The sequence below is a fragment of the Stegostoma tigrinum genome, chromosome 31 (assembly GCF_030684315.1).
Source record: "Stegostoma tigrinum isolate sSteTig4 chromosome 31, sSteTig4.hap1, whole genome shotgun sequence".
Taxonomy (NCBI): Eukaryota; Metazoa; Chordata; class Chondrichthyes; order Orectolobiformes; family Stegostomatidae; genus Stegostoma; species Stegostoma tigrinum.
In genome coordinates, this window is record NC_081384.1 from 37,358,819 (window position 1) to 38,512,251 (window position 1,153,433).

General features: G+C 44.3%; 7 protein-coding genes, 1 long non-coding RNA gene and 1 pseudogene across 13 annotated transcripts in view; 3 read left to right on the forward strand and 6 right to left on the reverse strand.

The window, feature by feature from the left end:
- Positions 1-286,398: 286,398 nt before the first annotated feature.
- Positions 286,399-322,866, reverse strand: LOC125466393 (proline-rich protein 29-like). 2 transcript variants are annotated; one of them, XM_048560828.1, is made up of 6 exons: positions 322,732-322,866; positions 309,412-309,502; positions 297,308-297,426; positions 295,478-295,695; positions 292,420-292,490; positions 286,399-287,297 (listed from the first exon to the last, which is right to left on the reverse strand). In XM_048560828.1, the coding sequence occupies exons 1-6, from the start codon at positions 322,819-322,821 to the stop codon at positions 287,266-287,268; spliced, it is 621 nt and encodes a 206-aa protein (XP_048416785.1). In that variant the 5' UTR covers positions 322,822-322,866; the 3' UTR covers positions 286,399-287,265. The 2 variants fall into 2 exon arrangements, with proteins under 2 accessions (XP_048416785.1, XP_048416786.1); XM_048560829.1 differs by lacking the exon at positions 292,420-292,490.
- On the forward strand, positions 310,166-310,396 carry LOC125466470 (small nucleolar RNA U3; annotated as a pseudogene).
- Positions 322,867-334,659: 11,793 nt separating the features above from the next.
- LOC125466270 (transmembrane ascorbate-dependent reductase CYB561) lies at positions 334,660-569,790 on the reverse strand. 4 transcript variants are annotated; one of them, XM_048560567.2, is made up of 9 exons: positions 569,568-569,790; positions 564,794-564,884; positions 375,487-375,626; positions 369,515-369,615; positions 345,935-346,174; positions 341,061-341,159; positions 340,151-340,254; positions 338,102-338,259; positions 334,660-335,482 (listed from the first exon to the last, which is right to left on the reverse strand). In XM_048560567.2, the coding sequence occupies exons 5-9, from the start codon at positions 346,140-346,142 to the stop codon at positions 335,281-335,283; spliced, it is 771 nt and encodes a 256-aa protein (XP_048416524.1). In that variant the 5' UTR covers positions 346,143-346,174; positions 369,515-369,615; positions 375,487-375,626; positions 564,794-564,884; positions 569,568-569,790; the 3' UTR covers positions 334,660-335,280. The 4 variants fall into 4 exon arrangements, with proteins under 4 accessions (XP_048416524.1, XP_059494633.1, XP_059494634.1 ...); XM_059638650.1 differs by lacking the exons at positions 369,515-369,615; positions 375,487-375,626; XM_059638651.1 differs by lacking the exons at positions 375,487-375,626; positions 564,794-564,884; positions 569,568-569,790 and adding an exon at positions 371,425-371,557.
- ace (angiotensin I converting enzyme (peptidyl-dipeptidase A) 1) lies at positions 568,832-704,683 on the forward strand. The gene is made up of 25 exons (XM_059638649.1): positions 568,832-569,303; positions 609,185-609,349; positions 615,376-615,469; positions 625,585-625,728; positions 627,768-627,959; positions 632,641-632,738; positions 633,741-633,913; positions 635,046-635,269; positions 646,330-646,474; positions 650,905-651,003; positions 652,264-652,386; positions 655,333-655,544; positions 656,866-657,002; positions 661,169-661,327; positions 669,602-669,689; positions 675,193-675,336; positions 676,365-676,556; positions 678,857-678,954; positions 680,636-680,805; positions 686,460-686,683; positions 691,420-691,564; positions 694,057-694,155; positions 695,214-695,336; positions 697,303-697,484; positions 702,368-704,683. Exons 1-25 carry the CDS (start codon positions 569,082-569,084, stop codon positions 702,613-702,615), a joined length of 3,900 nt encoding a protein of 1,299 aa, XP_059494632.1. The 5' UTR covers positions 568,832-569,081; the 3' UTR covers positions 702,616-704,683.
- Positions 704,684-706,941: 2,258 nt separating this feature from the next.
- On the reverse strand, positions 706,942-861,160 carry LOC125466463 (solute carrier family 15 member 2-like). The gene is made up of 23 exons (XM_048560992.2): positions 861,049-861,160; positions 815,071-815,155; positions 771,386-771,438; positions 768,754-768,835; positions 765,418-765,559; positions 763,266-763,352; positions 760,562-760,661; positions 759,539-759,629; positions 756,573-756,650; positions 755,372-755,454; positions 754,384-754,476; positions 752,434-752,601; positions 750,310-750,398; positions 744,250-744,331; positions 743,395-743,511; positions 741,270-741,440; positions 736,281-736,327; positions 735,335-735,469; positions 732,601-732,718; positions 722,027-722,158; positions 720,952-721,059; positions 712,316-712,524; positions 706,942-708,658 (listed from the first exon to the last, which is right to left on the reverse strand). Exons 2-23 carry the CDS (start codon positions 815,129-815,131, stop codon positions 708,607-708,609), a joined length of 2,298 nt encoding a protein of 765 aa, XP_048416949.2. The 5' UTR covers positions 815,132-815,155; positions 861,049-861,160; the 3' UTR covers positions 706,942-708,606.
- A 1,122-nt stretch (positions 861,161-862,282) lies between these two features.
- On the reverse strand, positions 862,283-886,952 carry LOC125466137 (Ig-like V-type domain-containing protein FAM187A). Its single transcript, XM_048560320.2, has 5 exons — positions 886,941-886,952; positions 879,258-880,337; positions 879,037-879,099; positions 863,048-863,215; positions 862,283-862,288 (listed from the first exon to the last, which is right to left on the reverse strand). Exons 1-5 carry the CDS (start codon positions 886,950-886,952, stop codon positions 862,283-862,285), a joined length of 1,329 nt encoding a protein of 442 aa, XP_048416277.2.
- Positions 886,953-895,267: 8,315 nt separating this feature from the next.
- On the reverse strand, positions 895,268-915,167 carry ccdc103 (coiled-coil domain containing 103). Of its 2 annotated transcripts, none has more exons than XM_059638741.1 (4): positions 915,055-915,167; positions 913,889-914,040; positions 907,811-907,940; positions 895,268-897,134 (listed from the first exon to the last, which is right to left on the reverse strand). In XM_059638741.1, the coding sequence occupies exons 2-4, from the start codon at positions 914,029-914,031 to the stop codon at positions 896,676-896,678; spliced, it is 732 nt and encodes a 243-aa protein (XP_059494724.1). In that variant the 5' UTR covers positions 914,032-914,040; positions 915,055-915,167; the 3' UTR covers positions 895,268-896,675. The 2 variants fall into 2 exon arrangements, with proteins under 2 accessions (XP_059494724.1, XP_059494723.1); XM_059638740.1 differs by lacking the exon at positions 915,055-915,167 and adding an exon at positions 914,835-915,047 and having other exon boundaries at positions 913,889-914,039.
- Positions 915,168-1,035,076: 119,909 nt separating this feature from the next.
- LOC125466366 (uncharacterized) lies at positions 1,035,077-1,052,552 on the reverse strand. The gene is made up of 3 exons (XR_007250444.2): positions 1,051,088-1,052,552; positions 1,048,738-1,048,795; positions 1,035,077-1,042,106 (listed from the first exon to the last, which is right to left on the reverse strand). It is a non-coding gene; the product is annotated as an uncharacterized LOC125466366 (long non-coding RNA).
- A 140-nt stretch (positions 1,052,553-1,052,692) lies between these two features.
- Positions 1,052,693-1,153,433, forward strand: part of map3k3 (mitogen-activated protein kinase kinase kinase 3) — a 126,579-nt gene continuing 25,838 nt past the window's right edge. Inside the window, exons 1-14 of the mRNA XM_048560874.2 lie at positions 1,052,693-1,052,994; positions 1,075,707-1,075,786; positions 1,081,616-1,081,737; positions 1,081,849-1,081,889; positions 1,093,850-1,093,949; positions 1,096,328-1,096,441; positions 1,103,814-1,103,934; positions 1,113,868-1,114,001; positions 1,126,443-1,126,516; positions 1,128,711-1,128,778; positions 1,130,459-1,130,551; positions 1,135,028-1,135,219; positions 1,144,093-1,144,241; positions 1,146,667-1,146,798. Of these exons, the coding sequence (XP_048416831.1) occupies positions 1,075,783-1,075,786; positions 1,081,616-1,081,737; positions 1,081,849-1,081,889; positions 1,093,850-1,093,949; positions 1,096,328-1,096,441; positions 1,103,814-1,103,934; positions 1,113,868-1,114,001; positions 1,126,443-1,126,516; positions 1,128,711-1,128,778; positions 1,130,459-1,130,551; positions 1,135,028-1,135,219; positions 1,144,093-1,144,241; positions 1,146,667-1,146,798 (1,344 nt within the window). The 5' untranslated portion in view covers positions 1,052,693-1,052,994; positions 1,075,707-1,075,782. The remainder of the gene's footprint in view (positions 1,052,995-1,075,706; positions 1,075,787-1,081,615; positions 1,081,738-1,081,848; positions 1,081,890-1,093,849; positions 1,093,950-1,096,327; positions 1,096,442-1,103,813; positions 1,103,935-1,113,867; positions 1,114,002-1,126,442; positions 1,126,517-1,128,710; positions 1,128,779-1,130,458; positions 1,130,552-1,135,027; positions 1,135,220-1,144,092; positions 1,144,242-1,146,666; positions 1,146,799-1,153,433) is intronic.

Here is a 1,153,433-nt window from a genome sequence, read left to right on the forward strand (position 1 = left end):
ATAGGCTATTGTACAAAATGCGGAGGAATGGAATTGTGGGAGATATAGCAGTTTGGATTAGAAATTGGCTTGCTGAAAGAAGGCAGAGGGTGGTAGTTGATGGGAAATGTTCATCCTGGAGACCAGTTACTAGTGGTGTACCGCAAGGGTCGGTGGTGGGTCCACTGCTGTTTGTCATTTTTATAAATGACCTGGATGAGGGCGTAGAAGGATGGGCTAGTAAATTTGCAGATGACACTAAAGGTCGGTGGAGTTGTGGATAGTGACGTAGGATGCTGTAGGTTGTAGAGGGACATAGATAAGCTGCAGAGCTAGGCTGAGAGGTGGCAAATGGAGTTTAATGCAGACAAGTGTGAGGTGATGCACTTTGGTAGGAGTAACCAGAAGGCAAAGTACAGGGCTAATGGTAAGATTCTTAGTAGTGTAGATGATCAGAGAGATCTCGGTGTCCATGTACACAGATCCTTGAAAATTGCCACCCAGGTTGACAGGGCTGTTAAGGCAGCATACAGTGTTTTAGCGTTTATTAATAGAGGGATCGAGTTCCGGAACCAAGAGGTAATAGTGAAACCGTACAAAACTCTGGTGCGGCCGCACTTGGAGTATTGTGTACAGTTCTGGTCACCGCATTATAAGGAGGATGTGGAAACTTTGCAAAGGGTGCTGAGGAGATTTACTAGGATGTTGCCTGGTATGGAGGGAAGGTATTACGAGGAAAGGCTGAGGGACTTGAGGCTATTTTCATTAGAGACAACGTGGTTGAGAGGTGATTTAATTGAAACAAAAAATAATCAGAGGGTTAGATAGGGTGGATAGGGAGAGCCTTTTTCCTAGGATGGTGACGGCAAGCACGAGAGGGAATAGCTTTGAGGGGTGAAAGATAAAGGACAGATGTCAGAGGTAGTTTATTTACTCAGAGTAGTAAGGGAGTGGAAGGCTTTGCCTGCAACGGGAGTAGATTCACCAACTTTAGGTACATTTAAGTTGTCATTGGATAAGCATATGGACGTACATGGAATAGTGTAAGTTAGATGGGCTTGAGATCGGTATGACAGGTTGGCACAACATCGAGTGCTAAAGGGCCTGTACTGTGCTGTTATGTTCTATGTCCTATGTTCCCCACCCTTATCTGCTTTCTGGAGGGGCTGCTCTCTCCATGACTCCCTCATCTGCTCCACATTCCTCACTAGCTCCACCATCCCGGCACCTTTCCCTGCAACCACAGGAAGTGCTACACCTGCCCCTACACCCTCAACCCAAGCCCCAGGAAAACCTTCCACCTGCACACCCCTGATGTGGCCTCCTCTCCATTGGGGAAACAGAGCAGAAGCTTGGTTACTGCTTCATGGAGCACCTATGCTTAGTTCATGACAACACATCACCTCCCAGTTGCGAACCACTTCACCTTCCACTCTTTGGACGACATGTCCATCCTGGGCCTCCAGTGTCACAACATGGCCACCCAGAAACTGAAGGAATAGCACCTCATATTCCACCTTGGAACCCTGCAACCCAATAGTCTCCATGTGGACTTGGAGCTTCAAAGTGTCCCCAACCCTGACCTCAACCCAAGACCAGCTCCCACTCTCATCCCTATCTCCTTGACCTGTGACTTCTCTCCCATCTTACCACCCCCTCGTCACTGACAGACCCCATCCCCACTTCCTACCTGCACTCACCTTTATTGGCTTCATCCCTGCTCCCTTGACCTGGCTGTCTTCCCTCCACCTATTACTGCCTCCCACTCTATTTCAGAGCCCACTTCCCCTCCCCCATTTCTGAAGGGTCCAAACTCTAAACATCAGCTTTCGTGTTCCTCTAATGCTGCCTGGCCTGTTGTGTTCAGCCAGAACCACACCTTGTTATAAAAGAAACAGGAGGGTGGGCAGATTAATGTGTGGTCTAATAGTTGGTGCAGGAGGGACGGTCTTAAATTCCTGGATCACTGGGATTATTTCTGAGCAAAGTGGGATCCTTACAAGCAGACAGACTCAGCGAAGACAAACATTGTGATCCTCCCTGCAGACAAGAGACTCATGACTGTCATTCTAAATGAAGTGGAACATGTCAAGAAAGCACAATTACTAGTAGCCACCAGCCCTTACCAATAGATGGCAACAGACCCCACACCACAACCAAATCACTGCTATGACACCAGACAGGAAGTTAACAAAACAGACTGCCAGAGGATGCAACTGGAACAAACCCCCTGCTTCTATGGACTCCAAGGCACACAAGCCCGAAGTTGCCCTTCGACCCAGTCTCCCTCCCAGGTACACCATACACACTGGCTAAAGAATTACCATGGAAACTAACACCTCAACCCACTATCTGCTTGGCCCAAGAATTCCTCAATAACAGACACCAGAAGCAATGAGAAAGCTGCAGTAATATCCACTTCCAAGTGTAGTCATCCATAACTCGCCACGTATACAACACCGTTTAACAAAGACCAGCAGTCCACTCAAAAAGGTGCGGTCAGGCAGGACGGCAAATAAAACCACAGACAATACAGGGTGGAAATGTTTTGCACCCCCACAGCAAAATAGTGTACTATCTCCCCCCCCCCCCCATTAAAATCTAGCTGTGAATAGGTGCTATCCCTAATCCTTTGCTCTAGACCCCTCTCCAGCCAGTGTGGCTCCAAGTATCAAAGATGATAATTGGATTAGCTCTCTTCCCTCACAGTAACATGTTACTTCCCTGCAGGCTTTTCTCTTACCAGACTATGTATATTATGTAACAGGGTGCTTGCTCCAAGTTTTCCTTCAACATATAAGCAACCTAAACCTCGCTAATGAAACTAACCAATGCTATGCAGTGTACGTAAGCAACCTTTAACCTACTAACAAAACTAACAGCACAATGCCCAGCACTACATGACCTTGGATGAATGAAACTGACAGCACTACAACAGATGTGACAGAGACTGGAATGAATCAATGAATGAATGACACTAAATAGAACCCACAGATGGGAGCTACTGTGAAGCTAACTAAATAACAGATAGTAAAAGGCACAGATGTAAAAATGTGATATGACAGGAACCCAGGCTTTTATTTAATAGCCTAAGATATTTCTTCTGACTTTAACACCTTTTGAATTATACAAGGGCAAACCAAACAAACTCATCTCAAAATAACCATTAACACTCAGCAATAACTTAACATTTTGCAAGTGTTTAAACCTTCAGATATCTGAAAGAGTTTTTGCACAACATGTACTACTTGACACAAGTGTTAGATTGTTCATGTGCTTAAATTCTGTATAAACGAGGCTGCTTTTGAGCTATAACTTTGGGATCCTATTTCACCTCACATCATGCTGCTGTGAACGTACAAGCTGTTTTCACCATTGGTTGATTCTGGCCGTCTGGTTCTTTGAACACGATCTCAAGTTGACGTAGTTGGCAAGAAACAGGGCCCACTGTCAAACCTGCTCGGTCAGACACCAGGAGGTAAGCAGCAGCCTGTCATGATCTCGTTCCTGAATGTGTCCCAAACCTCTCGTGCACGAGCTCTCATTTCGGATCCCCCCACACTTTGTGCTCAAAGGCTCAAGCCTGACCGAAACAGGTCTAGGACAAAGATGTCCATGATAACGATGTTGTCTACAGTGCATGATTTCGGGTAGTCAAGCATGACCCCACTAAGCTATCTACACCCTCCAAGAAGGTGGGCTTGCACCCCACCCAACCCTCGCCAACAACATGAGGAAGGCATGCTGCAGCAGCTCCTACAGTACTTTGAAGTATAATTTTCATTAGAGGAGACTCAAACTAGAATTGAGCAGAAATATAACGTTCCAAAGGACAGTGGTCCCTGGAGGACATGAAATGTGTCTGGGGGAAAAACTACCCAAAAGAACAAGGATAGGATTAAATAGCCCCTCACACTGGTGGCACAACTCTGAAGAAATAGAATCATGATCCAAGACAACAAAATGTGAGGCTGGATGAACACAGCAGGCCAAGCAGCATCTCAGGAGCTTTTGTGCTCCTGAGATGCTGCTTGGCCTCCTGTGTTCATCCAGCCTCACATTTTGTTGTCTTGGATTCTCCAGCATCTGCAGTTCCCATTATCTCAGAATCATGACCCAGTCAGCTCACGATCAAGAAAATATATTAAGCTCAAAGAACAGACAAAAGTAATGCATGAGCAACTGCAGGAGATATCCACATGGGTAGGAGGCTGTAATTATATATCAGGAGTTTGTAAAAGGAAAACAGGAAACTGAATGACAAACTGTCAGTTTCTCCCCGGTTCTAGAGACAAGACCAGGGTCTTCACCCAACTCCCTGCAAAACCCGGGAAGTGGTTCAATAAAACAAAGCTATAGCTCTTAAAACGGGTGAATCCTCCAGTGATAGTGAAGACCACTAAACACCCCCACAACACTGTTTATACAGCCCCTTAAAACCAAATGAGTTAAAATTGGGAAATTAGTGAGGCAATGATTAGAGGATAGCAGGGAGGTAGATGTTGCGGTGATGCAGGCCGAAAACTATATTGTCCGTGTGCTTGTGACCCCTGTGAACACTGACAGGTGGTCTAAAGAAATGCCCCAAAGTAAGGGCCAAATGAAAACGTGGTGAAGTCTAGACCAGTTAAGGGGAATATATCTGCTCCATCCATGGGATGGGGTACAAATCCTCACTGTCAATGTCCCCGAGACAGAGGGACACCACCTCCATGAGGCAGAGAGCTGCAAACTGGCCAGACAGCAATAAAACAGTGGCTACAGGGATAGTGTCCAGCTAAAACCAACTGGACAAAAGGTGCTGCCAGCTGCCAAAAGGCCACTGAGGAAGTCCCCGAATGAGGCAAGGTTTAGGACAACCTGGAAGGAATATGCAGGGTCCCAAATTTAAAGGATGAGAAAGGTTTCCAACACTAATTACGGCCTGCTGAAATTTGCCTGTGTTAGGATTCAAGCCAGAGCTCACTAAAATGCCGGAACTCAATAAACCAAAGTGGGACCAAATACTGTGAGCAAGGTGACCAAACCCACCAGCGTGATTGGGATATGGAAGCTCAGGTGCAAGCCCTGCTGACGGGACAAGTGGGGCAGATCCCCATTAGCCCCGTAAAAAGCCAGGTCAGACACCCAGGGAAATACTGCATCTGTGGGAAGGAGGGTCACTGGTCCAAAAGTGTTAGCACAGGGAGTAAAGGGCACAGCCCCGCAAAGCAAACAGAAACCCTGATGGCAGAATGCAATCCCGATCTCCTGGGACAGGTCAAAAGGCTGCTCATCCAACAGCAGCAGGGACTGCTGAATTTGACAGTGAAGGAGCCCACCCCATGCCCCTCCAGGCTTTAGGCCAGCAGAGGGGAGATGGACCCTATGCGACCATGAAGGTGGGACACCTAGACATGGAGCGTCTCTTGGACATGGAGCAGAATAAAATACACTTTCCCTACAAGTATGAAGCTGAGCTCCCACTAGATGGGACAGTAATGATAGCTCCTGCTCTGAAGGCAGACAGGATTGAAATTTTTTTTAAAAGCGAAGGCTATAAACATTGCAATCGGCCCCCACGAACTGATATCCTATGTGGGGGTAGGGCCTGTAGCTCAACTGCTCCTCAGGATGGAAGAATTAAAGGACCCCATCTGGGTGGAAGACAATGTTGATTGCGAGTTATTGGAAATGGAACCTACACCCTTTATAGGGATACCCCCACTTTGCACCAAACAGCATCCCATCAGCCTGACATCAATTACAGGAATGCTCCCGATAATTCAAAGACGAGGCGCAAGGGGAATCCTGGTAAAAACACAGAAGGGTCTCGGCCTGAAACTTCAGCCTTCCTGCCCCTCCGATGCTGCTTGTCCTGTGTTTGTCCAGCTCTACACCTTGTTATCTCTGTACGTCTAACAGCCCAGTGTTGAAGGAAAAGGGGGAATGGAAACTGACTGGACTATGGAAAAGCAAGCGAGTGCATTAATCAATGGGCCCCATTGGTAGCCAATCCATCTACTACAGTTAATGCCTTAACACCAGACCAGAAGGTAATTTTCAGGAGTAGATACAGCTAACGGCTTCTGGTCAGTGTCTATAGCAGCTGAAGTAGTTGGGGTTTGTCTTTACTGTACAGCACCAACAGTACACATGGACCTAACTCCCACATGGATTCCACAGCAGCCCAACTGTCTCACATGGCTTCACAGAATCACCTTCGCCAAATGCCAACCAAGTCAGTCTTCAAGTATGCGGATACTATACCGGTAGCCTCTGAAACAGAGGAGCAACATGAAAAAGATCTTAAAATTCTTAAATCACCTGCAGCAGAAAGGCCACAAAGCTAGTCTTGCAAAGGCCCAGATTGCCCAGAAAGTGGTGACTTATCCGGGGCAGAAAGTCTCCCATGGGAAAGAGGGAGATTAAACAGAATCGAACTCCAGCCATACAACCCACAACTATCTGACAATTGTTGCCTTCCTTGGTCCAAGTCATTTTAACTGATGCTGGGTTGACTCAGATCCAACAGGCTCAGCCCCTATCAGACATCCTTAAGGGGAAACAGGACTCAAAAAAGGAACAGATTACATTAATTCAGGGACAGGAAACAGCATTCCAAGACCTGAAAAACAAAAGCACTCTCAGCAGTGCTAGGGATCCCTAATAATGGAAAGCCCTTCACATTGTTTGTGCACAAAGAGGGGGGAGACATGACAGCAGTACTGGCCCAGGAGGACAGAAACACACTAAGACCGGTTGGATACTACTCTGGGAAATGGGACATTGTAGCTCTTTGATCGGGAGCTGAGAGCAGTACAAACTACACGTACGACAGTAGAATTCACTGCAAGTCTTCTTGGACCAGAAATTAACTGTTAAAGGTCCACATGCTGTGCACACTTTGCTGTCTCTGTTCAGAGTATGACAGGTGAATGCTGCTCAGTGGACAGCTGTCCTGGAAGCCCCTAGCCTACAGATAATGTGTGAGCCCCAGTCAACCTCACCACACTGCTGCATTCACCAGTCAAAGAGGAAAATGACCACAACTGCAACAGGCATCATGCAACAGTGAGGACAATAGCCAAAAGATGGATGAAACTTTGCACAAAATAGACCTCATCCTTTACACTTGTGGAGAAGGGTACAAGGAAAGTGGGATGGGCTGTCACAACATCGGGTAGCCTACCCCCTCCCCCGGCACATTAGCACAGCAAGTGGAGTTATCGTCTCTAACTGAAGCCTGCAAAACAGCAGAGAATCAACCTGCTAACATCTACACGGACTGCCGCCATGCGTTTGGAGTTGCTCACAACTTTGGTCAGCCATGGAAGCATCGCGGATTCCTGCCTGCTGCAGGCACCACCCCTGTCAGGAATGGGAGTGGAGTCAAGGGCCTGCCGCAGGCTCTCCAGCTACTCAACGAAGTGGCTGTATTAAAATGTAAAGCACGCACTGCAGAAACCCAAGGTAATGCCCTGGTAGATCAGGCAACCAAAAGGATTGGCTCCAATCACTCCCGCCAAGAGCCTCAAGCACACATCTGCTGCCTCGACACTGCGACAACAAGATCTGCAAACAATGCAGAGGGAGCGTTCCCGAAAGGAAAAACAGGACTGGATTGAGAATGGACACTAGTTATGTGAAGATTGAATTGGAAGGCACCAAGAGTCTGATCTACAGGTTGCAGCCACTAACCTGATGCCAAATCTGGTGCAGCAAACCCAATCCTGGAGACATTTGGGGCAGGAACAAGTGACAGCCCAGTTCCAGTGCAGCTGGTGGGGACAAGGCTTTAAAAAGATAGGCTTAGACTGTAGTAGACCACTGCCTCATCTGTTTCACGATCCTGGGAATGGAGTGCAAGGCCCCCAACTGACCAGCACCAGCAGCCCCAGGGCCATGCCAACACTTGCAGGTTGATTATTTCTCACTGCCACACTGCCAAGGACTTTGACGCCCTGATCATTGTGGATAGGTTCTCTAAATAGGCAGAAGCTGCACCCACGAGGGGGGCCACGGCCAGTGTAGGAACGACCCACCCCGGTGGGGACTTACCCACCAGTATCGACTCAGTTCCTGTGAAATGGGTCCCCTGGTCTGTGTGTCAGGAGGTCTACCAATGATTGAGAATCGACTGGAATTTTCACTGTCCCTAGCATCCTCAGTGCAGGTGGGAAGGATGAACCAGACCCTGAAACAAAGGCTGGCTAAATACCACCAGGAAGGGATGCCCTGGCCACAGGCATTACCAATAGTCCTGTGTAGTGTCAGGGCTACTGCCAACAAAACAACGGGCCTGAGCCAGTTTGAGATAGTGACAGGCAGGTCTATGGCCCTACCCAGGACAATAGACCCGCAAAAGGCTGACCGTCATCTCATGGGCGATGCCCTAATGCCCTACTGCCAGGCACTAACCGATAAGCTCTGCTTCCTCACAGCTAGTGGCTCCTTGGACATCCCTGCCAGAGGGAAAGCATGACGTTCTCCCAGGTAAGTGGGTACTCATGAAGGTAGTCAAGGATCCATAGGTATGGTCCGTCCTACTTCACATCCAAGTACAACTGATCACCCAATCAGCTGTCAAGGTTCAGGGGAAAGGAGGCCTGGGTTCACTCCTCCCATATCAAACAGGCATCTTGCAAAATAGAATCAGAGACAGAATAGCCACCATGGTACCTACAACCCTCTTCTCAGTTCTGGTTATTATCGCTGTCATGCCACCAGGTTATCTGGAATTGCATGGTAACACTAATGTCCTACACCCATACACGCAATCTGTCCAAATGCTGGATATGCTCCCACTCATTCCAAAAGAGGGGATACCACTCTACCCTATTTCCTTTACTGATCCTTTGTAAAATGCAGCTGCCAACAAGCAGTTAGCATGAACAATCCCAAACAGAGCTATATCCCACAGTCGTCTTCAACATTGAGGAGACGCCAGTATTATCTTTAAGGTCATTAGATGATTCTCAAGGTGTCTCAGCAGAACCAAAAAAAGGGGACTGAGATCAAAATATCCAAATTCATGTCCATCTTGTATAGAAAAAGGGCCCTGACATGAAACATCAACTTTCCTGCTCTGCTTATGCTGCCTGGCATGCTGTTTTCCTCCAGCATCTGCTATCGGAGTGATTTACAACCCCACTGGTGCAGCATCTTCCAAGGATGATCTCACCTTGAAGTTGCCCTCTTCCCTTTGGAAAAACCTCAGTGGATCTCTCTCCCACTGCAACCTTCTGGTAATCTCTGCCCTGAAACTCTTTGACCACATACTGTAGCAAACCTGGGACTACAGCCACATTGCCTTCCTCAGTACCTGCCTATGCAGCTGGATCATTCCCATTGGGCTCCAATCTACACTCAGGCCATTCCTAATTGGGCCCGAACCACAACAATTTCTACCAAAGTTCCCCAATCCTGTACTGCCCGTTTCTACCTTCTTCCCAAAATCCACAAACCTGACTGTTCTGGTCAACCTGCTGTCTCCGCCTGCTCCTGACCCACTGACCTAATCTCCACTTACATCAACTTTCTTCTCCCCCAGTCCAGGAAATCCCCAACTATGTCAGTGACACCACCCATGTCCTCCACCACCTCCAAGACTTCCATTCCATGGCCCATAACTCCATCTTCACTACAGACATACAGCCCCTACAAATTTGCATTCCCCATGCATATGGCCTGAAAACACTTCACTTCTTCCTCTCCCTTAGGCCAAACCAGTCCCACCTCCACCACTCATCCACTTCAAACATCCTCACCCTAAACAACTACTACTTAAACTCCTCCCACTTCCTGCAGACTAAATGGTGTAGCTATCGGAACCTGCATGGCCCCCAGCTATTTCTGCCTTCTCACTGGATATCAAAAATAGCCCCTCTTCCACTGCTACACCAGCTGTATCCATCACCTCTTCCTCTGCTACATTGAAAAGAGTAACAAAGCCAAGTGTGGGGGTGAGGGGGAGGTGTTTCTAACGTGTCGGTGCAGACTCAAAATGGGCCAAAGGACCTGTTCTCCACTGTATGATTCCGTGATTGAGACACAGGTGACCAGTAAAGGGCCCCTAGACCAATCTACAGCGCAGTAACATCAGATCCTTACCTCCCTGCCCAGGCCGTTTCAAACATGCTCTGGTTACCGTTGTTGACCAGGGGCTGCTCCCATAGAAACAGCAAGCCTCTGATCACAAGTTACCCAAACACCAGCCACGGGCTCTCACCTGATCAGCTGAGGATGACAGAAGGTGCACGTCCTTATTGAGGAGGAAGGATAATGAGGTAATCCTAGGAGATGTCCCTGGCCTGAGCCTACAGGGCGAAGATACCAGAGCTCAGCTAGGCTGAGAACAAACGAGACCCCACAGTTTGGGAGGATAAGGATCAAAATAAATGAAGATTTCAGTGCCCTATCAATGAAAACTCCAGAGAGTAACTTTGCAAAGTCATCAACACCACACTAACAGATGCAATGAAGACTTGGAAGAAACAACTTCATCTTGGTGATTCGATTTTATTTGTATTAGCTATTTAGGGAACGTGAAACTTAGGGAGTTGTGCATTTGAATTGCAGGCTTTTTTCTGGCCAGATGGTGTGGATTGAACATCTGTTTTAACTCCACAACTAATAAAAAAGCTATGATTAGTTGATACAGGCTTCATGGGCCCCAGTTAACAGCCACAAAACAGGAAGCCCTGGCTGACATATTACAGAAGATTCCTCTATAAATTGCTGGTCAGACTGGCTGTTGGAGGAGGGGGAGGAAACCAGACTTGGGGATGTCCTTGCGGGGGGTTGGCAGGGGCTTAGGCTGGATGCTGCCACAGGGAGTGGCACCCAAGGTCATGATAAAAACGTTGTTTCAATTCACAGCTATCATTCAACACCTTACAACAGCAGCACTCAGACCCAATATTGTGCAGCAGTTGGAGGCTGCTGTGGTGTGCAGTGGGATTGCTGTTCCATCCACACCCTGACTCAGATGGAATTTCACCTTGACCTCAAGATCCCGTACCTCCACTAGGAGTCTGTGCCCCACAGCTCGAGTCCCATCCAGAATTTCAGCTTTGTATCTTTTGGAGGGGGTTGGTGGGCAAGAGGAGGAAAACCTGTATTCTGCAAACTGGTTTTACTGGTTTTCACTGGTGGTGGTTACACACTATTGACAATCAAGACTACCATATCCAGCCTCAACATCAACAGCAGCAGGCAATCACAGCACAGATTCCGGAACTTGTCTGTCTTTTGGGATGGTAGTTGGGGGGGAGGGGGAGGGGCAGTGATTTCTGTGGGACCCTGGAGGGGTCCGAATTAGCGCACCCTGCGATTCCAGGCGAGGGGGGAGGGCTGGCTTATTATTTTGTTGTCCCCTACTATGAGATCTTAAGGGGTAGCAGGTGTGGGGGGTGGGGTTTGTGGTAGTTGGTGTCAAGAAGCCAGTTTCCTTCACCTGATGGTGCAGCCAGGGGGGCACAGCCCTTTGTGATGGTATAGGCTTCCTCAGTCAAGCCAGGGGCAAAAAAGAGTGCTTCTACCAAGTGTTGGGTCACCATGCCTCCACTACCTATGGCAGTGCCCAGTTTGGTCAGGTGTCAGTGAAGAAGCTGGCAGTATGGGGAGAGGAGGGGGGGGGGGTAGACTTGAACAAGTCCTTTGACCTGGAGGACATCTGGTAGAATGTCCATCCTGACTCCATCACTTTCACTTTAGAAAAGTCCAGGATCAGGGAGTCAACAATTGACCTCCTGTGCATTTCACGGACATACACCTCCTACGGCCTCCATGTGGCAGGTGCCATGCACAGACCATCTCCTGGCTTGAGTGGATCTGCTGCAGTTGTGCCTGGCTCAAGGTCCACGTACTGGGCCTTTAGCAACCTGCTGCTAGAGGATGAGCTGTTCCAGGAGTCTGTTGGCACCGGACCAGCTGGAGATGAGCTTTCCCTCAAGGCTCTGGTGGGACACAGACAAGGCTCATTGCCGTGTCTTCCATTAGGAAGAAGGGAGGGGGTCAAAGAGGTGGAAATCCAGGATTGGGGAATTGGCGGTGGCTGTGCTTGACCTGGAGTCACGTCTCAGTCAGCCCACCAGGGACCCAGCTCTGTGGGGTGGGTGGGTGTATGGAGAGAAGGTGGCTGTGCCCTAGGACCTGTGGCTCGTTGGGTCACAGGTCATGGATGTGAGGTTGCAGTTCCACCTCCTCCATGCCCTAGACCACCACACCCCCACTCCCCGACACACCCCTATACTTGCTGGTAAAATGGTGTGGCACAGACAACATGCTCAAACTTTTTGACCTACGCCTCACCACCCACTTCATTTTCAATGGCCAAACATACAAAGAAGTCAACAGGACACCCATGGGACCACCTATCTCTGGACTCATAGCAGAGGCAGTGATGCAAACACTAGAAAGGATGGCCAAAACTATGCATACACTATGTCATCATTAAACAGACCAACTAGAGGATACACACACACTTATAAACAACACCCTCACCAAAATGAAATTCAGAGAGAAGCAGCAGGTCCCATTCCTCAACATTATGATAGAGCGCAAGACAAAATGAGGAACTGCAAATGAAAGTACACCGAAAAGCCACACACACGGACCAGGTATTGAATTTCAACAGTACCCATCTCAGCACACACAAATGAAGCTGTGTTTGAACACTATTAAATGGGCCACAACATCCTGCGGCAACATGGAACTACACCAAGAGGAAGAATACCTCTTCTAGGTTTTCATGGATAATGGATATCCAAAACAAAACTGGGTCAGAAGATGCCTAAATGAACATCAGGAAGATAGCACACGCCCAACCTTACATGATCAGGATCACCAGAACTAACCACAAGATGCCTACAACTGCTGGGCAGAGTGGCACACAAGCCCACATCAATACTACAACAACTACTCACCCAAATTAAAGACACACTCCCTGCCATGGACAGAATCAATGTTATCTGCAAGATCCCTTGCAGAGACCGAGAAACATTACGTCAGATAAACGGGAAGGAAGCTAACAAGGGTACAAGAACACCAACTAGCTGCAAAAAGACAACCAATGCTCACTCATCTCGAACCACATGGTTAACCACTTCGACTGGGACAAGCTAAGCAGAGACAGGCACAGGAATTCCTAGGAGCATGGCACTCCATGAAGCATGCTATTAGTAAACACATTGAACACGACCCCACATACATTCCACTATGGAGGAAACCTGGAAGCGAGGAAATCCATCGCAACGGACCCCAGGGTTTAAAAGCCAGGCAGGATATCACAGCGACACTAGAGTATGTTACCAACCACCGTAATGAAATGTCTGTGAAACAAGAAACCAGCTTGGCGAGCCTACCAACCCTCAGGAGGCATGGCATTTGTCAGCAGCTCCTTGTCTGTTGCCTGATGCCAGGTCCCTTGCCTCTGATCCAGAGGACATCAGGGCCCAGGTTCACACTTATTACTTGGCTCTGTTCACTCTGGGCCCATTTGGGGAGGATATTCACAGGGAGATGTGGGAGGATCTGCAGCAGCTCACCCCCAGGAGGATGCTGAAGGCTCAATTCTCCCTTCACCTTTAGGGAGCTGACCCCCACCCTCAACCAGCTCGAGGGGTAAGTCCTTGGGACTGGGTGGGCTGACAGTTCTTCAGGGTGTTCTGGCATATCATGGGGGGAGAGCCTTGCGACCAGACAGCTGCCTCTCTTGTTGCAGGGTGTGGGTGGGGACGGGAGGGGGAGAAGACCCTTTGCTCTCTGAAGAACTGGTGCCCTGTCTCCCCGCCTCAGCACAGATCAATCACCAGGGAATTAGCTTTTTGCCTGGTGTCTGTGATGGCCCACATTTGTTTCCAGCAGCAGGAAGTGCGGGAGCCTGGACCAGGTGCCTGTTGGGGAAAAGGGAGAGTCACTGATTTACAACCGTACCGTAAGCAGCAGCACCACCACCACGGAGAGCAGAGGTTTCTGGGAACGGAGGGATGTTTCCCCCACCTCCTCAGCTATATAAGTGAGTGTTTTCTAAACCAGAGACCCTACCCTTGTAGGACCTCCCACTCATCCACCTTTTCTGACCTTACACACCAGGGACAAATCAAGGTAAGCTTACATTTTTTTTTAAAAATAAAAGAACTTTCTGATAAGGGGACTAGCAGGGATGGCAGTGCAGGGAGTGGAATGTTCCTCCTGCATGATGTTTGAGGTGAGGGACGCCATTAATGTCCCATCCAAATACATCTGCAAGAAATGCACCCAACTCTTGCTCCTCTAAGACCGCGTTAGGGAACTGGAGCGGGAGCTGGATGATCTTTGGATCATTCGGGAGGCAGAGTCAGTGATAGATAAGAGTTACTGGGAAGTAGCTACTCCTAGGCATGAAGAAAGCTGGGTAACTGTTAGAAGGGGGAGAAAACAGTCAGTGCAGGGATCCCGTGGCTTTTCAGGGGAACGACAAGTATACAGTTTTGTCCCTCTTGCACAGAAGGGGAAGGGGCGGGGGAAATAGGAGTGTGTTCGTCATTGGGGACTCAATAGCTAGAGGGACAGATGGAAGGTTTGTTGGGAATGAACGAGATTCACGGGTGGTGTTGCCTCCCAGGTGCCAGGGTCCGTGTTGTCTCGGATCGTGCCTTTGGGGTCCTGAAGGGAGAGGGTGACCAGCACCAAGTCGTGGTCATCATAGGTACCAACGACATAGGTAGGAAGTGGGATAGGGACGTCAGGCAGGATTTCAGGGAGCTAGGGTGGAAGCTGAGAGCTAGAACAACAGTTATCTCTGGTTTGTTACCTGTGCCACGTGATAGCGAGGCAAGGAACAGGGAGAGATTTCAGCTGAACATGTGGCTTCAGGGAGGGTTTCAGGTATATGGATAATTGGGGCTCATTCTGGAGAAGGTGGGACTTCACTTGAATCAGAGGGGCACTAATATCCTGGGTGGGAAATTTGCTAGTGCTTTTCGGGTGGATTTAAACTAGCTCAGCAGGGGGATGCGAAATTGTGGTGTAGTTCCAGTACACAGGAGGAAGAGAGTAGGGAGGACATGGGCAGGACCTCACTGTCACAGGAGTGTGCTGGCATACAGCAAGCTGGTTTGAAGTGTGTCTACTGCAATGCCAGGTGTATCCAGAATGAAGTAGGTGAGCTTACAGCATGGATAGGTACCTGGGACTTGGATGTTGTGGCCATTTCGGAGACATGGATAGAGCAGGGTCAGGAATGGAAGTTGCAGGTTCCAGGGTTTAGATCTTTCATTAAGATCAGGGAAGGTGGTAAAAGAGGGGATGGTGTGGCTTTGTTAGTCAAGAACAGTATAACGGTGGCTGAAAGAACTTTTGACGAGGACTCATCTACTGAGGTGGTATGGGCTAAGGTCAGAAACAGGAGGGGAGAGGTCACACTGCTGGGAGTTTTTTTTTTATAAATAGGTCTCTGCAAAGTTCCAGGGATGTGGACAGGAGAGGATTGGCGAAACAATTCTGGGCAGGAGTGAAAGGAACAGGGAGGTCATTATGGGACTCTAACTTCCCCAACATTGACTGGAAATGCTATAAAACTACTACGTCCAATGGATCAGTTTTTGTCCAATGTGTGCAAGAGGGTTTCCTGACAGTATGTTGAAGGGCCAACAAGAGGGGAGGCCACACCGGATCTGGTACTTGGTAATGAACCAGGCCAGGTGTTTGATTTAGTGGTAGGTGAGCACTTGAGAGTGTGACCATAATTTGGTTATATTTAGTTTAGCAATGGAAAGGGATAGGAACATGCCACAAGGCAAGAGTTATAGATGGGGGGAGGGTAATTATAATGCGATTAGGCAAGACTTAGGAGGCATAAAATGGGGTAGCAAAATGTAGGGAATGGGAACAATCGGAATGTGGGGCTGGTTTAAGGAACAGATATTGCATGTCCTCGATAGGCATGTCCCTGTCAGGCAGGAAGTGATAACCAAAGGGAACTGTGGTTTGCGAGAGAAATTGTATCTCTTGTTATGCAGAATTGGGAGGCTTGTGACATTGAGACAAGATGGTTCAGATGAGGCGATATCAAATTACAGATTAGCTAGGAAGGATTTAGAGAGTTAAGAAGAGCAGGGAAGGGTCATGAGCAGACATTAGCATGTAGAATAAAAGGAGAACCCTAAAGCTTTCTATAGGTATGTGAGGAAAGAGGATGACCAGGGTTAGAATAGGGTCAAAGACAGAAGTGGGAAGTTGTGTGTGGACCCTGTGGAGATCAGAGAGGTGCTAAACAAATATTTCTCATCTGTTTTCACTCAGGAAAAAGTGTATTGTTGAGAAGACTGAGACACAGGCTACTGGAATTGACAGGATTGAGGTTAAAGGAGGTGTAATCACTTCTAGAGGGTGTGAAGGTAGGTCAAAATCCCCTGGGCTGGATGGGATTTTTGAGGATTCTCTGGGAAGCTAGGGAGGTGGTGGCAGAACCTATGGCCTTGATCTTTGAGTTGTCATTGTCTACATGTTTAGCACTTGAGGACTGGACAATTGCCAATGTTTTGCCCTTGTTTCTGCATCCTCCTGGGGAGGATCCCACAACTACCAACACTTGGTGAAACACCTCCCAAATAGCCCCCTCCCTCTAAAGGGGGACAAACCCATACCCACAGACCCCTGCAACGGGGCAGGGCACGTCAGACTGAGGGGGTGTGTCTGCTGAGGTCTCACCCAAGTCTTTCAACCTCCAAAACCCCCAAGGAACAGAAGCCTGAGGTGAACCTAGGACTGGGGTGTTGAGAGCAGACCTGAAGGGTCCCTGGGGGTGGTATGGTGGGAGCAGGCTTCCTCACTCATTGCCAGGCCTTTGTACCTGACACCCCTGTCCTAGCTGGGTAAACTTTAGACTGACATGGAGTGACTGTACTAGGAGCAAAGCAGGGTCCATGACAATGCTGCCCAGGGACAATGTTTCAGTTGTAGACAGGGGTCCTGCAGAGGATCTCTACTGCCAAACCTGGGTGTAGTCTCACAGTAGGGGTGTACCTAGACAATGAGCCCAAACCACTCCCTGTATTTGATGTGGAGTGTTCAGGTAATGGGAATGTAGCATTGCTCCCAAGAGTGCCAAATTGGAAAAGGTAGCAGATGTGTACTCACAGGTGAAGCTCCTTAATCTCATGGAGGAGCTACAGTTTTTGGTTTTAGAAGGAGATACCATCTCAAATGGTGGGATTGGCATTGGACCAATGGAATTCTTTACGTTTTCCGGGCCTGTCTGCCCGACAGTTCTTTGCAGTTCTGGGAATGGGTAGGACAATAGTGTCCTCAGGAAGAGGACCATAAAACATTCTGTCACCTTGCCCAATAAGTGTAAAAACAGTCACAATGACACAAACTGCAGATATGCACATTTGCATAACCAGATGGAAGGCCCAGAGCAGATTCTGTATCCTCCTTCCTCAGGGAACTGGAGTACCAAGACTCCTGAAAGAAAAAAAGTTTCAGGAGATAAAGCTATATGGCTCAGGGAGAGGCAGGGAAGGAGATTCATGAGTTATCTGGCCTCCAATTCTGGTAAGGCATCTATCTTGGCTCTTTTCCAGCCAGAGGCCTTTACGGCCAAGCAACACACAACCATCTACTCTAACTCTCACTTTGTTTGAGGCACAATGCTTCATTTCATGAACGGATACATGCCTTTGATAGGACCTGAGCAGACCTGCTTCTTTGAAGGGTCTACTTAGCTTTACTGACAAAGGAGAAAACTTTCAGGTAGGCTTTTATCTGCCCCAACAATGGGCAGTACACCCAGCCTGGTGTCTTAGAAGGTGGGGGAGTTGGTCAAGTCCTTTGACCTGGTCGAATCTTCATCCTAACTCTATTGCCCTCATGTCCATGGAGGCCTGGAGCCAGAGGATCAAGGACCAGCCTCCTACATTCTGAGAGCCTCCATGCAATAAGTCTGAGCATGGACCATCACTGATGTGGGCAGAGCTCCTTCCATTTGGCATCCATCTACTGGTGCTTTAATAGTCTGCTACTGGAGGAGGACTGCAATTTTGGGACTGATGTCCTTGGTTTTGGACCAACTGGAGAACAAAACAGAGGTACCCCTCCTTGAGGCTACAATGGGATGTGGACAAGGCTCTGTGGTTTTCTTGTGGTAGTTGCATGCAGTAGAGTTTACACTGAGCAGGTTTCAAAAAGGCTGAACTTCGCTTTCACCAAGTTGAATATTTCTGCTGACTGCTAGAGAGTGTGCTCCAGCCAGTGAGGCTTCCTCTGACAAATCAAAGGGGCAGAATTTTTTTTCTGAATTGCATTTTTGCCAAATTTGTGTATTAATGGGATGCTGCCAAGATTGGAAAAAAGGCTGGTTAATGGTTAAACACATTGGTAGCTATTCCACTAGATTAAAACTTGCACTTTTCTGCATTTGGTCTTCTAGAACAATGTTTTGATTAAAGTTCAGTCATGGATCAGTTGAATTACATCTGGAATGCAGCACTTCACTCCTGCCTTCAAATTTACAAGTTAGGGTTTAAGCAAAGATCTGTAGCTTAGATTATGACTGGAATTGTTGGTTGGTTTGCCAAGTTGACTTGTTTTTTGCATGTGTCCCATCTGCCTTCTAGATGGGATGTTTAACGCTGTCCTTCAGTGCTTCCTAAAAATGAAACTGGATGGGTCAAACACAAACAGAGCCCCCCACCCCAATTCCAAGACTACCCAAGCCACACCAACTAGGCATCCCCCTCAGACAGTTTCCTTGTGGGCACACCAACAAAGGCTAGTCAAGGGGCTGCAGCATAGACGGAAACTCCCCAACAGGTCAAACTTATGCCATTCACTCCACAGGAATTCTTCAACAGAAACAAAATCGCCAAGGATGAAGTGCTGGTCTCCTTTGATATTACAGCAACATTCACCTCTAATTGAGATGACATTAGCCAAAGGAGACACTGGACAATCTGACAACACAGACTTCCAATGAAACAGCAGGGACAAGTTGCTGAAATTGCTAGACCTATGCCTTATCAGGCACTTTATCTTCAATGACCAGGTACAGGAACAAATTAGTGGGACACCTATAGGCTCATGGCAGAAGCAGTTATGCGCACACTTGAATGCTTAGCCCTTCACCACCTCCCCCACCCCCAATTCAGCCTAAACAATGGGTCAGGTCTGTGGAAGATACTTGCACAATCATTAAAACAAGCAAAGTTCGGAACACAGCCTTATTAATAGCATATTCACTGGGAATTAAAAGTTCACTAGTGAAGAGAACAGTCAACTCCCAGAAAGATTACAGACTCGGCCCTGAACTGTAACTGTAGCCACCCCAGTGCTCACAAAATGGCTGTGTGTCAGGGCCCCTAAAACAAGCAATAACTCACTGAAGCACGCTGGAGCTATGCAAAACAGTGAACAAGAACACCTATACAAAATCCTCACAAGCAATGGGCATCCTAAAGCTTCATCCACCAATGCCTATCAAATAGACAACACCAAGAAGACAATGTATGCCCCGACACACTGGCCACCCTACCCTATATTAGAAACATATCAGAACTGACAAGACTTGTAGAATCTGGGATTAAGGATAGCGCACAGACAGTCACACAGCCAGCTACTCTCAAAAATGAAAGACCCACAAATGGAGGAGGACAGATGTGACAAAATATCATGCAGCAAGTGCAAGAAACAATACATTAGGTGCAGACAGACAGGAAACTTGCAGCAAGACAGCATAACCAGCTTTCTGTTGGAGTGAATTGAAACAAGGGACATAATTGGAGCAATGATAAAGTGTGGAGCTGGATGAATACAGCAGGCCAAGCAGCAGAGGAGCACAATTTATGCTGCTTGGCCCGTGTTCATCCAGCTCCACACTTTGTTATCTCGGACTCTGCAGCATCTGCAGTTCCCATTATCTCTGAACATAATTGGAGCAAAGTTACTGGAAAATCAAAACAAAGACAAAACAAGAATTCCTGAAGATAGCAAGGTGCAGAGCTGGATGAACACAGCAGGCCAAGCAACAAAAGAGCAAGAAAGTTATGTTTTGGGCCTAAACCCTCCAGATGCTAAGAGGATCTAGGCCGTGACGTCAGCCGTACTGCTCAACCTGCGGTGTTTATCCAGCTCTGCACCTTATCTCATTTTCTCCAGCATCTGCACTTCCTACTATCTGATAGAATTCCTGGAGGCCTGGTTTTCAGCCACAGCTACCGTAAATGAAAAAGGTTGAAATAGACCCCCATCTACATGCCATGACAGAGCAAAACCAGAAACAGAACCACCTACCATGATAGAACAAATTCAGAATGGAACAGAATAGCATTTGAGGCTAGACAGTATGATACCACCTAGAAGGTGGAGCATATGTCTGTACAAGAAGTAGTCAGCTCAGCAAACCAACCAACTCCATACAATGTTAAGGGCTAGGGAAATTCTTCACTATCATTCCAGGGGCAGGTCTTGTCTGTAACAATTGTGTTCTTTGGATCAACGGGCCCAAAAGTTTGATGTGCCACGGAGGGCCATTTCAATGCAACGGCAGAAATGGGACCAGTATAAAACTTGCCGAGTTCATATGCAATGGATTCAACTAGTTTCCAAAGGCAGCTCCCATCCAGTGCTAAGCCAGCAGTTACATGGAGCCAGGCTTAGTCCCAGAGTCTGAGCAGCAATGCTGGAAGCGACTTTAGGAACCAGAGGGAAAACACCTCAGATTCTTGATCAAGTTGGTTAAACATCTCTTCAGGTTCAGTGTCACAAATGGAACGTGTCGTTCAAAGGACATGAAGTGACAGCTGTAACAATCTTACAGGCCCTTCTGTAAAGATGAGAAACAGGAGTCTCAGCAGGTCTCTGCTGGATTTATGGTGTTAGAGATGGCCATCGAAGTTTGCATGTTCTCCCTGTGTCTGTGTGGGTTTCCTTTGGGCACTCTCGTTTCCTCCCAAAGATGTGCAGGCTAGGTGGATTGGCCATGCTAAATTGCCAATCGTGTTCAAGGGTGTGTAGATCAGGGGGATGGGTCTGGGTGGGGTTCTGAGGGTCAGTATGGGCTTGTTAGGCCAAAGGACCTGTTTCCACACAGTCGGGATTCTGTGACTTATGAACTAACAGTTGTTTCTCCAGTTCCCTGGTTATGGTGAGTGGGTAGGTAAGTGGAGCAGAGTCTCAAAAAGATCAGCCATGATCTTATTAAATGGCAGGGCAGGCTCAAGGGGCCAGATGGCTTTTCTGTCAGTTGAATTAGATGTTATAGAGGCATGCAGCATGGAAACATGCCCTTCGGTCCAACCAGTCCAAGCTGACCATAATCCTAAACTTAACCAATCCCATCCTGCTTACACTTGGCCCAATTTCTCTTCAACCATTTATTCATGTACTTATGGAAATATCAAAACATACAAAAGTACGGCACAGGCCCTTCGGCCCACAATGTTGTGCCAAACTTTTACCCTAATCCCAAGGTCTATCTAGCCTCCACCCCTACCTTATACTAAGAGCCATAGGCCTATCTAATAGCTGTTTAACTGCCCTTAATGAGGCTGACTCCACTACCCTCTCTGGCAATGCATTCCACCAGGCAAGGCTTCAGCATATTCCTGAGACATGGCGGATTTGTTCTATTGGCTATCTTTACCAGATAGTTCACGTGGCTTCATTTCTTAATTTGATAGGGACCACTAAACCTTGCTTTCAAGGGGATGTCTTACTAGTGGCAACACCAATATTTGATCATAGGCAAATACATGAATTTTACATTTCTTATCTGCTTCTTGCTTCATTATGTACCGTGCCACCTTTAAATGAGGACTAACTAATTCACTTCATTTTTCCTCACCTCAAACTCACGATTCAGTTGTGAAATCTCTAAATTTGGACCTATCAACCTTTTCCTAAGGCTAAAGGCCCTCTTACCTTGTGTCCAAGTAACAATTCAAAATGGAGTTAATGGATTCAATTAATTTGGAGCACCTCTAATCGCAAATAAGTGGGATACTCATATCCCAATCATTTGGGTAATCCTGGCAATAAGCCTTCAGCATGGTTTTTAGGGTATGGTGCCACCTTTTCAATGCTCCAAGATTCAGGATGGTATGCACATGCTTTGAAGTGTTGGATAGGTAAATTACCCATGACGTCCTTAAATAATGTGGCAGTCAAAATTGGACCAGAGGTCTGGCTGAATCTCCCTGGGGAATCCATAACAGGTAAAGAAAATCAGCAATTCCACAAGCTGGTATTAAGACTCTGATGGAGTTGCCACAAGAAGAAATCTGGTAGACAGATCCATTATGATTAGCAAATACTTGCTTCCCATTTGCCTTCATAGGGAGGTCACCTACACATTCAAAGACCGCAAGAAATTTTCTTAAAGTACAAAAATTGGGGTCAAAGCACTAGTTTTTATTACTGCCTGTGGCTTTCCTACTATCTGCCACATACGACAGGTACAGCAAAATTCAAACACATCTTTATGTAATTCAAGTCAATAGAAATGCTTCTGTATTTTAGCTGGAGTCTCTCACTCCAAAATGACCTATCAATAATTTGTCTAACTGCCTGTAATACCTCCTGCACATTACTGGCAACAATCTGGCTAACTTGCACCCATTTCTCCTCAGCACTAACATGCCAAGGTCTATTTCCACCTTAGGATTCCATCCTTAATAGCAACAACATTCAGGAATACATGAATTTCTTTTCAGAGCAGGTTTTGAGATACAATTTTTGTTTGTCTCATCTTTTTCTATTAACTCCATTAGTCTTTCAGAACTAAAACACTTCTGCCTGATCCTTTATTTGCTTAGGTTTTTCCTTTACCATTTCATACAGCATCAGCTGACTGGAAATCAATTGTAATTTTTGGTTTTCCATTCTTTTAACATATGACTGATCTTAACAGTCCAGAAATATCCTGCATTGGTTTTCTTTCATTGCCTCCACTACAACAGGAGTGATTCCTACCTTTAAATACACTAGGTCTTTCTTAAACTGCATTCTTGGAATAGACACTTCCTCAGGCTTGATTGGTCTTTCCAGCTTCATCAGGGGAATGCTAACACTCCATTTATTCCACAGATTCTCACTCAGGCAACATTTCAGAAGAGCGCAAATATTTTCAACTGAGACTGACCAGCTCCCATCTCAATATTTTAGCTTAGTTACTTTCTTCACCTGTTCTACCAGAGTCAGCCTTCCCTACAGATGAAGGCTTTGAAGAAATCACTGACTATCCAGCCCAGAGGAGACTGTGCGCTCTCCTGGAGCTCAACCTCTTGGGATTTTGTTCACAATCACCTAATCTGACTGCTTTAGCCACTTACCGTATTTTTTCTCAAATGCCCCTCAATCTACCAGCACTGACTTAGTATGACCCCTCTATTACAAGGCAAACACCCGAGACCTTTTCAGCTCTTTCTACACCTGCACCCAACATACAATGTTCCCACTGACCTCCATTATTTTTCATTGAAGAAAATCCCTCCCCTTAATCTGTATGCTTCATGGAATGAAATTACTGTCAAACTAGATTTTGATTTATGCACTAATATGTATTCATCCACCATCTCTGCAGCTCGTGTCACTGTTTTAAGTTAGTCCCTCAAGAGGAGTTATCTTTGGGGAAGTTTTATTAAACTCCTTCAGCAGAATACTGAGGAACCTCATCTTTTCTATCTTCAATGCTCTCATCCATCTATTCCAAGTTGCTCTATTTAATTCTTTCAAAGCCCAACAAATCTATTTTGTTCCTTCCTTTCTGAACCGTTGTCTACACACTTTTGGTATCAGTTGGTAGTCAAAGTGGCCTGTTTTACTCCTACATTCTCTTGACAACTCAGAAGGTGCTGCAAACACCTTGTTCGCCCCTATCAACTTGGACTGAAATTATTATTCCACAGCCTCTAACCAGTTCATCTGTTTAGCCAAATGTCTCAAAAGCAATGAAAATGGCTTCTACTTTTTCATTAAAAATTTTCCACTCATGTTTTGATACGTTAAGAAACTATGCTAACAGGCCTTTGGCTATCATGGGCCTGCTCCTCATCACTCCTCACTTAGCCTATCACCTTGATTTCCATTTACTCAATGATCCTGTTTAATTTGCACCTTAAATTCAAGCATTTTTGGCCTTTTCTGCTTGTAACTAATTCAAACAGTTCTTTCCTTCTCAACCATCTTCAAGTGCAATTGAATTCTAGCTATTTCCATAAAATTCTGATGGCCTTTCCAAACATTTAAGTGTCAAACTACTGCATTTAGCTTCCACCACTGCACACCTCTTCTCCCCCCCTCCCGCCCACAAAGGCAACCCCAATTAGAGCTTGTCTGGCAATTTCAGCAGCTTTTTCTTGCTCATTTTTACCCCTCAGGCCCCCAGTCATTTCTTGCACCCTCAGAGAATATAGTCACTAAGAGCCATTACCCCACTCTTGAATTAAATCTAACTAAAATTGAACAAATGTTGTCCACTTCTCACCTAAATGGTATTTCAAGATCTAGGCACTAATCCTCTGGTCTAAATCTATTGGGACCTTTCATTCCCAAGTCAACCCAGACACCATACACAAACTAGCCAGATCCTAGACTGGAGTACCTGATCTGTTAGGGGTGGTTTGGTTAAGTAAAATCCCCGGTACTCACTTTATAAACAAAAGTTAGTGAATAGTGAATAAACTAACAAACTGAACAATTCCCATTAACTAATAAGTTTTCCTAAATAAAACAAATTCTTATGGTACGCTGTTCCATGAAGTACAAATCCCACAAAATAAATACAGGGAAAAACAAGTCCATCCCAAAGTTACAGCCAGTTTGGAGTCTTCCTGGCATGCTCTTTGCCCTCTTTTCCACTCAGTAACACTGTTCTCCAAGTGAGTGTTAGGAATATTGTTAGCTTAGAGTGCCATAACCTTTAGAGGATGCTTTCTCAGCTCTTTAGATTAGAGAGCTAGTAATTCTATTAGAGCTGATAGCCATTGAGAGCAGTTCTCTTGACAAATGTGTTTGCTCACATGATTTTCAGATACCTTTTTACCCTTGGTGACCTATTAATGTCTGTCTCAATAGGATAGGCCCAAGGGGATCAAAACCAGATTTAACTGTAATTGGATTCTAGTATTTAGGGCCTGGTTTAAATTAATTGGCTTGTATTTTTAAAAGTGCTGCTTAGCCTTCTATCAGTATGGGCTTTTGAGGCAGTGTTTCAATTTCAACTCTGCATCTGCTGCAGACTTTCAATCTCCAAGCCCAAAAACATCTTAAATGACCATGTACTCTTCAGGCATTGACTCAGTCTGAAACTGTGGTTTCCAGCTTGAGGGTTCATGTCTCTTAAATAAACTAATTGGTGACATTGTAAGTACACAAGAACTGCCCTGGAACTATACAGAGATTAAACAGAGAGAAGGGGATGAAGGAGGGAGCTTCATTTCTCCTCTACCTCAATGCATTGTATCCCTTAATACACATCCACCCAGAGAGTTATGCTCATGATTACTTAACTGGCCTGTTTTGGTCTTTAACAACATGGCACTTTTAAGCAACTCACTCAATGGTTTGTATGGAAAACAACTCATGGAAGACTTGAATTTAAAAAGGGTTTAAATGAAGTGTAAACACTGGAGAGCAAGAAAGCCCAAATGAAATCCAAAGCACTGGAGGAATCTGAATCCCAGGAATTCTGCACAGATTATAACATGTAACATTAGTCATAAGGGCTGGAGTGCTGGGCTTTGCTCAAGTGGATTCTTTCAACGAGGAAGTCTTGGAATTAGTTATTTTAAGGAAAATGTCTCCAATTCTGACTATTATAACTTTTAAAAGCTGAGACTTTCCAAATTAAATCTTTTGTATTAGGATAAAAATTATACCAAAAGAACAAAAAACTCAAGGCAGACCATATTTGAAAAAGGAACATTGACATCAAGCACCAATGAAGACAGCCCTATTAAGTTAGCTTTAAAAATATTCAGATTGAGGCATATTTCCAAAAAAACTACACATGGTAAATTAGCAAATGTAGGTAAAACAACTTAGATGAATCATATCTAAAAAGCTAAGGAACTTTTATTTCCCAACCAGCTGAGTGGAATTTAAACTTGGAAGTCTAATTCCAAAGATGTTAGCCACTAATACCGATCATGTAAAGCTATCATGAAACCCCCATTTGATCTCTAAAACCCTACAGGTGAAGGGAACCTTCCATCATTCAGTCTGGACACCACTGACAATTTTAACAAGGTCCTAAGTCTGATAACTGCTATCAAAAGCTTTACAGTTCTCTAAATAAAAACAGGTAACCTGAAGAAACAAAAGGCCATCACAACAAGTACACAACTAGTTAGGCTTCCTTCTGCAAGTTGTCCATCTCTACCCGTGATCACAGAACTGGATTCTAAGTTTTAGGTATGCTCAGCAAAAATCAAAGTTTTACTACAAACAAAAATAGTGAAGTGTTGCCTTGTTTTTGTGGTTCAAGGAAACCACCTCATTCTGGGTTTAGGCGAGCTACTGGTCACAGTGGTGGAGGACACAAAAGTGCACAACATGACACATTGAGGGAAATTGAAACAGTATTTGGTAATGGAGTGTTAACTTCTGAAATTCAGCTTCAAGCTGAGCCAAGGCCTCACAAGCAGAGCTGCATTCCCGTGGCTAAATATTCAGGTGTGGGTTATTACAATTTAACTCAATTGGTGCTGATGCAATCAGCTATTTGACCAATGCACAACTAGGCTGGTGCATGTCAGGGAAGTGGGACTCAAGGGCCATAGCCAGAGTTGCCAGGTTTATGCTCTAACTCTATTCAAGCTGAATTAAGTAGCTTCTGTGCAGCACAGATAATAGGAACTGCAGATGCTGAAGAATCCAAGATAAGGTGTAGAGCTGGATGAACCAAGCAGCATTGTATAAGATGCTGCCTAGCCTGTTGTGTTCATCCAGGTCTACACCTTGTTATCTCTTATTTCTGTGAAGCTCATGCTAGATTAGGTGCAGCCAATGTGGAGCTGAACATCTGGGTACAGGTAACTTTACCTAAACACTGCTTCAAACAGACACTAATCTTTCTTCACAGTCTATGAGGCCATGTTCCTCAATAAGATTGAGACACCCAGAGAAATGAGGATCAATGATAAAGTGAAGCAGTAAGTGAAATAACATTAGAATCAGAATAAGACTGGTGGCTGGTATGGGGGGGGAATGGGCATGTGCAGGCAATGTTTATTGGCATTTATGTTCTATATACAAGAACACCTTACATTTTGGAATTGCTCACTCCAGAGCATCCCTTCCACACTCTTGAACTTAACTGGATCTAATCACCTGCATTGCTGATTACAGGGCCATGATTAACCACTCATGATGCAGTTGTTCTATTGTGGAAAAAAGATCAGTTTTGCACTTTACAACTTAGCACCTGGAATCAATGTCACTGCATTTGGAAGCACCAAGTCAGAAAGGAGAACACCATGCAAATTTCCTGCTCTCTAAGGAACCTAAAAACATGGGCAGATCATAGAGTGAGTTGGTGCTCTATAACAATCCCACTCCTGTCCCAGTTACTGCACTCATTGATATTTAACCATCAGTTCCAGTGAAAGAGTTCTAACCAACTCCATCCAGAGACTGGAATCATACTCGTCTTAGTTTCCCACATCACCATCTGAGATGGTGCACACCCCAGAATTCATTTGTGCTGATTGTTAATTGTGGCTCTTTGTTGTTCTAGTGAGGAACAATTCTGTGCTCACAATCACTTCTCCAGGATTAGTAACTCTCCCTGCAGTCCCTATTACATCTTCTAGTTCAATCCTTAACTGTCTAGAACAATCCATTTCCTCTCCAGACGGAGAGGCCTGTTTTTAACTAGCAGTTGGAAGACTGGTACAAATCTCAATGCAGGGAAACAGGAAAAGGGAAATGTGATTTGGACTAAACTCCAGCTGTTGGCCAGGAACAATCTGCTCCAACACCTTCAACTGGTTTCTCAGGGAAAGATCCTGAAGGTTCTCACTGACACACAGAACCACACAATCTCTCTTCTCTGTACCAGCCTTGTCCTCACAGCTGAGAGCTCACTAGCCACATAGCCTGCCTCACTGAAAAAGCAGGGCCTACCTCACAGGCTCTTTTAATAAGTTGCTAATCACCTCATTATCTGCTTCAGCTGAGCAATCAATCGGGGAGAGATTGAAAACAAAGTGCGCCTGAATGGATGGAACAGACAAAATAAAGTTATTTACTGGGAGAAACATGTAAAAATATAAACTCCACAATACAGTAGATAGCTGAGATAGGAGGAGGTTAAACCTGCCTGATGACTGTTTTTATCTTTATGATTTATATTCCATTAATGTAACAGGAGTGTTGCAATTTCTAGTATCCATGTTGTAATTCTGAGAATTTCTGGAAAGTCACAGTGTGTGAGCTAAAACTTTCAATTGCAGAGCATGGATTTGAAAGTAGATACCATCTCATCTCTGATGAAGGGGCTAGGCCCGAAACGTCAGCTTTTGTGCTCCTGAGATGCTGCTGGGCCTGCTGTGTTCATCCAGCTTCACATTTTGTTATCTTGGATTCTCCAGCATCTGCAGATCCCATTATCACTGATACAAGATTTCTTTTTCTACTGTGCTCTGGAAGGACTTTGTCTCTTCAAAACGGGCTGATGTGTTTCTGCAAATTACAAGTGAGTGTGATTTGGAAGTATTCATTGAAACAAGCTATTAATGTAAATAGAATCACAGTCTGGTTATAGAAGGAGACCATTTGGCCAATCATGTGCTTGCAGTTCTCTGCAGCTTGAAATTAGCTGGTCTCACAGTTCTGCTCTTTGACAGTAGTTTTTCAAATGCTTTTCTCTTTAGAGAATGATCCAGTTCCCTGTTGTATACCACAGTCAAATCTGCCTTTGCTCCTCTACCAGACAGTATGCATTCAACATTCACAGTTCGGTCAATGGTTAACGATACAACACCATCAAATGATTTATCATTGTATTGTCATTGTTTCTTTAGCCTATCAGCTTAAATCCCTAGCCTCTGGTTCTTAGATCCTTCTCCTAAGGGGCGTAGTTTCTCCATATTTTTTGCCTCGTATGTGGCACCATTGTGAAATCCTATATCAACTCCCCTCTCGAAGTTTCTCTTCTCTCAGGAAAAATAACCTCAGGTTCTCCAACCCCAACATCACAGAAATGTCTCATCTCTAAACTATTCTTGTAAATATTCATTACACACTCTCTAAAACGTTCAATTCCTCCCCAAAGTGGGATGTCCAGGTTTGGGCGCATTGGGAGATCTGCCGATGCTGGAGTTAGAGATAATGCAGTGTGGAGATGGAGCAAGACAGCAGGCCAGGCTGGACCCAGAACATCAGCTTTCCTGATCCTCTGATGCTGCCCCCTCCTCCAGCTCCACACCTTGTTATCTTGGATATATTAGGTTTTGATGAGACTTCCCTACCTGTGATGGGTTTCCTGGCCCCGCTTGTGGCAGTGGGTGTGGTCTAGTGGATGTGGGATGTGGTTAAAATCCAGCCTCCCCACTGGCAGTGAGAGTGTATACACGGTAGGCAGGGAATCCTGAGTCACAGACTCCCTGAATGTCTGAAATCACCTTGTACACTCTCTCTGCTTCAACTTACATCGCAGTCTGTAACCCTCTGAGTTTATGATACACTTCCCCTCCAAATTGTCAGCTATTCTCCTCACTTCACATCCAAAATGTCAGCTGTCCTTCTCAGTACCCATCATGCAAACCTCTCCCATCACCCCACCAACCCCACCCACCAGAAGTCCTCCTACTTCAAGGACTGCAGGGTCCCCCCTCCTTGTTGAAATGTACTGCCCTCAACTGTATCTCTTACATTTCCCACACTTCTGCCCTCAAAACCCCTCTCCCCTACAAAAATACAGACAGGATCCCCCTTGTCGTCTCATACCACCCCACCGACCTCCAAATTTAGCACATCATCCTCCATCACTTCCGCCACCTATAATCCAACCCCACAACCAAAGAGATATTCCCCCGCAACCCTTATCTGCCAGTCATAAGGACCACTCTCTCCGCGGCTCCCTTGTCTGCTCCACACTCCCCACTAACTACCCCCACCCCCCGACACATGGGACCTTTCTCTGCAATGACAGGAGGTGCTACACTTCCCCTTTCACCTCTGTCCAAGACCCCAGGCATTTTATCAAACCTGACAGGGGTTCACCTACACATCCTCGAACCTGGTCTACTGTATCAGTTGCTCTTCTGTACATCAGTGAGACCCAGTGTAGCCTCGGTGACCAATTCATGGTGTTTCTACACTCTGTACACAGTTACCCACCATTTTAATTCCCCCTCCCACTCCCTGGGTGACATTTCTATCCTGGGCCTCCTCCAGTACCACAAAGACGCCACAAGCAAACTGGAGCACCAACACCTCATATTCCGCCTCAGGAGCCTATGGCCTGATGGCCTGTACATAGAATGCACCAGTTTCAAAATCTCCCCACCCTCAGTTTCATCTCATGTCCGATTCTCCCTCTTATCCCCGTCTCCTTGATCTGACACAGCCTGTCTGTCTTTTCTCCCACCAATCCTCCCTACCCATCCCACCAATCAATCCCCACTACCCTCTACCTGCATCCACCTATCAGCATCCCACCTCCCGTCCCACAGCCCCAAACCCCCTATTTATTACCGATCTCTCTTCTCCCTTGCTAGTCCTGATTAAGGGTGTAAACCCAATATGTTGACTTGCCTGCTCCTCTGATGCTGCCTCACCAGTTGTGTTCTTCCAGCTCCACACTGTATTGACCATGACTCGAGCATCTGCAGATCTTGCTATCTCATTTTCAGGAATGCCTGGTGCTGCTACAGACATGTCCTCCTGCATTAAACTCTGCATTAAACCAGGATTTGTATCCTGGCTTGCTGCTAACGGTAGGGTGGGGGATGTACCAGGCCATGTGGTTACAGATTGTAGCTGAATTCAACTCTCCATTTGAACGCCCACAGGGCCTCATGTAGGCTGAGATTGAAACTGCTATATCTATTCAAAACCTATATTCCATTTAACGTGGGGATAACACCACACAGCATGATGGATTGGATTATCATTGGGAAGGTGAGACTTCATGAGGACTGTGATTGGTCAATGCCGACAGTACAGTTCTGGATTGATGTCTCTGTAACAGTTAGTTTAGAGAGGATCCACATCCTGCATATTTTTCCCTTTTTGTTTGTACCCTAACCATGTGACTCAGGCCCATCTTGGAAGCTGTGTCCATCTGGACTTAGCCAGCTTAGTCAGTAGCAGCGTTACTGGGCTGTGTTTGACGTTCCCACCCCAGAGCACATTATATGTACTTTATCAAGTGGTTTCAGCAAAGAAGTCCCCAATTAATGAACTGACCAAGTTAGGCTGATAATTCTTGACCATCTGATTCCTTGGGACTCCATGAGTTCTACAATCAATGTTGAGGATTCCCAGGGATTCTCCCTCCCCACTCGACCATCACCTCTGGAAGGTTTATCCTGCCAGTGGAACGGGAGGTACCTGGGAACAGTGATGGTGGAATCCTGAATAATGTGTATCAGTGTGGTTTGGTGAGTTTTAATGGTCAGGCGGTTGGTTGGCTACTGTCTGAGATCCCTGTCCCAATCAGGGCGTGCGTCCCCAGATGTTAACAAGGAGGAATTTGCAGCACTGGAGTTTGCACCATGGAATGATGGGAGATTTCCTTCCCAAAAGGGGCATTTGGAAATCAGGAGGGGCTTTTCTTAAACACCAATCTACAATAGGTTCATGACAGCATTATTATGACAATCTTTAAAGCAAAATTCATATGAATTGACATGGAATTTGATTCTATGTTTGCAGGGAAACTGGGTTAGCACAGCACTGCTTTCTCCTGTTACTGTGAAGGAGGCTAAACCCATACTGATGTTCTTTCGAAAGTCACAGCTAAATATGCCTCCAGCTCATCCTCAGGCATCACATTCCAGATTTCAACATCGATTGCAGCATAAAACTTCATTTCATCATTGCTTTTTTATCTTAAACTAGTTTTTTCATGTTTTGAATTCTTCCACCAATGGGAACAGTTTTGAACTGTCTGCTGCGTGAACACACATCCTGATTCTGAACATCACTATCAAATCTTCCCTCAGTCTTCTCTTCTCCAAGGAGTACAGTCCTGGTTTCTCCAACCCACCTACATAACTGAAGCCTCATCTGAAAGATTCTCTCAGGAAAGGCATGAAATAAAGTAAGAATGAGGCCAATGGCTTTTTAATTCAGAGAGAAACTGGCAGAGGCCTGTCATCAGAGTGCGTTGTCAATTTCCACCGAAAGTTAGTTACCACAGCTTGGCTCATCAGCCCCTTGTGTTTGCACTTCTGCTCTGACATCTAATCAGAAGAAAAAGAAATGATCAGTTTTTTTTTATTCTAAGCTTTTAGTTGCAGGTGGAATGTGGATATTTGTTGCCAGTCCCTGATTGCCCTTGAACTGAGTTGTTTCATTTCAGAGAAAAGTCAGGAGTCAGTCTCATTGATCTGGAGCAAAGTATCAGCCAGACTGGATAAGAATGGCAGATTTCCTTCCCTAAAGTGCATTATGAACCAAGTGGGTTTTCACAAGGTAGCCACTCGGCCAACTTGAGGGTAGCTTTTAATTCTAGATGTTATTAACCACTTGCCATAATGGAACTTGAACCCACATTTCCAGAGTATTAGCCTCATGCTCCCGATTATGTCTCGTAACAATACCTCGCTTCCCCAAGGTCCCCTGATCATCAGTTACACAGAAGGTAAGACTGTCCGGATTTAAAACCACGGAACAAGAGATTTATACAAAGCAGATGAAATCTATTTGCCTTTAGCTTTGAAAGAATTTCTTTATTTTGTTGGCCTTGCCTGCTATGTCTCCCAGACCTGAAAATTTGCCATACCATTGTTTAACCTTTCCATTTGAAACTCAATATTGAATTTGCTTCCATCAAGTCCTAAAGCAGCACATTCCATATTATAACAACTCACTGCATATTATATTACATTACATATGAGAACAACTTCCTTTTCTGTCCTGAGCTTTTAAGAACTCCCTCTCCCAGTTCATGCTGTTATTTGAGGCAATGTCTCCTTGGACATGCCTCCTATTCATCAGTTGAGGCCAATCTTATGTTTCAGAAAGGACAGTGATGCCAATATTGACTCTGGGGCAATATCCCAGTGTTCTCCCCTTCCAGGCTGAACCACTATAATTCACCAATTCCCATTGTAATCTGGCAATTTTGCCCCACATGTTTTTCTAAGCCTTGCATTAAATTGTCCCAAAATAGAGAATTTAAATCTCCCTGCACGTATTTTATTGGCATTAGACTGTTCTATAGTTAGCGGGTTTATCCATCTCTACATTTATAAACAGGATTAACATTTACAAGCCTCTGCTCGCCTGGTACCTTTCCCATCACCAGGAAGGATTGAAGGATTCTGGGTAACATTTACGCAATTTCCACAAATTCCCTCAGCAACCCTCCTACATTACATCCAGCCAGACTCGCTGTTTTACTTTATTGTGGGAAAGAAAGGGCAGGATTGAAAGAGGTTAATGTGACTTTGTTGTTCAGTGATTCTGAGTGATGTCAGTCTCCACTGAGCCTAATTCTGTCACTGGAGAGTTCTTCACTTTTGATAATAAGAGGTTCCTTTTTAATGCATCACCCACAGTATCAGCTGGAACATCACCTCCAGCACCAACAGGTCTCTGGATAAAGGGAAAGGAGAGATTGGAATGTGAGAATAGATTGGAATTTGCAACAATGGACAAAGGCTTAGACTCAGCTCTCTACATGCTTTCTCTAGATCGAATCCCTTTGGAGTGGCAGATCAGACACTCACTACAGGTTATTCAAGTTGGTTACTATCCCATCCTGGCTATTCTTGGTGTCCCTGGTAAGTCTCTCGAACTAGTTATTGACTTGATGTACCATGTTTAACTGTGTTCTTGTTTTTGTCATTGACATTGTGTGAAGTTTGAAGACAGTTGCTTCAGTTCCAATAACAAATTCCATTCCCTATCAATTTGTATGGCTGTCCTCTCTGACCAAAGTCTAAGGTGGAAACTGAATGCTCATAACCTCAGGATTCCTTAGACCTTCGGCCAATATCAACTTCCTTTACTTTTCCATCCCAATCCTGATGACCACCACATCCGTTATATTAACCATCTCCATCTTTTTCCGAGTCTGTCTGCTCACTAAATAGACACCAAGGGCTTCTACAAGTCTATGAAAGGACAAAGAGATGATAAAATGAGGCTTTGTTCCATTAAATGTGATCCTGAGGAAGTAATCACGGGAAACAAAGAAATAGCAGAGACTTTGAGCATGTATTTTGGATTGGTCTTATCGTAGAGATACAGAAAATATTGAAAGAGCAGTTGAAAATCTAGAGGGAAAAGAGGAAGAAATTTTAAACCATCATGGTTAATAGACAAATATATTCGGCAAACAACAAAATTAAATGCTGTTAACTCCCCCTCACCCGACAACCTGTTATTAATGCCCTTATGAAAGCGATTGCAAAGATTGTTGTACTTCTCTTATCGAATGTCTAACGTTCATTTATGTTGAATCTTATCTGTGCTGCTCGTCAATAAACAGATATAGGTGAGAGTTTTGTAAACTATCTGAAAATCCAAATAATTTGAAGGTCACCCATGGACCAGCAGAACTGCAAACGTAAATGCACTCAGAAATTGACTACAGAAGTATGTATTTTGCATGGAGGTTGGGCCATTCAAATATTGACATTTAGAAGATTGAAGGTATTTATGGGGCTGACACAGAGAGATTGTGTTCCATTCGTTTTCTAAGGTAACATGGTGATAATTCTTTACACACTGACGTAATCGCTGGAGTCTGGCCTGTTCTGTTCATGCTCCTCAACTGCCCTTATTAGGCTCACTCTCTCTCTGGTTGCTGGTCTTGGGTTTATTCTGCCACATTATTTATTCAGTGGTCTCTCAACTCTAATCTCATTAATGCTCTCTGACCAACTCTGCTGCGGTTGTTTATCCTCATTCATCTCTTTACTGCACTTCAAATGAAAGTATCACCTCAACAGTGAGTTTTATCCAATATTCTCTGATATCCTCATGTTCCATTCCATCCTACTTAGAATTTATATTTTGTAAGTGCTTTCTTTGAATATTAATCTGTCTCAAGCAGATAATCCTGTCACAGGTACAATACTTTCAATATATCACCAGGCACAGTGACACATACAAAGAAGATTATAAATCACCAGCCAAATCAATGTCTTTGATCCAGCCTGATGAATAACCCATGTTTAATCCCCTTTCTTACAGTTAACTTGGTGACGATTGTGATACTATCTCAGGGTAAGTGTGGTCTCTCAAATTGTGTCTCACACTACCTGGTGGCCATGGCAACAGCTGATCTACTGGTTATCACCCTTGATCTGGTATTGAGGCATATTCCAATTGTTTATGAGGAGCAGTTTGTTTTCCTGGAATCCATCCCTGTGTGTGATATCCACGCCGTCCTGCTTTATGCAGCTACTGACTGTTCTGTTTGGTTCACTGTCACTTTCACTTTTGATCGATTTGTGGCCATTAGTTGCCAGAAACTGAAAAGCAAATATTGCAGTGAGAAAACAGCAGCTGTGGTTCTGGGAACAGTGACTGTGCTGAGTTTATTAAAGAATATTTTCTGGTACTTTATGTTAATGTGTCGGTATTCACTAAGGAATGACCCCTGGTTTTGTGATGTAACAATCATGATTCTGTTTTCTCGGATCTGGGTAACAGTCGAGTTTCTCCATCATATTCTAACCCCAGCCGTTCCATTTGCCCTGATTTTGTTGCTGAACGTTTTCACTGTCAGACACATTTTACTGAGCAGCAGAGCCTGCGGGAGACTCCGGGCTAACAGAAGTGGCCAGAGTTCCAGAGATGCAGAGATGGAGAATCGAAGGAAATCCATTATTTTACTGTTTGTTATCTCAGCCAATTTCATTCTATTATGGGTGACATTAATGCGGTTTTCTATCTGTAGGCGGATGTGGTTACTGGGATATCGATCTGTTTATATACATGGCTTTGTACAGGAATGTGGCTTCATGCTGCAGCTCCTGAGTTGCTACACAAACACTTGTATTTATGCTGTTACCCAAACTAAGTTCAGGGAGCAGCTGAAAAGTGTGCTGAAATATCCCTTCACATCAGTTATCAAATGCACCAGATATTGAGGGAAACACATTGTTGAGAGTTTCCAGCATTCTTTCGTTATATTCCACATTACCAAGAGGGACTAGGACTATTGCTGTGATGACAGGTTATTGGTGGTTTTATTTGTTCTCCCCGTGAATAGTGTTGTGGACCAGACCAGACCCCCTCAAATTATATTAAAAAGGTAGCCGAGACCCTATTTTTTTTCTTTTCTTAAAAGGAAAGTATAAAGTGATGCATTCCATATGCAATTCGATCGACCAAGCTACTTTATGTGAATCAAAACATAATTTATTCAAACACTACAGTTAAAATACAACAAAAGAAAGAAGATCATAGAATGCTTTAACTCTTTTGAAAAACTTCAAAGAATAATAGATACAGTACCCACTACTACAGTAACTACTAATTAACTGTGCCAATATAGCAGCATCCTATGTACAAACCCTTAGCAAAAAGGCAAATTCAGAGAACAGATTATCTCACACACAGCCCAAACAGAGAAAGAGAAGAAAATATTAAGCAAAAACTCAGAGTGGTGGTGAGGGCACATTTACTCCAACTTTGAACCCAATTGAAACTCCAACAGCAGCTGCTGAGAGTGAACTAAAATCCTTCGCCTGTGAAAGCCTGACCACACTCATTCAGGCTGCTTATATTGTTCAAAATTTTTTAAAAAGCCCAAGGCCTCACAAGTTGTTTATCTTCTCAGAGACTGCTCATCTCCTGTCCGCAGTCTCTCTCAAAGAAACCAGGACAAAACACATCTTTTAAAGTCACCACCTTGTCACAATTGTGCAATTGATGTGAGGCCTGCTCCGAATGACAATGATATGTTCGGACATGGTTTCCAGTTCCCTGGTCCTAAATGAATCCTCTTCCCCACAGGCATCCGTTTCCTAACAGAATAACCTGAGGACCCTTTGCTTTTCAATAAGTAGGGGTGTGATTAAACTCCATCCACTATCGCTCCTGTTCGTTCCCCAAGCTGAACTTGTTTTGTCACTGAAATGGTTTTGTCGAGGCTTTCTTTATCCAATTCGACTAGGCCCACTTTCTCAACATTTTATTAATCAGAACCTCGATGACTGTATTAGTGCTCTTCATGGTTGCACAATGCACTGGAAAATGTCATTCACTTTGTTTTCAATTTATATCCCCCTCCATTTCCAAGTCCTCTCTTCCTTTCTCAAACTTTGCTTTTGAATTTCTGGGAATGGGTAGTCCACGAATACTCATTATGACCTCAGCCACACATCATCACAGAGACCCTTCCGTAAGGATTCAATTCCATTCTCCGAGTTTCTTCGTGTCCCTCATTCCCGTTGAGGCAGCATAACCTTCCACATTTGCACTTTGCTTTCCTTTCCTCTTGTACAATGCAATCTGTACAAGGATTCTCTCGCTTCCGCCACCATGCTTGACGGTGCCCCTGATGGAGTAGGAACCCTTCCCTCACCTGTTCCCACCCCTTCCCCTCCCTCTGTGTCTCTCCCCATCATCCATTGCATTTCGTCCAAATCAAGGGACATTGTTGGCTGCTGAAAAAGAGTTGCCCTCTGTCGAGGCAGAGGGGCCTGTTCACCAGACCAGTAGAGAATTGGGAGTGAATCATCGAGTTATCATCATAGAACCCCGACAGTGTGGAAGCAGGCCATTTGGCCTATCGGGTTCACACTGCTCCTCTGAAGATCACAGACCTACCCCCTCCAACCCTGCATTTCCCATGGCTAACCCGCCTAGCCTGCATATCCCTGGACACTAGGACCAATTTAGTATGGTCAATCCACCTAACCTGTACATCTTTGGGCTGTGGGAGGAAACCGGAGCACCCGGAGGAAAGCCATGCAGACACAGGGAGAATGTGTCAACAGCACACAGGCAGTCACCCGAGGATGGGATCAAACCTGGGCCCCTGTCGCTGTGAGGCGTCAGTGCTAACCACTGAGACACTGTGTTGCCTAGGGATCAGGAGTGGAGTCTGTTCAACAGAGGGATGGGGACTGGGAATGAAGTCTGTGTGCCAGAGGGATAGGGAGTTGGGAATGGGACCTGCTCCCATGGTGACTGGGCAATGTCAGATCCTTAAGTCCATCCACACTTCCCACTACATCAACCCATTGGAGCAGGGCGAGGCCATTCAGGGGTTGGCACAAAAAACACATCACAGATCGCCAGAAGTTCCCTTTCCCCAGAGAAGAGGGAAAGAAGGAACAGTGAGAAAAGCTTTTGGGATTGGGTGCCCCTGATGGAGACACACTGGTTCAGCAGTTCTCTTTGGTCCCTGAGTGTGTAATACCTGGGAATGTCTCTCAACCTGAGCTCCTTTCCATCTAATCCATCAAGGTTAGACTGGACACCTTTGTTGCTCATTTAGAACCTTTGGCTCTCGGCCTGTGTCCGGGTGATTAATATCATTTTAAATGATCAGATTTGAGTCACAGGGTCCACACTGGGACTGGGAATCAAACATGACACAGTGACACAGGTCAATTCCACATGTAGCTCCCACTTCCTATAAAGCCCAGTCAGATCCATTTGTCAAACCCTGCTGTCTTCATCCAATGGTCAGGGCTGGATTTTCACATTGGCTTAAAAATCCTGAAATCTGGACTAAATGTTGGGGGGGAGGCCGACTACAGAATTTCCTGCAGGGAGTCTGTGAAGTGAGATATACACATGAGTGAGTGAGTGAGTGAGATTTTCTATGTTTTCATTCATGGGATGAGGGTGTCACAGGCTCGGCAGCATTTATTGCCCATTCCTAATTGCCCAGAGGGCGGTTATGAGTCAACTACTTTGCTGTGGGTCTGGAGTCATGTGTAGACCAGACCTGATGAGGATGGCAGTTTCCTTCCCTAAAGGACCTTAGTGAACCAGATGTGTTTTTCCAACAATGGATTCACGGTCGTCATTAGACTCTTGTTTCCAGATATTTATTGAATTCAAATTCCACCATCTGCCTTGGCGGGATTCGAACCTGGGTCCCCAGCGCATTATCTGGGTCTCTGGATTAACAGTCCAGCAATAATACCACTGGGCAAAATTCTCATTTTCAACCTGCAAAGCTTGATTTCCTTGTGTGCCCTCAATTGCCCCAGATCGGGGGCACAATCCAGCAGAGGGTCTTGGTGGTTGCTAATTGACCACTTAAGAGACCTAACTGGCAGTGGGTGAGCATGTTCACCCACAAACCTACCAGCCCAGAACATAATTCTCAAGGCAGCCTGAAGGTGGCTTGTATATCTGACCCGACCCAGTTGGTTCTCACCTTCATCTGCTTTCCTACCTTAATGAGAGGCCCAAGTGTTTAAAATGGCGTTGAGATCTAGAATCCTAATCTATTTCCGTTCGGATATTCCCGCATTGAGGAGCCATCTGTTGTCTGGGCCACAGAGAGGAACTGGAATGCTATAGTTGAGCCGGGGATTTGTTTGATTGGTTTGGGTGTGAATGTGACTCTGCCTCTCACACTGACACAAGCTGAAAGCTGGAAGGGGGAGGAGCTCAGGGACAGATGGACAGGAGCTTGGGGTGGGGGTGTAAATGTGTTCAGTGCGTGGGGGGAGGCAGGACAGGGTCAAGAAACCTACAGCCCCAACCATTTAAAGAAACTGTGATTCAATTCTTTCAAAATCTACTGATTAAATTTGTATAAAAATCATTAATTTTGTTCATCACATCCTTCCACCTCAGTTCATATTCTTTTTTCAAAAGCTGCATTGAGATTTTATTGCTTTCTCTATTTCCCGAGAACAAATCCGAGGTCGGTTTCAAAGTTTCTGCCGGACCCACAATGCCAAAAGACTTTCTTTAAGGACAGAATGTGATCATGTTCAGTCTCATATCACAACTTCACTCACTGATATACCATAACTCCCAGAGTGATTTCATTCTCTGTCATGTGATAATGTATCCCAAATTTCACTTGTTCCAACATATCCTAGGGCCTGGGGTTTGTGGGTCTGGGGACCTCAAACGCATCTTGGTGAATCATGGTGAGGAAAACATTTAGTTGACAAGCTATTGAAGTTCATTGTTTATTAATGCCCATTATATTTTATCAATATTATCCTGCTTTTGCAAGAAAGTACCAGGACCATATCCTGCTTTCTCTTTGCCAAGGGAGTAACCCATGTGATCTCATCTACTTGACTTTCCCATTGGTCATAAGGTTCAGCTTCACAGAACATCACATCAATGGGAAATCAAAACCTTTTGTTCAATGGTTTCATTTGTTCATTTGGTTTCAATGCTTATCATAAATAACTCTAACCACCATCTTCTATCAGAAAGGTATCTCTAGAATTCAATTTCCACCTTGAGGAAATTAACACAGAAACAGGATGAGGCCTTTTGGCCCACTAAGTCTACACTGCCGTTTCTATACCAATCTTGTTGCATGAATCAGGTGTTGTTTAATATTTTGATATTGTTCCACTTTATTTGCATACTTGATGCTTGACTTTGTTTCTATTATCTTCTAGACTCCTCAGCATAGTTTTTCACATCCTGTTTACAATTTTACTTCCTGTGTTCTCTTGATCGATCCTCCTGTACTAATGCTCGCAGGTACATGACACACAGAGTAATACTGATATTAATGCTCTTGAGGTTGTGCTTTCTAACTTCCTTCCTAACTTTGAAATCTGTTTTCAGATCCTCATTCCTTGTTGTCCCTTGGTCATTGGTACCAATGTAGACTGTGATTTCTGGATGATTCACTTTCAGGAGAAAGGTGTCCTGCAGCCCTCTGTGACCTCCTTCATCCAGGCACCCGGGAATCAACACCCCATCCTAGCATCATGTTTAAGGGCATGGGATCCCCTGGAACTCATTGTCTGCTGCCATTGTTGTGAGATTCTCATCGAGCGGGTTACATTGAAATGGAGAGACAAAGATTTCTTTGTTCAGACATTTTATTGACTACACCCGTTTATCCTTTTACCTCTGGGCCCGTTTCTTTTTCTGCTTTATACATGTCTATACGTGCATTAATTCCCAGCAATTACCTATTTCCGTTCCAACCGTAACGATGAGGCGTGTCAATATAAACCTTAAGCCCAGGCTGTGGTCTTGGCTTTCTGAGATTCTCACTGTACCAGAGTTTTAAATGTACTGAAAGAAGCACTAGTCATGGTCCTCTTCCACTGCAGCACTTTACCTTCTACCCCCATCCATCAGCGGCTTTCCAGTTCCCCTTTGTCCTCCTTTCCACAGCTGCTCTTTGGCCTGTTTTGCTCCATAGTCTTTCCCACTCTGCTAATCTCACATTGTTCTTACTCTCTCTGCTGCTGTTGAGCCTTTCTGCTCCAGCTCTTTCGTGAGTTTATCTCATTAGCCCTGTCTTTGTGACTACTCTCAAGGTTACTTTGCTATTATTCCTTGCCCCCACTCACCTCTCTTTAGTGGAAGAGGACCACATTTGTCAGTTGTGAAATGAATTTTACTGAATCATCTACATCCAGTATATTTCACAGCATTCATTTTATCCTTAAATAGTAATTTTGTTTAATGATAACTTACATTGATTAAACTGCAATGTTGCCAGCAGATAACCCTGGAACAGGTACAATAATTTTAATACATTATCACTGAGAATATGTTAGTATATCCTCAGTCACACTGTTAAATGCATTTCTGGCTTGATGAATAATATCCCTGATGAAGGGTCTAGGCCCAAAACATCAGCTTTTGTGCTCCTGAGATGCTGCTTGGCCTGCTGTGTTCATCCAGCTTCACACTTTGTTATCTTGGATTCTCCAGCATCTGCAGTTCCCATTATCACTGAATAATATTCCTGTTTACTTCCCTTCCTCATAGTTATGTTAGTGACTATTGTGATCCTAATTCAGGGAAGGTGTGGTCTATCCAAATGTGTAACCCATTACCTGGTAGCCATGGCAGCAGCAGATCTACTGGTTGCTATCCTTAACTGAATATTGAAGCACATTCCAATTGTTTTTGAGATTAACTTACAGGACGCTATCCCTGTATGTAATATCTATGCTGTCGTACTTTCTCCCACCGCTGACCGTTTCATGTGGTTCACCATGACATTCACTTTTGATCGATTTGTGACCATTTGTTAACCGAAGCTGAAAAATAAATATTGCAATGAGGAAATAGCAGCTGTGTTTCTGGGATCAGAGATTGTCCTAAATTTGTTCAAGAATATTTTCTGGTATTTTATGTTCATGGGCTATTACTGACTGCAGAATGACCCCTGGCTTTGTAATGTAACACTCATGACTCGATTCTCTCAGGCCTGGGTAAGAGTTGAGTTTCTCCATGATATACTAACCCTAGCCGTCCCATTTGTCCTGAATCTATTCCTCAATGTTTTCACTGTCAGGCATGTTTTAATGAGCAGCAGAGCCTGCTGAAGACTCCAGATTCGCAGTAATGGAGAAGGTTCTAGAGACGCCGAGATAGAGAACTAAAGGAAATCACTTATTTTGATATTTGGTAACTCAGCTAATTTCATCCAGTTATGGGCAATGTTAGTGGTTTATACATTATGTAGGCGTGTGTGGGTATGGGGTATCAATCTGTTTGTAGACATTGTCTTGTGCAGGAATAGGGCTTTATGCTGCAGCTCCTGACTTGTATTAATGCTGTAACCCAGGCTAAATTCAGAGTACAGTTTAAAAATCTGCCAATATATCCCTTTATTCCAAGTTTTAAATTGTTCCAATGGAGGCAAGTATTGAGTCACTGAGCGTTTCCAGCATTTTGTTATTTAATTCTACATTTCAACAATGGCTGGGTCTGCAGGTAGCCACTGCAGTGATATGGTGACAGAGTAGGTGCTCGACTCGTGTTTCAGTTATGGGGGTGTGGGGTCTGTACCTGGGAAACCAGAGTGTGGAGGCAGAGTGAGAATCATTTGCAGAGCTCTGGCTGAAAATGTCCTCTCACCATGGACACGCCAATCTCTCTACACAACCAACGCCCACCAGGACAGCCTGAGGGCAGGAGGGGGGACAGACAAGTCTTCAAGCACCATCACTCTCTTCCACCTGAACAACTTTGGTTTTCATTCATAGCACCAACTCGAGAAAAGGTTGTGGTGTGGATATTCAGATGGGTCCAAGCTACATCTGTACTTCTGACAGGTGTGTAGAATTTTTTTTCAAATGTTTTAAATTCCAATTGCAAATTCAAATTCAAATTCAATTTCTATTCAAATTCCACTCTCTTAACTCTTTCTTTTTTCCTGGTATGATGGTGATGGCTCAGTCAGTCTCATTTCCTGAGCACACAACTCGAAGTAGAAAACATGATCAACTTTGCTTTGGATAGTGGAACTGAAATCAACAAATGCTGGAGAAGACAGTCGGTCAGACAGTATCCAGGGAGAGAGACAGCAAGCTAATGTTTTTAGTCAGAGTTAAAGTGAAGTGTTGAGGGTACAATATTTATGGTATAGTTTGGGGAAGGTTGATTGTGGGGTTAGCTGGTGCCGGGTGCTGATGAGGAAACAGTGTTGATAGTTCAGATTAAGTGATCAGAATGTAAATATCATCCTTTTCACGTGCTGTATTTCAAAATCTTCCCTCGCCTTTAAATTTTCTGTCTCTAATTTTGGGGATTGGTTGTTAATGGATATGCATGATAAACTGACAGCAAACTTGACTAAAGCACCTCACATTTCACTTCCCGTAAGGATTCTGTTGTATCTCCATGTAGCACTGTCCTCTTTGTATCTGTTCTGGTTATGAAACCCTGCAGACCCAACATTTCGAATATGGAGAGAGATAGTGGGAACTGCAGATGCTGGAGAATCTGAGGTAACAAGGTGTAGAGCTGGATGAACACAGCAGGCCAAAGCAGCATCAGAGGAGCAGGAAGGCTGACCTTTCTTGTCTAGATCCTTCTTTCTGAAGAAGGGTTTAAGACCCGAAATGTCAGCTTTCTTGCTGCTCTGTTGCAGCTTGGCCTGCTGTGTTCATCCAGCTCTACACATGGTTATTTATGATGTGTCTTTGTTTCCTCTCCACCCCTCACTGCCCACTCCATACAATGACACAGGCTCATACTGTATCCACCTTTTGTCTGTTTTATCACTTTCCTCCCTCCCAAACCTCTGATGAAGGAACCCCTTTTTCACCTTCTCCATCACCATTCCCCCAGTCCCCACCCCCATACAATCGATCACCCATTGCAATTTTTTGCCACCTTCAATCTGATAAAATCACAAAACATTCCCTTTCAGCATTCCAAAGAGACCTTGTTTTTTCCTGTGGAACACTCACTCGTTACTCAGTCACCACAATTCGACTTCCCAAAACATTTTTCTGGGCAAATAAGTGAGGTATCAGACATCCCGTTACACCTCAAGGATTTGCAATGCCCCAAGGCACAACATATCCGTCCAAGTGAATCATCAATTGTACCTCATCAAATGTAGACAACCTTTCTTCCCAACACTCAATGCAGTTTCTTTTATATCTATAAGACTGAATGCAAATTGATTGTCCACTTTGAGGAAAGCTCCACTCAGTCCATCACCATGACCATGAGCTGGTGGTGACCTGTTTTATTTCCCAATCTCCAGCTGTTTCTCTCTTTTTCTTTAGCTCACTCTCTCTCTCTCTCTCACTGATGCCTTTGTCTTCAGTGTACAACAATGTTCCAATGAAGCTGAAGCAATATCACTTCCCCAATACTATTATTTGTTTTTTTTTTGCATGGGTTGGTGTTAGTCCTGACTTTGAGACTTTCCTTTCAGAAACAGCTGTTCAAATCTTCAAACCTTCTCTGAACCCATCTCCAGTTCTTCACCTAGTCTATTTCCATTCCTTCTGGTTCGTGTCAACAACTCTATCATTATACATCTTCGATCTTTCGTTGCATCACAGACTCCTCCCCCACTTCGTTTCACCAGCCTCCACATATCACCAAAATAAAACATTTTACATTACTAATGTTCCCCAGTTCTGATAACAGTCATGATCTGAAATGGTACCTCCTGCCCAGCTAGCGGCACCCACATCCATAATCAAATACAAACCATGCTTTTGTGACAATTGAAGATAGTTTTATGGTGACAATTATTGAAACAAGTTTTCAACTCTTGATTAGTTTAATTTAACTGAAAATTTTAGCAGCTGCTGTGGTGAGTGTTGAACAAATCATAGTATAATGCAGCATGGAATTAGATCCTTTGGTCCAAATTGTCCATGCTGAACAAGGTTCCCAAACTAGCCCCATTTGTCTGCATTTGACCCATATTGCTGTAAACCTTTCCTATTCATTTAGCTGTCCAAATGTCTTTGAAATATTGTAACTCTATCTACATCAACCACTTCCTCTGGTAGTCCTTTCCACATGCAAACTACCCTCCATATAAGTTGTTCCTCAGGTCAGTTCTAAATTTTTCTCCACTCACCTTTAAGTTATGCCCTCGAGTTTTGGACTCCCCTACCCGAGGGAAAAGACTTATACTTTTCACCTGATGTATGCCCCTCATGATTTGATGAATGTCTCCCTTTGCATTATTAGCCCGGTGACTGTGCCACTAAACCAGCTCCAAAAAGTTTTATACACGTGTAACATGCTCCCTTTGCTTTTCACTCCATGCCATGACAGTAATAATCACATCCCATGGAAGAAGAAAAAATGTCAAACAAGTTAAACATAAATTGCCCTGAATAAATCCCTACTTGTATTATTTAATTAATCATTCACTCCTTCATTCATTTTGTATCTAAATTTCATTTTTAGAAGGTTTCCCGCTTCTGGTCTTGAACTATTGATCTCTTCTCTGCCCTCATTCAGCTGCTATCACTAATATAGGAAACCCTCTCTTCCCATGCGAGAAAATCCCCTATCTCACTCCCATGTTCATGAGCTACCTTCCCCTTCCCATCCTCATGTTGATGAGTGAAGCCCCTTCTCTCACTGTCATGGACACCAACAATTCCCCAACCAACCCCTTATTCAGGTTTGTTAGCACCCTCTTCCTTCCATACCCCAGCCCTAGTTTGAAGGGTCTGCTATTTTATTTTATAAGGGATTATCACACGAGGCATGTGAATGTTAGATATTTTCTCAGATACTGTCCCGCTGTCAGATAGTCGGTATTGTACACTGCCGGGATGTTAGATTCTATACAGTGTTCAATTTCCAGATATTGTATTTGAGTTGATGATTGGATACAGTAAGGTTAGTCAGGTGTCCGTCAGCTGTGAATGCCCACATCCCCCTGCCCCTGAAAGCAGGCTGGAAAAGGCTGGCAGGCTTGAGGGCCATCCTCCAGTCAGTGGGACATTGGCCCAGTTCTTGGTCCCTCTAGACCTCACCCTTCAATGTCCTCTCCACCTGTCTCGCATAGACATCAGAATCCTCTGTAATAAGTAGGTATTTTGCAAAATAAAAAAAAATTATTTGATCCCTGATTCAATCAGAAGCAACAAAAACAAAGTTGCTGGGAAAGCTCAGCAGTTCTGGCAGCATCTGTGAAGGGAAAAAGAGTTAACGTTTCAGGTCCAGTGACCGTTCCTCAGAATTGTTCCTTCAGTCAATCAGAAGAAACCTGGTCATCAATTTGTGATGATCCACTTATTTAAAACTTATAATTTTAATAAATAATTTATAATTTATATTTATTCCCTTCCTCACAACCTGTAAACTGCTCCTCATGGCATTGACTCATCTTCAGCAATGCTAGGGTGGATCTACCAGCAAACGCACACCTAGAAATGTTCTAAAAATAAAGCTACATTAATATGGACTAAAAGCATCATTACATTAAAACTTTCTCCATTTACTACTATCCCACAACCTGTGGTCAGTTAGTTCAGTTGGCTGGATAGTTAGTCTGTGATGCAGAGTTACACAAACATCACGGGTTTAATTCCCACACCAGCTGAATATACCATGAAGGACTCTCCTTCTCAACCTCTCCCCACCCCTGAGGTGTGGTGACCCTCAGGTTAAACCACCACAAACTGTCCCGCTCTCTATTGAGGGTGCAGCTCCATGATCCAGTAAGACTGTGGCAAGTTCATCTTTATATTGCCACATGATTAATGTTCTGGGAGTTACCGTTGATCAGTTATATAAATACATTGGCTACAACAGCAGGTCAGAGGCTAGGAATACTGCAACCTCCTGATGATCCAAATTGTGTTAACAAGACACAAGTCAGGAGTGTAATGGAAGACTCAGCATGAGCCTGGATGGGTGCAGCTCCAACAACAGTCGAGAAGCTTGACATGACCCAGGACAAAGCAGCCTGATTGATTGGCACCACAACAAAAATGTTCACCATTCATTCACTCCAACAGTGACCGTCAGCAGCAGCATTGTGTACCATTTAGGAGATGGACTGCACAAATAAACCAAAGCTCTTCAGACAGCACCATCAAAATCACAACCTCTACCATTTGAAGAACAAGAACAGCAGATACAAAGAAAGAGAACCACCTGCAAGTTCAACTCCAAACACTCACTATCGTGACTTGGAAAGATGCTGATGTTCTTGTGGTGTCATTGGGTACCTAAAGCATACGGTCTGCTTATCTACAGCATATAGTCGGTTTATCTACAGCATACGGTCTGGGTACCTACAGCACATGGGACTGGGTACCTACAGCACATGGGACTGGGAACCTACAGCACATGGGCCTGGGAACCTACAGCACATGGGACTGGGTACCTACAGCACATGGGACTGAGTACCTACAGCACATGGGACTGGGAACCTGCAGCGCATGGGACTGAGTACCTACAGCACATGGGACTGGGAACCTACAGCACATGGGACTGGGAACCTGCAGCACATGGGACTGAGTACCTACAGCACATGGGACTGGGAACCTGCAGCACATGGGACTGGGAACCTGCAGCACATGGGACTGGGTACCTACAGCACATGGGACTGGGAACCTACAGCACATGGGCCTGGGAACCTACAGCACACAGGACTGGGTACCTACAGCACATGGGACTGAGTACCTACAGCACATGGGACTGGGAACCTACAGCACACGGGACTGGGTACCTACAGCACATGGGCCTGGGAACCTACAGCACACAGGACTGGGTACCTACAGCACACGGGACTGGGTACCTACAGCACATGGGACTGAGTACCTACAGCACATGGGACTGGGAACCTACAGCACACGGGACTGGGTACCTACAGCACACGGGACTGGGTACCTACAGCACACGGGACTGAGTACCTACAGCACATGGGACTGGGTACCTACAGCACACGGGACTGGGTACCAACAGCACACGGGACTGAGTACCTACAGCACATGGGACTGGGTACCTACAGCACATGGGACTGGGAACCTACAGCACATGGGACTGGGAACCTACAGCACATGGGACTGGGAACCTACAGCACATGGGCCTGGGAACCTACAGCACATGGGACTGGGTACCTACAGCACATGGGACTGAGTACCTACAGCACATGGGACTGGGAACCTGCAGCACATGGGACTGAGTACCTACAGCACATGGGACTGGGAACCTGCAGCACATGGGACTGGGTACCTACAGCACATGGGACTGGGAACCTACAGCACATGGGACTGGGAACCTACAGCACACAGGACTGGGTACCTACAGCACATGGGACTGAGTACCTACAGCACATGGGACTGGGAACCTACAGCACACGGGACTGGGTACCTACAGCACATGGGACTGGGTACCTACAGCACACGGGACTGAGTACCTACAGCACATGGGACTGGGTACCTACAGCACACGGGACTGGGTACCAACAGCACACGGGACTGAGTACCTACAGCACATGGGACTGGGAACCTACAGCACATGGGACTGGGAACCTACAGCACATGGGACTGGGAACCTACAGCACACGGGACTGGGTACCTACAGCACACGGGACTGGGAACCTACAGCACACGGGACTGGGTACCTGCAGCACATGGGACTGGGAGCCTACAGCACATGGGACTGGGAACCCACAGCACATGGGACTGGGAATCTACAGCACATGGGACTGGGAACCTACAGCACATGGGACTGGGAACCTACAGCACGTGGGACTGGGAACCTACAGCACGTGGGACTGGGTACCTACAGCACACGGGACTGGGAACCTACAGCACATGGGACTGGGAACCTACAGCACACGAGACTGGGTACCTACAGCACATGGGACTGAGTACCTACAGCACATGGGACTGGGTACCTACAGCACATGGGACTGGGAACCTACAGCACATGGGACTGGGTACCTACAGCACATGGGACTGGGTACCTACAGCACATGGGACTGGGTACCTACAGCACATGGGACTGAGTACCTACAGCACATGGGACTGGGAACCTACAGCACATGGGACTGGGAACCTACAGCACATGGGACTGGGTACCTACAGCACATTGGACTGGGAACCTACAGCACATGGGACTGGGTACCTACAGCACATGGGACTGAGTACCTACAGCACATGGGACTGGGAACCTACAGCACATGGGACTGGGAACCTACAGCACATGGGACTGGGTACCTACAGCACATGGGACTGTGAACCTACAGCACATGGGACTGGGTACCTACAGCACATGGGACTGAGTACCTACAGCACATGGGACTGGGTACCTACAGCACATGGGACTGGGAACCTACAGCACACGGGGCTGGGAACCTACAGCACATGGACTGGATATGCACAGCACATATTCTGTGTATCTACAGCCCCTTGCTGGCTGAGACCTCTCATGATGCCTGACTGATAATAAACCTGTGCCCTTCGCCCTCATCATTGATGCAACTCCCCAACCGCTTTTACGCTTCACTCAATCACACCTGAAACATTGAAATCCTGAAACAATGAGTTGCCAGTCCTGCCCCTCGCTCCTCCTGGTGAAAGTTGACCCAGTATGGAATAACTCTCAGGGTACTCCTGATCCATTGTTGCTCCATCACTGTCCTGATCTGCCGCCAGTCTGGGCAATGTGCTGTTATTCTGCTCTCCCCCAGCCAGTGGCTGCCTTCTGGTTACAATCTCCACTTGGATCTCAACCTTACAACCCTCTCACTACCACTCTCCCTACAACCACAACACAGCCGTCGAATCTCTTAGCAAACACCCAGCTGCACTGAGTCTTATTTAATCCCCAGCCATGAGTGTGCCCCTCAGGGAGCTCTGGCCTCTATTTATCCTCACACACAGTGCCCTTGCATGTCACCCTGGTTCCTTTGACAGGGTGGGCATGTTAAAGCAGTCCATGGCATATCCCTCACTGACCTACCAGACCACACCACCCCCTCTCTATCACATCATTGTGCCAAGGTACCACATACAGGGGCAACACACAGTGTGACTTGTGCACTTTGTCTATTTTGATGCCAGGATGAAACAAGAAGCAGCCTCGGGAACAAAGGCACATCACACCTCACAACCATGACATCCTGGTACTGGAGGGGCATCCTCATTCTGGCAGACCACCAGCTAACACCATCACCACTGAGAGGACGTGTGTACAGATCATGCCAGATAGTCCTCAGTTCTCAATTTTCTGAAAGGAAACCTCCTTTCTGCCTTTGCCAGTTGCCCTTGGGAAGGTGGGGTTGAGCTGCCTTCTTGAATGGCTGCAGTCTATGTGCTGTAGGTTCACAGTGGCCTCAGGGAGGGAATTCCAGGATTCTGATCCAGCAACAGTGTAGTCAGGATGGTGAGTGTCTTGGAGGGGAATGTGCAGTTGGTGGTATTCCCATGTATCTCAAGGTGTTCCCTTGTCATCCTAGGTGCAAGTGTCATGGGTTTGGAAGGTGCTGTCTCAGGATTTTGGTGAATTTCTGCAGTGCATCTTGGCGATTATACACTGTTGTTACTGATTGTCAGTGGTAGAGGGAGTGGATGCTTGTGGATGTACTGCCAATCAACAAGGCTACTTTGTCCTGGATGGTGTCAAGCTTCTTCAGTGCTGTTGGAGCTCCACCCATCTGGGTAAGTGGGGAGTATTCCATCACACTCCTGACTTGTGACTTGTAGAAAATGGACAGATTCTGGGGGGTCAGGAGGTGAGTTATTCACCACAGTGTTCCTAGCTTCTGACTTACTCTTGTAACTACTGTGTATACATGACAGTTTCACTTGAGTTTCCGGTCAATGGTAAGCCCGAAGATGTTGACACTGGGGAATTTAGTGATGGTAACACCATTAAATGTCAAGTGGCTGTTATTAGATTGTCTCCTATTGGTGATGGCCTTTGTCTGCCATTTGTATGGTGTGAATGTTACTTTCTATTTGTCAGCCCAAGCCTGGATTTTGTACAAATATTGCTGCATTTGAACTGGGACTGCTTCAGTATCTGAGGAGTTGCGAATGATGCTGAACATTGTGCAATCTGTTGAACATACCCAGTTCTGACCTTATGTTGGAGCGAAGGTCGTTGATGAAGCAGCTGGAGATGGTTGAGCCAGGGCATTATCCTGAGGAACTCCTGCAGAAATACCCTGGACCTCAAAACATGTCCTTCATTGCAGGAATCAGCTTTGTAAACCTTCTCTGAAGTGTCTTCAATGAAGGTCAGTCCCTACTTCAGTAAAGTTACCTAATCTGTGTGCAATATTCTCAGTGTATTCACACTAATGCACCAAATGTTTACAACAAGACTTTGTTACTGATGTACTCTTTGCAAAAAAGGCCTTCAACATCTGGATGTACTTATATGTGTGTGACTCATGTGGAAATAGGACTCTCAGACTTTCAGATCCCTCTGTACAGCTGTAGTCTCTCTATATTTAAAAATATTCTGCTTCTCTATTCTCCCTGACAAAGTGGATGACTTCACACTTTCTCAAATAGTTCCCCACACACTTCACCTTTCCATATTTTTCTTTATATCCTCCTCACATCTTGTTATCCGAAACATTTCCATAACAGCAGCAAGTCTCACTCCAGTACACGGTAAAGTTACCCCAATGTTACCAGATCATTAGGGCTGGTCTCTCATTGGAGAAACGGCCATTGCTGATTGACCTGAGTGTCACCGTGCCTCAGGTGAGGGATGAGATTGAGGAACAGGAACCTTCACAGTGACCTCAGCCTGTTGTAGGATTTGTAGCTGTGCTGTTGGCATCACTCTGCATCAAAAACCAGCCGTCTGGTCAATTGAGCTAACCAACTCCCATCATGCAATGCAAGGTAATTCCTTCATACTGTTTGTTGATACAGACTGTAATTAGGGAAGGTCTCAGTCCTGATCCTTGACGTGTGCTTTTCCATCTACAGAACCTTGGAAATAGTTTGAAAGTTAAAAATGCGATATAAATCTATCACTGTTGAGTTATTAAAATGAGGTAAATAACTGCAGATGGTATTTGAGCAGATGGTGGTAACATAAACTGTTTGAATTCTGACTCCCACCCTTGTGTTTATTTGTTATAACTCCTTCCAGGACAGCACCAAGTCTTCTTTCTAATAGAACCCATACAGTGTGGAAGCAGGTCATTTGGGCTATCAAACCCCTGCCAACTTTCTGAACAGCATTCCTCTCAGGCCCAACCCCCTACTCTATCCCTGTAACCCCTCATTTCCCATAGCTAATCCACCAACTTGCATATCCCACTGCCTTTGGACTGAGGGAAGAAACCAGTGGGAACTCAAGCAGACACAAGGAGAATGCACAAGCTCCACACAGACATTTGCCTGTGGGTGGAATCGAACCCAGGTCCCTGGGGTGTGAGGTAGCAGGACTAACCACTGAGTCACCTCATCGCAGATCCATGCTGTGTAATTGCTCAGCTTTCAGCTCACATAGTGTATATTTCATGAACATTGTGATAATGAACATCAATGCTCCAGAAATTTGAAGAATTGTCATGCACCAAATTTTAAAAATATCCTTTTGTGGGATGTTGGACTTTCTAGCAAAGTTAGCATTTGTTACCCAATATTAATACAGAATATAGATCATACATTTAAAACCATTGATGAAATGTTCAGTCTTTAGCTCTCTGCCAGCTTCCTCCTGCATTTTTTGAATATTGTTTTGGACATGTTTCTCCCTGTAAATAGTTTCTTTTTGTCTGTTCCATCCATTCAGGCGCACTTTGTTTTCAATCTCTCCCAGATTGATTGCTCAGCTGAAGCAGATAATGAGGTGATTAGCAGCTTATTAAAAGAGCCTGTGAGGTAGGCCCCCTACTTTTTTCAGTGGGGGAGGCTGTGGGGCTAGTGAGCTCTTTGAGCTGTGAGGGTTAAGGGAGAAGCTGGTACAAAGAAGGAAGATTGTTGTTAGCAAACCTGCACATTGTGGTTCTGTGTGTCAATGAGAATCTTCATGCTCTTTCCCTGAGAAGCCAGTTGAAGGTGTTGGAGCAGATTGTTCCTGGCCAACAACTGGAGTTTAGTCCAAATAACATTTCCCTTTTTGTACCCCTGCATTGAGATTTGTACCAGTCTTCCAACTTTCTGCTGAAAGCAGACTTCTCCATCTGGAGAGGAAAGGGATTGCTCCATGAAAGTAAAGGACTGAACTGGAAGATGTAATAAGGACTGTAGGGAGAGTTACTAATTCTGGAGAAGTGATTGTGAGCACAGAATTGTTCCTCACTGGAACAACAGAGTCACAATTAACAATCAGCACAAATGGTGATGTTGGAAACTAAGACCAGTCTGATTCTAGTCTCTGGAAGGAGTTGGTTAGAAGCTCCTTAACTGGACCTGACTGTTAAGTATTAGTGAGTGCAGTAACTGGGACAGGAGTGGGATTATTATAGAGCTCTAACTCCTATGCTCTTTCAATATTACAGAAAACTAGGAGCTAACTTTGGCTTGATGTATTCTATCATTGATTTGAAACTTGCCTGCAGATTTAGCTGTGTTATCTGCTGACTTTCAAGCTTGAGGAATGCTGCATTGCTGACCTATGGATGCAATACTAAAACTAGGATCTACCTGTGAATGAAAACAAAGAATGTAAACAATGAAATCTCAGAGCAGGCAGTTAAACTCTGCCTGAACATGTTAGTTATTCATCTTCATCATCTGCTTGCCCAGTAACTACATGATTACATTGTGGCTACTGTTTGTTCTGCTCAAGCCACCACAGTCATTGACAGGATAGATGTAGTGGATGCTGGAGAAAGGTGGTCAAGAGGTTTCTGAACTAATACATCACCAGAAATCAAATGGCTTGAGGGATGTTGTTACACAGATATCCTATATCTCATCTCTTCTGGAGTTCAGGACTTAACAATCCAATACCTGCCTTAATCCTTGTGCTTGTTAGACCATGTGGGTTATTCACTTCAAAAAATGTACTTATTTATATTTTCATCAACAGTTTGGATTTGCACAGCAGTGTATCCAGAAAATGAACCAACATTAAAGACTTGCTATAAGCAATGAAAATCTTTCTGTACAAGAGTATATTGACATACACTTGAGGCACTGGGAGGTATCTGATTACTGAATAGGGTCTCATTTAAATTCACAAAGACCTAGTGGTCTCTTCTCTCTGTTCCCTGGCAGCAGCTGCCCCAAACTTTAGTGCACCCTTCAGCCTGCAGTCCTGGGCCTTGGAATGTGCCAGTCTGCAACCCTCAGTCAGAGCCAACTTCTTACTCTGGAAAACCAAGTTGTGAGCCAAGGGTTGGGGTGCTCCTTCAGAAAATCTGTAGGCATTTCCTCTGGAAGATGAAGTGGCTAGCAGCACAGAGGGAATGATGGTGTAATTGGATGGTGCCTGTAACAGCAGCTGTTACAGATGTCCTGATTCTAGCAGCTAACAAGTTATTGCCTTGTCTTTGTAGTTGACTTTAACTCAGTGGAGCACCTCTGGAATAATGTTACAGCTGTGCATCTCCTTAGAAAGGACGAATCAGGATACTGAAATGTGGACATGTTGTTTGGACTGAGGAACTGTAGTATGGGAGACATGACATAGACAATGACCCATGCTGAGTCAAGGGATTACAGCAAATCTGACTGTTTAATCTTTATCTCCTGCAAATGTTTTTGCAATGTTGTACAATTGCTCAAGGCAGTGAGAATCCTTATCATTCCATAGGCTGGTACATGAGTTCCTGTATGGTAACTAGGTTCTTTACCCCAGTTTTAGGGTGGGCCCTCACTGAACTGCACCCCAAGTGTCTCAGTTGTGGGGTTTCTAGCAAGGTCTCTGGCCTAACTATTTAGCAGCACGAGTACCACCACTGAATTTTAAAAAAAATAACTTCGATTCATTTTTTAATGATACCTGGATGAAGGGGAAGTTTCTGCAGCATTTTGGACTAAGCTTGTGTGAACGGTCCAGGGGTTGCTCCTGGGCATAGCCATGCTGTCCTGCAGCTGCTCCATTGCCAGCATATCTGGTTTATCTCGCTGCAGCTCACAGTTGAGACCCTTCACCCACACTCTCCCTCCTCCTGTCGCTAGCTTCAGTGGCCTTTTCTGGCACTTGTGGTTTGGCCACCCTTGGGAGAAAGGCCTTTGAGGATCCCTGCTGAAAGAAGTTGGGGTGGGGTTTGGTTGTGGATTGGAGGATGGTCTAGCCCCCTGGCTGGGTCTCCGCTGGAGTGCAGGCCAGCTATTACACACTTGTCCCTGAGGCTTGGCAGCTGTTTGCTCAAGGTGAGATAGCAAGAACTGCAGATGTTGGGATTATAAATTTGATGTTTCAGGTCAGGACCCTTAAGAAATGTGGAGGTGAAAGGAGCCCAAGTAGAGGTGGGGCTGGCCAAGGTAGGGGGATGGCAATAGGTGAGTGCATGTAGACTTTGGCTAGGATTGGTTGGTGATGTGGGAGTGGCAGATTGGTGAGAAAGATGGACAAGTTGTCAAATCAAGGAGGTGGATGAGGGAGGGTTGGTATGGGATAAAGTTGGGGGTGGGGAGATCTTGAATCTGGGAAGACTCGCGTGCAGGCCAGCCAACTGAAGGCTACCAAGGTGGAATGTGAGGTGTTCCTTCAGTTTGCAGGTGGTGTCATTGTGACACTGGAGATGGCTCAGGATGGACATGTTGCCCAGGGAGGGGGGAGTTTGCAGACCGAGCGCAAACACTTTACAAGAGTGTCTCTGCTTGATTTCACTGTAGACGAGGCCACATGGGAGCAGTGGATGCAATAGACCACATTGAAGGGTCTGCAGGTGAACCTCTGTCTGATGGTTTGTTTTGTGACTTGATGAGGGTGAGGGGCAAGGTGTAGGGGCAGGCGTAGCACTCCCTGCAGTTGCAGGGGGTGTGGAGTGGACAAGGGAATTGTAGAAAGACCGGTCCCTACGAAAGGCAGATGAGTGAGGAGGGAAACCTCTTCGGCTGTGGGGTCAGGTTGCAGGTGATGGAGAAGGATACGTTGGATGTGGAGGATGGTGGGGTGACATGAAGACAAGGCAATTCTGTCTTTATTTTTGGCCGGACGGGATGATGGCAAAGGTGCAGGAAATGCAAAAGGTGTGGTTGATGCCATTTTCAGTCAGCTTGTATGCTCTGGGAGCTGCCTTCCTGGGTGTCCAGCTCCTTTTCTGGTGAATGAGGAAATTGGAGATTAAGGTTTTTGGCTCCAACTGAGACACTGAAGGGCACAGCCTGATTCTGAAAGGAAAACCTTTGTTACGCTTCCAGATCAGGAGACACTTAAGCCAGAGTTTCCCATCAATGGAATTCATTGCCACAAAGCTATGGAGGCCAGGTCCAGTCTCTATTTAAGGCAGGTTCTTGATTGTTGAGGAGATCGATGGTTACCAGGAGAATGGGGCTGATCAAACTGCTCCACCATTCAATTGTGACTAAGACTCCTCCACGGGCTAAATGGCCTAATTTCTGCTCCTATGTCTTGTGGTCTTTATTGTCACTATATTTGCACACTTGGTTGTCCTGCCTGTCCCAGAAAAGGGCTCATGAGAATCTGGAACAGTGGCTGCTGACGGATAGCTGAGTGCAACAGTGAGCTCCACAGGCCCATCACTGGAGTAGCTCGACTCAGATGGGGGGTGCTGTCAGTTTTCTCCACCTCACTCTGCTCTGACAGCTCAGTCAAGCTGTTCCATCACCTTGCAGTGTTCACACGCTGCCTGATGCCTTCAGGGCACCTGGAGACAGCTCTGCCTCAGACAAATGTTAAATCCTGAATGATGACCATGTCATTCCCTTCAGGCCATGTGGTCTGTTTTATAAGGTAGTCATCAGATTACTGGAATTCTAGAGTCTCGCACTGAATCCAGCTCATCATGGAGACCCTATGGCAATGGTAGGACATGGTGTGAAATGGCTTGATCTCTTTACTTGAATGAAGACCATTCTGAACATCCCTCTTGAGGCATTAGAGAGGCACACATGCTGTAAACAGAGCTATGGTGAAAGAGGTTGAATTGAAGGAGTTGGGTGATCCCTGGTTTGTGTATACCAAATGCCATTCAGATCTCCTCAGATATTAATGTCTTAAACGCAAATCTGATGTAACCTTTTTGAGCTGAATTATACACAGCTGCCACCACAAGTGACATGGCTCTGTCAGAGCAGGTTTGTGCCATCCAGCCACAAGGTGGTGCTGCAAGAACAAACCCTCCCTCCTGAACCAGAGAAACTCTCAAACTGACGGGCACACCGGCCACTCCGGTGAGCAGCACAAGGTGCTGGTAGACAACCTGTGTGGGGGCTGTGGGTGTTGGGCTCCTGCCGGATGATGGGAAGGGTTAAAATGTCCAATGTCTGTCTGCTACATCCAGTCCCATCTGTCTGTCTCCATAAGGAACAATACCATTCTGCAGCTGGATAGGAATGTCCATCTTGTGAAATGATGGTTTAAGTAAAGCTTTGCTGTTTCATCTGTTTCTCTATCAACAAAACCTGACTCAGCATTTGTGGTGAATCAGATTGACCCCTTTCTCAACTAGTTTTTGTTCCCCCCCCCACTTGTGACAGCCTCTTGATGACCAAATATGGTGTTCATGTCTGACTGAGTTCTCTTGAGGATATTGCTGAGTGGGTTTATTGTCCAATGCTGATTGACCTTGAAGGTGGTCACCTACTGCCTTCAACACAGCAGTGACGTTCTCACTGCAGAATACAGTTTCAGGAGGGAGTCCCAGGATTTTGACCCAACGACAAGGAAAGATTGGCTGACTATTTCCAAATCAGGATGCTGACTGGCTGAGAGTGGAATTTGCAGGGCGTGGAGTTCCCATGTATCGGCTGCCCTTGCCCAACTAGATGCTACTCATGTAGGTTTGGGAAGTGGTGTCTCTGGAATGAAGGGTTAATGTACAGATTACCTCCTTGTCAGTCTCACCATGTAGATACGATGCTGAGCTTAACCGGGTGAATAATAGGATATTACAAGTGTCAATCATGTGGACTAGTCTCTCCCTCAACCCTTAAGACTGAGGATGACAGTCTAAACACTGAACCAGGTTAAACTCTTAGGCCCACAAATGCTGAAGGTTCTGGTTTAAATGAGCTGTTGCTGAGCTGGTTGGAATCAAGCTGCTTGTCTGTCTGTTGGAATGGCAGAGGCAGGCAGGTGGAGCCTATTCTGTCCAGCCCCTGACTGGTGCCTTGTAGATGATGGATAGATGTTGGGGAGGCAGCAAGTGTTACTTACCATGGAACTCCCACCTCTGATTCTCTCTAGGCACTGCCAGCCTGGCCCAGTCCTGTCGCTGGTCACAGCAAATCCCACCCCTATCCTGTTCTCTTGAATACTGGGGGATTCAGCAGTGACAAAACTATTTGAATATCAGGCAATGTTAGACTTTTCAAAAGGTCATTGTTTTCCAAAAGCCCAAGCTTTGTTTTCAGATCTCTGTGCACATAAAGCTTCAGTGTCTCAAATCCCAAATTACGCTAATCGCTAATGTCAGTGAACATTCCCACTTCACCATACAATGAAATGGAAGGTCATGGGAAGTAGCTGAAAATTAATGGGCCCTGAGCACTCTGCATTGGGGGAAAAAGTACTATTTACTGAAGATGTGGTATGGAACAGCTTAATATTGAAGGACAAGAGCTAGCAATAGAATCCCTACCGCGTGGGGACAGGCTGTCTGACCCAGCAAGTCCATGCCTACTCCCCAAACATCCCATCTAGATTCACCCCCTACCTGCTCCTGTCATCCTGCATTTCCCACAGCTGTCCCACCTAATCTGCACATCAGCGTAAATGAAAACACTCCTCTCCCTTACCTATAATAGTCCTTTTGGTGAAATAAACACTAGCCCATTAGTCCCACTGGTCACTTGACTCCCTGCCTGTCCGTCCTTTTCTGACTTACTGGTCCTAAACATCCGCCTTTCCCTCAATCCCTCCACTTGCTGACCTCTGGTTGCCAGCCCCTTGCCCCTCCTTGTTTAAACACACTCCTTAGCAGCAGTGACCCTCCCTGGGGGGATATTGGTTTCCAGCCAGTTCCTGTGCAAGTCATCTCTTGTACAGTCACCCCTGTACCAGCTCCTTAGCCATGTATTCATCTATCGTACCTCTTGGATTCCTTGCATCAGTAACCTGACAGGAACAGTTATCCCTGGGTTATTACTCCTTTATTGCTGCTTTTTAGCCTTTGTACACATTCACTCCGCAGGACCTCATCATCCTCCCTGTGTCACTAGTACCAAACAACCCTGTGCAGCTCACCACCCTCCCCCTGAACATCATGCAGCTGCTCAGTGCCTTTGGCCCGAACACCAGGAGACAGCACACCATCCTGGAGACTTTCTTGTGGCCACAAACACCTGCCTGTGGCCCAGATAAATGGGTCTCCCCCCCAGTATTACTCACTTGGACTTTGCCCGATCCTGCTCGGCAGTAGACCCAGTTGTGGTGCCATAATCTGGCAGCTGCTGCTGTACTCCCAAGGCTGACTTACTACTCCTTCCCCCCTCCTCTCCCCATCCTCCCCACCCCTGTAACCCTGTGAGGAATAGCCACAGACTCCTGCACTGCCTGCCTCTCCTAGCAGTCACCCAACTACCTGACCGAGCCTGTGCTGTGACCACATCACTGACTCCTGTCTGCCACACCCTGTCTCTGGCTGGTCTGAGGGGCTGCAGCCAGCCACACTCCTGCAAACATACCAGGCTGTTCCCTGATCTCCCACAACTGGGCAGGAGGAACACACCACTGCCCTCACTGCCATCTCTGCCCTTTCACACTAACAGATGCAAGAAACTTGTGTTTAGCATTCTCACTGAAGCCTGGTATTTGCCCAGCAACAACTCCTCGCAACATGGCCCCCAAATGGCAACTTCTAGCTGACTGATTACTTTAAATTACAGCACAACATTTTACCAACAGACCCAGCACCTAGGCTGCTACAAATTTTCTAATGCTCTCCCTCTCTTGCTCCAATCTCTCTCCCCTGCTTGCTGAAGATGTAGGATGGAAACACTACAGTCATGTCAAGTTTTGAGGTTTACTGTTCCTTGACACTGGATTCTTCAGCAAGCTGCTGTTTGGTCATGACTGAACCAACTTCTCCCAGAATGCTCCCCAGTGATGTGTCTCAGCCATCCTCTGGTCTTATCCCTGTATAGAACATAGAACATAGAGTACAGCACAGAACAGGCCCTTCAGCCCACAATGTTGTGCTGACCATTGATCATGTATGCACCCTCAAATTTCTGTGACCATATGCATGTCCAGCAGTCTCTCAAATGACCCCAATGACCTTGCTCTGTAAGGTATGATGGTAAATGCAGCCCTTCTTTAATGAAACCCCTAATTATTAAGTCTAATTTAATTATAGAAGCATCTCGATTATTTAATAATTTAGTAGTAGAGCCTTGGCACAATGTCTGGAACAACTCTTTACATTGGTTTAAGTGGTACTTCTTAAATTATTTATCCATCTACATAACTTGCCCTCCCAATAGACTATCTCAACCCCCACCCACGGATCAATTTTGGCCCTTAAATATTTCTCCATAGATCCGGGACTAACATAGTATTTCATCATGACCTAATCTCCATTATAAAAATATATAATAAAATGAAATCCCTTAGTCTTACGAATATTAACTTCCAGGCCTTTCGCAAAGCCTTGGTACAATTAAGTTAGGGGTCAATCCCTCGTATGAACCCCTCACTAATGCGATATCATCTGCAAAGACCAATGAGGCACAATGCAGTGTTTTGCCTTCAAAATCTAAAAATATACCTTTTATTTGAATCTTCTAATAAATATGGCGATGGAACCCCTTAAATTTTAAATATAGGTGACAACGAGTCACCTTACCCCTCTAACCATTCCTGACCTTAGTTTTATATCGATGGCCCTCCAATATAGATGTAATTATCTGTATATAAATTAGCTATACGGGATGGGACAGGGGCTTAACCATTAGGAATTCCGGCTACTCCTGCAGGAGGAATCTTTTAGGATTAGATGGTAATTTCCCGGGGTGGGCACAGATGAAATTGTCATGCCAGAATCAATTAGCAAGTTTACTTATCATTTCCCTTTTAATTTCAATTTCTGCCAATGGGTTCGCGCGGGGAGGATTACAGGATAAACTGATCATTGCAGCCTGGATTACCTTTCCTCTGTGGTACTCCGATTGACCCTGAGGGAAAGGCTTGTTAAGTGAACAAGGGACACTGTTTCTGATCCACTCTGGGTCCCTACCGCACTGCTGTTGTGGCAGCCAATGGCCTTTCGGCCCACATTGCCAGCAGACTGTTCCGCTCTCTGTCCCTTCTCTGCCATCTCTAGCCGCGATCACCGTGATGGGGCTTTTGTTACTAACCTCTGGCTCCAGATCGAAGCTGCTGGACAAACTGGCCGTAAGGTCGCTTGATTTCTTGGTAAACAAGCCTCGCCTATGTTGGTCAGGATGTGATCCTCTTGGTCCACGCCTGTTGCTGCCACCAAGTCAGGTCAGGTTCTCCAATTTAAAGGCATGCGCTCTATTAGGATCAAAAGCAATTTAAAAGGTAATAAAATGTGAGGGTGGATGAACACAGCAGGCCAAGCAGCATCTCAGGAGCACTCTGATCGGTCTAGGCCCGAAACATCAGCTTTTGTGCTCCTGAAATGCTGCTGGGCCTGCTGTGTTCATCCAGTCTCACATTTTATTATCTTGGAATTCTCCAGCATCTGCAGTTCCCATTATCTCTGAGCAATTTAAAAGGGTTTGTTTGGCTCGGGGCCCCGTGCCGTTCAAGGGCCATGACTACCAAAGATTCCCAAACCACCACAAAGCCAGCAATCAAGTTTGTTAACTGTTCACCCTTTTTTTTTTCCAGGATACATCTTGTCACTTGCACCGAAATCACTTCGCTGTCTGGCCCCGTTCATGCTGACCTCTCTTGGCTTGTGCCTGGTGCCAGCTGTCTCTGCTCTCGTTCTTCTCTCTCTTTCCCCCCCCCCCCCCCCCCCCGCGCCTCACCCTGATGGCCACAGTTACTGCTCGGAGGAACAGGGAACCAGGCCCTGAGTGTGGGACAGGATGTCCCATGAGTAACTTTAAAAATAGCGCATCCCCAGGCAGTGGGTTACAAATGCAGTTCCTATTATCTCTGCAAAATCGGACCTGCTTGGATCAGCCAAATGTGAAACAGAATGGCTTTAGAGAATTCAGGGCCTGGTTTATCGGACTTCCTAGGGTCGCGAAACAGCTACTTCTCCCATTAGGCAGGGATGGTGTTTAATGGTACTACTAATGGTTACCTCAGTGACTATCGGGAGTACGATCCCGCTTTGTGGCGATGGTCCTCCTCACCTGGGCCCCTTCCTATGCCCCAAGTGCTGTCCAAAGGTGGAGGTCCCCAGTTTAGAGCTGCAGGCTCATTCATTGTAAGGAAGCAGACAGTCCCTGAGGGCAGCTCCCAACAGAATATCATCCCTAACCTGATGTTTGTTTTCCTCATTGTTCAAATGTGGGATATAGTCCTGTGGCAGGGACACTCTCATATTTTGGTTGTATTCCCACAACAGGGGCACGGGCCGCCTTCCCCTTCTTTCCATTACATTACTTTTGTCTGTCTTGGCTCTCGGGCTGGTGTTTTCGCCACCTTCAGCCATTTATCAAAGCAGGAAATCATTATAAGCCTAGTTGGATCCCCGTTTCCCTCTTTCTTTCACTTCCCCGAAATTGTCTATTTACATGGAAGGTACCTTTGTAAGGCCAATCCCTGAGAGACCACCCATACACACGACTGGAAAACGAGAGTTCTGGATGTGAGTTTGCTCGCCCTCTCTGGTTTCTAGCCAAACCTCGGCGGCTGATCTTGGAGGGCCCAATGGGTCCCCATGCAGCTGGCTTTGCTTCTCGGTTTGCTTCACTTTTTTTTGTGGTTGTCCTCATCTTCACAGGGAAATCTTCCTCAGGCTTCCTTCCCTGTTCTGCCCATCGTTTTAACAATCCCCACTTCCCAAGGGTTCAGACTCTGAATTCAAATGAACATTAATACTCTATAGTTAAGTATCTTAGCTCTCTGTATTCCCATGTTCTAATTCACCCTTTCCCAACCCCGAGATCTCTTTGGGACCTCAGTCCTCGAAGTCTGACTCTCTTATTTTGTCTCAGTAGCTCATGTAAAGTAGCTTGAGGATTGTTGAATGAGTTTGTCTTCCACACGTGACCCTGCCTGTCCGGTCTCCCCGAGATCGGCTCTGGGTGGCTTAGTGTGGGTCACCGGCCGGGGAGACTCTCTTCCCCTTCTTGTCAATTTGTTCGGACAAACACAGGGAGCTTGCCTGCCACGTCCGGTTGTGCAAGAGACTAACTTAAATCGCACACCCAAGGACCAGACCTCGAGGGAAAGATTTTATTTGTGGTGATACGGAGAGTTAAAGCCGACAAAAGGCCAGGTCCGTAGACTCCAAGCGCACAAGATGATGAATATATCCCGGGTACAAACAAGTGAAACCAACTGCAATTGTTCTGTTTGAGCAAGCAAAGGCCATTACTCAGGCAGCCTACAGACATGAATTCAAGCAGAAAGAGGTGATGGTAAAGATGTTCAGATGCTGCCAACTTTAGCTTCTTGCTCTGAGTGGCTTCTCAGGCTAGGAAAAGCAGGTTGTAGTTACAGCAAGATAATGAAACGTGAGGCTGGATGAACACAGCAGGCTCAGGAGCACAAAAGCTGACGTTTCGGGCCTAGACCTTTCATCAGAGAGGGGGATGGGGTGAGGGTTCTGGAATAAATAGGGAGAGAGGGGGAGGCGGACCAAAGATGGAGAGAAAAGATAGGTGGAGAGCAGAGTATAGGTGGGGAGGTAGGGAGGGGATAGGTCAGTCCAGGGAAGACGGACAGGTCAAGGAGGTGGGATGAGGTTAGTAGGTAGATGGAGGTGCGGCTTGGGGTGGGAGGAAGGGATGGGTGAGAGGAAGAAGAGGCTAGGGAGGCAGAGACAAGTTGGACTGGTTTTGGGATGCAGTGGGGGAAGGGGGGATTTTGAAGCTGGTGAAGTCCACATTGATACCATTTGGGTTGCCAAGCGGAATGAGTTGATGTACCTGCAACCTTTGGGTGGCATCATTGTGGCAGTGCAGGAGGCCCATGATGGATATGCCATCTAAAGAATGGGAGGGGGAGTGGAAATGGTTTGCGACTGGGAGGTGCAGTTATTTATTGCGAACCGAACGGAGGTGTTCTGCAAAGCGGTCCCCAAGCCTCCGCTTGGTTTCCCCAATGTAGAGGAAGCCACACCAGGTACAGTGGATGCAGTATACCACATTGGCAGATGTGCAGGTGAACCTCTGCTTAATGTGGAAAGTCATCTTGGGATCTGGGATAGGGGTGAGGGAGGAGGTGTGGGGGCAAGTGTAGCATTTCCTGCGGTTGCAGGGGAAGGTGCTGGGTGTGGTGGGGTTGGAGGGCAGTGTGGAGCAAACAAGGGAGTCACGGAGAGAGTGGTCTCTCCAGAAAGCAGACAAGGGTGGGGATGGAAAAATGTCTTGGGTGATGGGGTCGGATTGTAGATGGCGGAAGTGTCGGAGGATGATGCGTTGTCTCCGGAGGTTGGTGGGTTGGTGTGTGAGAACGAGGGGGATCCTCTTTGGGCGGTTGTGGCAGGGGCAGGGTGTGAGGGATGTGTTGCGGGAGATGCGGTCAAGGGCGTTCTCGACCGCTGCGGGTGGGAAAGTTTCGGTCCTTGAACTTGGACATCTTGGGATGTGCGGGAGTGGAATGCCTCATTGTGGGGGTGGAGGCGGAGGAATTGGGAATAGGGGATGGAATTTTTGCAGGAGGGTGGGTGGGAGGAGGTGTATTCTAGGTAGCTGTGGAAGTCAGTGGGCTTGAAATGGACATCGGTTACAAGCTGGTTGCCTGAGATGGAGATTGGGAGATCCAGGAAGGTGAGGGATGTGCTGGAGATGGCCCAGGTGAACTGAAGGTTGGGGTGGAAGGTGAAGTGGATGAACTGTTCAAGCTCCTCTGGGGAGCAAGAGGCGGCACCGATGCAGTCATCAATGTAACGGAGGAAGAGGTGGTGTTTGGGACCTGTGTAGGTGCGGAAGAGGGACTGTTCCACGTAACCTACAAAGAGGCAGGCATAGCTGGGGCCCATGCGGGTGCCCATGGCCACCCCCTTTGTCTGTAGGAAGTGGGAGGAATCGAAAGAGAAGTTGTTGAGGGTGCGGACGAGTTCAGCTAAGCGGATGAGGGTGTCGGTGGAGGGAGACTGGTCGGGCCTGCGGGACAGGAAGAAGCGGAGGGCCTTGAGGCCCACAGCATGTGGAATACTGGTGTATAGGGACTGGACGCCCATGGTGAAAATGAGGTGTTGGGGGCCAGGGAATTGGAAGTCCTGGAGGAGGTGGAGGGCGTGGGTGGTGTCACGGATGTAGGTAGGGAGTTCCTGGACCAAAGGGGAGAAAATGGAGTCCAGATAGGTGGAGATGAGTTCGGTGGGGCAGGAGTAGGCTGAGACGATGGGTCGACCAGGGCAGGCAGGTTTGTGGATTTTGGGAAGGAGATAGAAACGGGCCGTGCGGGGTTTGGGAAGGAGATACAACAGCACTATTGTTTCAAAGCTTAAGGTTCTCTCCTACGTCCTCTGTAGTAGAGAGAAACCCTAGAAGACGCAGAGAGTTCTTCAAGGAGATGATCTTTTATTTGCAAATAAAAGCCATGAGATTCGGGAAGCGATTCCTCGAATGCCCCCGAACCGCGGGGTCTGGTATTTTTCATACCTTTTTAGTTATGCTTTCTTCTAGCTTATCAGTAAGCCCAACTGTTAGTCAGGGTTATTTTATGGTTGTAGTACAATAAACCAATGGTGTTAGTTTCTGAGATAATGGGAACTGCAGGTTTCTGTTATCTTTCTACTTCTGCCACTATATGGTGTTTTTCTACTTCAAGCTGAATCCATAGTATACTGATCATTTTACTACTACCTCTGCCGGGTGGTTCCCCTATTCTAGGTTTTATCTTTATTATATTACGATTAGATGTTAACTATTACATCTACCCAAATGGCCTTCAGCCCTAGGCTGACCCCATTACATCATACTAACATTTATGCATGTCATGTGGTTTGATTAACTTGTTCATGCTGTCATTGGTAACTAACCTAATTATAGAACATAGAACATAGAACAGTACAGCACAGAACAGGCCCTTCAGCCCACAATGTTGTGCCGACCATTGATCCTCATGTATGCACCCTCAAATTTCTGTGACCATATACATGTCCAGCAGTCTCTTAAATGACCCCAATGACCTTGCTTCCACAACTGCTGCTGGCAACGCATTCCATGCTCTCACAACTCTCTGCGTAAAGAACCTGCCTCTGACATCCCCCCTACTTTCCACCAACCAGCTTAAAACTATGACCCCTCGTGCTAGCCATTTCTGCCCTGGGAAATAGTCTCTGGCTATCAACTCTATCTATGCCTCTCATTATCTTGTATACCTCAATTAGGTCCCCTCTCCTCCTTTTCTCCAATGAAAAGAGACCGAGCTCAGTCAACCTCTCTTCATAAGATAAGCCCTCCAGTCCAGGCAGCATCCTGGTAAACCTCCTCTGAACCCTCTCCAAAGCATCCACATCTTTCCTATAATAGGGCGCCCAGAACTGGACGCAGTATTCCAAGTGCGGTCTAACCAAAGTTTTATAGAGCTACAACAAGATCTCACGACTCTTAAACTCAATCCCCCTGTTAATGAAAGCCAAAACACCATATGCTTTCTTAACAACCCTGTCCACTTGGGTGGCCATTTTAAAGGATCTATGTATCTGCACACCAAGATCGCTCTGTTCCTCCACACTGCCAAGAATCCTATCCTTAATCCTGTACTCAGCTTTCAAATTCGACCTTCCAAAATGCATCACCTCGCATTTATCCAGGTTGAACTCCATCTGCCACCTCTCAGCCCATCTCTGCATCCTGTCAATGTCCCGCTGCAGCCTACAACAGCCCTCTACACTGTCAACGACACCTCCGACCTTTGTGTTATCTGCAAACTTGCTGACCCATCCTTCAATCCCCTCATCCAAGTCATTAATAAAAATGACAAACAGTAGAGGCCCAAGGACAGAGCCCTGTGGAACCCCACTCACCACTGACTTCCAGGCAGAATATTTTCCTTCTACTACCACTCGCTGTCTTCTGTTGGCCAGCCAATTCTGTATCCCATTCCTCCTGACCTTCTGAATGAGCCTACCATGGGGAACCTTATCAAATGCCTTACTGAAGTCCATATACACCACATCCACAGCTCGACCCTCATCAACTTTTCTAGTCACATCCTCAAAGAACTCAATAAGGTTTGTAAGGCATGACCTGCCCCCCTCAAAGCCGTGTTGACTGTATTTGATCAAGCCATGCTCTTCCAGATGGTCATAAATCTTATCCCTCAGAATCCTTTCTAACACCTTGCAGACGACAGACATGAGACTTACTGGTCTATAATTGCCAGGGATTTCCCTACTTCTCTTCTTGAAGAGAGGAATTACATTTGCCTCTCTCCAGTCCTCAGGTACGACTCCAGTGGAGAGCGAGGATGCAAAGATCTTCAAGTGGCGAAGCAATTGCATTTCTCGCTTCCCAAAGCAGCCGAGGACAAATCTGGTCCGGGCCTGGCGACTTGTCAATCTTAATGTTTGACAAAATTTTCAGCACATCAGTTTCCTCTATCTCTATCCATTCCAGCATGCACACCTGCTCTTCAAAGGTTTCATTCACTACAAAGTTTGTTTCTTTCGTAAAGACAGAAGCAAAAAACTCATTTCGGGCTTCCCCTACCTCCTCAGGCTCCACACACAAGTTCCCTATGCTATCCCTGATCGGCCCTACTCTTTCTTTGATCATTCTCTTATTCCTCACGTAAGTGTAAAATGCCTTTGTGTTTTCCCGGATTCCTTCTGCCAAGCCTTTCTCTTGCCCCCCTCCTGGCTCTCCTCAGACCATTTTTTGAGCTCCTTCCTTGCCTGCATGTAATCCTCTCTAGCTGAACTTGACCCTAGCTTCCTCCACCTTATGTAAGCTACCTTCTTCCTTTTCACAAGAAGCTCCACCGCTCTCGTCATCCAAGGTTCCTTTATCTTACCCCTTCTTGCCCGTCTCAGAGGGACATATTTACTCATCACTCCCAACAACTGTTCCTTAAACAGTCTCCACATGTCTATAGTTCCCTTACCATGGAACAACTGCTCCCAGTCCATGCTTCCTAACTCATGTCTAATCGCGTCATAGTTTCCTCTTCCCCAATTAACTATCCTCCCATTTTGCCTAATCCTCTCCTTCTCCATAGCTATGTAGAATGTGAGGCAGTTATGGTCACTATCACCAAAATGCTCTCCCACCACAAGATCTGATACCTGCCCCGGCTCGTTTCCGAGCACCAAGTCTAGAATGGCCTCTCGCCTCGTCGGCCTGTCAACGTATGCTGCCTGACTAACCTAACCACACAACCCTTGATCTATACCTGATTTATATAGCATTCTGATTGAAATGTGTTTGGATTGAGGTAGTATTTCGTAAATTCCTGTGCAACATTCGGCCAGTCTCAATGTTTACCCCTTCACATACCCACAGGCTCTTAATTTTCATCCCTCCTACTCAGGTATTATTTTAACTCATTACCATTCAGCCTAAATTGCCAATTTTCAAAACAGTTACTCCACAGTCCTGATAGTCTCAACATTGTTCCCTTCGCTGTAAATGAAACCAGGCCTGGGTAACTCTGTCAAAGCATCGAGGGTTGCCCATTTCCTCAACAGCTGCTGGGGTCTGTCCTTCTAATTCCGAGATCTCTCAGCCTCTGTCTCTACTCCTCACCTCCTGCCTCTGAGGAAGGTAGACTACTGAAGGTGTCAGGAATTTAGCAGAAACAGCAGTTTATTCGAGCAGTAATAGATGGCAGCAAGGAGGAGCTCAAGACCGTCATGGTAGGACAAACGAGCTCACTGAGATACCTACGCAACACACTTCATATCTTGTAGCCTCAATCTCCATGAAGAAAATAACTTACTATGCAGTTAACGGTATCAAGTCAGTTAACTAGGCCATTAATTACATCAAGTCTGTAACATAATTACTTTCATAGTTCAATTAACAAGGTGTTTTAATTACATCAAATTGCCGTACAATATAAATCCATGTATTTGTATTCCAGCATGCAGCGCCCACTTGCTTGTGTTCACTTGCTTATCTGGTAGCTCTGACTCCTGAACATCTTGTGGTCTAGCAATCTGCCCTGCTTACTCATTATTCAGTAACTTTGTCTCAGGGGTCTGGATGGCATGTCTTTAGTAATGCAGAGTCAATTACCTTAAAACATCTGTCAAACCATAGAATAAGACTAGGTTGAGTTTCTTGACCTTTGTTTTTAAAGGCCCAGTTTTAAGCAATTCATTCACAACTGCTAATGTGTGTTTATTCATTGCTAAATTTCACTGACTGCTCATGAGTACTCTTTTGGCTTTTCTCCATTCATCAGGTGAGTGGTGCTGGCTGGCCAGCATTTCTTGCACATCCCTAGTTGCCCTTGAGAAGCTGGTGGTGAGCTGCCGCCTTGAACCACTGCGGTCCTCTTGCTGTGGGTTGACCAGGAAGGGACTTCCAGGATTTTGACCCAGCGACAGTGAAAGGCGACAATATATTTCCAAGTCAGGATGGTGAGTGTCTTAGAGTGGAGTTTGGAGGGGCTGGTGTTCCCAAATGACTGCTGCCCTTGTCCATCTCGATGGAAGTGGTTGTGGGTTTAGAAGGTGCTGCCTGAGGATCTTTGAATTTCTGCAGTTCACCTTGTAGATGGTGCACACAGCTGAGTGAATGGATGTGGTGCCAACCAAGCGGGCTGCTTCGCCCTGGATGGTGTCAAAGCTGCTTGTGGTGTTAGGTCTGTACTCATCCAGGCAGGTGAGGAGTTGTTAGGTTCATTCCAGAGAGACCCTCTGGACTTAATGCAACAGCAAGACAGTGGCCTGGTTACCAAAAAACCACCTCTTTATTATTAAGCAAGTACAAGCTGCGGAGGATCAGTGTACGCAACCCGGTGCAGAGTTCCATGAGTGATTCTCCCCGAATGGCAGACAGTCCCTGCTTTTGTGCTCTTTTGGCTGATACGTAAAACAATTACTACATTTGGAAGATGAAGAGAACAGGATACATCATTGATCAGCCACAAAGTGACTGATAATGACAGGGTGTGATTTCAAGCTGCCAAAGTGTCTGGCTCGAACAAAGGTCACTGACCTGGCCACTTCAGTAGAAAGAGGTTTCTCACCCAATCCTATTCAGGCAGGAAGCTTTAAGACAGTTTCCACAAACCCCTGTGTTGGAAGATCGGTGTAAAAATTATCCCAGTTAACTGAGTATTCCATCACACTCCTGACTTGTGCCTGTAGATGGTGGACAGGGTTTGAGGAGTCGAGGTGAGTTATTCACCAGTATTCCCAGCTTCTGGCCTGCTCTTGTAGCCACTGTGTTCATGCGGTGAGCCCAGTTGAGTTTTTGATCAATTGTAACCCCCAGGATGTTAGTGGGGGATTCAATGATGGTAACATCACTGAATATCAAGGGGTGGTGGTTGGATTGTCTTATTGCTGATGCAAATAGCCTGGTATTTGCGCATGTCACTCACCACTTGCCAGTTCAAGCCTGGATATTACCCGGACCTTATTGCATGTGAGCATGGATTGCTTCAGTATGAGTTGTCGTGAATGTTGCTGAACATTGTGCAATCATAAGTGAACATGCCCACTTCTGACCTTATGATGGAAGGAAGGTCATTGAAGCAGCTGAAGATGGTTGGGCATGGGACACTATCCCGTGGAACTCCTGAAGAGATGACCTGGAGCTGAGATGATTGACCTCCAACAACCCCAACCATCTTCCTGTGTGTCAGGTAGGACTTCAACCAGCAGATTCATCCCCTGATGCCTACTGATTCCAGTTTTTATAGGGCTTTTTGATGCCACACTCGGTCAAATGCAGACTTGATGTCAAGCCTGTCACCCCCTCCCACCCCTCACTTCTGAAATTCAGCTCTTTTGTCCATGTTTGAACAATTACTGTAACTCTTTACAAATTACTGTTGCTGGAACTTGCTCACTTGCCTGTCATGGTTTTCCTCCTTCACAATTGAAGGCAGATTAAAATGTCCTTTCGGACCTATCATTTTGACTCTTGCTGGCCTATGTTTTTTAGTCCTATTTCCACATCAAAGGCTACCCCTGAGTATGTGTTTTGTAACCTGTTCAGAACACTACCGACCTAGACACTGTCACCTGACACTGAAAAGATTAGGTTAATCAGCCCTTAAAGTCATCTACTGGGGCTTGAACAGTTAGCAGGACATGAAACAAGTTTGTTCTATTTGCAGAGATGGTAGGATGTCTGTTCAGTACATGCTGACCAGGGCCTCTTTCCCCTTTAAGAAAGTTACTGTCAGAAGGATACTTCTGCCCTGAAGTTACATGAACGAATGAGTAGCCTGATAACTGAGTGAAATTCCAAGACCTAGCTGCAGTTTAGTATCCCCCCTCTTTTTTTTTTAAGTACACACAATTCCCAACCTAGGCAAACCTCTCAGGCCTGGCCACCTTTTTCCAGTATTCTCTAATGTGAAAAAGAATACAAGGGCTCAACCCTTGTTCCCTTATCACACAATGTCTTTAGTTGATCTTCCCATTCCACACCTTTTCTGCCCATGGATCTATACAGGCCGACAGGTATTTCTGTTTCACCTGGGAGAACGGATTGAATTGCTCTATCGCCGGGATTAAAGAAGTCTTTATAACAAAAATTGAACCCCTTCACTTTGTTGATCTTCATGGGAAGATGTTTTCACAAGTGCTAGATTATTTTCAAGATTTTTTATCCGTTCCGAGGTGTGTCGCGCTCATTACTGTTTACATTCCCTATGGATGTGAGGGTATAACAGTGAATAAATTCCCATTTTAAAATCCATAAACACCTGATTTTTCCCATTTTAGCAGGGCACATATCACCAGGTCTAACATGATGTTAAATAGGGGACAATCTCCCTTTTGACCCCTCTGGTTATATTTACAAAACCAGCACTACCATTATATCCTTCAATTACAGTAATATTAATCATAGAGTTACACTTGAAGAATCTATTGGAAGAGCCACCATTTCTAGCACTTTAGAAAGTAGCTTGTGTTCAAAAGAATCAAAATCTTGGGCCAAATTGGTGTTGTTTTTTCCAAAACAACTGAGGGCCTTTGAGCTCCTTTCGTGACATTGGGATGATGTGTTTTCATTGCATCTCGAGGCTGCTGCGAAGAATCCTTTTTGTCTAAAATTGAACCTGGTGGCATTGCTAAGCTTGGGAGATGGTAAGGACTGCAGATGCTGGAAGCCGGTCCATGAAATATGGAGCAGAAACCTCTCTCTGGTTTGAGTCTGGACCCTTCAGGATTGGGAGGGGGAAGGGAGCTGGAAATAAATGGGTGGGAGGGGATGGGTTGGTGATAGGTGGGTGCAGGTCGGAGGTTGAGATTGCCTGACAAAATTGGTTTGGGGAAGGGTGGAGCGGGTAAGTGAAAAGAAAGATGGACAGGTTGTCAGGTCAAGGAGTTGGGGATAGAGGGACAGCTGGCTATGGGATGAGGCTGGGGGCTGGAGAGACTTTAGCTTGTGAACTCTGTTGAGGCAGAACATACTGTTGCTCCATTTTGTGTGGTCTCATTGTGACTTGGGAGGCTTAGGATGGACATGTTGCCAAGCGAGTGGGAGGGGGAGTTGAAATGGCTGGCAACAGGAAGGTGGTAGTGATTGGAGCTTACAGCCCAGATGGTCTACAAATAGGTCCCTGAGTCTGTACTCGCTTCAAAGGAGAGGAGATAACGTCAGGAGCAACGGATGTAATAGACCATGTTAGATTTACAGGTGAATCTCTGGATTTAGAATGGTTGTTTTGGTGCCTTGTAAGGAGGTCAGAGGGTGAGGTGTAGGGGCAGGTGTAGCACTTCCTGTGGTTGCAGGGAAAGGTTTACTGGAAACTAACAGTTTCATCAACAGCATTTCAGTCCTGAGATGGTAAAAGGGTTGTAGGATTAAGTGTGTACCACCTAAAATCTTGTACTTTCCTATTTATTAAATATTACATTAAAATTAACTCGTGATCTGTTCATGCATTAGTGAAGAAGAGTTTGGATATTAAAACAATCCAGAGTGTACTAACCTAACAACAGACACTTCTACAAGGCGAAACTCGGTGAAAATCCATGCCTATCTTAAGCCTTGAACCCGTGAGCTTGCTTTTAGCTATTGGGTTAGGATGAGGTTTAATAGCCTCACGTTAATCTCGTGTCTATGCTGAGACTGGTATTTCAACACCAGTATGGCTAGCGAGTTTTGAGAAGATTTGTAGCTTAGGTTGAGGTTCTGGATGTGAGTTTGCTCGCTGAGCTGGAAGGTTCGTTTTCAGATGTTTCGTCACCTTTTTTTATTTGAAAAAATATACTTTATTTGTAAGATGTACAAAAAATAAAACATTTATACACCTACCCAGTCATGCAAGCCGCTCCGGGTTACCCAGGGGGTACGTACACCAACTAAAGGGAAAAAACAAAGAAGGAAAGAAAATACCCCGGCAGTCGTCACCCCGTACAGTCCCTGTTGGCCCCCTGACCAGTTGGGGCAGGCGCCAGCTGGGCCCAGTTACCAGAGAGGATTCTTTTTTTCTATTCTGGACGAGGGGTTTCATACCGTGGTCTTTCCCCACCATGCCGTGGCGGCGGCTGCCCCAAGCTTTTGCGCGTCCCTCAGCACGTAGTCCTGGACCTTGGAGTGTGCCAGTCTGCAACACTCGGTCGGGGTCAGTTCTTTCAGCTGGCAGACCAAAGAGCATCTTTCACCGCATTGATGGTCCTCCAGGCGTAGTTGATGTTGGTCTCGGTGTGCGTCCCCAGATACAGCCCGTAGAGCACGGAGTCCCGCGCCATGGAGCTGCTCGGGATGAACCTCGACAAATACCACTGCATCCCCCTCCAGACCTCCTGCGCATAGGCACACTCCAGAAGGAGGTGACAGACAGTCTCGTCCCCCCTGCAGCCACCTCAAGGGCAGCGTGCAATGGCGCAGAGATTCCAGGCATGCATAAAGGATCTCACTGGCAGAGCCCCTCTCGCCGCCAGCCAAGCAATGCCCTTGTGCTTGTTTGAAAGTTCTGGCGATGAGGCATTCTGCCAAAGGACTTTGGCAGTCTGCGTGGGGAACCACACGACGGGATCCACCCTCTCCTTTTCCCGAAGGGTCCCGAGGATACTACGTGCTGACCACTGCCTGATGGCCTTGTGGTCAAAGGTGTTTCCCTTCAAAAATTTCTCCACGAAGGACAGGTGGTACAGAACGGTCCAACTACTCGGAGCGTTCCGCGGCAGCGAGGCCAGGCACATCCTTCAACACCGGGGACAGGTAGAACCTCAGTAAGTAGTGACACTTGGTGTTTGCGTACTGAGGATCTACGCACGTCTTGATGCAGCCGCACACAAAGGTAGCCGTCAGGGCGAGGGTGGCGTTCGGTACGTCCTTTCCCCCATTTCCCAGGTCTTTGTACGTGGTGTCCCTGTGGACCCGGTCCATCCTTGACCCCCAAATGAAGTGGAAGATGGCCCGGGTGACTGCAGCGGCGCAGGTCCAGGGAATAGGCCAGGCCTGCGCCACATACAACAGTACTGAAAGCCCCTCACACCTGACAACCAGGTTCTTACCCACGATGGAGAGGGACTGGAGCGTCCACCTGCCCAGCTTCTGCTTCAATTTGGTGATACGCTCCTCCCATGTCTTAATGCACGCCCCAGCTCCACCAAACCAAACACCCAGCACCTTCAGGTAGTCTGTGCTGACTGTGAAGGGGATGAAGGAGTGGTCGTCCCAGTTCCCGAAGAACATGACCTTGCTCTTACCCCTATTGACTTTGGCACCCAAGGCCAGTTCAAACTGGCCGCAGATGTCCAATAGTCTACTCACCGACCGATCGGTGCAGAAGACGGCGACATCGTCCATGTACAGGGAGGTCTTGACATGAAGGCCTCCGCTACCTGGGATAGTCACGCCCTTCAGGCTCACGTCTTTCCTGATGGAGGCGGCGAAGGGCTCCACACAGCACACGAACAAGGCAGGAGAGAGTGGACAGCCCTGCCTGACTCCAGATCTGACAGGAAAACTGTCTGATTCCCACCCGTTGATCGAGACTGCGCTAACTATGTTGGCGTCGAGCAGCCGGATCCAATTGCGGATGCCCTCCCTGAACCCCAATTTCGTGTAAGCATGAGACCCTGTCGAAGGCCTTCTCCTGGTCCAGGCTGACGAGGCAGGTGTCCACCCGCCTGTCCTGTACGTACGCGATCGTATCCCTGATGAGCGCGAGGCTCTCAGCGATGTTCCTGCCCGGCACAGCACAAGTTTGGTCAGGGTGAATCACCGACTCCAGGACAGACCTGACCCGGTTGGCTATGACCTTGGCCAGGATTTTGTAGTCCACTTTCAATAGTGAAATGGGACGCCAATTCTTAATTTCTTCCCTCTCCCCCTTCCTCTTGTAAATGAGGGTGATGATACCCTTCCTCATGGACTTGCACATTTCCCCTGCCCGAAGCGCACTATCGTCACCTCCAGCAGGTCCTGGCCGACCAGGTCCCACAGAGCGGAATACAGCTCGACCGGTAAGCCGTCGCTTCCAGGAGTCCTAGTCCTCTCCAAGGACTTGAGGGCTCTGGTCAGCTCGTCCAGAGATATCAGCCAGTCCAGCCACTCCCTCGTGCCGTCGTCTAAGACCTCCATGATAGACGACAGGAGCGACTCGGAGGCCGTGCTGTCCGTTGGCTTCGTATCGTACAGTCCGGCCTAGAAGGATCTGTTGATCCTCAAAATGTCACGCCGAGACGACGTCGCCGAGACGACGTCACCGAGCCGTCGTCCTCCTTCAGCCGGCTAAGCACAGAGTTCTCTTTTGGCAACCTTCTGAAAGAAGAAACGCGAGCATGTCCCGTCCTGCTCCAGGGAGCGGACCCTGGACTGAGAGATTATCCTGGAGGCCTCCACGACGAAGAGTGAGGCTTGCTGGCCCCTCACCTCGCGGAGGTCCTCCGTGACATCGACCCTCCCCCCGCCTCTCTCTCGCCTTCCGAACACTCTTGAGGACAAAGAACCTCTTGATGTTCTCCTTCACCGTCTCCCACCAGTCGCCCGGTGACTCAGAGGGGTTTCATGGTTCTCCAACTGACGTACTCCCTCTTAAGCTCCTCGACGTTCTCTGGGGTCAACAGAGTCGTGTTGAGCTTCTACGTCCCCTTGCCGGCCGGCTGGTCGTCCTGTAAGTGACAGTCGGCCAGCAGGCGGCAGTGGTCAGAGAAGAACACCGGCTCGATGCCAGTGGACCTGACCGAGAACGTCTGTGACACAAACAGGAAGTCTATCCTTGAGCGAATAGACCTGTTTGGCCGCATCCAGGTGTACCTCCGCTGTGCTCCGTCTGCAGGGGTGCTGAAGACGTCGAGCAGCTTGGTGTCCTTCACCGTGCCAATCAGGAATCTGGGCGTGACGTCCGGTTGACTCCCCCCACCCGCTGTCCCCACGCCGGATCTTCCATCTGCATCAATGATGCAGTTGAAGTCTCTGCCTAGGATGACTGGCCTGGACGTAGCCAGCAGGGGTGGAAGCCGCTGCAGGATGGCCAACCGCCCATTCCGTACCGCTGGGGCGTACACGTTGATCAGCCTCAGGGGACCGTTCCTGTAGGTGACATCAGCCACCAGGAGGCACCCCCCCCACCACCACCTGAACTTGAGAGATGGTGAAGTCGCGCCCCCGCCGCAGAATAGCCAGGCCTGAGGAGCGACAGTCGTTACCCCCCCCAACCAGATCGAAGGCCCACAGGTCCAGGCGCCGGACCATTTTCCCGTATCTGCCGAGGTGTGGTATTCCGCACTCCTGCAGAAACAGGAGGTCTGCCTTGATGGTGGTCAGGTAGGCCAACGTGGACACACATCTTGCGGTGGACTTGACACTGCGCACATTAATGCTCGCAACTCATACCCCCATTGTGGGCAGTGACCGCAGTACCCTCCCCAAGTCCAAGGTCCAGCCCCTCCATCTGTCCCTTCATGCCCATTACCCGGACTAACTGCTGGACGCTCTCCGGGCTCAGGAAACCGTCCGTGCTGCCTTCTGGGTGGCATCCCCCCCATGAGGGGTGCAGAGGCAGAAGGGTCTGGCTCTGGGTCAGGCTGGGGGCGAGCTGTTTCCTCCTTCCCGCCTGGAAGTTCCGGGGGTCCCTCCAGTGCCCCAGCGGCACTTGCCTGGGTGTCGGAGGGAGCCTCAGGACGCCTTCCGTCACCTGGAAGCATGGTGCTGCTTTCCTTCTCCCTCGATCTTTAACTTTCTGCTTCGGGCGGGCCCTGTCCGAATACCCCTCGTCAGAGGAGCTCTTATAGCCCCCCCTGTAGCTGCCTCTTCCTGCCTGATGGTTGCAGTTCCTGGGCCCGTCGATACACCTTCCTCCTCACTTTCGGGACCATCGTCCACTCCCCTGGGTCGCCTGTCGCCGCCTCCATCGACTCCGGCTTGTCGGGGGGATCGGAGCCTGCAGGGGTGCTTTGCTGGCCTCGGGCCCTCCTGCACATTCGTGGGGTCCTTGCTGGGTCCTGGTGCCTTCCTCTCCTCCGGGGGGGACTGGCCCCGCATTGCCCCTGCCGGCGACCTGGGCGTAGGTGGTCCCCCGCTGCGGGCATGCCCTATAGAGGTGGCCCGCTTCCCCGCAAATGTTGCAGCTTTTCTCTCGTGGGCAATCCTTTCCAAGGTGTCCCTCCTCCCTGCAGTTCCTGCAGATGGTGGCTTTGCAGTCGGCCGCCACGTGACCTGACCTACCACTGACATGGCAGACTTTAGGTTGCCCTGCATAGGTCAGGTAGCCCTTGCTCCCGCCGATTGCGAAGCTGGACGGTGGGTGTACGACGTTCCCGTCCGCGCCCATCCTCATCGTCACCTTGACCTGCCTCTTACTGGTCCAAATGCCAAAGGGGTCCATGATGTCAGTTAAGTCCCCTTCCACCTTCACGTACCTTCCAAGGAAGGTCAGGACATCAACCGCTGGCACATGCGGGTTGTACATGTGTACAGTCACCATACGGCTCCTCTGTGCTGGCATCACAAACAGCGTGACAGCGGTCAATACAGAGTGGGGGGCCCTCACCTCCTTTCTCCTTAAACCTCCAGGAAGCGCTTGCAAAGCTTGGCACTCCTGAAGGTCACGTCATAAAAACCTCTTCCGGGGAAATCCTGCAGGCAGTAAATGTCTGCAGCAGCGAACCCGCAACAGTCCAACAGGACCCTCTTCAAGAAGGTGCGGTCCACAGGTGCACCTTCATCCAACTTCATTACAGAAACACGGATGGTGCTCCGGACTCCCTAACCTGGGGCACGAGGACTTGCTGCAGCCATCGTTGCAGGTTGGCTGCTCCCCTGAACCAGCGTTAGGCCGAAGCCAGCAGTAAGATCCACTGGCTGCAAGGGTGCACAGCCAACCCGACGTCCTCCTTTCACCTCCAAGACAGCACTCTCCTCCCCTCGGTCCACAAGAGAGGGGGTCTTTATTGTGTTCCAGATGTAAGCTGGTTCACTGAGCTTGAAGGCTTGTTCCCAGATGTTTCGTCACCATTCTAGGTAACGTTATCAGTGAGCCTCCGCGCTGGTGTTATGTCCTGCTTTCTATTTATCTGGTTAGGTTTCCTTGGGTTGGTGATGTCATTTCCTGTTCTTTGGCTCCAAATCAATCTACCAGCCCCTGAGAAAATGTGTTTGTTGATGGAGTTCCGGTTGGACTGCCATCCTTCTAGGACTTCTCGTGCGTGTCTCTGTTTGGCTTGTCCTAGGATGGATGTGTTGTCCCAATCAAAGTGGTGTCCTTCCTCATCTGTATGTAAGGATACTAGTGATAGTGGGTCATGTCGTTTTGTGGCTAGTTGATGTTCATGTTTCCTGGTGGCTAGCTTTCTGCCAGTTTGTCCAATGTAGTGTTTGTCACAGTTCTTGCAAGGTATTTTGTAGATGACGTTTGTTTTGTTTGTTGTCTGTATAGGGTCTTTTAAGCTCATTAGCTGCTGTTTTAGTGTGTTGGTGGGTTTGTGGGTTACCCTGATACCAAGATGTCCGAGTAGTCTGGCAGTCATTTCTGAAATGTCTTTGATGTAGGGGAGAATGGTTATGGTTTCTGGGACTGTTTTGTCTGTTTGTTTGGGTTTATTGCTGAGGAATCGGTGGACTGTGTTCATAGGGTACCCATTCTTTTTGAATATGCTGTATAGGTGATTTTCCTCTGCTCTGCGTAGTTCCTCTGTGCTGCAGCGCGTGGTGGCTCGTTGGAATAATGTTCTAATGCAGCTTCGTTTGTGAGCAGACTCACATCCAGAACCAATATGGCTGCTGCATTTATCACAAGACACTGCTGTGAGCGGACTTGTTGGGTGGTCTTTTGGGAGTGGCCCATCCAGCTTGAGGGAGATGAGCTAAATCTGCCATTTCTGCTTTTCAGGGCCGGGGTGACACCGCTAGAGCTCGGTGTCTTTGGCCCAGGCAGACCAGCAGGCATCCTGTATTTTTCTCAGGCAATTGGTGACACAAGTTATCAATCCTATTCATGTTTCTGAGAACCGTGAGGATGTTTGACCAGTCACTGGAAGGACAAAGGTGCATGAAAACTCTGGTAACTATGCAAGCGAGGTACCTTGGGGAGGCTGCACTACTGTGTCTTTGTTACCCTCCCAGGTAGTGCCCTTCTTGCCACCTGCCACGTGATGTCCCTGAGTGTTGGAGTGTTCTGGAGCCAAGGCTGCAATCAGGCTGAGGGCAGCATTGGGTACGTTGTTTTGCTGCTACCAGGGTTTTGTATGCCGCAGGTGCACCCACTCCATCTGAGACCTCCAGATAAAGTGGAGCCTGGCTTTGGTGACTGCAGCAGAGCTGGTTTGGGTAATGGCCAGCCCTGCACTGCACAGAGCAGCTCTCAACTAACGGCCAGGTTTTTACCTGCAAAGGAGAGTGAGTGGTGCTGTTGAAAGCTTGAAACTGCACTAACTACAATGATGCAGAGCAGTTTTATTTCAAAAATATACTTTATTCTTTCAAAAAACAATTTGGATATGTACACTGATACAAAGCAGTTTTGGTTCTGCGCATTTGAATATCTATAAAGCAAACAAAATGTTGAACCTGACTATCTGTAAAAAAAAAGCTGAAGACCTGTTAATGCTCATACTTATATATTTCAGCATCAGAATATTCTTTACTATTACATGTAATCCAGTACAGGAGTACAGTGAAAAGCTTCTGCAAGGCTGCCTTTTTGATAGTGCTATCTTAGGTCCAGGTACTGCCGTGGCTATTAAAATTGCCATGATAGGGTTAGCAATTAATACTGAAGACTCAGTCAGGTTGTCATGGATAAGGGCAAGTTCTTTATTTCAGACTATGCGCAGAGGACGCGTCTCCCCGTCCCCGCCCCCGCCCCCAACCACCACCACTTGAGAAAGAGGAAGGCACGGTCCACGCTTGACTTGATAAAGTTTTATGTGTGTGCTGGGCAGCTTACATTAAGACTAACACAATTAACTGAACCAGTATAATTCAATACCACATGTAGAATTCTTCTACAAGCTTAACCGCCTACTTCCTTATCTTGTTTATGTAGCATTGTGCTATTTTCTTTCTTTACATAGTTCGGCAATTCCCTTAATCATTTCTAAAGATATTGCTCAAGGTTGATCACTCAATTTTCCATCACAGTACCAAGGTACAAATCCTACAGATGAAAGTGTTAAAGGAATGGTGAGCAGAGTAGCTCTGACTGGAGAAGTGTCCCCCTATCTTGATCTCCTAATTGAGGAACTAGAAGGATCTGAGCTGAATAGGATTCCCATTTTTCTTCAGAAAGACCTCCAGACAATGGCCTTTTCCCATTTGTACCCTGGCCTCAACCTTCAGTGTGTCCCTCAGCATGTGGGGCAGTTGGATCCACCTGTGGATTCCCATTTTGGAGAGCATACCCTACTTGTTGTGAGCAGGGGGGGGGAGGGTGTTTTATTCCATAACCCACTATTCAGCATGGTAACTGAACCAACTTCTCCTAGAAAGCTCCTCAGTGACGTGCCTCTGCTGCCCCCTGGATGACATGGCTTTATATCAGCTCCCTATCCCTTGTTACTCATTTTTAGAAGCAATATCTTGCAAAAGAAAAATTGGAGAAACAACAGTTCTGGCAACTTCTCCAAAGAGAAACACATATCACAAATTCCTGTAGGACTCTTTACTGGAAGTATCCTCATTCTTGTTTTTATCTCTTGAACATATTAGTTCACCAGAAGGATATCCCCATAACGTTCTAATTACTGCATGGTCCATCGCAGGCTTAGAATCATAGAATCCCTACAGGTGTGGAAACAGGCCCTTCAGCCCAATAAGTTTCATGCTGACCCTCAGAGCACCCCACCCAGACCTATCCCCCTACAACCCACCTAATCAATTGAACAGGGTACAGTTTTGAACCAAACCTAGCAGTTATAGGCAAAAAGTCCATTTTTAACAAGCCGGGGGGGGGGAAGAAAAATCTTTGCTCTTGCTTTTACTCCTAGCAAGACAGCTCTTTATATTCTGATTCATCAGAACGGTCAGTAACTTAGTTTCCATGCATTCGGGTCAATATCTTGCAAATATTTGGCACCATCCAGCCTCCAGGACTGCTGCTCATTCTTGTTCCCGGTTCTTTTTCAGTTGGCTTCTCAAACAACTGCTTAAATTTTGCTGGAACAACTTCCTCCCTGCTTCAAGTTGCATTTAGAGCTAACGTGTTGGGGAACTCTTGATGAAGAAGGTAGACATTTTGGGGTAGTGAGGGGTGGGGCTCTCTTGTCTAAGTTGGCATCGGTGGGATGGAGATGGAGGCACTGGGAGAATACATTAGAATTTTTACAGGAAGCAGGGTGGGAGGATGTATAGTTCAAGTAACTGGTCAATCTGTGTGAAGTTTTAGTGGATATGGGTGGCCAGCCTATCTCTCCACAGTGGAAACATGCCTTAAGGGAAGAATTGTGGACTGGGTGCAATGAGGCAGGGTGGAAGTTGGAAGTGGAAATGAACTTTCTCAACTCTGGATGAGAGGGAAGTAGTACCCATGATACCAGAAAGCTGTGGTTGCTGTTGGGAGTTGGACTCAAACAAGGCATGTTGTGCATAGCCCACAAGAGACTGGCCCCTGTTCGTATCCACGGCCACCCCTCTGGGTAGAAAGTGGGAGTTAAAAGTAGTTGTTTGGAGTGAGGAAGAGCTTAGCTGGGTGGGAAACTGAAGGGGACAGTTTGGGTGTTTCTTGCCCAGTGCAAGCCCGGAGACCATCCTGGTGGGGGATGGACATTGTAACGGGATTGAATGCCTATAGTAAAGAAGAGGCAGTTGGAGCTCTCGAGCTCAAATTTAAAACTAGCGTAAAGAGACAGAACCTCCAGATGTCAGTGGGGAGGGAAGAACGGAGCCAAGGTCGGAAGAGATGATTTCTGTGGGGCAGGAGCAGGCAGAATTAAACTGTGGGCTAGGGAGACTGACATCGGAGGTTGTGGGGTGGGTGGTAGAGAGACACCTCCAGATGAAACGAGGCCATTGACTGCAGTGGACATAATGGCCTGATGGCCCATGGACTGGGGGAGATAGAAGGTAATGAGAGCTGGTGCTCATCCTTTGTAATGTGGAGGTCGGTCTGTCAGATTGGAACAGCCCCACAGCTGCCAGTGAGGATCTGAGAGCATAGAGTGCCGTCAGTTCACAGGGAGCCAGCTTTGTAATGGGGAAGTTGGGGCAAAGAAATGGAGGTGACTGTCATGATGGAAAAGGCTCAGTGCAGATAAGAGGCCCAAGGGTAGGGTCTTTGGTCTTGCAGCTTGTGGGGGTCAGTGTGGGGTAATGCCTGTGGGGAAGTGGTTTGTGCATGTCAGAAAAAGCCCTTCAGGTGTGTTTGGGGCTTGTAGTCATATTGACTGTGGGATAAGTGTGGAGCTGGATGAACACAACAGGCCAAGCAGCATCTCAGGAGCACAAAAAGCTGACGTTTCAGGCCTAGACCCTTCATCCACGTCAGCTTTTTGTGCTCCTGAGATGCTGCTTGACCTGTGTTCATCCAGCTCCACACTGTTATCTTGGATCCTACAGCATCTGCCGTTCCCACTATCACTGATACAATACTGACTGTGGGCCCTGTTATCTCCCCTCAAACCTGTATAGCTTTCACTGAGCTCTTGATCCCTTTTGTGATGAATTGGCTTTCTGATGGTTAGAGTAAGTGTGAAATGGTTTTGATCCAGGATAAATGTCCAGTATCATTCTGTCCCCATGCTGTCATCCCTGTGGAGCCTGAGGTATAAAAGCTGTCTCAAACTAAGGTCCCATCTGTGCTGCTGTTATGTCTTCTTAATTGTGTGTTTTTAGGTACTTTTTGAGGAATTGTATACTTTACCCACCCACATGCTATTAGGGACCTATCCTGCCCATCGTTGTCTGGAGTGCCTTACCTGGTACAGAGGTTGGAGTCAACACTAGCCCAAGGCCGGGCTCTAGTTTTACCACCCGTCTCTGAGGAATTGCAGGAGTTGGAGCGTCGAGATATCGTCAGTCTCTAGCACCCCCCCCTCCCCCCAAACAGTATCCAAAGTGGTATACTTAGTGTACTTATCGCATGTTGTGTGATGCTTGGGTAAGGATCAGGTGCAAGTACAATGTGGGGATGACATGAGTTTTCAGAATTGCTACTTCTCTGTTGGTTTCAGTCGATGCCCTTTCAGAGAGGTGCCAATTGACTGCAAATAGTCCCAGCCAGCAATCTCCATTCCCAGGTTGTGTTGTGTATTTCCTGCAGACTAGTTTCAACTTTTACTTTGGGTGTTAAGGCTTTGAAAGTCCAGGACTCTACCCAAAATCCAGGGTTTTGCCCATACGTCAACACTGGGATATTTGCTCAATCTTAGTCTCGTGTCTTAGCAGGTTCGCCAAGTCTTCCGTTGCTTTGGATATTGTTTTATCCCTGTCAGTCTTTCTGGAATGTTCCTGGCTTCAATAAATGGTGGGCACAGCATCCAATAACACTTTTTTGGCCAGGTCATCCAGGCGCATACCCGCTTGCAAGATTAATCGGAGGTGTCAGCCAGGCAGTTAAAACCAGGGAACTGGAAGTTTGATTAAAATGGTGGAGATGATGAGGATAGAGTCAAGGTCAGAGGAATCGAACTTGGTGGGGCAGGAAGCAGGCTGATACAATCGGCTTACTAGGACAGTCTGGTTGAAGGAGATGGGTGTGGGCTGCCTGGGGCTGGGAAACTAAGGTTGGAGGCAGTAGTGGGGGTGGGGGGGGGGGGGGGGGGGTTGTGTGTGGTTAGAGACAGATCTCGAGGTCATGAGGTTGGTGACAGTCCTGGCAATAATGGCTCAGGCAGATGTAGGGTCATGGCCCAGGGGAAGCTGACTGTGCAAGAAGGGTCTAGGCCCGAAACGTCAGCTTTTGTGCTCCTGAGATGCCGCTGGGCCTGCTGTGTTCATCCAGCCTCTCATTTTATTATCGTACAAGTATTTGCTAGTGTCTGGATGGCTGACTGTGTAACATCAGAGATAGCAGCTCAGCATCCTGGCTGCTGTGGGAGCACTTTGAGATGAACCCCTGGGTGGAGTCAGCATTCTGGGGTATGGTGTGGGTTTGGGGGGGGTTAAGTTAAAGACAGTAGTTTTGTGGAACAATAGAAATGGCCTGCCATATACTTATGGCACCCCCACAGCCACTATTTTCATGAGCAGCTGTCAGGGTGGCCTTCAGGGTGTGGCAACACCACCTCCTTAGAGGTGACTCTGCATGTAGCCCACCTACTAGAAGATATGGTAGGCCACTCCTCCATGCAGCACAGTAAATGCCCCACAGTCCCCTTCCCAGGCCAAGCGAATAGTGTCAGAAGGAGATGTTTCAAGGCTGGCTCCTTTTTGGTCTGTGCAGGGGTGGGAGGAGCTCACCTGTAATAAAGCGCAGGACATTGGCAGTCATGACTTTTTTTGGGCCCTGACCTCCAGTGGGTAGACTGGGGGAGACGTCCCACCCATAACAAGCCCCTTCTCCAAGGCCAGGCATACTACCCACAATGACTTGGGGGCTGACAGCATTAGGCCTTTACCATGTTGGATCAGGGAAACAGTTTCCCTGGATCTCCCTTTTCCCATGTGGGCCATTGTCTAGTATTCCAGGGAATGTGTATAGCCAGCAGGGTCAGAATGATCATGGGTCTCCCTACCACTTCAGTAGCAGGGATTGGGTTCCCAGTCCTGTTGGCCTATTTTGTAGTCTGCAGTGGTCTGTAGGTACCTGGTAAATGCAATCTGGTGTTCCCGTTTCTCCCACATCACTGCTCAGCCTGTCTACAGTGTGGGACCCCCCCAATTGTGACCGACTGAAGCTTTTCACATCCTTCTGCCCCTGTCACATTAGATGAGGCCAAGCAGAGAGGTTAGTGAGGTTCAATCACTTCAGTATCCACTTGATTCCCTCAAGTCAGGAGAACTCTGGTTGTGCTAGGTTTCACTTGTATATCTATTCTTGATTTCAATCTGAAATAGTGCACATTTTTGTTCTCAATCTGTTTGGACATGTGCCCTGCACTGGCCAAGAGTCTTGTCTAGCATATTGTGGGTTGTCCAATAGAGTAATTGTGTTAACCATTTTGTCTTTAGCCAGGGTGGTTGGGTGCCCACAGATGACAAGTTTCCTATCAGCAAGGACATTTGTAAACCACTGGATTTGTAACCTTTGATCTGATTCCATGGTTAACATCAGTGATTAGATTCTATTGGAAGTGATAAACCAGATGTCCAATTCACCAGCTGTTACATGGGGTTAGAGCTACTGTCTCTGGGAGCATTACTGGAATCAAATACAAGCCCTGACCTGATGTAACCAAACCCAGTTGTGAGGGGAGGTTTGTGATTGGGCTGTGAGGGAGTGGAAGATGGAATCAAGGGCAGGAGATGTAGATTTGAGTTGCCTTAAGCCTCTGCATGTCCCAGAAAGAAAGATTGATGCAGATGGAATGGGCAAGAAGCAACAAATCTAACCATTGTGGTGTTTGCCAGTTGGATCTCTTGTAGTGAAGAAAGAGGCTGTTTAGTCTTGATTCAGTTCACCAGGTACTGGAGATCATGACTAAACTATCCACTGCACATGTAATGACCTTTTTACGCTTTTTCCAGTTGGAGATTTGGAATGCTGCTGGCTATCCATCCCTCAGTACTCCTGAAAGTTGGAGTTACCCTGAACTAGTGCAGCCCATGAGGTGTTGGTACCCATACCCCATTAGGGAGGCAGACGCAGGGTTTTTACCCGGTCAGTGAAAGATGGTGTGTGCACTGTGGACAGGAACCTGATGTTCCTATGCAGCTGCTTCTATGGTTCTCCCTTTCCAGAAAGAGAACTTCGGGGCTGGAATGTAATCTGCATCATGTTGTGGGCTTTGACCTTTGGAATGTTTTGGGAGGTAATATATCTGTTAACAACATGACATGGAACCTGACGTGGCTAACTGACCATTTTACTCGAGCTCCTAGTGTAGACATGAGTACTTCAGAGCCTAGACTAATATTGATCTACTTGGTGAGAGAGCAGTACCTTCGATAATAGGTAGTGTGCTTCAAGGCATCACAATGAGATGGTGCCTGAAACATTTATCCCTCGGTGCACATACTGTCATGGGCGTATCTCAGATTCTCCATGCTAACTGGGACACACTGTGGTTCCTCAAACAGGACCTTGAGTTACAGTTGTGCATCTTGTCAATAGTACTTGATGAGATTTGTGCTTTTGCGAGGTCATTAATCTTGGATGCAACCTGAATATTTCACTTGCTGGTTTTCTAATTTCTTGAATGTTGTCCTTTTTATAATGTTAGACCCTGTTCCTCATTCACAACTCCTTTTGAAAAACAAGTAAAATTAATTAGGAATCAATTTCTCCACTAAAAGAAAATGCCTCCCTTTCTATTGGAATTGTTTAATCTTCCTAATGTAACCCCACTCAGCAGTTTTTAAACTAGTGCTGGAGCAAAGCTGTTTTTTTTGAAGGTGTGCTCTCCCAGAGCTGCCCTCACTGTTCCATGGCCTAGTTTAACAGCTGCACTTCGTCTACCTGCTTTTATTCCACAGCTCTTGATAATAAAATGAACCAACTAGCAAAGGGGCTACAATGAGAATTGATTGCAGCCTGTAATGTCTTTGTTGCAGGGTCATAAATGGTCATGACTTGAGACAATCTTGCCTACTCTAATATGGGAAATGGGATGTTCAGTTAACTTTCCATTCAATAGATTTCCGAAGCTGGGCACCTCACAGCTGAGCTGAACAGAGGGTACATATTCCATGCTGGGAGAATCCCTGGTCATGACAGTAATTCACATCTTCCCTTGTGTGCCACAGGGAGGGGGGGACGACATCTTTGAGTTCACCTGATGAGCTGTCAGCTCTTAAATGCTTCACATGCCCCTTGAGCCATCTGTCTGAGAAATGGGCGCATTAGTTTGTTTCCCTCAAGAGCCAGGTTGATTTTAAAACACTGTATTCCTACAGCAGAGAATGCTTTGTTTTCCTTACCAGGCCATTCTGTGCTTTGTCACTGTGCTGGTTCTCAGCAAGAGCCACTCACTTGTCCTATCCTCCACCCTCCCCTAATAAATATTTCCTCTTCAGATGCTTCTCCAATTCCCTTCTGAAAGCCATGGGTTTGGATTGATCTGTGTCTCAGGCCACAATCAGGATATGAACTGCTCACAGTTTGTCTAAAACCCTCTTACCCACCTCACCTCATGACCAAATCCACCAGAATTGGTGCACTCTGGCTGTTGTAGGAAATTCCCAGACCAGGAAGGCACTGGTTCTCATTGATCAGTCTTAAGTTATCACTGGACACTGAGGGCTTCAACAAATGTGGGGGTCATGGGTAAATCATCTTGTGCCAGACAAGCGTCTGTGTGGGTTTGCTCTGGTTTCTTCCCACAGTCCAAAGATGTGCAGGATAGGTTGATTGGCCATGCTATATTGACAGTAGTGTTAAGGGAGGTGTAAGCTGGGTGGGTTATTAGAGGATAGGTCTGGGTGCGATGCTCTGAGATTTGGTGTGTACTTGTTGGGCTGAAGGACCTGTTGCCACACTGTGTAGGCATTCTATGAAAACCTTGGAGAGGCTTGCTGATCAGGGAGGATTTGGGTGGAGCCTGATGTGGGTGGTTGGTTGACTGAGCTGGTTCGTTACTTCACAGACGTCCCATTACCCTGCTGGGTAACATCATTGGTGCAGTCTCTGGTGATGAGCTGTTGTTTTCCCTGTTATTTAAACGCTGGTGCCTGTTGAGCTGGATTACCTCACTTTCCCATATACAGTGTGTATGGGGTCTAGCTCTGATTATTGAATGCTTTGTTAGTGGAGAACCAGGCTTCTAGGAATTCCTGTGCTTGTCTCAGCTTTGCCTGTTCCAGGATCCTGGTGTTCTCCCATTCGAATTGGTGGTTCTCCTTGGCCATGTGGATGGAGATGAGCGTGTGGCTTGTGTTGCCAGTTGGTTTGTGTCACCGATGGTTAATTTCCTTCCTGTCTGTCCAATATAATGTTTGTCACAGTCTTTGCAGGGAACCTTGCGTGTGACATTAGTCCTGCCCATAGTGGATAATGGGTCTTAGGTTCAGGTTAACAGTTGGCAAAGGGTTGACATGGGATTGTGTGCTACTCTGATGCCCAGCGGTCATAAGAATCTTGTGGTCAGTTCCAACATGTTCCTGATGTAAGGCAGCATGAGTGCATTGGGCGTGTAGTATATTCCGGATGTCGTTTTGTGACCCTTTCGACCCAGATTTTCAGGTATTCATTGTCTTTGAATATCTGGAAGAGGTACTCGTCGTCTTTTTGGTGTAGCTCTGTGCTGCTGCATTGTGTTGCCCACTTAAATGTTCTCTCAACTTCATTTGTGGGTGTTAGGGTGGTTGCTATTGAAATTCAGTACTTTGTCAGTATGCATGGCTTTTCTGTGAACCTTTTGAAATTCCCCATTGGTCCTGCATTCCACCACGACGTCCGTCTTCTCCTTTCTGAATCGATCCTGGTGACGGAGGTGTTTATTTGTTCTTGTGACTCTTCTAGTTTTTGGTCTGTTTATTGACAAAGGTGTAGATGGTGTAGTGTATCCATAGTTTTGGTTAGATGAGTGGAAGGGCCATGCTTTCAAGTCCCTGCATCACTGCTTCAGCTGTTAGTCCAGAAGTAGGTGATCCCATGGATGTCCCATTGATCTGTTCATATATTTGGCCGTTAAAGGTGAAGTGGGTTGTGAAGCACAGGCCCAGTAGCTTCATGCTGTCTGTGGAGATGGTGTCGCTCAGGTCTTGGTCTTGTTTTAGTTGTGTTGTCAGTGTTTCCCTTGTTAGCGGTAGGTCTATCGATGTGAATAGGGCAGTAACGTCAAACAATACCATAGTCTCATCATCATCTATTGTGTCCTTTAGAGCTGAGGAACTCCTGGGTTGAGTGGGGTAAGTTGCTGATGAGGTGCTTTAGTCTCCTTTGTAGCTCCTTGACTAATCTATGCAATGGCATGCCTAGCAGGGAAGCTATGGGTCTGTGGGATACTTTGGGAGGCTGCAGAAACACGGTGTTAGTTCCTTCAGGCTTCATTCTTGGGTAGTCTGGTTGGTCTGTCTGGTCTGTTTTGAGTCCCTTTTTAGAGTTGAGCATCGTGTTGCCCAATTGTGAGGTCGGGTCTGTCTGCACTTGTTGCTATGTGTTCTCGTCAGCTCAGTGCATGCACCCCGTAGAGCCTGAGCAGAGCAGAGGGCCCAAATCTGTTAGTAATTTTCCATAAGAGCTGGTGACTGGATACTTTGCTACCTGTCGTGCTGATATGTACCAGCACTCACTGGTAGAGATGAGCCACCTGGGCTTGGAGTGGGGCATCTCAGCCACATAGGTGTTGAGAAATACCAGTGTGAGCACCGAACCACTTCCAATCAAATGAGTCTGGGGCAAGATGCTTGACATGCCAAACTTTGCTAATTTCTACATTTTCAGTTTCCAAAAGTAATGCTTGGATGGAGTTTGTTTGTCAATGATTTTCCTTATCTGCTTTTCCATTCTCTCGCTTCTCTCTACTTCTCTTTCACCTTGGCTGTGCCCACAGAAACCGATACCATTAGTTCTTGTTCCTTGCCTTGGATTCTGTTGGCCCATGAGTTTGGGCTCATGAGCACCTATGGGTTTAAACAGTATTACTCGATCTGCGGAAGCTCCTGCCTATTGCTTCAATGCTTTAGCTGGAGCTGGTTAACACACATAGTGAGCTCCACGTTGGAAAATGAGTCTGACCCCAGATTCAGTAAGACGACAACCATCATCACCACTGGTACAGGATATTCCAGATCCAAAGGCATATCTCCAAGGTGGCAGAGACTTGGGAACTCCTTCCACAAGAGCCTCACTCTGCTCCGGCTGCTGTAGCTGCAATTTGTGAAAGTGCTTTTATTGCCCCTTAATCCTCTGCCCAAAATATGGCCAGCCACTCGGAATAGTGTTCCAGAACACCTGGTCAGTTTGTTCTTGGTGTCGTCAGTCAAATGCATTCCCTCCTTTTGTAGAGGGTTCCCAAACGTTAGCCGATGGGTGATTGTTCAGTTTCCTCATCCCAAACCCAAGCTTGAGTTACAGATGATCTCCAATGCCTGTGAGCAGAGAAGCTCAGTGCTAGCTGCTCAATCCATTTTATTGCCAGGTTTTAATCTTGTGAAATCTCATCTTTTTTATATTTCCAACTTTGCCTCTTCATCTTAACCTCAAATAAACAACTGTACATGTTTGAAATATAAAGGTTGATTTGTGGATGCTCTGATTCCAGTCAGCTCAAAACTGAAGACAATGGAGCCAGGATGGAGATGTTGTCATGTCTATCCAAGACTAAGGCTTGAGGCTGGGTGTTACCTGCTGGCTGTTTCTGATCAGTGTCAGCAGCATTGCTAGTCACTAGCAAATGCCATTATTTATAGTCCATAGTCTGGACTTGCCTTTTGAGGTAGACTGAAGGATATTCATGGTAGCTACAGACAGAAGGCTCAAAATTTGAGAGCATGTTTAATTCATACAGCATACCTCAATGGGACACAACTGAAGTGAAATATTCTGTGACTAATGATACAATTGATTACTTTGCATTGAATTGAGTTCAAGAATGTCCTTTGTGGGTTTGGTTGTTACTCATCTCCCACCCAAGCCTTTGGGTATGGGCCAAACCTCCCCATGGCAGTGGGATAAGTATTTTTCAGGCTCTTGATGGAACATTCTGCTTGTTGATTTTTGCCGTCTGTGGCCTGAGCTGTCGGGGTCCTTGGGCAAAAGGATTTCCTTTAGTCCTGGGTGAGATGCTGTTCTGATTTACTGATTCTTTAAAGAGCCATATGCCTCAAATTTCTTGCTTTACTTTATCCAAAGCTCAACCCCTTGCATTGAGACACCCCAGTCACGGTTTTGACTGATCTCAGCTGGCAATAGAAACAAAACTTGGCTTGATTAATTGCTCTGGAAAGAGGTTTCTTTGAATGTCTATTGTTTTCCTGTTGCTCATCAAGTTGTCTATGGCAGAGCAATGGGGACCCCTGATCTTGAACATGAGACACGTGTGAACTGCCTACAGATGGGCTATGGTTATAATGGCTGCCATTGTCTCTCCAGCCACTTGGAGCTGGTATGAGGCAATCAATGGCACTGGATATGGTTGTTTTTAAAAGTGGCACAGTCCTAAGATGGAGCTTTTCAAATAGGGTTCCTTTTGGTGTAAAACTGATGGGAGGATTGGACATGCTTTTAACTGCCCATAGTACATAGGGATGTGTGGGTTAGTCATGGGAAATGCAGGGTTGTGGGGATAGGGTTAGGGCTGGATCTGGATGGGATGCTGTCCAGAGGGTCAGTATGGACTTGATGGGCTGAATATCCTGCTTCCACTCTGTAGAGATCCTATGATTTGAATCTCCTGATGAAAACCTTGGACTGAAAGGATAGCACCTTAGTTGCTCCTAACGCGGGTCCTCAGCCCCTTGACACTGAGCCTTGCACAAATATTTTTCTTCCTCATAGTTTTACCATGTAAGCACCATCCCCTCCAGACCGCACCATGCCCCCCTCCATTAAAGTTGAGGGAAAGCCTCCCTCTGTTTTAACAACTGTCACAGCTAAAACTGGGAAGAATCTATATACCCATCTGAGGACAGTATATTCCTCTTGTCATATTGCATGTCCTTGGAAAACTCTGATAGACACCACTTCATAGTGAATAGAAAAACACCCATGTTCTGGTTTAACATGTTGAGAAAGAGCTCTTTCCTCCCATCCCAAGGCCTTAAAATTCTGGCTTTCCCCCATAAGCAATATGTCAATGTTGGAAAACTTTTGAGGTCTTCCACAAGTGATTAAAAGCCAAGTAACAGGATACTACCATGCTACCCAGCCACACTGGCTTCATCAACAAAGTGTTTGAGTTGAGAGATTTCTCGCGCTCACTCTGTCCCTGGGAATGATTGGGTTCCCCTCAGACCAAGCCCGGACCCTTGCTGCATGTGTCCTTGCAGCTGTTGCTGAGCCACACCTTGGTTCACCGCCTCAGTTGGCAGCTGGAAATGTTGGCATGTCGTCTTTCCTGGACCAGATGTTCCAGCTGATGCTGATCCAGGATGGAACTTCCCCTGGCCAGGCTGTGAGCACCTCCCTCAGTTGTTCAACCATCCAGTTTCTATAGATATGACACAGGATGGGAATTTTCTGCGTGCTGCCATCCGTGACTTTCCCTGGATGATCGGGTTGATTTTCTCATGACCCTTTTGAATAAGGTCACAAGGTGGTGCCTCACCTGGCTCCCCCTCAATGGGCCTGCTGTCTCCTGGTGGCTATCCTCATTCACTTCCTCCAAGGATGGTTTGACTTGTTGGGTTATGATGCAGTTTATTTTCCAAATTAGCCAAATCAAGGGTATTAACTATCCACATTCCTGGCCGATACTCTGTAGGTAGATCACTTTAAGGGTGTTCTTGCTCTCATGTTGGAGGACGTAGTTCACCCTCATGTCTTGCTGTTTCTCTTCCCATGGAGAAGGATACCATTCCAGTAGTTGGATCCCTCCAGAATCTATTGGCATTAAATCATGGTGCATATTGTCAAACACATTCTCTCCTGTGGGTCTGTTACAATGACCTGGAATGTTAGTGGGCCAGGTTGCAAACAGGCCTGTGGTGTCTGCTTTGCTCTGTTTTAAATTCCATTTTCTAGAAATTGTCCACAAGGGGTGTCCCTGGGACACAGTCAGCCTAACTCTAATCCTTTTGTCCCGCATGTGTGCAGGTCTTCCCATTGCCAACACCGTTCTCAATGAACCCAGCAATCCTCCCCCATCCCTATGTTTGTGAAGAAGTGTGGAACCTATATGGGGTTTTGTGGTGATGGTCTCCCCTCCCCTCCCTAGTGGCCATGGGACTTGTGGCGTTTTGGTGGGGGGTGAGGGGAGGTGATGGAGCTACCAATGTGGGCTGTGCCACCTCCCAGGGTGGGGCAGTTCTTCCTCACATGCCCCACCGCCTTTAGCAGAGGTAGTGCCCCACACTGCCCAGAAGATACAGCAGACCTTGCCTTCGTGCAGCACAGTGAAAGTTCCCACGGTCACATCCTCCTGACCCAAGCGAGCGAAGACCTGGCACTGGTAGGAGCAGATGTGTTTCAGGGCAGGGTCCTTCAGGAAGAGCAGGAGCAGTGTAACTTCTGACCAGATTCTGCCTGACAATTGGAGATGAGGGAGGAAGAGCTTGCTGCCAATAAAGGGTGGGGTGTTGTAAAGCATGAGGCTCTGGGCCGTGACCTCCAGAGGGTCAACGGCTTAACATGTCCTGCCCTCAGTGAGCCCCTTCTCCACAGCCAGGTGTACCGCTTGCTCAGACCACAGGAGAAATACAGCCTTCCTGTACGTTCTGACTGCAGCCTCAATGGCTGATGGGTTCACCACACAAACTATGGCCTTGGCTGAAGGCTTCAATGGTCATATCCAGGTGTGGGGTGGGTCTTTTAACCCCTAGGCCCTTGGCCAGGAGCCTTAAGGTGGGATGCAGTCACAGCCAACAGTGATCCCAGTTCAAAATAGGGCCAGGACAGCAGCTGTTTATAGGCCCAAGCAGGAGTAGGACCAGATCTGGCTGGAGCCCAGGTGATGGCAGCAATAGCAGGCTCTCATGGCTTAAACATAAACTCTCTCTGCCCGAAGGGAGCATCGTCTCTGCCACAGTACCCTGGCTCTGACCAACCAGCCTGGAGTCAGTACCCTGAACAAGGAACACCATCTCCCTGTTTCTGTTAGCCAGAGCTCCCTGATTGGGCCAGGATAACCGTCACATCAATCACTACCATTTGTTAGTTCAGTTAAAACAGACAAGGTTCACACCATCTGGTTAGGAAAAGGCCTGCAATTCAAATGCACAACTGACTAAGCGTGACATTCCTGAACAGTCAATAAAAATAAAAGCTAATCTCAGAATAGAGATTCACATTAGCTGGGTGTTTCTTCCAGGTTTTCTCCAAGTGGGGGGCTTGTGGCTTTGCCCAGGTTGCTCTCTGGAGTTTTCATTGATCGGGCACAAATCTTTGTTTTATTCTTTTCCTTATCCTCCCAAAGTGTGGGGGCTTGTTCTTTGTTGGTTCTCAGCTTATCTGAGCTCCGGTATCTTCGCCCTGTAGGCTCAGGCCAGGGACGTCTCTAGGATTACTTCATTATCCTTCCTCCTCAATAAGGACGGGCACCTTCTGCCATCCTCAGAGCTGATCAGGTGAGAGCCCGTGGCTGGTGTTTGGGTAACTTGTGATCAGAGGCTTGCTGTTTCTATGGGAGCAGCCCCTGGCCAACAACAGTATCCAGAGCATGTGAAACAACCTGGACAGGGAGGTAAGGATCTGATGTTACTGAGCTGTAGATTGGTGTAGCAGCCCTTTACTGGTCTCCTGTGTCTCAATCACTGAATCATAGTGGAGAACAGGTCCTTTGGCCCACTTTGAGTCTGCACCGATGTGTCAGAAACACCCCCTCAACCTCACCCCCATCCATTTACCGGCACTTGGCACTTTTTTTTTCAATGAAGCTAAGGAGGTGGTGGGAGCAGGAGCCGGTGTGGCAGTGGAAGATGGACTGTTTCATGCATCTTACATAGAGCTAGGCAGAGCTTGGGACCTATGCAGGTTCCCATGACCACCCCTTTGGTCCGTAGGAATGGGGAGGAGTTGAAAGAAGTTAAGGATGAGTTTGGTTAGGCTGATAAAGGTGTTTGGGCCTACGGGAGAGAAAGAAGCAGAGGGCTTTCGGGCAATTTTTTTTTTTTGCATGGGGAATGCAAATATTCAGGGACTGGGTGTCCCTTGTGAAGGTGAAGGTTGAGGCCAGGGAATTGGAGATCATGGGGGTGGAGGGTATGGGATGGTGTCCTGAATGTAGGTGGATTTTCTGGACCAGGGGAGAAGATCACCCAGGTAAGCAGAGATAGGTTCAGTGGCATAGGAGCAGCAGACAATGGGCTGACCAGAACAGTTGAGTTTATGGATTTTGGGAAGGAGATAGGCATGGGTGGGGCAGGGTTGGGGAATGATGAGGTTAGGGATGGTCTGGAAGATGATTTCGTGGTTGGGGGTAGGGTCATGATCCAGGGGGATGAAGATGAGTTGTTTCCTGAAGATGGTTTGGCCTCCCAGTGAGGGGTAGGTCTGGGGGGACGGTGAAGACCTGGTGGGGCTAAGGGCTGGTATGGACTGTAGAGCTGTGAAATCCAGTGTTGCCTGTTCCCTTGTAGGCTCCACCATTAATTGTTCCAAAAAGCCATCCCTGAGACATTCCACAGACTCCATTTCTTGCAATCCACTACCAATGTGATTTTCCCAGTCCCCTTGCATATTGAAATCCCCCATGATCACTGTGACTTTGCCTTTCTTCCACATTTTTTCTATCTCCTGTTGTATCTTGCGTCCCAGCTCCTGCAAACTGGAGGCCTGTACACCACTCCAACTATGCTTTCTCTTTTTTAAACCTTTTGTGGTTCCTCAGTTCTATCTGCACAGATTCTACACCATCTCACCCTCATTCGTTTCTTTCCATTGATTTAATGTCATGTCCTACCAATACTCTAATCAGGACCTGGTTAGGCCACATTTGAAGTCTCAGTAGTACATCCCTGCTTTCATATTGAAGTCCTTGCAAAAAACAAGCACCAATGTTGGAATTTTTTTCTGACTACTGACTCAACCTGCAAGTTTACTGCAATATATCATAGAACCCCCACAGTGTAGAAACAGGCCCTTCAGCCCAACAAGTCCACACCAACCATCAGAGCGTTCCACCCAGACACATCACCCTATAACCCACCTAATCTACACATCCCTGAACACTACACGCAATTTAGCATGGCCAAGACACCTAACTTGTGCATATTTGGATGGTGGGAGGAAACCCGCACAGGCAGGGGGAGAATGTGCAAACTCCACACAGTCGCCTAAGGGTGGAATTGAACCTGGGTCCTTGGCGCTGTGAGGCAATGGCCTGAAACACTAAGTCAGGGTGCTGCCTGCTAACCTGACAGAATCCTGGACTGGAACTCTCAATTCTGTTTGCACTTCACAGTTCTGAATTTTCTCCCCATTTAGAAAATAGTCCATGCTTCTAATCTTAGCAAAGTGCATGGCCTCACACTTTCCCACATTGTACTCCATCTGCCACTTCTTTGCCCACTTTCCTAACCTATCCAAATCCTTCTGCAGCCTCCCCACCACCTCAATACTACCTATCCCTCGACATATCTTTGTATCGTCTGTAAACTGAGCCAGAATGCCCACAGTTCTTTCATCTAGATCATTACCGTACCAAGTGAAAAGGTGTGTTTCCAACGCTGGCCCTTGTGGAATACCACTAGTCACTGGGTGCCATCTTGAGAGAGATCTTTTTATCCCCACTCTCTGCTTTCTGCCAGAAAGCCATTCTTCTATCCATGCAATCATTTTGCCTCTAACACCAGGGGCACTTATCTTAGTCAGCAGCCCCCTGTGCAGCACCTTGTCAAAAGCCTTGAAGTCCACATGATAACATCCACTGGCTCTCCTTGGTCTACCTGCTTGTCATCACCTCAAAGAATTTGAGCAGGCATGACCTTCCCTTGATGACACCATGCTGACCTTATCCTATTTTACTTTAAACTTCCAGATATTCAGAAATCTCATCCTTCACAATGGACTCAAATCTCATCTGCAACTGAGGTGTGGCGAACTGGCCTGTAATTTTCTGTCTTTTGCCTTATTTCCTTTAATGTTAGTGATTTTCCAGTCCTCTGAGACATCTGACTCTAGCGATTCCTGAAAACCACCACTGAAGCTTCCACGAAAGCTAACGTTTCGGGCCTAGACCCTCCTTCAGGGATGGGGAGACGGTTCTGGAATAAACAGGGAGAGAAGGGGAGGTGGACTGAAGATGGAGAGAAAAGATAGGTGGAGAGGAGAGTGGAGGTGGGGAGGGGTAGGTCAGTCCAGGGAAGATGGACAGGTCAAGGAGTTGGGGTGAGGTAGGCGAAGGCGGTGAAAAAACTGCTCGATTTCCAAACGTGACTGGTATTCGTTGATGTGTGGGTGGAGGGGGACAAATGTGAGCCCCTTGCTTTGGACTGACTGTTCGTCCTCAGTGGGAGGTCTGGGGGGGATGGTGAAGATTCGGCAGGGCTCACTGTGGCTGTCTTCTCTGGGGTTGCTGGCTGTGGAGGTTGTGGGTGGAAAAAAACAGGAGAGGTCCTTTGCAGGTCTGGGAGAGGGAGGCTCTGAGCTGGGGCAGGTTGGATTGCAGTGCCTGGAGATTCTGGCACATGGCTGCGAGTGTCTGTTTCAGGACTCGCATGGAGAAATGCTTCTGAAGGGTCTGAATGTTCTGGGTGTACAGCTGGTCACGTTTGGTGCCAAATTGGGAAGGCTTGAATGTCGACTAACTGCCTACGGAACCGGATCATCCCCAATCGACTACAGTCTGCCCCGACTCTCTCGAATTGTCGGGATGTTATTCGTGTCTTCTACCATGAAGACAGTCACATAGTAATTTATTCAGCTCCTCAGCTATTTCCTTGTTTCCCCAATACTATCTCTCTACTGTTATTTTCCAGCAGTGCAATGTCCTCTTTTGCCCTTTAGATATCTAACCAAACTCTTACAGTCTTCATTTATATTACTGGTTAGCTTACCCTCATTAAATCTTCTCCCTCATTTCTATTTTGTCACCGTGTTGATCTTTGGGAAGATTACAATCTTCTAGTTTCCCACTGCCGTTTGCTATATTTTGTGCTTTTTCTTTTGCTTTTATGCCATCCCTGACTTGCTTAGTCGGCCACAGTTTCCTCATCCTCCCTGTCTCATGCTTTATTTTCCTCGGGATGAATTTTTGCTGTCTCCTGAATTACTCCAAGAAACTCCTGCCATTGTTGTTCTACTGTCGTTCCTGCCAGGCTCCTCTCCCAGTCAATTCTGCCCAGCTCCTCCTTCATACCTCTGTAGTCACCTTTATTCAGCTGTAATACCGTTTCCTCTGATTCGATCATCTCCCTCTCAAATGGCCGAGTAAATTCTGTCATATTATGATCACTGCCTCCTAAAGGTTCCTTCACTTTAAGCTCCATTATTGGCCCCTGTCTTAGTGCACAGCACTAAATCCAGTGGTAGGAGGAACTGCAGATGCTGGAGCCTGAGATAACAAGGTGTGGAGCTGGAAGAACAAAGCAAGCCAGGCAGCATCAGAGGAGCAGGAAAGCTGCTGTTTCAGCCTGTACCCTCCTTCAGGAATGGGGGAAGGGAAGGTGGGGGGGGGGCGGGCTCTGAAGTAGAGGCGGGGAGGTGATGATAGAAGGTGGATAGAGGAACAGACAGGTGGAGACAAGACGCACTGCTCAAGGAGGTAGGAATGAGACTAGTGGGGTTGGGAGTTGGTCAGTGAGGTGCAAGGAGCAGGTAGGTGGGAGAAAAAACAGACTGGTCAAGGAGATGAGGTCGGGGGGGGGGGGGGTAGATTTTGAAGCTTGTGAAGTCCACATTGAGACCGTTGGGCTGCAGTGTTCCTAGGTGGAATATAAGGTGCTGTTCCTCCCTCCAGTTTCCGGGTGGCATCATTGTGGCAGTGGAGGAGGCCCAGGATGGACATGTCGTCCAAGGAGTGGGAGGGGAAGTTGAAGTGGTTCGTGACTGGGGAGTGCAGTCATTTGTCGCGAATGGTGCGTCAGTGTCCCACAAAGCGGTGTCTGAACCACTGCTTGGCTTCCCCGATGTAGAGGAGGCCACATCGGGAACAGTGGATACAGTATACCGCGTTAGCAGATGTGTAAGTGAACATCTGTTCAAGTGGAAGGTGTTCTTCGGGCCTGGGAAGGGGGTGAGGGGGGAGCTGTAGGGGCAGGTGGAGAACTCACTGCGGATGGAGGGAAAAGGGCCAGGTTGGGAATGTGGAGCAGACAAGGGAGTCAGAGAGAGGGGTCCCTCTGGAAGGTAGATAAGGGTGGGGAAGGGAAATATATCCTTAATAGTGGGGTCAGATTGCAGGTGGCAGAAGTGGCAGAGAATGATGTGTTTAATCCAGATGTTGGTGGGGTTGTACGTGAGGAAAAGGGGGATTTTTGTCTTTGTTACAAAAGACAATAGGTGCTCGAGTAGGCCACTTGGTGCTTTGAGCCAGCACCACCATTCATTATGATCATGGCTGATCAGCCATGATCAGTATCCTGCTCCTGCCTTAGCCCCATAACCCTTGATTCCACTATCTTTTAAGAGCTCTATCCATCTCTTTCATGAAAGTATCCAGAGACTTTGCCTCCACTGCCTTCTGGGGCAGAGCATTCCATATATCCACCACTCTCTAGGTGAAGAAGTTTTTCCTCAACTCTGTTCTAAATGGCCTACCCCTTATTTTTAAACTGTGTCCTCTGCTTCTGGACTCGCCCATCAGCGGAAACATGCTTCCTGACTCCAGAGTGTCCAATCCCTTAACCTTGTATGTCTCAATCAGATCCCCTCTCATCCTTCTAAACTCGTGTACACAAGCCCAGTCGCTCCAATCTTCCAACATATGATAGTCCTGCCATTCTGGGAATTGACCTCGTGAGCATATGCTGCACTCCGTCAATAGCAAGAATGTTCTTCCTCAAATTTGGAGACCAAAACTGCACACAATACTCCAGATGTGGTCTCACCAGGGTCCTGTACAGCTGCAGAAGGACCTCTTTGCTCCTATAGTCAATGCCTCTTGTTATGAAGGCCAGCATGCCATTAGCTTTCTTCACTGCCTGCTGTACCTGCGTGCTTGCTTTCATTGATTGATGTACAAGAACACCTAGATCTCATTGTACTTCCCCTTTACCTGACTTGACTCCATTTAGATAGTAATCTACCTTCCTGTTCTTGCCACCAAAGTGGATAACCTCACATTTATCCACATTAAACTGCATTTGCTATGCATCTGTCCTCTTGCTTAGCCTGTCCAAGTCACCCTGCATTCTCATAACATCCTCCTCACATTTCACACTGCCACCCAGCTTTGTATCACCAGCAAATTTGCTAATGTTACTTTTAATGCCTTCAATATACATTAATGATATAGATGGAAACAGCTGCGGTCCCAACACCGAACCTTGTGGTACCCCACTGGTCACTGCCTGCCATTCCGAAAGGGACCTGTTTATCACCACTCTTTGCTTCCTGTCAGCCAGCCAATTTTCAATCCAAGTCAATATTTTTTTCCCAATACCATGTGCTGCCCTAATTTTGCTCACCAATCTCCTATGTGGAACTTTATCAAAAAGGCTTTCTGAAAGTCCAGGTGCACTACATCCACTAGCTTTCCCTTGTCCATCTTACATCCTCAAAAAAATCCAGAAGATTAGTCAAGCACTATTTCCCCTTCATAAATCCATGCTGACTCTGACTTATCCAGTTACTGCTATTCAAAAGTGTCGTAATTTTGTTTTATATAATTGACTCCACCTTTCCCACCACTGACGTCAGGATAACCCGTCTATAATTTCCTGTTTTCTCTCTCCTCCTTTCTTGAAAAGTGGAACAACGTTAGCCACCCTCCAATCCGCAGGAACTGATCCTGAATCTATAGAACATTGGTAATCACTTTCCAATGTGTCCACGATTTCTAGAGCCACCTCCTTAAGTACCCTAAGATGCAGACCATCAGGTCCTGGGAACTTATCAGCCTTCAGTCCTAACAATCTATCCAACACCATTTCCTGCCTAATATATAATCCCTTCAGGTCATCCATTACCTTAGGTCCTTCAGCCACTATTACATCTGGGAGATTGCTTGTGACTTCCCTAGTAAGACAGATCCAAATTACCTATTCAACTTCTGCCATTTCCTTGTTCACCATAATAACTTGACCCGTTTGTCTTCAAGGGCCCAATTTTAGTCTCAACCATTTTTTCTTTTCCCATACCTAAAAAAGCTTTTACTACCATCTTTTTTTTGGCCAGTTTGCCTTCGTACCTTTTTTCTCCGCATATTGTCTTTTAGTTATCTTCTGTTGCTCTTTAAAAGTTTCCCAGTCCTCCAGCTTCCCACTCGTCTTTGCCATTTTCTACTACTATTCTTTTATCTTTAATATAGTCTTTAACTTCCCTCGTCAGCCATGGCCGCCCCTGCCTCCCCTGAGGATCGATCTTCTTCTTTGGAATGAACTGATCCTGCACCTTCTGCATTATATCCAGAAGTACCTGCCATTGCTGTTCCACTGCCATCCCTGATAGGGTATTGTACCACTGAACTTTGAACTTTGGCCAGCTCCTCCCTCACAGCTCCATAGGTCCCTTTGTTCAACTGTAATACTGACACTTCGATTCTCCCTCTCAAACTGCAGATTAAAACTTATCATTATGGTCACTACCTCCTAATGGCTCCTTTACTTTGAGGTCCCTGATCAAATCCGGTTCGTTGCACAACAGCAGAATTGCCTTCTCCCTGGTGGCTCCAGTAAAAGCTGTTCTAAGAATCTGTCTCGGCACTCCACAAACTCCCTTTCGTGGAGTCCAGTACCATCCTGATTCTCCGAGTCTACCCACATGTTGAAATTCCCCCATAACAATTGTAGTAATATCTTTGCAACAGGCCAATTTCAACTCCTGATTACACCCTATATCCTGACTACTGTTTTAGGGGCTTGTCGATAACTCCCATTCGGGTCTTTCTACCCTGAGAATTTCTCGGCTCTATCCGGTGACTCCACATTTCCTGATTCTATGACACACACCCCACCCTCCGCCTCGCAAGGGACTCTATATCATTCCTCAATGACAAGGCCACCCCCCCCCCCCCCGCCCATCAGTCTGTCCTTTCGATAGCACTTATAGCCTGCAATATTCATTTCCCAGGCCCTGTCCATTTGAAGCCACATCTGTTATCCCCACAACATTGTACCTACCAATTTCAAACTGAGCCTCAAGCTCATCCACCTTATATGAATGCACAAAGCATAAGAAATATAATACTTGTAATTCGTTACTCCCCTCACCCTTCCTTTCAATCCCTGTTTCACTGTGTACGATCCCTTCTTGAGTTTTCTGCTCCATTGATTCTGTCATCTTTTTTAACTTATTCTCACTTCCCTTCAACTTCATTCTTAAATTTCCCATTTGTTCCTACCCCCGACTACTTAGTTTAAACACACCTGTGTTGCAGTGGCAAACCTGCCTGCCAGAAAGCTGGTCCCCCACCTATTAAGGTGCAACCCATCCCTCTTGTACAATTTATCCTTACCCCAAAACATACCCCAGTGATCCAAGAATTTAAATCCTTGCTTCCTGCACAAGTTCCTCAGCCGTTCAAGTCCATTATCCCTCTGTTCCTGCCCCCTCCAGCCCGAGGAACTGGAAGCAAACTGGAGGTAACCACCCTGGAAGTCCTGCTTTTCAGCTGCCTTCTGAGTTCTGTCCTGCTGTAGAATGCCCCTCCTCCTCTTCCTGACATCATTTGTGCCAATGTGTACCACCACCTCTGGCTCTTCACCTTCGCCCTTGTGGATTCCCTGCAATCTGTCAATGACGTCTTGGATCCTGGCACCAGGAAGGCAACACACCATCCTCAAATCCCGCCTGTTGCCGCAGAAACCCCTTTCAGTCCCTCTCACTATGGAGTCCCCTATTACCACTGCTCTCCATGATGTCTGCCTCCACGCCAATTTTGGACTCGCAGACCTGCCTGCCCCACAGACTGGCAGAGTCGTCTGTCTCGACAGTTTCCAATAGGTACTTCCCCTGGGGTCTCTTGTACTTCAAGCATCTCTTCTTTTCTCATTGTCATCCCCCTTCTCTCTCCTGGTATCCTTTGGTGTAATGGCCTCGCTGAAGGTCCTGTCCAGGAAACGCTTGTTTTCTCGGATGAGCCTGAGGTCATCGAGTTCAGAGAGGGGGTGTGAGGGTTGAGGTATGGGAAATGCAAAAGATGCAGTTGAAGGTGTTTGCGACCACTGTGGAGGGGAAATTGCGATCCTTGAAAAACAAGGGCGTCTGGGATCTCGGTAAGTGGAATGCCTCACCTTGGGAGCAGATGTGGCAGAGGTGGAGAAATTGGGAATAGGGGATGGCTGCCTTGCAGGAAGGTGGGTGGGAGGTGGTGTATTCTAGGTGGCTGTCAGTCAGTGGGCTTGAAATAGGTATCAGTTTCCAGGTGGTTACCAGAGATGGAGGCAGGGGAGCCCAGCAAGAAGAGATAAGTATCTGAGATGGTCCGGGTGGAAGGTGTTAATAAAGCAGGAGAACTGCTCAAGCTCAACGCCGCCCCCACCCCCCAACCCCTGAGATGAGATGACAACGACAGCCGTTGATGTAACTGAGGAAGAGGTGGGTGATGGGGCCAGTGTAGGTGTGGGAGAGAGGCAGTGCCATGTATCCTATGAAGAGGCAGGTATAGCTTGGGCCCATGCGGGTGTCCATGGCGACCCCTTTCATTTATAGAATATTGGAGGCGAAGTCATGAAGGGTAAGGATGAGTTTGGTTACATGGAACTTCATCTCCCCTCTCCACCACCTTTATCCGAGTTGTCTGGGAGATGTTTTGGTGGTTGGGTGGGAGCATGATCAAGGGGGCAATAGGAGGTGGTGTCAGAGTTGGCACCTGGCCCCTGGGATGTAGGTCGGTCCACCACACCACTACCGTGGCTGCCTTGTCCATGGGTTTGATAGTGAGGTTCGGGTTGGAGTGAAGGGCTGCATGTTCGGTGGGGGAGAGATTGGAGTGAGTGATCACCTCAGCGCTCCACCCCTCTCAATGTCACATCGGCAGTTGGAGATGGAGGTTGAAGCAGATTAAGAGGCCTTGGGGTGGTGTGATGAAGGTGGGAGAAGGGGTGAGTAGTTGGGGACAGGGGTGTTGGTTATACTTGAGATTAAAAAAATAATTGCAGAGGGGAAAGTGGCAGAAAAGCTGTTCGAGGTGTGAGTGGTATTCATTGATGTTTGGGAAGAGGGTAATGAAGGTGAGTCCCTTACGTTAGACTGACTGTTCCCCTCAGTGTGGCAGAGGTCTGTGGGTTGGTTTGGTGATGATCTGTCAGGGCTGGTGGCTTGGCCTGGGTGAGGGGCGGAGTTAGCGACTGCATCAGAAATATTGGTGGCAGGTCCATTGACGGCAGAGGAAGTGATGTCAGAGGGAGTGATTTCATCAGCCTTGATGTGGTTGGTGTTGGCTCACCTGCCAGTAAGTTTATTGTCCGATAGGGCGAGGTAGAATCGTGAGTTGAGGTTGTGGATCCTGCAAAGAATGAAAAACAGGAGAGGTCCTTTGCAGGCCTGGGAGAGGGAGGATCTGGGCTGGGGTGGGCTTGATTGTAGTGCCAGGAGATGCCGCCACATTGCTGCGAGTGTGTTTTGAGGAGTCGCAGAGAAAATCATTTTTGAAGGATTTGCGACCAAATTGGGAATGGTCTGAATGTGGACTGTGGTCCTTTTGGGGATGATCCGGTTCTGTGCGCAAATACTGAGAAAGGCAGTGTGGCTGTCACATCCTGGTTTTCTTCAGGTTGTGGTCAAGCAGTTTCAGGGCCAAGGAGATGGGCAGAGGGGGAGCGATCCACTGAGGCCTTTCCAAAGGGAGGAAGGCATCTTGTTCAAGGTAGGCATCCTTTGTGTTATAACCCCACTGAGAAGTCTCTATGAGATAGCAAGAATTGCAGATGCTGGAGTCGGAGGCAACATTGTGTGGTGCTGGAGGAACACAGCAGGCCAAGCAGCATTCGGGTTTTTGAAGCAGGGTCCCGACCTGGAACATTAACTTTCCTGCACCTCTGCTGCCTGGCCTGCTGTGTTCCTCCAGACCCACACTGTTGCCGGACTCCAGCATCTGCAGTTCTTGCTGTTTCACCTTGAATGTTACGACATGCCAAGTACTCGTCCGGGTATTTGTAAAAGATGTGAGGCAATTTCACTCGGCCACCCTCAATAAGAGCACGTTGCAGACCTCCATCACCCTCGAATTAAAACATATTTCCTCAAATCCCTACCTCAGCCTCCTGCCCCTCACCTTTTACTTGTGTCCCCTCCGTTGCTTCTCCTTCAACAAACGGGACCAACTGCTCCTTAACCTCTCTGTCCATGCCCCACCCCCCCCCTTATCTTGTCCACCTCAATCAGATCACCCCAACCTTGTGCTCCAATAAACACACAGATCCCTGTCTTTGATTTATTGTTGCATGTAACAAGGCACGGAGAAATGCTTTTTGTGTGCAGCACAGGTAGATCATAGCCCAGTGTGCATTAGGATAGTAGAACAGTTCTCTCTGCAGAGAAGGTGAACAAAGAGCAAGATCAAGAAGAAACTTCTGAATGGACGTCAAATTTTAAATTTCATGTGGAAGAAGCTGTTGTAGAATCTGTTGGTACATGTAAGTTCTTTGTTATCTTCTGCGTAATAGAAGAGATGCTAACTAGAACAGGAGGGGTATTTAATGGCTGCCTTCCTGAGGCAGTGAGAAGTAGGGATGGAGTCAGTGGATGGAAGTCTGGCTTGTGCAATGCACTGGGCTGTGTTCACAATGCTGTTACTTTAATGGTCCTGGGCAGAGCACTTGCCATGTCAAGCTGTGATGCATCTGTATTGAATGCTTTCTGTGGTACACCTGTTTAAAAATTAGTGAGCTTTCATGGGCATAACAAATTTCTTAGGCACCTGAGGAAGTAGAGGCATTGAGTACTTGTAAGGGACTATGGAAGCTTTCTTGGAGTGCCAGTGTTGAGATGTCATCTAGTTTTGCTGGACTGTGGGTCGGGAAGTCGAGGATCCAGTGACAACAAGGAGCTGGGACCTCGGTCTCGGAGTTTGCAGAGACATTTTGTTGCAATTATGGCATCAAAGGCAACGCTGAAGTCAATAAGTAGGAGCCTAATGTAGGTCTCCTCGTTACCCCCATGTTCCAGGGAAGTGTGGGCCCAGGGAGAGAGGCTCTGCCATGGAGCTATTGCACTGGTAGGCGAACGGCAAGGGGTCAAGGGAGGCTGATGTCAGTCATGACTAACCTCGAAGTATTCTATTATCATGAGAATTAGAGCTACCAGACAGTACTTCTTGAAACACACTGCATATGATCTCTTTGGCACTGGGATGATGGTAGCCCAGCCTTTCTTCCTGATTAAACTTTGCTATCGTAAGCAGCATTCTGGTGAACCTCCTCTGCACCCTCTCAAGTGCAAATGCATCCTTCCTGGAAGGTGGTGACCAGAACTGCACCCAGTAACTCTAGCTGTGGTCTCACCACCTCTAACATGACCTCTCTGCTTTTCTAATCTATGCCTTGCTGAAAAAGGGACAGAGATAATGGGAACTGCAGATGCTGGAGATTCCAAGATAATAAAATGTGAGGCTGGACGAACACAGCAGGCCAAGCAGCATCTCAGGAGCACAAAAGCTGACGTTTCGGGCCTAGACCCTTCATCAGAGAGGGGGATGGGGGGAGGGAACTGGAATAAATAGGGAGAGAGGGGGAGGCGGACTGAAGATGGAGAGAAAAGAAGATAGGTGGAGAGAGAGTAGGTGGGGAGGTAGGGAGGGGATAGGTCAGTCCAGGGAAGACGGACAGGTCAAGGAGGTGGGATGAGGTTAGTAGGTAGCGGGGGGTGCGGCTTGGGGTGGGAGGAAGGGATGGGTGAGAGGAAGAACCGGTTAGGGAGGCAGAGACAGGTTGGACTGGTTTTGGGATGCAGTGGGTGGGGGGGGAAGAGCTGGGCTGGTTGTGTGGTGCAGTGGGGGGAGGGGACGAACTGGGCTGGTTGAGGGATGCAGTAGGGGAAGGGGAGATTTTGAAACTGGTGAAGTCCACATTGATACCATATGGCTGCAGGGTTCCCAGGCGGAATATGAGTTGCTGTTCCTGCAACCTTCGGGTGGCATCATTGTGGCAGTGCAGGAGGCCCATGATGGACATGTCATCAAGAGAATGGGAGGGGGAGTGGAAATGGTTTGCGACTGGGAGGTGCAGTTGTTTTTTGCGAACTGAGCGGAGGTGTTCTGCAAAGCGGTCCCCAAGCCTCCGCTTGGTTTCCCCAATGTAGAGGAAGCCGCATCGGGTACAGTGGATGCAGTATACCACATTGGCAGATGTGCAGGTGAACCTCTGCTTGATGTGGAATGTCATCTTGGGGCCTGGGATGGGGGTGAGGGAGGAGGTGTGGGGACAAGTGTAGCATTTCCTGCGGTTGCAGGGGAAGGTGCCGGGTGTGGTGGGGTTGGAGGGCAGTGTGGAGCGAACAAGGGAGTCACTGAGAGAGTGGTCTCTCCGGAAAGCAGGCAGGGGAGGGGATGGAAAAATGTCTTGGGTGGTGGGGTCGGATTGTAAATGGCGGAAGTGTCGGAGGATGATGCGTTGTATCCGGAGGTTGGTAGGGTGGTGTGTGAGAACGAGGGGGATCCTCTTGGGGCGGTTGTGGCGGGGGCGGGGTGTGAGGGATGTGTCGCGGGAAATGCGGGAGACGTGGTCAAGGGCGTTCTCGATCACTGTGGGGGGGAAAGTTGCGGTCCTTAAAGAACTTGGACATCTGGAATGTGCGGGAGTGGAATGTCTTGTCGTGGGAGCAGATGCGGCGGAGGCGGAGGAATTGGGAATAGGGGATGGAATTTTTGCAGGAGGGTGGGTGGGAGGAGGTGTATTCTAGGTAGCTGTGGGAGTCGGTGGGCTTGAAATGGACATCAGTTACAAGCTGGTTGCCTGAGATGGAGACTGAGAGGTCCAGGAAGGTGAGGGATGTGCTGGAGATGGCCCAGGTGAACTGAAGGTTGGGGTGGAAGGTGTTGGTGAAGTGGATGAACTGTTCGAGCTCCTCTGGGGAGCAAGAGGCGGCGCCGATACAGTCATCAATGTACCGGAGGAAGAGGTGGGGTTTGGGGCCTGTGTAGGTGCGGAAGAGGGACTGTTCCACGTAACCTACAAAGAGGCAGGCATAGCTGGGGCCCATGCGGGTGCCCATGGCCACCCCCTTTGTCTGTAGGAAGTGGGAGGAGTCAAAAGAAAAGTTGAGTGTGAGGACGAGTTCAGCTAGGCGGATGAGAGTGTCGGTGGAGGGGGACTGGTCGGGCCTGCGGGACAGGAAGAAGCGGAGGGCCTTGAGGCCATCTCCATGCGGAATGCAGGTGTACAGGGACTGGACGTCCATGGTGAATATGAGGTGTTGGGGGCCAGGGAATTGGAAGTCCTGGAGGAGGTGGAGGGCGTGGGTGGTGTCACGGACGTAGGTGGGGAGTTCCTGGACCAAAGGGGAGAAAATGGAGTCCAGATAGGTGGAGATGAGTTCGGTGGGGCAGGAGCAGGCTGAGACGATGGGTCGACCAGGGCAGGCAGGTTTGTGGATTTTGGGAAGGAGATAGAAACGGGCTGTGCGGGGTTGGGGAACAATGAGGTTGGAGGCTGTGGGTGGGAGGTCCCCTGAGGTGATGAGGTCGTGAATGGTGTTGGAGATGATGGTTTGGTGCTCGGGTGTGGGGTCATGATCGAGGAGGCGGTAGGAGGTGGTGTCGGAGAGTTGGCGTCTGGCCTCGGCGATGTAGAGGTCAGTGCGCCATACTACCACTGCGCCACTTCTTTTTATCAAAGAAGGGGCACTTCTTTTTATCAATCATCTCACTAAGATGTCTTCTGCTTCCAGAGATCTATAGACAAACACTTCAATGTCCCTCTGATCCACAGAACTTTGTCATGTCAGGCCATTCACTGAATACTTCCTTGTCAAATTACACTTTGAAAGGAGGATCACCTCATGTTTCCTTTAGGGATAAGTTCCATTTGCTGCTTATCTGCCCCTTTCAACACTTTGTTAATATCTTTTAGCCAAAGTCACCCACCAAACCTCACTAGGCCACCCAAACAGTCTTTGTGTCATCTATAAACTTGCTAATCCCCAAACCCCCACAGCCACCTGTTGTCGACATAACTATCAATAAGGGGGACCTAGTACAGAAAGGGTCATGGGGCAGCCTGTGTCAATGACTGGAAGCCAGTGTCTAGTGGTGTACACACAGCTATCTCCAGCAACTGAGCCTATTTTGAATCTAATTTTAATACAATCAATGTTTGGAGACCTCCCCATGTAGTGGAATCACAGCCACAGGATCTAACAGAGGATTGTCTTCTGTCAGCGATGTAGGGAGTGCTGCCTGGCTCTGACACTGGGTTTATGTGTATGATGTGCAGTGGTGGAAAAACACTGGAGGCAAATGTTTCACAGGCCAAGGAAACAGATTTTATTAAACAGTGAGCAAATTTGATATATTTACAAAACAAAATGAATATTAAATTGAGACTGCCCCCTCCCCACCCTGTCTCTGACTGAGACTGCCTCCAAGTGAATTAAATACAGTGGGTAAAATAAATACAATGGGTGAGTGTTACTAACTAATAGGGGAAGAGAGGTACCTGTTCTAACCCACTTCCCTCCCTCTGGAGGTGCCCTACACTGATGTGCCCAAACCCCATGTTCCCTGTCTGTGACTAGCGCAGCTGGGTTAGAGGACTCGACGACGTTAGGCCGACCCCTGGTGTGAAACTGCCATTTTGACTGGCTCTTGTCCCTAGTTGCTTGCCATAGCTGGGAGTCTGCACAGGACTGCAGGTACCAGTCATAGTCGGGCGCTTGGACACGGGGGACCGGCCTGGTGAGATCCCTGGCTTTCCTCCTGGTGGTGGTTTTGTGAGCGGGCTGCGGTTGTGGGTGTTGTCCTAGTTGGTGTGTTGTATCTCCGGGATGCCTTTGGTCACCTCAATGTCAAGTGGAGGTTCGGAGTTGGTCCTCAGGAGTTGGCCTTGCTGTACTGGTTTCGAGGTGCCCCCCTCACAGTGCACGAAACTCGCTCCTCTGTCTTGCTTCTCTCTCCTTTTTTCATTCACTTTTTGCACTTCTTCACACACTCTTGAGCTGGTCTTGGTGTCTCCAGATATAGCCCACTGCAGCACCCCCCAACCTTTTATCTCCAGCAAAATCTGAGCTATTGTTCCTGCCTTCAGGGCTGAAAGGGTTCCCTGAGCACTGGAGTGGGTGATAATCATTTTCAATTGGAAAGAATGGGTTTGGAACGCCCGGCATTTCCTTTGGACTGGTATGGGTGTATTTTTGCATAGTGGTGTTACCCTGTTGCAAGGTAAAACTGGTTTGCATATTACACAATGGTGTGCAATATACAGTAACATCATGCCCGAGCGATGATTGGAAGTCAATGGGTTGAAACCTATAGGGTCCAAAGGGTCTCGAACTGGTGATAGACAGTAGGAATTGTCGATGCAGGAGTCTGAGATAACAAGGTGTGGAGCTGGGGGAACACAGGCCGAGCAGAAAAGCTGATGTTTCAGGTCTGGACCCTTCTTTATAAGTGGGGGGAGGGGAAGGGAACTCTGAAATGGAGAGGGGGAAGCAGTGATTGAAGATGGATAGACGAACAGGTGGAGAGAAGTCGGGCAGTTCAAGGAGACTGGCTTAAAGCAAGTGAAGGTGAGTGTAGATGGGGAGTTGGGATGGGGGTTGGGTCAGTGAGGAGGGAGGAGTTTGCAGGGGGGATGACAGATGGACAGGCCAAGGAGGCAGGGATGAGATGGGCTGGTTGTGGGATGAGGTCAGGTGTAGGGAGATTTGGAAGTTTGTGGTCGCAAAATGGACTTCATTGTGCTGCCGGGTTTCCAGGTGTAATGAGGTGCTGTTCCTGCGACATTTGGGTGGCATCGTTGTGGTGCTGGAGGGGGTCCAGGATGGACATGTTGCCTGAGGAGTGGGAGGGGGAGTTGAATTGGTTTGTGACTGGGTGGTGCAGTCTTTTGTCACAAACAGAGCGTAGGTGTTCCACAAAGCGATCTCTGAACTGCCGCTTGGTTTCCCCAATATAGGGGAGGCCACATTGGCAACTGCGGATGCAGTATACCATATTAGCAGATGTGCAGGTGAACATTTGCTTGATGTGGAATGTCGTCTTGGGGCCTGGGAAGAGTGTGAGCGTGGGAGGTGTAGGGGCAGGTGTAGTACTTCGTGCAGTTGCAGGGAAAAGTGCTGGAGGTGGTGGAGCTAGTGTGGAGCATGGAGCAGACAAGGGATTCATGAAGCAAGCAGTTCCTCCGGAAGGCAGATAGGGGTGGGAAGGGAAATATATCCTTGGTAGTGGGGTCAGATGATAGGTGGCAGAAGTGGCGGAGAATCATGCGTTGGATCCGCAGGTTAGTGGGGTTGTTACAAGGAGGGGTAAGTTGGGGGAAATGCGAGCGATGTAGTCAAGGGCGTTTTGGACCACTGGAGGGGAACTTGCGGTCTTTGAAAAATGAGGACGTCTGGGAGTGGAATGCCTCATGTTGGGGGCAGATGCGAAAGAATTGGGAATAGAGGATAACATTCTTGCAAGAAGGTGGGTGAGAGGGGGTGCATTTTCGTTAGCTCTGGGAGTCAATGGGCTTGATATAGATATTATTGTGGATGTGGTTACCAGAGATGGAGACAGAGGTCCAGGAAGGAGAGAGGGGTATCGGGGATGGTCCAAGTGAACTTAAGGTTGGGGGTGGAAGGTGTTAGTAAAGTGAATAAACTGCTGGAGCTCTTGATGGGAATTTAACAGAGGAAGAGGTGGGGGATCGTGCCAGTGTAGCTGCGGAATAGGGACAGTTTCATGCATCCCACAGAGGTAGGCATAGCTTGGGCCCATGCGAGTACCCATGGCCATCCCATTCCACTGCAGGTAGTGGGAGAAGTTGAAGGAAATGTTAAGGGTGAGGACGAGTTCAGCTAAGTGGATGAGGGTGTTGGTGGACGTGGGAACTTGTTGGGCCTGAGAGACTGGAAGCAGCAGAGGGTCTTTAGGCCATCTGCGTGGGGAGTGCAAGTATTTTGGGACTGGACATCCATGGTGAAGATGAGGTATCGACGGCCAAGGAATTGGAAGTTTTGGAGGAGGTGGAGGGTGTAGGTAGTGTCGCAGATGTAGGTGGGAAGCTCCTGGACAGGGGGGGAGAAAATGGAGCCGAGATAACTGGAGACAAGTTCAGTGGGTCGGGAGCAGGTGGAGACAATGGGCTGACGGGGGCAGTCAGATTTGTGGATTTTGGGAAGGAGATAGAAATGGGCAGACCAGGGTTGGGGAATGATGAGGTTGGAGGCTGTGGGTGGGAGGTCTCCTGAGGTGATGAGTTCATGGATGGTTTGGCACGTGATGCTTTGGTGGATAGGGGGTGGGGTCATTATCAAGGGGACAATAGGATGTGTCAGAGTTAGTACCTGGCCTCAGGGATGTAGAAATCAGTGCACCATGCTGCTACTGTGTCTCCCTTTCCCAAAGGTTTTATGGTGAGGTTAGGATTGGAGTAGAGGGAGTGGAGGACTGCTCGTTCTGTGGGGGAGAGGTTGGAGTGAGGGAGGAGGGGTAGAGAGGTTGAGGTGATTGAAGTCTTGACGGAAGTTGGACATAGAGATCGAGGGAGGGTAGGAGGCCTTGGGGTGGTGAGCAGGATGATGAGGTATGTTGGAGGTGGGAGAAGGGGTCATCAGACAAGGGATTAAACTCGCAATTAAAGAAATAATTGTGGAGGAGGTGGCGGTGCAAAACCTGTTCAATGTCCAGGCATGAGCGGTACTCGTTGTTCGGGTAGAGGGGCTTAAAGGGGAGTCCTTTACTGAGGACTGACTCTTCCTCCTCAGTGAGGAGGTGGTCTGGGGGTTTGGAGTACACCCGGCAGGGCGGGGGGCTGGTGTATAATGTGGGGGCGGTGGACGCAGTGGCATTGGTGGGTGAGTCCTCTGTCAGTCGTGCTACCGGTCTCGGTAATGGGAGACGGTGGTATCTGTGGTGTGGATGGCATTCGCTGTACCAGAAGTGGCGTGCTTGGTAATGTTGGATGTGACGCGATCCGTGGAGCTTGGATGCCCTGCTAGTGACCACGTGGTCAATGGTGGCAGGCACGTTGTGGGGAAGATCCTGGGTAGGTCTTAGGGTGTGGCAGATGCCTGTTTCGTGGCAGGCACCAGTAAGTTTAGTGTCCGATAGGGCGGGGTAGAATTGAGTTGAGGTTGTGGATTCTGCAAAGGATGAAAAACAGGAGAGGTCCTTTGCAGGCCTGGGAGAGGGAGGCCCTGGACTGGGGTGGGCTTGACTGTAGTGCCAGGAGATGCCGGCGCATTGCTGCGAGTGTGTGTTTGAGGAGTCGCAGAGAAAATCACTTTGAAGGCTCTGAATGTTCTGTGTATAGCAGTTGTCACAGTTGCGACCAAATTGGGAATGGCCTGAATGTAGACCGTGGGCCTTTTGGGGATGATCCTGTTCTATAGCCAGGTACTGAGAGGCAATGTGGCTGCCATACCTGGTTTTCTTCAGGATGTGGTCAAACGGCTTCAGGGCCAAAGAGATGACCAGAGGGTTGCAGTGGGACAGAGACACGGAGGTCTTTCTGGAGGGAGGAGAGTAACTTCAAGGAAGACATCTTTAAAAGAGGCTTCGCTGTTGGGATAAACCTCACTCCCTACCGACTGGCATGGTTTCACCCATGCCCCACCTTCACCTGTCTGTTTTCCCTTCCACTGACCTGCCTGCCCCTCCCTCCCTCACTGACCAACCCTCATCCCAATTCCCAATCTACACTCACCTTTACTGGTTTCATCCCCACCTCCTTGACCTGCCTGTCTTCTCTCCACCTATCTGCTCCTCTATCCCCCTTCCATCATTGCCTCCCCCACTATCTCTCTTTTTTGCAGAGTTCCATTCCTCTCCCCACTTACGAAGAAGGGTCCAGATCTGAAACTTCAGCCTTCCTGCTCCTCTGCTGCCTGGCCTGCTGTGTTCATCCAGCTCCACACCTTGTTATCTCGAATTGTTGAGGTTGTTGATTTCATGTAGACTGGTTTGCATTGTTTTAGCTTAAGCATGAATGGGAGGTCTTCCTCTTGGTTTCACTGAGCCAATCCCTGTCCCAGACATCTGCCCCCGGACTTGTTTATTCCCCAGTCTGCTCCAGACAGCCTTTTTCTGGCTCAGTTGCAGCCCCTGGTTCCTGGGGTTCCAGTGACATTAATCCAATATTACAATTCCCATAACATCTCCCTTGAGAAGGAATTTAAGTCCAGGGGATGTCCAACAACTGTTGGGAATTTTGTCCCCCTTTACAGCTAGCATTGAGAGTAGAATGTAAAAGTCCAGAACGAGCCCAGAGCTATTCATCAAGTATAGATGCTCGAGAAACAACCACTGTGCAATGGGACATGTTGAGTCTGGCAGGCCGTTTCGGTGAGTTTGGCAAGTCAAAGAATATCACTTGATGTGCATTTTGTGCAAACTAAATAAAACAACAGTACAATACTGCTGTGAACTTCATTCAAGCTTAACCCACTAACTTACCCACCACCATTAAACATGGCTCGTGTTGGTGCCCACAAAGTGGCCTCTTTCTACAAACCACACCCTCCCACTGGGGGTGGGCAGGAGACCTTGCCTTGCACTGGGCGACATTGTGCCGATTTCATCTCTCACTAAACATGCCCTAGATTTATTTGGGCTCACCATCTCCCTGATGCTGGAGCTTCCACAAAGGACTCGTATCTCTTTGAAAACTGTCCTGTGTTTTTTGGGTGTACGATTTTCCCTACATTTCCATGACAAATCCAAAGAACAAGGGTTCAGTTCCTTGCTTAACGTCTATGTATTACTTGATCCTCTCAGTCCATGGCCTCTGAGGACTCCTGGTCATCTTCAAAATGAACCAGCACATCCACCACAGCGAGTCTTTGGAAGCCCAGCCCCATCTTCAAGAGGGATCAAAGTTTTCATTCCTTATTTTTTGATCCTGGGTTCCACGTACTTTGTCCGTTTGTATTTCTGACAAACTGAAGTTTTTCCATGATCTTGTGATGCTTAATTTGTGCATTCACCATAACGGGACAGTTTCCGGAGATGAGTGTGAGTGCCGCATCTGACAGGACTTTTGTAGATACGGGTCTTCCCCTGGTTGACGTTATTCTGCAGTAAAGTTTACATCTGACTAGAAGACTGACCTTGATGGCTTGCTGTGGAAAGATATCTTCAATCCATGAATTGGACATGACGGTCAAGGCATCAGTAGACAAGAATGTTAAGGTTTGATCACCTGGCTAGCTTCCAGCTGTGCCAGGTCTTGTATTCGATGTTGTTTATTGCTGTTTTCTCTGGGATTGGTGGATCTGGAGATGTCTCTATTTCTGGTGAGTTCTCATTTGATTTCCTTTTGGAATTGATAGAATTCCACTTCCTTCAAGACTAAGAACACACCAACTTAAATAGTAATCACTTACCTTCCCAACAGCGCCTCTGCTTTGACCTCACTTCCACCCAGCTCCCGCTGCTCTCTGCAGCAGGAAAAGTCTCGACCACTTTGGTCATTCTATTGAATGAGAGTTCAATAATAACGGGTTGAATATAACCCATCAGTTCTGATGTTTCAATGCACTCTTGTTCATAAGAACATTCTTCCATGTCATCATGTGTTCTTTTGGAGAAGGCTTGCATTGTGACTATCTAGCTGTTGCAGAGTGGGTCATCCTTGTCTTCTTCTATAACGGGGTTCACATCTTACAGCCTGTATTGTCAAGGGCACTTGGATAAGTATAGCGAAACATTTATAATGGTGCCTGTCTGCCCCATCTTGGGGACAGTCTTTAAATGTTACAGATTTGAAATAGTAATAAAAATGCCAGTAGGGGGGATAGAGTTTTAAAAGCCTGCAATGAGAACAAAGTGCTTTCAAAGCCCTCCAAGTTACTATAGTCCTTTGCCACTGTGCCCAAGCCCAATGTGGCCTCGTTCCATCCATGCATTGGCCTCCTGTCAGGACTTGGCTCCAGGGCTCGTTCCCCATACACCCCACCCCGGCTGGCCCAGTCTTGCTGTGCTCCTGCTCCAGGTTTCAGCCATGACTCTGCTCACAGCCCCACCTGGGCTTGCAGTCGTCCTGCTCCAGCCGCGGCTCCCTTCCAGGGCTCTGCCTGCACTCGCTACGTTGACCTATGACCCTCCAAGCCTGACAGGACCTTGACTTTCATAGTTGATGGGGATGTGTGTATTATGTCTCTTTGTTATTTTCCTGTGAGGAGATGGATTCTTTTACTTGGCATTGGCACTTTGCACATGTCACTACCATCTAATGATCCTCTGGGGAGGATTTTCTTCCAAAATGCACCCCCACCAAACTGATCTTTAACTGGCTCCAACATGTACTGTTCTATGCAAAACTGTACATCACAGTACAGGTTCTTCAGCCCACTATGTTGTGGCAACCTATCATCCTACTCTAAGATCAAATTAACCTGCATGCCCTATGTTTTAATATCATCTGTGTCTATCCAAGAGTAGCTTAAATGTCTCTAATGTATCTGACTCCACGACGATTGCCACTAGCGCATTCCACACACTCACCTACCTCTGACATCTTCCCCTATACCTTCCTTCGATCGCCTTAAAATGATGTGCTCTCATGATGGTTATTTCTGCCCTTGGAAAATGTCTCTGGCAATCCAGTCTGTTTCTCACCATCTTGTACACCTCTATCAAGTCACCTCTCATCCTTCTTCGCTCCAGTTGGAAAAATTCCAGCTCCCTCAACCTTTCCTCCATAAGATCTGCCCTCCAGTCCAGGCAGCATCCTGGTAAATCTCATCCACACCCTCCCTGAAGCTTTTAAATCTTTCCCATAATGAGGTGATTAGAACTGAACAGACCTGTTCCAAGTGTGGTCTAATCAGGGTTTTATAGAGCTGCAGCATAACCTTACCGTCTTAAATGCAATTCCCTTGCCATTGAAGGCCAACACACCATATGCCTTGTTTACAATCTGATCAATTTGGGTCGCAACTTTGAGGGATCTGTGGAGGTAGAACGCAAGATCCCTCTGTTCCTCCACATTGCCAAGAATCTGCTATTAACCCTGTATTCTGCATTCAAATTTGACCTTCCAAAATGAATCACTTCACACTTTTCTGGGTTGAATTCCATCTGCCACTACTTTGCCTAGCTCTGCATCCTATCAATGTCCCACTGCAACCTGCAGCAGTTCTCCACGCTGTCCACAACTCCTGCAACCTTCGTGTCATTGGAAAGCTGACTACCCACCCTTCCACTTCCAAGTCATTTATAAAGATCACAAAGAGCAGAGGTCCCAGAACACATTCCTGTGGAACACCATTGGTCACTGAACTCCAGGCTGAATACTTTCCATCTACTACCACCCTCTGTCTCCTATTGGACAGCAAATTCTGTACCCAGACAGCCAAATTTCCCTGAATCCCATGTCTCCTTACTTTCTGAATGAGCCTACCATGCAGAATCTTACCAAGTGCCTTGATAAAATCCAAGTACACCACATCCACTGCTCTGTCTTCATTGATCGGTTTTATCACATCCTCAAAGAATTCAGTAAGTTTTGTGAGGCATGACCAACCCCCTTTGACTCCAGGCACACGTTCCCTCCACTATCCCTGACTAGCCATACCCTTACTCTGGCCATTTTTTTTAAAGTCCATTCTTCAGTTCCATCCTGGCGACCTTGTGTATCCCTCTAGAGTCCTTTCCGATCCTCACTTTCTCACCGTTAAGCTTCCTACTTTCTGTTGGTCTATGTGGGATGGAGACTGTGGGTCTAAGGGGAGTTTCTGGTTTGTCTACCTTTGTTGGGGGGAGTGGGGGGGGAGCCTGTAGAAATGGGGTGCATTTGATCTCCTCGGTTCTGTCCTCTGCTTTGTTAATTCCCCTGTCTGGTGCAGTTTCCTTAGGGTAGCAGTGATTTGGTTGTGGTGTGGGGTCTCTTGCTATCTGTTGGCAAGTGACATCCTGGACCTAAGTACCAAGAAGGCAGCATGCCATCCTGGAGACCCATTGCCAGGTGCTACAGAGGCTGGCGATCCGTTCCCCTGGCTATAGAATGCCCTCTGACCCTCCATCCATGCAGACAGGCTGCTTGTGATGCTGGGAACTTGGCTTTGTCTCTGCTCGCTGCAGGATCCAGCGTTGTCCTCCTCCGGTATGGAAAATCAACTTGGGATCAGGATCGGAGGGGATTCCTGAACTCCCTGCCTGCTTCCCTTGGACAGGCTGTTGGTCACCCATTCCCTTCCTCCTTCAGGTCCCTTTTTTATCTGTGATGGGGCCACATACAGGGCTTGCTGTCTCTCAGATGCCCCAGTGTCCCAAGCCGCTGGTTCAGGCCTGAAAGCAGAGCTTCCAGGAGCTGTAGCTGACTCCAGTCTGTGCCCACCGTGCTGGCCCTGAGCACGAGAAATGCCACTTTCTCAATTGTCTGACCCTCTGGTGGCCACCTGCCCCACTAGAAGCCCAGGTTCATTTGACTCTGCACCTGCTGCTTTTCCCATTCAGTGTGTTTTGTGTTAAGTTGCCCTTGTTAGTGCAATGCTGTGGGTTCTGGGCACAGATTAAGCAGTTATCAACAGAATGTTTTTGGTCTCAGTTGAGATTAGGCCACCAGCACAAAGCTTTAATCCTTTCCCAGGTGGTAGTGACCTGTAGATGGCTGTGGACGCCATTATTTTATCAATTTAATTGACAGTGGTTGTGAAGTGAGGGGTATAACGTAGAGACGGTATTTGGAGACCAGGCCAGTGTTGGCTGGAGTTTTACTTTGCAATGTTTATCGCTGCCTGGGTATTCTCCCTGGAGGCAGTGGGTCAGATCTGAGCCTGTCCGGGTTTGTCTGTGGCCATGCTTCAGGGATTGGTAGCCAATAGGGCTGACCCTGACATGCCCCTTCACCAGCCCTCTGCTCTGTTAGCTCTTGGTTGGGCAGTGTTGGGGTGGGACGTGGGTGATATGACGGGCTCCAACTCTGACGATCCCATAGCTCTGCCCTTTTGCTTGCTGGAAACTTGTATCAGAAGTGAGCATGGAAGGGGCTTTCTATCTGTACAGGATTGTTTTCCCCACTTTTCCCAGAGTGGGAGGGAGACGGTGAGCCTGTTGCGGGTGGATGTTTCGTGGAGGCAGAGGGGTTGGGAGTGGGTTGTCCCTGATGAGTGACCATGTACATGCAAACTCAATGGCTAGCACACTCGTGGCTGGGGAGCCTTACAGCTCTGTCTATTCTGAGTTTGCCCCTGGGGTCCTCAGAGGATAAGGCACAGGCTGTTTTCCTGATCCCATTCCCCATTCCCAATCATGGAGGGTCCATAATGAAAACCTTCAGTGATTATTTCTGTACAAGCTCCTGTTTCCTGCAGGTAACGGTGGTTCCTAGCTGAGAGCCATCATCTTCATCATCTGGGCTCTCCTTGCGGTTGACCCTCAGTCCCACCCAGTTTGCCTCATCGGGTCAATAATTCTGTCGGTGACGCAAGGTGTTTCTGTCGAGGAACAGTCGCAGGTCATTGGCATATTGCGTTGGACATTCGGGTTCTAAAGCCATTTCTAGGCGCCAGGCTCACCCTTTTGGAAGGTGTAGGCTGAGTTCTGGAATGAGGGGGTGGGGGTGGGGTGGCGGGCAGTTTTAGGTGTATCGCTGGCCCTGAAATGTGAAGCTGGGGCTATACCCAATTTCCGTGTCCAGGAGGAAGTAGGGAACTGTACAAAATCCCCAGGTACTCCGAAATTGGAGCTGGGCAAACAAGGCCCAATATTCCCCCTTTTCCATGGACACTCTGCAAACCATCCATGGGATTCCCACCCAGGCTTTCCTGGATTCTCCTGTCTTGTTTTGTTTATCTCCAAGCTTTGGCTTTCCCAGTTTTTTTTGTTCTGGGTTCCAATCTCTCAGAACAATCAAATGCCAGCAACTTTACCTCAGGAATTCTCACGGCTGAGGGATATTATTGTTGCTGTGGTTACGTTAACAGCTGCCTTCCCCAATTGTTTGTGCCTCTCGCCATCGCTCCTGAGCCATGGACCTTTCGTTCTGGGGCCACCCCGGCTTAGAGTCAGCAATCTATAGCATGGAAATAGGCCCTTCGGCCCAACTTCACATGTTGCCCACTTTTGGGAAATAACCTAGATACATTTTGCCTGCATTTGGTCCATTTACCCGTTTAAATGTTTCTAAATTTGAGATTGCACTTGCTTCCACCACTGCCTCTGGCACTATGTTCCTGGCACGCACTCCACCCTCAGTGTGGGAAAGATTGTCCCTCTGTCCCGCTGGGCCCTTGTGTATCTGTCGCCCCCTCACCTTTTAACCTTTCCCCTCTAGTTTTAGAATCCCCTACCGTGGGGGTTGGGGTGGAAGCTGTTGCCCTTCTACCTTATCTAACCCTCCCATGATTTTCTAGACATTCCTAAGGTCACCCCTCAGTTTCGAGGGGAAACAGTCCCAGCCCGTCCATCCTCTTATAACTCCAACCTTCCAGTCCAGGGAGCATCCTGAGAAGTCTTTCCTGCACTTTTTTAGTTGAATTATGGCTATTGTACAGTAAGGAGACCAGAACAATATACAGTTGTCCAAATGGGGCCTCAACAGCATCTTGAACAGCTGCAACAAGGCACCCCAGCCCCTGTACTCAGTGTGACCAATGAAAGCGAGCATGCTGAAGGTAGCCTTTACCATCCTGTCTACCTGTGGCTCCACTTTGATGGAGCTCTGAACCTGCTCCCTTGGATCTTTGTTCTGTAACACACAAGCCCCATCATCCCTACCATTGACAGCGTAAGCCCTGCCTGGTTTGATCCACCAGAATGTAACACCTCGAATTTTAGATAAAGTAAACTGCATCTTCTACTCCTCAGCCCACTGGCCCAATTGAACAAGATCTCATTACATTCCCAGGTAACCACCTTCACTGTCCACTGTACCACCAATCTTCATATCATCCTCAAACCTAGTAAGCATACCCTGTAAATTGCCATCCAAATCCTCTCTGCCATATCCACTTTGTACCCTCTCAGCCCACCTGATTTCTCAAATGTTCTTGGACATCTATTTGCCTTCAAGAATTCACTTGATCCCAGCTCCCTGTACATATCAGATGCCTCCACCATTTCCTTAACCAGGGTCTCAATAACTCTCATCATCCAGGGTTCCCTACTCCTGCCAGCCAAACGTTTCACCCTAACAGGAACATGCTGGCTCTGAACCCTCGTTAATTCACTTTTGAAAGCCTCTACTTGCTCATTGGGCCTTTAGCCCACAAACAGCCTCCCCCTAATCAACTTGTGCAAGTTCCTCTCTGTCCATCAAAATGGGCCTTTCCCCAATTTAGGACTTGTGGACCAAACCTACCCTTTTTCCACAGCTATTGTAAAACTAATGCAATGATGGTCATAGGTCCCAAAATACTTCCCTCCACCCTGTTACTGTCATAACCATGGTATCCCAGTCCCATGAGCTGTCTCCCTACGGCTTTGATTTCTGCCAACCACCACCACCAGACTAGTTTAAACCCTCCCGAGTGGTTATAGCAAATCTTCCTGCCAGGACATGGGTGTCCCTCCACTTCATGTGCAATCAGTCCGTCTTCTCCAAGTCACCTCTGCCCCAGAAGAGATCTCAAACCAAGAATCTGAATCCCTGCCCCAGCAACACATTCATCTGGCAAATCCTCCTATTCCTGCACTCTCTAACACGTGGCAAATTGATACCCTTGAGGTCTGACATTTTAACCTTCTGCCTAAATCCCTCTTCAGGATTGCATCCCTTATTCCTACCAGTGTCATTGGTTCCAATATGTACCTTGCCCTCTGGCTGCTCACCCACACCCTTGAGAATTTCATGCAACTGCTCAGATTCCCTTGATCCAAGCATGAAGGAGACTTGACTGCGACCACAGAAATGCCCATCTGTGCCCCTGTCTAGCGGGTCCCTACTCTAGCTCTTGCTTGAACTTTGCCCAAGCCTGGTCTACAGCAGAGGCAGTCAGTGCCTCAGGCCTGGCTGCTCTGGTGTACCCCCTGAGAGGCTATTCCTCCCCAGCAATATCCACAACCATGCCCTGTTAGAGGGGAATAGCCACAGGAGACTCCTACACTGTCTGCCTGTCCCTCCTGGCGGTCACACCCACCTGACTGACCCTGTGATGTGATCACTTCCTTTAGAAAAGGTCTCTCCCCTGTGGGAACTTGGTGTCTCAGCAAGTTGGATATGTCAATGTATCCGTTCTCACATTGGGAGCATGTGGATGGTCTCTCCTGTGTATCTGCTCGTGTCTCAGCAGGTTTGATAACCGAACATATCCCTTCTTATGCTAAAAGCAAATGAACAGTGTTTTCTCAATGAGGCTCTGGTGATGAATTGAACCTGTTCAACAGTCACTACATTTCCACAATTTCTCTCCAGTGTCAGTACATTTTGTCTTGACAGGCCGGATGATTTGGCTAAAGCCTCACCCACCACCAGAACCTGTGAATGGTTTCTCTTCGCTGTGAATGGAGCTTTCTCCTTCTACGGAATTCTGCCCCCAGTGCTGTTCACAACAGCTATTGTTGGAGTATTCTCCCCATTCAGACTGGGACAAATTTCTCATTTCCATTTCTCTCTGGTGTTGTGGGGTATGTAGGGTGTCAACAGTCGCTAATGTGCCGAGAGTTTCTGTGCAAGAGGTAAATGCCCATTTCCCTCTTGAAGCTGACTTCCTCTTATATTCTATAATCTCCATTTACCCCTTTCCCACTCGTGCTCTGTTTGTTGCATTTCCAGGACATTGGGACTGGCCAATTCTGTGCCATAAATCCAATGTCTATCTCTCTCTTGAACCCTGGCCCTCATGGGGCACCTGCCCTATTCACAACACCCAGGCAAGTGTTGGCAGCTCGGGTCCTGAGACCCAGATGGTCACTTTGTATTGAAGCCCACCCAGGGATGCCAAAGGTTGTCCAAACCCTTTGGAGTTTGTCTTTGAAGCAAAAGCAGATTCCTATTGCTTCTGCATTCTGTGTGTCACCCTGCAGTTGTATGTTTCTGTGGCGGGGGAGAGAAAGACAGGCTGCAGTTTTCAACTCCGAAATCTGGACATTACATGGACTGAATTGGTGTTGTGTGCGCACAGATGGTATTGCCTGGGGCTGGAAGACTATGGAGTGAGTGAAGGTCAGCTTGATAACAGTGAAGCAGGTTCATGACGTGTGACTCAGTGCAATGAGAAAATGTTACCGTCCCACCTGTCGGGGGTACAGACCATCTCTGCCCAGGCCCTGGGAAGGTCAATGTTAGTTATAGGGTGTGCAGAGTTCTCAGTCCCCTGCACTGACATGGGCAGTTCTTGTTGGGATGGAGGGTGGAGGCTGTGTTGTGGGGGAGGCAAAAATGCCAAGTTTTGTGCTTTGGGAAACAGGAAATGGAAGCAGGAATAGTGATTTAAATCTTTGTTTCCCATTAGAAATTCCCCTATCCTCTGACTGCAAGGGATCTGGATTTGTCTTCACCAATCTGTTTTCTCTCAACATAGATGTTGAATCTTTTACAGTAAGATTTTGGTGGTTAGCACTGCTGTCCCATGCTGCCAGGAGCCTGGGTTTGATTCCAGCCTCAGGTAACTGTCTGTGTGGAATTGGCACATTCTCCATGTCTGTGTGGGCTTTGTCTGGGTGCTGTGATTTCTTTCCATGGGGCAAAGATCCACAGGTTAGGTGAATTGGCCATGCCACCTTGTCCTCAGTGTCCAGGGATGTGTTTGCTAGGTGGATTATCCATGGAAAACCCTGGGTTATAGGGAATAGAGTAAGGTGATGGGTCTTGGTGGGATGTTCTGTGAAATATCAGTGTGGACCTGATGGGCAGAAAGGCCTGCTTTCACACTGTTGCGATTCTACTGCCTTTGTCTGTAAACCTATACTCTCACTCCATCTTTCTTCTCTGTTACACTCACCACACCTGTGTGTTTAACTCATGTATCCCATGAAGGTCTGTCAACTCATAATAGGAATATTGAATGATCTCTTTATAGCACAATTAATACTATAATAATGATACCACAAACTAACAATTGATATAATTAATCTGACAATACTGTAAAACAGTCATTATTGTGTTCTGTGATGTGACTTGAAATGACCAACACTCGACCCTTGGCCTTGACCCACACAATGATGGTTATCTGGTCTTCCTCTCCCAATAGTCCTGGTGTCCAGGGTTGGATTGGTGGGGGGACGTCACGAGTTACCACTCCTTAGGCGACTGTTGTGGCATTCTTATCCTTGGAACCATTTGGGGCAATCTTCAGTTTCCCACCAATGGATTGATCAGGAATTGATTACCCTGATTGATCAGACCCAATCAGGCACTACCATGTGGATGGTGGCGTGATCCTTGGTCCTCCATTTCTGAAAGTGTCGGGGCCCCTAAGTCAGGTCGGCTTCCCAGATAAGAGTCAGGCGTCCCTTTGTCCTGGAAACAGCTCGATGTTTCCTATTGTCCTGGTAAATAGACCTCATCTATTGTGTTATGTGCTGTCTGCAGCTGTAGCTTGTTTATTTCAGTATCTTTGCACAGATACTTTGGCCAATGCTTGGCTTGATTTCCCAGCATGCTCAGTGTATTATTCAATTCTGCCATTTTTAGAGGCCCATGGGGCTTCACCTCTTAGTCTTTGCCCTCATTTTTACATACATATTTGGGAACAGTGTTATCTTTTGGCCAATTGGTGTGCCCCTTCGAATCCAATTCTATCCCTAATATCCCTCCTTAACCAGGGCCAGGTGACCCTTCCCAGTTTCCATTTCCTGTGTCGACGGGAATGAACAATTATTACAATTCCTCCGTGCTCTCTTGAAATGTTTGCCATTGCCCATCCACCACCATCCCTTTAATAACTGTCCCTAGTCCGCACGTACATCATGCCATCACAGTTTCCTTTTGTAGATTCAGGATCCAAGACTCCAAATCAACTGTCAGTCCATCTCAATGAAGAGTTGCATTTTATGGTCCCTCTGCACACCCCTCCCAGAACCCCCCCCCCCACCCCAAAAAGGGGCTCTGCTCAGATGGGTTACTCATTGTTGGGTAATGTGCAATCTCCTCTCGATTTTCCACAATGTATTCATCCAGAAAACGTTCGCGCGCTCTCTCCCGCACTTGAATTCCTGTGGTATTGTTCGTGAGGTTTGGCTTTGTCTGGTCTGTGCAGAGATTGAAGTCAGCCATAACTACAGCCGTTATAGATAAGTGTGGAGCTGGAGGAACACAGCAGGCCAGGCGGCATCAGAGGAGCAGAAAAGTTCATGTTTCAGTTTGAATCCCTCTTCAGAAATGGGGGAGGGGTAGGGAGCTTGGAAATACATAGGATGGGTGGGGCTGGAGAAGATGATTGGTGAATGAAGGTAGTCAGTGGTGAGGATTGGTCAGTGAGTTGCAAGGAGATGGTTGGGATAGAAGGTGGACACGTGTCAGATCAACAAGGAGGGAGGGGGATTAGAGGGAGGGTTGGTCATGGGATGAGTCTGGGGGTGGGGAAAGAAATATCTCTGGTTGTGGGGTTGGATTGCAGGTGGGGAATGTGGCAGAAAATGGTATGTTGGGTACAGAGTTTAGTGTGGTGATATGGGAGGAAAAGGAGGATTCTGGCTTTATTTTTGTGAGTTGTGGGTGGGGGGGGGGTGAACTTGAGGGCAGAAGTGGGGGAAACACAAGACGCGGTTGAGAGCATTTCGACTACTGAAGGAGGGAAGTTGAGGTCCTTGAACGAAGAGGACATGTGGGATGTTTGAGCGTGGAATGCCTGATTTTGGGAGTACATGCAGTGGAGGCAGATGAATTGAGAGTCAGGGATTGCATTCTTGTAGGAAGGCAGGTGGGAGGAGGTGTAGTCTAAGTAGCTGCGGGAGGCATGGGCTTTAAATAGATGTCAGTTTTGAGGTGGCTACCAGAGATGGAGACAGGAGGGTCCAGGAAGGAGAGGGCAGTATTGGAGGTGGTCCAGGTGAACTTGAGCTAGAGGTGGAAGCTGTTAGTAAAGTGGATGAGCAGTTCAAAGCATGTGGCAGCCCTGATACAGTTATCAGTATAATGGAGCAAGAGGTGGGTCTTTAGTGCCAGTGTAGCTGTGGAAAAGGGACTGTTCCATGTCTCCTACAAAGAGGCAGGCATAGCTTGGGCCCATGTGGGTGCCCATGGCCACACCCTTGGTCTGTAGGAACTGGGAGGAGTAAAAGGAGAAGTTGTTGAGGGGAAGGACGAGTTTGATTAAGCAGATGAGGGTTTTGGTGGAAGGGGCCTGGTTGGGCCTATGGGAGAGGGAGAAGCAGAGAGCTTTTGGGCCATCGGCATGGGGAATGCAAGTGTGCAGGGATTGGATGTCCATCGTGAAGATGGGGTGTTGAGGGCCAGGAAGTTCGAAGTCTTGGAGGAGGTGGAGGACATGGGTGATGTCCTGGATATAAGTGGGGAGGTCCTGGACTGGGTTGGGGGGAGGGGGGGGGGGTAAAATGGAGTTGAGATAAGTAGGGATAAGTTCAATGGGGTGGGGCAGTCAGGTTTGGATTTTGGAAAGGAGATAGAAGCAGGAGGTGCGGGGCTGGGGAATGATGAGATTGGCGGCTGTGGGTGGGACATCACCTGAGGTGATGAGGTTATGGATGGTTTGAGAGACGATGGTTTAGTGGTCAGAGGTGGGGTCATAATCAAGGGGGTGGTAGGAGGAGGTGTCAGAGTTGTCACCTGGCCTTGGTGAAGTAGAGGTCAGTGATCCATACCACTACTGCACCAACTCTATTTGCGGGTTTGATAGTGAGGTTAGGGTTGGAGCGGAGGGCTGCACATTTTGTGGGGAAGAGGTTGGAGTGAGTGTGGGGGATGGAGAGGTTGAGGCGACCGATGTCACGATGGCAGTTGGAAATGACAAAGTCAAGGGTGGGTAGGTGACTGGGTTGGTGTCCAGGAGGAGGGGTGTGTTAGAGGTGGGTTAGACTCACGGTTAAAGAAGTAGGTGCAGAGGCGGAGGCAGCAGAAAGTGTTTGATGTCCAAGCGTGAACAGAATGCATTATGTGGGCAGAGGGGAATGAAGGTGAGCTGTATCTCCTGCTCTCTTATGCCTTCCCTCAATGTGACCAGGATGGTTTAGGGTCTCTGTACAGTCCTCACTATGTCTCTACTCCTTGCTGTTTCTAAGGTGTACCCACAGCTAATATCCTCACTCACTATTGTGTTAATATCCCTTTTACCAGCAATGTTATCCTGCAACCTTCATTTCTTCCTTTTGTCTTTGCTAAAAACTGAGTACCCCCCAGATGGTCACTCCTGTCCCTGTCATCCCAAATATATCATATCCCTTTGGGCAACTGATCATTTTATTGCTAGTGCTCTGTATTATAACACCACTCACCTTGAGGTTTGGTGGAATGTTTTCAGTCCTGTTGACACTACTTTGCTCTGAGACAGAGCAGTGAAGGCAGTCCCTTCCTTTCCCATTTTGTCTTGTTGCTTCTGCTCTAATTTCCTTTTACAGCGTCCCATCCTCCTGTTTTAGTTTGAAAACTTCCCACAGCCTCCCCCAACCATTCTAGCAAATCACTGACATTCTCCACCCACCCCCCCCCCCCCCCAACCCCCACTCCCCCAGCCCCAGTCTCTCAAAGTCCTGCTCCAGCCCAGGTAGAACCTGTCCAGTGTGTATTGGTCCCACGTCTGATCTCACCAACAACCCCCCGCCCCCACCAAAACCAGTCCTAATGCCTCTTGCCCCGTCTCTCCAGCCGTGTGTGTGTCTGATATACCCTGGTATCTCAGCTTTCACTAGCACGTGGCCCCGGTAATAATCCGGAGATCACTATTTTTGAGACCCTGATGCTGTAACTTGCTGACTCCCTGTAGTTGGTTTTCAGGGCCCTCTTCCCTTGTACCTACACTGCTGCTGACATGCACCACGGACATCTGCTGCCCACACTCGCTCCAGAAAAGTCACGTACAGATGAGGCCCTCAGGCCCATCGAAGTCATTACTGTTAAACCCGCACTAATCCATCTTCCCAACTCCAGGCCCACAGCCTTAAATGTTGATACATTTCAGTTGCACATCCACATACCTTTTTTTTTTGAAAATTACTTTATGAAGGTTGTGAAATTACCCACCGTGACTCCCCTCCCAGGCTGTGCATTCCAAACACGCACAATCCTATGGACAAAAATATTTTTCTTCAAATTCCCTCTGAACCTATTATCTTTCACTTTTACAGATATGCCCCCTTTTGACTATTCACCTTGCCCAGGGCACTCAATCGTGTGTCTTTACATGCTCTTGACAATCTTAACCCTGGGACCCCGGAGGCCCCGGTTCATCCTGGAATCTCATTTTCAGTTACGGAACAGTCTGTCTGTTCGCCTTGAAATGGAATCCCGTGTTAGTATTGTTTTCCTGTGTTTTATCGTACAATTGGTTGGCTTTGCTACACGGGAGTCAAGTGTTTAAGGGGCCCAGTGCCAACACCAACTGAGTCCTGTCTCAGTGACCAAGTGTCTCACAGGGACATAGGCCTCAGATCAGCCACGATCTCATTGAATAGTAGAACAGGCCTGAGGGATGTAATCGCCCATTTTTGTTCCTACCTTCACGCACTTGCTTTTGGCCCATACCCCTTAATTAGGTGATGGAACAAAAATTTATCTGTCTCTGATTTATAAACTAAAATGATCCGGCATCCCCTGCTACTAGTGGAAGTGAGCCCTGAACATCTACCACCTTTTCCTGTGTTGATGTGGCCTCCAAACACCCTCCTGAATGGTTTTGCCCGACTTACTAGACTCTGCAACAAAAACCCAAGTTGCTAGAAAAGCTCAGCAGGTCCGGGAGCATCTGTGAAGAAAACAGTTAACATTTTGGGTGCGGTGACCCTATGTCAGAATGGTTAGTACCTGTGAAAACGTTGCATTTTTTTTAATGCAGAAAATTGAGGGGGTGATGGGGCAAGGAGTAAATGATGGGATAGAGTCTGAAGGGAGAAGAGCAGTCAGATAAGCAACGGAGTTGCTAACGATCAGGCTGGGAGGGTGAATAGTTGTTAATGGGGGCTGTTAGTGACTAACAGCAGGGGGTGTGTAGTGGCAGGCTATGTGGTAACAAGGCCTGGTGTGGGGTGGGGGCTGGAACATGGGGAGAGTTTAGGCCCTAAAATTGAACTCAATATTGAATCCGGACGGCTGCAGGGTTCCCAAGTAGAAAATGTTCTTCCAGCTTGTGCTGAGCTTCGCTGGAACACTGCGGCAAGCCAGAGACAGATGTTGGCCAGGGAACAGAGTGGTGTGTTAAACTGGCAGGCAATTAGAAGCTCTGTCTTTTTTTTTGTGAGCAGAATGTAGATGTTCTGTGAAGTGGCCGCCCAGTCTATGCTTCATTTCCCCAATGTAGAGGAGACCACATTGTAGGACCATAAGACATAGGAGCAGAAATTAGGCCTTTCGGCCTGCTCCACCATTCAGTCATGGCTGACAAGTTCCTCAACGTCATTCTCCTGCTTTCTCCCCATAACATGGGGCGGCATGGTGGCTCAGTGATTAGCACTGCAGCCTCACAGCACCAGGGACCCGGTTTCGATTCCAGCCTCGGGCGACTGTCTGTGGAGTTTGCACATTCTCCCCGTGCCTGAGTGGGTTTCCTCCGGGTGCTCCGGTTTCCTCCCACAGCCTAAAGATGAGCAGGCTAGGTGGATCGGCCATGCTAAATTGCCTGTAGTGTTCAGGGGTGTGTGGGTTATAGGGGGATGGGTCTGGGTGGGATGCTCCAAGTGGTGGTGTGGACTTGTTGGCCCGAAGGGCCTGTTTCCACACTGTAGGGAACCTAATCTAAACACTTGATGATCAAAAACCTATCTATCTCAGTCTTAAATGTACACAATGACCTGGCCTCCTCCAGTCTTCTGTGGCAGTGAATGCCACAGATCACCACCATTTGCCAGCTGAAGAAGTTTCTTCTTACCTGTCTTCCCTTTGCTCTAAGGCTGTGCTCTTAGGTCCTAGTCTGTCCTGCCAATGGAAGCATCTACCCAACATCCACTCTATCCAGGCCATTCAGTATTCTCTAAGTTTCAGTTAGAGACCCCCCCACCCTGACCCAGCCACGTCCTTCTGAACTCCAATGAGTATAGGCCCAGAGTCCTCAAACGTTCCTCACACGTTAAGCTTTTCATTTCTGGGACCATTCTTGTGAACCTCCTGCTCTAGGGCCAGTACATCCATCCTGAGATATGGGGTCCAAAACTGTGCATAATACTCCAAATGTGGCCTGACCAGGGCCTGATTAAAACCTCATTAGTACATTTCCTATATTTAAGTCCTCGCAAAAAAAACAAGTGCCAATGTTGGATTTGTTTTTCTAACTACTGATTTCAACCTGCAAGTTTACATCAATGTATCATAGAACCCCTACAGTGTAGAAACTGCCCCTTCGGCTCAACAAGTCCACACCAACCATCAGAACATCCCAACCAGGCCCATCACCCTATAACCCACCTCATCTACACATCCCTCAATACTACAGGCAATTTAGTATGGCTAATCCACCTAACCTGTTCATCTTTGGACGTCGGGAGGAAACCCACACAGACAGAGGGAGAATGTGCAAACTCCACACAGACCGAGGGTGGAATTACACCTGGGTCCCTAGCCCTGTGAGGCAATGGTGCTAAACACTGAGCCACTGTGCTGCCCACTAACCTGAGAGAATCCTGGACTGGAACTCTCAATTCTGTTTGCACTTCACAGTTCTGAATTTTCTCCCCATTTAGAAAATAGTCCATGCTTCTAATCTTAGCAAAGTGCATGACCTCACACTTTCCCATCTGCCACTTCTTTGCCCACTTTCCTAACCTGTCCAAATCCTTCTGCAGCCTCTCCACCTCCTCAGTGCTACCTATCCCTCGACATATCTTTGTATCGTCTGTAAACTGAGCCAGAATGCCGACAGTTCTTTCATCTAGATCATTACCGTACCAAGTGAAAAGGTGTTTTCCCAACACTGGCCCTTGTGGAATACCATTAGTCACCGGGTGCCGGCTTGAGAGAGATCTTTTTATCCCCACTCTCTGCTTTCTGCCAGAAAGCCATTCTTCTATCCATTGCAAGCATCTTGCCTCTAACACTAGGGGCCCTTATCTTAGTCAGCAGCCTCCTGTGCAGCACCTTGTCAAAAGCCTTCTTGAAGTCCACATGATAACATCCACTGGCTCTCCTTGGTCTACCTGCTTGTCATCACCTCAAAGAATTTGAGCAGGCATGACCTTCCCTTGATGACACCATGCTGACTTTATCCTATTTTACTTTACACTTCCAGATATCTCATCCTTCCCAATGGACTCAAATCTTATCCGTGACTGAGACGAGGCAAATTGGCCTGTAATTTTCTGTCTTTTGCCTTATTCTCTTTTAATGTTAGTGATTTTCCAGTCCTCTGAGACCCTCCCTGACTCTAGCAATTCCTGAAAATCACCACTAAACCTTCCTCTATTGCTTCAGCTACCTCCTTTAGAACTTTGGTGTGTAGTCCATCTGGTCCAGGTGATTTATTCACCTTTGGGCCAATCACTGTCACCTAGCACCTTTTCCTGGGTGATGGCCACCATACTCCGCTCTGCCCCCTGACTCTCTCGAATTGTTGGGATGTTATTCGTGTCTTCTACTGTGAAGACAGTCACACAGTAATTTATTCAGCTCCTCAGCTATTTCCTTGTTTCCCCAATACTATCTCTCTAGTGTCATTTTCCAGCAGTGCAATGTCCTCTTTTGCCCTTTAGCTATCTGAACAAACTCTTACGGTCTTCATTTATCTTGCGGGCTAGCTCGCCCACATATTAAATTTTCTCCCTCCTCATTTCTATTTTTTTTGTGTTGCCCTCTGGTCTTTGTAATCTTCCAGTTTCCCACTGCCCTTCGCATATTATGTGCTTTAGTTCTGTCCCTGACTTGCTTAGTCAGCCACAGTTTCCTCATCCTCCCTGTCTCATGCTTTATTTTCCTCGGGATGAATTTTTGCTGTCTCCTGAATTACTCCAAGAAACTCCTGCCATTGTTGTTCTACTGTCGTTCCTGCCAGGCTCCTCTCCCAGTCAATTCTGCCCAGCTCCTCCTTCATACCTCTGTAGTCACCTTTATTCAGCTGTAATACCGTTTCCTCTGATTCGATCATCTCCCTCTCAAATGGCCGAGTAAATTCTGTCATATTATGATCACTGCCTCCTAAAGATTCCCTCACTTTAAGCTCCATTATTGGCCCCATCTTAGTGCACAGCACTAAATCCAGTGGTAGGAGGAACTGCAGATGCTGGAGCCTGAGATAACAAGGTGTGGAGCTGGAAGAACAAAGCAAGCCAGGCAGCATCAGAGGAGCAGGAAAGCTGCTGTTTTCAGCCTGCACCCTCCTTCAGAAATGGGGGAGGGGAAGGGGGGGGGGGCGCTCTGAAATAGTGGTGGGGAGGGGGGGGGGGCTCTGAAATAGTGGTGGGGTGGTGATGATAGGTGGATAGAGGAACGGGCAGGTGGAGAGAAGACGGTCAGGTTAGACAGACAGGGATGAGCTGGGCTGGTTTTGGGACGAGGTCAGGGTTGGGGAGACTTTGAAGCTTGGGAAGTCCACATTGAGACCATTGGGCTGCAGCGTTCCTAGGTGGAATATAAGGTGCTGTTCCTCCAGTTTCCGGCTGGCATTGTTGTGGCAGTGGAGGAAGCCCAGGATGGACATATCACCCCAGGAGTGGGAGGGGAAGTTGAAGTGGCTTGCGACTGGGAAGTGCAGTCATTTGTCGTGAACCGAGTGTAGGTGTTCCACAAAGTGGTGTCCAAACCACTGCTTGGCTTCCCCGATGTAGAGGAGGCCATGTAGCAAATAGTGGATACAGTATACCACATTAGCAGATGTGTAAGTGAACATCTGTTCAAGTGGAAGGTGTTCTTAGGGCCTGGGAAGGGGATGAGGGGGTAGCTGTCGGGGCAGGTGTAGCACTTCCTACAGATAGAGGGAAAAGGGCCAGGTGGGGAACGTGGAGCAGACAAGGGAGTAACAGAGAGAGGGGTCCCTCTGGAAGGTAGATAAGGGTGGGGAAGGGAAATATATCCTTCATAGTGGGGTCAGATTGCAGGTGGCAGAAGTGGTGGAGAATGATGCGTTTAATTCGGATGTTGGTGGGGTTGTACGTGAGGAAAAGGGGGATTCTGTCTTTGTTGTTATTACAGGGAGGGGGTGTGAGGGATGAGGTGTGGGAAATGCAAAAGATGCAGTCGAGTGTGTTTTCGACCACTGGAGGGGAATTTGCGTTCCTTGAAAAATGAGGACATCTGGGGTGTCTGGAAAAGGAATGTCTCATCTTGGGAGCAGATGCGACAGAGGTGGAGAAATTGGGAATAGGGGATAACATTCTTGCAGGAAGGTGGGTGGGAGGAGGTGTGTTCTCGGTAGCTGTGGGAGTCGTTGGCTTTGAAATAGATATCTGTTTCCAGGTGGTTACCAGAGATGGAGACAGAGGGGTCCAGGAAGAAATGATCGGTTTTGGAGACGGTCCAGGTGAACTTGAGGTTGGGTGAAGGTGTCAGTAAAATCGAAGATCCGCTCAAGCTCCACCTGGGAGGATGAGATGGTGCTGACAGTCGTGGATGTAACGGTGGAAGAGGTGGGGGATGGGGCCAGTGTAGCTGTGGAAGAGGGGCTATTCCTTGTATCCTATGAAGGGGCAGGCATAGCTTGGGCCTATGTGGGTGCCCATGGCCATTGCCTTTTTATGACTTCTCCCCCAAAGTACTACAAACAGAGTAAGGATGAGTTTGGATGGATGGATAAAGGTGTTGGTGGAGAGGGGCTGGTCAGGCCTGTGGGACAGGAAGAAGCAGAGGGCCTTTAGGCCATCTGCATGGGGAATGCAAGTACACCAGGATGAGACGTCCATGGTGAAGATGAGGTGTTGAGGGCCAGGGAATCTGAGGTTTTGGCAGAGGTGGAGGGCATGGGTGGTGTCATAGATGTAGGCAGTGAGTTCCTGCACCAAGGAGGGGACAAAATGGAGTCAGGATAAGTGGAGGTACGTTTGGTGGGGTGGGAGCAAGCAGAGACAATGGGTCAGCCAGGGCAGTCGGGCTTGTGTTTTGGGAAGAACATAGAACAGTACAGCACAGAACAGGCCCTTCAGCCCACAATGTTGTGCCGACCATTGATCCTCATGTATGCACCCTCAAATTTCTGTGACCATATACATGTCCAGCAGTCTCTTAAATGACCCCAATGACCTTGCTTCCACAACTGCTGCTGGCAACGCATTCCATGCTCTCACAACTCTCTGCGTAAAGAACCTGCCTCTGACATCCCCTCTACTTTCCACCAACCAGCTTAAAACTATGACCCCCTCGTGCTAGCCATTTCTGCCCTGGGAAATAGTCTCTGGCTATCAACTCTATCTATGCCTCTCATTATCTTGTATACCTCAATTAGGTCCCCTCTCCTCCTCCTTTTCTCCAATGAAAAGAGATCGAGCTCAGGCAACCTCTCTTCATAAGATAAGCCCTCCAGTCCAGGCAGCATCCTGGTAAACCTCCTTTGAACCCTCTCCAAAGCATCCACATCTTTCCTATAATAGGGCGACCAGAACTGGGCGCAGTATTCCAAGTGCGGTCTAACCAAAGTTTTATAGAGCTGCAACAAGATCTCACGACTCTTAAACAACCCTGTCCACTTGGGTGGCCATTTTAAGGGATCTATGTATCTGCACACCAAGATCCCTCTGTTCCTCTACACTGCCAAGAACCCTATCCTTAATCCTGTACTCAGCTTTCAAATTCGACCTTCCAAAATGCATCACCTCGCATTTATCCAGGTTGAACTCCATCTGCCACCTCTCAGCCCATCTCTGCATCCTGTCAATGTCCCGCTGCAGCCTACAACAGCCCTCTATACTGTCAACGACACCTCCGACCTTTGTGTCGTCTGCAAATTTGCTGACCCATCCTTCATTCCCCACATCCAAGTCATTAATAAAAATTACAAACAGTAGAGGCCCAAGGACAGAGCCCTGTGGAACCCCACTCACCCCTGACTTCCAGGCAGAATATTTTCCTTCTACTACCACTCCCTGTCTTCTGTTGGCCAGCCAATTCTGTATCCAGGCAGCTAAGTTCCCCTGTATCCCATTCCTCCTGACCTTCTGAATGAGCCTACCATGGGGAACCTTATCAAATGCCTTACTGAAGTCCATATACACCACATCCACAGCTCGACCCTCATCAACTTTTCTAGTGACATCCTCAAAGAACTCAATAAGGTTTGTGAGGCATGACCTGCCCCTCACAAAGCCGTGTTGACTGCATTTGATCAAGCCATGCTCTTCCAGATGGTCATAAATCCTATCCCTCTGAATCCTTTCTAACACCTTGCAGACGACAGATGTGAGACTTACTGGTCTGTAATTGTCGGGGATTTCCCTATTTCCTTTCTTGAAGAGAGGAGTTACGTTTGCCTCTCTCCAGTCCTCAGGTACGACTCCAGTGGAGACCGAGGATGCAAAGATCTTTGCAAGTGGTGAAGCAATTGCATTTCTCGCTTCCCAAAGCAGCTGAGGACAAATCTGGTCCGGGCCTGGCGACTTGTCAATCTTAATGTTTGACAAAATTTTCAGCACATCAGCTTCCTCTATCTCTATCCATTCCAGCATGCACACCTGCTCTTCAAAGGTTTCATTCACTACAGAGTTCGTTTCTTTCGTAAAGACAGAAGCAAAAAACTCATTTAGGGCTTCCCCTACCTCCTCAGGCTCCACACACAAGTTCCCTATGCTATCCCTGATCGGCCCTACTCTTTCTTTGACCATTCTCTTATTCCTCACATAAGCGTAAAATGCTTTTGTGTTTTCCCTAATTCGTTCTGCCAAGCCTTTCTCGTGCCCCCTCCTGGCTCTCCTCAGACCATTTTTGAGCTCCTTCCTTGCCTGTGTGTAATCCTCTCTAGCTGAACTTGACCCTAGCTTCCTCCACCTTATGTAAGCTACCTTCTTCCTTTCACAAGAAGCTCCACCGCTCTCCTCATCCAAGGTTCCTTTATCTTACCCCTTGCCTGTCTCAGAGGGACATATTTATTCATCACTCGCAACAACTGTTCCTTAAACAGTCTCCACATGTCTATAGTTCCCTTACCATGGAACAATTGCTCCCAGTCCATGCTTCCTAACTCATGTCTAATCGCGTCATAGTTTCCTCTTCCCCAATTAACTATCCTCCCATTTTGCCTAATCCTCTCCTTCTCCATAGCTATGTAGAATGTGAGGCAGTTATGGTCACTATCACCAAAATGCTCTCCCACCACAAGATCTGATACCTGCCCCGGCTCGTTTCCGAGCACAAAGTCTAGAATGGCCTCTCCCCTCATCGGCCTGTCAACGTACTGCGTTAGGAAACCCTCCTGAACACACCTTACAAAAACAGCTCCATTCAAATCTTCTGCTCTAAGGAGGTTCCAATCAATATTAGAAAAGTTAAAGTCACCCATTACAACATCCCTACTGCGTCCACACTTTTCCAAAATCTGTCGACCTATGCTTTCTTCAATCTCCCTGCTGCTATTGGGGGGCCTGTAGTAAACCCCTAACTAGGTGACTACTCCCTTGCTGTTCCTAATTTCCATCCATAAGGAGAAAGGAGATAGAAATGGGCGATGTGGGGTTGTGGAGCGATGAGGTTGGAAGCTGTGGGTGGGAGGTCACCTGAGGTTCTGTGAGATGATGTTTTGGTGGTCAGAGGTGGTGTCATGATCAAGGGGGATGTTCGGGTGGAGGGGGATGAAGATGAGTCCTTTCCTGAGGACTGACTGTTCGGGGTAGGTCTTGGGGACATGGTGAAGACCTGGTGGGGCTGGGGGCTAGTGTGGACAGTAGAGCTGCTAAATCCAGTGTTGCCTGTTCCCTTGTAGGCTCCACCATGAATTGCTCCAAAAAGCCATCCCTTAGACATTCCACAGACTCCATTTCTTACAATCCACTACCAATGTGATTTGCCCAGTCCCCCTGCATATTGAAATCCCCCATGATCACTGACTTTGCCTTTCTTACACACCTTTTCTATCTCCTGCTGTATCTTGCATCCCAGCTCCTGCCGACTGGAGGCCTGTACACCACTCCAGCCATGGTTTGTTTAAAACCTTTTGCAATTCCTCAATTCTATCCATACAGATTCTATACCATCTCACCCTCATTTGTTTCTTCCTACAGATTAGATTCCCTACAGAGTGGGAACAGGCCCTTCGGCCCGATGAGTCCACACCTCCCCTTGAAGCATCACACCCAGATACATCCTCCTGTAACCCACACACCCCTGAACACCACGGACAATTTAGCATGGCCGATCCACCTAGCCTGCACATCTTTGGGACTGTGGGAGGATACGGGAGCACCCCGAGGAAACCCACACAGACACAGAGAGAATGTGCAAACTCCGCACAGACAGTCACCCGAGGCTGGAATCAAACATGGGTCCCTGGTGCTGTGAGGCTGCAGTGCTAACCCCTGAGCCACCGTGCTGCCCCGACTGAATCTCATGTCTTACCACTAATGCAACCGCAACCACTCAGCCCACGTTTTTAATAGGATGTATATCCTTGGATATTCAGTTCCCAATCCTGATTCCTTTGCAGCCACATTTCCATGATGCCCACCACATCGTGCTTGCCAATTTTAATCTGTGCCACAAGCTCATCAAACATATTCCTTTTACTGTGTGCATTCAGATATAACATCTTCAGGCCTGCATTAACCCTAGCTCTTCTCATTGTCCGTTGTTTTTCCAAACTGTCCTATTTGCATCTGTGCTGGTGACTTTAATAATCTCTCCTGCATTCTTCTTCTCTGTCATTTTTTTTTCCATGTAGTTGAATCCACATCTACAGATGTTCACCTCCTGCATTGTTTCCCACTGGAGTAAGTTTCACCATTCCCTCTCACACCAACACCCCCCCCCCCCCAACATTGTAGTTTAAAACCCCATTGACAACCTGAATCGGCCTTTTCGCCAAACATTGGTCCCAGCTTAGATCACTAGAGACTGTCCCAGTGGTACAGAACCCTCCTGTTCCAACCGCTCTTTTCCGCAGCACTTTCTTAGCCACGTGTTTACTTCCCTTATTCTCATGTGCTAATTGGCATGGGCACGTGGCTCGGGCAGTAATCCAGAGATCACAACCCTTGAGGACCTGTTCTTTAATGTGGTTCCTAGCATTCTTTAATGTGGAGCTTTAGGGTTATGCAGACTTCCAGAAGGAATTTTGTAGTCATTCTGCTATGCACTTTCATTGTCACCTCATCAAAAATCTGAGGTTTCTCGGCATGCCCTACCTTCCCACACTGATTTACTGAATATTTAAAGTGTTCAGTTAGCCTATCCTTGATTACAGCCTTTCCCCACTGCAGACGTTAGGCTGACTGCTTTGTAATTCTCTGGTTTCCCTCCTCCCCTTAAGAATCAGGGACATGCAAACATCCAATTGGGAGGGACAACACATGTCTCTGAGGAACTCTATTGTGAGCTCCTCCCTTCCCTTTAACAGGTACAGATGGAAATTGTCAGGTCCTGGGGTGTTGTCATGCTTTTTTAACGCCATTAATTTCCTTATTTGATTGGTTGAGGGCAACAAAGACCATCATCCCTCCCTTCGGATCTGCACTTGCCTATCGTTTACAACTGACTGACTGACCCATGATCCCCTGCTGTTCACATAGAACCCCTCTCCTTTTTAGTCAAGTTCTCATTTGAATATTTGCTCCTGTGGTGGCTCTGCGTGCACCCACACCCTAGGCTTGTGCGCTCACCATAGCAGGCCTCCATCCTTGTGGTGGCACAGCCTCCTGGCTCGAGTCAAGCTCAACAGCGTCATCTTTTCCCATTGATCCTGCCAAGCCCATCCCCTTGGCTGTGGTTTCACTGGCCAGTTGGTAGGGACGGTGGGAACCTCGTTCATCCATTCAGGTACGTTGTTAATTACACAATGAGGCATTTGGCTAATTTAAAGCATTACGAAGTCATGCCCATGCAGAGTTTTTGTCACTCATCGATATGTTTTAAGCTATCCCTCTAACATCTAGCTGTGGCCAGCTATAAAGAGCCAGGCCATCTTAGAACAGGCTGAGCAGCTCGCCAAGCGAAGGAAAATGAAACTGGAGCTGCCTGGCTATTTGGTTTGTCAATATACCCTGAATATGTATCATATGGTGTGTGTGAATATTAAATTTTCACCCATTACTCACTACCATTGACTGACTTTAAGCTTCAACTTTAGTTGGGTTTTGTGGCATTTTGCTCTATCTAAAATTAACAATAAATCTAAAATTTAACAATGAACACAATCAAATTGTCTTCTGAGCATTACTAAAATCCTACTCTTCACATCATTTTTGCAGTCACTAAAGATCACTAACTCTGAATGTTAATGAGATTGTCAATTTGGACATTTCTTCGGCAAAGGTTTTAAAATTCTGAATCTCTGGACGAGTTGTAAATTTATTGTTCACCTCTGCTCATTTTCTGCTTGCATCCGTTATAAAAGCATAAAATAGTGTTTCTCCCTTAGTCAGCCCCATCGTCTGTTTCCTCAAATGCTTATATTTATCTGCCTTTTCAGGCCAGGCGTTCTCGATCGCACCATCCTCATTCTCAAATCAAACAGTTACATCTGCATCCACCACCCCAGAAACCTTGTGGAAGATTATGTCGAGCATCCATAACTTCTCCTCACCATCTCCTAAATGGGTTTCTAATGTAGTTCAACCATATTTACCCACATAGCGATATAAATTCTATCTAATTTTATTATGTTGCTTAGTCCATATATTTTTAACACTGGCCAAAGATATGGGGAAGTGCTTCAAAAGGGGATTTGTGTCTCTCACACTTCGTACTAAAGACGGGTCTCCCATACATCAAAGTTGTCTTGATTTGATAAAGATTACACTGTAATAATAAAGTCTTAATAAGTTTGGAGGTATTAATACAAACTACCGTCTTGATTCGTGCATTAGAAATTTTATCATTCTTGAAATTTTATCATTCTTAAAATATTAAATTCCTACCTGTTCACACTAAAATCATCCATTCCATTATCCCGGCCTCCTTCCAATGTCTGTATTTAAGACTTAATGTGTTCATCATTACTCATTTCTCTCCAATACCTGTTCCATCCTTAGAACATCTCTAATTTTTGTAGGCATTAAGGAGATTGAAGGCCCTTCGAGCTCCAATATTACTCTCCCTGCAAAACTGGAAAGAAGTATGGATAACCTTTTAGCTGTACATCTCTTAAGGCCCTCACGTTTCATCGTGACAGTGATAGGGATCTGTTTCCAATTTGGGTATCTCTAACCCTCCATCTCTCAGGTGGATACAATGTGCTGTCAAATGTACATTGAGGCAAATGTAAAATTTCTTTAAATGCCACATAAAAGCATCAAGTCAGTGTAGAAGATTGTGATATGTCTGCAAGGACCAAAATAGAGGGCATTCTAGGTATAAATGTGAGTCTTTAAAAACATCCACCTTCTGCAGTGGGCGTAGGGCAGATGTTTTCAAACTATCTTCCCCATTCCTTCAACCTGACCTCCCAATACACCCTGTCAATGCCTGTCCACAGGACCATCAGAGCATCCAAGTATTTTTCCATCTCTCTCGGGACGATGGGCTGAATTTGCTTCATACCAAGTTTCTAGTTCCTCGGGGGATTGTACAAAGCTAGTTTTACCCCCTCATGGGAAATAAAATCCTCTTGTTTTCTTGATGTTAATCACATGGCCGGTATTGTCACAAACATTGAACAATCTTCCAATTACCCGCCATCCCCTGGGGAGTCCATTTAAAACTGCTACATCAGTGAATGCAAGGGCTGAACAATGCACAACCTCTTCCTTTAAAATTCATGAAAACGCCTGATCTTCCACCTTCCAAAGTACAAAGTGAAAAGGTCCATCACAGTGTTAAATAAAATTGGAGACAAAGATCCACTCTGCTTGTCTTCTCAAGCTACATGTATTAAATCTGTCTTACAATTATAGCCCTCAACCACCATAAAACTATTGCAATATACATTCATTATAAATTAAATAAAATCCTTGGGGAAGGCTACTCTTTGTAGAAAGAACAAAGAAAATTACAGCACAGGAACAGGCCCTTCAGCCGTCCAAGCCTGTGCCGATCCAAATCCCCTGTCACAACCTGTCACCTATTTTCCAAGGATCTATATCCCTTCCCTCCCTGCCTAATCATGCATCTGTTGAGATGCATCTTAAATGACGCTATCGTGCCTGCCTCTACCACGTCCACTGGCAACATGTTGCAGGCACCTACCACCTCTGCGTAAAGAGCTTTCCACACATATCTCCCTTAAACCTTTCCCCTCTCACCTTGAAATTGTGACCCTTAGTAATTGAGTACCCACTCTGGGAAAAAGATTCTTGCTATCCACCCTGTCTATACCTCTCATGATTCTGTGGACCTCAATCAGGTCCCTGCTCTTTCTAATGTAAATAATCCTAATCTACTCAACCTCTCTTCATAGCTTGTGCCATCCATACCAAGCAGCATCCTGGTGAACCTCTTGTGCACCCTCTCCAAAGTATCCACATCATTTTGGTAATGTGGCAACCAGAACTGTACACAGTATTCCAAATGCGGCCGAACCAAACTCCTGTACAACTGTAGCATGACCTGCCAATTCTTGTACTCAGTACCCCGTCCAATGAAGGAAAACATGCTGTATGACTTCTTGACCACTCTATCGATTTGCGTTGCCACCTTCAGGGTGCAATAGACCTGAACACACGGATCACTCTGTGCATCAATTTTCCCCGGGGCTTTTTCATTTATGTAAGGCTTGAACAAGCATTTTATGCCCAATTGAATCAAAAGCTTTTGCCAAATCAATAGAAACAACTACTAAGCCCCCCCTTACTCCTCTTGGTGCCCTTGATAATCTTGTCTAGGATTGCAATGTTCTCATTGCAACCAGAGGTTTATTTAAGGAAACCCTTCATTCTGGGATTTAGCTCTACTGCCTCACTAAGTCCTTTTGTCATTATCCTCGTAAAAATCTTAAACAGGATCGGCCCGATGGTAATCAGCCATTAGTTGTCAACATGTCTAAGGCTGCATTTATTATTAGTTTTGGGTATTAACGCTGTCCTACATTTTCCAATATTTGGGGGATAACTCCTGTTTTTATCCCTAGCGGTGATGAGCCTTAATAGAAAGGTTATATCATTGATACAAATTGACAGCTTGTCTTTAACCTTAATGCCATTGGGAGCCACAGTGTTTTTTGGGCCTTTCCCCTTGATGCTCCTATCTGTCACCTCCTCCCCTACAGACTCTATCAGCTGGTCAATTTCCATTTCTCCCTCATAGGACTTAACCCGAGTAATATTCACATTGTTGTTGGGCTGAGAGCGCTTTTCTTTAATATATCCGTTCTAATTCCATTGTAGACAAACAGGAGGCTGGAAGAACACAGGAGGCCAGGCAGCATCTAGAGGAAATGAGTAATCAGCATTTTGGGTATTACCCTTCAGGATTGAGTTTGTTCGGGACTAAGGCTATTAGGTGGTGCTCCCATTATTTCTCTCGCTAATTGCATCCTCTTTGTCTTACAAAGTAGCTGAGTTATCTTAAAACGGGCTCTCCTAATTGCATCCTCTTTGTTGCCCATTATTCCACAACAGGGGAAAGGCAATGTGAATGTGATAATGTTCAAAAACAAAGTTGCTGGAAAAGCTCAGCAGGTCTGGCAGCATCTGTGGAGGAGAAAACAGTTAACGTTTTGGGTCCGGTGACCCTTCCTCAATACTGGTGTGTGGGGAGGGGAGCTGGGGCATGGGAGAGTTTAGGCCTTAAAATTAATGAACTCAGTATTGCTTCTGGAGGGCTGTAGGGTCCCCAAGTGGAAATGAGGTGTTTTTCCTCCAGCTTGTGTTGGGCTTCACTGGAATACATCTGTGTCTCTGGCTTGCTACAGAAAATAGGGTGGTGCATTGAAGTGGCAGGCAACAGGTAGTTCAGGGTTTTTTTTGCGAGCAGAACGTAGATGTTCTGCAAAGATGTCGCCAAGTCTACATTTAATTTCCCCAATGTAGAGGAGACCGTAATGTGAGCAGTGAATGCAGTCGACCAGGTTCTAGGAAGTGCAGGTGAAGTGTTGCTTCAGCTGGAAAGTATGTTTTGTGGAATCATGTTCTTTTTATCTGTGACATTCCTATCTTCCTCCTGTCTTTCCATAATGCTAGTAACTAATTGCAGCCCCTGCTTAGCAGCTTCAGGGTGCCCTTTGCTCTTTGACCTGTCTTAACAATTTGTCTACGGTTTGATGCTTTAGAACATGGTCAGTGGATTCCATTTTAGGAATGTCTTCCTGATACCAGACCTCTTCATCTCACTCCACTTCCTCGACAGCCACTTCTTGAGGAACAACAGGGCAGGTACATGTTGATCTACTGAGAGTTCTCCTCTTATCGGAGATTTGTTTCAGTGTTTTAGTTATTAAAATATTCGCTATCTTGTTGTTCTGCATGTTCCCCTTAAATTGGCCTTCCAGTTCACACAGTATAGTAATTTCTTCCTCTGACCAGACACTACCCTTTCCACATACACTTCTTAATGAAGCTCTCAACTCACTTTTGATTTCTACCATCTGCATACCAAGGCCAATCTTTTTGCTAAAACTCAATTCACAATAAGAACAACTGAAAAGCTGCGATTACTTTATCCCCCAGTCTTTCCTGCACTTAGCACAATGACGTGATAGTGAGGGATTCGCGATATCAACCGCATTTTGAGCATTTTGTTCTAATCGTCCTAAAACCATGCTGTTCCTTAACGTGGAACAAAAAGCTTCCATTGTAGGATATTGTATAGTTAATTCTTTTAAACTACTATCCTGAGATGGTAAAATAATTGTAGGAGTAAAGAGTGAATCCTCACTCGTCCTGCTCAAGGACCATATTGTTTGAAATTTCATTGTCCCATCCATTAAATTCCCTGTTGTAAAAGATTTGCATCTTAATATCCAAAAGGGGGGGCTAACTGATCAGTCTCTTCTACAACAGAACAAACTTCATCTGTCTGAGGATCGGACCTTTGTGGTTCATGCCCAGGTGTCAGGATAGGACAGGATTGTATGAGTCTCATTCTATCGGTTTGTGTCAAGACGGATGTCTTAGTTTTGGTGTAGCTACTAAATTTTCCACACACCAACACCTCTGGTGGGATTATGGGGTGATTTTTTTAAAAAATGTGGGTACTGATGAGGTTCTTCTCGTACCGGGAACCAGAGTGAGATACAGTAAATGAACTTCTGTTGTCTTTTATTCAGAGAACTTGCTCTTACATGGTCCTGAGCTTTAAGCTCCATCTGTAACTATTAAGCAGATGTGGCTCAGAGACAGCAAGAACTGCAGCTCCCAGATTCAGAGATCACACAGTGTAGGGCTGGATGAACACAGCAGGTCAGGCAGCATCAGATGAGCAGGAAAGCTGACATTTCAGGGTGGGACCCTTCTTCAGAAATGGGGAGGAGATGGGAGCTCTGAAATAAATGGAGAGGAGGGCAGGGGTTGGGGAATGTAAGTGGGATGCGATAGATGAGTGCAGTTTGGGATTGGTCAGTGAGGTGTGAGGAGGTGGGAATGCGCATGACAGGTTGTGTCTGGTCAAGGAGGTGGGGATGAGAGGGAGGGTTGGACATGGGATGGAGCTGGTGGTGGTGAGGTTTTAAAACTGGTGAACTCCATGGGATGTCAGCTCCTGAGGTGGGATATAAGGCAATTTTCCTGTAGTTTGCGGGTGTTGTCAGTGTGACGCTGGAGGAGGCCCAGGATGGACATGTCACCCAGTGAGTGGGAGGGGAAGTTAAAATGGTTGGCAACCAGAAGATGTTGTCATTTGTCATGAAAAGAGCGCAGATGCTCTACAAAATGGTCTCAGCAATGCAGAGGCGGCTACATCGGGAATGCAAATGCAATAGATCACATTGGCGGATGAGCAGGTGAACACCTGTCTGAAGTGGAAGGTTTGTTCTGTGCCTTGGATGGAGGTGAGGGATGAAGTGTTGCGCTTCCTGGGGTTGCAGGGAAAGGTGGCGGGATGTGCGGGAATGGAATGCGCCATCTTGGGAGCATATGTGGCAGGGGCAGAAAAATTGGGAGTAGGGGATAACATTCTTGAAGATGGGGGAGAGGAAGTGTAGTCCAGGCAGCTGTGAGAGACAGTGGGCTTGAAATAGTGTGATAGTGGAGGGACACAGAAGGCCAGGCAGCATCAGAGGAGCAGGAAAGCTGACATTTCAGGTCAGGACCCTTCGCGAAATGTCATCTTTCCTGTGAATGGTTTTGGAATGTCCGTTTTTCCCCTGGATGGGGAACTGCTGGTGCTGGAGAATCTGAGATAATAAGATGTGGAGCTGGATGAACACAGCAGGCCAAGCAGCATCAGAGAAGCAGGAAAGCTGATGTTTTGTGTCTGGACCAAACTCAAAAGGTCAGCTTTGCTGCTCCTCTGATGCTGCTTGGCCTGCTGTGTTCATCCAGCTCTATATCTTGTTGTCCCCTGGATGGGTATCTGTTCAGTTTCACATTGTTCCAAGGTGAAACAGGGTTGCATGTAGCACAGGGGAGCGTAATATTCAGTAACTTTGTGCCTGAGGCTGATTTGGAATTGAATGGGTTTATGCCTGTGTTTTCTGCTGCAAGGTCTAGGCGCGAACGATCAGCTTTTGTGTTCCGAAGATGCTGCTTGGCCTGCTGTGTTCATCCAGCTCCACACTTTGTTATCTTGGCTCCAGTTGGACTGAAGTTGTTGAAGCTATTTGTTTCCTGCTGACTGACTTGCGTTGTTTTTAGATGAGGCATGAATGGATGGTCTGTCTTCCTTTCGTTTGTTAGTTAATCCCAGTCCCAGGCATCTGCCCCTGGGCTTGTATATTCCCCATTCAAACCAGCAAGCCTCTTCCTGGCTCAGTTACAGCAATACAATACAGTTCCTTCCTATTCCAAAACTGAAACCGATACCAGTGCTCCTACAAAATGGAACCTTTCCTTCCCACATCGTTCCTCTAGTCCTGCTTTTCCTTCCTGAATTTTCTATCAATTTTCACATGGCTCAGGGAAATGGAATTTTAAGTCTTGACATTCTATTTTTACATTGTTCCTAATTCCTGATATTCCCCAAACAGGATCTCTAGTTGGTTCAGACATGGACCACAACAAGTAGGTCTCCCCCTCCCGTATCTTTTCAAACCAACTCAGTCTATTTCCATGGCACCAGACAGCAATACAGCATGGGGAACTCTTAATCCTGCTCAGAGAGTAGATCCTTGGGCTCTGCTAGCATGGGGAAGAGACCTTAGCTATTCACTCTGTCTATGCCCCTTATGATTTTATAAACCTCTATAAAGGCCACCCTCAGCCTCCAACATTCCAAAAGTGGCTGAACCCATGTCCTGTACAGCTCAACATGACCTCCCATGACCTCCTGTAGTCCATGCACTGACCAATACAGGCAAGCAGACAAATGCCTTCTTCACTATCTCTGGTCTAACTGCGACTCCACTTTCAAGGAACTATGCACCTCCACTCCAAGGTCTCTGGTCAGCAACACTTCCCAGGACCTGACCATTAAGTGCATATCCTGCCCTGATTTGGCTTTCCTCAAATGCAGCACCTCACATTTATGTAAATTCAACTTCAGCTGCAGCTTCTCCACCCATTGGCCCATCTGATCAAGATCCTGTTGTGTCTGAGTTAACGTTCTTCACTGTCCACTACACCTCCAATTTTAACATCATCTGCAAACTTACTAACCATGCCCTTCACAGTTGCATCCGAACCATTTCTATAAATGACAAAAAGCTGTGGACCCAGCACCGATCCTTGTTGCACACCACTGGTCACAGGCCTCCAGCCTGGGAAGCAACCTTCCACCACCACCCTCTGCCTTCTACTTTTGAGCCAATTCTATAGCCCAATAGCTTGCTCTCCCTGGATTCCATTTGATCTAACCTGTCTTTGCTAAGCAGAAAACTTTCTTGCACTAAATTCCTCTCCATCCAGCCCATTAGACTGGGACTGCCATAATGTTATGTCTGAACCTTCCTATTATTCTCACAGCTAACCGAGATATGGGGCTGCCAGCGTCAGACTGGGGTAGACAAAGTGAGGAGTCATACAACACTAAGTTATAGACCAAGAGGTTCATTTGAAATCAAAATCTTTGAGGCCTGCTCTTTCATCAGCTGAAGTAAAGAGAAGCACATAAACACAGAATTTATACACAGAGAGAGCAAATGTTCATATAAATGGTGTGAGCAAAGTGTTGACAGGGTGAATAATAAGCCCCTGTGGGTGATTGGAAGTGTCAGATGGTGTGAGTAATGTGTCAACAGCTGAATAACAAGTGAAAGGATGATCTATAATCCAATTAATTGAGGCAGAGAGATAATTACAAAAAATAAGTGTTAAAAAAGGGTACTGGAGACAAACCAAATGGCTAGAATAACATGATTGGTTAGACCCTCAGCATGCAACACTTATACCTAAGTAACAACTAATCCAAAACTGTACAAACTAATTAAGGTGGAGGGATCATAAGTTATGAGGTGATAGTGTCAAAGCAGGACAGTAAGAAAGGTTTTATAGTTAGAATAGTGGGGTCACAGAGCATGACATGAACACAAGATCATGGTTGAGGCTGTTTTCATGGACACAGAACTTGGCTATCAATCTCCACTCAGGTGATTCTGTGTTGTTGTCTATCTCAAAGGCTGCTTACCCAAAGATCAGAGGCAGAATATCCTTGACCACTGAAGTGTTTCCAGACTGGGAGGGAATGTTCCTGTCTCATGATTGTTGTGAAGGTGAAAGGATTGTGATCAAAGATGTGGATGTGTCGTAGGATCCCATCTGGAAATTGGTAGTTGGTGTTGAGTATTGAGACTGTTGCAGTGATGCTGTCATTGTAGGGGATGCTGGAGTAGAGCTCCGATATGTCCATTGTGCCGAGGAATTTGTCCATGGGTGTAGAGTTTCTGTAAGAAGCCTACAGTGTCACAGCAGAAGCTGGGGATTCCTTGTGCAATGGGTTTCAAAATGTCTTTGACATATCTGGAGAGGTTCTCACAGTGTCCCATTACCTGATATGATGGGACATCCAGGTATGTTTGCTTTGTGGATCTTTGGCAGGCAATATAAGTGCACGGGATGAGTGCGCTTAGTGTACTCTGATGGTCTAGATTAAAGGTCTTGATCATTCTGTTAAGTTGATGGCTGTGTTCTCTAGTCAGATCAGCAGGTAGTTGCCTGCAATGTTCCTAGTTGCTCAGTTGTTAGCACGGTTTTGTGCAGTAATCCATTGTATTCTGTATGATGATGGCTCCTCCTTTGTCTGCTGGTTTGACAATGTTGAAGTTGATCTTAAACATGGATGACATTGCATTGTGCCTCAGTGGCGTTCAGCCCCACCTTGTGAGTGCAGGTGCTGAACCTGGCATCGACACCTGACAGCATGAGCACACATGTCAAGCCTGGGGCAGTGGCCTTCTGGAGGAGTCCAATCGAACCTTTCTTCTTTGGTCATTGCACTGTGGATCTATGTTCCAGTTCACTGGCTCTCATTGGGCTCGCTGCTGACATGTTGGGATTTGTGGAAGAATTCATTGAGCCTCATTTGCCTGGTGAATTCCTCTGTCTGCTGCCAGGCTGATGGGGCCCATTTTAGAAGTGACTCAAACTGAGCCCTGGGCTGAGGACTGTGTCATCAGGTTGAAGGGTGTGGTCAGATAAGTTGACAGTGGTCTTCTTTGGGGTGGTACTGCTTTCAGCCATAGTACTGGGGGAGGCTTGCGTATTGTTGGTGGTGATGCCAAGCTTCTCCCGTTCCCATGTAGGTGGCATAGCTCTATTGCTTCAGCCACATGTTCTGGGTGATTCTATGTTGCTGAGTATCTTGAAGGCTGCTCTTGGACAGTTTGCTGAAGGTCAGAGGCTGAATGCCCTTAAGGGCTGAAATACCCCATGTTTGGGAGGGAGCTCCCTGTCTGGTGATTGCCGCGAGCTGTCCACCCGTTGCTGTAGCATCTGTGTGGTCTTGTCGATATGCAGTACCTCGGGGCATCCTTGCCTGCAGCGTATGAGAGAGACAACATTGGCCAAGTCACATGAGAATCTGCCTTGTGCATGGTGGATGGTGTTCCAATGGGTAATGGTAGTGTCCATGTCTGTAATCTGGCATGTCTTGCAGAGGTTGCCATGGTAACAGTTACAGACAATTGAAGGTTCTTTACAAATTTGCCTCTCAATTTTCCACTTACTATTAGGGGAAATCTACAGGACAATCCCAGTAAGGTGACCATCCCTTTCTTATTTCTCAGTTCCGCCCGAATATCTGGTCGTACTCCCAGGAATATCCTCCCTAAGGCCGTAATGTTATCCCTAATCAAAAACACAACTCCCCGGCCTCTCGTCCCCATTCTATCCTTCCCATAGCATCCATACCCCAAAACATGAAGCTGCCAGCCCTGTCCCTCCCTGAGCCATGTTTCTGTTATTGCTATGATATCCCAGTCCCATGTTACCAACCAGGACCAGAGACCATCTGCTTTACCTATCAGGCCTCTTGTTGAAATAAATGTAGTTTAATTTATCAGTCACATGTCATTCTCTGCTTTGTTCCTGCCTGTCCTGACTGTTTGACTGTGCTGCTTCCACCTCTTTCACCTCCTCCTCACTAGTTTAAATCCTCCCAAGCAGCTCGAGCAATCTCCCTGCCAGTATATCAGTCCCCTTTCAATTCAGGTGCAATCTGTCCTTCCTTGATCACTTCTGCAGTCCAAGACATTGTGAATGTGAATCCTTCTCCCCTGCACCCGCCCCTCAGCCACACATTCATCTGCTCTATCCTTCTATTCCTACCCTCTCCAGTCCTTGACACAGTAATCCAGACATTACTGCCCTCAAGGACCTGCTTTTTAACTTCCTACCTGATTTCCTATATTCTTTCCTCAGAGTCTGCAGGTGATGGGTCTCTTCTAATTTGTTGTTTTTGATAATGACAAATGTGTCATCCATGCCTGAACACACTGGCCACACTGTCCTCTATCAAGAGTAAATCGGAACTGACAACAAGACTAAGACCATGAGGAATCATGGTGGCCCACAAGCCCACAGCAATTCTACAAACATTTACGAGGATTAAACACCCCATTCCCATAACATGCAGAAGAAACATGGTTTACAACATACATGCAATGACAGCCACAAACATTACATCAGACAGACAGGAAGGAAACTAGCCATCAGAATACAAGAACATCAGCTAGCAGAAAAACAGCACGACAAGCTCTTTAATATCAGTGCAGTCAGACAATGAAGGCCATCAATTTAACTGGGACAAAGTAACCATAATAGCCCAAGCCAAACACAAACATGCACAGGAATTCCTAGAGGTATGGTTCTCCACCCATACATCAATCAAACATAGAATTGGACCCCACATACAAACCCATACAGATCAAAACTGGAAGACAGTACTCACCATAACAGACCAGACAGTATCAATTCCAAGCAGAATTGAATCACATCACTTCTTTGGACGGTCCACTGATGCTGTCACCCAACACGGTGACAAAACGTCTAAACAAAACAAGCCAGCTCAACGAGCAAATCAACAGCCTCAGATGTGTTCATTGGCTTACAATGGGATCCTGCAGCTCCCACCTATTGCAGTCTCCATACAGCATCTGCACTACCATCTCCATTTAATGAGTTTTTTATTTAAAATTTTATTCTCAATTTTACACGTCTTAAATGCGAGCAAATTTATAAGAGTCCTTATATGCAGTTTCCTTACCAAATCGCCCCGTGGAGGCAAATCAGTGAGGGGATGGGCTGCGGTCATCCTGATGGAAACAGTTGTCTTAGAGTAGGAAGCAGTTCCTACACACCCCCACTTCCTTCCAGGAGTGGCACCACATGATCACATCCACAAGGCAGGCCATGTCATCATGTTCTTGCTAGAAGACCCCCTTCCCACCTTGTCCTGTTCTAGTGAAGAGGCAGCCCCGACACACGCACCCCCAACCCTGGGCCAGGCTGCTAATTACCCATTGCCAGAAGGAGTAAGCATGTCTGACTATCCAAGGCCCCTCAGTGAATTGGCTGCCACCTCCTGAGTTGCCAGAGGTGGGAGCAGAGGTGTTTCCATGAAATGAAGGCCAGGACATTCAATGAAACAACCTCCAGAGGGTCCCCTGGCTGAATGTGCCTCTGACAGTGAGTGTCCTCTCCACTGGGTGTCAGGCTGTGAGTAGTAACCCCAGCCTCAGACCTCCATTTCCCTCCACACAGGAACGAGGCTGGGCCTGAGGGTCTGTGGGTTTAACAGTGCGAGGGGATGGATCACTACCAATTGGATTTGTCAGTGAATGTTTCGGATGGTTGGGGTCAGTCATGGAGGTTATTGCTGTCAGCGTCCTCCTTTCGCAAAGACCCATTTTCGGAAGCTCTTGTTCAGATCACATGGTTGGGTTCCCTCTCTCAGATGCCTTTTGTTCTGATAAAGGTCCTTGGTTTGGTTTCCTGTTTCTTGGCTCAGCCTCAGTGGGTCTGCTGGTGGGGTGAGGCTGGTTGTGCCGAAGCTTGTTGATGAAAAAGAAGAGGGTTACAAAAGGGTCCTGACCCAAAATGTTAGCTTTCCTGCTCATCTGATGCTGCCTGACCTGCTGTGTTCCACCAGCTCCACACTGTTTTATCTCAGACTCCAGCATCGGCAGATCTTGCTAAATCACTCCATTCCTGCTATCTCTTCAGTGAACAATCTCAGGGTCAGTTTCAAGCTGCTGTCCCGATAGTATCTGTCTCACTTAAGAGTTTTTGTCCTAACTGTTAAAGAATTACAGTTAGAACACGCTGTAAAAAGAAACATCTGTTGAATATATTGAGGATCTGATAAGTGTAGCACTTTGTATACCCAATTGTACTAGATACAAAAAAGTCCCCCTCTACTGATACCCTCATCCGCTTAACCCTCATCCGCTTAACCAAACTTGTCCTTACCCTTAACTTCTCCTTTAACTCCTCCCACTCCCTACAGACTGAGGGGGTGGCCATGGGAACCCACATGGGCCCAAGCTATGCCTGCCTCTTTGGAGGATGTGTGGAACAGTCCCTCTTCTACTGTTACACTGACATGATCCCCCACCTCTTCCTCCGTTACACTGATGACTGCATTGGCACCACCTTGTGCTCCCACAAGGAGCTTGAACAGTCCATCAACTTAATTACACCTTTCACCGCAACCTCAAATCCACCTGGACTATCTCTGATACCTGCCTCTCCTTTCTGGATCTCACCATCTTTGGTGACCATCTCGAAAGTGACGTCTACTTAAAGCCCACTGACGTCCACAGCTACCTGGACTACACCTCCTCTTAGCCAACCTCCTGCAAGAATGCAATTCCCTACTTCCAATTCCTCCGCCTCTGCCACGTCTGCTCCCAAGATGGGGCGTTCCACTCACGGACAACCCCGCCCCACACTTGCCCCCTCTGGTGATCAAATGCCTTCAACCGCATCTCTTGTATTTCCCACACTTCTGCCCTCAAACCCCTTCTCACTAACAAAAATAGAGACAGAATCCTCCTTGTCCTCATGTATCACCGCACCAACCTCCTGCACTTCGACCACCTGCACTCTGTTCGCGACAAACGACAAGACCTTCCAGTCGGCGAATTATTTCAAATCCCTCTCCCCCTCCCTGGGTGACACGTCCATCCTGGGCCTCATCCAGTGTCACAATGATACCAGCCGCAACATATCATTCTCCGCCACCTGCAATCTGACCCCACTCTGACTTTCGTAGGGACCGCGCTCTCTGCCACTCCCTTGTCCGCTCCATACTCCCCTCCAGCCCCACCACACCCGGCACCTTTCCCTACAACCGCAGGAAGTTCTACACCTCCCCACCTCACCTCCCCTCAAGGCACAAAACAAGCCTTCCATATCAGACAGGGGTTCACCTGCACATCAATGTGGTCTACTGCATCCACTGCTCTCGATGCAGCCTCTTCTACATCAGTGAGAGCAAGCGGAGGCTCAGAGAACGCTTTGTGGAACACCTGCACTGTTCGTGACAAAAGACAACACCTTCCAAACGTGAACCAACTCCCCCTTCCCCTCCCACTCCCTGGGTGGGATGTCTATCCTGGGCCTCATCCAGTGTCACAATGATACCACCTGCAAACTGGAGGAGCAGCGCCCCATATCCCGCCTCAGGAGCCTACAGCCTAGTGATTAGATTATATTCCCTACAGTGTGGAAACAGGCCCTTCGGCCCCTCAAGTCCACACCACCCCTTGACGCATCCCCCTATAACCCACACAGGCCTGAACACTTCGTGCAATTTGGCATGGCCGATCCACCTAGCCTGCACATCTTTGGACTGTGGGAGGAAACCCACGCAGACACAGGGAGAATGTGCACACTCCACACAGACAGTCACCAGAGGCTGGAATCGAACCCGGGTCCCTGGCACTGTGAGGCTGCAGTGCTAACCACTGAGCCACCATGCCGCATGTATGGAATTCTAAACATGGAAGTCATCCCCCAGCGGTATCCCATGACCAACCCTCCCTCTGAGCCCCACCTCTTTGACCTGACACAATCTGTCTGTTTTCCCTCCCACTTACCCACTCTTCCCACCTCCCTGATCAATCCCCACCATGGTCTAGCTGCACTCACCTATCACCTTCCCCAGTCCCACTCCTCCTCGCCATTTATTTCAAAACTCCCATCTCCTCCCCATTTCTGAAGAAGGGTCCCACTATGAAACGTCAGCTTTCCTGCTCATCTGATGCTGCCTGGCCTGCTGTATTCCTCCAGCTCTACACTGTGATCTCTGAATCTGGGAGCTGCAGTTCTTGCTGTCTGAGCCACATCTGCTTAATAGTTCCAGATGGAGCTTAAAGCTCAGGACCACGTAAGAGCAAGTTCTCTGAATAAGAGACAACGGAAGTTCATTTACTGTATCTCACTCTAGTTCCCGGTACGAAACTCATCAGTGCCCACATTTAAAAAAGAAAATTCACCCCATAATCCCACCAGAGGTGTTGGCGTGTGAAAAATTTAGTAGCTACACCAAAACTAAGACATCCGTCTTGACACAAACCGATAGAATGAGACTCATACAATCCTGTCCTATCCTGACACCTGGGCATGAACCACAAAGGTCCAATCCTCAGACAGATGATGAAGTTTGTTCTGTTGTAGAAGAGACTGATCAGTTAGCCCCCCTTTTGGATATTAAGATGCAAATCTTTTACAACAGGGAATTTAATGGATGGGACAATGAAATTTCAAACAATCCTAAAATGGAAGCTTTTTGTTCCACGTTAAGGAGCAGCATGGTTTTAGGACGATTAGAACAAAATGCAGTCGATATGGCAAATCCCACATTATCGCAAGTCATTGTGCTATGTGTAGGAAAGACTGGGGGATAAAGTAATCGCAGCTTTTCAGTTGTTCTTATTGTGAATTGAGTTTTAGCAAAAAGATTGGCCTTGGTCAGGATAAATGGCCTGGGTATACAGGTGGTAGGAATCAAAAGTGGTTGAGAGCCTCATTAAGAAGTATATGTAGAAAGGGTAGTGTCTGGTCAGAGGAAGAAGTTACTCTACTGTGTGAACTGGAAGGCCAATTTAAGGGGAACATGCAGAACAACAACAGTGAGTATTTTAATAACTAAAACACCGAAATAAAATCTCAGATAAGAGGAGAACTCAGTGGATCAACACATACCTGCCCTGTTGTTCCTCAAGTAGTGGCTGTCGAGGAAGTGGAGTGAGATGAAGAGGTCTGGTATCAGGAAGACATTCCTAAAATGGAATCCACTGACCATGTTCTAAAGCATCAAACCGTAGACAAATTGTTAAGACAGGTCAAAGAGCAAAGGGCACCCTGAAGCTGCTAAGCAGGGTCTGCAATTAGTTACTGGCATTATGGAAAGACAGGAGGAAGATAGGAATGTCACAGATAAAAAGAACATGATTCCAGCAACACTTCACCTTCACTTCCTAGCACCTAGTCGACTGCATTCGCTGCTCACAATGTGGTCTCCTCTGCATTGGGGAAATCAAGTGTAAACTTGGCGACAGATTCGCAGAACATCTATGTTCTGCTCGCAAATAAGACCCTGAACTACCTGTTGCCTGCCACTTCAATGCACCACCCTACTTTCTGTAGCAAGTTAGAGACACAGATGTGTTTCAGTGAAGCCCAACACAAGCTGGAGGAAAACTTCATTTCCGCTTGGGGACCCAACAGCCCTCCAGAAGCAATATTGAGTTCAATTATTTTAGGGCCTAAACTCGCCCACGTCCCAGCTCCCCTCCCCACACACCAGTGGAAGACTCACCAGAACTGAAACGTTAACTGTTTTCCCCTCCACAGATGCTGCCAGACCTGCTGAGCTTTTCCAGTAACTTTGGTTTTGAACATTACTGTTCCCCTATTGGGGAATAATGTGATGTGGTAATGGGCAACAAAGAGGATGCAATTAGGAGAGCCCGTTTTAAGATAACTCAGCTACTTTGTAAGACAAAGAGGAAGCAATTAGCAAGAAAAATAACAGGAGCACCATCTAACACCTTTAGTCCTGAAAAAACTCAGTCCTGAAGAGTAATATCCAAAACTCATTACTCCTTTCCTCCAGATGTTGCCCGGCCCGCTGTGTTCTTCCACCCTCCTGTTTGTCTACAATGGAATTAGAACGGATATTAAAGAGAAGCTCTCACAAGACTTAAACCAAGTAATATTCACTTTGTTGTTGGGCTATGAAGGAGAAATGGAAATTGACCAGCTGATGGAGCCTGTAGGGGAGGAGGTGACAGATAGGAGCATCAAGGTGATAGACCCAAAAAACACTGTGGCTCCCAATGGCATTAAGGTTAAAGACAAGCTGTCAATTTGTATCAATGATATAACCTTTCTATTAAGGCTCATCACCGCTAGGGATAAAAACAGGAGTTATCCCCCAAATATTGGAAAATGTAGGACAGCGTTAATACCCAAAACTAATAATAAATGCAGCCTTAGACATGTTGACAACTAATGGCTGATTACCATCGGGCCGATCCGGTTTAAGATTTTTACGAGGATAATGACAAAAGGACTTAGTGAGGCAGTAGAGCTAAATCCCAGAATGAAGGGTTTCCTTAAATAAACTTCTGGTTGCAATGAGAACATTGCAATCCTAGACAAGATTATCAAGGGCACCAAGAGGAGTAAGGGGGGCTTAGTAGTTGTTTCTATCGATTTGGCAAAAGCTTTTGATTCAATTGGGCATAAAATGCTTGTTCGAGCCTTACATAAGTGGAAATGCCCTGGGGAAAATTGACGTACAGAGAGATCTGGGTGTTCAGGTCCATTGTACCCTGAAGCTGGCAAGTCAGAGTGGTCAAGGAGGCATCAGGAAAGCTTTCATTCATCGGACGGGGTATTAAGTACAAGAATTGGCAGGTCATGGTACAGTTGTATAGGACTTTGGTTCGACCATATTTGGAGTACTGCATACAGTTCTGGTGGCCACATTACCAAAATGATGTGGATGTTTGGAGAGGGTGCAAAGAGGGTTAACCAGGATGTTGCCTGGTATGGACGTTGCGGGCTATAAAGAGAGGTTGAGTAGATTAGGATTATTTACATTAGAAAGAGCAGGGACCTGATTGAGGTCCACAGAATCATGAGGGGTGTGGACAGGGTGGATAGCAAGAAGCTTTTTCCCCCCCCACCCGGAGTGGGGGACTCAATTACTAAAGGTCACAATTTCAAGGTGAGAGGGAAGAAGTTTAAGGGAGATATGTGTGGAAAGCTCTTTACGCAGAGGGTGGTGGGTGCCTGGAAAAAGTGTTGCCAGTGGATGTGGTAAAGGCAGGCACGATAGCGTCATTTAAGATGCATCTCAACAGATAAATGATTAGGCAGGGAGGAAAGGGATGCAGATCCTTAGAAAATAGGTGACAGGTTTAGATAGAGGATCTGGATCAGTGTAGGCTTGCGGGGCCGAAGGACCTGTTTCTGTGCTGTAATTTTCTTTGTTCTTTCCACAAAGAGTAGCCTTCCCCAAGGATTTTACTTAATTTATAATGAATGTATATTGCAATAGTTTTATGGTGGTTGAGGGCTATAATTGTAAGACAGATTTAATACATGTAGCTTGAGAAGACAAGCAGAGTGGATCTTTGTCTCCAATTTTATTTAACACTGTGATGGACCTTTTCACTTTGTACTTTGGAAGGTGGAAGATCAGGCATTTTCATGAATTTTAAAGGAAGAGGTTGTGCATTGTTCAGCCCTTGCATTCACTGATGTAGCAGTTTTAAATGGACTCCCCAGGGGATGGCAGGTAATTGGAAGATTGTTCAATGTTTGTGACAATACCGGCCATGTGATTAACATCAAGAAAACAAGAGGATTTTATTTCCCATGAAGGGGTAAAACTGGCTTTGTACAACCCCCCGAGGAACTGGAAACTTGGAATGAAGCAAATTCAGCCCATCGTCCCAAAAGAGATGGAAAAATACTTGGATGCTCTGATGGTCCTGTGGACAGGCATTGACAGGGTGTATTGGGAGGACAGGTTGAAGGAATGGGGAAGATAGTTTGAAAACATCTGCCCTACACCCACTGCAGAAGGTGGATGTTTTTAAAGACTCACATTTATACCTAGAATGCCCTCTATTTTGGTCCTTGCAGACATATCACAATCTTCTACACTGACTTGATGCTTTTATGTGGCATTTAAAGAAATTTTACATTTGCCTCAATGTACATTTGACAGCACATTGTATCCACCTGAGAGATGGAGGGTTGGGGATTCCCAAATTGGAAACATAGATCCTTGTCACTGTCATGATGAAACGTGAGGGCCTTAAGAGATGTACAGATAAAAGGTTATCCATACTTCTTTCCAGTTTTGCAGGGAGAGTAATATTGGAGCTCGAAAGGCCTTCAGTCTCGCTAATGATTACAAAGGCATCTAGACATCCAGAGATGGTCTAAGGATGGAACAGGTATTGGAGAGGAATGAATAATGACGAACACCTTAACTCAAATACAGACATTGGAAGGAGGCCAGGATAATGGAATGGATGATTTTAGTGCCAAGGGCTAGGAATTAAATATTTTAAGAATGATATAAACTTCTAATGCATGGATCAAGACAATGGTTTATATTAATACCTCCAAACTTACTAAGACGTTATTATTATGGTGTAATCTTTATCAAATGAAGACAACTTTGATGTATGGGAGACCCCTCTTTGGTATGAAGTGTGAGACATACAAATCCCCTTTTGAAGCACCTCCCCATAGATTTTTCACACCAGCCAAAGATAAGGACTAAGCAGCATAATAAAATTAGGGAGAAAGTGTATCATATGTGGTGTAGTATGGTTGGACTACATTAGAACCCCATTTAGGAGATGGTGAGGGGACGTTACGGATGCTCGACATAATCTTCTACAAAGTATCTGTGGTGGGGGGTTGCAGATGTAACTGATTTGAGAATGAGGATGGTGTGATCGAGAACGCCTGGCCTGAGAAGGCAAATAAATATAAGCATTTGAGGAAACAGATGATAGGGCTGTCTAAGGGAGAAACACCACCACGTTATAGTTTTATAACAGATGCAAGCAGAAAATGAGCAGAGGTGAACAATAAATTTACAACTTGTCCAGGGATTCAGAATTTTAAATTCTTTGCCCAAGAAATGTCCGAATTGACAAACATCAAGAGACAGTGATCTTTAGTGACTGCAAGAATAATATGAAGAGCAGAATTTTTGTAATGCTCAGAGGACAATTTGATTGTTTTCATTGTTAACTTTTAGATTTATTGTTAATTTTAGATAGAGTGAAATGCCACAAAAAAACCAACTAAAGTTGAAGCTTAAAGTCAAAGTTGATGGTGGTGAGTAATGGGTGAAAATTTAATATTCACACACACCTTAAGATACACATCGACGAACCAAATAGCCAGGCAGATCCAGTTTCATTTTCCTTCGCTTGGCAATCTGCTGTGCCTGTTCTAAGATGCCCTGGCTTTAACATCTAGCTGTGGCCAGCTATATAGAGGGATAGCTTAAAACATATCAATGAGTGACAAAAACTCTGCATGGGCATGACTTCGTAATGCTTTAAATTAGCCAAATGCCTCATTGTGTAATTAACAACGTACCTGAATGGATGAACGAGGTTCCCACCGTCCCTACCAACTGGCCAGTGAAACCACAGCCAAGGGGATGGGCTTGGCAGGATCAATGGGAAAAGATGATGCTGTTGAGCTTGACTCGAGCCAGGAGGCTGTGCCACAAGGATGGAGGCCTGCTATGGTGAGCACACAGGAGCAAATATTCAAATGAGAACTTGACTAAAAAGGAGAAGGGTTCTATGTGAACAGCAGGGGATCATGGGTCAGTCAGTCAGTTGTAAACGATAGGCAAGTGCAGGTCCGAAGGGAGGGATGATTGTCTTTGTTGCCCTCAACCAATCAAATAAGGAAATTAATGGCGTTAAAAAAGCATGACAACACCCCAGGACCTGACAATTTCCATCTGTACCTGTTAAAGGGAAGGGAGGAGCTCACAATAGAGTTCCTCAGAGACATGTGTTGTCCCTCCCAATTGGAAGTTTGCATATCCGATTCTGAAGAGGAGGGGGAACCAGAAAATTACAAAGCAAAGCAGTCGTCAGCCTAACATCTGCAGTGGGGAAAGGCTGGGCTAACTGAACACCTTTAAATATTCGGTAAATCAGTGTGGGCAGGTAGGTCATGCCGAGAAACCTCAGATTTTTGATGAGGTGACAATGAAAGTGCATAGGAGAATGACTACAAAATTCCTTCTGGAAGTCTGTATAACCCTAAAGCTCCACATAAAAGAATGCTAGGAACCACATTAAAGAACAGGTCCTCAAGGGTTGTGATCTCTGGATTACTGCCCGAGCCACGTGCCCATGCCAATTAGCACATGAGAATAAGGGAAGTAAACACGTGGCTAAAAAAGTGCTGCGGAAAAGAGCGGTGGGAACAGGAGGGTTCTGTACCACTGGGACAGTCTCTAGTGATCTGAGCTGGGACCAATGTTTGGTGAAAAGGCCGATTCAGGTTGTCAATGGGGTTTTAAACTACAATGTTGGGGGCGGGGGGGGGGGGGGGGGGTGTGGTTGTGGTGTGGGAGGGAATGGTGAAACTTACTCCAGTGGGAAACAATGCAGGAGGTGAACATCTGTAGATGTGGATTCAACTACATGGGGGAAAAACATGAAAGATGACAGGGAAGGCGAGCTCAGGAGAGATTATTAAAGTCTCCAGCACAGATGCAAATAGGACAGTGTTTGGAAAGGGTTAGCAACTAAACACTGGAAAAACAAATGACAATGAGAAGAGGGTGCGTTAATGTAGAACAAAATGTTAGCCCTTATACTGCGTGCATTCAGATGAGGTTAATGTGCTTGTGGTACAGATCAAAATTGGCAAGCATGATGTGGTGGGCATCATGGAAATGTGGCTGCAAAGGAATCAGGATTGGGAACTGAATATCCAAGGATATACATCCTATTGAAAAAGTGGGCTGAGGGGTTACAGTTGTCTTATTGGTAAGAAATGAGATTAAATCAATAGGAAGAAACAAATGAGGTTGAGATGGTGTAGAATCTGTGTAGATAGAACTGAGGAACTGCAAAAAGGCGGGGTGGGGGGGGGGGGGGGGGGAGAAGCATAGTTGGAGTGGTGTACAGGCCTCCAGTCGGCAGGAGCTGGGACGCAAGATACAGCAGGAGATAGAAAAGATATGTAAGAAAGGCAAAGTCAAAGTGATCATGGAGGATTTCAATATGCAAGGGGACTGGGAAAATCACATTGGTAGTGGATTGCAAGAAATGGAGTCTGTGGAATGTCTCAGGGATGGCCTTTTGGAGCAATTAATGGTGGAGCCCACAAGGGAACAGGCAACACTGGATTTCACAGCTCTACAGTCCATACCAGCCCCTAGCCCCACAAGGTCTTCACCGTCCCCCAGACCTACCGCTCACTGGAGGACGAACAGTCAGTCCTCAGGAAAGGACTCACCTTCATCCCCCTTGATCACGAACCCACTCCTGACCACCAAAACATCATCTCGCAGACCATCCAGAACCTCGTCACTTCAGGTGACCTCCCACCCACAGCTTCCAACCTCATCATTCGCCAACCCCGCATTGCCCATTTCTATCTCCTGACTGCCCAGGCCGACCCATTGTCTCTGCTTCCTCCTGCCCCACCGAACGTATCTCCACCTATCCCCACTCCATTTTCCCCCCTCCTTGGTCCAGGAACTCCTCCCTACATCCATGACACCACCCATGCCCTCCACCTCTGCCAAAACCTCATTCCCTGGCCCTCGACACCTCATCTTCACCACGGACATCTCGTCCTGGTGTACTTACATTCCCCATGCAGATGGCCTAAAGGCCCTCTGCTTCTTCCTGTCCCACAGGCCTGACCAGCCCCTCTCCACCAACACCTTTATCCATCCAAACTCATCCTTATGCTTTGACTTCTCCTCCAACATACTAAAATGAAAGCAGTCATCATGGACACCCACATGGGCCCATGCTATACCTGCCTCTTTATAGGCTAAATGGAACAGCCCCTCTTCCACAGCCACACTGGCCCCATTCCCCACCTCTTCCTCAGTTACATCCACGACTGTCAGCACCGCCCCATCCTCCCGGGTGGAGCTTGAGCGGTTCTTCCACCTCACTAACACCTTCCACCCAACCTCAAATTCACCTGGACCATCGCCAATACCCATCTCTTCTTCCTGGACCCCCCTGTTTCCATCTCTGGTAACCACCTGGAAACATATCTATTTCGAACCCAACAACTCCCACAGCTACCAAGAACACACCTCCTCTCACTCACCTTCCTGCAAGAATGCTATTCCCAATTCCTCCACCTCTGCCCTCAAGATGAGGCATTTCACTCCCAGACATCCCAGATGTCATTTTTGTCCCCCAAGGACTGCAATTTCCCCTCCAGTGGTCAAAAACACCTTTGACTGTATCTTTTGCATTTCCCGCACCTCAGCCCTCATACCCCCTCCCCATAATAACAAAGACAGAATCTCCCTTGTCCTCACACAACCCCACCAACCTCCGGATCCAATGCACCATTCTCTGCCACCTGCAATCTGACCCCACTACCAAGGATGTGTTTCCCTTCCCACCCTTATCTGGCTTCTGGAGGGACTGCTCTCCGTGACTCCCTCATCCGCTCCACAGTCCCCACCACCCCGGCACTTTTCTCTGCAACCGCAGGAAGTGCTACACCTGCCCCTTCACCACCGCCGCCTGAGCCCCCCACCCCCACAGCCATCCCAGGCCCCAAGAAAACCTTCCACATCAAGCAGATGTTCCCCTGCACATCTGCTAATGTGGTATACTGCATCCACTGTTCCCATTATGGCCTCCACTATAATCGGGGAAACCAAGCGAAGGTTTGGAGACCGCTTTATGGAACACATACGCTCTGTTTGTGATAAAAAGACTGCACCCCCCAGTCACAAACCTATTCAACTCCCCCTCCCACTCCTTGGATTCCAAACCAATCTTTCCTACTGAAAATGATTATCACCCACTCCAGTGCTCAGGGAACCCTTTCAGCCCTGAAGGCAGGAACAATAGCTCAGGTTTGGGTGGAGATGAAGGGGGGGTGGAGATGAAGGGGGGGGGGGGGGGGTGGAGCGGAGCCTGCAGTGGGCTATAACTGGAGACACCAAGACCAGCTTAAGGAGTGTGTGAAGCGGAAGGTGCAGCAACAAGTGAGTGAAAAAGGAGAGAGAAGCAAGACAGAGGAGCGAGTTTCGTGCACTGTGAGGAAGGCACCTCGAAACCAGTACAGCAAGGCCAACTCCTGAGGACCAACTCCAAACCTCCACTCAACATTGAGGTGACCAAAGGATCCCGAGATACAACACACCAACTTGGACAACACCAGCAACCGCAGCCCGCTCACAAAGCCACCACCAGGAGGAAAGCCAGGGATCTCACCAGGCCGGTCCCCCGTGTCCAAGCGCCCGACTATGACTGGTACCTGCAGTCCTGTGCAGACTCCCAGCTATGGCAAGTGACTAGGGACAAGAGCCAGTCAAAATGGCAGTTTCACACCAGGGGTGGGCCTGAGGTCGTCGAGCCCTCTAACCCAGCTGCGCTAGTCACAGACAGAGAATGTGGGGTTCGGGAACATCAGTTTAGGGCACCTCCAGAGGGAGGGAAGTGGGTTAGAACAGGTACCTCTCTTCCCCTATTAGTTAGTAACACTCACCCATTGTATTTATTTTACCCACTGTATTTAATTCACTTGGAGGCAGTCTCAGTCAGAGACAGGGTGGGGAGGGGGCAGTCTCAATTTAATATTCACTGTTTTGTAAATATATCAAATTTGCTCACTGTTTAATAAAATGTGTTTCCTTGGCCTGTGAAACATTTGCCTCCAGTGTTTTTCCACCACTGCACATCATACACATAGACCCAGTGTCAGAGCCAGGCAGCACTCCCTACATCGCTGACAGAAGACCATTCTCTGTTAGATCCTGCTACATGGGGAGGTCTCCAAATATTGATTGTATTAAAATAGACTCAGTTGCTGGAGATAGCAGTGTACACACCACTGGAGATAATGGGAACTGCAGATGCTGGAAAATCCGAGAAAGTGTGGAGCTGGATGAACACAGCAGGCCAAGCAACATCTCAGGAGCACAAAAGCTGACATTTCAGTCCTAGACCCTTTGGTCTAGGGGGTAACAAGGAGCCCTAGACCAGGCTCCTACTTATTGATTTCAGCATTGCCTTTGATGCCATAATTGCAACAAAAGGCCCTCTGCAAACTCTGACCTCAGTCCCAGCTCCTTCCTCTAACTAGATCCTCCACTTCCTGACCCACAGTCCAGTGAGAATAGACAACATCTCAACACTGGCACTCCAAGGAAGCTTCCTCAGTTCCTTACGAGTACTCAATGTCTCTACTTCCTCAGGAGCCTAAGAAATTTGTTATGCCCATGAAAGCTCACTAATTTTTAAACAGGTGTACCACAGAAAGCATTCAATACAGATGCATCACAGCTTGACATGGCAAGTGCTCTGCCCAGGACCATTAAAGTAACAGCATTGTGAACACAGCCCAGTGCATTGCACAAGCCAGACTTCCATCCACTGACTCCATCCCTACTTCTCACTGCCTCAGGAAGGCAGCCATTAAATACCCCTCCTGTTCTAGTTAGCAGCTCTTCCATTCGGCAGAAGATAACAAAGAATTTACACGTACCAACAGATTCTACAACAGCTTCTTCCACATGAAATTTAAAATTTGACGTCCATTCAGAAAATTCTTGTTGATGTTGTTCTTTGTTCACCTTCTCTGCAGAGAGAACTGTTCTATTCTGTTCTACTACCCTAATGCACACTAGGCTATGATCTACTTGTGCTGCACACAAAGCATTTCTCCGTGCCTTGTTACATGCAACAATAAATCAAAGACAGGGATCTGTGTGTTTATTGGAGCACAGAAGGTTGGGGTGATCTGATTGAGGTGGACAAGATAAGGTGGGGGGGGGGGGGGGGGGGGTGGGGCATGGACAGAGGATAAGGAGCAGTTGGTCCCGTTTGTTGGAGAAGCAATGGAGGGGGACACAAGTAAAAAGGTGGAGGGGCAGGAGGCTGAGGCAGGGATTTGAGGAAACGTTTTTAACTCGAGGGTGATGGCGGTCTGCAGTGTGCTTTCATTGAGGGTGGCTGAGTGAAATTGCCTCATCTTTTACAAAGAACTGAACAAGTACTTGGCATTTCGTAACATTCAAGGTGATATAGCGAGAACTGCAGATGCTGGAGTCCGACAACAGCGTGGGTCTGGAGGAACACCGCAGGCCAGGCAGAGGTGTAGGAAAGTTACTGTTCAAAAACCCGAATGCTGCCTGGTCTGCTGTGTTCCTCCAGCACCACACCGTGTTGCCTCCGACTCCAGCATCTGCAGTCCTTGCTATCTCAGAGACCTCTCAGTGGGGTTATAACACAAAGGATGCCTACCTTGAACAAGTTGCCTTCCTCCCTTTGGAAAGGCCTCAGTGGATCTCTCTCCAACTGCAAGCTTCTGGTAATCTTTGTCCCTGAAACTGCTCGACCACATTCTGAAGCAAACCAGGTACAACAGCCACATTGCCTTTGAGTACCTGCTTATGAATAGCATCATCCCCAAAAGGACCACAGTCCACATTCAGGCCTTTCCCAATTTGATCGCAACTGCACTGACAGCTATGTATGGAATATTCTGATTCTTCAAAAAAAAAGCGATTTTCTCCATGACTCCTCAAACACACGCTCGCAGCAATGCGCCGGCATCTCCTGGCACTACAATCAAGCCCACCCCAGCCCAGAGCCTCCCTCTCCCAGGCCTGCAAAGGACCTCTCTTGTTTTTCATCCTTTGCAGGATCCACAACCTCAACTCACGATTCTACCTCGCCCTATCGGACAATAAACTTACTGGTGCCTGCCACCAAACAGGTCTCCTCCACACCCCATGTCCCCAGGACCTTCCCCACAATGTGCCCACCACCAGTGACGTGGCCATCATCAGCAGGTGAGCCAACTCCACCACCCACATCAAGGCTGATGACATCACTTCCTGACATCAAATGACCCGCCACCATTGCTGATGCAGTCACTAACTCCAGCCCTCACCCAGGCCCAACCACCAGCCCTGTCAGATCTTCCCCAAACCACCCCCCAAACCTCCCCCACACTGAGGGGATCAGTCAGCCCAATCTAAGGGACTCACCTTTATTCCCCTCTGCCTGAACATCAATGAATACCGCTCACACCTGGACAAAGTTTTTCTGCCAACTCCCCCTCAAGTATTTCTTTAATGGTAAGTCTAACCAACATTCCCCTCGCTCGCCCCCCCCCCCCCCCCCCCCCCCCCCCCCCCCCAACTACTGACCCCTTCACCCACCTCCAACACACCAAGGACCACTGACCTGCTTCAACCTCTTCACCTCCAACTGCCGGTGACGTTGAGAGGGCTGGAGAGCTGAGGTGATCACTTACTCCAACCTCTCCTCTCATGGAACGTGCAGCCCTCCGCTCCAACCCGAACCTCGCTATCAAACCCATGGACAAGGCAGCTGCGGTAGTGGTGGTGTGGCAGACTGACCTATACATCGGAGGCCAGGTGCCAACTCTGACGCCACCTTCTATTGCCCCCTTGATCATGACCCTACCCCCAAACACAATCATATCCCAGACCATCCAGAACCTCATCACCTCAGGTGACCTCCTACCTAACCTAATCGCTCCCCAACCCTGCCCCACCCATTTCTATCTCCTTCCCAAAATCCATAAACTCGACTGCCCTTGGTCAGCCCATTGTCTCTGCCTGCTCCTACTCCAAACTTATCTCCACTTATCTGGATGATCTTTCCTGCGGTCCAGAAACTCCACCTACATTCAGGACACCATCCCACACCTTCCATGACTTCCAATTCCCTGGTCCCAACAGCTCACCTTCACAACGGATGTCCAGTCCCTATACATTTCCCTTCCCCATGCAGATTGCCCGAAGCCCTTCGCTTCTTCCTCTCCCGCAGGCCCAACCAACACTCTTATCCGCCTAATCAAAATCATAGAACATAGAACAGTACAGCACAGAACAGGCCCTTCAGCCCAATGTTGTGCCGACCATTGATCCTCATGTATGCACACTCAAATTTCTGTGACCATATGCATGTCCAGCAGTCTCTTAAATAACCCCAATGACCTTGCTTCCACAACTGCTGCTGGCAACGCATTCCATGCTCTCACAACTCTGTGTAAAGAACCCGCCTCTGACATCCCCTCTATGCTTTCCTCCAACCAGCTTAAAACTATGACCCCTCATGCTAGCCATTTCTGCCCTGGGAAATATAGTCTCTGGCTATCAACTCTATCATCCTTACCCTTAACTTCTCTTTCAACACCTCCCATTCCTACAGACCAAAGGGCTGGTCATGGGAACTCGCATGGGCCCCAAGCTCCACCTAGCTCTTTGTAGCATGTATGAAACAGTCCGTCTTCTGCTACAACACCAGCTCCTGCTCCCACCACCTCCGTTTTCTTTTCCAACATAGCAAGTGTTGGAAGTGCTGGTAAATGGATGGTTGGGTGGGGGGGGGGGGGGGGGGGGGGGGGGGGGGGGGAGCCGGGAGAAGAGAGGGTGAGGGTGAGGGGGTGTTTCTGACATGTCAGTGCAGACTCAAAAATGGGCCAGAGGACCTGTTCTCCACTGTATGATTCCGTGATGCAGACACAGGTGACCAGTAAAGGGCCCCTAGACCAACCTACAGCTCAGTAACATCAGATCCTTACCTCTCTGCCCAGGCCGTATCAAACATGGTCTGGTTACTGTTGTTGACCAGGGGCTGCTCCCATAGAAACAGCAAGCCTTTGATCACAAGTTACTCAAACACCAGCCATGGGCTCTCACCCGATTAACTGAGGATGGCAGAAGGTGCCCGTCCTTATTGAGGAGGAAGGATAATGAAGTAATCCTAGAGACGTCCCTGGCCTGAGCCTACAGGGCGAAGATACCGGAGCTCAGATAAGCAGAGAACCAACAAAGAACAAGCCCCCACACTTTGGGAGGATAAGGAAAAGAATAAAACAAAGATTTGTGCCCGATCAATGAAAACTCCAGAGAGCAACCTGGGCAAAGCCACAAGCCCCACACTTGGAGAAAACCTGGAAGAAACACCCAGCTAATGTGAATCTCTATTCTGAGATTAGCTTTTATTTTTATTGACTGTTCAGGAATGTCACGCTTAGTCAGTTGTGCATTTGAATTGCAGGCCTTTTCCTAACCAGATGGTGTGAACCTTGTCTGTTTTAACAGAACTAAGTAGTGATTGATGTGACAGTTATCCTGGCCCAATCAGGGAGCTCTGGCTAACAGAAACAGGGAGATGGTGTTCCTTGTTCAGGGTACTGACTCCAGGCTGGCTGGCCGGCCAGAGCCAGGGTACTGTGGTGAAGAAGATGCTCCCTTCGGGCAGAGAGAGTTTATGTTTAAGCCATGAGAGCCTGCCATCACCTGGGCCTCCAGCCAGACCTGGCTCTACTCCTGCTTGGGCCTATAAACAGCTGGGACAGCTGCTGTGTCCTGGCCCTATTGAGAACTGGGATCACTGTTGGCTGTGACTGCATCCCCCTTTAGACTCCTGACCAAGGGCCTAGGGGTTAAAAATGCCCACCCACACCTGGATATGACCATTGAAGCCTTCAGCAAAAACCATGGATTGTGTGGTGAACCCATCAGCCATTGAGGCTGCAGCCAGAATGTACAGGATGACCATATTTCTCCTGCGGCCTGAGCAGGCAGTACACCTGGCTGTGGAGAAGGGGCTCACTGAGGGTAGGACATATTTGCCTGTTGTAACAGTTTCAGGGCAATCCCCAGTTTTAAAAAGGAAAGTCTGAAAGAAAATGGCATTTTGTGAAGAACTGGTTAACTTGACATCTGGGGACAGATCTTCAGGAGGTATGAAACATCAAACAAACTAGCACCCGGCAGACATCGTAACCAGGGACAGGCATTGAAATGGTAATGAACCAAACCTGTGAACAATGGAGCCTATCTAGTTAATGGGATAACAATTTACTCTAATCGGAAGAGAGTTTGGGAAGCTCCATGAAGTCAAACTTCCAGATAGTAAAGTAAATTTGGGACGGTATCAACCCTTTTGTTTTTACAAACAATGGAGATTAAACCGGCCCCAGCAATTACTGGAGATGCTTGTGAAACGGAATTACCTGGGGGGGCAGAGCCGGCCAGCCCTTTGGAATCGCAAGGGTAAGAGGGGCAGCAGGGCTAGCTATCGGGGGCTGCTTCTCTTTTTCATTCCCCTCACCGCTCCTCTGGACACTAACCCCCTGGGGCTGAAGACATTGACCCTGTGACCTCAGACAACCCCCGAGACAGAGAGGGAGCCCCACTGGACAAGTCCCTGAGACTGTAAGAACCCTTTTCAGGCCTGGGACACTCGTACTCTGGAGGGTTTTGTGAAATCCTTAAAGTATAAGTACCCTGTAAATTGTGTAAGGTTAAAGATTTTATGTTGTGTCTGCTCCAGTTTTCTTATATCATAGAGTGCAAGTTTTATCAAAGTATTGTACAGATTGGGCAAGTTGAGTTTTCCTGTAGTAAAGTTCACTGGTAATTCTGAACTCATTTGAGTCTGTGCGTGCTCCTTCTGGGCATACCAATTTTGGCTGAGCTCACAGCAGATCCCTGACTATAACTCCAATGTCGAGGACCGGAGTGGGATCCAGGAAAGACGACATGCCAACATTTCCAGCTGCCAACCTGAGGCAGTGAATCAAGGTGTGGCTCAGCAACAGCTGCAAGGACACATGCAGCAAGGGTCCGGGCTTGGTCTGAGGGGAACCCAATCATTCCCAGGGACAGAGTGAGCGCGAGAAACTCAGCTCTAAAACATCAGTTGATTAAACAGTCATTCTAAAGTTATGCTTTGCCAGTGGTATCCAGTTGTAACTGAGGTGTTAGATGAAATCCTGCTCTGGGTAATAGATCCTTTTACACCTCACCTTGTGGGGAGTGTAGTCAAACAGCCAGGATGGAAGGCAGCAGCATTGGCTCTACAGAGCACACACAGGGATTGTTAAATAATGTTGTGTTCAGCCATCAACAGTTCACTTGCTGATTCAGGTCGACATCCTCAGACCGAGCTGTGGAACAAGCTCCAGGAGAGGGCAGGGGTGGAGGTACAGTCAATGGGGTTGGGGGTCGTGGTGGTGGTGGTGGGGGGAGGGGGGGGGGGGGTGTCACAGGATGGTCAGGCTGTGATTCTCCATTTAAACAATGTCATCACACAGCTGGTGTCTCAAATTTACTGATCAACCTTTTCAGAAATATTGTACACCTCTAGCGCAGGTAGGACTTCTCCCAGAACCTCTTACTCCACATGTAGGGACACGTAAAGAGGAACTATTCCCAATGGTTGGAGATTCCAGAACTCAAGCATAGTCTGGGAGTTAGGGCCAGACTGTCCATGAGATGTTAGGAAGCACTCCCACACTAAATATTGGGGATGTTTGAATTTGTGGAAGAAGCGCAATTGGTTCAGGACCCGTCATTATTCTTAAGTGTGCCGTGGATAATATCCCTTAAATATTTTAAGCCAAGGTATCAGCCAAAGACAGGCATTTGGCTACAGCTCAGCCATCTCCTGAAAATGAAGGTGGAGGCAGCTGGAGGGATTGAATAATTGAATAGGCTACACTCCTGTTCCTACTTCCAGGAACTAATTGCACCATTTAGGTGTTGGCTCAGGCCCAGGGGTCACTTGAAGCAGCTTTGCTTAGCAGTGGGAATACCATGTCACAACTCCTTTAGCCGTTCAGCTGGAGAGTCAGCCCAGGCCAGGCATGAATGGTCAGCCGGGTAATGGTTACCTTTCACCCAATACATTTGGGAAGTAACAAACTACATTTGTGCTAGCCCTCAGTGCCATACTTGGGCTTTGTTCTGAAGAATGGTACACATGCCGACTGGGACCAGACAGGGCCAAGGTGGTAATGAATGTGCCCAGACCCATGATACAAGAAATGCTGCCCTTACTCAGGATGGGGAACTATTGCAGACAAGGGATGCCAGAATATCAGCAAATGGATGCTGTGCTGTGACAGACATTGAGGGGACAACCAACAGAAATAGATCAAAGAGTGGCATCAAGCTTTAAAAGGAGCTCAAAATAGCCCTGACTCAAGCCCCAGAAAAAAATCAAACCTGATTGTTTTGGACTGAGAGAGATTTTGGCTCCTCATGCAGTCCTACTGCTTCTAAATTCAGCAGGGACATTTTGCTGCCATCTACCACAGTGGGTACGAGGTCATGTTGCTGTCCTTGAGGTGAGCCCCCTGGTTAAACCCTGCCACCCTTCTCCCCGACAGCACAGATGAAAGTGAGCACGACTGCCAGATCATGGATTCTGTCACGTCTCCCCTCCGAGTTACAATGCACACCCCTGCACAATCCCGACTCTGTGCTTTTTGCCGATGGTTCCTCATGGCACTGCCACACTGGCTGGGTATGTAGAAATCACCCCTTTTGAATTACTGGAAGCTTTTGCCCTGCCCCCAGCATCTCCGTGCCTTTGCCTCAAAGTCTGGGCCTTTGGTGTGTAACTTAAATTAGTCTCTTCCACAAGGATATTATCTAGACTGAAGCTTCCTGAGAATGGGGTATTCAAAGACTGGAAGACACAAGCAGATGCTGGAATAGCCAATGAAAAGGAGCTGGAAGCAGTGGGTATGGAGGGGTTGTAGTTATAATATTTGGAGGGAATGAAATCTGATGAAAATGGATAAACCTCCAGCAAAAGGCCTTGGTGTAAGATTTTGTTTTTAAAGAAGGGCTATTGCTGTAATGTAATCTTTATCCAACTAGGGTAACTTTAGCACATGGAAGACCTCTTGAAGGAACAGAGATGCAAAGTTGCAGGAGGTGCTTCCCCTTGTTTCTGGGATGTGTCCTCATGTTAAGGACATCCAAATTAAGCAGCGCACCAAGGTGCTAGAGAAGCTGTATCTGGATGGTGGGAGAATATGGTGGGATAAGGAATGAATGAGGTAAAAGCCTGAATTTTTAGCAATGGTTTAAAAAAGTTGTGATCCCATTGGAACAGGACAGATTTAATCGAAAAAACCTGGGCTGAACAAGTAAATGAGTATAAACATTTAAAATGAGGCAATCAACTTCACAAAAGGAACAAAGCCTTCAGTCTTGCATTTGTAATGGGTGCTAGGACAAATGAGCAGAGATGAATAATAAAATCTTATGCTTACTCTAGAAATGCTAGAGATTCTGGATGTCAGTTTGTTCGCTGAGCTGGAAGGTTCGTTTTCAGCCGTTTCATCACCATTCTAGGCAGTGAGCTTCTGATGAAACGCTGGTATTATGTCCCGCTTTCTATTTATCTGTTTAGGTTTCCTTGGGTCAGTGATGTCATTTCCTGTGTTGGCGATGTCATTTCCTGTTCTTTTTCTCAGAGGATGGTAGATGGGCTCCAAATCAATGTGTTTGTTGATGGAGTTCCGGTTGAAATGCCACGCTTCTAGGAATAGAGTGCCACCCACAAACAGCGGTACTTCCTGCATGAATGGCTAAGGAAACAGATATTACCTAAGTGTCTTAAATACAAACCTCCCCTTAAGCCAAAAGAACAGCAGAGCAAAATGGCCACAGAATGCTTAGAGAAATGATCAACGGCACCCACAACAGCATCCGTAAATACAACCGGGAAATTTCCCACCAAAAACTTTACTAGCGCGACTGACCATGAATGGTCAGACGAGCTGTAGACATTAGACAGCAAACAAAATGAAAAAACTAGACCTGCAGAAGACGAACTCACAAAATAACACTGACAACACAGAAGCATGGATTAAAAAACTTCCAGCTGACCATTAACAGACGCTGAAAAAGCCGTCTTGGTAAGAGGATTAAGTTACAACTTCCAGGATGCGGACAAGAAAGATTTCTTAGCAGCGTTAGAAACAACACTGAAAGACAACAAACTCTCAGAAGAAACCCAGCAAACCAGACAGACAGTTGCACCAACACTAAGCAGGAAAAAAGGAAGAAAACACTCAATACAAAAGAAAGGAAAGCACTAGAAGGACTCAAGATAAAAACAGTTATCCTACTTGCAGACAAAGGACACTTGACAGTCATTTTAAGCCGAACAGACTACATTGAGAAAGCAAACTCATTGCTTGCAGATTCCGACATTTACAACAGGTGGCGATAGACCCAAGCCCACAACTAGAGAACCAAATCACAGCCTTACTCAAAAAAACTTCAAAAATCTGGAGAATTAAACGAGAGAGACTTCCAAAAAAATGAAACCAGATGGATCCAATACACCACGCTTCTACAGACTACCCAAAATTCAAAAACCAGGAGCACCCCCCTCAGACCCAGTGTCGCTACCTGGAACACCAACCTACAGATTAGCCAAGGAACTACACCAAAGACTAAAACACCTAGTAGAAGACTCTCACCACTCCATTCACTCCACCCAACAATTCCTGAACACCAAAGACGCCAGGATAGAAGAGGATGAAATAACGGTCTCCTTTGACGTAACAGCCCTGTTCACATCCATCAACTTGGCCAAAGAAACACTGACTACACTATTAGAAGAACCGAAGACACATACACCAGACACCACCAACCTCATCAGCAAGGACAACATCATCAAGCTAGTGGACCTATGCCTCGCCACCCACTTCACTGTCAATAACAAAACCTACAGACAAACCAACGGTACACCCATGGGATCTCCGATATCAGGGTTCTTAGCAGAGGCAGTAATGCAGAGACTCGAACAAACAGCTCTGCCAATCATCCAACCCAAACTTTGGGTCCACTATGTGGATGACACCTTTGTCATCACTAAACAAAACAAATTAGAGGAAACCTTCAAGACCATCAATAATACCCTTACTGGCATAACATTCACAAAAGAGGAGGAAAACAACAATAAACTGCCATTCCTAGATGTCACAGTAGAGCGAACAGCCAATGGGGAACTTCAAACCAGCATCTACAGGAAAACAACACACACGGACCAAATACTGAATGACAGGAGCAACCATCCCAACACCCACAAACGAAGCTGCATTAGAACATTATTCCAACGAGCCACCACACACTGCGGCACAGAGGAACTACGCAGAGCAGAGGAAAATCACCTATACAGCGTATTCAAAAAGAATGTGTACCCAATGAACACAGTCCGCCGATTTCTCAGCAACAAACCCAAACAAACAGACAAAATGGGGTCCGAAACCATAACCACTCTCCCCTACATCAAAGACATTTCAGAAGTGACTGCCAGACTACTCAGACCTCTTGGCATCTGCCAAACCCACCACACCAAAACAGCAGCTAAATGAACTTAAAAGACCCTATACAGACAACAAGCAAAACAAATGTCATTTACAAAAATATCTTGCAAGAACTGTGACAAACACTGCATTGGACAAACTGGCAGAAAGCTAGCCACCAGGATACATGAACATCAACTAGTCACAAAACGACATGACCCACTATCACTCGTGTCCTTACATACAGATGAGGAAGGACCACTTTAATTGGGACCACATATCCATCCTAGGACAAGCCAAACAGAGACGTACACAAGAATTCCTAGAAGCATGGCATTCCAATCAGAACTCCAACAAACACATTGGCTGCAAAATCAATCTACCATCCTGAGGAAAAGAACAGGAAATGACATCAACCCAAGGAAACCTAAACAAATGGAAAGCGGGACATAACACCAGTGCTTCACTGGAGGCTCACTGATGATACCTAGAATGGTGATGAAATGTCTGAAGACGAACTTTCCATACATCCAGAACCTCAACCCGAGCTACAAACCTTCTCAAAGCTCCGTATGCTAGAGATTTTCAGTGATGGCTTAAAGACTTAATGTTCGTAGGTTATCATCTTAATCATCAACATTTTGTAGCTTCAGTATTTTAAACATTGGCATTTTAGACTTTAAAATGTTTGAAGTTTTATAGCTATTCAATATTTTGATTTTATTAGATACTTGATTAAAAACTTATTTTAGTTGCACAATAATTGATGTTCATATTTCTCACCCTATGACTATCCATCAGGTGATGTCAATATGCAGGGCACATTAACAAACTGAAATAGAACAAACCAACTCTAGTGTTCCAGCCATCCAACCCTTGCGAGGTGAGCAGCTGGAGTCCAATATGTTCTGTCCCATCTCCATTCCACCCAGACATGTCAGATTCATAAAAGTGACCTCTTCACCAACCAACAGAAATACTCAAAAAGCACACCATCTTGTAGTGTATCAAATACACCAGGTCAGTCTGCACCACTGCCCACCTGTGCCCTGTCTGGGGTTGGGGTAGTCACACTCCACCCTCTGCAATGTGCCTTTGTTTCCAAAGTCTGGAGGAAGATACACAGTGCTCTTTGTTGAGGCTCTTCCCAAGGAGCTGTTCTCTCCAAAAATCAGGTTCCTGGGGAACCACAAAACAGTAACTGCACCTGGGGGACCAACATCTCTGAAAGATGCTCTTTGGTCTGCCTGGAAGAACGCCTTTCAGAATAAGGAGTTGACCTGGACGAGTGTTACAGACTGGCACATTCCAAGGACCAGGACTAGCGAACAGGGACATAGTAAAGCTTGGGGAAACTGCTGCCAAGGTGCCATGTGGAGAGACCGCTGTCTGATGTCTGAGGTCTTTGAGGTTAAATGGGGATCTGTTCACTTATTAGACCCTCCTGGTGCAGCAAACACACCCAAATAGTCTTGTCCAAGTAAGGAATGCCTATGGCTTATTTGTTGGCCACTATCACTGCCTAATGTTTGGTTCTATATTCTATCATAAGGAACAAAGTGCTTTACAAAAAGAAAGATTATGAAGAAAATCTACTTTAGAACTGAAATCCCAGCTCATGCCAGAACAGATCATGGGGAAAAACCCCAGTGATAAACAGGGATAAGACCAGAGGATGGCTGAGACGCATCACTGGCAACCATTCTGGGAGAAGTTGGTTCAGTCATGACCAAACAGCAGCTTGCTGAAGAATCTAGTGTCAAGGAACAGTAAACCTCAAAACTTGACATGACTGTAGTGTTTCCATCCTACGTCTTCAGCAAGCAGGGGAGAGAGATTGGAGCGAGACCCTGAGAAAATTTGTAGCAGCCTAGAAGGTGCTACGTGTGTTGGTAAAATGTTGTAATTTAAGTAACCAGTCAGCTAGAAATTTCCAATAAAAACCAGTTTGAGGGGCCAGGTTGCAGGGGGTAGTTGCTGGGTGAATACCAGGCTTTAGTGAGAACACTAAAGGCAACACAAGTTTCTTGCATCTGTTGGTGTGAAAGGATATGGATGGCAGTGAGGGCAGTGGTGTGCTCCTCCTGCCCAGTTGTGGGAGATCAGGGAACAGCCTGGTATGTTTGCAGGAGTGTGGCGGAGACAGGGTGTGGCAGACAGGAGTCAGCGATGTCGTCACAGCACAGGCTCGGTCAGGTAGTTGGGTGACTGCCAGGAGAGGCAGGTAGATAGAAGGAATAGCCACAGACTCCTGCACTAACAGGTATACAGGGCCGGGTTGGGGAGGGAAGGAGGAGTAAGTCAGCCTCTCAGGGGAGTACAGCAGCCACCGCCAGGATTATGGCACCACAACTGGGTCTACAGTACAGCAGGATCGGGCAAAGTCAGAGTGAGTAATACTGGGAGGAGACCCATTTGTCTGAAAACAAAGATAATAAACTGAGGCTCGATGAACACAGCAGGCCCAGCAGCATCTCAGGAGCACAAAAGCTGACGTTTCAGGCCTAGACCCTTTATCAGACTGTCTGATGAAGGGTCTAGGCCCAAAACCTCAGGAGCACAAAAGCTGACATGTGGCTGGGCCTGCTGTGTTCATCCAGCCTCATTTTATTATCTTGGATTCTCCAGCATCTGCAGTTCCTATTATCTCTGAAAGCAAAGCTTGGGCTTTTGGAAAACAATGACCTTTTGAAAAGTCTAACATTGCCTGATATTCAAATAGTTTTGTCACTGCTGAATCCCACAGTATCCAAGAGAACAGGATAGGGGTGGGATTTGCTGTGGCCAGCGACAGGACTGGGCCAGGCTGGCAGTCCCTAGAGAGAATCAGAGGTGGGAGTTCCATGGTAAGTAACACTTGCTGCCTCCCCAACATCTATCCATCATCTACAAGGCACCAGTCAGGGGCTGGACAGAATAGGCTCCACCTGCCTGCCTCTGCCATTCCAACAGACAGACAAGCAGCTTGATTCCAACCAGCTCAGCAACAGCTCATTTAAACCAGAACCTTCAGCATTTGTGGGCCTAAGAGTTTAACCTGGTTCAGTGTTTAGACAGTCATCCTCAGTCTTAAGGGTTGACCGAGAGACTAGTCCACATGATTGACACTTGTAATATCCTATTATTCACCCTGTTAAGCTCAGCATTGTATCTACATGGTGAGACTGACAAGGTCATCTATACATTAACCCTTCATTCCAGAGACACCACTTTCCAAACCTACACGAGTAGCATCTAGTAGGGCAAGGGCAGCTGATACATGAGAACTCCACACCCTGCAAATTCCACTCTCAGCCAGTCAGCATCCTGATTTGGAAATAGTCAACCAATCTTTCCTTGTCGTTGGGTCAAAATCCTGGGACTCCCTCCTGAAACTGTATTCTGCAGTGAGAACGTCACTGCTGTGTTGAAGGCAGTAGGTGACCACCTTCAAGGTCAATCAGCATTGGACAATAAACCCACTCAGCAATATCCTCAAGAGAACTCAGTCAGACATGAACACCATATTTGGTCATCAGGAGGCTGTCACAAGTGGGGGGGAGGAAAACAAAAACTAGTTGAGAAAGGGGTCAATCTGATTCACCACAAATGCTGAGTCAGGTTTTGTTGATAGAGAAACAGATGAAACAGCAAAGCTTTACTTAAACCATCATTTCACGAGATGGACATTCCTATCCAGCTGCAGAATGGTATTGTTCCTTATGGAGACAGACAGATGGGACTGGATGTAGCAGACAGACATTGGACATTTTAACCCTTCCCATCATCCGGCAGGAGCCCAACACCCACAGCCCCCACACAGGTTGTCTACCAGCACCTTGTGCTGCTCACCGGAGTGGCCGGTGTGCCCATCAGTTTGAGAGTTTCTCTGGTTCAGGAGGGAGGGTTTGTTCTTGCAGCACCACCTTGTGGCTGGATGGCACAAACCTGCTCTGACAGAGCCATGTCACTTGTGGTGGCAGCTGTGTATAATTCAGCTCAAAAAGGTTACATCAGATTTGCGTTTAAGACATTAATATCCGAGGAGATCTGAATGGCATTTGGTATACACAAACCAGGGATCACCAAACTCCTTCAATGCAACCTCTTTCACCATAGCTCTGTTTACAGCATGTGTGCAGAAGAAAAAATTTACATCATAAGGGTCTTTGGGAATTTAGGCCAAGACAGAAAAGGCAGTCATGGGAGAAACTGATGACTTTGGAAGATTTTAATTAGTTTAGCATGTGGATTTTAACAAGCTTAGCAGAAATCAGGATATAGCTGCTCAGATTGTTATTATTTGTGTTATCTTAGCTAGAGTTGGAAAAGGATCCTTTGATGTATTGGCACCATACCAAGGTTTCAGGCTGAAGTAGAGATGTTCTGTATCCCATGAGCCTAGTTACTGATAAGCTTGAGTTTCAATTAAACTGAAAATTACTCGCTATGCTAGCTGCGTGCCGAAGGTCGTTTGAAGTAGTAATTAAGACATCTGTAAGGCAATATTCTTGTTATCAAACGGTGTCTGTTTTCTTTAAAGTTACAATGAATGAATCAACACACAAGATGTCCCAGGAAACCGCTGCTGTGAAATTAATGGTATAAAAGGAGATTGTTATACTCTGTATTGGGAGAGTCAGGTGCTGGTGGAGATCAACACACACTCCTTGGTACCAAGAAAATAAACTGCTTTGAGCAGGAGCTGGAGTGTAGTCTCATTATGAAAGCAGAAATGATAAATTTTCTACGACAATTTGGCATAGTCAGCAGGATCCCACAGAACGGGATTTGTATGGAATCACCGGGTGAGACATGAGTCTGAAGCCTAGAGACTGTCCAACGAGGGAGACAGTTCTGAGCAGATTCTAGCTGAAGGGGGGGACCGAGCGGAGCAAATCCTAGCTGAAAGAGGGATTGGTCCAGGCCGCCCACATTCGACAACAACTACTCAGTCAGTAACCTAGTATGGAAAATAAAAGGCAATAAGGATAATAGCAAATGAAGTGATACATAGAATGATACAGAATTGCATGAATAGAATACAATGGCAGCATAATGAGATTAGGTTAGCCAAATCACATGGTGTAAACAAATGTAACATGCCATGGTGGCATAATGTAATAGGTTAAGTCTGAAGTAGAAGAGTAGAAGATCATTGTGGCAGAAAATCATCATAATGTAATAGGTTAAGTTTAACATAAAAGACTATTGTAGCAGGAGATAATCAGGATGGAATAAGTCTTAAAAGTAGTAGAAAACCACCGTGGCAGAGAGTACAGACCACTAGCAGGTGGTGATTCAGAGGACAAATAGCTTTAGAGAGATAATGAGCTAACATAGTTGGTCATGCTGATAACCTCAAAAGCATGGCAACTAAGGTATAAAAAATAACAAGCCCCGAAGGTCAGGGGTGATCAGAAAGCCATTTTCTGATTGATTTGCAAACAAAAGTTGTGACAAAGTTTAACTTCTTGAAGAATTCCTTACGTCTCCTGGTGGTTCTCCACAACAAATTTGGCGCTGCGAGCAGGGTCGTGAAGAGACCTATCCCAAAAAGGGGCAGCAGCAACAGGGCGCTTCTCGGTCGTCTGGGGAAGACTCCCGAGACTGACAGAATAAAGGGCACTCCCAACTAAAAGGAGGTAAGCGTTTTGCTGCTAACTTGGACTACATTCTGTTAGGTTGGGGAGGTCCTCGGGAACTCGGAGGTGCATGGAAACTGTATATTAACCCTTCATTCCAGAGACACCACTTTCCAAACCTACACGAGTAGCATCTAGTAGGACAAGGGCAGCCAATATATGGGGACTCCATCCCCTGCAAATTCCACTCCCAGCCAGTCAGCATCCTGATTTGGAAAGTCAACCAATCTTTCCTTGTCATTGGGTCAAAATCCTGGGACTACCTCCTGAAATTATTCTGCAGTGAGACCATCAACATCTCAGATCCAAAGACCCAAACAGCAGGTGGTAAACTGCCGTTGGAGGAGACAGAGGACTGTTCAATAAAACTGCACAGTGAGACAAGGGGTGAGTAAGTGTAGAAGGAAGAGATTGGCAGAGATAAAAATTCCACGCAGTGTAAGTAAGTCCCTGTGGATACCACTTTGCAGGTAACAAGGGTCTGAACAGACAGGGCAGAGTGTTCTGTGGATACTGCCGCGGAAAAGCAAGGGCCTGTACGGGCAGAAGAAAAGATTGTTTTACTAATAGCACTATTGAACCTGCTTAGAATTGAAAGTAGGCAGATTGATAATAGACAACTAAAGTAAAATAACAGGGAACAGTTACATCTTTCAAAGCAGATTGCTGAGCTGTGTGAAAGCAAGGACTGTGACAGTTAAACTGATGTGACTTTAGCCATGAACAAAAGGGACTATAGTTGAAACTGAGTAGGAAGTTCCCTGTAGCAAGAAACGATATTGTAAAACATTTCTGAAAAATGGGAAGAACTGAGAAATTACTGACTAAATGGTCAAAAGAAGGTACTTTTGATGTAAGTATGTGCGATGAAATGGAAGGGTTAATTATAAAAACTACAAACCAAGAGATAAATCTAAGAAGAGGACACAGAAGACGTAGCAGGAGGCAGAGATACTAAAACTTTAGTAAGGAGGGGAAAGAGTAGATTCTCTACAGTTTGGAAACAGGCCCTTCAGCCCCTTTGGAGCATCCCACCCAGATCCATCCCCCTATAACCCACACACCCCTGAAGACAATGGGGCAATTTAGCATGGCCAATCCACGAAGCCAGCACATCTTTGGACTGTGGGAGGAAACCAGAGCACCCGGAGAAAACCTACACAGACATGGGGCGAATGTGCAGAGTTTGCACAGAATTACCCAAGGCTGGAATCGAACCCAGGTCCCTGGCGCTGAGGTGCTGCAGTGAGCACCCTTGAGAAAAGTTCATCTGGCACCAGTTGTTACCAGGAGGGTTGCTAAAGAGCAAGCCAAACAGCTTTTGGAAACAGGGGCAGGAAAAGAAACCCTCCCTATATCCAGACTTGGAGGAACTAGATAGACCCCCCTCCCTATTCAGACAGAGAATAAGAGGCAATGCCCCATAATAAGGGATGATTATTATTATCATCATCATTATCATCTAAGGGATGAAAGTGAAGCAGAGAAAAAGACAACATAGGAAGAAATGGAAGCTATATGGGAACAACGGGGTCAGAGACATGAGATTAACACGTTGCGTACACCAAGGGAACAGAAAAGTAAGTAAGTATCTGAGTCATAAGAGGAAAGTTGAGCTGGGACAGAGTGGAAGTGACTTGATGGAGAGGAGGATGTAGAGAAATGGGCGAGGAACCAGAGCAGGACAGGTGAGCAAAGGACGGGAGGAATTAGAAAGAGTCAGAATCGGAATCTGATGAGGAATCAGTGTGGCAGTCTCAGCAAGGGAAAGAAAGACATCACCTTCCTCAGCACCTGCTTAAGGAACCAGATCATCCCCAATGGACTACAGTCTACATTCAAGCCTTCCCAATTTGGCCCCAAACGTGACCACCTCTACACCCAGAACATTCAGACCCTTCAGAAGCATTTCTCCCCAAGAGTCCTGAAACAGACTCGCAGCCATGCGCCGGCACCTCCACACACTGCAATCCAGCCTGCCCCAGCTCAGAGCCTCCCTCTCCCAGACCTGCAAAGGATCTCTGCTGTTTTTTTATTCTCTGTAGGATCCACAGACTGAACACCCAGTTCCACTCAGCTTTACTGGACACCAAAAGTCATAAGTACAGCAAATTCACTGGCTCCTGCCACCCACAAGAGGATTCCTGCACCTCCCAAATCCCGAGTCTGTCCCTGCCTCTCCCCCACCATTGACCATGAGGACACGGCTAGTGACCCCACCGATGACGTCACATCCACCACCACCGGTAACACTGCGACTGCAACCGCTGCTGCAGTCACCGCCTCCACTTCCAGTTACAACACCACACGCCATCCTCACTGCAGCTGCTGCTGCCCACCTCGCTCCTCCCACCACCTACATCACTCTGCCCACAGCCAGCAACCCCAAAGACAGCCACACTGAGCTCTGCCACATTTTACCATCCCCCCCCCCCCCGACCTCCCACTGACTGAGGACGAATGGTCAGTCCTTAGCAAGGGGCTCACCTTTGTCCCCCTCCACCCACACAATGAATACTAGTCACATTTGGACATCGAGCAGTTTTTTCACTGCCTTCGCCTCCACGCTTACTTCTTTAACCAGACCCTAACCCTCCCTCCACTGGCCCCTTCACCCACCTCCAACACAAGTCCTCCTCCTGGATACCGTCCCCAGGCCTCCTACCCTCCCTTGACCTCTTCAACTGCTGTTGAGACATCAACTGCCTCAACCTCTCCACCCCACTCCAACCTCTCCCCTGCAGAACGGGCAGCCCTCCGCTCCAACCCCAACCTCACCCTCACCATCAAACCTGCAGGCAAGGGTGGCGCAATGGTAGTATGGCACACTGACCTGTACATTGCCGAGGCCAACTGCCAACTCTGACGCCACCTCCTACTGCCCCCTTGATCATGACCCCGCTCAGAGCGCCAAACCATCATCTCCAACACCATCTATGACCTCATCACCCCAGGGGAACTCCCACTCACAGCCTCCAACCTTATCGTTCCCCAACCCCGCACGGCCCATTTCTATCTCCTTCCCAAAATCCACAAACCTGCCTGCCCTGGTCAAACCATTGTCTCAGCCTGTTCCTGCCCCAAACTCATCTCCACCTATCTGGACTCCATTTTCTCCCCTTTGGTCCAGGAACTCCCTACCTACATCCGTGACACCACCCACACCCTCCACCTCCTCCAGGACTTCCAATTCCCTGGCCCCCAACACCTCATTTTCACCATGGACGCCCAGTCCCTATACACCTGCATTCCTCGTGCAGATGGCCTCAAGGCCCTCAGTTCTTCCTGTCCCGCAGGCTCAACCAGTCCCCCCCTCCTCCGACACCCTCGTCCACCTAGCCGAACTTGTCCTCGCCCTCAACTTCTCTTTCGATTCCTCCCACTTCCTACAGACAAAGGGGGTGGCTAGGGTACCCGCATGGGCCCCAGCTATGCCTGCCTCTTTGTAGGTTATGTGGAACAGTCCCTCTTCCGCACCTACACAGGCCCCAAACCCCACCTCTTCCTGTTACATTGATGACTGTAACAGCGCTGCCTCTTGCTCCCCAGAGGAGCTCGAACAGTTCATCCACTTCAACACCTTCCACCCCAACCTCAAGTTCACCTTGGGCCATCTCCAACACATCCCTCACCTTCCTGGACCCCTCCAGTCTCCATCTCAGGTAACCAGCTAGAAACTGATGTCCATTTCAAGCCCACTGACTCCCACAGTTACCTAGAATACACCTCCCACCCACCCTCCTGCAAAAATCCCATCCCTTATTCCCAATTCCTCCACCTCCGCCACTTCTGCTCCCAGGATGAGGCATTCCACTCCCGCACATCCCAGATGCCCACGTTCTTCCAGGACCGCAACTTTTTCCACCCCCGCAGTGGTCGAGAACGCTCTTGACCACGTCTCCCACAACACATCCCTCACACCCTGCCCCTGCCACAACCGCCCCCAAAGGATCCCCCTCGTTCTCACATACCACCCCATCAACCTCCAGATGGAACACATCGTCCTCCGACACTTCCACCATCTGCAATCCGACCCTACCACCCAAGCCATTTTTCTTATGCCCACCCTTGTCTGCCTTCTGGAGAGACCACTCTCTCCATGACTCCCTTGTCTGCTCCACACTCCCCTCCAACCCCAGCACCTTCCCCTGCAACCGCAGGAAGTGCTACACTTTCCCCCACACCACCTCCCTCACCCCTATCCCAGGCCACAAGATGATTTTCCATATCAAGCAGATGTTCACCTGCACATCTGCCAATGTGGTATACTGTATCCATTGTACCCGGTGTGGCTTCCTCTACATTGGGGAAACCAAGCGGAGGCTTGGGGACTGCTTTGCAGAACACCTCTGCTCGGTTTGCAATAAACAACTGCGCTTCCCAGTAGTGAACCATTTCAACTCCCCTCCCATTCCTCAGACGACGTGCCCATCATGGGCCTCCTGCAGTGCCACAGTGATGCCACCCAAAGGTTGCAGGAACAGCAACTCATTCTGCTTGGGAACCCTGCAGCCCAACGGTATCAATGTGGACTTCACAAGCTTCAAAATCTCCCCTCCCCCCACTGTATCCCAAAACCAGCCCAGCCTGTCTCCGCTTCCCTAACCTGTTCTTCCTCCCACCTATACCTTCCTCCCACCTCAAGCCGCACCTCCATTTCCGACCTACCACCTCAACCTGCCTCCTTGACCTGCCCATCTTCCTTCAATTGACCTATCCCCTCCCTGCCCATCTTCCTTCAATTGACCTATCCCCTCCCTACCTCCTCACCTATACTCTCTTCTCTACTTATTTTCTCTCCATCTTTGGTCCACCTCCCCTTCTCTCCCTATTTATTCCAGTTGTCTCTCCCCATCCCCCTTTGAATGAAGGGCCTAGGCCCGAAACGTCAGCTTTTGTGCTGAGATGCTGCTTGGCCTGCTGTGTTCATCCAGCTCCACACTGTTATCCTACAGGGAAAAGATGCTGCCATTTCTTAAAGGGGAAAGACAGCCACAATACAATCCTTGGGGAACCCAGGATCTGGAAGGGCTAAGAAATGCACTACCCAGTTTACATGGGGTATAAGGAAGTGGATTAGAGCCTTTGAAAAATGAAACCACAGGACAGTTGTTGGCTATGGGAGATTTGGAGGCCTTGCTGGTAAAAGCTGATGGGCTCGCGAAGTTGAGATAATGGACCAAGCCAACATAAGGAATGGTGAACAATCCAGTGATTGACAGGGCTGGGTTTAATCAAGAGAGGCAAAGGGTGGGTCAGGCCCTTGGACTAATTATCCACCCAAGATTGATCCCAGAACTGAGGATCCACTGGGAGACAAAACCCAGCAGCCTATTTGGGAAGCCAGCTAAGAAAATGGAGACTTGAAACGGACCAAGACGAGGGTAACCAACTGTTGGCCACTGTTCCGAACTGCTATTATTGATGCAATGCCCTCTTAAGTCAAGACAAGGCTGGAGGTGGCGATGGGTCTGATGTCAATGGCCCACCAGAAATTCAGAGACCACATAGCTCATGCAGTCAAGAAGTTCCAAAAGGACAAAAAAGAAACCTGAACAACAGGAGGAGGTGCAAAGAAAGCTGGTGCAAATGCAGCTATGAGAAGCTCAAAATCAGAGAAGGGCAAAAAGATGTTGCCTGTAATGACAGACTCAATGGCCAACACTGACGTGAACAGAATGCTGGCTCAAGGGGGAACCCACTCACTGCCAGACAAAGGCTGGAAAACCTCATGCCAATAATGAACATTTTAGGGGAAACTTTTCCCACAGATGACGTACCCAGGGCAAAATAAAATTAATCAGTCCAGACAGAACTGGGATTCCCAAGGACAAGGGAAAAAAGGTGGGGGTCTAAAGAATATGGCAAGAAGCCAGACTCAGGGGAGGGCCAGAAAGAGTGTGTTGGGGTGTTATCAACCAGGCCACTTTAGAAGTAACTGCCCATGTTAGACTTGGCCCTCCCTATCCCATAATGGACCCATGTGCAAAGAACACCTGGCTGCCCAACCACAAACACCTATGGGCCCAATGGGGCCTGCCAACCCATATGAGATGTACTAGGGGTGCCCAGAGAACCCAGATGGGAAGGGACAATATTCTATAATAACATGGGAGGCTGAACAGGAACCCATTGTGCAGGTTAGTTTAGAAGGACAGTCGACACCAATGATAGACACTGGAGCCATGTACACTTGTGTACAACCACAATATGCTTTCCACCTCCCCATGTCAGGAAAATTTGTTAAAACTATAGGGTTTAAGAAAATCAGTTAACATGAATTACAGCTTGTGAGTTTAAAAATGGAAGGCAGAGAAATAGTCTTGCCGATACTAGTGTCCAAAGGAACGCCCCTTAATCTGTTAGGTAGAGATGCCTTGCTAAAACTAGAATTGAAATTGGAATGTACTCAGCAGCATTTAAGTATAGAAAAAGCAAGTGCCCAGCTGGTGATGCAGAAAACCAGAAATGCTAATGTATATTGGATCAGAGACAGAAATGTTACATTCTAAACACTTGGGGATAATAGAGGACAGAAATTCTAACATCACTACCTAAAAGTTAAACCACTCAAGTCTGAGCTGCATTGTAGTCATATTCGATGAGAATCAGTGAAGCACTAGAAAGATGATGGCATTGTGAAGCTGTCACCCAGCATTTAGAAAGGTGAAGCTATAATAATAGAAAAGCAGGGAGCGGCATTGCAAGTAAGGAGAAATGAATTCCTGGAAGAATGGTACAGTGTGCTAGGAGCCACACCCCATGGTGACACTGCTAGTAAATGAGGGATATCAGTCCAAAGACTTAGGACCCACGGTAAAGCAAACAGAAGTGATTAGTGATTGGCACACAGGAGTATCAGGGGTCTGGAAATCTGGGAACGATAACTTAGAATTGCAGCACGTATAGACATGGGAAACCCAAAAGGAGGTCACTGACTCCCCAGTGGAACACGCCAGTGGCAGGTAGAGAAAAATCAACAAAAACGGAAGAGCGATTGGATACACTGCCAGTCAGTTTATGGTCACAACATGACAGATGTGGGGGAACGTGAAGTCAGCAAACCCAGGAATAAGGTTAAGAAAAGGAGCTATTCTGCCTAGAAGACCACAGTATCCCCTAAAACCAGAAGTAGCAGAGGGAATAGCAATGACGATACAGGGATTGCTGGAAGCAGGGGTGCTTAGGGGAACAAATAGCCCCTGTAATACTCCATTGTTGCCAGTCTTAAAAGCAGATGGAACCAAGTGGAGACTGGTGCGTGATTTAAGAGCAGTAAGAGGTGGTTCCAAATCCTCATACTGCTGACCACAGGCAGCTGGTTCACAGTTGTTGATTTATGTTCTGCTTTCTTCAACATTTCACTAGCAAAGCATTGCCAGTATTTGAGATAATGGGAACTGCAGATGCTGGAGAATCCAAGATAATAAAATGTAAGGCTGGATGAACACAGCAGGCCAAGCAGCATCTCAGGAGCACAAAAGCTGACATTTCGGGCCTAGACCCATCAGAGAGCATGTATTTAATTTATTTAACCAAGTTTTGAAGTCAGATTGAGGGAATTTTGTTGGAACGTAAAAACCCAACATACTGAACTATTGTAAGTCTGCTCAAAGTCAGGAACAATGTGAGCGAGACACCCTTTTTGTCAGAGAAACTGGAATATGGAGGTCACAAGGTGCCCAGGAAGAAACTACGATTTTGTAAACAGCAAGTTGAATACTTGGACAGACTGATCTAAGGGGACTAAGATGATTGCACCAAATCAGATTCAGGCAATTGCTAAAGCCCCTAGACCTGAGACAGTAGGACAGATGACAACATTTTTGGGAATGGCAGGATTTAGTTCAGACTAAATTGGGGAATATGCTGAAATTACAGCACCCGAGGGGAACATTCACACTTGAGGAATGCCTTGCAGTGGACTGAGGAAGCTGCGACAGCCTTTTAGCACTCTTAGACAAACATTGCAGTGGGCCCCAGCATTAGCCCTGCCCAATTATGAGAAGCCTTTCCATCTTCTCCTGTCCAATCGTCAGGAAGGGTACTTACACAGGAGGCAGGCATAGGGGGACCTAAGCAACCTATTGCATATTGTAGCACCTGACTGGACAAAAGTGGCTCAGGGATATCCACCATGCTACCAGCTGCATGTTGTGTATGAAAAAGCATCCTGTGACGATGGGCTACCCTATTGTCCTGCGTACACACCATAACGTAGCATTGTTAGAAAAAGGACAGTTTGTATTGACACCTGCCAGGATAATAGCACACTGGATGTTACTTATCTTCCCAGTCAAACTATAGATGTGTTACCAGGAACATAGACTACGTCCCACTAGAACAAGAGGGAGAGCCTCAATTGTGTAAAGGAAGTAACTACATTTGCTATGTTGAGGGCTGATTTACAATCTGACACACTGCCTGAAGAGAGAGATCTTATATGTAGATGGTTCATGCTATAGGGATTATGATGGGAATCATGCAGGATTTTTTGTTGTGTTGCAAGAGCAGCCTCAGTTTAAAGACAAACAGGAGGCCTATCCACAACCCTGTTCAGCACAACTGGCTGAGATCAAGGCATTAAACAGCAGCATGCCAGTTGATGGAAGGTGAGAAAGTAGACATCTACACTGATTCAGCTTATGCCCATGGGGTATGCCACCTGTTTGGGCCAGTGTGGAAACAAAGAAGCTTTAGGAAAAGCAACGGAGACCCCATGCAACATTGCCAGCAGATTGTAGAATTGACAACCTAAGACCATAATATATAGGAGTGGAAATAAGGCTATTCAGCCCATTGAGTCCACTCCACCATTTAATCATAGCTGATGGGTGTTTCAACTCCACTTCCCTGCATTTTCCCCTTAATTCCTTACAAGATCAAGAATTTATCCATCTCTACCTTGAAGACGTTTAACATCCTGGCCTCCACTGCGCTCCGTGGCAATGAATTCCACAGGCCCACCACTCTGGCAGAAATGTCTCATTTCCATTCTAAATTGACCCCCTCTAATTCTAAGGCTGTGCCCGTGGGTCTAGTCTCCCCACCTAATGGAAACAACTTCCCAGCATCCACCCTTTCTAAGCCATGCATTATCTTGTACGTTTCTATTAGATCTCCCCTCAACCTAAACTCTAATGAATACAATTCCAGGATTCTCAGCCGTTCATTGTATGTTAGGCCTACCATTCCAGGGGTCATCCATGTGAATCTCCACTGGACACACTCCAGTGCCAGTATGTCCTCGAGGTGTGAGGCCCAAAAGATTAGACAGTATTCTAAATGGGGCCTAACTGGTGCTTTATAATAATATCTCAGAAGCATATCGCTGCTTTTATATTCCAACCCTCGAGATAAACAACAACATTACATTTGCTTTCTGAATCAGAGACTCAACCTGCAAGTTAACTTTTAGAGAATCCTGGACTAGCACTCCCAGATCCCTCTGTGCTTCAGCTTTATTAATTTTATCATTTAGAAATGAGTCCATGCATCCAACTGAGGTTAGGCTGATTGGCCTATAATTTTCCATTTTATTTGATCCTTTCTTGAACAAGGGGGTTGCAACAGCAATTTTCCAATCTTTTGGGACTTTGCTAGACTCCAGTGACTTTTTCCAAAGATCACAACCAACACCTCCGCTATTTCCTCAGCCACCTCCCTCAGAACTCTAGGATGTAGCCCATCAGGACCAGGAGATATAGCAATTTTTAGACCTTTTAGCTTTGCTAGCACTCCTTTGTAACGCCTACCATGCTCAACTCTGCCCCTAGCTCTCCCTAATTGTTGGGATACTAGTCATGTCTTCCACTGTGAAGACTGACACAAAGTACTTAAGTTCTTCAGCTATTTCCTTATCTCCCATCACTAGCCTTCCAGCATCAATTTGGAGCCACCCAATGTCTACTACCTCATTTGTTTATGTATCAATTGGAGCCAGAACCTAAGCAGTATATGCAACAACTATGATACATGAGTCTATCCACACACAGGAGAAGGAAAGAGAGCCAGTGCATGACTCAGGAAGGACCTATTAAACCCGCAGATCAGGTGTTATGAGTGGGTCTTCTGGAGAAAGTGGAATGAGCCGAGGAGAGAGGGACCCCTCAGTGACCAAGGCAGCACCCACAGCCATTCAAGTGGAAGGATGACACATGGTACCACCACAACCATTGCATCAAAGCTGCCTGAGTGAGGGAGGGAGGGGAGGGAGAAGGAGAACAGGCAGGATTTGCAGGAAGTCGATACTCCTCAGCAGGACTTTCTCCAACTGTTCAGAGATTTTTGGGACACTGATGACTCCAGGACTATTAGTGATAGGTCTGTGGCAGGTAGTCCTTCTCCTGGTTGTGGGGACAGGGAAGGGATTTGGGGGGGTTGGGGAGAAACCCACTGTTGAGCCCCTCCCTCCCCAGTGCTAGGCCTTCTGACCTATGAACAGACTTGGAAACCATTAACCTGGCAGACCTGGCCTAATAGTGCCAATACAGTGCAGGCCAGAATGCACAGAGAAATGGAGGAGTGCAGAGCCCTCTTTCCAAGCGTGGACATGTGCCTGTAACAATTACTGGTACCAATGGGCAAATTATACAGAGTGATGTTGACTAGACAGACTGCTTCCTGTGAGCTAAGGCAAAACCATCATGCTTCATTCCGTTGGCAAAAGGAGGAGACAAAAATGGTCACAATAAATCCCAAGACCAGCATAATTGCGGAAGGAAGGAATTGCAGGCCTGGGAATGTTGATCAGGACAAGGCCAGGACCTGAGGAAGGGGAGATGCCCCACTTCTATTGGTAGAGGTGCCACAAGGGGATGGTTGTTCCAGTGGCTGAGACACTGTCCAAAACTGGGGGCAGAGCCTAGGACCACTATTAAATTAGTAAATAAATATTTGGACTGTCTGATCGATTCCAGTGCCACCATGTCCTCTGTGCACCACTCCCCCCGCGGATGCCCTAGAAAGTGGCTGCCCATTTGAAACCATGAGGATAGCTGTTGTGCCCCACTCCCACTACTGGGCCAAACTTTGTAAACTGGGAGCCACATTACATGACCGAGCACACACACACAGCTCCCCAAATGTCAAAAATCGATGAGTGAGCCATAATTAGATATAGAGCCCATATTATCCTGTTGGCAGTTGGATGGCAACCCAGAAGGGTAGCTTTAATATGGAATGATGAGAGAACATTGAAGTATGCACCAACGTTGTGCCAGGAGGCAGGGAAGTTACATGAGCCCAACAAGCCCAAGCATCACTAAAAGGTAATGTGCATCTGTTTAAGCCAGGAGATAGGAGTTACATAAAAAAGTCACTGAATAAAGACTTTTTCCCACCCCAGGTGGAAAGGCCCTTAAACCTGGTGCTGCTAACGACCCACATGGCTGTTAAGGTGAAGGAGAAACCCCACTTGGATCCACAAAAAGAAAAGGGGTGGAACGCCCTCCCGAAAAAGGAAGAAAACAATGAAACAAGATGCAACACAAGAAGAGTCCTGACTGGCAATTGGACGGATGGGTTTCTGGACTGTATAGAGGCAGTAAACGCATTTCTGCGTATGTCTCATGAGTATACCAATAGGAGTAGTGTCCCTACTTGCTGGGTACACAAGCTTGTCCCTTACCATGGAGGGCAAGGGAGCATCCCTTTAAGGAAAATCTTTTAGGGATAGTGACATGTACACCTGGGAGATGTTTTAATTATACAAGAGGGAGACATCAGAAACAGGGATTGTCAGATGGAAACCTGCCCAAAGGCAGTAAGTTATGGGAATCTTTGTTACCTCCTTGTGAGCAGATCGCAAGAACTCACCTTCGATGGCTTTGACAAACCTAGATATGCCAGAATGTCTCAGCCCCCCAGCTTAACCATGGAGGAGTGAAATAGGCAGTGAGTGCATATGTCAGCCAGACATGTGTCAGCCAGGCCACCCTAATATGTTGTTATCTTCATGAGCAGCAGCTGCTGCAAGTTTAACATTGCCCTGAACCACACACCAGTGTGGGCCTGTTGGATACTTAGGGTAAAAGCCTACCCTTGGTGCCCAAGTGGATAGGCTGTTATCTAGCCTATGTTGTACCCCAGGTCCAAAACTGAGCCTCTAACTCAACATCCCTGGGTTCACCACAGCACTAATATTCAAAGGAGAGCTATAACCAAAAGCAGAGGGGTTTTGAGTTATAGCTTTTCCCCTCTCATGGAACTAGAAAAGCAGCCAAGTTAATAAATATGGCCCCTGCATTAGAGAAGTTAGCAAATGAAACAGAAGGTTTCAGGGAGACACAGCAATCTCTATAGTTAGCAGAATTAGCAGCGGTTAGGACTGTGGCACTGGATTTTATGTTGACTGAAAAGGGGGTACACCTGTGCCATAAGACATGGGTGCTGTACTTATTCCCAATGAATCAGAAAACATTACCAACCTGGCTGATGTGGAAAATAAAATGTGAAACTTGACAAGGCGTTACATAAGATCACCTCAATTAAACAGCTATATATTAATAAAAGCATAATACAATAGGGGATTAGAACAGGGAACAAGAGCTAGTAAATCAGTTCAACACAATTGACTATTAAATAAAGACAGAACAACTGAATTTGATCAATTAGTCAGGCAGACTAACTCTAGTTTAGTCAAGTAGTCTAATTAAAACCACTCATCAGCACATTTAAGAATGCTTAAGGGAAGTCACTGCTTTTGCTAAACTTAGTGGCACTGACTAAGTCGGCTCTGATGGGGATAAGGAAGTTGTTCGTGGATGGCTCTTGCTACAGAGGCTGATGGGAATCATGCAGGGTATGCAGTTGTCAGACAGGTTCGATCTCAGTTCAAAACAATTAAGCTGGAGTCATGTCAACAACCCTGTTCAGCACAATTAGCAGAAATTAGAGCGTTGACAGCATGTGAGATGATGGCAGGCAAAAAGCTGACATATACCGATTCAGCTTAGGCGCATGGAGTATGCCATTTATTTGGAGCAGTATGGAAACAGAGGTTTTAAGTAATGGGGAGCCTATACAGCGCTAACAGCTACAAAACTGACATCAGCCATGATGAAACCCAGAGCACTGGCTATCATTAGGTGCCAGGCACACAGGAGAGGAGATAATGATAGCAAAAGGCAATCAGGCAGCTAGAATAGCTTCAGGGTGTTCCTCAGCCATCATTGCTCCCCAGGTGCAATTGGATCCAGAGCCAGAGGATCTCAGATATACAGGGGAGGGCATCCCTTGCAGTCTGGACACTCTGGAAGCAGATGGGGGCCAAATGTAATAAAAAGGGTTTATGGATTACTGGGAATGGGTTGTGGGTGGCACCCACCCCTTTGTTGACAGTGCATCTCAGTCACATGGTTTGGATCACTGTGCTAGAGGGGAGATGAGAAAGATAAAGCGTGGTGGTTTTTGGTCACCTTATCTATAGGCTTCAGTGGATTACTGTCAGTGTGAGGTCTGTGCACAGTACAACATCAGGAAAGGATGAACTACCCCAATAGGACACATGCCAGTGCCTGAAGGACCCTTTAAGCACTTGGTGATCGATTATGTAGACATGATAAAGAGTCAAAGGGAAGAGATACATGCTGGGTGGTAATTGACAGGTTTAGCAGATGGGTGGAAGCAGTTCCATCTAAGGAGGAGGGAGCAGCAACAGTAGTGAAATTCCTACCAGATGAGATGATCCCAAGATTTGAAATTCCTTCAGAAGTTAGCTCAGACAATGGATCTGCTTTTGTCTAGAAAGCAGTAAAATTGGTGTTACAGGCACTGAGAATTAAGGAGAGATTTGGCTGTGTATATCATCCCCAGTCACGGGGAATGGTAGAAAGGATTAATGGGACATTGAAAGCTAAATTGAATAAAGTCTGTGCAAGTACCAACCTTAATTGGATTGATGCACTGCCACTAGCACTGATGAGTTATCACATGCAGACTAACCGCATGACCAGCCTAACCCTGCATGAGAAGTTAACAGGAAGACCAATGCCAGTACCCAACTGGAGGGGCCCTTATGAAGGGCCCAGTCTGGAGCAACTGAGTTGAGAACTTAGGAGATACATGCAGCAATTAACCATGATACATGAGTCTATCCACATGCAGGAAAAAACAAAGAACCAGAGCTCGACACTAAGGAAGGACCTATTAAGCCCAGAGACTTGGTGTATGTGCGAGTGTTCTGCAGGCGGTGGAATGAGCCAAGGAGAGAGGGGCCTTTCACGGTGACCAAGGCATCACCCACTGCTGTCCAAATGGAAGGAAGGACTGTGTGGTACCACCTTAATCACTGCACCAAAGCAGTCTCACCAAGACATGTTGACTCAGGGGAGGTGGTAAGTGAGGAGGCAGTGGTGGAGTTGACTTAGCACAGGAAAACACAGTCTCACACCACTAGTTCCTGAGCCTGTTCAGGGAGACAGTCCTCCACCACAAGAATCTGAAATCAGCACAGGGTGCTAGCATCCCCCAGCACGAATTGAATCAGTACAGGGGGACACGACCTTACAACAGAACCTTGAATTAGTGCGGGGGGACGAGGTTCTACAACAGAGTCCCGATCAAGATACGGAATTAGATACTGAGGGGACTAATTATTCAGGAGATACAACCCTGGGGATGTGGGGAGCAACTTTTCTCCTAACAGTAGGGATGAAGGAGATATGGGGGAGACCTGTAGCAACCCCCACTTCAGGGGATACCCAGAATTTGGAATCATCAACCTGGACGACCCGGCGTGGGAGTGATGGGGTCGAACAGGTTGAGGGGGTACTGGAGAAGTAGGATGGCGGATCTATCTGCCTCAGCAGGGATGCAAAGCCTGTAATAACCACTGGTATCAGTGGGCAAGCTATACAGCTGTGATGATGAACAGGCAGGATTGCTTTCTCTGCACTAAGGCAACCCCTTCATTTTTTGTCATTCCCATGCCATATAACTCAACCACTTGACCAACTGAGAGCACAACATTCAAGTCGACCCCTTAATCCTAATGGCACATCAACTTACACCCAGTTCCACTGCCTATTAACAGGCTGAATGGGAAAAGCAACAGTTTCGCCAATGGTGTTGCTACAGCACCCCGTGGGATACCAGTAAGACCAACCAGATGTTCCCTATGACAGCCTTTAAAATATAGGAGGGATTGAGCTTTGAATGGTTCTGGCTAGATGGCTTACTGCTCTAGAACCATCACGGGGAACAATTGAAATTGAGATAGAAAGCACATTTGGGGCTGCTTTGAATTCTCAGCTGATTCCACTGGCAGATACCTGGTGGATGTGTGGCAAGAAAGGAGGGTTGCGCCCAACTCTACCCATGGACTGGTTTGGCAGTTGTGCCCAGGTAATGCTCTTGCATGAGGTTGTCATATCACCACATGCCTGGATTGGCACACTGACCTAGTCTACCCTTCGCCACTCCAGGAGGTATACCCCAGACCCAGATGTGAGGATCTATAGTATAGGTCAGCCTAGAGAGGCATCCCCAATGGGTTTAAAACTCGCAATGAAATTGCTGCAGGTTGGGAAGCACTCATACCAGTGATAGGAATTAGTAAAAAATATTGAATGGATTAATTACATTTACTACATTCAAAGATTCATTAACTATACTGATGCTCTTGAAGCCTTTTTTTGGGGGGGGGGGGGGGGTGGGGGGAAGAGACAGTTGGATGCCACTACTAGAATGACCTGGCAGAACAGACAGGCTCTTGATTGGATACTAGCTGAGAAAGGTAGTGTGTGTAATGTTTGGGGAACACTTGCACTTTTATCTCAAACAATACTGGTTCTGGGGGAATCATTCACTAAAGCAATGGAGAAGCTGAAGAACTTAAGGCAGGAACTGAAGAATAATGCAGGATTTAGTCATGAGGCTTTTGACTGGCTCCATAATATGGTGGGTGCATGGGGAGCATGGTTCCTTAGGATAGGAATCATAGGGGCAGTGTTGCTGGTTGTTGCTTTTATGTTCTGTTGTGCTTTTCCACTTAAGTCTTTTCTAGTACGTATTACTACATGACAGCTGGGGGAAATCCCTTCAATCGCTGGACGCCCCTTTCTAATGACTGGGAATCACCTTGTTACTAGTACAATCCAACATCTGCATCAGTGCAGGAGACATTTCCAACTGCACCTCCTGCCAAAGTGCGCAGGCAGTAGAACTTAAGGGGCCCTGAGTCTTTTTTCCCCTGCCCCAAGCCGTACAGGAAAGGTTTTTGGCTCAGGAGATCCCAGGGCGGAGGAACCCAATAAGGAGCAGAATCTGATATTACTTGGTCCATTGACACCTGGTGTGTTCTAATCAGCATCTAGGGATCTATGCCTGTTGGTTTCCTCTTTTGGATGAGACCTGTAGGTCTGAGGGGGGAATATGGAAAATAAAAATGTGAAACTTGACAAGGTGTTACACAAGATCACCTTAATTAAACAGCAATATATTAATAAAAAATACAATACGGGATTAGAACAGGGAACAAGAGCTAGTAAATCAGTTCAACACAATTGACTGTATTAAATAAAGACAGAACAACTGAATTTGATCAATTAGTCAGGCAGACTAACTCTAGTTTAGTCAAGTAGTCTAATTAAAACCAGACAGACTCATCAGCATGTTTCAGAATAAATGTAGATAAGCAAATACTAGCATGAGGTAATTGAGACCACTGAGGAATTTAAAACCATTGCGGCAAGATAGCAGCAGACATCTAATTTTAATAGATTAAGTCAGAGATAACTCTAAAGTAGAAAAAAAACCATTGTGGCAGAAATAGAGATGCATAATCATTATACTATGAATTAGAGGGGGAAAAAAACCAGAGTGGCGGAGGTGGAAAGATAACAGGGCTAACATCATTGGGTTACTGAGATAACTCTGACTAACAGTTGGATGTGCTGATAAGGCAGACAAGAAATGTGATAACAAGAAGGTATAAGAACTGTAAGCCTGAAAGGCTCGGGGGCATTCTTGAAGGATACTTCCGGATTGTCACGGCTTTTATTTGCAAATACAAGTTCATTTTCTTGAGGAACTCTGCGCCTCCAGATACTTTTCTACCACACTGATCACAACCGCCTGGGAGGTTAGAAGATGTTCAGCAACTGGTGGGGAACTGATATTATCATGTAATATTTATTATGGTGGTCATTTGCATAGTAGCTGTTAGACTTATTTGTACCCTGTCACCCCCGATAGGAGTGCATCAGCCTATGGTGCCGATGTACCCTAGAACTGCGATCAAGAATTATGACAATGATAGTTTGAGAAATGCTTAGAGATGATTCCTTACCTAGAGGGATATGAGGCCCCTTTTCAACAGATGTAAAATTTTGTGTTGATCTGAAGAGGTCACCAAGGAGGGACTGCAGAAGAAAAATTTTACATTGCAAGAGTAGTCAGGAATTTAGGCCAAGACAGAAGAGACAGCCATGGGGGGGAACTGATGACTTAAAGATTTTTAATTAGTTTAGCATGTGGGATTTTAACAAGCTTAGAAGTCAGGAGGTAGTTGCTCAGACTGTTATCAATGCATATGTTATCTAAGATAGAGAGTTGGAGAAGGATCTTTTGTATTGTTGCCAAAAGGTTTTAGAGACTGAAGTAGAGATGTTCTGTATCCCTGTGGAACCAGGTACTGTAAGCTCGAGCTTCAATTAAACTGCAAATCACTCCTTATGCTAGCTGCTTGCCAAGGTCATTTGAAGTCGTAATTAAGGTATCTGTAAGATAGTATTCATGTTGTTGTTGTCGACTTGAGCAGTGTTTCCTCTTTAAACTTAAATGAATGAAACAACACACAAGATGTCACAGGTATGCCCTGCTCTGAAGTTAATGGTATGAAAGGAGATTGTTATACTCTATTGGGAGAGTTTGGTGCCAGTGGAGACCGACACTCTCTACTTGATACCAAGAAAGAAAATAAACTGCTTCAAGCAGGAGCTGGAGTCTAGTCTCATTAGTTGACCTGAATAATAAATTTTCTCCAACAATGTGTCTGCCCAATTCCTCAGAAGGGATGTTTAGAATGGTCTTCATTGATTTTTTTTTAAAACTTCAATTAATTTAACATCATGTCCCACCATCACCAGAGTCTCCATGACGAGCTGGATCCAGTGAGACTCTCAAATTCCAGTAACCTGATGACTACTTCATAAAACACAGACCACATGGCCTGAAGGGAATGACATGGTCATCATTCAGAATTTAATATTTGTGTCTGAGGCAGAGCTGTCTCCAGGTGCCCTGAAGGCATCAGGCAGCGTGTGAACACTGCAAGGTGATGGAACAGCCTGACTGAGCTGTCAGAGCAGAGTGAGGTGGAGAAAACTGACAGCACCCCCTAACAAAATGGAGCTACTCCAGTGATGGGCCTGTGGAACACTGTTGCACTCAGCTATCCGTCAGCAGCCACTGTTCCACCAGATTCTCATGAGCCATTTTCTGGGACAGACAGGACAACCAAGTGTGCAAATAGTGACAATAAGGACCACAAGTCCATAAGATATAGGAGCAGACGTTAGGCTATTTAGCCCATGGAATCTTAGTCACAATTGAATGGTGGAGCAGTTTATCAGCCCCATTCTCCTGGTAACCAATCGATCCCCTCAACAATAAAGAACCTGCCTTAAATAGAGACACTGGGCCTGGCCTCCACAGCTTTCTGTGGCAATGAATTCCATTGACAGGCACCTCTGGCTTAAGTGTCTCCTGATCTCAAATGTAACAAAGGTTTTCCTTTCAGAATCAGGCTGTGCCCTTCAGTGCCTCAGTTGGAGCCAAAACCCTTCATCTCCAATTTCCTCATTCACCAGAAAAAGGAGCAGGACACCCAGGAAGGCAGGTCCTTGAATATAGAAGCTGATTTAAAATGCCCTCAAAAGCATCTCAGTTTCCTACACCACCTCCACTCTTTCCCCCCCCCTCCCAAAAAAAGTAAAGACATAATCCCTTTGCCCTCACCCATCATCCCACCAACCTCCACATCCAGTGTATCATTCTCTTCCACTTCTGCCTACAATCCAACCCCACAACCAAAGATTTTCCCTCCCCAGCCCTATTTGTCTTTCAAAAAGGGATCACTCTTTGTGATGCCCTCATCCACTCCCCACTAGTCCCACCATCCCTGGCACCTTTCCCTGCAGCAGGTACCACATCTTCACCCTTGCCTCCATTCAAGGCACCAAACACAGACAGAGGTCCACCTGCACATCTATCAATGTGGTCTACTGCATCTGCTGTTCCAGTATGGCCTCCTCTAAACCTGAGAGGCTATTCTGTAAAATGCCTGCACTGTGCTTGCAACAAACATCACCTTCCAATCCCCATTTTAAATCTCCCTCCCACTCCCTGGGGTGACATGTCCATCTTTAATCTCTTCCAGTGTCACAATGAAACCACCTATAAACTGGAGGAGCAGTACCTCATTCCACCTCAGGACCCTGCACAGTTTGATGGCCTAAACTTTGAATTCAGTTTCAGAATCTTCCCACCACAGCTTCATCCTGCGACCAATAATTCTCCTCTTCCACCTCCTTGACCCGACTTCTGCTGCCTTGTGTACCAGGAATGGAGACCCAGCCTGGGGCATAGACTGCCCTCCAAATCAAACACCCATAAGGGGTCTTTGAACTCTAAAAGACAGATGGACAAGAGATCATAGGAACTGAAGATGCTTGAGAGTCTGAGCTAACAAGATGTAGAGCTAGATGAACAGGCCAAGCAGCAGTGAGCAGGAAAGCTGATGTTTTGGGCCTGGTGTCAGCCTTCCCTGCTTGTCTGCTGCGTTCATCCAGCTCTACACTTAAAATAACACAGGGACAGGAGTCTTGCTTCAGCAGTAGCACCTTTAAGCTTGTAATCGATTAGAGCAGGGAAAGCTCCAAGGCAGTCTCCTAGGACTATCTGGGAGGCTGAATGTGTCATAATCTGACATTTCATGGTTTTACAAAAGCATGAGAAATTTCTAGTTTTGTCACTGATCATGTCTGTTTATTTTTGTTCCCCATCTGTTTTTCTGACCTTAAGGCCATATCAGGATCAAAGTGATATTATCAGGTTAACATAGTTAGAGAGCTACCTCCTTCATTATCCATGTCAATGATCCTATTTCATTTGCTAATAAAGGGGCATTGTTTTCATGTGAGATACAGCACCATTACACAGGCTTGTGAATCTCAACTTCCTGTTATTTCATAAGAATCTTGTTCTGTGTCAGTGGGTGTACTACCTTGGTCTCGTGGTAGATTTGTGATGAATTTAACAAAGTGCTGAGTTCATTTGGGCCTGTTTAGCTGTCCTCATTCATTTTGATGGGTCTCTATCCCTTCCCTTCTCACCCTGGTATGGCCTAAACTACATGTGGCTTTGTGTATGATATCCATGAAGGCTTAGGGCTCTTTCAGCAGGGGTTCTTAAAGGCCTAAGGGTGGCCAAACCAAAGTGCCAGGAAGTCTTCCTGAAAAGGCTAGAGACAGAACAAGGTAGAGGGGGAGGGAAAGGTCCCAATGCCGAGGTTGGAGGATCTCAACCATGAGCTGCTGGAATTCAGAAACCAGAGTTGCTGGAAATGGAGCAGCTGCAAGACAGCATGGCTATGTCCAGGAACAACCCCTGGACTTTATGCTAGCCACAATGTTCACCCACCCTCAGTACTAAATGTTACAGACTCTACCTTGTCATTCAAGTCTCACTGAAGAATGAATGCAGGTTGGTATTTGTTACATGGGGGGTACTGCACTACGAAGTAGTCAGGCCAGAGACCTTGCTAGACCCACACCCTTGAAATAGGGATTAGGAGGGTTCTAGTTTTAGCATTGCATCCACAAATCAGCAATGCAGCATTCCGCAGGCCTGAATACCAGCAGATAATGCAGCCAAACCTGCAGGCAGGTTTCAAATCAATGATAGAATACATTGAGCTAAAGTTGACTCCTAGTTTTCTGTAATGTTGAAAGAGCATGGAAAGAGTTGGAGTTCTATAACAATCCCACTCCTGTCCCAGTTACTGCACTCTGATATTTAACAGTCAGTTCCAATGAAGGAGCTTCTAACTAACTCCTTCCAGAGACTGGAATCAGACTAGTATCAGACTGGTCTTAGTTTCCAACATTACCATCTAAGATGGTGCACACCCCAGAATCCATTTGTACTAGTTGTTACTTTTGGGTCAGTTTGTTGTTCCAGTGAGGGACAATTGTGCTCACAGTCACTTCTCCAGGATTAGTAGCTCTCTTTGCAGTTCTTACTACATCTTCCAGTTCAGTCCTTTACTTTCATAGAGCAATCCCTTTCTGCTTTCAGCTGGGAGTTGGAAGACTGGTACAAATCTCAATGCAGGGGTACAAAAAGGGAAATGTTATTTGGACTAAACTCCAGCTGTTGGCCAGGAACAATCTGCTCCAACACCTTCAACTAGCTTCTCAGGGAAAGATCCTGAAGGTTCTCACTGGCACACAGAACCACAATGTGCAGGTTTTCTAACAACAATCTCCCTTCTCTGTACCAGCTTCCTCCTTAACCCTCACAGCTCAGAGACCTCACTTGAAAGGGCAGGGCCTATCTCACAGGCTCTTTTAATAAGCTGCTAATCACCTCATTATTTGCTTCAGCTGAGCAATCAATCAGGGAGCAATTTAAAACAAAATGAGCCTGAGTAGATGGCACAGACAAAAAGAAACTATTTAAGGGAGAAATATGTCCAAACAAATATTCAAAAAAAATGTAGGAGGAAGCTGGCAGAGAGCCAAAGACTGAACATTTCATCAATGGTTTTAAATGTGTGATCTATATTCTGCTATTAACATTGGGTAACAAATGATAATGTTGCCAGAAAGTCCAACATCCCACGAAAGGATATTTTTTAAAATCTGGTGCATGACAATTCTTCAAATATCTGGAGCATTGATGTTCATTATCACAATGTTCATGAAATATACACTATGTGAGCTGAAAGCTGAGCAATTACGCAGCATGGATCTGCAATGAGGTGACTCAGTGGTTAGTCCTGCTACCTCACACCCCAGGGACCTGGGTTCAATTCCACCCTCAGGCAAATATCTGTGTGGAGCTTGTGCATTCTCCTTGAGTCTGCTTGAGTTCCCACTGGTTTCTTCCCTCAGTCCAAAGGTGTCCAGGGTTGGATTGACCATGTTGTATTGCTCATAGTATCCAGGGATATGTAAGTTGGCGGATTAGCTATGGGAAATGAGGGGTTACAGGGATAGAGTAGGGGGTTGGGCCTGAGAGGAATGCTCTTCAGAAAATTGGTAGGGGTTTGATAGCCCAAATGACCTGCTTCCACACTGTATGGGTTCTATTAGAAAGAAGACTTGGTGCTGTCCCGGAAGGAGTTATAACAAATAAACACAAGGGTGGGAGTCAGAATTCAAACAGTTTATGTTACCACCATCTGCTCAAATACCATCTGCAGTTATTTACCTCATTTTAATAACTCAACAGTGATAGATTTATATCGCATTTTTAACTTTCAAACTATTTCCAAGGTTCTGTAGATGGAAAAGCACACGTCAAGGATCAGGACTGAGACCTTCCCTAATTACAGTCTGTATCAACAAACAGTATGAAGGAATTACCTTGCATTGCATGATGGGAGTTGGTTAGCTCAATTGACCAGACGGCTGGTTTTTGATGCAGAGTGATGCCAACAGCACAGCTACAAATCCTACAACAGGCTGAGGTCACTGTGAAGGTTCCTGTTCCTCAATCTCATCCCTCACCTGAGGCACGGTGACCCTCAGGTCAATCAGCAATGGCCGTTTCTCCAATGAGACAGCAGCTCTAATGATCTGGTAACATTGGGGTAACTTTACCGTGTACTGGAGTGAGACTTGCTGATGATATGGGAATGGTTCGGATAACAAGATATGAGGAGGATATAAAGAGAAATATGGAAAGGTGAAGTGTGTGGGGAACTATTTGAGAAAGTGCGAAGTCATCCACTTTGTCAGGGAGAATAGAGAAGCAGAATATTTTTAAATATAGAGAGACTACGGCTGTACAGAGGGATCTGAAAGTCTGAGAGCCCTAGTTCCACATGAGTCACATACAGTCAGAATATAAGTACATCCAGATGTTGAAGGCCTTTTTTGCAAGGAGTACATCAGTAACAAAGTCTTGTTGTAAACATTTGGTGCATTAGTGTGAATACACTGAGAATATTGCACACAGATTAGGTAACTTTACTGAAGTAGGGACTGACCTTCATTGGAGACATTTCAGAGAAGGTTTACAAAGCTGATTCCTGCAATGAAGGACATGTTTTGAGGTCCAGGGTATTTCTGCAGGAGTTCCTCAGGATAATGCCCTGGCTCAACCATCTCCAGCTGCTTCATCAATGACCTTCCCTCCATCATAAGGTCAGAACTGGGTATGTTCAACAGATTGCACAATGTTCAGCATCATTCGCAACTCCTCAGATACTGAAGCACTCCCAGTTCAAATGCAGCAATATTTGTACAAAATCCAGGCTTGGGCTGACAAATAGAAAGTAACATTCACACCATACAAATGGCAGACAAAGGCCATCACCAATAGGAGACAATCTAATAACAGCCACTTGACATTTAATGGTGTTACCACCACTAAATTCCCCAGTGTCAACATCTTCGGGCTTACCATTGACCGTAAACTCAAGTGAAACTGTCATGTATACACAGTAGTTACGAAGAGTAAGTCAGAAGCTAGGAACACTGTGGTGAATAACTCACCTCCTGACCCCCCAGAATCTGTCCATTTTCTACAAGTCACAAGTCAGGAGTGTGATGGAATACTCCCCACTTACCCAGATGGGTGGAGCTCCAACAACACTGAAGAAGCTTGACACCATCCAGGACAAAGTAGCCTTGTTGATTGGCAGTACATCCACAAGCATCCACTCCCTCTACCACAGACAGTCAGTAACAACAGTGTATAATCGCCAAGATGCACTGCAGAAATTCACCAAAATCCTGAGACAGCACCTTCCAAACCCATGACCACTTGCACCTAGGAGGACAAGGGAACACCTTGAGATACATGGGAATACCACCAACTGCACATTCCCCTCCAAGACACTCACCATCCTGACTACACTGTTGCTGGATCAGAATCCTGGAATTCCCTCCCTGAGGCCACTGTGAACCTACAGCACATGGACTGCAGCCATTCAAGAAGGCAGCTCACCCCCACCTTCCCAAGGGCAACTGGCAAAGGCAGAAAGGAGGTTTCCTTTCAGAAAATTGAGAACTGAGGACTATCTGGCATGATCTGTGAACATGTCCTCTCAGTGCTGATGGTGTTAGCTGGTAGTCTGCCAGAATGAGGATGTCCCTCCAGCACCAGGATGTCATGGTTGTGAGGTGTGATGTGCCTTTGTTCCCGAGGCTGCTTCTTGTTTCATCCTGGCATCAAAATAGATAAAGTACACAGGTCACACTGTGTATTGCCCCTGTATGTGGTACCTTGGCACAATGCTGTGTTAGAGAGGGGGTGGTGTGGTCTGGTATGTCAGTGAGGGATTTGCCGTGGACTGCTTTAACATGCCCACCCTGTCTGAGTACCAGGGTGACATGCAAGGGCACTGTGTGTGAGGATAAATAGAAGCCAGAGCTCTCTGAGGGGCATACCCGTGGCTGGGGCTTAAATAAGACTCAGTGCAGCTGGGTGTTTGCTAAGAGATTCGACGGCTGTGTTGTGGTTGTAGGGAGAGTGGTAGTGAGAGGGTTGTAAGGTTGAGATCCAAGTGGAAATTGTAACCAGAAGGCAGCCACTGGCTGGGGGAGAGCAGAATAACAGCACATTGCCCAGACTGGCTGCAGATCAGGACAGTGATGGAGCAACAATGGATCAGGAGTACCCTGAGAGTTATTCTATACTGGGTCAACTTTCACCAGGAGGAGTGAGGGGCAGGACTGGCAACTCAATGATTCAGGATTTCAATGTTTCAGGTGTGATTGAGAGAAGCTTAAAAGCGGTTGGGAAGTTGCATCAAAGATGAGGGAGAGGGGCACAGGTTTATTATCAGACAGGCATCATGAGAGGTCTCAACCAGCAAGGGGCTGTAGAAACACAGAATATGTGCTGTACATATCCAGTCCATGTGCTGTAGGTTCCCAGCCCCGTGTGCTGTAGGTTCCCAGTCCCATGTGCTGTAGGTACCCAATCCCGTGTGCTGTAGGTTCCCAGCCCCGTGTGCTGTAGGTTCCCAGTCCCATGTGCTGCTGGTACCCAGTCCCATGTGCTGCTGGTACCCAGTCCCATGTGCTGTAGGTACTCAGTCCCATGTGCTGTAGGTACCCAGTCCCATGTGCTGTAGGTTCCCAGTCCCATGTGCTGTAGGTTCCCAGTCCCGTGTGCTGTAGGTTCCCAGCCCCGTGTGCTGTAGGTTCCCAGCCCCGTGTGCTGTAGGTTCCCAGTCCCATGTGCTGTAGGTACCCATTCCCATGTGCTGTAGGTTCCCAGTCCCATGTGCTGTAGGTTCCCAGTCCCATGTGCTGTAGGTTCCCAGTCCCATGTGCTGTAGGTTCCCAGCCCCATGTGCTGTAGGTACTCAGCCCCATGTGCTGTAGGTACCCAGTCCATGTGCTGTAGGTTCCCAGTCCCATGTGCTGTAGGTTCCCAGTCCCATGTGCTGTAGGTTCCCAGTCCCATGTGCTGTAGGTACCCAGTCCCATGTGCTGTAGGTTCCCAGTCCCATGTGCTGTGGGTTCCCAGTCCCATGTGCTGTAGGTTCCCAGTCCCATGTGCTGTAGGTTCCCAGTCCCATGTGCTGTAGGTACCCAGTCCCATGTGCTGCAGTTACCCAGTCCCATGTGCTGTAGGTTCCCAGTCCCATGTGCTGTAGGTTCCCAGTCCCATGTGCTGTAGGTTCCCAGCCCCATGTGCTGTAGGTACCCAGTCCCATGTGCTGTAGGTTCCCAGTCTCATGTGCTGTAGGTTCCCAGTCCCATGTGCTGTAGGTTCCCAGTCCCATGTGCTGTAGGTACCCAGTCCCATGTGCTGTAGGTTCCCAGTCCAATGTGCTGTAGGTACCCAGTCCCATGTGCTGCAGGTTCCCAGTCCCATGTGCTGTAGGTACCCAGTCCCATGTGCTGTAGGTTCCCAGTCCCATGTGCTGTAGGTTCCCAGTCCCATGTGCTGTAGGTACCCAGTCCCATGTGCTGTAGGTTGCCAGCCCCATGTGCTGTAGGTACTCAGTCCCATGTGCTGTAGGTACCCAGTCCCATGTGCTGTAGGTACCCAGTCCCATGTGCTGTAGGTACTCAGTCCCATGTGCTGTAGGTACCCAGTCCCATGTGCTGTAGGTACCCAGTCCCATGTGCTGTAGGTTCCCAGTCCCATGTGCTGTAGGTACTCAGTCCCATGTGCTGTAGGTACCCAGTCCCATGTGCTGTAGGTTCCCAGATCCATGTGCTGTAGGTTCCCAGATCCATGTGCTGTAGGTTCCCAGTCCCATGTGCTGTAGGTTCCCAGTCCCATGTGCTGTAGGTTCCCAGTCCCATGTGCTGTAGGTTCCCAGTCCCATGTGCTGTAGGTACCCAGTCCCATGTGCTGCAGGTTCCCAGTCCCATGTGCTGTAGGTTCCCAGTCCCATGTGCTGTAGGTTCCCAGTCCCATGTGCTGTAGGTACCCAGTCCCATGTGCTGTAGGTTCCCAGTCCCATGTGCTGTAGGTTCCCAGTCCCATGTGCTGCAGGTTCCCAGTCCCATGTGCTGCAGGTTCCCAGTCCCATGTGCTGTAGGTTCCCAGTCCCATGTGCTCTAGGTACCCAGACCGTATGCTGTAGATAAACCGACTATATGCTGTAGATAAGCAGACCGTATGCTTTAGGTACCCAATGACACCACAAGAACATCAGCATCTTTCCAAGTCACGATAGTGAGTGTTTGGAGTTGAACTTGCAGGTGGTTCTCTTACTTTGTATCTGCTGTTCTTGTTCTTCAAATGGTAGAGGTTGTGATTTTGATGGTGCTGTCTGAAGAGCTTTGGTTTATTTGTGCAGTCCATCTCCTAAATGGTACACAATGCTGCTGCTGACGGTCACTGTTGGAGTGAATGAATGGTGAACGTTTTTGTTGTGGTGCCAATCAATCGGGCTGCTTTGTCCTGGGTCATGTCAAGCTTCTCGACTGTTGTTGGAGCTGCACCCATCCAGGCTCATGCTGAGTCTTCCATTACACTCCTGACTTGTGTCTTGTTAACACAATTTGGATCATCAGGAGTTTGCAGTATTCCTAGCCTCTGACCTGCTGTTGTAGCCAGTGTATTTATATAACTGATCAACAGTAACTCCCAGAACATTAATCATGTGGCAATATAAAGATGAACTTGCCACAGTCTTACTGGATCATGGAGCTGCACCCTCAATAGAGAGCGGGACAGTTTGTGGTGGTTTAACCTGAGGGTCACCACACCTCAGGGGTGGGGAGAGGTTGAGAAGGAGAGTCCTTCATGGTATCTTCAGCTGGTGTGGGAATTGAACCCGTGATGTTTGTGTAACTCTGCATCACAGACTAACTATCCAGCCAACTGAACTAACTGACCACAGGTTGTGGGATAGTAGTAAACGGAAAAATTTTTAATGTAATGATGCTTTTAGTCCATATTAATGTGGCTTTATTTTTAGAACATTTCTAGCTGTGCGTTTGCTGGTAGATCCACCCTAGCATTGCTGAAGATGAGTCAATGCCATGAGGAGCAGTTAGACAATGAGTTCCAGGGGATCCCATGCCCTTAAACATGATGCTAGGATGGAGTGTTGATTCCCGGCTGCCAGGGTGAAGGAGGTCACAAAGGGCTGCAGGGTACCTTCCTCTTGAAAGTGAATCATCCAGAAACCACAGTCTACATTGTCGTCCCTTGGTCATTGCTACCAAGGAATGAGGATCTGAAAACAGATTTCAAAGTTAGGAAGGAAGTTAGAAAGCACAACCTCAAGAGCATTAATATCAGTATTACTCTGAGTGTCATGTGCTTGTGAGCATTAGTGCAGGAGGATCGATCAACAGAACACAGGAAGTAAAATTGTAAACAGGATGTGAAAAACTATGCTGAGGGAACTAGAAGATAATAGTAACAAATTCAAGCATCAAGTATGCAAATAAAGTGGAACAATATCAAAATATTAAACAACACCTGATTCATGCAACAAGATTGGTATAGAAACAGCAGTGTAGACTTAGTGGGCCAAAAGGCCTCATCCTGTTTCTGTGTTAATTTCCTCAAGGTGGAAATTGAATTCTAGAGATACCTTTCTGATAGAAGATGGTGGTTAGAGTTATTGATGATAAACATTGAAACCATGGGTAAATTCAAAAGGTTTTGATTTCCCATTGATGTGATGTTCTGTGAAGCTGAACCTTATGGCCAACGGGAAAGTCAAGTAGATGAGATCACATGGGTTACTCCCTTGGCAAAGAGAAAGCAGGATATGGTCCTGGCACTTCCTAGCAAAAGCAGGATAACATTTATTAAATATTCTCAGAGTTGGGGGTTGTCGGGGGGTGGTGATGTAGGAAGAAAAAAGAAAAACAAATTGCTGGAGAAACTTAGCAGGTCTGGCATCATCTGTGGAAAATAGCTTCAAGCCCAGAGGTAATGGGAACTGCAGATGCTGGAAAATCCAAGATAACAAAGTGTGAAGCTGGATGAACACAGCAGGCCAAGCAGCATCTCAGGAGCACAAAAGCTGACGTTTCGGGCCTAGACCCTTCATCAGAGAGGGGGATGGAGAGAGAGTTCTGAAATAAATAGGGAGAGAGGGGGAGGCAGACCGAAGTTGGATAGAGGAGAAGATAGGTGGAGAGGAGAGTGTAGGTGGGAAGGGGATAGGTCAGCTCGGGGAGGACGGACCCAAGACATTTTTCCATCCCCACCCTTGTCTGCCTTCCGGAGAGTCCACTCTCTCCACGACTCCCTTGTCTGCTCCACACTCCCCTCTAACCCCACCACATCCGGCACCTTCCCCTGCAACCACAGGAAGTGCTACACTTGCCCCCACACCTCCTCCCTCACCCCCATCCCAGGCCACAAGATGACTTTCCACATCAAGCAGATGTTCACCTGCACATCTGCCAATGTGGTATACTGCATCCACTGTACCCGGTGTGGCTTCCTCTACATTGGGGAAGCCAAGCGGAAGCTTGGGGACCGTTTTGGAGAACACCTCTGCTCAGTTCGCAATAAACAACTGCACCTCCCAGTCGCGAACCATTTCAACTCTCCGTCCCATTCCTTAGACGACATGTCCATCCTGGGCCTCCTGCAGTGCCACAATGATGTCACCCGAAGGTTGCAGGAACAGCAACTCATATTCCGCTTGGGAACCCTGCAGCCCAATGGTATCAATGTGGACTTCACAAGCTTCAAAATCTCCCCCTCCCCCGCTGCATCCCAAAACCAGCCCAGCTCATCCCCGCCTGCCTAACCTGTTCTTACTCTCATCTATCCCTTCCTCCCACCTCAAGCCGCACCTCCATTTCCCACCTACCAACTTCATCCCGCCTCCTTGACCTGTCCGTCCTCCCCAGACTGACCTATCCCCTCCCCACCTCCCCACCTATACTCTCCTCTCCACCTATCTTCTTTTCTTTCCATCTTCAGTCCGCCTCCCCCTCTCTCCCTATTTATTTCAGAACCCTCTGCCCACCTCCCCTTTCTGATGAAGGGTCTAGGCCCAAAACGTCAGCTTTTGTGCTCCTGAGATGCTGTTTGTCCTGCTGTGTTCGTCCAGCTTCACACTTTGTTATCTTAGCTTCAAGTCCAGTGGCCCTTATTCAGAACAGTGGAAGGTTTGGTTAATCTGTTAACACTTATGGACAAACCTGATGAGGAAGTGTATAGGATGGGAAAATAGACTGGGAAAGTTAATGATGCTATTCGACAACTGCATGACCTTGAATGACTCCCCTGTGAACACTCCTGTCCAGGCCAAAGGCAGCATTAGCAGCTTGTTTCTCTGAAGCTGGTTTTCTGTACAAGCTGATGTTTCACTGAGTAAGAGAGAGAAAGTTTCGTTCTGAGAGTTGGACTTCACCTGAGACTGGGATTGTGAATGTGCCAGGATTGAATCTAAACCTCCAGAGCAGCCATCACTTGAGGGGTCTTCAAAAGGCAGTAGGGTGTGAGACTCCTTGATTTTCCTTCCTTTCTTTTCCTTTTTTAAGCTCTTATTATTATCATTCTTATTACTTCATAAACACCCACATAAAAACAGATTGCTGTTGTCAAGTCTCCTCTTAATTGTATTTAACTGTGTGCAAAAGAACCACTTGGACACACCCTGTGATTGAGGACAGAAATGCCATCTGTTAGAGCTTGTCTTTAGGTTGTTGGACCAAGCCAATGAATTGAACACAGATTGGCTCCTAAAATTAACTGGAGCTAAACTCTTAGAAAGGAACCTGCTTCTGGTAAAGGTACCAAAACCTTTCAAAAACTCCCCACAACATTCAATCCCTGTGGCTTTTTAATTGCAGGATGGTGGCCAAAGCAGAATTATAACAGGATATCTCAGATGGACTAAATGATGAAGAATTGTCAGATTTAACTCTACACAACGCAAAATCCTCCTTTCTGCATTTCCAACCCTGTTATCCTTTTCCTTCAGAATCATTTTAGATACTTTTATTTATTTGATGTGCCATGTCAAGCCACTGATTGTCAGTGGTAAAATTTGAGATAAGGGATTTTAAAGAGAAGCGATGCTTTGGGACTAATGATTTTATTCAATATTCATTCTGAGTCTTTCATGGGCTGTCAGCATTGCTGGAGAGGCAAGCATTTAATGCCCATTGTAATTGCTCTTGAACTGAGTCACGCACTTACTTGGCCATTTCAGAGGGCAGCTAGGAATCAAACATGTTTACTGGGGGGCTGGAGTCACGTGTATCCCAGACGGGGTAAGGAAGGCAGGTACCGTTCCCTGAAGGACTTTCATCAATCAGATGGGTTTTTACAACAGTCAATGGCAGTGTCATGGCGTTATCACTGAGAGCAGCATTTTACTTTAGAGATTTATTAATTACATTCTAACTTGACCAGATGCCAGATGGGATTTATAGCCACAAGCGAGGCTGAATCTCAAGATAATGAGTCTAATGACATTTTCATAGAACCCTCTCTACCCATTACGTTGTTGCATAGACAGGGCTAGAGCCTCCTTTAGGGTAAGTCATTGTCTATGCTGTGATTTCCTGGGGAAGGCTGAGCCTAGATTATCTCTAAGGTTTCACTCTAACCATTTCAGGATATTTACCTGGTAACAACACTTTATTTATGCAACTTTTCAAATATCACAAATTCTTCCTCGATGTCAAATGTGAATGTACCTTTTTATTAAAATTTAATCATTTATGGGGTGCGGACATCACTGGCAAGGCTGGCATTTATTAAAGGGATGCAGAGCTGTGGCTCAGCAGTCACAGGTAGGCAAGACCACGTAAAGATGGCAATTTCCCTCCCTAAGGGCATTAGTCAATCGGATGGGCTTTTAGCCATGACAAACAGGGGTTTCATCACCCTCATTAGACTCTTATTTCCAGATTTTTATTGAATTCAAATTCCACCATCTGCCATGATTTGAACGCAGGTCACCAGAAAATTGCTTGGGTCATTAGATTAATGATCTAGCAACCATACCACAAGCCCATCGCCTCTCCCATTTAACAGTGCACTCGGAGTTTATATGAGCCATGTCTGACCTATTCAAGCAAAATACAGCAAACTGTCTCTGGAGCTAACAAAACCTGTTCTTTTCTTAAATGGACTTCATTGTGTTATCTTGTAGTGTCAGTGAGAGCACTAACAGGGATTAGTGGCTCCAGGGAAAGGAGAGACTTCATATTCCAAAAGGAATGGAATACCTCACTTCCAACATAAGGGCCTCAGTCATTTTTATTACAGCCAGTAGAGGTTACACATTGTGAAATTCAGGCACATACAGATGGGATGTTGGGCTTATTAACAAGGTTCCCAACTGCAAACCTGAGTCAAAATCCCCTCACCAGCTGGTTGGCCTGCTTGGTCTGTGTAAATAACACCAAAATGGGATTCCTCGCATTGCTGAGGACAGGCCTAGCTCAGAGGGCCTAACACAGGCGTTCAGGGAACAGGCACAGGGCAAGTTTCAAACAGATGTGTCCAAGCTGCTGCAATGTCCGATTGTTGTCACATTTAGAGCCTACAGCTAGGCCCAAGCCCTGGACCGTGAGAAGACCAAAGTACACTACACTGGAAGGGTTTGGCAGTGTGGCTGACACCGTTTTATAGAACCATGTTTCCACAGAGTCGCTGTTAGAGTGGGAATAGAGGTGGGAATAACTGCCAGCGAGAGATAGAGAGGAAAAGAAAGTTCTTTAAAAAGGGAATTGGAGACGAAGAGACAAGAGTAGCAGGAATATAGGAAATGATCTGGGCAGTGGAACAAAGTGGATGGGTAAGGTCATGAGACATTCAAACACAAGAATGAGAATATTAAACTTTGACTGGGAACTAGTGTAGCTCATTGGACACAGGCATTTGGCATGAGTTTGGATATAAGGATTTGTAGAGACAGTGGTTCGTGAATGTTTGTTTGTATCTGGGAGGTGGACTGCATAAGATTGAAAGAGTCAAGTCTACATTTAACAAAGGCACTGATGAGGATTTATGTCCGATGAAGAGTTTGGAGAGGCTCAGGTGGGTGATATTCTGGAAATGTTAGTCAGCAGGATTGAGGATGGGGCATCTATGGGGGTGGAAGTAAGCTCAAGTTCAAAAGGATCGATCGCAAGATCCCAAAGTTTGTTTCAGCCTCAGGTATTGGCTGGGAAGGGGAGTCAGGTTAATGGATTGGGTACAGAATTTGTGACTGGGACTGAAGATAATGGCTCTAGTCATTCCAAAGTGTCAATGGCAAGAACAAGAACAGAGATAAATATGGTTCAATGAGGTCAATAGCCATTTAGACAAACTTACCAGAGACACCAACAAAGGAGAAGATGGGATAGTAACCTGCTTCAAGGACCTGAAGGGTGTATCTGATCCACCATTCTAATTGTATCTGATCCTGAGAGACCATGGAGAGAGCTCAGTCTAGACTCCTTCCTATTGCTGGAACGTTCTTGTCCATTATTCAGATTTCAGGCTCTCCTTTTCCTGGAACCACTAATCTCTGCTAGTGCTCCCACTAACACTACAGGATAATACACTGAAGTGATGGCCCTTTAAACAGAAGAGGGAAACCTTCCAGGCATGCAGTTAGGATCCATGGAAACCGACATTAATCGCAGTCACTGAACAAAGATGTTTAGCTAACTCCTTTCAATCTGACATTCTTTGTTCTGCAATGAAGTGGAACACTTGCTTGGTTTGGATGGGATTTCTCAGGTTTACTATGGCCCAAGTTGTTCAATCCTGCAGGGTTATCGGAGTGGTACCAGAGAACTGGAGAGCTGTAAATAGTTATTCTGTTTATAAAAGCACAAACACATGATCAAGGAACAAGAGTAGGCCACTCTGTCCATCCAGCCTGTTCTGTCATTCAATAAGATCATGGCTTGGCTGATTCTAACCTGAACTCTACATTCCTCTATATCTGACAATCTTTCATTCCCTTGGTAATCAAGAATCTATTTACCTTTGCCTTAAAAATGCTTAAACATTCTGTACCTTTTGTGGAAGGGATGCAGAGATGAACAAGCCCTGTAACTACAAAGCAGTCAGTCTAATGTCAGTGAGACACAAGAAGGGTCCCCACCCAAAACATCAGCTTTCCTGCTCCCTTGGTGCCTGGCCTGCTGTGTTTGTCCTGCTCCACTCTGTATTATCTTAAACACTAGGCAGAGCTGTTTTAACTTCAGTAATCTGGAGCAATTTAATTTGGAGTTGAGAAAGCCAAGAGGTAATTGTTGACAAGTAGCAAAGACATCATAATGCAAAGTACAGTCCAACTAACTCATCACAGAGTGGAATATTCCCAGGCTCAGAGCGATGGTGAGTGGGAGAATAGTTCGAGACATTAAGTAAGGCCCATTTCAACATTGAGATCATATTGTCAGTCTGGTGAGGTTCTGACTGGGCAGCAGTGCTTTTCTAGTGAATGCTCATCGTTGCTTCTTCAATGACTTGTTAACAGCACAACTCACCATGAATTACATTCTTACCAAACAAACCACACAAAGTAACTGCTGGGAAAACTCCATGTGGAAACCAGAGTAGGGTCTTGTCAGGATGAACTCATTGTTCGCTCTGAAAGATCTCACTGATGAATAATGCGTGTCGAACTTTCAGGGAATGGTACCTGGGCTTCAGGGGTTATGTAGATAGATTATATAAATTTGGCCTGCTTTCTCTTGAATTTAGAAGGTTAAACATGATCTGATCAAATCTTCAAGCTAAGAGCAGGAAAAGACAGGGTCGATAAAGATGTACTCTTCCCATTGGTTAGAAATTCTCAGACTATGGAGGATAACATGAGAATTAGGGCCAGACCATTCAAATGGGCTATCAGGGAGCACTTTACACACAAAGGGTGGTAGGTGTTTGGAAATCTCTTCCACAGCTGGATCAGTTCTTGACTTTAAATCTGAGATCGATCATTTCTTGCTAAGTAAAGGTATTAAGGGATGTGGCCCAAAGGCAGGTGTATGGTGTTAGGCCATAGCGCAGCCATGATCTCACTGAATGGTGAAACAGACCTGAATGGCCTGCTCTTATTCCTATGGGCACCAGCCATATGAATCGCACATCCACCACATTGGTGTCTGACATGTGCCAGCCTCTGTTCCACTTGCAGGGACACATCCGCACTGCAATGCTCCATGTCAGGCTGGTACTGGGACCTCTCAACATAACACTGCAGCAAGGACACTGTCTGCTCAGAGACACAGTCCCAGCTCATGGACTGGAGCAGGCATCATCTCTGTGTCTCTTTGCTCACTGTCATAACATTCATTCACTCGGAGGACACCTGGATGCTCCAACATCGCTGCATTGCATTTCTGCGCATTGCTCTCTCAGGCACTGATACCAGATCCCTGTTACTGCTGTCTCGCTGTGCCAAAAGGTAGGAATCATGCCATAATTGTTTGCAGGCCTCAGAACAATGAGGGAGCCAGGCTTGATCAGGGGATCCATTTCCCCAACAGTAAGATACCAGCTATCAGGTTCCTCTGCAGAAGAGAAGTGAGAATGTGAGTGACAGCAGTCTAGATTCTTTCAGCTCTACCCTTCATTTGCTACTGGAATCGGGCAGCCAGTGAGTAAACAGTGCAGAGGGCATGTGGGTTAGTGGTATTCGAGGTTGGGGTTAGTGAGGGCAACTGGGGATCTAGCTCCAGGTAAAAGATAGAGCACGTGTCTAAGTGGGTGTAGTGACGGGGTAGAGAGAATGTGAGGTATTGGAGAGAAGACAGTAGTAATGGAGGTAGAGCAAATATGAGGTATCGGAGAGAAGATGGTACAAACGAAGGTAGAGTGAATGTGAGGTATTGGAGAGAAGGTGGTAGTAACGGAGGCAGAGTAATGTGAGGTATCAGAGAGAAGGCAGTAGTAACGGAGGTAGAGTGAATGTGAGATATCGGAGAGAAGGCAGTAGTAATGAAGATAGAGTGAATGTGAGGGATTGGAGAGAAGGCAGTAGTAATGGAGGGAGAGTGAATGTGAGGTATCGGAGAGAACACGGTAGTAACGGATGTAGATGAATGTGAGGTATCAGAGAGAAGGCTGTAGTGATGGAGGTAGAGCGAATGTGAGGTATTGGAGAGAGGGCGGTAGTAACGGAGGTAGAGCGAATGTGAGATATTAGAGAGAGGGCGGTAGTAATGGAGGTAGAGTGAATGTGAGGTATTGGAGAGAAGGCAGTAGTAACTGAGGTAGAGTGAATGTGAGGTATCGGAGAGGAGACGGTTGACCTTACCCAGGCAGAGTGTAGAAGAACATCCACCCTCCATTCTGTGGCCAGTTTCCTGTCAAATTGTTGTGATCACTCTGTGGCTTCAGGATGTTTATTCTGTCCTTTTTTATGAAAGAGAAGTTTTCGGGCAGAGGTGGTTGTGGGTCTGTTCCAAAGACGATAAAGTAAACAGTTTGTTCGGCTTTGGGCTTTTGGTTAAAAGTTGGAACAATAGAAACAGCTTGAATGGGTAGGGCCACTCCCACAAAAACAGGATTTTTAGTTTTTTAGTAGCAGTTGCTGGGGATTTGAAGCTGTGTTTGGAAGCTGCCTGCTACTCCCTCTCTCTCTTTCTGTGTTTTCTCCTGGTGTATTTTTCTCCTGGACTGGAGAATTGACAGTGAGACAGTCTATTTTTCTGATCTTGCTTTTTGCCAAAGGTGTGTTTATGGGATCTTACTGTATTGGAATAGTTACTGACTAGTTGTTAAATAATCCACTACTCTGTTACGTTTTCCAACAGAGTTAAGTTGTTCCAATATCTTTGTTCTTTTGTTTTTGTTTAACTGCAGTGCATAAATAAGGTGCGTTTTAGTTCAAACCTTGTAATTTGTCCAAGCAAATTGGGACATCAATCTTGGAAAATATTTGGTATTTTGGAAGGACAGGAAGAATGGAAAAGGATTTGAAATAGCTCTGTTCATAAAGAGTGAGACTGCTAAAGCTGAGAAATGGTCTTTGTTCACAGCAACAAGATGTAGTTTGGTTGGGTATAAAATCTATCAGAAGTGAGAAGTCCCTGGTGTGAGTGGTTTGTAGGTCTACTGGTGAGTAGCTACACTGCAGAACAGAGTATATAGCAGGGAATAAAGGGCATTTATGAAAGACAAACTCTAATAACTGTCAGCTAAATGTTTGCCTCACCATGATAAGCCAAGATGCTTTTAAGGTCCCCAGACCCACAAACCCCAGGCCTATGTGATATATTGGGAAAAGTGAAATTTGGGAGATATTATCACATGACAGAGAATGAAATCACTCTGGAAGTTATAGTATATCAGTGAGTGAAGTTGTGACATGAGACTGAATATGATCACATTCTGTCCTTAAAGAAGTCTCTTGGCATTGTAGGTTCGGCAGAAACTTCGAAACCGACCTTGGATTTGTTCTTGGGAAACAGAGAAAGCGATAAAATCTCAGTGCAGCTTTTGAAGAAAGAATATGAACTGAGATGGAAGGATATGATAAAAAAAATGATTTTTATACAAATTTAATCAATAGGTTTTGAAGGCATTGAATCATAGTTTATTTAAATGGTTGGGGCTGTAGGTTTCTTGCCCCTGTCCTGCCTCCCCCCCCCAGCACTGAACACATTTACACCCCCACCCCAAGCTCCTGTCCATCTGTTCCTGAGCTCCTCACGCTTCCAGCTTTAAGCTTGTGTCAGTGTGAGAGGCATGTCATGGTTCAGTTGTCCTTGCTGGCACAGTTAAACACTTTCATGGAGTCTCCACGCTGTCCTTCTCTGCATTTCTGTAGCCTCAAATCTCAGCAAGTGTGATAACAATACAAAAACCTTCAGGGAAAGAAATTCCTCATGAGATTTTGCATCCAATCGAGTGACAATGCTTATGTTTGGCAGCATCAGAGGAGTGGAAGAGTTGATAATGCAGTTTGGGACCCTTCAATAGGACTGACCAAAAACATTGACTTTCCTGCTCCTCTGATGCTGTCTGACCTGCTGTGTTCCTTCAACTCCACTCTGCATTGACCCTGACTTCAGCATCGGCAGCTCTTGCTAACTCTGAATGCTTATGTTTCCTTTTGAACATAACTAACTGGGTGTGGGCATTACCATATTGATTCCAATTAACATTTATTGCAGCTGACTATTACATAGAAAACATTACATTAACTGGTACACAACTGGCTAGCATCAGGTACGAGTTTACAGAGAAAGCAGCTTTTCTTCAGTCTCATGTCATGCTCCAAGTGTTTCCAGGGTATGATGGAGTCTGAGACTTTTATACCCTTGGAACATATGCCACGATGATATCAAGGACATGTTTCTGCATTGAATAAGACATACAGCCCATGAGATATAACATAACAAATTATACCACTAGAATAAAAGAGAAATCTTTATTTCTTTGTCTCCAGGTTTCTGTGTAGAACACTCTGCATTCTTCTTTTCATCTTATTACATTCATTGCAAAATCAGAGAGAAGAGGTGTCAGAAAGGGCAGTGAGAATTTCACTTCTTTGCCTTCATTTCTAAAAGCTGTGACCATTGACAGCCTGGACTCTTCTCCTGTAAATCAATTCTTTCTTGAGTGGTCTTCACTGCTGCAGACTAGTCTTCCTGAATGTCACAGCAAAATATAAAAACAGCTGCCATTCTAACCCAGCGTTATCTCATTGCTGTGGAAAATGACAAGAGATTGCGCAGGATATGTACATTCTCAAAGGACACCATGGGAGATTTGACCCTTCAGTTGTTCAGACTCTTGGGTTGTTTGGGGGGTAGAATCTCAGTTTGTCTTCTGAGCATGTTCAAATGGAGCTCTGTCATAGTGACATCTGAACACATAGAATTGGAGACTGGGCCATGGGACACCAGATAAAGTAAAACCCTCACTTCCTGTCACCTCTGGAAATAAATAGATTCAATGAAACCTCTTGTCACGTTTTCTGCCACTCACTCACACGTATCTCACTTCACCAGTCTCACTGTCAGAAATCGTGGGCTCAGTGCTCACCCCCCCCCCCCCACCCTTCCAATACCCTGCCACACATTTAGTCCAGATTTCAGGATTTTGAAAATGATGTGGAAATCCAGCCCTGACCATTGGATGAAGAAAGAGGGTCTCTACAGATGGATCTGATTGGGTTGTATAGGAAGTGGGAGCTATGTGTGGAATTGACCTGTGCCACTGTGTCATGTTCGATTCCCAGTCCCAGTGTGGACCCTGTGACTCAAATCTGATCATTTAAAATGATATTAATCACCCGGACACAGACCGAGAGCCAAAGGTTCTAAATGAGCAACAAAGGTGTCCAGTCTAACCTTGATGGATTAGATGGAAAGGAGCTCAGGTTGAGAGACATTCCCATGTATTACACACTCAGGGACCAAAGAGAACTGCTGAACCAGTGTGTCTCCATCAGGGGCACCCAATCCCAAAAGCTTTTCTCACTGTTCCTTCTTTCCCTCTTCTCTGGGGAAAGGGAACTTCTTGCGATCTGTGATGTGTTTTTTGTGCCAACCCCTAAATGGCCTCGCCCTGCTCCAATGGGTTGATGTAGTGGGAAGTGTGGATGGACTTAAGGATCTGCCACTGCCCAGTCACCATGGGAGCAGGCCCCATTCCCAATTCCCAATCCCTCTTGTATTCAGGCCCTGCTCCCAACCGCCTATCACTCTGTTAATCAGGCCCCACTCCCAATCCCCTATCCCTCTTGTAATCAGGCCCCATTCCCAATCCCCTATCAATCACTCTGGTGTACAGACCTCATTCTCAGTCCCCATCCCTCTGTTGAAAAGGGTCCACTCCTGATCCCCAGGCAGCACAGTGTCTCAGTGGTTAGCACAGATGCCTCACAGTGGCAGAGGCCAAGGTTTGATTCCATCCTCAGGTGACTGTCTATGTGCACTTTGTATATTCTCCCTGTGTTTGTGTGGCTTTCCTTTGGGATCCCAAAGATGTGCAGGTTAGGTGGATTGACCATGCTAAATTGGCCATAGCGTCCAGGGATTTGCAGGCTAGGCAGGTCAGCCATGAAATGCAGGGTTAGAAGCATGGATCTGTGTAGGATGCTCTTCAGAGGAGCAGTTTGGACCCGATCGGCCAAATGGCCTCTTCACACTGTACGGGCTCTATCATGATAACTTGATAATTCATTCCCAATCCTCTATTGGTCTGGTGAACAGGCCCCTCTCTCTCTATAGAGGACACTGCATTTTCAGGAGCAAACAATGTCTCTTGATTTTGACGAATAGTAACGTAATTTGTTGTCCCATCAGGAAGGAGTGTTTGGTGTTTTACACTTGGAAGAGGGAGGAGGCGAGTGTGACATGTACTCCACTTGCACAGGAAGGTGGTGTAGCCAGGATGGCTGTGGCCACCACAGAGGGAATGGACCCTTGGGATTGCTGCAAGGGAAATGCAGGGGCAAGGTAGGTTCTGATGGCACCATGTTGGAGTTAGGGCAGAAAATAATGCATTGAATATGGAGGATGGCAGGATGGAGAAGGAATACAAAGAGGAAGCTGAATGAGTAGGAACAGGTCAGGGAAAGGTTCTAACACGGACAGGGGCACAGTTAAACATGGGGGTGGAAGCGAGAGAATCCTCATTCAAGAGGAAAGGAAAACAAAGTGCAAATGTGGAAGGTTACGCTGCCTCAACGGGAATGAGGGACACGAAGAAACTCGGAGAATGGAATTGAATCCTTACGGAAAGGCCACTGTGAGGATGTGTGACTAAGGCTGTTGTGGGAGTCAGTCAGTTCATAATGAGTATTCGTGGACTACCCATTCCCAGAAATTGAAAAGAGAAGTTGTAGAAAGGAAACAAGGATTTGGAAATGGACTGGGTGAACGTGAGGGAGATAGAAATTGAAACCAAAGTGAATGTAATTATCCAATGCAGGTATATCCATGAAGTGCACTGATACAGTCGTCAAGGTACTGATTAATAGAAAGTGTTGAGAAGGGGGTCCTAGTTGGATTGCATAAAGAAAGTCTCGACAAAACCAATTTAAATAAAGCTGGGATCCTTGTGGGGACACATTGCGAACCCCTTTGTTTGGGGTCAGTGGGAGGAGATGAAAGAGAAGTTGTTCAGTGAGGAAACAAGTTCATCCAGGGATGGGAGGGTAGGAGCGATGATGGATGGAGTTTTATCACACTTCTGTTTAAGCAGACAGTCCTCAGGCTATTCTGTTGGGAAAAGAATACCTTTGGGCATTGGAATGCCTCTGAGGAGGAAACTGGAAACAATGCCCTCACACCTCATCACTATTGTGAACGGTTGGAGCAAAGGCATGGTGCAGACTGGAGGCTGAGGGCCAGAGTGTACTGGGTTAGAAGACCACTGTTCTGATATTTTTATTTCTGCAATGCTGGAATTTGTTCTCTACTTTCTAAGACTTTGTAAGTGATGAAGCTGTGCCTTGGTACCTAAGATTGTGCTGTAAGTAGAAACGTATAAACTTTTCACAGTATTAATTTGAGAACATGTGACAAAATGAATAATGCTCATTCAACAGGCCCCAGATTGATTACACTATCCACAGGTGAAAAATAGAACTACCGATAACCTGTACTATTGGTTATGTGTCCTAGTCCCTCTTGGTAATGTGGAATATAATGAAAGAATGCTGGAAACTCTCAACAATGTGTTTCCATCAATATCTGGTACATTTGATAACTGATGTGAAGGGATATTTCAGCACATTTTTCAGCTGCTCCCTGAACTTAGTTTGGGTAACAGCATAAATACAAGTGTTTGTGTAGCAACTCAGGAGCTGCAGCATGAAGCCACATTCCTGTACAAAGCCATGTATATAAATAGATCGATATCCCAGTAACCACATCCGCCTACAGATAGAAAACAGCATTAATGTCGCCCTTAATAGGATGAAATTGGCTGAGATAACAAACAGTAAAAGAATGGATTTCCTTCGATTCTCCATCTCTGCATCTCTGGAACTTTGGCCACTTCTGTTAGCCCGGAGTCTCCCGCGGGCTCTGCTGCTCAGTAGAATGTGTCTGACAGTGAAAACATTCAGCAACAAAATCAGGGCAAATGGAACGGCTGGGGTTAGAATATGATGGAGAAACTCGACTGTTACCCAGATCCGAGAAAACAGAATCATGATTGTTACATCACAAAACCAGGGGTCATTCCTTAGTGAATACCGACACATTAACATAAAGTACCAGAAAATATTCTTTAATAAACTCAGCACAGTCACTGTTCCCAGAACCACAGCTGCTGTTTTCTCACTGCAATATTTGCTTTTCAGTTTCTGGCAACTAATGGCCATAAATTGATCAAAAGTGAAAGTGACAGTGAACCAGACAGAACAGTCAGTAGCTGCATAAAGCAGGACGGCGTGGATATTACACACGGGGATGGATTCCAGGAAAACAAACTGCTCCTCATAAACAATTGGAATATGCCTCAATACCAGATCAAGGGTGATAACCAGTAGATCAGCTGTTGCCATGGCCACCAGGTAGTGTGAGACACATTTTGAGAGACCACACTTACCCTGAGATAGTATCACAATTGTCACCAAGTTAACTGTAAGAAAGGGGATTAAATATGGGTTATTCATCAGGCTGGATCAAAGACATTGATTTGGCTGGTGATTTATAATCTTCTTTGTATTTGTCACTGTGCCTGGTGATACATTGAAAGTATTGTACCTGTGACAGGATTATCTGCTTGAGACAGATTAATATTCAAAGAAAGCACTTATAAAAGATAAATTCTAAGTAGGATGGAATGGAACATGAGGATATCAGAGAATATTGGATAAAACTCACTGCTGAGGTGATACTTTCATTTGAAGTGCAGTAAAGAGATGAATGAGGATAAACAACAGCAGCAGAGTTGGTCAGAGAGCATCAATGAGATTAGAGTTGAGAGACCACTGAATAAATCGTGTGGCAGAATAAACCCAAGACCAGCAACCAGAGAGAGAGTGAGCCTAATAAGGGCAGTTGAGGAGCATGAACAGAACAGGCCAGACTCCAGCAATTACGTCAGTGTGTAAAGAATTGTCACCATGTTGTCTTAGAAAACCAATGGAACACAATCTCTCTGTGTCAGCCCCATAAAAACCTTCAATCTTCTAAATGTCAATATTTGAATGGCCCAATCTCCATGCAAAATACATACTTCTGTAGTCAATTTCTGAGTGCATTTACATTTGCAGTTCTGCTGGTCCATGGGTGACCTTCAAATTATTTGGATTTTCAGATAGTTTACAAAACTCTCACCTATATCTGTTTATTGACGAGCAGCACAGATAAGATTCAACATAAATGAATGTTAGACATTCGATAAGAGAAGTACAACAATCTTTGCAACTGCCTTCATAAGGGCATTAATAACAGGTTGTCGGGTGAGGGGGAGTTAACAGCATTTAATTTTGTTGTTTGCCGAATACATTTGTCTATTAACAATGATGGTTTAAAATTTCTTCCTCTTTTCTCTCTAGATTTTCAACTGCTCTTTCATTACTTTCTGTATCCCTACGATAAGACCAATCCAAAATACATGCTCAAAGTCTCTGCTATTTCTTTGTTTCCCATGATTACTTCCTCAGGATCACATTTAATGGAACAAAGCCTCATTTTATCATCTCTTTGTCCTTTCATAGACTTGTAGAAGCCCTTGGTGTCTATTTAGTGAGCAGACAGACTCGGAAAAAGATGGAGATGGTTAATATAATGGATGTGGTGGTCATCAGGATTGGGATGGAAAAGTAAAGGAAGTTGATATTGGCCGGAGGTCTAAGGGATCCTGAGGTTATGAACATTCAGTTTCCACCTTAGACTTTGGTCAGGGAGGACAGCCATACAAGTTGATAGGGAATGGAATTTGTTACTGGAACTGAAGCAACTGTCTTCAAGCTTCACACAATGTCAATGACAAGAACAATAACACAGTTAAACGTGGTATATCAAGTCAATACCTAGTTCAAGAGACTTACTGGGGACACCAAGAATAGCCAGGATGGGATAGTAACCAACTTGAATAACCTGTAGTGTATGTCTGATCTGCCACTCTAAAGGGATTCGATCTAGAGAAAGCATGTAGAGAGCTGAGTCTAAGCCTTTGTCCATTGTTGAAAATTCCAATCTATTCTCACATTCCAATCTCTCCTTTCCCTTTATCCAGAGGCCTGTTGGTGCTGGAGGTGATGTTCCTGCTGATACTGTGGGCGATGCATTAAAAAGGAACCTCTTATTATCAAAACTGAAGAACTCGCCAGTGACAGAATTAGGCTCCATGGAGACTGACATCACTCAGAATCACTGAACAACAAAGTCACATTAACCTCTTGCAATCCTGCCCTTTCTTTCCCTCAGTAAAATAAAACAGTGAGTCTGGCTGGATGTAATGTAGGAGGATTGCTGAGGGAATTTGTGGAAATTGCATAAATATTACCCAGAATCCTTCAATCCTTCCTGGTGATGGGAAAGGCACCAGGCGAGCAGAGGCTTGTAAATGTTAATCCTGTTTATAAAAATAGAGATGGATAAACCCGCTAACTATAGAACAGTCTAATGCCAATAAAATACGTGCAGGGAGATTTAAATTCTCTATTTTGGGACAATTTAATGTGAGGCTTTGAAAAAAATGCGTGGAAAAATTAACAAGTAGCAAATGTAAATGAATGGAAAATCATGACTGGTTAACTTTACGAAATGTTTTGATGAAGTAGTGGAGTGGGTAGTGAGTAGCTATTGGGTTAATCCATGTTGTGTTTATTGGCTTTCAATTTACACATGAGGAAACTGAGGCACAATGAAAAAGATGCAGTACCAGTATGAATATGGCGTTGGCTAAGGGACAGATTACAGTGGAAATCGGTGAATTGCAGTGGTTTGGACTGGAAGGAGAGAACACCGGGATATTGCTCCAGGGTCGGTATTGGCTGCACCGTCCTTTCTGAAATATAAGACCATAAGGCCATAAGGACATAAGACACAGGAGCAGAAATTAGGCCAATCAGCCCAACGAATCTGCACCGCCATTCAATCATGGCTGATAAGTTCCTCAACCCCCTTTTCCTGCTTGCTCCCCATAACCTTTGATTCACTTAATAATCAAGAACCTATCTATCTCAGTCTTAAATGCGCTCAATGACCCGGCCTTTGCAGCCTTCTGCAGCAGTGAATTCCATAGATTCACCACTCACTAGCTGAAGAAATTTCTCCTTATCTCCATTCTAAAAAGTCTTCCCTTTACTCTAAGGCTGTGCCCTCGGGTTCCAGTGTCTCCTGCCAATGGAAGTATCTTCCCAACATCCACTCTGCCCAGGCCATTCAGTATTCTCTAAGTTTCAATTAGAGCCCCCTCATTCTTCTAAACTCCAATGAGTATAGGCCCAGAGTCCTCAAACGTTCCTCACATGTTAAGCTTTCCATTCCTGGGACCATTCTAGCGAACCTTCTCTGAACCCGCTCCAGGGCCAGTACACCCTTCCCGAGATATCAGCCCAAAACTGCACGCAATACTCCAAATGTGGCCAATGATTGACCAAAACAGATATGTGACAGGCATTCCTTCAAAAAGTACCACCAACAGTGAGGGGGAGTTTTTAAAAGCTAAGGACAGAAAAGAAAGGTGTTTTAATGCGCAGAAAGATGTTATAATCTGGAAGGCATCCACTGTACCCGGTGCGGCTTCCTCTACATTGGGGAAACCAAGCGGAGGCTTGGGGACCACTTTGCAGAACACCTCCGCTCAGTTCGCAACAAACAACTGCACCTCCCAGTCGAAAACCATTTCCACTCCCCCTCCCATTCTTTAGATGACATGTCCATCATGGGCCTCCTGCAGTGCCACAATGATGCCACCCGAAGGTTGCAGGAACAGCAACTCATATTCCGCCTGGGAACCCTGCAGCCCAATGGCATCAATGTGGACTTCACCAGTTTCAAAATCTCCCCTTCCCCTACTGCATCCCTAAACCAGCCCAGTTCGTCCCCTCCCCCCACTGCACCACACAACCAGCCCAGCTCTTCCCCCCCACCCACTGCATCCCAAAACCAGTCCAACCTGTCTCTGCCTCCCTAACCGGTTCTTCCTCTCACCCATCGCTTCTTCCCACCCCAAGCCGCACCCCCATCTACCTACTAACCTCATCCCACCTCCTTGACCTGTCCATCTTCCCTGGACTGACCTTTCCCCTCCCTACCTCTCCACCTACACTCTCTCCACCTATCTTCTTTACTCTCCATCTTCGGTCCGCCTCCCCCTCTCTCCCTATTTATTTCAGAATTCTCTCCCCATCCCCCTCTCTGATGAAGGGTCTAGGCCCGAAACGTCAGCTTTTGTGCTCCTGAGATGCTGCTTGGCCTGCTGTGTCCATCCAGCCTCACATTTTATAATCTGGAAGGTGCTGTTTTCGGACATGACGGAAGCAAATTAAATAGTGAGTTTCAAATGGAAAAGATAAGTAATGATATGAGGAATTTTCAGGCCTCATGAACATAGCAGACAAGGTGGACAAAATAAAGAAATTCTTTCAAAGCTCGAAGCAACAAGATTTCATCGGCTTTGTGAAAATCTCTGGTCCTGAGGTTGTTAAATCCAAACAGTCTTACCTTCTGTGCAACTGATGATCAGGAGACATTAGGGGAAGCAAGGCATTGTTACGAGACATAATCAGGAGTAACCATTCAAGAATCTTGACTCCATTCAGGACAGAGCAGACTGGTTTATGACAACCTACCGACCGTCCTAAACATTCAATCCTTTCTATCTTGATACAGAGTATAATGCACCAACCCTTCAGGAGCTTGATACCTGTATGTTGGATAAGACCTGTTGCATGTATACAGCTTACATTTTTACCCAAAGAGTCGCAAATGGTGCTGAACATTGTGTAACCATCTGTAAACATTCTTATTTCTGACCTGATGATGGAAACAAAGTCACTAGTGAAGCAGTTGAGGATGGTTTTGGCATAGGGTATGACCCTGAGGAACGCCTGCAGAGATTTTCAGGGAATGAGATAAATGGCTTACATTGACGACAAACATCTTCCTTTGTATAAGGTGTGAATCAAAACAGTTATAAACTTTCCCCAATTTTCATTGATTCAAGTTTAGCTCGGCTTCATTGATGCCACACTTGGTCTACACTGCCCCTCTGAAGAGCATTCACACAGACCCATTCCCCTACCCCTGTACTTCCCAACCTAAACGCATCTGAACACCGTGGGCAATTTAGCATGGCCACTCCACCCAGCCTGCACATCTTTGGACTGTGGGAGGAAACCAGAGCACCTGAAGGAAACCCATGCAGACACAAGGAGAATGTGCAAACTCCACACAGTCGCCTGAGGCTGGAATTGAACCTGGGTTCCTGGTGCTGTGAGACTGCAGTGCTAACCACTGAGCCACCGTGCCACCCAGGACTCCTTGAGGGTCTGCCCAAGGGGAATAGATGTGACCAGGACAGGGGGTCTGGCTTGTACTAAATTCCTGCCCAGTCCTTATGAGTCCAAGAGGAAAGCCTTAAGTGACCCCCTACAAACCACCTAAACCGCTCCACCCTCCCAACTAACGTTGACACAGAGTTTATCCTCTTCCCTTGACATGCCCCTTTTCTAAACCCTGCTGCTTCATTTGGTTTGTTCCAGACCTGGTGTGTAATTGAATTACTGGTCAGTCACCCCTCGCTCCTTTCACTCACATGAATTCTTTGTCGTCATGTGGTGTAGCTTCTCTCTGTATTCAGGCTCAGGCTCGATGTCCAGGAAGAGCAGGCTGCTGCAGTTCCTAGAGTGAAAATTACCCACTTATCAGAGGACCACCCAAGGCTGCCAATGTTGTCTGTGTTTTGGACACTTCGACTAGTTTCTAGGAAAACTTGTTTTACTTGGATACGAGAGATGAACAGACAGGCCAGAATCAGCTTGCAGTTCAATGCAATTTTATTCCCAAAATACATGAAAGCCCCTAGAATCTCGTTCTTTCACAATAAAACTCCTGATCCTTAAACTACCATTTGCAAAGTTGAATCTTTGTCACAACCCTTATCTAAACTAGTATTGGTTCCCAGACTGGGACTCTGTCCTATCCATGCAATGAAACATGGCCAGGCCATGGATTAAGCTCTGAAAATGAAGGCTGGTCTCTCATCTGTCTCCAGGTGTTTGGAGCTCTGCCGCTGGGCCAGGTCAAGACTTTGCTGAGGGAATGGCCACCAGGTGCCCCTTTATCCCTCCTGCATCCTTCTCGAATGTTCTTTCTCTCAGCCGATCAATCTTGCTGTTTGGGTTATAGTGTCCGGTGGGATCGTGAATTCCAGTGTGGAGGGCACTGGGGCTGCTCTCAGCACTCCCTGATGTTTCAAGGGCATGTCCCACCCTCTACTCAGGTTTGCCATACTCCAATACACAATCCAACTTCCTTTCCAAGGCAAGTCCAACATTGTCAATGTCTGTCTTTGGCTCCCATGGGTGTGTAGTGTTTGACCCATCCTGAAATGTCCCAACAGGCCCGGCTTCTCAAAGGTGTTACCCATTCTGGTTTTGGGGCTACCTGGGCCCAAACATCACTTCACTGATCAGTGCCAAGGCTTGTGGATTGGAGGCAGGTTCAACTTCCTGGGTTAACTTTGGAGGCTTCAGCTCTTCATGTCTTAAAGCTGGATAACATTCTTGCTTACATTCTGGGATGGGGGAGGGGATATGGTCTTTTAGAAAAGACTGCTCTGCTGTCTCTCTGAATTTGTCTGCTCAGGCTTGGGCCCATAGCAAGACATTGCTGGAACACCTATTGGGTCATCCTCCAGGATTTGTACAGACACCTAATGAGATGACCTTCCTTCTGTCACTCCAATCTCTGATCTGGCATGGCTTACCCTTGAGTTTCCCTTTTCTGGATGGAGAGTTTCTTTGCTCTTGTGCACATGTTATTTTACCTCACCCTGATGCTTATGGAACTGGTTCAGAAAATCTGCAGGTATTTCTCTGTCTATGAGTAAATCTGTAGCTCTCTGCTACTGTTCCTTGGTAGCGGGTGTCCTTTCTTCTGTTTATTCCTTACCTGGGTGGAGGAAATGGTTGAAATACTATGGGTAATATCAAATTGAGTAATTAAACATTAATTTCCTTGGTTCAGCAGAAGCTCAAGGCGGATTTTCATCAAGCTCTTTACTTAGCTTTGTGTCGAATAGTTATACAATGCATGGGTTCAGAAACTTCTGGAAATAAAATTGAGATCACTGTCACTCATTTTGAGTCCAGCACGGTTGTCCATTTTACAAGAATTAGAAGAAAGGCGTCTTAGTTTTGAGATTTCATTTCAGGCCCTTTGGACACACCCTTTTCTGGTTGCTGGAAGCTCAACCTGACATTGGGAGTGAAGATGGGACTTGTTGCCTCTAAGAGGTGTTTACACAAAACTGATGTTTCTGCAACAGGTTGCTTTTTGAAGATGATGTTTTGAGTTTCTGTTTTTTGTTAGTGGTTTTGCCACCAGCAAAACATCTAGCCTGATGGACGTGGACAAGCTTGGGTCATGGTGATAATGCTTAGCCATTGATTAAAGTCTCCCCTCAATCAGTATGTCCTTGTGAGGCTGGAGTATTCTTTCTAAGGGCTGCTCAATGTGCAGCATTATGGGGGGTTAGTAGGTGATCAGTAAGTTCTTTTTGACCATCTTTGACCCAACACCATCTCTTCCTGCTTCCCTTGCTGACTTCCTCCAATTTGTTTTTATATCTAGTTCTTGGCCATTTGGATTTCAAGTGGTCCACAGGCTTTATTTTAATAAACCAGTTTGGACATACAACCCACACTTCCTGGGGCAAGAGAGACTTGAACTCAGACCTTCCGGCCCAGAGGTACAGACTATCGCACTGCATCATAAGTCTAGTCCATGATCTTGTTATGTGTAGAATGTTGTGGACTGGGCAATAGTCATTTGGTGTTAACCATATTTTCTGTGTACACTCGGGCCAACCTGGCTAAAGACAGCAGATTTCCTTTCAGCATGGACATTTGCAAACCATTGGGTTTTAAACCTTTTGGCCTGGCTGTGAGATTCTACATGGTAGGCTGCTCCAGACTGTTAGATCACATGGAATCCAGGGGGAGCTGGCAAATTGGCTGCGCAATTGGCTTGATGGTAGGAAGCAGACAGTAATTGTGAAAGGATGCTTGTCGGACTGGAGCCCTGTGACTAGTGGTGTACCTTGGATCAGTGCTGGGCCCATTGCTGTCTGTTATCTATAATCAATGATTTGGGTGAGAATGTGCAAGGCATGATTAGTATGTAAACCAGGAAGAGGCTGTGAATTCTCTCTTTTCTATTCACCAGGTATTCAAGATCATGACTGAACTATCCACTGCATGTCTAATGACCTTTACCCTTTCTCCAGTTGGAGATGGGAATGCTGCTGGCTATTCATCCCTAATTACTCCTGAAACTTGGAGTTACCCTGAACTGGTGCAGCCCATGGTGTGTAGGTACCCATGCCCTGTTAGGGAGGTGGCCAAAGGGTTTTGACCTGGTCAGTGAAAGATGGCATGCGCACTATGGAGGGGAGCTTAACTGGTGATGTTCCTATGCAGCTGCTTCTCCTCTTCCCCTTGGAAAGAATTGGAGCTTGGAATGTAATCTGCATCATGCTTTGGCCTTCAGGGTGTTTTAGTACCCAATTGAGACAATATCTATTAGCAATATAACTTAAGCCTGAGCCGATTTAAAACATGGAGCTAGAAGGGCACGGCAGGTCAGACAGCATCTGAGATGCAGAAAAGTGCCATTTTGGGTCAGGGCCATTCTCGAGAACTGGGAAGGGAGCTCAAATAGGGGAGAGGGTAGGGCTGGGGGCGTGATAGGTGGATGCAGGTAGGGGGCGGTGGGGATTGGTCAGTGGGAAGGGCGGAGCAGATTGGTGACAAGGAAGATGGACAGGCTGCATCAAGTTGAGAGATTGGGAAGAGCGGGAGGGCTGGACATTGGATGAGGCTCGGAATGGAGAGACTTTGAAGCTGGTGAACACTACATTGAGGCCATTGGGCTGTAAGGTCCTGATGCAGAATATAAGTGGCTATTTTTCCAATTTGTGTGGCATCATGACAGTGAAGGAGGCCCAGGACATGTCAGGGGTTATGGGGGTGGGGGAGGTGGTTGCGACCGAAATGGCTGGCAATCAGGAGATGGTGGTGATTGGAGTGTGTGGAGCACAGATGTTGTGCAAATCGGTCACTGAGTCTGTGCTTGGACTCCCCAGTATAGTGGAGACCACATCAGGAGTGGCGGATACAGTAGATCATGTTAGATAGAAGTGAATCTCAATCAGATTTCGAATAATTGTTTGGGTTCTTGCATGGAGGTGTAGGGGCAGGTGTAGCACTTCCTGCAGTTGCAGGGAAAAGTGCCAGGTATGTTGGTGGCGAGTGTGAAGCTGACAAGGGAATCACTGAGTCAGCAGCCCCTATGGAAAGTAGATAGGGATGGGTAAAATGCCTTTTTTGTCGTTGTGTCTGATTGCAGGTGGCAAAAACAGTGAAGGATGATCTATTGTGCTTGGAGACTGGTGGGGTGGTGTGTTTGGACTGGAGGAGTCTATTGCCGAGGGGGGGGGTTTGAGGGCAGAAGCACAGGAAATGCAGGAGATGTGGTTGAGGAATTATGAATCAGGGGAGAGGGGTAGTTAGGTCCTTGAAATAGGAGGGCATCTGGAATGTCCAGGAGTGAAAAACTTCATCCCAGAACTGGTTTTCCCTACAGATCCTCAGCTCCACATTTGTAGCCGTGTGCCGACATTTCTCACTGTCAACCCTGCCCCAGCTTACGGTGCCTTTCCCAGACCTGCAAAGGACCTCTGGTGTTTTTTTTTTCTTTGCAGGATCCATACTCTCCAACAAACACTCTTTTTCTCTGCCCTATCAGACATCAAAAATCGTACGTAAGCTAAACTCTCTCTCATACTTACCTCCAAATACAGACATCCTCATCCGCTCCAGACCTGAACCTTACCCCGACCTTCTGAGCCCATCTAGCACCATTATCCAGGAAGTTTCCCACTGCCGCTCACGGAAGTATTCTGATACACACCCACTCCCAGAGGCAGTCTCCACCCCAACTCCGAACTCCCACGAGACCCTGAGCTTGCTGGGTATTCAATATTTCCCCAGATTTGCCTTCATTAACCTATACCTGCAAATCATTGAATTCCATACACTTCTAGATGTCAAAACGCTTTCCTCTGACTCCATACCTATTTCTTTGAACAGGAGTCCAACACTCTCTCTGCTGACCCCTACTGTTTCCAACAAACCTCAGCCACCTAGACACCACCCCACTGACTCCTACCATCCCTCTGCCTCTTCAACAACTGCCATCGAGACATCAATTGCCTCAGTTTCTCCACCCCTCCGACCTATTCCAACCTCTCCCCAGCAGAACACACAGCTCTCTGCTCACTCCACTCCAACCTCAACCTCACCATTATACCTGCTGATAAGAGGAGTGCAATGATGGAATCATGTACTGACCTCTACATCTCTTGGCCTAGATGCCAACTCTCCAACACAACCTCCTACCACTCCCTTGATTATGATCCCACCCCTGATCACTAAGCCATCTCCCAGACCATCAATAACCTGATCAGCTTATCTGCAACTTCCAATCCGAGTTCCCCAACCCTGCACCACCTGTTTCTATCTCCCACCCAAAATCCACAAACCTGACTTCCCCAGCCAACCTATTGTTTCTGCCTGCTCCTGCCCTACTGAACTCATTCTGCCTACTTCGACTCTGCACTTTCCCCTTTGGTCCTGGAGCTCCCCACCTATATTCAGAACACGATGCATTCCTCCACCTTCTCCAAGAATTTTAATTTCCCGGCCCTAACATTTCATCTTCACTTCGGACAACCAATCTCTCTACACCTGTATCCCCCATGACAAGGGCCTAAAAGCCTTTCATTTCTTCCTCTCCTGCAAGCCCAACCAATTGCATTCCACTGGTACACATCTGTTTGATGGAAATATTCCTCACCCTCAACAACTTTTCCTTTAACTCCTCCTACTTCCTACAAACTAAAGGGGTGGCTACAGGAACTTGCATGGATCCATGCTATGTCTGCCTCATCGGACACATGGAGCAGCCCCTCTTCCACAGTTACGCTGACACCATCTCTCACCTCTTCTTCCATGACATTGATGACTGCGTCAGTGCTGACTCCCTCACCCATGAGGAGCTTGAATAGTTCATCCACTTCACTGACACCTTTTGCCCTGACCTTAAACTCACCTGGACCATCTCTGACACCTCCCTCCCCTTCCTGGACACCTCCATTTCCATATCTGGTAACTGATTTAGCACTGACATCCATTTCAAACCCATTGACTCCCACAGCTACCTCAACTACAGTTCCTCCCAACCACCCTCCTGAAAAATGTTATTCCATACTCTCATTTCCTTCACCTCCACTGCATCAGTTCCTAGCATGAAGCAATTCACACCTGGCCTTTCCAGATGTCCTGCTGTATCAAGAACCGTAACACCCCCTCTGTAATCCATATGCCCTCAACCACATCTCCTGCATTTCCTGCACTTCTGCCGTCGAACCTCCTCCCACCCCGGCCAACAGCAATAAGGATAGAGTCCCCCGGGTCATCTCCTACCACCCCCCAAATCTCCAAGTCCAATGCATCATCCTCTGCCAGTTTCACCACCTGCAATCAGACCCCACCACTAAAAAATATTACCTTCCCAACCGTTACCTGCTTTCCATTCGGACTGCTCATTCCATGAATTCCTTGTCTGCTCTGCACTCCCCACCAACCCTTCCCCCTTGCCCCTTGCCCAGCAGGAAGTGTTACCTCTGCTCCTATACCTTCCAGCTTGCCTCCATCCTAGGCCTCAAACAATCATTTCAAATTGGGCAGATTCACCTGTAACTAACCTGGTCTATTGCATCCATTGCTCCCAATGTGGATTCCTCTACTTCAGGGAGACCAAGTGCAGACTTGGTGACCAACTTGTGGAGCACCTGTGCTCTGTATGCTCCAACAAACACTTTCCAGATGCCACCTATTTCAACTCCCACTCCCTTGGCAATATATCCATCCTGGCCCACATCCACTGTCACAATGAGGTCATATGTAAACTGAAGGAACAACACCTTTATTTTCTGCCTTGGGAGCTTACAGCCCAATGGCCCCATCATAGAATCCACCAGCTTCAAAATCTCCCACACCCAGCCTTATCCAATGTCCAGCCATTTCTCTCATCTCCACCTCCTTTGACCTGACAAAATCTGTCCATCTTCCTTCTCACCGATCCACCCCACCCTTCCCCTGGCGTCAATTTCCTCAACCCCCTACCTGCATCCACCTAACACCATTCCGCCTCCCTTCCCACAGCCCCATCCTTCCTCTATTTCTGAGCTCCCTTCCTCCTTCCCTGTTCGGATGAAGGATCCCAACTCGAAACATTAACGTTCCTACTCCTCTGCTGCCTGACCGGTGTTCCTCCAGCTCCATTTTATCGACTGACTTCCAATTTCTGCAGTCCTTGGCATCTCTGAACTTGAACGTGCTGTGACTGACATTTAATACAGCTCTTGATGTATATGTTAGTACTTCAGAGTCCAGACTGATCTTTTAATTTCTAATTTTCTAATGTTCTAATCTCACTCTTGATGGTTGTGGTTTGTAATAGTAGCCTCTGCCCCTAATCCTATACTCCTTTAAAAATTGGAAATGTTCTTGTTTATCAATTTTGCCTCTATATTGAATGAAAATGCTTCAAACTTTCTAAATTCCAAGCAATGTAACATGGAATTGTTTAATGCCCTTCCTAATGTAGCCACACAGGACCTTTTAAATTACAGCTGCTCCAAATCTGTCCCTTCAAAAGTGTGGTCTCCCAGATCTGCCTTCATTGGTCAATGGTTTAGTTTAACCAGGGTTTGCAACAGCTACCGTGATTTTTTCTACCTGCTTTTATTCGATAGCTCTTGATAACACAATGAACCAACAAGCGAAGGGGCTAAAGTTTGAGAATTAATTGCAGCCCGTAAGGGTCCTTACTTCAAGTTCTGTAAAGAGGCCATGACTCCAGAGACAATCCTGCCTAGTTTAAGATGGGGAGGGGTTGATATTCTGATTAACTTTCCATTCAATAGCTTTCTGAAGTCAGGTGAACTCGGGCATCCCACAGCTGAGGTGGGCTGACCAGGGGAACATGTTCCATGAGGCAGAAAAACCCTGGTTATGATGGTAATTTATATCTTGCCTTGTGTACCACATAGAGCAGGTGTCTGTTTTGTCCATCGCCTTAGCTAGACCTCCTCTGAGGGAGTCAGGGTCATTGGCTTTGCAGTCACATGATAAGCTGTTGGTCTCTTAAATGTTTCACATGTCCCTTGAGTCATCTGTCTGATAAATGGGTGCATTAGCTTGCTTCCCTCAAGAGCAAGGGTAATTTTAAGAACACTCTGCATTTCTGCAGCAGAGAATGCTTTCCTTACAAGGCCATTCTGTGCTTTGTCTCTGTGCTGGTTCACTTGTCCTATCCTCCATCCTTCCCTAATAAATATTTCCTCTTCAGATGCTTCTGCAGTTCCCTTCTGAAAGCCATGGGTTTGGATTGATCTGTGTCTCAGGCCATAATCAGGATATGAACTGCTCACAGTTTGCCTAAAACCCTCTTACCCACCTCACCTCATGACCAAATCCACCAGAATTGGTGCACTCTGGCTATTGTTGGAAATTTCCAGACCAGGAGGGTACTGGTTCTCCTTGTGTTCAGTGCTAATAAGATGGGACTGATCAGTGAGGGCTTCATCCAACATGGGGGTCATGGGTCAGTCACCTTGTGCCAGACAAAACCTTGGAGTGGGCTGCTGATCAGGTGAGGATTTTCCAGTAGCTGCTGGTGAGTGGATACCTTGCTACCTGTTGTGCTGATGTGTACCCATAGTGCAGTCACTGGCAGAGCTGAACCACCTGTGATTTGGTGCAGGGCATCTCAGCCATATACGTGTTGAAGAATGCCAGTGTAGCACCAAACTATTCCCAACCAAATGTGGCTTGCCACTGGACACTTGACATTGCAAAGCTTTGTTAATTTCTACATTGCAATTTCCATATTTAATCTTTTAACAACCAAGCTCAGCCCATGGTTCCCCTCTGTGCTTTTCACTCCCTCTAGCTCCACTCTTTCCCTTTAGAGCCCAACAAAACCAATACTGTTGGTGGTTCTTGCTCCATGCCTTTTGATTCCAGTGGCCAATCAGTTTAGATTCATGACCACCTATGATATTTTTACAATTCTCAGACTCCCAGCATCTCACATGCAGTTTTAGTCGATACCTGTTTTGAAACTACCTTGGGAATACTTATTTGGGATATATAGGGCACAAACCTAGAATGGTACAGACAGTATGTTCAGTTACTCAGACTGTTCCTGACTGATGACCCCTTCCTTCCTACAACATATGGGAGAGTACCATGATACGCAGTCACATTCCATTCTTCATAAAGCTAATGTTTTTGGCCTCAGATGTTTCTCGCGCTCACTCTGTCCCTGGGAATGATTGGGTTCCCCTCAGACCAAGCCCAGACCCTTGCTGCATGTGTCCTTGCAGCTGTTGCTGAGCCACACCTTGGTTCACCACCTCAGGTTGGCAGCTGGAAATGTTGGCATGTCGTCTTTCCTGGACCAGATGCTCCAGCTGTTGGTTGCTGATCCAGGATGGGACTTTCCCCTAGCCAGCCTGTGAGCTCCTCCCTCAGTTATTCAACCATCCAGTTTCCATAGATATGACACAGGATGGGATTTTTCTGCGTGCTGCCATCCGTGACTTTCCCTAGATGACCAGGTTGATTTTCCCATGACCTTTTGAGTAAGGTCACTAGTGGTGCCTCACCTGGTTGCCCCTCAATGGGCCTGCTGTCTCCTAGCGGCTATCCTCATTCACTTCCTCCAAGGCTGGTTTGACTTGTTGGGTTAAGATGCTGAGTTTAATCATCTTGATTTGGATAATAACTGTCGACACTCCTGCCCTGTACTCTGGTTCGACCATTTAAGCTGTTCCCTTCTCTCTTGCTTGTTAATTCCAGGTTGTGGTTCACCCTCATCTTTCTGTTCCTTGTCCCACGATTCCCAGGTCAGATTTCAATGGGGAAGGGCACCATTCCAGTAACTGGATCCCTCCTATTATCTATTATTGCCGTTAATACCTGGTGGATATTCTTGAACAAATTCTTGCCTGAGGGTTTATTCAGCAGTCTGTTACATGGGCCTGCAAATTGGGTGGAACAAGCCGAGAAGGAGAAGGGTCTAGGCACAAAAAGTCAGCTTGGCCTGCTATGTTCATCCAGCTCCACACTTTGTTATCAGGGAGCCTTTACAGATTTGATTTGATTTCCATTACTGTCACATACAGATATACAGTGAAAAGTATTGTTTTTGCTCGTTAACCAGACAAATCATACCTTACATAAACTTATCAGAGTAATAGAACAGAATATGGTGTTATAGATATAGAGAAAGTGCAGAGAAAGATTAGGCCTGTCTTACTGAGTCAATCAGAAGCCCGATAACGGCAGGGAAGAAGCTGTTCTTGAGCCTGTTGGTACACGTTTGCAAAGCTTTTACATCTTCTGCCTGGTGGAAGAGGGTAGAAGAGCACATAATTGGGGTGGAAGGGCTCTTTGACTAGGTTGGCACCTTTTCCAAGGCAGTGGGAAATATAGATGGAGTGAATGGTAGGAAGGCTGGTTTTCGTAATGGACTGGGCTGCGTTCACAACTTTAATTTCTTTGGGAAAGCAGTTCCCACACTAAGCTGTGACACACCCTGATAGGATGATTTCTGTGGTGTGTTTGTGAAAATTGGTGAAAGTCATGGTGGGCATGTTGAATTACTTTAGCCTTCTGAGGAAGTAGAGGTGTTGCCGCACTTAACTATAACTTTGATGTGCATGGGCCAGGACAGATTGATGATTTTTACCCCCATGAACATGAAGCCCTTGACCATCCTCACCTCAGCACCACTGATACAGATGGGGTGTGTCCTTCATTCTGCTTCCTGAAGTCAATGACCAGCTCCTTCATTTTGCTGACTTTGAGGAATCGAAGGTTATTGGCAGACCAGTAACAAGACACTGAATTGAATGATCAGCCATGATTGTACTGAATGGAGGAGCAGGCTTAAAGGGCTGAATAGCCTATCCCTGCGCCTATTTTCAATGTTTAGGCTGGCACCAAGATAAATGGTGTGCAAGAGGATGATGGGATTGTGTTGGACTGGAGTGTACATTCTGGGTGGGGACTGGTCAAGTGTAGTGAGAATAAGGGGTTGGCGAGGATGAATTTGGGGGTGGGCTATATGCTTAACTAGCTGGTCAGTTTAATAGTGACCCAGCTGCTAAACTAGGTTTTGTAATTGTCCAATTTTTTTCCTGAGTGACTGAAGCAAAAACTTCAGAATTTTCTGCCTTTAGTCGATTCTGCTGGATGCTCCAGACAAAGGGGAGTTGTCCATCAGAATCTTCAATTTCTCAGGTAATTCCCATTGTCTGCCACATCTGAGATTCTATATGGTCCTGGTATACACTGACAATCTGTGCTGCTCAACTACCGGGCTGTCGGAATATCTGGGCCATTACACTGATATGAGCAATTGCGTAATGGGTTAACTAAGGGAAAAGAGGCTGGAGGGTGGGTGGCTTAAGGCAATGGTTCATTTCTAAATACATTTGTGGGAATGGGTGTCACTGTCTGGCCAGCATTTAATGCCCATTCCTAATTGCCTTTTGAGGAGGTGATGAGGTACTGCTGACTTGAACCACTGCAGTCTATCTGCCTTGAATTGACCCACAATCTATTAGGGAGAAAATTCCAGTATTGTGACCAGCGACAGTGAAGGAATGGCAATATATTTCCAAGTCAGGGTGCTGAGTGGCTTGGTCGGGAGCTTGAAATTGGTAGTGTTCCCATATGTCCACGTCCTTCTAGATGGACGGTGCTGTCTGAGGAACTTTGGTAAATTTCCGCAGTGCATCTTGTGAATCTTACACACTGTTGCTGAGTGTCAGTGGTGGAGGGAGTGGAGGCTTGTGGATGTGGTGCCAATCAAGCTTCCTGAGTGTTGTTGGAGCTGCACTCATCCAGGTAACTGGGGAGTATTCCGTCACACTCCTGGCTTGTGCTTTGTAGATGGTGGACAGGCTTAGGGGAGTCAGGAGGTGAGTTATTCGTCGCAGTATTCCTAGCTTCTGGCCTGCTCTTGTGGCCACGGTATGTGTGGTGGGTCCAGTTGAGTTTCTGGTCAATGATAATCCCCAGGATGTTGATAGTGGGGGAATCTGAAAGAGTTAATATTTGAGCTTTATGGCCTCCCAGCCGGAGATACTGCCTTGGGAAGGAGGATTAGCTGGAGTCTGGCACAGTCTCCTGGTGGAGATGTACATTTAATTTATTGTCACATGTTGAGATAGTGGGAGAAAGAAAAAATTGTTTTAAGTTTCATCTGGGTACATCAAATCTTAGACGCTTCGGGGTAATAGAACAGAATGCAAACACTGTCCTTAATCATTGCGACAACTCTAGTGTAAAGTTTAAACTGGACTGAGAGTAGACCGGTTGATGTGGTGTATATGGATTTCAGCAAGGCGTTCGATAAGGTTCCCCACAATAGGCTATTGTACAAAATCCAGAGGAATGGAATTGTGGGAGATATAGCAGTTTGGATCGGAAATTGGCTTGCTGAAAGAAGACAGAGGGTGGTGGTTGATGGGAAATGTTCATCCTGGAGACCAGTTACTAGTGGTGTACCGCAAAGGTCGGTGTTGGGTCCACTGCTGTTTGTCATTTTTATAAATGACCTGAATGAGGGCGTAGAAGGATGGGTTAGTAAATTTGCAGACGACACTAAGGTCGGTGGAGTTGTGGATAGTGACGAAGGATGCTGTAGGTTGCAGAGAGACATAGATAAGCTGCAGACCTGGGCTGAGAGGTGGAAAATGGAGTTTAATGAGGACAAGTGTGAGGTGACGCACTTCAGTAGGAGTAACCGGAAGGCAAAGTACTGGGCTAATGGTAAGATTCTTAGCAACGTAGATGAGCAGAGAGATCTCGGTGCCCATGTACACAGATCCTTGAAAGTTGCCACCCAGGTTGACAGGGCTGTTAAGAAGGCATACAGTGTTTTAGCTTTTATTAATAGAGGGATCGAGTTCCGGAACCAAGAGGTTATGCTGCAGCTGTACAAAACTTTGGTGCGGCTGCACTTGGAGTATTGTGTACAGTTCTGGTCACCGCATTATAAGAAGGATGTGGAAGCTTTGGAAAGGTGCAGAGGAGATTTACTAGGATGTTGCCTGGTATGGAGGGAAGGTTTTATGAGGAAAGGCTGAGGGACTTGAGGCTGTTTTCATTAGAGAGAAGAAGGTTGAGAGGTGACTTAATTGAAACATATAAAATAATCAGAGGGTTAGATAGGGTGGATAGGGAGAGCCTTTTTCCTAGGATGGTGACGGCGTGCACGAGGGGGCATAGCTTTAAATTGAGGGGTGAAAGATATAGGACAGATGTCAGAGGTAGTTTCTTTACTCAGAGAGTAGTAAGGGAATGGAACGCTTTGCCTGCAACGGTAGTAGATTCGCCAACTTTAGGTACATTTAAGTCGTCATTGGATAAGCATATGGACGTACATGGAACAGCGTAGGTTAGATGGGCTTGAGATCGGTATGACAGGTCGGCACAACATCGAGGGCCAAAGGGCCTGTACTGTGCTGTTATGTTCTATGTTCTATGTTCTATGTTCAAGCCTCAGTGTTCCATGAAATATTACAAATATGAAAAATAACCTAGTGGCCAAAAAGATTGTTTTCTTTTCATTGGTTTGTCAAATGGAAGTGGAACATTGCACTCCAAATGAAAACATCAAATCCTGAAAGATGAGTTTGGAAGAGTGGATGATTGATCATTCTCATGGGAAATCCTCCCGTGGTCTCACAGTCTTGTGGAAAGTTGTTGTGTTGTGAGTAAGCATCAAGATATAGCTCAACAGAACCCAACTATGGCACTTGTTATGTGGGCCAACATTATAGAAAACAATAGGTGGCATTCCAATTTGAGGCAAGAAGATGAGCTGAGGCAAAAGTAGTCGTATTCAGGAAAAGGGAACCTCGTTGTGAAAAACTGTTCTAAGACTTCAAGTTGTCACTCGAGGAAAATTAGTTGGAATAAATGTTCAGGAGCTAAGAATCACATTGGGTTGATTCTGGTCAAAATGAAAACCAGCTTAAAAGTCATACTCCATACTTTCCAGTTTATTGCATGGTCAGGATGTAGAGTATGTTATTCCATTTTGTGGCTCAATTTGTAAGTTGACCATAGAATAATGGTGCTAACGTTTGTTCCCATGTCAGGAGCATGGAGACAGGGCATTTCCTGGATCTGGGATTCCAACCTGGAGACATTGGCCCAGAAAGTTAGATTTCCACTCCAACTAGGTGCCAGCATGCCCACCGTTACCCACCTTGTAATATTTGAAATAAGATCAGCCAGGCGAATCAATGGAATGAATTCCCTAATTGGTGCTGCTAAAGTGGCCAATTAGGGAGCCCTAACTGACAGATGTAAAGGAGTTGCAGGGGCTCCGTTCACTCTAGGAGCCAGCTCTGTTTTAGCTGGGTCAGTGTCTTCTACTATGCACATGTAAATAAAGGGTTACTTATTGGTAGGATATTGACCTTTGTGGAGTTATTTCACCCCTCCATATCAAATCAATAAGAATCTACCACAGACAACCCTCCGGAAAAGTCTTTCACTTTGATTGTTAGTGCATTGTTTAGTCACAATCCTAGAGTAGCTGAACCCATCCTTAACTGAAGATGTCCCAGCAGTGTATCCACAGTGATACCTTCCTGCCTTTAAAAATATTCAAAAATTTATGGATTGAATGGGGTTAACTGAGCCTGTTTGTTCAGTGGCTGTGATTTAATGTCAGTCTCCAAGGACCCTAATTGAAAGGATGCCCTTTTTATTCAATGGAAACTCTCCAACGGCAGTGTTATCCTGCCATGTCAGTAGAATTGTCACCGCTTGCACTAATTCCGGGAAGAGTAGTGACCAGAATCTGAGAACAATGGATAAGAATAGTCCAGCAGCGCACAGGGGTCTAGACTCAGCTCTCTACATGCTCTCTCTAGATCGAATACGAATGGAATGGCGGATCAGATACATACTTCAGGTCATTCAAGCAGGTTACTATCCCATCCTTGCTTTTGTTGGTGTCCCTGGTAAGTCTGTCTAAATGGCTATTGACTCATGAACCATGTTTATCTGTGTTACTGTCCTTGTCATTGACACTTTGGGAAGTCTGAAGATGTTGCCATTGTTTCCATTCATAAATTCCATCTATCTGACTTGACTTCAATTCTTAGCCAATATCTGAGGCTGAAGAAGACTTTTGGAATTTCAGGATTGCTTAGACCCCAAACTAATTTTATAATCCAAGATGGTTTCACCATTCCTTTGACTAGCATTCCTCTATCACTGTCTTGACATCTCCCATAGCTTGTCTGCTGCACAAAGCCTCAGCAGTGCCTTTTTTTAAAACACAGACCTCCTGACTGTTATCCTGGCCATCCTTCACAGTGAAATCTTCTTGTAAACAAACTTATCCAAAGCTCTGCTGCCTATATCATAACACTCCTAATCCCAGTCTCATACCAATCCCTGGACTTGCTGAGTACATCAGCAGCTTCTCCATTTTAATATTCTCAAATTCCCATTCTTCATATTTCTGCATACCCTTTGCCTTCAAATTTGTTTTTTTCCCTCAAGTCTTCAAGTAAATTTATTCTGAATGTTTCTGCACACTTGCTGCACATTCTGCCCTTAAATGTGAGTTCTTCCAAATTCTACTGCTGACCCCAAAAATTTTCTTTCCTTTCCCTACCATCAGGTCAAACAATGTCTCAAGTCGTTAAAAAACCTACCTTTCTTAATTATCTTTCCTAGTTCAATGATTTCTTATAGCACCATAAACATTTGAGAAATCCACTCATCTAATTCAGGGGTAAATCTTTACAGGTAAATAATTTATTGTTTGTGCCTCACTGTAAGTAGTATTAGATTGTAATAATACCATAAGACATGGGAGCTGAAATTAGTCCATTCAGCCCACTGAGTCCGCTCCATTCAAGCATGGCTGTTAAGTTTTTCAACCCCATTCTGCCGCTTTCTCCCCATAACCATTGATCCCCTTGACAGCCAAGAACCTATCTACCCCTCTCTTAAATATAAGTAAGGAATTGACCTCCACAGCTATCTGTAGCAGTAAATTCCATTGATTCACCACTCTCTGGCTGAAGAAGTTTCTCCTTATCTCTGTTCAAAAAGGCCTTCCCTTTACTCTAAGGCTGTGCCCTCGGGTCCTAGTTTCTCCTATCAATGGAAGCATCTTCCCAGCACCCACTCCGTCCAGGACGTTCAGTATGCTGTAAGTTTCAAATAGGTTCCTCACTCATCCTTCTAAACTCCATTGAGTATAGATCCAAAGCCCTCAAACATTCCTCACATGTTAAGCTTTCCAATCCTGGTACTATTCCCTAAACCTCCTCTGAACCAGCTCCAGGGCCAGCACATCTTTCTTGAGATATTGGGCCCTAAACTGCACACAATACTCCAAATGTGGCCTGACCAGAGCATTACAGCCTCTAGTATATCCCTGTTTTTATGTCCCCTCAAAATAAATGCCAAACTTACATTTACCTTCCTAACTAAACTCAACCTGTAAGTTTATTTTGAGAGAATCCTGGATTAGAACTCTCAAGTCTCTTTTGCACTTCAGACTTCTGAATTTGCTTCCCATTTAGAAAATAGTCCATGCTTTTATTCTTCTTAACGAAGTGCATGACCTCACATTTTCCCACTTTGCAATCCATCTGCCACTTCTATGCCTACTCTCCTCACCTGTCTAAATCCTTCTGCAGCCTCTCTGCCTCCTCAGTTCTATCTCTCCCTCCATCTATCTTTGTACCATTTGCAAACTCAGCCAGAATGCCCACAGCTCCTTCATCGAGAACATTAAGGTACAAAGTAAAATGTTATTGTGCCACCACTGACCCTTGTGCAACGCCATTAGTCACTGGCTGTCATCCTGATTAGATTAGATTCCCTACAGTGTGGAAACAGACCCTTTGGCCCAACAAGTCCACGCCGCCCCTTGAAGCATCTCACCCAGACCCATCCCCCTATAACCCACATGTCCTGAACACTATTGGCAATTTAGCATGGCCGATCCACCTAGCCTGCACATCTTTGGGCTGTGGGAGGAAACTGGAGCACCTGAAGCAAACCCACACAGACATGGGGAGAATGTGCAAACTCCACACAGTCACCCGAGGTTGGAATTGAAGAGGGGTCCTTGGTGCTGTGAGGCTGCAGTGCTAATCACTGAACTACCGTGCCACCCTTTTATCCCCACTCTGCTTTCTGCCAGACACCCAATCTTCTATCCACGCTAGCAGTGAATTGTAGCAGTGAATCCTAGGCTCCCCTCCCAGTCAATTCTGCCCAGTTCCTCCCTCTTACCTCTGTAATTGCCTTTATTCAGCTGTAATTCATTACCGCTGATTCTGTCTTCTCTCTCTCAAATTACAGAGTCAATTCTATCATCTTATGGTCAGTGCCTCCTTAGGTTTTCTTCACCTTAGGTTCCTTACCAATCTGCCTCATCACACAACATTAAACCTAGAATTGCCTTTTCCCCAATGGGCCGCACTACAAGTTGCTCGAAAAGCCATCTCATAGACCATTTCACAAATTCCTTTTCTAGCAATCCACTGCCAACCTGATTTCCCAGTCCAACTGCTTATTAATCTCCCTTGATCACTGACTTTTCTATCTCCTGATGTAAGAAAAGTGAAGGTGTGTATCTTGTGCCCCAAATCCTGACTGCTGTTTGGAAATCTGTAAATAATTCCAACAATGTTATTTTTTAACCTCTGTGGTTCTTCAACTCTCAGATTCTACTCCGTTTGACCCTACTTTGTTTCTTATATTGATTTAGTTTCATTTCTAATTAAAAAAGCAAACTCTCAGCCAACCTGCCTATCTTTTCAAATAGGATCTGTATCCTTGGATATTCAGGTCCCAACCCTGATCCCCTTGCAGTCGTGTCTGTGATGCCCACCATGTCAAATCTGCCAATTTTGATCTGCGCCTCAGGGTCATTTACCTTATTCCTTACACTGTGTGCTTTCAGATATAACACCTTCACTCTTAACCATTCCTCTTCTCATTATCATTTGTTTTTCAATGTGCTTGAAGTTTGATTTCTAACCCTTTCCAAACACGCTGTCTTATCTATGTCTGTACTAGAGACTCTAATAACCTCTCCCAAATTCTTCATTCTTGTCATTAGTTTTGAATTCTTCCACACAGCTGAAACCAGATGTTAACCTGCTTTGTTCCCCTCTGGGAGAGTTTTTACCCTTCCCTCCCCCACCTGTCCCCAACTTACTCATGTAAAGTTGTTGGCCACCCTATTTACACATTTTCGCTGGAACACTGGTCCGATTCAGGTGGAGACTGTCCCAAAGGTACAGATCCCTCCTGTTCCAACACTGGTGCCAGTGGCCCATGAAAAGGAACCCCTCTTTCCCACACTGTGTGTTTACTTCCCTTATTGTTGCATCCCTATGCCAATTTGCATGTGTCTTGGGTGGAAATCTGGAGATTTGATACTCACTCCGACAGCTTCCCACCAACTAGGCCATGATTCCTGAGCTCCAGTAGGTTCATACTCACTCCGACAGCTTCCCACCAACTGGGCAATGATCCCCGAGCTCCAGTAGGTTTATACTCACTCTATGCTTCTGCTCTGCCCTCCGACAGCTTCCTGCCGACTAGGCCATGATCCCTGAGCTCCAGTAGGTTCATTCTCACTCCGACAGCTTCCCGCTGACCAGGCCACAGCCCCCGAGCTCCAGTAGGTTCATATTCACTCCATGCTGCTGCTGTACCCTCCAACAGCTTCCTGCTGATTAGTAATGTTACTGATATGATTGGGTATGCTTGGGGGTAGGATGTTTAGTTGACACAGTAGGTGAAAGTGAGATGTTTACATCCTGCATTTTGTGAAGACCCGTGCCTTTCCCTCGTTACAGTTCTGTTTAATACTATTGCCCTTTAAAGGGTCCCCCATTGGAGGAAAATGGAGGCCCCTCCCTCACAGACTGAACCACTTGCTCTGCCCACTCTGGGTACTGGCAGCCATTTTGTTCTCCACTGTGGCCTTGCCATTCTGATGGTGGTGGAAGGAAACACTGATCATGTTTCATAGTGTGTCACAGGCTCAGCCTCTCGGTCTCGGTGACTATCCCCAAACCTTCACCTTCCCTTTCTGACCATCCATTCTGTCACCTCCCATTGGCTTTGACTTTCCTCCTATCTGCTACCCAACTGCTTTATTAAACTGTTTATCTTCCTACTTTACCCCAAAACTACAGAGACAATATAGCCACACCAGATATTGGTGTGTTGATTCATGGAAGGCCAGGGTAGTGCTGACAGTAGATACATTCCCCCTTTTGCTCTCCCAACCCCTCCTTTTATATGTTGAGCTGCTCCCCTTCACATTTGTTATTCCCACTGCATCCCAGCTCATTCCCTGCACCAAAATTCTGCAGCTTCTGTTCTGCAGCAGTGGCCCCTAACAATCTCCTGTCTTGAGTTTAAGTGGACATTCCCCCAAGACTGACCAGCTTGGATGGACAGCCCTGAGTGACAAGCAACAGGATTCCAGCCTGACTTCTACCACTCCATCTCAATTTGCTGCAGCCCCCTGGACTATCTGCAGTGACCCACAAAGCTGATCATTATCTGTTCTCAGGCTGTAAAGGGACAGAACACCTGACCACCTCAAATGATCATCTGACCCTGTCCAAGCCTCTGAACAGTTGTCTTAAGCAACCTGGAACTGAAAGTTATCTCCTTTAACTGAGAATTACAGCCCTTAGACTGAGACATGATATTTGGTCAAAGAAAACGCAGTTTATTTGCTGTGCACACTACCGGCGCATGGTTCCCAATGAGAGTTCAATGTCCAGTACCAATGCCACATGTCCATCTGCACCACTGATCTCAGCCATAAAAGACAAATGACCTGGCATGGTGTTTGCACTTGACAGAAAACAAGAGAAGACAGAAGCACAGACATTAAGCTGTGACTGAAGCAGAAAAGCATAAAAACAGAGGCAAGTCTGATACTATGAATATCGAAGCAAGTACAAATTGAGCACCAAGAGACTAAGGAAGGAGCTCTGGTCTGCCTCTTCTCCAGCCTGGGAAGTGTGTTCCTGTCCCATGGGCCCTGGCAGCAGCACCACCTTGGGAGATGCTCGTGTACTCCAACGTCTCCCCTGTGGAGAGCCATACAAATAGCAAGTTGTAAAATGGCAGGGGCAACGTAAGTAGAGAGATTAATGTCAGCAGACAGCGGTGAGAGAGACAGTTGAGTGATCAGTGGGGCAGCAGGGTGGCTCAGTGGCTCACAGCACCAGGGACCCAGGTTCAGTTCCACCCTTGGGCGACTGCCTGTGTGGAGTTTGCACATTCTCCCTGTTTCTGTTTGGATTTGCTCCGGGTGCTCTCGTCTCCTCCCACAGTCCAAAGATGTGCAGGTTAGGATGGATTGGCCATGCTAAATTGCCCATAGTGTTCAGGGGTGGGTCTGCGTGGGATGCTGAGGGTCGGTGTGGGCTTGTTGAGCTGAAGAGCCAGTTTCCACACTAGGGATTCTATGATCTTTATGATCAGAATAGGGTAGGAGTGGAATTGAATCTCATGGAAATGATGCATGTAAAAGGTACAAGAGGCTTTAAGAACAAAAGAACATGTAAAGAGTTGGGGATTCTTAGTGGAAATTAGAATTGGTATGCTAGAGATCGAAAGGAGATGCCTACAAGGGCTGAATATATGTCCAATCAAGAGATGCTTACAAATAAAACCAAGTTCTGGATGTGAGTTTGCTCGCTGAGCTGGAAGGTTAGTTTTCAGACGTTTCGTCACCATTCTAGGTAACATCATCAGTGAGCCTCCGACAAAGCGCTGGTGTTATGTCCCGCTTTCTATTTATAAATAGAAAGTGGGACATAACACCAGCGCTTTGTCGGAGGCTCACTGATGATGTTACCTAGAATGGTGACGAAACGTCTGAAAACTAACCTTCCAGCTCAGCGAGCAAACTCACATCCAGAACCTCAACCTGAGCTACAAATCTTCTCAAAACTCGATAAAACCAAGTGCTAGAGAAACTCAGCAGGACTGGCAGTATATGTGAAGAGAGACTGTATTAATGTTTTAAGTCCAAAATAACTCCTTTTTAGAACTGAGCTCAAAACATTAATTCAGTTTCTCTCTCCCCAGATACTGCCAGACCTTCCTTTGACATTCTACAGCATTTTTTTTGGATTCCACATTTACAGCATCCACCATATTTTGCTTTTGTAAGAGGTATTTGCACATGAAGGTAAGGACAGAAGTGAAGTCAGGATGGATTCATCTGGAATGGCAATAGCAAATTCCAGAAATAATATAAAAAGGAATTCAACCCTTAAGGATGAGGATCATAACTGCCGTGTCAAAGAGCTAGCAGAGATATTCTGGGTTGAGTGGCCTCCTTCAATTTTGTAAGCATCCTTCATCATTGCAACATCAACATTATTGGTTTATCATAAATAGGCATTCTGTGATTATCCACTTAGGTACAAAATTTGATTTCTGTACTTTGCCAATTGTTTTAGACAGGTCACCTGTAAATGACCCCACTGGATGGTTGCCTAAAAGTAAAGTTTGGAAACTAAGATTGCTTTCAGTCTAAAAAAGATGTAAATTGTATTATTTTGAAGAAAATTGAGACAGTGTACAGCATCAGAATATGAAATCTGATATTTTATGAAGCTGAACTTTATGATCAAGGGAAAAATTACTTGGATGCAATTAAATCTTCTCCAAAAAGAAAGGAGGTATGGAGTTAGCACTATCTCTTCTGACTAGGATTGAGATCAGTTTTGAAGTATTGAGCTACAGACCCAATGACTGGACATTGAGGAAGTTCTGGAAATTCCCTTGAAACTTTTTGACAAATGAAAAGAAAGATGAACTATTAAATATATGTGGCACATGGTCAGACTTCATAAATATAGAAGGTAGAACAGGTTTTAACTCGTTTGTAGAGACAGTAAAATTCCACTTAGAGATTCCTAATTTGGTGCTTGCTTTTAAGTTGCTGAACTATGCTAAGGTGTCAAGTAGATTTGTTACTAGCATTTAACTGGTTAGATCTTCAGAAAGGAATATTGTTTGGAAGACTTAAGAATTTCCTTGGAAAATATTCATTTTTTGATATTTAAGATACGAATGTGACACTTGGCTGTAGGACAAATGAAAGGATTCCTGGTAGCAGTGATCAAACAGCCCACAATCGAGCTGAAAGCATCCATTTTTCAGAAGTATCATCAAAAGGACTGAGGACAGGCACTTGACAATTGACAGGAATTTGGAACTTTAGGAGAAGAATCAGGTCCCAAGAATACCTGGGAAATGTCAACTGAAGTTTTAGCTGTGACCCTAAATTTCACACAATTATTCGTCTTAAGTAAAATAGCAAAGTTTTCAATATGACGTATGACACAGGTTGAGAAGGAGAAGATAATACTAAACAAGCCTAAGGAATTTTTCTGGTCAAAAGAAGCTTCATTTGGGTAACAAATATTTTAGTTGCAGACTCATTCAGTTATGTTGCATTGAACGATGGATGTGCATCCACTGTATGTGTGAAGTAGGTTAATTAAAATATTAACTGGATTCCCTAAACAATAAGGATTAATGTTAGAGTCTATGTGTTACATGTGCTTCAAGTTTGGGATAACAAACTATTCAAAGGATAGTAATTGTGTAAAATAACAGGGACATACCATTTCTGCACATGCAGTTTCAAGTGAAATTCTTTTAGCGTTGCCCTTGAGGACATGAAAAAGGTTTGAATGAAAAGGAATTTGGAACACCACAAGACAATTGCATTTTGGGGAGTTAGTGGATATATAACTTGCCTAAGCTGGACAATATTGTATGTTTAATGAGAGCTAATTGCTTGTTTAATATTTTGATGCTAGTAATGGCATAAAAGGAATTGGAATCTAAATGAAAATAGTGATTTGTTTTAAAACTACACTCACGTTTCCATCCAATTTGTAGATTTAAAATCCTACTAAAGTATGCAGGAGTTATAGATTAAATTTGTATCACACTGTCATTGATCTCTTCTATGTCATTGTAGTCACTTCTTAATGAGAGACTGTTATGGGCTGCAAAGTAGTTAGAACATTGAACTTGAAGATTTGGAAGTGGGGGAAAGTTCTGTATTTCTTAGGCATAGCAACTAGATTTAACTAGCCTGATAACATCTTCACAATTTGCTTATATTTTCTAAAGGAGAAATGGACAGGGGCCAAACTACGAACACCACTAGCATCCTAAGTGAGAATGGGGGTGAGAGGTGGAATTTGATAAACTTAAAATTAAAAGATGTGGGAAGGTACGAACACTGTGATGGTAAACATGGCAGTGGAAAGTTCTTTAGTTCGTGAAAGACATCTTCCTTTATAAATGAGATGCTTCATAAAATCTTAGTAGGCCAGTTATGGGTAGTCTGCAAAGAACTCACCGCAAATGATTGGTGTTCATATCACTTAGTTCTCAGAGAAATCCAAAATGTGCTTTTGGTCATGTGGCATCATTCCAGTTTCAGATGGACTTTCATTAGTTTCTTTCTTTCTGAGCATTTGGATATCCTGTGTACAGTGCGAGGGCATATTCATTAAAGTTGGGGTTTTAGGGAAGATTTGAAATTTGGGACATCACACGACCATCAGAAATAAATTCTAATTCAAGAACATGATTTTTTTACAAAATCACTTATGGAAAATAAAGGTTGCAGCAGATAAAAGTCTGAATATAGACCATCTTTACTGAAGAAAAAGGGAAAGAAAACTACAGGAGCCATTGTACATTTTGGAGCAGACATCAAGAAGAGTGAGTCATTGACTTTTTTTGTATTCAAAGAAAGGTTGATTCAATCACATCTTAATACAGAGGACAGAAAGAGAACCCTACATCCAAGGTAGAAGCAACTGCTCAAGTTAGATTGATCAGTTGAATTTTTTTCCTTTATTCATTCACGGGATGAGGGTGTCGTCAGCCAGGCGGCATTTATTGCCCATCCCTAATTGTCCAGAGGGCAGGTGAGAGTTAACCACATTGCTGTGGGTCTGGAGTCATATGTAGGGCAGACCAGGTAAGGATGGCAGTTTCCTTCCCTAAAGGGCATTGCTGAACCAGACTGGATTTTCCGACAATCAACAATGGATTCGTGATCATCATTAGGCCATTAATTCCAGATACTAATTGAATTCAAATTCCACCATCTACCATTGCATGACTCTAATCTGGGTCCTCGGAACATGATCTGGGTCTCGGGATTAACAGTCCAGCAATCGCCTTCCCCTTGATTTGTGCATCTGGACTAGACCCAATACCCAAAGGACCACCACACAAAGCTGAGTCATGGGCAAAGGAATGGGGTGACCTGACCATTACAAGGAGGTCAAGGAAACTAACTGACAACTAAAATGAGGTAAAGTGTGCCAGATGAACATAGGAACAGAAATAGGCTGTTCAGACCCCTGAGCATGTTCATGGCTGATTTGTAGCCTAACTCCGTACCTCTGTACTCCATTTGGACATCCATTGTATTTAGCTTCATACCATCTGAAACATGTACTGATCAGGGACAGAGGGTAAAACTCAAGGATTAGCAAAATGAGAGAAAAGGCATTGGAAGTCAGAAACTCTGATCATGGGAGGGGCCATTCTTGCAGTCTAGAAGAAGATGGGAGTTGAATTCAGGTTGCAGTTTAACAAAACCCCAAGAACAGGCCAAGGTTAGAAGTATAATGCTCAGTTATGACCTGTTGGAATGAAGTAGCATGCTATGATTGAGCTGTTGAGATCAAATGAAACGTTTATATTCTGCTGACTGCAATTTCTTTAAAAGTTCCAGCCATGGGTGCTTTGGAAGATGCATTTTGTCATTTTTAATGATGCTTTGCAGGAAGCTTTTCCAGATGGATATTTTTGTATGACATGGTTCATAACATCTTTGCCTGAAAAGAATGATAATTATTGACCATTGAGCAGGGGAGCCAGAGAAAATTGACATGGGTTATTTAAAAGTATCTAGGCTATTGAAGTACATTGAATTAATAAATATGGAGTGCGCTTGTCTAATAATTTGAAGGAAATTTCATACAAGGAAGGTATGGGAAATATGTGTTCATTGAAGATTGTGACTAATTATCTTAACCTTCCCTTTAATAAAGAGTGCAGCAAGACAATTGATAATTCACCTTCGTATTCCGAAAGAAATCTTCGAAAGAAGAGATTTCTAGAATTAGGGGATATTTGAGCCACCATTTGCCACTTGCTTGGTGAAGAAAAATGCTTAACCTGAGAACTAATTAATTGTTTATGAATGAAAGCATCTTTTGTTCTTATGAAAACATGAATATTTTAAGTATATGGATAATATTTTCTTAGCATCATACAGAGAGAAGCCATTTGATTCATCGAGTCTATACCTCTGGAAATTAGACCTCATGAAGATTTAGTGTCAGGCCCAAGACTTAAATGTAATTCTATTTCAAGTACTTCTTACAATTTGAGGTTCCAGGCCTCCACTAACCTCCCAAGCAGTGCATTAAAAATCCTCACCACCCTCTGTGTTAAATGTTTTCTCAAATCTTCTCTACTTCTGACCTTTACACTTTGTAAAGTTATGCCCCCTTGTTAACCCTTTGGCTAAAGGGAACTGCTTTCTATTCACCCTGACCCTGCCCCTCAATCTTGCATCTCTCTATCAGGTTCCCCCTTCAGCTTTCCCAGCAACAAAGAAAATTAGCTTATCCGGCCTCTCTTCACAGTTTCATCCCAGGCAACATTCCGATGAAATTCTTCTGTACCCCCTCCAGTGCAGTTACATCCTGCCTATCATAGAGACACCGGAACTGAACTCTAAATCTACATGACCCAAGTCCCATACAGCTCCTGCTGTTATTGTGTGTGATGTCACCTTAATTATCCTCTTAACCTATCCTGCCATCCTCAGGGATCTGTGCTCAATCACCTGGACATCACTCTATTCCTCTGTGCTACCCATGCTCTGTCAGTCAGATGTTCTGACACAAATTAACTTTTCTGCTGATGTTCTTTAACCTTCTAGACTATATTTCAATGCTGATCTCTGGCTTATTCAGTCACCTCTTTTACTCTATTACTGGTGATCTCTGGCCTACCGTTACTGTTTAGACCTTCACATTTCTCTCTACTGGATCAAAACTGTCAGTTCGGTAATGACTTTTCAGTCATGGTAACCTATACATAGATGCCATTGGACCCCAATTTAGGCCCATTGCATTATTTCCATTGATAAGTTATCCCAGTCTCCAAAAGAGAACCATGTCACAGGTACAAGCATTTCCTTAGATCACTATGTAAAGAAACAAATATGAATAATTCTCAAGTCCTCAGTAAAACTGGAAATTTTGCTTCTAGCCAAATATACAATTTCTTGATTTGTTCTCTTCCTTACAGTTAATGTGATGACAATTGTGATACTGTCTCGAGGGAAGTGTGGTCTCTCTAAATGTGTCACCTGCTACCTGGTGGCTATGGCAGTGGCAGATCTACTGGTTGTCATTCTTGACCTGATACTGAGGCACATTCCAATTGTTTATAACGAACGGTTTCTTTTCCTGGAGTCCATCTACGTGTGTAATATCCATGCCATCCTGATTTTTACAGCCACTGACTGTTCTGTCTGGTTCACCATCACTTTCACCTTTGATCGCTTTGTGGCCATTTGTTGCCAGAAACTGAAAACTAAATATTGTAGCGAGAAAACGGCAGCTACGGCTCTGGGAACAGTGACTGTGCTGAGCTGTCTGAAGAACGTTTTCTGGTACTTTATGCTCACAGCTCGGTATTCGATGAGGAACGATCCCTGGTTTTGTGATGTGTCAATCATGACTCTGTTCTCTCGCATCTGGGTAACAATCGAGTTCCTCAGTTACCTTCTAACCCCAGTCGTCCCATTTTCTCTTATTCTATTACTTAATGTTTGCACCGTCAGACACATTTTAGCGAGCAGCAGAGCCCGCCAGAGACTCCGGGCTGGCAGCAGTGGGAAGACTAGTAGAGACGCGGAGATGGAGAATCGTCGGAAATCTATCATTTTACTGTTTGTCATCTCAGCAAATTTCATCCTGTTGTGGGTAATGTTAATGGTGTATTCCTTGTGTAGACGGCTGTGGTTATTAGGCTATCGGTCTGTATTTATACATGCTTTTGTACAGGAGTTGGGTTTCATGCTGCAGCTCCTCAGTTGTTGCACTAACACTTGCATTTATGCAGTGACCCAGACTAAATTCAGGCAGCAGTTTAAGAGTGCACTGAAATGTCCTTTTATTCTAATTGTTCGATTCATTCAATGAAGGAAACCTGAAATCAGCACTTTTGAGCACTTTCTGATTTTATTTCACATGCCTGATTTAGGTGGCAGAATGAGTGACAATGGATAGAGAGTCTGTTTCCCATGGATGCCTATGGTGAAGTTAGGACCCAGGAATTGGAAACTATCTCCACTCCCTCTCTCCATCACCATCTCCCACATGGAGAGTTTGAGGACTCTCTGGGGTGCAATCATTTTCCATTCACCATCACTATTTCCTCCGGCTGAACTTGTTTTCTCATTGTTACAGAGATAGTAGGAACTGCCGATGCTGGAGAATCTGAGATAACATGATGTGAAGCTGGATGAACACAGCAGGCCAAGCAGCATCAGAGGAGCAGGAAAGCATGACTTTTGACCACTTCTGAAGAAGGGTCTCGACCCGAAACGTAAACTTTCCTGCTCCTCTGCTGCTTGGCCTGCTGTGTTCATCTGGTTTCGTACTGTGTTATCTCTTGTTTTCTCATTGAACTTCTTTTTGGTCTCATCTCTCAGCCTCAAGATTAAGGGTCTTAGTTAATGAATGTCTTTGTGGGTGATGTAGAACATTGTCTTTCAGTCCTACTTAAGAACCCTTCCCTTCGCACGCCCAGCCCCACCCGCACCTGTCCTTCAACGTCAGGACTTTGTGTACATGCACTTCAACTTGTTACATTTCCTCCTCATGGCTGTCTCCTGGCTATTATGTATTCCTTTACACTGTGTATGTGCGTGTGTGTGTGTGTGTGTAAGTGGTGGTGCTTTGTAGTTGACTGCCACCTGCCCATTTCAGTGAGGTGCCAAGTTTCCAACTCTGAACCCACGAAAAAAATCATTTTCCATTTGCAAACACATTCATTGAACATTGTCCTTTCCTGCCACTGGGCTAATTTTAGAGCCAGTTTGCCATACTCCTCTGAATCCATGGGTTTTCTTTGTTCCTAACCAGCCTGTCATACAGAGCCTTGCCAATTTAGTTACTAAAGTCCATGTAGACAACATCTACTGTGCTACTCTTATCAGTGCTACTTGCTTCTTCTGCAAAAAAAAATTACTAGTAAGAAATGACCTTCCCTCAGTTGACTATCAGGCTGGCTGTCTCAGATTCATTTGTATCCGGTAACAGTCAATCCTATCTTTCAATATTGATGCTAATAGCTTGCCCTCTGCCAAGGTCAGACTGGCAGGCCTATAATTAATTGACCTATTGCCCCCCCCCCACCCCACCCACCTCAACCTTTTGAATCATCAAACAATGAGGGCAGCCCCTCAATCTTCTAGTACTTGCCTGTATCGAGTGAAGAATAAAACTGACACCCAGAGCATCTGCTGTTTCCTCCCTGATTCCTTTAACGTCTAAGGATATGGTAAAATATCCATCTATAAGGAGATCAGTAACTCCAAGACTTGTACTGATCACATCTAATATTTAATATGGTTCTTAAACTAGCATTTATTGTGTCTAGAAGGTCCATATCATTGGTTTCCTTTGAAGACAGACATATTAATTCAGGAACCAGCCTAGATCTTCATCCATACCCACTTTACCATGGCCATCAGATATGCCCTATGCTTTCCTCAATCATCACTTGTTAATTTTTTGTTAAAGTAATTAATATTCTTTGATTTTTACCTGCCCAATTTTTCCTATTCTCCTTACATTCCTAATTGACATTTCATGTCACTGATACACTTTTTATAATCCACTAAACTTCCTAAAGTAAAACTGGTTGGAGATTGTCCTGAGTTCTATTTTTGTTATTACTTACCCTGAATGCTTCTGGATAATTGGGGTCCCTAGATTTGGCAGTGCCACCCCTTTTCCATGGAGGCATATCTACCTGTGGAATCTCATTTCTAAATGCCTCCCAGTGATTTGTCACTGACTTTCCTTCACGTAACTATAACCATTTTACTTTGTCTTATCTCTCGGCTTTGTAAAGCTTACCTTGCCTCAGCTTAGACTGTTTATTCCTGTTCTATCTTTGTCCCTTCCCGTAACTGTGCTAACTGTTACTGTATTATGAACTCTCTTTAAAATGGTCACTAATTTCTAATTCAGCCACCTATCCCAAACTCATGTTCTAAGACTAAATCTAGAATTGTGCTCCCTTTTTGGGCCTGTAATACGCTGTCTTTAAAAAAAATTTTGAGTACAAAGAAGATAATTAACCTTTGCCTTTCACACACTTTGAATCCCATATTTGGGAAATTGAAATCCTCAACTATTGCTGTCCTATTGTATTTGTACAATTAGAATTCCCTACATGTTTGCTCCTGTAAAGCCTAGATCCCTGAAAGTTGCCACCCAGTTTGGTAGGGTTGTTAAGAAGGCATACGGTGTGTTAGGTTTTATTGGTAGAGGGATTGAGTTTCGGAGTCATGAGGTCATGCTGCAGCTGTACAAACCTCTGGTACGGCCACACATGGAGTATTGCAAACAGTTCTGGTTGCCGCATTATAGGAAGGACGTGGAAGCATTAGAAAGGGTGCAGAGGAGATTTACCAGGACGTTGCCTGGTATGGAGGGAAGGTCTTATGAGGAAAGGATGAGGGACTTGAGGCTGTTTTCGTTAGAGAGAAGAACGTTAAGAAGTGACTTAATAGAGACATACAAGATGATCAAAGGATTAGATAGGGTGGACAGTGAGAACCTTTTTCCTTGGATGGTGATGGCAAGCACGAGGGGACATAGCTTTAAATTGAGGGGTGATAGATATAGGACAGATGTCAGAGGTAGGTTCTTTACTCAGAGAGTAGTAAGGGCATGGAATGCCCTGCCTGCAACAGTAGTAGTCCTGCCAACTTTAAGGGCATTTAAATGGTCATTGGATAAACATATGGATAATGTTGGAATATTGTAGGTTATTGTAGGCTTCAGTTTGGTTTCACAGGTCGGCGCAACATCAAGGGCTGAAGGCCCTGTACTGCGCTGTAGTGTTCCATGTTCTATTCTCCCATTATTTGGCTGTCTGTAGTACACAGGTGTAGTCATGCTGCTGGATTTTTTTTCTTCTGATGGCCTCCAATACGGCCTCCTTTAGCATTTAATTCCTCCTCCTCTCCAGTTCTCATTGGTTCTTTCAAGTAGCTGCCTTTATTACTCGCATCTTCTCAATTCCTAAAATCTCCTTATCTAGAGATGTTGAGCTACCAAATCTTCCTGTCTCTGTGATGTTTCCAGTATAACAATGATGTCATGCTGCCATAGGTCTAACTGTGCCCTCTGCCCGATGCATTTATTTGTCGTATCCCCTATTTACATATCTACCTTTTTTTTCAAACACAGTTTATTTTCTGTCACTGTTTCTTCTGTTTTTCAGTGTCACTCACTAAGTTCCTACCTTAGAGATCCACCAAATGCCCAGTGCCAAATACAGGCAGTAGTACTAGGTTTGGTCCAAGCAACTCAAGGTCCACCTCAATGAGGGTCAAAGACTGGGAGAAGCTCATTGTGAGTAGGGGTTTAAATATGTTGCAGAACTCCTCTGCTGCCAGTCTGTCTTCGAATGTACACTCTGTGCTCCTCTCTAAACCTCTGTTGAAATGAGTAACTAATATTTGGGGACTGCTGCCAAAATTGGGATAGGTGTCCTATAGGCTAATCAAGTAACATGGAATCACATTCACCCAAAATCAAACCTTACAGACAACATCACAGGCACTACCCTCACCTTTCCTGGGTATGCCTTGCCTCCCCACAGGACAGACCGCACACAGTAGCACATAGTCAAGAGGGAGCTTTCCTGAGAGTCTTGCTTGTTACTACCAACTGCGACACACCCCATCTCACACTTGTGGGCATGCGCACAAATACGGAAAACAGATTTTTGACAGAGGCAGTGAAACGGTGAAGTCTGTTCAGTGTTTGTGCTTCCTGGTTCCAATGATCAGACGATCATCCTTTGGCTGACCCCAGTGTTACTCAGAGGTCTTTCACTGGAAGCTCTAACTGGTTTGTAAGAAGTACAGAGTAACTAGTTCATTGAGAAAATACCTTGGATCTATCAATTCAAAAGCCACAGTTTAGAGCAATTGTTGTGGAAAGAGGAGTTGGTTTTCTTCAGGTGTAAACTGACTGCTTTTGGGCTGGGAGAAGATCTGCAAACCGTCTCTCCCTCTCTCTCTCTCTCTCTCTCACTCTTTCTCTCTCGCTCTCTGTGTCTGTGGCTTGTCTCCAGCTCCAAGTATCTCAACCACCCAGGAACAAATCACATTGTTGTTGGCAAGCAAAAGGACTCAATCATTAGTAACTGTCACTGGTCCACAGACCAATCAACTTCTTGTTGCCATATGAGCTGCATTAGTACACAGCAAGCATTCTGAAGTCAAGATCATGTGAATAACACCTCTTACTCAGCCTCGGGAGTCTACAGCCCAAAGGCCTAAACATGGATTTCACCAGTTTTAAAATCTCCCTATGACCCAGCCTCATCCCATGTCCAACCCTCCATCTCATTCCTGGCTCCTTGACCGGACAACCTGTCCATCTTCTCTCCCACATATCTGCTCATCCCACCTCACTGACCAATCCCCACCACTGCCTACCTGCACTCTCCTATCACCACCCCACCCACTTTCCCCAGCCCCACCCCTCCTCTCTATTTATTTCCCAGCTGCCTTACCCCTCCCATTTCTGAAGAAGGACCCTGACCTGAAACATCAACTTTCCTGCTCCTGTGATGCTGCTAGGCCTGCTGTGTTCCTTCAGCTCCACACTGCATTACTTCTGACTCCAGCATGGGAAGTTCTTGCTACCTCTGTTTACTAACCTGCCCTGGGTGTATCATCTATAAACATGGGTGAATTACCAGAAGATAGGAGTGGCTAATGTTGTGCCATTGTTTAAGAAAGGCAATAAGAAGAAGCCTGGAAACTATAAACATGAGAGTCCGACATTGGTGGCAAGTAAATTGCTGGAGATAGAACATAGAACATAGAACAGTACAGCACAGAACAGGCCCTTCAGCCCACGAATGTTGTGCCGACCATTGATCCTCATGTATGCACCCTCAAATTTCTGTGACCATATGCATGTCCAGCAGTCTCTTAAATGACCCCAATGACCTTGCTTCCACAACTGCTGCTGGCAACGCATTCCATGCTCTCACAACTCTCTGTGTAAAGAAGCCGCCTCTGACATCCCCTCTATACTTTCCTCCAACCAGCTGAAAGTTAGAAATTACATGCATTTGGAAAGACCAGGACTGACTAGGACAGTCAGCATCATTTTGTGTGTGGAAAATTGTGTCTCACAAACATGTATGGGTTTTTTTAATGAAGTAACCAAGAAAATCGATGAGGATAGGACAGTAGATACTGTTTACTTGAACTTTATTAAAGCCTTTGACTAGATTCTGCATGGTAGATTAATTCACAAAATTAGATCATGTGGGATTCAGTGTGAGCTTGCTAACTGGATACAAAATTAGCTTAATGGAAGGAAACTCAGAGGGTGGTGGTGGACGTGGTTTTTCGGACTGGAGGCCTGTGACCAGCTGTGTGCTACAAGGATTGGTATTGCGTCTAATTTAGTTTTGTCATTTATAGAACAGTAAGTTTGCAGATGACAACAAAATCTGTCGTGTAGTGAACAGTGAAGGTTATCTGACATTACAGAGAGGTTGATCGATTAATTCAATGAACAGTGGCAGATGGGCTTTAATTTGGATAAATGCAAGATATTGCAATTTGGTAATACAAACAAAGGCAGGACTTGTACAATTAATGGAAAGGTTCTGGGCAGTGTTGTAGAACAGAGGCCTAGTGGTTCAGGTATTTAATTCATTGAAATTTGTTTCACATATAGATAAGGTGGTTAAGAATATATTTAGCACACTTGCCTTCTTTGCTCAGTCCTGTCAGAGTAGGAATTGGGATATCATGTTGAGGTTGTACTCAATGTTGGTGAAGCCCCATCTGTAGAACTGTGCACAGTTCTGGTAGCCCTGTAATAGGAAGGATATTATTAAACTACAGCGGGTTCAGAAAAGATTTACCAGGGTGTTTCCAGGAATGGGGTGTTTGAGATATAAAAGCAGACTGGAAAGACTGGATGAACACAGCAGAACAGGCAGCATCAGAGGAGTGGGAAAGCTGATGTTTCAGGTGTGGGCCCTGCGAAGGGCCTGGGTCCAGACCCAAAACGTCAACTTTCCTGCTCCTCTGTGGCCTGGCCTGCTGTGTTCATCCAGCTCTGCACCTTGTTATCTCAGACTCCAGCATCGGCAGTTCCTACTATCTCTGGAAAGACTGGGACTTTTTTCACTAGAGGGTACAAGGTTAGTGGGTGTTCTTATTGATGTTTATAAAATCATGAAGGTCATAGATAAGATGAATGGCAAGGGTCTTTTCCCTAGGGTGGGGTTTTCTAAACTAGGGCATATTTTTAAGATATGAAGAGAGATTTTAAGAGGACATGAGCAGCAGCATGTTTTTGAGTGGTTCACACATGGAATGAACTGCCAGAAAAAGTGATGGATGCAGGTGCAGTTACAGTGTTTAAATGACATTTGGATATGTTTATGAATCTAAAACGTTTTGACATATATGGGCAAAGCACAGGCAGGTTGGACTAGTTTAGTTTGGGAAATTGATCAACATGGACTGGTTGGACTGAAGGGTCAGTTTCCATGCTGTATTGTTCTATGATGCTATGAGGACCCGACGCCTTGTGTTATCCCAGGTTCCTGGAATCCGATACAACTTGAGGTGGCCATCTAGCCCATTGCGTATGCCAAGCTCTTTAAAAAGCAATCTGCAGCTTGTACCTCTCCTGCTGTTTTGAATTTGCTCCAAAAATCCTATGTCCCCAGCTGTCTGTGTGGAATTTGTACATTCTCCCCATGTCTGCGTGGGCTTCTTCCGGGTGCTCTGGTTTCCTCCCACAGTCCAAAGATGTGCAGGCTAGGTGGATCGGCCATGCTAAATTGCCCGTAGTGTTCAGGGGGGTGTGGGTCTGGGTGGGATGCTTCAAGGGGCGGTGTGGACTTGTTGGGCCAAAGGGCCTGTTTCCATGCTATAGGGAATCTAATCTAATCTATCCAAGGTAAATTGAAAGACGCTGGTTAGCACCTCTGTCATTTTGAACATTCCTTTTCCTCAACAACCCTCATAAATACCAGTCAGACAGTGGAAATCATTCTCGTTCTTGGACTGAAAGGGGTTAACTGAACTTGTTTGTTCAGTGACTGTGATTAATGCCAGCCTCCATGGATCCTGATTGCGTTACTAGAGGGTTTCCCACTACCATTCATAAAGCCCTCTTTCCAACACGGTATCCCATCGTGCCAGAGAGAGAATTACAACTCTCATCCGTGGGACCTACAGCTACAGAGAGAGGGAGGGAGGGAGAGAGATCAGAGTCTGACAACAATGGAGCAGAATGTTACTACAATGGATTGGACATTAACCTGACACTTCAAATGATTTCAATAAATTAGAAACTAAGATCGGGTGTGCACTCCAGATTATTCAGGCAGGTTATGATCTCATTCTTGTTGTTATTAGTGTCCCTGGTAAGTCTCCTCAATGATTTATTGAGGTTACTGTTCTTGTTATTTTTCTCTCGAAGACCAAAGCCACTGTCTTCAACGCCTGGCACCCCCAGTTCAATCCCTTTTCCTGGATAATGCTCAGGGGTGTGTGGGTTATGGGGGGGATGGTCCAAGGGGCAGTGTGGTCTTGTTGGGCCGAAAGGCCTGTTTCCATGCTGTAGCGAACCAGCCTGTTCATATCTGCACTGAGCCCCTTCCATCACTATCGGCAATCCTGCTCCCTTCCACCTCCATTATATCGCACATTGCCTCAGCTTATCTGCTGCATAAACCCTTATGCACATCTTTGTTAAATCCAGGCTTGGTTACTCAGAATCCTTGGATTCATCTTGGTTATTGCAGATGCTGGAGAATCCAAGATAACAAACTGTGGAGCTGGATGAACACAGCAGGCCAAGCAGCATCTCAGGAGCACAAAATCTCCCCTCCCCCCACTGCATCCCAAAACCAGCCCAGCTCGTCCCCACCTCCCTAACCTGTTCTTCCTCTCACCTATCCCCTCCTCCCACCTCAAGCCACACCTCTATTTCCTACCTACTAACCTCATCCTGCCTCCTTGACCTTTTTTTTAGATTCGCTACAGCATGGAAACAGGCCTTTCGGCCCAACAAGACCACACTGACCCATCCCCCTATAACCCACACACCCCTGAACACTGTGGGCACTTTAGCATGGCCGATCCACCTAGCCTGCACATCTTTGGACTGTGGGAGGAAACCGGAGCACCCAGAGGAAACCCACACAGACACAGGGAGAATGTGCAAAACCCACACAGACAGTCGCCCGAGGCTGGAATTGAACCTGGGTCCCTGGCGCTGTGAGGCTGCAGTGCTAACCACCGAGCCACCGTGCCATGACCTGTCCGTCCTCCCCAGACTGACCTATCCCCTCCCTACCTGCCTACCTATACTCTCCTCTCCACCTATCTTCTCCTCTATCCATCTTTGATTCATCTCCCCCTCTCTCCCTATTTATTCCAGTTCCCTCTCCCCATCCCCCTCTCTGATGAAGGGTCTCGACCTGAAACGTCAGCTTTTGTGCTCCTGAGATGCTGCTTGGCCTGCTGTGTTCATCCAGCTCCACACTTTGTTATCTTGGTTACTCCAGTGTTACTTTCACCAGCATCCCAGGTATAAATCTGCAGAAAACACAGACCATGCAGAACTCTGCAGCCGGAATGTTTTATTAACTGCTCTCCCAACTTGTTCTGCCTCCCGCAATAATTCGTACAAATATACATGAAGTTTCCTCCCCATCCAAACCTGTTCACCAAGTTTGTTAAACTTGTAGATCTATCCAAGTGACTTTTAATACAGTCCCAGATTATCACTTGAGAAACATTCCATAATTGATGTTACACTGACTGGCCCGCAGTTACTGGGCTAATTTTTCCTTTACTTGTAATATTTGCACAATCGCCAGCCCTCAGGGCTGAGTCTAAGACAGATTGAAATGTTATGGTCAGAGCCTCTGACTTCCCTCAGAATCCTTGGATTCATCTTCTTAGCTCCAGGCTTAATTGACTTTTGAGCTTAAGTACATTATCCCAACATGCCTGCTTATCAAATCAAATCTACACAAATGCCTGAATTGTTGTCTCTATCGCCATAGCCTGTGAAGCATGTTTTTCCTTAAAGATATGTAAATTATTCATTTTAATACCTCATCCACACCTCAGCCCCCATATATAAATTCCTTTTATGTAGCCTAATTGATCCCATACAGGTTAACACCATTTCTCGATTTAATTGCCAACAGAAAATTTTTGACTTCCCTTTTATGTTAGTTGCCAGTCTCTACTCATACTCTTTGTTTCTCCAATGTGATTTTTCACTTCTCCTGTGAACCTTTAATGTTGCATTGCCTCCCTAATGTCAAACGAAGCTTTATTTTCTTCAAATAACGAAGTGTAGAGCTGGATGAACACAGCAGGCCAGGCAACATCAGAGGAACAGGAAAGCTGGCGTTTCGGGCCTGGACAATTCTTCTTTTTGGCTGTCTGGCTTGTCATTGTAACTAACCCAGAAGGAGCTCCTCCTGTTGCACATCTGATGACCAGCTGAGAGTGATTATCGCTGAAACATGTTCTGTACCTGGCTACTGAATAATGATTGATGTCACACTTAGACCCCTCCTCCTATTTTCTTCAGAGTCACCAATGCTTTGGTCCATCAGGGAGCCCACTGAGACTGGACTGATCTTCCGAAGAGCATCCCACACAGGCACACCGCCCCATCCTATCCCTGCAACCCCACATTTCCCGTGGCTAACACACCCAGCCTACACACCCCTGAACACTGTGGGCAATTTAGCATGGCCAATCCACCTAACCTGCACACCTTTAGACTGTGGGAGGAAACCGGAGCACCCACGTAGACATGGGAAGAACGTGCAAACTTCCTTAAGGCTGGAATTGAACTCGGGTCCCTGGCGCTGTGAGGCAGCAGTGCTAACTGCTGAGCCATTACGTGGCAGGGTAGGTTCAAGAGGCCATAGTCCTGCCCCATGTTCATGTCTTTATATAACATGAAGTGTGCCACACTGCTAGTTAATTTACTGTGTGGCCTGCACGTTTCCTCCTGCTAGGCAGTGCTCTAGTTCATAGAACATAGAACAGTGCAGCACAGAACAAGCCCTTCAGCCCACGATGTTGTGCCGACCATTGATCCACATGTATGCACCCTCAAATTTCTGTGACCATATGCATGTCCAGCAATCTCTTAAATGTCCCCAATGACCTTGCTTCCACAACTGCTGCTGGCAACGCATTCCATGCTCTCACAACTCTCTGTGTAAAGAACCCGCCTCTGACATCCCCTCTATACTTTCCGCCAACCAGCTTAAAACTATGACCCCTCGTGTTAGCCATTTCTGCCCTGGGAAATAGTCTCTGGCTATCATCTCTATCTATGCCTCTCATTATCTTGTATACCTCAATTAGGTCCCCTACTCCTCCTTTTCTCCAATGAAAAAAGCCCGAGCTCAGTCAACCTCTTTTCATAAGATGAGCCCTCCAGTCCAGGCAGCATCCTGGTAAACCTCCTCTGAACCCTCTCCAAAGCATCCACATCTTTCCTATAATAGGGCGACCAGAACTGGATGCAGTATTCCAAGTGTGGTCTAACCAAAGTTTTATAGAGCTACAACAAGATCTCACGACTCTTAAACTCAATCCCCCTGTTAATGAAAGCCAAAACACCATATGCTTTCTTAACAACCCTGTCCACTTGGGTGGCCATTTTAAGGGATCTATGTATCTGCACACCAAGATCCCTCTGTTCCTCCACACTGCCAACAATCCTATCCTTAATCCTGTACTCAGCTTTCAAATTCGACCTTCCAAAATGCATCACCTTGCATTTATCCAGGTTGAACTCCATCTGCCACCTTTCAGCCCATCTCTGCATCTTGTCAATGTCCCGCTGCAGCCTACAACAGCCCTCTATACTGTCAATGACACCTCCAACCTTTGTGTCATCTGCAAACTTGCTGACCCATCCTTCAAGCCCCTCATCCAAGTCATTAATAAAAATTACAAACAGTAGAGGCCCAAGGACAGAGCCCTGTGGAACACCACTCACCACTGACTTCCAGGCAGAATATTTTCCTTCTACTACCACTCGCTGTCTTCTGTTGGCCAGCCAATTCTGTATCCAGGCAGCTAAGTTCCCCTGTATCCCATTCCTCCTGACCTTCTGAATGAGCCTACCATGGGGAACCTTATCAAATGCCTTACTGAAGCCCATATACACCACATCCACAGCTCAACTCTCATCAACTTTTCTAGTCACATCCTCAAAGTTCAAAGGGCATGGTGCTGACACTAATAGGAGGAAGGGTCTGAGTGTGACATCATTCCGGTTTGTTGTTCAGTATACTGGTACAGAACACGTTTCAGCCATGATCACTCTCAGCTGGACATCAGCAACATGAGCTCTCTCTAGTGTTACAATGACAAGCCTGACAGCCAAGCTCCAGCTGAAGGGTGGGTTTGGGGGGGACAATGGGTTTGACTTGTGGTTGCTGCTGGAAAGATAGTGAAGGTGCTGTGGATCATTTCATAGGAGGTTGTAAGGCAAGATATGAAAAACATCCAGGGACACAGGGGATTTGTTGATCAAACTGTGAGCCAGGCCTGGGCCAGGAGATACAGTGCATCTGGGTCTACAAGTGAACGAAATTATATGACTCTATGATTCTATAACAAGATGAAAAAAGGATGGAGAAAAAGCTGCAGACCTCTTCTTGGGTTTACTATTTTTACTCAGGGGCTATATTAAAAGGCAGAAATGCAAAAGAAACTCCAGATTACTACCTGGCCTACAAGACAACTAGCACAGGTTCAAGAAGATCAGAATTGAATGTAAAGCTCAGACTGGTAGAAATCGGGCAGCACTGTGGCTCATTGGTTAACACTGCTGCCTCATTGCGCCAGGGACCCGGGTTCAATTCCACCCTCAGGCAACCGTTTGTGTGGAGTTTTCACGTTCTCCCCATGTCTGGATTCTTCTGGGTGCTCCGGTTTCCTCCCACAGTCTAAAGATGTGCAGGCTAGGCAGATTCACCATGCTAAATTGTTCATAGTGTTCACGGATTTGTAGCTTAAGTGGGTTATAATGGGATGAGTCTGGATGTATGCTTCAAGGGTTGGTGTGGACTTGTGGAGCCGAAGGGCCTGTTTCCACACTGTACGGATTCTCTGTTAAATGAATTTTAATTTGGAATTAGCTCTGGGGGTAATATGGAGCTTCAGCCTTCAGACAGACTTCAGCTGGACATTGACGGAGCCATATCCCATCGAATTGTAAATCTTGCACTGAAAATAGGGTTTGAAACTCAGTAGTGAGAGGTTCACTGATATAGAGGGATACAGAAAAGCAAGTGGTTAGGCGGACACAAACAGTCTGCAAAGAGTTACAGGTGGATTATGTGTGCAGTACAAAATGGATTAATAGGCCAGCGATAATACCACTAGGCCATTGCCTTCCCAAAGGTGGAACAATGAACCAGCTTGGCGAGCCAAGGTGGTGGTGGAACATTGCTTTTTAGACTGGAGGACTGTGACCAGTGGAGTGAACCTCTCACTACTGAGTTTCAAACCCTATTTTCAGTGCAAGATTTACAATTCGATGGGATATGGCTCCCTCAATGTCGGATCGGTGCTGGGTCCATTGCTTTTTGTCATTTTTATAAATGATTTGGATGTGAACATAGGAGGTATGGTTAGTAAGTTTGCAGATGACGCTAAAATTGGAGGTGTAGTGGATAGCGAAGAAGGTTACCTCAGGGTACAATAGGATTTTGATCAGATGGGCCAAGGAGTGGCAGATGGTGTTTAATTTAGATGCTGCAGTTTGGAAAGGCAAGTCAAGGTAGGACTTATACTCTTAATTGTCAGGTCCTGAGCAAAGAGACCCTTTGGGTGCACGTTCGTAATTTGTTAAAAGCAGAGTCACAGCTAAATAGGATAGTGAAGAAGGCATTTGGTACGCTTACTTTTATAGGTCAGTCCATTGAGTACAGGAGTTGGGAGACCATGGTGCAGCTGTACAAGATATTGGAGAGGCCACTTTTGGAGTATTGCATAAATTCTTGTCTCTCTGCTATAGGAAGGATGTTGTGAAACTTGAAAGGGTTCAGAAAAGACTTACAAGGATGCTGCTGGGGTTGGGGAGTTTGAGCTATGGGGAGACGGTCAATTGGCTGAGCCTATTTTCCCTGAAACGTTGAAGGCTGAGGAGTGATCTCAGAAGTTTATAAAGTTATGAGGGCCACGGATAGGGTAAATAGATAAGAATTTTCCCTGGGATGGAGGAGTCCAAGACTAGAGGGCATTGTTTAAATGAGAGGAAAAGATATAACAGGGTTGGAGGGCAACGTTTTTTACACAGAGGGTGGTGTGTGTATGGAATGAGCTGTTGGAAGGGGTGGAGGCCGGTACAATAACAATATTTAAAGACATCTGGATGGGTACATGAATAGGCAAGGTTTAGAGGGATGTGGCGCAAATGCTGGCAGATGGGACTAGATTTACCTAGGGTATCCGGTCGGCATGGATAAGGTGGACCGAAGGGTCTGTTTCCATGCTATATATGCCTATGACTCTGACTCTGTGACTTCATTGGTCTTACTCTCATTCTTATTAAAATATTAGTCTCAAGCCTGCTCTTCTCCTGCTTTCTCTTTCTGCCCCACTCCTCTTTTAGTGTAAAGAAAAGAAAATGAATCAGCAATCCCATTTATGCAATTTCTTATAAATGTAATCATGCATGTTTTTGTTCCCAATTTTAATTTCTTGCTAATGATTGCTTTCATTGAATGGTAGTCCTTTTCTCTTGCATAGAACATTATCAGGTAAGATTACTTCAAAATCTCTTCAGATACAGTACATTTTCAAAAGGCCCACAATGAAGCTTTTATTTTGCGGTCAGCCTGGTGTATAATTCCTCCATTTCTTTCCTCCTTGTAGCTAACGTAGTGACAATTGTCATCCTGTCTCAGGGAAAATGCAGACTCTCAAATGTATCACCCGTTACCTGATGGCCATGACACTTACAGGTCTACTAGTCAGTATCTCTGATCTGACCATGAGACATAATCCAATTGTTTTTGAGGAGCAGTTTATTTTCTTGGAATCAATACCTACTTGTGATATTCATGCACTCCTGCAGTTTGCAGCTACTGACTATTCTCTTTGGTTCACTGTCACTTTCACATTTCATTGATTGTGACCTTTTATCATTAGAAGCCGAAAACCAAAGGACAGTAAGGAGGTAGTAACTAAAGTCTGTGAGGAACTTGATAATGAAGTCAGTGTGACTAAGGGGAAGAGTGGGCAGACAGCAGATGATGCAAAGGGACAGGTGGTCTGAGGTGCACTTGTTTTAATGTTAGAAGTGTAGCAGGTAAAGCAGATGAGCTTAGGACTTGTTAGTACCTGGGAGATGATGTTTTTGCTATTACTGAGACTTGGTTGAGGGCAGGGCAAGATTGGCAACTAAATATCTCAGGTTATACATGCTTCAGGCAGAATAGAGAGGGAGGTAAAAGGGATGGAGGAGTTGCATTACTGTTCAAGGAGGATATCACAGCTGTGCTGAAGGAGGGGCCTATGGAGGAGTCAAACAGTGAGGCAATTTGGGCAGAGTTCAGAAATAGGAAGGGTGCGGTAACAATGTTGGGGCTGTACTACAGGCCTCCCAACAGCGTGAGATAGAGGTACAAATATGTAGGCAGATTATGGAAAGATGTAGGAGCAACAGGGTGGTGATGATGGGACATTTTAATTTTCCCAACATTGACTGGGATTCACTTAGTGTTAGGGGTTTAGATGGAGCAGAATTTGTAAAGCGCATCCAGGAGGGTTTTATAGAGCAGTATGTATATAGTCCAACTCGGGAAGGGGCCATACTGGACTTGGTGTTGGGGAATGAGCCCAGCCAGGTGTTTGAAGTTTCAGTAGGGGATTACTTTGGGAATAATGATTACTATTCTGTAAGTTTTAGAATACTCATGGACAAAGACAAGAGTTGTTCTAAAGGAAGTGTGCTAAATTGGGGAAAGGCCAAGGATAGCAAAATTTGGTAGGAGCTGGGGAATGAGGATTGGGAGCAGCTGTTTGAGGGTAAATCCACATTTGACATGTGGGAGGCTTTTAAAGAGGGGTTGATTAGAGTGCAAGACAGACATGTCCCTGTGAAAACGAGGAAGGGAAAGGGCAAGATTAGTGAACCATTGGGTGGACAAGTTCCCAGGTCTGAACGGGATCTATCCCAGGTTACTGAGGGAAGCAAGAGAGGAAATAGCTGGGGCCTGTGATGGAAAATTTTGAGTGATCAACCTTGAGCAATATCTTTAGAAATGATTAAGGGAATTGCAGAAGTATGTAAAGAAAGAAAACAGCACAATGCTACATAAACAAGATAAGGAAGTAGACGGTTAAGCTTTGCAGAGCACAATGCTACATAAACAAGATAAGGAAGTAGACGGTTAAGCTTGTAGAAGAATTCCACATGTGGTATTGAATTATACTGGTTCAGTTAATTGTGTTAGTCTTAATGTAACCTGCCCAGCACCAGCATATATATAAAACTTGATAAAGTCAAGCGTGGACCGTGCCTTCCTCTTACTCAAGTGATGGGGGGAACGCGCCCTCTGTGCAGAGTCTGAAATAAAGAACTTGCTCTTATCCATGACAACCTGACTCTGAGTCTTTAGTATTAATTGCTAATCCTATCATGGCAATTTTAATAATAACCACGGCAGGTCTTAACAGATATCTTTGCTGCATCCTTGAACACAGGTGAGGCCCCAGAGAACTGGAAAATTGCTAATGTTGTCCCCTTGTTTGAGAAGGGTAGCAAGGATAATCCAGGTAATCGTAGACTGGTGAGCCTTACACCAGTGGTAGGGAAGCTACCGGAGAAGATACTGAGGAATAGGATCTATTTACACTTGGAAGAAAATTGGCTTATTAGTGATAGGCAGCATGGTTTTGTGCAGAGAAGGTCATATCTTACCAACTTGATAGAATGTTTTGAAGAAGTGACAAAGTTGATAGATGAAGGAAGGACTGTAGATATCATATACATGGACTTCAATGAGGCATTTGATAAGGTTCCGCATGGTATACTGATGGAGAAAGTAAGTCGCTTGGAGTCCCAGGTGTACTAGCGAGATGGATAGACAACTGGCTGGGCAACAGGAGGCAGAGTTGTAGTGGTGTGGAGTTTCTCAAAATGGAGAACTGTGACTAATGGTGTTCCACAGGGATCCGTGTTGTGACCACTATTGTTTGTGATATACACAAATGATCTGGAGAAATTTGTACAGATGATCTGATTAGCAAGTTTGCAGATGACACTAAGATTGCTGGAGTAGCCGATAGTGAAGGGGACTGTCAGAGAATGCAGCAGAAGATAGATAGATTGGAGAGTTGGGCGGAGAAATAGCAGATGGAGTTCAATCCAGGCAAATGCAAGGTGATGCATTTTGGAAGATCTAATTCAAAAGTGAACTATACAGTAAATGGAAAATCCCTGGGGAAAATTGATGCACAGAGAGATCTGTGTGTTCAGGTCCATTGTACCCTGAAGGTCGCTACGCAGGTCGATAGAGTGGTCAAGAAGGCATACGGCATGCTTTCATTCATCGGATGGGGTGTTGAGTACAAAGTTGGCAGGTCATGTCACAGTTGTACAGGAGTTTGGTTAAACCACATTTGGAATGCTGCATACAGTTCTGGTCGCCACATTACCGAAAGGATGTGGATACTTTGGAGAGGGTGCAGAGGAGGTTCACCAGGATGTTGCTTGGTATGGAGGGCACAAGCTATGAAGAGGGGTTGAGTAGATTAGTATTATTTACATTAGAAAGAGGGGGAACCTGATTGAGGTCTACAAAATCATGAAAGGTATAGACAGGGTGGATAGCCAGAAGCTTTTTCCCAGAGCTGGGGATTCAATTACTAGGGGTCAAGATTTCAAGGCGAGAGGGGAAAAGTTTAAGGGAGATTGCATAGAAAGTTCTTTACGCAGAGGGTGGTGGGTGCCTGGAACGTGTTGCCAGCAGAGGTGTTAGAGGCAAGCACGATATCGTCATTTAAGATGTATCTAGACAGATACATGAATGGGCAGGGAGCAGAGGGATACAGATTCTTGGAAAATAGGCAACAGGCTTAGATAGAGGATCAGTGCAGACTTGGAGGGCTGAAGGGCCTGTTCCTGTGCTATAATTTTCTTTGTTCTGTGTCTAAATATTGTACCAAAAAGAACAGAGACAATGGTTCTGGAAACAATTTCTATGATAAGCTGTTCAATGAACATTTATCTGGTATTTTACATTCACTGGTCACTTTTACTTTTGGAATTTCCCTTGGGTTTTATATTGTAACTTGCGACATTCAGTATTCTCAAGTCTGGGCTGCAATCGAGTTCCTTCATTACACTGTAACTGTTGTAATGATGCTGCTGCTTTTCATTTCCACCGTCAGAAATATTTTACAGCTGCAGGCTCACCACAACTGAGAGAGTCCTAGAGATTGAAGGATGAAAAGTCGAAGGAAATCCATCGTTTTACTGTTTGTTATCTCAGCCAATTTCATCCTATTTGGAGCATTGTTTGAGGTATATTGTATGTTGATTTTGGATACATGACTATCTCGATAAATACTTGCAGGAATTGGGCTTCATACTGAAGTGCCTGAGTTGCTCCACAAACACGTGTATTCATGCTGTGACCCAGACCAGATATAGGAAGAAGTTCAAGAATGCGCTGAACTATCACTTTGAATCAATGATTAAATTCATTAAATGATGATGAAAATTGAATCACCAAGATTTTAGAGCATTTTCCTGTTGCATTTCACATTTCCAGAGTTAAAGGGTGGCCCTGGGTCCTTCTCCCCATGCTTACGGAGAGATGATTGTTAAAATTGTTTCCCATGGTACCAACTTCAAGTCTGGGGATCACCCTGCTGGGGGTTGTGAGTGTTGCCTGTTCCCATGGTGAGGCTGGCATGGTGGACTGACGGTAACCATGACATCTGTTGCCACTGCTCAGTGCACTCGCCCAATAATGAAGGCACAGCATTGACCCATCCCATCAGTCCCAATAGCAATGAGGCCAACCATCGCCACCACAAAATAACTGCAAGAAGTAAAAAGATCATGGGTTTTACACTGGAGATAATGGGAACTGCAGATGCTGGAGATTCCAAGATAATAAAATGTGAGGCTGGATGAACACAGCAGGCCAAGCAGCATCTCAGGAGCACAAAAGCTGACGTTTCGGGCCTAGACCCTTCATCAGAGAGGGGGATGGGGGGAGGGAGCTGGAATAAATAGGGAGAGAGGGGAAGGCGGACCGAAGATGGAGAGTAAAGAAGATAGGTGGAGAGAGTGTAGGTGGGGAGGTAGGGAGGGGATAGGTCAGTCCAGGGAAGACGGACAGGTCAAGGAGGTGGGATGAGGTTAGTAGGTAGCGGGGGGTGCGGCTTGGGGTGGGAGGAAGGGATGGGTGAGAGGAAGAACCGGTTAGGGAGGCAGAGACAGGTTGGACTGGTTTTGGGATGCAGTGGGTGGGGGGGGAAGAGCTGGGCTGGTTGTGCGGTGCAGTGGGGGGATTATCCTCCGACACTTCCGCCATTTACAATCCGACCCCACCACCCAAGACATTTTTCCATCCCCTCCCCTGTCTGCTTTCCGGAGAGACCACTCTCTCCGTGACTCCCCTGTTCGCTCCACACTGCCCTCCAACCCCACCACACCCGGCACCTTCCCCTGCAACCGCAGGAAATGCTACACTTGTCCCCACACCTCCTCCCTCACCCCCATCCCAGGCCCCAAGATGACATTCCACATCAAGCAGAGGTTCACCTGCACATCTGCCAATGTGGTATACTGCATCCACTGTACCCGGTGCGGCTTCCTCTACATTGAGGAAACCAAGCGGAGGCTTGGGGACCGCTTTGCAGTACACCTCCGCTCAGTTCGCAACAAACAACTGCACCTCCCAGTCGCAAACCATTTCCACTCCCCCTCCCATTCTCTTGATGACATGTCCATCATGGGCCTCCTGCACTGCCACAATGATGCCACCCGAAGGTTGCAGGAACAGCAACTCATATTCCGCCTGGGAACCCTGCAGCCATATGGTATCAATGTGGACTTCACCAGTTTCAAAATCTCCTCTTCCCCTACTGCATCCCTCAACCAGCCCAGTTCATCCCCTCCCCCCACTGCACCGCACAACCAGCCCAGCTCTTCCCCCCCACCCACTGCATCCCAAAACCAGTCCAACCTGTCTCTGCCTCCCTAACCGGTTCTTCCTCTCACCCATCCCTTCCTCCCAGCCCAAGCCGCACCCCCCGCTACCTACTAACCTCATCCCACCTCCTTGACCTGTCCGTCTTCCCTGGACTGACCTATCCCCTCCCTACCTCCCCACCTACACTCTCTCCACCTATCTTCTTTACTCTCCATCTTCGGTCCGCCTTCCCCTCTCTCCCTATTTATTCCAGTTCCCTCCCCCCATCCCCCTCTCTGATGAAGGGTCTAGGCCCGAAACGTCAGCTTTTGTGCTCCTGAGATGCTGCTTGGCCTGCTGTGTTCATCCAGCCTCACATTTTATTATCATGGGTTTTACACTGTCTACCTGCCATGTATTCTGAAAGATTCTGCTCACAAAGTTCTTTCTAATGCTTAGGAACTTCAACTTATGTTTCCTCCTGCAATTCCTTGTCTGAGTCTTCATGGGATGCTTTTGATGTTAATAACTCTATTTAAATGAAAAGTACATGATAGAGTTTGTACCTGTAAAATGGAAACTGTTAATCTACTTGACTCAAAATATACTCAATAGCATTCAAAAAGCTTTCAATTTTATTGTGACAATACTATCTCTTTAAGATTTTTTTTAATGAAGAGAGGTTGAAACAGATTTTCTGTTCAAAGCCAACACAGTAAGCAGCTTGTGAGGCCTTGAGGCTTTTTTAAAAAGCTGGAACAATAGACACAGCCTGAATGGGTAGGGTTAATATCCCACGGAACCAGGATTTTTAGTTTCAGTTTCTGAAATTGCTGGGGTCTTGAAGCTAAGTGAGGAAGCTCTTTTTTCTCTCTTAGTCACAGCAAAAAGCTGAGGTTCTCTTCCTGCTGCTAGAACTGCACATGAGGCAATCTGTTTTAATGAATTTGCCTTTGCCAAGGATGTGTTTATGGGACATTACTATATTGGAACAACAACATATCATTTTGACTAGCATTTTGATACAGTTAGAGTTAATTCAATTCCTTCCTTCATATTTTGTTTGTATTGTTACAATGGCCGAACCCTTCTGATAATTGCTAAAACCCAAGCCCTAGTCTGCTACAATGGGAGTAGAGGTTCCCTTTATAATAATTCCCCCAAAACACCAAGAGAAGCTTGCTTTTCCCCTTGTAATCTATTAGAAGAGTGGTTGAAAGGAAGAAAATACCTCATCTTCACTTTATAGGTAACAAGAAACAATTTATTTATTTAACTCAACAATTAATAAATTGACAAAATTACCAACAAACTGAATAACTCCCCCCAGGCTACTAACTGCTTCCTAACTGGTCTAAATTCTACCGAAATGCTGTTTAAGTAAAGACGAGTCCCACTAATATAAACCCAATTAATTAGATTAGATTAGATTCCCTACAGTGTGGAAACAGGCCCTTTGGCCCAACAAGACCACACTGGCTCTTGGATCATCCCACCCAGAACCACTCCCCTATAACCCACACACCCCTAAACACTATGGGCAATTTAGCATGGTCAATCCAACTAGCCTGAACATTTTTGGATTGAGGGAGGAAACCGGAGCACCTGGAGGAAACCCACGCAGACACAGGGAGAATGTGCAAGCTCTGCACAGACAGCCACCTGAGGCTGGAATCGAACCCAGGTCCCTGGCGCTGTGAGGCTGCAGTGCTAAACACTGAGCCACCATGCTGCCCCAAATAATAAGAAGCAATAAATGATAACTTAATCCCTCCAAGTTTGCACAGACTTCTTGAATATTCTGTTTTCTCCACTCTCTTCACAAATGCCTTCCTTCCATAATTCCACTGTCAGGGATGTTTTATCTGTATAATTTCTTCAATGAGGATTTTGCGCTAAAATACAGTGGTGCTTTTGGTTAATTCAGTGGGCTTTCTGAGAGCAGTACATTGCAGGCGGCAGTTGGCTCTCTCCGACTTTCCAAATGCCCTTGTCTTATTTGCCCATAATGACACAACCAAATTCTTATATTGTGTTGGTTTCAGGTTGTCACCATGATCAGATTTAAATTCAATTGGCTTTCTATTTCTAGGCACTTAGTTTATATTAATTGGCCGAATTCAAACTTGTTGTCACAACATGCAAACAAGACTGCTGTTTTGCCTGTCACCTGGAAGTCATTTTTGATGCACTTGTTTTACTTTTTGAGGCTCTCTGCAATGGCAACTTCAGCTGCTGCTCACAGACAGAATTTTGTTCTATTTAATTTCTAAGTACAGACACAGCACAAATCTCTTAAAGGAACCGCACATTTTAGCTCCATGCCTTCCACTTCACAATTACTCTACTCAACTTCAGAACAGTATTTTAACTGCAGCATATAAATAAAGTGTCTTGCTTAATGTTGAGTAGTTTGACCAATTAAATAGTATCTGGAAAGCAATGATGTATGCTTACCATTAAAATGAGAAAAAGCAGTTAAACTATCTTCTCAATACATTGCATGAGTTTGGTCTGGCCCATAACAAATTGGAGGCTCATTCAGGATCAAAATCTCTACTTGCAAGTTGGGTTTACAATTATTGGACTGAAAGGCAGTGAGTGTTGGTGATGTTTTATTTTGGGTGTTGCATTTGGTTAGTTTAAACAAGGTGTGCCTTGTGTAATGATTAGATTAGATTAGGTTCCCTCCAGTGTGGAAACAAGCCCTTCGGCCTAACAAATCCACACTGCCCCTTGAAGCATCCCACCCAGACCCATCCCCCTATAACCCACACACCCCTGAACACTACGGGCAATTTAGCATGGCCAATCCACCTAACCTGCACCTCTTTGGACTGTGGGAGGAAACCGGATCACCCAGAGGAAACCTTCGCAGGCACGGGGAGAATGTGCAAACTCCACACAGACAGTCGCCCGAGGCCGGAATCAAACCCAGGTCCCTGGCGCTGTGAGGCTGCAGTGCTAACCACTGAGCCACCGTGCGGTGCAGTGATGGCTGCTTTGATTGCTAAAAGATGCCTGAGATTGGAAGAAGCCACTCAGAAAGTGAGCAAGGTCAAACTTTACACATTGGAAAAGAAGTTGAGGTTGAATTTGGCCTGTGAAGAGAGGGGAAGTTATTGCAGTGAGAGCCCTGCTTTAGCAACTGCCTTGAATGCAACCAGAATCATTAGAGATTAGAGATTACACCACCCTACCAACCTCCGGATACAACACATCATCCTCCGACACTTCCGCCATTTACAATCTGACCCCACCACCCAAGACATTTTTCCATCCCCACCTCTGTCTGCTTTCCGGAGAGACCACTCTCTCCGTGACTCCCTTGTTCGCTCCACACTGCCCTCCAACCCCACCACACCCGGCACGTTCCCCTGCAACCGCAGGAAATGCTACACTTGCCCCCACACCTCCTCCCTCACCCCTATCCCAGGCCCCAAGATGACATTCCACATTAAGCAGAGGTTCACCTGCACATCTGCCAATGTGGTATACTGCATCCACTGTACCCGGTGCGGCTTCCTCTACATTGGGGAAACCAAGCGGAGGCTTGGAGACCGCTTTGCAGTACACCTCCGCTCAGTTCGCAACAAACAACTGCACCTCCCAGTCGCAAACCATTTCCACTCCCCCTCCCATTCTCTAGATGACATGTCCATCATGGGCCTCCTGCACTGCCACAATGATGCCACCCGAAGGTTGCAGGAACAGCAACTCATATTCCGCCTGGGAACCCTGCAGCCTAATGGTATCAATGTGGACTTCACCAGTTTCAAAATCTCCCCTTCCCCTACTGCATCCCTAAACCAGCCCAGTTCGTCCCCTCCCCCCACTGCACCACACAACCAGCCCAGCTCTTCCCCCCCACCCACTGCATCCCAATACTAGTCCAACCTGTCTCTGCCTCCCTAACCGGTTCTTCCTCTCACCCATCCCTTCCTCCCAGCCCAAGCCGCACCCCCATCTACCTACTAACCTCACCCCACCTCCTTGACCTGTCCGTCTTCCCTGGACTGACCTATCCCCTCCCTACCTCCCCACCTATACTCTCTCCACCTATCTTCTTTTCTCTCCATCTTTGGTCCACCTCCCCCTCTCTCCCTATTTATTCCAGTTCCCTCTCCCTATCCCCCTCTCTGATGAAGGGTCTAGGCCCGAAACATCAGCTTTTGTGCTCCTGAGATGCTGCTTGGCCTGCTGTGTTCACCCAGCTTCACATTTTATCATCATTAGAGATTGCTACAATTCAAATGAGAATCAAGCAGCTTGAATTAGACGCAATGGCAAGGGAAAAAGAAAAGGAAAGAATAGCCATGGCAGAATAAACAGAAAGAGAAGAGGAAAGGAAACAATTTGAATTACAATTAAAAGCAGACAATAGACGTAAAGGAAAGGATGACCCTTGCTGAAGAAAGGGAGAAAAAGAGGCTTCAGAAGTCAGAACTGAAAATTCAAAATCGACTTAAAGTGGTGGAAGTGGAGATGAAAGGATTGATGAGGGACAGAGATAGAGTGCAATCCCACCATAACCAAAGGACAGGTGGGTATCTGTTTAAATATGTCCAAGTGCTGGCTAAGTTTGACAAGAAGAATGTAGAAGCCTTTCTCATTTCATTTGAGAAAGTGTCTAAACGAATGAAATGGCCAGTGGGTATTGCTGATCCAAACACAGTTGCTAGGTACAGCGAGTGAAGTATTTACATCACTATCACAGGAGGTATCTGGGCAGTATAATGAGATGAAGAAAGCCATCTTAAATGTAAATAAGTGAGTACCATAGGCCTGCAGACACTATTTCAGGAACCTAAGGAAGGACCCTCGTCAAACACACATAGAGTTTGAAAAGATCAAACAAAATAACCTAGATAGGTGGGTAAGGGCATCGTCATATCTCTGATCCATGTTCAATCTTAGAGACAATTATTTTGTAAAGTTCCAAAATTCACTTTCTGAAATAGTGAGAACACATGTGGAAGAGCAGAGAGTCAAGGGCGCAGGGATTAGCAGTGGAAATGGTTGATGATTGAGTTGGTTCACAAATCAAACGTTAGGTTCTGACATCAATTTCAGTCTAGGAGTGATAGAAATTGTTGAAAAAAGAAGTAGTTAGATGGTAAAGGAACAGGAAATCTCATTGAAGATATCTGTTTACCACAGGATGAAAAAGAACCCATGGAGAAAGCTTGAATGTTTTCACTGCAATAAAGTAGACCACATAAATTCACAGTGTTGTTTGTTTAGAAAAAAACACTTGAAAGACAGATGTGGGGAAACAGGATAAACCAGTGAACTGTGTTGAAGTGGGGAAGGAAAACACAGTGGAAGCTCAATAACTGTGGCAGAATGTACGACCTGGTCAGGGTTTGGTTGAGGAGAAAATGCCAGATCTCTTTAAAGACTTTCCTTGTAAAGGTAAATATTAGTCACATGTGCCAGGAGGAGCAGGTAATGAAATTAAGATTTTAAGAGATACGGCAGCAAGTCATCTTTGATGGTGAGAAATGAGGAGATTTGCAATTCAGAAGGATTATTGCCAGAAAAGATGGTAATATGTGAAATTCACATTGAGAGAGCAATTTTCCGTTACATAAAGTGAGGTTGGGGAGCTCAATGAAAACTGGTGAAGTGGTGGTAGGAGTCAGAGAGTTTCTTAATACTTCAAATACAGTTTATCCTTAGAAATGATACAGCTCGATCAAAGTGGGAGTGATGTCTACTGTAGCTGAAAAGCCAGTGGAAAATCAGACAACTGAGGTGTTGCAGAAAGTATATCCTGGGATTATATCTGACATGCAGTAACAAGGTCACAAAGCCTAAAGCAGGAAGAGAAACCAAGCAGTAAAGATAGGGAAGTTGAAGTCCAATTATCAGAAACTATGCATGATCAGATGGCTGGAATAAATGAGAACAGGTGGAGGACAAAGTGGATGTTTTTAGTTCAGAGAAATTAGTTGAATTACAACAGAAACATGAAAACCTAAAGCAGTTTTATCAAAAAGCATAGACAGAAGAAGAATCTGCATGCATCCCAGAATGTACTAGGGCATGGGATGAGAGGATCACTGAAATGAATTAAGGAGAAATTGTGATCAGAGATAATGGGAACTGCAGATGCTGGAGAATCCGAGATAACAAAGTGTTGAGCTGGATGAACACAGCAGGCCAAGCAGTATGATGTGACATAGTCCAGAGACCACGCATTTGGAGTAGGTGTCAAATTTTTGGGAACATGAAATAGAACAGGTGAGTTGGTTAGACAACATTTGAAAGTAGCACAGCATGTGTCGAAACAGGAAGAAAATTAAAAATTAAAAATATGTAATGTTGCGAGCGGAGATGAAGTGTTAGTGTTACTTCCAGTGGTAAGTGAACTTTTAAAGGCAAGGTTTAGTGGGCCTTACCGAGTCAAAAGGAAACTGAGTGAAGTGAATTATTTGATGAGAATGCCAAATAGAAATAAATCTCTATCTCATGTGAATATGCTCAGAAGGTAACAAAGTGTAGAGCTGGATGAACACAGCAGGCCAGCAGCATCTTAGGAGCCCAAAAGCTGACTTTTTGGGCCTAGACCCTTCATTAGAGAGGGGAATGGGGAGAGGGTTCTGAAATAAATAGGGAGGGAGGGGAGGCGGACTGAAGATGGAGAGAAAAGAAGATAGGTGGAGAGGAGAGTGTAGGTGGGGAGGTAGGGAGCGGATAGGTCAGTCCGGGAAAGACGGACAGGTCAAGGGAGCGGAATGAGATTAGCAGGTGGGAAATGGAAGTGCGGCTTGAGGTGGGAGGAGGGGATAGGTGAGAGGAAGAACAGGTTAATGAGGCGGGGGCGAGCTGGGCTGGTTTGGAGATGCAGTGGGGTGAAGGGGTCGAGCTGGGCTGGTTTTGGGATGCAGTGGGGGACGGGGAGATTTTGAAGCTTGTGAAGTCCACATTGATGCCATTGGGCTGCAGGGTTCCCAAGCAGAATATGAGTTGCTGTTCCTGCAACCTTCGGGTGGCATCATTGTGGCACTGCAGGATTCCCATGATGGACATGTCGTCTAAGGAATGGGAGGGGGAGTCAAAATGGTTCACGACTGGGAGGTGCAGTTGTTTGTTGCGAACTGAGCGGAGGTGTTCTGCAAAGCGGTCCCCAAGCCTCCGCTTGGTTTCCCCAATGTAGAGGAAGCCACACTGTGTACAGTGGATACAGTATACCACATTGGCAGATGTGCAGGTGAACATCTGCTTAATGTGGAAAGTTATCTTGGGGCCCGGGATGGGGGTGGGGGAGGAGGTGTGGGGGCAGGTGTAGCACTTCCTGCGGTTGCAGGGGACGGTGCCGGGTGTGGTGGGGTTGGAGGGGAGTGTGGAGCACCTGCGCATCTGCCAATGTGGTATACTGCATCCACTGTACCCGGCGTGGCTTCCTCTACATTGGGGAAACCAAGCGGAGCCTTGGGGACCGCTTTGCAGAACACCTCCGCTCAGTTCACAATAAACAACTGCACCTCCCAGTCGCAAACCATTTTAATTCCCCCTCCCATTCCTCAGACAACGTGTCCATCATGGGCCTCCTGCAATGCCATAATGATGCCACCCGAAGGTTGCAGGAACAGCAACTCATATTCCGCTTGGGAACCCTGCAGCCTAATGGTATCAATGTGGACTTCACAGCTTCAAAATCTCCCCTTCCCCACTGCATCCCAAAACCAGCCCAGCTCGTCCCCGCCTCCCTAACCTGATCTTCCCCTCGCCTATCCCCTCCTCCCACCTCAAGCCGCACCTCCATTTCCTACCTACTAACATCATTCCGCCCCCTTGGCCTGTCCATCCTCCCCGGACTGACCTACCCCTCTCTACCTCCCCATCTATACTCTCCTCTCCACCTAGCTTCTCCTCTATCCATCTTCGGTCCACCTCCCACTCTCTCCCTATTTAGTTCAGAACCCTCTCCCCATCCCCTTCTCTGATGAAAGGTCTAGGCATGAAACATCAGCTTTTGTGCTCCTAAGACATTGCTTGGCCTGCTGTGTTCATCCAGCTTCACACTTTGTTATCATGGACTCTCCAGCATCTGCAGTTCCCATTATCTCATGCTCAAAAGGTATTTTGTTGGAGAAGGAAAACGAAAGGGTTTGATTTATTATTATCACATGTACCAATGTACAGTGAATTTTTTTGTTTTGTGTGCAGTACAGACAGATGACCCCACACTGTGCATAGGGTAATGCCTTCTTAACCACCCTATCTATATGTGATCCAAACTTCAGATAATTATGTTCCTGAACGCCTAGGTCTCTTTGTTCAACAGCATTACCCAAGGCCTTACTTTAATTGTATAAGTGTTTGTTTTACCAAAATGCAATACCTCACATTTATCCAAATTAAACTCCATCTGCCACTCTTCAGTGCTTTGACACAATTGTCCTCTTTGTATTCTTAGATAACCTGTCCCCTATGCCACCAATTTTGATTTCATCTGCAAACTTACTAACCATGCCTTCTATATTCTCATCCAAATCATTTATATAAATGACAAACAAAAGGGGGCCCAGCACCAGCCCCTGTGGAACACTGCTGGTCACAGGCACCTAGTCCAAAAGCAATCCCCACTGCCACTCTGTCTCCTGCCGATTAGCCAATTTCAGGATAACTTTGACCACTCTCACTCTATCCTCCACCAGGTGTAACCCAGTCTAGTCGACTCTGCGGCCCAGATAGGTAACGTAGGGTGTCTGGAACACACATTTACCCCTTCTAAGGTGTATGCCTGCCTTGGAGAAACTTTTAAGCACTATGTCCAAGTCTCTAAGTGCTCTTTATTGGTTATTAACAAGCCATCAGGTAAATGGCAACCTGGGGTGGTCCTTGTAAAATATTTTCCATTGTCTTCTGAAGGATGGCACAGGCTGATGATGCCCCATTGGCAGTCTTGTATATAGGTCCAAGCCCTTATGGGTATTAATTGTAGCGTATTTCTGGGAATTCTCATCTAACCGCAACTGTAAGTACGTATGGCTTATGTCTGGTTTTGTGGGACAGCATGCCTTCCAGTCTGGAATATAAATCCTTTATGTGAGGAACGAAACAAAGTTGCTGGAAAAGCTCAGCAGGTCTGGCAGCATCTGTGAAGGAAAAAACAGAGTTAATGTTTTCGGTCCAGTAACCCTTCCTCAGAACTGACGGTGGCTAGGAAAATGACAGCTCATATGCAGAAAATAGGGAAATGGGTGGAGTTACGAGTAAACGATAGGATAGAGCCTTAAGAGAGAGAAGGTCAGTTGGACAGACAAACGCGTTGCAAACAATCAGGCTGGGAGGGTGAACAGTTGTTAGTGGGGGCTCTTAGTGGCTAACAACAGGTGAGAGATGGCAGGCTATGTGGCAACAACGCCTGGTGTGTGGGGTGGGGCATGGGATATGGGAGAGTTTAGGCCCTCAAATTATTGAATTCAATATTGAGTCTGGAGGGTTGCAGGGTCACCAGGGGGAAAACTAGGTGTTATTCTTCCAGAGATAACACGGTGTGAAGCTGGATGAACAGAGCAGGCCAAGCAGCATCAGAGGGGCAGGAAAATGTGACGTTTCGGGTCAGGACCCTTCTTCAGATTTTTCTCCTCTGACGCTGCTTGGCCTGCTGTGTCCATCCAGCTTCACACCGTGTTATCTCAGATTCTCCACCATCGGCTGTTCCTACTATCTCTGTTATTCTTCCAGCTTGCATTGGGCTTCACTGGAACACTGCAGCAAGCCAGGGACAGAGGTGATGGCCAGGGAGCAGGGTGGTGTATTGAAGTGGCAGGAAACAGGTAGCTCATGGTCTTTTTTGTGAGCAGAGCGTAGATCTTCTGCAAAGCAGTCGCCAAGTCTACGCTTTGTTTCCCCAATGTAGAGGAGACCACACTGTGAGCAGCGAATGCGGTTGACTAGATTCTGGGAAGTACAGGTAAAGTGTTGCTTCACCTGGAAGGTATGTTTGGGCCCTTGGATACTGGGAAAGGAGGAGGTAAATGGGCAGCTGTTGCACCTTTGCCAGTTACAGGGGAAGGTGCCGTAGGGCTGTGGGGAGGTGTTGGAGGTGAAGGAAGTGTGGACCAGCGTGTCCCGGAGGGAATGGTCCCTGCAGACGGTGGACAAGGGATGGGAGGGGAATATGTGTCTGGTGGTGGCAACTTGCTGGAGGTGGCAGAAATGGAATCTGATGATCTACTGGATGTGGATGCTGGTGGGATGGTAGGTGAGGATAAGAGGAACTGTTCGGGAGGGAAGAGAAGGGAGGAGGGTGGAAGTGCGGGAGATGGGTCAGGCCCAATTTGAGGGGCCCTGTTGACCACGGAGCTGGGAAATCCTCGTTGAGGAAGAAGGCGGACATTTTGGAGGCTCCCTTTGTCGAATATGGTCTCATCTGAACATATGCGACGGAGACAAAGGAGCTGAGAGAATGGGTTGGAGTCTTTACAGGAAGTAGGGTGTGACAATGTGTAGCCCAGGTAGCTGTGGGAGTCAGTGGGTTTGTGGTGGATATTAGTGGCCAGTCTATCCACTTAAATGGAAACAGTAATATCAAGGAAGGGAAGGGAGGTGTCTCTCTTTTATGTGAGGGTTTAAGTATTTATCCAGCTACAAAAAGCAGTTTGTTTGAAATCCCCACAAAGGCAAACTGACACATTGGCTTCACAATTGCTATGACTGGTGCTGCCCATTCGGTTTGATGGCTCCTTTGTTTTCTAGCTTCCTGATTTCTGCCTCTACTTTTGCATGTAAGGCCAATGGCACTGGGCAAGCTTCACAGAATCATCCAATTGCTTCCTGGCCAAAATGCAAGGCAGCCTCGGTCCCTTTGATAGCCCCTGGACCTCCCTGAAATATTTCCGGGTATTTCATTCGGATTTCACTCAGGCAGCCATTTGTTAAATTGGAACGTGTTGGGCCAATCTCGATGAATCTTTTTCAACCAACTTCATGCCATCAAGTTTGGGCCCGAGTCATTTACTACAAGCAGAGGTAACAGAACAAGCTGTTTCTCACACAAGACCGAATCAAAGTTGTTCTCTTAATCTGTAAAGGTTCCCCTGAATAGGTTCTCAGTCTGACCGAGATCTTAGGCAAACGTAAGGTTTGGAGTCCAGAGCGAACTTCGTTAAAGAGTGGTTCCACAATCACAAATACAGCCACGCCAATATCAACCTCCATTAGAACCGGGTGGCTTTTTAACCACACATTTATCTTTGGCTCTGATTTGGGTGTTGCAAAACAATTTAACTGTTCCGAGCCAGATGTAGGTGAGCTTTGCAGGGTTTGGACTTACCTAGACTCCCGCCTATGAGTTTTCTCACTCAATTCAGGCCCAGTGGGAATCTTTATCTGTCTTGAGTTTGCATACCAGCAGCAATTACAACGGCTTGTCAGCCCAGATCCTAAAGAAAATGTTAACCGTTTGCCTTGGTTTTGTTTTGGGGTTTTGCAGTGGGCTGACCTCGAGTCCCTCTGTTCAGGATATGTTCTGACTGAGGCAATGCAATTGCCTTCACTCAAGTGGTGTTTCCCAAGCTCAGTCAGACTGATGACAGTGTCCACTTCCTTCAGCATAATCTGTAACCCATATGCCCCACTTGCCGCATTTTCTAATGGCAAAGCCAGTTGTAGTGCCTATTTGAAAGCTAACTGGGCTTCAGCTAGCAGGCACTTTTGCATGATACACCATTAATCCCATATTCCAAACGGGCTGTCAGCGTCTCATTAGGTGTTAAACCAAAGTAACATGCCTCTGCAAGTCATCTTAACCTAATCAAAAATCCTAACATAAATTCCCCTCGTTCTCGAATTGCAGAGTAAAGCCGATAGCACCTTAGAACTGGAGGAGGTTTAGGGTCGTAATATTCCTTAACTAAATCTGTCAACTCTTGAAAGGTTTTGGTATCTGGTACCTCAGGAAACATTAGGCTCCTAATAACCATGTAAGCTGCAGGTCCACACGCTGCCAGGAGAATTACTTATTGCTTTTCACTCATCCCCATATCGTATGCCCAGAGAAAACAATGTATTTTTTACTCATACTGATCCCAATCTTCGATGGCAGAATGAACGAGTCAAGTTTCCCAAATAATAGCATGATGCCAGAAATGTTTACTCCAATTCAAAGACAACTGTTGTAAGCAAATTTCTTCAGGAGAGTACTTTTTTCTCTTGTTGCCACTGAAATAACTCCAGAGAGACTGGTATCCTGTCACCAAGTGACCCTTTATTTACACGTGCCTGCTATTCGACTCTGGTCTGGTTTCCTCAGAGACAGCTCCCGGTGTGAGCAAAGCCTCTGACACTCATGTTTACATGTGTGAGCCAGGGGTCCCTGATTGGGACTGTTAATCTGGTCCAATCATGGAACTCATGTTCTGTGAGGTCTACCTGGCTGACCCTGTTTCAATCACTACAAGGGAATTGCATGATTTTTGTTTTGAATAGAAATTGTATGCAGATTTGGAGAAAGACAGGAGATTTAGGCTGGGTTGTAGAACCAGTGCAGGCATGATGGGCTGAATGGCCGCTTTTTGCCTCAATTCTGGAACATGTTTGAGATTCCAAAAAATTAGCTGGAACCTGAGGAAGGGAATAAAGCACAATATTGACAGAGTATGGTGAGGAAGGGTAGGAAAAGATCCAAGGGAAACGTTAACACCAGCATGGCTTATTCCAAAAGTGTGTATTTATGCAAACATCCTTAAAATCTGAATCAGCAAAAGCCAATCAGGAAGAACCCAGCAGAACATCTTGTACGTTTAACGTCTGTCAGAGTGACGGTCATTGTGGGGGTGGTGCGGTTCAGGGGTGCTGCTGAATGCATATTCCTTTTAAATTCTATTCTTTATTTTTTTTGGTTTCAGATTATAAATGCTCGTTGTTTTCCTGCCAGACAATTGGACTGGAATGGTCAGCAGCCTGTGATCACCAAAGCAACTGCAAAATCCTGGGAGACGTCCAGCTAGGTGTATACTCATTGCAGCGTGTACAGAGTCTCACTTCAGTAGCTGCAGGAGCTCAGGTAGTGGCCTGTCGGCAGTCAAGGAGCCAGACGTGATACTGGGGAGAATCACCACCAAACAGACGGGGGCTCATCACAGTTGGCCATCAGCCACATCGTAATACTCTGCACAGAAAAAAAACAGCCATTAGTGAAATCAAAAGGCATTGAATAAGCCTAATTGGAAAATGCACTGCAATGTTTATCTCCTATTTCCTCGGATATTTATGATGACATATTTCTATAGTGTCTTTAAAATAGTACAGCATCTTAATGCACTTCACAGGAATATTAACAGAAGAAATTTGACATCAATCCCAAAAAAAGAACATATTAAAGAAAGAAAATAAAATTACATTCTTTATAGCACCTGTCATGAGTACCAAATAGATCAAAGAGCTTTGCAGCTGGCATTTTATTGTTTGAAGAGTAGTCACTGTTGCAAAGTAGAAGGAGATAGCGATGCAGTGGGTATGTCACTAGACCTGTATTATTAAAATCAAGGTTAACGTTTGGGGATAACAAAGAGTGGAGCTGGATGAACACAGCAGACCAAGCAGCATCTTAGGAGCACAAAAGATGACGTTTCGGGCCTAAACCCTTCGTCAGAAAAAAAATTTGGGGACATGGATTCAAGCCCCACCCTGCCCACTTGTGGAAATCAGAATTGAATTTTAAACAAACTGGCTAAATGATGACTGTCAAATTATTACCATAAATTCAACTGGTTCACCAATATCCTTTAGGGAAATCTACCACCAGCTCTGGCTAAAGATATCTCCAGACCCACAGCAATGTGTTTGACTTGTGGTCCTCCAGGCATTTAGGGATGAGTGTTACATGCTAACATCTCATCGATAGGTGGTGTGGTGGACTGCCAATAAAATTATCTTAGAGTACAATGGGACCTTGAATAGATGGGCTATTGGGTTGAAGAGTGACAGCTGGAGTTTAATGTAGGTAAATGTGAAGTGTTGCATTTAGTTAAGATAAACCAGAGCACGACTTATACAGTTAATGGTAGGACCCTGGGGAGTGTTGCCAAACAAGGAGACCTTGGAGTGCAGGTACATAGTTCCTTGAAAGTGGAGTCACAGGCAGACAGGGCAGTGAAGAAGGCATTTAGCATGTTTGCTTTCTTTGGTCAGTGCATTGAGTATAGGAGTTGGGATGTCATGTTGTGGCTGTATATGACATTGGTTAGGAGGTAAAAATTGTTTCAGAGATAGTAGGAACTGCAGATGCTAGAGAACCTGAGATAACAAGGTGTAGAGCTGGATGAACACAGCAGTCCAAGCAGCATCAGAGGAGCAGAAAAGCTGATGTTTTGGGCCTAGACCCTTCTTCAGAAATGGGAGAGGGGGAGGAGGTTTTGAAATAAATAGGGAGAGAGGGAGAGGTGGATAGAAGATGGATAGAGGAGAAGAAAGGTGGAGAGGAGACAGACCAGTTAAAGAGGCGGGGATGGAGCCAGTAAAGGTGAATGTAGGTGGGGAGGTAGGGAGGAGATAGGTCAGTCCAGGGAGGATGGACAGGTCAAAGGGGCGGGATGAGGTTAGTAGGTAGGAGATGGGGGTGGGGATTGAGATGGGAGGAGGGGATAGGTGGGAGGAAGGATAGGTTAGGGAGGCAGGGATGAGCTGGGCTGGTTTTGGGATGCGTTAGGCAGGGATTGACAAAGGGGTGGCCATGGGTACTCGCATGGGCCCAATCTATGCCTACCTCTTTGTAGGTTACATGGAACAATTCCTCTTCCGTACCTACACTGGCCCTAAACCGCACCTCTTCCTCCGTTACATTGATGACTGTATCGGCGCCGCCTCGTGCTCCCACGAGGAGCTCAAACAGTTCACCCACTTCACCAACACCTTCCCAACCTCAAGTTCACCTGGACCATCTCTAATACCTCTCTCTCCTTCCTGGACCTCTCTGTCTCCATCTCAGGCAACCACCTAGGAACTGATATCCAGTTCAAGCCCACCGACTCCCACAGCTACCTAGAATACACCTCCCACCCACCTTCCTGCAAAAATGCCATCCCCTATTCCCAATTCTTCCGCCTCCGCCACATCTGCTCCCAGGGTGAAGCATTCCACTCCCACACATCCCAGATGTCTTTGTATTTCAAGGACCGCTGCTTCTCCCTCTCAGTGCTCGAGAATGCCCTCGAACGTGTGTCCCACATTTCCCGCAACTCATCCCTCACACCCCCTCCCCACAACAAAAAAAGCCAAAACAGAATCCCCCTCATCCTCACTTACCACCCCACCAACCTCCGGATCCAACGCATCATCGTCCGACACTTCAGCCATCTACAATCTGACCCCACCACCCTAGACACTTTTCCATCCCCAGCCTTGTCTGCTTTCCGGAGAGGCCACTCTCTCTGTGACTCCCTTGTCCGCTCCACACTCCCCTCCAGCCCCACCACACCCAGCACTTTTCGCTGCAACCGCAGGAAGTGCTACACCTGCCCCTACACCTCCCCCCTCACCCCCATTCAAGGCCCCAAGAGGACTTTCCACATCAAGCAGATGTTCACCTGCACAAGTGCTAACATTGTATACTGCATCCACTGTACCTGTTGTAGCTTGCTCTACATCGGAGAAACCAAGCCGAGGCTTGGGGATCGCTTTGCAGAACACCTACTCTCGGTTTGCACTAAACAACTGTACCTCCCAGTCGCAAACCATTTCAACTCCCTCTCCCATTCTGCAGACGACATGTCCATCATGGGCCTCCTGCAGTGCCACAATGATGCCACCCGAAGGTTGCACATACAGCAGCTCATATTCCGCTTGGGAACCCTGCAGCCCAATGGTATCAATGTGGACTTCACCAGCTTCAAAATCTCCCCTCCCCCAATGCATCCCAGCTTGTTCCCGCCTCCCTAACCTGTCTTTCCACCTATCCCCTCCTCCATGTCCTGTACAGCTGCAACATGGCCTCCCAACACCTATGCTCAGTGAACTGACCAATAAAGGCAAGCATACCAAACGCCTTCTTCACTATCCTATCTACCTGCATCTCCACTTTCAAGGAATTATGAACCTGCACTCCAAGGTCTCTTTGTTCAGCAACGCTTCCCAGGACCTTACCATTAAGTGTATAAGTCTTGCCCTGGTTTGCCTTTCCTCAAATGCAGCATCTCATATTTATCTAAATTAAACTCCATCTGCCAGTCCTCAGCCATCAGCCCATCTGATCATGGTCCCTTTGTACTCTGAGGTAACCATCTTGGCTGTCCACTACACTTCCAATTTTGGTGCCATCAGCAAATGTTCTAACCATATCTCGTACGTTGACATCCAAATCATTTATATAATTGCTAAAAAGCAGTGGGCCCAGCCCCAATCCTTGTGGCACGCCACTGGTCACAGGCCTCCAGTCTGAAAAGCAACCCTCCACCACCACCTTCTGTCTTCTACTTTTGAACCAATTCTGTATCCAAATGGCTAGTTCTCCCTGTATTCCATGTAATCTGACCTTGCTAACCTGTCTACCATGACGAAGCTTGTTGAATGCCTTACTGAAGCCCATATAGATCACGTCCACCACTCTGCCTTCATCAATCCTCTTTGTTACTTCTACAAAAACTCAATCAAGTTAGTGAGACATGATTTCCCACGCACAAAGCCATGTTGACTATCCCTAATCAGTTCTTTCCTTTCTAAATACATGTAAACACTGTCCCATAGGATTCCCTTCAACAACTTGCCAAACACCGATGTCAGGCTCTATAGTTATTTAGCTTTTCCCTACCATTTTCTTAAATAGTGGCACAATGTTAGCCAACCTCTAGTCTTCTGGCACCTCACCTGTGGCTATCAATGATACAAATATCTCAGCAAGACGCCCAGCAATCTCTTCCCTAGCTTCACTCAGAGTTCTAGGATACACCTGATCACATCCCAGGGATTTATGTATTTTAATATGTCTAGCACCATCTTCTCTGTAGTAGGGACATTTTTCCAGATGTTGCTATTTATTTCCCCACTTTCTGTATCTTCCAAATCCTTAAATATTGTAAACACTGATGCAAAATACTTAAACTAAAAATAATGCACCTCACTAGCCACTTCTTTAAAGCCGTTAATTATGAGAAAGATTTCAAAGGAACTTGAGGGGCATCTTTATCACACTGAGGATGGTTCATGTGTGGAATGAACTGCCAGAGGAAATGGTAGATGCAGATACAGTCAAAACTTTAAAAAGACAGATACATGAATCGGGAAAAGTTAGAGGGATATGGGTCAAACACATGCAAATTGAATGAGCTGAGTCTAGGAAACTTGGTCAGCATGAAAGAATCGGATTGCATGGTCTGTTTCTGTAGATGACTCTAATGATCTATTAGCCCACATCTCCTTCAGTTTACTTAGTACTACTTCTCTGGCAATTGTGAATTTCCTGTGTTCCTCCCTCACTCCCTTCCATTCCCTGATCCACTGCAACTTCTGAGGTATTGCTAACATCCATTATGGTGATATCTCTTTTCCTTTGCAGGATGAAGCCAGACCAGGTAAGGATGACACTTTGTATCCCTAAAGAACGTTAGTGATCTGGGTGGGTTTTTCTGAAAAGCAACAAGGATTCATAGTGATCAGTGGAGTCTAAATTCCAGATGTTTCATTGAATTGAATTGAAATGCCTCTGCCATGATGGGATTCAAACCTGGATCCCCAGGACATTACCTGGGTTTCTGGATTATGAGTAGACCAATAATACCACTAGGCTACCATCTCTCCCTAGTTAAGGCTGAAGCAAAATATCTTTTCGATTTTTTTTTTTCACAGGACGTGAGCATTTCTGGTTAGCATGTGTTGCACATGCCTGATTGCCCTAGGAATGAGTAACTTGCTTGGCTATTTCAGGGAGCAGTTAAGAATCCACAACATTTCCATTCAGCTGGCGTAAGGTGCAGGCTATTCCAGGTCAGGGTGGCAGACTTCCTTTGCTGATGGACATTGGTAAATAGATGGGCTTTTAAAACAATTGGTAATGGTTACACACTTGCCATTAGACTAGATTGCATAGAATTCAGACCTCACCGTATGCCTTGGTGGGTTCTGAGCCCAATTCCTAAGGATATTAGCTCTAGATTACTAGTCCATTGACATACCTGCTACACTAACACCTTCTGACTTAAATTTACAGAGGATGGCCCTTTAAAAGTGATTCCGTTGCACAGCGAGACTTAGATGTTACTCGACAGGGGCATAAACACACTCATATTACGGCAGCTTACCTGATGCTGGACGTACGTCAGCCCCAACTGTCCCTGTGGCGCTTGGTGGTGGGGGTGGAGGTATAGCTTTACTAGGAGAAAATCCAACAGTTTCTGGTTAATCACAAGCACCTCACTACAGTTTGCCAACTGTGGGCGACTGGCACTTTATTCAATGCCAAGTTTATCACCTCTAACTTATTGACTCATCAGAAGATTCACCTGTGCTATCTCACCAATCGTTCCCATTTCTGCCAACTCTTACCCACAGTTACACTGCCAGCTCTACCACTGCAATCTCATTGGGTCATTGGCAGGTTTACTAGCACTATGTTGGTGGGGGTGGGGCGGGCAGGGGTGGGGACAGAGGTGAGGACATGCAGTAAGGCACGTGGAAAGACAGTTCACTACAGTGTACAATACAGAGAGGACAAATGTTTACTGAGGATTCAGAATTTGCTCTGGGGATTCAAAATGGGAAAGTCCACTGTTCAATTATTGGTTTCTTTGGTGTTATCTATGAGTTGAAATTAAAATATTTTATATTTCTGGACAATTTTTTTGTTTGTGTGATACAATGATGTAACTGATATAATCTTGCATGTGAAAACTGTACAATTGATGATAGGAGGAAATTAAAGCAATATTTCATACATCACCAGGAAGATTTCTGCTGGTTTTCTCCCATTTTACTATTCAAAGAGGAACAAAGTCTCCTGATATCGCTAAAATTCAGATCGATTGGTTAATTGTCCCAATTGTGTCTCGTGGGGCTTTGATGTTGAATTCAAACTCCCACTGCGAACACTCCCACTAGGCACATTCCCACTGGGCACACTCCCACTGGCCACATTCCCAATGGGAACATGCCCACTGGGAACACTCCCACAGGGCACAGTAAGCACACTCCCACTGGACACACTCCCTCTGGGAATACGCCCATTGTGTACAGCCAGCACACTCCCACTGGGCACAGACAACACACTCCCACTTGGCACACTCCCACTGGACACACTCCCACCGGTCACATTCCAACTAGACAGACTCCCACTGGGTACACTCCTGCTGGGCACACTGCCGCTGGATACACTCCTACTGGGCACACTGCCGCTGGATACACTCCTGCTGGGCTCACTGCTGCTGGGCACACTCCCGCCGGGCACACTCCCGCCGGGCACACTCCCGCCGGGCACACTCCCACTGGGAACATGCCCACTGGGAACACTCCCACAGGGCACAGTAAGCACACTCCCACTTGACACACTCCCTCTGGAAATACTCCCATTGTGTACAGCCAGCACACTCCCACTGGGCACAGACAACACACTCCCACTGGACACACTCCCACTGGGCACAGACAACACACTCCCACTGGACACACTCCCATCGGTCACATTCCAACTAGACAGACTCCCACTGGATACACTCCTACTGGGCACACTGCCGCTGGGCACACTCATACTGGGCACACTCCCGCCGTGTACACTCCCACCGGGTACACTCCTACTGGACACACTCCCACTGGCTACACTCCCACTGGGCACATTCCCGCTGGGCACACTCCCGCTGGGCACACTCCCGCTGGGCACACTCCCGCTGGGCACAGATGGTGTTTCCTGAGAGTGTACCAGCTCCGTGCCTCTCTTCCATTGTTTTGTTCATGCTCAGTGAGCCTTGAGAGAAGAGAGGAAAATGGAGAGAAAGAAGGAATGTGAGGAAAGTGGGAGTGAGTGAAAAAGAAAAAAAAAGGGAAATATTTTATACATACCTTAACAGCCTCCAGAAACCACTTTATTCTTGTTATTTTTCTTGTGTGAATGTGATGGCCTAGTGGTATTACTGCTGGAGTGTTAATCCAGAGACCCAGCTAACGCTCCAGGAGCACAGCTCTGAATCCTGCTACAGCAGGTGATGAAATTTAAATTCAATTAAAAAGGAAATCTGGAATTCAGAATCTAATGCTGACCATGACTCCATTGCCAATTGTCAAAAAAATCCCTTTGGTTCACTATTGCCCTTGAGGGAGGGAAACAGCCATCCTTAGCTGGTCTGGCCTACATGTGATTCCAGACCCACAGCAATGTGGTTGACTCTTAAATGCCCTCTGTGCAATAAATGTTGGCCTAGTTAGAGATGCCCACGTCCTGTGAATGAATTAAAACAAAATTTTCCCAGCTATTCCAGGGGAGAAGGCAAAGTATTGACAGTTTTAACGTAATAAATTACCCCAAAGCGGCTCACAGCAGCATGCAGCATAATTTGACAATGAGACTCATGACATGTTGTGGCAAAAGATCAAAAAAGCCTTCTGAAGAATTTTAAGAATATATTGAATTGATTTTGTTCCCACATTTATGGAAAGGTATTAGAATCAGCCCACAGAAGGTCTCCTAGGTTGATCCCAGTGTGGAGGGACAGTCCTATGAGTAGAGGGTGAGGAAACAGAAAGCCCTGAAGGAACGCTGCAGGTTTGACAGGAATTTTGGGAACAGAAACAGAGTTAATGTTTTGAGTCCAAAATCTCTTCATCCGAACTGAAGGAAGAAATGGAAAACTGATGGGTTTTATATTGTTGGTAAAGGTGGAGAGATTAGAGATCAAAGACATCAGAGCACCAAAGACAAATGTTTTTACACAGGGACAGGGTGTAAATATTCATATCAGAATAAAGGTAGGGTCTGACAGGGAACAAGCACTTGGGGATGTGGTAGATATAGATCTGTGCAAATTCATTGCTGCTTTTCCAAATCTTATCATTCAGTATAAAGTATGCTTCCCTAATTACCCAGAGAACATAAATCACCCTCATTGCTGTAGGTGTGGAGTCACTTGTAGGCCAGACAAGGCACACTGGTAGTTTTAAACCCATAATGAACAATAGTGAACAGATCAGGCTTTTATAACAATCGATGCGAATTGTCATGGTCGCAACATAAATGAGACTCATCTTTCAATTCCACAATTACTCAGTGAATTTTAACTGCACCAGCTGTCCTGCTGGAATTTGAACAAGTTCCCATGGTTCAGCCTGGATTACCACCGCAACACAACATCCAGGTAGTGAAATGAAGGAACTTACATCTCTCTCCGGGGACTAGGGGGTGCGTCTCCACTGACGTGCCGTACTACAGGCCTAAGGTTCTCCTGCAGTGCTCTCATCATGTGATGCGCTTGAGGCTGACTCTGGGTTTGGGCCTGGTGTGACCAAGAGGGGAATGCAGCATATGGCCAAGGCTCATAATGATGGTGATAGACCGTATCTGGCTCACTGTCTTCCATTCTGATGGACAGAGGGTTCTGAACACAAACAGACACATTTTCAGACTGATTTCATAATTCAGTACATTCTTAAATTTCTTCAGCTACCTTTTTTGATCCTTTGCCACAACATCTCATGAGTCTCATTGTCAAATTATGCTGCATGCTTCTGTGAACCACTTTGGGATAATTTATTACTTTAAAACTGTTAATACTTTGCCTTTTCCCCTGGAATAGTTGGGAAAATTTTGTTTTAATTCATTCACAGGATGTGGGCATCTCTAACTAGACTTTTTGTTCACCACGTTGAGGTCTCAACAGTTGTCGATTTAAGCCTGACCATTGTAATAATAGAAATTACATATGGCAGCCATATTAGGTGGAGAGTGTCCTCATCAGTTTAATTCAACAACAACCTGCATTTATATAGCAATTTTGACAGAAGAAGTGACTCAATTACAGTGACAGGAAGATTATTTGGTGAAAACTAGCATTGACTCACACAGGGAGACAGAAAGACAGGTGATTAAAACCCTGACCAAAGGAGTTGGTAATTAGGATGACCTCGAGCAGTTCATGGAGGGATAGTAAGAACTGCCGATGCTAGGCCCTGAGATAACACAGTGTGGAACTGGATGAACACAGCAGGCCAGGTAGCATCAGAGGAACAGGAAAGCTGACGTTTCGGGTCGGGACCCTTTTGAAATTTCTGAAGACGGGTCCCGACCCGAAACGTCAGCTTTCCTGTTCCTCTGATGCTGCCTGGCCTGCTGTGCTTCTCTAGCTCATGGAGGGAATTTGAGATTTTGACAAAGAGCTCAATGCCATTGTGAGTTTAGTGGGGGATGCACAAAGGACCATGACGAGAGGAACATCGTGTTGTCAGACAGTTGTAGGGCTGGAGGAAGTCTACAGAGCTACAGCGGACTGATTTGAACACAAGGATAAGATTTTTTAAAATAGAGCTGCTGGCGGACTGGGATTAATGAGTGGTTTCCAGATTATAGAATGGAGGTATTAGGAATGCTTGGGTTTGAGGCCCACTCCATAATTTAAGCTGATACACCATCAAAGTAGTGCTGCACTGTTAAAGCATCTGCTTTCGGATGTGATGTTTAATAAAAAAAAGTCCTGTTTGATCCGTTAGGCATGTGTAAAAGATTACCAAGGTAAAATTCTCCGGTTATTAACACATTGCAATCATAGTTGTGTTGCGGGAAATGAAGTGATCACAGCAAGCTTCCATAAACAGTGAAATGATTATAAGCATAATAATCTTTTCTGTAATTTTCATTGAGGGGCTCTAAGATAAACACTCTTGCTGTTTTTTGAAGCAGCGCCATTAGATTACTAATTACTACTGAGAGCAAATGAAGGCTGAATTTGATATGTTATCTGAAAGACAGGTCCTCTGTCAGTGAAGCACATGCTTAGGACTGCAGAGATAATGGGAACTGCAGATGCTGGAGAATCCAAGATAACAAAGTCTGGAGCTGGATGAACACAGCAGGTCAAGCAGCTCTTAAGATGCTGCTTGGCCTGCAGTGTCCATCCAGCCCCACACTTTGTTATCTTTGCTTCGGACTGCAGTTGTGTGCTGAGTTCTCTGGAGTGGGATGTGAATCGGTTTGAAATCTGAGTATCTTCTGACCTGCACAGCAAGCTGGGGCTGTGTGCTGTAACCGAAGCTTGTCAGTGCTGCCATGGTGATGTTATTCATGATCACTTGGTGCATCTGAGCATTCTGGATCATCATCAGCTCAATCAGGTCTACAACAAGAAAAACACATCACTGTCAGAACATTGCAATGCAGTTAATTGGAAAGACCAGGCATAGGAATACAACGGGGAGACGATGGCCTAATGGGATTATCGCTACATTATTAGACCAGAAACTCAGCTAATCTCCCAGAGGCCCAGGTTTGAATCCCGCAACATTGAATTCAATACAAAAAATCAGAAATTCGGAATCTACTGATGACCTTGAATCCATTGTCGATTGTCAGCAAAACTCATCTGGTTCACTAATGTATTTCAGAAAAGGAAATCCACCATCTTCACTTGCTCTGGCCTATGTGTGACTCCAGACCCACAGCAATGTGGCCAATTCTCAACAGCTCTCTGAAATGGCCTACAAAGCCATTCAGTTGTATCGATCCATATGGAGTCTCAAGAAAGAAATGAAACCAGGTGGAACAGCTGGCATTGACCTAGGTGCCGGAAAAGACAACGGCAGAAACAGCCCTGTTGACCCTGCAAAGTCCTCCTCACTGATGTCTGGGAGCTTGTGCCAGAACTGGAAGAGCTGTCTCACAGGCTAGTCAAGCAACAGCCTGACATAATCATACTCACAGAATCATACTTTACTGATAATATTCAAGGCACTTGCATCACCATCCCTGGATATGTCCTGTCTCACCATCAGGACCGACCCAGCAGAATGGACCACACAGCGGTATACAGTCAGGAGGGTGTTGCTCTGGGAATCGCCATCATTGACTCCAGACTTCATGAAGTCTCATGGCTTCAGGTTAAACATGGGCAAAGAAACCTCCTGCTGATTACCCTGTACAGTCCTCTGTTGGCTAATGCATCACTTCTCCTCCATGTTGAATAACATGTAAAGGATAAGGATGGCAAGGGTGCAAAATGTACTCTGGGTGCGGGACTTACAATGACCAAGAGTGGCTTGGCAGCGGTACTAGTGATCCAGCTGGTCGGGTCCTAAAGGACGTAGCTGTGAGGCTGAGACTGCAGCAGGTGGTGAGGGAACCAGCAAGAGGGAAAAACATACTTGAACTCCTCCTTACCAATCTGCCAGCTGCAGTTCCATCTGTTCGTGACTGTATCGGTAAGAGTGACCATCACACAGTCCTTGTGGTGACAATGTATTACCATCACATTGAGAATAACCTGCATTGCGTTGTGGCACCAGCATATTCTAAATGGGACAGACTTTGCACAGATCTAGAAGCTCAAGACTGGACATCCATGAGGCACTGTGGAGAACCGACAGCAGCAGAATTGTACTCCAAAACAATCTGTAACCTCATAGCCCGGAATATACCCCACTCAACCATTACCATCAAGCCAGGGGATCAACCCTGGTTCAATGGACAGTGCAGGAATCATCATCATTGAATCATAAAATCCCTACAGTGTGGAAACAGGCCATTCAGCCCATCATGTCCATACTGACCCTCCAAAGAGCATTCCACCCAGACCCAGTCCCCTACCCTACCCTATCCTTGTAGCCCTGCATTTCTCTTGGCTAACCCACCTGATCTGCGCATCCCTGTACAATATGAGACAATTTAGCATGGCCAATCCACTTAAGCTGCATATCTTTGGACTGTGGGAGGAAACCAGAGCACCCAGAGGAAACCCATGCAGACTTGGGGAGAATTTGCAAACTCCACACAGACAGACACCCAAGGCTAGAATCAAAACTGGGTCCCTGGCGCTGTGAGACAGCAATGTTAACCACTGAGCCACTATGCTGCTCCAAGCACCTGCCTGACAGTTGGAAAATTGCCCTGGTATGTCCTGTTCACAAAAAGCAGGACAAATCCAACCACAGCCAATTACCATCTCATCAGTAAAGTGAGTTTTGAGCAGATTTGTAGCTCAAGTTGAGGTTCTGGATGTGAGTTTGCTCGCTGAGCTGGAAGGTTCGTTTTCAGACGTTTCATCACCATTCTAGGTAACATCATCAGTGAGCCTCCGGCGAAGCGCTGGTGTTATGTCCCGCTTTCTATTTATCTAGTTAGGTTTCCTTGGGTTGGTGATGTCATTTCCTGTTCTTTTTCTCAGGGGATGGTAGATTGCCTCCAAATCAATGTGTTTGTTGATGGAGTTCCAGTTGGAATGCTATGCTTCTTGGAATTCTCGTGCATGTCTCTGTTTGGCTTGTCCTAGGATGGATGTGTTGTCCCAATCAAAGTGGTGTCCTTCCTTATCTGTATGTAAGGATACGAGTGATAGTGGGTCATGTCGTTTTGTGCCTAGTTGATGTTCATGTATCCTGGTGGCTAGCTTTCTGCCAGTTTGTCCAATGTAGTGTTTGTCACAGTTCTTGCAAGGTATTTTGTAGATGACGTTCGTTTTGTTTGTTGTCTGTATAGGGTCTTTTAAGTTCATTAGCTGCTGTTTTAGTGTTGGTGGGTTTGTGGGCTACCCTGATGCCAAGAGGTCCGAGTAGTCTGGCAGTCATTTCGGAAATGTCTTTGATGTAGGGGAGAGTGGTTATGGTTTCGGAGCCCATTTTGTCTGTTTGTTTGGGTTTGTTGCTGAGGAATCGGCGGACTGTGTTCATAGGGTACCCATTCTTTTTGAATACGCTGTATAGGTGATTTTCCTCTGCTCTGCGTAGTTCCTCTGTGCTGCAGTGTGTGGTGGCTCGTTGGAATAATGTTCTAATGCAGCTTCGTTTGTGGGTGTTGGGATGGTTGCTCCTGTAGTTCAGTATTTGGTCCGTATGTGTTGTTTTCCTGTAGACGCTGGTTTGAAGTTCCCCTTTGGCTGTTCGCTCTACTGTGACATCTAGGAATGGCAGTTTGTTGTTTTCCTCCTCTTTTGTGAATGTTATGCCAGTAAAGGGTATTATTGATGGTCTTGAAGGTTTCCTCTAATTTGTTTTGTTTAGTGATGACAAAGGTGTCATCCACATAGCGGACCCAAAGTTTGGGTTGGATGATTGGCAGAGCTGTTTGTTCGAGTCTCTGCATTACTGCCTCTGCTAAGAACCCTGATATCGGAGATCCCATGGGTGTACCGTTGGTTTGTCTGTAGGTTTTGTTATTGAAAGTGATCAACCTGAGCTACAAATCTTCTCAAAACTTGCTAGCACCTATGGGCGCAATACGCTAAAACTGGCCCGAAGATGGGAAACCAATGCCATCCAACAGAGTGCCACCCGCGAACAGCTGTACTTCTGCGTGAATGCCTAAGGAAACAGGTACTACCCAAATGTCTCAAATATAAACCTCCCCTTAACACCCCGCTAGCCAAAAGAATAGCTGAGCAAAATGGCTGCAGAATGCTTCGAGAAATGATCAATGATGCTCACAGCAGACTCCGTAAATACAACCATGAAATTTCGCGCCAAAAAACTTTACTCACTAACACGACAGACCATGAATGGACAGACACAGTACAACGAGCCATAGACATCAGACAGTGACAGAAAATGAGAAAACTAGACCTGCAGAAAAAACTAGACAAACTCACACAAAATAACAACACAGACAGCACAGAAGCATGGATAAAGAACTTATCTGACCGACCATTAACAGACACTGAAAAAGCCGTCTTGGTAAGAGGATTAAATTACAACTTCCAGGATGTGGACAAGAAAGATTTCTTAGCAGCGTTGGAAGCAACACTGAAAGACAACAAACTCACAGAAGAAACCCAGCAAACCATCAGACAGACAGTCGCACCAACAGTAAGCAGGAAAGAGGAAGGAAACACACTCAATACACAAGAAAGGAAAGCCCTAAAAGGACTCAAGATAAAAACATCGTTATCCTACCTGCAGACAAAGGACGCTTGACAGTCATCTTAAACCGAACAGACTACATTGAGAAAGCGAACGCACTGCTTGCAGATACCGACACTTACCAACAGGTGGCGATAGACCCGACCCCACAACTAGAGAACTGAATCACAGCCTTACTCAAAAAACTTCAAAAATCTGGAGAATTAAACAAGAGAGACTTCCAAAAAATGAAACCAGATGGATCCAACACACCACGCTTCTACGGACTACCAAAAATTCACAAACCAGGAGCCCCCCTCAGACCCATAGTGTCGCTACCTGGAACACCAACCTACAGATTAGCCAAGGAACAACACCAAAGACTAAAACACCTAGTAGAAGACTCCCGCCACTCCATTCACTCCACCCAAGAATTCCTGAATGCCACCAAAGACACCAAGATAGAAGGGGATGAAATAATGGTCTCCTTTGACGTAACAGCCCTGTTCACATCCATCAACATCAGCCTGGCCAAAGAAACACTGACTACACTATTAGAAGAACCGAAGACACATACACCAGACACCACCAACCTCATCAGCAAGGACAACATCATCAAGCTAGTGGACCTATGCCTCACCACCCACTTCACTGTCAATAACAGAACCTACAGACAAACCAACGGTACACCCATGGGATTTCCGATATCAGGGTTCTTAGCAGAGGCAGTAATGCAGAGACTCGAACAAACAGCTCTGCCAATCATCCAACCCAAACTTTGGGTCCACTATGTGGATGACACCTTTGTCATCACTAAACAAAACAAATTAGAGGAAACCTTCAAGACCATCGATAATACCCTTACTGGCATAACATTCACAAAAGAGGAGGAAAACAACAGCAAACTGCCATTCCTAGATGTCACAGTACAGCGAACAGCCAATGGGGAACTTCAAACCAGCGTCTACAGGAAAACAACACATACGGACCAAATACTGAACTACAGGAGCAACCATCCCAACACCCACAAACGAAGCTGCATTAGAACATTATTCCAACGAGCCACCACACACTGCAGCACAGAGGAACTACGAAGAGCAGAGGAAAATCACCTATACAGCGTATTCAAAAAGAATGGGTACCCTATGAACACAGTCCGCCGATTCCTCAGCAATAAACCCAAACAAACAGACAAAACGGGCTCAGAAACCATAACCACTCTCCCCTACATCAAAGACATTTCAGAAATGACTGCCAGACTACTCGGACCTCTTGGCGTCAGGGTAGCCCACAAACCCACCAACACACTAAAACAGCAGCTAATGAACTTAAAAGACCCTATACAGACAACAAACAAAACGAACGTCATCTACAAAATACCTTGCAAGAACTGTGACAAACACTACATTGGACAAACTGGCAGAAAGCTAGCCACCAGGATACATGAACATCAACTAGCCACAAAACGACATGACCCACTATCACCAAGGCTGTAATGAGATCAGGAGCTGAGTGGCCCTGGCAGGACCCAAACTGGGAGTCACTGAGCAGATTATTGCTGGGCGGGTGCTGCGTGATAGCGCTGTTACTGACACTTTCCATCACTTTACTGATGTTCTGGATGTAAGTTTGCTCGCTGAGCTGGAAGGTTAGTTTTCAGACGTTTCATCACCTTTTTTTTATTTGAAAAAATATACTTTATTCATAGAATGTACAAAAAATAAAACATTTATACACCTACCCAGTCATGCAAGCCACTCCGGGTTACCCGGGGGTACGTACACCAACTAAAGGAAAAAAAAAACAAAGCAAAGAAACCGCCCCGGCAGTCGTCACCCCGCACAGTCCCAGTTGGTCCCCTGACCAGTTGGGGAAGGCGCCAGCTGGGCCCAGTTACCAGATAGGATTCTTTTCCCTTTCCTGGACGAGGGGGCTCATACGGTGGTCTTTCCCCACCGCGCCTTGGCGGCGGCTGCCCCAAGCTTTAGCGCGTCCCTCAGCACGTAGCCCTGGACCTTGGAGTGCGCCAGTCTGCAACACTCGGTCGGGGTCAGTTCTTTCAGCTGGCAGACCAGCAAGTTGCGGGCAGACCAAAGAGCGTCCTTCACCGCATTGATGGTCCTCCAGGCGCAGTTGATGTTGGTCTCGGTGTGCGTCCCCGGAAACAGCCCGTAGAGCACGGAGTCCCGCGTCACGGAGCTGCTCGGGACGAACCTCGACAAATACCACTGCATCCCCCTCCAGACCTCCTGCGCATAGGCACACTCCAGAAGGAGGTGATCAACAGTCTCGTCCCCCCCGCAGCCACCTCGAGGGCAGCGTGCGGTGGTGCAGAGATTCCGGGCATGCATAAAGGATCTCACTGGCAGAGCCCCTCTCACCGCCAGCCAAGCAACGTCCTTGTGCTTGTTTGAAAGTTCTGGCGATGAGGCATTCTGCCAAACGACTTTGGCAGTCTGCATGGGGAACCACACGACGGGATCCACCCTCTCCTTTTCCCGAAGGGTCCTGAGGATACTACGTGCTGACCACTGCCTGACGGCCTTGTGGTCAAAGGTGTTTCCTTTCAAAAATTTCTCCACGAAGGACAGGTGGTACGGAACGGTCCAACTACTCGGAGCGTTCCGCGGCAACGAGGCCAGGCCCATCCTTCGCAACGCCGGGGACAGGTAGAACCTCAGTAAGTAGTGACACTTGGTGTTTGCGTACTGAGGATCTACGCACAGCTTGATGCAGCCACACACAAAGGTAGCCGTCAGGGCGAGGGTGGCGTTCGGTACGCCCTTTCCCCCATTTCCCAGGTCTTTGTACATGGTATCTCTGCGGACCCGGTCCATCCTCGACCCCCAAATGAAGTGGAAGATGGCCCGGGTGACCGCAGCGGCGCAGGTCCAGGTAATAGGCCAGGCCTGCGCCACGTACAACAGTACCGAAAGCCCCTCGCACCTGACAACCAGGTTCTTACCCGCGATGGAGAGGGACCGGAGCGTCCACCTGCCCAGCTTCTGCTTAAATTTGGAGATACGCTCCTCCCAAGTCTTAGTGCATGCCCCAGCTCCACCAAACCAAACACCCAGCACCTTCAGGTAGTCTGTCCTGACGGTGAAGGGGATGAAGGAGCGGTCGTCCCAGTTCCCGAAGAACATGACCTCGCTCTTACCCCTATTGACTTTGGCACCCGAGGCCAGTTCAAACTGGCCGCAGATGTCCAATAGTCTACTCACCGACCGACGATCGGTGCAGAAGACGGCGACATCGTCCATGTACAGGGAGGTCTTGACCTGAAGGCCTCCGCTGCCTGGGATAGTCACGCCCTTCAGGCTCACGTCCTTCCTGATGGAGGCGGCGAAGGGCTCCACACAGCACACGAACAAGGCAGGAGAGAGCGGGCAGCCCTGCCTGACTCCAGATCTAACAGGAAAACTGTCTGATTCCCACCCGTTGATCGAGACTGCGCTAACGATGTTGGCGTAGAGCAGCCGGATCCAATTGCGGATGCCCTCCCCGAACCCCAATTTGGAGAGGACGTCCCTCATGTAAGCATGAGAGACCCTGTCGAAGGCCTTCTCCTGGTCCAGGCTGACGAGGCAGGTGTCCACCCGCCTGTCCTGTACGTAGGCGATCGTATCCCTGATGAGCGCGAGGCTCTCAGCGATCTTCCTGCCCGGCACAGCACAGGTTTGGTCAGGGTGAATCACCGACTCCAGGACAGACCTGACCCGGTTGGCAATGACCTTGGCCAGGATTTTGTAATCCACGTTCAAAAGTGAAATGGGACGCCAATTCTTAATTTCTTCCCTCTCCCCCTTCCTCTTGTAAATGAGGGTGATGATGCCCTTCCTCATGGACTTGCACATTTCCCCTGCCCGAAGCGCACTATCGTACACCTCCAGCAGGTCCTGGCCGACCAGGCCCCACAGAGCAGAATACAGCTCGACCGGTAAGCCATCACTTCCGGGAGTCCTATTGCTCTGCAAGGACTTGAGGGCTCTGGCCAGCTCGTCCAGGGATATCGGCCGGTCCAGCCACTCCCTCGTGCCGTCGTCTAAGACCTCCGTGATAGACGACAGGAACGACTCGGAGGCCGTGCTGTCCGTGGGCTTCGTGTCGTACAGTCCGGCATAGAAGGATCTGCTGATCCTCAAAACGTCGGGCCGAGACGACGTCACCGAGCCGTCGTCCTCCTTCAGCCGGCTAAGCACAGAGCTCTCTTTGTGCACCTTCTGAAAGAAGAAACGCGAGCACGTCTCGTCCTGCTCCACGGAGCGGACCCTGGACCGGAAGATTATCCTGGAGGCCTCCGCGGCGAAGAGCGAGGCTTGCTGGCCCCTCACCTCGCGGAGGTCCTCCGTGACATCGACCCCCATCGACTGCAGAAGGAGCAGGTTCTGCACCCTTTTCTGGAGTCGCGACAGCTTTCCCCGCCTCTCTCTTGCCTTCTGAACACCCTTGAGGACAAAGAACCTCTTGATGTTCTCCTTCACCGTCTCCCACCAGTCGCCTGGAGACTCAAAGAGGGGTTTCACGGTTCTCCAACTGGTGTACTCCCTCTTAAGCTCCTCGACGTTCTCTGGGGTCAACAGAGTCGTGTTGAGCTTCCACGTCCCCTTGCCGGCCGGCTGGTCGTCCTGTAAGTGACAGTCGGCCAACAGGAGGCAGTGGTCAGAGAAGAACACCGGCTCGACACCGGTGGACCTGACCGAGAACGTCCGTGACACAAACAGGAAGTCTATCCTTGAGCGGATAGACCCGTCTGGCCGCGACCAGGTGTACCTCTGCTGCGCTCCGTCTGCAGGGGTGCTGAAGACGTCGAGCAGCTTGGCGTCCTTCACCGTGCCCATCAGGAATCTGGACGTGACGTCCAGTTGAATCCCCCCACCCGCTGTCCCCACGCCGGATCTTCCATCTGCATCAATGATGCAGTTGAAGTCTCCGCCTAGGATGACCGGCCTGGACGTAGCCAGCAGGGGTGGAAGCCGCTGCAGGACGTCCAACCGCTCACTCCGTACCACTGGGGCGTACACGTTGATCAGCCTCAGGGGAGCGTTCCTGTAGGTGATGTCAGCCACTAGGAGGCGCCCCCCCACCACCTCCTGAACTTGAGAGATGGCGAAGTTGTGCCCCCGCAGCAGAATAGCCAGGCCCGAGGAGCGACAGTCGTTACCCCCCGACCAGATCGAAGGCCCACAGGTCCAGGCGCTGGACCATTTCCCGTACCTGCCGAGGTGCGGTATCCCGCACTCCTGCAGAAACAGGAGGTCCGCCTTGATGGTGGTCAGGTAGGCCAACGTGGACACACATCTCGCGGTTGACTTGACGCTGCGCACATTAATGCTCGCAATTCGTACCCCCATTGTGGGCAGTGACCGCAGTACCCTCCCCAAGTCCAAGGTCCAGCCCCTCCATCTGTCCCTTCATGCCCATTGCCCGGGCTAACTGCTGGACGCTCTCTGGGCTCAGGAAACCATCTGTGCTGCCTTCCGGGTGGCATCCCCCCGTCAGGGGTGCGGAGGCAGGAGGGCCCGGCTCCGGATCAGGCTGGGGACGTGCTGTTTCCTCCTTCCCGCCTGGAAGTTCCGGGGGGCCCTCCAGTGCTCCAGCGGCACTTGACTGGGTGTCGGAGTGAGCCTCAGGACGCCTCCCATCGCCTGGAAGCGGGGTGCTGCTTTCCTTCCCCCTCGAGACCTTTAACTTCTGCTTCGGGTGGGCCCTCTCCGAATCCTCCTCGTCAGAGGAGCTCTTATAGCCCCCCTGTAGCTGCCTCTTCCCTCCTGATTGTTGCGGTTCCTGGGCCCGTCGACGCACCTTCCTCCTCGCTTTCCGGACTGTTGTCCACTCCCCTGGGTCGCCTGTCGCCGCCTCCGGGTTGTTGGGGGGGGATCGGAGCCTGCAGGGGTGCTTTGCTGGCCTCGGGCCCATCCTGCAGGGCTGGGCCCTCCTGCACGGCCTGGCCCTCTTGCACATTAGTGGGGTCCTTGCTGGGCCCTGGTGCCTTCCTCTCCTCCGGGGGGGCTGGCCCCGCATTTCCCCTGCCGGCGACCTGGGCGTAGGTGGTACCCCGCCGCGGGCATGCCCTATAGAAGTGGCCCGCTTCCCCGCAAAGGTTGCAGCCTCTCTCTCGTGGGCAATCCTTTGCAAGGTGTCCCTCCTCCCTGCAGATGGTGGCTTTGCAGTCGGCCGCCATGTGACCTGACCTACCACAGGCATGGCAGACTTTAGGTTGCCCTGCATAGGTCAGGTAGCCCCTGCTCCCGCCGATCGCGAAGCTGGACGGTGGGTGTGCGACATTCCCGTCTGCGCCCATCCTCAGCGTCACCTTGACCTGCCTCTTACTCGTCCAGATGCCAAAGGGGTCCACCATGTCAGTTAGGTCCCCTTCCACCTTCACATACCTTCCGAGGAAGGTCAGGACATCAACTGCTGGCACATGCGGGTTGTACATGTGTACAGTCATCATACGGCTCCTCTGCGCTGGCATCACAAACAGTGGGACAGCGGTCAATACAGAGAGGGGGCCCTCACCTCCTTTCTCCTTGAAAACCTCCAGGAAGCGCTCGCAAAGCTTGGCACTCCGGAAGGTCACATCGTAAAAACCTCCTCCGGGGAAATCCTGCAGGCAGTAAATGTCCGCAGCAGCAAACCCACAACAGTCCAACAGGACCTTCTTCACGAAGAAGGTGCGGTCCACAGGTGCACCTTCATCCACCTTCTTTACAGAAACACGGATGGTGTTCCGGACCCCCTGACCTGGGGCACGAGCACTTGCCGCAGCCATCGTTGCAGGTTGGCTGCTCCCCTGAACCAGCGTTAGGCCGAAGCCAGCATTAAGATCCACTGGTCGCAAGGGTGCACAGCCAACCCGACGTCCTCCTTTCACCTCCAAGACAGCACTCTCGTCCTCTCAGTCCACAAGAGAGTGGGTCTTTATTGTGTTCGAGATGTAAGCTGGTTCACTGAGCTGTAAGGTTTGTCCCCAGATGTTTTGTCACCATTCTAGGTAACATCAACAGTGAGCCTCCGACGAAGTGCTGGTGTTATGTCCCGCTTTCTATTTATGTGGTTAGGTTTCCTTGGGTTGGTGATGTCATTTCCTGCATTGGTGATGTCATTTCCTGTTCTTTTTCTCAGGGGATGGTAGATTGCCTCCAAGTCAATGTGTTTGTTGATGGAGTTCCGGTTGGAATGCCATGCTTCTAGGAATTCTCGTGCACGTCCCTGTTTGGCTTGTGCTAGGATGGATGTGTTGTCCCAATCAAAGTGGTGTCCTTCCTCGTCTATATGTAAGGATACGAGTCAAACATGGAAAAAAGAGCTGAATTTCATAGGTGAGGTGAAAGTGACCATCCTTAACATTTGACTGAGTGTGGCATCAAGGAGCCTTAGCAAAACTGGAATCAATGGATACCAGGGATACAAAATCTCCACAAGTTGGAGTCATACCTGACGCATAGGAAGATGGTTATTGTTGTGGGAGGTCAGTCATCTCAGCTCCAGGATATCTCTGCAGGAGTTCCCCAGCGTAGTGTCCCAGGCCCAACCATTTTCAGCTGCTTCATCAATGACCTTCTCTCCATCATAAGGTCAGAAGTGGGGATGTTCACTGATGATTGCACAATGTTCAGCACCATTCACGACTCCTCAGATACTGAAGCAGTCTATACTCACAGGCAACAAGATCTGTACAATATCCAGGCTTGGGGTAACTGGTAGCATCACACAAACGCCATGCAAGTACAATCTAGGGACAATCTAACCACTGCCTGTTGACATTCACTGAATCCCTCACTATCAATATCCTGGGGGTTATCATTGACCTCCGATCCATTTTACTCATTTTAGACCAGAGTTTTGTCCTTAGGAAAGCCCCTGAAATAATTGCTGAGTAATATACCCTCTCCCAGGACAGGGACAGCGCAGGGTTAAATATAGGATAAAGCTCTCTCTACTCTTTTACACTGAAAGTAATGATCCTTTTATCCTGACCCCGTCAAGCTCTACCATGCTGAGTGCAGTATAGGGTTAGGTGCAGAGTAAACCTCCATCTACTCTCAATCTGAAAGTAAAGATCTGTCTACTCACTTAAACTGAAAGCAAATTGTCCCCATCAAATACTTTCAGCACCCAGACATCACCGGGTTAGATATCAAGTCAAGCTCCCTGCACTCTTTCAACTGGCAGCTAAGCTTTCTCTTCCCTGTCCCTATCGAACACTCCTGGGTCTGTACAGTCATGCTCTACAATGTCTATTGAAGGGAGATGCTGAGTTTCTCTCTTACCTTCTTTTACATGCCCATTTCGGATCGATGGTATTTGGAGATGTTGTGGTCCAGAGAGATCCTGGAATATGGTGGTCGGCTGTTGTGGAATCTGTGAGAAATAAGAATGGGTTGCAGCCAAGCTGAAAAGGAATAATGTACCGGGGCAGAGATTGTGAGGAAGGAAACTTCTTAATTAAATTTGGAGGGTAAAGATTCAGCCTGTCTGATCAATGTGATGGAGGGAATTGAGATGAATAGACATTGTTGTCCATTCAGTTCTTGTTCATCTGAGAAGTGTTCACTTAGCCCAAAGCACTTACTGACCTTCTCTCTGCTTGATCCCTGCTTTCTCTGCTGAGTGATGCTTTGTCCATTCACATCTCTTGGGTGAGTAGTTAATGCGCTTAGAGAAAAACTCCAGTGTCTTTTCGCAATGAAACATCAGCAGTGGCCTAAAGTATAATCAACATCACTAGATACAGATTTATCTACCATTATCTCATTTGTAGGAGCGTGTTTGTTCATTAACCTCCCTGTTTTTGTATATTGCTGTAGTTCAAAATACTTCATAGGATCGTTCCTATTATCTCTGACTTAACAATAGCCAGAGGGTGGTGAATCTATGGGATTCACTGCCACTGAAGGCCGTGGAGGCCAGGTCATTGAGTACATTTAAGACTGAGGTTCTTGATTATCAATGGGACCAATGGTTACAGAGAGGAAGCAGGAGAATGGGGTTGAGGAACTTATCAGCCATGATTGAATAGCGGAGTAGACTCGATGGGCTGAATGGCCTAATTTCTGCTTCTATGTCTAATGGTCTTAACTGTGTTTTAAACTGGTCAGTCTCACTAATCACGAGGACAATTTATAGCATCTTTGCACCTCCTTCTGAGTGTGAGGTAGGGTAAAAGTGCTGCTTTTTGTGACAGTTTCTAACCATCGATGAGCCTACCCGTTCTCTTTCGAGGGAAGAGGAGAAAGGAAATGCATTCTGACTGATGTTTTAAAAAGTACTTCTTTGACTGTAGGGGTGTTTTGAGGTTGTGAAAGGTGTGCCAAAAGCACAAACCTTTAGATGTGGGTGGTGCAGTGGCATAGTGGCACAGTGGTTAGCACAGCCACCTTCACCCCACCAGGAACTGGGTTTTATTTCACCCTTGGATGACTCTGTGTGGAGTTTGCACATTCCTGTGTCTGTGTGGGTTTCTTCCCACAGACAAAGATGTGCAGATTAGGGTGGATTGGCCATGCTAAACTGCCCATAGTGTCCAGGAATGTGCAGGCCAGATGGGTTAGCCTTGGGAAATGCAGGGTTACAGTGATAGGGTAGCGAGGTCGATCTGGGTGAGATGCTCTTTGCAAGGTTGGTATGGACTCGACAGGTTGAATGCCCTGCTCCAGACGGCAAAAAAACTGACCCTTTGGTCCAACTCATCCATGCCAACTAGATATGTTAAATTAATCTCATTCCATTTGCCGACATTTGGCCCATATCCCTCTAAACCCTTCCTATTCATTTACACATCCAGATGCCTTTTAAATTTTGTAATTGTACCAGCCTCCACCACTTACCCCAGCAGCTCATTCCACACACACGCTACCTTCTGTGTGAAAAAGTTGTCCCTTAGGTCACTTCTAAATGTTTTCGCTCTTACCTTAAAAATTCACCCTTTAGTTTAACAATATCAGAGATACCACACATAGTATTCTAAAAGTGACCTAACCAATATGCTGACAGGCCATAACATGACCTCTCAACTCCTGGACTCAATGCACTGACCAATAAAGGCAAGCGTACCAAATGCCTTCTTCACTATCCTGTCAACACGGTGTGGAGCTGGAGGAACACAGCAGCCAGGCAGTATCAGAGGAGCAGGAAAGTCAATGTTTCGGGTTGGGACCCTTTATCAGAACTCTTCACTACCCAGTCCACCTGTGACTCCGCTTCCATGAGCTAGGTCAGAATTTTCAAAACTTGAGGATAGGAGTAACAAGATCAAAAACCTTCTCCACTTTCAGGCATCCATTTAGGGATGGCCCTATAATGTCTAACATTACTGTATGTTGCCATCCTATCAGAGTAAAAATTGATCTTTGTGCTGAGCCTACACACAATGCCACAGGCAATAGCCATTCACTAGTTTCCTCTATGTTTGACCGGTCGTACTGATGTCCTATTCTTTTCAGGCAAAGAAGTACAAGTCAAGTGACTCAATTGCTGTTAGTGACTGTCCATGATGATTTTGCCTGCCTTGTATGAAGTTTTTGGTGATTCTGTTACAGGGCAATAAACTATCCAGCCACTTGGTGGAGGTAGTGAGTCAGCAATGACCCAATGACTGAGTACCTGTGATCTAACCATTTTACATCCCCATTTATGAAGTTTCTTTTAACTTCAAAAGTTCAGCAAAAGTTAAGGAAATTACTGTAACTGTTGAAACTGAGAAATGTCCATTTAAACTACTGAAAATCATTCAGAAATTGAAATTGGTTCGGAAATTATCATTTTAAATTTGTGAATAGTAATTGTTCACAATCAGACAAAGAACATGCTTTGAAAATCAGACAGAAATGTTTTTAATGATTAATTTTTTTCTGAAAATTGCTGACTGTTGCACTCTTTGGAGCCTGATAATTCCAAATTGCCCCAAAATAGCAAGAACTGCAGATGCTGAAGTCAGGGTCAACACTGTGGAGCTAGAGGAACAAAGCAGTTTCATAAGTTTACTGTCCATGTCTGCTCACTTACTCCACGCATCCATTAGAAAACAGTAACATGAAGGCATTGCTCCTCTCGTCAGCCCCATAATCATAAATGTTTATATTTCTGTATTACTCCTCCCCAGCCTTCTCAGTCGCACCATCCTCATTCTCAAACTGAAGTATTACATCCACTGCCACTACCGTAGAACCTTTCTGGAGGATTGCCTGGCTTCAATAAATTCGCTTCATCTCTTCTGTTCAATGGGGTTCTATAAAATTTCTCCAACGGTATTTGCCCACATACTGATATAGCTTCGCTTTGTTAATTGGCTTGATTCTTATGCTCTTCACACTTCAGCACCAGCTTTGCATCTTTGATACTCCTTATTTAGAGGGTGTCCCATGTGTTAGGGCTGTCTTGGTTGCGTAGAGATTGCATGGTAATAATGTTAATAAGCTTGGAGGCGTTAAAATAAATTGCTGTTTTAATCCGTGCATTGTAAATTGGAAATTAATTCCAAGCCCGTGACATTTAACTTCCCTCCAAGATCCAGAATTAGTACTCAATGTGCTCACTACTTGTTCCCTTTCATTATCTGTTTTGTCTTTGGGCTGTAAATATACATCTTTGAACATCCAGATTTCTTGAAGAGCCTTCAGTCTCATTACGCCTTCAATCTAGTTAATGTCTTTATAAATCCGATGTTTGGATAACTTTATCTGTTGACTTTTCCAAGGCCTCATGTTTCTTCATTATAGTGATAGGTATCTGCATTCAAGTTTAGCAATCCCCGGTCCTCTGTCTCTATTATGTGCATATAACATACCATCAGCTGTAAATTGAGGAAAATGTGTCCTTAATAAAATCCCAAATAAATGAATCAAGTCATTGTAAAAGATATTGTGTCTGGGTTAAATATAGGTTTTAACTGCGAAGTGGTTTGACCAATAGCTGTGACAGATTAAGATACGTAAAAACACCAACATCAGTAACGACACAAAAGAGACTCACTGCAGGGTGGGGGACAAACAGCACCATAGTATGTACTGCTTAGTGCTGGTGATGTCCAGTCGGACATTTAGCAACTTCTGGAAATGATCTTCCCAAACATACTTCCAGTTTGAAAGGTCTAACCAGCTTGACCACTGGGACAGAAGGCACTTACAAAAAAAATTGTGAAATCATTCTCCTTGAGAAGTTCAAAAGCTCCATCCCTTTCCAGTAAGAATGTACCTCGAGGAACAAAGGAGCAAGATCTAATCAGGCAGCCACATTGGCTGATGCTCGGAGTCTTCATCAAGAGAAAGCGTGGTGGTGGAGGAAAGCAAAGGGAAGCTAAAAAGGCTGCTGCAAGTAGGGCATGTCCAGGCCAACTGCTGGGGGCTGTAGGAGAAACTAGTGGGATTTACCGGGGCACAGACATCCCGTATAGAGAATGGCAACCAGTTTGAGAGCTTAGCCAACCAGCTATAGCTCAGAGTCCTGCTTTGAATCTCTGTAAAGGCACTTCTGTGAGTCTGGATGAGCTTAAACACATCTCTGAGAGCCAATGGGGTTTTATATAGAGAAAAAGATGACAACATTTCTCCAGGTTGAGACGAGCATCCTATAATGATACGGAAGGATGGCCCAACCGAACTCAACTTCTGCGAAAAGACATGGCATTGCCACCAGAGAGTATGGTGAGTGTCAAGATGGTGGTAGAAGGTTTGAAGGCGGGTACATGCCCATTTCACTTTAGTAGATGCACATGGAGTGTGACCTCATATTGAGACCACTGACCATGGGGGCCATCAGCATTCTGCCATTGGATTGGGCCTACCTGTTCCCTGATAATGACCTGGTGGATCAAACGCTGGACCTGATTATGTGGTCACACAGCCAGGCAAGCTAGCCTGTGGGCTAGTTATCCAAAAATATCAGCAGTCAAGAAGACCCAAGAGAGTGGCACATGGGGAAGCCATGATAGCAGCTCTGCAAGGAGCTCAGAGCGCTCACACTGACACTGAGGCAGAAGCAGACACTATATCTTCAGCGATGTTTCACTGGGATGAAGTAAATATTGAGTGGAGGCCGGAGCAGTGTTGGAGGTGACTTCTGGCTTGTCGGCCAAATGTGTGGACTCCTCGAATGGTGTCGGAGCATTGGCTGAGCAATGGCAGAACGGGGATTCCTGGCTGTGGTAGGCCTGGATTGTGGATTCTTTCGGTGGCACCCAGTGGGTGATGCAATGTTGGTGCCCGGAACGGGGACCTTGCCAAAGTCCTGGAGTCACATATGGGGCCCTGGCTGAAGATGAACTCTATTTAAATATTTTCTTTTTATTCTTTTGAACCTCAAAATGGCACATGATTGTGGCAACAGAACTCTTTTCACTGTATCTTCCGAGATAGATGCGACTATAAATTATTCATTCATCCAATTGAATGCTGCAATATTGGAAATGAGGGTCAGTTGAGGAAATGGAGAGCCCTCTCACAGTACTTGGAGTGACGGGTGGATAGCGATCCATCAAGCAATGGTGCCACCGAGGGACCAGAGGGAAATATTGTACATGGCTCATCATATTCGAAAGGCTGGGAATTTTGGTAAAGGCAAAACACACACCCCCATCAGCTAGCTGGCTACAGCCTCACAAGGATGTCGTAAGCATTTTACAGAACTTGCTTCACCTTTAGCATGTGGAAAAATCCCACAATAAGACCAACGATAATTACTCCCGTGAGGGCTCTTGGGGAACTGTTCAGCAAGGTGTTAGTTAACTGTATCAAACTCAAAACAAAGGTGGGGTAGTTTGGGAGTATTTCCTTATCATCATGGGTGCAACCATTTCTCAGAAACAAAATACTGAAAAAGCAGGAGAAACTCTAGCAGTAGCTGCAGACAGAAAGCAGAGTTTGTGTTTCAGGTCCAGCAGCTCTCCTTCAGAGACTCAGATGTAGAAGTCCATGAGCCTTCAAAGTGAAATAAAATCATGAGGAAGGGAGGCCAGAAATATAGACAAAGCAACTGAAATAAACAGGGGATCAAAATTGGCCAAAAAGCAAAGTATGCTGGGAATGCCTTAGCCAAGACAGACACAAGAGACAATTCTACTCAGGGACAAGGCTAAGCCCAGACAACTGAAAACCAGAGACGCACCAGAACACATTAGGAGGTGTGAAAGGGCAATTTAACCCTTCCTGAGAAACAAACACTGGATGCATGGGGCAGACATATCTCAATAAGACAAAATGCCAGGTGTATATTCTAGGATAAAACCAGGCATCCAGGCTCAAGAGCAGACACAAAGGTGTTGATGTTCAGTAAGCTTACAAGAGCCATTAGCGGCATTTCAAGGTGATAGAGCCAATTAATTCAATATCTCTGATTGGTCAAGTCCTTGGAAAGTTCCAGAAGGTAGCCAGGAGGGGCCAGCCCAGCAGAACTCAGGCGGACAATGCTCCAGCCAACCTAGAGGCACATTGAGATGCAGCAGTGACCGGAGCTCACTCTCTGACCAGAGAGAGAATCAACCCGTGAAGAGAAGAACAGATTAAACAATTTGACAGACCAGCAAAAGTAACAAGTATCTGGGAAGTATTTTAAATTTCTAAAGAGTCAGATAGTTAGCAATAGTACTGTTAGAAGTGTAAAATTTAACTCCTAACCTTTGTTATCTTCAAATAAAGTTGTGACCTTGATAACTGACTGTAGACTTGCGTTGTGTAGCCCTCTCCTGATACATGCTGAGGTGCCTGGGTAAACTAATATTGTCTATACTGATGGAGTAGTGCACAGGGCCTTAGAGACACCCTGATTTGGACAACACAAAGGCTCAGAGATTTCCAAGATGTTGTTTTCTGAGAATCATATCCACCAAATCGGCAATGAGAGAGCCAGTTGGCCTGCCAATGAACACCAAGTCAGAGCAGGGTTTAAATTGCATGTCCAAAATATTCAAGGAAGGCATAGGTAACCTGGGTGTGACGCACTGAGGTCATCAGTGCATCGACCACTGTCAGACAGGGCCCTGGAAGAGAACCACAGGGTTAAAAATACAATGATAAGGGCACACTGCCACCAGTACCCCCATGGTTAGGAGAAGGGATTCTATCTTCTTCTGTTCACCGTCTAGGATTCACCCAATGGTTGCATTGAGTTTATTCCATTGAATTAGTTCCTGGCATCAAGCACAATGGTTTCTGAAATTGCTCAAGGAAAGGATTTCGAACAGAAGTTGAAAGTGCCCCTGTCACAATATGTAGCAGAGAATGGGGGCTTGCAAAGTGGTCTGGAAACACTTGAAGAAAACCTTGCAGTGATGAGAAAACAGGCAGACTAGCCAGCCAGAGGCTGAAACTTTCCATCAAGAAACTTCATTTCAGCACTACTACAGTGTCAGGTGAACATTCTAAAGCCCAGTTCGAGTGGGGAAGTGAACCCTGGTTTCCGAGACCCCAGTTCAGGGAGAAAAGCAAAGGCTGTGTCACATCATTATGCCAAAGCAATATCACCAGTTAGCAAAGGACAAGCAGGTCTGATCTAAAGGATAGCAACAGGGATGATTTGGAAGGAGACATGTGTGAGATTCACTCTGAACCATCTACTACCTGGCTAACCAATCCAGAAATAACAGCAAATGTCGACTGTTTATTCATCTGCCTCGGTTCAGAGCAGCAAACATACTAACAAGGCTGCTCACTGCATTCAGGGGCTTATGCAGAATCAAGCTCAGCTGCATCACCCCAGCTCAACATGAAGTAGCTGTGAGAGAGGCAACATCCCTACTGGCTCGGTCCTGAAAAACTGGCTCAGGGTTACACACTGTTTAACTTCAGGCTGTGCAACCAATAAATACAGCATAGCAGGAAAATCTCGAGCTCCCCGTTGTTCTTGTGTCCAAGCATTGTCTGCATTGACTACTGAAAAGGTAATGCAGTGACCAGAGCCAACTCCTACCCAATAATCCATTGATAGTGTGGGAAAGGCAGCTTGCATTAGCAAGATAGATTTATTCAGGGGGTACAGGCAGGATTGCTTGACTGCCCACACAAAGACCATCGCTGCTTTTATAACACCGTACAGGGTCTCCCAGTGTCAGGTAATGCCAATCGGACTCTGAAATGCCCCAGGTGCCTGCCAAAAGCTGATGGACCAGATTTATCTAACAGCGTAATGCACCGAGACCTCCCACTGTGCAGTGACACCTGGGAAACACATTCAGAGAGTGGCTGGAAGCCCTTTGCTGGAAAATGCAGTCAGCTGACCTCATGGTGAATCTCGTTAAAAAAAAAGCAAGTTTGCTGAGGCCCAAGGGACTCGTCCAGGGCATGATAATGGGTCAAGGACAGGTGATCCCCAGGGCTACCAAAGCACAGCTCCCCATTCCCACAACAAAACAGAAAATTCTGAGTTTCTCTGGAAGTTGAGGATGCCACCATAAGCTTCAGCATAGCAACTATACTACTGATAAATCTAACATAGTAAAAAGATAACATAGAACTGAGAAATGCTAAATTTTATTTGGAAAGCTGGTGGCCATTTTAATAAGTGAGCCTGTATCTGTGGATCCAAACTTTGAACAATTACTTAAAGTAGTCATTGATGCAGGTGAGATTGGAAAAGGGGCTGCCCTCCTTCAGGTAAATAAATCTGGAATAGAGAGACCAATCATGTATTGTTCCAAAAAAACTAAACAAATATGGTGTTCCATAAGAGAGAAGGAAATCTTTGATTTATTACTGGCTTTCAAACACTTGGGGATGTACATGGGTAATGGGTACAGAGAGACCACAGTCTGACCACATACTGACCACAACCCATTGCTTTTTGTGGGAAAGCTTGAGATCCAGATGCCAGGTTATTCTGTTAGAGTTTGTTCCTTCAACCGTACCATTTGAAAATCACACATATTGTTAGGAAATCAAATATAATGCACACATTCTGTTCCGAGCCATGATTTTAATGTTTTTCTTTTGAAGAAACGCAGACAGCTGCAGATGTAATTTCAGTGTTTGGCTGGAGACAGAAACCTTGGAAATTCGCAACTGGTGAAATGTCAAGGAAGCTTAGGAGAGAGGAATGCATTACCAGCTGAACTATAGTCTTTTGAGAGTTATCTCAGATTGTGAGCATGATGGGAGACAAAACAGGAATCTGAGCAAGAGATCTGCTTTTGTGTCTTCCTTTTCCAACAATATGCAAGAACGGGGGTTACAAGCCAGTTCACCCCCTGTCTTGGTCTGCTAGCGGAAGAAAGTATGCAATTGGGAAAAGGTGTGCTTCTGGGTTGAGGTAAGCATGATTAGATTTGAGCATTACTGTACTGTGAAGGTCATTGTAATCATCCTTGTAATGCAGGTAAAGGAATTACCTGTTCTGCATACCAGTTAGCCAGCAAACTATCAAGTGGAAACAGGACAAAAGAATTTTAATTGATCTGCGAAGCCAAGACTGTAAAAATAGTGTCCCCTTGTCCTCACTTACTGTCCCAACAGCATCAAAAAACAAGAGAATCATTAGCTGCCATTTCTGCCACTTCTAGTGAGATGCCACCACCAGACACAAGTTCCCCTCCCCTCCCTTGTCAGCCTTTTGCAGGGACCATTCCCTCCAGGACACCCTGGTTCACTCCTCCTTCACTCCCAACAACCACCCCCACGGTCCCATGGCATATTCCCCTGCAACCACAGAAGGAGCGACACCTGCCCATTTACCCCCTCCCTCCCCAGTATCCAAGGGTCCAAACATACTGTCCAGGTGAAGCAACACTTCACCTGCACTTCCCAGAATCTAGTCGACTGCATTCACTGCTCACAATGTGGTCTCCTGTACACTGGCGAAATGCTCGCAAAAAAGTTCCTGAGCTTCCTGTTGCCTGCCACTTCAACACACCAAACTGTTCCCTGGCCAACATCTCTTTCTCACGTTTGCTGCAGTGTTCCAGTGAAGCTCAGCACATGCTGGAAGAACAATAGTTCATTTTCTGGTTGGGAACTCTGCAACACTTTGGACTCAATATCGAGTTGAACAATTTTAGGGCTTGAGGCCCCTTCTCCCATGTCCATACCCCAGCCCCCACACACCAGGCCTTGTCATCACATGGTTTGCTAGCACAAACAACTCATTGTTAGTCATTAATAGACCCAATTAGCAGCTATTCAACCTCATGGGTTGATTGTTATCCACTCCTCTGTCTGTCCAACCGTTTTTGTCTCTATTATTTACTCCTTACCCCCTCCCCAACACTGTCGTCTGCAGAAAATCAATCTGTTCTGGGCTACCGTCAGTTCTGAGGAATGATCACCGAACCCAAAATGTTAACTCTGATCATTCTCAATAGATGCAGCTAGACCTGCTGAGCATTACCAGCAACTTCTGTTTTGAATTATTAACATCCATATCTATGCTTCACGTGACCCAAAGGCTCATTTGTATATCTTAATTTTTCACGTTAATTTTGGATTTATGCCTCATTGTTAATCTGTGTGAGTATGTGTGTTGTGTTAATATTTCTTCTTGCATTTAATAACTTATAAACTCATTGTTTTGTAAACCCAAGAATGCCTCAAGTTGAAAACATAAATTCACTTTGTCTGTGAGATAAGCATCCACAAGGGGGCAGATACTTTTGAAAATTAACATGTTGCAATGAACTGAGGCGTGTCAGTGAACAAAAGGGAGCCAATTCACTGTGCTCCTTACCAGGCAGCTTGACAATTTCAGGAACTTCAAACATGTAGGGAACCTCACCCGGAATCTGACCCTAACAATAGAGGAAGGAGTCACCTACAACCTACATGTACCCAATGGCCTTGTTGAAGTGAATTCTGTACAAAGGGAGTTGGAATAGGCCAGGCAAAAAAAAGGGGAAACATTGTGGACAGAATAAAAGAATCAATTCACTCCTAAAACTCTATCTTGTCATGTTGAACTTGGGGAAAAGGTCCTGCCATCAGTTAGGCTTCTGTCAGTGTTCTAGAACACAGGACCTGTTCCACATGAAACCATCCCACCTGGTGGCACTTCACAAGTATCAGCATGGAAGCTGGAAACGTTGGGCATGGGAAGGGTTGCGTATTTAAGGGGAGGCAATGGTCTAGTGGTGTTATTGCTGGCCTGTTAATCCAGTGAGCCAGATACTATTCTAGGGGAAAAATAAAAACCGAAGGAACTGAGGACGCTGTAAATCAGGAACAAAAGCAAAGATTTTTTCTGATGAAGGGTCTAGGCCTGAAATATCAGCTTTCTTGCTCCTAAGATGTTGCTTGACCTGCTGTGTTCATCTAGCTCCACACCTTGTTATCACAAAAGCAAAGTTGCTGGAAAAGCTCAGCAGGTCTGGCAGCATTTGTGTATGAGAAAATAGAGTTAACGTTTCGGGTCCGGTGACCCTTCCTCAGAACTGTTCTGAGGAAGGGTCACTGGACCTGAAACGGTAACTCTGTTTTCTCTTTCACAAATGCTGCCAGACCTGCTGAGCTTTTCCAGCAACTTTGCTTTTGTTCCTGATATTCTAGGGCTCCAGGTTTGAATCCCACTTATGGCAGATGGTGGAATTTGAATTCAATAAAAATCTGGAACTAAAGAGTCTAATGATGTTTGTCGATTGATTGGAAAACCCATCTGGCTCACTAATGCCCTTTAGGGAAGGAAACTGCCATCCTTACCTGGTCTTGTGACTCCAGACCTGCAGCAATGAGGTTGACTCGCAACAGACCTCTGAGATGGCCCATAAATGTTGGCCTGTCCAGCAATGCCCTCATCCCATGAGTGAACTTTTCATTATGAAATAAGCTATAATATTGGAAGTGGAAATGCTTTTGCAGTTGATACTTTGGACGCATGAACTGTAAGGTACTTCTACATGCAGCACGTGGTCTTGTCTCAGACAAAATAGAACGGACAGAGTGATGGAACTGAAAGCATCTAGGAGAGAGAGGAGGGGCAAATTTCTCCCCACTGCTCAATCTTGACAGGATTGCTGTTAGATAATAAAATGTGAGGCTGGATGAACACAGCAGGCCAAGCAGCATCTCAGGAGTACCAAAGCTGACGTTTCGGGCCTAGACCCTTCATCTCTCTGATGAAGGGTCTAGGCCCGAAACGTCAGCTTTTGTGCTCCTGAGATGCTGCTTGGCCTGCTGGGTTCATCCAGCCTCACATTTTATTATCTTGGAATTCTCCAGCATCTGCAGTTCCCATTATCTCTGATAGGATTGCTGTTAGAGGTGACTGAACGCTGCCTCCAGGAGGGAGGGCAAGTTTGGTCTCTTCGGCTGACTGGCTTCCTTCGGTTCACTGCCAGCCACAGATCGTTTGAGTGAAAGTCTGTGCTTGGTTTGGGACTTGAGGAGAACATGTCGTTAAAAATAATAATCACACAATGAGCAGGAGCTGGGGGGAGAAAATAGCCAGTGATCTGCCATAATGAAAACAATTAATCACATTGCTGTTTGTGGGATCTTGCTGTGCTCAAACGAGCTGCCACATTTCCTAAAATTACAACAGTGCCCGCACTTCAAAAGTGCACTGTGTTTTGAGATGCTTTGAATCTTTGAACTTAAACTATCCAATTTCCTGCCCCCCACGACCGGCTTAGGAGCATTGACCCTTAGCAAGGTACCAACAGAAGCCCTTCCCAAATTCTTTCAAGAATGTTACAAGCAAAACCAGCATGTCTTGCCCATCCCTAATTGCCCTTGAACTGAGTGGCTTGCCCATTCTATTATCAGAGGTTGGTTCAGACTCGAGCACCTTCCTGCACAGGCATGCAGGCCAGACCAAGCCTACTTCCCTCAGAAATGTTGGCAGTTTTTCCTCCCCAAAGGGTATTAGTGAACCAGATTACAATGGTCAATGATGTAGCCAGCTCCACATTTCAGACTTATTGATTTAATTTGAATGCCACCAGCTGCCATAGTGGCAACTGAATCTGTGTCCTGAGCGTGGGTTTCCTCCGGGTGCTCCGGTTTCCTCCCACAGCCCAAAGATGTGCAGGCTAAGGTGGATTGGCCATGCTAAATTGCCCATAGTGTTCAGGGGTGTATGGGTTACATGGGATTGGGTCTGGGTGGGATGCTTCAAGGGGGCGGTGTGGGCTTGTTGGGCCAAAGGGCCTGTTTCCACACTGTAGGGAATCTAATCTAATCTAATCCAATCTAATCTAATCTAAACATTCACACAGGCCTCTGGATTCATAGTCCAGTGATATTAGCATTGTGTAACTATCTCCCCTTAGTGTACACAACCACCACGTGTGTATGATCAATTGTTGGTCAAGGGACGGATATTGGTCTGGACATTGGAAGAATTCCCATCTTCTATTGTGCTCAAGAATCATTTATGTCCAGCTACGAGGGCAGACCTCTTCTTGCTTTGACATCTCAACCAAATAACAGCACCTGTAACAATGCAGTGCTCCCTCATTACTGCAGTGGAGGGTCAGCACACATTTTGTACTCAAGTCCTAGAGGTGGCCTTAAAAGTTCTGACTCAGAGCTAAGCATGCTACCTCTGAGAGAGCCACGGCTCATAACATTATTGTGAGGAACAGCCAAAAGCATGAACAAGTTAACCAGAAGAACAGAGTTGGTTTGAAACAGCACTCCTCAGTCACACCATTGCCTCGGCCTGTGAGCCTCACTAACCTGCTGCTGAATTATCCACAGTCTCTGAGGCTCTTGCTTCCATGTTTGAGGAGAAAAGAGATTGTTCTCTGCAAAGTACATGCTTCTCATCCACAGATTGCCTGCTGTGTACTGGGGATTGCTGCTGTGATTGAGTTCTCTGGGAACAGTTTGAGAAACCATACAACAGGTTGCCTTGGGAACCAGCCATAAACACACAGATATTCGAGACAAACATTGCACTCACTGTAAATAATTATTGACTTTTAAATCTTGATTGATTGTGAGGCACAATACAGAACAGCAAGTTTGCGTGCAGCTCCTGTAAACAATCCTATATCACAATGTTTGATCTTTGTGGTTATACAATGATTGATGTTTTCAGTGATTTAGATTCCTCAACATTATACATTCAGGCCTAGGCCCAGATCTTCTAACTGGAATTCATCATTTCGGCAGTGCAGATGCCCTTAGGACCATGAGGAAGTCCCGGTGCACTGACTCCCATGGGAATTTCTGGGGAAATTTCATCTGCAAAGAGGTCCCCCAATCCGAGTTGGTGTCACATGCTTTTGAGGGCTCTAACTGACTCATCATAGTTAGAGGAATTACAATCTAAATAATGACTAACTATAAAACTGGTCACACAACTCCTGCAATCCCACACCCCCCCCACCCAAAACCCAGTCTATTTTCACCCCAATTACCACTTCCCCCCAACTTCTTACATTACTTAACAATCTTCCTCCTCACCCAAACCCTGACTACCTGTGCGACCCTTGCCCCTGACTACCTGAAACCCACTCCTCCACATTTCTTTTAGATTGAATCTCTACGGTGTGGAAACAGGCCCAACAAGTCCACACTGACCCTTGAAACATCCCACCCAGACCCATCCCCCTACGACCCAACTAAGCTACCTATTCCTGAACACCATGGGCAGTATAGCATGGCCAATCCACCTTAGCCTGCACATCTTTGGATTGTGGGAGGAAACAGGAGCACCTGGAGGAAACCCACGCAGGCACAGGGAAAATGTGCAAACTCCACACAGACAGTTGTCCGAGGCTGGAATTTCACCTGGGTTTCTGGTGCTGGGAGACAACAGCGCTAACCACTGAGCCACCGTGCCAACCCTCACTTAAGTAGCATCCTGTCTCCTTCCACTATACTACCTTATTTGCCACAGACCTGATATGCCAGCCCTTCACCCATCTATCAGTGTTGCTTCTAAAAATGTGTCGCTGTGTAATGTTGATAGCTCCTGCAACAAATCTACTGCTTTAATGATTCTAAGACTAAAACTAAAGAGAATAGTCAAAGTATCCTATCTTACTCTGCACCAACTATTTCAACAAAAGGGAAAATGGCTCTGATACCAAATTAATAAATGACCCTTTACTTAGCTCGGGAATGGTTGCTAAGAGACTCACTTACCTAAAGACCCAATTACATTGGAAACAACTTGTATGACGAGGTTTGAGAGCACCATACAAGGTCATTAATGGATTGGTTCTCAGATAATGGGGCTTGTGTCCTCCTGGAAGAATAAACAGTGTTCATACAGCATTATATAAATAAATCAGGGAACCACAAGTACATGGTACAGGTAATGTGATGTGTGAAATGCAGAGTAAACTGGGAAGGGGGAAGCATTAATGTTGAGAACATGATGACAGCGAAGTATAGATGCAACTTAAGGCAGTTCTGTAATATAAAGGTAGAGGTGATGTCCTTTCACACTTTGAGCTCTTGGGACATTCAGAAATCCTTCGCCACAAAGGCAGTGCCCAGAGGTAGACCCTGCTTACCTCAAAGTCCATGTGGAAACCAGGTTGTATTAATTGCTTATTATTAATTTTCTTTCCCAGAATGTTCCACAGTATTATAAAGAGTTGTGCAAACTCTGGATAATATCCAAGCTCAGGCTGAGAAGTGGCACATAATATGCATCTCACACAAGGACCAGGCAATGAATCTAACCATCTCCACTTGACAGTCAGTGATGTTAGCATCTTTGAATCTCCTACCATCCAGCAGGTCACTATTGACTACTTGGAATTCTAAAGTAACTTACTTCCAGACTTCCCAAAGCCTATCCACCAAGTATGAGGCAAGAGTAAGGAGTCTGATGGAATATTTTCCACTAGCCTGGATGAGTGGAATTACAAGAGACACAGGATGCTTGGCATTATCCAAGACAAAGCAGAAGCATGTGATTGATACTCTGTTCTGCCATCACCTTCTACTTTTCTTCTCAACGAGAAAGTGAGTGTCTCTTTCAGTGCCATTGAACCCATTCATTCTGTATGAATCAGAGTGTTTCCCAGTCCCACTGAATCCATTCACACTGCTAAAGCCAGGCACTGAGTGCCTCTCAGTGCCATAACCCTCCAGATTCACTCCCTCCACCAATGACTGTAGCCATGTGTGCGATCCTCAAGGTATACTTTAAAAACTCATCAAGTCTTCTTTGACAGCACCTTCTAAACTACTGACCTCTACCACCTAGATCGTCAACAGCAGCAGACACACTGGAACACCATCAGCTGCAAGTTTTCCCTGCAAGCCACTCAGCATCCTGACTTGGGGCTATATCATTGTCTGTTATTGCTACTGGGTCCAAACCCTGGAGCTCCCTCCCTAATTGCACGGGGTGGCTGTTCCTGCAAGTTTTCAACACGGTAGCTCCACATCACCTGCTCAGGGGATTGGCAGCTACACTGTCCTTGCAACCAATACACAGGGATTCCCTTGAATAAGTAGAAGAGCCATTGCTGTTCTCAATATATTAAAGCTTGTTAAGAACTTCCTCTTTTGAAAGTTATTGTGGAAAGACTAACAGCCTTGTGTTAAAGCAGTAACTGAGAAATAAAAGCTAACATGCACCATATGTAATGTATCATTTATGTAAAGAAAGTGGGACAGAGTACAATTTAATTTGTTTGAACTGCTTTGGAAAGAGGAATGCATTTTGTGGCTGTATGACATTCAACCACTTCCTGAGACATCAATTAACATTAACTTGCAACCACAAAGGCCACATTTAAACATATCTCTCAGTGATAAAACTTACATAACCTATTCATCATTCTGAATCAGATGGCCAGGGCCACTTTAGAGCCTTATTCCTCAATTTAAAACCACATTTATATTTGCCACCTTAGAATAACAAACTAAGTCAAAGTTTATAGATTAAAGGCAAGTGTTACATTTGAAGAAAGATCAGAGACTAAAGTGTTTATTAACAGCAGGAACTTTTATCACGTTACAGAGCAGCAAACCAGACAGAGCTTTCTGTCCAGAATGGCTGGTGGTCTTATTGTGACATGCCCTGATCAGGCTCTCAAAGTAACAATTCAATATACTTACATAAACACACAACAGCAAATTTCTCACTGGATATTTGTTCAAGGATTAATGCAAGAGAGCTGCTGGAAATCTGACGGAGATACAAGGGCTGAAATTCTCTTCCCCAGAAATCTGTGGCTATCTGGAGCTTTATTAGATAAGGGAGTCATGATAAATTTTCCACTTCTCATTCACTGGATGTAGACATCGCTGGGATGGCTGACATTTGTTGCCCATTAGCAATCGCCATTGAACTGAGAGTCATGCTAAACCATTTCAGAGGGCAGTAATGAGTCAACTCATGGCAATGGAGTCACATGTAGGCCAGACCATGTAAGTGTGCAGATTTCCTTCTGTAATGGACATTACTGAATGAGATATGTTTTAACAAAGAATTCTACTCATTTCTCTCATCATTCATGCACACAGTGTCTTTGAAACTCATCCATAGCATTGAGTTAGGTTGAGTTCATTGGCCACTATATAATGGCACCTCCCAGTTCAATTCAGAATGAAGGTTAGTAAGGTCCTGAGATGTGTATTCCCCCCAAGTACAGGCTAATAGAATTCTGGCCTTTATTTATAAATAATCAAACACAAGGGATTAGAAGTCAAGCTTCAATTTTAGCCTATATGGGCCATACCTTGTTTTCTTGTTATTAAGGGGAACAGATATGTTCGATAAGAGGAAAACTATTTCCATTGATCAGGGAATTATGTCATTAGGATATAGTAAAAAGAAAGTCAGAGGCAGACCCTATTGAGAAATATTCTATATCCAGGAGGTGATATACATCGGAAATTTTCTTCCACAAATGGCATTAGATGCCACATCAGTTGTTTATTCTACTTATCAAATTGATTGATACGTGTTATTGAAACAGATAAATGTATGTCCCACCAGCTGCATTGTAGGATTAGAATCCATGGCATCCCCCAACACTTCAGGGTAGTTTGCTAGATTACTAGCCCAATGACAATATCTACACACCACGTCTCTCCTAAAACAGATCATTTACATTTGGTGCAGTTCAGTCAACAATGACATAATAAAATGATCAGCTAAGTGGTCCTCCTCTTGTTCTTAATGTTGAAAAATCAATGCTCAACAGCCAACTGGTTTTGCAAAGTTACACCGTGTGCTGAGTGTAGGCAGTGGGAGGGTCAGTGGGCAGGTGGGTAAGGCAGAGACATACAGGTCGAAAGGGAACAATAAAAAAAACTGGCAAAGCAGAGCAGGATACAGTCTCTGGGTTTGAGAAGGAAGAAAAAACCAAATCAACTCCAAGGCATGAACCTTCTTGTCCTCTCAAAACACGCGCACATGCACACACACTCACACAACACGCATACATGCAAATATGCACACACGCACACACATATACACAAATACACACACACATACAAACAAACACGCACACAACACACATAACACACACACACAACACACATAACACACATACATACATGCACAGACACACACAACACACATACACAGCCAGACAGACAGACACACACACCCTTCATACAAACCCATCCATCCCAGTATGTCACATCTCAAGTGGGAGCTAATTAAACCTGAAGTTGTCGAATATCTACCTTGAGGACTAGGGACTGCAAAATATCGTGTGATAAGAATGAAGTGTTGTTTCAGATGTTGAGAATGGTGACAGAGAAACTGGGAGAAGACAATGGAGTGCAAACAGCATAATGTAGTTAGCTTTGGGAGTGGGTGATAGACTAGTACAGGAGGGTAAAATAAGAGATGAATCACGTAGGGTGAAGAGAAGTTAAACATAGAACATTACAGCACAGTACAGGCCCTTCGGCCCTCGATGTTGTGCCGACCCGTCATACCAGTCTGAAGCCCATCTAACCTACACTATTCCATGTACGTCCATATGCTTGTCCAAAAAGCTGATTTGTTTTTCTCATCATTTGAGTGTACTGACTTTGAAACTGTTCACAGCATTGAGTGATGGTCAGGCTATTGTTCACTTTTTGTGACAAGACCTCCTCCCAGCTCCATTGAGAACAAAAAGCGGTAAAGTCGTGCAACGCACAAGGTATGTTGTCTCCAGTTGTAATTAGTGAGAAGGGACTAGAGGGAGTAACGCTGATCTGAAGATAATCTAAATGCATTCTGCCCTGGATTCCAGGGCTCAGGAGCCTGACCTCAACCAACACTGTATTGAGAGCTAGTAACACGCAGACATGAAAATGGGAAGTTGGGATTGGCTTCGTTGGCACACGTGGGAGTTGAATAACAAACAGTAGAAGGAGTAATGAAGGGGGGGGTAGCAATTCTGTTGGGTTCTCAAGCGCTGGCACTGCATTTCATCTGACATTGGCTGCACCAATGCAACAGGCAGAAGCATTTCAAATGCAAATTCTGTTTCATGTCGATGATGGCTTATGTATTTTATTTCAAATCATTTCAAAAATAACATGATGTAAATGAGAATGTGGAGCGATGACAGGTAAGTTTGCAGTTGACGTAAAGATTATCTGGGTGGTTGACAGTGAGGAGGAAGGTGTTAGGTTACAGAAGGATATATACGAGTTGGTCAGATGGACAGATCAGCGGCAAATGCAGTTTAACCATGACAAGTGTGAGGTGATGCACTTTGGTAGGAGGAACAAGAAAACAGAGCACTGAATGAATAGCCGGACACTAAGAAGCTCAGGGGAACAGAAGGATCTTGGGGTGCATGTCCGCAGATCCTCGAAGGTAGCAGGGTGGGTTAATAGTGTAGTTAAGAAGGCATATGGGACACCCGTCTTTATCAGTCGTGGCATTGATTATAGAAACAGGGAGGTTATCTTGGAACTGCACAGCACTATGGTCAGGCCATAGTTGGAGTACTGTGCGCATTTCTGGTCATCAAACAACAGGAAGGATGCAATTGCACTGGAGGGGGCGCAGAGGAGATTCGCCGTGATGTTTATTAGATGGAGCAGTTCAGCGACAAAGAGAGGCTGGTTACATTCAGGTTGTTTTCTTTGGAGCAGAAAAGGTTTGGTGTGACCCTGGCAGAGGTGAAGAGGATTATGAGAGGTCTGGGTTGGGTGAATAAAAAGCAGCTGATCCCATTAGTCCAAGGCTCAATAACAAGTGACTGAAAGTTTGAAGTAAAAGGCAAGAGAGTAAGAGGAGATTTGAAGAAAACTTTTATACCTAGAAGATGGTTAGTCTCTAGAATGGAGTGCGTGAGAGGGTAGTTGAGATGGAAAACCTCACAACCTTAAAAAGTACATGAACCAGCTACATCGCTTCATAACATGAGTCCTTTCTCCTTCAAATTCATCCTGTCTTTAACCCTGCCTCACCTTTCCCAATTGTACCTCACACTTTCAGCAAAATATTGCTCATTTCTCACTAAAAACCAAAAGACTGGCGGATGCTGTAAATCAGAAACAAAAACAGAAGTTGCTGGAAAACCTCAGCGGGTCAGGCAGCGCCTGTGAAGAGAAGGCAGTGTTAATGTTCGTGGCTGGTGCCCTTTCCTCAGAACACCCCTCATTTCTTCCTTCATAACATTTCTTTTCAGTTTTTGAAACTTAAAGCTCTTGTCTTCTGATCCCCTAAAGTTAATGTGCTCTTTATTGTCATCATTCTTTCACACAATATTGATGTCGCTGGCATTTTTTGCCCTTCCCTTACAGCCCTTAACTTTGCCTTTACAAAGGGTAGTTGGGAGTCATCTACATTAACTGTGGTTCTAGGGTCTAATGTAAAAGATTTCCTTCATTAGTGAACCAATGGGGTTGTCACAACAATTGAAGTTGTTTATTATTGTCATTATCACGGAGACTAGCTCTATATTCCAGATTGATTTATTGCATTTAAATTCCTTGGTTACCAAGGTGGGATCTGAACTGACATCCCCAGAGCATTAGCCTGGGATGGTGGAATTTCTATTAGGATTTAACCAAAGTCAGCAGTAATCTGATCCTGGGTATTTAAGCTTTGGTTGCCAGGAGAAATGGAAGGACGGAGTGAGAGGGATAGATGGCCCGGTGGCTCTGTGGTTAGCACTGGTGCCTCACAGTGTCAGGGACCTGTGTTTGATCCCAGCCTCGGGTGACCGTCTGTGCGGAGCTTGCACATTCTCCTTGTGTCTGCGTGGCTTTCCTTCGGGTGCTCCGGTTTCCTCTCATGGTCCAAAGAAGTGCAGGTTAGGAGGAATGGCCGTGCGAAATGCAGGGTTATCTGGTGGGTCTGCGTGGGATACTCTTTGGAGGGTTTGTGTGGACTTGATAGCCTGAGTGGCCTGCTTCCACACCGTAGGGATTCTATGATTCTGCGGGAATAGCTGAACAACCAAATCAACCAAATTGGCGTTTCAGGCCTAGACCCTTCTCCAGAAAGATTTTTGAAGAAGGATCTAGGCCCGAAACAACAGCTTTCCTGCTCCTCTGATGCTGCTTGGCCTGCTGTGTTCATCTAGCTTCACATCTTGTTATCTCAGAATCTCCAGCTTCTGCAGTTCCTACTGTCTTTAAATCAAACAAATCTACAGGTTAGGACCTTGCAGCACACGGAGTCAATTTTGGATGCAACATTTATTTAATAATCTTACAACATAACACAGAACAAAGCATACAAACAAATATTTAACCAACAGACACACATTTCAACTGAAATCATTCACAATTGAACAAACAGATGGTTGTATGCCAATTTCTCTCCTCATCTCCTTCTGTTTCAGCATAATCTGTCAATATCACCTTGGCTTTGACCTAATTGGAATACCTGACATTCAATAACATAATGAACAAACTTCATGAGGTATCGTTCAGTTTGGAATACTAGTTGAGGCCTAAATGTTAGATTCTGTGAGTGGACTCACTAGTACAAAACACTGGTCAGAGAGGCAGCGTTATGTTGTTGAAGCAAGCTTACCATTGTCACTGTAATATCTGCTCACAAAGCCCTGGTTCTGGAGTCACGTGAAAATATCCCAGGGTTTTCTAGAAGTGATTAAAAACAGTCAGTGTGAATCAAAATCAAAGTTCAGGAAATGCAAGAAATTCCCAGCATGTCAGGAAACATTCCTCTGGGAACGCCAGATGATTTCAGGATCCAGGAATGAACACTTTGCAACCAGATCCTATGGTGGATCTATTCTTTAAACATTAATTTATCTGTTCTACCCACAGATGCCGACTGACTCAGTGATTATCCTACCACATTTGCTGGTAGATATCCTGCCTGGGCAATGTTAGCCTTGCACCTCTACCAAAACTTCAATTAGTCACTATCCTAATCTCACTTGTTGTTTATGACAGGAACCAAATATTGTCTTTTCACGAGCAGTAAGTAACATTTTCAGCTCATTCCTCAAACACTCCCAGGCCAGGGACAGTACAGGGTTAGATATAGAGTAAAGCTCACTCTACACTGTCCACATCAAAAACTCCCAGGGCAGGGACAGCAGAGGGTTATATACAGAGTAAAGCTCCCTCCACACTGTCCCATCAAATACTTCCAGGACAGGGACAGCAGAGGGTTAGATACAGAGTAAAGCTCTCTCTACTCTTTTAAACTGTAAGTGCACTAACTGTAAAACTCCCTTGACACTGTCCTTAACATACACTCAGGACAGGGGCATATCATGGGGTTAGATACAGAGTAAGATTCCTCTACTGTAAGCTTATCTATAAATTCTGAGGCCTGTGTTCAGGCAAAAATTAACAAAACAACCCCCTCCTAACTTGAGCACAAACAACAGAGCAGAGCCTGACTTGAGCTGCAGGAATCATACTCAGACAGTGAGGTTTCCTGGTCCATGTCTATTCTCCATTGTCCCCGTCGTCACTAGCTTATACTGTACCCCAGTGTAAGACTGTGGACCAGGGCAATTAGGGGTGTATACTGGATCGCTCTACTCTACCTTACGGCTAGAGCCGAGGCTGGATCTCCTTCCCTCACCCTGGAGGATGGCTGATGCAAGGTAGTTAACAGAAATGATGGGAAAGAAATATATTTTCCAAGATTTCTCAAAGAACTGGGTAATAGGTTGTTGTCCTGATCTCCAGGAACGAAAGTTTAACCCACAGGATAATTCTGGGAATAACCCAGGAATACATCAAAGGAATTATTTTGTGAGAAAGGCTTTTTCATAGCTTCCTATGATTAGCTTTATGAAGTTATTGGGGATGCGAAATAAAGAACGAGGAAGATAGTTGGGAATGTCTCCTTGACTTGGGGACAGGACATCTCGCTGCTAAATTGATGTGAATTGTATACATTTTACACTCAATTAAAGGCAACTTCTACAGATTTCTAATCCCTGGAGTGTGGAGGTGACAACACTCTGAAGTGTTTATGCTCTTGTTATAGATAACCAATTCTCACTCTACACAGGAATCCTATATATGTCAGCTGAAGAAGAATGAAAAAGGGCTATTAATAAATCCTATCAGAGATAATGGGAACTGCAGATGCTGGAGAATTCCAAGATAATAAAATGTGAGGCTGGATGAACACAGCAGGCCAAGCAGCATCTCAGGAGCACAAAAGCTGACGTTTCGGGCCTGGACCCTTCATCAGAGAGGGGGATGGGGAGAGGGAACTGGAATAAATAGGGAGAGAGGGGAAGGCGGACCGAAGATAGAGAGTAAAGAAGATAGGTGGAGAGGGTATAGGTGGGGAGGTAGGGAGGGGATAGGTCAGTCCAGGGAAGACGGACAGGTCAAGGAGGTGGGATGAGGTTAGTAGGTAGCTGGGGGTGCAGCTTGGTGTGGGAGGAAGGGATGGGTGAGAGGAAGAACCGGTTAGGGAGGCAGAGACAGGTTGGACTGGTTTTGGGATGCAGTGGGTGGGGGGGAAGAGCTGGGCTGGTTGTGTGGTGCAGTGGGGGGAGGGGACGAACTAGGCTGGTTTAGGGATGCAGTAGGGGAAGGGGAGATTTTGAAACTGGTGAAGTCCACATTGGTGAAGTCACCATATGGCTGCAGGGTTCCCAGGCGGAATATGAGTTGCTGTTCCTGCAACCTTCGGGTGGCATCATTGTGGCACTGCAGGAGGCCCATGATGGACATGTCATCTAGAGAACGGGAGGGGGAGTGGAAATGGTTTGCGACTGGGAGGTGCAGTTGTTTGTTGCGAACTGAGCGGAGGTGTTCTGCAAAGCGGTCTCCAAGCCTCCGCTTGGTTTCCCCAATGTAGAGGAAGCCGCACCGGGTACAATGGATGCAGTATACCACATTGGCAGATATGCAGGTGAACCTCTGCTTAATGTGGAAAGTCATCTTGGGGCCTGGGATAGGGGTGAGGGAGGAGGTGTGGGGGCAAGTGTAGCATTTCCTGCGGTTGCAGGGGAAGGTGCCGGGTGTGGTGGGGTTGGAGGGCAGTGTGGAGCGAACAAGGGAGTCACGGAGAGAGTGGTCTCTCCGGAAAGCAGACAGGGGAGGGGATGGAAAAATGTCTTGGGTGGTGGGGTCGGATTGTAAATGGCGGAAGTGTCGGAGGATGATGCGTTGTATCCGGAGGTTGGTAGGGTGGTGTGTGAGAACGAGGGGGATCCTCTTAGGGCGGTTGTGGCGGGGGCGGGGTGTGAGGGATGTGTTACCACCCTACCAACCTCCGGATAAAACGCATCATCCTCCGACACTTCCGCCATTTACAATCCGACCCCACCACCCAAGACATTTTTCCATCCCCTCCCCTGTCTGCTTTCCGGAGAGACCACTCTCTCCGTGACTCCCTTGTTCGCTCCACACTGCCCTCCAACCCCACCACACCCGGCACCTTCCCCTGCAACCGCAGGAAATGCTACACTTGCCCCCACACCTCCTCCCTCACCCCTATCCCAGGCCCCAAGAGACATTCCACATTAAGCAGAGGTTCACCTGCATATCTGCCAATGTGGTATACTGCATCCATTGTACCCGGTGCGGCTTCCTCTACATTGGGGAAACCAAGCGGAGGCTTGGAGACCGCTTTGCAGAACACCTCCGCTCAGTTCGCAACAAACAACTGCACCTCCCAGTCGCAAACCATTTCCACACCCCCTCCCGTTCTCTAGATGACATGTCCATCATGGGCCTCCTGCACTGCCACAATGATGCCACCCGAAGGTTGCAGGAACAGCAACTCATATTCCGCCTGGGAACCCTGCAGCCATATGGTATCAATGTGGACTTCACCAGTTTCAAAATCTCCCCTTCCCCTACTGCATCCCTAAACCAGCCTAGTTCGTCCCCTCCCCCCACTGCACCACACAACCAGCCCAGCTCTCCCCCCCCACCCACTGCATCCCAAAACCAGTCCAACCTGTCTCTGCCTCCCTAACCGGTTCTTCCTCTCACCCATCCCTTCCTCCCACACCAAGCTGCACCCCCAGCTACCTACTAACCTCATCCCACCTCCTTGACCTGTCCGTCTTCCCTGAACTGACCTATCCCCTCCCTACCTCCCCACCTATACTCTCTCCACCTATCTTCTTTACTCTCCATCTTCGGTCTGCCTCCCCCTCTCTCCCTATTTATTCCAGCTCCCTCTCCCTATCCCCCTCTCTGATGAAGGGTCTAGGCCCGAAACGTCAGCTTTTGTGCTCCTGAGATGCTGCTTGGCCTGCTGTGTTCATCCAGCCTCACATTTTATTATCTAATAATAAATCCTACCGATTTATTTCAAAACTCTTCATAGTCTAGCCTAAACTTTGATGTAAGATTTGATTTGGTACTGGTGAAGTTAAGGGGTGATGATGCTCGACAACCTTATGCCAACAAGTAGGAGGCCAGGACTGGCTGAGTAAATCTCACATTACACCAATCTTATCCCATGCCATAGTGTCAATCTTAAATCAGGAGGGTATTGATCAAGATTCCTACACTTGCCTTTCAGCCTCTCTAGGGTTACCATGGTTCAATGGTCCAATGGGAACTGGGCTGAGGCTACGCAAGCTCATTCCACACAAGGTCAACTTAACAGCCTGGTATTTGTGTCTCGCTGAGGTAAAATTTTAACTGTTATCCTTTAACTTAACCAGTTTTTAATTCTTACTTTTTTGCAAAGTGACAACTGCTGATTCACCCTCAAATACAGATACTGGGGTGTTGAGACAACTTGACATTATCAGAGAAGAAAATCGTCATGGGTTTTATTAATGAGAAAGATACAGAGTGAGATATCAACAAACCACATGCTATTTAGTCACTCACTCACATAGCATTACCAGGTTGCTATTGGTATGCACTTGATTTAACCATTTATGATCCTTGTGGTGAATCAGGGCTGTCCCTCTCCGTCAAAGTTTTGAAGTGCATGGACAGAGCTTCCTCCTCTGGGCTTGTTACCCGTTTCCATTCACTGCGTGTCACGACATAACCAACTGTTAACCCAAAGCCAACCAACACCAGGCCCAACACATTCGCCAGGACTCCTGCTGCCGCAAATTTCGAGTAGGTGTCACTGCAAGGGAAAGGATTGATTCAATCAAGATCCCATACACTGAGCCTCAGTGGGGTTGTCAACATCAGTTCATCGGGCAGGGGCTTAGATTAGTTCACAGGTCGGCGCAACATCGAGGGCCAAAGGGCCTGTTCTGCACTGTATTGTTCTATGCTCTATGTTCCTGGAAGTATCTATTACGTGACCTCCTGCCTCCAATGACTCACACACTTCCACCTAACACGCCGCCCAGACTAATAACGGCAATGAATATTGCCAGCAAGAGAGAATCCACCCACCTCCCCTTGACATTCAGTGGTGCTACTATCACTGAATCCCCCACTGTCAACAACCTGGAGCTACCATGGGCCGGAAATGGAACTGAACTAGTCAAATCAATACAGTGGCTACAGGACCAAGTCAGAAGCTTGGACTTCCAGGACACATAACTAACTCCTCAAATGTGCTTCATCATCTACAATGCACAAGTCAAGAGTTTAACCCAACATTTTCTATTTTCCTGGAAGAACACAGCTCCTAAAACACATGAGAAGCTTGACACCATCCAGGACAAAGCAGTTCATTTTTTTGCACTTCATCCACCGCTGACACACAGTGGCAGCACAGTGTGGACCATCTACAACATCTGCAGCGACTCACCAAAGTTCCTTCACCAGTACCTGCCAAACTCCTGATCACTACCACCTCGAAGGATGCATGGGGAAACCATCACCTGCATGTTTCCCTCCATGTCACACACTATGTCAACTTGGAAATATGCCTTCCTTGATTCATTCATAGTCCTGGAAACTCCTCCTGAAAAGCACTGTAGGTATACCTGCATCGATGTGGACTGCAGCAGTTCAGGAAGGAAACTGTAGCCACCTTCTCGAGGGCTATTAAGGGACCCATAATGCTGGCATTGTCTCTCAACCCATGAACAAATGGGAGGAAAAATGTATAGATATCCAGAAAGCTCATGATAAAGTCCCTCGGGAGAAATAAACTGTCATCGAAAGTTGAAGCTCATGGAAATTAAAACAAATTATTGACCTTGTTAAGAAGTTGGTTGAAATATTGTCGAAAGAGGGTAGGGGTAACAGATAATGCTGTAATTGTGAGTGTTACAAATGGTATCCCACAACAATCTGAAGTACCACTTACCATTTATTCATGACTTAGATGATAGAATGGAAAGCCATATCACAAGCTAATTGATGATAACATAGGAAGCATTAAGCAAATGGAAGCCCAATAAAGAGATATTTATGGATTAAGACTTTCCGGCAAAACTGCGACAATTTATTTCTCTGTGAGTCTGTCTACCACAAAGAAGTAGCACAGAGCACTTTCTAAATTGTGAAAAGTTAGAAATAGTCAGGAACAAATAGGCTTGGGGAGGGGGCATTGATTTTCCTCACTTTACTCTTTCATAGGGTGTGGGCATTGCTAGAAAGGCCAACACTTGTAGCTCATCCCTAATTAACCCCAAAACAAGTGGCTTGCTTGGCCTTTCTTAGAGGACAGTTTAGAATCCAATACATTGCTGTGGGTCTGGAGTTACATGTAGGCCAGAACAGGTAAGAATGGAAAATGTCCTTCCCTAAATGCTATCAATGAACCAGATGTTCTCTCCCTATCATTTGAGACTAGATTTACATTCTAGATCTGTTCATTAAATTGAAGTCCTGGTAAATCCTAATGGGATTTGAACCCATGTTCCCAGGATATTAATGTGGTCCTCTGGATTACTAGGCAACTATACCACCACCTCCTAGAATACACACCCTACAGATGTTGATAATGGTGTGAACAGATACATGATAAAAGGCATGTAAAAACTGAATGGGATGCTGTCCTTTATATCTCGGCAATTCAAAGCAAGGAGTTGGAGGTTGCACTTCATCTGTACCAAGTCCTGGTTGGACTGTACCGCAATCAATGTTTCCAAAATGTTAGGGGGAACAGGCATGGTAGACAAATAATAATTATTTCTGTTGACTGAGGAATCATGTTGGTGCACAATCACAAATCAGACCAGACATTATTGTGGGAATTTGGGAAGCATTGGAGTTGATAGAAGCGCAGAATGCTCTTCAGCAAATGGAAATAGATGCTACATCCATTACTCGTGTTAAACCTCCAATTGATTGCTATTTGTTATCAGAATGTGCCAAGGTTATAGGAGGTAGGTCACAGACCTACCATAATCTCATTAGCTGGTGGGACAGATGCAAGGGACTCTTGTTCCACGTTCTAATTGGCAGTGGCCAATCTCCTCCAGCTAATAAGCCCCAGGTAACCTCTACCTGCACATGAGCAGAAGACCGTGTCCAAGGTAGGGAAGGAGTTAATCCTATGGTGGTCTCATCCAACATCTAACTGCATGAGCTCAGCAGCAGGGTGCCACTGGAAATTAGATAATTCTGGCTAGTCTCACTACTCCTCACCCCTCTTGCCCATGCTCTACAGTGCAGAGGCCAACTGTGGCACTGAGATTAGCTGGTTTGGCACAAGCTAGGGATCCAACCTGTGACCTTCTGCAGCACTGGGATGCTGTGTCCGCAATGTGAGCACCAAATCCTGTTTGAGGACTTCACAAACATCCTCTTGTTCCTCCAGTGTCCCAGCCATCCTCACCTGATGGAGAAGAGTAGCTTCTCTGTGATCCCCAGCAGGCAAGTCCCGATAGCCAGAATAAACAGTGCAAGCCCAAAGTAGACATGTAGAGGCCGGTATGAGGCTCGGAGAGAATAGGCCACACCAGGAATCAGGAAAAATACAAATCCTACTACCCACTGCAAAAGAAGAATCAAAAAAAGACACTTTAACTTTTAAGCCAATACTGACACAGCAGGTGATAGGCATTGAACAAATAACATTGAAAGAAAAGTCAACCAAGCTTGTGAGATAATGCATTAAACCCCATACTCCCTGAAATTCAGTCTGTCTCATCCACCCGATTGCTTCATATTTCAGCTTCAGCCCATTAGGTGCCACTTTGAAACTAATATAATCCTTTAAAACACAAAATAATTCCTCATTAGTTTCAAATATTGTACTTTCAGCTTCTCTAGCCCTATTTGTGTGTTTTCTGGTTTCTGAAACCCCCGTCCGAGATTCCTCTGCATCTATAAAAACCCTTCCAACAACATGTCTGTGTACCCAGCCTTTAGTGCACTACACTGACCTCCCTTCAGTGAGTCCCTTGTATATCATTTTAAGTGAACGGTTACTATTTGTTAATGACCGAATCTTCCTAGCCAGTGAACAATTTGGACATGATGAGAAAATTGGGAAAATTACATGAGAACAGCAGGGTCCCAACATTAAGAACAGAAAGTCTCAGTATCCAATCAAATGTTAAGTGGCAAATTGAGATTCTTGCTGGTGTGCGCTCTATTTGTGCGCATTAACATCCTCATTACAACGTCATCTCGCATAATCGATATACAATTTCCCATTCATCCACTGTCCAGATCAGAACAGTGTGGAAGCAAGCGGGCCATTCAGCCCATCAAATCCACTAAACCTTCCGAAGAGCATCCAACCCAGACCCACACTTCCTACCTTGTCCCTGTAACCTTGCATTTTCCATTGGCTAACCCATCTAGCCTGCACATCCCTGAACACTATGAGCAATTTAGTATGGCCAATCTGCCTAACCAGCACATCTTTAGATTGTGGGAGGAAACCGGAGCACCCGGACAAAACCCACACAGACAGGGGGAGATTGTGCAAACTCTACACAGACAGTCCCCCGAGGGTGGGGTCCAACCTGATGCTGTGAGGCAGCAGTGCTAACCACTGAGCCACTGTACACTCCAAAGATAGAAACAGTGTGGCAACCTCCCAACTTGAGAGTCAGAATGACTCTTGCTTGCTCCTCTAGCCATACACTAGTCAGCAGCATCTCAAAAAATGTTCATGGAAAGTAACAGTGTACACCCTCCCATCCATCCTGCAGGTCAACACTGGATGTCTATTCCCCTCCGGCTGACCTGTGCGAGGATATTGACAGTGGTCATGCAGGGCAGTATTGGGCTGTTAGCACTTAATCAGGTGCATGGTTGAGCTTTAAAGATGATGCTAGTCTCAGAAATCCCAGGTGATGCCGACAATGGCCAGCATTCTTACCGGTGGAGAGTCAAAGAACATGAACTGGGTACTATTGAAACATTATACACTGGGCGATGAGATGGATTTGGGAAGATGTTGTGACTAGGGTCGACAGAGAGAATTGTTCAACGAAACTCGCCAAAAATGACACTTAGACAATTTCTGGTAAGGTTGAGCCATATTTCTCTCAAGGCATTATTGGACTGGCTGAGTTTTTCCAGACCTTCCACATTTTATTTCTGGAATCTGAGGCAGTTTGTGTATTTGTGATGAAAAGATTTCAGTCAGCACACCAGAGGTAGGCCATTCAGCCCCTCAAACCTGTTCTGCTATCAAGTTGTTTTCCGTGACTATTCTGTATCTTAACTCCATTAAATCACTGTGTTCCACATCTTTTAATATCCTAGCCTAACAAAAAAGTAGTTTAGAAATGTCCAATTTACCCATAATCTCATAAGCTTTCTGGGGATAGGAAGGGTATGTTTCAGGGCAAATTGATGCTGCCCTTGGGTGACCCGTCCTGGAAGTGGTGGAGTCTAGGGCTGGCCTGGCCCAGTGATGGACACTAACCTGTACACAGAAGAGAATGATGGTTATGAGGCCACACCAGCTGTGTAGGCTGTACATGTTGGGTATATTCTGGGCCGAATGGAATCGAAACACCGCAACCAAACCTAGGAATTGAAAATAATTCCACAATCAGAATCCATACATTTCAAAATCAGATTGTTGATCATTCACAGCCACCGATCATGCACAAAATGCTAGAGAGGTGCAACCTTCTCACACCGTCAGCATTGTCCTCACAGAGTTGGTCATTACCTGCTAATTCCAGTAAAACCCAAAGTTTGTCTGGGTCCTGAACAACACAGCTCAAAGAGTTTGGATTTAGGTCATTTCACCATCATATTGAACAAATATCTTGCACCTTCTCTCAATTTACTCACCTCTCGGACAATCCTTACAGTATAGAAGTCGATCATTTGGCCCATCAAGTCCACACCAGCCCTCTGAAGGACATCCCACCCAGATCCACACCCCTAACCTCTAACCCTACATTTTCTATGGCTCACCCACCCAGCCTGCACATCCCTGCACACAATGGGCAAGTTAGCCTGGCCAATCCACCTCACCTTTGGACTGTGGGAGGGAACCAACACAGACACAAGAAGAACATGCAAATTCCATTCAGACAGTCACCTGGGGGTGGAATTGAACCCAGGCCCCTAGCACTGTGGGATAACAGTACTCAATACTGAGCCACCATTGTCTAGCCCTCATCTATCTCTCTCTCTCTCTCTCTCTCTCTCTCTCTCGCATTCTCTCTCACTGGTGGCTCTCTTAACTCTCACATCTCTTCCAATTTCCATTTAATTTGGCTTACCTGTAATCTTCCTCCCTTGATACGCTCCCCTCACAGGCTGACACTATATTCCCGCTGCACCCTGGGTTCCACTATCCAATGCTACACCAGACTTACCAACAATGGTAGCTATCAATCCAATCAGGTGGAGGACTGCATGTAGAATCTTCACTGTAGTTTTGGTCTCATGTTTGAACACTCTGTACACCAGGATTGCTGCAGGAGAAATGCATTTGGTTAGCAGTGGCTGTCAGGAGGTGAAGTTGCAAGTTCTAGTGGTGATATTTAAGTCAGTCTCTGAGAGCAGGAGTAAAACACAGGATTTATTTAATGATCAAGATATTACAGCTTTAGCAAGGGAGAACTGCCTCCCAGACTCTCCTGCTTTTCATTTAAAATGTTGCTTTTGACGAATTTAAAAATACACTTGAACATACAGGCTAATCTCGTAAAGCAATACCAGCTAAACAGTAACTCTGAATACAGCCTCCTTTATTCCACTCAATGCACGGATATCAAAGAATCATAGAATCCCTACAGTGTGGAATCAGGCCATTTTGTGCATTGACTCCATACCCATCCACTCCCCACGCACCCTATCCCTCTAACCCTGCATTTTCCACGGCTAATCCAACAACCTATGCATCTCTGGACACTGTGCATAAGCCAAACCATCTAGTCTGCACATCTTTGGGCATATAGGAACCTAGGAGTTACTGTTAGTAACTAGAGAACTGGTGTTGGCTAGATATTAAGTGGGTTAATTGGATGCGAATGAGATGTATAAATAGGGCAAGCACATTTAGAGCATTTTTGGAGAAATAAACTACACTAGAGAAGTATACAATAGCATCCTGTCAACCTGCATTTTTACCTCTGGCATTTAAACCTTATGTACAGGAGCAGGCCATTCAGTCCTACGACACGCTGCACTATTCAATGTCTTTGTAGTTGATTGGGTTGTGGTCGCAGTTCACTTTATTATCTAACCCCTGCCCCTCAAAGATCCACTCTTTCTGAACATGTTGGAACCCAAGCTTGGCCAAAACAGAAGCTCTGTTACAACATTAAAGGCATCTGGTCAGGCACATGAATAGGCAGGAATTAGAAGAATATGGGCCAAAAGGAACTAGTTCAGTTTAGCAAACCTGTTTTGCATGGATAAATTGAGCCAAAGGTCCTGTTTCCATGCTGCATGACTCAATGACTGGTGAATTCCAGAATCCTTCCTGTATTATAATTGATGTGGGATTGGGGAAAATTCTTGTGTAGAATTTATTTTCTCTGTAACTTTAGGCTTACAATCCTCTTTTTCTCCAAAACCCACTCCTCTTCCTTCAAAACACACCTCACTCTATCCTGCCCTGCAATAGTGTTGTCAACTGGGATTGAGTCCATTCCTGGAGGATTCATCACATGATTTTCTCCACATCCTTCAGCCAATGGCTGGCCATCACATCTATACCAATGACATTCTACACCAACCAGAAAGCAGGAAGGAAGATGTTGACCATCAGACAACAGTCATCTCCCCGCAACCCTCTCCACAACATTTTCAATATCTTTATATCTGGTCAAAAGAAATGTTCAAAGAGGCATTTTAGCTAACAGAAACAATGCCCACCTAGATCCCAAAAGGAGGTACGAAGCCTACGAAGAGATCTATTCATAAAGAGGACTAGAATCACAGAATGTTATAGTGTAAGAGTAGGCCATTTACCTATCATGTCTGCACCAGCTCTCCAAATAAACAATTATGTTGACAATTTGCTGATGCTTCCCAAAAATTGTTTTGTTTTCAAGACATCTTTATCCCCTCCCCAAGTGGGAATTTCCATTAACCAGAAACTAACTAGACTAGCTATATAAATAGTAGTTACAAGACCAGCTCAGAGGCTAGGAATACTGCAGCGAGTAACTCACCTTCTACAAGGCACGAGTCAGGAGTGTAATGCATTAATCTCTTCTTGCCTGATTGGGTGCACTCAAGAAACTTGACACCATTCAGGACAAAGCCTAGTTGATTGGCACCACATCTGCAACATCCACTCCTCCCACCACCAATGCTCAGTCACAGGTGTGTACTATCCGCAAGATGCACTGCAGAAGCTCACAAGGCATGTGAGACAGCATCTTCCAAGCACATCAACTCTAATCCTTAAAAGGACAAGGGCAGCAGATATATGGGAACACCACCAGCTGCAAGTTCCTCTCCAAGCCGCTCACTAATCCTGACTTAGAAATATAACTACAATCCTTTCACTGTTGATTGATGAAAATCCTACCCAACAGCATTCTGGGTATACCTACACTTCACGGACTGCAGGGTTCAAAGAGCTGGCTCATCACCATCTTCTCCAGGCCAATTATAGATGAACAGTAAATGCTGGTCTAGTCAGTGACAATCACACTCTGTGGGTACCCTGTAAAATTTGGGTACCCACAATGTGTATGTAAATCAAGAGATAGGAACAGGCAGTGGGGGAGGGGGGCATTATAACCACAGCTCTTTCAATTAGATCATTAGCAATCATTAGTGATCATTAAAGACCTGTAATTATTTTTCATTCATCCATGTTCTTCTTATCCAACAAGATTCTCACAGTTTCAGTCTTGAAAGCGTTAATTAACCCCAGTATTTTTAACCAATTGTGAGTGAGGACATAAAAACCTAACCTTTGAGATAGTGAGAACTACCAGTGCTGGAGTCTGAGATAACACGGTGTGGAGCTCGATCAGCACAGCAGGCCAGGCAGCATCAGAGGAGCAGGAAAGCTGATGTTTCGGGTCAGGATTGTTCTTCAGAAAATCTTTGCCTCCTATCCTCTAAAATTTACACATTGAACTCTGCATCATTTTGTCATTCCATGCTGCACCCATCCAAGGTCACTGCTATGGTGGCCATAGCAAGGTGTATCCCAGACGGGGTCTGCCCAAGGTTTGATACAACTGATGCCCAACTCCCTTATTTTAAATTTAGATAAGGGACAACTTCTCACTAGCCTCTGTGTTTTATTGATTTGGTCTGAATTCCAGCATTCTGACATGGCACTGACCTTCAAAGTAGAGAGAGGGAGCTTCCTCCTGGGCCCTGACTTTTCTGGCAGGAGTCAAAGGACAATGACTGAGGCTCCTGATGGGACAATCCCAGGAACCAGGGCTTGTGGTTGACAGTTATGTCACACCATGTTTGTCTGTATTCTTGGATCATGCTGTGAGGCAGCTAGCTGTGATGAACTGAAGAGGAGGTTGGCTTGGTCATAAAGCAGTGCAAGAGGCCCTTTGGCTCATCATGTCTGTGCCAGTCACCAAATACTTATCTTACCTAATCTCATTTTCCAGTACGTGGCCCATAGCCTCCTATGCTTGGCATTTCAAGTATTCATCTCAATAGCTCTTAAACACTCTAATTGTTGCTGCCTCTACCACCCTTCCAGGCAGTAACTTCCAGATATGCACCACCTTCTGAGTGAAATCTAATTCTCTTAAATCCTCTCTAAACCTTCTGTCCCTTAACAAATCTATGGCTTCTGGTTATTGATCTCTCTACCAAGGGGAAATGCATCTGCATATAGCTATGCCACTCCTAATTTTGTAGACCTCAACCAGGAGCCTGCTCAGCCTTCTCTACTCTCAAGAAAACGACCCCAGTCTATCAAATCTTTCTTCTTAATGGCAACTCTCCAGCCCTGATGGGCTTCCTTTGCTTAAGGAATTATCATATTTCGAGACTTGTAGTTTCAGGGTAAGGTATTGTCATTGGTTTGGATATTTCTATACATGGACACATCCTGGTGTTGATTTCAACTTTTGCTGGACTCCATGCAATGGATTATAGAAACTAACAGGGCCCCTCGAGAAGAACTGGTCAAAAACCATCAGATATGTACAACAGTCACTGATGATTTGATTTAAATTATCCTGAGGCTGGAATTGAGAAAGCACAATTATATTAATTGTACATCACAATATTTTTCTCCTTCCGTAGTCTAAGAGTTTGAAATTGAATTCAACAAGCTCAAGGCCATAAACTGATCTAATTTTCTATTCCAAAGATCTCTGTTTGATTCACAGTCAGCAGCTTATCTATTTAGGAGCGTATTTGCCATTCTCGTTGTACCTGGAAATTTCATTAAAAACAACAGCCTTGAGGCACATTGTCAACTCTGGGATACATTATTGAATACTTCACATGAGGGCTACTATAAACTGCTTGGGCCTATTCTTGGGTGTCTTTGCAGAAATTGAATGCATGTCTCTTTAAATTGGAATAATGACAATGACCCTGGCTATTATCTGACCAAATGATTGTTGTCTATGAGTGAACAACCACACAGACTGGTCAGGATACTTAAGGACATTCTCTCCACAGTTTCATTAACAGAGTATAACAGGTGCTGTTATGCTTGTAATGCTCAACTTTCCTATTTTACAGCAAAGACAATAGTTTGTATTATTATGGCGTATTTAATCTATTAAAACATTCCAAGTGTATTCTCACGTTACATTCACAAAGTGACATTAGCGCAGATGGCCATCGTCAAAGCTTTAGGTTTTAGGGGGTATCTTACAGGAGGATAGAGAGGTGTATCCAGATATCTGGGGTGCCCTTCCAGAGCCTAGCACCTAGATGGTATTGGAATCAAGATCTCACGAGGTATCTGCTTGTTTCTGTGATCCCAACAGTTAGTGGCTCCAGCCTGTCATTATTCTTCATTCTCAGCCTACCTGCATTGTGTACTCACACTCTGCTTTAATCGGTATTGGGAGGTGGTTAAATTAAAAAAAAAATGGAGATTAATTTCTTGCTATATTATTCATATTTAACCAATAAGTGATAACTTGCAATGCAGACTCTGAGTTATACACAAACAGGTGTCACCAGGACTTGGAGGTGAGGGGCATTTTTGTTTACCAGGGGCACAATCGCCTATTTAACAGTGTAATTCTTCAAACTAAAGAAAAAGATGGAGTGTATTTCTGGTACTCACAATCTCCGTAGAGGAAGACCATTCCGACCACCATGCAGAGAGGGTGCACATTGAACTGCAGTGAGCCTCCATTCCATGCAAACCCCCCTTCGTAGTGACCCATCCACACACCAGTCATGACCACAGCAGCCAGGCCAAGGATCTGAGTAGCTGCAATAAACCAGGGCAGTAGGCCAGGCCTATGCTCTTCCAAGGGATTGCTTTCCATTGCAGAATGTAGGTTTCGTTAGTCCACAGGACCTGCAGAGGAATAAAGATCAGGTTTTCAAGTAACAACCCTAGAATAGCGCAGGGGTTTCTCCAAATCTACAGGCCTGAGTCCTCATTGCCAGAACCCCAACACTTGAGGGCTGCACGCAACGTCAAAAAAGGAAATGTTTGCCATGATTTGCTATTGAGGATAGATACTGAGCACAAGTCATAGTGCAGTGGACTGCTATTCATTTGCCTGGATGACAGCATGTCCAATTGCACCCAGGAAACTCAACATCATTCATGCTAAAGCAGCCAGCTTAGATTGACATCCCATCCACCGCCCTCAACATTTATTCTTTCTTCATTACCAATGTTGCGACAGTGTTATACACCGTCTATAAGCTGTGCTGCAGCAACTCACCAATGTTCCTTTGACAGCATCTTCCAGAGCCACAACCACTTCCATCTACAAGGGCAAAGGCAGCAGATGTGTGGGAATGCCACCGCCTGCAAGTTCCACTCCCAGCAATGGGAAGGCAATGGCTGAGTAGACTGATAACCCAGAGCCCCATATAATGCTCTTGGGATTGGGGTTCGAATCCCACCACTGCAGATAGTGGAATTTGAATTCAATAAAAACAAATCTGGAATTAACAATCCAATGGTGACCATGAATCACTTGTCGGAGAGAAACATGTCCGGCCTACGTATGGCTCTAGACCACAGCAATGTGGTTATCTTTTAACTGCCCTCTGGGCAATTAAGGATTGGCAATAAATGCTGGCCTAGTCAGTGACACCCACATCCTGTATATGAATTTTTTTTAAAAAGCCATTCACAATCCTGGCTTAGAATTATATCACCGTTTCTTCACAGCTGCTATCAAAATTGAGTGTCCCAACACCACATAAATGTCAACAGCACACTACCATCTTCTCTAAGGGAAGTGAAAAATCTCAACTGCAGTGGCTCAGTTAGCCCCTCAAACCTACCCTACCAATTAATTAGATCAAGGCTAAAACATACAGATGGAATGTCGGAGAAACTCAGCAGGTCTGTGGAGAGAGAAACAATTAATGCTTCAAGCCCAGTATGACTCTTCTTCAGAACTGGCTGGCCTGGTTGTGACCTTAACCTCACCTTCCAGCATGTGCCCCCATAATTCTCCGGCAAGGAGAATTCCAAAATTAATAATCCTCTGAGAGAAAGAATTGTTCCCCATCTCTCTGTTAAGTGAGAGGCTCGTTATTTTGAAACTGTGCCTTGTAGCTCTAGATTTCCCCACAAGTGAAAATGTCCTCTCAGCATTCGCCCTGTCAAGTCTCCTCAGGATCATATACGTTTCAGTAAGATCACCCCTCCAACGAGTACAGGCCTAACCTACTCAACCTTTCCTGATAAAGTAACTTGTTATTCCAGAAATCAGCCAAATGATCCTTCTCTGAATTACTTTCAATGCAATTCTATCACTTAAGAAAGGAGATTGAAACTAATTATGATGTTGTAGTTGGTTGGCTCGCCAAGCTGGTTCATTGTTCTGCATTACCCTGCTGGATAATATCATTGTAGATTTTAAACAGTTAAGGCCTCAGCTGTGATTTCTGTGTAGTTTGCCAACCTGAGAATGACACATTAGTCCCAAATATCTTTCCTGTTAGTTAATCTATCCACCAGTAATGCTAATTACATAACCCCAACACCATGCTCCTTCTTTATCTAGTAATCTTGTATAAAGCACAGGTCTACCAGGGTCACTCAACCCGAAACATTAACTCTGATTTCTCTCCACAGATGTTGTCGGACTGGCTCAGCTTTTCTATCTTGGTCTTCACGTCTACCAGTTTCCCTTTACCCATCTTTTTGTCACATCCTTAAAGAGCTCTAATCATTTTTCATCAAGTTCCCATTCACAAAACCATATTAACTCTGTCTGATTATATTATGATTTTCTAAATGGTCAGCTAACACTTCTTTAATAATGGATTTTAGCATTTTATCAATAATACATAGGCTAACTGGCTTAAATTTTCCTGCTTTCTTGAACTGATGTCTTATATTTATGGTTTTCCAATCCATTGGGACATTTCCCAGTATCTAGATAATTTTGGAAGATTATAACCAATATATCTACAATCTTGGGCGCAATTTCCCTGAAGAGTCAATGATGCAGGTCCAGGGGATTTGTTAGTCTTCAGTCACATTAATTTTCCAGGTGTGATTTCTCAAGTGATCGTGATAGTTTTCAGTTATAAACTCCATCCCTTTTGCCTCTTGACTTATGTCTCTGCCAATGCTTTTTGTGTTGTCTATTGTAGAAATGGACTGAAAATATATATTTGAATATTTTTTGTGTCCTATTTTTAATTCCTCAGTCTCATCCTCTCACGGGCCAATGTTCATTTTTAAAAATACATTTTCTTTTTATATACTTGTGGAAATATTGCTGTTTGCTTTTTAATACTTCTTATGAGTTTTTTTCCGTATTCCAATTTCTCTTTTCTTTTTGCTGGCTTCTAGAATTTTCCCAATCTTCTGCCTCTAATTTTCACAGAATTTTATATCTTTTTGTTCAATTTAATATCAGACTTAACTTGCATCTTCCTCAATGGAAAATGTCTTTGTTGAGAGTTATGAAATATTTCCTTAAATGTTTACCCTACATCTTCATTGTCATATCTTTTAAGCTATTCTTTCAGTCAATTAATTGCCTTTCTTTAGGTTTAAGACATTGGTTATGGATCCACATATTACAATCCCAAAGTGAATATGTAAATCAACATATCATGATTACTTTTGCAGAGAGAATTTTTACGGCATGTTCATTAAACAGTCCCATCTCATTACACGCAACCAGAATTAAAGTAACATAGTTCCTGGGAAAGTCTAGAATGTACTGTTTAAAGAAACTCCTGAATACACTGTATGAATTCGTACCTGATGCTACCACTGACAAGTTGGTTTGTCCAATTGATATGAAGATTTTAGTCACCCACAATTACTTCAGTACCTTTCTTGCTAACCCTGAATATTTCCAGAAGTACACCTTGTCCTATTCTTTAGCTGCTTAAGGAGAGTATAAATTTCTCCCAACAATGACTCCTATACATCATTTCTCTTATGTCATCAAAACTGGGTCTCCATCTTGATAGTTGCATACAAGATAATTTCTTCTTTACTGATCTAATCCTATACAAACAGAGTTGGTGGTTAAGAAGGCAAATGGGATACTTTCCTTTATTAGCCAAGGCATAGAGTTTTAAGAGCAGGGAGTTTATTCTGGAACTACATAAAACATTGGTTAGACTGCGACTAGTGTGTTGTGTACAGTTCTGTAAGCCACATTATAGAAGGGGTGTGATAGAGCTGGGAAGAGAGCAGAGGAGATTTTCCATGACATTGTCTGGGCTGGAGGGTTTCAGTTATGAGGACAGATGGGAAAGATTGGGGCTGTTTTCCTCAGGGCAGAAAAGATTGAGGAGAGGCATGACAGAGAGGTAAAAAAAATTACGAAGGGCATCGTTAGGGAAGAAATTTTTCCTTTTGATGGAGGGATCAATGACCAGGGGGTCAGTTAAGGAAAGGGGCAGAAGATTTAGAGATGTGTGGATAAATGTTTTCACTCAGTGGGTGATTGGGAATCTGGAACTCTCTGCCTGTAAGTGTGATATGGACAGAAACCCTCATTACATTTAAAAGTATTTAGATGCACATTTGCAATGTCAAGGCATGTAAATATGGTCCAAGTGCTGGAAAATGGGACTGGAAAAGTTAAGTAATTGTTTTTGGCTGACACAGATTTAAGATTCGATGGGTCGAAGGGCCTCTTTCTGTGCTGGTGATCCGTATTACTCGAATGACTACACAGAGCATTCTTTTCCTTTCCTCCTGTTCTTCTGCTGTAAACTGGGAGAGGGGAGTGTGCAGTGGGACCTGGGTGTCCTTGTGCACCAGTCACCGAAGGTAAGTATGCAGATGCAGCACGTGGTAAAGAAGGCAAATGGTATGTTGGCCTTCATTGCGAGAGGCTTTGAGCACAGGAGCAGGGATGTGACATTGCAGTTACACAGGATACAACGCATCCACCACCCTACCAACCTCCGGATACAACGCATCATCTTCCGACACTTCCGCCATTTACAATCCGACCCCACCACCCAAGACATTTTTCCATCCCCACCTCTGTCTGCTTTCCGGAGAGACCACTCTCTCCGTGACTCCCTTGTTCGCTCCACACTGCCCTCCAACCCCACCACACCCGGCACCTTCCCCTGCAACCGCAGGAAATGCTACACTTGCCCCCACACCTCCTCCCTCACCCCTATCCCAGGCCCCAAGATGACATTCCACATTAAGCAGAGGTTCACCTGCACATCTGCCAATGTGGTATACTGCATCCACCGTACCCGGTGTGGCTTCCTCTACATTGGGGAAACCAAGCGGAGGCTTGGGGACCGCTTTGCAGAACACCTCCGCTCAGTTCGCAACAAACAACTGCACCTCCCAGTCGCAAACCATTTCCACTCCCCCTCCCATTCTCTAGATGACATGTCCATCATGGGCCTCCTGCACTGCCACAATGATGCCACCCGAAGGTTGCAGGAACAGCAACTCATATTCCGCCTGGGAACCCTGCAGCCATATGGTATCAATGTGGACTTCACCAGTTTCAAAATCTCCCCTTCCCCTACTGCATCCCTAAACCAGCCTAGTTCGTCCCCTCCCCCCACTGCACCACACAACCAGCCCAGCTCTTCCCCCCCACCCACTGCATCCCAAAAACAGTCCAACCTGTCTCTGCCTCCCTAACCGGTTCTTCCTCTCACCCATCCCTTCCTCCCACCCCAAGCCGCACCCCCAGCTACCTACTAACCTCATCCCACCTCCTTGACCTGTCCGTCTTCCCTGGACTGACCTATCCCCTCCCTACCTCCCCACCTATACTCTCTCCACCTATCTTCTTTACTCTCCATCTTCGGTCCGCCTCCCCGTCTCCCTATTTATTCCAGTTCCCTCTCCCCATCCCCCTCTCTGATGAAGGGTCTAGTCCCGAAACGTCAGCTTTTGTGCTCCTGAGATGCTGCTTGGCCTGCTGTGTTCATCCAGCCTCACATTTTATTATCTTGGAATTCTCCAGCATCTGCAGTTCCCATTATCTCAGTTACACAGGGCCTTGGTGAGACCACACTGAGAATATTGTTTGCAGCTTTAGTCTCCTTTTCTGAGGAATGATGCTCTTGCTCTCAAGGGAGTGCAGCAAAGGTTTACCAGGCTGATGCCAGGGAATGGCGGGTCTAACGTATGAGGAGAGATTGACTAGGTTGGGATTGTTTTTGCTAGAGAATGAGGGGCTGTCTCATTGAGCCTTATAAAATTCTAACAAGGCTGGACAGTGTAGATGCAGGGACAATATTCCTGATTGTGGGTGTGTCCAGAACCAGGGTCACAACATGAGGACTTGGAGGTCGATGATTTAGGACAGAAGTGAGAAGACATTTCTTCACCCAAAGAGTGATCAGCCTGTGGAATTAATTACCACAGGAAGTAGTTGATGTTAAAACACTGAATCTATTCACAAAGTGACTAGATATGTTCTTGAGGCAAATGGGATCAAAGGTTATGGGGAGAAAGCAGGCTATTGAGTTGGATGATCAGCCATGATCATGATGAATGGCAGAGCAAGCTCAAAGGGCCCAATGGTCTCCTGCTGCTCCCATCTCCTATGTTTCTATACCCTTGAATATTTAGATCTCAACCTTGGTCACAATACAGTCATGTCTCTGGAATTGCTATTACACCATACCTCTATTTTACCTCTTTTTGTGATATCGATTCATTCATTTTGTTGAGAGTATCCAGCAATTAATTCTGTTTTTCTTAAACCATTTTTTGTCTACTTTGACATTATCTGTTGGCATGTTGTTATTTTTGTACACTCTCTCACATACTCTGGTTATCATTGTCCAAATCATTACCCTGTGCTGGTGTTTTCTGTTTCTCATTAACTTTCCAGATTACATCTTTCATGAAACCCTCCCCCTGCCACCCCTGTCAATCCCTCATCTGTTTAAATCTCTCTTTATAGTCTTAATTATGTGATTCGTCAAGAAACAGGTCCCAATGTAGTCATGGTGAAGACCATCCTATCATGTGGTTACTGTTAAGGGGCCTGTACTTCACACTCACAAGGGACTTCTTGCCTTTAAAATCACTTCTACATTTTGGATTCCTGAGCTTAAGTCATCCCTCTCTGTTGAGCTAATACCATCATTAATTCACAGAGCATATTTTCTGCTTTCCTTCTTTCTATATGTCATGTACTCTCCAATATGCAGGTCCCAACTCATGTTATCCTGCAGTCATTAGATTACACGTATTTTTATTTGGGCTAGTGGTTCATTTGTTTCATGCTGAATGACTTTTGTAAAGTCCAACATTTTCATTTCATCTACTCTGAAATCTCTATCAATTATCCCTTCCTGTCATGGTCTGCTCGTCATTCCCCATAAAAATAGCTTCTTCTCTTCACTTGTCTCTATTGTTTGATTTATCACAACTTCCCAAACTTGATCCTGGGCCCCCACGAATTAGTTTGAACCCTTTCATATTTCCTCAGTTATAAGGCTCATTGAAACAGTTATTCCTGGGATAGTTCAGGTGGAGATGAATCTAATGGGGTCTGAGCCAACTTTCTCCACTACTGGTGTCAGTGCCTCATCAACAGGAACTGATTTCTCTTCCATCAATCATTGAGTCATATTAATTTCTGATTTTTTTGCCCTCTGCAAATTTGCATGTGACTTAGTCATCATTCAGGGATTATTAAATTGGAGGTTCTGCTTCTTGATTTGGTGCCTGGCTCTGCAGACGATGTAGAATCTCATTTTTCGGTCCTGTCTATGTAGTTGACACCTGCATGAACCAGGACAACTGGGTCTATCTCCTCCCATTGTGTGTTCCTCTCCAGCCCTGAGCAGGTGTTAGATCCCTGACACAGGGCAGACAACATTGCTGCCTGTACTCAGAGTTTATGCTGCAACAAGTAGTGTCGATTACAGAGTCCCTACAATGTGAAAGCAGGCCATTTGGCCTATCGAGTCTACACCAACTGCCTGAAAAGCTTCCCCCCAACAAAACTACCCTTCTACCCTATCTCTGTAATCCTGCATCTCCCATGGCTAATCCATCCAGCCTGCACATCCCTGGGCATTATTGACTATTTAAAATGGCCAGCCCACCTACCCTGCACATCTTTGGAGCATGGGAGGAAAGTAGAACATCTGGATGAAACCTACACAGATACAGGCAAACTTCACACTGGCAGTCACCTGAAGGTGGAATCAAACCAGGGTCCCTGAAGCTGTGAGGCAACAGTGTTAACCACTGAGCCACTGTGCCACCCTTATCCACACTGTTCGCATCACACCACTTAACAAACCAGCCATCCAGCCAACTGAGCTAAACTGACCACTGTCTCCATCCAACACTACATTATTTTTACACACCCATTTGAATACCTTCCTGGATCATAGTGTTATGGTCACTTCACTCAGCAGTCATGCAGCCCTCACTCATTCGAACAAGCTAAAAGAGCCTCAGCTCTATTGTAAAGTCTGATGCTCCTGCTTTCTCGTCCCCTGGTTTCCTTTACCCACTTCACTCACTGTCATACCTACATTTCCCTGACCAGCCACCAAATCCCTATCCTAAGGGAAGCGACTGCCTTCTTCCCCATGATTTTTTCTCAGTGTTTGTGATTCAGCCTCCAGCTCTGAGTCAAAGCTATTTGTTTTGCAAGTTACTCCAAATATGTTCGCCCTGGATCATACGGGCATCCAGAAACTCTCTCAATGTGCCATTGCACCTGCATCCTTCGTGTGTTTGAATGAACTACTTAATTATTTGGTACATTTGCATGTATTTTTTCATTCTCTCCATTTCATTAACCTTACGAGTACTGTTAACCTCCTGACTGGTTTTAAAACTTATGACTAGAATAGACCTTAATCACTTACCGGACACTCATCAAAAAGCTAGCTTCTTCATGCCGCTTACAGCAAGAACCAATTCTCACCGGGTGAAAAAGTCAGAAAGAGCAAAGGAGTATTTCCTTTCTCTATTTTCCGAACACCCTCACTCAACAAACTCCCAGCATTAGGTGAAGAGCGCTTGCTTACTTAGTGTAGATATGGTGCTGAATGATCAGTAGAGCGATAGGTCAAGGGAAGCATGCCCCTGTAAGATAATATGGTCAAGAATTCTAATGGAAACCATAGACTGACTCTTCTGATATTTTCACGAAGTTAGAGTTCCAGTGCGAGGCCTAGAAAATTCACACGTGGCATCTTACCAGATTTGTCTCATTAAGCTGGATCTTTGCCAATAAGTGAGTAATGGGAAGCAGTTTCCAAAAATCCAGGGAGCATAGTCACAGGAAAAGATGGACCACCAGAATATGAGCAGTGGTATCTGGGGCACATTGAAGTCCAGGTCATCAAAAATGAACAAAACATAACCCATATGAATTTTGAATGAGATTTGGTGACACACAATGTCACTAACCTCCAGGGAGATTATTGAGAAATCCATAGGATCTTAGAGGACATGGGCCAAGCGCGGACAAATAGGACTAATTTAGTTTGGGAAACTTGGTCAGCGTGAATGAGTTGGACTGAAGGCTCTATTTCTGTGCTGTATGACTCAATGACTATGAACCCCATCCATTGGCAGCTGTCACATCAGATTCCAATCCCACCTAGTCATGTGTCTTTCCCAGAATGACTCGCCAATTAGCTTATATCCCACAATTCATTAGCATCCCTTGCTCACAACCCCATCTTTTAAAGATCACTGTGCAGCCAAACAAGCATTGCCTGCCTGGAGCTGCTCTGCACCATTCCCGACATTCACTTTCGGCTCCCTTGCTTTGTGCCAGGGGCCTGGAGGTCTAAGTTGGATGAGTGATGCAGTGGTAGTGTTTCTCTTCCCAAGAGAGGCAGTGGAAGCCACCATATCAGTTGATGGAAGCATGGTTGTAGGTTGCCATTTGGAAGATGGCCCAGCCCTGTACTAAAAAGATCAATGACCTTCTACACTAGCCCAGGGTATGTGCCACCATCTTCTCTCTGTCCATCTCCGCAACTGTACCCACATCTTACTAAGGCTCATGCTCTATCCTCCTCACTTTATCTGCAACACCTTCCCAACGCTTACCCCAAACTCCAACAGCACTAACTCTACATGCCTGATCATTGAATACGTCTCCCTATCTGCATCAAAATTAAATGTTGCGTCACCCCCTCCCCCCGACTTCCATCTCGTTTAATTCCTGTGCCTCTCCTATTCTTGTGAGATCCAATTCATTTATCCCTCCAATATCAGCCCGTCCAAGAGTCTCTGGCAAGGTCAATGTCATTTGCAGCCTCTGGGGGTAAAATGCTCTTCATGTCCTGTTATCTCCATTTTACAAAGCTACCTTCTAGGCTTATAGAAACTCATTTATTCAATCATTGTGGGTAAAACTGATGATTTTCATTCTGTAAGCTGTTATAATATGAATAATTATTCTTTAGGAGATTGCATTTTGTCCATTGAACTAACAATAAAGTATCAAAGGAAGTCTAGAAGAGAATATTTAATACCCAGGTCTTCCTCTTACTATGTCTATTTTCTAATGGCTTGTTTCATCAGTGTTTACACTAGGCTCACATGTTGGGGGTGGGGAGGGATTAATTTTCTTGAATTTTTCCCACGGGTATAAACTCTTACCGCAGAGCCAGATGATATTCAAGAAACTTAGCATCTCCCAGCAACGGAGTTCCATCGGTGTATCTAAACCAGTGGTACAAAACTGCAGTATAGAATTGGTATCTTGGTTTACACTTTGTAAAAAAAGCAGATATAATCCCTCCCCAACAGGCAAAAACATCAATGTATTTGTTCTATATGTTAATTCAGACACTCCACAGAGTAGTTAAATTTTGGCTGGAAATATGACTGGCAAATTAATCCAAACATCACATGACCAAATCTCCACGAATATTCCTGATTGCAGTTGGGAACCTGAACAAACTGTTGCAAGTTGGGTGAGAATTTACCAAGATGATGTTGAACTGAGATGTAGGCTGAAAGGCAATATCCTGTCTGTGGAACAAACCAAAATGTGTGGGTTTACAAACCGCAGAAAGTCACTCCAAGTGAAATTCAGGAGGAAGTTTTTTGCTCAATGCTACAATTGTGGAATTGTGATCACATAGGGAAAACTTCTGTTAGGGCGCAGTTCACTCCTTCTGTTTGGTGTGAACCAAGTGATTTTCTTCACCTCAATAATTGCAAGCCCAGGGCCTTGGGTGACTTTGCTATGCTGTTGAAGGCATGCCCCCTGCTGCCAGAACCTTCCAGAATTCCACTGTCTGGTGCACACCACTTCAAATACTGCAAGCAAAGACTTGGCCCTCACACTGCCTCACTCAAACCTGTGGGAATTTTCCAAGAAGTCAAAACTTTTGCTGGACTTTTACCAAGTGTCTGGAACACTCCGACACTGGCACTAACTGTGAATTAGAGTTGGAGACGACAGGGTTCTGACTGACCTAGTTGGTGATCCAGGAAAGACAAATGGATTAAATCCAGACATGTTCCCATTAATTGAACAACACTCACCCACATGACCAACCCTTTCCCAGCCTGCCCATGAAGACCCAGACTTGCCCCTCCCCCATAAATGCACCACTGACTCACCCCCAACCCTCATGGACCTACTGTCCCCAAACACCAACTCCATCCTAGACAACCAGACAAGCCCAAAACCTGATCAACTCTGCCCTCAAATTTGCTAACTTTTCACTGGATCCCCCTAATCTACCTGCCATTATCGATCACACTTGCCATCTCCCTATTCACCCTCCTGCCACACTCGACCCATTTACCTTGCACCCTCCCCTTCTCCTCCTCCAGCCTACACCACCTCACCCAGCTTCCTCTGTTGCCCACACCCAGCTGCCTCTCTCCCTAACAGCCACCCACCACTGTAACCACTCACCTCCTGTCACTCTCCCCTCTATCCACCTGCCAGGCTACCCCTCACTGACCTAACACACTCTGCAAGTAGCTGTAAAAAATGGCTTTGTAACCTTTAAACATGGAATGCTGTAGCTATCGCCATAAAAATGGACACGATTTCTGTAACGATGCACTCCAGTTTTGTCTGCATGGTTTTCCAGATCGTTTCCATGAAGGCCCCTGCTTGGATGCCTTGCCAAAAAACTCTGAGACATTGTAAGGCAGAAACCTTGGAAATAAGGAATCCAACCCAGATTCTGGCAGAGATCCCTGTTTCTCTGGAGTGACCCTGCCTTCCTTCATGTAGTCTTGGAGAGGCACAGCTACTATAGCTCTCTCCTGTCTCTCTCTTGTATTCTCCAGGTGTCTGTTTAATCTATCACACTGAGAAGATTGGAAACACGTTCTGATAAATGCAATTTCACAAGCAATTTTGTAGCATTAGGTAATGACAATGTAGATCAGGGCAGATAGAGCTCACTGATGCCCAGGGACAAGTTGTCAAATTATGCTCTTGGCGTGCACTTTATAACACTACAAAAAAGAATACATTCTTAAAAGTGTATAGTTAGCAAAAGAGCCATGAGGGGAAGGTGAGGAGAGTGTTTTACACAATGAGTTTTAATGATCAAGAATTCGATAAAGTCTGTCGTGGTAGTGTCCCCATTTCTGAGACAGAAAGCTGGGTCCCACTTGCTCTGGGTGTGTCATAATACATCATATGAGCGTGATGAACAATATCTAGAATGCGTTGTCTAAAAAGTTAGTGGAAGCAGATTGAACAGTAACAGAACTGGTGCTAGTGGTGACAAAATAAAAACTTGTAGTTGCAGAAAGCCATTCAGCCCCTCATGCGGTTACCTGTCTGGAGATAGCACACTCTCCCCGTGTCTGCATGTGTTTCCTCCGGGTGTTCCAGTTTCCTCCCACAGTCCAAAGATGTGCAGGTTGGGTGTATCGGCCATGTTAAATAGCCCATAGTGTGTGGGGATCTGCAGGCTACGTGCATGAGCCATGAGAAGTGCACGGCAAAGGGCTATGGTAGGGTGGTGGGTCTGAGTGGGATGCTGTTCAGAGGGTCAGCATGGACTCAATGGGTAGAATGGCTGCTCCCACACTGGAGGGACTCTATGATCTAACTGAATCAATCAATGCTGGAGGGAAAGTAATAGCAGGAAAAGAGTTGAGATGTAAGACCCAAAATGATGGGATGAATAGTCTCCTTCTCTGCTGTAAGATTCAAAGACGTTTGGAAATGTTTTACTTTTCCAGAAGTTATTTTGCTTTGTGCTCGTCAGTACAGAAAAACTTTGAGCTCAGTAATTGGATGGGTGTTCATGAGAGAGCAAACTGTACAGCATTCTGTGCTTATCACAGAGACCCAGACAGACCAATATCTCAGGACCTTTGCATAACAAATGTGAGACTGTACCAACAGCCTGCCCATGAACTTGAAGTTGTCAGCACTTGATAATCTTGGCTTTGTGTACACTGTGGAGTGCAAGCTGTGCGGAGGAGACCTTTGAGCCTTCAGTTCAATATACACTCAAATGTTGTGTGTTCGGGAAGGAAAGTAAACAGAGCTAACAAAGACAGAGCAAAGTGCAAACACCACAGTCTGTTGTTTGCTGCACAGTTCACAACTTTAAGGTGACTGTTCTGTCCCTGTATATCCATAAACTCTGTCTGATGCCCTTACATTAAATTTTAATGGCCCTTATTTCTTAGAGCAACGCTCTAAGAAGTCCCACAAAACATGCATGTTTCTCAGCGCCTGTGCCGAAGGTACAAACTTTGACAGCAACACTTTGACAGTATGGATTTCAACTCTGAAAAGCTTACCTGGTGTTTCAGAGTTCCGGTTTCACCTGCAGCTGTCCACTGTCCCCTAGCACAGAGTGGCGCACCTAGATCTCACCAAAGGGGTTGGATAAAGAATCCACTGGGTTGTTGGTCCTACAAAGAAGCAGCAGCAGCTGAGGGGATTATTAGCCCAATGAATTCAGTAACATGGAATCAAATGTCTGCCATGATCTTCTGAGTCACTGTAAAGAGGTAGCTCCTGTCTTATGTTCCCTTGTGAATCAGGAAGACACTGTACTGTCAAACATCCTTACGTAACGCACTGGGTGTCTGACCTGCCCATGTACTGAACAAGCAAGCATATCAACTCGCAAGGCACTGCCTCAGGGCCTAGCTAGTTACCATGGTGATGTAGAAGGCTGACTAATGCTGTTAGCTGTTTGTGTGTCTGCTGATTGCAATGAGGATGTCTGAGTCATACCTTTTCAGGGTTGAATTTTTTAATCTTTATTGAAACAAGTTGGTCTCTTTTTACCATTGTGTGTGTTTAACTAATGTAGTAGAACACAACACACGTTAACTCTGCCTCCACGTTGCCCTCAGATCTACAGTGAAGGAAAGCAAAGGGAGAACTGAAAAGTTCTGAGGAAGGGTCACCGGACCCGAAACATTAATTGTGATTGTTTTCTTTGCAGGTGCAGCCAGACCTGCTGAGCTTTTCCAGCAACTTCTGTTTTTGTTAGAGAACTGAAAATCTTGGAAATACTCAGCAGGTCAGGAGGCATCCGTGAAGAATAGCAGTTAAATTTCTTGTTATGTCTATGCTTTCAGGATATTACAAACATTTAGGGAACTGTTCTAAAAGTCAGAGTTCCTAACCTTGGACTGCTTTCAAAATGGACTCTGAGGGTCATTCAGACCGAACCTCGTGCATGGGAACAAGAGAAGACTGTCTCAGATACCTATAAGAAAAGTCATTTGAAATTCCAGAAGTGTCAATAAGATCCATTGACTTGTTGACATTGCTTCAAATACAAAATCCTTGACAGGAAAGAGTGAAAAGCTTGGGCGTCCTTGAACATTGCCAAGTGATCAAAAGACTTTGCATTATTAAACTGGTTTGCCACTTGTCTTATTTGGCAGTTTGTCCAAGTCACATGACACAGTATCCATCTGTACCCACTTGCCAAGAACATAGAAAAGCCAGGAAGACTGCCAGAAAGTGGGAAAACATCATGGGAAGGACATTATCAAATCAGCACAGAGACACTGCTGACATCAGGGAGAAATCAAATTTAAGATTAGAATTTATGTCATGTGATTGAGCACAGGGATACAGGAGTACAGTGAAAAGTGTACAAAGTCGTCAATCCTAGTGCCATCTTAGATGGAAAGGTACCTAGGTACAAAATATTAGGTACAAAGTAATAAAAGTTAAAAGTTCAACTTTATAGTCCTTATAAAGTAGAAAAATAAAGAAATACATGTACATGTTTAATTTTAGAGTCCTTCTTAAGCGCTTAGCCATCCTAGTCTTGCAATCCATAAGTGGCACGGTGGTTCAGTGGTTAGCACTGCAGCCTCACAGTGCCAGGGACCCGGGTTCGATTCCAGCCTCGGGTAACTGTCTGTGTGGAGTTTGCACATTCTCCCTGTGTCTGCGCGGGTTTCCTCCAGGTGCTCCGGTTTCCTCCCACAGCCCAAAGATGTGCAGGCTAGGTGGATCGGCCATGCTAAATTGCCCATAGCATTCAGGGGTGTGTGGGTTATAGGGGGATGGGTCTGGGTGGGATGCTTCAAAGGGGTGGTGTGGACTTGTTGGGCCGAAGGGCCTGTTTCCACACTGTAGGGAATCTAATCTAATCTAATCTAATCCACACAAGGACTTGCTCTCTTCTGCACTGGGCTCCCTCTCCCCGCCCTGGCTCCTTCTCCCCCACAGATGCTGGGATACCTCATGCTGCCTGCTCTCACTGCCACCACAGATTTTGGGGGGGGGGGGGAACATCTCTCACTGCCACCCTGGCTCGATCTCCTCCACCCTGCACAAACCCCACCTCTCCACAGAAGATAAGTAGATTAGCGTATGAAAAGAAAAAGCGTGGTGAAAGAAGTGAAAAAGAATGTACAAGCAAACAGAGTAGATGAGCTCTGGGCAGATGCCTGCATGCTGCTCTACCTGCATCTTGAAGTAGAAATGCTTCAGAGAGGGGGTCGAACAAGCCCACCAATGCACTGCTGTCCATCAGATTGTAAAAGGGTCACACCTACAGACCCATTAAAGGAACAACATTCTCCCCTCCCTCATTGCACCAACAATTAAGTGAGGAAATAACATTTAGCAGATCACCTGTGGAAGATACCACAATGACTGCACTTCCAAAGCCTTCGTTTTTGACAGCTTGACACTTTGGCCCTGAAATTGCAGGTCGACATCAAACAATACAGACTGATCTTTTATCTTCAACTGCAGCTACCCTACATGCTTTTGTGTCTGAGTGATATAGACATTTTTTGTAATAACCTCCAGAACAAGACTGTAAAAACAGACAAATGTCTCCTTTTATGAAGATTTTGTGCCCAGTTATTTAAATCAAATCACTCAGCTGAAGGGTAAAAATCCACAAACAAACCCATTAATCACCAGCAACTTGGAGGAAACACCTAAAAACCAACTGTAACAGGCTGGGTTGCATTAAATCCACAACAAATGAACCAAGTCTAATTTATAGAAATTGGAAGTCCAAGGAAAAAGTAGCACAGAGCCAAAATTGTTGAAACCAAACAAGAATCTGCAGCAATAAAGACAACGAATGCTGGAGAAACTCAGTTGATCTTGGAGAGAGATGATAGGAACTGAGAGAGAATCAGATTTAAAGCTTCAAGTCCTACATGACTCTCCTTCAGAGGAGCCTGATTTTATTTCAGATTTCTAGCACTTACATTACTTTACTTCGATTTGTGAATCTGCAACACCGGTTTGTGTAGGTTATAATAATAGTTATGATGCTTAAATGTTCATGGAGCAGGAAGATTTGACCTGGCATAGCTTGAGGTCCTTAAACAGGGAAGAGCTGCAATCCATAGCTCAACAATAGGAATTAAAACACTCAACAGGCCTGGGAGGTGAATTTCCGAGGAAGCATTTGAAACTCACTCTAGGTTCAGGACAAGTTAAACCAGGTCAGAACCAGACCCGGTTACTCTGGTCAAATTACAGCTGGAATAGTTAAGATTAGAGCCAGAGTTTCAGAGAAAAAGAGAGGTGAGACAACTAGGCCCGAGAGAGGACAAAGGTTAGAGATGGCACTGAGTGCAGAGGTTTAGATTCCTAAGACAGTTGCAAGATCCTGGGGCGAAATATAGCTCTCCCTGGAGGAAGAGGCAAATTGAGAGAGACCAGAACAGATTTTGAAACCTTAAAATCTTTGGAATTAATTGACAAGTTTGAGGAGGGAGATTTGGAGTCTTTCCTCACTGCTTTTGAGGTCATGGAAAATTGGTTGCATTGGCTAGCAGGATTGTGAAGCTCTAGGTACAGGGTCAGTCAACCAGAAAGGACCAAGATGTTCATTCTATGCCATTCTCTGAAGTGACGTCCAATTACAAAGAGAGCAAAACTGCATTCCATAGTGCTTGTGAGCAAGTTACAGTGATCTATTCTCTACAATTCCAGAATTCCTGCAATAAGCACAGAAATCAAGAGGACAAGCAAATGGTGAGTCTGTGCTTTAAAAGTAGAGCATAGTAATAAAGAAATAAGGGAATTGGTACTCAGAGGAGGTCAAATATCTCAGGCACTGCTGCGACAATTATGTCTGGTGACTACAAACTCAGGCCTCTGAACTACATGTGCCTGGGTCAGGTAGTTTATGTGAATAAAAGGGAGAGAGACAAGGGAGACAGTGGAGCACACGGGGTTAAATGCTAACCTGTACCATCCACAACATCAGATCAACTGGATTGAAGTAAGTGCTGGTAAAGCCTGCACCAGACCCAGACATGATGCAAACAGCTCCTTGAGGTTCCTTTGTTTCCACTGGCATGATAACTAACCCTCATCAGGCTGCTCATGGTATTACTGCAGACAGCAAAGACAGAGGAGTCTGCAGGAAAAGGAGGTGTAGGAAAAAACGGGACAAGTCAATCTATAGCTCTTAAACAGCAGAGAAGGAAATCCATAGCCACTGTGTCTGTCTGCTCTCGTAAAGCCTGGACATGTCAATTAGATAGCTGTCACTCTGACATAGCCACTGATAGCAGGGCTAACTAGCCAGTACCTGTGGTTAGGAAACTTGTAATACTCTGTGCAAACACTGCAGCAGTTTGCATTTAGGGAATAAATGGTCCAAAATGTTCCTGACAAATTGGAAAAGATTTGCATTCTCAAAGAGATGGCGTCCTTTTTTGCTTACAGTAAGGAAAACATTGAATATTTTCCACACCAGACCACAGAATTCTTACAGTGGGGAAGCAAGCCATTCGGCCCATCAAATCCACACAAACGCTCCAAACAATTCACTCACTGCCAGACCCAATCCCCTATGCTATCCCTATAACCCTGTATTTCTCATGTCCAACCCAGCCAGCCCACACATTCCTGGATGCAGTGGGCAATTTAGCACGGCCAATCCACACAACTTGCACATCTATGGACTGTGGGAGAAAACCCACACAGACATGGGGAAAACGTGCAAATTCCACACAGACAGTCATCTGAGGGTGGAATCAAACCCGGGTGCTGAGAGACAGCAGTGCTAACCACTGAGCCACCGTGCCACCCTCCACCCCAACCCAAACAGATTTCCATGTGCTAATCGGGGGCCTCACGGGAGAGGCTATAGAAGTACTGCCGGTAAAAATTTACTTCGAGGGAGATCATTTCTGGGCTGGAGATGGTGGCTGTGACTGTGACCCTGCCCACACAAGGGGACCTTTATTCAGGAATACACTTTGTTGATTGATGGTAAAACCAGCCAGAAGTTCTGAATAATCCAAGTTCAGAGGTCCTACAGATGAACGCAAGGGTCAAAATGGCTAAAGTAGTACAATATAAAATGAAGGGCCTGGTTAGTGTCCACAGAGTACAGAAAGAATAGAAATTAACCTGCTGAGTCCTTTTTTAAAAAAAAAGAGGCCAGAACCCAAACACCAGAAGTAGAAAGGGCCAATACAGAGCCTGTAAATATTAAGGGATCAATGAAAAACCTACAAAGATAAATGAGATCAGAGATAATGGGAACTGCAGATGCTGGAGAATCCAAGATAACAAAGTGTGGAGCTGGATGAACACAGCAGGCCAAGCAGCATCTCAGGAGCACAGAAACGGATGTTTCGGGCCTAGACCCTTCATCAGAGAGGCCAGGTTAGAACCTGGTGATCTGAGAGGTGGTCCAGACAGGGCCTGAGAAAAATAAACTTGTTGAAACAGAAATAATAAAATTTGAAGATTTATCTGAATTTGCTGAAACTTTCTTCTCAGTATTTAAGCAGGGAATACTCTGAACTCTGCAGGCAGTGGGCCTGCGTTCTTTATCAAAGTGACTATAAGATAGCTGCCTGCAGCCTGTGCCTCTGGCTGATGTCTCATGACCACGGCATACCAGGAAGGACATTTGTACATGATTGCATTTCAGGCCCAACATCAGCCTGGTAGAATTTTTTAAAAAATGCATGTTTTATTGTGCACATTTTAAATTACACAAGTTACCCAACAGACCCACAAGTGTTCTTATGCATTAGCAATTCAATATTCTCATCAATCTCTGCCTATACATTCCATACATTCTCTTCAAATTGTGCAAGTCTTTTAATGGTAAAAGTGGTGTTGTTGGCTATTCATCTACATTATATTCGTTCACCAGTCGGTGTCATTCCTATGTCATTTGTTGTTACTGTGATATCAAATGGTGCAAGGGATCTGTTTCTGGATTTGCAGACACATGGAAATCTCAAACAGAGAGGAAGAGAAGAGAAGGACTTTTCTGAGAGAGGCGGTTCTGATCAGGTCTCCTTCATAAGTGCGGAGCCATTATTCCATTCTGACAGATCCCCCATAACACAGAGCCATGGGTGGAGGCCAAGCCAGGCCTCTTAGCTGTGATCCAACATGTAGAGGTCCTGAATGACAGACAGCCACTTTAGTACTTCCTGTCAAACAGTAAGTGCAAAACGTCTGTGAGAGGCTAGGGTGCTGTTAGGGTAGTGTGCCAGATGGCCGTGTTGGGGTGGGATAGGGGGTGCTTAGTAAATAGGGTGCCAGGTGGGATAACATGCCAAGCACGTTGAATGTGGGATGACAGGTGGAAGAGTGCAAGGTGGCATGTGGGTCAGGTAAGTGAGGAAGTGTTTCAGGCGGTTTGGGTGGCTGTGAGAGATTGGACGGGTGGTGTTGGATACTGGGGAGCCCCATGTTGGAGGAATCAAGTCAGATCATGGGGAGGGGTGTTACATGTCCCAGGGGCAGGTGTATACAGAGCAGTGGAAGTGGGGATGTAGGTCCTGGGGAGTGAAGAGTGGGGAAAAGGTGTAGTGTCAGGTTTGGAGCAGGGGCTGGGTTTATAGGTGTGGAGCAGAGGGAGTGGTTTTGTGCTGGAGCGGGGGAAGGGGGTTTGACAGGTTTGGAGCAGCGGCTGGGGTTACAGGTATGAGGCGAAGGAAGCGGATTTGGGCTGGAACGGGGGAAGGGGGTGACAGGTTGAGAGCAGGGGCTGAGGTTATAGGTGTGGGGCAAAGGGAGTGGTTTTGGTCTGGAGCGGGGGAAGGAGGGGTGACAGATCGAGCATAGAGGGTGTTGTGTCAGGTTAGGGTCTGGAGGATGTAAATGGTCTGGGACAAGTGTAGTTCAGGGTATGTGAGGTAAGTATGGGGTCAGTTGAAAAGTTACTTAGGAATTAGACTGATGTATTTAATCATCTAAATGGAGACTTTCAGAGGGTTCCAAGCAGGGGAAGTGGCTTGATGATTTTATCACCATTAATCCAGAAACTAAGATAATGTTCTGGCATCCCAGGTTCAAATCTGAATTCAATATGTTAGAAAATAATCTGGCATTAAGAGTCTAATAACGATCGTGAAACCATTATTGATTGTCAGAAAAAAAGCACCATCTGGTTTACTAATGTATTTAGATCTGCCATCCACAGCCAGTCTGACCTACACGTGACTCCAGACCCTCAGCGATGCGGTTGACTCTCAACTGCCCTCGGAAATGAGGGATGGGCCATAAATACAGGCTGACTAGCGACATCCACATTCCCGTGAACGATTTCAAGAGGAAAAAAAAAGTAGGCCGTTCAGCCCATCGGGTTCCCTTCAGAGTGCCCTACAAAGGAGATTCTGTAGTGTCCACATGAGCATCTCCCATCGACACTGCAGAATAACAACGGCCTGGTCCGTGGAAAATCCAGGCTGTAATACTTTTCTCTGTACACCATCCTCCACTCTTAGGGACCTCAATATATTTTGAATGATCTTAATTTACAACATAAAAACTTCCACATCCGTGACAGCCTTGTTCACCCAACAATGCTCTATTAGTCAGTGTGAATTCATCAAACATGATTTGCTTTAGGAGTCCTACTGACGTCACCAATCCTGGAGATTGATTACGGGCCCCACATTTATACAGCTCATTCTGGGAAGCTATTCAACCATAGGGACACCTTCCCTTCAGAACACAGGTTGGGTGGCGCTGGTCTTGCTACTTGCTTAGTTTGTTAAACATCACATTTTAGCTGCCATGGGGCACCTTCTATCACTTGAACCAATGGTCTTAAGTTCCTCAGGAAGTCGGTAAGAGAGGCGATGGTAAATTGGGATTGGGACAGTCTCAGGCAGATTCGCACCAGGTCAAATCTGACATTAACTTCACTGAGGTAGGTCAACAGCGGAAAGGAAGGACTTTTCTGGGGACCTGCTGGATAACCCACATCTCTCCCTCCCCAACTTCACTGTCCTTAACCCTACCCCAACCTGGAATAAAAACCACCTACAGGGCATCTTTACTCACCTTGGAAAATCTCAATGATTCCTGAGTAATGAGATGTTTATATTACGTAATTTTATAGAAATCACAGCACTAATATGTACAAAGCAAGCTGCCACAAAACAGCATTGTGATGATCTCCAGATAATCTGCTTTATCAATGATGATTGAAATCAGAGTGCTAAAGGCACTCATGATGTAATGGTAGTGTCCCTACCTCTGGGCCAAGAGGCCAAAGCCCATCCTTGCCCAGATGGGCCATGGGTCTGAACCTAGGATCCAAGGATCCCAAAAAAAGGTAGGTATGGAGATAATGGATGCATTGGTTTAATTTTCCAAAAACAAATCCTTGGATCCTGAAGAAGTGCCAGAGGATAGGAAAACTGCCAATGTGATACGCCCATACCAAGGGGCTCCAAGGGAGGTTAAAAAGCAGGCAACTATAAGCTAATTAGCTTAAAATCTATTGATGGAAAAGTATTGGAATCAATTACTAAGGAAGTAAATCAGAATATTGGGAAAGTCATAATCTAATTAAGCAAAGTCAGAATAGCTTCATGAAAGGGAAATTGTGTCTGACTGAGTGGATAGAAGGGAAACTGTAGATATATGTTGTATTTGGACTTCCATTAGACATTCAATAAGGTACCACACAAAAGGTTAAAAGATAAGACCCAAAATATCAGGGGCAGTGCATTGACTTGGATAGAGAATTGGCTAATACACAGGAAACAGCGAGTGGGCATGAGGGTTTCTTTTCAGGTTGGTGACCTGTGGCATTCTACAGGGATCACGGCTGAGACTGCAACTGTTCACAAAATATCTTAATGACTTGGAGGAAGGATGTGAATGTACTGTTGACAAATTTGCAGACAATACAAAATAGGTGGAAAGGCAGGTTGCAAAAGGAATACAATTTACAGACAAAAGGTGGCTCAGTGGTTAGCTCTACTGCCTGGCAATGCCAGGGACCTGGGTTCAATTCCACCTTGGGGTACTGTCTGTGTGGAGTTTGTATGTTCTCCCTGTGTCAGTGTGGGTTTCCTCCCACATTCTAAAGATGTAGAGGTTAGATGGATTAACCATAGAAAGTGCAGGATTTATAGGGTAGGGGGCTGAGTCTGTGTAGGATACTCTTCAGCGGGTTGGTGTGGACTTGATGGGCTGAATAGCCTTCTCCTGCACTGTAGCGATTCTATGAAGAAATATTGATTGGTAAAGTAACTGCAAAAAGTTTGCAAGTGAGAAAATGTGAACGTATTCTTTTTGGAAGGAAGAGCAAAAGAACAGAATATTACTTAATGGAGAAAAACTGCAGAAAGCTGCAACGCAAAGGGACTTGGGGGGTGGGAGAGGGGAGTGAATTTGTGCATGAAACACTGAAAGGCAGCGCACAGGAGCAGCAGGTAATCAGGAAGGCTAATGGTATGTTAGCCCGTTATTTCAGGGGAGTTGGAGTGTAAGAGCTGGGAAGTCTTACTGCAACTGTACAAGATGCTGGCGCGACCACATCTGGAGTATTGTGAGCAGTTTTGGTCCCCTTATTTAAGCAGAGATAATATTTCATTGGAGGCGGTTCAGGGACGGTTCATTTTTTATTTTCTATTGACACCTGATTATTCAAGATGGCGGCAGCAAAGTTGTCGCTTTTGGGTTACTGAGCCCCACTTCTATCCGCTTTTCTTTCATTTTCTGTTAACTTTCAGTTTTATTTTTCTTTAAACACTTTTCTGCTACCTTTTTGCCTTAGTTACAGTGGCATCAGCAGCGAGACCAGTGTGTGCAGCCCCTGCGCGGTCTGGTGAACGTTGAAGTTGGTACAGGCCTGGGAAGTGGCGAGGCCGAGTAGATGGTGAAGGGGAGGCTCCGGTGCTGGTGGTCGCAATGCCAAGACGAGGCAGATGCGGCTCCACCCCATCCTGAGGTCTCCCGGTGTGCGAGGGGCAGGTACCAGGCTTCATGCCCAGCCCAGACTGGCAGGCAGAGTCAAGGCACTAGGTTTCCCACTAGGCCCAGGCACCTGATGGCAGAGGCAGTGATGGCTGTGGGCTTGGTCCCAGAAGTGGCGTTGGCAGCAGTTGCATGGCAAGGTTGGCCAAGAGTCAACACATAATGGCAGCGGTGTTAGTGCGGGGGGGGGGGGGGGGGGGGGGTGCGAAATGGCGCTGGAGCAAGGCCACTCGGTTCCAGCAGTGGTGTGGGTTTAGCGGCAGGGCCTTGTGGCATTGGGGTGCAGAAGACCAGATCCAGGCCCATGGTTGAGCCAGAAGCGGGAGCTGTTCCAAAGACCACCTAATTTCATTGAGATAAGAGGAACTTATATTGTGTTTTATTTTTCTGGGTTTATGTACTTGGTTTTGGTTGATTTTCTGTGTTTTCAGATGTCACCGGAGAGTGGTGACATTAAGGAACACATTTCACTCTATTTGCAGTAAATACACAGTTTAATAAATAAATCAAATCAAATCATTAGGATGATACCTGTGTGGAGGGACTGTCTTATAAGCAAATGTTAAACAGGTTGAGACTCTACTCACCGGAGTTTTGAAGAATGAGTGGTGGTCCCTTTGAAACGCAGTGGGTTCATAAAGGCTTCACAGGGTAAATGCTGAGAGGATGTTTCCCCTCACAGGAGGGTCTAGAATTAAAGGGAATAGTTTCAGAAAAAGGGCACTAAATTAAGACTGAGATGAAGATGAATTTCTTCTGAGGGTTATGAGGTTTTGGAACTCCTTGCTGCAGAGAGCTATGGGGCAAAGTTCCTATGTATATTTAAGGCTGAGACATGTTATTGATCAGCTGGGGAATCCAGAGTCACAGGGAAAACACAGGAAAGAAGACAAGAGCAATGTTGGATCAAGAATGGTAGAGAAAGCTCGAGGGGCTGCATGGCCTACTGCAATTCCTATTTCTTATGGTCTTATGATCAGGTTTATTAAAAATATTTGCTCCTCTTCAAAATAGTGCCATGGGATGTTTTATATTCTCCTGAGAAAGAAGACAAGGCCTCATCTAAGAACTGAGCTAAAAGACGACAGCACTGCCAGTCCAACCCTCCCTTAGGGTTGTACTGCGATCTCAGTCTAGATTCTGCCCTCAAGTTTCCAGAGAGGGGCTTGAACCTACAACTTTGAGTCAGGGAGGAACATGCTACTCAGGAAACAAAATAATGATTCAATAAACCAATGAGACAAGTTCTGCAAGCCTTTACAAGGATAGGATACATATCTAGTAGTGGGCCTGAATGTGTAAAAGGTATTTGCTGAGGTTTCCATTCTCTCAGCTCAAAATACCCCCCAACATCCAACAAAATTCAGTTCTCTCTGACTGTCCCTTCAGGGTTGGTGTTACTCAGGAAAAAGTTCTGTGTATGTTTCCCAAACACCAGCCATAGCAATGACACCACCTTACTCACATAGAGTCCAACAGCAGAAACATTTTTGAAGGGCCTAGGCCCGAAACATCTGCTTTCCTGCTTCTTGGCCTGCTGTGTTCATCCAGCTCACACCTTGTTATCACAGAAACAGACCCTTCAGTCCATCTCATCCACACTAAACAACCATCTCAAGCTGTATCAGAGATAATAGGAACTGCAGATGCTGGAGAATCTGAGATAACAAAGTGTGGGGCTGGATGAACACAGCAGGCCAAGCAACATCTTAGGGGCACTGGCACCATCCCCACCCCTTTAACTTGTCTGTCTCCTGTCCACCTATCTTCTCCTCCATCCGTCTTCGGTCCACCTCCCCCTCTCTCCCTATTTATTTCAGAACCCTCTCCCCATCCCCCTTTTCTGATGAAGGGTCTAGGCCCTAAATGTCAGCTTTTGTGCTCCTAAGATGCTGCTTGGCCTGCTGTGTTCATCCAACCATCTCAAGCTGACCTGGTCCCATTTGCCAGTATTAGGTGCATATCCCTCTACACTCTTCCTATTCATATATCCAACCAGATGCTTGTTCCATACATGGACCACTCTCTACATGAAAACGTTGCCCCTCTGGTCCTTTCTAAATCTTCCCCCTCTCACCTTAAATCTATGCCCTCTAGTTTTGAACTCTCCTACCCTGGGGAGGAGACCTTGGCTATTCATCCTATCCATGCACTTCATAATTTTATAAACCTCCAAAAGTCATGTACTGGTTTGATAGGAAACAACTTTCGTGCTCACAAAGCAGGTAAATGGAGCTCACAGGTATGTTTACTGAGCAAATATCTATCATCTCCCGTTGACTAAGGCCCTTGCAGCAATCAGAAAACACTCCCACTCTGCTCGTTGTCCTTGTATTTCATTAACAAGCACACAGAGAACTTTGAGGTCACAGTACTGAGTATATGAGTATCAATAAATTCTAGGGCAAGCGCATCCACAGTATGATTTTGCAGATTCAGCTCAGAGTTTACGAACTGGAGACCACAGAGACTGATGCATCAGGGAGGGGAGCATTACCTGAATAGTTTAGTCATATCCCTTAGAATGGAGATAGCAAGAACTGCTGAGGCTGGAGTCAAAGACAACACAGTGTGGAGCTGGAGGAAAGCAGGTCAGGCAGCAGCAGAGAAGCAAGAAAGTCAATGTTTCAGATCGGGACACCCCTTCAGAAATGGGGAGGGAGCCAGGAAATAAATACAGGGAGGAGGGGTGGGGCTGGGGAAAGGTTTTCTGATTTGATCATTGGAAATGGAAAGGGAGGTGTGACTACGAGTCAAACCGGTAAGGGCACTCTAAAGAGCAGAAATGCAGCAACATTTGTTTTCAAATTGACAACAAAATTCATGTTCTTTCAGTATGTTTGGAGTGAGGATGAGCTAACTGACTGTAATGTTGTGGTACAGGACATTCAAGTGGGGAAGGAGCAAAAATGAACATTAGGGGACAGTAAAGTCTGAGTGATTGGCAGCATTCTTTTCAGCAAAGGACAAGAGCCCAGATGATTTTGCTCGTGTATTTGAAAGAGACAGATATATTTTTAGGCTTTAAAGACATCAAGGGAATGGAGAGAAAGTGGGAATTATGGCATTGAGGATCATATTCAATGGCATAGCAGGACCAAAGGCCTACCCCTGCTTCTGGTTTTTATCTTTGAGATAGTCATTGATTAAAATAAAAACAAGCGATCTGTTTGGCACATCTCCATCGCATACTCAGGTGGAACTGAGATATTAGCACAAAAGTTAGGGACAAAACCAATGTGTTGCAAGACCCCACTATATTAGTTTCAACCTACTAATCTACATGCAATTAGCTACATCGGGATTCCAATTAGTCTTGTGGTTAGCCAGTAGTTAATGTTTAATGCATGGGACACCACTAATGAGAAATGGGCATTTTTTTGATGGAGGTCTGCGGTGAGATAAAGATGTGTAGCTCTCAGATGAACGTGCTAAATTGGGGGAAGGCTAACTACAACAATATTAGGCAGGAATTGAAGAATGTAGATTAGAGGCAGATGTTTGAGGGCAAATCAACCTTTGGTTTGTGGGAGACTTTCAAGTGTGAGTTGCTGGGAACTCAGGACCGGCACGTTCCCATAAGGATGAAGGAGAAGTATGGAGAGGTTAGGGAACCTTGGATGATGAGAGATATTGTGAGCCTAATTGAAAAAAGGGAAGCATTTATCAAGGCTAGGAGGCTGGGAACGCACGAAGCAAGCATGGGATATAAGGAAAGTTGAAAGGAGTCAGGAGGGCTAGAAGGGGTCAGGAAAAGTCATTGGTCAACAGAATTAAGGAAAATCCCAAGGCTTTTTATGCAAATTTAAAGAGCAAGAGGGTAGCCAGGGAGAGGTTTGCCCTTTAAGGACAGGGAAGGGAATTTATGCGTGGAGCCAGAGGAAATGGGTTAGATATTAAATGAGTACTTTGTGTCAGTATTCACCACAGAGAAGGAATGGTGGATGATGGGTCTGGGAAAGGGTGTGTAGATAGTTTGCGTCATGTTGAAATCAAAAGGTAGGATGTATTGGCGGGACTTAATAAACATTAAAGTAGACAAGTCCCCAGGACCGGATGTGATATAGCCTAGAATGCTGAGAGTGTCAAGGAAGGAAATTGCTGGAACCTTGAGAGAAAACTTTGTATCCTCACTGGCTACAGGGGAGGTCCCAGAGGTTTGAAGAATAGCCAATGTTGTTCCTTTATTTAAAAAGGGTGGCAAGGCTAATCCAGCTAATTACAGGTGGGTGAGCCTTACATTAGTGGTAGGGAAGTTGTTGGAGAGGATTCTTCAACACAGGATTTACAGGGAAGATCATGTCTCACCAACTTGGTTGAGTTTTTTTGAGGAAGTGACTAAGATGATCGCTGAGGGTAGCGCAGTGGATGCTGACTACATGGTCTTTAGTAAGGCCTTTGACAAGGTCCCTCATGGCAGGCTGTTAGAAGGTAAAGTCACACGGGGTCAGAGGTGAGCCTGAAAGATGGATTCAAAACTGGCTGGGTGATAGAAGACAGAGGGTAGCAGTGGAAGGGGGTGCTTCTGAATGGAGGGCTGTGACTAGTGGCGTTCCTCAGGGATCAGTATTGGGACCTATGCTAAGTTTTGAGGAATTGTAACTGGTCTGATTACAAAGTTTGCAAATGACAAAGGCTGATGGAATTGCTGATAGCGATGAGGACCGTCAAAGGATACAGCTGGACATAGATCAGTTAGTGACATGGGCAGAGAGATGACAGATGGAGTTTATTCTAGAAAAATGTGAGGTAATACATTTTTGGAAAGTCTAATCCAGATGTACAGTAAATAGCAGAACACTTAAGTGTACTGATAGGCAGAGGGATCTGGGTGTACCGGTATATAGGTCACAGGAAGTGACAACACAGGTGGAGAAGTTAGTCGACAAGGCATGCTCGCCTTCATCAACCGGGGCCCCGAGTTTAAAAATTGGCAGGTAATGTTGCAGCTTTATAGAACTTAGTTAGGCCGCATTTGGAATATTGTGTTCAATTCTGGTTGCCACACTACCAGAAGTATGTGATGGCTTTGGAGAGGGTACAAAAAAATTTACCAGGATGTTGGCTATTATGGAGGGCATTAGCTATGAGGAAAGATTGGAGAAACTTGGGTTGTTTTCACTGGAACGACGGAAGTTGAGGGGTGATCTGACAGAGGTCTACAAGATTATGAAGGGCATGGATAGAGTGGACAGTCAGAAACTTTTTCCCAGGCTGAACAGTCAGTTACTAAGGGACATAGGTTTAAGGTGCGAAGGGCAAGGTTTAAAGGTGATGTACAAAGCAAGTTTTTGACAGAGGCTGGTGGGTTCCTGGAACTCTCTGCTGGGGGAGATAGTGGAAGCAGATACGATAGTAACTTTTAAAAGATGTCTCGACAAATACTTGAATAGGATGGGAATAGAGAGATACGGTCCCCGGAAGGGTAGGGGGTTTTAGTTGTGATGGGCAGCATGTTGGTGCGGGCTTGGAGGGCCACAGGGCCCGTTCCTATCCTGTAATTTTCTTTGTTCTTTGTTCTTCTTTAGGAGCAGGCAGCACCAATGTGCACCATCTGACCTCCAACAGTTAAGACACTTCTTACCCGGAGGGGGCAGCATCACATAGAAATGTCAAATAACCCTGGCACCTGATAATTAGGGAGTAGAGATTAGGGGTGACCTTTATCTTGTTTTGGCACAAACATAACTCTGAGGCTTCCTCAGTAAAGGGGCATATTGTTTACAAATGATTATATAGTGTCCTCCTTCCTTCACCAGAACACAGATAGCAGTGCCCATCATTCTTCATTGAGGTGATATCAGTAGGCTGGTCAGCTGGATGGAGATGCTGAGTAATGCTAACAGCGTGGGTTCGATTTCCACACCAGCTGCAGTTATCATGAAGGCTTCTTCTTTTCAATCTCACCCCTCACCTGAGGCATATTGATCCTCAAGTGATGGAGGCTCAGTGGTTAGCACTGCAGCCTCCCAGCACCAGGCACCTGGGTTGGATTCCAGCCTCGGGTGACTGTCTGGCTGGTGTTTGCATATTCTCCCCGTGCCTGTGTGGGTTTCCTCCGGTTTCCTCCCACAACCCAAGGATGTGCAAATTAGGGTGGATTGGCCATGCTAAATTGCCAATAGGGTCCAGGGATTTGTGGGCTAGGTGGGTTAGCCATAAGAATTGCTGTGCTATAGGGTAGGGGCGTAGATCTGGGTGGGATGTTCTTCAGAGGGTTAGTGTGGATTTGATGAGCTGAATGGCCTGCTTCCACACTGTACTGAGTCTGTGACTCTGATTAAAGCACCGACAATCATCTCTAACTCTCTCTAATGAGAGAGTAACCTTGTGGTCTGGTTAGACAATGCTGGCTTTACCTTACAATAATTGAGAGTGCATGCTTTCCTTCCACCCCTGACAAATGTTGCTCCTCTAAGAGGTGAGTTCAAAGCACAGACCAGTCTCTTGTTTTCTCTGTGGCTTCCCTCAGACTTTGATCAAGGTTACGAAGAAACCAGCGAGTTTCAGAGCCACAGATTCTGAGACCATTCCTGGTGCCTTGGAATGATCCACTTACCATGAACAGATGATAGACATAGAGCAAGGATCTGCACTTGTCACATAGATGGGATTTGGAGCCATAAGTACAAGGCCATCTCCAATAAATCCTATTGGAAATTCGACAGAAACGCAGCGAGTGTTGGGAAAGCAAAGTCCCTGTCATGAGAAATGGATAAAGAAAACAACATTGAGGCATCTAAAGGAAACTAGAATTGCAATCGTGGGAAAGAGGAACAAGGATATATTAATAGTGTTATGACCGGTAGCTGGGTGAGGTTCCCCAATTGGTTACCGTTCTGGATTGTAGAATCCAAATCGCCAAGCTCCTGGGTGAGGAGGAATGAAAGGATTCCTTTATTCACCTCTCCAGAGCGTAGTTGTTAAGTTGCTTTTTAACCTCGTTTTCTGTGTATCTCTGGAAGAGTAAAATCTGCAGGAGATCGGGAGGGAATGGGATGTGTATCTCTTTCTTTTAGTGTTTCTGTTGGCAGTTTGTCTAACTCTTCCCCCATGGGTACACAAAAGAAAAAGAGAACAAAGAAAATTACAGCACAGGAACAGGCCCTTTGGCCCTCCAAACCTGCGCCAATCGAGATCCTCTGTCTGAACCTGTCATTTATTTTCTTTAGGGTCTGTATCCCTTTTCTCCCTGCCCAGATACATCTTAAAAGACACTATCGTGTCTGTGTCTACCACCTCCGCTGGCAACACGTTCCAGGCACCCACCACCCTCTGCGTGAAGAACATTCCACGCATATCTCCCCTAAACTTTCCTCTTCTCACTTTGAACTCAAGACCCCTAGTAATTGAGTCCCCCCACATTCAGGACTCTCGCAGACTGCAGTGGCATTGAGGCTTGCAGATACTATTTCAGCTACAGCACTCCTCTCTTGATAAACAGGCTTTGGAATTCAAAGTTCAAGATGTCTATCAGCACGATAGCTCAATGGTTAGCACTGCCACATCATAGTGGCAGGGAGCTGGGTTTGATTCCACTTTTGGGCAACTGTCCATGAAGATTTTTGTACATGCTACCTGTGTTTGCATGGGTTTCCTCCCACAATCGAAAGATGTGCAGGTTAGATGGATTAGCCATGCGCATTTACAGGGATATGGTAGGGAGTGGGTCTGTGTAGGCTGTTCTTTGGAGGGTTGGTGTGGACTCGATGATCCAAAAGCCCTGCTTCTGCATTGCAGGGATTCTATGATAAACACTTCTGATCTGTATTCATCCCATAAGATTAGGAGATTAAACGAGTGGGTGGAAGCTAGTGGCAGGGGTTGGAAGGGGGTAGCAACGTGGACTCATTGGCCCAAATGTGCTGTTTCTGTGCTGTAATTGTTTCAAATTTGATTGTAACCAAGTTGAGATTCTGAACTAAGGATCAGAGGGACCACAGTGCACATGTCCATTGGTCCTTTAAGTGTTAGGTGGATAAAGTAGTTAAGAATACATAAGGTATATTATATGCCTTTATTGATCAAGGCATAGAATTTAAGAGCAGGGAGGTTATGCTGTATGAATCTGTATAAAACATTGGTTAGGCCAGAGTTGGAGCATTGTGTACAATTCTGGAATCTGCTTCATAGGATGTGATAGCACTGGAGGGGGAGCAGAGGAGATTTACCAGGATGGCACTGGGCTGGAGTGTTTCAGTGATGAAGAGAAATTGCACAGACAGGGGTTGTTTTCCTGGAGGCAGAGGAGATTGAGAGGAGACACGACTAAGATGTATAAAATTGAGGGGCATGTTGACAAAGAGAGACTGTTCTCTTTGCTGGGGGGAAAATCAATGACTGAGGATAGATTTAAAGTAAGGGACAGAAGATTAACCAGGATATGAGGAAACACTTTTACACCTTGAGAGTGCAGGGAATCTGGAGTCCACTGCCTGCAGAGGCAGAAACTCTCATTGTATTGAAAAATATTCAGATGCTCATTTGTGATGGCAAGACATACAAGGTTATAGTCAAGTGGCTGAGCATGGGTTTGGAATAATTAGGTAGTCGTTTATGACCAGCACAGACTTGATAGGCCTTTTGTATATTGTAGACCTCTACAACTCAACTTCCCATGACAAGACCAAGGGATATCTGTGTGCTTTAGACTAGATTAGATTCCCTACAGTGTGGAAACAAGCCCTTCGGCCCAACAAGTCCACACCACCCCTTGCAGCATCCCACCCAGACCCACCCCCCTCTAACCCACACACCCCTGAACACTATGGACAATTTAGCATGGCCAATACACCTAGCCTGCACATCTTTGGGCTGTGGGAGGAAACCTGAGCACCCGGAGGAAACCCACGCAGATGCGGGGAGAACATGCAAACTCCACACAGACAGTCATCCAAGGTTGGAATCGAACCCAGGTCCCTGGTGCTGTGAGGCTGCAGTGCTAACCACTGAGCCACCGTGCTTTTGTTTACTAGTCTTATAGCAAGGTAACTGTGCAGTTAGCTGTGTCCAGGATGTGGATGTTCCATATTATTGGACTCTTTTTAATTTGTACTTTTTCACCAGGCATACAATGTAAGTACCTTCCTCAACAGAACATCGAGGTAGATGCCCATTGTAAGCAAGGCTTTATTTTCTTTATTCATTCATGGGATGAGGGCATCGCTGGCTAGACAGCATTCATTGCCCAGAGGGCTGTTAAGAATCAACCACATTGCTGTGGGTCTGGAGTCTTGTGCAGGCCAGACCAGGTAAGGATGGCAGTTTCCTTCCCTAAAGGACATTAGTGAACCAGATGGGTTTTTCCAACAAATCGACAACAGATTTGTGATTATCATTAGATTCTTAGTTCCAGATACTTATTGAATTCAAATTCCACCATCTGCTCTGGCAGGATTCAAACTTGGATCCCAGAGTGTTATCTGGGTCTCTGGGTTAACAGCCCAGCGATAATACCATTAGGCCATCACCTCCCCTCAAGTTGCTATAGAGAATGGTGGATATATCATGTAAGAAGGAGCCAGGCCCTTCAGACCTACTGTGAATAAAAGGTTGAAATCATCAAATTAGAAATGGTATGTAACGCACTTTTACAAATTATATGAAGAAATAATAACATGGTAAAATTCAACACTTATTACGTGACCTGCTTCAAAAAGATACCACGTGCAAAGCACACTCCTCACACCATGCAGATAGATGTCTGTGAGAAACATGAAGTGACCAAAAGTTGAGTGTTTGATGAAGCTTCTGCAAAAAAAAGCACCTTTCACATTGAACAATATGAATAAAAATGCTGTACATATAACTGTCTCAAACAGTACAACACGTGCTACCAAGATATAATTTCAGTGCAAAATGTTCAGTAATCTTTTCCACTGATAAACAATAAATTAAAAGAAATAAGCAATGAGCACAAAGCTACTGCTTTAGCCTGGCAGACTGGAGCAGAGGTAAATTCTGAACAATGCAAAGTCTGGATATATTGGTTCCAGACTTTCTGCTAATATGGTCATTAAAACTTGCCTTTTAAGATAATGGACAAATACCCAAAAGGCAGAACATGTGATGTGATAAGATTTAAAAACTAGTGCAGGAACAAGGAAAACAGGTGATGTATGTAAACAGACCTTTGAAGGTGGCAGGAATAATCAACATGACTGGCAAACAAAACACACATATCAATGGCTCTATAAATAGATGCAGAGAGTACAATAGCAAAGATATTACTGCTTCAGCTGGCTACTGATAACAGCTGGAATTCTGAGACTACACATCAGCAAAGGTGTCAAGGCCTTGAAGGGAGTACAGAGAAGATTTATTACATTAAAAACAAGATGTGTGCTGCACAGGGAGACAATACTTTCCCAATACATTTCTGCTAGTCCAATCTTTCTTTCCAGCTCTGTCATCCTATTGGTTTCAGCACTTAAAGTGAATATCTGAGTTTTATTTAAATAGAACATAGAACAGTACAGCACAGAACAGGCCCTTCAGCCCACGATGTTGTGCCGACCATTGATCCTCATGTATGCACCCTCAAATTTCTGTGACCATATGCATGTCCAGCAGTCTCTTACATGACCCCAATGACCTTGCTTCCACAACTGCTGCTGGCAACACATTCCATGCTCTCAACTCTCTGTGTAAAGAACCTGCCTCTGACATCCCCTCTATACTTTCCACCAACCAGCTTAAAACTATGACCCCTCGTGCTAGCCATTTCTGCCCTGGGAAAGAGTCTCTGGCTATCAACTCTATCTATGCCTCTCATTATCCTGTATACCTCAATTAGGTCCCCTCTCCTCCTCCTTTTCTCCAATGAAAAGAGACTGAGCTCAGTCAACCTCTCTTCATAAGATAAGCCCTCCAGTCCAGGCAGCATCCTGGTAAACCTCCTCTGAACCCTCTCCAAAGCATCCACATCTTTCCTATAATAGGGCGACCAGAACTCCAAGTGCGGTCTAACCAAAGTTTTATAGAGCTGCAACAAGATCTCACGACTCAAACTCAATCCCCCTGTTAATGAAATCCAAAACACCATATGCTTTCTTAACAACCCTGTCCACTTGGGTGGCCATTTTAAGGGATCTCTATGTATCTACACACCAAGATCCCTCTGTTCCTCCACACTGCCAACAATCCTATCCTTAATCCTGTACTCAGCTTTCAAATTCAACCTTCCAAAATGCATCACCTCGCATTTATCCAGGTTGAACTCCATCTGCCACCTCTCAGCCCATCTCTGCATCTTGTCAATGTCCTGCTGCAGCCTACAACAGCCCTCTATACTGTCAACGACACCTCCGACCTTTGTGTCGTCTGCAAACTTGCTGACCCATCCTTCAATCCCCTCATCCAAGTCATTAATAAAAATTACAAACAGTAGAGGCCCAAGGACAGAGCCCTGTGGAACACCACTCACCACTGACTTCCAGGCAGAATATTTTCCTTCTACTACCACTCGCTGTCTTCTGTTGGCCAGCCAATTCTGTATCCAAGCAGCTAAGTTCCCCTGTATCCCATTCCTCCTGACCTTCTGAATGAGCCTACCATGAGGAACCTTATCAAATGCCTTACTGAAGCCCATATACACCACATCCACAGCTCGACCCTCATCAACTTTTCTAGTCACATCCTCAAAAAACTCGATGAGGTTTGCGAGGCATGACCTACCCCTCACAAAGCCGTGTTGACTGTATTTGATCAAGCCATGCTCTTCCAGATGGTCATAAATCCTATCCCTCAGAATCCTTTCTAACACCTTGCAGACGACAGACGTGAGACTTATTGGTCTGTAATTGCCAGGGATTTCCCTATTTCCTTTCTTGAAGAGAGGAATTACATTTGCCTCTCTCCAGTCCTCAGGTACGACTCCAGTGGAGAGCGAGGATGCAAAGATCTTTGCAAGTGGCGAAGCAATTGCATTTCTCGCTTCCCAAAGCAGCCGAGGACAAATCTGGTCCGGGCCTGGCGACTGAATGCATGTAAAGAAATCCCAAAGAAAACCACTCTGTCCTATATTTCTGTGTAAACTTCTATTCTTTTTAAATGATGAACCTTGTTGAACTCATAAAATGGCTGAGGTTGACCTCATGATCTTACAATCTGTAGACATTGCAGTTAAAGCTGACACAGTTTGAAGATGAGCCTTCTATTTCCAGCCAGCTCTGGACAAAGGAAAATCTCAAAACCCTTCCCCTTAACATGGTGCTAATGTTTTAATAATTACCTGTGCACCTCCCTGTGGAAACCAAGAGAGAAATTTGCACCATCACCAGGTTTGCAAGCCTTCAATTATCCCATCAAGAAGGTCCTGAAATGTCTGTCTTTGTCACATGCCTGAAATCAGAGATAATGGGAACTCAGATGCTGGAGAATCCGAGATAACAAAGTGTGGAGCTGGATGAACACAGTTTGTTGACTTGTCATTGAGGTTTACAGCATGGAAACAGTCCCTTCAGCCCAACTTATCCCTGCAGGAACAGCAACTCATATTCTGCTTGGGAACGCTGCAGCCCAATGGTATCAATGTGGATTTCACAAGCTTCAAAACCTCCCATCCCTCTACTGCATCCCAAAACCAGCCCAGCTCATCCCTGCCTCCCTCACCTATCTCCTTCTCCGACCTCAATTCACTCCCCCATTTCCTACCTCCTAACCTCATCCCACCCCTTGACTTGTCTGTCCTCCCCAGACTGACCTATCCCCTCCCTACCTCCCCACCTACACTCACCTTTACTGACTCCATCCCCACCCCTTTAACTTGTCTGTTTCCTCTCCACCTATCTTCTCCTCTATCCATCTTCAATCCACCTCCCCTTCTCTCCCTATTTATTTCAGAACCCTTTCCCACTTCCCTTTTGTTTTAAAGAAGGGTCTTGGTCCAAAATATCAGTTTTTGTGCTCCTGAGATGCTGCTTGGCCTGCTGTGTTCATCCAGCTCCACACTTTGTAATCCCTGCCTCACAGTTTTCACAATTAGTCTAGTCCCATTTGCCTTCATTTGGCTCATATCCCTCCATACCTATCCCATTCATGTACCTGCCTAAATGTTTCTTAAATTACAAAACTATACTCACTTCCACAACTACCTCAGGCAGCTTATTTCAGACACTCACCACTCTCAGTGTGAAAAAAATTTCCCCTCTCACTTTAAACACATTCCTTCTAGTTTTAGGCTTTCCCCCATCAAGTGAAAAGCTGTTTGCTACCTACCTTATCCCTATCTCTCATGATTTTATAGCTGTCTATAAGGTCACTTCTCATAGGCTACAGGGAAAAAAGTTCCAGCCAATCCAGGCCCTTCTTATAACTCAAATTGCTTTAGTACACGACTCTGCAATTCCAAGCCCGTTACGATTCGAGCTTCGAAAGGAGATCAGGATTCCAGGCTGAGGTAACAGCCTATCTTGGATGCTCCATGTCCATCTTCAAGTTCCTGGCTGGAATAAAAGCCTTCACTTTGCCCACGGGAAAACTGCTGGGCCTAGTTCACCAAACAAACTATTATTTGACACTGACCTCGAAGAGGTTGTTAACTCATGTAATCTAGTTTCTAAATATCAATGGATTGACCAAAATTTGTAATTAATTAACCTTCTGCCCTCCACCCATAATTTCTTAAATGCCTGATTTGATTTGATTTTGATTTTATTGCCACAAGTACTCAAGGACAAAAGCTCAGGAAAAAGTATGTAATGTTGCCACACGAGCTGCTGTATTAGGTACTCGTACCTAGGTACACAATATTAAGAATAAAATAGAAGGAAAGAAAGAACAGAGTTAAAAGTTAAACAATGTAGTTTAGTGTAAAACATATGAAATAAGGTTAAAAGTTACACATCGCATACCTTCTTAGTTTTAAGTAAAAAATGAAGAAATAAAGCTGACAGAATTATAGTTTTTCTTGTGTGTGTGAGTAATGAAGCAATTCCCCTGTGTTTTATATGTTTTGTGCATAATCCCTAAAACTTGAGATCTGAAAACCAGGGATTGAGGAATATGTTTGAGCCTGCCTCAGGGAATAAACAGAGACGTGTAAATCAAACAATACCTCACTGTCTCAGGCTTGAGAGGGAAAAAGCAAACATAATTTAAAATCAGACTCATTCCCCCTTTGTCTCTTTTCAAGCAATGGGTTCCTGGCTCTACTACCCACCAGGTGGTAGAAATTTCTTCACCTGGCTTTAATCCTTCTACAATGTAGTCCATCGACACCAGTCAATTTATTGTTTGGTTATGCATAACTTGAGTATAGTGAAAAAGAGACATGTTAGAACATAGAACATGGAACACTACAGTGCAGTACAGGCCCTTTGGCCCTTGATGGTGCGCCGACCTGTGAAACCAATCTGAAGCCCATCTAACCTACACTATTCCGTTATCATCCATATGTTTATCCAAGGAGCATTTAAATGCCCTTAAAGTTGGCAAAGTCTACTACTGTTGCAGGGAGGGCATTCCACGCCCTTATTACTCTCTGAGTAAAGAAGCTACCTCTGACATCTGTCCTATATCTATCACCCCTCAATTTAAAGCTATGTCCCCTTGTGCTAGCCATCACCATCCGAGGAAAAAGGCTCTCACTGTCCACCCTATCTAATCCTCTGATCATCTTGTATGTCTCTAATAAGTCACCTCTTAACCTTCTTCTCTCAAACGAAAACAGCCTCAAGTCCCCCAGCCTTTCCTCATAAGACCTTCCCTTCATACGAGGCAACATCCTGGTAAATCTCTGCTGCACCCTTTCCAACACTTCCACATCCTTCTTATAATGCGGCGACCAGAACTGTATGCAATACCCCAAGCGCGGCCGCACCAGAGTTTTGTACAGCTGCAGCATAACCTCTTGGTTCCGAAACTCAATCCCGCTACCAATAAAACCTAACATACCATACGCCTTCTTAACAACCCTGTCAAGCTGGGTGGCAACTTTCAGGGATCTATGTACATGGACACCGAGATCTCTGCACATCCACACTACCAAGAATCTTACCATTATCCCACTACTCTGTATTGCTGTTACGCCTCCCGAAGTGAATCACTTCACACTTTTCCACATTTAACTCCATTTGCCACCTCTCAGCCCAGCTCTGCAGCTTATCAATGTCCCTCTGTAACCTGCAACATCCTTCTGCACTATCCACAACTCCACTGACTTTAGTGTCATCCTCAAATTTACTAACCCATCCTTCTACACCCTCATCCAGGTCATTTATAAAAATGAAAAACAGCAGTGGCCCCAAAACAGATCCTTGCAGTACACCACTGGTAACTGAACTCCAGGATGAACATTTCCCATCAACCACCACCCTCTGTCTTCTTATAGCTACCCAATTTCTGATCCATTGTATCATGTTGTCAAAGGCTTTCCCCTTGCTGCCCCATCTTGATAGAGACAAGAATAGCATGTTTGAAAGTAATTCATACTGCAAGAAGATAGGTTACTGATTGTTTAATAAGTTGGCAGTCATTAGTTTGGCCATGGAGAATGCACGAGGGAACTATTGCCCTCCATGCTGACTGTATTTGACATACAGTTGTGCCGGTATTAATTTCCAAGCACTTTGACAATGTTGTGTTTGCAGATGATTACATCACTGGATAAATCAGGCCCCAGACAGAATCACTGCTTGATAGGCCATGTTTCGATTTTTTGGGGTTTTAACAAAGTGTTCTCTTGCTGAAACAGAATGCTGAAAATTTTGCTTAAATGATAAAATGGAAGTTTATTAACAAAAGAAATGAAGATAGAGTAGAATAAATCAAGCCAACTACTAATAACTCAAATCAAATATTTTCAAGTACACAATAAGTGTATAATTCGTTAATCCCAAACTGTTCCTTCATAAATTAATGAGAAAAGCAAACTGTTTTATAATATCCGAAACACCACTTGTACAATACTCACACCAGGGCCCCTGTTTCTAACATCTTGATAGGTTTAGGTCCGTTCTGACTTCACCTTTACAGTGGACCTACAGATAGGCTTTTCCTGGAACTATGTTAAACACATGAGCTTCAATGTATTCAGATTTAAGTAAATTCTTTAGGGTTTTAACACAATATTTCTCGTCTAGCACTAACATTAACACTAGCTCTTCACACTTATATTACCTAGTTGTCTATATATCCTTCTCAGGAGCACTTAGTTATAGAGTCGTACAGCACAGAAACAGACCCTATGGTCCAATCAGTCCAAGGTCACCTCTCAACCTCCTATGGTCCGGTGAAAAATGTCCCAGCCTATCCAGCCTTTCTTTATAACTCAAAATCTCCACTCCTGGCAAAACTCCTGTAAATCTCTTCAGAACCCTCTCCAGCTTAATAATATCATCTCTATAACAGTGTGACCAGAACTGAACAGAGCAGTCCAGAAGAGGCCTCACCAATGTCTTGTACAACCTCATGAGCGTTGAAGGTGGTTAGAGGGAATGAGTGTTGAAGGTGGTTAGCGGGAATGAGTGTTGAAGGTCGTTGGAGGGAATGAGTGTTGAAGGTCGTTGGAGGGAATGAGTGTTGAAGGTGGTGGAGGGAATGAGTATTGAAGGTGGTGGGGGGAATGAGTGTTGAAGGTGGTTAGAGGGAATGAGTATTGAAGGTGGTGGAGGGAATGAGTGTTGAAGGTGGTGGAGGGAATGAGTATTGAAGGTGGTGGAGGGAATGAGTGTTGAAGGTGGTGGAGGGAATGAGTAGTGAAGGTGGTGGAGGGAATGAGTGTTGAAGGTCGTTGGAGGGAATGAGTATTGAAGGTGGTTGAATGAGTGTGGAGCTTGGGGGATGTAGTGACTTGCTGAGGGTAGTGGAGGGAGTGGGTGTTGTGGGCAGGGAGGGAGTGACTGTTGAGGGTGGATGAAGGGAGTGAGTATTGAGAGTGGAGGGAGTTAGTGAGGTTCAAGGATGGTGGATGTGGTGCCAATGAGTCAGGCTGCTGTGTCATACATTTTGAGGACTGCAGGATAGTAGGAGCAGAGGTAGGCCATTTGGCCCATTAAGACTGCTTTGCCATTCTGGACCATGGTTGATCATCTATCAATGGCATTTCTCTGCACTATCTCCCTATCCCTTGAAATAATTAGTTTCCAGGAATCTATTAATTACCACCTTAAACGTGCTGAAGCCCCAGGGTTCTGACTGAGTGACAGTGAAGGAGCTACAATATCGTTCCAAGTCAAGATGGTGAATGGGTTGGATGGGATCTTGCAGAGCTGTTGTCATCATGTGCATATGTCCTTATCCTTATACATGGTAGAGGGCACGGGTTTGGAAACTCAGTCTAAGCTTCCTCAGCCTTCTGCGGTGGAAAATTCCAAAGATTCGTCACCTTCTGAGTGAAGAAATTCCTCTTTATCTCATTCCTAAATAGAGTCATAGAGTTACACAGCACAGAAACAGATCCTTCAGTCAAACTTGTCCAAATAGCCAAAGCTAATTTAGCCCCATTTGCCAGCTTTTGGTCCTTATCACTCTCTGTACTCATGCAGGTGCCTTTTAAACATTGTAATTGTACCAGCCTCCACCACTTCCTCTGGCAGCTCATTCCATACACACACCACCCTCTGCATGCAAAAGTTGCCCCTTTGGTGCCTTTTAACTCTTACACCCCTCACCTTAAACTTATGTCCTCTAGTTTCGGAGTCTCCTACCTTGGGAAAAAGACCTTGACCATTCATCCTATCTATGCCCGTCATGATATTATAAATCTGGATGAGGTCATCTCTCAGCCTCCGATGCTCCAGGGAAAAAAAGCCCCAGTCTATTCAGCCCCTGCCTTTGGCTCAAAGCTTCCAACCTTTGTATATTATCCTGAGTCTGTGCTCCCCGATGGTAAACTGCCAGTCCCCCGGAAACTTTCTTTCTGCATCAACTCTTGAAGAAATGTGCAATGTTTAATTAGCTAACCTCTCATTCTTCGAAAGTATAGAGAATACAGGCTCAATCACTTTAATCATTCCTAATAGGACAGTTACACCATCCCAGGAAATAGTCTGATGAACCTACACCATACTTTATCAATTGCAACTATTTCCTACCCTAGACAAGAGAAAGGAAAAACTGCATGGAATATTCTCAGTAAGGTCTCCACCAGATCCCATATAACTGAAGCATCACATCTTTATTCCAGTATTCAAATCCTCTTCTATAAAGATAAACAAATCATTTGCCTTCCAATGCCTGCATGTTACCTTACAGTGACTGAGAAGGAATGATACCCGGGTCCTTTTAAGCATCAACACTCCCCAAACGCACACCATTTAAAACATATTCTGCACCTCCTGAGATGCTGCTTGGCCTGCTGTGTTCATCCAGCTCCGCACTTTGTTATCTTGGATTCTCCAGCATCTGCAGTTCCCATTATCTCTGATATTCTGCACCTCTGTTGCTTCTCTAGTCTATCCATACCTCTGATCATTTTGTACACCTCTACTGAGTCACCTCTCATCCTTCGTCATTCTAAAGAGAAAAGCCCGAGATCTCTCAACCTTTCCTCGTAAGAGCTTCACTCCATTCCAGGCAACATCCTGATAAATCTCCTCTGCACTTTTTCCAACACTTCCACATCTTCCCTCTAACGAGGTGACCAGAACTGGGCATAATACTCCAGATGTAGCTGAACCAGGCTTTCGTATAGCTGGAGCATAACTTCATTGAACTCAATCCATCTATTAATGAAAGCTAATACACCATATGCCTTCTTAACAACTCTATCTACCTGGGTAATAAAATGTGAGGCTGGGTGAACACAGCAGGCCAAGCAGCATCTCAGGAGCACAAAAGCTGACGTTTTGGGACTAGACCCTTCATCAGAGAGGGGGATGGGGAGAGGGAACTGGAATAAATAGGGAGAGAGGGGGAGGCGGACCAAAGATGGAGAGTAAAGAAGATAGGTGGAGAGAGTATAGGTGGGGAGGTAGGGAGGGGATAGGTCAGTCCAGGGAAGACGGACAGGTCAAGGAGGTGGGATGAGGTTAGTAGGTAGATGGGGGTGCGGCTTGGGGTGGGAGGAAGGGATGGGTGAGAGGAAGAACCGATTAGGGAGGCAGAGACAGGTTGGACTGGTTTTGGGATGCAGCGGGTGGGGGGGGAAGAGCTGGGCTGGTTGTGTGGTGCAGTGGGGGGAGGGGACGAACTGGGCTGGTTTAGGGATGCAGTAGGGGAAGGGGAGATTTTGAAACTGGTGAAGTCCACATTGATACCATATGGCTGCAGGGTTCCCAGGCGGAATACGAGTTGCTGTTCCTGCAACCTTCGGGTGGCATCATTGTGGCAGTGCAGGAGGCCCATGATGGACATGTCATCTAGAGAATGGGAGGGGGAGTGGAAATGGTTTGCGACTGGGAGGTGCAGTTGTTTGTTGCGAACTGAGCGGAGGTGTTCTGCAAAGCGGTCCCCAAGCCTCCGCTTGGTTTCCCCAATGTAGAGGAAGCCGCACCGGGTACAGTGGATGCAGTATACCACATTGGCAGATGTGCAGATGAACCTCTGAGAGAGTGGTCTCTCCGGAAAGCAGACAGGGGTGGGGATGGAAAAATGTCTTGGGTGGTGGGGTCGGATTGTAGATGGCGGAAGTGTCGGAGGATGATGCGTTGTATCCGGAGGTTGGTAGGGTGGTGTGTGAAAACGAGGGGGATCCTCTTAGAGCGGTTGTGGCGGGGGCGGGGTGTGAGGGATGTGTTGCGGGAAATGCGGGAGACGCGGTCAAGGGCGTTCTCGATCACTGTGGGGGGAAAGTTGCGGTCCTTAAAGAACTTGGACATCTGGGATGTGCGGGAGTGGAATGTCTTATTGTGGGAGCAGATGCGGCGGAGGCGGAGGAATTGGGAATAGGGGATGGAATTTTTGCAGGAGGGTGGGTGGGAGGAGGTGTATTCTCTCAACAACTTCTCTTTTGACTCCTCCCACTTCCTACAGACTAAGGGGGTGGCCATGGGCACCCGCATGGGCCCCAGCTATGCCTGCCTCTTTGTAGGTTACGTGGAACAGTCCCTCTTCCGCACCTACACAGGCCCCAAACCCCACCTCTTCCTCCGGTACATTGATGACTGTATCGGCGCCTCCTCTTGCTCCCCAGAGGAGCTCGAACAGTTCATCCACTTCACCAACACCTTCCACCCCAACCTTCAGTTCACCTGGGCCATCTCCAGCACATCCCTCACCTTCCTGGACCTCTCAGTCTCCATCTCAGGCAACCAGCTTGTAACTGATGTCCATTTCAAGCCCACCGACTCCCACAGCTACCTAGAATACACCTCCTCCCACCCACCCTCCTGCAAAAATTCCATCCCCTAATCCCAATTCCTCCGCCTCCGCCGCATCTGCTCCCACAATAAGACATTCCACTCCCGCACATCCCAGATGTCCAAGTTCTTTAAGGACCGCAGCTTTCCCCCCACAGTGATCGAGAACGCCCTTGACCGCGTCTCCCGCATTTCCCGCAACACATCCCTCACACCCCGTCCCCGCTACAACCGCCCTAAGAGGATCCCCCTCGTTCTCACACACCACCCTACCAACCTCCGGATACAACGCATCATCCTCCGACACTTCCGCCATTTACAATCCGACCCCACCACCCAAGACATTTTTCCATCCCCACCCCTGTCTGCTTTCCAGAGAGACCACTCTCTCCGTGACTCCCTTGTTCGTTCCACACTGCCCTCCAACCCCACCACACCCGGCACCTTCCCCTGCAACCGCAGGAAATGCTACACTTGCCCCCACACCTCCTCCCTCACCCCTATCCCAGGCCCCAAGATGACATTCCACGTTAAGCAGATGTTCACCTGCACATCTGCCAATGTGGTATACTGCATCCACTGTACCCGGTGCGGCTTCCTCTACATTGGGGAAACCAAGCGGAGGCTTGGGGACCGCTTTGCAGAACACCTCCGCTCAGTTCGCAACAAACAACTGCACCTCCTAGTCGCAAACCATTTCCACTCCCCCTCCCATTCTCTAGATGACATGTCCATCATGGGCCTCCTGCACTGCCACAATGATGCCACCCGAAGGTTGCAGGAACAGCAACTCATATTCCGCCTGGGAACCCTGCAGCCATATGGTATCAATGTGGACTTCACCAGTTTCAAAATCTCCCCTTCCCCTAAACCAGCCCAGTTCGTCCCCTCCCCCCACTGCACCACACAACCAGCCCAGCTCTTCCCCCCCACCCACTGCATCCCAAAACCAGTCCAACCTGTCTCTGCCTCCCTAACCGGTTCTTCCTCTCACCCATCCCTTCCTCCCACCCCAAGCCGCACCCCCAGCTACCTACTAACCTCATCCCACCTCCTTGACCTGTCCGTCTTCCCTGGACTGACCTATCCCCTCCCTACCTCCCCACCTATACTCTCTCCACCTATCTTCTTTACTCTCCATCTTTGGTCCGCCTCCCCCTCTCTCCCTATTTATTCCAGTTCCCTCTCCCCATCCCCCTCTCTGATGAAGGGTCTAGGCCCGAAATGTCAGCTTTTGTGCTCCTGAGATGCTGCTTGGCCTGCTGTGTTCATCCAGCCTCACATTTTATTATCTTGGAATTCTCCAGCATCTGCAGTTCCCATTATCTCTATCTACCTGGGTGGCAGCTTTCAGGAAACTGTGGACATGAACTCCAAGATCCCTCTGCTCCCCCACACTTCAAGAATCTTTGCATTAACCCTATTTTCTGCTTTCAAATTTGTCCTTCCAAATTGAATGACCTCACACTTTTCAGGGTTAAACTCCATCTGCCACTTCTCAACCCAGCTCTGCATTCTATCAATGTCCCTTTGTAACCTAGAACAGCCCTCCGTACTGTCCACAACTCGACCCATCTTCATATCATCCGCGAACTTGCTAATCCACCCTTCCACGCCTTCATCCAAATCATTTACAAAAATCACAAATAGAAGAGGACCCAGAACAGATCCTTGTGGTACACCACTTGTAACTGAGCACCATGTTGAATATTTTCCCTCCACTACCACCGATTGTCTTCTAAGGGTCAGCCAATCCTGAATCCAATCTGCCACATTTCCCCCTATCCCATGCCTCCTTACCTTCTGCATGAGCCTACCATGGGGATCCTTATCAAACACCTTACTTAAATCCACATATACCACATCCACTGCTCTACTTTCATTCATGTGTTTGGTCACCTCTTCAAAGATTCAGTAAGGTTTGTGAGGCATGATCTACCCCTCACAAATCCTTGCTGACTATCACGAATCAAACTGTGCCTTTCCAAGTGATCATAAATCCTATCTCTCAGATCCCTTCGCAATAATTTGCCGCCCACTGACGTAAGACTAACTGGCCTGTAATTTCTGTGGTTATCCCTGTTCCCTTTTTTTTGAACAAGGGAGTGATGTTTGCCTCTCTCGAATCTTCCAGCAATGTATCCATGGACAGTGAAGATGAAAAGATCATCGCCATAAGCCCTGTGATCTCTTCCCTCGCTTCCCAGAGAATCCTTGGATAAATCCCATCAGACCAGCGGGACTTATCTATTTTCAACCTCCTAAAAATTCCTAGAACATCTTCCTCAGTAACATCAACCTCCTCTAGCCTACCAGCCTGTTTCACACTGTCCTCCCTTACAACTAGGTACCTCTCAGTTGTGAATACTGAAGAAAAGTATTCATTACAGACCTCTCCTATCTCTTTAGGCTCCGTGTACAAATTCCTTTTACAATGCTTGATAGGCCCTACCCTTTCTCTGGCCATTCTCTTATTCCTCACATGCATGTAAAAAGCCTTGGAGTCTTACTTGATCCTATTTGCCAAGGTTTTCTCGTGTCCCCTAATAGCTCTCCTAAGCTCTTCCTTCAGCTCCTTCCTGAACAACTTGTATCCCTCTCAAGTCTTTTCTGTTGCTTGTTTCCAAAACCTTATATAAGCATCATTCTTCCTTTCAACCAGTCATCTGACCTCCCTTGAGATTGCCGCTTACAGCGCCGTCTTAGGTACAGTACAGCTTTTGCAGTTACAGCCCTTTACAGATTAAAAAACAAAGTCCAGCACTGCAGATGACAGTGATAAATTATAAAATGGTGAAAAATGTTCAGAACAATGGTCTTCCTACCCAGTCCATGATGGCACTTAGCCTCCAGTTTGCACCCGGCCTCGACTCCAGACCACATGTGGCTTCAGCTCAGGCTTCTCGAGGCCAAGAGAATGCTCTGGAATCAGCTTGAGACAGAAGTCCACACTGAAGCCACGCTGGGTCAGCAGAACGCCATAACAGGCTGAGAGGACGCCTTGTTGCGTCTGTGCTGAGGGTGGAAATTCTGAGTCTGAGAGTTCCGAGGCTGCAAACTGGAGGCGGTGAGCTCCAAGGCTGGGAGGTCTGAAGCCAAAAGGTCCAAGGCCAGGAGTTTGGAGGCTGGGAGAGAGAAGAAGAGGATGCTTAAAAAAAATGCATAAGAGAAAAAAAAGAAAATGAAGCGTACATTGCAGGTCATATCTGATCTGTGACTCATCTCCATTTACCCATGTATTTATTTTAATACTGGCTCTCCCAGTCTGTCTCAGTTTGATTTACAGAGAACTTTCATTGACATCACATCTTCAGTTAGGCAAGAGGCCCAAGATACATCTCAGAAACATAAACGTACAAATCTGATCAAATTAAATGCTGTGTCAAAGGGGCTCTTAGGAGGCCTGACAAAAGCTTGGTTGAAGATATGGATCTTTAGGTTTTGAAAAGCAGAGAGACATGGTCTGGAAAGCAAGAGAACTCCACTTCATCTTCAGCTTTTTAAAAAAAATCCATTTGTGGAAATAGGCTGTCACGAACAATGCAAGCATATATTGCCCTGGAGGAGGTGGTAGTGAGCTGCTTACTTGAACTGCAATGGTCTTTGGAGCTATGAGTTCATCCACAATGCTGTTAGGAAGGGAGTTCTAGGATTTTTGACCCAGGGACACTGAAAGAACAGCAATACATCTCCAAGACAGGACGGTGGGTATCTTGGAGTTGAACTTGTAACTGGTGGCATCTCTCTTGTAGCCGCTGCCCTTCTCCTTCTCGAAGGGAAGATCATGGGTTTGCAAGATGCTGTTGGGGGTGTCTTCAACAGCTACTACAGGAAGCAAAGGAAAGGGAGATAGCTTTGTTCGTACAAGATGGAATAAGAACAATGACAAGAAGTTATCTTGGATTTGAAGACCACCCCAACCAAATATCCTAAATTAATCTAGTCCCTTTTGCCAACATTTGGCCCACATACCTCTCATCCTCCCTGTTCATGTACCCATCCAGATGCCTTTTAAATGTTGTAACTGTACCAGCCTGGCAGCACATCCCATATACGCACTAACCTCGGTGTGAAAAAGTTGCCCCATAGGTCCCTTTTACATCTTTCCCCTCTCACCTTAAACCTATGCCATCTAACTTTGGATTCCCCCACTCTGGGGAAATGACCTTGTCTATTCATCATGCCCCTCATGATTGTACAAACCTCTATAAGTTTGACAGCATCTTTTCTGAAACAGGGAAACCAGAATTGAACGCAGTATTCCAAAAGTACCCCAACCAACATCCTGTACAGCCACAACAAGACACCCAATTACCACACTTAATGCACTGGCTAATAAAGACATGCACACCAAATGCCTTCTTCACTACCCTGTGTAACTACAACTCCACTTTCAAGACTATGAACTTGTATTCCAAATTCTCTTTGTTCAGCAACACTCCCCAGGACCTTATCATTAAGTATGTAAGCCCTGCCCTGATTTGCCTTTCTGAAATCCAGCTTTTCACATTTACCTAAATTAAACTCCCTCTGTCACTCCTCGGCCCACCTGGCCATCTGATCAAGATCCCCCTGAACTCTGAGGTAACCTTCTTCATTGTCCACTACACCTCCAATTTTGTAGCCATACTTACTGTTCATATCTCGTACATTCATGTCCGAGATCATTCATATAATGACAAAAATCAGCAAACCCATCACCAATCCTTGCTGGTTGCCGTCCTCCAGCCTGAAAAACAACCCTCCACCATTACCACCCTCTATCTCCAACCTTCAAGCCAATTTTGTATCCAAATAGTTAGGCCTCCCAATATTCCATGTGATCTAACCTTGTTAACCAGTCTACCATATGGAACCTTGTCAAATGTCTTGCTGAACTACATTCAGACAACATCTACCACTCTGCCTTCATTAGTCTTCTCCGTCACTTCTTCAAAAACAAAACTCTATCAAATTAGTGAGACACTATTTCCTACACATACAGCCATGTAGACTACCCATAATCAATCTTTCCCTTTCCAAATACATGTAAATCCTTCTCACAGAATTCCCTCCAATAACATTCCGACCACTGATGTCAAGCTTATTGGTCTATAGTTCCATGATTTTTCCTAACCACCTTTCTTAAATAATGGCACCACATTAGCCACCCTCCTGTCTTCCAGCACCTCACTCATGGCTACCAATGATAAAAATAACTCAGCAAGGTTTCCAGCAATCGCTTCACTGGCCTCCCACAAAGTTCTATGAACCACCTGATCACATTCCAGGGATTTATTTGCATTTATGTGTCTTCAGATATCACTGTTTATTCTCCGAGTTCCCTGGCTTCTGTACCCTTCTCCACAGTAAATACTGACGCAAAAAACTCATTTAGTATCTCACCCATCTCCTGTGGTTCCAAATGTAGGCAGCCTTGTTGAACAATAAGTGATCCTATTCTCTCCCTAGTTACCCTTTAGTCCTTTATGTATTTGTAGGATCTCTTTGGGTTCTCCTTAATCCTATTTGCCAAAATTTTCCCACGTTCTCATTTTACCCTCCTAATTTCCCTTTTGTGTACTCCTACTGCTCTTTTACTCCTGAAGTGATTCACCCATTCCCAGCTGTTGATACCTGCTATTTGCCTTCTCCTTTTTCTTGACCAGAGCCTCAATTTCTTATGTCACCCAGTGTTCTCTACATCTACCAGCGTCACACTAACAGGTACATACTGCCTCTGGACTCTCGTTGTACCATTTTTGAAGTCCTTCCACTTTCCAACCATCCCTTTACCTGTGAATCGCCTCTCCCAATCATTGTTTGAAAGCTTTTGTCTAATACTGTCAAAATTGGCCTTCCAGCAATTTAGAAATTTAACTTTTAGATCAAGTCTGTCCATTTCGTTATCACATTCTTTGTAACAAATTTGAGAACCTTCCCTGTTTTAACAGCATCAGGGTAGCGGCATTTGTAGTTCTCCATATTTTCTCTCACTCCTTTTCTAAATATCTGGGTTATAACCTTTAGGGGCTGCTCTGGAATATAGAAATTTGAAAGACAATCTCCAGCACATCTGCTATCTCTATAACACTTCCTTCAACATTCTGTCATGTGAGTCTTCAGGTCATGAGGATTTGATAACTTTCAGTCCCATTAACTTGTTTAACACATCATTTTTAATAATAGCAAACTCTTTCGATTTCACATTCTGACCAGTCTCTTGGCTCTCTGCTATATCTGCAAGGTTTCTTCATCAATAAAGGCAAACACAAGTTGCTTGGTTTGTCTGCTATTGCCCTATTTATCACTATAAATTCTCCTGTCTCTGTTTGTAATGTAAAAAAAAACACAAAAGAACAATGGATTTTGGAAACCAGAAACAAACAGAAAAAGTGAGTGGTAGATGGAGCTTAATTTGGACAAGTATGAGGTTTTGCTTTTTAGTGAAACAAACTTGGGCAGAAATCACACAATTAATGGTAGAATAGAGAGACCTAGGGGCTCAGGTACATAATTCTCTGAAGTTTGCGTCACACATAGGCAGGGTGGTCAAGAAGGCATTTAGAATGCTTGCCTTCATTGCTCAGACCATTTATCAGCGGAGTTGGGATGTCATATACAGGACTTTGGTGAGGCCTCTTCTGGAATACTGTGCCCAGTCCTGGTAACCCTGTTTTAGGAAGAGATAGTAGGAGCAGCCAATGCTGGAGAATCTGAGATAACAAAGCTCAGAGCTGGATGAACACAGCAGGCCAAGCAGCATCAGAGGAGCAGGAAAGCTGACGTTTTGGGTCTGGACCCTTCATCAGAAATTTCTGAAGAAGGGTCCAGACTCGAAACGACAGCTTTCCTGCTCCTCTGATGCTGTTTGGTGTGCTGTGTTCATCCAGCTCTACGCCTTGTTATCTCTGTTATAGGAAGGACATTATTAAGCTGGAGGAATTTATGACGATGTTGCCAGAAAGGGAGTGTTTGAGTTATATGGAGAGGCTGAATATGTTGAGGCTTTTTCATTGGAGCATAGCAAAATAGTAGTGATCTTATGGAGGTTTATAAAATCATGAGGGGTTTAGATAAGGTGAATGGCAAGTGTCTTTCAACAATGGTGAGGGAATTCTGGCCTGGGGGCATATTTTTTAGGAGAGAGGAGAAAATTTCATATAGGTCTTCGGGGCAATACTTTTACACAGAGCGCAGTTTCTGTGTAGAATGAACTTCCAGAAAAAGTGGTGGATGCAGGTACATAGAACATAGAACATAGAACATTACAGCACAGTACAGGCCCTTCGGCCCTCGATGTTGTGCCGACCTGTCATACCAATCTCCAGCCCATCTAACCTACACTATTCCATGTACGTCCATGTGCTTATCCAATGACGACTTAAATGTACCTAAAGTTGGCGAATCTACTACCGTTGCAGGCAAAGCATTCCATTCCCTTACTACTCTCTGATTAAAGAAACTACCTCTGACATCTGTCCGATATCTTTCACCCCTCAATTTAAAGCTATGCCCCCTCATGCACGCCGTCACCATTCTAGGAAAAAGGCTCTCCCTATCCATCCTATCTAACCCTCTGATTATTTCATATGTTTCAATTAAGTCACCTCTCAACCTTCTTCTCTCTAATGAAAACAGCCTCAAGTCCCTCAGCCTTTCCTCACTAGACCTTCCCTCCATACCAGGCAACATCCTAGTAAATCTCCTCTGCACCCTTTCCAAAGCTTCCACATCCTTCTTATAATGTGGTGACCAGAACTGTACACAATACTCCAAGTGCGGCTGCACCAGAGTTTTGTACAGCTGCAGCATAACCTTTTGGTTCCGGAACTCGATCCCTCTATTAATAAAAGCTAAAACACTGTATGCCTTCTTAACAGCCCTGTCAACCTGGGTGGCAACTTTCAAGGATCTGTGTACATGGACACCGAGATCTCTCTGCTCATCTACACCACTAAGAATCTTACCATTAGCCCAGTACTTTGCCTTCTGGTTACTCCTACCAAAGTGCATCACCTCACACTTGTCTGCATTAAACTCCATTTGCCACCTCTCAGCCCAGCTCTGCAGCTTATCTATGTCTTTTTGCAACCTACAGCATCCTTCGTCACTATCCACAACTCCACCGACCTTAGTGTCGTCTGCAAATTTAGTAACCCATCCTTCTATGCCCTCATCCAGGTCATTTATAAAAATGACAAACAGCAGTGGGCCCAACACTGACCCTTGCGGTACACCACTAGTAACTGGTCTCCAGGATGAACATTTCCCATCAACTACCACCCTCTGTCTTCTTTCAGCCAGCCAATTTCCGATCCAAACTGCTATATCTCCCACAATCCCATTCCTCCGCATTTTTTACAATAGCCTACTGTGGGGAACCTTATCGAACGCCCTGCTGAAATCCATATACACCACATCAACCGGTTTGCTCTCATCTGACTGTTTGGTCACTTTCTCAAAGAACTGGTCACGTTCGCAAAGAAATAAAAGTACAGTTACGACATTTAAAAGACATTTGGGTAAGTACATGGTTAGGAAAAGTTTGGAGGGATATGGGCCAAGCAGAGGTAGGTGGGTCTAGTTTAATTTGGGATTATGTTCGGCATGGACTGGTTGGGCTGAATGGTCTGTTTCCATGCTCTATGACTCTAGGATTCTAGAATTTCCTGGAGGAATTCAGGAGGTCTTGCAGAATCTGTGGAGAGAAATCAGAGCTAATGTTCAGGTCCAGTGACCCTTCTTCAGAACTGGTAGTGAGGAAAAGGTTAGATTTTGTGCAGAAGAGTTGGGTGGAGGGGCTAAGGAGTTAACTAGTGGTAGAGATAGAAGATGTGTTTGGGATCTTCAACACTGAGGAGGAAGGAAGTGAATGGGCAAGAGTTGCACCTTCTGTGATTGCAGGGGAACGTGTCATGCAGATGTGAGGAGGTATTGGGAGTGAAGGAGGAGTGGACCATGGTGTCCTGGAGGGAACGATACCTGTGGAAATCTAACAAGGGAGGGGAGGGAAATATGTACCTGATGGTGACATTCCACTGAAGGTGGCAGAAATGGTCTGTTTATAACCCTGAATAGTTGCAGAGAAATAGAGGAGCGGATTGGGGGCAGATACTGGAAAGGTGCAGAAGTCACAGGGTTGTTGTCATGGGCGACTTCAAATTTCCAAATATTGATTGGAAACATTTTAGTTGTAATAGTTTAGATGGAACGGATTTTGTCCAGTGCATTCAGGAAGGATCCCTGACACAGTATGTAGTTAGACCAACATGAGGAGAGGCCACTTTGGATTTGGTGCTTGGCAACAAACTGGGCCAAGTGTTAGACCTGTTTGTAGGACAGCATTATAGCGGTAGCCATCATAACTCTGTTTCTTTTACAATAATCATGGAAAAGAGTAGGTACATACAGCAAGGTAAGGTTTATAATTGGGGGAAGAGTAATTACAATTCAGTTAGGCAAGAACTGGGTAACATATATTGGGAACAGATGCTGTCAGGGAAGAGCACCACAGAAATGTGGAGATTGTTTAAGGAATGCATACTGCAGATGCTCAATATGTTTGTCCCTCACACGCAGAGAAGCTGCGATCGAGTGAGGGAGACATGGTTCTCGAGAGAGGTCGAGTGACTGGTTAAGAGGATGAAGGAGGCTTATGTAAGATTTAGGAAACAAGGAACAGAAAGGGCTCTAGAGGGATACAAGTTAGACAGGAAGGAGCTGAAGAAAGGACTTAGGAGAACTATAAAGGGGCATCAGAAAACCTTGGCAGATAGGATCAACAAAAACTCCAACGCTTTTTACACATAAATCAGGAATAAATGAATGACCAGAGAAAGGATGGGGCCGATCAAGGATTGTAAAGGGAATTTGTGCACAGAACCTAAAGAAATAGGAGAGGTCCTTAATTAATACTTTTCTTTGGTATTCACAACTGAGAGGGACCTAGTTGTAGGGGGAGACAGTGTGAAACAGGTTGGTAGGCTAGAGGAGGTCAATGTTAGTAAGGAAGATGTGCTAGGAATTTTGAGGAAGTTGAAGATAGATAAGTCCCCCGGGCCTGATGGGATTTATCCAAGGATTCTGTGGGAAGCGAGGGAAGAATTCGCAGAGCCTTTGACGATGATCTTTTCATCCCCACTGTCCACGGGTATAGTGTCAGAAGACTGGAGAGAGGCAAACTTCATTCCCTTGTTCTAAAAAGGGAACAGGGATAACCACAGAAATTACAGACCAGTTAGTCTTACATCAATGGTGGGCAAATTATTGGAAAGGGTTCTGAGAGATAGGATTTATGATCACTTGGAAAGGCTTAGATTGATTAGTGATAGTCAGCATGGATTTGTGAGGTGTAGATCATGCCCAACAAACCTTATTGAATTCTTTGGAGAGGTGGCCAAACACGTGGATGAAGGTGGAGCAGTGGATGTGGTATACATGGATTTGAGTAAGGTGTTTGATAAGGTGCCCCATGATAGGCTCATGCAGAAGGTAAGGAGGCATGGATAGGGGGTAATGTGGCAGATTGGATTCAGAATTGGCTGACCCTGAGAAGACAAATGGTGGTAGTGGATGGAAAATACTCAACATGGTGCTCAGTTACGAGTGGTGTACCACAAGGATCTGTTCTGGGTCCTCTTCTATTTGTGATTTTTGCAAATGATTTGGATGAATGAGTGGGAGGGTGGGTTAGTAAGTTTGTGGAGGTGGGTCACATTGTGAACGGCTATTCTAGATTACAAAGGGACATTGATAGGATGCAGAGCTGGGCTGAGAAGTGGCAGATGGAGTTTAACCCTGAAAAGTGTGAGGTGATTCATTCTGGAAGGAAAAACTTGAAAGCAGAATATAGGGTTAACGGAAAGATTCTTGGCAGTGTGGAGGAGCAGAGGGATCTTGGGGTTCATTTCCACAGTTCCCTGAAAGCTGCCACCCAGGTAGATAGAGTTGTTAAGAAGGCGTATAGGGTGTTACCTTTCATTAATAAAGGGATTGAGTTCAAGAGCCGTGAAGCTATGCTCCGGCAATACAAAAGCCTGGTTCGGCCACATCTGGAGTATTGTGTCCAGTTCTGGTCGCCTCATCACGGAAAGATGTGGAAGTGTTGGAAAAGGTGCAGAGGAGATTTATCAGGATGTTGCCTGGAATGGAGGGAAGGTCTTACGAGGAAAGGTTGAGAGAGCTAGGACTTTTCCATTTAGGACGACAAAGGATGAGAGGTGACTTGATAGAGGTGTACAAAATGATCAGAGATATAGATAGAGTAGACAGCCAGAGAATTTTTCCTAGGGTGAGGTACCTATCATGTGGGGACATAGTTTTAAAGTGAAAGGAGACAGATATCGGGGAGACGTCAGGGGTAGGTTCTTTACTCAGAGAGTGGTAGGGGCGTGGAATGCATTGCTGGAGAGGGTAGTGGAGTTGGCCTCATTAGGGGCATTTAAGCTGCTATTAGACAGGCGCATGGATAATAGTCTAAAGTAGGGGTGGTGGTTCAATAGACCTTAAGATTAGGGTAAACGCTTGGTACAAAATTGTGTGCCAAAGTGTCTGTACTGTGCTGCACGGTTCTATGTTCTATGTTCTATAATCGATCTGCACCCATCCAGGCAAGTGGGGAGTACTCCATCACACTCCTGACTTGTGCCTTGGAGATGGTGGGCAGGCTTTGGGGAGTCAAGAGGAGAGTTACTTGCCGCAGTATTCGTAGCCTCCAACTTACTTTTGGAGCCACTGTGTTTATGTGGCGAGTCTAATAGAGTTTCAACTGTAACTTCCAGGGGTGTTGCTATTGGGGGATTTAGCAATGCTAATGACTTTCAATGTAGAGGTGTTCGATTCTCTCTCATTGGAGATGATCCTTGCCTGGTACTAATGTAGTGCAAGTATTACGTACCAGTTTTCAGTGTAAACCTGGATGTGGAAATGTGGCTGGTAGTGAACAGTTCTGTATGTGATTTATTTCTAGGCCGCCCCATTCCGATACGAGGTTTGGAAAAGCTGTACAACATTCAGGAAAAGGCAGTTTGGGAAGGTTTTGTATTTATAGTAATTTACCACATGGGGGCAGTCAGCTTCCCTCTGAGATTACTGAGCACATTTTCCAACACACAGAAACGTGATTGTCATATGGGAATTGATTTTATATCCCAAACTATACAGTAAAGTGGAGGATATTTAATCTGTATTTGTTGCTGCTTAGATAATTAACTTTTTTTTCTGAAACAGACCCCAGTGTCAGGGTTTTGTTGAGTATTTAGCTGAACAAACAGAGAAGGGGGGTAGAATGTCCCCATGGGTACTAGGGTCAAGTCAGGAAAACAGGAACAGAGAAACAAAACAGTATGGAGGGGAAAGTGAGCCAGTTATTCAAGATGGCAGCACTGGCAAAGTAGGCCAGCCGCAATCTTCCATTTTTATCCTCTCTCCTTCTCATCAACTTTTTTTTAACTTACCTCCTGGAGTTCTGGAGAGAGGGGCAGCAGCAGTGATGGTGTCAGGAGGTCCACGGCAGTGTCGGTGAGACCGCAGCAGTGTCAGCTGGAGGTCTGGTACAGGCAAGTAGCAGTGGGCCTGAGCCCAACATGGTTAGAGTGAGTCTGAAGTTTCCGTGAGGGAAGTTTGTGCAGGGTAGGGAGCAGGAATCTCACGGGTTTCCTGGAGAGTGGGCCGAAGCAGAGGAGATTGGACACTTAAGAAAGACTGTAGACCTTTTACTTTATTTTCTCGCTGTGGGATTGTAATGTTAACTTCTAACTTTATTTCTTTATTTTTCTACTTATACTAAGAATGATGGTAATGCTTTCCTTCTAACTTTGTCTCTCCGTGCTCTCACTTGTAGCTAAGATTTTATACCCAGGTACCTTTGTACTTAAGATGGTGCCATGTTTGTGACATTATACACTTTTCACCGTACTCCTGTACTCTATACTGTTACTATAAAGAAGCTTAAATCTTAAAGAAAATACTGAGGTTTATTGTTGAAACTTACGCAGATACATTCTCTCACACATGCACACAGACACACACACTCTCTCTCTCATACACAAACACACTCCCTCTCTCTCATATACACACATACGCACACACATTATCACATATGCATTCACATATAACCCTACCACTCACTTGCACAGATTACCCAGACTCATTTGCATTCATTATTCATACTCACAGGTTCATCATCCACACAGACCACAGACATGCAACACACACCCCAACACATACATACATTCACTCATATCACCATCATCCTGCCTTTAAATGCCCTGAGTGCCTTAAAAATTAATGTATCTGATTGCAAACACATTCACTGAACTATCTGAACCATAGAATGGGCAGCCTCAGTTGAGCATGAGGTGCTCAGTGTGTTTAAAGTAATATTACAGAGGGGGCTCCTAGCTCATGCTGCACATGTTCTGAGGAGTTCTTAATTGAGGACAGGCTATATGGAGCTTTAGCATACCTAAACCTCTTCTGTCCCTATACTGGGATGTTTGATGGGAACAGAGTAGAGGCAACTTTACTCTGTACCTGACCCCATGCAGTTATTGTCCTGGGAGTGTTTTTTTTAGATTAGATTCCCTACAGTGTGGAAACAGGCCCTTTGGCCCAACAAGTCCACACCGCCCCTTGGAGCATCCCACTCAGACCCATCCCCCATGACCCACACACCCCTGAATGCTATGGGCAATTTAGCATGGCCGATCCACCTAGCTTGCATATCTTTGGACTGTGGGAGGAAACCGGAGCACCCAGAGGAAACCCATGCAGACACGAGGAGAATGTGCAAACTCCACAGAGACAGTTACCTGAGGCTGGAATTGAACCTGGGCCCCTGGCACTGTGAGACTGCAGTGCTAACCACTGAGCCACCGTGCCGCCCTGATAGAAACAATCTAGAGCAAGCTTTACTCTGGATCTGACCTATATGTCCTGGGAACTTGTGACGAGGACAATGGAGATAGAGACTTATTCTGTATCTAATGAACTTTCTGTACCTCACTGGAGTCACACCTTATAATCCCCAAGTTGAAATGCCACTTAACAGAGTTACAGTGATTGAAAAACATGACCCCAGATGTTGTAGGATGTCTTCTCCTAATATTTCAGCCGAGAGACTTTCTTGCCAATGTTAGGAGTTTTATTGTTTCAGTATCTGTCACTGTCAATTTTGTCTGTAAATACAAAGACAAACCCAGTGTCAGGAGATTGTTGGGGTTAATATTGCAGAGTTGCAATGATCAATATTTGTCCTACTGCATTGTGCGAGTTGTGAGCAAATGATCACTATGGATGCACTGTGAAATACCCTCATGTCCCATTGCTGAAATCTGCACAAAATTTTAAAATTCAGTCCTCAAACCATGAACAAAATGATGACTTTGCAAAAATAAAATCACTATTTCCTAATGCAATCTCCTCCATTTTGAGAGCGCCAACAGTTCAAGCTGTATTGTTTGTCTCAATGTCTCAACTCTAATAATAAGAGGACACTCCTATTTGTAGAAACTATAGCCATAGGTAGTTAGGACAGATTATTTCCAGTTGAATTTCATCAGCATTCTGCATTATGCATTATGTTTCATGATGCTCCTATAAGACAGCTCCATGGCAATGCTATGAAAGTCTCTTGTACAGTAAACAATGTGACACAAGAGTCTCTTCTGCAGTGAGCAATGCCAGGAGAGAGTTTCTTTTAGAATGAATAATGCTACAGAAGAATCTCTTTTCCAATGAGCATTGTCAGGGGAGGGTTTCTGTTATAAAGAGAAAGTTCATCCTACAACAAGTGAAGCTGTCTAAGCATACTCCTAACAAAGAGCAATGCCACAGGACAGTTCCTCAGTAAGAGCGATGCTACAGAGAAATCCTGCCAGTTGTGGTATTTCCATTTCACTTGTCAAACAGGAAAGGCTCTCTCTCCATGCTGCTACACTGGGATGTTAAAGCTCACAGCAACATTGTCTGTTTTAACAAAAACAAAGTTGCTGGAAAAGCTCAGCAGGTCTGGCAGCATCTGTGGAGGAGAAAACAGAGTTAACATTTCGGGTCCAGTGACCCTTCCTCAGAACCAGTTCTAAGGAAGCGTCATCGGACCTGAAGCCTTAACTCTGTTTTCTCCTTCACAAATGTGGCCAGACCTGCTGAGCTTTTCCAGCAACTTTGTTTTTGTTCCTGATTTACAGCACCTGCAGTTCTTTTGGTTTTTATTTTCTGTTTTAATGTGTGCTGTGTATTAACCTTCCCCATTTCCCAGATGTTTCTTTGACTAGTCAAAACGTGAAGTGCATATGGAGCACGTACTCTGCATGAGATCCAGAAAACTAAAAGCAAATGCAATCAAGCTGGGATTACTAGCAACATCAATCATGCTGTCTCCAGGAATACAATCCTGCAGCATTCCCAGGACCATTGCAGCTGCTTTTGAAAGAGCCTGGAGCTGGTATCAATCCAGCAGCACATCTGACAGTCTCTGATCCTCAGCGCCAAGTGATCCACTCAACCAACAAGCTCGGCTTAAGTGAACAAAATGCTGCCAACTCTCAGTACATTGGGCAGTGCCTGTGGAGATGGTTTGAGATTGTTCAGGACTGTGAGGTGTTGCAAGTGGCATGGAACTTAAAAGAAATAGGAAAAGGGAAGGGGATGGGGAAAAAAGAGCTGACAACTGCAACTGGGTGCATCTCTGGGTGTATACACACACACACACACACACACACACACACACACACACACAATCACAGAAAGAAACATTCAGACACACAGATACACAAACAGGCAGGCAAGCACAGCTAGAGGCACACTTATATGAGCACAGAAAATAAATAGATTGATCTGTAAAGAGCTCACATGAAGAGCAGCAGATGGTTAAATAGCAAATGTGACAATATCCTGAGACAATAGGATGCAGATTGAGAAAATTAAAAGCCACTTACATGGAGACTGTGTAAATTGCTAAAGCAATGGGAGATTGAAGGTGAAGGGGAAACTATAAAACCTGGCAAAGTGAAATCAGTTTGAGTGTCCCCCAAATCTGGGTAAACAAAACAGCAGGTGTCTGCCAGGAATGCAAAGCCCCCACTTCCATGCCAACCCCATCTCAACCTTGGCTGGGATACCAGCAGAAGGATCGAGAGACACAAGCACACTGGCTAGTGCCAAAACCCCATATCTGACCTTCATTTCTAAGTTAGCCTCTCTCAATCACACTCTTCATGTTTGCTGCTATTCGCCATCATTCTGCTGTTTGCTTTTCCTTGAGATGGCTTTGTGTCTGTCCTGTCTCTCACTCGACATTCAGCTTTCATTTTAAGGCTGGTCACCGTAATGTCTCCTGCCTGATCAAACCCATTCAAAATGGGAGTTCAAAACTGAGGTCCTTGGCTCTATAAAAGTGCAATTTGCTTCTGTGTTGTAATGTTTATTCCCCTTTAATCCTTTTACAATGAAACCAAGGGCAGAATTTTACGTTTTATTGGCTAAGTCTGAGTTGTGTCAAAATTTTTGCAAGCTTTGACGTTGCAAAGCTGAGTAAGCTGTCTTCCTCAATCTTACAAATGACCCTTATTAATTATTCGCCAAGCCCATAAGGGCGTCTCATACAGTTCCCAGAACAACTTGCTGCTCAGTGAATATCCATCCAAAGACTGACACCCCAGGTGGCTGTGCCATCCTAAAAAGGGCTTTTGACACCCGGAGGAGGTCTGGAATTCTGAAGCTGCCCTGCTCAGTAACGGACAGAATCGGAACATACTGGAAGAGGGGAAGGTGGTGTCACAATTCTCCAACAGAGACGCGGAGGTAATGATCAAGGGCCTGGTGCAGAGGGGAGAAGTCCTATTCTCAGATTTCTGCAGGGGACCATGCCAGCCTGGTCTGACAACGCCACCCAGGTCAATGTGGTCTCCAGTGTGTAGAGAAATGGCCAGCCATGCTGTACAAGGTCAATGAACTCCTCCACTCTGCCACACTCGGCTCTCTTACCCCATCACACTGACTCCATCTCTGCCACCTCATTATTGCATGGAACATCCTCTCCCGCATATTTTCATCCCTTCCAACCTCCAATACCCTGCATACCCTCAATCTTTTGGAACCCCTCTCCATCTTTCCTCTACACACCCCAGCGCTGACAGCCATGCCAGCTGTCATCATCCCACTCATTCCAACTCCCCACTTTGTGGTGTTACAGGAGAAGGTAGCCTATAGCAGGGGTGAGCGAGCCCGGCTCAGTGGGGGTAGGGTGCCTGACATCCTGACCCCCACCCCTCTCTGAGGAGAGAACGCTCAACCTCACAGGAGAAGACTGGGACTGCTCACAGTGAGAGGTTTAAATGTCCATGTACCATCAACTATATCTAACTCTTCACCCCCGAGCACTTCTCTCATTAACCCCGCAGTTGCTTTCAACTGCTGCACACAACTTTGAATCAGTTTGCTCCTTTTCTCTCTTCTGCCTTGTAGATTTTGCCAGCTTTCCTGCGACATCTGTCGAAAAATGCCCAGTACCCCTCGCAGGACAGAGGGACACTGTACAGGTGGCTTGTCCCGTAAATAGACAATCCTGGCCCTTGCAGGAGAAGACAGTGCCCTCTCCTGCCAGGATACAGAAACACTCATATCTCATGGAGCATGTAAGTGCCACTCTGTGTGCCACTGCCCCTAATCCACTGTCAGTCTCAATCATTGCACACCACTTTGAACCACAGGCCAGCAAACCTTCACCTTCTTCTGAGGAAGGATCTGTTCTGAGGAAGGGTCACCAGACACGAAACGTTAACTCTGTTTTCTCCTCCACCGATGCTCCCGGACCTGCTGAGCTTTTCCAGCAACTTTGTTTATGTTCCATCTTCTGTCCTGCAGGTTCTGCCCAGCTCCAACTGAAAACGCTATCCTTGAGGTCAGAGGACACGAGGAATCTCAGAGGAGGCATCAGCAGGGCAGCCCAGGTACTGACACTTTGATGGGACCAATAGACACACAGAGTATGGGAACACAATCTGGTGAGTGACTCACAGTGAGAGCTGCACAGATGATGAGGAAGGCATGGCACAGGTCGCTGGGCACTGGAGGATGGTCAGAGACCAGGCACCTGCTCGGCCCCAGGCAGGAGAGGATTGTGATGTTGACCATCGGGGACTTCACCCACATGCACAGGGAGGGGCAGGAGCAGCAGGCAGGGATGTTGGACACAATGGCCCTCATTGGTCAGAAGCTGGGGCAGTGCAGATGTCCAGTGACAGTCTGACTGGGACCATCTGTCCCTCCAGAGTCTGGTGGAGAGGTGCACACACCAGCTATTAGCCCTCAGGACCAAAGGCATCAGGTCAGTGGGACAGGGAGCCTGGCCCACAGTTCAGATGCCCCATCCTCACAAGGGTATGGGGCAGTGCCAGGAGACGCCCAGACAAAGGTTGTACCGAACAATGGCCCCTCTGTACTTTCCTCTCAGGAGATTGTAGAAGTGGCTGGGCAGTTCACCTCCACCCTAACTGCCCCCTGCCAGCCCCTTGGCTGTTCAAGTCAAGGAGGATCAACTTGCTTCTGGCATGTCTGGCTCATCCAGACACAAGCATCTCAGGATCGGCCACCAACTCTCCAGGACCAACGGGCTCTACATCAGAGTGAGCTCCCTCCATCCCAGCCACTGAGGTGTGGTGGGAAGGCCAGAAAGAAGGAAAGTTATTGAGGGCACTTTGGGGGCATCGGTGAAAAAGGCAGTTACGTCATCAGTTTCTGTGTTAATGTTCCTGATGCTCATGGCTGTGTGAACAACAACAAAAACAAAGTTGCTGGAAAAGCTCAGCGGGTCTGGCAGCATCTGTGAAGGAGAGAACAGAGTTAACATTTCAGGTCTGGTGACCCTTCCTCAGGACTGCTGGTGGTTGGGAAAACGTCGGTTTATATTGCAGAAAATAGGGAAGTGGGTGGGGTAGGAAGTAAACAACAGGTTAGAACCTAACAAGAGAGAAAGACAATTGTACAAACAAAGGAGTTGCTAACCATCAGGCTGGGAGGGTGAATAGTTGTTAACGGGGACTGTTAGTGACTAACAACAGAGGGTGTGTAGTGATAGGCTATCTGGTAACAAGGCCTGGTGTGTGGGGTGGGAGGCTGGGACACGGGAGGGTTTAGGATCTAAAATTATTGAACTCAATATTGAGCCCAGAGGGATGTAGGATCCCCAAGTAGAAAATGAGGTGTTGTTCCTCCAGCTTGGCTGGGCTTCACTGGAACACTGCAGCAAGACAGAGACAGAGATGTTGGCCAGGGAGCAGGGTGGTGCATTGAAGTGGCAGGCTACAGGTAGTTCAGGGTCTTTTTTTGCAACCAGAGCGTAGATGTCACCAAGTTTACGCTTTGTTTCCCCAGTGTAGAGAAAACCACATTGTGAGCAGTGAATGCAGTCGACTAGATTCTAGGCAGTACAGGTAAAGTGTTGCTTCACCTGGAAGGTATGTTTGGGCCCTTGGATACTGGGGAGGGAGGACGTAAATGGGCAGGTGCTGCACATTCGCTGGTTACAGGGGATGGTGCTGTAGGGCTGTGGGAAAGTGCTGGGGGTGAAGGGAGTGTGGACCAGCGTGTCCCGGAGGCAACGGTCCCTGCGGAAGGTGGACAAGGGAGGGAAAGGGAATATGTGTCTGGTGGTGGCATCTTGCTAGAGGTGGCTGAAATGGCATCTGGTGATCTTCTGGATGTAGATACTTGTGGGATGGTAGATGAGGATAATGGGAACCCTATTGCTGTTGCAGGAGGGAAGAGAAGGGGTGAGGGGGGAAGTGCAGGAGATGAGTCTGACCTGATTTGAGGGGCCCTGTCAACAATGGAGCTGGGGAATCCTTAGTTGAGGAAGAAGGTGGACATGTCGGAGGCTCCCTTGTCGAAGTTGGCCTCATTTGAACATATGCGACGGAGACGGAGGCACTGAGAGAATGGGATGGAGTCTTTACAGGAAGTGGGGTGTGAGGATGTATAGTCCAGGTAGCTGTTGATGAAGTTTTCCAATCCCAGAAGAGAGATGGAAACAGCACCCATGATATCATCGATGTATTGGATAAAGAGTTGTGGGTGGGGGCCGGAACAGGACAGGAACAAAGAATGTTCCACGTACTCCACGAAGAGACAGGCATAACTTGGGCCTATGCAGGTACCAATGGCAACCCCTCTTACCTGAATAAAATGAGAGGAGTTGAAAGAAAAGTTGTTGAGGGTGAGGACAAGCTTGGCTAAGCAGAGGAGGGTGGTGGTGGGTGGGGATAGTTCAGGTCTTTTCTCCAGGAAGAAGCGGAGTGTCATAAGATCCTCCTGGTGGGGAGTGGATGTGTAAAGGGATTGCACGTACATGTCAAAGAGGAGGTGGTTGGAACCGGTAAACTGGAAGTTTTGAAACTGGCGTAAGGTGTCGGATGAATCGTGGATGTATGTGGGTAGGGATTGGACCGGGGGGAGAAGATGGAGTCAAAGTAGGAAGAGATGAGTTCCGTGGGGCAGGAGCAGGCTGAAACAATGGGTCTGCCTGGACAGTCCTGTTTGTGGATTTTTGGGAGGAGGTAGAAATGAGCTGTCTGGGTTTGAGGGACTATTAGCTTGGAAGCGGATGGGGGGAGATCACCGGATGAAATGAGATCAGTTACTGTAGTGGATGCAATGGGTTGATGTGCCACGGTGGGGTCATGGTCCAGGGGAAGGTAGGAGGAGGTATCTGAGAGCTGGCGCTCAGCCTCTGCAAGGTAGAGGTCGGTACAGCAGACTACAACAGCACCACCCTTATGGGCAGGCTTGATGACAAAGTCAGAGATAGATCTGAGTGCTCGGAGTGCAGTCAGTTCAGAGGAAGACAGGTTGGATTTGTTGAGAGGGCGAGTGAAATTGATGCTATTAAAGTCACGTTGACAGTTCTCAATGAAAGGATTGAGTACTGGTAAAAGGCCGGAGGGAGGGGCCCAGGTGGAGGGAGAGTGTTGGACCTGGATGAAGAGGTCTGTGGGATGAGGAGAGGACTCTTGTCCAAAGAAATGGGCATGGAAGCGAAGACGGCAGAAGAGTTTGGTGTCATGTCGTGCCCGAAATTCGTTAAGGTGGGGACGCGGAGTGTCAAAGCTGAGGCCTTTGCTGAGTACAGAGCGTTCAGCATCAGAGAGCGGAAGGTTGAGGGATGGTGAATACCTGACAGGAGGTGGGGGTTTTGGGGGAGGGGGTGGAGTGAGATGGAAGGGGAGGAGAGGAAGGTTCCAGAGGGCCATGGATATTTTAGTCGGTGCATCTTGTGGGCCTTGATGCCTGAAAGAACCAATTTCTTGTTCGCATGACGAATGAGCCGGAGGATGAAGTGGAATTGCGGAGTGGCGCAGCCCTGAGCCTGGGCGATGCAATGCTGTTGGAGAGAGGCGGAGTGTGTGCACGTGAGACCACATGGCACTAAGTGTGGATCTCAGAATATGGAGAGAACAGCAGTCCATGGAATGTTGAAAATCATGGAGACATCTGTAATCCTGAGGGGATTCAAAACATGAGGGATGGAACTACAGTTGGAATCCATGTGGGGTGAGTCTGAGCCAGAGGCAGTCACTGAGGAGTGTGACGTGGTGTGGAAATGAGTTTTGGCAAATATCTGGTCAAACACCAGGAGTGGCCATGACATTAATGTCGGTGGGCAAGAAGAAACATTGGAACAGAAATCCCATTGGTGAGAGGAGCAGAACCTCTTCAAAGTGGGAATGCCTGGAAGAGATGTGGTAGTGAGTTAAATACTAAATAAAAACCAAAAGAAATGCGGATGCTGTAAATCAGGAACAAAAACAAAGTTGCTGGAAAAACTCAGCAGTTCTGACAGCATCTGTGAAGGAGAAAACAGAGTTAATGTTTCGGGTCCAGTGACCCTTCCTCAGAACTGATGGTGGCTGGGAAAGCATCTGTTTATATTTCAGAAAATAGGGAGGTGTGTGGGGTAAGGAGTAAGTGAAAGGGTAGACCCCAAAGAGAGAGAGAGAGACAATTGGACAGACAGTTGCTAACGTGAGTAGTTGTTAACAGGGACTGTTAGCGACTAACAACAGGGGGTGTGAAATGGCAGACAATGTGGTAATAAGGCCTGATGTGTGGGGTGGGGGTCTAGGACATGGGAGAGTTTAGGCCCTAAGTTATTGATCTCGATATTGAGTCTGGAGGACTGTAGGAGTCCCCAAGCGGAAAATGAGTTGTTGTTCCTCCAGCTTGCGTTGGGCTTCACTGGAACACTGCAGCAAGCCAGAGACAGAGATCATGGCCAGGGAGCAGCGTGCTGCATTGAAGTGGCAGGAAACAGGTAGTTCAAGGACTTATTTGCGACCAGAACGTAGATGTTCTGTGAAGCGGCCGTCAAGTCTACGCTTTGTTTCCCCAATGTAGAGGAGACCACACTGTGAGCAACGAATGCAGTAGACTAGATTCTGGGCAGTACAGGTGAAGTGTTGCTTCACCTGGAAGGTATGTTTGGGCCCTTGGATACCGAGGAGGGAGGAGGTAAATGGGCAGGTGTTGCACCTTTGCTGGTTACAGGGAAAAGTGCTGTATGGATGTGGGCAGGTGCTGCGGGTGAAGGAAGTGTGGACCAGGGTGTCCCGGAGGGAACAGATCCTGCGGAAGGTGGACAAGGGAGGCGAGGGGAGGGGAATGTGTGTCTGCTGGTGGCATCTTGCTGGAGGTGGTGGAAATGGCATCTGATGATCTACTGGATGTGGATGCTGGTGGATGGTAGTTGAGGACAAGGGGAGCCCTAGCTCTGTTGCAGGAGGGAAGAGAAGGGGTGAGGGGGGTAAGTGTGGGAGATGAGTCGGACCTGATTTGAGGGGCCCTGTCGACAACGGAGTTGGGGAATCCTCGGTTGAGGAAGAAGGTGGACATGTCGGAGGCTCCCTTGTCGAATTTGGTCTCATCTGAACCTTTGTGACGGAGATGGAGGCACTGAGAGAATGGGATGGAGTCTTTACAGGAAGTGGGCTGTGAGGATGTATAGTCCAGGTAGCTGTGGGAATCAGTGGATTTGTTGTGGATACTAGTGGCCAGTCTATCCACAGAAATGGAAACAGTAATGTCAAGGAAGGGAAGGGAGGGATTAAAGATAGACCAGGTGAAAGTGAGTGAAGGTGATCGTGTGTTTGGGAGTTTCGGTGGTAAAAGCTAAGTGCATCTCCACACCATGTGGCAGCTCCCCATGATCACAGACAGTGCTCAATGGATGGGGATCTGTGCTGAGAGCCCATTGCACCATCTGGAAGCAGGGGGTACAATGGGTACACATGGCATTGGGTCATAGAGACACCTTTGTCCTTTCCTGCTTCAGTATCCCTAATGCTTGGCTCGCTCTGTGCAGAAAGGATGGAGCTGTCAGAAAGTTGTCAGCACTGGTTGTGTTAGAGAGGGACCAGACACAGAGAGGCTCAATGCTGCAGGATGGCCAGGGAGGGACCACACACAGAGAGGGTCAATGCTGTGGGATGGTCAGGGAGTGACCACACACAGAGAGGGTCAATGCTATGGGATGATTAGGGAGGGACCACACACAGAGAGGGTCAATGCTTCTAGAAGGTTAGGGAGGGACCACACACAGAGAGGGTCAATGCTGCAAGATGGTCAGGGAGGACCACACACAGAGGGGGTCAATGCTGCGGGATGGTCAGGAACTAAGTAGCCTATGAGCTGGACTTGTTCTGGGCCCGAGGCCTGTGAACTTTGCCTTTTAAAAGCTCAAATGTCAGAAATGAAGACAGGAGTCTCGGAATTGCCTGCTATCTGCCATTGTTATATTGTGTCGCTGACGTTCATACCACCAGCAAACTCTCCCAGTGTCTTCCCTTGACTGAACAGGCTTCACCTCCTGGCTACAGAGTGAGGTACTTGAGGCCTTACACCCAGTATTGATCCTGGCTCCCTGCCATAGAAGGCAATGCCTTAAAGTTAGCCACCTGGCCAGGTTATCAATCACCACCCTGCATCCATGGGGCTATACCCTGCCCCCAGTACGGTGGTGGGGTAAGGGCTGGGGATGCCGACTGCAGGAGTGAGCTAACACCAGGGTTTGATTTCTGTCACTTAGGCAGGTCAGAATGAAGTCATTTACAGAATCCTGAGAGCACATTGTCTCAATTAGTTGCTTTGGACAAGGTGCCTGGCAATTAGGCTCCACGTCCTGGCTTGTGTGTGTTTACAATGACAACTTCGGTCAGAATCCTTGTTTCTTCATAAATCCAGCTTCCTCCAGCCCACTTTCAAGCTGAGGACATTGATCCAACTGGCTCCAGGACAATAACAATGTAAGGCGCGTTGTGAGACAAATGAAAGCCTTACATTGCAGCCTGATAAATACTCAAAAATCTGAAAATGCTTTTCAATGTACAATACCGTACGGAGCTCCCCCACCTGCACAATGTCAGGTACTCCATCTCCAGGCTTGGCTCTTCACAAGGCAGAATAACACACACAGAGTCCGCACACAGAGACTATCAAAACATAACAGCAGCCAACATCCCTCTGGCCCTTGTTGAGGGCTCCACCATACATCTTGCCTGAAGGAAGCGGAGGCTGTTTGTGAACAGGTGTTGATATCCAGATGTGTCAATGTTTCACATTGCAGCTGGTACTGCCATATCCCAGTGCTAGCACCTGACCGGTCAATCCCTCCCAGGTAATGAACCATCCTGTGCTTTTAATTGTAAGCGCCAATGATGGGAGTCGCAAGTAGGACTCATGGGAGAGTTGTGGTTGTAACTGAATACTGCCGCATCCAGGATCAGGGATGGTTCCCATCATTCTGTCCCTACACCCCCCTCCACAGCACATTCCAGACATCCTTGGCCAGACTTCAGTGTCATTGCTTTATGACCCTGATGTTAGAAACTTTAATGGCTCTGAAGGGGTTAAGTTTACACTACTTGAGCTCTATCCATTCTGACAAAGTCTCACACACGTCTGTGGATGGAGACAGTGAGTTTAACACTAGATATTGCAGGTAGCAGATATATTCAGTACACCTTCATGAGTCCCAGGGTTAAGCCTGAGTAATAATGTAGTTGAAGCAGATTGTTGTCATGTAACAACTGTTGCTGTGTTAATGAAGAAAGCAGCTTAATTGGCTGGATGGCTGATTTCCGATGCAGAGCGATGCCAACAACATGGGTTCAATTCCTGCACTAGCTGTGGTTTCCATGAAGGATTCTCTCTATCAATCTCAGACCTCACCTTGAGGAGGGTTGATGGCCTCGTGGGAATATCACTAGACTATTAATCCAGAACTCAGAACATTGTGGGGGCCTGAATTCAAACCCCACAGCATGGACAGCCATCCCCAGCGCGGCCGGTCATTCCCAGCACTGAGATCAGTAAGTCAAATGCCATCCCAGCTTTGGCATTGATTCAGAGGTGCATAACTGTACAGGAGGTAACTAAAGGAGAAAAAAGTCTGAAATAAAAACAAAAAGAAAAGCTGCAGATGCTGCAAATCAGGAACAAAACAAAGTTGCTGGAAAAGCTCAGCAGGTTTGACAGCATCTGTGGAGGAGTAAACAGAGTTAATGCTTCGAGTCTGGTGACCCTTCCTCAGAATTGATGGTGGTTGGGAAAATGTCAGTTTATATGCAGAAAATAGGGAGGTGTGTGGGGTAGGGAGTAAGTGATAGGGTAGAGCCCAAAGAGAGAGAGAGACAGTTGGACAGACAAAGGAGTTGCTAATGATCAGGCTGGGAGGGCGAGTAGTTATTAATGATGGCCGTTAGTAACAGGGGAGTTTGCCATTGCATCAGGAGAGCGTCTGAGGCTTCCCAGTGCACCAAAAGAGAAACACGCTGACTGTCACGCCCAGCACTGACTGTCCTTCCCAGCACTGACTGTCACTCCCAGCGTTGACTGCCACTCCCAGCACTGACTGTCACGCTCAGCGCTGACTGTCATTCCCAGCACTGACTGTCATTTCCAGCACTGACTTATTCCCAGCACTGTCGTTCCCAGCACTGACTATCACTCCCAGCGCTGACTGTCATCCCCAGCACTGACTGACGCTCCCAGCGTTAACTGCCACTTCCAGCGCTGACTGTCACCTAAGCTCTGACTGTCACTCTCAGCACTACATGTCACTGCCAGCACTGACTGTCACTCCCAGCGCTATCACTCCAAGCGCTGACTGTCATTCCGAGCGTGGGCTGTCACCCCAGCACTGACTGTCCGTCCCAGTGCTGACTGTCATTCCCAGCGGTGACTTTCACTCCCAACACTGACTGTCGTTCCCAGTGCTGACTGTCATTCCCAGAGCTGACTGTCACTCCCAGAGCTGACTGTCATCCCAGCGCTGACTGTTATTCCCAGCACTGACTGTCACTCCCAGCGCTGACTGTCACTCCCAGCGCTGACTGTAACCCCAGTGCTGACTGTCCTTCCCAGTGCTGACTGTCACCCCAGCGATGACTGTTATACCCAGCACTGACTGTCACTCCCAGCACTGACTGTCGCTGCCAGCACTCGCTGTCACTCCCAGCGCTGACTGTCCGTCCTAGCGCTGACAGTCACGCCCAGTGCTGACTGTTGCCGCCAGCACTGACTGTCACTCGCAGCGCTGCATGACACTGCCAGCACTGACTGCCACTCCCACCACTGACTGTCACTCTCACTGCTGACAGTCTCTCCCAGTGCTGACTAACCTTGCCAACGCTTAAGGTCACTCCCAACACTAACAGTCGTTCGCAGTGCTGGCTGTCAATCCCAGCGTTGACTGTCATTCCCAGCGCTGGCTCTCATTCCCAGCACTGACTGTCACTCCCAGCACTGACCATCTCTCAGGGACCTGACTGTCACTCCCAGAGCTGACTGCCTCTCCCAGACCTGACTGTCACTCCCAGTGCTGACTGCCACTCCCAGCGCTGACAGTGACTCCCCACGCAGACTGTCACTCCCAGCGCTGGCCGTCATTCCCAGCGCTGACAGTCATTCCCAGTGCTGCCAGTCACTCCCAGCGCTGACTGTCATGCCCTGCGTTGACTGTTGCTGTCAGCACTGACTCTCACTCTCAGCGCTGACTGTCACTCTCAGTGCTGACTGTCACTCTCTGCGCTGACTGTCACTCCCAGCACTTACTATCATTCCCAGTGCTGACTGTCACTCCCAGCGCTGTCACTCCATGTGCTCACTGTCATTCCCAGAGTGGGCTGTCACCTCAGCACTGACTCTCACTCCCAACGTTATCACTCCCAGCGTTGACTGCCCTTCCCAGCGCTGCCTGTCACTCTCTGCTCTAACTGTCACTCCCAGTGCTGACTGTCACTCCCGGCCTGCTGTCACTCTCTGCGCTGACTGTCAGCCCAGCACTGACTGTCATTCTCAGCACGGACTGTCACTCCCAGCGCTATCACTCTTGGCGCTCACTGTCATTCCCAGCGCGGGCTGTCACCCCAGCACTGACTGTCACTCCCAGCGCTGACTGTCGTTCCCAGCGCTGTCCGTCATTCCCAGTGCTGACTGACAGTCCAGGACCTGACTGTAAGTCCCAGCGCTGACTGTCACTCCCAACGCTGGCTCTCATTCCCACCACTGACTGTCACTTTCTGTGCTGACTCTCACGCCCAGCGCTGACTGTCAGTCCCAGCGCTGATCGTCTCTCGGGGACCTGACTGTCACTCCCAGAGCTGACTGCCACTCCCGGACCTGACTGCCACTCCCACCACTGACTGTCACTCTCACTGCTGACAGTTTCTCCCAGCGCTGACTGTCCTTGCCAACGCTTAAGGTCACTCCCAACACTAACAGTCGTTCGCAGTGCTGGCTGTCATTCCCAGCGTTGACTGTCATTCCCAGCGCTGACTGCCACCCCCAGCACTGACTGTCACTCCCGGACCTGACTGCCACTCCCACCACTGACTGTCACTCTCACTGCTGACAGTCTCTCCCAGCGCTGACTGTCCTTGCCAACGCTTAAGGTCACTCCCAACACTAACAGTCACTCCCAGCACTGACTGCCATTCTGAGCGCTGACTGTCATTCCTGGCACTGACTGTCACTGCCAGCACTGGCTGTCACTCCCAGCGCTGACTGTCCGTCCTAGCGCTGAAGTCACGCCCAGCGCTGACTGTTGCTGCCAGCACTGACTGTCACTCGCAGCGCTGCATGATACTGCCAGCACAGACTGTCATTCCCAGCGCAGAATGTCACTCCCAGCACTGACTGTCACTCCCAGCGCTGACTGCCACTCCCACCACTGACTGTCACTCTCACTGCTGACAGTCTCTCCCAACGCTGACTGACCTTGCCAACGCTTAAGGTCACTCCCAACACTAACAGTCGTTCGCAGTGCTGGCTGTCATTCCCAGCATTGACTGTCAATCCCAGCGCTGACAATCACACCCAGCGCTGACTGTCGTTCACAGTGCTGACTGTCACTCCCAGCGCTGATAGTCGTTTGCAGCGCTGACTCTCATTCCCAGCGCTGACTGTCACTCCTCATGCTGACTGTCACTCCCAGCGCTGACTGTCTCTCCCAGCGCCGACTGTCATTTCCCGCATTGGCTGTCGTTCCCAGCGCTGCCTGTCACCCCATCACTGAATATCCTTCACAGCGCAGACAGTCACTCCAGTGCAGACTGTCACACTGTGCTCTGAATGTCACTGTCAGCACTGACTGTCACTCCCGGACCTGACTGTAACTCTCTGCGCTGACTGTCACTCCCAGCGCTGACTATCATTCCCAGCGCAGTCACTCCATGTGCTCACTGTCATTCCCAGCGTGGGCTGTCACCTCAGCACTGACTCTCACTCCCAACGTTATCACTCCCAGCGCTGCCTGTCCTTCCCAGCATTGCCTGTCACCCGAGCGCTGACTGTCCTTCCCAGCGCTGACAGTCACTCCCAGCGCTGACAGTCACTCCCAGCACTGAATGTCACTCCCAGCGCTGACAGTCACTCCCAGCACTGACTGTCACTCCCAGCACTGACTGTCACTCCCAGTGTCGACTGTCATTCCCAGTGCTGACTGTCTCTCCCAGTGCTGGCTGTCATTCCCATCACTAACTGTCCTTCACAGTGCTGACAGTCACTCCCAGCGCTGACTGACATTCCCAGCACTGACTTTCCTTCCCAGCACTGACTGTCGTTCCCAGCACTGACTGTCACTCCTAGCGCTGACTGTTCACTCCCAGTGCTGGCTGTCACTCCCAGTGCTGACTGTCCTTCACAGTGCTGACAGTCACTCCCAGCGCTGACTGACATTCCCAGCGCTGACTGTCACTCCTAGCGCTGACTGTCACTCCCAGCGCAGACAGTCACTCCAGTGCAGACTGTCACACTCTGCTCTGAATGTCACTCCCAGCACTGACTGTCACTCCCGGGCATGACTGTAACTCTCTGCGCTGACTGTCACTCCCAGCACTGACTATCATTCCCAGCACTGACTATCATTCCCAGTGCTGACTGTCACTCCCAGCGCTGTCACTCCATGTGCTCACTGTCATTCCCAGCGTGGGCTGTCACCTCAGCACTGACTCTCACTCCCAACATTATCACTCCCAGCACTGCCTGTTCTTCCCAGCGTTGCCTGTCACCCGAGCGCTGACTGTCCTTCCCAGCGCTGACAGTCACTCCCAGCGCTGACTGTCACTCCCAGTGCTGACTGTCTCTCCCAGTGCTGGCTGTCACTCCCAGCGTTGACTGTCACTCTCACTGCTGACAGTCTCTCCCAGTGCTGACTGTCCTTGCCAATGCTTAAGTTCACTCCCAACACTAGCAGTCGTTCGCAGTGCTGGCTGTCATTCCCAGCGTTGACTGTCATTCCCAGCGCTGACTGCCACCCCCAGCACTGACTGTCACTTCCAGCGCTGACAATCACACCCAGCGCTGACTGTCAATACCGGCGCTGACTGTCAATCACAGCGCTGACTGTCGTTCTCAGTGCTGACTGTCACTCCCAGCGCTGACAAACGTTTGCAGCGCTGACTCTCATTCCCAGCGCTGACTGTCATTCCCAGCGCTGACTGTCACTCCCCATGCAGACTCTCACTCCCAGCGCTGACTGTCACTCCAGCGCCGACTGTCATTTCCCACACTGGCTGTCGTTCCCAGCACTGCCTGTCACCCCATCACTGAATGTCCTTCGCAGCGCAGACAGTCACTCCAGTGCAGACTGTCACACTGTGCTCTGAATGTCACTCCCAGCACTGACTGTCGCTCCTGGACATGGCTGTAACTCTCTGCGCTGACTGTCACTCCCAGCACTGACTATCATTCCCAGCGCTGACTGTCACTCCCAGCGCTGTCACTCCATGTGCTCACTGTCATTCCCAGCGTGGGCTGTCACCTCAGCACTGACTCTCACTCCCAACGTTATCACTCCCAGTGCTGCCTGTTCTTCCCAGCATTGCCTGTCACTCGAGCGCTGACTGACCTTCCCAGCGGGGACAGTCACTCCCAGTGCTGACTGTCACTCCCAGCACTGACTCTCACTCCCAGCACTGACTGTCACTCCCAGTGTCGACTGTCACTCCCAGTGCTGACTGTCTCTCCCAGCATTGGCTCTCATATCCAGTGCTGACAGTCACTCCCAGTTCGGGACCTGACTCTAACTCCCAGCGCTGACTGTCACTCCAAGCGCAGACTGTCACTCCCAGTGCTGACCGTCTTTCCCCGCACTGACTGTCGTTCCCAGCGCTGACTGTCACTCCCATCACTGACTGTCACTCCCAGCACTGACTGTCTTTCACAGTGCTGACAGTCACCTCTCGTGCTGACTGCCATTCCCAGCACTGACTGTCATTCCCAACACTGAAAGTCACTTCCAGCGGTGACTATCACTCCCAGCGCTGACTGTCATGCCAGCGCTGACTGCCACTCCCAGCGCTGACTGTCACTCCCAGCACTGACTGTCATTGCCAGCGCTGACTGTCACTCCCAGCGCTGACTGTCATTCCTGCACTGACTGTCAGTCTCTGCGCTGACAGTCACACCCAGCACTGACTGTCACTCCCAGCGCATACTGTCAATCCCAGCACTGACTGTCAGTCTCTGTGTTCACTGTCACGCCCAGTGCTGACTGTCACTCCCAGCGCTGACTGTCACTCTCTGTGCTGACTGCCACTCTCAGCACTGACTGTCACTCCCAGCACTAACTGTCGTTCCCAGCGCTGACTGTCACTCCCAGCGCTGCCTGTCATTCCCAGCGCTGACGGACAGTCCGGGACCTGACTGCCACTCCCAGTGCTGACTGTGACTCCCAGTGCTGACTGTCCTTCCCAAACGCTGAAGGTCACTCCCAGCGCATACTGTCAATCCCAGCACTGACTGTCACTCTCTGTGTTCACTGTCACGCCCAGTGCTGACTGTCACTCCCAGCGCTGACTGTCACTCTCTGTGCTGACTGCCACTCTCAGCACTGACTGTCACTCCCAGCACTAACTGTCGTTCCCAGCACTGACTGTCACTCCCAGCGCTGCCTGTCATTCCCAGCGCTGACGGACAGTCCGGGACCTGACTGCCACTCCCAGTGCTGACTGTGACTCCCAGTGCTGACTGTCCTTCCCAAACGCTGAAGGTCACTCCCAGCGCTGACTGTCACTCGCAGCGCTGACTGACATTCCCAGCACTGATTGTCACTCCCACTGCTGACAGCCACTCCCAGCCCTGGCTGTCCTTGCCAACGCTAAAGGTCACTCCCAGCGCTGACAGTCATTCACAGCGCTGACTGTCATTCCCAGTGTTGACTGTCATTCCTAGCGCTGACTGGAACTCCCAGCACTGACTGTCACTCCCAGCGCTGACTGTCACTCTCTGTGCTGACTGTCGTTTCCTGCGTTGGCTGTCACTCCTGGCGCTGACTGTCACACCCAGCGCTATCACTCCCCGCCTTGCCTGTCACTCTCTGTGCTGACTGGCACTCCCAGTGCTGACTGTCGTTCCCAGAGTTGACTGTCACTGACAGCTCTGACTACAACTCCGTGCGCTGACTGTCACTCCCAGCGTTGAGATTAGTCAGTCAAATGTCCTCATATCTTTAGAACTGATTCAGTGGTGCATTACTGTCCAGGAGGTAACTAATGGAGTAAAAGCTCTTGTACTCATTTTCAAATTTCAGAATCTCAACAACTTGCGAAATGTTTTGCTCTCAGATCAGTACTTTGGTGGTATCAGTATGGTTGCGGCCTAGAAAACACATTTATACTCACTCCACTTTTCCCTGTTCTGATTTCTGTTAATGTCAGACTTCTAAATGTTCCACGTAATCCAGAGCCTGATATAAATTGAGATCTTCCTGTGACGCCAGTGAAGACCATTGTGCAATCTGCTTGTTGTAGTTGCGTCTGCCCGTTGACATTATTAACTGACTGAGAGATTGCCCACCTCTTGTTCACATGGTTGCCTGATGTTGTGAGATGTACTGGAGCAATAGTTCCCAGTCAGGACAATGCTCTCAGCTGTCTGTGTGCTGAGATTCAGGATTAATGCATTGACCTCTGCAGGGTCATTGTGGCCCAGAACATCTGGATGGTTAGAGACTGCGCATGCCCTTTAAGTTGTGGGTGGTAACTCCGTGGAGGTCCTGATGTAATGTCTACACAGTAACTGCTGGGCATTTAGTCAGAATCTGGAGCAATCGTCAATGTCCCATGTTGAGAATTCAGTTGATTTACTGTAATAGTTACACAGGCTAACATTGGCACTATTAAATCCTGGTTAACTTCAAAACTGACTGCCTAGTAACACCACCTAACCAGCCCCACCCCCAACTCCCCGACCTGACCGTAACCTGTCTCCTCCATGGTAACCCCCCCAAAGCCCTGGCTGGGACCTGGTTCCTCCACGGTGACTTCCCAGACCATGGCCTGGCATCTCTACTGTGTCCACCCAGAAGACCTGACCATGACCTGAATCCCCTACCCATAATTCAGACCTGAACTGACCCCAACTGGATGCTCTGCCTCCCCTCCAATCCAAACCCAACACCACCACCCCTCTTCCCCAACACCCACTCTCAGTGATAATCCCTTCCCTCTCCAAGCCAGGACGTGACTCCCTACCTCTACCCTGGTTCTGGACTCGCCATGAAGATCCCTCCCCAAACCTGGACTCAACTTCCAATGGGACAACACCCTCAAGTCCCCTGACGAAAGTACCCTCTCAGCCGTCCTGCATCTGAACTGAGTTTACTCAATGCCTTTAGCCCGACCCCTTTACCCACTTACTTCACTGGCATCCGTTCACAAACGCTCTGCAAACCATGCCCACATCCCATGGCTGATCAGTGTAGGTGGCAAATGAATGAACTCTGTAGTGTACAGCACATCTGTAGACGTGGGACACAGCTAGGTGTTACCCCGAGGGCCATACACTGCAGCTGGAGTAGAGGAACCCCTGGCATTTCTGAAGGCTCCAGAAATTGAGCTGACAGAGACGAACGTGTGAGAGCGGTGGTGGCACGATCTGTAGTTACCACACAGGACAGTGGAATAACCCCTAGTCCAAGCGATTTGGGGAACCTCCAGAATCATGTGAGCTGCTCAAAGACAGCGAACACCAGTTTCACTCATGGTGGGCAAATTATCCCATTGTTTGTAACTCACTTTGGAAAGAATTGAAGAAGTTTTGAAGATGCTGAACAGTTGCTTTCTTCTTTATTAGCCCATGGCAGGCTCTCATGATCAGTTGAGATTACAAATCTGGTAAGAACCCCAATTTTAACACAGCTCCAAAGGTGACTCCCAGCACAACAACCAGAATCAACATGAACAAGAGAAGAAAAGTAAATTTCAAAATGACAAGCTTTGTATCATATCCAAAGATGAATTCAGGATTACTGTTTATTTTTACTTGTTCCAAATCCACAACCATTTCCATCTAGAAGGACAAGCGCAACAGATACAGCGAAATACCACCACCTGCAAGTTCCCCTCCAAGCCACTCATCATCCTGACTAGGAAATATATCGCCGCTCCTTCACTGTAGCTGAGTTAAAATCCTGGAATTCCCTCCCGATGGCATGTGTGTCAACCCACAGCAGGTGGACTGCAGTATTTCAAGAAGGCAGCTCACCACCACCTTCTCAAGGCAACGGACAATAAAGGCCAGCCAACAATGTCCATATCTCACAAATGAATAGGAAAAAAATTGTGGGATGTGGGTGTCACTGGCTGGCCAGCATTTTATGCCCATCCCTAAACATACTGTATAAGGCTAGGAATCCAGTGCAACAAACTGAGGCGTTTCCTGCCCTTTCATGTGGATGTAACAGAGCCCTTGATATGACTTTGAAAAGAAGCAGGTGGCTATAAATCAAACACAATCTGGAGACCTGAAGCAAAAACAGAAATTGATGGAGAAATGCAATAGCTCTGGGAAAGAAAGCAAAGATAAAGGCTTGGGTCTGTGAACCAGAATCAAAGCATTGACTCAGCTTCTCCAGGAATTTCTGTTTTTGAATTCTCCCTACTGTTTTCCCCACAACCAACATCACAAATAGTAAAATTATTGCTGTTTGCAGGGCCTTGCTCTGTGCAAATTGGTTTTAAGTGTCTACACCTTAAATGCACTTTTTTACCCGCAAAGCTCTTTAGAAAAAACCAAAGCTGAAGAAAGTTGCTATATAAATACAGGTTTGTTCTAGCTTACTCTTTTCCAGTTTCGTATTGACTCTTTTTTCCCCTTTAACCCTATGTTTTTCTTTTCAGTGTCTTTCTCCATTTCTGGAGAAATAAGATGTGTTGGTTTTCAAACTACTTTCCCCCTGATCTGAGCTCCTGAGAATTCTTGAGCTTTGCCCACATCCCACACACAAACGACACACTTTCAGAACAGAGGAAGCTCAGCAGGTTTTGAATTTTAATTATAATTCCTAATTTGCAAAATCCCCCTTACAATCTTTCAGACCTCTCCCTCTTGCATAACCCTGGCAGGGCATCAGCTTTATAAATATAAAATCCCTTCATACTACTTAAAAGCTACTGAATTTGGCGAATTTCAGAAAAATGTTCTTCCATAAACATTTTAAAAGATGGGATTATATAGTACAAACATGTCCTGAAGTTTGTTGATAACAAAGTGTGGAGCTGGATGAACACAGCAGGCCAAACAGCATCTCAGGAGCACAAAAGTTGATGTTTCGGGCCTAGACCCTTCATCAGAGAGATCATCCTCTCTCTGATGAAGGGTCTAGGCCCGAAACGTCAGCTTTTGTGCTCCTGAGATGCTGCTTGGCCTGCTGTGTTCATCCAGCTCTACACTTTGTTATCTTGGATTCTCCAGCATCTGTAGTTCCCATTATCTCCTGAAGTTTGTCGATGTCCAGTCCACATTCCATCTGGGATAATGTTAAAATGGAGCAACTCTGGGAGTCCTCAATGTTGACTTCAGACCATATGATGTCTCTTGGCATCAGGTCAAACCTGGAAGACGAAATCTGTTGGATGCCAGCTACCAACACCGCTCAGCTGTTGAATTGTCTGTGTTGAATATCACTCAGAGGGTAAGCTGTGCACAGAAAGTACTCTGGGTCATAGAATCATAGAATCCCGACATTGTGAAAGCAGGCCCTTCAGCCCATTAAGCCTACACTGTCCCTCTGAAGAGCATCCCAACCAAACATATCCCTCTGCCCTATCCCTGTAACCCTGTATGTACTGTGGTTAACCCACCTAGCCTGCATATCCCTGGACATTTTGGGCAATTTAGCATGGCCAATCCACTTAACATGCACATCTTTCAACTGTGGGAAGAAGCCAGAGCACCCAGACGAAACCCACGCAGACACAGGGAGAATGTGAAAACTCTACACAGACAGTCACCCGAGGCTGGAATCGAACCCCAGCTCCTGGCACTGTAAGGCAGCAGTGCTAACCAGTGAGTCACCGTGCCACCCTATGCTGTACCCCCAATGGGGAACTACAGTGTCTGATGACCAGGTGTGCTAAGTTGAGCCTGAGGCCTGAAGGACCCAGTTGTCATTCTGAATCAACTTGTGGCCTCATGGAGATGAAGTCCCACCTTCAATCTCAGGACCACTTCAATCATACTCATCATAGAATCCCTACAGTGTGGAAACAGGCCCTTCAGCCCAACAAGTCCACACTGACCCTACGACATTCCACCTAGACCCATCTCCCCTTAACCCACCCAAGCTACGCATCCCTGGACACTATGGGGCAGTTTAGCATGGCCAATCCACCTAGCCTGTACATCTTTGGACTGTGGGAGGAAACCGGAGCACCCAGAGGAAACCCACGGAGACATGAGGAGAACGTGCAAACTCTACACAAACAGTCGCCCGAGGCTGGAATCGAACCCCAGCTCCTGGCACTGTAAGGCAGCAGTGCTAACCACTGAGCCACCGTGTCACCCTCATGCTCTGGTGACCCCCATTGAGCTTAACAGCAGAGGCTCAGAAGAGACAGATCGTCCACAAAGTCATGAGAGTGAAGAGCAGAAGCTGAACTGCATTCCAGCAGAATCTGTAATCTAAGGGCCTGGGTTGGGATGCTCAAGTTCAAGCCCCTGTTACTCTACAAGTATGCAACAACATCTCTGAACCGGTTGAATAAAAACAAAAACAAGACCTTTTGGAAAAGCTCAGCAGGTCTGGCAGCATCTGTGAAGAGAACTCAGAGTTAACATTTCCTCAGTTCTGAGGAAAGGCCACTGGAACTGAAACATTAACTCTGATTTTTCTTCACAGATGCTGCCAGAGCAACTGAGCTTTTCCAGCAACTTCTGCTCTTGTTCCTGATTTACAACAACCACAATTCTTTCAGGGGTTTTTTTTAGGTTGATTAGAAAAATATGGTAAATAAAGAAATTTTAAAATTTAACCTATGGGCCTGGGGTGCTCTTGTGGTGCAGTGGTAGCTTCTTTATCTCTGAACCAGGATGCCTGGAGTTCGAGCCCCAGTTGCTCCAAAAGCATATGGTAATGACTCTGAACTTGTTGTTTAAGAAACATCTAACATAAAGATCTGATATCTGACAGTTTACCATTACCATCAAGCAAGGTGATTAACCCTGCTTCAACGCAAAATACAGGAGGGCATGCTGGGAGCAGCACCAGGCGTACCTGAAAATGAGGGGGTTACCTGGTGAGGCTATAACACAGAAAAACTGATGTGCCAACAAGTGAGAGATAGAGCTAAGTAATTCCACAAGCAACAGATCAAATCGAAGTTCTTCAGTCCTGCCACTTCCATCATGAATGGTTGTTGACAATTAAACATTAGTTTGATGTCACAAATATCCACAGCCTCAATGAAGATGGAGCACAACAAAATAATGCAAAGGACAGCATTAAATAATTGACAACATTTTCAGCCAGAAGCATCTAAGGCCCTCAGTATTACAGATAGCAGTCTTCAATCAAATCAATTCACCCACATGATGTAAATAAATGGTTGGAGGGACTGGATACTGCAAAGGCTATGCACCCTGACAACATTCCAGCAATAGGACTGAAGGCTTGTTCTCCAGAACTTGTCACTCCCCTAGCCAAGCTTTCCCAGTACAGTTACAACACTGGCATCTACCTGACAATGTGGAAAATTGGCCTGGTATGTCCTGCTTTTCAGCAAGACAGATTCAACTAGCCAATCCCACTCCATCAGTCTCCTCTCGACCACCAGTAAAGTGATGGAAGGTGTCAGTTACAGCGCTATCAAGCAGCACCTGCTCAGTAATAACCTGCTCAGTGCCGCCCAGTTTGGGTCCTGCCAGGACCACTCGGCACCTGATCTCATTACAGCCTTGGTTCAAACATGGACAAAGGAACTGAATTCCAGAGGTGAGAGTGACAGCCCTTGACATCAAGGAGCCATAGCAAAACTGGAATCAGTCGGTATCAGGGGCAAACTCTGTGCTAATTGAAGTTGTACCTGACACAAATCAACATGGTTATAGCTGTTAGAGGTCAGTCATCTCAGTCCTGAAACATCTCTGCAGGAGCAGAGGCCTAGGAGAGGTAATGGCTTTGTGGTATTATCGCTGGAATTTTTTATCCAGAGACCCAGTTAAGGTTCTGGGAATCCAGGTCCGAATGCCACCATAGCAGATGGGAATTTAAGTTCAGTAAAATATCTGGAATTAAGAATCTAATGATGACCATGAATCCATTGTCGATTGTCAGGAAAAACCCATCTGTTTCACTAATGTCCTCTAGGGAAAGAAACTACCATCTTTACCCGGTCTGGATGACTCGTGACTCCAGGCCCACTGCAACGTGGTTGAGTCTGAACTGCCCTCTAGGTAATCAGGGGTGGGCAATAAATGCTGCTCGGCCAGTGACGCGCTCATCCCATCAACGATTTTTTTTTAAAAAGTTCCTCACAGTAGTGTCGTAGGCCCAACCATCTTCAGCTGTTTCGTCACTGCCTTGATCTCCATTGTGAGGTGGGTATGTTCACTGGGGATTCCACAATGTTCAGTATCTTTCACAGTTTCTCACCTACAGACACAGTGCATGGCACATATCACATTTACCTAATCTGGATAACATCTTGATTCAGACTGATAGGTGGAAAATGTTATTCATGCCACATAAGTAACAGATAGTGACTGCCTGCAACTGTCAGCACCTTGGGAGTTACTATTGATCACAAACGTAACAGGAGCAGGCCTATTATGAATTCTGTGGAGATATACACAGGCTAGAGGTGAGAAATTTTGCATTAAGTAACTGATATCAATCCAGCTGACTTTACTACAATCACCACACGCCCTTGTTTGGTACAATCTCCATCTCCTCGTTCAAAGCTTCCCGCCGTCTTCATACTGATTTACTTCAAAATAGCCATGTGCAGTTTACTTTTACTGAATTGGATCTTAGTTTATTAAAATTGACTTTCCTTTAATTTATAACATTGAATCTATTTTAGTCATTTTCCATCTCCAAACAAACTTTGATCACCCTCACCAAAATTCCCTCCCCACTGACGTTCCTGCCAGCTGCACAGATTAATTCCCTAAACCCAGAGCTGCCTTATCTCTGGGGGCATCTGACATATGTCTAAAGATGTTCTAAGTGCATGCATCCAAATAAGGAACGGGAGTAGACCATTCGACCGCTCAAACCTGATCTGTCATTTTATAAGCTCATGTAATTGATTCCTCTTGCCCACCTACACTTGATATCCTTCCATTCCCATATTAGTCAAGAATCTTCCTTCCTTGACCTCAACAATATTTAATACCCCACCTTCACCACCCTCAGACTCAACTTTCTGAGGGAAGGCGTTGATTCTTACCTCAGCTTCAAATGAGCGATTCCTTATTTTTGAATTGTGTTCACCAGACCTAATTTCCTGCTTAAGGAGAAAAATCCTTTCAACATCCATTGTGTCAATTCCCTTCAGGATCTTATGTATTTTAATATGATTGCCCCTCAATGTCCAGCAGAGAGGCTGCAGAGTAGCCTGTCCAAACAAGACTACTCCAACATCCCACTAATCAGGCAGAAACTACCTCTGAATTGCCAAATATATTTGAAGACTTCACATTCGATGCTGAACTTTTCTCAGTTAATATCAGAGTAGCTTTGGTTTCAATACTTATTTGCATTTTGCCTGCTTATTTTCTCTTCTAAGATAATGAAATGTGAGGCTGGATGAACACAGCAGGCCAAGCAGCATCTCAGGAGCACAAAAGCTGACGTTTCGGGCCTAGACCCATGCTCTCTGATGAAGGGTCTAGGCCCGAAACGTCAGCTTTTGTGCTCCTGAGATGCTGCTTGGCCTGCTGTGTTCATCCAGCCTCACATTTCATTATCTTGGAATCTCCAGCATCTGCAGTTCTCTATTATCTCTATTATCTCTATTTTCTCTTCTATTACACTTTGCATTTTTTATTCCTTCACAGGATGAGGGCATCACTAGCCAGGCCAGCATTTATTGTCCATCCCTAATTGCCTGGAGGGCAGTTATGAGTCAACTACATTGCTGTGGGTCTGGAGTTACATGGTCAGACCAGGTAAGGATGGCAGTTTGCTTCCTTAAAGAGCATTAGTGAACCAGATGGGCTTTTCCTGACAATGGATTCATTGTCAATATTAATTCCAAATTTTCTTTTGGTATTGATTTAAAATTCCACCATCTGGGATGGGGGGATTCCAATCCAGGTTCCCAGAGCGTTACTGGGGATTACCAGTCCAGTCACAATACCATCAGGCCATCAGCTTCCTGGGGCATGGGTTCTTAGCACTGTGATTATTCCTTTTCAGTTCCTCATTTGATAATGCTTCTAGCATACCCTGACTGAACTACCGGGTATGTCATCCAACATCTGTTTTGGCCTGGCAAAGATTCTTCCTTCGAACTATTACTATTAAGAACAGACAATCTGGTCAATTATCTCACTGTTTGCTTGCGGAATCCTACTGTGTGAAAATGAAATGCCACGTTTGTTACAGTGCAAAGGTCGCAGCATTGGCCGCGTTGCCGCTTCAACTATCCTGAGGAACTGGATTGCGTTTTCTCATCTGTCTGCCCTGAGAGAGAGGAAACTCTTTTCACAGAGAAATGTCACGAGTGGCCCATTAGGTTTATTGCAGAAAGTTTACAACTGCCTGCTGTTAACTGACTTCAAGGTCATTTGGTACTAATCTAAACAATTTACAATACACAATGAGCAAACAGTATCAGAGGTCTCTTTCTCCTACATAACTTGGTGCTCAGTCAGCTGCAGACTCTGCAGAGAATGTGATTGCCAATGTTTAAGATTAAAGCATTGTGCAAGATTTGTCAAAATAACATTGAAGCAATCGGAGTACACTGTATGGCTTACTGAGCCTGCTCGCTGTTCAATACACACACTGCTTATGCTGCCCTCGTTCATTGGTTTATAGTGGATTGAACATCAGAGTGACCAGGAGAGAAAAGAGAAACTGAGAGGTACCCACCTGGTACCCACACCTTTGCTGCAGCCAGTTATGAAGGGGACACGGTAATGTTGTGATACTGTCTCCAGACTAATAAACCAGCAACACAGGTTAATGCATATCGGCTCACATCCCACTTTGACAGCTGGGGCAATATAAACTCAGTTAATAAATGTGGAATTATAAGGCTAGTCCCAATATCATACCAACAAACTAACATTTCGAGCTCTGGTGTGTGACCTGCTGTGATCTCCAGCGTTTGTTTTTTCAGCACAAATTCCAGCATTTATAGTAATTTGGTCCTTCATACCAAAAAGCTATTGCCATTGAATCAATACAGTGTGGAAACAGGACGTTGGCCCAACAAGTCAACACAGACTCTCAGCACATCCCACCCAGACGCATTCCCCTATAACCCACACACTCCTGAACACTACGGGCAATTTAGCGTGGCTGATCCACCTAGCCTGCACATCTTTGGTCTGCGGGAGGAAACCCACACTGACACAGGGAGAATGTGCAAACTCCACACAGACAGTTGCCTGAGGGTGGAATTGAACCCGGGTCCCTGGCACTGTGAGGCAACAGTGCTAACCACTGAGCCACCATGCCGCCCCATCTTGCTAACAACGCTGGAATCCAGCCTGCTTCAGTGCATCTACCGCCAAAACCCTCACACACTTGTTAGTTACCTGAAGACTAGACACTACCAGTGTATTATTAGATGATCTCCTGACTTTCAAATATTTAAGATCCTGCTAACACTGCTGCCCACATCCAAACTCATGAAAGATCTGTTTACCTACCAGCCCTATGCTCAACAGCGCTGCCTCTCAGTTAAACCAGTTTAAAATCCTCAACTTTGATTCCAAATCCCATCTTTGGTTTGTGTAATTGAGCTGCATGTAACATTAGATAGGTCACAGGTGCAGCACAGTGTTCAGCTCTGGTCACCATATTATAGGAAGGATGTGATTCAATAAGAGTGGATACAGAGGAGATTGTCTAGGATGTTGCCTGGACTGGAGCATTTCAGTTAATAAAGGGAGACTGGATAGGTTCAGGTTGTTTCCTTTAGAGTAGAGAAGGTTAAGGGGGGGACTACGCTGAGGTGTATAATGTTATGATGGACATAGATAGGGTAGATGCGTAGAAACATTTCTCTTTAATAGACGGACAATAAGCAAACAGCCCAGTTTTAAGGCAAGGAGCAGGAGATTTGGAGGGAAATTAAGTAAAAACATTTTCCACCAGAGGCTAGTGCCTTAGAAGTAATTAGGTGAACAGTTGGATCACCATGGCATACAAGGCTACAGGCCAAGTGCTGGATAGTGGGAATATAATCGATGGATGTTTGATTACCTGCATGAGCAAGATGGGCTGAAGGGTCTCTGTCTGTTCTGTAAAAGCCCTAGGTCTCTGACTCTGACAGCCCACAATTTCTTAAATAAAACAAAGAAATATTCTCAAGATGAAGGGAGAAAGTTTAGAATGGACCTGAGGAGAAACTTTTTCACACTGAGAGTGGTTCATGTGTGAAATGAACTGCCGGAGAAAATCGTAGAAGCAGCTACAGTTACAACATCTAAAAGACATTTGGACAGGTACATGAATAGGAAAAATTTAGATGGATATGGACCAAATACTGGTAACTGGTTTAGTTTGGGAAATGTGGTCAATATGGATAAGTTGGACTGTGCTATATGACTCAATGAGTCTATGAACTGCAGATGGTGTAAATCTGACACAAAGGCAGAAATTGCTGGAGACATTCAGCAGGTCTGGTAGCATCTGTGGAGAGAAAAACAGTATGAATGTATGAATGTTTTGAGTCCAGAGACCCTTCCTCAGAACCACTATTACTTCATACCTCTGTGATCTGGTGTGCTGCAATTGCTTATTCATTGTCAGCTGTATCTTGCACTGTATAAACCATAAGTTCAGTGATTCTCCACCTGAACCTTTTCACGTCTCTCTTCCTGCCTTTAAACTACTCTTTAAAATCAAACTGCTCATAGAATCCCTATAGTGAGGAAGCTGACCATTCAACCCATAGAGCCCATACAGACCCTCTGACCAGCATCCCACCCAGACCCAAAACCCCATTCTCTCTCCGTGTAACCCTGAATTTCCCGTGGCTACTTCATCTAGCCTGATCACCATGGACAATTTAGCATGGCCAATTCACCTAACCTGCACAGATTTGGACTGTGACGGGAAACCAGATCACCAGGAGGAAATGCATGCAGACACGGGGAGAATGTGCAAACTCCACTCACGTAGTTGCCTGAGGGTGAAACTAAACCCTAATCCTGGGTGCTAACTGCCATGCCACCCTTAGAGCGAGTTTTGTCACCGGTCCTTACATCATTTTACTTTACTCTGTATTAAATCATATTTGATCTATAAGGAAATAGAAGAAAGGTTAAAGTGGGACGATGAGAGTGGATATGTTAAGGAAACAGTAATGTTCATTATGATGTTACAGTGACATCAGCAGTCATGTGCAAGAGATTATGAAAGAAGGTTGGCAGGCTCTGAACAAATGAGAGATGTACTGTGTACATCAGCGTAAATGGAAGCATCTGCAGAAGGCTACTGCAGTCAGACAGCAGTCCCTCAGATGGAAGGGAAAAACCATCACAGTCCACAATCTACCAGCGGACAGCAGGGATAGGTATTTCTCCAATGTGCAGAAAGGAACTCAGAACCATACAAAACCCCCATACTATTAACACAAATTCATGCTGGCCCTGAGAAGCTGTGATTACACCTATATACTGGGAGGTCGGGAAGTAGCGAGGAAGTAATCCAGAATCTTATATTAATGTTCTAGGGACTTGGGTTCAAATCTTACCATAGCAGATGGTGAAATTTGAATTCAGTAAAAATGTGGAATACAAGGAGGTGAGAAGCTTTTTTCTGGGAATTACTATTCATTATCACCCTCACCAGTCTCACTTCGCAAATATGCAGGCTCCTATTCTACAACATGCTGAGAACAGATGAAATACTGAGAATGACGGTATGTATGGCTACCCAGAGACCCCAGCTCACTTGCCTGTTCTTCCAGACAACTATCTTTGACACCTGGCACCAACATCTTGGGCACACTCTATGGGCGACAGGTACAGTCACCCCACATCCGCAGCTATCAGCCTCTTTGCACCACCACAGCACTTCCTTGACCATGTGGGCCATGCAGCTGTACTTTGGAGCATGCTAACACATCTCGTTGCACCAATGCTCCATGGACACGACACGCGGGGAAAGGCACCCTGCTCAGTGACTGCACCAGGCTGCATCTCAGGGCTAACTGTTTGTTCTCTTTGTGCTCGCTCACACTGCACCCAACTGACTTGCCTTGACTTTTTGCTTTTATCCATCAAACAGAACCTGAAGGCCTACAGTATATCTCTGATTCCTTGCTTATAGAGCACATATAAGGGAAAGCAGCTTGTTCCAGCAGTCCTCAGTCCATATAGCAGACAGACAGTCATTAATTCATACAGCACGGAAACAGACCCTTCAGACCAACCCGTCCATGCTGACCATAATCCCAAATTAAACTGGCCCCATCTGCCTGCGCTTGGCCCACGTCCCTCCAGGCATTTCTTGTTCATGTACTTATCTAAATGTCTTTTAAACATTGTCACAGTACCCACATCCACCACTCCCCTTGGAGGTTCATTCTCACCTTAAACATTTGACCCCAGCCTTGAAATCCCCCATCCTGAGGGAAAGACACCTGCAATTCACTTTATCTATACCCCTCATGATTTTATAAACCTCTACAAGGTCACCCCTCAACCTCCTATGCTCCAGTTAAAAATGTTCCAGCCTATCCAGCTTCTCCTTATAATTCAAATCCTCCAGTCATGGTAACAACCTGGCCAAGCTTTTCTGAACCCTCTCCAGCTAAATAGTATCGTTCCTATAACAGGGCGACCAGAACTGGGCAGTGTACGGCAGTAGAGGCCTCATCAACATCTTGTACAACCTGACATTACAACTCAAAGGTCTGAGCAATGAAGGCAAGTGTGCTAAATACTTTCTTAACTACCCATCTACATGTGATGCAAACTTCAAAGAATTAAGTACCTAAACCCCCAGGCCTCACTGTTCTATGACACTATCCGAGGCCCTAATTTTAATTGTGTAAGTCCTGCCCTTATTTATTTTACCAAAATGACATGTATCGCTGCCTTCAGTTCTCAATCTCCAGGATGCAGTTCCCCAGCTATCCCCATCCCCCTAGCACTGGTCCCCTGGCCTTGAGTCGCTGACCGTCCCCCCTCAAAACCCTTCCACCCCAGCAAGCAATACACAAATACCTGACATGTCTCCAAATTAAAATCTATCTGCCAGTACTTAACCCATCGACCCAATTGATTGAGATCTCCTTGTAGTTTTAGGTAACCTTCTTCACTGTCCATGATACCAACAATTTCGGTGTCATCCACAAACTCACTAACCATGCCTTCTTTATTCTCATCTAAATCGTTTATATAGATGACAACCAAAAGGGACCAATCCTTGTGGAAATCCACTGGTACAGGCCTCACGTCAGTCTTACACCTAAGGTTTTGGAGTAGACCTGTCGCTCGGGTTGTGGGTGTTGATGTTGGTTGGCTCGCCTTTTCGTAGCCAGTTGGTGTTCGTTGGTGACACAACCAATACTCACTCATCTCAATCCACATGGACAAGGAGAACCATCACTTCAACTGGGGCAACACCAAGATCCTGGGACAGGCTAGGGAGAGACAAGCACGAGAACTCCTGGAAGCATGGCACTCCATGAAGCAGGCTATTAATAAACACATTGAACTCGACCCCACGTACATTCCACTATGGAGGAAACCCGGAAGTGAGGCAATCCATCGCAACGGACCTCCAGAGTTTAAAAACCAGGCAGGAAAATACACCGACGCTTCATCAGAGGCTGCACTGAGGATGTTACCAAGCGCGGTAAGGAAATGTCTGCGGAACAACAAACCAGCTCGGCGAGCCACCCAACCTCAAGATCAAAATGCTCACTGATGCAGACACCCATCACAAGAGTGCCAAGTGCAAGAGCAACCTGAGAGTGAGTCCAGGCATTTGGACCTGGCCAGGTATCAGGTTGGAATGGTGATGATCAGGGGATCCATACCATAACAGCTTAGGGATTGAGTCATGGTCAGCTCCCTGGGGCCATTCTAGGGCTGGGTTCTTGCAGGAATATAGTTTGGGAGCAGTAGGCGGGAGCATGGTGACCTCTCCTTTGGCTTGTCCTGCCACTTCACTTGCTGGGAATGAGGGTGTTTGGGGGGGGTGCCAGTGACTGGAGGTCAGGGAATTGGTGCTGGAGGGATAGTGGAAGCTAGGGTACTTAATCCTGGGTCTTGGGAACTGCAGGGTGTGATACAGAGTAGATGACAATTGCGAAGGAGGTAATCAACTCCATATGTCAGTGGAGGGCAATGCGCAGGATATACAGGGAAAGAAATGGTTTGTCGACAGTGGGCAGCTATCGGGAGGGGTTGGGGGATGTGTGCAAACCCTAAAATACCACACTTTAGGCTGGGGACTGAGCAGGAAAAATGGCCAGAAGCAGAGACGGACAGGTTGGATGGGACTGAGGGAGGTGTGATGCTTATGAGGTTGACAGTGAGGAGGATGATGGTGTTTGGGAGTTCATTGATACAGTAAGGCAAAGCCTGGAGGTCATGTCTTGAGGAGTGGACACTGTCACCTTCCATCATCCTATAAATGATGAGTGTGCAAAGAGAATGAAAACACTGTGACCATACATGGAGTGGGAAGGGTAAATGCCTCATTCTGAGGGGATGGGGTTGCTGTGAAGAACCTCACAGAGCAACAACGTTACACACTGACCCACACCCAACAGAGGAAAAACCCCATCGATCTGGAATCCCTGGTCATCCTTATGCATTGGACTAGTGTGTGTAATGGCCCCCAACTCACTCATTGCTGACCAGTTCAGGCAAGAACAAAACTGAACCCCACAAAAACCTGCAGTTCAACAGCAATGTCTCTGTACCTAGAGAGGTGGTGCTAATTTCTTGGAGTCACCATTACCTGCGAAGTATCCATCACCTGCAGTAACTATTCATTACACACCCTGCTCCACAGAGTGTGGTCTACAGAGAAGGAGAGGTGGTGTCACTGGAGTGTTACGCGTACCATTAGACAGACTCAAAAAAAACTGATTGCAGTGAAAACTGCACATATATTTATAAAAGTCACCTGTGCCACCTTCAAAGATTTTCTTTTTCCATTCCATCTCATTATGGTACAATACAGTCACAGCTGGGCCGAATGCCTTCGAGTTTTGGTCAGGTAACTCTAGACCAAGACATGCTCAGTGTGTCCTACCCAGAGACAGGAAGACTATCTTCATCCTGGACTCCCTTGGGGCTGGGGGGTGATGTTGTGCACAGGCAGGGCAGAGGCGAAAGGTCAGGGCCACCTTGGGAGTGCCCTGAGAGGAGACAGCTTATCATAGAATTCCTACAGTGTGGAAGCAGACCATTCGGCCCATTGACTCCATGCCAGCCCTCTGAAGAGCATTCTTCTCAGGTCTACCCTCCTACCCTATCCTTGCAACCTTGCTTTTCCCATGGCTAATCCAACCAGACTGCACATTCCTGAACGTTTAGTATGGTTAATCCACCCAACCTACACACTGTTGGACTGTGGGAGGAAACCGGAGCACCCAGAGGGAACCCACACATACACAGGGAGAATGTGCAAACTCCACACAGTCGCCCGAGGGTGGAATCGAACCCAGGTCCCTGGCACTGTGAGGCAGCAGTGTTAACCACTGAGCCACCATGCCGCCCCTCATTGAGGTGCCAGTGCGTGTGGTTCTTCCTCTGCCTGGGTGCCTCCTAGCACCGCCTTGTCTCTTGCAAGTTTCGACCACCTGAAGCGAGGTCCAGTGTCCTCGTACCTTGATCACATTGACGTTGGTGCTGGAGGCCAGTGGCGAGGCCAATGGAGTGTATGCCCATGTGAATATCCTGCAGATTCTGAACCTGTTGGATGGTGGGTCTCTAGTGCAAACACCAGCCTGTGCCATGTGACGCAGCAAGGTCCCCTTAGCATTGTTACAATCCTGCAACCACTGCAGCCATTGCCCCCCACAACCCTGCTCTATTGGTCCCCCCACAATCCTCATCCACTGCATCCCCACTACTCTGCTCTATTGCCTACCCCTCACAACCCTTTGACATTTACCCCCATAACCTGCCTGCTATTCCTGCATTGTCTTGTGCCTGGTGATGAAGTCCCTAATTGCTAATGCCATTGTTCAGGCTGAGGAGGTGCTAGTGGCCTGGAATAGGCTTTCCTCTGTCAGCCTCAGAGAAGTGGCAGGGACATGCTCATTACCTGTGTCCCTAACTTGAATCTGAATAATGTTGTCACTGAGCCTTTGGGGCAGGGGTTACCTGAATTGGTGGAGGGTACAGGAGGGTGTCTTGGCACAACCTCTGAGGAATCTGTGCTCTCTTCTTCAGAGGTACTCGGGGCAGGGAAGTGGGAAGGTGTGATAGAGACACCGTCTTACCTGCCAAAGCTATGAATGAGCAGCTGGTATCTGCAGAGTACAAAAGATAGATGGCATCACAGCCAAGGTTATAAGCTGTGGTAGTTGATAACAACATTAACACAGTCTTAATTTGAGAACTGCAGTACAATGAACATTGCTCTTTGCTCAATTAGCAGGACATGTGTATTTTGGCATCGCCTCAGGATGTGTTCCTGGTCCTCCCTGGCTTGAGTGAAGACCCTTTCCTCACAACGGGGAGGATGCCACCAAGGGACTGAGTGAGATGAAAGTTGGTGACACAGCAGTTACTGTTGGTGCAGGGGGGGATCTGGTAGTGATGTCTCCCAAGTAGTGAGTAGGCAGCACATTGCACATGCAGAGTTAAACATAAAAACATAGAAACATAGAACATAAGAGTAGGAATAGGCCATTCAGCCCTGCGAGCCAGGTCTGCCATTCAACAGGATCATGGCTGACCATCCAACTCAGTCACTTGTTCTTACCTTCAACCCCTTACGCCTGAAAAGTGACATTGATCTCTTTCTTGAAAACATTCAATACTTTTGCTTCTGAAGAAGGGTCTTGACCCGAAACGTCAACTTTCCTGCTCCTCTGATGCTGCTTGGCCTGCTGTTTTCACAGATTCTCCAGCATCTGCAGTTCTTACTATCTCTGTAACAATGCTTTGCTTCAATTACTTTCTGTGGAAGAGAATCGTACAGGCTCACCACTCTCCAGGTGAAGTCATTTCTCCTCATCTCAGTCCTAAATGAATTACCCTGTATACTGAGAATGAGACCTCTGGTAGGGTGGGGTTTGGGGTATTAGAGTGAGTGAGGAAAGATTGGAGAGGGTAATAGAGAATGAGCCTTGGTGGGAAATGGATGCAGTGGCAGAGATAGACTGGGAGCGAGATGTTGGAGGGAAGATGATGGCTCTTACCCAAGTGAAACACAAAAGATCATTGACCTTCTTCCGGTATTGTTGGGCATTTCTCCAGACTGCTCTGAACTGGGCAACAATCTCAGACCTGGTATAGTCTGGTGCCATGGCTTCTTCTGGTCATCATCTCAATGGGAAGAGGACAGCTCTCCTCTGCACTACTCAGTCCACCAAGACCCCAGATCCCTGTTGGCAAATCAAGATGCCAATCTACCATGTCTACCATGGTAATTGTGGACATGCAGTATTCACACCACAGAAACAGGCCCCTTAACCTGACTGGGTCGTGCCAGCTGCATGCAATCTGATCAGGTTCAGAGACTTGACTGACAAATCCAATTGTTGAAAAACCCTTGAGGTTTATACATAAGAGTGGAAAATTCTAAATTCCTTGATTCCAAGTTGTGTGGTGCCAGGTCAAGGGAGCAGACTAGGTGAAGGAATATTTTGTAACTGCACCTTCACATGAGAGGTTCAGACACTAAATGAAGGGTTGAATTGTTGTCACACAGGAGATTTTTATAGAGACGGATAAAAGCTTCAAGTCATATGCTGTAATGAGGTTGCAGGGAATCAGGCCAGAGATGTTATCTTCCTGTAGCTGCAGCACAAGTAGGAGAGGATGTGAACAATTTCCTCTTTGATGTCTGGGGCAAATGTTACAAACCATGCAGGGCCAGCCCAGTTCAACATTATCGGTTCATCTGCACAAAGCCTTTTAAAGTCAGGGATTCCAAGATATCTCGGGATACTCTAGAATTGGCTAATATCTCCACCTAGAATCGGGCAAATATCAGACGAAAATATTGGTGTTGGGATGGGGTAGGAACCTGGTGAGGCATAGATTGAATGAAGAAAACTCTCCAGGGTTCACAGAGAGAGAGGCCCTCCATGAAACTTGACAAAAACAATACAAAGCCAAAATATCATAAAATTTAGACCATGAACACTGCTTTTCCAGCTTTTCACAGGTACGGCCAGACCTGCTGAGCATTTCCAGCACTTTCTGTTTTTATTCTCACATATGCCTATTGAGAAAGCCCAGAATCTTATACAATTTGTTAACTGCTTCTCAACCTGCCCTAGCCCCTTGAATGGTTTGTGCCCAGATTCCAGTGCTCCTGAACCCCATTCAGAATTATCCTTTTTGTTATATGTCATTTCTCCTGGCTCTGCCTCCCTAACTATATCATTGCTACTGTTACATCTAATCAAGCAGCCTTTTGTCCACCAATTGCAATAATTAATCAATAATAAACAAGTGCTCAGAGGAAAATGGTTAAAATAAAACCATTTTCTGTGTCCCTGTGATTTACTGATGATGGTGGATTATTGTCTTGTTCCTGGGGACTACAGGCTATTATTGGACAGTTGGTGACCACACCTATAACAACACTGAGACCATGGGACAGACTCCATGGAGTCTCCAGTCATACAGCATTGCAGGTTTTGAGCATACAATCCAGCACAAAGCATCTCCCAAATCGACTCCCTCCACATTTAGTACTTAATAGCAGCAGTGTGTACTATCTACAAAGTGCACTGCAATAATTCAACAAAAATCCTCTGATAGCACCCTCCAACCCACCACCATTGCCATGTCAAAAGACAAGGACAACAGATAAATGGGAACCCCACCACTTGCAAGTTCCCCTCCAAGCCACACACCATCCTCACTTAGAATTACAATTTTGTTCCCTCACTGTTACCAGGTCAAAATCCTGGAATTCCCTCCCCAAGGGCATTATGGGTCAACTCACAGTGCATGGACTGCAGCGGTTCAAGAAGGCAGCTCAGCACCACCTTCTCCATGGGGCAACTAGGAACAGGCACTAAATGCTGGCCTAGTCATGTCACTCGAGTGAAAAAAAATTCCAGGGATGTTGGAAGAGAGGGGTTTATTTCAATGCCTGCAAATGTAAGACGTTGCTGAGATGTATTCAATAGGGAAACAAAAAGGTCTTGAGTCAGCAGGGAGTATCATTCCCCAGGAATTTATAGAGGCATTTTAGCAACTTAGATCTCTGCAGTAAGAAATGCTGACTGAACAATTTATCTGCTATCATATCTCCAACAGTATAGATTTCACATTAAATTATTCATTAATAGTGTATCAGATAGCGAGCGGGTATAGTTTGTGTGTAATTAAATAGGTTTCTAACAAAGGGCTATAATATATAGAGATAATACCAATATTCACTCAATATACTGCCAGCAGGAAATAATGGATAAACAGGTCACTGTGCAACTGCAGTAAGAGAATGATAGACATCAGTGCTGCATTTACCAGAGGGCCAGGATGTGGCGTGAAGGGAGTAAAGACAGAAATTGCTGGAGAAACTCAGCAGATCTGGTAGAGAGAAAACAGGGTTAGCATTTCGAGTCCAGTGACCCTTCTTCAGAACTGAAGAACTACAGTGTGTGGGGGCAGACATAAGAAAAGCATATCACCATTCAGCTCTTTGTGTCTGCCCCTCCATCAGCTCTGCTCTGTATTTCAGCTCCATTTACCTATCTGTGCCCACTATTCTTTGATGCCCTCATGAAACAAACCATCTTTGATTCACAGAAACACAGAATTGTTATGGTGCAGAAGAAGGCTATTGTACCCATTATATCTGTACTGGCTGTCTGAATGAGCATTATGATTCAGTCCCATTTTCTGCCCTTTCCCAATAACCCTTCATGGCATCTCTATTTACAGAGCTATCCTATGCACCTCAGTACTTAAAATAAAAAAGCTTACCTCGAGCATTGGAGCCCTCCATTTCTGGTTGCAAGAGCGGGAGCTTGGACTAGGGGCCTGTCGGAAAGCCGATAAGTCAGTGATTTAAAATCTTTAAAAGCTTACCTTGAGCGTCGGAGCCCTCCATTTCTGTTTTCAGCAGCAGCACCTTGGAGGGCAGAGTTTCTAGGAAGGGAGGGACTTTATTTATTTATCACCTCAGCTGTATAAGTGATTGTTTTCTAAAGATTTTAAAGATTTAAAAATCGCTGAGGTGTAGTTCCAGTACACAGGAGGAAGAGAGTAGGGAAGACATGGACAGGATCTCACTGTCACAGGAGTGTGCTGGCAGATAGCAAGCTGGGTTGAAGTGTGTCTACTTCAATGCCAGGAGTATCCGGAATAAGGTAGGTGAGCTTGCAGCATGGATAGGCACCTGGGACTTCGATGTTGTGGCCATTTCAGAGACATGGATAGAGCAAGGTCAGGAATGGCTGTTGCAGGTTCCAGGGTTTAGATCTTTCATTAAGATCAGGGAAGGTGGTAAAAGGGGCGGGGGGGGGGGAAATGGCTTTGTTAGTCAAGGACAGTATAACGGTGGCTGAAAGAACTTTTGATGAGGACTTGTCTACTGAGGTGGTGTGGGCTGAGGTCAGAAACAGGAGAGGAAAGGTCACACTGCTGGGAGTTTTTTTACAGGCTTCCACAAAGTTCCAGGGATGTGGTGGAGAGGATCGGCAAAACGATTCTGGGCAGGAGTGAAAGGAACAGGGTGGTCATTACGGAAGACTTTAACTTCCCTAACATTAAATGGAAATGCTATAACTCTGGTACTTCGGATGGATCAGTTTTTGTCCAATGTGTGCAGGAGGGTTTCCTGACTCAGTATGTCAAAGGGCAGACAAGAGAGAAGGCCACACTGGATCTGGTACTTGGTAATGAACCAGGCCAGGTGTTTGATTTAGTGGTAGGTGAGCACTTTGGAGAGAGTGACCATAATTCGGTTACATTTAGTTTATCAATGGAAAGGGATAAGAACATGCCACAGGGCAAGAGTTATAGATGGGGGAAGGGCAATTATAATGCGATTAGGCAAGACTTAGGAGGCATAGAATGGGTTAGTAAAATGCAGGGGATGGGGACAATCGAAATGTAGAGCTGGCTTAAGGAACAGATATTACATGTCCTTGATAGGTATGTCCCTGTCAGGCAGGGAGGAAGTGATAAGGTAAGGGAACCGTGGTTTACTAAAGAAATTGTATCTCTTGTTAAGCGGAAGAGGGAGGCTTATGTGATGATGAGACGAGATGGTTCAGATGAGGCGACGGAGATTTACAGATTAGCTAGGAAGGATTTAAAGAGTGAGTTAAGAAGAGCAAGGAGGGGATATGAGCAGACATTAGCAGGTAGAATAAAGGAGAATGCTAAAGCTTTCTATAGGAAAGTGAGGAATAAAAGGATGACTAGGGTAGGAATGGGGCCAGTCAAAGACCGAATTGGGAAGTTGTGTGCGGACCCTGTGGAGATTGGAGAAGCCCTAAATGAATATTTCTTGTCTGTTTTCACTCAGGAAAAGGAGAATATTGTGGAGGAGAAGACTGAGTTACGGGCTACTAGAATTGAAAGGATTGAGGTTAGTAAGGAGGAGGTGTTATCAATTCTAGAAGGTGTGATGGTAGATAAACCCTCTGGGCTGGATGGGATTTTTCCAAGGATTCCCTGAAAAGCTAGGGAGGAGGTGGCAGCGCCTTTGGCCTTGATCTTTGAGTCGTCATTGTCAACAGGTTTAGCACCTGAGGACTGGAGGATTGCAAATGTTGTGCCCTTGTTCAAGAAGGGCAGTAGAGATGACCCAGGTAATTATAGACCTGTGAGCCTTACGTTTGTTGTAGGAGAAGTTTTGGAAAGGAATATAAGAGTTAGGATTTATAATCATCTAGCAAGCAACAACTTGATTGGAGATAGTCCACATGGATTTGTCAAGGGCAGGTCGTGTCTCACAAACCTCACTGAGTTTTTTGAGAAGGTGACCAAGCATGTGGACGAGGGTAGGGCAATTGACGTGGTGTACATGGACTTCAGTAAAGCCTTTGATAAGGTTCCACACGGTAAGCTATTGGAGAAAATATGGAGGCATGGGATTGAGGGAGATTTAGCAGTATGGATTAGAAACTGACTTTCCGAAAGAAGGCAACAAGTGGTGGTTGATGGAAAATATTCAGCTTGGAGTCCAGTTACTAGTGGTGTGCCTCAAGGGTTTGTTTTGGGACCACTGCTGTTTGTCATTTTTATAAATGGCTTGGACGCAGGCATAGGAGGATGGGTTAACATAGAACATTACAGCACAGTACAGGTCCTTCGGCCCTCAATGTTGTGCCGACCTGTCATACCGATCTCAAGCCCATCTAACCTACACTACTCCATGTACGTCCATATGCTTATCCAATGACGACTTAAATGTACCTAAAGTTGGCGAATCTACAACCGTTGCAGGCAAAGCGTTCCATTCCCTTACTACTCTCTGAGTAAAGAAACTAACTCTGACATCTGTCCTATATCTTTCACCCCTCAATTTAAAGCTGTGCCCCCTCATGCTCGCCGTCACCATCCTAGGAAAAAGGCTCTCCCTATCCACCCTATCTAACCCTCTGATTATTTTTAATGTATCAATTAAGTGACCTCTCAACCTTCTCCTCTCTAATGAAAACAGCCTCAAGTCCCTCAGCCTTTCCTCGTAAGACCTTCCCTCCATACCAGGCAACATCCTAGTAAATCTCCTCTGCACCCTTTCCAAAGCTTCCACATCCTTCTTATAATGCGGTGATCAGAACTGTACACAATACTCCAAGTGCGGCCACACCAGAGTTTTGTACAGCTCCACCATAACCTCATGGTTCCGGAACTCGATCCCTCTATTAATAAAAGCTAAAACACTGTATGTGTTCTTAACAGCTCTGTCAACCTGGGTGGTAACTTTCAAGGATCTGTTACATGGACACCGAGATCTCTCTGCTCATCTACACTGCTAAGAATCTTACCATTAGCCCTGTACTTTGCCTTCCGGTTACTCCTACCGAAGTGCATCACCTCACACTTGTCTGCATTAAACTCCATTTGCCACCTCTCAGCCCAGCTCTACAGCTTATCTATGTCTCTCTGCAACCTACAGCATCCTTCGTCACTATCCACAATTCCACCGACCTTAGTGTCGTCTTGGAATAGTCAGTTTGTAGTTGACACTAAAGCCGGTGGACTGGTGGACAGTGTGGAAGAATGTTGCAGGTTGCAGGGAGACTTGGATAAACTGCAGAATTGGGCTGAAAGGTGGAAAATGCTGTTCAATGCGAATAAATGTGAGGTGATTCACTTTGCGAACAATAATAGGAAGGCAGAATACTGGGTCAATGGAAAGATTCTTGGTAGTGTGGGTGTGCAGAGGGATCTTGGTGTCCATGTACATAGATCCCTGAAAGTTGCCACCCAGGTTGATAGTGCTGTTAAGAAGGCATACAGTGTGTTAGGTTTTATTGGTAGAGGGATTGAGTTCCGGAGCTATGATGTCATGCTGCAACTGTACAAAATGTTAGTGTGGCCTCATTTGGAATATTGCGAGCAGTTCTGGTCGCCCCATTACAGGAAGGATGTGGAAGCATTGGGAAAGGTGCAGAGGAGATTTACCAGGATGTTGCCTGGTCTGGAGCGCAGACCCTATGAAGAAAGGCTGAGGGACTTGGGTCTGTTCTCATTGGAGAGAAGGAGGCTAAGTAGGGATTTAACAGAGACATACAAGATGATCAGAGGATTAGATAGGGTGGACAGTGAGAGTCTTTTCCTGAGGATGTTGACGTCAGCTTGTACGAGGGGGCATAGCTATAAATTGAGGGGTGATAGATTTAAGACAGATGTCAGAGGCAGATGCTTTACACAGAGAGTGGTAAGGGTGTGGAACACCCTGCCTGCCAACGTAGTGAACTCAGGCACATTAGGGGCATTAAAACAGTCCTTGGATAAGCATATGGATGATGACGGGATAGTGTAGGGGGAGGGGCTTAGGTTAGTTCACAGGTCGGCGCAACATCGAGGGCGGAATGGCCTGTCCTGCGCTGTATTGTTCTGTGTTCTAATACTTCACTTGAACCTGCCTCCATCATATTTCCAGAAAGTACACGCCATACCCTCACTACTCACTGCATGAACAGTATTTTTCTCCCATCACATTTGCTTCCTTTGCAATCCACCTCATATCAGCTTTTTGAGAAGCAGCCAACAAGTGCTGTTTCATATCTGTCAGACTAAGAAATTGCACGAGGGCTCTGGGCATTGGGTTGCACCAAAATAATAAACAAATAGTGTAGTTTCACAGCTGACATGAGAGGCCTACTATTCACTTTCACTGCAATGACCAACAGGACACTCCTGAGGTATTAGAAGTGGTTAATGATTTCTAAGGTCTCCCCATTGACCTTGACCATCAGGGGCTCACACCTCAATGCCAGGCCAGGCTGGTGAAGGACCTTCATCTTGCAGATGTTCAGAGTGAGATCTTGAATAACTGCTGATGAAGAGATCTAGCACTGACTCCAGTGTGCTTGCAATGCCTTCGGCTCCCTGAGGAAAAGTTAAGGAGCTACTTTGGTTCCTGTCCTCCTGTCTGGCTCTGAAACTATACAGCTCTACAGCAGACGCCTCAAGGCACAGGAGCAGTACCACCAATATTGCCTGCGCAAGAAACTGCAAATCCACTGGGAAGAAAGATGTACCAAAACAAGCATCTTCAACCAGATCAATATCCCCAGCATTGAGGCACTGACCACCCTCAAACGGCTACAATGGTCTCGGCATGTCGTCTGCACGGAACAATACAAGCCTCCCCAAGCAGGTGCTCTACTCCCAGCTCCAAACTGGCAAGCAAGCCCCAGGTGGACAAAGGAAGCACTTCAGTGATAACATCCTGGCCTCACTGGTGAAGTGTGGCCTTCCCACCGACACCTGGGAATCACTAGCCTGAGACTGTCCAAAGTGGAGAAGCAGCTAGAAAGGCGTCAAGCACCTTGAGACTCGCAATCAGGAAAAGCTGGAAGCTGGGTGAAAACAACAAAAGGAGCGTACTGTCACACTCTCTTCCCCATGGCCACCAGCTGCCCCAACTGTAACAGAGCCTGCGATAGCCGCAGGAGTCTGTACAGCCACCTACAGTCTCCCCTGAAGGTGGAAGAGAGTCATCCTCGTCTGCGAGGGATCGCTAATGATGATGATGATGATGACTGTCCAGCTGCAAAGATATCAGTGATTTCAAAAAAACATCACTGGATGAAATTGCAGGAAAGGAAGAAGACCTTTGTTTTTTGAGCCTGATCAGTTCAGCATTTGATTATAAGACTTACAAAATTTCTAAATCTAATTCTTTTTGTAAATCTATAATAGTGAGTAAGGAGAGGTCATTTTTTAGAATGTTTATATTGAGATCTGTCACTTTGTTGACCTTTAATATTAAGGATTGGAATTAAGTTATCCCAGAAATATATTTTTGAAAGGTAAGACTGTGCTAATGCTGCATTTTTGAGCAAAGTGAGCTGTGTTAGATCATTTCTGAGTCTGTACATTGTTAAAGGGCAGAAATGGTTTTTGGTAGGGTGATGTGTTCTTCCTGAAGGATGTGTGAGATCAGGGAGAATTTGAATGTTCCTGGAGACTCTCTGCAGGAAGTGTGCTTGGTTGAGAATTCCGGGGACCAATATCCTAGTGGGGAGATTTACTAGAGTCACTCAGGAGGCTTTAAGCTAGTAAGGAGGTAAGGGGTGGGAATTAAAACACTAGTGAGAAAAAAGAAAAACCTGAAGCTGGTACAGTAGATAAGGGAAGTAAGTCTAATAGTCAAGGCAGACAGGGCCTTGGCAGAGAACAAGGCACGACTGATAAATTAAACTGTCTTTACTTCAATGTGAGAGACCTCGTAGGTAAGGCAGATGAACTCAGGGCACGGTTGGGAACATGGGACTTAGATATTATAGCAATTACTGAGACATGACTCAGGGATGGACAGTACTGGCAGCTTAATATTCTGAGGTATAGATGTTAGAATAAGGTTAGAAAAGGAGGAAAGAGAGGAGGGGGAGTGACGTTTTTGGTCAGGGTTAACATTATGGTTGTACTTAGGGGAGATATTCCTGGGAGATTGCCCAGCGATGTTATAGGGGTGGAACCTACAAGTAAGAAAGGGATGATTACCTTGTTGGGATTTGTATTATAGGTCCCCTGATAGTAAGCGGGAAATTGAGAAGCAAATATGTAAGGAGATTTCAGATATCTGTAAGAATGATAGGGTTGTAATGGTGGGGTATTTTAACTTTCCAAACATAGACTGGGACTGCCATAGTGTTAAGGGCTTGGATGGAGAGCAATTTGTTAAGTATGTACAAGACTAGAGAAGGAACAAAACTTGATTTTCTATTAGGAGAAAAGGCAGGGTGAGTGACTGAAGTGTCAGTATGGGAGCACCGTAGGGTAAGTGATCATAATTCTATTAGTTATAAAATAGTTATGAAAAAGAATAGACTGGATCAAAAAGTTAAAGTTCTAAATTGGAGTAAGGCCAATTTTGATGGTATTAGACAGGAACTTTCAGAAGTTCTGAGGAAGTTCACCTGACCCAAAATGTTAACTCTGATTTTTTCTTCGCACACGCTGCCAGATCTGCTGAGCTTTTCCAGCAACTTCTGTTTTTCTACTTTCAAAACTTGTTTGGGAGTGGCTATTCACAGGAAAAGAGATAGTTGTAAAGTGGGATAATGAGAGTTTAGAGACAGCACATTCCTGTTGACTGATGAGCAAGCTTATTAGGCATAGGGAATGTTGGATACCTGGAGAAATTGAGGTTCTGGTCAAGAAAAAGGCGTTATACGAAAGGTATAGACAGTAGGGGCTGAGTGAATCCTTCGAGGAGTATAAAGGCAGTAGGAGTATACTTAAGAGGGAAATCAGGAGGTCAAAAAGGTGACATGAGATAGCTTTGGCAAACAGAGTTAAGGAGAATCTAAAGAGATTCTGCAAGTATATTAAGGGCAAGAGAGTAACGAGGATGAGAATAGGACCCTTAAAGATCAATGTGGTCTTTTATGCGTGGAACTACCTGATATGGGTGACATACTAAATGAATACTTTGTGTCAGCATTTACTGTGGACAAGGGCATGGAATCTAGGACAGTTGGAGAATAAATAGTGGTATCTCGAAAAGAGTTCATATTACAGGAGAGGTGGTGCTAGAGGTCTTAAAATGCATAAAGGCATATAAATCCTTGGGACCTGTTCAAGTGTTTCCTGGAACTTTGTAGGAAGCTCAGGAAGAGATTGCTTGGCCCCTTGATGAGAGATTTATATCATCAATAGCCATGGATGAGGTGCCAGAAGACTGGAGTATAGATAATGGGGTGCCATTATTGAAGAAAGGCTGCAAGGAAAAGCCAGGGATTTATTGACTGGTGAGCCTATTGTCAGTGTTGGGTGAGTTTTTGGAGGGTTTCAGAGGGATAGGTTTTACATGCATTTGGAAAGGCAAGGACTGATTAAGGATAGCCAACATGGCTTTGTGCTTGGGGAATCATACCTCACTAACTCAACTGAATTTTTTGAAGAGGTGACAATGAAGTTTGATGAAAACAGGGCAGTAGGCATTGTCTGCATGGACTTCAGCAAGCATTCAACAAGTTTCCACATGGCAGACTGGTTAGTAAGTTTAGATCACGTGGTATCCAGGGTTGCTAGCTAATTGGCCACAAAATTAAAGGTAGGAGACAGATGGCGGTGGTAAAGATTTGTCTTTCATACAGGAGGCCTATGACAAGCAGTGTGGATCAGTGCTGGGACCACAGCTTTTCATCATTTATATAAATGGTTTGGAAGTGAATATAGGAGGTATGGGTAGTAAGTTTCAAGATGACACCAAAATTGGTGGTGTAGTGGACAATGAAGAAGATTATTGCAGGGTAAAATGGGACCTTGATGAGATGGGCCAATGGGCCGAGGAGTGACTGACGAAGTTTAATTTAGGTATGTGTGAGGTGTTACATTTTGGCAAAGGAAACTAGGGCAAGACTTGTTCATTTAATGGTAGGTCCCTGCGGAGTGTTGTCAAACAAAGAGGCCTAGGGGTGCAGGCACAGAATTCCTTGAAAATGGAGTTACAGGCACACAGAGTGGTGAAGAAAGCATTTGTTATGCTTGCCTTCATTTGTCAGAACAATGAGTATAGGAGTTGGGAGGTCATGTTGTGGCTGTATGGGATATTGTTGAGGCCACTTTTGGAGTACTGTGTTCAATTCTGTTTAGGAACGATTTTGTTAAACTTGAGAGAGTGCAGTAAAGATTTATAAAGATGTTGCCAAGGCTAGCGGGTTTGAGTTACAGGGAGAGGAAAATCAGTCTGGTTTACTTTATCCCCTGGAGTGCGACGTTAAGGGGGGACCTTACAGAGGTTTATAAAATCATGACGGGCATGAATAGATAAGGTCTCTTCTACAGGGTTGGGGAGACTAAAACTAGAGGGCACAGGTTTATGGTGAGTAGGGAAATATTTAACCAGGACCTAAGAGGTAAATTTTTCACGCAGAGGGTGGCGTGTGTATGGCACAAGCTGTCAGAGGATGTGGCGGAGACTGATACAATTACAAAATTTAAAAGGCATCTGGATGGGTATGTGAATAGGAAAGGGTTAGAGGGTTACAGGCCAAATGTTGGCAAATGGGACTAGATTAATTTAGGATACCTGGTCGGCATGAATAAGTTGGATCGAAGGGTCTATTTCCATGTTGTATAACTCTATGATTCTACCTGTGCCTTCGTGTTTTTGGCTTTATTATGAAGGGGGGACAGATTTATTCTATCTATATTGTCCAGCCTTTTCATGATTTTGAAACCATTCACTATATTTCCTCTTAACCTTCCATGTATGGAAAATGCCGTTTTCCCCGATTTATCCTTATAACTGAAGTGCCTCATCCTTGCAATCATTCCTGTAAACCTCTTCTGCACTCTCACTGGTGCATTTACATCCTTCCACAAGTATGGCAATCGGAACTGTACACAATACCCCAGCTGAGGTTTAAGCAATGGCTTAAGTTCAACATCACTTCTGTGTCTATTAATAAATCCTTGGATACTCAATGTTTTATTAGCTGCATACCCTACCAATCCTGCCACCCTTAGAGGCCATTACACATATACATGAAGGTCACTGCGCCTGCACAGTCCTTAGTATGGCACCCTTTATTTTAAACAGTCCGTGTTCTTTGTTGCACCAAACTGCATCATCTCACACTTATGAGTTATGGAGTCATACTGCCTCGTATCCCTCCAAACCTTTCCTATTCATGTACGTATATAAATGCTTTTTATTCGTTGTAATTGTATCCCCATCCAAGACTTCCTGAGGAAGTTCATTCCACATGCAAACCACCCTCAGTGTAAGAACTTCTGCATTGAAACATCAACTATCCCCATCCACCCACTTCAAAAACATGTCAGTGCCCTTTCACAGACTTACATTGGCCTCCTCACAGATTATAATACTTTCACATTTGTATCCTCAAATGTGGAAAGTGTCCCCTACACACCAAGTTATAGATCACTAATAATTATCACAAAAAGCAAGTTACCTTAAAATAACCTTTAGAAACTGATTATTGCCTCAATTATTCCAAGAGATACAACCTTTCAAAATCTGTTATGTGATGTTGAAAAGTGCCTCTTAGGAATCCTACATCAGCAATGTTACCCTCATCAACTCTCTCAGTTACCTCATCAACAAACTCTGGCAAATCATTGATATTCCCTTAGGAAAATCAAGCTGTCTCTTCCTCATTAACTCAAACTATTTCACCATCAAATATCTCAATCAGATTTCCCCTTAACTTCCCAAACACAGAAAGATACAAATCAGATTTATGAGCTCTAGCCCTTCCCCATGTTTTCCTGTTAGTCATGAATTCCACTTTCAATCTCAATTTAATTTCCTCGGCAATCCGTTTTAACATCTGATCTTGGGCTTTCCTTTTCTCTTTCTTCCTGGTAGTCTTGTTTTCATCACTCGTTTCAACACAAGTCTACTCTCCCAATAACCGATGATCTTCCAATCATTCATTGCTCATAAAGCAGACTGCCTTTCTTGTTTAGTTTATTGTTGCTCAAGAGAGCTTGCTATATGCAAATTGACTGCTGCTTCTCTGAACAGAAGAGTTCAGCATTGATCTTAACTTTCACCGTTCGACCAAATAGTGCAGCTATCAAATGGGAATGGGCAGATAGCATGTAAAGATTTCAAAGTTGTAGTAATGTAGCAATAGTCCATAGGGCTGCTCTCGCATTAAAGAGAGACAACAGATGGTAAGCTTAACCTGAGTGTTGCTATTGTAGCTCAGGCAAGGGCAAGAAGGCAGGACCATCATAGTGGCCTCAGCCAGCACAGGAATTGAACATGCGCTATGGACATCTGTCTCCATCGCAAACAAGCTGTCCAGCCCAACTGAGCTAACCAATCTGCTAAAGTAGTAGCAGGTTTCTTAAGTATCAGTTGAGTTCTATTTGGCTTCAAAGCACGGAAGACCTTAAAGACGTGCAGAAGCTTTCAATTAAGATCTCAAAACCTCTCAAAATTATTGAAATTAAGCTCTCAAAGGCATCACTTGACATCCAAGCAATCCATGCATTGGAAAAGTGCAAACATTAGCACAGAAAGGAAATTATAATGCGACTAACTGAATGTGTTAAAGCTGTCATATAATGCAAAAGAAAAATTTCATGGCATGAAACATGTCAGACCGTGAAAACTGTTACAGACAATTACTATGAGAACAACTCCTGTCCCTCACTTGGGTATTGTGTTTAAAATTTAAGTCCAACAATAACAGAGGCATCACAAAAGTTAATGATTTTAAAAAGTGTGTAGATTCTCCAATTTATCTGATTTTCAGGCCCACGTTAAGAGAAAGTACAGACTAGATTTCTGTACTTAAGAAAACTTACTGCTTATTACAAGTAATTAAGCTCTAACTCCTAGCAAGTAATGAACCATTGGTATGTAACTTTCCTAATCAAAACTCTTGTTATAAACTCCCCCTTATACAGATGCATAGACTGATGCAGGCAGAAAAATGAAGTATAGATGTTATGGATTGAGTGAGAGACTAGGGAAAGCAGTTCAGTGATTTCTGTTTACGCAGCCTGCTTCATTTGCTGATCAGTCTTCGCTCTTCAGCTGCCCTTGCTTGCTTGTAGCAGGTTGGCATGTCCACACTTATAAAGCTGCTGGCTTACTGATTAAGAACCACAGTTTACAGTGACTGCTGAGCGAAAGACAAACTTGATTTTTCCAGGCTCAAATTGGCTTAGTGCAGAGAATAGACAGAACTCTTGAAAAAATCACAGAGGATTCTGGAGAAGCTCAGCAAATCTGGCAGCTTCTGTGAAGAGAGAAATGGAGTCTACATTTCAAGTCGAGTATTACTTTTCTTCACATATTGGTTCAAACTGGATTCTGAAGAAGACTCAAGCTGGACTCAAAACAATAACTCTGTTTCTCTCTTCATAGATGCTGCTAGACTGGCTGAGTGTTCCATCACTCTCTGTGTTTTTTTTGATTTCCAACATTCTCATTATTTTGCTTTTAATACAGACAGTCTTCACAAGCTGGTGAGTGTCTTAACACTTCTCATTAGCTTGCTCACAGCTACAAGGTGTTGAGATACCTGAGAACCAATCACATAGTTGTCGGCAGGCAGAAAGTCTTTGTTATTGATAACTGGCCATTAAGTCCACAGACTAGTCAGCATCTTGTTGCCAACTGAATGTCTGTTCATACATATCTCTAATCTCCAGCTCATCTACAAACTACATTTCAACTATTGTTGAAACAACCAACAATGTAAACAATGCTCTCAATGGCTGCCAGATTATTTAATTTCACAACATACTGCAATCGTCTAGCAGTCCCTGCTTTTTAAAGCAGCTCTTTTCTCATTTCAAGCCCCAATCAAAAATACCGGAAAATAGAAAAACAGTCTCTACATTGAGCAATGGGAGACCTTTAAAAATCAACAAAATAAGAAATTAGAGTCTATGAAACTATAAATGCAATAAACTATAAATATGATGCTAACCCAAAAAAATTGCAGATCATGCCCATGAAAATGATAAAAGCAAAAGTGAAGCCTTGAGGCCCTTCAAAGATTACATAGCTGCACACTGCCAGTCTTGTGCCCAAAGTCAGGCAGAGTGCTGCATGGTGAACAGCAATCTAGTGTCTACACTACTGTATTAATGATACCATTGAGCTCAAACTCACCCATCACTGGTATCCAACCTTTTTAGTCCCATGTAAGTTAACCAAACATTATTTTTCAAGAGATTCCAGTACACCTGTGAATCAAATTAAAGGGCCTGAGTATTCTGTCATTCTGCACTAGTCATTGTTTTTGGTGAATAAGGCAATTAAAGGCAAAAAAAGTCAATTTGTTTTAATTTTTTCTCATATATTAATTTATTTTATTCATATAGGCATTCGAGTATGGAGACTTAAACACTTCTCACTGTATTGTTTTTAAAAATACAAGTGACAATAAATTACTTTTCTACTAATCTATCCTACTGCATGTTGAGAACTCGCTGCCAGTGAAGTATCTGATTTAATTGCAAGATCTTTCAAAACCATATCTGGTGCCCAAACCCTCTTGGTGCCCTTTAACTCACAGTGGTTGAAGTACCAGAATGCTGATTCTCTGAACCGAATCTGTTTCAGTCACTAACTAACCACGGGTCCTCCACAAGAATACACGACATGCAATAAACGTATGTATTTTTCTAATGCTGCTTATGGGTGAACTCAGACCTAACAGCTTAAACCTCCTTCAAGAATTGTGTTTATAGTTTCATAGACTTGGATTTATCATTTTGTTGCTGTTAATAGCTTTCCCATTGCTCAGTTATTACAATATATAGACTGTGTCTTTTTATTTTCCTATATTTTTGATTGTGGACTGAAACAGAAAAGTAACTATTGTAGAAACAAGGGCTTACTAGATGATTATTGCATATTTTGAAAATGAATAACTCGGCACTCATTGCATGTCCAGTGGCTGTGTCCCAGCTCTATGACTTGTCTCGGAGCCCCCAAGACAACACTGGCTGTGGCAGATGCCACAATGAATATCGTGGCTTCTCCACATTACTCGGGACAGCCAACAGCTCACAGGTCACAAAGACATCTGCTGAAAGTAGCAGCTCAGCTTCCTCCAGCGCATACTCTTGAAAGGTAAGAAATGTATTCATGTCTGTGATAATTCCAAAGACGATAGGTCATAGCGATAGAACACCGCTGGACACATTCAAATTTTTTATTATAACACACGAGCTTTCAGAAAGAGGATATACAGCCAAAGTAAATGACTAAGCATGGAAATTCTGAGAAATGTGATTCAACGAATGTCTGGAGTTCAGTATTGCATTGAGAAAAGAAAAACACACATTACTATCTTTTCCTATTTAGAGGAAGCTCAGGGTTGCAAAAATAACTTGTTGATTGCAGCGTGGAACAGAACTGTGCACTGAATTTCCTATTTGAAGAACGTGCCTTGGCCACACTGTTGATATCATTACGTCGCCTCCCAGAGTCTGCCTGTAGAGATTTGTCCCCAGCCTCAGCCTCCCTAACTTACTACGTGATTGTGGCAAGGCATTTCACCCACTTATTATCCACTCCTGGCCTGGCATAGACTTGCAGTTCTGGCTGTGTGGAGCTGGGTACGCTGGGATGGAAGTGGGAGTGTTACGGCAAAGCCCTTTACCATTAAGCCACCCACGGGCAGTTGAGCCAGGAGCAGATTGGCCTGTCACATGAAAAACTTTGCCGGGAGCTACTGGAGCCTGTTAGTGGTTGTTATTTTTCATTTGGAGGTGGTTGGTTGATCCCAGAGGCTCAACTGGAGACTCACAGCTTTTTCTCTTTTTATTACTGCAGGGATGAGAGCATTACTGACCTGGCCAGCATTTATTGCCCATCCCTAATTGCCCAGAGGGAAGTTAAGTGTCAATCACATTTCTATGGGTCTGGAGTCACGTGCAGACCAGACCAGGTAAGGGTGGCAGTTTCCTTCCCTAAAGGACAATAGTGAAATAGATGGGTTTTCTTCCCCCAATATTCAACAGTGGATTTTTGGCCATCGTTAGGCTGTTAATTCCTGATTTTCATTGAATTTGATTTCCACCATCAGCCACGGCAGAGTTAGAACCCAGGTCCCCAGAACGTTACTTGGGTCTCTGGATTGATAGCCTAATGATAATAGCACCAGGCCATTGCCCCCCACCCTAGCCTCCCACTGACTATCTGAGCTATGTTGGCCACTCTCAATATTGTTCACTGGATGGGGTGCCTATTCCCAGAGGTAATGGTCAGAGAACTTGCCATTTCTCCCTCCTCCATAGAAAAGATTACCCAACATACAATCTGGTTTCCTCCAGCTTTCGCTGGAGATCCAAACCTTCTGCCCTTAATCCATGCTGGCCCCTCTAGCTCCCCATTGTCGCCAGACAGGTTCTCCAGCAACAGCCGAGCAATTTGGCACTTCCACCCCTTCTTTTCCAATCCCATTGGTTCCTCTTTGTCCCGAGATGACCTCAGCAGGTTTTTCTCACTGATAGTTTAGGTGTGAAGATCTGCTTTCTGCTCTGCTGTGAACAGTGAGGCGATGAGTCACCAAGGAGCTTCATGCTTAGATTGTTGCCCTTGCTGTTGATTCTGCTCATCATCGTGTCCAGGTCAAGGGAGTCGGCCTGGATGACAACCTGAATTCATATGAATAGTATGGCTGTGATTCTGATATACTGAGGGCCCTCCACGAATTCAGGGGGCCTTTGACTTTGCCAGTATATATTGCCAGCAACTTGCTCATCACAATCCAAAATGCAAGGACCCGTTGGTGGCTTGTCCCATTGTGAACAACAGACCATTCGATACTGTGCCAGCCTGCCCATTGAACAGAATGGGAGTTTGTAGGAAGGTAAGCCATTCGATCACAGTTGCACAAATCCTGCTCTTTGTAGCCCTCAATGTTGTGAGTGTAATCCATTGACTTGTGTCCTGAACTTGCAGACCTGTGTATTCTCTCGTGGTAAATAAATGCAGTCAGATGCCTCTCCTCAACAATCCACCTAAGAAACATACATGGCACGGGTTTACACATTTCATAGCTAAGCCAGTTCCCAGACATGGTAGAGTCAGCTTTACACAAATCTGCATGATTATGTGAACTATATGACTCAGGAAACACTGACCTAAAGAATCATAGTCATACTGTCAAGTACGTACCTTCAGACACATGAAAATGTCCCCTTGCAGCTCATTTCCAAAGACATTTTGGAGTGTGCACAAGGTCCATGCTCTGCTGTTAGTATGGGTATAAGACTGGCATTATGTGCCACTTGCTGCCAGCCTGATACCACATTTGTTTCAACAACCTCTTCAACTTTGAGCCAACATTCAGGAGTTTCATCTGCAGCAGACAACACTGAAGGTGTGCAGAAGACAGGCCACTGGATCTGAAACGTTAACTCCGTTTTCTCTACATAGATGCTACCAAACCTGCCAGGTTTCTCTAGCAACTTCATTTTTTGTTTAGATGATGGTGAGCTGAGTGGAACATGCGACAATTCCCCTTTGCTCAAAGAGAAGTTCTTTTATGCTTCCGTTATATTCCTCAAAGGTCTTGTCTGACTTCAGTTTCCTTAAACCTTACATGCACATTCCTTCAATTTTTGACTAAATTTATAATATTGATTATCATCCAGGGTTCCTGAATCTTGCCATTCTTCCCTGTCATCCTGAAAGGAACATGCTGGTCCTGAAGTCCAATTACATGGCCTTTAAAAGACTCCCACATGTCAGATGTGGATTTACCCTCAAACAATCACGCCAATCTAATTTCTCCAGTTCCAGCCTAATACATTAGCATCTGAGATCAGCCAGATCCATAATTACCTTAAAATTTACGGAGTTGTGATATTCAATCCTAAAATGCACCTCCACTGAAAACTCTGATCACTTGACCAGGCTCATTCTCCAATACAAAAGGTCTAGCATGGCCTCATCCCTGGTTGGACTATCCACATATTGTGTCAAGAAACCATTCTGGATGCCCCAAAAAAAGTCTACCCCATCTAAGCCTCAGGCACTACATAAATCATAGACAATACTGAAGAATTCAAAATCACCCACTACCATACCCTGTTATTTGCACATTTCTATTCCTTACCTTTCTGCTCCTCCATCTCCCACTTGCAATTTGGAGGCCTATGGTATAGCCCCATCATAGTAATTTCATCTTGCTTATTCCTGACCTCTACCCATATGGCCTTGCGGTCTTGAGCACAGTATTTGGCATCTAATGTTGACAATTATGATTCGACATTTTGCTTTCTTTGCTGGGTGGAATTGTCTTTGAAATGTGTATGCCGTTCATATGTCAACAGCCAAGATTGTGATTCTGACTGTGGGTGACAGAACTTTGTGTTACGTGATTTACAAAGGTTGGACTCTGTACTGATCCATGAACAGCAACAACATTTCAGCAGATGTGTTTAGAGCTTAGAAAATCTGTTCAACTAACAACAACCTCTATAAACTCTGTAGAAGCACGGTCAGTGTATGTCAGTGTTGCACAGCCAAGAAACTTGCCAGATCTTGAATTTATATTTTTTTCCTTCTAAGAATGTTGAAGGTGATTAGAAATGTACTAAGGCAACTGGCTTCATCATATTCTGCCTTTTCAGCATGTCTCAATATTGATTCAATTTGTCTCATATGTAAGATATAGTATTTGTTTGTAGATGATGCAGCTCTGAACACTTATTCAAAGACTAAGACAGCACAGGAACAGGCCCTTCAGCTCACTAAGACTGCCTCTGCATTTGATGTCTTTCTAAACCAAAAAACTTTTTCCCCTACATGGTCCATATCCCTCTATACCCTATTCATAGATCTGCAAAATGCGTCTTAAACAAGGCTATTATGTCTGCATCCACCACCTCCTCTGGCAGCCCATTCCAGGCACTTTCTACCTTCTGTGTAAAAAAAACCTACCTGTCACACCTCCTTTAAACTTTCACCCTTTTACCTCAAACCTATGTCCCCTAGTAATTGACTTTTCTACGCGGGGAAAAGACTCTAACTATCCATTCTCTCCATGCCCCTCATAATTTTGTGAACTTCTATCAGGCCTTCCCTTCACATTCAAGAGACAACAAACCAAGTTTGCCCAATCTCTCCTCATCACTAATACCCTCCAAACCAGGCAACATCCTGGTAAATTGTCAGAAAAACCCATATGATTCATTAATGCCTTTTATGGAAGGAAACTGCCATCCTTGCCCGGTCTGGCCTACATGTGACTCCAGACCCACAGCAATGTGGGTGATTCTTAACAGCCACCTCAGCAATTAGGGATAGGCTATAAATGCTGCCTAGCCAACAGCACCCTCATTCTGTGAATTAATAAAATAAAAGTTTCTCTATCCTCTCCAAAGCTTCCACATCCTCTGGTAGTGTGACAACCAGAACTGTACGCAAAATTCCAAATGGATGTTAATACTTTCAAAGGTTCTGCCATTTACTGTATACTTTCCTCCTGCGTTAGATCTTCCAAAATGCATCTCTCCAATTTGTCTGGATTAAACTCCATCTGCCATTTCTCCTCCCCAAGTCCCAGCCTATCTACATATAACTGTAACCGCGTTATCTGTAACTCTCCCAATCCCTGTCTAGTCACAGTTCCCTAGTCAGAAAAACACCCTGCTCCTTTCTGCAAACTACAACTAATCCAGTTCTGGATCCATCTTACTCGATCCTTGTGAATCAGCCTGTCATGAGGTATCTTGCCAAAGGCCTTTCTCAAGTCCATTTGGACAACATCTACCACCCTGCTCACTTCCTCAAAAAACTCAAATCAAGTCTGCGAGACATGACCTTCCCTGTACAAAGCCGTGCATCTTCTCACTGTTAAGTCCATAGTTTTCCAAATGTGAGTAAATATTATCCCTAAAACTCTTTTTCAGTAATTTTCCTACCACTGACATAAGGCTCACCAGTCCATAAAATTTTGGATTATCCATGTTGCTCAACTTAAACAAAGGAACAAGTTGGCTATTCTCCAGTCCTCCGGGATCTTCCTGTGACTAAAAAGGACACAAAGATTTCGTACGATGCCCCAGCAATTTCCTCACCTACCCCCCTCAGCAATCTGGGATAGACTCTATCAGGTCATAGGGACTTACTTATCTTAATCCTTTTTAAAAACACCTGTATTGAGATGCCCCAGAAAAATTAACATATCCTTCCTGAGATTCACCATGCACTACATCCTTCTCCTTTGTAAATACTAATGCAAAGTATTCGCCAAGGACCTCATCCACTTCCTCCAGCTCCATGCATAAATTCTCTCCTTTTTCCCTGAGTGCATGTACAATTGCCTGAGCTACCTCCTTGATCTTTATGTATGGACAAAACTCTTTGGGGTTTTCCTTAATCCTGTTTGCCAAAGACATTTCATGGCCCTTTTTAGCCCTCCTAATTCCTTGTTTGAATTACTTCCTGCTATCTTTGTATTCATCCAGGGCTCCTAAACCTTACACGTGCCTCCTTTTAACTTTTTGACTAAGCTCACAATTTCTCTTGTTATCTAAGTCTCCTGAAACATGACATTCTTATCCATCATTTTCACGGGAATATGCTGGTAGCGAGTTTTGAGAAGGTGCTGAGTTTTGAGAATATGCTGGTCCTGAACTCTGACCAACTGGCCTTTAAAAGATTCACACATGACAGATGTGGATTTACTGTAAACAGCTTCCTCCACCACCGCCCCCCCCCCCCCCCCCCCCCCCATCTATATTATCCAATTCAGGCGGCAGTGCCTGGTGGGCTGTCGGGTGGGGGAGGTGTGAGACCAGGTCCATGGCTGCAGCATAGAAGCAATGGTTGTGGGAGTGGCAGTGGGCCTGTAATTGAGACCCCGCCAATGCCAAGTAGAGAATGGAGGAGTAGTGGATGGTAACAAGAAGAACAGGAAAGGATTATGTATTGCAGTAAAATTTTGCATTATATTGTGAGTTAAGATGGCACTGGAGCATGGCAACACTTTCTGTTTAGCATGCAAAAAATCACTTTTCACTCTATTTTTATACGCATGTGATGATATATCTAACTTTAAAACATAAATCTAAAATCTAAATTCCAAATCCAAATTTAAAAATCTAAATCAAAAATCGAAAATCAAAATCCTTTCTAATGTTGTGGTAGTTAGCTTTCCCCCAGGTTAGTACTTTCACCCAAGCTCTTAACTCATCCATAAGTAACTTGAAACTTATAGAATTTCATCACTATTCCTGAGATGCTCTCCCACAGAAACTTCAATCACCCTGACCAGGCTCATTTCCCAATAACTGGTCTAGTATGGCATCTGCCCCAGGTGGACTATCGACATATTGCTTCAAAAATTTGCCCTGGGCACAGCTCACAAATGTCCACCCATCCAAGCCTCTGCCACTAATATAAGGGAAGTTAAATCACCCACCACAATAACGCTGTTGGTTTTACATTTTTCTATTATCTGTCCACATATCTGTACCTTTAACATCCACTAGATGTTAGGAGGTCTGTAGTACAACCCCATCAAAGTGATTACACCCTTCCTACTCCTGACATCTACCTATATGGCCTCACTGGATGTGCCCCCCAAGGTGTTCCTCCCTTAGTACAGTCGCGATATACCCTTCTGATGGGTAACACGACTTCCCCACCTCTCTTACACCCCTCTTCATCACATCTGAAACATCTAAATTCTGGAACATTAAGCTGCCAGCCTTGTCCCTCTCGCAACCAAATCTCTAATATCTACAACATCATACTTATTTGGAATAGAATAGAAATTTATTGTCATGTGTGCTTTTACGTGAAGGCTATGGTGACAAGTTTTATAAGTTGCCACACCACAATGTCTATATTAATGACAGAAATGATACTTAATAATAAAAATTAAAATTAAGACAAAGTTCACCACAGTTTAGTTCACGGCTCCTGGGCCCATGGAAAGCTGGTAATGGAATATCTTGAAGATGCAGCTCGGAAGATTTGATTTGATTTTGATTTTATTGTCACGAGTACCAAAATACAGTGAATGGCTTTGTTTGTCAGCAGTACAGGCAGATCACAGCAAGCAAAGAACGTGCAACTCAAACAGGCTTTGGGGAATGTAGGTTACATTGCAGGTTACATTATTTGAGGTTAGAGTCCATTTTTATCAGTCTGATAAAGGCCAGAAAGTAACTGTTCCTGAACCTGATTGTGCATGTGTTCAGGCTTCTGTATCTTCTGCCTGATGGAAGTGGTTGTGGAGATCATTACCAGGGTGCGATGGGTCTTTGATAATGTTGGCTGCCTTTCCACAGCAGCGAGCCATGTAAGTGGAGTCCATGGATGGAAAGTTGGCTTTGGTGACAGTCTGGGTTGCCCACGCAATCTTCTGTAGTTTCTTACAGTCCTGGGCAGAGCAGTTGCCGTACCAGGCCATTATGCACCCGGACAGTTTGCTTTCAATGGTGCATCTGTAGAAGTTAGTGAGGAACCTTATGGGCATGTCAAATTTCCTGCGCTTCCTGAGGAATAACAGGTGTTATTGTGTTTTCTTGACTGTTGCATTTACATGGGAAGTCCAGGGCAGGTCGTCAGTTATTGTCACTCCAAAGAACTTGATGCTCTTCACTCCCTCAGCCACAGTTCCATTGATGTCGGTGTGGGAATGTTCTTCGTTTTTCTTTCTGCAGTCAATGATCAGTTCTTTAGTTTTGCTGACGTTTAGAAGCACATTGTTCTTGTTGCTCAATGTCACCAGGCCTTCTATCTCCCTTTTGTATTTTGTCTCTTTGTTGTTAGATATCCGTCCCACTGTGGTGGTGTCATCAGCAAACTTGTAGATAGCGATCATTCAGAATTTGGCAACACAGTAGTGGTGTAAAGGGAATACAGTGTGGGGCTGAGGACACATCCTTGGGGGAGCGGGAGTTCAGTTACTGTGGAAGAGGTGCAGTTACCTGTCTTCACTGATTGCAGTCTATGAGTCAGAAAGCTGAGGGTCCAATTGCAGAGACTGGAGCCGAGATCAAAGTTTTGAGATCAGCCTGGAGGGGATCGTGGTATTGAAAGCAGAGCTGTAGTCATTGAGCAGGAGTCTGACGTAGTTGTCTTAGTTGTCATGATGATCCAGGGATGAGCACAGGGCTAGGGATATGACATGCTCTGTGGACCTGTTATTCTGGGAGGCAATCTGTAGCGGACCACAATTCCAGGAGGAGACTGCTTGCCAGGCTGTTAGAATACTGGGCTGGAAGCCCACCACTCCAGAGGGTTGCCGCTGAGCTGAGAGAGGTCTCCTGATCCCTATCCAATGCTTCTCCTGGTCTGCTCAAATGCCGATTCACTGATGTGTCCACTCCTTCAACTACTTGGACTTAGTTGTGGGCCTGAAACTTCGGCTCAATCTGAAAGTCCAGGCTGGGGAGTCAGCCGAGGACCTGCTCCTCACTCACTAGGAGACCCTGGACTGAAGTGGAGCCATGTCTGGCTCATACTGCCATTGCTATGCTGCTGCTGGATGCCTCCTCCTTTATATACAATAATCCATGCTCTAAGTTGGTCTGGCCCACCTATCATACTCCTCACATTAAAACAAATATTCTTCAGCTGGCCAGTCCAGTCATGATCATCCTGTACAAAAGAGAATGGTTTATTTCAGAGAAAATGGGAACTGCAGATGCTGGAGAATCCAAGATAACAAAGTGTGAAGCTGGATGAACACAGCAGGCCAAGCAGCATCTTAGGAGCACAAAAGCTGACATTTCGGGCCTAGACCCTTCATCAGAAAAGGAGGAGAGGGAGAGGATTCTGAAATAAATAGGGAGAGAGGGAGAGGCGGATTGAAGATGGATAGAGGAGAAGATAGGTGGAGAGGAAGCAGACAAGTTAAAGAGGCAGGGAAGAAGCCAGTAGAGGTGAGTGTAGGTGGGGAGGTGGGGAGGGGATAGGTCAGTCTGGGGAGAACGGACAGGTCAAGGGGGCGGGATAAGGCTAGTAGGTAGGAAATGGAGGTGCGGCTTGAGGTGGGAGGAGGGGATAGGTGAGAGGAAGAACAGGTTAGGGAGGCGGGGACAAACTGGGCTGGTTTTGGGACTGACCTATCCCCTCCCTACCTCCCCACCTACACTCAGCTCTACTGGCTGCATCCCTGCCCCTTTAACTTGTCTGTCTCCTCTCCACCTATCTTCTCCACTGGATTATTTCGGTTATCCTACACTCTATGATATTGTAACCAAAACTAAGATGTAAATCAGGATTGACTTTTAATATGTTATTAAGCAATCATCAAAAAGTTGTGAACTCCCACTTAATGTTTCAAAGATCAAAGAAGTCTCAAACCACAGCTACACTCAGCTGCCCTGACTCTAGAATATGGTAAAGGCTGAATGTTTAGATTCACTGTGATTTAGCCAGATTCTCTCACAGCAGGGACTTGGTCAGTTTTTCACTCAATTGTATCATTCAGCTAAAAATACTGAAGAAAATCAAATTATATTCAACTTTCAAGTGCTTGAATGCTTTGGCATTATATTTTTGATGCCAATTAACACAGTGTCACTTCAAAAACCACTTGAGGTCATAACCCTTCAACCCAGTTGATGTCAGACAGCTGAAAAGTTGCTTTTCAGTGTTCATGAACTCAAGTGATACCTGAACAATTGTCTTTTGGAGTGAAAGAGATCAGTTAAGAGGGAATCACATCAAAAAAATCTCAAAAAGTTCTGCTCGAGTTCCCTACATGACAATCACAGATAAACTTAAAAATAATTTGTAGTAACGCACTCCAGGAAATCTTGAGGTTGCGAAAAGTGCTCAGTGAATACTAATTTTGTTTTGAGCTACTTTTATTTTAGTGAGGTGAGGACTGGTTTTTGGATATTCTTTTTAGGGAAGGAAACATGCTGTCCTAACTGAACCAGGTCTCCTTGTGAATTCAGTCCTGGATGAGAGCTCTCACATTTAACTGACATCTGAATTGATCTCACTAACCACGCAGCCCTATGCTCTATTAAACATGCTGCAAAATGGGATAGAACATGGATGGATCACCTGGCTATGACCAAAGTATCAAATCATGAGCTGCCTCCCTAACTGTGTTGTGAATGCATTTCCATCACAGGAACAGTTCCAGAGGGTTGATAGTTACATTCTCGGGGAAAATAGGCTGGGAACTAAATACCAGCCATTTCCACAATGCTCACACCTAACAATAAATATTACAATTTTAAAGGCAAAAAGCTTCCTATTTCTGGAAGTTTCTTTTTAATGTAATAAAAGGCATTAACATTGCTGTCACTGCAGTTTATATATCTCAACTCAATAAAACATATCAAGAAAAAACAACTAGTTTAATATTCACAAACGAAATTAATAGCAGAATGTTTGACTGATAAACTGTTCTTAAATTATCAATTGATACCAGGTGATTGTCAGCTATAATAACTCTCATTTATGACCCTTCAATATCCAGGTTCAAGTTTAACTCGAGGGCGTGAGGACAATTACTGAGTGCTGAGGCAGCTCTGCACGAATGATTTTTTGTGGGTGAGGCATTAAGTCGAGCATCCCTCTGACTCTCAGGTGAACATGAAAGAACCCATGGTGATAGCAAGAACTGCTGACGTTGGAGACAGAGATAAGACAGTGTGGAGCTGGAGGAACACAGGAAGCCAGGCAGCTTCAGAGAAGCAGGAAAGTTGATGTTTCGGGTTGGGACCCTTCTTCAGAAATGGGGAGGAGGAAGGGAGCTCAGAAGTAAATAGAGAGAGGAGGCATGGGGCCAGGGAAGGTAGGTGGCATGGTGATAGGTGAGTGCAGGTGGGAATTGGTCAGTGGGATGGGAGGGGCGGATAGGTGGGAGAGAAGATGGACATGTTGTGTTAGGAGGTGGGAAGGTGAATGGGTGGGGCTGGGGTAAGGTAGGTTGGGTGGTGACAGGTTGATGCAGGGTAGGGGGTAGTGCGGATTGGTCAGTGATGTGGGGGGAGCAAATAGGTGGGGAAGAAGTTGGACAGGTTGTATCAGGGCAAGGAGGCAGGGATGTGAGGGAGGTTTGGACATGGGATGAGGCCAGTGGTGGGGAGATGATAAACTGATTAGTTCTATGTTCAGGCCATCAGCTGTTGGGGCCTGAGGCAGAATATGAGGTGCTGCACCTCCAGTTTGCTGCCTGGCCTGCTGTGTTCGTCCAGCTCCACACTCTGTTGTTAAAGGACCCATGAGACTATTTCAATAAAGTAAGGGCAGTTTTCCACCCATGTACTGGCCAATATTTATCCTTCAATCTACATCATATAGACATCAACATCACACGGTAACTTGTGAAGCTTGTTGAGTATAAATTGACTGTTACATTTATGATATTACAACAGTGACTACACCTTGGAAACACTTTGTTGCTTGCAAAGTGTTACATAAATACAAGTGTTTCTTTGTGGTTTAAAGCCAGCCTCCAAAATATATACCATTGTATGTTCAAATAACATGATCTTGGACAAGATCTAACTTGATGTTGAGATTGTAATGGAGGCTAATTAGTGCAATGCCTACACCTCCTTTCATTTGTCTGGTAGGCATTTGGACATCTTCCACAAACAGTGACTAATAATAAATCAATAGCTCATTTTGTTAAGTTGATAGATTTTTGTTAACCGCATGTATTAAAGTTACATGAAACAGAACAGCCATCGTTTCAATAATTTGGTGAATGTGCTTAGGAGTCTAGATGTACTACTTCTGTTCCATTACCACACATTCTGTGCCCATTGTGCCTCAGATTTTAACTGTGTTTCAGGCTTAACCACAGTCAACCAGTTTTCCTGGGCTTTGGGAAATCTGACAGCTCACAGGAGGTATGGTTTGCTGCATTGAAAAGGCAAATGCTTTCCCAGCACTGCTTGAGGGCCAAGGTGTAGGAGTGTTTCTCCTCAGCCCTCAAGCAAACCACCCAAGCTGTGATTGGACATGCTGTGCTCTATTGCAGTCCTGTTCTCTATCTTAGATTCTTTAGAATCACTGCTGACTTGCCAATCTACGCGGTACTGATCTCAAGGTCCTTCATCATGTCTTTACACTGAACAGCAGGAGGGCTGCTCCTGGGTTTTTCTTCCTCTGTAAGGAATCAGTACTAATAAATCTCTACAGTATTTCCAAGGCAACTCATTTCATTAGTCTTCCCAACCCCTTACCTAACTTTGAAATCCTATCCCAGCGAATATGTGTTCCTAAGAGAAAGAAGAAGCTACAAAATACAGAAGCCCCACTTGGAACTCAGGCTATGGGAATGCATCGAGTAGTAGCTCCTTGGACTGTGTGGACCAGAAGATTCTAACAGTTGGAGGCATTCGAGAACCCAAAGTAGTGATTATTGATGAAACCTGATGGCATTGAATTCCAAATAGCCAGCAAGAGTGGTGATTCAGAGTGAGTCAAATGTCAGAGAAGCAACAGAAATGGTGCTTGGTGAATGTTGAATGAGGACGGAGGAGATTCATCATCACTGGAATTGAGAAGTAACTCGAGGTGGGGAGGCCTCAGAAGGCCTTGTTGATCTGAAGGATATTTCGTGGGACCCCAGGGCTCGCAGGGGTCCCACATGTTGGCGCTGTAGCCAGTGTCAATGGTGGGTCTGAGGCTGTCCGCCCTCCGAGTAAACTGAATGGCCAATCACATCAACCAGGCATGTGGCTTTGGCATTTCAATGAAGCCCCCAGTACTCTGGGGCAGTAACCACCTTGTGCCTGATTTCAGCTCAGTGAGGGATACAGCAGGAAACTGACCCCTCTTGACTGGAAACAGAAAATGTTGGATATCACAGTGGGTCAGGCAGCGTCATGGAGAGAGATCAAGCTAACATTTTGAGTCTAGATGACTCTCATCACAGCTTCAGCACCTAGCTCTGATGAAGAATCATCCAGGCTCAAAACATTAGCTTGCTGTCTCTTCATGATGCTGCCTGACCCAATTGTGATTTCCAGCATTTTCTATTTTCAGTCTATTTACATTACATTATAGATTCCATCATCTGCAGTGTTTTGCTCCCAACTGATCTCTCTTACTACCTGTATCTTCCCATCAGCAGATAGAGGCGATTAACTGTGCTCTAGGAATAAACAAAAACATCTACAGACACAGAGATACAAATGGATTCTCATAGAACAGTGCTCCAGCAGTGAAGCACTAGCAGATCTATAGACATATAATGATATGAGCACAGACAGCTATTGTAGTCTACAGACAGAATAAACATGTCTAAATGCAGAAACATACAAAGTAGAGAGATGGGAACAAACAGAGAGCGAGAACGCACATAGACAGAGACACCGAGAAAGAGAGAGGGAGTGGGATGTGTAGAATCAGAGAAAACTACACAGTCGAGGAAAATCAGACACCATCAGCCAGAAGCAGTAGCAAGGAACTGAGTTGACAGATGGTGAGAGTTCTCTCCAGCAGCACTGTGGATTGAATGGCTGTGTTTTGTGGAACTGGTTCAATTGGATGGGCTGATTCGGGTGTACAGACGGGGAGCAGTGCCTGGAAGGGAGAGAAAGAGCTGACTTTGTCAATATGAAGTGAAAGTAGAATTATGCATCAGCTCAATCCAAAACTATCCAAACAATTCAAAGGATCCTATCTGGATGCATCACAGCCTAATTTGGCAACTGCTCTTCCCAAGGCCCATGAGAAACTATAGAGAGTTGTGAACACAGCCCAGTCCATCCAGAATTTCTTATCCATTAACTCCATCTGTACTTCCCGCTACCTCAGGAAAGCAACCAACATAATCAAAGACCTCTCCCACCCACAAAATATTCTCTCCACTCTCTTCCATCGGGCGGAAGGAATAAAAGTTTGAATACACTTATGAACGGATTCAAGAACAGCTTCGTTTTTGCTGTTACCAAACTTTAAAATGGACCTCTCAAAAGTTAATTCTGATCTCTGTCTCTCTGTTCCTTCTGTGCAGTTGTAAAATGTGTTCTACACTCTGTTCTGCTATCCTGGCACAATTTGTATAATATGATCTGCCTGTAAAGCATGCAAACCAACACTTTTCACTGTATCTCAGTACATGCAACAGCAATCAAACAATCAATCAACAGTCACGGGAAAAGGCAGAGTGATATTTCAGGAGGTTGTGTGCATGTTTACAAAGGTGTTCTCTATATAGCACATGTGTATATTGTATGTGTGTCTTTGGGGAGTGCGCATGCTTCTTCCAAACGCATGACCACAACCATAAGGGCAGCAGGTACCCGGGAAGACCACCACCTGAAAGTTCCCATCCGAGTCGCTCACCATCCTGACTTGGAAAAATATCATTGCTCCTTCACCGTCACTGGGTCAAAATCCAGGAACTGTTCTCTCAGCTGCTGTATCAACGCCAGACAGCAATGGTTCAAGAAGTTGTCTCATCGCTGCCTTCTCCAGGACAATTAGGTTTGTGCAACAGAAAGAGAAAAATAGTGAGTGATGCCTGTATCCCGTGAAAGAGCTTTACGAAGACCTTTCATGCTGTGGCGTGTAAATCCAATCAGAACTCATGAACATCAGTTTCACAATGAGAGCCAGACTTCCACAAGGAGCATTCCATCGCATACAATCAACATCTCAGGCAAGTGTCCCCTTCTGGGCAGCTCGAAATGAGCCCTGCGATATGTAGCTAACTAAATGTCAAGTTTGTAACAATTTAATGTCATTATGAGGTATTCATCTGCCAGTGAGTTGGTACCTGATCTCTCCTGCTCAGCCCCCCAATTCTGACTCTTGTACATTCATCCCCATTGTCTCACCATGTGCCAAGCCTTCCTTTCTCCTACTTCTAAAGAAAACACAGCATCAGGATCTAAGATTGTGGTCGGACACACAAGATCAAGTAACAATGTCTCAAAACATCAGCTTCTGTGTTTGAATGATTCTCACTTCTTCTTAAAGTCGCAGTGCACCTCACCGTTGAAGGGACCTCACAGCTTTTATGCGAGCCCTGGCCATTCTTGACACTGGGGCCCCTTTGCAATGTACGTCGATGGCTAGTGCAGAATGTGGCTGCACACAGCAATTAAACCAGATGCACGTCACATAGGTTAATTAAACAGTGCAATTCCTCAGCTCATTTCTGGGGGCTTGCCAGTTTCCCCATTGGGGTGCGACTGAGAGAGCTGGAGTCAGTTCCAGGATGAAGGATATTGATGTGGATATCTCTCTACTCCTGCTCGCCTGGCTCTGTCTCTACCCACATTTAAGCCTGAGACACAGAAAGGATCAGGCTGACTCAGGAAGTCAAACCCATCCTCTTTGTTGTGCTAAATATACCTACTGACCCCCCGTTACAGTTCAGGATCTTCAATTCAGATAAATATTGTTTCAGAGATTTCCAACATATGCCCATGGGAGCAAACTATTTCTTCAACCAATGTGTGTATGCAAAAACAAAAGGTGCCTTTTGGATTTAAAGTGTAAAGGAAGAGATGTTTGTGGGTGGCACCTGTACCACACGGATGCTGGTGTTTTGCTTTTCCCCTCCAAATGAGAACAAAACATTCCCATAGCATTTTACAACAGCACATCTCAAGAGTAACTCATAACGTTCTGGAATGGGTGGAAGAGGTTCAGGTCAGTAAAAGAATTCATGGGAACTGAGAGCAGGAGTTGGCCATTTGGCCCACCGTGCCTGGTCCACCATTCAACATGATGACGGCTTTCCTGATTCTTGTACTAACTCTACATTCCTGTCTGTCATCGCCCCACAATCCTCGACTCCCTCGTGATTCAAACATCTGTTTAACAGCCTTGAATATACAATGATCCAGGCTCCACCTCTCTCTGGAATAGAAAATTCCAAGTACTATCAACCTTGTAAGAGAAGGAAGCTCAAAATAGTTCCTTTGACTGGCTCTGAGACTTGCACAGCCAATTAGTACTTTTGAAGTCAGTGCTTACTCAGTTCTCACTGTATAATTGGAGAACAATCTCGCATACCCGTTAGTAACAACTTTGATTTTCCTAGCCTGTACTAATTGGTACTGAAATATTTACATTCCCTTTCTTTCATGCTTCAGCTACAGAAGGATGCTCGAATCCAGCCAATGTACTTCTTACATTTATTAACCCTGTGCCTGAAGCATTTTAAGTTCACCTCTGTTTTCATTCTAGCCATTTAAGTTGTGAAGTAAATGTGTTTCACTGACAATTTAAGGAAATTGGACCCATCGAATAAAACATTTTCAAGCATATAGCACCTTTTCACAACCAACGATGTGTTATTGAAGTGTAGCCTCTGATGTAATGAAGAAAATGTGGTAGTCAATTTGCACTTGGCAAGATCCCACAAAAGATGTGAAACAATAAACAAAGATTCATCTACTTTACTGCTGCTCATTGAGTTATAAATATTGTCGAAGACACAAGGGAAATTACCCCTGCGCTTTCTCAAAATAGTGGAAGACAATCTTTGATGCCTACCTGAGATAGAGTCTTCCTTTAAATTCATTTATGAAATGTGAGCATCACTAATCAGGATAGCATGTATCACCCATTCCTAATTGGCCAGAGGGTACCTAAGAGTCAACTAAGTTGCTGTGAGGCTGGAGTTACATGCAGATCAGACAGGGCAAAGATAACAGTTCCTTCCCTAAAAGGCATTAGTGAGCCAAATACTTTTCTTGCCCCGACAATGGTTTCAGGGACATCATTAGAATCTTATTTCAAACACCACCATCTGCTATAGCAGGATTCAAATGCAGGTCCCCAGAACATTACCTTGCTTTCTGGATTAATGGTCTATTGGTAACACTATTAGGCCAATCCCTCTTGATCTGATGACATCCCCTGTAAAAGATAGCATGTTTGAAAGTGCAGCATTGCCTCAGACACAACAGGAACTTCAAGCTAGTTTATATGCTTAATCCTTTGGGTAAGTCTTGAACCCATCACCTCAGTGTTAGCAGTGGTACTGACTGAACTACAGTTGATGCTGTCACTACACAACTGTCAGGCTTCAGCGAGACATTGACAGAATGCAGAGCTGGGCTGAGAAATGGCAGATGGAGTTCAACCTGGATAAATGCGAAGTGATGCATTTTGGAAAGTCGAACTTAAATGCTGAATATAGAATTAAAGGCAGGATTCTCGGCAGTGTGGATGAACAGCAGGATCTTGGTGTTCAAGTGCATAGCTCCCTCAAAGTTGCCACCCAAGTGGATAAGGTTGTTAAGAAAGCACATGGTGTTTTGGCTTTCATTAACAGGGGGATCGAGTTTAAGAGCCGCGAGGTTTTGCTGCAGCTTTACAAAACCCTGGTGAGACCACACTTGGAATATTATGTCCAGTTCTGGTCACCCTATTATAGGAAAGATGTGGAGGCTTTGGAGAGGGTGCAAAGGAGGTTTACCAGGATGCTGCCTGGACTGGAGGGCTTGTTTTACAAGGAGAGGTTGACTGAGCTCGGACTTTTCTCTCTGGAGAGAAGGAGGAAAAGAGGTGACCTGATCGAGGTGTACAAGGTTATAAGAGGCATGGATAGAGTCGATAGCCAGAGACTTTTCCCCAGGGAAGGATTGACTGCCACGAGGGGTCATAGTTTTAAGGTTAGGAGGAAGATATAGAGGAGACATCAGAGGGAGGTTCTTCTCCCAGAGAGTTGTGAGCGCATGGAATAGTTTGCCAGTGGTAGTCATGGAAGCGGAGTCATTAGTGACATTTAAGCGACTGCTGGACATGCACATGAACAGCAGTGAATTGAAGGGAATGTAGGTTAGATTGTTTTATTTTTGGATTAGGATTAATCCACGGTATAACACCATGGGCTGAAGGGCCTGTACTGTGCTGTACTTTTCTATGCTCTATGCTCTATAAATACAGATGTTGCTTATAAACCTATCACGCTTAATACCAGCATCTGGCTATTGGGGAATTTACCTCAACAAGGAGCGAGCTCACAAACACGAACATTTAATCTTCAGTTGGGGCTCCTGCTGGTCTTGTAAGGCTACTTATAGGGACAACACTGCTCTTGCTGTCGCTGCCATGAGTGGTGAGGAGTTCTGGGATTGGTGCATGGTAGGATGGGCTGGAATTAAACATGAGAACCCCACAAGGGCAGAGTAGATGAGTTTGGTGAGATGCAGCAAGAAAATGCACTAGGCCTAGCAGTGCATACCCCTCCAAAAATACTTAGCACAATTCAGACTTGTCCAAAAAAATGTAATATTTAGCCCAATATCAATATGAGCAGGGAGACATTTTGACAGGAGATGGCATGGGAGAAGGCAAGAGGAAAAGGGTTGGCAGAAGCTCGGCAATGTTGTCCATTGACAGTCCCAGCTTTATACTCCATCTTAAAGTTTTGCAATGCACTCCCATCAGGCAGCTATTTCTCTCTGATAGGACATAACACATACCATGCGGCTAGATAAAGATTTTTGTACTTTCGTAGAAGAGGGGACACATTGTAGGACAGATCTGTAGTCATGTCCCAGGTTGAAAGAACAACATTCCGATTGACATATTTAGCAAGGCTTTAACGGAGGCTGTTGCTTCTTGCTGTTACATGTGGAGTCTCTATGGACTTCCCAGTGCAGTGTCTTACTCAAGCACCACATTCCATCTCATACTCAAGCCATCACCATGGCCTCTGTCCTCTCCAAGCATCACATTCCAAGTACGAATCTGCTGGCATAACTAGAACAGCAGCAGCCAATCCATCACCAAGTTGGTTTGGTATTGTATCTGCTCCAGCAGAATCCAGGAGACACCCAGTCAGGAGAAGAAAATAGTACTGAAGAAGTATCATACAGGACTCTATCTCTCTCTTTACAGGTGCTGCCAGACCAGCCGAGGTTCTCCAGCAATCTCTATATTTGTTGCAGATTTCCAGCATTTTGTTTTTGTTCGAAGAATGTAGTTAGTAGGTCATGAGGGTCTCCATCATGAGTGAGGCACCGAGTATTCAGCAACATAAAGACTTGAGTGTGGAGCGATGTGTGTCCCTTAAGGACAGATGCAGGTGACATCATAATCAGAAACTGGGAAACAATGGACTTGCTACTTACTTCCGCACTGTCTTCATGGCACAGGATGAAGATAATGTATAAAGAAACTGAAAATAACCTAAGGACAGGAATTTAATGTCATGACTTTAGAAAAAAATGGTCAGGAGAAATGAGACTAAAAATAAATTATTCTCCAGGGTTTGATTGTTTCTACAGCTGGATATTAAAAATAGCTGAGAACATTGCTGTAATTTTGTTATGATTTTTCAAAACCATACTGATGAAAAGAATTGTCTTGAATTTGCAAATTGTCAGTGAGAATCCATTATTTAAAAGGTAAGAAAGGAAAACTGGGAAATGATAGACCTTTCAGGCTAATGTCCGGTCTAGGAAAATTACTAAAATGTATAAATAGGGAGAGAATGGCAGAACTTGGTAAAATAGGACCAGATTAAAGACAGTTCATGTGGATTTGTAAAGGTTAAGTCATGTATGACTAATTGAGTTGATTTTTGTATAGTTCATTCACATCGCGAATAAAAGTACTTCTACTGATTTGCAGAGGAATTTAATAACATTGACAGAAAAGGCATGAAAAATGCAAGTATATGGAATTGCAGGCATGTATTTAAGTAGGTGGGAGGAAATAAACTATGGAGCAGGAAGATTTAGCTTTTGACAAATTATTTATAACTGACTTAGAAGAAAGAATGGGAAGCCACATAGCTCAGTTCTTCTATGATACCAAGTTAGGCAGCACAGTAAAGACAAAAGTGGAAAGTTATTAAATTACGTCAATCAGTTTACAAATTGTGGTAGATCGAGGAAGTGTGAGGCTATCTGTTTCACACCAGTAACATATCAGAACATTCCTTAAATGGCCAGAATCTCATACTCTCATAGGAATGTATGTGTCTGAGTACAGCAATCACAAGAAGATAATGGATAGGTGAAAATTGTAACAGGGATAAAATTGTTTTTACTACAATACTAGACTACTGTCTTTATTTTGATAGGAATAAAAGGATAAAAGTTATAATCCAGTTCTATAATGCTCTGGTTGGACAATATACAATGTCAGGACATCGCTCAGGTTGACGGTGGCTCAGCGGTGAGCACTTCTGCCTCACAGCACCAGGGACACATTTCAATTCCACCCTCAGGCAACTGTCTGTGCGGAGTTTGCACATTCTCCCCGTGTCTGCATGGGTTTCTCCAGGTGCTTCAGTTTCCTCCAACAGTCCAAAGATGTGCATTTTAGTTGGATTGGCCATGCTAAGTTGCCCATAGTGTCCAGGGCTGTGCAAGCTAGATCGATTAGCCATGGGAAATGTAGGGATAAGATGGGCCTGGGTGGGATGGTCTTTGAATGGCCAGTGTACAATCAATGGGCTGAATGGCCTGCTTTCCTACTGTGGAATTCAATGATACCAAGGCCAAATGATGAGGATGGGTTAATGAGAGAGACGGGTATTCACTTAAATTTGGAAGACAAAGCATTGAATAATTAAAACAATTTTAAAATGTTTCAATGGTGCAGATGTTTTGCCTCGGGGCCGGGGGGAGGGTGCGGTTGGCAGGGAAGAAAGAGGTGGAAACTTAAAATTAGACCAAGATCATTCAAACTGATGTTGGAGATACTTTTTCATTCAATACACTTGAAGCATTTACCCAAAGATGATGTTGGGGTTGGGGGTTAATTCAAATTTTAAAACTGAAATTGTTTGATTTTTGTTAGGCAAGGGTGTTCAAAGTGCTGGAACTAGTATGGATTAATGGAATTAAGGTACAGATGAGCTATGATTTAACTGAACAATGAAGCAGGCTTAAGAGCTCAAATTGCCAGGGGAGGTATTGACCTACTAGTATTATCATTAGACTATTAATCCAAAAATTAAGCTAACATTCTGGGGACCTGGGAGCAAATCCCATCAAGGCAGATTGTGGAATCTGAATTCAATAAAGTATCTGGAATGAAAGGTTCAGTGACAATTGCGAAAACATTGTTTGTTGTCAGAAAAACCCATTTGGTTCACTAATGCCCTTGAGGGAAAGAAACTGCCACCCTTACCTGGTCTGGCCTACATGTGACTCCAGACCCACATCAATGTGTTTTCTTAACTGCCCTCGGGACAATTAGGGATGAGCAATAAATGCTGGCGTAGCCAGAGCAACCCATATCTCGTGAGTGTGTACGAAGAAATTCACATGTGCCTATGTTCCTAAAAGTTCCAACCAGGCTGACAAATTTAAATTAATATCAGATTAGCAAGCAAAATAGCATTTCCCAGATAATATCCAACTAGGTGCTCTTTCAGTATCTGTGGTTTCAAATGGGGTGCATGAAGTGCAACTAGGGGAATATTGGTCATCTTTGGAAGAAAATCTCTGGTGTAATGTTGGGCCAGTCATTTTGAATTGTGAACTCATTTTTTTTTCCCATTTACTGCCAGAAAGGTGTTTGAAAGTCCCTGTTTAGAGTCTATTGTAGTTGTCTTAAAGCTAGTGTGCAGTATCAGCTCCCTACAGACACATCAAGAGTGGAAGAGAGTCATCCCGTCTGCAAGGGACTGCTGATGACGATGATGAGAGTGCAGTATATCTTCAAGAGACGTGCTCATGATATCATCAATGTGTCTTAGCATATGATCTGAGAATACAAAGATCTCAAATTCCATCTTAACTGGAACCATTTAGTCACGACACGCTGATGGAAGTATTCTGGGGTTTATAATTGTCCAATGTTAGTTCAAAGTTGTTTGTTTCAGTAATTGCAATAATTGTGTACATTAACAAGCGTTATAAACATTAGCTTATCATTCAATATCACATTACTCGCATCTTTTCATGACATCATGTGAAATTATTATTCCCATACTAATTGTTCCTAAATTGCCTGCTGGAAGCAAAACACACAAAAGAATGCAATTCTAATCTCACCATTCCCTGGACGCTCTAAGCAGTGCCTTTGTGAATCCTTGCAAAATACTTGCAGTGAATGTGTCTAACTTCTTGCTACATTTCAGATATTGACAAAATGGGATGAAACCCAATGGATTCAATTCCTGCTTACCAAGTGAATTAAAGCCTGGAGTTCCGTCCTGTCTAATTCAGACATTTTGGAACCAAGTTAATTAAATTGCAAAATGAAGCTGATAATACATGATGATGAATTATCTTCAACCCTAGAAACACCTCTGTTCCCAGACCCTACTCTAATGCCAGGAACACTTCCATTCCCAACACACTCCAGATCTACTCCACTCCTGGTCCCAGCTCCTGCCCTCGAGGTACCTCTGTTTTCCCATCCTCAGTCCCAGGAATATCTTTAACTCATCCCAAGAGCACCTCCACTCCCATCCATAATAGCAAAAAACAAAATTCAAAACTTTTAATACTGAAGCCAGTGTTGGGACTCCCTGAAACCACCCCACCTCCATCCTCCATCCTCCATCAATTCCTTAGATTCCCAGATTTTGGCATTTCCAATTGTTGGATAGTAGGAAACCATCCTCATGTCAGAAATTGCTGGAAAAGCTGGGCAAGTCTGGCAGCATCTGTGGACAGAAATCAAAGTTAATGTTCTGGGCTCAGTGACTCTACTTTGGAACTGGCTTTAGATGCTGCCAGACCTGCCCAGCTTTTCCAGCAATTTCTGATTTTGTTTCTGAGTTACAGCATCTGCAGTTTTTTTGGCTTTTATCATCATGTCAAAATGTAGTTACAAAACAGATCATTCAGCCTGTTCAAAGTGTGATAATGTTATGCTTTAAGATGTGAGTTTTGTCTTTTTTTTGGTGAAGAGAGTGTGAGGCAGAGGTGTCAGCAATATGTCCCATACCAATAAAGTAAACAGCTTGTAAGGCCTTGGGGTTTTTCTTTAAAAGTTGGAACAGTAGGAACAGAATGAATGCATGGAGTCAGACTCCAACAAACCAGGGTTATAGTTTAACTTTCAGTAGTTGTTGGGGTTTGGAATCTGCTATACATCTCTCACTACTATAGCAAAACACTTGAGTTCTCTTTCTGTCTGCCAGAATTTTCTTGATGTTCTCTTCTTCTGGACTGGAGAAACATTGGGCCTGAGACAATCTATTTTGCTAAATTTATCACGGCCAAGGGGGTATTCATGGGATGTTACTATATCGCTGTTTTGTACTTAAATAATCTATTATTCTGTTAGGTTTTCCATTAGAGCTACCAAATCTTCTTTCTTTTGTTTGTATTTTAACTGTAGGATGAGAAAAAAGTGTGTTTTGTTTAAAGATGTGACCAATCGAATTGGAATGCAGAACCTTACATTTGCTTTTAAATAAGGAATAAGCTAGGGTCCAGGCTCTCTTCTTAATATATTCGAGGGTGTTTGTTCTGGTCCATAACAAACACCATATCCTGCTCAAATTAGATCTTAGTTCCATTCAGCCACCTTTAATCTATACCCTGACTATTTTTAACAAAGAAAAATCTGTGCATCTCAGCCGTGAAATATTTCACCTGACCCCCAGAATCCTACTGCCTTTTGGTGGGACTGATTTCCACTACCCATTGTTTGAAAAAGTGTTTCTTTATGTGCCCCATTCAAATCCTACTTTAACCACTCCCAAAAGACAACATTGTCATACACATATATTTATGCACCTGTAACTAAAATTCCAACACTCTTCGCAGAGACCTTATGAAATAAAACGTGACACTGGGCCACTTTCAGTATTGGGCAGATTTCCAAAGACGTGGTCAAACAGGTAGGTTGGAGGAGGAAAAAGCAGTTCAGAGGTAGAAAGGTTTTGGAGGTGGAGGTGTGGAATTCCAGAGCTTGGGTCCTAGTTGGACCGTGTGACCAATGATATAACAATTAAAATTGCAGGTGGAGAAAGCGATGGCTTTGGAGGGGATTAAGGACAGGGGGGTGAAGCCGTGCAGGGATTGAAAACATGGACAAAAACATTAAATCTGAGCTGATATTTAAGCAGGAGTTGATGTAAGTGAGTGAGCACGGGAGCAAAGTGGCGACAGGACTTAGTGTGAGTGACGCCAAGGACAGCAGAGTTTTGGGTGAGATCACATTTGTGGAGGGTAAAATATAGGAGGTCTTGTAGAAGTGGATGATTTGCCAACCCCATCAAAACCCCATTCAACCATGTGCCTGCACCACTGAGAGCTCAGATCTCAGGAGTGTAAGTGAGGGAAGCTACAGAAGAGCATGATTTAACACAGTGATGTCTACATCATATAATTTTTACGTCAAAGTATAGTCAGGTTGATAATTATGATAAGCAATGAGCACTGCTGCCTCACAGTGCCAAGAACCTGGATTTAATTCCATTTTTGGGCGACTGTCTGGATAGAGTTTGCACATTCTCCCCGTGTCTGCATGGGTTTCATTCTGGTGCTCTGGTTTCCTCCCACAGTCCATAGATGTGTAGGTTAGGTGGATTGGGCGTGCTAAATTGCCCATAGTGTCCAGGAATGTGTAGGTTAGGTGGATTGGCCGTGCAAAATTGCACATAGTGTCCAGGGATGTGTAGGTTAGGTGGATTGGCCGTGCTTAATTGCACATAGTGACCAGGGATGTATAGGTTATTAGCCATGGGAAATACAGGGTTACAGGGACAGGGTGCAGGCTGTCAATTTGGTTGGACGCTGTTTGAAGGGTTGGTGTGGACTCGACAGACTGAATGGCCTTCTTCCAGGGTGTAGGAATTTCAAAGTATGATAGAGAGAGGACTTAGAAGCCAGGCAACCATGCCCATGTATTAGAAGCCTCTCAGAGTTATCTTCACAGCCTTAAATGGGCCTCTGCTTATTGAGAACCGCTGAAGCCAAGAAAGAGAAGACAAGTCAGTTTGGAGTTGAATTACTGGTTCCTGCTCCCTTTGTTTACCCTGGCAAGTTGCCAGCTGTTATGCTGTGACCCTTGATTCCCGACTTACATAGCACATTTTGAAATAGTCTCAAGGATTCGAAACCATTCGCAGAAATGTTAATCTGAGAGCAAAAGTTCATTGATTTTATATTGCAGTGACACAGGATGATAAATAGATTACAGATATCGAGGCTCGTTCTCATTCCCTTCAATTATGCTGACAGATCAGGTAATTTCCCTTGCTTATAGCAATATGCTTCGATTGAATTAGTTTGCCCACATCCCCAGGCAATTTCCTTCATAAACTATGGCAGTGAGCCATTCTCACAAGATTGTCAGATATTGTATTCAAATAACTCCATAATATGTGATGGAAAGTGAGATTAGCTACTAAAACTTCCTTTATTCTAGGTGAGGGATATAGATAGTTTAAGTGAATGGGCAAAGGTGTGGCAGATAGAGTAATAAATGTGAAGTCATCCATTTTGGTTGGAATAACAGTAAAAAGGATGATTATTTGAACAGTAAAAAATTGCAGCATGTTGTTGTGTAGAGGAACCTGGGTGTCCTTGTGCCTGAATCACAGAAGGTTGGTTTATATGTACAACAGGTAATTAAGAAGGCAAATAGAATTTTATCCTTCATTGCTAAAGGAATTGTGTTTAAAAGTAGGGAACATAGAACATAGAACACTACAGCACAGTACAAGCACTTCAGCCCTCGAAGTTGCACTGACCTGTGAAACCAATCTGAAGCCCATCTAACGTACACTATTCCATTATCATCTGTATGTTTATCCAATGATCATTTAAATGCCCTTAAACTTGGCTAAGGCTATTCGGGTGGGTTTAAACTAATTCAGCAGGGGGATGAGCACCAAAATTGTCGTTCGACTATAGAAAAGGTTGAGAGTAGGGTGGTCTGAAATAAAGTTTCAGGGAAGCAAGGTGGCACCGGCAAGCAAGAAGATGGTTTGAAGTGTGTCTACTTCAATGCCAGGATCCTCCGGAATAAGGTGGGTGAACTTGCAGCATGGGTTAGTACCTGGGACTTCAATGTTGTGGCCGTTTCGGAGACATGGACAAAGCAGGGACGGGAATGGTTGTTGCAGGTTCCGGGATTTAGATGTTTCAGTAAGAACAGAGAAGATGGTAAAAGGGCAAGGACAGTATTACAGTTGCAGAAAGGATGTTTGGGGACTCGTCAACTGAGGTAGTATGGGCTGAGGTTAGAAACAGGAAAGGAGCGGTCACCCTGTTGGGAGTTTTCTCTTGGCCTCCGAATAGTTCCAGAGATGTAGAGGAAAGGATAGCAAAGATGATTCTCGATAGGAGTGAGAGAGACTGGGTAGTTATCATGGGGGACTTCAACTTTCCAAATATTGACTGGGAACACTGTAGTTAGAGTACTATAGATGGGTCAGTTTTTGTCCAGTGTGTGCAGGAGGGCTTCCTGTCACAGTATGTAGATAGGCAGACAAGGGGCGAAGCCATATTGGATTTAGTACTGGGTAATGAGCCTGGCCAGGTGATAGATTTGGAAGTCGGTGAGCACTTCGGTGATAGCGATCACAATTCTGTTATGTTTACTTTAGTGATGGAAAGGGATAGGTGTATACCACTGGGCAAGAGTTATAGTTGGGGGAAAGGCAATTACGATGAGATTAGGCAAGATTTAGGGAGCATAGGATAGGGAAGGAAACTGCAGGGGATGGGCCCATTAGAAATGTGGAGCTTATTCAAGGCAAAGCTCCTCTGTCCTAGATATGTATGTACCTGTCAGGCAGGGAGGAAGCTGTAGAGTGCGGGAGCCGTGGTTTACGAAGGAGGTGGAATCGCTGGTCAAGAGGAAGAAGGCGGCTTATGTCAGGATGAGATGTGAAGGCTCAGTTAGGGCACTTGAGGGCTATGAGGTAGCCAGAAAAGATCCAAAGAGAGAGCTCAGAAGAGCTAGGAGGAGACCTGAGAAGTTGTGGGTGGATAGGAATCGGGGTAAACCCTAAGGATTTCTATAGGTATTTAAGGAATAAAAGAATGACGAAAGTAAGATTAGGCCCAATCAAGGATAGTAGTGGTAAGTTGTGAGTGGAGTCAGATGAGATAGGGGAAGCGCTAAATGAATATTTTTCAACAGTATTCACTCTAGAAAACGACAATGTTGTCGAGGAGAATACTGAGATACAGGCTACTAGACTAGATGGGATTGAGGTTCACAAGGAAGAGGTATTAGAAATCCTTCAGAGGGTGAAGATAGATAAGTCCCCTGGGCCGGATGAGATTTATCCTCGGATCCTCTGGGAAGCCAGGGAGGAGATTGCCGAGCCTTTGGCATTGATCTTTAACTCGTCATTGCCTACAGGAATAGTGCCAGATGACTGGAGGATAGCAAATGTGGTTCCCCTGTTCAAGAAGGGGAGTAGAGACAACCCTGGTAATTATAGACCAGTGGGCCTTACCTCAGTTGTTGGTAAAGGGTTGGAAAAGGTTATAAAGGGATAGGATTTATAATCATCTAGAAAAGAATAAATTGACTAGGGATAGTCAGCACGGTTTTGTGAAGGCAAGGTCATGCCTCACAAACCTTATTGAGTTCTTTGAGAAGGTGACCAAACAGCTAGATGAGAGTAAACCGGTTGATGTGGGGTCTATGGATTTCAGCAAGACGTTCGATAAGGTTCCCCACAGTAGGCTATGGTATAAAATGCAGAGGAATGGAATTGTGGGAGATATAGTAGTTTGGATCGGAAATTGGCTTGCTGAAAGAAGACAGAGGGTGGTAGTTGATGGGAAATGTCCATCCTGGAGACCAGTTACTAGTGGTGTACCGCAAGGGTCGGTGTTGGGTCCACTGCTGTTTGTCATTTTTATAAATGACCTGGATGAGGACGTAGAAGGATGGGTTGGTAAATTTGCAGATGACACTGAGGTTGGTGGAGTTGTGGATAGTGACGAAGGATGCTGTAGGTTGCAGAGAGACATAGATAAGCTGCAGAGCTGGGCTGAGAGGTGGCAAATGGAGTTTAATGCAGACAAGTGTGAGGTGATGCATTTTGGTAGGAGTAACCAGAAGGCAAAGTACAGGGCTAATGGTAAGATTCTTAGTAGCGTAGATGAGCAAAGAGATCTCGGTGTCCATGTACACAGATCCTTGAAAGTTGCCACCCAGGTTTTCAGGGCTGTTAAGAAGGCATACAGTGTTTTAGCTTTTATTAATAGATGGATCGAGTTCCGGAACCAAAAGGTTATGGTGAAGTTGTATAAAACTCTGGTGCGGCCGCACTTGGAGTGTTGTGTACAGTTCTGGTCATTGCATTATAAGAAGGATGTGGAAGCTTTGTAAAGGGTGCAGAGGAGATTTACTAGGATGTTGCCTGGTATGGAGGGAAGGTCTTACGAGGAACGGCTGGGGGACTTGAGGCTGTCTTCATTAGAGAGAAGAAGGTTGAGAGGTGACTTAATTGAAACATATAAAATAATCAGAGGGTTAGATAGGGTGGATAGGGAGAGCCTTTTTCCTAGGAGGGTGACGGCGAGCACGAGGGGGCATAGCTTTAAATTGAGGGGTGAAAGATATAGGACAGATGTCAGAGGTAGTTTCTTTACTCAGAGAGTAGTAAGGGAATAGAACGCTTCGCCTGCAACGGTAGTAGATTCGCCAACTTTAGGTACATTTAAGTCGTCATTGGATAAGCCTATGGACGTACATGGAATAGTGTAGGTTAGATGGGCTTGAGATCGGTATGACAGGTCGGCACGACATCGAGGGCCAAAGGGCCTGTACTGTGTTGTAGTGTTCTCTGAGTCTACTGCTGTTGCAGGCAGGGCATTCCATGCCCTTACTACTCTCTGAGTAAAGAACCTACCTCTGACATCTGTCCTCTATCTATCACCCCTCGATTTAAAGCTATGCCCTGTCATTCTAGCCATCACCATCCAAGGAAAAAGGCTCTCACTGGCCACCCTATCTAATCTTCTGGTCATCTTGTATGTGTCTATTCGGTCATGTCTTAACCTTCTTCTCTCTAAAGAAAACAGCCTCAAGTCCCTCAGCCTTTCCTTTTAAAAACCTTCCCTCCAGACCAGGCAACATCCTGCTAAATCTCCTCTGCACACTTTCCAATGCTTCCACATCCTTCCTATAATGCGGCGACCAGAAATGTACGCAATATTCCAAGTGCAGCCGCACCACAGTTTTGCACAGCTGTAACATGGCCTCATGGCTCCGAAACTCAATCCCTCTAGGGAGATAACAAAGTGTAGAGCTGGGTGAACACAGCAGGCCGAACAGCATCTTAGGAGCACAAAAGCTAGAGAGTGTATGTTACAGCTATATAGGGCGCTGGTGAGGCCACAGCTGGAGTACTGCGTGTAGTTTTGGTCTCCTTTCTTAAGAAAGGATATGCAGACGCTGCAGGGGCTGCAGGGGAGGTTCACTAGGTTGATTCTGGAGTTGAGAAGGTTGGCTTATGAGGAAAGACTGAGTAGACTGGGCTTATATTCATTGGAATTTAGAAGTATGAGGGACAATCTTTTTGAAACATGTAAAATTATGAAGGGAATAGATAAGATCAAAGCAGGGAGGATGTTTCCACTGGCGGGTGAAACTAGAACAGGAGGGCAGAGCCTCAAATTGGGGCGAGCAGATTTAGGGCTGAATTGAGGACAACCATCTTCACCCAAAGGTTTGTGAATCTGTGGAACTCCCTGCCCAGTGAAGTAGTTGAGGCTTCTTCATTGAATGTTTTTAAAGCTAAGGTAGGTAATTTTTAAAATAGTACGAGAATTAACAGTTATGATGAAAGGGTGGGTAAGTGGAGCTCAGGCCATAAAAATATCAGCCATGATTTTATTGAGTCTTAGAACAGGCTTGAAGGGCCAGATGGCCTACTCCTGGTTCTTAGGTTCTTATATCCTTCTAATGAGCAAAATCTGGTTAGTAACACCATTTGCACAGTGTCATTATAACATGAGATTTGAACACATGGACAGCCCAAAGATCATGAAGCTGGGGTTTTTCTCTTTAATTTTACTGGCATGAAGCAATTATGAATACAACTATAAATGAAGGTTAAACAAGGAAATAGTTACATGAATTAGTCTTGCTCTTTACACTGGGTTGAGAAATCTTTGCTTTACGTTTACCTTCTTGCCATAAGCTCTCCTTGCCACAATGGCATCCTTCTTTTCCAGACAAGGTCCATTCAACTGCTGGAGCTACGGTCCCTCACCATCACCACCTGCCATCGGAGGTTTTGCCACAACGCTGAAGCTTCCCTGCTCAGCATGCTGTCTCCCTGCTGCCACGTGCTGCTGTAAGGTTCTGCCTCTGCTTGAAACATGCCATCCCAGCAACTGTGCATAACACACAGTGACTATTTGCTGAGCAGCTATGTGAATTAGTTAATTCAATTGTGCTGTGGCGGCTACAATGGTCAATTCCACATGAGTGGCAACATTCTCTTCTTGCTACTGATCTGGGTAATTGTAAGGATGGAGTGATATCCAACAGCCGCTTGAGAGCCTCCTGTCTGTACTGAAATTTTCAAAGCAATCCAGGCTCTGAGTCAGATCACGTTGCGGTCTAGATTAATCAGGGCTCCACGATGATTGATGTTTGATGCCTCTTGTTGTTTTTGACCTAGTAGGTCCCTCTTACACTGTTTTCCAGGGCGGGAATAGGTCTCCCCACAACCTTTGCACCCTCTGGATCCAGTACCCACGCAGGTCACACCAGAGTTTGTATCCAACTCCACTTTTCTTCAAGCCCTCAAGCACTGACACTTCAGATTTTGCAAAATCGCTGAGGGGGTGCCTGCACAAGACTCCTGGCTTTAGCTACTCCCCTCCCTTTATGAACCATTTTCAAAGGCTGTCCCCAGATATCAATTCAACAACATTGGTGTGGCCTCCTATTAACATGAGATTTGAACACACGGACAGCCTAAAAATGATGAATCAGTGAATTTTCTTTTCAATTTTACTGGCATATAGTAATCACAAATATAAAGAAAAAGGAAGCTTAAACAAGAAACTTGATGAGTCCATAGGATCCAATGTCCTACACACCCTATATTTGGTACCAATGTCTGAGATTCCACATTCAGAGGAATACCCTAGTGTTAAATGGAAGGTCAATCTTGTCCAGTTTGCCATCGGTCAATGATTTTATTCTCAGTGGCTCTCTTTCAGTCTCTCAGACACCTGTTTTACTCACGTGTGATAACTCGGTGACTCAGAGACTTGACCATCACCATCAGAAGGTATGAGGAGCCTGGGGAGAATTGGGTGTCACCCAAAGAAGAGATAGTGTGGACAATAACCCACGAATAATTATGGGGTGCCAGTAATAACATAAACCAGCCCCAGGAGGTCCTCAGGCAACCGTGTCAGGAATCAATGCGAACACAGGGCCGTGAAGAGTGCAGTTGAATTGTCTGCTCTGTTCAGTCCCCTCTGATAGAGGTCATTGGGTCTCTTTGTAATGCTAGAGACAATGCTAAACACCTATCGGATCAGGCTGTTTAAATTGTGCCCCAATCACTGTGAACATGCAACACCAAAATGGACATCCACACACTAATACATTGGCCTTGCTTAAGATCTTTTGCTCATTGATGGGAATGACCTGGACTTGATGAAGACATCCATGAGTGCAGGAATATATGCAAATACTGAGGTCAAGATCTGTCAAATTCATTGCAAAAACCTCTAGAAGCCTCTTAGCATCAAGGATCCCTTTCTGGGATGATGTAGCTTCCCTGTTTTGACCAATATATACCTCCCCTTCAGTTTCTACAGTTGTCATCGATATCAGCAGCTATCCCAGACTAGCAGCAGCACACACTGGTCAGGCCAGTCACCTTTCCTGTCACTTGGAGTCTTGGTTGATTGTGACCTGCTTCCAACACTTGACTCTTGAGGCTGTCTCGGAGGATGTGTAGCGACATCTCTGTCTCCTTGTCATGAATCAGTCAACAAATAACTCCATTCTCTCTCCAACTTTCTTCCAGCACCTCAACCATCTCTGCGCTAGTTTGGAGTCCCTCTTCAGCTATCATTGGGTTGCTGAATCTGTGGTTTTCCAGTCATGGTGCAGTCTACAGATGCCCACAACAATCAGCTAGAGCTGTCTGAGTCCTCTGTTGAGATGGATAGCAAAGGTAAATGGGGCAGCATGGTGGCTCAGTGGTTAGTACTGCAGCCTCACAGTGCTAGGGACCCGGGTTCGATTCCAGCCTCGGGTAACTGTCTGTGTGGAGTTTGCATGTTCTCCCCGTGTCTGCATGGGTTGCCTTCGGGTGCTCCGGTTCCCTCCCACAGTCCAAAGATGTGCAGGCTAGGTGGATTGGCCATGCTAAATTGACCGTAGTGTTCAGGGGTGTATGGGTTAAAGGGGATGGGTCTGGGTAGGATGCTTCAAGGAGCAGTGTGGACTTGCTGGGCCAAAGGGCCTGTTTCCACACTGTAGGGAATCTAATCTAAATCCTTACCATGCTTCCCTATTTGGACCTGATTGAATCTCACTCATACTCTATTGAATCCCTTAGTCCTTTCAAACACCTTGATAGCCTATCAATATCTTAGGATGTCAGTCAACTTTGATATTTTAGAATTGGCCTCAAAAGACTGCTTGTGGGTCAACTAATCTCTTATGTGCATTAAAACCATAGATGTCAAGAGGGAACAAGAGAAATATTCTAGACTGATATGAATCAATGGCCCTATCTGAAATGAATCCAAAAGATTATTATCAAATTGCACAGGTTATTCAAAAACAATGATTTCAAACTTCAAGGTAATAAACAACAAAACAGGAATGTGATCAACATAAATTCACTTTGCTTATTTGAAAAAGCACTTTGAAATAAAAAGAAATCACATGGTGAGGCAGACACTCTGTCACTTGCACAAACACCTGGAACCTGTTTTACAATCATAGTTCTACAAAGCTGCCAAACTAGCTGCAAGTAAGTTAAGCAATCAGATTAATTAGTTATAATGTCTCATAAATGGGATATTCCAACAGAGATGAGGACTCCAACAAACGGTCCCAATTTCAGATCACTTGCGATGGCTAAAAATTTGACCATGAGAGACATCACAAATGGCAAGGAATCTTTCACTTCTCAAGGCCCTAACTTTAAAACTAAAGCATCTAAGGAACTATAGGCCTTCCAGAAGGGAGATGGAGGTCATAGGCCAGAGACTGACTTAGGCACAATTTGCATCAATACATCACATTGATTTGTATTTAATCTTTGTGTGAGAAGGAACATTTGGGTAGGACATTAAATTCAATTTGACTTAAATATGTAAGGTTTCCTTTCTGTGATCCATTCATAGGATGTGGCTATGCTAGCATGCAATTGCTCATTCTGAATTGACCAAATACACTGCTATGGGTCTGGAGTCACGTGTCGACAAGCTCAGGTAAGGACATTCAAGGACATTAGAGAACTAGACAGTTTTTCTTTTATAACAATGAACAATGGTCATCATTGGACAAGATTTTTATTCCAAATTTTTAACTTAAAAGTTGAGAGCCAAGGTGATAATCAAGCCCATGCCCCCAGAACATTGGTTTCTGATTCTGGATTACTAGTTGGGTGATGTTACCGCTTAACCACCACCTCCCCTATATAAATAACTTTCTTTGCTTCTAAACTCAATAAAGCTTGCTGCTGGAATTGTTCAATTAGCTCCCACACTCCGAATGTATGAAAACATGCAACTCTTAAGTACAAATACACGGATCACAGCAAGTGAGGGGAACATAAGTCCGTCACAAGATTCAGCACAGTTATTTAAACTCACCTTATAAGTTAAGCCATTAAACCCTAGAGACATCTTAGTCAAACTTCAGAGTCCCCTCCAATGCTAATCTTTCTTAATTGTACATAAGCATTCTTTGCTAAGACAGAAGTAATACACCTTGTGACTTTATCAAGAGACTTAAATGATGCAAAGGATGGAGGAACTTATTGGTTAATAACTTACACCATTAATGATGCCATGGCTATTACATTTTTTTCTGCTCAAGTTGGTGAGATAATTATCATAATACCAACTCTTTCATTGAAATCAAATGCCAATTCCAGTTCTCCTGCATGTAAACCAATGTTTACACCACTGCCACTCAGTCTATTAGTGACCTGATAGCACCCTCATTTACTGTCTCAGCTAAGATGATGTGTGAAAATGTCTGCAGCTTTTGCTGGTTACAACAGCCAGTTTTGTAGAAAATTAATTTGCAAGAGAGCAGGAAATCAGAGTACCAGTGTTAGAAATGTGGGGATTCAATGCTAGATTTGGCCGGCTGTTGTGTTGGTGAGGTGATGTATGCATATGTAGTGGTACTTTCACCTCACCTGTGAGCCTGTGGGGTCTAGTGCGACTTTACTGTCAGATATCTCGGACAGCGAGCACAGAGCGATAATACACAAATAGAACCTCAGGCAAAGCAACATTGGGTTGAATGTCATTTTTCAAATGAGGAGCTAGACAAGTACCTGCCTCGAGGCATTGTTCAAGCTGTAATGTGGCAAGACATGGCCAGATCTCATGAGTCGTAAAGGAATCTGTCTTCCATGACCTCAAACACATTAAAATGCCTTACCGACAGTTAGTTACTTTTAAAAGGTTGTCACGGTGGTTTTGTTAGTGTTAACTCCCTAATTTTTTATTTGTTTCTAAACCCTGGGTGACCAAAACCAACTATGAATTTGCTGCTGATCATATTCAAAATGACAGTATCTCTATCCTGCAAACGATTGGGCTCCCAGTTTATACCCCACTTACTGAGTGCTTTCTGGATGATAGCCCTGTCCCAGATTCCGCCGTGAGAAGAGGTGAAGGAACCATGGCCACTAAACAACAGTGAAACTCCTCACCACACTTTTTCTGGCAGCGCACTGACATCCAATGGTATTGAACACAAGTAAAGATCCCCCCTTGCCAGTAAATGGGGATAAGACCCAACCAGAGTGCTAGCTGAGGCTAAAACTTGGTGGCCTGGCAACGTGATCCAAACAAAATGAAAGGTGAGACAGAAGTTGATTGGGCAATTACCAGGATATCTCTAACCATGGTGATGTGGTTGTTCTGTTTGATAATGACCAATGGAAGATAAAGTCTTCTCATCTTTCCAGTCCAGGCCTTGTTTTCTTGTCTCTCTCTCTCTCTCTCTCTCTCTCTCTCTCTCTCTCTCTCTCTCTCTCTCTCTCGTCCTCTCTCCCTCTCTCTCTTGTCCTCCCTCCCCCTCTCTCTCTCTCTGCAGTTCTACAGCCACTTTTACATCTATGCACATTTTGAGTTACCACTTTAGTGCCATTTTGTTTAAAATAATTCCTTTCAGTGACTCTGGTCAATGATTTTTTATAGCAATACTACAAACATTATTGCTATATAAACTGGAAAACCCATCATCATGCAATCAATGTCATTGCTGGTAAAAGGACATGCTGACAGGACAATTAAAGCTCTTCGCGGTTATATCTTATTAGCTATAATACATGATCAGTATCCAGCATCTGTACTATAAATGGTCCTCTGTGAGATTCTATTTCCAGCCAAGCAGTAAGGACGCTTCTCTGATTTATGGTTTGTTTATCATGGTGTTACTTCATTCCCGAATCAGTGTTACATCTTCTCTACCAGCTGGTTATATTCCAGAGCCAGGTCTTGGAGACACATCATTGTAGACTCCGACAGATATATATTTATTGTGATATAATATCATCTGAGATTTACGCTCAAACTAAAAGATCGATGCAGGATAGTTAAAAATGATCCAGTGTTCTGGGGCAAAACAGTTAATCTCATGAGCACAATGTTTCAGAGGCATGTACAGGCATGTGAGTCGGTGCTGATGTACAATGTTGGAATGACCCAGGTACAGCAAAAGGTGCTCTGAGAAGACTTGGCAAAAACACGGTGGCTCAGTGGTTAGCACTGCTGCCTCACAGCGCCAGTGACCCAGGTTCAAGCCCAGCCTCAGGCAACTCTCTGCGGGGTGCTTGCACATTCTCCCTGTGTCGGTGTGGGTTTCCCCCCACAGACCAAAGACTTGCAGGTTAAGTGGATTGGCCATGGGAAATTGCCCATAGTATCTGGGGATGTGCAGGCTAGGTGGATTAGCCTCTCTGATGAAGGGTCTAGGCCCGAAATGTCAGCTTTTGTGCTCCTGAGATGCTGCTTGGCCTGCTGTGTTCATCCAGCTTCACACTTTATTATCTTGGATTCTCCAGCATCTGCAGTTCCCATTATCTCTAGCCTTGGGAAATGTAGGGTTATGATGATAGGGTAGGGGATGTATCCGGGTGGGATGCTCTTCAGAGGTTCAGTATAGACTCAAAAGGACGAATGGCCTGCTTCCACACTGTAAGGATTCTATGAGTGAGAAAATGAATGGGGAAGTTGGTCTAAGCACAAAGCATCAGCTTTCCTGCTCCTGAGATGCTGCTTGGCCTGCTGTGTTCATCCAGCTCTACACATTGTTATCTCAAGTCCCAGATGCAGTTTATCGGAGCATGAGAACAGGAGTTTAACCTCTCCAGGACTGTTTTATAATTCACTGAGGTCATGGCTGTTCTATTTCTCAATATCTTAGAAAAATATGTCAGTCTCAGTTTTACAGTCAGTAATTGATCAAACACCAATTGCCTGTTGTCCCAAACATCCACATTCTTGAAGGATTTTTCCTTAATTTTACTCCTGAAAGATCTGCCTCTAAATTTAGATTATATTTGCTAATTCTAGATCCCTCAACCAGTAAAAATTGCTTCCTCTCTATCAACCAACTATATCTGTCTGCTTCAAACAAATCATCCCTAAATTTTCTAAAGTTCAGAGAGTCCAACCAAAGCTTGCATAATCGCTCCTCACTGTTTAACCCTTGAATTTCTGATCTAATTGTGATAATTACATGCTGGACTCCCTCCAATAACACCAATTAATTTCTTTACCAGGTCAACAATTTGATCATACAATCAGTGGCAAGTGGAGTTCAATTGGTTAAGGTATTGCTTAGAAGAATACAACAGTTAATGATGACTGACAGTTAACTGCCAAGTCTTGTTTAAATTTTAAATGAGATAGGCTGATTCTAATCAAGAATACAGCTGGAAAATAAATTAGAGAATATCTGTCACCTATTTTATTGAGTTGAAGCAGAAGGTAAGTACGTATGTGCATTTTTCTGACTACAACGAACAGGCCCTGTATCTTCATAAATATGTGGATTACAGGATGAGGAAGCATGCTACATTGCAAGACCAACTCTGAATCCCAGTTTAGTTGTGAGCACAATTCTACGCACCCTCAGAATTATTCCACAAATATAAGATTGGTAGTCTACTATCATTCACCATTGACTGGTGCATTCTCCATGGCGTTACCTCTAAAATTCAAAGCTGAATTGTAAGCCAAGCAGCACTCACCTCCCAAACAGTATAGCTATTAGGATGCCTACAGTGCAGAAGCAGGCCATTTAGCCCATTCCAATGCTCCAAAGAGCATCCAAGCTAGATGCACCCACCTATCCTATATTTCTCATGGCTAATTCACCTAACCTGCACATTTTTGGACTGTGGAAGTAAACCAGAGGAAACCTGTAAAGACAAGGGGAGAATGGGCAAACTTCATACAGGCAGTGCCCAAGGCTGGAATCAAACCCAGGTGCCTGGCACTGTGAGGCAGCAGTGCTAACCATGAAGACAGCATGCTGCCTATTGTCTATTCTTTGCTTGCCTTGATCATTCAAGAAGAAAAACTTCCACAAAGTAATCAATACTCACAGAAATATTAACAAACAACTGCCCAATAAATATGGAACTTCCCTTTTTTAGAACCATGTTGACTTTGCATGATAACACTCTGCTTCATTAAATACATTGTTTAAAATCTCCTTAATAACAAATTCTAGCTCTCTTTCAATGACTGATGTCAGGCTAACCAGTCTGTTTTACCTCTCCCTACTTCCTTGACTGTGGTTTTACATTTTCAAAACATCCAATCTGCTGGGAAGAGTTGCTCAGTGTGGAAAAGTTTAGAACATAATGGTTGTAGGGGTCTGAACAATGAGGGGCCATGGAAATATGTACCATGCCAGACATAGACCTGCTAAAGGAATTAATTAACTTACATTGGACGGAGTTCTGCATGTATTTGACACATTTAGATCAGATATCCACAGGTTAAACAGCAAGGAGAGGCCACATAAATGATAGTTGTAGTGTTCAGCAGGATTAGGCTGCAAGCACATGACGGCCCATCTTGCTGCATCCTTTTTGTGTTTTGCAAACTGAGCAGTGAGATTCTCACGAGAAAGTGGCGAGATGTTACTGCAGTCTTTCCATGCCGTTTAGCACAGGCGCAAAGCTGGGATGGTTGTCATGGTTATCAGGAGGTCTCGGGGGATAGCCTCGGCACTGGAGTCCCAGCCAAGGGCAGCCACTGATACCAATCCAGGCTCTGCTCAAGCTGGTCAGCATCAGGATAATCCCATCGTATGGAGTGAGGACCTGTATGACACAATGCTGCATAACTTTCCTCCTGGAATGAGAGAGGGGCAGGTATTACGGGAAACAAAAGTGGGTGGTGCAGCTATTGCTGTTGCTGGAACTGGGAAAGTGTAGGAAGAGTGGCTGGGAAGTGCAGAGACCATGCAGCATTAATAGTTGGGGTGGATGAGAATGAGTGGGGGTGATGTCGCAAGCGACAGTGAGGTGGTCGAGTACACTGCTTGGTGGGAAGTTGTTACAGGAGCAGAGACAGACTGAGTGCGAGTATCTGAGGAATGATGGAGGGACTTTCACAGGCAGAGTGGAGAAGGACTTTGAGCTTCTTCCTAGTGCTCGATGTTCTCCAGAAATGGCCTCAACCAGGTGCTAACCTTAGAACAGGCTGGGATGGTCTGGTGTCATGGTCTCCACTCCTAATAATGGGAGTGGGGGTGCAGAAAGAGAAAATCCTGTACCTTCACCAGTCTGCACAGCACAACCTTTGGGCAGGAGCGCATTCTGAAATATCTGCTGAGTGACGAGCTGTTCCAGGAAAGGTGTGTGGTAATCTGGGGTAGAAATTGGATGTAAGAGATGCCTTAGAGGAATGCTGGGTAATTAATGAGGCAAGCTTGATACAGTAGGGTGAGAGCCCTTGCTAATTATCATGGTGACAAACCCTCCACAACACCAACAAAACTCAAATTTAGCCCAAGCAAGAGTGATATTCAACCCAATACCTCTGCATCTATTTCTTCCAGATAATGGAATGTGTACAATCAGGATCTGGGGATGTGTCGTATTCTGGCATCTTCAGTTTCTCCAGCGCTTTTCTTCTGCTGATATTAATTAATATTTATCACTCTCATTGGTCCCTATGATGTGTGGATGCTTGTGTTGGACTGGGATGGACAAAGTCAGACATCACACGACACCAGGTTAAAGACCAAGAGATATATTTGAAATCACAAGCTTCACAATCCACTTGTTCTGAAAGCTTGTTACTTCAAATAAACGTGTTGGACTATATATAACCTGGTATCATATGACTTCTGACTTTATTGGCCCCTAGATTTCTCTGTACATCTGGAATCTTTAACTGTGCAAATAAACACAAAACATTTGTTCAATGTCTCTGCCATTTCTTCAGTGCAAAGATAATTTCTCCTGCCATCCGCTTCTAAGGAACCAATAGCTACACTCTTCCTTTTCATACTTTTTTACTTGGAAGCGATCATACAATCTGTTTTCATTTTCTCAGCAAACTCACACTCATGATCCACTATCTTCCTCTTTAAACTAACTCTATTGGTGACTTTCTGCTTTCTGAAACAGTCTCAGATTCAGATTTGCTACGTTTTTAACCAACTATATAAGCCTCTTCTTTTAATTTAACACTACTCTTAACCCCATTAGTAAGTAGAGAATGGTTCCTTCTCAGTGTATTTTGTTTTACATCGGAATGTATTTTTGCTGAACATTCTGATCTGTTCCTGCGAATTACTCTTACTGTTTAAAACTAGGCCGAGAAAGGAAATTCACAACAAGAATGATGTTTACAGAGCTAAATAGCATAATGGTTTTGGGACAAACACTGGAAGAGATACATGTAAGCGTATGCATAAAATGTCAGGCATCACACTGAGAAAGAGAAATGACTTAGGAGTACAGATGTCATGTTGAGGTTGTACAGGACACTGGTGAGGTCTCTTCTGGATTACTGTTTGCAGTTCTGGTCACCTTGTTGCAGAAAGGATATTATTAAACTGAAGTGGGTTCATAAAAGCTTTAGAACATAGAACATAGAACATTACAGCACAGTACAGGCCCTTCGGCCCTCGATGTTGTGCCGACCTGTGAAACCAATCTGAAGCCCATCTAACCTACACTGTTCCATTATCATCCATATGTTTATCTAATGACCATTTAAATGCCCTTAAAGTTGGCAAGTTTTACCAGATGTTGCTGGGAATGGAGGGTTTGAGATATAAATATAGACTGGAAATGTTCAGACTTTTTCATTGGAGTCCAGGAGTTTGAGGAGTGATAGTATTGAAGTTTATAAAATCTTGAGGGGCATAGATAAGATAGTGACAAGGGTCCTTTCCCTAGGCTGGGGCAGCTCAAAACTATGGGTTATATTTTTAAGGTGAGAGGAGAAAGATTCTAAAATGGCGTTAGGAATACCTCTGTTACACAGAAAGTGGATCATGTGTGGAGTGAACTGCCAGAGAAAGTGATAAATGCAGCTACATTTACAATGTTTACAAGACATTGGGATACGTCCATGAATTGCAAATGTTTGGGGGGATATGCGCCAAGCACAAGCAGGTGGGGCTAGTTTAGATCTATCCACCAATAATTCTCATGGCGTTAAAAATGAATTGTTTGGAAAACGATGAAGTTAAGGAATATGTGATTTTGCAGCAGACTACACTTCATGAATTCAAAGAATCTGAAGAGCCAATGAATAGGAAGCAGTGAAGCAATTCCAGTGAGCTGAAAAAGCATCTCACCCAGATTAGACAATCAGAAATGCTCTTAAGGAATATCAAGTCAGTTATCGGTTCTTTTCTATATGCTCATTCTGAAATTGGTTGACTCATGCACTGTTCTTCATAGTTGGAAAACAGCCAGCATTGTCCTGGTTGTCAAGAACTCGTGGCCTGTTGATCTGATTAATTGTCGACAACTCGCTCTTACATTGATAGTCACGAAATGTTCCAAGTTGATTGTGATCAAGCATTTTTAGATCCTCTGGTTCCACTTATTGGTCATTTGGTTTGCCTATAATCCTGATCTGTTTGTGGATAAAACAGCCCTGACCTTGTTGCATTTGATTGAATAGGTTCAGAAAATATGTGCAAGTGATTTCCATTGACTTCTCTTCAGCTTCAATCATTCAACGTTATTGAGAAATTGAAAAGCCTTGATGTTGATCCTTCTCTCCTGATATAGATCAACAAGTAACAATGGGTGTCGGGATGTGGGATTTACTCATCGCCCATTTGGGATCAACTCGGCACCTAATATTTTCCAAGAAGTCTTATGGAGGAAACTGGGTAATTTCTCTGTTGGCTGCAGTCATACTTGACACATAGCGAGGTGGTCATGGTGTTGCAGGCTCATCGTCTCAGCTCCAGGACATCTCTGCAGGAGTTCCTCAGGGTAGTGTCCTCGACCCAACCATCTTCAGCTGCTTCCAATGACCTTGCCTTCACCACAATATCAGAAATGGGATGTTCGATGAGTATTGTACAATGTCCAGTGCCAATTGCATCTTCTCAAATACACCATAAAGTTCCAAATGCAGCAATATCTGGACAAGCACTGAGTGGTAATTATCATTTGAGATATGTAAATGCCACATCATAACCATCTCTAATTAGAAACAACCTAACTATCACCCCTTGGAATTCAATGGTGTTACCATCACTGAATCTCCCATTATCCAAATCTTCGGTGTTAATTGATCAGAAACTCAAGTGGACTTACCACATATACACAGAGACTACAAGAGCTCGTCAGAAGCTAGGAATACTGCGGCAAGTAACCCATCTCCTGACTCCTCAAAGCTTGTCCACCAGCTACAAGGAACAAGTCAGGAGTGGGATGGAATACTCCCCATTTGCCTGGATCGGTGCAGCTCCAACAACACTCAAGAAGCTTGACACCATCCAGGATAAAGCAGCCACTTGATTCGCGTCACATCTACAAGCATCCACTCAATTCAATACTGACGTTCAGTAGCAGCGGTGTTTCATATCTACAAGATGCACCCCAGAAATTCACCAAAGATCCTCAGACAGCACCTTAGAAACCCAGGATTAGTTCCATACAGAAGGGCAATGGCAGCATTTATATGGGAACTGTAAGTTCCCCTGTCTACAAGTTACCCTCCAAGCCACTCACCATCCTGACTTGGAAATATATCATTGTTCCTTCACTGTCACTGGGTCAAAGTCCTCGAATTGCTTCCCTAACAGCATTGTGGGTCTGGAAGTGGACTGCACATTGACTGCTGTAATTCAAGAAGGCAGCTTAACACCACCTTTTCAAGGATAACCAGGATGGGCAATATATGCTAGCCCAGCAATGACACCCACAACAGAATACATAAAGTTTAGAATTGGACATCATCTTATCACATAGTAAAGCAAACAAGAGTGTGAGAATGTTATTAAAGGCACCACAGAATGCAGGCTTTACGCAAAATGAGAAAACCCAGTTCTCTCCAATATAGGTTATATTCCTGGGAGATATCACCTAGAACAGGGCTATTTGAAGGTGTTGCAAAGTTAGATAGAGTACTTGTGAATTGGAAGGCAAGCTGTTAGAATTTATTTGTAAAATGATAGGTGAGGGGGAAGAGTGTGTTGTCCCTTTAAAAGATTATGTGTTTTTTCTAGGCTTGAGATTAAAAAAAAGCCTGCAAGTAGCAATATGTGCAGAGAGTTCCTGAAATTGAAAGTTTTATATCAAAAGGCTGTATGGTTGGCAGCCAAGGTAGTAGCTTGTTTCGATATTAAGGCAACCAGTTTGAATATCAGCCAATTAATTTAAACCAGACACTTAGAGTCTAAGACACAAGTTAAATTTATATCTGATTGTTTTGACTGCCTAGGACCAATCCTATTGTAAGAAATTAATTGGCCATCAAAGGTATAAAAGAAGAGGGTATTTGTAAATCAGGGTGAGAGCAGCTGCCATTAGTTATAGTTAATAACCATCAGCCTCAAAGAGAAAGTCACTGACTCTTACAGAATTCTCTAAGTTCTCAGAAAAACATCATCTGACTAAAGATACATTGGTACTAGCAAGTTTTGAGAAGATTTGTAGCTCAGGTTGAGTTTCTGGATGTGAGTTTGCTCGCTGAGCTGGAAGGTTAGTTTTCAGACGTTTCGTCACCATTCTAGGTAACATCATCAGTGAGCTTCCGATGAAGCGCTGGTGTTATGTCCTGCTTTCTATTTATCTGACAGATAAATAGAAAGTGGGACATAACACCAGCGCTTCATCGGAGGCTCACTGATGATGTTACCTAGAATGGTGTCGAAACGTCTGAAAACTAACCTTCCAGCTCAGCGAACAAACTCACATCTAGTACATTGGTACTAATATTCCCGACACAAGAATTCGACAAAGAAAGCCATTTCTGATTGAAGAATAGGTGTGAAGGCACAGAATATTCTGGAAGATGTATTCTGGCTGTAATTCCGAGACAATAACTTTTAAGTTTTTTTTAAAAATTAATTTGGTTTGTGTAAGGGGGATGTATATTTATTGGAACAGCATACCGTTAGAATAGTTGGTAGTTAAGGGGGAATTGTTCAGTTTGTAAGTAGTTCTGTTATTTTGTTCATTATTAGAGTTAGATAAATACATTGTTATTAGTTGATTATAGAGGGACTGTCAGGAGTTCATTTCATTTAACCTCCTCTTTATAAGAGAGTGGGATGTGAGAAGCCATATACCATTTTTCACACTTCCTTTAACAGATTATGAGGTGAGGTAAGCTTCTGTTTTGGCTTTAGATATTGTCAGGGGAGGGGAGGAATTGACCTCTGCTTCATAACAGTGGATTGAAGAAAGATAAAATCCATACATGAATTTTTGTCACTGTCATGTGTAAATGATATCCGGCACTTCGTACACATGGTAAATCAAGTGAGAACATTTAATAGCAACTGAATCAGTCTAACTCAATCCAATAGAAAGCTTTTGAAAAAGGCCAGTGATAGCATTCAAGTCAGGAACAGACTGCAGCTGCTGAAACAGTTAGGCAAAGTTACATTCTATGAATGTTTTAGTGCATTACAGTCCAGGCTTTCTCGCTTTGGTAGCCAGAGATGCATCACCCACATGAGTGGAGAATCCCTTATTTAAGCAGATATTAACAGAAATTGAAAAAATGCCTGTTTTCCATTGAGAGTTTTGTCAGATAATGAACAGATGTATGCTACCGTAGAGGAGAAAACATAGGCAATTATGTGGGAATATAAAAAGTTCACAGACTGTGTCATGGAATTAAAGTTCCAGTTCAAAACAGACCCAGCCCTTTGGTATCATTATCGGAATCAAAAAACATCTCAAGAATGCCTCTGATGTCACAAAGATTCAGGCTTAGGCTGATGAGATGGGTTAAAAAGTGGCCTAACAATTGCAGGCTAGGCACAAACAATGATGAATACCCTCTTGAGGGCAACTGTAGATCAAGCAGAAAAAGACCATTCTAATCTTGTAGAAGAAATCGCACCTTCTTCTGCTGCAATCCCGAGATTTTATCAACCACTGAAGGAAAATTCATGCAAATGTGTGTAGTTTGAAATTCTGACAAGGTGTGCACAACTCTGTCAGCAAAGATTGTCAGAATATAGTCCAACACGACAAGTGATGAAGAGATGGCAGGGTCAAGAACAACACTTGACAATATTGGGAGATTAATTGGCATGTGGCCATAGAATGAATACACTAAAGTCAACGCTAAAAGAAATCCTGCAGAAATTTCACAGGGTGAAGTTAAATATTACAAAGTGCAAACCAAGAGTTCAACAAACAGTGCAGTGGGCACACACAGGATGATCTTCCATTGTGCCAAACATGTACCACACAAGTGCCTATAGAACCAATTATTTCATCAAGATTTCTGGGAAGCAAATAAGAAAGACTAGTTTGATTTTTAATGGAAGAGGCATTTATTCCTTGTTGGACATTATTCATGATGGATTGAAGTGACAAGCCTTCTCTCAACTACAGCAGGCTCAGTGATTACAGCACTGGAACTAATCTTTGTGATGCATTGATTCTGGACCTTACGTTGTGAATGAAGATTTCAGGAAGTTCATTTAATTGCTTGATTGATTTATTGTCAAGTGTACCAAAGTACAGTAAAATGCTTTGTACAGCCATATTATAGTAAGTAAAGAGCGTACAGATCAAAAAGACTTAGACAGAGGCATTCAGGCTACATTGTACAGGGCATGCCCTGGGCCAGATCAACATTAGTAAGATCAGCATTACTTGAGGCTAGAGTCCATTCATCCGTCTAATAACAGCCAGGAAGCAGCTGTTCCTGAACCTGCCCATGCATGTGTTCGGGCTGCTGTTTCTTCAGCCTGATGGAAAAAGTTGTAGGAGTGTGATGGGTTTTTGATGATGTTGGTAGCCTTTCTGCAGTAATGAGTCACATAAATGGAGTCCATGGATTGAAGGTCGGCTTTCACGATGGTCTAGACTGTGCTCACCACCTTCTGTAGTTTCTTATGGTCCTGGGCAGAGCAGTTGCCATACCAGGCCATTATGCACCCGAACAGTTTGCTTTCAATTGTCCATCAGTAGAAGTTGTTGAGGGTATTTACGGATATGTCAAAATTCCTGAGCTGCCTGAGGAGGAAGAGGTGTTGTTGTGCCTTCTTCACAGTCACATCTATGTCGGAAGCCTCGGACAAATTGTCAGTTATTGTCACTCTGAGGAGCTTGGCACTCTCCACCCTCTCAACCTCAACTAAGTTAATGTAGATGTGGGCGTGTTCTCCTCCTTTCTTTCTAAATTGGAATAGACATCAACCAGATGTTAGATTCTACACTCTACCCATAATTGAATAGAGATTTTGTAAGTACAGTGAAGATAGTGAGCTCCTTGATGATTAAGAATCCACACTGGGATTGAGCTCAACCCAATTATTGAGCAACACCATTGAATAACGGGCACTCACCAATGAAGTTGTTAACAGGATGGTGGCCTAAGACAGTTGGACCCAGTTTTAGGACACAGTCTCAGGTTAAACATAACCTCTCAGGGCCATGAAAAGGTAAAACAACTAGAGAAAAGACAAGGCAGAAATTAGCAATGATGAAACAGCTCGAGATAAAGGGAGGGCAACCCTGTCAACATAAAAGCCAAGGCAGAGGTTCTGGTGAAGATCCAGGATGTCCAAAGCCACAGTCATCAGAGAAGCAAATCAACCCCGAGATCATATATCATCAGCGCCCCTGGAGGGACCTTCAGGAGGAACAGCAACGCATCAGTCTTACTTGAACTGAGAAATAAGAGAGTGCAGAGAAGTACGCCTATTCCAAACACAGTACAACAACATCGTCCTTAACGATAAATCAAGTGAAGATCGGGACATCCAGTCAGAGCTCTAAATAGTCTTCACTTATGAGATTCAGATGTTGGTTGTTATGGGGGTAGAAAAGGAGGTGAATATGATTATAATAATGAATGGTGGTAACGATAGTCTTAGTAATAATTATATTAATAATGTTGTTAATATTACAAGGGCTATGCAAACCGAAGTAAGTTACTGGTAGAAGTAGACAAAGTATAGAGAATTTTGGGGAGAGATCTGGTAAACTGAGATTAATAAGACTCACGATGATGAAGTGGATAATGTGATTCTGGCATCAGTCAGGTCGAACATGAAAGGCCTTCGATACCACTCTATAGAGCTGTATTGAAGATCTGACTGCATGTGGATATAAGTAAAGGAGTGTTTCAGTATGTAAGCTTTCTAATGGAAAGCTACCTCAAGACGGTGAAAGTGCAGACACCCACTGCTTGTAATACTCCCGGTCAGTGTCTCAATGACAAGGTATTGGCTCAAAACACAAGGGGGAGTAAAAAAGATATTTGATGAGTAGATTTTTCTTGACAATATCTGTTCAAAGAATTTGGTACAAGTAAAGAGTTTCATAACTAATTGACACTTGCATCATTACCGTTGTTAAGTTACCCGTGGAAAAGTGATGAATCATTTATTGTCATGTGTATTCTATGTAAAAATACAGTGTAAAGGGTGGACCTTCACAGCACATACATGGCGCCATTCACATTAACTTAGAATAAGATAAGTGAAAACATGACAAGAGAGTCCAACTTTCCTTTTCACTGCCGCAGTCCCAATCTGGGCTTTCCGTCTCTCACCATGTCTCTGCCAGAGTCCCACTCCGGGCTTTCCATCTCTCACCATTGTCTCCACCAGAGTCCCACTCCGGGCTTTCCATCTCTCACCATACCTACGCCACAGTCCCACTCCGGGCTTTCCATCTCTCACCATACCTACACCAGAGTCCCATTCCGGGCTTTCCAGCCCTCACCATGTCTCCGCTAGCATCCTGCCCTGGGCTATCTCATGGGCTAGAACTCTCAGCCACCACCTCAACATCCCGCTCTCACTGGCCGACTCTTGATCTGCCATTGCTGCAGGACACAACCCACGTGTTCAGCTCCCGCCACGTGGTTCCCGGTCACGCTCCAGCTCCTTAGATAGGCAGTTAAAAGTGGTGGAGGGATAGAATTACTAAAGAGGGTGAGAAAAGAAGGGAGAAAAATAAAGAAAGAAAGAGAACGAGAACTGACGAGTAGAGTGGAGGTTTGAATGGAGTGCCAGACTACTGCTGCCATCCTCCTGGAAACTACCTAAATTTTTGCTTTTATTCACTCACGGGATGTGGAGGTCCCTGGCTAGGCCAAGATTTATTGTCCATCCCTAATTGCCCAGAGGGCTGTTCATAGTTAACCATATTGTTGTGGGTCTGGAGTCACATGTAGGCCAGGCCAAAAAAAGGTTGGCAGTTTCCTTACCTTAAGGACATTTGTGAACCAGACAGGGTTTTCCAACAATCAACAATAGATTTGTGGCCATTATGGTGCACATCAGCTCTTAAACTAATTTGTATCCCCTTCTCTATAACAATGTTAACATAAGTATGCTACATTGATGAGAACAGACGCTCATGTTGCGATTCACTGACTAATTCTTTTAGTGTACAGTAATTGTTTATGTTACACTTAATGAAAGTTAGATTTCCTTGAGAGCATATTTTTCTTACTATTTTGATTATTCACATATATAATATCAAATGAATGAATAATGCACATTGTATGGATAGTAACGTGAAATTGAAGATTAAATGATTTGCTGCCCTATCAACTTTAACCTAGCTCTCCCTTATATCTATGAAATTGGCTTTAAATTTAAAATTCTTGTTCTCGATTGAAGTAAACAATTTTCATCTTTCGTATAGAATTTAATTGTGTTATGATCACTATTTTGTTTATCTTTTACTATGAGAACACTAATTAACCCCCTGGCTCAGTACTCAAAAATAGATTCATCCCTGACTGGTGCAACCCAAATGAAGATTCAAGAGCCCACAACAATTACTTTGCCTATTTTTTAAACAAGTTCCAATGTTATTTAATGATAACGCAGTGCGAAACTAGAAGAATACAGCAGGCTAGGCAGCATCTGAGGAGCAGGGAAGTTGACAATTTGGGTCAGATCTCTGATGCTGCCTGGCCTGCTGTGATCCTCCAGCTAGACACTGTGTTATCTCTGACTCCAACATCAGCAGTTCTTACTATTTCCCAATGTTGTTTAGTGCTATGTCCAAAGGTATAATTACTAATGCATGCTATCCCTGATCTCTAGTTTTAATAACTCTCTTTCCTGAACTTTTGAGCCAAGACACTTTCGTTTTAATGTTCTTACATTATCATTTATTACTAGGACCATCCCTCCTGTTTTCCCATTCTGACTGTCTTTATTGGAACTTTGTATACTCTGGAATATTTATCTCATAAGCTTGGTTACCTTGTAACCATTGGCATGTTATTGTAGAGAGGGCACAGTTACTATTCACTGAAACGCTGCCATAATGGGATATGAATCCACATGCACATATCAATAATTAGACTGGGCTTCCAGAATACATGCCCCATGACATTACCACAATGTGGCCTAGAGGCCACAGGGCAAAATGTTGAAGAGGGGAGGGGTCAGCAGCAAGAGAAGGAACTCCTCTCAGCAGTCCTCTCTTCTCAAGGCTGGCTCTTTCCATCAGGCACTGAGTGCTTTTAGAATCATAGGCTTTCTGCAGTGTAGAAGCAGGCCTTTTGGCCCATCGTGTCCATGCTGACCCTCTGAAGAGTATCCCCCCGCACCTACACGCCTACCCCATAAACCCACATTTCCCATGGCTAATCCACCTAGCCAGCACATCCCTGGACACTACGGTGCAATTGTTAACATGGCCAATCTACCTAACCTGCACAGCTTTTGACTTCTGTAGGAGACTATTGCCCCTTTGTGAGAGCCTGCAAGAAACCATTCCAATCCAAAGATATTCAGGGTTGGATGGATTGGCCATGTTAAATAGTTCATTGTGTCCAGGGATGTGCAGGTTAAGTGGATTAGGCATGGGAATGCGGGGTTACAGCAATAGGGCCAGGGTGAGTGCCTGGCTGGAATGCTCTTCAGAGAGTCAATGAGGACTCGATGGGCCAAATGGCCTGCTTCCACACTGTAGGGATTCTATGATTTGATGTTGCCTGCATTGTTGCTGGGCTAATACTGTTGGTGGTGAAATAAGACATTAAGCAGGTATGAATTGACAACTTAGGACACTGATTGGCAACAGGACCTGAATGATTTCCTTGGGGATCCTGCGAAGGTGGTGAGTTCTTCACTACCTGATGAATTGTGGCGGACCAAAACACCCCCAGCAGATACCCTCACCATGGGGGAAGGCATTCAAATCTACCACGTGTTCTTGTAGTGGCAATTAGACCTAAATCATCAATCTTTCTTTGTGCTTCTAGTTTATTGTGGATACTCAAAACTTTTGTTTGAAGTGGCTTCAATTTTATTGCTATTCCCTTCATTAAAATCGCTGTTCTTTCCTGTCGCACTTCCTACTTGCTGTAACTTTAGATCCTGTGTGAGTGAGAGACAAATAAATATTCAAAAATCAGGGTTTGGTGATGTGAATTGCCCTGCTGAGGTGAAGTTTAATTTTGACGAGGAGGAGCAGAGCTCAAAGTGAACTGCGCATGGGAAACTTACTGTGAATAAACCCAACGGACAGGAGAGGTTCAGGTAAGTCATGATTTATATTTTCTGAAAGGTCATGTTGTAGATCAGAAGGAGCAAACTAATAAATCAAAGAAGTTGAGTTCATACATCACCATAGCCATGTGAGAATTTGATTTTGGTTCAAGAAAATACTAGAAATTTGAAACCAATTACAAAGACACCATCAAATTGCCAAGAATGCACTTCATGGAAGGGAATATGCTAACTGTATCCAATCTGACCAGTTACAAACATCAGACAAGTGGACATGTAATTCTGTTTATTTAACAAAAAAAATTCCCATCATGCCTGTTCCCAGAATGCTGTTACAGTCATGCAGTGAAAACTTGACCAATTAGAACATAGAACATAGAACAGTACAGCACAGAACAGGCCCTTCAGCCCATGATGTTGTGCCGACCATTGATCCTCATGTATGCACCCTCAAATTTCTATGACCATATGCATGTCCAGCAGTCTCTTAAATGACCCCAATGGCCTTGCTTCCACAACTGCTGCTGGCAACGCATTCCATGCTCTCACAACTCTCTGTGTAAAGAACCCGCCTCTGACATCCCCTCTATTCTTTCCTCCAACTAGCTTAAAACTATGACCCCTCGTGTTAGCCATTTCTGCCCTGGGAAATAGTCTCTGGCTATCAACTCTATCTATGCCTCTCATTATCTTGTATACCTTAATTAGGTCCCCTCTCCTCCTCCTTTTCTCCAATGAAAAAAGTCCGAGGTCAGTCAACATGTCTTCATAAGATAAGCCCTCAGGTCCAGGCAGCATCCTGGTAAACCTCCTCTGAACCCTCTCCAAAGCATCCACATCTTTCCTATAATAGGGCGACCAGAACTGGACGCAGTATTCCAAGTGTGATCTAACCAAAGTTTTATGGAGCTGCAACAAGATCTCACGACTCTTAAACTCAATCCCCCTGTTAATGAAAGCCAAAACACCATATGCTTTCTTAACAACACTGTCCACTTGTGTGGCCATTTTAAGGGATCTATGTATCTGCACACCAAGATCCCTCTGTTCCTCCACACTGCGAACAATCCTATCCTTAATCCTGTACTCAGCTTTCAAATTCGACCTTCCAAAATGCACCACCTCGCATTTACCCTGGTTGAACTCCATCTTCCACCTCTCAGCCCATCTCTGCATCCTGTCAATGTCCCGCTGCAGCCTACAACAGCCCTCTATACTGTCAATGACACCTCCAACCTTTGTGTCGTCTGCAAACTTGCTGACCCATCCTCCAAGCCCTTCATCCAAGTCATTAATAAAAATTACAAACAGTAGAGGCCCAAGGACAGAGCCCTGTGGAACACCGCTCACCACAGACTTCCAGGCAGAATATTTTCCTTCTACTACCACTCGCTGCCTTCCGTTGGCCACCCAATTCTGTATCCAGACAGCTAAGTTCCCCTGTATCCCATTCCTCCTAACCTTCTGAATGAGCCTATCATGGGGAACCTTATCAAATGCCTTACTGAAGTCCATATACACCACATCCACAGCTCGACCCTCATCAACTTTTCTAGTCACATCCTCAAAGAACTCAATAAGGTTTGTGAGGCATGATCTGCCCCTCACAAAGCCGTGTTGACTGCATTTGATCAAGCCATGCTCTTCCAAATGGTCATAAATCCTATCCCTCAGAATCCTTTCTAACACCTTGCAGACGACAGACGTGAGGCTTACTGGTCTGTAATTGCCGGGGATTTCCCTATTTTCTTTCTTGAAGAGAGGAATTACATTTGCCTCTCTCCAGTCCTCAGGTACGACTCCAGTGGAGAGTGAGGATGCAAAGATCCTCGCAAGTGGCGAAGCAATTGCATTTGTCGCTTCCCAAGGCAGCCGAGGACAAATCTGGTCTGGGCCTGGCAACTTGTCAATCTTAATGTTTGACAAAATTTTCAGCACATCAGCTTCCTCTATCTATATCCATTCCAGCATGCACACCTGCTCTTCAAAGGTTTCATTCACTACAGAGTTCTTTTCTTTCGTAAAGACAGAAGCAAAAAACTCATTTAGGGCTTCCCCTACCTCCTCAGACTCCACACACAAGTTCCCTATGCTATCCCTGATCGGCCCTACTCTTTCTTTGACCATTCTCTTATTCCTCACATAAGTGTAAAATGCCTTTGTGTTTTCCCTAATTCGTTCTGCCAAGCCTTTCTCGTGCCCCCTCCTGGCTCTCCTCAGACCATTTTTGAGCTCCTTCCTCGCCTACATGTAATCCTCTCGAGCTGAGCTTGATCCTAGCTTCCTCCACCTTATGTAAGCTACCTTCTTCCTTTTCACAAGAAGCTCCACCGCTCTCGTCATCCAAGGTTCCTTTATCTTACCCCTTCTTGCCTGTCTCGGGGGGACATATTTACTCATCACTCGCAACAGCTGTTCCTTAAACAGTGCAAAAACTAATGCAAGACATCCTACTATTCCATCTCTCCCTCTCTGATGAAGGGTCTAGGCCCAAAACGTCAGCTTTTGTGCTCCTGAGATACTGCTTGGCCTGCTGTGTTCATCCAGCCCCACACTTTGTTATCCTGGATTCTGCAGTTTCCATTATCTCTGATTCCATAAAAACATCCAACTTTTGTTTTACACAGGCATAGCAAAGAAGTCCTGCCCATCAAAGCTCAGTCCTGATCACTCAATCCCTTACAGAAGGAGCTCAAAATAAATTGCAAAATAAAACCTACTGAATGACTGCACCTTGTTGGCTCAAGAAAGAAAATGAGGGAAAGAGAAAGAGGGGGAAAGAAAGTAAGTGAGAAGAGGAGAAAGAATAATGAAGAGATAGGGAAAGAATTAAAGAGATGATAGATGAACAGTGGGAGTCATTCATATCCAAGATAATTCCTGCTTCTACAGGGACTTTTGTGTACAATCAAACTGCCTCATTCAGGAAGACTGCCTCATATATAGAGAGACTTCATGTGTACAGACAGACTCTCCGGTCTGTAGGCAGACTGCACCACAGACATGCAGACTGCAGCTATCTAGGCAAATCTGCCTGGCATCATTTTGTTCATATTGTTTATACTGTTAGTGCTCCTTTCTGCGTGAAAGAAAGAATTACATTTATATTATTCCACAAAAGCAAGAAGTTCAGGATAACCAGGCCCAGCCAACTTCAGCTGTTTCATCAATGTCTTTCCTTCCATCATAAAGTCTAAAGTGAGGATATTTGCCAATGATTAACACCATTCACAAGTCCTTAACTATTGATTCAGTCCATGTCCAAATGCAACAAAACTTGGACGATATCCAGCCTCATGCTGTAAAGCAGCCAGTGATATTCACACCACACAACTGCCAAACAATGACCATCTCCAATACGTGAAAATGTAACTACTGCTCTTCGACATTCAATGACATTACCATCACTGAATCCCCACTATCGCCATCCTGGAGTAGTTGCCATTCACCAGAAACTCCAATAACTGCATGGCTACAAGACCCGGTCAAAAACTGGGAATTCTGCATCTCCTGACTCCCCAAAGCCTGTCCACAATCTAGAAGGCACAAGTCAGGAGTGGGATGGAATATTCCCCACTTGTCTGGATGGGTGCAGCTCCAACAATACTCAAAAAGCTTGACACCATCCAGGACAAAGCAGCCGCTTGATTGGCACCACATCCCAAGTCTCCACTCCCTCCACCACTGACACTCAGTAGCAGCAGTATGTACTATCTACTTGATGCACTGCAGAAATTCACCAAATTTCCTGAAACAGCACTTTCCAAACTCATAGCCACTTCCAACTGGAAGGATCAGAGCAACAGATACACGGATACACCACGACCTCCAAGTTTCCCTCCAAGTCACTCACCATCCTAACTTGGAAACATACTGCCCTTCCTTCACTGGCGCTGGGTCAAGTTCCTGGTATTCCTTCCCAAACAGCATTGTGGATCTACCAACAGCAGCAGTTCTAGAAGGCAGCTCACTACCACTATCTCAAAGAAAACTATGCTTGGGCAATAAAAACTGGCCAGTCAGTGATGCCCACATCCCACAAGTGACTATGAAAGAAACCCCACTGTTGTAATGTAGAAAACATAGCAAGCAATTTGCAAGTCCCACACACAGCGTAGAGATAAATAATCTGTTAGTACCAATCAAGGGAGAAGCATTGACCAGGACATATGGCTAGTTGGCTGCTGATGTGCAAAGCTGATACTTATGGCAAGGGCAATAACAGCCGGGATGAAAAGCTTTCTGTATGGACTTGTGATGAGGGGGTGAGAGTAACAGATTTGATCATGATGCTAATTGTATTCTGGTAGCCTGTAAACCTACAATGCTCAGGCTCACAGTATAACTCCTGGCTGAGCATCAGAGGACTTCAGAATGAATTACAATCTTCAGAGTGAGCACAGAATAAGAAAAAAAAACTTGAAAGGTTTTCCTTCAAATGTACAGATAAACATGGAATCTTGTGCCAGGAATTTCTAACCTGGAACAACATGACCTCATGGTATGGAAATTTGGAAACATTTTTCAAGGGCTCAGTCTTAAAGCAAAAACCTGAATTAGAAAACTGTTGTAGCAAGGTTTAGAGATTTCTAGGCAGCTGAAATCAATTATTCTAAAGCAGAATAGGGCACAGAACAGCGTGGTAGAGCTGTGGGACCAATCTTCATTCATGCATGCATGTGTACCTGCTCAGTGCCTCTCTAGTGCTCACCTTGCCAGTCTTTACAAAGCAGCTTTATGCCATTAAAGGACATCAAATGATGAAGTTGGGACGAAAATGTTAAATGTTGAACAAAGATTGAAATGACTTACTTCCTGCCTGAGGTCACCACCCCCTCGGTTTACACACATTCGCAGTGAAGCTCAGTGTCAGCTTGTGAAACGGTGCAACACCCTTTGACTGAAGGTTGTACAATCCTATAAATTCAGCGCTGAGCTCCACATTTTGAAATTTCATAACCACGGTCCCCATTTTATTTTAGCTTGGTTCTTAGTGCCAGCTGCTCGTGTTGATTCAAAAAATCACTTCATCTTCTGTACACCATAATCAGAGAATCACAGAGCCATAGAGATCTACAGCACAGAAAAAGGCCCTTTGGCCTATCCAGTGTGTGTGTGTGTGTCAAGAACAACCACCTAACAATTCAAACCTCATTTTCCAGCACTTGACCCATAACCTTGTATGCCTTGTGCACATCTAAGTACCTTTTAAAAGTTATGACGGTTTCTGTTTCTACCACCCTTATTGACAGCAGGTTCCAAATTCCCACCCCCTCTGGATGCAAAAGGTTTTCCTCACATCCCCTCTAAACATCCTGCCCCTTACCTTAATACCCTGCCTCCGGTCATTGACCCCTTCACCGAGGGAAAAAGCTCCATCCTGTCTACCCTTTCTATTCCTATCATAATTTTATACATTTCACTCATGTCCTTCTCTGTCTCTGCTGGTCTCAGGAGCTCCTCTTAGTCACCAGCAATACCCCTTTTATTTTGTTCCCCCTTTCCTTCAACCCAACGCAAATCTTGTTTGTTCTTCTTCACACCTTCACTCCTTTTTCTTTCTCAAAACCAAATGCAATTTCTAAAGTTCCCGATGGATGGCCATCAACAGGGTAGTTAGACTCTGTTTCTCTCTCAGCTAAAGCTGCCAGACATGTTCCCAGCACTTCTGTTACTATTATAGAAAGTGATTTTTCTTTCTCTCTGTACAGTGTTTGGGTTCACCGATTAGGAAAGCAGGTCAACTTTCACCTCTCCTCCCAATGTCACTTTGAGTAGACAGCTGGAAATGATTTGTTGAATAACTGCTGTTCAGACATTGGTAAGAGAGGGAACTGCTGGGGAATGCAGGGAAAGATTGTGTTAATAATTGCTGAAGGATCACCTGTTTCCCCCTACTCCAGGGAATGTCCAGAGCTCCAGGCATTGAAAATATTCTGTTTCATGCCCCAAATTGTGTCCATAACTTCTCTAGATTTAAGAGCCATTCCTTATAATTGACAAACTGCTCATGCTCCATCCTCTATTTTAAGAAAGTTGAGAGAGGGAGACTGCTGATTTATGGTTCAGTTAGAATAACATCTGGTATTAGATTACCAGAGTTTATAATTAAAGACAGGATGACTGAACACCTTGAAAATGCTCAACTGATGGTGAAGAGTCAGCATGGATTTGTAAAGGTCATGCTTAACAATCTGTAGGAATTTTTAGAAGCAGCAGCTGAAGTAACAGATAGGGAAATTCTTTGGGTCTGGAGATGCCTAGCACATTTTCAGTAATATCTAAGTCCCTTCCATGACATTGTCAGCTGAGGTTGAAGCCCATGCAGGACCACAGTGGAAGGGAAACTGTTGTAGTTATACGGGGACTTGGTAAGGCTACACCCTGAGTAATGCGTGCAGTTTTGCTCTCTTAGTCTGAGGAAGAACATGGTTCAGAAATTAACCGAGCAGCAGGAGACAGTGAGTCTCGATACTGGACAGATCTTTGGCAAGATGCAACAAGTGGAGTCTCTCAAAATTAAATTTTGGGGCGTCAGGTATCCACTGAATATTCAATGCCAGGATAATGAGATAAATAATGAATTAACTAGATTAACTAATAATTTGGTGATGGAATGCACAATCACAAATCCATTTTTATTGATGCTGTAAAGCTGGGGCAGACCTGAAGGAGGATGGAAGCCTCAGGGGTGTGGTATCTAGCTTACCCCATCGAGTTCAGAGGAACAATCCAACTCCTTCTGGTCCACAGGGAAGCCTGTCATAAAAACAAAATAGGCTTGCCTTTCTGTGCCCTGTGCTGTCCACTCTGTTCCTTGCTGTGTGTCCTCCCGGCAGGAGATGGTGAAAGTGATGAGGGAGAGCAGCTGGGATTGGGAGAAAAGGACTAATTGCCAGTGCCAACTACTATTCCATGTGTCTCATGTGCCCAGGTGTTGGATACAGGTTAAACAATACAAATGGTCTCTCCTGATGGACAGGTATGGGAAGAGGAAAACAAGAAGATTAACTTACAATGGTGTGCTCAGCTCCTGCCATTCAGGTTCGAGGCAAGCCAAATTCCAAAGATTTGAGTCCAAAAAAAATTCAAGGCTGCGCTCCCAGTGCAGTTTTAAGGGAATGTTGAATTGTTGGAAATTCTGTCTTTTGGACAAGATGTAAAACCATGTGTGCCCATACAAGTGGATATAAAAGTTCACATCCTAATTCAAACCAAAGCAACAGAGTCATCCCTCATATCTTTGACAATATTTATCTCTCAATCAACGTCACAGAAACTAAATTATCACATCAGTTGTTTGTGAGACACTTCTCTGCTCAAACTGAAAGCCACATTTCCTACACTGGGACAATGACTCCATGTTAAAAATGTGTCATCAACAATAAAGTACCTTGAAACATGTGGTAGTTGTGAACAGCCTTATATAATTGCAGATGAAACTGTGTAAAAATCTACATTAGAAGTCATTATATAAATACAAAGCTCACTTTATAGAAATAAAGTAGGCTGGCAGATGATTAAGGGTAACAGACTGGTGGGCAGAAGGTACAAAAACTCAGTCAAACAAACACACAGTCTTCATTTCCAAAGATGAAGGAAATCACCTTTACCCTCTGAGAGAGTCCAAGAACAATAGAATAATTAGCCACAAAGATGAATGTATATTGAGGAATTTTTACAGTGGCCTAAATGGTTGTATATCTTGAATTATACATTTTGAAAAAGTGATTTGCAAAGTCAACAAGAGGATTAGATTCAGTAAAAGGATTTTCAAACTCATCATTACACATTTGACACTATGAAGTCAGCACCAAAGAGGTGAAATATATCATCAGAGATTGAAGAAGACTGAATTCAATAGAAAAGAATCTGGAATTAATGATGACCATGAATCCATTGTCGATTGTTGGAAAAACCCATCTCGTTCACCAATTTCCTTTAAGGAAGGAATCTGCCATCCTCACCTGGCCTGGCTCATGTGTGACACCAGCCCCACAGTAATGTTGTTGACAGTTAACTCCCCTCTTGGCAATTAGGAATGGGCAATAAATGCTGGCCTAGCCAGTAATGCCCCCATCTTGTGAATGAATAAAGAAATGATGGGACTGTCCTCCCAAGAAAGAAGGTGACTGAGGCAGGGATTTGATAAAGTTTACAAAGTCATGAGTGGGTTGGACAGAGACAATAGAGAGAAGCCAATAAAAGGGGAAGAGAAAGAACAAGAGAGCATAGATTTAAAGTGATGAGCAAATTAAAGCAAGGGTGATGTGAGAAGAAAGCTATTCATGGATTATTAAGGTCTGCAATGCACTGTCTGAAAATGTGTTAGAGGAAGGTTGAGATAATCAAGAAGGGCATTAGATGATTATTTGGATAGAAATGGTGTGCAGAGATATGGGGGAAAGCAGGAAATTGGCACTAAGTACACAATGGAGCAATGCAGGAACAATGGACCAAATAGGCTCTCTGTGTTGTAACAATTCTATGACTCTATAATAACCATGAACAAAAACCCCACAGTGAGGCCTCTTGGGCTGTAATTAGATCATCATTTAAGCTAATTTGTTTATTGGCATAACAAGAGAAAGGCTTACTGCTACATTAACGGAAAAGCAATTTGTTTGAATAATAGCCCTTAAATAATTCAAGGACCTTGCCTCGTGATATTCATTTCTCTAGGGAAGGGGTCAGCCAGCTTCCGAACAGAGCAGCCATCACATTCATCCTCACAACCTGGGTCAGTATGACAGATTTCTAAACACAGTGGGTCATTTCATCCTTAGTATAATGTGTAAAACAGGCAAAGTGAAATTACACATCTCAGTGCAAGGAGCAGTCATGGTTTACTGGGTAGGACTCAGTTCCATGCCAGGAAGCCTTGGGTTCCATTCCCAATCAAGAAAATGGAATGACATTGAGAATTCAACATTCAACTGAGACAGTGCCACATTGTTTGAATTAAAATTAGAATTATATTTATTGTCACGTGTACTCAAGTTACAGAAATACAAGAGTACAGTGAAAAGTGCACAATATCACCAATACACAGCACCAACTTAGGTACAAAATACCTGGACACAAATCTTACGTTCAAAAAGTAGAGAAAATAAAGAAAGACGTTAGACTACATTATAGATATACATGGTGTAAGTCAGGAAAAGAAGAAATAAAGCTAAAAAGGATAGGTACTACAGTCTTTCTATAAGAGCTTCCATGTTGCCTGGCAGGGCTCCACCACTTCCTGACCATAGCTATCTTCGCTCTGGGCCTGCTGGCTGCCATCCTCCTCAGCCATTGGCTGCCGCTGCTCTGATTTGCTCCGAGCCAGTGGCCTGCCCTCACTCTGCTCTGGGCCCACTGGGCGCCATCCCCACTCAGGACCACGGGCAGTAAAGGCAGAAGAGAAATAAAACACAAAAGAGAGAGAGAAAGAAAGGAACAGAGAGAATGATGGTCTCTGGCTGGAGAGTCCTACTTCACTGAGGTTCCATCTGTTCTAGATGAAACATTAAACCAAAACTCACTCCCTTAAGGAGAAATGTGAAGGCTCTACTTAGGGTACTGGGCAATATTTATCCCTCAACTAACACTGAAAACAGGTCAGTTGGCCTTTTATCTCACTGCCATTCACGTAACCTTGTTCTGTGCAAATTGTTACTAAGGTTCATGACAGTGAGCATACTTCGGAAAAAAACTTCACTGTTTATGAGTGCTTACAGCTGCCTTAAGGTTGACTTTTCATTGCCACAAGGGACTGTGACCTTCTTGATTCTAGGAAAGGGATTGAGAGCAAACCCTTAAACCACTTTACCTCTCGTCCATCCTATACAAGTTTCATCACCATGGGAGCCAGATAGAAACAGACAATTGGCAAACTGTGACTTTATTTTTACCAAACTATGCCAACATTTTAAATTATAATCCCACTGGACATGAAGGTTAAGATGAGCTGTGTTGTTCATCTACTACCCATGATTCACTGCCTCAAGTCTTAGAGTCCCTACAGTGTGGAAGCTAGCCATTCAGCCCATCAAGACCATGCTGACCCTCCAAAAAGACGAGCTCCAGTTTCTTCCTTCATCAAGGCTCCCACTATAACATAGCTTTGCACATAGGCTCCCCTGTCTGCACTCTGTGCTCAGTTGCTACATTCTTGCTGTGGCCCAAGACCAGTTATATCCACAAACCCCATGATGCAGATCCAGCTTCCTGGTCTGAGGCCTTCAAAATTGACTCCACTTCTTACAGAAGTCTAGCGCCACACTCTTCAGATTCAAACAGTTAAATTGAATTAAATAGAATTAGCTTTATTGTCACATGTACCCACAAGAGTGTAGTGAAAAATTTACAAATCATCACCTAAGGTATCATCTTGGGTACAGAAGTACCAAGTTACAGACGCTTAGGTACAAAACAGAAAAATAGGAAAAGCAAGGTTGAAGAATTGCACTGTACTTCAACTAATTCTGCAGCTGTAGGAAAAGTCACAAACAGTTTACCTGTAAATTTCACAGTGATTGATTTAAAGGACACTAGTGTGAACGCGTCAAATTTTTAGTGATATCATTTAATAGAAGGTGAATCCAGAATGGTAAGTTGGACACCAAAACACCATTTGATGCGAGCCAATGTCAACCATGGCCTATACTGCATGTTTCAGTATTTGTAAACGGTTGCATTTTTAGATTTAGAATTTTGATTTATTTAACAGTATCACTTGTACTGGTACGGCGAGTGAGGACAATGTTACCATGTTCTGGTGCCATCTTGGATTACAGAATAAATTACTGGGCAAATCATATGAATGGTAAAATACTGAATAATTTGGTATTACTAAAACTGAAGCAGCTTCAGGATTTCATATTTCATGGAAATGTTTTCTGACCTGCTATAATCATGTGACCCAGGTTACAACGCACATTCACTGCGGCTAGCTATGTTACAGGCGGTTCTAATGAAGGCAAGAGTACAGGCCGTGCTGTACTCCTGGAACACAGAACACTCATGATATTTTCACTGACACCTTTTAAACACAACGGCCAGCGCTTGTTAACACTATGGGCCCCAGTTTGAACTTTGGGCTTCTGTAACTTCAAAACCAGTAACATAACAGTGCGGCACATGTATAAATGCAAAGAAGACAAGGTTAATGAGTATTCTCACAAGTATTCTCATGGGCATTTTTTAAGATAATTCCTTTCATAGGGCACAGGTTTTGTTGGCTAGGCCAGAATTTATTGCCCACAGGGCCATTAAGAAGTAACCACATTTAGCCCAGCTGATTTGTTTCCTTAAAAAGAATCAGTGATCCAGATGGATTCCCACAACAATGGCAACTATCTGTTTATTTATTGATCTTAAGTTTCATTACCTTCTGTGGTGGGATTTGAACCATTTCGCCAGGACTTAGCCTGAGTTCTGAACTAAGTTAGTGGGGTGACAACACCACGACGTCATCTCCCACTTCCCCCACTACATTCACATGAGTTAGTGATAGTGACAAGGGCCGGTCATGGCTCAACCAATGGGAGTCATTGCCTCATGATACCCCAAAAGAATGTGAAAAGATGAACTAGACAAAAAGGATGGAGGCAGTAACAGGAAAAACTATCACTGCAACGCTAACAGGGGCTAATGTAGTTATGAGCTCAAAAACACAATCTATTTAACTCAAATTAAAGAAGAGCAATTTTTTTTGCTATTTTGAGCATAGAATAGGCCATTGCATTTGAGATCAAGAGAGAAGAGAAATTTTCAGACTAGCTAAAGAAAAATGTAACATCTTTTGAATGTGATAATGGGGACTTTTACAATCCTAACATTAAAAGGGAGGAAGCCTTTTTTGTTCTCATGTTTTTTATATTGAGGTAGAATTTGTAAGAATGAGGCCAGGATTCCAGTTATCTTCTAATTTTCCAGCAGGCTCCCACAACAATCCGTTCTCCCTGGTTCTCCTGTAGTGTATCTAATGAAGCTCAACTAAAGCTCAAAGAACAGCACCTTAGAATTTGACTGCACACTTCACAACTCACAGACTCAAAACTAAGGTCAACAATGTTGATCATATCTCTGCCTTTGTTTTGTTTAATTTTTTCTTTGATATTATTATTTTCTCCACTTTTGGCTATCCTGCCATCCACACTAACCAGGGGTCCCTGATTGGACAAGATTAACTGCCCCAATCAGGGAACTGATATTCCATGAGGTCCACCTGGCTGATCGCTTTCTAATTACAAAAAAAACATCAGCTCTATCACTCTCTATCTCTGTCTCCATCAATGCTACCACTGGGAAATAGCAGTATGTGGGGAGAAAGAGGGAGCATTTAGACAAACAAACTTCCTTCACTGTCCCAATGGATAAGAAGCAGTGCTGGATGTGGTCCAAATGGAACATACTTCCATTTGGAAAGCAGTGAGCATCATATCATTAAGTTTCAGAGATAGTAAGAACTGCCAATACTGGAGCCAGAGGTAACACAGTTTGGAGCTGGAGGAATGCCGCAGGCCAGGCAGCATCAGAGGAGCACGAGAGTTGACGTTTCAGTTCGGGATCTACGGTTTAGGTTTGGAGCAGTTATTGGAAAAGGATAAGGGAATGTAAAATGCAAATCCAGTTAACATGTACAGTGGTGCCTTCGCTAATTCAAAAAGTGATCAGGCCGAGCTGGATGGAGAGCAAAGATTAGGAGGTAAGATAATTGCAGAGTAATGGAAGGCCCTCACATTCCTATCCGGGGTAAAGGAAGGCCATCCAAATCTATATATAGACCCTGATGTTTACCAATTGAGATGACTTAGTACCCCTTTAAAAATGGTGGGTGGGTTTCAAACCTGGAATTCCTGTTCCCATTCCACTTGCAGCAATGCTCACTGACACACGATAAGGGCAGGGGCTGTGGAGTAAAGAGTTAACTATATCTTGGCCCTAAGAATAGCTACTGAGCATGTGCAAAAAGAGCTATATCATGACAGGCAGAAAAGGGTGACAAATGGCTTATTAGTTAGCACTGCAGCTTCACAGCACCGGGGACCTGGGTTCAATTCCACCCTCGGGTGAATGTGTGGAGTTTACATATTCTGGATGTGAGTTTGCTCGCTGAGCTGGAAGGTTCGTTTTCAGACGTTTCGTCACTTTATTTTATTTGAAAAAATATACTTTATTCGTAAGATGTACAAAAAATAAAACATATTTATACACCTACCCAGTCATGCAAGCCGCTCCGGGTTACCCAGGGGGTACATACACCAACTAAAGGAAAAAAAACAAAGAAGGAAAAAAAAACAAAGCAAAGAAAACACCCCGGCAGTCGTCACCCCGCACAGCCCCGTTGGCCCCCTGACCAGTTGGGGAAGGCGCCAGCTGGGCCCAGTTACCAGATAGGGTTCTTTTTCTATTCTGGACGAGGGGTTTCATACCGTAGTCTTTCCCCACCGCGCGTTGGCGGCAGCTGCCCCAAGCTTTAGTGCGTCCCTCAGCACGTAGTCCTGGACCTTGGAGTACGCCAGTCTGCAACACTCGGTCGGGTTCAGTTCTTTCAGCTGGCAGACCAGCAAGTTGCAGGCAGACCAAAGAGCGTCTTTCACCGCATTGATGGTCCTCCAGGCGCAGTTGATGTTGGTCTCGGTGTGCGTCCCGAGATACAGCCCGTAGAGCACGGAGTCCCGCGTCACGGAGCTGCTCGGGACGAACCTCGACAAATACCACTGCATCCCCCTCCAGACCTCCTGCGCATAGGCACACTCCAGAAGGAGGTGATCGACAGTCTCGTCCCCCCGACAGCCACCTCGAGGGCAGCGTGTGGTGGCGCAGAGATTCCGGGCATGCATAAAGGACCTCACTGGCAGAGCCCCTCTCACCGCCAGCCAAGCAATGTCCTTGTGCTTGTTTGAAAGTCCTGGCGATGAGGCATTCTGCCAAACGACTTTGGCAGTCTGCGTGGGGAACCACACGACGGGATCCACCCTCTCCTTTTCCCGAAGGGTCTCAAGGATACTACGTGCTGACCACTGCCTGATGGCCTTGTGGTCAAAGGTGTTTCCTTTCAAAAATTTCTCCACGAAGGACAGGTGGTATGGAACGATCCAACTACTCGGAGCGTTCCGCGGCAACGAGGCCAGGCCCATCCTTTCAAACACCGGGGACAGGTAGAACCTCAGTAAGTAGTGACACTTGGTGTTTGCGTACTGAGGATCTACGCACAGCTTGATGCAGCCGCACACAAAGGTAGCCGTCAGGGCGAGGGTGGCATTCGGTACGTCCTTTCCCCCATTTCCCAGGTCTTTGTACATGGTGTCCCTGTGGACCCGGTCCATCCTTGACCCCCAAATAAAGTGGAAGATGGCCCAGGTGACTGCAGCGGCGCAGGTGCAGGGAATAGGCCAGGCCTGCGCCACATACAACAGTACCGAAAGCCCCTCGCACCTGACAACCAGGTTCTTACCCGCGAAGGAGAGGGACCGGAGCGTCCACCTGCCCAGCTTCTGCTTCAATTTGGTGATACGCTCCTCCCACGTCTTAGTGCACGCCCCAGTTCCACTGAACCAAACACCCAGCACCTTCAGGTAGTCTGTCCTGACTGTGAAGGGGATGAAGGAGCGGTCATCCCAGTTCCCGAAGAACATGACCTCGCTCTTACCCCAATTGACTTTGGCACCCGAGGCCAGTTCAAACTGGCCGCAGATGTCCAATAGTCTACTCACCGACTGACGATCGGTGCAGAAGACGGCGACATCGTCCATGTACAGGGAGGTCTTGACCTGAAGGCCTCCGCTGCCTGGGATAGTCACGCCCTTCAGGCTCACGTCTTTCCTGATGGATGCGGCGGAGGGCTCCACACAGCACACGAACAAGGCAGGAGAGAGCGGGCAGCCCTGCCTGACACCAGATCTAACAGGAAAACTGCCTGATTCCCACCCGTTGATCGAGACTGCGCTAACGATGTTGGCGTAGAGCAGCCGGATCCAATTGCGGATGCCCTCCCCAAACCCCAATTTGGAGAGGACGTCCCTCATGTAAGCATGAGAGACCCTGTCGAAGGCCTTCTCCTCGTCCAGGCTGACGAAGCAGGTGTCCACCCGCCTGTCCTGTACGTACGCGATCGTATCCCTGATGAGCGCGAGGCTCTCAGCGATCTTCCTGCCCGGCACAGCACAGGTTTGGTCAGGGTGAATCACCGACTCCAGGACAGACCTGACCCGGTTGGCAATGACCTTGGCCAGGATTTTGTAGTCCACGTTCAATAGTGAAATGGGACGCCAATTCTTAATTTCTTCCCTCTCCCCCTTCCCCTTGTAAATGAGGGTGATGATGCCCTTCCTCATGGACTCGCACATTTCCACTGCCCGAAGCGCACTATCATACACCTCCAGCAGGTCCTGGCCGACCAGGTCCCACAGAACGGAATACAGCTCGACCGGTAAGCTGTTGCTTCCGTGAGTCCTATTCCTCTCCAAGGACTTGAGGGCTCTGGTCAGCTCGTCCAGGGATATCGGCCGGTCCAGCCACTCCCTCGTGCCGTCGTCAAAGACCTCCGTGATAGACGACAGGAACGACTCGGAGGCCGTGCTGTCCGTGGGCTTCGTGTCATACATTCCGGCATAGAAGGATCTGCTGATCCTCAAAATGTCGGGTCAAGACGACGTCACCGAGCCGTCGTCCTCCTTCAGCCGGCTAAGCACAGAGCTCTCTTTGTGCACCTTCTGAAAGAAGAAACGCGAGCACGTCTCGTCCTGCTCCACGGAGCGGACCCTGGACCGCAAGATTATCCTGGAGGCCTCCGCGGCGAAGAGCGAGGCTTGCTGGCCCCTCATCTCGCGGAGGTTCTCCGTGACATCGACCCCCATCAACTGCAGAAGGAGCAGGTTCTGCACCCTTTTCTGGAGTCGCAACAGCTTTCCCCGCCTCGCTCTTGCCTTCTGAACACCCTTGAGGACAAAGAACCTCTTGATGTTCTCCTTTACCGTCTCCCACCAGTCGCCTGGAGACTCAAAGAGGGGTTTCACGGTTCTCCAACCGGCGTACTCCCTCTTAAGATCCTCGACGTTCTCTGGGGTCAACAGAGTCGTGTTGAGCTTCCACGTCCTCTTGCCAGCCGGCTGGTCGTCTTGTAAGTGACAGTCGGCCAGCAGGAGGCAGTGGTCAGAGAAGAACACCGGCTCAACGCCGGTGGACCTGACTGAGAACGCCCGTGACACAAACAGGAAGTCTATCCTTGAGCGGATTGACCCGTCTGGCCGCGACCAGGTGTACCTCCGCTGCGCTCCGTCTGCAGGGGTGCTGAAGACATCGAGCAGCTTGCCGTCCTTCACCGTGCCCATCAGGAATCTGGACGTGACATCCAGTTGACTCCCCCCACCCGCTGCCCCCACGCCGGATCTTCCATCTGCATCGATGATGCAGTTGAAGTCTCCGCCTAGGATGACCGGCCTGGACATAGCCAGCAGGGGTGGAAGCCGCTGCAGGACGGCCAACCGCTCACTCGTTACCGCTGGGGCGTACACGTTGATCAGCCTCAGGGGAGCGTTCCTGTAGGTGATGTCAGCCACTAGGAGGTGCCCCCCCCCACCACCCCCTGAACTTGAGAGATGGTGAAGTTGCGCCCCCCCCAGTAGAATAGCCAGGCCCGAGGAGCGACAGTCGTTACCCCCCGACCAGATCGAAGGCCCACAGGTCCAGGTGCCGGACCATTTCCCGGACCTGCCGAGGTGCGGTATCCCGCACTTCTTCAGAAACGGGAGGTCCGCCTCGATGGTGGTCAAGTAGGCCAACGTGGATACACATCTTGCGGTGGACCTGACACTGCGCACATTAATGCTCGCAACTCGTACCCCCATTGTGGGCAGTGACCACAGTACCCTCCCCAAGTCCAAGGTCCAGCCCCTCCATCTGTCCCTTCATGCCCATTGCCCGGGCTAACAGCTGGACGCTCTCAGGGCTCAGGAAACCGTCCGTGCTGCCTTCGGGGTGGCATCCCCCCGTCAGGGGTGCAGAGGCAGGAGAGTCCGGCTCCGGGTCAGGCTGGGGACGCGCTGTTTCCTCCTTCCCGCCTGGAAGTTCCGGGGGTCCCTCCAGTGCCCCAGCGGCACTTGACTGGGTGTCAGAGGGATCCTCAGGACGCCTCCCGTCACCTGGAAGCGGGGTGCTGCTTTCCTTCTCCTTCGAAATCTTTAAATTCTGCTTCGGGTGGGCCCTCTCCGAATCCCCCTCGTCAGAGGAGCTCTTATAGCCCCCCTGTAGCTGCCTCTTCCCGCCTGATGGTTGCAGTTCCTGGGCCCGTCGATGCACCTTCCTCCTCGCTTTCCAGACTGTTGTCCACTCCCCTGGGTCGCCTGTCGCCGCCTCCATCGACTCCAGGTTGTCGGGGGGGAGCGGAGCCTGCAGGGGTGCTTTGCTGGCCTCGGGCCCATCCTGCGGGGCTGGACCCTCCTGCACGGCCTGGCCCTCCTGCACATTAGTGGGGTCCTTGCTGGCCCTGGTGCCTTCCTCTCCTCTGGGGGGGCTGGCCCCGCATTGCCCCTGCCGGCGACCTGGGCATAGGTGGTCCCCCTCGTGAAGAGGGTCCTGTTGGACTGTTGTGGGTTCGCTGCTGCGGACACTTACTGCCTGCAGGATTTCCCCGGAGGAGGTTTTTACGACGTGACCTTCAGGAGTGCCAAGCTTTGCGAGCGCTTCCTGGAAGTTTTCAAGGAGAAAGGAGGTGAGGGCCCCCTCTCTGTACTGACCGCTGTCCCGCTGTTTGTGATGCCAGCGCAGAGGAGCTGTATGGTGACTGTACACATGTACAACCCGCATGTGCCAGCAGTTGATGTCCTGACCTTCCTCGGAAGGCACGTGAAGGTGGAAGGGGACCTAACTGACATCATGGACCCCTTCGGGATCTGGACGAGTAAGAGGCAGGTCAAGGTGACGCTGAGGATGGGCGCGGACGGGAATGTCATACACCCACCGTCCAGCTTCGCGATCGGCGGGAGCAGGGGCTACCTGACCTATGCAGGGCAATCTAATGTCTGCCATGCCTGTGGTAGGTCAGGTCACGTGGCAGCCGACTGCAAAGCCACCATCTGCAAGGAGGAGGGACACCTTGCAAAGGATTGCCCACGAGAGAAAAGCTGCAACCTTTGCGGGGAAGCGGGCCACCTCTATAGGGCATGCCCACGGCAGGGGACCACCTACGTCCAGATCGCCGGCAGTGGAGTGTATATTTTTTCAAATTTTTTTAAAAAGTGATGAAACGTCTGAAAACGAACCTTCCAGCTCAGCGAGCAAACTCACATCCAGAACCTCAACCTGAGCTACAAATCTTCTCAAAACTCATTTACATATTCTCCGCATGTCTGCATGGGTTTCCTCTGGGTGCTTTGGTTTCCTTCCACAGTCCAAAGAAGTACAGGTTAGTTGGATTGGCCATGCTAAATTGCCCATAGTGTCCAAGGATATGCTAGCGAGGAAGATTAGCCATGCGAAATACAGGGTTACAGGGTTGGGGGTGGGTTTGTGTAAGCTGCTCTTCATAGGGCCAGTGGAAACTCAATGGGCCAAATGGCCTGCATCTACATTGTAGGCATTCTATGAAGTCATCAGATTTTCATGACCTGGGACATGAGTCAGTTCTGTTTGAGAAATGTCCTCTCTGACCGCTTCTTGTAGGAAATGTTCACTACTGTATTCAATAAACCCTCGTCAATGTTCCGTTACCTGACACGGGCCTGATCTTGTAAAGGAAAACACCAAAGAACTGCAGGTGCTGGAAATCTGAAACTAAAACAAAATTTGCTGGAAAATCTCAGCAATTCTGGCAGCATCTGTGGAGAGGTTACAGAGCCCAGTGACACTTCCTCGGAACTGATAGTAGCTGGGAAGACGTTGGTGTATATATGGCCCCAGATCCCAGGAAAAGAAGTCCTATGCTCCATATATGGGCAAAGCCAAATTACAAGCTGTAAAAAATATTAGCTACTCACAGTATTGAAAGGCTTTGAAGAGATGGGGAAGGAAAGCTTTCAGAACAACAGAAAGCACATCAAACAAAATAGGGTGCAGAAACAATGATAAGTGACACCAGCAGAGACAGAAAATGAAGAAGGTTCTAGGCCCGAAACGTCAGTCTTCCTGCTCCTCTGATGCTGCTTGGCCAGCTGTGTTCATCCAGTTCTACACCTTGTTATCTCAGTCGTCTCCAAGTGTCCAGGAATTTAAGGATGTTGAGGAGAAGGATGATTTATTATTGCAGGGGGAGGGATATAATGGGTGTACTGCAGACTTTCATCTCCTCTGATTTCACAGACCCACACAAGGATTTCTGGGTATCCAGGTGTCGCGGTTTTTTTTTGTTACAGCATCTCACCAGGGGCTGCCTAACTTGGGTATAGAGCAACAGGAGATCGGACCAAAACCGAGATGAGGAGAAACTATTCCTCCCTGAGGATTGTGAATTTGTGGAACTCACTGCCGCAGAGTGCAGTGGAGACAGAATCAATCAGCAGCTTCAAGAAAGAGATAGATATGTTTCTGATGAGAAGCAAGATAAAGGGCAACGGGGGCCAGGCAGGAAAGTGGAATCGAGACCAGGATAAGATCAGCCACAATTATGTTAAATGGCAGATTGAGCTCGAAGGGCTGGGTTTCCCACACCTGCTCCTAATTCCCATGTTCCTGTGTTAAAGTTTCATTTTAAAAGTGCAGAAAAGTGAATTGACACACTAAGGGCCGCTTAACCTGTTAAGTGTTTATTTAAAAAAGAAAAGAGAGAAGAACGAATGGTAGCAAACGACTCCAATCACAAGGCACCAGTGAATAGTAACTGGAGCCCAATATGACTTGGTGTAACAGTAATGACTTAAAGAGCCTCATTATACAACATCAGACAACAAATGAACCTGGGCACGTCCTGTATTTTTCACACATTCATAATTATTGTGAATATGTTAACATCAGCAACATGGTTGGTGATTGCGTATCTGCCATTGGTTTCGAGATTGCAGTCTTTGATTGAAAATTGTGTTGGAGTATCAGAGGAAACTGAAAGTGCTGAATTTTTTCTCTTCAAAGTCCCTATGCCTCTACCATACATTGCTGAGGCAGCACAAACTTGTGATGGATTGAAGGCAGAATCCAACAGTTGGGGAGTTCAAGTTGGTGACATGCAATGTGAGTCTCCAAGCTCCCCTGGAAATTTAACATCAGCGTCGGGAAGCCAAGTGAAGTTGGAAAGCCAGAATATAATGGTGAGGGGAGTTTCTGGGGCAAGCAGAAATTCAAATCTGGCCAGACAGAGTCAAACAAATGTAGGATACCAAGTAGAAAATGACAGGCCGACATGACTTTTAAGGTGTTTTTGCTATCATTGTGAATGATTAACTGCCTGCTGCAATGTTGTTATTCTGTCTCATCATTGTACAAATTTTAAATTTCCAAAGGGTGACTCTGCATATGGACCCTTGCAATTGACTGTTATAGATAACTGATTAAATAGGCATTACAGATACCAAATAATGTGAAAAATGCATTCATGTCTCTTCTGTTCGAAAGAGCTGACTGAACCTGAATACAGGGCAATGTGTGGCAGCAGCTTCTACCACCTCAGCTAAATGGTGTTCAAATGCTAATCTAGAAATAGAATTTTAGCTGGAGCAATTCCGAGGCTGATGTTGGCGCTGACACAGTTGCTCACACGGTAACACTCACACAGTGGATTTCTTACAGTTCCCCCTTTATTTCATCTTCTCTAAGGACCTAAATACCACATTGACAGAACACTTTTGTAGCTTGAAGCCTTAAGCTCTTTAATCAAATTTCCCAACACAACTGTAGCTAGGGATTCATCTTATACCCAGCCTTCAATAGGGATTCCACATTCAGTGGAGAATGCCTAAGGCACACTATGTTTTCATGTTGCTGAAGAGAACTTCTTGGGAATGCAACAAAAATATTCAGCTTAAAGCTTATCAGACATTTTTTTTTGATCCAGTCCTGGAGTATTCAGTGCAGTATGAGATCTTTCATTTGTAATATTAACTCAAGAGAAGGTGGTAGTGAGCTGCCTTCTTGAACTGTTGCGGTCTTCCTGCTTTAGATTGACCCGCATTGCCCTTAAGGAGGGAATTCTAGGATTTTGACCAGGCAACAGTGAAGGAACAGTGATACATTTTCCAGCAGCAGTGAAGGAGCTCAGGATGGTGAGTGGCTTTGAAAGGAACTTGGAGGTGTTGGTGTTCCCATGTATCTTCTGGATGAAAGTTGTTATGGGTTTGGAAGGTGCTGCCTGAGGATCTTTGGCAAATTTCTGCACTGCATCTTCGAGACACTGCTGCTGCTGAGCGTCAATGGTGCAGGGAATGGATGTTTGTGGGTGTGGTGCCAGTCAAGCTTGCTGCTTTGAGCTGAATGGTGTCAAGCTCATACTGAACTGAATACTCCAGGGCTGGATCAAAAAAAATGTTTGATAAGCTTTAAGTTGAATATTTTTGTTTCATTCCCAAGATGCCCACCTCAGCAATTTGAAAACATGGTGTGTCTTAGGCATTTTCCACTGTATGTGGAATCCCTATTGAAAGCTGGGTATAAGTTGAACCCCCCGTTACAGTTGTGTTGGAGAATTTGATTACAGAGCTCAAAACTTCAAGCTACAAACTTCATTGATGTTGATGATGCAACTCATCTTCTCAATATTCAACTTTCTATCTGACCAAACTTGCCAAATGAGCGAGAGTAAGTAATTGCAGCAAGCAAACAAGACCGGCACATACTGCTCACCATTCTCTCTAAACAAACTCCATCTTGCGTTTGGTGAAACCCCCTGGAGAGGGGTCACACAGCCAGGACCAGCTCCTTCACCAAGTTGCCACATAGACTAAGCCTGACTCTGGACGGTTGATGGAGTCATATACCTCACTATCTGGTTGTCTTGCTGTGTGGGGATGTTGGCGCAGTCTTGTTAGTAGAGTTCGCAGAGATCCAAGAAACTCTTTTGCTCCCTCCCCCCGTCCCAATTTTAGGCCTTTCCCACAATGGTCTGGTGGGATGTTAGTCTCTGGGCCTGCTTTCCCAAGAAGGTGGAAGCAGATACAGGAGCATCGGCAAGCACGTGGGAAGGATGAGGAGCGTCCAAGTAAGGGAGAGAGCCCAGACACTGTGCCCTCAGGAAATGTGAGATTCACACAGGAAGCTTTCCACTCCCTCCTCCATTCCCTGGGCTTGAGCAAGAGGCCATGCCAACACAGGCTCCATGTGCCCCAGGACACAGTGCTGGATTCTGAGGAGGGACCTGAGAGCTGCAGGAATGGGAAGCTATCCTTTCATAGTAGCTCTGAAGGTGACAGTCACTTTGATCTTCAATGGGGATTGTCTCCTTCCAGGACATGACGGGGGACCTGTGGGGGATCTCACAGTTGTGCAAATGCAGCAGGTTCATGAGCAAGCATGTGAGCAAGATCACAGCAGTTCATTCTGTCACCCTCAATGGGGTGGGTGCTGCAGCTCAGGCAGTAGGATTCAGGAACATAGCTGAGTTTCCCACAGATGCAGGTAGCCATCAACTGCACACACATAGCACTGAGAGGACCATATCACAATACTGTAGAATTTATTAACAGGAAGGTGCTCCATTCCATTAATGTTCAGGTGATCTACAATCACCATTGCCACTTGCTGGAAGCACGTTCCCACCACCCTGGCACGTTCCTGTTTTGAGCATCCAGTACCTTACAAGGCTGGTTACTGGGGAACAAGGACTTCTCAACGAGATCGAGCTCAGCGACATCGGATTCTGCAAGCCAGACTGAACCTCATTGACATTTCTTCCAATAATTCAGAACTATGTGCTGCAGAAAATCAAGACCTGTAACACAGATTTTGGTCATAATTCATTGTCCTGGTGAACTTCAGCCTCTTTTAGTTTCCTGTGCATTCATGTTTTCATTTTGAAAATAGAAGCTCATGTTTTAGATTATCTGAATGTTTCAGTGTGTGTGTGTGTTTGTGTGTGTGAGTGTGTGTGTATGTGTTGTGTGAGTGTGTCTGTGTGTGTGTGTGTGTGTGTGTGTGTGTGTGTGTGTGGGTATGTACGTTGTGTATGTGTTTTGTGTGTGTGTCTGTTTGTGTTTTGTGTGTGTCTGTATGTCTGTCTGTGTGTGTGTGTGTGTGTGTGTGTGTGTGTGTGTGTGTGTGATGTTCCTTGACTGGACAGCAACAAGCTAAAGGTAAATAAAAACCAAAAGCTCTGTGGATGCTGTAAATCAGGAACAAAAACAACGTTTGCTGGAAAAACTCTGCAGGTCCGGCACCATCTGTGGAGGAGAAAACAGAGTTAATGTCTCGGGTCCAGTGACTCTTCCTCAGAACACGGGTCACCGGACCCGAAATGTTAACTCTGTTTTCTCCTCCACAGATGCTGCCGGACCTGCTGAGCTTTTCCAACAACTTTATTTTCGAACAAGCTAAAGGTCTTCAGTGGCTACTGGGGGTAGAGTAACACTACCTTAGAGGATGTTCAGATGGAATGTAAGTAAGGACAAGTAAACTGCGATAAGCAGTGATGAGGGTGAGTGAATAGAGTTGTATGTGCAAAGGGCTATGCCCCATGAGCAGCTAGGGCGGCACGGTGGCTCAGTGGTTAGCACTGCAGCCTCACAGCACCAGGGATCCAAGTTCGATTCCACCCTCCGGCAACTGTCTGTGCAGAGTTTGCACATTCTCCCTGTGTGTGCGTGGGTTTCCTCTGGGTGCTCCGGTTTCCTCCCACAGTCCAAAGATGTGCAGGCTGGGTGGATCGGCCATGCTAAAGTGCCCGTAGTGTTCAGGGGTGTGGGGGTTATAGGGGAATGGGTCTGGGTGGGATGCGTAAAGGGGTGGTGTGGACTTGTTGGGCTGAAGGGCCTGTTCCCACACTGTAGGGAATCTAATCTAATCTTTCTGCTATGATGTAACTGGCGAGGGCCAATACTGGATTGTCAACATTTGTCCAGTTCTACAAGTGATCCTTCAAAGACTGTGCACAAGGGATGCCAGTCTTTCCACAGATATCCACTGAGGGGAGAGTTGTTCTGAGAATGCCCATGGTAAGATGCCTCCAGAGATCAGATATAGGTCCAGGGTAGGTCGTTATTGAGGTAAGATTGGCAAGAAATAGTGAGGAAATCTTGTGGCAGAAATCCCTGAAAAAACTCTGTGCAACTTGGACTTAACCAAAAAAAGCATAAGATTCAGCCAAGTCCATCAGCAAAATGTTTTAATTCAATCCAAAAAATACCTAATGTCTACGCAATTGGGATCTGTAATTTCATTGTGTCTCAAATATTCATACCCTAAGCTGTTCATTAACCACAGAGTTGTTTGCAGGCAGGAAGACTTCATCAACCAAGTCCACAGACCATTCAGTCATTTGTTGTTGGCTGAAACTCCATGTGTACACAGCCCTTAGCTCTGACTCATTTTGTGACCAGATTTCTCACTGCTTGAACAAGCAGCTGGGTCAACATTACCTACAATGTGTGCTTTTAAAAAAACCCTTCAGCAATCCCTAGTTTTTAAGCCAGTCCTTTCTTCATTTCGGGACACAGACAAAAATACAAGTTAATAAAAATATACAGCATTTGAAACTTATAGGAGTCAGGCAATATCCCAACAAACTGAGGTGGGCCTTCTCACTGTCCCTCACACCTTGTTGTCACCTTGTGGGAGTGGAATTTCTGACTGCAGACTATCCCCCACTTCCGGAGAACAAAATCTTGTGGGAGTCATCACTGTTTCAGAAGTTGAGATTGTGATGTCAGGAAATGGTGTAATTTATGGTTCCTGCTCTTCAGGGAAAGCCCAATCTCTGGAGTGTACAGTGGCACATTGAGAAGGGTGTTACAAAGAGGACATGCAAGGTCCTTGAAGCATAGGGTAAAATCACAAGGACATTATGGTGAGTATTGATAAAGCATTGGCCAGGTTGGGTGTTGGTGCATTACACTTCTCTCTGACAGTTGCTGTGGTAACACAGGAGCAGGAGGCCACTTAGTCCATCAAATAACTTCACACATATTTATACATGGAGAGCAATATAGAAGCTGGAGCATTCTTGAATCATGTGGTTGTATAGGAATTTCTGCAACTCCGACCAACTGCCATTGGAATGTCAGGAAGATTTGCAGGCCAATTGTCAATCTCTTCGGCTGTTGCTATAAAGAGCCCCTCCTTGGTCATCCAATCCTGGGGTGGGACTTGAACCCACAGCTTCTGGCTCAGAGGCAGTAATCTGATAATATGCAAAGTTAGGACTTGCCAATTTGGGCCTCACTCTTTGGAAGGATGCCATGACCTTAGAAAGGTCGCAGTGGGAAGTTGCTGGAATGGTATGGAGCACAAAATACCTCAGGAGAAACTACATAAGATAGTTCAAATTAAAACAGACATTTTGGGGAAATTTGATGAAAGAGTTCACAACCATAAAATGTTTCGATCAAGTATTTAAGGAGAAATGAATGTGTGCAGCAGGAGGGCCAGTAAACAAAGGACACAGTTTTAAGGTGATCAGCAAAAGTATGAGAGGCAACATAAGGGAAAAAGATTGGCACAGCACATTATTGTGACTATAAGGCAGATTTAGTGATAATTTTGAAATGGGAGTTGAATAAGCATTTAAAAAGTGAAATGCTGTAGGTTTTATGGGAAAAAGTAATGAGCGAGAGAGAGTGTATTCGGAAGGCTGTTTCAATAAGCTGCCACAGAAATGATGCTCTAACTGTGTTGAAAGTGTCAATGAAGATTGCCTTGTTTAGCTAACATCAGTCCAGCTGCTGCTGCTCATTTGTTCAAATGTCAATGTGGTCACCTTTCTACCAATGAACAAATATACCTGCTGGGTCTATACTGAGCTTCTTGCTCAGTTTGTTAACAGTTTCAGTGTTGCATTGCCAAAGTTAACCAATTTGTTTGAATAACAGAAATAACAAGGTTAGAGCTGGATGAACACAGTAGGCCGAGTAGCATCAGAGGAGCAGGAAAGCTGACATTTCATGCCCAGACCCTTCTTCAGAAACATCTGAAGTTAATTCAATTCCCATTTTTCTGAAGTTGGGTCTAGGCCTGAAGCTTCAGCCTTCCAGCTCCTCTGATGCTGCTTGGCCTGCTGTCTTCATCCAGCTCTACACCTTGTTTTCGCAGATTCTCCAGCATCTGCTGTTCCTACTATCTCTGAAACTATTGTTTGAATAGCAGTCCTGCAAAAATTTGAGAAATTGTTCTAAGGGAACTTCATTCAAATTCTCATTGCAACAATACCAAGGATTCAATCTGCTGGAAATGAGAAATCAGGTCTGATTAGAGCTAGATCTTGTTCAAGGGTTCTTGCAAATCTTACATCTGAAATACATTAAAAAATACACTAGCAAAGCATCCAGATAAAACATTGTTAAAGAGGACTGGTGCCTCTCATACCACTTCCCAGTATTTCTCTCTTTAAATGGCCTGAATATCAATGAAGGGTGATCAATACAGGCAAGGAAGGAGCTCAAAAATGGTCTGAGGAGAGCCAGGAGGGGGCACGAGAAAGGCTTGGCAGAAGGAATCCGGGAAAACACAAAGGCATTTTACACTTATGTGAGGAATAAGAGAATGGTCAAAGAAAGAGTAGGGCCGATCAGGGATAGCATAGGGAACTTGTGTGTGGAGCCTGAGGAGGTAGGGGAAGCCCTAAATGAGTTTTTTGCTTCTGTCTTTACAAAAGAAACCAACTTTGTAGTGAATGAAACCTTTGAAGAGCAGGTGTGCATGCTGGAATGGATAGAGATAGACGAAGCTGATGTGCTGAAAATTTTGTCGAACATTAAGATTGACAAGTCGCCAGGCCCGGATCAGATTTGTCCTCGGCTGCTTTGGGAAGCGAGAAATGCAATTGCTTCGCCACTTGCGAAGATCTTTGCATCCTCGCTCTCCACTGGAGTCGTACCTGAGGACTGGAGAGAGGCAAATGTAATTCCTCTCTTCAAGAAAGGAAATAGGGAAATCCCCGGCAATTATAGACCGGTAAGTCTCACGTCTGTCGTCTGCAAGGTGTTAGAAAGGATTCTGAGGGATAAGATTTATGACCATCTGGAAGAGCATGGCTTGATCAAATACAGTCAACACGGCTTTGTGAGGGGTAGGTCATGCCTTACAAACCTTTAGAGTTTTTTGAGGATGTGACTAGAAAGGTTGATGAGGGTCGAGCTGTGGATGTGGTGTATATGGACTTCAGTAAGGCATTTGATAAGGTTCCCCATGGAAGGCTCATTCAGAAGGTCAGGAGGAATGGGATACAGGGGAACTTAGCTGCTTGGATACAGAATTGGCTGGCCAACAGAAGACAGCGAGTGGTAGTAGAAGGAAAATTTTCTGCCTGGAAGTCAGTGGTGAGTGGGGTTCCACAGGGCTCTGTCCTTGGGCCTCTACTGTTTGTAATTTTTATTAATGACTTGGACGAGGGAATTGAAGGATGGGTCAGCAAGTTTGCAGACGACACAAAGGTTGGAGGTGTCGTTGACAGTGTAGAGGGCTGTTGTAGGCTGCAGCGGGACATTGACAGGATGCAGAGATGGGCTGAGAGGTGGCAGATGGAGTTCAACCTGGATAAATGCGAGGTGATGCATTTTGGAAGGTCGAATTTGAAAGCTGAGTACAGGATTAAGGATAGGATTCTTGGCAGCGTGGAGGAACAGAGGGATCTTGGTGTGCAGATACATAGATCCCTTAAAATGGCCACCCAAGTGGACAGGCTTGTTAAGAAAGCATATGGTGTTTTGGCTTTCATTAACAGGGGGATTGAGTTTAAGAGTCGTGAGATCTTGTTGCAGCTCTATAAAACTTTGGTTAGACCGCACTTGGAATACTGCGTCCAGTTCTGGGCGCCCTATTATAGGAAAGATGTGGATGCTTTGGAGAGGGTTCAGAGGAGGTTTACCAGGATGCTGCCTGGACTGGAGGGCTTATCTTATGAAGAGAGGTTGACTGAACTCGGTCTCTTTTCATTGGAGAAAAGGAGGAGGAGAGGGGACCTAATTGAGGTATACAAGATAATGAGAGGCATAGATAGAGTTGATAGCCAGAGACTATTTCCCAGGGCAGAAATGGCTAGCACGAGGGGTCATAGTTTTAAGCTGGTTGGTGGAAAGTATAGAGGGGATGTCAGAGGCAGGTTCTTTACGCAGAGAGTTGTGAGAGCATGGAATGCGTTGCCAGCAGCAGTTGTGGAAGCAAGGTCATTGGGGTCATTTAAGAGACTGCTGGACATGCATATGGTCACAGAAATTTGAGGGTGCATACATGAGGATCAATGGTCGGCACAACTTTGTGGGCTGAAGGGCCTGTTCTGTGCTGTACTGTTCTATGTCTATGTTCTATACAAGTGAACTATTTTCCTAACTGTAAATAGGAGATGGTCAGTACACTGGTACAGTAATCTGACGCTTAATAAAAACAAGTAAAGGACAGAAATCACAACATAGCAAGTTGTGGATTAAGGTGTAGGTCAAGATTAAGGTGTAGGCCAGCATGGCAGCTTGGTGGTTAGCACTGCTGCCTCACAGCCCTAAGGACTCAGGTTCAATTCCACCCTTGGGTGACTGTCTGGACTTTGCTCACTTTTCCCTGTGTCTGTGTTGGTTTCATCCCACAGCAATTCCCTCCTGATGGCATTATGGATCACCCCACAGCAGCTTGGCTATAACAGCTCAAGAAGGCAGCTCACCAATACCTTCTCAAAGGCACCCAGATGAGTTAAAGAGAGATTTGTGGTTCAGTGCTAGTGTCTCTTCAGCCAGAAGTTCCTGGATTAAGTCCAAACTTCTCCAGAGCTGTGTTCTAACATATCCAAGGCAACGTGTGTAATTCTGTTGTGAAATTTAAGTAGTCATGTTGGAAATATACTTCAAAACGAACTCCAAAAGAACCCAACAACCTGCAGCATATGTTATGTGGACGAATGTAAAAGAAACCACAAAAAGGATGTGGAAGCGTTGGAAAAGGTGCAGAGGAGATTTACCAGGATGTTGCCTGGTCTGGAGTGAAGGCCTTATGAAGAAAGGCTGAGGGACCTGGGTCTGTTCTCAATGGAGAGAAGGAGGCTAAGAGGGGATTAAATAGAGACAAACAAGATGATCAGAGGATTAGATAGGGTAGACAGTGAGAGTCTTTTTCCGAGGATGATGATGTCAGCTTGTACAAGGGGGCATAGCTACAAATTGAGGGGCAATAGATTTAAGACAGATGTCAGAGGCAGGTTCTTTACTCAGAGAGTGGTAAGGGTGTGGAACACCCTGCCTGCCAATGTAGTTACCTCAGCCACATTAGGGGCATTTAAACAGTCCTTGGATAAGCATATGGATAATGATGGGATAGTGTAGGGGGATGGTCTTAGATTAGTTCACAGGGCGGCACAACATCGAGGGCTGAAGGGTCTGTTCTGCGCTGTATTGTTCTGTGTTCTGTGTTCTAAAATGGCATCACGGTGGCACCATGTGGGTATTTAAAGATAGTGAGGTCAAGTATACACTAAACACCAGTGATGACAGTGAGTTAATAGCAGCACATGGGCTGGAAAGGTGAAATTAGTGACTGCAGTGTGGTAGTTGTCAAAACTCTTTTTCCTAACAGACATCCAGCAATCTGTTTGAGTTCAGAGCCAAAATTACATCACACACTACCTACAGGCCTTTGACACCACAGAAGTGCGCGGTATGGGTGATATCTGATTGGGGGAGGTAATGGCCTCGTGGTATTATAATTGGACTGTTAATCCAGAGACCTAAATAATCTTCTGTGACTCCAGACACACAGCAATGTGGTTGTCTCTCAACTGCCCTCTGGGCAATTAGGGATGGGCAATAAATGCTGCCTAGCCATTGATGCCCTCATTCCGTGAATGAATAAAGAAGGAAAAAAATGTGGACTATGCTGAGATATCAGGGGGTGGCGCGGTAGCTCAGTGGTTTGCACTGCTGCCTTACAGCACCAGTGACATGGGTTTGATACCAGCCTTGGGCGACTGTCTATGTAGAGTTTGCACATTCTCCCCGTGTCTGTGTGGGTTTCCTCCGGGTGCTCCAGTTTCCTCCCACCACCCAAAGATGTGCAGGTTAGGTAGTTTGGGCATGCTAAATTACTCGAAGTATCCAGGGATGGTAGGGTAGGTGGATAAGCCTTGGGAAAGGGACAGGGTAGTGGGTCTAGGTGGGATGCTCTTAGGAAGGTCAATGGGCCAAGAGACCAACTTCCTCCCTGTAGGGATTCAATGATTCTATTCTATGTGTGCCAGAATTGGATAGAGTCCACTGAGGCTGATGTTAACATTGAGATCATCCCACCAGACCTTTGACAGTTTTCACATGTGCCATGGTGATGTTCTCAGCAAGCATGGAGGCTTGAAGAGTTGGTGTGGTGACCCTCAGGTCTTTTTGGGTCTGGCTAGCCCAGTCGTGGCAAGGGTCATGTTGACCCTCCATGGTGTGAACCTCTAAGGGTCGGAGGGCATCAAGTGGGTGGAGGTGGCGGGCCTAGACATCTCCGCAGTGTTTTAGTTGGAAACTGCAGAGGGGCCTGTGAGCAAATCAGTCTCCACCTTGTGCCCTTCGGAGGAAGGGAGCACCCAGACTACAGGACAAGTTCCATGGTCCTGTGACACCATGCCATCATTCCTGAGCGTGCTGGTGTGCAGGAGCGTGGTGTACTTCTCCAGCAGCCCCCAAGAGTGCTAGCCCTGGCCCTCCATGGCAGCTGCCAACCTATCCATGGAGACAGAAACATGATTGCAATACTCGCTGCACTGCTGCATCTTCTAGGAAGTAAAGGCTTTTCTGTCCCAGATACCTGACTGTTACTGTAGCCTAGACCTCCATACCCTGGAGATGGCACTGACCTGAGTGACTATCTCCAACCGGATTGGCATGGCCTGGTAGCATGGCCTCCCCTGCTAGGCTTCTGGGAAGAGAACTCCCAAATAAAAAGGAAGGGAGGAGCCAAAGGTAACCCAGCCCTCTTAGAGAACAGGACTGAGAAAATAATAATCAGTAGCCCAGAATTGTATCAGAATTTGCATCAGTCTTGACATAATAGCACTTAAAAACAGATGAATAATCAAGACGCAAAAAGAGGTGAGGATATAACATAGAACATACATAGAACATTACAGCACAGTACAGGCCCTTCGGCCCTCGATGTTGTGCCGACTGTCATACCGATCTCGAGCCCATCTAACCTACACTATTCCATGTACGTCCATGTGCTTATCCAATGACAACTTAAATGTACCTAAAGTTGGCGAATCTACTACCATTGCAGGCAAAGCGTTCCATTCCCTTACTACTCTCTGAGTAAAGAAACTACCTCTGACATCTGTCCTATATCTTTCACCCCTCAATTTAAAGCTGTGCCCCCTCGTGCTCGCCGTCACCATCCTAGGAAAAAGGCTCTCCCTATTCACCCTATCTCTCCCTCTGATTATTTTATATGTTTCAATTAAGTCACCTCTCAACCTTCTTCTCTCTAATGAAAACAGCCTCAAGTCCCTCAGCCTTTCCTCGTAAGACCTTCCCTCCATACCAGGCAACATCCTAGTAAATCTCCTCTGCACCCTTTCCAAAGCTTCCACATCCTTCTTATAATGCGGTGACCAGAACTGTACACAATACTCCGAGTGCGGCCGCACCAGAGTTTTGTACAGCTTCACCATAACCTCTTGGTTCCGGAACTGGATCCCTCTATTAATAAAAGCTAAAATACTGTATGCCTTCTTAACAGCCCTGTCAACCTGGGTGGCAACTTTCAAGGATCTGTGTACATGGACACCGAAAATATAAGCAAAATTATCGCTCGGAAAGTTAATGGGTTCCAAAAGAAAAACTCGCAAATGTGTATTTGATGTATATCAAAGGCTTTTGACTAGGTCCCACACAAGAGATTAGTGAGCACAATTAAAGCTCATCATATTGGAGGTAATGCATTGACATGGATAGAGAACTGGTTGGCAGACAGGAAACAGAGTATTGGAATAAATGGGTACTTTTCTGAGTAGCAGGCAATGACAAATGGGGCACTGTGTGCTTCTGTGCTGGACGAAGGAATTGAATGCAATACCTTCAAATTTGCAGATGAAAATAAACTAGGTGGAAGTGTCTGCTGTCAGGAGGATGCAAAGAGGGTGCAGGGTGACTTGGAGAGACTAGCTGAGTGGGCAAATACAATACAGTTGATGAGTAGGTGTGGCCTGAGTTTGAAATTGGGCTCCCAGGGATGGAAATGACTGCTGCAGCAGACAGATCGTGACTTGTTAGTTCATTAAGCTGGAGACTAGGAAATGTTGAACTGGGCAAGGTACAGTGCTGAATATCAGTCTATCTTCAAGGGCAAAGCGGTAAAATACCAGACTTGCCGAGCTTTTCCAACAGCTTTGTTTTTGTTTTGATTCCACAGGATGGCAGGACTGATGCATGAGAAAAGACTGGATTGACTGGGCTTGTACTCACTGGAACTTAGTAGAATACGTTGGCGGGGGGGCATGGAATCTCATAGAAACGTATAAAATCCCGGTGGGACTGGACAGATGCAGGAAGAGAGTTGCCAATGTTAGCCAAGTTCAGAATCAGTCTAAGAAAAAGATGTAAGCCATTCAGGACTAAGATGAGAAAGAATTTCTTTGCTCAGAGAGTTGTGAACCTGTGGTTTTCTCTCTCAAAGAAAGCTGTTGGGACCAGTTAGTTAGATATATTCAAGAGGGAGCTAGATGTGGCCCTTACATCTAAAGAAATCAAGGGATATAGAGGCAAAGCGGGACTGGGTTAGTGAAATTGGATGATCAGCCATGATCATATTGAATGTTGGTGCAGGCTCAAAGGGCCGAATGGCCTACTCCTGAGCCTATTTTAAATGTTGGTATGGAAATCCCCTGGACCTGATGAGACGTAACCTAAGATTTTAAAATAATTAGCTACCGAGATAATGGATACACTGGTAATGACCTTCCAACAATCTTTAAGTTCTGGAAAATTACCACAGGATTGAAAATTGCCAACATAGTACCTTTATGGTCTTCTACATGTTGTCATGGTGGGAGCAGTAACCAATATGATGATTCTGGTAGCTGTGGCAAGTAAATCCTCTTACTCTTACGGCAAGAATTTCTCTACAACTCAATGCGACTTGTCATTAGCCAACATAATGTGTGTTCGACTGTCATTTTTGTTACTGTACTTTCCACAGACAGAGAGCTGGCTGACTACAATGACTTTTTTGCACAGAGAGATTAGCTGAAGTGCTAATCTGCCTTATACCGAAACCCTTGCACACTATTTCTATTGAAATAACCATCCAATGAACCTCTTGAATGCTATAATTGAACTTTCCTCCATCACATTTCCAGACAGTGTCTCCCACACCCTAACTACTCACTGTGTGTGTAAGTCTTTTCTCACATCATCTTTGCTACTTTTGCACACCACTTTAAATCTATGTCCTCTCATTCCTTTTCCTTTACAAGTGGGAACAGCTTCTCCCAGACTGCTCATGATATTTAAAACCTCTATTAAATCTCCTCCCCACCTACTTTTCTCCAAGGAGAATAGTCACAGCTTCTTCAATCTGCCTCCAATGTTCTGGAGTAGATCCGTAGCTTGGGTTGTGGGCATTGAGGTTAGTTGGCTCGCCGAGCTCATTTGTTGTTCCGCAGATGTTTCATTACCGTGTTTGGTAACATCTTCAGTGCAGCCTCTGATGAAGACTGTCTTCATCTGTCTTCATAACTGAAGTTATAACTGGTCTGAAAAATATGCCAAACACAATACTGGCCATGCACCCAGTTTGAATTAATCATACTTAATCACTCATCTCCAATGGACTTGCTTGCCAGCCTTCATAAAGGCCCCCAAAATTTTATTTTTTATTCATTAAGGGAATGTGGGCATTGCTGGCTAGGCAGCATTTATTGCCTAGGGGGCAGTTTAGAGTCAAACACATTGCTGTGGATCTGGAGTCACATGTAGACCAGACCAGGTGAGGATGGCAGTTTCTTTCCCTAAAGGACGTTAGTGAACCAGATGGGTTTTTCCAACAATGGATTCACAGCCATCATTAGATTTTTAAGTTCCAGATATTTTATTGAATTCAAATTCCACCATCTGCCGTGCTGGGATTTGAACCCACGGAACATTAACTGGGGGCTCGTGGATTAACAGTCCAGCAATAATACCACTAGGCCATCGCCTTCCCCTAATTAAGTTTCATAGCAAGGACACTAAAGGACACATTCTGATAATCTCCTAATTTTATTTTAACAAATAAACTGAACCTCAGATTAAAAAACAACTCCTGAAATCTTTGCCTGCACCTGAAAGAGCAGGGATCTCGCCTGAAAGAAAGTCTGTCCGACTGTGCAGGGCTCTTTCAGCACCACATCAGGATGTCAACATGCTTATTTATGTGCCAAAGTCTTCTTGCTGTGTAATGTGAACCTGGAATTTGATGACTCAGCTGTGAGATCGCAGCCAACTGCCCCACAACTGATACATTATCATCCACAAGTCAATCAGTTAGTAACTGTACAGGAGATAATTCCATACTAAAATAGTAAGTGAAGAGTCATGATGACATACAGCATGGAAACAGACCCTTCAGTCCAACCCGTCTGGGCTGACCATAATCCAAAGTTAAACTAGTAGCACATGCCTGTGTTTGGCCCATATTCTCCCAAACATTTCTTATTCATTTACTTATCTAAATGCGTTTTAAACATTGTAACTATATCCACATCCACCACTTCCTCCAGAAGTTCATTCCTCATACGACCACTCTCTGTTTAAAAATACTACCCCTCATGTCTTTTTTAAAATCTTTCTCCTCCACCTTTGGGAAAAGACACCTGCCATTCACCTTATCAGTTCTTCTCAAGATTTAAAAACCTCGATAAGTTCACCTTTCAACTTCTTTTGCTCCAGCGAAAAAATGTCCCAGCCTATCCAGGCTCTCTATATAACTCAAACCCTGCATCCCTGGCAACATCCTGGTGAATCCCTTCTGAACCCTCTCCAACTTAATGACATCCTTTCTACAACAAGGTGACAAAAACTGCACAGCAACTCCAAAATAGACCTCACCAATGTCTTGTGCAACCTCAACATAACATGCCAACTCCAATGCTCAGAGGTCTGAACAATGAAGGTCTTCTTTAAACCTTATCTGTTTGTGACGCAAACTTCAAAGAATTATATACCTGAACCCATAGGTCTCCCTGTTCTACAACACTACTGAGGGCCCTACTTTTAGTTAATTTGGAAGGCTCTTTTTCTCTCTGCAGAATGCTACAAGAAGCTGGAAATCTCCAGCAGAGGAAGTTCATTCCAGAACAGGTTTTAAAATAGAAATGGACAAACTTTTGGTAAAGAAAACTTTTAAAAAGAAACAGGGGAATGAGACAAGGTTACCAGAGAGCTAGCAGGACATAATGACTAAACAGCGTCCATCTATTCTGTAAAGATCAAGCTTTGCAGAAACTAACAATCCAAACATACTGGTATAGCCCTAAAACAGACTAGAATATCGAGTGTAGAACAGTCAATTAGCTGTGAGCCCATAGCCTGGCTAAAGGCTCAAGGCCACTGGTGTTTATCAAGACCTCAGAATACGTAGAGTCACCCTCAGGTGAAGATTTAGGCACTGCAGATTTGCAAAAATCTATTTATCCCAACAGTGAACTCAGTTGGGAATGGTTGTGTGTGGTTGGGATTTGGTGGGAGTGTTCTGTCCTCACCAAAGGTGTAATAGAAACCTCTTCCTCCAACTTCCTTCCCGTATACAAGCCCCACTCCAAATAGTAAATAAAAACCAAAAGAACTGCAGATGCTGTAAATCAGGAACAAAAACAAAGTTGCTGGAAAAGCTAAGCAGGCCTGGCAGCATTTGTGAAGGAGAAAACAGAGTTAACATTTCAGGTCCAGTGACCCTTTCTCAGAACTGGTCTGAGGAAGTTCTGAGGAAGAGTCACCGGACCCGAAACATTAACTCTGTTGTCTCCTTCACACATTGTGCCAGACCTGCTGAACCTTTCCAGTAACTTTGTTCTTGTTCCACTCCAAATAGCGTTGCACAGGGGACAGAGAAGCTTTTAATATCCACTTCAATCACAATGCAAGATACCCAGTCCAGCTGGTCACCCAAAAGGCCAGTGTTCCAAAGTGAAATGCCTAGACAGAAGACACTCGAGGTCTAATTGCTCTCTGATGGGCATATCCTCACAGTTTACAATGTTTCTAAGTTTCATATCATCCACCCCTGCAAAGCCACACTGATCATTGGGCAGTCAGGGACAGGTAATAAGTGATTTGCAGGACTGGGTGCCTGGGTTAACCCGAATATGCTTCTGTGTCCCCTGTGGCATAAGACAGTTATGGATGGGCAATAAATGTGAGTTTTACTCGAGATGCTCTCATGAGATAATTAAGAATAATATTGACATAAATACGAATATTTCACTTAGCTAATCACTAAAAGCTTCCTGACACAACACCAGGGAGAACACAAGCACAAGTCTTGTCCATGAAAGTAAGATTCATGTTTCTGTGCTCTCTGTTGAGCATTGACTGTGCACTATAATCTCATTCGTGTTCTGTGTTAAGTTAAATTACAACTAGTAACAAAACTAACAATTTAGTTTACTAATTAAACATTCATTCACACTTTGAGACACAGGAGCAGGACTCCACCATCCACTCTTCAAAGCTGCTCCCCTATTCAACATGATCATGGACCTTCTTGGTTTGCAACACCAGCAGCTGCTCCCCACATCCTGAGACATTTGTTACCTCGGCCTTAAATATATTCAACATTCAACTCTCTGAAGCCTAGAATTCCAAGAACTCACAATCTTTTGAATGAAGAAATTTTGACTCGTCTCAGTCCGAAATGTTTGTCGCCTAATCCTCAGATTCCCTCTGTGTTATCAATTCCCCAGCCAGGCGAAACAGCTTGTCAGTGGCCACACTGTCAAATTCTTTCTGAATCTTGGATGCTTCAGTGAGATTGCCATATTTTTCTAAAACCCAGAGAGTATTTGCCCAATTTACTCATCAATAGGACAATCCTCACAATCCAATGAACATTTGAATGCAAACATTTTCTTCCTTAAGCACCAAAGCAAAATTTTACGCAATATCCTGGATGTGCTCTCATCAAATTTGAGAAAGATTTCTTTATTCTTGTAATCAATCTCCTTGCAATAAAATTCTACACACTCTTTTCCTTCCTAATTGCTTGCTGTTCCTTCAGGATAACTTTCTCTTGTTCTTGTATGGGTACACTCAAGTCCATTTGAACATCTATATTATCACATTTAGCACATCTTAAGAAGAATTCTTCTTTTCCAATCTTACCACCAAAGTCAAAGCCCATAAGTGCCCACACATAATGCTCCATCTGTCACCTTCTTGAACACTCACTTAACCCGTTTATTTCTCCTTGTGTCATTTTCAAAGCTTACGTTCCCACCTAGCTTATTCCATTATCAGCAAACTTAGACATATTGCTGCCAGTATCTTTGTTTAACTCATTAAAAGAGATTGTATAAAGCTGAGAGCCTAGCACTGATCCTTGGACCCTCCACAAGTTACAGCTGACCAACTTAGAAATTCCATATTTATCCTTACACTCTGCTTCTAACCAGTTAACTACGCCTCTATCCATTATAATACAGCAACAGCACTTCAATGAGCCCTAATCCTGTGCAACATGTTATCAAATGCATTGAACATTTTGAATTGCTGCCTCAACTGTCTCTCTCTCATTATCTTCATATACTTTAGTCTATTTACCCAATCAAGCCTAGCAATCAGATTTCCATCATACCGACATAAATGAGTTAGTTCAACACTGAAATTTTTGATTGGAACTGGAATGAGTCACTTTCAATTTAACATGGAATTGCATTGTGATATGATCATTGTTTTCCCCAGTGGATCTTGTACTATAAGGTTCTGAACCTACTGCATTGTAAAATGCCAGATCTAAATTAATTTTACTCCTGATCTCTTCCACATTGTATTGCTCCAAGAAACTGTCATGAAACCTTCATGAAAACTCATCTTGCAGATCATAATGATCAATTTGATTGGTTCAATGTACATTAAAATTAAAATCCTTCACAATTGTTATGTTGGGCACAACCCTAGAGCAGCCAGAATGATATAGTGAGGAATGTGGCAGAATCACATGTCAAGTTCAAGAAGGCCCAACTCAACATCGAGGACAATTGACTGCATATGTTAGCTGCGTTTTAGGCATCAAAGTGAGATTCTCACTCAGCTGGAGCAAGTTGCCTATTAAAGGGGATTATTGTTAACTGTGCAATTCATAAAACATAAAACATAGAACAGTACAACACAGGAACGGGCCCTTCAATTCACGATACTGTGCTGAACATGCATTAAACTCACCCCCTCTGCCTGCCCATGGTCCAAATCCCTCTCTTTCCTTGCTTACTCACGGGCTTAATTCAAAACATCTTAAATGCCTCTATTGCATCTGCCTCCACCGCCATCTCTGGCAGCACCTACCACTCGCTGTGTAAAAAAACTTGCCTCTCACATTTCCTTTAAACTTTCCCCCTCTAACCTTAAAGACAAGGTCTCTAGTATTAGACATTTCAACTCTGGGAAAAGGATTCAGACTGTCAGCCCTATCTGTGTCCCTAACAATTCTATCAGGTCAGCTCTCAGTCTCCACTGCTCCAGAGAAAATAGTCCAAGTCTGTCTAGCCTCTCCTTATAGCTCATATCATCTAATCCAGGCAGCATCCCAATAAATTCACCTGATCGATATGTAACTTTCTACCCTAACAACCACCACAGGCAAAACCTGGATGCCAAGAATTCTCGAAATGAAAGTCTGAGCAGGTACCAGACAACTAGCTCACTATCAAAGGGACTTCATTTTGGACACCCGATGAAAATACCTCAGAACCAGCTCTGTGAACATTGGCCATAGGCACCCCATGTTTATAGACACTTGCACCTGAGATGTGCCAATCTCTAAGAATCCTCATGGCACATCTCTGATCCATTTACAGGACTCTTCTGCATGTCAAGGATGCCCCACAGACTACACCAGCAACTACCATTGGTCACCTTGTAACCATCTACAAAGCCTTGTGCCATCAAAGGGAGCCTTAGCCTTCAGCTGGGGTGCCAGTGAGTCTCCACAGCATCTCTTACTTGGAAGGCATGTCAGTAGCATGTGCCAGTCAGACAGTTGACAGCCCAGTGACAGGCATTTCCCAGGTATCCAGACTCCAGGGCAGAGATCCCATCCACCAAGAAGTTTCAGACAGTCACAGGCCAGGACCACTTTTGAAAAACAATGAAACAGAGTTGACTACTGCTAGAATGGCAATGGCCCAGGGCCCAAGACCAAGGCAGGGCTAAGTAATGGATGGAGGGGTTTACGGGGATCAGATGTCACAGCGTGGTGGATCAGAGAGCCAGCATGAAAAGCCAGGGATGGCTCAATAGGCCTCAATTCCCAAAGCTAGGTATCTTGACCAGTTCTTCTGAAACAGGAATGCCCTTGCGAATTCATAGACAAGTGCATTGTGGTTTGTTTGTTGTTCTTGCTGCACTGTAAGCCTCTGCTGGGGTTAATTCAAATGCCGACTAGATGAGATTATTAAGTGAATGTTAATTCCACACTAGAAGGCTGAAGGCCAGTTTTTGCGAATGTCACTCCAACCCACATCCGCCAACTAACTAAACCCACAAGCTGGTTGAAACCATGTGTCCTATACCTCACTTACCTAGTCCATGACAACCTGTTCAATGAACCTACTGCTCACCTTCCATCCCGGTGACCCATATGCATATCCTGATCAAGTTTCACCCATAGATATCCTTCGCATCATGGAATGGAAATTTGGGAAGTCACTGACAAGTTTTTTTTGTGACAAACTCCATCTATCTGTATATAGCACGATAGCAAAGGCGGAGTTGGCAGCATCTGGGCTCTGAACCTAGGGTCTGTCCACTCCATCTGTTTCTCTTTATTTTTCCTTTTCTCATTATCTTTTCTTGTTATTTCAGTATTTTTTAAACTTACCTTGTGGAGGGAGCTCGGTCACATTGGAATCTGGAGCGTGGGAATGGCTGGAGTCCTGAGCAGGACTTTGGCGTTCAGCAATGAGAGGATTGCTGAGCAGAACTCTGGTGGTGGGCAGCGAGACAGCAGTACAGAGCTGATCGAATCCAGTGCAGGTGAAATAACATGGGGAATTGCGACTGCTTGTGGAGAAAGCCCAGCATTGAGCATCTGTAGGCCCGTGGCTAAAGAAGAACTTTAATTTTGAAGTCTTTAAATTACTTATTTATTTTTCTACTTTGTACCTAAGATGGCACTTGGAATGATGACATTGTGCACTTTTTGCTCTACTCCTGTACGCCCATGACAATAAAACCTAATTCTGATTAGCTACCACAGAAACAGTGCTTAATGCTCTCCTGGTTCAGGGTTGGCCACAGCCTTTCTTTCTGGGGGTGCTGCCTTTCTTTATATTCATTCATGGGACAAGGGTGTTGCCAGCTAGGTCAGGCATTAATGCCCATCCCTAATTGCCCAGGGGGCAGTTAAGAGTCATTGACATTGTTGTGGGCATGGAGTCACATGTAGTCCAGACCAGGTGCAGATGGCAGTTTCCTTCCCTAAAAGGCATTAGTGAACCAGAGATAATGGGAACTGCAGATGCTGGAGAATCTGAGATAACAAAGTGTGGAGCTGGATGAACACAGCAGGCCAAGCAGCATCTTAGGAGCAGAAAAGCTGATGTTTCAGGCCTAGACCCAAACCAGATGGGTTTTTGCTGACAATAGGTTGATGATCATCATAAGACTCTTAACTGCAGATTTTTTTAGAACTTAAATTGAAATCCCACCATCTGCAGTCGCAGAAATCAAACCCAGGACCCCTAGAACATTGTCTTCAAGTCCAAATGAACAGTCCAGCAGTAATACCACTAGGCTGTCACCTCCCTGCCTCAGAGAGAGGCCATTTATACATTTATGAAGAAACACAAACAACACTGAACATACCAAGGAGTGTCTCCTCTGTGAACTAAGTGAACAACTCATCTCTTTAAGCTCAGCAAATGAGGAGGCAATCACTGGGTTTCAAGGAATTCCATTTGCAAGATCAATTGAAGGACTTTAAAGTTTCTGCTTCCACTTTTTCATGTCAGTAATCGGTTGTACATACTGACCATTTTTCCAGTTTTCTTTCTCATGTCCTGTTTTATGCTGTTGTCTTAACGTTTATAAATCTGTCCACTCTATTTTTAGAAAAGAATTCCTGGAGATTTCACTTATCAACAGCCCACGACAGAGAATTCTGCATTCTAAATGCACTGTACAGAAAGATCATCTTCCAAATTTTTTTTTTGTGAATGTCTCAAATTACAAATTGAGAACAATTGTCCTCTACTTACCTTATCACAGCATTTGATTCATCTACCATGCTAGCATTCAAGATTAGAAGTGGACGGAGAATGGTTAATAGAGATGATGAAGTTTGGAAATTTCTTGATAGACGAGGATGTCAATGGGCATTAGATGTTGACAGGAGTTTGGAGTGGAGGCCATGCCCAGATCATCTGATCATATTAAATAACAGAGTAGGCATGAGGGAAAAGATGGTCTATTTCTGCTCTATTTTGTGTGTTTGTACACTCATGTTGAAAAAGAATTTGGTTTAATTTATTTCCACTAACATGGAATGTTACACCTGTACAGTCAGGGAAACATCAGGAAGAAAGATTAAGGAAGAGGTAACAAATGGCTGAGCCCTCCATTCCCCTCTCAGCAGGGAGTCCTCTCCTGCCAACATGCTTCTGGTTTGCCCTTTCAGAGGTATACAAATAAGAGATTAAAACTGAGAAAATTGCTAGTCTGTGTATCTTGGTGGCCCTCTGTACTAGCGTGTGAACTAATGAGCTGTTAAGATCATAATTTGATAGCTGCCATTAAACACCCTTGTGCTGCAGGTAAAGGAAGGGAAACAAATTGAAAGTTACCAGCCAGACACCGTTGAAAGGAACCATGACAAAGTATTTCAATCAATCTGCAAAACGAGACTCAAAAACACCAAAGCCAGTGCCAGCAGAGTCACCAAATGTAATTATTGCAAACTTCTCCCTGTACTCTTTATGAATGACTCAGAAACTAATCCTGATCTTTGAATAACTTTTATCTTTTTATGGATTTCCTGCTTATTTCTAATCTATGTTTGAGTATCATGTGTTATTCTTTCTCCCTATGTTTAGTAACTAACAAACTCACTCTTCTGATAACTCAAGAAAGCCAGATTAAATTAATTATTTTTAAAGTAGAGGGCCTTTAATAGAAACATACAAGATGATCAGAGAAAAATGAGACAGGGTGGACGGTGAGAGTCTTTTTCCTAGAATGATGATGCTGGCTTGTACAAGGGGGCACAGCTACAAATTGAGGGGTGATGGATTTAAGACAGATGTCAGAGGCAGGTTTTTTACCCAGAGAGTGGTAAGGGTGTGGAATGCCCTGCCTGCCGAGGTAGTTAACTCATCCACATCAGGGGCATTTAAACAGTCCTTGGATAAGCATATGGATGATGATGGGATAGTGTAGGGGGAATGGGCTTAGATTAGTTCACAGGTTGGCGCAACATCGAGGGCCGAAGGGCCTGTTCTGCGCTGTATTTTTCTATGTTCTATGTTCTATAGACTCACCTGGTTTGGGTGACAAAGGAAGGGATCCTTTTGTTGTGACCAGCCAAGGCAACTAGTGAATAAAGAAATCACAGAAAAATTAAAGCGCAGAAATAGGCCATTCAGCCTGTTGTGTCCTGTGCTGGCTGAATAATTTAGCTGTCCATCCTAATCCCACTTTCCAACATTTGGACAGTAGCAAAGAACAAAGAAAATTACAGCACAAGAACAGGCCCTTCGGCCCTCCAAGCCTGCGCCAATCGATGTCCTCTGTCTAAACCTGCCATCTATTTTCAAAGGGTCTGCATCCCTTTGCTCCCTGCCCATCCATGTACCTGTCCAGATACATCTTAAAAGACGCTAACGTGTCTGCGTCTACCACCTCAGCTGGCAACGTGTTCCAGGCACCCACCACCCTCTGCGTAACGAACTTTCTACGCATATCTCCCTTAAACTTTCCTCCTCTCACTTTGAACTCATGACCCCTAGTAATTGAGTCCCCTACTCTGGGAAAAAGCTTCTTGCTATCCTTTCAGGTTCCAGTACTTCAGATCTAGATCCTACTCATTGCTATCATCCTGCAATTAAGATGCATCCTCCTCACTGCTAAGTACACAGTCTTTCTGTTGTCTAGGTGCATAGTTCCTTGGAAGTGGAGCCGCAGGTAGACTTGTGGTGAAGAAGGCATTTTTTATGTTTGCCTTCATTGGTCAATGCTTTGGGTATAGAAGTTAAGAGATCATATTGCGGCTTTACAGGATATTGGTTTGGCCATTTTTGGATTTACTGCATGCAATTCTGGTCTCCCTGCTATAGAAAGATATGATTAAACTTAAAAGGACTCAAAAATTATTTACAAGGATATTGCCAAGATTGAAGGGTCCGATCTACAGGGTGACGCTGAATAGGCTGGGGCTATTTTCCCTGGAGTGTCGGAAACTGAGTTTTATAAAATCATGGGGGGCCTGGATAGGATGAAAAACCAAGGGCTTTCCCCAAAGTAGGGGAGTCCAAGGCTGGAGGGCATAGGCTTAAGGTGAGAGGAGAAAGATTTAGAAGGGACCTAAGGGGCAACTTTTTCATGCAAACGGTGGTGTGGAATGCCAGAAAAAGTGGTGGAAGCTGGTACAATTACAACATTTAAAAAGCATCCGGACAGGTATATGAGATAACAAGATGTAGAGCTGGATGAACACAGCAGGCCAAGCAGCATCAGAGGAGCAGGAAGGCTGATATTTTGGGCCTAGACCCTTCTTCAGAAATGGGGAAGGAGGTTCTGAAGGAGAGAGGGGGAGGCGGATAGAAGATGGATAGAGGAGAAGATAGGTGGAGAGGTGACAGACCGGTCAAAGAGGTGGGGATGGAGCCAGTAAAGGCGAGTGTAGGTAGTGAGGTAGGGAGGAAATAAGTCAGTCCAGGGAAGACGGATGGATCAAGGGGGCGGGAAGAGGTTAGTCGGTAGGAGATGGGAGTGGGGCTTGAGGTGGGAGGAGGGATTGGTGAAAGGACATGTTAGGGAGGTAGGGACGAACTGGGCTGGTTTTGGGATGCAGTGGCGGGAGGGGAGATTTTGAAGCTTGTGAAGTCGACACTAATACCATTGGGCTGCAGGGTTCCCAAGTGGAACATGAGTTGCTGTTCCTGCAACCTCGGGTGGCATCATTGTGGCACTGCAGGAGGCCCAGAATGGACATGTCATCTAAGGAATGGGAGGGGGAGTTGAAATGGCTTGTGGCTGGGAGGTGCAGTTGTTTGTTGCGAACTGAGCTTAGTGTTCTGCAAAGTAGTCCCCAAGCCTCCGCTTGGTTTCCCCAATGTAGAGGAGGCCACAACGGGTACAGCGGATGCAGTATACCACATTGGCAGATGTGCAGGTGAACAACTGCTTGATGTGGAAAACCTTCTTGGGGCCTGGGATGGGAGTGAAGGGGAGGTGTGGGGGCAAGTGTAGCACTTCCTGCAGTTGCAAGGAAAAGTACCGGGTTTGGTGGGGCTGGAGGAGAGTGTGGAGTGGACAAGGGGGTCACGGAGAGAGTGGTCCTTCCGGAAAGCAGATAAGGGTGGGGAGGGAAAACGCCTTTGGTGGTGGGATCGGATTGCAGCTGGTGGAAGTGTCGGAGGATGATGCGTTGGATCCGGAGGGTGGTGGGGTGGTACTTGAGGACGAGGGATATGTTGTTTCTGTTTTTTTATTGCGGGGAGGGGGTGTGAAGAATGAATTGTGGGAAATGCGGGACACACGGTCGAGGGCATTCTTGACTACTGAGGGGGGTGGATGTTGCGGTCCTTGAAAAATGAGGACATCCAAGATGTACAGGAGTGGAATGCCTCATCCTGGGAGCAGATGCGGTGGACGCGAAGGAATTGGGAATAGGGGATGGCATTTTTGCAGGAAGGTAGGTGGGGTGAAGTGTATTCTGGGTAGCTGTGGGAGTCGGTGGGCTTGAACTGGATATCGGTTTCTAGGTGGTTGCCGGAGATGGAGACAGCGGGGTCCAGGAAGGAGAGTGAGGTATTAACGATGGTTCAGGTGAACTTAAGGTTGGGGTGGAAGGTGTTGGTGAAGTGGATGAACTTTTCGAGCGCCGATACAGGCATCAATGTAATGGAGGAAGAGGTGGGGTTTAGGGCCAGTCTAGGTACAGAAGAGGAATTGTTCCACGTAACCTACAAAGAGGCAGGCGTGGCTTGGGCCCATGTGGGCACCCATGGCCATCCCCTATGTCTGTAGGAAGTGGGAGGAATTGAAAGAGAAGTTGTTGAGGGTGAGGACAAGTTCAGCTAGGCGGATGAGGGTGTCAGCGGAGGGGGACTGGTCGGGCCTGCGGGACAGGAAGAAACGGAGGGTCTTTAGGGACTCAGTATGGGGAATGCATGTATATAGGGACTGGACGTCCATGGTAAAGCTGAGGCATTGGGGAGCAGGGAATTGGAAGTTCCGGAGGAGGTGGAGGGCGTGGGTGGTGTCACGGATGTAGGTAGGGAGTTCCTGGACTAAAAGGGAGAAAATGGAGTCCAGATAAGTGGAGATGAGTTCAGTGGGGCAGGAACAGGCGGAGACAATAGGTCAACCAGGGCAGTCAGGTTTGTGGATTTTGGGAAGTAGATCGATGTGGGCCGTGCAGTGTTGGGTAACGAGGAGGTTGGAGGTTGTGGGTGGGAGGTCATCTGAGGTGATGAGGTTGTGGATAGTCTGGGAGATAATGGTTTGGTGTTTGGGGCTGGGGTCGCAAGCTTCAAACTCACCCCTCCCTCTACCGCATCCCAAAACCAGTCCAGCTCATCCCCGCCTCACTAACATATCCTTCTGCCTACGCCCTCCTCCCACCTCAAGCCCCACCCCCATCTCCTACCTACTAAACTTATCCCCTCTCCTTGATCTGTCTGTCCTCCCTGGACTGAACTATCTCCTCCCTACCTCCCCATCTACACACATTCACTGGCTCCATCCCCGCCTCTTTGATCTGTCTGTCTCCTCTCCACCTATCTTCTCCTCTATCCATCTTCTTTCCGCCTCCACCTCACTACTTCAGAACCTCCTTCCCCTCCCCCATTTCTGAAGAACGGTCTAGACCTGAAATGTCAGTCTTCCTGCTCCTCTGATGCTGCTTGGCCTGCTGTGTTCATCCAGCTCTACGCCTTGTTATCTCCGATTCTCCAGCATCTGCAGTTCCTAATATCTCTGGACAGGTGTGTGAATAGGAAGGGTTCAGAGGCTATGGACCAAATGCTAGCAAATAGGACTAGATTAATTTAGGATATCTAGACATCATGGAAGGGTTGGACCGAAGGGTCTGTTTCTGTGTTGTACATTTGTATGATTCTACGACTCCCACATTTAAATTGAGGGGGACCCAGTTCAACCCTTTTCCCCCAAGAGCTTCACAGTTTGTGCTATCCCATCTAGAACTGTAACAAATTGGGGAAATTCAGCCAGGGAACAGCTTATAAATAATTAGCCGCTCATGTCCAAGATTTGAATCCACAGGTAAAATGAAGAAATTTGAGTGGGTAAATTGTCACCTGGAGACCAATTTTTAAAACAATCTGCAGAAAGTTTTGAGTTTGTACTGCTACAGAATCGAAATATTTGTATTCAATACCAGCACTTTATGAGAGCAGCCAGGAAATTTTTTTTTCAATTCATTCTCAAGATGTAGACCAGCATTTATTACTTATCCCTAATTGCCCAGAAACAGTTAAGTGACAGCCACAGCATTGTGGGTCTGGAATCACATGTAGGAAAGGGAGACTCGGATCAAGCAACAAGTATTGGCCAGGCACTGACACCCACATCAGACAAGTGATTTAAAAAAAACGCTAACAGCTTCCTTTCTTAAAAGAGATTGGCCAACCAGGTGAGCTTTACATGTCAATGGCTTTGTAGTCATTGTTAGACTCTTATTTCCAGATTTATTTATTTTATTGAATTCAAATCTGATCATCTACCAGGATTTGAACCTAAGAACCTAAAACATTATCAGGCTCTCTGGATTAATGAGTCTAGCAATAATGTGCTAGGTCAACATCTTTCCTGAGGATTTAAACATTCTGTGAGTTAAACGGTGAAAATATTTAACTTGAGCTGTCCAATGTTTTACAAGCGGAGTAATGGAAATTAGGCAGAGAAAGAGAGAGAGAGGCAGGGTGGGGGTGTGGAGAAGGGGAGAGGGGAAAGAACAAGGAGAGAAGAGAGAGTTTCAGGAAGCATTGAAGAGTGGAGTTTGAACTGAGGAAGCTGGGGTTGAGGAATCCTCCTGGGTTGCAAGATGTCAGCCATAGCACTTAAATAGATTTAAAGGTGCAGGCAGTTTGCTTATTAAATTCATAAGTTTGAGGAAGCAGAGCTGGAAACCTTCTTTATTTTCTTTGGGAGGTTAGTGCAACTGCTAAGTCAGCCAGTCCAACATTGGTCCTTCCAACAGCAGAACCAGCTTTCAGGAAAAGCTAACAAAGTTTACTCCCTTTTCTAATGAAGGGTCTAGGGCCGAAACATCAGCCATTATGCTCCTAAGATGCTGCTTGGCCTGTTGTGTTCATCCAGCTCCACACCTTGTTATCTCGAAGTTTACTCCCTGTTGCCTGGGGAGTGTGACATAGGATTGAGGCAGAATGAAGGGCTATCTTAAGCATATACCAGTTAACACCAGAGACATACCATTGAAAGTAATGTTCTGTCTGGAAACAGCCTGACCAAATGTATTTGAAATATATAAGGCTTGGGAAATTTGTTTTTGAACAGTGGGGATGAGTACTTAAGATAGAAGCTACTCATGACAACCAACAAAATAATTCTCCTTGAGGACTTTAAAAACTCAATCCCCTCACAATAGGAATACAGCTCAAGGAACAGGGAGTGAATAGGCCCAGACAGGCAGCTTCAGTGGCTGATTATTGTGAGCTGATCCACAAATTCCTGCTGCTGCAGAAACCTTTCCTGAGTCATCCCCAACCAACTGGAAAGGATTGAGGTGCGAGAGTGAAGGAAGCTGAGAAGCCATGGGACAGCAGGAAATACTGGGGGCCCTCCTTCGGATAGAAAGGTGATGTCAAGTATGACTTAACTCCTGTAAAGTAGGGCATGTACAGGCCAACAGCTGGAAGCTACAAGAAAAACCAATGAGATTTATCACAGCATGTACACCCCACGCAGAGAATGAGAGTCAGTCAGAGATCATAGCAGATTGGGCTTTTGCTCTGAATGCAGCTGTTAAGACACTTTAGGCAGTGTGCATGAACCCTCTGAGGGTTAACAGAGTTTTGTATCCAAAGGAAGGGTAGCCAAAGATTTCCTCATCTCACCCCATGATTCTCCTGGGTGAGATGACGAAATGACGGAGTGATGTTGGTCTGCTCTAATACTCAAAGCAACTTTCCAGCTGTGGGAAGGTATGATATCCCCACCAGAGAGTGCAGTGAGCGCCAAGGTGCTGATGAAGGGGATTGGAGACGATTTCATGCCCACCCTCCTTTATCACTGTATCCAGACTGCGACTGTGTTTCAGTCTGTGGGAGTGCCCCCACTCTGCCTGTAGATGTGACCAACCTTACCCTCAGGAATAACCTGGCAGTACCGACTGCAGTGGCAGCATGGTGGCCTATGGTCACACAGTGTATGAGCAGGCAGTTTGTGAGCCAGTGAAGGTTGAACTGATACTGCAAACAGAAAACCTTGTGATTTAGCTACCTGAGAGTGAGAGAGTGATAAATTGGTCCACGGTAGCAGCCCAACAAGCCGATCCACTGTTAGACACACAAGCTCAGAGCTGTCACACTAACATTGAGGCAGAAGCTGAATGCTACAATATTGAAGACGAGGGTTTGATGTAGAAATGGGGACCCTCTCTCAGAGCCCAGTGAGTGAGGAGTGAATGTAAACACTGCCATGAGCTCCCATGACTGGGATAAAGGACTACTGTTCACCATGAGCAAATTAACCCATTGGTTTTACCCGATTTGAATTAATTTACCAACACTAAGTCGGCCTCTGAAACTGATCAATGAAGAGGTTTAGAACAGGAGGAGAAAGTCTCCTTGATACGCCATATAGCAGAATTCCAAAGCCAACTTTCAGAAGGCTGTGAACTTGTACAGCAGCTACACTGATGCCTCCTCCAGCCTCTCCTGTATGATCTACTCCAGTATTATCAGGAGCTTTGACTACAAACCTTGTTGCTCTCAAAGCAAAGCTCACAGCTCATATTGGTGATAACCAGTGGGAGGGAAAAGGAGCATGAAAGAGCAACACACAAACTTAAACTGCCAAATGCAAAGACGGAAGTGATCTGGGGTATTCTGACAAGAATAGGCCAAGTTGAGTTTTTAGAGATAATTCCGAAAGCCCCTCTCTCATTGCTCAGGCAGTGCTATGACCATGAACAGTTCCTGGTGGAGTGGGGTTGAAGGTATATCCAGCTACCATTGGGATTAACAGATGGGTGATTTGTGTTTTCATTCTCCTCACGCCTTGCCAAAGCAGCTTGGGTTGTTTTCTGATTTGAAGACGCTTTGTAAGTGCATTTTGGTGAGAAATGTCATGCTGTTTTAGTGGAGGTGTTACGCTATTTCAAATATACTGTTAAAGACCCCAATGTTAAAAGATTAGATGAAGCACAGTTCCATCAACACAGGGTGATTTTGTGTATCTGTGTGAAATGAGTGAGAGTGAAATGACAGCCAGTTTCACACATTTCAGCGTATTTATTTCCATTGAAGTCAATAGAAATAAAAATCAGATACAGGAAATGTCAATGCCAAATATCTCAAACAAAGAACAAAGAAAATTACAGCACAGGAACAGGCCCTTTGGCCCACCAAGCCTGTACCGATAAAGATCCTCTGTCTAACCTGTCATCTAATTTCTAACAGTCTGAGTCCATTTGCTCCCTGCCCATCCATGTATCTGTCCAAATATATCTTAAAAGACGTTAACGTGTCTGCGTCTACCACCTCCACTGGCGACGTGTTCCAGGCACCCACCACCCTCTGTGTAAAGAACTTTCCACGCATATCTCCCATATACTTTCCTCCTCTCACTTTGAACTCATGACCCCTTAGTAATTGAGTCCCAACTCTGGGAAAAAGCTTTTTGCTATCCATCCTGTTTATACCCCTCACGATTTTGTAGACCTCAATCAGGTCCCCCCTCAATCTCGGTCTTTCTAATGAAAATAATCCTAATCTACTCAACCTCTCTTCATAGATAGCACCCTCCATACCAGGCAACATCCTCGTGAACCTCCTCTGCACCGTCTCCAAAGCATCCACATCCTTTTGGTAATGTGGCAACCAGAACTGTACACAGTACTCTAAATGTGGCCGAACCAAAGTATTATACAACTGCAACATGACCTGCCAACTCTTGTACTCAATACCCCGTCCAATGAAGGAAAGCATGTCATATGCCTTCTTGACTACCCTATTGACCTGCGTTGTCACCTTCAGGGAACAATGAACCTGAACACCCAGATCTCTCCGTTCATCAATTTTCCCTCGGACTTTTCAATTTACTGTATAGTTCGCCCTTGAATTTGATCGTCCAAAATGCATCACCTTGCATTTGCCCGGATTGAACTCCATCTGCCATTTATCTGCCCAACTCTCCAGTCAATCTATATTCTGCTGTAACTATTTGTTGTAATCATTTTTAAATATTTAACTAAAATAAATACTGGTGCTCATCATGAGGCACCTTCCCCACAGGGATAGCAGCAACTCAAGCTGAAGACTTCAACCACCCTCTCAGGAGCAAGTTTTTGAAAAACACAAGGAGTAAGCAAGAAGGTAGGTGAGGGCCATGTAGTGGATGTTGTCTACATGGACTTTAGCAAGGCCTTTGACAAGGTACCACATGGTAGATTGTTGAGTCAGGCTGAATCTCATGGAATTCAGGGAGAGCTAGGCAACTGGATGCAAAATTGGCTTGATGGTGGACGACAGAGGATTGTGGGAGAGTGTTGTTTTTTCAGACTGGAGGCCTATGACCAGCAGTGTGCCACAAGGATCAGCACTGGGTCCACTGTTATTCATTATTTATATAAATGATTAGGATGAGAATTTAGGTAGTATGGTTTGTTGTATGGTCAGGTAGTAATTCGTGGATGACACAAATGCATTGCGATCTTCATCAACTGGACCAGTAGGCTGAAGAATGGCAGGTGGAGTTTAATTTTGGTAAATGCAAGTTGATGCATTTTGGTGTGTTAAACCAGGGGAGGATGTATACAGTCGATGTTCGGGTCCTGGACAATGTTACAAAATGAAGTGATCTATGGGTATAGGTCCATAGCTTCTTGAACATGGAGCCACAGGTGGTCAGGTGGTAAAGAAGGCTTTCAGCATGCTTGCCTTAATTGATCAGAGCATCGTGTGCAGGAGCTGGGGTTGTCTTGTTGCAGCTGTTACAAGACATTGATGAGGCTACATTTCAACTACTTCATGGTATAGAAAGGATATGATTAAACTAGAAAGAGTGTAAACAAGGTTTACTAGAATGCAACATGGACTGGAAGGTTTGACTTATAAGGAAAGGTTAGATAGGCTGGGACTACTTTCCCTGGTGTATAGGAGACTGAGGGGTGACCTTATTGAGGTCTAGAAAATCATGAGAAGCATAGATAAGGTAGATAGCCATTGGCTTTACTCCAGGGGTAGGGGAGTCTAAAACCCGAAGGCACAGGTTTATGGTGAGAGGGAAGAGATGCAAAAGGCTCCAGAGGAACAATTCTTTTCACACAGAGGGTGGTCAATGTCTGGAACGGGCTGGGACAGGGGTAGTGGTGGAAGTGAGTACAATTTTGTCACTGAAAAAAATTTACACAGGTGCATGAATGGGATAAGCATGGGCGGATATGGACCAAATGAAGACAAATGGGACTAGATTACTTGTGAAAATTTGGAGGGGGGGGTTGTGGGCAAGTTGAGCCAAAGGGCCTGCTTACATGCTGTAGACTGTAAAACAAACTAACGTGTGGTGATCTTTGTCAGCCATGTTAGTTTGTCCATATCCTAAGAAAAAATTGCTAAAAGTCCTCTTGAAAAACCCAAATCTCACTGCAGTCCATTCCTTTGTTATGTGGTTTGATGCCACACTGATAGCTTGGGTTTGAGACAGGCGAGTCAAGGAGAAGGCAAAGCTAAGAACTGTCTTCAGCCTTCGATTGCAATGCAGTACTTTTATATGTTAATTCTAAATATGACTACACATGGTAATCATAGATATGCCAGAATCTGACTTATAGTCACATTAGGTAGAGTTTAATCTATCTTTGTGTGTTCAGGTACAAGGATTCTCAAGACTTTCTCTCCTTCACTGGAATAGTCGGTGTAGTTTCTAGTTTAGAGTGTGCTAACTCCGACCACACTGTTTTATTTATACTCAGTGATGTGCAGCACCATGACATCATCACAAGGCTGCTCCAGGTTCTGTAGCCCTTGCACAATGTCTACAATAATCCTTTCGGTGTAGTTTGTAATCTGGACGATGTATATTGCATATTTGGAATACATCCAGCTGTAATGCATTAACATCAATGGCTCATTCACTTGACACTTACAGCCCTGCATGGAAGAGGATCAGGAATCTTCACAGTGGAGACAAGATTAGTTCCGAGCCAATATCACTCCATTCAATTCTAACGTTACTCTGTTCTTCCAATGGCTCCCTATCTTCAGGCCAATATAGCCCATTCTCTTCCAAAGTCAAACAGAAAATGCTGAAATGCCCAGTAGGTTATTGCACCATCTGTGAATAGAAAGCTGGAGTTATTAGTCAAGATTTTCATCGGATAGTCAGGGGCAGGAGTTTCTAACTCAGCACAACACCTGAAGATAAGATCAACATTGTTGGGGGACAGGTCCATATTCAAATCAAACCTGACCAATGTTCAGAGACAGACATAAGGGCTAACAGATACCCAGGCAGACAGCGCAAAAGACGTTCCTCAGTGCTATGGAAATTTTTACCTGTAACAATGCAAACTGAAATACCCTCCAACATCCAGCTCCACACACATACAACCACATATTCATCACATAGTCTCCACACACTCCCCATGCACTCCTCAGGCACTCCCTCCATACTCCCCGCACACTCTACCCACCCACTCCACATGGATTCCCCCACACTGCCCACATAGTTCCTGCATTGTCCCCACCAACTCCCAACCACTCCCCATGGATTCCCCACACTGTCCCCACATACTTCCCATACACTCCCCACACATTTCCCACACTGTCCCCACACGCTTCCCACACAATCCCATCACTGTCCTGCAGATCACACCAAATGTATCATTTAACTGCCCTTTGGACTTTTTTTTGTTCTGTGTGCTGTGCGGTGCAGAATCTATAAGAGCTGGTCACTATATCCTGAAAGTGTCTTGAGTCAAAAATCAACACAAGGGTGGAAGTGGTATCAGAGATAATGGGAACTGCAGATGCTGGAGATTCCAAGATAATAAAATGTGAGGCTGGATGAACACAGCAGGCCAAGCAGCATCTCAGGAGCACAAAAGCTTTTTGTGCTCCTGAGATGCTGCTTGGCCTGCTGTGTTCATCCAGCCTCACATTTTATTAACAAGGGTGGAAGTGGTTGCTCCAGCTGTTTAAAAACAGGCTGAGATGAAGATGGAGGCTCTGATACCTGACATGATTTGGTGCAGTTTGGCCTCTCTGTTCATCTCATTTCAACACAGCTCTGCAAAGAATCCCCTTGTCTGGATCTGCCTTTTCTTATTTGGAGCTATACTCTGGATATTAATGCCTTGTACACATACTTATGTTCCAAGCAGCTCTTCTATCAACCTAGATCCTGCAGCATACAAGTCAATATTAATGTAAAAATATTGATACTGCCACGACACACTGAGAAAGCATTTTGGAAGTCTTAGATGTTTTAGATAAAGGAAACACTAGGAAAGCAGTTCAGTGTTCAGTCTTCATAGGATCTTTAGGGATGGTTCTTGTGCTGATCAGAATACTGCTTCTTGGTTTTGGGTTTTTAAGATACTTCTGGTTTGCAAGAGGCATAGGGTGGCTGGTTCACTAATAAGAGCTGTCTGGCTTATTGAGTAAAAACCACAGCATACAGCTGAATGAAAGATGAATTAGTTTTCTTCAGGTTTACAGTGGCTTTTACTGCAGAGAACAGTGTGAGATCCTGGCTGGCATTCATCTGACTAGCTTCAGTGTATCTTGTTCAGAGCTCCAAGCTGTTCAGCCACCTAAAAACCAATCGCATAGTTGATGGCAGGCAGAAGTAATTGTCATTGGTCATTGGTCAGTAGTCCACAGACCAATCTGTTAAATGTTGCCAGCCAAAGCTCCTTTTGTGTACAATCTTTCAGTTCCAGTTCATAGGCAAACACTGCTGTAACCCACAGCTGTGTAAGCTATGCTCAAAATGAGGATCAAATTATTTACTTTTAAGCCATGCAATAGTCCTTCCTTTCAAAACAGCTCTTTTTCCATTTTAGTCTAGAATTTAACAATACACAAAAAAGGCACATCCTTTGCAATACTAATATCTGTGAATGTCTACTCACAATTTGTTTATTTGTTTTTTTGAGAGACTGACTACTTGGTTGAAATGTCCTATTCTGGAACTCCCCTGATTGACAACTGGATAAAATTCTATCTCTTCCTAATTGCGGGCCGATCGTCCTGCATTGACAGTTCTCATACCATTCCACAGCATTTGGATTGCATTTCCAGTAGTATTACTCTCCATTGGCACAGTGTTTTCAGCCTCAACTTCCTCCCACAGTGAAATCATTGAAGTTTACTACCTTGTTTACTAACACTGGGCAACTCCTTGGTTCTAAGGATCTCTATGTGTAACTGCAGTTTGAATCCTTTCCGTCCATGTGTCTCAGCACATTCTCCCTCTTTTAGTTATTGTCTGCCCTCATCACTAACGCTCTTCCCATCAGATCATGGTCCAGTAAGCAACTGGAGCAGCACAGTAGGTCAGTGGTTAGCACTGCTGTATTACAGTATCAGGGCCCTGGGTTCGATTCCACCCTCAGGCGGCTGTCTGTGTGGGGTTTGTATATTCCCTGCATATCTGTGTAATTTCCGCCAGGTGCACTGGTTTTCTCCCACAGTCCAAAGATGTGAAGGCTAGGCATATTGGTCATGCTAGATTACCATAGTGTTGAGGGATGTGTAGATTGAGTGTGTTAGCCATGGAAAACATAGGGTCACAGGGAAAACGTAGGGGGGTGTGTTGGGTGGGATGCCCTTTGGAGAGTCGGTGTGGATTTGTTGGACCAAAGAGCCTGTTTCCACACTGTATGGATTCTATTGTGTAAAGTCATTTCGTAGAACCCTGAATTGCTACAGTGTGGAAGCTGACCTCTCAGCTCCTTGAGTCCACACTAACCCTTCAAAGAGCATCCCACCCAGACCTTGCCCCCTGCACCCCTCATCCCTTCATTTACCACCCAGCCTCCTGCACATCCTGGGTCATTATGGGGAATTAATAATGACCAATCTGCCTAAGCTGTGCATCTTTGGATGAAAACTGAACGACCAAGGGGAAGGCCACGCAGACACCAGGGCAAATGTGGAAACTTCACATTGACAGTTACCCAAGGCTGGGACCAAACGCAGAACGTTGATGCTGTCAGGCAGCAGTGCTAACCACTGAGCCACACCATTTTGTACATACTAAAAATACATTACTCAATCTATAATAATACACTTGGTCGGGCTACTACAAAAGAGAAGTTTCCAAAATGTGAACCAAAGAAAGAAGTTATAAAAATATTAATACCAAATTATTGACTTCGAACACTCAACTAAAAGTACAGTGGATGCCAGGGTTCTGAAATAAAAGCAAGAGTGCTAGAAAGTATCGATAAATCCTAGTGACCCAATTGGAAAATCCGAGCTTGATATCACAGACTGAGCATTGTTGACTAGTCTTTTTCCCAACCAACATACATTCTGCACACTTCATTGTGTAAAGCTTGCGATTAGGATCTTTAGTTACCTCTTCCATGTCTGGCTGGTTCAGGGCCAATGTTGTCACTTCTAAACACCACCCAGGCTACACTAAGCTACTCCAGCACAAACAACAAATCAAACCCATGTGTAACTTTACAAGTGAATCCTTTGGGGTCAATGATCGTACACTCCATACGCGATTCGGCAATGTCCACTTATGATCCAGACTGACATTCCAGCAAGCTTCATGGGGTAGTGCTGCATTGTTAGAAACACCATCTTTTAGATAAGACCTTTCCTTGTGGGGTCTTGCAGTGCATGACATGTCTCCTGAATTACAGCACTAACTCAACAACACATCATTACCTATCAGAGATAGTAAGAACTGCAGATGCTGGAGTCAGAGATAACACGGTGTAAAGCTGGAGGAGCAAACAAGAAATCTTTTCTGAGGAAGGGTCCCAGCCTGAAACATCAGCCTTCCTGCTCCTCTGATGCTGCCCGGCCTGCTGCGTTCCTCCGACTGTACACTGTGTTGTCTCTTCATTGTCTATCAAGCGCTTTGGGATAATATGAAAGTCATGAAAGATATTATTTTCTATCCTTCCCTTTTCTCCTTTCCTTTTTCAACATGATGCAGCTATATAATAGAAAGTTCCTTAATCCATTCATTCATTACTAAATCTCCAGTGTAGGATCTTTACCAAAAGTATCCTCAGGCAAAGAAACAGATGGGCAGGTGTTGAATCTCTGAGCAAAGACAAATGACACACATCACATACGGAGATGAAATGAAGGCTGTAGGCTTGCTCTCACTCACACTCTCTTTATTCTTGGCAGATCATAAGTTACAAATCCATGGTAATGTGTACTGACAGGGAACAGCAATTAAGAAAACTAATGAGATAAAAATGATCCCTAAAGGCTAAGCTCTGAGGAGTTTCATTAATTGAAATTACACCGTTCATTTGATTGAGAGCCTGATAGGGGAAACTTGGAACATTCAAAACGCTTTTTAGCCAATGCAATGTTTCTTTCTGACAAATAGTCATTATTGGACAGCAGTGTAAAATGATCAGATTATCTGTTTCTGGGTGTCAATTGAGGCGAAATATTAGCCAAGAAACTGGGAAGACCAACTCTGCATCAAAATATTGTCAGGAAATCATTTATATCCTGCAAAAAGCTGTTATTCTTAGAAAGTGGAATTTAGAAACCTAAACAGTGGATTCATAACCACCATATTTTCATCTTCTGGTGTGGGAGGATGATGTGGGGCGGGGGAGTAGCATTCCAGGTTTCTAAGTCCTGAAGCAGTGTCAGTGGCTTGTCCAGCAGTGTGCTGTGATCAGACGTGCTTTGGTTCACTAGGTTATCATCCCAGTTCTCCAGTGTAGCTCATACCCACCCGCAAAGTCACCTCTCACTTCATGCATCCCTATGGTTTGTCATACTCCCATGCTCCATCCATTCACTCTCATATTCCTCATGCCACCTTATGTTCCTTCCCATCTTCAACCCATGCACCCTCCCTGGCTACTCAACCAGTATCCATTATGGGAAGAGTCAGGATTTCTTCAATATGGACATTAAACAAATAATCTTCTTACAATATAACCATAGCTCTCATATTCATATATGCTACATACTAATAGATGTCTCATTCATAAAAACTATTCAAAAACTACAAATCCCTGCAAGCCATTTAAGATAGACACTTATCCACTTACCACATCAGAGATAATCCTTTAATAACCACTTAAAACTGTCAATGAAAATCTCATCATGACTCCGTGCCGAGAGATGTGATTTTTGAACATTTAACACTTAGTCAAGCATAATTCATAACACCCCCAGCTATCAAAGTATGCTATGTGAAATAGAAACAATGCGATCCATTGAAACTGAAAACGTAGAAAGCCTTTTCTAAGCTGCAGGTAAAGTTTCATTTCCATTTCAAAGCCGTCTCAAACAGTGGAGTGAAGGAGGTGGTTAAATTTGTTTTATTTCAACAGCAGAACGTTCCTTTTTATAAAGCAAATGATGTACGGACGTACGAACCTTAGCTCAAAACACAATGGGAAGGTTTTCTGCACATTTTTGAATACATTATAATCCTTCCGTATTTGGAAAAGTACCATAGTGCATGCCAATACCAAACACAGTATTGATCAATATGACTTACAGTTTTTTTGAAAGACAGGACTTAATGATCAATTGTTGCATTATAAACACAAATACATTTAAATACAGAATCTAATTGTGACATTTAAGGCATGTAAGTCTTATCAACTCCTCATGACTGGTCATGACTTGAGAAGCTTTTTTCAGGCTTCCAAAACCAGCATCAGGGCACTAAAACAGACGGATGGGGAGGAAGGAAAGTGAAAATTTCTTCTGATCCTCACAATGGTCATCCCGTTCTCTGAAGAGAAGCAGGATTTATACTCATGGCATTCCTCAGCTGTTCAAAGGCCATTTGTGGGGAACGTCCAGACAGGGAAATTTGGTTTTGCAACCAGAACGTGAATTTTTGATTGTTCTGGTTGCAAAACCAAATTTCCCTGTTTCCTGTTTTAATTCCTATCACCATCAGGAGACGGAAATCCAGTCCAATATGTCAGTACAACATATCATTAAAAAGAACACCCAATCACACAGCAATCTATCAGTACAGCCCTGGGGTTTCAGCCAAACCTTTACTACTTGCTGGAGTTGGGATCTGAACTTAGAATGTCCTGACTCAGAGAGGAAGCGGACTAGCCACAGCTAATACAGAACCAAGTGACCAAGGTTGGCATTTTTCACAGTTTATGTGTTGGCCCTTTGCTTTAAATACTTCTCAGGCAGGAAGTATTACTCACTGCTATGCCCAATATTGATGGGATAGCACAGAAATGTTCTGGAGAAATGCTGGGAAATGTGTGCAAGACCAGAGCATATTTATCTGCAGTGACAAACAGAAATAAAACGTGTCTTTGGGATTCTGGATGAGACAGTTCAGCCTCTCAAATCCCTTTTGTTATTTGATGAGATCATGTGACCTAACTCTTATACTCCACCTTTCTCCCATATCTCTTAATACCTTGCAATAACAGAGATAAATCAAGCTGATATTTATCAAAAAATAATTGATTGAACAGCCATTTCTAGAAGAGAGTTCCAAGCTTCCACCTTATTTCCTGTGTAGATGAGCAGAACAAGGGGACGCAATGGCCTAGTGGTATTATTGCTGGTCTGTTAATCCAGAGACCGAGATAACATTCTAGGGACCCAGGTTTGAAACTTGCCATGGCAGATGTTGGAATTTGAATTCAGTAAAATATCTGGAATTAAGAGTCTAATGATGACTGTGAATTGATTGTTAGGGGCAAAAAAATCCCATCTGATTCATTAATGTCCTTTAGAGAAGGAAACTACCATCCTTGCCTGGTCTGGCCTACATGTGACTCCATACCCACAGCAATGTAGATGGTTCATAACTGTCCTCTGGGCAATTAGGGATGGGCAGTGATGCCCTCATCCTGTGAATGAATAAAGGGGAGAAAAAAGCCTTCCTTAATTTGGCAGCATCCGTAGACAGAAAAACAGAATTAATGTTTCAAATCTGATACAATTCTTCTTTAAATCTGAATTGTTTTCGGTCAACAACATTCAATTCTGAAGAAGTGTCACACAGGACTCAAAACATTTAACTATGTTTATCTCTCCACAGATGCTTCCAGACGTGCTGAGTTTCTTCAGAATTCATTGAGCTTGTTTCAGTTTTCTATTGGAATAACTTACCTTTAGTCTAACCTTTTTCACTGTGTAAGGTTTGGCTCTCATTTTCATCCTAGTCCGAGAGATCTCCTGAATAAGGTCAGTATGCACAGAGATTCAGAGCTCAGATTTCCATGTGAAACCAATGGCAGTGTAATGAACTCTGAGGCACTGATAGATGGCAGGGGGAATGAATTCCTGACACAGAGCCAGCACATGCTTTAGAGACTGAATCCTTAGAGTAAAGTAGGATGAAAAATTACTCAACCTGCTATTTACATCCCTGTACAAAGTCTCTCTAACTTTGTTCCAAGCTTCAGTTCCAGCCCAGGCACTGATCCACCAGGCGAGTCAAGAATCTAAAAGCAAATAAGAAAGTTCATTAAATCCAGAAAGCAGGAAAGACAGGATAGGATGTTGGCACTTGAAACAAAGTATATGGGTTTCTGCTTCATTCTTCATTATAACAGCAGTATTTTTGAAGTAAATAGAAGTGGCATATCCTAACCGTCTACCAGGAGCCCAATTAGTTGTTGAAAACTTTGAAACCTGTTGAAGATTGTCTCCGTTTCGTCATTGTTTCTATTTTTAATCAATGATAGTTGGATTTCCCTGGCTTTCGGAAGCCCACCATGTTAAAGAAGGTGAGGAGTACTGGATCATTTATAGCACAGTTTGTGAGTTAGGAGCAGAGGTTTTTTGCCCAGACCTTACAAGCTAATATTATAAATCCACTTCCTCCAAGACTGCCAACTCCCTGGCCCCCAACCATCTGATCTTCACTACAGACATCCAATCCCTGTACACCTGCATCCCCACACAGCTGGCCTAAAAGCCTTCAGCTTCTTCCTGTCCCGCAGGCCCAACCAGTCCCCCTTCATCAACACCCTCATCCGCTTCACCAAACTCGTCCTTACCCTGAACAACTTCTCCTTTAACTCGTCCCACTTCCTACAGACTAATGGGGTGGCCATGGGTACCTGTACGGGCCCATGCCATGCCTGCTTCTTCATAGGATATGTGGAACAGTCCCTTATCCACAGCTACATTTGCCCCATCCCACGCTTCTTCCTCTGTTACATCGATGACTGTATCTGCGCCGCCTCATGCTCCCACAAGGAGCTTGAACAATTCATCATCTTTACTAACACCTTCCACCGCAACCTCAGATTCACCTGGACCATCTCTGATGCCTCTCACTCCTTCCTGGACCTCTGTCTCCATCTCTGGTGACCACCTCGAAACTGATACCTATTTCAAGCCCATCAACTCCCACAGCTACCTAGAATATATCTCCTCTCACCCACCTTCCCGTAAGAATGCGATCCCCTGCTCCCAATTCCTCCACCTCCACCGCATCTGCTCGCAAGATGGGGCATTCCACTCCCGAACATCCCAGATGTCCTCGTATTTCAAGGACCGCAACTCCCCCACTTTGGTGAGCGAAAATGCTCTCGACCACATCTCTTGCATTTCCCATACCTTTGCCCTTACATTGCCTCCTCCCAACAAAAACAAAGACAGAATCCCCCTTGTCCTCACATATCACCCCACTAACCTCCACATCCAATGGATCATTCTCTGCCAACTCTGCCACCTCCAATCTGACCCCACAACTAAAGAGGTATTTCCCTCCCCATCCCTATCTGTCTTTCGTAGGGACCACTCTCTCCGTGACTTCCTTGTCCGCTCCACACTCCCTACTAGCCCCACCATTCCCAGCACCTTTCCCTGCAACCGTACTACACCTGCCCCTACACCTTCCCACCACCCCCATTCAAGGCACCAAACAAACCTTCCACATCAAATAGATGTTTGCCTCCACATTTGTCAATGTGATCTACTGCATCCGTTGCTCCCGAAGTGGCCTCCTCTGCATCAGTGAGACTAAGCAGAAGCTTCAGAGACCGTTTTGTAGAGCACCTGCGCTCTGTTCGTGACAAATGTCAACACCTTCCAGTTGTCAAATATTTTAACTACCCCTCCCACTCGCCTGACGATATGTCCATCCTGGGCCTCCTCCAGTGTCACAATGACGCCACCCAGAAACTGGAGGAAAAGCACCTCATATTCTGCCTCGGGACCTTACAGCCCAATGGCCTAAACGTGTACTTTACCAGTTTCAAAATCTCCCCACCCCCAGCTTCATCCCATGACCAACCCTCCCTCCTATCCCCACTTCCTTGACCTGACACAACCTGTCCATCTTCTCTCCAACCGACCCAATCCCCCCACCTCACTGAACAATCCCCACCACTCTTCACTTGCAATCACCTATCACCACCCCACCTCCCTTCCACAGCTCCACCACTCCTCTCTCTATTTATTTCTGAGCTTAATTCCCCCTCCCCCATTTCTGAAGAAGGGTCCCAACCCGAAACTTCAACTTTTCTGCTCCTCTGATGCTGCTTGTCCTGCTGTGCTCCTCCAGCTCCAAATTGTGCTATCTCTGATTCCAGCATCGGCAGTTCTTACTATCTCCTGTAAATCCCAGTCCTCTCCCTCTCAATTTTCCATTCTCAACTTCCACCATCCTGCCAATATGGCCTGCTGCCCAACACCATTCTCATTTCTACTCCATATCCTCACTTCACTATGATAACCCAGCCCATCTCTAACGCCCATCCAATCCATCAATTTCCCCAAGCTACCCATGATCATCAAATCCATGACCGTCCCTGCAGCCAGGTTCTTTCCACTTCTGGGTTCCCCATGCAATATCCCTGGCACCCCACCCATTGCCCCCCGCTACTGCCCCCACTCCTTGACACTTTCCCATCCCCTAGACCCAAGACATGCACCATCATTGGGGTCATTAAGTAAGAGAGGGTGGGACTGACAGAAACCAATTTGAAGTGTTATCCTGGACAAGCAATCAATATAGGAGAAGCACCTTCACACTGTCACTGTGAAACTTATTGCAGTTTAAAGGATTGCCTTACTTTGAAATTATTTCTTTTTCCCTGAAGGATTGGAGGCTGAGGGGTGACCTTATAGAGGTTTATAAAATCATGAGGGGCATGGATAGGGTGAATAAATAAGGTCTTTTTCCCCAGGGTAGGGGAGTCTAAAGCTAGAGGGCATAGGTTTAAGGTGAGAGGGAAAAGATTGCGAAGAGACCTGATGGGTGAGAGGAAGTGATGGAGGCAGATACCGTTACAACATATCCTTCCAGAATAGAGAAGTTGAGCTAATGGTGCAATCAAAGATTATGAAAAGGTTTAGAAGGACAGGTAGCTGTGGGAGACAGGAACAAGGGACTGTAAATATAAAATGATCATTCAGAAATTGAATTTAAAAAGTCAAGAACAATGTTCTTCCCCAAAAATTAGTAAGGATTTAGAATTCATTATCTAGGGGAGTTATCTCTCATTACCTAGTGGCGGGAAATAGCTTAGCACTGACAGGGAAACTTGATAAACCCACAAAGGAGAAAGAAGTGAATGAGGCGTCCCAAAGTGGGGGCCTTGAGGTGAAATTTTAGTGCTGCAAGTTAGCAATGGGGCCATGGATATGTGACTGAGTTCTTACAGCTGTGTTCTCACTGTCACCAGCATCACCAGCCACACCGCACCCCCACACCTCACAGCTCGCAACATGCCAATACCCTGCTCCCTCAGCCCTCACTGAGCGCTCACAACCAATTTCAAGCTTCAAAAAAGGGTCATATTGGAGGCACAGGAATGAAAGGATTCACTGACAACCTAAAAGCACCAGCAGATAAAAACGGGCCAAATGGGCTGTTTCTTCCCTGTGTGGAAAACCATGAAAACCCTTAAATTGATGAGGTCAAAAATGACCATTCCCCTGAACTGTAAAAGACATCAACATGAACTTGGCGTGAGGCAGGAGAGAGCAGGATGGAATGGCACAGCAGAGAGGCACTGGGGTACAATTCCCATTTGCAGAACTTTCTACGATACAAACCCAGAAAAATGTTATTTACGTTTCAATGCAAACAAGATATTTGTGCCTGATCGAAGCTGTAATCGGCTGCTTTTTACGAAGAGAAACCAGGCACATAACTGCCTGGGGTTTTCCTTTCTCTGCGTGTGCTGTCATTTGGCATTGATATCAATGAATGTAATGTTCATCTGCACTGTGCTTAAAGGATGAAAAAATGGGATTAGTGAGTACAGCTTCTGGGAGAGTTTATCTCATGGGGCAAGTGTGTGTGTGTGTGTGTGTGGGAGAGAGAGAAAGAGAGAGACAATTCAGTGCAACATTCCTTCTGCTGCCATTCAGAGGCAGTGTTAGATTGAGCAAGATTCTGCTCAAACCAGCACACAGCAAGAGCGACTACACTGGCAGTTGTGAAGAAATCTGTTCTGGGTGGAGTGGCTGATGGCTCTGGGAGGTGCCTTTCATGCAGAGTGCAGTAAAACAAGGAAACAACTAAAGAGAGGTTTTATTATTCTGAACAGTCCTGTCATCAGAGAGTGTTATAAGGTTATGTGTTATCAGCAGATCAGAGCTGGGAAGCCTGTGCTGGACACGATTATATTTAAAGAGGCTGGTGCTGGAGAACACACTGACAAAGGGGCAGGCACTACAACATGCAAACCGCTGTGTCCTGCCTCCTCAGCCTGGTCCTTTCCTTCGGGGGGTCTTGTGCCCTGGATCCTTCATACAGACCCAGCAACTACAGCATTACTGAAACGGGGGCAGAAGCATTTGTGAGTGATTACAACAAAACAGCAGAAATCATCTTATTTAAGAGTGTTTCAGCAAGCTGGGATTACAACACCAACCTGACTGTGTACAACCAGGAGAAACAGGTACAACCCTTACTGCCTTATTAGCAATCTGGCGGAATATCTAGGATCAGATACTGACACATGATTACCGTCTTCTTCTGGACACTCACAGTTAGACAACATGAAAATGCAAATCAAGGCCATGAATGCTATACTTCAGCTGTAACAACAGAGCTAGATAACTTCCACGCTGAGGTTTCAGCTTTCGTATTTGATTTGAGTAAATTTAAGAAAGGTCCCAGATTGTATCTTATGCTGAAAGTGTAACAATGATGCTGTACTCACCCCTGGTTCAGACTCAGTGAGTTTCACTGGTCCACTGTCTCTGATGACAGCCGTAAGTTCCTGACCATTTAGTGACCCACCGTTTGGGAAGCACAGCTGTGAGTCAGTCTGAGAAGAGATCGAGAAGGATTTCTGAGAGGGAGGGGGGCCATGGAAGATCTGCGAAGGGTTGGAGGGAGGTGGGAAATCTGAGTGTCAGCCTGGTGAACAGAATCTGACTGGGAGGTACTCCGAGGAGACTCTGAGTGTCCAGGGCAGGGTTAGATGAAAGGAGGGTTGGGGAGGGGGGAGCACAGGAATTTTAACTGCTTGTCTGAGAAGTGACATGGTGCTAGCTTCCTTAAATGAATGGGGAGCATTAGAATGCGCATTCACTATTCTCACTGAGTGGGCATTGACTGGTACTGTTGCAGACAGCCCTTGGAACATTCCCGCACCACGTGGAGACTGGATCCAGCAGAGATATCTATAAGGAGTGGGCACCCTGACTTCTGCTCTCATCCCAGTCTGATCCATGTCTGAATCACAATTTCTCATTTGGTTATTGGGAAGGAAGTTCATTCTTTGTAAAGGGAACTGGGCTAAGATTCTCCAGACCTGACCCAGTGGCTGAATGATCTAGTCAGTGACATGCTATCTTCTCTCTCTCTCTCTTTCTCTCTCTCTCTCTCGCTCACTCATTCTGTCTTTCTTTCTTTCCTCTGTTGTAGACAAGACGTATGGCAGTGCCAGACCACAGAGTGTGATTGTGTTCCACAAGGTCACTTTAAAAAAAAATCCAGACAGCAGTCAATGACAGGGAAATTGAACAGGATGTAAAGCCAGGCAGCTGACCTAATTGAGTCAATTGCTACTTGAGTGGGTTAGAATTACCCAGCAATGGTGGGGGACGTTAGTTCACAGAGTTTCAGTAGCTTTCTCACACTGTCCCATTGTGTTAAAACAACATGCCACAAGGTCTGCCTTAGATATGAAACAGTCCTCTTCGTTTGGCTTTGCAACAAGTAAATAAGGAAAAAATTAGCCTGTGAACCAAAGCATTGCGCTAAACCTAGGGCAAGGACTCTATGCATTTTGGAAGGCAAACATCTTGAGCTCTGGCCAGGAACAAGACCTTATGCTGTAAGGTTGCAGACCAGAGATAAACTCCACAGGTGCTGTCTTTCCAGCCTTTTTCCAGCATTTTTCCAAACTTTTCAGTTCATATCCCAAACGTACTTTGCTATCTTCTTTGCCACACCGGGCAATGAGCCAAATGGATGCTAAATGAGCATCTCTGAGATTTCTACTTGCTCACATTGAGCTACTTGATGTCTTCCTTGCTTCACAAGCAATGGGTTCTGAACCAACAACAAGGCTAGAAGACGCTCCAATGCAGTCCTCAGGGAGTGCCGCACTGTCAGAGGGTCAGTGCTGAGGGAGTGCCGCACTGTTGGAGAGTCTGTACTGATGGAGTGGTACACTGTCAGAGGGTCTGTACTGATGGAGTGCTGCACTGTTGGAGAGTCTGTACTGATGGAGTGCTGCACTGTCAGAGGGTCTGTACTGATGGAGTGCTGCACTGTTGGAGAGTCTGTACTGATGGAGTGCTGCACTGTCAGAGGGTCTGTACTGATGGAGTGCTGCACTGTTGGAGGGTCTGTACTGATGGAGTGCTACACTGTTGGAGAGTCTGTACTGAGGGAGTGCTGCACTGACAGAGGGTCTGTACTGATGGAGTGCTGCACTGTTGGAGAGCCTGTAACTGATGGAGTGCTGCACTGTTGGAGAGCCTGTACTGATGGAGTGCTGCACTGTCAGAGGGTCTGTTCTGAAGGAGTGCTGCACTGTTGGAGGGTCTGTACTGAGAGAGAGCTGCACTGTCAGAGGGCCTGTACTGATGGAGTGCTGCACTGTCAGATGGCCTGTAATGAGAGAGAGCTGCACTGTTGGAGAGTCTGTACAGATGGAGTGCTGCACTAAGAGAGGGTCTGTACTGATGGAGTGCTGCACTGTTGGAGAGCCTGTACTGATGGAGTGCTGCACTGTCAGCGGGTCTGTACTGATGGAGTGCCGCACTGTCAGAGGGTCTGTTCTGATGGAGTGCTGCACTGTTGGAGAGTCTGTACTGAGAGAGAGCTGCACTGTCAGAGGGCCTGTACTGATGGAGTGCTGCACTGTCAGACAGCCTGTACTGAGAGAGAGCTGCACTGTTGGAGAGTCTGTACTGATGGAGTGCTGCACTGTTGGAGAGCCTGTACTGATGGAGTGCTGCACTAAGAGAGGGTCTGTGCTGAGAAAGAGCTGCACTGTCAGACGGTCTCTACTGAGGGAGTGCCGCACTGTTGGAGAGTCTGTACTGATGGAGTGCTGCACTGTTGCAGAGTCAGTACTGAGGGAGTGCCGCACTGTTGGAGAATCTGTCCTGAGGAAGTGCTACACTGTCAGAGGGTCTGTACTGATGGAGTGCTGCACTGTCAGAGGGTCTGTACTGAGGGAGTGCTGCACTGTTGGAGAGTCTGTACTGAGGGAGAGCCGCACTGTCGGAGAATCTGTACTGAGAGAGTGCTGCACTGTGGAGAGTCTGTACTGATGGAGTGCTGCACTGTTGGATAGCCTGTACTGAGGGAGAGCTGAACTGTCGGAGAATCTGTACTGAGAGATTGCTGCACTGAGAGAGGGTCTGTACTGAGGGAGTGCTACACTGAGAGAAGGTCTGTACTGAGGGAGCGCTGCACTGTTGGACAGTCTGTACTGAGGGAGAGCCGCACTGTCGGAGAATCTGTACTGAGAGAGTGCTGCACTGTTGGAGATTCTGTACTGATGGGGTGCTGCACTGACAGATGGTCTGTACTGATGGAATGCTGCACTGTTGGAGAGTCTGTACTAATGGAGTGCTGCACTGTTGGAGAGCCTGTACTGATGGAGTGCTGCACTGTCAGAGGGTCTGTACTGATGGAGTGCTGCACTGTTGGAGAGTCTGTACTGATGGAGTGCTGCACTGTCAGAGGGTCTGTACTGATGGAGTACTGCACTGTTGGAGAGTCTGTACTGAGGGAGAGCCGCACTGTCGGAGAATCTGTACTGAGAGAGTAATGCACTGTTGGAGAGTCTGTACTGATGGAGTGCTGCGCCTTCAGAGGGTCTGTACTGATGGAGTGCTGCACTGTTGGAGGGTCTGTACTGATGGAGTGCTACACTGTTGGAGAGTCTGTACTGAGGGAGTGCTGCACTGACAGAGGGTCTGTACTGATGGAGTGCTGCACTGTTGGAGAGCCTGTAACTGATGGAGTGCTGCACTGTTGGAGAGCCTGTACTGATGGAGTGCTGCACTGTCAGAGGGTCTGTTCTGAAGGAGTGCTGCACTGTTGGAGGGTCTGTACTGAGAGAGAGCTGCACTGTCAGAGGGCCTGTACTGATGGAGTGCTGCACTGTCAGATGGCCTGTAATGAGAGAGAGCTGCACTGTTTGAGAGTCTGTACAGATGGAGTGCTGCACTAAGAGAGGGTCTGTACTGATGGAGTGCTGCACTGTTGGAGAGCCTGTACTGATGGAGTGCTGCACTGTCAGCGGGTCTGTACTGATGGAGTGCCGCACTGTCAGAGGGTCTGTTCTGATGGAGTGCTGCACTGTTGGAGAGTCTGTACTGAGAGAGAGCTGCACTGTCAGAGGGCCTGTACTGATGGAGTGCTGCACTGTCAGACAGCCTGTACTGAGAGAGAGCTGCACTGTTGGAGAGTCTGTACTGATGGAGTGCTGCACTGTTGGAGAGCCTGTACTGATGGAGTGCTGCACTAAGAGAGGGTCTGTGCTGAGAAAGAGCTGCACTGTCAGACGGTCTCTACTGAGGGAGTGCCGCACTGTTGGAGAGTCTGTACTGATGGAGTGCTGCACTGTTGCAGAGTCAGTACTGAGGGAGTGCCGCACTGTTGGAGAATCTGTCCTGAGGAAGTGCTACACTGTCAGAGGGTCTGTACTGATGGAGTGCTGCACTGTCAGAGGATCTGTACTGAGGGAGTGCTGCACTGTTGGAGAGTCTGTACTGAGGGAGAGCCGCACTGTCGGAGAATCTGTACTGAGAGAGTGCTGCACTGTGGAGAGTCTGTACTGATGGAGTGCTGCACTGTTGGATAGCCTGTACTGAGGGAGAGCTGAACTGTCGGAGAATCTGTACTGAGAGATTGCTGCACTGAGAGAGGGTCTGTACTGAGGGAGTGCTACACTGAGAGAAGGTCTGTACTGAGGGAGCGCTGCACTGTTGGACAGTCTGTACTGAGGGAGAGCCGCACTGTCGGAGAATCTGTACTGAGAGAGTGCTGCACTGTTGGAGATTCTGTACTGATGGAGTGCTGCACTGACAGAGGGTCTGTACTGATGGAATGCTGCACTGTTGGAGAGTCTGTACTAATGGAGTGCTGCACTGTTGGAGAGCCTGTACTGATGGAGTGCTGCACTGTCAGAGGGTCTGTACTGATGGAGTGCTGCACTGTTGGAGAGTCTGTACTGATGGAGTGCTGCGCTGTCAGAGGGTCTGTACTGATGGAGTACTGCACTGTTGGAGAGTCTGTACTGAGGGAGAGCCGCACTGTCGGAGAATCTGTACTGAGAGAGTAATGCACTGTTGGAGAGTCTGTACTGATGGAGTGCTGCGCTGTCAGAGGGTCTGTACTGATGGAGTGCTGCACTGTCAGACGGTCAGTTCTGATGGAGTGCTGCACTGTCAGAGGGCCTGTACTGAGAAAGAGCTGCACCGCCAGACAGTCTGTACTGATGGAGTGCTGCACTGTTGGAGAGTCTGTACTGAGGAAGTGCCGCACCGTTGGAGAGTCTGTACTGATGGAGTGCTGCACTGTTGCAGAGTCTGTACTGATGGAGTGCTGCACTGTCAGAGGGTCTGTACTGATGGAGTGCTGCACTGTCAGAGGGTCTGTACTGAGGGAGTGCTGCACTGTCAGAGGGTCTGCTCTGATGGAGTGCTGCACTGTTGGAGAGCCTGTACGGAAGGAGTGCTGCACTGTCAGAGGGTCTGTACTGATGGAGTGCTGCACTGTCAGACGGCCTGTACTGATGGAGTGCTGCACTGTCAGAGGGCCTGTACTGAGAAAGAGCTGCACCGCCAGACAGTCTGTACTGATGGAGTGCTGCACTGTTGGAGAGTCTGTACTGAGGAAGTGCCGCACCGTTGGAGAGTCTGTACTGATGGAGTGCTGCACTGTTGCAGAGTCTGTACTGAGGGAGTGCTGCACTGAGAGAGGGCCTGTACTGAGGGAGAGCTGCAATGTTGACTGTATAATTGTTTTCACGAAACAATTCCATTGGGACTGTGTAAATTAATTAGCCTCATTACAATTCTGTTAGATCTCTGACCTTTTACACAACCATCAATTTCTTCTCTCCTGCTTGGGCAACCCAGACTTCAGTTGCTTCAGCCCCTTGGGCCTGCCTCCATCTCTCCAACTCTCTCAGCCTTCATTTGAGGAACACCTGATAGCTATCTCTTTACCCAGAGGATGTCCCAGAGGATGCTGAGAATGTGAGAGTGAGTGAGAGAGAGAGTGAGTGACTGTGCGAGTGAGTTTGAGCCAGTGTTTGACCCAGTGAGTGAGAGAGGGTGAGCGAGAGAGAGAGAGAGAGTGAGTGAGAGGGTGAGAGAAAGAGAGTGAGTGAATGAGTGAGTGTGTGTGAGAGAGAGTGAATGGATGGGAGATGGCGAATCTGTGTACATGGGATTCACTGCCTGTGTGTGAGTGTTTAATGAAGACAGTAACCCTCAGGATAATTACACCAGGATGTTTACTAGCACTATCAGATCTTCAGCAGCTGCTTCAATGTGGGAAGAATCTCAACCATTCCTCAATGAGAAAGCTCCCATCAACACTGCCGTGAATGGAGATGTCGATGCATGTCAGGTTTACAAGTATCTGAGAATTCTATCTGAGCTCTGTCTCTTTTTTAGTCCTCTATATTTGGGGATCCAGGGGAAAGTGAAGCAGCTGAGCAAGTGTAGAATTCTTCAGTAGGAGCTAAAAGGTAATGATAAGCTGATATATTAATAACTCCTTGGTTAAAGGGCTGATGTACTGTGAGTTTCCACACTATGGGAAGGAGGTCATGAACTTAGAGGGTACAATCTATATTCATTAGGAACCTGCCCAAGGACAGACAAACAATTCAGAAATGTTTTACTTACGAATAGAACGTTGCAACTCACAAAGTAATATAATGGAAGTGATTAAAACTGGGAAAGAATGGGATAAAATGAAGAAGGATGGATTGTTTCTGGAAGTTCAAGGGCCTTTGAAGGAGAGGAAAAGGATATGAAACTAATTCCATGAGCGCAGTGGAAATTATTTCACAGGACAGGAGTATTGTTGGGTGGTACAAGTGCCTTTCGGCTGATGTAGTTAAGGCAACAACAGTTTCAATACTTTAAATTAGACAAGGTGAGCACAGATCCCCTGTCTCAGTGTGAACTCTAACTCCCGGCCTCAGCGCAGACTCTAACTTCCAGCCTCAGCGCAGACTCTAACCCCCGGCCTCAGCGTGGACTCCAACTCTCTGCCTCAGCGCGGATTCGAACTCCCAGCCTTAGAACGGGATCAAACTCCCAGCCTCAGTGCGGATTCGAACTCCCGGCCTCAGAGCAGACTCGAACTCCCGACCTCAGCATGGACTCAAAATCCCGGCCTCAGCATGGACTCAGACTTACAGCCTTAGAGTTGGAGGCCACAGTGGCCTGCGTTGGAAGGGCTGTTATTCTGATCTCTTATTTCTCTACTTTTCTAATTTATTGCTGGATTTATTATTTCTTTTATTTTCTTTTATTTTCCCTTAGAAATTGTACTGAAGAATCTGTATTTAGGTACTTTTGATGGCTTCGTATGGGAACATGTGACAATAAATGTATATCTAAAATTCTTTACAAGACCTGGAAAAAATATGACGCATTGACTGGGGAAGGGGCTGAAGAGTGGAACTCAGTAGGAAGTTCCTTCAGAAGATGAATGAAGTGTGATGGATCAAATGGTGCACATTTCTGCGACTTTTTAATGCTATGAAAACAGCTTGACTGGTTTTGTTGAGTATCTACTGAATATGTTAGTGACTGTTACTATCAGGATTTCTATATCCCTGGAGCACACTCAACACTTAATATTGTGAGAAGGAGCAACAAGATATTCTGACATTTAAAGACCTGACCTTAATGGGTTGGGATGCGATGTCTGGAAATCCCTCTCAAACACATTGTGGGTTTCCCTTTACTCCAAGGACTGCAGCAGTTTCAAGAAGTTTGCTTGTCTCCTCCAACTCAAGGGAGATTAAAGATAGACAAAAGCATTGGTGAAGAGTTTGATCAATACTTGGGTTAAGGTTGTATTGGAGTCTGGTGATATTACAGAGGTTGAAACAGCTTTAGTAATGGCATGAAGACATGAACGGAGCTGATCATTGGCTTGGGATTAGTTCCAGAGTTAGAAAATTGTACTTTTTCTTTATCTTATTGATGAGTTTGCTCAAATTTCCTTCTAGTGTATCAAATTTGGGTTATTAGGGACAAAGTGCCGAGTGAGGTCTGAGGAATCTGAGCCTTGTCTAATTGAGAATCTGGTTCTTGCACACATTCTGGTTCTAGCTATGAGTTACTGTTTGTATTTGCCTACAAGTACTCAGGCTATTTCCGCGAAACAGTCCATATGTAAGGTTCACAGCGCTGTCCATGGGTTTAGAGGAGTGTGTTTGCTGACAGACAGTAGCGCGTTGCAGAAACTAAGGAAAAGAACTTTCAGGTTCTCAGATCAGGCACCACAGCCTCTGGAAGAAGAGGGCCAGAAGAGTTGGATTGCCCTGTAACCCAGGAAGGATGCCACTTGTCCTCCTGATCCTTCTGGTTTCGAATCCCTATACAGAGCCTGAGCACAATAGTCAATGCTAACACTCCATTGCAGTGCTGAGGGAGCACTGTATTGTCGGAGGTGCCACCTTTAGGTTGAGGCAGTAACAAGATTTCTCATTGCCTATAAAGCACTTTGGGACAGCCTGTGATCTTGAAAGGTGCCACACAATTACAAACCTTTCTGTTCTCTTCCTGAAGCAGCTGATGGTCCTCTGCCCAGTCTTATGTCCTCATCACATTGCTCATCCAACCCTGGAATATGCCTTTCAAAAATTCCACAGAACAAGCCCTTCCTTTCAGGGCCGTGCTGAACCAGGTAAATAGTCCAGTTCTTACTCTTAAAGCAAAGTCATCAGAGAATTTTCTCAATGACTTGTCTGCCATAAAGATCAAGGCCATCTAATTGATTATTGCCATTGCCAACCGTTCCATTGGATGTGCTTCAGGGTTACCCTGTGGCCAAGCTCTGAACTCAGATCTTTTTATTATTCTTCTCCTAACTCTATTTGAAACTCATCTAGTGCACCAAGTTCTCTGTAAGCTGTGCCATCGTGCTGGCCCCAGTAAGTCAATCTGTGCACTTGGAAATGCAAAGGTACATAAAAGCCTTTTCTTGCTTAATTCTCTCATGAGATGTGGGTATCACTGGCAGGGCCAGCATTTGTTTCCCATCCTTATGTTATGTTGAGGTTGCACAAGACATTGGTGAGGCCTCTTCTGTAGTACTGTGTGCATTTCTGGTCACTCTGCTATAGGAAGGATTTTATTAAGCTGGACAGGATTCAGAAAAGGTTCACCAGGATATTGCCAGGAATGGAGAGTTTGAGTTATAAAGAGATGCTGGACAGGCTGGTGTTTTTTCACTGGAGCGCAGGAGGTTGAGGGGTGGCCTTACAGAAATTTACATAATGATGAGTGGTATGGGTAGGGTGAATGGCAGTGTCTTTTGCCTAGTGAGGGGTATTTCAAGGCTATGGGGCATACTTTTAAATGAGAAGAGAAAGATGTTAAAAAGCCATGAGGGGCAATTTTTTTTTACACAAACAGTGGTTCATGTGTGGAATGAACGTCCAGAGAAAGTGGTGGATTTGGTCACAGTTACAACAAATAAAAGACTTTTGGAAAAGCACATGAATAATAAATGTTTGGTGGAATATGGACCAAGTGCAGGCAGGTCAGATGAGTTTAGTTTGGGATTATGATTAACATAGACTGGTTAGGCCGAAGGGTCTGTTTCCGTGCTGTATGACTCTATAACTCTCTGGGCCAGCATTTATTTCCCATTCTTAAGTGCCCTTGAGCTGAGCAGCTGGTTGGGTCCATTGCAAGGGCAGTTAAAAGTGAAATGCACTGTTGTGGATCTAGAATTACTAGAGTGCCAGACCAGATAAGGACAGCAGATTTCCTTCCTTAAAGGGCATTAATGAATCAGATAGGATTTTACAACAAACAATGATGGTTTTTATGGTCCTCATCACCTTGACCAGCTTTATATTCCAGACTTTTGCTGATTGAATTTAAATTCTACCAGCTGCCTTGGTGGGAATTGAAGCTGTATCCCCAGTGCCTAGGCCCCTTGATGCTTAAGCCAGTGACCCCTTCGTGACTATTCCAGTGATGCTGTGCACTTAAATAAATCATATGAACACTCCAAAAAAAGCAAACAGCAAACTGAACATTTAACTCAAACTCTCCTCATCGTCCCAGTTCACTGCTAATGTGAATCAATTCTCACTCTTCAGGTGTCACCCCTGTCTCCTTGAAATCTGCCATCAGCTCCTTCTCAAAGAATAAAACCCTTGACCAGTTCACTTTTACAATCTACCATCCCACTTTCAATCCCCCACTAGTCTCAAGGGCCCATCTCTCAAATCAGTGCTCGCATTTCCTTGAATTCCATTCTTGAATTCATTCTGATCTGATTTAGATCCTTGTCACTGAACTGAACTGGAAATCATCCTATGTGACAGGACCTCAGCACAGAAAGAGAGAGAGGTGCTGCGGGAATACTGTGCAGTTGGAGGTGCAGTCTTTCAGATGAGATGTTAAACTGTGGTTCCATCTGTGCTCATAGATGACAAAGTACAGAGCTAGATGAACACAGAAGGCCAAACAGCAGCTTAGGAGCACAAAAGCTGACGTTTCAGGCCTTGACCCTTTTCTGACGAAGGGGCTAGGCCTTAAACGTCAGCTTTTGTGCTCCTAAGATACTGCTTGGCCTGCTGTGTTCATCCAGCTCCACACTTTGTTATCTCGGATCTCCAGCATCTGCAGTTCCCATTATCTCAGTGCTCATAGATGGATCAGTGCAATGACAGCAGCTTCTGATTATGCCAGAACAGGACCTTGAAAGCTGATTAACTTCCAAGCACAAGTTATAAAATAAATCGGCTTCATGTCTGAAAAATAACAAATCTACAATAGATAACATAATCTTCACGTGCATAACGATACTAAGACAGGCTTTCATGCTAACTATACCTGATTTCTCTATTTTTCTGCTTACTCCATGAAGATAATGCTTAACTTTTAAAACTTTGGCTCTGTTACTATTTTGCACTTGAGGTTTTTCTATCTAGGTACTTGTGTTCAGAAGGTGGCGTCATGTGGGATATTTTTGCACAGTTTTGCACTTGACTACACATAACAATAAAAGTCTAAATCTAAATCTAAATCGAAGACTTCTGTCATCAAAGTTCAGGCCCAGATTGGTGACACAGAGTAAGAGAATAGATTCAAGGACAAAAATCCAATAGTGATCACTCTTCTAGGAATATTTGGGTCATTGTGAACAAGCCCAATCATCAGAGTCTATAGGTGTGAGGCTGGAAAAACACAACAGGTCAGACAGCATCTGAAGATGTTTGTGCTTTTCCAGCCTCTCATCTATGGACTCCGGCGTTCAACATCTCCAGTCCTTTCTGTCTTCCAGTCATCAGAGATCAGATGTATCAACAACCATGAAATTGGGAGCCGTGTGGAAGTTCTAATGCATCGAACCCAAGGAGAATTGCCAAGGAACCCATGATATCTGGTAACAGACTCCCCTGCTCCCTGCGATCTGCCCATTACTTCCAACTCTGATTTGGAGATATTGGACAGTTTGCTGTTACTTACCTGAAATTTACTTTTCTTCTTCGTGGGATGTGGACATTGACTGGGCCAGAATTATTATTTCCCATTTCTAGTATCCCTTGAGAAGATGGTAGAGAGCTGCCTTCTTGAACCGCCGCAGTCCACCTGCTGTACGCAGACCCACTATGCTATTAGGAGGGAATTTCAGGATTTTGACTCGGAGACAGTGAAGGAATGGCAATACATTCCCAAATCAGGCCGGTGAGTGGTTTGGAGGAGAACGTACATGTCATACTGTTCCATGTATCTGCTGCCCAAGTCCTTCGAGATGGAAGTGGTCATGAGTTTGGAAGGTGCTGCCTAAGGATCTTTGGTGAATTTCTGCAGTGCATCGCGTAGATAATACACACTGCTGTTACTGAGCATCAGTGGTGGAGGGAGTGGATGCTTGTAGATGTGGTGCTCAATTGACATCCCATCCTCTCCTTAAACATTCAAACTGCATCAGCACAGTTGACTGAGAATCGTTCAGTGGTTAGCACTGCTACCTCACAGTGCCAGGGACCTGGGTTCGATTCCACCCTCAGGCGACTGTCTGTGTGGAGCTTGCACATTCTCCCTGTGTATGTGTGGGTTTCCTCTGGGTGCTCCGGTTTCCTCCCACAGTCCAAAGATGTGCAGATTAGGTGGATTGGCCATGCTAAATTGCCCGTAGTGTATCAGAGATGTGTAGCTTAGGTGGGTTATAGAGGGATGGGTGTGGGTGGGACTCTCTGAGTGTTGGTGTGGACTTGTTGGGCTAAAGGGCCTTTTTCCTCACTGTAATGGTGATGCTGATGAAGACTGTTGGTTTGGAAATTGCACATTCTCCCCATATGTGCGTGGGGTTCTTCTCCCAGTCCAAAGAAGTGCAGGCTGGGCGGATTAACCATGGTAAATACAGGGTTACAGAGATGGGCTGGGTCTGGCTGGGATGCCCTACCGAGGGTGGGTGTACATTCAATGGGCTGAATAGCTTGCTTCCCAAACTGTAGGGATTCTATGACCTACTGGCACAAATACCATTATCTAACTTCCATTACAGAAACATGGCATTATGGTGACCAGGACTGGGTGCTGAATATTCAAAGATGTGTGACATTTAAGAGGGACAGAGAAGAGAGGTGAAGATCTCAGTTTGGAGAACAGTGGGTGGAATCTGTTTGGGTAGAGATAAGAAAAAGAAAAGGCAGACAGGCATTTTTTATTCATTCATGGGATGTGGGCATCGCTAGCTAGGCAACATTTATGATCCTTCCCGAATTGCTCAGAAGACAGTTAAGAGTAAACTACATTGCTGTGAGTCTGGCATCACATGTAGGCCGGGCCAGTTTCGTTCCTAAAGGACATTTGCGAGCCAGATGGGTTTTTCCCCAAAATTGACAATGGATTCATTGTCATTGTTAGAATGTTAATTCCAGATTATTATTGACTTCAAATTCCACCATCTTCCAGGGCAGGATTCAAACCTGACTCCCAGAATTTTATCTGGGTCCATGGATAAACAGCCCAGCGATAATACCACTAGGCCATCACCCTTAATTATAGTACGCCAAATAAAAGTGGCAACTCAGGAGAGGAGAGAAGCATGTAGCATATGCAATATAGCTATCATGGTGTCTCCAATCTGCAAATAGTTGGATAAAAGAAATGAGCATTAAAGCTGTAGAGGATGAGCCTCTGAAGTACATGAGGAGAGGTTACCTAGTGGAGTATATCGATGAGCCAACTAGGAAAGAGGATACTTTAGATTGTGTATTTCATAATGAGAAAAAACTAATCAATAATATGGTTGTAAGGGAACATTTAGGGATGAATGACATCAATCTGATAGCACTTTACACAATGTTTGTAAGTGAGCTAGTTAATTCTGAACGAAGAGTGTTAAGTTTGAATAAGGGAAATGATGAAGACTTGAGGCACAAGTTAGCTGGGGTAGATTGGGAAAATATATTAAAGGACATAGAACATAGAACATAGAACATTACAGCACAGTACAGGCCCTTCGGCCCTCGATGTTGTGCTGACCTGTCATACCGATCTCAAGCCCATCTAACCTACACTACTCCATGTCGTCCATATGCTTATCCAATGATGACTTAAATGTACCTAAAGTTGGCGAATCTACTACCGTTGCAGGCAAAGCGTTCCATTCCCTTACTACTCTCTGAGTAAAGAAACTACCTCTGACATCTGTCCTATACCTTTCACCCCTCAATTTAAAGCTATGCCCCCTCGTGCTCGCCGTCACCATCCTAGGAAAAAGGCTCCACCTATCCACCCTATCTAACCCTCTGATTATTTTATATGTTTCAATTAAGTCACCTCTCAACCTTCTTCTCTCTAATGAAAACAGCCTCAAGTCCCTCAGCCTTTCCTTGTAACACCTTCCCTCCATACCAGGCAACAGCCTAGTAAATCTCCTCTGCACCCTTTCCAAAGCTTCCACATCCTTCTTATAATGCAGTGACCAGAACTGTACACAATACTCCAAGTGCGGCCACACCAGAGTTTTGTACAGCTTCACCATAACCTCTTGGTTCCGAAACTCGATTCCTCTATTAATAAAAGCTAAAACACTGTATGCCTTCTTAACAGCCCTGTCAACCTGGGTGGCAACTTTCAAGGATCTGTGTACATGGACACCAAATTTTTTTTTCTCTTTTTTTTTCTTTTTTTTATTGTGTAACCATCTCCCTAAAGCTAGTACCTATCACTCTCTGTGACCGCTGCGAGCACCGCAGTGTGTCCAGCTGTTACCCCAACCAAACCATGTGGCCTATGAGGAGCTGTACCTGGTGAAACTTCCGGCAGGCATAGTCAGGGACATCAGATTGCTCCCTGATTTCTCACACTTGATAGGAGAAACATACCACTGCCTTACCTGCCATCTCCACTTAAAAAATAAATGAGTCTTAGCTTGCCTGATCTCTTTACCACACATGTCTGTTCACTGAAAATGGATAGCCTTTAAAGGACTATTACATGACTCAAAGCAACTATAATTCCTTCAAAAAGCAGACATTCAATTGACGTCAATCAACCATGATGAACAAAGGAAGTTCAGAATTACTCACTATTAAAGGAAAAGTCTAGACTTGTTCCTGAGATGAAGAGACTGTTCTCGGAAGAAAAATTTAGTAAATGGTCATATTCTCTACAGTTTTGAAGAATGAGAGAGACATCATTGAAATTTACAAAATACTTCAAGGAATAGATAGGGTAGATGTAGGTAAGATGTTTGCCCCGGTTTGGAAGCCCAGAGTCAGTGGGATGCAACTTAGGTCTGAGATGGGGAGATTCATTTGCTCAGAGGATTATGAGCTTTTGTAATTCTCTATCGCAGATCTCCCTTATACTACAAATCAATTGTTAAACCTTCTCTAATCTAATTATATCTTTCCTTAGGTTAAGAGGATAATCAGTCCTTGAGTATGTTTAAGGTAGCATTCAATAGATTTCTGATTTCCACTGGCATACAGGGTTATGGGGATTGGATGGGTAACTGACATTGAAGTGATCGATCAACTTACTGTGTTGAATAGTGGGACAGGTTCAATGGGTTGAAAGGCCTGCTCCTGTGCTCATACATTCCAGCCACCAGGGCATACTGTGGTAGCATATACAACATCATCAAGGCTCCTTCGACAGCACCTTCCAAACTTACCACCACTTCCATCCAAAAGGATAGCAAATACATGGGAACACCATCAGCTGCAAGTTCCCCTCCAAATCTCCCCCTCACCATCCTGACTTGGAGCAAAACTATTATTTCTTCACTGGCACTCAGTCAAAATCCTGGCACTCACTTGCTAATAGCTCTGTGGATGTACCAATGCTCCCAATGATTATAAAATTCAAGATGGCAGGACACCATTGTTTTCTCAAGGGACGTTTAGAGATGGTGACAAATCCCGACCTTGCCTGTAGTGTCCATATCCCAGTACAGGATACGAAACAATCCATTCATTTAAGACACTCTTTAGAATTGACCAATATTTGCTGATCTGTCTAAGTACCCCCTTAATTGGCTCAGTGTCAAATTTCTTCTGCTGATGTATATGGTCCTGCGTTATAGCCTTGGGCTCAAAGATTTGCTACCTATATCAATGACCTTAAAAAGGGACTGACAGTCAAACTGTGCATCAAAATGTGCTGACAATAGAAAGCTGGGCATAAAAATAAGCTGTGAGGAGGACACAACCTTCCTGCAAATGGGCATAGTCCGACCAAGTAATTGGGCATGAAGGTGGCAGAGGGGGCATAATGTGAGGCAATGTTGAGTTATGCATTTTGATGTAAAAAATGGAAAAGCAGATTTGTTTTAAATATAAGAAGCTAGCAAATGTTGCTGTTCACTGACATTTTGAGGGAAGGTTATCCTTTCTTGCAAGGAATTTGGATTACAAAAGGAAGGAATCTCGCTATAATTATGCAGGGCTCTGATGAGGATACACCTGAGTCCCGCGTGCTATGTCCATCCTCTAAACCCTAGGAAGGATATAATTACCTTAGAGAAGGTACAACAAGTGATTTGTAACACGAGGGAGTTCTGAAGTAAAGAAATTTGAGTAGAATGGAACACTATTCTCTGGAGTTATGAGGATGAGCAGTGGTTATTACTGGTGTAAGAGCAGAACATTTGGAAAATCAAATCTAATCAAACAGCTCAGCATGGCTTCATGAAAGGGAAACCATGTTTAACTAATTTATAAGAGATTTTCAAGAGTGTCTCAACAAGAGTAGATAGAGGAGAGTCTGTAGATGCATTGTATTTGGACTTCCAGAAGGCATTCAACACAGCACCTCAGGAAAGTTTAAGTCATGAGATCAGAGCCCATGGTGTTGGAGGTAATATATTAGCATGGAGAGAGAATTGGCCAATGGACAGGAAACAGCAGGTGGGCTTAAGGAGTTATTTTTCAGATCAGTGACTTGTGAATAGTGAGTTTCCACAAAGATCAGTGCTGGGACAACAACTATTTACGATACATATTAGTGACTTGGAGGTAGGAAGCAAATTTACTGTGACTAAATTTGCAAAACAACACAAAAATAGTTGGAAAAGCAGGTTGCAAAAGGGATGCATGGACTTCACAGAGAGGTGCCGATAGGTTAATAGGTGAGCAAAAGGTTGGTAAATGACATACAATATGGGAAGATGTGAAGTTGTTAATTTTGGAAAGAACAAAAGATTAGAATATTCTTTAAAAGGAGAAAAACTGCAGAAAGTTGCAATACAAAGGGACTTTGGGATACTTGTACATGAAACACAGAAAGTTAGCATGCAGTTGCAGCAGGTAATCAGGAAAGTTGATGGAATGTTGGCCCTTATTTCAAGAGGATTGGAGTTGGGAAGTCTTACTGTAACTGTACAAGGTACTGGTGAGACCACAACCAGAGGACTGTGAGTATTTTTGACCTCCTTCTTTATTTAAGGAAAAGTAATATTTCTTGGGTACAGTTCAGCAAAAGTTCACTTGGACAATCCCTGGAATGGAGGGATACTCTTATGAGCAAAGGCTAAAAGGTTGGGTCCCTACTCACTGGAGTTTGAAAGAATGAGGGAGTGCTTGCTCTGTTTCTGGTGTCAGTGTATTCCCAGCCTCGGCATGGAGAACTGAGATGTCCCTGCAGCTCCTTGGTATAGAAGCAGCTCTGCTTGCAGTTCAAGATGTTCAAAGCTTTTCATAGCAGCTAGTTTTGGGACTTGCCTTCGCAATGTGCATTTTAAATCACTGTTAATATACCTTTAAGAGTCAAGCTCATGCTGTCATCACTGTACCATGTCATGTGACATAGAACATAGAACAGTACAGCACAGTGCAGGACCGTCGGTCCACAATGTTGTGCCAACCTTTTATCCTAATCCTAAGGTCTGCCTAACCTCCACCCCTACCTTATACTATCTTCCACATGCCTATCTAATGCCCCTAATGAGGCCGACTCCACTGCCTTCTCCAGGAATGCATTCCACACCACTTTGAGTAAAGAACCTACCACTGACGTCTCCCCTATATCTACCTCCATTCACTTTAAAACTATGCTCCCTCATGCTACCTCCACCCTAGGAAAAAATCTCTGGCTGTCCACTCCATCCATACTTCTGATTATTTTGTGCACCATTTTGTGACCTGACGGTATAAAAGCCTAGGACTCCATTTTAAATGTAAAAAAAATGAAAGAACTGCGCATGCTGTCAATCAGGAACAAAACAGAAATTGCTAGAAAAGCTCAGCAGGTCTGGCAGCATCTGTAAGGGAAAAGCAGAGTTAATGCTCCGAGGAAGCATCATCTGTCCCGAAATATTAACTCAAGGACTCCCTCCTAACGGCGCTCACTTGAAGCATGGCACGCTGATGAAAATGTATTAATGTTTGTAATTGGGAATGTGGAAGATTGTGCGCAGTTTTTGGTCTCCCTGCCCGAGGAAGGATGTTCTGGCTGTGGAGGGTGGACACCAAAGGTTTACGAGACTGAGTCCTGCAATGGTCGGATTGACACATAAATCAATCAGAACATGAAGGTGAAGGTCTGACGTTCAGAGGAGAAGGTGATTGGAGGCGGCAGTTAATTTGACAGAGTCGATAACAGCGTGGAGTTGAAGGAACACTGTAGATCAGGCAGCATCAGAGGAGTGGGAAAGTTGGCGTTTTGGGTCTGGGCGCTTCATAAGGATTGAAGAGAGGGCAGGGAGCTCAGACCTTGGTTGGATTTCTTTTTTATGAGTATAAGGTGATGGGGGGAGTGGTGCACAGTCTGCTGATTCACTTGCATTCATTCTAAATTCCCACCCACACATCACCTTGATAACTGTCTTTGTCCCACACACTGACTAGACCTAGAACTAGGACCAAAGCAGCTCAAATCACATTCTCCAGCAATGACAGGAACAAAAGCAGCTTCAGGCTTTCCTACACACAGTGACAGCAAAGCGGGAGGCCATTCAACCCAACAGACCTTAAAAGGCTGGTCATTTTAAAAAATCTCACAGTTCTCGCTTGATGCTCTGCACGAATGAAGTAAGCCGCTTGCAAAATAAAGACAGTGAGCTCATTGTCAAGGCTGTTTGAATGGAAAAAGTTTGCGTTCTTCAGCACCACTGAAAGCTAACAATTTGACTCCCAGAGACAGAAAATTATCAGCCAGTTCCAGAACAAATTGTACTACTTGCATTGTGAAATGGAAAGAGATTGATTGATCAGCACCAAGAAACAGAAAATGAGACAGGAGGGAATAACAATTATAAAACAGACATTAAATGACTGTCACAAGATCGCACTCCCAATGTGGTTAAATGTAGATGCTGGTCGCTGATACAAGTCGGCTATTCTTATCACCCCTGATGCTGAGCTAATTGAAAGCACAGTCTGCACAATAAAGGTATTAATACAAAAATGTTAATCATTTTTATACTGAGTGCACTGGCTGTTTATAAGATGGGACAAATGTAATCTCTACTGGATGTAGTTAGATACTGATTGTCATAGCCTGTGATACCCTGATGGTGAGATGGGAGACTAAAAGGTGCACAAAGTGCGAGATGAATTTCAGGCAGGAGGGAGAAGGTGAATTGGGGTGAGATGTTGTGATAGGTAAAGGCAAAGTTCCTTAAACAGAGGTAAGGGATCTTGAGGTGAAAGGTAGTGAGGTCAGGTGTGGGGTAGTGAGGTATGGAATATGAGTTGAGAGAGAGTGAGATAAGTGGTCACAGAGTGTGGGGTAGTGAGGTATGGAATAGTGTGATGGTGTGAGGGGTCATGAATTGAGAGACAGTGAGGTGTGGGATGGTGAGCTAAGTAAGTGAGAGTGAAGTATGGATTACGAGGTGAGGGTTAACAAAGTGAGTTGAGGGATAGTGAGATAACAAAGTGTGGAGCTGGATGAACACAGCAGGGCAAGCAACATCTTAGGAGCAGTGAGATAAGAGGGAGCGAGTTGAGAAGTAGTGAGGTAAGATGAAGCGAGGTAAGAGGTACTAGAATGGTTCTGAATTCTCTCCACAGATGCTGCCAGACCTGTTGAGATTTTCCAGCAATCTTTGCATTTGTTTCTGATTTCCAACATCCGCAATTCTTTCAGTTTTAATCAGTACTGGTGACGTAGGTTGTCCGCTGAATTAGAACTGTGACTTGAAGCTTGCACAGAGCAAAATATGACCAATTTGGAGACAAGAACTATTTTTTACTTTCAGCAGTTGGGAGTTATACAAAGCATTTTGCACATTTCAATCTAGGTGCTATCTGCTTGGCAAATAACTTGGAAATTGAAAATGGACATCTGCTTTATAGGAGCTCATCTCAACGAGAACAAAGCACTTGAACAAAATAAAGCAATATGTTTTCTTTCATTCTGGTTATTTCAAGCGATTTTAATATATTACACAATTTTTTCAATCCAATTTAAAGCTCAGCATCCAGTAATAGTTATTCATCCATGCCTGTGCCTCTATTATTGATAAGCTAATTAGTTGAATCGTTTGGATACAGAAGCACCAGGTGGTATTATTGCTATGCTGTTAATTCAGAGACCCAGGGGCAAGGCTTCAAATCCTTTCATGGCAAGTGCTGGAATGTGATTTAAGTAAAAATCTGGAATTAATGGTGACAATGGGTCCATTGTTGATTCTTGAGTAAAACCCATCTGGTTCACTAATGCCCTTTAGGGAAGGAAACTTACCTCGCCTGGCTTACATGTGACTCAGCAATGTAGGTGGTTCTTAACTACCCTACAGACAATTAGGCATAGGCAATAAACGTTAGCCTAGCCAGTGATGCTGTCATTCTGTAAACAAATTAAAAAGCATTATTTGTGTTTGGTTTCAATAATTCTGCAGGAGATTTGCTGTGAATGATAGTCGCCAATATTTTCCCCATTTGCTGTAACACTATCATGTTTGTTTAATCTGCCTAGATCCTGCAATTTTCTCTCTGTTTCCATCACTCAGTTGCAGCTAGAAGATGCACTTCAGAAATTCATCAAAGATCCTTTGGCAGCACCTTTCAAACCCATGACCATAGAATCCCTACGGCGCAGAAACAGGCCATTTGGCCCATCGAATACACACGGACCATCTGAAGAGCATCCCATGCAGAGCCATCCCATCCCTGTAACGCTGCATTTCCCATGTCTACTCCAGTTGTCCTGTACATAACCAGCAATGCCCTCAAGTACATAAAAAAAATTCTTTTGTACCAGTCTCCCATATTTTCTCGCACATACTCTTTCTACGTGTGCAGTGTTCATGTGTTAAGATAATAGACTAAGTTCTGGGCATAAGGCAAATAGAAGGAATGTCAAAGAACCATCTTCACTCAAAGCACGGCTTTAGGAATTCCCTACCACGAGGAATAGCCAAGGTGGAAAACATCGGTGCATTTAATGGGAAGTGAGGTATGTGCCTGAGGGAAGAAAGAATGCATTGATGAAGTTTGATGAAAAGGGTTGAGAGAAAGCCCAGTTAGTGGATGAACACAAGCATCTTGGACTGTTTCTTTCTCGTTAATTTCAATCATTCTCTCTGTAAATAGATACAATAGTGGCATTTAAGGAACTTTTAGATAAGCACATGAATACGCAAGGAATGGGGGGATAGGGGTTAATTTTAACATAGCATCACGTTTAGCACAACATCATGGACCGAAGGGCCTGTTCCTGTGCTGTACTGTTCTATGCTCTATAAATCCAAGAAAAAAAAATCAGTCTAAAGTTCTGGCCCAGTAGGCATATTAAATAACATGGAGACATATGTACAATATAATAGTAATGTTAATTCTATCAATTAGGTACATAGGGGTAGGTTAGTCATTATTTGGAGAGTTATTTGAGCATACAAGAAGAGGTAATTATTGACTCTAGTGATGGGCTGCATGGTTAGGAATTACATACTTAAAATGTTTCACTTAGTTCACGTAGTAATAAATTTACAACTGAATAAGATTAACCTCTGGAACTGAAGTAAATGAGACATCCTAGACGGAAAAACAGGCAGGTGGACCCATAAGTAAGGCTCTGTGTCATTGAGCAAGTGCCCAAAGCTGTCCACACACCCAACACAATTTTACATGAGCCAGAGAGATGTTGAGCACACGACCCGCCGGCCAGAAATGAAGCATTTAGATTATTATCTTAACACATGAAAGCTGCACATGTAAAAAGAGGATGTGGGAGAGGGAAACTGGTGCAAGAGTTTTTTTATTCACTTGAGGGACATGTGCATTGCTGGTTATGCCAGCATTTTATTGCCCATTCCTAGTTGGCCCTTGAGAAAATGTTGGTGCGCAGCCTTCTTGACCCATATGCTGTAGGTACAGCCACATGATTGTTAGGGAGGGAATTCCCGGATTTTGCCCTGTGGCTGTGAGGAACAGCGACACATTTCCAACTGAGGCACTTAAGTGGGCAAATGATACCCAATTCAAGGCCTTATTGGCCCACATGGTTTATATAGGTGAAGGATAAATGGCCTACCTGATAAGTTTCTTTAAGCAGAGCAAAGACTAAATCCTTATTACAGTTCTACAATGAACTTAGAGCACATGGATACCTGCAGAGCCAATTTGATCAGGTTTGAATTCTGGAGGCTAGTATTGTGAGCAGAGAAGTGGAAGGTTATATTCCTTGTATTCCTTCACAGGATATAGGCATCACTGGCTGTTCCAGCATTTATTATCCATCCTTAATTGCAATGAGAGAGAGTGATGGCGAGCTGCCTTCATGAAGCACTGCTGTCCTGGGGATAGGGAGACTCATAGTGCTATGAGGAATGGACTTCCAGGATTTTGATCCATGGCAGTGACGAAATGGCGTCACAATAACAAGTGGGAAAGGGGTGAAGCTTGGAGGGGTACTCACGGGTTGTGGTGATCCCAAGCATCTGCTTCTCTTCTCATTCCAGTTTATTTAAGTTTGGAAGGTGCTGTCAAAGGAGATTCAGCGAGATACTGCTGTGCGTCTTGTCAATGGTACACTGTGCATTGGTGGTCAGAATCCTAAAGGTCTACAGCACAGTAAAAGGCTCTTTGGCCCGTCACGTCTGTGCCAGTCAAGAGCCAGCTCTCAACTATTCTTGACCTATAGTCTTGCTTGCCGTGGCATCACAAGTGTATATCTAAGTATTTTTTCAATGTGATGAGAGTTTCTGCCTCTACCTTTACAAGCAGTAAGTTCCAGATTCCCACCACCTCTGGGTGAAAAGATATTTCATCACAACTCCTCCAAACCTTCTGCCTTTTACCTTAAATCTATGCCCCAGATATTAAACCATTTGCCAAAGGATAAAGGCTCTCACGCTACCCCTGTCTATGCCTCTCATAATTTTGTGCATCGAGATCTCCTCTGCTCTAAGGTCTAACCACCTTTTCACCACTCCAGTCTGTACAATCTCTCTTCATACTGAAACTCTCCAGCTCAGACAGCATCCTGGCAAAAGCTAAAAGAACTGTGGATGCTGTAATTCGGAAACAAAAATGTAAGTTGCTGGAAAACCTCAACAGGACTGGCAGCATCCTTGGATAGAAAACTGAATTAACATTTTGGGTCCAGTGGCCCTTCCTCAGAACTGCTTAATAAGTGGGCAGGGACTGGATCAGGGGAGAAAAGACTGAGTAGGAAGAGATGAGTTCTGTGAGGCTGGAACAGGCAGAAACAATGGTTCTGCCTGGGCAGTCCTGTTTGTGCCTTTTCAGAAGGAGGTAGAAGCGAGATTTGAAGGGTTGGGATACTAACAGCTTGGAGGCAGTAGTTGGGAGGTCACTAGATGAAATGAGGCTCGTGTCCATGTTTGATACAATGACCTGATGTGTCATGATGCAGGGGGAGATAGGAGGAGGTATCTGAGAGCTGGCATTCAGCTTCTGTAATGTAGAGGTCAGTATACCAGACTACAACAGCACCATCATTACAGGCAGGCTTAATAACAAAGTTAGGGTTGGATCTGAGCGCACGGAGTGCAGTCAGCTTGGAGGGAGTTAGGTTGAAATGGTTGATGGGGGGGGGGTTGATGGATAGGCTAATAAAGGTACGTATACCATTTGCTTTCTTAAGCACATTATCTACCTGTCCTGCTACCTTAAGGGACCAGTGTATTTATACACCAAGGTTTCTCTGATCTTCAGTTCTTACCAGGGTCCTACTATTCAATATGCATTCCCTACACAAATAGTGGAGTGAGTGAATGTTGAAGGTAATGGAAGGAACGCCAATCAAGCAGGCTGCTTTGTATTTCAATGGTGTTGAGTTTCTTGAGCATTAATGGACAGGCACACATCCAGGCAAGTGGGGAGTTCCTCAGGCTTTAACCTGTGTTTTGTAAATGTCGAGGAAAGTTACCATATTTCACCTTCTGAAATTCAGCTCTTTTGCTCAGTTTGAAACAAGGCTTTAATGAGGTCAGGGGCTGTGCTCTGTTGATGGTGCCTTACTCCACTTTGCTGTTGATTAAGAGTGGACTGATAGGGTGGTAGACAGCCAAGTTGAATAAACAACAAATACTGACCTTCTTGGTGACGCTCACATCTCATGAAAGTATAAAAAAAACCTCTAACTGCCTGTGAGTCCTCCTGGTTCTTATGGCTTGGCTGTAATGTGAGTCCTCTCACCAGGATATATATTGAAGTGAGGTGTGATCTCACCAGATCTCCCGGCACTGACATGATAGAGATTGAATTAATTCCACAGATCCTGTTTAGTTTTGTTTGCAGGCATATTTTCTCCCAGGTTATTTGCATGAATAACTACTTTGGAAATGTGAATAATCTTCAACACTTCACCCCACCCCTCTCATATGCTGTCACCACTTTAACATCAGCCATGAATCATAAAATCTCGACCGTGTGGAGGCACACAATTTAGCCCAGCAAGTCCACACTAACCCTCTGGGGGCATCCCACCCAGGCTGGACATCTACCCTCTAATCTACCAGACCCGGACACTATAGGCAATTTAGCATGTCAATCCAGCTAACCTGAACATCTTTGTGCTGTGGGAGGAAACAGAAGCAACTGGAGGAAATCCACACAGACACAGAGAAGGAGGCAATGTGCAGACTCCACACAGTCACCTGAGGCTGGAATCAAGCACAGGTCCTCAGTGCAGTGAGGCAGCAGTGCTAACCACTGAAACAGCATGCCACTTTTCACTTTGTTTAAAGATTCTAAGTTCTGACTCTACTTTGGAGATCTGAGCGTGGAATCTAATTACCACCGAATATCCTAAAGCAGTTTTCAGCCAATGATGTACTTTTTGAAAGTGCAAAGTGCGGTCTCTATTATAATGTATTTAAATTGCACAAAGCAAAATCCTTCTAATGGCAAAATGATCATGACTGATTTTTCTGATATTGATTGAGGAGCAAATATTAACCAGCAAGAATTCCCCAACTCTTCTTTGAAATAGTGCCACACAATCTTTTACTTCTGTCAGAGAGCAGATGGGTCATGATTTAACATTTTGTCTGAAAGGCATCACTTGCAACAGTGCAGCACTGCCTTAGTACTGCACTGGTGCATTGTTGTGGACATGTATCTTCTGGAATGGGATCTCAGTTCACAATGTTCTAACTCAGAGGTGAGAGTGCTGCTAATTGCTACACAGCAGGCACAGAAGAAAAGGAAAATCTCTCCCACCCAGTGTCATGGTCAACACGTATCCTTCATCAATATCTCGTTAATGGGTCTTAGCATTATCTCGTTGCTGCTTATGGGAGCTAACTGTACACAATGTAGTTGACATAAATACTGCATCTGTGACTAGCCTTCAAAATGACTTAATTCGTAATAGTTTTGGGACTTTCTCTGGCCATGGAAAGCATAGATTTTTTTCTTTCCTAACAGTATCAGTGTCTTCCACAGATGCCATTCTTCACCTCACTGAGTGTGCACATTACAAAGCTGATAAGTACGGGTAGCCATCACTCTCCTCCAATGAGAAAGTCCTCCCGCTGGTTGGGAACAGTGGTGGTCGGAGACATGTGAGGATTGTGAGTGTGTAAGAGCTGTGTATAAAGCTGCTAAAAGGTTTACCCAGAGGTGTACTCAGACACCATCATTAGTCTTTCCGAAAGTATGGTCTGTGTGAGAGAGATTGATAAAGAATAAACCCATCAAGCTTTTCCTATTCTCTCAAATTGTTAAACAAAGAAATTGTTGCTCTCAAGTGCACAATTGGATGTGCACAGAGAACAACTAATGTGTCTATAGCCATCCTTCATTTCAAGGCTGAACTGTCTTAGACTTTGACATCAAATTGAAACCCCTCTAAATGCTTCAGTCTAAACTTTCTACATTAATGCACTATACTTTCCATAGGGGCCAATTCAAAGTGATGGACCTCAAATACATTTTACATTGGTCAATGTAAACATTACAGTTTGATGGTTCAATATGATAGATTGGTGAATCATGTTCATGTGTGCTCATCAATTTGTAATTGAGACCAGGAGCTGATGAAGATCATGTCTCTGGCCTTCTCTGGATGGAGTCAGAAAGCAAAAATAAAAATATAATAAATAAACCATTGAACATCAATACAACAGGAGGCTGTGTAGCACAATACCATATGATATGTTACACCATGTCACTGAGTTGGCTAGGAGTCAGTGATTTAATTATAGATCTATCAGAAGGTTGCTGCTAGTGGCTGTTCAAATTCAGACTGAATTAGATATCTATTGTGTTTGGAAGAATTTGAATTTCCCAGATAATGAAAAAAATTGGAACTCTTGGACGATCATATTGTGCAGTGGATCACGTGTCAAAGTCTAAAAGGATATTGTAAATGTCAGAGATAGCACGGTGTGAGCTGAATGAACACAGCAGGCCAAGCAGCATCAGAGGAGCAGGAAAGTTGACATTTCGGGTCAAGACCCTTCTTCAGAAAAAAAATATACTTTTCTGATGAAAGGTCTCAACCCGAAACGTCAACTTTCCTGCTTCTCTGATGCTGCTTGGCCTGCTGTGTTCATCCAGCTTCAGATTCTCCAGCATTGGCAGTTCCTACCATCTTTGTAAATGCCAGAATTTTGTGAATGAGTTTAGTGTGCTTATGGCGAGTTTCTTTGCAATGCTGCAATTCTTATCTAACTCATGTATGGTTATTAATGAAAGGTGACAACGCTACAATGTGATCAAAGTGTCAGTGAAATATAGAACATCACGCAGCTGTAACGGACACGGGGAAATTAGACTGAGCAGTATTCCATGGCAGGATTGACACGTAATAAACCAAACTTTGAAAGGAAATCTCAGTTATATAGCATAAACAGAGGATATTGTTTAATTGGACTATGGTTGGCATGAGACTCAACAGGAACTGTTAATTGATCATAGTTAGCTGCTTAAAAAATATTGACCAGTTTGGTATCAGTGATAATGGGAACTGCAGATGCTGGAGAATCCAAGACAACAAAATGTGGAGCTGGATGAACACAGCAGGCCAAGCAGCATCTCAGGAGCACAAAAGCTGACGTTTTGGGCATAGACCCTTCATCATGATGCAAGTGTATGTGAGTTTGGAGTGAGTGCTGTCAAAGGAGCCTTGATGAATTTCTGCAGTGCATCTTTTGGATGGTATTCACTGCTGCTATTGAGCATCGGTGGTGGATTTTTGTGGATGTGTTGCTAATCATCTAGGCTGCTTTGCCCTGGATGGTGTCAAGCTGCTAGAGTGTTGTTGGAGATGTACTCATTCAGGCAAGCGGGGGCTATTCCATCACACTTGTGCTTTTAGCTAGTGAACAGGCTTGTGGAGTCAAGAAGTGAGTTACTTGCCTCAAGACCTAACCTGCCCTTGACCCCGGGAGTTGATTCTTCCCAGCACTATGACATTTCTTTAATCAATATTGCTTCTCATCCTCCTTTCTTTCCTTCTCCACTTAATCTGCATGCCCCTGTATATCTGGGATTATTTAGTAAATAACCCTGTGTATTTTATGAGTTATTTCTCTGTTCAGTTCTCTGAGACATCTCAGAGACAACATTCTATTTTCACATACAGCTCACCTACTCACCGCAACTTCATGCACTCACATCATCTAATTTAGGCCTTATTGCAGTGGCACTTACCCTGACACCAGTTGGGGTGGCATGGTGACTCAGTGGTTACCACTGCTGCCTCACAGTACCGGATGCCCGGGTTCGATTCCACCTTTGGGCCACTGTGTGTGTGGAGTCTCCTCCAGGTGCTTTGGTTTCATCCAACAGTCCAAAGATGTGCAGGTCAGGTGGATTGACTGTGGAAAACATGGGGTTAGAGGGATAGGGTAGGGGTTGGATCTGGGTGGGATGCTCATTCGAGTGTCAGTATGGGCCAAATGGCCTGCTCCCACACTGGAAGGATTCTGCTGTATGATTCATCACCATTTCCTATGCTATTGTCTTTCTTCATTCTCCATGCACATTGGTTTTCCTGATGTTACCTCCCAGTTTCTGAGTCCTTACAAAATTACTTGGCCCCTCCTCAACAGCAAGGTCAGCAAACCTGCAAGGTCATTGGCCCAGCCCTTTCAGGGACAAACTGTTCAGCCTTCACAGGTCACAATGTCCACAACATCAGTCCCAACTTCAAAGGAATCTAACTCTCTCCCACTGTATATTCATCTGCCATTACATCCTAGTTCTGTACTCACCAGTACCTTGGAGCTCCTGATGCTAGGTTCTTCCCTAGCTCCCCAAATTATGACTGTGAAACCACTTCCCTCTTTTTACTAATGTTGCTGATATTAATAAAGACCACAACATCTGTGTGGACTGGTGACTCAGCGGTTAGCTCTGCTGCCTCACAGCATTAGGGACCCGGGTTCAATTCCACCCTCAGGCAACTGTCTGTATGGAGTTTGTACATTCTCCCCCTGTCTGCATGGGATTCCTCTGGGTGCTCCAGTTCCGTCACACAGTCCAAGGGTTTGCAGGTTAGGTAGAATAGCTATGGGAAAGGCAGGGTTAGAGGGTTGGTAGGGGTCTGGGTGGGATCCCCTTTGGGGAGTCAGTATGGACTTGATGGGCCAAATGGCCTGTTTCACACTGTAGGGATTCTATGATCCCTTCCACCTCTTGAGTGCTCTGCCAGTGACATCTTCGACCATAGCACCAGGGAGGCCATGCACATGAATTCACGCCTGTAGAACCCATCTGGTTCACTCACATCCTTTAGGGAAGGAAGCTGCCATCCTCATCTGGTATGGCCACTCCAAACTCATAGCAACATCATTAATCTCTTAACTGCCCTCTGGGATGGGCAGCAAATGCTGGCCTAGCCAGTGATGCCTTCATTCTGTGAATGATTAAAAAAAATGTGGCTGCAGAAATGCCTATTAAATCTGCTTTCACTATTTCTTTTCAAGTTATCCTGCTCCTTACTATAATTCCACAAGAAAGATGAAAAAATGACATTAAGAGGTTGCAGACAGATATACATTGCTTGAGCAAAAATTGAAGATAAAAATCTGGCGGATGGAATGTTATGTGAGAAAATGTAAAGTTGTTCACCATGATAGGAAGGATTTAATAAGAACAGTCTCACTTCAACAGAGAACAAATCAGGAAAGCTGAAGTGCAGAGAGCTTTTTGTAGGGCAATAGTCCTTCATTGTTAATTTGCTGGAACAGTACATAACCAAGATGGTTATTGGGATGCCACCCTTTATTACATTAGAAACCAAACATAAAGGTAAGGATAATAAAGTGTGGAGCTGGATGAACACAGCAGGCCAAGCAGCATCTCAGGAGCACAAAAGCTGACGTTTTGGGCCTAGACCCTTCATCAGAGAGTCTAGGCCCGAAACATCAGCTTTTGTGCTCCTGAGATGCTGCTTGGCCTGCTGTGTTCATCCAGCCTCACATTTTATTATCTTGGAATTCTCGAGCATCTGCAGTTCCCATCATCTCTGATAAAGGTAAGGATGTTGGTGAGGCCACATTGCAAATATTGTGTGCAGTTTTGGTCTTCTTATTGAAGGAAGGAAGTAAATGCATTCAAAGGGCTTCAGAGGAGGTAAACTGGATTGATACCCAGAATGAGTGAGTTGGTCAATAAGGAAAAGATTCAACAGAATGAGTTTGTGGCTTGAGTTGAGAAGAGAGGGTGGGGGGGAGCTTGATTGAAGTGTATAAATTCCTGAATAGTTTGTACAAGGTGGATATGGAGAGGGTGCTTCCCTTCGTATTCTATCCAGAACTAGAGGACACCACTTTAAATTTTTTTAGGATAGAGAGGAGGCTTTTCCTCTCTTAGAGTGTTGTACTACTTTGGAACTCCCAGCCTCAGAAGACTGAAGAGGCAGGTGATTGAATATCTTTAAGGCAAAGGCATAAAGCTTCTTATGGAATCAAATGTTATTGAGACTGGGTAGGAATACAGTCATAGAGGCAAACAGCACAGAAACAGGCCCTTCGGTCCAACTCATCCACAGCAACTAGATATCCTAACCTAGCCTAGTCCCATTTGCCAGGATTTGGCCCATATCCCTCTATAGCCTTCCCACTCATGTCCCCATCCAGATTTCTTTCAAATGTTGTAATTGTACCTGTCTTCACTACTTCCTCTGATAGCTCATACCATACGCACACCACCATCGTCATGAAAGTGTTGTCCCTTAGGTCCCTTTTAAATCTTTCCTCTCTCACCTTAAACCTATGTCCTCTAGTTTTGGACTCCCATAGCCTAGGAAATAGAGCTTGGTTATTCACCCTATCTGTGTCCCTTAATATTTTATAACCTTCTCCAAGGTCACCCCTCAGCCTTTTCTTATGAAATGTATTCCCTATGTGAAATTTCAAGCGCAAACTATGCAGGCATGATCTCATTGAATGGAGAGTAGGCTTGAGGGGCCAAAGGGTCCACTTCTGCTCCAATTTCCCGTGCTTATACCTTTGCATTCTTAGATGTCCCTCCTCTTGTGGTCACATAAAGCTGAGGGAGCCCCAGTGTAAAGGAGAAACAGAAACAGAACTGATGAAGAATCATTAGACTCGAGGTATTAACTCTGATTTCTCTTTATACAGCTGCCAGGCCTGCTGAGATTTTCCAGCAACTTCAGTCTTTGTTTCTAACTTACAGGATCCGCAGCACTTTCATTTTTTTTACCCAGTGTAAAGGACCTGGCTCTGGCTGCATTCCACAGAGGAACTATCATTCAATATTGCCCATCCCTTACTTTGAATTTCAAACTGCTAAGTGTGAATTTATAGTACATTTCAATTCTGCAAACCTGCTCAGACAGATAAAGGATGTCTGATATTCTTGACAGCCTGTCATTCTCATGCTGGGCTATTTTTATTCAATATTGTCACTCACTCTTAGCTCAATCTCTGAGCAGAAGCAAGCACAGAAATTGCTTGACAAACTCAGTAGCTCATCTGTGGAAAAAAAATGTCTGGGTACAATACATTCTGAAGAACAGTCATGTCAGACTCAAAGCCTTAACTATGTTTTTCTCTCCACAGATGTTGTCAGACCTGCTGAGTTTCTCCATTGCTTTGTGTTCAGTACCAATATCCACTTTGATGTTGCCAGGAGCTGAAATTGTTGACAAAGCATTTATTGCCCATCCCTAACTAGCTTTAAGAAGTTGGGGTGAGGATCTTTCATTCTGAATGGTTGCAGGCTGTTAACAATCCCACAACATTGTTACGGTTATTCATTGGAGAAGTTTCAAAATAATTCAGTAATTTACTTGGTCTTGCATAACAGAAGCCGCATACAATAACACAGACTAATAGATCCTTGCAACACAGAATGAAGCCATTTGGCTCATTGTGTCAATATCCATCAACAATGATCTAACTATGGTAATCCCATTTTGCACCACTTAGCCCATTACGCTGGAGGCTATGTTTACACAGGTGAATATCTTAGAAACTGCTGAAATATTACAAGAGTTTCAAAGCCAATCACCTTTTCTGGTTAATAGAAGATAATAAAATGTGAGGCTGGATGAACACAGCAGGCCCAGCAGCATCTCAGGAGCACAAAAGCTGACGTTCCGGGCCTAGACTCTTCATCAGAGAAGTGAGTTCCAGGTGCCCATCAGCCTTGAAGAGAAAAAACTTCTCCACTCTACTCTTAGTTTTTGTTAATCCCTTAAATCTATGCCCCTGGTTCTTGGCCCCTCTACTAATGGAACAAGTGGTCTATCATCCACTCTAGTCATGTCGCTCCCTATCAGGCCCTCCACTCTCTGGGAAAATAACCCCAGCCTATCCAGTCTTTCCTCACAGCTCACAGTCTCGAGCACAAGCAGCATTCTGGTAAACTCTACTACTCCCTATCTTGTGTAATCAAATGCTTCCCATAGCGTGTATTACAGATCTGCACACAGTGCTCCAATTGTGTCCTAACATACTTTTTATACAGTTGCAGCATAACCTGTTTGCTTTTGTACTCCAAGCTTCAGCTAATGAAGGCAAACCTGATTGAGTTTTTTGAAGAAGTAACAAAGAGGATTGGTGAGGACAGAACAGTGGACGTGATCTATAAGGAATTCAGTCAGGCATATGACAAGGTTCCTCATAGTAGACTGGTTAGCAAGATTAGATTACATGGAATACAGGGAGAACTAGCCATTTTGATACAGAATTGGGTCGAAGGTAGGAGACAGAGGGTGGTGGTGGAGGGTTGCTTTTCAAGCTGGATGCCTGTGACCAGCGTTGTGCCACAAGGATTGGTGCTGGGTCCACTCCTTTTCATCATTGATAAAAATGATTTGGATGTGACATAGGAGGTATGGTTAGTAAATTAACAGATGATACAAAAATTGGAGGTGTAGTGAACAGTGAAGAAGGTTACCTCAGAGTAAAACAGGACCTTGATCAGATGGGCCAATGGCCCAGGAGTGGCAGATTAAGTTTAACTTAGATAAATGTGAGGTGCCGTATTTTAGAAAAGCAAATCTGGGCAGAGCTTATACACTTAAAGGTAAGGCCCTGGGGAGTGTTGCTGAACAAAGAGACCTTGAAGTGCAGGTTCATTGTTCCTTGAAAGTGAAGTCACAGATAGATAGGGTAGTGAATAAGGCATTTGGTCTGCTTGCCTTTATTGGTCAATCTACTGAGTTTTGGTGTTGGGCGGTCATATCGTAGCTTAACAGGACATTGGTTAGGCCAGTATTGGAATACAGCATGCAATTCTGGTTTTGCTCCTGTAGGAAGGATGTTGTGAAACTTGAGAGTTCAGAAAAGATTTACAAGGACATTGCCAGAGTTGAAGGGCTTGAGCTAATGGGAGAGGTTGAATAAGCTGGGGCTATTTTCCCTGGAGCATCAGAGACTGAGGTTTATAAAATCATAGCAGGCATGAATAAGGCAAGTAGGCAAGGTCTTTCTCCCAGGATGGAGTAGTCAAAACTAGTGGTCATAGGTTTAAGATGAAAGGGGAAAGATTTAAAAAACGACCTGAAGGACAACTTTTTAATGCAGAGGGTGGTGTGTGTATGGAATGAGCTGCCAGAAGAAGTGGTGAAGACTGGTACACTTACAACATTTAAAGGGCACCTGGACAGGTATATGAAGAGGAAAGGTTTGAAGGGGTATGGACCAAATGCTGGCAAATGGGGCTAAATTTATTTAAGACATCTGGTTGGCATGGATTAGTTGGACCAAAACGCCTGTTTCTGTGCTGTACATCCCCATGACTGTATGGGTCGATCCCATCTGGCTTTTCATCCAACTCATTCACCTAAGCTGCCACCTTCAGGGATTGATAGATCTGCACACCAAGATTCCTCTGATCTTCAGTACTTCTGACCATTCATAATGTAATCCCTTGCCTCGTTAGCTCTCCCCAGTGCAATATCTCACAGGTTGTCAGGTTGAATTCCATTTAACACTGCTCTGCCAAGCTGACCAGATGGCTGAAATCTTCCTCCTTTAATTTACAGCTTTCCTCCTCACTAGATATCATAAAACTAATTTTCGTATCATCTGTGAATTTCTTGATCACATCTTTTAAGTTTAAGTCCAAATCATTAATGTACCCCATAAATAGCAAGACAGCCACACCGCACACAGTGGGGCCCGATAGAAACAGACTTCTAGTCACAGAAACATCCATCTGCAATCATCCTCTGCTTCCAGCCTCTCAAACAATTTTGGATCCAAATGCTCTATTTCGTCTTGGATCCCAAGGGCTCCTACTTTCTTGATAGTCTTCCCTAAAGGGTTTTATTAAAAACATTGCTAAAGCCCATGGAGACTATCAAATGCAGTGCCCTCATAAACACTCGTGATTAGCTCCACCAAAAAATAATTAACAAAATTGTCAAACATGACCGTTCCTTAACAGATCCAGGCTGACAATCCCTGATAAACCCGCATGAGTTATCTCACATCTGTGAGTAGTGTTGTGGAGGTACGCTGGTACATTGCAACATGGGGATGGAGCTCACGATTGGTGCAATGACTTATGTGCAGCTTCTATTGGTGACATCATGATTCACATGTCATTGCAGAGCATGTAGAGGGCAACCAAATTTGAGAAGGATATTCCGTCAGAGTCAACCTGGCTTATTCTTGTCCAACTTTATTGGAGTTGCAACGCAGTGATGATCTTACCTCTGTATCAAGCCCTCCATTACCAGAGCAGGACAGAGGCTGTTCTGCAATCCATTTCCAAATAAAGAAAACAGTAAATACACCAGGCTCATGATCATCAGTTTGAGTCATCAACTTAATGTTGTTTCATCAAGGCTTTAAATGACTGTTAAAAATATAAGCAGGACATTCAGCCACGTCAGCCATCACCAGTTAACCCAAAAGGCCTCTCTCAGCCCAAACAACTCTTGAATTACAGTGAAGAAAAAACTTCTGTTTTAAGGAAATGTCATCAGACATGAAAAGTTGACTCTGATGTTTTCTTCACAGATGCTGCCAGACCCGCTGAGCTTTTCCAGCAACTTTTGTCTTTGTTTCCGATTTACAGCATCTGCAGTTCTTTCAGTTTTCTTGGATTACAGTCTTTAGCTAGTGATCACAAGCAGGCATGATCAATGTTGTAGCTTTTTCCTTTCACAAAGACAGGAAGCTATTGATTACAACCTAAGCAATGCCTAAACTAAGATCTTTATTGAACAAGGTTTGATTTATTCTGCTTATTAATGCAATGGTTCTTAAAAGAACTGAGGCAGGAAATGATCTGAATGTTTTTTTGAAAAGCCAGATCCTTCAGCTATTAATCAAACTATTAAACACGAATAGAGCAGCAATGTTTTGTTCCATGGTGACCTTGTGGATATCAACATCGCAGCCAAACTCATATTTAACATTTTCCAGTATGTATCACACAGCTCCCACGCGAATTAAAACAGTAGGTTCCATCAATCAGAGCACTTTTCACAAAAATTTCACCTGTAGTTTTTAACTGCCACTGAGAACATCTTAGTGAGTAAATGATTGCTGGATTAGAATTAGATTTAATTGTCACGAGTGCTCAAGTATAGGAATGCAAGAGTACAATGCAAAGTGTACAAAGCCACCATTTGCTGGTGTTACATTGGTTACAAAAGCAGAACCTTTAAAAACCACGGCAGAAATAAAACCAACAGGTAAGAAAGAGAACATCCTGGATCTTAAGCTCTAAGTCTTATCTTGATAAAATTGTTTGGAACTACTGGTACAGACGCCCTGGCCTATCCATGGCCTAGAGCCTCGGTCAGTCTGCGAGTTTCGCACCGATCACCAGGATGTGCTGTGTTCTTGCTGCTGGCACATCCTCCAATTACCCCCGCTGCCACTACCACAGGCCCTGAATGCAGGTAGGAACCACGTCCTTGCTGCTGCTGCTACCTCCAGCTGCCGGGAGCCTGCTACCATTCCACTCGCAGCCTGGTCTCACTGCCAATACCGGGCAGCAACCACCTCCAGTCACCAAGAGGATCTCAGGCAGCACTGCATCGACCACCACCTCGGGCTGCCAGGAGACTGCCATCATTCCACACACAGCCTGCTCTCACTGCCCTACCGAAGCTGCCAATTAACCCACAGCAAAATGCCATAAAGCAAATAGAGAAAGAAAAAGAGAAAAAGCAAATAGAGAAAGAGAGCAGACAGGAGCGGACGAGCCCAGGCTCAGGGGCTGCACACAGCCATGTTACTTCGCTGCCAAGTAATAACTAGAAGTAATGAGGGTTACCGGGTGGGAAAACAAATCCCTTCTGAGCCAATCAGCAGATCGACAAGCAGGAAATAGACCACAGCATGCTGCAGACTGGAAGGTGTTACACGTGGAAAAAATAGACCAGCTAGTTTTACAGCCACTGATTAGTTCAATCACATCCTCAGCTCCAACTGTGGTTCCTTTATCCCCGATAAAACCATTACCTTCTCTTAATCCATTCCTGTAAGCACCGCCCTCACTATCACTTCCATTAAGGTCAAGGTGTATGGACTTGCAAGGATATGGCAAAGAGTTGGTTTATCAGATCACATATAACAGATTCCATTCTTCTCTGTGAAAATGCTTCACATTTCCTGTATCATCCTGAAAAGTACGATAAACATTGGCTACTTTTCTCCATTGAAAATTGTGAACTCCGCCCTCTATCCCATTTGGCACAGTGGTGTATGTTTTGGATGGAGCTATCCTAGAATATTTGTGCTCTCAACGCAATGGACAATGTTCTCCATGTGAACGCAGGACTTTGTTTCAACAAGATCTCTTTGGTGTTTGTTGCGACTAAATACTTCTTTTTACATTTGTTCATGGGATGTGGGCATTTTGCCAAACCCTACTGCCCAGAGGATGGTTATGAGTCATCAAGTTGCTTCCCCAAAGAACATAGACATGTAAGCCAATGCTGAGGACTCCCAGGGCAACTCCTTCCCAACTGTATATCATTGTGCCACCAGGCTTGCTGGATTTGTCCTGCGAATGTGAAAAGACATACTCGGGGATAATGGCATCTGAGACATTGTCTATAAGGTATGATCCCATGAGAATACACAACAACACTTAAGGAGCTTGACACCGCCCTATTTGACTGGCAGAAATTTGCCAAGGTTCCAGAGATAGCACCTTCCAAACCAACCTTCCTAGCTTATTTCCATCTAGAAGGACAAGGGCAGCAGATACATGGGACAACCACCACCTACAAATTCTCCTATAAGACATATACCATCCTGACTTGGAAATGTATCATCATTTCTTCAGTGTCACTGGGTCAAAATCCTGGAACACTCTCCCTCATGGTATTGTGGGTCTACTCATGGACGACAACGGTTCAAGAAGGCAACTCACACCCACCTTCTTGACAGCAACTGAGGATGGACAGTAAATGCTGGCCAGCCAGCAACATCCACATCCCGTGAGGGTTGAGAACTTCCATGGCAGTTCCCTCCTGACTGTGCATCAGTGCTGTGCTGCTGCCACCTTTCCTTGGTCTGTCCTGTCAGTAGGACAGGATACATCCAGCGATGCTGATGGTGGTGTCTGGGACATTGTCTGTAAGGTATGATTTTGTGAGTAAGACTATGTCAGGCTGTTGCTTGATGAGTCTTTGGGACAGTTCTCCCAATTTTGACACTAGCCCCCCGACGTTAGAAAGGAAGTCTTTACATGGTTGACAGGTCTGTGTGTACCATTGTTGTTTCCGATACCCAGTTCAATGTCTAGAAGTCCATCTGGTTTTACTGCTTTTATAATTAACTGCAAACTGTTCGGCCCTTTGAAGCATTTGAAGATTCTGGCATTTTAAGTAGTTCACAATGTTTCCTGCCTGAGGCCTCATTAGAAATATTATTCAAAGATCAAGATAATGAAAACCTCTAATTGCCTTCATCTGTCAGCCTACTTTGGTCTCATTCAATAATCATCATATTTTGAGCAGCATTGAGTTCACTGAAAGGAATTGAGTCTATCATAGTTCCAAATCTTTTAATCATTAACAGGTTGTGGGCGTTGTTGGCTAGGCAGCATTGGGGCGACACGGTGTGCCGGCTAGGTGGATTGACCACGCTAAATTGCCCCTAGTGTACACGTGTGTGTGGGTTATAGGGGGATGCGTCTGGGTGGGATGCTCCAAGGGGCGGTGTGGACATGTTGGGCCGAAGGGCCTGTTTCCACGCTGTAGGGAATCTAATCTAATTTATTGCTCAGAGCGTAGTTAATAACCATGTACGTTGCTGTGGGTCTGGAGTCGCATGTAGGCCAGGCCAGGTAAGGATGGCAGTTTCCTTCCCAAAAGGACCTTAGTGAACCAGATGGGTTTTTCCTCAACAATTAACAATGGATTCATGGTCATCATTAGACTCCTAATTCCAGATATTTTATTGAATTGAAATTCTACCATCTGCCATGGCAGGATTTGAATGCAGGTCCCTAGAAAGTTACCTGGGCCTCTGGATTAACAATCCAGTGGTAATACCACTAGGCCATTGCCTCCCCTTCTCAATATCACTATTTGACTGAGGTGAGGTGAACCTCAGGTTATACTTAACACCAGTTCTCTCTCTCTCTAATGAGAGAACAGTCCTCTGAAACTATAGAGACTGTTACCTGTGTTGGAATTAGCAACCAAGCTTTATGTACTTCAACAATGTGTGGCATTGTCCTCCATGGTGCTATATAAAGGCTAGCCTGTCTTTTCCATTGGAGAACACCTTCCATTTCTCCACATGGTTATGACCATTTTATATCATTGAAAATGAATGAAATGTGGATGGATGAGTTAGTAAGTTTGCAGATGACACAAAGATGAGTGGAGTTGTGAATAGTGTAGACAGCTATCAAAGGATACAACTGGATAGAGATCAGATGCAGAAATGGGTGGAGAAATGGCATATGGATTTTAATCTGGGCAAGTGTGAGGTGCTCGGCTTCAAGAGATCAAACATTATGGAAATATATACAGTTGATGGCAGGACCCTGAAAAGCATTGATGTACAGAGCGCTCAAGTCCATAGCTCCCTGAAAGTGGCCACACAAGTAGATCGGTTGGTAATGAAGATGTGTGGTGTGCTTGTTGTTTTTGGTCAGGGCACTGAGTACAAGAATGACGATGTCATGCTGCAGCTTTATAAGACTTTGGTTTGGCCACACTTAAAGTATTGTGTTCAGTTCTGGTTGACATGCTACAGAAGGTATGTGAAGGCTTTGAAGAGAGTGCAGAAGAAGTTTTCTAGGATGCTGCCTGGGTTAGAAAGACTAGAAAAACTCAAGTTGTTTTCTACGGAGTAGTGGTGAGAAACTTGATATAAATCTGTAAAATTATAAGGCGCATAGATAGAGTTGGCAGTCAGAATCTTTTGAAATGTCGAACATTCGGGGACGTGCATTCGAGGTAACAGGGGAAAGTTATGGGGGGGGGGCAAGTGTTTTACCCAGAGTGTGGTAGGAGTCTTGAACGCACTGCCAGTGGTGGTAGTGGAGGCAGATCCAATAAGAGCATTTAAGGGGCTTTTAAATAAGCACAGGAATATATAAGGTTTGGAGTGATATGGATTAAGGACAGGGACAAAGAATTAGTTTAATTTGGCTTCATTTTCAGCACAACGTTGTGGGCTGAAGGGCCCTGTCTTGTGGTGTTCTATGTTTTTTTTTAATGTTCTAAATCTACTTGTTAAATATACTGAGAGAGATCCCGTGCTTCAAGCACTGAAACCATTCCGAGATGACCTCATCCTTCACAACAAATAGATTGAGAAATAAACACCTCACCAATATAACTGGCTATTACACGTGATATTTGATTTTGGAGTGGAAGATAGTGGGCAGGAATGACAGTCCAAACCAAAATTGAGTTGAAATGCTGCTTATTCTTCTCTTTTCCAGAACTAATATTAATCTTGTTTACCCATCCAGAAATGCTGGCACACAAGGCACCTGAGATTCAAGGGAGATTCCCATCTCCCACAAATGATCTTCAGCAAGAAGGCTATGTGATACTCTTCGTAAACAGATTCTTCTGTGAATGTTTTCTTAAGCAAGAATAGTCATTAGTAATGGGAATGCAGAACAAAGATCCCTCTACACTGTTTCCACCACCCATTCCCCTGACAGGTAGAGCACAGGATTAGATACAGAGCAAAATCTCCCTCTACACCGACACCATCAATAAGTCACAGGACAGGGACTGCATGATGTTAGATACCGAGTAAAGCTCCCGCTATTCTGTCTCCATCAAACACTCCCAGGACAAGTAGAATTATAAGAGACAGTTGAAGGATTCAGCTGACACAGCCGCAGGTTCTGCTGGTCACTGGTGACCTGTTGAGTTTCTCCAGCACTTAACTGTTTTTATTTCAGATCTCTAGCATCCAGTGTTTTGCTTTTATTCAGTTAATCAGGGTTTCCTCTTTCCAATGGCATCCAGTGATCCTCCTTCAAAATGAGTGAAGGACAGCCTTACTCAATATCCTGTCATTTAGATGTGAAACTTGAATTTATTTTTCATTCTTTCATGGAATTTAAGTGTCGGTGACGGGACCAGCATTTATTGTCCAAGCCTATTTGCCCTTGAGCAGATGGTGATAAGCTGCTTGCTTGTAGACCATGTGATGTGGGAACACTCCTACTGCTATTGGAAATTCCAGGATTTTGACCATCCCGCAAAAAGAGATGTGGTGTAACTGATAGTGGTGGAGATCAGCTCAAGTGAAGTGTGAATGTTACTGAACTAATAGGCGGTCCTATTGTTTTAAACACAGATCAATGCCTCCTTGGAAGAACAGGAATTTGTGGAAGCTTGGGCCAAGAAAGCAAAAGAATTTTACCACATCAAGGACAAGTTCAATGATACTAGCTTGACGAAGCTCATCAATAGTATTGGTGTCCTGGGCCCTGCAAATCTCCCAGCTGATGAAAGGAAAAAGGTAATTTTCTGATTATCTAAACAGCCCTGTCATCTCAGGCTTATGGTCGTTTCATTAATACCACAACTATATACTCCAAACATCAGGGTCCTCTGCAAAACAAGCTAGAAATCAATGTTGTAAATACTCAGATATCATACACAGATATCAATACTCAGTTGCTCCCTAAGAACATAAGATGTAGGAGTAGGTGTCCCAGCTTCTTCAATACCCTCCACTCTTCACTACAGCCATGATTGATCTTCTGCCTCTATTCCATTTACCTGCCCATTCTACTCATTGTTTGAATCTCTGGGACAGCAAGCATCTGTCTATCTCAGCTTTGAATATATCATCCCTTTGGTGTACTGAATCCCAACAATTCTGAGTGAAGAAATGTTTTATCTTCTCAGTACAAATTCTTTAGCTTCTCATGCTCCAGATTCCTCAACCAAGGAAAACAACAACTCAATGGCCATCAATGCAAGTACCTTCCTCCCAAAAAATTTTGAGAGTAAAAAGTGATCCCAATCCTCAGGCTTACAACTTCTTTTGCTAACTTTATAAACACTTCACTTTGATTTAATACAATTCTTTACTTAACTTGCTGCACTTCATACTTCCAAGTCCAACCCCAATCTTGTTGTCAAACCAGCTAAGCACCCGCTCCCAGGCACTCCCTCCTATACCCCCAGATGATGACCACACCACTGAACATCAAGCTGGATTGCCACTGACGCCACCTCCTCCGGAAATCACCACACCCACAGCTTCCCACCTCAGTTCCCCAACCCTGTACAGCCTACTTCTGCTTCCTTCCCAATATCCACAAACAGGACTGCACTGACTGACCCATCATTTTAGTTCATTCCTGCCCCACTGTATTGATTTCTTCCTATCTTGACTCTCGTCCCTCCTCCCTTGTTCAGTCTCTTCCCACTTACATTCATGATTCTTCTGATGCTTTGCCTCAGTTCCACAATTTCCAGTTTTCTACTACAAACAAATGGATGTGCAATCCCTCTATATGCCTGCTACCCATCAGGATGATCAGAAAACTCACTGAATTCTTCCCTGAAAAGAGGCCTGCACAATTCCTGTCTATCACCACCCTCCTCTTGTTCTCACGTTGAACAATTTCGCCACTAACTCATCTCATTTTCTCCAAGTCAAAGGTGAGGCCCTGGCTATCTGCACAAGACACAGTTGTGGCTCTCTCTTTGTGGGGCATGTGGAATATTCTATGTACCAGTCCTACCTATCTACAATTCTTTCTCTGGTACATGGATGAGATCTTTGGCCCTGCTTCCTGCTCTCATCAGAAGTGGATACATTTATCAGTTTTGCTTACAATTTCCATCCTTCTCTCGCCTTAATCTGGTCCATCTCTGAATCCTCTCTTCCCCTCCTTGACATCGCTGTTTCCATTTCTGACGATAGGCTGCTACCCGTATTCATTACAAACCTAGTGACTACCACAGTTACTTTGTATATAAATTCTCATGCCCTGCCTCCTATAAGGATTCCATTCAATTCTCCCAGTTTCTCCATCTCCATTACATCTGCCATGATGCCACCTTCAACTGGCCACCTCTGACATGACCTCCTTTCTCCTCAACTGAGAATTCCCCACTCCTCCCCATTGTGGTTTAGCCATAACTAACCCATATTCAACACTTTCACCCTCACCCTTTCCCTCCCTTTCCCGGAGCAAGGGTAGGGTTCCGCTTGCACTTCCTTTCCACTCTACTAGATTCCATATTCAAAGGATCATCTTCTGTCATTTCTGCCACATTAAGTAGGATGCCAGCTCCAAACACATCTTCTCCTCCCTCCCAATGTCAAGATCCCATAGGGACTATTCCCTCCATGCCACTCTGGTCCACTCCTCCATCCTTCCTAACATGTATCTGTATCCCCGACTCCCACCCCCTCACCCCCCCCACCCCCCCACATAGCACCTTTCCATGTGATCACACAAATTATAATATTTGCCCATTCACCTCCTCCATCCTCACTGTTCAAGGCCCCATGCACATTTTCCAGTGAAGCAGCATTTCACTTGTATTTCTTCTGATCCAATCTGCTACATTTGCCATTCACTGTGCAGTCTCCTTTACGTTGGTGAGACCAAACACTTTGTGGAACATGTCCGCTGTATCCTTAAGAATGACCCTGACCTCCCATTTGCTTACCATTTCAATACATACTTTGCTATAGCTAGCATCCCTGTCCTGGGCCTGTTACAATGTTTCCACAAAGTACAGCACATGTTTGAGGAACAACAAATCAATTTCTGCTTTGGTACTTTACAACCTTGAAGTCTCAATATTGAATTTCTACTGCGTACTGTCTATTTCCCCATTTTTTTAACGTTCTCTGCCCCAAACAGCCTTGTCTTGCTCCCCAAAACGTCAGCTTTTTGTGCTCCTAAGATGCTGCTTGGCCTGCTGTGTTCATCCAGCTCCACACTTTGTTATCCCTTGTCTTGTTCATGTCTTGTTTACTTTGCTCACAATAGAGAGGTCCTTTCACGCCATATTTTACACCCATTTTACATCTTTCTTTCTCCACCAATATGAGCAACTTTTTTTTTGACCATTTACAAAGCATCCACAGTATTTGCTATTATTACATAGTCTTCTCTTAATCAGCACAGTTGCATCACATCTTCTTTTTCATGATTTTCATGACTCAATGAAATTTAAATGCGTTGTAATTCAGGTGTTAATGCTTGGAGTGCTAGCCATCATCTGTATACTGCCGTACCTTTGAATGGAGTTTCCCAAACCAGTACAACGAACATTTGCATCACACCTTTCTAGTTTCCTTTGTTAAAATCAAAGACCCTATTTTCTGTCTGAAATGCATCACTTTGTGGAAAGTTCTATGACTTTATGGCCACAGTTCTCAGTTTTGAGAGTAACATGTTAACATGGATAGAGAATTGGCTAAGTAACAGGAAGCGGATTCAGGATAAATAGGTTGCAAACTGTAACTTGAAAAATCCTACAGGACTCTGCCTTAACTAATTATGTTGATATTAATAGCTCATATGAAGTATTGGACTGCATTGTAGCCAAATTGCCTGATGATCCAAGGACAGATGGGAAAGTAGGACTGTGAGTTGGCTCAAGGGACTGTGTTTTCAGCATGGAGTCAGGAACTAGGAATTGGGCCCTTTTCCAATGGTATGACCTTAGCTCCTAGCTGGCAGTGTCCACCAAAAGATCTACATGGGGGTGAAATGGGCATGGGGTGAGATTGAGAGCTGATCCTGCTGCAGCAAGCGTAAGGTATAGACAGAGGCAGGCAAATGCCAATTCAGAAAATGCTGCTTAGTGTTCATCCAGCTCCACAATTTGTTATCTCGGATTCTTCAGCATCTGCACTTCCCATTATCTCAAATGCCAATTCAGGTAGGTTAAACAGACCCCCTCCCTTCATCAGAGGCCTGTTAACCATCACCTGCTAATGCCACTCACCTCTATTACTCTACTCCCTAATATCCCATTCCTCCCAACGCCTCCACATTCACTTGGCCCAACATTACACCTCACACCCATGAGAGATTCAGAAGAGATTTTCCAGGACGTTGTCCGAAATGGAGAGTTTGAGTTATAAGGAGAGGCTGGGACTTTTTTCACTGAAGCACAGGAGGTTGAGAGGTGACTTTATCGAGTTTTTTTTAAAATGAGGGGTATAGACAAGGTGAATGGCAGGTTAAGTTCCCTTCATGTGGCAGATTTTGAGACTAGGGAGCGTATTTTTAAGATGAGAGGAGAAACAAGGCTTGGGGGGCAATTTTTTTACACAGAGGGTTGTTCATGCGTGGAGGCAGTGATGGATGTTGGTACAGTTACAATGTTTAAAAGACGTTTGGATATGGAGATGAATAAGAAATGTTTGAAGGGATATGGGCCAAGCTAGGCAGGTCGGACTCGTTTAGTTCAGGATGGATTGATTGGAATGAAGGGTCTGTTTCCATGCTGTATGACTCTATGACTCTATAACATACCTAACAGTATATGTGTTAGGAGTAGAAGTAGACCATTCAGTCCTTCAAACCTACTCCACGTTTCAGCACCCCATCCAGGCTCAGTCCCCATGACCCACGTGCATATTTGCACATGCCTGAACACAATGGGAAATTTAGCATATTCCAGATTTCCGTTTATGCCTAATAAATGTTGATTCCTTTGCCTAGCAATGAATCTATCTATTTCACCTCAAACTATTTAATAATCCTACCTAAACAGCCTTTTGAGCCAGTGAATTCCAAAGAGAAGAATTGATTTCTTCCTACCTTGACTCTACTGCCTCCTCATTTTATCAGCCTCTTCCCACTTATGTTCGTGATCCTTGATTATTTTAGACTACAATGCACATAAGCCTAACCTGCTCAACCGTTCCTCATAAGAAAATCCGTCCATACCCAGGATCAACCCAGTAAACCTTCTCTGGACTGACACCAATGCCAATGTTTCTTTCCTTTGATATGAAGACCCAAACTTTTCAGAGAAAGTAAGAACTGTTGATGCTGGAGTCTGAGATAACACAGTGCAGAGCTGGATGAACACAGCAGGCCAGGCAGCATCAAGAAGCAGGAACGTTTACGTTTCGGGTTGGGACCATTCTTCAGAAAACTATTCAGAATTTTCCAGCTGTGATCTAACTAACACCTTGTATAGTTTTAGCCAAACTTGACTATTTTTATACTCCATTCTCTTTGAAATAAAGGCCAACATTCCATTTGCCTTCCCTATTACCTGCTGGGCTTGTATGTTAACGTTTTGTGATTCGTAACACAAGGACTCCAAGAAAAGGTTGAGCACATTGAGCTTATACTCATTGACGTTTGGAAGAATGAGAGGTGATATTACTGAAATATGGAAGATTTGGAGAGGGTTTGCCAGCATAAATGCTGAGAATGTGTTCCCTCTGATGGAGAAATGTAGAATTAGAGGACACGGGTTCCAAATAAGGGTGCCCCTGTTTCAAGGTGGAGATGAGCAAGAATTTCTTCTCTCAAAGAATTCAAATCTTTGGGATTCATTGTCCTGGGGCACTGACTATATTCAAGGTTTAGATTGACAGACTCTTGAACAACGTGGGTGTCAATGTTTATGGGGAACAGGCGAAAAAATGGAGTATAGGGAAAGAGCAGATCAGCCAATGATGGAGCAGATTTAATGGGTTTAATGCCTCATTTTTATTTCTTCAATTCTTATAACATACTAAGAGTCTGTCCTGAAAGATATAATAACTATTGACAGCCATAAATACCAGTGACATCAAGAGGCCCTGTAGCTGTAGCTCTGTAATCCTTGTAATGTGGTCCAATCAGATTGAGAAGCACTTTCCTGTCCTTGCAACATCACAAAATGTTTTGTAGCTGATTACTTTTCAAGTATCATTGTTGTTAAAGAGGCAAATGCGACAGTTAACCAACACCAATTTGCCATACACAGAAAATTCAATCCTCTGTTTTTAATGGAGTTGATTTGTGGGAGGAATATTGGCTGGGACACAAGGAAATCTCCTTAACTTCCTTCAAGGAGTGCCTTGAGATCTTTTACTTTGGTATAAGGTGCTGACTGGATTACAGTGAAGTATCTTATCAAAAGCACCGCCCCTCTGGCAGTGCAGCTCTTTCTCAGTACCGCACTAGAAGGATAATCTAGATTACAAGTTGGAGTGGGTCTTGAACTCATACCTTTCTGACTCAGATGAAAGAGTTGTACTGATGTATGATGGAAGCTTCAACAAGAAAGCCTCGAGTCCAGTGTTTGTCCAGCATTAGCTCAGGAAAATGAGTGAAGGTACATTTCAGAAACATACCCACAAATTTGTGGGCTCATTTAGTCCATATAATTGTAGCAGCACAGAAGCTAGTGGAGGTCAAATGACATAGATCTCTGTACTTATTTCCTGTCTATAATGATCTGGGAACATTCATGTTTGTGGCTCCACTCTGCCTCCTGCAGGTGATATATGTCTCTTCCCTTGGGAGTAGAAAGTGTTGATCAATTTGTGTTTCTTTTCAGTACAACACCATCCTGAGTGAAATGGACAACATTTATTCTACTGCTAAGGTGTGTCCACCAAATCAACAGACCAACTGCTGGTCTCTCGAACCTGGTAAGTCATTCAGGGCATGAAGTGAGGGGTTATAATGTGAGAAGAAATATTGAACAGACTCACCACTGTGTGCGTATATGGTGCCCTAAAATGAGTATCCTCCTACACACCTTGAGAGCAGACTAATGTACTCACTTCTCTACTTTCATATTGTCTGTTCCATTTTCGATATTTTCTGTATTTCCTTTTTTAAAATATTTTAGGCTGAAGGTGCCAATCTGCTGGAATACACACATTGGGAAGAAAGTTTCAGTAAGGATTATGGGATATGGGCTGAGTCTTCCAGTGTTTCAATCCTTGATCCTGCTGGTAAATCTTGATCAGGAAGATTGTTCCATGTGGCGTACTGAGATGGAAGGCAGGCAGTAACTGGATCGAATAACTCATGACAGAGTACAGACGTGAGGGGCAAAATGGGTAGTGGAGTGATAATTCTGAAGATAAGGAGCTATGAGAAGGTATTGAATGGAACGTTCCAGTTGTAATGTGCATTATTGAGTGTCCATAAGATATGCCCACATCTGGCAGTGCCAAGAAGTACAAAATTAAGCATGGTCTCTAATTTTGGAGACATGAATCACAGGATAGGACACTCAAAGATTACCTGCACCCCAGTGTCAATTGTGACATTTATAATGAAGAGAGGTAAATGACAGAAAAATAACTGAAAAAAATACAGAAAATATCTGGGAATTATTAGGAGACCAAGGGATCTGTAGAATAGAGAAACTTCAATAATTCCGGATTATAAAAGTGGTAAAAAGAAGTTGACTGGAGGATTTAACAGGATTGGAAGCTGATAAATCCCTTGGAACAGATACGTTTCATCCCTAAGTGTTAAAGGTGATGACTGGAGAGATAGTGGTTACATTGCTGGTAGCCACTCAAAATCCTATACATTCTAGAAAGGAACAAAAACAAAGTCGCTGTAAAAACTCAGCAGGCCTGGCAGCATCTGTGAGGGAGAAAACAGAGTTAATGTTTTGGGTCTGGTCACGGCAGTTCTTTTGGTTTTTATTTAGATTCTAGAAAGGTTTCTGTAAGCTGGGGAGCAGCAATTGTAACTCCAATACTTTAGGAGGGAAAAAGAAAGAAACTGGACAACTACAAATCTGTCCACTGAACTTCTGTATTAAGAAAAATGTTGACAACAACCATAAAGGATATGATAACTTGACATTTGAAGAGAATAGTAAAACTGTGCAGTGTTTATATGGATTTATGACAGAAAAAGATCAATTGTTATGGAGTCAAACAGCAAAACCTTTGATCTAACCAGTACATGCAAACCCTAACCCCAACTGCGCTTGGCCAATCCCTCCAAACATTTCTTATTCATGTATATATCCAAATGGCTTTTACAAATAGTTCTCTTATAATGCAATAGTTGCATTTTTGCATGACCTCGCATTATAGGGAAATTGCTATAGAAAATCATGATACCTATACAGCAGAAAGTTTGTGTTCTACTAACAGTGTCCAGTATTCATCAATGGTGTCACAGCCAATACTCATGAACGAAACACACATTATAGCAGAACTATCTGTAAATGTAACTCGCATCCAACACTTCATCTGGAAGTTCATTTCACACATGAACCACTCTCTGTGTTAAAAGAATTGCCTCTCATGTCTTTTGTAAATCTTTCTTCTCACCTTAAAAATATGCCCCCAGGCTTAAAATCCACCAGCCTAGGGAAAAGACATCTGCAATTTACTTTATCTATACATCTCATGAAATTGTAAAACTCCAGAAGGTCACCCCTCAATTTCCTACATCCAGTGAAAAGTCTAGTCTTCCATGGTTCTCCTTATAACTCAAACTCTCTATTCCCTGCAGCATTCTGGTAAATCTCTACTTAGTAATATCAAAGACCACACGGCACCAGGTTATAGACCAACAGGTGTATTTGAAAACACTCACTTTGGAAAGTAGCACCTTTGTCAAGCTACACTCCAAAAGCTTGTGGTTTCAAATAAACCCATTGGACTATAGAGATAATGGAACTGCAGACGCTGGAGAATCCAAGGTAACAAAGTGTGAGGCTGGATGAACACAGCAGGCCAAGCAGCATAAAAGGAGCACAAAAGCTGACATTTCAGGCCTAGGCCCATCATCAGAGAGGGGGATGGGGAGAGGGTTCTGGAATAAATAGAGTGAGAGGGGGAGACGGACCGAAGATGGAGAGAAAAGGAGATAGGTGGTGAGGAGAGTATAGTTGGGGATGTAGGGAGGGGATAGGTCAGTCCAGGGAAGACGGACAGGACAAGGAGGCGGGATGAGGTTAGTAGGTAGGATATGGAGGTGAGGCTTGAGGTGGGAGGAGGGGATAGGTGAGAGGAAGAACAGGTTAGGGAGGCGGGGACGAGCTGGGCTGGTTTTGGGATGCGGTGGGGGAAGGGGAGATTTTGAAGCTTGTGAAGTCCACATTGATACCATGGGGCTGCAGGGTTCCCAAGCGGAATATGAGTTGCTGTTCCTGCAACCTTCAGGTGGCATCATTGTGGCACTGCAGGAGGCCCATGATGGACATGTCGTCTAAGGAATGGGAGGGGGAGTTAAAATGGTTCGCGACTGGGAGGCGCAGTTGTTTATTGTGAATCAAGCGGAGGTGTTCTGCAAAGCAGTCCCCAAGCCTCCGCTTGTTTTCCCCAATGCAGAGGAAGCCACACCAGGTACAGTGGATACAGTATACCACATTGGCAGATGTGCAGGTGAACATCTGCTTAATATGGTAAATCATCTTGGGGCCTGGGATGGGGGTGAGGGAGGAGGTGTGGGGGCAAGTGTAGCACTTCCTGTGGTTGCAGGGGAGGGTGCCAGGTGTTGTGGGGTTGGAGGGCAGTGTGGAGCGAACAAGGGAGTCACGGAGAGAGTGGTCTCTCCGGAAGGCAGACAAGGGTGGGGATGGAAAAATGTCTTGGGTGGTGGGGTCGGATTGTAGATGGCGGAAGTGTTGGAGGATGATGCGTTGTATCCGGAGGTTGGTGGGGTGGTATGTGAGAATGAGGGGGATCCTCTTGGGGCGGTTGTGGCGGGGGCGGGGTGTGAGGGATGTGTTGCGGAAAATGCGAGAGATGCGGTCAAGGGCGTTCTCGACCAGTGTGAGGGGAAAGTTGCGGTCCTTGAAGAACGTGGACACCTGGGATGTGCGGGAGTGGAATGCCTCATCGTGGGAGCAGATGCGGCGGAGGAATTGGGAATAGGGGATGGAATTTTTGCAGGAGAGTGGGTGGGAGGAGGTGTATTCTAGGTAGCTGTGGGAGTCGGTGGGCTTGAAATGGACATCAGTTTCTAGCTGGTTACCTGAGATGGAGACTGAGAGGTCCAGGAAGGTGAGGGATGTGTTGGAGATGGCCCAGGTGAACTTGAGGTTGGGGTGGAGGTTGTTGGTGAAGTGGATGAACTGTTCGAGCTCTTCTGGGGAGCAAGAGGTGGCGCCGATACAGTCACCAACGTAAAGGAGAAGGAGATGGGGTTTGGGGCCTGTGTAGGTGCAGAAGAGGGGCTGTTCCACGTAACCTACAAAGAGGCAGGCGTAGCTTGGGCCCATGCGGGTATCCATGGCCACCCCCTTTTTCTGTAGGAAGTGGGAGGAATCGAAAGAGAAGTTGTTGAGGGTGAGGACGAGTTTGGCTAGGTGGATGAGGGTGTCGGTGGAGGGGGACTGGTCGGGCTTGCGGGACAGAAAGAAGTGGAGGGCCTTGAGGCCATCTGCATGAGGAATACAGGTGTATAGGGACTGGATGTCCATGGTGAAAATGAGGTGTTGGGGACCAGGGAATTGGAAGTTCTGGAGGAGGTCTAGGGCGTGGGTGGTGTCACAGACGTAGGTAGGGAGTTCCTGGACCGAAGGGGAGAAAATGGAGTCCAGATAGGTGGAGAGGAGTTCGGTGGGGCAGGAACTGGCGGAGACAATGGGTCGACCAGGGCAGGCAGGTTTGTGGATTTTGGGAAGGAGATAGAAACGGGACATGCAGGGTTGGGGAACGATAAGGTTGGAGGCTGTGGGCGGGAGGTCCCCTGAGGTGATGAGGTCATGGATGGTGTTGGAGTTGTTGGTTTGGTGCTCGGGGGTGGGGTCATGATCCAGGGGCAGTCGGAGGAGGTGACAGAAAGTTAGCGTTTGGTCTCGGCAATGTAGAGGACAGTGCGCCATACTACAACTGTGCCTCCCTTGTCTGCCGGGTTTGATGGTGAGGTTTGGGTTGGAGCAGAGGGAGCAGAGGGCTGCCCGTTCTGCGGGGGAGAGGTTTGAGTGGGTGAGAGGGGTGGAGAGGTTGAGGCAGTTGATGTTCACCTGCACATCTGCCTATGTGGTATACTCTATCCACTGTACCCGGTGTGGTTTTCTCTACATTGGGGAAACCAAGCAGAGGCTTCGAGACCGCTTTGCAGAAAACCTCCGCTCGGTTCGCAATAAACAACTGCGCCTCCCAGTCGCAAACCATTTTAACTGCCCCTCCCATTCCTCAGACGACATGTTCATCATGGGCCTCCTGCAGTGCCACAATGATGCCACCCGAAGTTTGCAGGAACAGCAACACATATTCCACTTGGGAACCCTGCAGCCCAATGGTATCAATGTGGACTTCACCAGCTTCAAAATCTCCCCTTCCCCCACTGCATCAGTAAACCAGCCCAGCTCATCCCCGCCTGCCTAACCTGTTCTTCCTCTCACCTATCCCCTCCTCCCACCTCAAGCCACACCTCCATTCCCTACCTACTAACCTCATGCCGCCCCCTTGACCTGTCCATCTTCCCTGGACTGACCTATCCCCTCCCTACCTCCCTAACTATACTCTCCTCTCCACCTATCTTCTTTTCTCTCCATTTTCTGTCCGCCTTTCCCTCCCTCCCTATTTATTCCAGAACCCTCTCCCCATCCCCCTCTCTGATGAAGGGCCTAGGCCCGAAACATCAGCTTTTGTGCTCCTGAGATGCTGCTTGGCCTGCTGTGGTCATCCAGCTTCACAATTTGTCCATTGGACTATAACCTGGTGTCATGTGATTTCTGGTCTTGTCCACCCCAGTTCAAAACTGGCATCTCCATATCACAGCTTAACAATATCCTTCCTATAACAGGGTGAGTGTTAGAAAGGTTTTGGCTTCTTGAAGGCATTACTTGCAGCATTGGTAAGGGAATATAAATGGATGTGGTGTATTTACAATTTCAGACTGTTTTTGATTAGGTCCCACACACGAAGTTGGCAAATAAAATTAAAGTGTATGGGATTACTGGAAAGGTATTAGTATGAATTTGGGAAATAATTAACAGACTGAAAGCAGACAGGGTGAATGAATCATTCTCAAATGGAAGGCTGCGAATAGTGAAATACCCCAAGAGTGAGAGCTAGGCTCACAGCCCTTCACAATTTCTCAAAGATTTGTATGTGGAGATCAGTTGTAATATTTCCAAATTTGCTGAAAGCAATAAATTAGCTGGGAAAGTAAGCATCCATCCTGTTTCTGGATGAGCTTTTTTCCATCCTTGGATCACATTGACTCGATGGAGCACATGGCCATTCTGTAAAAGAGTAGGTAGCCTCCATTCTTGTTAAGATGATGCAAGGAGCCTCCAAGAAGACTTAGACAGGCTAAGTGAATGGACCAAGACATGGGTAGGTGGAATACAACGTAAATACGTGTGAAGTTATTCACTATAGTAGAAATAACAGAATTCAAAATATTTCTTTTTTGGTGACAGGTTGGGAAGTATAGGCATCCAGAGGGGTTTGGTTGTCCTTGTTGATGAGTTGCCAAAGGTTTCCATGAATATGCAGCGAGCATTAGGAAGTCAAACACAATGTTGTAATTCATTGCAAGGGATTTAAAGACAAGGCAAAACTTCAATTGTTTACAGCTTTGCTTATACATAACCTTTGGCATTATATATAGTTTTGATCTCCTTGTCTAAGGAAGATAGCAAAAGAGAATGCAAGAGAGGTACATCAGATTAATCCCTGGAATAGTGAAATTGCTTTATGAGAGAAGGTTGAGGAATCTGGACCTAGATTGTCCAGAAGTTCAAAGATTGAAAGATAATCACATTTGAAACTTACCAAATTCTAACAAGACATAGCAGGAAAGAAGGAGATAAGGAAGTTTCTGAAGAAGGGTCTAGGCCCAAAACATCAGCCTTCCTGCTCCTCTGATGCTGCTTGGCCTGCTGTGTTCATCCAGCTCTACACCTTATTATCAGGGAAGTAGATAAGGTGTCCCTTTGGCTGGTGAGAGTTAAACCAGGAGTCATTTTTAAGCTAAAGAGTTAGGCTGTTTCAGATTCACGTGAAGAGGAATTTGTTAACACAGGACAATGGTGAATCTTTGGAATTCTCTACTGCAGAAGTCTCCAGAAGCTGAACCATCAAGCAGGTTTCAGATATAAATCAATAGATTTAGAACATAGAACATAGAACATAGAAAAGTACAGCACAGTACAGGCGATGTTGTGCTGTGGAGTAATCCTAATCCAAAAATAAAATAAACTAACCTACATTCCCCTCAATTCACTGTGTCCACGTGCATGTCCAGCAGTCGCTTAAATGTCACCAATGACTCTGCTTCCACGACTACCACTGGCAAACTATTCCATGCGCTCACAACTCACCTTCCTCCTAACACCTTAAAACTATGACCCCTCGTGGCAGTCAATCCTGCCCTGGGGAAAAGTCTCTGGCTATCGACTCTATCCATGCCTCTCATTACCTTGTACACCTCAATCAGGTCACCTCTCTTCCTCCTTCTCTCTAGAGAGAAAAGTCCGAGCTCAGTCAACCTCTCCTCGTAACATAAGCCCTCCAGTCGAGGCAGCATCCTGGTAAACCTCCTTTGCACCCTCTCCAAAGCCTCCACATCTTTCCTATAATAGGGCGACCAAAACTGGACACAATATTCCAAGTGTGGTCTCACCAGGGTTTTGTAGACCTGCAACATAATCTCGTGGCTCTTAAACTCGATCCCCCAGTTAATGAAAGCCAAAACACCATATGCTTTCTTAACAACCTTATCCACCTGGGTGGCAACTTTGAGGGAGCTATGCACTTGAACACCAAGATCCCGCTGTTCCTCCACACTGCCAAGAATCCTGCCTTTAATCCTATATTCAGCATTTAAGTTCGACCTTCCAAAATGCATCACTTCGCATTTATCCAGGTTGAACTCCATCTGCCATTTCTCAGCCCAGCTCTGCATTCTGTCAATGTCTCGCTGAAGCCTGCAATAGCCCTCGATACTATCAACGGCACCTCCAACCTTTGTGTCATCAGCAAACATACTAACCCACCCCTCAACCTCCTCATCCAAGTCATTTATAAAAAATACAAAGAGCAGAGGCCCAAGAACAGAGCCCATGCGGGACACCACTCAGCATTGACCTCCAGGCAGAATACTTACCATCTACAACCACTCTCTGCCTCCCGTCAGCCAACCAATTCTGAATCCAGACAGCCAAATCAACCTGTATCCCATACCTCCTGACTTTATGAATGAGCCTGCCGTGGGGAACCTTATCAAATGCCTTGCTGAAGCCCATGTACACCACATTCACTGCTCGAAACCTCGTCAACCTGTCTCGTGACTTCCTCAAAGAACTCAATAAGATTTGTAAGGCATGACCTGCCCCTCACAAAGCCATGCTGACTCCCTTTAATCAAGCTATGCTTTTCCAAATAGGCATAGTATTGGTGGGAAAAAATATAGACAGGATAATAACGAATCTCTAAAGATTTCTGGAGTCTAAAGACATCAAGTGACATGGAGATTTAGGGAGGCAGCTGATTGAGGAGATAGATGCTCAGCCATGATCTAGAATGGTGAGGCTGGTTTGATATCACTCCACGTGATATCAAGAAGCGGTTGGAGACACTGAATACTGCAAAGGCTATGGCCCCTGACAACATTTTGGTAATAGTACTGAAGACTTGTGCTCTCAAACTTGCTGTTTCCCTGGCCAAGCTGTTCCAGTGCAGTTACAATACTGGCATCTGTGCAGCAATGTGGAAAATTTCCCAAGTATGTCCTGTACATAAAAGGAAGGACAAATCCAATCCGGCCAATTACCGACCCATCAGCCTACTCTCGATCATCAGGAAAGTGATGGAAGGTGTCAGTAACAGCGCTAGCAAGCAGCACCTGCTGAGAAATAACCTGCTCAGTGACGGCCTGTTTGAGTTCCACCAGGGCTGCTCAGCTCCTGGCCTTATTACAGCCTTAGTCCAAACATGGACAAAAGAGCTGAATTCCAGAGGAGAGGTGAGACTGATCATCCTTGATATCAAGGCTGCATTCGACTGGGTGTGGCATCAAGGAACCCCAGCAAAACTGGAATCAATGGGTATCAGGAGACAAACTCTGCTGTGGTTAGAGTCATACCTGACACATACAAAAATAATTGTGGTTATTGGAGGTCAATCATCTCAGCTCCAGGACATCTCTACAGGAGTTCTTCAGGGTAGTGTCCTCAGCCCAACTAGCTTCAGCTGCTTCACCTTCCCTCCATCATAAAGTCAGAAGTGGAGATTTTCGCTGCTGATTGCACAATGTTCAGCATCATTTGCGACTCCTCAGATACTGAAGCAGACCATGTACAAAGGATCTGGGCAATATCCAGGCTTGGGCTGACAAGTGGCAAGTGACATTCTTGCCACACAAATGCTATGACCATCACGAATAAGAGACAATCTAATCACCGCCCCTTGACATTCAATGGTGTTACCATCACTGAATGCCCCACCATCAACATCCTGAGGGTTATCATTGACCAGAAGCTCAACTGGACTCACCACGTAAACACAGTGCCTACAAGAATAGGCCAGAAGCTGGGAATATTGTGACACGTAACTCACCTCCTGGCTCCTCAAAGCCTGTCCACAACCTACAAGGCACAAGTCAGGAGTGTGATGGAATATTCCCCACTTGCCTGGATGGGTGCAACTCTAACAACACTCAAGAAGCATTGACACCATCCAGGACAGAGGAGCATGTTTGATTATCACTATATCCACAAGCATCCATTTCCTGTAGTACCAAAGCTCCATAGCAGCAGTGTGTACTTTCTACAAAATGCACTGCAGAAATTCACCAAAGATCCTCAGACAGCACCTTCCAAACCCACAATCACTTCCATCTGGAAGGACAAAAACAGCAGATACATGGGAACACCACCACTTCCAAGTTCCCCTCCAACTTGGAAATATATCGCTGTTCCTTCACTGTGGCTGGGTCAAAATCCTGGGTCAACCAACAGCAGGAGGGCTGCAGTGATTCAAGAAGGCAGCTCACCACCACCTTCTCAAGGGGAACTAGAGTTGCGCAATAAACTCTGGCCGGCCAGCAACACCCACATCCCAAAAATAAATCAATAAAAAGCCCCTGCTATCCAAGTCCTGAGATTGTTTGATGGGCACAGTGTAGAGAGTTTAACTTTGTATGAAGTCCCTTTCTGGACCTGTTCAGGGAGTGCTTGATGGGAACAGTGTATGGAGATACTGTTCTAACACTGTCAGGAGAAGGTGTGGGTGTAGCGGTATAGTAAGAGGACTGATAACCCAGAGACTCAGGTAATACTCTGTTTAAATCCATGGCTACCTCGAGAAACAAGGACAGTAGATAAATGGGAATGTCACCACCAGCTAGGTTCCCTCCAATGTCATTCATTATCCTGACTTGGAAACATAATACTATTCCTTCAACATTTCTGGCTTGAAAATCCCAGAACTTTGTCCGTCCCAGCATTGTGATGTATCTACTTCATCATGACTGCAGCCATTGAAGAAGGCAGCTCACAACCACCTTCTCAAGGTCATCTCAAAGGATGGGTAATAAATGCTGTCCCAGACACACCCAGATACCTACATCTCATGAATGAATAAAAGGAATTAATACAAAAAAAATGTGCTCTACCTGCCCTGAGGAGTGTTTGATGGGACATTAAATGGTGAACTTTATATTCTATCTAATCTGTGCTGTACTTGCCCTAGAAGTATGTGAATGGACATTGATTGCCTGAATGAGGGAGGATTTCTTTCTCCAATGCAAGCATTGTGACTTTGATGTATGTCTCTGTCTTCTGACATCCTCTAAATGCTCTAACTACATGTCTGTGGTGTTCCAGATCTTGTGGATCAATTGGCAACATCTCGGAGTTACAAAAAGCTGCTGTATGCCTGGGAAGGTTGGCACAATTCTGCAGGAAATCCACTAAGAGACAAATACACAGAATTTGTGAAAATGAGTAACAAAGCTTCTCAAATGGATGGTAAGTGACTTAACCCAAAATGACATGGATCTCACGTGACAGTCAAATCAAGTTGACTATGTCCCAGAAACAGCCTGATAAAATCCATTGTAGTCACACTGAAAATAATGGATCCAAGGTGGCTCCTTATTGCAAGTGCTATATTTTTTTTAAAACTAGACCAGACTATGTGCATTTATTCACACTCCATGGTGCATATACACCCATTCCAATCTATCCAGCTTCCATGCCTCTCATATCCAAATGCTGCAAATCATCTCCATGACCCTTTGAAGTCTCTGTTTCAACTCAGTGCCAACTCACACACTCTACCAACCACACTTTTCTTTTCCCTTCCATTGCTTTTCACCTATAATCCAGCATGGACATACTCATGGGGCTTCCTGACATAAAGCAACATTATAAGTTTATTGGTGATGTCTCTATGCAAACACAAAAGCATTCACTTTATTTTAAAAGATCCAATAGATTGGAATTGCTTCAATGAAACCCTTATAGAAACAAACATTTCACTTCGGTACTCAATAACTTACAAAGAAAAAAAATTAACTCATGTACTCCATCCATCATGTCAAAGATTATTTCCATTCAATAGCAGCTGGAGAGACACTCCTTTCCGGAAACTATCAAAAGAAATTTGTCTTGCAAAGCACAATCCTAGATACTTTGAAATAGCCAGCATTGAATTTTAACTTCTCTCATTTATTTGGACAGTTTCAATTTTGCCAATCCTCTTATGACTTTATGTAATCTTCATGCACAAGCACACTATTACCTAAATTGAAAGGGTACAGACTCCTGCAAAAGTATCCCAATGGAGTGCCTTCCTTCTCTGAAAGGTGACTAATATGAAACATTCTTCCATCCCTCAACTCTTAGATTCCTTCCATCCTCCTCAGCCCCACACACTGCCCATGACCAACCCATGCTAATACATGAAACCTCATTTCTTCTACCAATCCCTCATGGATCCTACATTCCAATGCCAAGTTAGTGCTTACCTCTACTCCTCACGCTTTCCTCCTCTACTTACTGTACCAACTCATTGAGCATTCACAACTACCCAAAGGAGAAAAAAAAATACTTCTGTTATTTAAATTTCTATTTTTTGGACCACACTATATTGAAGAATCACTGTCATTCACAAATAAACATTTTGACACTTCTGAACATTTATTGACACTTTTTGACAGTCAACATTTGTTAGCAGATTTGACAACTTGGACAGTCCCAAAGGTTATATGAACCTTTGACACATAATCTACTGCCTAATTAGTAGTCTCATAGGGCATCTGACCCCTTCCTTCAAAGGCTACCTGACTCACCTCCGCAAAATTGATCTGTAAGTGCACTCCAAAAGTGTCCCAGGATCACATCAACGGGGATATGTACCTCAGCTGTCCAAAGAGGCTCCCTGCCCACAAAAAATAAGTACACTGGGAACAATCCAACTCTAATAATGTGATTTAATCTCCACAATCCAGATTAAAGATACCAGGAATTCCCAAATCCTACTTCAGTGGAGTTATCAATTCATCTATATGACCCACCATATCCAAGAACGGTGAACTATGGATCACCTCCAATTCTGCCCCCATGAGAACGAAAAATGCCAGCTTCAGGGACATGGCTTGGGATTCCGGACCATTTCCAACAACTTTCTCTGCAACAGAGGCATCATCTATTGTAGGAAAAGTCAGGGCTCGTCCATCCATTTCATTGTTTTAAATGATAAACATGTTCAACGCTAATTTAAATCATTCTGCTTCTTGTACAGGCTCTGGATTCCCATCCTAAAATTTTTCACCCCTCTCCCTGTCCTCTTTTAAGAAGACTCTATTAATAACAACCTCTCCGCCTAAGTTTTGCTTACCCGTGCTATTACCTCTTCATGTTGCTCATTGTCAACATGCTGACTGTCCCTTAAAACATTTTGGAGAATTTAAATTAAGTGAATAGCATTGTATAAATGCAAATTGTTCTTGTGGTATGAAACCATGCTCAGCCTTGCAGTGACACTCAATTGGCTTTGTTTGCAGGGTTTAAAGACACAGGAGAATACTGGAGATCATGGTATGATTCACCAACATTTGCAGATGACCTCGAGAAGATCTATGACCAGCTCAAACCACTGTACAATAACCTTCATGCCTTTGTGAGGAGGAAGTTATATCAGAGATACGGACCCAAATACATCAATCTGAAAGGACCAATACCTGCACATCTATTGGGTAATTGGTAACAAATTTAAATATTTCACATGAGATAACAAGTTGTGGAGCTGGATGAACACAGCAGGCCAAGCAGTATCAGAGGAGCAGGAAAGCTAACATTTCAGGTCTGGACCCTTCTTCAGAAACGAAGATCCCTTCTGAATTGATCTGAAGTTTAAGCAAACCTTCCAATTGCTTAGAAGCCCCAGAGACGAAGCATTAAGAAAAGAAAGGAGCTCTGAGCCACAACCTGGAAAAGTATTAAAGGGCAAAATACTGCTGTTGAATTGAAAGTCGATGCATAAAATTATAAGAGACAAGAAAGGCTGCAGATGCTGGAAGCCAGAGTCTATAGGTGTGAGGCTGGAAAAGCACAGCAGGTCAGACAGCATCTGAGGAGTAGGGAAGTCAATGTTTCAGGGAAGTCAATGAAACACTTCATCTGGACTTGGGAGGGAGAGGGGAGCCGAAACATAAATAGAGGAATGGGGGTGGGGCTGGTGGAAGGGTAATTGAGATGATAATAGGTGGATGCAGGTAGGGGTTTGTTGTGGTTGGTCTGTGGGAATGGTGGAGCAAATAAGTGAGTAGGAAGATGGACAGGTTAGGTCAGGTCAAGAGGGAAGGGGCTAGACATGGAATAAGGCTGAGGACTTTGAAGCTGGCGAAGTCAATATCAAAGCCATTGGGCTGTAAGCTTCCAAGCCGAAAGGTCAAGTGTATATTGATACTCTTAGAATGGATGAGGCCAAGGATGGACATGTCAGCCGGGGAGTGGGAGGGGGAGTGAAAATGGATGATAACAGGAAGTTCAGGTTGGTTCGTGCAGTTGGCCCACAAACTGGTCCCTGAATTTGCGTCTGTTCCCCATGATGTAGAGGAGGCCACATCGGGAGCAATGGATACAGTAGATCAGGTTGGATGAAGTGCAGGTGAATCTCCGCCAGATTGGGAAGGATTGTTTGAGGCCTTGGACAGAGGTGAGAGGGGAGGTGTAGGGGCAGGTTTTGCACCTCTTGCGGTTGCAGAAAAGGGTACTGGATGTGTGGAGGATTTGGTGGGGAGTGTAAAGCTGACGAGGGTGCCATGGCATGAACAGTCCCTGCAGATGGTGGACAGTGGTGGGGAAGGAAATACGTTTTTGCTGGTGGGGCCTGATTGTAGGCGTTGGAAACGTTGGAGAACGATGTGATGGATTTGGAGGTTTGTTGGAGGGTATGTGAGGACTAACGGGACTCTGTCTTTATTGTTGTTGGGTGGAGGGGGTTTGAGGGCAGATGTGTGGGAAATGAAGGAGATGTAGTTGAGGGCATCCTTAATTACAGAGGAGGGGAAACTACAGCCTCTAAAGTAGGAGGATATCTGGGATATCCTGGAGTAGAATGCCTCATCCCGGGAGCAGATGCAGTGGAGGTGGGAGAATTAAGAGTATGGGATAGCATTTTTGCAGAAGGGAGGGTGAGAGAAGGTGTAGTTAAGGTAGTTGTGGGAGTCAGTGGGTTTGAAATGGATGTCAGTGGTGAATCAACCTCTGGAAATGGGGACGGAGAGGTCCAGGTCGGGGAAGAAAGTGTCAGAAATGGTCCAGGTGAGTTTGAGGGCACGGTGGAAGGTGTTGGCAAAGTTGATGAACTGCTCAAGCTCCTCACGGGAGCATGACGCAGTGCTGATACAGTCATCAATGTAGTGGAGAAAAAGGTGAGGAATGGTACTGGTGTAGTTGTTGAAGAGGGGCAGTTCTGCGAATCCTACAAAGAGGCAGGATTAGCTCGGGCCAATGCAGGTGCCCATGACCACCCCTTTGGTTTGTAGGGAGTGGGTGGAATGGAAGGAAAAATTGTTCAGAGTGAGGACTAGTTCAGCTAAGTGAATGACAGTTTCATTGGAGGGTGTCTGTTTGGGCCTATAGGAGAGGAAGAAGCAAAAGACTTTTAAGCTCTCCATGTGGGAAACACAGGTGTACAGGGACTGTACGTCCAAGATGACGATGTTGGGGAACAGGGAATTGAAAGTTTTGGAAAATGTAGAGGGCATGGGTTGTGTAAGTAGGGAGTTCCTGAACCAAAGGCGAAAGAAATAGCATTGTATAAATTGTCTAAATATGGTATCCCAGTGGAGGAAGGAGTCCAGCTGAGGGAAACAACCTTTCAGCAACTACTCTGCGGCACATTCTTCCAAAAACCTACTTTAATGAAATCCCCTTTTATTTTCACCATAATGCAAATGTACGATTTTGAAGTAGAGATCATCATTCCCCGCTCAAACCTATTCCACCGTTTTGTAAGATCCAGGCTATTCTGATTATGTCCTCAAGCCCACATTCCCATCTAACCCCAATAGTCTTTGACTCTTTTGTTAGTTAAGAACCTATTTATCTCTGCCTTTGCTTTCACCACCGTCCAAAGCAGAGAGTTTCTCAGACTCATGCCCTTTCAACAGAAAAGATTCTTTCAATACTCACTTGGTCAAGTGCCTTCAGGAGTGTGTATATTCTAGATCCCCTCTCATTCTTCTAAGTTGCAGTGCTTATCATAAAATCCCTCCAGTGTGGAAGGGTGCCAAAGTGTCCACGTCTACCCTGCAAAAACATGCTACTCAGACCCCTTCCCCTACCATATCCCTGTAATCCTGCATATCCCATGGCCCATCCACCTATCCTGCACATGCTATGGGTAACTTAGCACGGCCAATCCCCCCAACCTACACATCTTGGGACTGTGGGAGGAAACCAGAGCCTCCCATATCAGTTCAATCTTTAGGCCAGGCAGCATAACAGGAGCAGCAAAGCTGACGTTTCGGGATGGGTCCTTCTTCTGAAATAGGGGAGGGGAACGGTGCTCCAAAGTAAATGGGGGAGGGCAGTGATAGCAGGTAGATAGTGGAGCAGATAGGTGAGAGAGAAGAGTGACAGGTCAAGGAGGTGGGGTTGAAGCTAGTAAAGGTGTGTGTAGGTAGGAAGTGGGGATGGGGATTGGTCAGTGAGGTGGAAGGAGCAGATCAGTGGGAGAGAAGATGGACAGGTCAAGTAGTAGGGGATAAGGGGAGGGCTGGCCTAGGTATGAGGTTGTGGGCGGGGAGATTTTGTCCACATTGAGACCATTGGGTTGTAGGCTTCCATGGCGGAATATGAGGTGCTGTTCCTTTAGTTTCCAGGTGGTATCATTGTGACACTGGAGGAGGCCCAGGATGGACATGTCATCCAGGGAGTGGGAGGGAGAGTTGAAGCGGCTCGTGACTGGGAGCTGTTGTCGTTGGTCACAAACCGAGCATTGGTGCTCCATAAAGTGCTCTCTGAGTCTTTGTTCCGACTGTTCTGAGGAAGGTTCACTGGACCCGAAACGTTAACTCTGTTTTCTCCTTCACAGCTGCTGCCAGACCTGCTGAGTTTTTCCAGCAACTTTGTTTTTGCTCCTAAAAAAATTGAGGTCTTCTGTGCCCTTGATGCCACTTTCTTTCCCATTTGGTTTTGTACTGTCACCAAACTTGGACACATAACATTCCATCATTCCATCTAAGCCATCAATATGACATGCAAAATTCTGAATGGACCTCTCAGTTTTTAAATTTAATGTTGCTCTCACAGTCTGGCCACCTTCTGTGCAGCCACAAAATTGTATTCCTCGCTCTGTCCTATTACTCTAATTCACTTTGTATGGTATGGTCTGCCTGTACTGTGTGCAAAACAAAAGTTTTCATTGTACTTAGGTACATGTAATAATAATGAGTCAAATCGAAAATCAAATCAAATAGCTAAAGCTTCAGCACTGATCTATATGGCACCCCTTGATAACAGTCCACCTAACTGGAAATCGACTAATTCTATGTTACATCTTATTGAATGCCTTTTGGAAATCCAACATATTAATATCTACTGGGGATAGAGATAATGGGAACTGCAGATATTGGAGAATCCAAGATAACAAAGTGTAGAGCTGGAAGAGCACAGCAGGCCAAGCAGCATCTTAGGAGCAGAAAAGCTGATGTTTCCTAGACCCGGGTCTAGGCCCGAAACATCAGCTTTTGTGCTCCTAAGATGCTGCTTAGCCTGCTGTGTACATCCAGCTCCACACTTTAATATCTACTGTCTCCCCTTTATCTACTGCAAAACAGAATCCTCAAAGACTGTCTAAGATATTTGTCAAACACGATGTCCTATTCATAGAACCATGTTGACTCTGCCTAATGATATCATAATTTTTCAAGCGTCCTCTTACTGACTACTTCTTGGGGAATAGATTCTAGTATTTTTCTGACAACTGATGTCAGAATAAGCAACCTGTAGTTTCCTATTTGTTTTGCCTTTCTTCTTCCTTGAATTATGTTGTCGCATATGCCATCTTCCAAACTGCAAGGGTCTTTGCAGGACATAGGCAGTATTGGAAAATTTTGCTGACCCCCTCCAATGTCTCAGCAGCTACATTCTTTAGAACCTTCAGATGCAAGCCCTAATTTGAACATTTTGGCTCTAATTTAGAGACTGTACCTGAGAAATCCCAAACAGCAGAAATACTATCTCTTCATTAAAAATACATTTTTGTTCACCTGTCCAAATATTTCCCTTATTTCCTCTGATTTAATATATCTGATTATAATCCTATGAAGCACTGTGATCTATCTCACCATGCAGAAAGTTCTATAGGCATTCATATTGTTGTTGTGAACAACATAGGTCCATTCATGCTCTTCCTCCTCCTTTCAGGTAACATGTGGGCTCAGCAATGGAACAACATCTATGGCCTGGTGATTCCATTCCCAGGTAAAGGCAACATAGATGTCACTGATGTAATGGTTAAGAAGGTGAGTTGGTGTTCTGTTTGGTTCTGTGATCCGGAAATGTTGCTGTTTGCAGATTTGAATTTCCCACCAGGATCTCAAACAAGAAAGTACAAGAGGTTAATTCTCTGCAAAGGTTTGATGGTAGAGACAAAAACATCCACGCAACGTTCCAAAATCCCAACTAATTTTTCCTGCAAAACCTGGTAGTACAATAAACAGTTAGAACCAAGGTTAAACATATCATTGTAAACTTTGAACAGAACCGCACCAGGCTAAGCTGGTACCTGTTACATATCCAACTCACTATCACTTCATCTGTAACAGATAATCAAGTAATATTTGCATACAGTATAATATACTGTACCTTCTAATTAAATTATAGCACCAGAGCGTGCCAATATATATCACATGTTTGAAAATGATAATATCTTGTGTCTATGAAATAGTTAAAGCACTCCATCCAGTTTCTATCATTTGGTGCCATATTCCTCCATCAGAGATATCTCATCAGATCCAATTTCTATAACCTTATCAAATACAATATCTATACCATATCGAATGTTATGTCATCTGATGTGTTTTTAGCTGCAGCATCTTTTAAAAGGAACACATCACTGTATCTATATAATATATAAATTGCTGCTGTGGCAAGGCCTGTTACGTCTGTTGGCTGCCTCCGTACCTGACCCACTCCATCCCGAACCCCATTCCCAAAACCCCCGGTTCCTCGAGGCTGAGGGTGCCTCACAACTCTTTGTTGAAGTGGTGGGCTTGACTCCTGCTAACACCCCAATCCCAACACCAAAGGCCCAAAATAAAATGTTGACGATCTAAGGCATTTTCTCTCAAAACAGTCATTTTACCAGCTCTGTGCTCCCTTCTGGAAACAAAAAAATCTGAGTAAAGCAATTTACTTTGAGGTCAGAAAATATTTGGGTAATGGCTCAATGAAGGTCACAATATGGTGTTGCAGTTGTCCTGGGGAGTGACATTTCATTGAACTTCCACAACATTATCTTACAGAACTGGAATGTCACTCACATGTTCCGAGTCTCAGAGAATTTCTTCACTTCTCTTGGACTCATCAAGATGCCACAGGAATTCTGGGATTATTCAATGCTCAAGAAACCCAGTGATGGGAGGGATGTTGTCTGCCATGCTTCTGCATGGGACTTCTACAACCGGAAAGATTTCAGGTCAGTTCTTAGCTTTGTAGAATGTGAAGATGATTAAAAAGAATGAGGAACATAGTGCTTGATGAAGAAAACCCAGGATAACAAAGTGTGGAGCTGGATGAACACAGCAGGCCAAGCAGCATCTTAGGAGAACAAAAGCTGATGTTTTGGGCCTGGACCCTTCATCAGAACAGGGGGAGGGGGACAAGATTCTGAAATAAATAAGGAGCGAGGGAGAGGCGGATCGAAGCTGGATAGAGGAGAAGATAGGTGGAGAGGAGACAGACAAGTTAAAAGGACAGGGATAGAGCCAGTAGAGGTGAGTGTAAGTGGGGAGGTAGGGAGGGGATAGGTCAGTCTGGGGAGGACGGACAGGCCAAGGGGGCAGGATGAGGTTAAAAGGTAGGAAATGGAGGTGCAGCTTGAGGTGGGAGGATGGGAGTCAACTGGTTTGCCTTTTAGCATTCTGGTGGTTAGGTGGAGCTCTGGGATTTTGTCTAAGGCCAAGCTGTTAGGTTATTCTCCTCTGAGTTTGAATGTTGTGGATTCAGGTCCCATTGCTGATAGTTAATCACATAATGGGGGCTGAAACCTCAATAATAGGCTGCACCTTCCCAAGTATAGGCCCAGGAACCAGCTAGAGACTAACCAGGTACCTTCTCAGGAGAATGTTGAATATTTCCACATCTATTGGCAAAAGAGAAGCTCTACCCAGTCTCCTGGTTAATATCTACTCCTCAACCAATGGAATGTGTGAGCATTTGTTTACTTAGTACTGGTGAGATCTTGCTATGTCTAAATTAGCCCCCTATATTCCTTATATTACAATGACTAAGTTCAAAATTATTCATTGGTAAAAAGTATCTGGGGTATTATGGAACCCCATTATTAAATGAAAACACATACCTTTGTACCAATAGGAGGTGACCCTCTGCTTTGTTGTAATCAGTTAGTTTCTTCCAGAATAAAAACAGAACGTACTGGAGAAACTCAGCACCTGTAGAGAAAAAAAGACAGAGTTAACTTTTCAAGGCCAGTATGATGATTCTTCAGAGTGTTTGAATTGTTCTGGGAGGTGATCAAGAGCCATTGGTCAGTTGTCAGACCTTACGGTGAAACTCTATCTTAACCATGACCCCCTCTGGCCCTCTAGAATCAAACAGTGCACAACCGTCACTATGGAGCAGCTCTTCACTGTACATCATGAAATGGGCCATGTGGAATACTACCTTCAGTACAAGGACCAACCAGTCAGCTTCAGGGGAGGGGCCAACCCAGGCTTTCACGAAGCAATCGGAGATGTAATGGCGCTTTCGGTATCCACTCCCAAACACTTGAAAGAAATTGGACTGCTGGAAAATGTTGTGGATGACCAAGGTAAGAGAAATCCTCGGGGATTTATGGGGCTAAGGGGCACATCAGGCTATTGCTAAGGATGGAAGCTGATTTACTTGTAACTTTCAGAAGGCAAGAGGAGATATACTCGAAAGGAAAATATTTGCAGGTCTAATGTGAAGCTCTGAGGCTAGAACCCATTCTATCACCAGAGGCATTTAGAATTAGAATACAATGAGTGAGTAAACATGATCCTTATCATCTCTGAATGGACACAATCTACCACTATATGTTTATATGGTAGCCTCAAATGATGCATGAGTCAATTTTCAATAGACTCCAGCTTCATTGAGAAAAGGTAGGAGAAGAATAACTGGATGAATCTTTTAAGAGGCTTTACAATAGATTAGGTCAAAGGTCAGGAACTCTAAAGTGAGTAACTCAGTTCCATCTTCCCAAATCCAAAAAGGGCAATTAGGATAATGATAGAATACTCTTCATTCGTTAGAATTCTTTGAGGAGAAAGCAAGCACATTAGACAAAGGAGAGCCAGTAGATGTCATCCATTTGGATTTCTAGCAAGCCTTTGACAAGGTACCACACAGGGGGCTGCTGTATAAGATAAGAGCCCATGGTGTTAGGGACAAGGTACTGGCATGGATACACAGTTGGCTAACTGGCAGAAAGCTGAGAGTTGAGATAAAGGGGTCTTTTTCAGGCTGGTGATCAGTGACCAGTGGATTTCCATAGGCATTGGTGCTGGGGCCATAACTACTTATATTATACATTAATAACCTGGATGAAGCAACTGAGGGAATTGTTGCTAAGTTTGCAAATGACTCAAAGATAGGACTTGGATAGGCGAGGATAATCAGAAAAGAATGGACAAAGAATAGGTAAGTGGATTATAATGTTGGAAAGTATGAGGTTATGCACTTTGGTAGGAAGAATAAGAGCATAGACTATTTTCCAAATAAAGAAACAAAGAAACAAAGAAACCTACAGCACAGGAACAGGCCCTTCAGCCCGCCAAACCTGCGCCGATCAAGATCCTCTGTATAACCTATCATCTATTTTCTAACAGTCTGCGTACATTTGCTCCCTGCCCATCCATGTACCTGTCCAAATATATCTTAAAAGACGATATCATGCTCGCCTCTACCACCTCCGCTAGCAACGCGTTCCAGGTGCCCACCACCCTCTGTGTAAAGAACTTTCCACACATGTCTCCCTTAAACTTTCCTCCTCTCACTTTGAACTCATGACCCCTAGCAATTGAATCCTCCACTCTGGGAAAAAGCTTTTTGCTATCCACCCTGTCTATACCCCTCATGATTTTGTAGACCTCAATCAGGTTCCCTCTCAATCTCCGTCTTTCTAATGAAAGTAATCCTAATCAAAACAAATTAGAGGAAACCTTCAAGACCATCGATAATACCCTTACTGGCATAACATTCACAAAAGAGGAGGAAAACAACAAACTGCCATTCCTAGATGTCACAGTAGAGCGAACAGCCAATGGGGAACTTCAAACCAGCGTCTACAGGAAAACAACACATACGGACCAAATACTGAACTACAGGAGCAACCATCCCAACACCCACAAACGAAGCTGCATTAGAACGTTATTCCAACGAGCCACCACACACTGCAGCACAAAGGAACTACGCAGAGCAGAGGAAAATCACCTATACAGCGTATTCAAAAAGAATGGGTACCCTATGAACACAGTCTGCCGATTTCTCAGCAACAAACCCAAACAAACAGACAAAACGGGCTCAGAAACCATAACCACTCCCCCCTACATCAAAGACATTTCCGAAATGACTGCCAGACTACTCGGACCCCTTGGCATCAGGGTAACCCACAAACCCACCAACACACTAAAACAGCAGCTAATGAACTTAAAAGACCCTATACAGACAACAAATAAAACGAACGTCATCTACAAAATACCTTGCAAGAACTGTGACAAACACTACATTGGACAAACTGGCAGAAAGCTAGCCACCAGGATACATGAACATCAACTAGCCACAAAACAACATGACCCACTATCACTAGTATCCTTACATACAGATAAGGAAGGACACCACTTTGATTGGGACAACACATCCATCCTAGGACAAGCCAAACAGAGACATGCACGAGAATTCCTGGAGGCATGGCATTCCAGCCGGAACTCCATCAACAAACACATTGATTTGGAGCCAATCTACCATCCCCTGAGAAAAAGAACAGGAAATGACATCACCAACGCAAGGAAACCTAACCAGATAAATATAAAGCGGGACATAACACCAGCGCTTCGTTGGAGGCTCACTGATGATATTACCTAGAATGGTGACGAAACGTCTGAAAACTAACCTTCCAGCTCAGCGAGCAAACTCACATCCAGAACCTCAACCTGAGCTACAAATCTTCTCAAAACTCGCTAATCCTAATCTACTCAACCTCTCTTCATATCTAGCACCCTCCATACCAGGCAACATCCTCGTGAACCTCCTCTGCACCCTCTCCAAAGCATCCACATCCTTTTGGTAATGTGGCGACCAGAACTGTACACAGTACTCCAAATGTGGCCGAACCAAAGTCCTGTACAACTGCAGCATGACCTGCCAACTCTTGTACTCAATACCCCGCCCAATGAAGGAAAGCATGCCATATGCCTTCTTGACCACCCTATTGACCTGCGTTGTCACCTTCAGGGAACAATGGACCTGAACACCCAGATCTCTCTGTTCATCAATTTTCCCTAGGACTTTTCCATTTACTGTATAGTTCGCCCTTGAATTTGATCTTCCAAAATGCATCACCTCACATTTACCCAGATTGAACTCTATCTGCCATTTATCTGCCCAACTCTCCAGTCTATCTATATTCTGCTGTAATTTCTGACAGTGCCCTTCACTATCAGCTACTCCACCAATCTTAGTGTCATCAGCAAACTTGCTGATCAGACCACCTACACCTTCCTCCAGATCATTTACATATAACAAATGGTGAAGAGTTTCCAAAATCCGAAGTACAATGAAACTTAGAGTCTTAATTCAAGATTGTCTTAAAGTCAATATGCAAGCTCAGTTGGTAGTCAGGAAGATAAATGTAATGTTAGCATTCATTTCAAGAGGGCTAGAATACAAGAGCAGAGATATACTGCTGAGGCTGTATAAGGCTCAGGTTAGACCGCATTTGGAATGTGTGAGCAGTTTTGGGGACCATATCTAGGGATGGATGTGCTGGCATTGGAGGGAGTTCAGAAGATGTTTGCAACAATGATCCCAGGCATTAAAGGCTTGTCATATGAGGAGCTGTTGAGTGTTCTGGGTGTGAGCTTGACAGAGTTTAGAAAGATGAAGAGGATCTGTCTGAAATTTTAAATACTGAGAGGCCTGGATAAAGTGGACACGGAGAAGATGTTTTGACTAGTCAGGGACACTAGGACCTGAGGGCAAAGCCTCAGAATGAAGGGTGACCATCTAGAACTGAGATGAGGAGGAATTTCTTCAAAGGGTGGTTAATCTGTAAAGGGCTGTGAAGGCCAAGTCATTGAGTTCATTTAAGGTCTGAGGGTTACAGGCAGAAAGTAGAGAATGGAGCTGAAAAACATATCAGCCATCATCGAATGGCAGACCAGATTTGATGGGCCAGATGGCCTAATTCTGTTGCCATGTCTTAATTGCCCAGATGAGTGCAGCTCTAACAATACTCGAGAGGCTCAATATCATCCAGGATAAAGCAGTCTGTTTTATTGGGAGCCCATTCACTACCATCCTAATGTTACGGCAACAGTGCCATCTATGAGATGTACTGCAATAGCTGGCCAAGTCTCCTTCAACAGCCCTTTCCAAACCCTTAACCTCTACCACCTAAATGGATAAGAACAGCAAAAGGATAAGGGTATCACCACCTCCAAATTGCCTCCAAACCAAACTTGGAAAGATAATGTGATTTCTTCAATGGGTCAAAATCCTGGTACTCTATTTTTACTGCTATTATGGATCTACCTACAACACAAGGACTGCAGACATTCAAGAGAAGGTTCACCACAACCTTTTCAAAGGCCTCTCGGAACAGGCAACAAATGCTGGTGTTGCTAATGACACTGACATCCTGTAAAATAATTTTTAGAAGTGTAAAGAGTACAAACCAACAAAGTTGGTGACCAGAGAACAAGGATTGAAGACAATTAACAAACGAAGAAGAGGGGAGGTGAGGAAAGTTTTTAACATGGACAAGTCTTTCATTCTCAAACGTGCTGTTTGAAAGGATGGTGGAAGCAAATTCATGAATCATTTTCAAAGGAAAATTGGGCAAATTCTTTCTGCTCCAGAGATCTGCAACTAAATGAAGGAATGTTTTTATTTTATCATTTAGTTGTTCCTGAAAAGGGAAAGTGAAACAAATGTTTAAAGAAGAAAACCTCCAAGATTGGTGAAAATACAATCAAGGGCAAAGTGCAACAAGCAGTCACTAATAGATATAACTAAGGATCGATTTCAAAACAGCTGAAGGAATTGTCTTGCAAGAACATTTTCATGTTCACATTGTAAGCCCCCACTGTAGCTATCACCCTCTTGTGTAATTCCCTTTGAACAATGACCCTTTTAAGCCATGGTAAACACCTCCTGAACCTTGAATTTATTATCGCTTTTCAGATTATGTTTTATAACTTCGAACATATTTCATTGAGTAATTGCTATGTCTGACATCAGACAGCATTGATAAGATGCTCGAGTTCCATAACTGCCAAATGTTCAAGGCCTGTAAGAATCTATGAGATAGATGAGGAATGCTTAAAGATGGGACAAGGACCTTGTAGACCGTGAACCCCATCCTTTCGATAGTCTTCACATCACTGACTTAGTCAGATTACCCCCTTCACACGCCATAAAATGTGACTTTCCCTGGTGATTTATTCTTCATCTCTTCATCCATAGTCGCCTAGTCACTGATAAGGGGCAGATGTTCTCCAGAGAGAGCAATCTACTCAATCTTTGGCATTAGCCCATTCCCACCTCCCAATGAAGGTGTACTCTGTCATGGAACCCTGTGCTAGGATCAAAGAGGGAAAAACATGAGTGCCTTTCTAGACACCTAGGGCTTACCAACTGGGAGGTAAGTTAAGCGGGGTGGTGACATGGTGGTATTGTTGCTGGGTCAGTGTTCTGGGACATGGGTTTGAATCCTACCATGGCAGATGGTTGTGTTGTAGGGGTCAACTTGACAAATTATTAAGCACACTCCAGGAGAATAGATAACAATTATTTTTTTCATACACATGCATGGAGAGAAGGTTTAACACTTGAGTTAAAGCTTGCCCTGCCGAATTACAGATTATTTCAAGTTTCCGACAGCAAACATATTATAATTATAATTCCCACACGTCAATATCTGTGTGTCCCATATAATCTTTATTTCCCACAATCTTTGCAGGCATAGTCTGCTTCCTCACCCAAGGCCTTTGATATCATGGCTTCTAACCACAAGAATTCCTACAGTGTGGAAAGAGACCATTCAGCCCCACAAGTCCACACCAGCCCTCCAAACAGCATTCCAACTAGAACCAAACCCCCGACCTTAACCTCGTAACCCTGCATTTCCCACGGCTAGCCCGCCCAGCCTGCACATCCCTGGATACTACAGGGCAATTTACCATGACCAATCGTCTAACCTGCACACCTTTGGACTGTGGGAGGACACCCAGGCAGACATGAGGAAAATTTGCAAACTCCACACAGACAGTCACCTGAGGCTGGAATCAAACCCAGGTCCCTGGTGCCGTGAGGCTGATTGAAGTATTTAAGGATCAGAGATTGTCCTATCCCATTCTGCCACCTTTTGGTCCACAGCTCTATTGGAGCTAAGGGTTTAATATGCAGCCTTCCATAGGTTAGAATCCAAGACCTTTGCAAATGTAACTTACACCTCCTTCTCCATTATCACAGGTAAGCACTCCATATTCAAATGCAACAAGAGTTGCACAATACCCAGGCTTGGGGTGAATGGTGGCAAGCAACATTCACGCTACACAACTGCCAGACAATGACCATCTTCAATAAGAGACAATCTAACTCCTGCCCCTTGACATTCAAAGGCACTCCCAAGACTGAATCTTCTACCATCAACAAGCCAGGGTCTGCCATTGACTAAAATCTCAACTGGGCTCACTAAATAAAAACAGTGGCTGCAAGAGCAGGTCAGAAGCTAGGAAAACAAGAGCAAGTAACTCACCTCATAACATCCCCGTCCTCCAAAGCCTGTCCATCATTTACAAGGCACAAGTCAGGAGTGTGATGGAATACTCCCCACTCGCCTGGATGGGCACAGCTCCAACAATATTCAAGATGCTTGACACCATCCACGACAAAGCAGCCCGCTTGATTGGCACCACATCTACTAAAACTGTTCATTCCCACTACCATCAATGCTCAGTACCAGCAGTGTGTGCCATCTACAAGATGTGTGGTAGAAATTCACCAAAGATCCCTAAACAGCACCTTCCAAGCTCACAATCTCTTTCACCTAGAAAAACAAGGGCAGCAGCTATGTGTTTCTCTCCAAGCCATCCATTGGGAATATACTGCTGTACATTCGACAGCATTGTGGGTTTAGCCACACCAGATAGACTACAGCACTTCAAGAAGATAGCTTGCCATCACCTTGTCAGGAAACCATTTGTTAACAATTTGGATAATGGTGTATAAGTGTAATATATCCAAATTTGCTGATGACTCATGATCAATAAACAGGACCACACTAATAATCTGACATAGCAAGGTGTGGAGCTGGATGAACACAGCAGGCCAAGCAGCATCAGAGGAGCAGGAAGGCTGATGTTTCAGGCCTAGACCCTTCTTCAGAAATCAATCACACTAATAATCCCATACTTTTCAACCAATTCACGCCCCACTGGGCTTATTTCTGCTTACCTCAAATCTACTTTTGTATTTTCCTTGGTCCCATCTACCCAGCAGCTTCTGTATTCAAAGGATCATACCCCACTATCTCCACCAGCTCTAGCAAGATACAATTACCAAACACACAATCCTTTTCCCTCCTAATTCAACATACTCAAAAGGAATATTCGCTCCTCTCATCAATTACTGCTAACAATGTCCTGTCTTCTTACAGCACCTTCATGTGAAAGCCGTGAAAGCCAGACACAAATCCTGTCCTTGTGCCTCCTCCCTTCTCATTGTTCAAAGCCTTAAACCATCTTTCCTTGTGAAAATTTCCATTAACCTTACCTCTAACAATCTAATAGACTCTATTTGCTGCTCATGTTCCAGTCTCCTCCATAATAAGGAATACAAATACAAACTGGATGGTCACTTTGGTGAACACCTCTACTCTGTTCCTACATTAGACTCCAATTTTCTATTTGCTTGTTAGTTGAATTCTCCATCTGGCTGCCTCCATGACCTGTCTCTCCGTGGTCTGCTACAGAGGTCCAACAAAGCTCAATGCAGTTCTGGTAACAACCTGATATATTTCACCTTGTCACTGTACAACTTACTGAACTCAGCATTGAATTTAGCAACTTTAGAGCTTGACACCATCTTGATCTTTCTGTTCATTTACCTTACTATTTCAGTCTTCTTGTTACTTCCTTTATTTCTCTATGTTGCATTCAGCTGGCTTTTAATGTAACAGAAAAGCCATTTTCAGGCAGAACTTTTGTTTCTTCACAATACCCTTGGTACCACTTTCTGGACACTACATCACAAAATCTTTTGTTGTTGATCTGTGCTGGCTTCTACACTATCCCAGACTTTGTTGTTTGTTCTTCCTGCTCTTTTCCCTTTTCTATTGCCTTAAACACTCTCCCATTTCTGGAGATTTCATTGACTTGAAGCAGTAACTCTGTTTTTCTCATCAAGACACTTAATGATCTGTTGAGTTTTTCCAACTCTTGATTGTTCTTATTTAACATGACTTCCTTTTCTTCATACCCTGTTTATGAATCTCCCTTGATACGTTTATAATTTTGCATGGGGCCCTAGCATGTCCTCTTCCTGCACGCCTACTTGAATTCCATTGTTCTTCACACAGTTTTCTCTTCATTCTTCCTACTGGATTGTATCACTTCTCATTTCCCAGTTCTAACGTCCATGCGTTACCTCCTGCTCATTATATCAGACTGTCTCCATGTCCTTTTGTAAAATTATCACCATTGTCCTCATGGTCCATAATACTTGCATGCTTCCTGTCAACTGCAAAGTTTGAAATCATGTCCTGTACACCTAAATCAACATTGTTAATGTACATCAAGAAAAGCAGTGGCCCACTCCCTTGCAATGATAATTCTCACTTTAATCTGAATAAACTCACAGAATAGAAGGGAAACTGAATTTCAATTCAATTAAGGGTGCAAGATAACCTTGATGAACATTCTTCATCTAGGTTGTTCTGTGATAATTCAGTTAAATTTCTGCTTATTGCCTCTCTGATTGCTTCAATGCAATTAATCCCCAATGCACACATTTCCTGCTCACTGTGTTGTAATTACTCTATCTCCTCATTTGCCTAAGTCAGACAGCTATTGGGCCAAGTTCCTTCCAGAGGCTTCAGTACAAAATTCAAGCTGACGTCAGCACTGAGGGAGTGCAGCACTGTCAGAGGATGGGATGTGAAACCAAGGCCCTGCCTGCCCTCTCACATGTATGTGAAACACCCCACTATTTTTACAATTGGTAAAGGAATTTTCCCAGGTGACATGGCTAGTATTAATCTCCCATTCAACATTGGGTAAACAGATTAATCTAGGAGTGACTCAGTGGTTAGTGCCGCTGCCTCACAGTGCCATGGGCCCGGCTTCAATTCCACCCTCAAGTGACTGTCTGTGTGGAGTTTGCACATTCACTCCCTGTCTGCATGGGTTTCCTCCAGGTGGGTCTGGTTTCCAACCACAGTCCAGAGATGTGCAGGCTAGGTGGATTGACCGTGCTAAATTGTCCGGTGTCCAGTGTCCAGGGATGCCTTGATTAGGGCAGATGTGTCTGGGTGGGATTCTCTGAGGGTCGGTGTGGACTTGTTGGGCCAAATGGCCTGTTTCCACACTGTAGGGATTCTATGAATGGTTTAATCACATAGTTATTTGTGGGAGCCTGCTGCACACTATTCACATTTTCTACATGACTACAGCAAATACACCAAGCTACTTCACTGACTATGCATCAGATCAGACATGATCACATAGAACAGTGCAGCATCTTCAAGGTGTCCTTCTGCTCCCAACTTGTAAATTATTAATTTTGGATTTCTTACGGTAGAATAGAAATGCTTTGTCTTCTTGTCAACAGTTTTCAAAACCCTAACGTGGTGTCAGCTGGTCACTGTTCCTGATTATTTCTTTCCTCAGTTTCCTGGCCCCTCTCCTGGGAACTGCTGCCTCTTCTTGGGGCAATAGTTTTGTGGCTGCACTTTGCCAACTCTCCCTGGCGTTACAGTGACTGCGTGTCAACAAACTGTTGGAATGCAACCAAACCATGTTGCGTCCACATGTCTGTGCATGGTAAAACCAGAGGGAAGGGTCATGCCAAGACCAACATTGCCACAATCCGTGGCTGACTGTTAACCTGGGCAGAGTCAATCAATGTGGTGCTGGAAAAGGACAGCAGTTCAGGCAGCATCTGTGGGTCAGGAAATGTTTCAGGTCCTGATAAAGGGTTTCGGCCTGAAACATTGACTTCCTTCCTCCTTGGATGCTGTCTGACCTGCTGTGCTTTTCCAACTCCACATTTGTTGACTCTAGCTTCCAAAATCTGCAATCCTTACTGTCTCCTGTTAACCGGATCACAAAGGTCTGGTCGATTTTCTTGTCACTTGGCAAGCATAACTTTTTATGCACATCTACAACTACTAGAAACAGTCTGCATCTGCTTAACCTGTACCATCATTTTCCAATCTGAAGCATTCACACTATATCGCCCATAAGCTGTACCTTTCTCATCATAAAAGAGTGGATTATTCAATGTCCCACTGACTAACTTTCTCAGTTATAGTGTGGCAACAATGAATAGGTGCCCTCTGATAAAAATTGGAAACTCAGAAATCAGTTGGTCAGACTGAACACAATATGCTGGGGCATTGTTGTAGAACAGGAAGCAAATAGAACTTGTCAGGGTAAGACTTTTGCCCAGTATTCGCAGAGTTTGAACTATATGCTCAAAAAGAGTTCATAGTTGGAAAGAACATCTTTCCTAGTTATTTGTATTCCTTTTGTATAGTTTAATCGATAAATAACAGTTAATCTAGGGGTAAATTGATGTTCCAACCATTCTGATCTATAACACAGTCACTGGGTGAGGTATCAGCAGCTAGTGCAGAGAGCTATTGATGCACCATCCAACCTTCTCTAGTCTATTTCTTGTTAGTAATAGTTAAATATCTCAGTGTTAATGTATCCTGGAAAGAGTTATTAAGACATAAGAAAACCCATTTTGTTACGTCTTCTGCTAATATTTGTTTTTCACCCTTCACTTAAAAATACTAGAAAGCATCTAGACTAACACAGGAAGATCAGTGCATTTACCAATGGCACCCAGGCCTTACCATCACAATTACAATACTACTGTAAATGAGCCCTCTCTAAAGCCTCAATATCCCTCTATAGAATGGTGCCCAATGCATGAGAGTTATATGACTCATTATGAGTGACCATGGGATTATAGCCAAATGGGAGAACCTTCAGGGAAGTTAAAAATAAAACATGCCGGGCAATGGGGATAAGAGCCTCAACAAAGCAAGTAAGATCACTCAGATCTCAGGGTAAGATGCTACCCAGTTAGGACAGAAATGAGAAATTTTGTCTATCAATGTCTGGTTAATCTATGGATTTTTTTTTACTACAGAGGCCTGTTGAGGCTGTGTTGTTAAGAATATTCAAGGCTGGGGCAGACAGAATTTTAATCAGTAAGGGGATTCAACACTTATGGGGAAAAAAGCAGGAAAGTAGAGTTGAGGATTGTCAGATCAGCCGTGAACTCATTGAATGTTGTAGCAGACTTGATGGGCTGAATGGCCTACTTCTGTTTCTACGTTTTATGGTCGTTGAACTTCTATTTTACTCAAGCCAATCGTCTGATTTCCTTTCACAGAAGCCGACATTAATTACCTCCTGAAAATGGCCTTGGAAAAAATTGCCTTCCTCCCATTTGGGTATCTGATTGACCAGTGGCGCTGGGGAGTGTTCAGTGGGCGGATTACGCCAGAAAATTATAACTTTGAGTGGTGGTACCTGAGGTAAAGTAACAACTTTTCTCATTCTATTAAGGGAGACTTTATACGGATAGAGAGGAATTGTAAGTAGCAGAGTAAATAGAAAGATTGATAGAGAGTTTTGAGAAGATTTGTAGCTCAGGTTGAGGTTCTGGATGTGAGTTTGCTCGCTGAGCTGGAAGGTTTGTTTTCAGATGTTTTGTCACCATTCTAGGTAACATTATCAGTGAGCCTCCGATGAAGCGCTGGTGTTATGTCCCGCTTTCTATTTACCTGTTTAGGTTTCCTTGGGTTGGTGATGTCATTTCCTGTGTTGGTGATGTCATTTCCTGTTCTTTTTTCTCAGAGGATGGTAGATTGGCTCCAAATCAATGTGTTTGTTGATGGAGTTCCGGTTGGAATGCCATGCTTCTAGGAATTCTTGTTGCTGACTCTGTTTGGCTTGTCCTACGTTGGATGTGTTGTCCCATTCAAAGTGTTGTCCTTCCTCATCTGTATGTAAGGATACGAGTGATAGTGGGTCATGTCGTTTTGTGGCTAGTTGATGTTCATGTATCCTGGTGGCTAGCTTTCTGCCAGTTTGTCCGATGTAGTGTTTGTCACAGTTCTTGCAAGGTATTTTGTAGATGGCATAACCTAAACAGATAAATTCTGTTTTCCAGCTCAGCGAGCAAACTCACATCCAGAAAGATTGATGGGGATGATTGATTGATTTCATTGTCATGTGTACCAAAATGCAGTGAAAAGCTTTGTTTATGAGTGATACAGGCAGATCACAGCAAGCAAAGGATGTACAGATAAGAAAGACATACAGGTTACATTATTTGAGGCAAGAGTCCATTTCATCAGTCTGATCAGGGCCAGAAAGAAGCTGTTCCTGAACCTGCTTGTGCATGTGTTCAGGCTTCTGTATCTTCTGCCTGACAGAAGAGGTTGTTAGAGATCATTACTGGCGTGCGATGGATCTTTGATGATGTTGGCAGCCTTTTCGTGGCAGCGAGCCATATAAATGCAGTCCATGGATGGGAGGTTGGCTTCCGTGATGGTCTGGGCTGTGCACACAACCTTCTGTAGTTTCTTGCGGTCCTGGGCAGAGCCGTTATGCACCCGGGCAGTACAATTTCAATGGTGCATGCATCTATTTGGGAAATCCTAGACAGGTTGTTGGTTATTGTCACTCCAAGGAACTTGATGTTCTTCACTCTCTCACCTTCAGTTCTATTGATGTAGATGAGGGTGTGTTCTCCTTTACTCTTTCTGAAGTCAATGATCAGTTATTTAGTTTTGCTGACATTGAGAGACAGATTGTTTTCATCGAACCACATCACCAAACTCCCTATCTCACTTCTGTAGTTTGACTCATTGTTGTTAGATATCCATCCCACTACGGTGGTGTCATCAACGAATTTGTAGATGGTATTCATTTGGAATTTGGCAACACAGTTATAGGTTTACAGGGAGTACAGTGAGGATACATCCTTGGGGGTCTCCAGTGTTGAGTGTTATTGTGGAGAAAGTGCAGTTACCTATCCTCACTGATTGTGGCCTATGGTTCTGAATGTGAAGAGTGCAGGTCGGTTAGAAAAGAAAGATAAGTGAGAGCGAGAGCATGTAGTAACTCTGAAGAACTAAATTGCATTTATTTCAATGCAAGGGGTCTTACAGGTAAAGTTGATGAACTCAGAGCATGTTTAAGAACATGGAATTGGGGCATCATAGCTATTACATAAACTTGTCTGATAAATGGACAAGGCTGGCACCTCAATGTTCCGAACAGGGCAGGTGACTGAAGTAAAAATGGGGGACCTTTTGGGCCTAGCAATCATAATTCTATTAGTTTCAAAATGGATATGGCAAACAATAAGCTTTCCATAAAAGTTAAAGCTTTTAATTGGAGATAGGCAATTTTTAATGGTGTGCGACAAGAAATTTAAAAAGTTGAATGGACTAGACAGTTCACACGTACAAAGGCACCTGACAAGTGGGAAGCTTTCGAGAGTGTGATGATGAGAGTTCAGAGCATTACGTTCCTGCTAGACTGAAGGGCAAAACTGGTAAGAGTACGGAATAATAGAATAAAGGTTTTGAGGGACTAGTCAAGAATAAAAGAGAATCTTAATTTCGATATTGACAACTTGGCCCAATTGAATCTCTTAATCAATATAAAGAGTGTGGGCCATTCTCAAAAAAGAAATCAGGAAGGCAAAGAGGGAATATGAGGTAGCATTGGCAGATATGTTTAAAGATAATCCACAAAAAGATTCTACAAATACATTAAGAGCAGGAGGGGAAATAGAGAGAAGGTAGGGCCCCTTAAAGATCAAGGAGATCATCTTTGTATCGAAACCCAGGAGTTGGGAGAGATACTGAATGAATATCTCCTACTAACCTGTCTGTCCTCCCTGGACTGACCTATTTCCTCCCTAACTCCCCACCTACACTCACCTTTACTGGCTCCATCTCCGCCTCTTTGACCAGTCTGTCTCCTCTCCACCTATCTTCTCCTGTACCCATCTTCTATCCACCTCCCCTTCTCTCCCTATTTATTTCAGAGTCCCCTTCCCCTCCCCCATTTCTGAAGAAGGGCCTAGGCCCGAAACATCCGCTTTCCTGCCCCTATGATGCTGCTTAGCCTGCTGCATTCATCCAGCTCTACACCTTGTTGTCTCAGATTCTACAGCATCTGCAGTTCCTACTGTCTCTGAATATTTCATGTCAGTTTTCACTGTGGAGAAAGAAATGGAGTCTAGAGAATGCAGAGAAGTAAAAATTGATGTTTTAAAAATGATTCACATTACAGAAGAGGAAGTATGGAGGTCTTAGAGGATATAAAGGTGGATAAATCTCCAGGACATGATCTAATGTAATCCCAGAATGTTGTGAGAAGAAAGGGAGGAAATTACGAGACCTCTTGCAGAAATATTTGCATCCTCAATAACAATGGGTGAGGTGCTTGATGACTGGAGGGTGGCTAATGTTGTACCTTTGCTTAAGAAAGGCTGTAAGGAGAAACTGGGGGACGAGAGAACAGTGAGTCTGACATCGGTTGTGGGTAAATTGTTGGACGTGATTATAAAAGATAGGATTTATGGGCATTTAGAGAGGCAAGAATTGATTAGCGATAGTCAGCATAGTTTCATGTGAGGAAAATCTTGTCTCACAAACTTGGTTGAGTTTTTTGAGGAAAAAGGTTGATGATGACAGAGCAGTAGATGTTGTTTCTTTGGATTTTAGTAAAGCCTTTGACAAGGTTCCACATGGTGGACTAATTAGTAAAGTGAGGTCACATGGGATTCAGGGTGAACTTGCCAATTTGATACATAATTGGCTTAAAGGCAAGAGACAGAGAGTAATGGTGTTGGGTTGCTTTTCGGACTGGAGGACTATGGCCAGCGGTGTTCCACCGGGATTGGTTCTGAGTCCTCGTTCATGTGTCATTTGTATAAATGATTTTGATGAGAGTAAGATGACATGGTTCGTAAGTTTGTGGACAACACCAAAATTGGTGGCATTATTGACAGCGAAGAAGGTTTTCTAAGATTACAAAGAGATCGTAATCAGATGGGTCAATGCGCTGAAAAATAGCAGAGGGAGTTTAATCTGGATAAATGCAAGGTATTGCATTTTGGTCCAACAAACAAAGATAGGGTTTATGCAATTAATGCTAGGGCCATGGGTAGTGTTTTGGAAAAGAGAGATGAAGGGATGCGGGTACACAATTCTTTGAAGTTTACATCACAGATAAACAGAGTGGTTAAAAAGGCATTTGGTAAGTTTGCCTTCATTGCTCAGCCCTTTGAGTATAGGAGTTGGGAAGTTACGTTGAGGTTGTATAGGACATTAGTAAGGCATCTTCTGGAATACTGGTCACCCAGTTATAGGAAGAATATTATTAAGCTGCAGAAGGTTCCGAAGAAATTAATCAGGATGTTGCCAGGCATGGAAGGTTTCAGTTATAAGGAAACCCTGAATAGACTGGGACTTTTATCACTAGAGTGTAGGAGGTCGAGAAGCGACCTGATAGAAGTTTATAAAATAATTAGAGACATAGATAAAGTTAATGGTAGTTGCCCTTTCCCTAGGGATGTGAGGTTTCAAGACTAGGTGGCACATTTTTAAGGTGAGAGGAGAGAGATTTAAAAAAGACATGAAAGGCGATGTGGAATGAACTTTCCGAGGAAGTGGTGGATGTGAGTTCAATGACAACATTTAAAAGACATTTGGATTAGTACATGGAGAGGAAAGGATTGGAGGGATACCGGCCAGGATTAGGCAGTGGGACTAGTTTAGCTTGGGATTATGCTTGGCATGGACTGGCTGGACCGAATGGCCTGTTGCTGCGCTGTATGACTCTATGACTGTAACAGAACATCTAACAGCCCATAAAAAGAGGGTAACATAGCAGTTTGTGTTTGAGTTAGGACTTGGTTTGTGATTGCTCTTTTCTTTTCCAGGACAAAGTACCAAGGGATCTGCCCACCAGTTCCAAGAGATGAGAATAACTTTGACCCTGGTGCCAAGTACCACATCCCCGCAAACACACCTTACATCAGGTAAAATTGTCTGAGGGGGTTGAATTTCAGAGATGCTGACAAAAACACAAGAAACTCAGGGTGTGATACTTTCCTCATTGAAGGTGGTGAAGGATTAGGGAACTCACCCTCTCCCTCACCCCTCATTCATTAACGTCTGAATGAGGAGATCCATGGATAAACTTCCCAATCAGGCACCATTTAGATAACTGAAATAGTCAATTAATAGCCATGTAAGGACTTAACTCACCCCTCTATAATTACCAGGCAGATGAGAGTTTGGCGCCTAGCATCCTAATCTAAGGCAACTCACCTGTTGGACTAATGGGAACTGCTCCAAATGCCCCAATCTGCAGACAATCAAAGACATAGATCGGGGCAAAGAAGATGACCTCTGGAAAGGTACCCTCCTATCCTTGTCTGCTATCTATCCCTACCTCTCCCAAGTATCTCTCACTGTGACCCCACCTCATGAGAACAGCACAAAAAGGCATCTTCTCACCATTGGATCTCCCAAGCAGTGGCCACATAAGAAGATATTGGTTAGAAGACCATCACTTTGGTCATAGAGGCAGGGTTCAATGAGTGTCTTAAAGGAGGAGAGGTGGACAGTTGTGGGGAGAGAATTACGGAGCTTGAAGACAGGGAACCGAAGATATGGCCATTAGTGGGGATTAAAATCAGAGAACAAGAGGTCAGAACCAAAAGAATGCAGACTGTGAAACTAGAGGAAGTTACAGAAATATGGAGCTATGAAGGGAAGTTGTAAACAAAGACAACTTAAAAGTTAATTTTTGACTGACTGGGAGCCAAGGTTAATCATCAAGCAGAGGGATGATAGGAGATTGGTTTTCCCAATACTGAATTGGATGATATGATCACCTTATCCAGCACTAGATGTCAGGTAAACAGGGATGAATGAGGATGAGCTGAAGCATTGATGATATTGGAATCAGCGGTGTTAACAATAGCGCAGATACATGGTTGGTAGTTCCCCCAGGGTCAACTGTGGCAACAACATTGTGAAAAGTCTGGGCAATTGTCAGACAGTTGGCAACAACAAGAGTGGAGTTGGTAGCTCAGGCATGGAGTTTGGAATCTAAAGAATGGGGATGAAGGATCGTTTCAAATATTCTGAAAGGAAATGGAGTAAAGACAGGTAAATGGAGTGAGTTAACACCAATGATAATTGAATTCCATAACAGGAAGTCGCAAACATTTGAATGGCTTCCTCCAGTTGTTATTTTCCCTCAGGAACCAAGTTTCTCTTACCATTTACAGGTACTTTGTGAGTTTTATCCTGCAGTTTCAGTTCCACAAAGCTCTCTGCAATGCTTCAGGACACACAGGACCTCTGCATAAATGTGACATCTACAAGTCTCTTGAGGCTGGCAAAATTCTCAGGTAGGTATTGACAGTTTTGAATAAAAAGTGGGGAAGAAAAATAACCCTTCACTAAGGAATAAGAGAGCACAAATATTACTAAAAGGAGACAAGAGGTTGAATTTGCACTCATTGGGGTAAGAACACATGAAACAAGCTGAAAAGAGGAGATACTATTTTATCCAGTTTGAGCCAAGTGGTCTGATATGGTTGGGCCATCATTAACATGGAAATGCAGCGAGAACAATTAACTTCAGTTATTGGTTAAGTCCAGTTACAGTGTAGGCGTGATTCAAATGGGACTTGTTAATGGTACAGTCATCTCCTGTAGCAGTATAGAAGCACAAACTGGTTACATCAAAAAAATGAAATAAATTTGCACACTTCAGACCAAGCTGAGTGTAAAACACAACATGGATCTTAGAATCCTGGCAGAGTGGAATCAGGCCCTTCAGCCCATCAATTCGACACCAACCCTCCCACCCAGACCCAGCCTAACCCTGCAATTTCCATGACCAATCCACCTAACCTGCACATCTTTGGACTACAGGATGAAACCCACCCAGACATGGGGAGATGATGCAAACTCCACACAGACAGGTGCCTGAAGCCAGAACAAAACCCAGGCACTTGGTGTTGAGAGGCAGCAGTGCTAACCACTGAACCAGCATGCTGCCCTTGGATGTTAATGGTCTGTTGTATTTCATGTTGGGTAAAAACAAGTTTGACCTATTTTTCTACCTGACCTGTCCAGAGATGTTATAACACACCTCAGGAGCAGGTGGGACTTAAACCCTGACCTCTGCGTCCAGGGGTAGGGACATTACCGCTGCACCACCAGAGAATTGTGGCTTTGGAGGTGCAGCAAGACCAAATTATTGGCATCAGCAACATTATTAGACTCACAGGAAACTTAAGAAGTGCCAAACCGTCTGTTGAATTTCTCTGAAAGTTCACTGGACCCAGCATCCTGCCAGGATTTATTTCCCTGTGTTTTGATTGAGCAAAAGTGAGACACCGTCCTACAACAGATCACAATTTTATGTAAAATGGACTTAAACAGATTGATAGTACAGCCACAGATCTGAGTTATTTTCCCACACTACGCTTGGTCTGAGATCTGCATATTTATTTCATTCTTTGATTTTTAAATTTAAATGTATTCTTGGGGCTGTGTGAATTGCTTCCTGACCCAGAATTTATCACCCATCCCTAGCTTCCCTCAAGATGGAGGGGGCGAACTGCCTCCTTGCACTGCCACTATCCTTTGGGTGTAGGTTGACTCAAATGCCCATAGGGAGAGAATTGCAGGATTTTGACCTAGCGACAAGTCGGGATGGAGAGTGGTTTGGAGGGCAACTTGCAGGGGATGGTGTTCCCATATATCTGCTGTTCTTGTCCTTCTAGATGGAAGTGTTTGTGGATTTGGAAGGTTGTTGTAGGAGTCTTGGTGAGTTGCTGCATTTTGTAGATGGTACACACTGCTGTTGTGAGTATCAGGGCTGGAGGGAGTGGACGCTTGTGGATGTGATGCCAGTCAAGTGGGCTGCTTTGCCCTGGATGGTGTCCAGTTCATTGAGTGTTGTTGGAGCTGTTATCATTCAGGTAAGTGGCAGCTATTCCATCACATTCCTAAGTTGTGATTTGTAGGGGGTGGACAGGTTCTGGGAAGTCAGGGTATGAGCTAATTGCCGCAGGTTTTCTAGTCTCTGGCCTGCTGTTGTAGCCATCGTGTTTATACGTCAAGTCTAACTGAGTTTCTCGTCAATGATAACACCCAGGATGTTGAGAATGGGAGACTGAATTATGATAATGCCATTAAACATTAAGGGGTGATGGTTAGATTGTTTCTTGCTGGTGATGGTGATTTTCTGGAACTTGTGTGAAATGAATGTTACTTTCTACTTCTCAGCCCAAACCTGGATATTGTCGACATCATGCTACATTTAAACACTGCCCTTTTCAGGACAGAGTTAATCCAATTGTGGGGTTATGTTTTCACTATAGGTAACCATCCCACAAACAATGCTTTCCTGCTCTTCTGATGCTGCTTGGCCTGCTGTGTTCATTCATCTCCACACCTTGTTATCTCAAATTCTCCACATCTGCAGTTCCTACAACCTCTTTCCTGAAGTCTGTTTCTTGCACCCTGCTCCTAATGTGTGCAAGATGAAAGGCTTCCTCTCCTTGGCTCCTTTTAGCAATATTCAAGTTCTGTACTAACCAGCAAACACTTAGCGACCACCAATAGACATTGCCTTAAGAATGATAAGCACCATGTTCACTGGGTGTGGAGATTCCTTTGGCGATACACATCTTGTTCATATCTCACTATCGTCACAAATTATAGTAAAAGTTTAAACTTTCTGTAAATGTCACTCTTGAGAATAACAGGAAGGCCCAGTTATAGAATATTAGTTTGGTAACCAGGGTGATCATTTCTCAACTGTAGGAGCACTTTTCGTTTTTAATCTCTTTTTGACCTTGAGTCATTGCTGCCTGATCATCCTCACCACTTTGGTAAAAATGGTGGTCAGCTAAAAGCCATTTGACAGAGTTGTTCATTCCTGTCATTAGAGGCCCAGAATAATTGAGTTCTTTGAATGACTGGACTTATTTTTATGATATAAAATTAATTCTACGTCATCCTGTGCAGTCAATCACACAGTGTGATAGGAACCTAGCATCCAGATGTGCTGATAGTCCAGCCAGAAATTGGCCACACAATGTCCACCATTAACTCCAACCCCACTGACATCTGGGAGTTAAGTAGCCAGGGTGAGAGGAATGGTACCCATCATGCTTCTTGAAAGGACACCCCTGTAGAATCCAATTTAATGCCCTGAAAATCTATCTTCTCTCTGTTTCAGAAATGAACCATCCAGAGAGCTTCCAGAACATTATACTACAAGCCTGTGAGATTCTATATAACAGACCTTAAATATTTTTCTGTGGTTTCTCTTTCAGTAAAGCACTGAGTGCTGGTTCCTCTAAACGGTGGCAGGACATCCTTCAAGAGGTGACAGGCAGCAGCAAGATGGATGCAAATGCCTTGCTTGAGTATTTTAAACCCGTCACTGATTGGCTTCAAGAAAAAAACAACGAAACCAAGGAAGAACTGGGCTGGTCTGATTTTGACTGGACTCCTCCAATCCCTGAAGGATATCCAAATGGCACTGGTAAGTGTCAAAAAAGGCAGATGTGAGCTATGGGCAGGGAGGTTAGAGGGTATTTACCTCAGGCAGATCGTCATAGGATCCCCACAGTGCAGGTGGAGGCTATTTGACCCACTGACTCTGCACAGATCTTACAAATAGTATCGCATCTAGACCCACCCCATGCCCGCATTTACTGTAGCTAAACCAACTAATCTGCATATTCTGAAACACTGTAAAACAGGTTTATGTGGCCAATCCACTTAATATGCACATCTTTGGACAGCGGGTGGGAACCAGGACACTTGGAGGAACTCCACACAGACACAGGGAGAATACACAAACCCCACACAGACAGATACCCAAGGCTGGAATCAAGCCTAGGTCCCTGGTACAATGAGACAGCAGTGCTAACCATGGGTTACCACTGAACCAGCAAACAATCAGCTTGATTAAACCAAATTCCATGACCTAATTGATCATGCTTTGCCTGTCTTATTGACATAACTTTAAAAGGAAAGATTTGGCTTGACAAAAATTGATTGGATGAAGAGTTCTGCAGAGTCACTATCTGCAGGCTTCCCTTTGCTGCTTGTGACATGATCAATGTACAGGCTATTGCTCAGTCAGTGCTCGGGATGCCTCTGCATAGTCTCAACAGGATTTAAGTTACATCTGAGGTTCTGTATGTGAGTAATGTGACCTGTGGAGAGTTTTATGTGCCTGGGAGCGACTGAAATATTCAAGTCAATGGTTCCCAGAAGAGGGGATTTCCTTGTTTTAGGCTGATTCTGTTTGTAGAGATTGATTACTGTCTTTAGTCAATACTGCCATTATCATTTTATCACCTGGCTACCAGGATAGATGGATTTATTGCACCTTAGTTCGCTTCATTTAATGATATTTTGATGAGAGCAAATTACTCACCGTAATTCCTATATCACCATGGTGGCAACACTGAAAAAATACTTCACTGCGTGTGAATTTGAAACCATGAAAGGTGATAATGTAAATGTAAATTGGTTTCCTTATGCTCCTTGAGGAACTTTCCCCTTCACAAACTAGGTGATAAATTACTGAGTTCCTGTTCTTGAACGATGAATGGAAATTCATTTTTTTACTGAGCCAGTGATGCACCCACCAGGTTATCACAAGCCATGGGGATGGAGTTTACCCATCTCCCTACCTCCTAATATATGTGAGGATGATTCTTCCTCAACATCACACTGTTTCAGTTTAAAACATTTCAGTATAAACAAACAATTGATGAATGAATGGGAAAAATGTTTTTTATATACCTTTCGGCGTGGTTGTAAACCTTTATGTCCCATTTGGCTTCTTACAGACAAAATCACAGATGAAAAGAAAGCCCAGGAGTTTGTCAACAATTACAACACAGTCACAGAGAAAGTGTGGTATGACTACACAGAGGCCTCCTGGACATACAATACCAACATCACTGAACAAAACAACAAGATCATGGTATGTTCATCCTCTGCGCCATCACACAGAGCCCAGTAGGTGGTTACATTTGGACTCAAGGGCTGCATTAACCAAAACTAAAGACAATATGTTTCTTGGGAGGATGACCATTTCACCAGCAATTTGTCATCCAGTGGGAGTCTAATTGTTTGAATATAAAAGATGCAATGTAGAAATGAATAAAATACACAATTTAATATTATCTAGAGATCAAACCAAATCTGACGGCCCTATGCAAATGCACAATTGCTTTTCACACACCCATATCTATATATCTTGAATTTGGATAAAGACAACTATCACAAGGCATTCAAGATTTACAAATGTCTGATTGTTGTTTGTACTATATTACTGAATTACAATCTCAGTGGAACTGTCCGCTATCCAGCAGCCAACGCCAACCAACGAAGAACTTAGCACCTTTTACTACTTACCAAATTTTATTATCACCAAATCACCCAATTAATCAAATTTCATAGCAACCCACTAGAGTCAGTGTATTAATAACAGAGCACACAAAGGGGAAGTAACAAGGTAGGGGACTCAATTAAAATGGACTCCATGGGGAAACAATGCACCCCAGCCCCCATAGTGCCCACCTCCCTCTGCAAGCTTCAAAGGAACTCAGCTCACTCTCGAGCGTTACATTTCAGACCTTCACCACTCAAGTGAACCTGCCTCGCCCAACACTGTCAGACAGTACATTCCACACCTTAACCTATTGCTGTGTGAAAACATTTTTCCTGACATAGCCATTGTTTCTTTTGTCAATCACTTTAAGTCTCTGGTTCCTGGTTCTTGAACCTTCTACCATTGGAACAAATTCCCGAAATCAATCTGTTCAGATCTATCTTTCCTTTCTCTTCTCAAAGGGAAACAAGTGTCAACTTAACCAATTTATCTACGTAACTGAAGATCCTCATCTCTGGAACCACTCCTGTGAATCTTTTCTGCATTCTCCCTGATAGCGTCCAAAGGCATGATGTCCAGAATTAGATGCAGTACTCCAGTTGACATCACACTGGTATTTTATGGAAGTTTAACAGGACATCCTTTCTCCATGACCTTATTAATAAAGCCCAGGGCACTGTATGCTTTATCAGTTGCTCTGTCAACCTCACTTGCTACCTTCAATGAATTATTCACATATGGACCCTACCTTCTCTGACCCTGTATCCCCTTGAGAATTAAACTCTTTATTTTGTATTGCCTTTCTGACCTCTTTGCACCAAACTAATTCAGTTCACACTTCACTGCATCAAACTCCATCCAGTACTTGGCTGTCCATTCGACCAACTGCCTATGTCCTTTGGAACTATCTCCTCCCGGTTCAGAATTCTTGTAAGATTCAGTTCGGCAATAAATGTTTGAATCATACCCTGTACCCAAGGCCTAAATTATTAATATTAATCAGGAAAAGCAAGGGTGCTAAAGCATTTAACCCTGCGGAACTTCCCCACAGTTAGACAAGCATTAATTAACCATTAAAAATAAAATATTGTGGATGCTGGAAATCAGAAATAAAAACAGAAGAAGAGTCACACAGAACTTGAAATGGTAGCTCCATTTCTCTCTCCACAGACGTTGCTAGACTTTATCCAGCAATTTCTATTTTTATTTCATTAACAATTATTTGGTTTCCTATCACTTGGCGCATTTGTGTTGCTATTGTCCCTTCTATTCCATGGCCTATAACTTTTCTCACAAGTCACTGATATGTGGCATTTTGTCAAATACCTTTTGGAAGTCCCCAAATACCACATCAATAGTATTGCCCTCATCAACCTTCTCTGCAACCTGATCAAAAAGACTCAAGCAAGTTAGTTATACATCTTTTACCCTTAACAAATTCATGTTGGTTTTTCTTAATTAATTTCCAATTTTCCAAGCAACTTAATTTTGCCCAAGAAAACTGGATTTTTGGTTTTCACTCCCATGACGAGCAGCTCAGGTCAGGGTAGAGCATCCTGAGTGGTACTGGGTGAACTCATGGGAGAGTGTATGTGAAAGTGAGAATGGCCTGTTGTCCCTTATTTTCTGATTGGAGATGGCCACCGGGGCTACCAAATAATGAGGTCAGCTGATTCTTTTTTACATTGTTACACCATATAGTGATACTCTGCGACGGCATTGATGAGAAGGCTCAGCATGTAGCAGATGGTGAGGTGACAACGTTGACAGCAAGTTTTGAAATGCACAGAGAGACAGGAGAGAGGGAGAGGGAGCAGGAGCAAATGGGTTTACACCAAAACGAGTTTGAGTTGACTTAGAGTCATAGAGCTCTACAGCATGGAAACAGACCTTTCTTTTCAACTCATCCATGCCAACCAGTATCCTATTCGTCTAGTCCCATTTGCCAACATTTGGCTCATATCCCTCTAAACCCTTCCTATTCATATCCCCATCCTTTTAAATGTTGTCATTGTCTCGGTCTCCAACTTCCACTCATTCCATGCACGTATCACCTGAGGCAATGGCCTGATGGGTTTGAGTTCCGCCACAGCAGATTCAATAAAGGTGTGCAATTAAGCATCAAATGATGACCATGAATCCATTGGCATTTGTCAGGAAAAACCCATCTGATTCACTAATGCCATTTAGAGAAGGAGAATGTCATTCTTACCAGGTCTGGTCTACATGTGACTCCAGACCCACAGCAACTAGGCTGACTCTTAACTGCCCTCTGGGCAATTAAGGATGGGCAATAAATGCTGCCTAGCCTGTGACACCCTCATCTCATGAATGAATAAACAAACAACCACTGCATGAAAAATTGCCCCTTAGTTGCCTTTTAACTCTTTCTCCTGTCATCTTAAACCTAAGCCCCTCTACTTTTGGACTCCTCTACCCTGTGGAAAAGACATTGTATATATGCCCTATCCATGCTCCTCGTAATTTTATAAACCTTTATAAGATCACGACTCAGCCTCCAATGCTCCACGGAAAATAGCCTCAGCCTATTCAACCTCTCCCTATAGCTCAAACCCTCCAACTCTGGCAACATCCTTGTAAATCTTTTCTGAACCCTTCCAATTTCACAACGACCTTCCTATAGCAGGGAGACCAGAAATGAACACAGTATTCCAAAAGTAGCCTAACCAATGTCCTGTAGCCAGAACATGACCTTCCAACTCCTACACTCAAAGCACTGACCAATAAAGGTAAACGTATCAAACGCCTTCTTCACTATCCTGTCTACTTGTGACTCCTCTTTAAGGAACTATGAACACGCATTCCAAGATCTAGTTATTCAGCAAACATTCCCAGGAACTTGCTATGAAGTGTATAAATCCTGCCCTGGTTTCCCTTTCCAAAATGCAACACCTCACATTTATCTGAATTAAACTCCAACTGACATTCATCTGAATGGATACAAGGAACAGGAAATGAAATATTTTTTAAGTAATGAATAGCCAAATATGTAAAAAAAAAGTTCAGAGCACAAATTCAGGGAAAGCAAACTCAAATGGCCTGGCTTCCGACAGTGAATCATGGCTCACCCCTTTCTCATTTCAGTAAAGTTAGAGTCTTATTAAAATTGGCAACGTTTATTTCGTGCCCTGCCATCAGACACAGCATTTCCTGCACTTGCAGCAAAGCAGCATTGCTGCCAGTGAAATCCTAGGCATTAGAATTAATAACAATTGTCATAAAAAGAATCATTGATCTGTTTCCTCCCTGCAACATGACTCCTCAGTACTACAGTTGCTGTTGGCTCGCTTGTGGAATGGATGGTGGGGAGTAGAATATAAGAGCAAAGGGCTTTCAGGAGGGAAAAGGGGGAGACGTGCCAAAGGACGTGGGCAATCCCAAGTGAGTTAGTGCTGAAAGAAGCAGCAAGAGGCTGTGGTGATGTGGAGGAAGCAGGGAGACGCGAAAAGACATGGCAAAGGGAGCTTTTGGATGGGTGAGATTTGGAGATGCACAATGATGGCATCAGTAGTTGAAGAATCCACAGAGAGCCTGGCTGCTGGAGAGTGTGGCCACTACATGTGTGCCATTCATGTCTGTTTGTGTGTGCAACCATGAATAAATCTGCTCTAATTGCATGCATTTGATTATGTATGTATAGACATGCGAATGAGAGTGCTGGCAAAATTCTGTAGATTCAGACAATTGAAATGCCACACCTGGAAAGTGCTTCATATCTGTTTTTCTTTAATTAGCTGGAAAAAAGCCTCGAGATGTCCAACCACTCACTGGCGTATGGTATCCAAGCTCGAAAATTCGACTCTACAGACTTCCAAAACCCAGAAATCAAACGTATCCTGAAGAAACTAAGTGATATTGAACGTGCAGCTCTTCCTGAAGAGGAGGTGAAGGAGGTCAGTGCAGGTTCTTACTGCTACAAGAAAATGCCTGATGTTGGATAGTTATGAATTGGAGTTGCACTGGGTGCATTCATTTCTTGATAACCTAATTTAGAGAGGCATGGTAGACTACAGAGACAGGGATCAGGCTGATCCTGAACGCAGGCTGGTATTGTCTGGTAGCTTCTTCACAAGCAGCTAGTTGTTGCTGTGTAGGTGGATCAACTGTGAAGGTTTAGAGCTCATCGATTCGCCTACAGTGTTACTTATTGAGAATCAAACATCATGTTGTTGTGGGGCGGGATTGGGGGAAATGCTGAATTAGCAGAGGCTTGAACTAATCCAAAAAATATCTGGAAAGCAGCTTATGAGATCTGCTCAGAGATCACAGGGGTAACATTTTCATGATGAAGCCCTTGAAACAAAATGAGTTTATTATACATCACAGGTTGATGCAGAAAAGTATTCCTGCATAAACCAGTTACGTTAATAAATATTTCCAGATTTTACATGGACATAATATTTGTAGTGCTGATTTGTTATGTGAATGAATTAATATGAATTTATGAATATTGAGTTCAGTAAAAAGTTTACAAGTTATCACTTATAATGCCATTTTAGGTATGAGGTACCTAGGTACAGATTCTTCAGAACAAGTTCCTAGGAAATAAAATGAGGAAAGTAAAGAAATAAAGAATCCAGAACTGAAAATTGTAGGAATAAATTAGAAAATAGAAAAATACATAGCTCAAAACAACAATCCTTCCAGTCCAGTCTGGGGCAGCACCCAGCCTCTAGTCCATGTTGGTCCCAAACTCCAGTTCACACTGAGCTTCATCTCAAGGTTCACGAGACTGGGAGGCCACTGTACAATCACATTGAGGTCAAAGATTCACACTGAGGCCACGTCAGGCTTAAAGACCACCACACTGGGCCAGGAGACTGCGACACCAGGCTGGCAGATCACTGCACCAGACCGCCAAGAGACTGCCATACTGAACCAGGAGATCACTACATGCTTCAGAGAGACCGCCATGCCAGGCTGCCGAGCGACCACTACACCAGGCTGCCGAGATATGGTCATGATAGGGCACCAAGAGACGGCTACACCAGGCCACCAAGACATTGCCATGCTGGGCTGTGAGACCACCACACTAGGGCAGGAGGATGCCTCTCTGGGTGCACACACTGAAGCTTAGAGTCTGAGCCTGTGCTGAGACCAGGAGTTCAGAATGTCACTGAGTAGAAAGAAGAGAAAAATAAAAAATACAAAAGTGGAAGAAAAAGAAAAAAACGAAATGGAAGAAGTGGACACGCTCCAGCTAAAGCATCCTACTCTGCTAACATCTTCAGTAACCAAGAAAGGGAAAATAGAATATCGAGAAGTATAAAGGCAGAAAAAAAAGCTTCTTTAGAAGAGAACTTTAGCAGAGACAAATGTGAGTCCATTATATATGGAGATAGGAAAGTTTATATTGGAGATTAGGGAAATAACAGAGGAACTTTAAATTATTTTGGCCTTTATATTTGCCAGGACAGGGAGCGTATCAATTATTACCAAAATGCTTTAAGAAGTTCAGGAATCCCAAATCTCATTCTGATGGCGGTGGGGTTGGGGGTAATCAGTAACTCAATCAGGGCAGAGTTCCTGAATGTTACTGACCATTTAAAGATGAGCTGCTACCACTGAAATGGGACTTTGGAGTCCCTGGTGGCTGCAGTGTGGAGTTTAAAGCATGTCAGAGTAAATTTGTTCTCAGTGCATTTCTTTTGGATAACCAGAGTTCCATTTTGGGCATTTGAGATACTCCTGTGGACATCATCCCAGTTCACCCCTGATCGTGGAAGTTTATGTGAGCTTCATTACCAACAACATATGTTACCAGTGTAGCGTAGCTTATGTTATCCTTTATAATGTAAGAAGATAGGCATCGTCAATGTGGTATTGAAGGATACAATAGACATTTATTACAACTAGTCATTATGTAAAACATTACGTTCACAAGCACATCAGTGGCTGGGCTTACATTAAACTGTAGTATAATGTAGTCCGCTTCTCATAGGATATCATGCTGCAAGTGATCTGATTTCTTATGAGACATTTATACCCTCAGGTCACATGTTATGATGTAGTGAGAATCGGGTATCCTTTGGAGGTAGGTGCTAGAGTTCATTTTGGGATGTCAGCTGCTATTAGGATGGGTAACTGTGGATAAGATTGGATGTAAAAGGTGCATGAATCCCTTGGAATGTCTAACTTGTCAACACCTGTCACAAAGTGGTTGGAAGTGTCAGAAATTGTGGATGTGTCAAGGATTGTCAACAAGATTTAGGAAGTGTCTAGTCATGTCAACAGGTGTCAGCCTGTCAAGAGCTGTCAAGAACCATCAACATGTGCTTTCATGGATGAGAGTGTTTTGTTCAGTAAAATATAACTTGCAACAGAGAATATCAAGTTAAATAGCTATTTTTGTTCTTCCTTTTGCAAGGTTATTTGTGAATGCTAAGTGAGTTGGCATGCTAGGTGTGGGGATTAAGGGGATGAGTTGGATGTAGGCATTATGTTGGCATAAGGATATGAGGGACTATAAGGAATGGATATAGGGATCATTAGGTTGAAATGGGTTGGCATGGATGGGACATGTAGAGTGAGGGGGCAAATGCAGGAAGCATATCTCCCCTAGATTCAGGATCATAAAGGTTAGATCATTTCAAACTGAGATGAGGAAGAATTTCTTCAATCAGTGCATGGTAAGACATTGAAATTCTCTAACCCAGAGAGCTGTGTCATTGAGCTGTTTCAATACATAACTCAATAGGTACCTCAATAACAATTACAATCAAGTGTTATCATGGAGATAGCTTGGAAAATCAGGGTTGAGATAAGTGACCAGCCATGATTTAATTTAATGGAGTAGCAAGTTTGATGGACTAAATTATCTATACCTGTTGCCATATTCCAATGTGCAGCAAGTATGTGAGAAAATGCAATGTTCTCCAGAAGGACTTACGTCCTGTTTCCAGCCTCAAGATAAAACAGAAGATTGGGCCCAAAAAGCCTCAACAGAGTCCAACTTTTTTTTCAAATTTATTCTTTCATAGAAATGGGCATCACTTTCAAGGTCATTGCCAATTTGCCGTTGAACTCAGTGGCATGCTTGGCATGGTGGGTGTAGGGAGGAGGTGATGATGGTGGAAGTAGCTGTTACATTGGTATTGGGGTAGTTGGTATGGGAGGACTTTAGGTTGAATGGTTTGGTGTGGGTGGGGGGGGTAAGGGAGCATAAAGGATGAGTGCTGCCTGTATGCTTAATATTTTTCTCTTTTCGGAGTTGTAAAGAATGCCCCTTTGACAGAGGAAAGGCACCGTTTGTGATTGTGAACAGATATGCTTGTACGCAAACTCCTTGGGACTTCAAAAGATGTCAAGGAACTGTTCAAAGAAAATGTCCACTTTAAAAAACACAAGTGATAGGTATTTCAAAGCACCTGGTTATGGAAAACCATTCTAGATTAGATTACCTACAGTGTGGAAACAGGCCCTTTGACCCAACAAGTCCACACCGCTCCTTGATATATGCACCCAGACCCATCCCTCTATAACCCACACACCCCTGAATACTACGGGCAATTTAGCATGGCCAATCTACCTAGCCTGCACATTTTTGGACTGTGGGAGGAAACCAGAGCACCTGGAGGAAACCCACACGGACACGGTGATAATGTGCAAACTCCACACAGACCGTTGCCCGAGGCTGGAATTGAACCCGGGTCCCTGGTGCTGTGAGGCTGCAGTGCTATCCACTGAGCCACTGTGCCACCCCTCTAGGCATAATCTAAATTACAGATTTTTCTGGGAAATATTTGGTATAAATTCCTGATTTTAACATTTGGGCCAACTTGTTAAGTTGCTTTGAAATGTGAGTATGGTGGACGATTGATAGAAACCTGCTGGACAGAAAAATGTCGAAGCACCAAGCAGAGTGAACAAACAAAGATATTTGTTGAACATAGTTAGGAAAAGACAGAGACTGGATCCAGCACATTTTATTGTGATAAGGCACAGGATAGACCGCTATGGATTGTGAGCCAAGGACATTTATTCAGGAAAAGTGCCCATCATAATCAGCATATGATATATGATGTATATAACAGATTTGCCTCATGCATTCCAGATTAATTAGAATTATTATTTATATCTAACAATACTCAATGGAATCTATTAATGTGTTGTGTAGTATTTGTTATGCCTTAGTGATTGCATTGAATATTATCCAAATTCAATATGAATTGTTAAATTTGCCACATTGAATTTAACATAAACTACTGAATGTGCCATTTAGTAACTAGTATAATTGACTGATTATATCTGTAATCTTTGACATGATTGATTAACATGTTATTTAGTATTTGATATCAATTACTGTTTGTGTCCTTTAGCACTTACTGTGAATTACAAATGGGGTAATTACAAACAAGGAGAAACACCGATTTTGTCATTTAAGTGTTGATGTGATTATTGGCTGTAGCTTGTAGTTATTAATAAGAAAGATTAAATGTATTATGCCAAATTTCCTGTTACTTACTGCTCCTATAATAGGGCAATGTTTTGAATTATATATTATTGACTTGGTAACATGCATTGTTTCACCCATGTTTCTAATTGTGTTCATATAGTGTTTGATATGAATTCTTGATTGTTTGCCTTCAGTTAATCAGAGAATCCCTACAGTATGGAAGCAGGCCATCCAGCCCCTCAAGTCCACACCAACCCTCCTAAGAGCATCCCACCCAATTCCTGTAATGCTACAATTCCTGTGGCTAACACACCTAGCCTGCATGTCCCTGGATACTATGGGCAATTTAGTAAGACCCTAACCTGCATGTCTTTGGACTGTGGAAGGAAGCCAGAGCACCTGGAGGAAACCCACACAGACACGGAGAGAATGTACAAACTCCACACAGACACCAAAGGCTGGAATCAAATCGAGGTCCCTGGCACTATGAGGTGGCAGTGCTAAGCCACTGAGCCAACATGCTCGGATTTAACAGCACTAATGATAGTGACACCGCAAGGGCTGTCTGTCATTGCTCCATTGAAACCACAGTAATTCCTGGAGTGTCCTGTCCAATTGTCTTGTGTTTTATTATGGAAGCCTGAGACCTATGCTTTAAAATGAAAATAAAGAACTGTGCATGCAATAAATCTGAAGCAAGCAAAAACAGAAAGTTCTGGAGAAACTCAGGAAATCTAGTAGCATCTGTGAAGGGAAAAACAGGGTTAATGTTATGAGCCCAGAAGGATCAAAATGTTAGCTCTGTTTTCTCTCCCTAGATGTTACCAGACCTGCTGAGTTTCCCCATCACTTTCTATTTTTATTTGTAATTGATTTATGCCCATTGTGCTAAATGCCTAAGGCTTGATATGGACTCAAAGAAAAGTAAACAAACTGCTAAAGTTACAGGAACACTAAAAGCTAGGGTTAGAAGCATGGAAGAATTTAAAAGCACTAAACAGAATCTGTTACATAAATTAACCCACATTGTGAACATCTTGAAGTCACTCCCCAAACTGCAATCAATTAGCAATCACTGAATTGTTGAGAACTGGTCCTTTCAGGCTTTTAATCACTTGAAAAAATTGCAACTTATTGAACATGTAAGTGGGTTTTTAATGTGTCAAATTTACAATTACAGATGAAATACCTCTGTGGCATTAACAAATCTGTCCATGTAGAATCTCAATTTTAGAGTAATAGGAAAACCATTTTTAACAATGACTTCTTTTAAAAAAGTCCTTCTGATTTTTCACCTTTGCCTTAATTCATGTGTGTGTCTCAATCATTTATTTCGCTTTCTGCAAAAGTTTCATTGAAAGTGAATAATCCTTGAGAGTGACAGGATCGATTGAGAGGTGAGTCAAAAACATAAGTGGCCCTGAGCTTAAAAATAGATGAATGGATGACAAAAGCAGGGAAGGTTTGGCAAAACTTATTGCTGGGGCGCCATTGTCATGGAAGGATATAGAAAGAATATAGAAAGGACTTAAGAGAATGTTTCCAGGTATAAAGGACTAGGTTGCACGTTTAGATAAAAGTAACTGAGGTTAAACTGCTCAAGGAGAAGACTGAGAGAATAATTGATAGTGGGCTCTAGAATGATAAAGGGTCATCAATAGATGGGAGGGAACTAAAAGGCTGAGGATGAAACATGCCCTTGAAAAGAACTTAAACTTGTTTACCTTGGAAGGGAGAACAAAAGAACATGATATTACTTAAAAGGAGAAAAACCGCAGAAAGCTGCAACACAAAGAGACATGGGGGAATTTGTGCATGAAACACCGAAAGCTAGCACACAAGAGCAGCAGGTAATCAGGAAGGTGAGAGTGGAGTGTGGCCCTTACTTCAAGGGGGTTGGAATATAAGAGTAGGGAAGTCTTACTGTAATTGTACAAGGTACTGGTGAGAACACAACGGGAGTGCTGAAATTAGTTTTTCTCCCCTTATTTAATAAAAGATGTTATTTCAGTGGAGGCAGTTCACTAGGATCTTTCCTGGTGTGGAGGGATTGTCTTATGAGCAAAGGTCAAACATGTAGAGACTGGAGTTTAGAAGAACAAGACGTGATCTCATTGAAACATTTAGGATCCTTAAGGAGTCTGATGGGGTGAGTGCTGAGAGGATGCTTCCCCTCATAGAATCTCTGCTGTCGGGAAACAGGCCATTTGGCCTATCAATTCCACATTGACTCTCTGAAGAGCACTTACCCAGACCCAGCCCCCTGCCCTGTAATCCCACATTTACCATGGCGAATCCACTGAGGCTTCACAACACTATGGCCAATTTCCCATTGCCAATCCACCTAACCTGCACTTTTTGGCCTGTGGGAGCCACTCTGACACAAGGACAATGTGCAAATACCACACAGACAGTCACCCACGGCTGGAATCAAACCCGGGTCCCTGGTGCTGTGAGGCAGCAGTGCTAACCACGATATGACCATGCCACACACATGGGAGACTTGAGGGCTAGAGGGCATAATCTCAAATTAAAGGGGCTCATTTTAAGACTGAGATGAGGTGGAATTTCTTCTTTCAGAGGACTGTGAGCCTTTGGCACTCCTTGGCACAGAGAGCTGATGGGGCAGAATCTCTATGTATATTTAAAGCTGAGATAAATTCTTGTGTCAGTCAGGAAATCAAAGGTTACAGGGAAAAGCCAGGAAAATGGGTGTGAGGAATTTCGGATCAGCAATGATCCTAATGAATGGCTCTTCTCATTGTGAATTACTGATTACACTGCGCAGTGTTCATTGTGAATTACTGATTACACTGCGCAGTGTTCATTGTGAAATACTGATTACACTGCGCAGTGTTCATTGTGAATTACTGATTACACTGTGCAGTGTTCATTGTGAATTACTGATTACACTGCGCAGTGTTCATTGTGAAATACTGATTACACTGCAGCATATTAATTGTGAATTACTGATTACACTGCGCAGTGTTCATTGTGAATTACTGATTACACTGCGCAGTGTTCATTGTGAAATACTGATTACACTGCAGCATATTAATTGTGAATTACTGATTACACTGTGCAGTGTTCATTGTGAAATACTGATTACACTGTGCAGTGTTCATTGTGAATTACTGATTACACTGCGCAGTGTTCATTGTGAAATACTGATTACACTGCAGCATATTAATTGTGAATTACTGATTACACTGCGCAGTGTTCATTGTGAAATACTGATTACACTGCAGCATATTAATTGTGAATTACTGATTACACTGTGCAGTATTCATTGTGAATTACTGATTACACTGCGCAGTGTTCATTGTGAATTACTGATTACACTGCGCAGTGTTCATTGTGAATTACTGATTACACTGCAGCATATTAATTGTGAATTACTGATTACACTGTGCAGTGTTCATTGTGAATTACTGATTACACTGCGCAGTGTTCATTGTGAATTACTGATTACACTGCGCAGTGTTCATTGTGAATTACTGATTACACTGCAGCATATTAATTGTGAATTACTGATTACACTGTGCAGTATTCAGTGTGAATTGCTAATGATACATGCAGTACTCTTTGTGAACTACTAATCACTCTATAAAGTATTCAGTGTGAATTACTGATGACAATGTACTGTACTTAGTATGCAATCTCTTCCAAAGTACAGCACATTTAATCACCATAGTTTTGCAGCTTCCTGCTGTTGAGTTTATAGAATCTAAATGGCTATATTTTTAACATGGCAGCATTTCTCCTTTTTCAGTACAACAATATCCTGTCTGAAATGGAAACTACCTACAGTGTTGCAAAAGCATGTCGTACAAATGGGACTTGTCACCCTTTGGATCCTGGTAAGTGCCGGGCAGATATCTTATACCTTCACCCATTTAATGTCCTTCACCAGGACCCAGACACTGTAAAGGGAAGAGAGGATTGGTGGCAGTGAACTATCTGAAATGACTGTAACTCTGTACTGTATACTGGCGGAAGTTATAGATTCTCTCTGCTCCAATTTCAACCTTCGGTTTCAGATTCATAAAGTCTATTTCTTAAACGCATCCCGATCTAAATGATAGTGTGGAAGAATTTTTCCCCGGGAACTGTCACATCCAGCTAGGTGTCTGCTACGTTGTGTCATCAAACCACCCATCATGGTAGAGATGTTCTGGTTTCTTCTCTTTATCATTCTGCTACGTTGTGTCATCAAACCACCCATCATGGTAGAGATGTTCTGGTTTCTTCTCTTTATCATTCTGCTACGTTGTGTCATCAAACCACCCATCATGGTAGAGATGTTCTGGTTTCTTCTCTTTATCATTCACCTTGCTGCACTGTCCTAATAACTCGATAACCATCCTCTCTCTGCACATCAGTTCCCAGCGACTGGACATTCCACAAACTCTTCAATTTGGTCCATTTACAGGATATTACCTTCTTGCTGTGAACTCATGTGGCCACTCCTTTTCTCTGCCTGGTTTGCATTCTTTTCTTCTGTTTCACTGCATCAACTCTTCTATTTTTCCCCTTCTCTTAATTGAAGGACTTTCACCTGTCTGCTCATGGTCTTAAGTGCTCTGGTGGTATCTATAATCTTCAATATTTCAAATTTGCCCACTCCAGTTAATTTGTTATAACAAGGCGCAGAGCTGGGTGAACACTGCAGGCCAAGCAGCATCAAAGGAGCAGGAAAGCTGACGTTTTGGGCTTAGACCCTTTTCAGAAATGATAGTTGGCGCATTTCTGAAGAAGAGTCTAGGCCCAAACCATCAACTTTCCTGCTCCTCTGATGCTGCTTGGCCTGTTGTGTTCATCCAGCTCTGCACCTTGTTATCTCAGATTCTCCAGCATCTGCAGTTCCTACCATCTCTGAACCAATTAATTTGTTTCCTGCTTCGGGGTGTGCAATATCATGATTGTGTTCCGGATGCCTTTGACAGATGGGCAGGTATGTTTCTTAATGGTATTAAAGGCCTGGCACATGTCCCAGTGCTAAGCTTAGCTCTTTAAGGTGCTGCTATAGCAGTTCATTGATGTGTGCCAGGTTGGGTAGATAATTGCTGCAACCATGCCCATAAAGTGTTGGAATTCATTGTCTATGCAAGACAATGGGAAAGTTCTTGATGATTCCTGCTTTTTGGGATCTGCCTTGACACCAGACACATCGATAATATTGACCAGGGCTTTGGTGGCAGGCTTGAGGGACTCATGTTTGTGGTTGTGTGAGAGATCCACAGTCTGTAAACATCTGTACCCTGATATCACACTCTACTAAAGTGGAGTCATGGACAAGGATCATATCCACGTGAGCTAGTTATGGTGTGGTTGAAGCTGAAGCCGAAGTCGAAGCAATCCCACACACTAGATTATAGCAGTGTCTTCCAAAGGGAACAATAAGGGTTAAACGTTTGAGAACATCCTCCATCAGGGACTGCCAAGAGATGTTATTTATATCAAACTTTGTACAGTCGAAGCTCCATAGAAGTTTGCCACATTTTCATTGATGGACAGTCGACAATAAGAAAAGGCCCAATCAGATTAGGTACAGGCACTAGGCCAGAGCACCTAGATGTGGGATGGAGGAGTGGTGATATGATCACTTGGTGCAGCATGGCTTCCTTTCTAAACTTATGTAAGAGAGGGTATGGAACCTTTGTTGGAATAAACAAACACGTCAGATTGGCAGTTGATTTTAGGATGTTGTGGTATTCCCACCCTCACACCCATCCCAGGCCCCAAGCTGACTTTCCATATTAAGCAGATGTTCACCTGCACATCTGCCAATGTGGTATACTGTATCCATTGTACCTGGTGTGGCATCCTCTACATTGGGGAAACCAAGCGGAGGCTTGGGGACCGCTTTGCAGAACACCTCTGCTCGATTCGCAATAAACAACTGCACCTCCCAGTCGTGAACCATTTTAACTCCCCCTCCCATTCCTCAGACGACATGTCCATCATGGACCTCCTGCAGTGCCACAATGATACCACCCGAAGGTTGCAGGAGCAGCAACTCATATTCTGCTTGGGAACCCTGCAGCCCAATGGTATCAATGTGGACTTCACAAGCTTCAAAATCTCCCCTTCCCCCACCGCAACCCAAAATCAGCCCAGCTCGTCCCCTCCACCCACTGCATCCCAAAATCAGCCCAGCCTGTCTCCGCCTCCCTAACCTGTTCTTCCTCTCACCCATCCCTTCCTCCCACGTCAAGCCGCACCTCCATTTCCTACCTACTAACCTCATCCCACCTCCTTGACCTGTCCATCTTCCCTGGACTGACCTATCCCCTCTCTACCTCCCCACCTGTACTCTCCTCTCCACCTATCCTCTTTTCTCTCCATCTTCAGTCCGCCTCCCCCTCTGTCCCTATTTATTCCAGAACCCTCTCCCCATCCGCCTCTCTGATGAAGGGTCTAGGCCCGAAACATCAGCCTTTGTGCTCCTGAGATGCTGCTTGGCCTGCTGTGTTCATCCAGCTTCACACTTTGTTATCTTGGATTCTCCAGCATCTGCAGTTCCCATTATCTCTGTTGGAAATGATGATAAAGGTTTTAGTAAGTAAACAGGGAAGCCATTGTGTGATGCAGTGGTAGGATCCCTTACCCTGATCCAGGAGGCCCAGGTTCAATTCCCAACCGGTCCAGAGGTGCACAATAATGTCTCTAATAAGGTTGATTCGGAAAAATAGGTTAATTTTAACAAGTAAATATACATGTCAGTCAGGCCCCCCTCAACCTTCACTGCTCCATAAGAAGCAACCGTTCTTATCCAGGCTTCATTCAAAACATTCGAGTCAAATCTACAGATACCCATAAAATGCCAGGGTTTCATTTTGGTACGCTCCTTACAGTTGTAGCTGGTGGACAGGCACATTGTTACTCAGCATGTAACTATAGTGCTGCAGTAAAATGTGGCTCCCAGAGGTATTTTCTCCTTACAATTAGCTCCTATTTATTTCTGAATGACATAATTATAAGAGGAAACATGCACTATGTCTGGGACATGCAACCATCTTGATTTTATCAACTTTCCGTCAAGATGCCTTCCTGGCAATTTCCTGTGACACATCAGTAGCAAGAAGCAGCACTCCATCACCCATATAAAACCCTTAGTAATGCATTATCTTCTCTTTACTTCTGCAGTGTTTAAAATGAGAGTTTAAATGAAAGATAATAGAAACATTGTCACCGACTCCACAAGTGCTGATGATGTGAGCATTGCTTACAGCTGAAGATTACAGTCGTACACAATACAGATTAGGAAAGGCAATAGGCCATTCAGCCCATCCAGCCAGCTCTGCTATATGATAAGATCATGACTAATCTGATTGTGGCCTCAATTCTACTTTCTGTCTATTCCTTATACCCTTTGAATCTGTCATCAATCAAGAATCTATCTAACTCAGTATTGACTAACTCAGTATTGACTAACTCAGTATTGACTTTAGCTCCATTATTTTCTGGGAAAGAGAATGGTGCAGTCTCTTAGTTCTCTGAGAAGTGGGCTGAGGATTGGCAAATGCAGTTCAATACAGATAGGTGTGAGGTGTTGCAATTTAGAAAGTCAAACCAAGGTAGGACTTATACAGCAAGTGCTAAGGTCCTGAGGAGTATTGTGGAACAGAGGGCCCTCAGAGTACAAGTACATAGTTCAGTGAAAGCGGCGTCATTAGTAGACAGGGTGGCGAAGAAGGCATTTGGCATTCTGGCCTTCATTGTTTGAGACATTGAGTGTAGGATTTGAGATGTTATGTAACAATTGTGCAAGTTATTGGTGAGGCTGCACTTGGCGTACTGTGTACAGTTTTGGTCACCCTGTTACAGGAAAGGCATAGTTCAACTGGAAAGTGGTCAAAAAAGATTTCAAGGACATTGTCAGGTCTGGTGGGCCTGAGTTATAGAGAGAAGCTGGCCAGGATAGGGCTTTATTCCTTGGAATGTAGGAGAATGAGGAGTGACCTTATTGAGGTGTATAAAATCATGAGGGGCATAGATAGGATGCATGTATATAGTCTTTTTCCCAGGCTTAGAGAATTGAAAATAGAGGGCATGGGTTTAAGGTGACAGTAAGAAGGAGCTGAGGGGCAACTTCTTCACGCAGAGAGTGGTGTGTATATGGAATTGGCTGCCAGAGAAAGTGGTTGAGGCAGGTACAATAGCAACATTTAAAAACATTTGGATAGGTACATGGATGGGAAAGGTTTAGAGGGAAATGGTCCAAATGCAGACAATTGGAACTAGCTGAGTGGGCACCATTGTCAGCATGGATGAATTTGGGCCGAAGGGCCTGTTTCCGTGTTGTATTACTCTATGACTCTGGGAGAAAAACATTTTCTCATCTTAACCTTGAATGGGAGACCCTTGAATTTTAAACTGTGTCCCTTAGGTTTAGTTTCTGTTGCAAGGGAAACATTCTCTCAGCTTCCATCCTTTCCAACTCCCCTCAGGATTTTATATTCTTCAATAAGATCACTTATCTGTTCTAAAAGTGGGCCCAATTTGTCCAATCTTTCCTCACAAAAGAGCTTCTTCATCCCAGGAATCAGTCAGGTGAACTTTAGCACAGCCAATCTACCTAACCTGCACATCTTTGAACTATGGGAGGAAACCGGTGCACTCAGAATAAATCCACGCAAACACAGGGAGACAACATTCATTCGAGGGCGGAATTAAACCTGGGTCCCCGCCGCAGTGAGCCAGCAGTGCTAACTGCAGAGCCACTGCACCGCCCCAGCAAAATAAACAAATGATCAGTGTCATTGCTTCAGCTCCTACTCCTTCTTACCTGTCAGAATAATCTTTTCTTCAATAGATCCATGTGAGCCTCTGTTCAAAAAGCCGTCGGCAAAAAAAAGGCATTTCCTCCATCCCCGAGCAGTAAACCTCACAATTCACTAATTCAAGAAACTATCCTGCACTCTTACTATTGCCATCACTTTACTTTAAATAGTTCTCGTATCATGGCTTCAATGCGAACTGTTTCTTAGAACTATACCAGTTCACTCTTACAGATATAATGTTAGTGAATCTTTCCCATATCCTTCCTATAATTACGTGCAACAAACATTCTATACTTCATTTGTATACACTTGATTAAATAGGTACAGATTCATAACCCTCTCATACGCAGACAACTCCTACAGCATGCACAAACTAGTTTTTCAGTGTTAGACAGAATTATTGGAATAAATATGACTTTTTTTGAAGGGTTTGAGGAAGGAGAAGGCATTGAGCTGATTTTCACTCTGATGCCGAGTGTGACTGAGTGCTGAAACCCTGCAGGTTCCTGCTCATTACCAGGGCCCACAGCTTTATTGCCTTAGCTATCACACTGTCTGACCTGTCAATTACCTACAGATCTAACAGATATCATGGCAACTTCAAACGACTACAACGAGCTGCTGTTTGCTTGGAAAGGATGGAGAGATGCCTCAGGAAAGAAAATGAGGACCAACTTCAAGAGATATGTGGAGTTAAGCAACAAAGCAGCGAGACTGAATGGTAAGAGACACCCTGGTGTACAAGGGAATGGGATGTTGCTCAAGTACAACTTCCAGAAATTTAATTTGCTGAATACTTGTGACTGATACAACACTGCCTCTTGTCCCCGTTGTTTAACTGCAATCATCCAGAGTTCATCCAGCCTGGATTAGACTGTCAGCTCCTTCCTCAAAAGAAATGTAATTTCAAAGCATGTAATGTTAATTCTCTGTTTTCAATGTTAGAATCTAAACTCCTAGGACAGGGGCAGCATGGGTTTAGATACTGAGTAAAGCTTCCTCTATAATGTCCCCGTCAAACACTCCCAATACAGGGAAAGCATGGGGTTGCATGAATTGCCAATTGTCGGAAAAACCCATCTGGTTTACTAATGCACTTTAGGGAATGAAACTGCCATCCTCACCTGGTCTGGCCTTCACATAACTCCAGACCCACAGCAATGTGGTTGATTCATAACTGCCCTCTAGGCAACTCGGGATGAACAATAAATGCTGCCTAGCCAACAATGCCCTCATCCCATTAATGCATAAAAAAAAGCTTCCTGATCACTGTCCCGTCAAACATTCCCAAGGCAGGTACAGCATGGGGATAGATACAGAGTAAAGCTTCCTCTACACTGTCCCCAATAAACACTTCCAGGGCAGACACAGTACAGGGTTAGTAAAACCCCTACTCTGTAAATAAATTAGAAATTGCTGAAAAAAATCCTTCCAAACTTGTTCTACACTGTCCCCATCAGATACTCCTAGGATACGTGCAGCTCAGTTTATATTTGCAAGAAAACGCATTTTGAACTTTTCTGCCTGAACCAGTCACCCTGCGACCATGGGGACTTAACAAGAAGAGCGCCGTGGATTTAGCTCTTACAGCTAGTTGTTAGGTTTGTCAAAAATATAAGGGTCTTATTGCATCATCCAGTCATAATTTCAATGTGCTCATGCATTGCTCTCCCAGTATGAGGGGAGATAAAGAAACTTGATTTATGTGTGCTTTACCTTGGAATGATACAATCTCCATTTTGTTTCCAGGTCATGCTGATACAGGAGCTTTCTGGAGATCCCTTTATGATTCCAAAACTTTTGAAGCAGATTTGGAGAATATTTACAACGAGCTGAAGCCCTTGTACCTGAACCTGCATGCATATGTCAGGAGAGCATTGCACAAGAAATATGGAAACGCATATATCAACCTGAAGGGTCCAATCCCAGCCCATCTCTTGGGTAATGAAGACATTTAAAATATCAACTTATTCTGGGTGTCACTGTCGTACCTATCTGCCAGATACTTCCTTCCTTCAATTCCACAGCTGCCCCTGGACATGTTTATTCGGTCATGGTATGTGGGTGTCACAGCTGAGCCAGCATTTGTTGCCTATTGCCTAACTTCACTGGAGAAGGCAGTGATGAACTGCCTCTTGGCCCCCTGCAGTCCAATTAGTACACGGGCTCCTGTGATGTTATTTGGGAGGGAGTTCCAGGATTTATTGATGAAGGATCAGCGATTTGTTTCTAAGTCATTGGTGGGTTAGAGGGATTCAAACAGGAAGTTGCAGTAAAGATGAACACAGCGTTGAAACAACACCCATTCAAGCACTTTGAAACAGATGGTGAAGTAAAAAAATGAAGTGATAATTGGCAAGGGCAGATACTGCGATTTTTTAAAATTACAAGAGAGTTGTATTAAAAAGAAAGAAGCCAGTAATTGACGAGTTGAGGGCATCAGGAAAGGTGGTTAATTGAGAAATAGAGGACAGCATTAGGAGACAAAGGTCTCAGCTATAGTTTTCTATTCAATTCTGGGTACCACATGTCAGAAAGGATATCAATGTCTCTGACAGAAAGCAAGGAGGATTTACCAGAGAAATACCAAAGATAAGGAACCACCATTAGAGGGAGTGACCAGCGAAACAAGATTTAGAGGTGACTAAGACCAAAGATCCAACCATTCAAAACAAAGATAAAGGTTTGGGAAAGTCAACAGGGACATTTTTGCGTGGGGCAGGGGTAGTGCCCCACCTGCTCCAAAGGTATGTAATAACATCTCTGAATGGGTTGATTAGAAAAAATAGGTTAATTTAAGGAAGGGAATTGGGTCCCTCTTGTGGTTCAGTGGTAGTGTTCCTACCCTTGTACTGAGAGGACCCAGATTGAAGTCCCACATCTTCCAGGTGGGTATAATAACATCTCTGAACAGGTTTGTTAGAAATTACAAATCAAGTGAACAGATCCTTACCTCTTCTCACCTTTAATGATCTGCATTACCCTTAAGAGGCTTTACATGTAAATTATTTGATTGGAAGCCTGGGTCATTTACTGGTGGTAGTTAATAGATGGAAGAAAAGTACCATGGGTGATTTAGTGATGGAAGAAAAACCAGTTCTGTAAGAGCACTTCTGGACATAAAAGTCAGATAAACAAGGAGGAATTATTTCCAGTGATGGAGGGACACAGACATAATGCAACTCACAAGTAAATCAGAGATGGGAACGTTGGAATCTGTGGATGGATATATGGAATCCACTGCCGGCAAGGCTGGCGGGAGCAGATTCAAGAGCGACTTTAAAAAGGGAGTTGAATAAGTACTCAGTAGAATTAGTAATTACAGGACTATGAGGAAAGCAGAGGAAGTGGCACTGTTTGAATGCCAGTACCAGCCAGTACCTGCCATGGGCTAAATGGTCTCCCACACTTTTAAGAAAACATTTATATGCCACCTGGGAATGCTTTAAGAAATTTGAACAAGGGAGAGAGAGGAAAACTGGCGGGTCTGAGGAAACTTTGGGTTTTCAAAGTTGAGAGTTGATTGAAAAAGTGCAATGGGTTTGTGGGTTTTCGTGCACCGCAATGTTGATTATAGGAGCAGCAAAATGTGTTGACTTTATACTTTAGTTGTTATGTGCAGTTGTGGAAGCTGTAGATATGGTTCTGTGAAGATTTAACTTGAATAATATAGCACGGGAGATAGCCTGAAAAGTTGCATTTATGTAGCACCTTTCAGAACATCTGGCTATCCTAAAATTGTTTTGCATCAGCGAAGCATTTCTCAAATATGTACATTGTCAAGTTGAGTGTCTCCCAGACACAGTGATAGGATAATGAGCAGATAGGCTGTTTTGGTAAGTTGATTGATGAATAAATATTGACCAGACCTTTGGGAGATCTTCCCTGCTCTTTTTCAAATACAGTCATGAGATTTTTACAAGGGAGCACAGACGGGGTTTCATAAAATACAGTGCCTAAAACGGTGCAGCACTCCCTCTGATGCTCAGATCACACTGGAATGTCAGCCTAGATTTTGCACTGAAGTTTCTGGAGTGGACTTGAACCCATAACTGACGCAAAAGATTGAATGGTCTCAAATGAGCCATGTAGGATGGAAGGACAGTTTTGTGGCTGTAGCCATAGATGTTCTGAGTTGATACCAGCATAAATATGATTTTGGAGAGTTGTCTGATCAATGCACAGTGTGAGAGTATTTCTGCCTTCTGCATCTGGTTAATATTATCATTCTGCTGTGGCAGGGAATATGTGGGCCCAATCGTGGAACAATGTCTACAAACTGCTGATACCTTACCCCGATGCCAGCCCTGTTGATGCAACACCTCAAATGATTGCCCAGGTTAGTCTCTTTCTTGGCACTTGTCTCCCCCATCACCTCTTCCCCATCTCTAGCTTCTTTATTTCAGCTGGAGCTAATGAATCTGTTTAAGATCATGCATCATATTCCACTAAGAGATAACAGTGAGAAATTTAAATATTAAGATTGGAGTACAACCAGCAGCGAGGCAGGTCCCATTTGAATCCCAGACTGTGTGATCTTAATTGACTGGGGAGGTGATGGCCTTGTGGTAGCATTGTTAGACTACTAATCCAGAAACTCAGCAAATATCCTCCAGAGCTGGGTTCAAATCCCACCATGGGAGATGGTGGAATTTGAATTCAATAAAGAATCTGGAATAAAGCATATAATGATGACCATGAATCCATTGTTGATGGTTGTAAAAACCCACTTAGTTCATTAATGTCCTTTGGAGAAAGAAACTGCCATCCTTATCTGTTCTGGCCTACTTGTGACTCCAGACCCATAGCAATGTGGTTGACTCTTAACTGGGCAATTAGCAATGGGCCAATAAATGCTGGCCTAGCCAGTGATGCCCACATCCTGTGAGTAAATAAAAAAATCAAATCCTGGACTGTATGTTTCCAATTGGATTTGCCACTGAGAGATCCCAATTGAATCCTGGACAGTAAGATTTCAATTGAATTTCTTTCAGTGAGATCCCAATGAAATCCTTTGCAGTGTGATCCCAATCTAATGACCAGATGTTTGAAATGTACAGTTAGATCCCAATTTAAAGGCATAATGTCACCCAAATCTCAAATGCACAGTGAGATCCCAACGTAAATCTCACAAAGTAAGGACAAAATCTTACCCAGCGTGGCAAAATCTCATTCCAAATACTTTACAGTGTGATCTCGACATAAAAAGGGAGATCGCAACCTGGCGCTGCACAGTAAGTTCCCAACCTAACCACATGCTGTGAGATCCCATTCCATCACACAGTGGGATCCCAATTTAAAGGCATGGTGTGATCAAAATCCACTCATGCACAGTGCAATCCCAATGTAAACATGACCATGCAACAGAGTGCCATCCAGCACCTGCACAGTCTGATCCCTATCGAAAACATGAAGGTTAAGATTCCAGTCTCAGTACTTACAGATCCAAATCCATGCCAGCTCAGTAGAACTGTGATCTAACTTTTAGAGTAATATTCTAAAGTTTAAGTTATGCACCACTGCATTGTGAAGTTATAGTATCATTTACTAATAATTTACTATCAGTCATCTTTCTGAATTCATGTCCAAGTGCCCTGTGTTTCATGAGGTTGAGGGCAGGATGACAGCATTTCTAGAATCCCTACAGTGAAGAAAGAAGCCATTCAGCCTATCAGGTGTACACCAATCCTCGGGAGAGCATCCCAACCACATAAAGCCCCGATCCTACCCTCGTGACCACACATTTTCCCATGGCTAATCTACTGAACCTACACATTATGGGAAATTTAGCGCAGACAATTCAGCTAACCTGCGAATCTTTGGGCTCTGGGAGGAAACCCGCACGGACACAGGAAGAAGACGCAAACTCCACACAGACAGTCAGCCAAGGGTAAAATCAAACCTGGGTCCCTCGTGCTGAAAGGCAACAGCGCTAACCAAAGAGCCACTATGCTGCCCAGTTTTCTCCTGTTGCTTCAGTCTATCGTGCTGCATTTAACACAACCTTCTGTCATCAACAGAACTGGAAACCCATTCAAATGTTTACAGCATCAGACAAATTCTTCAAATCACTTGGCCTCATTCCGATGCCACCGGAATTCTGGAGCAAGTCAATGCTCGAAAAGCCAAAAGATAGGGAGGTTGTTTGCCATGCATCTGCCTGGGACTTCTTCAATAAGAAAGATTTCAGGTCAGTGCCAAAGTACTGCTGAGAGGCAACTTCCAGTCACAGCAAATGATGTACTTTTGGAATAATGTCACTAATATACGGTAGAATTCGAGCACAGAGCTTGCACACGGCTGGGCCCCACTGACAGTAATCTGGTAATGACAAGCCCCTTTACTTTTAGTGACATTGGATGACTATTTGTCAGGCTAGAACAACCCTGTTCTCCCTCACAAAATGCTGTGAGTCTTCCATTTCCTTCTGATAGACATATCTCACTGCTCATCCAAAAGATGGTCCTCCAACAGTGCAGCACTCCCTCTGTATCACCTCTGACAGTGCAGCACTCCCTCTGTATCACCTCTGACAGTGCAGCACTCCCTCAGCATCACCTCCGACAGTGCAGCACTCCCTCTGTATCACCTCTGACAGTGCAGCACTCCCTCGGTATCACCTCTGACAGTGCAGCACTCCCTCGGTATCACCTCTGACAGTGCAGCACTCCCTCGGTATCACCTCTGACAGTGCAGCACTCCCCCTGTATCACCTCTGACAGTGCAGCACTCCCCCTGTATCACCTCTGACAGTGCAGCACTCCCTCGGTATCACCTCTGACAGTGCAGCACTCCCCCTGTATCACCTCTGACAGTGCAGCACTCCCTCTGTATCACCTCTGACAGTGCAGCACTCCCCCTGTATCACCTCTGACAGTGCAGCACTCCCCCTGTATCACCTCTGACAGTGCAGCACTCCCTCAGTATCACCTCTGACAGTGCAGCACTCCCTCAGTATCACCTCCGACAGTGCAGCACTCCCCCTGTATCACCTCCGACAGTGCAGCACTCCCCCTGTATCACCTCTGACAGTGCAGCACTCCCTCTGTATCACCTCTGACAGTGCTGCACTCCCCCTGTATCACCTCTGACAGTGCTGCACTCCCCCTGTATCACCTCCGACAGTGCAGCACTCCCTCAGTATCACCTCTGACAGTGCAGCACTCCCTCAGTATCACCTCTGACAGTGCAGCGCTCCCTCAGTATCACCTCTGACAGTGCAGCACTCCCTCAGTATCACCTCTGACAGTGCAGCACTCCCTCAGCATCACCTCTGACAGTGCAGCACTCCCTCTGTATGAGCATGGATTATGTGTGTACAACCCGGAACATGGGCTGTGTGGTCCTGAGTTTCTGACCACAGTTACTATCACTTGACTGCAGATCTTCTTCAAGAATAGAGTAAGAGGTTCTTGCAGCATAGAGGTAGTGTAATAATATCTCTGAACAGATTGATTGCAAAACCTCTAAAAAAGAGGCGAATGTACTCTGTGTTGGGTAATGTATCATTGGAAGGGAGTAGGGTGGATTTAAGGGAGAGCTGATGCAGGAGTTCAAATTATGAGCATCTTTTGTTAAACTGATCAAGCCTGGAGATGCCAATGCCAGGTTTAAAACAAACAACTGCAGATGCTAGCGAATCAAAAACACCAACAGAAATTGCTAGAAAGCCTCAGCAGTGGAGAGAAAGCTGAATTAACTTTTTTGGGTTCAGTGACCCTTCTTCAGAACTGGCTGGTCATTAGAGCAGTGTAGACAGGAGGTGAGTGTTGGAACCAGCACAGGATTGCAGGCTATGTGGGAATTGCCTGAGAAATTGAAAATTGCCCTGCATCTGCAACCATCTAAAAGACTCCAGGAAAGTCAAAGATTTCAGAGGGTTCCATTTCAGTTCAGCTAACAGCTACCCAGGGAACATTGAAGATTATAAACCTGGTCTGACTAAAGAAGGGAATGCAGGGTAGATTGAACTTAGTAGGATAATAGTTTGGCACAACATCATGGGCCAAAGGGCCTGTACTGTTCTATGTTCTATGCCCTATGTTCTATGTTCTAACTCCTCGGTAACTATTAAACTGAATCCCTTCCCAGTCTATCACTGATCAGACAGGAACAACAAGAAAGCACACATTTAAGATTATTATTGAAGAACTCAAGGGAGAGAATAGGAGATTTTAATCTTTATCGGAGTGGTATTCGGTTGTAGATAGTAGATCCAGAGACAGAGGGACAAACTGGAGGAGAAACTGAGTGAAGTATGGTGAAACATGGGTGTCGTGGATAGAGTGAAAGCTCTCCCAACATTAACATTCCCGTGTCATTCAGAGTCAGCCTGGGAGTGAGGAGGAAATTTATGGACCATTCTCTTTATGGACCATTCAGAAACTGCAATGCATCCCCCACTCACCACCATGCAACAAAAGAGGAAAAGTTGCCCAAGTGGTATTATAGTTGCATTATTAATCCAGCAGTCCAGGTTATGTTCTGGGGTACCTGGGTTCAAATCCTGCCACAGCAGATTGTGAAATTTGAACCCAATAAAAATCTGGAATTAGGCATCTACTGATGCCCATGAATCCATTGTCAATTGTTGGGGAAAAACCCATCTGGTTCACTAATGCCCTTTTGGGAAAGAAACTGCCATCCTTACCTGGCCTTGCCTATGTGTGTCTCCAGACCCACAGCAATGTGGATGGCTCTTAAGTGTCCTCTGGGCAATAAATACCGTCCTAGCCTGCGATGTCTGCATCCCATGAATGATTTTTTTTTAAAAATGGGTCCACCCTGCAGTTATAAAACTGTGCCATCAGAAAACCCAACAGGTCTTTATCTAAATGCTAACTGTGTTTCTCTCACTGAAGTGGTATCCATTAAGCTGAGTTAGCATAGAACTATCGATTGCTGCATGGCCATTAGCCGCCAGCTGCTGAATGGCTTGTTTTAAGAAGAAACTGTGCTCGTCATCGCGACAGTTCCCTGCCACTGCTTTACTCCAGAATTCCTGACCCTTCCTCTCAACCACGCTGCAATATCATGGTGCTAGTGCTTTCTCCTTTAGATCCTGTTCACCTGATAGTTAGAGGTCCTACACCACCTGTAGCAACTTCTAATGTGATCAGTCAATAATCCCATGTTGGTGACGGGCATAGGATAGAATCCCTACAGTGAGGAAGCAGGCCATTTGTCCCATTTAGACCACACACCTTCCAAAAAGCATCTCATCCAGACCCACCCTGTATGTAACCTTGCATTTCCTTTGCCAATCCACCTAACATATGCATCTTTGGACTGTGGGAGGAAACCAGCGCACCCGGAGGAAACCCACGCAGACACAACATCTCCCCTTCCCCCACTGCATCCCTAAACCAGCCCAGTTCATCCCCTCCCCCCACTGCACCACACAACCAGCCCAGCTCTTCCCCCCCACCCACTGCATCCCAAAACCAGTCCAACCTGTCTCTGCCTCCCTAACCGGTTCTTCCTCTCACCCATCCCTTCCTCCCACCCCAAGCCGCACCCCCAGCTACCTACTAACCTCATCCCACCTCCTTGACCTGTCCGTCTTCCCTGGACTGACCTATCCCCTCCCTACCTCCCCACCTACACCCTCTCCACCTATCTTCTTTACTCTCCATCTTCGGTCCGCCTCCCCCTCTCTCCCTATTTATTCCAGTTCCCTCCCCCCATCCCCCTCTCTGATAAAAGCTATGCCTGCCTCTTTGTAGGTTACGTGGAACAGTCCATCTTCCGCACCTACACAGGCCCCAAACCCCACCTCTTCCTCCGGTACATTGATGACTGTATCGGCGCCGCCTCTTGCTCCCCAGAGGAGCTCGAACAGTTCATCCACTTCACCAACACCTTCCACCCCAACCTTCAGTTCACCTGGGCCATCTCCAGCACATCCCTCACCTTCCTGGACCTCTCAGTCTCCATCTCAGGCAACCAGCTTGTAACTGATGTCCATTTCAAGCCCACCGACTCCCACAGCTACCTAGAATACACCTCCTCCCACCCACCCTCCTGCAAAAATTCCATCCCCTATTCCCAATTCCTCCGCCTCCGCCGCATCTGCTCCCACGATAAGACATTCCACTCCCGCACATCCCAGATGTCCAAGTTCTTTAAGGACCGCAACTTTCCCCCCACGGTGATTGAGAACGCCCTTGACCGCGTCTCCCGCATCTCCCGCGACACATCCCTCACACCCCGCCCCCGCCACAACCGCCCCAAGAGGATCCCCCTCGTTCTCACACACCACCCTACCAACCTCCGGATACAACGCATTATCCTCCGACACTTCCGCCATTTACAATCCGACCCCACCACCCAAGACATTTTTCCATCCCCTCCCCTGTCTGCTTTCCGGAGAGACCACTCTCTCCGTGACTCCCTTGTTCGCTCCACACTGCCCTCCAACCCCACCGTACCCGGCACCTTCCCCTGCAACCGCAGGAAATGCTACACTTGTCCCCACACCTCCTCCCTCACCCCCATCCCAGGCCCCAAGATGACATTCCACATTAAGCAGAGGTTCACCTGCACATCTGCCAATGTGGTATACTGCATCCACTGTACCCGGTGCGGCTTCCTCTACATTGGGGAAACCAAGCGGAGGCTTGGGGACCGCTTTGCAGAACACCTCCGCTCAGTTCGTAACAAACAACTGCACCTCCCAGTCGCAAACCATTTCCACTCCCCCTCCCATTCTCTTGATGACATGTCCATCATGGGCCTCCTGCACTGCCACAATGATGCCACCCGAAGGTTGCAGGAACAGCAACTTATATTCCGCCTGGGAACCCTGCAGCCATATGGTATCAATGTGGACTTCACCAGTTTCAAAATCTCCCCTTCCCCCACTGCATCCCTAAACCAGCCCAGTTCATCCCCTCCCCCCACTGCACCACACAACCAGCCCAGCTCTTCCCCCCCACCCACTGCATCCCAAAACCAGTCCAACCTGTCTCTGCCTCCCTAACCGGTTCTTCCTCTCACCCATCCCTTCCTCCCACCCCAAGCCGCACTCCCAGCTACCTACTAACCTCATCCCACCTCCTTGACCTGTCCGTCTTCCCTGGACTGACCTATCCCCTCCCTACTTCCCCACCTACACCCTCTCCACCTATCTTCTTTACTCTCCATCTTCGGTCCGCCTCCCCCTCTCTCCCTATTTATTCCAGTTCCCTCCCCCCATCCCCCTCTCTGATGAAGGGTCTAGGCCCGAAACGTCAGCTTTTGTGCTCCTGAGATGCTGCTTGGCCTGCTGTGTTCATCCAGCCCCACATTTTATTATCTCAGACACAAGAGGGAATGTGCAAGGTCCACACAGACCTGGGGGTTGAATTGAAGCCGGGCCCCTGGCAATGTGAAGCAGCAACGCTCAACACTGAGTCACTGTGCTGTTCTGTTTTGTGTACCAAGGTCAGCGAGTACCACACAAACTGCGCAATTCCTCCAAACAAAATCTGAGCCAGCATCCCCTGGCCCCCCTTTACCCTACATGGTCTCATCCCTGGAACTTCACATTTTCCATGGCTAACCCAACCAGCCTGCACATGCCTAGACACTATGAGACAATTAAACATGGCCAATCCACCTAACCTATACATCTTTGGTTTGTGGGAGGAAATCTCTGTAGACACAGGAAGAACATGCAAACTCCACACCAACAGCTGCCCAAGAGGTGGGCTTGAGCCCAGGTCCCTGGTGTTGTGGGGCAGCAGTGCTAACCACTGAGCCAACCTCTTCATAATTCCCCCAAACAGTGGTTTCCTCAGAGAGTCGCTTCCTTTGTTAAGTGTTACAAAGATCCTCTCAGGTTGTTGTTTGTTGTTCTGTCAGGATCAAACAGTGCACAGTGGTGAACATGGAAGACCTGATAACAGTGCACCATGAAATGGGCCACGTTCAGTATTTCCTTCAGTACAAAGACCAGCACATCTCATTCCGAGACGGCGCTAACCCTGGGTTTCATGAGGCCATTGGTGATGTGATGGCTCTGTCGGTATCTACTCCCAAACATCTCCACAGCATCGGGCTCCTTGACAAGGTGGAAGACAACCAAGGTAACTGCAGCCTCGTTTCTGTGGCATGTCACTGAGCTGCAAGGGCAATGTTTGCCAGCTGGTACCCACACAGAGGTCTAGTAATGAGACTATGATGGGCTCTGGTGGCTGATGGCTTTAACTCAGCGGGCAGGACTTATCAGATTTCAGGTTTCGCCCCCCTGAGATGGCCATACCCTCACCAATAACAGCTGCATGCAGCCATTTAACATTAACTAGTGGTGAGACTTCCCTCCCCGTCTGGGATTGAAAGGCCAGCCTCAGAGCGCTGACAGTTAGCACTACAGGCAGTCTCTAGGGAAAAGGAGGGAGGCTGAAGTAATTCCAAGGTATCAGCAAATCCTAATGAGGAGAGAGGGAGGCAGGGGTAGGAGGGGGCTGAGTTTGGAAAGCTAACAGGAGATATTTCAAGGGGTTGGATGAGCTGCCTTCAGCGGGCACAGAGGACGCCTCAAAGAAGAACGATACCATTGCCAGTGAAAGGCACCAGGCTGCCCCCTTGTTATTAGGCTGCATGTTGAATAACAGCAGAATTGAGCTGAGACACTTATGTTGTCATTTGAGGATCTCCATTGGACAGTGTGATGGAAAGTTTGGCTTCGATCATTTCAAATCAACCTCTTCAGAGATATCGGTGCATATCTCTAGAGCAAGTGGGACTTGAACACAAGCTTCTGGGTCAGAGGCAGAGACACTCCCATTGCACCACAAAAGGACTGAAAGATGTTTGCTTTATGAAAGAGGCCACTTAGTCCCTTAATCCTGTTTCACTATTCATTAAGTTCATGGCTGATCTGATGAATTTCATAAATTCCTGCTAACCCTGAATGTCTTTGACTATTAGAAACCTATCAGTCCCAGATCTGAAATTACCAATTGACTGAACATCAACTGCTTTTACATTGGGAAAGGAATGATCAAGTTCCCTGGCAATAATTTGCCTCCCTAGCCTGAGATTCCCAAACAAGCTGAAATAGTTTCCCTCTGTTAAAACAGTGTTTCATTGTTTCATGTTTTTGAAATCTCCAATTAATCACCCCTTAACCTTCCAATCTGCAACCTGAGTGTCTTCCCCTAGAGAAGAATCTCTCCTTGTACCTTAACTTTTGCAGTCCAGGCATCATTCTGGTAAAGCAACATTCATAATGCAGCATCTGTGAGATTGCATAATGACCCTGCAGAACCGACAGTACAACACAAACAATGCAGCACCTACAGTGCAATACTTTAGACAATGCTGCACCAGCAGCACAGCATGAAAGTTGCAGCACCTTAGACAAACAACACTAACCATGCAGCACCTACAGTGCAGTACCACAGCACAGCACTGACAGCACCAACCACACAGCAGCTTGGACATTGGATAATCCACAACAGAGTACCTTCACAGTGGAGACCTGACTATACAACACAGACAACACATTGCCTCCAAATCCCCACATCTTCAACAGTGCGCACCTTCAGAAGGCTAAGGAAATTCAGCATGCCCTTAATGACACTCACCAATTTTTATAGACGTACTATAGAAAGAATCCTAACTAGCTGCATCACAGCTTGGTATGGCAACTGCTCTGCACAAGACCATAAGAAATTACAGAGAATTGTAAACACAGTTCAGTCCATTATGAAAACCAGCCCTCCTTCCATTGACTTAATCTATATTTCTTACTATCTCACGAAAGCAGCCAATGCAATCAAAGACCCCTCCCACCCCAGTTACACTCTCTTCCACCTGCTTCTGTCAGTCAGGAGATACAAAAGTTTGGAAACACGTACCAATAGATTCAAGAACAGCTTCTTCCCGGCTGTCGTAAGATCCCTCATATGTTAGATTTAATCTTTCTCTGCACCTTCTCGGTAGCTATACCACTATCTTCTGCATTCTGTTCTGTTCTGTTACCCTGATGTAATTATGTAAGGTATGACTTGTCTGCATAGCACACAATACAATACTCTTCACTGTAATCTGGCACATGTGACAATAATAAATCAAAGCAAAGTACAGCACTGCTCAACACCTCCAATCATGCAGTGCCCATAGCACCAAACTTAGCAAAACACCTCTGACAATGTAACACCACCAACACCTTCAACAGTGCAACACCAGGAGTGAATAACTGACAATCGTTGGAAACTTACTAAGAACTGCTCTGAAGTATAAGTTTGGATTTAATGTTCAATTCTCTAAAGGGGAGCTTGGACCCTTGAACTTCTGTGGCAGCTGTAGATGAATCTGATTTCTTCATTAGTGCAACACCTCCATTTGCTTAGCCTTCTACCCTGCACACATAACTAACAAACAACCTTTACACAGACTGCCACTCAAACTTGGAATTGAACCCAGGCCCCTGGTGCTATGATGCATCAGTGCTATCACAATGCCACCCATCTATCCTGACGAGTCTGAGACTTCCCCGATGTTGACAATTTTAAACAGCTGTCTGATGCTGGCATAAGTGACCTCAAAGATTCAATCTTTTCTTTGAGTTTCATCTTGAGTCTGGGAATGAAGCATTTTACTGGTTATCATTGACTGGTAGGCCAGTAACAGTTTGTTCCTGGGCCAGTGTTTGGATAATGGTTTGTTTCTGGGATCAGTTGCTCCCTGGGATTTCCTCCAAACCTTCTGATGGCGTTGATATGTGTAGATGGCATGTAGATCAAAAAAAAAGCTGATCAACTGCAAATAATGTACATGTTTTCAACTCTCTTAGCTGTGTTTCATTGTGGAATAATTTGTAGCGTTCTTGTATCACTGATAATTAATCTACCTGCACGATGTAGTCTTATTCCTGGGGGCTACAACTTCTGTCTCTTCAGACGTGGTAACTAGTCTGACAAGACAGTAACACTTGCTCCTGCATCAAGTGAAAAAATGACAGGATGTCCATGTAAGTTGACAGTTTCTGTCTGTTCTGGTTCATTGGGTTTAGTCAGTTCCAATGGATTATGGAGAGGCCCCCTTCATTTCATCTGAATAAATATCACACAAACAGTTATTATTTAAGATTAAATGGGAATTATATATCACTAACTGAGGATTATCCTTTATCCAATTGGCTGCTCTTGTGGGGCGTGAGCATGCCAAAGAAGGCAAGAACATCAGAGTTAGGCAAGACCCCACTGTCAACAGCTAAAGGTATTGTAACTTGCGATGCTCACACTACATGTTCTAATTGTATCATTCAGCTCCATCTCAAGGCAGAGCTACCAGAATTGAATTTACTGGTAATTCTGGTTATAGTCTGAGAAAAGATGGGAAATTGATTCCAGGGGAGATAGAAGCAGGTATCACTTCACAGTGTGCGCTATCTACAAGATGCACTGCAGAAATTCTCCAAAGCTCCTCAGACAGCACCTTCCAAACTCACAACCACTCCCATCCAGAAGAACAAGGGCATCAGACATATAGGAACACCACCACCTCCAAGTTCCCCTCCAAGTCACTCACCATCCTGACTTGGAAATATATCACTGTTCCTTCACTGTCACTGGGTTAAAAACCTGGAATTCCCTCTTTAATAGCAGGAGGAATGCAGGAAGATGGCAGCTCACCACCACCTTCTCAAGGGCACCTAGGGATGGGCAAGAAATGCTGGCCAAGCAGAGACGCCCTCATCCCACAAATGAATAGAAGAAAAAAGCAACAAGGCTGAAATAATGGGTGCATGTGTTAAACGCCCAAAATATCTGTGTCCAATTTGCTTTGAATGTTGATTTGAAAACTCAGTACATATTGGCCAGTTTTCTGCTATGGCCTTCATCCAATAGTGCATGATGTTCCAGCATTGGTCACATTGGATTTTTGTTTATTCATTCGCGGGATGCAGGCATCGCTGACAGGGTCAACATTTATTGCCCCATCCCTAGTTAGCCTTGAGAAATGATGAGCCACAGCCCTGAAGAGCCTGTGGTCCGTTTGGTACAAGTACTCTCACAGTGTTATTGGGAACAGAGTTTGATACTGGCGAAACGATGTTATGTTTCCGACTCAGGATGCTGAGTGGCTCGGAAGGGAACTTACAGGAGGTGGTGTTCCCATATATCTGCTGCCTTTTTCCTTCTAGGTGGTCGTGGTCATGGATTTGGTAGGTGCTGCTGGAGGAGGCTTGGTAAAATTCTCTATGATTCACAAATGGACCCTGAGGCAGATCCCGGTATCTTTGGGACTGAGCTTTGAGGAAAGATTTCATAAACTGGTTATCTTCAACCTAGGTAGTAGGATATGAGGTGTGATTGTCTCAATGTGTAAATATCATGTGTTATATGAAGAACTCAGTTATATATTTCATAGCTGGACAAATTGAGATTAACTTCAACTATTGAGAGACAAATTAAGGGTTGCTATCAACTTGTTCAATTGTCAAAAAGCACACAACAGATAAGGAGCATTTCCAAATCCTATAGTGATACAAAAGAAAACTAAAATTCAGGAGCAGATATATACTGTGATAAGGAAGAAGATGGATTGCTAAAATGGGCGAGATTACCTTTCTAAATTGCATCATATTGTGCAGTTGCTATGTTCAGTCTGTCAACATGGGTCCACCAAAACCATACCTTTGTTTCAAGGAAGTTCACACAACAAAGAACAATGAAACACAGGAACAGCCCCTTCAGCCTTCCAAGCCTATGCCACCTCATTTTGCTCTTCCAATTATTTTCGAGAAGTAGTTATTTCTTTAAATAACAAGGCAAATTATGAAATATAATTTCTAGCCATTTCTCTTTCCCAGCGAGTGATATTAACTACCTGATGAGCATCGCGTTGGACAAGATTGCTTTCCTTCCATTTGGCTACCTCATGGACCAATGGCGATGGAAGGTGTTCGATGGGCGGATCCCAAAGGATATTTACAACCAGGAATGGTGGAATCTCAGGTATAATACAGGAATAACTGCAAAGAAAATAACACCAGAGTCAAAGAACAAAAATTAACAGAAGAAAGAGCTGTACATCATAGAAAAGAGAAATGCTCCAACTGTAGGTAACAGTGAGAGAGAGGGAGGCATTGAATAACAGAAGAGGAGACAGACAGAGTGGGAGTAACAGAGAGAGTGAAAGAGCAAGGGACAATCAGAAGTGCAGAAAGAGAGGAATTATGACTAAGACCGGATGGAGAGTCCGCAGCAGAAGAAAGTGAAAGAGAGAGACAGACATTGAGTAATAGAGAGAGAAAGACACAGCAACAGATACTCATCATGAGTATCAGAGAGAGAGAAATGTGAGTAAGACAAACACAGCAATTACAAGCAAGAGACAGAGTCCATGAACAGAATGCCTCTTGAGCAATCAGTCAACTGGCCTTGTCTAAATTTAACTGAAGTTTGGTGGTAAATTATTGCTTATCACTTAATTGATATGTTCTCCATGACAATATCTCCCTCCACCAGTCAGTGCTTACCTGAGAACGAGTCAGCTTTCTCTTCTTATGCAATGTAATATAATTTTTTACACTTTACATTCTTCATTCCCATCTCTGGATCCTCCTATCAGGCCAACCGAGACACTACCTTTCCCTTCATACAATTTCCCTTTAGTCTGCAGGCCTCCGCTGAATCCTACTAGACCTCCCCAGAAACACCTTTCACCCCACTAAGTACCGCCTTCTGTTTGGCATCTCAGATTCCCTGGAACACCCGACAGGCTCCATTGTCCCACCATCCCTCTGCCTGTATCTCCACTTTCCCTGGCCTTCCTGACTCCAGTCTTCAGGAATGCTGAATATTTCCTGGGCTAGAGCAGCATTAGGCTCTCAGTAAAACAAGAATTGTAGAAAGAAGCTATTTGGCCTATCATGTCCTCTCTGCCTCTCTGAATAAGCAGTTCGTTTAGAGCCCTCCTTCATTTTCTCCCCATAACAATTTGTATTCCTTTCTAAATGACCATCTAATTCCTTTTCAGAATGCCTTGACTGAATATTCAATGCTTTCTCATTACTTTCTGTTTCTTCCTCATGCTATGTCTGTAGTTTTGCTTTCTTGCCAAATGCATTTTCTTACGCTCCATGTGACTTTCATTCCCTCGCTTCCTTTTACTCAGTGATTTAATTTATGATGACATTATTCCTGCTCTGTTCTTCTTCTCTCACCTCCCCACCTCCGATAATGTCCTCCCTTTCTTTCTGCATCTGTATTATAGGTCTCACTCATCGTTTTGTGTGCATCGGTGACTCTCTCCCCCTCTCTCTCTCTCTCTCTCTCTGTTAATTTGTAATTCTTTGGTCTGTGTTTGTAGTTGTGGATCATTTTCAATTCCGAGCTCTGTTTTACTCATCTACTAATGGCCTGATGGTGATTACAACTGTATATACAAAACAAATGCCTTGTATGTCACATCAATTACATAGCACAACTATGAGTCGGAGCATATTGCCACTTTGACAGTAGTTCAGTGCCAAATATACTACTTTTGAAGACAACAAAGTTTAGTAGCAAATCAAGATTTAGTTTCTAACCGAACACATTCTCACTGCAACATTAAACGAGAAGGCTGGAATTTTCCATTTCTGACATGTTCCTGTTTGATTTTCCACCTATTAAAACTATATATATATTATATATACAATTATAGGTTGCGGAGGGAGCATTTAGGGTAACTGATAGCCTGGTTATCTGACTGATAACACAAAATGTATTTCTTTCATTAGACATTAACAATCTATATTTTTCACTACTGTTGTCGCCAGCTGAAGGCCTGGGGTTATTATCACTGGACTGCTAATCCAGAAACCCAGCTAATGTTCTGGGGACCTCAGTTTCAATCCCCACCACAGCAGATGGAGGAGTCTGATGGTGAACACAAGTCCATCGCTGACTGCTCTTTGGGGAAGGAACCTGCCATCCTTACCTGCTCTGGTCTGCATGTGACACGAGACCCGCAGCAATGTGGTTGACTCTTATACTGCCCTCTCAACGATTAGGACCAGGTAATAAATGCTGGCCCTCAATGTGTGAGCTAATGAGCAACATTCCCCCTGCTATAATGGATAGCCAAGGGAACCTCGTAACCCCCTTTGTGAATGGTTTTATGTGAAAAAGAGGGAAGCTGGCACTTCTGTAAGTTGAAATGTTTACCAAGCCCCAAGCAGATCACCCACAATATAGCAGCATCTACTTCAAATGTAACTCAATTGACCATGTAGAGTTTTCAGATATTCCCGGGATAGGAAAGACTCTATGGAAGGTCTTTCTTCTGTGAGTTATTCAGTAAAAGTATTTACATACAGTAAAGAAACCATACCTGCACACAGCAAGGTGAGAAAGTCTCCAAAGACTCAGGCCTAACAAAGTCATCCTATGTCAGCCCTAAGTTTGAGGCTAGGGTGCAGCCCAGGCCAGTGTCCAGCTTATCTTGTACTTTTCTTCTCCAGGTTAAAATATCAGGGTGTGTGTCCTCCTGTTGCTCGATCAGAGGAAGATTTTGATCCTGGTGCAAAATTCCACATTCCTTCAAGTGTTCCTTACGTCAGGTATGTCTGTAGCATGGACCTTTCTCCAGTTCAGTTTCAGTCACTATATCTGGAGAGCTGTTCATTTATCGCTAACACCCAGGATGGTCAACCCCTTCAGGAATGACCTGGATCCTCCTGCAATTGAAGATTAATCTGCTTGACACTGTAGTGCTTGATACTGCAGGGAGAAAAAACAGCTGTTTTCATTTAATTTTCTCTAACTATTTGCATTTGTTGTTTTGAAATAACATGGAAACTGAGTGTAATAAAATCTCCAGGTTTAATGCAAATAGAGCCTGCAACATGTACCAACAACTCTAATGCTGTCATTAGAAAAAAAAATCATCCTTTTAACTCAAGGAAATTTGATAAAATGAATTCAAAAACATGCCTTGTTACTTTATTTGGAATGTGATAACTTGGTCCCAAAATAGAATTATGTAAGTAGAAGCCAAGGTCAGGTTAGCATTAGCAATACTAACATAGGGGGAATTCCTTTATATTCAAATATCCTCTTCAGGAACCAAGGCTACAAAGCTGACCTATATTTGTTGTATGATCTGAGTAATGCACCTTCTCTACACCGTCAACTGTGGGTAACAAGACAGCCCAGGAATGGGATAACATATAGGGCTAGTGCTGGATAGGGGGTCTAGTGCAGATTTATGTACTTTTGGCAGCACAGATTGATAAATTGAAGGACCTTTTTCCATGATTCTATGATTGCCAGAGCGTTTGATGTGCCAATTTGACACAGGCAATAAGAGAGGGGCCATATAAATTAACCAAGGCTTCAACCTTGAAATCATTCTTACTCTCATGTCTGAGGAAGTAACACAGGTACATTCATTGGATTACACCTCCCAACGTGTGAGCAAACATATTGAGTTTCAACACTGTTTTGCTGGCAATCTAAAATTTAAAAGAAAACATTGGAAATGCTCAGCAGACCTGCCGGGATCCAGACAGAAGGAAACAGAGTTTCAGAGCAATTAACTTCCATCAGAACCCTAATTCATGAACAAGCCCACTTAAATGCCACCTTTGAGATCAAACTGCATTTTTCTCTTTCTCAGGTACTTTGTGAGCTTCATCATCCAGTTCCAGTTTCATGAGAGCCTTTGCAAGGCTGCTGGTCAAACAGGGCCTCTGCACAAATGTGATATCTACAAGTCAAAGGCCGCAGGAACACTAATTGGGTAAGAACCATTAAAAACACAGTTCCTTTGTAACTGGGAAGAAATATGACAAACTGCCCTCAAAATTCAAACAGAACACTCAGAACAGAGAGGAAATGGTGGAGGAAATATGACCAAAGTTCAAGTACTACCAACTTGATAAAATATAGCCGTAAAGGACTTGTCAACTAATTACATTCATCAATCTCTATCAATATGTCTGCAATAGGAACTAATACAATAGATTACAAAAAGATGAGGAGAGAACAGAATTGAAGCTAAAAAGGAAATTAGGATAGAAAAGAGAGGACATGAATGAATATTAACAAGCAAAATCCAGGTGAACCCAGAGATGCTTTCTCTTATATTAGGAATAAAGAAAGAACAGGGCCCATTCAAAAGATTGAAAAAAGTAATCTGCGAATGGAAGTGGAAGGTATGGGTGTCATCCTGAATACATCTGTCTTCCAAAAAAAATCTATGAACAAAATATGGGCAGAACAGTAGCACAGTGGTTAGCACTGCTGCCTTACAGCACTAAGGACCTGGGCTCAATTCCACCCTCAGACAACTGTCTGTGTGGAGTTTATACATTCATCCAATGTCTGCATAGGTTTCCTCCCACAGTCCAAATGTATGCAGGTTAGGCAGATTGACTGTGCTAAATTGCCCATTGTGTCCAGGGATGTGCAAGATAGGTGGGTTAACCATTGTGGGTTACAGGAATGGGATGGGATGGGGTAGACACGATGGGTCACATGGCCTACTTCCACCCAGTAGGTGCTCTATTCTAAATACTAGGTTGGCCTGAGGGGCTCAGTTTTGAGCTGGCACAGACACCTCAGGCCACTTTCTGCACTACAAAATCTCTCTGAGGAAAACCCCTTTGAGGGAAAACGTTGGGAAGCAGTTTTGGGAATCGAAGGTATCTATTTCGTCCCCAGCATGCCGCAATCTGCACATGTCCCATCGCAAATAACTCACTTACTGTATCCCAAAACGCTATTTTCTGGAGTATTTCTATCTAATTTTCATTTCAATAAATCAGGGCGAACTGCTGCCGCTGTCACTGAAGAGAATGTGTTCTATTGATTGATCATTTGGTCATTGATGTAATGGTCTTGATATTTTATGTTACCCCATCCCTGTCCTGTGAAGTAAGCAGGAATAGTTTGGGTTAGGGGTTAAAATCAGGAAAGGATTGAAATCTTGTCTTTGGCCCTGACTTTTGTGATGTTAATAGAATAATTCACGCACCAGGCTAGGCTCCCCAGAACCTTCCCACAGCTCCATCCCCTCACAAAATATCATGTGCTTGAACATTCCAACTTTAAGAACACTCTGCATCCTTTGGGTTTATTGTTGTGAACAAGGTGAAATGGATCATCACGGTTGGTATCTCAAATTGCATTCAAGTGTAGTATCCTTAAGTGAAAGGAGTGGATAGCAATCTATGATTTTTATAATTGGCCTTCTTGCTCAGTTACCATATTACATTGTGTAGGAGGTGGGGAATCACATTGCTCAAGGCACAAATTATTCATGCAACAGCTATCCTTACCTCTCAAAACATTCCTTTTTCCCCAAAATATACTTTTTTATTACAGTTGTAAAATATATGTTACAAGATATTTCAATTTGAATATTATAAATTCAATGTGTCCCTGTGCAGCATGTTCCACTGGGTATGTTTGTAATAGACTTAATCTTCCCAAATGATATCCCATGTCAGATCTATCCTAAATGACACCATTTACTGTTAAGTTGCTTTTGTAATGCTGGAGAATCCACCTCTATCTCTCTCTCTCCCTCCTCCTTCTTTACTCCTACCTTCTCCAACAAAGTTCTGGTCATCTGCCATAATATCCCTTCCACGTGGCTTAGTGTTTAAAATTGCTTTATCATGCTCCTTTTGAGCAGCTTGGAATATGATAATATATGGAAGACACAATGCAAACAGAAGTTGTTGTTGTCATTTGCACCTCAGGAATGCCATGAAACTGGGGAGCAGCAAACCATGGCCTGAAGCCATGAAGATGATTACAGGGAACACCACGATGACAGCTGCTTCTCTGCTGAAATACTTCCAGCCGCTAACAGAATGGCTCATTGCAGAAAATAAGAAACAAGGTGAAACCCTGGGGTGGCCTGAATATGACTGGACACCAGGTCAGTACCACATGACTCTACAGATGCAATTCACCTCCAGCTAAAAATGGCCATCCTTTAGTATCTAAGCTAGTTCATATGGGGTCACTATTGGGTGGCACATCTTCACACACAAGGTGGTGGAAATCTGAAACTTGTTCCCCAACAGATTTCGGGGATGTTTTTGTCAGGTTTAAACCATTAAAGAGCCAAACCAGGCAAATGGAATTAAGACATAGAAGGTACTGCGTGTATGGAATGCGCTGCCTGAGGAAGTGATGGAGGCTGGAAGCATTTAAGGACATCTGGATGAGTACATGGCTGGGAAGGGTGTAAAGGGATATGGGCCAAATGCTGGCAAATGGGACTCGATTAACTTAGGATGTCTGGTCGCATGGACAGGTTGGACTGGAGGGTAAGTTTCCGTGCTGTATGACTCTGTGACTCTATATAGAGTAGCCATCATTGAATTGCAAAAATGGTTTGAGGGGCTGAAAGGCCTCCTTCTCCTTCTATGCCCCTATAGCATAGTGTTGATAGCAGTGAATTATCACCAATAACTGATACTAAGTCTGATATCACTTATTGTTTTGATTATTATTAGATTAACGCTGTTTATATACAGAATAATGATCCAAAGAAAGGTTAAGATGTTTCGACTGAGCAGCAGTGATTACAGTAATAATGTTGCCATGGTTTTATTGCTGCACACATCTGTCAATTTCTAGACTTTTGGCCTTCAATTGCATAGAAATCTTAACAAATTGTTTCTTGCACTATGTTGTGGATCTTGTCTTACAATAGAATGGATGAGAGACAACAGAAACTAAATAAGTAAAAATTTTCAGAATAATTCTTAATTTATAGACCTTTGAGAGATAAGTTGGGCGGGGAATGTAATGAGATTTGTTTCCTGTTATATTAGTGTTACAGTCCCAAAACAAGCGAGTTTGGGAATTGACTGGACCAAGGAGCCTGAAACTTCCCAACACCCATTTGATCAACCCAACAAAACCTAAAATCCAACAAGACAAGTTTCGGAGGCCTGGGTTCAAGATCCATCTGCTCCAGAAGTGTGTAATAATGTTGCTGAACAGATTGATTAAAAATACCTGTCCTTTCCAGATTCGTTACCATAGAGTCATACAACACAGAAGCAGATCCTTCTGTCCAACACGTCCATGCTGACCAAATTTCCCACAATAAACTAGTCCCTCATCTGTATTTGGTTCATTTTCCTCTAAACCTTTTCTATTCATGCACTTGTCCAAATGTCTTTTAAATGTTGTTAACCTTCCTGCATCTACCATTTCCTCTGGTAGCTCATGCACACAAAAGCACCATTTGTGTGGAAAAGTTACCCCTTGGTTTCTTTTAAATCTTCACCTCTCATCTCAAATATACAGGCTCTGGTTTTGAACTCTCCACCTTGGGGCAAAAAAACCTTTGTTATTCACCTTATCCATGCCCCTCATTATTGTGCAACCTCTAGAAGGTCAACCTCTCAACCTCCTATGCTTTAGTGAAAAAGGTCCTAGCCTATCCAGCCTCTCCTTATAACTCAAGCTGCCTAAATAAAGACTAACAAAGGAAAATAGCTAGATTCATGTTACAAGTGGAATCAATTTATAATTTTGTTAAAAAAATGGCTCTTTTCTTTGGCCCCAGATGCTTTCAATACAAAGGAGACCCACTATGTCAATGTAAAAATACTAGTTCATGCTCATTGTAGAATCTCTACAGTGTGGAAACAGGGCACTCAGCCCAACAAGTCCACACTGATCCTCCAAAGATCATCCCAACCAGACCAATGCCCCTTACATCTTCTCTGTAACTCCCATGGCAAACCCACTTAATCTGCACATCTCTGAACACTATGGGCAATTTAGCATGGCCAAACCAAATAATCTGCATATCTTTGGGCAGTGGAACAGAACTAGAGCACCCAGCGGGAAACTTCACATTGACCCCGGGTCTGTGCTGCTGTGAGGCATCGGTGCTAACCACTGAGCCGCCATGCTGCCTCATTTAATGACAGGATGGTGTGTTGGGCACCTGTGGAATTAATAGAGTCAGCAAAAATACATTACTGGGATCACCATTGACCTCCCCCCAGTGTTAACCAATTAATGGGTCACTAGGAGATCCAATACTGTGAGAAGTTCTGATGCCCTTACCCTGGATTGTTGAGTACGTGAATGGCTATTAAAAACAGTTGAATAAATGGGTTATAGACAGGGGGAAAGGAAGGCATTTAGGCTTAATATTTGTGATGAGACATACAAATGAAATGCTCATCCTTAGCACGCAATAGCTAAATTGAGATTTAGATGGATGCAGCAGGAGGTAGAAGTGTTTTGAGAAATTACGTTGTTTTATTTGAAGTTACAGCGCAGAAACAGACCTTCATCGCAACTGCTCTGTGCTAATGTTTATGTTTCATATGATCCTCCTATGTACCACTCAACGGCAGCTCACCCCAGGCAAGACAACCTTCAATTTGTTTCTACTTCATGTTCTAACCAGCTTCTCTATGAAATGCACCTCTGTTATTTACCTCAGTCACCACATGGGGCAGCAAGTTCTACATTTTAGGCATTTTTAATCAACCTGTTCAGTGATATAATCTCACCTTTCTCCTGTATCCAGTTAGCTGGAACAATAGACAAACATGTTTATCAATGCAAGAGGACTCAGGCCCTTGAGAGAGCCAGAGTATCAAGCCCTGGGAGAACTGGAGCCCAGTTAAACTGGCCTTAGCAATTTCAGGGGAAAAATCTGGGTTTGCCACTAGTGTGAAGTGAAACAGGGAAAGGTCAAGATGTTTGCAGATTCACTGGGAGGTTCTACTATTCTGACCAGATTTACTCTCAAAGTGTCAACTGGAATCTAGATCTACTGAAAGCCATAAGCAAGCTTCAAATCTTTACTGTGGAAAGAAAATGGGTCCCAGAAATGAAAGAAAGACGTGAATTTATTTTCATGACCATTAACTATCTCAAAGTAATCAAAGCCTATATTTAAAGTGCAGTCACTGTCGTGATGTAGGAAACACAGAGTCAATTCGCGCCCGGCAAACTCCCACAAAAAAGAATGCAATAACAACTAGATAACTAGTTTTTCTGATGTTGACTCAGGGATAAAAATTGGCCAGCACACTAGGAATAACTTCCCTGTAACTCTAAAACATCTTGGGCCAGCAACCTGGAACCTTTCCAGATCTTTCTAAGCCTCAACATCATTGACAGCTACAGAGCAACAAAAGAGATATGTTTCCCATAAACATTTGGGAGTCATTGGAAATAGCAGTCAAGTACAAAAATTAATGTAAAAGCTTAATGAATCTGGATCTTTATGTCAAGGAGGCTGGAATACAAAGGGGAAAAAATGGTGCTTCAGTACAAAGCTTCAGTAACATCCTACCTGGAATACTCTTCAAAACTGGCACCAAACCTCAGGAAGGAAGGCTTCATGAGGAATTCCTCTTCTTCTGCTCCCCCTCGCCTGAGTCCTGCTTACCCACAGGCTAAGCCACCACCATTTATCTCTCTCTAATGAGAGGACTACACTATGGTCTGGTAGGCAACTTTACCTTCCAGTATGAGGAAGACTCTACAGAAAATGGGTGGTTCTGGACTTAATGTTAGGTAATGAATCCAAGCAAATGGTTGAAATATCAATATTTAAGATGATAGAAGAATGATAAAGAAAACCTACTTCCTCTAATAAATTCTCTAAAACAGGGACCATAGCGTCAGAATTACAATGAGACTGAAAGTATGCTCTTTTTTCACACAGAATCTAGAAATCATACCAGGGATTGATCGAGAGTATCCAGATTGGGATAGTGTTATAAAGCAGAGGTTGATCCTCACTCTGAGAGCTAAAACCAAAGCACCCAAAGAGAAGCACCTCACCCCGTAATCCGAAAAAGGAATGTGAAATGCAGTGTAACTTGCTTTTCAGTAAATTCTAATGGTTAAATAAAATAAATCCCTGACACTCACTTTAAAATCAACAAGTAACGATGTATTTATCTAACTCTAACAATGAACAAATTAACTAAAATATTAACAAAATGACTAAATCCCTTCTAACTGCTAACTATTCCCAAATAAAGCAACATTCTATTGGCATGCTGTTCCAATAAATATAAGTCCCACTTATATAAAAAAAATTAGTCTTTCAAAATTGTAGCCCAGGTTATGTGTCTTCTGGAATATTCTGTGCCTTCTCTGTCGATTTTTCTGTTAGGAAAATTAACTAGTTGTGTCGTTGGTACCATTGTTATTTAAATTGTGTTTTCTCTAAGACAAAGGAGGCTGTTAGAGTCAGTGATTCTTGAGAGCTGAGGGTCATTAGCTCTGGTGAATGGCTGCTAGCTCTGAGGTCTTTGCCCAACTGCCCACTTCTTATTATACTCTTGATGACATAACAATATTTCTTACAATAGGATTGGTGTATTTGCCTTGTGTTTTGTCTTCATTTCCACGAATAGAGTCATGGGACTTCCATCGGATTGGTTCATGCTTATGGGACATGTGGTTTGCTGTTGATTTCCGCAGGACAGATGGCAAAGAAACCCTCCTGCTTTAATCGCCTGACATCAGGCTTGTCGGAAAGATTTATGGGCTGATAATCAAACTGCTTGGCCTGTCTATAAACACGGCAACCCTGGGCCAACAAATCCTGGTGTGGGTCTCAAACCTGACCCAGAGGGAGGGATAACACCATTGCACCAAAATAGCTTTGGTTAGAGACCAAGATAGGATCAATGGAACTATAAAGATCAATCACGTTCCGATAGAAAAATGGTCCAAATGACCTCCTTCTGTTCAAATGTTTACTCATGTTATTCTTACACTGGTTGAAATAGGAATTAACTTTCACATATTTCTTTCCAGCTCATTCCTCCGTGGTACCTCCAGCTCCAACGACTCCAGTTTCCACTGTTGAGGGAAATCCAATGCCTGTTCCAAAAAGCAAAGTGGATTTTCTGGGGTTAAGTTTAGATCCGCAGCAGGCTAAGGCAGGCCAGTGGATCCTGCTTGTACTGGCCCTGATCCTGGCTATCACAGTCAGTGCCCTTGCAGCAAAAATAATTTTAAGAAAGAAACAGCACAAATCCACATCTGAACTTGAACTAAAATGAAAACAAATCTCATCAGGTCAGAGCTCTTTCACTATGCAAAAACAAACCAATAATTCAACATTCAATTTGTATTTGTATATCTGCAGTAAGAATGTTTAATTAATCTCTTGGGTTGGATAGTCTTCATACTTCGAACACTTCAGCAACAACTAGACATTTGATGCAGGGATGTGAAATAATATATTACAGGTTCTCTTGTGTAATTTGCTGTAACTTTTGAATGTGAAAATAATGTAAATTCAATCAGTATCAGGATTGCAGGATCCCAGTGCAAGATGTGATTGGACTTGGAGGATTTCCATGATTTGTTGACATTCTTATTGTACCTCAATAGATCACTTCAGTTGTTGAGTTAAGACAGTTAACTACTGTTCCATAGTATCATTGTTTTCTGGATGTTGTTGCAATCTTGAGCCTGGCTGCTCTAAAAACTGCAACCATATCTAACTGCAGTAAAAATGTGACCATATCTCACTGCAGTGGAATGCGACCATATCTGAATGCAATGGAAATGTGACCATATCTGACTTGCAGTAAAAATATAACCATATCTAACCGCAGCAAAAAATAACCATTTCTGACTGCAGTAAAAATATGACCGTATCTGACTGCAGTGGAATGCGACCATATCTCACTGCAGTGAAATGCGACCATATCTGACTGCAATAAAATTGTGATTGTATCTAACTGCAGCGAAAATGCAATCATATCTAACTGCAGCGGAAATGCGATCATATCTCACTGCAGTAAAATGCGACCATATCTGACTGCAGTGAAATGCGACCATATCTGACTGCAATAAAATTGTGATTGTATCTAACTGCAGCGGAAATGCGATCATATCTAACTGCAGCGGAGATGCTGCACCATCTCACTACACCAAGTTAATACATAAGGAATTACAGAGCTGATATATTAGAATGAGGGGTATGTTACCCAGGTCAAGGTTTTATCTTCCGCACTTCTTCCACACTACCAGAATTTTCTTGAGGCCCCTCCTAACCCTTTAGGCATTGGTCGTGACTTTGTAACCCGATATGTTTGTTGCACCAAGCAGCACACTCAACCATGAGTCACCTGAAGCAGCTGATGTCTGAAGGGTTCCCATAATCTATCAGTCCTGACATGACATTGACCAAAAACTGAGTTGTAAAGTTTTGAATGGAACATCAGGATCTTTCAAACAATCAAAGGGAAAAATCACTAATTGCAGGATCCCAGTGCAAGATTTGATTGGACTTGGGGGATTTCCATGATTTGTTGACATTCTCATTGTACCTCAATAGATCACTTCAGTTGTTGATTATTTTAAAACGGGTAACACAGGCAGCATAGCATCCAGCCTTGGTAAAGCCTCACAAATTTGTAAAATCCTTCCCCCCACAAACCCCCACCACCCTTTAGTTAAAGGGTTGGTAAGAATCATTTACTTGATCCCATGATGCCTCGTGAATTTCTCCAATGACAATTTAAGCAGCACAGGAAATGACGGGTCCAGGTTCGATCTGCAATGGGCAAACTAGGTCACTTCAGCTAGAGTGGCACTTGGAGTTCCGTAATCAATTGTACATCTGGGCTAGGGGGCTGAGGTTTAGTCAGTGATTACCTTCCAGTGGAAATGAGCTCCTGCCAAAGTGGAGTGGACAGAAGGTAAATCTCAACAGTGAAACACCATGTAGTCAAATTGCAAATCATCTCCTGCTGTCAAGGATTGGACAAGGTATCCTGGAGAGAAACCACTGCTCACTGAGAAACAAACCCTAGCCAGGGGTCAACACCTTTAGAGAAGAAGGGAGAGAATTGGTGAAAAAATTCTCTCGAGAATATGCAACATCATGAAAACGAAATCTAGAGGCAACCTCTAAATATAATGCTGCTGTGTTCTAGAAAGTTCTAGCTCATAACATCACATTGTTTTTCTTATGTAGATATATACATTCATTGCATGATTTTTGTGTGGTGATTCACATAGGAAGTGTTCAGAACAAGTAAACCAAGAGTAAGTGACTGAGGAAATTGGTGTACTAAACAGCACACATAATATATTTGAGCTGTTTTAAACAAACAAGTGTGTTCTGTGTACTTTGTTCATTATAGTTCCACTATCACTAAAAGTGGGATTTCTTATCTACACACATACATTTTTGACGTTAATAATGCACCTAGAATCCAAGCAGGTGTGACAAAGTCGGAACAAATTGCAGCACCGAGGTGCACTAGCCTGACTGTCTATTCTGTTCTTACAACCCACTTGTAATATGTGCTTTGGGTAACAGCATGAAAATGATTGACATTCACCGATAAGCAACAACTGACATCTGTATAGTGTCTTTAACACAGGAAAACAAGACATTCCACAGGTATTTACAAGGTAAATCCACCGAGTCAAAGACGTCTGAGGACAGTTAAACAAAGATTTAGTCCAAAGTGGTTGATGGTAAGAGTGCAATGAAGGAAAAGTGGGCGTGGTTCCGGAAGACTGCAGCTCAGAAAGCTGACAGGATACCCAAAAATGCAGCAGTGCAGAAGGTCAGAATTGGAGGACAGCGAATGGTTACAGAGACAAAGAGGGATGAAGCCACAGAAGAATTCAAACAGAAGGATGCAAATTTCATAATTAAATTGATACTGTACCTGGAGTCAATACTGTTTCTAAGTGGAAGCATTGACCTGCTGGTAATGTTATTGGAATAGTATTCCAGAACCCTGGTCTAATGTCTGGAGCGTGGGCTTGAATCCCACCATGGCAGATGGAGTCATTTTTAGTACAACAAATATTTGCAGCTGTAACACTGTTGATTGTTGTAAAAACCCAAAGTGTTTCACTAATGTCCTTTAGGGAATAACATCTTCCATCCTCACCTATTCTGGCCTACATGGGATTCCAGAACCATGTCAATGATGCCACCCGAAGGTTGCAGGAACAGCAACTCATATTCCGCTTGGGAATCCTGCAGCCTAATGGTATCAATGTGGACTTCACAAGCTTCAAAATCTCCCTCCCCCCACTGTATCCCAAAACCAGCCCAGCTCGTCCCTTCCCCCCAATGCATCCCAAAACCAGCCCAGCTCGTCCCCTCCACCCACTGCATCCCAAAACCAGTCCAGCTCGTCCCCGCCTCCCTAACCTGTTCTTCCTCTCACCTATCCCCTCCTCCTACCTCAAGCCGCACCTCCATTTCCTGCCTACTAACCTCATCCCGCCACCCCCTTGACCTGTCCAACTTCCCTGGATTGACCTTTCCACTCCCTACCTCCCCACCTATACTCTCCTCTCCACCTATCTTCTTTTCTCTCTATCTTCGGTCCGCCTCCCCCTCTCTCCCTATTTATTCCAGTTCCCTCTCCCCATCCCCCTCTCTGATGAAGGGTCTCGACCCAAAACGTCAGCTTTTGTGCTCCTGAGATGCTGCTTGGCCTGCTGTGTTCATCCAGTTCCACACCTTGTTATCTTGGATTTTCCAGCATCTGCAGTTCCATCATCTCTGATCTCAATGTGGTTGGCTCTGAACTGCCCAGTGGGCAATTTGGAATGGGCAATAAATGCTGGCCTAGCCAGCGATACACATGAGTGAACAAAAAAAAGTATAATAGAGATGGGTCAACAAAATTTGGTGCATGTTAAGGTAGAGCTAGCAGGATTTGGGAATGTAGAATGGAAGATAGGGGGATAACCGGAACAGCATTGAAATAAGCAAACCTAGAGGTGAGTAAACCATGGAGGTTGATCAATTATTTTTACTAATTTAGGGGATGTGACTACTGGCTGCACCTTTAGTCTACCCATCCCTAGTTGCCTTTGAGAAGGTGGTGCTGAGCTGCTTTCTTGAGCTAATGTAATCCGTTTGCTGTCGTTGACCCACAATACCATTAGAGATGGAGCTCCAAGACACTGGTGACTTCAGACAGTGCATCTTGTAGGTAGTACACACTGTTGCCACTGAGCATCAGTGGTGGATAGAATGATGTTTTTGGATATTGTGCCAATCAAGTGGGTTGCTTTGTCGTAATGGCGTCAAACTTCCTGAGAGCTGCCTTTAGCAGGTGGTCCTTGCATTCAACTCCATTCCTTAGAGTTTGTAGGCAGCTCATGCAGATTGAAAAATTGGGTAGAGAAAGATAGAAACCGTTAAACGGTGGGGTGTTGGGGGGGGCAAGAAAATAAGTTTCAGTATCTTTAGATTTTCTTGGTAACAGGAAGTCATCTGCATTTCGATAGCATTCTTCACATTATCAGGGCATTTTACAGACAATAAGAGTATTTTGGAAAACAATTCCTGGTGTAATGTCAGGAAGTGCAGCAACCAGAAAAAAGCAAGAGATAAATTAATTGCTCAACATATTTTATTGACAATGATTGAAAAATACATATTGACCAGATTCAGGAGAAATTCTCCTGTTAAAATTGAACAGTCGCAAACACAGCTTTCAGAATTGCTGGAGGAGAATGTTTGTGCTGATAGTTATCACAAAGATAACAACAAGTTGTCACTAAAAAACAGAAAACACAGCTTTACCCTGAGCTTCAGGATTTGAATACAATTAGAATTGAGGTAATTCTGTGTCATTTTAGTTTGCCTATGTTAAGGCTCTGATCACAGCCATTAGATAATTTATTTTCCGTGCTATCAGACTTGTTACACCTTGCACAGGCAGCTCTGCATTTCTGAAATTACAGGAATTGCAACAGTTCAAAGGTACATGATTAGCTGTCAACTGCTTTGGGACACTGTCCAAGTTCCTTTCAAGTATAGTCCATCTCAGTGCGCTGTAATGTTTCAGACAGTCTAACCTGCAGATTGAAGCTGAAAGGGGCACTAAATTATCTAACAAATCTTTCCCCAACACCCCAAGAGAAAGCTATATAGGATTTTTTTCGAACCCCTCATTTTCTAAAGGAAGATAGCAAACCCAACTATACTTCAGTGTAATGAACAGGGCCGAATAAAGCAGGGTGTTACTGGGAGCTGCTGTAAATTGGTCAGGAGTTGGAGGAACTAATGTGGAATTCCTAGTCAATAAACTGACAGGTTATGGCATTTCTAAATGCTCCACCTGCACTCACAGAGATTGAAGAGCAAACGGAAATTCTTTCAATTAGAATTTACAACTGATTTTTTAGCATCTACTTGGATTTAGAGTGTCGACTCTTGTTCAGAAACATTGTTTTGCCCCACAGGCCACTTGAGCTGTTAAGTATTTCCAGTATTTTCCAATTCCAGTTTCATTTTGTACATTCCTCAAATTCAATTAGCTGGAATTCAGTGAGAGATGTGAAGGGGGTTAAGTGATGTGTAATTACATCAAATTTTACAGGGCAGAAACAGGCCATTCAGGCCAACTGAGCTATGCTGATATTCATGAGCGTCTTTCCACCGAATGTGATCTCATCCTTTAGCCATGAGCTTCTTATTCCCTTATGTATGTATATCTAGCTTCCCCTTCAATGCAGCAATATTATTCTTCAACTGCTCCATAGGGCCTATAGATCCATTTGTATTGGTAAGTAAGTTTCTCGTGAATTCCCCACTGGATTTATTACTGCCTGTCTTATATTTATGGATCTAATTTTGAACTCCCCCACAAGCAGAAACATATTTTCGAAGGTTGCTCAATCAAATTCTATCATAATTCTAAAGATGTGCATCTAATCATTCTTCAGTCTTTTCTGTTCCAGACAGTCCCAGCCCACCCAATCTTAATTGGTTCAGCTCTTTCTTCCAGTTATATGAATCTGATCCAGCTTGGTAACTGAGTGGAAGAACACATTCTCTACAGAAATGATTCACTCTGGTCCATGACATCCTCCCCTCCCACAACCAACATTCATAACAAAGTCAACAGTGGTTGCCAGAAGCTGAGGTATTTGGGCATTGACTGCTTTTCAGCGAAGGGTCTAGGCCCAAAACGTCAGCCTTCCTGCTCCTCTGATGCTGCCTGGCCTGCTGTGTTCATCCAGCTCTGCACCTTGTTTTCTCTGGAATCAATATGCTATTGATAATGTAACATCTCCTGGAGAGGTGTGCAGCAGGTTATTAATCTTCTGAGAATAATCAGATCAGTGCTGATAAACTAACCACATTCCATTTAATTTTATTACTGCACATTGTTCTTTTCGATGGACTGGCCAGCGGCAACATCATTCACACATTCATTCAGAGATGACTGTCAGACCGAAAGAAGCAAACAATGATAGAGGTCTCATACACAACTACATGACTCATAAATAATTAGGGGGACACGCACAGATACACAAAAACATACACACATAAGTAGAAAGGTACTCATACACAGACATACCTACTCACATAGATAAACAACCAGACACTTTCAATTATTCATGCTCGTACACACTAACAAAAAATATATTCTCACATGCACCAATGACTAATCTCACACAGAGTACTTTCAATACACAACGGTGAACCAGGTTTAATCCTCTAGGCCTACAGTTGCTGTGATGTGTGTTTGCTCAAATGTTCAATAATCCTGTACCTTTAATGTCTTCTGGAGCAGCTCTTCCAGTCGTGTGAATGGCACATTGTCAAAGACTGCCCTACCATCAGCCATATATAAAGCCAAAAGTATCAGGATTTGTTTCAGTTTCCAATGGCCATTTCTTGACTGACAGAACAGGAATAAATACCAGTGAAAACAAGGTGCAGAGCTGGATGAACACAGCAGGCCAAGCAGCATCAGAGGAGCAGGAAAGCTGATGTTTCAGGCCTAAACCCTTCTTCAGAAATGGGGCGGGGAGGAAGGGGGTTCTGAAGTAAATAGGGAGCGAGGGGGAGGTGGATCGAAGATGGATAGAAGTGAAGATGGGGGAGAGGAGACAGACAGGTCAAAGAGGCGGGGATGGAGCCAGTAAAGGTGAGTGTAGTTGGGGAGTTAGGGAGGAGATAGGTCCGTCCAGGGAGGACGGACAGGTCAAGGGGACAGGATGAGACTCGCAGGTAGGAGATGGGGATGGGGCTTGAGATGGGAGGAGGGGATATTTGGGAGGAAGAACCGGTTAGGGAGGCGAGGAGCAGTTGGTCTGGTTTTGGGATGCGGTGGGTGAAGGGGAAATTTTGAAGCTTGTAAAGTCCATATTGATGCCAGTGGGCTGCGGGGTTCCCAAGCGGAATATGAGTTGCTGTTCCTGCAACCTTCGGGTGGCATCGTTGTGGCACTGCAGGAGGTCCAGGATGACATGTCATCTGTGGAATGGGAGGTGCAGTTGTTTTTTGCGAAGCGAGCGGAGGTGTTCTGCAAAGCGGTCCCCAAGCCTCCGTTTGGTTTCCCTGATGTAGACGAGGCCACAACGGGAACAGCAGATACAGTATAGCTCAAAAGCAGATGTGCAGGTGAACATCTGTTTGATGTGGAAGGTTTTCTTGGGGCCCGGAATGGGCGTGAGATGTGGGGGCAGGTGTAGCATTTCCTGCAGTGGCAGGGAAAAGTGCCGGGTGTGGTGGGGCTGGAGGGGAGTATTGAGTGGGCAAGGGACTCCCGGAGAGAGTGGTCCCTCTAGAAAGCAGATAAGGGTGGGGAGGGAGAAACGTCGTTGGTGGTGGGGTCAGATTGCAGACGGTGGAAGTGTCGGAGGATGATGCGTTGGATCCGGAGGTTGGTGGGATGGTACATGAGGATGAGGGGATTCTGTTTTGGTTGTTATTGCGGGGAGCGGGTGTGAGGGATGAGCTGTGGGAAATGCGGGAGACACAGTCCAGGGCTAAAATACCAGTCTGTTTACCCACACATTGGCCAATGTCAGTTTGCCTGACCAAAGAGTTGTTGTTTGGCTTATATCAGGTGTTCCTGACCAACCAGAGGCACCCTTAACACCAGACACTTCACCAGTTTCAAAATCTCCCCTTCCCCCACTGCATCCCTCAACCAGCCCAGTTCGTCCCCTCCCCCCACTGCACCACACAACCAGCCCAGCTCTTCCCCCCCACCCACTGCATCCCAAAACCAGTCCAACCTGTCTCTGCCTCCCTAACCGGTTCTTCCTCTCACCCATCCCTTCCTCCCACCCCAAGCCGCACCTCCCGCTACCTACTAACCTCATCCCACCTCCTTGACCTGTCCGTCTTCCCTGGACTGACCTATCCCCTCCCTACCTCCCCACCTACACTCTCTCCACCTATCTTCTTTACTCTCCATCTTCGATCCGCCTTCCCCTCTCTCCCTATTTATTCCAGAACCCTCACCCCATCCCCCTCTCTGATGAAGGGTCTAGGCCCGAAACGTCAGCTTTTGTGCTCCCGAGATGCTGCTGGGCCTGCTGTGTTCATCCAGCCTCACATTTTATTATCTTGGAATCTCCAGCATCTGCAGTTCCCATTATCACTTGAGAATGTCAAGTGGGTTTCACTTTTTTCGGGTCTGTACACCACCAAGAATGCACTGTCTCGGCCTTATTGACATGTGTGGGGCACAACAGCATTAATTGCTTCTATAAGGCTAGAGGTACTTGGGTACTATTACATGTGACCTTTCTGGTGAAGGTCATAGTAACTTCCAAAGGACTGTAACTCATTCTGAGGAGCTTAGAATCATTCTGTACAAAAGTGCAAGATGGTACTAAGTAGTGACTCGGCTTGTTTGGGTCCCAGTGAGACAATCTATGATTGATAATGAACTGAAGATCCTATTTGAGTACCAACAGTGAGCACCTGTAGGACAGCTTGTCAGACTGGACTATTGATGGACTTGCTCATTCAAACATAAGTAGACATAAAGGCATTCTGACATGTATTCCAGCAAAGGCAGGGTAATCATCACTGGATGAAACCTAACAGACCACATGGATTTCAGGGCACACAGGAATGAAATAGCAAACCTGATTGAGTTCATCTACCATCACTTGCATGATGCAATCGGACCAGAGTTACTGCTTAATTGGACACTAACTCTTTTAAAAAAAACTTCAACAGGGTGCAAGGAAAAACTCTTTTGTGGAGAGTTTTGGAAACCATACTTCTAGAGACACATAGGTGGACAAACTTGAATAGCAATCTGGAAGCACCTCGAGGTTTGAGGTCATTACAATGGGAACGGGATGGGGATCCTCCTTTCCTCCAGTACTAACTAGCTCTGAGGTGATGGCCACCTGCTCAAAATATTTCAGGTGTCTTTGCTATGAGCACCATGTCTCCGACAGTAGGAAGGGGCAAATATGGTGTGAAAGGAACTGAGCTCAAGACTGAGGAGGTCTTTGTGAAACCAAACGGCAGCTTGTACTGGCGGCGACCTTCCTCCTTCCTTTCCCAGCATTTCAGCGTCTTCAAAAGGAAGTGAGACAATTTTGAATACCCAGCAACTTCCAACCTTACTGCACACATTTACTTTATTGTTTATTTCAAACTAAGGCCAATGCAGGCAAACTTTCGGGGTTCTACAGGAATGGAAAAAGTGCTCCACTCCACAGCAGCTCACACTTTCATTTGGAGTCTTATTAGGGCTTGCTAAAGGTGTGTTGGGATAGAATTGGCTCCTATTTTCCTTATCATTACAACTCAGGCCCCTCATTAAAATCAAACTTCTTTGCTGGCTGAGGCCAAGAAATTCTTCATAATAAGTGTTTGAAATTGATTAACTTAATGGCAATAGGAATGAGAAATAAGTACCGTACAGGCAGACACACACACGCACGCACACAATTGCTGTTGGCAGTCTCTGAAGATGGCCCGCTTGTCTCCTGAGCAGCTACCTGTTGGCTTGGGTTTTGTGCTCTTCAGCTGTGTAAGATGGAGGTGCCTTTAACTCTGAGCTGAGGCCATCAGATTCAGTGTCTTTGTCAGGCTCATGAAGGCAATCTCCTTTGGTATCGATCGGGTGAGATTTATAAAACCTTGCCGTGATGATGAAGATCAGTGAGATCAGTGCCATGAGTAAAGCAAACACAAAAAATTCCACTGCCTGAGAAAAGTAAAATAACACGCATTAGTGAATTTTAAGAACAGGATACGAGGCAAATAGACTCCCTCTGAACCGCTCTCACTGATTCTATCCACAAAAACAGAAGTTGCCAAAAAAACTCCACAGGTCTGGCATCTGGCAGCATCTGTGAAGAAAAATATCAGAGTTAACGTTTCCGGTCTGGTGACCTTTCCTCAGAACATTCTTCACAGACCTAATGCGCTTTTCAAGTGACTTCTGTTTTTGTTCCTGATTTACAGCATTCACAGTTCTTTCAATTTTTACTCACTGATTCTATGATTGGGCAATAAAATTCACCTTGTGAGCTTTATAGCAAACTTAAAATAGTAATAAAAGAAAGCTAAAAGCTGGAACCAACTCAAAGTTGGATATTAAGATGTGCTTAAGATGTACTTACCACAATATTGAACGCACATATGCATATAGTCCCCAATTTACAACTAATATCTAGGATTAACCTATCAATAATTCCACTGATACCAGTCATCAATGCCAATTGACTGTCAGCACATTACACCAATATAGGGTGGTAGGCTGGGAACTTTAAAGCCAGGTCTCAGGAGAGGGAGCTTGAAGTCTGTCGGCCTAGAGATGAGGAATATGGGAGACAGGATGCTTGGGGGGAAGAAACAAGGGGGGATGGGGGCGTGCGGTGTCAAGTTAATAGAGATTTGGAAAGTTAAAGAAATGGAAATGGTAGAAATAGCTAAAGAAAATAATGTACAGTTAGGACACAGGAAATATTAACTATAGTGTTACCACAGTGTGGAGCTGGAGGAACACAGCAGGACAGGCAGCATCAGAGGGGCAGGAAAGCTGACATTTCATGTTGGGACCCTTCATCAGAAATGCCCATTTCTGAAGAAGGTTCCCAACACGCAGTGTCAACCTTCCTGTTCCTCTCATTCTGCCTGGCCTGCTGTGTTCTCCAGCTCCACACTGTGTATTCCCTGACTCCAGCATCGGCAGTTCTTATTATCTCTGAGTGAGTATTAACCAAGTGTGACAGGAAGGGGCACGGCAAACAAACATAACAGTGTAGCAGCAAATAAAGCCAGAGTTGACAGAAAATGTAAAAAAGACAGGGCTAAAAGCACTATAAGAAGATGGATGGATTTTCTTTCCTTTCAGTATATCTCCAGGTACAATTTTCCCACTTTGGGCAATAGTGAGGTCAGGGTGGTGGAAGGATTTCTAAATGGATGGCCAGCCTAATGAACCACTTCATGGTCATTTCCTCTGTGACTTACAAGCCTTGGCATATAGCTTGAAGCAGGATCTTTAAGATCAGAGTTAAGAATGGTAGTACTGTGTCACAAAATCTCCTGATGGATGAATTGATAGCATGAATGAAAAAAATGATCCATAATATGAGAAGATGTGGTTGCAGGGTGGCCAAGGCTGGGACCTGAATAGTAAAAAAAGTATTTGCCATCATAGAAGGGCAGGAGGTTAGGGAAATGAGATTGGGTAGCTCTGTTAATATAGAATATGTTTGGCATAATAGTGAAAAATAATCTTTGCTCAGAAGATCAAAATATAGAATCAGCCTGGGTGGAAATAAGAAACAGCAAAGGGAAGAATTCACAGCCTGCAATAAAACTATCCAATTGGGGATAGCATATATCAAGAAATAATGGGGGCTGCAGGATAATCAAAGGTGACTGTGATGTTGACAGTAATTGGAAAAATCAATTTGGCAAAGGTAACTGAAGGATAAGCTTGCTGGATATATTCAGGACATCTTCTGAAGAGAATGCTTTCTGGAATCTACCAGAAACAAGGCTGTTTTGAACCTGGTAATGTAGAATGAGACTGGACTAAGTAAATGATTCATGATAAAGGATTTTTCTGGGAAGAATGATTACATGATTATAGTGATTGGAACCAGGTGGAACTATGAGGTACTTGATTGGGGTTGTTAACCTGGCCCAATCAGGCATGCCTTAGCTGACCAATAAAATCTGGTGATTAGAATCCCCTTGGTGTTAGGTTGGGGGTGTGTAATTGGCTGAGCTGATTTTTGAGCTGGCCAGTTACAGCCAATGTTAGTGTTGATTTAGTGAAGCGAATGGATGATTTGGTAACAAAACCTGGCCTTTTTGCCCCTGGGTTAGTAGACTGAGCTTTTGTGGCTGTACTGTGTCTTTGAGTGCATAGTGCTTTAATGGGTGTACTGGTGCTTTGTGGGTGGGCTATGCCTTGGTGTGTATTGGGACCATGCTTTTGTGCATGTACTATGTTCCTCTGTATACCTCACGTTCTTGTGTATGCCCAATCCCCACCAAGTAGGAGACTGATAGCTCTGGGGATTGTGTTTGCCTGAGATGTTTTCTAGAATGTTCTCTAATGTGAATTTGTTTTTGAGGCACTAACTGATGCCAGATGGGTTTTTTTGGTCTGAGACTCTGTGCTATTATTGGAATTGAATGGTTTCCATACAGTATTTTTATGTCAATGTTTCTGCTTTTTGAATTGCCTGATGTAAAGTGACCATGTGTCATGTTTGGGACAGTTATGTGGACTGTAACCTAACATTTGGTGTAGGATGGCCTTTGTTAACATCTGACTTGTTTTTTGATATGACCTTGTGCTGTATCTGTAACATTCTATTTTGAATAGAGTATAACCAGGAGATTAGCACTTCCTCAGTTGAGCTGGCTGGGCAGTGAGTAGTGCTGTGCACTAGTAAATAAAGGGTGACTTGTTGATAGGACATGCCTCTGCCTCTTCAGTTATTTCAATGAAATTTCACACTTTGGCTGAGTGAAAAAATGTGGGTTTACAACTAGCATCCTAAACTTAACATTGCATTTACCTTTAAGATTGAGGAGTGTTTGGTACAGTGAGCTGGTTAAATATTAATAGGGAAGAAAATAAAGTAGCAGATAGTTGATTGTTGCATCCTTTCTCTGTGTAAAGGTTTCTGAACTAAGGAATCCAAGCTTCACAAACGGGGGGGGGGGGGGGGTGGAATTCAAATGCTGCAAAGATTAGTGGTAGGGCAGAAGATTGGGAAAATTTTAGAAATTGGCAAATAATGATTTTAAAATAGAGGGTAAGCTGGCAAGAAACAAGTGAATTTTAAAAAGCAGCAAAAGATTTGGAAGTAGAGTAAGCACTTCAATAGGAAGAATAAAGAAGGGATGTACCACTTAAAAGCAAAATCTAAAAGTATTGAAGCAAAGGAATTTACAGGTAGTTACACAAATCAGTAGTACAACAGTTTCTGAAATCAACTGTCAGGATAATCTTTGCTCAGTGTGTGGAACCTGCCACTACAGGCTGGGAATCATCACCATTAGTAAATTTTAATGTAGGATTTTTAATGTAGGACCTTAGCTAGATCACATTTGCAAACAAGACTTGAGTGATACCAGAGCAAAGACAACTGTCTAAATCTATACTGACCACACAATTCAATAAGATTGTCAAATGTAGTTTTTTCTTTTTCAAAATTCAGTGCAACTTGATTTGTACTACAAATTGACCATCTCAATTTTTTTTTTGAGGAAACTACCACTGAATTGGAAGTGTTTGGAATGACTGAACAGGTTGCAGCACTTACCTCTGGAAAAAGAAGGCTGTAGGAGAAACACCTAAGATTGTTGGCCTAACCTGACTGAAATTTTTTAAGGGTTAACAGTTGCCTGATGAGGATAAAATAATCAATGCCTTCTATGCTGTTTTAGAACAGTTTGCTGAGTGTCTTGTATTGCAGGCCAGTCAAAAGCTAAACTGAAAGCCCATGATACACAAGGGGAAACAAACAAGTTGGATCTAAAACTTCTTCCTTGGTTAGAAGCCAAAGACTGATGGTTGATAGTCTTTTGCTTCCAAAATTGCCAGTTTCCAGCTGAGCTGTAAAGGATCCAGTACTAGTTCTAATGTTTTTCATGGTACATGTGAGGTTTTCTTTAGTAGACATTTGCAAACACAAGAAAAATTTCTTGTGGTTAAGACACAAGCTGTAAACTGCAAGATGCTAACAATGGACTAGTCAGCTGAACCAAAAATTCTCAAATGCTGCAAATTTCTGCAATTTAACGATTTTAATGAAAGGCCATATTCTATGAATAGAGCAGATAGGATAAAGTTAAGTGTAGAGCTGGATGAACACAGCAGGCCAAGCAGCATCTTAAGAGAACAAAAGCTGACATGTTGGGTTTCGACCCATCCAAAGGGTTTTTCTGATGAAGGGGTTAGGCCTGAAACATCAGCTTTTGTGCTCTTAAGAAGCTGCTTGGCCTGCTGTGTTCATCTAGCTCCACACTTTTTTTGCAGATGCTGGAGAATGAGAACAGTTCCTATTATCTCTGACAGGGTAAACATGGCTCCACTAGTGGAGAAATCCAAAAGCAAGGTACAAAACTATTCAGTCTTAGATCAACTGCATAGCCATCCTGACTCCCCTCTGTACACTATCTCTGTAACCTGCATTTCCCCATGGGTAATCCACCTAACTTAAATATCACTGGCCACTGAGGCCAATTTAGCATAGCCAATCCACCTAGTCAGCACATCTTTGACAAAGGAAACCTATGCAGAAACAGGGAGAATATGCAAACTCAGTCATTTGACACTCAAATGCAACATCTCCAAGAAAGAGGAGTACATGTATAATCACAGCTAAATCTTCCATGGCCTGCTGACTAGATCTGTTAGTGACCACTTTGTTCAGGCCCACAGGTAGGCTATCCAACTTCCCTACCCTACCAGCCCCCTCCTTCACCCACCACTGGCCATAGTTGACAAGTCTGGAGCTGAAGGGCAACCAAACATCTAAAAGCAGCTACTTCAAAAAGAAAAGTCAACAGGGGTTGATGGCCAAGTAGCATTATCACTAAAGTATTAACCCAGGGACCTGGGTTTGAGGCTTCTCATGGCAAATAGTAGAATTTGAATTCAATAGATATCTGGAATTAAGAATCTGATGACCATAAAAGCATTGTTCATTGCCCAGGGTGGGGGGAATCTTCTGATTCAGTAAATATTTTGGGAAGGATACTGCCATTCTTACCTAGTCTAGTCGACTTGTAACTCCAGACCAACAGCAATATGGTTGAAATTTAAATGTGTTAATAAAGGGTGGGTAATAAACATTGGTCTACCTAGCACCACCCACGTTCTGTGAATGAATAACAAGAAGCTTCCTCCCCCCGCCGCCAGAGTGCGAGACTCAATTACAAGGTGCCATGAGCTCAAAGTGAGAGGATGAAGGCTTATGGGCAATATGCATGGAATGTTCTTTACACAGAGGGTGGTGGGTGCCTGGAATGCATTGCCAGTGGAGGTGGTAGATGCAGACATGATAGTGTCTTTTAAGATGTATCTGGGCAGGGAGCAAAGGGATACAGACCCTTAGAAAATAGATGACAGGTTTAGACACAGGATCTTGATTGGCACAGGCTTGGACGGCCAAAGGGCCTGTTCCTGTGCTGTAACTTTTTTTTGGTTCTTTGTTTTTATTCAAAGAACAAACTCATGAAAAACAGTTTCATCCAAGCCACAAAATATTACAAGTGGCACCCTATGAAGTGACTTTAATTCTACCTGTACGGGACTGCTGTGTGTAAAACTCTCTCCATCCCAGATCCTCACTTGAAAAGGGAAGGATTTTTTTTAGAAAGGCCTGCACTGGGGTTGAAGAATCACTTTGACTGACAGTGATTAGGGGTTAATCCAAGAGGGAGTCTTAACAAGATTGGGCATTTGCCTTACCTAACAAGAGGAGGTTGACTGCTTGATAGCCAATGCAACTTGTAGCAATTGCTAAGTAGGCATAATTACTGAAACTACCAGGAAACAATCACACACCTGACCCCATCAGCAGCTGGAGCTGGGCTCCTGGTTCTCCACCCAGAAGTGTGTAACTCCATTCGTCTTACGCAGTCTCTAACATTAACACTTTCAGAACCATTACCTGATACAAAATGAAGCATTCACAAAGTGACAGCAACTATGAGATAGGATAGAAGTCATCATCTTTTGAATAAATTGAACATTGCCTGCTGATGAGGTTCTGATTGCACTGATCTCTGGGACTGACTATTGGGGAGCTGAATTCCCATTATAATAACTATTTATACTTTAGACCATAGAACAGTACAGACCCTTCGACCCACAACGTTGTGCCAAACTTTTACCCTAATACTAAGGTCTATCTAACCTCCACCCATACTTTTTATATTATCATCCATATGCCGATCTAATAGCTGCTTAAACGCCCTTAATGAGGCCCACTCCACTACCCTCTCCAGGAATGCATTCCACACCCCTACCACTCTGAGTAAAGAACCTACCTCTGACTTTTCTCCCTTATATTTACCTCCATCCTAGGGAAAAGTCTCTGGCTGTCCACTCTATCTATAACTGCTCATTTTGTGCACCTCTATCAAATCACCTCTCATCCTTCGTTCTAAACAGAAGTCCGAGCTCTCTCAACCTTTCCTTGTAAGACCCTCCATTCCAGGCAACATCCTGGTAAATCTCCTCTGTACCTTTTCCAATGTTCCCACATCTTTCCTGTAATGAGGCAACCAGCACTGGACACAATATTCCAGATGTTGCCGAACCAGGCTTTTTTGTAACTGGAGCGTAACTTCACTGCTCTTGAGCTCAATCCTTCTATTAATGAAAGCTAACACACCATACGCCTTTTTAACAACTCTATCTACCTGCGTGGCAGCTCTCAGGGAACTGTGGACATGAACCCCAGGGTCCCTCTGCGCCTCCACACTGCCAAGAATCTTTCCATTAACCCTGTATTCGGGTTTCAAATTTGTCCTTCCAAAATGAATCACCTCATATTTTTCAGGGTTAAACTCCATCTGCCACTTCTCATCCCAGCTCTGCATTCTATCAATGTCGCTTTGTAACCTAGAACAGACCTCTGCACTGTCCACAACATGACCCACCTTTGTATTGTCTGCGAACTTGCTAATCCACCCTTCCACTCCTTCATCCAAATCCTTTACAAAAATCACAAATAGAGGACCTAGAACAGATCCTTGTGGTACACCACTTGTATAACATCATTAATTTAGGAAAAAAAATTCCAATGCTCTTGGCAGGTATGCTATTACTGTTTTAACAGTGAACCACTTGACAAGTGACTGAGTGAAAGAAGTAGATTTTAAGAAGTACTCTGAACGCTTGCCTAGCCTCTTGGCAAGGTTTTGGCACAGTGTAATGTCACTGGGTTAATAATCTAGAAAACTCAAGCTAATGTTCTAAGAACACAGGTTTGAATCCCACCCTGGCAGATGGTAACATTTGAATTCAATAAAAAAGCAAATTGAAAAGTAACAATGAAAAATATGGTTGATTGTTATAAAAACCGACCTGGTTCACTGATATCTTGTGCACAGGGAAGTCAGTATTTTGTATGTATAGACACAAAGCTTTAAACAATATGGTTAACTCCCTACTGCTCTCTGAGTAGTAAGGCATGGATAGTAAATTCTGGCTTAGGCAGCAATACTCACATCCATGTACAAATGAAAATAAAGTATAGAAGGTCAGAAAGAGAGGCAGTAAGTCAAGAAAGATCAATAGAATGTGGAGTCCAGGCAGGTTAAGGCAGATGCACAAAAGACCATGATTGGTGGAGAATGAGTATTTCTGAATTTTGTAGTTCTTGGAAAGGTTGCAGAGATAGGGAGGGCAAAGCTATCAAGGAGTTTGAGCAAAAGGATGAGAGTTTTAAATTTGAGGCATTGTTAGGCTGGGGCCTAATGCAGATCAGACTACATTGGAATAATGGGTTAATGGGATTTGGTATGAGTTAAGATGCAAGCAATAATTTTGGATCACCTCAGATCCATATTGTGAGATGGGAGACCAGCCAGGGTTGCTGAAATGTTTGAGTCTAGAGGTAACAAAAGTATGGACAAGTAGAGCTGAGCCAAGGCAATTCAGATTTAACACATTTTTACAACTAAAACTCATCAACCAATTTGGCATCATTAATCTCATGCCTTTTACACCAAGCAGCCTCACCTACCACTAATCAGAAATTGAAACAAACACTAATACTAGCCTGAATTGAGAGTGTAAGTATTCTGATGGCAAATCTAAAATGACTCTAAACTTCACACAATTTTTCTTCACCTCACTTTGGACGAATCAGCAGGCTGATTACAAACATCTGTGTCCAGCAAGCAGAGGTGGAGTGGGACTTCAACCTCAAACCTGCTGGTCCAGAGGACAGGGTGCTACCATTTGAGCCACAGAAATCCTCATTTTGCAATGGTTTATGGGCAGAAATTCCAGAGGCCCGGATATGGGATGTCTGCATTCTCTGGTCGCTTGAGCTTTTGGACCAATTGCCTGTTGTATTAAATGGCCTGCCTCTGGCTGCTTTGAGATCCTCTCCCCTTCTTCTGGTGAACCTGGATCACATACCTGGTCTTTTATTATTGCAATCTCCGCAATCAACACGACTATGAGATTTCCTAAGCCAATTGTAAGAAGCCAAACAGCCATCACAACAGACCTCATCAAGGAAGGAGCCTGCAAATTAAATAGAGAAATAATCTGTTACCAGTGAGGAATGATCCCTTCCTAAAAAGCACTAAGAGGAAGAAAGGAATCCAAGAATAGGCTGATACAGTGAAATGGAGCAGGCAGCAAGGAAGGATCATGTAGAGAATAAACTTTGGCGTGGATGGGTTGGGTTGAATGGACTGTTATGGGGATGTAAATTTTACATCATTCTGTGTACATCCCACATTAAAGTAAACCATTGGTTATAGATGTTTGGGAAGATGTGAGGAGTATGGGGCACCAGTGACAATATGACCATTTCTCAAATCCTGTCTATAAAGACCAAATCTTTTAGTGTTCAATTTCAGTTTTATTCAGACAACAATCAGTCGAGTTCTCAGTCACACAGTGTCACAGCTCTGCAGGACCAACTGTGAGCAGGTGTGGTTGCAGTGGAGTGTTGCCACCAGTCACAGAATGCCTACAGCGTGAAAGCAGGCCTTTTGGCCCATTGAGTCCACAATAACATTCCAAAAAGCATCCCACACCACTGTAACCCCGAATTCCCAATGGCTAATGCATAAAGCCTGCACATCACTGAAAACCGAGGAGCAATTTAGCACAGCCAATCCATCTGACCTGGATATCTTTGGACTGGAGGACAAAACCCACGCAGACACAGGGAGAACTTGCAAACTCCACGCAGTCACCTGAGGCTGGAATTGAAACTGCGTCCCTGGCGCTGTGAGGCAACAGTGCTAACCACTGAGCTACCCTACTACCTGCCTCCTTTCTACTCTCTCAAAAACAATGTCAAATCAGTTTAAACAGCCCCAAGTGGAACATGGTACCAGAAACAAATTTTGAACAAAGTTAAAATAAAGGAAGATACTCCCAAAGAGACAGTTCCTGTTAATCTTGGCTCATGGTTTATTTATTTAATAAACAAGGATAATAGCTGTTCTATATCAATGAAGTCAACTCTAGCCATTACCTGAGTGTATGCCAGGTGTAGTCCATTGACTGCAAAAAGTATCTCAGACATTGAGATGACGAGGTACTGAGGAATCTGCCAAAGCACTGAGACAGTTTTTGGCCAGTTATCAATGTTCACCTGCATAGTGACCTGGCAAAAGAGATAAATCGTTACACAAGAACGTAAACGTTTACTAAGAATAGGTAAATACTACCAGCACCCAGAAACCTGTTCACCATCTATCCCTTTCACTCCACATCTCTCAGTCAGTTTTCCCTCCAGAAATATATTCAAGTGTCTCCTGAGTTCCCATCACCACTAAGTAGCATCAATTTGCTAGGTACAGGGGACAAACTTTCACTCACACATCATTGTAGGGTAATCATATTGTCAGGACTAATGGGCCAACATGGCCTGTTTCTGTGCTGTAAATCTCACCAAATTCTATGTAACATTTTTGAAAATTACCAGAAATACCAAAGCCATTATTTTCAGTGTTCACTACAGAATTTGCCCCTTACCGAAGACACCATCCTTGTCAACAATCCAAACTGCAGCAAACTGTCTCCTTCAACTTTGCTTCAAGTTCTGAAGCCTATTTCATCACCTCACTCAGTGATCCATTCCTAACTATCATCATACTACTCAGAATACAATTTCTTTATTTCCTGTAGATAGTTGACAGTCTTGAGCTTCACACAAATGCAGGAAAATAAATACATTTATATATTTGTGTTTGCACATGATTTTTCAAGTTTTCATTTTGCATGTGGCCTGGGTGGGATGCTTTTTTGAGGAGTCGATGTGGACTCAATGGACTGAATGGTCTGCTTCCACTCTGTAGGGATTCTATAATTCTATGTCTCTAAGCCACATGTATTCATCAACTGAACTCCTAGCCCAGAATCTTAACTATTTTTATTGGATCAGAGACTCAGCTGGCAGTATTAAAACAAATAGGTTGGTTTGACACAGACTAACAACAAAATTCAAGTAACCTGTTTTTATATTTGCAAAGTCCTTAACCAGCTGTAATTTCTTTTGGCATCACTTGTTCTCTCTGTAAAATTAGTTTCTGCCAATTGATTTAATGATGATAATAATCATCAATGATAAGAATAATGATCATGATGATTATAAGGGATTTTAATAAATAAGATTCTCAATTTCCAATTGTAAAAAGGAACATCTTTTGGTGTAAAAAACAACCAAAAGTAATTTGAATAAAGCATTTAAGAAAATTGTATTGCCCCCATATGAGACTCACTGCAGCTGCAAGGAGCTATGGGGCAGAACAGTGAGGTGAGGAAGAAAAGCAGCAGTGATTCTGGCAAGTCACAGCTTGCTAAGGTGGCAAGAACCTGCATGAGATTCTGCCTCAGTCGCAGGCCTTTGTATACCGTTGTATACTCAAACCGGTGGGTTCTACATCTCTGCATTTACCACTGCTGTGCTGTTGAGTTCCTGGCACTGCATGAGACCTGCAAACAATTCAAAAATGTCCCTGAAGTGTCACAATAGGCATTAATTGAAATTTAAAGCAACTTAATTAGGTACGGCCGAGATTGAAAGTGACCCGAAATATTGTGTACTAAAAATAATGTATCAGTTGAGTATGTATATGTACATGTTCCACTTGTGATTAGGATACTGAGTTGGGAAAGGTTAGGGCTCAGATACAAGAACTCATATATAAGAGGATGATTACGTTGCATTTGGTATTGTATAATCCATTTGGAAAACAGACCAGTCCTGCTCCTTACTTTCCCACCTTAATGTTTACAAAATTAATATTGCCCACCCAACTTGGGGCAGATGGAACAGGGGACTGTGGCTTTCTTAGTACTGGCTCCAGTCAAGCTGAAATTTATAAGCACCATATTTTGTGAGTGGGAATCTAATACCGAAGAGCTAGAGATAGCACAAGCTGTGAAAAGCAGGCCAATGCTCCAGTGCTAATTGTTCTAGTGTTCCAGTGTTCTGGTATGACTGTTGATACAGTCAGTCACTTGGGAAAGCAGAATTTGAATATTGCTGAAAACAAGGACTTGTGACCAAACTTTTTTATCTTTCACTCATCAAGGTAGAATGCCAGATTGGATGGAGGGGAACGGGTAGATGCACTGTAATGCAGTCAAATGGGATTACTTCAGTATGGGAAATCTGGTTAGCATGGCCTAGCTGGACCAAAGGCTTTGCTTTTGTGCTGTATGACTATATGACTATGCAAGAAGTCATTGAACAAAGTACCTTGTGGAAGGTTATGTCACAGGAGTCCATGATGTTGAACATAGGTTAGATTCCCTACAGTGTGGAAACAGGCCCTTCAGCCCAACAAGTCCACACCGCCCCTTGAAGCATCCCACCCAGACCCATTCCCCTACAACCCACACACCCGTGAACACTATGGGCAATTTAGCATTGCCAATTCACCTACCGGCGCATCTTTGGGCAGTGGGAGGAAACTGGAGCACCCGAAGGAAACCCACGCGGACACGGGGAGAATGTGCAAACTCCACACAGACAGTCGCCCAAGGCAGGAATCAAACCTGGATCCCTGCCACTGTGAGGCTGCAGTGCTAGCCACTGAGCCACCTATGAATGGGCAGGAAACAGTGAATGGGCATAAGGAGTTCTTTTTCAGGTTGGTGGCCTGTAAGCTGTTAATGGGGATCGGAGCTTTACAATATATATGAATGACTTGGAGGAAAGAAGTGAATGTGCTGTAGTCAAATTTTCAGGTGACACAAAAATATAAGGAAAGGCAGGTTGAGAGACAATGATACAAACAGTCAGCAGAGAGATATTGATAAGTAAGTGGACAAAAGATTGCAAAATGGAGTTTGATGTTGAAAAATGTAAAGTTGCTCATTTTGGAAGGGAGAACAAAAGAACAGAATATTATTTAATGGAGAAAAACTGCAGTAAGCTACAACGCAAAGGGGCTTGGGAGATGGAGGATTTATGCATGAAACACTGAAAGGGAGCCCACAGAAGTAGCAGGTAATCAGGAAGGTTAATGGAATGTTGGCCCTTTAATCAAAGGGTTTGGATTGTGAGAGCTGGGAAGTCTTACTACAACTGTACAAGATGATGGTGTGACCACATTTGGAGTATTGTGAGCAGTTTTGGTCCCCTTATTTAAGAAGAGATAATATTTCATTGGAGGCGATTCAGAGAATATTTTACTACCATTATCCTTGTTGTGGAAGGTTTATCTTATGAGCAAAGGTTAAATAGTTTAGGACTCTTCTCATTGGAATTTAGAAGAATGAGAGGTGATCTCATTGAAACATATAGAATTATTTCAAAGGTTTGACTGCTGAGAGGATTTTTTCCCCTCATAGAAAAGTCTGAACCAGAGGGTCTCAGAGAGAAGGGGTGTAAATTTAAGACTTAGATGAGATGGAATTTCTTTTCTCAGAGGGTTGTGAATCTTTGGAACTTTTTTCCACAGAGAGATCTATGTATATGTTCTTGTGTATGTGTAAGGCTGAGACAGATTTTTGTTCAGTACGGAATATGAGGTATGTTAAATGAACGATGATCCTACTAAATGGCAGAGCCAGCTCAAGGGCTCAAACCTGCTCCTGTTCCTATTTCCTATGGTCTCATGATCTTACAAAAATGCCAAATATGCATTTTATAATTATTTATTAATCGAGGAAGCACACTGTTTGTCCTTCTCAAAGGGAATTGAGATGGCCAACAAATTTTGGCCCAGTCAATGACACCCACTTCCTATGAATGAGCTACAAAAAAGTTACTGCCAATCCTTCTGTTTACTCCCACCCGTACACAATGCAAAGCTACCACTGTACACCTGTGAAAATTCTGCCTAAGGTTAACTGCTTTCAGATCAGAATCTGCTATGAATGTTAGGTCTTTTAGACAGGATGAGAGTGCTGGTCAAGATTCTATGTCAGTAAGCTACTGGAGAGGACTCCAAGAAATCTGTTGAATTCCTCACTGATACCATAAATGCAGAGTGCAGCAGCAGCAGCAAGGAAAGAAAGGACTTGCATTTCGATGGCAACAGTCACAACTTCAGGATGTCCTCAGGGTGTTACAACCAATTAAGAGCAGGCCCCATTCCAATGCAAGGGTGTTGTTACTGGGACAAGGTTGACGCTTGAAGAAACAGTCACGCAGAATATATGGGTCCCAGGAAGGGATAATGAACTGACACAATTCCCTAGGCTTGTCCAGAGCACTGTTTACAATTTGGTCACTCTACTACTACATGCTGACACAGGATAGGCTACAGAGAAAGGCAAGAAGCATTACAGAAGTCCATAGCATTTAGACGTGACAAAGTGCTCAGAGAGATCTTACTGCATACTTCAGGATTCCAGGATAAATCAAACCCAGACAGTACACTTGGCACTATCATAAACTCTGAACGCAGTAATGTGAATACTTGGATAGAATTGGAAACTTTAGCATGTTTCTTTTTGCTCCAAGCCACCAATGACTGATGACACCCCAACACCGCTGGATGCTTCTGCCTGAATGAGTTTGGCATGCAGCTAGCTTTGATTTCCCTCTCTGTTCAGATGCTCTGTTTCCCTCACTCATGTTCCCTTTCATAGATAATGATGGAGGAAAGATGACATTCATAATAAACAGAATATTGAGCAACAAGATGGCATGGATATCCAGGCCGTACTACAATTCATGAGAAAGTGCTGAGTCAAACTGTCCCTCATGCTTCCCAATTTAGTTTTAAAACTGAATCAAGCAATTGAACTAATCTCTGCCAAATCTAACTGAAATGGATTAAATAGAAAACTGCTGTCCTTCTTTCCTTTTTGCTTTTTCGCAAGAAATCATATTTATTCTTCTATCATCTGGGAGGTATTTTGGATTTAAATTTCTGGCCAGAGGATTTTGTTTTTTAAGTTGGAATGGTGCAGAGTTAACTAGTCCATAGAGGTTTGGCAAGGAATTGTATGAGGCTGACGGAATTATACCTGGCTTTCCACAAATAATGGAACATAATCAAAGAGCAAGTGAATAATACATACTTCTTTTCAAGCAACAATGGCTTCATTGTTCCCTGCATCCAATTCCACAGTGGCTTAGCCATTAGATACGACAAACATAACAGTAAGTTTAGCATTATGCAGAGAACTCATCTAGAAAGAAGATGTGTGTGGCTCTTGAGCAAGGACAGGATCCCTTGTGCAATATTCAGCAAGATCTCTTTGAAAAGTGAGCTGGTTTTTATCAATCTGATAGTAAACAGCCTGAAACTCATTCCTATTTTGTAATGGAGTTGAAATGGAGGTGATGAAATTACCCAACTCTACTGAAAGATGAGTGACCCAGGGTCTATAGAATGCCTTAGTGTTATTATAACTACCCTATGAACAAGGCTCACACCAAATACTGTGCACTACTTACAATTTTACATTTTTTATGATGCCAAATGGAACAAGAGTAATTCTTGGAGAATAATCTGGGCCACCACAGCAGAATGAACCTAAACCACCCTTGAGACCAGTTAAGAGTCAATCACATACATGTTCCTGCTGCATATGGCTACATTTTTGTTTGTCTAGCGCTCAGAATGATCTTAATGCCCAATGACACACTCGGAGTACTCCAACAGACAGCCATCTGATAGTCAAAATCTCTTCCTCAGGGTGTATAAAGTAGATAATGTGTAATCTGTGAAGTTAATGCCAGATGGAATAGTTGAAGAGATTAACAGAAAACTATTTAAACATGTGGGAAAAAAGAAGGGGTGGATTTACTAATGGGCTGACATGAAGGAGGGTGGCAGAACATACAAATATATGATGAGGAGTGGCAGGAGGCCACTTGACCCCTCAAGCCTGCTGTACATATGATAAGGCCTGACCTGATAGTGACCTCAACTCTACTTTCCCAACTTTATGAAAATATTGTGAAAATTATGAAACTTTTATAAAAATATTCAATGACCTTGTCTCCACAGCTCTCTGTGGAAGACAATGTCACTCACTAATGGCCCTCTAACAAGTGCAGCTAGGTCTAATGGCAGCCAAGTTGCCAATGCCCCATAAATCATGATACAAAGAATGAAATAGAAAAGAGTAAACAGGAAGTTATGCTTAGACGGTACCAGACTTGGATTGCAAGCAAGGTTAAATCAGGAAGAATGGAGGACTAAGAGACTATAGGCAAACGCTTAAGGGTCGGCCAATGAGGGCTTTTGCAATATATGATGCAGAATTGGAAAGAAATCAGACCATTTTATCCCAGTCCAGTTTTTATGTTTGAACTGGCATGGCAAGTTTCTCACTGGGTGACAGTGAAAGCAGAATTGATGGAAATCAATGCTTGTTAAATATCTTGCCAACATCACAGCTTGCCTCATTAATATTCAGACTCCCCCTCCCACAAACTCATCAGAAAAACTTCACAACGAAATCAGACCAGACGCCTGGCAAATTCAGCTCACTGCTTACTCCAAACGACCTTCATGTTCGACAGTGGGCAACAAAATCTCAGGACACGATCAATGGGCAGCAGGCATATGTACCCCTCCTAACATCCGCCAACCCATCACGACCATCCTGGCATGTTTATACAGTGGCAGTTCACACTGAAAACACAGAATTAAATTGCAGGAAGCACAATCAACGAGCAATGAAAGGCCACAGAGGAGGCACTTTGTACATGGGGGCAGGCACCCAGCTCAAAGACTGGACCAGCCTGGGTCTTAGGGCTGCTGTCTGTTGTCTTAGTACTCAATCACTTGGCAACTATGTGTATCCATAGACTGCACTTGCCAATTAGTGCGGTTAGGAAAACAAGCAGCTTGCCTTGTGCTACACAGTCATTAGTTTAGGGGGCACTTGCTATTGAGCAGTGTGCGACATCAACTTCACACCTTGCCCTGTGCAGCAGTTTCTGCAGCGAACTCTCTGCCTACAGTAAATGTAGGCAGGACCTCCCCCTTCACCTCCATCCAAGGAACCAAAAAAACTTTTCACATCAGACAGAGGTTCACCTGCACATCCACCAATGTGGTCTACTGCATCCGCTGCTCCCGATGTGGCGTCCTCTACGTCAGATGAGTCCAAGTGGAGGCTCGGAGACCACTTTGTGGAGCACCTACGCTAGTTCGTGACAAATGACTGCACCTTCCAGTCGCGAACCACTTCAACTTCCCCTCCGACTCCTTGGACGACACGTCCATCCTGGGCCTCCCCCAGTGTCACAATAATGCCATCCGGAAACTGGAGGGGCAGTACGTCATATTCCACCTTGGAAGCCTACAGCCTAATGGTCTCAATGTGGACTTTACCAGTTTCAAAATCTCTCCACACACCGATCTCACTCCATGACCAACCTTCCCTCTCATCCCTGCCTCATTGGCCTGACACAACCTGTCCATCTTCTCTCCCACCTATCCACCCCTCCTGCCTCACTGACCAATCTCCACCACTGCCTATCAGGACTCACCTATCACCATCCCACCTACCTTCCCCAGCCCCACCCTGCTCCTCTGATGTTGCCTGGCCCACTGTGCTCCTCCAGCTCTACACTGTGTTATCTCTGGTAGAATTGAATGTGATTAGGTGTCCGGTCAGCAATTTATTGTTCAGGTGGCCCATGTCTCTGCAGTCTAAGGAGTGGATCACTGTCAGTCTGTTGGCTCTGTAGTGGAAGCTGTCGTGGATAGGGCTAATGTGGTCAGGTGGATATACAGGCACTAAACAGGAGTCTGGGTACATCTTGGCCCAGGTGGTGAAGAGGGTGTGAGCCACATGACCATAATAACATCAAAAACACTTATGCAGAAACTGATGATGTAACAGCCTTTTTCACCGATACCCCCAAAGTACCCTCAATAAGTTTCCTTCTTTCTGGCCTTCCCACCACGCCTCAGTGGCTGGGATGGAGGGAGCTCACTCTGATGTAGAGCCCGTTGGTCCTGGAGGGTTGGTGGCTGATCCTGAGATGCTTGTGTCTGGGTTAGCCAGCCATGCCAGAGGCAAATTGACCCTCCCTGACTTGAACAGCCAAGTGGCTGGCAGGGGGCAGGTATGGTGGAGGTGGACTGCCCAGCCACCTCTACAATCTCCTGAGAGGAAAGTACAGAGGGGCCATTGTTTGGTACAACCTCTGTCTGGGCATCTCCTGGCACTGCCCTGTCTCCTTGTGAGGATGGGCCAGGTTCCCTGTCCCACTGACCCCATGCCTTTGGTCCTGAGGGCTAATAGCTGGGATGATGGAGTGCAAACATGTGCACCTCTCCACCAGACCCTGGAGGGACAGACAGTCCCAGTCAGACTGTCACTTGACCATCTGCACTGCCCCAGCTTCTGGCCAATGAGGGCCATTGTGTCCCACATCCCTGCTTACTGCTCCTGACCTTCCCTGTGCATGTGGGTGAAGTCCCTGATGGTCAACACAACAGGTTCCTCTCCTGCCTAGGCTGGAGCAGGTGACCAGTCTCTGACCATCCCCCTAGTGCCCAGCGACCTTGCCATGTCTTCCTCACCATCTGTGGAACTCTCACTGTGAGCCACTCACCAGATTGTGTTCCCACACTCTGTGTGTCTATTGGTCCCATCAAAGTGTCAGTACCTGTGCTGGGAGAGGGTGCAAGAAGCAGCTTTGCTGATGCTTCCTCTGAGGCCTCAGTACTCTCATCCTGAGAAGTCTAGGAGGGAGCTGCAAGAGAAGCTGGGCATTTTACCACAAAGATCATGGGAAAAGTAGCAGAATCTGTGGAATCTGAAAGTGTCAAGACCAGTGGATTGAACAGCTGTGTAATGATTGAGAATGATAGTGGGTTATTGTGAGAGTTGCATCAGCTGGGGGACATCAGTCCCACAGGAGTGGTCCTGGACTTCTCTTGTGAGGGTCAGGATTCTGTCCTCGGGGTGGGGTGATTTGAGCACACATGTTGGGACACTCCTCTGCCCATACTGGCTCTCTCTGAGCTATTGTGGGCTGTCTTCTCCTTTAATGAGCATAACGGGGTCAATGAGTGAAACGGCATGGCTGCCACAGCTATTAGGCTTGCTGCAAGTAGAGGAAGCAGAGTGAGGTATTGTGAGGGTGTTGAGGAGGAAGTACACAAGGTTATGGTGTAGGAAGTTGGGGAAACCAAGTGAGGGAAGGCATTGCATGCAACAGTGAGAGTGGCAGAGTCTGGGTGGGAGGTGGGGGCAGTAGCAGAGAAAGGTTGGGTGTGAGGTGACAGACAGGAGTGTGGCAGAGTGGAAAAGGGGCCTCCTTTCTGACAAAGCTGGCTTGAATCTGATAGAATTCCAGAATCTGATAGCACAACCTTCTTTGTCAGTCCTCCAGGAAGAATACTCCTGTCCTGTGGACTATCCCCCTCAACTGGGGCCTCTAGGTCCCTGCCACTGAATTGCAGCACCATCTTCACCTTTTCCAGCATGTTCACATTCTGCCTATCACTGAGTCAGGACAGCTTCGGGAACCCAACAGTACACAACAGCTTTTTAAAGATGGAACAGGCACTAAGGGGCGCAAGTCTTTCTGTGTATGCCTGCCAGGTAGCAAGATGCTCCAGGAACAGCGCACGGTAAGATGTAAATTGGATGTATGAGAATCCATGGAGGCAGTGATGCTAATTAATGCGGAATTTGGTAGAATAGAATTTGGTTTAAAAAAAACTGGCCAAATAGTTCCACTTCGCATTAACAATTAATTTATCTCTTCTTCAAATATTGATTCAGTTTCCCTTTATAAGATACTACAGGCTGAAGGAATTTGAATGTTGCTGAAAGTAGATGAGAAGTCAAAACTTTTCGAATTGCACTCTCCAGGATTATTGGCAAGTAATAGACTTGAAAAAGGAACATCAGTTTTTTTACACATCTGATTTTTGCCTCTTAATCCCATTAAGTGAAGATGGAAAGCTTTTAATCTCATTTCCTTTGAGCAATGTTTAAGTACTGTACACCCAAGCGCTTGTTTATACTTATTTATGGGGGAGTGACAACCCAGTGGTATTATCGCAGAACTAGTAATCCGGCAACATGAGTAATGCTCTGGGAATCTGGGATTAAATCCTGCAATGGCAGATGGAGGAATTTGAATTCAATAAATGTCTGGAATGAAACTTTAATGATGACCATTGCCCCACAGCAAGGTGGTTGACCCTTAAATGCCCTCTGGGCAAATAGGCATGAGCAGTAAGTGCTGGCCTAGTCAGAGATAGCCACACCCTGAATGAATTAAAAAAAACTGAAGGAGCAATAACTACAACAGTAGAGATCATTTTGGCAAGAAAAAACTCATACAGAAAACGAAAATGATCACCACAGATATTGAAGGATAGACATGAAAAATGCCTGTCAAATATTGACTTTTCTTTATATCCTGACCAGGACTATGAGACGTGTTAGAATGACCTCCTCAGTAATGGGAGAGAAATACCAGTCTTAGGCAAACTTGGTTTTTATAAGAAATTCTATTTCTGAAGGAGGAAATCAAGCATCTTGAAGCACCTTCAGTGTGAATGGAGAAGATGTGGAAGTTCCACTCACAGCAGGAGACCAAGGGTGTGGCCCAATGTATTGGATGGGAGTTATGCACTCTGTCTCCTCAGTCATACTTACATTGTTAGTGTGACTAGCTTGATAGATAACAATTGTATAAACACCTCCGTCCTTCAGTTCAACTTCTCCTTCAACATGAAGAAAATTTGGACCAAATCCTGACAGCTGGAAAGAACATCTGTGGTAAAGAAGACATAAAACATTGTTGCATCAGGGCTAAGGGATTAATAACAGCCTGACTGAAAGTAGTTTGAGGGCTCTCTCTGTACAATATTAGCATTGATTCAGACAGAAATAAGGCTGTCTATCTGTGTGAGTTTGTTTATCTATCATAATATGTGGATGTCTGAATGAAGGTGTGTGAATTGTTTATGCTCATCTGTCTGATGATGCTGCATAGCTACATGTTTCTATGTACTTTTCTGTATATATGTGTGTATGCCTATCTACTTATTGGATTTTCATCTATTACGAAGAACTGGATAGAAAGTGTTCCACAGGAACAGGCTGTTGGCCTAACCAGACTACACTGTTCTTTGTCATAGAGTCATATAGCACTGAAACAGGCCCTTCCTCTATGCCAAACAGTTTTCCTAAACTGAGCTAGTCCCATTTGCCTGTGTCTGGCCCATACCCCTCTAAACATTTCCTATCCTTGTATCTGTCCAAATGTCTTTTAAGTGTTGTAACTGTATCTGCTTCTACCACTTATTCTGACAGCTCATTCCCTTTACAAACCACCTTCTGTGTGAAAAAGTTACCCTTCAGGTCCTTTTTAAATATTTGCTTTCTCACCCTATATCTTGTCCCTCTACTTTTGGACTCCCCTACCCTGGGGCAAAGGCCTCGGATATTCTCCTTATCTATGTCCCTTATGACTTTATAAAACTCTATAACGTCATCTCTCAGCATCATACACACCAGGGAAAAATGTCTCAGCCTATACAGCCTGTCCTTATAAGTCAAACAAAATATATTTTTCAAACAGGAGTCGGCAAAACAGTTAGAGCAATGAGCCAAATGCAGTAGGTCGAGTATATGGGTATAAATTGAAAACTAGATGTGGAATTTATACCTCTTGGCTTCAATCATTTTGGTATTAAGAAAATATTATAATCAAAAGAGTGAATAGCCATTCATAAGAATGTAGGAAATAGTCCTCTACACAGTCAAAAACCCCAGACCTGAGTGATCACCCTAACCTTTTCTCACCATCCAATCCTCTGCCCCATTCTTAAATAGTGACAAGGCCTCAACGGTGACACTCCTCCCATCTCCATGAGCTAACTAGAGGTAAATACATCCCTAAGTCAACACACTACTAGTAGGTTGCAAACTGAGCAATCCACCTCATGAGGTGCAGAACATCCATGTGTCAATTTAAATCAGCCTCTTCCACAGTGAAATTATGATGTGACAGTTGCAGTATGAGTTCCCAAGGCCTCTGGAAAATGGAGGTACAGCTGCAGGGTAAAGCAGGTAATTGCTTTTTAGGTAGAGAAGTCCTCCTGTGACAGGTTTCTTGAGGAAGCCTTCAATGTCCCAGTTGGCCTTCATAAGTCTGTCTTCAGCCCCACTGATATACGGTGATCTGCCTTGCTCCACCACTGCTCCTGACAAGCCCAGATCTCTCACTCCTCTCTCGAGTGCTGGAGACTGTCTTGAGCTTCCCTGACAGTGTCCTCCTGCCAGGCTCAGTCTGCAGCCAGGCAACCTACTAGTTGTCTAGCTGCAAGGCCTGAAACTGAAGTTTTTACAAAGTCCGGCCATCCAATTCAACAGAAACCCTACTACTCCAGCCTTGCTGGGTTTTCCCAGCCAACTTTGGGGGCCCATGTAATTCTTCACCAATTTACTGCTTGGAAGTGGCCTGGTGGAAACACACTCGTACCTCCACGCCTTTGTATTTGCATGTCTCTGTGTCAGTAGAGATTATGTACTTAACTTTGTAATTAGACTTCACAAGCTTCTAAACAGTGATTGATTAATTCAATCAATTAAGATTAAGGTTGTAAAGGAGTCAGCACTAGTGAGGTTTAAAAAGAGCGACATACTGGTCCCAGTGTGAACATATGCCCCAAGGGTCAGTTTACGTTTGTCAGAATTGCTAGGATAACATTCTGACAGAGCTAATGGACCTTGGGTGTCCTGGAAGTGCAACATGACAACCTTACAGTTTATTCTCCAAAGATCGTAGGAGCAAATGAAATACCCAGAAACAGAAGCTACTAAAACTAGCTCCACTACAGCTAGTATCTTCATTTCTTTGTGGCTCTTTTCTGGTTTTTCCATCTGGGTAGGAGCAGGACTAGGTCATTCAGACCAGTGCACAAGTGTCTCAGTGACTCAGAATGTAAATTTGAAGAACACCTTATCTTCTGCGTGAGCACTCCACACGCTGGAGGGCTCAATGTTGACTTCTCCGATTTCAGTTAGCCTTCCCATCCATCCCCTGGCTCCCTTTCCAGCCCCAGCTCTTCCCTTTCATTCCACCTTCTGACCCTCCCTTCCAGCCACCAACTAGATTCATCCCTCCCATCGACCAACCAAGTCATACCTACTACCAGTGTCCACCTATCACCACCATTCCGCCTCCACCTCTAGCCCCCTTTCTTTATCTGCAGGTCCCCCTACCCCAACATCCAATCCTGAAGAAAGGTAATACCCAAAACGTTGATTTCTCCTTTCCTCCAGAAGCTGCCTGGTCTGCTGGGTTCTTTCAGCCCCCTGTTTGTCTACCTTGGATTCCAGCATCTGCAGTTTTTTTTGTCTCTAACCATTGTGCATTTCTTACCTGCCAAGTTTTATAGGTGTGTACAGTGATGGGACAAATGGTCTCACATCCAGATCTGCAACAGTGTTCGGTTCACATGTCAGCCTCACAGATTTGTTGCTGCTCGCATCTGGTATTTCCAGCACGGGAAAGATCCTACAGATAATACAATCTGTTGATGCACAACACTTCATAATCCGAGCAATCATTCGGATCTAATTAACAGGTCATGAACTAGTTAAATCTAAAGCTGCTGCCTGCTACATCAGACATCCTGAAGTACATTTATTTACCAACTATATTCACCCGGGGGCTTATTCGCTATAATCACAGCCAACAGCGCTGAATATCATGTGATCATCAGCAAACATCTCCACTTCATGATGGAAGGAATGTCATTGATGAAGCAGCTGAAGATGGGCCAAGGATACTACCCTGAAGATGCTGGCTGTTGTGCTGCAGTGGTATTACTTCAAACTCTGAGTTAAGAGGCTTGGACTCAAATCTCACCTGCTGCAAAAGTATGTAATAATGTCTCTGAACAGGTTGATTAGATACTATCTACCCTGAGGGTGTGGCTTCCTGTGGTAGTATATTTGAGCCAGGAGACCTGGCTTCAAGACCTACCTTCTCCACAGGTTTGTCTGAACAGTTTTAATTTAAAAGAATTACCTTGAAAAGCTTCTGCAGTAATGACCTAGAACTGAGATGATGCAGTTTAATATCTAATTGCTCCAGTATATCCAGCTTCCTGCGCTTTATATTCTAATCACTTCAGCACTTTGCACTAATGTGCAATTCCAAGCTGGATGTAGTCATTGTCTCAATGCATGCAGAAACCCTCTACAAAGCCTCAATTGCACCAATTCATGGAGATGCCCTCTACAAACCCCCTAATACATGCAGATCTCATCTGCAGTGACCATCAACAGCAAGCAATACATCCAAGTTCAGAAAAATCACATACCGTACCAGAGCTGAATTATCCAAAACCTTCAAATTGTTGTCAGGAATCTGGAGGAATAACAATAATTACAAATATTGCTATAATAACAGGATTGAAAATCCATGGTTACTTGGGCATCTTTAAAAGATCTGCCCATTACAACAAGGGATTCAGAAAGAACAACTGTCACTTTCAAATATTTCTGAATCAGTTTCAGCACAAGGTCAACAGAAAGCAAATTTCACTCCATGCTGCCCTCAAACCAGACTCCCAGGACAGGGACTACATGAGGTCAGATACAGCGTAAAACTCTTCTACACTGTCTCCATCAAATATCCCAGGACAGGGACAGCAAAGGCTTGGATATAAAGTAAAGCTCCCCCTACTATTCCCATCAAACACTCCCACTATAGGTATAGCATGGGGTTAGACACGTAGAAAACTCTTGATTGACTTTTATTTAAACTGACTCTTAAATCCCCCCTGAAATGGCCTGGCAAGTCCCCAAGTTCTATTAAATCACATCAAAGGATTGAAACCAGAGAGGTCATCCAGCATTGATCTAGGCCCTGGAAACAACAATGACAAATCCAGCTGTGTCAGCCCTGTAAAGTCTCCTCGCTAATATCTGGGGAGTCTGGGGGAAGCAGTCCCACAGATGAGTCAAGCCACTGCTTGTCACAGTAATACTCGCTGAATCGGAACTTGGAGACAAGGTGCCATCAGCACCATCCCTCGGTATAGCCTGGGCCATCAGCAGGACAGACCCACCGGACTGAATGACACAATGCTATACAGTTGGGTGGGAATTACCCTGATCATCCTCAACCTTGACTCTGGGCTACCTGTGATCAAATATGGGCCAGCTTGGGCCAAAGGGCCTGTCTCTGTAAAAGCCTGTGACTCTATGATAATCAGGGCTAAGTGATCTCACAAACAATGGATCAAATCTAAGCTCTGCAGAGCTTCCACATCAAGTTGTGAGTGGAATTGGAGACTTAAACAAGTGACAGAAGAAAGACACTCCGCTATGGTCCTTATCCCCAATGATGGTGCAGCCCAGCACATTAGTGTAAAACATGGCTGTAACAATCATACTCAGCCAAAAATGCTGAGTAGCTGATTCAGCTCAGTCTTCCTCTGAGGTCCTCAGAATCACAGACGACAGTCTTCAGCCAAGCCAATTCACTCCACGTAACATTAAGAAATGGATGAAGGCACTGGATACTACAAAGATTATGAGCCCTGACAACATTCTAGTAGTAGTACTGAAGACTTGTGCTCTAGAACAAGCTGAGCCCCTAGTCAAGCAGCCAGTACACTATAATGTGGAAAAAGAAATCTGACTTGGAAATTGCTGATATAAAACAAAGAGCTGCAGATGCTGTTGAAACAACAAGGGGAAATTACTGAAGAAACTCAGCATCTGTGGAAAGAAAACAGAGTTATCTTTTTGAGTCCAGTGACCTTCAAGAAGAGTCATGGGATTCTAAAGACTAACTCTAGAAATTACTACACCACAGAATCACTACAGTGCAAAAGCAGGCCAACTCCGTACCAATTCTCCCACCCAAACCCAGTGCCCTCCCCATAGCCAAGCCACCCATCCTGCCCACCTTTGGACTGTGGGAAAGAACTGGAGCACCCAGAGGAAACCCACACAGACACAGGGAGAATATGCAGTGTCTACATAGGCAGTCACCTGAGGGGTGGATTTGAACCCAGGCCCCTGACACTGTGAGGCAGCAGTGCTAACCACTGAGCCACCATGCCTCAGGTCTGCTTTTGATCATCAGTAATGTGATGGAAGGGAGCTCGGCAAAAGTACAGTCAACGAGAATCGGGGAAAACATACAAAGAGGATAGTTGTAATTTTCAGGTGAATAACCTAAGTCTTGGGACATCACTGAGGAGTTTCTCAGGGCAGTGTCCTAGGCCCAACCATCTACAACTGTATCATGAATGACTATCTCACTATTGTAAGATCAGAATTGGGGATGTTTGCTGCCAAATGCACAATACTCAGTGCCATCCATGAATCTTCAGATGCAGCAAGACAGGTCAGTCTTGTGTGACAAGTAACATTTGTGTCACACATACCAGGCAATGACCAGCTCTAACATGAGAGAATGAAACCGTCTTCTTTTGATACTTTTCACAATGATTTAAAATATCATCTGTAGACTTTGAACAATTGCATCATCCCAATTTTAATTCTCCGGAACTTTCATGGAATGAAATTGTTGGGACCAAAAACAATGAGTTTGAATGCCCAAAAGGGAAATTTGGACACACCAAGGTTGGCTACATTTCATGAAACCAACATGGATTAAACTAAGGATAGTCTGAGCTAAAACTAATTTCCCCAAAGGTAATGAAGTCAGCCCGGCATCTCCATAGGAGCATGTACGTTCTTATTTCCTATTGATTTACACCATTCTGAGAATCTTCAAACATTGGAGGTAATATATTGCCTGTAATTGTCAAAGCTGGACACAATAACAGCAACACACAGGAAATATATGAGCAGCTTGTATTTCAAGGTGTTGTATAGCACACCAAGACGAAATGAATTATTGACTGCAGTACTGAACACAGTTTGGCAGAGGCTCTCTCTCTCTCTCTCTCTCTCTCTCTCTCTCTTTCTCTCTGTCTTTCAACAAAATGCCTGGTGCATGTGTCAAGGATAACCAGAAGGTCCCTAATCTGTAAATTCTTTCATCTTCTTCCGTGCCAGCTACATGCCTTGTAATTTTGTCTTTGTATGTCTATATGAGAGCCTACGTGATTCACAAAGACTGTACACTTGACATTACCCATTCATTCTTCCTTTAAATGAAGAAAACCTTGTGATTGCTTCCTTCCAGCTGCAGTAATAATTAGTTCACTACTTTTAGCCTAAAAGCAGCATAGTCTCTCGCTGAAAAGCACTTAAACCTTTGTTACAATCCAAGAAGGTTGAAAAGATCGTGGTCAGTTCAATGTTCCAAACCTGGTTGTAAAGGACTCAGTGGCATGAGCATTACTGACCACCCCCAAACTAACATCAGAATTGCACTAGCCTCACAAATACTGTGGCTGCAATTTGAGGACACAGTGGCATAGTGGTAATGTCACTGGATTAGTCCTCCAGTGGCCCAAGCTAATGCTATGTGGAAACAGATTTAAGTCCCACCATGGTAATTAGTGGAATTGACATTATATTAATCAATCTGGAATATAAAGTTAGCCTCATTAGTTACTGTAAAAATCCACCTGGATTTCTACCCACCTGTTTCAAAAAAAGTGTAGATGTGCAAAAGGACTCAGGTATCCTTGTCAATAAGTCACGAGTAGCTAAAATGCAGGTTCAACATGCTATTAGGAAGGCTAGTGGAAATTTAGCTTTTATGGAAGAGGATTTGCATTCAGGAGTAATGAAGTTGTGCCTCAGTTGTAGAGGATCTTGGTTAGACTGCGCCTGGAGCACTGTGTACAATTTTGATCTCCTCTCTGAGGAAATATATTATTGATGTTGGAGGAGTGTAACAAGGTTCACCAGATTTGTTCCTGGACAATGGGATTGACCTTTGAAGAGAGATTGAACAAACTGGGCTATATTCTCTACAGTTTCAAAGAATGAGAGGTCATCTCATTGATACTTGCAAAATACACAAAAGAATAGACAGGGTACATGCAGGTAAGATATGACATCTAGAACCAGGGAGGCACAATTTAAAGTAAAAAGGGAGATGCCATTTAAAACCGAGATGAGGTGAAAATTATTTTACTCGGAAAGATGTGAACATGTGGAATTCTTTACCACAGAGGACTGTGGAGGTTCATTGTTAAAGTGTGTTTAAGGTTGCAATCGATAGATTTCTATCAATAAAGCATTATCAAGACAGTGTGGGTAAAAAGTCAGAAGCCACAGGACACCAGGATAAAGTCCAACAGGTTTATTTAAAATCACAAGCTTTCGTAGAGCAGTATTCTGAAAGCGTGAGAATTTAAATAAACCGGTTGGGCTATAACCTGGTGTCCTGTGACTTCTGACTTTGTCCACCCCAGTCCAACACTAGCATTTCCACATCAGCGTGGGCGAAAGGCATTGGACTGTTTGATCATCCATGATCAGGATAAATGGTTATTTATTTAAGGAAATCTGCTGTTACCACCTGGTCTGGCCTACTTCAGTCTCTAGACTCATAGCAATATGGTTGACTCCTAAAGTGAAATGGCTGAATAAGTCACTCAATTCAACAGTAGTTAGCAATTGCTTTTTAATTCTACCATAGGATGTGGCATGACTGGCTGGCCAGCACTTATTACCCACTCTAGCTGCCCTTGAGAAGGTGTTGGTGAGCTGCCTTCTTGAACTACTGCAGTCCATGTGCTGTCAGTTGACCCAGAATGCCCTTAGGGAGGGAGTTCCAAGATCTTGATGCAGTGACACTGAAGGAACAGTGATACATTTCCAAGTCAGGATGGAGAGTGGCTTGGAGGGGAATTTGCAGGTCATAGTGTTCCCATGTCTTTCTAGATGGAAGAAGCCCCGGGTTTAGAAGGTGCTGTCTCAGGATCTTTAGTGAATTTCTGCAGTGCATCTTGTAGATGGTACACACTGCTGCTACTGAGTGTCGGTAGTAGGAAGAGTGGGTGCTTATGGGTATGGTGCCAATCAAGAGGGCTGATTGGTCCTGGGTGGTGTCAAGCTTCTTGAGTGTTGCTGGAGCTGCACCCATCATCAACAAGTGTTGGCATTCACAACCCATGAAAAAATAAGTTTTTAAAAAAATAAGCAGGCCAGGGGCTGTGATTTCTCTGGCCAGTAATTCACCTCCTGACTCCTTAATACCTGTGTACCATCTACAAACACAGATCAGAAGTGTGATGGCATATTTTCCACTTGTCTGGATGGATACAGCTTCAATAGGTAACAAATATTAGCAGAGCCGACAATGCCCACAACACTGTGAGATAATTAAAAGTTTCAGTTTTACTACTGACCTGTAGTTCCTTCCTACTCACCTGTTTGACAATGAGTTCACTGGTTTTAGAATCTTGTACCATGAACAACATATTGCTGGTCTTTGAGTCCATTGTGACGTTTATGTCTAAAGGCCGCTGGGGGACCGTGCAGTTTAATGAAACAATGTGTAATGTGGGGGTATCGATGGGCACAAGATAACTGTCAGAAAACTGAAAAGGAACAAGTTAGTGGAATTCAGGGAGCAGGCTGAGATTACTTTCTGTCCATCATAAACTAAAAGCTAGTGAACTGCAGAAATGGTACACAGCTACCTAACATCAGTGGGCAGGACTGTTCCCTTTTGACCTCAGGATACGCGTGATTCCATAAGGCTATATTATCCACCCCTAGAGGTGGTGTTTTAGAGTAAGTTAGAATGGAACAAGGGTAATAGTAGACCTTAGTGGATGGGGTTAGCAGGTTCACTTTCCTGAGGAGCAGCAGAAATAATTTGTTTTTTTTTAAAGAACAACCTGGCAACTTCTATGGTCAGTTTAATATTTGGTGTCTGACCAAAACAATTACCAAACATTGACTTTCATTTCACAGTCTCCTATAGTGGGGCTTGAACCCATGATCTTCGATTTGGCTGTTGCAGTTCTGTAACTACTAGGTTAGAGTCATAAATCTGTAAAGAATTAGCTCATCTCAACAAGCTAGAAAGAACAGCTATAATTGTTTTCAATGACCTCAGTTAAAGGAGGGCAGCTTTCTGACACCGAAGAAAATAGAGAGATTTGGTTCCAAAAATCAGATGATCAGAGATTGGGATCCATTTACAGCAATGCTTAGTCATGGTGTGCTGGTCTGACATTCACTGCCTGGGAACATCATATAAAATGGCTCTTGGAGTGAGGTTTGTAAGCATGGTAACTCTGACACAATAGTTAGTAAAAACAGTGAGACAACGCCTGTTACAGAGCAGGATTTTGGAGCAAGCTGCCTCAACTATTCCAAAACATAGACCAGATTGTTGTAAGAAGTTACTCGTTTTCTTTGGTTATGTGTGTCGATATTTCAAGCTTTCATTAAATCAGAGCTTAAAGTACTATCCTGCTCCGTATTGGTTTCAGTTACACTTAACAGGTGATGGCCAAAGCTGAGTGACTAGAGTGTGGATTTTGAAATTTGCAAAAACTATTAGTTTCCTTCCTTTGCCTTTATTTTTCACATAATTTCCTATTCACATCGCTCAAGCTACCCAATCTCTTCGAGACTGAACAGACAAGGGCACTTTACTTGAGAAAGAAGAGGCTAAAGAATGACTTGATAGAAATGTTATACATTATGGGGAGGTCCATTGATGTAGAGAATAACATCAATAAGATGCTTCAATGTGTGGAGAGTTAAAAAAAAACTGGAGGCCATAACTAGAGGAATGACAGCTCAGCCACGATTGTTCTGAATAGTGAAGTAGTCTCGACAGGCCCATTGGACTATTCCTGTTCCTATTCTCTATGACCTTATGATAATAACTGATATACCAAACAGGAAATTCAGGAGAAACCTCTGAGCGAACAGAGGGTGCTTAATATGTGGAACTCATTACCTTGTGGAATGGTTGAGGTGATTAGTGATTAGTGCCAATACATTTAAGGTAAGTCAAAGGAGTGGAATGAAAAGCTGACCAGGTGAGAATAAGTCATATGAAAAGATGTTCTTTGAGCTGCAACATCTGATCATTTAGGCTGATTAGCCTATTTCAGTGCAATAATTCCATGCAGTTTCATAACTCTCACTTTAGTCTCAAGAAGGCAGTGCTGGTGGTAACGTGGCACTGTTGGGTCCTCAGCTTGAAGGTTACTAGATCATTAATAGTCTCCCATAACTTGTGCATTGATATTCTGTTTTTGCTTGAGGCATTGTGTTGCAAAGCAGTGCTTGTTGTGGGTAAAATGCTACATTTCCCAAATTATTTGTTCTTCAAGCAGTTGAACAACAAACATGAAAAGAATGTGGCTTTGAGTGAATACAAGTACTGCTAATTTTATGCATCATTGCTTGCTTTAAAAAGTAGCATAAGCCCTTTGAACAGTGTCTAGCCATCTTATCATTGTCCCCTTGGGTTTTTTAATGATAATATTAAGTCAATGATCAATAAGCTACAACAGAATCTGTTCTTACCGTGCGTGGGTCCATTATAATGTGATTCTTGAAGAAGTCAATGCTGAATTGACAAGGTGCTCCATTAAATATTTTCAATTTGGTCATACCATTTGGTGGAGGTGAAACCTGCCATTTCTGAGAAGAAAAGTCCTTATCAAAAACTAGAATAAGCTTTTAAGTTTCTGCACTAGTTGTCAAAAGATGTTCTGTTCTGCCTACTTTTATCAGGCTCTTGTTGCAACCTCTACCACAATGTAACTCAGAATGAACTATACATGGCTGTTGCTTCTGGCACTGAATGTGTTTGATGGGATGGAGTGTCAGGTTTGTTGCTGGCGTGAAGTAGTGGATTATAACTCAGACAGTCAATGGAAAACATATAAATCAAAATGTTCCAAGAATTTGGGATTGGCATTGTGCTCTACTAACTATTGCATCAGCTCTTCATCTTTAAACATTGAGTTCATTGAGGTAGGGACACCACACTCGCAAGTTATGTGTGGCATAGGTTAGATACAGAGTAAATCTCTCTCTTCACTGTTCCATCAAACACTCCCAGGACAGGCAGAGCACAGGAATTAGAGACAGAGTAAATCTTCCGCTACATTGTTTCCATCAAACACTCGAGGGATAGTTCCAGCACAGGCTTAGATATGGAACAAACTTTCCTCTAAACTGTCCTCACTAAACACTCCAGTCCAGTCATATGGGTAAAAATAGGTCTCTTAATTCTATAACCTACAGACAATACCCTCTTCAATCAATCAATCAATGAATCGATAATGTTTACATAGTCTACCCAAAATGTACAAATAATTAAATGAAAGCTATCAAACAAACTGTAACTTCCCACAGAATGAAACATTGTCTTACCTGAATCTGTACCTGGACAATCCCAGTGATGCAGAATGCAACAGCAGCTCCTATCATCCCAACAGACATCCTTGTCACTGGCCTGTACAGTAACAGCAAAAAAATAACCAGAGTGAAAGGGTGTTAATAATCTGAGAAAGAAATGCAGAACTTCAGATGTGATATATCGTAAAGGAAGGCAGTTCAGCTTATCTTGTCTGCATTGGCTGTCTCGATGAGCAATGCACTCGGTGCCATTTCTCATCATTTCCTCATAATCCTGCACATTCTGCCTTTTCAAAAAACACTCTGGTTCCCTTTGAATGCCTTTACCACACATGAAAGCAGACCATTCCAGACTTGAACGACAGTGATGTTCGTCCTCCTATTGCTTTTTCTTCTTTTCTTCTTTTGCCAACTACTTTAAATCTATGTTCTCCACCACACACCCCCAACAGCCTGCCCATTCTCAATCTTTTTTTCCCCGATGTCCAAACACTCATAATTTTGAATAACTATCAGATCTCCTTTCAGTCTTCCCTTCTCCAAGTAAAGATCTCTAACTTCTCTGATCTGTCATCATAACTGAAATTCTTCATCCCTGGAACCATTCTCATGAACCTCTCTGAACTTTCTCGAATGCCTTCACCTCCTTCCTAAGGTATGACACTCAGGACTCTGCTGAGGCTGAACTAATGTCTCATACAAAATCAGCATAAACTCCTTGCTCTTATATTGTACAGCCCTATTAATGATGTCTAGGATACTGTATACTTTATTAACTGTTCTCTCAATCTGCCCTGCTTCAGTGATTTGTGGACGTATACACCCAAAGTCCCTCTGTTCCTGCAGCCCCTTTGGAATTGTTCCTTTTATTTTACCTTGTCCTGTGATGCTCTTCCTGCCAAATTGAACCATTTCATATTTCTCTGCATTTAGCTTCACAAGTGGGTCCCCTGCTAGCCCAATCCATAACTTATACATAAATGTAAATACAATGCATAATTCATACATAAATATAAATACAGTATGTAATTTACTCTATGTCTTTGTGAAGTACGACACTACTCTCCTCAGGATACAAAGTTTTCCATCGTTTTGTTATCTACAAGCTTTGAATTAGTCCCTTGTACCCCAGGTTCTGGGTAATTAATATACTCCACCATGGACCTTTCCCCCAATCCAACAACCATCTACGAACAATTACATTGTTTCCTGACTCTGCCAGTTCTTTGCTCATCAGTTCATTGTGTGGCACTGTATCAAACAGCTCTTGGATATCTGGGAGAGAGGGGAGAGAAGAGAGAAGGAGAGAAAGAGAAAAAGGCAGGTGGGAGAGAGAGAAAGCGAGGGAGAAGGAGGGCTGGAAATTGTTAAAACAAAAGAGGGAATTAATTGTGAAAACAAGAGTAGTATTCTTCAACGAGAAAATGAGTTATTCATCAGAAAGAGGAGAGAGGAGGACTTTCATGGGAAAGAGGGGGAGAAGTGGTTAATAATTTGAACAAGAGAAAGTGACAGAGAGACAGAGTTACAGATCAGAAAGAGACTGAAAACAAAAAATGCTGGAGATCACAGGCAGCATCCATGGAAAGAAAGCAAGCTAACATTTTGAGTGTACGTAAAGTGTGGAGGGGACAGCATTGATGCAACCATAGGGGTGGGGGTGTGTGGGGAGGGTACAGTGCTGGGGGAGGAAGGATGTTGATAATTCAGATTAAGTGACTGGAATAATGTGGCAAAATAATGGTGTGTCTACCGCCATCCTGGAAAGGATGGACAGTCCTGGAAATGGGGGACGGGGTGGGGGTCGTTGGTGGGTGTGGTGATGTGGGGTCAGAGGACATGGTGACAGAGAACGTAATAAGTAAAGCTAATAAAAAAGGGTAGGAATGGGAGTTGGCTCACAATTTGAAGGTGTTGAACTCAATATTAAGTCCAGAAGGCTATAAAGTGCTTAGTCTGAAGATGAGACTGGGTGACTGTCAGGAAGTGGAAAGGGAATAGGCAGACAGTGCGGGGATCCCCTGTGGCTGTTCCCCTCAATAATAAGCATACCATTCTGGGTACTGTTGGACGGGGGCACGACCTACCGGGGAAGGCCATAGCGGACAGATCCTGACCCTGACCCTGTGGCACAGAGGGGAAGGGGGAAGAATAGCAGTGCAATTGTAGTGGGGGATTCGATATTAAGAGGCACAGACAGGCGGTTCTGTGGGCGTGAATGAGATGAATGGATGGTATGTTGCCTCCTGGGTGCCAGTGTCCACGATGTCTCGGATCATGTCTTCAAGATCCTTAAGGGGGAGGGTAAGCAACCAGCAGGCATGGTACACATCGGTACCAATGATATAGGGAGAAAAAGGACTGAGAATGTGAAAAACGAGTACAGGGAGTTAGATTGGAAGCTGAAGTTTAGGACAAACAGAGTAGTTATCTCTGGATTACTACCAGTGCCACGTGATAACGAAGTAAGAAACAGGCAGAGTGCGCAACTAAACATGTGGTTGCAGGGCTGGTGTAGAAGGGAGGGATTCCATTATGTGGATAATTGGGGCACATTCTGGGGAAGTTGGGACCTGTACAGTAAGGACAGGTTGCACCTGAACCGGAAGGGGACAAATATCCTGGGAGGGAGGATTGCTCGACCTATACAGTTTGGTAGGGGGTGGGGAACAGGATTTATAATTCAGAGGATGAGGTGTTTGGCCTTCCGACAGACACAACAGGGAGTGAGGTGGTTTATAAAGAAATGCGATCGATGGAGCGTATTGCAGACAACAAGACGGTTTGAGGTGTGTATACTTCAATGCTAGAAGTATCAGAAATAAAACGGATGAACTTAGAGCATGGGTCAGTACTTCGAAATACGATGTTGTGGCCATTACAGAAACTTGGGTAACTCAGGGAGAGGAATGGATGTTGGAAATTCCAGGATTTAGATTAGATTAGATTAGATTAGATTCCCTACAGTGCGGAAACAGGCCCTTCAGCCCAACAAGTCCACACCGCCCCTTGAAGAATCCCACCCAGACCCATCCCCCTATAACCCACACACCCCTGAACACTACGGGCAATTTAGCACGGCCGATCCACCTAGCCTGCACATCTTTGGACTGTGGGAGGAAACCGGAGCACCCGGAGGAAACCCAACGCAGACACAGAGAGAATGTGCAAACTCCACACAGACAGTCGCCCGAGGCTGGAATCGAACCCGGGTTCCTGGTGCTGTGAGGCTGCAGTGCTAACCACTGAGCCAAAGAAAAAGGGAGGGTGGAAAAAATGAGGTGGGCGAGTGGCATTGCTAGGCAGGGTGAGTATAGCAGCTACTGAAAGGCAGTTCGAGAATGGTATGTCTACAAAGTCAGTTTGGGTTGAGGTCAGGAACAGGAAAGGAGCAGTCACTGTTGTTTTCTTTTTAAAAACAGACGCCCGAATAGTTGCAGAGAAGTAGAGGAGCAGATTGGGAGGCAGATACTGGAAATGTGCATAAGTCACAGGGTTGTAGTCATGGGTGACTTCAACTTTCCAAACATTGATTGGGAACATTTTAGTTGTAATAGTTTAGACGGAGCAGATTTTGTCCAGTGCTATCAGGAAGGATTCCTGACACAGCATGTAGATAGACCAACATGAGGAGAGGCCACTCTGGATTTGGTGCTTGGCAACAAACTGGGCCAAGTGTTAGGCCTGTTGGTAGGAGAACATTTTGGCGGGAGCAATTATAACTTTGTTACTTTCACGATCGTCATGGATAAGGATAGGTACATATGGCAGGGTAAAGTTTATAACTGGGGGAAGAGTAACTACAATTCAGTTAGGCAAGAACTGGGTAACATAAATTGGGAATAGATACTACCACGGAAATGTGGAGACTGTTTAAGGAATGCATACTGCAGGTGCTCAATATGTTTGTCCCTAGCAGACAGGGAAGATGCGGTCAAGTGAGGGAGACATGGTTCTCAAGAGAGGTTGAATGACTGGTTAAGAGGAAGAAGGAGGCTTGTGTAAGGTTTAGGAAAAGAGGAATGGAAAAGGCTCTAGAGGGATACAAGTTAGACAGGAAGGAACTGAAGAAAGGGCTGAGGAAAGCTATAAGGAGGCATGAAAAAACGTTGGCGGATTGGGTCAATGAAAACTCCAAGGCTTTTTACATCTATGTGCAGAACTAGAGAATGACCAGAGAAAGGATAGGGCCGATCAAGGATTGTAATGGGAGTTTGTGCATGGAGCCTAAAGAGATAGGAGAGGTCCTTAATGAATACTTTTTTTCAGTAATCACAACTGAGATGGACCTCGTTGTAGAAGAGAACATTGTGAAACAGACAGGTAGGCCAGAGGAGGTTGATGTTAGTAAAGAAAATGTACGAGGAATTCTGAGGTAATTGCAGATAGATAAGTCCCCTGGGCCTGATGGGATTTATCCAAGGATTTTCTGGGAAGCGAGGGATGAGATCCCAGAGCCTTTGGCGATGACCTTTTTGCCCTCACTGTCCATGTCTATAGTGTCAGAAGATTGGAAGGAGGCAAACATCATTCCCTTGTCCAAAAATGGGAACAGGGATAACCCCGGAAATTACAGACCAGCAAGTCTTAAGTCAATGGTGGGCAAATTATTGGGAAGGGCTCTAAGAGACAGGATTTATGATCACTTGGAAAGGCACAGTTTGATTTGTGATAGTCAGCGTGAGGATTTGTGGGGAGTAGATCATGCCTCACAAACCTTACTGAATTCTTTGAAGAGGTGACCAAACACATGGATGAAGGTAATGCAGAGGATGTGGTATACATGGATTTGAGTAAGGTGTTTAATCAGATTCCCTGTGGTAGGCTCATGCAAAAGGTAAGGAGACATGGGATTGGGGGAAATGTGGCAGATTGGATTCAGAATTGGCTGACCCTTAGAAGACAAAGGGTGGCAGTGGACAGGAAATATTCAACAAGGTGCTCAGTTACGAGTGGTGTACCATAAGGGTCTGTTCTGGGTCCTCTTCTATTTGTGATTTTTGTAAATGATTTGGATAAAGGATTGGAAGGGTGGATTAGCAAGTTCGCAGATGATATGAAGGTGGGTCACATTGTGGACAGTGCAGAGGGCTGTTCCAGATTACTAAAGGATATTGATAGGATGCAGAGCTGGGCTGAGAAGTGGCAGTTGGAGTTTAACCCTGAAAAGTGTGAGGTGATTCATTCTGGAAGGAAAAACTTGAAAGCAGAATACAGGGTTAACGGACAGATTCTTGGCAGTGTGGGGGAGCAGAGGGATCTTGGGGTTCATATCCACAGTTCCCTGAAAGCTGCCACCCAGGTAGATAGAGTTGTTAAGAAGGGGTATGGTGTGTTAGCATTCATTAGTAGAGGGATTGAGATCAAGAGCCGTGAAGTTATGCTCCAGATTTACAAAAGCCTGGTTCGGCCATATCCGGAGTATTGTGTCCAGTTCGGGTCACTTCATTATAGGAAAGATGTGAAAGCTTTAGAAAAGGTGCAGAGGAGATTTACCAGAATGTTGCCTGGAATGGAGGGAAGGTCTTACGAGGAAAGGTTGAGAGAGCTAGGGCTTTTCTGTTTAGAATGACAAAGGATGAAAGGTGACTTGATAGAGATGTACCAAAAGATCAGAGGTATAATTAGAGTAGACAGCCAGAGACATTTACCTAGGGTGGAGGTAGCTTTTACGAGGGGGCATAGATTTAAAGTGAAAGGAGGTAGATATCAGGGACATGTCAGAGGTAGGTTTTTTACTCAGAATGTGATATGGGCGTGGAATGCATTGCCGGAGAGGGTAGTGGGGCATTAAAGGCTATTAGCTAGGCATATTGATAATTGTAATAAGGCCGGGGTGGAGGTTAGATAGACCTTAGGATTAGGGTAAAAGTTCAGTACAACATTGTCGGCTGAAGGGGCTGTACTCTGCTGTACTGTTCTAGGTTCTATGTTCTACGTTCAGCATCTCTCATATCAATCACAACTGAGATAAGAATGCAGGTGGATTTGGTGAGATGAGGTTTGTCAGACGTTCCCCTCAGATATTTCAGGGTGAGGCCAGATGACAGATGAGGTATAGACAGATATTCTTACTGGATCAGAAGCTTTCTCTTCTCAAACTGAGGATAGATGAATCCTTCAAATAGCGGCAACAGCAACAGCACAAATAAAACGTTCAGACTCTGGAACAAACAAAAACCATTTTAATAAAAGAAGGGGAATGAAATCAAAAGATATCCCTGACTGTGAGAATTTGAATCTTTCAGAAAGATGGAATCCTCATCCCTCCTAACCCTGAGGTTTGTAGCCACTTCCCTGCTAAATGTGAAGTTCATTTCCCTTCCCCTTTCACTGAGGATTTTGAACCTTTACATGCTGTATCTGGAGCTGGGAAGGAACCTGGCTTTCCTCTGCTAGTGGATTCATTTCCGTCTCCCTCCCAACTCTGTTGTTTATGACCCTCTCTCTATGACTCTGAGTAGAGAGAAGGTATAAGGAAAATACTGCCAGAAGCTAACAGATAAAAGTGACAGGCTTGAAGGTTTTCAGAGTGGATGGGCTAACAATTTATAAGGAAGATGTATTTGAACGTCTGGCTCGAGTTTAAGTCAATAAATTACCAGAACAGATGAGAGGAGTCCATTATCACTCAGAGTACCAAGGTTGGAAATTGCTGAGGCATATCCCATAGTCTTTCAGTCCTCCTCAGACACAGGGTTGGTAGCAGAGGACTGCAGAATTGCAAATATGACACCCTTGTCCAAAAATAGTGAATGGATATTCCTAGACACTACAGGCTGGTCAGTTTAATCCTTGTGTTGGAAATGCTTTTAGAAACAATAATCCAGGACATCAAGAGGTCAAGACAAGTGAGGATTAATTAAGGTGAGCCAGTATAGATTTGTAAAGGTAAATCTTGTTTGATTCACAGAATTGAGATCTTTGATGAGGTAATGGAAAGGATCAATGTGTTTGATAGTCTGCAATTGTGAAAGTATAGTGGACTGCCTTAAGCCTCTGATGTAATGATGACATCATTGTCCATTTTGGACAGGAAACAGCCTAGTCTAAACTTGCTACCTGTAGAGTGAACATCTTCTTAATAAAGCTCCTGCTGATTAACACTTCGGTCTTCAGGACCTTCTTGGAACTTAACAGATGACATGATTTCTGAAAGGTGTCATATAGTAGGCAGCCTATGGAGTAAAAGGGACAATGGCAACATGGATACAAAACAAGATGAATGACAGGAAACAGTGTAATAGTGAACAAATGCTGTTTGGATTGGAGGAATGTGTACCGAGAAACTCCCCAGTTATCAGTGCAAGGACTGCTGCTGTTCTTGATCTATATTAATGGCTTAGAGTTGGAAGTAAAGGCCACAATTTCAAAATTTACAGAGATCACAAAATTGGACATACTGTGAGCTGTGAGGAAGATCATGTCAGACTTTGAGAGGATATTTTCAGGCAGAGGAATTGTGGTAGGCAAAATTTAATGCAGAAAAGTGTTATATTTAAGCCAGAAAAAAAATGAGGAAATGCAAAATAAAAGGCACAATTGTAAATGGAATGCAGGAATAGAATGATCTGCAGCCGTATGTTCTCAAATTGATCAAAATGGCTGGGAAAGTTAAGAAAGTGTTAAAAGGCATAAACAACTTTATAACTAGAGAGTGAGAACTAATCCATGATAAGGAACTTTCATAAAATACTGGTTTAACCCGAGTTGAGTTGGAGTTGTTACAGAGAAACTGTTCCCATTCTCTGAAGATCAAAAATAATGTGAACAGCAAACAAAACATCAGTGACATGTGAACCCTTTTTACATCGCGGGTGGTTAGGATCTAGAATGCACTGTTGGGAAATGTGGTGGAAGCAGGTTAAAGGCAGATTTCAAAAGGCAGAACCAATTGAAGATAAAGCATTCACAGGTCTATGTAGAAAGGGAAGGGGCTACGGTGAGCTGAGTTGCACAATAGCCAATTGGGTTCACACTCTTTACCGGAACAATCCAAATCTGATCTCACTGTTCCACACTCTCCAAATGGATGTGTCAAAGTGTCACTATATGGGCCATTGTCTGTACCAAGCTGTGAGAGATTGCCCCTTGAATAAAAGAGCATATCAATCTGTTACCACTTCAAGTTGTTAATAAATATTGTCCCCATGCCTGGAATCAGTCAAGCCAGCACATTCACTGCTGGGAGACATGTACCTGTAGCTGGTCAGGTTTCAGTCTGATAGATCCCACATTTCTATCCATTTCCTGGGCCTGCAGAGTCCATCGTGAGCCCTGCTGCTCATAGAGTGCCCAGTACATTGGCAGCAATGGGTATAACGCCAGCACGTTGTACAGCCGCTTTGCATCATTGATGATCTCTTTCTGTAAAACAGAGAAAGGTGAGTAGCAAACATAACACTTGCAAATTATTCCCAGCATTTCACCCATGTCATGGAGTCGTCTCCAGGGTTATCCTGGAGGTTCTAGAAATTAAAGTCCACTCTTCAGGTTCCTTAAAACAACTGTGTTTAAAAATGGAGTGTTTTGATTATTAAGTGTAAAGGCATCTGAAGCAGGGAGAATGGCTACATCAGTAACATATCAAATCAGATAATGGAGATAACAAGGTGAGGAGATGGATGAACACAGCCGGCCAAGCAGCATCAGAGGAGCAGGAAAGCTGACGTTTCGGGCTAGACCCTTCTTCAGAAATGGGGCATGTCCAGCATCTGCAGTTTCCACTATCTCTAACATAATGTAGAGGCTGTTTTGGATTGGTGAGGGAAGGCAGCACTCTCTGAAAATGGCTGTTCAAGGAGGTGGGGTGATTAGCATCAGGAAGTCACCTGATTATATACATACATATCCAACTAGAGTTGGAATCCCTATTGATATCAGGGTCCTTTCTCAAGACCATGTGATATATTCTAACATGGTTTATCCTTCTGTTGCAGAAATTTGTGTGGCTGTTTCGCTAGCAGAATGAATGGAGAATTGTATTCCTATTACCTTTTCACCCTCTCCGGTGAGTTATGGTGTGTAGGAAAATAAGGAAAGGTCAAATCTCCACTAACCCATTCTTCAGTATAACCTGTATAATGAAGCCCAGCTAGTGTTGGCCCTTCAATTCTCTTGAGAGTTTGCTAGCCTTTCTAACAACTATCTGTCCAATAGAATTTTTATGCACCGAAATGAGGTGATGTCATTGAGGTGCTTAACAATGTGACAGGATAAATATGAAGATATTATTTGCATTGGTTGGACAATCAGAAATTTAGCAGACCAAAGTTAAAACTAAAGCCAGGTCATTCAGGATTTAAATCAAGAGAAAGATTTTTTTTTTACACAAAATCTGAAACCACTTCCCCTCAATAGCCTACGCATGCTGGGGTTGTCAACTGAAATTCTCAACACCGAGACGAACTGTTTTTATTTTGAACGGCACCGATATTAAGGGTATGGGCCAAATGAAGGTAAATACAGTTAAGATGCAGATCAGATGTGATATAATTGAATACAGGAGAGGTTTGAGAGGCTGAATGGTCTGCTCTACCCTTTCCATGTTCACCAAAATATAGATTCTAGAAGTATATTTGAATGTGGCATCAGTCCACAACTGTAATTGTAATCCCATTCCAAATGTTTGCTTTTTCAGATACTACCCTCTGACTCCCTGACTGGGACTTGTATATTTTGACATTGCTTATTATGTCTCTTGCCGGATAAATGTGGTAGGATACAGACAAATGAAACGTCAGGATGTTTAACATCACCTCAAATTCCACAATGGAACATAGCAAGCTAGAACAGCAAAAGTGTAAAATGATCTGTAAAATGGACAGAGATATAATGGCAGGAAAGTAATAAAATAATTGGGACATAAAGGTTGCTTAGTGGCAAACCATTGAAAGATTGATGATAAAAGCTCACTTAACCACACTGCAGCAGAATGTTTAGGGCCATTGTAAATGGGGAGGAATCCTAGCAGAACCGAAGCCATCCTAAAGTTCAGCACACCCCTCCCTTGGCCTATTTTAAAGATCTCAAGGTCTGTCATCCAGTCCTGTGCATGGTACTGGCACAGCAGTGGGAATTTCAGAGATCTACCTGCCTTACCATTAAGTTGGGCTTTCACAGTAATGGAAATATATAGAGTTGACTTACCTCATATTTCTGGTCAGCCCAGTCTAGCCAATGCTCCTTTGCTCCATCCTTCTTCTTACTCATGTACCATTTGATTTTGTTTGCAATAGCACTCTGTTGAACACAAACAGGGCAGCTCTCATTGATTAAGCAATGTCAGGCACAAGACCAGTTGTAATTTCACCATGCCACGTTTCTTGAGTGTTGTTGCTAATGCATTCATTCAGGCAAGTGGTGTGTATTCCCCTGACTTGTGCCTTGTGGATTCCTTTGGGGATTTTTAGTTACTCACTGCAGTATTCCTAGCCTCTGGCCTGCTCTTGTAACTGCTGTATCTATGTGGCGAGTCCAGATCAGTTTCTGTCAATGGTATTCCCCAGAATGTTGATAGTGGGGAATTCAGTGATATAATACCATGGACTGTCAAGGAGCAACAGTTAGGTTGTCTTCAAGAAGAGACAGTCATTTTCAGGAATTTGAATGGTATAAATGTTAATTGCCTCTTTTCAACCCAAGCCTGCACATTGTCCGGCTCTTGTTGCATTTCAATATGGGTTGCTTCAATATCTGAGGAGATAAGAATGGTGCTGAATATTGTGCAATTATTGGCCAACATCCCCACTTCTGACCTTATAATGGAGGGAAGTCATTGATGAAGCAACTGAAGGTGGCTGGGCATAAGACACTACCCTGAGGAACTCCTGCAGAGATGTCCTGGGGCTGAGAAGACTGACCTCCAACAACCACAATCATCTTCTTATGCGCCTGGTATGATTCCAACCCTCAACGCAGTCTCCGAGCCTCCACTTGGTATCACCGAAGTAGAGGAGGCCACAACACATGATAGGCAGGAGAAAAAGCTGAAAATTTCCAGGTTTGCTGTCTTAAATTTATCTTCAGTATCTATAGGGAGGACAAGCCCACCAACTCAGAGGTAGTGGAGCATGCTAATTTTGTTAAATGAGACACTACATGACCAGGAGAGACAATGATGTATCAAGTGACTTACCCCAGTGGCGCGTAATAATTTGCAGAATAGGTTTCCTGTAGGTGGATAAATCTTGTACTCAGAGGTGCCCAGTACAAAAATCACTGAAAAACATAACATGTCAGCCCAGACAAGGACAGTTAACTCTCAGCCACTTATTTCAAAAACACTTTTTTATTATTGAATTGCTCTCTGTTTACCTTATGCTCAATGACAGGAGTATACATTAATCATGGAGGCTACCTCAGCCTGTTGGGACAGAGCGTTCACTGTCCCACAGTCACAAAAGGTGATGCTTACATAACACTAGCTTTTTATTTGACCTCTCTCAGGCTGATCCAGGCCATTTGTGTCTTGTTCAATGCTGAGCTAAATATAAAGCCTCATATCCAATCCATCAGCAAGACCCCTCTGAGATTGCTCATCTTCACCTCTAAGTCAGCATCCCTCACATGCCTGTATTATTTCTAGACTTGGCTACCTCAATGTTGTCCTCAATTATCTGAAACTGTCTGCCCTCCATCAACTCTCATTTATCCATCTTACCAAAATTCTGTCTTCCTTTATAAAGTTTATCTCAAGCCACAATTTTAGTCATCTCTTCTCAACTACCCCTCCTGGCCATTATCTGTTTTCCTCTTGCTATCTTTTGATGACAAAGATATTATGGGATGAATTTTGACTGAAGAGTAGATCTAAGCAGCTTAAACAAAAAGGAGGTGTCAAGGATTATATTCCTGCTTCTCAAATAGAAGATGAAGTGTCTAAACTCTAATCCAGTCAGACCCAGTTCATAATGATTAAAACATGGTCTACAAGTACAGATTTAACATCCACTGGGGAACTCAGGCCAGGCTGAAGTATTCACTGGCTCAGGGAGCATGTTTCCAACACTGAGTTCAGTTTAATCAATCTCCAGGCAGTCTGTGTGGCTAGGCCACAACCTCTGCATACTTTGTTCATTAAGGGCTATCTCCCCACCACCACCACCAAACGTAATGGTGAGGTGGGACTCTGCAGCCTTGTTTGGATCCCATTGAGAAGAAGATGCCCTAAAAATTAAAATTACAAAGAAACCAACAGGAACCTACCTCGGCAATCATGGCTACAATGGAATTCTCATCAAATGGAGTCACAGTGGGGAATAGTTTGGGAAGCACTGAACTGCATGTGTTCCACATTGGGTCTGCTGAAGAAGGTTCAAAACAGAAATCAAACATACCTAAAGCCAGTAACATAGTAATTGCAGGGACACCAAATGCCAAAGGGTAGCAGTCCGAATCAAAACACTGGACATCCTCTGCAAGCAAAGACAGAGCACTGTCAATTATAACAGTAATGCGCTTATGTTCACTCCACTCTCCAAAAATATTATGAGACAGCATGCAGACATTGCTGGATACGAGCCAGACAGTAGAACTGTGTGATCATACAACACAAAGGCAAAATATTGCGATTCAAACACAAAGGTTTCATGGTGTAAAAGCCAGAGTGTGGCAATGGGTATAATGTAAGAACATATGAAATAGGAGCAGGTGTAGACCATTCTGCCCCTCAAAAAAATCATGGCTGATCTGCCCCAGGTCTCAACTCCATTGATCAGGTCAGCATATGTATCAACTCCTTGATAATTCAAAACTCCACCTTCTCCCATTGTAAATACCTTCAGTGATTTGGCTTTTACAAATCTCTTGGGTTTCCAGAGATTCACTACCCTCTGGAAGAAGAAATTCCTTTACATCTCAGTTTTCAATGAGTGTCCCCTTTTTCTGTAATTCTGTCCCCCAATTCAGGATGCCCACACTAGTGGAAACATCTTCTCAATATTTAGTCTGTCTAGTCCCTTCTGCAGACACCTGTATGTTTTAATAAGATGAACCTTCCTTCTTCTAAACTCTAATGAATTAAGGCTGAACCTGTTCAGCTGTTTTTGATAAGTCAACCCTTTCAGCCTGCAATATCTTTCTTAAGTGCAGAGACCAAAACAGTTAGATGCAGACCATCAGGCTCTGGTGACTTGTCTGCCTTAATTGCCATTAATTTTTCAAATTCCTTATTCCTGTAATCTAGATTATAACAAGAACTTTCCACCTGTTAGCACCTTGCTTATCTGTTAACATTGGGATGTTTATAGTGTCCTTCACTATGAAGACTGACACAAAATATTGGTTTAAGTTATTTGCCACTTCCCTCTTCCCCATTATTAATGACCCAATTGCATCCTCCAAGGCTTCCACACTTGCTTTAATTACTGTCATTTTTTTTGTATACATACAGAAGCTCTTACTGTTTGATTTTATATTTCTTGCTAATTTACTTCCATAATCAATTTTCTCCCTCCTTACCAGCTTTATTGTCATCCGCTACTGGTTCCTAAACAAAACTCAGTCCTCCAGCCTACCACTATTTTTCACTGCTTTGAATGCCATTGGTTTGGATACTGTCCTTGACCATCCTTATTGACCATGGATGGTTCACCTCTCACATTGAATCCTTCTTTTTGACTGGAGTAAATTTTGCTGAACATTATGAGATATGCACTTATCCACTGACTTTCTCCTTACTCTATTTTCCTAGCTCACTTCAGGTGGCACCTTCTTCATACCTCTGTAACTTCCTATATTTAAGTTGGAGGCATTGGTTTGACATCACAGTTACTCCCCCTCAAACTAAACTTGAAATTTTATTGTGTTGCGATTGTTACCCCATGAAGGATCCTTAACTATGAGATTTCTTATTAATCTTATTTCAGTAACATTACTGGACTTGAAATAGTCTGTTCGTTGTTCTTGGAGCAACATACTGCTCTAAGAAACAATCCCTGATGCTGTCTAGAAACCATTCCGCTCCCCGCCAGAACTACAACAGCACTACCCATGGCTTCACCTTCCACCCTAAGATCCTTCACATTCAGCAGGCTGTCCTCCACTAGCTCGGTCACTTCCACCAGAATGCCATTACAAAGTACAAACTTCCTTGCACTTTCAGCATCCAGAAAAGTCCAGTGCCCCCACAACTCCATTATCCACTCCTCGGTCACCCTCCTCTCACAGCTTTCCCAATCATTCAGCACCTCTCTACGCAAGCAACGGAAGTGCACCACTATTCTTTTATTTCCTCCCTTCTTACCATCCAAGGCCCAAACACTCCTGCTATTCACACTGTATCTAGACACATCTTTACCATACCCATTACCACTATTTTTGATTATTGCAACATAAAACCTTTTGTCATGTAATCTCTCACCTGCCCTCCAAAGAGTTCCCTTTTGTCCTTCCTGTCCCTTCCATCATTCCTTTGGCTCAAAAACGCTTACACTTCCATCTTTGATAACAAGGTGTAGAGCTGGATGAACACAACAGGCCAAGCAGCATCAGAGGAGCAGGAAGGCCGACGTTTCGGGCCTAGATCCTTCTTCAGAAATTTGTTTCCAATTAAAGTTTATGTCAACCTGAAACTCTGTTCCTGTCCGCAGATGTTGCCTGAGCTGGTGACTATTTCCAGCATTTCTTGATCAGATCTTAGTTATACCAATTAATAGGATTCCACACAGATCAGTTTTTAGTGCACAATGGCCAGCCGGTGATATATATCGGTCAGAGGTTGGAGTAATAGAAATAGCTAAGTCCTCTGATCAGGTGGTAGAGTTGCATTTATATTGCATTTTATTTGCAATAAATTATATTCAGTATAACAGACTCTGGGATACAAATCAGCTATTATTAGAAGGCACATGGCCAAACACAAAGATCCAAAGGCTGAACCGATATTAACTTTCCAGTTTCCAAGTATTTGTAGTCACTTGCCCCTTCCTCAGTTTAATTCAGACTTAAGTCAGTGTTTCTACTGGACACACTATACTCACTTCTCTAGATTGTGAATGGCTGTGGAGCATCACTTGTTGGTTTGAAATCAGACCAGGTTAGTCCTCACCCACGCTGTTTCTCATGCTTACTGGAAACTGATCTCAATCCATTGAGGTCTGTTTGATCTCCAAACACCTGTCAACACTACCCCAGAGCTGACAATGGAGAACTGCATTTGAGTAGCCTCCTTTATGAGGGATACTGTCCCAACAGCATTATTACTGAGTTTGCCAAGAATGAACTTGTGAATCAGATTACATCTACAGGCAAAGATTACCAAATGACATTACCACCACTTCACTTCCTCACTGATTGTCCTCACCTCTCAGGATCGGGATGATGATTCCTGCAAGTAGCGCTGCCAGGTTCATAGAAAAGTAGAAGAATGAAAAGTACATCCGGTAACCTTTCTCCTGTGGGGAGTAAATAAACCCAGTTAGTAACTGTAGTGTCCAGTCTGCACCAATGCCTAGTGCTGATATTTACACATCAATCTATTGGCTTCGTTCCTCTGGCCAATTTCAGCAGCCAATTCGATGAAAGTAGTTAATTGGCAATAAAGAATGTTCTGGAGTCAGAACTCAATCAGGTCAGGGGTCATTGCATGCCCATCTTGACATAAGCTATTGTCTCAGCCTTAGTACAAAACTGAATAAAAACCGAAAGAACTGCAGATGCTGTAAATCAGGAACACAGACAAAGTTGCTGGAAAAGCTCAGCAGGTCTGGCAGCATCTGTGAAGGAGAAAGCAGAGTTAACGCTTTGGGGCAAGTGATCCTTCCTCAGAGCTGAGGAAGGGTCACCAGACCTAAAACATTAACTCCGTTTTCTCCTTCACAGATGCTGCCAGACCTGCTGAGCTTTTCCAGCAACTTTGTTTTTGTTAGTATAAAACTGGCTCATCTCTTCTTCTCATACAACATAGAAACAGATCCTCAGTCCAACTCATTTGTGCTGACCAAGTTTAGTCAATGTTGCTGCCATTCAATTGGCACCTGCATCTGTCTGGCTCACAACTCCTTTAAAAATGATTTATGTAAGCACATTGTGATACTTCTGAACAATGCAGTGGGGATTTCTTTATGATAACAACAGGCCGATCTTTTTTTTCCAGACTGTGCATGTTTTGTACAGTAAAGGGTTTATTACATATAATTTGATATAATTTACAGCAAAGAAACAGGCTATTTGGCCCATCAGTTCCATGTTAATATTTATGCTTTGCACAAGCTGCCTCCTATTTAATCAGCAAATCTTCCCATTCCTATCTCTTTTGTCTGGATTCCACTTAAAAGAGTCAATGTCGTTCCAAGCTCTCAAAAACACAGGATCAATTTGTACTTACCTCTTTCCCACCTATCTGATCAGCACCAAAGGGTGACACATTGGATCTGATTCCACCAGATCCCAGGGAAATGAGGAACAGGCCAATATAGGCACCCACCCTACAATCAGAAAGAGAGAGAGAGTGTTCACTGAGTTGATGTGATGTAGGAGCATTGATACACTATTGCTACATATTGATATGACACTGATGGAGAGTGTAGAAGGCCAGGGCCAATTTCAACTCACGGCTGGAATGAGGTGATACAGAGAGTTCAGCAGAAGCCCAAAGTGAATTTTAAAACTGGCCCTCATTCCTAATAAACAGCACTGTGCCCCATCAGGAAATGATGGAACGTCATTGCGACAAACACAACCAGCAACAAAGATCCTTGAGACTGTCCACTGAAAAATGAGCAGTGGAGACAGCAGGAGTTTCAATGATGGCTCCAACACTGAGAAGGAGATGCTAAAAAGGCTCAGGAGACCAAGGACACCCTCTCCTCCACACAGACTCCACAGAAAGGTAGCATTGATATTCATGGAGGCCCTTCTGGCCCCTCTACTGTCTTTTGTCAACTCCTGCTATCAGTTCAACCCAGTGTGCGATTTCTGCTATTTTAACTTAAAATGGAACTGCAATGCCAATAGTATCATCAAGCTCAAATCTTCCATATAAATTAGGCACCTGTCTGCTTAGGAATGGTAACGCTAAGGGCACTTAAGATGGTGGAAGACGGGAACATTATCCGACACCTTCCCTCATTGCCCTTTCACCAGCTGAACACAGACCCCGACCCCTACCCAAAACTGCACCACCCCCAGCAGAATGGTAGTGTTAAGCTCAGCCTCTGCGTATCACAGTACTGTGTGGCCTTGTATCCAAAATTCCAAAGACGGTGGACTGCTCGTCTTTGTTTTTGGACAAGGATGCCAAGCATCAGTCACATTTCCAAACGCAGGTACAGAGTCTCATAGCAGAAATCATTCAAGATGCCTGCAAAAACTACCCAAGATCCCAAAACTTCTCAAATGTCCTTAACAATTTCAGTAGTGGCCATCTTGGAATTTCCCTTGTCCATTAACCAAATCCTGCAAACTCTGTTCAGAGACCTTTCATTCAGTACGGGATGTTGTATTATGTCCAATAGTCAGTGAGTAGTGTATGCCTTCAAGAAACAGCGTATGTCAATATGTCTTTAAGAGCCAGGCTTTATGATATCAGCAAAGCATCATAGCATGTGACCTGAGGCTATAAAGCTCTCAGATGGAAACTTAACTCTAATCATTTGAAGCATGGCACATTACTAAAAATACGTTTTTCTGCTGTAATGAATAGCCTAATACTAGCCCAAACACTTGTGTCAGAGAATGTAATATCTGCATATATTAGCCAGCCACAATAAACATCTGTTGAATCTTTCATTATCATGTTATGCACACTGGAATTTGAGAGTTAGGAGGGATAACGAAAGCATTGCCTCGTCGGGTAAAGTCAGCTGCTGGATGCAAAATCCAAATCATTGGACAGACCTGCAGGGGACAGGCAAGAGTCAAATTGTCAGGGCCTGCTCTACCGAAACATTTGGTGAAAAATGACTAGATTATCTGAATAGTGAAGTCAGCAGCATGGCCAAGGAGTGGGGTGGAGCAGAGTACATGACACTGGTCAGTGTCTCTCAGTTTGTCAGCACCAATAGATACCTACAAGCTCTGACTGACATTCCTTTACCAGGAGATTGGAAGTTTACCCCTATCATGGTTTTGGTGAGTGATAGGGCTCTAGATTAGAGTTCAGTCACATTGTGTTTACTCCACATTGTTTAGCATGACTGAGACTGGAAAAAAATTTGGTGACACAAAACCAGCTCCTTTCATTCCTCACACCGATCACACACAAACCCCTTGCCACCTTTTCCCCACCACCCCAAAACAGCCAACCTCTGCTCTCTACCCAACAAAGGCTTGGAGCTGAAAGCAATTCCAAGGTGCATCAATGGGATTCCTCTCTTTCAGCTAACATCAAGTGCAGATCCACTACCCTGTGAGCATTTTGAGCTCCCTGTGCTAGTTCCTGGGTCTAAGGAATACTCAGGCAGGGGGAATATTTAATAGTTGCTTGGCTATTACAATGATCCTCTCCACTGAGAGGCTTCCATTTTCTTAATGTTGACTGGGTGAAACACAGGATGTTAAGCAAGCAGCATGTCAATCCAGTACTGAAATCAAGCCAGAGCTGCCACCAGCAGCTGAGGTAAGGGGAAGGCATTGCAATTATGTGAGAATGGTGAAGCAGAAGGGCTAAGTTTTGTGCATCCCAAGGCCCAGAATGTAATTCAACATTTACCTTTGGATAGTTGAATATGACCTGAATCAGCATTGCCCTGTACTCTTGCAAAGTCAGGATCTGTGGCCCTATTTACATCTTCAAATTTTCAAATCAAAAGAGTCATATCACCTGAAACAGTGTGGTCAATCTGGACAGCTGGCAGCATGCCCCTTTCAAAGTGGCATGCCCTGCATTGTTGGTTTTATGGGGATAATGAAGCTGCTGACCCCATCCTGAGGTCATTCATGCCCTGTGAACCCCAGATGTAGAGTGTGAGATTGACACCAGGGAGGGTGTGAAAGGAAAGTAAATAGTGAAATGAAATGAAGTATCACTGCTGGTCACTCTGTCCCTGTTCCCCATCGTGGGCACTCTCAAGAAAAGTTCTTGTACTCACCCAGACTGTATGATTTCCCTTGGTATTGCAGTCACTGACAATACAATGGTACCAATAAGGTACACCACAGAAAGCATGAGGATACTCCTGTAATTCAAGATTGAGAAGACATGGTTGAATCACTGACACAGAATCACCTTGAAAACAATACAAATTCAGCATTACTTAGGTGGAAAATAACCCATTTATCCTAACCACACCCAGGTGGCTCTGTGATATAAATACAACCATAGAATTTTATAGCAAACAAGGAGGTGATGGCTATTGTTACTAGACTTGCAATCTAGTCACTGAGGTATTATACTGGACCTTGGTGCAAATCCCACCGTGGCAGATAGTGAAATTTGAATTTAAAGAAAATCTGGAATGACAGAAGTATAATTATTGCCATAAAGTTTAGAATCTTACAGTACAGAATGAGATGGCTTTGTGAATGAGCTAGCTAGTTAGCCTGACTTCACTTGTTCTTTCCCTATAGCCCTAAAGATTCTTAATTTCAATTACTAACCTAGCGTATATACAAATGCAAAGAAAATCTTCTATTCTCTCCCTTTCATAGCCAATTATTTTAAAACTGTGACCTATGGCTACCAACCTCTCTCCCATTGCCAACAGATTTCCTTATTTAGTTGATCAAAATCTTCATGAATTGACCATCCCAATTAGATCTCCTTTGAATCTTTCTTGCTTTAAGTGAACAATTGCAGTTTCTCTAAAGTAATCCAAGTATTTCAATTTTTTCTTTATAAGCACCTCCCCAGGATTACCTTGGTGAATATGTGTTGTCTATGTTCCCTATATCTTTAAAGGATACACCAGGACACTACACGGGGGTCAGCATGAGGGGGTGGTTCCCAATGGCAGGGACTTGAGGCCATCAGAGGGTTTTGTACCTGACTGGTGATTTGCAATGCAAGTTCTGAAGAACTGTCACTGGACCTGAAGCTCGTTGACTCTTTTCCCTCCACAAATGCTGCCAGGCCTACTGAGTTACTCCAGCAATTTCATTTTTTTTTTGATTTGTTTATGCCAGTTCACCTGCTGGCTTACAAAATTGGGAAGTGCCCCAGAGCTGTAATCCTCATGGAGAATCAACGAAACATACAGTATGTAAGAGGCCCTTCAGCCGATTGAGTCTGCACTAACAGAACTACTTTGAAACTACATTAGACCCATTTTTCTACACCAGGAACCTTGAATGTTCTGGCATTTCAACTGCTTATCCAAGTAAAATTTAAAGGTTGTGGAGTCTCCCACTTCAATTCTCCCAGGCAGTGTATTTAAGATTCCCACCATCCTCTGGGTGAAAAAGATTTTCCTCAAATCCCCTCTAAACCATCAGCTTTTCATTTTAAAATCATGCCCCCTCGTTATTGACCCTCAAACTCAGGGGAAAAGATGCTCTGTATCAATCCTGTCCATGCCCCCCTGTTCTTCAGAAAACAAGCTGAGCTTTTCCAGCCTCTCTTCACTGAAATAATTAAACTAAAACTTTTCCATAACACCCCACCATATCCTGACCAAACAATGTGAAGCTCAACTAGTGTCATGTGCCACTCTCTACCTGGCCTCATTTGTCTTGAGGACACCAGGGTGAGCTCTCAAAAGAAAGTATTGATTTTGAGAGCTCACGTGACCGGCCAGTTCAACCTTCCTTCGAAACGTACGATAGCCCATCATGATGCCTCACAAATATTCCAGACATTTACCTCCACTAAGTTACTGCCAGAATCATATTTCAAATAGCAGCATACACAGCAGAGGTTATTCAGCCCCTTGAAGTAGTTTCACCATTCAATTAGATTATCGTCAATCAGTATCTCAATTCCATTAGCTTTAATACATTATTTGCCAAAAATCTGTCAGTCTTAGTTTGAAATTTACAATTGATTCCCCAACTTTCACATATCTTTGGATAGATTCAAAGTTCAATTACATCTTGTGTGAAGGAGATCTCTCTGTTGTCAACTTGAATGATCATTTTAAGTTTTTGGGTCCTTTCACCGGACAGAATAGTTTCTTTAGTCCACTGCATCAACTCGCACAATCATCTTCAAAACTCAAAGAGACTATCTCTGAATTGTTTATAAGAAACAATGAAAGAACCTCCATTCAGCCTTAGGTCTAGATGAAATAGCTCTTCAGTTCATACCTGTATCGCCCAAAACAGAAGTCTGAGAGGAAAGCTCCAACGATGGTAAAGGATGTGGAAAGGAAGATGAAGACATGATAGAGGGAGGTAGCCTTGCTCTCAGACAGGATGAGCGCTTTCGTAAAATACAGCACCAGTATAGCTGAAACAAAACAAGGAAGTAGCAATGAGCATTCATTACTGATCTGGCTGTACAAAATTGCCTTGAACAGATCAACTGAGTACATTGTGAATTCATTACTGGGCAGTTGTGACTCAATTGTAGGCACTCTTGCTTCAGAGTCAATAATTTTGGGTTCAACATTCTTGCCAGAGACTTGACATCAATGAATAAGTTTCTGACACTATCCCAGGGTGGTGTGTGACTTGGACAGCAAGTTACTGGTGATGACGTTCCCATTTATCTGCTTCCCTTGTCCTTCTGACTGGTAGTGGTTGTAGATTTGGAAGGTGCTCTTGGAGGGCCCCTGGTGGTTTGCTGCAGAGCGTTTTGTAGATGGTGCGTGCTGCTGCCACTAAACACCAGTGGCCAACAGCATGAATATTTAAGGTGGTGAGTGATCGAGTGAGCAATTTTGTCTAAGATGGTGTCAAGCTTCTTGATGTTGTTGGAGCCGCACTCATTCCAGGCAAGTAGACAGTATTCCATCACATCCATAACTTATACTGTGCTGAAGGGTAGACAGGCTTGGTTAGTCACTCGTTTCAGAATTCCTAGCCTCTGACATGCTCTTGTCCAGGTCTTCATAGAAATCATCCAAAATGTGTTCTAGTTCAAGTGGATGGATTTTTGTTGACTGGTGCAAACACTAACGATTAGTGGCCTCATTAAGTATTGTAATAAAGAGGTATGTAATGCCTTGGCGTCTGTGTCAGTCAACAAAGAGTTACCCAGATTAAACCATCTTCATAGTCTGGAAGGTTACTGCTCATGTAGTTATCTAAGTACTTCTTTAAATTCAGTAAGAGCTTCTGCCTCTGTTAACCTGAGAGTTCCGGGTCTTTGTTGAATGAAAAAGTTTTTCCTCATCTCCTATCAACTTTAATTCTATGCTCCCTGATTTTTGGCTCCATCTTGAAGGCATAGCCTATTTACTCAATCCAAGCTCCTCATAATTTCATACACCTGAACAAAGTCAGCCACTCGGCCTTCTCCTTTCAAAGGAAATCAATTGTGCTTCATCCATTTTTCCCAATAGTTAAAATGCTCTAGTCCTGAGAAGATTCTTGCAAATCCTCTCTGCAGTGTCTCCTGCAATTTTTCCTATAATGTGTGACCAGAACGGTAAGCAGGACTCAGGTTTTGCTCTAGTTAGCATGATATGGTGATCCAGCGTAATCTCCTTGATGTTCTACTTTATGCCTTGGCTCACCAAAGTGAGCCAAAGTGAGAAAGTGAGTGCCTCTTAGCTGACTTATTGGCTTTGACCTGTGCCCTTTAAAAATCTGTGGACATACACTCAAAGATCACTTTGTTCCTCCTCACAGTTCCTATCTTCTCATTTGTTGACTATTACCAATCCTTGCTGAACATTGCATCATACATTAAAATACATTGCATCATACTACTCTGAATTAAATTATATTTTCCATTTTTCTCCCCACCTGACCAGACCATTTGTATCTTCCTGCAGTCTCCTCATTGCCAGCCTACATTCCCTCTAATTGTTCCTGCCGCTGTTGGACACCTGAGGCTGTGTGCTGAAGAGGTGTCCAGAACCAGAAGTCAATGTGCTTGCCTGCCAATCGATACATGGTCACACTGAGCTGCCGTGCAGCCTCTAAGAGAAAACATTGACGTCAATTTTTGCATTATTTGTTAACTTCTTTCTCAGCTCCCTTTATCTGAATCTGTCATTAATATAAACTACAAAAACAGAGCCTGAGTATTGAGGCCACAGAACCCCATTGGAAAATGTCCATCCACCATTCAGGCTGCAGAATGGCAGGACTTCAGAGCTTTGAATTGATTGATTGCTTGTGGTTTTGGATACCGCTGTCTATGGCATGCAGCTTCCACCGTTTGGCACACAAGGAGTCCTCTGTTATAGTTTCATTGGGTTGGCACCTCATTTTTAGATATGCCTAGTACTTTCGCTGGCATGGCGTCCTCTGCTTTTCATTGTACCAGGGCTGATTTCCTGGCTTGAAGGTAATGGCGTGATATAGAACATAGAACAGTACAGCACAGAACAGGCCCTTCAGCCCACAATGTTGTGCCGACCATTGATCCTCATGTATGCACCCTCAAATTTCTGTGACCATATACATGTCCAGCAGTCTCTTAAATGACCCCAATGACCTTGCTTCCATATGCCAGGTATGTTTTTACAGATTTCAGTCAGATACAATTCTGCTACTAGTAATGCCTCCACAGTGTCTCTTGACCACCCAGTTTTGAGCTGGTAAGTTTGTTCTGAGTCTATCCCACTTAACAGAGTGGTACTGCCACACAACAAATACTCAGTGCAAAGTTGGAACTTCAATTCCACAAGGATGGTGCAGTGGTCACTCTAAGTAATATTGTCATGTGATAAAAAGATCGGTAGGAATAGGGTTAAGTAGGTATTTTAAATGGTCCTTGGATAAACATATGGATGATAATGGAATAGTGTAGGTTAGATGGGCTTCAGTTTGGTTTCACAGGTTGGCGCAACATTGAGGGCCGAAGGGCCTGTACTGCACTGTAATGTTCTATGTTCTATGTTCCACAGTTCTGATGAAGGGTCTCTTGGCCTGACACATTAACTCTGATTTCCTTACACAGAAGCTGCCAGACCTGCTGATCTTTTCCAGCAACTTCTGTTCTTATTTCTGATTTATAGATTCTGCAGTTCCTGTTGATGATTCTCACATCATATGTCAGGGGCCCAATCTAGCTGGTACGTCCTTCAGTGTTTAGCCAGTTTTGTCAGTAACAGTTTGACCAAACCACTCTTAGTGAAGGACATTGAAGTCCCCCAGCCACAGCACCTTGGAGTGGAGGTCAATTTCCTGACGTGATGGTATGACCTTCATAGATTCCACAGTGAACAAAGAGGGCTCCCACAGTCAACCCCTCCCACTGCCCCACTTTCTCAACCCTGCTGTTGGTACAGAGCCTACACAGGGATTGTGAGTGAGAAGTCTGCAGTGAGATGTGCAGAGAAAGAGCCACCATTCTCTGGGTATTTATTCAAAAAATTTCCTACCCCTGGTTAGTAAAAGCCTCAAGCTGGCATGATTATGGGATAACTCACTGACTCCAAGATATTTAGAGAAGGCCTCCAGGATCCCTGACCCATGTGATATGTGGGGAACAAGCTTTAATGCCAGCTTAAGAATATTTTCCTTTACCTCGAACCCCAAAGTAGCTGACTTTTTCAAAAAACTCAGTGATCACAATGAAGACAGCAGCATTAGACAGGTCGAAGAGTTTCTGAAAAAGAAAATGAACAATTAAATCGGCATCAGGAGATAACACTTGCTGTAGTTTGGATGAAGATTGTTCCTAAGTGGAACTCTTTAGTATGCACATTTGTTTCCCAATTTTCTCTCTTGTCCTGCGAAGACCTAATTCTGACTGTTGTTAGCTGGTGTCCTTGCTACCGCACTAAAACCATCCCATGTCAGTAAAGGACAATAGTTGGGAAACCATCTTAACCAACAGACACTTAAAAGAAACATCCGAATATTAAAATAACTGCATTTCTGAATTGTAACATTTTTTGACATTTTGAACAATAATGTTGTCAGTAAAATCATGTTCCAACTCAACTTTAACTTAAGGTGCATACAGCCAAGGCAATTTTTCCGGCCACTGATTCACGTAGTTTTAGTAACAAGCTTCTAATCTGATGCAGATATTTCAGGGAGCCTGCATAGTGCCTTTACACACAAGTTACAACCTGGAACAATGTATAGTGACGATAGATTCTCCAATTCCCTTCCATCATGTGGCTAGCCTGAAATCTCCACCACTCACCAACTACCCATTGCATGTGTTGGAAGAATTTCAAGTTTCCTGAACCACCATGGCCTGAAGTGAGCCTCGAATCCAGAACCTCTGGCCCAGAGGCAGAGGCAATACCACCAGCAGCACAAGAACTAAAACTTCATTTAGCCCATTCAACTAAAATAGGAACAACAATGGTCACAACTATAAAAACGGCTACTTCTTTCTAAAGCATTACCTGTAGCCATTTGATGGTGTACTCATACACTCAAGCAGGTCGATCGCGAAGATAGTGGTGTAATGTAATGTTACATGAACGAGTAGACTGGAACAATGTTTGGGAACAATGGGTTTGAATCCCACCAAAAGCAGGTGGTGGAATTTGAACTCAATAAAAATTTTGCACGTCAATCCAGCCGAATGGTGGCCATGCACCTAATGCCAATTGTTGTAAAAACCAATCTGGTTCATTGATGTCCCTTTAGGGAAGGAAACCCATTGTCCTTACTTGGGCTGGCCTAATCCAGACTCAAAGCATTCTGATTGGTTCTTAACTGCCCTCTGGGTAATTTGTAATGGGCAATAAATGCTGGCCTAGCTAGCGACACCCACGCCCAACAAACAGGCTAAAAAAATTTCAAATGTGATGAGATAACAGGAGCTGCAGATGCTGGAGAATCTGAGATAACAAGGTGTAGAGCTGGATGAACCCAGCAGGCCAAGCAGCATCAGAGGAGCAGGAAGGCTGACGTTTTGAGTCTTGACCCTTCTTCTGTTAAAATAATCATTTCAGATCCTAAAAATGATCAGTCTTCTAACTCTACAGTCAAAACGTAACTCTTACTTTTCTTGATTTAATATTTTTTAAGTATTTTCCATGTAACCCTACTAAAAAATGGTTAGGAGTCATAGCCAAGAGGAAGAATACCACCACTTGCAGGTTTTCACGGATAATGGATATCCAACAAACTGGGTCAGAAGATGCCTACACGAACAGCATCAGGAAGATACTACACACCCCAACACACTCATCATACTATCCTACATCAGGAACACATCGGAAATAACCACAAGACTCCCACGACCGCTAGGCAACAGAGTGGCACTCAAACCCACATCAACCCTGCGACAAGTGCTCACCCAAACTAAAGACTCACTCCCCGCCATGGACAGGACCAATGTCATCTACAAGATCCCCTGCAGAGACTGTGAGAAACACTACATCGGACAAACAGGAAGGAAACTAACAACAAGAGTACATGAACACCAACTGGCTACAAAAAGACACGACCAATTCTCACTCATCTCAATCCACATGGACAAGGAGAACCACCAATTTGACTGGGACAACACCAAGATCCTGAGATAAGCTAAGCAGAGACAGGCACGGGAATTCCTAGAAGCCTGGCACTCCATGAAGAAAGCCATTAATAAACACATAGAACTCAACCCCATGTACACTCCACTAAGAAGGAAAACCAGAACTGAGACAATCCAGCTCAACGGATTCCAGAGTTTAAAAGCCAGGTGGGAAAACACACCGATGCTTCATTGGAGGCTGCACTAATGATGTTACCCAGCATAGTAACAAAACATCTGCGGAACAAAAAACCAGCTCAGCAAGCCAACCAACCTCAACAGTCGTAGCCAAGGTGCTAAAGAACCATGTCTAGCTTTGGCATCACAGATTGCAGACCACTGACCTGGACACTGAATGTGTTTGAAAGTGTTCAGTGAGATGGACCTAATCCACTAGAAGAGTCATGTCCTACGGGGAGGGGCTACATTTTAAAGAGCAAACAATTACGGGTTGCTAAAGTGAAGTCTCTCTTTTATTGGATAACCCTACTAACAATGAATTTCCCTGATTCAGTGATTCACCCACACTTCACTACAAACCCGTTTACATTAATGTACTTTAGCCTCTTGTACCAAACTTATGCAGCAAGAAACCAGCTCACCAGCAGCTCACCAGCAGCCCACCAGCAGTTCATTAACTGCTTACCCCACACACGACAAGAAACCCAGACTCACCAGTAGCCTGCCCCAGGCTCGTCCACTCACTTTGGGTGACTCTGGCTTTGAATCTGAAATAAGAAACACAAAGCACAAGTGGATTTCAGAATAACAAGAGATTATGATGTGTGTGCAGCTTCCTTAATGGCCTAGAGATTTGCCAGTGAATAAATAAATGACATCACAAAATGTTCAATGATTGGAAAAAGAAACATTACATGTTAGGACACCGCCAGATTGAGAAATTTAAAGTTTTTTTTTTAAATTCTTCCATTCCCTAAACATCCTCACGAAACTTCAGTTAGGAATTAAGTTACGTAGCAACAGAATTAAAATTAGGAATATGAAGTATTTCACCCAAAGGTTATTCAAACTGTGGAACAAAGGAACACCTATGGTCTGCTCACAAAAATGACCCGAGTTTCCAGTTGCCTGCCACTTCAACACATGCCCCTGTTCCCTGGCCAATATCTCTGTCTCAGGCTCGCTGCAGTACTCCAGTGAAAATCAGCATAAGCTGGAAGAACAGCATCTCATTTTCCACTTGGGGAACCTACAGCCTTCTAGACTCAATATTGAGTTTAGGGCTTGAACTCCAAACTGTCCCAGCCCCCACCCCCACACACTTGGCCTTGTGATAACATAGTCTGCTATGGCATACAACCGAGAGTTAGCCACAAACAGTCCCCATTAACAGCTATTCACCCTAACCAGATCATTATCCACTTCATTGCCTGTCCAACTGTTTCTCTCTCTTTGGGCTCTATCCCCACCTATCATTTACACCTTAACCTGTCCCACCACCCTATCTTCTGCATAAAAACCAACGCTTTCCTAGCTACCATCAGCTCTGAGGAAGGGTCACTGGGCCCGAAATGTTAACTCTGATTTCTCTTCACAAATGCTGCCAGACCTGCTGAGTTTTTCCAGAAATTTCTTTCTTTGTTTCCTCCACCTTTTCCCAGCTGAACTGTTCTCCTTAATACCTTGCTAACTTCAATAACACAACCCTTTAAATTCCTAATTTCCAGGAATACAACCCCAGCCTTCAGGAGTATGTGGGAATGTGGGGTCATCAGATCAGCTATGACCTGAGTGAATGGCAGTGTAAGCTTAAGTTCAGTGGCCTACACAGCACCTAACTCATATGTTCACATGTTGTGTAACGTCACTTCAGAATTAAACCCTTGTATCCAGGTTGTTTTCAGATAAATCCAGACTGTACTCTCTCATAAGCTAACAGATCCTTCCTTGGCTATGTTGCCTAGAAATGCACAGAGTACTCCTATGTACCTACTGAGTCTTGGGTCTAGCCAGGGTTTTGGATAGCTGAATATAGGAAGTGCTAAATGACAGGTGGCCAAGATCCATACAGTTCATTTTGTCCCATGCTGATAATTATTGACTAATTCTAGTAATCAGTCCCTAGCAATGAGCCCATAACAGAGGCAGACAAGAGGGCCGCATAAGCCCCAGTGCTGGAGGGGTTTGTAAATTTCAAAAACACCTGTTCCTCTCAAGTATTTTACATTTATCATATGTCACATTCTAAATTACTCAGATATCCCAACATGGTCCTCCTAAAAGATATCTTTGTACACTGCAGTTGAACAAATTAATGCTAATTGCTGCCTCCATCTCCTTGGGCAACACACCCCACTTACTCAACAAAATATTATATTCACAGATTAATTATGAAATCCCCTTCATCCCTTCAAGTGCAGGCCATTTGCTTTGTTTCCACTGTTCCAGACAAGGTGAAATGGCTTTTCATGGTCCACAATTTGCAGGATTTCAGAAACAGTCACTGTACCATCTGTCAGCCTCGCCCTTTCCAGTGAGAAAGAGTTTAGTTTACATAATTGCACCTCATAATCCAAACCCTGTAACCCCTCAATCATTCCTGTTGCTTTCTTCAGTATCATTTCTATAACTGACCAGTTATAGCTGGAAGTCTGCTTGAAATACATCTCAATATGTAGGCAGAAGTTCAGTTGGTGTCCTATTCAAAAGGTACTTGTCCTGATGGTGCGGCAATCCCTCCATACTGAATTGGTGCGTAAACTCAAATGTTATATTCAAGTCTATGAAGGACGGCTTGAGCCCAGAAGCTTTAAATAATTTTATTGCATTCGCTCTGTAAACCAAGAGTGGTGATGCCACAAAAACTGCCTTGCCAAGTGTTAAAATTATTCATACAGACTTCCAAAACGCCCTAGATTCTAGAATGGCACTGTGGACTCTACTATTACGCAAGCCTTGATTACGCACTTGGACAATCAGTGTATTATTAGACAGAGTCAAAATGATTTTACAGAAGGCAAATTGTGCTTTACAAATTCCTCAGAGTATACTCTGAAGAATTTATAAAACACAATTTCCCTTCTGTAAAATCCTTTTGACTCTGTCTAATTTACTATGATTTTCTAAATGCATAATTGAGGTTTGCTTAATAGTAGACTCCACTGGGACCATTCTAGAATCTAGGAAGTTTTGGAAGTCTGTATGAATCATTATATCGCCATGCCAAGACACAGCATCATCAGTCACAGTTCACAGTCTGAATGCAACAAAATTGGTTAAAGGGTTGTCTGCCTCTAGATATTTGAATACAAAATGTAAGTTGACACAGTGTAGTGCTGAGGGGAATGTTACACTGTCAGGAGAGCCATATTTCAGCAAGGTCATTAAAATGAGGTCAGCCTACCTGCTCAGATGGATTTCAAACAGAAGATGACAGAGCTACAATACGGAGTATTTGCATAGCCCCAGAGAATTGCTCCCTCGCGTGAGAGGCATAACAGGTGGTGAGTTTAACCTGAGTTAGCTGGCCAATTGATCTGCAGAGCAAACTGATGACAACAGCATGGGTTCAAATCTCACACTAACTGAGGTTACCATGAAGGTAGCCTCCCGTCTCAACAGTTACAAGTAGTCAACTATTGAAAGGATACAGAAGAAGCCAGGACCTTAGAGTTCTAATAGAGGTAGCTGCAGGGTCTGTCCATCAAAACGGTGCTTGACAGCATATCTTTCCAATGTGACATCTATGACCTGAATTGGATGTGCAACTCTGGAGCAAGTTGCATTCAAACATAGGCACTCATTTAAGATAACAAGGTGTAGAGCTGGATGAACTCAGCAGGCCAAGCAGCATCAGAGGAGCAGGAAAGCTGGCATTTCGAGTCTAGACCCTTCTTCATAGGCATTCATTCAGCTTTTTTTTTAAAAAGGAGATATCATTAACCAAAGTTTCACTGTAACCTCAACTGCAGATAAGTTGAGCAGCCCAGGTCTTTTCCTTAGGGTGAGAGAGTTCAAAACTAAGGGGCAAGTTTTTGAGGTGAGAAGAGAAAGATTTAAAAAGAACATGAGGGGCAACTATTTTTACAACAGTGTGTGGAATGAACTGCCAGAGGAAGTGGTAGAGTGCAATTTCAAAATGTGCAATTATTGAATTATTCTGGCTCTTATACAGCCAGAATTTTGCCATCAGATTAGCATGCAGAACTGATGAACCAAATAAGAAGTAGAAATAAAAGGCATTTTCGAGTTGGCCGGATGTAATTAGTCAAATGTCATGACCAAACCAGGGGCCTCAGCTATTTACAATCTCATCAATTAGTTTCCATTTCTGAGAAGGGTCCTGACCTGAAACATTAACTTTCCTGCTCCTTTGATGCTGCCTGCCCTGCTGTGCACCTCTAGCTCCACACTGTGTTATCTCTGACTCCAACATTGGCAGTTCTTACTATCTCAAATAGTTTGGTAGTTGTTTTTGATGAATGTGGACATGATGGGCTGAAGGGTCTTCTTCTGTGCTGTAGAACTTAATGACTCTACATTAGAGGTTAGATCACACACCCAGAAAATGCTTTTAAATTTGCTGATGATACAAAGCTGGGTGAGCCATGAAGGAGGACACAGAAAGACTGCCAAGAGATATAGACAGGTTAAGTGATTGGGCAATGAGGTAGCAGATGGAAACAATATAGGCAAATATGAGGTTATCCACTTTGCTAGTAGGAAAGGGTCTGTTTCCATGTTGTATGACTCTATGACTCGATGAGGGGATCGCCCTATGATGAGGGCTGAGTGAATTGGACCTGAATTCTGTGGAGATTAGAAAAATGAGAGGTCATCTCATTGAAGCATATGAAATTCTGAAGGGATTTGACAGGGGAGCCACTGACAGGTTATTTCCCTTAGCCAGGAAGAGCAGGGCTAGGGCATAGTCTCAATAATTTAGGGCTAAGATAAGGAAAATATTCCATTGAACTGTGGTAGTTGTGCTGTTGAGTACGTTTAAAATTCTGATAGATTTACTGAGAAGCCGAACATCTGTCTAAGGACAAGTCGGTGGTTGAGAATGTAAAGGCAGAAGATCATAGAACATAGAACAATACAGCGCAGTACAAGCCTTCAGCCCTCGATGTTGCGCCGACCTGTGAAACCAAACTGAAGCCCATCTGACCTACACTATTCCTTTATTATCCATATGTTTATCCAATGATCATTTAAATGGACCATCAGCCTTGATGGTATTGCCTGCTCCTATTCCTGATGTTCCTTGAGGAAGGAGAACAAAGCTGTACTTCAGCTGTGACCTCAACAAGGCTTGTACAATTATAGTAAACTTCCTGACTCATTTACTGCAATTCTTTTTTAATAAATGCTGCTGTAGTATGGCTGATCTGTTCTCCCTCAGCAAGGGCAAGCTACGTACAGAACATTATGTCATCAATTTTACCCTACATCGCATGTGAGGTAGCAAAGTATTGGCCAGGCTGGCAGTGAGTGTATGAGGAAAATCTGCCCCGAATCGAACTGCCTCAGTGAGGGTGTAACTCAGTAACTCACTGACAGAATGCAGTCCATTTATATTACTCTACTCCTCTCCCACATTCATCCCACATACAGTGTACTTGCCAATCTCAGTCTTACTGCTTCAGTACAGCTGGACTATTTAACAGCGGGGGCTCATACCCCACCTTGCTCCCTTCCTCACCCATTGTCCTCACGTTGTTTGCCAATGTCATGAACAACTATCACTGGACATTAGATAACAAAGTGAGGAGCTGGATGAACACAGCAGGCCAAGCAGCATCTCAGGAGCACAAAAGCTGACGTTTCAGGCCTAGACCCTTCATCAGAGACCTCTCTGATGAAGGGTCTAGGCCCGAAATGTCAGCTTTTGTGCTCCTGAGATGCTGCTTGGCCTGCTGTGTTCATCCAGCTCCACACTTTGTTACCTTGGATTCTCCAGCATCTGCAGTTCCCATTATCACTATCACTGGACATTAATCTGGAGCAGCACCTTGAACTGATATTACCATCTCCCATATCATGCCTTTCCAAGGCATCTCATTCCCTTCCTGCCAACCCTTCCCTTCACCAATAAGAGTCACTGCCCTCTTCAATGATGGAGGAGAGCACTCAAGCAATGAAGACGGAGACAGCAACAAGAACCAAAGTGACCCATCTCGAATTGTTGAATTGTCTGGTGTTGGCAACAGAGGCTTTTCTCAAAAGCTCTGACTGCCCTCTACTGCTCGGGACATTGAATTACAGCTTCAGATGGTAACTCAGGACAGGGCTGTACACTCACTAAGAACAATCACTTGCATTTAATAGAGTAAAATGTTCCAAGTTCCTAGAGGGGAGTGTTAAACATGGCAGTTCCAGGCAGTGGATTGTCCATGGACTTCAAACCCACCTGTAATTTCCACAGCCTGGGTGAGTTTGTTTTTCACATCTGTAGAGTTTGCAAGAGGTTACAACCTCTATTCTACAACATGAAGGGGCTGCTCCTCAGTTTCCAGCTGCACTTTAATCTCACATTCGTGATCTTTTGTTATGTAGTGTGATGAGGACAGGAAATATTAGGAGTCTCCACATTGCTCGTTGCTTCACATTGATCAACAGATCCAGAAGATGGAGTTACTCAGCCCGACTGTCCACTTATCCCTCACAGCTACATCCACAGCAGGATTTCAGGGAGACGTTTGCAGTGTGTCTGTTTCTCCTGCCACATCTGGTGGATCTCAAGAGATCTGGAGTCCGTCATCAAGCCTGAGAATGTCACTTTAATCTGATCGGCAAAAATGCCTGAAAGTTGTGGGGTATTTTTTTGTTTCAGTATCAGTGGTCCCTCTTTCTGAAGGGGAATTTCACATTTCACAAAGGTTTGTGTGACTGGACGCTATTACAAGCATAGGAAGGGGAGAGGCTATGGATGTATTCGGAAATTAGGATAAGGTCACAAAGTTGACACGTTGCTCAGTCAGGAACCAAATGCAAGCTGCAGGACATTATTATGTATGTCATGAAATCAGATTGGAACCCTGAATGGACATTTTTAATGTTTCATTCTGAACCTGTGTGCTTTAAAGCAGACTGCTACAGACCGGAAACAAGACTGCACGTGTAAATTTGGTGCTGTCTCGCAAAGTCCTGTGTGGGGTCCAAAAAATATTCACTTGGAAAGTGTCAGGGAAATAGAGGGAGAGGGTGAGAGGGGGTGAGATAATGAAAGATTTCACTATACGTAGGAGTGGCCCTACATGGCTATGCAAGGTGACCTGTACCTGAACACACTAATCAGGCCCATGCCTGCATACAAGATGGCAGACAAAAACTAAGTGAAACGAAGCAACCTGCTCACACAGAGAAATACAATGGTTCCTTTGAACAGAACTGCTGGAGGCTCAGTAAAACAACTCTGTATATTCCCATCCGAGGCAGTTCTGATAAAAGGATGTGTTAGGACAGGTAAGTGACCAATTCCAGCTTTGTTAATGAGAGGATGAATATCCCAGTAAATGAATAATATCAGGTCCGAGATTATGTCCTTAAGCAGTTGCAAGGATGACAGCTAAAGTAATTTAGTAAATAGTTGCCTCTTTGAAACTACCAGCAATATTAAACAGTTTTTAGCTAAAAATGCTGTAATCATAGAAGCTGGTTTCAATACATAACCAGGATATAATACAAGTCTTAAAAAATCATTCAAGCTTAGATGTAAAAGACTAACTAGCCTCAGGAGATGCCTTCTCTTTTGCCCTGCACAAGATAGATTGATCACAAACTGTAAATGACAAAATGTTGACAATAGAGGTAGCTGTATCACATTACACTTATCATTAACTGTAAACAGAAGTTAACGTTATAGCAATCAGTTAAAACCAACTGACTTTTTATTTTTACAGTATGTAATTGGGGCAGTAGGAAACTAAAAGGAGTAACTGAATGTGATAAAAGACAGCACCAAAACACAATGGGTAATAGAATTCGTGCTGCCCTTACAGATAAACAAGCCTGAGAAAGACCTGAAGGAGTATAGCCATTAAACTTTTGGAATGTCAATGAATAGGATGCATGGGGAGATCCCAAGGCCTAATGATTACAATGTCTGGTTAATACCATAAGATCACGGCAACATGGGCCTGTCCATGGAAGTGTCCATCACTGATTAGGTGTCCCACAGGATGATGGTTTGGATTGGGGGGGGAAGGACAGTAATTATTATGTATTTGATTACTGTTACACAGATTTGTAAAAATGCTGTATTTCCTTGTAAAAGCAGAGGGTGTGTCATTGATTTATCCTCCGAAGCCATATCCGGGGGAAGATCCTTCAGCTTTCTTCCTGCACAAACCAGTTTCTGCTTGCATAAACATCTTCCACTTGCCTGAATCCTGCCTGCCTCTTGTGTCTTTGTCTCATGTTGGGAAAAGCACACCTACACTATTTTACTCCTCTCAGCAAAAAGCTACCTCTTGCAGTCATTTTTGCATTTTATCCCTCCAGGATTACACCAAAAAGTGATTTAAAACTAACTACAACTCTGGGCTGGATGCATTAATCAGAGGATGTGTGTTAATTACTGGAGGTGTGGTAGTGAATTGAAGTTTTTGGGTCATAGCCAGGGTTCAAGCATGGGTGTACTGTCAAGGTCACAGTTCAAGAATCACCCACCCACCAGTCACACCTACTTTACAGGTAAATGGATTCTCAAATTCGGTGTGCTAGAAGCTAGATAGCTAACACGACAGACAATAGGAACAGGGCGACAGCAGGACCCTCTCATTCTGAGAGCTGTCAACCAGCCATTGTGAAAAAGAAACAAGACAAAAGAATTTCAATTATGTTGCTAATGCCAAAAATCCCAAAATCAACTAACCAACTATCGATGTTCCTCTCTCTGCTCTTCATAGCAATTCACAGAAACTGAGAGATAACAAGAACTGCAGATGCTGGAGTCAGAGATAACGCAGTGTGGAGCTAACCTCACCATCCCCAACACCTTTCCCTGCAACCGCAGGGTGACACCTACCCGTACACCTTACCCTCACCTCTATTCAAAGCCCAAAGCAAACCTTTCATATTAGACAGAGATTCACCTGTTCATCTGCCAACGTGGTCAACCATATCCACTGCTCCAGATGTGGCCTCCTCTACACTGGTGAGACCAAGCGTACAGCGTCCATGCTCTGTACACGCCAAATGACAACACCTTCTGGTTGCTGACCATCTTAGCTTACCCTCCCTCTCTCTGGGTGATATGTCCATCCTGGGTCGCCTCCAGTGTCACATCTACCCACAAACTGAAGGAGCAGCACCTCATATTCTGCCTCGGAAGCCTACAACCCAATGGCCTTAACATGGAATTCACCAGTTTTAAAATCTCCCTCTCCCGGCCTCGTCCCATGTCCAACCCTCCCTTTCATCCCCACCTCCTTGACCTGACACAAACTGCCCATCTTCTCTCCCACCTTTCTGTTGCTCCTACCCCACTGACCAATCCCCACCACTACCTACCTGCACTCACCTATCGCCATCCCAAGTATCTTGCCCAGCCCCACCCCTCCTCAATCTATATATTTCCCAGCTCCCTTCCCCCTCCCCATTTCTGAAGAAGGGTCCCATCCCAAAACGTCAGCTTTCTTGCTCCTCTAATGCTGCCTGGCCTGCTGTGTTCCTCCAGCTCCATACTGTGTTGTCAAAGAAACTGATCCATTTCTCTTTTAACTGTTATCCTTTTTGGACTCACTCCTCATTTCTAATCCCTGAATGTGTGTTACAGTATTATTTCCTCTCAAATTTAGTAACTGATAGACTTGCATTTTTCTTAACTCAAGGAAGCCTGGTTATTTGTCGCCTTTAATGGATGCCCTAGACACCACCATCACCATTCATGGATATGTCCTGTCCCACCCGCAGGATAGGCCCAGCAAAGATGGTGGCACAGTGGTATTCAATTGGGATGGAGTTATCCTGGGAGTCCTCAACATTAACTCTGGACCTCACAAAGTCTCGTGGCTTCAGGTTAAACATGAGCAAGGAAACCCCCAGCTGATTACCATGTACTATCAGTTCTCTCAGCTGATGAATCAGCACTCCTCAATGTTGAACAACACTTGGAGGAAGCACAGAGGGTGGCAAGGGTGAAAAACGTACTCTGGGGTGGGGATTTCAACATCCACCACTAAGCGAGGGTCTACTGATCAAGTAGATCAGATCTAAAGGACATAGCTGCTAGACTAGGTCTGCAGTAAGTGGTGAGGGAACCAACAAGAGGAAAAACATGCTTGCCCTCATCTTTACCAATTTACCAATTACAGATGCATCTGTCCACAACAGTATCAGTAATAGTGACCACCACCCAGTCCTTGTGGAGATGAAGTCCGTTTAGAATACATTCTATCATGTTGTGTGGCATTATCAATGTTCTAAATGGAACAGACTGTGAATAGTTCTAGCAACTTAAGATTTGGCATCCACGAGGCTTTTTAGGCCACCAGAGCAGCAGAATTGTACACCAGCAAAATCTGCAACCTCATGGCCCAGCAATATCCCCATTTAACCATTATCGCCAAGCCAGGGGATCAACCCTGGTTCAATGGAGAGTGCTGGAGGACATGCCACAAGCTGCTCCAAGGATACCTACAGTGTATGTGGCAGCCTGGTGAAGACACTAAACAGGACTACTTGCACACCAAACAGCATAAGGAGCAAGTGATAGACAGAGCTAAGCAATCCGACAACCAATGGATCACATCTAAGTTCTGAGCTCCTGCCACTTCCAACCATAAATGGTGGTAGACAATTAAACAAGTGAATAAAAGTAAAATTTTAGTCTGGAAGAAGGGTATCCTCTGTAAATTAACCTTGTTACAATCACTTGAGGGATTGTCTTTCCTCACACAGTAGCTTGAGTTTGGTATATCCGTCTGGAAGAGTAATAACTTGGGGAATCTCACCATGGGTATAGTTGCAACTCCTGATTGCAAACAAAAGGGGAGAATGGTGGAAGCCCATGATGGATGGCTTTGGGGAGTTATTGCCTCATTACATGTTACTGAAAAGATGGATATGTTGCTGCAACTTTTCACCATTTGCACATACACAAGAATTCCAAAGTTTAAATGACCACAGCAACTCATACTGTAGGAGGAGACGCTGCTGAATGTTTGGGCACTTTTGCTCAGATTGGATCAGACATTGTCAAGAGCAAGCAATTCCATCCCTAGTAGCTGCCAATGATCAGAGGTCAAAGGTTATGCATGCTCACAGTGTCATTGGGAGCTCATGACTACTGCCAGTAATGTCCTCACATGAATCACCAGATCACCACGGATCACCAGAACTTCTGGGTCACAGATGAATTATAGCAGGAGAAGGATTGCGAGTCACAGGGAAATTAATTCTCCACTTCCTGATGACAGGTTCCTTCATCATGTACTGGGCATGTCCCCATTCTTCCTTCTCGGACTCCCTGAATAGTAAGATCCCCACCCCACTACTGAATGAATACCATTGGCAGAAGAATGGGGCCCTTAAAAGGGCATTTATGCCTTCTTAAGAGGCACAGTTGTTGGCAAGTTGAAAAGACTGACCATGAGCCCTCTCACGACAGCCTTAATGACAGCAGGGTCAAGAAGAGAGTTCCTACCTGGCACCTCACGCCCCAATTAATTCCCCTCTTCCAACAAACCTGTCTCATGGGAGAACATTAAATTCCACCACTTGTTGCCACTCCATATATTTCGTTAGGATGGTACTGGTGTTTAACTAATGACCTCTTGAGCAATTGTATCAACAAATAGTTGGTGGAATTGGGGTTAGGGTTTTAATTATTCCTGATTAAACTCAAAAGCAACCAAGGCCATCCTCATTCCTTCGCGACATTTAGGGAGACATGGTCAGAAAGGATCCCAGTTCACCTCAGGAGAACAGTGAAACTGGGTTAAATTTTAACTCTTGGACAAGAATGAGGTCCAGTAAGAGACGGGTAAACCCAGAACTGCTCTGCCCAATACTTATAAATCATAGACCAACTCCCTGACTAAAATGGCAGGGACAGTTGGCAGGAATTGGGCAATAGGAGACCTTAGTTGAGGAGCAGAGCCCCATTTTAAAAGAATGGGGCAGTAGTGAAAGGCAGGAGTAAAGACTGGGGAGGCCCACTCTTTCTTTATGGGGCCTGGAGGAGTGTTCCGCCTCTCCCTGAATATTAAGAAAATGAAGTTGAGTAAAGTTACCTCAATGAAGGTCATCTAACATTAGCTCCTGTTCCCTCTAGGTTTATCACAATGGGGACGTCCTGAGAACTTTCTGGGGATAATATTTCAGTCAGGGTTTGATCCACATATTTAAATAACACCCCAGAGTCTCTAAGGTGACTGCCTGTCGTAAATCTCCAGCTGTTTGATCTCCTACCTCACCATTTTTCTTCTACTGGGCAGGAAAGGAGATTACACCTTCTCTACACCCCAGTTGCTCTGTTATGAGTCCAGCTTTCGTTGGTTAGTCATCGGTTAATTGCCCATCACATATACACTTTTGTTCTCATTGTGGTTATTTTCTGCTTTGACTCAAGATGCAAAAATAGCCAATCACATTCTACAGAATGTCAGTACATGGTTAATCATGTTAATCAAGAAGACTGATGTTTGTTAACAACTATACCACATTCTACTGTGGCACCGGCTTCTTGTATGAAAGATCCACCCCCACAGCTCATCTTGGTGAAAGAGGCATATCATAGAATCCCTTCAATGTGGAAGCAAGCTATTCAGTCCATTGAGTCCACACCAACCCTCCAAACAGCGTCCTACCCAGACTTAACCCCTTATCCCATCCCTATAACCCTGCATTTCCCATGGCTAATCAATCTAGACTGCACATCCCTCGACACTACAGGGAAAAATAACATGGCTAATTCAGCCTAACCTGCACATCTTTGGACTGTGGGAGGAAACCAGAGCACCCAGATGAATGCCACGCAGACGCAGTGAGAACGTATAAACTCCACACGGATGGTTGCATGAGGACGGAATTGAACCTGGCCCCCTCATGCTGTGAGGCAGTAATGCTGACCACTGAGCCACTGTGCTGCCCTGGAAGCTTTACAGCTACCATCTCTTTTCCTGATTGGAATCTACAGAGCTTGTATGGTTAAGAGTGGTAGTTCTATCAAGAAGACGCTGTTTTTTTTCAACAAATGTAGTTTATTGGACAATAACTCGGTACAGGTTACATCGGTATGACAGACATTGTTACTGAGACTATGCGGGAGAGCTTGATGTTAGGTCTTACTCCTTTCAATTTAAAATGTGCCTGAATCTTCATGCTGCAACTGTACAAAACACTAGTGCAGCCTCATTTGGAGTATTGTGTGCAGGAGGATGATGACATCAGCTTGTACGAGAGGGCATAGCTACAAATTGAGGGGTGATAGGTTGAAGACAGATGTCAGAGACATGTTCTTTACTCAGAGAGTGGTAAGGGCGTGGAACGCCCTGCCTGCCAATGTAGTGAACTCAGCCACATTAGGGGCATTTAAACAGCCCTTGGATAAGCATTTGGATGATGATGGGACAGTGTAGGGGGATAGGCTTAGATTAGTTCACAGGCCGGTGCAAAATCGAGGGCCGAAGGGCCTGTTCTGCGCTGTATTGTTCTATGCTCTATGTTCTATATTCTATGTATGACATCATCATATTGGATGGAGCTTGATGCACTGCTCAGCATTAACTCTTTCATACACTTACACCACACGATTGAGAAATATAATCCTCAGCCCCCAGATTTCTGCTGATGTGGGACACCAAAAGACTTGAAAACAAGTAAGGCCAGATTGAGAGATCAGCAGCAATCACTATAACTGCTTTTATACGTGTTCTTTTACTTCCTGTGAAGTAACTCTAGTCTCCCTCCATTACTCAAGTTCGAGCGCAGTGGTATTCCCAACAGAGTGAGACTCAAAAATCCAGCCTCACATTTTATTATACTTTGGGAGAGTTTGCTTGTTGCATTGCAAGGAGTGAATCTTCACCTTGCTCTTTATAAGGAAACTGTTGGGGATTGAGATGGGACCTGGCCAGAGGCAGGCTGGAAGCACAGGCTCGCCAAGCCAGGACTGATATTAGTGTGAGATTCAATGCATGAGTGAAGGTAGAGATAGGGGCAGTCCCAGTTTTCACAATGACATGTGTGGTCCTCATTTGTTGAATCCAAGCTGTCTGACCACTCCTATCCCATGCAAAGTGATTTCCTGAGCTGATCTGAGGACACAGGAATACTCTTGAGCTGATTTAATATTGATACATGAGAGAATTACATTCATGACCTTGTGAATTTCCTGAACCATCCCAACTAATGCCCTAAGGAAATGAATAACCAGTATTGGATAACTTTCTGTAGCATTTTGCAATGACTCAGAATACAACTTAACAACCTAGCAAACATTCCAGTAAACATCTCAACCTATTATATCAAGCAACATGACAACATTGTGAATCCTAGAGCATCTGAATGCCTCCAACTGTGCTCATGATCTGGAATCCCCTAGACCTTTAAGCTTAACTGGTACAGTATACAATAATTATTCAACTGTGCAACTGGGAGACCCATTCAGTTAATGGCAGAGTTTGTGGGTTCAAACCCACTCCAGCCCTTTAAGTGTATTTTCCAGGTTCCAGGATCAATGCAGTCCAGAGGAAGTGTTCCATTCACCAAGGTGCCACCTTTCAGGTGACATGTGAGATAGGACTTAGGAAGTGAAGTAGGGCATTTGGCCCTTCAAGCCCACACCACATTCTATAAGATCATAGCTGATCTGATTGTGATTATAGCTACATTTTCCTGTAATCTTTCCACCTGCCTGTTCCTGTTATCCCTTATTCCATTGACTGTCAAAATCTACTTAAGCCAACCTTGAATGAATTCAAAAACTCAGTATCCACTACTCTCTGAGGAAGAAAATTCCATAGTCTTACGAAATAAAAACTGAAAGAACTGTGGATGCTGTAAATCAGGAACAAAAACAAAGTTGCTGGAAAAGCTCAGCAGGTCTGGCACGACCACCCTCCTCTGCCTGGCCAAGCTTGTCCTCACCATCAACAACTTCTATTTCAACTCCTCTCATTTTCTTCAGGTAAGAGGGGTTGCCATGTATACCCGCATGGGCTCGAGTTATGCCTGTCTCTTCGTGGGGTACATGGAACATTCCTTATTCCAGTCATATTCTGGCCCCCACCCACAACTCTTCCTCCAACACATCAATATCATCGATGCTGCTTTCCTCTCTTGTCCAGAATTGGAAAACTTCATCAATTTGGCCTTCAATTTCCACCCTTACTTCAGTTTCACCTGTTCTATCTCTGACTCCTTCCTTCTCATCCTCTACATTTCTGTTTCCATTTCTGGGGAAACCCTGAGCAATGATATCCACTATAAACCCACTGACTCCCACAGCAACCTGGACTATACACCCTCACACCCCACTTCCTGTAAAGGCTCCATCCCATTCTCTCAGTTCCTCCATTACGTATTTTCAGATGAGGCCAACTTTGACAAGGGAGCCTTCAAAATGCCCACCTTCGTCCCCAACTGACGAGTCCACAGCACCATTGTCGACAGGGCCCTCAACCAGGTCTGACTCATCTCTCACACCTCCAACCTCACCACTTCTCTTCCTTCCCCCAACAGTGAAAGGGTTCCCCTTGTCCTTGCCTAACATCCCACCAGCATCCCAATCCAAAAGATCATCAGACTCCATTTCCGCCACCTCCAGCAAGATGCCACCACCAGACACATATTCTCCTTCCCTCCCTTGTTTGTCTTCCATAGGGACGGTCCCAATGGGACACCCTGGTCCACACTTCCTTCACCCCCAGTCCCACAGCACCAACCCCCCACCACCCACAGCCCTACGGCACCTTCCCCTGTAACTGGCGAAGTGCAACACCTGCCCATTTATCTCCTCCCTCCCCAGTATCCAAGGTCCCAAACATACCTTCCGGCTGAAGCAACACTTCACCTGCACTTCCCAGAATCTAGTCGACTGCATCCACAGCTCACAATGTGGTCTCCTTTACATTGGGGAAACAAAGCGTAGACTTGGCGACTGCTTCACAGAACATCCACGTTCTGCTCGCATAAGAGACCCTGAGCTATCTGTTCCCTACCACTTTAGCACACCACCCTACTCCCTGGCCACTACCTGTCTCTGGTTTACTGTAGTGTTCCAGCAAAGCCCAATACAAGCTGGAGGAACAAGACCTCATTTTCCGCATGGGGACCCTGCAGCTCTCTGGACTCAATACTGAGTTCAATAACTTTACGGCCTAAACTCTCCCATGTCCCAGACCGCTAGCCCACACACCAGGCCTTGTTATCATATAGCCTGCCATCACACACCCCCTGTTGTTAGTCACTAACAGTCCCCTTTAACAACTATTCACCTTCTCAGCCTTATCGTTAGTAACTCTTTGTCTGTCCAACTGTTCTTCTCTTTTTAGGCTCTTTCCTATTGTTTACTCCCTACCCCATCCCACTCCCTATTTTCTGCATATAAATTGACATTTTCCAAGTCACCATTAGTCCTGAAGAAGGTCATGCGACCTGAAATGTTAACTCTGATCTTGTCTTCTCAGATGCTGCCAGATCTGCTGAGCCTTCCCAGCAACTTTGTTTTTGTTCCATAGTCATTCTAACCTCTGAGCAAGAACATTCCATAGTCTAATCACCATCAGAGAAAAGAAATTTTTCTCTTCTCCATCTTAAAAGGGAGGCATTTTATTCTTAAACTGTGTCCTCTAGTTTTAGTCTCCACCAAGAGTGGGCGGCACAGTGGCTCAGTGGTTAGCACTGCAGACTCACAGCGCCAGGGACCCGGGTTCGATTCCAGCCTCGGATCACTGTCTGTGCGGAGTTTGCCCATTCTTCCCGTGTCTGTGTGGGTTTCCTCCGGGTGCTCCGGTTTCCTCCCACAATCCAAAGATGTGCAGGCTAGGTGGATTGGCCATGCCAAATTGCCCGTAGTGTTCAGGAGTGTGCGGGTTTTCGGGGGATGGGTCTGGGTGGGATGCTGCAATGGGAGGTTTGGGCTTGTTGGGCTGAAGGGCCTGTTTCCACACTGTAGGGAATCTGATCAAGAGGAAAGATCGTCCTGGTAATCACCCTGTCACATCTGCTCAAGATTGTATCTGTTTCGATAACATCACCTCTCATTCTTCTAAATGAGCCAGACTTAAATCATCGCACAACACTATGTAAAGAAAAACACATCCTGACCAGCATTTATCTAACACCAAAATTATTACCAGATCACCCAGCTATTCATTGTATTGCTGTCTGTGGTGTTATGGTTCATTAAAATTATCTGTGGTTTTTCCGGACAGCATTCTTGCTCCACAAAGATGTATTGATGGTGTGAAAGGTATTTTTATTACGTTACATTTACATCTGCTTTTGCATAGCTCATTCAATTAATTGGTTTAAAATCTTCTGAATACCATCAATTACCATGGAACGGCCCACCACGCAACCCAATGCCATCAATAAATCTTATAATGTGGAGATGCTGGTGTCGGACTGGGGTGGAAAAAGTTAAAAGTCACACAACACCAGGTTCCAGTCCGACAGGTTTATTTGAAATCATAAGCTTAGGAGTGCTGCTCCTTCATCAGTTCACATGACAAAGGAGCTGCACTCCAAAAGCTTGCCATTTCAAATAAACCAGTTGGGTTATAATCTGGTGTCATGTGACTTCTGACAAATTTTATAATACGTTATTAATATTCTCCCACTGGTCATTATCCTCCAATCCTTCCCAAGACAGCTTTGTTGATGTACCAAATAAAAACTGAAAGAGCTACGGATGTTATAAATCAGAAACAAAAACAGAAGTTGCTGGAAAAGCTCAGCAGGTCTGGCAGCATCAGTGGAGAGAAATCAGAGTTAACGTTTCAGGTCCGGTGACCCTTCCTTAGTGCTGAACTTTTCCAGCAACTTCTGTTTTTGTTGTTGTTGATATACCCTTGTTTCCATTTTATTAAAATCTCACACCCTGAACTAGTGAGATAATAAAGTGTGGAGCTGGATGAACACAGCAGGCCAAGCAACATCTTAGGAGCACAAAAGCTGACGTTTCAGGCCTAGACCCTTCATCCAGCTCTACATCTTGTTATCTCAGATTCTCCAGCATCTGCAGTTCCCATTATCTCTCCTGAACTAGTAAGTTTGATTTTATACAGAAAGGGAACAGAGTTGATGCTTCAGATTGATTGCTTAATGTTGACTCTCTCCACAGACAGTTAGACAGGCTGAGCATTTCCAACATGTGCTGTGCTTATTTCAGATTTCCAACATCCACAGTTATTTTAATTTTGTTGTAAGTTTTGATATTTGTTTCTGAGCCATGAGGATCAGAAGTATTCCTCAAAATTTTTCTGAAGAAAGGTCCTGACCCGAAACATCAACTTTCCTACTCCTCTGATGCTTCCTGGCCTGTTGTGTTCCTCCAGCTCTGCAATGTGTTTTCTCTGACACCAGCATCGACAGTTCTCACTATCTCTATGTTGCAGCTAACGTGTCTGATATTTGTTCTAACAAGGTTAACACTGAGGGCCAGAATATACATTAAGCTCAACCTATGGTACATAATGATGGTTTTAAATGGAGTTGGGCAGTGAGAACAGCTCTGGGCTTCAAGGGAGACAGATCCATCATCCAGGTCCCCTTATAGTCTTTGTAACAATGCCTATTATACCGATGTAAATTGTACCTGATTGCTACTGTACAATTAGCTACATCTTCTTTACAGTTCAGATTACGTTATGGTTTCTCTCAACCACACGAGGTGAAACAGACATCACGACCTAAAGGGACGATGGTGGCAACAAAATGACCTTCTCGCAACCAGCTATTTCATGCAAAATGGTTGAGCAATGGTGAGGATTTATCATATAACAACAGCTCATGACTATTCAGAGAATGCTGACACAAGGACAAAGATTGCAAGGCTCCTCAGCATTCATCTGAAGAACACAAGCACTTTGTTTATGATATTCAGTGGCCAGGTGCATGGGCTAGCTAACTCACCTTGGTGCTTAAAAATGTCATTGTAGTTTAAAACATGATGTGCTTTAGCTAAGAATGCTCAATAAGCTTCCATCCACTTTAAACATGGACTATCAGTGAGAGTGCCAGCACCTCTGGTATGACGCCTTAACAACATTTTCCCTAAAATACATCCTCGGATTTTTCCGTCCTGTTCTGTGCCCACAAATATTTAACTCATCACCATCTGCAATAATAAAAATAACAGCTGACTTTAAACTAAAATCTATTAAGGGACCCATTTGAAAATTCGCACCCATGTTTTCAAAACCTCCTATGCTTTATCTCTTTATCTCTGTAATATTCAGCCTTACAACACTCCAAGATATATGTGAGCCTCCAATATTGACCTCTCGATTTCTGTCACATAGTCATTGTCGGCTGTCCTTCCTTCCTTACACTCAGTCTCTGATGGAGCAGAGATTAATGGAAGCAGACAACTCTCCTTGTTAATTAATAAAGTGTGAAGCTGGATGAACACAGCAGGCCAAGCAGCATCTCAGGAGCACTTGGCCTGCTGTGTTCATCCAGCTTCACACTTTGTTATCTTGGATTCTCCAGCATCTGCAGTTCCCATTATCTCTTTCTTAATTCATGTTTTTTTCATTTGTCACCATAGGAATGAGGAGGCCAATGACTTCCTGGAAAACAAGTCTGAATGGAATAACACAAAGGAATCTCTCATTAGCGATGCCCAGTGGCAATACAGTGTAATGTCTACAAGCTGCAGTGCAGGAACACATTGATGTGCCTATGAAACAAGAGAGCTAGGGATTCAGGCACACAGTTCCAGGGCTGTGCTGTCACAGGGAGACAGGGTCAGAGCACTGAGTACAGGTGTTGGGACATCATGTTGTAGCTGTACAAGACGTCGGTGAGGCCACTTTTGGAGTACTGCATCCAGTTCCACTCACCCTCCTATTGGAAGGATGTTATTAAACTGGAAATGGTGCAAAAACAATTTATAAGAATGTTACAGAGGCTAGAGTGTTTGAGTTACAAGGCAAGGCTGGATAGGCCAGGACCTTTTCTTTCCCTGGAGTCTGTGAGGCTGAGGGGTGACCTTAAAGAGGTTTATAAAATCATGAGGGGCATGGATAAGGCGAAGAGCAAAGGCCTTTTCCTTAGGGTAGGGGAATCCAAAACTACAGACCAAAGCTTTAAGTTAAGAGGGGGAAGATTTAAGACCTGAGGCGCAACATTTTCACACAGAAGGTGATGCGTCTGTAGAACGAGCTGCCAGTGGAAGTGGTAGGGACCAGTAAAATTGCAACATTTAAAGCATATAGGGACAGTTATATGGATGGGAAATGTTTAGAGGGATATTAGCCAAATGAAGGCAAATGGACTTGTTCAGTTTCGGAAACCTGGTTGGCATGGATGGGTTGTGTTGAAGGGCCCGTAAGTCTCTGTAACTGTATGACTTTATGAATCCATGACAGCACTTTCTACACTTGTGGCCTCTACCGTATAGATGAACAAGGGCAGCAGATACATGCAAGCACCACAAGCTGTACATTTCACTCCAAGCCACCAATGATCCTGATTTGGTGCCATTCCTGTCAATATCTGGAACTCCCTTCCTACTGGTATTCAGAGCTCACATGCACCCCAAGGACTGCAGTAGCTCATGAAGGCAGCTTGCTGCCACATTCTCCAGAGAAAATAGGAATGAACAATAAATGCTGGTCTAGACAGCAGCCTTAACCCTTATCCCTCGAATAACCCTAACCCCAACCCTTATGCCTCGAATAACCCTAACCCCAACCCTAACCCTAACCCTCAACCCTCGAATAATCATAACCCTAACCCCTTATCCCTTGAATGAATCAAAAGAAAGATTAATAAAGCCATAAAGACTGTAAGCAAGTCACGAAAGATTAACATTGATCTCACTAAAAAGCACAACGTACTTTATGGTGTGTTCTTATACTCCTATGCCCTACTGATTTACCTTTCACCTTAAGATATATTTGTGCGATTTGTTGTCAAATAATAACCCTGCAATGCATGCTGAAACATTTTATCTTGCTCAAGGCACAATATAAATGCAAGAAATTATTATTGATTTATCCTCTTGTTTTTATTGCTTTTATTTCCGAGGGTACAGAGTCCATTCCCTGTCTTAGCTGTCCTGGCTAATGGTTTATCTAAATTCTGGTTGAGTGTAACTCATGCTCTGCAGTATACCATTCCTCTGTTATCAGAGATTAGCCTCACACAGCAGCCTACCCCATCGTAGCAAATTCGATTATGGAGCTGCATGCTTTCTCCAAAGTGTATTTGCTGCAACAAAATAGATCTGAAAGCAGTCAATTCAATGAACAAAATATAGAGCTGCACACCATGACCAGTACACCATTAACTATAAGATAAAAAGACAATAAGGCACAGGAGCAGAATGAGGCCATTCAGTGCATCAAATCTACTCCACTACTACATGATATCATGGCATAATCTTCCTCTTCACTTTTCTGCCTTTTCACTGTGATCCTTTATTCCAATACTGGTGGCAAATCTGTCCATCTCAACCCAAATGCATTTAAATGACCCATCCTCGACAGGCTTCTGCATTGAAGAATTCCACAAATTCATTGCCCTCCGAGAGAAGAAATTCCTCCTCTCTTCTGTCTTTATGGGCAATCCTTTACTTTGAGATGATGCATTCTTGGTTCTAGACTCTCCCTCAAGAGAACAACCTCTCCTTATCTATTCTGTCATGCCTCTAAGAATCTTGATGTTTCAATAAGGTATGCTTTCATTCTTCTAAACTTCACTGAATACATGCCCAACCTGCTCAGTTTCTCCTCATAAAGCAGTCCGTCCATATCCAGGTCAACCTAGTGAATTTTCTCTGGATTGCCTCCAGTCCCACAGCAGAAAAAATGTTCTCCTCCCCTCTGTCTTAAAAGGGAGACCTCGATTTACATCATTCCCTTAGCTGCCTCATAATTAGTATCTTGCCCCTCATCTTCCAATAATTTTCATTTTGTTACTATGTTATTTCTGATTATTACTATTGATTGTTATATTTTTATTACTGTTATTAATTTTGCGGGTTATTTTCCCAATTAGGCCCAAGGATGGTGGATTTTACCTGTATTATGTTTCTTTTCTATTAAAACAAGAGTTGTCCTCCCTGGAGCAAAGGAGGTTGAGGAGATATCTGAGGGGAGTTTAACGAGATTCTGACGGATTTGCATGAGAAAAAGCTGCTTCCATTTGCTAATGGTACTAAGTCAAGGGAACACAGGTTTAAATTTTTAGGCAAGAGAGGCGAGGGAAATTTGAGGAAGAACATCTTCACACAGTAAGTCGTAACGATTTAGAACTGGTTACCCAAAGACTGGAGGATGCAGAGATAATCAACAATTTCAAAAGGAAAGTCATACATCATCCTAACTAGAAAATATATCACCGTTCCTTCAGTGTATCTGGGTCAAAATCCCAGAACTCTCTTCCTAACAGGACTGTTGGCGTCCATACACTACAAGGACTGCAGTGGTTCAAGAAGGCAGCTCACTACCACCTTCTGAAAGGCAATTAAAGATGGGCAAAATATGTTGACGTAGGCAATGACACCCACATTCCCTTGAATGAATAATGAAAAAAAGCCCAAAGTTCAATATTGTCCAAATATTGCTGCATCTGGATTGGAGCTGTCTGAGGAATCCAAATTTGAGAGTGATCAGTCACCAGCAAACATCCCACTTTTGCATTATCACAGAGGGAAAGTCATTGATAAAGTAGCTGAAGATAGCTGGGCTAGGAAATTACCTCAGGGGCATCTGCAGCAGTGCCCGAAGGATGGGATAATTGACTTTCAAAAGCGATGATTAATTTCTTTGTATTAGGTATGACTTCAATTTTGCTCAGACTACTTGATGTCTCAGTCAGTTAAAAGCAATCAAGAGAAGTCACTCTCACCCTATTTCTTAAGTTTTGCTATTTTGTCCATTTTTGGATCAAGGCTAGGTGACCAGTGACCCTAAGTGAAACCCAGCCTGACTATGAGTGAGCATGTTATTGGTGAATCAATGTTGCTCGATACCACCAGCAAAACCACCTATCACTTTGCTGATGATTGAGAGTACTCTGATGGGAAAATAATTGATTGAGTTGGAGTTGACCTGTCTTTCGTTGACAGGACAAACCTGGACAATTTTCCATTTCTGCTGGGAAGCTGCCAGGGTTATAGCTGTACTGGAGCCACTTGGCGGGAGGTACAGCTAGTTCTGGAACACCTTAACAGTTCAGTACTACAGCCAGAATGTTGTCAAGGCCCACAGCCTTTACAATATCCAGTGCCTTCAGCTCTTTCTTGGCTTAACTCAAAATCAGTCAAATTGGCTGAAGATTAGCAGCTGCGAATTCTGACACCTCTGAAGGCGGTGGAATGGATCATCCACTTCTGAGAATGTTTGCAAATACTTCAACCATGTCCTTTAAATTTGATGTTCTGGTCTCCCCCATCTTTGAAGAAGTGGGTTATTTGAAGATCCTCCTCCTCTGACTAACTATTTAATTGGATGTGGCAAAACTGCAGAGATTTGACCTGATTTGTTGTGGAATGGCATTGTTCAATTGCATGCTGCTTCCCTGGTCGACATTCAAGTAATCCCCTATGACAGCTTCATCAGGTAGGTGCCTTATTTTTCCATATGTATGGTGTAGCTCCTGGCAGGCCCTCCTGCACTCCTTATTGAACCAGCATTGGTTAATGGCTTGACGGTAGTGATAGAGTGGGGATATATCAAGCTATGAAGTTACAGGGTGTGATGGAATACAACTCTGCTGGTCCTAATAGTCCACAGTTTTGAGTTGCTCGGTCCATTGTGAATTAAACCTATTTAGCATAATGATAGTGTCACACAGCATGGTGGATGGTGTCCTTAGAATCATTTCCATGAGGACTGTGCTGTAGTCAATCCTGCCATTGTCATAGACAGATGTATGTGCATTAGATAGACTAGTGAGACGGAGGGTCAAGTAAGTTTGTTTCTTTTTGTTGATTCTCTCATGATCTGTTGTTGGCCGAGTCTAGCCAAAATGCCCTTCAGGATTTGGTCAGTATGGTGCAGCTGAGAATCTCCTGCTGATGGACACGGAGGTTAAACTTAGAGTACATGAAGTGCCCTTGCTTCTTCCATGTATGGAAGACATTAAAATGGGGCAGGTACTAATTCATCAGCCAATGGAGGCCAGTAGCAATAATCTATAGTAAAGCCCTTTACCTATATTTGTTCTGATGCCTTGAAACATTTTGACATCCAGAGTCCCAAGGACACTCCTTCTGGACTGTATATCACTATGCCTACTGAGTCTATACTCCAATTGGTACAGAACATATCCAAGGATTGTGATGATGTCTACCACAATGGGTGTAAGGTATGATTCTGTGAGCACGGTTATGCCAAACTGCTTGACCTGTCTGTGATGCTCCTCTTCCATTTTTGACACAAATTACCAGCTGTTATTAAAAGGGCTTTGCAGGGTTTATTCAAAAAAGTGTATTTTTGTCATTTCTGCTGATATGTGAAGGATTACCGATTGCAGTTTGAGTAATATCCTTTCAGAGGTCAATTAAGAATTGACGACATTTTGGTAGGCCTGGAGTCATGTGTAGTTTGGAGCAGGCATGGACAACACGTGGACTTTTACAAACACCTGGTGGTGTTATGGTCACCATTACTGAGAGTCCTTTTTGTTCCAGATTTATTCATGGATTGAATTTAAATTTCCCCAGCAACCACAGATGGATTTAACATTATATTACTGGAATATTAGTCTGGACCTTGAGCTTACCAATGCTGCAATGTTATCACAATGCCAACATTTCTATTAAGGCTCAAATGTACCTTCATTGTGATATAACAATATTCTTTTTGGTTATAACCAAGTCACTTAGCACATCAAAAGCAATGGATTGTCTTAATGGAAATTTATCCAATTTTGTCTTGGTTTTGTCTTTAAGAGACACATATGTGTGGTTGGTTGGTTTGCTGAGCTCGTTCGTTGTTCCGCAGATGCTTCATTACCCTGATGGGTAACGTCATCAGTGCAGCTTCTGATGAAGCTCTGTTGTGTTTTCCCAGCTGTTATTTAAACTCTGGTGTCCATCGAGCTTGATTAGCTCACCTCCTGTTTTCTTTTCCAATGGAGTATATGTGGGATCTAGCTCTATGTGTTTATTGATGGCTTTCTTAGTGGAGAACCAGACTTCTAGGAATTGCTGTGCTTGTCTCCGCCTCACCTGTCCCAGGATCTTGGTGTTGTGCCAATCGAAATGTCTGCAGAATAATGAAACAGCTTGGCGAGCTAACCAGCCACAACATCCACAACCCGAACTATAGGTCTACTCCAAAACCTTAGAGACACATAAGTAGCGAATTAAACATTTTTCTCATTGCTTTAAGTTATTACTGGCTCCTGTTCACACAGACACAACCCAAACAAGTTAAAGCTCACTCACGAATCTCAATCCCAAGTGGAGCAGTTTCATGTTTCAAAAGTACTTCGTCACTAAGTAATTTAGTTGGCAAAACAGCTGGACCACACAACTTAAGCACAAATAGACTGCTTGATTTTCTGATAAATTTGATTGGAATTCAGCAATGGTACAAATTCACAAACATGTATAGCACATGTATTGGAGTGTTATTAGCTATGATATTTAATAAGGACTCTTCCCAGACAATGTCCAGAATTTAACTCACACCACCCACTGTGATTGCCACCCAGGCTAGTCTGTGAGACTCAACCAACACTGTGATCACTGTTTATTCCAGTCTGTAAAAAAACAGCCAGAAGTGTAATCACTGTCTATCCCAGTCTGTACAATCTCAGCCAGCTCTGTGATCACTGTCTATCCCAGTCTGTGCAATCTCAGCCACCTCTGTAATCACTGTCTATCCCAGTCTGTACAACCTCAGCCAGCTCTGTGATCACTGTCTATCCCAGTCTGTGCAACCTCAGCCAGCTCTGTGATCACTGTCTATCCCAGTCTGTGCAATCTCAGCCAGCTCTGTGATTGCTGCCTATCCCAGTCTGTACAATCCCAATATCGTGTTTGGAACTGCAGGAGATGGGGAGATGCCAAACCAGTATTGTGCATCTGTGTTTATTGTGGAGAAGGATTTGGAAGATAGAGAACATGGGGAAATAAATAGCAACATCTTGAAAAATGTCCATATTACTGAGGAGGAGGTGCTGGACATCTTAAAACGCATAAAAGGTAGATAAATCCCCAGGACCTGATGAAATGTACCCTAGAATTCAGAGAAGCTAAGGAAGAGATTGCTGGGCCCTTTGCTGAGATACTTGTATCATCGATAGCCAGAGGTGAGGTGCTGGAAGACTGGAGATTTGCTAATGTTGTCACTGTTTAAGAAAGGTGGTTAGGAAAAGCTAGGAAACTATAGGCCAGTAAGCCTGACACTGCTGGTGGGCAAGTTGCTGGAGATAACCTGAGTGATAAGATTTACAAGTATTTGGAAAGGCAAGGACAGAGTTCCTACTATCTCTATTACGGATAGTCAACATGGCTTTGAGCTTAGAAAATCATGTCTCCCTAACTTGAGTTTTTTTTTAAAAATAACAAAGAGGACATCAAAGATGACGGCAGAGCAATGGAGATGATCTATATGGACTTCCGTAAGACATTCGATAAGGTTCCTCCTGGTTGGCTGGTTAGCAAAGTTAGATCGAATGGAATAGAGGGGGCATAAGCTATTTGGATATAGAATTGGCTTGAAGGTAGAAGACAGAGGGTAGTGGTAGAGGGTTGCATTTCAGTCTGGATGCCTAAGACCAGCGGTGTGCCACAAGGATCAGGGCTGAGTCCACTGCTTTTCATCATTTATATAAACGATTTGGATGTCAACACAGGAGAATGGCTAGTAAGTTTACAGATGACAATAAAATTGGAGGTGTAGTGGACAATGAAGAAGGTTACCTCAGAGTACATTGGGATCTTAATCAGGTGGGCCGATGGGCTGAAGAGTGGCGGATGGAATTTAATTTAGATAAATCTGAGGTGCTGTATTTTGGAAAAGCAAATCAGGACAGGATTTATACACTGAATGGTCGGGCCCTGGGGAGTGTTGCCGAACAAAGAGATCTTAGAGTACAGGTTCATAGCTGCTTGAAAGGGGAGTTGCAGGCAGACAGGATAGCGAAGAAGGCATTTAGCATGCTTGCCTTTATCGGTCAGGGCATTGAGTATAGGAGTTGGGAGGTCATGTTGTGACCACAAAGGACATTGGTTCAGCCACTATTAGGATAATGTTTTCAATTCTGGTCTCTCTGATTTAGGAAGGATGTTGTAAAAGTTGAAAGGATTCAGAAAAGATTTCCAAAGATGATGCCAGGGTTGGAAGGTTTGAGCTAAAGGAGAGGGTGAATAAGCTGGAGCTATTTTCCGTAGAGCACGGGAGGCTGAGGGTTGATCTTGTAGAGGTTTATAAAATCATGAGGGGCATGGAAAGGATAAATATACAAGGTCATTTCCCAGAGGTGGAGGACTCCAAAGCCAGAGGGTATAGGTTTAAGGTGAGAGGGGAAAGATATACCAGGGACCTAAGGGGCAACTTTTTCACATAGAGGGTGATGCTTGATTGGTATCAGCTGCCAGAGGAATGTGGTGGTGGCTGGTACAATTACAATTTTGGGGCGGCACAGTGGTGCAGTGGTTAGCACTGCTGCCTCACAGTGCGAGGGACCCAGATTCAATTCCACCCTCGGGCAACAGACTTTGTGAAGTTTGCACATTAGCCTCAAGTCTGCGCAGGTTTCCTCTGAGTGCTCCGGTTTCCTCCCACAGTCCAAAGATGTGGAGATTAGGTTGGATTGGCCATGCTAAATTGCTATTCATGTCCAGGTCGTGCAGGGAGGTGAGTTAGCCATGTGACATGCAGGGTTACAGGGACAAGTTAGGAAGGTAAGTCGGGGTGGAAGGTCTTCAAAAAGTCAGTGTGGGTTGTTGGGCCAAATGGCCTGTTTCCACACTGTAAGGATTCTATGATACAACATTTAAAAGGCACCTAGATGAGTATATGAATAGGAAGGGTTTAGAGGGATATGGGCCAAACGCTGGCAAATGGGACTAGATTAATTTGGGATGTCTCGTTGAAATGGGCAAATTGGACTGAAGGGCCTGTTTCCTTGCTATAGTGTCTATGGCTCTGTGAACACATTCTATTCCAGTCTGTACACTCCCAGCCAGCTCTGTTATCACTGTCTATTCCAGTCTGTACACTCACAGCACTGAGATCACAGTCTATTCCAGTCTGTAAAACCCCCAGCCAGCACTGTGACCACTGTCTATTCCAGTCCGTACACTCCCAACACTGTGATCACTGTCTATTCCAGTCTGTACACTCCCAGCACTGTGACCACTGTCTATTCCAGTCCGTACACTCCCAGCACTGTGATCACTGTCTATTCCAGTCTGTACACTCCCAACACTGTGATCACTGTCTATTCCAGTCTGTACACTCCCAACACTGTTATCACTGTCTATTCCAGTCCGTACACTCCCAACACTGTGATCACTGTCTATTCCAGTCTGTACACTCCCAACACTGTGATCACTGTCTATTCCAGTCCGTACACTCCCAGCCAGCACTGTGATCACTGTCTATTCCAGTCCGTACACTCCCAGCCAGCACTGTGATCACTGTCTATTCCAGTCCGTACACTCCCAGCCAGCACTGTGATCACTGTCTATTCCAGTCCGTACACTCCCAGCCAGCACTGTGATCACTGTCTATTCCAGTCTGTAAAACCCCCAGCCAGCACTGTGATCGCTGTCTAGTCCAGTCCGTACACTCCCAACACTGTGATCACTGTCTATTCCAGTCTGTACACTCCCAGCACTGTGATCACTGTCTATTCCAGTCTGTACACTCCCAGCACTGTGATCGCTGTCTAGTCCAGTCCGTACACTCCCAGCACTGTGATCACTGTCTATTCCAGTCCGTACATTCCCAGCCAGCACTGTGATCACCTTGGACAGGAGTCCTCTCCCTGTCCCACAGACCTCTTTGCCCAACTCCAACATGCTGCCTCCACCTGGACCCCTCCTTCCAGACCTTTACCTGCACTCAATCTTTTCACTGAGAACTGTCGATGTGACATTAGTCGCCTCAATTTCACTGCCCCACTAAAAAATCCAACCTATCTCCCTCTGAAGTGACTGCACTCCGTGCACTCAGATCTAACCCTGACTTTGTCATTAAGTCTGCCCATAAGGGTGGTGCTGTTGTAGTCTGCTGTACCGACCTCTACCTTGCAGAGGCTGAGCACCAGCTCTCAGATACCTCCTCCTACCTTCCCCTGGACCATGGCCCCACCATGGCACATCAGGCCATTGTATCCACTACGGTTACAGATCTCATTTCATCTGGTCATCTCCCCCCAATCCGCTTCCAAGCTAATAGTCCCTCAAACCCAGACAGCTCATTTCTACCTCCTCCCAAAAATCCACAAATAGGACTGTTCAGGCAGACCCATTGTTTCAGCCTGCTCCTGCCCCACAGAACTCACTTCTTCCTACCTTGACTCAATTCTTCCCCCCGGTCCAATCCCTACCCACATACATCCACGATTCATCCGACGCCTTACGCCAGTTTCAAAACTTCCAGTTTACCAGCTCCAACCACCTCCTCTTTGACATGTACGTGCAATCCCTTTACACATCCACTCCCCACCAGGAGGATCTTATGACTCTCAACTTCTTCCTGGAGCAAAGACCTGAACTATCCCCACCCACCACCACCCTCCTCTGCTTGGCCAAGCTTGTCCTCACCCTCAACAACTTCTCTTTCAACTCCGCTCATTTTCTTCAGGTAAGAGGGGTTGCCAAGGGTACCCGCATGGGCTCAAGTTATGCCTGTCTCTTCGTGGAGTACATGGAACATTCCTTGTTCAAGTCCTATTCCTGGCCCCACCCACAACTCCTTCTCCGATACATCGATGATATCATCAGTGCTGCTTCCCTCTCATCTGGAATTGGAAAACTTCATCAATTCCACCTCCAATTTCCACCCTACCCTCAATTTCACCTGGTCTATCTCTGACTCTTCCCTTCCCTTCCTCAACATTTCTGTTTCCATTTCTGGGGAAAACCTGGGCATTAATATCCAGTACAAACCACTCCCACAGCTACCTGGCCTATACATCCTCACACCCCACTTCCTGTAAAGACTCCATCCCATTCTCTCAGTTCCTTCATCTCCGTCACATATGTTCAGATGAGGCCAACTTCGACAAGAGACCGTCTGAAATGTCCACCTTCTTCCTCAGCTGAGGACTCCCCAGCACCATTGTCGAGGAACTCAGCCAGATCCAACCAATCTCCCCTTATCCTCACCTACTATCCCACCAGTATCCACATCCAGAAGATCATCAGACGCCATTTCCGCCAACTCCAGCAAGATGTCATCGACAGACACATGTTCCCCTCCCCTCCCTTGTCCACCTTCCGCAGGGTCCATTCCCTCTGGGACACCTTGGTCCACACTTCATTCACCCCCAACACCTCCCACAGCCCGAGGCACCTTCCCCTGTAACCAGCAAAGGTGCAACATCTGCCCATTCACCCCCACCCTCCCCACTATCCAAGGCCCCAAACATACATTCCAGGTGAAGCAACATTTCACCTGCACTTCCCAGAATCTAATCTACTACATCCACTGCTCACAATGTGGTCCCCTCTACACTGGGGAAACGAAGCATAGACTTAGCAACCACTTCGCAGAACATCTGCATTCTGCTCGCAAAAAAGACCAACTACCCATTGCCTGCCACTTCAATGCACCACGCTGCTCCCTGGCCAACATCTGCCTCTAGCTTGGTGCAGTGTTCCAGTGAAGCCCAGCCAAGCTAGAGGAACAACACCTCATTTTCCACTTGGGAAACCTGCAACCCTCCGGACTCAATATTGAGTTCAATCATCTTGGGGCCTAAACTCTCCCATGTCCCAGCCCCCACCCCACACACCAGGCCTTGTTACCAGATAGCCTATCACTACACAACCCCTGTTGTTAGTCACTAACAGTCCCCATGAACAACTATTCACCCTCCCAGCCTGATGGTTACCAACTCCTTTGTCTGTCCAAATGTCTCTCTCTCACCTTGGACTCTATCCTATCATTTATTCCCTACACCACCCAGCTCCCTATTTTCTGCATATAAACTGATGCTTTCCCAGACATGATCAGTTCTGAGGATGGGTCAACGAATGCAAAACATTAACTCTTTTTTTCTCCTCACAGATGCTGCTAGACTTGCCGAGCTTTTGCAACAACTTTGTTGTTGAGCACTGTGATGACTGTCTATTCCAGTCCGTACACTCCCAGCACTGTGATCACTGTCTATTCCAGTCCGTACACTCCCAACACTGTGATCACTGTCTATTCCAGTCCGTACACTCCCAACACTGTGATCACTGTCTAGTCCAGTCCGTACACTCCCAGCACTGTGATCACTGTCTATTCCAGTCCGTACACTCCCAACACTGTGATCACTGTCTATTCCAGTCCGTACACTCCCAGCACTGTGATCACTGTCTAGTCCAGTCTGTACACACCCAACACTGTGATCATTGTCTATTCCAGTCTGTATACTCCCAGCATTGTGATCACTGCCTATTCCATTGTGTACCATCCCAACACTGTGATCACTATTTATGCCGGTCTGTACAATCCCAGTCTCCATGATTATTGTCTGATTCTGTAAATTGCACTGTGCACACTGATTCAGCAATTTGCTTACACCTGTTTCGCCAAGGTCACTGTCTGCTAAAGTGTTGTCTCAACGTGAGAAGCTCTTGAGAACAATGAAGGAATGAGTTGATGAGTAGGACAGTTCGTAATCGCAATCACTCTGTGGGATATTTTACAGAGAATTTCGTGATCCGTTGTCAAACCCTAAACATCAGATTAAATTGATCATACCACCTATTAAGTGGTTAGAATTTGGAATGCATTGCCTAAAAGTGAGATGGAAACAGATTCATCTGTGGCTTTTTAAAGGGAATTGGATGAGTATCTGAAAAGGAGCTATTTGGAAGTCTGCATGGAAGGGCAGAGTGTGCGATACAGTTGCTGTTGAAGTGTATCACCCTGGACATGATTGGCCAAATGGCTTCTTTCTGTGCCATAGTATAATTTGATCCTGTGAAGATAGCCATTATATTAAGAAACCTGGAGTTTCACCGAGAAAGAAACTCACCCATATACATCCTAGGCAAATGACTCAAAGTGAAAAAATCTTTTAAGTATGCCTGGAAGGTCTTGGGACGTATAATAATTGTGTGAAGAGAAATACCTAAGATCAGGTTACAGCCCATCTTGCACTGGATCATGGGACAGTCAAAGACTCATCACAGAAGCTAAATATATTCACCTTGGATTTGCCACTAAACCAGATTATGTAAACCAGTGTAATAGTGATTATGCTACTGGTGTCTAAGCAATAAACTTGAATTTGGACACATTTGAACCTGAATCATCAGGGACCGAACAATAGCACTGAAAGAGGATTCACTCTATGAACTAATGTATTGAGGGGTAAGGTCACAGGATCCACAAAAAAATAAACAAGTAGCTGGTTTGAAAACCTCCCACTGAATGACCTCACAAGCATTCCTGTGTGTCTTGTCAACCTCCTTCAACACAATGAGAAGCGACTAGTACCTCATGTTTGTGGGGTGTGTTCTGGTGGATTTTTTTTACAGTGGATTCTTAAAAAAAACTTTAGATTGAGCTTCCTCCAAGGTATTTGCATTGCTCAATAAAACCTATTCCCATCACGTAGGTGTTAGCCAAAAGAATAATAATAAAACTCTTAGAGCAACTAATTGCTTAATTTCAATCTGTAACAAAGGCTAGGTACAAGTTTGCAGAGATCAGGTTGAGTACATGTGCTGACTGGATGTACTGATGTGACTGACCTGCAGTGAGTGAGTGAGGTAGAGACAGAGAGAGAGAGAGAGAGACAGAGTTGTGCGTGTACATCCGCATGCGCGCATGTGTGCTTGCGAGAGAGAGAGAGAGAGAACATGTGTGCATTCTTTAAGCATGCATCAATATGTTAACATAGAAATGTAGTGACATGGAAACATAGAAAATTGGTGCAGGAGTAGGCCATTCAGCCCACTGATCCGGCACAGAAGAATCCACAATATGATCATAGATGATTATGCAATTTCATTACCCCACTCCCACTTTCTCTCCATTTCCCCTTGATCCCTTAAGCCACAAGGGCCACATCCATCTCTCTCTTGAATATATCTAGTGAACTAGTTCCAGCAGCTTTATGTGGGACAGGATTCCACAGATTCACAACTTTCTGACTGAAGAAATTGTTCCTCATCTCAGTCCTGAACAGCTTACCCCCATTCTTAGACTGTGAACCCTGGTACTGGGCATCCCCAACATCCCCGACATGTATTTCACAAGAGAATCTGAACTCATGCAACAGCCTGTGTGCATGACCATGTGTGCATTAAGCATGTGTGTGTGTCTGTGCATATGCGAGGATGTGAACATATGTATGAGAGTATGAGTCCACGTAAGTGTGAGTGAGCATGTGTGCTTGTTTTTCTCAGCACAGATCAGCGGATCAAACTTCTCCTTTTACATACGAAGATCTGAAAGAAATCAGATCCAAAATCAACTGAAATTGATGGAGAAATTCAGCAGGGCTGGCTGCATCTCTGGAGAGAAAATAGTGTACTCGTTGTAAGTCCACTGATCCTACTTCAGAACTAGAAACAGATAGGGAAAGGTGGTACTCATGCTGATGAGGTGTGGGTGGTTAGGTGGGGACGGAGAGAGAGAAGAAAAGTGTAAACAGACAAAGGAATTGTTGATAGTGAGCCAGAGAAGAAGAGAAGCAAAAACCTTGTCAAACACTAGGAGGAAAGACAAAAGTAATGATGGTGAACAACAAGGAAAATCTAGAAGGAAATCCTGTCAGAGAGATGAGCAGAAATTCTTCAAGGTGAGCAGATCTGGAAGACATGTGGCTATGAATTAAATACCAAACAAAACAAACAACTGCACCTCCTAGTCGCAAACCATTTCCACTCCCCCTCCCATTCTTTAGATGACACGTCCATCATGGGCCTCCTGCACTGCCACAATGATGCCACCCAAAGGTTGCAGGAACAGCAACTCATATTCCGCCTGGGAACCCTGCAGCCCAATGGTATCAATGTGGACTTCACCAGCTTCAAAATCTCCCCTTCCCCCACTGCATCCCAAAACCAACCCAGTTCGTCCGCTCCCCCCACTGCACCACACAACCAGCCCAGCTCTTCCCCTCCACCCACTGCATCCCAAAACGAGTACAACCTGTCTCTGCCTCCCTAACCTGTTCTTCCTCTCACCCATCCCTTCCTCCCACCCCAAACCGCACCTCCATCTCCTACCTACTAACCTCATCCCACCTCCTTGACCTGTCCGTCTTCCCTGGACTGACCTATTCCCTCCCTACCTCCCCACCTATACCCTCCTCTCAACCTATCTTCTTTTCTCTCCATCTTCTGTCCGCCTCCCCCTCTCTCCCTATTTATTCCAGAACCCTCACCCCATCCCCCTCTCTGATGAAGGGTCTAGGCCCAAAACGTCAGCTTTTGTGCTCCTGAGATGCTGCTGGCCTGCTGTGTTCATCCAGCCTCACATTTCATTATCTTGGATTCTCCAGTATCTGCAGTTCCCATTATCAAAGAATTGCAGATGCTGAAGATCTGAAATAAACAGTACTCTAAATTATTGGAGAAACTGCTTCTTTAGTGAATTGTTTAATGAGTGCGTGGGTGAACAATTTCCCAGAATCCGCTCCATTCAAATTCTATACAATTCACCCAGTTCTGAAATTCTGCTTCCTTCACTGTTTTATAAATTATTTGAAGAATCCACAATTTTCTGTCTGGTGTCCTAAATGGGTGAGACAGAAAAGAAAAAGCCTGCATTACCAGCCAAGATGGCAGGAGGTCATTGGAGGTGGTGGATGGAATTTCCAAGAATGTACCCAACCATAGTTAGTGACCCTAATTAGCTCCTGTATTTTTCTTGGAAGAGCTCCAATCAGCTATAGATCATCTCTAAAACTTGAAACGGGGCCACCCAATGGTAAGTCTGGTCTCAGTCTAGTTAGGGAAATTGGCCAGTAACGAAATGAAAATTGCTGACTCAGCCAGAGACCCAACAGACTATGTCTGGTCACTATATAGCCACGATCACAGCTGGTTCTCTCACTGTTGATCATCCCCAACTAATCCACAACTGTATTATCAGTAATAAGAGAGATAACGGGAACTGCAGATGCTGGAGAATCCGAGACAACAAAGTGTGGAGCTGGATGAACACAGCAGGGCAAGCAGCATCTTAGGAGCACAAAAGGTGACATTTCGGGCCTAGACCCTTCAGCAGAAAAGGGTGATGGGGAGAGGGTTCTGAAATAAATAGGGAGGGAGGGGGAGGCGGATCGAAGATGGATAGAGGAGAAGATAGGTGGAGAGGAGTTGCAGTGGGAGAGAGATCCCCTGAGGTTTGTCCGGAGGGAAGAGGGTAACTTCTTCAGGTTAGGCATCCCTGGAAGAGGCTTCACAGTGAGGTTAAAATTGTATCAAAGTCCCTAATCCTCTCACCACCACAAACCATACATGGTATAAATCAAGCAACAGGTATACAGCCCCTCAGCAGTTTGTTTACCTCCCTTCCTCAGCTTGCTGCCTACCTGTGTCATGGGAAATCAGGTTAAAAATGTCCCCCCAGCACCACACCACAGAATGGATGAAGTTCTTTCATTGACTCAGTGATCTATCGTCTATGTCTTGTAAATCCATAACAACCAAGGTGGCCCAGGGTTGCAGCCTTAACTGTTTGAGAGATGTGTAACAACATTGAATGAATGATTGATTTGAACAAATGATTTATTGTCAATTGCATTTCACAAATGAATAGTGAAAAGTGTAATACTTTGCCCGAGTTCAGCGCAGTTCTGAACGACAGAAAATATTAAGATATAACTAAAATTTAACTAAAAACTGAGTTCTTGTGATCTGCTCAACATGAGGGATTTGTCTCCACATTGGGCTCAAGGTCCATCAACAATCTGCATCACAGACCATTGCAAGAGCACCACTCCAACACCACTATTGCTCTGTGATCAGTGTTAGGATTGCACAGACTGGAATAGACAGTGATCACAGTGTTGGGAGTGTACAGACTGAAATGTACAGTGATCACAGTGCTGGCAGTGTACAGACTGGAATAGATATTGATCGCAGTGTTGGGATCATACAGACTGGAATGGACAGTGACCAGTGTTGGAATTGCACAGACTGGAATAGACAGTGATGCTCCTGCTGCACTCTCATCACTGTCTGTTCCAGTCTGTGTAATCCCAACACTGATCACTGTCTGTTCCAGTCTGTGTAATCCCAACACTGATCACTGTCTATTCCAGTCTGTGTAATCCCAACACTGATCACTGTCTATTCCAGTCTGTGTAATCCCAACACTGATCACTGTCTGTTCCAGTCTGTGTAATCCCAACACTGATCACTGTCTGTTCCAGTCTGTGTAATCCCAACACTGATCACTGTCTGTTCCAGTCTGTGTAATCCCAACACTGATCACTGTCTATTCCAGTCTGTGTAATCCCAACACTGATCACTGTCTGTTCCAGTCTGTGTAATCCCAACACTGATCACTGTCTGTTCCAGTCTGTGTAATCCCAACACTGATCACTGTCTGTTCCAGTCTGTGTAATCCCAACACTGATCACTGTCTATTCCAGTCTGTGTAATCCCAACACTGATCACTGTCTATTCCAGTCTGTGTAATCCCAACACTGATCACTGTCTATTCCAGTCTGTGTAATCCCAACACTGATCACTGTCCATTCCAGTCTGTGTAATCCCAACACTGATCACTGTCTATTCCAGTCTGTGTAATCCCAACACTGATCACTGTCTATTCCAGTCTGTGTAATCCCAACACTGATCACTGTCTATTCCAGTCTGTGTAATCCCAACACTGATCACTGTCTATTCCAGTCTGTGTAATCCCAACACTGATCACTGTCTATTCCAGTCTGTGTAATCCCAACACTGATCACTGTCTATTCCAGTCTGTGTAATCCCAACACTGATCACTGTCCATTCCAGTCTGTGTAATCCCAACACTGATCACTGTCTATTCCAGTCTGTGTAATCCCAACACTGATCACTGTCTATTCCAGTCTGTGTAATCCCAACACTGATCACTGTCAATTCCAGTCTGTGTAATCCCAACACTGATCACTGTCTATTCCAGTCTGTGTAATCCCAACACTGATCACTGTCTATTCCAGTCTGTGTAATCCCAACACTGATCACTGTCAATTCCAGTCTGTGTAATCCCAACACTGATCACTGTCTATTCCAGTCTGTGTAATCCCAACACTGATCACTGTCTATTCCAGTCTGTGTAATCCCAACACTGATCACTGTCAATTCCAGTCTGTGTAATCCCAACACTGATCACTGTCTGTTCCAGTCTGTGTAATCCCAACACTGATCACTGTCTATTCCAGTCTGTGTAATCCCAACACTGATCACTGTCTATTCCAGTCTGTGTAATCCCAACACTGATCACTGTCAATTCCAGTCTGTGTAATCCCAACACTGATCACTGTCTGTTCCAGTCTGTGTAATCCCAACACTGATCACTGTCTATTCCAGTCTGTGTAATCCCAACACTGATCACTGTCAATTCCAGTCTGTGTAATCCCAACACTGATCACTGTCCATTCCAGTCTGTGTAATCCCAACACTGATCACTGTCTATTCCAGTCTGTGTAATCCCAACACTGATCACTGTCTGTTCCAGTCTGTGTAATCCCAACACTGATCACTGTCAATTCCAGTCTGTGTAATCCCAACACTGATCACTGTCCATTCCAGTCTGTGTAATCCCAACACTGATCACTGTCAATTCCAGTCTGTGTAATCCCAACACTGATCACTGTCTATTCCAGTCTGTGTAATCCCAACACTGATCACTGTCAATTCCAGTCTGTGTAATCCCAACACTGATCACTGTCTATTCCAGTCTGTGTAATCCCAACACTGATCACTGTCTATTCCAGTCTGTGTAATCCCAACACTGATCACTGTCAATTCCAGTCTGTGTAATCCCAACACTGATCACTGTCTGTTCCAGTCTGTGTAATCCCAACACTGATCACTGTCTATTCCAGTCTGTGTAATCCCAACACTGATCACTGTCTATTCCAGTCTGTGTAATCCCAACACTGATCACTGTCAATTCCAGTCTGTGTAATCCCAACACTGATCACTGTCTGTTCCAGTCTGTGTAATCCCAACACTGATCACTGTCTATTCCAGTCTGTGTAATCCCAACACTGATCACTGTCAATTCCAGTCTGTGTAATCCCAACACTGATCACTGTCCATTCCAGTCTGTGTAATCCCAACACTGATCACTGTCTATTCCAGTCTGTGTAATCCCAACACTGATCACTGTCTGTTCCAGTCTGTGTAATCCCAACACTGATCACTGTCAATTCCAGTCTGTGTAATCCCAACACTGATCACTGTCCATTCCAGTCTGTGTAATCCCAACACTGATCACTGTCAATTCCAGTCTGTGTAATCCCAACACTGATCACTGTCTATTCCAGTCTGTGTAATCCCAACACTGATCACTGTCTATTCCAGTCTGTGTAATCCCAACACTGATCACTGTCCATTCCAGTCTGTGTAATCCCAACACTGATCACTGTCTATTCCAGTCTGTGTAATCCCAACACTGATCACTGTCTGTTCCAGTCTGTGTAATCCCAACACTGATCACTGTCTGTTCCAGTCTGTGTAATCCCAACACTGATCACTGTCAATTCCAGTCTGTGCAATCCCAACACTGATCACTGTCTGTTCCAGTCTGTGTAATCCCAACACTGATCACTGTCTGTTCCAGTCTGTGTAATCCCAACACTGATCACTGTCAATTCCAGTCTGTGCAATCCCAAAGCTGATCACTGTCTATTCCAGTCTGTACACTCCCAGCCAGCTCTGTGATCACTGTCGATTCCAGTCTGTACGATCCCAACACTGCAATCAATGTCTATTCCAGTCTGTACACTCCCAGCACTGTGATCACTGTACATTTCAGTCTGTACACTCCCAGCACTGTGATCACTGTCTATTTCAGTCCGTACACTCCCAACACTGTGATCACTGTCTATTCTCGTCTGTGCAACCTCAGCACTGTTCCACTGACCTTCAGAACGAGCTTGAAGCAATAGATTCATTGAGTGCGCTGAATAATCAACACAGGTTCCAGCCATTCCTACTTATCTCAGTGTTGAACCTATTCCTGACCTTTGATGGGTTTATTGCTGAAATATCTGTCTTTTGCAGGGCATAAGATGAAAACCTGAAAAACTGGCTCCCCAAGGAGATTAGACTTACTCAGTGGAGTGAAATGAGATAGTTAATTTTAATTTATATGAATCAGAAAACCACCCACCCACCACCCACGTGCATAGAGGATAGGAACTAGAGGAGGCCATTCGGTCCTTCAAGCGTGCTGCCTTTCATCATGACCATGGCTGATCATCCAACTCAATAGCCAAATCCTGATTTCTCCCCATAACCTTTGATCCCATTCACCCAAGTGTTATATCTGGCGCTTCTTGAATACTTTCAATGTTTTGGCATCAACCACTTCCCGTGGTAATGAGTTCTACAGGCTCACCCATTCTTTGGGTAAAGAAATAGCTCTTCATCTCCGTCCTAAGTGGTCCTGAATCCTCAGACTGAGACTCCTGATTCTGGATACGACGACCTTTCATTATAATTCCGTCAATATCAGAGTAGTATTGTACATTCTGACTGAGGGTAGCATCCCAGATCCAAGTAGCAGCTATTTCAACAATGACTTTCCCTCCGACAGAGTCATAGAGTGATAGACTCATGCAACACAGAAATTGACCCTTTGATCCAACTAGTCCATGCCAACCATAATCCCAAACTAAACTAGTCCCACTTGCCTGCACTGGCCCATACCCCTCCAAACCTTTTTTATTCATGTACTTGTCCAAATGTCTTTTAAACATTGTAACTGTACCTGCATCCACCACTTCCCCGACTGTTCATTCCACACACAAACCAGCTCTTACACAAAAATGCTGCCTCTCATGTCTTTAAATCTTCCTCATCTCGCCTTAAAAATATGGCTCCTAGTTTTGAAATCCCCCACCAGAGGGAAAAGACATCTGTAATTCACCTTATCTGAGCACTGATAATTTCATAAACCTCTACAAGGTCACCCCTCAACCTCCTTTTCTCCAGTGAAAACAGCCCCAGCATATTCAGCCTCTTTTTACAACTCAAGCCCTCCATTCCTGGCAACATCCTGGTAAATTTTTTCTTAGCGCCTCTAGCTTACAAATATCTTTCCTATAATATGGCTACCAGACTGGACACAGCGCTCCAGATGAGGACTCACCAACATCCCGTACAACTTCAACATAACGTTCCAACTCCTACACTCCAAGGTCTGAGCAATGAAGGCGAATGTGCCAAATGCTTTCTTGACCACACCACCGCTTCCCGTCTTCTTGGCCAATGGTGACTTCGCAGGATGTTGATGGTGGGGAATTCAGCAATGGCAATGCATACAAAGAGGAGACAGTTATATTCTCTCTGATTGGAGATAATCATTGTGTGGCATTTGTGCAGCATGAATGTTGTTTGCCATATCAGCTCCTGCCTGAGTACTTTAAAAAGGTGTGGACTGCTTCAGTATTGAAGGAGCTTTGAACATAATAATCAGGAAGTCCTGCTTTCTGAGCTTATGATAGTGAGGTGATGTAGCAGGTAGAAAATGAAAGAATGAGATGATGGGTCAAAAATGGGTCACCTTTTGGTTGTCTGCAAAATGATGCATTTTGAGGGACTATTTTAAACAATTTTGTGTGTTTTAATTTTAGTAAGAAGGCATTCATCATCTCCACTTGAAAAAAATCTAACCATCTCCCCTTAACAATAAACAGTATTACAACTGATGAATGGTATACCATCACCATGCTGGAGTTACAGTGCCCAGAAACTGAATTGGACTAGCCATGTAAATACCGTACCGTGGCTACAAAAGCAGTTCAGAGGTTAGGAATTCTGCTGGGAGTTTCGCACTTCCTGACTTCCCAAAGCCCATCACCATATAAAGAGACACGAGTCAGGTGTATGATGTAATACTCAGTACTTGTCTGGATGAGTGCAGTTCCAACAACACTCAAGAAGTTCAATGGCATCCAAGGCAGAGTAGCTTGTTTGATCAGCATCAAAACGACCTTCTCGAACAATCACTTATACAATCACTGGGTGGCACGGTGGCTCAGTGGTTAGCACTGCAGCCTCACAGGACCAGGAACCCGGGTTCAATTCCAGCCTCGGGTAACTGTCTGTGTGGAGTTTGCACATTCTCCCCGTGTCTGTGTGGGTTTCCTCCGGGTGCTCCGGTTTCCTCCCACAGTCCAAAGATGTGCAGGCTAGGTGGATTGGCCATGCTAAATTGCCCGTAGTGTTCAGGGGTGTGTGGGTTAAAGGGGGATGGGTCTGGGTGGGATGCTTCAAAGGGCAGTGTGGACTTGTTGAGCCGAAGGGCCTGTTTCCACTTGTAGGTAAGCTAATCTAATCACTGGTGCGCAGTGGCAGCAGTGTGTACCAGCTTTAAGAACCATAGTGGCAACTTCCTTCCACAGCACCTACCAAACCTGTGAACTCTATCACCTAGAAGGACGATTGCAGCAGATATGTCAAAATACTAACAGCTGCAAATCTCCCACAAGCCACACGCCATGTTGGCTTATAAATACATTGCAATTCTTTCACTGTCCAAAATCCCTTCCTGACAGCACTGTGGGTATTGCAACACCACATGGACTGAAATGGTTCACGTCACCACTACATTCTCAACGGCAAATGAGAGTGGGTAAAAAAAAAACACTGACCTTGCCAGTGATCCCCACATTAAAGAAAGTTTTTTGAAACAGCTTTTGAGTGGACCTTTTTGACATGCTTAGGGCTGACTGAAATTACCCAGCTGGTGTCTGTTTCCCAGGTGATAGTCCCAAGTTGACCTGGGTCTCACTATAAAGTATTCCCTAATCCCCAATACTGAACCTTCTACAGTGTCAGATGGCAGAAAGCCAAAGGGATGGAATCCAATGTCTGAAAAGGTGAAGATGGATGTAACATCTGCCATGATCAGGTGAAGTGTGCAGAACAATGGCAAATAGAATTACCCTGGAAAGTTTGCAAAATACTGAAGATTAGTGGAATCTGGGTGTGCATATCCACTGATCCCTGAAGGTTGCAGGACAGGTAGATAAGATGGCTTAAAGAGGTGTGACACTGTAAATTTCAAAAGTTTAATAACTGTTCAGGGGTTGAAAGAATCAGCAGTAATTATTTCTGTAATAAACTCTTTTCTGAGATGAAAGGAACAAGGACAAACTGTTTCCAAGGAGACAGGAGGTAAAAACTGATTGATAACACGTTGTCTCCTGTCAAATGGGCAATTAAAGATTACCTGCAGAAGGTATGTCCTGAAGTGAAGGAATTAATTGCAGGAAAGGCATATTTAGAAAAGACAGCTCCAAATGTACAAGAAACAAGAAAGCTATCCTGATAAGGCAAACTGCAGACTTGATTACTCCCGAAGTATAATCAATATTGTGGATGTGAACAGGTTTAAAGGATCATCAATAACGCCACCTTAGAAATTTAACAAGACAGAAAATCCTATTAGAATTCAACTTTGGGATTCTTCTGTAGCAGAACTCAAGAGGACCCCACTGCACAAGGATTAAACCCTGGACATCCAGAGAGTTGGTTGGAATCATAGCTAAATTAATTGGGTAATAGATAAGTTGAGTTTGTGAGGCTTAACTTGCATATTTGAGGGTCTTATTTTGATTGCTACATGAAATAAAATGTAAGTAATTGTTTTAGTATTTGATCATCTGTGAGTTTTCTTTGTTAGTAGCCAAATTAGAGGTAGCTTGTGGTAACCTACACACAACAAAGTCATTTGGGGTACTTGCCTTAATTAGTTGATGCATAAAAGCACAAGACCTGGACCTGTATAAAAAGTTGGTTGGGCCACAGATGGAGTACTCTGCACTGTTCTGGTCACCACATTGTAGAAGAGATGTGATAGCACAGAAGGTGCAGACATTTACCTGGCCTGGAGGCTCAGATCCATGAGGAAATATTGAAGGCTGAAAGACAAGATTGGGCTGCGTTCTTGAAGCAGTAAAGTTTGAGAGGGGACGTGATAAAGGTGGATAAGATGATGAGGTAGTATGGCTAGGATGTCACTGTCTCTGCTCAGAAAGGGGTCAATAACCAGGAGGTATAGTTTTAGTACAAGATGTAGAAGATTAAGAGGATAGCTGAGGAGACATTCTTTCACTCAGGATGATGGGAGTCTGGAACTGACTGTAAGAACAGTTGAGTCAGAAACTCTTGTGACATTTAAGCAGTGTTGAGATACTCACTTGTGTTTCCACATGCCTCCACAGCTGTGGCGCTAAAGATGCAAAATGGGATTTTCTGAAGAAGGGTCCCAACCCGAGACGTCAACTGCCCTGCTCCTCTGATGCTGCCTGGCCTGATGTGTTCACCCAGCTCCACACTGTGTTGTCTCTGACTCCAGCATCGGCAGTTTTTACTGTCTCTTATTGTAGTCAGACCTTTGTTGGCTTGCATGGGTACAATGGGCCAACTGGCCTTCTGTACCATAAATGTTTATAAGTTAGGATGGGTCTCACCATTTCATTTAGATGTGGCAGTCCTGACGCTGGAAGTTCTCATTTGTGTGTTGTTACCAGACTAAAATGATTAAATCAAGGTGATTAATTACACTAACTCGATTTTTAATTTGCTATAAAATTAGAAAGTTGAGAGGTGATCTAACTGCGGTCTTTGAAATAATTTAACACGTCAACAGGTTATAAAGAATTCATTTCGTCTAATGTAGAAAACCAGAATGAGGAAGCCACAAAGGCTGTGAATGCTAAGAGTCAACTGAAATGTTCAAAGCTGATTAAGAGATTTTAATTTGGTAAGGGCTTCGTGGAAATGTCAGGAAGTTTCAGTATTTTTATTGGTTTTTAGAGTATGAGGCTGTATGGTGTAGGATGGTAAAGAAATCAGTATCTAGAATTTGGCAGTTAGACAACCATAAGATTTGAGTGGGTTCAGACTGTACCTGGCTCCACGCTGCCACTTCCAGCTATGCTGTGATCGTCCAAGGTCTCATATTCAGGCATGGTCAAATCAAAACATACGAGCACCTGATTCAAGAAGAAAGCTGGTTAAAGGTGCAGTTAATAACACAGACAGATAAACACATCTCGAAATGTATGTGTGTTATAAATGTTAAATACGCATATGTGCTATAAATACAAATGTTAAATACACATCGATACAAAAACATGTTCTCACTAACATTGTCTGATGATTTGTATTAACATATCTCAGAAACCTAGAGCCACACAGAGTTTACAGCTACTCGGCCCAATTCCTCAGGTGAAATTCTGTAAAGTGACAGAAACCTCATCAACCACAAAAACAAAGTTGCTGGAAAAGCACAGTAGGTCTGGTCTACAGGACAAAACAGAGTTAATGTTTCGGGTCTGGTGATCCTTCCTCAGAACTGTTGGTGGCTGGGAAAACATCAGTTTTGTGGGTGGAGTAGGGAGTTAAATGATAGGATAGAGCCCAACAAGAGAGAAAGACAGTTGGACAGACAAAGGAGTTGCTAACAATGAGGTTGGGAAGGAGAATAGTTGTTAATGGGGACTGTGAGAGGCTAACAACAGGGGTTGGAGGGGAGTGTGGAGCGGACAAGGGAGTGTCGGAGAGAGTGGTCTCTCCGGAAAGCAGACAGGGGTGGGGATGGAAAAATGTCTTGGGTGGTGGTGTCGGATTGTAGATGGCGAAAGTGTCGGAGGATGATGCGTTGTATCCGGAGGTTGGTGGGGTGATATGTGAGAACTTTCCCCTGCAACCACAGGAAGTGCTGCACCTGCCCCCACACCGCCTCCCTCACCCCCATCCCAGGCCCCAACATGACTTTCCACATCAAACAGATGTTCACCTGCACATCCACCAATGTGGTATACTGCATCTGCTGTACCCGGTGTGGCTTCCTCTACATTGGGGAAGCCAAGCGAAGGCTTGGGGACCGCTTTGCAGAACACATATGCTCGGCTTGCAGTAAACAACTGCACCTCCCAGTCGCGAGCCATTTCAACTCCCCCTCCCATTCCTTAGATGACATGTCCATCCTGGGCCTCCTGCAGTGCCATAATGATGCCACCCAAAGGTTGCTGGAACAGCAACTCATATTCCGCTTGGGAACCCTGCAACCCAATGGCATCAATGTGGACTTCACCAGCTTCAAAATCTCCCCTTCCCCCACTGCATCCCAAAACCAGCCCAGCTCGTCCACGCGTCCCTAACCTGTTGTTCCTCTCACCTATCCCCTCCTCCCACTTCAAGCTGCACCTCCATTTCCTACCTACTAATCTCATCCCACCCCCTTGACTTGTCCGTCCTCCCCGGACTGACCTATCCCCTCCCTACCTCCCCACCTCCCCACCCATACCCTCCTCTCCACCTATCTTCTCCTCTATCCATCTTCAGTCTGCCTCCCCCTCTCTCCCTATTTATTTCAGAATCCTCTCCCCATCCCCCTTTTCTGATGAAGGGTCTAGGCTCAAAACGTCAGCTCTTGTGCTCCTAAAATGCTGCTTGGCCTGCTGTATTCATCCAGCCCCACGCTTTGTTATCTTGGTGTACTGATGTGGCAGGCAACAGGTCGTTCAGGGTCTTTTTTGCAAGCAGAATGTGGATGTTCTGCGAAGCAGTCGCCAAATCTATGCTTTGTTTCCCCAGTGTAGAGGAGACCACATTGTGAGCAGCAAATGCAGTCGACTAGATTCTTGGAAGGTAAAGGGGGAGGGAGGAGGTAAATGGGCAGGTGTTACACCTTCACCAGTTACAGGGGAAGGTGCCCTCGGGGTATGGGGAGATGTTGGGGGTGAAGCAAGTGTGGACCAGGGTGTCCCAGATGGAAATGTCCCTGCAGAAGGGATTCTCTTCCCCTCCCTTGCCTGCCTTCCGCAGGGACCGTTCCTTCCAGGACTCCTTGGTCCACACTTCCTTCACCCCCAACAACTCCCCACAGCCCTAGGGCACCTTCCTCTGTAACTGGTGAAGGTGTAACACCTGCCCATTTACCTCCTCCCTCCCCACTATCCAAGGGCCCAAACATACCTTCCAGGTGAAGCAACAATTCACCTGCACTTCCAATAATCTAGTCTACTGCATTCGGTGCTTACAATGTGGTCTCCTTTACGCCAGGGAAATGAAGCGTAGACTTGGCAACTTGTATATAATGTGGGGTGAGAGAGTGGGGTGGGTCCTTGGGTTGAGGGTCACAAGAATGTGTCCAGGGTTTCAGCTGCAAGATCATGGGGTTGCTTCCTGTGGGCAATATCCAGTCCTATAACCAGTCATTCAATCAAGTACTGGTTGCCTTTGGCCAAGAGGACCTTCTCCACTTTCTCCCGCACCCTGCACCTCCAAACTGTCCAAAAGGGAGAACTGTAAGGCATGCTGAATGGCAACAGGCCCATCTTCAGGTGGTAGAGATGAGAAGATGGTGGTTTATGCCACCACACTCTGTCATTGAGTGTCCTTCCCACTTCAAGCTGACCAACATGAAAGCAGCAGATTTCACCTTTTGTTTCCTTTCTCCCACAGTTTCCACTTAAATACCTCAATGCATGTCATTTACCCATTCCATCTTAAATCAAGTGTCATATTCCTACCCTTTTCTGAGTAAAGAAGTTTCTCATGAATTCCTTATTTAATTTATCAGTGACTATCTTATAGTTAAGTCTTCTAGTTTTGGGCTTTCTCACAAATGAAAACAACATCTCTACAGTTGCCCTTTAAATTCCCTTCATAATTTAAAGAAGTTCTGTCAGATCGCCTTTTGGCTTTCGCTTTTCTGCAAAGCAAACCCCAGTCTGTGCAGTGCTTCTCGATAGATTCGGACTTTGCAGTTCAGGCAATAACCAAGTAAGTTTTTATTTCCACTTTCTTCAGAGCCTCTTTCCCCTTTTTTTACAATACGAAGACCAGAACTGTTTGACGTATTCCAAAAGTAGTCGAAATCTTCGTACTTTGTTTGTATTTTTATAATCTTACTGAGCGGTGTGGTTACTTTCCACATTTGTGACTGTATATCTGATGACATAGCACATAGCTATTTAGAAATTCATATGTCATTACAAGCATTTTGTTAATGTCTTCCTAAATGCTGCATTTGATGCAGCTGTCCAATGAAGAGCGCTATAAATAGTGAAACCATTTAAAATTTGTAAAATTGTTCTGGTTTCAGTCCACATTTATGTAAATAGTAAACAGCAGCAATCCCTTTGCGAAACAGCTATTTTTATTCATTCATTGGGTGAGGGTGTCACTGTCTAGGCTAGCATTTGTTACCCATCCCTAATTGGCCAGAGGGCAGTTAAGCGTTTGGAATCATATGTAGGCCAGACCAGGTAAGGATGGCAGAGATAACAAAGTGTGGAGCTGGATGAACACAGCAGGCCAAGCAGCATCTTAGGAGCACAAAAGCTGACATTTCAGGCCTAGACCCTTCATCAGATAAACATCAACTTTTGTGCTCCTAAGATGCTGCTTGGCCTGCTATGTTCATCCAGCTCCACTCCTTGTTATCTTAGATTAGCGAGTTTGGAGGAGATTTGTAGCTCAGGTTGAGTTTCTGGATGTGAGTTTGCTCGCTGAGCTGGAAGGTTAGTTTTCAGACGTTTCGTCACCTTTTTTTTTCTTTGAAAAAATATACTTTATTCAGAAGATGTACAAAATATAAAACATATTTATACACCTACCCAGTCATGCAAGCCGCTCCGGGTTACCCAGGGGGTACGTACACCAACAAAAAGAAGAAAAAAAAACAAAGCAAAGAAAATACCCCAGCAGTCGTCTCTCCGCACAATCCCTGTGGCCCCCTGACCAGTTGGGGAAGGCACCAGCTGGGCCCAGTTACCAGACAGGGCCCATTTTTTCTATTCTGGACGAGGGGCTTAATACGGTGGTCTTTCCCCACCGCGCCTTGGCAGCGGCTTCCCCAAGCTTTAGCACGTCCCTCAGCACGTAGTCCTGGACCTTGGAGTGCGCCAGTCTGCAACACTCAGTTGGGGTCAGTTCTTTCAGCTGGCAGACCAGCAAGTTGCGGGCAGACCAAAGAGTGTCTTTCACCGCATTGATGGTCCTCCAGGCGCAGTTGATGTTAGTCTCGGTGTGCGTCCCAGGAAACAGCCCGTAGAGCACGGAGTCCCGCATCACAGAGCTGCTCGGGACGAACCTCGACAAATACCACTGCATCCCCCTCCAGACCTCCTGCGCATAGGCACACTGCAGAAGGAGGTGATCGACAGTTTCATCCCCCCCATCAGCCGCCTCAAGGGCAGCGTGCGGTGGCGCAGAGATTCCAGGCATGCATAAAGGATCTCACTGGCAGACACCCTCTCATCGCCAGCCAAGCAATGTCCTTGTGCTTGTTTGAAAGTTCTGGCGATGAGTCTCTGCCAAACGACTTTGGCAGTCTGCATGGGGAACCACACGACAGGATCCACCCTCTCCTTTTCCCGGAGGGTCTCGAGGATACTACATGCTGACCACTGCCTGACAGCCTTGTGGTCAAAGGTGTTTCCTTTCAAAAATTTCTCCACGAAGGACAGGTGGTACGGGACGGACCAACTACTCGGAGCGTTCCGTGGCAACGAGGCCAGGCCCATCCTACACAACACCGGGGACAGGTAGAACCTCATTAAGTAGTGACACTTGGTGTTTGCGTGCTGAGGATCTACACACAGCTTTATGCAGCTGCACACAAAGGTAGCCATCAGGGCGAGGGTGGCGTTCGGTACGCCCTTTCCCTCATTTTCCAAGTCTTTGTACATGGTGTCCCTGCAGACTCGGTCCATCCTCGACCCCCAAATGAAGTGGAAGATGGCCCGGGTGACTGCAGCAGCGCAGGTCCAGGGAGTAGGCCAGGCCTGCGCCACATACAACAGTACCGAAAGCCCCTCGCACCTTACAACCAGGTTCTTACCCGTGATGGAGAGGGGCCGGAGCGTCCACCTGCCCAGCTTCTGCTTCAATTTGGTGATACGTTCCTCCCAAGTCTTAGTGCACGCCCCAGCTCCACCGAACCAAACGCCCAGCACCTTCAGGTAGTCTGTCCTGATGGTGAAGGGGATGAAGGAGCGGTCGTCCCAGTTCCCGAAGAACATGACCTCGCTCTTATCCCTATTGACTTTGGCACCCGAGGCCAGTTCAAACTGGCCGCAGATGTCCAATAGTCTACTCACCGACCGACAATCGGTGCAGAAGACAGCAACGTCGTCCATGTACAGGGAGGTCTTGACCTGAAGGCCTCCGCTGCCTGGGATAATCACGCCGTTCAGGCTCATGTCCTTCCTGATGGATGCGGCAAAGGGCTCCACACAGCACACAAGCAAGGCAAGAGAGAGCGGGCAGCCCTGCCTGACTCCAGATCTGACGGGAAAACTGTCCGATTCCCACCCGTTGTGCTAACAACGTTGGTGTAGAGCAGCCGGATCGAATTGCGGGTGCCCTCCCCGAACCCCAATTTGGAGAGGATGTCCCTCATGTAAGCATGAGAAACTCTGTCAAAGGCCTTCTCCTGGTCCAGGCTGAAGAGGCAGGTGTCCACCCGCCTGTCCTGCACGTAGGCGATCGTATCCCTGATGAGCGCGAGGCTCTCAGCGATCCTCCTGCCCGGCACAGCACAGATTTGGTCAGGGTGAATCACCGACTCCAGGACAGACCTGACCCGGTTGGCTATGACCTTGGCCAGGATTTTGTAGTCCACGTTCAATAGTGAAATGGGACGCCAATTCTTAATTTCTTCCCTCTCCCCCTTCCTCTTGTAAATGAGGGTGATGATGCCCTTCCTCATGGACTTGCACATTTCCCCTGCCCGAAGTGCACTATCGTACACCTCCAGCAGGTCCTGGCCGACCAGGTCCCACAGAGCGGAATACAGCTCCACCAGTAAGCCGTCGCTCCCGGGAGTCTTATTCTTCTCCAAGGACTTGAGGGCTCTGGTCAGCTCGTCCAGGGATAATCGGCCGGTCCAGCCACTCCCTCGTGCCGTCGTCTAAGACCTCCGTGAAAGACGACAGGAACGGCTTGGAGGCTGTGCTGTCCGTGGGCTTCACGTCGTACAGTCCAGCAGAGAAGGATCTGCTGATCCTCAAAATGTCGGGCCGAGACGACGTCACCGAGCCGTCGTCCTCCTTCAGCCGGCTAAGCACAGAGCTCTCTTTGTGCACCTTCTGAAAGAAGGAACACGAGCACGTCATGTCTTGCCCCACGGAGCGGTCGCTGGACCAGAAGATTATCCTGGAGGCCTCCGCGGCGAAGAGCGAGGCTTGCTGGCCCTTCACCTCGCGGAGGTCCTCCGTGACATCAACCCCCATCAACTGCAGAAGGAGCAGGTTCTGCACCCTTTTCTGGAGTCGCAACAGCTTTCCCCGCCTCTCTCTCGCCTTCCGAACACCCTTGAGGACAAAGAACCTCTTGATGTTCTCCTTCACGGTCTCCCACCAGTCGCCCGGAGACTCAAAGAGGGGTTTCACGGTTCTCCAACCGGCGTACTCCCTCTTAAGCTCCTCGACGTTCTCTGGGGTCAACAGAGTCGTGTTGAACTTCCACGTCCCCTTGCCGACCGGCTCGTCGTCCTGTAAGTAACAGTCGGCCAGCAGGAGGCAGTGGTCAGACAAGAACACCGGCTCGACGCCAGTGGACCTGACCGAGAATGCCCAGGACACAAACAGGAAGTCTATCCTTGAGCGAATACACCCGTCTGGCCACGACCAGGTGTATCTCCGCTGCCCTCCATCTGCAGGGGTGCTGAATACATCGAGCAGCATGGCAACCTTCACCGTGCCCATCAGGAATCTGGACGTGACATCCAGTTGACTCCCCCCACCCAACATCCCCACGCCAGATCTTCCATCTGCATCGATGATGCAGTTGAAGTCTCCGCCTAGGATGACCGGCCTGGACGTAGCCAGCAGGGGTGGAAGCCGCTGCAGGACGGCGAACTGCTCACTCCGTACCGCTGGGGTGTACACGTTGATCAGCCTCAGGGGAGCGTTCCTGTCGGTGACATCAGCCACTAGGAGGCAACCCCCACCACCTCCTGAACTTGAAAGATGGTGAAGTTGCGCCCCCGCAGCAGAATAGCCAGGGCCAAGGAGCGACAGTCGTTACACCCCGACCAGATCGAAGGCCCACAGGTCCAGGCACTGGACCATTTCCTGTACCTGCTGAGATGTGGTATCCCGCACTCCTGCAGAAACAGGACGTCTGCCTTGACGGTGGTCAGGTAGGCCAACGTGGACACACATCTTGCGGTGGACTTGACGCTGCGCACATTAATGCTTGCAACTCGTAACCCCATTGTGGGCAGTGACCGCAGTACCCTCCCCAAGTCCAAGGTCCAGCCCCTCCATCTGTCCCTTCATGCCCATTGCCTGGGCTAACTGCTGGACGCTCTCCGGGCTCAGGAAACCATCCGTGCTGCCTTCCGGGTGGCATCCCCCCGTCGGGGTTACAGAGGCAGGAGAGTCCGGCTCTGGGTCAGGCTGGGGACGTGCTGTTTCCTCCTTCCCGCCTGGAAGTTCCGTGGGGCACGTGACTGGGTGTCGGAGGGAGACTGAGGACGCCTCCCGTCACCTGGAAGCGGGGTGCTGCTTTCTTTCTCCCTTGAGATCTTTAGCTTCAGCTTTGGGCTGGCCCTCTCCAAATCTCCCTCGTCAGAGGAGCTCTTATAGCCCCCCTGTAGCTGCCTCTTCCCGCCTGATGGTTGCGGTTCCTGGGCCCACCGACGCGCCTTCCTCCTCGCTTTCCAGAGCATCGTCCACTCCCCTGGGTCGCCTGTTGCCGCCTCCATCAACTCCGGGTTGTCGGAGTGGGGAGCGGAGCCTGCAGGGGCGCTTTGCTGGCCTCGGGCCCATCCTGCGGGGCTGGGCCCTCCTGCACGGCCTGGCCCTCCTGCACATTAGTGGGGTCCTTGCAGGGCCCTGGTGCCTTCCTCTCCTCCGGGGGGGCTGGCCCCGCATTGGCCCTGCCGGCGACCTGGGCCTAGGTGGTCCCCTGCCGCGGGCATGCCCTATAGAGGTGGCCCGCTTCCCCGCAAAGGTTGCAGCTTTTTTCTTGTGGGCAATCCTTTGCAAGGTTTCCCTCCTCCCTGCAGTTCCTGCAGATGGTGGCTTTGCAGTCAGCCGCCATGTGACCTGACCTACCACAGGCATGGCAGCCTTTAGGTTGCCCTGCGTAGGTCAGGTAGCCATTGCTCCCGCCGATCACGAAGCTGTACAGTGGGTGCACAATGTTCCCATCCGTGCCCATCCTCAGAGTCACCTTGACCTGCCTCTTACTCGTCCAGATCCCGAAGGGGTCCATGATGTCAGTTAGGTCCCCTTCCACCTTCACGTACCTTCCAAGGAAGATCAGGACATTAACTGCTGGCACATGCGGGTTGTACATGTGTACCATACGGCTCCTCTGTGCTGGCATCACAAACAGTGGGACAGCGGTCAATACAGAGAGGGGGCCCTCACCTCCTTTCTCCTTGAAAACCTCCAGGAAGCGCTCGCAAAGCTTGGCACTCCTGAAGGTTACATCGTAAAAACCTCCTCCAGGGAAATGCTGCAGGCAGTAAACATCCGCAGCAGCGAACTCGCAACAGTCCAACAGGACCCTCTTCACGAAGAAGGTGCAGTCCACAGGTGCACCTTCATCCACCTTCTTTACGGAAACACGGATGGTGCTCCGGACCCCCTGACCTGGGGCACGAGCACTCGCCGCAGCCATCGTTGCAGGTTGGCTGCTCCCCTGAACCAGCGTTAGGCCAAAGCCAGCATTAAGATCCACTGGTCGCAAGGGTGCACAGCCAACCCGACGTCTTCCTTCCATCTCCAACACAGCACTCTCCTCCTCTCGGTCCGCAAGAGAGTGGGTCTTTATTTTGTTCCAGATGTAAGCTGGTTCACTGAGCGGTTGTTCTCTTTTTGAATTCCTAGAAGTATGGCATTCCAACCGGAACTCCATCAACAAACACATTGGTTTGGAGTCAATCTACCATCCTCTGAGAAAAAGAACAGGAAATGACATCACCAACACAGGAAATGACATCACCAACCCAAGGAAACCTAAACAGATAAATAGAAAGCGGGACATAACACCAGCGCTTCACTACAGTCTCACTGATGGTGTTACCTAGAATGGTGACAGGTTGTCTGGGAATGAACCTTCCAGCTCAGTGAACTAGCTTACATCCGGAACAAAATAAAGACCCACTCTTTTGTGCCCCAGGTCAGGGGGTCTGGAACACCATCCGTGTTTCCGTAAAGAAGGTGGATGAAGGTGCACCTGTGGACCGCACCTTCTTTGTGAAGAGGGTCCTTTTGGACTGTTGTGGACTCACTGCTGCGGACATTTACTGCCTGCAGGATTTCCCCAGAGGAGGTTTTTACGATGTAACCTTCCAGAGTGCCAAGCTTTGCGAGCGCTTCCTGGAGGTTTTCAAGGAGAAAAGAGGTGAGGGCCCCCTCTCTGTACTGACTGCCGTCCCGCTGTTCGTGATTCCGGTGCAGAGGAGCCGTATGGTCGCTGTACACATGTACAACCCGCACGTGCCAGCAGCTGACGTCCTGACTTTCCTTGGAAGGTACGTGAAGGTGGAAGGGGACCGAACCAACATAATGGACCCCTTCGGGATCTGGACAAGTAAGAGGCAGGTCAGGGGGACGCTAAGGACGGGCGCGGACAGGAACATCATATACCCACCGTCCAGCTTCGTGATCGGCGGGAGCAATGGCTACCTGACCTACGCAGGGCAACCCAAAGTCTGTCATGCCTGTGATAGGTCAGGTTACGTGGTGGCCGACTGCAAAGCCACCATCTGCAGGGAGGAGGGACACCTTGCAAAGGATTGCCCAAAGGAAAAAAGCTGCAACCTTTGTGGGGAAGTGGGCCACATCGACAGGGAATGCCTGCAGCGGGGGACCACCTACGCCCAGGTCGCCAGCAGGGGCAATGTGGGGCAAGCCCCCCCCCGCGGAGTGTAAGGCACCAGGGCCCTGCAAGGACCCTACTAATGTGCAGGAGGGCCAGGTTGTGCAGGAGGGACCAGGCCCACAGGATGGACCCGAGGCCAGCAAAGCACCCCTGCAGGCTCCGCTTCCCCCCCCACCCCCCACCCGCTGCCGACAACCCAGAGTCGATGGAAGAGGCAACAGGTGACCCAGGGGAGTGGACGATGGTCCGGAAGGCGAGGAGGAAGGCGCGCCGGAGGGCCCCAGCTCTGCAACCATCAGGCAGGAAGAGGCAGCTACAGGGGGGCTATAAGAGCTCCTCTGACGAGGGGGATTCAGAGGAGGCTCGCACAAAGCAGAAGCTGAAGACTTCCACTGAGAATGAAAGCAGCACCTCGCTTCCAGGGGACAGGAGGTGTCCTGAGGTTCCCTCCAACACCCAGCCACGCGCCGCTGGGGCCCTGGAGGGCCCCCTGGAACCTGCAGGTAGGAAGCAGGAAACAACATGCCCCCATACTGACACAGAGCCGGACTCTCCTGCCTCCGTACCCCTGATGGGGGGACCCGGAAGGCAGCACGGATGGTTTCCTGAGCCCAGAGAGCGTCCAGCAGTTCGCCCGGGCAATGGGCATGAAGGGACAGATGGAGGGGCTGGGCCTTGGACTTGGGAAGGGTACTGCAGTCACTGCCCACAATGGGGGTACGAGTTGCAAGCATTAATGTGCGCAGCGTCAAGTCCACCGCAAGATGTGTGTCCACGTTGGCCTACCTGACCACCGACAAGGCAGACCTCCTGTTTCTGCAAGAGTGCGGGATACCACACCTCGGCAGGTACAGGAAATGGTCCGGCGCCTGGACCTGTGGGCCTTCGATCTGGTCGGGGGGTAACGACTGTCGGTCCTCGGGCCTGGCTATTCTGCTGCAGGGGCGCAACTTCACCATCTCTCAAGTTCAGGAGGTGGTGGGGGGGCGCCTCCTAGTGGCTGATGTCACCTACAGGAACGCTTCCCTGAGGCTGATCAACGTGTACGCCCCAGCGGTATGGAGTGAGCGGTTGGCCGTCCTGCAGCGGCTTCCACCCCTGCTGGCTACGTCCAGGCCGGTCATCCTAGGCGGAGACTTCAACTGCATCATCGATGGAGATGGAAGATCCGGCGTGGGGACAGCGGGTGCGGGGAGTCAACTGGACGTCACGTCCAGATTCCTGATGGGCACGGTGAAGGTCGCCAAGCTGCTCGGCATCTTTAGCACACCTGCAGACGGAGCGCAGCGGAGACACACCTGGTCGCGGCCAGATGGGTCTATCCGCTCAAGGATAGACTTCCTGTTTGTGTCACGGGCGTTCTCGGTCAGGTCCACCCGCGTCGAGCCGGTGTTCTTCTCTGGCAACTGTCACTTACAGGACAACCAGCAGGCCGGCAAGGGGACGTGGAAGCTCAACACAACTCTGTTGACCCCAGAGAACGTCGATGAGCTTAAGATGGAGTACGCCGGTTGGAGAACCGTGAAACCCCTCTTTGAGTCTCCAGGCGACTGGTGGGAGACGGTGAAGGAGAACATCAAGAGGTTCTTTGTCCTCAAGGGTGTTCAGAAGGGGAGAGAGAGGCGGGGAAAGCTGTCGTGACTCCAGAAAAGGATGCAGAACCTGCTCCTTCTGCAGTTGATGGGGGTCGATGTCACGGAGGACCTCCGCGAGGTGACGGGCCAGCAAGCCTCGCTCTTCGCCGCGGAGGTCTCCAGGATAATCTTCTGGTCCAGGGTCTGCACTGTGGTGCAAGACGAGACGTGCGTTTCTTCTTTCAGAAGGTGCACAAAGAGACCTCTGTGCTTAGCCGGCTGAAGGAGGACAACGGCTCAGTGACGTCGTCTCAGCCCGACATTTTGAGGATCAGCAGATCCTTCTCTGCTGGGCTGTATGACGTGAAGCCCACGGACAGCGCGGCCTCCGAGCCATTCCTGTCGTCTATCACAGAGGTCTTAGACGACGGCACGAGGGAGTGGCTGGACCAGCCGATATCCCTGGACGAGCTGACCAGACCCCTCAAGTCCTTGGAGAGGAATAAGACTCCCGGGAGTGATGGCTTACTGGTGGAGCTGTATTCCACTCTGTGGGACCTGGTCGGTCAGGACCTGCTGGAGGTGTACGATAGTGCACTTCGGGCAGGGGAAATGTGCAAGTCCATGAGGAAGGGCATCATCACCCTCATTTACAAGAGGAAGGGGGAGAGGGAAGAAATTAAGAATTGGCGTCCCATTTCACTATTGAACGTGGACTACAAAATCCTGGCCAAGGTCATAGCCAACCGGGTCAGGTCTGTCCTGGAGTCGGTGATTCACCCTGAACAAATCTGTGCTGTGCCAGGCAGGAAGATCGCTGAGAGCTTCGTCCTCATCAGGGATACAATCGCCTACGTGCAGGACAGTCTTCCCATCAGATCTGGAGTCAGGCATGGCTGCCCGCTCTCTCCTGCCTTGCTTGTGTGCTGTGTGGAGCGCTTTGCCGCATCCATCAGGAAGGACGTGAGCCTGAAGGGCGTGACTATCCCAGGCAGCGGAGGCCTTCAGGTCAAGACCTCCCTGTACATGGATATTGTCGCCGTCTTCTGCACCAATCGTCGGTCAGTGCGTAGGCTGTTGGACATCTGCGGCCAGTTTGAACTGGCCTCGGGTGCCCAAGTCAATAGGGATAAGAGCGAGGCCATGTTCTTCGGGAACTGGAACAACCGCTCCTTCATCCCCTTCACAGTCAGGACAGACTACCTGAAGGTGCTGGGGGTTTGGTTCGGTGGAGCTGGGGCGTGCACTAAGACTTGGAAGGAGCGTATCACCAAATTGAAGCAGACGCTGGGCAGGTGGACGCTCCGGTCCCTCTCCATCGCGGGTAAGAACCTGGTTGTTAGGTGCGAGGGGCTTTCGGTACTGTTGTATGTGGCGCAGGCCTGGCCTATTCCCTGGACCTGCGCCACTGCAGTCACCCGGGCCATCTTCCACTTCATTTGGGGGTCGAGGATGGACTGGGTCCTTAGGGACACCACGTACAAAGACCTGGAAAATTGGGGAAAGGACGTACCGAACGCCACCCTCGCCCTGACGGCTACCTTTGTGTGCGGCTGCATCAAGCTGTGCACAGATCCTCATTACGCAAACACCAAGTGTCACTACTTACTGAGGTTCTAACTGTCCCCGGTGTTGCGAAGGCTGGGCCTGGCCTCGTTGCAGCGGAACGCTCCGAATAGTTGGACCATCCCGTACCAGCTGTCCTTTGTAGAGAAATTTTTGAAAGGAAACACCTTTGACCACAAGGCCGTCAGGCAGTGGTCAGCACGTAGTATCCGCGAGACCCTTTGGGAAAAGGAGAGGGTGGATCCTGTCGTGTGGTTCCCCACGCAGACTGCCAAAGTCGTTTGGCAGAATGCCTCATCGCCAGAGCCTTCAAACAAGCACAAGGACATTGCTTGGCTGGCGATGAGAGGGACTCTTCCAGTGAGATCCTTTATGCATGCCCGGAATCTCTGCCCCACTGCACGCTGGCCTTGAGGCGGCTGCGGGGGGGTATGAGACTGTCTATCACCTCCTTCTGGAGTGTGCCTATGCGCAGGAGGTCTGGAGGGGGATGCAGTGGTATTTGTCGGGGTTCGTCCCGAGGAGCTCCGTGACACGGGACTCCGTGCTCTACGGGCTGTTTCCCGGGACGCACACCGAGACCAACATCAACTGCGCCTGGAGGACCATCAATGCGGTGAAAGACGCTCTTTGGTCTGCCAGCTGAAAGAACTGACCGAGACCGAGTGTTGCAGACTGGCGCACTCCAAGGTCCAGGACGACGTGCTGAGGGACGCGCTAAAGCTTGGTGCAGCCACCGCCAAGGCGCGGTGGGGAAAGACCACCGTATGAAACCCCTCGTCCAGAATAGAAAAAAGAACCTATCTGGTAACTGGGCCCAGCTGGCGCTTCCCCAACTTGTCAGGGGGCCAACGGGGACTGTGCGGGGAGACGACTGCCGGGGTATTTTCTTTGCTTTGTTTTTTTTTCTCCTTTGTTTTGCTTTTTCCTTTAGTTGGTGTATGTACCCCCTGGGTAACCTGGAGCGGCTTGCATGACTGGGTAGGTGTATAAATGTTTTATTTTTTGTACATTCTATGAATAAAGTATATTCTTTCAAATTTAAAAAAAAGGTGATGAAACATCTGAAAACTAACCTTACAGCTCAGCGAGCAAACTCACATCCAGTTATCTCAGATTCTCCAGCATCTGCAGTTCCCATTATCTCAGGTAAGGATGGCAGTTTACCTCCTTAAAGGACATTTGTGAACCAGATGGATTCAATGTCATCATTAGAATCTTAATTCCAGATTTTCAAAGTATTCAAATTCTACCATCTGCCAACATGGGATTCGAATCTTGATTTCAAACCTCCAGAATATTACCTGGGTCTCTAGATTAACAATTTAGTGGTATAACACTCAGATGTCACCTCCCCTCTTTCCCACCTTCCATAAATTTATGTTACTGTCTTTATCCAATGCTCTTTTTTTGTCTGTTTTATTCTCTGACAACATTCTAGCAATAGTAATGAACTGGCCACACCCCAAGCTAAGCTGCTTCAATACAGCTACGTCGCTGGCATCTACCCGACAATGTGGAAAATTAAGGCAAAATACTTCAGATGCTGGAGATCTGAAATTAAAAAAAAAACAGGAAGTACTGGACAATCTCAGCAGATCTCACAGCATCTGTGGAAAGAGAAACAGATTTAATGTTTTGAGTCCCATGACTGTCCTTTGGAACTCAGTGTTGAAAATTGCCCAGCTACATCCTCAATGCAAAAAGGAGGACAGATCTAATTACCACCCCATCAGTTTACACTAGATCATCAAAAATGCTATCAAATAGTTTCTTCTGAACAATAACCTGCTAACTGAACCTCAGTTTGGATTCTGCCACAGCCACTCAGGCCTCTGACCTCATTGTTCATGTTTGAATCCAGCACACAAAAGACTTGAACATCAGAGGCGAGGTGCCCTTGACATCAAGGCTACAGTTGACCAAAAAATGGCATCAGTGAAACTAGTGTTATTGGGAATCAGGGGAGAAACCCTCTGCTAATTGGAGTCAGACCCTAGAATAAGGAAATAGTGTCGAGGTTGTTGAATGGCAATTATCCTAGTCCATGGACATCCTAGCAGGAGTTCCTCAGGGTAGTGTCCTTAGCACAACCACTAAGTCAGTTGGTTCATCAATGACCTTTCCTCCATCATACACAGAAGAAGTGAGGATACTTGCTATTGATTGCACAAAGTTCAGCACCATCCAGATCTTCACCGATGCTGAATCTGTCCATATTCCAAAACCTGCAAAATATCTAGGCTTGGGCTGATAAGTGACAAGAAAACATTCATGCCATACAAATACCAGGCAATGAACACAAACAAGAGAGAATCTAACCATAGGCACTTGATATTTAATGGCATTACCATTGCTGAAATTCCCACAAACAATGAAGTAACTATTATCCATAAATAAAACTAGATTAGCCATATAAGTACAGTGGCTATAAGAGCAGGTCAGAGGCTAGGAATCTTGAAGCAAGTAAACCACCTGCTGACTCCCCAAATCCCGTCCACCATCAACAACAGAGAAGTTAGGAGTGCGATGGAATGCTTTCCACTCGTCTGGATAGGTACAGTTCCAACAACACGCAAGAAGCTCAACACGATCCAGGACAAAGTAATTGCTTTATTGACGCCAATCCAACAACTTCTGCATTCAATCCCTTCATCACAAATACACAATGGCAGCAGCATGTACCAGCTAGAACAGTAACTGCAGTTACTTACCAAGGCTGCTCCAATACCACCTTCCAAACTCACCTCCTCTACCACTTCAAACAACAGCAGATATATGAGAACGCCATCACCTGCATGCACCCATCCAAGTCACATACCATCCTGACTTGGAAATATATGGTCCTTTGTGGCACTGGATCAAAATACTGGAACTCGCTCTCTAATCGTATTGTGGATGCAAGAGTACCTAAGGACTATGGCAGCTCATAAAGAAGCTCACCACGATCTTCTGCAGGGAAGTTAGGGATGGGCAATAAACGGCTGGGTAAACCAGTGATGCCCATATACCGTGGATTAATTCATTTTATGAGAAACGTAAAAGATTATGTTAGAATACAAAAAAAAACTGTCTCCATTAGCTAATGGAACAAGCTCAAGAAAATACAGATTTAAAATTTTGTGCAGGGAATGTGGGGGTGATGTGAGGATGAACTTCTTTACACAGAAATAGAAATGACCTACAACTTATTGCTCAAAAACAACTCATTGCTCACACCTATTTTTGGTTGCCACATGTTCTTCCATTACATCCTTTTAGATATCAAACTTCCTATCAAGGTTGTTAATATAATCAGTCTACTTTTCTCTGTTCCATCACCCTTTTTAAATAGAGGGAAGTATTAGCTATCATCCCCTCTTCTTGCACAATTCAATCAATATTTACATAACATTTCTGCTATTGATTTGCTTGCTTCTTTTAACAGGGAATAAGTAAGTCAGAAGCCTCTGTAAATTCAAGTACTTTATCAATTATTTTCCTGATCTCTAAATATTTTAATCTTTTTTGAACTCTTCTTCCGTTGTTGCTTTTCCTTTGAAATTATTGTGGGCATTCCTTAGGCCTCTTTTGTTTTTTATGTGCCAATCCGGATGTGATCAATGCTGGCAACATCCCTTTGTGGGGCCCACTGCCCACCTTAGCAGGGTTGGCTCCTGCTTTCCAAGGTGGTGGGTGTGTTTCTAGGATAGCAACACATTTCAGCCCAGTGGTTTTGAGAAGCATGAGCTGGAATTGAGAGAAGGGATGGGATGAGAATGGAAAAGCAAACTCGAAATACTACGGGAGACACAAAAGGAATGAGATGGAGATTGAATGGACAAGTTAATGGATCTGTGTGGCAAAATGGCAGCGATAATTACACGATCAAACTTACCATTAGAAAGTTGTGGTTTATGCTAAAAATTATGATTCACAGGATTTCGATGAAAAATTCTGAGAAAAGTTGTCAGGCAAATTATCAATGATCAGCTGAATTATAAATACATCCAAGGCGATTTGATAGATACAGAAGATGACAGCAGTGTGTACCCTGTGAGTTTCTATACTGGCTAACTCCGATGGCCATAAAAGGTTAGTTTCAAGGGAGAGAAGTTATAATCTTACTGGGAAACTTAAATCCTAAGCAAGGACTTTGTTGTGGAACAGAACTGGTAGTTAACTAGTTATGTTCAGTCTTCCTGAAATGCCTTTTCAATTCAGGGGGATACAGAACCATAGAATAGAATGCAAACAACACAGATGGTGGCCATTTGGCTCAGTGAAGGAGCAGTTCACTGAATGTCACCTCCCCACCCTTTCCTCATAATCCTGTACATTTTTCCTGCTCAGATAATATTCCAGTTCTGTCTTGAAGACCTCAAATGAACTTGTCTCCACCAGATTCCTAGACAGCACATTCAGATCCCAACCACTCACTGTTTTCAAGTGTTTTTCCTTATGTCTCCATCCATTCTTTTGCCATTTATCTTAATTCTGTGACATCTGGCTCTCAATCCATCCGCACATGGGAGCAGTTTCTCCCTGATTGCCTTGTCCTGACCACTCACAATTTGCATACCTCATAAATCTCTTTGCCAATAAGGCCAGATTTTATCCTGTTGGACTTGGTCATTACCTGGTATTTATGTGAGTCAAATTCATTTGCCATATATCAGCCTAAGCTTGGATATTGTTCAGGTCTTGCTGCATAAAGACACAGACAGCTTCAGAATCCGAGAAGTTGTGAATGGTGCTCAAAATTGTGCAATCATTGCCAAACACCCAGCCTCCTGACCTAATGTTCATTGATGATGCAGCTGAAGATGGTTGGACCTAGGACACTACCCTGAGAAACTCCAGCAAAGAAACTCCTGGATCTGAGATGTCTGATCTCCAAAAACGACAACCAACATGCTTTGGGCTAGGCATATCACTGATCTCCAATTCCCAGTGACTCCAGTTTTAGTAGGGATCCTTGATGCCACATTCAGTCAAATACTGCTTTAATGTCAACTCTCACTTCACTACTTTGGATGTAAGCTTTTTGGTCTATGTTTGAGATCAGAAGCTGAATGGCCTTGGCGGAAACCAAACTGTACTGCAGTGAGCAGATTATTGTTGCATAAGTGATGTTTGATAGCACTGTTGATGACACTTAACCCCAATTTACCGAGAATTGCGGGTCGACAGATTGGGCAGAATTTGACCGGCTTGGATTTGTCCTGCTTTTTGCGTACAGGACATACCTGGGCAATTTTCCACAGTATCAGACAGATGTCAGTGTTGTAGACTGTTGTTTACTTGTTTACAGAATATGGGTGTTGCAGGCTAGGTCAGCACTTATTACCCTTCTCAAATAGCCTGCAGTTTAGTTAAATGTTAACGTGTTCCTGTGGCTCAGGAATCACATTTAAACCAGCAGTTTTCATTCCCTAAAGGATATTAGTGAACCAGATGCATCAATTGTGGTTATATGGTTATGATTTTAATTCCAGATTTTTATTGGATTCAAATTTCACCATCAGTCATAGTGGGATGCAAACTATGTCCCCAAAGCATTAAATCATGGTGTTCTGGGTTGCAAGTCTAGAGACCACCATTCCCACTATTCCACCACCCCTCCTTGTACTGAAATAGCTTGGCTAGGGGAGCAGCAAGTTTTGAAGCACAAGTCTTCAGTACCATTGCTGGCATACTGTCAGGGTCCATAGCCTTTGCATTACCTAGTGATTTCAACCATTTCTTGATATCAATGGAGCAAATCAAATTGGCTGAAGATTGACATCTGTGATGCTGGGGACCATTCACTTGACATTTCTCACTGAAGTTGAACGTAAATACTTCAGCCTTATTTTTAGCCATGGTGGGCTGGGCTCCCTCATCATTGAGGATGGGTATAGTTATGGAGTCTCCACCTCCTGTTAGTTGTTTAATTGATGGTGACTATTTTTCGTGAACTTGGCAGGACTCAGATCTGATCTGCTTGTTGTAAGATTATTCCATGCTGTTGTTCACATGTAACTTCCACTGTTTCGTATGCGTGTAGCCCTGTGCTGCACCTTCACCAGGTTAGTAACTACTAAGTTTTTTTTGGTTTGGAGACATAGTTCGTGTCCCACTATGACTGATGGTGAAATTTGAATCCAATAAAAATCTGGAATTAAAATCATAACCATATTACCACAATTGATGCATCTGGTTCACTAATATCCCTTAGGGAAGGAAAACTGCTGGTTTAAATGTGGTTTTTAAGTATGTCACTGCCCCCAGTATGACCTGCTGCACTCTGCATTGAACTAAGTTTGGTTCTGCAGACTGACGAGGGATATGCCAGGCCATGAGGCTACAGATTGCATTTGAATGCAACTCTGTTGCTATTGACGGCTAACAGAACGTCACGGCTGCCCTGCTCTGAGTTGATAGATCTAACCATAGTCTTTCCTACTTAGCATGGTGATAGTGCCACTCGATACTGTGGGAGCATCCTCAGTGTGAAGATGGGATTTCATTTCCACAGGGGCTGTGAAGTAGCCACATCTACAAATACTGTCATGGATCAACACATCTGCAACAGGCCGATTTAGGTGGATGAACTCAAGTAAATCTTTTCTCTTCGTAGTTACCTCCATACAAAAACCTATCTAGCAGTTATGTCCGTTACAACTTGGTCAGTTGGGAGAGTAGTAGTGCTGCCAAATCCTTCTTGGTGATGAACAAAGAGGACCTACACCCAGAGCATATTATGTGCCCTTTCCCACCCTCAGTGCTTCTTCCATTTGGTGCTTAACAAAGATGGGCACTGATTCATCAGCTGACGGGGTGCAGTATGTGGTAATCCACAGAACATTTTCTTGCCCATGTTTGGTCCAATGCCATGAGACTTCATAGACCCTGCAGTAAATGTTGAGGACTCCCAAGGAAACTCCCTCCTGATTGTATACCACTGTGCCGTCCTCCCTCGATCTCTGCTTTGTTCCTGCCTGTACTGTCTGTTTGACTTGCTCCTTTTCCCAACTGTATCAGTTTCAGACTGATTTCATTCTTCACTATCTCCCTGGGTCCCACACAGCCCCACCCCAACCCCCTCCCCTTACTAGTTTAAATCTTCCTGAGCAAATTTGCCTGCAAGTATATTAGTCACCTTCCAATTCAGGTGCAATCTGTCCCATGTATAAAGATTACTTCTACCCCAAAGGAGATCCCAAAGATCCAAAAAAAGTGAAGCCTCCTCCCTTGCACCAGCTCCTCAGCCACACATTCATCTGCTCCATCCTCCTGTTTCTACCCTCAATACCTTTTGGCACTGGGAGTAATCCAGATATTACTACCCTTGAGGACCTCCCTGCTAAATTCCTGCCTAACTTTCTATGTTCTTTCCTCAGAATCTCGTCCTAATCACTTTGTGTGTCATTAGTTCCAATGTGTACACTGACCTCCTGCTGATCCCTCTCCCCTTTGAGAATATTCTGTACACTTTCCAAGATATCTTTGAGCCTGGCATCAGGGAGGTAACACACCACTCTGATGTCTCGCTGTCGGCCACAGAAATGTCTGTCTGTGCCTCTGACAAGACAGTCCCCTATCACAATTGACTGCTTGGAACCTGATGTACCCCTTGTTACATTAGAGCTAGTCTCGGTACCAAAAACTTGGCTGTCAGTGCTACATTCCCCTGAGAGTCCATCACCCCCTACATTTTCCAAAACAGCATCCTTGTTTGAGATAGGGATAGCCACAGAGACTCCTGTATTACTTGCCTCCCTCTCCAACTTTTCCTGGAAGAAACCCATCCGCCCAACCATACCTGCAGCTTTTCTCCCTTCCTACAACTGTTATCCATGACACCCCCTAGCTCCTGTAAATTCCTCATTGCCTCCAACTGCTGCTCCAACCGATCCATGCAATCCAATAGGATTCGCATCCAAGCAGATAAAATCTTCAGTAACATGGAAATTCTCCCTCATCCGACAGAAACAGCACATCACTCTACTAAAGGCCATCTTTGCACCTTAACAATCTACAGACCCAGAAAATAGCAGTCCTGCTGCTGTAAAAACACCGCTCCAGGCTAACTTAGTACCTATGCTTTATGTTATTAACGTTTAATCAAGAGACAGATCTCAATAAAAACATATAATCAAAAAGAACACACTCTACTCACTATTGTAGATTTACAAAAAAGCTAGCCTCTTAGCTGCTCCCCCGCTGTGATCTCCCCACACAGGTTTCTGCAAGGTCAAATGTGAATTTCTTTTCATTTATTTTTCATAGACAAACTCCATGTCCAATGGTACTTGAAATCAAGCAACAGAAGCAGTAGAAAACAAGGTGTAGAGCTGGATGAACACAGCAGGCCAAGCAGCATCTTAGGAGCAGGAAGGCTGACGTTTCAGGCCTAGGCCCTTCTTCAGAAAAGCTTCTTCAGAAAAACAGAAGCAGTAACTGTGAAGGTGCACTGCTGGGTCAGGTTCTGTCTCCAATGATTCACTTCCAACTATGTGGTCACTACCCTTGTCTCCCTTCCTCCTTTTTAAAGTGCCATTGTTTTGATCTATTTTATTCCCCAAGTTTCAAAACAATGCAACAACTTATAAAACAGTAATTACTGCTCCCAGAATTCGAGGAAATCAGCCCCAACACTGAAAATACCTCAAAAAAGGAGTAGCTATTACAGCCACAAATCTTTCCCACAACCACCGATTCAAAAAAATCTTGGATTAGCCAGAATCTTCTCCAGTCAGCGAGTTGGTAATTAAAGGGAATAGGTTTAAGATCATAATCAAAAGAACAAAAAGGTTATAGAAGTAATATTATGCCAGCTAGGTAGGAAAGAGTATGGGATACCAGACTGCAGGATCTTTGAGGTGTGTAGACAATAGTAAAATGTGCTCTTTTCTCCTTGCTGACACTGAGCACCACAGCTCTTCTTCAATCCCTGAATCACCCACACCACAATCCTCCATCAAAAGAACAAATACGTTATAAAAGTAATATTATGATACCAGTTAGTTAGGAAAGGGTATGGGACACCGGAACAAGAAGCAGAGTTGAAGTGAGTGTCCGTAAACTACTTGGAAAATGAAATGTTTCATTTACATGAAAATTAGAATCGAAATGGTAGGAAGAACAGGAAAGGAAATGTGTCCAAGTGAATATTTCTTGAATAGAAATGGCACAGGCATGATGGCAAAACAGTTTCCTTCTACATCTACCATTTCTGTCATTCAAGATGATTTCCACAGGGTGTTGACTTACATTGAGCCCTGGTACATTCGCAGCACGAGGCAGTGATTGATTTAGTCTCAAGCGGGAGCCAGAAACATTAAAGTGAACAACGTGAGAAAACCCTTCTGCTGCAGAGTGTGCAAAACATGAAAATCAGTACAAGGAAGGAGTCCTAGCCTGAAGAAAAGATGGCTAAAGTTTCTGCATCAGAATGAAATCAAAAACAGAATGGAAGTAATGCAAGGTATCTATCAGCTACCTTGAGGGGCGTTATCTGTTCTAATTTAGTTCAGCCAACAATCGCACTAGCAAAATCCCCATGTCCTGACTTCTCCTTAAGTATCCACACTCCATAATGACATTGAATTATGGGCTTTCAGACACATGGATCCCAAACTTTGGAATTGAGTGCTTCACCCTTTGTCTCTCTACTCCAAGATCTGTTCTTTTGACCAAGACATTCATTGCCCAACCTGAAATTCATTGGAGAATTTAGCAACATTTCTTTAGATATTCCTGTTGGTGGTCGAAGCTGTCTTCTGTTGGGAGGTATGTGGTAGTCAGAGACTCAGGCATATGTGGTTAAGAGTATGTCAGCCAGGAGGTCATACGGATGCTTTCTCTCTTTCCTGAGACCCTTTCTCTTGCATGTGAAATCTACTCTTCATGCAGTCCACTCAGTTCCAATTCTACAATTTATCTTGTTGGCACTCTGTTTGTGAAGTTTGCAGCATGAAGCAAAGTCCAGAGGAAACTGCCAGTTTGGAATTTGTCGATGTGGTTGCACTTCTGACAAATACATGACCTGAAATGTGAAATGTAATGATTACACCTAATGATAACCAGGAGCATGTGAACATAAAGTAATCGTCCCCTTCCGACAATACTGTTACTGCTTTTCATAGAAGCATAGAAAGTTTTAGCCAAGATGGAAACCATTGGACTTGTCGTGTCCCTGACAACAAGCAGCAATCCATGCGACTCCCACTTTCCTGCTGTGGTTTTGTGGCCTTGTAAGTTACAGCACTTCAAGTGCATGTCCAAGAACTTTATAAATATTATGAGAGTTGCTGGCTCTGCCTCCCTTCCAGGCAGTGCATTCCAGATCCACCACCAACCTCTGGATGAAATCTTTTTACTTCAATTGTCTATAAACTTTGCAACTCTTCTCACAGGAATAAAGTCACCCTCCCTCTATGTTTTCCTAATAGTTTTATACATTTCAATTAGGTCTTCCCTCAACTTCTTCTGTCAGAAGGAAGACAACCATGTCCCTATCCAGTACATCCCCACAACCAAAACTTCAGTTCAGGCAATGCTATCCTAAATCTCTTCTGTACTGTGTCAAATGTACTTACATACTTCCTACAGTGTGGCAACCAGAACAGGACATATTATTCCAGCTATGGCCTGACTCATGTTTCACACAGTTCCAAGAAATCCTCCCAGCTCTTGAATTCTGAGGCAAATATCCCATATTCCACTTGGCTATCCTATCTAACTGACTGTCCACGTTCAGGGATCAGTGTGGATATATGTTCTGATATTCGTCTTTCCTCCACACCTCTCCATGTTCTACCACTGAAAGTGCATTCCTTTGCCCTGCCCCAAATGCATTGCCTCAGATTTGGCTGCAGGATTTCTTGTTTGTATGGTGCACAACAAGCAATCTCGAAAGAAGAAACTTCAGTTCTCTTGAGTAAGAAAGGATTTTTTAATGGCATTGGTTTTACATGTTCAGTGATAGCCCAGATGTTTCAATTGTGTTCCTATTTCTGATCCTGTTTGGAAAGCTGCTTCCTGTAGCATAAACGAATCCAAGAAAACATGATCTTCGTCCCCACCGTCTGAGCAATAAATCGCATATTCTGAGATTTAAAGATCTGTTGACCATTTGAAATGCTCCTGAGAAGAGTAAAATACAAGCAGGCCAACAGGTTGGGGTTTTAGGGGAATGGGTCTGGGTGGGATGCTTCAAAGGGCGGTGTGGACTTGTTGGACCGAAGGGCCTGTTTCCGCACTGTAGGGAATCTAATCTAAATTGGTAAGTGCTTAGGGTGCATCAAGGGGAAGGATCAGGGCTAAAACTTGGTCTTTTGAGGTGTGACAGGTATTAGAACCAGTGCAAGGACCAGCCATAAGAAAGTGAGATGTGTATTAGAGTCACTGCAGTCAGGGCAGGTCCTGGGGAAGATGCAATGATGTTCAGTCTAGTGGTGGTGGGTTCATTGGGATTATATTTGGGGGAGATAAATGTTGAATTAGTGTCTTCTTTAACTGTTTTGCGGGGTATGTAGCTGGAAAAGGTTTAGAGGGATATGGGCCAAATGCAGGCAAATGAGACTAGTTCAGTTTGGAAATCCTGGGCTGTATAGGTAAGTTAGCCAAAGGGCCTGTTTCTGTACTATGTGGTTCTCATGTGATCCCATGTGCCAGCCTTTGGTTCATATCCTGCTAAACCCTTCCGATCCATATACCCATGTTGTAACAGCCTCCACTACTTCGACTGGTGACTCATTCCATACATGTATCACTTTTTGCATGAAAAAGTCTATTTTTTTATTCACTCATAGGATGAGGATGTCGCTCACTATATTGTCCATCCCGAATTTCCCAGATGGCTGTTAAGACTCAACCACATTGCTGTAGGTCTGGAGTCACGTGTAGGCCAGTCCAGGTAAGGATGGCAGTTTCTTTCCTACCAAGGACATTAGTGAAATTAACAATGGATTCACAGTCATCATCAGACTCTTAATTCCAGATATTTTATTGAATTCAAATTCTACCATCTGCCATGCTGGGTTCAAACCCAGGTCCCCAGAACTATACCTGGGTCTCTGGATTGACAGTCCAATGATAATACCACTAGGCCATCGCCTCCCCGATATTTAAAATTCTTAGGTCCCTTTTAAATATTTCCCCTCTTACCTTAAACCTATGTACTTTAGTATTGGACTCCACCCCCATACTGGGAGAAAGACTTTGTCTATTCAAACTATCCATGCCCCTCATGATTTTATAAATCTCAATTAGGTCACCCTTCAGCCTCTGCCACTCCAGAGAAAATAGCCCCAGCCTATTCAGCCTCTCCCTATAGCTCAGACCCTCCAGTCCTGGCAACATTCTTGTAAATTTTTTCTGAACCCTTTCAAGTTTTATAATGTTCTCCCAATAGGAGGGTGACCAGAATTGCACGCAGTATTCCAAAAGTGGCCTAACCAATGTCCTGCACAGCCGCAATAACCTCCCGACTCCTATACTCATTCCACTAATCAACAAAGGCAAGCATACCAAATGTCTTCTTCACTATCCTATCTCCTTGTGACTCCACTTTCAAGGAACTATGAACCGGCACTGCAAGATCTCTTCATTCAGCAACACTCCCCAGGACATTACCATTAAGTGTATAAGTCCTGCCCTGATTTGTCTTTCCAAAATGCAGCACCTCACATTTATCTAAATTAAACTCCGTCTGCTACTCCTCAGCCAATTGGCTCATCTGATCAAGATCCCTTTGTACTCTGAGGAGGGAACCTGTACACTACACCTCCAAGTTCAGAGTCATCCTCAATCTTACTAACTATACCTTCTATGTTCACATCCAAAGCATTTCTATGAATGACATAAAGTAGTGGACCCAGCACTGATACTTGTGGCACTCTGCTGGTCACAGACCTCCAGTCTGAAAAGCATTCCTCCACTACCACCTGCTTGTCTTCTTTCTTCAAGCCAGTTCTGTATGCAAGTAGCTAGTTCTCCCTATATTCCATGTGATCTAACCTTACTAGTGAGTCTGCTATGAGGAACCTTGTTGAACACCTTACTGACATAGATCACATCAACCTCTCTGTCCTCATTAAACCTCTTCGTTACATCTTCAAAAAACCTAATTAAGTTAGCCCAAGCACTAAGCCTTGTTGACTATCTCTAAACAGTCCTTGACTTTCCAAATACATGTAATTCCTGTCTCTCAGGATTTCCTCCAACAACTTGCCAACCACCAATGTCAGGCTCACCGGTCCGTAGTTCTCTGGCTTTTCCTTACCACGTTTCTTAAATAGTGGCACCATGTTAGCCCAACCTCCAATCTTTTGGCACATCACCTGTGGCTATTGATGGTACATATATATCAGCAAGAGCGCAGCAATCACTTCCCTAGCTTCCCTTAGAGTTCTGGGTGTGCCTGATCAGGTCTCAGGGATTTATCCACCTTTATCTGTTTTAAATCATCCAGTATCTTCTCCTGTGTATTATCGGCATTCTTCAAGATGTCACTGTTTATTTCTCCACATTCTATATCTACGTTATCATTCTCCACAGTAAACACTGATGCAAAATACTTGTTTAGTATCTCTCCCATCTGCAATTCCAAACACAGACGGCCTTGTTGATCTTTAAGGGGCCCAATTCTCTCCCTAGTTACCTTTTGTCCTTAATGTAATTGAAGCAATCTTCGGTTTCTCCTTAACCCTGTTTGCCATAGTTGTCTCATGTCCCCCTTTTGCCCAGCTGATTTCCCTCTTACATATATTCCGATTGCCTTTATACTCTTCTAGGGATTCACTCGACCTCTGTTTGTGCCTGACATATGCTTGCTTCCTTTTTCTTGACCAAAACCTCAATTTCCACAGTCATCCAGCATTCCCTGCACCTACCTGCCTTGTCGTTTCACCCTGACAGGAACATGCTGTCTCTGGACTCTCATAATCATATTTTTGGAGGCTTCTCATTTCCAAATCTTTCCTGGGTAACTACTAAGTTTAAGCAAGTCACTGTCTTCTGAAGTTTCCCACTTAGAAATGGAACTGGCAACTTTTTCAGAGGGCTCTTGATGCAGGTATTTTTGACCTGCTCGTCAGTTCCCAGGGAGACAGAACTTCTGCATGATCCTGACAAGCAAATCCAGTCCAGGCTGTGCAATAAAACAAAGAGCAATACAGCACCCGCAACAGGCCCTTCAGCCCTCCAAGCCTGCACTGACACATCTTGCGTTTCCATACTAAAACTGTCTTCACTTACAGGATCTGTATTCCTCTATCCCCCTCCTATTCATGTACTTGTCCAGATGCTTCTTAAATGCTGCTATCATATCTGCTTCCACCACCTCCTCGGGCAACACATTCCGGGTACTCACCACCTTTTGTGTGAAAAACGTGCTTCGCACATCCCTTTTAAACTTCTGTCCTCGCAACTTGAACCTGTGTCCCCTAGTAATTAACCCCTCCACCCTGGGAAAAAAGCCTCATACTTTCCACTCTATCCATGCCATTCACAATCTTAGAAACTTGTATCACGTCACTCAACCTCCTGTGTTTCAGTTAAAACAAACGCAGTCTATCCAACTTTTCTTCATACCTAAAATCTCCCAAACCAGGCAACATCCTGGTAAATCATTACTGTATGGTCTCCAAAGCAATATTCCAAATGTGGTCTAACTAAAGGCGTGTAAAGCTGCAGCATAACTTGTCTATCTTTATACTCAGGAGTATGAAGGAGAGCATGCCATAGGCCTTTCTTACTACCTTATCTACCTGAACTGCCACCCTCAGTGATCTGTGGATCTGCACACCCAGATCTCTCTGCATATCAATACTTCTAAAGGTGCTGCTATTCAATGTGTAATTTCCACCTGTACTTGACCTTCCAAAATGCATCACCTCGCATTTGGCCATATTAAATCCCATCTACCATTTTTCTGCCCATGCCTCCAACCAATCTATATCCTACTGTGTCCTCTGACAATCCTCCTCATTATCTGCAGCTCTACCAATCTTTGTAATATCCGCAAAGTTACTAATTAGGCCAGCTATGTTTTTCCCCAAGTCATTTATGTAGATCATGAACAGCAGAGGAACCAGCACTGACCACTAGTCACAACCCTCCATTCAGAAAAGCATCCTTTCGCCACTATCTCCTGTCCCCTATGACCGAGCCAGTTCTGTCACCATCTTGACAGCTCACCTCTGATGCCATATGACCTCACCTTTTGTACTCCGTCTACCATGAAGCATCTTGTCAAAGGCTTTACCTGAAGTCCATGGAGACAAAATCAACTGCTTTTTCCCCATCAATCATCTTTGTCACCTACACAAAAAACTTGATCAATTTAGTGAGGCATGATTTCCCCCGTACAAAACCATGTTGTTTATTGCTAACCAGTCCATTTGCTTCTAAATGCTTGTAGATCTTTTCCCTGAGAATCCTTTCCGATAATTTTTCTATCACTGACATGCAGCTCACAGGCCTGTAATTTCCTGGATTATCCCGTTTACCCTTTTTAAACAATGGGACAACACTAAATATTCTCCAGTCCTCTGGGACCGCACCTTTGGCCAATGTGTCAATGCTCCAGCAATTTGTTCTCCTGCCTCGCTTGAGCAGGGCAGCTTGAAAAAGAATCTGTTGGTCCCTGTCAAAATGCTAGGCTGGGAAATTTCAGCTGCTGTTCACACTGATCACCGAGACTTCCTCCAATCACCAAATGTTTATGGTCTAATGAAATCTGATATTTTCCAAGTTGGTTTGTTATGTAGCAAAGGGATATGAATAATTTAATATTTTCTGTCTTGTGTGAAGCTAATTTCTGATGAATGTCAGGATGAATTCTTGAGACTGACTGAAAGGATGTCAAGTTAGTGTCCAGACTATTGCTTTTCCCGGTATCCAACTTTTACAAAACAATCACCCATCTTTAATTTCATAAGAAAGTTTTCTTTTAATTGGGCTATTTCCTGAAGATCAGTGGGACTTTCTTGTGTGCAGTTCAGGAATCCACATTATAGGGAAGATGTGATTGCAAATAAGAGGATGCAGAGGAGATTTACCAGGATGCTGCTTGGGCAGGAGCGTTTTAGTTATAAAAAGTGTGGATCAACTGGAGTTATTTTCCATGCAGCAGAGGAGGCACGATTGAGATGTATAAAATTCAGGAGCATCGACTGGGTAGACGAGACTGTTCTATTCCCAGGGGGCATAGATTTAAGGTGAGGAGATATGAGGAAAACTTTCTTCACCCAGAGGGTGGTGCCAATCTGGAACTCACTCCTTGTAAGGGAGGATTGATAGAGGCAAAAATCTTCATGACATTAAAACCAATACAGATGCACACTTGTGATGACAAGGCATAAAAGGCTGAGCCAAGTTCTGGAAAATTGGATTAAAATAGTTAGTAGGTTGTCTTTTACTTTGGTCACAGGACCTTTTCTACGCAGTAAATATCTGCAATGTTTTTATTATTCTGTACTAATGGTATGTTGAATATCAATCCACTTGCTTTATTGTGAGTATCACAGAGTGTAGGAGCAATAGGAGACTTTGCATTTGGAATATTGTGTTCAATTCTGGTCACCATGCTACCTGAAGGATGTGGTGAGGGTACAGAAAAGATTTACCAGGGTGTTGCCCAGTATGGGGGGATTAGCTATGAGGAGAGGTTAGAGAAACTTGGGTTGTTCTCACTGAAATGACAGAGGTTGAGGGGTGACCTGATAGATGGCTACAAGATTATGAAGGGCATAGACAGAGTCGACAGTCAGAAGCTTTTTCCAGGGTGGAAGAGACAGTTAGTGGGGGCATAGGTTTAAGGTGCCGGGGTAAGGTTTAAACATGATGTATGGGGCAAGATTTTTTTACACAGAGGGTGGTTGGTGCCTGGAACTCTCTGCGGGGGAGGTAGTGGAAGCAGATAAAATAGTGACTCTTAAAGGGTGTCTTGACAAATACATGAATAGGATGGGAATAGAGGGACATGATCCCCAGAAGGGTAAGGGGTTTTCGTTGTGATGGGTGGCATATCGGTGCAGGCTTGGAGGGCCAAAGGGCCTGTTCCTGTGCTGTAATTTTCTTTGTTCTTTGCTCTTATTTCCTGGCCCATGATTTTTTTTCGATTCGCGGAATCCTCCTCCTGTGAATTGCTTACGCAAAACAGACCTGATCTCATACACACATTCTTCAACTGATCATAGAAATTCTTCATTGATTAATAATTGGTTCTTAAATCTAGTCTGCTCAACTTGCTTCAGTGCATTTAGACAGGATAGTGAAGAAGGTGTTTGGTATGCTTGCCTTTATTGGTCAGTGCATTGAATGTAGGAGTTGGGAGGTTATGTTGCAACTGTACAGGACTTTGGTTAGGCCACTTTTGGAATGCTGCATGCAACTCTGGTCTCCCTGCTATAGGAAGGATGTTGTGAAACTTGAAAGGTTCGGAAAAGATTTACAAGGATGTTGCCGGGGTTAGAGGGTTTCAGCTGTAGGGAGCGGCTGTATAGATCGGAGCTATTTTCCTGATCTCAGAGTCTGAGGGCTGACCTTATAGAGGTTTATAAAATCATGAGAGAGATGGAGAGGGTAAATAGTCAAGTCTTTTCCCAGGGGTTGGGTGGGGGGTCCAAACTAGACCCATTGGTTTAAGTAACAGGTGAAAGATTTAAAAGGGACCTAACAGACATCTTTTACGCACAGAGGGTGTGCGTGTATGGAATGAGCTGCCAGAGGAAGTGGTGGAGAGTGGTACAATTACAACATTACAACATTTAAAAGGCATCGGGATGGGTATATGAATAGGATGGGTTTAGAGGGATATGGGTTAAATACTGGCAAATGGGACTAGATTTATCTAGGATATTTGGTCAGCATGTTTTCACGCTATACATCTCTAAGACTCTATGACTCCATAATTACATTGATAACTCGCAGTTTATGCCACCTTTAAAGGCTTTTTTTTAAATCCAAGATTTATTCATAGGAACATTATCAAAAAGAAAATTGACAGAAGCAATGAGAAGATATTGAAACAGATGATGAACAGCTTCGTCAAAGTGGTAAGCTTTCAGAAGCATCTTAAAGAATGATTCAAAGGTGGAAAGGTTTAGGAAGAAAATTCAAGGGGACAAGGCAGAGTCACCAAATGAGGAACTTGTAGAATTCGCAAACGTTGAGGAACTTTTAGAATTCGCAAACGTAACAGGTCAGAATTAACAGAGCTTAATGAAAATATCTTGGAAGTGTTTGGGGTTGGAGGAGATTACAGAGACAGAGAGTTGCCAATCCTTGGAGGGATATGAAAACAAGCATGAGAATTTTAATCAAAGCATTGCTGAACCAGGATCCAGTGTAGTGATTACGAGCATTGGGATGATGCTTTAATGGAATGTAGCATTGTGGGGAAGCAAGCAAAACAAAAGTCTTCCTGTTTGGAAATGACTTTGATTTAATGCAAATTGATACTTGACCACCTTAAAGCTACACTCAAATGGAATCATCAGACATTGAGGAGCCAGTTGATCTAAGTGTATATCATTGCTGAGCCTCCAAGGAACCAAACATATATGTACATGCTTCGATTTTTTAATTGCAAGGTGTTACAGCAAAGTTCCCTTTTTTACCTTTTCTTAAACAAAATCAGATGTCCTCTGAAGGTCAATACTGTTTTTAACTGAACAAAATAATAATGATTGCAGGTTCTTTGAGATATTTATACTATATCACAAAGTGCCCCTCTCCCTTTGCCTGCATTAAGAAACCTTTGCTGATGCATTCACAGCTCTTTCTGAATACCTGACTCACTCCCTCATAATCCTTCAGTCTCCCTGCCCTGTCTATACTATCATTGTCTAAGCCACAACCTGCAATAAGATGCATTCTAGAGTAAGTCCCAAGTTACTGACTTAACAATAAATTAACTCATTGCATAATATTAAATGCTGGACTATTTTGTTGCATGCAATTTTTCTCTGCTGTGTGACTGTGGCCAATATACACAGACTTGTTCAGTGCACTATATGGTGAATTGGGCAGCAAAGACTCTTGGAAATTAACTAGAACTTTGTTGAAACTCTATACTTTGACAGTTTCCACCTTTCAAAGTCCAAAACCCAACCGCGGCTAGGGAGGAAACCAGCTCATTTTTTAAACACCACAGTGGCTCGATTCTACCCTCAGGTAACTCTGAGTAGAGTCAACACATTCTCCCCGTGTCTGCATGAGGGGACAAAATGAAAACGGAATTGGATGGGGAAGTCAGGCATTCAACCCTCTGTGGTGCCCACCTATTGTTTCTTTTTTTACCTTTTTTTATATCTAGAAATACTTTTACATACCTCTGGATGCTGTTTGCTGTTTTTCCATCACCACTACTATTCCAACACCAAATCACCCGTGTTTCAAATTAATAGAAAAATTTATAAGCAAGAGCTTCATTTCTTTATTTCCAGAAATGTTTTCACACACAACTGAATGCTGTTTTTACCACCACCAAATCACTTGTGCAACTTTACATGTTATCCAATACCACTGAATAATCCATGTTTCCAATTAATTCCCAATTTACATACAAAGTCCATAAGGGGTGGTACAAAGTAACCAAAGGTGGGGGAAGGGATGGAGGAGTGGAGGGGATAAAATCAAAATGGAGTTGGAAGGGGAGATGAGGTACTTCATACCCTGCGGTGCCCATCTCTCTCTCTCCAAAGGGATTGAGCATACAGATGGACACCGCTTGTTCCCTCTCCAAGCATACCCAGGCATGAAAGTATCCACAGAAAAGGGAAGGCAGTCAGGAAATATGAGCCCCTTCACAACTCCCTGCCTTCCCACCCCCCAAGTGGGTGCCCTAAGATCAGGAGCATAGGGCTGAAGTGCAACCAAAAGTACAAGATTGTTCAAATAATGAAATAAGGGGTGTATTTGCCCACAACCAATATACATATGGTCCACACTCTCCACATGACTACTACAAAAACAATTGGCCTGGGGGTCCATAAATTGCCACGGTCTGCACTTACATGGAACTGCTGTGTGCAACACTCTCTCGACAACTGGTCCACATGGGAAAATGGGAGGAGTCCCACATACAGACTTCCACTGGGATCCCCACTGCCCAGTGGTAAATAAACGCACCAAAGCATGTCCGTGCAGTGGGTGAAGGAGTTGAAGTGGATGGTGTGCAGCAGCAACCTAACACTGGACATCAACTGCAGCAGAATTGCACTCCAGCACAATCTGCAACCTCATGACCCAGTGTACCTCCCACTCAACAAATACCATCAAGCCAGTGGATCAACTCTGGCTCAATAGAGAGTGCAGGAAAGCATGCCAGGAGGAACACCAGGCATACCTGAAGATAAGGTGTCAATCTGGCGAAGCTACCAAACAGGACTACTTGCATGCCAAATGGCATAAGCAGTAAGTGAATGGTGGTGAACAATTAAACAACTCACTGGAGGAGGAGGTTCCATAAATTTCCCCAACCTCTTTGATGCAAGAGATCAATATATCAGTGCACAAGATAACATCCATAACAATCTTCAGTCAGGAATACCAAGTTGATGAACCATCTCGACCTCCTCCAGTGGTCCCCAGCATCAGAGATACCAGCCTTCAAACAATTTGATTCACTCCATGTGACATCAAGAAACATTTGGAAGCAATGGATACTGCAAAGGCGATGAGCCCTGAGAACATTTTGGTAATAGTACTGAAGACTTGTGCTCCAGAATTTGCCACTCCCCTAGCCAAGCTGTTCCAGTACAGGTACTTCTGCTATAACATGTTTCATTAACGTGAATTGGCTGCAACGCGATTGATGAATAGTGGGCACTATTTGCATAACGTGAACGTTCTGCTGTACAGATATTATGATGTTCTGTTGATTTCCCTATAACATGATTTTCTGTAGCGTAAAGCCACACAAGAATGCAACAATCGTGTTATAAGAGAACAACCTGTACATTCACAACATTGGTACTTATGTGTCAATATGGAAAATTTCCAAGGTATGTCCTGTGCGCGAAAAGCAGGGCAAATACAACCCAGCTAACTATCGTCCTGTCAGTCTACTCTCGATCAACAGTAAAGTGATGGAATGTGTCATCAACAGTGCTATCAAGTAGCAGCTGCTCAGCGACATCCTGCGGGTTACCACTGAGCAGAAACTTGATTAGACTAGCTGTATAAATGCAATGGCTACTAAAGCAGGTCAGATGCTTGAGTAATTAATCTCCTTACTTCCCAAAGCCTGCCCACTATCTACAAGGTACAAGCCAGGAGTGTGATGGAATACTACCCACCAGTGGAAACATCCTCCCTGCTTCAGTCTTATCTATTCCCTTCATAATTTTACATGTTTCTATAAGATTGTCCCTCATACTTCTAAATTCCAATGAATATAATTCAAGTCTACTCAGTCTCTCCTCATAAGTTGACTCCCTCCCTAAGGGCATCGTGGGTCAACCTACAGCTCATAGACTGTAGCGGTTCAACAGCTCACCTTCTCAATGGCAACTAGGGATGGACAACAATTTGATTCACTCCATGTGACATCAAGAAACATTTGGAAGCAATGGATACTGCAAAGGCGATGAGCCCTGAGAACATTTTGGTAATAGTACTGAAGACTTGTGCTCAGCCAGCGAACACCATGTCCATGAATACAAATAAAGCCCATACAGGAAACTGCTCCTAACCAGGTGGAAGGACATAAAGGACATTCCCACGAGGCAATGCAGGTTGTGGGGAGTGGATTCCTGAAGGAAGTCCTGGAATCAGTGGCCAACATGAAATTCCATCTGAGCAGGGATACTTGCAGACGGGATCCCACTGTACACCTGAGTATCCTCCAACTGGTGCACAACATTGGGTTCAAGAACCACCATTTTCAGGTGACAGATGGTATCAGCCTCAAGCTGGACATCTAAAGGAACTCTACTTTTTTTTAAGAGTACTCAGCTCTAAAAAAAAATGACCATCACCAGATCTCAATCTCTCAAAAGTGTTGAATTTTGTTTTTATTTGTATACTCTTTTGACGTTTCACCTAAATGGTCCCCAACATTAACCTGAACATTTCTTCAATTCCTGAAAACTCAGATGGTTTCTACATTGTTAACCTGGTAGAAGATTGGAGTCACTCCCTCAAAAGAAGTCTATAAGACCAAGGAACAGAAATGGGCCATCGGCCCAATCAGTCTGCTCTGTTATTCAATGAGACCATGACTAGTCTGACAGTCTTTAATTCCATTTGCAGGTGACACCAAAATTGGTGGTGTCGTGGACAGGGAAGAAGGTTATCTCGGGGTACACTGGAACCTTGTTCAGATGGGCTGATGAGCAAAGGAGTGACAGATGGAGTCTAGTTTAGAAAAATGTGAGGTGTTGCATTTTGGTAAGAGAAATCAGGGCAAGACTTAAACACTCAATGGTCGAGTCCTGAGGAGTGGTGATGAACAAAGGGACCTTGGAGTGCTGGTTCATAGGTCCTTGAAGGTGGAGTCGCACATAGACAAAGTAGTGAAGAAAGCATTTGGTACACTTGCCTTTTTGATCAGTGCATTTGGTATAGGAGTTGGGTCCTGGATGTGAGTTTGCTCGCTGAGCTGGAAGGTTAGTTTCCACACGTTTCGTCACCATTTAGGGAACATCATCAGTGAGCCTCCGATGAAGCGCTGGTGTTATGTCCCGCTTTCTATTTATCTGTTTAGGTTTCCTTGGGTTGATGATGTTCTAAAACAGCAGCTAATGAACTTAAAAGACCCTATACAGAGAACAAGCAAAACGAATGTCATCTACAAAATACCTTGCAAGAACTGTGACAAACACTACATTGGACAAACTGGCAGAAAGCTAGCCACCAGGATACATGAACATCAACTAGGCACAAAATCACATGATCCACTATCACTCGTATCCTTACATATAGATGAGGAAGGACACCACTTTGATTGGGACAACACATCCATCTTAGGACAAGCCAAACAGAGACACGCACGAGAATTCCTAGAAGCATGGCATTCCAACCGGAACTCCATCAACAAACACATTGATTTGGAGCCAATCTACCATCCTTGGAGAAAAAGAACAGGAAATGACATCACCAACGCAGGAAATGACATCACCAACCCAAGGAAACCTAAACAGATAAATAGAAAGCAGGACATAACACCAGCGCTTCATCGGAGGCTCACTGATGATGTTACCCAGAATGGTGATGAAACGTCTGAAAACTAACCTTCCAGCTCAGCCAGCAAACTCACATCCAGAACCTCAACCTGAGCTACAAATCTTCTCAAAACTCGCTAAGAGTTGGGTTTCATGTTGAGGTTGTACAGGACATTGGTAAAGCTCTTTTTCAATAATTCAATGATGGTCTACCTGCTTTAGGAATGATGTTGTTAAACTTGAAAAGGCGCTAAAAAGATCTACAAGGATGTTGTTAAGGTTACAGCATTTGAGCTATAGGAAGAGGCTGGAGGCTGATAGGTGACCTAAAAGAGGTTTATAAAATCATGAGGGGTATAGATAGGGTGAATAGTCAAGATCTTTTTTCCCCCAGGGTAGGGAAATCCAAAACTAGGTTTAAAGTGAGAGGGGTAATATTTAAAAGGGACCTAAGGAGCAACTTCAGAGGGTGGTGTGTGGATGGAATGAGCTGCAAGGGGAAATGACGGAGGCTGGTACAATTACAGCATGTAACAGGCATCTGGATGGGTATATGAATAGGAAGGGCTTAGAGGAATATGGACAAATGCTGACAAATGGGACTAGATATATTTAAGATATTTAGTCATCTTTGAGGAGTTGGACTGAAGGGTCTGCTTCCATGCTGTAAATCTCTATGACAGTTTTCCATTTTCTCCCCATCATCTATTGTTTGGCCAAGGATGAAAAATCTATCTCAGCATTGAGTTTATTTAGTCAGCCCACAGCCCACTACGGTAATGAATTCCAAAGTTTTACTACACTGCATGAAAAATTTCTTCCTTCTCTCTGTCTTAAATGGGCAACACATTTCTCCAAGATTATGCCTTCCAGTACTAAACATTCCCAAAAAGTGAAACAATCTCTCCATATTCCACCCTCCACAGATAGAGAAGTAGTATTCTGAATTTTTAAGGAGAATTCAGGGCATGTGGAGAATTACTATGTGTGTTGAAGTGGAGGCTGTGGGAGGATAAATATCTCAGGCAGAATGGAGCTGTGATAATCATGTGGGGCTCATTGGTCCTAGAAAGCACTCAGTAGTTTGCCAATGAGATTGGTAGAGGCAGGAGATCTCTGCAGCCAAGTTTCAGGTCACGAGTTCACTGAAATTTATGATGGTTGGACACAGAAGGGAATGTTAGAGAAATTCAGCTGGTCTGGGAGGGTCTATAGACAGAGAAACAGAGTTAACATTTTGAGTCAGATATGACTTCTTCAGAACTTCAGGACACTTCCTCACTTCCCTTGACACTACCCATACAATCGCAGAAGATATAATACTTGTCCATTCACCTCCTCCCTCCACACTGTTGAAGGCCCCAAGGACACTTTACAGGTGAAGCAGCATTTCACTTGTATCTCTTTCAATCTAGTCTACTGCATCCACAGCTCACAATGCAGTCTTCTTTACCTTGGTGAAACCATACACAGGCTGATTGATCTGCAGAGCTGAGTGATTGAAGAGCTTTGCGGAGCGCTTCAGCTTGTACTTGGGAACGACCCAGACTTCCAGTTCCTTGTCAATGCAATACAGCACTATGCTACAGTAGTTCTTAGGCAACATTGTATTGCATTTGAAATGTTAACTCTGTTTGTCTCTCCAATAAGGCTGCCAGACCTGCTGAGATTCTTCAAATTTTTCTGTGCTTGTTTCAGATTAACTGTTTTCAAGGAGTTAGACATAGTTCTAAGAGCTAACAGAATCAAATGGAATGGGGAGAAAGGGGGAACAGGGCATTGAGTTAGATGTATAGCAACGATTATACTGGATTAAATAGCAGGCCTGAAAGGCCAAAGAGCCTAGTCCTGCTTCAACTTTCTTCATTTCTATCCACAGCTTTCTCAGAAATTTGCTTTTACTTCACCACACTGACTTTGTTTTACACACACCAACACCCAACACTGCCCTCACACATACCTCAACACACTCTCCTCACACCCGAACCCTCTTCACACTGCCTTCACATCAAGTTTTTTTTTATATTCATTCACGGGATTAGGGCATCACTGGCTAGGCCAGCATTTAATGCCCATCCCTAATTGCCCAGAGGGCAGTTCTAAATCAACCACATTGCTGTGGGTCTGGAGTCACATGTAGGCCATTCGTACAGAATTGTAGCTGGTGACGCACTATTCCTTTCCTCACCCAAGTCTCCACTTGCTTCTCAATGCTGGATTTTCTTTCTCTGGTTTTCTTTCTTGTGTGGGATTCGGCACATTCCCATACACATCTCGTCTGTCCCAGACATCCAACACAGACCTTTGGTGAAGCCTCAAAAATATTACAGCCCACTTTGAAGACTGTATTGGCATTAATTAACAATGCAGCCACATACGTTATAATTGGGAACACTTTTAAATTCAGGCCGCTGACCAAAACTTTTACCTGGCAAATATCTGCATAAATACAAAGTTACTCTGGCTTCTTTTGCTAATTATTCAGACGTAGAACATAAAGCAGTTCAGTAGTTTGTTAAGAGATAGTAGGAACTACAGAAGGGTCTAGGCCTGAAACGTCAGCTTTCCTGCTCTAATGATGCTGCTTGGCCTGCTGTGCTGATCCAGCTCTTCACCTTGTTATCTCAGTAGTTTGTTAACTTTGGAGAGGAAGAGGGACAAATGCTCAAATTTATGCTGATTGTGTGGAAGCTTGTTTTTCAATTCAATGCCATCGCGTCCTGTGACTTCTAGAAGTGTACTCCCAAGAGGAGAGGCTTCCCCCTCAGTCAAAGGGTCCTGGGTTCAGAGGCTCCACTCCAGAGATTTGATCACAACATCGCAGATGACACACCAATGCAGTATAGATGTCACATCAAGGTCTTACATTCCTTCTCGGGTGGGAGTAAAAGATCCCATTGCACTATCCATAAAGAAGAGGACTGTCCTGTAGCCATCTTTATACCTCAACCAAAACATAAAGAGATGATCTTATCTACTTAATTGATGACTGTGGAATCTTGCTTTGCATAAATTGGCTGTTGGGATCACCACATGTCAACAGTAAAGACACTATAGAAATATGCTATTGTCTTCACTATGCTTTGAGACATCTTAAGACCTGTTGTTCTTCAATGACATTTGTAGTTCACTGAATCCTCCACCCTTTTAATGAGCTTTTTGACTGCAGGGTAAAATTTGTCTGAGTAGCATTGAAACAAATCTTTGAACCTGTATATAATTGTTGATAGGATAGTTTCTGTTTAATGTCACAGCGTTAAAATCATCAGCTTGCCACGGTAACAGTTCTGTTCAGGGTGGGGTTGCATTAAGAAAGCTGCTGTACGGCCCACCCAACATTGCGCAAGTTCATCTGCTTGCCAACAAGTTCCACGCCCCAGGGAAGGTCATTCACAGGAAGGGCAGGTGTTAGCTACAGACAATGTAGCCTGTTCTGGAGCAGTAACAAAAGGCCAAGAATATAATATAGGTTCAATTTCGCCCATAGAATTGTAGGCTATGAAAAGAGGTCATTCAGCCCATCTGTCCCACAAATATACTCTCTATAACACTGAAAATGTTTCTTTTCACTTATTTATTCAATTATCCTTTAAAAGTTATTACTGAATTGGTTCTAGCATCTTTGCAGATCACTATCAACAAGTAGAAGATTCTTATCAACTCCTCTGATTCTTTTGCCAAATACTTTAAATCTTTATCCTCTGATTACCTCCTGCCAGCGGAACTGATTTCCACCCATACAAACTCTAACAAAACTCTTCATAATTTTGGACCTTTCTTTTAAATCTTGCTTATCTTTGTCAGCTTTAAGCCAGTACAGTACAAAAACTCCCCATTCCTAAAGAAGGGTTCAGACCCAAAATGTCAGCTTTCCAGCTCCTCTGATGCCGCTCGGGCTGCTGTGCCCATCCAGCTCTACACCTTGTTATCACAGTACAAACATAGCTTGTTATCAAACTACAAATATCATTCTGTGCAAATGTGATGAAGATAAACTTCATCCTTTTTGACCTGCCTGCTACCTTTAACATGGTTGACCATCCTCCCCGCAACACCTCTACCCAATGGTCTGGACTGTGAAATACTGCTTTTACCCAATTCTGTTTCTACCTTTCAGTCACCTTCTACTTCTCATCTACGAACTACCCATTAGCAACATCAACAATCTTAATTTTCATATGTAAGCTAATGACACAGAGCTTAATCTCAGCACCATTTCCCGTCACTCTTGCTAAAATATCTGATTGCTAATCTGACAGCAATGAATGAACTGAGATTGGCCCCCCCATTAAACATTGGATCAATTGTTTTCAGTCTACACCTGGGGAGAAAATGGCACATTGGTAATGACACGTAGGGAGGGACACTATGACTGCACCACAAGACCACTGCATTTTATGTTAGATGATTACACCTGTCACTTCACTAATTAAGAAAGGTGAAAGAAGGAAACCAGGAAAATAGGCCAATCTACTGAGTAAAAGAACCAAGACTGATAATAGTCCAATGCAGCACTGATGGGATAACCATGGGACAAGTTTAATATCTTATCTCAAGATGGCACCTGAGACCCCATTTGCTTTATAGATGAAAGCAAGAAGCCTCGACACATTGTTTCAGAGCGTCGAGGAGTTACCCCCAACAGCCTGAGGAATACTGATCCCTCAACTAACATCATAAAACAGCCAGTGTGTGTTTGGAGTGCACTGAGATTCCAACAAACACTTCAAAAGCAATTCACTGAGTGCTTTGAGATGTCCACCTGTTGTGACAAATGCTACATAATTCAACTCTTTCTTATACTTTTTAAATTATATGGGACTTCCAGAAGAAATTGAATAAATTTCCTTACGAGACAGTTAGTTAAAATTGAAGCTCATGGACTTGTAGGTGAAATATTAGTTACGGATTTGGTTGAGTGGCAGGACAAGAGGAATAGAGATATTGCACAGATACTTTCATTCATAGAATGGCTAGCTACACCAATCAATATTGTGACCTCAACATATTTATACATGACCGAGGTGATGGGAACCAAGGGATTTAAGGGACACGAGGAAAAGGTGGGTATAGGAAATTAGCTCTCTTATGATCTCACAGGATAACTCAAGAGACAAGTGGTCTCCTCCTGTTCCTATATTTTATCACCATAAACTCTGCTGGCTGTCATTTCAATCACATGCTATTTCAAGTTACAATAAAATCCACACAGAAACAAACGCAGGAACAAGGTGATGGCCTAGTGGTATTAGCGTTGGACTGTTAATCCAGAGACTCAGATAAAGTTCTGGGGACCAGGGTTCAAATCTCACTGTGGCAAATGGTGGAATTTGAATCTCATGAATATCTGAAATTAGGGATGAGCAGTAAAATGCTGCCTAGTCAGCGATAACCTCATCCCATGAATAAATAAAACAAAATGGAGAACGCTGTAGAAACTTGTTCTGAAGAAGGCTGGACTGGAAACATTAGCTCTGTTCCTTACTCCACAGATGTTGCCCGACCTGCTGAGTTTCTGTAGCATTCTCTGGGCTTGCTTCAGCATCTGCAGCATTTTGCCTTTAGTATTGTCAGTGTAAACACTGCAAACTTTTCTCCACAATTGACAAGAGACTTAGAAGCCTCTTGGACTTATTCCACTCTCGGATAAGGATGTGACATTCACAATCCTCCAGTCCTCTGACACTGCCCTGCAACCCCAGGAGGATTGAAAGATTGTGGTCACAGCCTCCTTTACTTCCCTCAGTAAATAGAACATAACCGACACAGGGAGGACAACATTTCTACTTTGAATGCTACCAGTCTTCTAAATATAGAGAACATCTCCTTTACCTACAGAAACAACAACATATTTATATCACATCTTTAGTGCAATGAAACATTCCAAGCCACTTCATATAAGGATCATAGAATAGATATGTAGCATCTAGTTGTTAACAGAGATATTAGGTCTGATGGCCACAAGCTTGGTCAAAGAAACGGTTTTCATAGAATCCCTACAGAGTGGAAATAGGCCCTTCGGGCCACCAAGTCCACATCAACTCTCAGACCATCTCACCCAGACCCATCCCCCTATAACCCACCTAACCTACACATCCCTGAACACTACTGGCAATTTAGCATGGCCAATCCACCCAGCCTGCACATCTTTGGACTGTGGGAGGAAACTGAGAGTGGAATCAAACCCAGGTCCCTGGCGCTGTGAGGCAATAGTGCTAATCACTAAGCCACCGTGCCACCCCTTTTTCATGCGTTTTAATGAGCATGTTTTTAATGAATGAGTTTTAATATTCATGCACACCATCAACGTCCAAAACCAGCACGCCAATAGGCATGTGCAGAACCTCAGAGCAGCCAAGAGTAAACATTAAGGGGCATTGCACCCATCCAGATGGTATATTCAACTGTTCCAAGGGCTGCAGACAGGTCAAGAAGGGTGGGGAAGGAAAATTTACCTTTGTCACAGTCACATTGGATGTCAATAGTACCGTTTCAGCAGGGGTGAGGAGGGATCCAAATTGGAGTTCTGGCAAAGATGGGGACAGATGGGCTGATATGATGCTCAGACACTTTGGAGAGGAAAGAGAGGTTGGAGATTAAACATTGGATTCCAAGGATGGTGAGGTCAGGATTTATTTTTCAAGGAGAATGGTGATGATACCAGAATTGCAACACCCAAAGGGAGGGAACCATTAGTTTTGTTCTAATCTGCCTATTTGGATGAACAGAAAAGATCCCACAGCAGGATTCGTGGGGTAGGAAGTTTTCTCAGCCAATATTCCTTCATCTTTTAAACCTGTTCTCTCCCTCTCTCTCTACTATGTACGTGCACTCACATGCCTTTCAGATTTACTAATCCAAATTATTCACACTAAAAATAGGAAATTAAAAATGAGTTGAAATGTTGAACTGCGTATGAAGTTGCATAGTTACTCCACCTATTCTTGAGCTGACACACCCAGGAATGGCACATCAATCACCAGCTAGTCTGATGATACTGGTTACATTCAAGGAAAACAAACAGCCAAGCAAGTTAATTCATAGAACTCACAGTCACACACAGCACAATCTCTACGAATGCATTTTAACTCAAAAGATGTCAATGGCATTTCAGTTTTGACAAGGTTTCAGCGACAAGCCATACTTCAGTGGTATACTCTGTGTGACTTCCCAGTGAGGTGTCAAGAAAATCCAATGGTGCTATTTCAAACAGCAGAGATCCCCAGCATTCACATTAATAGTCACCCCCCAACCAATATCACTAAAGCAGGATATCTGGTTGTTATCACAATTCTATTTGTGGAAGCTTGCTGTCTACAAATTGGCAGAAGCATTTCCTGCCTTATATTAGTGATATATATTCAAAACATACTTTATAGGCAATAAAGTACTGTGGGATGTCTTGAGACAGGAAATGGTGCTATATAAATGCCAAGTTGTTTACAACTTACAATGATGATTTGCAGTTGGGGACCATTTGTCGTGTTTCAAAGCTTGCAGATGACACGAAGATGAGTGGCAGGGCAAAGTGAGCAGAAGACTCTGAAAGTTTGCAGAGGGATATAGGTAGTTTAAATGAGTGGGCAAAGGAGTGGCAAATGAAATACAATGTAAATAAATGTGAAGCCATCCATTTTGGTAAGAGTAACAGTAAAAAGGACTATTATGTAAATGGTGAAAAATTGAAGCATGTTGCTGTGCAGAGGGACCTGGGTGTCCTTGTGCATGAATTGGTTTGCCAGTACAGCAGGTCATTAAGAAGACAAATGGAATTTTATCATTTGTTGCTAGAGGAATTGAGTTTAAAAGTGGGGAAGTTATGTTACAGCTGTATAGCGTGCTGGTGAAGCCACACCTGGAGTAATGTATACAGGGGAGGTTCACTACGTTGATTCTGAAGTTGAGAAGGTCGGCTTATGCGGAGAGACTTGGTCGACTTAGATTATATTCATTGGAATTCAGAAGTATGAGAGACAATCTTATAGAAACATGTAAAATTATGAAGGGAATAGATAAGATCGAAGCAGGGAGGATGTTTCCACTGGCGGGTGAAACTAGAACAGGAGGGCAGAGCCTCAAATTGGGGGGAGCAGATTTAGGGCTGAATTGAGGACAACCATCTTCACCCAAAGGTTTGTGAATCTGTGGAACTCCCTGCCCAGTGAAGTAGTTGAGACTTCTTCATTGAATGTTTTTAAAGCTAAGGTAGGTAATTTTTGAACAGTGACGGAATTAATGGTTATGATGAGAGAGTAGTTAAGTGGATCTGAGTCCACGAAAAGATCAGCCATGATCTTATTGAATGGTGGAGCAAGCTCAAAGGGTGGCCTACTCCAGCTTCTGGTTCTTATGTTCTTCTGATCTCTCACATCCACCTGGGAGGCAGATTTTCTATGGATACCATCTCTAAAGGCATTATTATTTACATGTTTTTATACACCTTGACCTCTAACTTCAAAGGAAGACAACAGAACTTGCACAGATACAAAGTAATGATTTCCTCAAGCCAGGATAAGAAGGTATCATCTTAAAATGACTGTTGAGCTCTTCAGGAATCAGGAAGTACTTATTCACACAGAGCAAGTTGGAAATCTGTAACTCTTTCCACCAAACAGCTGCGTATGTCACAGTGGACTGAGGCTTTCAAGTCTGAAATCAGCAAATTTTTCTTTGATAAGGACCATGAGGGATATGGATTAGAAGTGATTAAATGGAATCAAGCCACAAAGTTGTGCACACACAGTGGAAAATCAGGAAATGCATTGTTGAATTAATACATTACTCAAAACCAGTCACCTTACTAAGAATGTCAGCAACACTATCTATAGAAACTGGCCTAAAGTATTTCTCTCTGATAGTTCAGACACTGTATTGAGTTCTGTCAGGGACTGAGTTAAAAAGCGTAGGATGGTCAAGTATTTCATCACTGATCTGTACAAAGCTGAGAGGTCTCAGTTAAGAACTATTAGTCACTAGCCTCAGATTTTCCAACCTAGCAGGAAGTGATCGTGTGTGAAAGTACAAACAGGACAGAATGCATTGGGAGCAAAATTCTTCAGACTTGTGGCAGTCTTTCTACACAATCAAATCAACACTGACATTCACAGCAGTTTGATGACGTGCTGATTTCTGGAGCCAGATCGGGTAAAAACAGTAAACCCCACTCAAAGGCAGTGCCCGGGAAATCTCAATCACAGTGAGATTCAGTGTCCAAGGAACACAGATTCTAGTGACAAGTAGTGCTCAGGGATCCAGATCCCAGTGAGATTCAGTGCCCAGGGAACCAGATCCCAGTGAGATTCAGTGCCCAGGGAACCAGATCCCAGTGAGATTCAGTGCCCAGGGAACCAGATCCCAGTGAGATTCAGTGCCCACGGAACCAGATCCCAGTGAGATTCAGTCCCCAGGGAACCCAGACCCAAGGGAGACACAGTGCAAACGGAATCTCAACAAAGAAGTAGTGTCAAAAGAACCCAGACCCCAGTAAGAAGCCCTGCCCAGGACACCTAGAGCTCAGTGAAGGAGTGCTCATGGAACACACACCCCAGTGGGAGGTCTGGACAGCCTCCTAGCGTACTATAAGATTGTGAGAGTTTTTGATACTGAGATACCAGGGCAGTGTTATTATTTTGCCAAAGACGTATCGTTTCAAAAATGAGAAGCAATAGCTTAGTGTTTACAGCTACACAGCAAGCAGACAGAAACTGGAAACACAGGAAACATAAACTTTGGTAAATATCTTAAAATACTTACATTTACTTTGAGCTTGATAAATATGAGATTACTGTGCCGTGTCTCCCTGGTGAATTGCGTTGTTTTAAACCAGTTTGAGTTCTGATTGTAGTGTCACATTACAGCCAGTCAGACATCCCAACTCCAATCAGATTTAGCACCAGCAAGTGGGCAGGGAAGAGTAGCGTGCACTAAGGTAACTGCCCAGTTTCACTCCATAAAATTCCAAGCATCATGCACAGGAAGTTTAAAAAAAAACCTGCATACTGTATCTTGTGACTGCTGGAGTCTCCCAGCTCACTTCACAGATACCAATAGTCCCTGATCCTCAACCTGTCAGCTGCTTTCATTATTTCCTTTTCATTAATCTGTCTCTTACAGCAGCATACTCCAGAGCCCCTCAGCAATACAGCCCTAAAAGGAACCAAATTCTGTTCGGCTGCTAGCCTGTTGAGGTTTCCACTCTTCACTACCAGTCTCAAATCCCTGTTCTTCATGTATGAGTTCAGATGTTATTTATCTATGAGGGGTATTACCGACTTTAATTTGATTTGATTTGATTCATCATTGTCACACATATCTAGGTACATTGAAAAGTGTTCCAAGATAACAAAGTGTGGAGCTGGATGAACACAGCAGGCCATGCAGCATCTCAGGAGCACAAAAGCTCCAGCATCTGCAGTTCCCATTATCTCTGATCACATTGAAAAGTGTTGTTTTGCGTGCAATACAGGCACCCACCACCCACTACTGACAAGGCCAATGCCATATATAAGATTCCCTGCAAAGAATGCAGCAAACATTACATTTATTCAGACAGAAAGGAAATTAACCATAAGGGAACACAAACATCAATTGGCAACAAAAAGACACGACCAATACTCACTCATCTCCATCCACATGCATAAGGAGAACCACCAATTCGATTGGAACAACAACAGGATCCTGGGACAGGTAATGAAGAGGCAAGCATGGGAATTCTTCGAAGCCTGGTATTCCATTAAGAAAGCCATCAACAACACAGAGCTAGATCCTATGTACACGCCATTGTGAAGGAAAATTGGAAGTGAGGTAATCCAGCTCAATGGACACTAGACTTTAAATAACAGGTGGGAAAACACAATGGTGCTTCATCGGAGGCTCTACTGGTGATGGGTTATGAAACGTCTGCGGAACAATGAACCAGCTCGGCGAGCCAACCAACCACAACAGGCACAAAGTGCATTAGGGTACTAGCAGACTGAGAAATGCAATGTTACAGCTGCAGAGAAAGTGCACAAGAGCAAGATCAACATTAAATTCAAAAATCTGAGAGGCTCATTCAAAAGTCTAATAATAGCAGGGGAGAAGCTGTTGGTATGTATATATTATGTATATACGTATGTATAAATGTATGTAAGTATACAGACTTTTGTATCATCTGTCTGACAGAAGAGGTTCAAAGAGATTATAACCAGTTTGGGAGGGGTTTTGATTACGTTGGCTGCGATGACGTGTCAGCAAAAAGTGTAGATGGACTCCATAAGACCATAAGATAAAGGGGTGGAATGGAGTCAATGGATGGACGGTTGGCTTACATGATGGACTGGGCTGTGTTCACAACTCTTTGTCGTTTCTTACTGTCCTGGGCAGAGCGGTTCTATTCCAAGCTGTGATGTATCTGGATAAAATGCCTTCTATAGTGCATCTATAAGAATTGGTAAGAATCTTTAAAGATGTGCCAAATTTCCTTAGCCTCATGAGGAAGTAGAGGCATTATTGTGCTTTCTTGACCGCCACATAAATGTAGGTGGACCAAGACAGGATGTTGGTGATCATCACTCCTAGGAACTTGAAGCTCTTGGCCATTCTCCGCCTCAGCACCATTAATACAGACAGGGGCATGCACATCACTTTGCTTCCTGAATTCAATGACTAGCTCTTTCATTTTGCTGACATTGAGGGAGAGATTGTTACCTTCACATCATGCACTCCATCTCTTTCTTGCATTCTGTCTGTCATTGTTTGAGGTCCAGCCTACAACAGTGGTGTCATCAGCAAACTTGTGCTTGGAGTTAGGATAAAGTTTGGACACAGAGATCTGAGTATATAAGGAGTACAGTAGGACTTGAATATGCAGCCTTGCAGGGCACTGGTGTTGAGGATTATCATGGAGGAAGTGTTGTTTCTTATTCTCACTGATTGTGGTCTGTGGATCAGGAAGTCAAGCATCCAGTTGCATACAGTGGGGCAGAGACCTAGGTCTTGGAGTTTGGAGATTAGTTTGGTTAGAATTATGCTGTTGGCAATCCCTCTCCTCTTTCCTTACTGGACATGTAGTTGCCTTCAGCTCACTGGATAGTAAGAAGAAGCAGGAACTAAAGAGCCAGACTTCCTTCAGTCCCTACTCTATCTGTACCAGTGCATGGGCATCGGAATCCGTAGAATGAAGCAATGATATGTGATGCTAGGTCTCCATCCTGGATGTTCAAGGTTGCCAGTCTGATTAAGTGGTCAATTTTTGCTGCTATTTGAGAGCTCAGAGTACACTGCCTGAGCAAAGTCAGTGTTCCAAATATGGTACTGAGGGAGTGCTGCAGTAAAAGGTATTGCCTTTTGGATAAGATGTCAAATCAAGGCCTCTGTAGCCCTGTCAAATGGAATATAACCTATGTCAAAGAATATAGATCAGGGGGTTTCTGCAGTGACGAGCCAATGTTTATCACTCACGTGGCATCAATAAAACAAATTATCTGGTTGTTATCACATTGTTGGTTCTGAGAGTTTGCCATGCACTGATTGGCTGCCCTGACGCCTATATAGCAATAGTGACTGCACATCAATTGTAATTCAATCGTTGTGAAGCACTATGGGACCCCTTGTGATAATAAAAGGTACTATGGAAATATATATCTTCTTTTGTCTGAGCAAGCATAGGAAACTCCAGCAAGAAAGGGGAAAGTGGTTAGACATGATAGGACAGTACACGGAGGAAATATAACTATTTTACTGCCCGCTTTTCCTGTGTTACTGCTGGTCTCATCATTTTTCATTATAGAACATAGAACATAGAACAGTACAGCACAGAACAGGCCCTTCAGCCCACAATGTTGTGCCAACCATTGATCCTCATGTATGCACCCTCAAATTTCTGTGACAATATGCATGTCCAGCAGTCTCTTAAATGACCCCAAGGACCTTGCTTCCACAACTGCTGCTGGCAACGCATTCCATGCTCTCACAACTCTCTGTGTAAAGAACCCACCTCTGACATCCCCTCTATACTTTCCTCCAACCAGCTTAAAACTATGACCCCTCGTGTTAGCCATTTCTGCCCTGGGAAATAGTCTCTGGCTATCAACTCTATCTATGCCTCTCATTATCTTGTATACCTCAATTAGGTCCCCTCTCCTCCTCCTTTTCTCCAATGAAAACAGTCCGAGCTCAGTCAACCTCTCTTCATAAGATAAGCCCTCCAGTCCAGGCAGCATCCTGGTAAACCTCCTCTGAACCCTCTCCAAAGCATCCACATCTTTCCTATAATAGGGCGACCAGAACTGGACGCAGTATTCCAAGTGCGGTCTAACCAAAGTTTTATAGAGCTGCAACAAGATCTCACGACTCTTAAACTCAATCCCCCTGTTAATGAAAGCCAAAACACCATATGCTTTCTTAACAAGCCTGTCCACTTGGGTGGCCATTTTAAGGGATCTATGTATCTGCACACCAAGATCCCTCTGTTCCTCCACACTGCCAAGAATCCTATCCTTAATCCTGTACTCAGCTTTCAAATTCGACCTTCCAAAATGCATCACCTCGCATTTATCCAGGTTGAACTCCATCTGCCACCTCTCAGCCCATCTCTGCATCCTGTCAATGTCCCGCTGCAGCCTACAACAGCCCTCGATACTGTCAACGACATCTCCAACCTTTGTGTCATCTGCAAACTTGCTGACCCATCCTTCAATCCCCTCATCCAAGTCATTAATAAAAATTACAAACAGTAGAGGCCCAAGGACAGAGCCCTGTGGAACACCACTCACCACTGACTTCCAGGCAGAATATTTTCCTTCTACTACCACTCGCTGCCTTCTGATGGCCAGCCAATTCTGTATCCAGATGGCTAAGTTCCCCTGTATCCCATTCCTCCTGACCTTCTGAATGAGCCTACCATGGGGAACCTTATCAAATGCCTTACTGAAGTCCATATACACCACATCCACAGCTCAACCCTCATCAACTTTTCTAGTCACATCCTCAAAGAACTCAATAAGGTTTGTGAGGCATGACTTGCCCCTCACAAAGCCGTGTTGACTGCATTTGATCAAGCCATGCTCTTCCAGATGGTCATAAATCCTATCCCTCAGAATCCTTTCTAACACCTTGCAGACAACAGACTTGAGACTTACTGGTCTGTAATTGCCAGGGATTTCCCTATTTCCTTTCTTGAAGAGAGGAATTACATTTGCCTCTCTCCAGTCCTCAGGTACGACTCTAGTGGAGAGCGAGAATGCAAAGATCCTTGCAAGTGGCAAAGCAATTGCATTTCTCGCTTCCCAAAGCAGCCAAGAACAAATCTGGTCCGGTCCAGGCGACTTGTCAATCTTAATGTTTGACAAAATTTTCAGCACATCAGCTTCCTCTATCTCTATCCATTCCAGCATGCACACCTGCTCTTCAAAGGTTTCATTCACTACAAAGTTCTTTTCTTTCGTAAAGACAGAAGCAAAAAACTCATTTAGGGCTTCCCCTACCTCCTCAGACTCCACACACAAGTTCCCTATGCTATCCCTGATCGGCTCTACTCTTTCTTTGACCATTCTCTTATTCCTCACATAAGTGTAAAATGCCTTTGTGTTTTCCCTAATTCGTTCTGCCAAGCCTTTCTCGTGCCCCCTCCTGGCTCTCCTCAGACCATTTTTGAGCTCCTTCCTTGCCTGCGTGTAATCCTCTCTAGCTGAACTTGACCCTAGCTTCCTCCACCTTGTGTAAGTTCCCTTCTTCCTTTTCACAAGAAGCTCCACCGCTCTCGTCATCCAAGGCTCCTTTATCTTACCCCTTCTTGCCTGTCTCAGAGGGACATATTTACTCATCACTCGCAACAACTGTTCCTTAAACAGTCTCCACATGTCTATAGTGCCCTTACCATGGAACAATTCCTCCCAGTCCATGCTTCCTAACTCATGTCTAATCGCGTCATAGTTTCCTCTTCCCCAATTAAATATCCTCCCATTTTGCCTAATCCTCTCCTTCTCCATAGCTATGTAGAATGTGAGGCAGTTATGGTCAGTATCACCAAAATGCTCTCCCACCACAAGATCTGATACCTGCTCCGGCTCGTTTCCGAGCACCAAGTCTAGAATGGCCTCTCCCCTCGTCGGCCTGTCAACGTACTGCGTTAGGAAACTCTCCTGAACACACCTTACAAAAACAGCTCCATTCAAATCTTTTGCTCGAAGGAGGTTCCAATCAATATTAGGAAAGTTAAAGTCACCCATTATAACAACCCCACTACGTTCACACTTTTCCAAAATCTGTCGACCTATGTTTTCTTCAATCTCCCTGCTGCTATTGGGGGGCCTGTAGTAAACCCCTAACGAGGTGACTACTCCCTTGCTGTTCCTAATTTCCACCCATACTGACTCAGTCGGCAGATCTTCCTCAACAATGGAAGCTTCTGTAGCTGTGATACCCTCTCTGATTAGTAGTGCTACACCCCCTCCTCTTTTTCCCCCCTCCCTATTCTTTTTAAATGTTCTAAACCCTGGTACATCCAGCAACCATTCCTGCCCATGAGACACCCATGTCCCTGTTATGGCCACAACATCATAGCACCAGGTACTGATCTATGGTCTAAGTTCATCACTTTTATTCCTGATACTCCTTGCGTTAAAGCAAACACACTTTAACTGATCCCTGGGTTCCTTCCCAGGAAAATCCTTCCCACTAGCTGGTCTACCTCTTGCTACTGCCTCACCTGCATCAACTCTCACCTCCAGTATACAGCTCAGGTTCCCACCCCCCTGTCATACTAGTTTAAACCCTCTCGAACTACTCGAGCAAACCTTCCACCCAGGACATTGGTCCCCTTCCAGTTCAGATGCAACCCGTCCTTCTTGTACAGGTCCCACCTTCCCCAGAAGGCATCCCAATTATCTACATATCTGAAGCCCTCCCTCCTACACCAGCTGCGTAGCCACGTGTTAAGCTGCGCCCGCTCCCTGTTCCTCGCCTCGCTATCTCGTGGCACCGGTAGTAAACCAGAGAACACTACTCTGTTCGTCCTGCTTTGCAGCTTCCATCCTAACTCCCTGAAATCACTTTTTATATCCTCAATCCTATTTCTGGCTATATCATTAGTGCCAATATGTAACACGATTTCTGGCTGTTCGCCCTCCCCTTTTAGAACCTTATACACCCGATTGGAGACGTTCCAGACCCTGGCACCAGGGAGGCAACATACCTTCTGGAAATCCCGATCCTGACCACAAAATCTCCTGTCGATTCCCCTAACTATCGAGTCCCCTACCACGAGTACTTTTCTATTCTGCCCCCTTCCCTTCTTTGCCACAGTGTCAGGCTCAGTGCCAGAGAACTGACTACTATGGCTTTCTTCTGGTAGGTCATCCCCCCCAGCAGTATCCAAAACGGTATACTTATTGCTGAGGGGAATGCCCACAGGGGATCTCTGCACTGTCTGTCTGTCCCCTTTCCTCCCCCTAACTGTAACCCATCTATCCTTGTCCTGAGCCTTAGGAGTGACCAACTCCCGGTAACTCCTCTCAATTACACCCTCTGCCTCCCGAATGATCCATAGCTCCAGCTCCACTTCCCTAACACAGTTTTCAAGGAGCTGTAGTTGGGTGCACTTCCCGCAGATGTAGCCAGCGGAGACGTGTGCCACGTCTCCCAACTGCCACATTCTGCAGGAGGAGCAAGCAACTGCCCTAGCATCCATACCCCACTTATCTGAACACCCACTCAGTACTAAAGTAGAAAGCTTAGTTCAAGTTGCTATAAAATTAATAACAAACTTATATTCAATATTGTCTATGGAATTGCTAATTACTGATCTTGAAACACTCAAGTAAAATTAAAGAATCAGTAACAAATTGCCAGTTGTATTCATTCTTTGTCTACTCTCAGTGCTGTAGCTGGCTCTAATGATTTCCCATTGGGGACATAAGGATCAGGAAGAAAACCATCAGCAGGATCCCAGGGAATCAACCTGTAAAGATATTCTAAAGGAGCCCACCTGTTAGTATCTGCAACTTCCTACATTATCACAGTGCCTACGCGTCAACGAGCACTTTGTGCTACAACAAGCCCAAGGATAAGTTTCTCTAATTTGTTGTGGTTCTAGACAGGTGCTATGAAACAGAACAGGCCCCCTCAAAATATTTTAAGAAGGTAGCCTAGACCCTAATATTTCTTATTTTAAACAGAGATGTGAAGTGTGTTTCCCAGATGTGATCCAACTGGTCAAACCACTCAAAATTAAGCAAAACACAATTTATTTAAGTATAGACAAAAGAAAGAAGAATTTAGAATAACGTAACTACCGGAAAACTTAAATGAATAATAGATACAGTACTTATAACTAATTAATTGTTCCAATAAAGTTGCATCCAATAAGCACAGCCCTTGGCAAAAAGGTAAATTCAAACACAGATTCCTACAGGCAACTCTCCAATCCAGGAGGAGACAATATTTCAGAGAAAGTAGCAGCTAGAATCATTTTACTAAAGGTCCAACTCTTCTGGGACCTAAACAACTTCTGACCACTATAGCTAAAAAAAACTGGAAAACTTGATCTGTGAGAACTAGCCACTTGCCTCCTGTTGTTACAATTGCTTTACAAAAGAAAATCTATAGGCCTCCTCTGATTGTTGACTTAGGCTGTGTCCTGTAGCCACTTCAACGCCTCTACTTTTATAGATGCTCTTCAAAATGCCCAGGGCAAAATAACCCCTTTGTCACACGGTATACCCCAAAATGTTAACCTCCCTGAGGATGAGGGATGACCTGGCTCTCCCATTTTAGTCAACCATCCCCTCGGTTTGTTGACCAAGATTAATTTGAAAAAGATTTCTACCCTTGTGGATAGCTTCCTCCCAGACCAAATGAATTTATGTTTGACAAGAAGCCAATTTAACCAGGCTGTCTGGTTCTAACAAAACAGAGTTTTTAAACACTATTTTGTGTATATCTCTGGAAGAGTAAAATACAAACATGTCTGCAGGAGATGCTTCCCTATTAAGAGTGATGTAGGTATTCAACCTTTCATTACCACCTGCTTACTGGTCTTTCTATTTGAAGCTTCCCTGACTCTGTACAAATATTACATTACATGAGGCCACACAGCACTCTGCAAAGCAGCCATTAAACTTACATCTGGGATCACCTTTTACCTACAGCAGTCCTCTTTTAAAAACCATGGGCTGGAATCAAGTTCAATACGTCTATGAATTCTTCAGAATTCAAATCCATCAACATGGCATCATAAAATTATTCAGAACATTTGGAGATTGTGAAAAGTGCTATATGATTATAAATCATTCTTTACATGTATTCACTCACAACCATTGCCTCAAAATGAATGTAAATATTTTTCCTTCAAAAGGTAAAATGCCTTTTTTTAGCAACTGCATAGTAACTTTGTGGGACGTCAAATTCCAATACATGTTTCTTTTTGCTCTCTGTAAATATTGTACAGAATGGACTGTGAACCCTTTGTATTTATTTATAGATAATTATTTTATGAATAAAGTATATTATTGCATTTAAAAATCTACAGAGAAAAGAGTTAACACAATGTGGAACTTTCTTCAGAAAAGGTCCTGCCCCAAAATGTCAACGTCCTTGCTTCTCTGATGCTGCCTGGCCTGCTGTGTTCCTCCAGCTCCACACTGTTATCTCTGACTCCAGCATCGGCAGTTCTTACTATGACAGAGAAAAGAGTTACTATTTGGTGAGTCTCTAATAAATGGCTATGGTCATTCCTATTCTTAAGTTTTAACATAGTAAACAAATTGGTGGAAAAGTTAATAAAAAATGTGAAAAACAACATAAATAGAATCTTATAAGTTATGATGTCTGGATTGTTTTGTCTACCACATACGAATTAGGACAGGGTGCATAAAATTAGAAAGATGCTGTGTGGTTCAAAGGCTGGTGAGGGAGAAATAGGTTTCAGTTTGTGAGCTACTGGCACCAGGAAAGGGAAAAGTATGGGCTGTGCCTTTGAGGTGGTCTACACCTAAACTATATCAGGGGCTCATTGTTTTTATGAATCACAACTAGGGAAGAATTAAATCGTGGGGCAAGAGACCAAAAGTGGAAAGATGTACATTAAATATTAGATATAAGGTAGGAGAGGAAAATAATAACATGGAAAATAAAGGTCAGGGGAAAGAGCAACAGAGAAAGAGAACATCAGCTATTGGTTAAGCGCAGATGAATAGCATTAGAATTCTTGGTGTTTGATGGTTGGCATAGATATGGTAGGTAGAAGGGCCTGTTTCTATGCTGCTTGACTATAATTTACTGAATTTTGGTGAAGCTTTTGGCACACTTTAGGAAGAATATGTAGACATTAGAGAGTGTGTTGAAAAGTTTCATGGGAATGGATCTGGGAATGGGGAGCTTCAATTTTAACGCTGGATTGAGAAGCTTAGGCTGCTTCCCTCAGAAGAGGAAATTTGGTAGATGCATTCAAAAATGTGGGATAGCCTGGCGAAAGTGGGTAAGGGTGAATTGTTCTCACTTGTGAAAGTATTGAGAATAAGAGAACATAGGTTTAATTATTTTGAAAAAAATGATATCAGTGAAAAGATTTTCATGCAGCCAGCAGTTAGGTTCTGGAATTCACTGCCTGATAGTACGATGAAAGCAGGTTCAGTTGAGGCTTCTAAAAGAGAGTTAGACTGCTAACTGAAAAGGAGGAACATGCGGCATTAGGGGGGAAAGGAGGGGCCATGAGTTGCTCATTTAGAGAGCTGGCACAAGACCAGCCAAACAGCTTCCTTCTACTCTATTTAAGCAAACTGTTAAGAAAAACAAAATAGACTAGACAGCACTGTAACAAAATATCTAAAGGTCAATGTAAATCTATCAACATTAACTTAATTTTCAGGGTGATAATGCACACCACTCCTGGGGAGTCCACCTAACATGGAAGGCCTTACCATGCCAGTGGTCTCTACATGCCCCTTTTTTGAGGACACCTCAGTATGATATGAGTGGCAAACAGTTGCGTACCACCACTCCCTCACAACCCTCTGCTTGGTCCATCAGTTATTACATCAGTTATGGGGTTCCAATCCAAATCTGAGACTTCAGAACAAAAATCACAGCTGACATTACAGTGCAGCATGGAGGAAGTGCAGAGATGACTTCTTTCAGAAGAGACATTCAAGTAAGGCCCTACATGGGTAAATGTTAAAAAATCTTAAGTCATTAATTTGAAGAAAAGGGAGTTACCACTAAATCCCCACTCAATATTTTTTCCTCAATCAACATCATGAAAATATATTATTTTATCATTAGGACAGCACTGTCTGTGTGAGTTTGATGTTTGCTGTGTGCTTACATCCTGTATTATTAGCAGTGGTTATAATCTAAAGAGTAGTATGTTGGCTGCAAAACACTTTGAGATGTCTGCTGGTCAGGAACAGCACTAAATAATTGCAGGTTTTTCTTCCTTTTCAAGTGTCCTAATGCTTCTACATGTCGTCTGTCGGCTGTGGTTCAATGCATGATCTGACGACCCAGGCAGTTGTAGGTTCAAAGGCCCATTCAGAGCATGCGCACTCACTGCAGTACTGAGGGAGTGCTGTATTGTCAAACGGTGTGCCAAGTCAACTTTCCTCACATTCTGGCCAACACTTAACTCTTTGACTAAGATCACTGAAACAGATTACAGAGTGTGGAGCTGGATGAACATAGCAGGCCAAGCAGCATCTTAGGAGCACAAAAGCTGGCGTTTCGGGCTTTTGTGCTCCTGAGATGCTGCTTGGACTGCTGTGTTCATCCAGCTCCACACTTTGTTATCTGGGATTATCCAGCATCTGCAGTTCCCATTATCACTGAAACAGATTATCCAATCATGGGTGCATTCCTCTCTGTGCATGTGCACAAATTGGGTGCCATATTTCTTACCTTCTACCTGGGGACGTACCTACCTATACATTTGAAATTTAATTCCTAAACAGTATTTATTGCCGACACTGGTTTGCCACCGAGAGGATGGTGGTGAGCTGCCTTCTTGAACTACTGCAGTCCAAGTGCTGTAGGCAGACCTCAAGGCCCTTAAGGAGGAATTCCAGGATTTTGACCCAGCAACACTGAATTATCAATGATATATTTCCAAGTCAAGAAAGTAAGTTACTTGAAGGGGAATTCACAGGCAGTTGTGTTCCCATGTTCTGTTGCTAATAAGCATTGGTGGCAGGGGGAGTGAATGTTTTGTGTTGCCGATCAAACAAGCTGTTTTGTCCTGGCCAGAATAAAATTTATTGAATTGTTGGAGCTGTACTCATCCTGGTAAACAGGGAGTATTCCGTCACACTCCTGACCTACATTTTGAGGATAATGCACAGGCCCGGAGGAATCAAGAAGTGGTTACTCACTCAGGATTCCTAGTCTCTGACCTGCTGTTGTAGCCACAGTACTTATATGGCTAGTACAGTTCAGTTCCGGTTAATGGTATCCCCTAGGAAGTTGACAGTCAGAGGTTCAGTGATAGTAATGCCACTGAATGTCAAGGGGCAACAGTTAGATTCTCTCTTAGTGGAGATAGTCATTGCCTAGCACTTCTATGCTACAAATGTAATTTGCCATTTTTCAGCCCAAGTCTGGATATTATCCAAGTCTCGATGCATTTAGACACAGAGAGCACATAAAGGAGTTAGACATGAATTGTTTCATTTCATAACTTGTACTCTGATGGCCATTTTTCAATAATTAGTATGCTATAACCACTTACATTACAGAACAAGGATTCACAAACAGAAAGAAAAACCAGTGAAACTTGCAAATGATGCATACTGGTCCAACGCATCTTATACACCTGAAATGGAACTCCAGTACAATTACTGCATTCATTTCCACATATTATAAGTCTTCTATCCCTTTTTCCCTCTGAAGGCGAATTTAGAATTGAGATCAGACCGTTGCTGCTCACGCAACTAGATGGACTGGAGAAGGCATAAACCTAAAACCAGAGGGCATAATTTAAGGCTGTGAGGGGAGATAATGGAACTGCAGATGCTGGAGAATCCAAGATAACAAAGTGTGGGGCTGGATGAACACAGCAGGCCAAGCAGCATCTCAGGAGCACAAAAACTGACGTTTCGGGCCTAGACTCTTCATCAGAGAGCTCTCTGATGAAGGGTCTAGGCCCGAAACGTCAGTTTTTGTGCTCCTGAGATGCTGCTTGGCCTGCTATGTTCATCCAGCTTCACACTTTGTTATCTAGCATAACTTAAAGCCTTTTGCAATAGAAGAAGATGTAAGATGAGATAACACAGTGTGGAACTGGATGAACACAGTAGGCTAGGCAGCATCAGAGGATCTGGAAAGTTGATGTTTTGGGTTGGAGCACTTCTTCAGAAATGGTGGAGGGGGAAGGGGGCACTGAAATAAATAAATAGGGGGTTGAGACTGCGGAAGGGAAGTGGGATGGCGATAGGTGAGTGCAGGTGGGCAGTGGTGGGGATTGGTCAGTGAGGTGGGAGAAGCAAATAGGTGGGGGAGAAGACGGACAGGTCAAGAAGGCGGGGATGTGGTGGAGGGTCGGTCATGGGACGAGGCCAGGGGCGGGGAGGTTCTGAAGCTAGTAAAGTCCACATTGAGACCATTGGGCAGTAGGCTCCCAAGGTGGGATATGAGGTGCTGCTCCTCCAGTTTCCAGGTGACGCTGTTGTGACACTGGAGGAGGCCCAGGATGGACATGTCACCCAGGGGGTGGGAGGGAGAGTTGAAGCGGTACATAACTGGAAAGTGTTGTTGTTTGTTCGTGAACAGAGTGCAGATGTTCTATAAAGCGATCTCGAAGTCTCCACTTAGTCTCACCGATGTAGAGGAGGCCACATCAGGAACAGCAGATTGGCAGACGTGCAGGTGAGCATCTGTCTGATGTGGAAGTTTTTTTGGGGCCTGGGATGGGGGTGAGAGGGTATGTGTAGGGGCAGGTGTAGCACTTCCTGCGGTTGCAGGGAAAGGTGCCGGGGTGGTAGGGCTAGTGGGGGGTGTGGAGCGGATGAGGAAATCGTGGAGAGCCTGGTCCCTACGGAAGGCAGATGGGGTGGGGAGGAAAATATATCCTTCGTTGTGGGGTCAGATTGCAGGTGGCTGAAGCTGTGGAGAATGTTGCGTCGAATCCGAAGGTTAGTTGGGTGATATGTGAGAATAAGAGGGATTCTGTCTTTGTTGTTATTTCAGGGTGTGAGGGCAGAGCTGTGGGAAATGCAAAAGATGCAGTCGAGAGCATTTTTGACCACTGGGGGAGCGGCAGGGTGAGTTGTGGTCCTTGAAATACGAGGACATCTGGGATGTCTGGAAGTGGAACACTTCATCTTGGTTGCAGCGTAAGCAGAGGAATTGGGAGTAGGGGATCACATTCTTGCAGAAAGGTGGGTGAGAGGAAGCGTATTCTAGGTAGCTGTGGCAGTCTATAGGCTTGAAATAGATATCAGTTTCAAGGTGGTCACCAGTGATGGAGGCAGAGAGGTCCAGGAAGGAGAGAGAAGTATCAGAGATTGTTGAGGGATCTTGAGGTTAGGATGAAAGGTGATAGTAAAGTTGATGAACTGTTCAAGCTCCTCATGGTAGCAAAAGGCAGCACTGATACAGTCATCGATGTAGCAGAGGAAAAGGTGGGGGATAGTGCCAGTGTAGCTTCAGAGCAATTCTGAAGAAGGGTCCTGACCCAAAACGTCAACTTTCCTGCTTCTCTGATGCTGCCTGGCCTGCCATGTTCCTGCAGCTCCACACTGTATAATCTCAGACTCCAACACCGGCAGTACTTACTATCTCCAAATGTGAGATGAGAACAAGCTTTTTTTTACACAGTAAGTGGTTCCGGTGTGCATTGCATAGAAAAATGGTGGAGATAGTTTCAAATGAAGTATTTGAGAGAACATTGGGTTATTACCTAAATAGAAATCATATTCCATTTTATTTCTTATGTTATTATATGCAAAGTTTTTGGTAAAAGGCAGTAGATTGGCACTAAGTCAAAATGATTAGACAGCTGGTGAAAGCACAGTGGCCTGAATGGCCTCTCTGCATCAGAATAATTCTGTGATTATGGGAACCCAGGAAATCATTTTCTTCACAGCTGAATACTGAAAGAGTTGCCAACCAGATTTTGAGGTGAGGAAACTAGGATCTTTCCATGTAGAGAAATTGAGATCGGGTCAAATGGCCATCCTCTGCTAATAATTATCTAGCGATTTAGATAATCACAATTCCCATGTGTTGTGAACTGACTGTGAAATTTGGATCAAGTAAACAGCATGTGCCTGTCCCCTAGAGGATGACATGAGTAAGCACTCTCTGCCTATAACAACTTTGACATCATCAGGAAGGGATGAAAGAAGAGGAAGGAGGCTAACATACAACCCTTTCCATCATGAGAAAATAGCCCAGAGGGGGTCAGTAATCATAGTTCCCAATGACCAAGGAGCTCAGAACCAGAGGTCACAGTTTAAGGAAGTGGGACAGGCCACTTAAGACAGAAATGAGGAGAAATTTCTTTACCAGAGAGTGTTGAGCCTGTGGAATTCTCACACATGGGAAGCAGTTGAAGTCAAAACATTGAACATTTTCAATGAGTTAGATATGGTTTTAGCATGAAAGGGGTCAATGCAAATGGGGAGGAAATGGGAGCAGGTTGATAATCAGCTATGTATGGCAGAGTAGGCTTGCGCTGTCAAATAGCTCCTATTTTCTATGTTAATAAAATGTGAGGCTGGATGAACACAGCAGGCCCAGCAGCATCTCAGGAGCACAAAAGCTGACGTTTCGGGCCTATCTTCTATGCTTCTGTAACAGACCAGCACAGTGACTCAGTGGTTAGCACTACTGCCTCCCAGTGCCAGGGACCAGGGTCCAATTCCAATCTTGGGCAACTGTTTGTGTGGAGTTTGTATGTTCTCCCCATGGCTGTGTAGGTTTCCTCCAAGTGTTCTGTATTCCTCCTACTGTCCAGCAATGTGCAGATTAGGTGGTTAGCCATGGGAAATAGGGAGTTAGCAGGATAGGTAGGGGGTCTGGCTGGGATTCTCTTCAGAGGATGAGTTGAATGGCCTCTTTTTGCACTGTAGGGATTCTATGCAGCAGTCACACAGTACTGCATAGAACTGTCAACCTAGATTATTTGCTCAAAAGTCTGGGAAGGATTTCAAAGCCTAAGCCTGATGGTGTCATACTTGTCATTTCTTGTACCCCTTGCAAGCTCGACAATATCCTCCACTACGATGAAAGACTTTGGTTTCTCACTGATGAAAATAAAAATCACTGATGTATTGGAGTGCATAACTGAGACTGATTTACTAATTGTAAATATTGTACTAATATCCCTGTATGTTTTTAAAGTCACATTATATTTGAGTGGACACATTTCCTGCATTAACAGCATGTGAATAGCACCAGCTGAATCATAGACATTCACCAATCAGTAGGATAAAGGCAGGTCTTGGTCTTTCAACAAATAGGTAATCTGCCTCAGGCTTCTTCTCCCAATTTCTCATGGTCAGGGCAACAGGTTCCACAAAAACATTATTGGGGATCTGTAGGTGGACAGTTGGTATCTGTATGCCCCTGTGCCAGCTCCAAATGATGCCCCAGCAGACATTTCCAGAAACCTGGCACTCTATTTATTTATTTAGATTTTGCTGTATTCAAGGCACCTTTGTTTAGTTTGGAACCAAAACAGAAGTTGCTGGAAAAGATCAGCAGTGCTGCTGAGAATTAATTAGTTCTCAAGTGTGGAATATTCAGAGAGCAGGTCTGGCAGCATCAATGAAGAAAAGTCAGAGCTAGTGCTTCAGGGAGGGTGACTGGACCCAAACGTTAACTCTAATTTTTCTTCACAGATGATACCAGACCTGCTGAATTTCTTCACCAACTTCTGTTTTTGTTCCTGATTTACAGCATCCGCAGATCTTTTGGTTTTTACTCTGTTTTGTTGGGCCTCTTTAGAATGCTGTCATACATTCCAATTGCCCTTTTAAGAAGGTATTATCGAATATTGGGGAAACTGTTCTGCAGCGATAATTTCACGGGACTAGTATTCCCAAGACCCAGGTTCATTATCTAAGGCATAAGTTGAGATCCCACCAAGGCATCTGGTAGAACTTAAAATCAATAAATAAAATCTGCAATTGAAACTTTATCTTAGAATGATGATAAACTATCATTGATTGTTGTAAATATCCATCTGATTCACTAATGCCCTTTAGGGAGATAAATCTGGCGTTCTCACGTGGTCTGGTTTACAAGTGACTGCAGGTCTACAGCTGTTTGGTTGAGTCTTAACTAGCCTCAGAAATTGCCCAGCAAGCCACTTAATTTAAGGGCAATTAGAGAAGGGAACAAATGTTCACCTTACCATGTCCACATCCCATCAAAAAAAATGTCATTTATCATTGTTATCCTTAAATGGGATTATTACAGTGTTTTGCTTTATTTTTATATTACTTCATGGGTTTTAGCCAACATTCACTGTGCATTGCCAACTAACTTGGGGGAGTGGTAAGCTGTCTTCTGGAACCACCACATTTTTGCATTTTTTTAAAATGGTACACACTCCAAAGAACTGAATAGCTAAGATCGCGACGGGGGACAAAATCAAATATTCTGCTCTGTCCTATACAGCATCGAACTTCATGATGGTCCTGAACACATCCAGGCAACTAGATGATATTCCCCATACTGCTGACTGTCCTTTAACTCCAAAAGAAGCTCAAAAACAATCACTGAAAATTGGTTAATACTTGAAATTAAACCAAATCGACGAGATAATTAAATACACCTTACATACAGTATATACACGATATTGGTAACCAATTACATTCACATATTTAGAGATACTATGGGATTGAAACACAGGGGTGCAGTATATCTTAACTTTAATAAATAGGACTAATGGGTGCTTTATACGTCATCACATTCTGTCTGTAAATTGCTGACATGCATGTTTGTTTAATACTAAGGTTAACTATTGCACTTTTTGTCCCTGCTCTTGATGTTCTAAGTTGTTTGTTACTCTCTGAATACTCCACACTTGAGAACTAATTAATTCTCAGCAGCACTGGTCTTATTTCTCCCTGGTACACCTATAAGATAATGCATACTCGTGCCTCTCCAATGTTATTGAATGATTTACTGCGAATGATTTACTATTTGCGTTCAAGTTCCATCCCAGAAATTTGAGCATAAGATATAGACCACCACTCCAATATAGCACCGAGTGGGAGCTGCACTGTCAGAGGTGCCACCTTCCAGACGAAGCATTAAACGAAAAGCATTAAATAAGGTAGACATAGACTATCCCATGGTCTTATTGCACAGATGAACACAGGAATTACCCCTGGCGTCCTAGCTAGTACTTAACCCTCAAGCACTTCACAAAAACAGGTCTTTATCCCCTCACCATTTATGGGAGTTTGTTGTGTTTAAGTTGCTATGTTTCTCATATTAGATTATTGACTACATTTCCAAAGTACTTCACTGGCTGTATACAAGCCATATTCCATCCCTGACTTCACTACAACCAGAACCAATTTTACTATGTAGATATATAGTTTCTATTAATTTTGTTAACACAAACTAATTATGGCTATTCAACCTGAGACTTACAATGCTTAAGGTTACGTAACTTGCAGACAGGATATCCAATAAAGACAGCTATCTGAGATAATTCCTCCCATTTAATATCTGAAATGCCCACGGCCTACTGAAAAGAGACCTGGGTTTCTAGACAAGTACATGCTGATTTAAAAAAATACATACAAATACATTTACGCAAAAGACTTGCGTCAGTTTCTTTAAAATAAGCTCAAGGTGTGGCATGATCTCTGCCTGTTCCTATTTTAGAAACAATCAAAATAATAATTACAACATCTCATACACTTCAGGAAAATAAATATAATCATTATTATGAAGTAAGAGCTGAGAATAGTTTGTATTGCAAAGATAGATTCGTCATCAGTGAAGCTCCTGTGGACCCTGGGTGGGAGGCCAACTCTCAGCCTGATCCCAGCCATCAGCTGACCTTGCCTCCAGCAGTAATAGGTTCCAATGTCATTCAGCTGAACCGCACGGAAAACCAGATGATTGCCTTGATCAATGAAAACTCTCATGCTGTGGTTCACACCCACCATGTATTCATCCTTGTACAGTGGCTGGCGCCCTTTGTCCCAAGCCACGGCATGCTCTGCCCTGGCTTCTGGACATGCAATGGTCAATGGATACCCTATGGCATGGATGTGAGTCTGCACTGGGACCATGGGGGGCTTCTTATTCTTGTCATTTGTAAAACCAAATACATCAAAGATGAATTTCTCTCCTTCTATTGATGGGTACTTGGTCGGGCACTGCACAAAACAGCTCCGTACCATGATCTCAGCTTTCCTTTCCTTCAGGAGATGCTTGTACCTGGGGGGAACAGCTGAGGAGCCACAGGAGACCACGTTGGCCACAACCTTCTTGTACCTGAAGTACAGGTAAGGGCTACGGATGTAACACAAACCAATACGTCGCTGTTCCCCTCTCACCCCACATCGATCGCACACAGTCCAATCCCAATAGGATGTGAAGATTTTGTACGTCTTGGTCTCCAAATCCTTAGTGGGCTTCTGCTTCTTCTCCTGGAAGGTTATGTGTGCATTTTTGTAACTTTGTACATCAATGTCATAACCATAGAAATAATCACCCGTCACAGTGCCACACATGTAATGGCCAGAATCTTGAGGCTGTGCGTTGAAAACCAACAGGCTGAACATCAAGATTTTGAACCTGGACTGAATTCCTGAACTGGAAATCAACCTGGTAGCATCCAAGATCTTTGTCCCATTGAAATCGCTCAGCACTTTGGTGTGACCCTTGCCCAATTGTTTCTGATAGTACCAAACTACTGAGGTCACATCCTCAGGCTTGCACAGGCATGGCAGTTCAAAGGTCATATCGGCCAGGTAGGCAGCATTCTGGAACATTAAGAAAGCAGGACAGGACTGTACCTTGAATATGTCTTCTTTCTCTTCTATTACATATTCACTAGCATTAACAGGTTTAGTCAACAGAAAGGGCATAAATGAGAGAACAACCTGAGTGAGCAACATTTAAGTGGGGAGGAGAATGCGAACAACTGGAAGATGGGGTAAAGGCAGGCACTGATCAAAACCTCTGTACAAAATTAAAGGCTCAACAGAGAGTAGCAAAGTTCTAGAATAAAGGTTATATAGTTCTAGAACACAATCATTGTGAATATAACTTGTGATTCAGTTGAAACATTCCAGAACATTGCAAGCACAGGAGAAACTCAAAAGTTAGTTTGGGATCAAGATGTCATTGCTTACTGACATTAACATTGTATTAACAATGACTGCAATCAAATAGGTGTAAAACGTAGATTTGTAACACACTCACCACGTTAGTTCCCATTGATAGGCAATACCTTATTTTCTCATTTGTTTTTAGTGCCTGCTTCTCTCCTAGATGAACCCTGGATTCCAGGAAGAAACTATCTCCAGCATCTTGCAAATGGGCACTTTCTTTCATTAGATTATATGTCCTGGGTAGGCATTACATCAGGAATACATGTGAAGAAGTAGATAGATTATACAGGGGGAATATGACATGGGTTTTGTGTCACAAAAAAGTAACTCATGCATATCAGTAAAACTGAGGCCGTAGGACCATAAATTGAGGTATTTTTCAATCATTCAGAAGATGAGGGTGTCACTGGCTGTGTCAGAATTTATTGCCCATCCCTAGCTGCCCTTGAAAAAGCGATGGTTAGCTTCTTGATCCGCTGTAGTCCATGTGCTGTCGGTAGACCCACAATGCCATTAGGAAGGGAATTCCAGGATTTTGATCCAGGAACAGTGAAGGAACGGTGATATATTTCCAAGTCAGGATGGTGAATGGCTTGGAGGGGAATTTGCAGGGGCTGGTGTTCCTATGTAGAAACATAGAAGGTAGGAGCAGGAGGAGGCCATAAAGCCCTTCGAGCCTGCTCCACCATTCTTCACGATCATGGCTGATTGTCCAACTCAATAGCCTAATCCTGCTTTCTCCCCATAACCTTTGATCCCATTCCCCCGAGTGCTATATCTAGTCGCTTCTTGAATACATTCAATGTTTTGGCATCAACTACTTCCTGTGGTAATGAATTCCACTGACCCACCACTCTTTTGGTGAAGAAATGTCTCCTCATGTCCGTTCTAAATTGTCTACCAAATCCTCACATTGCGACCCCTGGTTCTGCCTTTTTTGCTGCCCTGTTTACTGCCCTTTTCCTTCTAGGTAGTGGTGAGGAGTTTGAAAGATGAGTTCCCCTTCACTAAGACTTCCAGTTGAAGTTCCTATAGGTGGAAACTGATTGCAGTTCATACACACGTCCAATTATGTTGGGACTGCCATTAACAGGCCTAGGGAAAATTTATATTTTACATCCCACACTATTAGAACAGGCTGGGTGACGTTTTGAAGCCTTTGACAATTCAGGAACCTTGAGGCAAACCTGCTGAGGGGTTGGAAGCATTTTGACAGCTAAGTGTGAAATGTGTGACTTCAAATTCTTTATTGAAATTATTGATTATAAGTTCTGTCCTGAAAACATAAATTGACTTTTACATTGACTGGTATTTGTATAAGTGTTGTGATGAATTGGAATGCACTTTTCTATTGGAGAAAGTGCTGTAATGTGTTGAAAACTGTAGAAAATAGTGCAGTGAACTTTCATGTCACATTCTAACATGATTTAAATGTCCACACTCCTTTAACTCTGAAAACAAAGGTCAGCAGCTTTAAGCTAGAAGACAAAACAGCCACCTGCTCCTGGATTGCTTTGAATGAGGGGCAATGTGTGTTGCTTAGAAGAGGTTAAAAAAAGTGATCTTACATTTACAACCTGTTATATCACAAACAGAATTGAGTCTAAAATTAAGGAAGTCGTCATACAAACTTGGTGACATCCCACCTAGAATATTTGGTTTCTTTATTTAAGGAGGCATATTCTTGCATTGGAATCTGTTCAGAGAAGGTATACTAAACTGGTTCCTGGAATGAAGCAGTTGTTTTATTAGGAAAAGATTAATAGCTCAGAAGAATGAAATGTGATCTAATTAAAATATAAGTCTCGGCGGGATATTGGTAAGTACTAAGATGATGTTTCTTCTTTCAAGGGGATCCAGAAATAGGGTGCAGTTTAGAGATAAAGATTTCCCTTTTAACAATCAGAATAAGATTTGTCTGCCCTGGGAATTCTGTTCCTCAAAGAACAGCGAGGTCTGCATCATGGGCTATATCCAAGGTTGAGTTAGACAGATTTTTAAGTAGTAAGGCTGTCAAGGTTTATGCTGTTGGGCAAGAAAGAATTAAGGCCACAGTCAAATCAGCAATGGATTTATGGAGCAGATTTGAGTGACCAAATGATCTATTACAATTCCTATTTTATAGGTGTTCCAACGAGCTATAACGGTTTTCGTTTCGACAGCGGGTCCATTCAGAATACTTGATTAAGTTTCAAAAGCTGATGAGGTGCTTGGCACTGCCGGTAGTTTTGTACTCTGATTGATATTTGTAGGTGATTATGAAAGATTTACCTGCCTTTGATGTAATTTCTAATAAGATAACTATTTTTATTTACAGTTTAGGGATCATTTGAGGAGATTTAATTTTTCTCACATGCATTTCAGACTGCCCATTACTCCCAAGGTCTGTCCATTGTGAGAACTCAGTGAGTGAGAATGGAAGCAAGGGCAGAGAATGAGGAGAATAAGCGTCATGGAGGAAACAAACAGGATATGGAGGACCATGGAGGGGTTATGAACAATTTGGGGAGCAACATGGAAAGAATATGAATGGGATGGGATGGAGGTTTGTTTTTTTCTCGATTCATTTGTGGGATGTGCGCCTCGCTGGTTGGGCCAGCATTTCTTGCCCATCCCGAGTTGCCCTTGAGAAGGCGGTGGTGAGCTGCCTTCTTGAACCCCTGCATTCCTCCTGCTGTGGGTTGACCCACCATGCTATTAGGGAGGGAATTCCAGGATTTTGACCCAGCGACAGTGAAGGAACAGTGATATGTTTCCAAGTCAGGATGGTGATCGATTTGGAGGGCAACTTGGAGGTGGTGGTGTTCCCATATATCTGCTACTCTTGTCCTTCTAGGTGGAAGTGGTTATGAGTTTGGAAGGGGCTGTCTGAGGATCTTCGGCAAATTTCTGCACTTCATCTTGTAGGTAGTACACACTGCGGCTACTGAGCATTGGCGATGGAGGCGCAGAATGCTTGTGTAGTTTGGTTTCTTTATTTAAGGAGGCATATTCTTGCATTGGAATCTGTTCAGAGAAGGAACACTAAACTGGTTCCTGGAATGAAGCAGTTGTTTTATCCATGCAGGCTGCTTTGTCCTGGATGATGTCAAGCTTCTTGAGTGCTGTTAGGCTGCACTCATCCAGGCAAGTGAGGGGTATTCCATCCCACTCCTGACTTGTGCCTTGTAGATGGTGGGCAGGCTTTGAGGGCTTAGGAGGTGAGTTCTCGCCACCGTAATCCCAGCTTCTGGCCTGCTCTTGTAGCCACTCTGTTAATCTGGTGAGTCCAGTTGAGCTTCTGGTCAATGGTTGTTGATAGTGGGGGATTCAGTGATGGTAATGCCATTGGATGTCAAGGGGCGGTGGTTAGATTGTCTCTGTCTCTTATTGGTGATGGTCATAGCCTGGCATTTGTGTGGTGCGAATGTTACTTGCTCCTAGTCAGCCCAAACCTAGATATTGTCAAGTTCTTGTTGCATTTGAACACGGACTGCTTCAGTATCTGAGGAATCATGAATGGTGCTGAATATTGTGCAATCATCAGCGAACATCCCCACTTCTGACCTTAACTTTGAGGAATACTGATTCATCAGCCGAGGGAGGACGGGATGTGGTAATTAGCAGGCGGTTTCCTTGCCCATGTTTAACTTGAAGCCATGAGGGTTCTTTGGGTCCAGAATCAATATTGATGACTCCTAGACCAACACCCTCCCGACTGTAGACCACTGTGCTGGCCCCCCTGCTGGGTCTGTCCTGCTGGTAAGGCAGGACATATCTAGGGATGGTGATGGTGGTGTCTGGGGACACTGTTTGTCAGGTATGATTCTGTGAGTATGACTATGCCAGGCTGTTGCTTGACTAGTCTGTGAGAGTGTTCTCCCATTTTTGGCACTAACCCCCAGATGTTAATGAGGAGGACTTTGCAGGTCAACAGCTGTTTCTGCCGTTGTCTTTTCCAGTGCCTAAGTTGGCACCAGGTGATCTGTTCAGTTCTGTTTCCTTGAGTCGTTGTAGTGATTGGTACAGCTGAGTGGCTTGTTAGGCCATTTCAGAGGCCAGTTGAGAGTTTCCTCCCCTGAAGGGGCATGTGACCCACATGGGTTTTTCCAACAATTGGCAATGATTTCATGGTGATCAGTAGATTCTTAATTCCAGACTCATTTTCTGAATTCCAATTCCTCCATCTGCTGTGGTGGGATTCGAACCCAGGTCCCTAGAACATCAGCTGGGTTCCTGGATTAATAGTTTAGTGATAATACCACTAGGCGATCACCTACCCTATGGAAGAGTATGAGGGAATGGGTTATCAAAGATATGGAGATTTTGAGGGAGTCTGGAGGATATGGGAGGATGAAACAGGGAGCTTTGGTCATGAGGCAGTATACAGCATGCATGGGGTACGAGGGGCATTTGTAGTTTACAGCATATCAAGGTAGGGTAAGAGGATGAGGGGTGAAAGTGAGAGACTTAAGAGTAATGTGGAGAGCTGGCTCGGTGCCCTGACAACCAAGGCAGGCTTTCTAACCAAACTGCCTCAGCGACTGCACTTCTCCAACACTACCTCAGGATGCGGGAGGTAGGCCGGTGGGAGGGGGGGAAACAGATCTTGAGTATACATATTGAAAATATGTAGGGTCTTGGAGGGAGTGATGAGTACAGGTTGACAAAATTACTAAATGTCTTGACTAGCGTTTTCTGAGCCTGAGATGAAAATCTTATAAGGATAATGCATACACATGAGAAATGATTTCAAAGTTTATATTCAAACAGACTGCTAAATGTACTTAAAGAAAAGATGTTCGTGAATTTACATCACATTTTTCAATAGGACAGAACATTTCAAAGCACTTCAGTGTGAATGAAGAATTTCTGAAGTGCAGCCATTGCTATAAGAAATATGAATTACAATGTTTGCGTAGCAAACTCTTTCTTTATTTCTCAGTTTTGTACCTACAGTTTGTACCTAGGTACTTTGTACATCAGATGGTAAATTTTTTATTGTATTACCATATGTCTTTGCCTGAGTACTCATGACAATAAACTTAATTTTGATTCTAATTTTCACAAGCAACAGATGTGAAAATGTCTGGAAAATTTATTTTTGTGACACTGATTAAAGGATAAATATTAAGTAGGCCACAGGAAATAACTCTTCTTTAAACCAGTGTCATGAGATCTTTTATGTCTGCTTAAACTGGCAGGCTGGAACTTCAGTTTAATGTCCGAGCTGAAAGATGGCATAACCGACGTTGCAGCATTGCCTCAGTCCTGCAGTGAATGTCAGCTTCAGTTTATGTACTCAAATCTAAAGTGGAATTTGAACTTGGAATCCAGAAACTTGTGACTCAGAAGCATGAAAGCCACCAAGTGAGCCCTAGCTGACATAAACACATATAAACAGCGTGAACACAAAGAAAGACAAGAATAGTAAAGGTGGACTTATAGAGTAAATAAACATTTTGGCAACCGCAACTAAGGTAGTGGATGAACAATGGTGGCAGTAAAAATATAGTCCTGCTGGTGGTGCTACTGAGCTGGGTTTCTCCTCAGCATTACCGGCAGATGGTGGTACTTAACGTACTGAAACATTATTGATAATTTAAAACCATATGGCTCATGTTATAATGATTTTGAAAATGTTACAAGACTTTTGTGGAATCTGCTTAAGACATGGTCTCAAGAAAACATTTCTACTTGAAAATCCTGTGGACTGAGATACTTCATGGTTGAACATCCAGCCAATCCCATAGTCTTAGCTGACACAGAAAGAATGGTAACTCAGGCAAAATTGATAGATGCTGCCATGCTAGTGTAGCCTAGAAGCTGCAAGAGATTACTGAAACAGAGAAAACTCTATTAAATCTTCACATTTTTCCAAAACATCACAAAAGATTTTGAAGAAAAGTCATACCAACAAAAAAAATTAACTGTTTCTGCAGCTTTTGCCAGACCTGCTGAGTTTCTTTAGCGTTCTCTATGACTGTTTCAGATTTTTCAACATCTGCAGTATTTTTCTTTTACACAGATTCATAATTTTGCAGTGTGGAGTCCCTCAGCTCTGTGGCAATCATTCTACATTCATTCCCAGAAACAATCCTTTGCTAATCAAAAACAAAAATTGCTGGAGAAACTCAGCACGTCTGGCACCATCTGTGGAAAGAAAACAGAGTTAACATTATGAGTCCTCTTGGCCCTTCTTTGGATCTTTCAGAAACATCACAGTTTCAGCACTACCACTACTGATTTTCACCAGCAAGTTCGTTTTTTGTTTCAGATCTTCAGCATCTAAAGTTCTTTATTTAACTTTTTAAAAATGTTGACAAGGGGATGAACCCTTAATCTTCAGTTGGCACAATGGTAAATTTTAACAAGTTCTTGGTTTAACATTACTTCAGGTGACATCGCTGACTCAGTATTGTACTGCACTGAAGTAACAGTCCTGATTAGGAGCTCAATTCTTAAAATGTGCTTTGCACTTATCTCAATTTTAAAATAAATCCTAATACAAGTAACTACACTTCAAAATTTCTTGCATTGCAGCAGAACTTGGTTGATAAACAAAGCGCAGCAGTATCAGTATAGAGAAAGTAAGAACTGCAGATGTTGGAGTCAGAGACAACACAATGTGGAGCTGGAGGAACACAGCAGGCCAGGCAGCATCAGAGGAGCAGGAAAGCTGACTTTTCAGGATGGGACCCTTCTTCAGAAATGGAGGAGGGTGAAGGGGGATCAGAAATAAATAGAGAGGAGGGCTGGGGCTGGGAAGGACTTGTGGGATGGTGATTGGTGAGTGCAGTTAGGGAGTGGTAGGGAATGGTCAGTGAGGTAGGAAGGGCGAATAAGTAGGAGAGAAGATGGACAGGTTGAATCAGGTCAAGGAGGCGGGGATAAGAGGAAGGGTTGATTGTGGGATGAGGGCAGGGGTGGGGAGATGGTAAAACTGTCGTGTACAGAGCACAGATGTTCTCCAAAATGGTCTCTGAGTCTCCATTTGGTCACACCAATGTACAGGAGGCCACATTGGGAGCAGCAGATGCAGTCGACCACGTTGACGGGTGCGCAGGTGAATCCCTGTCTAAAGTGGGAGTTTTCTTTTGTGCTTTTAATGGAGGTGAGGGGAAGGTGTAGCAGGAAGTGTTATATGTGCCCCTCACTTCCACTCAAGGCACAAAACAAAACTTCCACATTAGACAGGGATCCGTCTACGTGGTCTACTGCATCTGCTGCTCCCAATGTGGCCTCCTCTACATCAGTGAGACCAAGCAGAGACTCAGAGACCATTTTGTAGAGCATCTGCACTCTGTACGTGACAAATGAAAACACCTTCTGGTCATGAACTAATTAATTGCCCCTCCCACTCCCTGCATGACATGTCCATCCTGAGCTTCTTCCAATGACACCACCCAAAAATTGGAGGAGCAGCACCTCATATTCCATCTCAGGAGCCTACAGCCCGATGGCCTAAATACGGATTTCACCAGTTTTAAAACCTCTCCACCTCCGGCCTCATCCGACGTCCAACCCTCCTTCACATCCCTGCCTCCTTGACCTGACACAACAAGTGATAATGGGAACTGCAGATGCTGGAGAATCCAAGATAATAAAATGTGAGGCTGGATGAACACAGCAGGCCCAGCAGCATCTCTGATGAAGGGTCTAGGCCCGAAACGTCAGCTTTTGTGCTCCTGAGATGCTGCTGGGCCTGCCGTGTTCATCCAGCCTCACATTTTACTGTCCATCTTATCCCCCACTTATTTGCTCCTCCCACCTCACTGACCAATTCCCACCACTGCCTACCTGCACTCACCTATCACCACGCCACCTCCTCTCTTTATTTATTTCTGAGCTCCCCCATTTCTGAAGAAGGGTGCCGACTCGGAGCATCAACTTTCCTACTGCTGTGATACTGCTTGGCCTGCTGTGTTCCTCCAGCTCTACGCTGTGTTATCAGTAACAATATAGTCCTGCTGCTATGGGTGGTGCTGCTGAGCTGGATCTTCCCCACAGCATCACCAGCAGATGGCAATAGTATGGCACTAAAACATGATTCACTTCACAATGATTTTGAAAATGTTATAAGGCTTTCATAGAATCTGCTCAAGTCACAGTTATTAAAGAAAACTTTTCTACTTGAGAATCCTGTGGACTGAGAATCTGCTCAAGTCACAGTTATTAAAGAAAACTTTTCCACTTGAGAATCCTGTGGACTGAGATGTTTCCCATAGTTGAATATCCAGCCAATCCCACTATCTTGGCTGCCACAGAAAGAATGGTGACTTGGGCATTTCCTCTGTTTTTCGTTGTTATAGTTAATCAACTTGATCTGGCATGTTATGCTCCACCTCTGGGGCAAGTTGAACTTGAATCTGGACTATTTGGACTCAGAAGTAAGCACACTACCACAGTGCCAGAAATTCTTTACAATGTTACCAATAGTCTTACACTGATAACTGACATGGCGTGGAGACACTGCCAATGCTATTATGCAGATTGACACACGATTTTGATCCAAAGACAGTGAGGAACAGTAATATGTTTCCAAGCTGGGATGGTATATGACTTGAAGTTGGTGATCTCCCCACGTATTTGCTGCCCTTGTCCTTCTACGTAGTAGAGGTCAAGATTTGGAAGATGCTAAGAAGCCTTTGTGAGTTGTAGTAACACATGTAAACGCTACACAGTACAGTCACTGTGTATAAGTGATGCTGGGATTGAATTAAGCAGGTTGCTTTGTTCTGGGTGGCACTGAACCTCTTAACTGCTATACCAATAGTCTTCTTTGCAATTGGAGAGTATTCTTTGTGTGTCAGATATGTGTAAATATTAGTATCATATGTGTAAGAGAGATGTTTGGTTTTGTGTACAGTCAAACTCCAATTGTTTTGTTTACCTGATTTGCAGCCCTGCAGAACTGAACTGCTTCTAACTGTGTTAATGTATATAAACAAAAATCCTTTCATGAAATAAAAATGAATTTTTGAAATAAAATTTTTCAATAAATTACATTTCTGCTATTACAGGGGAGGCATGGTGGCTTAGTGGATTGTCCATGTGGAGTTTGCACATTCTCCCCCCGTCTGTGTGGGTTTCATCCCACAGTCTGAAGACATGCAAACGAGGTGGTTTAGCCATGCTAAATTGCTCTTAATTGTTCAAGGATATGCAGGCTAGGTGGGTTAGTCATGGGAAATGCAGGGTTACAGGGATTGCTAGCAGCAGAACAACATCACGAACTTTCCTTAATATCATATGCTCGGACAATGAGGACCATCAGTTTATCTGGGGCAAGGTAACCATAGCCCAAGCCAAACACAGGCACGCACGGTAATTCCTAGAGGCATGGTCCTCAACCAACAATCATACAGAATTGGACTCCCTACAGAACAAAACTGGAAATAACACTATTTGCTATAATGGACCAGACAACATAAATTCCAAGTGGAGTAGAACAACATCACGTCGTCAGAGGCCTCACTGATGGTGTTACCTAGCATGATGAAACATCTGAACAAAAACAAGCCAGCTTGGCGAGCAAGTCAACAACCCATAGGATGTTCTGAGGAAGGGTCACTGGACCCGAAACGTTAACTCTGTTTTCTCCTCCACGTACCTGCTGAGCTTCCCCAGCAACTTTGTTTCTGTTCCTGATTTACAGTGTCCACAGTTCTTTTGGTTTTTAGCCTCATAGGTTTGCGTGGAATGTTCTGTGGAGGATCAATGTGGACATGTTGGGCCGAATGGCTTGTTTCCACACTGTAGGGATTCTATGATCTAAAAAAAATTGGAAAGTATTCCATCACACTCCTGGTTGATGCTTGTTGGGTTTAAGCAATCAGGTGAGTTACTGTCCTTTGATCCAGTCTTGTAACCATGGTACTTTATGGTCAATGGTAAATCATAAGATGTTGATACTGGGGGATTCAGTGATGGTAATACCACTCAATGTCAAGGGATAATAGTGAGATTCTCTTTTGTTGAAGACGGTCATTGCCTGGCACTTATCTGGCAGGGATAATTCTTGCTACTTATCATCCAATGTTTGAATGTTGTCCAGGTCTTGCTGCAGATGGAGACAGATTTCTTCAGTACATAAAGAATTGCAAATTGTGCTGAACATTCTGTAATTGCCAAATACTATCCCCATCTCAGATCTTATGATGGAACAAAGATTATTAACGATGCAGCTGAAGACGACTGGGCTATAACATGCCCCTGCCCCTCAGCACCCATCCACCAAGCAGTGATTCCCTGAGACTGAGATTAGTGACCTCCAACAACCATAGCCATCCTCATTTTGTACTGAGTATGACTCTAACTGGAGGAGTTCTTTCCTGATTGACTCCAGTTTGCTAGCACTTGTTGATGCTACACTCAGTTAAAAGCTGTCTTGATGGCAAAGGGCAGTCTTCTGCTCAAGTTAAACTCTCCCATCCATGTTTAAATCAAGGCTGTAGCAAGGTCAACTTTTCCACATCACTGTTCATTGCTGCTAGTGTTGTAAAGGTTCTGGAACAGGAATGAAGTTAGTTCTGGAGCACAAGCTTTCAGTGGCCTTATTGGAATGCAGTTAGGGCTTATAGCCTTCGCAATGTCTTCAGCTGTTTTGATTAACTCCATGTGATATCAAGAATTGGTCAAAAGCTGACTCCTGTAATGCCAGACACCTTAGGAGAAGGCCAAGATGGATCATCTACTCAGGACATCTGGCTGAAGAACACTGCAAATGCATGTCTTGTCATGTACACAGATGTGCAGAGATTCCCCCATCAGTGCATTAATCACCAGTTCATTAATTAGCCACCACCAATCGCAATAAGAATTTGCAGCACTGTATAGCTTAAATCTGATCCTTTGCTTATGAGGTGACTCAGCCCTGTCTACTGCATCACCTTAATAACTTGTAATGATCTCTCAACCTTAACTAGTTTATAGTTTTGGATTACTTGTTACTTTAGTTAGACCGTCAGCACGTAACTCTTATACCCATCATGTTATTCCAGCCATAACAAGGTGTAGAGGTGGATGAACACAGCAGGCCAAACAACATCAAAGGAGCAGGAAGGCTGACATTTCAGGCCTGGACCCTTCTTCAGAAGAAGGATGGACAAATCAAAAGACACCCGACACTAGGTTATCGTCTAACACATTCATTAGAAATCACAAGCTTTCAGAATGCTGCCCCTTTGTCAAGTGCGTGCAGGCACAGACTTTATAATTAGAGAGATCAAAATATCATACAAATGGTGTGAATGCAGTGACAACAGTTGAACAATAAGTCTCCGTAGGTGATCAAGAGATCACCTCCTTTTCTGAAGAAGGGTCTAGGCCCAAAACATCAGCCTTCCTGCTCCTCTGATGCTACTTCACCTGCGCTGTTTATCTAGCTCTACACCTTGTTATCTCAGATTCTCTAGTATCTGCAGTTTCTGCTATCTCTGATGTTATTCCAGCCATTTGGTTTGTCTCCAGCACCACCTTAGATTTAAAATTTTTTGTAATTATCTCGATTAATTGGATTATAGGACGTCCCTGCACCTGTTATTCAGTTATTAATATTTTACTTACACTGTCTGACAGTCTCGATCACCTACAGGGACTTATTGTTCAACCTGTTAACACTGTACTCACACCATTTGTATGATCTTTTGACTTCCCTAATTATAAAGTCTGTGCCTGCATGCACCTGATGAAGGGGCAGCACATCTGTTGGACAATAACCTGGCGTTGGGTGTCTTTTGATTTGTCCATCCCAGTCCAACACTGACACCTTCACGTCACATCGGAAATATACAGTGAAAAGTGTTTTGTTGCCACAAACCGGGCAACATTTTGAGTTACAATAAGGACTTAAATGAGAGTTCATCCTCTGTTCACATTGATCTCAAACACAGCTTCATGACTTCTGTAAGATCTCTGCAAGGTGTTCTAGTCCTCAAGGAGTCCCACTGCAGAAGCAGCAAAGACGATGCTGACACCCCAGGAGACCCTGGCTCTGCTGCTGCTGTAGCAGCCTACTATGACCACAGAGAGTCCCAGGCCACATAACGCTGCAGCCACTACCCCACTGACACCACTCTGACCGCGAAGAGTACGATAAGACCCTTGAATTTAAGGCCACATTTGATGGTGTTTGGCATTAAAGCAGCCCTAAAAAAAGACGAGAGTGAATGGGAAATCAAGGGAGAACTGTCTGCTAGTTGGAATCATATTTGGTACAAAGGAAAATTGTTGTGGTTGTTGGAAGTCATTTATCTCATTTTTAGGATATTCTGCAGGAGTTCCTCAGGGTAGTGTTCAGGCCCAAACATCCTAGCTGTTTCCATCAGTGATATCAACACTCCCTCCAAAATGGAATATCCAGCACCATTCAGAGCTCCTCAGTTTCTGAAGCAGTCCATTTTCAAATGCAGCAAGACCTAGATAATATCCAGGCTACTGCCGACAACTGGAAATGAATGTGCCAGCAATAATCATCTCCTAAAAGAGGCAGACCAGCCACTGCATCTTGATGTTCAATGGCATTACCATTGCTGAATCACAACATTCTAGATCAACATTGAATATCAACATTCTAGAGATTACCATTAACCATAAACCGGACGAGACTATCCATATAAAAGCTTAGTAGCAAGAAATTCACCTCATGATTTCCCAAAACCTGTCCGCTATTTGCAGTACACAGGTCAGGAGTGTGATGGAATATTCCCCATGGTGTGGATGGGTACAACTCGAACACTACTCGAGAAGATACATATAATCCACGACAAAGCAGCCTACCTGATTATTTGTGGATATAGTGTCATTCACTTTTTCTACCACCAATGCTTAGTAGTAGCAGTGTGTACCATCTAAAAGACACTGAAATTCGAAGCTCCTTCGACATTATCTTCCAAAACCATGACCACTACATCTGAGAAGGACAAGGTGTATCAGTGGATAGCACCGTTGCTGTACAGCACCAGCAATGCAGGTTCGATCCCAACTGCGGGTGACTGTCTATGTGGAGCTCACACATCCTCTGCATGGGTTTTTGCCGGGTGCTCCAGTTTTCTTTCACAGTCCAAAGTTGCGCAAGTTCGGTAGTTTGGCCATGCTAAATTGCCCAAGTGTTCAAGGAACAGCCACGGGAAATGCAGGGATAGAGTAGCGGGATGGGTCTGAGTGGAATGCTCTTTAGTGGGTCAGTGTGTACTTGTTGGGCTGAAGGGCCTGTTTCTATGATAACAGATACATGCAAACACCACCACCTGCAAGGTCCACTCACCATCCTGACAAGAAAATACATTGTCATTTATTCAGCATCATTAGATCAAAATCCTTGACCTCTCCCCCATGGTATTTTGGATCCACCGGCACTAAATGGACCTTAGTGGTGAATTGCATCCAGAACCACTATCTTCCCAAGGGCAACTAGGCATGGCCAATAAATGCTGGCTCAGCCAGCAACACCCACATCCCACTAATACATAAATACAACTGAAATCAATTCCCTAGTAAAGTGGAAGAACCTTTTGATCATTAGTCCAGGCTTCTAAATTAACTCAGGAAACAAGTCATTATGATTTGGTGGCACGGTGTCTCAGTGGTTGGCAAGTTTGATTCCTGCCTCAGGCAACCAGTTGGACCAAAGTAAATGTGAATTCAATGAGCCTCTTAAAATGAGGTGTGAGCTGGACACAGCAATATATTGAGCATGCTATGTGCAGTTAATGCCCAAAACAAGGTTTGTGATTTGAGATTACAAGGAATGTAATTGAAAAACCGTAGAAATTAAGTTCTGAATCATCCTAAGCAAGTCAGTTTAAAAGGAACAGAAAGAGTACACAGCAATGAAATGACAGAATCCCTACAGTGTGGAAACAGGCCCTTCGGCCCAACAAGTCCACACTGACCCTCATAGCACCCACCCAGACCCATCACCCTACATCTTTTCCCTGTAACCCAGCTAAACTACACATCCATGAACACGACGGGTAGTTTAGCATGGCCAATCCACCCAGCCTGCACATCTTTGGACTGTGGGAGGAAACTACAGCACCCGGAGGAAACCCACGCAGACATGGGAAGAATGTGCAAACTCCATACGGACAGCCACCCAAGGGATGGAATCTAACATGGCTCCCAGGCGCTATGAGGCAGTAGTGCTAACCACTGACCCACCATGTCACCACCTCATTCCTAGTCTAGATGCTCAGACGTAAACTACGAAAGCTGCAGTATGAAAGAAAGTGCTGGAATGAATGGGTGCAGCAAGATAGATACTTACCTCTTATCCCTTATGGAATGTCGTTGGCAAGCCAGATAAGAACACTTGCCTGTGACGCAGGCTGAGCTACAACATAGTTGCAATGGTTGGGTGAGGCATTTTCTTTTGAGACTAGGCTGACGGACATTGGAAGAAGTGTGGGGACAAAAATAACACTACAACCTGAACAGTCCCTAGGAGAAGCCACTTTAACTTCAGGCAATTTCAGATAGACTACATTCAATATGCCTGGACTCACTGTTCTATCCATTAATGAAGTCAAAATATCATTCCCTGACTTCTAGAAAAGAAACTATTCCAATCGCAATCTTGATTATCAGAAAATTCACACAAAGAAAATTACAAAAAAAAGTCAGTGCTGCAATCAAAAACTTTATTTCTTTTTTTCTAAATCAAAACTATTTTTTAAAAAAGTAGACGAAGATACTGACATTTGCAGTAAACACCCAACAGTCATCAAGAACAAATCTTATGAATAAAATTTCTATTATTTGTTAGGATTAACACATTTTTAAAACAAAATATAAATCACGGGATCTGCTCGGAAAGAGCAGAGCTCAATCTCACCATCGACCCACCCACAGACTACATCTGCCCACTGCCCAGCTGCTGCCTCAGCATATTGCTATGGAAGAAAGTACAGCTTTCTGTTGGATGGCCAGAAACCTCCCAGAATGGGAATGAGATTTTCACAGACACTTTTGCTCTTCATCATGAGCATAAGGTATTTCCAGTGGAACTTCTCAAGCTTTCCAGCAGCATACCGAATCAGGAACATCAGAAGACAATGCAAGAGTGGGATGGATGAGCCACATTGAGCAGATAACTCAAACTGGATTATGGGAGCCAGGGGCCAATGCCTGGTATTGGGGGACAAGCCAAAAATCAGGGTCCAGAGAGAAAACTGATGTATGCAACTGAGAGTGTCAAAACCAAACAATTACTCCTGTGTACAAAATTATATAGTGTTCCCCATTATCTGTACAAGATTTTTGTGCGAAGAGACCTATTATAATGAGAAGCTTCATGCAATGATACTTAAAAAACTTTAGAAATCATATATCAAGCATAAATGGAAATCTTACTAATTTCTTTTTCTTGATGAACTTATGAAGGTATTCAGCATTTTATTCCCTTAAAATGCCAAAAACCTTTAAATACCTCAGCAGACAGCCTCAAAGTCCAGCCTCTGCAATGCAGTGTTAACATTACCAGGAATGAATCCAGAACTAGAGCAGCTCAAATACTTGCAATGGAACCTGGCTTCTTCTAGCTTGCAAGGTAATCCAGACCTACCCAAGCCCCAAGAAGACACATGATGACCAAGATACTCACGGCTAATCAGTCTCAACTCTGCTGGTGTTGCGTATATTCATGCAAATGTAAGGTGACCACTACATGCCTTAACCATTAAAAATTAAATAATTCCAGTTATTAGTGATGGGGTGATTACTGTTTACATTGTGCTACAGGATAAAAGGAAACTGAAACACCAATAAAAACAAAAAATGTTGCAAAATGCAGCAGATCCACAAGTGCCTAAATGACACAAGGGACCTCCTTATTTGGCTCATAAATAAGTGAGCTGATGTTTTGGAAACATGGGGACATTACTAACAAATGGGTAATGGTTAATCAGTTTGGCCGATGTAAGCAACAGCCCATTTTAAAGGTATACATTTTAAATTGTGGAAAGTGTATTTTGTTGAATGGGCAGAAGGGGATTAATTTGAACAAAACAACCACCTAAAAGGCAAACTCTCCCAACTAACAAAATTCACGTTTTACTTTGTCTGAAGTGATGGAAGAATCATGAGTGTGTGAAATGGGGATAAATCTTCCAAGGTGCAGTAACTAGGCTAGCTCAATTTGTATGATTCCATTAATTTTTGTACCATTGCTGTATATACCACCTCTGCAGCACACTCCTTTTTTGCAGCATCTTTCACACCTTCCAGCTCTTCTTCACTGCACATCCATGGGGAGCCATCCAAAGCCTGTTGCAGCATTTGAAATAACTGTATGCCTTTCTCTCTTTCGCTGCTGCTCAGAAAATCCACATTCAGGTCAAACCGCTGGGTTTGAGAAAGATGCAGCAGGATCCAATATACTGCCTGGCCATCTGTTGATTGGAAATTATTGCAAAGGATGATGAGGAACTCACCAAGATATCCAAATCCAATTTCAGTACGGAATATATTCCCCAAAAGCTGGCCACCTAGGTTGAGAAGGAGACTGTACTTCTCTGCTTCAGTGCTGTAGTATCTTCTCCAGTCACGGTTAAACTCAGCAGCTGTCTTTGGCTGGCAATGCGAGTGCTAGGTTTTAGGAAAAGAATGTGAAATTGGTTTCAACCCAAAAATTAAACAAAAATGTGATTATGCCTACAAATGTTGAAAGGAAATTTACACCCATAGCAGAAGATGTGCACATGATTCATTACCATCTTGGCAAATACACTCAGAGGGACCATGCAACAGCCAGTGTGAAAAGTACCAGACTAGTAAAGGTAGAGCTGTTCTTCTGTGACTGAGGCTAAAACATTCAGTTGCAAGAATGTGGGAGGTGGTGGTGGGGTGGGGGGGGGAGTGGAGCAGGGAAGAGAGAAAGAGAGAGAGTTCTACTTTGCAAATAACCATGCCCAATTAACAAAAATTTAACGTTAGATACACAAAAAGCATTGCACTGACCAGTGCAAACCTCTTGAAAACGTAGAATTCGCAAAAAAGATGACTAAACCTCCGAGGGGAACAGGAAGGAGAACTGAACCCAAATTTTAAAGTGCATAAGGCAGTTTGATACAACTTAAAACAATTCAGCTCCTTTACACCCGAGCTTGACGGCCACCTTTTCCATCTATTCATATATCAATGCAGCCTGATGACTAGCTTTTAGGAAGCATGGGAGGGCGACATAAGTGTCTCCCTCCCTATAAAAAGGTACTGGGCTCATTTCTCACATGAAACAATTTGGGGAAGCAACTTATGAGTAACCATGGGGACATAACTACACTTTACCAACTCAATTACACGTAGCCTATTAATAACAATATACTGGCTTCCATTCACTGTATTTTAAACATGCACAAGTAACACTCCTGCCACCTACTTCCCTTGATAACAGATCACCTAGTAAAATACCTTCAAACTCAATTACAATGCAACAAACAGACTCAATTTGTTTTTGGTGGTGACTTCAAAAGGATAGCTACAGATATGCAATTATTATCTCTGATCATAAGTAGCACATCGCTTATGCATTGCTTCTATAAATAATGGAGACAAATATTCCCAGAGATTCACTAACTCTGTGGTAGATACAACAAAGAAATTCAAAATCACTACAAGAAGTTAAGCTAAAAGAGAAACTAAATGCAAACTTGGAAATTGAAAAATTGAAGTGGCAAAGGCAGCAGAAGTGAAAAAACATTATGATGAAAGAATTGGCGTGAACTTGGAAATTGGAAAGAGCCAGTGGAAATCATGCCTGGTAACTTTAAAATTCTTTGAGGTGGTATAAAGCAAGGTGGATAACAGGGAAGCAATGGATGTAATATATTGGGATTTCCAAATGACATTTGATTCACCAATTAGGCCATTCAGTAAGATAAAAAGTCATGGTGTTGGGGTTGTAATTAATGTTGTAAATGGCTAATCGAAAACAGATTTGGGATAAAGGAAACATTTCCAGGGTGGCAACCTGTAACTAATGAAATGCCATGGGAATCAATGTTGGGGCCACAATTATTTATTATATTAATGACTTTGATGAAAGAAGTAAATGTACTACGTCAATTTTGCAGATGACATTTAAATAGGTGGGAAGGCAATTGTAAGAACGGCACAAAGAGTCTGCAGGGTTGCATTGGTTTGGTAAGTGAACAAAATCCTTGCCGATCAAATATAATGCCTGTAAATGTGAGGTTATGTACTTGACAGGAAGAACAGAGGAGCTGAAAATCATTTAAAATGGAAAAAATATTGTAGAAAGCTACAGCAAAGGAATACAGGCATCATCATGCATTGATCGCAAAAAGTTAGCATCCACTGCTGATTGTCAGAAAAACCCAACTGGTTCGATGTCCTTCAGAGAAGGAATTCCGCAATCCTCACTTGGTCTGGTCTGGCCTACACTTGACTCCAGACCGATAGCAATGGGGCTGACTCTCAATTGCTCTGAAATGGTCTAGCAATTGATTCAGTTGTATTAATTGCTACAAAGACACAAAGAAATGAAACCAGATGAACCACCTGAGAGCTACCTGGCACTGGAAAAGGCAACGGCAGAAGCAGCCCTGTCAACCCTGTAAAGTCCTCCTTACTAATATATGGGGCTAGTGAGAGCGGTCTCACAGATTAGTCAAGCGACAGCCTGATATTGTCTAAAAGGTATGAGTCCATGATAATGACAATGTCCCAGACATCACTATCACCACACCTTAATATGCCCTGTCCCACTGGTGGAACGAACCCAAAAGGTGGCAGTACAGTAGCATACAGTCACGAGGAAGTTGCCCTGGGAGTCCTGAACATTGACTGTAGGCCCCATGAAGTCTCATGGCTGGAGGTTAAATATGGGCAAGGAAACCTTCTGCTGATTACCATGTACTGTCCACCTATTGACTGACGAATCAGTACACCTCCATGTTGAGCAACACTTGGAGAAAGCACTGAAAGTTGCAAGGGCACAAAACGTACTCTGGGTAGGAGATTTCAATGTCCATCACCAAAAAATGGCTTGGCAGCAGTTCTATTGATTAAGTTGCTCGGGTCCTAAAGGAATTAGCTGCTAGACTAGGTCTACAGTAGGTGCTGAGGGAACCAACAAAAGGGGAAAACAAACTTGACCTCATCCTTATCAATCTGCTAGTTGCACATGCATCTGTCCATGACAGTATCAGTGAGAGTGCCCACTGTATAGCCCTTGTGGAGAGGATGTCTTGCCTTCGCATCGAGAATAACCTGCATCATGTTGTGTGATACTACCACACAATGGGACAGATCTCAAACAGATCTAGTAACTCAATGAGTTGAAATTGAAAGTGAAAATGAGATGTCAAAATGGTGAATCTACCAAACAGGACGACTTGCGTGCCAAACAGCATAAGCAATCCCACAATTAAGGGATCAGATCTAAAGCTCTGCAGTCTTGCCACATCCAGTCGTGAACGGTGGTGGACAATTAATAAACTCACTGGAGGAGGCGGCTCCATAAATATCCCCACCCTCAACGATGGAAGAGCCCAACACATCAGTGCAAAGATAAGGCTTAAGCATTCATGGTAATCTTCAGCCAGAAGTGCCGATTGGATGATCCAACTCAGCCTCCTCCAATGGTCTTCAGCATCACAGATATCAATCTTCAACCAATTCGACTTACTTCGTGATCTGAAGAAACAATTGGAGACACTGGATGGTGCAAAGGTGATAGGCCCCGACAACATTCTGGCAAAAGTACTGAACGCTCGTGCTCCAGAACTTGCCACTCCCCTAGCCAGGCATCTTCCGGTACAGTTACAGTGCTGGCATATACCTGACAATATGGAAAATTGCCCAGGTGTGACCTGCACACAAAAAGCAGGACAAATCCAATCTAGCTAATTACTGCCTCAGTGTACTCCAAATCATGTGATGCAAGATGTCATCAATAATGACATCAAGCAGCACCTGCTCAGTGACGCCCAGTTTGGGTTCTGCCAGGGCCACTCAGCTCCTGACCTCATTACAGCCATGGTTCAAACAAGGACAAAACAGCTAAATTCCAGAGGTGAGGTGAGAGTGTCAGCCCTTGACATCAAGGCAGCATTAGACCAAGTGTGGCATCAAGATGCCTCAGCAAAACCATACTCAACAACTGTCAGGGGTAAACTGTCCACTGGTTGAAGTCATGCTTGCCATGTAGGAAAATGGTCGTGGTTGTAGGAGGTCAGTCACCTCAGCTCCAGGACATTTATGCAGGAGTCCTTCAGGATAGTGTCCAAGGCCCAACCTTCTTCAGCTACTTCAATGACCTTCCCTCCACTGCCGTTGATTGCACAATGTTCAGAACCATTTGCGACTCCTTAGATACTGACACAGTTCATGTTCAAATGCAACAAGATCTAGACAATATCCAGGTTTGGGCTGACAAGGAGCGAGTAACATTCGTACCACACAAATGCCAGGCTATGACCATCACCAATAAGAGATAATCTAACCACCGCCGCTTAACATTCAGTGGTGTTATCATCACTGAATCCTACACTATCAACATTCTGGGGGTTACCATTGACCAGAAACTCAACTGAACTCACCACACAAAGTGGCTATAAGAGCAGGTCAGAGGCTAAGAATACTGTGGCAAGTAACTCACCTCCTGACACCTCAAAGCCAAAGCAGAAATGCTGTCTACCATCTACAAGGCACTAGTCAGGAATGTGATGATGTACTCTCTACCTACCTGAACAGGTACAGCTCCAACAACACTAAAGAAGCTTGACACCATCCAGAGAAAGCAGCTTGCTTGACTGGCATCATATCTATAAACTTGCACCCCCTTCACCATGGATTCTCAGTAGCAAGTATGTAATATCTACAAGATGCACTGCAGAAATTCACCAAAATTCCTCAGATAGCATCTTCCAAACCCACAAGCACTTCCATCTAGAAGGACAAGGAAGCAGACACATGGGAATGACACTATCTTCAAGTTCCCCTCCAAGCCATTCACCACCCTGACTTGGAAATATATCACCATTCCTTCACTGTCGCTGGGGTAAAATCCTGGAATTCACGCTTAATGGTGTTGTGGGTCAACCCACAGCAGGTTCAAGAAGGCAGCTCATCACCATCTTCTTAACAGCAACTGGGAAAGGGCAATAAATACTGGCCAGCCAGTATCACCAACATCCCAAAAATGAGTTTTTAAAAAAAGTGGAAGTTGCTGGAAAAGCTCAGCAAGTCTGGTAGCATCTGTGAAAAAACGATAATTCTGATTTTTTCTTCACAGATGCTGCCAAATTTGCTGAGCTTTTCCAGCAAATTCTGTTTTTTGTTTCTGATTAACAGCACCTGCCTTTCTTTCTGTTTTTGAAAGTGTTCAACAGGAAAAGGGACGGCAAATGGAATGTTGGCTCTCATTTCAAAGGAAATTGAATACAAAACTAGGGAAGTCTAGCTAAAACTACACAAGGCACCAGTTGGAGCTCAGCTGAATACTGAAGTTTTGGCCTGCTCATCTAAGGATACATTTACTAGCACTGAGATAGCCCAGAGAAATTTCGGGAGGCTGATCCCGGATATAGAGGGGTTGTTGACTTGGTTGGGCCTGTACTTGGAGTTTAAAAGCACAAGAAGTGACCTTATTGAAACATACAAGATCCTTAGGGGCTTGACAGGGTAGTTGTGGAAAGGTTCTCTATCGCAGGAGAGTCTAGGATCTGAGGGGTTCAATCTCATTTCAGACAGAGACGAGGAGAAATTTCTTCTCAGATTCTGGCTCATTGAAGTATATTCAAGGCCGACAAATTTTTAAATCAGTAAGGGTATCAAGGCGGGAGGAGAGAATCCAACAGCAATATCAAAAGGAAGTACTGGTTAGATTGGCTCATGATCTAGAAAATAGTTTTCTTTTGGTAGATGGGATTAATGGAGAAAAACACCTTCCCTTGGAGAAGCAGAGGCTCAGCATCCAGCTCTGAGGAAACAGCCCACACAGAGTTCAGGAAAAAAAAACTAGAGTGACAGAGAAAATCTGTAAATTCATCTAATGGTTTAAAACAAAACTGCTGCTAGGGACTGTCGGTAAATTGCTACATTAAAAAAAAAACTTAGCAAAGTATACAGTATTGGGATTGTTGACTTGCTCGCCGAGCTGACTTGTTTTTGTTCAGATGCTTTGTCACTATGCTAGGTGACATCATCAGTGGACCCTCTGATGAAGCGATGTTATTCTACTCCACTTGCAATTTATACAGTTTGGTCGGTTATGGTGAGTACCGTCATTTCCAGTTTTGATCAGGGCAGATAACCAAGACAGATCTCATGAGAATGAAACCAGAAGGCACAAACACCCCCCACTTCTATGGACTGCCTAAAGTACATAAACCAGACATCCCTCACAGGCCCACTGTTTCCCTGTCAGGCACACTGTCACACAAATTGACCAAGGACCTACAACACCAAGTAGATGGATCACCCCATTCTATCCACTCAACCCAAGATTTTCTCGACACCCTCAAGAACATAAAAATCAGCGACAACTAGATTGTGATATCCTTTGACAGCTTTATTCACATCAATTGACATCCCACTAGCTGAAGAAACAGTGGCCACATTACTAGAGGAAACAGCAACGCCAAATCAGCAGCTCCATTAGCAAAGACAACATATTTAAATTACTAGACCTATGCATCACCTCACTTTGTCTTTAATGGTCAAATGAAGAAACAGATCAACAGCACACCAATGGGGTCAGCCATCTCAGGGCTCCTTGCAGAAGCAGTAATGCAAAGACTAGATCACACTAATCTTCCCCACAATCAACCTAAACTGTGGATCCAGTACATAGATGATATATTTGTCATTATTAAATGCAACAAATTAGAAGAGACTCACCACCTCATCAACAGTGTATTCACAGGAATTAAATTCACAACGGGAAAAAAAACAATCAACTTTCGTTTCTGGACATTACAGTAATTGACAAAACGGGAAGTTCCAAACCTCAGTGTACAGAAAAGCTACCCATACAGATCAAATCCTTAACTTACACAGCAACCACCTCAATGTCCACAAACAAAGCTGCATTAGAACATTATTTAACCGGGCCAGGACACACTGCAACACTCCAGAATCATGCAGGAACGAGGAAGAACACTTATATAAGATCCTCGCTTTAAATGGAATTCCCCATAACTTCATCCACAGATGCCTACGAAACAGACAACAACAGGTGGACACAGTACGACCTAGCACACTGGCTACACTGCCCTACACCAAGAACATATCGGAACTGAAATCAAGACTAAGACTACTAGGAATCATGGTGGCCCACAAGCCCACAGCCACTCTACGATAAACACTTACAAGGATTAAGGACCCTATTCCCACAAAATACCATGCAATGACAGCCACAAGCATTACATCGGACATTCAGGAAGGAAACTAGCCATTAGAATACACGAACATCAGATAGCAGCAAAAGGGCACGACAAACTCTCTAATATCAGTACATTCAGACAATGAAGGCCATCAATTTAACTGGGACAAAGTAACCATAGTAGCCCAAGCCAAACATAAACATGCACAGGAATTTCTACAGACATGATTCTCCACCCATACTTCAATCAAACATATAGAATTGGACCCCATATGCAAACCCATACAGATCAAAACTGGAAATGACAGTACTCACCATAACAGACTGGACAGTATAAATTCCAAGCAGAGTGGAATAACATCGCTTCAATCGGAGGCTCCACTGATGTTGTCACCTAGCATTGTGATGAAACGACTGAACAAAAACAAGCCAGCTCAGCGAGCAAGTCAACAACCTCATCCACAATCCAAGCTACAGATCTTCGCCAAAACTTAAGTATACAATATTATTGTTTTTGAAGGTTGCAGTTAACTCGGAAATGAGTGAGTGTCAGCGTCAACCTAATAAGGTATCATAATTAGGTAAGACAAAATAGAATAAGACAGGGTAAAGTTAACATAAGGGTAGTAGGTTTAATTTAAGTCTAGCTCAGTCCTGTATGTTGCACAGCCTGTAGAATCATAGAGTCGCCAAAGTGTGGAAACAGGCCATTGAGTCCAACACGTCCATACAGATCTTCCGAAGAACATACCACCTAGACCCATTCCCCTTCCCTATCCCTGCATTTCTCACAGCTAATACAGCTAACCTACACATCCCTGGACATCATGGGCAATTTAGCATGTCCAATCGACCCAATCTGCACATGTTTGGACTGTGGGAAGAAATCAGAGCACCCATCACAAACCCACACAGACATGGGGAGAACATGCAAACTCCATACAGGCAGTCGCTCAAGGCTGGAATCGAGCATGGGTCCCTGGCATGGTGAGGCAGCAGAGCTAACCACTGAGCCATTGTGCTGTGGGAAATCATAGATACTCGAGGCAGTTCGGAGGATCATATGGGCAGGACATGCCACTGGTTTGATCAGCTTCAGCACCAGGCTTCAGAGCTTGAACACTGGCTGGAGGAACTGCAAGGCTGACAGTTGCGTGGAACTCAGAAGCACACTTCTAAAATGTAACCACCCAAAGTTTAAGGAAATGCAGTCAGAGGGGGAATGGGTGACCACCAGTCAGAATAAGGGAGGCAAGGAGGTAGTCAGGAAAATCCAGGAGTCTATTTCACTTGAGAACAGATTTTGTACTGGTAAATAATGACAGCTACTGAGATGAGGTGAAATCTCAGAGTGGTGAGCCTGGAGAATTCTCTGTCAGAGGAAGTGGTGGAGGCCAAAACATTGAATATTTTCAAGAAGGAGTTACATATAGTTCTTAGGGCTAAAGAAACCAAAGGGCATAGGGAGAAATCAGGAACAGTTAACTAAGTTGGATGGGCAGCCATGATAATATTGACGGCAGAGCAGGCTCAAAAGGCCAAAAGGCCTCCTCCTGCTCCAGATTTCTATGTTTGTGTGTGTGACAGTGTCCCTGGGAAGGGCAGCCAAGTCGAGCTGCACAAGACAGGAGTCGAAAGGGAAGAGATCAATAGTGGCTGGAGATTCAATAAAGAGGGGTACAGACAGACATTTCTGCAGCTGCAGATGTGACCCCATGGTGTTACCTTATTATAGCAGGGTCAAAGATGTCACTGAATGGCAGCAGAGCATTCTGAAGCCGAAGGGTGAATAGTCAGAAATCATGGTTCAGATTGGGACTAATGACAGGTGGGAAAGAAAAAGAAAAGACCTGCAACAAGAATTGAGGGTGCCAGGTAGCAGTTTAAACAGCACCTCAAAAGGTTGTATTCTCTGGATTACTCCTGGTGCCACACACCAGTAGGTATAGGAATAGGTGAATAAAACAGACTAATGGTTCTTCACGAATTGGAGCAGAAAGGAGGGTTTTAGAGTGCTGGATCACAGCAGTCATTCTGGGGAAGGCGGATCCTGTGCAAGTCCAATGGGGGTTATTCACTAATTTGGCAGGAGATGGAATATGGAGTGGATGTACAGTAGAGGGTGATGTACAGACAAGTACAAAAGAAGAACCAAATCAGCTTAAAAGATAATGATTTTCACCCAGACAATTGTGGTATCTCAAACTCACCACCTAAAAAGGTGGTAGACTCAGGAACCTTCATAACATTTAAGTAGTCTTTAAACAAACTACAGCATACAAAATAAAGCGCGAAGTGCCAGTAAATGGAATTCAGATAGATAGATGCTTGCTGATCATAGGATACAAATGGGCCAAGTGACTTTCTCCATGCTGTTAAAAGCTCTGATTCTAACTCTTTACAGGGAACTTTCATGCACTATTGAACTGTATGACCAGCACAAAAACAGGCCATTGACCTGACTGAGGATAAATGCTGACATGTCAATGTAAGCTATCTTCCATTTAAATTGAACTTTAATAACCAGCATTATCAATTAGCATTATTTTCACATGCACCATCCAACTGCCCCTTAAACACATCTATGCTATTTGCCTCAACGACTCTTTATGGTGGTGTGATCTATGTTCTAACCACTCTGAATAAAGAGATCTCTCCTCATTTGACTTTTAGATTTATTAGTAACTATCTTGCATTTATGGTTCCTTTAGACAGCATTTCTTGCACGGGAGGATAAGGAGAAAAAAAAACAAAAAGAGTTACTCTCATCTATCTTTGTATTGTCAAGCTACTTACCCTCATCTATCTCTTAAATATACAGACCAGTTACTTTTTTTTTGACTTTGCCAGTTTTCAGCTGCCTTTACACATTCAGGCCACTCAAAATGATCTATTGTAACACACTTCCTGGTATATGGTTGAAACATACTGTCAATGGGCTAGCAGCCTTCCCTTTAGCTCAGTGTACGTCACTGGGGAATTAAGTGAGCAAAAATTATGCAGAAAATACATTGAGAAGGAATTTTATTTTTCTAAATTTAAAACAAATGCAAGTTTATATCATGGAAGGATAGGCCTGCAATGAGATATACAGCTCTCCCAATGAAATACTGAGTCTTGCAAATTAGCCACCTCTGTTGGTGAGATCAGTAACTAGGAAGCAGCAGATACAGCCAGGATTCCTCACTCTTTACATTATGCATAAAGTTTACACATACAAGAAAGGTCAAACTTACTATAATGTTCCCAGTGTCAAAGCCAACCAGTATTTGAGGCAAGGGAAAGAAATGGGAAGAGAGGCCATTTAGCTCCTCAAATTAGTTCTGTCATTAGACAACAGCTGATTTGTATCTCAACATCATCTAGCCTTTTTGGTTCCATTCCCTTTCCTACCTAAACAAAATCACTACCTTGTTCATAGCAAAGCCGCATTTTAATCCTTTGATACAAATATAGGCAGTCATCAAAGCAGATTTGACTAAGGTCAGTTCACCCACTAATACAAAATGTGAGCTGCGATTAGAGTGATATGAGTCAGATTAGTTTCACCCAACTGACATGTTATTGAAACAATAAATCCTATTGATCTCAGCTCTGAAACTTCCAACTGACCTCAGGCTCAACAGCTTTTTGGAGGAAACAACTCTGTATTTTCAAACTCAGGTGGAAGTATGCTTCCTGAAATAATCCCCAAACCGTTAAACTCTAATTAAAGATTTTATCCCTTTGTTCTGGACAGACCAAAAACAGAGAATATATTCTCCCTATTTACCCTATCAATTCTTGGACATTTAAATTAGATTGCTTCAAATTGTGTAATGGTGAGCTTTAATGTTCCATTCAAGATGCATCATCATCTGACTTCTACAGAATGCTAGCTATATTTATTCCCACTGAGTGGCCATAAGACACTAACCTGGAATAGCCCCACCTGGACACTGTCCTTTATGCTTGTTGACTGAGCACATGAATTCCAGGGTTGTTTCCTTGCTCCCAAATTGTCTTGCAAGTCCAGGGGTTTCAGGTGTGATGCCAGCACAATATCCCTGCATAAAGTAGATACATTAGATTCATTTGCTGAGATTTGTCTGCCCTGAATTTTATGGCTTCTAATTTTCCTATTAGAAACCTTACAGTGGTCTGTGGGTAAGGAGACTAGGAAGTTGAGCACTCTCCCACAAGATCATGAAGTTTAGCTTTCATTCCTGACACATGTTCAGTCAAGGCACTGATGGGCAGAAATAAAACTGTAAAAGAAGGGCAAAAGAAAGTTTCTGAACAAGAACAGCTTTTAAGTTTAAAAGATACAACATTCACACCTCCACACCACGTCTCTCAATTCTTTTGCCATAAGTAAACCTTGCTACATCAATTCAGTAATTTCCCAGAAAGTGTTCCACCTGACTTTTCTTCCTTCACTTTCAATTTCCTGACAATCGTGTCCCAAACAAAAAGAAATGGAGCCACTGTTCCTGATCACTATTTTTTGTTGGAGATGTGGGGACATCAGGTAAAGACAAATTGCTGCTAATTCCCATAATTAAACAGCTTTTAAATATTTATAGTCTAGTGTCTCACATTTGCAGAAGAGATCAGAGGGCTTTTTTTTTGGTGTGCAGGTGAATGTATTTGGGAGAACAGGAGGTAGAATTGTATGGGGCGAGCTATACTGCTTTATTGAAAAAGAGTCAAAGAAGAGATTATAGAATCCCCAGCCTGTGTTGGGGTCCTATTACTTCCTATTTGGATTATATTCCCAACACAAGGCACTTTAGGGCAGAAATTCAAATTGGTTGAAAACAAATTTTCAGTATGACATGGACCACCTGTTAGAATGCTTATCAATGACATTCACTTATTCATTGGTGTTGAATTTCAGGTGGAATATACATCAGACAGCCATTCTAACTTCAATTATTCTGCCCTACTGCCCAAGATATTCCTCTGCTCCACTGCCTTCTGGATCATTTTCAAAATTATAGCAAAATGAAATAAGAATGATTAACATTTAATGCATCACCTACTGAAGTCTGCTGCACATTCAAGTGCAGTGTGCACATTTTCAGACTAAAAACTCAATTAACAGTTCAGGTGAAAACGACGGAGGATGTTTCAGGTCTTTGGGAACAAAGCTAGCCTGGCTCTTCTGGAGTGGTGCTCAGATACCAAAGAATTCTAAACCAAAACTGAAAATTAAATTAAGCCCAACAAGACATTCACAAGGTGCTTGATGGAAATAAAATTTGCAAAGCAATAGGGATGGGTGAGGGAAGTGGGTCAGAAGGGATTGCTCCATAGAGATCCAGCAATAGACTCAATGGACCAAATAGCCTTCTACTCTGCTATAAATGGCTCTAAAAACTCACAGGAAGTTTAGATTTAACAGTACAAGCGTCTGGTAACACAATCAATTTCTCCATGCCAGAGAAAAAAAGTTTAAACTGTGAAGTTTCATGCAAGCAGTTAATTTTTCCTTTAGATACTTGAAGTATTAAAATTTTCTTTTCATTTTTTTCCTCTCTCTATCAGAACTTTCTTTCTTTCCCTTCTCATTTGGTACTTAATTTTACTCTCATCCATCACATTTCCTTCTCTGTTGCCAATAGACAATGTTCAAACACTTAGCAGGTAAGACAGCATATGAAGAGAGAGCAAAGACATTTAACATTTCAAGCCGGTGATTTTGTTTCAAACCAGAACCTATTTTGGCGACTTCAATTGAGGGATAAACATTGACCCACTTAGGAAAACATTCCTCCTCCCCATCAAACGTCTGTGGTCAGCAAGGTTTTGGAAAGAATTCTGAGGGATAGGATTTATGACTATTTGGAAAAGCATAGCATGATTAAAGGGAGTCAGCATGGCTTTGAGTGGGGCAGGTCATGCCTTACAAATCTTATTGAGTTCTTTGAGGAAGTCACGAGACAGGTTGACAAGGGTCGAGCAGTGGATGTGGTGTATATGGACTTCAGCGAGGCATTTGATAAGGTTCCCCACGGCAGGCTCATTCATAAAGTCAGGAGGTATGGGATACAGGGTGATTTGGCTGTCTGGATTCAGAATTGGTTGGGTGACAGGAGGCAGAGAGTGGTTGTAGATCGTAAGCATTCTGCCTGGAGGTCAGTGCTGAGTGGTGTCCCGCAGGGCTCTGTTCTTGGGCCTCTGCTCTTTGTAGTTTTTATAAATAACTTGGATGAGGAGGTTGAGGGGTGGGTTAGTATGTTTGCTGATGACACAAAGGTTGGAGGTGCCATTGATAGTATCAAGGGCTATTGCAGGCTTCAGCGAGACATTGACAGAATGCAGAGCTGGGCTGAGAAATGGCAGATGGAGTTCAACCTGAATAAATGCGAAGTGATGCATTTTGGAAGGTCGAACTTAAATGCTGAATATAGGATTAAAGGCAGGATCCTCAGCAGTGTGGAGAAACAGCGGGATCTTGGTGTTCAAGTGCATAGCTCCCTCAAAGTTGCCACCCAGGTGGATAAGGTTGTTAAGAAAGCATATGGTGTTTTGGCTTTCATTAACTGGGGGATTGAGTTTAAGAGCCGCGAGGTTATGCTGCAGCTCTACAAAACCCTGGTGAGACCACAATTGGAACATTCTGTCCAGTTCTGGTCGCCCTATTATAGGAAAGATATGGAGGCTTTGGAGAGGGTGCAAAGGAGGTTTACCAGGATGCTGCCTGGACTGGAGGGCTTGTCTTACGAGGAGAGGTTGATTGAGTTCGGACTTTTCTCTCTGGAGAGAAGGAGGAAGAGAGGTGACCTGATGGACGTGTACAAGGTAATGAAAGGCATGGATAGAGTCAATAGCCAGAGACTTTTCCCCAGGGCAGGATTGACTGCCACGAGGGGTCATAGTTTTAAGGTGTTAGGAGGAAGGTATAAAGGAGACATCAGAGGGAGGTTCTTCACCCAGAGAGTTGTGAGCGCATGGAATAGTTTACCAGCGGTAGTCGTGGAAGCAGTCATTAGTGACATTTAAGCGACTGCTGGACATGCACATGGACAGCAGTGAATTGAGGGGAATGTAGGTTAGTTTATTTTGTTTTTGGATTAGGATTATTCCACGGCACAACATCGTGGGCCGAAGGGCCTGTACTGTGCTGTACTTTTCTATGTTCTATGTTAACAGGGGGCAGAGAGGAGGGTTCCTTTTCAGACTAGAGGCCTGTCACCAGCGGTGCTCCAGAGGGAACGGTTCCAGGTGCTCTTTCGTTTGTCACTTTATATAAGCGTTTTGGATGAGAATACAGACGGTGTGGTTAATAAATTCGTGGATGACACCAAAATTGGTGGCATTGTGGACAGTGAAAAAGGTTTTCTAAGACTACAAAGGGATCATAACCAAATAGGTCAAAGGGCAGAAAAACGGCAAATGGAGTTCAATCCAGACAAATGTGAGATACTGCATTTTGGACAACAAACAAAGGTAGGGCTTATACAACTAATGGTTGAGCCTTGGGGAGTGTTGTAGAACAGAGAGACCTAGAGGTGCAGGTGCATAATTCTTTGAAGTTTGCGTCACATATTAAGGGGGTGGTTAAAAAGCCATTTGGCATACCTGCCTTCGTTACTCAGTCCTTCGAGTATAGGAGTTGGGAATGTTATGATGCGGTTGTACAGGACATTTTAGAGGCTTCTTCTGGAATACTGTGTCCAATTCCAGTCACCCAGTTATAGGAAAGTTATTATTAAGCTGAGAGAGTTTCAGAGAGATTTACCAAGATGTTAAAATCGTATCAGACATAATGGGAAGTGCAGATGCTGCAGAATCCGAGATAACAAAGTGTAGAGCTGGATGAACACAGCAGGCCAAACAGCATCTTAGGAACACAAGATGTTGCTGGGTATGGAAGGTCTGAGTTATAAAGAAAGGATCAAGAGGCTGGGACTTTTTCCACTGGAGCATAGAAGCTGAGAGTCAACCAGTTAGAAGTTTATAAAATAATGACGTATAGACTTAGTTAATGGTGGCTGTCTTTTCACTTGGATGGGGCATTTCAAGCTTGTGGGCGTGCGTGTGCGTGCGCGTGAGATTAAAAAATGAGGCAAACTTTTTTTTTAAACACAGAGAGGGTGTTTCGCATGTGGAACAAACATCCTGAGGAAGTGGTGGATGTGGGTACAATTACACCATTTAAAAGACATTTGGATAGACACATGATTAGGAAAGGTTTGGAGAGATATGGGCAAGGAGCAGGCAGATGGCACTAGCTTAGTTTGGGATTATATTCACCATGGACTGTTTAGACTAAAGGGTCTGTTTCGTGCTCTATGACTCGATAATGGCCAAATGACTGAATGTAACTATAAGGCAGAGATCAAAGGGCCAAGTCTTACAGGTGATTCAAATCCATAATATCTGAACTCTTAGTGGAAATAAGGTAGTAAGCGGGATTGCAGACGAAAGGCAGGGGTAGGAAATAACGGTCTTATCAAATAAGTAACAAAGTGAAAGGAGGTGAACCCAATAATGAGAAAGTGCTCATCTCCAAAGAAATGATCTACCACTGAGACACAATGGTACCAGTTCTCTCAAAACAAAATCATGCAAGTCTGTCACCGACTTCCCACAATACTCTTTTCTCCTCCCAGTCAAGGCATGTTTCAGCACTCCATAATACCACTGTATTAAACAAGATCATAGAATCATCACAGAATCCCTACAGTGTGGAAATAGGCCATTTGGCCCAACAAGTCTACACCACTGCTTCGCAGAGCATCCCACCGAGACCCATTCCCCTTTCCCTGCACTACCCATGTTTAACCCACCTAACCTAAACATCGCTGGGCACTATGAGCAATTTATCATGGCCAATCCACCTAGCCTACACATCTTTGGACTGTGGGAGGAAACTGGAGCACCTGAAGGAAACCCACACAGACACAGGGAGAATGCGCAAACTCCACACAGACAGTCGCCAGAGGCTGGAATCCAGCCCAGGTTCCTGGCGCAGTGAGGCAGCGGTGCTAACCACTGAGCCACCATTCTGCCCAAAAAAAATTCACTGTGGGATTTGAACTGATGCCCCAGAATATTAATCTGGACTGGGTTACGGCCCTAGTGACATTACCACTCCACCACCTTAGGAAGATAGGAGCAAACTACTGCTGGAAGCTGGAGGCACACAGAATATGTGCTCTGACAGACAGCTGTCAATGTTGGGCATATCAACATGTCTGTTTTTGGAGATAAGCAGTTTTTGTTCACCTCAATCACATCACTGCATTGGGGATGAGAGGCAAGGGCTATATTCAATCAAACCGCTCCTACAAAAGGAAAAGATTTCTAGTCTATTTATTCCGGCAAACTCACCACTAGATGGAAAACAAACCAAGATTCATTCACGTTCTACCATTCTGGTGGCTGCATGATATATTCATTTGTAAATTTAAGTATTAGAGGCAAGAGGAGATCATTCAGCTCCTCAAGCTTGTTTTTGCCATCGGATAAAATGGTGGCTGATGCAATTGTGGCCTTAATTTTACTTTCCTGTATGCTTCTAATAACCTTTGATTCCATTGTTTATCAAGAATCAATCTAACTCAGCATTAAAAATATTCAATGATTTTGCCTCCACCTGTCTCGGAGAAAGAGTAACATCGACCAAACACTAATCAATTAGAATACAGATCTCATTTATGATAAAAATCCAGTGGTGGAGAACTTGCAGAATCACAGGTCAAAACATCAATTCCTCAGAAGTCTGTTAAACAAAGGTTTCAATTATCTCATAAAACATCATAAACATTGAAAATTTAATCGCCCAGAAATTGAACTACTCCATTGACTTTGCTGAACAGTGAGGCATTGGACCTCTGTTCTTATTTCTACTAAGCCAGTGGTCTGCATATTATAACCAGTGTTCAGTATTTCCATTCTCTGATTTTAAAAATGTGCCTCATGTAATCTAAAATGGTATAAACCCACTAGGCTATTGGCACCAATAATATCTGAACGCGAGCTTCAACACTGAATTTCTCATTACCTGAATTCCTCATATGATCCCACTTTCTGATGAATGGCCCTGAACTTTGCTTCATTTTCTCGTTTGTGTTTCTCATCAAGGAACAAGGCGGTTTCTAACTCTTTCTTCAGAGCCTTGAAATCAAGGGTGTCACTTTCCTCCATCTGCAGTGACTGGAGGGAACAGGAGGAACATCATAAATGACCAGCTGGTCAGGATACAGATGGTATTCTCCAGTCAGTTTGGAGACTGATACAACCAAAATTAACCAAAGGAACAGCCTGGGATCAGTTTCTGGTAGTGACTCAGATGTTACTTAGCATGGTGACCAGACATCTGAACTACAACCAGCCAGCTCGGCAAGTAAGTCAACAACCTTGGTGACTCTGAGACATGCAACTAGAAACCCAGCATCTGAATCATGTCTTACTCCGATTCAAACCCAGGGACTCATTCTCATGTAACAGCTGACATCAAGAGACTTATTTAGGCTAGATTAATTATGTACTGCTCTAGGGGCATCGCAATGGCTCAACAGTTAGCACTGCTGCCTCACAGCACCAGGAACTTGGGTTCAATTCCATCTTCATGTGACTGTCTGTGTGGAGTTTGCACAAAACCAGGAACCAGGGTTCGATTCCACCCCTTGGAATACTCCATACTTCTGTGTTTGGAGTTTGCGCATTCTCCCCACGTCTGCTTGGGTAATCTGGGGGTCTGCTAGGTGGATCAGCCATGCTAAATTGCCTGTGGTGTTCAGGGATGTGTAGATTAGGTGGGTTATAGGGGCATGATGGGTCTGGGTGGGGTGCACTGAATGTCAGTGTGGACTTGTTGGGCCGAAAGGCCTGTTTCCACACTGAGGGATTCTATGATTCAGCAGGAACCTGCCATCACTCCATATTTCAAGCTCCAACTAATTCTCCTCTTTCCCCTTACCCCACCTAACCTAACCGTCTCTGATTCAACTGGCCTTCCCTGTCAATCTCCTTCTTCCACTTCTTGGCTTCTTGACCCATTTCGCCTCTCAACAGCAAGTGAAGCCATTGCTCAGTCCAAAAAAAAACTCTCGACGTTTAATCTCCCGTCCCTTTCGATACCCGGTGTCCGGGGAGACTGCGAAGAAATAAACCGAAGCCGGCAGAAGTGTGTTGGCCGAGGCCTGAGGCCTGAGGCCCGGGGCTCACCTGGCGCTGCAACCGGCCACGCTCTACCTCGTGCAGTTGCTATGAAAACCGCGCCGGGCCGCCCCGCCCCCAGCGCCTTGTTGCCCTGACAATGGGGGTTGCCATCACGTGGTAGGGAGTCGGTGAGGCAGGTCACTCACTTTGAACCTGCATGAACGGGGGGGCCAGCTGTATTTAACTGGAGCCAGGCGCTGAAGGGCAAGTAAGGCTTTTTTCAGGGAAAAAAAACCCACTAACTGTAGAACTGCAATGTTACTGTGATTTCTGTGGATTGTGGCTACTTGATCGTTCAGTTTAGATGAGACTGTCAAATTGTTAACCGTGGGGTAGCATCATTACAACATGGTCCTCAATGAGTAAGGAATCGTCAACCCCATGGAATTAGATAATTTACAGAAACCGACCATTTGAAGCAAATGGATCATATTGATGTTTATGCTCCATCAGTTTCTTCCCATCGTCCACCACATCTTTTTACTCCTTTCTCCCTCATGCACTTGCAATGTGTCAGTACTCATCACCTCATCCACTCTATCTAGCAGCAAATTACACATACTATAGGTAAATTCATTTCTTATTAGAATTGTGAATGACTGATAAAATTGTACTTTCGACCGTAGTACTGGAATGCATAAAAGAGAAAACATTTCTTTGCTAACAGTCGTTAACTGCTTTGTAATTTTAAAGACCCTGTCACCTCTTTTCTAAGAAGTCCCTAACTTTTAAACAATTTCTTCAGTGCTTCTGAAACCATTTTGTGATATGTAGATAGCAACCTTACATCTGGTCTATCAGATGCTCAAGTAATGTCATTTCTCTGCTTTAAAATTTTGTTTCTCTGGAAATGAATGACAATGCTTTCTTTACATTTTCTGGTTTTGTTGGGTAATGTTACTAGATTTATTGACTAGTATCCTGGAAGCTGTTGATACTGGTTCTCCTGCATTGGTCTTCACCTTCTTAGGACGGCAGTCGCAGTGACTAACGTCCCACCGGCAGTGAGGTGCAAAAGTCCTACCACAACTAACATATAAGGGGGATGTGAGAAGCAGCAGAGGGTCTTAGGCCTCGAGAGGCATGCATGCAGATGAAGGTTGCATGCAGTCCTCCATGTGGTGAGATATGCTGCGTCCTGTTACTGAGAGCCATGCCTCCATCATTCATTCAGCCTCAGCATATACAGCATCTGGTTGAAAGTTCTGTGCCAGCTAACGAACCAGCACATTACGTCAAAAGGGAGTGCCTTCCTACCCAGCAACAACATCAGTCTTTCAGAACAGGCTAACCATAAACTTACATGACAGATAACAAAGCCATGGTCTCCATCCTTGGAAGTTGCACAAGTAATAGGGTGCCTTTGGCCTCTTTTTAAGTCATTGCTGCTAACTCAGCATCATTCAGATGCCATGGTTCAACTTACAATCATCAATGGCATGGTGCAATCTCCCTTGACTAGCATTTAAACCCTAAGCCTGTTAATTCTGCATGTATTGTAAATGGATGATGACATGATCACACATTATATGTAGCAGGAGTTAGCAAACCCACACCTTGCATTTACCCCTCCACTGACTTTTTCCCATCAAACTGACATTGACTCCTTCCCCCCGGGTGTTATCCCAGCCATTTTCCAGTGACCGTAATATGTAGTGGCAGGGAATGGAGCTTGTAGTATAACTGTTAGCTTTGTCATCAGATATCCCCCACCCACATAGCTTCCAGGCACCTTTTTACCTTGCACTACTCAAGAGCCCATTTCCACCATTCCCACCATGTGGGATCCATCATGTTGAACACTACCTCCAATTGTTCTCCCTGCCCTTAAGCCCCAGCATTAATGTCCAGAGGCCATGGTGGTGCCGCAGTCCCTTCCCATAGTCTACTATGCCTTCCAATGCTGTTCTGCCTACACCCTATCAACATTGAGCTTCTCCCTGTCACAGCCCTTGTCCCTACTTCTACAAATACCTCTGTTTCCCACCACCCCCCTCTCACCCAATTCCAGCCTTTTGCCCCCTCAACATCATTGGCAGTGATCTCCCCCGCTATAAAGGACAAAGTATCTTTGTATCAGCCTTTCAATGGCTAGTTGCTGGTCCAGCGCAAATCTTTGCTCCCAGAACAGCCTGCAAGTGGGACAGAGTAGATTGATGGTTAAGATCAAATGTCAATGTCTAAGGAAGAAGGTACACATGTGACGGACGCCCATGAATTGTTCCCTCAGATGTTGTTTGTTGGTGAGCAATGTGGAGGTGCCCCACAGCCAGCACTGAAGTGAAGTTTCCAGGTACCCACTGTAACTTCCATATCAAGTTTGTTTGGCACATTGAGTAAGCTAGGAATTGAGTTGCAGAGTTAACAAGGCTTTTAACAAGTCATAACCACCCCCCCCCCCCACCGCTTAATTAGCAACTTCCCACTGCCAAGGGAGAAGCTTGCTTTGCCCCTCAGCAAATGTGTAAAAATTGCACCAAATTACTCCTGATGTCAATATAGGCCCACCAGACCTCCTGTCTAATTCTGCCATGTTGCCATAGCCCAAGTCACTCAAGCCCATATAAAATTCCATATTATGTCTCTATTCATAAAGTCCGGAATTGTGGATGCTATCTTGATCACTTTCTGAACTACCCAGTCACCTTCAATGATTAACTTTTTAACTTTGTTTTCTTCACTTTTCTGCTTTGCACCTAACATTCTATACCTAGGTTCTATCGTACCTAACACAGTGGCGTACGTGGCGACTTATGAACTTTTCACTGTACTCATGTGAATACATATGACAATAAAGCAAATTCTAATTCATTCAAACTGATTTTACCCAAATAACGTTCATCTGCTCATGTATCTCCTGTAGGATTGTATCAATTACTCTATATTTCTTCTCCTTGTATTTCCTACCGAAACATACCACTTCACATGGGTCTGAATCAAAGTTTATTGCCATGTGTTCTTCATTCCGTCAGCCTGCTGATGCCCTTTTGAACTCTATCACTGTCCTAATCCAAATTTTGTGACATCTGCAAATTTTGAAATTGTGCCCTGCACCACTACTTAGCATGTTGCAGGGTCAGGGCAAAAAATAGTAAATCCAGAAGTGGATGTCTGTGGTTTACTGTCTTCTGACTGTTTCTTGGAGTTGGCTTAAAAAAGATATCTGGTTTTTACTGCTTTGCCCTTTTTGTTCCCTCATGAAGAAGCTGTTCTTAGGGTGCCAAATATATTCTTATTCCACGAACTGCTACTCTGCTGCATTCTGCATCATAATTGTTATCCTCTAAGAGCTGCAAATGTTTCTCAATTTCCCTCAGGAAAGAAGACAAAACAGAAGTGGAAAGTTTTCGAGGTGCTGCATCCTGGACTTCATCTTTTTCATGTCCAGATTCCACTTCCCCTTCAGTGTCAAGCTGTTGTAGATCAACTGTTGACAACATCCTCACTCTCCACTTCTTCAAATCCAATTTACTTTACAAGTTAACACAATGTTCTTTGATTCTGGGGAGCTCCTCTAACAGATCAAAGCCTTTAAAAGCTTGAAAAAAATCTGGGAGAAGCTTCCACCAAACTGCATGCAAGCAGTCCTTGTTGACATCACCCCAGGTTTCTATGATGATGTCAATCACATTCTTCTTGTTAAAGCTCTTGCAAAATTGAAGAATACTGTCCTTATTCCTCTCAATGGCTGTAACAATCCTCTTGTGTGCATCTTAAGTAATAAGCTTTAAAAGCTGTTTTGTACCCTAGTCCATGGTTTGAAGGAGAGAACTTGTGTTGGGAGTAGAAATAGCACTTTGATGTTTTCTGAAAGCTCACCAAACATCAACAATAAAGTCAGAAAAAATTTGCCGTGTCATCCAACCTCTTTGCTTGACCTAAAGTAGATGCCTGGACTAGACGTAACTTTTCAAGGCTCGCGGGTTGGCAGTGGTATTCCACCAGAGGCTTAATTTTTAAGTCTTCACTGGCATTGGCACCCAGCAGCACAGTCATATAATCCTTTGCCACCTTAAAGCCTGGAGCGTGTGGTTCATTCATAGAAATGTAGGCTCTTAATGATACTCACTACCAGTATAAATCTGTCTCATCCAAATTGAAACTTTGATCTAAGTTGTAGCCTTCTTCATCATTTAAATTTTTTACTCTGGGAGGAAGTGCCATTGTATGCTCCTTGTCTGCACTGGCAGCTTCGCCATAACTTTACATTCTGAAAAGCATAGCGGATCTTAAAACCAGCAAGCCAGCCACTGATAGCACTAAAGGCAGGCACATCTGTAGGATTGTCAGTCTTTTTTATTAGATCTTTATAAATTGATAAGGCTTTCTCTTTTATGGTGAGAAAGGTGGTCCCAGATTGCTTTTTCGTTTGATCTTCTATCCACACACTTAGATGCCACTCCATCTCCTCAGGTTCCTTTGTCAATGACTTCACAGATTTACTAGCACTCAAACTTGTTCCAGCAATACAGCTTGCTTTAATCTTTTCTGCATTATCTGTAATGATGCATAAGGTCGCCTCCTTTATTCCTGTTTTGCGAATTATATCAAATATTCTCTCATTACACTCAAAATGCTTTATAACATCTAGCTTCTCTTCAGTGTTATAGCCTTTCTTTCACATTCACCACCTGTAATTTTAACACCAGGACACTTATTGCTAACATTCTTGTCACTTTGCCCTCACTTCTTTTTAGGTAACATGGCAGAAAAAAACAAAAATCACACAGTACTGTACCTCTCACAGAAAGCGCTTCACAAAAAACAATTGCTGGTGTGGAAACTCTTTTGGCACTAACATTGTGCATGATGAAGAAAAAAACCTGCAAAACGATGATGTAATGTTGACCCATTCTCCTCAGCACACCAATGGAGTCGTGTTATAGCCAACATAAGTTTGGGTTTTAGAAATAGTGTTCCCCAATTTGTCAGTCCCATAAGAGCCATTTCGTGTTGCTGGAACAAGTGTTATAACAGAACTGACTGTATTCCCTGAGCTTAACTGCTTATTTGCTGCACAACTGGGCTAACATTCTGTGTTTCATGCACAAGTATTCCCAAGTGCCTTTGTGTTGCAGCTTTCTGCAGTTTTTCTCCTTTTAAATAATAATGTGTTCTTTGCTTTCCCTTCCAAAATGAACACCCTCATTTTTGTCGACATTATACTCCATTTGCCAACTAATTTCCCCATAATCTATCAATATTTCTGTAAACTATTTGTATCCCTCTCACAACCTACCTTTCAACCTGTTTTTAAGTTGTGTCCAAATTTGGCTATGGTACATTTGCTTCCTTCCTCCAAGTTACTCAAAGTAAGTTGCAAACAGTTGCAATCACATCACAGCACTGCTGTATGTGGAACTTCACTGGTTACAGTTTTTTTTTGCATGGGCTTCAACTTTGCAGTTAAGCATGTAATGTAGCACACTTAACTGAAGTCCATGTACATCATGGCAGCACGGTAGCTCAGTAGTTAGCACTGCTGCCTCACAGCGCCAGGGACCCAGGATCGATTCCACCCTTGGACAACTGTCTGTGTGAAGTTTGTATTTTCTCCCCATCTCTGCATGGATTTTCTCCTGGTGCTGCAGTACCCTTCCATAGCCCAAAGATGTGCAAGCTAGGACTGACCTATGTCATACTTGGAACCTCAGGAACAGACTGAGATGGATCATCTGCTCAACACTACAGTTTGAAGGTGATTTCAACTGCATCAGCCTTGTCTATTGTACAGGGTGAGGTGGCAGGCCAGCTCCTGTTGTCATACCCCAGAAAGAAAATGCCACTTTTACTAGCATTTTCTCCTGACACAGCTGTGCTGAACCAGGATCTTTCCCGTTTCCTGCTGTCCAAGTTCAGAATGAAAATCCAGCCTTTTGTTATGATTCCTGAGTTGAAATAATTTATGTAAATGATGGCCACCAAGAGTGTTACTTCTCATCCCTGTCAATCTGAGTTGACCTTTAATTAATGCTCTTTGTTTTCTACTAGTTATCCAGCCTGTTACTTGTTCTTTAAATCCTTGGAGCTTGTGTTAAGGCATGAGTCTAGAATACCATATCTTAGTTTCGCAGAAGGCATTTTAAAAGAGATATATATATACATCATATCTTCTGCATTATCCTAGTCTACCCTTTATGATACTTCTATAAGAAATTAAATTAATGTTCACTGAATTTCCTTTTGAATTCCATGCTGACTAATATATTTTGGTTCCTAGATATCTTTCTATTGCATATTTAAGTAAAGATTGCTATATCCAGCTACGTTAGGATATGCCGGTGATCTCAGATTTTTGCAATGCCTTCCGAAATTTTTGTTGCAAAGGAAATGTCGAGAATGACAGTCCCACACAGCAAGCGAAACAAAGATTAGGCCGAAGAGGAAGTAGACAGACTGGGAGCAGGAAAGCAATCCGTTTCAGCGAGACTTCAAAGGAGAAGCACTCTAGCAAAGAAAGATACAAAACTGCACATTCAAAAAAGTCAGAGACTGAAAAACATAAAGAAAAAAAGCATGCAAGAAACAAAGGGGAGAGGCATACTACACCAGACAGAGGCAGACCGCACAGGCAGTCTATTCAGGACAGTATGCACAGAGGCAGAACAAGCAGAGAACATAACAGTGAGAAATCCAGTCCCCAAAACGACGCTGCAGCCAACAGAGGGAGAGTAAGCAGACAACAGAGCAAAGAGAGGCTGGGAGGCCAGAAAGACACTGCAGCCAGCAGAGGTGGAGTAACCAGACAGCAGAGCAAAGAGAGGCCAAGTAGTAGAAAAGGGGCTGTAACACATATAGGCAGAGTAAGCAGAGAATCCAGTAAAGAGAGGCTGAATATCCAAAACTACATGGAAGCTAATAGAAAGGGGCCAACCAAAACACACAGCAGGGAGAAGCAAACTGGTCGAAAAGACAGTGTACAACACAGAAGAACAAGCAGATAGCACAGTACTAAGTGACTAAAAGAGAAGGGAAACTTTGCAGCAGAAAGAGCAAGCAGGAGGTACAGCAAAGAGAGACTGAATGAGAGGGAACCACTGCAGCAGCCAAAGACTGAGCCAACAGCTAGGACATTAACGAGAAACTCAGTAAGAGGAAAGGCACTGCGACACAGTAAGGGAGAGAGGCAAATGGCATAGTCGAGACACAGCAGGATGCAGAAGGAGACTGGGTAAAAATACTGTATAGAGTGGCTGAGTGAGAGCAAAGCAGTGCATCACAGAGACCGGAACATCAGTCCAATTTAATGACTTTTTGGGAGTTGGGGTGATCAAGAAGGTAGAACCCACAAGAAGACAAACAATTCTCCAGAAAGATAATTAAAATTAATATAAAGATGAGAAATAAATTGAGTTAAAACAAGAATGTAAATTGCTATCTGTGACAGACCTTTTCTGTGTTGTTTTGAATATTTTGTGCATTTTTATGTTTTGAGTCAGCTGAACTTTTCTCTTGGCAGACCATCCTGCAAGTTGGGCCACTCACAATTCACGAACAATGCTCCCAGCTGATGTGTGTATTTACCCATAATTTCTGTCTTTTTCTCCGCAGAGTTTGGGTTTTCAGTGCAGTTTGTAAGCCACTGGAGGAGGATGGGTGCAGAGGACTCCATACCCCCCCTCACTCCACCCAACAGCCCCATCCACCCCGACAGTTCTCACAACTGAAACTTAATGCATTACTCGAAACATTGTTTAAAAACTTCAGAAATCGCATCCCATGCACCCATGTGATTCCTCCATAGCCATTCATCCAATGTCCACTTTGTACACTCCTCAGATTCTATGCAATGTTGACAGGAAATATTTTACGTTCCCTCAAGTGGTTCCATTCCATTAAAAACCTGCATCAAACATACTGTAATTAATACTGAGAAAAAAAATTCCACAATGGATGACACCAAGATTGGTAGAGTGGTTAATTGCAAGGAAGATGGCTGTACGTTACAGGAAGATGTATATGGGTTGGTCAGATGAACTGACCAGATGATATTTAACCCTGATTAGTGCGAGGTAATACATTTCATAAAAGGAAACAAATTGAGGGAATATTTAATAAGTTGCAGGACACTCGGTAACTTAGAGAAACACTGGGATCTTGGGATAATTATTCATAGATTCCAGAAGTTGGCAGAGCACATGAATAGGATAAAAAGGCATATTGGACACTTGCTTTTGTCAATCATGGCGTAAGAGCAAGAAAGTAATGTTGTAAAGGGCCCCACACCTCAGGAAGGACATACTAGCCCTGGAGCATGTCCAGCGGAGATTCACACGGATGATCCCCGGAATGGTAGGTTTAGCGTATGATGAACGGCTAAGGATCCTGGGATTGTAGTCATTAGAGTTTAGAAGGTTGAGGGGAGATCTAATAGAAACTTACAAGATCATGTATGGTTTAGAAAGGGTGGACGCTAGGAAGTTGTTTCCGTTAGGCAGGGAGACTAGGACCCGTGGGCACAGCCTTAAAATTAGAGGGGGTAAATTTAAAACTGAAATGAGATGACATTTCTTCAGCCAGAGAGTGGTGGGCTTGTGGAATTCATTTCCATGGATTGCAGTGGAGGCCGGGACGTTGGATGCCTTCAAGGCAGAGATCGAAAAATTCTTGATCTCAGAACGAATCAAGGGCTACGGGGAGAATGCAGGGAAGTGGAGTTGAAATGCCCATCAGCCATGATTTAAATGGCTGAGTGGACTTGATGGGCCAAATGGCCTTACTTCCACTCCTATGTCTTATGGTCTAATGGTTGTAGTTGTACACAGCTTTGGGTAGGCCACAGCTGGAGTAGTGTGTGCAATCCTGGACACCTCACTATAAGAACGATATGATAGTCAGCTTTCCTGCTCCTCTGATGCTGCCTGGTCTGCTGTGTTCCTCCAGCTCCACACTGAGTTATAACATTCAAAGATATGGGACAGGTGCAAGAAAATGGGATCTGCATACTTTTAGTGCTGGTGGTGTTGATACAGATTTGATGGGCTGAAGGGCCTTTTCTGAGCTATCTGAATCTATGTGAAGAAATTTTGTAGTGCTTGTAATATATCTAGTGTAATATCAATATGACATTTTCAAGTGACAGATCAGTCCCCTAGGTTGGGGCTTTCAAAACTAGAGGACATTTTTCAAGGTGAGAAGAGAAATATTTAAGAGGGACCCGACGGGCAACTTTTTCTCTGAGGTTGGTTGGTATGTGGAATGAACTGCCAGAGGAAGTGGTAAATGCGGGTACAGTTACAACATTCAAAAGACATTTGAGACAGGTACAGGAATAAGAAAGATTTAGAGGGATCTGGGACTACTACAGACATATGGGATTAGTTTAGTTTGGGAAATCTGGTTGGCATGGACGAACTGCCCCAAAGAGTTTGTTTCCGTGCTGTACGACTACGGCACTCAAATAAATGAACAGCATCCATTATGAATTACACAATTTAACTGTTAAAAATGTAAGTAGTCATGTCATTATAATTATAATAATATAATAATTTCATTATCCCAGTTGCACTGGATCAGTTTTCACACAGCAAAGCTTTACGTGAAATAAAACGGTTAAATTGTAAGCTTTTTGTGGGTCATACTGGACTCAAAACATTAACTCTGTTTCGCTGTCCCCAGATACTGCCGGATCTGTTGAGTTTCTCCAGGATTCTCTGTTGTTTCAGATTTCCAGCATCCATAGCATTTTGCCTTTATTATAACTTCTGAACGGTGTTGCTTGAGATATACTGTAAACCCTCAGCATCCAAGAAATCATGTCATTTCGCCTGTCCACGCCAAACAATAAGTATCAACAAAATTCGGCGTTGCGTGCGTATTCGCGATTTTTAACCTATTTTTAAACTTAATTTTAAAAGAGCTTCGCGCTCGTGAGTTTCATCTTTTGTGGGGGTTCTCAAGAACCCTCACGCATACGGAAGTATGACTAAAAATGTTGGTCGATTATGGGATTCAACCGAAGACGAAATGGACACGATGTCTAGAAAGCGTAACAAAGTGACTCGGCACTGAATAGGGTGGGGAATACGGGTGACGTAAAGCAGAGTGATTAGGGAAAGGAGACTACAATTGAGGAAGGTAGCTGAAAGCCGACAAGAAGCGTTAATAATATTGTTGTGCTATGCTGAGAAAGAAAGGACAGTAAATATTTAATGGCTCCTTTCTCATACTGAGAACTTTAAGAAACTATTATGCAGGATACTTTCCCAGTTAGTTTCACCAGTTATTTCTTCAGGTGGACCCTTACCATTTAAATTATAGTGAGCAGAACTAAGAAATTTAGCAATTGAATGGTGTCACTTATTAATGTGAATTTTCCTGATTTCAAAGACTAAGTTATTATGAAATGTGTAATTTTTATTTGTGAAATTTCAAAAATAGTCAAAATTAGTGCATCAAAGATTTTCATAAGAATATTTAAAAATTAATTTTTGAGTAGTTTATAGAGAAAATCCAAGACACCGTAACTTGGTTGTTAGTTTGTACAGTTACCTGGTGAATAGTTCCATTACAGGCCTGAACATGGAAATTTATATAAGAAAACAAGTTAATACAAAGATGTGACAAGTTGATTTACAACAGTTCAGTTTCAGAGGCTAGATTGTATGCAAATGTAAGGGTTTTAATAAAGTTACCAAAAATCTCTTGTGACATTGCACAGAGGTTCAGGAAGAGCAAGTATTCTTTTTAGAGTAAGCAAGGTTTCATTGTGAGTATATTTCCAATAGGGCACTCTTGTGAAAGTCCTTGTTTCAAAGTCATAGCTCATTTATTTGTATTTTAATGTTATCATTCAGTTGATTAGTGAAGGTTACGGCAATGCAGAGGAGAGTCAGTATGGACCTGGAAATTCTGCATTACAGCCTGACAGAACTGCTAAATTGAGATGTCAACCTTAAGTCAGTAGGATGATCTGACAAATTTCTATGGGCAGCATTCAATATAAATGAAAACATAGGAAATTGTCATGTGTATGGATGTTATATTGTAATATACAAAATAGATCACCTGTGATGTTCATTTAAAGTGCTCCGAAACACCGAAATGTTGACTTCATTCTGTCTCCAGTGTATTCAATATACCTTACCCCGGTCTCTTCTTTCACTAATTTCTCCTTTTTCCACCCATCCCTCCAGCAATCTCTTACTACGCCCTCAACCTTGTGTAACACATATGAGGAAATTCATTACGTGTTATATTTTATTATTATTATTTTGTTTTTATTTATCTTTATTATTCGGTCTCATTTCTCTCCTGGAGAGATGAAGATGTGGACACAAGACTGTAATCTAATCCTTTCTTTGAAGATTATTAATATCATGTCAGCCAGTTTTTGGAGCGGATAGGTGTACAGCAAATAATCCGCTTTACAGCACAGCCTGTGCTACACACTACAGGAAAATGAACTCATTACTAAAACTTTCCCAGGAATTATCCAATAAAAGGAGAATTATTTCTGCAAGTAAACTCAGTGAGTATGGGATAGTTACATAAATACATGTGTCAAATCAATCCAAGCATTCACAGCAGTGAGGTCTCCACATGCAATTTGTGCGGAATTTACTAGTCCTTTTCATTTCTGATTGGGAATAGTCATGTCGCTATATGTGACCTTCAATTAAGTATGGCTACAGAAAGGACAGGGGAACTTCACATAAATGAGGGATAGTAAACAAATGAAAGGTTAGCTTGCAGCCATGAGCTTGGGCAACCTGGAAACAAAAGTCACTAGTAGCAGTACAAGAACAGTCAGTATTCAAGAGGATAGGATTATGGAAGATGGTGATATTGTGGTTATGCTATGGGGCTAGTAATCTAGAGACCCAAATTCTGATGTCATGCATTTGAATCCTATCATCGCAGATGATGAAATTTGAATTCAATAAAAATAATTTAGAATTTAAAGCTAGTCTAAGGGTGACCATGTCACAATTGATGTGTAAACCCATCTCAATCACTGATGTCCTCTTAGGAAAGAAATCTTCCATCCTTCCCTGTTCTGGCCTACAAGTGACTCCAGACCCACAGCAATGCAATTGATTCTTAACTGCTATCTGAAATGGCTCTATCAGCCATACAGTTTTTGAGAAATTGGGGATGGGCAACACACACTGATCCAGCCAGTGATGCCCATTCATCCCATGAATAAATAAGGCAAAATTATAGGCTGGGACAAACAGGAGTCAAGGCATTTTACCCAAATTCAGGGAAAGCAGGGAAGGGAAGATCAACCAGGCAGAAACAACATGATCAGAGCTAGAACCTACAAAGACAGCAAAGCATCATTAATATCAAATTTAAAAGCCTTTCACAGGGAAATATGCATTTTAAAATTTCAAAGTATAATACTATTAACCAGCAGGTGGAGCTCGACTAATGAATCCTCAGTCGTCAAGAGGTCTTCTGGTGGCAGTCTTAATACACTTAGGCAAGAATTAGAGTCATACAGCATGGAAACAGATATTTTAATCCAAGATGATAGATAATAGGAACTGCAGATACTGGAGAATCTGAGACAACAAGGTGTACAGCTGGATGAGCACAGCAGGCCAAGCAGCTTCTTAGGAGCAGGAAGGCTGACGTTTCAGGCCTAGACTCTTCATCAAAAATGGGGGAGGGGAAGGGGGTTCTGAAATAAATAGGGACTGAGGGGGAGGTGGATCGAAGATGGATAGAGGAGAAGATAGGTTGAGAGGAGACAGACAAGTCAAAGAGCCAGGGATGGAGCCAATAAAGGTGAGTGTAGATGGGGAGGTAGGGAGGAGATAGGTCAGTCCAGGGAGGAAGGACAGGTCAAGGGGGCGGGATGAGGTTAGTAGGTAGGAAATGGAGGTGCGGCTTGAGATGGGACGAGGGAATAGGTGGAGAGACAGGTTAGGGAGGCGGGGACGAGCTGGGCTGGTTTTGGGATGCTGTAGGAGGAGGGGAGATTTTGAAGCTTGTGAAATCCACATTGATACCATTGGGCTGCAGGGTTCCCAAGCAGAATATGAGTTGCTTTCCTGCAACCTTCGGGTGGCATCATTGTGGCACTGCAGGAGGCCCAGGATGGACGTCGTCTAAGGAATGGGAGGGGGAGTTGAAATGGTTTGCGACTGGGAGGTACAGTTGTTTATTGCAAACTGAGCGTAGGTGTTCTGCAAAGCGGTCCCCAAGCCTCCGCTTGGTTTCCCCGATGTAGAGGAGGCCTCAACGGGTACAGCGGATGCAGTATACTACATTGGCAGATATGCAGGTGAACATCTGCTTGATGTGGAAAGTCTTCTTGGGGCCTGGAATGGGGGTGAGGGGGGAGGTGTAAAGGCAGTGTAGCATTTCCTGCAGTTGCAGGGAAAAGTGCCGGGTGTGGTGGGGCTGGAGGGGAGTGTGGAGCGGACACCACAAGAGAGAGTGGTCGCTCCGGAAAGCCGACAAGGATGGGGAGGGAAAAATGTCTTCGGGGGTGGGGTCGGATTGCAGATGGCAGAAGTGTCGGTGGATGATGCTTTGATATGGAGATTGGTGGGGTGGTACGTGAGGACGAGGGGGATTCTTTTTTGGCTGTTATTGCGGGGACGGGGTGTGAGGGATGAGTTGTGGGAAATGCAGGAGACACGGTCAAGGGCATTCTCGACCACTGTGGGGGGTATGTTGCGGTCCTTGAAAAGCGAGGATATCTGAGATCTACGGGAGTGGAATGCCTCGTCCTGGGAGCAGATGCGATGGAGACGAAGGAATTGGGAATAGAGAATGGCATTTTTGTGGGAAGGTTGGTGGGAGGAGGTGTATTCTAGGTAACTGTGGGAGTCGGTGGGCTTGAAATGGATATCGGTTTTTAGCTGGTTGCCCGAGATGGAGACAGAGCGGTCCAGGAAGGTGAGAAAGGTGTTAGAGATGGTCCAGATGAACTTAAGGTTGGGATGGAAGATGTTGGTGAAGTGGATGAACTGCTCAAGCTCCTCATGGGAGCACGACGCAGCGCCAATACAGTCATCAATGTAACGGAAGAAGAGGTGGGGTTTAGGGCCAGTGTCGGTACGGAAGAGAGATTGTTCAACGTAACACTAGGAAGTGGGTGGAATTGAAAGAGAAGTTGTTGAGAGTGAGGACGAGTTCGGCTAAGCGGATGAGGATGTCAGTGGAGGGGGACTGGTCAGGTCTGTGGGACAGGAAGAAGCAGAGGGCCTTTAGGCCATCTGCATGGGGAATGCAGGTGTATAGGGACTGGACGTCCATGGTGAAAATGAGGTGTTGGGGACCAGGGAATTGGAAGTTCTGGAGGAGGCGGAGGGCATGGGTGGTGTCACGGACGTAGGTAGGGACTTCCTGGACCAAGGCGGAGAAAATGGAGTCGAGATAGGTGGAGATAAGTTCGGTGGGGCAGGAGCAGGCGGAGACAATGAGTTGACGAGGGCAGTCAAGTTTGTGGATTTTGGGAAGGAGTAACTCATCCATGTCGATCAGTTTTCCCAAACTGAACAGTCCCATTGGCCTGCCTTTGGCACATATTCCTCTGAACTCTTCCTATCCTGCCCAAATGTCTCTCAGATGTTGTAACTGTACATGCCTCTACCACTTCTTGCAGTTAATTCCATATATGTGCCCTGCTGTTTATGAAATGGTTGCCTCTTGGGTCCGTTTAAATCGTTCCCCTCCCACCTTAAGTCCTCTAGTTTAGAACCCCCCCACCCTCGTGAAAAGACCTTTGCTATTCACCTTATCTGTACCCCTCATGATTTTATAAACCTCTATAATTCTTTCTGGAATGCCACCTACCAGTGTCACAAGGAAATGTAACTAATGATTGGAACTTTTCACCTTGAAATTTGCTCGAGGTGATGTTTCTAAAAGTGGTTTCCAATGAAGCATGTGGCCTACTTACTAATTTTAGGAGAAACTGAAGATTTGATATAATTGTTTATCTGTACTAATGTATGGGATTTCCTAACACATGCTTACAAACCTTGTGATCCCCAGAAAGGAACAGAAGTCTGCCATTCATCTCCTTTCGTTTACATAGTGGTTAATGTGTATGTCAGTTCTATATCCTTGTTTTTGAACCATACCCCTTAAGTATTCTTAACTAACAAAAATGAACCAATCAAAGTCTTGGAATTCAGTTGGCCCCCTGCGCCTTGTGGGAGTGTGAATTTTTCTTCTATGAAAATTCACCACCTGTTTCTACTTCTGAATGGCCTAGCGCCAAGCTTAAGAATTGTTCTGCATTCTTTTGGAGTCCTCCTTCAAATTCTTATTCGATATTAAATCACTCCAAAGTTAATCTTTAAGCCCTGGTATCATTCTGGAGAATCTATACCATGATACATCAAACGGTACTAAAACCCTATATCTTGGCCTGGCATTGCCAGACCACTCAAGGCTGATGTGTTTTTTTTTCTGATAATGTTTGACTTAGAAACGCTGCTTTCCCCAAAACCTAATGTACTGGAAATTTTGATGTCAACATTTGCAATGCAAATTGTCAACACAAACTTGTCACTATTGTGATACTGTCCTGCCTGTGGACCGAGAAAAGGCTCTTTGGCCCATAAGTAAGGATTGAATTATGTCTGTATGCCTTGAGTGAATTACAGTCTACTGATAACCCTACTTCAGTTAAAGACCACACTTGGATTTAACTTCAAACATGCAATGCTACATGAGATGGATTAGTTCTACATAAGAAGATTGCGTCTATGTGCACTTTCTCACACCACCTGTGACATAAATCACACTCTTGTTTTTTAATTGTATAAGTTTCCACTGTCTGTGGTGATGACATATTCCAAGCTGCGGTTCAGTAGATAGCATTCACAGCTATGAGCCAAAAGATATGAGTTCAGATCTCACTCCAGAGATATGAGCAGAGTCAAGGCTCACAGACCTGAGGGAGTGCTGACTGCGGAAGGTACTGTGTCTCAGAAGAAAGTTAAAGCCAGGCCTCATCTACCCTCGGGTAGATAATCATAATAATGGTGATGAGTAGCATGGAACTACTCAAAAAAGAGCCTGGAAGTTCTCCTGAGGCCAATATTCAATGTCAGCCAACAAATTATTATATTATTGTTTATGGGATTTTGCTTTGCACATATTGATTGCCCCATTACCTCCATTAAAAAAGTAACTATACAGCAAAAGTACTTGCATAGTTGTGAGAGTTGCCATATGAATGTAAATTATTTTCTCTCTTTCAGAGTTGCTCTCACAGGTGACAGTATTTTTCAAATTCCAGCTCCAATGCAGCTCCAAGGTGGACCTGCAGCCACCTCTAAATTGTTTACATTTTCAGAATTTTTCATTTCTTTCACTGACTCCTTTCTGTCAGCCCACTAACTCCTACCTGTACAGCCACTTTCAGGGCAGCTGTCACTAAATTGTGTCACACACCTTTGTTTTTTCTAGACTTCCCTTTGCCCTACCTATTTTGAGGTGCCATGGGCCATTGCATTTCCCCTGATCTGCTGGCCCCTCTTCGCATCGTTAGTGACTCATGCCCCCCACCCCAGTCCCCTAGGTCTTTTTTCTGAGGAACACCTTTATCCTGAAATATTCAGGGCAAGTTCAGAAGGCTTCCTCTAAAAAAGAAAAATTTGGAATCCTGGCTTCATAAACAGAGGCAGTGAGTAAAGAAACCATGTAAAACTCTTAGTTGAGGTCTTACCAATGATTAATAGAATATATTTGTAGTGAGATCTTTCTATTTCATAACAATTTTATAAATCTCTTAGTACTGAGGTTGTAGAGAAAGACAATTCTGTCATAATGGTGAACAACATTTATTAATAACTTGCACTTAGTACTTAAATAATTGGGGAACAGCATTCTTAAAATTTTGAAAACTTAATCTGAACTTTGCATATGCCATCTTCCACAGGCTTCACTGATGTTGCATAATATTCATTAGCATAATGGGACTTAGCCACTCTGTTTAATACAGAACAATTTCAGTACAGGTCCAATTGTAGCATCTTTCTGACAATGTGGATAAATGACCGTTTACACATCCGGTTATTTGCAGGAAGCAGGACAAACCCAAACTAGCCCGAGGCCTATGAGTGTATTTGTGACCATCAGCAAAGTGATGAAAGGTGTTATCCACATGTGCTATCAAGTGGCACTTTCTCAGCAATATCTTGCTCACCAGTGTTCAGTTTACATTCTGACAGGATCACCAGGTTAATTACACTTTTTTGACTAAAGAGTTGAACAGGAGTTCTAAATGTGACGTGAGAGTGACTGTTTTCATGCCAAGGCACCATTTGACCAAGTACGATACAAAGTGTCCTGGCCAAACTGAAGTCAATAGGAATCATGGGGAAACTCTCCACTGGTTGGAGTCAAGCCTAACACAAAGGAAGCTGTTGTGATGGAAACTGAATGTTAATCATCTCAGTCCAGGGACATCACCGTAGGAGTTCCTCAGGGAGTGTCCTAGGACCAACCATCTTCATCTTCAGCAATGACCTTCCCGACATTCATAAAGTCGGACGTGGGGAGGTTCACTGATGATTATGCAATATTCACCACTATTCGCAACACCTCAGATTATTGAAGCATTTCATGGCCACAGAGCAAAACTTGGACAAATTCAGACTTGGGTTGATAAACGGGTAAGAAACATGCATACCAGCTGAATGCCCACCTTCAACAAGGGGAATTTAATGATCTGTCTTTGACATTCAATGCTATCATTGAATTCCACCCTTACAGATCACACACAGATCTCTCATAAACATCTTGGGGCATTGACCAAAAGCTGAGCCAGCCTCATACATATAATAGCTACAGTAGCAAGTTGGGAATTTGATAGCAAGTGACTCACCTCTGACTTCAATGTTTCCACAATTAACAAGGCACAAGTCGATCATGTGTTTGAATACTCTCTACTTGTCTTGACCAATGTAGCTCTAGCAACATTTAATACCTTGATATCCAGGACAAAGCAGACCATTTCATTGGTATACTATTCACCGACTTAAACTTTCATTCTCCCCACCACCAACGCAATGTGGCTGAAGTATGTACCATCTGCTAGATGCACTATAACAACTCTCCAAGCCTCTTCCTAGAATACATTTGAAGCCCACAACTTCTACATCCAAGAAGGACAAGAGTGCCCCCAAGAATTCCTGTCCAAGTCCCACACCAACCTGACATAAAAATATATCCACATTCCTTCGGTGTCACTGGGTCAAAATACTGGAACTTCCAACTAGCCTAGCAGCACTGGACTAATATCTTCTTTATAAAGATTTCAGCAGTTCAAGAAGTTGGTTCATCTCTCTGCATGTACAATAAATGCTGGTTTTTGTGAATGACTCTCACTGATGAAAAAACATCGAGACATTAGATTTTCAGGAGGCTGTAAAGGCCTTGGTGAGAGACCCATTAGAATTGGAACAGGGATGAGGCTGTTAAGGGGAGATTTAATAAAGTTGTTCGAAATTGTCCACTGCCTTGCTCCCCAGGTTTTCCAGACTGTGATAATAAAACAGTATTGTCTTTCTGTTTCCTAATTCCCAGTTTCAACTGGGGGTTTCAGCTCCTTTCTGACAATTGTCAAGTTTAAATTCAGATCAGGTGAAATCTCATGGATTATTATTATTTTTGACTTCACACCTTTTTTCATTCTTTTACCCTCAACTGCCCTGCACTTCTCTGTCATTCAAACCTCTTAAGCACACACTTTTCTGCACTCTTGTCTCAAATTCCTTGAAATCCTGAACTTTCCTCCTCTTTGTTTTCCTCTCAAACATTTCACCTTTCATCTCTCCACTTAAAGCTATTTCTGGAAAAGGAGAAGCATTGGAAACTCAGGAATTTTGAGAGAGATGAAAGGTGTCACTTTAAAAAATTCCACTCGAATAGAACTCAGAATAAAGACAAGGATGTGGGAATTGAAACAAGATATGAAGAACAAGAAACTTTCAAGGGGAATTGCTGGAAGGGTCCATCAATAATCTAAGGAGATGTGATCACCTCTCCCACCCTTATGCTTTCTCACTGTCAATCTCATGATCACCCAATCATGTTTGCTTCATTCTTATAGATTCTAAAATGGTTGATCCATTTCACAACCCTGAATTGGGTAATAGGCATTGTGTGTTGTAAAATGTTTGCACTGCACTTAAAATCACCTCTTCCTCTTTCAACCTCAGGTTCCCAAATTTCTAACATATTTCCCAACACCAAGATGCAAAATGTTTTATTCGATTAGCAACATGCAAGAGCAAGTAGATATGAACTCCCACCAGATAAAGTTAACTCAGCACCATGGGCACAATTTCACAAATAATTTCACTAGGGTGTTAGACTCAAGGCTTGACCAGACCAATACTCCTGATTTTTAAAAAATATTTTTTCTGACAGTTTGTTTTTTTCCAAGACCAGGACAATTTCAGGCACTTTAGAAATGTCAACCACTTACAGGCTTGGGACTGCCTGGGTTGGCTATAAACTCAGATGTTACAAATATAACACAGGTGTGCGCTTTGACATTTCAATAATGTCATTACTGGGAAAAGGGAAGATCTCACCAAACCATGCAGAGGAAACCCACCTCTTTCACTTCCATTTTGTTTTTTTATGATGGGGAAGGCAAGCTGTGTGCATGTTGTCTGGGAAATAAAGCAAACTTGGTGAGCCAGCAACTTTACAGGAGCTGCTGCTCATCATTAATGAGGACTTCAGTTCTGTGATGGAGTACAGTATTGGTATGCAAGTTCAGCATTGTCACTGTGTCAAGTGTGTATTGATGGCATTGAACTATTTAGGCTTAATCATTAGAGATTTTCTCTGCAGCAAAACAGAGTAGTTTCCTTTCAATCAAAGGCCTCCTAGCTATTAAAAAGGGAGGGGGGCAAGCCTTTGAGCATGGGGTCCTTCAAGCTCAAAGTGATCTCTTATGGATTTTGCATTGAGTGAACAATATGAAGTTTATCGTTGTACTGCAACGATTTACAGATTATATGAATATCTCCTATATTATAACAGAGACTATTAGATGAACACTAACCCCAATCTGTCCCCTACAAGCTCCTTCTTAACTCCAACAAGATACACTTAAACCAGAATTAAATCTTTCAGCTCCATATACAATATTGGCTATCTAATATGAATGGTGGAGCAATTAACTCTAATCTTTCGGGTCCATCATGTCTGTAGGTGAATGAGGAAGACTGAATTGACTTTATGAAAGTGCAGAACAGAAGGATGCAGCAATAGCTCGCAAAGTATTTGGCCAACTCATTTTCACATTCCTTAGGAAGAACCGTTGTTTCATATGTACAGCTAGGCCAAACATCTTTTTACACATGCTTTGATTAAATGCAAAAGCTGCACAACTCAACTTGCATAACTCAAAAAAGCCATAAGATCTTGCGTCTGTTTTTAGTGATGTAACACCTTTAGTTAGAGCGGTTAGAATGTGGAACTTTCAACCGCAGGGGATGCATGAGGTGAATGGCATTGCTGTATTTAAGAGGAAAACTAGATAAACAGATGAGGTGGACGGAAAAGAAGGATACATTGATAAGGTAAGATGAAAGAGCCTGGGAATAGGCTCATGTGGAGCATAAACATTGACATTGGTCAGTTGAGTCAAATGACCTAATTCTGTAAGGTAGATTCTACATAACTCCTTGTAGATCTTCTCCCTCTTGTTCTTACTGCCATCTCTACTTTTCAGCACAAATGTGTAAATATCCTCAGTTACATCCCTAAAATGATTAACTAACAGGTCTCCTATTCATGCACCCCATCAAAGATACTTACAAATAATGTGTCCATTGCCATTTTCAAGTGACTGTAGCCTCCATGCAGTGTGCCAGAGTGACCCCTTGAACCTGGCCTCATCCTTTAGCCCTATGTTCCCTTAAACACAAGTTTACAGCTCACCCATCTGCGCTGGCTTCTTGAAGATGAAATCCAACTGCCTCATACTCTACTGACCTCTATTGTCTTCTGTTTCAAGTATTTCTACAATTTTCATGAGAAGATGTAATACGCTCTGCCTCACCTGCTCCCTGTGAAAAACTGACAGTCCTCTGAGTAAATAAATCACTATGTTCACACTCAGCTCTGATATGCGAGCAGGAAAAGAAGCAAATGTGTGGGTTTATTGTCACATCATTGGCGTAGTGTGCAATTTTAGCTGCACTATCCTAACTCCGAGCCACTTTCAGAAAGGCTGAGTCAGGGTTGGAATAGCGACCTATTCTTAAGCAGCAAATGTAACTAAAAGGATAGTTAAAACTATTGATCAGTGGCTCATAGGAATTTTCCATTCAGTGTGCAGACACTCTCTATCACACTCTTTTCCACCTGACCCAAAGGGCATGGACAGTGTAGGAGCTGCCTCTCTGGAAGTGGTCTACTGGTGGTGGATTACTTTCCAAGAAGACAAAGGTGCTCTTGTGGATGCTGGCTTCCATCCACAATAGTAGGCTGGCAGCTATGCCCATTTTCTTTAGCTGGAACCTTCTGTAATTGCTGAGAGAATGCCTCATGAAGGAAGCTACCTCTCTGTCCCTTACATTGCCATGGGAGGGTGCTGCTCCTTCTGTACTGCCAGAATTCATAGTTCTTCGGGCTGCAAAAACCCAACCATCATCCCTAATTGTAAAAACAAAAACCAAAAGAACTGCAGACGCTGGAAATTTGAAACAAAAACAGAAATTGCTTGAAAAGCTCCGCAGGTCTGGCAGTAACTGTGGAGAGAAATCAGAGTTAACATTTCTGAGTTCTGAGGAAGGGTCACTCGACCTGAAACATTACTCTCCACAGATGCTGCCAGAGGTGCTGAGCTTCTCCCGCAATTTCTATTTTTGATCCTTCATTGTACAGTCAGCACATCCTCTGGACCATTGATTGGTGATTGCCCCTTACAGTGCAGGTTGGGGAAACCAAATTTGAAGTCCTAACCCAAAAGGGAATATCCTACCATCTAACTCAGAGAAGAAACGAGTCTTTCCCTCTTCACCTGAGCAAACCCTTTACAATTTTAAATATCTTTAAATCTTTACTAACTTTTACAGCTCTGATTTAGCTGCTCTCAGTATTTCAAATATCTTTCCATAACTAAAAACCAAAAGAACTGCAGATGCTGTAAACCAGCAACAAAAACGGAAGTTGCTAGAAAAACTCATCAGGCCCGACAGCATCTGTGAAGAGAAAGAAGAGTTCATGTTTCAGGTCCACCAGACCCAATATATTAGCTCTGATTTTTTCTTCACAGATGCTGCCCAGCCTGCTGAGCTTTTCCAGCAACTTCTGTTTTTAATCTTCTCACTGCTATAGTTATGGGACCAGCATCATCCTGAAGAATCAATATCACATCTATCATACTTCAAATTTCTATAATGGGGCATCCATAATATTGTAACTATAGTTTAACTAATGCTTCCTGCAATATACTATTAATTGTTTAATCCTGTATTCTATAACCCTTTCTGTAAAACCAGATATCGTGTTGGACCAATTTTATGGCTTTATTTCTTTACATTCACATTCTATATTTGCACCCTTAGGTTTTTCTGTTCATCCACTGTATTTTCCATTAAAGGTACACCGTCACTCCTATTTATTTCTGCAAAAATTAGTTCATCATAGTTTCTGTCCCGTATCAGCACCTTTCCATCTCACCTACCAAGATCTGAAAGACAGTGGATTTAGGGGATAATGTTCCAGAGGTAAATCTTGCATCTTCCAGAGTGAACTTCTGTATGTGGGAGGTTGTGAGTGAAGAAGATAAAGAATGTATCTGTTGGAATGTGGGAGAGAGTGCGTGTGTGTGTGTATGTGTGAGAGTGAGGGTAGGGGAGAAGACGTGTGCGAAGAAGGGAGAACAAGATAGATGTGTGATAGACGGAGAGTATATGCATGAAGGAGAAAGGGCAGGTGCAAGAGAAGCAAGGAAGGATATTGAGGGCATGTGTGTGTTGGGAGGAGGAGAAAGGAAGGAATGGAAAATTAGGCAGTATGTGAGAATGCAAGAGAAAGTGTAAGTGGGAGGGAGGGAGATTGAAGAATGTCCATTTTAGAAGGAAAGAGTGTGTGAACCCTGAAAATGAAAGTGAGGCAAGCACACAACCTTTCCTTCCTCTTCCTCCCTGTTCAAAAACCTAGCTACAAAACTGGCTTGGAGTGGAGAAAACCCAAGTTGAACGTTAACTCACTTTCAGACCCCATTATCATTTGAGTTCTGCCAGGGCCAGGTCAAAGTCTGCATCAATGGGAGTGAACAAAGATCAATGTAAAATAAACCAACTCCTTGGCCACATTCTTTCCCCTTCTTTGTGATCAGGACCTGGGCCTATTCGGTCTCTCTGTAGCTCTGCTAATTAACCAAAAGGAAAGAAATATTAGTTAGTTCTATGTTGGCACTTTTTAATGGCTGTTTTTGTTATTAATTTGTTAAGTAAATTATTGGTTTACTGCTTTGGCATTATTTTCTTCTCAAATTCATGTTTACTGTTGAAATAACCCCATGGGCTGCTATCCTGTCACACAGTCACCCTTTATTTACATATGCACGGTACGTGGGATCTGACCAGCTAACTCAGAACCTGTCCTTAGAAAGAGAGGAGGATCTCTCAGACTCCTGTTGATATCTGTCGGCCACGGCTACCTGATTGGCCCTAGGTTAACAGCCTTGATCGGGGATCTCACACTCAATAAGATCCACCTGGCCCTCGTTCCACTCACTACATCTGTTGCGCCAAAACCTTTTCTGTCTGAAAAGAAACAGAAAAAACACAGATGGTAGAACTCAGAATTAAAAACAGAAATTGCTGGAAAAAAATCCAGCAGGTCTGGCAGCATCTGAAAAGAGAACGCAGAGTTAATGTTTCAGATCCAGTGACCTTTCTTCAGAACTGGCCTTTTTTTTCTGAAATTTGTTCTCCTGCCCCCGATTGAGAAAAAATCTGGAATGTGGTTCTCATGCAAAAAGGTTGAACCATCCTGCCTAGCACAGTCTGTTATTAGTCATTGACTTTCTAACTCATTACTCACCAACACTAACTGAGCAAACTTTCAGTAACTCACTGTCAAGCACAACTGAAAGCAAAAGGCTCCATCATCACCCATACCAAAACATCCTGAGTGAGCAGGTAGACAAATTGGTTGCACAAAAGAATCTGTGAGAGTGGATAAGAATTTGTTCACGATAAAGATGTTAATCCAGCTTCTGAATACTGTCATTTAGTAACCTTTGCTGAAGCATTTTGTATTATTAAATGTATTTCAAGTGATGTAAATGAAATTCTCTCAGATTATCATTCAATCTGTCCTTGTGTCTCGACAGATGTTAATCCAGATCCCTCACACTTGCTCAATAATCCCTCCTCGCCCATGCCCCAAGTTATTGACTACATATCTCGACCAATGTTGTTGCCTCACACTACCAAGCGTTCACCAATGTTTACACAAAAGTGCTAAAAGACTGTGAAATTATTCAATTCTGCTATCAGATGAATTTATTGAAAGATAAGGGAGGATATAACAACAGTACTTAGAGAGGATATTCTTAAGGGATCATCAAATGAGGCCATATGGTTACAATTTAGAAACAAGGAGGGGCTGGTCACTAAATTGGGATTGTATTATAAGCCCTTACATAGCCAGTCGGTACTAGAGGAGCAGATGTGTAGAGCGATTGCAGATACCTGGAGTAATAAAAGAGTACAGGTCATTCTGCTAAACATGTGTTTCATTAACGCGAACTGGCTGTAATGTGTCTGATGAATAGTGGACGATGTTTGGATAACGCAAACTTTCTGCTGTACAGCGTGTAGCACTTTTCTTTAGCAATTTCCCTATAATGCGATCTTCTGTAGCACCATTTTCTATAGGGCAAGGTTGCACAAGAATGTAACTATCGCGTTATAGGAGAACTATCTATAGTATTGGTTGGAGATTTTAATCTCCCCTGCACTGATGAGGCCACCCAGAGTGTAAAAGGCCTGAATGGAGTGAAATTTGGTAAGTGTGTCCGAGAAAGTTCCTAAGCCAACATGTAGAGGGCCGTAGGATAATGGGAATTGCAGATGCTGGAGAATTCCAAGATAATAAAATGTGAGGCTGGATGAACACAGCAGGCCAAGCAGCATCTCAGGAGCACAAAAGCTGACGTTTCGGGCCTAGACCCTTCATCAGAGAGGGGGATGGGGAGAGGGAACTGGAATAAATAGGGAGAGAGGAGGAGGCGGACCGAAGATGGAGAGTAAAGAAGATAGGTGGAGAGAGTATAGGTGGGGAGGTAGGGAGGGGATATAGGTCAGTCCAGGGAAGACGGACAGGTCAAGGAGGTGGGATGAGGTTAGTAGGTAGATGGGGGTGCGGCTTGGTGTGGGAGGAAGGGATGGGTGAGAGGAAGAACCGGTTAGGGAGGCAGAGACAGGTTGGACTGGTTTTGGGATGCAGTGGGTGGGGGGGAAGAGCTGGGCTGGTTGTGTGGTGCAGTGGGGGGAGGGGACGAACTGGGCTGGTTTAGGGATGCAGTAGGGGAAGGGGAGATTTTGAAACTGGTGAAGTCCACATTGATACCATATGGCTGCAGGGTTCCCAGGCGGAATATGAGTTGCTGTTCCAGCAACCTTCGGGTGGCATCATTATGGCAGTGCAGGAGGCCCATGATGGACATGTCATCTCGAGAATGGAAGGGGGAGTGGAAATGGTTTGCGACTGGGAGGTGCAGTTGTTTGTTGCGAACTGAGCGGAGGTGTTCTGCAAAGCGGTCCCCAAGCCTCCGCTTGGTTTCCCCAATGTAGAGGAAGCCGCACCGGGTACAGTGGATGCAGTATACCACATTGGCAGATGTGCAGGTGAACCTCTGCTTAATGTGGAATGTCATCTTGGGGCCTGGGATAGGGGTGAGGGAGGAGGTGTGGGGGCAAGTGTAGCATTTCCTGCGGTTGCAGGGGAAGGTGCCGGGTGTGGTGGGGTTGGAGGGCAGTGTGGAGCGAACAAGGGAGTCATGGAGAGAGTGGTCTCTCCGGAAAGCAGACAGGGGTGGGGATGGAAAAATGTCTTGGGTGGTGGAGTCGGATTGTAAATGGCGGAAGTGTTGGAGGATGATGCGTTGTATCCGGAGGTTGGTAGGGTGGTGTGTGAGAATGAGGGGGATCCTCTTAGGGCGGTTGTGGCGGGGGCGGGGTGTGAGGGATGTGTTGCGGGAAATACGGGAGACGCGGTCAAGGGCGTTCTCGATCACTGTGGGGGGAAAGTTGCGGTCCTTGAAGAACTTGGACATCTGGGATGTGCGGGAGTGGAATGTCTTATCGTGGGAGCAGATGCGGCGGAGGCGGAGGAATTGGGAATAGGGCATGGAATTTTTGCAGGAGGGTGGGTGGGAGGAGGTGTATCCTAGGTAGCTGTGGGAGTCGGTGGGCTTGAAATGGACATCAGTTACAAGCTGGTTGCCTGAGATGGAGACTGAGAGGTCCAGGAAGGTGAGGGATGTGCTGGAGATGGCCCAGGTGAACTGAAGGTTGGGATGGAAGGTGTTGGTGAAGTGGATGAACTGTTCGAGCTCCTCTGGGGAGCAAGAGGCGGCGCCGATACAGTCATCAATGTACCGGAGGAAGAGGTGGGGTTTCCTTCAGTTCACCTGGGCCATCTCCAGCTCATCCCTCACCTTCCTGGACCTCTCAGTCTCCATCTCAGGCAACCAGCTTGTAACTGATGTCCATTTCAAGCCCACCGACTCCCACAGCTACCTAGAATACACCTCCTCCCACCCACCCTCCTGCAAAAATTCCATCCTCTATTCCCAATTCCTCCGCCTCCGCCGCATCTGCTCCCACGATAAGACATTCCACTCCCGCACATCCCAGATGTCCAAGTTCTTCAAGGACCGCAACTTTCCCCCCACAGTGATCGAGAACGCCCTTGACCGCGTCTCCCGTATTTCCCGCAACACATCCCTCACACCCCGCCCCCGCCACAACCGCCCTAAGAGGATCCCCCTCGTTCTCACACACCACCCCACCAACCTCCGGATACAACGCATCATCCTCCGACACTTCCGCCATTTACAATCCGACCCCACCACCCAAGACATTTTTCCATCCCCACCCCTGTCTGCTTTCCGGAGAGACCACTCTCTCCATGACTCCCTTGTTCGCTCCACACTGCCCTCCAACCCCACCACACCCGGCACCTTCCCCTGCAACCACAGGAAATGCTACACTTGCCCCCACACCTCCTCCCTCACCCCTATCCCAGGCCCCAAGATGACATTCCACATTAAGCAGAGGTTCACCTGCACATCTGCCAATGTGGTATACTGCATCCACTGTACCCGGTGCGGCTTCCTCTACATTGGGGAAACCAAGAGGAGGCTTGGGGACCGCTTTGCAGAACACCTCCGCTCAGTTCGCAACAAACAACTGCACCTCCCAGTCGCAAACCATTTCCACTCCCCCTCCCATTCTCGAGATGACATGTCCATCATGGGCCTCCTGCACTGCCACAATGATGCCACCCGAAGGTTGCTGGAACAGCAACTCATATTCCGCCTGGGAACCCTGCAGCCATATGGTATCAATGTGGACTTCACCAGTTTCAAAATCTCCCCTTCCCCTACTGCATCCCTAAACCAGCCCAGTTCGTCCCCTCCCCCCACTGCACCACACAACCAGCCCAGCTCTTCCCCCCCACCCACTGCATCCCAAAACCAGTCCAACCTGTCTCTGCCTCCCTAACCGGTTCTTCCTCTCACCCATCCCTTCCTCCCACACCAAGCCGCACCCCCATCTACCTACTAACCTCATCCCACATCCTTGACCTGTCCGTCTTCCCTGGACTGACCTATATCCCCTCCCTACCTCCCCACCTATACTCTCTCCACCTATCTTCTTTACTCTCCATCTTCGGTCCGCCTCCCCCTCTCTCCCTATTTATTCCAGTTCCCTCTCCCCATCCCCCTCTCTGATGAAGGGTCTAGGCCCGAAACGTCAGCTTTTGTGCTCCTGAGATGCTGCTTGGCCTGCTGTGTCCATCCAGCCTCACATTTTATTATTATGTAGAGGGCCGTACTCGGGAGGGTGCAATACTGGATCTCTGCTTAGGAATTGAGGTTGGGCAAGTGGCCGAGGTGTCAGTCGGAGAGCACTTTGGGTCCAGTGACCATAACTCTCTTAGCTTTAAAAAAGCTATGGAAAAAGAAAGGACAAGTCCACAGGTTAAGGGGAAGAGGAGGCAGAGAGCAGATGATGAACGCAAAGGGACAGGTGATCTGAGGTGTATTTGTTTTAATGTGAGAAGTGTAGTAGGTAGAGCAGATGTACTTAGAGTTTGGATTAGTACCTGGAAGTATGATGTTATTGCTATTACTGAGACTTGGTTGAGGAAAGGGCAAGATTGGCAACTAACTATACCAGGTTATAGATGCATCAGGTGGGATAGAGAGGGAGGTAAAAGGGATGGAGGAGTTGCATTATTGGTCAAAGAGGATATCGCAGCTGTGCTGAAGGAGGACACTATGAAGGACTCGAGCAGTGAGGCTATATGGCCAGAGCTCACAAATAGGAAGGGTGTGGCTACAATGTTGGTGCGGCTACTACAGGACTCCCAACAGCGAGCAGAGAGATAGAGGCACAAATATGTAGACAGATAATGGAAAGATGTAGGAGCAAGAGGGTGGTGGCGATGGGATATTTTAATTTTCCCAACATTGACTGGGGTTCACTTAGTGTTAAGGGTTTAGATGGAGCAGAATTTGTAAGGAGCATCCAGGAGGGTTTTATAGAGCAGTATGTATATAGTCCAACTCGGGAAGGGGCCATACTGGACTTGGTGTTGGGGAATGAGCCTTGCCAGGTGTTTGAAGTTTTAGTAGAGGATTACGTTGGGAACAGCGATCACAATTCCGTAAGTTTTAGAACACTGATGGACAAAAACGAGAGTGGTTCCTAAAGGAAGAGTGCTGAATTGGGGGAAGGCCAACTGTAGCAAAATTCAGCAGGAGCTAGGGAATGTGGATTGGGAACAGCTGTTTGAGGGTAAATCCATATTTTATATGTGGGAGGCTTTTTTAGAGAGGTTGATTAGAGTGCAGGACAGCCATGCCCCTGTGAAAATGAGGGAGAGAAAGGCAAGATTAGGGAACTATGGATGACAGGTGAAATTGTGAGACCAGCAAAGAAGAAAAAGGAAGCACACATAAGGTCTAGGTGACTGAAAACAGCCGAAGCTTTGGAAGAATATCGGGAAAATAGGACCAATCTGAAATGAGGAATAAAGAAGGCTAAAAGGGGTCATAAAATATCTTTAGCAAACAGGGTTAAGGAAAATCCCGAAGCCTTTTATTCATACATAAGGAGCAAGAGGGTAACTAGAGAAAGGGTTGGCCCACTCAAGGACGAAGGAGGGAAGTTATGCGAGGAGTCAAAGAAAATGGGTGAGATTCTTAATGAGTACTTTGCATCAGTGTTCAGTGAGGAGAGGGACATGACAGATGTTGAGGTTAGGGATAGATGTTTGATTATTCTAGGTCAAGTCGGCATAAGGAGGGGAGAAGTGTTGGGTATTCTAAAAGGCATTAGGATGGACAAGTCCTCAGGTCCAGATGGGATCTATCCCAGGTTGCTGAGGTAAGCGAGAGAGGAAATAGTTGGGGCCTTAACAGATATCTTTGCAGCATCCTTGAGCACAGGTGAGGTCCTCGAGGACTGGAGAATTGCTAATGTTGTCTCCTTGTTTAAGAAGGCTAGCAAGGATAATCCAGGTAATTATAGACCAGTGAGCCTGATGCCAGTGGTGGGGAAGCTGCTGGAGAAGATACTGAGGGATAGGATGAATTTACATTTGGGAGAAAATGGGCTTATTAGTGACAGGTAGCATGGTTTTGGCCAGGGAAGGTCATGTCTTACCAAATTGATAGAATAATATGAGGAAGTGACAACGTTGATAGTTGAGGGAAGGACTGTAGATGTCATAGACATGGACTTCAGTAAGGCATTTGATAAGGTTCCCCATGGTAGGCTGATGGACAAAGTGAAGTCACATGGGGTCCAAGTTGTGCTAGTTAGATGGATAGAAAACTGGCTGGGCAACAAGAGACAGAGAGTAGTAGTGGAAGATCCAATTCAAGAGCGAACTATGTGGTAAATGGAAAAGCCCTGAGGAAAATTGATGCACAGAGAGATCTGTGTGTTAAGGTTCATTGTACCCTGAAGGTCACTACGCAGGTTGATAGAGTGGTCAAGAAGGCATATGGCATGCTTTCATTCACCGGACAGGGTATTGAGTACAAGAGTTGGCAGAACATGTTGCAATTGTATGGGACTTTGGTTCAACCACATTTGGAATACTGCTTATAGTTCTGGTCACCGCATTATCAAAAGGATGTGGATGCTTTGGAGAGGGTGCAGAAGAAGTTCACCAGGATGTTACCTGGTATGGAGGGCGCTAGCTTTGAAGAGAGGTTGAGTAGATTAGAATTGTTTATATTAGAAAGCAGAGGTTGAGGCGGGACCTGATTGAGGTCCACAAAATCATGAGAGGTATAGACAGGATGGATAGCAAGAAGCTTTTTTCTCAGAGTGGGCGACTCCATTACTAGGGGCCACGATTTCAAGGTGAGAGGGGAAAAGTTTAAGGGAGAAATGCATGGAAAGTTCTTAACGCAGAGGGTGGTGGATGCCTGGAATGCGGAGGTAGTAGAGGCGGGCACGGTAGCGTCATTTAAGATGTATCTGGACAGATGCATGAATGGGCAAGGAGCAGAGGGATACAGATCCTTGGAAAATAGGCGTGAGATTCAGGTAGAGGATCTGGATCGCCACAGGGTTCGAGGGCCGAAGAGTCTGTTCCCTTGCAGTAATTTTCTTGGCTCTTTGATAAGGTGCTAAACTGGAGCAGGGCCAATTTTGGGGCCGTTAGGCAGGATCTAGCAGCGGTCAATTGGGTGAGTCTGTTTGAAGAAAAAGGAATGACTGGCAAATGGGAGGCTTTTAAAAGTGTGATATTAAGAGTCCAGGGACAGTATGTCCCTGTTAGGGTGAAGGGCAAAGCTGGTAGGTTTGGGGATCCCTGGCTGATGAGGGATATTAAGGCTCTGGTCAGGAAAAAGAAGGCGGCTTACATTGGGTTTAAGCTATCAGGCTCAAATGAATCCCTGGATGACTATAAAAAGTGTAGGAGCACACTTAAGGAGGAAATCAGAAGAGCAACAAGAGGGTATGAGATTGATCTGGCAGATGAGGTTAAAGATAATCCCAAGGGGTTCTGTAACTATATTAAGAGTAAGAGGGTGGCTGTGGAGAGAATAGGTCCCCTTAAAGATCAACCTGGCCGTCTGTCTGTGGAGCCACAGGAGAGGGGGGAGATTTTGAATAAATATTTCTTTTCAGTGTTTACTGAGGAAAGAATCATGGATGCTAAGGAAATAAGGTCAACAAGAGGGGATGTTTTGGACCACCGGGAGGAGGTGTATACATCCTTAATATGCATTAAGGTGCATAAATCCCCAGGGCCTAATCAAGTCGATCCTCAGATGTTGTAGGAGGCTAGGGAAGAAATTGAAGAGGCCTTTGCAGAGATTTTGCTGCATCTTTAGCCACTGGTGAAGTTCCAGAAGACTGAAAGAGTGGCTAATGTTGATTCCATTGTTTAAGAAAGGTAACAAAGACAAGCCAGGGAACTACAGGCCTGTGAGCCTGACATCAGTAGTAGGCAGTTTATTGGAGAGGATACTGAGGGACAGGAACAACCAACATTTGGATAGTCAAGGTCTGCTTAGGGGTAGTCAGCATAGATTTGTGTGTGGAAAGTCATATGTGACAAATCTTTTGGAGTTTTTCGAAGAGGTAACCAAGAGGATAGATGAGGGTAGGACAGTGGATGTTTTCTATATGGACTTTAGTAAGGCTTTTGACAAGGTCCCGCACAGCAAGCTAGTCATGAAGGTTAGGTCGCATGGGATCCAGGGAGAGCTAGCTAATCGGATTCAAGATTGGCTCAATTGTAGGAAGGCATGATGGTTGAAGGTTGTTTCTCAGAGTGGAGGTCTGTGCCTGGTGGTGTGTCACAAGGGCCAGTACTGAGACCTTTGTTATTTGTTATTTACATCAATGATCTGGATGTGAATGTACAAGACATGATTAGCATGTTTGCGGATGATACAAAATTCAAAGGTATTGTTGATAGCAAGGAAGGTTATCAAAAATCACGGAGGGATCTTGATTAGATGGGGAAGTGGGCTGAGGATTGGCAAATGCATTTCAATAAGTAGGCCTTATTCAGTAAATGGTAAGGTCCTGAGGAATGTTGTGGAACAGAGGGACCTAGGAATACAAGTACATAGTTTGTTGAAAATGGTGTCACAGATAGACAGGGTGGTAAAGAAGGCATTTAGCATGCTGGCCTTCATCAGTTGAGGCAATGAATATAGGAGTTGGGACGTTTTGTTACAGTTGTATAAATTGTTGATGAGGCTGCACTTGGAGTACTGTGTACAGTTTCGGTCACCCTGTTATAGGAAATACATAGTTAAACTAGAGAGTGTGCAAAAATGATTTACAAAGATGTTGCCAGGATTAGTGGCCTGAGTTACAGAGAGAGGTTGGCCAATATAGGACGTTATTCCTTAGAACGTAGGAGAATGAGGAGTGACCTTATTGAGGAGTGTAAAATCATGAGGGGCATTGATAGGATGAATGTATATAGTCATTTTTTTTGTCCAGGGATGGGGAATTGAAAACTAGAGGGCATAGGTTTAAAGTGAGAGGGGAAAAATTTAAGAAGGACCTGAGGGGCAACTTCTTCACACAGCGAATGGTGTGTATATGAAATTGGCTGCCAGAGAAAGTGGTTGAGGCAAGTGCAATAGCAACATTTAAAAACATTTGGATAGGTACATGGATGGGAAAGGTTTGGAGAGAAATGGTCCAAATGCAGACAATTGAAACTAGCTGAGTGGGCACCATAGCCAGCATGGACCAATTTGGGCCGAAGGGGCTGTTTCAATGCTGTATTACTCTATGACTGTATATAATGTGCAGTATTTAAGAGGAAATGTTCATTTTCTAACCACACTCAGCTGCTGTTTAGATTGAAATTACACTTGATTGCAGAACAAGACTTAACCCACACTGTGGCTAATCTTGCTTCATGCTACGTCTAACTAACCTGCAATTGACATGCTGGAACTGCTCCATACAGTACCCCTACCTGAGGATCATGAAGAGTTCGCCCAGTCTCCAGTCTTCAAATGAAACTCGATGCGTAACGTGTACAACATTTTAGTTTGAAATGCTGCCAAAACATAGCCAGGTCAAGAAAATCTTTAATTCATTTCACCACTTCAGGAATGTACCAAAACATTTTATGGTCAATTAAGCACTTTTGTAAAATAGAAAATGTGACAGCCAATTTGCCCGCAACTAGCTTCTATTGTCAGCAATGTGATAATGACCAAATAAACTGTTCCTTTCCAATTGCCAAACTATGCAAGGCCCACATTTTGTGTTCTGTGAACTGTTAAGTTGCTGGAGACTGGACATCATGATTCTTTCATTCCAGTGTCAGTGTTTTGACACTGATTCACAGTAGAAGACTGGCAGGGAGGCAGGTTGAACTTTTTCTTCATGGAATGGACCGTTGCCGTAACACTGACAGTTCTCTGCTCTGAGCACTAGCACAATGCCATTTGGAACAGGAATTGAAGCCGCACTGTTGCTGTCACTGTGCATCGTAAACTAGCTGTTCAGCTAACTGAGCTGACCGACCCCTATTCTGTTCCATTCCTGTAACAGCTAAGGTCATGACCAAGCTGTCTACTCAACTTAGCCCCTCATGTGAGGCATAGTGACCTTCAGGTTAAAGTCATCGCCAGTCTTCTTTCCCCAATGAGAGTGGCCTACGGTCCTCTGGGACATGACCACTTTACTGTTTTTACCTCATGCAGCCTGTACCCTTGTCAAATGAAGGTTTGTGGTACTAGGGGAATGTGAGTAAAGATCAAAAGGGAACAAATAAACAGGTAAACTACCCAATAAAGGGGAAGGTGTGTGCTGAGGGGGTCAAGCAAGGAGTCAAGCAACAGGTCACCATTAGGGGAAGAAAACCTGAACTGAGACTGGATCAAACTCATCTGTAAAAGGGCTGTTTTTAACCTGTTAACAGCTGAGCTATTTCATTGGCCTTCACTTCAAACTTGAATATTTTGATATCCTTTTGTAAACTTTAAAAGCAAATTGTGTTTAAAGAATGTGACAGAGGGGTTACTGTCAGTCTTTAATAAATATAGTGGAAAGCTGAGGCCCTAATTCGGGTCCTGGGGAATGTAATGATTGTAACAGGATCAGCCAGGTAGACCTCTTAGAATATGAGTTCCTTGATTGGGGCTGTTAATGTGGTCCAATCAGGGAGCCCTGGCTGACAGATATAAACAGGAGTGTCAGAGGTACTGCTCACTCTGATGATTGGCTCTGAGGAAACTGGACTAGTGTCAAATACTCTCCATGTGTAAATAAAGGGTGACTCAGTGATGGGATACTGGCCTTTGTGGGGTTGTTTCAGGGACCACCACTCGTCACAATCCACCAGTGTGAGAGGAGTTATTGGTTCCCACAGCAGGACAGACCTGGGTTAACCAAAGAGGTACAGGCCAAAGTATTCCAATCCCCATTCCACTTAAAGGAAGTCACTATCATGGTGAACAGGGAAGGATGAATACACATTTTCCAAGTGGATTTCCAGACGATATTTGAAGAAGATTTGTACAAGAGCTTATTAACATTAAAGCACTGGTACAGAATTAAAAGTAGCTTTGTTGTGTAGGTTATTTATTATTGGTTGACAGGTAAGAATCACAGAGTAGGTTTAATGATTGCTGGAATCTGACAAGTCGTGTTGCTCAATGAGAGCCTCAGCTTTTCATCATATGTGGCAGAGCAGGTTCAAGGGGCTGAATAGCCTACTACTCCTCCTACATCCTACATTCTTAAAATATGGACGAAGAAATGAAGAGCTGAATGTTAAAATCTGCAGTAAATAGTATAGATGGGAGCAGAAGGTTACAAAGGAACACAACAAAGTACTAGTTGATTCACCGTAACGTTATGTGAATATATGAACAAGGAACAAGAGTGGCCACTTGACCCTTCTAGTTTGCTCTGCCATTCAATGGTAGTGGCTGTTCTGATTTCATCATATAGGAATATGATGTCCCTGATAATTTATAGAATCCCTACAGTGTGGAAACAGACCCTTTTGCCCAACAAGTTCACACCGACCCTCAGAGCATCCCACCCAGACCCATCACTCTATAACCCACCTAATCTACACACCCCTGAATACTATTAGCATGGCCAATCCACTTGGTGTGCATATCTTTGGACTGTGGGAAGAAACCGGAGCACCCAGAGGAAACCCACGCAGACAGGGAGCGAACATGCAAACTCCACACAGACAGTCACCCGGGGGTGGAATTGAACCCAGGTTCCTGATGCTGTGAGGCAGCAGTGCTAACCACTGAGTCACTGTACTGCCCCATCTTTCTTGCCCTTGGTTGACACGAATCTATCTACCTCGACCGTAGAAATACTTAAAGATCCTGCATCCACTACCTTTTGAAGAAGGGAATTCCAAAGACTCTCAAAAAAGTTTCCTCATCTTTTCTTTAAATGTTCATTCCCTTATTTTTTAAACTCTGACCCCTAGTTTTGGATTCTCCCACAAGAGGAAGGTTCCTGTCAACATCCGCCTGATAAAGTCCCCTTAGGAACTTATATATTTCAGTTAAATCACCACTCATTCTTCAAAACTCCAGAGGATATAGACCAGGTATATCCAGCCTCTCCTCATAAGGCAATCAATCATTCCAGGTATTAGTGTAGTAAATCTTCTCTGAGCTGCTTTAATACATTAACAGCCTTTCATAAATGCAGTGACTAGTACTGTAAACAATACTCCAGATGGATACCTGTAGGTTATTCAACTCTCATCATTGCTCCCCCATTGAATTATTGTCAGGCTGATCTGTACCACAACTTGATTCTTTTGCATTTGCACCAAATCCTTGGTAACCTTACCCAACAAATCAAACGATTTCAATCCTGACAGTTCCTTCTATATATGGTTGATACTCAAAAAATGCTCAGATCTTACTACCACAATTCAAATGCAGCACTGCACATACAGAAGAAAGAGATATTGGAGGATGCCAGTGAGAACTGTCTGCCCCTTTTGAATTATGCCACAAAACGTAGAGTCATTGAGTTATACTTCAAGCAATCAATGAAACAGGAAGACAGAACCTTGGCTTAACATCTTGAGATTGAAGAGAATTTTAGAATTCTGCAAAGGAGAAATAAGAAAACGATTAGGAAAGAGAAAATAGTCAGTGAGAATGATAAGAAACCTAAAAACATATTGTATCAGCTTCTTCAAGTATGGTAGAAGAAAAATACTAGCAAAACCAACTGTGTGTCCATTACAAAAAGAGACAGGAGAGAAATGAAATAGCAGAGAAATTAAACAAATACCATTGGTAGGATCTTGTGGAGGCACGAAAGATAGGGACAATCACAAAGAATACAGCAGAACTGGGAAAGAAGTCCAGTCTAGCTAATCATAATGTCAATATTTTGGATGCAGGGATAAATGTAATATTTCCGAGTTTGATTCGATTTATTATTGTCAACTACTGAGACACAATGAAAAAGTATTGTTTTGCATGCTATCCAGACAAATCATACATTGCATAAGCACATAAATGTAACAGAACAGAATACAGAATTTAGTGTTACAACTACAGAGACAGTGCACAGAAAGATCAGTTCTGATATGTCAGAGATCTGTTCATAAGTCTGATAACAGCAGGGAAGAAGCTGTTTTTGAATATGTTGGTATGTGTTGTCAAACTTTAGTATTTTTTGCTTGATGGAATGAGGAGAAGTTAAAGATGTCTGCGAATACTCCTCCATCTGGTCCACACATAATATGAATGCACAGCGACAGACTCAATCTGTGCCAGGTGCTTTCTGTGGGCTCACTCTAAAGAAGGCTGCTCTGACAGCTGTGGTGGTGACTGTGGATACACGTGCATCCGAGGCCTGCTGGGCAGATGACGTCATTTCACCGACTTTCTGCGGGTAGAGGGCACTCGGCCCACCGAGTCTCCACCACACCTTTGAAGACCATCCCAATCAGACCCTGTCCCCATAACCCCAATTTCCCATTGCAAACTCACCTAGCCTGCACATCTATGCACTGGAGGAGGAAATCAGAGTACCCGGAGGAAACTCACATAGACACATGGGAAGAACATGCAAATTCTACACAGTCACCAGAGGCTGGAATTGAACCCAGATCCCTGGCACTGTGACGCAACAGTGCTAACCACTGTGCTACCCTTAATACAATTCAACACAATCGTGAATGCTCCTTGTGGTTCAGTTTCACCTTCTCACCAACTCCTTTTATTCCCTAAAACACCAAAATCTGCCTGCCCCAACTTTAAATTACTCAATAATGGAACCTGCACAACCCTCTGTGAGAGAGAATTCTGAAAATTCACAGCAACATTTGTAAAAACATTACTCCTCATTTTGGTTTGAAATAATCAGGAGCTTGTCAATTCAGTCAGAAGATGCACCAGAGGAAGAAAGTGGGCTGTAACCCCAGACATTAGAGGGTGAAGGGTAGATTTGTTCTTTAAATCAGTTGCTTTCAGCTTTCATGGTTAGGGTTTAGAAAGGATTTGGAGCAACTTTTTCCCAGGGGAAAAGGGCTGTCAGATGCTCTAGCATCAGACCTTGCAATTAGATAGATAAAATTGCCACTCACATCTGCTACCAACACTGGCCATGGCATTGCTAGAGGGCACCAGCGAGCATGATCTGCTGTGATCAATGGGTTCCTGAACACAATGGCTGGATAGCCCGAGAGGCAATGCATCACCAATGGGAGTTGCCCAAACGTTTCAGAGCCTAGTTAATAGCAGCTCAACAGCTTTCCTACACCACACAGTTAAAATGACAATCTTTACTTGGCATCAATTCAGACTGTTCCAAACACTTCATTAAACATAGGAGTGGCTGATTACGATGACACAAGCATTCTTGAGTATTTGTTTGTGTGGAATGGTTGTCTAGGTAACAGTGCCTTTACTTCTTGTAATGTAATAGATTCCAAACCCTCAGTTTTATAAATGTTGTGCATTTCTCTATACAAGGAACTTGTCATAAACAATGAATGTAATCATAATGTAGCACAATGTACAGCATCGGGCTTTAAGGAAAAAATTGCTATTCAGATGTAAATGAACCATAGAAATAATAGGAAAAAAAGAGGATAATTCAGTCTGCTAAGTCAAGTGCTAATCTGCACCTTAACTCCATTTTCCTGCCTTTTCTCCACATCCTTAGTTAGATCTACCTAAGAAAAAAAGTGCAAAAATCTATCTCCAAAGCTGCAATTGCTCCTAGACTTTGAAAGGATGTTTATACTTCCAAATGATGAAAAATTGCCACTTTATCTCAGTTCTGAATGACCTAGCTCTAATTTTAAGTTCATCTCCTTTCATTCTAGATTCAGCCTACATGTCTTTGTCTTATAATGTTTAGCAAAAGATACATGCTCCCATATACCTCGGTAAAGGCTCGGAGCTTGGCCTTTGAGTGTACACAGATGCAAGTACCCCTGCTTACTGTAGTTCAGTGGCTAAGGGTGAGACATTCATGGATCTAACCTACAGGCAGTGGAAGTTGAATAGTTTCAAGTTTGTTCTGCTGGTCAGCTCCACTCCAGTGGGCGGCTTGCTGTGGGGTAAGGTGGGTGGTGCCTTGTAGCAAGGAAGGTTAAGAAGAATTTTGGGTTGATGCCACAGTCTAGGTTGACACCAGTACAAATGTGAATCACATCTGTGACAGATCTGTTGCTTAGGATTACGGTTTGCCATTTCATCATGGAGCAGCTGCAGAAGGGAGACAAATTTTTGAGGGGCAGCTGAAATGAAGGAGGATGCTACATAATCCCTTGTAGTTGACAATGTTGAATTGTTTTCTGAGGTCAAAAGCCATGCATTTCTCTCATAGTTGTAGCACAGTGAAGATCATGTCCACTGTGCCCCTTAGAGGGCAGAATCAGATTGTGACTCTGGAAGGATCTCTGGAGGAGGATTCTTGCAATAACTTTCCTTGTGGCTGACAGCAGGGTGATTCCTCTGATGTTACTACATTTGTATCTGTCTTTTCCTTTAAGATGGTCACAATTATGGCATTTCTGATATCGCTGAGCACACTGTTTCTCCAGAAAAGGAAAATGAGGCCACATAACTTTGCGAATAGTGTTCTTCAGGAGCTTTAATGGTATTATCATGAGACTATTAATCCAGCAACCCAGGTAACATTCTGAGGGTGGATTCAAATCAATGCAGATGGTGAAATTTGAATTCAATTAAAATCTTGAGTTAAGAGCCTAATGGCAACCATGAAATCACTGTCAATTATTGGGAAAAAAAATCCAGATCACTAATGTCCTCAAGGTACAGAAATCTGCCACTCTCACTTGGTCCGTCCTACATGTGCCTCCAGACCCCAGTAATGTTGTTGACTCCCTCTGAGCAGTTAGGGATGGGCAATAAAATGCTGGCCCATCCAGCAATGCCCATATTTGTATGAATAGAAAGAAAACATGCTTTGGCAGGGATTCCATCTGCTCCTGATGCCATGTTGTTCTTTAGCTATTGAATGGCCTTTTTCATCTTGAGCAGGGTTGGAGTTCTGCTGAGATGGCATGGGTACAATGATGAGGGAAATCATCAAGGACATTATTTGGAAGCTAAAGTCATTGTTATTTGAATCAGCAAAGTGCTCTTTCCAGCAAGTGCCAGGTGCCTCTCTGTTTTTGATGAGTGCCTCTCCATTCTTGGCCAGCAATAGAGAGGGCCCTTGGGTGCATGAACTATTGGTAGTCTTGTCTCCTTTAAAGACTTTGTTGTTGGCTGTTAACTGCTGAAACTCCTGTCCTTTCTCCATTCGTCAGCTGATCTTTACATTATGACCTTTTTTTGCTGTACCTCAGCTTTCAATCATCTGTACAGTTGCTTTACTGTTCTCATGTTGAGTTGCTGTTTCAGGTTCAGAAATGCCTTGTGCTTGTGGCTTATCAGCTCTTGGGTGCCTTGGTCATTCTCATTGAAGCAGTCTTGGTGTTTCTTGGTCAAATAACTGATGCTTCAGGGTAAACCAGGCGCTGTGGGCAGTGAGCATCTCAAGATCATCAGACTAGCAGTGAATCACTGATTATAAGGTCTCTCTTTGAATGCCTCAGCTTTGATTTTCCTGTGACATTGTTTCTATGGCAATTGTTGCTTTAGGGCAATATTTATGTTGCGGACAGAGGGAATTAGGCCCTGGTCCGACAGCAGTTGTGATACACAAATCCTTGCAAACCCTCGCTCAGATAAAGAGGTAGTCAAGCAGCCGCTAGTGCTTGGAGTGAGCAAGTTGACATGAGGCCTTGTATTTGACTCTCGTTTAGAACATAGAAACACAGAAAGTAGGAGCAAGAGTAGGCCATTTGGACCTTCAAGTTTGATCCACCATTCAATTGATCATTGTGGATCATTCAACTCAATACCCTGTTTCTGCTTTCTCCTTCTACCCTTTGATCCTTATAGCCTTAAGACCTATATCTAACTCCGTGAAAACATTCAATGTTTTGGCCTTGACTGCATTCTGTGGCAGAAAATTACACAGGCTAACCACTTTATGCGTGAAGAAATTTCTCCTCATCTCAGTTCTAATTGGCCTTCCCTGTAACCTGCACCTTCCTGTTAGAATTGTATAGGTTTCTATGAGATCGTCCGCCATCCCACCCCACCCCCCTCAATCTTCTAAACTCCAGTGAATATAGTCCAAACCAATCCTTTCCCTTTTCATGTGCCAGTCCTGTCATCCCAGGAATCAGCCTGGTAAACCTTCAGTGCACTCCCTCCACAGAGAGAACATCCTTCCTCAGATAAAGAAACCAAAATTGCAAGCAATACTCCAGGTGTGGCCTCACTCAACCAGGCCCTGTGTAATTGCAGCAAGACATCCCCGCTCCTGTAGTCGAATCTTCTCACTATGAAGGCCAACATACCATTGGCCTTCTTCATTGTCTGTTGCACCTACAATGCCTACATTCAGCAACTAGCTTACAGTAACACCCAGATTTTGGTGTAACTTCCCCTTTCCTAATTTATTGCCATTCAGATGGTAATCTGCCTTCCTGTTTTTGCTACTAAAGTAGATAATTTATTCACATTATACTTCATCTGCCTACTCACTTTACTTGTCAAATTTTAGATTACAACAAGGCTGAATTCTAGCCATTTTGTCAGGAGCAGGATACTATGCTGTTAGATTCCCTTACTCCTCTCATCACATCTGTCCAGAGGTCTGTGTCCTTTCCAACTCTGGCATTGAAGCTAGCAAGAAGTATCAGCATGAAGCTGAAGTCCACAATGAGGAGCAACGTATTGACTGCTAGGACTTACCTCAGAGGCTGCTCAAGGTTGGTATAAAATACCACTGTGGATTCATCTATAGCATCCTGTGATGGGTGTACACACTGAATTGGAATCCACTAATTCTGGGCAAAGGTAAGAGAAGAATCAGGAGGCATTCATTTATCTCACAAGGGGAGTCTCTGAGATGGCCAACTAGTTTGTTTTATTGGCAAAGCCAATCCTGTGGAGACAGTATTTTTCTTACTAGAAGTCCCTACTACTACACGTCCCTTGAGCTGGCACTCGCCTGTCTGCTGGCTCTCATTTAGGGTAGTTATGTCAATGTTTAAAAGCTTGAATCCCAAGGTAGCAAAGGCAGAACACTGTCTTGGTCTGACACTATTGAGGCTGTCCATGATATTCCTGGTTCTGAATTTCATTTTGAGAGATGGAAGATACTTGTATGTGAATTCCTTTAACATAGGCTGGCAGTTGCTCACTAACTTCAACATGGGCCTTACATAGCAAAGTCTTGATCTGGTGGCAGTTATGATTAAGGTGATTGCAGACACACTGCTGTGTGAACCCAGGATATATGAACACACGCATTCCTACAGTCCTCCACCCTGTCCAACATCAGTGTTTTCAGCTCTGTCAAATCCATTATTGTAAATATCCTCTCAGAATGCCTTTCACCAGCTCAGCTCGAGTGACACAGCAGCAGTTTTTTCTCACCGCTCCGTGTTAGTTTATATAATATTTAACACAATGCTGTGGACTGAATGTCCAGAACTATAATCATTGGCCCCAATCTGAAGGGCGAGAAGGCAATGGCAAGGGGGACCACAGTTAGGGTAAGGGGGAAGGAATTGGGACCCAGAGCTCTTCTCTTGCTCAGTTGGGCCTAATGCCTCTGCGCCTTCTAATAAATGGAGTCCACTCCAACTATTGGAAGGCGCAGTGAAAACAGAATGTAATATTCAGGATTAATTGATCTCTCAAACAATGGATTGGGTCTAAGCTCTGCAGTTCCACTCCATCCAGCCATAAATGTTGGTGGACAATGAACGGGAGATGGAGCCTCCACAAATATCCCCATCCTCAACGATGGGAGAGCCCAGCACATTCGTACAAAAGAAAAGGTGGTAGCATTTGCACCCATCTTCAGCCAGAAGTGCTGAGTGGATGATTTATCTCAGCCTCCTCCAGAGGTCCCTAGCACCACAGATGCCAGTCTTCAACCAAATCAATTTCACTGCACATTATATCAAGAATTGGCTGAAAACATTGAAAAGGCTAAGGGGCCTAATAACATTCCAGCAAAAGTAATGAAGTCTTATGTTCCAAAACTAGCCATGTCCCTCACCACGCTGTTCCAATATAATTATAACACTAGCATCTACCCAACAATGTGGGAAATTACACAGGAAAGTCCAGTCCACAAAATGCAGGACATATCCAATCCTGCCAATTACAGCCTATCAAACTACCCTCAATCATCAACAAAGTGAAGGAAGAGGTTGTTACCAGAGCTATCAAGTGGTACATGCAAAGAAATAACCTGCTCACTTACACCCTCTTTGGGCTCCTCAGGTTCTGACCTTAGTACAGTTTGGTCCAAACATTGACAAAAGAGCTCAACACCTGAAGTGATGTGAGGGTAACCACCCTTGAATTCAATGCAACATTCAACAGAGTGGACGAAGGTGCCCTAGCATTAAATAGTAAATAGGAATCGGGGGGAAAACTGTCCACTGGTTGGAGGCATACCTAGCACAAAGGAAGATGGTTGTAGTTATTGGAAGTCAGTCATCTCAGTTCTGCGACATCACAACAGGAGTTCTCAGAGTACCGTCTGAGGCCCAACCATCTTCAACTACTTCATTAATGACCTTCTCTATCAGAAGTGAGGATGTTCACCAATGATTGGACATGTTCAGAGCCAGTGTGATCCCTTAGACACTGGAGCAGTCTGTGTCTACATGCAGCTAGATCCTCGCCTGGGGCTAATGAGTGACAAGTGACATTTATGTCACACAGGTGCCAGGCAGTGACCATCTCCAAACAGAGGGAATCTAACCCTTGCCCCTTAGTGTTCAGTGCATTGATTCTCTCATTATCAACATTTTGGAGGTTGCCATTGACCAGAAACTGAGCTAGACTAGCTATATAAATACCATTAATAGTACAAGTACAACAGCAGGTCAGATGTCAGTAATTTTATGAAGGGTAACTCACTTCCAGTCCCCCCCATTATCTCTTGAGCATCTACAAGGTACATGTCAAGAGTGTAATGAAATACTCTCTACTTGCCTGGATGAGGCAGCTCCAACAACAGTCAAGAAGCTCAACACCATTCAGGACAAAGCAGTCCACTTGATTGGCACCCTTCATCCCCTGCACTCATTCACTCCTTTCACCTATTATATATAGGGACAGCAGAATGTACCATCTACAAAATGCACACCTGCAGATTCCCCTCCAAGTTACATACTATCTGACTTGGATATACATACCACCAATCCTTCACTGTCATTGAGTCAAACTCCTAGAGCCCTGTTCCTCACAGCACTTGTGTGTTTTTACACTCCACGGTCTGCAGCAGTTCAGGAAGATCATTCATCACCACCTTTTCCAGTGCAATTAGAGCTGAGCAATAAATGCTGGACTACCCACATTCCATGAACTAATCAAATGTAAAGAGCCTGGGTGATTTGTTGCAGAGTACTTTTTTTAAAATGGCACGCACATTGTCCATGCTTTGGCCACTTTGATCAGTTTATGTGTTAAAAATACTTAAGTGCATTTGTCAGTGAGCAGGACAAAGAAGCACAGACTTTGGTTTGCACTCAACTTGATTTTATGAAGAAAGTCTTCCTTATTAAAAGTACAATGTGAGCATTTCCAAATTCCCACAATATTTACTCCTTATCTAGCTCTATCTGTCTAAGAAATGGTACTACCCACAACAATTTACTTGTTTGAGCAGGGCCATTAGAATCTCCTTCCTCTCTGATGTAAAGCTGGCTCTCTTCCATGAAGATGGGTTTCAGAGGTCTTCTTTCTCTTTTAACACGTAGTTAGAGCTTCGCTACTGGGCCAGGTTGAGTTTTCACTGAGGGTGAGCCTTCCAATTGTCTGTTCTTATCTCCCCACCGCCACTCCACCCCCACCCACCCCCGCCCAGCCCTCCCACACCACACCACACCTTGCACCAGATTTTCCAGTATGTTCTGTGGCCTTAGATCCATGCGTTTGCACCAACATTCTTCAGACTTCCTATGCCAAGGAAGTGTAAACTGCATGACTTCGGGCACTGACTGAAAGTCAAGGTACCAGAAAGTCTGATCGATATTTCTCCAATTCACAACCCTCGGACTGGTTGTAACTGGCTTCCTGTGAAAGTTTGTAACCTCTTTGACCTTGGTTTCCACTATCCTCTGCAGCTGATACTTGCTGGCTGCTGTTTAATTTATTTTCTGTCAGGCTGGATTTCTCCACATGTGGCTCAATCTAGAATGTCCAATTTTGGGCCTGCAGTCTCTTTACTGTATACTTTTATAAATATGTTTTTTTAATATATGTCCTTACATTATTAGCAAGTTTTGTTCACATTTCCTTCCTCCAGCTCTTATATTTCCTTGTAATCTATCTTGTTTTGCAGATTTCTTTCAATTTTCTTGGTAGTTATGTTAGACACTTCCTTTATCTTTATACTGTGTCTAACCACATTGGTGATCACAAGATACAAAAGTTTGTTCTTTATTGTTATGTGCAAGTATTATGTTGTATTAAATGCTTCCTTGGCTCCTGTTGGTGTTTTTTGCAGGTTTATATGTTAACAAGCACAGTCCAATTTTACATGATCAGCTTAATTTTACTTGTCGTTAACGCTTTGCTATTTGTCTGATTTTTCTCCTTTGCAAATTTAATATCAATCATGTAGTGGTTATTGCAAGAAACTCACTTATGGTAAGGTTATTAATTAATTCTGGTTCATTACTCATGATTAAATCTGATTTGGCTTGTTCCCTTTTCAATTATGCTTCAGAACTCTCCTGGATACAGTAGAAATTCATTGTCTTTACAGTTTGAGCTGGTGTCATCGAATCACAACACCTGATGTATCTCATCTCTTGTTTGATAGCGATAGTAGGAACTGCAGATGCTGGAGAATCCGAGATAACAAGGTGTGGAGCTGGATGAACACAGCAGGCCAAGCAGCATCTTAGGGGCAGGAAAGCTGACATTTCGGGTCAGGACCCTTCATCAGAAGTGGGGAGGGGAAGAGGGTTCTGAAGTAAATAGGAGAGAGGGGGAGGCGGATTGAAGATGGATAGAGGAGAAGATAGTTGGAGAGGAGACAGACAAGTAAAGAGGCAGGGATGGAGCCAGTAAAGGTGAGTGTAGGTGGGGAGGTAGAGAGGAGATAGGTCAGTCCAGGGAGGATGGACAGGTCAAGGGGGTGGGATGAGGTTAGTAAATAGAAAATGGGGGTGCGACTTGAGGTGGGAGGAGGGGATAAATTAGAGGAAGAACAGGTTAGGGAGGCTGGTTTTGGGATGCATAGGGGGAAGGGGCGATTTTGAAGCTTGTGAAATCCACATTGATACCATTGGGCTGCAGGGTTCCCAAGCGGAATATGAGTTGCTGTTCCTGCAACCTTCAGGTGGCATCATTGTGGCACTGCAGGAGGCAGACATATCGTCTGAAGATTGGGAGGGGGAGTTGAAATAGTTTGCGACCGGGAGGTGCAGCTGTTTATTGCAAACCAAGCATAGGTGTTCTACAAAGCGGTCCCCAAGCCTCCACTTGGTTTCCCCGACGTAGTGGAGGCCACAAAGGGTACAGCGGATGCAGTATACCACATTAGCAGATGTGTAAGTGAACCTCTTGATGTGGAAAGTCTTCTTGGGTCCTGGGCTGGGGGTGAGGAAGGAGGTGTGGGGGCAGTTGTAGCAAGCTTCAAAATCTCCCCTCCCCCCACTGCATCCCAAAACCAGCCAAACTCGTCCCCGCCTCCTTGACCTGTTCTTCCTCTCATCTATCCCCTCCTCCCAGCTCAAGCCGCACCCCCATTTCTGACCTGCTAACCTCATCCCGCCCCCTCGACCTGTCCGTCCTGCCTGGACTGACCTATTTCCTCCCTACCTCCCCACCTACACACACCTTTATTGGCTCCATCCCCACCTCTTTAACTTGTCTGTCTCCTCTCCAGCTATCTTCTCCTCAATCCATCTTCAATCCGCCTCTCCCTCTCTCCCTATTTACTTCAGAACCCTCTTCCCCTTCCCCATTTCTGATGAAGGGTCTAGGCCCGAAATGTCAGCTTTCCTGCCCCTAAGAAACTGCTTGGCCTGCTGTGTTCATCCAGCTCCACACCTTGTTATCTCTTGTTTGTTGTCTGCTGCCTGTTTTGTTTCCAGGTCTGAAGGTGTTGTTTTCTTGCTCCAACCAGATTCCAGGGATATTCACCTTCTTCCACTTGTCATTTGTCACTTCTTGAGTCCAGATGGTGAATGCTGTTTGGCTACTTAAGCATGTTGGTGGCAAGCAGTGTGACAGCTGAGTTCACTCCATTCCTCTGTTGAGGCTTTCTTCGTATGAGTCACTGGTTGGTTTTCATCTTTTTTAATGAAAGAAGCACTTCTCCACGTACTGCAGCTGAAATCTGCTAATTCAGGCTAGTCCGGCAATAGAACCTGGTACTTCCTGTTTTCTGTCACTTCTTCCTATCCTCACACTCTACTTCATTCTGTCTTGGGTTCTGGCCTCTGCTATGACCCTTTGCTGTTCACCTCAATTTTTCAGAAAGGAAAAAACATACCTGACACAGGAGTCGAATAATTGCTGAAACGGTCGAGCACTGAAAAGGAAAAAGCTACAACATTTCAAAAATGAGAAAGCATATGTAACCCAGGTCTAAATGAGCGAGTTAAATTAAATATGAATATAAATACAGTCATCCAAAATTGTTTATAATACATGATACAACAAACTGATAAGTCTAATTTAAAAGGAAAACCAAATACTGAGCATGTCACAAGACAATGAACAAAAACAGACAACAAGCTCGGGACGTTGAGAATAAAAGTCACTGACTGCTCCTTTTGTTCCTCTTCAGCCCCTCAGCATAGATATTACTCCCTCTTAAATGCACACTAATGTCTCCGAGTACACATTAATCCCTCAAAGTATACTCTAATCGCTCTGTGTCCATACCTGTCCCTTTGGGTATACACTAATCTCCTTGTGTACATGCTGGTCTCTGCAAGTATGCACTAATCCCTCTGAACACACACTATTCCCTTTGACTATACTCGAATCGCTCTGCATATACTCCTATTCCTCTGGGTATACATTAATCTATCTAGTTGCACATGAATCCCTCCAACTAAATATTAATTCTTCCAAGTACATCCTTTACCTTATGCACACGCATTTCTTTTTGATGTATTATTCATATATGGGGACAGCATTTGTGCCACTGGAGTAGCAGGGTGGCTCTGGGTGGGTTTCCTCTCACAGTCCAAAGATGTGCAGATTGACCAAGTTAAATTGCCCCACAATGTCCAGAGATGTGCAGGCTAGTTGGATTAGTCATGGGAAATGCAGGGATGGGGTGGGTCTGGGTGGGATGCCTTTCAGAGGGTTGGTGAGGATCAATGAGCCTCATGGCCTGCTTCCACACTGTAGGTATTCTGTGTACATTACCCCCTTTTTGTCTACTTTTCTTGTTTCCAAAACATTGCAAATGTAAGTACCTTAGTGTCGATATCCCTGTATCCCAGTCTCAGCCTCCATTGTTGGACATCTTTTGATTTCCCACTTAACTATCCAGGGCAATCTTACATCGCTTTACTTATCTGCAGAAGATGTTTGATAAGCAAGCATACTCAAAAAAGGGGTGGGCCCCCATTTGTTGGTACATTCATGACTTTTTTTCCAGGGTTGCTGTGCCCTGGACATTAACCTTGGATGGCTGAAGATTCCAGGCCAATATCAGCAATTGGCTAACCTTAATTATGGGGGATCTGGTAGTTCAGAATAGATGGAGTCACTGTTTAACTTGGGGCGTGGGGTGTGCAGGGGAGAAGCCAGCTTTAAGGAAGTGGGGAATTAGGAACAGATTATGAGCCCTATGTTCAAGAAACAGATGTAGCTCTCTGATATTCACAAACCAAGACACACAGCAGTCAAGCTAAGAAAAGAATTGGACGATGTGAGCCAATCACTGGGCACATCCTGCTGGCGAGAACTGTGTGTCTACTCGGTGACATACAGGAAGGTTCATACTCGCTGCAGCTCTGCACAAAACAGCCCCAAGTGCAAGCTCCAGCTGCGGCCATCTGCAGCCTGTCCTGCTGTAAGGAGGGAGAAAACATATGGTGAGTGTTTGCATGCATTCAGTTCATTCCACCGTTTGATTCAGGGGCAGGTTTTCTCTTCGGCGACAAAAACGGAATTTTGCATTCTCCGTTTGTCAATTAAGTGAATAATGAGAAGTTTAAGGCTGTTCACAGCTGAGTGAGGTCTGATCCGGAGGATGAGTCTCACAACAATGAGCCAGACCAGTGCATGGGTTACAAAGAGGTTTCGCTCTGCACAGGCTTCCATTGTCTCGGCTCTCACCCAGTCCCTTCCTTCATTCAGAAGCGGACATGGCTGCTGTTCTCAACCGCTTGCATATGATTTCCTATAACCGGATTATTCCCCTTGGTTTTACTGATATATGGGGGGGGGGGGGGCGGATGGGAAAGTGGGAGCTGCATTAATGTTTCGGTGCTATTTACTGTGGGTGTTAACGATGCTAAAGGGGCTCCCATCATTGCAACTGATGCCCAGTGGTGCTGGAGCTATGAAGCCAAAATCATCAGACGGGGCAGAAAGTCAGATCCGGACCTTGCTCCTCCGCTCGTTCCCATTCAACCCCTTTGCCAGCGCCATTGAACCTCTGGCCGCCCTCATCGATCCGCTGTCTACTCCCATTGAACCCATTGCCCTCCCCACATCGAACCTATTATCTGCCCCCAGTGAACCTATGGGCCGCCTACAGTGAACCCATTGTCTCTACCTCCCCCCCCCCCCAACTCCCACACTGAATTCATTGCCCGCTCCTACTTGTGCCCCGGCCTCTTGGTCAACACGAACTCCTGACCTCAGAAAAGGAGTTGTCCAGCCTGACCAAATGTCAATTGACGTTCGCACAGTACAGCTAACAGGCGGATGTGTCAGCAAGCTCTTATGTAGAATTGAGTGCGCGGGGTCGGGGGGCAAATCATGCAAAGAAAATACCCAGTAACGACAATCTCCAATCATGCTTTAAAATGGAAGCTGCATGATATTAGCAGTAAAGCAAGCATGAACTGAGAGGGAGACCCTCGAGTACGTTCCCGGTTATGAGTTTTAGTGATCTGTGAGAGCTGTACGGTATGAATACTGCATTAACGGCTGGCTGGGAGAGTGAGAAATCAACCCAGCGTCCAGATGGAAAAGCGGGGGGGGGGGGGGGGGGGTGGAATTTGTGAATGTTGAGTGAGGACAGGGCTGGGCTCTATTGTGATGACCCTTGCACGATTAAACAGCTTGTCAGACTCGAATGCAATGAACGCTTGTGTGAGGGGTAATGCCTCAGGATTGGTGCCCCTGCCCTTGTGCAAAGAAACAGTTTTCAGCTGGAAAAGTAAGATGACCAATGCAATGCAATAGCTCTCGTCTCCCTTTTAGGAGTCCCAGTCTAGCATTGTTTTATGTTACAGTCCAACCATATATCAGCACCTCTCCTGCATCCAATCAGGCAGTATCTTGGAACCAGACACATCATTTATTTTGATGTTTGAAGCCAAACGGAGCCCGTTTAAAAAAGACCATCACTGGAAGGCACTAACACCATCGCAATACTGTACTTGTCAGCTCGTAGGCACAGCCGCTTGCCAGCTTATTGTCCCTGGGAGGTGTGACCCTTTACGAGTCAATCTCCTCCGCACAGTTCTGCTACCTGGCTTCCGCCGTCAGTTGCTGCTGTAACCTGAGCCCCGGAGGTAGGAGGCTGTCACTCTGCTTTCCTCCTCCAACAGGCTTGGAAGGGTTTTTGCATGGAAATTGATGATGTATTGTTTGTTCCATCTGTCCCCATGCGGAAATTGTGAAAAGGAGCTTGTGTGTAATTGATATGATTGTGTTCGGCCTATCTGAATGTATCTGTTAAACGGTACGGGGGGCAAAATACTGACTTGGATTGAAAATTGGCTGGCTGACAGAAAGCAAAGAGTAGTGATAAACGGGTCACTTTCCGAATGGCAGGCAGTGACCAGTGGGGTACCACAAGGTTCGGTGCTGGGACCGCAGCTGTTTACAATATACATTAATGATACAGACGAAGGCATTAAAAGTAATATTAGCAAATTTGCTGATGACATAAAGCTGGGTGGCTGTGTGAAATGTGAGGAGGATGTTATGAGAATACAGGGTGACTTGGACAGGCTAGGCGAGTGGACGGATGCATGGCAGATGCAGTTTAATGTGGATAAATGTGTGGTTATCCACTTTGGTGGCAAGAACAGGAAGGCAGTTTACTATCTAAATGGAGTCAAGTTAGGTAAAGGGGAAGTACAACGAGATCTAGGTGTTCTTGTACATCAATGAAAGCAAGCATGCGGGTACAGCAGGCAGTGAAGAAAGCTAATGGCATGCTGGCCTTCATAACAAGAGGAATTGAGTATAGGAACAAAGAGGTCCTTCTGCAGCTGTACAGGGCCCTGGTGAGACCGCACCTGGAGTATTGTGTGCAGCTTTGGTCTCCAAATCTGAGGAAGGACATTCTTGCTATTGAGGGTGTGCAGCATAGGTTTACGAGGTCAATTCCCAGAATGGCGGGACTATCATTTGTTGAAAGATTGGAGCGACTGGGCTTGTATACACTTGAGTTTAGAAGGATGAGAGGGGATCTGATTGAGACGTATAAGATTATTAAGGGATTGAACACTCTGGAGGCAGGAAGCATGTTTCTGCTGATGGATGAGTCCAGAACCAGAGGACACAGTTTAAAAATAAGGGGTACGCCATTTAGAACAGAGTTGAGGAAAAATTTCTTCACCCAGAGAGTGGTGGATACATGGAATGCTCTGCCCCAGAAGGCAGTGGAGGCCAACTCTCTGGATACTTTCAAGAAAGAGATGGAGAGAGCTCTTAAAGATAGTGGAATCAAGGCTTATGGGGATAAGGCAGGAACAGGATACTGATTGTGGATGATCAGCCACGATCATAATGAATGGTGGTGCTGGCTCAAAGGGCCGAATGGCCTACTCAGGCACCTATTGTCTATTGTGTGCCATAGAGGTGTCTGTTTACATGTGCAGATGCACATTTTGTATGGATTGTGCTGGTACATTGTGCACATGCTGTGTGTCCAACCGTACATGTTACTTGTGCCCATGAACAGTGAGTACGAATCTAATGTGTTTGTATGCAGTTGTGGGCGTTGGAAAGTGCACAGTACTAGTGTATATGTTTGTGCAGAATGTTCCCGTTAATGTCATCTTTCCTACAGCATGCAAGTGTGAATTAACGCAACATGGATATCTGTATGTGGTCTACCTCCGTGTATGTGAGCATGTACATATTTGCCCAAATGTGTGCTGGGTATGTATAAATGAGCAGTGGGTACATGTAGATGTGCAATATCAGTGCATGAGCAATGACAGTAGTTCAGACTAGGACTAGATGCAGCTTTTAAGAGAGCAATGTAATGTGTGAGGCCAAACAAGTATCCCTCTCCAGATGACTGGGTGCTGTTGAACTGTAGTACAGAGACATCTTGGTTACTGCTAGACTTAGCCGCACACTTCACTTACCATAACTGACATCAGCAGCAAGAGAGTTTTAAACCCCGCCAATCCCACCACAAGGACTTCATGACAAGATCTCCACCCCAGGCAAACTATTTTCAATCAATTTCCAGCAACCATATTGAGCACACTCAACAATATTTTTGACTACCAGCCCAGCATCAGCTTTCAAACATCTCAAGGGCCCTGACCCAAAAGTTGGACTTTCCTACTCTTCTGATGCTGCCTGACATGCTGTGTTCTTCCAGCTCCACACTGTTTTGACTGCATTAAACATAAAAATGGGATGGTTATAAGGAGTGAAAATTGCAGTGGTAGTAGAACATGGCATGATATATCTGTATCATCAAATTGATTTCGGTTTCAAAATGGTATGTCTGTCTTGAAATTAGCCAAGCCCTTGCTAGGAATCTCTTTATTAAATGGGGTGGTAATTACATGTCACCTCCAGTGACGTTTTCTCCCATGGCGAGTGAACAGTTGTCAAAATGTTATATTGGAAATTATACTGTGGAGGGGAATGTGGATTTTCAGAGATTGTACCTAGCATGATGCTTTAGAAATTGGGGGTTTGGGGTTGTCGGGAGTGTCTTTTTTTTTCTTTCAGTGGTCAGAGCAGGAGAGGAATTTGAGTTAGGGCACATGCACCCAACTTTATTGCTCTTTACTGCAAAGGTACTTGTCATGTGTGGAAGTGTTAACTGTCTATGCTATATTCACTGACCCAGGAATGAAGGAAATAAGTTGGAGATTTGCTGTCGACCCTGCTGTCTCAAATAGGCTGTGAATGCACTTACTTGTGATACAACTTAAGAATTATTGTGTTCTCAACATGACACCTGCTTTGTGTCTGAAGCCCAGCCAATTTAGCTGTACGTTTTCTGTGGTGACCTCTTTAGTCAATGCTGGATTCAGGGCGACCTCATGATTCTAGATCCCCAGGAATTGCAGTGTTTTGCCGACTGTGTTCTCGGGGAGGATGACCAGCCAGAATCCTTGCTGCTGTTCTCCATCCAGGGTTGTGGACAAGTTCCTCATCTCAGGCTGCAACCTCTCCCGCTCGTTGCCATGGATTCTGCATGGGTGACCTCCTTCAGGAGCGTGATCAAACCCAGGCATGTCAAATACAGGAGATGATGTACACGGTGGTTGAATGAAAGAAACCACTACCCCAAAACTGTATAAACCTGTTCTTGAAGCAAATTGAGTTTCCTGCCTGATCACAGTTAAAACAAACAAGCTGTGAAACATAATCAAGCAAATCTGTAGGAGATAAGAGCAGGTATCTCACCCCACATGTTGCAACACAGAGTACAAGGGCAGCATATGTGGCAACGTTGAAGACAACTGCCCATTTAAGCCTTAGGGTTCCATTCAAGAACCATTGAGTCACTGAAAGATGAAACTAAACATATCGCTTAGCCTCACTGCCTGACTGAACCGTGCTAACAGATATGTCATGTTTTTGAGTTGGGGGCCACAGTTGAATCTGGGAGACCCAATGACATTATTTCTTGCTGTCTGTATGCTAACATACTCTTTGGGAAGCAACATTTATCAACCTTTCCTTAGTGAAATTTGCAACTGCATGAGTTGTTAAGAATAGAACCATGGATTCAAGGGGAAGCTAGACAACTATTTTGAGCAAGAAAGGAATAGGACTATATGTTGAGAGATAATGGGAACTGCAGATGTTGCAGAATCCAAGATAACAAAGTGTGAAGCTGGATGAACACAGCAGGCCAAGCAGCATCTCAGGAGCACAAAAGCTGACGTTTCAGGCCTAGACCCTTCTTCATATGTTGTTGTGGTTAGGTGTGGTAAGATGGGAGGAGGCTTCTGTACAGCATGAACATAGGCATACACCAGCTGGGGTGAATTGCCTGCTTCTGTACTTCGAGTCCTATGGTTTTACCATTCTTTCTTCAACGACCATTGTCTAATTTTGTCTTAGGACTCGTATTTTAAATGTTGCAAGCCACAAACAGCTTTTCCTGCTGGGTTATTCTGATGGTTGAGGTGTCAGATCCAAATCCCATGGGCAAATCATTTTCACTGTCTGCGAGGCTGTGAAAACCATATTTACAACCAAATTGATCCTGCCCTTCTTCTCTGTCAAAGCAGTGGCTTAGTGATGGCTGTTAAGTCTGAGCCGGAAGGTTGTGGTTGAAATACCACTCCAGGGAGTGGGTCCCAAAATCTAGACTGATGCTTCCGTGTCGTACCAAGGGTGTGTTGTCATGTTAGAAGTGTTGCCTTTTGGCTGAGCTCTTAAACTGAATCCTCGTCTCTCATCAGGCCAACGACAATGATCCTGTGGCACCAACCCGGTGTCCAGGTCAATACTCATCCTTTATCCAACATCATAAATTACCTGGTTGTTATCAAAAAATTCAGCATGAAATATGAATGAAGAATTGGATTCAATGCATGTTGCGATTTGAAGTAGTAACTACCGATAGTCTGATTAGAAGGGAGAGACTGATGGCTTGTAGTTTAAGAAAAGGCAGTCTTGTTTTTGCATATTAGTCTCTGTTGACAGTACACATTTCCATTGAAGTAACAACAAGGGTGTTTTAATTGACATAAAAAGTAGAGATGATACGTTTTCCAAGAACAAGATCCTTACAGCTGTAGGATCACCAAGTCCTGCTGCCAATTGTAAGGATCTTTTGTGGAATCATAAAGAAATAAGATTACCGAGTGAGTGAGTGTCCATTTAGTGTTAATATAACAAGCAGTTAAGCAGGTGATCGGGTTTAATTGATTGGGCAGATATCACGGGGGAATAGGATTGAGAGTCTTGTGATGCAGTGGTAATGTCCCTACCTCTGTATCAGAAGGTCTGACTTGGTTTGTGCTATGGATATATCATGTCTGAACAGGTTGATTTAAAAAGTGATTTTTAAAGGGGCAACAGTCAGCACTGATGTATGGACAGGTCATAGAGTTATACAGCATAGAAACAGACCTTTCAGTCCAACTCATCTACGCCAACCAAACATAACAATCTGACCTAGTCCCATTTGCCAGTATTAGGCCTATATCCCTGTAAAAGTTCCCAATCATAAGCCCATCCAAATGCCTTTTGAATGTTTTAATTGTACCACCTTCCACCAATTCTTCTGGCAGTTCATTCCATACATGCACCACCCTCTGTGTGTAAAAGTTGTCCCTGAGGTCCTTTCTAAATCTTTCCCCTCTCACCTTAAACCTATTCCCTCTATAGATCTGCGTAGTAAATAAACTGTACACAAAGATGTCTTGGTTTCTCTCTCACTGACCGGTTTAGATCCAGGTTGAGATTGGTGGCAGAGGACAGTCGTCTAAGAATTGTATTGATGATTGAAAACTAAGTTTCTTTCATACAGAAGACAGCAACTTGTGTTAGTTTGCTCCAAGTGCACTGTTGTAATATTATTTCCGATCAATGTTTTATAAAGCTGAAGTTTACAATAAATAGAGAAAAGAAATGGAAATATAAACATGACATAATGAAGTACGGAGCTGGATGAACATAGCAGGCCAAGCAGCATCTTAGGAGCACAAAAGCTGACGTTTCGGTCCTAGACCCTTCATCAAAAAAGCGGGATGGGTCGAGGACTCTGAAATAAATAGGGAGAGAGGGGGAGGCGGACCGAAGATGGATAGAGGAGAAGATAGGTAGAGAGGAGAGTATAGGTGGGGAGGTAGGGAGGGGATAGGTCAATCCAGGGAGTACGGACAGGTCAAGGGGCGGGATGAGGTTAGTAGGTAGGAAATGGAGGTGCGGCTTGAGATGGGAGGAGGGTTTAGGTGAGACGAAGAACAGGTTAGGGAGGCGTGGATGAGCTGGGCTGGTTTTGGGATGCAGTGAGGGGAGGGGGAATTTTGAAGCTTGTGAAATCCACTTTGATACCATTGGGCTGCAGGGTTCCCAATGAGTTGCTGTTCCTGCAACCTTTGGGTGGCATCGTTGTGGCACTGCAGGAGGCCCATGATGGACATGTCGTCTAAGGAATGGGAGGGGGAGTTAAAATGGTTCGCGTCTGGAGGTGGAGTTTTGTCTTTCCCAAGAAAAAAAGTAAGTCTTGGCATTGTCACTTCCTGGAAAAACAAGATCAGGTGTAATATAGTCTCAGAGCTTGAGGCTTAACAGTTGAACACTGAACAAGGTTTCAAAATTCTATTAACATTTATGGAATAAATTTCTAAAAGAGGACTCAATCAGTATATGAGACAAGGCATTTTGTAGAATAATATGCAATGGAATTTAACAGATTATGAACAGATTATGTTCCAAAAATTGGACTTGTATACTCACTGAATTCGACTTGGAGATACCAGATTCGGTGCTTTCCTTTAAATTGCTGGACTGTAATAAGGTGTCAAACATGGATGGCGTCAAGTTTTCTGAAAGAAGCGCAATTCTGGAACAGATGTCAAAGCTTTAAAACTAAATTCCTGGGAAAACATTCCCGGTGGCCTTTATGGTACAAATGGAACATTCAGCTCTAACCAAAAAAAAGATGAATCAATGGTAGCCACAATGAAAGGTTGCCCAGATACAAATTGAAAATGTCAACACGAAAGGAAAGAAAGATGTAACGTTAGACATACCTCTGGCAATTATAATAGACAGTGAAAATTGCAGAAAAATAACCTCAGTTGTTTTAAATGGCACTTGAAATACTATTATGCAATGTATTGTCCTAAATGCACAAATAAAGTTTTCAAAATTACCCATGACACGGAAGGCTCGAAAGGGGAATAAGGTGATACAAATCACATAGAGGGAACTAAACTGTTTGGAAGAAGTTTTGGTCCAGAAACGAATATTTTAGTTATAGGTTCATTCAATTATGCAGTGTTGAATAGCAGATTCATATCCACAGTATGTGGAGTGGGTCCGGTAAATGTCACCTAGTTATTTCAGTATCACTAAAAGTGATACATTTTGTCAAAGCTTTTCAACTTGCAGTCATCAGAACTATTTGCAAGAATACCAATAAAGAGGAAACCTAACATTCATGCATGTGAGGATAAGGCTGATTAGTTGGCAAGTGGAGATCCTCAAAAGGGGAGATCTGGTGCTAAGAGGAGTTATAATATATAACAAAAATCAATATTCACTTTGGTATTGTGATTAAACTTTTTTAAGAAAACAAATGGAAATTTGACTATATTTTGTGGACTAGGAATAAAGCAATTTTGATAAAAGGGAAATCTATTAATAGTGAATAGTTAAGCAATGATTAGGGTTATTTGATTAACAGGATACATTTTAAGGACTAACAAGAGTTGGGCATCTTGGAGTTGAGGTGATTATCACCCTACCCTCAGCCTACCCTCACCTCGCCCAACTTCACCTCATCTCAATCCTTTTTTGAATTGTCCCTCCCTTGTTTTCCCTACTTTTTTGGCTTTTGCTATTATTTCACTTCCCCTAGTGGGTTGTACGGGTTTTAATTAGTATGCAAACAAAGCACAAGTCAGTTGAACTATTGTGTGGAAGGAGCTGTAAGTCTAAGTAATTAGCAAACTCAGTCAACAAACAGATATATCTTGGTTTCTTAAATTGACATCTAGGCCATCGTTCTACTGAAATCAGCATTACCCCCCATCAATAAATCAATTCACCTCTTGTTCTGTTTCAAAGATTTTATCTCTACTCCATTGCAGATATTGGTCAGCATGTGTGAAGTTCCGTGAGATAACAGAGTTAATAGAATTAATCTTGCATTATTCCATTGCTTTAAATAAATTGTAAAGCTGGCTAGAGCGTTTCATATGTGGTCAACAGTTCATTGGTTGTAAGGCATTCTAGGATATCCTGAAGTTGTGAAAGGCATGTTGGAAATGTTTCTATCAGTGTATTGTGTACTCAGCAAAGTTCACTGGATTAAAGGAAGAATTGTGATCAATCTGTATAACTCTGAATCTTGAAGTCCAGTTGTAAATCTCGCCCTGACCAAACTGAGTGACTCAGCACAGGTTGGGGTTTGAATCTGGCACCTGGTGGTGTTGTGTTGTGGGCTGTCACTGATGAAGTCCAGTCTAATTTTGATTATTTCAGTGGCCTTGTGCCCTGCTTTTCACATATTCTGAAAATTGCAGAATGGTTTCAGTACAAAGGAGGTCATCTGGTATGACATATCTATGCTGGCTCTCTGAAAGAGTAATTCACCAACTGCCATTCCCTGTCTTCTTCCTGTAGCCCTGCACATTCTTTCTTTACAGTTAATAATCAGTTATTGACCTCTCTCCTAATGGAAGAAGTGCCTTCCTACCTAATTCTCACATAACCTTATACACCTTGAAAGTTGGTGGAATTTGAACTCCGTAAAACAATTTGGAACTACGATGATCATGAAAGCATTGTGAATTGTCAGGAAACAAAACCATCTGATTCACAAGTATGCTTCTGTTAGTGAAGGAAACTGCCATCCTCACTTCGTCTCCAGACACATAGCAACACGGTTGACTCTTAAACTACCTTCTGGGCAATCCGGGATGGGCAATAAATGCTATTTTAGCCAGCAATGCCCACATCCTGTGAATGAATAACAGACGCACCTCTGCTTCTTGCTTCCTGCCACTTTGCGTGGGATCCCATGTGCCCTTACATTCTTGACCAGTCTGCATGAGGAACCTTATCAACAGGCTTGCTAAACTCCATGGAGACCACATCAAATTTTTTACTGTCATCAACCCTTTGGGTTACCTCCTGAAAAAATTCAAACAAACTTGTCAAACGTAACCTTCCCTTAACAAATCCAGGTTAACTATTGCTGATTAATCCATGTCTGTCCAAGTGCAGATATTTTCTATCCCTTAAATTTCTTTCTATTAACTTTCCTACCACTGAGGTTAGATTGATTGGCCTCTTTATTTCTGGTCTATCCTTTCTTCTCTTTTTTTAATACTAGAACAATGGTAGAAGTCCTCCAGTTCTCTCGCACCTCACCTCTGACCAGAGAGGATTTGAAGATTACCACCAGATCCCCTGATATTTGCTCCTTCGCCTTTCTCAACAGTCTGGGATACATCTACTTTTAAGGCAGCTAAACTCGCTATAACATCTTTTCTTTCTTTCTATGTTAACTTTTTCTAATATTTCACAATCCTTTACCCTGATATCTATTCCTGTGTCATTATTTTCTATTGTGAAGATCGATGTAAAAGTATTGCAGATTACCTCTACTTCATGGGCTTTACACTTTCCCAAGTTACTGCTCTTTATATATTCCAAAGTCCACCTCAGTTTGCCTTTATTGTAACACCAATGGTTTTTGATATACTCTTTTAGCTTTCATAATTTCTTTTCGGAGTCCTCACTGCACTTTTTATACTGCTCTAGGGATGCTGCCATTTGAGCCTGCAGTACCTTCTTACCTTTATATAACCATGTCATCCAGAGTTCTGTGATCTTAGTCCCACCCTTTGTGTTTCCCTAATGTTTTCACATGCTTCCTAAAGTGCGGAACGCAGAACTGAATGCAATGCTCCAGATGAGGTTGTTTTATACAAGTTTAACACAACTTCTTTGACATTGCAATTTTTGCCATTTTATCGAGACTAGGAAATTCTGTGCATTACTTGCTATTCTCACAACCTGCCTTGCCACCTATAGGAATTTATGCACATCCTCTGTTCCTGTGTCCCCTTTTAGAATTGTACCTTTTAGTTTATATTGTCTCTCCACATTCTAGTAAAGTGATTAACTCAAATTTCGCTGGCTTGTTTTATTTGCCATTTGTTCCTTCATTTTGCAAGCGCGCCTCTGTCTTTTTGAAGGCCTTCAGCACAGCACGGCACAGTGGTTAACACTGTTGCCTCTCAGCACCAGGTACCTGGATTTGATTCTAGCCCTGGGTGACTGTCTGTGTGGAGTTTGCATGTTCTCCCCTCGTCTGTGTGGGTTTGCTCCCAAAGATGTGCAGCTTTGGTGGATTGGTCATGCTAAATTGCCCATAGTGTCCATGGCTAAGTAGATTAACCATAGGAAATGCAGGGTTATAGGGTGGAATGCTCTTCAGAGAGTTGGTGTGGACTTGATGGGCCAAATGGCCTGCTTCCACATTGTAAGGATTCTGTGATTTTTCTTCACTATCCTCCTTGCAGTTTGCAATACTTTTCCAAATGTTGTATAGTCCACAGGTTTTGAAAGTACACCAAGGGCACTTTCCCTCTTCATAAATCCAAGCTTTCTAGGAATTATGATGTAGCTGAATGCAAAGAGTTAGCTCCGTTTCAACGAGAAAGGATGGGCTTAATTTACACACAATGATGTCCAAGCCTTTTGGCTCCATGGGTTGCCCAGATATTAACCATGGGATGAAGTGTCAATTTTAAACTATACTAATACTAATTTGATCTGGCACACCATGTAGGGTGGAGTACAGAGGACATAGAAATGCAGCAAATGGAATCTAAGCAACAGAGTTCTCTCTGAAACCAAAAAAAATTTGCTGGAGAAACTCAGCAGGTCTGGCAGTAGCTGTGGACAGACAGCAGAGTTAACGTGTTCAGTACAGTAGCTCTTTGTCAAAACCGGTGTTTTAGCCCCGATGTTCTGCAGCATCTGCAGTTCTTTGTTTTATTTCAGAGCTATGCCTGGATTACATGGACAATGAGAGTAACCCAGTCATAAAATCACAGCAGGGAAACTGACCTTCTGGTCCACTAGTCTGTGCCGATCAAGTTTCCCATACTAACTAATCCCACCTGCCTGCATTTGGCCCATATCCCTCTAAACCTTTCCTATTTATGTACTTATTCAAATGTCTTTTAAATGTTGTAACTGTACCTACATCTACCACTTCTTCTGGCAGCTCATTCCCCACACAAAACACCTTCTGTGTGAAAAAGTTGCCCCTCAGGTCACTTTTAAGTCTTCTCCTCTGACCTTAAAAATATGCCCCCTATTTTTGAACTCACCCACCCTAGGGAAAAGACATTTTCTATTCACCGTATCCGCGCCCATCAACGATTTTATATACCACAGTAAGGTCACCCTTCAATTTCCTATGCTCAAGTGAAAAACGTCCCAGCCTATCCTTCTAACTCAAACCCTTCAGTCCAGTGGCAAGTTTTTGATGTTTTCTCAATAAGACAGATGGACGCTGATGGATGTGATTGTGTCAAAGGGACATTAGTGCCATAGTCCTGGATTAACTGTAGGTTGTGGAGGGAAAGGGAATTTTTGATTTTGTTTGATTTATTGTTATCACATGGACCGAAAGACAGTAAAAAGCTTTGTTTTGCGAGTACAGGCAGATCATAGCAGACAAGGACATATGGATCATAGGGTGCTTAGACAGGGTGAGACATACAAGGCTATGGCTGTAGAGAAGTTGCACAAAGCAAGATCCACATTAGATTTGAAATTAGAGAGGTCCATTCATCAGTCTAATAACAGCAGGGAAGAAGCTGTTCTTGAACCTGTTTGTGTGCATGTTCAAGCTTCTGTACTTTGTCTAGTGGAAAAGGTTGACGGAGAGTATTACTGGGGTGGGAGGGGTCTTTGTTGGCAGCCTTTCCGCGGCACCATGGAGTGTAATTGGAGACGATGGAGGGAAGTGTGCTGCCGTGATGGCCTAGGTTGTGCGCACAACTTTCTGTATAGAATGCTATGGTGCATCTGTACAAGTTGAGAAATTTGAGAAAGAGACAACAAAGTCAGTGAAGGAAATGAGGTTGAGAATATGTCAGTAATGTTGCAGATCGAAAAGTTAGTGTTACAAAAGATTGGAATTCACTAATGACAGAAATAGAAAGGTGTGATAAACTTGTAGGCCAGCCCAAAACTGGAGGCCATAAATATAATCACGAAAGAATTCAGAGGAAATTTCTTAATCCATACGTGATTAGTATGAGAATTTACTGACATAGAGATTAGTTGAATTGAACAACATTGCATTTAAGAAGCTATGTAAGTACATGAGGGAGAAAGAAATAGAAGGAAATACATTACAGTTAAATGAAATAAGATAGAAAGAGGCTAGTGAGGATACAAACACAACTTAAATCAGTTGGGATAATAAAATGTGAGGCTGGATGAACACAGCAGGCCAAGCAGCATCTCAGGAGCACAAAAGCTGACGTTTCGGGCCTAGACCCTTCATCAGGCCCGAAACGTCAGCTTTTGTGCTCCTGAGATGCTGCTTGGCCTGCTGTGTTCATCCAGCCTCACATTTTATTATCTTGGAATTCTCCAGCATCTGCAGTTCCCATTATCTCTTAAATCAGTTGGGACTTATTCCTGTGCTATGACTTCTTTGTCAAATTTAAAATTAGGAAAATGATCCGCAATGGAACTCACAGAGTTAATTCTACATCAGCAGTCTCTAATTTATAACTGCAATGAATGTTTTTGGCACAATGCCACAGCTTTCATGGACTGTAGGTCGGCATTCAGATAAGACTGGAGACGCAGACCATTAACTTAAGAGGATCAAGAAGTCTGTGCCTTAAAGATATGTCATTACGTGTCTGTTTTTACAGGCACATCTGAATTTTAAACTCCTGCTTTAACTAACTTTAACTTTTAACAATGCTGTCGCTAAGATTACCATTTTCACCATTAGCACTCTTGCCAAGCCTTGGACTCTGTTGACGAATTTATTCTTCAGTAGCAAACCTGAGTTCTTGGTCAGTTCAACGTGCCCAAACCCAAGTGGACAGAGTCTTGCACATTGGTAGCATCAAGAACGGCTTGATGAGTGACTGCCACAGTAGCTAACAAAACTAGTATAATGCTGACATTTCACCTAATCTGTAAAGTACAAGTGTGAAAACTGGTCAGGCTCTCATGCAGTCACTAACATTCAAGTTCTGATACCAAGACATAAGGGACACATCAAATGATTCAAGATATCTACCTCATGCATAATGAGGGCAGAAAAATGAGGGAATATCAAATATATATCGGTTAGTGTAGAAAAGGCTTATTTTGAATGCAATGTCAAAGTAAACTGGGGCTGAAGGACTAGAAAGCAATGGTTCATTACTAGTAAGCACTTTATGCAGCAACATACATTTTTATCCAGCAACATACATTTTTATCCAATGCTTTTAACAGAATAATGTTCCAAAGAACGTCACAGAGGCATGGTCAGCAAAATTAAATGAAAGGAGGTATTAAAGAAGCTTGGGCAAAGATGTGGATTGATTAATGAACAGGAAGCAATGAGTAGGAATAAATCAGTGGTTTTTGGTTTACCATTTGTAACTAAGTGATGAACTGCAGGATCTGGCTATTTGTAATCTGTTAATGACTTGATAAAGGAATTGTGTGTACTGTATCCATGCTTGCTAATGATACAAAGTTAAATGGAAATGTAGGTGGTGAGAGGTCACAAATGAGCTGAGGAGTACATAGAGTGGTTGAATGGACAAGATAGTAGATGGAATACAATGTGGTAAATTGTGAAGTTACCCACTTTGGCTGAAAAGAAAGCAGATTTTTTTGTCTGTTTTGAATGGTTAAGGGTGGAAAGTGTTTGTATTCAGAACGACCTGTGTGTCCTTGTATTTGAATTACAAAAAGTTAACATGCACGTATAGCAAGAAATTAGATTTCAAAATGGATTGTTGGATTTTGTTTTAAAAAAGGATTAGAATATAACCGAGAAGATGAAATTCTACAATTATACAGAGTATTGAGACCTTACCTGGAGTACAGGGGTAAGGGAACTGCACTATGAGAAGAGAGATTGAGTAGATTAGATATATATTGCCTCTTCTTTAACAGAATGAATGGTGATTTGATTGAAACAGTTAAGAGGGACTTGACAAGAGTAAGGAATCTAAACAGAGGCTTACAGTTTTAGATTAAGAGATTGGACATTTAGAACTGAGATGTAGAGAAATTTCTTCGTTCAAGGGATTGCGATTGTTGGGAATTCTCTTATCCCAGAGAGCCATAGGTAGTCAATCATTTGGTTATACTAAATTGAGGTGGATAGATCATTGGTTGCTGAGGAATAGGGGAAGATCCAAGGAAGGTGAAGTCGTTGAATGACATTTTTTCTGAAGAAGGGCCTAGGTCCGAAACGTCAGCCTTCCTGCTCCTCTGATGCTGCTTGGCCTGCTGTGTTCATCCAGCTCTACACCTTGTTATCTCATAGTTGAATGATTGAGCAGATTCAAAGAGACAAACTGTCTTCTCCTACCCCCAATTTTTGTATTCTAATATCTCTTGACACATCATAGTTACTAGTTCAATAGAAATTTATCAGAAAATGATGTGCAAGAATTAGGCTGCCTGTCCCCAAAGTAAAAGCTGCCAATCAAACCCCATGACTTGCACTATAGCTGTGTTTGCCTCAAATGCATCTTGGAATATATGATTTTTTAAAAATTCATATTTCATCTGAACTCTTTCACTGTGTTTCTTCCTTCTGAAACTATGAACGCAATCTAAATGGAGAAATAAACATGGAAGTCATAATGGACCTGGCCAGATTATTTCTCTGTGAGAGGCATCACAACTAAGCTCAACATTATCAGTGTAACTTCTTCCTGAGGTCACAATTGTCCTGCAATTCCACCCTTGTTCAGACTCTGAGATTGTCTGTCTGTAAATCGCCAGTGGCAGCTATGCCTCAATTACTGAGGACTGGCTGGTGGAATTTCATCCCTAAAGGTTTGAATCCTTCCCTTCTACTCCCTACATACACAAACAGCCCAGTATTTGACTAAAGCCCTACCCCTTTTCTGACCAAAAATTTGCTTAGCTGACTTGACATTGAATTTTGTTTAAAAGCATTATTGTGTAGAATCTTGGAATTTGTGCTGTGTTAAAACACCATATAAATTTAAGCTCATTGTTTGCTAAGTACTAAACATGTGCACACACTCACGTGCACTTTCACTAATCCAGAGATGCTGAATCCTCTACTACCACCCTAGCTGAAACCAGTTAAATTAGCACCAGCAGCAAACCAACCTGTGTCCTCCAGTGTGGCTTAATGCAGATACTCACTCTGCTTCAAGATAATGAAATGTGAGGCTGGATGAACACAGCAGGCCCAGCAGCATCTCAGGAGCACAAAAGCTGACGTTTCGGGCCTAGACCCTTCATCAGAGAGGGGGCTGGGGTGAAGGTTCTGGAATAAATAGGGAGAGAGGGGGAGGCGGACTGAAAATGGAGAGAAAAGAAGATAGGTGGAGAGAATAGTATAGGTGGGGAGGTAGGGAGGGGATAGGTCAGTCCAGGGAAGACGGACAGGTCAAGGAGGTGGGATGAGGTTAGTAGGTAGGAGATGGAGGTGCGCCTTGGGGTGGGAGGAAGGGATGGGTGAGAGGAAGAACAGGTTAGAGAGGCAGAGCCAGGTTGGACTGGTTATGGGATGCAGTGGGTGGAGGGGAAGAGCTGGGCTGGTTGTGTGGTGCAGTGGGGGGAGGGGACGAACTGGGCTGGTTTTGGGATGCGGTGGGGGAAGGGGAGATTTTGAATCTGGTGAAGTCCACATTGATACCTCCATCTCCTACCGACCAACCTCATCCCACCTCCTTGACCTGTCCGTCTTCCCTGGACTGACCTATCCCCTTCCTACCTCCCCACCTACTCTCCTCTCCACCTATCTTCTTCTCTCCATCTTCGGTCCGCCTCCCCCTCTCTCCCTGTTTATTCCAGAACCCTCACCCCATCCCCCTCTCTGATGAAGGGTCTAGGCCCAAAACGTCAGCTTTTGTGCTCCTGAGATGCTGCTGGGCCTGCTGTGTTCATCTAGCCTCACATTTCATTATCTTGGATTCTCCAGCATCTGCAGTTCCCATTATCACTCACTCTGCTTCACACAGGATTCGCAGATCATGTTACATCAGAAATTGATACGTTGAGAAAGGGATGTTTTGAGAGATGAACAGACACACGGCTGATATAAACTGCTTTGTACATTGTGAAGAATGGGTGTAGAATGTTCCAAAAGTCTCATGCTGAGGTTGGAATTCATTCGGGAAATATTTATCGCAGATGAATAACATAGTTGCATGCACTTAATTTCAATAACAACAGATTGTGGAAAGTTACTCCAGAATTACTTGAATACTGTCAGCTGATTGAGTGCAATGCACCATAAATATCCATATCCGCATGCTGCATGAAGTCCTGCTCAAAGTTACGTCATGCACTGCAAACAAATGGCCAACTGCTGCACTACCAAAGCACCATAGAGCATTTAGGATTTTCACACTTCAAATAACAAACCAATTGACCTACTCCAAATTAAACCAAACCTCACCTACTCTGACCCTCACTCTAACATAATGGTAAAAGTGGAGATGTTTGCTGATGACAGCACAATTTTCAGCAACACACCATTTGCAACTCATCAGATCCTGAAGCAGTCCATACCCAAAAATAGCAAGACCTGGACAATATCCAGGTTTGGGCTGATAAGTAGCAAGTAATAAAAACAGAAGTTGCTTGAAAAGCTCAACAGGTCTGGCAGCATCTGTGAAGAGAAATCAGAGTTAACATTTCACGTCTGTTGACCCTTCCTCAGAATGTTTCCAAGGAAGGATCACCAGACCTGAAATGGTAACTCTGATTTCTCTTCACAGATGCTGCCAGACCCACTGAGCTTTTCCAGTAACTTCTGATTTACAGCATCTGCAGTTCTTTTGGTCTTTAAGTAGTAACTAACAATTGAGACACAGAAGTACCAGGGAATGACCATCTCCAACACCTGAGAATTTAACCATCACCCCTTGACATTCAATGACGTTTTCATTCTAGTTATGGGCAAGGTAGCAGCAGAGCTGGGAACTCCTGGTTGAGTGTGGGTTCGGCGTGGGACTCGCGATGAAGTGATGGCACCTAAGGGGGCAACTCCTATATCGGTGGGACCTGTGCAGGTGGCGATGAGAGAGTGGAGAACTCTCTTTCAGTTACTGGAGTCAATTTGCCAGTGTGGTCACTTGGAAGGAGTGTTTATAACTGAACTTTTTTATTTTTCTATTTTTCTCATTTATTTCTATGATCTGTAATGCTAGACTTTTTATTTCTTTATTTTTCCTAAGAATTTGTAATTAAGAATCTGTACCTAGGTACCTTTTGATACCTGTGACAATAAAGCTAATTCAATTCACCATCTCTGAAATGTCAAAATCCTGGGATTCACATTGACCAGCAACCAAACTGGATTAGCCAAATAAAAAATCTGGCTTCAAAAGCAAGTCAGAGGTTAGGAGTCCTATGGCAAGTAACTCACCTTTTGAATCCCCAAAGCTGTATCCTATCCACAAGGCAGAAGTCAGGAGTGTGATGGAATACTCACCACTTGCCAGGATGAGTGCAGCTTCAACAACACTCATGAAACTTGACACCATCCTGGACAAAGCTGCCTACTTGATTGGCACCAAATCCATAAACATCCATTCCCTTCACCACCGAGTCTCCTTAGACAACGCCTTCCTAACCACAGCTGTTGCGATCTAGAACATCAAGAACAGCAAACACGTGGGAACATCACCACCTGGATGTTTTCATCAAAGCCACTTTCTATACTCACATGGAAATATATTACCATTCATTCAGCATCGCTGTAACTGCCTTCCAATGGCACTGTAGATCTAACCACACCTAATGACTTATAATGGTTCAAGAAGGCGGCTCACCACCATCTTCTCAAAGGGCAATTAGGGATAGGCAATAAATGCTGGCCCAGTCAGCAAAGCCAACATCCCAAGAATAAATGAAAGGAAATTCCACATGACATGCTCAAACTGCACATGTTTCGATCAGCATTTACAGCTATTACTGATCCAAATACTCACTCCACTCTCTTAATCTCAACCTGTAACCCTAACTCCATTATTTCTAACAATTAATCTGCACCGTCCCCAGCAAACCTCACCCATGGCAACCTGTCACCTCAGCCTCAACTCCAAAGCTGAAGTATTTACATCACCTATCCCAGTGTGGATTACTGCAGCACCAGTTATTCTGATCTGTGACTATATACCTTTATCTATTTGATTATCTCCTTGAGTTTTATCATTTTCAAGAAAGTTAGCACAATGAGTATTGACACAAACGGGCCATAAGATCAATATGATCATTTATGATCATCTTGGCATTTATCTATTGATGGAAAGAGAACAAAACTTTACAAATCCTTCTCCTAAGTGAATCAGGTGTCGTCTGAGGTAAAGTCTATGGCTGCTGGGAAGAACTAGCTTATTGGGCCAAGCTATCTCTTTTATTGAGATCTTTCTGGTGGTCGGCGTTTGGAGAGAGGAAAGAAAAGCCATATAACTTGTGAGATAGTGGGAACTGCCGATGCTGGAGAATCTGAGATAACAAGGTATAGGGCTGGATGAACACAGCAGGCCAAGCAGCATCAAAGGAGCAGGAATGCTGATGTTTTGGGTCTGGACTCTTCTTCAGGAAAAGGGCCCAGACCCGAAGCATCAGTTTTCCTGCTCCTCTGATGGGGCTTGACCTTCTGTGTTCATCCACCTCGAGACCCTGTTATCTCATATAACTTGTGGTTCTGTTGGAGTAACTCCAATGTGTGAGTGCTGATGTGTCCTGTTTCACACTGATTTACCCAAATATAGTTCTTTCAAAGCAACAAAAACTTGTCAAACATGTTTCCATGCAAACTGTACTCACTTTAATCCCAAAGAGTGGTTAAGGCACAAAACCAGCCCTGACCTCTGCTTTTGATTGCTCCCAAGCAATTCTTGTTGGCAAGATTTGGCTATTGAATTATATCAAGATTGGGCCATTGAATCTATCCTAGCCAAGGGATAACACCCTCGAGGGAAGGTGAGGAAATAAACTTAGTTATCCGATAACATTTTCAAAAACATGCCACCTAAAACCGTGGCAGAAACTTGCAAACCTCATTGGTAACATTGACATTAACAACACAAATACCACATCAATGTGAGCTGCAATGCTTTGAAAACAAGCTGCTGCCACAACTTTGTGTGATGGTAAACAGGAAGCTGGTTTGACTTTGATAAGTTGTAAGAAGATGACACAAAATGAAAAACACTGTTGAGTTAAAAAGGAAGTCAGTAAGTGGTTTGATGGAAACTTGTTGACGTGTTTTACCTATTAAGGAATTGCTTTGCAGACTCGTTGCCTCTGACAGTCCTTCTCGATTCATTGCTTGACTTCAATGTTTTTTTTCTCTTTAAGGATGCATACTTTAAAGAACTTCTTGACTTAAACAAACTACTTGATGATAAATAGTTTTACAAAATTCCTGGAATGTGCTTTGCTCTATCTTCCTTTAATTTTAACTTGGCATATAATGTTATATTTTGGAAATCTGCACTTTAGGATTCCCCTGCTGGGAATGTTCACTAGAAAATCTGAATTGGAAGACCTTTGGACATTGAAGGACTTACTTTCTCACTTTCAATGTCCCATTGGTTATGAAGGAGAAAAATTAGCCAGATTTCTCATTCCAGTGCTGTTGATGAGTTTCTATGCATGTGGATGTTAGGTAAGACCTGAGTAGGTTTGACTGTTTTTATACCACCCGTGCTTCACCAGCTTTCTCATCTTATCTCTGGAATCTGCAGCATTATGACAGCATGTTCTTGCATAAAGAACAAGAAGAAAGAAATTGCATTTACATATCATGACTTGTTGAGATAATGTAAGATAAGTTTGCACATTCTCCCGGTGTCTGTGTGGGTTTCCTCTGGGTGCTCCGGTTTCTTCCCACAGCCCAAAGATGTGCAGGTTAGGTGGATTGGCCTAGGGAAATGTTGGGTTATAGGGATGGGTGGAATGCTCTCAGACTTAGTCGGCTGACTGGCCTGCTTTCACACTGTAGGGATTCTATGATAGGACAGTAGCCAGTTTAGATATAGCAAGGCCACAAAATACATTGTTTTTCCTTATGTAGTCACGATTGGGGGAAAAAAAATATATTAATTAGCCGTCTTCACTTTGCCTTGAAAAGGTGATGACAGATCCCTGATGGCTTTTCAGCGGTGTTGTCATGTTAGGCCTTTGCTTAAGGATCAACCATATTTCTGTGGGCTGGACGCCTATGTAGACCAAACTGGGTAAGGATGGCAGATTTCTTTCCCTAGTGGCCATTAGTAAATCAGATGGGTTTTTACAACAATCCGTCAATTATATAAATCACTATTATTGATATTAACTCTTAAATTTGCAAGCTGCTTTGGTGCGATTTGAATACCTGCGCTCGATTACCAGTCCAGCGATGTAGCTGCAAAGCTGCATTCCCATATAGGGCCAGGTAATGTGCTTTAATGATTTTATTTGACAGATAAATATGGGCCAGGGCACCAGGTAGAACTACATCATCTGTTCTTCTTAAAATTGGTGCTGTGGGATTCTTTGCATGCAACTGAGAAGGCAGACAGACTCTTGATATACCATACCACCTGACAGACAGCACCCCTGACCATTCAGTACTCATTCAGTACTGGAATTCCAGCTTATGTGTGACAAATGACCTGGAGGACGCCTCGTAATTTGAAGTGGATTAAGGGGCTGAAGAGTGGCAAATGGAATTTAGTTTGGATAAATGCAAGATATTGCATTTTGGTTTTAAAAAAAAACAAAGACAAAACTTTTTCAATTAAAAGTAGGGCCTTGGATAGCGTTCAGGAACAGAGAAACCTAGGGGTTCTGATACATAATTTTTTGAAGTTGCATCACATGGTGGTTTAGAAACCATTCGCAAGCTTACCTTCACTGCCCAGTCCTTTTAAGTATCAGAGTTGGGATGTCATGTTTTGGTTGTATGGGTCATTGGTGAGGCCTCTTCTGGAGCACTGTGTCTAGTTCAGGTCTCCCAATTATAGGAAGGATATTATTAAATTGGAGAGGGTTCAGAAAAGATTTACCAGGATTTTGTTGGAAATGGAGGATTTGAGTTGTATGGGGAGGTTGGATAGGCTAGGACTTTTTTTAATGGAGCTGAGGAGTTTAATAGGTGACCTCATAGAGTTTTATAAAATAATGAGGGGTATAGATAAGGTGAGTGGCAGGTGTTTCTCCACACCGCCCCCCCCAGGACATGGGATTGCAAGACGAGGGGGCATATTTTTAAAGTGAGAGGAAAAAGATTTTTAAAAAGACATGAAAAGCAATTTTATTTTATTTAACAGAGTGGTTCATGTGCGGAATGAACTTCCAGAGGAAGTGTTGGATGCTGGTACAATTAAGATGTTGAAAAGACACTGAGATAAGTGCATGAAAATGAAGGGTTTGGGGGGATATGGGCCAAGCACAGATAAGTGGAAATAGTTTAGTTTGGGATTATGGTTGGCACAGACTGTTTGGATCAGAAGATCTATATCTCTTCTGTGACTCTGACTCTCACCAGGAAAAACTGAGCGACAGTGCAATTACAAATGGAGTTAGAACAGAAGATGAAGGAAAATAATTAATATGGAGTAGTGCACCATAGGCCAGCGCAACAGTGAGGGATACCAGAGGCCAGGGAGTGCTACTCCTATAAAGGCCAAATGGTTGTGGAAAAATATGAGAAAAAACTGAAGTTTGGATAAAGTTGAAGATGGCAAATTAAGGAACTGTGACTTTCTTCAGCTGAGTTTAGTGATGTTTGTCATGCTGCTCTCTGCACAACTCATTACAAAGTTTGCTTTGAACTGATTTGTTTAGGTAGTTTAATCTATTTTAGGCGTCTCTACTGGATTTCTTATCTGGATATCTGGCTGCAGATCCGCAGATAAACAGATAAACTGCTCAATATTGTGGGAGTACACAGTGTTTATTTCTACAAAAGCATGGTGTGATGTACATGTGGATTTAAGGCTGCAAAGTGGAGTTGAGACAAAGGTCAACCTGATCTAACTGAATGCCGTGAGGAGCTTAATGGACATTCTGGTTCCTATGTAGGAACTGCCCATTATCATTTACATTGTTTGATCCAACACCAACTTTATTTCTGGACTTGGACACAACAGTGGTTTCCCACTTATCTTACACCTTTGCTATCAGAAATAGACAACTGTTATTGCAGATGATGCTTTAAATGCTACTTCATTTTATTGATTTTTTTTGTCAAGTTTCACTCTTGTTGGATCAGTCAGTCAGATTGTTGCCACAGGGGATTTCCAGACAGCATTTGCTAATGGATGCCACGCCAGATCGTCCTTGAAACTATTACCACACACCATAGTAATTGAATCCACCATTCAAATAGATCATGGGTTGTATCTCAATTCAATCTACCTGCCTTTGCTCCTCATCCATTGAAATAATGACTGAACAGTTATCTCAGTCTTGATGAATCCACCATCTTTGAGTTAGTATGTTGTAGATTTCTGTGTGTTTCTGTGGAGAAATTTTTTTGTGGATTACGCTTTTAAATGATCAAGTGTTAGTTTTTGTCTTTTTTTATATTCTGATATTTCAAAATGTCAGAATTTGCAGATGATGTAAAATTTGTAAGTAGTGAACAATGAGAAGAACAGTTATAAACTTCAATAGGACATAGACCAGCTCCTAGAGTGAATAGACATGTTCAGTGCAGAACATGTAATTAAAGGTTATGAGAAAAAAGGCAGCAAAGTGCAGTTGAGGATTATGATGATTAAAGAATGAGAGAGCAGAATCAATGGGCAGAATGGCCTACTTCTGTTCCTATGTCTTATTGTCTTACAATGATCTTAATCTTGGAACCTGAGGCTGCATGTGCATTGATCTTTGAAAGTGATCGGACATAGTGAGAAATTTGTTCAAAACTGTTCAGTTCATAAACACAGATACTGAATACAAAAGCAGGAAAGTTAGGCTGAACCTTTGTAAATCATGCTTTGTCAAAGCTGGAATATTACATCCAGCCTGATCACTACACTTTAGGAAGAATATGAAAGGCTGCAGACCAGGGTTACATGGATCCAGAGGTGATTTTAGCTGTGAGGTTAGATTGGAGAAGTTGTGGTTATTCTGCTTGGAACAAAGGAAATTGAGGAGAGATTTATTTGAGAAGTGGAAGATTCCTGACAGGTTTGGATGTGGTAGATAAGGAAAAATTCCCATTAGCTGCTGGTACAAGGATTACAAAACACAGATTTAAGATTTTGGATAATGATGTAGGAGGAATGTGAGGAACAATCTTTTTGTGTAGCATGTGATATATAAGGGATTTTACTGCCCATGATGGTGATTGAAGTGGAGGCAGTCAATGATTTCAAAAGAAAATTGGACGCAGACTTGAAAGAAATAAGCATTTGGGGAGACTGGGATAGGGCAGACAGCTGGGACTATTTTGATAGTTTTATGAGGAGCAGGCATAAACTGACGGACTGCTATGTTGTAAATGGCTGTGTGCGCGTATGTAATGTGTTACATTTTTACAAGAATGAGGAGAAGCAATATAAAATGTATGATACAATTCTAAAGTGCATGCTGTATTAGAGGGACCTGAGATTACATCTGTACAGATTGTTGAATGTGGCAGAGCAGCTCAGAACAGTGGTCAAAAAGGCACGTCAGATTGTGGGCTTTAGTAAATTAGGCATAGAATACAAAAGCAATTTACATTATTGTGAACCTTTACAAAATATTGCTTCAGGCTCAACAGGATGACTGTATCCACAGGGATAGTATGCCTCAGGGCACCATATTTTCAAGAAGAATGTGATTGAGAGTGCAAAGAAGGTGGGAATGATTCCAATGGTGAGAGCCTTCTGTTCCTTCGATTGGCTTGAGAACTTGAAACTGTTCTCTTTAGAAAGGGTTTAGAGGAATTTGACAGAGGCATTCAAAGTCCCGAGGAGTGCGAACAGAGTAGATAGGGAGCAATTGTTCCCATTCATGGAAGAGTCAACAATCAACAGACACCGATTCACTGTAAATGATAAGGAAAATGTAAGGCAATGTAAAGTTTTTTTTATATGAAGCATGTGGTTAGGATCTGAATGCACTGCCTGACAATCTGGGGAAAGCAGAGTCAAAAATGTCTGTTGAAAAGGAATTGGATAATTATTTGAAGAAAAAGCCATAGTGGAAAAGCAGGGGAGTGGAATTAGCTGCATTGCTCTTATAGAGAGCCAGCGTGGACATGTAAGCCAAATGGCCTTCTATTATACTTCAACCATTCCCTGAAATGCAACTGCATAGCTAAATATTTTATTCAACGACAGCAGTTGGTGCCAGGGAATTAGGTACACATTATATCTACCAGTTGCTGGAGGGCTGGTTTTGGGAGCAAGTGTACATGACACCCACACTTACTATTTGGGATTGGTGGTGGGGGATTGAGTAAACATTTTGCTCTGGTGGCTGATTTTAACTTCTGGCAAAGATTATTTTGCCAGCAAATAGATTAGTGAAAATGCTTTGATTGGGGAGATCTGACAAGCTGCTATAAAACTGCTTTAGTTTCACTGTGCAGGGACAACTGCTATCAGATAATTGGCAATAACCCAGCTTCTGACACCTTGATGTACAGGTGTTAAGAGCCTTTATGTAAACTATTTCCATGAAGCATGATTAATATTCCTCGTAAGATGCAAATTCTTGAGGTATTTAGCTTTTTTTAAAAGGGTTTTGTTTCCACCTTTATATAATGAAGCTAATCTACACTGTTGGACAAAGGGCTTGATTGGGCACTGATTTTTAACTACTTAGCTTTATCTGTAGAAGTATTCCCATGACTGAAAGAATGCTCCCCTGCACTTGTATAGAGGATTGACTAGGAGATCACAGGTGCTGAGGGTGAGTTCTCTGTAATGAGGAAAAGTGCTTGGCCGTCTTGTGGTGCAATAACATCTTTCCCACTAGCCTTTGAGTTAAAACAGCCGGCTAGCTGATGTTGTTGGAGCCCGAACTGACTTTCTATTGATGCCCCTCTCACCAAGTGCAGGATCACTTGGGATCGCTCTGTCTTCACAGTTCAAAATGTTAGCTATTGAGTTAGGAGTCCTCTGGGGTAAGTGTTGCTGACCTGCTACTGGGATCAATCATGGTTCAGGGTGTAAGACTCTTGCCTATGAGTTAGAAGGTTAAGGATTCACTGTTTATCTAGAGATTTAACCACAAAATCCAGGTTGATTGTCCTTTTGCGGGAGTGTTGCATTGTCAGAGGAGCTGTTTGTTTTAAATGAGCGCCCATATGTTTGATAGAATAATACTTTGAACATCACAGAAGTAGGGCATTCAGCCCAAGTACTGTATGCCATACTGTATCCCACCACCGTTAATGTAACCCTATCATCATATTCTTCTATTTCCGTCACTCTTTAGCATTGTCCTGAATGCTTTAAGTGCTATTAATTGTTATTAAATGTTAAACTGAGGCCCCATCTGTTTCTTAGGTGATTGCAAAGCTTCGATGGATGTTCTCCCTAGTGGCTTGGCTAATATTTATCACTCATTCAGCATCACTCAAAATGAATTATCGAGTCATTTACCTCATTGCTATTTGTGAGAAATCGTTGTGTTTCTGACATTACAAAAGCCATTGTACTTTGGAACTACCTAATACAGCGATCTGAGGTTCCTTGAAGTTGTTAAGAGGTTGCAGTGGTACATGATTGAAGCCCACAAGATTGGGTTGACTAGTAACTGGGTGTGGACAAGGTTGTATTTATTGTCTATCCCTGCTCATCTGTCTGTGGGGAGCGGTGTAGGAATCACATGCAGGCTTGACTGGGGAGTAACAATGAGCTCCCTTCTCTGATGAACATTTGTGAACCCATTACATTGTCATAGTTGTTTTTTAATTTCCGGTGAAAACTCTCAAACAACCAGACTCCATTCTGCTTTGCAACCTGTAGGGGTGGATTTCTCGTGCAGCACCACAGCCACTTCATTGCCTCACTAATATCATGTTGCTTCAATCAACAACGAGAGTTTCAGGATCCTCAACAGACACTTCATTTCCCCATGCCACTCTGATGATGAGTATTTCGGGCTGTTTCGACTGATGCCAGCCCATTCTTCAAATATGGCTTGGCACCTTCAGACGATCAGCAGGCAGCTCTCCTGATCACTGCCAGGCTCTGTTCTATACCCAAAATCAAAGGCAACAATAACAGAATCTGTGACAATCAACACCTGTTCATTGTTCACTCTTTCCTACAATTCAAGGACAGATTCACTTTGTCTACAAAGTAGAAGACCACTCTGACCTAGAAAATAGGAAAACAAACAGTGAAAACCTGTAAAATAAAATTCAGTAAAACTCAGAAATGAACATGCCAGAGTTCCATTTTGAAATATACAAGACAAGCTAGTACACGGGGTTCTGCTGTAACACGATAATTGTGTTCCTGCACAACATTGCATTATAGAAAATAACGGGGCCCATGGGAAAAGCAGGGTTGGGGCAGACCACCAAAAAATGTCACTCAAAAGCCTAACACACAGGACAGCACAGTTTGAATAAATGTTTAATTCATATCGGTGGCTCAGTGGTTAGCATTTCTGCCTCACAGCGCCAGGGACCCAGGTTCAATTCCAGCCTTGGGCGACTGTCTGTGTAGAGTTTGCACATTCTTCCCGTGTCTGCGTGGGTTTCTTCTATGTGCTCCGGTTTCCTCCCACAGCCCAAAGATGTGCAGGCTAGGTGTATTGGCCATGCTAAATTGTCTGTAGTGTTCAGGGGTGTGTTGGTTATTGGGGAATGGGTCTGGGTGGGATGCTTCAAGGGGCGGTGTGGACTTGTTGGGTCAAAGGGCCTGTTTCCACACTGTAGGGAATCTAATCTAACATCTAATAATGAAATAAAAGTAAATTTAACACCTTATTTTGGGGGGAAAAATGTCAAGGTAATTTGAAGGGGGAGGAGGTTTCAAGGTTTTTCTTTTGTTAATGCAGGGGCTGAGGGTCATTATCATCATCACCTTCAGGTGCAGTTGTGGTTGCTGGGTTAGGGCAAAAAATAGTTAATCCAGAATTATATAGTTGTGATTCATTGTTTTCTGACTGTGTTTCTTGGGGGTTGGTTTAAAAAAGACATCCAGTTTTTGCTGCTTTGCATTTTTTCTTCTTTAATGAAGAAGCTGTTCATAGGTGCCAAATAAGATCTTATCCACAAACTGCTACCCTGCTGCATTCTGCATCATAATTGTTGTCCTCTAAGAGATGCAACTGCTTCTCAATTTCCCTCAGGAAAGAAGACAAAACAGAAGTGGAAAGCTTTTGAGGTGCTGCATCCTGGACTACTACTTCTTCATCTCCAGCTTCCACTTCCCCTTTGGTGTCAGCTGTAGAGAGCTCTTCATAGTGGGACTCAAGTATCTCTTCAACATCCTCACACTCCAGTCCTTCAAATCCAACTCACTTTGCAAATCAACACAATGTTCTTTGATTCTTGGGAGCTCCACTGACAGACCAAAGCCTTTAAAATATTGAAAAAAAATCTGGAAGAATCTTCTGCCAAACTGCATGCGAGCAGTCCTTACTGACGTCACACCAGGCCTCCACGATCATGTCAATTGCATTCTTGAGGCTACAATCAGCCTCTTAAGTGTGCACCTTAATTAATAAGCTTTAAAAGGTGCTATTGTACTCAGCTAATGAGTTTGTGTAATAGCCAACACAAGTTTGCAACTTAGAAAAAGCATTCCCTTATTCGTCGTTTGTGTTATAACCAATCTGCGCTGCCAGAACACACATTTTAGCAAAACCCCCCTGCATCAAGGTTCAGCAGGTAACAGGCAAGGTAAATGGATGTTGGCCTTTATTTTGAAGCCAATGCAATTTTTAAAAATTGAGAATAAAAATAAAATAGTGAGGAAATCTGAAATAAAAACAGAAAATGCTAGAGAAACTCAGCACATCTGGCAGTATCTATGGAGAGAGAAACAGTTTGCGTTCCAAGTCTGATATGACTCTTCTCCAGTGCAAGACCTGCTGAGTATTTCCAGCACTTTTACAAAAGTAGGTAGGTCCTCTAAAACTGTACAAGCCACTAGTTAGGCCATGGCTGAAATACTGTGAACACACCTAGTCCCTTATTCGAGGAAAGATATTGGAGGCTGTGCAAAAATGTGCACTTGGTTGATCTGGATATGATGGGATTGTCTTATGAGGAGAAGTTGGGTAGGTTAGGCCTGTACTCATTGGAGTTTAGAAGAATGAGGGGTGACCTATTGAAATATATAAAATTGATGCAGAGAGTTTGCTTCCCCTTGTGGGAGAGTGTGGAATCAGAGGGCATAAATTCAGAATAAGGGGTTGCCCATTTAAATCAAAAAAATTAGGAAGAATTTCTTCTTTCAGGGGATAATGAATCTGTGGAATTCTTTACAAGAATTTCTTCTTTCAGGGGCTCGGATTTAAGTAAATTCAAGGCTGAGAATGACTGATTTTTAACTGGTAAGGAAGTCAAGGGCTTAGGGGAAGACAGGAAAGTGGAGTTGAAAATTATCTGATCAGCCATGATCGCATCAAGTAGTGGAGCAGACTTGATGGGCCAAATAACCTACTTCCGCTCCTACATCTCAGATTCTTACAATATGTGTCACAGTTTTATTGTCCTTTCCTTGCTTCCCACTGCTTCTCTACATCGTAGGTCACTGAGATTTAAGTTAGTTTCAACATCTCAGCTTATACACTAATGACACTGACACATACATAACAAATTTTAGTCTTCGTGAAAAACAACTTACCATACAGCGATAAAACCTGGTCGGCATGGACGAGTCTGTTTCTGTGCTGTATGACTCTATGATTCTATGACCATAACACATTTAACGACATCTGTAGGACACCTCGACTGAAAGTAGCTCATGGGAGAAAATACTGAGGTAGAAGTCAAAATGGGGAACTAGCTTAAAAGGCACAATAGGCTGTAAGGCCTTGGCCTATCATTTTTTAATGTTACACTGTTCTGACTATTATCTGGAAAAGATGTTGTAAACATATCCTGTTTGGAAGCTGCTACAATCTTACGATTCGAGGAACAGATTTTCAAAATACGTCATTTAAAAAAAAAACAATTTTACATACAACTGGCTGTCTCTGTGCCAGAGATAATCAGTTTTGTAGCCCAGCAGTATGTTGAAATTGTGCTGAGGTGATCAGAACAATTTTCCTGTCTTCTTTTGGGTATGAATTGAGGGTGGGTTACACTGAGTACCTGCGCCTCTTGCTGACTGACCCTGAAAATTCAACAACATAAACATGGAATATGGAATTCTGAAATGATGCCTGACGATGAATCAAATATACTATCAGCTGTAAAACTGCATCACATCAACGCATATAGCTGGTACAGACCTGATCCTACAACTCTATTGGAATATTCTCGTCTCTATACATTGTGCGGGAATGTTGATCCAACCATAACATTTCCCAGCTAATTGTGGGGGCAGTGCTCATGCGAATTTATTTAAGGAATGAGCCCTCCAGCATTGAATTGAAAGTTGATTTATTGTATCTCAGTTGATGAGTTTGTGGCTTGCTTGTTCACAGGGCAGTGGGCACAATATTTGAAGGTAAGATTGGAGGAAGGACAGTAAAACATCAATTCTCTTTCCCTCACTGTCTCTCGCACACATTAAATGCTGGCTACAAAGAAAGTAAAGTTTACATACAGGCAGAGATAATGGGAACTGCAGATGCAGGAGATTCCAAGACAACAAAATGTGAGGCTGGATGAACACAGCAGGCCAAGCAGCATCTCAGGAGCACAAAAGCTGACGTTTCGGGCCTAGACCCTTCATCAGAGAGGGGGATGGGGGGAGGGAACTGGAATAAATAGGGAGAGAGGGGGAGGCGGACCGAAGATGGAGAGTAAAGAAGATAGGTGGAGAGGGTGTAGGTGGGGAGGTAGGGAGGGGATAGGTCAGTCCAGGGAAGACGGACAGGTCAAGGAGGTGGGATGAGGTTAGTAGGTAGCTGGGGGTGCGGCTTGGGGTGGGAGGAAGGGATGGGTGAGAGGAAGAACCGGTTAGGGAGGCAGAGACAGGTTGGACTGGTTTTGGGATGCAGTGGGTGGGGGGGAAGAGCTGGGCTGGTTGTGTGGTGCAGTGGGGGGAGGGGATGAACTGGGCTGGTTTAGGGATGCAGTGGGGGAAGGGGAGATTTTGAAACTGGTGAAGTCCACATTGATACCATATGGCTGCAGGGTTCCCAGGCGGAATATGAGTTGCTGTTCCTGCAACCTTCGGGTGGCATCATTGTGGCAGTGCAGGAGGCCCATGATGGACATGTCATCAAGAGAATGGGAGGGGGAGTGGAAATGGTTTGCGACTGGGAGGTGCAGTTGTTTGTTGCGAACTGAGCGGAGGTGTTCTGCAAAGCGGTCCCCAAGCCTCCGCTTGGTTTCCCCAATGTAGAGGAAGCCGCACCGGGTACAGTGGATGCAGTATACCACATTGGCAGATGTGCAGGTGAACCTCTGCTTAATGTGGAATGTCATCTTGGGGCCTGGGATGGGGGTGAGGGAGGAGGTGTGGGGACAAGTGTAGCATTTCCTGCGGTTGCAGGGGAAGGTGCCGGGTGTGGTGGGGTTGGAGGGCAGTGTGGAGCGAACAAGGGAGTCACGGAGAGAGTGGTCTCTCCGGAAAGCAGACAGGGGAGGGGATGGAAAAATGTCTTGGGTGGTGGGGTCGGATTGTAAATGGCGGAAGTGTCGGAGGATAATGCGTTGTATCCGGAGGTTGGTAGGGTGGTGTGTGAGAACGAGGGGGATCCTCTTGGGGCGGTTGTGGCGGGGGCGGGGTGTGAGGGATGTGTCGCGGGAGATGCGGGAGACGCGGTCAAGGGCGTTCTCAATCACCGTGGGGGGAAAGTTGCGGTCCTTAAAGAACTTGGACATCTGGGATGTGCGGGAGTGGAATGTCTTATCGTGGGAGCAGATGCGGCGGAGGCGGAGGAATTGGGAATAGGGGATGGAATTTTTGCAGGAGGGTGGGTGGGAGGAGGTGTATTCTAGGTAGCTGTGGGAGTCGGTGGGCTTGAAATGGACATCAGTTACAAGCTGGTTGCCTGAGATGGAGACTGAGAGGTCCAGGAAGGTGAGGGATGTGCTGGAGATGGCCCAGGTGAACTGAAGGTTGGGGTGGAAGGTGTTGGTGAAGTGGATGAACTGTTCGAGCTCCTCTGGGGAGCAAGAGGCGGCGCCGATACAGTCATCAATGTACCGGAGGAAGAGGTGGGGTTTGGGGCCTGTGTAGGTGCGGAAGATGGACTGTTCCACGTAAGCTACAAAGAGGCAGGCATAGCTGGGGCCCTTGCGGGTGCCCATGGCCACCCCCTTGGTCTGTAGGAAGTGGGAGGAGTCAAAAGAGAAGTTGTTGAGTGTGAGGACGAGTTCCGCTAGGCGGATGAGAGTGTCGGTGGAGGGGGCCTGGTCGGGCCTGCGGGACAGGAAGAAGCGGAGGGCCTTGAGGCCATCTCCATGCGGAATGCAGGTGTACAGGGACTGGACGTCCATGGTGAATATGAGGTGTTGGGGGCCAGGGAATTGGAAGTCCTGGAGGAGGTGGAGGGCGTGGGTGGTGTCACGGACATAGGTGGGGAGTTCCTGGACCAAAGGGGAGAAAATGGAGTCCAGATAGGTGGAGATGAGTTCGGTGGGGCAGGAGCAGGCTGAGACGATGGGTCGACCGGGGCAGGCAGGTGTGTGGATTTTGGGAAGGAGATAGAAACGGGCCGTGCGGGGTTGGGGAACATATTCCGCCTGGGAACCCTGCAGCCATATGGTATCAATGTGGACTTCACCAGTTTCAAAATCTCCCCTTCCCCCACTGCATCCCTAAACCAGCCCAGTTCATCCCCTCCCCCCACTGCACCACACAACCAGCCCAGCTCTTCCCCCCCACCCACTGCATCCCAAAACCAGTCCAACCTGTCTCTGCCTCCCTAACCGGTTCTTCCTCTCACCCATCCCTTCCTCCCACCCCAAGCCGCACCCCCAGCTACCTACTAACCTCATCCCACCTCCTTGACCTGTCCGTCTTCCCTGGACTGACCTATCCCCTCCCTACCTCCCCACCTACACCCTCTCCACCTATCTTCTTTACTCTCCATCTTCGGTCCGCCTCCCCCTCTCTCCCTATTTATTCCAGTTCCCTCCCCCCATCCCCCTCTCTGATGAAGGGTCTAGGCCCGAAACGTCAGCTTTTGTGCTCCTGAGATGCTGCTTGGCCTGCTGTGTTCATCCAGCCTCACATTTTGTTGTCTTTACATACAGGCAGCCTGATTCCCTCTAGAGCTGAGCCTACTGATTCAAACTATTCCACAATTTACAACAGCCTCTGGAAATGTATTTTACCATGTGCTTGTTTGGATGTTTTCGAGCCAGAGACATTTACCATACAGAAACATAAACAGGCTGTTTATGAAGAATCAGCCAGTCTCTAAGGACTTGCTGAGCCTGTAACTTCCTTGGCACTTGGTATCTTTTGTCCCGGCTCACAGGAGTCATGGTAGAATACCCTCAAGTCATTGCTGATTAATGCTTACAGTGCTGACTTCCCTTTCCAGAATGCAAAATGCTTGCTCTGAATTCCTAATGCTAAAATGCTATAAATGGTCATTCCCTAACCTGCGCTGAGTTAGCTAGTTGGCCAGGTTGACGGTAAATAAGTTAAAATTGAAACCAGTATACCCAGAATGGGGAAGGAAATGAAACCTCAGGGTTACTGTGCTTGATGCTAATTCGGTTTCTTGTGCATGTGGGGAGAATTGAATTCAGCTACGAATTCTCTCACTGTCACTGCTGCCTTTTAGCCAGCACAAGTACAACATATGTTTTAATATTAATGATAAGAATAAAGGCACAGTGGGTTAACACAGAAGTAAAAAATGCAGAAGCTGACAACTTAAAATTAAATCAGAAAATGCAGGAGGCATTTAGCAGATCAGTCAGCATCTGTGGAGTGAGAAACCAGTGACCTTTCATCAGATCATCAATCTGAAATGTTAATTACATTTTTTTCTTGACAGTGGGGTAGAATTTTGTGAGGCACAGCTTTTTTTGTTCTTTCATGGAGTATATTGCTAGCAAGACCACCATTTTTTGCTCATCCCTAATTGCTTTTGAGAAGGTGGTGGTGAGCTGCCATCTTGAACTGCTGCTGTCTAAGTGTTACAGGTACACTGGTAGTGCTGCTGGAAGGAAGTTTCAGGCTTTTGACCCGGTGACAATGAAGTAAAGGTAATCTAGTTTAAAGGCAGAATCACAGAAGGTGCACAAACAAGCTATTTGGCCCATCATGTCTGCATTAGTCTCCAAATGAGCAATTTAGTGCTATTCATCTGCCTTTTCTTCTATCCTTGCACATTATTTTCTTTTAAATAATCACCAAGTGCCTCCTTGAATTTCTCAAATGAACCTGCCTCCATCACATTTCCCGGCGGTGCATTCGACCCAAACCACTTCTTGTGCGAAGAAGTTTTTTTTCTGACAAGTTCAGCATAGCCTCAGGATGGTACGTGGCTTGGAGGGAAACTTGCAGTTGGCAGTGTGTCTACTGCCCTTGCCCCTCTACTTGGAGCTCACACATTTGGAAGGTGCTGCCGATGGAGCCTTGATAAGTTAATGCAGTGCATTGCCCATCTCTTTCACACTGCTGCCACATTGAAGAGAGGGAATAAATATTTCAGCAGGTGAATGGGATACAGGTCAAGTCGACTGCTTTGTCCTGCATAATGGTAAGCTTCTTGAGTTGTTTGCTAATACACAACTCGTATATTGCTGAACTAAGACATACCTTTGTGAAAACTTTTAGTCTTGCACTTGTCAGGACAATCCACAAGGAGGCCATTTCAAAGGCATAAAAATGTTGCATGAGGTGAGAGTTCTGATTGGTTGACAAGTGGACACTGGTTAGAGGCATTGCCGTGGAGAAAAAAATAAACAAGACAGATTGACTCTGATTGGTCAGAGCATTGTTCCAAAAAATTAAACAGTGACTGGTATTACTTATCTTGTTCAGCTGAAACTGGCACAGTGCGTTTACACGTTCTTTCTATCTGAAGAGAACAGGGTCCTGTACACTGAAATACGCAACTGCCAATACTTGCAAGTGTGTCACACTGTTGTCTGACTGACGATCCAAAATTGTTTGTTAGCATAATTCTTTCCATGTGCAGAATTATCTAACAAATGTCATTGAACTAGAGAATTACATGTAATGTTAGACACTGATGTAGGTTTTGCAAGCTCAGGTGGTTGGGAGTGGTTAGTACCTTATTTACAAACAGCCAAAGGGATATATACTGTTGATGCAATCTGCCTGTCCAAAGTTAGCATACCTAGCATCACACCAGCAATTAAATTCATAAATCGCATTGCTCATTGTGTGATACAAGTAGTTCTCCCATAATGTGATAGTTGCATTCTTGTGTGACTTCACACTATAGAAAATCACGCTGTAGAAAATTGCTGTACCTGTACAGCAGAAAGTTTGCGTTTTTCAAACAGCACCCACTATTCAATGGTCACATTATAGTCAATTCGCATTAACGAAACACGTGTTATAGGAGAACTACCTGTAGGCAGAAAGGTTGTCTTGGATTGACAGCAATATCCTGCCATTGGCAAGCACCACCTGCATTGCTACTGCAGAGTAGCATGCTAAACTAGCTAAACCTGTGCTAAAACATTTGAAATTCCTTACCCTTCCAGGGTGATCTGATTTAGAGTTGACACTTTTGAGGACAGAGTGTACACTTTCGGGCCTTTCATGAGTCTGTGTGATATACAACAAGAAACTATCTGATCTGGGGTCCATTATCCAACCCTAATCCTTGTGACACTTTGCCACTGTCTCCCAGACATAATGAATATTGTGGTAATAAACTAAACCAGTCATCCAGAAACCCAGGCTAAATGCTCTGTTCAGATCCTACTATGCTAGTTGGTAAAATTTAAATTTGATTTAAAATCTGGAATTAAAGGCTAGCCGTATAACCCCTGTCAATTGTTGTAAAAACCCATTCACTAATGTCCTCCAGGGAGGGAATTGCCATCCTCACTTGGTCTGGCCTTAATGCATCTCCAGACCCACAACAATGTGGTTGACTCTCAAAGGGATGGGTACTAAATGCATAACCAGTGACAGCCGCATCCCACGAATGAATCAAAACTAAATTCAACTAAAGGAGCGAGGGTAGCAGATAGTATAATAACATCACCATCTGCAGTACTCCTCTAAGCCATTTAAAGTCCAGATTGAAAATATCACTGTTTCTTCAGTGTTGTTGGGCCAAAATCCTGGAACTGCCTCCCTAATGGCATTGTGGGGCTGGGCTATAAATGCTTCTAGAAAGCAGCACATGATAACTATTTTCCAAGGGCAACTTGGGATAGGCAATAAATGTGGCCATTCCATGAGTAAATAAAAACACTGTTAATTTGCAGCCATGCTTAAATTATCGGTAACATTGTCAGGATGCCAACCATGCCCACAATTTTTGCAGGAGCCAGTACTTTCAGGCATTTCTGATTTAATGCTGACTGAAATAAACAGTTGAAGGTTAGCATCTGTGATGCAAGGGACCTCAGTAGGAGGCCTAGATGTATCATCCACTTGGCACTTTGTCGAAGAGAGTTGCATCTGCTTCAGCCTTGTCTGTTATAGAGTCATAGAGTTGTACAGCACAGAAATAGACCCTTCAGTCCGACTTGTCCATGCCAACCAGATATCCTAAATTAATCTAGTCCCATTTGCCAGCATTTGACCCATTTCCCTCTAAACCCTTCCTATTCTTGTACCAATCCAGATGACTTTTAAATGTTGTAATTGTACTAGCGTCCACCACTTCTTCTGGCAGCTCGTTCCTTATATGCACCACCCTTTATATGAAAAATTGCTGCTTAAATCCCTTGCTTATCTTTACCCTCTCACATTAAACCTGTGTAAATCTCACACAAACCTTTGTAAGGTCACCCCTTTTGTGTTGATATGCTATGCACTCCCATTGGTGAAGAGGAGGTCTTTGTGGACCTTCCTCCTCTGGATAGTTGTTTAGTTACATACAATTTATGTAGAAGGACTACAGAGCTTAAATCTAATATATTTGTAGAATTGATTGGCTGTGATTTGTTTTTATTCATTTGCTGATTGTGGGCATCACTAGCTAAGCCAGCATCTATTACCCTTCAGTAATTACCCTACAGCAGGTGGTAGTGAGTCCCCTTTTGAAATGCTGCATGCCTTGAGGTGTAGTAACGCCGACAGTGCTGTTGGTAAGGGAATTCCACATTTTTAACCAGTGACACTGAAAGGAAGGGTGATAGGGTGGTGTGTGATTGGAGGTGGTGGTGTTCCTTCGTCCTTCGAGGTGATAGAGCTAATGAGTTTGGAAGGTGCTGACAGAGGAGTCTTAGTGAGTTGTTACAGTAAATCTTGTAGATATACACATTGCTTCCACTATGTTTTGATAGTGAAGTGTGTGAACAGTGAATACAGTGGAAGGCATGACAATCAAGTGGGCTGCTTTGTTTTGGATAATGTCAAGCTTCTGAAGTGTTCTTGGACCTGCACATCCAGGTATGTGGAGAGTATTGTATCACAATCGGATTGTCCCTTGTAAATGGTGGTTCATTTTCTAGCTGCAGAATTCCTAGACTTTGCACAGTGATAGTTTCCCACAACAAATTGAAGAATATCATCAATGTGGATACAGGACATCATCTCCACAAGGCTGTAATGGCCACTTCAACTGACACTATCGTGGACAAATGTATCTAATATACTGATGAGGATGAGGTCAATTAGAATTTTCTCTCCATTGTTTCTCACACCACTTGCCTGAAGCCCTTTAGGGTTCGATCAGTTCAATCAGTAGCATGCTACCAAATCAATCTGGGTGATGAACACTGAAGTCCCAACTACAGTACATTCTATGCCCTACTCCTCACCCTCAGTGCTTTTTCCAAGTGGTCTGACTCAACCACTTTTGCAGTCAGTGAGTTCCAGGCTCCTACCTCCCACTAGGTGAAATATTTCTGATCAAATCTATTAGCCTTCTACCTCTTACTTTGAAGTCTATTCCCCTGGTTATTGACCCTCTATTAATGGGAAAACAATGCCATACTATCCAACCTGACTATGCCGGCATAATCTTAAACACTTCTATCATGCCTTCCGCACCCCCCCCGCTCCCCCAACCTTTGCTGTTCTAAGGGAAACAACCAGTCTTTCTAATCTGTTGGTGGTACAGTGGTGATGTCACTGGACCAGTGCTCTAGAATGCGCAATATTCTGGTGACATGGGTTCGAATACCACCTTAGCAGATGTTGAGATTTGAATGCAAGTAGAATTCTGGATTTAAAAGCTGGCCTAACGATGGCCCTGTAACCACTGTCAAATTGTCATAAGAACCCATCTCGTTCACAAATGTCCCTTGGAGAAGGAAATCTGCCGTCTTTACCTGGTTTGGCCTACAGTTGACTCCAGACTCAGCAATGTAGGTGACTCTTAATTGCCCACTGGCAATGTGGGCAATACATGCTGGCCTAGGCAGTGATGCTGAAAGTCCCATGAGCAAAAAAAAATCAGAACCTCCAGCTCAGGTAGTATCCTTGTAAATCTCTGCGCACTCTCTCATGCAATCACAAGTCTATTTGGTTCTAGTGAATTTGACAGGTTCACAACAACATTACTAAAACTAGTTTTAAATTCCCAGATTTTTAAGTTTACTAATCAAATAAGTAAATTTAAATTTCATTCTGGATTATTAGTCAGGCAACATCACTGTATTCTCCCATCATCACAGTTCATTCCAGTTGAATTATATAGAATCTCTGCAGTGCAGAAAGAGGCCATTCAGCCCATTGAGCCTATACAACCCTCCAAAGAGAATCTATCTCCCTGCATTTTACCATGACTAATCCACCGAATCTGCACATCCCTGGACTTTATGGGGCAATTTAGCATGGCCAATCCAATTGCACTGTGGGAGGAAACCCATACAGACATAGGGGAGAACATGTAAATTTCACACAGAGAGTCACCCAGGGCTAGAATTGAACCTGTGTCCCTAGTGCTGTGAGACAACAGTGCTAACCACTGAGGCGCCCATTTATCAGATATCGATCAGAAGCAGAAGCCTGAATGGGCACTTAGTCAATTTGTGACATTTTATGACTCTCAGGTGGATCGACACTTCCTGGTTTGTAAAGCAACAAAAGGCTAAGGTTTGAAGAGATTAAGCAGATTGCTGACAGAAGCCTAATACTATTCCATTGTTGTAATTTTGCCACTTAATTCAGATGGTCACTAGATCTGTTGTATTTAAACCAAGTTTTGAGTACTGTTAACCTACAGTAACTGATATTCAGTCTATAATCTGATCTGTTATTTCTATTTCAGGTGCAGAGAGGCTGTTATTAGGAAACTGAACTTAATACACATATTTCAGCTTCTTACCTCACTGCTTCTCAGGACAAGACAAAAATATGGTATGTATCCCTCTCAAATGGGAATAGATGTAAATATCTGTCGCTCTCTAAGGAGCAAGTGCGACTGCATACCCTTCCTCAACTGGACAGCAAGTGTAACTATACATCCCTGTTTGACTTACAAGGTTGTCCATGTTAGGTGAGTGTGGAAGTTACTGCCATACCGCAGACGGAAAGAGGGCCTTAAAAGAGGATTGGCAGTCTGAGAGTCAGAGGGTTCTTTAGGGAAGAAATTGCAAAGTGTATGACTTAGATTGCTAAAGGCCCAGTGATTGGTAAAGGTTTGTGAAGAGGCAAAAGTCAGGGGAACAGAGTGTCCAGGGAGGCTTTTAGAACTGGAGGAAAGTGCAGGCATGGAAATGGTTGGGAATTTGAAACTAGTGTTGTGTGACTTCTAACTTTGTCCACCCCAGTTTAACACTGGCACCTCCACATCAGAGTGATGTGACACCGGGATCAGTTACCTTAGTTGACTGGACAGCTGATTTGCAATGCAGATTGATCGTGGTTTCGTTAAGGGTAGATAATGTCTGACCAACTTGACTGAGGTTTTTGAGGAGATGAACAGGCGCATTGATGAAAACAATGCTTTTGTAGTCTACTTGGACTTCAGCGAGGCTTTTGATGAGATCTCACATGGGACACTGACAGCAAAGATAAGAGCCCATGAGATCCATGGAAACTTGGAAAATTTGATCAGAATTGGCTGAGTGGCAAATGATGGTTGAGGGTTGTTTTTGTGACTGGAAGCCTGTGTCCAGTGGGGTCCCAGAAGGGGCAGTATTGCAGTCCTTGTTGTTGATTTAGATTTAAATGCAGGGGCATTTTTTTCATTAAGTCTACAGTTGTTACAAAAATTAGTGGGGTAGTATATGGTGAAGAGGTCAGTGGTAAATGGAATTCAATCTGAATAAATATGAGCTGATGCACTTGGGGTGGACAAACAAGGCAAGGGTACACATGTTGAACAGTAGGACACTGGGATGCATTTGGTGTTAGAGGGACCTTGATGTGCAAGTACATCAGTCCCTTAAAGTATCAAGGCAGGTGGATAAGTGGTTAAGAAGACATTTGGGATAGTTGCCTTGACTAATCAAGGCATAGGGCAGGGAGGCTATGCTGAAACTGTATAAAACATTGGTTGGGCTACAGCTGGAGTATAGTGTGCAGTTCTGGAATCCACATTGTAGGAGGGATGTGATTGCACTGGAGTGGGTACAGAGGAGATTTACCCGACTGTTGCCTGAGCTGAAGAGAGATTGGATAGAGTGGGGTCGTTTCCTTAGGGCTGAGGAGGTTGAGAGAAGACATGATTGAGATATATAAAATTATGATGAGCATTGAGAGGGCAGATAGAAAGAGACTTTTCCTCTTGATGAAGGAACCAATGACCAAGAAGCACACATTTAAGGTCATGGGCTGAAGGTTTAGAGGAGATGTGAAGAAAAACTTGTTTTCCAGAGGATGATGGGAATCTGGAGCTCTCTGCCAACAAGGGTGGTAGATGCAAAGACCTTCTTAACATTGAAGGAGTATTTAGATGCGAAGGCCTAAAAGTGCTGGAAAATGGGATGAGAATAGCTAATGGTTATTTTTGACACAATGTACTGAACATCCTTTTTCTGTGCTGTAGATCTCTATGGCACTCGTATCTCATGAAAGAATAAAGAAAATGTAGCATTGAGATAAATATCAAGATTGTCTGTCTGTTTCCATGCAAGGTTGAATGTTAAACCAGGGAGAATTGGTTGTAGTTCTTTTCAATAATAAGACCATAAGACATAGGAATGGAAGTAAGGCCATTTGGCCCATCAAGTCCACTCTGCCATTTAATCTTGGCTGATGGGCATTTCAACTCCACTTCCCTGCACTCTCCCCGTAGCCCTTAATGCATTGGATCTGCTTCATTTTCCCAAATAGGTGACAGGATAGCATTTTAATATCAAACAAAGAATAGCTGTGAATGGGGAAATGGAAAGGAGGGAGGATGTCAGAAAATTTACAATCATCAGGGAACAGAAAGTAAGCAAACTCTTGTAGCTATGAGCTGGAGAATCCTTGGATTTTCAAAGAAGCAGCCCTTGAGATGGTCTCTGTTTTGGCTTAAAGTTTTCAAAATACTTTAGGTTTGGGGTAGGATCCATTTAGATTGGAAAATAGCAATTGCAAGTGCTTTATTCAAAAAACAAGAGGGATACAGAAAGCAGGGAGCTACAAGCCAGTTAGCTTAACATCTGTCATAACGGGTGAGAAGCTACTTTCAAAGCAATTATTAATGATCATGAGGGGTCTTGCAGGGTGCATCTGAAAAGAATATTTCCTTTTGTGGGATTCACCATTTCAAAATAAGTGGCTGCCGAGTTAAGGAGATTTTTTTTCCCATGAGTCATGAGTCCTTGTTATTCTTCCCGAGAAAGTGGTGGCTGCTGAGTCTTTGAATATTTTTCAGGCAGAGACAGATAAATTCTTGCTAAGCAAGTGGTGAAAGATCATCAGGGCCACTTAGGAATGTTGAATTAGGTTACAGTTAGAACAGCCACAATCTCATTGAATGCAACAGCAAGCTCAAGGGCCAAATGGCATACTCCTGCTTCTAACTCCCATGAGTGAGATTCTTAATGAGTACTTTGCTTCAGTATTCACTGAGGAGAGGGACATGACAGATGTTGAGGTTAGGGATAGATGTTTGATTACTTTAGGTCAAGTCGGCATCGGTGGGGGGTGGGGGGGGGGCGGGGGGAGTGTTTGGTATTCTAAAAGGCATTAGGGTGGACATGTCCCCAGGTCCAGATGGGATCTATCCCAGTTTTTTGATGGAAGCAAGAAAGAAAATAGCTGGGGCCTTAACAGATATCTTTGCAGCATCGTTGAGCATGGATGAGGTCCTGGAGGACTGGAGAATTGCTAATGTTGTCCTCTTGTTAAAGAAGGGTAGCAAGGATAATCCAGGTAACATTTGACTGGTGAGCCTGACATCAGTGGTGGGGAAGCTTCTGGAGAAGATTATTGAGGGATAGGATTTATTTACATTTGGAAGAGAATGGTCTTCTTCATGATAGGCAGCATGGTTTTGTTCAGGGAAGTTCATGTCTTACCAACTTGATAGAATTTTTTGAGGAAGTGACAAAGTTGATAGATGAGGGAAGAGCTGTAGATGTCATGTACATGGATTTCAGTAAGGTGTTTGATAAGGTTCCCTGTGGTAGGCTGATGGAGAAAGTGAAGTCGCATGGGGTCCAGGGTGTACTGGCTAGATGGATAGAGAACTGGCTGGGCAACAGGAGACAGACAGTTGTAGTGGAAGGGAGTTTCTCAAAATGGAGAACAGTGACCAGTGGTGTTCCACAGGGATCTGTGTTGGGACCACTGCTGTTTGTGATATACACAAACGATTTGGAGGAAGGTATGGATGGTCTGATTAGCAAATTTGCAGATGACACTAAGATTGGTGGAGTAGCAGATAGAGAAGGGACTGTCAGAGAGTGCAGCAGTATATAGATAGATTGGAGAGCTGGATGGAGAAGTGGCAGGTGGAGTTCAATCCAGGCAAATGTGAGGTGATGCATTTTGGAAGATCCAATTCAAGAGCAAACTATGTGGTAAATGGAAAAGCCCTGGGGAAAATTGATGCACAGAGAGATCTGGGTGTTCAGGTCCATTGTACCCTTAAGGTGGCAACACAGGTTGATAAAAGGCATGCGTTCATTCATCAGACGGGGCATTGAGTACAAGAGTTGGCAGGTCATGTTGCAGATATATAGGACTTTGGTTCGCTCACATTTGGAATACTGTGTACAGTTCTGGTTGCCACATTACCAAAAAGATGTAGATGCTTTGGAGAGGGTGCAGGGGAGGCTCACCAGGATGTTGCCTGGTATGGAGGGTGCTAGCTATGAAGAGAGGTTGAGTAGATTAGGATTATTTACATTAGAAAGAGGGGGAACCGGATTGAGGTCTACAAAATCATGAGGGGTATAGACAAGGTGGATAGCAAGAAGCTTTTTCCCAGAGTGGGGGACTCAATTACTAGGTATGACGATTTCAAGGTGAGAGGGGAAAAGTTTAAGGGAGATATGCGCGGAAAGTTCTTTATGCAGAGGGCGGTGGGTGCCTGGAACGCATTGCCAGCGGAGGTGGTAGAGGCGGGCATGTTAGCGCCATTTAAGATGCATCTAGACAGATACATGAATGGGCAGGGAGCAGAAGGATACAGATTCTTGGAAAATAGGTGACAGGTTTAGATAGAGGATCTGGATTGGTGCAGGCTTGGAGGGCTGAAGGGCCTGTTCCTGTGCTGTAATTTTCTTTGTTCTTTGTTTGTAAATCTCAAAACTCCAACAATGCATATCTCCCTCAGTACTGCAGATTAAATCTGAGGTGGATCTTCAACAGTTTGACTCAGGCCAGAGTACTGAGACAAGCTACTACTTTAAATGATTTAAAACCTTCAAAGTCTCTGATTTCACTTAATTTTTGCCAGACATTTCTTCCTCCAGCGTGGGAAAAGATTGCAAGTATATAAATTTATTTTTGAAGCATTATAAAGATCAAAACAATATGTACCTCCATCCAGGATGTCAAGAACAGTGCTAGGCTATGCAGCCATTCAAGACCTGTAAGTCTGATATATCATTGCCAGTCTGTAACTTGACTGTATATATTTGCCTTTTCTCCATATCTTTTGATATACATACCCAAAAAAAGTGACTCAAATTTACATTGTTCTTTCTGTCAAAATGTTCTCCCTAATTTTACAGCTAACTAGGCCTAGTTCTAATTATAAGCTCAGGCCCCCTTGTTCTGCATTCCTGTCCTGGTGAAAGTAGCTTTCATGCACCTGCGCTATTAAATCCCGTTATCATTTTATAAATGGCCAGATTAGATCACCCATCAGCCATATAAAGTCAAGTTTTGCAACCTGTTCTCAAAATATAACCCGTTAAGTGCCCAATTCTGTTAAATTTTATCTTTTGTTTGGATTTTGTAATTTCTTCACTGCATTATAGGTAGGCCAATGCCACTGCACGTTTTGCTGAATACAGAAAAGACTCCAATTTATTTGACTAAAATGAGGCCCTTGTTTCTTTCCAGCTGCATTCACTTTTCTCCTGCCCTACCCCCACTTTGTTTTTATTCCTTTCTTCAAGTAATCTTTGAATAACTGCCAATCTGCACTGTTTCCTGTTAACCTATACTTTTTGAAAGATTGTTTTTCTAAATTTCTGACTATCGCACATCGCAACAGTGTTAAGAATATTAACACACCACTTCGACTTGTTGATTTCCTCACTCCACTCCACAGATAACTTCCTTCAAACCTTAGTTGACAACCTAATTTTTATGCTACTCATACCAAAATCCTCCTCCTCTCACCTTCCACACTATCTCAACTTCCCCTCAGGGACTCATACTTAACTTCTAAGGCTTGGAAGAATGTTGCTAACAGCACAAAATGTTCTCAGAAAATGGTCAACACAGAAACCTGCTTTCAGATGAAGCTGATAATAAATGCCAAATTTTATGTAGAACATGCATCAAACAGGAAATAGAAAATGAAAAATTTGTGAAAACCTTTCAATAGAGTGCAGACATTTTTGCTATTTCTGGAAGATTGGCACACCTTGCATTATCTGTTTTGTTTACAAACCTAGGGTCTCTGCTCTTCGTCTGCACTCAGCCAGAGACATTGTTCTCCTCTTGCAGCTACTGGGACACAATGCCCTCTGATCACCCCCCTACTTGGGGACGCTCATCTCTGGCCACATCCACTGGGGTCCCTACTTGGTGCTTGCATCCAGCTGGGTATCCTCTTATCTGCTTGCACATACCCAGACAGCAGTTCATAAATTGTATGCTAAAGTTAAAACATTGTGCTAAATGGCAATTCAGTGCAGATGGAGGAGGTAATGCTGCCTTTACCACCCACACCGCCACCCCGCCCACCCCCAGCCCCACACACAGTCTGGTGTGTGATTTTTTTTTAATCTTTAAGCTTAGAAACTGTAATTTGCTATTACATTACTAATAACTAGTTAACTAAACAAACAAATCAGAAAGGATAGACAGATAAGGCAATGTAGAGGGTGAGCTGTAGCTGCAATGTGTGTGGGAGTGCATAGAAAAATTGAGATTTCAGCCAACTATATCTGTGGCAAGAGTCTGCAGCTTGAACAAATTTGGCTTGCTTGTTGAACTGGAGTCTGAACTGCAGATATTGTGAGGCATCAACAGGAGAGAGAGTTGCCTGGACATTGTTCCAGGAAACAGTCACATCCCTTGGGTTGAGTGGAACTTTAGACTTGGTCAGTGGTCACATATAAGACGGTCGATAATTCTGGCTTAGCCAGTGACTTCCACATTAAATGAATGAATAAAATATTCCAACAGATAAGGGAATCCAGCATGTAGTGATATGTAGCAAATGCGAATGTGTTCACATAGAGACAGAAGAAATTATGGAGAAAGAGGAAATGTCAGAGACATTGCGCAAATATTTTTTGTTTGTCTTCACTGTAGAAGGCACAGGTTACATACCAGAAATACTGGATAATCAAGGGGCTAGTAAGATTGACAAGAATAGTATAATTTATATCAGCAGAGAAAATGTTTTGGAGAATTTTAAGAAACTACAATGTGACAAATCCTGGAACCTGGTAATCTAATCTTGGTCTCAATAGAAGATAACTACAGAAATGCTGGATGTGTTGATTATGATTTTGCAAAATGCAACACTACTATCCAAGAAAGGACAAAGAGAGAAACTAAGAAAGTACAGGTCAGTTAGCTTGTTATTGATTATTAGGAAAATGCTTTTACAAAAGAACTCTTAATAATGCTTTTTGAGAATTATTGATTCATCTAACAAAGTCAACATGATATTGCAAAAAGGTTATCTCTAGTAGAAATACCGCAACACCTTTGAGAATTTGTTGACGTTTGAGAGCATGATAATAGGCAGATGAGACAATATTTGGGAGGATTTGATTAGCTCTGCTTGTGGACAGGACATACTTGGGAAATTTTCCACATTGTCAGGTAAATGCCAGTATTGTAGCTGTACTGGCACAGCTTGTCTCAGGGCATGGTTGGTTCTGAAGCACAACACCTCTAGCCAGTGTCTTCAACCATTTTTTGATATCACACAAGTGAATCAAATTGGCTATGGACAGGCTTCTGTGATCAGAAATAATGGGAACTGCAGATGCTGGAGAATCCAAGATAACAAAGTGTGGAGCTGGATGAACACAGCAGGCCAAGCAGCATCTCAGGAGCACAAAAGCTGACGTTTCGGGCCTGGACCCTTCATCAGAGAGGGGGATGGGGAGAGGGTTCTCTGATATTGGTGACTTAAGGAGGAGGCCAAGGTGTCTGAAGATTCTTGTAAATGCTTCAATTTTTTTTGGACTGATGTATTGAACTCCCAGATCACTGAGCTTGGGGATAGTTGTGGAGCCTTCTCCACTATTTATCCACCACTTTTCATGACTGGATGTGGCAAGACTGCAAAGGTTTAATCAGACTCATGGTTATGGGATCGCTTAGCCTTGCCTCCAGCATGCTGCTTTCACTGTTTAGTATCCATCTAGTTCTCTGCTCACCAAGTTCTCATCTCAGTTTTAGATATTCCTGGGTACTACTCCTGGCATCATTGAATCAGGACTAATCTCCTGTTATGATGGTCATGGTGGAGATAGAGATATGCCAGGCTTTGAGGTTACTATTATATTTTAATACAATTACTGAAGCTATCAAGGGATACCATAGACAAATGATGTTCAGTTAAGTCACTTCATCGTGATCATTCAATAGCAGAACAGGCCAGAGGGGCTGAATGGCTAACTCCTATTTCCCAAACTGAATTAAGGGTTTCCAGATTTTATTGACTCCACATATCCTAATGGCCTATCATCTGCTGATAAGCGAAAGTTAGAAAGTAAATGTTTTGTGTGTGATGAAGAAATGCAAGCCAGGGAATCTGGACTGGTGCAATATAGGTTCCAAATGTCAAGGAAATTAATGAGGAAATGGTATCATCACATCTTTGAACAGAGCACTCTGGACCTGCAGACCAATGTTGCTGGATCATAAATGAGAATCAAATATTTCAATTAGTCCTGACACCTTTAATAAAAAATAAAAGCCATAATGACTTTGGAAATGTGGAAAATTCCTAAGGGAAGATGAAAAGGCAAATAATACCCAGGGAAATGCTACCTGCCAGTTATGAAACAAGGAGAGAGCTTTCATTAAGAGGTTGGTGGATAGTTCAAGCTGTCATTGATGGGAATCGGTGATCACTCAGACTATTTCAGCCACTGTTTCTATATGCGTTTTATAAAAATACAGAAGGTAAGGAAATAAAAACATATGATGGAGTTGTACAACACAGAAATATTCTGCATGCTGTATGTAAAACATAGCAATTGAGCATTTAGGACTCAGCCTGTTAAATAGTCTCTCGTGACTGGTGACTGATTTAATTGTGTTATGTTGCAGATACTCAGCACACTGAGGCAACTGTTTATTTTAATTAAACTTTCGTGATCACTACTTTTACCATCAGCGCTCCTCACAGTCAGTTACTGGCAGTCCAATAAAAGGCTATGTACCTTGCTCACCACACACTGGTCACTTCTTATAGTGGGCAAATTGCATCATGTGAGAATTCTACAATTCTATGTAGTGTAGAGGTAGTATCCCACCTGCTCCAGAGATATGTGATAACATCTCTGAACAAGTTGCTTGGGAAACATCCGAACACCATTTTGCCCACTGTATGCTATGACAATGGTTCCCTATTCATGTCCCTGCTCCTCTCAATTCACATCTTTCTTGGCCATTAGGACAGGCAGGCAGTCTTCTACCAGGTGTTGCTGCCTTATAAGTACTTGGATGGAAAGTCAGCCCAGGGGAACCACAGACTTCCACTCAACACCCTGACATGACTTGTATGGGGAATACACTACATTCAAAGCAGGAAACACACGCCTGTTTTCCCTCTGTGCAGAGATCCCAGTGGCATCACCTCAGTGATTCTAACGTTATCTCAATGGGTCACCAGTAGAGAAAAAAACACGTGGAAGTTTTGTAAAATGACTGGCCTGAATCGAAGACCAATACGGTGAAGACATGGGTTCAATCAATTTCCACCACTGCATCTGGTGGAATATGAATTTAGTTAATCTGGAATTGAAAACTTGTCTTAGTTATGGTGGGCATGAAACTATCATTGACTAATCTAAGAACCTATCTGATTCACTAAAATAAAACAAAGAACTGCAGATGCTGGAGATCTGCAACGGAAACAGAAATTGCTGGCAAAAGTCAGCAGGTCCAGAAGCATCTGTGGAGAGAGAAACCAAGTTAATATTACAGGTTATAAACACAATGTGCCAGCGAAGCAGTGGGTCTGGCAGCATCTGAAGGGAGAAAACAGAGTCAACATTTTGAGTCAAGTGACTCATCATTGGAACAGGGTCACTGATGAAAGGAAATCTGCCATCCTTACTTGATCTGGCCTATGTATGACTTCAGACCTAAACAAAATGTGGCTGACTGTGAATTGCCCTCTGAAATAGTCTAACAACTGTTCAAGCAAGCCACTCAGTTCTAGGGTACTTAGAGATGGGTAACAATTGCTGACCTTGCCATTGACACTCACATCCCATGAAATAACAAGCAAAAAAGGTACAAAAATGGGGGAAAAACAAATTTGTGGTTTGTTGCGGGGAACAACTGGAGATGTCAAAATGGATATTTCTGCTTGGAGCAAGGCAACAATAACGGGAAAGAAAGTTATGAGGAAAGGTTAGAAAAGATGTATTCACAGGGAGTGTGGGCAGAATGTCGAATTCTCAGCCACAAATTGTCACTGAATCACAAATTGTTAAAAGGGATGGCTGCTTGACAATGGGAAACATTTAAGGTTTGAGCGGAAAAGTTGGATTAACCAAGAGAGCTTGTATGGAGAAAAACATCACAGACTGGTCAGCCTGTGCTATTCCAACCTATTGATTGGATATTAAGACAACTCGAGATGGGTGTTTAAATGCTGGCCCACCCAGTGATGCCTGCATCCTGCAATTAAATAAGGAATGGATTGGCCTTAATGGAATTGTCTGTAGTGTTCAGAGATGTGTAGGCTAGGTAGGTTGGCCATGGTAAATGTGGGGTTACTGGGTCTGGTTGGAATGCTCTTCGGAAGGTCAGTGTGGATTGAATGGACTCCTTCTGCACTGTAGGGATTGCATGATAAGAAATTTGTTCTGGGGACGTTGGGAGTGGTCTCCCAATCATCCACAGTAACAATAGTGATCAAACAGCTGAAAATACAGTATAAAGTGTGCAAACAAGATTTCTGACAAAATGACAGGAGGATTTCCCCAAGCAATACCCAATGTGTGGTTCAATGACTCACAACACTACTGAATTAGTATTGGCAAAAAATGTTTCCAGCTTAATGTTAACACTAATGTTTGTGAGCCTTCGGAGTCCAAATTGACAGAAGCATATTGGAGCTTAGACATTCTTATTTAAAGACTTTCTGCTTTGCTCAGGCTTAATTCCAGATTTAGTTTACATTTGGATTATACCCACAACATCATTGTAAAACCAAACTACTCAGTGTAATAGAATAATACTGCACAGAATGGTAATTTATCTTATTGCCTCTGTGTTGGCTGTTTGTTAGAGCTATCAACTTGTCCTATTTTTCTGCTTTCTCTCCCTCCAAGCATTTATCCGAAGCCCTATTGAAAGTTACTGTTGAATCTGGTACTATCACCCTTTCAGCTATTGCACAGAAATTCAGTGTGTAAAAGATGTTCTTTTGCCAACCTGCTTAAATTTGTGTCGTCTGGTTATTGACCCTTCTGACTCTTGATACACTGTCCTCTTATTTACTGGATCAAAACCAATCAAATTTCTTACTTTCTTTAGTGCAAAGAAATTTAAGCCCAGTTTCTCCAATTTCTGTACATAACTAAAGTGCTTTGTTGCTGGTACCATGCAAGTATATCTCCTCAAACCAATGCTGCCCTCAGGAGATGAAATATAGTTAAAAAATTCTGTAAGATTATCAGCAGGGAGGAATTTTGAAAGGTTGCCCTCTTCTGGTGGACATGTGGACTATGTCTTGTTTCTTATGTGATGCTTTTTACAAAATTGTTAGAATTCACTTTTTAAAAAAATCTAAGCATTGAGGAAACAGAACAAACAGAAGTCACAGAACAAGAAATACAAAGCAAACTGAACAGAAGAAAGTGTACAAATGCTGTAATGGAAATATTACCAGCACAGAAAATAATTTATTTTAACAAAAAAGTAGATGACAGACAAAATACAAATAAACATGACAATACGAAAGGGGAAAGAAAAGAAGCAAACCAATGACAGAATTGAAGAAGTACTGGAGCTGAAAAGAAATCACAAAATGAGAGTTATGCACCAGAAACTGAAATGTTTGTTTGAAGGGATAATGACAGAAAATGGGTGCATAAAATACAAAGATAGTAAAATCTAGTTTGAAAAAGATGTAATGGCAGTAAAATGGGAAGAATATATAAATGAATTGTACAATGATCTAAATAGAGAGGACCTTAAGATACCAAAGGAAATGATGGACTAACTGTTACAAGTATAATTATCAGAGATCAAGGATTCTTTGCAAATGATGAGTGCAGGAAAGCCTCCACATGTAAGTGAAATATCAACATAATATCTAAAAGCTCCTGGAAAAACAAATAGAATTGTTAGCAGAAATTTGTGATCAAATATATGCCAAAGGAGTCATTCCAAGTGCTTTGAGATATTCATTATTCATTAAGTTACATAAAAACCTAAAACAATAAGCCTGCAATAATTTTTGTTTTTAAAAATCACATTGATGAGTCATCTTGTTAAAGTGATCTTGGGAAGAAAAAAGAAAGACATTGCTGACCAGACTGGAATTAGACCTGTAGAGGAAGAAGAAAGAAAACGAGAAGAATTTTTGAGAAATGTCTAGAAGAAATCAATAACAGTTACATGTCCTTAACAATTAAAAGGTGTTTTAATTGTGTTTGGCACCAAAATGCAATGGACAAGTTGCTGAAATGTGACATTGACAAGAAATATGTGAGATTTATGCACAGCCTATATTGGGATTAAATATCAAGCATCAGACTAGAAGAGAGACAATCAGACATGTTTCAAGACAAGAGAGAAACACAAAACAGTTTTGTTACCACAATTATTAAATTACACATATAACAAGTAATTTGAAAATATTCAGAAAATTAAGATATACTTCCCAAGGTACAAATAGGATTAAAACATAATAAACCTGTCACTAACTATACACTGCTACTTTCTGATACAGAATAAGCCCTACAAAATATAGATCAAGTAAAATTCATAGGTTTAAGAATATACCAACAAGGAGCAGGAATAGGTCATTCCTCACCTGCTCCACCAATCAATGACATCATGGCTGATCTGACTGTAACCTCAAATCACCATTCCTGTCAATCTTTGATAACCTTTTACCTCCTTGCTCAGCAAGATTCTATCCACCTCTGACTAGAATATATCCAAGGACTCTACTTCCGTCGCCTTTTCAGGAAGACTGTTCCAAAGAGTCATCAGCCTCAGAATTTTGCTTCATCTTTTTATTAAATAGGCAACGCCTGATTTTCAATCACTAACCTCTAGTTCTAGATTTTCCCATTAGGAGAAACATCTCCTCCACATTAACCTCTCATGACCCCTTGGGATCTTGTATGTTCTAATAAATGTGAGGAGGCGATGCCCTAGTGTTAATCCAGAGACCCAAGGAATGTTACAAGGGCTCGGGTTCGAACCAAGCAGATGGTGCAGTTTGAATTCAATGACAATCTGGAATTAAGGGAGTAATGGTGACCAAGAAACTGTTGCCAATTGTTGGGGAAAAGCCCATCTGGTTCACTAATGTCCTTAAAGGAAGGAACTGTCATCCTTACCTGGTTTGCCCACATGTGACTCCAGACTCTCAGCAATGTGGTTGGTTCTTAACTTCCTCTGGGCAGGTCAGGGTGGGCAATAAATGCTGATCTAGCCAGTGGTGTCCTCATTCCACGAATTAATACAAAAAGGGACCTCTTACTCTTCTAAACTCCAGGGAGTATAAGCCGAGTCTGTTCAACCTTTCCCCATAAGATAACTGATTTTTTCTAGGAATTAATCTGGAAAAATTTCTGACCTGCTTCCAATACATTTAAACCCTTTCGTAAATGTGTACAGTACTTCAGATGTGATCTCACTTGTGCCCAACATTGCCTTTAAGCTGCACATGCAGTCACTCCAAGGTTCCATGCACTGCAGAGATAGTATGAACTGCTGACGCTGGAGAATCTGAGATAACACGGCTTAGAGCTGGATGAACACAGCAGGCCAAGCAGCATCAGAGGAGCAGGAAAGCTGACGTTTCAGGACAAGACCCTTTTTCAGAAATGGGGGAGGGGAAGGGGATTCAAAAGTAAATAGGGAGAGAGGAGGAGCGGATCGAAGATGGATAAAGGAGAAGTTGGGTGGAGAGGAGATAGACAGGTCAAAGAGACGGGGTTGGAGCCAGTGAAGGTGAGCGTAGGTGGGGAGTTAGGGAAGGGATAGGTAGGCCCAGGGAGGATGGATCGGTCAAGGAGGTGGGTAGGAGATGGGGCTTGGTTTCCCCAATAGCGGAGGCTTGCGAACCGCTTTGCGGAAGACCTACGCTCAGTTCGAAACAAACAACTCCGCCTCCCAGTCGTGAACCATTTCAACTCCCCCTCCCACTCCTCAGATGACATATCCAACCTGGGACTCCTGCAGTGCCACAATGACGCCACCTGAAAGATGCAGGAACAGCATCCGTTTGGGAACCCTGCAGCCCAAGGGTATCAATGTGGACTTCACAAGCTTCAAAATCTCCCCTCCCCCGACCGCATTCCTAAAACCAGCCCAGCTAGTTCCCATCTCCCTAACCATTCCTCCCACCTCAAAGCCCCACACCAATCTTCTACCCATCAATCTCATTCCACCTCCTTGACCTGTCCATCCTCCCTGGACTGACCTATTCCTTCCCTAACTCCCCACCTACATTCACCTTCAATGGCTCCAACCCCGCCCCTTTGACCTGTCTATCTCTTCTCCACCTATCTTCTCCTTTATCCATCTTCTGTCCAACTCCCCCTCTCTCCTTATTTATTTCCGAATCCCCTTTCCCTCCCCCAATACTGAAGAAGGGTCTCGCCCCGAAACGTCAACTTTCCTGCTGTGTTCATCCAGCTCTATTCCATGTACTGCAGCCAGAAAGTAAATTAGAGGGAATGCAGTTTGTGTTCTGTGTAACTAATCATGATCTCTTTACTTTTGTATTCAATTTCCCTTGTGATAAAATTATAATAATCTATTAGCTTTCCAAATTACATGCTGTATCTACATACTAACCTTTTGTGATTCATGCTCTGAGACAGAATGATCCCTCTGCATCTCAGAGCTCTGCAATCTCTCTCCATTTAGTTTTTTTTATTCTTCCTACCAAAAGGGACAGTTACATATTTTTTTCACATTACTCCATTTGCCACATCTTTTGCCTACTTACTTAAGTTGTCTATATCCCTCTCTCACATCATTACACCCTCTTCACAACTCTTTGCATTATCAGCAAACTTAGTTACCATATTTTCCATCCCTTCAGCCAAGTAAATTATTAAAACTTATTAAATTAAAACTGTAATCTGATCCCTAAGGCACACCATCATTGCATCTTACCAACCTGAAAAGAAGTCAATTATACCTACTGCCTGCTTCCTGTTAGCCAGCCAATATTTTAGCTATGCCCACAATACTATCCCCTACACCGTGAGCTATTATTTTCTGCAATTATCTTTGATGTAGCATCTTCTCAAATGCCTTCTGGAAATCTCTATACAATAGATTCATGGCTTCACTTTTATCCACTATGTGTGTTACGTCAAAGACTTCTAACAAATTGATCAAACGTGATTTCAATTTCACAAAACCATATTAACTTTGCTTAATTCTGCAAATGCCCTGCTATAATGTCTTTAATAGTAAATGCTAACATTTTCTCTGACACATGTTAAGCTAACTGGCTTGTGGTTTCCTGCTTTCTCCTTCCCTTTTTGAATACAGGAGTTGCATGTACTATCAGAACCAATGCATCAATTATTGCATAAGCCATTTTTCTTAAAACCCTCGGATGAAGTTGATTAGAACTTGAAAGCCTGCAGCTCCATATGTTTATTCAGTGTTGTTTCTCTATTGATGATTTTTTCGAGTTCCTCCTCTGCTCCATTTCCTAATCTATCACTGCTTTTGAATGTTACTTGTCCTCTATAGTGAGGACTGATGAAAAATACTTACTCAATTTATCTGCAATCTCCTTAATTTCCCTTATTAATTGTCTAGTCTCACACTTTATAGGATGAATGCTCACTTTGCTAACTCTAGGGGTGCCTTCAATATAAGATTATTAGCTGAGCCTACATTTTTGCACAAGACCAGATCCAGAATATCTGCTCTCTGGTCAACTCCAGGACATCCTAGTCTAGGAAAATATCCTGAAAATATTCCATGAACTGCTCATCTACGCTAGGTTTTTCCCATCTCACTTTTCCAATCTATGTACAGGTTAAAATCTCCCATGATTATGGCTGTACCTTTTCTGACAAGTGCTGAATATTTCTTTCATTATGCTAATCCTACCATGTGCATACTGTTCAAGAACTAGTACAACAGCTCCACAAATGATTTTTTTTTGCTTTCATTATTTCTCATCTCTACACAGACTATTTCCAAATCCTGGTTTCCTGAACTTTGATTAACCCTCTATATTGCGCTAATTAACTAGCAGGGCCACCACTCCAACTTTTCCTAGCCTTCTGCCCTTCCTAATTGTACGTTACCATTCGTGATTCAGATCCAAATCATGTCAGTCTACAGCCATGTCTCTAATGGCCAGGCTCTGAAATCACACAACACCGGGTTATAGTCCAACAGAAAACACAAGCTTTTGCAGCATAGCCTGTTTGTCAGGTAATGGTCAGAAGAATATACTTAAATATTTGAGAAATTCTTTGAGGAAGTAATGAGCAGGGCAGACCAAGGAGAGCCAATGGATGCCATCTACCTGGATTTCCAGAAGGCCTTTGACAAGGTGCTGCACAGGAGGTTGCTGAGTAAGATAAGGGCCCATGGTGTTAGAGGCAAGGTGTTAGCATGGATAGAAGAACGGTGTCTGGCAGAAAGCAGACAGTGGGGATAAAAGAGTCTTTCTCAGGATGACAGCTGGTGACAAGTGGTGTTCCTCAAGGTTCGGTGTTGGGACTACAACTTTTCACTTTATACATTAATGATCTAGATAAAGGAGCTATGGGCATTCTGGCTAAGTTTGCAGACAATACAAAGATGGGTGGAAGGACAGGTAGTATTGTGGATGTGTGGAAGCTGCAGAAGGATTTGGACAGGTTAGGAGAGTGGGCAAAGAAGTGGCAGATGGAGTACAACATAGGAAATTGTGAGGTTGTGTGCTTTGATAAGAATAGAAGCATGGACTATTTTCTAAATGGGGAGAAAATTCATAAGTCTGAAGTGCAATGAGAGTTGGGAGTTCTAGTCCAGGATTCTCTCAAGGTAACAAGATGCAGAGCTGGATGTACACAGCAGGCCAAGCAGCCTCAGAGGAGCAGGAAGGCTGACGTTTTGGGCCTAGACCCTTCTCTCCAGGTAAACTTGCAGGTTGAGTCAGTAGCCAGGAAGGCAATGCAATGTTGACATTTATTTTGAGAGAACTTGAATATAGAAGTAGGGATGTACTACTGAGGCTTTATAAGGATCTAGTCGGGCCACATTTGAAGTATTGTGTGCAGTTTTGGGCCCCGTATCTCAGGAAGGATGTGCTGGCCCTGGAGCGGATTCAGAGGAGGTTCACGAGAATGGTCCAAGGAATGGAAAGCTTAACATATGAGGAACATTTGAGGACTCTGGGATGATACTCATTGGACTTTAGAAGGATGAGGGGGGATCTAATTTCTGAATGGCATGGACAGAGTGGATGTTGAGTGGATGTTTTCATATGTAGTAGAGACCAGGACCCGAGGGCACAGCCTTTGAGTAAAGGGAAGACCTTTTAGAATGGGGATGAGGAAAAACCGCTTCAGCCAGAGAGTGGTGAATCTATGGAATTCACTGCCACTGAAGTCTGTGGAGGCCAAGTCATTGTGTACATTTAAGAATGAGATAGACAGGTTCTTGATTACCAAGGGGATCAAGGGTTACGGGGAGAAAGTGGGAGAATGGGGTTGAGGAACTTATCACCCATGATTGAATGGCAAGGCAGACTCGATGGGCCGAATGGCCTAAGTTCTGCTTCTATGTCTTTTGTCTTATTTCAATTTGCACTGTCAGGTCATCTGTTTTGTTTCAAATGCTATGTGCATTCTTCTTATGAATTCTAGTCTTATCTCTTGGTTGACTCATAGATTTATGTTCTCAATCCCTTCTTGTCATGGTCTGTTTATCATTTTCTGTGTTTTTATTTCTTTGGCCTTTTTTTTACACTTTGGTTTACCACATTTTCCCAAATTTAATCCCTGCCTCACTACTGAGTTTAAAGTGCTCTCTCCTTTCCTAGTTATGCAGCTGGTAAAAATACTGACCAGGTGGATACCATCCCATAGAGTCATAGTCACAGCATGGAAACAGACCTCTTGGTTGGCATGAACAAGTTGAACCAAGTTTTCCAAACTAAACAAGTGTCACTTGTATTATTTGGCCCACATCTCTCTATACCTTTCCTATTCATTTACCAGTCCAAGTGTCACTTGTATTATTTGGCCCACATCTCTCTATACCTTTCCTATTCATGTACCAGTCCAAGTGTCACTTGTATTATTTGGCCCACATCTCTCTATACCTTTCCTATTCATTTACCAGTCCAAGTGTCACTTGTATTATTTGGCCCACATCTCTCTATACCTTTCCTATTCATTTACCAGTCCAAGTGTCTTTAAAATGTTGTTACTGTACCTGCACCTACCACTTCCTCTGGCACACATGAACCATCCAGTATGTGGAAAAAATTGTCACTCAGTTTCCTTTTAAATCTTTCTCCTCTCATCTTAAAAATATGCCTTGTAATTTTAAACTCCCCTACCATAGGGAAAAGTCATTCACTTTGTCACCCTTATTTCTGCCCATTATGATTTTATAGACCTCTATAAGGCTGCCCCTGAACCTCTTATGCTCCAGTGCGAAACGTGCCAGCCTATGCAGTCTATTCTTATAACTTAAACCCTCTAGCTTGGCAACATCCTGGTCAATCTTTCCTGAGCCCTCTCCAGTTTAATATCTTTCCAACAGCAAGGCAACCAGAACAGTACACAGTACTCCAAAAGTAGCCTCACCTATGTCCTGTACAAACTGAACATGACATCCCAACTCCTACAGTCAAGAGCCTGAGCAATAAAAGAAAACATGCTAAATGCCTTCTTAACCATCCTGTCTACCTGTGATGCAACTGTGACGCAACTTTGACGTACCTTAAGTTTCTCTGTCCTACAACACTAACCAGGGCCCTATCGTTAACTGTATAAGTCCTACCCTTGAGATAACAATGTGTAGAGCTGGATGAACACAGCAGGCCAGGCAGCATCAGAGGAGCAGGAAGAAGAGGCCAGACCCAAAACATCAGCTTTCCTGCTCCTCTGATGCTGCTTGGCGTGTCATGTTCATCCAGCTCTACACCTTGCTGTCTCAGATTCTCCAGCATTGGCAGTTGCTACTATCTCTAAGTCTTACCCTTATTTGATCTACTAAAATGAAGTACCTTACATTTATCCAAATTAATCTCTGTCTGTCACTCCTCAGCCCATTGGCCCAATTGATCAAGCTCCCTTTGTAATCTTAGTTGACCTTCTTCATTGTCAACTATACCACTAATGTTATTGTCATCCGCAAAGTTACTAACCAAACATCCTAAATTCAGATCATTTGTATAGATTGCAAACAAAAGTGGACCGAGCACTGATCCAGATAGTACAGCTCTAGTCATCAGCCTCCTGTCCAAAAAACAACCCTCCACCACCACCCTCGGTCTCCCACTGTTAAGCCAAGTTTGTATTCAATTGGCAAGCTCCCCCAAAATCCTATGCAATCTAACTTTACTACTTAGTCTACCATCAGTACAGGTCCCACTTTCTTCTATACTGTTGCAAATGTCCCACAAACCGGAAACCATTTTTTGCACATCAGGCTTTGAACCACATTTTCATCTCTCTAATCTGATACACCCTATGCTAATTTGCACATGATTCAGGGAATAATGCTGAGGTTATGAATTTTGAGGATCTGCTTCTTAATTTGGTGCTGACCTTCTCTCAATGACTGCAGAAATTCATTCTTTTTAAAAAGATTCATTCGCAGATTGTAAGCATTACAGGCTAGGCCAGCATTTATTGCCCTTCCCTAATTTCCAGGAAGACACTTAAGAGTCAGCCAGGTATGTTCAGCTGTGTTCTGAGGAAGGGTCACCGGACCCAAAATGTGAACTCTGTTTTCTCCTTCACAGATGCTGCCCGATCTGCTGAGCTTTTCCAGCAACTTTGTTTATGTTCTGCTTGTGTTGTTAATGCCTAAAGGGGCCACAATAACTGGATCCTGTCAAGACCTGAGCAGATATCTGAACCCTACACCTGTAGGCAACACAGTCATCTAGACTCACACTCCTTGCTGTGGAGAACAGTATCAGTCCCCCATCACTGTGCTGTCTCCCTACAACCACATTTCATTTTACAACCACCTTTTGAATGACTTCCTGGCCGCAGTCATTTTGCTCATCTTCCCTGGGGCATTTACTTTCATCAGGATGAGCTGAAAGAACATAAAACAACCTCTTTGTCAAGATAAAGTATATGTAAACAAGAAAATTTGAGCTTGTAGCATGGAAAAAGCTAATTAGCATAATACAAAGAACCGTGGCTGCTGGAGATCTGAAACAAACAAGAACAAATTGCTGGAGGAAACACATCTCTCAGCATCTGTGAAAAGAAAACAAGAGTTAACGTTTTGAGTATGGCGACCCTTTTTGTTCTGAAGAAACGTTAACTCTGAGCTCTGCAGCAATTTCTGTTTTTGTTTGTTTCAGATCTCCAGCATCTACAGTTCTGTTTAGAAATGCATAAGTTGCTACATTCTATCCACTTGCCTGTATGCACCAGGAACCTGGGCATAAGTAAACAGCTGCAAGAAAATGGAAGCCTTTGAAATATGGATGCTGAGACATCCGCATAAAATTCCATCCGCACATATAGTGACAATAAACGAAGATTAAAACTGTAAGAGCAAAGGAATTCTTTAAAAACTGAAATCCAGACAAGAAAATGTCAGTATTTCAGCCAGTTGATTGGAAAGCAGAGTGGACAGCAGCAGAAAGAGGAGACATCCTGAACATAGCTGGTGATTGATGTAACAGAATGGGGATGAATGTTTATGTGTAAAGATGGAACAAGGCAGACAAGTGTGGCACACCATGACAGATGTTCCAGTGGGTGTAACCATAAAAAGCAGCAGTTAGAACTGAATTAAAACAAAGAACAGTGGATGCTGGAAATCAAACAAAAACAGAAATTGCTGGAGAAAGCCAGCAAGTCTGGCAGCAATTGTGGAACGAAAGCATTTCCGAGTCCAGTGACCCTTCTTCGGAACTGACAGTAGCAAGGAAAAGATGGTATATAAGCTGAAAATTACATGGTTTGGGGGTAATGGGCAGCCAGCTAGGCAGAGATGGAGCCCAGAGTGACAGTGACAGTTAGGGAGACAGGGATAGATGTTAGCATGCCAGGGAGAAAGAAGATCCGATCATGGGGACCATAAGTAGGTGACAGTGGATTAGCTGTGCTGAAAGCAGCTCATGTCTTGACACAGTGATAATGGGAACTGCAGATGCTGGAGAATCCAAGATAACAAAGTGTGGAGCTGGATGAACACAGCAGGCCAACCAGCATGTCAGGAGGACAAAAGCTGACGTTTCGGGCCGAGACGTCAGCTTTTGTGCTCCTAAGATGCTGCTTGGCCTGCTGTGTTCATCCAGCTCCACACTTTGTTATCATGTCTTGACACAACCTGGTTGGGGTGGGTGTGAAGGACATGGGATGTGTTCAGATTCTGAAATAACTGAAGTTGATATCAACTCCCCAAATGGAAACTGAGATGCTGTTCTTCCATCTTGTGCTGAGCTTCACTGAAGCACTTTAGTGGGCCTGAGATGAAAATGTTACCCAAGGGACATAGTGGCGTGTCGAAGTGGCAGGCAACTGGAAGCTCAGGGTCATATTTGCATATGGTTCATTGCTGCTCTGCAAAAACGATTGATGAGGGCAGAGCAGTAGTGTTGTTTACCAGGATTTGAGTAAAGCCTTTGATAATGTTCTGCATGACAGACTAATTGGTAAAGTTAGATCACAAGATTCGGGGTGAGCTTGCCAATTGGAATCAAAATTGGCCTAATGGTAGAGGACAGACGGTGGTGGTGGAGGGTTGATTTTCAGACTGAAGGCCTGTGACAAGCAGTGTCCTGCAGGGATCCAAACTAGGGTCCACTTTTGTTTGGCATTTATATAAATGATTTGTATGAGAATATAGGACGCATGGTGAGTAAGTTTGCAAATGACACCAAAATTGGTGGTATAGTTGACAGTGAAGAAGGTTATCTAAGATTATAAAAGATAGTGATCAACTGGCTGGGAAGTGGCAGATGGGGTTTAATTTGGATAAATGCGAAGTAAAACAAACAAGGCCAGGACATATACAGTTAATGGTAGTGTTGTAGAACAGTGACCTAAGGGTTCAGGTACATAAGTCGTTGAGGTTTGCATCACAGGTAGGCAGGCTGGTTAGGAAGGCATTTAGCATGCTTACCATCTTGCTCAGATGTTTGAGTATAGGATTTGGGATGTCATATTGAGATTTTACAGGACATTGGTGAGGCCTCTTCTGGAGAACTATGTGCAATTGTGGACACCCTGTTTGTAGGAAGGATATTATTAAATTGGAGAGTGTTTAGAAAAGATTTACCAGGACATTGCTGGGAATGGGGGCTTTGAGTTATAAACATAAGTTGGATCGGCTGGGATTTTTTTTTAAACCAGCACATAGGAGTTTGGGGGCTGACCTTTATAGAGATTTATGAAATCAGAGGGGCAGAGATAAGGTGAATAGCAAGGGCTTTTCCATAGGGTGGGGGAATTCAAAACTGGGGGGCATATTTTTAAGGTGAGAGGAGAAAGTTTTAAAAAGGAGACAGGGATGAGGGTCAACATTTGTTTTTGCAGTAGTTTGTGTATGGAATGTACTGCCAGAGGAAATGGTGGATGCAGTACAGTTACAATGTTTAAAGACATTTGGATAAGTACATAAATTGGAAAGGTTTAGAGGGAGCAAATTACTACAGATGCTGGAATCTGTACTGAAAACAACAAATACTGGAGAACACAGCGGGTCAGACAGCATCCATGGAGAGAAGGCAAGCTAATGTTTTGAGTCTAGAGTACTCTTCGTCAGAGCTGATGTGAAGTGTGAAGGGGGCAGCTTTTATGCTATAACTTGGGGGAGGGGGTTGTGGGTAATGGATGTAGCATGCTGGTGGAGAAAAGAAGTTGATAGTTCAGATTAAGTGATCCAAATGTGAGAATGGCTGAATAATGGTCTGTCTCCTGCCAGACTTAAAAGGACAGACACTGGGATGGGGAGTAAGGATATCATATGCTAATATGAAGGTGTTGAACTCAATATTAAGTCCAGAAGGCTGTAAAGTGCGTGCTCTGAAGATGGGATGTTGTTCCTCCAGTTTGCTCTGTGACTCCCTGGAACACTGCAGCATACCAGGGTCAGATGTGGGTGTGCGAGCAAGACGCTGTGTAAAAATGACTGGCTATGGGAAGGTTGGGGTCATGTTTGCACATAGACCGGAGGTGTTCCGCAACGCCGTCACGCAGTCTGTATTTGGTTTTTCCAGAGTAGGCTGCATTGGGTGTCGCGAATACAATACTCAAGATTGGAGGGTGTACAGGTGAAATACTGCTTCTCCTGGAAAGACTGTTTGGGCCCTTGGATGGTGACCATGGAGGATGTGATGGAGCAGGCGTTGTACCTTCTGCAGTTACGTGCCAAGGTGCCATGGAGATGGGATGGTGTTGGTGGTTGTAGAATGGACTAAAATGTCTCGAAGGGAATGATCCCTGCAGAATGCAGACAGGGGGAATTAGTAGAAGATGTGTTTGGTGGTGGCATTCTGCTGGAGTTGTCTGAAATGGCAAAGACTGATCCTCTGAATATGGAGGCTGGTGGGATGAAAAGTAAGGACAAGGGGAACCTGATCACGCTGTTGTGAGTGATGGGAAGGGGCAAAGGTGGAAGCACGGGTGATAGATTGGATGTGGTTGAGGCCCTGCAGTAATTTGCTCCCTGGCAACCACAGTGGGTGGGAAACCACGGCTATAGAAGAAGAGAGCCATGTCAGCAGCGCTGTTTTGGAAGGTGATATCAAATGCAACATTGGCAAAGGAACTGGGAGAATGGGATGGAGTCCTTGTGGGATGTGATAAGCTGTAGTGAAGGTAGTTATGGGAGTCAGTGGCTTTGTAGTGGATGACAGTGGACATTTTATTCCCCGAAATGGAGACAGAGGGGTCAAGGAAAGGAAGGAAAGTGTCAGAGGGATTAGAGGGTGAAAATTGGAGGCAAAATGAATGCAGTTTTCAAGGTGCTGGCTGGAGCAAGACGTGGCACCAAAGCAGTCTCAATGTACTGGGAAAAGAGTTGTGGGAAGGGGCCAGTGTAAAACTGGGACGATTGTTCCACATACCCCATAAAGAGGCAGGCATAATTGGGACCCACGCAGATGCCCATAGCTACTCATTTGATATGGCAGAAGTAAGATGAATTAAAGGAGAAATTGTTCAGTAAGAGAACAAGTTCAGCCATGTGGAGGAGAGTAGTGGCGGACAGGGATTGTTCAGGCCTCTGGTTGAGGAAGAAGCTGACAGCTCTCAGACCAACCTAGTGGGAATGGAGGTATAAAGTAATTGGACATCCATGGTGAATAGGGAGCAATTAGAGACAGGGAACTGGGAATTGTCAATATGGTGGAGGGTATCAGAGGAATTGTGGAGGTAGGTGGCCAGGGTCTAGACAAACAGAGAGAGGATGAGTCAAAATGGAATGAAATGAGCTCAATGGGGCAGGAACAGGCTGATACAATGGACCTACTGGAACAGTCTGGTTTATGGATCATAGGGAAGTGGAAGAAGTGGGTTGTCTGGGGTTGGGAGACTACTAAGTTGAAGGCAGCGGGGAGGGAAAGATCCCTGGAGGTAGTGAGGTTGGTGACAGTCCTGGCAACAATGGCTTGATGTTGGATATGGGGTCATGGTCCAGGGGGTGGTAGGAAGAAGTGTCTGAGAGCTGGCATTGAGCCTCCACAAGGTAAAGATCAGTGTGCCAGACTACAATAGTGCCACCTTTGTTGGCTAGTTTGATAACAAAGTTATGGTTGGACTTAAGAGAGCAAAGTGCAGCAATTTACTTGCATTTCGCCAAGTTAGAGTGGGTGACAGGAGCAGAGAAATTGAGACGGCCAAAATCATGTTGGCAATTTTCAATAAAGAGATCGAGGGAAGGTATGAAGCCAGGGAAGGGATTCAAGTGGAGGGTGAATACTGGAGGCGGGTGAAGGTATCAGAGGAACGGGGAGGAAACCTGCCCAAAGAAATGAAGTGGAGTTGGAAGTGGCAGAAAAATAGTTTGACATCATGACAAGCCTGAAACTCATTTAAGGTGGGGGCATAAGGGTATGAAGCTGAGTCCTGTCAAACCCTGGCAAGTGGACTAGCTTAGTTTGGGAACATGGTCAATGAGTACTAGTTAAACTGGAGAGTTTATTTCCATGCTGTAGAAATGTCATGTGTACTCCATTGTAAGAGTACAATGAAAAACTTTTACAAAGTCTGCTGGTTATGATGCTATGAGACTCTATGACTCAATCTGTGTTTTGTCACCCCAACATAGAGGATACCACATTGTGAAGAGCGAATACAATAGACTTGATTGACGAAATGCAGGTAAATTGCTGTTTCATGTAGTAGGTGTGTCTGGAATCTTGGATAGTGTGGAGGGAGAACTTAGGCAGGTATTACACCTACTGCAATTTTATGGGAAGATGCCATTGGTTGGGAATGGAGGAGAAGTGGACAACTGTGTCCCAGAGGGAGAAGTCCCTGCAAAATGCTGACAAAGAGGGTGGTGCCTTATTGTAGTGTCTCAGTGGAGACGGCAGAAATTGTGACTTATGATCCTTTAGTTGCACATGCTGGTTGGCTGGCAAGTCAAAACAAGGAGGTTGTGGGAGAGAAGAGATGAGAACAGAAATGTGGGAATTAGTTCAAACACGGCTTAGGGCTGTATCAACCACGGTGGTGGGGAGTCTCAGATGAGGAGGAAGGTGCATGTTTTGAGGCCCTGCTGCGGAAGGTGGCGTAATCAGAACAGATGTAATGGAGATTGAGAAACTGAGAGAATGGAGTAGAGTCCTTATGGGAAGCAGAGTGCGATTTGATTTGATCATTTTCACATGTACCAAGATACAGTGAAGAGTGTTGTTTTGTGTGCTATGCAGGCAGATTGCACCATACAAAGGTCATCAGGGTAGTAGAACAGAGTGCAGAATACAGTGTTACAGTTGCAGAGAAGGGGCAGAAAGAGAGACAGAATCAACATTAACATTTGAGAGGTCCATTCAAAGTCTGATAACCCCAAAAATGAAAACAGATGTTGAGGACGGGAAGGGAGGAGTCAGAAATGGACCAGGTGAAGGTGACAGCAGGATGGTAGGCAAAATTGATCAATTCTTCCAATTCCACACAAGAAGGGGAAGCAGCTTGATGCCATTGATGAACCAGAGAATGAGTTGTGGGAGGGTTTTGATGAGGATTCCATGTACCCCACAAAGAGACAGGCATAAGTGGGGCCCATGTGAGCATCCACAGCCACACCTTTGACCTGAAGAAAGTGAGAGAAGTTAAAGGAGAAGTTCTTCAAAGTGAGCACAAGCTCAGCCAGGTGGAGGAGGGTGGTGGATGACAGTGATGGTTTGGGCCTTCTTTCTAGGAAGAAGTGGAGAGCCTGGAGGCCATCCTGATCAGGGTACACGTATAAAGGGATTGCACATCCTTGGTAAAGATGAGGCAGTTGGTGCCCATGAACCTGCTGCTGGCTAACATTTCACAAAACAAAAATATGCAGCACGTGGACTGAACAACAATCTCACCTCATTATGGCATTCCTAGGAATGTGGTGATGGGTGACTATTTTCCCGAAGAGATGAATGTGCAAGTTTACACTCCTAAAATGAATGTTTGTACATCTGCCTTCATCATCCCACGTCCAGATTTTTCAAGATGAGCTCACTTTGAATGCAAATTCGGCATTGCTCCGTCACAAAGCCATCCTTTTAAAAACATTCCATTCTGTTCCTCAGTTTAGCAGAGGGAAATTAGAGTTTTTCAGTTGATCATCAAGTTTTTTGTGGCAATTTGAAACATTATAAATTTTGTTTGTTGCTGTCGTTGAGTTTCACATTCACCAGACTTGCAAGGCTAATAAGGTATACTGTGCTTTTCATTCCAGGCTTTTCTACGGACTGTATCGAAAGAGCTCTGTGCTTCCTGCAATAAGACGGTGTATCCCATGGAGCGCCTGGTTGCTGATAAGCTGGTTTTCCACACCACCTGTTTTTGCTGCAAACACTGCAATGCCAAACTGAGGTAAAATATAAAATGAAACTCGAACTAAACTCTGCTGTTCAGCTCCTCCAACGGCTGAGATATTTAAAGCAGGGGGTAACTGATTCATTCAGACAAGGAAGCTCCCAGGTTTGAGCCCCTGCCTGTCCTGAGTTAAATAAATTACAATCAGCTTCATCAGGTGACGTATGGAATATGACGTCAGATGCTAAATACTAATCACTATCCACCAATTTCTGGTGGCAGTCTACCTATACTGAGAATTTGTATGCCTGTCATAACGAAATACATTGCTGCCTGATTTCACAAATAACTTCACCTACTTGAATAAGCAGTCTGCATTCATGGAACTGACTCCAGCAAGACACAATTACTTTGAGGAAATATTTGTATCTAATTCTGTTAATCAGATGCTAAACAGGTCAGAGTTAAAAGTAACAAGGCAAATAGATATTGTGAACTCATTAATTCATTGTGACAGAATCGTGACTGGCTCTGTGGTGCAGTGGTAAAGTCCCTAGCTCTGAACTAGGAGGGCTGGGTTCAAGCCCCATTCCAGGCATGTTGCATAACACCTCTGAACAGGTTGATTGGACAAACTTGCCTATCTGAATCAAGGACGAGGTCTCCTGTGGCACAGTGGTAGTGTCCCTACCTCTAAGCCAGGAGACCTGCATTCAAATCCCACCTGCTCCAGACATGTGTAATAGCATTGCTGAACAGGTTCACTAGAAAATATTTTATCAGGAAACTGGGAAGGGATCCTGGGGAATCTGGGGTGCTCAATTTCCCCACCAGCAACATTTTGATCCCAAGTTTTATTTTCAGTTATAGACCCCTAATGGGTTATTTTTCAATCAATTTATCTTTTGTTTTGTTTTTGCAAACAGAATTTAAATGTATAATTCAGTGTATAAATTTCAGTTACATACCTAAATCTCAGTTAATTACTAGGCAGATCTGCTTTTAGTTTAAGAATCCAAAGAACTATGGATGCTGGAAATCGGAAACAAAAATAGAAATTGTTGGAAAAGCTCAGCCGTTCTGAGGAAGGGTCACTGGACCCAAAATATTAACTCTGATTTCTTTCCACAGACGCTGCCAGACCTGCTGAGCTTTTCTAGCAATTTGTTTTTGTTTCTACTTTTCTTTTGTTTAATTTGGTCCAGTTTGATTTTTTGTTTCAGTGAAAGTCAAAGAATATTCCAATGTGTACCTTAAAGAGCTGATCTGATTTTCTTTGGTTTACTTTGGTTGTTTGGTTAATTGTTTTACTAAAAATGTTACACGATAAAGAGTCAGGCAGAAGAGGGGAAGCTTTCATCATTTGTGCTTAGTTGAAATAAAACTCTAATTGCAAAACGAATGCCTGGACTTTGTCCAAAACTATGTAACTTCTAGCGTGCAACAAAGAATAGAGAAAACATAGATAGTAGCCACAATAAAAAGTAGTCACAGGCTCTGATTCCTGTGGCAATAGCTCCAGTTCTTATATTAGCTTCCTCCACTTCACACTAATGACTCAGATCAACAGATTACAGGGTGCTTGCTGATTATTAATGATGTGTTGAAAAATGATTTTTGAATTAATTATTTGGCATCTTTCAGAATGGAAAAGGTGATGGTATCTGAATTAATAAATACTTCAGATGTTCAAACTTAAGACATTTATAAGCTCAGCAGTTGAATCTCTTTCATCCTTGGCACGTTTCATGTTCAACTAATTTTAACTGTTTCCGTCTTCAGTTCTCTGGGGGGGGTGTTATTGTTGTGGTAATGACACTGCACTAGTAATCCAGAACCCCCAGATAATGTTCGGGGATATAGGCTCAAATTTCTATCTTGATAGACGGTGAAATTTTAATTCAGTAACCAAAGTATTGACAATTTTAAAAAAATAAGTTAGGCTAATGGCAACTATGTAACCATAATTGTAAAAACTAGGAAATTGCCATCCTTAGCTGGCAGACATGTGACTCCAGAGCCACAGTAGTTGACTCTTAATAAGGGATGGCTATAAATGAGCCTGATCAGTGACACCCAAATCCAATGTTTACTCTAAGCCATGCAACCACTTGGAGGGTCTGCGCACAATGACCAAGTTTTAGAAGCAGTTAGTGCACCTGGACCTAGGAGGTTGTATAGTGGCAGGAACAGTTAGAGGGAGTATAGCTCACATCCCATGAAGAGATAAAGAAAACAAATTCACTATCCCCATCTGAAAGCAGGGACATGCTAGTAGCTGCCATACTTTCGTAAGAACCCTTCTCAAGCTGGTGGAAGACATAGAACACAGAACACAGAACAATACAGCGCAGAACAGGCCCTTTGGCCCTCGATGTTGCGCCAATCTGTGAACTAATCTAAGCCCATCCCCCTACACTATCCCATCATTATCCATATGCTTATCCAAGGACTGTTTAAATGTCCCTAATGTGGCTGAGGTAACTACATTGGCAGGCAGGGCATTCCACGCCCCTACCACTCTCTGAGTAAAGAACCTGCCTCTGACATCTGTCTTAAATCTATCACCCTTCAATTTGCAGCTATGCCCCCTTGTACAAGCTGACGTCATCATCCCAGGAAAAAGACTCTCACTGTCCACGCTATCTAATCCTCTGATCATCTTGTATGTCTCTATTCGATCCCCTTTTAGCCTTCTTTTCTTCAATTAGAACAGAACCAAGTCCCTCAGCCTTTCCTCATAAGACCTTTGCTCCAGACCAGGCAACATCCTGGTAAATTTCCTCTGCACCTTTTCCGATGCTCCCACATCCTTCTTGTAATGGGGCGACCAGAACTGTATGCAATTTTCCAAGTGAGGCCGCACTAATGTTTTGCACAGTTGCAGCATGACATCAGGGCTCTGGAACTCAGTCTCTCTACCATTAAAACCTAACACACCGTAAGCCTTCTTAACAGCATGATGAACCTGGGTGGCAACTTTCAGGGATCTATGTACATCGACACCAAGATCCCTCTGCACATCCACACTACCAAGAATCTTTCCATTGACCCAGTATTCTGCCTTCATATTATTCTTCCCAAAGTGAATCACATCACATTTATCCACATTGAACTCCATTTGCCACCTTTTAGCCTAATTCTGCAGTTTATCCAAGTCTCCCTACAACCTGCAACATTCTTTCACACTGTCCACCACTCCACCGACTTTAGTGTCATCTGCAAACTTACTAACCCATCCACCTATGCCTGCGTCCAAGTCATTTATAAAAATGACAAACAGCAGTGGTCCCAAAACAGCTCCTTGTGGCACACCACTAGTAACCAGACTCCAGGCTGAATATTTTCGATCAACCACCACTTGTTGCCTTCTTACAGAAAGCCAGTTTCTAATCCAAACTACTGAATCTCCCTCAATCCCATGCCTCTGCATTTTCTCCAATAGCCTTGTGGAACCTTATCAAAGGCTTTACTGAAGCCCACGTACACCATGTCAACTGTCCTACCCTCATCTACGTGCTTAGTCACCTTCTCAAAAAAACTCAGAAGTTTGTGAGACACAACCTGCCCTTGACGAATCAATGTTGACTATCTCCAATCAAATTGTTTCTTGCCAGATGATTATAAATCCTATCTCTTATAATCCTTTCCAAAACTTTTCCTACCACAGACGTAAGGCTCACTGGTCTATAATTACCTGGGTCATCTCTACTGCCCTCTTGAACAAAGGCACAACATTTGCAATCCTCCAGTCCTCTGGTACTAAACCTGTAGACAATGACTCAGAGATCAAGGCCATTTTCAACTTTCCATATGGATTCCTCTCTATTCAGTTAGCTGCTTACCTTTAGCAGGAGCTCCTGTGACCCCTGGCTGTCTACATCCTGAGCCTAATCTAAATTTCGTCAGGTGTTGTATGTCTGCTAGGGGTATGTACATATCTCTTAAGGGTCTGAGTGTGTACTGCTACGTTGGCCAAACAGAAACACAGAAGTTGTAGTATAGATTCTTCTGCTGTGTCTCTACTCAGAGACTGTTAATCATGGTTGTGATACATGAAACCCACTGTACAATGTCCTACCATGAAAAGGTGTGTGAAGGTAAGGGACCCAGACTATCCTAATCTCCATTGCCCAGTACAGGACAGGGGCAGCAGCCAGACATAGTGAAAGATCATTGCTAACAGTTATGAAGTTGGCAAAGTGAAAACTCATAGTGAACCATTAGCCTTGACTCTGTGATGATGCTGCTATTTGAATGTTTAATATATCAAATTCCTCTCACTGCATCAGTTAGCTCAGGTGGCTGGACAGGCAGCCTGTGATGAAGGGTGATGCCAACACCACTTGTTTAATTCCTGTACCAACTGAGATGATTATGAAGGCCCTACTTTCAAAACCTCATCCCTTTCCTCAAGTGTAATAACCCTCACGTTAATCTCACCATCAGCCATCTCAATGTAACAAGAGTTTTGTTATGGCAAAATTCACTTTTCATTTGGACAGAGTGAGAGAAGTAAAGCAGGATGGGCTGTTTTTTATTTATTTGGTGTACCTAAACTGTATATCCCTGAGTGATGACTGAAGCTTTTGGGCTTTATATCTGGTTGTCCTTTGTTCCCTCACAGTTTGGGAAGCTATGCAGCGCTGCAGGGTGAGTTTTACTGCAAGCCTCATTTCCAACAGCTGTTCAAGAGCAAAGGGAACTATGACGAGGGCTTTGGCCGCAAACAGCACAAGGAACTGTGGCAGCAGAAGGCAGCAGAGAGTGACGCCAAGTAATGATGACACCACTCTTGGGGAAGGAGCAGCTGGTTGGCAGCAAGCAAAATGTGAAGCTCTGAAACCGTGTCTCTCTTTAACTAAGGACGTAGCAGCTGCACTTCCTTGATCAGCTTTAGTGTATAATTTAGGGGCTATTGCTAACATGGGGGAAGGATTGCTGTTGTCACTGTGTGCAGTGACATTGTAAAAATGGTCATTAGGATCTCCTCTGGTCAGAAGAACTTTGAAAACATCACATATACAGCAGGTGTTACAAAGACCAACCAGAGAATATCTTGCTGACTGGATTTAAATGTTACTTCCAGGTGACAACCAAACCTCATCATTCTGATTTAGGACTTAGCTACCAATGTGGCAATAGGGCTCAACAGCCCACTCCAACTCCATACCACACAATTCAAACTGGAAATAAGGAACTAAAGTAAAAGCAGTACCAAGTTACAGGCCAGATTAACACTGGGATCACTGGGCTGCATATGACCACCCAACAATCCTGTGTTACACACAGCAATTCTCCCCTCATCTATACATTGCTATGTCTTTGGAACGATAGCCCACCTAGTGGGATCAGTTTGCAATTGCACAATATACTCTCAACAATATATATCGTCTTTAAATGGAGTGGCTTTGTCACAGTGAAATGGTTGTGCCAGATATTTTAACTGAGCTTTACTGCAAACAGAATGTGAAGACACAATGCCACCCACAAGTCCACTGTGACAGATTTATCTTTTAGCAATTAAAGGTTGTACTAAGCACCATGGGAATCATGGTGTATCACACACACAGCTTGCTACACTGTAAGTTTTCTCAGAACCCAGAGGGCAGTGCTCCCAACATAATGTTCTTCAAATCAGTTCGCTTTTGCCCAGTACCTTCACAAATTAGAGGTCTGAAAATAGTGTCAGTATAGTACCACAGGGCCTTTAACCCACTTGTATGATCAAATGTTTTACCAAATTAACTAATCAATGATTCAACTGTCCGACCCTTGCTCACCCCTGTATTCCTGATCCTAGGTTAGAGAGAGCATGTAACTCCCAACACCACCTCCCCCCACACACAATTATATGGAGATCCCCTTCTTCTGGAGCTCAGTATACAAAAAATCCAATGAAAAACAGTTAAAAGTCAGTGCCTTCCCCTTACAGTAGAGGTCAACAACACCATACCATTTGGAGGAGGTCAGTGACCCAAACCCACATATTGGAGGACAGTGACCCTGGCCCACATGAAGGACTTCAGTGACTCTAGTCCACATGGAGGTTAGTGGTATCAGTCCACATTAAAGGGTTCAGTGACTCTTCCTCTAGAGAGGTGGTCCGTAATCCCTTCCCCTACATGGACGTCATAGAGTCATACAGCATGGAAATGGAACCTTTGGTCAAACCAGTCCATGCTGAACGTAATCCCAAATTAAACTAGTCCCACCTGCCTGTTCCAAGCCCATATCTCTCCAAACTTTTCCTATTCATGTACTTACTAAACGTTGTAACTGTGCCCACATCCACGACTTCCTCAGGAAGTTCACTCACATGCAAACCACCCTCTATATAAAAGGTTTGCCCTGATATCTTTATTAATCCTCTTTCCTCTCACCTTAAAAATCTGCCCCTTTGTTCTGAAATCCCCCATCCTAGGGAAAAGACACCTACCATTAACCCCATCTATACCCCTCATGATTTTATAAACCCTTATAAGTACACCTCTTGACTTCCTATGCTCCAGTGGAAAAATTCCCACCTTTCCAATCTTTCTTTATAATTCAAACCTTCCATATCTGGCAATATCCTGGTAAATCTCTTCTGAATCCTCTCCAGCTTAATAAAATCCTTCCTTAAACAGGGCATCCAGAACTGCATAAAGTAGTCCAGAACAAGCCTCACCAATGTCCTGTACAACCTCAGCGTGACTTCCCAACTCCCATACTCAAAGGACTGAGCATTGAAGGGAAGAGTGCTAAATGACTTTTTAACCACCGTCTATATGTGATGCAAACTTCAAACAGTCCTACCCTCACAATAACTGTTTCAGTTTTTTTGACGGCTCTGTTGTTTTCTCAGCAGCTGGCTTAACTTCTGGAAATTATGCATGTGATTTAATTGTGGGGAATTCAATGTGTTTATTGTTGTATTCTGAAATCTCTGAACTTCAGAAGTGCACTCAGCTCCAAGGTCCTCAACCAGAATGCAATTTTTTTTTCAAATGAAACTGTGCCTCAGTAATGGGTTAAATGTTGAAAATAATATTTTGGTACTTGATTGTTTAATATGCCTGTACCTATGCATTTTATATTACGATCCATCAATCACAGATCATTTTCAGGTTTCATTGAAAGATTCAGCAGCCTTTTATACACTATTGATATTTTTTCCCAGTCCAACACAGCACTCAAGAAATACCTGTAACACTCATTCACTGATCAAGTATTGAAATTATTTTGTACTAACCAGAGTAATAACCAGGGATGAGACGTGGACTGATTGAAGTGTTTATCAGATGCCTCCGATAATCCTCCAGCATTCAGCAAAATTATCACAACATCCACATCACTTTCCCCTTCCCTTGAGCTGAGGGAGCAGATGGATAACCTATATCTGATATGGTGCTGCTCTGTCAGGATAGATATTTTACACAGAATTGTCTGAAATGACTTACATTTGCCTTGCCCATAATCTCCAAATGCAATCTGCCCTATGATGCCACCGGCATTTAAAAGTCTAGTTATTTGAAGTACACATGTGCATGGGCTCTGCTGCATTTCAGTGGCACTGACCAATTGCTGGGAGCTCCAGGATGTTAAATGGGTGTACCAAGGGCACCAAGAGAATTAGCGGGAGGAAGGTACTTTCACTGTCATTTTTGTTTACTGGCCCCACTTGGAATCAGTCCAATGTATGAAATTCAAAGCACTATATATTTTTAAACCACTCCCACAATAATTTGTTCAGTTGTCTCATTCCGCAATAACCCCTTCTGCTTTTTGAGGGGGGAGCTTCAACTGCAACTCATGTAAAGCTTCACTATTGTCTCACATCCCTACCTATTTCAATTGGAGATCAGAACTATAACAAGGCCAAATCACAATGCTGCAATAGTGTGCGCGCCCCTGTTTTACATATCTCTGCCTAGACCCTGTTGAGGCTGCTACAACTTTTTATTACATTACCTGGGTTCTTAAACTTGTACTTCTCCTTTTGTCAGAAAAGAAAGGGGGTGGAGAACACAGTGTCTCTCCAGAGTTGGTCTCCTGTCTCCCAACCCCTACCTGCCATTCACCCACTCCATAGCCTGTTCTTTGATTCCATCAAGTCCACATACTTGTTTCTCTCAACCAATGAACATTTTCTTCCCTTTTTGGCTTCTGATTGTATTTCTTTTGCACATCAATGCCCAGCTAGGAGTCGCTGCAAGGCCACCTAGGGATGGGCAACAAACATCAGCTTTGCTTTTCCGATAAAGAAAAAGTAGAAATAATTTGAAATCTATAAATTGACAGCATCTCCATAGCAATATAGTCTGGAGTTAAATTCTATTCAATTTGTAGATCCCTATTCTCAAGAAGCATTTTAGTCTGTCATGAGCTCCAGTGGTTAGCTCTGTTGCAATTTTGTTTTTAATTGGTATGTATCCAAAACCACTTCACATCCATGTTATAATCTTAGTAATCCCACTGTCTAAGACAGATATTTTAAACTCGGATTGACTAATGAAATTGGTAACCTCTTTACACTCTCCTTCAACCACCACCTATGTTCTGTACATCTCTTCTGAGCTGGAACCTCTCATTATAAATGTCATAGAAACAGTGGTCATTCAATCACATTTTGCTAATCTTTACTGCAATTCCAATTCATGCATTTTCTCCATATCCCTCAACATTTGTTAGTATGCCAATATGTTTTGAAATCTTCAATGACCCCAGCATTAACAGCTTTCTGAATGAAGAAATGCTCCCTCATTTCATGCCTAAATGACTGAACTGTAATTTTGAAATTATGTCTTCTTCTGGATTCCCCACCAGAGTACTTAGCTTCTTTATTCCTGCTCTTTCAATCATTCTAAAAATAAAGTCCTGTCATCATGGCAAGCTTTCAAGGTTAGTGCAACCTAGAAATTAGATTTTTAAAATGTGACATTATTTTGAGGAAAGTCTATACTGCATGCATAAATTTGTGATCAGCATTTTAAAATCTGATAGTGTATGATGTCTTCCCAAAGTGAAAAATTTCAAGTGCTGTTTTGTAATGGTTGCATGCATTTAATATATTGGTGATTCTTGTCCCTTAGACACGTGTGATCATTTTACTGAGAGGTGTGGAGCTATGATCCCAGTTAACCAATTCCACAGGATCCAATCAATGTTGGAATTAGAACTTTTCCCAAATTAAATATTAAATACAATAACAATACATTGCATAGCTCTCTGATACGGTATATCTGTGGATGTAACAGGCATTTTTAGAAATTATTAAGGGATGATGATAAACTGGCTAATGATTCCTGAACCTTGGCCTGTGGGTGGAGCAACTGGGCCTCAGAGTTTGCCAAATTAGTGGAGAAACCATGACTGCTGATCAATATCCAATGAATCCAGTTATAAGTGGATTTTGGACAAGGAGAGCACGGGCTCAAAATGATGGCCAAACAGCTTTCAAGCATGCATCATCTATTTATAGAAAGCCCTATTAAGTTTAAGTTTTGACACGTGGAACTGCGCCCTGTTATGGGTTGACCAAGGCATGAGGAGAAGGGGGGGAAAAGAGAACACAAAATAAATTTTAGCCAACTAGTGATCTCACGATTCATTGAAGATTGGATAGAAAAACGTTTCCCTAAAAGAAAGAATTAAAAAACAATGAATGAGACACTATCCATTACAGATTTTAAGAAATAATCCCACATTGTAAATGCTGAATGTGAAAAGATAAATACACTCAGGATACATAAAATGTTAACAGGCCATTTCATTTTGTTTGTACTGACTACAACTCCTTGTTACACAAGTGAGGATTTCTGGGTACATTTTGTGGATACTGTGAAAGGAATATAGCACTGATTTTAAAAAAATAGACTTCCACCATCTAGAGCATTTTACTCTTGTAACTATGAATGGAGGTTGTGCAGTTCAAAGTATAACCTTATGTCTGGTTGTATTCAATTAACACATCTGTCTCTTCCCATCTCAAATTATTTTGTTCAAACTTGATGTGTTTATGAGTTGTGAGACAATTCATTGTTTCATTACTCACTCTCCATCCCACAAGCCATTCACAGAATATTCTTGCAGAGAGCTGTCACTGTCTGGTTACTGCATTTACAACTTATTGTTACACGTCGGATATCCCTTGGTGCACAGGCCTTATGAACATTGTATGTTTGTACCTTTTTTACTGTTTGTATCTCTGATCATGACTGTTAAAAGTGCTGCTCTTGAATCTGTGATTTCACTTCTGCTTTACAAATGTTAGAGTTTTGACATTAAAATATACATTGTGTAACACTTTGTGTATAACGTGCTTTGAGAAAAGAAGGAAGGATGAACTCCTTTTATCCCTGTAGCTGTTTCAGTTTCTTTACCTTCCATAACATGGAATCAATGCCCAAAAGTCTGGTTGCACAATGTGTACGTCAACTTTACCAAAGCTTTTTGGTAGCATGGTGACACAGTGGTTGGCACTGCTGCCTCAAAGTGCCAGGGACCAGGGTTTTATCCGAGCCTTGGGTGACAATCTGTGTGGCATTTCCACCCACAGTTCAAAGATGTGCATGTTAGGTGGATTGGCCGTGCTAAATTGTGTATAGTGTCCAGAGATTTTTAGGTTAGGTGGATTAGCTATGGGAAATGTAGCATTACAGGGATAGGGGGATGGGTCTAGTTGAGATGCTGTTCAGAGAGTCAGTGTGAACTCATTGGGCCAAATGGCCTGTTTCCACACAATAGGGATTCTATGGTTTTAAATACCGCACTCAGATACTCCTCCCTCAACTCGATTTTCAATGCTTAAGTGAACTTCATACCAAGAATCAGCCTTAAGTATATTCATGGGGGACGTATATATAATGCCTTTGATTCTGGGTACTTGGGGCTGTGTGAACAATAAAGTGAAGGAGACAGACAAACACTCATCTGGCAATAGCTGTAATCCTGAAGGCAATGGCACCTAAAAATTTGTACGGTGATGAAAGGATCTTCTTCACCAGCCAGAGGTGGCAGTTATAAAACAAGTATCGTTGATGCTGTCTGACACAGTTATCTCAGACTGATAAGGTCATAGAAAAAAACAGGACATCTTGCTTCACTTTTTAGTGATTCTGTAGATGCTTGCTTCCATTCTGACATTGCTGGCAGCTTTTACTCAAGATGGTAGACCTTGTAAACACATATCAGTTTCACTCTACTGAAGTGCAATTGATCTGAGCTGTTAACTTTCTTTCCATCTCCAGAAATGCTGTCAGACCTGTGTAGTGTTTCCAGTACTTTCTCTTTTGATGTCATAGTTGATCTATTTGGCTTCTTTTCTTAAAAAGACTGGGATTCCTTCTAATTCTTGTTAGTTTCCTCCTTTAACAGAAATGTTTACTGTGTCACATATGATCCCTGCCCACAGGGTACATGAGTCATGTGTTCCTATAACCCTACCAATGTCAGCTCAAGACTGACATTTGTGGCAGAACTCCTTTGGTAAGTGTTCCTCACTTCCTGTGGACTGTACTTAGGCGTTTCCAACACATCCCAAAACCAACATGTCCAGGATTGCATCCCAACTCCACTATACACTGCTCCATCACAGCATAAATGATTAGTTGCATCTTCGTCTTAGAATTAGTAGCTTGGGTTTTGCATCAAGTACAGTGCAGATTATTTCCATGAATTTCTTCCACTTCAGTAATGTGCAATGACCTATAAAAAGAAAACATATCTAAGGACTGGTACATGTAACATAAACATTCTAATTCAGAACAGAATGAGTGCTGTACTGTCAGACATGCTGTTTAGAAGAGATATTAAACCAAGAGCAGTTAGCTTCAGGCTGACCACTGAGATATTATTTGTCTTGTATGCTGATTGTAGCCCCCAAATTCCTCTGCAGTGGTGAGAAGGCATTTAAAATTAACCACAGGCCTCAGACTGAATGCATGACAGAAGCTGAATCATTGGCAAAAAGAAGTTCACAGATCTGAACATATCTCACTTTGACCTTTGCTCTCAGTCTGAGTAGTACATCATCTCCTCTTATGATAAATCTTTTGTGATTATTTTTTAATCCAGGAAAGCTTTTGAGACAAGGCAAGGCAAGATATCAAAAAGCATGGTGCAAAAAATAATCCTTCTTAACTCTATTTACTATTGGGAATATATTAGATGCCTTTCCATTTACGGGGTAAAGACTTCACAAACTGAATTAGTTTCATGGCTAACTGATTTTTGAAGAGAGGAAACAGAAAGCCAGAAAGGAGATTTTGGTTAGAGCTACAAAAGTGAAATGAAGTGCCTTCTGCTGTTTGTCTCAGGGTAAAGATCATGGTTGTCGCTGAATGTCCAGCTTTGAGCAAACACCAGCTTTTTAACAGATATGGTTGGCAGTATTTTATAAGTATCAAGGTTTTAAGTATTTAACAACTACAAACAACAGTGAAATGCAATGAACTAATCTGACTTGTCATCTTTGTTCTTGTAGGTTATCATTGAGACAGATCTCAGTTCCTAAGGAACTTTTCCTTTCTCCTATATTTATAAGCAAGAACAGTTCATGAAGGAAACTAGTATTTCCAGTTTAGAGATCAATTAGCAATCCATCAATAGCAGGTGCTTTACTAACTCACTCTTATTGCTGCTGTATTCCATGCTGAGGGGTGCATCCTACTTCATCTTGTGTTGCTTAGTCAAAAAAGTAGTGCTTGTACATTTACTGCATTTTGTCTATTACAATGCATTTCAAAGGAGGTGAGAAATGCTTCAGGGACATTGCAACAAAATTAGAAATTTCATAAATATGTCTTTCATATATCAGTGTTGTTACTTTAAAGAACTTACATGCAAACTATGTTACCCCTCTTCTGGAACATCACTAATGACTTGGAATCCACACATCCATTCAAGATACTAATGCATAACTGCCACAACAAACACTACCACGCTTCGCTCACCTTAGCTAAAGAAACCCACTCTTCTGATACCATACTGAAGGACAAGCTTAGGTCTTATTTCCTTTTACAATGAGCTACCTTTTTAAACACTTCCCTCGCTGCCTGCTATCACAGCAAATACTGAATGTGAGGAACTCTTGGATTTATCCAGTACCAAGAACAATATTTTTTATTCAGCTATTTTAAATTTCTTTGATGAAATCCAACACCTGCTCCCTCAATCCCATCCTGGCTCAACTTCTCACCACTTCTCGGCCCTGATTCTAGATTACTTCAGTGGTTCATTCTCCTCGGACAGTGTATTCTTCTTCCCAAAAAAGAGCCCCAAAGATCCCTTACATTTTGTTTGTTAAGATCCCAACTCAAATCTTGCTTGGAGACAGCAAGAACTGCAGATGCTGGAAGCCACAGTCAATAATGTGGAGCTGAAGGAACACAGCAGATCAGGCAGCATGAGAGGCGCAAGAAAGTCAACATTTCAGGTCAGGAACCTTCATCAGGACTCCAGATAGAAATAGGCAGTGTGGGGTTGGGGAACAATCAAGTTGGAGGCTGTGGATGGGAGGTCTCCTACGTGTAACAATTGCAACTTCATCACCACAGCATGCCACTTTTGGTATCTCTCAAAGATTTTGTTTTTATTCATTCATTCACAGAGCATGGGCATTGTTAGGTTAGAAGTGGGGATGTTTACTGATGATGATACAATGTTCAGCATCATTTGCAACTTCTCAAATGCTAAAGCAATCCATCTCAATGTGTGGCAAGACCTAGACAACTTTCAGGCTTGGGCTGACAAGTAACAAAGATCATACTTACCACACAAGTGCCAGGCAATGACCATATCCAAAAAAAGAGAATGCAACCATCTCCCTTTGACATTCAACAGCATAACTACTACTGAACCACCCACCATTAAAATCCTTGGAGTTAAAACTTACAAGGAGCTGCACTAGATCATCTACACATTGTGGCAAAGAGGCAATTTTGTGTTGAGTAACTTACTTCATCACTCCCCAAAACCTGCCACCATCTACAAGGCATAAGCAATAGTTTGATGGAATACTCACCACTTGCCTGGATGAATGTGGCTCCAAAAAAGCTGGAGAAGCTCAACATCACGCAGACAAAGCAGCCCACAAAACTGGCACCACATCAACCACCTTCAACATTCACTCCCTCCACCACCACAGTGATAGCAACGTGTAACATACATAAGATGCACTGCAGCAATACACCTTCAACAGCATGTTCCAAATCTGCAACCTCTACCATTTATAAAGACAAAAGGCAGCAACTGCATCGGAACATCACCACATGCAAGTTCCCTTGCTGGCCCTGAATTGGAACTATATGGTATTTCCTTCACTGGGGCAAAATCCTGGCACTCCCTCACCAAATGCTGTAGGCCCTCACTCCCCATGCACGAGTTCAAGAAGGTGGCTCACCACTTTCTCAATAGTAATTAAGGATGACCTAGCCAGGAACACCTCATCCCATGAAAAAATATTTTCAATAACTGATGCAGCATTCGGACACAAGTGTCCCATGAGGTTGTAGACATGCTTGCCGAGCTGATGGGTTTGGTTGCAAACGTTTCATCACCCTACTAGGTAATATTGTCAGCGCACCTCCGGTGAGTCATCGGTGTTCTGTCCCGCTTGTTATTTATCTGCCTCTGTTTGATTGGTTGGTTGGTACCATTTCTGGTTCTGTTTCTCAGTGGTTTGTACACAGGGTCTAATCCAAAACCGGATGGAGTTCCGGTTGGAAGACCAGACCTCCAGGAATTCCCTGGCATGTCTCTGTTTGGCTTGTGCGTTTGCTGATGTGTTGCCCCAGTTGAATTTGTGTCCCTTGTTGACCGTGTGTAGTGAGACGCAAGAACTGGTCTTGTCTCTTGGTGGCTTGTTGGTGTTCATGTAGCCATGCAGTCAATTCTCTTCTGTGTGGCCTATGTTGTGTTTCTCATAGTCCTTGCATGGTAGTTTGTATGTTACCCCAGTTTTGGGTATAGAAGGGTAGAATTTGGCATTGCTGGGACGTTCTGTACATGGATGAGCGATATGTATTTAGAACACTTGAAAGTTGCATCAGGTTTTAATGCACCTTTCTTGATGTACTGCCAAAGATTGCTAAAAACCAGACAGATATTCTCCCTCAGCAACAAAAGGAAGAATCTACTGGTGCCACAAAGAAAGCATAATTTATTGTGACCAAAGAAGACAGCAGCAAAGGTATTGGCTCACTCTTTTGGTTTCAGAACAAGGATTTTAATTAAACTAACCAGGTCTGAATAGGTTGATGCACCTGGGCATTCACCTATATCCTTACTGTGTGCATCATCCCATAATCTCATTTGCCTTATCATGGCTACTTACTATTACCCCCATACCAGATGAGGTTATCATCCAGTCCTGCCTTCTCAACCTCTCCCCTTGCCACATGTAGTGATCCTCACGTTGAACTATCAAGGGTAAGACCCAAAATGCTGATTGCTCCTTTCCTCCACATGCTGCGTGGCTTGCTATGTTCTTCCAGCCTCCTGTTTGTCTACCTCCTGCATCTGCAGATTTTTTGTTGTCTCTAACTAGCTGTCTCCCTCTAATGATCTCCCTCTAATAATACATCCACTTAGCTTGAAAACACATCCATGGGTCTCTTGCTATGGGTGTCTTCATTTTTCCCATCTATCTATGCACCACGGATACTCAAACCTATCCTTAAGCAATTTCAGACTTCTCCCTGATAGTCACATTTACCAAGAACATTACATTCAGTGCATGAACATGCAGCTGACATTTTTCCTGTTGCAGAAGAGAACATCCTTGGATACATCGCATCCAGTCCTGGTAACCTATCATCTTCCAGTAAGCCAACTTAATGCCTCCCACTATTTTTAACCAATCTTAATTCCCATTTCACTATGATTTGAACAGCAGTGTTTTTTTTGATAAAGTGGTGTTCATTCAGTACCAACCCACACCACTGTCTCCATGCCTAAATCTTCTTTTAGCTACCACATCAGCTTCACTCCTTTTATTATTTATATGCTTTCATATGACTTCTGGAATCCCTTTTGTAGCCAGTCCCTTTTCATATGCTTTCTTCTCATATTTTGTCAGTTGCCCTCTGAATCTTTAATACTGAGCCTAATTCTCAATTGTATTATCCAGCTGACATTTGTCATATGCACCATCTCTCTTCTTCAGCTTCCTCCCTGTCTTTTGTTATCTGGGGCACATCTATTTATTTTCCACACATTTTCCCCTCATTGGAATGTATCTTGATGATACAAGAATTACTTCCTCTTTAAAGACAATCCATTCTCCAGTGACACTTTTGCTTATCAAGCTTCAATTCCAAATCAAGTCAGCAAGATCTCTACTAGAGTCACGGGTTAGTTCAATTTGTTAGATCGTTAGTGTTTGCTTCAGAATAATGGCAATAATGCGAGGCTTGATGACTGTTCTAGCTGAGGTAAACTTGGGCCCTACCCCGTTGGTAAATCACAATATAAGACTGGTAAACTTAAATAATCAAGGATGATTTTCCTATCCCATGTTAATTGGCCCTACCCCAATTAATAACTCATTCTTGTTTGTTCTCTGTCCTGATAACAGGTGCCCATTATCAGCTTTCCTTGGCATACCATTATCTGTCTTTCTCTCAGTCTCTGAGCTGTCTCCACATATGCTCTCACACTTTTGAAGCTTCAACCTTGTCTTCAGTGTATATGCCATTTTTTCCTAACTACTACTAGTTCTGATGGAGGGTTAAAAACATTGACTCTACTTTCTCTCCACAGATGTTGCCAAACCTGCTGAGTTTCTCCAGTGACATCTGTGAACATATAGTTGTCATTATGGAGAAATGTCTGCAGGATGACCAACGGTGGGAACTGAATATCCAGAAGCATATGAGAATATGCTTCTGAATATGAGGAGAGACAAAAAGGAAAAGGCAAAGAGGAAATTAATGCAACAGTGAGGAAGGATATTAGTTCTAAAGGTGTGGAATCTGTATCTGCAGAGCTGGAAAACATCAAGGGGCAAAAAAACATTAGGAGCTGTATATAGACTCACAAACTGTAAAGTTATGTTGAAATAGCATTAAACAGGAAACTGTAGAGCCGCCTGAAGTAAAGGAACATCTGTGGGTGATTTTCATCTACATACAGATTAGGCAAATCAAATTAGTAACAATCTTGTAGAGGAGGAGTTAGTTGAGTGCGCGCAAATTGGTTTTATGGACCAAAACATTGAGGAACCAACTAGAAAACACAATCTTAGGTTGGGTATTGTGTCATGAGCAAGGAATAGTTGCCAAACAAGTTGCACGAGTCCTTGGGGATGCAGTAAAGAAGCGAAATAGTATATTAGACTTCATAGCCAGAACTTTTGATTACAGGAGCAGGGATGTCTTGTTTAATATATAAAGAACCTTAGTGAAACCATGCCTGCAATACTGTACACAGTTTTGGTCTCCGCACCTGAGGAAGGGTGTTCTTGCTATAAAGGAATTGCAGTAAAAGGTTTAGAATTAGAATTAGAATTAGGTTTATTGTCATGTGTACTCAAGTACAGGAGTATACTGAAAATTTAAAATGTCACCCATGATGGCACCATCTAAACTATAAGGTACCAAGGTACAAATCTGAGATACAAAATAGAGAAATAAAAAAAGTTACAATACATAGTGATTCAATGTATAAGTTAGAAACTAAGAAATAAAGTTAAAAGGATGAACATTACAGACAGGTTATAGGTAAACATTATAATGTAGTAGATCGGTGCAGGGGTCTTTCAGATATGGTTTTTTCGGGCTCACAAACCACTGACCATCCGCACCGGTCCCCAGTCCAACAGCCATTCCTGCTCTGCTCCATTACCAGACTGATCCTTGGGATAGCAGGGCCGACATATGAGGAACGGTTGAATCAGTTAGGATTTAATTTACTGGAATTCAGGAGAATGAGAAAGCATCTCATTGCAACCTATAAAATTCTAAACGTACTAGACAGGATAAATGTAGGAATGGTCTTGTGATAGCAGGTCATTGGAACCAGGATATGAGATAGATCATTTAAGACTGAGATGAGAAGAAATTTCCTCACTCAGGCAATGGTGAAACTGTGGGATTTTCTGCAATGAAAACAGTAAAGATCGAAAGATGTGATTTCAAGAAGGAGTTGGAACCAGTTTTTGGGGATCAAAGGTTATGTGGGAAAAGCAGGAACAAACTGATGAGTTGGATGATAAACTATGATCTTAAAACATGGCAGTGCAGCTTCATGGGCCAAATGGTTTACTCCTGCTCGTAATTCCTACATATCTATAACCAACCTAAACCTAATAACCGTTGTTCCATATATGTTCTCTTACCGACACTTGATCCATTGGTCGACTTCATTCACAAGAATTAAATGCAGCAACTTTCTCACTGGAATGAAAATATTCTGTTTTACAATATTGTCCTGAATACACTCTTGAAACTCCTGCTCATCTCTGATTATTTAATTATTTAAATTATTTTAAGATGTACTGTAATAAAAGGTACTACTCCAAAACTTATGTGCACCTCTGTAATTTCCTTGCAAATTTATTCCTGTAAATTCTACCCATCAGCTTGTGGTGAATGGAATACACTGGGCAATGAAAGGGTACCTATATTGTGTTTTCGCTCCACCCAAATAGATTCTGTACTTGAACATTCTGGGATATTGTCTCATTCTAATACTGTAAAACATTATCCTTAATCAACAGTGCTACCTTTCTCATCTATATTTTTCTCGACCACCTTGTTGCAGAGTAATTTACAGCATGGAAGGAGGCCATTCTACTCATTACACTGTTACAAATGAGTGGTTTTTATAAGAATGTTACGCCTATTTGGACTGTGTTGATTAGAGTAAAACGGAGGTAAAAAAGGAACTGACATGATCTGCTTTGGATCCTGCTGCCAGCAAAAGTCATTGGCTTGACTGTTAAAGACATTCAGGTGTTTCTCTGTGAAGACACAAGATGCTCACACTTGCAAACAATGGTAGAAGAATATTTGCTGACAATGGATATACTATTAGTCCCAAATTCCCAAGAAGAATTAAGAGTGTCTGATTTTGAAAATGGTTATACTTTATCTATTGTCTACTTAGTTTCATAACAGAATAAGTTGTTATATCTCAAGGGTATAAAATCAACATGTTTACCTTGATAAATAGGCCCATTGATTTACATTGCTATGGAAATGAGAGGAATTGAGAGGAATAAAATGTACTGGAAGCCATTGTAAGATTGGATTATAAGGTTCTCCTAAAAGTTGCACCTGAATTTCACAGAATGGTTGGCTTGTCAGGACCATAGAGAGAACAGACAGGTAACAGGTTCTTATTATACATTACACAGAGATGCAGGTGAGAGCTTGCTGAAAAGGCCAAATCTTTGAGGACTTACAATGAGGCTAGAAGATTCATCTGCCTTCAATCACAGACAAAATCTCCAGAAAAATCCTGAGCATTAAAGATAGTTCTGAGGTTAAATGTTACTTGACTGGGGCAGGAAAAAAAATGAAAGTAAACCCTGAATAATGAAAAATCTCTTTAGACTGGTTCCAGGTGAATTAAATGCCTACTTAAGGGACAGAATAAAATAATACCATGGAGTGAGAACTTTGTTCATGTGAAAGTAAAAGGGGAAGTTCTCTTCTGCAGTTACCTATAGAAACAGTGTTTAATCAGTGTTGGTTTTAGTTTACTTGTTGCAGTTGAAGTTGCAAAACTTGTCATGTGAGCTTTTAAATTGGACTCAGGGAACGCAAATGTTTTTAAAATGATTATTGTCTTTGTTGGTTCCAGCCAGAGCAATCCTGTCATTTGTACTCCGCTATTCAATTTCCACAGTCTTGCAAGTTGATTTGTCTAAATCTTATCCAATTTCGTCACAGAATCATTATTTACGTCACACTCATAAGAGGCCAGATCCAGGTTACTAACACTCACTGCATAAAATTAATACAAAATGTTTTTCATCACAGTCCCCCTGCGTCTCTTACCCAAAATCCTAAACCCATGTCTCCTATTCCTTGTACTATCAGTTAATTGGTGCTTTCCCTCCTCAACCTTGTCTAAAGTCTTGTACACCTCAAATCTACCTGGTCTCTTTTGCTCCAAGGAGAACAACTCCAGCTGTTCCAAACTAAACTTGGAGCTACAGCCATCATTCCACAGTATCATTCTGGTAAATTTCCTCTGCATCTGCTCAAGGAACATTTTTGCTAAAGCATGGTAACTATAGTTAGATCAATATTCCTGTTAGGACCCAATCAGAGCTTTATCAAGGCTCAACACAACTTTGCTGTCTAAAATTCAACCTGCCACTTTGGTGACCATTCTGATTGTCCGTCAAATGTCCTATTGCAGGCCATTTAAATTATCTTAAGATTTGCCACTCTAAATTTGGTATCATCAATAAATTTTGAAATTTGACTCAGCATTCCAAGACCCAAATCATTTATCAATTGCAAAAACAACACAAAAAACAACAAAGCACTGACACTTGGAAGATATGACGATCTACCACCCTCCAGTCCAAAAAAATTCTTATCCACCATGACTGGCTTTCTGTCCTCAATCCCAACCTTCCATGTTGTCAGCCGTAATTTAGTAATCAGTCTTAAGGTAATTTGTCAAACAAACATTCTTTCAGAAGCATGTTTCCCTTGAATATTTGAACTTACCCTTGTTCTTTGCATCAACATCTATCATCTCATGTGGCTGTGTGTTTTGGTGATCTTGATGTCTTTCACACTGTTTCTGGTTTGCTTCATACTGATTCCAGTCTACTTTAATGATCCTAACATACTTCATAACAATCTTGACCACAACAAGCACTAGGAAGCAAAAGGGATTATGGAAGCAGACAGAGAAGCATGGTTTTAGGAGGGGCACATATACAATGTAATAAAAGCTTAATATCAAATCAGAATTTTTGCAGCACAGAAATTAAATGATGGTGTAAATGACCATGCTACTCTGACATAAGCAAAGCAGAGAAATGATTGAGACTTGAAGAGTGGCAAAAGAGAAACACTACATTAGACAGCTGCATTTCTCCATTATAAGCATGTACCCATGTAAATGAAGAATTTTCAGAATTACTGAGAGTGAGTGAGCATCATTCAAGCTAAAGATACATGGGACACAACAGCAGCAGCAGCAGTCTAACAAGACAGTGCGACCTCTTGACACTAAATGCCCAGCCAACCCAAAGCATGGTTACAACAGAGCTCCCAATAAAGCAGTGTGGAGAAAACAGCAGTTTCTGTGAGCGATAGTTAGAACTGCTGATGCTGGAGTCAGAGATAACACAGTGTGGAGCTGGAGGAACACAGCAGGCCAGGCAACATCTACTACCCTGGTTACAGTGGCTGAACTGAGGTTGAGGCTGTTGCTCTCTCTTCCAAGGTTCCTGCTCTTTAGGCTGACTTTGTCACTGGGGTGTCAACCCCTTTGATTCAAGTGGGCCCTTTAAATATAATTCCATGGACTACACTCAAATACAGTAGCTTACTATTGTTCACAATGTTGACATGTTAACTGACATGTAGATTCCGTTGTAGCTATTAAGCTACAACAGCTTGATACTGTAAGTAATATAATTCAGTTAATCTAGTGAATGTGCTTCTGCCCCCAGAAAGGGTGTTACGAAAGGCAGTATTAGGTATTATAATTTCCCTATTGACTCAGCTGACCCGAAGAGCCGGACAGTCCCAAAAACCGTTCTACTGAAACTTTCGACACACTGTTCTATCCGAAACCTTTCAGCATTGTCTCATCAACACCTATTAAATATAGACAAACAGGAGGCTGGAAGAACACAGCAAGCCAGGCAGCAGCTAGAGGAACAGCAAAGTTGACGTTTCGGGTCGGAACTCTTTTTCGGAAAATAAGGCTGTTTCCGTGGGCTGTATATTCAACTGGCTAACCTCTTCCCACTTAATGCTCCTGAGCAGCCTTCACTCTCCCTCACACCCTTTCTTCTCACCAATCTCACCTCATCTCCCACCGGCACACTCTCTTAAACCTCTCAGCCCCTCTTTTCTCCGCCTTAAACCACTCCGACCTCGCCCCGTTTTACTTCAGCCATTCCTCACGCTTCACCAACTAAACCTCATAAACTCCGCCGTGAAGCCACTTCACGTCCGCGCCTTCCCGCGTTGCGCATGCGCCTGCCTGCCCCGCCCTCGGCCTAGCCCTGCGCATGCGGTGCCGGGCCCGGTGCTCTACGCAGGCGCATCTAGTCACGGCCGCCGGCTTCCGGCACTCTGCGCGTGCGCGGCGGCTGGAGGCCGGAGTTTTTTTGGTTGTTGCTCCGGAAGAGCCGTTCGCTGTCTGGCCCACTGCAGTCCGTTAGTGTACGTCTGGGGGCTGGGGCCCGTCCGATTCGCAACCGCCATGGAGACGGTGGTATCTGCGCGGCGCCGGGGCTAAATTGTGCAGGCAGACAGCGATCGAGGGCGGCGCGGGGCCCAGAGCCCCGAATCAAACTGGAGTCTGTGGAGTAGGCGGCCCAAAGAGGCAAGGCCAAAGACCACCGGGAAGTTCCCAAAACCGGTAGCAAACCGACCACACGATACAAATGCAGGTACACTGAGAGAGTGCACGATATACCGGGCTGTGCGTACTCTGAGCTAGCGCCGAATATCCTGGGACTTGCAGATGGTTCTGCATAATTCAGGTTTGGGGCTGTCTGAGTTACTGGGAACATAAAAACGCAGTTTGCAGTGTTGTCGTACGGTCTGTCAGGGTTATGCAGTTTGTAGCTTCAAATGCATTAAGTTAGTACAAAATACCTTGGGGTATGCAGAATATCCAAATATAAGTTGAAATGGGTTGTTCAATTCAGATCGACTTTAGAATATAACGTTGTAAGTTGGCAGAGCTGGTTTTAAATATGATACCGATCCACTTATACAAAACATAAGACAAAACACATGTGCCAACGAACATTTGCAGAATACTTGGGAATGCATTAGTGCACTTGAGGAGAGATTGCACAGAATGCACTCCTTTGTAGTGTTGAATATAATGAGATACTACATAAGATTAGATTAGGTAGACTACGTGAGATTAACGCAGGTTTATTAAATAAACATACGATGCTAGAACTGTGCGCTGCAGTAAACGTTCCTTTAGTTTCTTTTTACGTTTGCTGTCGGAATGTGGGCAATTTATTGCTCAGCTGCTGCATCAACCTTGAGAAAGTTAGCTGTCTTGAACTGCTGCAATCAATGGAGTGGTGGGGCATATTGATATGCAAGTAGGTTGCCCTTAGTGCTGTTAGGATTGGGGTTTCAGGATTTTAACTCAGTGACAATGATGAGTTAAGCAGTTTAGTCTCAAGTGGGAGAGGTGTACACCTTGGAGGTGAACTTGTAGTCTGTGGTGTTTCATGCACCTGATGGCTTTGTCCTTCCAGGTGATAGAAGTTGGTAGATTAGGACATACAGTAGGAATGTACTGTACTCGGGGCATGGTGATTTGCTGCATTGTAGCTGGTTAGCGATTGCTGCCATACTGTTGCATGTGGTGCCAATCAAGTGGACTGCTTTGTCCTTGATGCTAACAAGGCATTTTTTTTCTGGGAGCTGCATTGATCCAAGCAAATGAAGTGCATTCCATCATATTTTTGACTTGTGCCTTATAGATACAGGACTGGCTTTGGGACGTGAGTTAATCACAGTAGAATTCTCAGCTGCTGACCTCCTGTTGTAGCAACTGCGTTTATATAGCTTGTCCAGTTCAGTCTCTGGTCAATGGTAATCCCAATATGTCAGCTATGTTATATAGGTATTCAGAGTTATATGATTGTAGAATATAACAATGCAGGCTTGTGGTGCCAGTGTATTATAGCCATGCAGCTGATGAAGATATACTGAGACAGTGCAAAAATTCCCTAAAATAGTAAATTGACCATAAAGAATTACCTTGCGATATAACAAGATATGCCATTCACCAGTGCTGCTTCCCACAATAAGATATTTGAGTACAGAACCATTGCAAATATAGTCAAATAGGTTTATAGAATGGATGCAAAATGTTCCTGAATATTTTAACGCAATGTGGAGGTAATATATTAGAATTCATTTTGTATACCTTGGTTTATTACTGTATACAAATGAAGATTCACAGAGCAGTGCAGAACATGCATAATGCTGTAACACAGACAAACAGCTTATTTAAGATATCCAAGACATCTTAAATGCACATTTGCAAAACTGTGACACTTCTAGTGATGTGATCAGTATTGAAGAGAATGAAGATGAACCAAGCTATTCTGATATGACTTTACAGAAGCAATACCGAATTTTACAGACTATTTTAAATATAGAGAATTCCCTATGGGATATGCTCATGTAACTATCCTCCAATGATGTAGCATATACAAAAAAAAAATCCAACATAGGTATGCACACTGACAAGCAGTGTTTTGCCCTGATGTAACTGATCAGAGTTGATGCAAAATTGGATAGATGTAATCATGGAGATATGCTGAATGTATTGTGATATGTTAGACCCAGGGCCACGTACAACATTACACTAATTGAGCAACATAGTGCTACTGCAGAATGAGTTAATTTATTCAGACAACTATTCAATCAAAAAGTTAATAAAAACAAAGGAAGAAAACAGAGTATGAAGTGAATAATAACCATGGATATAAGTCAGATTACTGGAAGTTTTACAAGCATTTAAAAAGGAAGAGAGAAGCTAAACCAAGTGCTAGTCTTTCAGAAGTAGAGACAGGAGAAATCGTTAGGGGGAATGAGGAAATGGTAGAGCCATTTGAATAAGTATTTTGTCTGTCTTCACATTGGAAGGCAAGTTACGTATCAGACTACATTTAGAGGTCAAAATTATTTGGCTACAGAGATCCACCAGCTATGATTTTCCAAAAGTCTGTAGAATGTGGAAATGGTCCCAACAGATAGGAGAAAGTGTTTTAAGTCAGATGATTTGGACATGTTATGATGTACCTTTGGAACAGGTGGGACGTCAAACCTGAACCTTTTGGCCCTGATGCAGGGACACTACCATGGCACCACAAGAGCTGCTCCCAGCAGTTTGAAAGTTAACAAATATATTACTCCTATTTGAGAAAGGAGGGACAGAGAGTTCAAAAAATTGTAGGTCGATTCACCTTAAGCCAGCTATCTGGAAAGTGTTGGAATCTGTTGCGGAATGCATTTCAGAAAGCATGGTGTAATCAGACAAAGCCATCATGGTTTTACAAGGGTGAAAACCAAGTTGAAAATGTAACTAGTGGAGTAAATAAAGGGAATTTAATATAAAATGTAAGGGCCTGGCGTTTAAAATCGAGCACCCTTTAGACCAAGTTCAAGACTACGCTTGATTTTGGATTTTACAGGAATTTGGATTACATGCTGGATTAAATAGGAAAACTAATCATTAACTTTCAATTTTCTAACCTGGCCTAAGGGTGATTAATCTATTGAGGTGAGTAATTTTTCCTAGTCATCAATACAAATTGATAACATTCTTGGTGAGGCAAATTCAGTGTACTTAATCCCTGAATTTATAATCCATGTTTCAGTGTATTAAGTATTAAAATGATTTATTTAAAATACATTGAGTTTGCCATTTTTTGTCTTTTCACTGTACTCTGTGGGTAGAGAGAAAAATATACAGCTGGACTTTGGTACTGACATGCACTTTCTAAAATATATTCAATAAAGTATAACACAAAAGGTTAATATGCTGGACAAAGTCTCAATAAGTTGGGGATAATATTAGCATGAATATAAGATTGTTTAATGGATAGGAAGCAGACAGTATGCATAAACAGGGCATTTTCAAGTTGGCAGGCTTAGACTAGTGATGTACTGAAAGATCAGTGCTGGGACCTCCATTTTTCTGGTCTACGTTAATAGTCAATACATGAATTGATAGAGGTTAATGTAGATTCCAAGTTTACTAGGTGAATTTGTACACTGATGGTGTCAAAGGCTGGAAAGGGCAAGGCTGGTTGAATGAGTGTGCAACAAGTTGAATATTGCAGGCAAATGTGAGTTATCTAGTTTAGTCGTAAGAATGAAAAAGCAGAATTTATTTTAAAGGTGTAAAACTTATCAATGTTGATGTTCAGAAAGGGGCCTGTATTTAATGTCATCTCACAATAACACTCCCTTATGACTGCAGTGGAATATCAGCTTTGATTTTTGTTCTCCAGTCATGGAATGAATCTGAAGCCATAACCTCAGACTCAAAGGGGACCATGCTACCAACTGAGCCGCAGCTGATCAAAGTTTCCTCCCGCACCTTTTAAGAATCAGAAACCTTGGTAAATAGTGTTTTCAGCGCGCTGCCAAGAATCACCTTGGGACTGTATTATAGTGCTGTACAGATCCAAGTTATTGCCTTACCCTCAGCTGCCGCTGCATCCACTCTTCATCTTTGACATCCTATCGCTTTAAGAGGTAGCTAAGTTTTGAAACTATTAATGCTCTTGTTTAGAAGAGAAAATTTTAAGTTTCCAGATATAATGATATGTAGTTCTTCAAGCTTTCACTGAGCTTAGTCAAACCCACAGCAGGTAAAATGGATGCACTTGAAATTGTTCGGTGGAGATGTTAGAGTGAGAATTAGAGGGCTGATTAATACATTGAGTAACATCAGGCAAATCCCATGTACACAATTGAGCTGATGTGGACATGCTGTTTTAAGAGAGGATTATCTCATATTCAAACATAAGTGAATATACTACCATAAGTATGTGACTGGTAATGGAGCTGATTCTGACTAAAATCTTGCAAACTTAGGCTGGTGTTTACAGGGTTTTATGAGTTCATCTCTTTGTGAAGTTAAGTTGATTAAAGTAGAGGTGGTTGGGACTTGCAGACATTGAAATCAGGCCAATTTAATTTCTGTGGCTTGAAAGACTATATACTGGAAAAAAGGACCTTGTACAATGGTCAATTACAAAATAAGAGCTTAACAAATATAATAGCCATTATATTTTTCTTTCAAGATGTTTGTTAAGTATATTAATAGTAAGTGCATGGATTAAATTACAAAGACTTGGTATGAAGCTCAATATGTGAGAAAGATTCTTGGGAGGTAAAGCTTGGACCCTGTAGCTGAAGCAATTTACATAAAGGTTATTGGTATCAGGCCAATAAAGATACAGAAAGGCTAAAACAATTTGTGAAGTGCCTATCAGATCTATGGAAAATATTAGGATCCAGATATTAAGAGTAGAACGCACAGGAAAAGCATGGGAATTTGGAATTCCAGCTTCACCTGTTTCCTTTGCCTGTGCTGGTTTTCTGACTGTGTGCGTGTTGCATTTTGCTGTTTTTAAGATTTGTTTTGCTGTGCTATCTCTTCTCCCACCATGGCAAATCAATAACTGTTTTTTATTTCTAATTCAACCCTGACACTCTGTAAAGATGCATTTGGGCTGCATTGAAGATTGAGCTAAATGCATTTATTCATTTAATATGGGAAAATAAGTCAGCTTTGAACATTGCACAATAAAACCAAGTTTTGGACTCCTGCGAACTGTTGGATCAGTTATAATGTAGCAGTAATAAGAATCGGGGGGAACTGCGGCCAGTTGAAATATCACCAAAGCCAGGTTAAACAAATTAAGCTTGAAAACACTGAAGCTCTGTCTGCTTTAAAAAGATGGCAAACCTGCCTGAAGATTCCAGTGTGAAAATACACAACTTTGTTTCAGCTCCAGTACATGCCAGATGAAAGAAAACAATTTCCCAACATGTTCAGTCCTCCTTTCGTGAAGGAATGTTTTGAAATTGTACATTTCTGTACCTATGCTTGCATTTCTTTGTAGTGGGCGAAGTCTGCAACAGCCTGAATTTATGATCAGGATGAACACTCTATGAACAGCATTCTTAAGAAGTACTTAAGGTATTTAGTTTCTATCCAACCAGGAACTGACCAAACATTTGTTTTCGGAAGTTGAAGACCTATGATGTGATCAGGTGGTTAATATGGCTATTGTCTAATGTGCTAGCTGTCAACTGATCTTGTGTTGCTACAACCAGCTACCTTTCACTTAAAGGCTCCTGACAATTGTGTTTGTTCCAAGATTACTTGTATGCAAAGAAGATTTGATCCAGTTTTTCCTGAGCCGAAGTCAAGTTAGCGCAATAGCTAGAAAGAACAGAAGACTCAATTTGAAGCAATGCTGTGTCAAACCTCTTAAGTTTTTGTACTGTTATGACTGTATGTTTTGGAGACTTGTGTGTCTGATTCTGCATTGACTATAGAATCATAGAATCCCTACAGTGTGGAAATAAGCCATTTGGCCCAACAAGTTTACACCAACTCTCCGAAGAGCATCCCAGCCAGACTCACCCTCCTACCCTATCCCCATAATGCTGCGCTTCCCATGGCTTACCCACTTAACCTACACATCCCTGAGAGGAAACCGGAGCACCTGGAGGAAACCCACACAGACATGAGAATGTGCAAACTCCACACAGACAGTCGCCCAAGGCTGAAATTGAACCTGGGTCCCTGGCGCTGAGGTAGTGTTACTAACCACCAGACATGCCTCGACTTGTAAAGAGAAACAAACTTTAGACCATAGATCATAAAATCCCTACAGTGTGGAAACAGGCCCTTCGGCCCAACAAGTCCACATTGACCCTTGGAGCATTCCACCCAGACCCATTTCCCCCATAATTCACCTAATCCTACCTAGTCAGCACATCTTTGGACTGTGGGAGGAAACCGGAACACCCGGAGGAAACCCCCACAGACACGGGCAGAATGTACAAACTCCACACAGACAGTCACCCGAGGGTGGTATCAAATCCGCGTCCCTGGTGCAGTGAGGAAGTGCTGATTGGATGATCCTTCTCGGCTTCTTCCAGCATTACGGTGCCAATTCCATTCATTCCACATGTTATCAAAATACAGTTGAAGGGACTGGATACTGCAGAGGCTATCGACCATGAAAACATTCTGGCAATAGTACTGAAGACTTGTGCTTCAGAACTTGTTGCTCCCCTCGTCAAGCTGCTGCAGTACAGTTACAACACTGGATTCCAACTGGCGATGTAGAAAATTTCCAAAGTACGTCCTGCACATAAAAAGCAAGATAAATCAGGGGGAAAATGTTGCATTTATGTAGCACCTTCCACAGTCAGAGTATCTCACAGAATTCTACTGTCAATTCATCTCAGAATTTCTTGAATGTTGAAGATATGGTGTGAGTTTTTCTCTAGCAGAGCAATTTACCTAATGTGGCAATACGTGTTAGTTTGTGCAATATAGGCAGTATAAGAAATTGGGAATGGATGTTGTGTTATTGAAAATTCCAACAGACGTTTACTGCAGCTAGCCTTTATACAGAAACATGACAAGCTTCAGACATCTGGGCTAATATTAAACTACTATGTTACATGAGTGGAATATGTTTCCTTGGAGTCATGCTTCCCAAATGTCTTTCCACTGTGACCCCATTATGAGGCTTGAAAATTTTTGCTGCTACTCCATAAGAACTGAGAGTTTGTTGGGAGTGTGTTGCAGCTGTTATAACTCTTCCATAAAATATTTAAAAAAGGGAGCAAGAGTAGGCAATTCAGTCCTTTGAGCCAGTTCCAGCATTCAGAATGGTCATGGCTGATCATCCAGCTGCATACCCTTTTGCATTATTCCCTTTAGCCCTAGAATTAAAACTGTCTCCTTCTTGAAGCTATTGAATGTTTTGGCCTCAGCCGCTTTCTGTGGCGGAGAATTCCACAGGCTCACCACTCTTTGGTGAAGAATTTCTCCTCGTTTAAGTCCTAACTGAGCTACCCCATATCCTCAGACTGTGAGCCTGATCCTGGACTACTTGGTTGTCGGGAACATCCTTCCTGTGCTTACCCTGTCTAGTCCTAGTCCTGTTAGAGTTTGATAGGGTGGCCGCTGGTGAGGTCCCAAAGGACTAGAGAATAACCAATGTTGTCCCATTGTTTAACAAGGGTAACGGGGTAATTCTACAAATTAAAAGACTGTGAGCCTCTTGTTAATAGTAGGGAAATTATAGGAAAAGATTCTCAAGGACAAGGTCTATATGCTTTCAGAGATAATTGGACATAATGATAGACAGCATGGTTTTGTGCAGGAGAAGTCATACCTCACTAACATGAGTAAGTTTTTTGAGATCACCAAGATGATTGAGGGAAAGCGATTGATGTTGTCTACATGGACTTCAGTAAATCCTTTGACAAGGTCCCTCATGGTAGACGGGGTACACAAGGTGAAGTCACACTGTTTCAGGTGTGAGCAGGCAAGTTGGATACAGAACTGGCTTAGTCATAGGAGCCAGAGGATACCCACAGAAGTATGCTTTTTAGAATGGAGTGCTGTGTTCCCCAGGGATTAATGCTGGGACCTTTGCTGTTCGTGGTCTGCACAAATGATTTGGAGGAGAAAGTAGCTAGTGTAATTATTAAGTTTGCAGATGATACAAAGACTGGTGGAGTTGTAGATAGTGAGGAGGATTGACAGAGGATACAGCAGGATATAAATCAGTTGGAGGCATGGATAAAAAAAAATACAGATGGAGTTTAATCCGGACAGATGTGAGGTAATGCATTTTGGGACATCAAGTACAGCTGGAAACTACAGTGAATGGCAGAACCCTTGGGAGTGTTGATATGCAGAGAGATCTGTGTGTGCAGGTCCACAGATCACTGAAGGTGGCATTGCAGGTAGATCCGGTAGTTAAAAGGCCAGTGGAATGCCCGCCTTCATTGGGCGGGCATTGAGTACAAGAATTGACAAGTTATGCTGCAGCTTTGTAGAACTTTAGTTTGGGAACACTTTTGGAATATTGTGTGCAGCTCTGGTCATCACACTGCTCGAAGGATGTGGATGCTTTGGAGAAGGTACAGAACCGGGTTATCAGGATGTTGCCTGGTATGGGAGATTTTAGCTGTGAAAGTAGATTGGGTTTGTTTTCACTGGAACGCAGGAGGTTTGAGGGGCGACCTGACAAAATTTATAAGATTGTGCATGGCATGGATGGCGTGGAAAGTATGAGGCTTTTTCCCAGAGTGTAAGGGTCAATTGCTAGGGGACTCAAGATCAAAATGTACGGGGTGGAAGTTTAAAAGAGATGTGTGAGGCAAGTTTTTCACACTGCCAGAGGTGGTGGTGGAATCGGACACAATAGCAGCGTTCTAGAAGCACCTGACGAATACATGAATAAGAAGGGAATAGAGGGATACGGATCCTGTAAGTGAAGACCCTTTTTAGTATGGAAGGGCAAAATGTGTCAACGCAGGCTTGGAGGGCTGAAGGATCTGTTCCTGTGCTGCATAGTTCTTTGTTTTTAAGATTGCCCGATCCCATTCTTCTAAATTCAAGTGAACATAGTCCTAACTGATCCAGCCTTTCCTCATGTCGGTCCTATTACCCCAAGAAACAGTCGGTAAACATTTGTTGCACTCCTCCGTAGTCAGAACATTCATCCACAGATGAAGAGACGAAAACTGCACACAACACCAAGGCCCGATAAAACTGCAGCAAGCCATCCCTTTTCCTATACTACTACTCTCTTTGAAGGCTAACAGAACATTTGTCATCTTCACTGCCCATTGTTCCTACTTTCAGCATTTAACATATGCAGACACCCAGATCTTGTTGCAACTCCCCTTTTCCCAGTCTGTTGCCATTCAAATAATATGCCTTTGTGCTTTTGCTACTAATGTGAATAACCTCACATTCAGTCACCTGCCATTCCATGGCAGCCAATACCACATCAGACCTCGCAACCCCAAAGTTTCAGCTCACAGCCCTCTAACTTTGAGAAGCTGCGCAATAAGGTGCCATGCTTTATGTAATCTGGGGTACGATGGAGTATGAAATGTTTTATACCCCTGGGCCAGTTGAAGTGATGCAATGATTTCACGAGCATACCTGTTAAAGGTATACTGACATATTGACTTGAGGCATAACACAACAAGAGGTTTCCCTCAGGGGGATTTTCATCATGTTGATTATATTGTTTTATGGTTTTCCTGATGAGTATCCCAAATGGCACCTCTCATTTGGGTGACTTCAACCTGGCTAAAGATCTGAGGTGGAGTCATGCTTTTATCCAAGAAAAGATAGCTATAAGCAGAGGACAATCCATCTCCAGCTGGTACTGAGCTTCTGGAAATCTAGAACAGTTTTAATACCAGCTTGAAATTACGGCTCATTGTAGTTAATAACTAGACATAATCCTGTTGTCATGCAAGTTGTAGTCAAAGGGTACTTGTGGTGCAGTGGCAAGATACAAGACCCAGATTCAAGTCCCATCTTCTCCAGAGGTCTGTAATAACATTCTGAACAGCTTGTTTAGAAAATATCTTCAGATTGTAATCACATTGTGATACTTGAGAGGGAAGAAAAGGCCAGTTTCCTAATATATTTTCTACAGTCCTATCTGTAGTTTGTTTTTGGCCTTTCCTTTTGCACTTTTTAGGTAACTACAAATTTATTGGTGCTTCTGCTGTGGAATAAATTTACCAAACTATTGGTTGATTATCATACTTCTTATAAGAAATGTAAAGTACTGGTTACTGTTGCCTAATTTATGGTTTGAAACTTCCCTTCATCAACTTCAATCTTGTCCTTTCCTCTTTTGGAACATTCTCTCAAACATTCACCTGCTTTCTGGTATCTTACCTAAAGGTCCATCACATGAGAGAGAGCTCAGCAAGCAAACGTGTTTAAAAGTTAAACCAAATTCTGAACCTTAAATCTGATAATGAGAAATCACAAATCAAGGTAAAGTTATCTCATGATCTCATGAGAATCCATTAATATAGAAATTTTGGATTTGTTGTGAAAACATGATTTGTGCTAATTTCTTAAAGCAAAGTTATTTATCTGCTATATCTAACTAAACCTGTGTTTGACTCTGGGCCACATTTTATAGGTTACTCTTAATGCTGTCTAGTCCATGATCACCATGTCAGGGCAGTGAGGGATGAGCGATGAATGCAACCTTTGGCAAAAGATTCTGACTTGGTGTAAAGTTCATGTGTACTTGCTAGCGGAGATTACAGGTATTTTGTACTTTTAATCACTATGGACAATTATTTCTGCCCTCCTTAACCTTGGGCACTTCAGCCGTTTGAATTTTTTTTCTTTATTCATTTGTGGGCTAACAGATATCAGCTATATTAGATATTAGATAGATTTAGATATTGTCGGCTAATTGCTATCTCTTGTTGAGTTGTAGAAGGTGGTGAGCTGCCACCTTGAACTTCTGCAATTCATGTGGTACCCATACTGATGTTAGGGGGGAGTTCCAGTATTTTGACCCATCAACAGTGAGGAATGGGAGACAAATACTTAGAAATAACAAAACCAAGTAGATGCTGAAAATCTTAAAAGCCAAAAATACTGGGACAAAACATCAGGTAAAACTTCTATGGAGGGTTGAACAGAATTGATGTCTTGCATCGGTGACCTGTCATCAAAATCTCTCCTCTTTTTCAGTTAATAATTATTGACCAAAGCCTAGCTTTGCTAGATTTCATCTTCATCAGTAGAAATATGAATATCTGCTGTGCAATTTGTCAGCTTTGTTAATGTGCAACACTTGAGGTTGTTAGTGGTAATGAGTTCTAGTCTCGAGACCTTACTTGATACTCTTGCCCTTTGGAGCACCCAGCATGCATTCTAATCTTTTCCCGGCCGAACCATTGATGCAAATAAATTTTTCTTTAATGAAGGGGGGAGAGTGTGAATAGATGAGGGAGAGAATGTGATTAATTACATTCTACCCAAGATCTCACATTGTGTCTTCTCAGTGTAAGGCAGGCAGTGAATGTACAGTGAAGTCACAGAAATGTGGACTTCATTACTTGCACTACTCAATTGAATTAAGGATTTCCGTTACGTGGATTAGAGAAGTTAGAATTGTTCTCCTCTCTGAGGTTAAAGGAAGAATTAATAAAGATGTTCAAAACTTTTTATTTATTTGTGGGATCTGGGTACCACTGGGTTAGACAATATTTATTGCCTACTCCTAATTATAAGAGTCATGTTTAGGTCAGACCAGGTAAGTGTGGTAGAGAGATAATGGGAACTGCAGATGCTGGAGATTCCAAGATAATAAAATGTGAGGCTGGATGAACACTGCAGGCCAAGCAGCATCTCAGGATGCTCTCTGATGAAGGGTCTAGGCCCGAAACGTCAGCTTTTGTGCTCCTGAGATGCTGCTTGGCCTGCTGTGTTCATCCAGCCTCACATTTTATTAAGTGTGGTAGAGAGTTCCCTTTTCTGAAGGGTATTAGTGAACCAGATGGGTTTGTAAGACAATTACATGGTTAATATATGGCAAGTTTTTTATTGAATTCAAATTTCAGCAACTGACATAATGAGATTCGAATCCATGTCCCCCAAACGTTAGCCTACAGTTCTGGCTTACTAGCCCAGTGACATTATCACTGCCTCACGTAAAAATAATGTGCTGTTTTGATAGAGTAGTTAGGGAGAAAACATTCTATTGGCAGTTGGATCAGTAAACTGAGGATTCGGTTTTACAATAATGAACAAAAAAAACTAGAGGGAAAATGGGATTTTTTTTCCCCCCCTCAGTGAGTTATGATCCAGAATGTACTGCTGAACATAAGTTTCTGGAAAGCTTTCTCCAGAAGAGGAACAGATACAGAAGGGGATATGTGATTGATAGTTGGGCCAGGGGAAGCCTAGAAAAAATAAAGCAGGAGGCCCAGCAGCCTGGTTCTATCCAACTGCCACAGTTTCTTACAATTAATAAGGATAAGGATGAAGGCTTTAGGGATTGGCTAGATGCTAACCATCGTGCCATGGAACAGATTCAACAGTAACTTCCAAAAGGAAGTTAGATATATATTTGAAAAAAGGAAATATTTGTGTGGCCCAAAGGAAAGAACGGAAGAATGCGACTAACTGGTTAGTACATTGGAAGAACCAACACAATTAACTGAATGACTTGAGGTAGACAAAGTCAGAACTCATATGACACTAGGTTATAGACCAATGAGTTTATCTACCTGATGAGGGAGAAGCACTCCAAAAGCTTGTGATTTCAAATAAACCAATAAAATTCTACGAGGCACCATCCCAGCTTTACCACACATCTGCAGCAATGCTGTCATTTGCACAATGGTAAAAGCGTCATGAGTTTGTGTACCTCTAATACCTCTAGCTAGGCTATCTCCAGTGTTTTCCAGGTGTTCTGCTTTGGATGATGTATTAAACTTGCTTTAGTATATCCACTGTTGAAGTGATGTGCAACATCCCTTAACCCTAAGAGTTGTTGTCCTGGTTCATTCACTAGCATTCAGCTCACAAGCAAAACAGACTGATCATTCATTCATCCATGTACTGTTTGGGGAGTCTTGCTTCACATACTTTGGTCTACATTACAATGTTTGCTGCACTTCAAAATTAATTTGTCAACTGTAAAGTTCAAAATTTCGGTGCAAGTATGAAAGGTCCCTGAAATGCTAGAAGTTTTGACTTTGTTGTTCACCATGCTTAAATAATTCGAGGAATGAGCAGAAGTAGGTCAGCCAGCCTGTCGGATCTACTCTACTATTCTCTTAACAATTAAAAATTTGTCTTTCTTAGCCTTGAATATACTTAATGACCTTACAATGCAACCTGCACAGCACTGTATGGTAGAGAATTCTACAGATCGATTGCCGTCAGAAAATCTCCTTATCTGTCTTAAATGAGCCCCCTTAGACGCTTTACTTTGAGTTTATGCCCTCTAATTAGTTCTAGATTCTCCCAGAACTGTTTGTATTTACTCTGTAAAGCTCCCTAAGAACCTTATATGTTCCAATAAGTTTCTTCTCTCACTTTATGATTCTAAGTTTGGACTCCTACACAAGTAGTAACATCTTCTGCATATTTATCCTGACAAATCTCTTCATAATTTTAACATCCATTAGGCCTCCTCACAGTCTTTGTTTTTGTACTAAAAGAAATTCCCCAGACTCTAGTCTTTTCTGATGACAGAAAATAAACATAACTCTGCGTAATAATATGGTCCCTGTTAATCCTGGATAGCCACCTTTTTGGAAACATGATGTTTATTATTTGGTCTTCCATGTGTGCCAATTATAAAGGTCCCATTTAGAATGAATTAAATATGCTGTTTTGGGCAGTTTATACACTTGTTCGCATTATCTCTTTCTTTACCATTACAGTCATTCCCTTGTTTCTTGTCACACATTTAATTGAACATATTGCATGCTTCTTAATGACAAAACTGAGAAATTGAGAATGGCCCTGTTCAACTTACCTTCCAACTGCAATAAGAACAGTAAGCCTTGGGCCCAGCCTAAACGTAAATTTAGCTCCCTTTGGGCCTGATCTTCATGTTCTTTCAATGGCTTTGCTTATAGTGTCCAATATATATAGAAGGCTAATCGCTTGGACATCAATATGCCCACTATTAATGGTAAAGGCTACAAGACCAACGCTTCCCAATTGTTTTCCTGTTGTGAATCCATTTTGAAGCCTTGCGTTTTGTGATCCTAGTTAGAAGATTAAACAGCCTATGCAATTGGTAGTGATTGGTCTCCCAATAGGACTTTGCAAAGGCTGATGATGATTGTTTTAGCTGCAGGAAATTTTGTAAACAAAAGTAAATACCTAACATTTCACAGGCCTTTTTGCCACAGTTTCAGGTTGTCATCTATCAGTCAGACCACACTCGCCAATAGAAAAATGCATCAGAATTTAAAGGGTTGTCAGCATTCAGGTGGATCACAGCAGCCATTGTTGCCTTGGAGCTCTAACTCCAAAATGTAGCCTTCTCTCTCCTGCCTTGTTTATATTGTATAAAGCTTTTTGCTGAGTCCATCAGGAAGGAAGTGAGCCTTGAGAATGGGGGACTGTTCCAGGCAATGGGGTCCTGCAGGTCAAAGCCCCTCTGTAAATGGATGACTTTGCCAATTTCTGCTGGGATCAGCTGTCAGCGGCAGGCTCGTGAACACCTGCGACCAGTTCAAACTGGCCTCTGGAGCCAAAGTAATTCGAGGCAAGAGCAAGACTGTGTTCTTGGGGAACTGGACTGACCAATCCTTTACCCCCTTCACTGTCGGGACAGATTGCCTGAATGTGCTGAGAATATGGTTCAGAGGGACCAGCATGTGTAAAAACCTGGGAGAAGTTTACCTCTTTTTACCTGGGAGGAGCGCATCACAAGATGTGGCGGAAACTGGGCTTTTGGAGCACCACGCCCTCCCCACCCCAAGTTTAAAAACTTGGTCATCAAGTAAGAGGTACTCTGTATGTGGAGCAGGTCTTGCCCGTTCTCAGAACCTGCACTGTTGCACCCACGTGAGCCATCTTTCATTTTATTGGTAACAAAGTGTGAAGCTGGATGTGCACAGCAGGCCAAGCAGCATCTTAGGAGCTCAAAAGCTGATGTTTCGGGCCTAGACCCTTCTTCAGAGAGGGGGATGGGGACAGGATTCTGAAATAAATTGGGAGCGAGGGGGAAGCGGACCGAAGATGGATAGAGGAGAAGATAGGTGGAGAGGAGAGTATAGGTGGGGAGATAGGGAGGGGATAGGTCAGTCCGGGGAGGACAGACAGGTCAAGGAGGCGAGATGAGGTTAGTAGGTGGGAAATGGAGGTGCGGCTTGAGGTGGGAGGAGGGTGGGAAGTCTAAGGAGGACCATACCTGTAGGGATACCATATACAAAACTCTAGATAAGGAGAGAAAAACTGTACCCAATACCACTCTCATCCTGATGGCCAGCTTTAAGTGTAGCTGCATCTAACTATGCGAAGCATGGGAGTGGCCTCATTGTGGCAGAATGTTCCAAGTAATGGGACATTTTCTTATTACTTGCTCTTTCTGGAGAAAGAGAACACCTTCATCCACAAGTCCATCAGGAAGTGATCAGCATGTAGTGTTCGCGAGACTGTGGGAAAAGGAGAGGATAGAACATAGAACAATACGGCGCAGAACAGGCCCTCCGGCCTTTGATGTTGTGCCGATCTGTGAACTAATCCAAGTCCATCCCCCTACTCTATTACATCATTATCCATATGCTTATCCAAGGACTGTTTAAATGCCCCTAATGTGGCTGAGGTAACTACATTGGCAGACAGGGCGTTCCACGCCCTTACCACTCTGAGTAAAGAACCCGCCTCTGACATCTGTCTTATATCTATCACCCCTCAATTTGTAGCTATGCCCCCTCGTACAAGCTAATGTCATCATCCTAGGAAAAAGACTCTCACTGTCTACCCTATCTAATCCTCTAATCATCTTTGTATGTCTCTATTAAATCCCTTCTTAGCCTTCTTCTCTTCAATGAGAACAGACCCAAGTCCCTCAGCCTTTCTTCATAAGGCCTTCACTCCAGACCAGGCAACATCCTGGTAAATCTCCTCTGCACCTTTTCCAATGCTTCCACATCCTTCTTGTAATGGGGTGACCAGAACTGCATGCAATATTTCAAGTGAGGCTGCACTGGCGCTTTGTACAGTTGCAGCATGACATCACGGCTCCGGAACTCAATCCCTCTACCAATAAAACCTAACACACTGTAAGCCTACTTAACAGCACGATCAACCTGAGTGGCAACTTTCAGGGATCTATGTACATGGACACCAAGATCCCTCTGCACATCCACAGTACCAAGAATCTTTCCATTGACCCAGTATTCTGCCTTCCTATTATTCTTCCCAAAGTGAATCACCTCACATTTATGTGTAAGGAACGCCATTTGCCGTCTTTCAGCCCAATTCTGCAGTTTATCCAACATGGAATGTACATAACCTGGATTGGGCTGCAAGTATTGAGGTCCAATTGCCTCTTATGGTGCAAAATGTCCTTGAGTAATGTAGTACCTGAGATATACATATGCACTAACCTGTTGTATACGCCTCATGGATCCTTTCGGCTTGTTTCCCAAACTGGCTGTTCCCCAGGATGCACACAGCGATAAACATTGACTGCACCTGGAGGACCATCAACTCAGTGAAAGTCACCCTTTGGTCTGCCTGAGAGTTGCTGGTCTTCCAGTGCAAGGAGTCTATCTTGACCAAGTATTACACATATCAATGTCCAGGGCTGTGTGCTGAGGAATGCACTAAAGCAGGTGGCAGCTGCTGCTAAAGTGCAGTGACCACTGTCTAAGGTCTTTCCCCCAAAGTAGGACTTGGGGGTCCGCTTAGTTATCAGACCCTCCTAATGCCTCAACTGCATGTAAATGTAGTCTTGTTCAAGGAAGAAATGCCTTTGGTTTGTTTTTCCATATGTAAAGATTGTGTATAGAATCGAATTGCTGTTCTACAATCTGACTTGTGTATGATGAATAGCAGAGTCTGCTTAAATTGCAAATATAATGTCTAATGCTGCATTTCAGACTTGAGACGTATACAGCAGGTTAGTGTATATATGTATCTCAGGTACTACATTACTCAAGGACATATTGCACCATAAGAGGCTATTTGGACCTTATGTCAATCTCAATACTTTCAGCCCAGTCCAGGTTATGTACATTCTATCTTCATCAGTTTCTAATGTTTAATCCAGGTATTTTTAAAAGATATAGTGGTTTGTACCTCAGTTAAGCTCTGAAGTATAGTTTCATGACCCACTGCATACAGAAATTTCTCCCTTAGCTTTACTGTGATGTTTCAAGTTGATTACTTTCATCAATGATTTTACAACCAGAGGAAACAATTACTGATGGTTCGAAGATGTTGTCATAGGGTAGTGTAATGTATGCACACAGTGCCCTGTGCCTTATATGTCATGGTACAGTTGTTTCAGCGGTTCTGCTTGGATACCTTGTGGTATCTTCACTTTTGTTGCTTGGTACGTGTTGGACGGTGCTAGTGAAATTCTGCAATCTCCATGCAGTATTTTTCCTGAATTGAAATCTAGTTTACAAGTGTAAGAAATTCCATCCATTTGGTGCAGTTTTGAATTCTGGATAATCAAATGTCACTCTTTCTAACATACTTTCCAACCTCTGCCTCTCTTTTGACCACCACGGCCAAAGTTGGTAAGTGAGAGTCTCCATCCGGAACATTTTCACCAGTAGCAAGGTACAGAGCAGAACCCAGGAACCAGCATTCTGCTTTGGGCCATCACTCTTTCTACAGGCAGATTTACTGTGCTGCCAGCTGCTTGATGGCGCCTTGGGTTTTGCAGGCCTGGTTGGCAAGGCACAAGAATTGACCCCAAATCTCCACAGTTTGGTAAGCCCCATGGGGGGTGAGCAGCTGATAATCTTTCTGGCGTTCAGCAGGCCTGTTGAGTGGGGAGCAGTAAAACCCAAGGCATGAGCCATAGTGTTTTTACAGCTTGGAAAGAGTCGTTTCAGCCCATCTTAGCTGTGCTAGTCATCAAACAACCATCCGTTCTAACCCCATTTTTCAGCAATTGACCTTTTCGCCTTCTATGCTATTCAAAGTGCTCATCTGAATACTACTTAAATGTCCTGAAGGTTTCCACCTCTACCGCTCTTTACACAGTGAGGCCCAGGTACAACCATCTGGGTGAAATTAAGTCCTCAAATTCCATATAAATTTCCTGCTTTAAAAGTGTGCCCTTGATAATTGACCCTGTGTTACGTAAAGTGCTTCCCTCTCTGCCTTGTCTATGGTCCTGAAAATTTCGTACACCTCAATCAGATCTCCCCCACCCAACCTCATGTCAGCCTCCTTTGTATTAAACAAAAGCACGCCCAGCCTATCTAGCGTCTCTTCATAGCTGAATCATTCAAGTCCAGGCAACATCCTGGTAAATCTTTACTGCAGGCACGTTATTCCTATACTGTGGTGACCAGAACCATGCATGGTCCTCCACCTGTGGCTTAACTAACATTTAATACAGATCCACCAGAATCAATTTCATACCGCTTGCAAACTTAGTGATTATATCTCCTACTTTTGTGTCTAGATCATTAATGTGCACAAAAGAGTAGCAACAGTCCCAGCACTGAATCTTGTGGTACACCACTGGACTCAGACTTTCAGTCACAAAAATACCCTTGGACTGTCTGCTTTCTGGTACGAAGCCAATTTTGAGTCCAGGTTTTCAAATTACCCTGGATCCCACAGACCCTTAGTTTCTTAATCAGTCTATCATGCGAGACCACATCAGAAGCCTTGCAGAAGTCCATGTGGACTATGTCAACATCTATGCACCCCATCAGCATCACTCAAAATTCACATTTTTAGACATGATCCTCCCTGATGAATTTGTGCTGATTATCATTGATTAACCTTAGCCCAAGTGGAGATTAATTCTGTCCCTCAAAAGTTTTAGAACATAGAACAATACAGCGCAGAACAGGCCCTTCGGCCATTGATGTTGCGCCGACCTGTGAATCAATCTAAACCCCTCCCTCTACACTATCCCATCATTATCCATATGCTTATCCAAGGACCGTTTAAATGCCCCTAATGTGGCTGAGTTCACTATGTTGGCAGGCAGGGCGTTCCATGCCCTTACCACTCTCTGACTAAAGAACCTGCCTCGGACATCTGTTCCCTTACCATGGATGTTAGACTTACTGACGTGTTGTTTCCTAGATAATCCATAAGACCATAAAAATAAATAGGAAGAGGAGGAGACCATGTGGCACCTCGAGCCTGCTCTGCCATTCAATAGGGTCTTGGCTGATCTGACATACCTCACATCTGCTTTCCTGCCTTTTCCTCGTAACCCTCTACTGATGAGGAACAAATTTATCTCGGCCTGAAATTTGCACAAGGACTCTTAGCCCGTAGCTTGCTGTGGAGAGGAGTTCCAAAGAGACTCAACCCTCTGAGAGGAGAACTTCCTCCTTATCTCAGCCTTAAATTGGCACCCATTATTCTGAGACTATGCCCTCTGGTCCTGGACTCTCCCCTGAGGGGGAGCACCCTCTGCATTTAACCTGTCAAACCCCTTAAGGTTCCTATATGTTTTGATGAGATCACTTCTCATCCATACCACGCTTCTTGAATAATGATACCACATTGTGTGCACTGTATTCCAATCCTCTGTCACCTTCTATGGCCAGAAGGAATTTGAAAATTAATGTCAGAGCCTGTATGATATCTTCCCTTGCCTCCCACAACAGCCTGGGATACATCTCTTCTGGGTCAAATGATATATCCAGTTACCAGCCTGTTAATATCTCTTTTTTTTCTCAATGCTAATTTGTTCAAGTATATAAGTCCCCCTTCCTTATCTCTAAACCTACATGGTTTTTCTCTATAGTGAATACAAATGCAAATTCTCACTTAAAAACTCAGTTGTGTCTTCTGGCTCCACACACAGACTGACATTTTGGTCCCTATTTTTTCCCTAGTTATTCCCTTGCCCCTAATATACATAAGGTTTGGCATGCAGGAGGAGTTGGATGTTGAGAATAAGATTTGCTGAATAAACTGGGAATAGGGCTGTGAAGTCTGGTTGGGGATGGGTCTGGTGAGTGAACGAAAGGGGAAAGTTTTGGGTAGAAGAGCTGCTAGTGTTAAAGAGGGACTCCTGAGAGTGAGGTGGTGTGTTGGGAAGAAGGTTTTTTTTGTGTTGGGGTAATGAGGGGTTGATTTCAGTGCGGGTGTTTGGGTGTACTGGGATTTCACTGTGTCATCTGTCACCAGGGTACATGGAGAATTTGTCCGAAACCTACAGGTGTATTTAAATAATTTTGCAAGTATTTTAAAATGCACGTTATGTATTTGAGATATTGTGTGATATGTGAATATTAATATATTTTGCTTTATTACTGCTTTGTTTTTGCTGTCATCCTAGGTCGCATGAAATTTTAGTTTTCTTTCGATGTATTTGGTCATGGAATGTGGGTGTTGCTATTAAAATCACAATTTGTTGCCTATCGCAAAATTACCTTGAAAAATTGCTTTAGAGTTAAAATGGAAGATTTTATAAAATGTCAGATTGGAAAGTAGTTTGAGAAGTGCCTCCATATTCCTTTGCTTTTCTTCACATGTGCCTAATCTAGCAAAGCCATGTTCTGTTGTTGGTAGAGACATTGTTGTGTATTACGTGCATTAACAACATGAAATCAACTTATTCAGAGATGTTAGACACACCTCTGGAGTACACCTTGAGCCCGCTTCTGCTGATCTATAGGTAGGAGCATTCCCATTGCACCACAAGAGCTTATTTAGTGTTGGAGGTAAGATATTTTCTAACCAACCTGTTCGTAGATGTTAAAAGCTAAAAGAACTGTGGCTGCTGTAAATCAGGAACAAAAACAAAGTTGCTGGAAAAGCTCACATGTCTGGCAGTATCTGTGAAGGAGAAAGCAGAGTTAACGTTTCGGCTCAGGTGACCCTTCCTCAGAACTGATGGTGGCTGGGAAAACGTCAGTTAATATTGCAGAAAGTGAGGAGGTGGGCGGGGTAGGAAGTAAACAATAGGATAGAGGCCAGAGAGAGAGAGAGACAGAGAATTGGACAGATGAAGGAGTTGCTAATGATCAGGCTAGGAGGGTGAACAGTTGTTAATGGGGACTGTTAGTGACTAACAACAGGGGATGTGTGGTGGCAAGCTATGTGGTAACAAGGCCTGGTGTGTGGGGTAGAGGGCTGGGACATGGGAGAGGTTAAGCCCTGAAATTATTGAACTCAATATTGAGTCTGAAGGGCTGTAGGATCCCCGAGTGGAAAATGAGGTGTTCATGGATGTTATTATGCACATCTGGAGCAGTTGGGATTTGAGGTTTTCTAGCTCACAGGTAGGGACACCATCCCTGCATTACAAGTGCCTGTTTCTTCTTGGGGTAATAGAAGGTAAACAGAGGGAAGCTGCATGTTTGTGTGCAATTAAAATCTTAATTGCTCCACGTAATTGAACTAGCATAGAAGTATTTATATTTCACTATAAATTGTTAATGCTATTATTATGTAAATCCTGTCACAAAGTTTCACACAAAGACCTTCTTTGTCTTTGCTCACACTGAACCCGAATCTGCTGCACATCGGTACATTTTTGCTGGTTGTATTTGGACATTTGTCACGTCAAAGAACCTTTTGTGGTTTATAAAGCAATGCCTACCATAAGATAATTTTATGTTGTGGCTAGTTTGAACAGACTACCACAAAGACAGTTGCTAGACTATGTCCACTCCATAAAAATGACCTTGAGCTTCCAGTTTCCAGCCACTTCACACACTTGCATGTTCCTAGGCCAGCATGCCTCAAGCATGCTACAGTGTTCTACTGAGACTCCGTGCAAGTTGGAATATCAGCATCTCATCATTCACTTGAGAGCCCTTCAGGAATTGCTATTGAGTTCCATTATTTTAGACCCTGAACACCACCTTCCATGTCCTTTATCTACCCCCACACTCAGGCACTGTCATTATATGAGCTACTTTCAGCATAGCTAACCTATTTTCATTTACTTGTCCCCTCTCTCAGCCTTTTTCTTCTCTCTGGCTTACTGTGATCCATCCTTTTGTCTCTGTCTCTCTCTCTGATTGACATAGAGTGATTGTTTCTGTACATTTGAATATGTTGCAGCACACAAGCCTATAGAACCCTTGCTTCCTCATCTCCCTGGATGACAAGTTGGATGAACTATGAGCAAAAGTAAAATTGGGTCAACTTTGCGCAACCTACCTGTGCAGATTAGTTGGTGGAGCCTGGCTCCTGTGGAGCAATGATTCCAGATATATTGGTCCTGTGCAAAATACATTGCAGTTTTGTTCACACTATACAGTTTATCTAAGGGTTCAAAGCCTTTTTGGGGGTATCACCAGAATGCCATGTTCATTTCTTTTCATGACACGCATTTTAATGAGCTGTTGAATGCAGCAAACTCTCTTCAGTTTTTAATAAAGTCTCAGCTTGTTGGTGGAACTTACTGCTAAGTAGGTTACTTCTAAACGGTAACCAATGGAAACATGAAGGTGTTTCTGGAGGTTGTAACAGTGGACCAACAAATGCATTCCAAAGGATGAAGTTGTCAGTTTTGTTAACATGGTATAATAAATAACTGAGCTAAGCTGTATTTTGTTGTTTATTGTTTGCTGATTTACTTTGTTAGTGTTTTGCATGCATTACTTGGACAGTCCCCAGATATAGCTAGAAACTGACTAGTCTGGATTTTGCATTTTGACAATAGCTGTCAATAAGGATGGCAAAAAGCATGCAAAGGACCCAGTAAATCCAGAAGTGTGCTACTTCTTCTGATGGGTTGTTAAATTTTGGGAGATTATGTCCAAATAAACTAAGTTAATTGCTGTAGCTATATTAATCAATTGAAACAAACTTTGTTAGTGTTTTGAAATGTAGAATTGCTGTTTGTTTAGCTGAATGTTTTGTCTGCTCTCTTTATAGTTGCCATAGTTGACTGTTCAGCAGAGGAAAATCTGCCCTGACTTAAACTGATTTTGCAACATTGCCTGCTTCAAACATGGGTAAGTGAACTGTCTTCCGGAAATAATTCAACTCCTCGATAGACTTTTTAATTTACATCTAGGAATGATACCATCAGGAGATTGGCTCATCCTGCTAGGATGCTTTAGCATTTTGTGTAGCATGTTTCGAAAGGAGCACCTAACTGTAGAGCCACTTCTTAAAAGAAAAAGTGCTTACTCGTATACAAATGATCTTTATTCCTGTGTCACAGGAGTTGGTGAGTGTCAGAAAACTATCTGGATCATTAGACTTAATTCTCATGACTACACTTTCCCTTTTTTGACCTGAGGACCTGAGGTAATGTTTGGGAATGGAATGCTTCTGTGATTTTATTTTAAAACCAGTTGTAGAGGCTCGTCAACTTAATAAGATGCAGTTCAAACACAACTGATCTATATAGGATTACTCTGGCAGATAACTTGTTCTTTACCTTACCAATCTTCTCTTGATTCACTTAAAGAGCTTATAAATATGTTATAAAATGGTTATGTGGTGGTGATATCAAAGGGGATGAAGAACTGTGTTCTTAAAATACATTTTGACCTATCGTGAAAAAAATAAAAGTTGCTGGAAAAGATTAGCAAGTCTGGCAGCATCTGTGAAGAAAAAAAAAGTCAAAGTTAATGTTTCCAGTCCAGTGACCCTTCCTCAGAATGGCCTTTTGACTTATTATGTTGGACTGAATATAGCACCGCTGGCAGCATGAAACTATTTAAACTATTGTCAAGTCATATACCCCATAGGAAGTATTTGACCTTACTTTTACATTGCATGTTCCTCTTTCAAACTCCAAATCGTTTCTTTAACAAGAGCACTAATTGATCTCTCCCTAATCCTTTCAAAGTGTTAGTGGCTGATTGACAGAGCGCTAGTGATTTGTTGACAAATAACCTGGAAAAAACTTGTATTTCCAAAGCACCTTTTACTCGAAAACACAATTTGATGCTGAAATGTTTGAGATAGTCAGGTGACCAATCACTTTGGATTTCCCAGTATTTAATTGCACAAAATATCTTCTAAGTATCCAAGAAAGCTGTGGATGGGTCAACGTTTTGAATTTTTGTCATTTTAATGCTGAGCCACAATTCCTGTTTATTGCATTTTCTTGCAATTCTGTTGCCTCAGCCATGCCCATTTTCCAAAGGAATGGACACTGGACCCAAAATATTAACTCTGATTTCTGTCCTCAGATGCTGCCAGACCCTCTGAGTTTTTTCAACAATTTCTGTTTTTGTTTCCAATTTTCAGTCTTTCAATCAGAGATAGTACTGTTCTTGGCTGAAGTTACATCTTTCAACTGTGCCCATAAATGTTTTGACAAGTGTGGTCAACTATAATCTTTTAAGAAAGGAAGCAACATACATTTTGGACATGCAGCCCAACAGACAGGGTGATGCTAGAGGAAGCTGGCAGTTAATTTTGCTAGTCAGTAATTGAAGAAGTAAATGTGGTAGAGTAAATATTTTTTAAAAAATCAGTGGGGATTTGATCACCAAATCGTTAATAAATGTGCCCCAATACAAATCCTTCAGGCTTCAGAGCAAGCAGGCCATTGCAAGTTAATTAATTGAATAGATGAATCTGGGTTTCAGACAGCTACACAGTGACTCATTCATCCTCCACTTCCACATCGCTGTCATGTGAAATTCTCCTATGGGTCTGTTTCCATAGACCACTTGTTAACAGCACAATGTATAGTTTACTATCATGCTAGTACTGAAATGCTCCTCTTTGTTATTTAGGAGTTTTCTGCTGAAATGCTGTCTTTGAACCTTTTCACTATGCCTTAGAAAATATACTGATCAAGTGCTATTTTTTCTGTCATAATTTTGATATTTAACACAAATCTTTGAACACCCTGTGTGTAGTGCTTAAACCATACCAGTTCACTCACTGCTCCTATCATCTCATCCTCGAAAGTGCAGATTTCTGTTACAGCTGTAGATAGTGATCTCATCTTGGGCCACTTGATATGGAGGTATGACAGTGTGAGATCTCAGCTAAGTAACAGACTAGTGAGGTGGCAGGACTGGAAGATTCAAACAATGGCACATCCTGGCAGATGGAAGCTCAGCTGTTCTATGTATGCTGACACATGCAAGTTACTTCAAAAGCTATAGCCAGCCTAAAACAAAATGATCAGGGGGCCTGGGACTGTTCTCTTTCCTATGATAAAAAGTTTATTTTAATTTCTGTCTTTTACACATTACTGCTGAATGAATATTAACTGCTATTTAGGCTTTATCAAAAGTACATGCTCAGTGCATGGTAATTAGAACGTTGAGTTCTCTCTACATTCTTCCACCAAACTCAGTAAACATTTGGTCTTCAGCTTCAAAGTTTATAAGTGTAACCTGTTTGCTATTCAGCCCATCTTATACAGGTTCCTAGAGTAATTCTTTTAAGAAGCAACATTGCTAAAACTGACTGAACAGAGGACAGAAGTAGTACTCTTAGTGATTATGTATTGTTGCTGTAATGGACCTAGGTTGTCATGTTATGATTTTATGCATTGGGTTGAGCAGTTCCATGTGCGTTTTCAGAATGGCATTCTGCTGAACTGAAGCGTTCAGATGATGCTGTATCTATTTGCATTGACAGCCAGAATCATTTTAACATCATCCTTGTGCTGCTGCAAAAAATTGAGTTCTGCTGCATCAATGTTATGAAGTGTGCTATGTACAGCAAGAAAAGTTTGAACAGCTTGGTGCTTTTTCTGAATTTGAGAAGACTGCCAGGTGGCCTGATGGAAGTCTTAAATTGTGAAAAGGTTTCTTAAGATAAATGTACAGAAAATATTACCATTTGTATGGGAATCCAAAATTAGGTATCATAGAATAAGTGGATATGTTATTGAAGATTCTCACACAGTTCTAATAGTATTTGATGAAGGGTAGATGTGGCGAAGTTGTTTTCCCCAAGGTGGAAATCGAAGTCCTGAGGGCACTATGTTAGATTAAGGAGTTGCCTATTTAAGATTTGATTCTTTTTTCTCTGACCTTAATGAATCTCTAGATTCTTTCCTGCTAAAAGTTGTCATTAGAAATCTTCAAGGCTGAGATAGGCAGATTTTTCATCAGTAAGGGAGATGTGTTGTAAGGAAAGGCAGGAAAGTTGAGTTGAGGATTATTTGAAAATCATGATCTCAAAGTGGCAGAGACTCATTGGGCTGAATGACCTACTTCTGCTTTTTTTATTCATTTGTGGGACGAGGGTATTGCTGGCTAGGCAGCATTTACTGCCCATCCCTAATTGCCCAGGAGGCAGTTAAGAGTCAACCACATTGTTGTGGGTTTGGAGTCACATGTAGGCCAGACCAGATAAGGATGGCAATTTTCTTCCCTAAAGGACATTAGTGAACCACACAGGTTTTTCCTGACAATTGGCAATGGATTTATGGTCATCATTAGGCTCTTACTTCCAGATATTTATGGAATTCAAATTCCACCATCTGCCAGGGCGGAATTTGAACCCAGATCCCCAGAACGTTGTCTGCATCTCTGCACTAATAGTCCAGTGATAATACCACGAGGCTATCATGTCCTACGTTTTATAGTCTAAAACAATCCAATCTCTGAACCTAATACAAAATTTTAGAGAAACCTCTCAATTCAGAGATGAGAATGTGGAATGTCTCAACCATTGCGCCTCGTAGGAATTAGCATAGGTGTATTTTAAGGGAAGATGGGACAAATATGTTGTGACAACCCTTGGACTGGAAGTAGTACACTAGGGAAAATCAGTAATTCAGTGTCTCTGGAATCTGCGATTGTTCTAAGAATGTATGGATCAGATATTCTAAGTTTTTTTTTGTAGTGTTCAAGGACATGCACATTAGGTGGATTAGCCATGCAGGGTTCCGGGGAATGAGTGAGACCCTCTTTGGAGGGTTGGTGTGAATGCGATGGGCCAAATGGCCTGCTTTCACAATGCAAGGATTCTATGAAATCTCAACTCGTGAGGAAAAAAATGTCAGCCCCTTGAATATACTAGCCAGTTTTTAGGGTGGCACAGTGGCTCACCAGCTAGCACTGCTGCCTCACATCTCCAGGGACCCAGGTACAATTCCAGCCTTGGGCGACTGTCTGTGTGGAATTTACGCGTTCTCCCCATGTGTACGTGGGTTTCCTGCGGGTGCTCTGACTTTCCTCTCACAGTCCAAAGATTGCAGGTTAGTTGGTTTGGCTATGCTAAATTGCCCATAGTGTCTTGGGGCGGGATAGGGTAGGGGATGGTTCTGGGTGGGATACTCTTAGGAGGGTAAGTGCAGATTTGATGGGCTGAATGTCCTACTTCCACGCTGTAGGGATTCTGTGGACTTTGAAGGATTCAAATCAGATGTAATTTTCTGGGATAATGCAAAATGGTGGTCCAGGTGATCCTTGACTGGGAAGTAGGATCAACAAACAAGCCGCTTTAAAGAACAGCAGAAGTGAGAACCGAGAAGTTGTATGTCCAAGTATTGTGCGATACGGTTAAATGGAAAAGAAAGCTAAAGACCTGGTTAAGGCAATAATTGTGAATAGGATGGTTTTGCTGCTGTTGCTTCAGTTTTGTTTTCCAGAGCTGAACAAACTCTATGTTACATAGAGATAACAGGGTGTAGAGCTGGATGAGCACAGCAGACCAAACAGCATCAGAGGAGCAGGAAGGCTGACGTTTCGGGCCTAGACCCTTTTTTTTCTGAAGAAGGTTCTCGGCCCGAAATGTCAGCCTTCCTGCTCCTCTGCTGCTTGGACTGCTGTGTTCATCCAGCTCTACACCTTGTTATCTCAGATTCTCCAGCATCTGCAGTTCCTACTATCTATCAAATTATGTAATGGTTTATTTAAGGCATAAGATAAAGAAATCTCTGGAAAATCTGCAACAATGAAACTAATCAATGTAGCTAAGGAGGTTTTGCAGGAGTAAGCAGGTCACATAAAAAATATTTCTAGGATCTCTAATGAAATATGGCTGGCAGTGAATGGACGTGAGGGAGGGATAAATCATTTTAGTGGAAAATTGAGAGATCCTTGGTACCAGAGGCTAAGGTAGACAAATTTAGAACTCTGTTTGATGCCATATGTATGTGAGGAATAATGTAGATGCTTGTGGATATATTTTTGTATCAATTACTTAGTGACATTTGCCTTTTTACTTAATTTGTGTTTAATGTGCATTTTGCTCTGATTTATGTTGAAGTGAAAGGTACAAAGTGAAATATTTTGTAGGAGGATGCTTGAATGAAGCAAAAATGATATGATTTGTTAGGCAAAGTAGCCCATTTTTCCTTGCTGTAAAATCCTGCATTTACCAAAGTGTTTAAAACATCTGAAATTTGGGTGCCATATTTCATAGAGTTTCAGACCATATAGAAGGTATAAAGAGATTTCCTACATTGTTGGAAAGATCAAAGTTATGAGCTAAGATTAGAGGAGCTTAGATTTCTGTCCTTAGAGCTGGGAAGGTTAATGAGAAATTTGAGATGTTCAAAATTATGAAGAGCTTTGAAAAAACTGTTTCCATTGCCAAGTGAGTTGGTATCTTGTGAATATCATCTAAGGCAACTGCAAAAGAAAATTTTTTTTTTGTTCAGTGAGTAATGGTGATCAGGAATTCTTTGCCTAAGTAGATAATAGAAGAAAATTCACTACTAATTTTCAAAACAACACATGATATATTTATAATGGGAGTATTTGTAGGGCTGTGGGAAAAATGCTGGGTAATGATATGGTTTAGGTAGCTTAACAACGGACATGGTGTATTGATTTTTTTTTGGTCTAGGGTAACTGTAACCATTCACCCTCTGGATTACATTAACGTGGATTTCACTTATAATTTCTCAGATGAGCAGGAAGCTTTAAAGTCCATTATGAAGGACCTGGTTGCCCTGCAAATGGGACGAAGGAGCCGAATGAGTGGCTATGACAGCGTGAAGAGTAAAGCCAGTGTCCGCACCAGCAAGCAGGTGAGAGCTCATTGAAATGAGTCATTTGTTAAAGGTTTGACATTGAGTATCATCTTTGTGAACTTCGCAAAATTGCACCTCATTAATGCAAAAATTTCCATGTTGTTGCAGAATGATGTCCGAATAAAGTTTGAACATAATGGTGAAAGAAGGTACGTGATGTCATAATGTCATTGATAACTGCGAGTAATGTTTACAAAAAATTGAAATTTTTCTTTGATTATAAATAACTGATTTTTTGTGCAATTCTGCAGCAATGACTTCACCTTGTTGATCTTGTAACTGTGTGTTACTGAGATTAGATTGCTATTTTCTGCTAATTGCACGTTGTTGAGCAGGATTCAAACAATCTGCAAGTGGATATAGAGATAATAAGAACTGCAGATGCTGGATAATCTGAGATAACCAGATGTAGAGCTGGATGAACACAGCAGGCCGAGCAGGAAAGCTGACGTTTTGGGCCTAGACAGGTCCAGGCCTGAAACATCAGCTTTCCTGCTCCTCTGATGCTGCATGGCCTGCTGTATTCATCCAGCTCTACACCTTGTTATGTGCAACTGGATATAGAAAGCTTGAGTGAGTGAGCATATATTTGTCACAAGGAATATAACGTGGGGAAAAAAGTGCAATTGTTCACTTTAGCAGGAAGAATACAAAGGCAAAGTAACGTTTAAATGGAGAGGAATTAAACAATGCTGTGGTCCAAGGGATCTTGGTGTACAAAATTTAACTTGCAAGCTCAAGTTAATTAGGAATAATTAAGAAGACAAACAGGATGCTGGTCTTTAATATAAGAGGGAACAGAGTCCAAAAGTAGATAAGGCATGCTACAGGCATACAGAATGTTGGTAAAATCTAACCTAGGGTGCGGCATGAGATAATGGGAACTGCAGATACTAGAGAATCCAAGATAACAAAGTGTGAAGCTGGATGAACACAGCAGGCCTCTCTGATGAAGGGTCTAGGCCCGAAACGTCAGCTTTTGTGCTCCTGAGATGCTGCTTGGTCTGCTGTGTTCATCCAGCTTCATACTTTGTTATCTAGGGTGCGGCATGTAGTTTTGGCCTCCTTGTTTAAAAAGAGATGTACACATTGGAGGTAGCTCAGATTAGGTTCACTCAGAAGAAGAACTAGTGATGAACTTTCTGAGCCATTAAGGCTTGACAAGGTAAATGTTGAGAGATTGTTTCTCGTGTATGTGATCTAGAACTCTGGGACAAAAATAAGACATTGACCAATTAAAATGGAGATGAAGAATTTTTCTGAGGGAGTTCTCTAGAGAACTCTGGAGACTGAATCATTAGTATATTCAAGTCTGAGACAGACTGATTCAAAAGCTTTGTGGAATAGGTAAGCAAATAGAACTGAGGCTGAGATCAGATGAGCCATGATCATATTGAATGGCTTTAGGGAATGTATAGCCTATTTCCCCTGTGTCTTATGATTTTTTGTTGGAATTTTGGAGCAGTCAGCCTAGTACCTAATTTTGGAAGTGAGGCCAGGATTTCCTGATCTGTTGTGATATCATTGCTTGAGTGGCAATGCAGATTTCACGTTTGCTAGATGGTTTTGGTGCTGTTTTTAGTCCAGTTGGGCCACCTTCCTTGCAAGGTGAAGAGGGGGTGGGTTCAAGGTTATTTACTATGGTGCCTGCATCGGTACTCATCAATGTTTACTGAAGAAAATGAATGACTTTTTTTAAAAAAATGCCATTTCACTTAATGTGATTAACAACAAGGATAATAAGCATCTTGATTTTAAACCACCTCTACAGCCTGCATCTTTGTCTTAATATTGCTGGACATTAGAAGTACAAGTGTGTTCTTTGCATCTATGATTGCTTAGGCGTTAATGATGGTGGAATATGTCGCCCTGTTACTGTTGACTGTTAATTTTATCACTGGGAATATTTACCCTCCCCTTTTGTGGGAAAATTCCAGAAGCAGCAGCACAGCCTGTGCAATTATGGAGCAATTTTCACTCCATTCCTTTTATCCGGACAAAAGACCAAATGGTATATCTGCAAGGCATCGGTTCCCTGCAAGTATATTGCCATTTGATGCTGTATTTGAAAATTCACCTTTATTCTCTGGAAGGCTTGCAATCTATTCAATCCTCTCCATAGTTTCAAAAAAAAAGCCAATACTTGAACCAGAAAGATGCACAGTACCCCAGGCACTAAAACTGACTGAGTTTCCATGAATGAGCTTGATTGACTGAAGATTTATTCATGGGGCACCAGATAGACAGGCAATTGGGAAACATACTGACGTTGCACATTAATCCACATGCATTGTTTAAAGTTATCTCTAGTAACATCCTTGCACAGAATTGGAGGCTCCCATGGTTTAGCTGTGTCAATCTGTATCTAAGCCCAATGAGGAAAGCATACATTCTCCACATAGGACAAAAAGGTACTGTCCAGTGACATGGACTTCTAATTGGTTTTGACTTGGACACTTTTTATATGGGGCTGAATTTCTATAGAAAAGAGACACTTGGCTGACTTTTTATTTCTGGCCTTTTGTCAATATTTTCATTTCCATTTGTTTCCTTTTTAGCCTGTTTCCCTTGCTCTGGGTGAATTTGTAAAGTTGAGCAGATGTTTCAATTCCAACTGCTGCTCATTTTTACTTTCTTTTCTGAAAGATTATCCCAATTTGCTTTCTAGCCTATGTATCCTGGATTCTGCCTGGGACCCTCTCAATGATACTGCGTAGAGGGATGAAAATTCTGACACGTCCCAAGGGAAAATGTTATGGTCCTAATCTCTTATCCCAAGTCTTCCACATTTATTGATAGACTGCTTTCAAATAAACAAACTTGTTTGCAAATGTCATTTAAGGCCTGGACTGAAAAGGTCCATTGCAGCTCTTTATAAGTAATAGGACCATATAGTTTACCTGTAAACCTTTGAAAACTTTACAAGAGGTGCCAGCATTTAGGACCCAGTGTTCTTTTCCAAATCAATTTTTCAGCCCATTTCTGGGAGTTGATGTTTATGGACATTTCCAGCAAGATCAGACAAAGCTAATTGTGGAATTTCTTATCTGCAGTTGAAACTTCTTAACTGATATTTGCCAAAAAGGAGATCTGTTGCTAGGTGTACTGACCCCAGACTGGTATTGTGTACATGCTGGAAATTATTTTTTTTGTCATTAATCTTAATCCTTAGTTTACAGTTTTCTTCAACAAGATAGGAAACTGTATTTAGTGTGTGCTGTGAATCTGTTCCTTGTTTAGTATTCTGACTCAGTAAGGATAGATTTGAGATTTAATGATGCAGGGGTAAACTTAACCTTAACTTTAAATTCACTTTCAAAGTATATAGAATTAACTGCAATATAGAGAGGGAAAACATGCCAAGGCAAGATTGTACTGAGAAAAAGACAGGAGAGAGGTGAGAACATAGCGACACAGCAGCAATAGCACTGCATGTGTAAGTTGATAATCGCTTCACATCTTATTTGTTGATACATGGGGTTTCACTATTGCTGGCAAGACCAACATTTCTTTCGGTCCATAATGGCCTTGGCGTTGGTGAGCCTGAATAACTTTTGTTCATGGGTTTGGAAGGGAGATCCAGATCTTTAATAAGCAACCGTGAAAGAATGGTAATATGTTTCAAAGTCAGATGGGGGTTTGGCTTGGAGGGCGCGTGATGGTGTTTTTATATGTCTACCACCCTTGTCTTTTGGCTGATGTGGTTTGTGGATTTAGAAGATGCTGTCAGAGAAGACTTTGTGAATCGCAAGTGTGTCTTGTGGATGGAACATGTAAATGGTGATTGAAGTTGTGAATGTTTAAGGTGGTCGTGATACAAGTCAAAAGAAAATGGTGTCCGAATTACCAAACAGCACTAAATCAGTTTGAGGTGTAAGGAAGGTACTAGCATATTGAGAAGTAACAAGTGGAATTTGTCAATAAAAGTGAAATGGTATATTTTGATTTTAAAAAATGTCAAAGTAGTGGTAATGCTTTAGGGAAAGCTATATGATGTGGAAGGGAAAAGGAATTTGAGAGTCCTTAGCAGCAAGACAGTTAAAGTATCAAAGTCGTAAAGGTCATTAAATGCTAATTCCACACTGGCTTTTATGGCAAGAGGTACAGAAGATAAAAGTTGAGATGTAATGGAAAATCATGCAAAACTACATCTAGAAATGTAATTTTGAACTCCCTACTATTAAACAGTTAGTCAACAGAAAACAAACAGCACAGTTTAATTGAAGTGCAATAGATAATACAGTTCTGAAGAGAGTCATATTCTAGTCAAAGCATTGACTGTTTCTGCATCCACAGAGCAGGTGAATATTTACAGCTTTTTGTTATTCCTTGCAATTACCTATGTCAACAGTGTTCAGCTTTTAATCTCCCAAGATGCTGGCACTCATGAAGACGTGAAGAATTGAGGCCAAGTTTGTTGGAATAGCAGAGAAAATAGTGATTTTTTTTAAAGAGCTGTTTCAAATTATGAAGAAATGAGTCATAGTTGATTGAAACTAGTCAAGGGGTTTAGAACAATTTGACCCAGATATAAAATTAAATGTAACAAATTTAGGACAGAACAGAGAGGAAGAAAAAAGTCTCTTTTTTTCCAACCGAAAGGTTTGAATTTGTGCAATACACTACCTGAATTAGTGAATGTCCACAGAACCTTATCAACATAAGCTAGTATTGAAACCAAATGCTGGAGAAACTAAACAGGTCCAGCAGCATCTATAGTGAGAGAAATAGCTAAGTTTTTGAGTCCATTATGATGATGACTCAACTGCAGGCTTGTTTAGGTTACATTCGCAGTTGAAGCAAAGAGAGCAAAGGGTCCCAAAAATTAGGACTACTGCTTTTGTTGAAGATAAATACCAGTGCAGACTAGTTAAAAGCAAAGTATTGTGGATGCTGGAGATCTGAAATAAAACCAAAGTTAAGGAGGAGCAAGTCAGACAACATCTGTGGAGAGAGAAACAACGTTAATGTTTTGAATCCAATATGACTCTTAATCAGAACTGAACATTTGGGCTGAATGGTCTGTCTTTATTATTTATATTTGATTTGGCTAATGTCATTGTAATTTTGAAAATCTTGATAAAGGATTAACAGCATTTTCACACAAAATAATTCAGGTATGTAATGTACTGCTTGGAAGTGTAATGGAGGCAGGGTAAGTTGAGGGTATTTATAGAACATAGAACATTACAGCACAGTACAGGCCCTTCGGCCCTCGATGTTGTGCCAACCTGTCATACCGATCTGAAGCCCATCTAACCTACACTATTCCATGTACGTCCATATGCTTATACAATGACAACTTAAATGTACCTAAAGTTGGCAAATCTACCACCGTTGCAGGCAAAACGTTCCATTCCCTTACTACTCTCTGAGTAAAGAAACTACCTCTGACATCTGTCCTATATCTTTCACCCCTCAATTCAAAGCAATGCCCGATAAAAATAATATACAAAGGTATAAGGAGAAGGAGATAACTCTTGGTTAACAATAGTGCTCATTTAAAGAGCCTTTACAAACACAATAGATTGAATGGTTTCCTTCTGCGCTGTTACACTTCTGTCATTTTGTGGTAAATCAAGGCAGGAGTTAGTGAATTTCAGCATTGACAAGATTAAGAATCTTAAGAGACTGTTTCACACCCAGTCTTTGCAGACTAGCTGGAATTACAGTAAGTAAGGATTTTGCTTGATTGACATTGTTTCTAATTCATTCCAGTAACTTGTATTCAAATTCAGTGAAAAATGGTTAAATTTGAAGACCATAGTAAACTAGTTCCAGCAGTTGATACTGAAGAGGCAGTTCAGTCATAAACGGAATTCGGCAAAATCTGTCAATTGCTAAACAATAGTAAATAATATTTTGTAATGAGGGATTGGGAAACCACATCAGTGAGAGTGGATGAACTCTAGGCTTTATAACCTACTTCATTCATAATTCTGTCATGATTCTTGGTACCCAAAGATTCAGGCTTTTCTTACAACAAGAAACTCAGAACAAAGGGATTGATGTATCTGCGGCAGTAGAATGAAATCAAAAACATAGTATTGCAGATGCGAGAAATGTGAAATAATAAGTGGGAAATGCTCACCTGGTAAGGCAACACCTGTGGAGAGAGAAACAAAATTAATGTTTCCGATTCATCAGTTTTAATGAAAGGTCATCTATCTGAAACATTTTTGGCTGTTCCAGAATTATAACCAGTCTGTTCTCCTCATCCTTCAAGGATTCAGCATCTTTCAGCATCACTTTTGGCATGTTATACTAGAGCAGGAAATTTTCAAAAGAGTGACAGACTTTTAAGACAGGATTGCTGAAGACGCTAATGACTCCTGCCTTCCACTTGCCTTCAAACCTCCCAATTTAACTTCTGTAATGCAACAACAATATTGATGTGAATTGAAGCCCTGTCTATAAATGTACTTTACAGTGCTCATCTTAAGCATATTAGCAGGATTCACTACAATCAGTGATGTTTTACTATCTGGGTGTAGAAAGATCAATGCCCGGGTAATGTACATTGCTGTGTTATTTTAGTGAGAAGTTTCTTTATTCATTCACTATCTAAAAGTACACTTCAAAACTTTCCAAATGGGCATTGCAGAAATTATAGCTTTGTTATCCCTTCCTTGAGCAATTTGCATTTTGCCTCAATCCAGTTGTATCGCAATGTGCAGGCTAGGTGGATCGGCCATGCTAAATTGCCCGTAGTCTTCGGGGCTGTGTGGGTTATAGGGGGATTGGTCTGAGTGGGATGCTTCAAGGGGCGGTGTGGACTTGTTGGGCCGAAGGGCCTGTTTCCATGCTGTAGGGAATCTAATCTAATCTATCTCATTTAATATATATTCAGTCACAAGCATACAGTCCGAGGGGTTTTATAAATTACCAGCCGCTTGGCATGACATAACTGAAGAGCCTTAGACAGCGGCTGTTACCCATTGCGCTTTAATGATGACTGTTGAAGCTTTAGTGTGTCCCTTAGCTCACAGCCCTGGACTGTGGAATGTTAGCCTGCAACACTGTATGCTCTGGAATATCTGCAAGTTTCAGGCAGATTTAATGCTAAGTGCCCTTCTCACCTCCATCCATTTTTTTTCTATGTTTGCTTATATTGTTCCAGCACTCTACTAGTTGGTATTGTTACATTGCACATTTTAAACCATTTGACAATTGTTAAAAGTAAATAAAGCACCATGAGTACTGTCGTACAGGCAAGAAAATACGAGGTTTGATTTTGTCTGATAAGTAGGTTGACTTCAGCCATGAAAGTATTTGGGGATTGTTACAACTTAGCTGAACACATTCTGAGCCGGAGCATAAATGTTGTTATGTGTTTGACTGTTGGAAAAACATGATTTTGAGCTTGCCTACAATGCCCCTCATGGCTTTAGACCCTATCAGTGGGATGGCTAGCAAGCAAGCAGCCAGTGGCTGTGGATACATACTCATCAAGAAGCTGAATGTCTTTAGAACTGAGGGATGGAATTAACATTTAAGTCAGATACCTTGGTCGTTTTGTAATAAACAAAATACGTATAACCTGATTTGAGTACTCAAGTGTCGTGATTAAAAGTTGTATATACTTTATTACAATATTTCTTAACTTCATACTGAATTACAGAGTATTGTTATAACATGTAGACTGATGCTTCAAATGTTTTCATGTGAAGGAATGTTTAGTTTGCAGTTTTTCAGGGACTTGATTCAATGTGATTATGTGCCAAGTCTCTCAAATACCTTGGTCAGAAAACAACCTAACTTTTTCTCAATGGCTTTATATGTAATTGTGGCACTGACCAGATCATTTAGAGAAAAAAAGGAGAAATAAATGAATAGATAACAGCTGTGGCTGTTAACTGTGCACTGAATTTGGAAGACAAGTCTTGATTGCTGCAGTTATTGTGAAAAGGCGCTGTGGTTTGTGTACAGTTGCCAGTACCTGACCACAGAAATGTAAGGTAGATGGAAGTGACTGGGACTCAGGAGCATAATAATAAAAAAAACTTGAAAATAAAGTTCGGCATAGAGTAGCCCCTGATCTGTATGTAGCAGTTTAGGGGTCATTCTAAAGCATTTAGTCATTGACAAATATCTGTAGCTCAGGTTGTGGGTGAGGTTGTTGACTTGCTCGTCGAGCTGGCTTATTCTTGTTCATTGAGGATTTGATAAGTATGGGTTACTTTTCTGTATACTGAGGTTTGGAACTCTCCGTTGGTTATACACTAAACTTTTAACATCCAGAAATGGAAGAAATGAACGAGACCAAGCCAGCTAGGCGAGCAAGTCAACAACCCTGCACGTAGTTGTTCCCTAATTTTTAATGCTGCATGCTAAAAGCAGTTATGTGAGTTAATTGCATATTCGTACAAAGACTTAATTACCATTTGAAACCTCAAAAGCAAATTGCTAGGAGAGGAAAAGAAATAAAAATTGTAATGTTTGTGCTATTTTATACATGAGTTTTGTATAGAAAATCTGGCCCATAAGTTAAGCTATGTGGGTGCCAGTGAACCATACAGATCTGAAAGTTTAAATTCCTGTCCATGTTGCGTTCATCCAACACATTTCAATTCACTGACCTACATTATCTCCCGTCCCAGTGATGCTTCAGATTATAAAATTCTGATCCCTGTGTTCTGATTTCTGTCTCCAACCACCAAATTGCTTTGTCTTTCCCTATCTCTTTAATGTTGTACAACACCCCTTCCAATTTCAGCCTTTTGCACATGCTTGAGCACCAATGGCCCAGATGTTCTATTATATTAAAGGTGCAATTATATAAATGCAGGTAGTGATTTTTGTGGTTAATTTCAAGCACAATGATAGATAGTTAACAGGTGGCTTCAGTCACTTTGGAATAGGGAAGGGAACAAAGTTTTAGGATTTGCAAGTGCTGCTGAGAATATAATTAGATTGAGCTAGTGTAGCAAGTTCAAGTCTGTTCTCAGGTGAGTGAACATAGCATTGTTTACTCAAAATAACTGTAAGGGAGAGAAGGTAGGGGAGGACATATTTCTCAAATGTTTTAGAGCCAAGCTTCTGCTCCATGTGTTCTGATCTCACTTGGGCATAGCTGTTTCCACATATGCTCTATAGATAATCTTAAAGTAAAGGAATGGTTAACCCTATTGCTCTACCTTTTCCCCCTAAGTTCTTTCACTGTACCCCTTTTTCCATACTTTGTTCTGCTTGAGCTTATGTAATAGCAAATTACCTCTCGGGGACTTCCACCAGAAGTATGACGATGTTATCACCAGAAATGGAAAGAAATTCAGGATGAGGATGGATCTATGGGAAGCTAGACCTTAAGATATGGGAGCAGAAACAGGCTGTTTGGCAGTGTAAGCTCGATGGACCATTCAATGAGATCATAGTTCATCTGATAATCCCCAACCTTGGGATTATGCCATTTGGTCCTAGATGTTCCCTCAAGGGATAACAACCTCTCCACATCTAACCAATCAAGTTCCCTAACAATGTGAATACAATTACATAAATAATCTGTCATACCTTTTTGCATGGTAAGCATAAGTATCCTGTCTCCAGAACCCTCTTATATCTCCTCTGTATAATTTAATTCCCTCTCGTTATTCAATTAGCTAGGGGCGGCTCAGTGGTTAGCACAACTGCCTCACAGCACCAGGGAAGTGGGTTCAATTCCACCCTCAGGCCACTCTCTGTGTGGAGTTTGCACGTTCTGTCCATGTCTCTGTGGGCTTCTGCCAGGTGCCCTGGCTTCTTACTACTGTTCAAAGACTCTCAGGTTGGGTGGATTGGTCGTGCTAATTGTCCATAGTGTCAAGGGTGTGTAGATTAGGTGGTTTGGCCATGAGAAATGTATGGTTACATGGTAGGGGAGTGAGTTGGTGTAAACTAGTTGGACCAAATGGCCTGTTTCTACACAGAATGAATGCTATTCTAATCTGTTCTCTTGTTCAGTGCAGTTCAAATGAATTTCTAACACTGAAAACTCAGCAAAGAATATCGCAGCACCATCTTCTTCCCACAAAAAAATCTTTGAGCCATCCATTTAAGCTCCTGTTTTGTTCACAGTAGCTGAAATGATGACCCTCAACAGCAGGCATTTCTGGAAATGTGCCTCGTTGATGGGCCTCTTGTGTACACCTCTTCAGAAAGTGGATTGCATTTTTTTTTGTATTTTGACTGCTAACATTTGGGATTTTCATTCACCTCTTACTTTGAGGTAGGGGTTAAGAAGCAGTTCCACTACATTTAAATAGAAAGCTCACGTTTACAACAGAAACAGCTCGGATGCTTCAGGCTAAACATTTTTACCCCAGGATTAGAAGGATGCTAAAGAGTGTGCAATGATGTGAGTGGTATGAGACTTGGGGCTCACTCTGTACGAGATGGAGCACTCTGCTAATTAAACATTATCATGAACATACCTCTCATCTTCGGCAGTCCTCCTCCTGTGTGTGTTTTGTTTCCTGACAATTCCATTTCTGGTGTAGGTTCCTCTGTAACTTTCACCTGTTATTTGAAAAATTAACTGATGTGCATATTCTACATTTTCTGTTAATTTGTCATTTTAAATTTCTGTAGGAAATTAATTGTCTGATTGTTCTAATATTGTGAAAAGAAGCAGACTGGCATTATTTACAAGCCAGATGTTAGGTTGTAAAGTTGGTCTGCCTGCTGGCTTAAGTCATTCCAAGTCCATCAGTGATCAGCTTTTTGACATAGCAGTATGTGACGCTCCCTTGTTTTCGACTCTTGCACCCGACAGTGTTGTCCTTTGTAATTGACTTCAACAGCATTTTATTTCCTTGCATTTTTTTAATATTTTACAAGTCTTCCTTCCTTTGCAGTGGCAATAACTGCTCTGTCTCCTAAAGAAAACTTTGTAAATTTTTCCATCACTGACTGAAATAATGATGGTAAAGAATATCCTAGTAGAGTTGTCGGTCCTTACCTGTGCAAAATCACTCAGAACATGAAACCTGCTACCCATTAGTGTAGCCTACAACTGATGATTAGTCATGATCGTTGAACCCCACTGTAGTGGATATGTGGGTTGTTTAGGTATGGAAGACTCTTACAGTGTGAAGTTACAAGTAATGACTGACGTTTTCAATAAATATTAAAAGCTATTTAGGACTGGTCTGACTTTAAAATAACAGAATTTGTAGTTTCTCCCTTTCTTTTCAAGTGTTCCAAAATATGTTATCACCTCATAGCTCTGTTTAAGTTTCTGTCTTCTCCCAATCCATTTCACTTTTGTTTCGCTCCTGAATGGTGAAACAGATATTGAGACGTGTCCAAAACTGAGTGGGTACCTGTTGGGTGTTACTTCTGATTTTTTTTTTGTGCAATTTCAGTTGTTTTTGTTAACAATGAGTACGTATTTTGAAATAAGCATATTAAGAAAAGTAGAAGAGAAGGCTGCCCTTTTGGATAATTTAGTGTTGTTCAAGTCACAAAGTGGTTGTGAGCACGATTGCAGAATGGAACCTCTCCACCTAGTCCCAATAGAATTTGGGTAGCACAATGGCTCAGTGGTTAGCACCGCAGCCTCACAGCGCCAGGAACCCGGGTTCGATTCCAGCCTCGGGCAACTGCCTGTGCGGAGTTTGCACATTCTCCCCGTGTCTGTGTGGGTTTCCTCCGGGTGCTACGGTTTCTTCTCACAGTTCATAGATGTGCAAGCTACATGAATCGGCCATGCTAAGTTGCCTGTAGTGTTCAGGGGTGTATGGGTTATAGGAGATGGGTCAGGGTGGGATGCTTCAAGGGGCGGTGTGGACTTGTTGGGCCGAAGGACCTGTTTCCACACTGGAGGGAATGTAATTCATAGACCATGCCTCATAGCTGCCTATTAATGCTGAACATAAAACAAACTAAATGTGTTTGAGTGTGGAGGTGGAAAAGCACAGCAGGTCAGACAACATCTGCAGAACAGGGAAGTCAATGTTTCAGGTTTTGGCCCAAAACATTGACTCCCCTGATCCTGAGATGCAATCTGACCTGCTGTGCTTTTCCAGCTCCACATTTATTGACTGTAACTTCCAACATCTGCAGTCCTTACTGTCTCCTGAATGTGTGTTGACCTGTGTTGATTTGTGTATTCTTTTGTCCATGTTATCAGAATCATACAGTTTAGCCGTCCAGTTAAGTATGAGGATCTGCACCAGAAAGTCAAGACTGTGTTTGGGCAGCTAATGGATTTAAATTACACTAACAATGAGGTAAGTGTTCAAGACTTTGAACTGATTTTATTTGGGGAATTTAGACTGTCTGCTTGGCTCTCTTTTGAAGTTACCACTTCCCCTGCACTCTCTACCTTCTGGAACTTTGTGCCTTTTGCCTGAGAACTCATAAGAATCATTTTTGTTATGATGGGAGTTTCCAAACTTTCTCCCATTAGGGTTCCCATTTCAATGCTGCAAAACTGTGACCCCTCAATGAGAATTGTAAAAGCAGGGAGTGGATGTGCCTGTAGGAGGAGGGGTATAGAATAGGGAGTACTATGAATCATTTCATTGTTTCTTTTTGAAAGATTGTAAGTCCTATGACTTTTACTGTTGCAGAAATCTTGAGGTTTAGTCATGTCGGCTGCGCCCACAGGTTGAAAATATGTACAATCTGCCTTTACTCAGTACGAGCTCCTTGGCAGCAATCACTGCTTTGAACCTCATTATTGCAAATTTCAATTTAGCAATCTCATTTGGAAGCCCTGTGCAATGAACTAGGCTATTTGCTCTCTCAGCCACCTTTCAATTGAAATTTTGCCATCTAGGCAGTCATTACATTGCCCCTTTCTTCATGAGTTATTCCCATTCTTTGAAGTTGCCATTATTCATTCATTTCCCACCACACACCCCCCACCTATAGAAAAGAAATCTTTGATACTTTAACATGCCCACACCAAGGTCCCTTTCTTACGCTGAGCTTTCTTTGACAGTCTTGAATACGATATTATTACATGACTTTAAGTTCATCGCCTATTCCCCTGGAGTCCTTTCAGTCTAGTTTGCAACCAGCTGGAAGTGTTTGCCACACTTTGGTCAAAGTTGTCCATGACACCCTGTGGAACTTCACCCAGAGTCACCTATTTTCAACTCCTCTACTGGCCTTTAGCTATTATTCACCTCATAATTCTGTATTGACTCACCTCCACAAACCTTCCAGATCACACTTGAAGCCTACTCCTTCCTACCTTGGCAAATCCACCACAACTCAAAAGGTTTCCTGTATATTCATCTCCATCCTTCCTGATCTCCTCCTTATGAGCTGCACGCTGTTTCTTCACAGCATTTTCTTAAATTTTGAGATCTACTTTTGTGTGTCAGATGCTTAACCTATATTTCTCCTTGCAGTTCTTGATTCCAGGGCAGCTGTACATTACTGGACTTACTGTCAATAAGAAGTCCAATGATGAATCCTGCAACTGAACTTGGTCTCTTGTAGCACCTGTGTACCTTTGGTGCTGATGCCAATATCTTCCTTGGCTCAGGCTTAAGGTATTAGACTACATGTCTGTTTGAACCCAAGTTGAACTTTGGCCCCCAAGTGTGATTGATGATCAATGCTTAATGCATTCCACTGCTGCCTCAAAATTTGCTCAGCACTTTCAAGCAGGAACCTGATAACACAGATGCCTGCTTTCAGAACTAAAGCCTTGCATTAGAAAAATGGCTAGTGAGCTGAAACTGCCAATAAGAACATACAGAATTATTTCTGTATTTTGTGATGCTGTAGCAAAGATTAAGGTTGCATCAGGGTAAGGTCATTAATTGTTTCAAGGAACATCATCACTTAGGTGTTTGTTCTGTGGGCAGCATCATGCATAGAAGCAGTTACAGCTTAATCTGAAAGAAAATATATTTGGTCCATAGCTTTCTTTCAGTTGTAAAATGAATATTAAAATTTAAATGAAAATTGCTAATTGCACAAGTACGCTCCGAATAAGCCAGGAACTATAAAAGTTTGGCAGGGCTGCAGTGTGGCTTCTACTTTTTGCCTTTGGTTCCCTTATGCAGTGGAATCTTAATTATCCACCTGGTGGATAGAAATTGGATTAAGTTGTAAACATGCCCGCTGAGCCAGTGGGTTTGGTTCCAAATGTTTCGTCACACTGCATCATCAGTGCGCCTCCAGTGAAGCGTTGGTGTCCTGTCCTGCTTATTATTTATATGCCTCGGTTTGCTAGTGTGGTTGGTATTACTTGCAATTCTGTTTCTCAGTGGTGTGTACACAGGATTGAAATCATTGTGTTTGCCGACGAAGTTCTGGTTAGAATATCAGGCCTCCAGGAATTCCTTGGCATGTCTCTGCTTGGCTTGTGCGATTATTGATGTGTTGTCACAATTGAATTTGTGTCCTTTGTTATCCGTGTGACATGATATAAGTGAGAATTTGTCGTGTCTCTTGACGGCTTGCAACTGCATTTATATATGCCCCACTTTTGGGGAAAAAAAGAGCATGAAAATAATAAGATTCTGGATAAGTGAGATAATTTGGCACTTTGACTCCAATTTATTTATCTTGCTAGTTATCACAGTGATTTGTGGAATTGCTTGCATTTTGCAGTTCTTTAGTTTGACTTGTTTTCTCTTGTCGTCAGCTACTAATTCCATTGCGAAGCCAGGATGATCTTGACAAAGCTGTTGATTTGCTGGATCGAAACTTTAACATGAAGAGCCTGAAAATCCTGCTGGTAGCTCAGGAGAAAAACCATGTAAGTGTTAACATTCCTCAGTCCTCAAGGTGAACAATTTGTCTTGGGAGCACCTGGCTCCTTAAATAAATAAAAGCAGGAAACAATTGTGCGAGTCAGGAATCTGGAATGTTGGGCAGTAACTTGAGCAGCAAGCAGTTCTCTCTTTGAATTTTTTAAATATAACTTTGGGTAACCATTCCAGGTCAGCATTATAAAATTCTCCATTGTTCATTTCTTAGGGCCTCATAGGGAGGGAAGAAGCAGGGAGTGTAGCAGACTGGCAGAATGAGGCAACCGCAGTTATTTGCAGAGGAAGCAATGTGGCAGAACATTTAAAACATGGCTACCTGATTTCCTTGATGTTGTTTTAGTTCAGTCTGTTCGCTAATTTTGAGTGACCCTTCTGAGCAAGGAACAAACAAACGCAGGTTTCTGCCTTGCCTTTTATGGATCATTCCATTAAATGAAGGTTCACATGCTGTTTTGTTGTCCATATTCTTGGTTGATGAGGGCTAAGGCTAGAAAAAAAGGTTTCAGGATAGAATGCAAGTTTTCCCTACATTTGAACTCAGTCACTACCACCAATCCCCCTCACCATTATGCTTGCTCAGTCAGGCTGGCATGCTGATGTGCACACACTTGCTGATTTACAGGCAGGCAATGTTCCGCTTAAGTGCAAATTCAATGTGAAAGTGAATTGCGTTTCTTACTGATGTTGGTACCACCGGTTGATATTATCAGCTAGTGTGAGTGTCAGTACCAAAACACAGTTGTTTGCACATCATCCTGAAAGAACAGGTGGAGTTAATTTTATTCCCAAGCTTTGCCCCTTCTTGCTAGTGGATTCTATTTGTTCCTTAATCTTTCAAATGGAGTTCCTATCATGGATGCCAGCTTGTCGCAGGCTTCAATCTGCCATATAAAATAACCGTACCATGACCCATGTCAGTCTTTCTGTCGCTCTCTCTCTCACACTCCTGCACTGACGACTTCTTTTAATGATTTTTACAATGAAGGTACTGTCTTCACGCAGTTCTAAAAAGTTAGGGAAAGCTTCGTTGACTTAAAGTTCAAAAACAGCATATATCTTCAGTTTTTCCTTCTTAATAAATAAAAGCATAGTGAAACATCATTTAGGTCCTAGGAAGGTTCTGTAGAACAGCATCTAACGTGATATTGAGCTGTCTCACCTTGGTTCTTGGCACCCCCGCAGTATTCACTGAAAGCACTGCATTGTGGAGTTTTATCCTGGAGAATTTCTTTCAAACTAAAGACACGCTCCAATTTAGCAAGATTTGGTAGAGGTGTGTATTTTATAATTTCTTGCAGTTACAAATGTATCTGTAATCTCTAAAGGTGCTGTCCCTAAACTGCTCAAATTCTCAGAAGACACTCTACAAATCTATTCATACACTAGCAGCAGTAAAAACAATGTTTGTTGTGTCTTTGTTCTTCAAAGTCTGCCAGTTACCAATGACTGCATTCAGGAAGTGCTGGCGCACATGAAGAATGAACCCATCAGTGCCAACTCTGACTACCTATACATAGACAACAATATCATGCACAAAGGATCTTTAACATGGTGGAAGAGGAGGAGATGCATAGAGATAGTTCAAGAACAAGTCCTAGACAAACTGAAGGAATGGGTTTTGTGGGTGAATTGATTAAAATTTGGCATGTCCAAGAAGCCAGGATTGTGAACTCAATGGGCCAAATGGCCTGCATCTACATTGTAGGCATTCTATGAAGTCATCAGATTATCATGACCTGGGACACAAGTCTGTTCTGTTTGAGAAATGTCCTCTCTGACCGCTTCTTGTAGGAAATGTTCACTACTGTATTCAATAAATCCTCGTCAATGTTCCGTTACCTGACACGGGCCTGATCTTGTAAAGGAAAACACCAAAGAACTGCAGGTGCTGGAAATCTGAAACTAAAACAAAATTTGCTGGAAAATCTCAGCAATTCTGGCAGCATCTGTGGAGAGGTTACAGAGTCCAGTGACACTTCCTCGGAACTGATAGTAGCTGGGAAGACGTTGGTATATATGGCCCCAGATCCCAGGAAAAGAAGTCCTATGTTCCATATATGGGCAAAGCCAGATTACAAGCTGTAAAAAATATTAGCCGCTCACAGTATTGAAAGGCTTTGAAGAGATGGGGAAGGAAAGCTTTCCAGAACAACAGAAAGCACATCAAACAAAATAGGGTGCAGAAACAATGATAAGTGACACCAGCAGAGACAGAAAATGAAGAAGGTTCTAGGCCCGAAACGTCAGTCTTCCTGCTCCTCTGATGCTGCTTGGCCAACTGTGTTCATCCAGTTCTACACCTTGTTATCACAAGATTCGAACAGTTTCGTTTAGGCATTGCCAAACTGGGAACCTTTGCAATTTCGCAAGCATAGTGTAGCATATCTCGTTATTCAGCTCAGATGGAAAAGTACCACTTTATTCTGCCCTAGTCTAGCTGCTATCTTTTGTTACCTTCCACTGCACATGCGCACGTGAGCATATATACAAATGCAAGAACACCCCCTTATACTTATGAGAACAGTGCCAAAATAGGGAGTCTGACATTTAAGATGGACAATAGTTTCCTTTGAGGGTAATTATTTGTTTGGAATTCCCTTCCATATTGAACAGGGAGACTATCATTGAATAGATTCAAGGCTGATTTGGACAGATATTCGGTTGTCAAAGGAGTGGAGGTTAATATGAAACAGACAGGAAAGTGGAGTTAATGCCGCAGTTAGAACAGCCATTATATGGTTGAAAGGTGAGGCAGGCTTGAGGGATTGAATACTTACACGTTCTATTTCTTGTTTTTTTTTAAAGTTCATTAATTTGCCTTTTTGAAGGAACTCTATTTGATGAGATTTGTTCCTAGTTTGGAAAAGCTAAGGCTTATTTGCTTCCTGTTTTGCAAGTTCTGAACAGCTAGATTAGCACAGAACCTGGATCTTCTCTTTTTTTGATGTGAGTTTGTAGAATGCCTTTAGTTACTAAGACAAAGGACAACACAGTCTTAAATTATTTCAAATCCTGTGGTGTTGGCTTGTTGAATTAAGTTGAAATGGAGACCAGCTACAATGAGAGTTGTTTGATGACCGCTGTCTGAACGTTGTAGCGTTGTACCATTTTTTAAAAAGTTTGCCATATATTTCAAAGATCCCAAATAATTCAGGATTTTCAAAAGGAATGTGAAACAGGTTTTTTGTGTTTCACAATTAGGGCTGTTGCTTACAGTGCCTCATTGGAGAACATTGCTCCAGATTGGTGCTGCAGATTTATGGAGGATCTTCAAAGTTACATTGCATTCATTGTAGCCTGGTCAAATATCTGCTACACCACAGACCAATGTCACCTTAGGACAGCCTGTATTTACCAGTTCATCCATATTCTGAAGTATTTACTCACTCACCGAGCTATCTATCTTACTATCAGAATGTATGACAACAAATGTTCAGAAGCTCGTAAGTGTCTTTTTGAACTAGCATTGAATTATTAAGACAAGCTACGCCTCCATGGTGACACACAAGCAAACAGATGCACCACAGGCCCAATTCACATTTGAACCAGGTCAAGCAAGGCAGTGTTATCCCACCGACCATCTTCTCGACCATCTTGTTACGATGCTGCGTCTGAGCTTCAAGCTCTGTGTTGGAATAAAGCCAATCCACAATGCAAATAGAAACCTGTTCAATCTCCACTGTTTGAAGGCCAAATCTAAAATTTATCCCTGTTTTTGAATTGCAGTATGCAGGTGATGACTGGATCTGCACACACTGAGGTCATGCTCCATGCCATTGCCACCACCTTTGCTCAGGCATACAAGAGCATAGTTCTTGTACTAAATATTCATAAGACAAAGGTCCTCTGTCAACCTACCGTGCCTACCACCCACCATTATCAGAATCCTAAACAAGAACTTGGACTCTGTGGAACACCTTCCACACTTGGGAACCAACTGTCAACAAGGGCAGATATCAACTGTGAAGTTCAACACTGGTTTTAATGTGCCAGCCTTTGGTTTCCTGAGGCAGAATATTTGAAGGCCACAACATCAAATATGACACCAAGCTTGTTGTCTACAGAATAGCAGTGATATCGAACCTCTGTATGGGCTATGTACAGCAGGCACCTCAAAACCCTCGCAGAGTAGCACCAGAGCTGCCGCTACAAGATCCTGTAAATCCATTGGCAAAGTAGGTGCATCAGCTTTGGTGTTCTCACCCAGGTCGTCTTTGACCGTACTATATCAGCGCTGTCATATCATTCAAGTGCCTGACAGGACAGTCCCAAGCCAGTGCTCGATTCAGAGCTCCAAAACAGCAGGTGACCCCCAAGACTGCAGTGGAATTGCTTCAAAGGCACCTTCAAAGTCCTTTTGAAAAATTACGATGAACTCATTGACACCTGTGAAACTGACCCAGACAGTCAAAGTGGAGGGAAAGCATCTGTGAAGGATCTCTACATCTTGAGTCTCACCTTTGACAAGGTGAAGTAAAGTGTCGAAAAGAAGAAGCCCATGGCATTCTACCCTGCCATTCCCCAAACAGTGTCTGCCATAGCTGTGACAGGTGCTGTTGGTTATGCATTGGACTGTTCAGTCACTTGAGACTACATTTTTGATATAAAGCAAGTCATCCTTGACCTTGAGGGGGATACACTTAGAAGAATGAGTTACTATGTCGATATATCACCTTTTTGCAGAATAATTGCCTCCACTGCAAACCAGACTACTGCTGACTTGTGCCCTGCTAAATTGTTGCTGTACTTGTACAAGGGAATAAATATTGACATCAAATCATATAGTGCAATTTGGGGCCATTTAATTCCATGCAGGCTATTTCAAAGGCTATCCAGTTAGGTTGCTTCCCTCCTCTGTAGCCTTGTAAATTCTTCCCTTTTAAATATGCCCAATTGCCTTTTGTAAGTTGCAGTTGAATCTAAATTCATCAACCCTTCAGGAGGTATATTCCAAACAATAGGCAACTTTTGTTCAAATAAGTTTTCTTTCTCCCCCCATGATTTTGAATACATTAACAAAATCTCCCTCTCACCTTCTCTGTTCACCAAAAAAGAATCCCAGCCTCTGACATGACTAAAATCCCTCATCTCTTACAATGTCATTGCTCCATTGTATGTTGTTTAGTGCCTGCAATACACAAAGAAACAGTCATAAATGCAAGGTAACCGCTAATAATTCTGGTGTAGAAATCTTAAACTTATTTACATATAATGGAATGAGAATGTGAAACTTGCCATCACTTGGAGTAGTTGCTACTAATAGTCTTTATGTGTTTAAGGAATGGTTAGATCAGAACAGGGGAGGTCTGGTGGCACACTGGATAGTCCCTGCCTTTGAGCCAGAAGCTCAGGGTTAGAATCTCATTTCAGAATCTGATGGCCATGGAACATGTGTTAATGACCTGTATGTTCCTTCCACTGTATCACATCCATCTGACAAGATCGGGAAAGTCTCCTGGTCAGCATGGGGGCGTGGAAAGGGAACTGAAGATGATAAATATATGATGGAGAAAGGAGCAGAAGGTTTTGTTGATGGTAGGTTCTGTGTAGAATGTAAGTAAAGTTTGTAAGATTGGTAGAATGCATTTCAACATTAATGTCTTCCCTCCCCCCACGTCCCCCATTTGACCCATGCCCCACCTTTTGCCACTGTCTACCAGTGCCAAGTAGATCCCGAAGACTTGAACGTTTTCCCCATCAGCCTCTCTTCTCTTTTGCACCCCAGCTACTACATAGCCAAATGTTACACATGCTCAAATTACTGAAGAAATTACGCAGGCAATGTTTACATTTCCACCATGTCCAAGTCAAAATCCAGTAAATGTTTGTCTTTCTATCAAAATGAAGTTTATTTTGGTAAGCAATAGCCAAGGTTTTGTTGCCTGATCTTGTTGTTTGCCACCAGCATGTTCAGGTTTGTCTGTGCCAGATGTGAGATGGGTTTGTTCATTTGATTGCTGGCTGTTTTTTCCTTGTGCTGTGAGTAATGTCGAAAGGTTTTCACAGAATTCACTGTTTTGCTTTGAGCTCCCACTTCCTGTTCAGCACAAAAATTTGCTGGAACACTGATGTGCTTTTTATTTTAAGCTTCTCTCTGTAAACTCTGCCATTGGCAGACTGTACCAGCCCCTGCATAACGTCACTGATGTCTGCTGACTAATCGCATTTTTTAAAAAATATGTCGTCTTACTTTAATCCCCAGAGTAAAAACAAGTTTGGGAAATAATACATAGCGAGAATGAGTACACAATTTTTGGATCCCTTGCTGTTTATTGTCACTTTCTCTCCTGTTAGCAAGATTAAGACTAAACTTGTTAATGCCAATAAAGCATAGCACAAATATTAAATGAAATAACTACAGCTAGACAATTTATATAATAATTCTGAAGCAACAAGTTAAACTATCATAGAGATAGGATTCTAGTTCAATTGCAGCATTCAGCAGCTACAGATATTTAGGCGTTGTGATTATGATCTCAGTTCATTCAAAAAAAAGCTTCCACAGCAGAGGCATGCTAATAATTTTAAAAATTGAAAGCATATAGTGTTCTGGTGCATTTTACAGTATTTTGTTTTTCCAATCTAATGCCTTCTCCTCAATGTAATAGCTGTAGTTTTACAGGTTCTGGCTGAAATGCACCATCCAAAGATCTGTATTTGTGTACAATATGCAAAAATGCAATGAAAGGCAGGAAAATGACATTAAATCTTATTACATGTTGGACATCTAATGTGGTCACGCTAAATGGCCTCTGTTTGTGCATAACACTTTTGTGATCTTATCATTCACATCTTTCTGTGTGAGCCTTGATGATTGTTGGTAGCAGGCTATTCTACATGTGGTATCATACAGTTTGGTAGTGTCGCTGTTATCTCGTGGAACAATATTCATTCGTCAGCTTCAGAATTTGGAACTTTTTTCCTTTTAGAGCAGACATAAGTAAAAATGTCATGGAAGCTATTGGTTTGTCATTAAAACTCAAGTCGTCTAATAGATTTTAACATCGAATTGATTGCTCCTGCCTCCAAATCAATCGCACCCTCTAGCTCAGGGGAGTAGCAAGTGTAGCTTTAACAGTTCTTTACCTTTATGGGTAAGAAGAGAGGAATGAGGACAAGACTAGCTGCAAATTGCTTTCTCTAAGGTTTCCACAATACGCACTGTTATTGGCTGTTCTCCACTAGCCAGAGTGACCAAAAGACGTCTATTCAGCTTTTTCGTCCCAGATGCTGCAGTCGTCTCCAGAAATCAGTCTAGAGTCTTGAAGGAAATTGACATTGCTGCCATTATCTTAATTGTAGGCTGGAAATGGTGAACTTTGGTTGTGCATATCTAATTCCCTTTTCTCCAAATCTTAGACGTCACCAGCTTCTTCAGCCGTTACAAAGCAGCTCCGCATTAAGGCTTCTCAGTCAGTGGGCGACATTCTCAGCACTATTCCTCAGCCACCAGAGTCACGGGGCAGGCACCTCTCTGTTGGTGAGTACCAGGTCTTCAACAATTCAAAAGAATGTTAAGCAGTTCCAACAGTAGAGGTGATACAATATGTATAGGAAGGTTGACTAGAGAGTTTGCAGAAACATGCCCCATCCAGAATCCAGTGTTTGTTTAACTATTTTAGATCTATTTTCAAACAAGTTAAGCAGAGTTGCCATGATGCATTATGGCATTAGGCTAACAAACTCGAATGTTGATTTTTTTTTGGTTGTACAGCCAATGCTTGAGCAAAGCTTAAGTTAAGTTTTGAAATGACTTCTAAAATGTTATAAAACCTGCAGGTAGAGTCTTGAAATCAGACATTTTAAGCTTGTGTTGCCACTTATCTTCCTGGTTACGTTGATGTGGTTATTTCTAATGTATGGGAGTCATATGTCTGAGCTAGGTAGTCCCATTTCAAGCATGAGTGCCTGGAACAGCAAAATTCAAATTCCATTTCCTAAACCTCTCTATAAAACTTAATAATATATATGCAGACATATACCTAAAGACAATGTATGTCCCTGTCTTAGACCAGGTAAAAGAAGGCAGAACTATTCACAAGCTGGCCCTTGCCCTATAAAGGTTTTTACATTCAGAGTAAACAGTTGAGTCTGGACCATTTCGATCATGTGTAACTCATCATCTAGTTACAAAATCCAAGAGCTATTTGAACTCCCAACTGAATTATTTTATTCTAGGATACGCTGTATATAGACATTTTACGGGAATGTAGCAAAGCTGTTGCAGGTGGAGTGTGAAATAAAAAGAACAGTATAACATAGGAACAGGTCCTTTGGCCCACTGAGAGCACCAACACATAGTGCCTTTCTAAACTAAAAATCTTTTGCCTATACATTGTATACTTGTATTCCCTGTCTATTCATGTAATTGTCAAGATGCCTTTTAAACATTGTTATTGTATCCATCTCCACCATTTCCTTTGGCAGTGTATTCCAGGTGCTTATCTCCATTTGTAAAAAAGAAAACTTGCCTCTCACATCTCCTTTAAACTTGACCCCTTTTACTTTAAACCTATATACCCTAGTATTTAACATTTCTACCCTGGGGAAAAAAGACTATCCATGTCTCTCATAAGTTTGTAAACTTCTGTCAGGTCACCCCTCATTCTTCGACATTTAAGTGAAAATAAACCAAATTTGTCAAATCTGTCCTCTAAGCTAATACTCTCCAAACCAGGCAATGTCCTGGTAAACCATTTCTGTACCCTCTCCAAAGCGTCCACATCCTTCTGTAATGAGGCGACCAGAACTGTATACCGTATTTCAAATGTGGCCCAACTAAAGTTCTATCCAGCTGCAACGTGACTTGCCAATTTTTATACTCTGTGCACCAACCAATGAATCCCGATCATGCCATACCCTGCCTTGACCACCTTTGCTACTTGTGTTGCCACTTTCAGGGAGCAGTTGGCCTGTATGCCCAGGTCAGTCTGCATGTGATGTTACTAAGAGTTCTACCATTTACTGTTTATTTATCTCCTGTATTAGATCTTCCAAAATACATTGCCTCACTTTTTCGTGGATTAAACTCCATCATTAAACTCCATCTCCAATTTTCCTGCTCAAGGCTGCAACCTGTCTGTATCCTCTGGCAATCCTCCACACTATCTGCAGTTCCTGTAAAGTTTCTATCATAGAATCATCGCATCCGTATAGTGTGGAAGAGGGACGTTTGGCCCGTTGATTCCACACCCCTCCAGAGAGCAACCCCCACACCAACCAATGTAACCCTGTATTCCCCCTGACTACTCTTGCCTTATTTGCACATCTCTGGACGCTCTGGGCAATTTAGCATGGCCAATTCACCTAAACTGCACATCTGTGGCCCGTGGAGGAATTTAGAAGTATGAGGGATGATCTTGTAGAAACATGTAGAATTATGAAGGGAATAGATGAGATAGAAGCAGGGAGAATGTTTCCACTGGCGGGTGAAACTAGAACAAGAGGGCAGAGCCTCAAATTAGGAGGAGCAGATTTAGAACTGAATTGAGGAGCACTGTCTTCACCCAAAGGGTTGTGAATCTGTGGAACTCCCTGCCCAGTGAAGTAGTTGAGGCTTCCTTATTGAATATCTTTTGAAACTAAGGTAGGTCATTTCTGAACAATAAAGGAATTAATGGTTATGGTGAGAGGGTGGGTAAGTGGAGCTGAGGCCACGAAAAGATCAGCCGTGATCTTATTGAATGGGCTGGAAGGGCTGGACGGCCTGCTCCTACTCCTCGTTCTTCTATTCTTAGTGGCCTTAGACTTTAACTTCCTTGATCATTTTACTTGTTGACCCCCTGCTCCGGTTTCTGTCACACTGGTTTAGACCCTCCTGAGTGATACTAGCAAACCTCCTGCCAGGATATTGGTGTCCCTCCAGTTTAGGTGCAACCTGTCCTCCTTGTACATATACCTACCACAGAAGACATGCCAATGATCCATGTTACCTGAAGTCCTTCCATTTCCTGAATGTGTGTTGGTTTATTGACTGCCTTTAGACTGGAGTTAGCATGAAATGCTCTTGGGAAGTCAAAACATGGCTTTGTAGGATTTGGAAACTATATTTGCATTACATCACAGTCCTTGGAACTCCCTCACTGGGGGTATAACTGCACCACATGAAAACAGCAATTCAAGAAAGTGTCTGAATGCCATTCTCTTAAGGCTAATTAGAAATGGGCAGTAATATTAGCCTTGCCAGTGAAGTGCTTATCCTAGGAATAAGTCAAAACACATGTCTTATTTCATAGGTGTGTTGAATAAAAGAGTATATTTAGCATGCATGCACATTCTCTGAACATACTGCTCTTGAGGGTTTTACAAAAGATTAAAAATGAGCAATGCAGCTGCTTTAAAGTCTTCATTCCAGTTTAGGATTGTCAGCCTGATGTTTGCACCCAAGTCTCAAGTTGAACTGGAAGCCACAACTTTGTCTTGGGCAAGGGTGTAATTACTAAAAGATGCTGTTCTTCCTGTCTTATGTTACTGTTTATCCTAATGTTTTGTGCCCACCTCAGCCCATATCCTTCTGTCCTTCAATCACTGATCTAAGTAAATCTTATTCATGGAAAGAGTGCAAGGAATGAGCCCAAAAGCTTAGTGATTCTGAAATCAAAGCAAAGTCCTGTGGGTGCTGAAGATATTTTTTATGTACTTATTCATGGGAATGAGGGCATTACTGGCTAGTCGCATTTATTGTCCATCCCTAATTGCCCAGCGGGTAGTTAAGAGACAACCACATTGCTGTGGGGCTGGGGTCACGTGCAGGCCAGGCCAGGATGGCAGTTTTCTTTCCTGAAGGACATGAGCGAACCTGACAGGTTTTCCTACAATTGAGAATGGATTCATGGTCATTATTAGACTCTTAATTCCAAATTTCTGTTGAATTCAAATTCCATCATCTGCCATGGTGGGATTCAAATCTAGATTGCCAGCATATTAGATAATAAAGTGTGAAGCTGGATGAACACAGCAGGCCAAGCAGCATCTCAGGAGCACAAAAGCTGACGTTTCGGGCCTAGACCCTTCTTCAGAGCTGTGCTCCTGAGATGCTGCTTGGCCTGCTGTGTTCATCCAGCTTCACATTTTATTATCTCGGATTCTCCAGCATCTGCAGTTCCCATTATCTCTCGCCAGAATAATACTTGGGTCTCTGGATTAACAATCCAGGAGTAATGCCACCAGGCAATAATACCTGCCCAAGAAAGATCGTGTTGGGGAAATTCAGATCTGGCAGAATCTACAGAGTAAAACTTTTCATATCAGACTTTGTTTCTCTGTCCACCATGCTACCAGCCCTGCAGTGTTTATTAAGCACTTTTCTACTTTTATTTCTTATTGTCTGAGCATGTTCCAGATTGGGCTACTGGATCACCAAATCCAGTTAATTTCTCTTCCCTCTTTAAGCCAGGGCATTGTGTCAGTTGTTTTCAGTTACCACTGCTGAGGGCAGGTAGCATTGCTCAGATCTAAGGCTGTCTGGGATTATTTGGTCTAGGAAATCCTAGTTGATGCCTTCATGCATGCAGATGTTAGAAACTTAAACAAGTTGTTTTAATTTTCTAAAACTTTAATCTTTTGCCATTGTGATGTGAATGTCAATAAAACCTTTCCATTGTGGGCAGGGTTGCTTTTCTGTTTTTTTTTACTTAATTCATTCCTGGAATATGGACACCACTGGTGTTACAAAGTTGGGCAAAATAATTGTGAAGTGGAAGGCAGGAAGCGAAAATAGTCAGGTTCCTTTAAGAGATTTATGCTTTGTCTGTATTTGAAGTTTTTAAAAAAAAATTCTGTCTGAGCAGCAGCTGAAGCTGCCAGTACAGAGAACCTCAAAAAGTAAAACAGATGTATCAAAAATGCCTTACAGGTGGCAAGAAAAAACAAAGGAGAGGTCTTGTTTTGATAACAAGGTGTAGAGCTGGATGAACACAGCAGGTCAAGCAGCATAGCCGATGTTTTGGGTCTGGACCCTTCCTCAAAAATTCAGCCATTTCCGAAGAAAGGTCCAGACCCAAAACCTCAGCTTTGCTGCACCTCTGATGCTGCTTGGCCTGCTGTGTTCATCCAGCTCTACACATTGTTATCTCAGATTCTGCAGCATTGACAGTTCCTACTGTCTCTCAGTCTTGTTTTGATGTTGTGATGAGTTTGAATTCAGCCAATTAATTTAAACAAAGCACCTAGAAACAGAAAGTCAAGTGAATGTAAATCTGACAGTGGTGACAATCTGAAACCAATCATATGTCTCCTATTTACCCTCAATAGGTGAGGAACATCATAATCAAAGTAACAGCTATTATCAGCAAATGAACTTGGGGTTTTCCTGTGTCACTTTGTTTTGACCTGGGCCTCTAATCCTAGGCCTCACTTTATCCTGTTTGAAAAGACCTTACAATTATGAACCAAAAAATAACAGAAGTAATTCCTTTTCCCTTCGCAATGCTGCTCAAAATCCTCAAACTATGTACTGCCTCATCTGTGCCTCACTCCAGATGTGATCTCCTCTTCCTGATTGTGAAGCTTACTAAAGGGCTAAATGAAACACTTGTAGAAGAGCAGCTTTCTGGTTGGCAAGTGGACTGTAACCGGTAGAGGTGTTGCCAGGGAGAATGCACCAGTTTATGATGTAAAGTTATATACAAGGCTTTGTTTAAATTTTAAACCATCTGATTGGCCAAGGCTTTGCCTTGGAAAATGAACCAGCAAATGGCTATCACTTATCTTGTTGAGTTCATCAATCTTGGTATTGATGCCAGGTGTGTAGTTCCTATGACTGCAGTGTGGTGGATTCCATAAAATTGTATGCCCATTTGGGCTGTTCAGCAAGGAATTCACCATACCCAACTAGCCCATGCTTGCAAAACTTGTAACACAGTGTCAGACTTTAGGTAAAAATTGAACAATATTTGTTGGATGATCATGAGCGAAGAATTACGCTGATAACTGATTTAGGATTGTCAGTGAACCTTACAGAGTGGGGTACTAGATGTTACATATAATAACACATGGGACCCTGATTTTTGCAGTTAGAAGGAAGCGTGCACACTATCTGTTTCAACTCAGTAAAAATAGTGACAGCCATTTACTGGTTCACTTGTGCTCTGAGAATCAGAGTCAACCTCTTGTCTAAAATTTAAACATAATCTAACCATTAACTCGTTAATTATCCTCAACTGATATATCCTCCTTGGCATTGACTCAACCATTCAGCAGTCTGCTGTCAAGTAGTATAAATGTTGAATTTCCCCTTGGTGTTCTTTAAAATTGTCCTGAAGAGTACAAGATGAAAAGCTTTGACAAAATGTCTTTTTCATTAACGGTTAAACTTAAATTCACATCCTTAGAAAATGATGAAATTTGAATTTGTTTCTCCTGGTCACTTCTGATTACTATTTTAGTAAGATAGTCGCTACATTGCTGTATCCCTATGTGTGCAGCTGGAATATTGCCTGCTATTTCCGGAGGCTTCTGCCAAGTTTGGCAATACCCAAAAGTTGGTGACATTCGCCAGTAAAATTCATGTGACCCAGAAGATCACTTGAACTTTTAATCAATTATTACCTAAGCAATCAATGAAGGGGTAAAAGAATTCAAGTCTCAGTTTTTTGAAGTGTAGTATGATGCTTGTGAAATCTAAACTAAAATAATCTGTGGTTGAAAAGTAATTGAGATTTGACATGCATGTTACTGTTTCCAGTACTCTCAAATGTGTTGGGCGAATATTCTCCTGGTGTCCAGTCAGAGTTCACATGGAAAGTACCTTAAAGCCAATTAGTGAACCTGGTTATTATGTGTATTTCTCATAAGTGCAAGTGTTGGAGGCAAGTATGTTACTGTTTTTTTTAGCAGGGCTTCAAGTTGCAATGCAACTAAAGTGATTTCCTAATTATTGCACAACCCCAAGTCCTTTGATCTAACTTGTAGAAATACTAGTGTTGAAGTGGAAGGAAGTTTGCGGGTCTGAGAGAGACTACTTTTTACTCAAACGTAATCTACATTATTTTTCAAACAGCTGATATTTGTCAATAAGTTAACTCTAAGGCTGTCAGCTGGCTGCACTCAATCCTCAGGCAATGATTTGGCCTCCCGTCTTTCAGGCTGCTCTGGATTGATTCCTGAGCTTATCAAGTGCTTCAGGTTCCCTTTACAGACAGTGTGTATTCCGGACTGTTGGACGCGGCATTTCCAGCTGTTGCAAGGATTAGTTGGCCAGACTAAAATAAGATTGCTTTCCGTCAGACAGGCAGATGGATTGCCTGGCTCCTTGGCAGGACTTTGGGAGAAAGGAAAGGTTGTGTTGGAGCTATCAGATCCCTGTACTGGAACCGATATGTGATGCATTCACAGCCTGCTTAGCAGGATACCCTCACCTAATAAGCAAATCTACCTGAACCTTGTTAGGTTTTACAAGAGGACTGTGTAGAGCTATCATCTGTAATGCATTAATATTGTTACATGGCTCTTCTGATGTTATAAATGTTAATGTATTGCCGTACTTTGAACGTTGGAAAGCTAAACATTTACTTGGGGCTTGTGTTGTAGTTGGCACATTGTGAACCAGCAACTTTTAGACTGAAGTATTGGAGCTGCCCGTCATTGAAATTCCATGAAAAATTTCCTGTGCATAGACAGGGTGTGTAGATATCACACATTTACATTATCCTTCTCATGACGACAGAACTGATCTGCACCACAGACCTGCAGAGGGGTATTTTACTCATCTGTGTGTGTGTTTATCTTCAACATAGTGTGAGATTAGCCACATTTGTGATTGTGGGGAGAGATAATGATCAGGCAGGATGAAAATGGACCAGAGCTCAATGCTCTTGTTTTTCCATTCACTTCCTTTGATATACACTGCTTTGCGCGACTTCCCCTTCCTGTTAGTAAGATGTTGTTTCCACAATAGCAGTTGGAACCTGGCCAATCAGATAATGATTGCTTTTAGTATTGTGTGAAGGAGTGCTTGGAATGTGTTGGAAAAAGTGAAAGTTTGAGGGTGGTAGCAATGCATTTGAACCTAAGCATTAATTTCTCATTGGTTTCTTTTACTTAGAGGAAAATGAGAGCTTAAAATGAAGTCTTTTGCTTTTGGACCTGTTCATTCCTGAGTATCTCAAAAAGCACCCGGTTCAAAGCAGTATTGTACTATAATTAACCCCAAACTACATTTCTGTTTGCGTGCCAGTGAGGTGAAGTTACACATATCTTTATTTAGAGTCCTCAGAGTCAGCGCTTTTTCTAAAAAAAAGGTCTGTATCAAACACATCTCTGAAACCTAGAGTGCATAATCTATATTGATACGGTAGACAAACAGGCACGTTTATATATTGTGCCTTTCAAATAGTCTAAATACCTTTATGTATGCTTTTCAAGTTCATTGGCACTTGATTAGGTGTATGTGACAGTTGCTTTGTGGCTGAATAAGATCTAGGTTGTCAACAGTGAAATGAACATCTAATTATTGTGTGCTGGTGCTTTGAGAAAAATGCGTCTCTCTGGGAGAGCTCTGCTTGTCAATCCCATATGATCTATAAACCATCTAAGTAGGCAACAGGTTACTGTCTCACCTAAAGAACAGCATCTCTGGAGATGTTATAACACCCTTCAGTATCCATTCAACTCAAATTATGTATAATAAAAGGCATGGAATTGATTTCTTGCTGAAACAAATGCTGTCCAATGTATTCAGAGATAGCAGGAACTGCAGATGCTGGAGAATCTGAGATAATGAGATGTAGAGCTGGATGAACACAGCAAGCCAAACAGCATCAGAGGAGCAGGAAGGCTAACGTTTTGGGCCTAGACCCCTAAACGTCAGCCTTCCTGCTTCTCTGATGCAGCTTGGCCTGCTGTGTTCATCCAGCTGTCCAATTTATGCCTGCAAATGTAGCTGCATAACATGTCAGAAAGATTATTAGATTTATATTCCATGTATAATTAAGTATATTCATTGTGTCAGTAGTCAGAGCATCTGGATACAGCAAGATCCTACAAATAGCATTGAAGTGTTGGTTGAGGAATCAATGTTGGCCAAGGCATCATAAAGGCTCCTCTGCTCCTTGTGTAATGCAGTTGGATCGTTAATCTTTCAGTCTGGTACTGTAGTCATCAGTTTCAGTGTCAGCCTGTATGATTCGTACCTCTCACCCAAGTGTTAAGATTCAAACCCCATCAACTAATTTTTAAAAATTTCTGGGGTAAGTTATGGCTCCATATTTCTCCACCCCATCTAATGAACGTGCATGATGATTTGATGATACAAGTGCCACCAGGTGTAGTAGATAGACATAAACCACAAATTGGTGAGATTAGTACTTACCTATAATTTGTAAACTGATATCAATGAGAGCAACAATTGGTAATGCTCTTGGGCAAGGAATTCCTGTTTCTGACAACAATCTAGTCACCCCGGGCATTTTCAGGGGTGAGGGACTAAGCTACGTAGACAGGTTGCAGAAGCTGCGGTGTTCTCCTTGGGGGGGATAGAAGGTTATGAAAAGATTTGATAGATATTACAAGAGGGCTAGACAACATAAATAGAAATTGTTCCCATTGGCCCCTGGTTCAAGAATCAAATTAAATTTATCTAAGGTAATTGGTAAAAGAACCGATGATAACACATGAAATACTATTATTTTTACACAGCTAGCTTTCAGTGGGAAATTGGATAAAAACCAGAAAGAAAAATGACTGCAAGATTATAGGGAATGTGGGCTTGGGATAAGCAAGATATGTTCTTGCAGAGAATCAGCACTGACACAGTGATCTGTTGGGTCACCTTCTGTGCTTGTAGCCATTCTTAGTTCCTGCTGGACATGGCCTTTTCAGGTGAACTGACAGGAATCTATTCAGCTGCCATGACCAAAGCAAGTGGAATAGCCTGATGACATTCACTATTTTGGCTGCAATGTGAAGAAAGGTCACTGGGTAAGTTCTATAAAGAGGTAACTACATGTTGAGCAGTGTGGCAGGATGGTGTGCAGTGCTATCAGGAGAAGTAGTGGGAGCAAATTGGGAAATTTCAAATTTGCATAGTCATTCTGAAGTCTATGGAATACTTTCCCAAGAAGCTAATATTTCAATTGTCTGTATTACATATGTAATACAATGTGGTCTGATGAGCAACACTTAATGCATATAGCAAATGGGCTAAATACAGCTCATTTATGCCTTTCAAGTATATTAATCTGCCGAGAGAAACTCATTCCTCAGAATCTTGATTGTGCTGTGTGTGCATAGTTACTAATGCATTGTACAGATTGGTATGTGAACTTTAGACATTGTAATGGACGTTACACCGATCTGAGAGAAGAAATACAGGTGAGTCGGTTTTGTACAAGTATTTGACCGTAACAGAGAACTGCTGGATAATATTTTAAAAGGCAGGTTTCTGCACTACTCAGTAAAATTGTTCTCCCTGCAGGTTCTCAGAACACCGGTCGAAGCTCACCACCCCCAGGATATGTACCAGAGCGACAACAACGGATCGCTCGCCAGGGATCCTACACCAGCATTCACAGTGAAGGGGAATTCATCCCTGAGAATATGGAACAATGTGTAAGTAAAGATTTTGCTCATTGACATTGCCTAAATTATGTAAAAGAAAAATCACAATTTTAAATGAGGAAGTTGACAAGAGCAAATACTCTGTCCCAAACATTTTGCAAAGGTTACTTTGAAGCACTTGTTTTCAAGGATGCAGGCTGTGCCTATGTCATAGAGCATTGAACTGTCGGGTCATAAAGGCATTGGGTTGAATTCAAGCTTTGATGTATCTATGCATGATTGACGATTAGCGATTGTTGTTTGTAGGGCTGTGTCTCCTCTGCATTTTTTTTCGCTTTTTTAATGATTCTACTAACTTATGGATCTTTATAGGAATTACTGTTTAGGCTTGTCATTTCTAGTTAAGTGCCTTTCTGGATGTCTGACCATGTGATAACTAACCTGGTGATGCAAAATCACAAAGCACTTGTCACGTTTATAAAAGTTATGAAATCTTCAGGGAAGGAAATATGCCATCCTTTCCTTCAGATTCACAGCAAAGTGCTTAACTCCTGATTTTTAAAATGGCCAGCAAGCCATTACAGCTGGAGTCGTAGATTTACCTGTGCCACATAGACTGCAGGAATTCAAGAAGGCAAGTCACTACTGCCTTTTTAAAGGGCATTTGGAGAAGGAAAATAAATGCAGGCCTTGCCAGTGATGCCACATTCTGTGAATGAATAATTAGGTTGAACCCTGGTTCTTGGGTATCTTCCTCATAACCATGAATTTCTTATTGCTCCCATCTTAACTATTTCCGTACACATCCCATGAGATCTCAGCTCATGCACTGCTTTTAGAATTTTATACTTTATATTACCTCATTTTGTTCTTCCTACCACAGTGCGTCTATGTACTAAATTTCATCCACAACCTGATCACCCAATTCACTCATGCCTGACCTCTTGAGGTCTTTCATTATCCACGCCCCTCCACAATGTTTCCAGGTTTTGTCATCCACGATATTTGGATTCATGCCCTGCCAATTCAATGCTATTAATATAATTAAGAAAACCAGTGATCCTTATGCTATCATGGGGGATGCCCACAACGTACCCTCCCAATTCCACATTTCTGAGAGGTTTGTTCAGTGGCACTTCATCAACAGTTTTGGAAGTCCATGTGTACCACATTGTTCAAAATCTCCTTATCAAAGCAGTTACTCTTATCAACCTTCTCTCTTTTCCTCATCGAAACACTCAAGTTAAACACAATGTCTCTGCGATATGATGTCTTATGTTAATCCAGATTTACCCAAGTAACTATTAATTTCATACCAGAAAGCCATTTATTTTTCTGTCCAAATTTTTCCCACTGCTGCCATCTACTTGTGCCAGTAAATGTGCTGAATTAACTTTATTTTGTTGTCCTGGAATAGAAAATTGGTGGTAAATGATTTCAAAGTGAGCTGAAACCCTGATCCCAGGACTTCGTGTGTATGCAGTCGCCAGTCATAGTCTGCATGTGAGTGTGCTGTGCTCTGCTTCTAACTGGTTGTACAGTGTACATTACTCATATATCATAACATGGGAGAGAAGTGTTCCTTGAAGTCTGGCCCTATTAAAGAGCAGCCATATGATTATTAAATCATAGGAGCAGGAGTAGACCATTGAGCCTGTTCCACTGTTGAATAAAATTATGGCTAATTTGATTGTAGCCTTCACTGTACTTTGTTGCCTTTCTCCCATAACCTTCTATCACCTCTCGAACAGCAGCAAGGAAGATTAGGGCTTGTTTCCACATTGAGTGGTACTGAATCATTTAAGATGGGCCTGCTAAATCAGCAAGGAGTTTCCATTAACTAGAAACTGAACTAGACTAACCATATAGATGAAGCGGCTACATGAGCAGGTCAGAGGCTAAGAATGCTGTAGTGAGTAACCCATCTCCTGACTCACCAAAATCTATCCACCAAGTAAGAGGCTCAAATCGGGAATGTGATGAAATAGGTGTAGCTTCAACAACACCCAAGAAGCTTGACACATCCAGAACAAAGCAGGCTGCATGATCAACCCCACATCTACAAACGTCTATTCCCTCTACCACCAATGCACATAGTAGTATGTACTAACAACAGGATACACTACAAAAGTTACTAAAGATCTTCAGGCAGCACCTTCAAAACCTGTGACCACTTCCATCTGGAAGGACGAGGGCAGCAGATACATGGGAACACCACCTGCAAGTTTCCTTCCAAGCCACACAACATCCTCACTTAGAAATATATTGCCATTACTACAATGTCTCTGGTTCAAAATCCTGGAATTCCCTCCCTAAGCATATTGCAGGGGAGGGGGTGGCAGGAGAGTAAGTGAATGGGGGGTGTGTGGTGGCGGGAGAGTGCGCGCGTGGGCAGGGTGTGTAGTGTTTGGGTTTGGAGGTGGGAGAGTATGTGTGTCTGTTGGAGAGAGCAAGAGACTCCAAACTAAAACAGAATCTAAACAAAGCCTCACACCCAACATACATTGTCTGACCTAAAATGTTACCTGTTTACACTATTAAAACCTGTAGTTTGCTCAGGGCAGTGACTTGAAAGAATTTCAGGAATTTGCACGTACGTATTAATCAATTAAAAAAACTTTTGATTAAAGATTTAACAACATCTTAGGTTTGTTTAATACATCCCCATCAGTTGTCTGACCTTTGATTTTATTTTACTTCTCGAACGGAAAGTAGCTCTAGGGAAACTTGCAGATGGCTCCATGCGTCTGTTTACCCTTCTGTTTGCACATGGTAGCAGTCATGGGGTTTGGAAGGTGTTGCCTCAACTGCCCTGGTGAATTTTTGAAGTGCACCTTGTAGATAGTGCACGCCCATTGATAATGGTGGGAGTGAATCTTTGTGGATATGACACCAGTCAAGCAGGCTGCGTTGTATTGAGGGTCTCGGGTGTTTTTGAAGCTGCACTTGTCAGCTAAGTGGAGAGTATTCCATTATACTCCTGACTTGTCTGGATGGCTGAGTGCCTTTGGAAAGTCAGGTGGTGAGTTAGTTACTGCAAGATTCCTAGTCTCTGACCTGCATTCAAAATCACATCATTTTTATGACTCGTCCAGTTTAATTTCTGGCCAGTGGTAACCATCCGTGGAGAGGTGTTGAGCACCTCTGTGTGCATGTTCTCTCTCCCACTCCCCCTCCCGCTCCCTGGCACCACCTCCCCGGACCAATGCGAAGGAATCTAAAAGTCATCATCTGTTCAAGTCGTCTTGACTTTACATCCATCTCTGCTTCTGATTTTGTCCAGAATACACAAATGCATTGAATGTGTCAGTTAATCTCAGACTCTATTCTGCTTTTCTTTGCTCTTCCGTCAATCCAACTTGACACTGACTCATTACTACTTTTTGACTAACACGCAGAGGAGGGTATAGATTCTTGAAATGTATCCAAGAGTATTTTGTCAATCGGTATGTTTCCCGTTTGATGAAGCAAGCGCAGATACAGTTAGTTTTGCATAATAAAAGGAAACGTTTAGGATACAGTGATCACAGAGCCATTAGGATTAGTGTATTTCTGGAAGAGGCCAATAAGCAATCAAATGGGATAATAGTCAAATTGAGAAAAGCTAATTTCAGTTAGTTTTTAGGAAATTTGACCAGGTAGCATGGAATCAAAGGTCGGCAGTTCAAACTGTAAATGGAGACCTTCAAAGAGGAGGTGGTTTAGTTACAGACTAAACACATTCCCCCAAAAGAACGTGAAAGCTGGAGCTCTTTGTTGACTAAATATGGTTGGATCAAATGAAATAGGAAAGAGTAAGAAGTTCAGTACTGTCGTGCAGGCATTCTCAACATTTTTTTAAACTTCTCAGGCCTCTGTCTGTCTTTTTTACAAAATAAAAATCATGGCCTGTCTGAACTATAGAAGGTTTTTCTTTCTATGCAATAAAAATCATTCATACAAGTACACCTTTATTTTACTTATTTTTACTGTGAAGTTGTTTTGGTGCTGTGCAACAAGTCTCAAGAGAGAGAATTGCCTTTGACAAGCACGTGCACACATCTTGTTCAGTATTAACCCTGGCTCAGTACTTTCCTTTCACTGAGCTATTGCTGAAATTTGAGCTTCATTTAAGTAGGTTGTAGACTAACACTTCCATTGCTGCAGAGGAAGCAGGGCTGTACTCATCAGAGCATTCACAGCAGAATGTTTGCATGATATTTCATTGAACAAGGTTCCGAGAGAACAGAAACAAAAGTGGTAGTTTAGCTTAGTTCTGAAGGAACTATCTGAAACCCATTGAGCTCTTCTAGTAGCTTTCCAATGGTGGCAATTTACCCTTAATTCTCACAAGAGCTTGGAAGTCTGCAGGTGTGGCATGGATTACTCTATTGTGTGTCCTGGAAATGGCAGTTATGCTTATTGTGTGGATTTGTCATATGCTCCTGTATTATGTCCTAGTTAGCTTTTTTCCTGAGTGAAAGAATATGGCAGCTCTCAAATATCCTTTGTAACTCCATGCAAGAGCCTTTCAGATTGCAGTGTTTTTCTTTAATGTGCCAGTTGAGCACAGTTCCAGGACCTTGCATTTATTTCAAACGATATGTTTGCAAGACAAACCAGTTTAGCCGGCCACATGTTATCACCATGGACTTCAACAAGTTAAGGTTTTTTTGGTCGAGAAAGTGCTTGTCTCATGCCTGAAGTTAAACAAAAAGTCAAGCATTCTGACTCAAGATGCCTATCTCACCTCTGTGTGGAATTGTGTTCAGCATCCACTTCCCCTCTCACTGCTGTAGAACACCGTGTTATGGCTCTGGATTTGCAGAATCAGCAACTATATGTTGAGAACATGATAAATACCTGGTTCAATTTCTAACACAGCAAGTGTGCGTCAATGTAAAATGTGCAGCTTTTGTTTTCTTATAGCTCGGTGCCAGAATGCTTTCCTGTGATTGCTCGTTATTGGGGCAGGCCTCAGTGCAATTAGTCTAGCTATTTTCTCTTAATGGCATGAAATCACCCCACTCTTCAAAAGTGTTGTCCAGAGTTCATTACAAGCCAAGGTTTATTTCCTTACCCAGACAAGTATTGATGCAAGTTGAATAAATATTTTGGAAATGTTTAAGGATACATCAAGTTATTTTTTCAAGTAATTTTCATTCCGTGTACCGTGCTGATAGTAATCTGTTCTGATAGTAATCATCCTGCAGTGTCATGGCCATGAAACTGGAAAAAATGTCTTCTGTATCACAAGAATTCCCCTTAAAGGCACACTGCATTATCAAGACCTTGCTTTGACAAACATCTGAGATACTCTGCAAGGTGGGACAATAAGTGGTAGTGGTATATTTCATTACTAGTGAAATGAGCAATCCTTTAGCTGTTTGTTCAAAAATCTTCTTGTATTTCATGTTTGGTTTTTTAAAGACTTTGCAATTTAGTGATTTTCAAAGATTCTTGGCATTGTACATGTGAGCAAATTCCACTCTGAGGTAGATGTAAATTTGTAGATTTGTCTTATGAAGAAAGATTGAGCAGCTTAGGCTTATACTCTCTCTGGACATTATAAGAGGAGGTGATCTAATTGAGGCATACGAGATGCTACAAGGAATTGACAGATTAGATGTTGAATGGATGCTTTCCACATCTGGGGCAATCAGGAATGAGAAGCCATAGTTTTAGGATAAGAGGCGGCAGATTTAAGAGATGACCAAAAGACTCATGTATCTGTAGAAGTCGCTTACGCAGAGTGCAGAGGACTCTGAGTAAATTTGAGAGATAGACAGGCAGCTTTTTAATTAGTAATGGGTTGAAAGGTTCTGGAGAGTGGGCAGGAAAGTGGATTTGAGGCCATGATGAGATCAACCACAATCATATCAAATAACAGCGGGCTCAAGCAGCCTACTCCTGCACTTAGTTCTTGTGTTCTTGTGTTTTTTTGAAACTACTTTCAATTCTAGTCCAAATAAAACCAGTATTTTTAAAAGATATCTTTTTACTTGCTTAATTTTGTAGGATGAATCATGACTTTAGAGTCTTAGTCATCTAGCACAGAAACAGACTCTTTGGTCCAACTCGTCCACGCCAACCAGGTATCCTAAACTGAACTAGTCTCATTTGCCTGCATTTGGCCTATATCCCTGTAAACCTTTCCTCTTCATGTACTCATCCAAACGTCTTTTAAATGTTGTAATTGTACTCACCTCTACCACTTCCTCTGGTAGTTCATTCCATACATATATCAGTCTCTGTGGAAAAAAATGCCCTTCCAGTCCCTTTTAAGTCTTTTCCCCTTCCACCTTAAACCAGTGGTCTCCAGTTTTGGACTCTCCTACGTTGGGGAAGAAGACCTTGATTATTCGCCTTACCTATGCTCATCATGATGTTGTAGAGCTCTGTAAGGTCACCCCTCAGCCTTCAATGCTGCAGGGGGAAAAGTCCCAGCCTATTCAGCCTCTCCTTATAATGTAAACGCTACACTCCTGGCAACGTCCTTGTAAATTTTTCTGTATTCTTTCTAGTTTAAAAATACCTTTCTGTAGCAGGGTGACCAGAATTGTATGCAGTATTCCCTTCATCACAAAATATTCTTCAGTCTTTCAAATTGAACCTGATGACATAAGTTCTATATCATCAGAGGTTTGTTCTTTTGAGGCTGATGGTGACATTAAAATTATAAACCTCATTTGTCTTGTATTTATTAAACATGTTTACAATAATTTCTGTTCTTTAATATTTTATATGTTCCAGAAATAGCACATTGTGGGAAAAAATGTCCCAGGTGTATAACGTGCCTAGTTGCTGCCCAAGGCTTGCTCTGTCTGATCAACCATTAGCTTAACGGCAAATGAAGTAGCAACAAAAAGCACAGTGCTCAATGCAGTTAATTTTATGTAAGCTCAGCCAGACTGTAGTAAAGATCCAGGTATTCATCTCCTAAATCTAAAACACAACAGTGGCAAAAGCTAGCAATTCAAACTAATCACAGCAGCAATGAAGAACAACAGATCTTTAGGGAATGGAGAATTAAGCAGGGCCCTAAACAACTTAACCAATCTGCCTCATCGCTTTAAATCTTTTAGTGACAAAAGCCACTACCTCCCATTTCCTCCTCCATATTCCTTCACAAACAGCAGCAAAAAAACACAAACACTCAGATTAGACCTGACTTCTGTCGGAGAAGCGTCTGGTAGCGAGTATAAGATTTTGGGTATGAGGAAAGCTATGAAAAAGGCTTATGAACTCAGACTGAGGACATTGAAAGAGAGGCTCACACTGGATCCTAACTATTGCAGGCATGCTGCAGGCCAGGAGGATCCTTTATTTCCAACTCATGTTTGCAACTAAGATGCTTTCTTCGGAGCTAGTGATGTACAGAGGAACCTGCCCAATCACATTGCAAAAGGACTCCCTATACTGAGAGCTTGCATATGTGCAGTCATTGTATCTGAAACTACTCTAATCATCTCAGTACATATGGGAAACTATATTCATTGCTCCTAATGGATCAGAATGTGGGTTCCTGACAGAAACTCCTACAGTAAAGAATCAAGCTAAAAGTAAACAGATTGAAAAGAGTAAATGGACATCAAGAGCAAATTAATCAGTAACATGAGAGGGAACCCAAAAATCTTTTGTAAACACACAAATAAGATTGGAGGCTCTAATGGTGCAATCAGTGCTCCTACTACTGAACTAGGAAGTTGGTGTTCAAGTCCCACCTGCTTCAGAGATGGGTCATTCCATTTCTGAAAAAGTTGATTTAAAAACAAATTTTAAAAATGAGGTTTCTGTGGCAAAATGTTCATGCCCTTGTATCTGGGCCAAAGGTCCCATATGATCTAGAGATAGTAAGAACTGCCGATGCTGGAGTCTGAGATAACACAGTGTGAAGCTGGAGGAATGGTTTCTGAAAAAGGGTCCTGACCTGAAACGTCAACTTTCCAGCTCCTCTAATGCTGCCTGGCCTGCTGTGTCCCTCCAACTCCACACTGTGTTACCACATGATCTGGAGATGTTTCAAAATATGTGTGAACAGGATTAAAATAAGAAAGTACAGCCAGAGGAAGGGAGGGTCTGTTTTGAGACCAGAAAGAATAGCTGAAGCACCAAACGATTACATGGCTTTGATCTTCATTCAGAATCAATGTTGCCAAAGTCATAGCAAAGCAAAAGAGAATGCAAATCATGTCGAGGTATTTAAAAGTTTGGTAGCATTCAGAAGTAGGAGAGTTATTGGGCCACATGAGATGCATTTTAGGTTGCTAAGTGAAATGAAAGGAGAGATTGTGAAGGTTCTGACACAGTTTTCCGAGCCTCATTGGATATAGGAATTTTGCCAAAAGGATCAAAAGACCACAATTTTTATACTCTTAAACAGAAGGGCAGTGAGGAATTAAGCCATCAGCCAAAGCTGTCAGACTATCATCAATGATAATGGGAACTGCAGATGCTGGAGAATTCCAAGATAATAAAATGTGAGGCTGGATGGACACAGCAGGCCAAGCAGCATCTCAGGAGCACAAAAGCTGACGTTTCGGGCCTAGACCCTTCATCAGAGAGGGGGATGGGGAGAGGGAACTGGAATAAATAGGGAGAGAGGGGGAGGCGGACTGAAGATGGAGAGTAAAGAAGATAGGTGGAGAGAGTATAGGTGGGGAGGTAGGGAGGGGATAGGTCAGTCCAGGGAAGACGGACAGGTCAAGGAGGTGGGATGAGGTTAGTAGGTAGATGGGGGTGCGGCTCGGGGTGGGAGGAAGGGATGGGTGAGAGGAAGAACCGGTTAGGGAGGCAGAGACAGGTTGGACAGGTTTTGGGATGCAGTGGGTGGGGGGGAAGAGCTGGGCTGGTTGTGTGGTGCAGTGGGGGGAGGGGACGAACTGGGCTGGTTTAGGGATGCGGTGGGGGAAGGGGAGATTTTGAAACTGGTGAAGTCCACATTGATACCATTAGGCTGCAGGGTTCCCAGGCGGAATATGAGTTGCTGTTCCTGCAACCTTCGGGTGGCATCATTGTGGCAGTGCAGGAGGCCCATGATGGACATGTCATCTAGAGAATGGGAGGGGGAGTGGAAATGGTTTGCGACTGGGAGGTGCAGTTGTTTGTTGCGAACTGAGCGGAGGTGTTCTGCAAAGCGGTCTCCAAGCCTCCGCTTGGTTTCCCCAATGTAGAGGAAGCCGCACCGCGTACAGTGGATGCAGTATACCACATTGGCAGATGTGCAGGTGAACCTCTGCTTAATGTGGAATGTCATCTTGGGGCCTGGGATAGGGGTGAGGGAGGAGGTGTGGGGGCAAGTGTAGCATTTCCTGCGGTTGCAGGGGAAGGTGCCGGGTGTGGTGGGGTTGGAGGGCAGTATGGAGCGAACAAGGGAGTCACGGAGAGAGTGGTCTCTCCGGAAAGCAGACAGGGGAGGGGATGGAAAAATGTCTTGGGTGGTGGGGTCGGATTGTAAATGGCGGAAGTGTCGGAGGATGATGCGTTGTATCCGGAGGTTGGTGGGGTGGTGTGTGAGAACGAGGGGGATCCTCTTAGGGCGGTTGTGGCGGGGGCGAGGTGTGAGGGATGTGTTGCGGGAAATACGGGAGACGCGGTCAAGGGCGTTCTCGATCACTGTGGGGGGAAAGTTGCGGTCCTTGAAGAACTTGGACATCTGGGATGTGCGGGAGTGGAATGTCTTATCGTGGGAGCAGATGCGGCGGAGGCGGAGGAATTGGGAATAGGGGATGGAATTTTTGCAGGAGGGTGGGTGGGAGGAGGTGTAATCTAGGTAGCTGTGGGAGTCGGTGGGCTTGAAATGGACATCAGTTACAAGCTGGTTGCCTGAGATGGAGACTGAGAGGTCCAGGAAGGTGAGGGATGTGCTGGAGATGGCCCAGGTGAACTGAAGGTTGGGGTGGAAGGTGTTGGTGAAGTGGATGAACTGTTCGAGCTCCTCTGGGGAGCAAGAGGCTGCGCCGATACAGTCATCAATGTACCGGAGGAAGAGGTGGGGTTTGGGGCCTGTGTAGGTGCGGAAGAGGGACTGTTCCACGTAACCTACAAAGAGGCAGGCATAGCTGGGGCCCATGCGGGTGCCCATGGCCACCCCCTTAGTCTGTAGGAAGTGGGAGGAGTCAAAAGAGAAGTTGTTCAGGGTGAGGACGAGTTCAGCTAAGCGGATGAGAGTGTCGGTGGATGGGGACTGGTCGGGTCTGCGGGACAGGAAGAAGCGGAGGGCCTTGAGGCCATCTGCATGCGGAATGCAGGTGTATAGGGACTGGACGTCCATAGTGAATATGAGGTGTTGGGGGCCAGGGAATTGGAAGTCCTGGAGGAGGTGGAGGGCGTGGGTGGTGTCACGGACGTAGGTGGGGAGTTCCTGGACCAAAGGGGAGAAAATAGAGTCCAGATAGGTGGAGATGAGTTCGGTGGGGCAGGAACAGGCTGAGACGATGGGTTGACCAGGGCAGGCAGGTTTGTGGATTTTGGGAAGGAGATAGAAACGGGCCGTGCGGGGTTGGGGAACAATGAGGTTGGAGGCTGTGGGTGGGAGGTTCCCTGAGGTGATGAGGTCGTGAATGGTGTTGGAGATGATGGTTTGGTGCTCGGGTGTGGGGTCATGATCGAGGGGGCGGTAGGAGGTGGTGTTGGAGAGTTGGCGTCTGGCCTCGGCGATGTAGAGGTCAGTGCGCCATACTACCACTGCGCCACGCTTGCCTGCGGGTTTGATGGTGAGGTTGGGGTTGGAGCGGAGGGCTGCCCGTTCTGCGGGGGAGAGGTTGGAGTGGGTGAGAGGGGTGGAGAGGTTGAGGCGGTTAATGTCTCGACGGCAGTTGGAGATGAAGAGGTCGAGGGAGGGTAGGAGGCCTGGGGGTGGTGTCCAGGAGGAGGACTTGTGTTGGAAGCGGGTGAAGGGGTCAGTGGAAGGAGGGTTAGGTTCCCGGTTGAAGAAGTAGGCATGGAGGCGAAGACGGCGGAAAAACTGCTCTATGTCCAACCGTGACTGGTATTCATTGATGTGTGGTTGTAGGGGGACAAAGGTGAGCCCCTTACTAAGGACTGACCGTTCGTCCTCAATGGTGGGAAGAATTGTAGGGACAACTAATTTGACACAAAATCCACTGTCACTTGGGAAAATATCAGTTTAGAAGCAACAATCAGCTTGAATTAATAGATGTAAATCACATTTGAGTTATTTGAAATAATGGAGAGGATTCATGAAGGTAATATGTTTGGACTTTGCAAAGGTGTTTTACATATTTGTTAATAAAATTGAACTGCACGGAATGTAAAAAAGCAGAGATTGTAATAGGATCACTGCACTTTTTGAAATGTATTAACGAGCTGAACTTGAATATATAAAGCAAAATTTCAATGTTGACAAATGATGCAAAACCTAAATGTTGTAGCAGTAAATAGGATTAGAGTCTGTGGATATATACTAAATGAATGTAATTGTGATAATGGCTCCGTTTTCCCCACATACATAATCTTGAGACTCCGATTTGTTTCTTGTCCCATTATCGTTCCATTTTGCTTTGCACTTAGTCACAAAATCTCTTCTGCTTTTGAAAATAGCAAAGGCTTTTGCTGTTGCTTTTTTTAATTCTCTCCCCTGCCTGTATACATCCTCAAAAACTGTTACAGCTCAAAAACTTTTCCAACTTGGACAAAAGATTATCAACCTGATACTTTAATCCAGGGCTGCAGAAGTTATTTCTGTTTTTATGTTTTGCTTTCAAAGTTGTTCTGTTTAACTTGCTGGATCTGTTTCTGAGCCTCCCTCGCATTGGCCTCAGAGCCTGGAAGAATCCTAATAAAGGTGCCTCTTTTACCTTAATGCCAAAACATGCCAATAGAAATGTAGTTTTGACTTCTGAAAATTTTAGCTTTCTTTAAACTTTAATTCTAAACCAAACTTCAACCCCTTAATAGCTTGCGATACGTTTTATGGCACAATACATCAGCTATGCTGATTGCACAAAATTGTCTGTTTTAAATGGTTTTAGAGTCTATTACATTGGCTTATAATTTGTCTGTTAAATAAATTTTCTGAAAGTATCTTCAATTGAGGACAATTTCTTTTGTTATTGAATCGTTGCTGGAGCTCTTCTCACCTGTTGTCTCGATTACCGTCAGGTTTTATTCCCTTTATGTTTAAACCATTGTAACTGAAAAGCTAACATTCCTTTGTCTAGTAAAACCCACAAGCTATTTGCAGTTTTAATCCTGGGCTATTTTCATGGATTACACTGCAGTGCCCAACAACTGATATAATAGGGATGAAATAGGATTTTTAAAAAAATTTAATTTGTACAGTAAAGTAAAACAAAGAACTGCGGATGCTGGAGATGTGAAGCAACCAAAATCTCTCATTTCTAGAGAAACTGAACAGGTCTGAAGACTCTTAGAACTTTCCGACACAGATGCTGCCAGACTGAGCTTCTGCAGCGGTTTCTGGTTTTATCATTTACATAGTACTTGTAGAAAACTTGTGTTAACAGCAATGTCATGTAATATTCCCTGCAGATCTACGAACCCCAGAGCAGTACTGAAAACTCCATTTCAGGCAGCTGCCAGTCTTTGGATAGGAGAGCGGAAAGGTGAGTGCAGGCTGTAAAGAAATCTATTTTATTTTATCTGCATGTTCTTGTAATTTATCTCCTTTAGAGAATGGCATTTGGTTAAAGGGAAATTATAATAATCAATGCACAGCATGTTCCATTGGTTACTACTTTCAATTCTACTTAATAATTGAGCAGGACTCCATTGGGAGATTTTAATGGGTTACCTGGGTATGTTCAAGGGTTTGTAAACTGCAGTTAATGACTAGGTAGTCAGGAGTAGTAGCAAGAAGTAACACACAGTTGAAGTGCTGTTGTTAGCTCTGAGAACCAGAAGCCCAGTGAAACCTGGTAATTGCTCGATAATGCAATGTCATTGCAACTTGGAAACCCATCAAGAGCTGAGAAGGTGCTGGAAGGTCACTGGTTCCATGCTTCTGGGCACTTGGAGCTGAGGAAAATCCTGGGACACTTAAGAGCACAGTGGAGCTAAAAGGAAGATGTCGGGCAAAAGGTTGGTATATGGGCAGAGGCAAACTAGTATTACCAGTAGTTATATATTAGTGAATTAATTGGACAAAGGAATGTTCCACTGGGATCCAGTCTCAGGAGCCTGAACAACTAGGAGATGAGAGTGTATTAAGCCAGTCTGAGTTGGAATAGATTTTTTTTTAGGGAAACCAGAGGCTAGACTTTTGTAAGAGAAGAACTGAATTAGTTTGTGAGGGAGACCATGTTTTACAGAGTTTCTGTGACATTCAGTGTTCACTGACATCTTGGTTGTGCAGTTTGTGGTGTGTTTGACCACAGCCTGTTAATTCATGTTTATATCATAATTCTGAGTGTTAGAGTGAAAGACCAATGGAGTTTGTTGTTTACTTCGACTTCTGTGCAGTAACATTTTCATCTGTTTGTTTAAAAGATGTGGAATCTGTGGCTTCTTTGACTTAGTGAGAAACTGGAATTTCAAATTTTGTTCACATAAACAAAAGGTATGGGTCACTAATCAGATTATAACCAAATCAGAGGCCTTGACTGTGACCTTAACCTAAATTTGGAGCCTAGACTGGGCAGGGTACAGAGGTCTGTTCTCTTTGTTCAATTCTGTAAACCTTTCAAACAACTAGTCTTGTAGTTGAGACAGTCACTGTAACTTCCTGGGTTTAATCATATGTTCATTCTAAGAAATATAGTGCAATGGTGAGGATGGAAGTGGAAACTCTTGGTGATCTCAGTACGTCAAGTTAAGAAAGGGAAAATCAGCCTGCATTTTCCCTTCTAATCACTGTTTGTCTGTGGGTAAGCTTTTAAGGGGTTAGCTCCTGCTGTAATTATTGACCGTATGGCCTGTTCCCATGTTGGAATACCCTCCTGATAACTTGCTGCTGAAGTTTACATACGAAGCACAAACACTTGAGCAAAGTGCAGAGGCCAATCGACGCATAAGTTCATTCTGACTAGAATCAAGAAGCGAAATGCTACGTTGGAAAAATAAAGGAGGCAAACCTGTATAAATACTTGGGATATGGACCTGAAGTGCCATAACCTACAAGGCTTAGAGTAAGACCTGGCACAGATACAGCCAGATGGTTTCTTCTGCATCATAAATTTTCTATTCTTCTTACACATTTGGGGAACTTTTCTATGAAAAGGCAGCTTGTAACTTTTTCCAAAGGGAAAGTGTTTCAGTTCAGCAACTTAGAACAGTTGGAGAGAGTAGGAACAGCAGATGCTGGAGAATCTGAGATGACAAGGTGTAGAGCTGGATCAACACAGCAGGCCGAGCAGCATCAGAAGAGCAGGAAGGCTGACGTTTTGGACCTAGACCCTTCTTCAGAAAATGGGTCTAGGCCTGAAACAACAGCCTTCCTGCTCCTCTGATGCTGCTTGGCCTGCTGTGTTCATCCAGCTCTACACCTTGTTATCTTAGATCAGTTGGAGTTGTCTTTTCTGATTAATCCCAATCAATATTCTGGCATGCCACTTAACATTTACCTATCTCAATGGCTATCAGTATTGGTCAATGGCACTACAGCAAAAGCAAGTACCTTAATGCATCTCAAAGGCTTTCACTCATGGCTGTTCTTTGCAAAGCAAATTGCCTAGTTCAGCTTTCCAACTAAGGCGGCAGGGATTTTGCATTGATAGCCATGTTAACTGATCAATAGGAATAATCAGATTGGCCACAGTGCAGTGGCTGACATTATTAACTTATTTCCTTTTAAAATTTCAGCCCATCCTATCGAAAATCTCGTATGTCCAGAGCGCAGAGTTATCCTGACAACAGACAGCTGTACCTGGGTGAGTTTGACAGTCATCTCATGAGCATGCTATTTTCTGGTATTATAGATCATATTTTCATTCTCATTCATTGCCATTTCAAAGGTTCCACTATAGATAGATTAGAGCAGTTTGAGTAGAAGCTGTCCAGGATTAGAGCAATGGGTTTTCACAATGCCTTTTTGATTAAAAAAACCTGGTTTAAGTCCACTCCAAAGCAGTTATAATGGTGGCTAGTAATGGAGAAAGGAAGTTGTATTGGCATAAAGGACAAGCAGGCGTCTGTTCCTTTAAAGGTGTGCTTGAGAACCTTAACAGGATGTTGAAAGGAGTTCAAAAAATATTTGGCAAAGCAGGCAATCTGCAGGCCACAGTGTGGCCAGCCAAAGGATTCTTTGTCGCACGCCGACCATCTGTTTAAAGTACAGGGCAGTGTGGCTGGAAGACTTGGAAAGGAGTTGCTCCTTCAATCAGAGGTCCTACATTTGCTTCTAATTGGTGCATTAGTGAGTCTAGTAGCAACAAATGCAGGAAAGAAACATTCTGTGATTGAGGTGCAATAGGCCGTCAAGGTGAGAGTTAAGCAGGGCATTGGAAGAGGAGAGAGAGGAGTGAAAGTCAGGAAGGATGTTGATGCTTCCATCAACAGTACAGGTGGTATGTTAGACTGGATTACATAAGGAGTGATGGAGGGAGTGTGGCGTCTTGGGGGTGGTGGTGGCTGAGGGATGAGGCAAGGGGGACTGGGAGAGGTAAGGGAGGGAGCTTCAGGAACTAGGAGAGGTGAGGGAGGGAGCTTCAGAGACTGGGAGAGGTAAGGGAAGGAATGTGGGAGACTTGAGGGAAGTGAGGGAGGGAACATGGGGGACTTGGAGTAGGTGTGGGAGAGAACATGGGAGCCTGGGGGTAGGTGAAGGAGGGGGGTCAGGGCTTTCAGCAGGAGGTGAAGAAGGGTCGTTTCCTTGAATGGGGTGTGAGGGAAGGAGTCAGAGGGAGCGTAAGTGACGGGGGAGGTGAGGAAGTGTGCGAGCAAGCAACTAGGAGGATGCATATGTTATGTGGAGCTTTTTAAACCCCTTAATGCCAAAGGTTTTTCATGGTGAAGGGCAGTACATCTGAAAATCAAGTGCAGAATGCACACACTCATCCAAATTTAAACAAGTATGAAAATCCACTGTGACTCATGAGTCTACAACATAAGAGTTTAGTTATAGACTTGACGGTACTACACTCTAGGTTCTGCCTTACAGGGAATTTTACAAAGAAGTTAAACTGTGAATTCCTCCAAATACTGCCTAATTTATGAACTTAATCACGAGTTATGAAAGTTATGATGCATTCATCAAAAGGCTAAGCAATTAAGATTGCAGGGCATATGATTTGACTTGGTTGTGTAGTGTTGAATACAATGTCTTCCATAGCCAGTAGCCTGACCCTCACCTTACCGAGCACTTCTACAACGGAATGAAGGCTTTATGTACAGGGAACCATGCAGAAACAGTAGTGCCCTCAGAATAAGTTGGGAGAAAATGGACAAATGGGGAGTTTTTACGTTACACTGAAAGAGTCATTGGCGTCCATGTATTCTGTATCTATTCAATGCATAGCATGTAAAGGATTGTGTGTCATTGGATACTAGAGAGATTAGGGTTTCTTGTGTACTATCTTAAGTTTGCAAAGCCTTTCTGTGTATTTCTTCAGACCGTGAGAACCATATCTATGATAAAGCTGGAAAAGGGGGCACCTACCCCAGACAGTTCCACGTGCCTATCCACCAGAAAGATTATGGAGATGGTGAGTATATGACAAATTGCTTATGCCCTGTCGAGTAGACATAAGAGATCCAACTGCACAATCCTGAAAATTAACAAGAAAATTTTTCCCTGTGTCCTGGCCAACATTTGTTCCTGGAGCAAATTCACAAAATCAGACCAATGACATAGGAGCAGCAGCAGGTCATTCAGGCCATTGAGTCTTCTGTCATTCAGTGAGATCATGGCTGATCTGATATATCTCAACCCCACTTTCCTACTATTTTCCCCATGACCTTTGATTCTCCTTCTGGTAGATAAAAAACTTTTTCAGCCTTTGACAACCCTGTGTGGTAAAGAATTCCACAGATTCACTACCTCCAGAAGAAATTGCTTCTTATCTCTGATCATTATTGCATTGCTGCAAATGTGAGAGTTTGTTGTTTGCATATTGGCTACTTCATTTCCTATTACAGCAATGGTTCACTTCAAAAGTCCTTCAGCAGCAGTACAGTGCATTGGCATATCCTGAAGTCATGAAAGGTGCTGTATATAATTTTATTTCTCTTAGAATCTCAGCACATACTTGATGCACACAGTGTGACATTTTAATTAAAGTGTGGTTTCAGAGAGGGTACTCACCTACACAAATGTTTTTGTTAAGGTAGGGAGATGACAGTCACGAGTGGTGTTGTACCTTAGCTTCTGACACCTAGATGAAACCATGTACTACAGAAACAGCAGTGCTAATTTCTGGGATGAAGGAGTTATCTGTGGAAAGGTAGACACATTAAACTTGTATCTGCTGGAGTTTAAAAGAATAAGACCTGATCTTCAAGCATGAGATCCTGAGAAGGCATTACAGTATGAATGCAGAAAGGGTGTCTTCCCCCCGCCCCTTCTGAGAGAAGCTAGATCTAGTGGATATACCTTAAAAACTAAAGGCCTTCCGTTTAAGAGAGATGAGATTTTTTTTCTTGAGGGTCACCAGGCTGTCTATTTCTCTTCGCCAGTGAAGATAGGCCTGTTGATTATTTTTAGGGTTGAATTAGATTCTTGGCTGACAAGGAGTCAAAGGAGATAGGTGTAAACAATAAAGTAGTGACCACAGTCAGGTCAGGCCTGATCTTTTCAGATGGCAGAGCAGATTTGAGCAACTGCATGTCCTACTTTTCCTAATTTGCATTTATCTCTCTGCCTGAGATCAGTTACTTCAGAACAGCCTGAGGTTCAAAACCAAGCCTGTCTGTATCTTTGTGTATGGGGTTGTACCATGATTGTCATTTCTGTCCTGAATTGTCTTTGAAGGTTAAAGTGAATAAATTTGCCACTACTTGAATTTGGCTTTGCAACTGCCAATATCAACCGTAGTTAGATGAGATTAAATCACTTATCAGTTTAGGATTAATAGACAGTGGTGATAAACTAGAATCTGAAGGATTGCCCCATGTTCCAAGACTATTGATACTTCTAGTGTGACTGCTGTTGATCTGAAGGTACAGCAACAGACAGTTTTCTTTAATTAGTATCTGTGACATAATTTAGTTCAGGCCAGCTTTGATAACTGGCCGATGCTAAATTATCAGATTTCAGCTGAGGCAAAAATTGAGATACTACAGCTGACTAGATTTCCTGCTCAGAAGTCTCACGACACCAGGTTATAGTCCAACAGGTTTATTTAGAATCTCTCAAGCTTTTGGACCACAGCCCCTTTGTCAAGTGCAGACAGAGAGAGAGCAAGGCACACAGGCAGAGGTTATGATCAGAGATCAAAAGATCGTACAACTGGTGCGAGTGAGTGTCGCATGATATGTTTCTGCAGGTGACCAAGAGAAACAGTGTGAAAAGTGTTTACAAAGTCAGTGTCACTACTGTGCTGTCACGACAATTAGGCAGAGCCATAGGGATATACAAAAGGTGACATCTCTGAATTGTAGGCAAAAGACTTTTTTCAGAATCTTTCTTGGAGTTTCAACCCAGAATCAGGCTAGTTTTATACTGAAAGCTGGAATTTATAACATTGTCACACTGACTGTGACTACAGATTGTGTTTTTTGAGCAAAATAGATTGTATCTGTAAATAACCTTGGATGAATTGATTTGCTCCATAGATTTAGATGTGTGAGAGGGAGGGAGAGAGACAGTACATATGTGTCTGTGAGAGAGTATATGCATGAGTATGAGTATGTGTGTAGTTCAAAACTGTACAAACTAATCAAGGTAGAGGGATCATAACAATTTATCAAGGTGATGGTGTCAAAACAGGAAAGTAAGGAACATTTCACAGATACAGAGCAGTATGGTGGGATCACCTGTAGCACAACATGAACCCAAGATCACAGTTGAGTTTGTCTTCATGGCTGTGAAGCCTAGCTATTAGTCTCTGCTTAGCGATTCTGCATTGTTACGTATGTTGGAGTGTGCCTTGGAGGACACTTACCAAAGATCAGAGGCTGAATGCCCTTGACTGCAGAAGTGTTGCCCAACTGAGAGGGAATGTCCCTGTCTGGTGATTGTTACATGGTGCCCACTCATTTGTTGTCGTAACATCTGCATGGTATCACCAATGTACCTTGCCTCGGGGCATCTTTGCCTGCAGCGTGTGATATAGGCAGCAAAGACCGAGTCACATGAGTATGTGCCGTGAACGTGGATGGTGGTGTTCTCGTGTGTGATGGTAGTATTCAAGTCACTGATGTGACATGTCTTACAAAGCTTTCCATAGCAGTTTTGTGCTGTTGTGGTCGATGTTGTCCTGAAGGCTGGGTAGTTTGCTGCAAACAATAGTCTGTTTAAGGTTTAGCGGTTGTTTGAAGGTGAGAAGTGGAAGCGTATGAAGACCTTGGCAAGATGCTCAACATCATCGATGACATGTTGAAGGCTGCCAAGAACATGGTGCAGTTCCTCCTCTGCGAGGAAGTACTGGATGACGAAGCGCACTCTTATCGGTTGTACCCTGTCTCTGTCTTCTGAAGACATCGTCGTGGTTTTTCACTGGTACTTCAGAACTGGTGATCAATGAGTTGAGCATTGAACCCCATTCTTATGAGATCGTCTTTCAAAACCTTCAGGCGTCCATCATGGATCTGCTCAACTGAGCAGACCCTGTGTATGTGCAGGGCTTGTCTGTAGGGGATGGCTTCTTTAATGTGTTTAGGGTGAAAGCTAGAGAAATGCAGCATTGTGAGGTTATCCGTGGGCTTGTGGTAGTGAGGTACTCAGGTGTCTGTCCTCGATGGGGATGCATGTGTCCGAGAATGAGACCGATTCTGAAGAATAGTCTGTAGTAAGTCTAATGGTCGGATGAAACTTATTGGTATCGGTATCTAGTTGTGTCAGTGATACCTCGCCATGAGTCCAAAGGAAGAAAATGTCGTCAGTGTACCTAATGCATAGTGCTCCTCAGAGGTCCTCTGCAGCCAAGAAGTCTTGCTCGAACTTGTACATGAAAATGTTGGCATATTGAGGTGCACATTTGGTCCCTCTGGCTGATCCTTCTGGATAAAGAAGTGGTTGTCAAAGGTGAAGATGTGATGGAGGATGAAGATTGTAGGATGATGTCTGGAAATTGGCAGTTGGAGGTATTAAGCATGGAGGCCGTTATCATAGGGGATGCTGGTGTAGAGTGCCGAAACATCCATTGTGATGAAGAATATTCCTGGTTCATCTCATCCTTGGGAGCTGAGTTTCTGTAAAACGTCTGTAGTGTCACTGGGGGATTCCTTGTGCAGTGGGCTTCAAGATGCCTTGGACATAGCCAGAGAGGTTCTCACACAGGGTTCCATTGCCTGATACAATGGGACGTCCAGGTGTGTTGGCATTGTGTGTCTTCAGAAGGCAATAGAAGTCTCCTACACAAGAAGGATGAAAGAGCATAGGATACTCTGAAGGTCTGAATCAAAAGCCTTGATCGGTCTGTTGAGTTGACAGATGTGTTCTTTGGTTGGACCAGCAGGTAGTTGTCTGCAGTGTTCCTGAATGTTCAGTTGACGGTATACTTGCAGTAGTCCTTTCTATTTTATATGACAGTGACTCCTCCTTTGTCTGCTGATTTGATGATAATGTTGCGATTGGTCTTGAGAGGATGGATGGCGTTGCATTGTGCCTGGTGACGTTCTGCACTGTCTTGTGAGTGCGGCTAATGAATCTGGTGTTGACGCTTCTCCTGACTGCTTGAGCGTACATGTTGACCCTGGGGCAGGAGCTTTCCTGCTCTCAAGCACTTGGTGAGGTGGTGAACAGAATGACTATGATGTCCCTAAGGGGTAGACCGCCAAAACTGCCACTCAAATATGAATGAGGTCCTGTGAGCATTGGCTTATGTTGAAATGATAAGGATTCAAATCTCTTCAAGGGCCTGAAGAGTCAGTGATAGGAGTAAAGAAGGTTACTTGACCCTAATTCAAGCACTGCAAGGCATTTGCAGCTGACGTATTGCATGATTCATAACTGCTGTTGGCTTTAGAAGATTAAATGCAAGTCTTCAGCTGCTTTGATGGTTATTTGTTTTGTTCTTTAGGACGGAGAACCTTCCCAAGGATTCGCCGACAGCAGGGGAACCTGTTTACTCTTGTCCCCTCCAGCAGATCCCTGAGTACAAATGGGGAGAATATGGGCCTGGCTGCTCAATACATTGATAGCAGGGGGAGAATTCGCAGTGGTGACATTGAAAATACTCTCTCGGTGCAAGAGAGGAATGTTCCCACTAAATGTAAGTCAACCTTTATTTTATTGTCATAATTTCAAGTGCTTTACATGTATGCATGTGATCAAGTTTGCTTCATTTTCAATGTCTTCATGAAGTATTTCATTGTGAATACAGCATGAAAAGGTGCGTCAGAACTGTGGCACAAGGATGCAGTAAGGCCTATGAAGTGTGGACTTGTGGCAAAGCAAACTATTTCTTTCCGTAAAGACTGAATTCAAATTGGAAACAGAATTGAATCAACAAATATTCAGTCCTTTGGTGTCTGTGAGAGATAATGGGAACTGCAGATGCTGGAGATTCCAAGATAATAAAATGTGAGGCTGGATGAACACAGCAGGCCAAGCAGCATCTCAGGAGCACAAAAGCTGACGTTTCGGGCCTAGACCCTTCATCAGAGAGGGTGTCTGTGGTCTTTGGTGTCTGTGCCTGCTGTCTGAAAGGATTATGCACTTTTTCGATCAGTGACCCACTATTGTTTTTGAAAATGTTATGCATTTAATTCCACCACTATTTCTGGAGAAACATTCCATGACCCAATAATGCTGAGTAGAAAACATTATTGAATATCTAGTATCATATTTATTATTGACTTGTTGTCTACTGCTAAAAGTATGTTTACTTATCTTATGGCACTGCATAATATTAGATGTTCTTATAAAATCATAGAGTATCACAACTCAAAAGGAGGTCCTTTGGCCCATTTTGTCTACTGTGGTGGCTGAGCACCTATCTAATCCCAATTGCCACCGCCTGGCCCATAGCCTTGTATGCCATGGCATCTCAGGTGTTCATCTAAATACTGCTTAAATGTTCTGATGGTTCCTGTATCTACCACCCTATAAGAAAGTGAGTTCCATATACCCACTAGCATCTGGATGACAGATATCCACCTTAACTCTTCTGAGCCTCCTGCCTTTTATCGTAAATCTTTGCACCTGATAAAGTCTGAGCTCAAAGGCAAATACTTACTGCGATTGGTCCTATCAATGCCCATCATATGTTTGTATACCTGAATCAAGTCTCCTCTCCTCCTCCTCAGTTCAAAGGAAAACTATTCTATCTTAGGTAGTGTTTCTGTTCATAGCTGAAATACTCCAGTACAGGCAAAATCCTGGTGAATCTCCTGTGCGTCCTTTCCCATTAATGTTCTTTGTTCTGATTAGAAGAGCCTCAATTGTCTGCAGTACTTCCTCATAACCAAAGACTGTTTATGCTTAATATCATGGTGAGTCCTGTTCGTGGCCTTGGATTGCATTTCTGGAGTGGGTTGCCTAAGATTAAACTCCAATTTCTAACTACTTTCTCAATCGTTGATATTGGTATTATCTCTTTGCTTTTGCCTTACAAAATCATGCCTGTAAAATATAAAATCTTACTTACTTCTTTTAATTGAAAGTGTTAGCTACTTAACCGTCTACTTTCTACATGTGAATCCTATTGTGTCCATTCCCCCACTACGTTTATTCTTACCATTTAGTGAGCCGTTCCTAGCTGTTGTTTGTCCTCACCTGACATTGGCCCATTAGAATTACTTTGAAGTCACTCCTACTCAATCTATTAATCTGTCTTCCTGAATAATACATCTAATCATGTATCTCTCTTTTTCTGCTTCTAGTTGACCTATCTTATTGCGGATGTTTTGAGCACTGGATAAAGAGCCTTTACTTTTACTAATCTTTCTAACTTGTTGATGCACCTTTGTCCTTATACCCTCTCTCCTTTCCTGACTGACTTTGCTTGTACGTATGTTGCTGCACTGTTTTTTTTGGCCTCAATGTTTCTTCAACTAACTTGGAGAAATGTTAATTCATCACACGTTGAAGGGTGGTGATAAGAAGGTAATCTTTGGGAGATTTGTTTGCCTGTGTTTGACCTGATGGTTTTGATGGTAATTTGATGGTCATGGCCTTTGAATTCATATTGATTAATTAATTGAATTTAAATTACACTCCTTGCATGATGGGATTGGAATTCCTATCTCCAGGCTTTAATCTAACACCTTTTACCACCATTCTACCTTCCCTATACCATGTAATGACTGTGTTAGGAGTCTGCAACATCAACAACAATGGCACTAAAAATGCTCTTTAAATGGAAGTAATTAAACTATTAGGACTCTTCACAGAAGTATTATAACAAAAAATATGACACTGAATGACATAAGGAAATATTATGGCAGAATTACCAAAAGCTCAGTCAAAGATGGAAGTTTTAAGGAGTGTCCTAAAAGAGGAAGGAGAAGTAGGGATGTAGTGCCAGAATTCAGACCCTAGTAGGCTGAAGGCTGAACAGTGGAAACATTTAAAATCTGGGATGCTGAAACTCCAGAGTTAGAGTGCAGAGAGCTCTCAGTGTTACAGGGGGTAAGATTGCAAAGGTTAGACAGGGCCACACTACCGGAGTAATTTGAAAACAAGTATGAGAACTTTACCCTTTCCCTTGTCGATCATTGAGCACCGGGTGATGGGTGAATGGCAATTGATACCTTCGAGGACGTGGCAGCAAAGTTGCGTCTGATGATATTAAAGAAAGTAGCTACCAAGATAATAATGCACTAGCAGTAATGTTCCATCAATCCTTAGATTCTGGATAAGTCACCAATTGGAAAATAGCCAATGAAATATCCTTTTTGAAAAAGAGGGGCAAACAAGCCAGGCAACTATAGACCGGTTAGTTAAATGTTAGTCATTGGGAAGATGTTAGCGTCTACTATAAAGAATGTAATACGGTAACATTTAGCAGGTAGATAAAAGGGAACCAGTAGATGTAATATATTTGGATTTCCAAAGGAATTCAATGAGTATTACAAGTATGGTTACTTTGGAAGATAAGAGCCTTGATGAAAAATGAGTATGGATAGAAAATTATCAAATTAACAGAAGTCAGGCAGTTGAGGTAAAGAGAGCATTTTCAGGATGGTAACCAGTAATTACTGAAGTACCAGAACACTCAGTGCTGGGGCCACAGTTATTTGCAATATATAGTAAGCTGAATGAGGAAAGTGAATATACTAATGCTACGTTTCCCAATGACACAAAAATAAGCAGGTTGGGAGGTGATGCAGATGACACCAAGAATCTGTAGAGGAATGTAGGTAGGCTAAATTAGTCGGATGTTGGGTGGTGGGGGATTGGCCATTGTGAGTACTTGGGGTGCCAGTTTTACAATTGAGAGTTAGAGCAACCTTTTGGTTTATCCAACCTTTTTTGGATGACTAGCTAAGTAAGCTAAGCCTTTGAAGTCTTCAACTTTTAACTCAGGTTCAGAAAGTTCTAGGTACTGAGTAATTGCCCATTGGAAATTTCAACTTTCTATTCAGATTCCACATAGCCAGTGTTTTGAAACTTCTGCATAATCCTAACCCATATTTTCCAGGACATGACCAATTTCTGAATATTTGGAAACTGGGAGATTTGGGCCAAATTCCATAAGTCTGTTATGGGTAGAACTTGGGAAACTGAACGGGACCACATTCGAATTCATATTGAAATATTTGTGGGTGTTGATGATGGTCTTGTTGTGGTAATATAGCTGAACTCGTGATTCTAGAGCTGCAGGCTAAGGTTATGGGGACATGATTTCAAATCCTACCATTTCAAATTTAAAAATTCTAGAATAAAAGGCTAATCTAATGATGACCATGTAACAGTTATCAATTGTCATAATGTTGCCATTGTTCCAGAGGCCCACAGGCCACTGTCTCATTGGACAAAGATGGCTGGTTGTGTGTTTAACCTTAGGATTATTTTCCCAAGGAAGTGCTCTTTAAAGTTATTTTTTGTTTTGACCAGCAAGTCTTTGGTTTGATTCCTGATAAGCTGATCTCAGTGTAATAGTGACTGTAGGGAAGCTAGGTACATCTGCGCTTGACATAAACACGGAGAGGTAATACTGGAGTAAATTTTCTGATTTGCTGTTCAATGTCAAGTCTCTGATTACATCAAATACAAACATCATGGGAAAGGTGATGCTCTCTCTGCTAACATTACCACAACCAACATGGATACAGCGTGGTACTTTTGTGAAACTGGAACCTATGTCTTAGCAGCTGCACTTTAATGGAGCACTACGTATGTAGACAGGAAGAGACTTTTTCCCTTGATCAATGACCAGAGGCTTAAAGGAGATGTGAGGAAGAACTTTTTCACCAAGACAGTCGTGGGAACCTGAAACATTCTGCCTGTAAGGATGGTAGAGGCAGAAACCCTAATGACTCTTAAAGAGTATTTAGATGTGCAGTGGTGCCAAGACACATACAACTGTGGGCCTAGTGCTGGAGAATGAGATTAGGAGAGTTAGGTGGTTGCTTATAACCAATTGTGGTATAGATTTCAATGACTCTGGAAGGTTTATCAGACTTAATACATGGAAAAATTGTTTTATGAGGAAAGGTTAGACCAGCTAGGCATTTATCCTGTAACCTTGAGAAGTATAAGATTGTCAGAGGTCTTAAGAGGGTAGAGGTGGAGAGATTGTTTCTTGAGAGAGTCTAAAATTGGGGATCACTGTTTAAAAATCAGGGCTTGCACGTTTAAAGCAGGTGATGCAATATTTTTTCTTCTCTGCCCTTGAAAAGATCAAAGCGTAATTCTTGAATGTTTTTAAGGCAGTGGTGGATAGATTCTTGATAAGCAATGGAGCGAAAGGTTGGGGTGAGTGAGGATATTGATGTGAGTTAAGAATCTGATCAGCTGTGATCTAATTGAATGACACGGCAGGCTCGGGGAACCCAGCAGCCTTGTCCTTCCTTCTGTGTATATGAATAAGAAGTGAAGTAGAAAACGGGAATACAGATGAAATATTATGACTAAGCTAGACTTGGGGACATGCAGTAATTAATGATTTGTGCCTGTACTTAATTTATGTATAGTTTGATATCTACCTCAATTTAACGAAAAGCAAAAAGAAACTGCAGACAGCTTTAATGAAATATTTAATTCTGCAGCATCATCAAATTAAATACAATACTGATAGCTGCAAAACATTGCCTATGGAATAAATGAGCATTGTCATCATGCAATAAGTGTATTAATAGAGACACTTACAAACTTCTACAATTTCTTCATTCATTGGTATGTCATTGACTAGGCCAGTGTATTTTGCTCCTTCCTGATTCCCCTTGAGAAGGTGTTAATGAGCTGCCATGCAGTCTATTGGGAAGGGAGCTCCAGGATTTTGACACAGCAATAGTGAAGGAACAACAATATAGATTTCAAGTCAGGGTGCTGCATTACTTGGAATGGAGCATTTAGATGATGGTGTTTGGAACATCAGCTGTCCTTGTCTTCTATGTGGCAGAGATCAGTGGGGAACTTGTCACTTTTGGTGTGTCAATGAAATAAGCTGTTTTTAAAACAAGCTAATAATATACTAACAATATCATGGTTAGGAAATTGTCTGAGTGACAAGGGGACAGTGAGTAGGGATAATAGGTGCTCTAATTGGCAGGATATAATTGATGGTGCCCCACAGGAGCTGCCTTAGTGCCTCAACTATTTCCCGTTTTATTAATGGTTGGGTTAATAAGATAAGAACCACACATGTGCATTTATGACAAAATTTAATCAATGTAGATAGAAGCCTAAAATTGCCAAGATAATTTAATAAACTAAATGGAATCTATTTGCCACAGTTTTGCTTATTTCAGTCTGAGCAAGTGCAAGATCATCCACTTTATTCTAAAAACAATCGATCATGGTACTTTGCAATGGATGAAGAGAATTGAGAATTGGTGCTTAAAGAGGCTTGGTAGTCCAGCTGCACAAATATTCAGATTGCGAATGTAATGCTAGTTGTTAAATCCAAATGACTTTCATCCTGTGCGGAATCATACTTCTAGTTGGATCACAATCCCGTGGGCTGCCTAGATACTACAGTAAGGAAGTTCTGTTGGCTGTGGAGGAAGTGCAGTGTAGATTTATCAGAATGGCTCCTGGAATCCAGTATCAAAATGATAGGAAGAGAGTACACAATCAGAATATTAGAAAAAACTCCTAGATTTTTGCAGCGATTTCATTTTTGGATCTCCAGCATCCAAAGTATTTTGCTTTTATTGCACAAACTTGCCACAGACAAGTTCACAGCAGCATCTTCCAAATCTCCAGTTGAATGAAGCATAACGATGCTGAAGGAAACAATGGAAGATCTTGAGCAGAAGGTTTTATGTATGCTACTAGTCTGGTGGGAGATCTTTTCAGGCTCACAAAGACACAGGAAAATCTCATCAGTGAACTTATTTTTGCTGGTGATATGTTCCCTTCACCACAGTCTGTCATACTTGCAATGTATAACATGTTTTCCCAAGGCAACTGACTCTTAATTCAAGTAATTAGTTTAAAGAGTCTTGTGTAACCTGAACCCGAGGAGAACATTGACCATCAAGCATTGTCAGTGAGGGAGTTGAGCTGAATACCATCAAGCAATTTGGGAAGCGATATTTTGTTGATGACAAGAGCATGTAAAATTTTCTAAAACAAACAGCATATTTAATGGACTTGTCAAACAAGTCTGGATCAGCCACTGCCTTGGACCACAGACCAAACTCAAACTGCACAAAGCATAGTCCTCACCGCTTGCTGTATGGTATCAAGTTGTAGGTCCTGTACTGCTGGTATGTATGCCTTCCAGAGCACTTCCGATAGTGCTGCCTCCGCAGAATCGTCAGGATCTTTTTCCAGGACTATATCACAAACATTTGAAGTCCTGGAAATAGCCCACATCACCAGCATCAAGATCATCCTGCGGCAAAGATAACCCTGGATGGATGACAATCGCCTGACTGAACTGTTGCATCGAGAGCTGACTGCTGGTAAACAGAACAGGGAGGACCCCATTCATGTTTCAAAGTCGTGCTTGAAGAAATCCCCTGTGTGCCACATCAGCCATCAGTGGGAAGCACAGGCCACAGATCACAGTGCTTGGAGATTTCTACATCAAGTGTTTAGAGGCATTTTGGAACTGAACAATGAACCAGCATGAAAGACAAAAAGGTGTTAAGGATGGATTCCGTTATCCCCACCAGCAGCAGCTATACCTTCACTTGACCCCACTATGAGAATCTGTCAGTCACAAGCCTGACTAGCCACCACTGGGCACACAACTGATGAATGTAGCCTTTCTATTACCCCATCCACAAAGAAAGGCCAAGAAAGGTGCAAAATAGGGAACTCTTCCCTGGGATTCAGTTGACATTTTCAGGATGTCAGAGGAAACGGATTGAGTAGAAAGAGAAACTATATCTGCCGACTGACAAGTGTAGGAAAGGTCTAAAAGTTAATCAGATCATTCAGAAATGAAATACTTCTCTGTAAAGGGAGCAGAAGTTCAAAGCCGTCTTCTCTATACTACAGCTGTTGTTACATTAGTTGTTAATTTTAAATCGGAGATTGATATGGATTTGCTAACCAAAAGTATTAAGGGATATTGGACAACAGTAGATGGAGTTGAACCATAGATCACCTTGGTCTCACTGAATGGCAAAACAGACCACTGAAGTACAGGTGACTGAAGGTTTTGCAGGGCAGACCATACTTCAGATGTTTTTGCATTTGTGCACTAAGTTTGTATTATCTGAAAGCAATGGTCCCCACTTCGAGGTTTCCCAAGTTTACAAAGATTGCTCGCTGTTCTAAAGGCTAAAATACCACATTCAAGAGAATACAGTCAGTTTCAAGTGAACAGGTGTGGAGAGATTATGCAAAGGTAATGCCATTCCATGGCCCAACTGTTAACTAATCTTTAATACACTTTGTTTAGCTCCAGTCACGGCTTTGGAGTAGGAAGCAAATAAACAGATTTCAACTTATAATGGGATGAGCTTTAAGAGATTTGACTGTTGTCAAATGAGACAACTCAAATAATAACCAGTATGGATTAGGTAAACCCACCATATTAGACCAAACTAAGATGTGAAGCAATTAACTCCAGATTAATTCTGAATTGATATTTGGTAAGTATCTTTATGGCCAGAACGCATAATACTTGAAATCGTCATCTAGGTCGTGTGTAAAGTCTTGGTATCACCTGTTGTGGAACTCTAATCCAGAGTGTGCCTGAGTTTACAGGGAGGCCCCTTGATTGTTTCAGTCAACCATTCTTATGCACAATATATACGTTAGGTTTTGCAGTTTGTATGTCTGAGTTCTAAATCACCGACTAACCTCTACCACACACATACGGGCACATGCGTAGTTCCTTGTGAGCCAGAGTTATGAAGTGGTACTGTAAGACTGCCTGAAGTTCACCACGCTACCAAGTGATCTCTGTGAGCTGCAAATTTAATGAAGATGGAACAACTCTGTAAATAACATTTGGTGAACAGGATATTTGCATTGCTTGCAAGCTGTTATCAAAATGCTAGTCATAAAAGTGTCCCCAGTGCAATCTCTTGATAAAACTGATTATTTTTCAAGAATTAATTTTATGTAACAAAATGAACCTAAGAATCTGCATCATTCCAAATAGGTGAATGCCTCCCATTATTTATCACCACTCAACACCTCCTGGGAATTAAAGCAAGACCAGCATAGAGGGATTTGCTTGGACATCAGTGTTATGGATGCAGAGATATTATGGTTTTGCATAAATTGTATCTGAGCTCAGGACTGCCAAAATAGACAAAGCTGTACCAAGGCTTATTCTTTAAATGACATCCAATCCCATTGCTGATACTTTATTTTGCACATGGAACACAAATGACTTCCCGGGGATGCTGCTTGTATGTCTGACTTCTCGAAACTGACATAATTCATTGTGTGAAATACTTTGTATTGGCAATGTTTGCTCCACATTTGGATTGCACTGTGCATGTCTTTAAATACTAACTACATTTTAATTTTGATAGCAACATTTAATTCAAATTTCGGTTAATATTACAGCACCAAGTGCACCTACCAACTGGAGGAGAGGAAAGCTGCTGGGACAAGGAGCTTTTGGACGTGTCTACCTGTGTTACGACGTAGACACAGGACGTGAACTTGCCGCTAAACAAGTTCAGTTTGACCCTGACAGCCTTGAGACCAGCAAAGTAAGTGCTGTGATCTTCAGTCTCTATGTCTGATCATGGAATGTATTAGTTGAACTGGTGCTGTATAACTCCAGTGACAGCTCAGCTGAGACACCCTGTGCCTCAAAGACTCTGGACTTGATCTCCTCCGTTTGTGCAAAACTGGATGATCTAAATTGGGATTCAATGAGACATGCTGGAGTTACCATCTCTGTTGAGTAGCAATGAGCAAATGAGGCAGAGCTGCACTCCTGATTACAGTCCAGTCTGTCTAGAAATGTGCGTGTTTGATAGTTGCACAAGAAGCTGGAAATTGGGTCCTAACCCTATTTCAACTCCCCACCCAACCAAATAAGCCATCTGTAGGTGAGAAGCATCCCTGAGCTTTTAGCCTAGGTTCCACCTCGCTCTCTGTGGAAACCTTTCTCAGCTTCATGTCAACACTGCTGTCATAATAATTGTTGCTGTGAACTTTCTTCCCTTCTTCCTCAGCTTCAACTGTGATGCTGTGTTTGCAGTCTCACAATCTTGCCTGAAGACTGACCACACTCTTTTCTATGAATCGTTTCTTCCCCACCATTCTACCTTTGAATCTACAATTTTCAGATTTTCAAGCAGTAGTTTATTGTCACTTAACTGCTGCCTGCTAATTTAACTTCTTTTACAATTTTGACCCTGATGCCTCCCTTTCATTTTCTCAAGTGTTTTGTAGGAGAAAGTTAATTAAAGCACTGCGGTATGCAAGTAAATAGCAATTAGTAATTATTCAGCAGTATGTGTACAAGTGTTTGACATCAAATTAGCCATGCTGTTGCACTTGAATATATTGGCTATTTTCCTTGTCAATCCCACATCCAAAGGCTTCAGGCTTTACACAGCAGGTATTCAATATAGGTGAACAGGAGATTATGTTCAATGAACTAGGAAACTACAAATGAGACACAGAAATCAATTAAGTGATTTTTCTGCTTATTTCTTGGACTGGGGTGACATTTGAAGTTACCATTTTAGTCCAATTCTAATTTAGTTCCTTCATTGTTATATGACTATGATTTATCAAGCTACTTGTGTTCCAGGGGGGTTACTTTATCTCCATAAGGGCTGTTTCCTTTTGAAACTGGGAAAATGTATTGGATACTTCCTGTGTCATGATAAAGAGGGACGGAGGGAAATTACACCAGTAATATAGTCAAAGTGTTGGTGTACATTACAGCATTAAGAACTACTTATAGAAATGTTTCAATTGAGTGTGTTGAAGAACGATCGTCCTTTATTCCAAAGAGACTCACACTGGAGTCGGGTTCAGTTATATCTCTCAACAGCCCATCCTCAGCTGGCATAGTTATAACAGCAGGTTGCATCACAGCATGCTTGGATGATAGCATTTCCAATGGTTCCCTGCAAGCTGTATGGTGATGGAGGAATTCTAGTTGTGCAACTTTTGTGGAACCTTTCGGAATCAACTGGACTAATTTCTCCACTAATGCAAAGTCAAAATTCCCCTTTGTTCCCTTTCCTGAGTAAAAATCAGATGTGGTTTTGATGTAACCCCAAGACCTGACAGTTTTAAGTTCACTTTTAAGTTAAGCATTGTACACTTAAGTAGGTCATCCATGCATCACGAAAATAAATTAAAAGGAATGAATATCAGTTCTGTCTTTGACACTGTGCATTCTTCTTAATTCTTGTTGCGATTGGTGTTAATCAAAGTGAAATCAGGAGTGATGAATAATGAGTGCATGAATCAACATCACTATCTTACACTATTAGCAACAGTCAAAATGATCGTCAAGAAGTGAAAATCCTGGCTGTAATTTTTCCTCTATCCACACTAGGGTATTTGTCTTTCCTCAGTTGAGATCAGCTAACTCAGCACAGTGTGGGAGAGACATTTCAATGTTATTTTTGGATTGTTCCAGCATGGAGACAACTACAATTATTTTATGTGGTAATAGCTTACACAGATAAAAATGTCAGAGACAAACATGTTTATGTCGAAATTTAACAATTTACCACAACCGTAATAAAATGTAAATCTGATTTTTAGAGTCTTTGATAACACTAAAAGTGCAATTCAGTTTTCCCTGCAGTCTGGCATTGCTCCAAATGCCATTATTGAAATGAGATAATAACATTTGAAGTGTTTTTTGAGTGCAGGCAGAATTGCATTTGAGCCAAATATTTGCTGTGCAACATTTCTGCATGTTACTTCCTTAGTCCCCTACAGCATAAACTTGGAGGCAAAATGTTTTGTTTAAATCTATCATGAAACTTCCAGTACAGTCTGACTGTATTAATGGATGTTTTTCCACTGTTTGTATGGATATGTTTCACACATCTGCCATCAATGTACTTTGAGAAAATCTATAGCCACAATAAGGAAAGAACTGGCATAGGGAATCACAAGCAGCATTGACAAGATTTCTGTTTGGATCTTCTCTGTTAGGAAGTAAGCGCTTTGGAGTGTGAGATTCAGTTACTGAAGAACCTACAGCATGAACGAATAGTGCAGTACTATGGCTGTCTCCGTGAGAAAGCAGAGAAAACCCTTTCAATTTTCATGGAGTATATGCCTGGGGTGAGTAGAGAAAAGCCATGAAAACATGGGTAATTACTTGAAATTGTGGTATGCAACTTTTTTCTGTAAAAGTACCCTTCATTCCAAGTTCTGTTATTTATGGGAGCATGAGGCTGTTTCCATTTCAGATGGCCTGTATTGGCATCCATAACTCCCAGGTTAATTACAAGATGAATTATTGCCTTTCTTATATGGCTGCCAAAGCCAAGAGGCTTGCCTTAACTTTAAGGCTATTCTCTGCACACTTGTGATTGCTTCCCTGTCAGATGGAAAGCACCATCTATTTCAGGCTAAAGTACAAATTCAGTTTGCTGAGAAGCATAAACCAAATAAGGGGATAATGAAACTCAACAGTAATACTACGTACAATGTCAGAAATTGCTGGAGAAATCCAACATCTGTGCAGAGTTCAGTTTTAGAACTGATAACAGTTAGGAAGAAGTGATATTTTATACTGAAGATGGCGTTTTGCTAGGTGAGGGGGTTTTGGAGGGTGGGGGGAGGTGTGGAGAGGCAGGGTGTCCTAGGTGGAGATGGAGCGGAGAGAAAGAGCTATGAAAGGAGTAGGCAGACAAAAGGATTATTGATAGTAAGCCAGAAAAGAGAAGCACAATGTGCTTAAAGCAACCTGGGTAATGTGAAATAGGGCTAACAGTCGGTGACAGTGGGTTGGCTGTGCTAAAAGCAGCCCATGTAATGACAGGACCTGGGTGTGGGTTAAGTTAAAAAAAATACCATAGATGGATATGTTCAGGTTGTAAAGTTATTGTACTTGATGAATTCTAGAAGCTGCAGGGTCCCCAAGTGAAAGATTAGACTCTGTTCTTTGAGCTTGCTCTGAGGCTCACTGAGGCACTGCAGCAGGCCTGAGGCAAAGATGTTGACATGGGAACGTGGTGTTTTGAAGTGGCAAGCAACTAAAATCTCAGCATCGTTTTTATGGACAGAAAGTAGTGTTCTACAAAAATGGTCATCCAGTCTGTGTTTCATCTCCTCAGAGTGGAGATGTGACAAGTAAGTACAGGAGACTAGATTGATTGAAGTATAAGTAAATCACTGCTTCACCAGAAAGGTTTGTCTGGGGCCTGAGATAGCGAGGCGGGGGAGGAAATAAACAAGCAGGTGTTATACCTTGTGCAATTGCATGGTAAAGTGCCATGGCAGTGTGAGGGAGCTATTAGGAATGGAGGACACAGACTGCAGAATGCTGACAAAGGAATGGAGGGGAATACGGTCTGGTGGTGTCATCTCGCTGGAGGTGGTGGAAATGGCAGCTTACAAACCTTTGGATGCAAAGACTAGCAATGGTAAGTGAAAATGGGGAACCCCTTGTTGTGGGAAGGGAAGGAAGAGAAGAGGTGAGGGCAAAAGTGAGGGAGGTGGGTGAGTCAAGCCTGAGTCCTGTCAATCACGGTAGCAGAAAACCCTCGGTTGAGGAAAAAGCTGGATGTTTCTGACGGCCCCCTGTGGAAGATGGCACCATCAGAACAAATGCAATGGAGAAACTGGAAGAATGGGATGAAGATTTTATAGGAAGCAGGTTGTGAGGATGCATGGCCCAGGTGACTATGGGTGTCAGTGGTTTTGTAACAGATATTGGTGGCCAGCCTGTCCCCAGAAATGGAAACACAGGTATTGAGGAAGGGAGGAGTCAAAGATGGACCAGGTGAGGGTGAGAGCAGAGTGGAAATTGGAAGCAAAATTGATAAACCTTTCCAATTCAAAACAAGAGAAGAGAGCAGCACCAATGAAGTCACCGATGTATCAGAGAAAGAGTTGTGGGTGAAGGCCAGAGTAGAACTGAAACAAGAAATGTACCAGGCATGACTGAGGCCCATGGAGGTACCCATAGTCACTGCTTTTAAATGAGGAAAGTGGGAGAAGTTAAAGGAGTTGTTCCAAATGAAGATGAACTTGGACAGGCGGAGAAGGGTGACGGTGGATGGGGAGGGTTTATGCTTTCTCTCCAGGAAGAAGCGGACTGCCCTGAGACCATCCTGTTTGGGGATGGACATGTAGCAGTGAAGAGGAAGTGGCTGGAGCTCACGGAGTGGAAACATCTAAACTGACATAAAGCGTCAGAAGAATCTCAGATTTAAATGGGAAGGAACTGGACAAAGGGAGAAAAGTATCAAGTTGAGGTAGGAAGAAATAATTTCCATAGGGCAGGAGCAGGTAGTAACAGTTGGTCTGCCCGAGCAGCCCTGTTTGTAGATTTTGGGGAGAAGGTAGAAGCAGACTGTTTGGGGTTAGGGGATTATGAGCTGGGATGCAGAGATAGGGACATCCCCAGATGAGTTGAGGTTGGTGACAGTTGTGGAAACAATAACCTGATACTCAATGGTGGGTTCACAGTCCAGGGAATCGAGTGGTGTGTTCGAGAGCTCGCACTTGGATTCCGCAATATAGAGGTTAATATATCGGACAACAGTACTGCCCTGTATCTGTAGGTTTTTTTGTTTTATTATACAATATGCAATGTTTAATGATACCATAAAACTTCATCTGAAACTTAAATAAGTTTTAACATGCTCAATAATTTTATATTGTTTATCCCAATTAAGCCTTTAACATTAGTAATACAATACTGGCGCATGATTTGCATTGATTAATATAAAGAATTGAAGAAGCCACAAAATAACTTTTGAAGTGAATATTGACACCATTGTGGTTGCTGGGAGGGTGGAAATTGTTTATTCCTATGCATCCCTAATTGGAACTACAACAAGCAGCATCTCTGCACACATGACCAGGATTATGCAAGCCGAATCTCCAGACTAGAGCAGGATTATGTTTCTAGCACAATCAAGAGAGCGGAGATAACTTCGTTATCTAAACTAAAAACAGTCCAAGTCATTTACAGCAGTACAGTGTTCATTTCTAATTGACAGAGCAGTTACACGATCATGACTGTTCAAACTGGAAATAATAGTTTCATGTTTTCAGCATAGGCTTTAAGGCAATGTATCAAAAGAAAGATCAAAGAAGATCTTTAAAAATAGGCTAATGCCCTTAAAGAATCAAAGCATTTCCCAGCTGGTTGGTAGTCAATGTGAATTATTTCTAAATCTCTTTATCAGTGTTTTGTCAAATGTTGGTTCTGACCGTAAAGAGCTACAACTTGCAGCCAAATGGCTCATTTAACATATAACATTCCATGATATTTCACAGGTGCTATGTCAAACATTATTTGACACCAGACTAAAAAGGTATTTTGATAAGCAACCAAAACCTTCACCAAACCTTGGCCAATCCCAGACAAGCGTCATTTCTTGGGCGGCACGGTGACTCGGTGGTTAGTATCGCAGCTTCACAGTGCCTGGGATCTGGGTTCAATTCCATCCTTGGGTGACTGTTGGGAGGTGGGGTTGAGTGGGCTGCTTTTGGAGGGTAGGTGTGGGTTTGATGGGCCAAATAGCCTGCGTTCACACCATAGGGATTCTATGATCAAAGTTTGTTTGGGGCATGCTTTAGGAAAGAGTGAGCTAAAGAGATTTAGAAAATACTGCAAAGCTTAGATCTAAATGAGTAAAAACACCACAGTCACTAGTAGAGTAACTTTTAAGATTGAATGTACCATCAAGGCCCATTTTGTAGGAGCGTGGATATCTTTGACAATTGCAGAGAGTGGCTGGTACAAGGCTCCAGAAGAATTTGAAAACTATGATGAGAATTTTCAAACTTACTTTGTCAGACAGAGAAACAGCGTAGGTTAGCAAGCATTGGGATGATAGATAAACGGCACTTCGTGCAAATTATGTTACTGAAGGCAAAAAAAACTGTCAAAGACCATTCAGCGCATTTTTTAAAATCATGGCCACAGCTGCACTTTCTGCATTATTGTCTTCATTCACTCAGCAACTCTGTCATAAATATACTCATGGCTAAGCGCACACAACTCTTGTGGGGTACAGAATTCTGAAGATTCACAGCCTGTTGTGCGAAGAAATTTCTACTCTTAACCTCAAGTGGAATGTCCATTACATTGAGATTGTGACCCCCATTCTTAGATCCCTGGGCCATTTTCTCAGCATTTACTCTGCCAAACCTTAATATTAAATGTTTCAATTAGATCCGCCTCTCATTCTTATAGATTCAAGAAAATATGGCTCTAGCCCATTCAATCTGTCCTCATAGGACATTCGCCATCCAAAGTAATAAATTAAATGAACTTGAACTCCTGCCAGGCTAAGGAGACTGAATCTGCACAGAGTGCTCTGAGTGAGATGGAGTATAAAAGTAGGAAGCTCTTGCTAAAGCTATACAAGGCACTACTCAGACCACAGCTAGAATACTGTGAACAATTTTGGCCCCCTTGTCTAACGAAAGGTATGGTGGCATTGGGTACAGCCCAGGGAAGGATCAGAGCTGTTTCCAGATAGGGAGAGATTCTCTTAGGAGAAGAGGTTATTGAGGTTGGTTGGCTCACCAAGCTGGTTTCTTGTTTCGCAGACGTTTCGTTACTATGCTGGGTAACATCCTCAATGCAGCCTCTGATGAAGCATCTGTGTATTTTCCCACCTGGTTTTTAAACTTGGGTCCGTTGAGTTGGATTGCCTCACTTTGGGTTTTCTGTCGTAGTGGAGCGTATATGGGATCGAGTTCAATATGTTTATTAATTGCATGCTTTGTGGAGTGCCAGGCTTCTAGAAATTTCCGTGTCTGTCTCTGCCTAGCTTGTCCCAGGGTCTTGATGTTGCCCCTGTCGAAATGGTCGTTCTCCTTGTCCATGTGGATTGAGATGAGTGAGTATTGGTCGTGTCTTTTTGTAGCCAGTTGGTGTTCATGTTCTCTTGTTGTTAGTTTCCTTCCTATTTGTCCGATGTAGCGTTTCTCACAGTCTCTGCAGGGGATCTTGTAGATGACATTGGTCCTGTCCATGGTGGGGAGTGAGTCTTTAGTTTGGGTGAGCAATTGTCGTATGGTTGACTTGGGCTTGTGTGCCACTCTGATGCCCGGTGGTCGTAGGAGTCTTGTGGTGAGTTCTGGTGTGTTCCTGATATAGGGTAGTGTGATGAGTGTGTCAGGGCGTGTGGTATCTTTCTGATCTACAGGTTCCCCTGCAGAGACTGTGAGAAACACTACATCGGACAAATAGGAAGGAAACTAACAACAAGAGAACATGAACACCAGCTGGCTACAAAAAGACGTGACTAATACTCATTCATCTCGATCCACATGGACAAGGAGAACCACCATTTTGACTGGAGCAAGCGAGGCAGAAACAGGCACGAGACTTCCTAGAAGCCTGGCACCCCATGAAGCATGCTATTTATAAACACTGAAGGAAATCCAGAAGTGAGGCAATTCATCTCAACATTTCCCAGAGTTTAAAAACTAGGCAGGAAAACACACTAACACTTCATCGGAGCCGCACTGAGGATGTTACTCAGGGTAATAACGAAATGTCTGCGAAACAAGAAACCAGCTCGGCGAGCCAAACAACCTCAACACCCACAACCCGAGCTACAAATCTACTCCAAAACCTTAGCGAAGAGGTTATGTTGGTTGGCTTATTCTCTTTGATGTTTTAGAAGAATGAGAGGAAACTTTATTTAAACATGAGATTTTTAGGAGGCTTGAAAGGCACATATGGGGAAGTTGTTCTGCCTTGTTGGAGAGTCTAGGACCAAATGATGCAATTTCAGAATAAATGATTACACATTTATGATGGATGAGGAGGAATTTCTTTCCTGAGGGTAGTGAATTTATTGAGTTCTTTGCTATAAAGAACTGCAGGGGATGGGTTGTTAACTATATTAAAGGCTGAGATATGCCAATTTTTAATCAATGAGTGAACCAAGGGCTGTGTGGATAAGGCAGGAAAGTGCAGTTGAGGATTATCAGGCCAACCATTAACTCACTTGAAGAGCACCCTTGACATGCTGGATAGCTGACTTCTGTTCTTCTGTCTTATGGTCATGGTGCGATCTTTACAATGCAGTACATAATTCTAGTGAAGATTTTCATTCTTAAGCTCCATCCCTCTGTGCCAAATCCCTGCATTCTTTCCTAATTTTAGGTCCCGATGTAATTTGAATTTTAATTTGGTGATTCAGTCGCTGAATGCAAATATTTCCCAGTCATTCCCTGTTTGAAAAGAATTTTTCTGTTTTGGTTTCTTCAAAAGTAAATAACTTCAAAGTTTGCCATATTTTGTTGAACAGAGAGCTACTCTGTTTATAAAAGTAACAACAACCTTTAAAATTCTCATACTACTTTGCATCTTGTCCTCAATGCCCCTTTACCGTCTCCCAAATTTTTTTTTATTACTCTACCAAGTGTGTCTTCTAACATTGTAGCTCTCCACCAACCTATCATTTTTTTAGTTCCCCTAGTTTAGTTGGTCTTCCTCAGCCAGGCTCCTCCTTTCAATTCTTGAAATCCACCCCCACCACCGTTAACACACTGACTTCATGAGTTAGCTTCATCTTTTCTGGTGGTGTATGTAACTCATGTACATACCCTGACCAGAGTTCTGCTTTGAGAATTAACTTGCATCAGGAGATCTGTGTTGTGCTCTTGACAGTATTAGGGAGCACCAAGTACTTTACCAGCAGAGCATGGAAACTTAATACTGTCTTCAAATTGACACAGTGCATTGGATCCTGGAATAAATGCACTCACATTTCATG

Coding starts and splice junctions, on each gene's coding strand:
- LOC125466393 (XM_048560828.1), bottom strand. CDS start 322,821: ATGAGAAGCATGTACTTTGCAGAGAACAATCTCTTTTCTCCTCAAACA. Junction 295,696..297,307: donor AGCCCCAGCTTGCTGTGCAG/GTCAGAAGATAC, acceptor GTTTGTGTTCAG/AACCCTCTGTCCATCAGAAT. Junction 287,298..292,419: donor TGACGTACGTCCAGCATCAG/GTAAGCTGCCGT, acceptor TTTTCTGTGCAG/AGTATTACGATGTGGCTGAT.
- LOC125466270 (XM_059638650.1), bottom strand. CDS start 346,142: ATGGAAAGCAATCCCTTGGAAGAGCATAGGCCTGGCCTACTGCCCTGG. Junction 340,255..341,060: donor ATTGATAGCTACCATTGTTG/GTAAGTCTGGTG, acceptor TTCAATTCCTAG/GTTTGGTTGCGGTGTTTCGA. Junction 335,483..338,101: donor AAGCTACTCTTCTCCATCAG/GTGAGGATGGCT, acceptor TTTCCCTTGCAG/TGACACCTACTCGAAATTTG.
- ace (XM_059638649.1), top strand. CDS start 569,082: ATGCAAACCGCTGTGTCCTGCCTCCTCAGCCTGGTCCTTTCCTTCGGG. Junction 615,470..625,584: donor CTGCTGGTCTCTCGAACCTG/GTAAGTCATTCA, acceptor GTGGTGTTCCAG/ATCTTGTGGATCAATTGGCA. Junction 694,156..695,213: donor TCAAGTGTTCCTTACGTCAG/GTATGTCTGTAG, acceptor TCTCTTTCTCAG/GTACTTTGTGAGCTTCATCA.
- LOC125466463 (XM_048560992.2), bottom strand. CDS start 815,131: ATGCCTGAATATGAGACCTTGGACGATCACAGCATAGCTGGAAGTGGC. Junction 756,651..759,538: donor CATCATCCCGATCCTGAGAG/GTGAGGACAATC, acceptor CTTTGCTTGCAG/AGGATGTCCAGTGTTTTGAT. Junction 755,455..756,572: donor TACTATGTTACTGGCTTTAG/GTATGTTTGATT, acceptor TATGTTTTTCAG/TGATTTTTGTACTGGGCACC.
- LOC125466137 (XM_048560320.2), bottom strand. Junction 879,100..879,257: donor TGGCTGGGATCAGGCTGAGA/GTTGGCCTCCCA, acceptor TTTCTAAAATAG/GAACAGGCAGAGATCATGCC. Junction 863,216..879,036: donor AACTGACGCAAGTCTTTTGC/GTAAATGTATTT, acceptor CCTGATCCACAG/ACCACAATCAGTGAGAATAA.
- ccdc103 (XM_059638740.1), bottom strand. CDS start 914,886: ATGGGTCAAGAAGCCAAGAAGTGGAAGAAGGAGATTGACAGGGAAGGC. Junction 914,040..914,834: donor GATTGACAGGGAAGGCCAGT/TGAATCAGAGAC, acceptor GTTCCCTCCAGT/CACTGCAGATGGAGGAAAGT. Junction 897,135..907,810: donor TCCAGGTGGGGCTATTCCAG/GTTAGTGTCTTA, acceptor CCTAAAACCTAG/CACTCGCATTGCCAGCCAAA.